At 42.7% G+C, this 977,783-nt stretch overlaps 2 protein-coding genes, 10 long non-coding RNA genes and 1 pseudogene across 37 annotated transcripts; 7 read left to right on the top strand and 6 right to left on the bottom strand.

Annotated features, from left to right (window-relative positions):
• The first annotated feature begins 18,557 nt into the window (after positions 1–18,557).
• Positions 18,558–277,848, top strand: DPF3 (double PHD fingers 3). 7 transcript variants are annotated; one of them, XM_077909871.1, is made up of 12 exons: positions 18,558–18,627; positions 119,806–119,966; positions 139,777–139,884; positions 158,000–158,127; positions 165,566–165,661; positions 174,682–174,760; positions 175,101–175,142; positions 194,564–194,701; positions 212,066–212,194; positions 257,222–257,334; positions 267,593–267,674; positions 268,192–277,848. In XM_077909871.1, the coding sequence occupies exons 1-12, from the start codon at positions 18,596–18,598 to the stop codon at positions 268,260–268,262; spliced, it is 1,179 nt and encodes a 392-aa protein (XP_077765997.1). In that variant the 5' UTR covers positions 18,558–18,595; the 3' UTR covers positions 268,263–277,848. The 7 variants fall into 7 exon arrangements, with proteins under 7 accessions (XP_077765997.1, XP_077765999.1, XP_077765996.1 ...); XM_077909873.1 differs by lacking the exon at positions 175,101–175,142; XM_077909870.1 differs by lacking the exons at positions 257,222–257,334; positions 267,593–267,674; positions 268,192–277,848 and adding an exon at positions 224,462–226,268.
• Positions 63,871–66,110, bottom strand: LOC144320848 (uncharacterized). Its single transcript, XR_013386488.1, has 4 exons — positions 66,021–66,110; positions 64,948–65,135; positions 64,300–64,393; positions 63,871–64,215 (listed from the first exon to the last, which is right to left on the bottom strand). It is a non-coding gene; the product is annotated as an uncharacterized LOC144320848 (long non-coding RNA).
• Positions 66,103–67,533, top strand: LOC144320847 (uncharacterized). The gene is made up of 2 exons (XR_013386487.1): positions 66,103–66,735; positions 66,951–67,533. It is a non-coding gene; the product is annotated as an uncharacterized LOC144320847 (long non-coding RNA).
• On the bottom strand, positions 74,214–94,936 carry LOC144320846 (uncharacterized). The gene is made up of 4 exons (XR_013386486.1): positions 94,582–94,936; positions 75,634–76,241; positions 75,083–75,280; positions 74,214–74,499 (listed from the first exon to the last, which is right to left on the bottom strand). It is a non-coding gene; the product is annotated as an uncharacterized LOC144320846 (long non-coding RNA).
• Positions 95,132–97,057, bottom strand: LOC144320845 (uncharacterized). 2 transcript variants are annotated; one of them, XR_013386484.1, is made up of 3 exons: positions 96,963–97,057; positions 95,757–96,054; positions 95,132–95,547 (listed from the first exon to the last, which is right to left on the bottom strand). It is a non-coding gene; the product is annotated as an uncharacterized LOC144320845 (long non-coding RNA). The 2 variants fall into 2 exon arrangements; XR_013386485.1 differs by having other exon boundaries at positions 96,375–97,050.
• LOC144320850 (uncharacterized) lies at positions 148,968–149,512 on the bottom strand. Of its 2 annotated transcripts, none has more exons than XR_013386490.1 (2): positions 149,269–149,512; positions 148,968–149,179 (listed from the first exon to the last, which is right to left on the bottom strand). It is a non-coding gene; the product is annotated as an uncharacterized LOC144320850 (long non-coding RNA). The 2 variants fall into 2 exon arrangements; XR_013386489.1 differs by having other exon boundaries at positions 149,276–149,512.
• A 19,988-nt stretch (positions 277,849–297,836) lies between the features above and the next one.
• On the top strand, positions 297,837–305,318 carry LOC144320141 (uncharacterized). Its single transcript, XR_013385714.1, has 3 exons — positions 297,837–297,957; positions 303,732–303,834; positions 305,149–305,318. It is a non-coding gene; the product is annotated as an uncharacterized LOC144320141 (long non-coding RNA).
• A 1,930-nt stretch (positions 305,319–307,248) lies between these two features.
• LOC144320140 (uncharacterized) lies at positions 307,249–311,985 on the top strand. The gene is made up of 3 exons (XR_013385713.1): positions 307,249–307,362; positions 309,580–309,665; positions 311,004–311,985. It is a non-coding gene; the product is annotated as an uncharacterized LOC144320140 (long non-coding RNA).
• Positions 311,986–322,046: 10,061 nt separating this feature from the next.
• RGS6 (regulator of G protein signaling 6) lies at positions 322,047–878,977 on the bottom strand. 17 transcript variants are annotated; one of them, XM_077909856.1, is made up of 20 exons: positions 864,661–864,809; positions 864,240–864,318; positions 854,227–854,330; positions 502,526–502,625; positions 421,451–421,501; positions 418,407–418,513; positions 417,136–417,187; positions 411,155–411,219; positions 407,622–407,698; positions 405,141–405,222; positions 403,347–403,421; positions 401,388–401,486; positions 400,218–400,279; positions 382,316–382,426; positions 371,967–372,092; positions 364,232–364,418; positions 350,743–350,832; positions 347,031–347,084; positions 334,778–334,844; positions 322,047–326,132 (listed from the first exon to the last, which is right to left on the bottom strand). In XM_077909856.1, exons 3-20 carry the CDS (start codon positions 854,308–854,310, stop codon positions 325,966–325,968), a joined length of 1,656 nt encoding a protein of 551 aa, XP_077765982.1. In that variant the 5' UTR covers positions 854,311–854,330; positions 864,240–864,318; positions 864,661–864,809; the 3' UTR covers positions 322,047–325,965. The 17 variants fall into 17 exon arrangements, 16 of the variants coding, with proteins under 16 accessions (XP_077765982.1, XP_077765984.1, XP_077765978.1 ...); XM_077909858.1 differs by lacking the exons at positions 864,240–864,318; positions 864,661–864,809 and adding an exon at positions 878,827–878,977; XM_077909852.1 differs by lacking the exons at positions 864,240–864,318; positions 864,661–864,809 and adding an exon at positions 878,124–878,370.
• Positions 375,224–378,114, top strand: LOC144320844 (uncharacterized). Its single transcript, XR_013386483.1, has 2 exons — positions 375,224–376,679; positions 377,688–378,114. It is a non-coding gene; the product is annotated as an uncharacterized LOC144320844 (long non-coding RNA).
• LOC144320841 (uncharacterized) lies at positions 572,150–583,543 on the top strand. The gene is made up of 3 exons (XR_013386479.1): positions 572,150–572,224; positions 581,776–581,879; positions 583,268–583,543. It is a non-coding gene; the product is annotated as an uncharacterized LOC144320841 (long non-coding RNA).
• LOC144321495 (U4 spliceosomal RNA) lies at positions 826,645–826,709 on the top strand (annotated as a pseudogene).
• A 7,454-nt stretch (positions 878,978–886,431) lies between the features above and the next one.
• On the bottom strand, positions 886,432–900,296 carry LOC144320843 (uncharacterized). 2 transcript variants are annotated; one of them, XR_013386481.1, is made up of 5 exons: positions 900,236–900,296; positions 899,619–899,768; positions 898,110–898,368; positions 896,371–896,547; positions 886,432–887,443 (listed from the first exon to the last, which is right to left on the bottom strand). It is a non-coding gene; the product is annotated as an uncharacterized LOC144320843 (long non-coding RNA). The 2 variants fall into 2 exon arrangements; XR_013386482.1 differs by lacking the exon at positions 896,371–896,547.
• Positions 900,297–977,783: the final 77,487 nt, after the last annotated feature.

The raw sequence follows: 977,783 nt of genomic DNA, 5'->3' as shown, positions 1-977,783 counted from the left end.
AATGGAAAAAAAGTATTACAATTACAACAACAAAAATAACGAAATACTTAGATAAAAATCTAACAAGATTTCAGGTTGTACTACAAAGCTGTGGTCATCAAGACAGTGTGGTACTGGCACAAAAACAGACACATAGATCAATGGAACAGAATAGAGAACCCAGAAGTGGACCCTGAACTTTATGGTCAACTAATATTCGATAAAGGAGGAAAGACTATCCATTGGAAGAAAGACAGCTTCTTCGATAAATGGTGCTGGGAAAATTGGACAACCACATGCAGAAGAATGAAACTAGACCACTCCCTTGCACCATACACAAAGATAAACTCAAAATGGATGAAAGATCTAAATGTGAGACAAGATTCCATCAAAATCCTAGAGGAGAACACAGGCAACACCCTTTTTGAACTCAGCCACAGTAACTCCTTGCAAGATACATCCACGAAGGCAAAAAAAACCAAAAGCAAAAATGAACTATTGGGACTTCATCAAGATAAGAAGCTTTTGCACAGCAAAGGATACAGTCAACAAAACTCAAAGACAACCTACAGAATGGGAGAAGATATTTGCAAATGACGTATCAGATAAAGGGCTAGTTTCCAAGATCTATAAAGAACTTATTAAACTCAACACCAAAGAAACAAACAATCCAATCATGAAATGGGCAAAAGACATGAACAGAAATCTCACAGAGGAAGACATAGACATGGCCAACACGCACATGAGAAAATGCTCTGCATCACTGGCCATCAGGGAAATACAAATCAAAACCACAATGAGATACCACCTCACACCAGTGAGAATAGGGAAAATTAACAAGGCAGGAAACCAAAAATGTTGGAGAGGATGCGGAGAAAAGGGAACCCTCTTGCACCGTTGGTGGGAATGTGAACTGGTGCAGCCACTCTGGAAAACTGTGTGGAGGTTCCTCAAAGAGTTAAAAATAGACCTGCCCTACGACCCAGCAATAGCACTGTTGGGGATTTACCCCAAAGATACAGATGCAATGAAACGCCGGGACACCTGCACCCCGATGTTTCTAGCAGCAATGTCCACAATAGCCAAAGTGTGGAAGGAGCTTCGGTGTCCATCGAAAGATGAATGGATAAAGAAGATGTGGTTTATGTATACAATGGAATATTACTCAGCCATTAGAAACGACAAATACCCACCATTTGCTTCAACGTGGATGGAACTGGAGGGTATTATGCTGAGTGAAGTAAGTCAATCAGAGAAGGACAAACATTATATGTTCTCATTCATTTGGGGAATACAAATAATAGTGAAATGGAATATAAGGGAAGGGAGAAGAAGTGTGTGGGAAATATCAGAAAGGGAGACAGAACATAAAGACTCCTAACTCTGGGAAACGAACTAGGGGTGGTGGAAGGGGAGGAGGACGGGGGGGTGGGGGTGAATGGGTGACAGGCACTGAGGGGGACACTTGGTGGGATGAGCACTGGGTGTTATTCTGTAAGTTGGCAAATTGAACACCAATAAAAAATAAATTTATTATAAAAAAATAAATCTAACAAGATACAGGACTTATAAAGAAAGCTACAAAGTATTATGAGAAAAACACAAATGAAGATCTGAATAAATGCAAAGGCCTATCATATCCTCTGATACGAAGATAATATTTAAAATGTCATTTCTCCACAAAATAATATATACATTTAATGCAATTCCACTTAGGATGCTCATAGGTTTTTTTTCATAAAGTTGGAGATTACTTTATACAAAGAATAACTGATATACCATGGGGAAAAAAGAAGGTCAGCTATCAGAACTTGGTCTAGGCATTGGTATTGATCTAGGAATCATTAGATAGAACAATGGAAAGATATGAATCCAGAACTCGTACACATTAGAGATTAGTATCCAGAAAAGAGGCATTTGAATTCAGTAGCTAGAGGATAAAATGCTTTTTAAAAGATAGATTAATTAATTAATTAATCTATTTATTTTAGAGAGAGAGATAGAAAGCAATCAGGGAGTGTAGGGGGTGGGGGCACAGAAGGGGAGGGAGAGAAAGAATCCACAAGCCAACTCAGTGCTGAGTGCCGTGCCCAGGCCGGGCTTGATCTCAGGATTCTCAGGTCAGGACCTGAGCCAAAATCATAGAGCTGGCCACTTAACCAACTGAGCCACCCAGGCAGCCCAAAGATGAAATACTTTTTAAAATGATGTTGGTTTGGGGTGCCTGGCTGACTCAATTGGTGGAACATGTGACTCTTGGTCCTGAATTCAAGCCCACATCATAGAGCCTACTTTAAAAAAGATTTAAAAATAAATAAATAGAAAAACGATGTGGGTTCAACTGGTATCTTGGACCTCCATCTTACTTTGTACACACAAATAAATTCCAGATGGAAAAAAAGGTAAATGTAAAAAATAGGATAAATATTTCACAAGATAATCTAGAAGACTACATGTGTTTTCTAAGGATTGAAAAGGTCTTTTTAACTAAGACTGGAAGCTCATAACTTATAAAAGAAAGAAAAGCATTTGATTAGAAGGGTAGGTTTTTTTTTTAAAGGGAAGGGGTTTAAGAAGATGAAAAAAATTTCATATCATAAATGGTACCATAAGCAAAGTTAAGGGGCAAATGACAGCTAACTATATATTGGAGATGACAGTCAAATAATTAATTTCTATAAAATTAATTTTACAAATTTCAGTTCTTGTAAATCGACAAGAAAAATATTAAATAATGCCATAGGAAAATGAGAAACTGATTATAAAGAGAAAATTTACAGAAGAGCAAGGTCAAATATCCTGCTATATAACTGCCATGTAAGAAGATGCTCTAAGTTCTTGAGGTCAGGACAGGGCCATTGGTAGCACCTTCCTATAAACTAGAAAACATCCTTCCTCTGCAGTGAACACAGCCAGGATGCTTGGTTTTGCAAACCATTTGTGGGCTGGATTTTAGCCCCAACAAACTATGCACACATTGCACAATGCATGCAGTAGTCCAGATTCAGAGAAATTCAAGTTCATAACAAAATATTGCTTTATATCCATCAAACTGGCAAAAACTCAAAAAGAGCTATAATACCTGTTGCCAACAGGGAGGTGGGGGAAAGTGTGTGTTCTCGTACATTGAAGTTGTAAAGTGTTCCAGCCTTTTTTGGAAGGCAATCTGGCACTATCTATTAAAATTAAAAATACATATTCCCCTTGACCCTAGAATCCTACTCCTAGGAATCTATTCCATAAAAATAAAAGTGCTAATTTGTAAGGACATGTGTGCAAGAATGTTTATTGTTTGTAGCTGCCAAGAAGTAGAAACATGGTGAATGGCCATTAATCAGGGAATGGCTGAAAAATTAAAATATATTACTCTGTAGAATATTACATGGCCATTAAATGAAATGAATTATAGCCTTACCAGATGTCTGAGAGAGATTTCCGTGAGATACCGGTGAGTCAGAAAAGCAAGATGCAAAATGAGTGTAATATGATTCCATTATGGTAAAAAGCAGAACAAAAACCCCTCCCTCTCTATGGGGGCATATATGAATGTGCATGTGCGTGCGTGTGCGTGTGTGTGTGTGTGTGTGTGTATGATAACAAAGGGAAATCTAAATGGACACACTCTAGTTAATGTTGGGGGTGCAGAGGAAAAGAAGAGTTGCCCACAATAACACCGGCGGGTGTGGTATAATCCCATTCATGTGAGATTGCAGCAGTATCTGCACAGGTGTGTGTGACTGCATGTGTATATAAATGCATGGAAGGATGTGCCCCTCCGTGTTACTGGTTAGGATGGTGAGATTTCAGGGGACTTCTATTTTCACAATTGTTTCCTGTGTATTGTTCTGATTCTTTATGAGGGATATGTATTATTTTTATACCCAGGAAGAAGATGAACTTATTTTCATTTTGAAAATGAAATAACAACAAAAACCAAATAAACCCCAAACTCCAAACACTAATATGACTCAGTAACATGCACATTCTTATTTATAGTTGGCTCAAGGGGGCCCAACTTGAAAAAGCGATGCAAAAGAATGAACAGAGCAAATGTCTGTTGCTCTGAAGTATTACCTTCATCACAAATTATGGGGCAGTTGGGAAAATGTTTAAAGGCGCACACATATTTTGTTACGGCACATCTTCCTGATGGTTTCACTGTGTCAGCAGAATTATTCTGCTGCCTTTTGTAAACTTTAAAAAACTTTTAGTAGAAGTTGGATATTTTGCTGTTTGGTTTTTCTTTAGGGGAGCGGGTGGGAGGGCCATGGGGGGAGGAAGAGCAGTGTTAGTAAAAGGTGGGGGAGGCCTCTCCAGCAGCTGGGGGCACCAGCTCAGTGTTGCCTGCTGCCTTGAAGGTGTATGGTTCTAGCCATAAGAGAAGGAAGTTTCTTCTTTACTTTTCAGATGGCTAATAAAAATAGCATTCTGTGATATTATAAACTCAGCATTGTAAATTCTAGATTTGAGGGAGAAATTCATTTTTGCGTTTTGGACTTGAGAGGAGAGTCATTTGCACTGGGGTTTAGAGAGTGGGAAACGTGTTGACCTAGTTTTAAGTCAAGGCTGCTAGTTAGTATGTGTTCACTCTTACCAATTATACCTTTACAAACGGAGAAAACAAGGGAAATCTTTCCTGCCTGTAGAATGAGGATCCTGAGAGTCCGTACATATAAATGGGTTAAAATGAAGAAAGTGCTTTGAAATGGTGCCTGCGCTTGGGAAGCCCTATGTAAGGGTTGTTCTGATTATTATTACTATTACTGTTATTAATCTTGTCTTGTTAGTTGGGCTCAACTGCTTGCATAGGAAGCACTTGTTTTGTTCTGGAAATGACTCACAATATAAGGCATTGATGTAGTTTATGATTCTGACCCGCTGTCTGAATTTGTGTGTGCATAATTCTTCACCCAATTCTGTGAACTTGAGGGCACTCTATTCTGTTTGATGGCAGAATTAAATCAATAGTTACTATGGTCACCTCATAATGACACTTAGCGATTTATTTATTTTTAAAAGATCTTATTTATTTATTCATGAGACACACACACACACACACACACAGAGGCAGAGACATAGGCAGAGGGAGAAGCAGGTTCCCTACAGAGAACCCGATGCGGATTTGATCCCAGGACCCTGGGACCAGGCCCCAAGCCAAAGGCAGCTGCTCAACCGCTGAGCCACCCAGGCATCTGGACACTTAGTGATTTAATAGGATATTAAAAGCAATTTTGGTTTTTCAAAAATATTTTATTTATTTAAGAGAGAGAGAGAGAGAGGGAGGGAGGGCATGAGTAGGGGGAGGTGCAGGGAGAGAGGGAGAAGCAGACTCCCCACTGAGCAGGAAGCCAGATTCTGGGCTCAATCCAGGACCCCAAGATTGTAGCCTGAGCTGAAGGCAGACACTTAACTGACTGAGCCACCCAGGTGCCTCAATACTTTCGATTTTTAAAGATAAATGTGTTTTTCAATAAAATCAGGTGTTGCTTATGCTCAGTTTGGGATGGGACACAGAGAAAGTATAGCCTTATTGGGACATCCAGCAGTTTTCACCAAGGATGTCTTTTTCTAATAATTAAAAGAAGAACCTTTCAAAAAATCATGCGATGAGGATGAGTTAAAGAGTTTTGCTTTTGGGTTTGGTGTTTTGTTTCATCCTGTTACAATGTCCTACCACCTATATGACCTCTAGAGTTCTGAGAGCAGGGTCTTCGAATGCCATACTCTTTCTACCTCCTTCACCCTCCCTGAGTTTTGGATAAGCTATTCTGACCCACCCACTGGGAGAGCACACCTGGTGTGGGAAGGTCAGGAGCCTTGACGAGAAGGCTGGAAGAGAAGGCCTCATTCCTCTGCATTAGCTGTGAGCTAGAAAAAGAAACCCCCTGCAGGGCTCCCACATTTGAAAAGTACTCTGGTGCCTAATGACAATCGGTGAGTGCAGAGTAAATGCAGGAGGACTCTGCCCCTCTCTGACCTCATTCCTTGTAGTCCTTACTTAAAATAGTAACAAGTTAAATGTGGTGGCTAGTGGTAGCCTGAATTTTTACTCCCAATGCTTACCTGCCTGCCTTATTTTTGGAAATGACAAGTAAGTGCCAGCCCGTTTGGCACCCTCTCCTAAGGGATTTTGTCTGGGGAACAGATTTATACCCCCTTCCCAGTGACACCCTGTGCCCTTGATGCATTTAAGGCATCTGATCTCCTTTTGTCCTCTTGGTCCTGAAAAGAAGATTGGGAATGATCATTTGAGTTTTCATAGTTTGCGCTCTGGGCACCTCTCACCAGAGTGTCTGAGGCACAAATCTGTCTGTGACTTCTAGGCCAAATGAATAGTTATTGGAAGCATCAAAGAGTCAGCAGGTAACGGCTTTTGGGGATTTTCCAAAAGGCAGACAGACCTGGTCTGTACAATAGCATCTCAGGCAGTTCTGCTTGGATGTTCAATTTTCCATAATTGACTGTTCAGGGGACATAAATACAGGCTAGAGATAACAATATCTACATATTGTAGATATGATAGGCTGCCATTCGCATAGGAAGGAATAGAAGGTGTTGCAGATTTCGTAAGCAAAGAAAGTAGCATGGTGCGTGTCATACATGTGCAATGAAGTTGTATAGGGCACATCTTTCCCAGTTCTCTCCAAGTGGGTATAATGCAGGTCCCATACATTGCTGGCTTTCCCAGAAATCCAAGCACTCTGATCAAAGTGGATTATTGTATGCTAGGGCTCCTCCACCCCCTCCTTTAGACTTGCAATCCTTCTTGGCAAAACTGGAATCGCCAGGGAACAGTTGTTCCATATTATGTCGAATCTACTGAATATAAGTTTCTGACAACAAAAGAAACTGGAATGGCAAGCAATTTGAGGTAAGTCTACGTGGTTAATTTTTTCTTCCCCTTTCAATGTAGTAACAGATCTGCTGCCAAAACAGCTCTGACTATAGAACTGAGCATGCTTTTTCCACCTGACTCAGCATGGGTGATAAATAAATCAAGTATGTTTTACTGCTCTAACAGTATGTAGGATCATGGATACTCTTTTCTCAGAGGCAAACCCTGTTCCCCACCCCCCACCCCAACTTCACAGATGTACTCAGCAGAGCTTAGAGAGGAAAAGATGACTTGCTTTTATGACATGCACATTTCGGTTGACCCAGTGGAGCAGTTTCCTTAATTTCAACCAGGTGACCCAACCGTAGTTCTTACTCAACTGTATCACTGAAAAAGTATCCTAAAACCCAAAGAGTCAAGTTTTCCATTGCTCCATCAGTTTGACAGGTGGTGTATTCATTGCATGTCAATACCCTAATGTGGCATTAATCCAGGACTGTTAGCCATGGACCTAATGCCATTCACCCATTCAGCAAATATCTTGTGAATACTACTGTGTTCCAGAACATCATGAAAAAAGGACTCAATTGTGCTATACTGATGCGTTTTCAATCTTTTAGTTTGTGTGTGTGCGTGTGTCTTCGAGGTAGCCACGTGAACATTCCTGTGTTTGGCAATTTCTTCCAGGGCTGGAACCCTGCAGGGTTTCCTAATTTTAGGACTTTCCAAGGGTGCCTTCCCTACTGAATGACACTAGAGGGCGCTCAATCGCCAGTAACAAATTTGGACACTTCGATTTTGGGCACTGTTTCAAGACTGGTTTTACTCTTTTCAGTAAAGAACAGTTGTTGCACAACTCCTTCTCTTCCTAATGGGATGTCAAAAGAGGGGACCCTCTAACGTGGACCACACGTCCGTTTCCATTGAGGCTTTATTCCCTAAAATCCAGACTTTTAAAATATTCCTGTTAACAGTGAGTAACTTACTCGTAACTGCATGCTCTGCATGTGACATTTAATCGTATCCTACTGCCATCCACCACATCCACATCTAGTTCCATGATACTCCGAAAGGAAATTCTTGAAAGCAGGAACTCCTTTGTGAACTCAAAGAAGTTACTGACAGGCCAATTGGGCTCTTACTTTGCTGTTTTGTCCAACGCCCTTTCCCCTTGAGCACAGATGAATCTGGTCTTCCAGTTTGGCCCAGAATTTTCTGGCTTCAGCCGATTTAGCAGATCACATTCTGTTAACCCTGGACTCCACCGAATCCTCCCATTCCATATCTTTTGTCCTTTCCTTTTTTGTACCTCTTAAGCACCAACCAGTACTCAGTCCTCTAAGGAGAATGGGGGAGTATTTCTCAAATGCTCACTAAGTATTAGTTGCTTTTCCTTCATGTCACTTATACTATCACATGTATGCCTCACAATAACGCTTAGAAGCTGGTTTCAAGCTCCCCATTTTATGGATGAATAAACTGAGGGTCAGGATTAAGTCACGTGCCAGAGTTTGTATACCTTGTAAGTAGTCAAGCCAGAATCCAGTTCTAAGATTTTTATGATTCACTTTGTTCTGTACCACCTTCCTTACTCAGACTTTCATATTGTTTAGTATTCTCATCAGTGTTTCCACTTGTATCATTCCTTGTCATGCTCCTTGGTTTTCACCATGTAAAAGTTTAGCCAAAATTCACAGTCCGTGATCAAAACTAGCTAAAGACAATATAAAAGTGAAAATGGACCTCAATTTGGATGAAATTGCCCCTCCTACCTCCATTATATTTCAGAATTAAAAAGAAGCCAAACTTGAGATAGGAGTCACTTTGGTCCTTAGGTAAAAAAGGTTCTTGGTTCAGCTCTTCTGTGATGAGATTTCACCTTAGGAGTCACCCCAGAGTGACTAATATACAAGATTAAAACACTTGTGTTTGACTTTATGGAAAGACCTACTAGAAACCCAAAGGCTTTCAGGATCTATAGCTTCAATATTTTGAGTTTTTCAGGGCAAAGTTTACTTAGTATGAAACAAGAGGCTAACATGAATATAGAATCACCAAATTGGGAATTGAATTCGCTCTAATAGTGTACGTTTTCTTCATGTCTACTGAAGTTCTAAAGGAGAAAATGACCATAGAAATGTCTGGGTTAGTGAGTGATTGGCATTTATTATGAGTATAGATATTTTAAAAAACAGCTTTATTGAGATATAATTTACATACTGTGCAATTCACCCATTGAAAGTATATGATTGAATGGATTTTAGGATACTCACAGCTATGTGCAGCTATCACCACAGTCAGTTTTGGAGTATTTTCATCTCCTGCAAAATAATTCTGTATCCTTTATCTGGTACTCTCCTTTCTCCTATACCTACTCCCACGTCTAGCCCTAACTAACCAGTAATCTCCTTTCTGTTTCTATGAATTTCTGTATTCTGGACTTTCACAGGCATAGAATCATATAGTATGTGGCCTTTTATGCTTGGCTTCTTTTGGTTAGCATACCTTTTCAAGGTGTGTTCACATTGTGGTGTGGATCAATGCTTCATTCCTTTCTTATGGCCGACTAATATTCTATTGTATGATACACTACCTTTCATTTATCCATTCATCTGTGCTGAGCATTTAAGTGTTTCCACCTTTTGGCGATGAGGAATAAGGCTGATATGAACATTTGTGTACAAATTTCTGTATAGACATATGTTTTCCTTTCTCTTGGATATATATCTGGGAGTAGAATTATTGGATCATATGACAACTTATGCTTAATTGTTTGCTTGCAGAACTGCCAGATTATTTTCCAAAGCAGCTGGATGATTTTACAGTCCTACCAGCAGTGGGTGAGGGTACTGACTTCTCTACATCTTTGTCAATACTTGTTGTCATTTGACTTTTTGATTCTAGCCATCCTAGTGGGTGTGAAGTAGAGTTTTTTTTTTAATAGAGTAGGATTTATATCACTATGTAATTATGTATGTTTTTATTTATTCTTCCCACTACCAATTACTAACCATCTGCTAGACCTTAGGCCAGGCTCAGGAGATTTAAAAGTGCCACTCCTGCCCTCCACATCTCATGGGATGGGAAGACAGAAAATTAGATACACTAAAATATAAGTTTTTCTCCCCCTTTTATCTGTTTTACTCATCTCCCTGGTGTCCCCTCTGGCAGCCACTAGTGTGTTTTCTGTATTTATTAGTCTATTTCTGTTTGTTCATTTGTTTTGTTTTTTAGATTCCACATATGAGTGAGATCATATGGTATTTGTCTTTCTGTCTGACTTTTTCACTTAGCATAATACCTTCCAGGTCCATCCATGTATCACAAATAGTAAGATCTCATTCATTTTTCATGACTCTGTAATATTCCATTGTGTGTGTGTGTGCATGTGTGTGTGTACCACACCTTCTTTATCTGTTCATCTATTGATGGACACTTGGGTTACCTCGATATCTTGGCTATTGTAAATAATGTTGCAATTAACAAGGGTACATATATCTTTTCAAATTGGTGTTTTCATTTTCTTTGAGTAAATACCCAGTAATGGAATTACTAGATCATATGGTATTACTATTTTTAACTTTTTGAGGAACCAAGTATTTTAATATAGCTATGGATAAAACTCCGTGAAAGCCAAAAGTAGCAAGTGACTAATTTGAGATCTATTTAATCTGCATAGGTTTACATTCAAGCTATGAAATAGATAAGATTAAAGTATTTAATATAAGCTTTATGAAAAGCCATTCTAGAAACATGATGGTTTTTGGAGTCATTGTCATTGAACCCACTCATGTCTAGAAAATAGCCTTGGTTTTTAGAATTGTCATCAAGTTCCAACTATTACAATATGGCGATGGTATAAATTTTTGCCTGTTGAACAGGGATAAAATAAGTTGATTGGTGAGAACAGAGGACAAGAACATATGGTGACTTTGGGAATCCAGGTACCAAAATAAATTTCATTTCTTGCCTAGACCTTAATAATCCCATTTCATTGGATTTGTGCTTTACTCCTTTACCAGAACCAGTTGCTTCCTTTCTGTCTCCTCTCTCAGAAGTTCTCTTCACTCATTTCACTGCCTGATTCCTCTGCATTAGTTTCTTTGGGGTTTAAGACCACCCTGGGTTGGGCCTCTGTCCCAGAATCCAAAGCTGCATTGCAGAAGGGGTCATTAAGGTGTCTGCCACTGTTGGCTTAGATGCAATTAAAATGCACTGGGCCCTGTTTGTTTGGGCTTCAGGAACGTTTTCTTACCACCTGCCTCTGCCCTCTTGAGTAGAATAAACATGAAGTTGTCCTTTTGTAGCTCTGCAGACCAGAGTTCACCACCTAGAGCTGTCAGAGAACAGAAAGCACCTGCTATAATTTGGCAGGACTTGGTCTCCCTCTTCGCCAGAATGTGGGACATTTTAGGTCTCATGCCTTCCGTCCATCTCTCCTCCTTGTGGACACCTATTTTTATAGGGTGGTGTAAATATCTGTAGAACAACCTGATTTAACTGTGTTCTCCTGTGCTTGGCTTTCACACTTCTCCTGGATGAGCCCTGCCTCATGGCCGAGTAGAAATGGTATGAGTGAGAGAAACGGGTGCATAGGAAGGGTCACCATACTTAAAGCAATACCCCACAGAAAGGTCTCTCTTGGGGCCTAAGAATAAATTTATTTCTTTATATGTGGACTCAGTCTTAAGAGAAATTGATTCATGCATTGTCTTGGTCCAAACATGGTTCTAGTCCCTCCCCATGGTGTTAAATGTGGAGGTTTTTTTTTTTTTTTTCCTTCCATTCCATCCCTCTCTGCAGGAGGACCTTGCCAGTTGCTTTTTTTTTTTTTTTTTAAGATTTTATTTATTTATTCATGAGAGACACAGAGAGAAAAGAGGCAGAGACACAGACAGAGGAGAAGCAGGCTCCACGTGGGAAGCCCGATGTGGGACTCAATCCCGGGATCCCAGGATCAAGCCCCAGGCCGAAGACAGGTGCCAAATCAGGGATCCCCCGCCAGTTGCTTTGATTTAGGATGCAGGGGCTGCTAGGCTAGAAGACAGCCCTGACCTTCCTGTCTGGTTGGTGCCAATATTTCAGATCTGGTATCCATGTAGACGGCCCAAGGGGCAGGGGGGACTCAGAAAACATAGATTGTCAGGTAGAGGAGGGTATAAGAGGGGGGATTTAGCTATCTTAGAAAAATAGATACAACTGAAACTCTACAACCAGTGCCTCCACTAGGAAGAAGAACCAAAGCCCACTTGTGGTTGTCTAGCATTAGTGATGGAGAAAAGGGACCTGCACTAGTCCTCAGAGAGGACTGTGATTACTCTGTGTGATTTGAGTGGAGAAAGCTCCTGTATAAAAATATCCCATTCGTTGTCTTTCCCAGTGGCTGAGATTCTAATCAAGCCATTGCTCCTGCATGCTTGCACGTGTGTGCATATGCGTGTGTGTAGACCGTGTGTCTCATAAAGTCTCGATTGTCTCCTTGTGAAGGTTTTGGGGTGTCCTAGAATCCCCTATTAAGATGCAACTACCCAGGAGGGAGAGTCCTTTAAGCCGATTCAGAGCATGCCCTGAAAGAAAGGGTGGGGATTAGCAGGAAGGGATTTGGAAGAGGCCCTTGATACAAGGTGGAATCCATACAGCAAGGAAGAGCCAGAGGAGGGGGGCTGACAAGAATCCCAGCCTAGGTCACTGTTCTGCTAGGAGAAGAGATTTATACCAATTTCAGGAAGCAGTTGGGGGCCAGGGGGCTAAGGAATTCTAGTAGGGCAAGTCCCTCTCCCACAACAACAGAATGGCTAAGTACTTCACTGGCCTCCAGCCTTCAGGCCCTGGCTTTGACTTCCTTTTTCTTCAGGCAAGCGGAGCTGACTGATGTCCATTCCCAGAAGCCAGAACCTGGCGTCATCCAGGGCCTTCCCATCTCCCTCAGGTCCCCCACATGCCTGCCACCGAGTCCTGCAGGTTCTACTTCCTTAGAAATCACTGGTTCTGTGCCTTATCTTCTCCCTGATGCCACAGCCTTCTAGCAGGTTCGCAGGCCTTCAGCTCACCCTCCCTCCAATGAATGTATAGTCCCACTGCTGATGAAAAGGGCTTTCTACAAAGGCAACCTCTTCATTTTCACCCTTAGCTTAAAATCTTTCAGTGACGCCTGGTTGCCTTCCAGATAAAACTCTGCATTGCTTAGCATTGGCACCTGCTCCTTGTCTCTCCGGCTTTTCCTGTCTCACTTATACCCCTGCAACTGGAAGGTATTCCTACCAAAGGGATCCTCTGAAATCATGATGCTCTCTCTCACTTCCCTAGGGGCTCTTACCTGTGCTCCCACTTCCATGGGGGACATCTTTCCTCCTACCGGGTATTCGGGACTCAGCTCAGGCATCACTTCTATGAAGGCAGCCCTCACCTTCCTGTCTGGTTGGTGGACCTCACCCAGCCCCACAGTATCCTCTGTTCCTCTGCCTCATGGCTCTGCATTGTCACTGTCTGATTCTCCCTTCTGCACTCTTAAAGGTGGGAGCTGTCTTAAGTCTCTCTGTATCCCACACCCAGCATAAAGGAGGCCTGGAAGCACAGAGTAGGGAACCTACAAATCTGCTGTATGAGTTGTTCTTAGGTTATGGTTTGGGTCTGGAAAGGCTTTCATTCCTTGACTCATTTCTGAAGTCTACCCAAGCAAGGCCCAAATTAAATGTGATCCTCTCCATGAAGCCTTTTCCTTCCCCCAACGTTGGAGGTACTTGCTCCCTCCACTATGGTGGAGGACATGTATCACTTGGACATGTATCACTTCTCCCCTGTTTTAAACCAATTTGTGAAAATCTCACTACCATGAAACCTGGAATACTCAAAGGAGTGAATGCACTCAAGAAACACCCAAGGATGCATCCATTGGGATTATGGGCACAGTGCCAGGAAAAGGAGGGCCTGGCTGGGCAGGCTGCTTTTCCCTTTTAAGTCACATCAAGTAATTACTCCACTTGCTTGTAGGGTTGGGCCTACTATCTTTATTCTCTCTCCAGATGGATGGGAATTGCTTTTTGCGGGTTTTTTCCCTGTCTGGTTTATTTTTGTTTCACCACCTGTGCCTAGCACAATGCCTCCCTCAAAGAGAGCCTCCAGTGGATGAGTGAATGAATGAACTGAGTTAGTGGAAAGCAGCAAGCACTGGTTTCTATTTGGCTTTACCATGAAATAAGAGGTTTCAGAGGTCTGACCTTAGGAGCATCTCACACACCCAGAACTTGACTTTTTTTTCTTCTGTGCTTTGAGATATTGTGAGAGGAGTAAGAGCCTCTCTACCCACATCCCCAAGAGGAGAGAAAACAAGATTATAGTTTTGATGCTCCCTTTTCAGCTTAGTGTCTAGAACATACCAGGGCTGGTTCTGGATCTCAGGGAACCAGCATGGCTGATTAGCTTCCAAGGTCATGACTGATTGTCCTGTGGATGAATAGAGGGATCAAGGGTGAGCTTGTTCTTATTTTTTAACACCCAGAGGACTTAAAACTCCTTCAGCTCCCAGAGACTGCTAGGTAGTGCATTTATTTTGGATGGCTTTTGTGGCACACTTCCTCTTTCAAAGGAACTCTTTGGCTGTCGGTGATTTCTGCATCTCCTTCCCCCCTCTCTCTTATTTTGATGTGCTTTGAAAAAAGTCAGCTGCAAAGGCCGAAACTTGCTACAGAAATGCCATTCTTCCCTGCTTCTGCAAGGGCATCTCCTCATAGCTTTGACTCCATGTCCGTGGAAACAGCCCTTAAACTTTTTTTATTTTTTAATTTTTTTTTTTTAGCCCTTAAACTTTTTAAGAGAAAGCAGATTTGGGTGCCCCTAGTGGTTTGGGTACTTGAGTCTGTAGTCATACCCCAAATGTTCCTTTGGATGGTGGCCTTGGACACATACCTCAGCGGGGTCAGGGAGTTTTGCTAACTGATATTAAGGCTGAATTTGAGAAGCATCCACAAGATGAATTAACATGATTGAGAAAGGCCTCATCCTCCCCTCACACACATGGTCTGAAGCAATCGTGTATAATACAAACACAACGCCAGCCACAATGAATAATTTAAAATTTCCTAGTAGCCACATTTAAAAAGTAAAAAGAAACAGGTGAAATGAGTTTCAATAACTTTTTATTCAACCTAGTAAGTCCAAAATATTGTCATTTTAATGTGTAATCAATATGAAAATCACTAACGAGTTATTTTACACTCTTTTTTTTGGTACTAAGTCTATGAAATCTGGTGTGTACTTAACAGTTACAGCCCATCTCCATTTGGACTAGTCACATTTCAAGTGCTTAGTAGCTACATGTGACTCCTGGCTCCCATGTTAGATAGCACAGTTCTAGACTCTCCAGGTGGGATAGAGAGTGGTTATTCTGGGCCCACTCTGACCTCCAAATTAAGGTACCTAACCAGCTAAATCAAGATGAAAGAGATGGGCAACTATACACAAACACACACACACACACACACACACATTGAAAGAGATGGGGAGGGATAGAGTATATTCAAATCTATACCTATATATAGCTATAGAATCTCTATAGAGCTTTAGAGATGGGATTTTGAAAGTGTCTTGATATCACAATCAGCAAGAAGAGATTTTTTTGGGTTGAAGTAGTTATATGACTCCTAACTGAAGTAGTCCTGTTTATTATTTTGTTCTCATTAAAGTTGTTCTTTGTTCATTTTTCTTAAATTGAGTTTAAAAAACTAAACTTGATAGACTATTTTACTTTCTGTTGTGTCTTTTTGTTCAGATTTCCTACATTCCTTATGCCATCAGGAAAGAATTAAATATCTCAATAAAAAATGATAATCAGGGATCCCTGGGTGGCGCAGCGGTTTGGTGCCTGCCTTTGGCCCAGGGCGCGATCCTGAAGACCCGGGATCGAATCCCACATCGGGCTCCCGGTGCATGGAGCCTGCTTCTCCCTCTGCCTATGTCTCTGCCTCTCTCTCTTTCTCTATCTGTGACTATCATAAATAAATAAAAAAATTTTAAAAATGATAATCAACATGTATTGAGAGCTTGCTATGTGCCAGACACTTGATGTGTGTCCTGAAAAAGAGCCATATGAAGTATGGAACCTCTCCAGGTTTCCATCATTATTGCCATGTTTCCGATGAGGAAACTAAAACATGCAAGTTGTTAAGTAAATTTGCCCAAGATACTCTGGTTGATAAGTGGTAAACTCAGGAAAGTGGATTTCAAGGGCCACACTTCTAACCACACACACTACTTCTTTGCAAAATTAATGTGACATTTAATATTCTACAAACTGTTCAAGATTCCAGTCTCCCTTAAACATGTCCACTCTAAGCACCCTTGCTTTTGAGCATTCTGGCAAAAAAATATGTGCCTTTTTGTGGGGTTGGATCAATAACGTTTAAAGACCTATTTGGAAAATCTGGCTTCACTGCAGAGGGATCAGGGCATTTGCAAACTGACAGAATTTGCCTTACTGTTGAAAAAAACCCCTTGATCTATGATATAAAAACCAAAGCTAAAATAATAGCTCTTATATGTCTTGGAATTATAAAAGGTGGGTTCACAACCATTCTGTTTATTCAAAAGTCACACCTTTGATAGACTTAAAATGGTATTCCATTAGATTATATAAAGCAAGTGTATCGTACTCAAAAAAAAAAAAATCTGTCTTTAATTTTTTCCCCCCCAGTTCAACCATTATAAAATGCAACTGAAGTGTTTAAGTTCTGGATTAAAATTTCTCATAGTGAAGGCAGATCTGATTTGCCATTTTTAAGTGTGCCAGGTAGTTAGATGCTGGTTTCTGCATCTGGGCCTTAAACACATACATGATTATACATTCTGAGAGTCTATATATTTTTTCCAATTTGTAATATAAATTTGTTTTCCCTCTCCTATTAAATTGAAAGCCTCATTCAGGGCGGGCTCCACATTTCCCGCTTCCTTTATCAAGCTGCATGTATGAAAAGTCTGCAGTTGTCTTCCAATCTGCTGTGGTTTTGATATCTCAAAGAGGTTGGTGGGAGTTCTGGCTGATACTTCAAACTCCTCAGAGTTCTTAGGTCTGAACTTTGCTTGCTTTTTAATGTTCCCAAACCCCATCCTAGGCCAAGAACTAGCTTCTGAACCACTCCCTTCCTTGACAAATTAGTAAGAAAAGAATTTTTCAAACTTTAATTTTAGAAAAATGGATAAGGTGTTTCAAGTAACAAAGGGGTTACAAAGAAATCTATAGGACTTGCCTATAAACTAGGCAGAAAGAAGGAGCTAAAGATTTCAAGTCTTATAAACAAACATACCCATTCAGTCTTATTCTGTTTTTCTGTAACTCTAATAGTGTATGGAATTGCGCTCTGAAAGTTCTGGAACATTATTGTTATTATTATTATTGTTAATTTTAATTCATTGCCTTGAGAGGAGCCCTGAGAAAGGAAGTGAGAGTGCAGAGCTCTGAAGAACTGGTGGCAATTTGGCATCTTCTCTCCCCCTTTCAACCCCTCCTCCGCTATTTTAGCTATTTGACCTGATTAAACAACTTTGGGATGTTAGCCAGATTTCTGTATGCTAACGAGGCCCCTATTCATGATTTAGTGCGATTTCATCCACCGGGAGATTCCCCGCTGCCCCGTGGAAGCCTGGCTTCACCGAAGTCTCCCAATTTCGTCGGGGGTTCGCCAGTGAGGAGTTCACGCTGACTTGGAGCAGACACAGACTCTGAACGCCTCGGGTCCTACCGGATTATTCAGTAGCAAATTTTTCCACCGTGTACCTAAGTAGTGAAAGGTGACGCCAGAATCGCGTGTGCTACTCCCCGAAAGAGACTCTGGCAACACCTTCTGTCTAGTTACTCTCTTTCCTAGTAGCAGAAAGCGTTTCCAAAAAGTTTCCTTAAACCTCCTCTGTCCCCAAGCCTAAAGGTCAGAGCGCCAGGTCCCACTTGGCTCCCCGGCCGGCCGGAATCTGACCATTTCAGAAGTTTCTGGTGTGTGTGTAGATTGGAAGAGGTCGGAGTGGGGAACCGCGCACAGCGACCACCGCGCATTACGTAACGAAAGCCCTGGCTGCCGGAGGGAGCGAGCCTGACATTGAGACATTCCAGGGGGAGGGGAGTTGCTGTCCTGGAGTCGCCGGGAACGGCGGCAGCAGTTCCAAGAAACCGAGAGAGAGAGAGAGAGAGAGAGAGAGAGAGAGAGAGAGAGAGAGAGAGAAGGTGGCCGAGATAAAGAAAACACTACAGGAATGAGAATGTTAAAAAGCCTTGGACCTAGAGCATTAGCAAACTGCTGGGCACGTGTAGTAATTTGTTAGACGAAACGGCAGCCTTCCAACTTTTGCACGGGAACGAGGGGATTTGCCCTTTGGGGGATTAAAAACGTAACAGCAAAGCCAAAAGCTAATGAATGGGGTTCAGTGGTTTGTTGGCAATACTTAAATATTTCTGTCCAGGAGCGCAAACTCTCTGCAATTATTTAGAAAGTAGGGACTCAAACCAAACTAGAATACTTTCCCCGTGCGTCTCCACTTTCCCAAATCCGAAAAGGAGCTGCTCTCGCGGTACTGCCCCTTTAAGACCTGCTTGCTCTCGGGCTCTACAAAAGGGAGTGACCTCTGGGCTTTGACAGCTCCCCTAATAACTACCACCGTGCAGGCCCCGCCCATCTGGCGACCAGCAGCGCCCATTGGCCAGCGGGCCGGTATCCCGTGCTCTGATTGGCTCGCCGCTTCCCCTGAGCGAACCTTTAGAACTCTGAGACAGACAATATTCTGTTACATTGTAGCAAAATGGCGACTGTCATTCACAACCCCCTGAAAGCGTAAGTAAGACTAAAAAATGTACATATTCCGCCCGGTTTCAATATGAAAAAAAAGGCGCCTTCCGCGTGCCAAGCGCTGCCAATGCACTGCGCTTGCAGGCGCCTGCAGCCGCGGCGGGGCTTCTCTTTTCTTTCAGCTCTTACTTCTTCATCTTCTTTTTTTTTTTACCCCCAACGCGCAGAAATGTCAAGAGATGCAATTAACAAGAAGAAAATTGTTACGTTTGTGTTCTGCTTAATTGGAAGACGCACGGAGAGGGGTTTTCGGCAGGGGAGCCAGGCGCTCGAGCGCTCTACGGGGGGGGTGGGAGGCGGGCGGTCGTGGGCAGCTCGGGGACTGCACGGTCCCCCGAGTGCCCGGCGTCGCGGGATGGCGAGCGCGGCGCGGGGGGCGGCCGAGCTGGGGGCGAGCGCCGGGCAGGGGCCGCCTGGGTGCACTTGGCTGCGCCCCGCGCCTCCGGAGTCCGCAGCCCCTGCCCGGCTGCTGGGTCCGCCGGGGCGAGCGGACCGTGGCAGCTCCGGAGTTTGCAGGGCGCTTTACGCCTTCCGATCGCTCGCGGGGAGTTTGTGCAAACCTTCCGGAGTTGGGAGGACCGCAGGGGGAGCAGTGGGTCCCGGGAGCCCTGGGGCCCAGGTGATTGCCCGGGGGCTTTCCTGCCGGGGCAGCCCCCCGAGCGTGACCGCGCTCCGGGCGGTCGCCGGTGTGTCTGCGTGTGTTCGCGGGCGAACTGGGTGTAGTGTATTAACGACTCGGGTTAACTTGGGGTTGATTGGGAGGCAGGGAGGCTGCAGGTCTTATGAATGGTGTTCTTGCCTCCTCTGGGTGAAAAACCGAGGCGGGCGGAGAGGCAGCTTCTGCTCCCGGCCAGAGCGAGGGGCAGGTGCCTCTGGCCGCCGCCGGGAGACTTTGAGCGGACGCCCAGATCCCGGACGCAGGGGGGCGGGCTGGGCGAGGACATGCGGGGACCAGTCCCCGGGTCCGACTGCCAATTCCTGCCTGCCTGCCTTCCTCCTCCTTTTCGTCCTGGCTTCCTTCCTTCCTTCCTTCCAGTCGATGGAAATGTTAAGCCGCCAAGTCCGATCGCGATCGCGGAGCCGCTGGAGGCTTCGGAAAACTAGCGTCGCCCTACAAGGGGTGCTATTGGCAATGATATTGGCAGAGGAGAGCTCGCTCCCCCATCGCCGCGCGACGTGGGTCGGGGCTCCCGGTCGCCGCGCGGCGTGGCTCGGGGTCCGCGCCTCTGGGACCAGGACTTCCCAGCCGGGGTGGGAGCCGCGGGCGAGGGGAGGGGGAGATGCAGGTGGGGGGCGTTTCGTGCAAAATTCTCCTGGCTGTGTGGCCGATGCCCGTGCGGGTTCTTTCAACTCAGCGCACCGCGCTGGCACCCCAGGCTCCTCCTGGAGTTGAAAACCACGTTCGCACCGGGGGAGGGAGGGAGGCTGCGGGGGGTGTGGGGGTGTTTCCTAGCGCAAAGGAACGCGCGAGGGTAATCGGACGTGTTTGCACCAGCTTATCTCCCATCATTAATAGGGGAAAAGGTAGTAAGGTCCCCGGTTCGGAGTTTTTTTTTTTTTTTTTTTTAAATATACATGTATTAAAGCTGCGATTAAAGCTGCGATTAAGAGGAAGCTGGAAGCTGACGCCGATCACAGAACAGCCCCCGGCTTTAGTTCTCGCTCGCAAGCTCGGATACACTGCACTGGAACGCCACAACGTTTCAGCCAAGAAAGAAAATGTTTTACAGCAGAATAAATGGGCGTAACTTCGCCGCATCCTCGCTCCCCGGTCGCTCGCGCAGCCACACCGCTGATGCTGTGAGTTTCAGCCGAACCTCCAGCTGATTTGCAGTTTCCCCATTTCCAGCCGAAATCACATAGGCAGGCTGATGCCACCTGGTAAACTCAAGTTAGAGAAATCTATTTCACATGTGCGCCAGATTTGTTTCCTACTGGGAAAGCGGTACCAGCGTTACCCTGGAGCCCGCTCACGCGCGGGCAGGCGCAATATCTCTAAACGCTCCAGGGTTTGTTTCCCTGCCCGCTCCGGTTTTTTGTTTGTTTGTTTGTTTTTGAACTGCGGAAGGGTGCGTGTTTGGCGAGGGTGTCTGAGTGGGGTGGGGTTAGAGGTGGAGGAGGGAACAGAGAAGGGGGCTGGTTTAGTGGAATTAGACCTGAATTATTAAACTTATACTTTGTAATAATTAGAGACAGTTGCAATGACATGTTTTGTAATTCTGTGTCGACACACACACACACACACACACACATACACACGCGCGCGCGCGCACGCGCTAGCATACACACAACATCCCTGCCTGCCTTTTCTAGACGGGAGTTGAGTGGTCATTTTTTAATTAGCTCCTCCTTTTTGCATCCCAAACCCTTTCCCTGGAGGAAAGGGGGTGTAAACAATACCCACCCCATCTCCCGGACGAGCCGAACCTCCTGCGCTCCGGACGGCTTTTAAACTCCTAATGCAGGAGCACACACGTTGTTATTGGGAGACCCACACCATCTGCCTTTATTTTTTGAAAACAACTTATTTAGCAAGACATCTTATACATTTCATTTGTTTTTAAAAGTTGCTGATCAGGAAACAATACACACGTAAATAAATTATGCATGGGATAAATTAGAACAAAGCGCAGAGACACATCCAGCTAAAGGGATGGATGGTGGTGTAGGGAGGAGGGGAGCCGCGAGAATGGTTTGGAGAGCTAGGTTTTTATCCTCTTGTGTCCCTCCTGACAATGAAACGGAGCTGAACGACATTAGCATTTTCTCTGTGTGCCTCCGAGTCTCTCTCTCCCTTTCCTAAAAAAAAAAAAAAAAGCCAACCACACGGTCGCCCCCTACAGAAACCCAGTCACACAAAGGTTTCCTCTAGCTTTGGGGAATAAAGTGGTGGTGGGTTAATATGCGGGGGAGAAACAAGCTCAGGTTTCATGCAACACCTCTGTAGGACTCTGCCTACCCTGAGGATGGACCATTTTTCATTATACTGGCTTTTCCACGTGGGACATTTAATAATTCAATAGCTCGGGTGACTGGATGGTACAATTTGAATCTCATTGCTTTGGGGTCTTCCTTAGGGTCCCAAGCTCCTGGAACCACATCTCCTCTCTTCGCAGTTTGGCTTTCTTCCTGCTTGTCTTTGATCTTCCCTCAACTCCCTTTCTTATTCCTCCTCCTTGTACCCTTCACCCCTTTCCCCTCTGAAGCTGACAGCCTGGCTTCTCTCTGTTGGCGCCTTTAACATCTTATTACTGCCCAACAGGGTGTTAGAGGCAGAAACAGGAGCCGCCTGGACTGATCAGATCACAAAGAGGACCCGGCGGGTGGCCCCACAACCAAGCAGTCACATCTGGACAAATAGAATTTAAAAGCATTGATAGACTTGTATGATGTGTAAATGGGTATTACACATTATTTAATTTAGCAGCTACATTGTCTGAGCCTAGATGTGGGAGTAACCCTCATTTCTTACATGTACGAGCAAGATAAGGGCCATTTAGTGAGGTAAACCCATGCAGGTGACATGAATATGGATTTGGTAAAGATCTGTGTGGAAGTCAGTTCCGTGACATATTCTGGTTGATTTCTGCATACCCAGGACACCTAATGCTTTTAATACAAATTCTAATCTTACTTGGTATTCTAGTTCAGGTAAACCACCCTCCCCCAAATCTCTATCAACACTTTAAACAACTTACTCTTTTATTAAGTTATCAAAACCCTGGTTTGTATGCACTTAACTGGGAATGTCTGCCACCTTCTGCCAGACTTGATTATGCACATATGTATCTATTATTATAACTGCCTGCTTAGAAAAGAATAACTGTTATTATTATTTAATTATTCTATATAAACCAACAGGGCTTTCCTCAAGTAACTATTTGTTTAAAAAGAATGAGACCGGCAAACTATTTCGTCATGCTTATAACTGTGAACATACGTAATTGTATTGAAACTTTCTTTTGTAAGGAGTTTCTCTTGCTTGGAGGTATGTGTCTATACCTCTGTTTTGTTATTAAGGACACAATTCTGGGAGAAGTAAATACACACTTAACTTAGCCAAGGTCAAACAGCAGGTCATGTGTGTAGATGGATTTCAAATCTTCATCTCTTTATACATCCTATGATCTGGATACACTGTATTGTAATCTAAAGTGGTTTCAGTGCCTGTGAAAGTTATGCAATTGTGGCCACTTACAAGCCAGACCTCACTCTTGCTGTGGCACTCAGTTTAGATATCAGAGAAGAGGGGGGTGGGAGAGAGCCGCATTCCTGGTTCTAATCTCCTTTTAGCTCTTTCTGTTGGAGAGGGGGAACGTGGGTAGGTACTAAGTGGGGAATATGAAGGTTGGGACTTTGTGAACTTGTAGCCTTTTATGGACATTATTTTAGCCCCTTATGAAAAAGGACCCTCAGATATTTTAAGCCAACAGATGCCTAAGAGCCACCTTCTCCATCTGCTTCTGGTTGCCACTCAAAAAAAAAAAAAAAAAAAAAAAAAAAAGCCTTGAATTCCCCAAACTTCATTAGCACACATTATTTTTCAACAGGAAGAATGTCTGGTTTTGATGAGGCACCCATAAAAGATATTAATTTCGGCCAGAACCCAAGCAGAGGTGTTGTCACAGGGCAAACCTCTGAAAACAGCCTGCCTTGCAGACCACCTGGGGAGATACCCAGAGATGGCCAGGAGAATGGGAGCTCCTGAGAGCCCTAAAGTGGGCTGGCATTCAGAGGCCACTTCATTGGAGACTTCTCATCTTCTTCTGTCTTGATGCAATCATGCAGGTAGAGCTGGGATTTGGATCCAACTGAGAAAGACCATAATGTCTAAAGCTGTTTCAGAGCCATCTGCTCAGATCAATGCAAAAAAAAAAAAAAAAAAAAAAAAAGAATGCTATGGTCAGGCTTTGTTTTGCACCAGAAACAGAAAGGAAACTGAGGCTGACTTGTTTTCCAAGTTCAGCCTTGCTGATTGTAGTGGCGATGGGGGCTGGGTCATAAAAATGCACCAGAATCCAGGTCTGTTTATCATCCCAACCTCTGCAAAGTACCTTTTGTGGTTTTTGAGTGTTTTGAAAGTCAGTAGAAGACAGAGATGTAGCCAAATGTGGCAAGCCCCTGGCCAAAGAAATGCCACAACCGCTGAAATAGTTTTTGGGCAGCCACCCTTTCTTTCCAGCTGGGGCCTATGTAAGCATGATCCTAGCTCTAGATAGTCTTTAAATATGTAGGTATTTAACAAGAAAGATAAAACATGGCCTGAGGGTGGGGTGGGGTGAGGTGGGGTGGCAGTAAGGGAGCAGGTGAATGGATAAGACGGCTGTGTGGTCTGGAACTCTGAAAAGATGATTGTTTAACAGTGGGAGAGCCTGATATTATGATCTATTGCAAGTTCCAAAGTTTTCTTTAGTTGCGTGAGTGACTGGGGCGAGATGAGGTGTTGTGGTGTTTTTCTAATTTGTTTTTCTTATTGGTCCGGTTACTAGTGTTTCACAGTCTGTCAGACCATATGGATGAATGGAGCTAGAATCGTAAAACTGTCACCCAAGGAAGGTTTTTGAAGCCTGTGATTTGCATCAGAGTTTTAAAAGCAGTGGTTGGAAGGTGTTGGGTGGGGGTGGGTGGGAAAAGAGGAGCAGACTGTGTTGGGAATTTCGAGGTTGTGTTTGTGAATAGTATTGGTGTAGGGGGTGGAAAGGGAAGAGAGAAGCCCTGAAACGGCTCAGAGTTAGGGGCTGTGTTGGGAAGCAGGGAGGGGCGAGGGGGATAGCACTCAGAATGCCTAATAACGGGGTTCAAATAGCCCACACTGAGCCCTCTTCCACTCCAGCCCTGGATATGAGTCTAGGAAACAATGATGACACATGTTTAATCCCCCTTTGCACCCTCTCCTCCCCCACCAAATCCAGAGACTGTGGTCATCTCAGGTTGCTGTGAAATGAGTGCGTTTTTTTTTTTTTTTTTTTTTTTTTTTTTTCCGGGTAGTTATTCACTTTGAAAACCTGCTGTTTGTATTAATTGCAACTGGAAGCTCCACCGGAAGAGGTTTTGCAGCCTTCAAACTTCCCCTTGCCATCAGTATGGCTCTATCTCAAACTGTGTCTCTCTTCTATGTTCATTTCTCACCACTTGCTACTCTTTGTAGCTATGAGGACTTCAGAGTCATGGAGGAGAAAAAGCTCCGAGAGAAAAATCCAGAGCCTTGAGCACTGCTGCTTCCATTTGTACCACCAACTCACAATTCCCTCTGGGACACAGAGCTTCTCTGAACTGCAAAGCCCTTGTCTTTAAGATGAAGGTGATGCACCTTGATTGTGGTAATTCCTTTCATGTCAATAACTTGGTGGCTCTTGCTATGGTCAATTGGGTGGCAGGGGGCAGTTTGGGGCCAAAGTTCAAATTCTTCCTTGTTCTGTAAAGTGTGTTTCTAAGGGGGATTTGTTAAGACTGAGGAATCTGCATTAGTTTCACCTCCTTGGGTCCAGTCCTGTCACATTGTGCTACCAGTTGGGGTTCTAACTGGGATGGCACTCCTCTCCCTTCTCTCGGCCAGAGGCTGAGGACCAGGTGGTAGGCGATTTAGAACATGGACTTTTCTTCTGATTCTCCTTTTTGAATATTCTTCTCATTAGCATCCCCAACCAGAGGATGGAGAGGGGAGAGAGAAGTGGGAAGACTATTTGGCCTATTTTGCTATTTATTAGCACTCAGATCAAGCTTTTGGTTGTAGAAAAGACTGGGATTACTGAGAATACCTGTCTCCATGCTCCTTCACTTCTTTTCTTTAAATGTGTGGAGGGGGAGGGTGGGCAAGCAAAATATTTTTCTCCTCTGGATTTCATTTATCGACAATCTTCCTGGACCTGCCCTCTCCTCCCCTATAGACCCATCCCAATTAATGTGGAAGTAAACTGCTTATTTCACTTCCATTTAGGCAGCAGTAGATACCTGTCTGTTTAGTGAGCCAAAGTAGGTGGATCTGTACTGATGTCTCACGAACCTTCCTCTCCTATACCGTGTTACTGCCAAGGGAATGGAGGTGACTACCAGACATACAGAGGCTGGCTGTACCCTGGTGGGTATTAGCAGTGTCTAAATTGGAATTCATTGCCTCTCTTCCAGTGACATGCCTCCAGAATATCCCAGATTCCTCTGGGGGGGTTATTATCAGGCTTTCTTTTGGTTGAACGCTCCCTTGGCAATTTCCTACAAGCCTAAAGGAGGAAGAGGGGGTTGCAAAACTCATCAGAGAATTCATGGAAGCCCAAATAGTGATTCTCAGGCAAAATACAAGAAAAACCAAAATGGTGGAGCAGTCCTGGTGGCTCAGCGGTTTAGCGCCTGCCTTAGGTCCAGGGCGTGATCCTGGAGTTCCCAGGATCGAGTCCCAGGTCGGGCTCCTCACAGGGAGCCTGCTTCTCCCTCCTCCTCCTGTGTCTCTGCCTCTCTGTGTGTGTCTCTCATGAATAAATAAATAAAATCTTTTTTTTTAAAAAACAAAACAAAACAAAATGGTTATCCTGACCTCCAGCAGACAGAGGCAGCCCCTTAATTTTTTCTAATTGTGGTAATATATATATATATAACATGTATATTTAACACTTGTAACATGTAAATGGGCCATTGTAGCCATTCTAAAGTGTACACTTCAGTGACATTAAGTGCCTTCATTATGTTGTGCAACCATTGATACAATCCAGCTCTAGCATTTTTCTACCATCCCAAGCAGAAACTCTGTACCTATTAAACACAACTTCCCATCTCCCCCACCCCCCAGTCCCTTGTAATAATCAGTCTGCTTCCTGTCTCTATTCATTTGCCTATTCTAAGCGCCTCATGTAAGTGGAATCACACAATTATTTGTCCTTTTGTGATGTTTATTTCACTTAACATCATGTCCTCATGGTTCATCTATGGTTGTAGCGTGTATCAGAATTTCCTTCCTTCCTTCCTTATTTTTTTTTTTTTAAAGATTTATGTATTTATTTTAGAGAGAGCACATGCAAAAGGGGGTGGGGAGAGGCAGACAGAGAGGGGGAGAGAAACTTTAGCAGACTCTGCACTTAGCAGGGAGCCTGAAGTGGGGCTTGATCTTACTACCCTGAAATTAGGACCTGAGCTGAAACCAAGGGTCAGACGCTTAACTGACTGCACCACCCAGGCACCCCAAGAATTTCTTTCCTTTTAATGGCTGAATTATGTTCCATTGTATGTACATACCACATTTTCTTTATGTACTCACCCAATGAGGGACACTTGGCTTATTTCCATCTTTAGCTATTATGAGTAATGCTGTTATGAAAATGGGTGTATAGGTAGCTCTCTGAGTCCCTGTTTTCAATTCTCTTGGGTATTTGTCTAGACCCCTTCATTTTTAGACTCTTTATAGTTCAAGAACTACATTTCTAGATAGTACAGGCAACCCTCACCTTATTAACTTAGGGAAAAATACTAATAGAACTGTGAAATTCAATATCCTTGTCTCCCACCCTCTGCCCCCTGTTGGAATACCATTATTTTTTGAGGGGTAAATCCTTTGAGAACCCAAAGACTCTCTTTCATCCCTAGCCCCATGGATTGCCTTCCCCTTGTCTCTACCTCACCAGGAGGGCACATGGGGTGTCAAGGTTTGGGCTTGGGGAAGCTCCAGCAGCTGTAGCAGTAGTAGTTACCCGGTGAGTCTTGGAGTGAAGACTTGGTTTGTTTCCTGGGCCAGGTGGAAGTTTCATTTGGCAAAAGAAGAGCCGAGGGAGCACGTGGGAGGATGGGACAGCTTAAAAGGCATGAGTTAGTAAATCAGACTTAGCATCTTCCCGAGCCAAGACAAGCTTGTGAGATCTCTTTTCTCTTCTCATCCCTGCACCCAACCCTGCTTGGCCTTAAAGGTGTCTGAATGAAATAATGGATGTGAAAACATTTCCAAAGGTGTAAAGTGTAAATAGGAGGTGTTACTAGGAGAACGGCACAGTTTCAGGTAGCTGACTGAGGCCTTCTCAGAGTCAACCATACCTCATATATTAAACATTATTTTAATATATTACAACTCAAATAAATGAAATGAGCATGGCATTACATATCAAGCCAGATCATTGTTTCTGAGGAAATGCAAAGCCTCACTCATCCAGCTGTGTGTAAATAGCCCTAGGATCTCATTGGAATTTTTCCCATTGGTCTGGGTTTGAAATAGGTGAGAATTATGAGCTCAGGGGAAGCCCTCATTTCACTTCCCATTGTCAGGCCTGAACTTAGTCCATCCGCTAAATCAGAGGACACAGAAGCTTGGGGGGCAGAGGGAACAGGTTTCCTGAAACTTGGGCCTCAGTCATCTTGCAGCCCCTGGCTCCTTCTATCAAGACAACTCTAGGAAGTGGTGGAGGTGGGGCCGAAGCTTCAATCTGCTGGTCAGTGAGGAGGGTGTGCTACTGACAGAGGAGATCAGCTGCCTGAATTGGGTCTTTATGTAAAAGCAGACCATGGAGTACATCGTGGTGGGGGTCAAAACTCTAGAGAGTTCCATCTTGATTGCCAGCCTTCAGATTCAAGCTTGCCGTGCCATGCAGCTAACATTCCTTTACTTTATAAAAAGCAAATTAAGAAAAAAAAAGTCATCTGGGCTCCCATTTTCTTCAACTAACAACTCTTTACATGTCTTTGTCTGCTGCCAGTGAGCTCAGTGAGAACTGTCTCACCCTCTTTGGGGCTTTCTTCATCCTGTCCTCGCCAACATGGATTGCCAGCCTGCCCCTCAGAACTCAGAGCAGAGTAGCCTCCCTCCCTGTATCTAGGACCTTCCATTCCAAGGAAGGCCACCAGTCTCTGTTTCTCCTTCCAGACTCTGGTTCTCTGGCAGGGCAAAGTAAGTGTCTGTAAGCCAGGAGGCTGAGTGCTCCCCTAGGCTTCTCCTAGTGAAACTACTATGGATTGGGGGTGGGGGCCAGAGAGGGGAAGCAGTGTGGTGCTGGGGATGGGGGAGGGCAGGGTGGATGGGGTAGTGGGAGTGGAGAGAATATATTCTCTCCTGCTAATTATTTTCCCTGAGGACTTAGCCAATGCAGAACCATCTATTATCGTGGGAGCGCTCTATGGTGGTTCTGCCTGTGATGAATGCTAAGTGGAAACAAGCAAGAAAAATTAACAGGCGGCTGCTTCTGTCCACCTAATTAAAATGCATATCCAAATGCATAATTCCTTATGTTTCCCCATGCACACACTCCCCTTCCAATCCCAATTCTATGGAGGAGAAAAAACACTTTCCCCCAATCATTTCTCTTGATTATATTTCCATCAAGGAAGAGCTGGAGGGTTCCCTTAGAATAGAGAAGGGCTGTTCTCCTAACACTTTGGAATTCGCTGCTTTTTTACTTAGATTGAGCCTGAAAATTCTGAGCTGTTTTTTTGTTGAAGATAAAAAACAAAAACTTTATCGGACTGTAGAAAAAAGAGGGAAGAAGAGATGTTGAGAAAGAAAGAGGGGGGATAAAAGAGAGAAAGCAAGCAAGAAAAAAGAAAGTTCCTATCGTTTTTGCTGACGTTTTTGTTTTGTGCTAAAAGTCTGTTTTTCTTTGTTTGTTTTGTTTGTTGTTGTTTGTTGTTTTTTGTTTTTGGTGCTGAAAGTCAACAATGAGAATTTTTTAGGCCTTTCCCCTCTGCCCTCTCTCTGTTCCTTTCCCTGACTTCATACTACCTTCCTCAGCCCCCCTAGACAAACAGGACCCAGGGTTTTGAAGAGAGACCCGAGAAGACACAGATATCTCTGCGGTCAGGTAGAGAGAAAAAGCTAAACCCTCTGCATTTGGAGCAAGAGAGAAGAGGCTGACATCACAGTTCCAAGTATGTTTTGAATCAAACAAACAATACCTCTTCATCCATATCTTCTTCCCTCTTTGTTCACCAATCATTTTCTCCCCATCGAAGGACAACTTTATTCAGTGGCCATTAAATATTTAACAGACACGAAACTTAAGTCGCTGTGCTCAATTTGACGTCACTGGTGTTTCTGCAGCAGCCTCCCTCCCCGGACGGCACCCCCCACCCCCCAAGCCCCTTGACTGCCCTCCACAGCAGCCCCAGCTGTTGATTTATCAGGGCCGGCTGGCTCAGCAGTGCATGGAGATTGCTTTTAATTAACTCTCTTCATTTTTCCCAATCTTCAGGGAGCAGCAGCCCTTTAATGATTTTAATATTTTATCTGGATTTATATCCGCCTTATTTGTTGTTGTTTGACTTCCGCATTTGCTTTTCCTGAATCTCTTCCAGACTGATGTATTTATTTGCCCCTTTCCACAGCCCCCAAGACCTTTCTGGAGAAGAGATGGTGGGTTCTAAGAAGGCCCCATTTACCCAAGTGTTTCGTACCACCTGCACAGGGAGAGGTACTGTGTTGGTCTGTGTGATGGTTTGGGTTAGAGCCTTTGTCTTAGGAATCCCAGGCTCACCTGACTCAGCTGCAGGAATTTCTGAGCTTTCCATAAAAAAAAAAAATCTGAATTTTAGAAAGTAAGATCTCCTTTGCTTCATTTGTGCTTGCTGCCTCCGTAAGGGAGGAAGTTGCCCTGTAGAGTCGGATAAAAACTGCTTCCTGGGTCCCCAGTTAGCTGTAGTTGGAGGTCTGGCGATGACTTTCTGGCAGTGCTGGATGGAGGTGCAAGTCAGATCTTTACCACATTATGTGTCTTTAGATATAACTGGGAAGAGTAAGTGTGGTCTGGTTTAAAAGAGGACGTGCAGAGGCACCAATTGCCTTCTCTGCATAGGCTGCCTTCTCCCTCAACCTTTGGTTCTGTGTTCCTGTGCCTACTTCCCAATGTGGGGGTAGGTGGGTGGATGGGGGGACATTCGTCATTCATGCACCTTCCCAGCTCTGCCTTCCAGCCTCCTTTTGGCTACAAAGTCAACACCTTCCCCCAGCTTCCTCAAGAGACCTGGCAGTCAGACTTGCATGGGGGCTGTTTTTCAGAACCAGCTTGTCCACAAAATGCCTTTTTGGCATCTCAGTTTGGTGATGTGTCTTCGGGGTTACCTGTTGCTAGGCAACTGCCAACTAAAGTTTGAGCCTGATCTGGGGATTGCAGTGAATTGCCCTGGGTGACTTGTATTCACATTTAGGGACCTGGCTTTGCAATCCTAGCTCTGGGAAGGGGAGACCGAGAAGACATATTTCCATGTGTCTTTACAGAAAGGGGTATTGGTTTTTAAAACCTAGTCCAGTGCCTGGCACACAGTCAGTACATGCAGATGTTTGTTTTGGTGATGAGGATGGTAATTTCTTCCTGCCTCTTTGCCCTCATCCTTTTAACTCTGCTACTTCCAAAAACCTATGAGTTTGTCAGAGACCAAACTATGTGTGGGATGCAGAGACAGAAAACCATGGCTTCCACTTCGTGGTGTGGTGTTCAGGCTACTCGATGTCCTATGGAATGTTTCGTCTTCACCTTTCCTTGGCAACTGTAGACCCTTTTGAGAATCATATGAAAGTGGTGGATTGACTTCACAGAAAAAATGCATATAGATGTGACCATCTGCATATGGAGTTCACAAACCTTGAGGAGCCCATCAGTTGATCCACAGGCTTCAGGTTAAGGACCTGAGAATGTGGGGTGTGGGTGAACTTCTGATCCTAAAACCATGCTTCTGTATCCCTGCTCAGAGAGACCAAACCCCTCAGATTCTCCTATAGTCTTATCAAACTGCCGTGGCTCCTCCAGCACCCTTTCACCCCCTGCTCCGCCCCAGGCACCCTTGATGAGCACCTTCCTGCTCGAATTCCAGGCACTTCAGAGGCCCCCCTTTCTCCAGTGAAGTCCTTGCCGACCCTCAGGTGTAATTGGCCACACCTGCCTCAGCCCCAGTGTCCCAAGCATACTCTTTTTCCTTGGCCACTGAAATGCTTAACTCTGGTTAGTTGGAATAAAACCCTGGAAGGCTGGGATAGTGGTGGCCTGTGCCTTTCTACTCCCAGGATCTAGCATGGGAGGCATTTAAGAAATATGTGTGGAATAGCTGAGCAAATGAAGTCTGTAAGCAGACATACTGCTCTTCCTACCAAATTTGCTTTCAGCCCTTTAGGGCTGACACGTTTCTCATGCTCTCCCTTGACTGCAGGAGTTTGGAAAAGGCAGCAGACTGCCATTCCCCAAATTCTTCAATTTCAGGAGTTGGAAAAACAGGCACCAGCTTGGCCTTGCTCGCATGTGGCATGTATGGCTGTGATGAATGTCGGTGTCATTTATTCTAGCCCTGTGTTTCTTTACCACTTCATTTTTGTGGAGCTAAGACCCTCGCCTTGGGAAGCAAAGACAAGTCTTTATACTTTGGCAGTATATACTTATATTTCAGGGACTAAGGAAGTAACCCAGGGCTTGTGAACAGCCACTGATAAATCAGCCACATTTTTCTCGAGTGTCTACTATGTGCTCAGCTATGGGATTTCCTATAGCCTTATTTATACCTGAGGAGTTTTGAAGATGGAGGAGACCAGAAGGTGAGACTACTACAATGGTTTAACCCAATGCTGGGACTATCCTGTTAAGTTTTGGGGATGACCCTGGCCCAGTCACTGTTTTCGAATATATATTCTTTGAGACAATGCCTTTTGTATACTTTTATAGTACCAACACCTATATGGATATCATTTTCCCTATGACTCATTGTCCCAACTGTGTTCAATGCAGATAAGTTTGCTTCACAGTGAGGCAAAAGATGGTGTCCTGGAGATCATGCGAGGGCCTTTATTTTCCATACTGAGGGAGAGAAAAATATTACTATAACTTTTGTCTGTCCTCTTGCTGCTTTTCCATGCTCCAAAAATTATTCAACATTGAGGCTATTCGGAAGAAGTTACCCACCCCCCGGCCCTCCCCTCCCCCAGAGGCCTGGTTCTGGATCTGGAGTAAGGTGAAGACCAGAGGTGACAATGGGCTTCTTGAGTGGAGTTTTAATTCCGATTCTGGTCTACTAGACATCCTTCAATGCAGGAAGCCAGAGAAAATGCTGATGGTGCACCAAACATAGGTTGTAGGAGCACACCCGTACCAAAGTGTTTGTCGACTTGGGAAGGTCACACCGCACGAGCACTGGCTCTCCAAGTGACCGTCTCTGAGTCTCAGAGCGTAGGCCTTCGGTGCAGAGGGCTCACACGGGGCCGTCCGGTTCCTGGCGCTCATTTCCTTTCTGGGCAGCCATCCCAGTGTAACAGATACTTATACATATTCTGTCCTCATTTTATCTAATTACACACATCTCTGGGGGATGGGAAACAGGTTTGGATCATTCAATTTTAGGTCAGTTATGCACAGGGTAGCTGAGATGAACACTAATCTATAGAGTTCTGTGAAATTCGGCAAGTTCCCATGGTTCCCTGGTCCAAAGCACACCAGGGGGCATTGTTTGCCATCTCAGGGGCTGGAGATCCCAGTCAGCCTGAGAGGAGGGATGGAGCCCAACTGGTTCCTGAGGCTGAACCTTCTGAGACCAAGCTCACCCTTGCTATCCTTTGAGTGGTAGGATTCTTGTTTTATTATTTGATGACCTGCCAAACCGAGAGGACCCAATGGTATATGTCCCTCTTCTGGCAATCATTCATTCTTACCTATTACCTGCCCGGAATGGGTTCAGTTTCCTAAGAAATACAGAACGAGAGACAGTCTGATTGATGGAACAATCTTTATTATTGCCCTGTGTTGCCTGGAGTTCCTGTCTCCCTTTCGACCCAGATGAACCACTCTGGACAATGTAAAAGCTCTGACATGTCCCCACCTTTCTTCAAGGCACACATTGGACAGTCTTGGGCCACTTCCTGGCATCTCTCGTTCAGGCTGCATCGTGGCTTTTGAAATCCCCAGGAAAGAAAAGCCCACTGGTTATCCTTTTATTTTTCTTTGCTCTCTGCTCCTTATTTCATTTCTTGACTCAGACCTAAGCCTCCCCAGCGTTCTCTGAGCCCTAGATAGAGGAATAATCCACTTAATGCCTGATATCAAGGTTTGTGTCTCCAGCCTCGGTTTCCTTCTGACCTCTCATCCCCTTCGTCCTTGCTCTGTTGACACCTTTCCCCTTTTTCTCGTGCCTTGCACCTTGATCAAAAAGCGCTGGAGAGGCACAAGAAGAAGGGAATGGTATTTGCTTTGTCCCCAGGAGGGCACACTCAATCTCATGAATGTGGGAGTGGGGAATGCAGGAAGGAGAAGGTCAAAGCTTGCACACAGCAAACCAGGTGAGAAGAAACACGGTGTGTGAGGTTATACTGCACTAAATGAGCACTCCAGCCCCAGAGGGGTCTATGAAATCAGAAAAGAGAAAAGAGAAAGTGTGTCCTGTGGTTGGGGTGTCAGAGAAGGTTTCAGGGGGGAGGTGGCTTTAAGCTGAGTTTGGGAGGACAGTGGGATCTGGTCAGGCTCAGAGGAGCCACAGAGGGTGAGGATGGGGAAAGGCAGGCATGCCAGGGAAATGAACAGAGCCTTGGGAAACATTTGAGTGATTCCTTAAAGAATCTCTTTCCTTTCTGGTGGAGGCAAGGCCAGGCAGGAAGGAATGTGTGGTGGGGAGCTAATGGATATGTTCGGCTGGATGGCAGTGGGAAGGTGGTCCCTGAACAGAAGGTAAAAATGGGAAATAGCCGCGGCCAGGATGTTCGGAATGAGTCTCAGTTTGGCAGCCAATTTGTGGGAAGTACTTGAACTTGAACCTGAAAACCTCGGAAGCCAAGAGAGGTATCGGGGAGGCCGAGCTGTCACCCTGTGTCCCCCAGCAGGGAGGATTGCCTGCCTCCAGAGACTCCTTCACTAAGGTTGAACAGAATCCTCATTCTTGGTTTCCTTGGTAATATGTTCTGGTTTCTTTTCAGAGCTCTATGCAGAGGGGTGGGGGACAGGGGACACACTGGGGCGCCTGCACTGGTGTGAGTCCCCCATCCCATCAGGTATAGGGCTGCCCTGGCCCACGCATGGACAGATTTGCTTAGTAGGGCGGGATTGTAGAGCAAAGCCTGTCCAAGTGGTAGTTCTCAAAGTCTTTCTCCCTTTCTTTCAGTCACCAAACCTTTTCTTTCAAAACAACAGCAATAACCTATAAATGGTATAAATAAAATATACAAATCCAGGGAAGGGAGAAAAGCATAAATGCTGACCCTTGTAGCTCAATCAAAGCGTGGTGCCATGAGGACTAGTTTCATGGTTCAGATCAGGGGAGGAGGGCTGTAGGTATCTCAGACAGTGTTTCCTTCTGGGAGGACTGTGTGGTTTATTCTGCAGGAAGTTCTTCCCCACGGCCACCAGGCACGTGAGCACCCCTGTTACCCATTCAGGCTGTCTACCTATGTGTCATCCAGTCCCTTCTGCAGGAAGGCCGGGGGCCCAGGGAGCTAGCTTTCAGGGGGAGGCTGGGCATCACGCCAGTCCTCAGGGTTCCTTGGAGCCTTGGGGTCTGGAAGCTCCAACATTCTGTCCCAGGGAGCAGCAGCGTGGCAGGCAGGGGTTATGTGGCCTGTAGTTCAGATGCAGGCTCTGGGTTTAAATCCAAGGCCCCTGACTATGGGCAGCAATCCTAACCCCTCGTGCCTCAGTCACCTCATCTGTTGAGTCGGAATGATAGTCTCTGCCTTCAGAGTGTTGTTGGAAGAATTAAGTAAGTTAATGTATGTTAAGTGTTTAGCAGAGTTGGCACATCTTACCCTCTTACTAGATGTTCACAGGGAACCTGTGTTTCTCTCTGTAAGATGGAAAGGTGTACTAGCTGATTTTTCCCCACATTGTGGTCTTGAGGAAAATGACATGAAAAGTAAGAGAGGCTCTGACTTCCTTAGGAGCAAAAAGTTCTAGAACTCTATGGCATTATTATTATTAATTTATTATTTACTCTTAGAAGAAATGTGCTAGGAGACTTTGGGAAAGATTTATCTATGGGATGTTTTGTCCAGGAGTTTAGATTATTTATTATTTTTTAAAAAAGATTTTTATTCATTTATTCATGAGACACACAGAGAGAGGCAGAGACAGGCAGAGAGAGAAGCAGGCTCCCTGCAGCGACCCTGATGCGGGACGTGATCCCAGGACCCCAGGATCACGACCTGAGCTGAAGGCAGCTGCTCAACCACTGAGCCACCAAGGCGTCTCAGGAATTTAAATTACTGCATGCTACTTAATCGGTGCTGAAATTGGGTCCTTCTGAGAAAGAACGAGAATTTCGCAGATGCAGAAGCACAGCACACAGCGGTGAACTGACTCCGAGGTGATTGAACTCCTGGCTCACGCTTCCCATCCACTGCTGCCTCCTCCAAGAGGGAGGAAAGTGCTTCCTTCCTGGATGAGCTTTGCCCTTTCCACGGCTGGAAGAGGGCTTGAAAGTGGTTCAGCCCCAAGTGGGTGGCGGTTGAGGGTTGGTCTGTGTGCTGCTGCGGGGGGTGGGCACCCTGCTGGTCCGTGGGCCTCCTGTGGCACCGGGTGTGTGTATACGTGTTCCTAGCACACGCTTTTGGTCGGCAGCGCTCTGTACTTGACAGGCTGGCATTCCACACTCCACATCTTCCAAACACCAGACCCCTATGTTATTTTTAACTGTCTAAAGTTTTTTCCACGTGGTGTAATTGATGGGACGCGGTAGCCTGGTCACAGAACCCAAACTTCAGCTCGTTTTGCAGCCCTTGAATGGGCATGCATCTGATGACCCAGCAGAAAAACCACCCTGTTTCCTGAATTGACTATTCTGAATCTCCCCACTCTCCCTACCCCCCAACTCATCTCTGGGGAAAAGAAGCATGCACGAAGATAACCTGAGCTCGCCTGTTTCTGTGGCTTGAGATAGGAGGGGGGAAGATGGGTTCTGCCTGCGACCTTCTCCGCCCTGCTCTTTCTGAGTCCTGCGACCGAGGCACAAAGCTCCGTTTCCAGAGAGATGACAGGAAGGGCACTGAGGAGCTTGGTCCTCAGTCTTCTCTGGCCTCTTTTGCAGCCCCCACATTCCCTGGGGGTAAGTCACATTCTCATCGTCCTCTGGAGACAGTCCTGGGCTGATTTTTTTTTTTTTTTTAAGAGAGCCTGAGATCTTGTGGTGTCTGGTGATCACTGTTCTTATGCTAATGGAGAAGATTCTCAGTGGCCCATGTCCAGGAGAAAGCGTACCATTTCACTCTGGCCTGTCATTGACATCATGAATTTCTCTAGCTTGTGCCTCATTTCTCTTTTTCATTCACAAGTCTCTCCAGATCATGGTGCGCTTGGCATTTATCTTATACTAGTAGAACAAATATAATGTACCAGTTATTATGACCCTGGATATACAATGGCAAGCAAAACTGATTTGGATCCTATCTTTACAGAGCTTACAGTCCAGTTGGGGAGACAGACACTAATCATATAAGTATGTAAATAAAAGTTGGATCTGTGTTATGTTGGAAAGGCCAGGAGGATGTAAGAGAGTATAGCGGGGAACACTGTTCTGGTCTAGTGTGTTGAGGGAAAGTTTTCTTGAAGAGGCAACATTTTATCCCAGGCAGAGGAAAGGCACATGCAAAGGTCCTGTGTCATTTTGGAGGAATCAGGGAAGGCTGTTGGGGCTGGAGCACTAGAGAAGGAGGGAAAAAGGGGTTCATGATATGGTGAGAGAGGTCAGGAGGGACCAGAACACACAGGCCTTGATGGGAATTTTAGAGATGGCTACTTTTCCCTAAGAGCAGTGAGCAGTTGTAGAAGTTTTGAGTTAGGAAGTGGCTAGATCCAATCCACGTTCTGAAAATTTCCCCCTGGAAATACAGGGAGATTTTGTGATATGTTCTGGGAAGGGTGGGACAAGTGAGTTCTAAGGAGACTTTTCTGGGGCTGCTGGGCCTTTCCTTAGGCCCTCTGAACCAGAATCTTGGGGGTGAGGCTGTGTAGTCTGACTCTTATGCCTTCCAAAGCTTGAGAACCACCAACCCTCTAGCCTTGCACCTACAACGACAAATGTAACGATGCTTTAACTGTGTGTGTGTGTATGGGGTTTGTGTGGACCAAGTGCTTTCCAAGGCACAGATGGTCTTCTTTAGGCCTGGCAATAATGCATGTACTCAAGCAGACAAGGATCTGGTAACTGTAGTATCCTAGCTGACACAGTTACAAAGTGAGGTGGGAGGAAAAGGCTCAAAGCTGCATGGCTGCCCCTGAACACCCCACTGTGCCTTTCTTTCTTCAACACCTCTGTTCTCTAGTGTGCAAGGTGAAAAAGTAGTGAATCCTTACAATTTCCAGATGTAGTTCCTTTTAAAAAAGATTCAGTGCCTTTCTGGGGGTTCATGAAATCCATCCAGAAGGTGAGTATTTAGCTCATGAAAGGGTGGAATTAGGTGGGTTTATCATTGTTTTAACTTTTTTTTAGTATGGAAGATAGTGAACTTGTGTGAAAGTAGACAAATAGTATAAAGAACCTCCATAAATCCATCACCCGAATTCAACAGTCATAAGGGGGATGGGAGGCGGGCATCTTTTCAATGGTTCAGACTTTGCCCTGTGATGCTCTCATTTTTATGTCCATTGAATGAAATGCCTGATAGGAGAATGGGCAGAAGGATCAGACAAGCTTTTAAAGTACCCCTACCAGCTAATGACCAGAGAGGGAAAAAAATCTCTTTTGACTCATTTGTCCCTTAACAGTACAACTCATAGGCATACCTAGTGCCTGAAACTGCAGATCTAGGGATTATCTTCGAGATCACTGGTGGTCTCTCGTACTGTCTAGACAGACAGCAGAGGCCTGGCAAGGTCTGGGATGGTGCTCAGGCCTCACACAGCTCGTAAAGGCATAGCACTAGGTTTGGGATCCAAGTCCTCCAGTGCTGCCTCCTTTACACACCACACCTTGGCATTTTTTTCTTCTCGTTTACTTTTTTACTTTTAAAATTTAGATTTAGTGAGCATGTAACATTATAAAAATGTCAGGTGTACAACATAATGATTTGATATTTATATATATTGCAAAATGATCACCAAAATAAGTCTAATTAACATTATCACACATACTTAAAACTTTTTCTTGTGACAGAACTTTTTTTTTTTTAAGATTTTATTTATTTATCTACAAGAGACACAGAGAGATGCAGAGAGAGAGGCAGAGACACAAGCAGAGGGAGAAGCAGGCTTCATGCAGGGAGCCTGATACAGGACTCGAACCTGGGTCTCCAGGATCATGCCCTGGGATGAAGGTGGGGCTAAACCACTGAGCCACCTGGGGTGCCCCAAAACTTCTTTAAAAATATATTTTTAAGTTTTTTATTTATGTAAATAATCTTTACACCCCATGTGGGCCTTGAGCTCACTATCCTGAGATCAGTTGTTGCATGCTCTTCCGACTGAGCCAGCTTAGTAATTTTCAGATACACTGTTATTAATTATAGTCAACATGCTGTACCTTATGTCCCCAGGGCTTATTTATTTTATAACTGGAAGTTTGTACCTTTTAAACCCCTTCACTCATTTCACCCCTCCCCTACCCCCTGCCTCAGGCAACCACCAATCTATTCTCTCATTCCACATATAAGTGAGATCATATAGTATTTGTCTTTCTCTGTCTGACTTCACTTAGCATAATGCCCTTAAGGTCCATCCATGTTGCAAATGGCAGGATTTCCTTCTTTTTTATGGACGAAAAATATTCCATTGTATGTATTGTATATATTGTATTGTATATATATTTATATATATATATACACTTATGTACGTGTATATATATATATGCCACATTTTTGTTATCCATTCATTCATTGATAAACACTTAGATTGTTCTCATGTCTTGGCTATTGTAAAACACGCTGCAATGAACATGAGGATGCAGATATCCTTTTGAGTTAGTGTTTTCATTTACTTTGGATAAATACCCAGAAGTGGTATTGCTGGATCATAGGGTAGTTCTATTTTTAATTTTCTGAGGAACCTCCATGCTGTTTTCCACAGTGGCTGCACCAATTTACATTCCCACCAACAGTGTACAGGGGTTCCCTGTTCTCCACACCCTGGCCAACACTTGTTCACTCTTGTCTTTTTGATAATAGACATTCTAACAGGCATGAGGTGTTAGCTCATTGTGCTCCAGTGTTTGTTTTTGTTTTTGGCTCTGATGTTTTCCAGCATGAAGTTACGGGAGACAGAAGCCCCATGAAAAGCTGTCTAGAGTCCTGGTGGTTGAAAGACCAGTATTTGGCCACCTCAACCTTTGCTTCTTCCTTGTGAAAAAGACCTATAATATAGCCCAGTGGTCCCCCAGTCTGGTTAGAGAAGAATACTCCTGTAAGATGAGTGCTGGTGAAAGCGAGGTGGGCTGCAAGTGCATTCTCCCTTAGCTCTGCCTATCTTAAAAGTCTAGAAACTCTAAGGCAAAATATGACAAGATAATGGGAGCCATAGACCTTCAGGGAAGGAAGAAATTAGTTTCACTGGCCAGCTCCATGGAGGAGGCAGGGCTGAAGGGGGGCCTTGATGGATGGGCAGGAGTTAGGGAGCTGGGGAGAGAGAGGCCTTCCCTTTAAGAGGGAGACTCAATCTCTTAGCATGGCACGTCTGCCAGGAATTATTTAGAATCTCCTGAAGTGGAAGGCTCTGTGCTTCACACTAGGGGGATACTAGGAAGCAGAGGATACAATTTCTGTTCCCCAGGAACTTTCTGTCTAGCTGAGGGACAAGATGTATGTTGAATATTAATATCAGTTGAAGACTCTAAGGCTCTAAGATGCAAGTTGACTTTTTTTTTTAAAGATTTTATTTATTTATTTGAAAGAGCCACAGAGAGAGAGGGAGAGAGAGAGAGAGAGAGAGAGAGAGAGAGAGAGAGAGAGAGACACCATGTGCATTAGCAGTGGGGAGGGGCAAAGGGAGAGGAAGAAGCAGACTCCCTGCTGAGCAGGGAGCCTGATGTGGGACTTGATTCCAGGACTCTGAGATCATGACCTGAGCTGAAGGCAGCCGCTTAACCCACTGAACCACCCAGGTGCCCGTAAGTTGACTTTTAAGATAAGCCTGAAGAAGAATGCACTGGAAACCACGAGATGAGTCGCAAAGCAGAATATAGATACAACATTCATGGCCATGGACCCAGTGTCTTTTGTCTTTTGTGTGTGTGGCCTGTGCACTGGTTGCTCCAATAACCACATCATTACACAGCAGCCTTTTATTTTTATTTGTTATTTTAAAAATGTTTTATGCATTTATTTTACAGAGAGAGAGAGAGAGAGAGAGAGAGAGAGCGAGAGCAGAAGCAAGGGTAGTGGGAAAGGGAGAAGCAGACTCCCTGCCAAGCAGGGAGCCCAGTATAGGACTCGATCCCAGGACCTTGGGATCACAACCTGAGCCGAAGGCAAACACTCAGCCACTGAGCCACCCAGGCATGCTAGTTCCAGCGACCATCTCTTAAACACCTATACTCTGCTCAGCTGTCCTGTGCTGTGTGCTTCATACATTAACTCATTCAATCCTCCTGGGAAGCAGATAATATTAACTATTTTATAAAGGGTTTAGGCAACTTTCCTAAAATGCTGAGGCACAGACCTGGGTCCGTTTGTGTAAACAAGGTTGGATTTAAAAAGGAACAGTGTGGATAGCAGGCAGACTGGGTAGCTGGGAGAGAGAAGGCTGAACCGGTAATGAAGCCCCTGGTTATAAACATCAAAGTGTGAAAACTTTGGTGCTGATCCTGAAGGTGCTGGGGAGTTATTTAAGGTATGGGGGGATGGACATTGAGGGCGATTAATTTGCAGGATGGCTTGAGTGGGGAGGCTATGGCAGGAACCCAGATTGAAGTGACTGGAGTCTATGGGGGTGTGTGTGTGTGGCGGTGGGAATGTGCCTGGTCAAAGCAAGTAATGAAAACCCTCACAGCCCATCAAACTTAATTAAAATCAAATAAGCACTCCAGCAAACCCATCTCGCATCAAGTAGGGGTAGAGATTCTAGATCACTCCTAGGGCATTAATGCTGGTTTCAATATTGCAGCAGGGACATAAAGCTTCATCAATATATCATATTTGTAAAATATGCGTATGCTCCTTATTGATGGGCTCCCTCACACATTTATGGTTTCGCCCTCGGTAAGGTCCTCAGTGCCCAGTCATAACCTCTTTTCTGAGCCTTTTTCATTTCTTCCCTTTAGCTCTTGTTCTAGGATTTTCCATTTACTTGAAAACCCACTCCATCCTCTCACTCTGAGCAGATGATTTCACCACAGACTTGTGTCAGAAAATCGAAATTATGAAGCAAGGAACTTCCTTGTCATTCCTGCCTTCCACTTCATCCTGGCAAAAGCCACTTCTTCAAAGAGGCCTCCCATGACTACCACACTTAATGGTGTCCCTGCAACTGTTGCCCTGCATATTACCCTGGTATATATTTTTTTTCATAGTGCAGTCAAGCATTAGAGATGATGTATCTATTTGTTTACCTGTCTGTAGTCTACTTTTCTTCTTGGAATGTAAGTTTTGTGAGAGCACAGGCCTTGCCTGTCTTGGGCACTGCAATATCCATAGTTCCTAGTACATAGTAAGTGCCTGGGACATGCAAGGTGCTTAAAATAGAAACGAATGAGTCAATTCCCATGGCTTCAGCCAGTGCTCACAATTCGATCTGCTCTCCTCCTGACCATCCCATTGCCTACTCCATTTCTCCTGGGTGTTCACCTTCAAACTTATATCGTAAATAAATTCTTCTTCTTTCCCTAAAGCTGCTTATTCCCCTCGGGGTTCACTATTATTTAAGCAAAAATCTCAGGATCATCTTTGGCTCCTGTCTCTTTTTACCCCTCCCCCCCACACCTAGTCCCTGAGTTCTGTTGATTTAACCTTGGCAATATCCCTGGACTCTGTCTCCTACTCCATTTATGTAGGCAACATTAGTGCTCACAGGGACATGGGCAGGAGTTTCCTAATTGACTTCTTAGCCGCAGTCTCTCCCCATGTCAGGCTATCCCTACTCACAGGGAGAGCTTTACACAGTTCAGCTCCTTTGTACTATCAGTGGCTCCTAATGGTTATAGAATCCATCCATCCATCCATCCATCCATCCACCCATCCATCCATACACCCATCTATCTACCTATCCATCTACCCCCATCCATCCACCCCCCTCATCCATCCACCCATCTATCTATCCATCCACCCATCCATCTACCCACCCATTCATCCATCCATCCATCCATCCATCCATCCATCCATCCATCCATCCACCCATCCACCCATCCACCCATCCATCCATGGACCCACCCACCCACCCACCCACCCATTCACCCATCCATCTATCCATCCACCCATCTATCTACCTATCCACCCATCTACCTATTATCCACCCCCCCATCCATCCATCCATCCATCCATCCATCCATCCATCCACCCATCCACCCATCCATCCATGGACCCACCCACCCACCCACCCATTCACCCATCCATCTATCCATCCACCCATCTATCTACCTATCCACCCATCTACCTATTATCCACCCCCCCATCCATCCATCCATCCATCCATCCATCCATCCATCCACCCCACCCATCAGCTATTTACTGAGTGCTAACCCTGTGCAGCTCTGTGTGAGGTGCTGGGATAGAGAACTGATAGCACAATCTTTGCTTTCATATCAATTTTCAATCTTGTAGACGGGGACAGATATAAATAGCCAAAAATCATTCAAGTGTTACAGGTGCTTTTGATTCATTCATCAAATATTTATTGAGCTCCCACTATGTGCCACATGCTGTAGGTGTTAGGGACACAGTAGTCAATAAAACAAAGTCCTTACCTTTGTGGAACTCACATTTTACTGGACAAATGCACAGGTATGAGTGCTATGGAGAGAAAAAGTGAGGTAAGGGGTAAATGTGTGTGGATTTGCCCCCTTGCAAGCTTTTTAGAGATGACTTCACAGAGAAGGTGACAATTGAGCAGAGACCTGCAGAACTGGAGGGAGTGGCACTTATAGCCGTCTGGGGGGAAAGAAAAACATTTTAAGCAGAAGGAACAGTCAACACCCTGTACTGGTATCCTGAGCTGGAAGTGCACTTTGAGGAGTACGTAGCAGGACATGGTGGGATACAAAGGAGAGAAGGAATCTGTTCTAATTGGAGGGACAAGGAAACTCCTTAAAGGAGGCTGCCAAACTTCCTAGCCTGTTATTCACAATTCAGCCCATTCCACCATTGGCCCATGGACTCAGCTTGAATCAAGCCGGACTATGGACTTCCCACCTCCAGGCCTTTCCTTCTCTGATATTATCTGCCAGGATTTCCCCTCTGACCTCCATGCCTCTGCCTGATGACCCTCTTTCACCCTTCAAGGTCTCAGCCTCCTTTAGGCAGAACCATTGCCTGTGGCTCCTGTAGTGCTTTGTTCCTGCTAGCAGAGTATGTAGCACGGTGACTTCTGGTGAGCTGGTCTGTGCCAGTCACCTCCACCTGCCAGAGCTCCTCACAAGAAGGAACTGTCTCCAGCACTCTGTGCTGTATGAGGCACACATTAGGTGGCTTTATGTACATACAAAACAAATTTCATTGGAAAACAACCCATTTTATTAACAGATCACTCTATATAGACATGTAGGCAGACATACATGCCCTTTTTCTACATATCAGTTGCCCTTTTTTTTAAAAAGAGATTTTATTTATTCATGAGAGAGAGAGAGAGATAGAGATAGAGAGAGAGAGAGAGGCAGAGACACAGGCAGAGGGAGAAGCAGGCTCCATGTAGGGAGCCCGACGTGGGACTTGATCCTGGGTCCCCAGGATCAGGCCCTGGACTGAAGGCGGCGCTAAACCACTGAGCCACCCGGGCTGCCCTATCAGTTGCTCTTTTTTTTTTTTTTTTTTAATGTACTCTTTTCTTTCTTTTAGATTTTATTTATTTGACAGAGAGTGAGAGTGAATGAGGGAGTGAGCATAAACAGGGTGAGTGGCAGGCAGAGGGAGAAGCAGATTCCCTGCTGAGCAGGGAGCCCGATATGGGGCTTGATCCCAGAACCTTGGAATCATGACCTGAGCTGAAGGCAGATGCTTACCTGACTGAGCCACTCAGGCGCCCAACTTTTTTTTTTTTTTTTGAGTCCTGCAGTTGCTAATGAAAGCAACAGGGTCATGAAATTAATTTGTCACTTTGGTACCAGCTTCACTCAGCTGACTCATGGCCTGGGTTGGGATTTTTAAACATGTGTTTCTCATCTATGTGCTAATTTCTCTTTTCTTGGTCATTTCTCTTCCCTTCAAATTTGTGAGTGGTGACTACTTTCAGGTCTGGTGGCATCTGAACTCCTCCTGTATCCTCCAAAGAGATGCTTTTCAACTTTGGGCTGAGAAGGGGACAGGTGGCCCCTGACTTGGGAAGGGTGGGAGGGAGTAAAAAGGAAATGAGATTTCCTTCCCTCTTGAAATGCATTAGACATTCTCAAAATGTTTGAGAAAGGCCTGAGATATATACATGTATTTAGCTATGGACTGAATCATGTTTTTCAGAGGATTCTGTGATCTTCTCCCACCCCCATGATGGACAGATAAGAATATTTCCAGGTGTCCTGAGATTAATTTATCAATTCAAATATTTATGGAACACCCACCACTACTTTGGGTGAGGGACATAAATCAGTGAAGAAAATGGGTGAAATCCTTGCCTTCCTATAGCTTACATTCTAGTGGGGCAGACAGATGATGACCTAAGTAAATAAATAAATGAAATGGTAATAAATGTATGAATGCAACTAAAGCAGGGAGTGGAGATAGGGAGTGATGGGGGAGGACAGTTTAAAATAAGGTGGCCAGGGATCCCTGGGTGGCGCAGCGGTTTAGCGCCTGCCTTTGGCCCAGGGCGCGATCCTGGAGACCCGGGATCGAATCCCACGTCGGGCTCCCGGTGCATGGGGCCTGCTTCTCCCTCTGCCTGTGTCTCTGCCTCTCTCTCTCTCTCTGTGTGACTATCATAAATAAATAAAATAAAAAAAATAAAAAAAAATAAAATAAGGTGGCCATGGATGACCTCACTTAAAGGTGTCATTTGAGGGTCATCTGAGAGAAGCAGATTCAAGTCAGAGGGGACAGCAAGTGCCAAAGTCCTGAGGTAGAAGCATGCTGATGTTTTGAAGAGTAGCAATAAGGCCAGTGTGGCTAGAGGAGGGTGAAAGAGAGGGAGAGTGGTAGGAGTACTTTGGCTTATCTTTAGCACTGGGAACCGACTGGAGGATTTTTTACAGTGTCACCTCAATGCAGTGTCACCCTGAGTTGAGAGTATATGGAGGAAAGCAGGAAACAAATAGGGAGATGAGTACAGAGGCAGAGGGTGAGAGCAGAGTGGTAATTGTAAAGACTGTGAGAAGTGGCTAGATTTTGAATACATTTCATAGATAGGGACAACAGTATTTGCAAAGGAGTTGGAAGTGGGGTCTGAGAACAAGAGAGGCATCATAGGTGACAACAGGGTTTTTGGCTCAAGCAAGTAGAAGAATCAGATTGTTAAGATGGTGAGGACAGTGGAGGCAACAGTTGTCTGTGGGGTCAGCTTTGCCCTTGGTAGGCTTGAGATGGTGATCTGACATCTAGTTGGAAATGTCCAATAGACTGGGGCATTGTTGAACCTCCACCCCGGAGGAGATTAGGAAACATTCCAATGGGTTTTGTTGGGACATGGATGGCAAACTGGTTGATCCAAAGGCACTATCTATCTCTGGGCATGTGCCATTGAACTATCTGGGGCATGTGCTATTGAACTTAAAAAAAAAAAATCACTTAAAAAAGCAAACTGAGATTCAATTCAAGAAATGCTTACCAGCATCAACTATATGCCAGGCATTGTGGTAGGTGCTGAGGATATAACATAACACAAGAGTATAACACAAGGACTGAAATGGGAGCTTAGAGGCAATGGAGAAAAGTGTGCAAAGCATGCATTTTTATTAGAACAATGGTAAATCCACAGTTAATATGAGAATAGACCCTATATCTTGATAAATAAATTAAAACCTTTACTGATGACACCCTATTAGTATGATAAAGCAAGAGAATTTGAAAATTTGCTTTTCCAAATGGAATTTTTTTTTGCTGAGAAATTTGATTTGGAAGTCCTTGTGAGCACGTGCAGGTAGAAATGAGTGCTGAACAATGCTCAATGTTTTCCTGTGACCAGGCATTTACCGAGGAGGCCCATGGTTATAGAGATTGTATTCCCTGGCAGGGAATTTTGTTTTGAAAAACTGCTACAATCATGCATGCTATGAAAGTTTTACTTAGCTTAACCTCAAAAATGGATGAGAAAAATTCTGATATGAATATGACACCTGTGGGCCTGGAACATTCCAGCCTGGCTGCCCTATTGTCTGCCACCATTTATGTACCCAGTGATCTTCATTGTTTCTGTCTTTGTGTCCCATGAACTGGGGAATTGGATTGGAGTAGGGAGTTGGGTGGCATTTTCTCCCTTGGCGTCAGATCATGTCTTTCCTTATTTTGGACAAGATACCAGGTGATTCAGGAAATGTCTTGGAAAATATATCTCTGACCCTAAGTCTTGGAGGGCTGGGGAGATGACATCTATAGTAGCTCCTTGTCTAGCATGTCTATGAGCATGACAATTTTATCTTGTTCACTATCCATCCCCAGTACATGACTCAGTGCCTGGCACAAAGTAGGTGATTGACAAGTATTTGTTGAATGAATAAATGGAAGGGGCCTCCCACCCCCACCTCCTACCGGTCAAGCTGTTCTGTCTCTACAGCAAACAGAGTCTGAGAGTAGCTGACTTTGAACAGAGGTGTGTGGGAGTATTGCTCAGGCCCATACCCTCTGTCCCCTGGGCAAGGGTAAGGTCAGATAGACCTGGGCACCAGAATATACCAATAGATGGTTGGTTCTAGAAGGTTTGGGGGAATGGTGTGGGGTGGAAGGAAGCCATGGAGGACAGATGAAGTTAAACTGTGACCATCAAACGAAGAGTTAGCTAAAGACGGTGAAATGCTCAGGCAAAAGAGTTTGCCAGTTGGGGACTTAGTTTAGCTTTTGGGAAATCCCCTACCCTCCCACACCAAGAGCTATATTGAAATAAATCCCAGACATCATTTATTTTATCTGTAAAAACATTAGGATATATATGTAAAAGTAAGGATTCTTTTAAAAAACATAGTTGTCTGAGTTAATAATTTCTTGATGTTATAAAATATCCAGTTAGTGATGAAATACCTGTCTGTATACATACATACACACACACATATATACATATACACATATATACATAAACATACATATATATTATTGTTCTAGCAGGATTTGAAAAATGACTTCACTGGTTTTATGGAAATGTGTGTTTGTTACTAAAAATTCCGGCAACACAAAAAAGTAAAAAGTTGAGAGCAAAAATGGAGAAACTCATTAGATGAACTTCCTTTTAGATACCTCTCCATGCATATGTTTACATAGGAGAACAGATAGAAGTATAAATACTGTCAGAAATAGAAGTATAAATACTGTCAGAAATACTTTTTTATATTAAAAAATTGCTAAGTATTATTTTAAAGATTTTATTTATTTATTTTAGAGAGAGAGAACATATGAGCGGGGGGAAGGAATAGAAGGGAAGAAGAAGGAGGGGAAAGAGTCTCAAGCAGACTGTGCTGAGCGCAGAGCTGGACATGGGGCTTGATCCCAGGACCCTGAGATCATGACCTGAGCTGAAATCAAGAGGTGGTTGCTCAACTGATGGAGCCACCTAGGCATCTCACTACGTATTATTTTAGAGCTGAAAGGGCACCTAAGGCTTATGTATAAGGCAGGGCTGGACTGCAGAGCCCTGGAGGGCCTGGCCATGCCTCAGTTGTGTTTAGACACCCGCCTCCCCCGTCCTCGAGCCTGGTACCAGGTGGGCCATTACTGTGGTTTGAACAGAAGGGGGTCCTTAAGAAATCACTCAGCAGTGCCGTGGAATCGGACGGCCCACCAGTTGAAATCGCCTGCTGAGATCCGACAGGTCGGGAGGGCACAGGTGGGGCTCGGAGTCCTGGCTCCTCGCTCCTTCCCCCAGCCTGGGATTGAGCGGTGTAGCAGCGTGGCGCAGGCCACTGGCGTGGAGTCAGACACCCCTGGGCTTGATTCTGCTCTGAATCTTTCCCATGACTTAGCAGCAGGGTGACGTCCCTTTTACCTGCAGAGCAGACCTACCTCAGAGGGCTGGTGTGAAGAGTCAATGAGATAATGCTTGCAAAGCTTCGGGCAGAGTTCCTAGCCTGCAGCAGGTGCCACGTCAACGTTGACTGTGATTGTTACCCTTCTGTGTAGTAACAGCGGCAGCGGGAGTAACAGGATCATTCCTGGAAATGTCAACTGGAACTCAGAACGTGCAACCCTCCCTCTCTTCCCTTCCGCCTCCACTCAGGTCCTGCAGAGGGAACCCAGTTTATAACTGTGACTCTTGCTTTATTCCTGCCATTGGGAAGAAAAGATTCTTGGGTGTGGGAATCCTCTGCCTGGGTTGCGTCAGCTTCTGGCTGGCCGTTTACCTTTCGAGGTCAAGGTTCATGTGTCTTCTGTCTATACGTAGTTCAGCGACGCTGCCTTAACCAGAGCTTTGCAAATAATTATTCTAAGCTCTTCAAATAGAAACCCCGGGCAAAGGGCTGGGTGCAAGACGTCTGGCCTTGGGTCTGCTGACTTAGCAGCTCTTCCAAAGCCCTCCTCCAGGCCCTGGGTCCGTCAGGTCACTAATGGAATCTGCTGGAAGCAAATTAACTCATGAAAAAAAGGAGCTCACAAATCACTCCGACTGCTGGTGTCTGCCCCAGAACGGCTGGCACTTCCCCGTCCACTCATAAGTCTTCACCCCACATTTCATACCTCTCTTGGGGAGCCCTGCTTTCTCTTGCGTGGTTACTGAGAGGCACAGGCTGCCTCGGAATCTCAGCCCCTGACAGCAGAGCTGTGGCCTGGGCACCTGTGAAGGCCATCTGGGCAGCCTGACATGCCCTCCTGTGTGGGAGGCCTGTGAGCTGGCTCCGTGTATTTTTCGCACTTCTGGGTTTGGGTTGGCTTAACCATTTGCTCCAAGTTGAGCCTGGGGACTGGGGGGCAGGTATGAGAGATAACAGCTGTGCTCCTAAGCCCGGGCATGGTCTCTTCTTCCCTGGTCAAATGTGTGCTCTTTTATTTATTTATTTTAAAGATTTTATTTTATTATTGATTCATGAGAGACACACAGAGAGAGAGAGAGACAAAGGCAGAGACACAGGCCGAGGGAGAAGTAGGCTCCATGCAGGGAGCCCGATGTGGGACTAGATCCCGGATCTCCAGGATCACACCCCAGGCTGAAGGCGGCGCTAAACCCCTGAGCCACCGGGGCTGCCCTGTGTGCTCTGCTCTTTTAAAAATATCATCCCCTGTGGTGTGGGGGTCCATGCTCCACAGGGATCTGCCCAATCCCCCTACGTTTCCCTCCTAGCCACCTGCAGAGTTTGGGGGCCTTCAGAAAGCAGGCTGGAAATGCTTGCTGCCCATGATGGGAATTCTGTGACCTTCTTCATCTTTCCTCACCTCTCTTGGCTTCCCTAAAATTGCCTCATGGATTCCTGAGAAAATGAGGGTGCTCTGGTGTGTGTGTCTGTTTGTGTGTGTGTGTGTTGTGTGTGTGTGTTCTGCTATGTGTAATAGGAGTGATAGGAGAAGAGGGAAAGAAGCTCTCCGCCTGCCTCAGAGATGGGGGAGCCCAGCGGGGAGGGTTTTGTGGGGCTGGGAACCACCAGCGGCACCCTCTGGCGCCCGCAGAAGAGAATGTGAGTAACGGAATGGGGGGTGTGGTGGTAACTGATGACGTGTCTGGGGTGGAAGGAGCATAGACATCCTCTCCCTATGCCATCAGTGGAGAAAGTTAAAAAAGGAGTCGTGCCATGCCTGAAGCCGTCACACTGAGACAAGCTATGTGAAGACCCAAAGAATAGGCCAGGCCATAGAAGACACTCATTACACACTTGTTTCTGTCTTTCTGTTCAATTCACTCAGCTCTTTGATAGCAGTGGGTGATCTAGATTCTACGACGTAAGTTACCTGACATTCCCTGCCTAATAATAGAAACTATACCTGAGTCCAGGTATCCTGATTTAGGGCTGCTGCTGATCATTCACGTCTTAAACCATTAAAAACCCCTGAGGTATGAAGTCCCTGCAAACAGCACCCAGGGGCTCACTCCTTGGTGCTATCTTCTCTCCTCACCCAGGGACCGAGGGTGGCACCTGTTTGCTTTGAACCACATTTACCCATGGGCTAGATAGAGTGACTCCTTTGCACTCCCCACCCATGCCTTGGCCAGCAGGACTCTGAGAATGTCTTAGTTAAAAGGCTCCTTGTGAACTAAACTGTGTAGAAGCAAGATGATCCCAAGGAGAAGGTTCTGGGCTGATATGGAGGAGGCCTGAGTTTTGTGTCTCCCAGGTGGCCAAGTCTTGTAGGCACAACCTAGAGAGGTCTTCAGTATCACTGGAACACACTTCAGTGTGTTGAACTGAACTATGCTTCTTCTACAAACCATGCTGCCTTGGTCAGGTCGCCAGTGTGGGCCTCAGTTGCTTCTTCTGTAAAATTGAGTTAATGATAATAGTGACCTGTATGTAATCTCACCAGGAAGGATGATGAGGAAATGGCATGTGTGAAATCTCTTTAGAGGAGATGTGTGATGAGGAAATGGCATGTGTGAAATCTCTTTAGAAAGAAGGCAAAGGGTGGGCTCAGTTCTTACTTTCAGCATCTGTATTATTATTATTATTTTTGGTCATGGCAAATAAACCATTTGAAGTGGATTTCCTTCATCTCACAGATAAAGAGGTAGAGAGGTATAAGTATACATCGTCTTTGCTTCATAAGTCAGCGTGATCATCACTGGCGAGTCAGTACTGGAGCTGGGCAGAGGCTGGGCCCCGGGCCTCCCAGGTTGGTCTCCCCACCCCTCCTGCCAGTTACTTTTTTCATATTCCATATCAAAGTCTCAATCGTTCTTTCAAGTCCTATGTAGCCTGGGCTCTGATCATCCGGGGACTGCACAATTCTTATTAATATTAAAGGGAAGGGTTTTCTTAGCCTGCTTCTCTTCTTTTCTAAGTGAGTCTCGCAAAGGAGAGGGAAAAGTGGAATTGGAAGGACATCTATGCCCCAGAAGGGACGCATCCTGGCTTGTTGCAAATTTGGGTCCCCTCTGGCGACTTTAAGGATTGTGAGGAGTGGAGTGTGAACGGTAACTGATTAGCTGCAGAACTTCTGTGACTATTCGCGAGCTTTGATTTCAGGGTCAGGCTGGAATTGACAATTTGATCCCGCTGCCTAGCTCCACCAAATACCCGGAGTCCTTCCTTCGTTTCAGATCCCCAGTCACTGCTTTGCTGCTAGCAACTGTATCTAGCTTTATTTGGGCAAAAAAGCAGGTGTAAGTGAAAATCTTATAAATGAATTGGATTTTCCTATTGGCCTCATCACTCCAACATTTTTTTTTTTTTTTTTGGACTTCTTTTCTAATTGCTTTGCAACTGCTAAGGGCCCTTTGAAGTTAGCTCTCCATTTCTGAAGCTTCCAACAGAAATATTCCCTAAATAAACACTTAAATGATGGAAGAGGCTGGTGTCACTTGGAAAGTCCATTCTTTAAGAGAAGAAAATGATCTTCATATTTGGAGGGATTCCAGGGCATTGGCTGGTTTTGTGAGTTTGTGTGTTCTGTCCATTGATAGTGGGGAGCGGGAGCAAGAGCCATGTCCCACTAATGCAGAACGATGGCTTTGCAGCCGTGTTTCTCAGGTTATCCTTAAGCCAGTCAAGTCAAGAAGCCTGAGTCATTGCCCTGGTCTTGGAGCTACCTTTCTGGCTTCGTGTCTGCCTGACACAGCTTCAAACTCCTCTGCGAAGTGGGTTTCAAACTTTTGTCCTTTCTTAGCTGGGTGCATTCTGGATGAAATGACCGGAGAATTGACAATATCCTGATGAAAGTTTGTAATTTTTTTGGTAAAAGACAGCAAGGTATTTCCAAAACCTACTGACTTATTTTGTATTGGCATCAGGACGGAAGGCCACATGTGGGGGAAAAAAGTAAAGAATCGTGGAGTAACTTTCATTTCATAATTTTAAATATTTAAAAAGTAACGTGCTTGACTGTAAAAAAATGCATAGAAGGAAAGGGCATAAAATAAGACAAAAAAGAACAGAAGAAAGACTTCTTCCCTGATTGCTCATTTTGCTCCCCACTGTTAACGACAGTTTTTTTGTATGTCCTTCCAGATATTTTCTGTGGCTCTGAAAGCACAATATGTATATGTATAGTCCATGTTAGAATAGCTGTTGTGTCTTTGAATTAAAAAAAGTCAGTTGTAGGGTAATTTCCGTTATTTCTTTGACTGTGGTGAATTGAGAGAAAGCTCATTTAGACCCTTTAGGAAAATCCTTTCGGCAAACACTTAAATGTCTCCAATTGGCCTATAATTTGCACATGGCCTGGGCTCTCTTTAGGTGAACAGTGTGTCTCAAGTGGCAAAGAAAGTTAATCTAAGTTTTTAACAAAGTGCAGGCTGGCTATAGAAATTGGTGTGTAAGGAAGTAACACTGCCTGCGTGTGGAGAAGAGATTGTGGGGTGTTTTTATAACTTTTGATCAGTGGCATACAATTTCTCCAGGTATCTCAGAGCAAAATATTAAAGGTTGAATAAATGTGTAATGTGAGAATGTGTGACGTTTATTGCCATACACAGTGACAGGGGCCATCCTTAGAGTGTGAGATGTACGGGGCTGTGGATGGGTTCTCTTAAGATGGAAACACCGGTCAGGCAGGGCATCCCCTTTGTTTACACACACAAGCCCCCTCTCCTGCCTTCCAGAAGCTGGGGATGGTGGTGGGGGAAGGGCTGGGGTTACCAAAACAGGCTCCGCATGGCAAATTGGATCCAGATTTCAGTTATTCCTCCTCCCACAGACTTAGTGGTCATTAGGCTGAAAAAACTTCCATAATTTTTTTAAAAAAGATTTTATTTATTTATTTGAGAGAGAGAGAGAACACAAGCAGGGCGAGGGGCAGAGGGAGAGGGAGAAGCAGACTCCCCGCTGAGCAGGGAACCCCATTCAGGGCTCCATCCCAGGACCCTGAGATCATGACTTGATCCCAAGGCAGCCGCTTAACTGACTGAGCCACCCGGGCGCCCCAAGGTCCCGCGATTTGAACTCTTGCCTGGTTCGCGGCCTGGTGCACATATAGGTCATGTGGGTCTCCGGCTGTGCTTTCAGACTTGCAGCCTGCGCTGGGATGGAGGGTGGGAGCCTTGAGGAGCACCCTCCAAAGCAGCAGCTTCTCCGGCGCCTCCTTTGCCCCAGTTCTGTGGGTCCATTCTTCTCCGGCAACTTGACTCTCTCCGGAGAACCGGATCTGGGGCTCCCAGCCCAGTGCTGTTTTCTCCCCTGCCCTCCCTTTAACTACCTGCGGCACCTCTTAGCTTCCACATGCTCAAAAGGGATAATGTTCTCCTTGAAAGCGTCTTTTGAGGATTAATTGATGTTTGCTCTATGCTTTGAAGAGAGAATCCTATCAAGTCTCTCTGCTGTCCTCAAAGCTGGCCCCGGTTCCAGCTGGTGGCGGGCCTGGCCAATCGGGACACTGCGCGAGCCGGCCTCTCATTGGCCCCCTTTCTGGGGCATGTCCGCTGTCGCTGCTTGTCACCCACAGTAGAAGGGTGACTGCCCCGAATAGGAGGCACAGACCCCCCAAGGACATTTTGTCCATTGCCTGTTTTTTACTTGGAGAGAGTATTTGCCTCAAAATGATGGTTCCCTTGGGAAGTTTAGTTTGTGGCTATCTGTGACATTTTCTCATTTGCAAATTGTTCTTCTCTCTGTCTCTTTGTTAAAGCTTTGTAAGTATAAGAGTAGTTAGAATTGCCACCCCTCAAACAGGTCCCTTTCGTCAGGTCATTTATATGGTAATCGTGTGCGGTTTGGGGGGGAAAGGATGTTACCTGCCTCGTGATAAGCACTTTCATATCAGTGAATTCTTTGTTAGAGTTGCTTAATCAAAGAAATGGAAGCTGCAACCTACTTATTGGAAAGATCTAGATAATGCAGTGTGAATTAAGCACCTGAGGGTCCTAGGGAGAAGATGGTTGAGAAAAGGAAAAAAAGAAGGCTTGTTTTTAAGGACAGACCAAACAGGGAATTAAAACAACATACGTCAAAGACATCTTTGTTGTCTTGTCATCAAGGAGGACAGGGCTGGAGGGCGGAACCAGCCATGCACACTAGGATCCTCTTCTGTGTCCTCGGATAGGAGTCAGGACATGGCAGGGGATTGAGGACCTGCTGTGACTGTTCCGGTGGAGCATTTCAAGGGGAGCCTTCAAATCCTGTCATTCCTCTCAGCCTTCTAGCATCGGATCCTCATAAAGTGTCTCAAGCACTTAGGGGCTTGTTTTCAGCACTGGGCTTATTAGTAGAAATCATTGTTTCACTTTTCTAAATGAGATTCTTGGCTTCTTGCAAAATCCAGGATCTGGCAACCCTGAACCTTCATCCCATCAAGGCAAACAAGCATCAGCAGCTGCAGACCCTTTTGATGGTGCAGTAGGTCAGATGCTCTCTGGTTCACTGACTGGGGCATGTGCTGACTTCTCACCTGTCTGGGACGTTAGTGAGGGATAGAGTGTTAGTCCAGAAGCATACTCGGGAGCACAGACGTGTACACACATATGCACACACCCATCACCAGAATTCAGACTGAGGCGATTACCTTATAGAAAGGTCACCTCTTAGCAGGCTCGATGTGTCATCCGGATGACAGATTTGAGAAAAGTTAGTCTTAGTTTGAGATGAGAAGAATCAGATGATCATGGCACACAGCAGAAGAGGTGCTTTTGTTGTGTGTGTTGAAAAAAAGCAAGTGCCTTTCTCTGGCACACCCGTGTGGAGCAGCAGTGTGGAAGAGTGTAGTGGTTAGGCAGAAGCAGGGCAAGCTGCCTTCATTTGAACCTCTATGATGCTCTGGACAGGGCCTGGGCACCCGGGGGTCTGGTCAGTATTGTCTAATGAGAGTTAGCCCTGGGTTTGCAGATGAACTCAACTTTGAGACCTGGGACGATAATTCCTCTTCTCTTATTCTCCATGTGCTCATCTGCAAAATGGAGACGCTACAGCCGGCATTGCAAACTCAAGTACCTACAGGGTCTAGGCTTGGTATGAGAGAAGGGATGTCTGGATGGGAAAAGTAGAATAAGAAGTGGAGAAGATGGTGGTGAGCTGGATGTTCACGTCCAACTGGTAGGACGTCCAAATTCAACTCCAGCCATTTGTCACATGGGAAGGTGAACCCAGTGTTGCCAAGACTCCTGATTTTTCAAGTGAGGCTTGACATCTGAATTTGTACGTGAACTCTAATAACTTTTGATGTAATGAATTCAATTTTCAAAAAGTGTAGTGCAGCCAAACAAAACATACTTGGGTGCCATATTTGGCCTATAAGTCCTTGATTTGCAACATTTGGAGTAAAGCCTTTTTGGTGTCTCTCTAACTGGCTACTGACTCTACTTTGCTGAGCATGTGGCATGAGGAGGAAGGAACTGTGGTAGGTGAAGAATATCTTTGAGGACAAGGTTGGGGTGGAGGTGAAACTTGAACCACACCATCACCAGGCTGGACAGGTGATCTGGATCTGTTGGCTTCAGTGAGGACAGTTGCAAGGCCTGGCAAGAATTGTGCATGAAGGCAGGTGGGAGGGTGAATCCAGGGGAGGTAGCTGAGGGAAAGGGCAGAGGCCACAGGTGGCAGTGGTATGCACAGTGGGGTGCTGGGGTCAAGAGGCAGCAAAGGCAGCCCGGGAGAAAGCAAGGAGGAGCTAGGTGGACTATGGAGCTGAAACTCTTTGCCCTCTGCCCTGCTGTAGCCTAGTGGTGATGTACAGCCCCTCACCAACCATGCCCGGAGGAACAGCGTCACTGCCACACTGGAAGCTCTGTGCATTGTGCCTCTATTCAGAAAAGCACAAAACATGGTCCAGCCTTCCATACTTATCATCATAGTTCGGTATATAAATCTGTCATACATGTGAGGCAGACAAGCATGATGGATGAGAAGAGAATAAGTTTAGGGCACATATAACTTGAGTTTGAATCTGACTTTTGTTGCTTATTAACCACATGGCTGGGACAAGTTAACTTCTTTTTGAGCCTGGTTTGCTCATCTGGGGATTACAGCTTTTCTTACCTTGTAGGGTTGTCATGAGGATTGAATGAAAACACATTCCTTAATGTGTGTGAAGTACAGGACCTGGCACAGAGTAAGTGCTCAAATTGTGCTCATTATTATTGTGAGACAAGCAGTAACCTCAGCTACCTTGTAGTTAAGCATAAAATCCTTTGTCTCAGCAGAGCCAACAACAGATGCGCTAAAAGTTTACTCCTCCCCTATTGCAAATGCTTCCCCAGACATGGGCTCTCTGGGCTGAGCTCCTGCTTGCCAGTAAAGCAGGAGACATTGTACTCACCTGGATAAGGGTCATCTACAGAGCTCAGGTAAGTCTGTTTGGCCCCAGTACCACCTGGTTTACATAATGGTGTTTTCATTCATCTAACAAATATTTGCTGAGTAACGGCTATATTCCAAGCACTAAGAAAGGGTTTGGGGGATGTTGACTAGAATAAAAGGGTTGGGCCTTAACATACTGAATCTAACATATAGGGTAAGCTGCTATAACAGATCTCTAAATAGAATGGCTAAATAAGACAGATTTATTTCTGTCTCATGTAAGCCCTAAGGCAAGTACACCAAGCTGGCAAAGTAGGTCCATGAAATCATTCATGGATCCGTTTTTTTTTTTTTTTTTTTACTATTTTACATCTCTAAGTGTGTGTTTCAGGACGTGGGAACAGGAGGTAATGAAATCCAAAGCAAGCAGCTTATAATTAAGGAGCTTCCACTCACATTCTAATGGTCAGAGCTTGGTCATATGGCCACATCTATGCATAGGATGCTGGGAAATATAGTCTGGAGCAGATGGCCATGTGCTTATGTAAAACTTGGGAGTGGAGGTTATTATAAGGAGGATGAAGGGAGAATGGATAGTGGAAGGAAGTTAGGAGTTTATGGTTCAGGGAAATAAGGAAGTAAATGAACACTCTAATAGGCAAAGTCTCCTCTCAGTAGCACCAGCTATAATCCTTGAGTTGAGAAATGTGTTGTGGCCCTCACTGTGAGTTTGGGGTTTTGGAATCAGACTTCTGGGTTCAAGTCTCAGTTCTATCACTTACCACAGGGTTGGTATAAGAAATAAGTCAACCCATATGACGCTTTTAGGATATGTATGGTCTGACCCAGAGTCAATGCTCAGGAAGTGTAGTCTTCCATCCAAGTACTAACCAGGCCCGACCCTGCTTAGCTTCCGAGATCAGACGAGATCGGGCGCGTTCAGGGTGGTATGGCCGTAGACAGGAAGTGTAGTCTTACTGCTAGACGGTGGGATGTGTCAAGAAAGTCAGTTACTCAGGATATTTGGGGAATGGGTCATGGTTTGGCCATCTCCCTCAGTTTTGTAGCTTCCCATAGGCCTTGTTTCTCTGGATGCAAACGCTGGGCCTTGAATCTGGCCCATCTCACCATTGAGAAATGTTAATGAAGACAAACAAGGCCATCTGAAGGGACTGTGTTTTGAAAAAAAATGGAATTAACTTGTATTTGTCTGGACTGGATCAAGGGGATGAATTTAGAGAGGCTATTTCAAGGTCAGCTTTCTATAGCTTGAGTAGGAGCCAGTGAATTTAGTCCATGGTGTGGAGGCCTCTGTGGGAAGAGCAAGAGCCCTTTGTGTTGGGTGTGTCTTCAGGTAAAGAGCTCGAGAAATTACTTAAAAACTCTTCCATTTAGCTAAATAAAAGGGATACCAAACAGAGAGGCCTCATGGAGGCTAGGAAAACCTTTGCCCTTGGGGAAGACCCTGGTGGCCTGTCTTGGGCCCCTTCAGCAAGAGGAAAAGAATGGAAAAGCCACCTCTGCTGGCTGCTGCACTGGCAGGAGTTGGGGTGTCTTCTTACTGGGAGCCGATGTTCTATGATATGCAGAGGGTGTCATGTTTTCCATCTTCTGCAGGTGTCATGTGGAAAGAGAACCTTCCTAGCTTTAGCACAAGAGACTTAACTTTCCTTGGCAACTCATGTGGTGGGTAGATTTTTAGCAGAAGAATAAACAGACATTGGAAAATGATTTTCTACCAGTTTTCTGTACTGTCTCATTTTCAGGAGTTTTTAAAAAAGATTTTATTTATTTATTCATGAGAGACACAGGCAGAGAGAGAAGCAGGCTCCATGCAGGGAGCCTGATGTGGGACTCAATCCCCAGTCTCCGGGATCATGCCCTGGGCCGAAGGCAGGTGCCAAACCATTGAGCCACCCAGGCGTTCCTCATTTTCAGAAGTTTGAGGAGTTTTAATACCCTTATCATCCCCAGATTTTGGGATCAGATCACACACTACTCTGGAAAAAAGTAGCATTGGATGCTGTCTCACAATGGGCACCAATTTTGATTCCCTAAAAGCATTTAATTGACTCCCAGGAAATGGGATGGACATAGAGAAGGGAGCACACATGTGTTTAGTACCCCATCTGTACCTGTGGAGAGGCTGGCTTTCAGATGCTTCAGAGTGGAGCATCTGAAGGCTTGGGTAGGATATAGCTCATGGGCAAGTAGGCTGGTGGTCATATTTCTCCTGCCTGCCTCTTGTAACCTTAGCTGAGCTCCTGGTCTTGACTTATTGGTGTCATGAAGATCCTACACCTGGCTAGCCTGGGTTGGTAGGTAGCCATGACCTGGGGTTTTCACCCAGGTTTTCTCCAGCTCTGTGGGCCTTCACTCTTCCTGACCACTGGGATCAATCTTCTATTCTCTTTCCCTTAAGGAAAGCTTATCAAGAGGGGTGGGGACGATAGTGAGATCTGATTACAGCAGGTTCTCCAGTCCTGGAGGCCTCAGATGAGACATGTTATCTCTGTGTTTTAGATTACACAGTAGTCTTCAGGATGTGCCTCACAAGGCATCAGATATGTAGTCTGTGCCTAGACCACACCATCCATAGCCACTATGAATTAATATTAAGAAAAGTAAATCCTGTAATTCTCTTGAGATCATATAATTTTTTTAAAAAATATTTTATTTATTTATTAGAGACACAGAAAGAGAGGCAGAGACACAGGCAGAGGGAGGAGAAGCAGGCTCCATGCAAGGAGCCCGATGTGGGACTTGATCCTGGGAATCTGGATCAGGCCCTGAGCCAAAGGTAGATGCTCAATCACTGAGCCACTCAGGCATCCCAGATTATATAATTTTTTAAAAAGATTTATTTTAGAAAGAGAGTGCATGTGGGGGCTGGGGGGAGGGGCAGGGGGAGAGAGAGAATCTCAAGCAGACTTCCCACTGAGCATGGGGAAGTGGGGCTCGATCTCACAGCTCTGAGATCATGACTTGAGCCAAAACCAACAGTTACGGGCATAAGCAACTGAACCACCCAAGTGCCCCTTGAGATCATAATAGTTTTACATTTTATTTGGGTTGGTGTGCTTGTGTGTGAAAAGTGTGAATTTATTAAGTGTGAGCATTTCAAATGTGCCATACTTGTTATAATCCTGCTTTGGATTTCTTCATTTTTTTAATCACCTGGGCACCTGGCGGGGGTGGGAGGGGGGCAGGTTTCTCTGCCTGTGAGAGGCCCTGTATGTAAGCCTGCTAGATCAGGGGGGAGCAAACCTTTTTACACAAGAGGGCATTTCAGGAAAAATAAACAAAGGTATTTATGGGTCATCTTTGCCCCTTATTCAACATGAAGAGAGCTTTATTGAGTCTAATGACCCAGGAGTGGGTGGGACTTCAAGGAATGTTTATTCTTACAACTTACTTTGCTGGGTAAAATAGTACCAATGAGAAAAGGGGCACTGCTTTTTTAGTTATTGAAAACTTTATAAAAAGATTTTATTTATTTATTCATGAGAGATACACAGAGAGAGGCAGGGACATAGGCAGAGGGAGAAGCAGGCTCCTGGATGGGAGCCTGTTGTGGGACTCGATCCCAGGACCCTGGGATCACACCCTGAGCCAAAGGCAGATGCTCAACCACTGAACTACCCAGGTGCCACCTACTTAATATCTTTGTCTCAGTACCTCTCTTGCCCAGCATAGAGCTCAGTGCAAAGTAGGTGCTTAAATGCTTATTAGGAAGCAATATGGTAGATTGGTTAAGAACACAGACTCTAACCAGATTGCCATCCCTGGATTCTGCTTTGTTACCATTGATGAGATTATCTCTCTAGTCTCTTGTCTGTGAAGATACATTTGATTCCACATGAAATAACTATGCCTTTCCCCTCATTCCAAATTTTTTTTTTTTAAGTGAAGAAAGGCAAAACCCAAAAACCCCAAATGTTTGTGAAGCAAATGTGGGTCCATCTGTAATAGATAGTGCATTGAATTAATTACCTGGGTGGAGGCTGCACAACTGGATTTGGTGAAACTGCTTGTTTCAAAAAAAAAAAAAAAAATGCTGGGTTCTCTGTTCCCCATCTATGTCTTCTTACAGCGTGACCTTCCAGCATGCCCAGCCACTTAGTCTGGTCTTTGCATCGACAGGAGAGCTCCCAGGAATAACGCACACCAGATACAATCTGGCTCCAGGAGCCTTGTGTACCTGATGATTTTATTCACAATCCCTTTATTTTCATTCACTGACTTATTCTTTAAAGTTTTAAATATTGAAATATAGCATACATGCAGAAAGTTCCCTGTGTGTTCAGCCCAATACATTTTGACAAGTTGAATTTAGTTGTATCATCAGCACCCAGATTAAGAAAGAACAGCACAGAAGCTCAGGTGTGTTCCTTCTAGTTACTACCTCACCCCCTTCCCAACCCCACCAAGGTTGATTATCCTGGCTCTAACCCCATCAAATGGAATCTTCTAGTATTTCCACTTCAGTGTCTGGATGTCCCCCTTCAACACTGTGAGATTCATCCACAGTGTTGACTGCAGTTGTAGGCTGTTCATTCTTAGTGCTGTATAGTATTCTGTTGTGAGTATTCCTGTTCTACTCTTGGTGGGCCTGTGGCAGTTTCTGGTTGGAGACTTCTGTGAATCTCACTACAAGGAACATGCTGGCACATGTCTTTTGGGGACCTGACGTGCACATACCTGCCAGTGGAATAGCTAGCTAGGTCACTGGGTAGGTGTCTATTCAGTAAGTGCTGCCAAACACTCTTCCAGAGTAGGGGTGCTGATTGTCTGATTTTGATGAGGAAAATGATTCCATATTCAGATTTGATCTGAGTTTTAAAGCAGAATAACACCACACCGATTCTGTTGATTTCACCATTTCTATTTCTCCCCTCTCATGTGCATGAACCATATGGTAACCAGGCAAATTCACTTAAATTGCTGTAGCTGCTTCTTTTTGGGAGGCTCTTGACTTTTAGAACTGCTACCTGAAATGGAAGGTTTAGGACTCTCTTTTTTCCTCCCGAAATGTCTGCTTTATTTTCAAGAACATAAAATACTAAACACCACATCCCCTGAAAAAAAAAATCCTCTCTTACTCTCCCAGCACTCCTTACACCTTTTATTGATGAAATTTAGAGGGAAGTTTTGAGTAGAAATCAAATATCAATCAGATTATGGATTTTCCAAAATTTGCTTGCTGGATCATTGCACTCATAATTTCAGTTACAGGTACCCTTCTTTGGAATTTGACAAAGCTGGGCAAATGGAGAGTCAAAAGTCCCCTGGTCTAGTCCTGACTTTTGGTTGTAAACAACCATGGTGCAAGGTGCTTCAGCAGTACAGAGAGAGGCCTTCCTGAGCAGCCCCAGAGACCTTATAGATAGGGACCTGTGAGTCTTAGAGAGACTTTAATTGAATCTATTCATTTTGGCTTGCCCTCCCTTCCCTGACCCCCAAACAACAAGCTAGAAACAACATCCCATAGAATAACAGCAAAAATAAAATTTCATACACTGTTTCCTCATAAAAATCATTCACAAAAGCACTCTCAAATCTTGCAGCCCCTGAAAGGTATTATTTTATTTTACAGATGGGAAAATTAAGATCTGCAGAGTTGACTATAGGATCCTGGAAGAACTGGTGGTTGGAAGCCAGGTGCATGCCTGGGATTCTAGGAACCAGGGATCTTTTCTAAGAGGAGTTTTAAAGATGAGTGGCTATCCGGGAGGTCATCCTGAGGTCCTTTGAATGGGTGACTTTCAAATCCCAGAGATTGGCATTTTGTCTGGTTAGAAAGCAGTCTTTGGTAGGGACATAAGTACAAGGAATTTATTGCTGGTTTGTTTGTAGTGGTCAAGAGTGGAAACTCAGTGATTACCTATGTCAGGAGGGAAATGTCCCTGTGGCCACACTACCTTTGTACCTTGGATCATTTCAGAGACATTAAAAGGATTTTGGCAAAGTATGGGAGAATAGATAAGAGGGAGAAGAGTGTAGATGATATATAATTTGACTTTTTAAACAAACAATAACCATCCTCCCCAAAATCACAATTTGTGTGTGTGTGTGTGTGTGTGTGTGTGTTTCTGAAATTACATGGAGTATGGGGAAAAACATGGATGGACACAAACTAAAATGTTAACATGGGCTACCTGGGGAAAGAAGGGCTGAGGATGGGAGTGCTGATGTGGGAGAAAGAGTTTAGCAAAATAGCATGTGACAAAATGCCATCTGAATAAATTATATATATACATATATTCGTATACATATGCATAAGGAAATGCATAAAAAGTACATGCATACATTTAAAAGGCAAACGAGCTGTTCCAGTAAGAACAAGGCTGTGAACCCTACACGGGTCAGTTAGCTTGGCAAGGGCGAGAGCTCAGTTCTGTGGCTGAAGGCTTTACCTGCAGGTCAGTCATGTGGTAAGTAAAGGACATCGGTAGGAAGTGGAATGGGAATACGTGTGGGTGTCTGAGCACAGGCACACTGCTGCCTTTGGCAAACAGATGATCGTATGTACCATCCTGATGTGCCTATGATGTGCTGGCATTTTCGTACTTTCTAGACATTAGATATTTTTTATCCCCATTTCACGGTGGGTAAAGCCTAAGGGCAAGCAACTCAAGGCTACGTGGTGAGTGTGTGGTGCTAAGGCTGAAGCCCAGATCTGTCCGATTCCAGAACTTCTGCTTTTTAGATCTGCTTACAGCTTGGGGTTTATTTATTTATTTATTCATTTAAAAAATCTTTTAAAAAAGATTTTATTTATTTATTCATGAGAGACACAGACAGAGAGAGGCAGAGACACAGGCAGAGGGAGAAGCAGGCTCCTTCTGGGGACCCAGATGTGGGACTTGATCCCAGGACCCCGGGATCACGACCTGAGCCGAAGGCAGAGACACTCAACCACTGAGCCACCCGAGTGCCCAGTGCCCACAGCTTGGGGTTTGGTGGGGTCATCAGGGCTGGCCTGGCCTGCTTTCATCCACACTGAGATTTCTGTGAGGTCTTCTCTCACAGGGTCCAAACGTGTAGGTTCTGCTCTGAAAACTAACCATGCCACCACGTCGTGAATGTTTCCTGTGTGTTCTCATTGGCCTGGTTTCGGATGGCAGAGCTTCTTACCTGGGTGAGGGAGAGCAGCCTGTTCAGGCCTCTGTTCCCCAGGGAGCAGGGCTGCATGGAAAAGTAGGGCATGTGGACACCTACCTCAGGACAGGTGAGAGGCAGACTGGCTTGTGAAGAAAGGAGGACAGCTTTACGACACCTGACATCTGGCCCCTGAGCCGTCTCAGCAGCCCGTCTGGGAGTAAATGCATGGGCTTTCATGAGGATGTCTCCCCCACCTCTCCTTGCCATCCACCCCCATGCCCCCAGCCCTGCTAAACACAAAAGAATGAACAGTAGTGGCTTGTTTAGTGGCCTGGTAGGGTGACTTGCACTCAAAGCGTGAGTGCTTGTGCTGTTGCCAAAGGTGCCCCAAAGTGAATATTTAAGATAAAAATCTCAGATCGAACTGATGTCACCCTGTGACCCCCTTCTGTTTTCTTGGCCTTGCTTTCCTCATCCACAAAATGGGGATCGGATCAGATTTTCCTCTTGCTTATGATTAAAAGTATAAGTGATCTAGAATGTATTTTGTTAACCAATAAGAAGCATGCTGTCTTTGTAGAAAGACAAGGCCAGTTTCTGCACGTTAGGTTTTGGCTAAGACAACGGCACTGCCGACACCAATGGTCAGCGCCATTTTTATGGAACAAGTCTGGATGTTTCCAGTGCGGCAGGATCATTGCTTTCTACAGGGAGCCGTGTCTCCTTCACAGTAGCATTGGTGACTTCCAGGAGCAAGGCTGTTACCTAAAGGTGAGCTTGGCTGCGGACGGTGAGCTGGCTGTGGGGGTGGCCTGCCCTGGGCCCTCCTGCCCTCTATCTGAGACAGATGGCTGCCATTCTCCTGGTGTGGTGGCAGCTGCTGGAACTGGAGCCATGGCCTGCTGCCTTCCCTCACTGCCCAAGGAAGCATCACAGGTCCCGGGAGAGGAAGACTGAACAAGGAGAACACATGTGGCAGGTTATTGCCTTCATTTGAGGATTTGGGGCAAGGCTTGCCCACGCCCCCACTTTCACTCCTGCCCACGGGTTGTAGACTGAGCCTCAAGGCTGAGGACAAATTGTCTGGTCTTTCAGAGCCTCAGTTTCTTTTTTAGTGGAGCAAAAAACCTTTGAGTGAGCCTGTGTAGATGTTGTGATGGTGAATGGTGATCTTGTTACTAGTTCCTTAAAGACTGGGACTAGGACCCAGCATAGTAACTGGTGCACAGTAGGAACCCAGAGAAATGCTTTTCATTGACATGGAATCCCTAGGGATGTGTGTCTGGACAGCGCAAGAAGTAACCATTCAGGAAATATTTTTTTTCTTCCTTTGTATTCTTTTATGCATGTTAAGTGTGGGATTTGTACACCTTTCCCTCTATCCTTATTCTTCTTTGCATTTATTTTACTTAAAAAGTGATTTCTGGAGTGCTGGGTAGCTTAGTGGGTCGAGTGTCCAACTCTTGATTTTGGCTTAGGTCATGGGATTGGCTGTGTTGGGCTCCATGCTTGGTGGGGAGTCTGCTTGGGATTGGGATTCTCTCTCCCCTGCCCCTCCTCCTACTCTCTCTCTCTCTAATAAATAAATCTTTAAACAAGTTATTTCTTTCTGACCAATTAAGTAAAAACTGGTAGGACCTAACTATATATCCCTGTCCTGTTTGCAGTTTTGAATGGAGAAGGGAAAATCTGTGCTCTGCTTGGTTTTGCTTAAATATAGGGATAGATTGAGCAGTTTTGGAGGAGAGCTTTCCTGCATTCTGGAAGCTGCTCCTAACTCTTCCCTTTTCCCACTGGGATTATAGAGTCTCCTGAGGTCCCCAGACAGCGTGGTTTACCTGGGTCTAGATAGGATGAGGGCTGGAGTTCCCACTGGGTTCTCAGGCATTGGATAGTAGGGTATCCTTTAGAGAAAAGGGGAAAAAATGTACCCAAATGGAATGATAAAGGAATGACATCACAGTAGGCATAGCAACGGCAGGGTAATCATAGTCTCTGCACGAGGTGGTCAGAACCCCAAGGGAAGGCCTAGTTTCATTGTGTTCCTTTTCCCATCAGAGCAGGCAGGAGCAGGGAGGCATGGAGGAGGGGTTGCTTAGCCAATGGCTAGAGCAGGCCAGAGGTTTGCTTTTCTCTCTAGAACTGCCTCCCCGCTCTGACTATCTCTCTGGTGTGCCACCTTAAAGCATTTGATTCTGTTATTTAGAGTTGCCCTCAGAATTTGGCTAGAGAAGGGGAACAAAAAGAGAGGGAAGCATGTCCATGGAGACGAAAGTAGAGGGATGAAATTATCATCAGGAAGTTTCATGGAACCCTGGAGCTCACTCTTCAGCTTCTCCTGCCCAAAGGCATGGAGCTCCTCTGACAAATGCAAATGGTGCATCTCTGTCCCTTACTTGCTTCTTTGGGTCTTGATTCCTGCAGCTGATGGTGTCGAGCTGGGTATAAACCATATAAATTGTGCTAATTTCAAAGTCACTTGTGTCTAAAGCCCAAAGCAATTCTGAGCAACTTCTTGACACACCATGTGGATAAAGCAGCTCTCTATATATGGTGAGTGCTGACACTCTGGGACAGCTTGGCAGGTTGTCTCAGGAGGTCATCCCGAACACAGAGCAAGGGTGGTAGGTGCTGAAGAGTTGATTGGTGTGAACTGGCAGACTGCTATTCTGGGGGCTTTTGGGTATTCTGCATTCAGAAATCATTTCTCTGTTCCTGTCATTGTGGGATAACCATAACAGGTCATGCCTGGTTGCTGTTTCTTGTAGGTCAAATCATGGTTGCCTATTTGTCTCCCTGTCACCCTGGCATTTTGAAATCTTAAAAGTGGGTGCAGCAGCCTGACCAGCGCACGAGTAGCTATCATGAAGGTGGACGCACCATCCCTACACTTCAGCGGAGCGACTCCCCCCCAATCTATGGACCTTTAAAGATACTTCAGGGTTTTTTGGGACTCATGCTCTTTGGCTTCTTTGGTTAGAGTATTTGGAACTTGGTCTTCTTTACACAGACTATCTGGACAAGCTGGAGAAATTGCTTACCCAGCTCCTCTTGGCTATGGGTAACTGAATTTTTTTTTTAATTGAGATAAGATTCACATAACATGACGTTCACCATTTTAACTGTGCATAATGCACTGGCTTTTAGGTTGAAAGTGTATAATTCAGCGGTTTTATTAAATCTAAATGTTGAGCAACCATCACTACAACCTAATTCCAGAACATTGTCATTGCCTCCAAAAGAAATCTTGCACCCGTTCAGTAGTCATTCCTCATTCTCTGCTCTCCCCAGTCCCTGGCACCCATGGACATCCCTACTTTGTATATGGCATATAAATGGAATCAAACAATATATGTGGCCTTTTGTGTCTGGATTCTTCAACCTAGCTTGTTTTCAGTGCCCAATGATATCATAGCATATATTGATACTACCTTTTTAAAAAGTGGCAGAGTAATATTCCATTATGTGGTACACCAAATTTTATTTATCCATTCATCAGTTGATGGACATTTGGGTTATTTCCACTTTTTGGGCTATTATGAGTAATGCTAATATGAACGTTCAAATACAAATGGACATAAATGTTTTTAGTTTTTTTTTTTTTAACTCTATACCTAGGATTGAGATTGCTGGATCATGTGATAAATGTATGTTTAACTTTTTGAGGAACTGCCATTATTTTCCACAGTGGCTGCACTATTCTACATTCTTACCAACAATGTGTCAGGTTCTGGTTTCTCCACTTCCTTGCTGACACTTGTGAGTATCTGCCTTTCTGATTCTAGCCATCCTTGTGGGTGTGAAGTAGTGTCTCGTTGTGGTTTTGATTTGCATTTCTCTAACAATTAATAATACTGAGCATCATTTCATGTGCTTTTCAACAATTTGTATATTTTCTTTGGAGAAATGTCTATTCAGGTCTTTTGCCCATGTTTTAATTGGACTGTCTGTCTTTTTGCTGTTAAGAAGTGAGTTTGCTTTAATACATCATTGTTCCTTCCCCTACGCTAGCATGGTGTGACCAGTCCGTGGAGATGGAGAGGGTACAGTGGTTCACTTAAGAGCAGCCTGAGGTCTCTGCTTAGGCCACTCCTTGGTGTTCTTGAGGGATCTTTTTGTTACCTACCCTTAATAGTTTTCCCCCCCAGAGTTTCTGTTCTTGAACCAATTCTATTTTGCTTTCACTTCCTTCCCAGTTGACCTCAACTACACCTATGATGTCCACCACTGTATATATGGTGATTACTCCCAAATGTGTATATCCAGCTCAGACTTCTCTCTGAAGCTCCATATTACATACACAGGTAGAACATCAACATGTTCAAGACTTACTACATTTCTCTGCTGAACTTTCTCCTGGGTTCCCCATCTGGATGACTGGTGGCATCATTTGACCTTTTTTTACCAGGTTTCAAAAAAGCTGGAGGTCATCTGGACTCCTTCTTCTCTCTCTAGGTCACATTTGCTCTCTTCCTGTCAAGTACTGTGCATTGGCTCTCTTTAGTAGCTCTAACTTGTCCTCAGTTCTTCATTCCGTGAAGCACCTTAGTTCAAGTCTTTGTCATTCCAACTAGACTCCCTAGTTTTGAGTTACTTCCATCTATCTGTCCATCCTCCGCCAGAATGATCCAGTTATATTCCTCCCATCTTGAAGTGGGGCCTTGTCACCTGAAGGATAAATTTCCTACTCCTTTGTTGAGTGTACGAGCCCTCTTGGATTCACCTCTACCTATCTTTCCAAATTCATATTCCCTTGCTCATTCTCTCCTCAGTAAGTTGACCATAAGGTGTTCTTTCAGGTTTCTTGGATGGGTTGTGTTCCCTCAAACCTTCAAGCCTTGGCTGCCATGCTACTGGCATGAATTTTGCCTATGGGGTCAAGGATAGATTTTCAGGGCTGGATTATGGATCCAATATGGCCCCAATTAAATACTACTGTGGAGAGAGAACATGGAGACTGTGGCTTGGATGTGGATTTTGATTTAATTATTTATGTGAAAGGATTTCCAAACTGAATAGAAATTAAATTGCATTTTATTATATTCATAAGCCACCTGTATTGCAAAGGTGATGGACTTTTTGGGAAAAATTCTGACATTTGCCCCATCCATAGCCTGTTGTTACTTTAGTTACTTTCTGAATCAAGAACACCAGAATACATGATGTGACAAGTACATGTGTATTTTGGGAGCTAATGGGACAAAATATTTGAAATCAGATTTAGATTCCAATGTTGCCATAGCTACTGGCTACTGTGAATACCAGCATCACATATTTGTTTGGATCCCTATACCTCTAACCTCTGTGGTGTCTCCTTGTTCTGAAGATGTTAGTTCTTACATAAAGAAACTCCGTGAAACTGAGTTGATTCCTGGCCCTTTCCAAATATTTTTTATTTTAAAAATTATTTATTTATTTAAAAGATTTATTTATTTTCAGAGTGAGAGCATGAGTAGAGGGAGAGGCACAGGGAGAAGGAGAGAGAATCCCAAGCAGACTCCCCATTGAGCATGGAGCCCAACTGAGGGCTTGATTCTAGGACCCTGAAATCCTGACCTGAGCTAAATAAAACCAAGAGTCAGACACCCAACTGACTGAACTACCCTGGTCCCCTTTCCAAATATTTTATTTTATTTTAATTAATTTATTTTTTAAAAATTTTATATATTTATTCATGAGAGACACACACACACACAGAGAGAGAGAGAGAGACACACACACACACACACACACCCACAGGCAGAGGAGGAAGAAGCAGGGCCCATGCAGGGAGCCTGACATGGGACTTGATCCCAGGTCCCCAGGATCACACCCTGGATTGAAGGAGGCACTAAACCACTGAGCCACTGGGCTGCCCCCAAATATTTAAAAAAAAATTAGTTTTGATTATTATTTAGTGCTTTCTTACTCTGCCTCAAATTTTTTACTTAGAAAAATTTCAAGTCTCCTGAAAAGTTGCAAGAAGGGTACAGTAAACATCCCTGTACTCTTTGCTCAGATTCGTCATTTACGAGTATTTTGCTGTCTCACTGTCCCCTTTTCTCTCCCCCTTATGCGCATGTGTGCAGTGGGTTTACGGTCCTCTTTGTATTTTGGTTATAGTATCAGATAGTCTGAAGGAGATGGATGAGGGTTGATGGGGCAGAGAAATTAGTTGCTGGATCCTCCTATGGAAGGTACTTTATTCTCTCAGTTTCCAAATGGAGGGAGAAGCCATAGGACTAGATCAGTGGGCCCTTCTGAGAATTTGTTAATCCTTTCCTCATCTAAACCTGCAAATGTGATCATCTATTTTTTCAGGAAGAGTGAGAATTAGTTCATTATACGCCATCCTTTTCTGGGGATATTTTGGAGCTTCTGGCAAAGCTGAGCACCAGAACTGAAGTCTTGAGCTCTTGGCTCAGCACTGCCATTGACCAGAATACCCTTGGGTGGTCCTGAGCAAGTTCCTTTCTCGTGGTGAGCCTCAGTTTCCCCATCTATAGAATGAGAACTTGGATTCTCTGCCCTTTAAGTTCCCTCCACATCTTCACGCCCTATGGCACTGATGGCCAGAAAAATTCAGTCCTTCGGGAAATTGCCACAATACTCATTGTGCTTGTGAGGCAAATTCCAGAATTGATCGCTGGCTGGGCTTTGGCCAGAAGCGTGTCTGCTTTATGATGACAAGTATCTCTCCCGTTGTAAGAGCCACCAGTGTTCTCTCTGCCTGTTGACGCGGGAGGTGAGCTTGGTGGGGATGGAGGAAGCAGCGGGAACTCTGACCCCTTTGTTGGAGCCTCCCTACCTCCTCTCCTTTGAGGTTGTCTGCTTGTTTAATTTGTCGCTTACCTTGCTTCCCACACCCTTTTATAGCTACTTTTGTTCAAGGATATTGCCATCTCCTTTTCCTGTCCCTGGCCGACCTCCAGGTTAAGTATCTAGGGAGGGCAGCAGCCACCTGAAGCTGTGGTGAAGTGGGTGATGTTGGTGGCAGGCCTAAACAGGGCTGCCAGCTCATTGGTGGGGTCAGAGTCGGTCAAAGTTCAGGGAGTGGGTGTAGGATTGATCCTGCGAGCTAGAGGGTTCCACAAGGTTCCCACCCACAGGGCCCGGGTAGGAGTCCTGGACTGGCCAGGATTCTTTTATCATTTGATCCCCATGGATAGGATCTGAAACAGTTCTGGTAAAAGAGAAAAGGACTTAGATGTGGCCACGTTGAAGAAAGGAGCTGGTGGGAGTGGGATGATTTAGGGTTTGTGTATTCATTCAATAAACGTTTATTGAAGACCTACCATGTTAAGTGCAAGGTCCCTTTACTGAGAAAGCCTTAAATCTGGGTAGCTATTGTTAATATGCTGTGTGTTTAGAAGTGTTAGAAATAATATTAATAATGGTCACACTTCCTCTCCCAACAATCATGTACCAGGTATGTGGCTAAGTGGGTTACATCTATTCCATTCAATCCTCTCAAGCACTCTGACAAAGTAGATGCTGTCCTCCTTCTTCAGGAGAGGAGAGGGAGATTTAGAGCAGTCACTGGGTTTTGAGTTCAAGTTTGATTTTATATCCCAGCCTCTTAGCCCTTGTGCCTTTGGTTTATGGGCTGAAGCCTGTCTGTGCTAAAGTTTTCACTGGTCTAAAAGGTAAGGACAATAGAATTAGAGTTTTAATAAGGCTTTGTTTCATTCAGTGGTTCTCAGCTGAGATGATTTTGCCCTCAGGGGATATTTGGCAATGCCTGGGGATATTTTTTGGTGAGCACAATTTGGGATGCGCTACTGCCAGGGCTGCTGCTAAATGCCCCACCGTGCCCAGGACAGTCCCTTATGGTCCTCCTTTCTCCCCAGAGCAAAGACTTATCGGCCTAAAGTATCAGTTGTGCTAAAGTTGGGGAACTCTGATTTAATTTGAAGGATTATCCTTAATCTTATATTATTCTGACTTTAGGGATATGTATTAAATGTTTTTTATTTTATGAAACAAAGTAGTAGAAAGCAGTTAGTAGATGGTGGTTGGGTTTTAGATTGTCCTTATTTGACAAAATTAAAAAAATGGACAAGACTGTTGATCCCTCTATTTTTTATTGTTGTTACAAATTTCCTGGACTATGAAATCTAAACCTCTAGGAATTATTTGATCTAGGAATTATGTTTTACAAATACTGTTTGTTAAGGATTGACAAAAGAAAGTGTCTTGTGTTGCATGTAAGACAATGCCTAGGGTGCCCTTGGGCTCCTGGGGTTTGCTTTAATAACAAACATTCATTGACCACTTAGTGCCTACTGCGGTGCCAGGCCCTAGGAGAGGTCAAAAGAAACTGCCTTGATGAGCTTATAACCTTCCTAGGACAAGAAGTGTACGTGCATAAAACAAGTAGAGAACAAGGAAAGAGCCTGGCAGTCAACGGCTCAGTTTAGTCATAGTTGATGCCAACATGGCCAACCAAGGGGTTTTTACTGGAAAGAATTTTGAGTTCCTCGCTTTGGTCTGCCATCCAGTAATTTATGAGACCTTAGGCAAGGTACTTTAATTTCTCTGCCTCTTGCTTTCTTATTGGTTTCCTGTCTTGAATGAGGGCCCCTCAAGCCTGACAGCTGACACCTCTTTTTCCTTCCTAACTCTAATGGGGCACTCAGTCCTATTCTATTTTGGAAATATCTCTAGAGTCTGCCCAGTCCTTTCCTATTCCAGTGCATTCTCCACCCAGCAGCCGGAATAATCTTGCTAAAACATAAATCTGATTGTGTCACCTGCCTCTGCTTCAAACCCTCAGTGGTTTCCTCATTGCCCATGGGATAAAGTCCAAACTCCTTGGCAAGGCTTTCTTGGCTCAATGGTCTGGGCCCAGCCAACCTCCTCAGTCTCCTTTCTCATTCTTTGCCCTTCACCGCCACTCACCCCACTGTCTGGACACACCAGATGGCTGATTCTTCTCTGAGCACAAACTGCTGACCCATCTCCCTGGAATCTCTTTTCCCTCTTTTCTACCTGGCAAAATCATAGTAGCCTTTTATGGTTTGTCTCCATCATTTCCTCTGGAAGCTGCTTCAGGTCCTTGGGGTGGAGCACATTTCCCAGTTTCTCTCCTGCCTTGGCCTGTGACCCTGTTGAAGGCAGGGCTTGCCTTTGTCTCATTCTGCCTGGAAAAGTTCATACCCAGCACAGTCATGGCACATGGTCGCTGTTCAACCATTCTTGAGTAGAAAACAAAGGGATAAAGGAAGAAAATTTAAAGTGGAGATGATAAAGGTGTTCCTTCGTTTACCACCCAAGGTTGCTAGTGGCATGCACATAAAGTAGTATTTATTGAAGAACTGAAAAATGAGAGGCTACACGCATGCAGTACATGTATTTGTCATTGTTTTCAAAGGGAGAAGGTGTTAACTTTTGGGCTACAGATGAAAAAAACCTTTGACTTTCCTTCATTATATTGACGTTAGCATGCGTGCACATGTGCTTGTGCACATATATGCAATATTGCTGAGGAAAGGGCACACGGTTATCAGGTACTGGGAATTGGTATATCAAATAGAAAACTCCAGATGGCCAGAATTTTGTGCAATTCAGCAAAAATATGCTTTGTTGATACAGGAGGATACGTGCCTTGAATTGTGACTTGGTGGCTTGGACCTGCTTGGAGACCTCTTGTGACAACTGGTCCTTTGCTCTCCCAGAACTTGGGCTGAAGGAAGCAGGAAGGAGGGCTTGGTTTCCTTTCTCTTTTCTGTCCCATTTTCTTTCTCCTCTTTCTAATTCCTCTGTTTTTTTCTAATAACATCAGCCCCAATCACCCAGATTAAATGTAGTACATCAAAGAAAGAAAAAAAGAAATGAAAAGAAAGGTCTGGACTTGTGTAGCCCTTTGCAAATACTACTGTACTAACTTTTATTATCCAAATCTGTGAATATGCCTTATTCCCAGTACCACTTCCCACACTAATTCCATTGAGGGGAGTTGTTTTCTTTGTATACTTTTGTACCTTGTACAGGTGTCTTGCACTACAGTAGGAGTACACGAATGTTTGCTGAATAAATGAATGGGCTCACCATGTAGGAACAAAATTTATGTCTTGTGCCAATTCCTTAGTGCATCATGTCTCTTGTTCTTCATATTCTCTGAAAGGAGTCTTCTTCCTTTTACCCAGATCAGGTTAGAGGCAATTTTCTTTGACACTCCCTCTGGGAGCCGTCACTCTCTCCCACAGATTTGATTCTTCTCCACAAATCATCTAGGCTTTGAGTCTTGAGGTTGGATCCCTCTACTTCCAGACTCCTGATGGTTGCTTAGTCTCAGAGCAGGGGCAGGGGGGAGTCAGCAGGGTGCAGGGAGGAAGCCTAAAGGATTAATTGGTTCAACATTATTACAGAGGCTGGTCCTATTGTTTACAGGCCATTAAAAACCATGATCATCTTCCCAGGCTGGGCAGACAGCAGCTAGCTGCTTTGATGCATGTCTTAGAGAGATAAGGAAAATTTATCCCTTGTTTTGACTTCAGGATTTCTTTTTGGTTTATTATTTGACTTACTATTCAACTTTCTCTCCAAATGTCCCTGGTCTCAGACAACTTTTTCAAGTTGTTGGCAGGGGAGGTTCAGATTAGAATCCTATAATTTTGGAGTTGAAAGAGACCCAGAGTAAGTGGCTTTCCCTAACCTACCCTCTGTCTCTTCCCACACCCCTAGTTTCCCCCCTATAGCAGAACAGTTCCTGGACACACCAGCTTTTTCAATAATTTGCACTTATCAATCCCTGAGCAGGGCAGACTTTTCTCATGACCTTCAGCAGATCCTCCCCCATCCAGGACCACATCTGCTCTGCTGAGATGACTTTCTAGAGCTCTCTCCCCACCCCAAATTCCCAGCTCCTCCCCTGAGCATCCCCAGAATACTGTATACATAGACAAATGGGCTATCTTACCTCTGCCATCTTCTGTGATAGGCACATCTAGGCTTCTCCCAGATGGGCTGGGCAGAGTCCTTGAGAGTCCTCACCCACATCCCAGACAACCTGTCTCTCCCCAGATCCTTCCTGAGGGCATTGGGATGTAGGTTGCCGCCACCCTGTAGTGGTCAGGTTTTTATTCAGGGATCCTGTGGAATTTTCTATGTCCTGGATCTGCAAAGAAGACTCACACTAAAGCCTAGGTACTGAAACTTACTTTTTAGCTGCTTGATTAAAGGGTTGCAATGTGCTTGGCAAGAGAGTTAACCAGCTTGGCAGATAGTGGACACTCACAAATTTGCTGAACAAATAAATGAATGGATGTAGGGATGAGACATGTCGGCCACTGCCCAGTCACTCCTTAGGGCTCTATGTATTCAATTCCAAATAAGTATTTACTGAGTGGCTGCTCTAGAGAAGTGGGTGCTAAGGGGTCAAAAAGATTTGTAAGACCCAGTTCTTGGTCATTGAGAGAGTATACCTAGAGGGGTGTGAGACTAATTATAGGACAAGGCAGGTAAGCCTACCTGGAAATCGAGATACAAGCTCTTGTTGGAGGAGCATGAGGGACAGTGGATTAATTCTGAATGAGGGGCTCAGGGGATCTTCGGAGGAGAGATGGTTTTAAAGGAATTCAATGAATAGGGAAGAGGAAGGAAGGCAGATTCAGATTGGTGAACAGCTCAGGCAAGTTTTGAGACATGAAGTTGTCCTCAGCTTGCCACAGACCAGTCCCCGCAGCCCCCATCCAAAGCCACATCTCTCATCAGTCCCGGTGGCTCCAAATCCATCTTAGACAACACCAAATAATCCCAGGAATTTTTTCCAGGCGTCTGACCCTGGGGCAAGGCTTGGGGCAGACATTCCTTTCCTCTAGACTTTGCTAGGTCCCTGTGTTGCTGGATTTTGCTCTTTGGAGGGTACATAGGACGCACTCAGAGATGTCCTGGGGTTGGTGAGGGTGGATAAGCTCCTAGCAGCAGATCCCTCGGTTTTTGTAAGACTTTTCTGTCTTCACTGCCTGGACGAGAGCCATCCCTTCTGAGGCTTTGCTCATGTTGTTCCTTCTCCTCAGCGACCTTCCTCCCATAGCTGTCCACATGCGTCCACCCTTCCCCAAAGTTCCAGCCTCCTCCTAGAAGGAAGCATACCTTTTCTGAGCTCCCAAAGCCTACTCCTGGCCGAGGGCAGGGCCAGAGAGTGGCCCCTACCAGAGAAAAGAAAGGAGCGTCCTACTCTCCTGGTTTTATTGCAAACAAGGATCCAGGGTCAATGTGATTTTAACACATTAAAAACTCATACCCAAACCCCCAATTTTTCATGTTCTCAAGCTGCTTAGTTACGTTCCAGGGAGAGAGAGGCAGCCAAGAAGGAGAATTCTTAATCTTGGGGAGAGGACTGAGTGCAGAAATGTCTTGGAAATGGAAGAGTCCCTTGGCTCCTTGCTATAGCAGCGCTACAGCCCATATATAACCGTGGGTGAGCTCCCCCTCTCCGCATCGCTTATCTCTGCCTCACATTCACAGACTCACCAGCCTGGAGTCTCTCTGGATGTTGGCCAAGCCAGTTGGGAATGCATAATAGCTGAGATATGGGATGGGGCGAGCCCGCCATGTCCTTGTATGTTGCCGTGAAGGTCCTCTTTCTCCCCTTCTTTCTCCCCTTCTAGCTTCTTCTCTGCACTGGGAGCTAATCTTTGTGGTCCCACTTCCCTAGTATTTGAAAGAAAGGAGAGCCAGACTCCCCGTCTGCAGGTAGCTGTGCTAGAAATCATGGACACCTCTTGGGGAATGGTGTGGGGGAGGTTTGGGTAAGCAGATTTAGACCAAATGGACTTTAGTTAGCTGTCATTTTGAAACCTCAACTAAAGGGTCTTATGAGCTTAAAACCTTCCCTATAACCCCTCCTGCCACCCCCACCCGCTGGGCTCACTTGGTTTTTATGACCAAGATTTTGTCCTTCTGTTTTGCTTTCTGGCAGAAATAGGGAGGAGGATAAGAAAGGCCTCTTGAAAGGATTCTAGCCTGATGAGAGCAAAGACTACTGGGAACTTTGATGAGATCTTGGTGGGAATCTGGAGCCTACCCTGGAGGTGTGGTGCTCTGCACCCAGGTGGTACAGAATCTTGCTGTAAGTGCTCCTGCTCTGGGAGAGCCTCTATTTTGGGTGCACAGCTGGGTGTCCCTTGAATCCCTGAGTGTTGATAGAATAGTACAGTTGTGAAAGCTATAGCTTCCTTTTTGAAGATGTCTTGGGCACTGACAGAATGGATAGTTTCCATTCCATAGACAAATAAGAGTTACCAAGGGTTTTTTCTGGTATATTCTTTTCTTCCAGTGCCTTTAATTCAACACTATTCTGGGCAATGGTCTGTTTCCCCTAGGTGAGTGGTATAGTATTGATGCATGGGATTGTAAAAAAGTCAGATGCCTCTGTTGTTTTACATTTTCAAATTGAGTGTGTGTGTGTGTGTGTGTGTGTGTGTGTGAAAGAGAGAGAGAGAGAGAGCGACCAAGCATGAGAGAGTGAGAAAAGCATTTACTCCAGAGCTACAGGTGTGAGAGTGGGGTTAGGTGATGGGTTGGTTATGGGATAAGATGCTGGTGATATTCATTTCTAGGATGGATAGTTTGATTTTCGTGAACCTTATCATTTTTTGGTTTGATTTCATGTTAATATTCATCCGTGTATTAGTCTGCTCAGGTTACTGCGATACAGTACCACAAACTGAGTATCTTAAGCAACAGAAATTTATTGCTTCACAGTTCTGAAGGCCAGAAGTCCAAGATCAAGCTGTTGGCAGGTCTTTCTGAGGGCTATGAGGGAGGGCTCTCCTAGCTTCTGGTGCTTTGCTGGCAATCTTTGGTGTCCCTTGGCTTTTAGAAGCATCACCTCAATCTCTGCCTTCATCTTCACATGGTGTTCTCTCTGTGTGCATGCCTCTGTGTCCAAATTTTCTTTTTTTATAAGAACATCAGACATATTGGATTAGAGCCCATCCTAATTACCTCATCTTAACTAATTACATCTGCAGTGACCATATTTCCAACTAAGATCACATTGTGAGACATGAAACACTGGGGGCTGGGAATTCAACATATACATTTTGAGGGAGATAGTTCAACTCATAACACTCCCCTTCCTTCTTTTAAATAAGCTGTGTGTGTGGTTTCTTTCCCTCTTTTTTGAAAAAGATCTCTGTATAATAAAGTCAAAAATTACAGCAGAGTAAATCAGAAGATAGTAAATCTAAGCCTCCCTCCCATCCCTATTCCTCATCCTTAGACCCTAGTTCTCCAACACAGAGCCAACCACTGTTATCATTTTGATTTTTTCCTCTATCTTTCTGGAGATGTCTATGAGCATAAATTTATATCTATTCTTCCTCCCCTGCCTTCCAATAGTTGTATTCCAAGTGCCCTGTTCTGCAACTTGCTTTTTAAATTTAATGATACATCTTGAGATTATTCCATATCAATAGCAGTATGTCTGTCCCATTTTTAACAGATGCATAGTATTTCTATGCATGGATTTATCTTATTTTAGTTTAAGATTTATTTATTCATTTGAGAGAGAGAGAGCATGTGAGCATGTACAAGTGGGGGTGGGGGTGCAGAAGTAAAGAATCTTCGAGCAGACTCCCTGCTGATCATGGAGACTGGGGGCGGGGGGGGGGGGTGGGTGGTTCTGTGTAGTGCTTGATCCCAGGACCCATGAGATCATGACCTGAGCTGAAACCAAGAGTGGAATGCTCAACTGACTGAGCCACCCAGGCGCCCCACCATGATTCATTTGACTTCTCCTCTTTTGATGGACAGTTAGGGGATTTCCAATTTTTGCTGAATGAAAAATTTTTATATGTGTTTCTCTACCCATCATCTATCCATCTCACTCCTTAAAGTTTTTAAATAGTATATAAATTGAGTACATATAAGAAATATTTATTAAGTTCCTATCAACAAATATTTGATATTTTATTATATTGATGTATCCATATTTACTCAGCCCAATGGCTTATTCTAAGTCAGTAATGAAAATTCTCACATGAAGATCTCTAATTTTGATTACTCCTGTTTGATTATTCTTTAGCCTAGGTTTCTTTTCTTTTTAAAGATTTTATTTATTTATGAGAGAGAGAGAGAGAGAGAGAGACAGGCAGAGACACAGGCAGAGGGAGGAGCAGGCTCCATGCTGGGAGCCTGATGTGGGACTTGATCCCAGGTCTCCAGGATCAGGCCCTGGGCTGAAGGCAGGTGCTAAACCGCTGAGCTACCTGGGCTGCCCCAGCCTAGGTTTCTAAAAATAGGTTGAATAATCTGGAGATTGTTAAGGTCCTGAGTCCTTATTGCAAAATTGTGTTCCAGAATGTATCGATTGATATTTTTGCCAGCAGAGTGCCCATCTTGCCCTAGTAGTATATTACTAAAACAAACAAAAAACTTCTGCTAATTTGGTAAGTGGAATATGGTGTTTCATTGATTTAAGTTTTTATTTACCTATAAGCTATTCTTATTTTCTGTTTTGTGGCTTGTGGCCTTTGGCCTTTAATCTATTAACATCTTAATGCTTTTTATATTTGTTTATATGTGCACTTTATATATTAAAGATATTTGTTTATTATATCTGTTTTATGTTTGGCAAATGTTTTCAACAGTTTGTGGTTTGACTTTTGAAAAGTTCTTTTTAAACCAACATTATTGTGGTAAAATTTACATACAATCAAGTGCACTCATTTTTAAGTATATAGTTCTATGAGTTTTGAAAAATGTATAGACTCATGAAACCACAACCACAATAGAGTATTTCTGTTATTCCCTAAAAGTTCCGTGTGTCTCTCTGCAGCTCACTCCATTTCTGGTCCCAGGCAACCATTGATCTACTTTTTGTCACTCATAGATTAGTTTTGCTGGTTCTAAACTTTTCATATGAATAGAATCATATGATATATGCTTTTTTAAAAGAAGATTTATTTATTTATTCATGAGAGACACACAGAGAGAAAGGCAGAGACACAGGCAGAGGGAGAAGCAGGCTCCCTGCAGGGAGCCCTGAGCCGAAGGCAGAAGCTCAACTGCTGAACCACCCACGTGTCCTTGATATATGCTTTTTAAAAAACATTTATCCATGTTATTGTATATGGTAGTAGTTCCTTTTTATTGCTGAGAATATGCCATTATATGAATATGACACAATTTTTATCCATTCACCAGTTGATGGACATTTGGGTTTCTTCCAGTTTTTGGTTATTATGAATGAAGCTGCTATAAGCATCTGTGTGTATGTCTTTTTGTGGATGTATTTTTCCCCCCATTTCTCTTGAGTAGATGCTCAGAAATGAAACTGCTCAGTCATATGGCAAGCACATGTATTTTTTTGTTTTAAGTAACTGCCAAACTCTTCCCAAAGTGGTTGTACCATTTTATATTTCCATCAGCAACGTATGAACATTTTGGTAGCTACATATCTTTACCAGCATTTGATATTATTAATCTTTTTAATTTTAGCCATTTTAGTGGGTCTGAGTGGTATCTCCTTGTAGTTTTTTTTTTCTCCTTGTAGTTTTAATGTGCATTTTCCTGATGACTAATGATGCTCTAATGATACTGAACATATTTTCACGTGCTTCTTCTGTGTTTATGAAAAGTGTGCTCAAATTTTTGCCCAGTTGAAAAAAGAATTGCCTTCTTATTACTGAGTTGCTTTCTATACTCTGGATATAGGTCTTTTGTCATACATATGTTCCATGAGCCCTCAGTTGCCTATTCATGTTCTTAACAGTGTTTTGTTTTTAAATTGTGATAAAATATATATAAAAGTTGCCATTTTACTTATGTTAAATGTACAATTCAGTGGCATTAATTACATTTACCTGTTGTACAACCGTTACTCCTATTTTTAGTGGTGTCTTTTGAGGAGCAGCAATTTTTAATTTTGATAAAGGTCTAAGTTATTTTTTTTCCTTTTTTTGTGGTTCTTGCTTTTTGTATCCTCAGTCTTTGCCTACATCAGGGCCATGAAGATTTTTCCTTATATTTTCTTTTGGAAGTTTTATAATTTTAGCTTTTGCTTTAATTCTATGGTCCATTTGGGGTTTTCATGTGTGTGTATGTGGATATGTATTATATGAGGTAAAGTTTGAGGTTTATTTATTTATTTTTAATATTGCTATTCAGATAAAATAAGTACAAGTAAACATAAGTAGATATTAACTATAACAGTTGAACTTTGAGCAACATTGGGTTTGAACTGTGCAGGTCCACTTACATGTGGAATTTTTTGGGATAAATACATGTACAGTATTATACATGTATTTTGTCTTCTTTATGATTTTATTAATAACATTTTCTTTTCTTTAGCTTACTTTGTTTTAAGAATATAGTACGTAATACATATACAAAACAATTTTATCAGTAAGACTTCCTTCAGGTCAGTAACAGGCTAATAGTAGTCAGCATACCAACTCCTGCATTGTTCAAGAGTCAACTGTGTTCCTTTTGTTACCCTCTGATTTATCCCATTGCTATTTAGCTTAGAAATTTCATCCCCCTATCATGTGGATATTCACCTATATAGTCTACTGGATTCTTCTTTTTTTCCCCCCTCAGTTCTTTGATTCACGGAGTATGTTTGGGTTTAAGAGTTGAGAGACTAATTTGATTTCCTTTTCCCTCCCCTCCCCCAGCTAAGTGAATAATACTAGGAAGGGGAGTTCTTAGTGGGGACATAAAGAGGGAAGAGGGTAGAGCTTTTGGGAGATGGAGGCCACTTGAATTTGGAGAGGATTCTGGGGAGGAGCATTTGTGGGAGACAAGCCAGGGATGCTGGCCAAGCCAGTCTCCGGGGGACCCCTGGACTCTGTGCACTGGTCAGGGGTGGAGTGGTCATGAGCCACTTTAGCATCATATAGGCTGGTTCTGCCTGTGGAGAACCAGAGGCGTGACAACTGAAAGTGAGTGCTGGCCATTTCTAGCTTTAAGCAGGGACAAACTGTGACGGAGAGGATGGGATGGGGTCAGGAGTAGGGAATGGCCAGTTCTTGATCTTAGAAAGAGTGAAGCTGGAAGGAGGAATTAAAGATTGACCTTGAGGTTCATGTTGAGGTGCTGGCTAGAACTTCTGTACTTGACCAGGAAGTAAGAAAGCAGGAGGAGAACCTGGTTTCAGAGGGATAAAAAGAAACTTCTAGAGAAAACTTGTGACTTTCCTTGAGAGTATGATTAGAATAGTTCCTTATATTTTGTACATGTCAAAGTTTCCAGAGTGCTTTTACATACTATTTCTTCTTTGTTTTCTCTCTCTCTCTCTCTCTCTCTCTTTTTTCTTTTATGGCTGGTGTGATAGGCAGGGCAGATATTATCCCACTTTCTGTCTTATGGATGAGAAAGGTGAAGCTCAGTTCAGTTAGGAGGCTCATCTCAGTTCTATTCTCTGAATTAATAGGCACTTGTGATGTGGGGAGGGAGAAGCCTGGAGAAGATTTTGATCTTGGCTTTGCCTTACTTGCTGTGTGAATGTGGTCAGCCTGCGCCCACCTTCAGTACCTCAGCTCTCTTATCTGTTAAATGGGCTTGGTAATATCTGTACTCTTAGCCTCACACAATGGGGAAGGCCAAATAAAATAACCTAAGTGAGAGAGTGCTGACAAATATAAAGCAGGATGCAAATAATACTTCTTAAAATTATAATTTCATCAAACCGGGAGGTGAGAATTGGATGGTCCCAGGATGGGGAGATGGGGAGACCTGGGGTCATGCCAACTCCATAGGCTGAGCTGCTGAAGAGGAGTACAGAGGCAGGGGTTGTCTCTGGTGGAGTGGGGGAGGGGCAGGGGGGTTAGGGTCTCTGAGACATGGGAAAGATGCCCATCCAACCTCTAAGGCTGGAAGTCTTTAAGGTCGAAGTGGGAAAGTCTGAGGGCTCACATGTACTGGGAAAAAGTCTGTATTTAGATTCAGGGGCCTTGAGTTTGAATGTGACTTTCACCATGTCCAAAACCTGGGGTAAGACACTTAATCTCTTTGAATCTCAGTTTCCTTATCTTTGAAATGTCGCATTATACACCCTGGAAATATGGAACTGCTTAGAAGTTCAAACTCACTATGCCTCTGTGCCTTTGTCAAACTCCTCCTTCAAGCTGAGTTGGCTTTGAGGAAGGGACAAGAGCCAAGGAATGCGGGTGGTCTCTAGAAACTGAAAAAGATGAAGAAACAGGTTTTCTCCACAAAGCCTCCAGAAGGAACCAGTCCTGCTGACACCTTGACATTAGCTTAGTGAAACTGATTTTGGACTTCTGATCTCCAGAACAATAAGATGAATTTGTCATGTCTTAAGCCACTAAGTTTGTGGAATTTGTTATAGTAGCAATAGGAAACGAATGCAATGCACTGAGGAAGCATTCATGTTATTGCATGTATGGGTGCATTCTATTGTATGGATACATCACAACTTGCTTGTTCATTTACCAATTGATGAACATTTTGGGCTATTTCCAAGTTGTGGCTATTATGAATAAAGCTGCTCTGAACATTTATGTATACAGGTCTTTATGTGGACATATGTTTTCATTTCTCTTGGGCAAATGCCTAGGAGTAGAATTGCTAGGTCATAAGTGTATATTTAACTTTGTAAGAAACTGCCAAACTGCTTTCCAAAGTGGGTGTACCGTTTAGCATTTCCACTAGCAGTGCATGAGAGTTCCAGTCATTCTATATCCTTGCCAGTGCTTGGCATTGTCAGTCTTTTTAATTTTAGTCATCATAATAGATGTTTAGTGGTATCTCATTGTGATTTTAATTGCATTTTCCTGATGACTAATGATGTTGAACCTTTTTTCACAGGCGTTTTGGCCCATCTGTATTACTTCTTTTGTGAAATGTCTGTTCAGTGCTTTTAGCCATTAAAAAAAATTGGGTCATTTGTCTTCTTATTATTGAGTTTTAAGAGTTCTTTATATATTCTGACTACACATCCTTTATCAGATATATGTTTTGCAAATATTTTCTCCTGGTCCGTGGCTTGTGTTTTTATTTTCATGTTAGTGCCTTTCCAAGAGCAGACATTTTAAATTTTAATCAAGTGCAATATATCAATTTTTGGTTTAATGGTTTGAGCTCTCTGTATCCTACCTAAGAACATGTTGCTTAACCTAAGTTCATAAAGATTTTCTTTCAGTTGTTCTTATAGAAGTTTTGTAGTTTTAGTTCTACATTTAGCTGTATGATCCATTTTGAGTTAACTTTTTTATAGGGTGTGAGGTAAGGGTTAAGGTTTTTAAAATTAAAAAAAATTTTTTTTTCCTTTTTTTTGTAATGTCTTTGACTGGTTGTGGTACCAGGGTAATGCTGGCCTCACAAAATGAATTAGCATTGTGCTAGGTGCTGCAGGAATAAAAAGGGTAAGATCTAGCCCCTGCGGGAATCACACACGTACACACACCCCCAGTAGGATAAAGGCAGAGTTTGATGAGCTCCAGAAGAGAAGTACAGATGAACTGCTGTTGGCATTCAAAGAAAGAAGAGGCACGGGAAGCCTTAGAAAGGTTTCCTGAAGGCGAGGACTTTAGTAGGGCTGCAACATTGCCTGACTCTGGGGGTACCATTCAAATGCTGGTCTATTGAATGGGGCTCCCTTCAGAGCACAGGGAATAGAACACGGATGGCACTCACCTAGAGTTGTATGACATAGTGACCCTGCTAAAATAAGTCTAGCAGCTAAGAGACTACCAGCTGGTGGAGGGGGGGAGTGGGGGGAGGGGGGAAGTGAGGGACAGGGAATGATGTTCTGGGTTAGAAGGGCTTCTATTAAACTCGTACTTGTTTTATACAAGCATGCCTTTGTCTCCCCAACTTTTAACTTAAACTCCTACTGATCTATATCCTCCTCACATTGAATGTGGTGCCGGAGGGCCAGAGAGGAAGGTGGGAAGGAAGGGGGCCAGGCCTCAGGGAGCCGCCCCTCCCCCACCTGTGCTTGGCCCCCTGAACACATGATCTCATCAATCTTCCCACCAACTCTACACCTGCAGCTTCCATCTTGCCACTTCTGCAGATTAAAAAATGAGACTCGTAAAGGTGAAATGCCTTGCCCAGGGTCAGCCTCGGGAGCCGTGGGGCCAAGGTTGCTGGCCAGCCTGCTGGGGCCCCAGCAACATTCTCCCCTCTGCTCTGGGAAAACGTAATTTCTGAGGAAAGCAGCACCCAGAGAGGAATGGGAGCCAGGGGAAGGACGGGACTAGATATCTGTGAGTGGGTTAGCTCTGATTTAGCAAAAACACTCTCGGCGCTGTGGGCTGGGCTGTGGCTGACCGGCTGCGTGGTCAGGGTTTGCAAAGCTTCCAAAGATCCTTTTGCTAGAAGGGCTTTAAAAGCTGCAAGCTCTCAGCAGTTTCTATCAGCTGGGATTTTTTCCCCTCCAGATTGAATCGTGTCAGGGTTTTACTGGCTTATATGTTCCCAGAACGACCCCACCTCTCCCTCACCTGGGTGGCACCCGCTTTGTCACTCACCCCATTTCCTATCGCCACATGGCTCTGGAAAGAATAAGAATTCTTCCCCGGAGCTGAGTTTTGACCGCCAACCTCCCCTCTTCACTCTCTCAGACCCCCCTGATTTCTCCAGGAAGTGGAGAGTGGAGGACATCATGGAGGAAGAAACACTGGGACCTCACTGAGATCCCAGATTTGGGGGTTTGTTCCCCTTCCTGGTCTCCTATTTTGAACCATTTTCAAAAGAGCCCCTGAAAACAAGGATACCCTGGAGAAGCTCATGCTGTGCGTGTGCCTGTCCTGGAGGAAAGTTCTCGTGTGCCCCCCCACCCCCACCCCCACCCCGCTCCTATTGGTTCCAGTCCCCGGGATACTCCGCATACCCTTGTACTCAGACCCCTCTCAGGCCTTCTTGCCTGCATGCCTCTCGGTATTTGGCGACTTGTCCTTTGTTTGGTCACCATGGGCCCTGCCTCTGCCAACTCAGAAGCAAACAGAGATAGGGCCAGGCCCTGGCTGCCTAGCCTTGTGGACAGCATTATACAGTGCTCTGCATTAGCAGAAAAAATATCCATCGTCACCTGCATTCTAGAAGTGCCTCCCCCCACACCGCCTGGGAGTTCCCTTCTCCTGCCTGGAAGGCCTCGATGCCCGGCCAGCGCTGCCCACCAGGCCAGCAGTGCTCCAGGAATCCTCAAGTGCAGCTCGGGTGGCTCTCTGTGACTTCGTGGGAAGTGTTCTGGGTTGGTTCTCCTTGCCTCCACCTCCTTTGGGGACTTACTTTGCCCAGGATGATGCCCGCAAGCCCCTCCCAGCTACCACCACACCAGCCCTGCCTCCTGGCCCTGCCAGAAAATGCTTAGCACATTAGCAGGTTTAACTGCCACAGTTGTAGTCATTTAGAAGGCTGCAGAGGCGCAGAGATTTTGTTCCGGAATTCTTTCCAGCTGCTTGCTATTTTGACAACACTGGGTGGCACCGTTACCAGGAACCTGGCCTGCCTGGGAGATAGAAGTGGTCAGGGGCCTGGGGGTGGAGGTGAGGAGGAGGAGGCGGCCAGGAGGGTGGTGGGGACAGTGAGAAAAGAGGGTGGAGGGCGCCAGTCTCTCTTCTCCCTGGCCGGCCTCCCTTTTTGCCTTCTGGAGCTTTCTTGGAACAGATCTTGGATACTCGAAACTTCTTTCCAATCACCTCAGTGCGGGGGCTTCTACTTGTGGAAGAGGCAAGAGGATTCAAGACCCCCAGAAAAGAAAGCAAGCCCACCAGACATCTTCCTGGACTCGGAAGACCTTGCCACAGGAGTTGCCTGCTCTTAGTGACTGAGCGCTCCGAGGCAAGTGGCCACCTCTCTAGAACTTACCATCCTCATCTGCAGAATGGGAATTCTGTGGTCCACCCCCTACCTCAACACGAAGTTAGGGGACGGACAAGAGGCTATGCCTGTGAAGTGTTTTGTAAACTGTAAAGTGACAAACATTTGCGTACCTGTGCCCTGGAGGATTACATTTAGTTGATCTTTGAGTTCCTCAGTGATGTCTGGTTTGTTAGAAAAGTAAATATGATGACTTTCTGGAAGTTTCTGATTTTCCACATTGGTGATCCATGTGGCAAAGACAAGTAAGGCTGTGGGTGTATCGGATTGTTAGGGTGGCTGTAACAAAGTACAGACTGCGTGGTTTAAATAATAGGAATGTATTGCTTCTGTGCTGGAGACTAGAAGTCAGAATCAAGGTGCTTGCAGGGCTGCTGCTGCTGCTGCTTCTTTTTTAAAAAAAATATTTATTTATTTATTTATTTATTTATTTATTTATTTATTTATTTATTCATGAGAGACACACACAGAGAGAGGCAGAGACAGAGGCAGAGGGAGAATCAGGCTCCCTCCAGGGAGCCTGATGTGGGACTTGATCCCAGGACTCTGGGATCACCACCTGAGCCAAAGGCAGACGCTCAACCACTGAGCGTCCCAGGTGCCCCGGGTTGCTTCTTTCTGAGGGCTATGGGAGCAGGGGCGGGGGGGTGCGATTTGTGCTGAGCCTCTTCTTTGCCTTTGGTGGTTTGCTGGCAGTTTCCAGAGTTCCCTGGCTTTTACAAGTGTCGCCCCCTGTCCTACCTTATCTTCACATGGTGTTCTCCCTGGATACATACCTCTGGGTCCAAATTTCCCCTTCCCGTCAGGACACCAGTCATATTCAATGAGGGCCCACCTGAACAACCTCACTGTGATGAATCCCGTGTGCAGAGGTCCTCTTTTCAAATACGGTGGGGAGGGCTCTTCTGAGCCCAGGAGCCAGCTCCAGGGCAAGGAAGGCCAAGGTGGTAGGCCATGCCTCGCTGGGAAAAGAGTTCTTCTGATGCACATGTAGGTGGTTGCTGGGTGAGAGATCCCATTTTCTACCACCGTTCCTGGATTTGCAGGGTGGGTGGAGATCTTTGTTCCTAGAGGTAATTTTTTTTCCTCTTCTTTTAAAAAAAAATATTTATTTAAAGGTTTTATTTATTTATTTATTCATGAGAGACAGAGGCAGAAGCAGGCTCCATGCAGGGAGCCCAATGTGGGACTCGATCCCAGGTCTCCAGGATCAGGCCCTGGGCTGCAGGCGGCTCTAAACCACGGAGACGCCCAGGCTGCCCTGTTTTTTTTCCCTTCTGAGTAGCTCCTGTGAAGCAGAGTTGCTCCATGTGTGTTTTAGGCTCCAACGTAGTACACATTCTTACTCTTCATACCTCCTTCCCTTTCATGGTCCTCTCTTCCAGCCACTCACCCCATATATGCATGACCCACCTCCTTTAACAATTCTGAAATGTGGGGACACAGCTGCCGATACAAGACCCCCCTGGGGTGAATATGGTTCACCTTCTCTTCATCTTCCTTCCTCCCTTGCCATCCTTTGTGTCCTATACCACGGTCTCCTCCAGACCGTGTCCCTGGTGGGAAGTGCACCCCTCTTCATCCTGGGTGCTTGCATGTCACCAAACGTGTTCTGAGGTGGTGGGATCCACACCGAGTGTGTTCCTGGACCACAGCATTGGCGCTGGTCACAAGGAGCACGGGGAGGCCTTGGCAGCCCTGCCTTCTTTGGTGGAGGCTTCACTGCTGTCATTTGGCATCATTCACATCCTCCCCAGGACGAGCTGCAATTTAGGAAGGGGCTGGTGTGGAAGAAGGCATTTAGAAGAGCCGTCCCCCAAATAATAAGGAGCCTACTGAATCTTCCTGCGCAGCAGGCTCAATGCTGGGTGCCTTCCACTCTTCTCGCTTGTTCCTCCCACTAATCCGAAGAAGCAGGTACTCATTTGCATTATCCTCATTTTCTAGATGGACAGTTGAGGTTTTGAAAGGAAATAAAGAAAATGTAAATGCTCCAAGTCACTCAGCTAGTGAGGGACTTCACACCCTCTCTGGAACCTTAAATTCTTTTCTCTCCTCTTGGGGTGCCTCTGAGGGTAGAGGGAGCTTGCTTGGGTCAGCATTACTTGGATGGTGGAGGGGCACGTCAGGCTCCTGCTGTCCACTGAACCAGAAGAGAGTGGAATGGCGCTGGGCATCCACATCCCCAAGGAGCGTGCCCCACCATGACTCCTGCACACTCCCCACTTCCCCAGTGCCTTCTCCCCTGGTTCCCCGCCAGGCTGACAACCTGCCTCGTCCCCCACATGGGGCTCTGAAACATGGGGCAGCCTGCCTTTACACAGCCTCCCCATGCTCTCCTTTTCTCCCTGGTATAGAGAGCCCCAAAAGCTCCAGGGGAGGTGGTGCAACTGGGTTGCATGTGGGTTGGGAGAGGGTGGCTCGTGCGGGCCGCGTTGACCTGTGGCTTCTTACCTGTGGATCCCAGGTCTGTCCCTGCAGTGCTCTGCCCAAGGTCCTTGTAGGAGGAAGCAGGACTGGTGTCAGGCAGTGGCCAGGGCCATGCTGGGCAGGACTGAGCCCTGTTGGGTGATGATGTTCAGTTCAAGTTCCCTGAACCGACTGAAAGGGAGTCAGTATTTCCAAGTGAAATCTTAGCGTGAGCCCAGTGGAATATGGGGCCTCCGTCTAGAGCCACACTTCCTTTCTCCCTACTTTGTCTTCCTCTGCACACATTCTGTCTACCTCATGCTCTTCACTTTCCTCTACATTTCAGTAACTTAAGATTAAAAAGCTGAAGGGAGAAGTTCTGTGGTCCTGTTTATGGCAGCAATGGCTTGATCACCTATTAGCTTTAAGTCCGATCTCCTGGAGCCCTGGCTGAGATATGTAAGCACATCTTGCAAGGTGTAGTCTTCACAGCCTCTTAGGAGCCATAGGATATCAGGGTGAGAATGTCGGCCCCACGAAGGCTGGAACCCGCTATATGGCTGCTATCTAGAAGGGTGTCTGGCATGTAGTAGGTACTCTGTGAACATTTTCTTCTTTCTTTCTTTCTTTCTTTCTTTCTTTCTTTCTTTCTTTCTTTCTTTCTTTCATTCTTTCTTCTTTCTTTCTTTCTTTCTTTCTTTTCTTTCTTTCTTCTTTCTCTTTCTTTCTTTTCTTAAGATTTTATTTATTTATTCATGAGAGACACACAGAGAGAGGCAGAAAACACAGGCAGAGGGAGAAGCAGGCTCCTTGCGGGGAGCCTGATATGGGACTCGATCCCAGGACCCCAGGATCACACCCTGAGCCAAAGGCAGATGCTCAACCACTGAGCCACCCAGGTGCCCCTCGGGGAACATTTCTTGATGGAATTAATATTGGAGCCGAAAGGCAGTGCTAAGTTAAGCTTGTCCAGAAGGACCAGGGGAGCAAACAGAGGCTCAGAGAGGGGAGATCATTTTCCTGAGTTTGCATAGCAAGTAGGTGCTGTAGCTGGGGCTAGAACGTAAATCAACAGGATTATTCCTGAGCTCCCAAGAGTATTAAAATTTAAGTCATGGCTTTTGAAATGTTCATCCTATAAGCTCAGAGACCTCTGGCTGGTTTCCTGGTGGGAGAAGTTATTCAGACCCTTCTCTCTTTCTGGGTCCAAGATCTCAGGGATCTGGACAGAATCAACAAGCCATCCCCCCTGCCCCCCATCCCCCCTCAGGATAGACAGCATCCCTGAAAATGCTAGCTTGGATTTTTAGACTGACAGTCTACATGCTCCCTCATCCTAAGAGTAAATGGTGAACTATTTTCATACACTCTTAAAATTTTAATTTGGAAAACTTCTGTCCTTGGAATGCAAAATTCACCCAGCATTTTATATCCTGCAGGCTGAGCCAGTTACTAGAACCTTCTTGTCAGTCCTGCTTGTGAGCTCCGCTTGTGGAAAAGGACCAGGGGATTTGACCAGTGTAGTGACTTACTCTTTGAATCAAAATGTCTTGTTGGTTTAAAAACGTTCACTTAGTTCAGGTTTCTTCTTTCTTTCCCTCCTTCCCTCCCCTCCCACCTTCATAAAGTGGGGCGTTTTGACGCCATAGTGGGGGGCGGGGATGAAAAGTGAAAATGATCAACATGAGCATCAATCAGATGGTCCTAAATTTCTCCTCACTTGCGCAACCTCCAGTGTTGACCTTTACTCCATTTCTGACCTCTCCGCTTCAGGACCCTCTATCCAACTTCGGTCCTTCCCCCTTCCCAGACTTTACCCCATGCCTAACCCCCACCAGGATCCCTAACCCCATGTCTGAGCTTATCTTTTCCCCTCGCTGAGGTTAGGGTGGAGTGACCTCAGGAAGGGAAGGAGAAGTTTCTGTTTCTCATGTTACCTTGTACTTTTTTAAAGGCTGAAAGTGTAGTGTTTTTTTTTTTTTTGTTGTTGTTTTTTTTTTTTTTTGAGGCATTGCCAAAAGGCCGTTGGGTCTAAACTAGGGCATTCAAAAGGGCAGTATCGGGGGCACCTGGGTGGCTCAGTGTTTGAGTGTTTGCCTTTGGCTCAGGTTGTGATCCTGGGGTCCTGGGATTGAGTCCCGCATTGGGCTCCTTGCAGGGAGCCGTCTTTGCTCCTCTCTCTGTCTTTCATTAATCAATAAAATCTTAAAAAAACAAAAACAAAAACAAGGTATCTAAGTTATACTGGGGTCAAGATCATTTACCTTTTCTAACCTGTCAATAACAATAATAATGGTAATGATAATGAAGTATCTATCGAGGCTCTGCTACCTTAGTAAGCACAGCCTAGGCACTTCCCCTAGTGCTTGTCAAATCCTCCTAACAATCCTAGGAGACGCATAGTCTTTATTTTATTGATGAGAAAGCAGGGATAAATAACATAAGGAGCTTGCCCAAGGGCATGCAGCAAGGAAGGAAGACAATTACAGAATTACTAAGTGACACACACTCATTAACTTTGTATCCTGAGTAGGTGGAGTGTTGGCTTCAGGGTCCTGCTTGGACATTTCAGTGTGGTGTGATGGTGGCTTCCGCAATGCCCAAGGTCAGAGAAAACTCACCCCCCAGCCCAACCCTGTAGGTAGGCAAGCCCTCCAGGCCCACAGGACAGACCAGAATTAAACCGGGACAGTTTCCCAAAGGTGCAGAGCATCCTGTGGAATGGTGTAGATGTGAGATTTGATGCTGAATTTCTCCTTGCTCTTGCTGCATTTCAACAAACATTTAAGCATTGGGCAGTTATGGGAATGAAAGAGAGACCAGTCTACTCCATGTCTTTTTTAGAGCTTTCCATGGTCACAGCTTAGAGACCGAGACAGTTAACACTGTGATAAGGTCCACAGCAAAGCTCTAAGGGAGAGGGGACAGTGAGCAGAGGACTTGGGGAAGAGTGACACACAAAATCATACCACATTTCAGGAGTCGTTTGGTGGTGCTTCTATCACAGGTTTTGCACACTTCCAGAATAGCGTCAGTTGCAAGAATAGGCTCTCTTGTTTTCCAGGAGAAAAATTATTACAGTGTAAAATGTTTTTCCAAAGTTTGCAGGACTGGACTTTGTTAAGTCCTTTAAAGCCCTTTGGCTGACGTAGGGCAAGCCACAGTAGTAGATGTGGAGAGATGAGCAAAAGATCAGGACTGGCTCATGTCATTGCCCTGTCCCACCACCCAGCACAGGATGGAGGGAACGTTCATTGACAGAACTAAACAAATGAGTAGAATCAAGGTTCTGAGAGTTTCAAAGAATACATGGCCAACCAATACCATCAAATGTTGGCCAAGCAGCGGATGACCAAGAAGTGGCCTTTGGATTTGTTAGGAAAAGGAGGAAATTAGTATGAAACAGTGGCTTCTGAGGAAGGATGGCTAATGGTTTCTTTTCTTTTCTTTTTTTTTTTTTTAAAGATTTATTTGAGAGAGATCGACAGAGAGGAGAGAGAGAGAGAGAGAGAGAGAGATAGATAGAGAGAGCGAGAGAGAGAGAGAGAGCGCAGGGGTTAGGGAGGCAGAGGCCAAGGGAGAGAGAGAATCCTAAGCTGTGTGGAGCCCAGCACAGCCCAGTGAGGACCCTGAGATCATGACCTGAGCTGAAATCAAGAGTCAGATGCTTCGCGGACTGAGCTGCCCAGGTGCCCCTGGTTAATGGCTTCTAAAGGGAATGGACAGATGAGAATATTATATCTTTGAGGAGCTTTTCAGGAAATTCAAGGAATGAGGTTGGATCGTTGCTGGAAGGGCCCTTTGACAATTGATGGCATTCTCGTGCAGTCCCTAGTTAGTGTGTGGAGAAGGTGAAAGAAGGGGGGCCTTTGAGGGAAGGAGAGCTGACTGGGTCCACGAGAGGCAGAGCGCGTGGGACTGTGGTTCAGGAGGAGGAGGGCTCCCCTTGAAAGAGGAGAGAGACCTTTGCTTAGAAACTAGAGATGTGCTTGAAAAATAAACCATCGATTTTCCACACCCTTGCTTTTTACCAGGACACACAAAGATGACCCTGCGTGCCCCTGGCAGGCGGCTTCTGCTCCTTTGCTTGGAGAGTTCCGGCTTCATCTCTGTTTTAGAAGCGGCAGGCTCTCTCCTTCCTCAGTGATGGCCCGTGGAGATGGCCTTCCATCAGTGCGGCCCCACGCCAGGGCCTTGAGTCCAGAAGCGTGCGGTTGGTGAGGGCATGTGTGAGAGTGTGCACGTGTGAGTGTGTGCATTTTGCATCTGAGGAAACTGAGTCTCGGAGGGGAAAGTGACTCTTTGTGATTTTCCTCAGTTGCTGGCTCCATGGCTTACCTGTGACAGAGATGGAGCACACAGTCCTTGACTAAACCACAGAAGCAGCTAGTTATAGCAGAGATAGGAGCTCAGATATTCAGATTATTTTTTTGGTCACTGTCTTTTCCAGGATACCACCCAGGGTTCTGTGTGTTTTACACGGACGTCCCTGGACATGGGTTCTGTTGGTGTGGTGGAAAGGAATTTCTGTGACTGGAACTGGACTCACTGAGTGGACTCAGACCTGGCTGGCTACCTTTGAGGACGGCCTGGGGGGTCACACCGTGGCTTTGGCACTGTCTCATGACCTCCACTTCCTTTACTCTCTGTTTCCTTATTGAAAAAAAAAATACAGCTTCCCAACCCCTGCCCCCAATACTCTACCAATTCCTGTGAAAGAAGGCCTTGTGCTTAAATAATCAAGTGAAAAGAAAAAAAAAAAATCCCATCCTCATAGAAAATGTGAAAGGGTACCGGCTCCGGGCAGCTTTTAGCCTTTATTTAAATTAGGGATTTTGTGGATTGTTGCTTTGTTGTTGTTTTTATGGGATTGTATCCAGTATCCCAACTTTCATGTAATGCCTTGACTTCACTATCGCTTCTCCTAGGATAATTATAGGTTGGCATAATGTACCTATTGTTCTGTTCCACAAGGCAGCATTGTCATAGAATGATGGGATGGGTTGGGTGGGGGGGGGGTGCAGTGTGGATCTGGAAGGAGGATCTTTGTGTTTGTATGAGTGTGTGCGTCCTGGACGGCTGTGCTGCATCTTAAATTATTTCTCTTGTTTTTTTTCTTTGGGTCCCTACTCACCTAGGCACTAATCCCCTAGTTGTTCATCCCTTGTGTTCCTTCCCATATTCCCAGTTTGGGCTTCCGTGTACACTTACCTCCTGGAGGATCACACAGTGCTGGGCACAGTCCGAAGACTTCAACTATGGCTGCTGAGCTGAGGCGAGGAAGAAAGTGTTTAGCATTCTTTCAGGGAAGTTACTTGCCCGAGTAGGACAGGCTCCAGGGCTCGTGGCATTGCAGATGACCTCAGAGGTCATTCAGGCCGGCCCTTATCACTGGACATGTTTGTGTTTCTCATTTGAGTTGTTCAGAGCCCTTTGCACTACAAAGCTCATGATACTTTTTGGGGACATATTGGATACCGTAGACATTCATTCAAGTGTTCAACAGAGGCTCATTGTGTGCTCGCCGTGAGGCTTAGGTCCTGGACTAGGTGGGGGTGTGTATGGTAATGAGAGAAAAAAGGCACCAGCCCTGCCCTTGTGGCACTTACACTCCAGGTGCCCACCTCTGCAAGGTGTTGTAGACCTGCTTGGCCCTTATGGAATCCAGAGCTATAGCCAGAAATTAGAACTAGAAGTTCATGGCCCATGTGGTAACCATTGCCAGGTGACACATTTTTTTTTAAAGATTTTATTTATTTATTTGTGAGAGACAGAGAGAGAACGAGTGGGGGCAAGGAGCAGAGGAAGATGGAGAAGCAGGCTCCCCATGGAGTAGGGAGCCCGAGGCAGGGCCTGATCCCAGGACCCTGGGGCCATGATCTGAGCCAAAGGCAGATTCAACCATCAGCCACCCAGGCACCCAATTTTTTTTTTTTTTTGAAGTGAGATCTCTCAGACTGAGATCTCCCCTAGAAACTTTTATGGCAGTACCTATCTTGCATTTCTCTCCTTCCTTCCTTGCTCCTCCTCTCACCTTCTGCCCTGGACTGGTAGCTCTGTGTAGACATGTATTTGAATCCAGCCGTAAGCAGGTTTTTGACCAAGCACCATTGGCATCCGAATGGGAGCTACCTGTGTTACCATGAGACTTGGAAACCATGGCCTTCACAGTTCACCCTGAAAGTGGCAAAGGCAGACTTTAGTGAAGCCAAGGGACACAAGGGCCACTGGGCTGGGGTTCTGGGACCATACGCTTAGAAGGAGAGAATTTTTCTATCTTTGGAAGGAACCTGCCTAAGTTTGGCTGCCTGGAAAGGAAAATGTTATACAAAAAATGTTATATTCTTAATCTAACACTCAAACTTAACTGGGATTCCTGATTTTACCTGGTGACCTTGCCATGTGGGGCAGATGGAAAGGTGGGCAGTGGGCAGGGACCCTGCACCTCCATGGGGATGATGATGGCAGGATGAGGTCACTGGAGCACTGAGGTCCTGAAGAATAATGTGACAGTTGTGGCTGACCAGGTGATCAAACTGAGACAGGTCAAGAGATGGGAGATGGAAGATCCTGGCCATTTGTGGTCTTTGGAGGAATCACCATGGAGGCCTAGCCCTCACATGAGCCAAGAGAAAAGGATGGTCTGTAGCTTTGCTCCTCACCAGTTGTATCTTAAAGTACATTCTGCAAAATAAACAAATGCATTCCCTTTGTATATATTTTAAAAGAATCCAGATTCTTTCCTCCTGTAAGTTAAAACAAACACCCAGGGCTGAAAATACACATAGTCAGAGACAATCAAAAGGGTGTCTCAGTCTTGGGCTGCTTGGGTGCATGTGCCTCGAGGTGTGTGTGGTGCCATGAAAGACTGAGGGGTCAGCATCCTTGCTCTCACTCCCAGGAGCTGATTCTGAACATTAATATCCGCATGAGTCTCCCAAGGCCTAGTGTCTGAACATGGGCGGCCCCTTGAAGATCAGCTAATCTGACATCCAGGAACTCACACAACTTCTGAGCTGTGAGGGGTCTCCGTTTACAGATGAGGAAACCGAAGCCCAGAAAACTTAGTGGCGGGCTTCAGGCACAAAGCAGGACGGAGAATCCAGGTTGTATACAGTTTACAACGGCTATACCCTTATCGGTCTGGTTGCCTCTCTCAAAGATAAACCTGTTGAGGGTAGAGATAACGTGTCAGTCTTGTGTAGTGTTCCAGGGGCTGATGACAGTCCTGCACACCCAGCTGTTCCTGTTAGCAGCAGGTGAGGGAGCATTTGCTTCCTGGTACTCAACATTCGTTGGTGCTTCTTTTGCTCCTCCATGGGAGTCTCTTTTCCATGGCTCATCCCACACTTGTATTTCCTGGGCTCTGGGACCAGGTCACCTGGAAGACGGGTGCCTGGCAGGGATGGTATCCACCATGAAGGATGACTCCTGAGGAAGCTAGTACTTCTCCCCACTCAGCAACTACCCTTCTTTTACGCCTGTGGGAATATTTCTGTGTGCAGCTCTGTTTTCTCCCACTCTTCTATGCTTTCATTTCCTGGCTGTAAGGATAGACGAGATGCAGAGCCCTCCCATTTTGTGTTTCATACCTCACGTTTGGGGTGACATGCCCAGCGTGAACAGGTCTTGGCCAGTTGCCACTCAGCTGAGTGCTGCTTTCTTGGTCTGACCCAGGAAAAAGAGGGATTCTTTTGCTCAGAACTTTGTGACGACTTCACAAAGGGGAATATGCTTCACAGGGAACACTGCGTAGTTTCTGAAGCAAGCTGTTGCCTAGACTGTGAGCATGCATGACCACAATCAATAGTCCACAGTGTGGTTTCATGTGAATCACCAACCAGCTCCCTGAAGTCGTGGCTGAGGCCTCCAGCGGGGTGGTCCAAGGACGAGGCCTTGTCTTGGCTCTGAGCTCCATTGTCATCATCTTTCTGTTTTGTTTTGTTTTTTTTTCTCCCCTCCATCCTTTGAGCCACCTGGTGCCTCTCCTTGGCTACCCCATACCCCAATCCCCTCACTTCCTTGTTTCAAGGCAAGAGCCTCATAGATGCATTTGTGGACACTGTCAATGATTACCCCTAGTCTAGGTGCCAAAATGGTGCCTGCCTTCTCTGTAGTTCTTTCTGTGGCTGGCATCCAGATCCAAGTAGATGCTGGGGACAGAGGAGAGGCTGTCTCCTCAGGCCAGGTTTTCTGAGGTGGCTGCCTGTGAATTCAGGAATGGTTTCTCCTGGTGCTGTGCTGTTGGTGGGATTGTGACTCAGGAAAGAAGAGAACAACTGTGGGATGAGTGCTGCCCAGAGACCAAAGCCACACAGAAGTCCATCTGTGGCTATTTTCTTTCCCATATTATCAAATGGTCCCCTGACTGCAGCAGCTCGAGGTTTTAGTGTGTGTGTTGTGCCTGTGTGTAGGCAGGCTCAGTGGGCAAATCCATAACCACCTGCTTGTCTGTCCATCCACTCAACCATCCCCTGGCTTTTCCATTGATGGATCAACGGATCCATCTCTCCACCCATCCTTTCATGCATCCATTTATAAGAGAATGAGAAATTTATGTACTTCAAGGGGCCAGGCAGGTAAAGTAAATGAAGAAAATGCCCGAGACAAGAGGGAGTGGTCGGGACTGGGGTGAGCTGTAGGCTCACTGAGCCGCCATCTACAACAGTCCCTGCTGGACCCCCTCTCAGGGGCGATCGGTGGCACCTGATGACCACAGTGACTCATCTTTCTATCAAAAGCATTTGGGTAACATCTGAGCAGCCCAGAGGTGTTGGGATGGGGAGGGACAGGTTCTTCTTCAGCCTCGTGCAGAATTTGTTGGTAAAATCAGGCTCCGGAATGTGCAGGGCTTTTTAAGGTTGCAAATGGCAAGACACCCAACTCAAATGGCTGGAGCACACAGCGAGGAAGAAGATATGGGCTCATCTAGCTGGGAGTTCAGCAGTGCAGCTGCTTCACGTGGGCCTGGGCTGAGGAGTTCTACAAGGTTATCTGAACTCCTTCCATCTCCCCTTCCTCTCGCTTCGGCTTTCCTTTGCACTGGCCTCTTTGCAGTGTGGCTATCTCCCAGCAGTTTCAGGTAAACATTTTTTTTTTTTTTAATGTATTTATTTGAGACAGAGTGAGAGAGCACAAGCAGGGGGAGCTGCAGAGGGAGAGGGAGAAGCAGGCAACCCTTGAACCAATCCCTAAGGCCTGGGGAGGCGGTTTTCTCCTGGGTCGGAAGCCTCTCTCTAAAGTTGCAGGAGACAGGTTGATGGAAGGACTGGACTCTTATATTTGCACCGTAAAGCAAGATGCGGGATTTTGAGCATGACTGGGGCCGCCCCTGCCCCCCTTTCTGTCCTATATCCCAGTTTGAGAGGCAGCCTCTCCTGACGTCCAGCCAGCTCCCGTTGTGCACAGGATGAGGAAAATACGGCGCTGGGTGGGCAATGAGGTGGGGGCTGCGGGTGGGCCTTGCACTGCTTCCCACACACTCCTGAGATGCTTGCATCTGTGGAAACTGATGTTTACTCCAGAACCGGGACTTTCAAAGTTTTTGTTGTTTGGGGAAAGGACAGTAACCCGAGAGGGTCCCGAAGTGGTCAGAGTACTCCGTGAACTTCCACCCGGGTTCTACTGTGGTAGGAGGAGTTGCCAGGATGAGGGGCCCCCTTTCAGCAGTGCTGACTCAGGCTCAGGACTCTTCCCACCCTGGGCAGAAGCCACCTGGGGGAGAGAGGGACCAGGCTTTATTCCCTGCAGCTGGCAGCCCCTGGTGTGGCCCTAGTGGGGACCCAGAGTTCTCCACTGGAACTTTGGTCCGAGAGAGCAAATCAGGCGGATCAGGCCTGACCTCAGTCACGTGCAATCCTTAGCGCCAGAAATACCAGCACTGTGAGGGTTGAGCAACAGTTTTCCCCTCACCATCAAGGATGATTTTAACTGTTTCCTACCTTGGATTTTTGTTATTGTTGAAAATAGCTACCAGAGAGCAGAAGGCTAAAAGGAAGATGGAAACGGGGGGCAAATGAACCTTATAAAATGACATGTTGATAAGAACACTAGAAACTATCAATATGTAAAACTCTGCTTCTTGGGGAAGTAGAATCACTGATGGTGGAAAGCATCTAAGAAACTTCACACCCTATCTCACTTGCTACAACAACCCAGTGAGGTTGGTAGGGAAGGACCATTTTCTTTTCATATAGATCTCACAGATGTAGATATGGTAAGAGTATTTTTTGGAAAAGATTTTATTTGAGAGAGAGAGAGAGGGAGAGAGCACGCGCATGTGCGGGGGGAGGGGCAGATGGAGAGGGAGAAGCAGACCCCCCCCTGAGCAGGGACCCTTTTGTGGGGCTCGATCCCAGGACTCCTAGACCATGACCCGAGCTGAAGGCAGATGTTCAACTGACTGAGCCACCTGGGTGCCCTCATTAGGGGCATTTTAAAGTGGATCAAGAAAAGTTTTGCTGTCTCCTATCCATGCGCATTGTGTGGTTCTGTCTCCCACATGCCTTACTTCTCTTGTCACTTTTCTACCTCACCTTACCCCAGTGGGAAGATCTGCCCCCTTTCCATCCTTTCCTCTAATTCTACCTATCAGACTCCACTTTTATAAAACCTTCCAGAATGATGCCCGACTCACTGATCTCTCCACTCTTTATCAGCAACAGTGTTGTAGATTGCATTTACTATTCACAGCGTATTTGAGTTAAAGGCTGAAGACACAAAAACTATCCCTACCCTCCAGAGGCCTACATTCCAGGAAAATAGAAATAATAAGACCTATTTTCACAGAGTTGTAATGAGTAAATGAATTACTATGCACACGATGCTTAGCATAGTGCCTGAGACATAGTAAGCGCTCCATAAATCCAGCATGCCAAGGGTTTGATGTGATATTTAATTCATGCAACAGTTGAGACAGGCCGATTTTCCTGTCTCCTTTTACAGATAAAGAAAGGGATGCTCAGATAAGTTATGCAACTTTCCCACAGTCACACAGCTACTTAGCAGGAGATCTGAGATTCAAATTCTAAAACCCTCTCTCTTTTTTTGAACCTCACCCGAGATACTTTGGTGATGAAAGCAAATGACGCACAATGTTGTTGTAAGATAAAATCCCTGTTCCTTTGGTGCCTGCCTCAGTTCGCCCATCTACGAAATGGGAGGGTGAAAAGATTCATGTTGGGGATTGTTGACTGTAGCCCTGAGCCCAAAGTGAGCACAACACAATTTAAAATAACACCGTTGTTTGCAGGAGAAAGACATGTAGGGGAACGCATTGTGGGTCTGTGGAAGATTGCTGGGCTCTCACACTTGTCTTCTTTCAGCAGAAAGTAAACTCAGATCTGGACCATGTCTGATCTAGGAAATTCTGATCGTAAATCTAGATCTTTGGGTGTCTATGGAGGAAGGGCTCAGGCCTCAGCATGAAAGGGTCAGTTTGCATTGGGCTGAGTGGCCCCTCTGATTCCTGGGACCTGACAGGGCTTTGTTGGTATTTGCTGACTGATAAGTAGTTCGCGTCAAGCTGGTTTGTTTAGTCACTGGGCCTGATAGAGCCAGAGCAACGGGCTCACAGAACTAGTGGGCAGCTCCTTCGTTGCCGTTTACTAAGCAACTAACTTAGTTAACACTAACTGTGTGCCTGGCATGGAGTGAAGGATTCTGGGTGCTTTTCTTTTCTTTTTTTCTCTATTCCTCATGATACAAGGATCCTTTAAAGTTAGTACTTCTGCTGGGAAAATAGAAGCTCACACAGACATGTCTCTTAGGCACCATACATTTTATACTTTAATTAGATTTTTGCTGTAAGGTAGGATATTTTCAGTATTCTATTTTTTAAAAATATTTTATTCATTTTTCATGAGAGACACAGAGACACAGGCAGAGGGAGAAGCAGGCTCATCTCAGGGAGCCCGATGTGGGACTCGATCCCAGGACCTCAGGATCATGACCTGAGTTGAAGGCAGATGCTCAAGTACTGAGCCACCCAGGCGTTCCTATTTTCAGTATTCTAGAGCTAAGGGCACAACCTCATATCCTACCACCCCTCACCATTGCTGTAACAAGTGCAAGTTGCAGCAGCACTCGGCTTTGGTAGACAGAATAGGGACCCCTCAAAGAGGTCTGGGTCCTAATCCCTGGAATCTGTAAAAATGTCACTTTATAGGGTATAAAGGGACTTTGTAGATGTGATTAAATGAAGGACTTTGAGATGGGGAGATTCTCCTGGATTATGTGGGTGGGCCCAATGTAATCCCAGGGGTCCTTTTAAGAGGGAAGCAGGAGGGTCAGAGTCAGTGATATGACAATGGAAGCAGAAGTCCAAGTGATACAGTGGAGGTAAGCAGCCACCAAGCAATGAATGCAAGCAGCCTCTAGAAGCTGGAAAAGGAAATGAAATGCATTCTCCTCTAGAGCTTTCAGAAGCAAAGCAACCTGGTCAAAACCTTGATTTTAGTCCTATGCAGCTCATTTTGGACTCCTGATCTCCAGAACCGTAAGATAATAAATTTGGGTGGTTTTAAGCCGAGTTTGTGGTAATTTGTTGCACAGCAATAGGACACCAACACACCACCTCTCCACATGTCTTGGATATTCAAAAGTTCCAGCCAAGTAAGACTCTACCTTTGCGTCCTCTACCTCTACCTTTGCGTCCCAGGGCCCTTCAATCAAAGGGGATAAGTACCTTCTACCTACCACTGGGATGATCTATACTGGAGTAAGAATTTTGCGGGTGAGGTTGGTTTGGTACTAAATCATCCGCACACTCATGGTTGTGCTTCTGACCTCTGATCCCACTGGCTAGACAGCTGACTGGGGGTGGGGGGCAATCTGAGCCAATGGCATTGAGCTCTTTTATTTTTTAATACATTCTGCTATTGCTCATCTGTGTGGACAGGGAAGCGGGTGGAACAGATGATACTGCCCGGGAGTTAACTCATGACTGTTTCTACGACTGATGATGGCAGCAAGTAGCAGGTGGGACCCCACGTCAGAGTAACAACAGCTAATATTTACTGATCGCTCATGGTGAGGTTATATCATTGGTTCCCAGTGGTCTGAAGAGGAGGGTCCTATAGTCACCCTCACTTTACAGATGAGGAAAGTGAAGCTCTGGGGGTCAATAGGCCAGAGAGCAAGTAAACGAGGAGCCAGGACTCCAACCCACACACTTGCTGCTCACTTAAATGGTGTGCTGCCTCTCACACATGTGCTGTGGCATAGACTCAGCGCTCCTTAAACATTTACTGGCTGAATGAACGAATGACGACCACTCAGGCCAGGAGCACTTTTTTGAACCCCATCCAGAGACAGCAGTAGACTGAGGGACTGCCAGAAAACCCAGCTGGACAGCAAGGAATTTACTCCTGCAGGTGCAAAGATAGCACAGAACTGGCTATCTTACTGAGCATCTCCCATCTGGACTCACGGGGAGGCCCGGCTAAATTCTTGTTGAATTTGTCGGCGTCTTCCATCCAGCAGAGCCCCAGGCACCGAGAAGAGGTAGGGATGGTGATCTCTGGAGAGATCTCCCTTTCCCCTGGGGCTTCCCACACCCCATCTTTGGATGCTCCAAATGGCCCAGCTGGTGATCCAGGGAGGATGTCGGGTGCAGGCTTGTTAATTTCCTTTCTTCCTCCCTGAATATGGACGAGAGAGATGGGGATGGGGCAGTGATGATGGACATAAACTTGGTGTGAAGCTTCAGGGGGCCCCTGTGGCCTTTGCCTGTCTAGAAATTACCGGCGTCCCTAATGCTTCTTCCGTTTTGCTTCCTTTTATGTCTTGCTTTTGTGAGCGAGATGAGAATTTACCACTGATGAGCCTTGTGCTATGTAATGAATAGAAGGCAAGTGACCCCAGCTGTCTCCCCTCCCGCCATCCCCAGGAATGTCTTGTCAGCCTTAGTGGTCTTTGGCCGGCCAGTTCAGACGGGCTGCTGCTGCTTTATTAAAGGGCCTCATGGCTGCTGTCTGACACTTTTGGTTTCCTTCTTCTTCAAATCTCTCTCAAGTTATTACTTCATTTGTAGCAGTGGTCAGAGCAAAGAAATTCTATTGATTTTCCTTCCTCTGTTCTTAGTTTCTTCATATATTAATTGGGTCTAATCATGTTTGCCATCCTCCTCTCTTTAGTGGAGATTCAGTTTTTGGTGTTTAATGGGAGGGATGGAGAGTTTTTGACTGGAGGAGGCTCCTCCATGTCCGTACTGCACAGATTTTAAGATGGCACTCAGTTTTGTATTTCAGCAGCATTTGGTTTTTGTCTTTGTTTTATTTCGAAGAACACTCTCTATTCAGGATATTTTCCAGTCTACCCAATGCCGTAAGAGCCCTTCGCCTAGAGATGTCACATCAGTGATTTAAGATTTGGAGGGGCAAGGGGAGAGGAGGTTCAGGATAGCTCTGGAGATTTGGGCCCCATTCCATGCTGGGTCACTGGAAACGGCCTCTGCTAATTGGAACTTGTCCTGTCAGGACACATCAGACAGGGCCATGGACAACCCCTGAGCTTGGTGGGGGCAGGATGGACTGCAGAGGCAGGTGTCACTGCTGCCCGGTCCCGGGAGGGCTTTGTTACTCTGGGGCGCAAGAGCCAGCCAGCAGTCATGTGGACTGAGGTCAGGAGGCTGTGCAGAGCCGGCTTCTCCAGGAGCCCAAGAGAGTACTGAAGTCAGGGCTGTTTGGGGCTATGTGGTGCCAGAGTTGGTGTGTGTGTGTGTGTGTATGTGTGTGTGTGTGTGTCCTCACGAGTGAGGATGTTTGCCTTCAAGAACACCCCTAACACCAGAAATGTGTGCATTTTTTGCCATTGCCTTCCAAAAAAGACAAAACAAAACCCTTGAGTCCTTGAATTATGTTAAGGGGAACATAAATTTTGGTTGCAGGGAGGACTGGAGGAAGAACAGTTCAGCTCCAGGTCCTGGAGCAGGAAGGCTTCCTCCCTTATTGTTGCTGCCTGGTCCCTCTGCCCTGCCCTTCAGAGTTTCCTTGTGACTGTCCCAGGCAAGGGCAGGAGGGCCCATGCCTGCGGGCCTGTTTTGTTGACATGCTGGTGTGTGCCCAAGGACAAGCACATGGCTCCCCGCTGGCTCTGCAGGAAGGAGCAGTGGGGGCATGTTCCAGGCCCCTGGGCTGGGCAGTGCCTGCTGTGGCTGGGCGATGTCATGGTCCTTGGACAGAGTGACTCCAGGCAGCAGGGAGCATGCCACACTCTTTTCCCTAACCTATACCCCAGTCTGCCTGCCCCTCTTCCTGCCATGGGTGCCAGTGTCTCTGAGCTGCCTGCCTGGCTTTGAGTGTGTGGCCTTCCTGCAGAAGAATAGGGTTGGCTATCAGGCAGCGTGGCCCAGTGGGAAATACGTCTGTGGATTTGAGTTGAGCTGTACTCTAATCCCAGCTCTGCCACTGAGGAGCTCTGTGGCATTGGCGGAATTCTGTGTCCTCTTTGAGCCTGAGTTTCCTTATCTATTAATATAATGATGAAGGAATGCCAATGGTGGTTGAGTACGGTACCTGCCACCAAGCAGTTGCTTGACAGATTGTGCTAAAGTTATCAAAGCTGTGATGTTGGCTTTGTCTGAGCCAACAGTACATCGCCTATAAAGTCCTCCAACACCCTGCACAGGACCAGCCCGATCCTAGCAAAGGGGACCCCACATTGGACCTGATCACCTCTGTTTTCATTTTAGTCATAGGCAGACAGCTTGTTGTGTACTTGCGGGGCTGCCCTGACGTGCCCCTCTCTCCCCAGTATTGCTTCAGTGGTTAGCAAAGGGGCTGATGGGGCCCAGGCAAAGAGCAAAGGCTGCCAGGGCAAACCTTCAAGCCAGCAAGTCAACATTTATTTATAGATCTTGGAAGGATCCAACACCCCAGGCTGTGGAGAAGGGCCTGGCAGAGGCAGCTGCAGGGAACAGGGGGCAGGGGACAGTGATGGTGGTGGTGGTGCTGGAGGGAACAGAGAGGCCAGGTGGCATTTGGAGAGCCAGCAGAAAGCAGCAGATTCCAGCAGAGTAAACTGAGGCGAGCTTAATAAGATGGCTATTTATAAAAGCGGGGGCAGGGCAACGTCGGAGGTAAGATGGCACAGTACCTGGGGGCTAGGTCAAGGGGAGAGGGTAGCTTATGTGGAGAGGGCTGCCTGATGGGAGCTGTGACCTTCAGTAGACCCAGCAAGCAGGTGGCTGGGGGAGTAGACGCCCCATCTTGCTCTCTTCCCTCCCTCTGGCCTGCTGCTACCATTTGCCATTGGCCCAGGCTGCCAGCCGCAGAGGGCAGATGGCAGGTGGCTGACCAGGACATGCTCCTGGGGGCACAGCGCAGGGAGAAGAATGGTGGAGAGAACCTGGAAGGGCCAGTGCAAGAGAACTGGCACAGAGAAGCAAGGGCTTGGAGAAAGGAAGGCCGGGGACATTTCGGGATACGTGGGTGAAGAGAGTTGAGTCACCCAGGGGACCCGGCCAGAGGCTCCGTGACAGAATGATTAATATCATGGACTCAGGGAGGCTGCCAGAATGAGGACTGATTTTACCCTACTTCTGTGTGGTCCTGGACCAGCCGTGCAAGCTCTCGAAGCCCGTTTCCTCATCCGTGAGGTGGGAATGCTAAAGATGTGTGTTCTACCTCCTAGCGGGGTGCAGTGAAGTACTGAGGTACTCCACAGGACGCCGGGGTCACCGGAACCCGGTAAACGAAGATAGGGCTTTCCATGAGACAAAGGGTCTGGCTGAGCAGGCCGTGAGGATGGTGTGAGGCCCAGTGGGGATATTATTTCTCCATCTACTGTACACCAGGTATGTACTTTTCGTCACCGGCCATGCAGAGGTGAACCAACTAGACCAGTCTTTGTCCTGGGAGCTTAAGTATCTTGTGTAGAAAGACAGGTAGTAAGTAAATGCTAATAAAATAATTTTTGATAGTTGGCAAAGTTATTAAAAAGACCATTAATCAGGGGGGTGGGTAAAGAAAGAGGGAGTGCTAGAGAGAAGGAGTTTAGGGATGGCCTCGAGGAGGTGGGAGTGAGCAGGACCCAAGGAGCAGAAGCAGCCACCCTGTAGAGATGAGGAACGTGCCCGGTGTGGGCCCTGCGGGTACCAAGGCCCGGAGGAGGGGCAGGCTGGTGTTTCTGGGGCAGAGAGGTGGCTTGGGGAGCGGAGCTTCCAGTTGGTGATAGCAGCTGCCTCTTGGGTGGACATGAGGATTGAGTGGAGATTCCTTCCTTCCTTCCTTCCTTCCTTCCTTCCTTCCTTCCTTCCTCCCTCCCTCCCTCCCTCCCTCCCTCCCTCCCTCCCTCCCTTTTTAAAAAGATTTTATTTATTTATTCATGAGAGACACACAGAGAAAGGCAGAGACACAGGCAGAGGGAGAAGCAGGCTCCCTGCGGGAAACCTGATGTGGGACTCGATCCCAGGACCCTGGGATCATGCCCAGAGTCGAAGACAGATGCTCAACCACTGAGCCACTCAGGTGCCCTAAGTGGAGATTTCTTTTCTTTTTTTTTTTTTTTTAAGGATTTTATTTATTTATGAGAGACACAGAGAGAAAGAGAGAGAAGCAGAGACACAGAGGGAGAAGCAGGCTCCATGCAGGGAGCCTGACGTGGGACTCGATCCAGGGTCTCCAGGATCACACCCTGGGCTGAAGGCAGCGCTAAGCCGCTGAGCCACCTGGGCTGCACTAAGTGGAGATTTCTTAGCCCGTGACTGGCACCCTTACGTGCCTGAGGATCCTTAGTTGTTGGCTGGTGTTACTATTACTTTAACACAAATTATTCTTTTAGAACAGGAGGGCATAAATAAGTGGGTAGATATGATATAAAATGTTCCAGCGGGTCTGTAGACTTTTACTGCCAGGCGGTGCAGAACAGTGTTGAAGAGTCCAGACTCTGAGACGGGAACGCCTGGTTCAATCCTCGACTTGGCCGCTCCCTCGGGGACCCTGAGCCTATGACCACAGCTGTCACAGGGTCCTCATCTGTGTCATGGGGGAATAGGAAAAGCGTCTCTCTCATGAGGTTGCTGCAAAGATGACATGTGTTCTTCTTTCTAATGAACTTGGACCGCTCTGGAAGCTGGCCCATGGTAAGGGCCACCTGGTGGTATTGTCGCTGCTGAGGCTCAGGAGTTGACTTGGTGCCGGGGAGCCGTGAGCCAAGGACTCTGTCTGTGAGGAGCTCACAGTGGGTCCGAGACATGTGTTCATGGAGATCGGTCTCACCAGGCAGCATCTGATGCTCGTTGAATAAGCCTGATGACCATTACTGGTGGGGTCGTGATCAAAGGGCTGCAGGAGGGAAGGGAAGGCTCTCAGGAGGGTTGTGGGGACAGAAAAATGAAAATGCTGACCAGATCTGATGGCAGCAGGTGAAGAAAGGACAATCAAATCGGTGTCTGCCCTTCCGACATAGCCTTTTGTAGCCGTGTGCATGTTCCTGGGATGAGCCTCAACTTACCTCTCATATTTGTTGGGAAGGGAGGTTCCCCTGCCCCCCTCCGTCAGCTCCTATGGGGCCCTGAACTCTGAGGGAGGTTGTTGAGACTCTTCTACCCTCAACGTCCCCCAGGCCAGAGAGAGGAGGAGAGGTTAGAGGTCAGAGGACAAGAGCTGGGGAGCTGGGAGGACGAGGTGGAGGTGGATGGCAGTGTGGATGGAATTAACCAGAACCCTGTGTGTCTGGCAACTGGCAGATTCTTGTGGTAAGATAAGTGGAACCCTCTGCAAGGTAATTATTAGAGAGCATAAATCGCCCAGATAACCTGTCCTCAGAAGAGATATTGATGGCTGTGGGGCATGTGCTGGAGGCCATCCCCCCTCCACAAATATTGACTCCTGTCCCCTCCTCGCCCCCCATTCCCCTCCTCTTCCTTCTGTCTTGCCTTTCCTCTAATCAGCTGCCCGTCCGGCCCTCCTCCCCTACAGACCTCAGCCTACTGCTCAAGCAGGCTCTTTGGGACGCTTCTCTTTGCTTGCCTCTTGGCTCTCTTAATGATGGAGGTCCCAGAACACAGCACACCACCACCCCCCGCACCCCTGAAGTTCAGCAGAGATTGGTGGACGAGGTGCAGCCCCTGTGGGGAAGAGTCTTGACTAACAGAAGGAAGCCCTAAGGTTCTTCCCTTGGGCCCAGGTCCCCAGAAATGCCCTTACCTAGCGCTGTTGGGTCAGCGTCAGGCTCTAGGAAGGGCCAGGACCATACCTGGTCCCAGGGATGAAGAGAAGGGAGGTCAGGTGCTTAGCACAGTGGGCAGGTAGTGGGCACCTGTTGGCACATCTCCTGCTCGTAGAACTTTCTGAAGCCCCCTCTTCTCTCCAAGCCTGTGGGCCTCCTGGTAGGGAGCTCATGCTTTGGCTCATGTTCTCTAAGTATTTGTTTAACAACTATAGAAAAAGGCAGAAGGCCTGATGAGGGACAGCTGGAAACAGCCTTTCCTCTCTGGTCCTGAGTTGTCCAGTTTCGGCCCCGACCCACACCCCAGTTCTTGGCCAGACTGGATGTGATTTCCCTCCAAGCCTATTTATTGCCATCGCTGACCGTGTTCAGGGTGGAGGGGCTCTTACCTCCCTCTGACCCCACACAGCCTATCTGCTACCAGCCAAGCAAGGGCACGTTTGAGGGGGGAAGCAGGAGTTGTTACTACTGATTGCTTGCACCTCAGTGTAAGCTGGGCCTGGGCCACGCAAAATGTGTCCAATATATCGAAGTTCTCTGCCTCAGATAATGCTGTTGAATATAAGCCTCTCCAAACTCCACAGTTCCGGTGATGTTCTAATCCTGGTGAGATTGGACCCTGGGTGCTGCCTGGCTGGCTTGCCCTGTCTGTCCATTCTGACTCTGTATTTTCCATCGTCTGGTATATGTGAAGAGGATTCTCTCCATTTGACAGAGGAGAACCTGGGGTCCAGAGGGGTTGATGGACTTGCTGAAGACACAGTGACCAAATTCCAACTTAGACCAGGACCCAAGGTCCCGCCTTGATTTCCCCATGAGCCTCTCGGGACCAAGCCCTATCCCTCCACTCCAGGGCATGATAGAATGTCCTCACCCAAACAGCCAAGGGCTGGGATGCTTCTGGAAGCCTAGTGCTTCTGGAGAGGCGAGAGGGGTTGAAGGAGGCAGGGAGGCATGGGAGGCAGGAAAAGCCTGGACGAGAGCCTCATCTGTGCCTGGTGGTTCATAATCGTGTTATTTGGAAAGAGGGGTCAAGGAGGATTTGGGCACTCAGGGAGGGGACAGTGATCTCAGTGCCCCTACTTTCACTCCACAGGAGGAGATGAGGCCTCTGCAACTGTGGGAAGCCTGCTTCGCTCATTGGCCAACAGCGGCTTCTAAGGAGAAAGGGCTTTTGAGAGAGGCTAGAAAAAAAAGTAATTTCCAGTGATGAGTTTTGCATGCTGTAGTTAACAATAATTATTAAATAGGTAGGGTGAGCTCGTGCTTGTTTTCCTTATTATTAACCATATTTATGGGTTTTTATTAAGTTGTACCAAGCTGGGATAATTGTCAAATGCTCTGCTTGAGCTTTGTGACTCTCGGCCTCCCATGCTATTTTCTTTTATTCCAAGGGTGGAGTCTTTTCATCATTCGAGACTTAGGTTATAAACCGGGAGTTGGCAAACTTTCCATAAAGGTCCAGAAGGCTTTGCAGGTCACGCAATCACTGTTGGAACTCCTCAACGCCACCGTTGCCGCCTGAGAGGAGATCGGACCATATGCACATAAGTGCACGTGGCTGTCTTCCAATAAAACTTTATTGGTAGGAATTTGTGGGGGCTACACGTGGCCCCAGGGCTGTCATTTGCAGACCCCTGCTGGAGACAGTGGAGAAATCCTGGGACTAGGAGCCTGGCTGCCGAGGATCTAATCTAAGCCCTGGCCCCCGTGTGACTAGAGGAAATTACTTCACCTCTCTGGTTATTGGTTTTCCTGGCAGTACAGGAAGCCCTTTGCATTAGACAATCTCTAGCACCTGGAATTCTTATGGTAATCTGGCATTTTGCTTTTTGTCCCTTCAGTTAACATTCAGAGAGAGCCACAGGGCTTCTCAAAGCCCGTTTCCCCTTGTTCACCTGTGGGATGGATTTGGTTTCTAAACCACATAATAACGTTTTGTATTTCTCTGATGGTATCTTTTCAGGCAGCTCCATAACCAACCTACTTCTTGAATTACTAAGAGGTGGCTCTGTGACAGGCTCTGTGACTAACAGTACCTCTGGAACTGGTTGGCAGTTTGGGAAACTGAGGCACAAGAAGAGAAATGGCTGAGATCACCCAGCAAATCGGTGATGCTTTTAGAAAAACCTGGTGCCCCCCTCCCCACTCCCAGTAAAAGGAGTGCTGTTCAGGTTATTCCAGTTTGGGAGGTTCAGCTCTCAGTGAGGGGGCAGTGGTGCCCCTGTGAGAGGCTGAGAGCAAGGTTCTGGACTGAAATTGCCTGGATTTATAGCTTCATAGCACCACCTGATACCATGTGCAAGACACTGAACACTCTGCGTGCCTCCGTTTCCTCATCTGTGGAATGGAGGGAAATAATAAGATGGGGCTGGATGAGGATGAAATGAAATAATCTGTCAAGTGCTTAGAACAGCACCTGGTGCATATAGTAAGTGCTCAGTAAATGGTGGCTAGGCCACAGTTTTTGTTACCACCATCTTGTTGTTGCCCTTCTGTAAATACGTCAAGGATGTCTCTTCCTCGTTTTTATACCTGATTCATCTTCAATTCTTGGCTTGGAGATGTAGGCTGACTTGTATGTCAAGTGACTCTTGATGAGGTAGGATAGAAGGAAGGGAGGGAGTGAGGGAGGACGGGAACTTGAGAACAGGTCCATGAGGGAAGGAGGGTCAGATTTTAAATACAGTCAGGTCCCCTTATATTGTTGGGTTTGCAAGAAAAATAGGCTTCCCTTCAGCAGTATGGAGGCTCTGATATCTTTTGTCTTCATCCCAGGATGTAGAGATTATAAGGGAAGATTTAGGTATTTCTAGGGTACATTTACCTTTTAGTTTTGTTCTTCTTTGTTTCCCAGAATAGGTCGATCTTTTCTACCAGAGAATTTAAGTTTGGCGACATGACCAGCCTCTTGGTCATCCTGGCTTTGTTTTGTCCTTATTAAAAGGTTTATAAGCATGTGCCTCAAAAACTAGCAGGCCTGAGGCAGTTTTCTCAGAGGACTGCCAAGAGAAATTGGGGTGGCTCTCAACCTAGTGGCAGGTTAAATGAGACTCAGTGCTTCTTTGTTTGGCTTGATGTCCCTTAGAAGGGCAGCCTGGAGATCATTTGGTCTGCAGGGCGTTTGCTTCTACCGGCTGATTTTAACCAACTCTGACAGGAGGGCAGAGGCCCCCAAGCGAGGTCAGGACCACAAATCCCATCCCAGCAGGTGCATGATGGGGAGACAGCGCCCTCCGGATGACCTTCAAGTTCCCATTGATTTCCCGTCAAGCAGTGCTTCCCCACCCCCATCCTGCTCCTGCCCCTGCCACTACCCATAGGCTGGGGGCTCTGGAAGAGGACATGGATCAGCTCTCAGGGAAAGAACATGCAGAGGAGGTTAATTCAGAGACAGGTCCTTTCAGGAAACTGGAGTAGGTACATTGGGGACCATCGTCTGGCACTGCTAGTTTACAGTGCTAGTATCAGGCCTGGAATGTTCTTTTTGGGCATAGGAGAGAAGAGCTGATGTCATGAAGGGCATCATTTATTCCCTTGACCCTACTTCTCTGCAGGTTTTGTAGTGTTTGTGTGGCATCCATTGGGTCCCGAGCAAGATTCAAGTATGGACTGTGGAATAGGCTCCTAATCCAGTGATGAGTGTGTCAGGCAGGGAGGATCAGAAGTGAGAAGGTGGTGGTGTCATTCTCATTCCCTGTGTTGGGACCTCCCCCTAGCAATGACCTTCTTGCCCTCTGGGGAGCCAGGCTCCTGTACCAGCCCAGCTGGCTGTTGCAGGTAGCCTGGGATTTTCACTAATTTTTTTTCGGTGTTATCTGTTGAGCCATTACCTTTGCGCCAGATCATGTGTTAGGTTCAGAGAGTGGTAGACAAGAGAAATAAAGACCCTGCTCTTACGGAGTTCATAATTTTGTTATGTAGAGACAACCAGCAAGCAAAGAAAAAAGCAGAAAAAGGTTGGTAGTCGGTGAGTATAATGAAAAAAATAAAACAGAATGGGACATAGCAAGGACTAAGGCAGGGGTGGAGTAGAGTGCCTTAGGGTGGGTCAAAGAAGACTCTTCTGAGAAGAACCCAGCCATGAGAAGACCTGGGGGAGCTGTATACAACGAGAGGAAATAGCATGTTCAAGAGTCCTGAGGTGGGATGATTTTGGTATATACAAAGGACAGAGAGAAGTGCAGTGAGGATGGGGTTGAGTGGACAAGAGGGCAGGGGACAAGAGGAAGTAGGAAAGGTGGACATGGCCAGACAGTCTGGGGGCCTACAGCTAGGAGAAGGAGTTTGGATTTTATTTTGAGTGCTGTGAAAGCCATTGGAGGGATTTAAGAAGGAGAATGTCATGATCTGATTTCCATTTTAAAAAGATCACTTGGACTGCTGCATTGAGAATTGACTACCGAGGATGTGTTATTTGTGGCTGTGTTTTAAATGCCAGGCCAATATTCCCTTTATCGGGGAGGACAGCCTTGAGGCCCTCGTATTCCAGCAGCGAAGATGGGGTCTGAGGATATGTTTATCCGAGAATTGTCTCTAATCAATGTTCCCCTTCTACTGGCAAGCACACCTGAGGGACAACATCCGGGTGCCCAGCTCATAGCTGGGGTTTCAGAGAGGACTCAGCCTATGAACCAGGGAAACTAAAAATACTTTCTTAATCAATGAAGTTTCTGTGATGGGCGTGTGTTTTCTTTCTAGGTATGCTTTACCCTAATAAAGCAGTCTTTTTTTTTTTTTCCCCACTTTTGAAAGTTGGTTGCATTCTACACATTCTTTAGCCTCCAGAGAAGAGATTTATTTTGTCACGTCTGGATGCCATTTGAAAGGCAAACCTTGGATACAAGAAAGGCTACAGTCCTCTTCCTCTCTGGAGCATCCCCCTTTCCTGACCCCCCCACACCTCCATTATTTACTGGAAGGAATCATCCTTTTCCCCCTCCTGCCTCCAGTCTCTTGTCCTTGGCAGCCCCTTGACACCAACCCTGAGTTGCGTATGTCATCAGAACACCCAGTGGCAGCTCAGAAATCATGGCCAGGTTCAACATAAATTCCGTCTTGCTTAGGCAGCTTTGCATAATAAGTCCCTGAAAAGTCTTCACCAGAGTAGATGCTGGAAAAGGGATTTATTGGGTCTAGCAGGCCTGAACATCAGACTGCATGGCATTTAAGTCATGATAGGGGTTTTAGGGTTCAAATTCTTCATCAGATTTGGCTTTTGCAAGGCAACACCCTTGTCCCCAAGGTGACTTTCTTGCGATGTTTGAAGGTCAGAGTTACTGCCAGAGTGACTCAAAGAATGTTAGTTAGGATCTTCTCCATAAATTTGCCTTAACCAGGCCTCTTGGATGTTTCACGAGGGATGAGGATTTCTGTGGGGCTAGTGTGCTACAGGTTAGTGCTGCTTAATCCATGCCAGCTGCCAGAAAAGAAATTTCAGGAACAAACCCAGCTGAGTTAAAGTCAGCTAGCTGGGCTTTCCTGCTCTGCCATTAGAATGTGGCCGAAAGACATCACCACAAGGCCCTCTTGTTCTTCCCCTTGCTTTGGAGAGTGGGGAGTTATCCTCAGGTCAGTGAGTCTCATATTTCTCAGAATTACTGGGGGATCTGTCAAAAATACAGATGTCTAGATTACATGCCAGACCTCCAGAATCAGAATTTCACAGCCCCACTTGCCCCCACTGATTCTGACACAACCCAAAGTTTGAGCGCCACTCCCTAGACCATTCTTCTGGAGACTGGGGTGATGGCATTCTTGATAAGCACCGAAGGCACATCTGCATCAGCAGAGGAAGAGCTAGTCCTCCTAAGGTGTTCTGATGACAGCACCACATTCAGCGAGCTTCTTGTAAAGTTCAGAGAAGGGGAATATTAGTTCTGTGTCTTGCACAGTGGCACGAATATTGTAGGTGGAGAAATGAAAATCTTGAAAGCCAAAGGGATCTTTTTTAAGATGATAGGGAAAATTCAGTGAGATTCAAGCTTGCAGGATATCCATTTTCAGCTGCCTAAGCTTGTGCTCTGGAGAAGCCAGATAGTTTCAGGCTCACCTCATCAGCATATGGAGAAAGAGTGTCCCCCAGCATCTCCCAGCTGGGAAGCTTCCATTAGGATGACCTGACATTTCAATCAAGTAATCAATATTTATCATGTTCTCTGTAGTGTGAGCACTGTGCTTGGTTGGCTAACATGGACATACATAGCTCTTGGTTCCTGTCTTCAAGATTCTTATAATCTAGTTGAGTGGGAAGAGATAAGAAGGATGGTAGAGACCGGCCAAACACAACTGAGACAGTCGGGGAGCTCTGAGAGGGCGGAGGGCAAACACTGTTGGCAGGGATAACTGGGTTGGGGGTAGGTGTGTGTCCTGGAAGAAGCAAGCCTTCAGCTGGCCCTTGAACAGATTAAGATTGGCCAGGCCAGGGGCAAGAGGCAAGAATTTCAGGTTGAAGGAAGGACTTGAGTAAAGGGTATTGGGGTCCAGGGGTAGGGTGGTCTGATTCATATATACAGGAAGGTCAGACGAAGATTCATTCATTCATTCATTCATTCACCATTCAACCCAATATGGCAAGTTCTGTGCTGAGCTTGGGGATAGAGCAGGAAATAAGCCAGGTGCTGTTTTTGTATTTGGGGCGGGCTTTGGGCTGCTGGGATCATCATGCAACAGCTATTCAGCTCCCCTTGTTGCCTGAGGTTTGGCCCCAGCCACCCTGCTGCTTAAAGTCTTAGGATGGAAGTTTGGGTTGGCATCCACCAGCCTCAAAGACACTGCATCAGTGAGTCCGTGTGTGTGTGTGTGTGTGTGTGTGGTGTGGAAGGTACCAACCAGCTGAAGCAGCTAGTATGCCACAAAGTGGCAGAAAATGCTGCTCTTTGGGGGAAGAGAGAGAGAGGGAGAGAATGAGAGAGAGGTCATTCTTCTCTCTCTTCTTATAGGGGCACCAATCCAATCACGAGGGTTCCATCCTCATGAACTAATTACCTCCCATAGGCCCCATCTCCAAATACTAGAGCATTGGGAGGTTCAGGCTTCCACAGATGAATTTCAGGGGAAACAATTCAGTCCACAGCAAACACTCAACCTGGCTCTCTTCGAAGGGCAGCTTTAGGGACTGTAACGGTGAGGAAAATGGAAAGGTTCTTGCATCTTCCAGAATATTGCCCCCTGCTTGCTAGTTATTATAAAATGCTACATAAATGGGAGATGGCTTTCCACAGTGCAGTTAGAGTTCAATATACTTCAATGTAAACAGGAGGAAATTAATGTATGGTGTAGATGAGTCTTAATGTGCATTTGTGGGCGATGGTGGAAGTGTGGGCAGCTGGGTGAGACAGCAGGAAATCCAGGTGCCCACAGAGAAGAGGAGGGGCCCATGGCGGGGATGGAGGGGCCAGAAATCCTGCCACAGGCTAGGACTTCTTGTTATCTCTGCTTATCTCTGTTTATGTGCACAAATAGCAATGATGGGCCAAGGTCCTGTTTTTAGTCAAAAGGGACTGGTGGCCATGCAGCGGGAATGGAAAGAAGGGGCAACTTCCTGAGAAAGGGGAGAATCCAATGCCAGATGGGATGAAGGAAGGAGAAGGATCAAGGACACCTTGCTGGGGAGATATAAGAGTGGTGTTCTCTCAGGTTTCCCTCCACCCCAACACCACCCCCAACCATAGAAGAATGGAGACTCTGGGGAGGGAGCAAGCTACTGGCAGGAGATGAGGAATTTGCTTTTGGACACGTGTTTGGGGGATGGCAGGACCACCTGTTCTTGGGTCAGAACACAGGACCAGAGGGACAGTGAAGAGAGAGGAGCCCCAGGTATCTGGGTTGGAGGATTGGACCTGAGAGTTAGCTCAGGGCAGTGGATATGGAATCTAAGCGAATAAGCATGGTGTTGAGAGAGAGAGGTGGAAGCATGAGAAGAAAAGGAGCAGAGGGTCTTGGAGGGGCCGTGATGGGCTCTGAAAGGACATTTGGAGCCTAGTTGGCAATCGTTTTAGAGGAGTCTTATTTGTACCCCTCTGAATCCTCTTTGGTTCCCTGGAATCTGTTTTTTCCATAGTTATGCTCAAGGAGGGTCACTGGAAAGTTCTGAGAGCTATGACTCCCTTACTCCAGATTTGATCGCTGAGGGATCTCATCCCTCACGGTGCCCCCCAGAACTGGGCAGCCAGCCCTGTTCCAAGCTGCAGGCTGTGGGGGGCTCCTGCTCTAACAGGCAGGGAGCCCAGCAATTTGTTCTCCTGTGCCTTTCCTGCTTCTGATTGCAGCCTTGGGTAGCCTGAAGTAGGCTGTTGATGAGAACATCATTCTACTCTGCCTTGTGCCAGCTTCTTCCAGCCCAAGACATCTATCATCCCGTGGTAATCCAGCCCTCTTGGTTTGATGCAGACAGGTGATGGCTGAGGCTGGGCCGTGCCTGACCCAGCCTGGGGCATGCTGGTCACCGCTCCACAGAAATGAGTCACTCTGCCAGCCTTTCCCTGCTCTCTCTGCCCCTTGCACCTTGAATGCAAATGTCACCCCTGGGATCCTATCATTGTGGGATTTTTTTTTTCTTTTTCAAAGAAATCCCATATTGAACAGGACATTTGTCCTCTCTCCTTTTTAAATTGCTTTCCACGGGTTAGGGAGACCTGGCCATCGATTTTCTTCTGGAGAGCAGAACAAGCCCTGTGAAGATTTTGGCTAATTAACTTTTGGAGAGGTGCTGCTTGAATTTATCAAAGAGGCTGAAGTCTCTTTTCCCCTCCTGTATCTTGAGAAAGGCTTTAAACTTTTGTTTCCGAGTCTTTGCCAATGCCTGGTCTGTTTAAAAGTGACTTGCCTGGAGACGGGGTTGGGGGGGTGCGGGCAGAGAGGGTGTTGGATGTCACATTTTTGCAGGTTCAATCTTTAATACGTTGTTCCAGTCCGAAGAAGGTTTTCTCTGTTTAGGTAAGAGAGGTATCGTTCACACAAAGATTACGTTTAAAAATACACATTTCCCCCCAGCATGCCTGTTACTAATAACATCGCATGTTACGGAAAGTGGAAAGTATTTAAGATGAAATTAATTTTCACCCAACGCACCACTTTGTTTGACTTTCTTGTTCCATTTGGTGTGGGGCACGGACTTGGCCAAACGCACTTTTCGTTTTCAGCAACTTCCCTTTCTTGTTTCTCTCTTTGGGACTGAAGCTGTGGGAAGCAAGTTAGGAGCGAATGAAGAAGAGTCTAATTTGAGACCCTGTACTCGTTTTCTTTTATGCCGGCTTCCAGAGTTTGTTTTGAGAGTGGAAGCCTTCTCCCCAGTCTATGGGTTCTAGTGTACTGTTTGCTTGTTTTATGGATTCTCTTTCAGCAGAATTTCCGGGGTTGGAAGAGTTAACATCTATTTTGGCCATCTGCCAAAAGATCGTGGGAAACCAGATGACTGTTTCTCACATTGGACACCTCTCTGTTATGTGTTCTTGTCAGTTCTCATCAATGTGGCGTGGCTGGTCGCGGTTTCATGAAGGAGCTGGAACATCCAGGACACCCTGGATGGGGCTGTGTGTCATCTTGCCTGGGCTGAGCTGTCTGGAAAAGTTCTGTTTGCACTGAGCTCTGTCGCCTTAGCAGCGGGGACATTTAAGCTGGTGGGACACAGATGTGAACGCTTTGTAGGAAATGGTTCTTTATTTTTGATCAATCTCATGATCCTTGTTACCATCTTTGATTACATCAGCTCATGTTCCGTTTTATAGCATTTTAATGGGCTTCCATCCCCCCAATTCATTTCCAGCTGTGTGGCTATTATAATTTGATTACAGTTTGGTTTTGCAACTGCTAGGACACTTTCTGAGCACGTTATGCCTTCCTTGTGAGGCTGAAGATGTTCACAGGGGGAAAAGGAGCAAGGGGCTTTTTTTTGAGGAGGCATGTCCATAAGCGATTTCCAAAAGATGCCTCAGAAGCTTCCATGGTTGTATCCTCCCAGAATAAGAAATTTTCTTCAAACTCTTTGGTAGACTCTGATCCCCTGATTTTTTTTTTTTTAAAGAGTACAAAAATCCCTCTAAAATTTTGCTTTCTTTAGTCCTCTAAATATTTTGGTTAAGAACTATACATTATTTTTGACTTAGAGACTTTCTCACCCTGATTTTGGCTTCTTCAAATCTACATAGAATCAAAACAAAGGGACATTCATAATGTTGCTTCAAAATGAGCTACTTAATTCTCCCTCTGGCCCTGCAATCCTTGTGGCTCCTCCTCTTCCTGCCTTTCCTCCCACCGCCCCACAAAGAAGTGCAAGTCTACCTGGCAGAGATTATGTTATTACATTCGTATTTCCTTGAGACATTTATTAACCTCCAACATGTGCCTGTCTTTTATTTGTTAGGTATTTGATCTCTCTGATTTTTTTTTTATGCTTTATATTTGATCAGTTTTACCAATGTTATGTTTTTGGTTCTTGAAAAGGATACTCTCTTAAAATTTAGTAGCATCACCACAGGTCCAAGGATACAAAAGATTCAGGAACATAAAATTTACTTTGTTTAATCAGATCACCACTCCAACAAATCAGGAAGGTCTTTCTATTTGTGGTTTAGATCCCAAGAATTAAATTATCTTGAATTCAAAATTCAACTATTATCGCAAACTCTCCCTCTGTTTTCATTTAGAACGTTATTTTCCTTTAAGTGTGTGGTTTTAAAAGATTGGTGCATGCTCCTCTGTGCCTACTTTCACCATAATAGCTCTCTCTGCTTTTATGGGATATTTCCTCTACCCTTCTGGTCTGTGTTTATATGGGGTGTGTTTCTCTTCTATTGTAATGGAAAGCTGTCCCTCTATGCAGGTGTTGGGTTCATTCTAGAGTGCTTTTGCTGGCGATTACTGAGAACAAAGTGTGGCTAACAGAGGATGTTAGTGAGGGGGCTCTAGAAGCCTGAGCTCCTGGTAGAACCCAGGTAGAAGATTGTTCCAGAGACACTTCTATTCCAGAACGGGATCTCATGCTTCCTGGAACAGGGACTGGTCACTTTTACTGGTGGTTTATCTAGGGGCCCTAGGCTCTTTGTTCAAGGGGATTCTGAATTCCCTGGTGGATTTGGTATGGGAAACAGAACCTGGTTGAGACCTGACACCAAGTCGGAATCTGTCCCTTGGCAAGGCTCTTGGTACTCCTTGCCTGGGTCTTCATAACTGCATAAGCTCCCCAGGGAGGTAGGTGAGTAACCTCAGTTTCCCTCTGGGTGTGTTCCCTGGCCTCACCCCTGTCTCTCTCCCTCTCCTGGGCAGGCTTGGGGACCAGTTCTACAAGGAAGCCATCGAGCACTGCCGGAGCTATAACTCGCGGCTCTGCGCAGAACGCAGCGTGCGCCTCCCCTTCCTGGACTCGCAGACTGGGGTGGCGCAGAACAACTGCTACATCTGGATGGAGAAGAGGCACCGCGGTCCAGGTGAGCCACGCCGCCCTGGCACGTCCGTGCGCTGGCGTCTGGGCTGGATGGAGGAGGCCCCACAGCCGCTGGGCATCTCCGCGGGCGGCCGGGAAGGGCGGGCAACGAGAGAAACGCAACGCTTTTCTAGCTTTTGGCACATGTTCCCAGGACGGTGGTGGTGGTGGGAGCGGCAGAGTGAACGGGCTCAGGGCTTAGCCCCCAAAAGGGAAGACCGAGGATGGGAGAACCAGCTTCTCATCTTTTGCCCTTTGTAGCTTGGTGCTTATAAGATGGCTTTGAGGCTTGGCTCCTTCATCAGTCCTCTCTCCCTCAGGCTCCTCACCTGTAAAATGGGAATGATCATCGTATTTACTTTGGGATTTTCGTCAGGATTGAACGAAAATATTCATAAAAGGCTAATGAGTTTGCACATAGGAAGTATGTGCTCCAAAAATGCTGGCTTTGTTGTTGATATTACTATTATTATTATTACTTTATACCAGTCTTCTAGGTGCCAGAGAACAGAATAGATTAGGGAGGCAACCAGAGAAAAGCGTTTTTCTGGCTCTGTATGGATATATTTAAAAAACCTTTTATTATGAAAAATTTCACTGGAGGGTATTATGCTGAGTGAAGTAAGCCAGTCGGAGAAGGACAAACATTATATGTTCTCATTCATTTGGGGAATATAAATAATAGTGAAAGGGAATATAAGGGAAGGGGGAAGAAATGTGTGGGAAGTATCAGAAAGGGAGACAGAACGTAAAGACTGCTAACTCTGGGAAACGAACTAGGGGTGGTAGAAGGGGAGGAGGGCGGGGGGTGGGAGTGAATGGGTGACGGGCACTGGGGGTTATTCTGTATGTTAGTAAATTGAACACCAATAAAAAATAAATTAAAAAAAAATTTCAAACCCGTACAAAAGTAGAGAGAATAGTAAAATGAATGGCCATGTATTTATCACCCAGCGTCAACATTGATCAACTCATGGCCAATCTTGTTTCATTTATACTCACCTCCTACTTTCTTCCTTGGCCCTTGGTTATTTTGAGGTAAATCCAAAGCAGCATATAATTTTATCTGTAAAATTTTCAGTATGTATCTCTAAACGATAAGGACATAAACAAACAAATCCACAATAGCTATCAAAGCTCCAAGTTAACAATAAAACGTTAATAAAATCAAATATTTGTTCAACATTTATTTCCTCCTGTATTTGAAATCAGAATCCAAATAGGATCCTACATTGTAATTGGCTGATTTTTTTTTTTAAGATTTTGTTTGTTTATTCATGAGAGACAGAGAGAGAGAGAGAGAGAGAGAGAGAGAGAGGTAGAGAGAGAAGCAGGCTCCATGCAGGGAGCCCGATATGGGACTTGATCCTGGGACTCCAGGATCACGCCCTGGGCTGAAGGCAGGCGCCTAACCACTGAGCCACTCAGGCGTCCCCCTGATGTGTTTCTTAAATCATTTTAAATCTGTAGGTCTTGGGGTGTGTGTGTGTGTGTCTCTGTCTGTTTCTCTCCCCCTTGCATGTTATTAGTGGAAAAAACTGGGTTGTTTGCACCGTAGGGTTTCCCAGAGTCTGGATTTTCTGATTGCATCCCTATGATGTTATTCCTGTGAATTGGTAGTTAGGACTGGAGACTTGCACAGATTCAGATTCAGGTTCAGTTTTTTTTTTTTTTTTTTTTTAAAGCAAGAACAACTCCTAAGTGAGGTGTGTACTTCCATCATGTTGTCTGGTTATCTCTCTTTCACTGATGTTAGCAGCCTTTGATGATAGTTGCTTAGATTCTTTATTCAATTAAGGGCTGCAAAAAGTAACATTCAATTCAAGGTCTGTCACTATTTTTTCATTTATCAGCTCTATAACTTTATACTATAAAGAGAAATATCTCCTCATTAAAATTTTGGTTATTGTGAGGTATAGTTCACATATGAAAGGTGGAATAGATAATTTTGCCCCTTTAACTACTAGTTTATTTTTAATCATGATAAGTGTACTCTTTACTCCCCATCCCCTATTTCTTCCCCCCATCCCCCTCTGGTAGCCATCAGTTCTCTATAGTTAAGAGTCTGTTTCTTGGTTTGTCTTTCTCTCTTTCTCTTTTTTTCCCTTTGCTTGTTTGTTTTGTTTCTTTAATTCCACATATGAATGAGATCATATGCTATTTGTCTTTCTCTGACTGACTTATTTTAACTTAGCATTGTACTCTAGAATTCTATCCATTTGTTACAAACGGCAAGATTTCATTCTTTTCATGGCTGAGTAATATTCCATACACCACTTTTTTATTTTTAAATTTTTAAATTTTTGTATATTTTTTTATTGGAGTTCAATTTGCCAACATATAGCATAACACCCAGCGCTCATCCCGTCAAGTGCCCCCCTCAGTGCCCGTCACTCAGTTAACCCAAGCCCCAGGACACCGGACACTTGCATCCCAATGTTTCTAGCAGTAATGTCTACAATAGCCAAACTGTGGAAGGAGCCTTGGTGTCCTTGGTGTCAAAGATGAATGGATACACCACTTCTTCTGTATCCATTTATCTGTCGATGGACATCTGGGCTGCTTCCATAATTTGGCCATTGTAAATAATGGATTTATCAGTTTTCAAAATAGTGAGTTGGTTCCCTAGTATTTATCAAAGATGATCAATAAAGTTATTATTTTGTTGAGTGCCATCATGAATTCACAGATTTAAACACAATGGGATACACTTTAATCCATTTTAGCTATTATTCTTTTTTTTAAAAGGATTTTTATTTATTTATTAGAGAGAGAGGGAGAGAGAGATAATGTGACCACAAGTACGCAGACTGGCAGGCAATGGGAGGGAGAAGCAGGCTCCTCACTGAGTGGAGAGCCCAAAATGGGGCTCGAATCTGGGATCCTGGCATCATGACCTGAGCCCAAGGCAGATGCTTAACCGACAGCCATCTAGGTGCCCCTGTAGCTATTGTTCTTATTGATGGTTAAATTGTCCCATCGTTGGCCACTAGGGGTTTGGTCCAGTGCTGGTATTTTGAAAGAACCCCAGTAATTTCTGATAGCTACCTTGTTATCCTAATGTTAAGCCCTATGTTTTAGGCTCATCTTGTACACTTCCTACCCAGACCTGGAATCAGCTATTTCTCTAAGAAATCCTGTTGCCTTTTTGTAGGAAATATTATTTAAAGACCTCAACCTGGTAGTGCTCATTATTCCTGGGTTGGTCACTGTTTCTAGGACTTTTTAGTGAGCAGATCTAAGAAATATAATTTCTTTTTTGAAAAGAGAAAATGTGTTATGAAATTATACCTGTATTTCCCGTTCACTTTAGTTTTACAGAGTTTACATTTAACTATCCTAATTGTCTTCTTTCTCCCACACCAAAAAAATCCTGGCTCTTAATGATGCTGATGTAATTACTTATTTGCTTTATTCCACAACATACACAACAGAGTATCAGAATTAAATAAGACTTCCAACAATAAAATTACTGAAAATGGTTTCTTCCTCCTCCTCCTCTTCTTTTTTGTTTGCAATTCTTTTGTCATTAAGGATGTAGAGTCCAATTACTGTGTTTTAAGGTCACTTGAAATAGTTCCTCTGAGTGGTTGTGCCACTAACTAAACACACAGTTGGATTTGTTTCATTTTGTTTTCACTTATTAGGTATTCCCTTTTTTTGAATTTCATAGAATTTCTTTGTCTTTTTTAAAATTATTTTTTATTTTGAAATAGTTATAGATCCACAGGAAGTTGCAAAGATAGCCCAGAGAGATCCCTCATATCCTCTACCCAATTTCCCCCAATGGATACATCTTATGTAATCATAGCACAATCTGGAAACCAGAAAATTGACATTGGTAAAATGTGTGTGTATAGTTTTATGACATTTTATCACATGTAGAGATTTGTGGAACCACCACTGTAATCAGGATACAAAACTATCCCATCACCATAAAGATCTTCCTCATGCTACCGCCTTTATGATCATATTCACCTACCCCTCTCATCATTTCAATACCTTTAACCTCCGTTATTTATAATACAGTGTCTTAAACATTTCCTCTATACACATTGAAAACCACATCAGGCAGCATTGAAATTTTTGCTTCAACTATCAAAAGTTAACTTAGAAAATTTAAGAAAGTGTCTGTTACATTTATTCATATTTTTACTCTTTCATTGTTCTTTCTTCCTTCCTGATGTTCCGAGATGCTTTCTTTCATAATTCCTTTCTAATTAAGTACTTTATTTTAAAGTAGATCTACTGGTAACAACTTTTCTTAAGTTTTCTTTCTTCTGAGAATGTCTTGACTTTTTCCTTCAGTCCTGAAGGATATTTTTGCTGGATATAAAATTCTGGGTTGATAGTCCTTTTGTTTTGGTACTTGAAAAATGTTTTGCATTTCCTTTAGGTGTATGATGAGGTTTGTGATGAGACATTTGCTGTTATTCAAATTCTTTTCCTTTATAAGTGAGGTGTCATTTCTATGTCACTGTTTTCAAAATTTGCCTTTTGTTCTCAAAAATTTGATTTTGGTATGTTTTCATGTGGATTTGTTTGGGTTTACCTTTTTTGGAATTCACTCAGCCTCTGGAATCTGTTGGTTTATATCTTCTGCCAAATTCAGGAAAATTTCAGCTATTATTTTTTTGGATGTATGTTTAGCCCCATCTCCCTTATCCTTCTGGGACTCTACTAACATAAATTTTAGAATTTTTTGTAACACCCCCCAAATTGGCCAGGCTCTGTTTATCTGTTTTTGTTGTTGTTTTTTGTTGTTAGTCTGTTTTCTTTCTGTTGCTCAGAGTTATAAGTTCACTGCTTTCTTCTATTCTGTACATTTGTTATTGTTGTTTTATGGTGTTTTTCAGTTTTACAATTTCCATTTGGTTCTTCTTTAGATCTTTCATTTCTTTGCTGAGACTTTAAATTTTTTTCATTTGTTTCAAGTTTCATGATTGTTTGTTGAAATATGTTTATGATACCTCCTTCAAAATCCTAATTCAGATACTTAGGATTTAGTATTGATATTTCTAATATTTCTATTAGAATCTTGCCAGATAATTCTAAAATCTGTGTTGATATCTGTTATCTTTTTTCTCATTCAAGTTGAGATTTTCCTGATTCTTCACATGAGTGAATTAGAGTGAATCCTGGACATTTTGGCTATGATGTTATGAGACTCTATGTGTTCTTTGGTAAAGTGTCCAAATCTTTTATCCATTTAAAAATATTGAAACTTATTTGACATACAATGTTGTGTGAGTTTGAGGTGTACAACATGTTAAATTTATACATTTATATCTTGTAATATGATTGCCAATGTAGTGATAATTACTGTATCACATTACATAATAATCCTTTTTTTAGTGGTTGGAATAATTGTGTTCTAATCTCTTAGCAAGTTTGGTGACTATAATATAATATTATATAATATATAATATATGATATATGATATATAATATTATATGATATATGTAATAATATAATATATATCATAATATAATATTATATTAATATTATTAATATTATTCTTGTTACAACAATATACAACAATAATATTATTGCCTATGTTCTCTATACTCTGTATTAGATCTCTAAAGGGAATTGTTTTCTTGCTATTAAATTTTGATAGTCCCTTACACATTCTAGATTCAAAACCTTTATCTGATATATGCTTGGCAAATATTTTCTCCCAGTTTATGGCTTATATTTTCATTATCTTTACAGTATCTTTCAAAGAGCAGATATTTTAAATTTTGATTAAGTCCAATTTATCAATTTATTTTATGAATTGAGATTTTGTTGTATATAAGAAATTGCTGCTTAATCCAACATCAAGCAATATTTGTTTTTCCTAGAAGTTTTATATTTTTTTTGTAAATTTATTTTTTATTGGTGTTCAGTTTGCCAACATATAGAATAACACCCAGTGCTCATCCCATCAAGTGCCCCCATCAGTGCCCGGCACCCAGTCACCCCCACCCCCCGCTCACCTCCCTTCCCTCACCCCTAGTTCATTTCCCAGAGTTAGGAGTCTCTCATGTTCTTTCTCCTTTTCTGATATTTCCCACTCATTTTTTCCTCCTTTCCCCTTTATTCCCTGTCACTATTTTTTATATTCCCCAAATGAATGAGACCATATAATGTTTGTCCTTCTCTGATTGACTTATTTCACTCAGCATAATACCCTCCAGTTCCATCCACGTCGAAGCAAATGGTGGGTATTTGTCAGTTCTAATGGCAAAGTTTTATAATTGTAGGTTTTATACTTAGGTCTATGATCCATTTTGAATTAATTATAAAATAAATTTGAGGTACAGATTAGAGTTTATCTTTTTGCAGATAGATATCTAATTGTTTCATCATAATTTATTGAAAAGACTAGACTTTCCCAACTGAATTGCCTTTGTACCTTTGTCGAAAATTAAATGTGTGTATGTGGGTCTATTTCTGGACATTCAGTTTGGTTCATTGGTTTGTCTATCCTCACACTTATATCATACGTCTTGATTATTGTATTTTTGTAATGCTCTAATTTTTTTTCTAAGTTATTTTGGTTATTCTAGTCCTTTGCATTTTTTTTAAGATTTTATTTATTTATTTGTGAGACACACACACACACACACACACAGAGAGAGAGAGAGAGAGAGAGACAGGCAGAGGGAGAAGCAGACTCCATGCAGGGAGCAGATTAGTGCCGCCTTCAGCTCAGGGCCTGATCCTGGAGACCTGGGATCAAGTCCCACGTCTGCCAGGATTTCAATTGGGATTATGTGGAATCTATAGATCAGTTTTGGGAAAATTAATAATTCTTAATACTGAGTCTTCCAATCCTGAATATAACATATTTCTCTGTTTGTTGTCTTCTTTAATTTTTCCTGTTGATGATTTTTAGTTTTTCATATACAGATATTTCACATTTATCTCTAAGTACTTAATATTTTTGATACTATGTAAATGGATTTTAAAAATGTCAATTTCTGATTATTCTTTGTTAGTTTATGGAAATACAGTGGATTTTGTATATTCATTCTGTATCCTGCAACCTTGCTATACTCATTTATTCTAACATCTTTCTCTAGATTTAATAGAATTTTCTACACAATTGATTGTTGTTAGTGAAAAATAAAACTTCTTTTTCAATATGGATGACTTTTATTTATTTTACTTGTCGTTGCACTGGCTAGAATGTTTAGTATAATATTAAGAAAAAGTGGTTAGAGTGGATATCCTATGTTATTCCTGATCTTAAGGGAAAAATATTCTTTTTCTCATTATTAAATATGATGTTAGCTGTGGGCACTATGTAGTTGCCTTTTTAAAAAATATTTTATTTATTTATTTATTTATTTGGGAGAAAGAGAGCATGAGCAAGGGGAAGGGCTGCTTCCCTTCAAAAGAAGAAGGAGAGGGAGAAGCAGATTCCATGCTCCTGGTATCGAGCTTCATCACAGGATCCTGGGATCATGACCTGAGCTGAAGGCAGGTGCTTACCTGACTGAGCTACCCAGGCACCCCTGTAATTGCTTTTTATTAGATTGAGGATATGCTTGTTTCTAGTTTGAGAATTTTAAATCAGGAACTGATTTTTCTGAGTCCGTTGAAATGATCATGATTTTTTTTTATAGTTTGCTAACATGATGAGTTACATTGCTTAATATTTGAATATTAAACTAACATTGCATTCCTAGGATAAACCCCACTTTGTCATGAGGTATTATCTTTCTTATATATCATCAGATTCACTTTGCTAAAATTTTATTAGAGGTTTTGTATCTATGTTTATGAGAGGTATTTGTCTATAGTTTTCTTTACTCATTGTGTTTGTGTCTGGTTTGGGTATCAGGTTGATGTTGGCCTCATATAATAAATTGGGAAATAGTTCTTCCTTTTCAGTTTTCTGAAAGTAGAATTGGTATTTTTTCCTTAAATATTTTGTAGCATTTACCAGTGAACTCATCTGGGCCTGGCAATTTCTTTGTAGAAATGTTTTTAACTTCAAATTTAATTTCTTTGATAGCTGTTCAGATTATTCATTTTACATTGAGTGAGTTTTGGTAGTTTGTAACTTCAAATTTATCCATTTCATCTAAGTTGTCAAAATTGGTTGTACAACAGTATTCATACTATTCATACTATTGGTATATTATTCTTTTAATATCTGTAGAACCTAGTGATATGTTCTCTCTTATTCCTTAGGTTGGTAATTTGAATTTTCTTTTTAACTTAATCAGTCTAACTGGAGGTTTACCCATTTTATTGATCTTCTCAAAGAAATAGCTTTTGATATAATAGATTTTTTCCATTTTTCCTGTTTCTATTTTATGATTTCTGCTCTGATATTTATTTTTTCTTTCTTACTTTCTTACTTACTTTAGATTTAATTTACTCTCCTATTTCTTCTGTTATTTCTTCAAGTAGAAACTGAAGTCATTGACTTGAGACTGTTCTTTTCTACTATAGGCATTTTCTGAAATAGTTTATTCCCAAATGTAAATACTGCTTTAGTCTCATTTCACAAATGTTAATACTGTATTTTTACTGTTACTCAATTGAAAATGTTTTCTAATTTGTCTTTCAAGTTCTTTTTTTTACCTATGGATTATTTAGAAGTGTGTTATTTAGTTTCCAAACATTTGGGGTATTTTCCAAATATATTCCTGTTACTATTCCTAATTTAATTCCATATGGTCAGAGAACACTTTGTATGACTTGAATCCTTTAAAATTCACTGAGACTTGTTTTATGGTTCAGAATATGGCCTATCTTGGATCAGGTTTCTTTTGGTCTGTAAAAGAATGTGTATTTTCTTGTTGGTTGTTGGAATGTTCTATAAATATCAATTAAATCAAGTTGGTAGATATTATGGCTCAACTCTACATCCCTACTGATTTTTCTGTTGATTTGTTCTATGAATTATCAAGAAAGTGTATTGAAATTTCTGACTATAGGGACACCTAGGTGGCTCAGCAGTTGGGCGGCTGCCTTCAGCTCAGCTCGTGATCCCAGGATCTGGGATCAAGTCCTGCTTTGGGCTCCTGTGAAGAGCCTGCTTCTCCCACTGCCTATGTCTCTACCTCTCTCTCTCTCTCTCTCTCTCTGTGTCTCTCATGAATAAATAAATAAATCTTGAACAAAAAATGAAATTTCTGACTATAGTTGTTTGTCTATTTATCCTTACAATTTTACCAGCCTTTGCTTCATATGTTTTAAAGCTCTATTATTAAGGGAATACAAATTAAGGGAAATGTAATCTTACATATAGGGTTGTTATGAGCTCTTGATAAATTTGTCCATTAACATAGGTAAATACCTTCTTTATCTCTACTAATATTCTTTACTATGAAATCTGCTTCCCATGATATTAATATAGCTACTCCAGCTTTCTTTTGATTAATGTTAGCATGGTGTATCTTTTTTTATTCCTTTGCTTTTCATATATTTGGATCTTTATGTTAAAAGCATATATATATATATATATATATATAAATAAATAAATATATATATTTAGCATATGTATAATTGTGTCTTGCTGTGTGTGTGTGTGTGTGTGTGTGTGTGTCTTGCTTTTTAAATGCAATATGACAGGGGCTCCTGGGTGGCTTAGTCAGTTAAGTATCTGGCTCTTGATTTTGGCTCAGGTCCTGATTTCAGAGTCATGGGATTAAGTTCCATTTCAGGCTCTGTGCTGGGTATGGATCCTGCTGAATACTCTCTCTCTCTCTCCCCTTCATTCCCCACTCATATGTTCATACACATGTTCTCTGTCTCTCTCTAGAAGAAAAAAATAAGTGCAATTTGACAGTCTTTATTTTTAAGATTAGGGTATTTAGACTATTTACATTTAATGTGATTATTGCTATAGTTAGGTTTAAAGCCACCATTTTACTATTTGTTTCTGATTTATCCATGTTCCCCTTTCTGTCATTTTATGCCTTTTTGGGGATTAATTAAATGTTTATGATTCCATTTTATTTCCCTGGTTGACTTAATAACTTTTGGTTTGTTATTTTAGTGATTGCTTAATATTTGTAGTCTCCATTTTTAATTACAGTTTGCCTTCAGGTGATATTTTACTACTTCATGAATAGTATAAATACTCTATAATAGTATTCCAATAAACAGAACAATATTATCCACAAAAATGTCCACATCGGGAACCCAGGAAATGCTATGGCAAAAAGGAATTTTGCTGATGTGATTATGGACCTTAGATGGGGAGGTTATTATTATTATTATCCAGATGGCCTCAATGTAATCATAAGGATCTTTATAAGGCATGAAGTCAGAGTCAGAGCATGAGAATGTGACAATCGAGGTGATGCTATTGAGGAAGAAGCCACAAGCCAAAGGATGTGGATGGCCCTAGAAGTCAGAGAAGGCAAAGAAGTAGATTCTGATTCAGGGTTTCCAAAAGGAATGAAACCCTGCTGAAACCTTGGCTTTAGCTCAGTGAGACTGATTTTAGACTTCTGGCCTCCAGAATTATGAGACAACAAATTCATGTTGTGTTAAGCCTCTGAGTTTGTGGCACTTCATTATGACAGCAGCAGGAAACTAATACAAATGTACTTTTATCTTTCCCCTACTGACCTTTGTACAATTGTTATCATATATTTTAGTTTTACATATGGTGTAAACTTTTTCTACATTGTCATTATCTTTATTTAATCATCTTTTAAAGAGTTTTAAAAAATAAGAAGAAATCTTACATTATTACTCATGTACTAAACCATTCCTTATGCTTTTCATTTCATTGTGTACATCTACATTTAGATTGGATATCACTTTCCTTCTGCCTAAAGGAGTTCCTTTAATATTTCTTGCAGCAGTGTGGGTCTGCTGATGATTAATTGTTTCAACTTCTGTAGGTCTTGAAATATCTAGTTTGCTTTAGTTTTTTTGAGAGATATTTTTATGGAGTATAGAATTTAGATTGACAAGGTTTTTTCCCCCCCTCTCAATACTGTAATAATGTTGAACTATTGTTTTCTTGCTTGCATTGTTTCTGATGAGAAATCACACTTATCTTTGATCCTCTCTGTATAATATGGCTCATTTCTCTGGCTGCTTTTAAGTATTTTTTTCTCCTTCTCACTTTTTTTGGGGGTTGGTGGCTGTTTGTTGCTTTTTTTTTTTTTTGGCTGAGTGGCTGCAAAGACTTTATCAAATTATTTAAAATGTTGGCATTTAAAAAAATGTTGTCATTTGAATATTCATGTGTACACATTAAAAAGCTATATAGACTCTCATTCTTTTTGAGCAATTTTGGTTATGATGTGCCTTGTTACAGTTTTCTTCATGTTGCTTGTGCTTAGTTTTATTGAGCTTCTTGGATCTGCATGCTTGTAGTTTTCATCACATTTTGAAAATTTCTAACCATTATTTCTACAAATATTTTTTCTTTCCCCCTTTCTCTTTGGGGAGTCCAATTACACATCTATTAGGCTATTTGAAGTTGTTCCACAGCTCACTATACTGTTGTTCTTCTAAAAAAAAATTCTCTTTTTCCCATGGGGTTCATTTTGGATAGTTTATATTTTTGTGTTTTCAAGTGCACCATTTTTTTTCTTTTGCAATGTCTAATCTGACATTAATCCCGTTCAATACTTTTTATCCCACACATTGTAGTTTTCATTTCTTGAAATTAAAATTGAATCTTTGAAAAACATTTTTTACTTAACTTTTGAACATATGGAATACAAATGATCACTGATTTAGTGTTCTTGCTGCTAATTTTACTGTCAGTATCAATTCTGGGTTGGTTTTAATTGATTTTTTCCTCCTTCAATATAGGTCATATTTTTCTGCTTCTTTGTATATGCCCTATAATTTTGGATTGTATGCCAGACATCATGAATTTTACCTTGTAGGTGTTGACTATATAATTTATTTCTATAAATATTCTGGAGCTTTGTTTTGGGACAGTCAGGTTATTTGGAAACAGTTTGATCTTTAGGTAATACTGGAGCAGTCTAGGGCTAATTATTCCCTATCAATAAATACATATTTTTTTTGTGTGTGTGTTTTAAGGTTTTATTTACTTACTCATGAGAGACACACACACATACAGAGATTGAGAGAGAGAGAAAGAGAGAGAGAGAGAGAGAGAGAGAGAAGCAGAGACACAGGCAGAGGGAGAAGCAGGCTCCATGCAGGGAGCCCGACATGGGACTCAATCCCAAGGTCTCCAGGATCAGGCCCTGGGCTGAAGGCAGCGCTAAACCGCTGAGCCACCAGGGTTGCCCTATTTTTGTGTTTCTGTACTCTACCCAGTACTCCACGAATCATGAGGCTTTCCTAACAGCCGATGGGAACAAACTGTTTCTAGCCGCTTTGCACACCAGGCACTCTTATTTCTATTCTTACTGGATGGTTCTTTCTTTAACATTGAGTACTTCCCTCACAAACATGCACTGATTAGTACTGAATTGAATACTCAAAGGAAAGTCTCTGTGACCTCCAAAGTTCTTTCTCTGTGTAGCTCTCTTCTGTTTACTATCCTATTTCTTGAATTCTAGTCCCCTTGGTCTCCTGGGGACTCTTAGCTCTTTCTTTTCTCTCAGACTTAGAGAATCTGTTGGTTTCCACTTGTGTTCCTCTTTCCCATGTTGCAGTCTGGAAGCTCTCTTGAGGTAGTAAGCTGGGACAATCATAGGGCTTATCTTGTTAATTTCCAGTGTTTCAGGCATCGCTATCCTTCATTTCCTGATGTCTAGGGTCTTGAGAACTTTTGTTTCATATCTTCTCTCTCTTTTGGTTTCATGTAGAAGAGTAAATATGATCCTTGATACTCCCATCTAGCCAGAAGCAGATGTTTGCTTTTTTAATTTAACTGTATAAAATATTCACATGGTTCTAAAGTCATATCTATAAAGCATGGTATAATCAGAGAAAGTCTTGTTCTGTGTCTGTTGTTTTACTCTGTCCTTTTCCTGTTTCTATAGGCAACTTCCTCTTCTCCTTGTTACTATTATTTTGTTTTTGCTCTTTCTGTAAGTAAATTTTTCTAAGCTTTTGGTTTAAAAAAAAAAACCTATGCGAACACATGTATACTTCTCTCCCTCTATGTCTCAACACTTCATAATAGTCCATTGTCTGTATATCCTATTGTTTATTCAACCAATTCCCTATAGATGGAGATTGGATTATTTACAGTCTTTTTCTAAAATGATAAAATAAATACATATTTTTGTGTTTTTGCATTTTTGCATATGAATCTGTGATATAGATTCCTAGAAGTGGAATTGCAGGGTCAAAGGGCAAATACATATGCAGTTTTGCTAGATACACTAAATTTCCCTTCATAGGGTTGTGCCATTTGCATTCTTACTAGTGGCAGATCAGATTGGTAGGCATATTTCTAACATAATATTTCAATAGCTTAGTAGACTGTTTCATGGAAGGGTGAGGACTAGAATTATTGAAACAAAGGCCAGGTGGGAGCTCTTGTCAGGGATGTTGGAGAGGTGATTCTTGTATCAGGTAAGAGTCAGACTCAATAATGTTTAAGCTCCTTCCTCACATTATAATGCTATTCTTAAAATTTCTTCTTCTTATGAATTTAGAAGGTATATAGTAGTTGTTTTCCTGATTCCACACACATTTTATGTGCCTCTAGATAATGCTTTTATATTATCAGGATGCACTTCTCCATGAGCAATTATAGTTGGTGATGTGGAAGGAAAGGAAAAATAAATTCCATAAGAAATGGCTTGAAAAAAAAAAAAAAAGAAAGAAATGGCTTGATGGGGGTAGGTGGGAGGGCTGGGGGATATTTTCCTGATAGTTTTGGTGTGGGGAGCTGTTTTCCCAAGGGAAAGACTCTGGGTTTCAAGCATGCTGTGTGTGGACCAGTGATGAGATGGCTTGGTGGGGAGCTAGGTTAGTGTAGATGTTTTGAGTATGGGCTGTGGACTAGATTACCCTTTGAGTTGTAACCCTGTGCCAGTTACTTAATTACTGTTAGCTTCACTACCTTTGTCCTTTAAATGTCTCATAGGGTTGTTGTCGTGGTGAGATAAAGTGAGTGTGAGGTTTTAGCCTAGGAGAGGGTAAGAGCTCAGTAAATGTTAGCTATTGTAATTTTTTTTAAAAAAAGATTTTATCTATTTATTCGTGAGAGACACAGAGAGAGAGGCAGAGACACAGGCAGAGGGAGAAGTAGGCTCCATGCAGGAAGCCCGACGTGGGACTCCATCCGGGGTCTCCAGGGCTGCAGGTGGCGCTAAACTGCTGTGCCACCGGGGCTACCCTTAGCTATTGTTACTGTGTCAGTTTTTTAGTATTATGGGACCACTTAGGGCTTGGGAAGCCCTGGGCCAAAACAGGGCAGGCAGTATACTGGATTTGAGGCCTACCTTGTCAGGGTAGTCTTTGTACCTGGTACATTAGAATTGAATGTTAGAGAGAAGCTTATGGAGAAGAATGAGAAGGGTGGTGGGAGGGAATTGTTGGGGAGCTGGATGGAGAGCCATGCAGAGTGTTTGGGTGTGGTGCTTAGCGCCCAGGACTTCAGACTTTCAAGGAAAAGAAAAGGCACAGTGGCCGGGGATGGTTCAAGGAGGCTTCACTGAACAGGTGGTCCACAAAGTCAGATGACTTCTAAATTAGTCAAGAGAAGAGGGGAGGGCCCAGAATCAGGAAATATCATGGGTATAAATGCTTGTGAAATACGTCTTGCCCACTCTCTGAGCCCTACCTGTGGACTTATTGCTCATCCTTCCAGCTCTGTAGAGTTGGTTCAAAGTGGTGTTTTCAACCACAAACATTAATGGAGCACCTATTATGTCCTGAGCCTTGGAAGTATAAATATAAGTAAGAGTGATCTAGTAGGATCCTTATGCAAAAATTTTTCAAATAACAGTTGCCTTGGTTATGTCTGATGTTCTAGTATGTTGTTTAGTAGGATTGGGCTGGAGTCCAGGCATCTGCCTTTTTCAATAAACACGTATGCAGTTTTGATGCCCAGCCTTGGTAAAGAACCCCTGGCTTGTGTCATTATCTGTTTATAAATATGGAGGCTGTTGGTGACCCATTGTGGAGGTATGTGGTAGGAGCAATATGCAGAGGAACTCTTTAATGGCAGTGATGGTCTAAAGAGCAGCCTGCTGTTCCATCCCTTTCCTATCCAATAGGGGGTAGGCAAGGGGGAGATGATGAAAGGGAAGCAATGTTTGGATTCTTAATTTGGAACCTTGAATTGTGTTACCCCCAGTTCTGAGTAAGTATAGTCACTGCCTCTTTCCTGTAACTTCCATTCCCTCTCGTTCCTTAGCTTCTCAGTTTGCTGTCCTTCAAACCCAAGTAGGTGGATGGGATGGATGGTTGGAAGATGGGTGACACTTGTCCACCCTGGGTACAGAGGGGACAAATTGGCATAAGTTACAGGAAGGGAGATTTTGATTCAAAATGAGGGTGAAGTGAAACTGTTTCTCACAATAAGAGTTGACCAACCACAGGAAGTCTGTCTTGTGCAGTAGTGAGTTTTTCCATTGTAGTGAGTCTTCAGTGGTGGCTGTTGGTCCATCTCTCTGAGATGCGACAGGGTGGTCTTGAACTGCCACTGCTCAACTCTGGTTGGGGGAAGAGGAAGTCATCCCAGTTCTTTCCTTCTTTTTCAAACCCTGTTCCTACTCTCTATCACCCTTTCTTCTCTTTTCTATCCCACTTCTATTGAATTCTTAAAGCTTATGCTGTGTCTGTCAGAGATAAAAATGCCACTTAGGATCTACCTGGTGATTTGGTCAGTGCTGGTAACAAGCGACTTGTTTGGAGTCTGCTGACCATACAGGCATCAAAACCCATCCTGCTGATTTTTTTCTATGGAGACAGTTCTCCCTCCAACAAGCGTGTGAGTTCCTCTGTGTGTGTGTGTGTGTGTGTGTGTGTGTGAGTGAGATGCTTGCACATGAGTATGAGTAGTGTAACTGGAGCTCAAAGTGACAGAGTAGCAGTTTGCTTAGCGAGGTATGTGAATGGAGGGGTAGCTGTGGCCTTGGTTACCAGGGAAGACTAGTCCCTGCTCTTGTGTCCTGCCTCTTTCCCCCCACCCTCTCCTATTCCCCCTAGCCCCAGGCTCACTCCTTCAGGTTAATTTCCCTGGCTGCAGCTGTGACTCCCTCCTCCTCCCCCTTCCCTCCCTCCTCCATCTACCACACACACAGGCTTTGAGTTATGTGCCTCCTGTTCTAATGAGATAAACAACATAACTCTCACGGGGCTCTGCTCGTCCCTCTATAAGTGGAACTCCAGGGCTGAATGCGTTGGCCCTATAAAGGCACCCTGGTGCTTGTCAGCCTAGGGAGGAGGGCGAGGAGGGGGGCTGGAGCCCTGAGAGAGTTCCTGGGGCCATTTGCTTGTTGAGATGAGGTGGAGTCAAGGCAGACATCAAAGAGAGGCCTGTTTCTACCCTCTTGGCTAAAGGAGCAAAGAGCAGCATGGGCATGCAGGGGTGGGGGGCCTTGTCCTACCACATGGCCATAGAGTCCAGACTCATCTAAGCCAGTTAACTCATGATAATGAATAACTGACATTTGCACAAGACTTCATGTTATAAAGAGCTTCTGCTTGAATATAAGCTAATCCCCACAACAGCCCCTGTAAGGTAGGTATTATTAATGTTCTTATGAATAAGGAGACAGGCTCAGAAATGTGTGGTGATATTTCTAAGGTTACAGGAGTGGTGGTATGAGGACTCATGTACTCTTCCTCTGCACCACAGGCCTTCTGTAATCCATCAGAGAAAGTTAAAGGATGATATAAAAACAATCCCCTCTTCTGGCCAAACTACCTACTACCAAGAGAGTCAGTGGGTCTAAAGCTATAAACTGAGTGACCCTAGGCTTCCTTGATGCTGCTGACAAAGTGCCATGGCCGCAGTCTCAGGGAGGGCATAGGCCCTTGGGCAAGTGTTGGCAATTTTGACCTCTTGTCTTCTAGGTCTTTTGAGAGTGCTGTCTGGACCAGTCCCTTCTTACTCACCTGCTCTTGGTCAGTTTGGAACACTATGAAGCAGTCTGTGGGGCAAGAAGGAGCCTAAGGCACAGAAACTGCCATCTTGGGTGGGTTCTGTACACACTTCTGGGCCCAGCTCTGGGGTCCCTCTGGGATGGTTTGGATGTGGGTGGATGAGTCTCCTGGAACCAGGAATAGCAAGTCATTCACTTCCTGCATTTCTGAATTTGGTTGAGTTCTGGTTGAATTTATTCCTATTTTTTTAAAGATTTTATTTATTTATCCATGAGAAACAGAGAGAGAGAGAGAGAGAGAGAGATAAAAGGAGAAGCAGGTGCCTCATAGATCCTGATGTGGGACTTGATCCCTGGACCTGGGATCAGGCCCTGAGCCAAAGGCAGATGCTCAACTACTGAGCTACCCAGGCATTCCTGGTTGAATTTATTTGATAAGTACTTCTTGATATGTCTACCAGGCATTGTGCTAAGTATTGGGGATACTAGAGATGGACACAGTTCCTGTCATCCTGGGTCTTATAAAACCAGTAGGGGAGACAGTCCAGAAAGCAGGCAATTAATGACAACACCTTGGGAGAAGCATTGGAACCTTGAGATGCTTTCAGGAAGGCCATGAAGCCAGTCTTGGTACATCAGAGAGAATATCCAGGCAGTAACTACATGATGCTTAGACATCCAGAGGTTCTTGGCCAGACATTGGAAAAATCTATAATATGTTTTTTAAAAAAATAGTTGGCCCAATTCCTCCACTTGCTTACATTCAGATTAGGTAGTTCTGGCATGAATTTTTGGCCTTGATGTTAAGAAGTTCTCCAGGTTCAGTCTGGATTTTTGAGTTCAGCCTAGATTAAGAATCACTAACCCAAGATGAGTGGGACCAGTTCTGGATTGTAGAGTACTGGGTCAGCCCTTGTACTTGGCCTTTGTTGGGGTCCTGGGGCATACTATCCTCAGGGGTGGCTCAAGGGCCCAGAATCAATGCAGCCATTCAGGATTTCTAGGGTCAGAGATGACATGGTGCTGGAGTGAATCACATCAGAAAGATTGAACTATTCCCAGTGATGCCTTCCCTCAAAGACAGGTCAAAACTGGACCTTTCATGAGAAGGAGAACAGTCTTGCTTGATTCATTTGGTCTTCTCCAAATCAACACAAGTCTGGTCCTCAGAGCACAGGGAGCTCAGAGCTTTGGGATCCTCTTACTATGCAGAAGCTATGAAGCTATCAACAAAATTGAGTATTAGGATGACTCTTGGACATGAAAATCCCTTAACTTAGAACATCAGAGATTTTTCTGGAAACTTGAGGCTCCATGGCCCTTAATGGTTTCTGAGAACCCAAATGGGGAGGGGTAGGGACCTCCAACTTCTTCATAGCCTTGCAACCTGTGAGTGCAGCTATGTGATTAGAAATGAAACTTAGCACACAAAGAGAATTAGAAAATTTTACTTCCTTTAGTACTGGAATAGTTGCCTCTGCTTTGGACTCAAACCAATAAATGGGTAGAGATGACTAGTAAAAATGAAAAATGAATAAATGGATATATAGCAATGGAAGTCTTATAGATTACCTCTGCAAATGATCCCCAAATGGCAGACAGCAGATGGAAGTGGGGTCCTGATATTTAATATCCCTATGGCCCCAGGCCTAGGATGTGACCTTCCCACATGGGTCTAACAGTTGTCATATGCTCCATTTGCCTACGGAAGACTGAGTTGTGACTGATTACTGTGAAACTGGAACGTATTTGTTTACTCATTTATTAAGCAAATGTTTAGTTTGATTCTTCTATGTGTCAGACACAGTTCTCGTTCTGGGGATTCTGATAAGACAAAGTTCCTGTCTGGATGAACCAGGCTTTTGACTCCAGGCAAGAGTGAATTGCTTGTCTTCCACTGGTTTCTTTTGGGGTGCACCAGGCAGTCTTTTTAATTTGCACATCGCCCGATCCCTTTTAAGCCCCTCTCGCTCTCCCCTTAGCCTCCACCCCCTGCTCTTTTTTCTCGGAATGGACCATGGTCTAGTGTGGAAAGTCCACATTCCTCCAAGGCCTCTGGCTGCCATGCCATGTGCCACAGAGGCCCCATAAGCGTGTTGCCTAATAAGTAAGAAGTCTCTTCACGGGGTGGTTGTTATGACAGATGATGCTGGTGGGGAACTTTGGAGCCAAAGGCCAAATCTAAATAGAGACACTAGAGAGACAGTGTGGTTGGTATACAAACCCAGCCACTGGACTCTTGCCTATTTCTTTCTGTAAGTCCCAGGCAAATGGGCAGGGATATAGAAGTAAGCTGGCTCTGCAGGCCAAGGAGCCTGGTCACTAGAGTAGGCTTGTAGTGGATGGAGAAAGTTAGTAGGTAGGAGATCTGGCTCCTTGATTCTGTTTCCTTGAAATGTTTCCCGATTCAGGCCATCTATAGGTAGGCAGACTGACTTCTGTTGCTTTGCTTTGCAGAGAACCTGTGAACATGGACCTGTATAGGGGGGCAATTGATGGGTGGTAGCTGGAGGTCCACTGCCTTGGAAACACTGTAGTGAGGTTGAATCTGGAAAGGTCCCTCTGATCTCCCCAGACCAGGGAGCAGAACTGTCTTGGTTGTGGTGATGGAGTTACCCATGATGGTCAGGGGTTTACTGAGGCAGCACAGTGGAGCAGACAGAGCAAGGGTCCTGGGGTCTGATGACCTAGATACTGCTCCTGCTTTTCCATCAACCAGCTGTGTGACCTTGACAAGTCACTTTACCTTTCTGGACTTCAGTTTCCTCTCACTATGAGTGAGAAGGCTGGACAGGGAGGTTTCCAAGGCTCCTTCTAGCCTGGAGCCTTTAACCTTTCTGCTGTCTCTGTCCATAGGCCTCGCCCCGGGTCAGCTCTACACATACCCTGCCCGCTGCTGGCGTAAGAAGAGAAGATTGCACCCGCCCGAGGATCCGAAGCTTCGGCTGCTGGAAATAAAACCTGGTCAGTGCCCTCTGGAGCTTGGCTGGGCCCAGTGGTGGGAGAGGTGGGGAGGGCTGGGCTGGCCCAGGAGAAGGTTGCTTTGCTCCTTGGTCTGTAGAGCTTTTGTGGGAGAGTGAACCTGGCCCATGGTACCCAGAGGTGTGCCTCTGTGCCTATTCTCATGTGTAAACGTGTCCATGTATCCACCTGAGCATCTCTTCCCTCTGGTGTCTTGTGTCTTCCCTTTTCTCTCATCTCTCTCTCACTACCCCGTGGGGTAAAGCAAGCAAGCAGGGGTGGGAACAGGCCCAGGAGGAATGCTTTTCCCAACAGGGCCCAAGGGGCTGTAGCTCTTTTGGGTGGTGTGATACCTTCCTGTGGTTTCAAGTATAGAAACCTTGTCCCAGCTTCTGTGTTTCTGAGGAGAGTGGACCCCCAGCCCCTTATTGTGAAAGAGCTTTAGGAGCATCTTATATGAAAAGGGCCGGTTGCTAAAAATAGAACCATCTTGGGCACGGAGATGGAAGAGTCTGAGTTCAAAATTTGCCTCTAGGGGATGCCGACTGCTTTGTGGCCATGCAGAAGGAACTGGTTAGTTTTCTAGGCTACTGACCCATTAGAACACTTCTGACTAGTTGGCTACCTTCAGACCAAGGCCAAGTGATTGCCCTGGGTTTTTTTTCTTTTTTTAAAAAAGATTTTATTTATTTATTCAAGAGAGACACAGAGAGAGAGGCAGAGACACAGGCAGAGGGAGAAGCAGGCTCCCTGTGAGGAGCCCGATATGGGACTCGATCCCCAGACCTGGGATCACGCCCTGAGCTGAAGGCAGACACTCAACCATTGAGCCACCCAGGCGTCCCTCACCCTGGGTCTTTAGTTTTAAGGGAGCCCCTGGTTTTGGGGGTTCTAGGGCTGGGAGGTGACTCAGTGTGGTGGGAACAGTGCTGTTAAGTAGAACAAAGGCAGAGCTGATGTGTCCCCTCCCACTGTCACCAGACAACGCAGACCTGGCTAAGTCTGGCTTCTTGGCAAGGTTACCCCACGCCTGCCTTCCTACGCAGCATTTTCTCTGCAAAATCGCTATTTACAGTTGTTTGGGATGCTCTTACTCATGGTTCCATGGTTAAGCCTGTTTTGATTGTTATTTTAACCCAGATTTCACTCATCGTAGAAGTTTTATTTGTTAGAGATGGGTGGAAGCTAGATTTTTCAATGAGCTCCATCTAGGTTCTCAATGGCCCTACAGAATTTACAGACCCTTGCAAACCCTTCAGGATGGTGACTGAGGTTGTTCCAAACTTCCCGAGACTCAGCCTGTCAGAGAGTCATGTCTCCTGAACAGTATAATCTCACAGGAGTATAATGTAAGCCACATGTGTCATTTTATATTTCTAGTAGCCACATTAAACAAGGGAAAAAGAAACAGATGAAATTAGTTTTAATTATAGATTCTATTTAACCTAACATAGCAATAATATTATCATCTTAGCATGTAGTCAATATGGAAATTATGAGTGAGCTATTGTACATTCTTTTTTTGTATTGTTTTTTAATTCCAGTGTGTACTCTACACTTCTAGCACATCTCATTGCAGACTGGCCACATTTCAGGTGCTCATTTGCCACGCATGGCTAGTGGTGCCCATATTGGTTGGGGTGGTTCTAGAACTACACTCAAAGTGTGGTCTTGACTGGCAGCACAGGCATCCTCAGGGAGCTTGGTAGAGCTGCAGAATCTTGGGCCTCAGCCCAGACCTGCTAAGTCAGAGTCTGCATTTTACCATATCCCCAGGACCTCATTTCCCATGATGCACACTGAAGTTTGGGAAACACTGGTTTTAAAGACTTACAGGTGGCCAGATCAGAAGTCTGCATGGCATGACTCCCCATCACCTGTGTTTCTTTATTAAACATGAATGATTATCGGTATGAACAATTTATTTTGGAGGTGGAACTTCCTCCTTCTTCCAGAATCATTGATCCTGTTCTTTTAGAAGTTCCATGGATGAGTGAGGAGGTAATCCCTGGCTTGATCCTTCCCTGGATCAGTTTAATTCAACCCCATCCAGAGCTTTACAATAGCAAGAGGTTGACTACATGCCAGGTTGGCTGTGTGGATTTTGAAGGGAGCATATTATTTGAGATATATCCATTAGTTGGATATGTCTCCATGTTGGAGTATATACTCCTCTGGGTATATTTCCCCATTTGTACATATGCACAGTGGTGCTTGGGATTCCTAGTTGGGCTTCAGATCAACCATGAGGATCACCTAAATCATATGTCTTTGCCCTTTCTTAGACCCCCTTCCTTACTCCTTTAATTAAAAATTTAAAAAATTTGAGTAAGCAACACAGTCATGTGTTTTGACATTTGAAGGATATATTGTATAGTGAAAAATAAGACCTGGTCTCCAAAGAGGTAATTAGGTAATCAGTGGCACCAGTTTTTTGAGATTCTTCAGATTTTCTATGTACACACCAAGAGTTACATCCATATGACCTTTCCTCGTCTTTTGACATAGCACAGCCACCTTGTGTTTTGCCCATTCCATTTAAAAATTTGCCTCGGGCATCGGCCATATCAATACATAAAGAATTTCCCCATTCCTTTTTTACAGTTGCACAATATTCTACTGTATGAATGTACTGCAGCTATTTTAACCAGGCTGTTCCCAAGTTTTGTCTCCAATCCTTCCAATTTAACTAGAGATGTAGTGAATGTTTTCATATTCATATATGAATTTCTATTAAATTTTATATGTGAGGGCATCTCATACATAACTTGTCAGTTTAAATAAATACTTGACAATAATTTTAAATTGTTAATCTTTATTCTTAATATTTATGTAGAAAGTCTTCTTTTTAAAAGATTTATTTATTTTAGAGAGCGCAAGCATGAGCAGGAGGGGCAGAGAGAGAAGGAGAGAAAATCTCAAGCAGTCCCCATCCTGAGCTCAGAGCCTGACTTGGGGCTTGCTCCCATAATTCCACGACCCTGAGATCATGGCCTGAGCAAAAACCAAGAGTCAGATGCTTAACTGAATGTGCCACCCAGGTGCCCCTAGAAAGCTTTCTTAAGAATACTTTGTATTAGACTATTGGATTGTCTTTTATGGAGTTGAAGATATTTTGTGCTGTAAAATACCTCAGACACTATGAACTCCAATTCCTTATTTTATGAGGTCCAGGCAGGTTGGGAGACTTACTGAAAATCACACAGCAATTCCTGTGGAAACAAGTGGAGAATCCACTTGCTTGCTTTCGCTGTGCATTGCTTTTTTTGCTTCTTTGTGCTGCCCATAGGTACACTAACTTAGAAAAACTTTAGCAAAACTTTTCCTTTAAAAACTTTATTTTATGATTATAAAACTAATATGAAAATGATTAAAATGTACCCAGGAGATAGTTGGAATTCCTTTAGTTATAAATGTCAGACATCTAATCAAACTAACCTAGGGAAAAACCAAAGGGAAGTTGGTTCATGTAATGGTAAATCTCAAAGTTGGCCTGGTTTCAGGCATAGCTGCATCCAGGGGCTCAAACATCATAGTGAGGGCTCTGAGCCTCTTTCTGCCTCTAACTCTCTTCTCCTCATGGGGCAGGCAGGGTGGCTGTCAGCAGTCCCAGACTGAGTACTCATTAAACTCAGCAGAAAGCAGTCCCCTTCGATGGCTGTGGCAGAGAAGTCCTGGGAAGGACTGATTAGCTGGCTGGGTTTATGTGTGTCCTACCAATCACTGCCACCCAGGGGATGGGGAACTCTGATTGAATCATCATCGTCATCATCATAACCAGTGTCTGAACAGCACACTGTAATTTGCAAAGCCCTTTACAAAGCATTTTCATTTATAGCATTTCCTTTGGTCCTTACCATAGCCCTGGGAGGCAGAGAAGGAAGGAGGGTGTAACAGTAGAAAAAGCCCCCTTTATATGTTAGGGAAATCAGGCTGCGGACAGAGCCAAGCAAGGTTTACTGTGCTGCTCACATATCTGGGAACTGACAGTCTCATTGTTGGTGAGACTGAGGGAGAAGTTATGAGTGTCTGGCCCTTTTGTCTACATTTACTTCGAGCACACTGGCCTCCCAGCGGCTGAATGTGGAGCAGCTGGCGTCACAGCTGGCTTTGGACTTGCCCCATCCTTGGGCCTGTCATGACCTGTGGGTGGTGGGAAATGGAAGAACCCTGGGGCTGGTGGTTTGCTGGAGACAAGTGCCCACCAGCACATCATGCCTCTATCTGTGATCCTTTGAAAGGTTTCCTTTGCCTCTGCCTTCATGCTTGGGACAGAGGCTCAGGTGGCTGCTCCAGGTCTTAGGCTGATAAAGACCAGCCCCTGAGATGACTCGATTCCTGGGGGAGGACCCTCTCTGGAAAAATTGAGTGCCAGTTGGTAACCACATATGGTGTAACCATATCCCAATGTGGCCAAAGATCCTAAGTAAGTTGGGTTCCCCCAAGGTGGGCTCGTTCCTCCATGCCGGCATCTAGGCACTGAGAAACATAAACAGCCAGGCTGGCAATAAATAACTGAGCTCTTTCTCAGGTGAACTTGTGTCCCCTCTTTGGGGGATCAGATCTACTGCTAAGCCTGCTAAAACCCCGACCCCCAAAGCCATGGGCCAAATGTTTGTCATTTCCATATACCATTTTGAGTTCATTCTACTGGGGCCGGGCTCTCAAACTACCACCGCACCGGCCTGCCACCGCAGGCTGGGAATGAAGATGCCAGGGGACGGCCTGAGAGTCAGTGATAAGGCACCTCGGCCTCAGACCTCAAAGCATCAGGGCCCATCTAGAGAACATGAAGCAGCATGGATCACTCTTTTTCTCGAGGAACCACATGTCTGAGTTTGAATTTTTCACACAAGCCAGGATGTCAGGAAAGGGCCTTCATCCAGGGCCTCAGCTCCTCTGAATGGTACATTTGTGCAAAAGTAGAAGGTGCCCCCTCTGGGTGCATGTTTACAAAGTGATGTCCCTTCGGGTGGGTTAAGTAGAGCACAAGCTGGATCTCAGGCACGTCCGTCCCCTTGGCAGGTCCCCACCTTTCCATGGCTCTGCCCTTGGTCATTTATAAAATGCAGTCTCCAGCTGAGAGGACTCTTTCCCTCCTTTGGGATGTTATGTCTTCCAAGCACGGGGTCAATTCAGACAGTATTTTTAAATGACTGCCTCTTATTTTTTGATCTGGGTTCAAAGAGAACTAGGTGTTTTGGTTGGCATTTTTGAGTGTGACTTGGGGTAGAGTCATGGGGAGAGTCCCTGGGGGATTTGCTGCAAATTCCTAGGACGTAGGGGCAGCCATCTGGGTGAATGAAGGCCTACCTTCCCAGGGATAGAGAGCAGTTGAAGGAACAGAGCCGGGGGAGAGGCTAAGGATCTCCTCTCTCACACACTGCAGTGGAATTGGGTATAACCTTTTGAAGGTCAATGCTTAGTACCTATCAGGATTTAAAAAGCACTTGACCTTTGACCTAGAAATTCTGCTGCTGGGAATTTATCTTATACACAAATGTATATTTCCAATGTTGTCCATTGTGACATTGTTCATAACAACAACAACAACAACAACAACAACAACAATAACAGCAAAGCATGGGAACAGCCAGAAGGTCCATTGATAGGGGACTAGTTAAATATATAGTATATTCGTAAAATGGAATACTATTTTGTCTTTTAAAGACATGAGTAGGAAAAAAAATGGAAAGATATCTAAGACATATTGTTAAGTGGAAAAAGAAAAGCAAATCGCACAACATTATGTATAATCCTTTTTGGGCAAACCTTGCTGAAAATCGATAATCAATTTGTCCAACCTGAGCTGAATCTCTTTAAATTTATGGAAACTAGAAGACTAAGTCTATGTTGAAAGAAAACCAATGAATGAACCAATCAATCCTTGGCACCCCTCTACCAACCAGCGCCTATGGTACCATCCTGTCTTCTCTCTTCCTTCCCAGCCTCCCACTGTGAGTCCCCTGAGGTCCCCTTGACAAGCTCCAGGAATGTAGTTATGTCTGTGATGCTCAGAGCCTCCCTTGGGCTCCACTGTCAGCACCCTCATTTCCTTGGGGGAGAGGGAGAGGATTTCCCCTGATTTGTGAGAGATGGGGGCACTGGCCCGGAGCACAATTGTCTCAAGGCATGAGTTTCCTTCCATGTCAGGCCCCTCTATGGATAATGAGGAGATGCCACAAGCAATTTATTTTGCCAACACCCGGTTTTGTACCTCCTGTCTTCCTTTGTGTCCCGGCCTGAATCCTGCCAGTGGTGGTAGGCAGCTTTCAGCAACAGAGGCCAGCAGGTAAGAATTGTCCTTGACCTCAGGTCTGCAGAGCTGAGAGCTCCATCAGGAAAGCAGGTCAAGGCAAGGGGAGGGGTATAGATTAGGAATCTTGAGGGACTTTGGGGAAAGTCTGAGGACAGGGCTGCAGGACCACCTACCTCTGGCTCAATCCCCCCCACCCCCGCCCAAAAGGCACAGCGCTCATCTGGACTGAGGACACATCTCAGGGTGAGGGGTGGGGAGGCGGATCATCTCTGCTGTCGTTCAATCATTGTTCAGCGCTAGATCACACACCGATGGATCACCCCCAATCCTGCTGTCCTCATCCCATCTCCCTCACAGTGAATATGCCATCCTGCCGGTGTTTCTTCACCACTTGCCGAAAATAAAAATGTGTCTGGGCGCGGGTGGAATGGGGCTGAGAGCTGGGGAGAGCTCTCTGGGCCTTGGAAACACTCTGTGTCCCTGGACCTATGTGTTTCTCACGCCTAACATCACCCCTCCAATCTGTCTTGAATAAATATCTTGCAACCTCCTACTTGCCTGGGCGTCTGAAGGACAACACATACAACATTATTTCTCTCTGCCGACTGACAATGGAGTTCAGTGTTCTCTGCAGCTTGCACTTGGCTGCAGTGGTGAACGCAAGGTGTTTCAAGGCGCAGCCATCACAATTCAGGCAACGTGAAGACTGGGGCAGAGGCCTGGTGCCAGAGAGGGGGCCTCCCCTGGACCATTTCCCCAAGAATGGAGCTCTGTCCTTGCGAAGGGGGAGCCGAGCTGGCAGGAGAGAAAGGTGGATAGTAAATATCCACCAGAAGGCCCTGGAGCAGGGCAGATGTTGGGCAAAAGCCAGCTGATTAAAAAAAGAGGCCTTTAACTTCACTTTGTGTGTGTGTGTATGTGTGTGTGTGTGTATGTGTGTGTGCGTGCGCTTGTGTGTTTGAATGAAGAAAAGAAAAAGGCTGAGAACAAACTTTTACTTGTGTCTCTTTGGATTAAATGCTTGGATGGTCCGCTTGGATCAATTTAGCATCTTCCGACCCCAGACCTTTTGGTACCCCTGGTCTAGGGTAGGTTTTCTCTTTGTTTTAGAGGTTGGAGAACTGTGGCATTGAATTAGGAAGTGAATTCCCCTGGGGCATAACAGGGGGGAGGCCAAGGAGAGAACCCCAAGGGAGAGCCTGTTGGAACTGGCGCCATGTTGCTCCAGGACCCAACACACAAGTTTGTGGTGCCGTTCTCAGACCAACAGGGCTTTACAACAGATGTTCTTTCTGCTTCTGGAATGTACCTGAGGCCTTGTAAATCCCTCCTGCTCCAGGATACTTGGGGAGCAACACGGCTCTTTGCCCCCCTTGCCAAATTCCAAGGGTGTTGGGAGGGAAGGCAGCCAGGAATAATAGGGTTCTGGTTCTTTCCCTTGGATTTTTTTTTTTTTTTTGTCTTTGGCAGCCACTCAATGACCGGGGATGAATGACCAGGATAGTCACCACCCACCACACGTCGTTGGGGGAACATAAGCAGAAGGACAGGACCCCCGAGGAGATGGTAGGCTAGGGTGCCTCAAAGCGGAGGCTGCCCCAGCAGACCAACAAGCAGGTCACGAGGACCCTCAGAAGGATGCCCCCCCCCCCAACCAAGAGGGCCAGTCCAGGCAGAGAGGGCTTGGGTCCTGCCTGCCTGCCAGGGGTGGAGAGGCCTGTTTCGCCTGCCTAGGGTGCTGTCCCTGCCGCACTAAACTGCCAGAACTCCACAGATGGGAGCAGGCTGCGGCCAACTTCCCCAGCTTTTGCAAATCCTGCATCTTAATTAGTTCCCTACTGCTTTTGTACATGGCCCACATTTTAATAGTCTCCAGGCTTCTTCCACCATTTGCTCTCTGATGTTCGGCGCGATTTCTCTTCTCCTCCAGACAGTCCCCCTGACTCCTCCAGCACCCTCCCGGTCCGGGAGCCACTTAAGGAACGCCGATGTGCCAAGCATGTAGCCCGAGATTGATGAGCCTGTCAGCTGGCTCCCTCTGCCCCTCGCCCTCCCCCTTTCCCGGGTGCTCCTCGCAGGGATGAGCCAGGCGGGGGTGGGCGAGATGCTTGGCGAGGGAAGGGACCCGTGGAGCCCCCAGCCAGGTGTGCGCCAGTGGACACCGTGACCTTCTCCCGGCCTGCAGAGGAGTCTGGCTGTGTCCTTCGGAGGGGAAGGACACTCCGGCTCCCACCCGCATCTGTCAGGGCTTATCTGGCTCTGTGCGGGGGGCTCCCTGAGCTTGGTACAGCTGGGAGGATGGATGCCTTCAAGTGCATCAGGGGGAAATGACCAGTCATTTATCTCCTTCCTGCAGTGTCAGAGCCCGCAGCCATCCATCCTGGAGGTTTGCAACAGCAGCTCCTTTAGCTCTCGTTGGCCTCAGGAGCAGGGGAGCCGGAGAGAGGTGGGCAGGCCACTCCTGCACCCCCCCCCCCCCCCCCCCCGCCGCACGCTGCGACTCTTGGAGCCCTCTTTGCCTTCCTGGCAGGCTGGGGGACCGAGCCGGGGGCATCTCAGCACTGCACGCACCCCGCAGGGCTCCGGGAGCTGGGTCTGGCAGAGGACGTGTCCTCGGGGCAGCTGGCACAGCCGCCGCAGGGTCTCCGTGGTCACACGTGCCATCCCAGCACGCTTAGAGCACGGGTCATCAGACCAAAGCCACCCCGTTGCCCCCTGCCTGCTCACGGTGTCCCTCCTGACGGGGATGTATGCGCTTGGAGGGTAGGGACGCACCGTCCTTCGTCTGTTTCCCCAGCGCCCAGCAACAGGCTGGTCACATAGCAGGTGGGCAGTAAAGATTTATGAAAGGGATGGAGGAGAGGGGGGTGCCCGGTGTTTGACCCCAGTCTTGGAGAACGTGGTGTTTCTCAGCAGGCCCGCGTCACAGATGAGGGAGACTGAGCAGAGAGAAGCCTGGGCTTCCTGTCCCGGCTTTGTCATCTTGCCTCTCTTTGGTCTTAGGTCATAGGGTCCTTCGCTGTGCCCCACAGCTGTGCCCTGCAGGAGAAAAGGCACCAAAGGCTCCCAAGGCCCGGGTTCAAGTCCAGACCCCTCCACCCACGGGCCGTGTGATTTGGGGCAGTTACCTAATACCTCTGGCCTTGGTTCGTCGGCTGTGAAAGGCAGACCATGGCAGCTGCTTCGCTCACATCATCGGGCTGTTCTGAGCGTCCCGAGGGAGGCTGGCCCTGGAGGGCTTCCACCGAGATGCCATCTCCGGGCTGCACTGCTGGGTGGCTGCAGGGGTCTTGCCGTGTCTGTCTCCAGCCCAGTGACGTGCCTGTTGTTGGAAGAGCATGTGCTGTCTGGCCTGGAATGGGACTGCATTCTGCCTTTGAGTCTTTTACAAAGCCCCAAGTCTGGAACCTTCTACACCAAGGACAGAAGACCTGGCACCTGGCCATGGGATCCACCTCTACCAAACCCACAGCTTGCAAAAGTCACCCCTTGTGTCCCAGAACTCTGGCATCTGTTGCCCAGGGCACAGAGGTCAACTTGGAAGGCTTCCTCCCCACTCTTACCAACACCTGTCACCCCATGGTGTGCTAGGCAAGGCCTGTCCGACTGGCTCGTTTCTCCTGCCCATGGCCTAGGCCAGTCCACTATTCCTCTGTGGACTTGCTCCATACCTCTGCCGCTCAGTGTGGGGCACCTGCCCTCTATCCTGGTTCACTGTGTGGGATGCTCCCCCCACCCCCTAACCCACGGCCCCAGGCCAGGGGTTAGGGGTCTGCTCCCAATACATATTGCCCCCTGGATGTATCTGGAAACCAGGGTGTAAGTGCCACGAAGAGGGGGCTCGTCTGTGTCATGCTCAGCCCTGTCCTGAGCCCCAGGCTCGTGGGTGGGGCCCCACACATACTGCAGTAACTCCCGACTGGCCTCCCCACTCTGCCTTCCTTCCATCAGTTATTTTCAGAGTGTTCCTCCTAAACTATAGGCAGCAGCATGTCACTCTTTGCTCGAAGCTTCCAGTGGCTTCTGATCACACTCAGAGTGGCAGCCAACCTCCTCTCGGTGGCCTGCCCTGCAAGGCCCCTGTAACTCTGGATAGGTCTCGTACTCTCCTCTCTGGCTCACTGTGCTCCAGGCAGATGGGCCCCAGCTTTAAGGGTCATTGCACTGATGACTCCTTTGCCCAGAACGTCCTTTCTTAGATATCAGCATGCCCTCTCTGCCCCCTCCTCAGGTTTGTGTTTTCCTGGCCACATTTCAAAGTGTAACCACCCTCCCACTTCCCCGATGCTCCAACATCCCCTCCTCTGCTCTGTGTTCCTCCCAAGCACTGACTATTGTCTATTGTGCCAAAGGTCTCACTCGTTTATTTTAGGTATCTGACACAGTTTCTACGAGGGCATGACTTTTCCTCTCTTGTTCACAGCGGTGTCCTCGGCACCTAGAATAGAACCTGGTACATAGTAAGTGCTCAGTCGTTTATTTGTCCAATGAATGGCGAGGGCAAGGCGCTTCCCACGTGGTTCTGGCCATGATTTCCAAGCCGGCAGGACAGGGCCCACCCTGGAAAAGCAGGGCTGGCATCTTGCCTTCGAGCTGTGCTTCATTGTTGGCCTCCTCTGTCCTCAGCACAGCTCTGGACTCAGCTTCTTCGCTTCGGCTCTCCCTGGGCCCGGGCCCCGGCTCTGGAAGCTGTGCCTCATGGCTTCTGCTGCCTCTGGTTGAGAGGAGCAGAGGGTGAAGAGTTTGCAGGGAAGTGCCACCACTTTGGAGGCAGAAGGGAGGGCTTTCACACTGATTGAGTGTCGTGCCCCTTGTGCAGGCGCTCTGTCCCTTGTCTCCCTTGGTCCCACAGCAATGCCAGGAAGTGGGCTTTGATCCCCCAGTTTGAGAGAGAGAGAGAGAGAGAGAGAGAGAGAGAGAGGAAGACCGATCAAGGCCCAGTGTGTGACATGGGGAACTAAAGCTGAGGTTTCACTCCAGAGCGGCCTCCTGTATTTTCTGGTTGTCTGTATTCCCTTGAACACAAGATTAGCCATCACCCCTCCGTATGCCACCACCATCCCTCCCTTCCCTCACCCCATCCTGCTAAGCTGCAATGACCTGGTACCTGCCAGCCAACCCAGGGGTGAGCTTCCTTTGGCAGGGGGTGTTCTTCTGTGTCTCTGGGGTGGGGAAATGCTTATCTGATGGGCTTGCCCCTGGGTACTGTGTGCGAGGACCCATCCTTGCATGTTGGCTTGGGGGTGAGTGGATGGGCACACCCAAGAGTGGGGGCAGAGGCCATATGGGGAAACAATCAGCCCTCCTGTTGTGTGGATATCCTGGGATTCTGAAACAGGTGGTAACATGGGCCTGCAGGGTGCAGCCTGGGTGATGGGTCCTCAATGTGAACCTCATCTATTTTGAGCTTTCTGAATCACAAAACAGGGAGTCACATGTAGCCAAGCAAATGGCACCCCTGAGGAATGAGCAGATGGATTCCTGGGCCTGCCACCATCTCAGGAAAGGCTCTGGTCTGTGCCTCACCCCAATCGCTTCCCTTGTGGGGTGAATGATAACAATTTCCATCCCCCAACCTCCCTCCCCATGAGCCTGAGAGTCTGATGGGGATAAATGAATTAACGATTCTTAAGCTCCCTGCTTCTTGGTGTAAGTTGATGTACAAATCCAAGGAAATATGAGCTTAACTCCTTAACAATAATAAGCACTCAGAAGAGAAAACTGCACATTTGTATTTTTAAAGAAAAACTAGAGGCAGGTAAAAAAAAAAAAAAAAAAAAATCTGTGCACTCCTGATGTAGCCGGAGGATCGTCTGCCATTGTCTGTGGGGTTTCTCACTCCCTTTTGCACCGTTACTCTGTCTCCAGGCCCTGGCGTCATGGAGAGCCCGTGATGGATGGACGGATGGATGTGCCTTGTCGGGGTGTTTCACCACTATTTCCCTTGGGGCAGACTGTCTGTTGGCAGAGCACAGCCTCCCGAAAGATGGTATCTCTTGCAAACTCGACAGCTAACAGACAGCTCCTCTGTTTGTATATTTCCCCAAAGAAGAACTGTCTTAATCTGTTTTTTATATGGCATATTTTATTATAATCCATATATGACTTGCAAGTTCCCAGTCCTCCACCCTGAGCCAAAAAACGCATGAGGAGTCAGAGGCTCCGTGAGCCGGTGACATCCAGGCGTTTGCATTTTTAAATGGCCTGGGATTTAATTACTCACTGTGCTCCCATGTTGCACTTTCGGGCTCATCTCGCCTGCATCCTGTTAATGAGCTCAGTGGCTCCAACAACCCAGTGGAAGCTTTGCTTTCAGTGTGTTGGGTGGCAGGCTTGGGGCACCTGTGTCAAAGGCCTGTGGTTTTGATTTCTACCCGAGAGGACGGCTGCTGTGTCCACAGCCCTAGATAGAAGCCACTGCTTGTCTCTGGCAATTTTTTTTTTTTTTGCTTTTATTCATACATTTGTTTCTTTCTCCCCCCCCACCCCACCTTTTTTTAAATACTTTCTATGCTTCAATCCTTGTTTGTCTAGGAGGTTTTTTCTTATTTGGAAACCGATTTGCTTCGGTTTGCACAGAAGCTGTCTCTGGTGTGATGGATCGTGCTGGAAGTCACCCAAGGAGTATCTCTGTTCCCAATTAGAAGTAGAGGTAGAGCTGCTTACGGGGGCCCAGGGAGGCGGCTGGCTTGGGTGACAGCTGCTGCCGCTCTGGAGAGAGTAACGATCCGTGGGTTTATATCCTTGTGTATAAAATCAGGCTAATTTAAAGATGAATTATGTGTGGGTTTTGGATCATTTTCTTTTAATGTTAAATGTTTGATGGCTGTTGTCAGGTTATGTGGTCCCCAAATTTGTATGAGGGTCAAAATGAGTACACCTATAAAGGATTACTAAATTCCATCTCTAGATGGAATGTATTAGAATAAAACAATCAATGACATCCCTGAGGGCTCGATAGCATGTCTAGGACGTACGTTGTGCAAGAGCTTGGACCTGTTACCTTGTTTTTCCCTTCACTCTGGGACCTCCTGTGGTCAGGGGCCAGGGAATGTACCCTCTCCTGGTTTGTTGGGAGGGCACTAGTTAGCCTGTCATTCTGACCTTGCAAGCCTTACCCAGAGTGCTTTGAAACCAGGGCTTGCCAGTGGTCAGCTAGAACACTGTCCTGGGATGGTGCTCAGCTGGGTATGAAGAAGGCACATTAAGAACCATATTTGGGGATGCCTGGGTAGCTCAGCGATTGAGCGTCTGCCTTCAGCTCAGGGTGTGATCCCAGGTCTGGGGATCTAGTCCCACATCAGGATCCCCGCAAGGAGCCTGCTTCTCCCTCTGCCTGTGTCTCTGCCTCTCTTTCTCTCTCTGTGTCTTTCAAGAATAAATAAGTAAAATATTAAAAAAACCCCATAAATAATGTCTTTCCAATTTTTGGGAAACAAATCATAGTACATGTCACTTTTAATGGTATAAACCTGCACTAATATGGTAGCCGCTAGCCACATGTGGCTACGGAACACTTGAAATGTGGCTAATCTGAATTGAGATGTGCTGTAAGTATAAAATAAATACCAGATTTTTGAAGACTCAATGCAAATCAAAGAATGCAAAATATTGAATTAATTTTTTTAGTATTTGTTACATGTTGAAATGAGAATGTTTTGGATATAGTGGATTAGAAAACATTAAAATTAATTGCACCTGTTCTTTGTTTTTAAAATGTGGCTCCTGGAAAGCTTAAAATTGTATAAGTGGCTGGCATTGTATTTCTATCGGACCATGCTGCTGTACCATTAAAATTAGGATTATTTTAACTTCAACAGTAATAAATTGTAGCATTTATGGGAAACATGGACCAAAGATCCCAGCCTCTTTACATATACAATCAAATTTCTGATTGTAAGTTTTGAATGGGAAAACCAAAACCCAAACAAAAAATTGATAAGCTTCATTTTCCACTCTGTTTCCATGCTTCCATGCTGGATTTTTGGGGATCTCTGAGAGTTTCTTTATGTGGTGTATTACCTTGCTTAGTTTTTTTTTTTTTTTTTTTTTAATTTTTATTTATGATAGTCACAGAGAGAGAGAGAGAGGCAGAGACACAGGCAGAGGGAGAAGCAGGCTCCATGCACCAGGAGCCCGACGTGGGATTCGATCCTGGGTCTCCAGGATCGCGCCCTGGGCCAAAGGCAGGCGCCATACTGCTGCACCACCCAGGGATCCCCTACCTTGCTTAATCTTCACATCAAAACAATGAAATATTGTGATCACCCTCACTTATCACGTAAGAAAACAGAGACTCAGAGGTCTAAGTAACTAGCCCATGGTCCTTTAATACATGGCAGGGGTATAGCTTGACTCCAGGGCTGTCTGAAAGCAGAACTTCTATGAGCCGGTCAAATATTTTGGCAATTAGGCAAGGATAATGCCATGGAGTTTCCCTGTGACACTGGGAAGGGCTCCTTACCTTTCTGTGCTACCCTTTCCTCCTTGAGGGATTGGACTCTATATGCTACTGGAGGTCCCTTCTGGCTCTTTGCATGTAGCCCATATCACTGTTCCCAATTTCATTCTTTTTTTTTCTCTCTTAGTTCTTCTACTGTGTGCATATGGTAAGTGAGCAGAGGACCAAGAGAGTAGGCTGAATTATGGGAAAATAGGATGGAGGAGTATTTAGCAGGAGAGGAAGGAGGAGGAGGAAGTGGATGGAAAGCTCTGTGTGGGGTCAGTACTGTTGCAGAAGGGGTGAACACCACATGGGGATGTTCACATAGAACAGAGCCCGAACTGTGACACAGACCTGCTCTCAGCCTCAGCACAGATCTATCTTTCATCTTGAAATATGAAAACTATGAAGAGAGTTTAGGGATGTAGTGGAAATGCCCAAAGGTTTGGAAAAGAACTTTTTGAGGAAGAACCAAAGAGAGATAAAGTGACATCTGTACAAGCTAGAGTATGTGAATGGGTTCTAGAGGCAGACGGGTCAAGGCTGGGTGCTGTGTGATATTAAACAAGTTCTATACCTCCCTAGGCTGCAGTGTCCTCAGCTGTGAAACGGGTTAGTAACTGTGCGCACCTCTTGGGTGGCGGTGGGGGTTAAGCAATAAGAACAGCCACCACATGTTGAACGTTTATCGCGTGCCGAGCACTCTGCATGTACATAAGCATATCAGCGCCCGTTGGGGCTCAGCCTGGGCCTGCAAACTACTAATAAGGGGCTCTCACATGATCTTAATGGCATCTAGGAAAGATTGTTTGGCTTTTTGTTCTGCTGTGTGGCTTCCTGTGAAGTTACTGAACTTCTCTGAGCCTTGGGTCACTCATTTATAAATGACATGATTAAAGCAGATGATCTGTAAGGCTTTTTTCAGCTCTAAGATGCTGCACAATTCCGGAAATAAGATTTATTTAGTGTTGAGAGGCTAAGGGGAACACTAAGGTGTGAACATACATACATATATGTATACATATATATATGTGTGTGTATGTACATATATATATATATACGTGTGTGTGTGTGTATAGGTTTAAAGGATGGTGACCAGCTGTTCTCTTTTGACTGAAGTCAGGACAGGAGGCAACACACTTTAATTGTTTTATATTAGACGTTTGGAAGTCTTTTTGACTTAAGAAAAAGTAATGTCATCAGAGCAGGCTCTGGAGTTGCACGCTCTGCACTCATTAAAGCAGACAGTGGACTATTTTCCTGACACTCAGCCTCAACATGACTTCATTGCCTAGGCCTTCCCTGACCCCCTGATCTAAAGCAAACCCCCACTGTATTCTCTCTTTACATTTCACCCTGTTGTTTTCCTCCATTGCCCCTACGACAGTTTGTCATTGCTTATTTATTTTGTATGCGGTGTTTAATGTCTGTCTCTTTAGATTGTAAACCGCCCAAAGGCCAGGATTGTCTTTATCTGACACACCTCCTGGGTGCCTAGTTGCAGCACAGTGGTTCTTTGTAAATGTTTGTTGAGTGAACAGGTGTATGGACGAGTTTCAGGGGTGGTTGATTTGGCAGTAGTACTTCTTGATGGAGGTGGATCTTCTGCTTGCCTTTTTTTGGTAAAAAAAAAAAAAAAAAAAAAAAAAAAATCCCAAAGACCTTGTTGTCTCTCAAGGGACTTTAAGATACTGTTTCTCTTTCCCACCTTCTTCTTCTGGCTGGTTACTTGTAGGTGTGGATTCCTTCAGTTTTAATGAGATACCCCAGACCCCTTTCTTGTGGACTGGTCAGCCTGTGTCTGGTTCTGAGGAGACAGAAGGGGTACGTGAGTTTTATTTGAGTAGAATAAAGCCCAGTAGAGCAGGGCTGGATTGTGCTGGTCATTTCCATTTCCCCCCTCCCCCCTCCAGATCCATTCTTCATCCTAGGGCACTGCCCTGGGCCCCAGGAAGCTGACCTTGGTGTGCTGTGTCAGTGAGGCTTCCTTGCCCTCAGGAGTCTAGTTAAGGTTGGCCAATGGGATGGCAGAGCAGGAAGACGAGGATGGAAAGAGAGAGATTGGGCCATGCATCCCTTTACCGTGGTTCTCTCTCTCATGAGCTCACTGAGGATGCAAGCCACAGATCTCTCCAGGTTCTTACAAACGCCCTCCCTCTGTCCCTGCAGGAATAGCAGTAGTAATGGCTTCTACTGTGAACAGCTGGGGCGTGCTCCACCTTCCCGTGTTGATCCCTTATTCCTGGCCACACCTCTGTAGATAGTCCTGCACTAAACTCTCAGTTCCCCCATACATACGAGCCATTCGTTCCCCTGACTGTTTTCTAGGGCACCAATCCCTCATGTTCTTGTACTCATCTTACCTGGTAACAGGATAGGGGCCATGCATCTAATTGCCAGGGCAGGTATGAAGTACAGGATCAGAAGAGACATCGGAGGAATGTTTCATAGAAAATTAAAATAAGATCACCTGTACCGGAGGTTTCTGTATGTATGTATGTATGTATGTATGTATGTATTTATTTAGAGGTTTCTGCTTTTAATGTAACAAAAACAAAGGCAATCTACCTTTGGGTTAAGAATTTGGGGGACATCTTGGGAAAGGAGTTCAGCTTCTTTCTCTGGTCTCTCTCATGGGCAGGGCTGACTCTGGCTGACACTGCTCAGCTGGCCTCATGACTTCAAGCCCTTGGTACCTGACATCTTCAGAAAAAGTGTTCTGGTGTGCAGGCACTGCAGCTCCCAGCCATCAGTCTGGGATCTGTTAGGTGTCTGTGCTCCCTCTTCTTTTTCCTTGGCTTTAGTGGTCTTTGTATCCCTTGATGAGAACAGCCTCTCTGGGGTTGAAATAGCTTCTCATGGAGCAACCCAGAGCTGGGCAGCCAGCATGGCTGAGGGGAGGTCACAGAGTTGCCAGGCAAGACTTGGGGTAGAGGCAGAGAATACTAAGATTCAGGGCTGACATTGGTGTATCGCTATAGGGATTTCAAAGCACTTTACTGTGAAGGGACATACTTATGCCCCACAAGGTGGCCCTGTGGGTACTGGGCATTGTTCTCCTCACTTTGTAGATGTAGAAAAGGGCCCTGGCATCCTCGAGTGCCTTGCTCACCATCACTGTCTATCTGGTGCTCTGCTGCTCTGCTGCTCTGCCTCTGCTCTCTGCGAGGATATGGGCAGGGCTGGAATCTTCTCCGAGACTGTGAACAGGAGAAGGAAAAGCCAGACCCAACTCCGGTGTGGCTGTTCCACCCAGAGGAGAGAACGCAGGCCGCCTCTAGCTCTACCCGGGGCTCGGGTTCCTGCATGTGCTCAAGTGCCACCTCCTGTCACTCTTATTCCTCCTGTCCCCCTTATCCCTCCTGTCCCCGCTGCTTCTAATGGCCTGACCCTACTTCTCTGTCTTTACTTGTCAGAAGTGGAGCTGCCCCTGAAGAAGGATGGCTTTACCTCAGAAAGCACCACCCTGGAAGCCTTGCTCCGTGGTGAGGGTGTTGAGAAGAAGGTGGATGCCAGAGAGGAGGAAAGCATGCAGGAAATACAGGTACTTCTGGGCCCACTGTGGGGGATGCTTCCAGAATGTCAGCCCCATGCTGCCAAGAGTCCAGCACTGGCTCGACTCCCCCTCTCAGACCACCCACCCTGGCATTGTTGTTGGGAGACTCGTGAATGCTTTTCTCCTGTAACCTGTCCTCCAGAAGAAGTCAGTACACCTCTCTCTTGGTGTCCCCATTCAAAATATATTTTTTGAGACTGCCAGGTGCCATGCTAGGTCCTGGGGACACGATGGTGACCAACACAGATAGAGAGCCTGTAGAGCCAACAGTTCATAATTCAGGCTTGAAACCTTGGGGTTGTCTATACCAGCCTGTCCCGAGTGAGCTCCTGACTTGGCCTGCTCCCCTCTTCCTCACACCCCATTTTTAGCTCTAGTTCACAGTATCACCCTCTCCTCCTTTGAGGCCAGTGGAGGAGTCAGCCTCCAGGCAGGGCTGGGGGCTCCTGTCCCTGCTGGTTTCCCACCCTCTGCTCCCAGCACTGCAGAGGCTCTCACTGCTCAAGATTACAATGGTACTCTCTCACTGGTTCTGGTTTGTCTTAAATCTCTGTTGGCAAATGCAATAGTTGGCCTGGAGTATTGTAGTAATTTTAATTAATATAAATATTACACAATAGTATTAATAATTAAATATAATTCAATTATTAAAATCAAATTACATTGATATTAAATGTATATTTTATTATACTATTTCATGTGATACATATTATGTATTACATATTTATTAATTGTATATCCAATTTAATGTTTAGTACTTGAATATTAATTTTTTGACACTATAATTAAAGCAATGACCATTACATTTTTGGTTTGCATCATGAGTACCACCGGTCAGCACATTCCACTAAGTCAGGAACTATGCTGTCTCGTTCACCATTGTCCCCTTGGGGCCTTGCACGTGCCCAGCAGAGTCGAGTCTCAATAAAGATGTGGAATGTAGCCATGAATTGGCCTCCTTGTCTGCCATGCCTGTGTTCAGATGAGTGGTCAGGTCTTTTCCATGTCACAACATGGCTTACATTGGTTGCCTCCGCTCCTCAGAGCTACAGCCCTAGTGAAGATCCTCAATAGCTATAACCTTGATGTGCCTAATGCACCTTGGAGTCATCTGCCGCTCCTGTATTTCCATCACACCCAACATCCAGTTCATCAGCAATCCCGCCCACAACCCAAATCTGGAGCACAGGCTCCTCTTATCATTTCCCCCTGCTACTGCCCTGGTTCCGGCCACTGTCATCATCTGTCTGAACTACTACAACTGCTTTCTAAGTGGTGCCCCTACTGATGGCTGAGGGGCAACCCTTTAAACCTAAGTTGGATCCTGTTATTCCTGTGCCCCCAAACCTGGCACAGGCTCCTGTTCTCCCAGAAGAAAATTCAAGGCCCTCTTACCTTTCTGACTTGGTTGCTTCGCCTTCCCCTTTCTCATTCTGCTGCAGGCACACTGACCTCATTTTGTTCCTTCTAGAACACGCCAGGCACTCTGTTGCCTCGGGGTTTTGCTTGGCCTGTTTCCTCCGCCTGCAGAGTCCTCTCCCCAGATATCAGCTGGGCCCTCGCCCTCTCCTTCTATAGTTTGTGCTCCTTCTTCAATTTGTGTCTCTTCTTCTCTGTGAAGTTCACCTTGATGTTGTGTGCACTACCACATTTTGTGCCCTCCCCGCCCTCCAGATCTCCTGATTCCTTTACTCTGCTTTCCTTTGCTTTTTCTTTTTTCCCCATAACTTTGATCACTCTCTAACATACTTTGTAATCTGCTGATCTATATTATCGTTTCTTTTCTGTTTTCTTCCAATGGAGTGTAAACTCAAGGGTGTGATCTTTGTCTTGTTCACTAATATATCTGTAGCATGTGAGCAGCGCCTAATACATAGTGGTGCACAATAAGTATCTGTGAAGGGATGTATGAGTGAAGATTCCTGAGAGTCACCCCATCCCCAGTCCTTCCTTTCTCCAACATGTCCTACTTTGCTAGCTGATCTTTTACCCTGAAGAAAAGCCTGGCTTATGCCATCCCTTGTTTAAAAAAACTTAGCTGAAACACCCATATTCTACCAGGTCCATCCAAGGTGATGAGTGTAATCTTCTTGGGCTTCCTCTCTCTGCTCTGAATCTAGTTTTCAGGCTTATTTCCTCCTATTCCTCCCCCTGTTCTTCAGCCTTCTTTCCTCTGAGCCTGTGGTCACACTGTGTTCTTTACCTGGTGAATCTTCTCTCCTGCTCTGTGTGCATAGATTTCTACCCATCGGTCAGGCTCAGCCCTGATACCACCTTCCCCAGGAAGCCTTTCTTGATTGGCCTCCAGCCAGAGGTATTCTTCTTGTCACTGGCATTTAGGGTGACTCATACTTTCTTCTTTGTTTTCTTTCCTTTTCCCCCAACATTTGGACTTTCCAGGTCTTTGAAAGTTAAGGTGTGTCACATTTGTATTGTGTAGTTAGTGTAATTTCATCAGTGAATGGGACAGAACCATTGTTTAGAAACCCTGATGCTCTAGTGACAGGTAGTCTTTTACCCTCTCAAGCTGGTGGTGGGTTCAGGTTCCTCTCAGGCAGTGTTGGGCCAATCAGTATACAGGCCATCACTATGGAATCATTACCATAACCAGCATCCCTGATGTAAATGGAACGTCTACTGTGCACAGAGCATGGAGCTACCATTTACTGTGTTAGAAGCTGAAACCAGGACCACAAGCCAAATGAGTTTACAAGTTCTTACCGGCTTTGGTTATTAAAATAAAGTACACGTGTAGTAAATGGGTTATATTTGTTCATTTTTTAAAAAGTATTTATTTATTTATTTATTTATTTATTTACTCATGAGAGACACAGAGAGAGAGGCAGAGACACAGGCAGAGGGTGAAGCAGGCTCCTTGCAGGGAGCCCGACGTGGGGCTCCATCCTGGGTCTCCAGGATCATGCCCTGGGCTGAAGGCAGCGCTAAACCACTGAGCCACCTAGGCCGCCCTGTTCATTTTTTCATTCATCCATTTAACCAAATTTTATTGAGTGTCTCTTCTGAGCAGGCACTGTGCTAGGTTCTGGGGAGACAGAGAAACCAAGAGACAGCAGTCCCATCTGTTCACATTTATATTCTAGTATGACATACAGACAGAAAACAAGTACACAAAGGAAATAATTGCATTTCAGGATAAATTACCATGGAAAGAACAGAGGATGAAGATTCAGTATAAGAAGAGGGATAGATTATAGGTAGTATCCTAAGGGAGATAAGGGATTTAACCTCAGTCCTAAGGGTGGAAAGGAAGCTAAGGAAGTGATGATGTGGGGAGGAGCTTTCTGGGCAGAGGAACAGTGTGCTTGAAGGCCTTGCGATAGGTTTGGGTTTGTAGTTTTGAACAAACAGACAGAAGATGCAGAACTTCTACAACTCAATAACAAAAACCCAAACAATTCAATTACAAAATGGGCAGAAGACCCGAACAGACATTTTTCCAAACAAGACACGCGCAGATGGCCGGCAGGCACATGAAAAGATGCTCAACATCCCTCGTCATCAAGGAGATGCAAATCAAACCACAATGAGATCACCCCACACCTGTCAGGATGGCTATTGTCAAAAGACAAAAAGTAACAAGTAGTGGTGAGCATGTGGAGAAAAGGCACCCCTCGTGCACTGATGGTGGGAATGAGAATTGGTGCAGCCACTGTGAAAAATGTATGGAGGCTCCTCAAGAAATTAAAAATAGAACTGTCTTATGACCTAGCAATTCAACTTCCGGTATGTCTCTGAGGAAAATGAAAACACTAGTTCAGAAAGATATATGCGCCCTTATGTTCACTGCAGCATTATTTACAATAGCTAAGGCATGGAAACAATCTAAATGTCCACTGATGGATGGATGGATAAAGAAGATGTGGGACATAGACACAGTGGAATACGACTCAGCCATAAAAATGAACAAAGCCTTGCCATTTGCGAGAACATGGATGGCCCTTGAGGACATTATGCTAAGTGAAATAAATCGGATAAAGACAAACACCACATGATTTCACTTCTTCTAGATCCAGAGAACAGATTGGTGGTTGCCAGAGAAGAGGAGGATTGGAAGGGTGTGAAGTTGGTGAAGGGGATTAAAGAGTACGAACTTCCGGTTATAAAATAAGTCATGGGGATGTAATATACAGCATGCTGAATGTAGTCAATAACATATTAATTTTGTAGGGTAGCAGATGGTAACTAGACTCACTGTGGTGACCATTTCACAGTGCCTACAAATGTCAAATCACAGTGTTGTTCACCTGAAACTAATGTAATATTGCATGTCAATTATACCTCAATAATTAAAAGGAGAAAGAAAAAAGAAAAAAAAAAAAAAAAAAAAAAAAGGAAGGCAGAAGGCCTGTGTGGCTAGAGCACAGCCAGGCAGAGAAGGGCCCAGGCTCGAGCAGGAGTGTTGGGCCAGGTCTGACCACTCTGGCCTCTCAGGACCTGGAGGAGGCACTTGATTTCATGGATATGAAGAAGGAAGGTATTTTAACCAGGGCAGCAAATTTGTGTTTCCTTAAGATCCCTCTGGCTGCTGCCTGGAAAGGACACTGGACACACGGCCAACGGGAGAAGGAGGAAAATCAGTTAGGAGATTTTTGCAGCACTCCAGGCCAGAGATAATGGAGTCTTTTAAAGGCATTCCTTCTTCTTTTTTTAAACACAACCACAAACAATTGTTATCATCACCGTAAAAACTGTTTAGAGTAACAGGGAGAAAAGTTATTTTCAAATGTGTTTATTTTCCAGATAATGTCCTTGGACAGGGAATGCAAGTAGGTTAGTGGGGAGTCAGCTGCATCTCAGTTGGACTCCTGCTTTTGACTCCTCTGCACAGGACGCCCCCTCTGCTTCCTGAGTCCTGAATGTGAGCTTTGTTAGGAACTTCTGGCTCCTCCCTAGTTATATGGAGAGGCTTCTGGGTGTCAGGGCCACATCATCGCAGGAAATGCAAACACACTGGGGAGGCTGCTGTCACGTCTGAGGCCTGGGGCACAGACCAGGGGTTCTCAAGACACAGGGAGATGGGGAAGTCAGTTTACATCCGGACGCTGAGGCCATGAAGCAGGCACTTGCTGGAGACTAGCTCAGTCACCTTCACCAGTTTTTCACTTCCAACCCGGAGTCCATTTTGCAGATCATAAATACCTTCATGATGAAAAATGAGAGTGGAGTCAGATTGTACAACATGCCAGAGGCAATGACCTTTTAATTTGAGGTCCTTGGAACTCACCGTGATTAAATGACTTCAAAACCCAAAGTTGGCGAGACACTGTTTAAACAGCAACAACAGTCATAAGAACAACACCTCATATTTATACCGTATCTTTTCCCCAAACTCTGCAGAGCATTTGACTTGTCATTGTCTTGCCTGACTTTCACTTGTGTTCCCACCTATGGTTCAGGAAGCCAAGATGCAGAGAGCCTAAAAGGGTTGCACGGGGTCTGGGCCAATGTTTCCTAGCTATGGGCAGAGGGCATGTCTAGCAGACAGTACTACTTCTCTGTTAGATGGCTGTAGTTGGCCCAGAGACCCCGGTGTGCAGTCAGCTGACGGCTTCCCAACTAAGCCTAGTAGAGAAGCCAGAGGAGAATTTATGAGACTTGTTTTGAGTTCTTTGTGAGGATCTGTAATGGGCAGTGTCCTGACCCCTGTGATTGGGAGAGAACTCTGACAAGGCAGTGGGAGAAGGTCTCTGGAAACTCACTCCTGGACTTCCTGCTTGGAGAACAGGCCAGAGGCATTATCTGGAAGGCCACTTGAAGAGCAATGATGTTACCACGTGTCAGTACAGCATGTGCCATTTCTAAGCCTTTTCATAGGTTGCATGATTGTCACGCTATCACAAGAGTGGGTGGATGCTGAAGCTACTATCCTGTGTAATATGGTATTCCCCCCACCTTTCTAGCCTCATCTTATGCCAATCTCTCCCTGAGTCACTGAGCTGTAGTCGCCCTGGCCTCTTTCTGCAACATGGGCAAGCCGTGTTCCTTTCCCTGCCTCAGAGAGCTTGCTCATGCTCTTCCCTCTGCCTAGAACACTTTTCCTCTCTCCTTGCCTTTTGTCCCCATTCCCAAGGCTAGTCTTGCTTATCCTTCACATCTCAGCTCGCTTAGGTCACTTCCTCAGGTAAGCCTTTCCTGACCCTCAGATTAGGTAAAATTCCCTCTAATAGCCTCTAGTAGCAGCTTGCACTTTCTTGTCACTGTGTTTATGGCAGTTGTAACTATATGGTTGTGGATGTTGTTTAGATCTATCCTCCCTTCACTGTTTTGTAGAGTCCTTTTAAGGCAAGAAGTGTAGTCATTTTGTGGCTTGTCTAGCACGGTGCCTGCCATGTAGTCAGCACTTGACAAATGCTTGTTGATTGAATGAATAAGTAAATTCCTAATTTATAATTGGGGAAACTAAGGCATGAAGAGACAATGACTCACCTGAGGTTGCACAGTGAGTCCATAAAGAAGCTCCTAGGGCTGTTGACATAGAGGCCAGTGAACTCCATGCCCCTTCTCCTTATCTCACTTTCACTCTGCGGAGCTGGGTCCTCAGCTTTCATTTCTCCCTAAGCCTAGAGGTACATGCCTTACCTGCCCTCCCCTCCCTGCAAAGGGAGTGAAGTGTTCAGGTCCCTACAGGAAGGGTCTACATAATATACCTTCAGTCTTTGGACATAAGGCTGAGAAAGGACCAGAAAACTCTGAACTGATGAACCTGACTTGGCTTTGGCCATGGATTCACTGTATGACCTTGGACAATCAAAACTGTTTTTACCCTCAGTTTATTCACCTGTAAAATGGAAATTGGACTCTCTGCTATGTGAATCACAGTTCTTTTGGAGAGATATAATTAAATTCATGATCTTTAAGTTTCATTACAAGTAATGTGCTATAATGAAAATCCATTAAAAAAAAAACAAAACAATGAATGATTAAGAACAACACATTAATGTCAGATTCTGGTCAGATGAACAGGAAGTTACTTGTTTCATCAAACAGGGCAGGGTTCCAGAATGTCAGAGAAAGGAGGAACATATTTTCATATTTAGGAACAAAAGGAAATTACATGAAAAAAGTAAGTTTTGAAAAACGTCTTGAGTTCACATAGAAAAGCACCCCGACCAGAGTGTTCTCTCTTTTAGAAAATGTTTCTTGGGTAAAAAGAGTTGAAAAAAGTCAGTGTTCTGGGAGGATTGGGCTGGAAGGGGCCCAGGGGGTTGAGAGAGATGTTTCCGCCAAGAGCCCGGACTCTGGGCAGCCTTTTGGAGGCCTGCTTCCCCAGCAATGGCAGCTCCTTCACTTTGTCAAAGCACAAGAACAAAATAGACCTCCTGCCCCTTCCTTAAATTACCCTCCAGTGGCTTTCTCTTTTGCATTTTATTTCTCAACCTTTCTGTTTATTTTCTTGTCATTTCAGAGGGTTTTGGAAAATGATGAAAATGTAGAAGAAGGAAATGAAGAAGAAGATTTAGAAGAGGATATCCCCAAGCGCAAAAATAGGACCAGAGGACGGGTAAGCTGGGGATGCCAGGAAGGAGGGAAGCATTGAGGGAGGCAGGGAGGCCAAGGCCAGGAGAACTGGTCCACAGACCCCAAGTCCCCCCAGAAGCAGACAGAGCTCTCATATCTGCCATCTCCCTTGAAGAACACTCAGAGAGGAAACTCCAGAAGGCCTCTCTGATCCCAGGTGGGAGCCTGGAAGAGTTTAGAACTAGCAAGAGGGAAAAGAGAGAGAAGGTGCCCTGAGGGGACAGTGAGGGTTCTGGAAGGGTTGGGGTGGGGTCTAGGGAAGGTGGTGGAGGAGGAGAGTGTGACTATTGTACCCATTACTTGGCTTTTTTTTTTTTTTAAGATTTTATTTATTTATTCATGGGAGACACAGAGAGAGGCAGAAACATAGGCAGAGGGATAAGCAGGCTCCTCACAGGGAGCCTGATGTGAGACTTCATCCCCCAACTGGGATCACACCCTGAGCCAAAGGCAGATGCTCAACCGCTGAGCCACCCAGGCATCTCCCGTTACTTGGTCTTAAAAGAAGGCTGAATTTTCCCGTCCCTGGGGCTGTTCCAGAATGACAGGGTCAAGACACCTGCTTTGGGGTATGCTTCACTAGGCGGAGAGTAGGATCACTCTGGAAAACTGTGGGGGCCACAGCTAATGGTTTCCAAGTGGGTGAGGCAGGGGCTTTTGGTGCAGCTGGGGATGTGGCAAGAGGAGGCCAGAAGGTATAAAGTTGTGGGAGTGGTCCTTGAGGGCCGAGACCCAAGTCTGAGTGGTGTTCTTAGGCATGCAGGTTGCTCCTCCAGAATCCTAATGTCCAAGCCCAAGGGGCTCTTGGTGGCCACCCTCAGGTGGCTGCAAGGGCATCTGACAATAATAAGGTGGAGAGAGACCTTCCGGGGGTAAGTTTGCTTTCTATCTAGAGAATTAGTATTAGGCCTTCTGGCTCCTTCAGGCTCTAGGGGAGCCTTACCCCTCTTATCCATGGGCACCCTGTGGTTTTGGGTCCAAGGGTAGTTACAGCAAGCCTCTCTATTCCTGTGACTCTTTCTTTCTTTCTCTTTCTTTCTTTCTTTCTTTCTTTCTTTCTTTCTTTCTTTCTTTCTTTCTTTCTTTCTTTTCTTTCTTTCTTTCTTTCTTTCTTTCTCCTCCCTCCCTCCCTCCCTCCCTCCCTCCCTCCCTTCCTTCCTTCCTTCCTTCCTTCCTTCCTTCCTTCCTTCCTTCCTTCCTTCTCTTTCTTTCTTTCTTTCTTTCTTTCTTTCTTTCTTTCTTTCTTTCTGTCTGTCTGTCTTTCTTTCTTTCTTTCTTTCTTTCTTTTCTTTCTTTCTTTCTTCTTTTTCTCTCTCCCTCCCTCCCTCTTCCTTCCTTCCTTCCTTCCTTCCTTCCTTCCTTCCTTCCTTCCTTCCTTCCTTCCTTCCTTTCTTTCTTTCTCTCTCTCTCTCTCTCTCTTTGAAATATTTTATTTATTCATTCATGAAAGACACACACAGAGAGAGAGGCAAAGACATAGGCAGAGTGAGAAGCAGGCTTCCTGTGGAGAGCCCAATGTGGGACTTGATCCTAGGACCCCTGGATCATGCCCTGAGCCAAAGGCAGATGCTCAACCACTGGGCCACCCAGGTGTCCTGTTTCCATGCTTCCTGTGCTCTAGTATTCATCAGTCACCAGGAGAACCTATCGAAATGCAGATTTCCAGGACCCACTCCTAGAAGTTCTGATTTAGGAAGTCTTGGATAGGGCCCAGAAAGCTGTATTATAAGCAAATTCCTAGGTGGCTGATGTAAGTGGTCCACTGCTGCCCACACTGAGCTCGGATGCCCTGACTTGTCGACAGGGGCTGGAATTTCTCAGGCTGGGCAGGGCAGCTCTCTGATGCTGTGTGCCTTCTGGAGTGGCCAGCTAGCTTCAGCAATGATCTTGTCTTATTTGTTCTTTACTCTCACGTTGTGTTGGTTTGTATATTTAATTTTTGGGATAATATCTGAAAGGAAATCCTAGACGTTTTATCATTTAACCTATACATACCTCAATGTCTGTCTCTAACAAATAGCATTTTTCATACCCAATAAAAACAACAACTATTCTAATATCTACTATCCAGTCCCTGATGGTTTCCCTGGATTTTCTCAAAAATGCCTTTCTACAGTTGGTTTGTTTGAAACTTAAGCCTCTTCTATTCTATGACATACCTCTTTCCTGCTCTACCCTACCACACACACACACACACACACACACACACACACACACTTTTTTTTTTTCTCCATGCTATTTATTTGTTGACAAACTTGGGTGGTTTATCTCATAGAATTCCCTACATTCTAGATTTGGTGGATGGGTTTATGTTCTGGAAACTGGTGGTTTGATTAGAGACTTGATTAGATTTGCGCTATGTGTGTATGTGTGTAAATATTGTTTTGGTGGGGCAAAAACCTTTCCTGTGCTTCTTTTACTGCATCACATCAGGAGGTACACATTGTCCAGCTGTTCCACTCTCGGGGGGAAATGGATCAGTAGGTTCAGGTATTGTCAGCTTGATTTCTCCTTAGAAGGTTCTTCATCAAGTTTTTATCTGGCTGTTTCAGCAGACATTGAAAAGCTTGCCCAAATCCATGACTTCATTGCAGGCTGCAAAATAATGAATATCTAATTCCATCATTGGAGGAGGTTTTAGAATTTCTGGGTGTTTTGTGAGCTCCAAGAGCTGCATGCATCCAGGCCTACTTCCACCCCGTCCCTCAGCCCAAGCCAAGGTTACAGGGGTAGATTGCAGAGAATGGTCCTCTTCACATCTTCTCCACTCCCAACCTAAATCTAGATGACTGAACTCAGAAGTGCATGGATATGAGCTGTGTGTCTCCTCTGTGAGAACACCACGGTGGCAGCAGCAGCCACTGCATACTCACTGCATACTTACGGGACACCAGGCCACATGATGGGGCTCTTTACAACGAGAGCTATACATAGAGGGTGACGACTGCGTACTTTGTATTGCACTCTCGATTTCTATACTGTTCCTTACAGCAGCCACTAGCCACATGTGGTGACTGAGCACTTAAAATGTTGCCAGTTCAAATTAAAATGTGCTGCAAATGTAAAATACACACCATTCAAGACTTAGTATGAAAAGAATGCAAAGCATATCATTACTATTTTTTATATTGATTGCATATTGAAGTGATAATAGTTTGAATACGTTGGGTTAAATAAAATATACTATTAACATTAATTGTACTTGTTTCTCTTTTTACTCTTTTTGAAAAATGTGGTTACTAGAAAATTTAAAATGATGTGTGTGGCTCACATTGTGTTTCTATTGGCCCTCACTTCTTGTTGCATTCCCATAGATTGGTATTATCACTCCCAGAGAGATTATGTAACTTGCTCAAGGTCATCTAAACTCGTAGAGAAGGAGTCAGGATTTGAATAAAGGTGTGTAATTTTGTCACCGAGTCATGCCTGGCCCAGTGCCCATCATGTGGCTAAAGACTAGCTTGTTGAATGAATGACTGAGTGATGGGAAGGAAAGAAAAGCTATATTTCAACTTTGTCGGAGTTGAGAGAAGGCCTAAGCACTTAAAATGTGCTTTTAATGTGATGGAGCTGGATGGGGCCTAGCTCAGGGCCTATATGGTGCCAGCCAAGGGGCAGCTGAATGGCTCTATGTTGTGTAGTGGCACCATGGACATGTCATCCATGGTGGGAGCCATGGGATGACCTAGAAGTGTATGAGTGAGCCCTGCCTGTGCTGGAATACAAGTGTGAAGCTGTTTCACCCACAGCCTCAATGTAGCCACCCTTGTAAGAGGCATATTCAAGTTGCTGCTGGTTCCTAGAGAGCATTTCTGTTGTCAAGACTGGCAGGTGGCACCCTCAGTGGGTGGCCTCTGGAATGCAGCATCAGGATTACCTGGGAGCTTGTCAGGCACCCAGGACCCTGGACTCCACCCTGGATGGACTGAATTAGAGCTTGCACTTTGACAAGACCTCTCCCCCCCTGGTGCTTTGTGTACTCACTGAGGAAGCCAGTGGCAAAGTAGTGATTACAAGGGCAGCCTCTGCCTTGTGTGAACCATGAGTTCGATTCCCAGATCCACCATTTACTAGACTTCGGGTGCATTATGTAACTTCATTATCTTGATCAAATTATAGAAATACTCTGGGCCTCAGTTTCTCATAATGAAAATTATGAGAGTAATAATACCAGCTTTAATAAAAGCTAGACATTGTTAAGAGGGTGCAAAGGGAAAAACTCTTTAGGCTAGCCCCAACCCTAATGGGGATACCCTGAGTGGGGAGGGAAATTCAGACCCAACAATTAATAATTATGTCTGTGCTAACTTTAGCTCAAGAAATCCAAGCTCTTTAAAATTCATGAAATTCCTGGAAGTCAGCCATGTGAGTATTATCAATCAGTCAATCAATCAATCAATCAGTAACTATTTATTGATGCACTATGGTGCTGTCCAGTGCTTCTCAAACTAATGTGCTTATGAAGCGCATGGTGATCTTGTTAAAGTGCAAATTCTGATGCAGAGGGTCTGGGGGTTGGGTGGTACTGAGATTTTGTCTGGTTAACAAGCTCCCAGGTGATACCAGCACTGCTGGTCTGAGGACCACATTTTAAATAGCAAGGATGTGGAGCTATGGCCCTCAGGAGTTGGGTTTTTTTTTTTTTTTTTTGGTCTTCTCTACTTAAAAATTACTGAGAGCCCCCCAAAGCTATTGTTCTGGTGGGTTATAACTAGTGATAATCACCTATTAGAAATTAAAACAGAAAAAAATGTTAATCTTCAGAATATACCAGCACACAGAGTGATGATATCATCATGTCAGGTAGCCTCTGGAAAACTCCACTGTGCATTTGTGAGGGAATGAGAGTGTAAAGTCTCAACTAATGTTCTAGTACTATTTAATACTGTTATGAAAATAGTTTTGATAGCAGACCCCCTGAAAGGGTCTCAAGGATTCCCCAGCAATCCTTGGGCCATTAGTTGAGAACAACTCCTAGGGAGGAACTAGCTCTATGAGCCTGTCTTAGTCAAGCATCTTTTAATTGCCAGAAACTCAACAGCTTCAGCAAAAATGGAGAGTATTTGACAAGCTGCTGGGTCATTGCCCCAGATATGTAGTCTTGGAAGATTTAACCCGCAGGAAAGGCAAGAAAATGGTAAGGGATTTAGGACTGGCAAAGAATAAGGAACCCAGGCAGCTCATGGCCTCTATTTCCTTCCATATTTTCCTATCAAAAGACTGTGTTTCCTTCTTCTCTGTACCCATGGCTCCATAGCTCCTGAATTGATGGTTTCCCAGTTCAAGTGCCTGTACTCCCTGGAGTCATTGCCCCAACACCAGGTGCTTCAGAGGTAGAATCTGATTGGCCCAGCTTAGGTCATGTGACCACTACTGAGCCAGTCAATCAGCTGTGGTCAGGGGGGCAGGGCTATGTGGTACAATTAGGGCTGTCTTGGCTTCTGGGTGTCTGAATAGGAGGTGGGGTGGGGAGGAGGGGAGGAGGGGAGGGGAGTGGGATAGGGTGGGTTGGGGAGGGGGGTGGGGAGGGGTGGGGTGGGGAGGAGGGGAGTGGGGTGGACGATTCTCAGAGAGGGAGGATGGTTTCTTTTGCACAGTCAGCATCAAACTTTTACAGAACAGAGTCTGGAAACCTAGGTCCTGCCCCTTCTACTGACTCTGTGACTATGGACAAGTCACAAACCTTCTTAGAGCTCATCTCATCCAGTGCCAAAGGGGAATAGTATTACTTTTCTGTAACTCACGATGTATGGTAGGAATGCACCGAGCTAATACATGTGAAAGAGCTTTGGATGCTAAGTGCCCAACATAGGTCTAAGCTTTGGGCGTTCATAGTAAAGTATGAAATGCCATCTTTGCTCTTAAGAACCTTGGGATTAAATTGAGGAGAAAATACGAACGGCCATGATACAATTAGAAAACAGCAGGCTCCTGTCTGTGCACTAACCAAATGCAATAAAAGTTCAGAGGAGAGAGTGGAGATCAGCTTGGGCAAGAAGGGGAAGTAATTTATTGAGCACTTCCTGTGGATGTGGCGCTGTCCCCTGTGGTTTCGCACACTCTCAGCACCAACCCTCCCAGCAACTCTGCAGTAAGAGGTGTTGCTGTGCCCATTTTACAGTTGAGAAAATTAAAACTTAGAGAAGTAACTTGTCTAAAGACACAGAGCTGGTGTTTAAACCTACGCCTGTCTGCCTTTAAAGCTGATGCTCTTTTTTATTCCTCAATCTGACAAGAGGAAGATTCTTGGAGGAGTGGGATGTTAGTGGGGCTAAAGCATGGACCTGTGTGGGTGACAGAGGAGAGGCTGATCCATGACAGGGATCAGTGAAAGATGAATACACGGACATAGCATGAGCGCAAGGCGAACCTGACGGCATTGGCACTGGGTTGCCATTGGTTGTGTCTGTGGTTTTAGATGGCGGTGAATGAACGAGTGAATGACCATGGGCTCTGTCCTTCACTCGTTTTGTCTAATTGGTCTGGGAGTCATGCAGGGCGGGTTGGGAAGGGCAGTGCAGAGGTGGAACCCCAGCCGGTGGGTTCTTGTTGCAGCTCGGGGTCAGGTGATGAGCTCCTGGACTAGAATGTGGAACAGAAGGGAAATGCAAAGCCTAAGATGGCCTTTGAAGGAAGCAACAATAGCACTTGATATAAAGAATAAAGGAGAAGAACCACAGATGACTGACTCACTGAGCGACTGACCAGTTGACTCAGCCAGTGTTTAGTGTGTCTTAAGTGGCAGGCCCTGTACCAGGTTCTCAATATAGTGTGGCCCAAGTAGAAGTTTTCCACCCTCTTGATGGGGAGACAGACCATCAACAAGTATACCAACACGTGTATAACACGACGTCAGAGGACGCTACGTGCTGGGACCAAACATAAAGCAGGGCAGGGGAAAGAGAAAAATGGAGAGGGTGTGAGTGGATATAGTTTGGTCAGGGAGGGCTTCTCTGAGGAGGTGACATCTGGGCAAGACTAGAGGGATTCCGAGTTTCCAAGTTTGAGCGATTCCAGGAGACTACAGGAGTGCTCCGGCCGCCGGAAGAGTCCCTGGCATGTGCCCATCTTGCAGTTGAGGAAACCAAGGTGCAGGGAGAGAGTGGAAGTGACGGTGGTGCTCAGCCTTGTGGAGTGACATCCAACCTGCCTCTCGGCGGGGCCCTCCCCTCCCGCTGCTGCTCCCCCAGGAGTGCCTGCTTCCAGTGCTTTCCAGGCCTCGTCGCCTCCTCTTAGCCCAGGCGGTATTTTTAGTCTCTCTGAGCCCCTTCCCCGCGTCTGCTGTTGGCTCGTCATTCTGCTTGACTTGCTTTCACCTGCTCCAGGCGGCTGTGACAGGGCTGCGGGCTGCACACGTCAAGCTGTCCCTGGCTTCACTGTGGGGGCGTGGGGGGTGGCGAGGGCAGCTGAGGGTGACCACCCTCCCCGTCGTCGTCATCGTGGGCAGGCGGGGAGGCCTGTCGGTGCCTGCGGGTGACCGCGGAACCTCGCAGCTCCCTCTTCGGGTCAACTCTGAGTAATGAGGCCGGGGCGGGAGGGGGCCGCCGGCTGTCGCCTGCTTGGGTGGGGGTGGGGAGGCAGAGCGGCAAAGCTGCGGGGAGGGAGGTGGAATTTTGTAATTTGTTTTGGAGAGAGACAAGCTGAGGAGGAGGTGGAGGTGGTAGCTTGGCAGGTGGTGTTGATTGTGAAGAGCGTGTTTTGTGAGAGCCTGTGAACACCGAGGGCCTGGGGTACAGGCCTTCCTGCTGTGAAATCCCCAGTGAGTGAGTGTGTGTGTGCATGTGCGTGTGTGTGTGTGTGTGTGTGTGTGTGTGCGTGTGCGTGTGTGTGTGTGAGCATCATGGACCTTTTGACCCTGAAGCCCCCAGGGCCCCTGTCCAGGCCCGGCCCCTGGGGCTGTCCCATTGCCCCTGCACCCCGGGTGGCTGCCATGTTTTATTTCTCATCTGCTGCGTCTCCTTCTCTGTCCCCAAAGACCTCAGCAGGGCCTTTCCCCGGTTGGCAGTTTACTGCTACTCATTACCAGAGTAATGACCTGGAGGAGGCCAGGGTGCTACACACGTGACCATGTGGGACTTACAAAGGTTTAAAAATAAACCTCGCCGCGTTCTTGTAGCCACTGTCCCGGGGCTGAGAGCTGCTGGCACCCTCTCTGGCTGGCCTCCTCTATCCTTGGAGGTAGAACTCATCCCACCCCCACCCCAGGTTGTGCTGACCCTTTCTGGAGATGCACGCAGGGTGGTGGGATCAGGAGTCCGGCCCCAGCAGACTGTGAGGTATCAAGACTTGTGTCACTGGCCAGAGGCCTGAGGCAGATCACCCCCACAAAGTAGGCCGAGCAGGGGTGATGAGGGGAGCTCCCCGCCATGCTTGCCTGGGCTTGTGCCCTAGACCTGAGGCCAGGCCTGGCTGGCTCTTGAGAGACTAGAAGGGGACGGACAGTGTGAACCTGGGGCAAGAGCCTGGGATGATGCCTGTGGATTGCTCCCAGTCTGCGTCATCTGGTCAACTGAGGTGGGCAGGGTGGGCATCTGCATGTGGAGGCCAATGAAGCTAGAAGGCTGGGCAGCTGGAGGAGGAGCTCCCTGTGGCAACAACAGAGTACAGGGATCAGGTAGATGTAGGCTTTGCAGTCACACTGTTGTGAGTTTATGTCCTGGGTCCGGGCTTAGTAGCAGAGGGACTCTGGACAAGCTATTTCACTTGTTGCCTCAGTCTCCTGATCTGTAAAATCGAGATAATAGTAGTACATCTCTTGGAGTCCTTGTGAACATTTAATGAGATGATGTGGGTGAATAGCTGAGCACTCTGGGGCAAGTTACTTGACCTCTCTGGGCCTCAGTTTCTTGGCCTGTAAAATGGGGTTGGTATCGGTTCAAATGCTGTGTCCAGGAAGACGGGATGAAGAGGTGTAGGTGAAGTGTTCGGGGCCGCACAGAGTACGCGCTCAGGAGCCGTAGTGACCATCACTGTAACAAGCGTCCTGGTTCCTTGTCTTCCCAGGCCCGTGGTTCGGCAGGTGGCAGGAGGAGGCACGACGCTGCCTCTCAGGAAGACCATGACAAACCTTACGTCTGTGACAGTAAGTACAGCAGATGCCGCCTTCCTGCCTCTGCCTCTGCCCCCAGCACCCCCTTCCCTGTGCTTCCCTGGCTGTCTCCCCCAGCCTCAGGCTCCCTGGCTCCTCCTCTTGGACCTGCACCCCACCTTGCATGCCTGCTGCCTCAGCAAAGGCACCACCTCTTGCTGCTGCTGCTGCTGCTGCCACTCGCCCACCCAGGTGTTTTTGCATGAGGAAGAAGCAAGCCGGGGAGGCCTCCTGCCTCTGGCAGTGCCCCCTTGGTGGCTTTCTTCTGGCTCGCTCTCTCTTTCTCTCTCTTTGTCTCCTGAAGATTCATCCTCTATTTCTTTCTCTGTTTCAGAGAGTTACAAACAAAAGCATAACTCAAAATCCTCCGACAAAGGTACTCGGCTCCTTTGGCTTTTCATGTTTCCCTTTCATTTCCTCCTGTCTCTCCTGTCCTAGGTAGGGCAAGTTATGAATCTTTCTCTGACAACGACTTAGCTTAATAAATGGCCCTCGATCCATCTCCAGCCTTTCTTGCTTGCTTCAGAGGCATCTCTTGGACAAGGAGTCAGGGCCTGGCTCCTGGGTTCAGGGGGTGCAGACAGAGCTGAGGAGGCGGCTGAGGGAGAGTGGGACAGGAAGCAGGGGCAGTGGGCGTGCCTCTAGAAACCTTCAGCTTTCAGAGGGATTACCATCAGCTCCTGAGCTGCTGTCTTTCTCACCTAGCAGAGCATTGGGTGGCGGGTTTAGAATCCTTGCCCTAGTTACCTCTCACGGTATGGGGCGCCATCTGCTCATTCCACAGCAAGGACCGCCCTAGAAACCACGCTCCCTGGCCATTTTCCCCTTCATGTCTTCTCCCCTGTGGGGGTGCAGAGCTGTGCCACAGGAGAAGGGCCCTGGTGCTGTGGTTCCTCCCGCTGACATCTTGCAGTGTCTGTAGTCTCCGTGGAAGCAGAGGACGAATGGGAGAGATGGGACTCAGGGAGCACGTTGTGGGTGGTGCCCTTTCCTCCCTCTTCACTGGCCTCTTTTGATTTCAAAAAGTTGTTCTGTGCCCGGTGGGGTGACAGCTGATTGGAGAACATTTTGCTAGAAGAACTCAAACTCCATGACCCCCATTTGGCTGCTTAATACACCGTGCAGATGGCATTCCTGAGACAACTCTTGCAGGTAACATCTCCATCCCATAGCGCTTCTGTTCCAGGATGAGGAGGGAGCAGGGCAGGGGGTCTGGTGTCTCTGGCCATGTCAGGAGGTGCCTACTTTGGCCGGCAGCTTGCCTCCCAGAAAGGCCTCTGTTTTGTTCTGATGCATGGAATCCCTCTAGTGTGGGCCCTCTGGGGACTGGTTCTGGGCTGGGAAGGGTCCTTCTGGGCCCATGGAGCAGGCTCTCCAGCTGTACCTGGCTGCAGCAGCCCAGCCCTCGAGAATGCCAACAGCTGCTTTGGGACTGGGGCATTGCCATCCGATTCCTCTTTTCAAAAGCTTTATTTTTGTGATGTGATTTTCTGCTTCCATAGCTAGTGGGATTACTTTTTGCTCCATCTCTTCAGTTTTCATTGGATTCGCAGCCAATAATCCCATATATTCCAGGACACACCCCATGTGCCCTTCTACACCTACCTCTCAGTTCCTCTCTTTGCTCTTTTGTCGGCTGTCTGCCTTCTCACATGTCACCTCCACGGAGCACCCTCTGTGGGGTCCCTCTCTTGCCTGGCTCCCCTCTTTCATTGCGAAGTGCTTGCATCACGCCCCCACCCCCCGCTGTGGGGGGACCCCACAGTGCTATTGGCTCTTCCCCTGTTCCCATCCCCATGGTCTCTTTCTTTCTCCTTCTGTTTATCCTGTGATGCTTGGGAGGCCAAAACGAAGGCCTGATGTTGGCTTTCTGGAAGTCTCAGCGGCTGATTTCTTGCCTCTGCCAACGCAGGCGCTGCCTCCCTTCTCTTCCCTCGGGGGACCAAGGTCCACCATAGATTGCCCTTCTCTCTTCTGGCTCTCATAGGAAATTGTGTGGCAGCTTGGTGATTAATAGACTTTGTTTTTATCTGGTGCCCTTCAGACATGTGATCCTTTGGGATAGGAATGACCTTTGGAGAGGTCATGAGGCCCACCCTCCACCCACGAATTGAGCAAGGAATGCTTTTAATAATCTCTAATGCATCCTAAGTAGAGAGGTGTCTGGTCACCTCCTTGAGTGTCCCCAGGGATGGTGTTACCATAAGCTACCCTTTCTTCCATGATTCCAACTGTGCTCTGAATGATTGTTTTTTTTCTTGATAGGAGCTACATTTTTCCCCCTCCTACAGGCCCCCTTGTCTTTTGCATATCTTTTCTCATCAAATAGGCACACTGAGAATTTTGTCTATTCTGGAGGCCCTTTGAACATCCCCTGGCATTCTTGGTTTATCTCAGGCCGCATCCCAACCTCTGTGATGTGCTGCTCTAAACTCCTTTCTGGGTTTACATTTAAGCTCAGCACTCCCACTGGAAGTAACACCAAGGCCAAGCCAAGTAGCTCAGAGAGTAACAGACACATTTCCGTGTTTATTTTATACATCGGCTCTTAATAACAGCCTCTGTGTGTAGAGAACAGAGGTCCTTGGCCACCCCATTGCACTGGGCGCTATCCCTACCACTTCCTGTGCACTGCCTGTCCTGACCCCTGTGCACCCGCCTCTCTAGGTGTGTGCCCTTTTCTGCTTAATGAATTTGATTATTCCTTCTTTCATAAATCACTCTGCATTTAGCCCTATTGAGTCTCAATAAAGAGATACAATAATATGTGACTTCAATATACAAGATTCAATAAAGGCAAATTTAAAGACATTGCCCAGTAGTTGAATTTCATCCTCTGCAGATTTGCAATCCCTGCCATTTTGGTGTTGTCTGTGGTTTGATTTGTGTAATCCCCACTCCATTTTTTGAGTTATTTGTGAAAATATTAGGCTACCTTATACCCCACCACCTCTTTCTGGGTGTATGTGGAGCAGCAATAGCTATCTTTCAGGTGTGATTATATTTAGCCCTTCCTGGTTCATATTCCTAAATGTAGCTGTCCTATCATATTTTTGGTCCAAGCATCCCTTTCAAGATGGGTGGTTGAGATATCATCTTAGCTTCTAACTTCAGGTGATAGATAGTTTGCCTGTTGCCTTTCACTCAGCAATCGAATTTATTCCATCTGAGAAATACTAAGTCATCTGAACACAATTTATTTTTTTACCCAATCCGTGGTGTGTGTGTACATGAATACTTCATTTTCTAGCAAGTAACCAATCACTATTAATTATCCTGAACGTGTACCACGCTTAAGGATTAAAATTCTGTTTCTTCCATTTCAATCTCTTGCCAAAGAAAAGTGTTCATTATCCACAAACGGAACAACTGAATATGACTTTGTGGGAAAGACTGTCAGTGTTTGTCAAAGTGTGGACCTGGGCCATTTTGCACAGAGAAAACCTAGATGCTTATTCAAATGTGATTCCCAAGCCTCACACCAGACCTCTTGCATCAGAACCACGGGGTGCAGGCCCAGGAACCTGCATTTTTTGAGAGCTCCTCAGGAGATACTTCTGAATACTGACTTTCGAGAGTGACTGATTCAAAGGCTTCTCGCTTCCGACTGTCATCCTTTTTATTATTCCCTGCTTTTGGTATCTAGAAGTTCTAGAATCTTCAGGAATTTTTTAGGCCAACTGCCATAGGTCTGCTTCACTGTTTTGGGTGGTCTCTTTAGAATCTTTCTTTTTCCATTTTTTTTCCTTCCCGGTATTGATCTAAAATTCAGCAGTCCCATATAAAGCTCAGCAATCCAGCACTTGGCCTTAATTTACTTAATAGCTTTAAATCCTAACAGTATCATTAGCCCCCTTTTAGAGGTGGGATGATAAACTGGAGACAGACATGTGAAAGCAATCCTTGGGTCAGGCTACTGGGATGTTTTAAAATCATTCTAAATATTTCTCTCTTCTCTCTCCAACTGCTCCCAAACCTGAATTTTCTATTAGCATCACTGGGACTGACTCTGGATGAGACCCACTTTGCCATTGTCTTTGTTCAAGAAGCATCATAGGAGAGAAGATGGTGGTTTTGGGGTGATACTTAGGGACGAGAAAGGGAGAACATTGTGTCTCTAAGCATCAGCCATTTAGGGAGGAGCAAAGCACCCATTTATCCCTTTGCTGGCACAAGGGAAGTGAGTTGTGAAGTTTTTTTCCCCTTTGCCAGTTTTTTCTTTAAATTTTTTTTTTTTAAAAATTAACTTTATTTTACTGTGGAAAGAATACTTAACATCTCCCTTCTTAATAAATTTTTTAGCGTACAATATATATTGCCAAATATAGGCACAATGTTGTGCAGCAGATCTCTAGGCTTTATTCATCTTGCCCGACTGAAACTTTATGCTCATTGGTTAGCAATTTCCTAACTCCCCTTCTCTGCCAGCCTCTGGCAACCAGCATGCCACTCCTTGATGCTGTGAATTTGACTATTTTGGACACCTTGTATAAGAAGAATCAGGCAGTATTTGTTTTGCTGGGACTGGCTTATTTCGCTCAGCATAATGGCCTCGAGATTCATTCATATTGTTGCATATTGAAGGATTCCTTCTTTTTAAGAGATGGATGATATTCCATTGTATGTATCTACCAAGTTTTCGTTATCAATTCGTCTGTTAATGGACATTTAGGTTGTTTCCACATCTTGGCTATTGTGAATGGTGCTGCAATGAACATGGGAGTGCTGATATTTAAGATCCTGATTTCAATTCTTTTGGACAAATACCCAGAAGTGAGATTGCTGGATCCTATGGTAATTCTATTTTTAATTTTTTGAGGAGCCTTCATACTATTTTCCAGAGCAGCTGCACCATTTTGCATTCTCACCAGCAGTATTCAAGGATTCCAGTTTCCCTGCATCCTGGCCAACGCTTGTCTTTTGTTCCCAGTTTTTTTCTGATCACAGTGATAACCCCTGCTTCTGGTGCTTACGGTGTGCGGAGCATGGTGCTAAGCACGTTACCTACGTTGTCTCTGTAAATACAATAACCTTGAGAAGTAGAGACAGCTGACCTTGCTTTACTGGAAGAAACTGAGGCTCAGAGAGGGGAAGGGACTGGTCCGAGGTCACACAGCTGGTTCGTGTGGAAGCTGGGACATGAATCCTGGTGTCTTCAGCTCCGAAGCTGACAACTCCCCAGTGTTACTACCAGTGAAATATGCCCTGTTAACCTGGAGTTTGGCTCTTCTGAGAGTTGAGGAAGAAACATGTTTTTATTTTTTAATTTTTAAAAAGATTTATTTATTCATGAGAGACACAGAGAGAAAGGCAGAGACATAGGCAGAGGGAGAAGCAGGCTCCCTGCGGGGATCCCAGTGTGGATCCTGGATCCTGGGATCAGGCCCTGAGCCAAAGGCAGATGCTCAACTGCTGAGCCACCCAGGTGTCCCAAGAAACATGTTTTTAAAAATGAAGCGGGGGTGCCTGGGTGGCGCTGTCAGTTAAGCGTCTGACTCTTGGTTTTGGCTCAGGTCATGATCTCAGGGTTGTGAGATCGAGCCCCCCACTGGCTTCTTGCTGGGTGTGGAGCCTGCTTAGGATTTTCTCTCTCTTCTCTCCCTTTGCCCCACCACCCACCACCTCTTTCCCTCTCAAAACAAACAAACAAACAAACAAAACCAAAAAACAAAAAAAACTCCAAAAAACAAAAAACAAAAAACGAAATAATGGTCACACACATCTCATTTATGAGGTGAAGCCATGTCCACTGTTAACAGATGGCTTCTAGGCGTCAGGCTGGCAAGCTGGAGTCAGTGGGATGGAATAGATTATATACTTTTAAGCCTTTTACATTTAAATCTATTAAAATCACCCTCCCTCTCAAACTGGGGCATTAGGGTGGATTAGTGACAAAAGGCAAATAGACATGATCAAAGCCCTCCTGGGAGCATGACTCACCTCAGAGTCCTGTCGGGTATTCACACATCTGAGTGCTCTCAACTCAGCCTCCATATCAGTAAAAACTTTGCTGTCCACCACCCTCACCCCACAGTCTCGTATTTTTGATTGTGCAGCCCATAGTTGAAGACACGGCCACTTCATAGTGTTGCTTCCTTTCCAGAAATTCGGTGGGGGTGTAACTCTGTCCAGATGGGGCGGTGTCAGAATAGGGTTTGGGGTTCCTTTCTTGCTCTTCCTGATGGTGGAATCCTGGAAGGGGAAGGGTATGGGCATCTAGTCCTGGTTCTAACCTTCAGTGGTATGATGCCACTTTCCTGATTAATCAATGAGGGGGCTCCCAGTCAGCACCCCTTCCCGACACCCCGGGCTCCTTTCTTCCCAGGCAGTGGTTCAACAGTTGAGGCTCTTCACCCTGGAGACAAGATGTTGGGTTGCCATGGACAGGCTCAGAGGGGCTGTGGGCTGGGCGGACTGGTGGAAGGGGAAGATGCAGCTTGCACCCAGGTAGTCTTAGAAAATTGGCTTGACCTCGACTTCCTAAAACGACTCTGGATTCCCCCATACCTGAGTGTACAGGGAGAATCAGATGACCATTGCAGTCTTATTAAAAAAAAAAATTTTTTTTTTTTTTGAGGGCATTAAGGCCCCACATTCTCTAAGGCTCATATGCTTTTAGCTTCGAGCTGCAGTGGAAAAGCCAATAACGCGGCCTTCAGGCTGGCTGCCCTTGTCACTGAAGGGAAGCGGGGCTCATCACTCAGTTGTCCGCGCTATTATCTTGCAGGTCCTTGCATGGGGTGCGACGGGGGAGGGTGGGAAAGGCGCCGTGCCCCAGAAACTTGATTTGTGGAGCAGGGCCTGTGGCATGGGATTGATCCCTGGAGATTGAGTGCATTTGTTACGGCAAAGCTGGGTCTGTTTAAATATTTAAATGCCATCGTGTCACAGACACAGGTTGCACAGTGTCCCAGTGGGGCTGGCCACAGGCAGGGAGGAAGAGAAGCTGCAGTCTCTCTCTGCTACGGTCACACCTGCCTTTCTCTCCTTCCTCTGCTCCTGCTGCCTGCCTTCCCCTCCCCTGGCGTGCACCGTTGGTGCTCTCAAGGACTTGGTTTGCCTTTGTTGAGCTCTGACCTACACCCTCTTGAACTATTTTGAACTCCAGTCAGAGCTGGCTGTTAGCTAGCTCTTACTTGATGCAAACTTTGTGGTGAATGATTCTTACCAAGATGTGGATGACCAGTAACAGGGTCGATATGAACATTTGTAGCAGTTTATTTTTTTAAATAATTTTTTTCTATGGAAATGGTATATATTTATTGCAGAAAATCAGAAATTACAGGTGGAAAAAAAAAAAAAAGAAATTACAGGTGGAGGACAAAGAAAAATCACCCATAATCTTACTCCTGAGAGATTGCTGCCATTTTGGTTTTGTATGCCGTTTGAGGATTGTGTCTCTGTCTCCACACACACACACACACTCATGCACGCATATACAATAATACACATCATTTTAACCCATCCCCCCACTCCACAATACATGCGAAGCATCATTCCAGAGCAGTAAAGACATTTTTATGACATTTTAGGTCTCTATGGTGTTCCATCACATGGATCTGCCCCAGTTTGCTCAAGCAGTGTTCTACTTGTTGGACATTTAGCCAACAAGTAGAACAATAGTTTGTTCACTGTTGAAAACAATATTGCGGTGATCTTTGCATAATGCTTTCATGGGTTCCTAGAAGTAGAATTGTGAGGTCAAAGGGTCTGATGCACAGCCTTTGAGGTCTCTTACTTCAAGTCACATTGCGGGGGGGTGGGGGGGGTGGGGGGGGTGGGGGTGGTGGTGGTGAGGGAGGGTAAGCAGCAAGGTCAGGGCCACCCAGGTGAGAGAGAGCTGGCTGAAGAGGGACGTGCACTGACTATAGAGTGAGAGAAAGCTGAGGTCAAATTGTGGTTCTGCCGCTTGTTAGCTTGTTATCTGGGACCTGTGGAAAAAAAATCATTTTGCTGCTGGGAGCCTCCATGTCCTCAGGTGTGGAGCAGGGATGGTACGTGGTTGGGAGAGGTACGTGTGATAATGTATATAAAAATGTTGCTCCTGGATGTGCTCAAGGACTGTTTCTTCCTCCTCCACCTGTGTCTTATTTCCTTTATCTCCAATAGATTTGGAAAGATAAGGCTGATATCCCAGAGATAACACCCCCCCCCCCCCTGTATATTTCATTGAGTAGATAGTGGGCACTATTGGAATTCAGGGGAGGGAATAGTCAGGGGGTGGGAGCTGGTGTATCAGAGGGTGCTGTCCTAGGATGCCAAGCAGATCTTCAGTGAATGTGTATCAAATTGACTTTAGTCTCCAGGGATGGAGGGGTATGTGTGGGAGTTGGTGGTGGCGAGGGAGAGGGGTGTAATAATAGTCATAGCAGAATTTCATTGACTTATATTATGGGCCTGGAATGTTCTATGGGTTTTATCTATATTAATTCTTTAACCCCCACAGAAGTGCCAGGAGACAGATGGTATGATCACCTCCATCCTACAGATAAGGAAACTGGGGAGAAGAGGGGTTAATTAACTTTCCTGAGGTCACACAGTGGATAAATGGCAGAGCCAGGATTTGATCCCAGTCAGCAATGTCTCTCTCCCTCCCCAGCAGTGTCTCCCTGCCTCCTCTGTCACTTGCCTCTTCCTGGAATCTGCCTTGCCTTGTACATACCTTTGTGTAGGCCACCTGTCACACTGGATGACAGCAATCTATCTGTTCTTCAGGCAGGACTGGGAGCCTTTGGAGAGTAGGGACTATGCTATATTCATCCTGCATCTCAGCCCTGGCACAGTGGCTGCTCCCAAAATGTTGATCAGTGTGGGATGCATATAACAGGACAGGAGAGAGACCAGCTTGGTCAGAGCAGAGCATTTGGGCAGGAAGATTGAGGGGTACAGAGTTTGACAGGATACTGGGAGTGCCAGGCTGATTTGCTTAGAGGTTGGCCTGCATCGTCAGTGGGGAACAGGATGATCCCAGACACATCTCTGGAAAGGTGTTTCAGGGCAGAGAGCCTGAAGCCTGATGGCTGAGAAGGAGATAGGAGAAGACATGAAGTCCGGATGGTGATGACAGCAGGGACAAAGTAGATGGAGCCAGTAAGAGAGACTTCTTCTTCTTCTTCTTTTTTTTTTAAGATTTTATTTATTTATTCATGAGAGACACAGAGACATAGGCAGAGGGAGAAGCAGACTCCATGTAGGGAGTCTGATCAAGGACTTGATCCCGATCATGCCCTGAGCCAGAGGCAGACGCTCAACCTCTGACCCACTCAGGTGTCCCCAGTAAGAGAGACTTCATGCAGAACCTGGCAGAGGACAGATAGGATGTGGGGTACAAGTGAGAGGGAGGAGGCAACAATGACTCTTGAAGTCTTGAGCTTAGGTCATGGAGAGACATGAGGGAGGCTTAACTGGGATATTCTAGAGGAGGAGGTAATTTTGGAGAACAATGGAACTTTGACATGGGAGTTTGTGGAAATAGCAGAACATCCAGGCAGGAATGTTTAACACATGCTAATTAATAATGGACACTTGGTTCCCCAAAGGAAGTGAGGGACTTATACCCATACTGTAGGTAGATGGGGGCCTATCTTATGGGAAGGCCGTGAGATGTATCGGATAGGTTGAGACAAATAAAGCCCGATCTGCATCTGAGGTGCGTTATGGCAGATAGTCATCTGGAGATCCTGAGGGAGAGCACACTGGTCAGATTTCCAAATCTGGGGGCTGCCATACTTTATGGTAATATGTCTAATTTTTTTTTTTTTTACCTATCTTTGTTTATTTTCCCCAGAAATGTTGACATTTATATTTATTATTTAAATATATGATTAAAAAAAGAATTATATTTTGCCCTTTAAGTAGATTAAGGACATGCTAGAATAAGAAATGAAGATACGGTCTCCATAAAGGCACCAGAAGATGGTTCTTGAATTAGAAGCCCAGGGTTTGAATCTTTGCTATATCACTTCCTGGCTGTGACCTTAGGCAAATCCCAAAACCTCTCTGAGCTTTGCTTTCTTTTTCTATCAAGTGAGGACAATAAGATTAACCTTAGAGGGTTTCCAAGAGGGTTAAATAAGACCTGAGCAAAAAAAAAAAAAAAAAATAAGACCTGAGCAAAACAATTAGCCCACTGTCTGGTTCATAGTTGTGCTCAATAAATATTTAATTTCTTTTTTTTTTAATTTTTATTTATTTGTGATAGTCACACAGAGAGAGAGAGAGGCAGAGACACAGGCAGAGGTGAGAAGCAGGCTCCATGCACCGGGAGCCCGACGTGGGATTCGATCCCGGGTCTCCAGGATCGCGCCCTGGGCCAAAGGCAGGCGCCAAACCGCTGCACCACCCAGGGATCCCAATATTTAATTTCTTTATGCCAAGTCAGGAAAGGGTACATATTTCACACCGACCTTGGGTCCCCAGTTCTGTGCACTGGCCACTAGAGTTGTCAGGAACCAGAGAAGCTAGCAAGCATACAGAATGTTGAAGCACACTGAATGTCTGTTGTGTGCCAGTCACCACACTAAGAACTTTACAAGGATGAGCTCATTCAGTTCTCATTACACCCATATGAGATATGAACTATTATCATCCCCATTTTCCAGACAAGGAAACCGAGGTTTAGAGAAGTTGAGCAACTTGCCCAAGGTCACACAGCCAATTAGCTGACCCAAGAAAGGATATCCCGGAGTTTGCCAGAGTTCTGTTACCATGCTTCTCAGCAGGGCAGGAAAGAATCCCACTAACACATTTAATGCTTTGGTTTTGGGAGTTTCTGCGTTCTCGGCTGGGGATCCGAAATCAGGTTATATAGTATTTAGAAATGAAAGGCTTGTTGCTTATCTCTGTTCTTTCTGTTTTTTAAAAACCGGAGTCATATCCATACATAGTGAATTCCTAAAATAAACAGAATGCCCTCCCTCAGTGAAGACACGGGACTTGCGGATCACTGGCATTTGATAGATCCTGTCTCTGGGCTCATTCCTAATACATGGGTCAGTGCCAGGCCCCAAGGAATGTAGCTTTGAAAAATCAGGATGTTACATCCCACCCTTATTCCATCCCCTTGTGCTTCTATCCGGAAGAATTCAGTTTAAAATAAGCAAGTGTGGCCTGGAAGAAGAAATGAAGCCACAGGAAGGCAGCTGCAGACCCAGCTTTGAGGGGGGTGGGGGAGGGGAGAGGGGGTGTAGGCAGCCCCGGGTGGATCCTAAGGCTGGGAGCCTACATTGGTTTTCTATCAGAGTTAAGGCACTAATTGCGTCAGGAGGCATGCAGGCCTTGCAGAGCCCAGAGAAAACAGAGTATTGTGAAGTGCTAGAAACAAAGGACTTTGAGATCATCTGATTCAACTGTCCTATTTTACAGAGGGTGAAGCCAAGGCCCAAAAATGTATGGGTTTTGTTCAAGGGCGCATAGCTGGTTAGTAGGAGAATGAGGGCCAGAGCCTGGGTCTCCCGAAGGCCACCCATGCTAGTGGCCCCCAGGCTTCCAGGTGGGGAGGAGAAGCCCACTTAGACTTGCCCAAGAAGAGCTTCCTGGTGCCTGTACATTGCAGGTACCAGGGCTATTTTTTATCATTTGAGCTCAGTGGAGCTGTCATTGGCTCTTTGTGTAGGGCCTGGGTCTTTAAAATAGTCATAGGGATTAATACTCCACCATGAGTGTGCAAGTCTGACCTGGTGGCTTTTTGAAGTATCCCCTGAGTTTTATCCCAATATGAGTCATGGCAGGGCTTTTCTCACTTGGGGCTTCTCCCTACTGGGGTAGGGGGTTGGTTGTAGGCATTTATCCATACCCCAGATGGTTCTGCTGAAGTCAGGAAGGTGTGGGGAGCCTCAGATGTCTATGACCCAGTCTAGTAGGGTATGATTCCCTTGTCAAAATAGCCTCCTTTTGTATTTGTCATGGGCCCACTGGCGTATAGGATTCTACTCAGAAGGACCCAAGGGAAAAGAACTGGGTGACAGAATGATTGAGGTGCAGGCGGGATAGAAGTGCTGACAAGAGAGAGGGGGAGCCCTTCCATCTCGGGTGCCCAGTGGCAGGGGAGGACACGTGCCTCCTAGGACGGGGGTGGGAGGGTGGGTAGCACCTGCATCAGCTCGCTGCCCAAGCAGGGCCTGCAGGGCACCAATCCCCATCTTCCTCTTCCCACCCTCTGTTCTCCTGTCCATGCCTCCCTCTGGCCAAATGCCACGAGAAGCAGAGGGCAAGGGGCCGTAGAGGTCAGCCCCAGGCACCGCGAGGGGTGCTGGATGGAGCATAACTCATCTTGCAGCCCTGTGCTTCAAAGTCGGGCAGACTCGACTTCCAGTCCCGCCTCTGCCGTTTCGGGAGCGGCTTCAGTGCCCTCAGCCTCAGTTTCCTCATCTGTAAAGTGGGGGTGATAATCCTTTATCCCGTGAGCTACCGTGGGGTTCAGTGTAGGACGATGTGCCTGCCTCACCGCCTGTAAGCCTGACGCTTTGGAGGCCCCGGCAGGCGACAGGCAGGGCTGGGTGGACTTTACAGAGGACGCGAGGCGGCCGAGAGAGGAAGGTGGCATCCTCGGGTTGTATGAAAGTGCCGCGGGGCAGAACTGGGAACGAGACGCGGCCCGGTGACTCCCAAGGCCCGGGCTTTGTCTCTTGGACGCTCATCCCGTAATTGCTTCTGTCTCTGGGAAACCACTGGCTCAGATACCCACTGCGTGCTCCAAGTCGGGCTGATGAAAATGTGCCAGAGTCATTAAGTTATCAGTGGGGAAGGCGGCCGCTTCTCCCCTGCAGGAAGGATTCCGCTGTCTGCTGCAGGCGGCTTTGTTCGCACCAACTGCCCCGATTCCCTCCAGCCGCCTCCACCGCGGCCCCCTCCCCCAGATAAGGAGGAGCGAGGAGCGGGGGTGGGGGCCCGGGGGGCCGTAAATATCTGGGGCAACACTGAAGGTATTCATAACTCCAGACAGGAGGTGCTACCTGGAGAATCCGCTCTGGGTTGGGAAGTGGGCAAGCAGGATTTCTGCAGCTTGACAGATGGATCCGCCCCAGGGGAAGGAGAGAGAGGAAGGCAAGCTGGACCTTCCCTACTGTCACAGCCGGTCCCCTCTGAGCGCCGTGCCAGGAACACAAATCCAGGTGCCTGCTTGCCAAGGTGAAAGGAAGGGCCTTAGGCTGTGCCCGTGCAGGGTCGACCGGTCCCCATGGGGGATGGCTTCAGAGGGACACAACGATGCAAAGGAGTGGGCCCCGGGGAAAGGAGACCGGGATGGGAGGATGGGGTCCTGGCCCTCTGAACGCTTCAGCAGTCTTGGGGCTCTGTCTCATTCCACACGACAGATAATTCCAGAGTGAGGTTGCTGACGTGATAAAGGGAGAGCAGATGGTTCTAAGACTTTATTTTCAGAGTGTACTTTCCCCACCCTCTTTTCCTTGCAACTCCATCACCCCCGACTGCAGAGGAGAAATGACTAGATACCCCCCACCACACACATGCCGCTTTAGGGTTTATTCCCTAAAGGGAATTCCACCAAGGTGGCGGTGGTGCTGATAACAGCCCACGAAGGCTGCCAGGAGCCAGGCACCGTGTTAAATGTGTTCTTTCATGGGACCTCTCAACGTGAGGCAGATGTGCCGTTGTGATCACCCTCATTTTCCACGGAGGATGCGGAGGCACAGAGAGGGCCAGCAACTCAGCCCAGATCACACCGGCAGTTGGTAGCGGACTAGGCCACTAGGGTGGGATTCGAACCCATGCAGTTGAGATCCAGCCTGCCCACTTCGCCACCACAGAGAAACTGCCTCTCTGAAGGCAGGGCCCACCCAGAAGCAGGGCCAGAGCAGCGAGTGGCACTGAAATGACTGTGGCTGCCTGGTTAACTGCTCTGGCCGGACTTCCAGGCTTGCCTCAGGGGGGCATTTTACTCCCAACTCGGGGCTGCTTGGGTCCCGTGTTCCTCATGGCAGCTCCTGTATCGTCAGGGCCATCGGGTGGTTTCTTTGCAGGAACTTAGCCCCTGATCGCTGACCCCCATCCCAGCAGGTTTCCAGGGGCAGATACACAATTTACAGGGCCCAGGGCAAAATGAAAACGAGGGGCCCTTTGTTCGATGTGTATTAAGAATTTCAAGATGGTGACAGCAAAGCATTAAACCAAGTGTGGGGCCCTTCTGAGCACGGACCCTGTCTGAATGCACAGGTCACATGGCCATGAAGCTGGTCCATCAGCGTTCGGAGCAGCAGGGAGATATAATTAAATAGTGCTGGGTTTTCCTTTTCTTCCAATCCAGTCAGAGTAGGATTTCCAAGGCATTTCTTTCCATCAAAATGTAGCAGTCTGATCCAGATACAATTCCACCAAGATAAATCTTAGAAATCTTTTGTCCGTAGGATGAAGTCATTCAAAGGCCTGGTACTTGGGTTCGAAGCTTCGTTTTGGGGTCAGGCATCTTGCCGTATTATCTCCAATCTCTTCTAACCCTGCCTTTTAAACTCTCCTCCCTCCTGCCTCCTCCCCTTGAGCCTGTGAGCTCTTGCCAGGCTGTGCCCTGTTAAAGAACGAGCCCCATCAGCCTCCCTGACCCACAGTCCCGTCAGCCCCCCAGCCTCAGTGATGGGGCCATGCTGGAAGGAGTGGCCAGTCAGCCCTGTCACCACTTCCTCATTTCCAGGAGCATCCCTGGGCCTCTGACGTCTTGTCTCATCCTCTGTGAGGTTGTGGGTTCCCTTCTCACTAAGGTGGCCTCCTGGTTGTCAAACCAGTGTCTCTTTTCAGCCTCTGTCTCTCAGGCATCTGACATTCTTGTGGCTCTGCTGGCTGCTCATCTGTAAAATGGGCACTTGGGTTACCGTGAGCAAATTACTTGAAGCGCTAGAATAAGCCTGGCACACAGTATACACAGTTATCAGCTATCAGAAGTGGCTGTGACTGGTGGTATCCTTGGTCCTGTCACCTGGAAACTCTACCTCTTTAAAAAAAAAAATCCAGTGTAATTTACATTCCAGTATAATTTATATACTTTTATATTGGTTCCAGGTGTACAATGTAGTGAGTCAACAATTCTATGTATTACACGGTGCTCATCATGATCAGTGTCCTCTTGATCCCCATCCCTCCACCCACCGCCCCTCTGGTAACCATCAATTTGTTCTCTATGTCTGAGTCTGTTTTTTTGGTCTCTTTTAAAACGTGTTCTTTCTGTTTTGTTTCTTAAATTCCACATATGAGTGAAATCGTATGGTATTTGTTTTTCTCTGACTGACTTATTTCATTTATTATACCCTCTGAATCCATCCATGTTTGCAAATGACAAGGTTTCATTCATTTTTATGGCTGAGTAATATTCTGGTGTATATATACGCCACATCTTCTTTATCCATTCATCTATCGATGGACACTTGGAAATCCTACCTCTTTGGCTTATGTTGCTCATTTCTGGGTGAGTCTTTCTTGACAAACTTAAAACAAACAAACACACCAGAGCAGTTTCTCTTTTTCTACCAGATTCTTAAGATCCTGATGTTTTCTGAGTTCTATCCTCCATCCACACCTTTCTTCTCTCCCTAATCTCTCCTCCTCTCCATATCCCTAACTCCCACTGCCACCCTGCCAACCTTCCACATCACCTGTCTTTTCTAAGCACAGGGTATTCATGGCAACCCCAGACTGAACTCATTCTCTTCCTTCTTTCAATCTAGTTTTCCTCTTTGGCTCTCAACCTATTGCCCCATAGGAAGCTGGGTGTTTTTGTTGCTTCCCTTAACTGGTATCGAGTGCCAGCTATGACCTGCCCCGTGCTGGTCGCTGGGGATGCAGCAGTGTGCACACACAGGGCTTGCCATGCTTGCTGCCAGTGGGAGGCACATATATTGATCCATGATGTATCCTCAGAAGGTGACAAACTGGGGCCCTAATTTCGATTGGGAAGACTTTCCTGGGAAAGGACATTTGAACTGAGATCTGAAGAATGATGAAGCCTTAATTAGGCAAACTGGGGCTGGGGACCATTGTGGGCAAAGGTCAGAGCTTGTGCAAAAGCTTTGTTTTAGAAAGAAAAATGTTTAAGGAGTGGAAAGGCAATGGGCAGAAGGGCATAGAAGGTGGTGGAATGTGGTGTTGGGTGAGGCTGGGGAGCGGGACAGGGGCTGAATGGTGCATGGCCAGGAAGGTCCAGTCACTGTCAATCTTTCTAGGCTCCTCCTTGCTGCTTATGCCCACCCCTTTCCACCGATTCTTTCTCTTTAACCCCTCTCCCATCCCGAGATTCTCATTGTTCACATATAGGAAATTAAAACATCCTCTTGCCACCTTCAAATTCATCTTTTGCATTATAGTCTTAAGTGGAATTTCTAAAATGTAAGTCTGAATAAGTCAGTCGTCAGGCTCCAATCCTCCCCTGGCTCCCCATTTTCAGGACAAAGTCCTGCCCTGCTTCCTTGCTTATTAGCTCCCTCACGTCCCACTCCTGCCCGCAGTTCCCCAAAGTTGGCCCAGAATTTGCTCTGGTGCCTGGATGCATTTGCCTCCTTTGTCTATCTAGTGATGTTCTGCTACCTTGCAAGCCACAGCTCACCCACCTCCTCCAGGAAGCCCTCCCTCCATACTCAAGCTGATGTGCCGTTCCCTCCTCTTTCCTGGATGCATGTGCACACTGGTGCATTTGTTCTGTTTCCCTCTTTGCTTGTTGACTTGTACGTCTTCTCTACAAGACTGAGCTCCTGGAGGGAGGGCACTGGGGCTCCTTTATCTTTGTTCACAAGGCTGGGCACATATGAGATGTTTAATACACGTTTTCTTGTGGTGATGAAGGAATACCATGGTATAAGCAGGTGGTGAGAAATGAAGCTCCATCAGGAGAGCTCTGTGTATAGAAATGATAGTTAAGAGGTCTGGTTTCTATGACCTCCATGTACTCTCTGCTTCTGTTTCCCCTAATGACCAGGCACCAGTCTCACTGTCCCTACCTGCCACTTCCATCCATCCCAAAGGGCAGGTGCACCAGGGTGGGCAGAGTCAAGCCTAAATATATTCATTCTTCCCGTGGAGTGGTTCTTAGACTATAGTGTGCACCAGCATCACCTCGAGGGCTTGTTAAAACAGAGATTTCTGGCCCCATCCCCAGAGTTTCTAATTCAGTCGATCTGAGGTGAGCCTGAGAATGTGCATCCGTAACAACTTCCAGGTGATGTTGAGGGTGCTGGTCTGGGGACTACTCTTCAAGAATCTCTCTTCTAGCAAAAGGGTTTGCTCTAAAAATAATTATCCTCTATGGTGTTGGGGAAGGAGACACGGGAAGCTTTTTGCTGGTTTGGTTTTGTAGGTTTAAAGACCTATTAGTATGAGATTAATGTGGATAGATGGATCAGATTCTACACACTTCCCTCCTCCCCCATCTTCTGGCTTTCCCACAAAGTATTTCCACGTTCAATTCATAAGCTATTCGATGAATATGTTCTGAAGGTGTAATATGTGAGTTGCAACATAAGGGGTGTTGTTGTTATTAAGATAAATTGGTATGAAACCATCCTTAAGAGAAGTCCTCCAGTACAGACATAACTATAATTCAAGGAGCTCAAAGAAGAAATGCCTGCTTGGATGGGTCGTGATTCCCTGATGAGTGGAATTGTCCTAGGCATCTAGTATTAGTGGGAATAAAAGAATTTAATAAGTAAGACCACATGACTATTAAGATAGTGGAATTCTGTGATTAAGGAAGACAGTGGTAATTGACGTAACAAAATGGCACAAATGGAATCTGTGGAGTTTATAGTAGTAGGGAGGTCTCCAGAGTCCCCTGAGGCCTCCTCATGGAAATTCTGATATTATTATCCTTATTTTTAATAAACATTTATTCCTCACCAGTATGCTTGGCTACTAAGTGGATTTATATCCCGTGACCCCATAATTTGCTGTTTATTGACCTCAGATCATTGAAAAGGTTAAATAGAAGAAGCCACAAGCAGGCCCAGAGTGCACCTCAGGGGCCTCTTTAGGTCCCATTTCCCGAGTCAAATGGAATTGAGATGTGTAGTGCCATTTTATTTTTTTGAAATAGTTACAGCATAGAGAGAGAGAGAGAGAGAGAGAGAAAGAGAATGTAAGTAGCCAATTGTAGGACTTGAATTGATAGTCACTAGGTCACCAATGTGAATTTCAGACCCTCATCTTATTAAGAAAGCCCAACCAATTGCTAAATTCCATTGTTTGAGGCCAGAATCAAAGCCCTCTCTTTCGGGGGGCGGGGGGCAGGATCTAAGGTGTGGCAGGCTAAGCTGAAGCCCCTTGCCCCTCGCCCCTCATTTATCGAGCATCTGTTATGTGCTGGGTACTGAGTGAGATATTTTAGAAATATTATCTGTAATCCTTCAAGGTAAGTAGTACTACCATCATTTTAGATAAGAAAAAAGGCACAGAAAGACTGTATTTTGTCCAGTTTCACACAGCAAAACTCAGTTCATTTTTGGAAGTCAGCATAACCATAAAATCGAAACATGGTAAAAGATAGGTCAAAAATTCTAGATTTATCTCAAGTGTGAGTATAGATCCAAAATGTAAGATTAGAAAGTAGAATGCAGCAGTTTATCAGGTGGATAATACACTCTCACCAAATGGAGAGCATTCTAGGAATATAAGAATGGTTCAATAAGAAGAAACATTAGAAAATCAACATAATTCACCATATCAACAAACTGAAGGAGAGTCATATACTAGTAGATGCTCAAAGGCTTATAAGATTCTCCTGTAATAAAACTCTAACCCAGGGATAAGAGGAACTACTTCAATTTGATAAAAGCTAAAAATTAGCCACATGGATCATTCTAAACAGTGCCACTAAATCCAACTTCATTAAAAGTGAGGGTGATCTGGTCTTAAGCCATTTAGGTGGATTTCTGCTTCTCAGGTACTGGTCAGCCAACCAATGGAACTGCTTCTTTTTCTTCTTCTGTGCCCCACAGAACCATGTTTATGTTTCTTAGTGCTCTCATCTCATACCCTCCAAGTGAGAGGTTGTGCTTGTGAGGACACATTCCTAGATTTTGGGTATAGGAGGCTAGGATATGGGAGGCTCCCTGGGGCATTAAGGACTTAAGCTCTTGGTTGCCACAACTACCAATGATGGCTTGGCTTCATGGTTTTTATGGCAGGAGTGGAATGTGTTTTTCTGGCACAAAAGCACTGCGTGATACAACCAAAATATTATCTGTATAAAGCTTTTGCACTTTATACGGAGTTAACCACAGCCCGGTGGAAGGAGCATTGCATGGAATCCAGGAGACCTGGGTTCTAGTGGCTCTGCCACAACTAGCTGTGTGTTCCTTAGGCTTTCTGGGCCTCACTTGCCTCATCTGTGCTGTGGTATGTTGGACTGGATGGACTACCAGGGCTCTTTGACCTCAAAGTTACAATAATCATCACCCCTACTGCGTGCCTGGCACTGTTATAAGTGTTCTGCATAGAGATTAACTCATTCCAACAACTCTATGAGTAAAATACTATTATTATTCCCATGTGTCCTCTGAAGAAACTGAGGCACAGAGAGGATAAGTGACTTGCCCAGGGTATCACAGATAGGAAATGATGAAGCTCTTACACAGTTCAGCTTCCATCCTTTATTTTTCTGGTTTTTCTTTTTTGGGCCAGTATTGTTACTGTGGTGTTGATTCTGTCCAGTGGGATTAGGGTTATTCAGGGGGTGAGACATTTTTTAAGGGAAACCCAGATCTGGGATAGATGGATGGGAGTCACTGCCTGGGAGAATGATGGCAGTTAACTGCAGAGGTTGCTAATCGTTGCTTTTTTCCCCTCTTCTCTTTTCCTGTCTAGTCTGCGGCAAGCGCTACAAGAACCGGCCAGGACTTAGCTACCACTACGCTCACACTCACCTGGCCAGTGAGGAGGGAGATGAGGCTCAAGACCAGGAGACCCGCTCCCCGCCTAACCACAGAAATGAGAACCACAGACGTGAGTTCCCAGTTGTTGGGTTGGGGCAGTGGGTGCCCTTGAAGTGGGTGGGGCAGGGCCATAGAGTATTCTTTTCACCTCTGGCATCTTTGGTGACACCCATTGATTGGTTTCAATGTTCTGTGGTGACTTGGCTCTTTTAACCTAGCCCCAGCTGTCCTGTGGGTCATCTGAGCCCCGGGCTTAGACTGAGCTGGGCCAGGAGGCATATCCAGTCCTGTTCCCAGAGAAGGGAGGTGAGCGTTAAGATGGAAACATCCTTAACTGTCCATTGTCAAAGGCCAGACCTATTCTTCTTCCCTCAGTTCCAGAAGTTCCATTTACAGGTACTAACCTGACTTGGGCATAGCCCTTGCACATGTCGGTTTAGATGGACATTTCAAATGTTGCCTTGGCCACCAAGAGATGTAGAATATTCTTGATCTATTGCCTTGGCTGTTGTAGGGGTCATAATTTTGGTGTAAGGCTCTCCTGCCTTCAAAACACTGCCCTTGGGGATCCCTGGGTGGCACAGCGGTTTAGCGCCTGCCTTTGGCCCAGGGCGCGATCCTGGAGACCCGGGATCGAATCCCACGTCGGGCTCCCAGTGCATGGATCCTGCTTCTCCCTCTGCCTATGTCTCTGCCTCTCTCTCTCTCTCTCTCTCTCTCTCTGACTATCATAAATAAATAAAAATTAAACAAACAAACAAACAAACAAAAAACACTGCCCTTGAGCCTCCATGCTTTTCACTTAGCAAGCATGATCTGGGTGCACTTGTCAAAAACTCAAAATGGGGTGGCATGTTGGAGTTTAGAGCTTGCTTCATGATGTGGCTTCCTCTAAATCAGGCAAAGACTAATTGCAGATACCATTTATTTTTTATTTTGTTCACAGGATTTGGGGGTAGATGTTCATAGAGTGAGCAATGCAATGTAGTTAAAGGAATCAGACCTTTAAAAATATCCAGACTCTAGGATCTGAGGGTGACTCCTGTGCACTTTGGTCAATCAACTTAGTCAACAGATGTCCATCAGCCATTCCTCAAATGTTTGAAATCATTAACATACTTTGGCCAAGACCTTTCTTGGGATTAGCGTTGGTTTTGCCTAACCCCACGCTCCTTTCTTCATGTAACATTGCCTTCTGTATTAGTGTGCTGTGCTCAGGCTGCCATAACAAAATACCACAGACTGGGGGGCTTAAAGGACAGAAATTAATTTTCCTGCTCCTCTGGAGGCTGCAAATCCCAATCCAATGTGTCATCGGGGTTCTCTTAGAGACTTCTGTCCTTGACTTACAGTCTTCCGTTCTCTCACTGCCTCTTTACCTGGTGGTCTCTCTGTGTTCACTTACCCCTGTTCTCTCTATGTGTCCAAATTTCCTCTTAGAAGGCTACCAGTCAGATTGAATTAGGGCCCACTATACCTTAATCACCTCTTGAAAGGCCCTGTCCCCCAAGAGTCACATTCTGAGGCACTGGGGGCTGAGGTTTCAACATACACATTTTGGGAGGGAACCCAATTCAGCCCCTACACCTTCTTTAGTTCTTACTCACTTGAGGGGTTCAAACCTTTTGTGTGACAGACCCTCATTTTCTTACCTGCTATTGTCATCCAGACAGAACCTGAGAAGCAGGGCAGGAGTGTCTGACAGAGTTGCCCACCTCCCCTTGCCAGCTTCTTTCTGAGTCATGCTGAACTCTCTCTCTCTCCTCCTTGGGGAGAGACTCCCTTGGTTCAGTCTTTCAGAAAGGAAAATGTGTGTGTGTGTGTGTGTGGGGGCAGCCAGCATTTACACCTCCCTGTTTCTTCTCTTATCCCTTCTCTGATCTGAGTGGCCTAGGCATACCTATTGTCTCTCCCGGCAAGGAGGCCGAGAAAGATCTCTTTTGATTGGGGTTGCTATCTGGAAAGTATTTATTAGCCACGGTTGCTCTCTCTGAAGTATTTGTTAACTTGGTATTATTATCCCACTCCCCCCAGTGCTGGCTTATCTTCTTTACATCTCTTCTCAAATGTCAAGCCACTGGGTCCCCGCCTTGCGGTGCTTTACTCATGCAATAGGGTTTGGAATGCTTCTCTTTTGTCTGCGTCTCTTTTGTGTGTGTGCCCAGTGATGGCAACAACAGAGGTAAGTTCCTCCTGGTCCCTAGGTACACTGCAGTCCCGAAGAGGATCAAGGAAATCTCTTCCTTAGGCATCCCCACTGGCTCCCCTGTGCCCACACCTGCTGGCTGTTGACATCCAAGGTGGGCACTGGTGTATTTCTTTCTGTCCACCAGGATCTCCTCATGTGCTCTCGGGAGCCAGTGTTTTCTGTCTCCTGATATCTTCACCTTGAGGCCAGATGGCCCTGCTTAGCCTGGAAGTGGTGTCTCTCCTCCTCCTAGATGGAGATGTGTCCTCGGCCTGGCTGCATGTTCTCTACCCTTCCCCTCTCACCTACTGATGATAAACTGAGTTCTTCAAAAAAGCTCATCAGATGACCCATGACAAACTGAGTTCTTCAAAAAAGCTCATCGGATGACCCAAGGGTTTTAAGCTGCATAGAAAAGAATAGATGTCCCTGGGTTCATCTGGGGCCTCCTTACATGAGGAAAGTTCCAGAACTTTCACAAACACCTTTTAATAACATCTGCTGACAATGCCTCTGAGAACTCTGGGATTAACTCCAATTTTGCTAGCAAGGAGAGTGTGGCAGGAAGGCCCCCCGATCCACAGAAGCCATCCCTTCCCTCTTCCCCAGTTTCTCTGAACAAATCTAAGAGACAGCAGCTCTTCCCAGGTTCTCTGCACCACGCATGCCACCAATCTGTTTGCTGCTCCGAATGTCTGCTCTGTTCCCTCCCACATTCCCCTGGTGAACAGCCCCCCAACCATTTTCTCGTGAGCGCTAATTGCCAGCATCATTAATACCCAGTCATTAGCTGCTCCCACTGTTTGGGGTGGGGGTGGGCTCCCATCCATCCTGCCCCTAAATGCCACTGGGGCTGTGTGGTGAATTGAATGCGACAGCTCTGCAGCATCTAAGGTCCCAGCTTTGTGATCCTTCCTTGGCAAGGCTTTTGGGCATAAGGGCAGGGTTGGGGGGGGGGTAGGGGGGACAGGGGGAGGAGGGAGGCAGGAGAGCTGAATCCAAGAGGCTAATCTGCAGTCCCTCTAGGAAAAGTTCTGGACGCCAGCGAAGTGGGAATGCTGACTTCTCCCTCTTTAGCAGAGCTGCAGGGTGGCCCAGCTGCTTGTGAGCCCATGCAGGCCGGTGGGAAAAACAGCTCTACAGACTCAGGAGTTTTCTGTGGCGTGGGCATCTGCGCTTGCCTGCACCACCTGCAGCAGTAGAGACCTTTTGACTTTGGTCCGCCTGCTGTCCCTTGCCACACCCCCTGCCTGCGTCTCCAGCCAAGCGGCTGCTCACACCGGTGCCTGCCGCTGCTATGGGGCACAGCGGAGTGCTGGAGCCAGCACTGACCTCCCCTCGCCCCCAGCCCTGGCCGCCAGCTCAGCAATCGACTGCCCCTGCAGCCCATGTTTTCTCGCCTTTGTTCCTTTCCTAGCCGCTCATTTTCTCCTGAGTATACACTTCTTGTCTCTTCTGCAGATTTGTCCCCTTTCCTTCATGCCCTTGCCTCTCCGCCTCAACGCCTCAACGGTAGGCAGCCCTGGGATGCTTGGAGCTTGGGCACTCACCTTGGGAGATGGTACTTTCCTGATGGGGTCTTCCCCACCTAAGCCGCCACCCTTCCCCTCTCTGTATGAGGCTGGATTTTTCCTCCTTCTTGCATTTTTCTGACTACCTCTGTCTGCTTTCTACAAATGAAATCATCACGTATATGTACGTGTGTGTGTGCATGTGTGCGCGTGTACATGCAGGTGCACACACACATAGACCACATGTATATGAATAAAAGGAAGGAGGACTGGGGCGGGTGAAGCCTCTGCGTGGTGCCACTCAGAAGCATTCTCTCTCTCTCTTTCTCTTTTTGGTAAATATTTATTTCATTTTAAAATATTTTATTTATTTGAGAGAGAGAGAGAGAGCATGAGCACCAGCTGGGGGAGGGACAGAGGGAGAAGGAGAAGCAGACTCCCCGCTGAGCAGGGAGCCTGATATGGGGCTTGATCCCAGGACCCCAAGATCATGACCTGAGCCAAAGGCAGATGCTTATTTATTTATTTAGAGAGACCCCTATTTATTTATTTTAGATAGACAGAGAATATATTGAGACAGAGCCGGAAGAGGGGTGGAGGGTGAGGGAGAAGGAGGGGGAATCTCAAGGAGACTCCCCACTAAGCATGAAGCCGAACATGGGGTTCAATCCCATGACCCTGAGATCATGAACTGAGCCAAAATCAAGAGTCAGATACTTAACTGACTGAGCCCCCCAGGCACTCCACTCAGAAGCATTCTCTCGTGACTCCTGAAATGCCACCTTGGTAAACCATCCCAGTGGGGCCAGGATAGCAGAGAGAATTGGATTAACATTTGAAACCCTTTGACCCATGCCCATAATGTCAAAACTCTTCTTGAATTTCCTTTTATCTTCTATGCACAGTGGGAATCTACCAAAGATGATATTTTCAAGGTACTTTTATGAGATCCTGGACATGAATGGAAAAGCTGTGTAAATAGATTCAGTCTAATACATTCATCTGTCCATTCATCCATCTATCCATCCATCCATTGGTTTAGTATCTTGTGCCAAATGTTGCCTCAATCCCTGTCCCTGAGGAGCTCACAGGCTTGAAAGAGAGTGTGTAATGGAGTATGTCTAGACTAGGAAGGACAAAGAGCTCAAGGGCGCAGTACACTTTCTACCCCTTAGGGTAGTAGTGCTCCTGGTGTAGCAAAAGAATCACCTGAGAACTTGCTGGAAATGTAGATTTTTGACTTCACCAGACCTGAAACAGAGACTTTGAGGGCGGGGATGGCAATCTGTATTTTATAGGGCTTTCTGGTACATGCAAAGGCTTGAGAACCATTGCATTAGGGGATTTCCAAAGGCCTCACTGAGGAGGTGACATTCAAGTTAGCTCTGGAAGAATGAAGAGGAATTTCCCAGGAGGGAGAGGGCTTCCCAGGTAGAGGCAAAAGTGAGGAGGTAGAAATAGCACAATGCCCCAGACAAGTGATAGTGGTTGGGTCTGACAGTAGCACCGGAAGAATGTTGGGAAAGTGAGTGGGAGCCACTGTTGGAAGCACCTTCTATGCCAGGTCATGTAGCTGGCATCCTGTATGAAGAGGAGAGCCACAGTAGCTATTACTAGAAGGCAAGGACAGATGATTTATAGAGAAATTTATTTGACAAAATATTAATTGTTATATGGTATATCTCTTTTACCTAATAGCATAAATGAGTATAAAATGTTCTCTGTAACACACTAAAGCTCCTAAGAGGGAAGTGCTTTTTTAAAATATGGATCTATAAAATTTATTTCAAGTCTGTTTCTCAGGTATATGGAATGGAAGTTGGGTTGTCCTAGGTCCTGGGAGGTGTCAGTCTTCTGCATAGTGACAGTGTGCCTGGCACATAGCTGGGCTTTCAGTATCTGCCGAGAGAAGAAAAGACCCCACCCTAGTGTGCCTTTGGAGGGCATGTTGTACTCTGCAGAACTGGAAGAGGAGAGCTGAGTTGATTAAGGGTAATGTCGGCTGATTAGATAATCTGAAAATTAGTCTGATAATGTGCAAATTACCTAAAAGAAGCATATGATGTCATTGCTACACTGATGGGAAAGATCTAACAGACGTTCCTCTCCTGACATTCCTGTCCTCTAGCATATGGCCCGGGGGCAACGAGGAGAGCTTTAAGAGAAAGAGTGAAAATTGCCTTTGACACAAGCTTAAGGATTTCGGATCACTCTGAAGGTGTCTGAAAAACCATAAAGCGCACACAATCCACCACTTACCAACCTTGACGCAGGAAATTCAGGCTTTGTTCCGGGGGGGAGAGAGGAAAATTCAGATACAGGGCTCTGTCCAGAAAAGTGAGCTGCTACTCACCTCCTGAAGAGCAGATTTGGAAGCTCACAACAGGTGTTCTTCAGGTGAATTATTATTTAACTAAACAGTTTGCAAAGCAAGGGAAGAGAAACGTGAGGGGTTGCCCTGGCCTTGAGGATATACTTGGAGTTAATTTTTCAGACCTTTCAGCTGGGAGAATGGCAATGGAATTGGCCAGGCTAGAGTGTGAGTCATGACCCTGCCACTCAGCCATCTTGTGTCTGTGTGAATGTGGGTCAGTTACTCACACTTCTTTGCTCCTTTGTTGCCTCATCTGTAAGATGGAGAGAATAACTGTATTGACCTCATGGGGTTGTTGTGAGTCTTCAGCGAGATGATGTGGGTGTTTGGCACCATGCCTGCACATTGCGAATGTGGATATCCCATCTCTGTGCCATTCGGACCAACAGAGCATGTCTATGACCACAGATGGTTAATCTGAGTCAGGGCCCGTCTGTGGCTATGTGATACCAGGAAGCTAACTGCCTGTGGGGGTCTCATTGGCATCAGGCATAGCTATCAGAGCCCAGCCTGGCCCTGGCACATCCTTTACTAAACCTTAGATGTAGGACAGCAATCCTTCTGTACAATCTAAACATGAGTATTTATTGAGCATTTATTGTGCATGTGCTCACTTGTGGGACTAAGTATAATTGGGCCTCTAAAAAAGTCTAACATGTGGTCTTAGCCCTAGGACAGTTTCGGGTTTAATTGGGGAAATAAGATGGGTGCAGGAAACCCAGCAGGAGGAAGCTGTGGAGTAGAGTCGAAGCAGTATAGCTTCGCTGTATTTGCCGTCCTATTTCCCCAGGACGGGGCATCCACCCACCACTCGCCTTTCTGGGAGCCCCCTTTATTTCTCTCACATTTTGGGCCTAATTATCTAGAATGTTCTGGATTGAAGTATTGCATATCCTGAGTAATGACAATGATAGTAATACCTACTGACATTCCTTGAATGTGTCAGACACTGCGCTAGGCATGCCACATTTTTCGCTTTCATTCCTTGTAGCAGTCCTGTGAGTAAGGTAGGTGCTGTGTCCCCTGGAAGACACCAAGGTACATAGACTCCAACTTATGTGCTCGTGGACATGGAACGTGAATGTGAATTCTCCTGTCATGTGTCCCTTCTTGGGAAACTTCTTTAGGCCTCTGATTTTTTCTCCCTGCCTTTATCAGAAATAAAATTATTTTATAAAGGAGGAGAAAGAGGGGGAAGAAATGCCAGAAAGCCTACTAGGTGCCAGGTACTTCACATGCATCGTCTCATGTAAGGTTTATAGCCCACACGGCATGTGCTGTGACTCTCATTTTGCAGAGGAGGAGACTGAGGTTCAGAAAGTTTGCATCACTAACCCAAGTCACATGGTTACCAAGATTGGGAAGCTGACATGTGAATGTGCTTAAATTGGACACCATTCAATTAAGTCAGGACATTGGAACCTCAAGTGATGGATTCTAATCTCAAAGATGGGATCTTTTACTTGTAGTCCAATTGTGAAGTGCATCATAGCACACAGAGGCTTTTTGAAAGAAATGAACGTATTCATGGGCACTTATCTGGGACTGCCTAATAAAATACCATAGACCAGGTGGCTTAAACCATAGGGATTTATTTCTCACAGTCTTGGAGACTGGAAGTCCAATATAAAAGTGCTGATGTGTAGGTGTTTGGTGGGGATTCTCCTCTTGGGGTGGAGGTGGCCATCTTCTTTCTGTGTCCTCGCAGGGCTTTTCCTTGATATATCATGGTAGAGAGAAGCAAACTCTCTAGTGTCTCCTCTTCTTCTTCTTTTAAAGATTTTAATTATTTATTCATGAGAGACACAGAGAGAGAGGCAGAGACCTAGAGAGAGGGAGAAGCAGACTCCCTATGGGGAGCCTGATGTGGGACTTGATCCCAGGACCCCAGCATCATGGCCTGAGCCAAAGGCAGACACTTAACGACTGAGCCACCCAGGCATCCCTAGTGTCTCTTCTTATAAGGACCCTAATCCCGCCATCCTCATGACCTCATCTAAACCTAACCACCTCCAAATACCATCACATTGAGGGATAGGGTTTCAAATGTGTTTTTGGGGAGACACAATCCAGTCCATAGGAGGCACATCTAATCTTCAAAGCGAACTTTAGCTTTTTGTGGTGTTATGTGAACACCCCCATTACAAATATGGCCTGAGATTTTAATTCGTCAATGAGTCTTACTCTAGAAAAAAAGTCACACATCACTTAGTTCAATAATTTTCCTATATCTTTCTCTCATTTGTGTCTCGCTGTCTTTCCTATCCTAGCTCTTATATATATCTCTTTCTGACCTTGTTCTTGAAAAGCAATAATGCTGTGCCTAAAGTGAAAGTCCTAGGATTCATCCTTGCCTTTATTTTCCTTCACCACCTGTTATCAGCTTCTCCTCCAAAATGTATTCCAAATCTGTTTTCCTTTCTTCATCTCCTGGCCTCCACCAGCATCTGCTTGGGTCACTGCAACTTCTTTATTTGGTCTGTCAGCCTGTTTTTACTCTGTGGAGTAGCCAAAGGGGTCTTTTTATTTATTTTTATTAAAAACAATTTTTTTTTAAAGTAGGCTCCACACCCAGTGCAGAGCCCAATGCAGGGCTTGAACTCACAACCGTGAGATCAAGAACTGAGTGGAGATCAAGAGTTGGATGCTTACCCAACTGAGCCCCCCAGACCCCCCAGGTATTTTTAAAGTATAAAAGATTATACCATATTCCACTCTCAAAACTTATATCACACTTGAATATGATCCAAACTTCTCACCTTGAGGGCCTGCATTTTTCTCCTCAAAGTGTGATCAGCAGTTTCAACATCAGCTGGGACTCCAGTGACCCACTCATCCAGGTTTGCCCAGGACATTGCCAGTTGTAGACTGAAAGTCCTGTGCCCTGGGAACCCCTCAGCGCCAGGCAAACCTAGACGGTTGGCTACCCAGTGGGGGAGCTTGTAAGAAATGTGGAATCTTCAGCTCTAAGCCAGACCTACGAATCCTACTCTGAATTTTAGTGAGATGCCTAAATGGTTTCTTTGTGCAGCACTTGAATTTGAGAAGCCCTGAACTCCAGGGCCTGCTATCTATTCTGACTTGACTTCCCTCAGGTATGTGGTTTCTGTGCCCACGGTGGGTCAGAAGCAGGTAGGCCTGGGCTACACTGCCTAGGTTTAGAGCCCATGTAGCTGCTTACTAACATACGACGTTAGACAAACTATCTAGCTGCCTTGTGTCACGAGTATCACCTACGTAAAGTCAGAACATCTGCGCATCTATCTCATAGGGTTATGTGAAGATGAAGTAAGTCCATTCATTAACGGAAAATGTGTGTGATGCACATGTGGCATGAGAGCAGTGATTCTCAAGCTTGAGCGCGTTAGAATCACCTGTTTCTCAAAACAGAGACTGCTGGATCCTACCGCAGGATTTTGGATTCAGTAGGTCTGGTGTGAGGGGCCTAGAATTTGCATTTTTAACAAGTTCCCAGGTGAACCACTGCCTTAGAGAAATCCACCTTTTGGAGACCGATGTTCATTTTTTTTCTTTTTTTCTTTTGGATTCACCAAATTGGATAACTGGCTAGGGACCAGGTTGCACTGTTAAATCCAGGGGATAGACTTGGTTTTCACTCTTTTCTAAGGCTCGGTCCTACCATGGCAAACGTGTCTGTGGCTCCCAGCACCTGCTTCCTGGCTTGCTTTCTGGGTATGTCCCCTGTCTGGGCTCTCATCCCTGGGCTGGGCTGACTCTTCCGCTCTGTGATCTCTTGACGGTCCTCATCCTTAGGTCGGATACTAGAGGCACATCCTTTGCCTTTTCTTGAGTACTGCTTTTCAGTCTGGGAGACCTGGAAAATGCTGGTCCACGTGGGCTGCTGGGTTGACATAGCTGAGTCCGCTGGAGGTGGTGGCGAGGAGGGGTGGAGAGAGGCAAGGCTGAGCAAGAGACAAAGGGGACTTGCTGAATTCTAATATCCCAATAATAATATCCTGACAACCTAAACGGACGAGGCTTATCCTGCTCTAAAGCACAGAGATGTCCTGCGATTCTCAAAGGGGAATGACACCACTTCATTCAGAGCCCTGTTGACATAGTTACTCTCAGATTAAACGTTTTTCCCTTCAACTGACTCATTTGGTGGCAATAACAAGTTGCTATGCCAGGCCATGAACTGACCCACATGACCTTCCACTGGAAAATTGAAATATCTTCTTGTGCTTTCCCTAATCAGCACTGCCAAGAGTAATCAGCTTTGCTTGGTCTTTCCCTCGCTTTTCCGAAGCATCAGTGACAGACTCGAAGTTGCCAGCCTAAGGCTGGAGCACAAAGGACATTACGGAGGAGTCATGTGACCACCCAGCCCCAGAATCAGGGATGTGGTATCCGAACGCCTGGCAAATCGCTGCTCTTACCAAATACATCCTGACATCGATGCAAGCGGACATGGTTTCTGTTTTTACGGCACATTGTTTAGGAGCAAATATTCTTAGGGTGTGTGTCCAACGGTGTGAATTTTGTACTCCATAAAGATGGAGGAAAAGAAGGTAGATGCAAGGAAGGGTGGAGTGGCTGACACCACATTTAAAACAGCTGCTCAAACACAGAGTAAGGCAACCTGTCTTCTCTCCAGCTGTTGCGAGGCCCCTGGGGAGAGGCCCTCAAATATGGGGTTCAGGGGGCTCTGGGGCCAGCTGAGCCTGGGAGTTCTTAACTCCTCCCATCCTGGTTTTCCAAGAAATGCCTCAGGGAGGGGATCCCAGAGAGCGGCTGGCCCATGGGCTTTCTCCAACCACAGGGAGAAAGGGACTCCGATGGGTCCCCACTTACTTCTGTTGCTCCCTCTTTCTGTCCCCGTGATGAACAGGACTGGTGCTGGCCGTGCCTTAGAATGGTGTCTCGGTACCCGGGGGACATTGACATCCATTCAACTCCTAGTCTTTGACTTCCCTTTGCCTGAGTTTTTTCTTTCTTCCAAAAGCCCGTGGGAGGATGGTCCGTCCTCTTGTTAAGTATTTACTGCCAGCACTGGGTCGGTCACCAGGCTGGGTGCTGGGGATCCCACCAGTAAGGACGCTGCTCCGGCCCTCAGGGGGCTCGGGGCCAACAGGGACAGAGACACGGCCACGCACACGGCACAGGGGGCTGAGTTCCTCTGGGTTTGGAAGACCTCACTTTTCTGATCCTTCCTTCACCCTATTATAATCATTGAATCATAGGCCAGAAGGGACCTTATGATGTCACCTAGCCTATTCTCCAGCCTCTAGCTAGGCATGCGCTCCACCCCGGGGGCCCCGGGGAAATCCTCAGAGCAGCACGCTCCTCCTCCGGTGCCTTTGTTGGACCCGCTTCACTCCCAGCTTTCCTGCAGCATGCTCTGCCCTTTCAGCTCTTTTCTTTCTCACGTTGTCCCGAACAACACGGACTGTGGCCAATTTCGGTCCATCCATAAACTTGAAGACTTATTAAATCAGCCCTTGGCCTTCCTTTCTCCCGGCAGACGGTCCTCAGTGCCTGGAATCACTCTGCATTAGCAGCCCTGCCTCCTTCCTCCTTACCGCACATTCACTTTGTCCCCAGTGCTGGGTGACACGATGGCCCATGAGGGAGAGCGAGTTCTCTGCCTGTTGAGGACTCTGGCAGCCTCATGGGCAAGTGTGTGTGTGTGTGTGTGTGTGTGTGTGTGTGTGTGTTGGGGAGGGGGTCACTGGTGTCTACTTCCCTGCTGGGCTCCCCAGTCCCCTTGCCTTTCCACATTCAGGGAGGTAAGCATCATTTGTCTTCCTTCTGGAGCGCTGGGGTGGGGCTTGAGTTGCTGTTAGTGGCCAAAAAGAACAGGCCTGAATGGAATCCCAACATTTTTATTCCTTGGATCCGTAGGATTTATTTTTTCATCAGTTCTAGGGAAGCAGTGAAAAAAGGTGTCAGGCCTTGGGAATAATTTATATGAGTAAACACGTAAGGAGTAGGGTGAGCAAGAGCATGAGAATTAAGGCCATTTATCCAGGCTTTGAGGCTCTGTTTGCCCTCTGGTCCGGCCTTCCCCACAGTCTTTATCTTGCTACCTTAACCCTCTCCTTGCTCTGCTCCGCCTGGGCCTGATCTCGGTGCAGCTGCCCCAGTGCCCACCACTGCCCGCCCCTCCCGAGGCCCTCATGGAAGGCTGGGTCCAGGCTAGCAGGATGTGGTGGTGGCCTCCAGCTGAGGCCTGCTCGCTGATTCCCCTGATTCCGCAGGGAAGGCACGTTGGCTTCCACCCTCCCTCCTCTCGCCCAGCCGGTCTCCCGCGTGTCCTGCGTGGCCAGCCTGGGGCTGCCTTTCTGCATTCCCTCTTTCCTCTCCCCTTTTCTTCCCTCCGTCCTTCGAAGATGCGCTCTGCACAGCCAAGTGGCACCGGCTAGGATGCTTTACACTTGAGAGATGAAGTAATAACAGGTGGCAAGACCAGAGGCTGCCGGAGCCCAGGATTCCGGTTGCCATGGAAACAGGTCAGCCCTGTGGACGGATGGGAACTGTCAGCCAGTGGAGGGTGGTGGGGGAGCAGTGAGAGGGGTGAGGAGAGGCTCAGCTCCTCCTGGAGGGCTTTTCTCACCGTGCCCCCCACCCCACATCCCAGTTCCCCAAGGGCCACACACCCCAACTCGCGGGCCCTGGAGGAAAGAGCTGCTGGGCTGCGCGGCTGGGCGGCAGGCACAGAGCAGGGCCGCGTGCCTGCGCACACCAGGCCCTGGCAGGCGGTCTGAGCGTCTGCTCAGGATGTGAAGTCATGCTTTTGTGGATGTGCCGTGGGGGAGGCTAAACTTCTGGCATGCTTCCTATTTCCCTAGGACACTTGGGACACAGCTTTGGTCTTGGCAGAACCGGATGAGGGGCTGTTGCTGGTGGCCAGACTGTCCCCGCCACTCCTTCCTTTCATGAGTGGCAGACATATCGCAGCAGAGATCAGCCCTGTGTGGGTGGTAGTTTTACCGAAGATTTGGGGCCTTGTTTGCCATAGACACGTGGCCTGATTGAAGTGTACGCTAATACCTTTCCAGAATGACCGCTCATTCTGAGTGTGGTGGTGGGACTATTTGGGGCTTGGCTTTTCCTTTCTCCTGGTTGGATTTGAATGCTCCCTCCCATCTTCTCTTTATTTATTTAGATCTGTGTGTGTTTCTTCATGAACTTTGTTCTCGATTTCCATTCTGTCCCCCCACTTTGTGCGTTTTAGAGCTATCTCCCCCAGGTAAATTCCTAAACTCTTAAGGCTCACTTTATTTTCTCGGCAGCTTCCTTGTATCTCTTATATGATCTTAGTCCATGAACATTAATCAACAGAAAACCAAATCCATCATTACGGACGCTGCCATCGAGATACCACTCAGATCTTTGCCCTCTTGTTGTCTTATTCTATAAAGTGGGACTCAATTTCCCATAAGCAGAAGCAGAATCTCTATTTAAATCCCTCTTGCAAGGTCTGTGTGAGCTTCCTATTTATAGTAAAATCCTTTTTATAATGATCTCATACACGGTACCAGGAAATTGCTCATGGCTGGGTCAGGCCATAGGCCAGTATAGCTGTGGTGTAAGATTTACTTAAAAAAATTCCTTCCAGAGCCTCTGAATTCTCTGGAGAAGTGTTTTCACAGAGTATGTGGCAATAAACAGGATCACCCAGTATAGATTACTGTGGTAGGGACATTAAATTTAAGTTCAAAGGGAATTTCTGCTTTTATCAGGCCAATCTCAATCATTTTTATCCCTTTGGGCTTCCTAAATGACGTATTGGGTGAATCAAGTTGACTCTAAGGGGATTTATGAAATATTTTGTATGCAAGGTATGGCCAGGAAGTGTTTGTCTCTGGATTTTCCAGGAGGCAGAGAGTCTCTGGGGACATAGACAACCCAGGGGTGAAGCCAGCCCCATAATCTCTTTGGGTTTTAGTTACCTCGTCTTCAAATAATCCCCACTTTACGTTTTTGTGAGAATCAATGAAACAACATATGTAAAGCATCCAGCGGAAGATCTGTCACAGTTTTATAGTGTAATAAATGTCTGCTGCTTTTTCTTTTCAAGAAACCGTTGAACAAGAGGAAGGCTGAGTGGGTAGGAGCAACCTGGCATCCCCTCCCAGAGACAATGAGTCCTACGCTGCATTATATGAATCTTACGCTTTCTTATATGTTTGTGTACAAAGGATGTTTCTCCTACCGTGCAAGGGGTATGCTGTTATTCTTCCAGCAACCCAGGACCCTCAGCCACCCACTCATGTTTACTCTGGGAGCTAGACCTGACACCAGGCCAGATGACTGACCAATCCATTTAGACACGGACTGGCATGTCTCCCTCTGAGGACTTGGGAATTAAACCATGTAGTGGATGATATTCAGAGCGACAGATAACTCTACCACAGGGAAAGCAAACACAGTGCTCTGTCCCCACTAGGAGGATGTCCCAGGGGTGTCACTGGGCTGTCTACTCACATCTCTGCCATCCTTTTCTAAGCCATTCATCCTACACATTGTGGTGAACCATTTCCTGTGTGCTGGGCATGTAGGTATTCCAGTGATGAGTTAGACATGGTGCCTGACCTGAAGGAGTAGATCATTTAGTACAAGGAGTTGAGGCAGGTGTACACATGTATAAACAAGAGAAGGGTCATAAAATTGATGTCAACAGAGTGCCCTCCCCAAGTTCTGACTGGCCCTTTTAGCTGGGGAATTGGGAGAACTCTATGGGGAAACTCTACCCATGAAACCAATCGTGATTACCAAAAAGTATAAGAGAACCAGATGCAGGAGCTTCTGATTAGTCTCTCCCACACTATTTTACCAAGATGAAAAGAAGCTCTGAACTCACTATTATGAGAAGAGAGTAGGATTTTGCCAAAAATAAAACACAAGTGTTCACTGTCACTTTCTATACTGGGTCATTGCTAGACTAATATGGTACCAGTCCTGACATGTCACAACTCCACACAGTGGGGCCTGCAACTGGTGTGTTATTTAGTACCTTCTTTACCTCCTTGGCCAGATACTTTGTGTGGCCAGCAGCCAACACAAATGTATGTGGGGATCCTGCTCTGATTCAGTCTTCTCAGAAACTTCTTTTCATTAGATGAATTACATTCTGTTCCTTTGGTCTTTTTACACAGGACCAATTTCTCTATCACTATCTGCTTTGCCCTACTAGACCATTTCTGAATTTTTAATTTCTTGCAGTATTAGAGTCCCTGATTCACTGAGGGCATTCTACCAATGATCTGTTGGTGTAAAGAATTACCCAAGAGTTCCTATACTCTATTCTACTTCATCCTTGTAAGTCACAAGGCATACACTGTGTTCGCGAAAACCAGATCCTTTGGTTGCTTAAAGATTTTGTGAAAGGAGAGAAAATCTGACATAATAGGGAGTCCCTAAAAGAACAGGAGAGACAGGTGGCGGGACTGGGGCTCCTGAGACCTTTAGTGGGATGATATACGTGGACTTCTTTGATTGCTTTTCATGCAGGGAAGCTACCTGTGTTGTGACTGTCATCTCCCTATTTTCTTTCTAGTTCCCGTCAATCGTGAAAGTTCGTTCTAGCTTACACTCAGCCCCCAAAATTTCACGTACCCCTCTTCTTCCTGTTCACCATTTGACTGATTTCTAGAATAGTCTCTGAACGAAAAAAATCCTGAGTTTATTTGCTTTAGAGACATGCTTGGATTTTCTTACGAGAGTTTTAGAAATGTTGAAGGTGGCAAATAAGAGAGAAGGAAGAAAGGAACTTTCTTCTGGTTTGGGGGAATGAGAATTTTAGAGTACACTTTTTGTAGGCGTACTGATTTCAGAGATTATTTGCAAAACCATTCATTATGACCTGTGATGTCTTTGAGACACAGTGAGTGATGAAGACAAACCCCACACTCAAGAGGCCACAGGGTGTGGCCAGATCCTCCATTTGCCCCCAAAAGCCAACACCTTTTTTGCAGGGAATTGTCTGCCTCCCAGAAGATGAAAATCAATGACTTAGAAACTGATTAACCAATCCAAATAGCAACTGATAAATGGATTAACTCTCTATAATGTAATTCTGCAAGCTTTTGTCTTCTGCCTTCCCCAGGTAAGTTTTTCTATTCCTGGAGGCAAAGCAGAGGCATGGAGGAAGCAAAGGCCAGAGGGAATCATATTAAAGTGGGTGAATCCGTTTATCACTTACTGTCTGGATGGTATTTCTGCTCACATATCTGCTTCCTTTTACAGATTTGTACCCTACGGGACCCTGATTAATGTTAGCCAGTAAATAATGAAAGATAGCTGCAGACATTGGGTATAGCGAGGAGGAAGATACCCCTGTGGTTTAGGCTGATCCCATAAACAGGCAGACTTTTCTTCTTAGTTGCAAACAGGGAGTGTTCATGTGACAAAGAAATCTCCACAATAGGGATCGAAAAACAAGAGAATGGAAGCGTTTCTCCCCATGCACAGAAACCTGTCCAAGCCTTTTCAGCCAGCCCCTAGGAAGTGAGAATGATTTCAGTGCTTGAGAATATGTGCCGTTCTCACAAGCTTCATTTTTAAGATCATGTCCTGAGATTTTTCTTTGCCTTTGGATAAGGACCTTCAGCAGGGGTGGCTTACGAAGGTCTTAAGCCTCAAGGCACACTCACTAACTCACCATTCAACCTTTCTTTGGCATGAGGCTGAGCTAAGCGTCCAGGTCTGATTCTAGGTCCTTGAGGTCTGCTGATTAACTAGTCCTGAGTTCTCTCCATCCCAGCAAGTCTGGACTCTAGGGAGGTGAGGTTGAACGAGAGTGGACACTTGTGTACCTGCCAAGATATTCATCAGAGTCCCCAGAAGCATCTTCAGAAGAAGCTTCCTGGAAATGCCTACAATCAGTGCTTCTTTGTTTTCGTTTTCAGGGCCAGAGGAATATCTCCCTAACAAGAGCATCTTTCCCAAGGGCAAGGCCTGGGCATGGTCCATTCTCTCTCCCTCTCACCCCACCACCGTTTATGGTTGCCGCCTGGTGTTTGAGACCTAAGTCCTGAGGTCTGGTTGTGCCGGGATGAGAGAAGAGTACTTGACTAGTAGGCCTTTTGGATGCTTTGTGCATCCAGGGAATGGAATCAGAGGAGCAGGGGAGTTTCTGTAAAAATCCAGAGATGGCTTTTGCAAATATTGCAGAAATTACACTAACCTCTGGATGGCTTGCAAGGTATTAGGACTATTGAGCTGAGGAAGATCAAAAAGAAAACAGCCCAATTTAACAACTTGGTTGTAATAAAACCTTGTATCCCGGACTTGATATTCTTCCCAGAGCAGATTCCGCTAAACTGTGGGAGAAAAGGGGCCAGTAGAAACTCGTGTCAGCCTGAAATCAGATTTTTGTTTTCAATGTTTCTATAGCCCAGAAAGGACCGGATGGGACTGTTATTCCCAACAACTACTGTGACTTCTGCCTGGGGGGCTCTAACATGAACAAGAAGAGTGGGCGGCCTGAAGAGCTGGTGTCCTGTGCAGACTGTGGACGCTCTGGTGAGTGTGGCCCCTTCTTGCATCTGTGCCCATAGACCAGGAGCTGTTCCACTTGCATCCCTCGGCCATCTTGTGTGGGGGTTGAAGGGTGGAGTGGAGAAGAGATGGCGGTGATTTTGAGTGGAGAGGAGTTTTCAGGTCATTTTGATGTTTTTCTTCTTTGAGTCTTAAGAACTGGAAGTTATGCCCTGGGATGTAGGAAGAGGGGAAAGTTATGCCCTGGGATGTTGGCTTATTTCTTTGAGGCCTCTCCATGAGGTGGATATTTCTTTGTGTATGTTGTCATGGACAACAGCGAGGTAGTGTTGAAGAAATACCTGGAGACATGGGCCACATGCTTCCTTGTATCGGATGATGTGCACATAACAAAAAGATGTATTTGTTCTGTGGATGAGCCCAGGGCACACTGGAAGAGAATGGAAACATGAATATAGAAAAAGCAGCCACATCTTAAACTGTGGGAGTCTGAGACCCCAGGGTTCATGGGCAGCTGCGTAAAGACCACCTTCATTGGCCGCTCATCCCATTTTCTCATATAAAATGGACAAAAGAGACCGGGAAAGGTCAAGGAGCAAAAGGGCAAGTGTTCTCAGGGCTGGTGTGGAGTTGACTTGGCATGTTTTGAAATTTTCGTGTTTGACATCTCCAAGGACTAAAATGATGAAAACAGATTTTGGTCTTGTTCTCTCATTCTTGAGCTGAGTTCAGGCCTTCAAGTTTTGTTCAAGATGTTTTGTTTTGCAATCCTAACCAAACCATTATCTTTGGCTGGTTGTGGTTGGTTGGTGCGACCTATCTTTCCCATAGTTTTATGTGCTAGTGAAGCCAAAGCACAAGGCAGGGAGGAGAAAAGATCTCAGCTTCATCTTTAGTCTGACCCAGCCCTGACGAGCAGGTGAGATGCAGTTCAGCTGGGTGGTTGGTGTAGTAGTGAGAAGCCATCACTCCTTCCCACATTTCTCCCTTGGGGTCTTTTCTGCTCCGAGGCCCAGGAGAAGGACTGAGGTGACCGCACCTGGGTTTACTGTAACAGCTCAGTTCTTCCTTTACTTTGCTTGCAAACCTGAACTTTAGTCCTTTTATATTTGGTTTCGGGGTCGGTTAGCGTTCCGGATTGACTTGAGTAGCAAATCAGTAATTGCAAGAGGACTGTGGTCTCCAGTGCACATACCCTCCGCAGTGACCTCTTAAGGACCTGACTGGATAGCCCGACCATGTTGGTTTGTTTTCCAAACATGATACCTCACGTTGAACTCTTTCCTCTGCCGGTGCCAGCTTAGAGGAGAGGGCTCGTGTGGCAGTGCACTCCGGGTTTTGAATACTTAAAAGAACATGAATAGTTTTAAAAATAATTAAAGAAAACGAAACAAGTGACATCCAATTCAGTGTTTTTTTAAAAGCAAATTATCAGAAAAAATCTCTATCGCCAGAAGCCCAGTCACCTGTTGGAGTGGTATTCGAGGCTGAGTGCGATGGGCTGCTCCGGGCTGGGGGTGCATTAGAGAGGGCAGCTTCAGAATTGTCCCTGCAGACTGCTCTAATCTTCCCCTTTCCTTCCCTACAATCGGTGGGGTACTTGAATCTGATCCACGGGGAACCAGAAGTGGGCAGCTGGTATTGTCTATCCAAAGCCTCTCTCCTCACAGCCTCTATTCAGCTTTTTATCCCCCCAGGATCTGTCGGCTCCGTGACTCAGGGGCCATTTGATACCAGCCTAGGTGTTCTCGTTGCATTTGCCAATTTTGGTGGATGATGTAGTCAAGGTCTGACTCTGAGGCTCCTGAAATAGTCACTACCTTGGGACTAAACAGGTGGCGTTAGCCCATGAGACATGCTTGTTAAGGCAGGTGGGCGAATACTTCTCTAGGGCCTCCTTGGAGTCCTTCCAAGGAAGAGTGTGAAGCTCAGAAAAACTGTCTTTTCCTTCCCATCTACCTCTGTTTCTGGGGGAGAAAATGAGATTCCTGAAATTGACACCATAAGTGAAACACTGTGACCTCATGGGGGATGGAGGGAAGGGCGGTCCTGGGGCCCATTTACAGTGCGAAGAAGTTTAAACCTGAGTTTTCTAGATTTCAGGATACTGGATTTTATTAGGCTTTTGAAACCCTGATGTCCTGCCTTTCTAGCGCTCTGAGTTAGATTTGACAACTCTGGACTTTCTGGAGTAACCAAGACCTGGGCTGGAGTGTGTGTGTGTGTGTGTGTGTGTATGTGTGTGTGCGCGTGCATGTGTGTGCACACAGGTGTGCATGTGCCCGCCCATGTATGTGGGTGCAGATCACCGAAATTTCCTCCAGTCGTTCAGGAAAATGAGAGACTCGCTTACTGCCTACCACTTATCAGACTTTCCCACTTCTTCTCGCTTTCAGCGCAAATGAACTACATGGTGTAAGGGCAGAATCGAAAGGGTGCCCTAAGAATGGGATTAGAAACGGGTAAAAATAAAAATAAAGCGGACAGAGGCTTAACCACCTCGAATGGGTTATCTGACAGTAATACCTTTGTAAAGCTGACTGTCAAAGTGAAGGACAAACTGTTCAAAGGAACACCAACCGAAACCACCAAAGAAATACCGACCAGGCTTAAAAACCAGCCAGGAAGCTCACTGTCCGGGGCGGGGTTGAGCGGGCGTGCATGCGTATGTATGCAGGCGAAGAGGAGAAAGAAAGACCAAGGTTGCATCTGTCGCTGTCAGAGCTGTGGACATGTGTATTATGGTAGAGATGATGCCTTTCCGGGTGTATATGGGGGGGGGGAGGAATCCTTTTCCCTGGAAACATTGGATTTGTCCTGTTACCCTTGAATCCCTGTCGCCAGGTGATGCACCCAGCTAATCCCTTTTGGTGTGAAATGGTTTTTGATCTTGCTATTAAGAGTAACGTTGTAAGAATGTAATAAGAATATTAATAATGCTGTCTGTTGCTTAACCCATGTGCTGATATATTCATCATACATGTCAGCTCATTTGGGAGGAGAAGGCAGGAAGGAGGAGGCAGCGGCCGCAGCGCGCACCACGGAGGACTTATTCGGTTCCACGTCAGAAAGTGACACGTCAACTTTCCACGGCTTTGATGAGGACGATTTGGAAGAGCCTCGCTCCTGCCGAGGACGCCGCAGTGGCCGGGGGTCGCCCACAGCAGATAAAAAGGGCAGTTGCTAAACCCACGGAACAGACTCTCTGGGCGATTAGCCGTCACCCTCTGACTTTGGTCGTTATTCTGGGTCTGATTTTTTTTTTTTTTTAAATGAAAGTCAACTTTAGGTTTTCCCTTCATCCTTGCTTTTTCCTCTCTCCTTCCACACATCCTTCTCCCCCCTTCCCCCCAGTTTTGAGTGTGTACAACAGAAGCACAAACTACTGAAACAAAGCAAAAGGAAAGAGCAGGATTACAGTCCTTCAGAGAGATGGCATCGTGACGTACTGTTTATTTTCCTATTTTCCGTAGAAATGGGAAGTTAGGTGGCTTGTCTCTCTTTGGCGGGGGTGGGGGGGATCTTTTTGACACGAGCAGAGTCGATTTCCTCAGTTTTCCTATTTATTGGCAAAACGAAGAGAGGAGGAACATTGGGTTTGGAAACAAAGAGCGAATAACATTAAAGATGATTATTTATGTATTCTAGCTATTATTAGAAATGGACCTTTTTTTTTGGAGAGAGAGCGAGCGAGAAGGGAAATGAAAGCAATTGAAGTGCTATCCTGCTTGGGAGAGAGCCGCTGGGGGAGGGATTGACTCAAGGACACCTAGTCGGGAGGATTGCCTCAGCTGGGAGATGGCACTTTCTGTACCCCACGGAGTGCGTGGCTCCCTACGGCAGACCCCTCCCCATTTCTGCTCCCTGACCTTTCCATCTTCCTCCCTGCTTGCAAGAAAATGTCAGCAGCTCCTGGGAAGTCTGGGCCTCCGCGTGTGGCCTCCCTCCAGCGCCTGGGCCCTGACTGCCAGCCCCTCCTGGGCTCCTCCCCTCCGCCAGCAAAGCCACTGTGGTGTTGTTGCTGGGGTTTTCCTCACTTTCCTCCTGGCGAAGAGCAATTTGCAAATGCAGGAATGGAATATAAACAGAAAGTCATGGACTCAGCAGTGACAAAGCAACCTGAGGCCGCACTCATGGAAGGAAGAACGATACCTCACAGTATATGCCCCTCTCCCCTGGCCCCTATTTACAAACATAAATTCCCGTTGGATGATCAAGTCTCCCGTGTTTCTTCTTCTATTTTTTTTTATAGTGCCCTCCAGGCACTTTGTTTTATGTTTCCAATAGCACCTCCTGAAATAAACCAAAGCAAAACTTGCTCAAGGTCCCTGGGGCGATGGAGAAGACCATCCACCTTGTTGGCAGTCCCAAGAATGAACAGCTGTGCCGTCCTAGTCAAAAGGTATGTCTTGGCTGGCCTGTCTTCCAGTGAGGGCAAAACCATCATAGTTGTTTTTTGTTTGTTTGTGTTTTCTTTCTTTCTTTACGTTTCCTCCCCGCTGGCTTGTCTTTGGTTTTCCTGGGTTCACACCACCTTATTAGTGTGGGCGTGGCTACTGGAGTGTGTTCCACCCGGCCCTCTGCTTTCTGTGTGTGCATGCCTATCCATGTGGGCCTGGGCCTAGTGTGGCAACCGAGGCTTGCTTGGACCACAGGAGGGGCCCTGTGCGGAGAATGATGGGCTTCTGGCTTCTGGCTTCAACCATAAGAGAACATGGCTGGGGAAGTGCTTGGCTAACTCTTGCCTCCTTTGGCTGCACCTGGTGGGTGGAACCCAGGGGTCTGAGGTCGGAGCTGGCTGTCATACTTGGGTGGAATGAGAGAGCGCGGCCACAAGGGGTCTGCATGTCTAGGGTGGGATTCCTTGCTCCTTGTACCAATTTACCAGCCAAGGGGGTGAGTCCAAATGAAAGAGGATGTCTCATTAGGAAAACACTCAACGGCACTGATCTGAAGATTCTAAACTTCCACCAAGTGTGGTCAGGGTCTCCGGCCTCCATGAGAGCATAGGTCCAGAGATGTGGGCACTGCCATTTGGCTTGGGTTGGGAGAGCCAAGTAGCCACCCAGGCAACAGACTGCTTGTAAGTGTCTGGGAAGATCTACTTTGACAATCCAGGCTTTGCAAATCTTCATGAATTAGACCTCTCATTAAAATAACAAACCAATTGAACAAAAGCAAAGACTAAGCAAAGAGACCCACAAATGGACTCTTTGTGCTTCCCTGGTAGCCTGAGACAGAAAGAACTTCTACTTTTCTCCTGCTTGAAATGTGTAAGTGCTGGCCTGGGCATTTGCTCTCGGTTGTGAGAGAATGAAGGGAACAACCTCACCCACTTTGGGGATGTTCTGTATGTGACCCTGCTCCTGGCAAATACGGAGTAAACCTCCTGCGGTGTAATATTCCTGCATGACGTGTGTGAAAAGGCCCATAGAGTTAGTTCCAGTCGATTTCTGCTAAGCGGATACAACCTGCCCTTACTGTCACTCTCCTCCTTGTCATCTGTTCTGTTACTTGGACTTAGATGTTGGATTCATAGCATTGTGACTTGCCCTCATTGATGAACTGTGGGCTTCTATGTTAACAAAAATATGTCCAACCAATCTATACAATTATTCAAAATCTGTGTAGTTGTTTGTAGTCCTAACATTCTCAATGACATCTTGCCTTTGAACTTGAAAATAAATTTTTAAAAACCGACTTAATTTAAATTATAAGAAGCCACCTAATTTCTGAAGGAGAACCAAAATGAAGAACTGTCTAAACAGGGGAACCTCCTATGGAAAGAATTATCTGAGGATGGTTATTGCTTCTCTATTTTAATTTTATGAGCAGAGCTTGATCTTCTGTTCTTCCTTTTGGGGGTAGTAGATGTCCTCATCTTTCTCAGTTGGTGTAGCGAACCGAGCATAGTAATGTATCCTAGCATGGCCTGAGCACCTTGTCTCACCTTGCTTATCATATCTTCTAACAGACTCAGTCAGAATTTACATCCTTAAAAAACAAAAAGGAGCTGGAGGGGACTTTGAAGATAATCAAGTTCAAATTTTCCACTTTTCAGTTGAGAAAGATCAATCCAGAGAGGTTGAGTGAGGTTTGAGAGAGTGGAATGAATGTGACTTTGAAGACAAATGTCTTTTTTTTTTTTTTTTTGACAAATGTCTTAAGGTGAAGGAAGGAAACTGAGAGGAGGAAGCTGGCTGTCATGGGTTTCCAAGTGCCTGCACAGTTGATGTTATACCTTTATCCCCATTTCTCTACAAAACAATGGCCAATGTTTATGTAGCAGGCATTGTTCTAAGTGCTTTCCCTAGGACAGTTCATTTAATTCATCCTCATGATTATCCGAGGAGGTAGGTGCTTGTATCAGCCCCATTTTACAGATAAGGAATCTGAGGCTTAGGAATAAGGCTAAAAAAGATATACGGAAGGCCTCCCAGTTAATAAGAAGCCCGGTTTTGGTCCTGGCAACCTGAATCCAGGACCTGTATTCCTTTACTATTGTTCTGTGCTGCCAATTGCAGGGTCCTGTATATGGAATATAGGAATATACATATATACATATTAAGTTTTTTTTAATTTATAATTTTTTAAAGTTTGGATGTCATTAGTTTATTATAAAAGAGAGACATGGAAATACTTTATATGATGAAAGCTTTCAGAACCTCACTGGAAGGGGTTAGTTTTCTGTGATGCTATTTCAATAGGATTTTTCTCAGTCTATGTACTTCCCAACAATGTCACCCACCATCTCTAAATTAAAAAGTAACCCTTGTCATCTAGAACTACTTTGGTGCCTCTGTATTCTGGGAGAAGAACTTTATTTCCAACTTTCACACTAACTGGTTGAATCTCTCCACCCTTTCCTTTAGAGGCCAATCCAACAGCTACTACAGTTGCTTGCAGTACTTTTCCTTGATATTTTTCTGGAATCATAATGCCTCCTTTGGTTATGGTTTCGGCTGCACTTCTTTCAGCTCCTTTTCTAACTACTACTTGGTCAAAGAGGGGAAGATAGAGATAGGTAGGTAGATAGATAGATATCCCTCTCTTTTTCTCAGGTCCAATCAAAGAAGGGGGTGTTGTAATGAATACAATTTTAAAAGATAACCTTATTAAAAGCAATTTTAAAACTGAAGAGTAAACAATTGGATCCTCAAAAAGACAATTCTGATTAAAATTCTGTGCAGATTATTGCAGAGAGCTCATCTTCTAAACCATCATTTCTAGACATTCCCTCCTGACTGACACCTATTAGGAACCATGTCCTTTCTTTTTTCTTTTCTTTTCTTTTCTTTTCTTTTCTTTTCTTTTCTTTTCTTTTCTTTTCTTTTCTTTTCTTTCTTTTCTTTTCTTTTCTTTTTCTTTTTATTTTCTTTCTTTTTTTCTTTCTTTCTTTCTTTCTTTCTTTCTTTCTTTCTTTCTTTCTTTCTTTCTTTCTTTCTTTCTTTCTTTCTTTCTTTCTTTCTTTCTCTCTTACCTCAGGAGTTGCAAGAGCTATGTGAGCACTCAACACATCTATCATTTTGTTGTTGCTTTTGTTAAATACATATCACTACTCAAATTCAATATAAAAGAAATTAGAGTCATCAAGATGAAAGCAATCTGACTAGTTTCTTTTGTCCTCAGCTCAGGAAAGCACCACCCATAATGACTCAGAAGTGTCACCAAATTTTCCGAGTCTTAGCCCAAAGATGGGAGAACCAAAGATATAGAACTTTCTAAATTTGTTACAACCTTCAAATTCTCTGGGGAGAACCGTTGATGTAAAACTGATGACTGTTGTCTATCTGATGTTTTTTCCCTCCTGGAACAATCTAATCCTTTTTTTCTGTTATTGAGACAGTGTAGGGATCAGGTCCTTTATTCTGTAATAGTTGGAGTGAGAAATATGCATTTAATTTTTTAAAGGTACTTTAAAGTCAGTAATGCAATTTGCTACTGGTATTTGAGAGAGAAGGATTTAATAAAAATATGATGTTCACATCAATTGTACCCCTTTAAACCTTCCTGCTTACTTTGCATCTCTCTATGCACCTAATGGGCTACAGCCTGATATTGCCTTTATATAGCACTTGAGGGAACACAGGATCATTACTCGGGGAGAGAACTAAAAGCTGTTTGGAGGTACTCACTTCACGGTGGAATAAAATTAATTAATATTATCCCAATATGCCTCCTGTTACATCTGATGAATATGATCTTAAACTTGTACTTAAAGTTTGAACAGGCTCATGTATTAGGAATTTTTCTGCAGATTTTGGTTAGCCTTTGGAAGTGAAGTTAATTGTGTTGTGAATTTTTGGAGTGAGGCATTTTTGATCTAGCGAGTAGAAACCTGGAGTAGAAATAAAATGTTCTAGATTCTGGACTTCGTCCCTGTGTAAATTTGTTGCCATGAATATCTGCTTCAGTTTCTCTATCCCTAGTGTTTGGATGTTTCTTACCCTATCATAATATATAACCAACATTATCTCATGATGATTCTTAAAAAAAAAGTTTAGGGTAGGATAGGTATCATTTGTTCCATTTTGCTGATGAAGAAACAGATTGATCACGTTAGGTGACTGTCTAAAATTCCAGGCTCAGTAAGTGGTGTTTGGGTCTTCTAAGAATCTTTCCTCAGTCTATTTTGACTTCTCCATAGATCATATTTTGAGATTTCTTGAGTAAGATGAGTAAAGCATTTGAGGTCTTTTATTCAAGACCTCACTGGGTTGAGACATATTTGATTCTGTAAAAATGAAACCAAACAAAACCCAACCCAACCTATGATCACATTAGAATCCTGCCAAGAAGTAGCAATGTTGAAGTCCTTGTGAACTTTCCCAAGGAATTAAGGTTGAGCTTCTTACATGGGCAAGTTTTGGTGGTCATATCGGGGTGGGGGTAAGGGTGGGAGTAGTGAGGTGGCAAGGAGTGAACACTTCACATGCCCAAGAGCTTCTAACGCTGGAGAATTGAATTATATGATAGTCTTGTGCTCAATAAAAGTGATTTCTGACCATTTTCTCAAAATAACAGTACAGGAAAAACCATTCTGCTTGATTGATTTACAAAATAGCTGGGAATGATGGAAGAACGCTGTCAGAACTGAATTATTAGCTAAAAAGCATTGGCAGTTAGGTTTTCAAAGTATCTCAATACTGGCCCTCAAGCAATGACTATGGCTTAAAAATTGTTAATTTTAAAATAATTTCGGATATACAAAACACTCACACAAATAATATAAAGAATTACTATTTACTCTTTACTTAGATTCTTCAAATAATCTCAGTAAAATGATCACAATCAAGACATTAATATTGATGCAACACTTCTCAGTCTACAGACCTTATTCAGATTGTACCAGTAGTCTCACTAATAATGTCCTTTTTCTGGTCCAGGATTCATCTAGGATCACATGTAGTATTTAGTTGTCATGTCCTCTTAAAGCCCTTTAATCTAGAGTAGTTAGTTCCATAGTCTTTCTTTGTCTTTCATACCTTGATGCTAGTTAATTCCTAGGAAGCCCTTCTCCTTGGGTTTGTGTTCTGTTACCTAAGGGCTACTGTCAGGTTATGAATTTGCATAAGAGTACCATAGAAATAATGTTGCATCCTTATCAGGGCTTATGTCAGGGGGTACATGACTGATTTTCCCATAGTTGGTGACTCAGATGTGTTTGTCCTTTCAGTTCAGGTTCAGGCTAGTATGTTTATATGCTTTGGATGATAATATTTCCATTCATATATGCCTTTGTTTATTTGGCAACTAGAGGCTGAATAACCATAGCATGTATATGTCTGCTCAGCCCTGTAAAAGACAGGATAAAATTAAACACGGGACCAATGGATTTGGTATTCACTGGATTTTTGGCAATCTAGTTGGGCAGACTGGATATTAACAAGTAGTTAAAAATGTGTGAGAGCATCATGGGGTGATATGTGATTACTTTTGCTGGAGATCACAGTAGTCAGGGAGATTTTCTTGGAGGAAGCCATCCAGATCAACTAAGAGCTCTAGATCGGCTATTGCTATTTAACCTTAGGCAAGAATGTCTGTTTTCAGAGAGGATGGAGGTGGAGCTGAACAAAAGGCAAAGCTGGAGATCACAACCTGAATCATGTAAAATGGCAAAAATCACAGTGTGAAAAACATATTTAAGTATCGTTCTGTCGTGTTTTGTTCATGCCATGAGTTTAGTGCTTGTTATAACTGTAGTTCTTTCTCATCAAACAGATGATGTGTTCCTTGAGGGCAAAGATGATGTCATTCATGTCCTTTGGACAGTGCCTGACACCATTGTGCCATAATTATTTATTGAAATAAACTGAGAACTGAGCAATGTTTCTGAGCTAATTAGTGGAAGGATTTAGTGCCTCATCCCATACGTGGTGGATGCTCAATAAATACTGTGGACGGAGAGGTTGGAGAGGACATATCTGGGCATAGCATCCATTGGTCAAGTCAGAGGGAGCCCAGTTCTCCAGGAACGCATATAGTAGTGATGGGAGGTCAGGAGGGAGAAGGAGAATGTGAAGACAGGGGTAAGGGGAAGGTTGGAGATGTGTGGAAGCATGGAAAGGTAGCCTTTTTGAAGTTAACTGACGTCAGAAGACTAAGAGATAAGGGGACCTTTTCAATGGCCTGCAGTTGGCCCAGCCAGAGGAAATGAAGGAGAAAGTGGATGTTAGGAGCACAAGAGCAGGAACCAACCAGCTATTTTCTAGGTGGCTTAACTGGGGCAAAAGAAAAGTGTGTGTGTGTGCATGTCTGTTGGGGGTCAAGGATGAGAATTTGAGGAAATTGAAAGGGCATCAGGGTATGGCTATGAGACAGACTCACTCCAAGTGTGTGCAGGTGATATCTCACTGGGGGGGTTGGGGGCATTGGGAGATGCACAGAAAAATTCCTGGCAGGGAGTGGAAATTTGGGTACCTGATAAGGGAACACTCAGCAGGTACCTGTGGGAGGTCTGAACACCAACTAGCTTTACCAGTGGGGTGAAGAGTCTAGAGGCAGATGGGACAGTGAAGAGGTGAGCACTAGGGAAGAGGACTGGAGTGTGGGAAAGGGCATCAGGAAAGCAGATCTGAGAGGTCAGACAGTGAGAGCGCATGGGATGAGATGGAGGGAAGGAAATAGGAGCAGACAGAGGGAGAGGGCTTGGTGGTGGGTAGAAATGAGACTCCTCTCAGCCTCCCTTTGAAAACATAAGTAGACAGAGCCTCAGCATCTATACCAGTCCTGTACCCCTGATCAGTGAGCGAGTAATGGTTTGGATGTTAGAAGGAAAATGGAGCACGGAGGATTCAACTTGGAGTAGACTGAGCCACTCATTTGGTTTTGAACTTTGGTCCCTGCTGCCTTGCCATTTTCAAGTTGGGCCCTGCTTTTGTTTCCTCCCTCCCTTATTACCCAGCCCAACATGACCTGGGCCCTGTTTAGGGGTGCCCATCTCTGCCCTCAGGAACTGCTTCCGGGGTGAAATGTGATAGGGCTTGGTTTTATTGCTTCCTCCTTTGTGTGGAATACTCCATTCCAAAGACTAAAATAACTTAGCAGATTTCATTTCCGCTAGAAGTAAAACCTATTCCTGGTTGGTACTCATCCTGGCTAAAAGACCCACCAGGATTGAACTGCCACTAGGTTCCAAGACTAACAGTTGGGATCCCTGGGCTAGTTGAGGACTGGAATGGATCTTTGGGCTTCGTTCTCTCCCTGAGTAATTCGGACAGCCTGGAATCACTTGGGGTTGAGGGTGAGGGTGTGTGCATGAAGCCTTAGGCCAAATGGGGCATCAGTTGGGGGTGACCTGCTGTGGTCCTACACCCTAGAACTACACATTTCCACTTAGGCAATAGGCGGACAGATTGCATCGTAATGGTCCTTCTGGGGTATTTAAATAGTGAAAAGATGCAGCTTCCAAGGAGAGGGGAAAAAACCATAGATTTTGCCAGCACCTAGTTTTGCCTACTCCACCACCTAGGGACTGGAAATCCAGTCCTCGCTGCGTCCTCGCTGTTTCTTGTGTTATCCAGTTGCCCAGGCACAGCTGACCTGCCCGATTGCTGGCTGATCTCGTGCTGCTGGCGATCAAGGCACAGGAGACGCTAGCCTGGTTCTCCTTGCAGAGCCGTGATCTCATTAGCATGGCTGTAGGTAGTAGGTTCTCTTCCTTCCTTCTTTTGTTTTTCTTTTCAACTCATTTCATTTCCACCACCCCCTTAATTTTTAATCTTTCCTTTTTTAGGTAGTTGTCCTGTACTGTTGTTTTTGTTTTATCTTTCGTTGCCTTTCCCTCTGCAGTCAACTCTGTGACCTGGGGACTCCGGCATCCTACAAGCAAGCCATTTCCGAAGAAGGTGACAAGAAGCCACGTTGATTTGCGCCTCCTCCTCCTCCTCCTCCTCCTCTTCCTCTTCCCTTGCCTGGCCCCTTCCTGCGTGTGTGTTTCAGCCAACACAGGAGCCTGGATTGTGGAAAAGCCTCCAGCGCGACTCAGCTCAGCTCAGAGAAGTCTCGGGAATGGCCTAAGTTTGTGCAATAAGAAGATTTTTTTTCTTTTTAAAATTCTTCATTACATTTTCTTTAAGTGTCTGTGAGAAAGTACCCAGGTCAGACTGGAATTGCTCTACAATAGAAATAACTGAACACAAACAAACTGACGGAAAAAAAAAAAAAAAGAGTTAACTATTTTATTTATTTCAATATTTAAAAGAAAAAAGTGCTGACGTGGCACGGTATTTTTGTTTAAAGTACCTTCTACTTCAAAAGTTAAAAGCAATTTTGTGAAGACACGAAATCAAAAGAGTACTTAATGTAAAATAAAGACTGCATATTAACTCTAAGGAAAAATACCCCACATTTTTAATAAGAAAATAAAGATCAACTCTGCTCTCTCAGGCTTTTAAAAAAGCCATTCATGTATGTGCTTTAGGTATTTTTATTTCCGCGAGTTGGATGTGGTAAGTGAGGAGTCGATTGGTTTTTTTTTCCCCCTTCTTCAAAATTCTATTGAAAGTGTTGGTGATGTTATATGGTTCTGTGTTTAGACGTGACCGAAATAAATTAGCCACAAAGGCTATCAGCAGTCTCTCCACCCCTGCCCCCCATACGCCCCCCACCCCCGTAGGCAATCCCCATTTATCTGGATGTCAAGAAGCAGCTCACCTCCTGCTCGTCATGTCTGATGAGGCCTAGTTCAGAAAGGAATTCCATCTAGTGATTAACTGTATCTCTGCGAGTTCAACATTTTCGAACACAGACAGCTTTGTTTACAATAATTCAGTGAAGAAAGAGAAAAAAAAAAGGACAAGAAAATAAGCATCAGCTGAGATGATATTAATTTGGTCACCTAACAACTTCCAGAGGAGACTTGCAAAGGGAGCCTTCTGCTGAGCTGGCTTTGTGGTGGGGGCTAAGGTTCTAGTGTGTCCCCAAGGGTGAGGAAGGCCAAGCTGAACGACAGAAGCCTCAAATGCAGTGGCTCGTGGGGGTAAAGGAGAAAGGCGCGTGTTCTAACATGTCCTTTTATGGCCGTGTGGGTGGAAGTGAACGTGGTGGCCTGAGAAATGTAATTCAACACTGTCTGTGGCCTGGCGAAGGAGCTGGGCTGAGCCGCGAGGCCCCTTGGTTCTATTCCAGGTCTTCTCTGTGTCCATGCTCGTGACTTTCCCTCACTTGCCAGCAGAGTCATAATCACGAATGCACAGTCGAACGCCGAGTGTTCTCGTCAGCGAGTCTTCGAGTGTCAGAGTCACTGAAATGGGTCTGAGTTTGAGAATCTCTCTTTTGCCTTCAAAAGGGGGAGATTGGATGGGCACAGACGTCCTGCTAGCCCCTTCAGCTTTCTCATGCAAGGCCAGTCCCCCGGGTGGGGGCGGGGGGAGCTTACCAAAAGTGTCTTTGTATGATTTTGTAGCCCTTTCCTGTGACATTTTCTGATAGAAAAAGTCCCTTTTCAAAACGCTAGTAATTATAACAATAACCTACTCTCCAACCAACTCCCGCAAGTTATAATGTGTAGCATTGTGATAAAGCTTTGCATAATGTAGGGTTTGTATCAACTTTGTGTAAGTTTCTGTTAAATAAAAGTCTGTTTCCAATGCTCCTATAGCATCTCTGTAAATTTTGCTTTACCAACCTCATCCTATGTGAGTTCGACCTTCATACCGTCTTGAAAGGATGCTTCCCACTTGCATGCCCAAGGTGTGTTGAACCTCACCGTTTTTCTTAGAAGCACAGTGCAAAACTGTGGTGCCACTGGCTTGACTGACAGGTTAGTGGCTTGGGAGCTGAACAGTGCCCAGAGTTGGTGCCAGTACCTGCTCTCTGAGTCCAGAGTTACCGTTATCCACCCATCATCACCACAGCCATTGTCACCCTCTCCGGGGAGAGCCTGTTTATGTGTCCAGACTTGATACACCTGTTGAGCGTTGCCATTGTATCTGTGCCAAGAAGAGTTTGGCATAAGAACGCAAGATTTACTGTGCGCTGGGAAAAATCCGGGAGGTTAATGTTTCCATTACTTGAGCAGTGCTCTTGCTATAGGTCCCCAAGCTGCCAGTTGGCACAGCTATAAACCAGACCCTGCGATAGGTTTCTTCTTGTGTGTGGAGGTGAATACTCTTCTCCTATGGGTGCTTTCGGTCAGGTGGAACCAGACCAGCCTTTCAGGCCACGTCTTGCCCTCTAAGCATTGTCACATTGTGACATTTATTATGGGCTTATAAGTTTCTTTAGTGGTAAAAAGCCACCCTCCCCCAGCCTTAACATCCCCCCCCCCCAGCCAAAAACCTGTAGGCTTTTGTTTTCTTTTTATTTCCATAAATTATGTTACATATAATTTCCATTTTAATGTTCAGTGGCATTAAGTACATTCACACTGTTGTACAGCCATTACCTCCATCCACCTCCAGAACTTTCTCATCCTTACCAATTGAAACTCTGTGCCTATTAAATAGAACTCATTCTCTGCTCTCCTTAGCCCCTGGCAACGGCTATTCTACTTTCTGTTTCTATGTATTTAGGCTACTCTAGGTGCCTCATATAAGTGGAATCAGACAATATTTGTCCTTTTGTGACTACCATAGTTCTCTTCGCATAATGTCTTCAAGGTTTATCTATGTTGTAGCAGGTACCAGAACTTCCTTCCTTAAGGCTGAGTGATACTCCATTGCATGCATATACCACATGTTTATTTCTCCATTCATCTGTTGACAGACACTTGGTGTAAATAGTAAGTTTTTGCACATTTATTACATATCACTCACTTCCTCTGGTGACTTAAATTTGAGACACTAGGCCAAATTCAGAGGCCACCAAGGGAATTAAATATCTTCTTAGGAGGGAAGTAATTGCACCTGAAGTCTTTCTTCTAATTTATGCCCTAGAAAAGGGTACCTTGATTCTGATGGACAAATATCCTCTATGTAAAGTATGTCTTACCTCATGACTAAGGCTTTCTTTGTGGATACTGTCTTTGGGCTGCTTATAAGGATAGGATGTCTAGCATGCAGCTGTAGTATCAGTGTAAATAACTAAGGATTAGAAGGGACCCACCGGAATCTATTGTCTTTAATGGTGGCCCATGAAGGTAGGGAGGCTTTTTCAAATGATAGTGAGTTGTTGGCAAAGCATGCATATGCTCTATATCTGTAGATGGTCACTAATCAAGAGGGAGGGGAAAAGTATGCACGTGAGCCAAAGAATGAGAAAGAGAAACATCACTCTCCTCATCCATTTGGAAATATATTAGTTCACACCAAAGGTTAGCCCTGGGGTCGAAATTCCAATGCCTACAGAGCAGGTATCTTCAGTGAGTGAAGCAGGCCAGGCATGAGAAAATTAACAGTGCCAGGGAGAGGGGGCAGCCCTTGATAGTCAACTTTAGGACATGGGGAGACACTGGGCAGTGGTAGGGAGTGTATAGAGCCAGATAGCACCTGTGCTTTGAATGGGACAGCCACTACCAGCTCAAAGGACGCCCCCTGCAGGCACGTGGCTTAGGGTTCTCAAGTCCCAAGTTTTTTTAAGAGGGACCAAAAATTTAAAAATTTTGGTGAGATCTCCCCAAAATGTTGGTAGTAAATTGGAAACAAAAAATCAGTTTTGTGTGGACTAAACCAAATGTGAATGTGTATAAGACACCCTTTGATGACTTTGGGACAGTCCTCCCCAAGGGCTCTAGTCTAGGTAAGGTTAAAGTTGAGGATGGAATGCCTTGACCAAACTCCTTCACTTCACCTACCGAATTGTCTAATGGTAACCTGACTTAGAATTGTTATGTACTGGGAATGAGCCCCTGGGGTGGTCTCTGAATGGAGCAAGGTCATTATTGAGCACATTAGGGACTCAGGATGTAGCTCTAGTAGAAGACATTCCTCTATCCAATCCCCTTTCCTCTGCATGTATAGCCCCTGAGTGGGGCTATACAGTTTAAATATACAATTTTTTATTCTTTTTCTTTATTTCACTTTATTATTATTGCTGACCAGTCATCTGTTGTACCACATTCCTTTTACCCTTCTTTTCCTTTCTAAGATTTCCAAATTACTCCATGTGACCAGAACTCAATTTAAGTTTTATTGTATCTCCAAAAGAGCAAATTTAGAACTTTCTTTGATTAAGAGAAATATATATATTATATTTAATATATATATTATATTTAATATATATATAATATATATTATATATATATTATATATATATTTAAAAGTATATTAAAAATATATTTTTTAGAGAGATAGAGGGTGGGGAGGGGCAGAAGGAAAGGGAGAGAGAGAATCTTAAGCAGGTTCCATGCCCAGCACATAGCCTGATGTGGGACTTGATCTTATGACCCTGAGATCAAAATCAAGATGGACACTTAACCAACTGAGCCACCCAGGTGCTGCTGAATAAATATATATTTTACAAAGTATTTTCTGAAATGAGATGCATAGAAGATGTAAAATACTGAAAAAGAAATATTTCTGGAGAGACATACAGACATACAGATTTATAGTATATATGATATATATAATATATATATATATATATATACACTATATATATGGATTTTATTTAGAGAGACAGAGAGGGTGGGAGAGGGACAGAAGGGGAGGGAGAGGGACAAGTAGACTCCATGCAGAGTGTGGAGCCCAACCTGGAGCTGACCCCAGCACTCTGAGATCATGACCTAAGCCCAAGGATCGGATGCCCAACCAACTGAGCCACTGCATTGCCCCTATGTGAATTTATATTTTATATAAAAATATATATGTCACTCCAGAATTTTTGTTATTTAAATTTGTCTTAAGTATTTCACATCTTATATGTGTCTTATTGCAGAAGACACTACATGGGAGAACAGATTTCATGCAAAGTAGTATATACAAAAGCTAGTCACTTGGGTCAAGGTTGTTTTCCTGCTTTATTTTCTTTGGTCCAGATGAAGAAAAGGCTATTCTGAATGAGCAGTTTGTTTTCCCTTATGTTTTATAATGGAGGCTCTGTAAACTTTTCCTGTAAAGGTCCAGATAGTAAATATTTCAGGCTTTGCAGGCCAGACGTCTGTTGCTGCTACTCAGCTCTAGGGTTGTAGCATGAAAGCAGCCATAGACAATATATAAATGAATGGGCATGGCCATGTTCCTATAAAACTTTATTTATAGAAATAGGCAACTAGCTGGTGAGATTTGGTCCATGGGCCATAGTTTGCTGATCCTAAGCCAGAAATAGAGAATATTATACTATTAAACTGGGGGTTGATGGATGGTGATGATATTTAAGGCCTTTTCTAAGCATCAGGACTAAGGTGAATTTCACATCACCAGGTGAAGGGCAAGAGGTGCATTTCTTGATCAGTAATTTAAGCTGTATTGAAGGCCCATATGCAAAAATGTTTTTGAGCCAAAAAATTCCATCATGAGTTGTTAGAAAGCTATTAGGTTTTCTAGTTTTGGTGCTGACTCCAAACTACAATAGTACAGTGCCTATAAATAATCCAACCAGTCGACATGCTAGTCATACAAAATGGTGACTCTTAGAGCCATAATGACCAACATCATTCATCTTTACCAATTTAAGTATGAAAAAGGCCAACTTTAAAATAGCTGAATTCATGCAAATGGCTCCTGTGAGCTAAGTGAACATAGACCATGGTTTGCGTATGAAGTAAATAATAAAGGACATTTAGTAGAGCCCAGCTTAGGAGGTGTAGGGTTGTTGCAGTTAAAGAAATGACCTCTTTCTGATTCTCCGATGGCTGTGGGTCTCTGAAATTGCTAGTTATGAGGTGTTGAGGATGTTGCTGAGGTGCATTTCTTTCTGAGAACTCAGATGCTTTTGGTCAGATTCAGAATCAGAACACTTTTACAACAGTACCTTACATCCCTAAAGAACCGATGAATCATTGTCTTACTTAGGTGGTAATGAAGATTCCTGATACCAGACCTGCTACTGTATTCAAACATTCTTACAAGTTAGTATGGGATGATCCTGATGGGTGGCCTATGAGCTAGTCATGCTAGGTGACAGCTGCCTTGCCAATTTTACGAAGAGATGCTCTTTAGCCATTGTGAGAGGATGCTCCATTGTTTTGAGAGAATGAGTAACTTTTCAGATTTCAGGGTGTGTGTTAGTGGTGCTTATTGCTAAGTTCCCTGAGTTACTTCCAAGTTTTCTTTACAGGGTTAAGGTTTGAGATTGATATATTGAATGTCTGCTCTATCCTGTGATCATACCTGAGGTCACCCAGACGTTAGCTTTTAGGCATTGACTTGAAGGAGAAAGATTCTGTATTTTGTATTTTATATAAATATGGTGTCAGCAGGACAATCCCTTGGTTACCTGATCTTTCCTTACACCAGAATAGGAACTACTTCAGTGTAAGGTGATAACAGTGGGCATCAATGGTTTCATACCCACCTGACTGATGGAATTATGGTGACTGTGCTATTAATGATCACCTGGCAAGACATCATCATCATAACTGAGACAGACCTGGAAGTTCTAGTGGAACTCTAGCTGAAGGAGTAGCGCGCTGTTTATTTTTAAGTTAGCATGATGCCAGGCTGTGTTATATTGGGTAAATGTGCAAGTGCTGGAAAGTATTTCCCCACTTCTATTTAATATTTGACACCACTGTGTTTGAATTAGCTGAAAATAACTGGGAAAACCAAAAAATACAGAAAAGAATGTTAGCAATAATTGAAGGGATGAACAATAAAGCCCTTTAAGAAAAGGGTAAAGGATTTGGGGTTAGCTTGGGGAAGAAAATTGGCATCACTTAATAACTATCATTATGTGCATAATTGAGAAAAAGGCACTGATTTTTTTGGTCTCTAGAGAGGACAGGAGAAGTAGGGGCTTCGAACAGACTGATAAACAGTTCTTTTGACATCAAGAATTTTTGACTTACTGAAGCTCATATGACCGCACCGATAGCCAAACACTTCTGCACGGCGTTAGGGGTGAGGGCTAGAATGACCTCTCAGGGTCTCGTCAAGTTTGGCAATACTTTGAATTGTAGCTGGGGAACCTGTAAGACTTAGTGTCTGACTCACCACCAGGGAGTGGAGAGGCAAGGGGAGGATTGGTCTTATGAATGCGTATTGTGATCATTAACCAAAATTGCATTTCTACGCTTGTTCCTATTCATACCAAAGCAATGTCCCAAGGCCGAATGGGGACTTCCATTGTTTGGATAATGTGAGATGCCAGCTGGAAAGTGAATGCAGTGGCAAGAGACATTTTCCTCCAGAGAAATGTTAAGTAAGAAGCAACTGGAAAGGACAGTAAGGCCAAAAGGCCACAAGGGAAAATAGTTCTGCCGAAACTCCATCTGAGTTCTGAGTTCCATGCTGGTTCTCATCTCACTGGGCTCCACCATGTCCAACATCATCCTCGGGGCATGGATTTCGTACTTGCTCATAGGACCCGGATAGTATTCTCAACTTGATCTTGGATGAACAACTTCACTAACATTCATGGTTGTCTACTCCTCTCTCCCCAACCTAATAGGTAGTGAAAGAAAGGTCTTAAAATGATAAAGTTAATTTTATATTTCTACTTATAAAACAAATTCTGCTTGGAAAAGGCAGTGGTCAGGGTTCTTTCTACATAACTTAGAAAAGAACTCCTATAGCTTTGCTCTGTGTTTGATTTGAAGAAATAGGAAGGATTGTACTGTATTTTTAGTGTGTGAAGTCAACTTTCTGAGGACCCGAAAAATAAAAGAGATTGGGAATGGGGAATGCTCGTGTAATAAGGAGTGAAGGAGGGGTGCGATGAGTTGCTGCCATGAACACTTATGCTGAAGTTTCTCCTTGGCTGAGTTATGGGTTCAAAGAGACTGGTAGTTTGTAATCCTGAGAAGTTCTTTAGTTAAAATAGATTGTTTTCCCTCCGTAGACATCAACCTTTCCTCCGTAATTGAAAAATAGATCAATACGTTTTGACCACATACTGTTACTTTGTATAATGACCCTCCAGTTATTGGTTTGCTTTATGCTCCTGATCAATTAATCAAACATTTATTGAATGTCTTCTATGTTGCAATAGCGTGCTAGGTTTTGCAGGGCATAAGAGAGAAGCAAAGGGGAGTTGAGACAAACTTTCTGGGGGTACTTTGTATGTGCTAGTCACTGACAGGTTTCTTATAGAGGTTAGCTTGTTAAAGCTGTATATCACTCTTTTGAAGTTCAGATGTCTATTCCTATTTCACAGATATGGAAGTTGAGGCTCAGGGAGATTGAGTTGACAACCGTAGTAGTCACAGCTGGTAATGCCTGATTTTTCCAATCGAGGATTTTCTGGCTCTGACCGTCTCCACTGTGTAAGTTATCTTTTCTGTTCACAAAGAGGGGAGACAGGTGGTTAGCATATTATTCAAGACAAGACCACTTATAATTAAGTGCCAAGTTGGTACAAAATATGAGTGTCACACGAGCTGAGCAAAAGGAGTTTCCAGCACAGGTAGTAGCAGCAAGGGAGGTCTTCGTGGGACGATGAGTACATTTGGGGTGAGCAAAGAGAAGACAGGCCACTGAAAGGGGGAAATACCTGAGCAAAAGCACAGAGGTGTGAGCAGCACGGTGGAGTTGCAGCCAGAGTGAGATGAGCCTGAATGGAGTGGGGGAAGATCCTGGGCTGTGGAGGGAAGTCAGAGGAATGTGAATATCATCCACATCATGGTGGGTCCTGACCCACAACGTGGGAAACAGGAATGGGAGGAAGTCAGTGTATCCCGGGTTTTTGAGCAGAATGAATGTGATGTTTAGGATGGCTGTATGGGGACACGTATAGCCAAACTACAGTGTCATGAAGATTGGGTTCATATACTCTTCCCTACCAGGCTGCCTCTGACCCTGTCATGACTGTGGGATCCTAGCGGAGAGAATGGTCAGGATTCCTTCTAAATGACCTGTGACATAACCCCAGTGCACCTGTCTTCTGTGTGATGCTTACTCAACGGATAAAATGTTCATCTTGCTGGGTATCAAATGATTCTGTGGGCTTTTTCTACCAAGTATTATTCTGAAGCCAGAGAAACTGCTCTTTTACTACCTTCTGGTTTGTAACACATTTGAGGAGGGGTATGGGATATCCTGAAAGGCTGGTTGGCCCCAGAAAGCTTTGCATCTAAGAGATCAACTGAAATTTGGGGTCGAATCTATGATTGTCCATTTAGTGAAGTTGGAGAAAGAATTTATTTGAGAAAGTGCCCTTTAGACCTATAGGTCACTGAATGTGTAGTTGAGGAGAATCAAGGAAGGGAGGCTCAGATTCTGGTCATTGCCTTTGTTTGGGTGTGCAAGCTCCTTTTGGTATCATTGCCTGTTTGCCCGTAGCTGCTTTACATGTGGAGGAATCAAGAAGTCCCCAGATGGCAGATCCTGAGTCCTCACTTCTATGCATTTCTACCTCCTGTGCTCATGTCTCCCCACTTCATCTTGTCGGTGGGTTCTTCGCTGGCCCGCAGGGCTTACAGATGTGTAGCCATGTGTGGGGAACAGCCATTATGAGTCAAAAGAGTAGGGCCGACTTCTCCAGATGGCCTAGAATGGTTGGCACTTCCTGACATGCTAAACGATAGCCACCACACTCTCAAGGTTAGTCTCCTAGCAGCCTCGACAGGTTACTACTGTTGCACTTAGCAGATGCATGGGCCCAAACTCAGAAGGGTTATGTGACTTGGTCAAAGCTGCACTGAAGTGGCAGGCCCAGCCTAGGACTCTAGATCTTTAGTGCATTCACCTTTGCTTATTATTTGCCTGTAATGTTCAGTGGCACTTGTGTTGGCTTAGGCATACTCTCAAATGGCAGAGCTCTGGACTGAAAAGGTCATCCGACAGCCCAGAACTGAAACCCCCAATAGAGTAATATCCATCTTCCCTCTGAGAAAAGCAAAACCCATCAGATGCCAGCTTCTGGATCCACTCCTTTTCCCCCCCTGCCACCTCCACACTCCGCCCCCACTGACATTTATGCAGCACCTGGGTCTCATACAGCACGGTCTCACTAAACCCTTTCAAAGTCCCTCTTTCCTTCATCTGCCTTTAGATTGTAATGTTGATGCAGAGCTGGTACAGCCAGTGTGCTGGGGCTGAGTGTTAACTGCGTCCAGTGCAATGTTCTGTGCCTGTTTCCTGCATCCACCTACATCACCTGCATACTGGCTCGAAGTGTAACTGTGTGCCCTGCAGAAAACACCCCAGGCCTGCCTCTAATGGCACATTAGGTCTATCACAGGCAGCTCTCAGAGTTGATTTTGCCCTACAGAGGTTGAGAAGGTTGGCTTTAGAAAAGAAGTCCCTGCCTGGTGATTGGCGCAGAGAGAGATCTTCCGAGACAGCAACTTGCCCTTCCTGCTCCCTCTCCATTAATTCCAGGAAACTCTGCGGCTGGCTCTCCCCTGCCCCCATCCTCTGGTCTCTGAGCTGTGCTAATCACAGCTCATTTCTGCTGCATGCCTCATTTGGGGGAAGAGCACTCCAGGGCTCCCAAAATGTGAAGAGGGAAATTACGGATGGTTGGCCAAATGAGTCAGCCCATGGCCACCTGGGACAGCCCTCCTCCTCCCTGGAAGGCCCCTGTGCCTTGTTCCAGGGTTTACTGGGAGGATGTTTCCACTTGGGCTTTTCCTGTGGATCAGATGGGGTTTTGTATTCTAAGGGAGAGAAGAAGCACCAGGCTCCTGAAGCAGCCACACACCCACCATCACACGTTCTCTAGTCTCATCACCTCTTCTAACAGCCCTGGGATGTTGAGCCCATTTTACAGCCAAGGGAACCGAGGAAGAGAAATGGCAAGTATGACCTGCCTGAAACTAGGCAGATGCACATGTCTATCTGACTTCAAAAGCCAGTGCTCTTTCTCCTTTCTAGCCTGTGTCCAGAGAGGGGGACACTTCTGCATTTCCCCCTCTCATTTCTTAAATCAAGAGCTCTGGGCTTCTATTCACTCTTGTTTCCTTTCCCCCAACCTCCTATGTGAAACTTGCCCCTTTTTTGTAGTGGTGAGTCCTGCTGGCTCCTGGGAGAGTCCATCCTGGCTGGAAGTCCAGTTTCCCACTGGCTGGGCAGCATTGTGGGTTTAGCCAGTAGGCTAATGAATCTAGGTTTCCCAGCAAGGGCTGGCTGGGTCGTTGCAGAGAGCCAGCTGCCCTGGCCAGGCTCCCCTGTGGGATGGCTGTAGGTGTCTGAGAGCCTGTCAGGAGGGGTGCAAAGAGCTTCCTCTCAATCCCAGACAGGGTATTTTTCCTTTCCTTTGCTTATCATTACCTCATTTTAAGTCTCCAGGCATTATTTGGTTGATCTACTTCAAAAGAAATTCATTCTCCATCTTTGTAAATAAGGAATCCAACCTGGTATTAGATGCATTCCAAAGTTGTGGGATACCATTTTGGTGAGAATGTGCCATTAACCAAACAAACCAACTCACCTTTTTCTTCCATCCCCGTTTGCTTGCTTTAGTCCCATTGTCCAGAGGAATGTTTCTTAGAAGGGTCCCTTTTCTGTGAAAGCCATTAGAGCTATCCCTTCTGGAAACTTCTACATAAGAGGCTGTGGAAAAGGGAGCCAGGTGCAGGAGGGACAGTACCCAGGAATATTTTGGCCCGAGGGTTGTGATGTGCATTCATCCTTCCAGAAGGTAGGGTCAGGGAGCAGTCAACTGGTGGGGCCCCATGGACTCTTTTTTTTTTGCTGTGGTAGCTGAACAGGAGCAGGGGCAGCCCCAGGAGCAAGGCGCCATGATTCCAGACCACCTGGGTTATACTCCCGGGAGCCAATCCATGCTGTAGAAAGACTTAGGAGATCTGGATCAGCCTTCCAGCCTTGCTGCCACCTTTCCCTGTGGCCCTGGGCAGGTCACTTCACCTTTTGGGGGCTCAGTGTCCTCAGGTGTTTGGAGAAGGGGTTGGACCAGGTGATCCAAGGCTCACTCTGGTGCTGACAGTCAGAGGCTCTGAGTAGACTGAGTAAGGACCCTATGACCGAGCTAGCTTGTCTGAGAATCTGCTTTGCATTTTAACTGTGGCTTTTTGGAAGTCAAGTTTTTCAGCCACGGGGGTCACTGCAGTGGTGGAAGTTCCAGGCACTGTTCCAGGGGTTTCTGAAAGAGAGATGGCAGTTTATATCTTGCCCTGCCCCCCATTACTGGTTATGCTGTTGGAGCAGGGTCCTCCTGTGTCCTCTCTGTCTGTCGATGCCTGTGAATCCCCACCAGCCCAGATCCATCCACCTCCTTCCCTGCTTGGAGAGGCAAATGGAGACCTGACTGGGTTGGGTTAGACCAGGCATCTTCTGTGTGGCTCCTGGGACACCCGTGGGGGGTGTGCACCTGCAGAGAAGCATTGATGTTGCCCAGCTCTGGCTTTCCAGAGGGCAGGCTCCATTGTCCCACAGGCTGGGCCCATCTCACATGAGGCATTGGCCCTGACTGCCACTCTGTCCTAGGCTGTTGGGTGCAGAGAAGAGGCCTCAGAGTGGATCTGACAGAGGAGGAAACAGACATAGAAGAGTCACTGTCAGGATGTCAGGGCTCTCTCAGGGCTGTGTAGGTCTAAGGCTCTGGAAGCCTCTTCCTTGGGCCTCTTCCTCCAGCTACCGCCTCTATCCAGGCTCTGTTCTTTCCCTTTTGGATTTAGGGAGCTAATTAGTTTCTTTGCCTCTAAGCTCTTATAGTTCCTCAACTTTAGCTCTGGGACGGCCAGGTTTGGAGGTGGCCTTGACCTGATTTTGCCCTGGGGTGATACAGGAGTGCCTTTAATCCAGGATTCTGGATTAGCTGTGGGGACTGGAAAGACAAATTCCCCCAAATCTTCACAGCACCCTGCTGACTCCTCAGATTCCCCTCACACTCTCCAGCCTGGAATGTGGACAGGGGATAGGGGTCGTGGAAAGGAAGGGAGGACCTTAGTGCAGGAGGGCAGCCCTCTGACTGGGGAAGCCACTGGATGGTCAGAGCCCATTGCTCCCCAGCAGGTGGCCAATTGGCCCCTCAGCCTCCTTGTGTCAGGAGAAGGGTCTCTCTCCACGGTCTGTTTCCTGTGGCTGAGTGGAATGGTAGTTGCCTGCACAGATGTTGGGATAAGATGTGGCTGTGCATCCTGCCTCTGCTAACCCTTGGCTAGGACATCTTGAGTAGATTACTTCCCTATTCTGAGCTTTAGCTTCTATAAAATGGGGACAATGACACCTGGGTCATAGGTTGTTTCAAGCATTAAATGAGGACGTGTGTTTGAAGTGTCTAGCATGCAGGAACTGTTAGTAGTAATAGTGCCAAATACTCTTCTAGGAAGGATTCAGAGAATTGAATTTTTACATCTTTTTAAGAATTCAGCCAGAATTCTGGCTATGTCTCCTGAATAAGAACCCAAATCTCTTTTCTGGGTTCTTATTTTCATTCTCTTGCCCATTCCTTCTAGTTTCCTTCTTTGTCTCTCGTCTCCCTCCCCGCCCCATGTCCTACCCCCAGATTTACTAATTCTTCCTCTTCTCACTTTATCTTTCCTCTCTGTTCTCATAATTTCTGGAACCTGTGATCACCTATTTCTTTACTTATTCATGATCCCAGATGCACCTTGGGAGTTCTGAAAGCTGGTGCCACAAGCTTTTCTGCTTGCTATGAGTTCTACCTCCCAGCTCCATGAAGGTACTACAGCCCCCCAACTGCAGGCTCCCCTTCTGGTTTCAGGGTCTCTACCACTCCTTGAGATGGGGATTTTCCCACAGTGATCCTTTGCCATCTTGGATCTTTCTTAGTTTTAGTCTTCGGATTCCCAACCACCATGGCAGGTGGATGTATGAGTCTGGAACTCAGGGCACAGGTCCATGCTGGGGAGGTCAATTTGCAAGTTACAAGTGTGTAGATGGTATTTGGGGGAAGTGAGTTTAACTAGATAAAAAGAAGAGTCTAGAGTCAGAGAGAGGAGGGGATTCCAGCAAAGGAGATCAATAAGGGGCAGCTGGGGAGATGGGAGATGTGCATAAGATACAGAAAGGGGATGGAGGGCACTGGCCCTTTTGAGGAGTCAGGCTGAAAAGATGAGCAGAAAATTGAGTCCTTGATGGAGGGGAGGCTCAGTCGGGAAGGATCTTTTTGAAAGACTGGGGCTCTTACGATGTGTTTGTATGCCAGCAGAACTATTGACTAGAGAGAGAAATTGATGCCAGAGGAAAGAACAGCAGGAACAGAGCTCTCAGGGAGGTGTGAGAGGTTGGGATCCTGGCACAACTGGAGGATTAGCCTTGGGTAGGAGCTGGGAGAGTTTGTTTCTGGTAATAGGAGGGGCATAGGTACAGGGAGCTGGGGGGATGTGCATGGAGAAGATGAGATCATTTTATTCTGATCACTAATGTATTTTTTCAACTAGTAAGGAGAGTGTGAGGAAGCAATGCAAACTATGGGAGTCTGGAAAAAATGAAGAGGTGTGGGAGAGTGGTTTGATCAGAGAGATATGGGGGTACTGCCAAGATCTGTGGTCACCATTTCAATGAAGGCTGGTCAGCACAGTGGCTTGGGTGTAGGCACAGAGCAGGTGAGGATTGGGCTTAACTGAAATTGGGGTAAGTAGGAAAGAGAGAGGGGGTCAGCAGATATATGCAGAGGTAGCACTTCAAGGATGAATGTGGAGTCTCTGGATACAGGTGTGCAAGAAGCAATGCGGGGAGGACAGGGCGTGGTAAGGAGTAGCGGTTGGAGCTTCTGATGAGACGAAAGTGCTGGCACACTCAGTGAGTAAGGACCAGCCTGGCTCTGACGAGCTGTCCCCTTCTGATTTGGGCTTAGGTATTTTCCTCTTAAAATGGCTAAATAGACACTAAAATAGAAAATGGTGGAAAGCAATGCTCGTTCTGGGGCTAATTCATTCATCATTGAAAGAGTGCAATTTAATTAGGCTGCAAAGATATTCAATGATTTGGAACAACACAATGGAAATGCCACCTTAACTCTTTCTTACCCCGTCAGCTCAGTCCCACTAACACTGGGGTGGGCACTTGGGTTTGTTCTTATTGACACAAAGGAAATACTCTGAATGCTTTGTTGTCTAAAGGACCTTATCTTGGGGAGAGAGCATATGTTGCCTGTTGGAGGCCCCAGAGAGGAAGTGAGGGCCTCCTGTTTATGCACAGGACTCAGGGGTCTCTGGCACACAAAACTGCTATCAGGAAGATATAGCTTATGTCTGGACAATGGCCAATATGAATTGATGTCTTTTGCATCCAACAATCACAGGACCGTCTGAAACACTTAAGAGTATGTCCACAGTAGGCTACGAGGTTGAGAGAAATGCAGAACTTCTGGGAATGAGAATAGAGGCTGTTGGTTGGTGCCAAAACAAAGCAGAAGAGTGGTAAAACCTTGCCTTTTTTTTTTTTTTTAAAGTGTTTTCCAGTTTAAGAAAGCAGTAGCACACACCTCATTGCTGTGATCCTCACAATAGAAGGATGAGGTGGGCAGGAAATGTTGACCAAGGTGGACTCAGGGTCAGAGTAGCTGGTAGACTTGCCTGTGGTCCCATATACCAGCATCATGGTGCAGTTTGCTGATATGTAGGATCCCTGAGGAGAGCCTAGGAGGCAGGGGGTCCCAAGGACCCAAGTGTGGCCCAAGGACCCCTGCCCCTGTCAGGATCTGCATCTCCCCTGGTGCTTCTTATGGGCTCTAAAGTTGGAAAGCCACAGGATCACCAGAATGGCACTGCTTTGGTATGGGGAAATGGGAAGACCAACGACTGATATTTTCTCTCTGAGGTCCTTGTGCTACATAGGAAAAGGAGAACTGCCCCCTCAAGGCAAGGAGAGTGAGAGAGGTGCGAGTGCTTGGAAGGGGTTGGGAGGTTAGGTACAGCACACGGCAGTTGATAGGAACTGGATCAAGGGAGCCTGATTTGACCAGCCCACATGGGGCCTCGGCTGCAAAGCAACATTACACTTGCCATAAGTGTTCCAGCCTTGGAGCTCTGCCTCTGACCGTGGCTGGGAGGGCCTTCTACATCCTCCCTGATGTCACTCAAAAGTGGCATAGTGTGAGTGCCGAGAGTATGCGCTGGCTGTGGTCCAGCAGTCCCCCAGCCTCCTGGCACTTAGGTTTCCTTGTCTGCATTGGTCTTTACAGAAGTGGGGCTGGCCTTGAAGGATGAATAGAAGTTCCAAGGGTAGGCAAAAGGTGGAAGTGGTATTTCATTGATTCTTTTATTTGAATATGAATTGACAGTTTCTCTCATTCGATGAGAGTTGTGTTGGTGGAGAGCTGGGGAGGGAAGTCAGATTAGAGAGAATGAAGACTCAGTGGGTATCCCAGAAAGAGGAGTAGATTTCGGGCAGTGCATCTCAAAATTCACTGTGCACACGAGTCACCTGGGGATCTTGTTATAATACAGATTTAGGTTCATAGGTCAAGAGTGGGCGTTTCTAACAAGCTCCCAGGTAATGCTCAGGCTGCTAGTTCATGGACCACACTTTATGTAGCTCGAGTATAGACCATCTGCTTGACAGGTTTGGCTATGAATGGGAGCTGAGGGATAGGACAGAGAGACCTTTGTGTGCAAAAGTGTGAAGTGCAAAATGAGCGGGTTTTAGGGGGGTGGGGTGGGGTGGGGAGTGAGAGGAATTTGGCAGGTGCTTTTCCGTGTGGCTGTAGTGGTAGTTGGGTCAGTGGTCATGAAAGAAGATGAATCTAAAAAAGGCAGTTGTGACCAGACAGCAAAGAGGCTTGTAATGCTAAGGAGCTTACTTCTGACCGCGGGCAATGAGAGACAGAGGAATTACTTAACGAGGGGTGGGTTGATACCTCATAACTGCTGGAGTAGTTTTTACAAATATTAACTACTATTTAAAAAAAATCTCTTTAGAAAGAGTCCTTAAGATCATTTTCTATGAAAACAGAAGTATGTGACTGTGGGAATACCATCTTTTAGTCCAACCACAAAACTGTTGGGTGAGTGATCCTAGTTATTTGGATAGGGTCTTTGACTCACAGAAAGGGAAACAGGAGTTTGACTGCTTAAGGTTTGAATCCTTAATTCTCACAGGAGGCTTTTAACCTATTAAGCTTATCAGCTTCCAGCTCATAGGTAGCAACTCTTTTATTTTTTAAAAAAGATTTTATTTATTTATTCATGAGAGAAACAGAGGGAGAGAGAGAGAGAGAGAGAGAGAGAGAGGCAGGCAGATATATAGGCAGAGGAGAAACAGGCTCCCCGTGGAGAGCCCAATGTGGGACTTGATCCCACTACCCCGGGATCACACCCAGAGCCCAAGGCAGATGCTCAACCACTGAGCCACCCAGGTGTCCCACAACTCTTTTCTGTTGTTGTTGTTGTGTTTTGTTTTGTTTTTCTTTGTTTTTTTTTTTTTTTTAATATGAAAACTCAGACTGGTAATGGTTTCTTGGCATGCTGGGTTAAGAAGGATCCAAAGATCTCAACCAGGAGGACTGGAAGAGAATGTTGAACTGATTAGTGATGTCTACCATGAGTATGAGATAGAAAAGTGGCGTATGTGCCATATATTTAGCTCTCTCTGAAGGAGCTTTAGGTTTCTGGTGATGTATTCCTGATTCTCTCACACCTGTCCTTCAGGTGATCCAGGGCCATTTCAGAGATACTCATTTCACTTCCCTGGCTATGGAATGGAGCCGACTGCCACTTACCCAGAAAGGCTTTGTGAATCTTCAAACAGTTGTGAGGCTCTTGTCTACATTCACAAACTACCAGGAAAAGCTTTCCTTCTGCGGTACGCCAACATCGATGGGTATTATTGTACTGAATAAACTACTTGTCTTAGAGCATCATTTCTATTAAATCTGAAGACAGATGCTGGTAACTGGAAATAGCCATTGATTTGCTTTCTCTTGTACTATCTCGACTCCCTAATTTATCTGGAGGAAAAAATAAAGCCCATGTAAAATCAACTCCTCTAGCTTTCTAAGTAAACAGCAAGATCAATCTTATTCATGCATTTGTTGGATAAATGTTTGTTTGATTATAAGGAAAGGCAGATTAATCTTGAATGAGAATTTGGCTGGTGGAAAATGATCTATGAGCTGGACCGAGTGACCAAAGATGCAGGACGAGTGCAGAGCTGGTGGGGCCTTTGTGCTGGAGGTTGGAAGCAAATGTAGAGTTAATACAAGGCCAGACTGTGCTGGGTTTTGACATAATCCCATGGAGCCCAAGGATATTTCTCCTTTGAGCAGTGTTGGTTCAGTGTGATTTTTGCTTCCTTCTTGCTGAGAGTGTTGAAGGACATCAGGGACCTCAGGGGCTTCAGGGGAGATTGGCTGTCATCATCACCATCCTCACTTTCCATTCTCCTGCCATCTCGAGTTGGAAAGTGAACTAGTGACTCAGGGAAATTGAGGGGTGAAGAAGGAAGGGGATTGGGAGGAGTTGTGAGCTCTGTTGGGGCTTCACGGTGGAGGTAAGGGGTTATAGGTGTCATGACTGTCTGGCGAATGCAAGATGGGGGGCCTTTTCTGTGTGCTCTTTTGTTCCTCTCCTAAATAAAATGAATAAGGAACACTCCTGTCCTTTCTTGACTTGACAGTGTAATGGAGGTGTCTGGGCCTCTTGTGAAATGGGCTCTGGTTGCCAGATGTCTTTTTGTGCTTCTCTCAGAGGCTTCACTGGGAGAGCTGATGATGGGCAGTCCACTCAGGGTAGCTCTAGGGAGGACTTGGAAAAACTAGCCAGCAGGATTGAGTGGTATGGTGAGTTGGGGAGAGGGGAATGAGTCCTTCCCTCCCTAGCCACTGGCGGAGGAGCTATAGCTTGTGGGGTCAGGGACCTCTGTTGAGGATCTTAGGAGCCAAAGCCCAGAAATGCCTGAGAGCTGCTGGCCTACTTCTGGCAGCCTGCAGGGCCCCTTTGTATGGGCTGGACTGGCTTACTCCTGGGCCATTCTTCCCCAGAGATTCCTGGGATTTGTCACTGTGAGATGATGAGGATTTGACAACCTGCCTCATGAGAGGAAGCCCAGCTTTCTGAGAGACTTTGCTCAAGGTATGGAACATTGAGGCCCCAAAAGGCCTTAGGAGAGAGCTAGTCCACGTTTGGGTGGTACAAACTGAGGAAGCTGAGGCACAGAGAAATTCAGTGACCGACATGATTGTGCCTTAGCAAACTTCTTATGAGTAAAAGGGGAAAATGCTGTTACATTTAATAGCTCAAAGTTGGGCATGGAGTTGGGCAGCTGCATTTGGGTTCAGCCGTCTTGGAACACCATGTAGTGAGAGCCTGTGGGGTGAAGTAAAGAGTTCAGAGGGCTGGAGTGTGAAGACATGGATGCTAGCCCTGTTTCCACTGCTTGCTGGCTGCCTGAGCCATTCTGGGCCATAGTTTCTTCACTTGTAAATCAGAAATATTTACTTTTGTTCTGTGTATTTCATGGGATTATTGTCCCCATAACAATGAAATCAATAATTTCATCAAATGAAACCATGACTGGAAAGGTGCTTACTTGAAAATATTAGGAGCAATTATCATTTGGTTATGCAAGCATTGCTTTTTTTTAGGCCAAAATACTGGCTGTAGGTTGTTGCTATGCTCAAATCAGTTTGTTGAACTTCTAGGAAGTTCCTGAATTTTTAATATGGGGGACTTGTTCCAGGGAACCTGAACAGAAAGGTTGTCGGAGGTGAGAGGTAGACTCAGGCAGGTGGAAGGAGAGTAGGGTGAGGGTAAGACAAGGGAGTGGAGACAAAATCAGAGGCCAGAGGCAGCAGCTCATGGTGGAGAAGTGCCCTCTAGCCCACACTGTGCCAAAGGTTGGGTCCAGGAACCTGTGGATGTGTTCCCATTGTGTGGTGAGGTTTCAAACCTACTCACTTCTTGTTTCAGTCATTCTCACATCATCCTTTAAATTGTCTTAGTTCTGGGCAGCCCAGGTGGGTCAGTGGTTGAGCGCCTGCCTTCTGCCCAGGGCATGATCCTGGGGTCCCAGGATCGAGTCCCACATTGGGCTCCCTGTATGGAGTCTGCTCCTCCATTCTGCCTGTGTCACTGCCTCTCTCTCTCTCTCTCTGTCTCTCAAGAATAAATAAATAAAATCTTTTTAAAAATTATCTTAGTTCCCACTCTTAGCTTTTTAAAAGATTTATTTAGAAAATAATAGCCCTCCAAGGAAGAGAGGAAATGAGATAAAATTCCAAACCCCACTTTTGCCTTCATTATTCAACCCAGCACTGGACCTCACTGTGGCAGGGATCCTGCCTATGTAGTCTCATCAAATGTCTGGCTTTTCTAGAACCTTCCTACCAGACCCCTTGCTGTTCCTCCTTTGCCAGTGTATTAGTTATCTATTGCTGTGTAACAAATTACTCCCAAACTCAGCAGCTTAGTGCAACAAACTTTATCTCATAGTTTCTGAGGGTCAGGAATCTGGGAATGGCTTAGCTGGGTGGTTTTGGCATGTGTTCTTTCATAATGTGGTAGTCAAGATGTTGGATGGGGCTGCGGTATTTCCATGGCTTGGCTGAGGCTGAAGGAGTCACTTCTAGGCTTGCTCACGTGTTGTTGATAGACCTCCATTCATCTCCATTTATCTCAGGCTGTTAGACTGAGGGCCTCAGTTCTCTGCTGGTGGTTGGTCAGAGGCCCCTCTCAGTTCCTTGCCATGTGGGCCTTTCCATTGGGCACTTCGTAATGCAGCCCCTGACTTTCTCCAGAGTGAGGGGAAGGAGGGAGGCAGGAAGGTTTGGGGACAGACAGGGAGGGTGAGATTAAAAAAGAAAACTGAGTTGCCTTTTTATAACTCTAAAGTTGCATAATGTTACTTCCTTTTTTACTGTTATTTGTTAAAACAAGTCATTAAGTCCAGTCCACATTCAATGGTTGGGGAATAGCTTCCACCTCTTGAAAAGAGGAGGATCAAAGAATTTTGGGCATTTTAAAAAAGCACCACTCACCACCATTGCTGACTAGTGATTGTTTCCATCCTCCCCTCTCCTTACCATTCAGTCTGACTCACAATGCTGTTCTCCTGCCTGTGCCACCAACTTCCCTCCTGGATCTGGGCATTCCTGGAGAATATGAAGGTCCACTTGACCAGACTCTGGGCTGGGAGAGAAGTCTCCACCAGGACCTGCCCTAGTCTTGGAGGCAGGGTTCTGAAACCAAGGACTGAGGAGCTTCAATCCAAAGTCACAGAGAAAGAACTGGCTTCCAGAGACCTGATGTGTCTCCTGGGACAAAGATGGAAACTGATCCTGGTAGGGCCTAGCTTTGGCCATGGAGCCTCCATCAAAAAATGACCCCTGCTATCAACAAATGGAATCAGATAAAGACAATATTCCTGAGACTATTTCATACCACATTTACAAGCTTGAGAGAGAAAGGCACAGCCTGTGGAAGGAGAAGCATGTTGTGAGAGAATCTTCTTGTAAATTCTTCTTTCTATAACACTGAAACCATCCAGTCATCCAGAGAGGCACAAGGGTGCACTATTCCAGGAAACCACTTTATCCGGTTCCAATGACCAGTGAGTGACTTCCTCAGGGTAACTAACATGTTCTCTTCAGTTCCTCTATTACTTCATCTCTCACTTGATGGTGTGGCTCCCCCTTACTTTTCCTTGGATGCCATGAAGGCCTCTCCCGAGGCCCTCCTGGCCCTTTTGTGGCCACATTGCCTCTTGTTCTATTCTTGACGCCCTGTGATGCCTTCAGTTCCAGTGGTTGGTTCCCTACCCATCCTCCCAAGATCATTTTTACTTTTCCCTCTGTGGTCTCTCCCTAAGTATTTCACCAAGTTCTAAGGCTCCATCTACCACCCATACCTGTTGATTTCTAAATTGACATCTTGTCCTCTCTCCTGAACATAGACCTGTATTTTCTCATGGACACCTGGACATCTTCATCAAATGTCTCATCTATACAACAAATGCCATGTGCCAAAACTGAATCTATATTACTCTCTGCAAGCCCACCATCGCCATCTTAGCTAACAGTATGGCCCACCCCCTCTGTGGCCCAATCTGGGAATCTTGGTGTCATCTTTGACTCCCCCCTCTCACTCATGCTTGTGTCCAGGCAGGCATCATGTCCTGTTGACTGTTTCTACCTCCAAATGTTTCCCACATTTATCCCCACAGTTATAAGACTGGTTCTGGACTAGTGTCCCTACTCTGGAACCTAAGCTCCACATTAGTAGGAGCCTCTGTCTGTGTAACTCATTGCTTAGGACTTCCCACAGTGCCTGGCATATTATAAGCACCCAAAAAAATTTGTAGAATAAATGAATATTGTGACTGTTCATTCTGCCCTAGCCATCTTCCACTACATCTACCCTCTGCCTTACCACTAGTCATCTCTCCAAAGCATATGTACAAGCAAATCAGATCCTTGCTCAAAAATCTCTGAGGATTCTTTAGTGCCTACAGAGTCATATTCAGATCTTCATGCCTGTATAAGGGACCTTAGACAGTCTTTCTCCTTACCTTTTTAGCATCATCTTTTGCCATTTGCCTTTTTTCCTACTCTCCTTGAACTGCTCTGTTTTGTTTAAATGGACCTTAAATTTCCTAATATTTCTTCTCCCTGTCATGCTCTTTTCTCTCTCTCTTTTTTCCACTTAGAAAACTCCTCTTCATCCTCCAAAACCCAGATCAAATATTACCTCCTCTTCGTGGCTTTCCTCAAGCCCACTAATTTTTATTGCTTTTCCATATGTAAGCACTTTATTTGTTCCCCTATTATAGTATTTAATATATTGTATTATAGTCATTTTTAAAGAGAATATGACCTATAATAGTTATTTGTTGCTGTATAACAAATTACCCCAAAACCTAACAGCTTAAAAAAATAAAAAATTATTATCTCATTGTTTCTGTGGGCAGGAATCTAGGTGATTTAGTTGAGTGCCTCTGGATCAAGGTCTTCCATGAAGTGAGTCAACTTGTCATGTAGGGCCGTGGTCTCATCTGAAGGCTTGATGGGAAAGGACCCAATTCCAAACTCACATGGTTGTGGCAGGATCCATTTCCTCCCAGGCTGTTGGACTCAGTCCTCCTTTAATTTGTCACCATATGGACCTCTCCATAGAGCATCTCACAACACAGCAGATGGCTTCTCTTAGAGCAGTTTGTGAGAAAACATAAGAGAGGGTTCCGAAGATGCAAGCCACAGTCTTTTTATTACTCAGTATTAGGAGGGACATCCCACCACTTTTCAGATTCTATTTGATAGAGTTGAGTTAGTAAGTCCAGCCCACACTCAAGGGGAGAGAATTAGATGAGGTTATAAATACCAAGAGAGGGGGAGTTTTGGTGGTGATCTTACAGGCTGCCTATTGCACCTCCTAAACTTGAGCTTCTCAAGGCAGGGCCTATGTCTCATTTTTCTTTGAAACTTCATCACTTAGTATAGTTCCTAGCAATTAGTCAGGTACTCAGTGAATTTGGTCAAATTAGATGGAGTTATTTTTCTAAGAACCTGACCAAAATCAAGTAAACTGCAGCCAGAAGAACCCTCAAAAATAGACTAAAAATGATTTTAAAAATAAAATGTAAACAAACTGTCTATGTGTCACAGGCATACTGTCAGTCCTCTGCTTCTAGGTGCTTCTATGATTGTTTTCCAGGTTCACATAGAAAAAGACAAAAAAGCAAGAAAGTATCTTTTTTCTTTTGGCTTCATTCAATTCTGAAATATTTTTGAAAGAAAAAATTAGAATAGCATCTCAAAGGTCCTCAGACAACACAAGAACTTAGATCACTCATGAATCCATCTTTCAATTCATGGAAGGTTGGCAGCTGGAGGATACAGGTAATCACGTGTTGATGAATCACTGCTCTTTTTCACCAGCTACCCATAAGTTAGACCACAAAACTCTCAAGAAGGAGATTACAGGGTCTCCAATCTGAGCAACAGTTTCTTCTTCAGGCTCACTTTTCCAAGGAAAATCCAGAGCCTTTAGCCACGGCCCATGGCTGGATGCTCTTGATGTCTAGAGCAGCCTGAAATGCATAGCCAGTGTCCGGGATTCATATCTGATTTTGAGGTTTGGCTGTGGACAGTGATTCAGTCTGGCTTCCACATAATTGTGTAGCAAGCATCACTGGCAGATGGTTGCCTACAATCTACAGTTTCAACTAAAGATTTGAAAGGCGAGTCAACCCTGGTTGCTTCATTCCAATAGTTACCCTTCCCTCTCCTTCTAAAAGGTTCCTTTTAATTTTTTACTCTGGGTCTCTCCCTGAATATCTCACTAAGTGCCAAGGCTCCATCTACCAACCACACTTAATCTATATCTCTAGCCTGTCCTGTCTCCTGAATATATGTGGGTGACCCTCTTCCTCAACTGCCTACCAGGCAATACCTGCTCACTGTCACATGACCAGCTCAACCCATATCTAATATTCTTGGATGAAAACTTTCCCAAGGCCTCTGTGTACAGGTTCATTGACAACACATCTGAATAGGCCAAACTTATCTCATGGGGGTAGGTGGTGGGGTTGATGAGAAGTGCTTTAGGTTTCTAGATTTCTTTTGCTTTCTTTCATGGTATTGGACTAGTCCTGGGCTAGTCCAGTGGAAAAGTTAACATGAATTCTAGCAGTACTAACTGTGTATTTTGATTTCCTTCTTAGTTTTTTTTTTTTTTAACTTTGAGTTTTAGCTGGCAAACTTTAAGGCTCGTTTATCCCACCAACCAGATGGGTAATTTGGGATTAATGGTATCTCTATAAATACTGCTTATGAGTGGTATAGGCAGAGCCACAGCTTCATGGATGGCAGATTTTTATCTTTTCATTTAATATATCAGAAAACTAATGCTCAGTGAGGCAAAATGACTTGTCTAAGGGACTCAGATGCTGCAGTACATCTCAGATTGTGGTACTTACTCCACAAGGGCAGGGTTTGGTTTTTCTCATGGCAGTATCCCCAATGCCTAGAAAAGTGCCTACTGCATTTGTCTATTCAACAAATACTTTTTTAAAAAAGATTTTATTTATTATTTGAGAGAGCGAGAGTGAGAGAGAAAGCACAAATGGGGGGAGAGAGAGAAGCAGACTCCTCACTGAACAGGAGCCCTACATGGGGTTTGATCCCAGAACCCTGGGATCATGACCTGAGCTGAAGGCAGATGCTTAACCAACTGAGTCACCCAGGCACCTCTATTCAATAAATACTATTGAGGGAATGAGTAAATGGATAAGTTGTCCTTGGCCCTCAGCTGCAGTGACTAATTAGGGATGCTGGGGTCATTATTGTGGCTCTTGACATTTTTATAGTGCTGTGCCTTGGCCTTAACCTGGGCCAGTCAGGTAAGTTATATAAATCCAGGTCAAGTCTGCCTTGATTGATTATTTCACTTTATTTATTTATTTATTTATTTATTTATTTATTTATTTATTTATTTTTATGATAGAGAGAGAGAGAGAGAGAGAGAGAGAGGGAGAGGCAGAGACACAGGCAGAGGGAGAAGCAGGCTCCATGCACCGGGAGCCCGATGTGGGATTCGATCCCGGGTCTCCAGGATCGCGCCCTGGGCCAAAGGCAGGCACCAAACCGCTGCACCACCCAGGGATCCCCGATTATTTCACTTTAAGAGGATAAACCATGTGCCTTCAATTTTATAAATGAGACTCTATCTTGGACCATTCTTGACCATGAAAACTTTGGGGGTGGGGGGAATTTCTAGAGTCCTTTGAGAATGGTGCCACAAGTCCTTAGCTGTTTAGCCCATTAAATGCATCCCTAATGCTTTTACACAAATGTGCTTTCTATAGTTATTGATAATAATGACCTGTGCAATAATCTCTGTGGTTTGCCTTCCACACGGTACCTGGGTGCCCTAGAATTTGGCAGCTTTGAGGGAGGATAAGCAGACCTCTAGGATGAGTTGGATTTGCTGCACAGTGAAGTGTTTGCCCAAGCAAAAGGCAGCTAGGGCTCACACCATCATTTATTTTTAATGCATTTTCGTTTGTTTGGTCTTTATCCTTTCTTCTCTCTTTCTCTTCTTTGTCCTCTTTGAAGTACATTAAAATGATAAGGAAAAAAGAGAGCCACACAGGTGCCTCTGGAATGCTATTGTATCATCGATTTGTGGATGTCTTAGGTGTTAGAAAGTAATGCTGGGGCAGATGAGAGTTGAATCTGCAAACCATTGCAGAAGGTTTACAACACAGGGCTTGGAAAATAATCTATGTGAAGAAGCAGTACCTGGTTAACATACTTATCATAATATATGTATGCAGAGGTTGAATTCTTGATGGCTCAGAATTGGTTCACCCCTTTACAGTTGAAGTATAATGACTCAGAGCCTCATTCCTTCCGCCTGACAAGCTGGATCTCAAAGTGGAGGAGGATGGCAAGAAGGAGAGAGGGAGACAGAGAGACAGAGAGGAGAGATGGAGAGAGAATAAATGAGAATGAATGAATCTGATTGAATGAGAGGCTTCCCAAAGTGAGCTACTACTATTTTTCTCTTCTTAAATTACTCTTTAGCATGTATGATTCCGATTTGACTGCACTTTGCATAATTCTTCAGCTAAAGCTTCTTATATATTTTTGTGATATGTAAATATTACAAATTTTATGTGTGTATGAATATAGAGAACTGTTAGAAATTTGAAGCAAATTATTTTTTAATGAATGCCCATGGAGACTTGTTTTTGGTGCTATTTCAGACTGGAATTGATCCTACGTATTTTATATAATGTAATTTCTATAAACTAAGCATCAGACCAAGGAGCACAATTTGAGGTTTGCACTTACTTGTCTGGAAATCATGGATATTTAGGTTTTTCTTTCCTGAGAAATTAGTTTTTAAGAGATCAACATTGATAAACAAGGTAATAAAACATAATTAGGTGTTTATAATTTCGCAATGAATAAATAATAGACTATGCTAGTTCCACAGTTATTTGTATCTGTTTTATTTATATTTTCAGCACATACCTAGCAAGATAATGTTGTGGGTTTTTTTTCCTGGAGCTGTAATTTAATCAGCAATGTGGCTTAGCCTAGTCCAAATTAAATATTGGTGATGATGAAATAAAAAACTCTTTTAATAAGGCCCATAATGTAAGAGACGCGTGTCACAGCAGCGTGTCCAGTTTTGCCCAGGGTTTGTTGACAATGAACCGTGTTTGTCTCACTGTGCTCAATATCTATAGAGTGACATTGACTGGTTAATGACTTCTGTTAGCTTCTAAGTCACAATCGTAATGTGAGCTTAATCAACAAGGTCTATTTAGATATTCTTGTCTCTGAAAGGTTGGAAATATCCGTGTGTGCAGGCAGTTGTACATGAGCATGTGTAGGAATAGGCAGCTCTGAATATGAAACCGGTTTTTGCCTAGATATTTATCTGTGTGCCTTCTCACTCAAATATCATGAAATCCTGTTTCTTGTCCCTGGAACTTCTTCATATCTAGTCTAGGGGTTCTGAAAAGACATGAGAGGTGTTCTTTGAGTGGTGAGGGAGCAGTCATGGCTTTCAGTTGCCAGCCTTCTTCTCTCTTTCACTGAGCCCAGCAGACTGTAGTGTCATTCACTCCAGCCTCATGGATGGGCTTCTTTCTGAGAAGCTTCTTACACCCCTCTGGTTTCTTCTTTCTTCCCACCTTCTGAAATAGCACCCTGAAGCCAAATTCCTATTGTCTGAAAGCCCTGTTCAGAAGCTAGGTTTCCCGCAGATGGTGGCCATGTGTTAAATTTTTTTCTAACGTTTACAGAGGATTGAGGTCAATTTTGGAAGGGGTTGGCGTTGGATTAGGAATGTGTCTTCACACCATGTCACTATAGGACCAACTAAACAAGCAGGCAGGAGATTTACTGAACCCTCCTGATTGAACGAATTTGGCGGAACACTCAGGAAGGACTTGGTTTCTAATGATCTGGCTGGGATGAATCATGCACACTGCACCACTTTCTAAATTCATTTTGGTAATTGGAATCTTATAAATGTCCTGTTGAATCATCTCACCCAGGGGGACCTGGGAAGGGTTGTTTCCCCTTCACTCCGCTGGGCTACTTAAATAGCAATACAGATATTCCTTGCTTTAAGAAAACTGAAGATATGAAGCATGTACATTTCCAAGCAAATGCATTAGAGACTGATAGTTAACTTTACAAAAGAGTTAAGATAGGAATCTTTAAGTAGTGAGTGACTATAAGCAAATTGTTTTGCAGCAGTCTCTCTCTCTCTCTCTTTTTTCTACTCTTGAATTGGGAAGACTATGTCTACTGTCTTAGTTCAAGGATTTTAGGAAGTAGTTCTGGGCAAAAACTAGCAGTCAAACTTAGAAATGGGCTACTATCACTTTCCTTAGAAACTTTTCCCTTTGTCCAACGGTGTGCATTATTTCAGTAATCTCCATGGTAGATAAGGATTTGTATTCTCATGGTTTTATCTGGCAAATGACTTTCTCCAGTTGTTGGAGATGGGCGATAGGCAGCCAACCTGTATGGCAACACAGAGGATTTAGTTCTGAACATAATTTTTGCACCTACTAATGGCTGCTGGAGTGACTTAACCTCTTGTGCCTCATCCTCTCCAACTGAGAAGTTGCATCCCCTACTTCCCTCTTGACCTTCAGTGATTCCTGAGTTCTGAGCTGCAGGAATTCTAGCCAGCAATGAGGCTAATCTTATTTCTGCATTTTATCGTGGGTGTTGGTAGTTGGAAGGAGGCTGTGTGAACTTAATTCCCTTCCTTTGGGTTTGAAGGTCTTTCCTGGAGGCTGATGACTTTCTCAAGACAGGAATGCAGAAAAAGCCCATGGGATTTTTTTCAGAAACTTCCAACAGGAGTTTCCAAAACCCACTTGCTACTGTTCACTGGTCCAAAGCTATCCCAGAAAATGTCTTTAGAGCATGGCACAGTGTTCTAAGAGAACTCAAACATAGAATTAGCTCTTAATAAATATTTGTGGAATGTTGTTGGCACAAAGCACATGTACCAGTCTCCATGCCTACCCACAGAGGCAGCTCCATATGCACATTTGACTACTGAATTCCATGTCATGCTCTGGAATGTGCTGACCTTCCTTCCTAGGGAAGATGACACTAGTGGAGTGTTATTATTAGTAGGGCAGCTTTTGCTCTGATCTGTCAACACTCTCTCACTCCGGGTCTTTATTAAGCAATGCCAAACTCAAGAACCTATGGCAGTCAACACAACTGACCACCCTCTCCTTGAAGTCTCTTCTTTTGGCTGCTCTGACCCCAAGCTCGCACTTTGTGTCTACCTCGCTGGCCATCCTTCCCAGTTTCTGCTGTTGGTTTTCTTTTCATCATTAAGTAGTTGAGTCTAGGACTCCTCTAAAAACAGTCCTAGACCTTTTCCTCTCTCTTCTCTTCTTTCCTCATCCTTTCTCTTCTCTTTTCCCTTTTCTTAGATAACTTCATTAGCTCTCATGGTTTCAACGACCACCTATTTACCAATGGCTCCTAAATTTATATGTCAAATCCATAGTTCTCTTTCGAGTTATAAATCCATATGGTTGACTCTCTACTTGACATTTCCACCAGCAGTCTCCCAAACTTCCCAACTTCAACCACCATGCCCCAAACAGTGATCTCCCTTCCCCCCACATATCTGGTTCCTCTATGCTTCCTATACTCGTTCTCATCTGAGTAAGTTTCCCTGTAACACACCCAGTTTCTTAGGTCAGAAAATTGAGACAGTGTCTCATTATCCCCACACTCTCAACCTTTAAACAGTGGTCAAGTCCTATCAATTATTTCTCTACCATTCTGAAATTTCCACCTTGGCTTAATGATCCTTGTCTGTCTCCCAGTAGTGGCATCAGCCTTCTAACTGGCTTCCTGGCAGCAATTCTTGCACTTCTCCTTTCCCCTGTCCCCTATAAATTCTTTTCTTAGACAGCAGCTTCTTCCTTCCTTCCGACCTTCCTTTTTGATGATTTAAATCTTTATTTGTGCTTTCCTTATTTAAAAATATCTTTTCAACTTTCTATTTTGAAATGATAGTAGCTTCATAGAAAGTAACAAAAATATATTATAGAGAGGTCCCATGTGCCCTTCACTCAGTTTCCCCCAATGGTAACAGCTTACATAACTATAGTACACTCTCAAAACCAGGCAATGACATCAATACAAGTATTCATATTTTACCAGTTTCACATACAATACATGTGCATGGGTGCTTATGTGTGTATACATATGGCTCTCTGCAATCTGAGCACATATGTAACCACCACCACCATCAAGGTACCTACTGCTTCATCACCCCAAAGATCTCTTATGCTAAAGAAAGCTCCTTTAAAGCATAATGTGATCCAGTCACTGCCTTGCTTAAAACCCTTTAGTGATTTTAAAGCCCCAGATCATTAAATAAGTGCTATAGGTCCCTGTGTAATCTGGCTCCAGCTACCTCTCCAGCTACCTCTTCAGCTGCCTCCCAGCTCCCCCCACCAGCCCACCTAAGTCCTCTTCATCTTCCAGGTATCAGCTTTAAAGATCTTTCTCACAAGATTTTCCCTGACATCTCTGACTAGGTGAGCTTCTCCTGTGGTTTGTTTTCATTATGATTTTCCTTCATGGAACCTATGACATGACTGTAAGTATGATTGTAAGTAAATAGATACTCACGTAGCTTCTTAATTTGAGTTCTCTCTGACTGGACTGGAAGGACTTGGGTGACTTGCTCACCACTATATCTTTATTGTCTACAGCAATGACTGGGCTAGCAGGTGCTCAGCGAATCTTAAGTTCATGAGCAATTATAACAAGCCAGCTGGTTGTGGCTGGGATGTAGCCTGAGGCCATATAACTGGACAAAGTAGACTTGCATATATGGGTGTCTGTTCCATGGACTCATCTTTAACCTTGCCAAGGGTGGCCTGTCTGAGAACCTGGGCATGATGGCCCACACCACTCAGAATTTCAAGCTGGTGTTTTCTCTCTTCCTCCTATTCCAGTATTGTCTGAGAGATTGGAATAGAGAACCCTGGCCAGTGTCTTCTTAGGCAGATCTTTGATATGCTTTCAAGAATATCAGCTGGATGTTCATCTAAGCTTATTTCTCTTTGGGGTCATTGCCATGGTGTCACTTTGAGAGGGTTATTAGTTCAGAGCTGTGGGAGCTTCTAAGTTGGATGGTACCTGGTGAGTCCTTGAAAGGCTTTTAGATCTGCCCTCTCTCAATGCTTCCATGTGTTCCTTGCTAAGTGTCCCCCACACTCCCCACTGATGAGTCATTTCCATTGCCACTCTTATTCTCTCAGACAAGTCAGTGGGGTTTGCATTTGTGAAGCCTCATATTTGAAGGATCCTTATGTTGACTGAATAGGCGGTATGTTCCCAAATGACCACAATGTAACTGGCTGTCTGAATATTTGGAAGGGAGGAAATGGGGGTCTCCTGCTGTGATGTGGCTTTGCCAAGGGGTAATGGTACCATGTGGGGTCCTGACCATCTGTGGAGGGTACTAGGTTGGTGGGACTAACTTAACTGGTGTCTCCTCTCTTTAGTATCCTTCCTTAAAAACACATTTCCTTGTGTTCAAGAAGTAAGTGCATTGTGCACTATGTGGTTGGTTTGGCAGAGTAGGGAGCTTTGGAGAAGGGCGAGCCCCCAGCAGTAGGCAAAGCTCTCAGTTCTTTTGTGACAGACTCCATTATGGGCTTTGCCCTGGGTGTTCTGGGCAGATTCCTGCAAAACCTGGGAACATCATCCAAGTCTCTCTTCCCTGCCAAATAGGAGGTTGAGGGTCTTCATATTCTGCAGGTCATAGCTGTCACTCTGTGCTGGCATCTCTCTTTTGGGTGGGCTGTGGCTATGAAGTGAGTCCAGACCTTCAGACCAATCCTTGGGCTATGGACCACTAGGGCTCTAAGGTCACAGCTTAGTGTCCCTCCCTATTTGCTATTGGTTTGGCTACCATGATACTTGGGATGGAGAAGAGTAAGAACCAGTGGGTAGACCTGGTTGCTATGATGCTATGGTGCTGCATTTCTTTGCCCTGCGTGCCAGGCCACTCTCCCTTATAGTTCCTGTTATTGTGCAGGGTGCCGACCTCTGCTAGTCTCCTGGGCACGGGCATGGATTCTTTCCATAGCAGCACAGTGCTTCACAGTGCCCCTGGGCTCTGCCCTGGGAAACTTCATGTAGTCCCTCTGACCTCTTTGCCTGTGCCCAGAGGCAATGTGAACAACTGTGCAGGTCAGAAGGCCCAGCTCCAAATAGCTCTGATGTGTTGCTCCTGTCATGGTTGATGCTAGGGCTTGGGAAGAAATGCTGGTGACTTTCACAGTGCTGCCTTGTGCAGTGCACTCCACCGTTTCTTTTTCTTCCTCTCCAATCACCACTTTCTGTCCTCATCAACCGGTTACACCTTTAGGGGGACACATCTCTTAGGGCAAGAGGACTTGGATGGCATGTATCCCTGAAAAATGTTAATGCCATCTTTCAATGTTAATGCCTCAAAATGATGTAACTGCAGGTGGTTGTGAGGGGTGTGGGTAGGGCCCTGTTTTTTTTCCCAGCCTATGCTACCCTGCCTTCCCTCCAAGTTGGGCATGAATGCGTTTTTGGTTAAAGTGGTGTCAAGGGGCTACAGGTCAGATCCTCTGACCCTAATGCTGCCATTTCTGCTTCTTGCAGGTCACCCAACCTGCCTGCAGTTCACTCTGAATATGACGGAGGCTGTCAAGACCTACAAGTGGCAGTGCATAGAATGCAAATCCTGCATCCTTTGTGGAACCTCAGAGAATGACGTGAGTTTGGGACTTCCCTTGCGGGAGGGGGAAATCCAAGGATCTGGAAGTCCTTACAGGAGTGGAAAGGGGAGCAGGACTCTTGTCACTGGGGTCTAGGGGAAAATGTCAGTTAGAACCTCCCCCTTCTCTTTGCCTCCAGGACCTTAGGGATCCTTGCATCACAGTGACCTTGGGTGGTCTTTGTGCCTGCGGAGGGAGGTACAGGAGGTGATGGCCAGAGGCTGCCTCCCTGGCCATTTGCCCTTGAGGGTTCAGTGATCGACAGTGGTGCCCGCTTCTATGGTTGGGATGTACTCAACTGTTTACACCAGGTTCCAGAGTACCTGCTATCATTTGGTCTAAATGTTAACTGTAAAAAATGCAGAATTAAAAAACCCCACACATTCTGTTATGGACAATTTCAAACTTATGTAAAGGTACAGAAAATAATGAAACCGATGTATCCTATCATCAGCTTCAACTCTGATCAATACATGTCCAATCTTGTTTTATAAATACTTCCACTTCCTCCTACATAATTCCAATCATAATATCACTTTACCTGTAAATTTTTCATTTGTTTATCAAAAAAGGACTTACTTTCCAACAAAAATGAGAAAAATATTAACGTAGCTTAAAATATCAGCAATTCCTTAATATAATCAGACATCCGGTTAATATTCTAATTGCCATGTTGTCTTAAATGTTGCTTTGTCTTTAATTGTCTTAAATATTTTTTATTATAGCTTATTTATTTGAATTAGGATCCATATAAGGCCCATACATTGCAACCTGTTGATATGTTTTGGGGAGTGGGGCAGAGAGAGAATCTTAAGCAGGCTCCACACCCAGCACTGAGTCAGCCCAGCTGACACAGGACTCTATCTCCCAATGTGAGATCATGACCTGAACCAAAATCAAGAGTCAGATGCTTAACTAACTGAGCCATCCAGGCACCCCTATTTTTAAAGTTTCTTTTAATATGTAGGTTCCCCCTCCATTTTGCTCTGTTTTTTCCCTTTGATTTTTTTTGTTGAAGAAATCAGTTAGTTTGTTCAATAGAGTTTCCCAGGACTGTGTTTTTACTGAGTGCATGCCTGCAGTGGTGTTTGACATTTCCTTCTGTCTCTTCTATTTCTTACACATGGGTGTTTAGAACTAGAATCCTGATCAAATTCAGGCTCTTCCTCTCTCTCTGTCTCCAATATAAAAAAAAAAAATTATATATGGGCCTTGATTTGATTTTATATATAAACATATATAAAATTATATATATTATATATATCAAGACTACTTCATACATAGTGGTGTATTTTTCTTTATCAGGAAGTATGAACTGCATGGTATATCTCTTTTTTTGTGAAGGTATCAGCTATTGATGATCTTCAATGAGACGACTATTTCACTAAAGGTTGCAAAATATTATTTTGTAATTTCTTCTTTGTTTACTAGCTGGAGTAATTCTGCAAAGAGAAACTTTTCTAACCTTATATTTGGTTACTCTCAGGTTTAGATTCCATAGAAAAGGTTGGATAAATGCTTCTTTCCCTTTATCAGTTTCAAAAAATCACAAGGTAGTTGCAACACCTATTCATGAAAAGAAAAACACACTCAAGAAGATAGGATTGTGGGATACTCTTTTTTTAAAAAAAGATTTTATTTATTTATTTGACAGAGTGGGAGAGAGCACAAGCAGGGCGAGCAGCAGAGGGAGAGGGAGATGCAGACTCCCTGATGAGCAGGGAGTCCAACGTGGGGCTCAATCCCAGGACCCCAGATCATGACCTGAGCTGAAGGAAGACACTTAACCAACTGAGCCACCCAGGCACCCTGGGATACTTTCTTAATATGATAAACTTTTTATACCTTAGAACTAAAGCCATAATTTTATTTAATGAGGAAACACTAGAGGCATTTCTACTGAGATCAGGAACCAAGTAAGGATGTCCATTATTCCATTATTATTTACCATTATTCTAATGATATTAGCTAATGTGATTAGAAAAGAGAAATCAATTAGAGGTAGAAGAATAGTAACAAAGTAGCAAAACTTTATTTCACAAACTCTAATGGTGTATCTGGAAAACCCTAGAGAATCCATGATAAAGCTAACTCAAACTTTAAAGGTAGCAGGGTATAAAATTATTATACAAAAATTAATAGCCTTCATATGCACAAATAACAACCAAAGGATACAGTAGTAGAGAAATCCCACTTCTAATAGCAACAGAAGAAAAAATACTTAGAAATAAGCTTAATAGGGATCCCTGGGTGGTGCAGCGGTTTGGTGCCTGCCTTTGGCCCAGGGCGCGATCCTGGAGACCCGGGATCGAATCCCACGTCGGGCTCCCTACATGGAGCCTGCTTCTCCCTCTGCCTGTGTCTCTGCCTCTCTCTCTCTCTCTCTCTGTGTGTGACTATCATGAATAAATAAATAAAATCTTAAATAAAAAGAAATAAGCTTAATAATATGTAAAACCTATATGAAGCAAAAAAGATTTTTTTAAAGAAAATTTTAAAACACTTGAAAAAAACACAGAAGTAGACTTGAACAAATAGAAAGACTTTGTGTGATCTTGGATAGAATGACTCAATGTTATACAGATGTCAGTTCTTCTTGAGTTAATTTAGAAATTTAATTCAAACCTAATAAAAACACCAAACAATCAGACAAACTGATACTAAAATTCATATGGAAAAATAAACATGCAGGAATAGTCAAGAAAACACTGAAAACAACAAATTATGGGGGGAGACTACCAGATATTAAAACATATTATAAAGCCTCTAATTAAAACAGAATAGACAAATAGACCAATGGAATAGAAAAGGAACCCAAAAATTGACCCAGCTACATATAGACCTTTAGTATTAGGATAAAGGTTGCCTCTAAAATTATATTTTAATGAATGGTGCTAAGATAATAGGGTAACCATTTGGGAAAAGATAAAACTAGGTCCATATCTCATGTAATACATAATAAGTCTCCAAATGGACTGGGGAATCTAAATATAAAAAATAAAACTATATTAATGTTAGAAGAAAACATGGATAAATTCCTCTTTAAATATAAGGAAAGATTTTCTGTGACTTAAAATTCAGAAGCAATAAAAGAAAATATTGACAAATTTGGCCACATAAAAATTTGCATAGTAAAAAAACATGATAAAGTAAAAAGACAACTGACAAACTGGGAGAAAATATTTACAGCATATATTACAGATAAAGAGCTAATATCCCTAATATACACAGAACTCTGAAAATTTGAGGGATAAGGGACCAGAAACTTGATAGAAAATGGGAAAAAAACATGAAAGACAATTCACAAAAGATATAAAAATAGCCCTTAAACATTTGAAAAGAAATGGTTGATGTAGGGGAGTTGGCTTGGGGGGATGGGGGTAATTTGGTGATGGGCATTAAGGAGGGCACATGATGTGACAGGCACTGGGTGTTGTATATAACTGATAAATCATCGCACACTACATCTGAAACTGAGGATGTACTTTATGTTGGCTAATTGAATTTAAATTAAAAAAAAGTTTGAGGGCAGCCCGGGTGGCTCAGTGGTTTAGCGCCGCCTTCAGCCCAGGGCTTGATCCTGGAGACTCGGGATCGAGTCCCACGTCAGGCTCCCTACATGGAGCCTGCTTCTCCCTCTGCCTGTGTCTCTGCCTTTCTCTCTCTCTCTGTCTCTCATGAATAAATAAATAAAATCTTTAAAAAAAAGTTTGAACGCACTCAATTAAAGATCGCAAAGTAAAACAAAACTGGGATACTACTTCTTACCTGTAAAACTGAAAAAAAAGGTATGAGAATATATTCTCTTGATAAAGTTGTGGGAAAATTATTACCCTCATACATTGTCAGTGGGAATACAAAGTGGTACCACTTTTCTGTAGGGACATTTAGCAATACCTAACACTACTATGCACTTACTTTTTGACTTAGCAATGCCATCTATAGGAATCTATCATAAAGATATAGTGCTATGAAAATACATGTGCATAAAGTTATTCCTGGGTGTCACTGTTTATAATTATAAAGTTTTGGAGGGGACCTAAATGTTATGCAGAAAAATGGTTGAATAAATGATGGCATGGCTACACAATGGAATACTTGCAGCTATAAAAAATGAGGCAGATTTTATAGATTGATATGGAATAATTTCCAGTGTATTTCCAAATTTAATATTGTTAAATGTAAAAAGGAAAGACAATACCTGTATCTATAATATGCTGCCATCCTTGTTAGAAAAGTGTAAGAAAATATACATATATCTGTTTACTTGTGTCAAAGAAATACAGAAAGGATAAATGAGAAACTAAAGAGACTGGTTACCTACAGCAGTGGGTAGAAATGGGATAGAAGGAATGGGAAAACAGGTGTGGGATAGTAGGGATAAGGGAGAGATGGCACTTCTCTGAGAATGCCTTTTTTGTAGAGCTCTGACACATATGACCAAGGTATTATCACACATACCCTATTACAGGTAACTGCCAAAATCAACCAGGATGTGGGGGGCAGGGACTGAAACTGGAACATGAACAGTAGCAAATGAACCTAACTATAGCATAACCTACTGAAGCAGATAGCATAACCTAGATAGCATAACCATACTGAAGGGTGGAGAAGGAAAGAACTAACTTTGGTAACTTTAGAAAGCAGTACATGACTGTGTATTTTAAGGCTAAAGGCAGAAATGAGTGCATAAATGTTATACTTTATTTAGTAAATGTGTTTCTTACAGGCGTGTAAGCTAGTCATTCTGAAACTGCTTGATGTGTGTGCAGGTCTGAACTAATAATTATACATTGTGGTAATGAGAGCCAGTTTTCTCAATGTCAGAGAAAGAATAACCAAATAAAGGGGGAAGGAGAGACTGAATCCTATGATGTTGGGGTGGAGTAGGGGGTATCAGTATAAATTGATGATTTTTTTATATAACACATTGTGTATCTATATGCTTATAAATATATCTATAGCTATATACACGTATGCATACATATGGATAGACACAGAAATAAATATAGGTGTGTGTACTACACATACATTTACTTCCTAATTCTGGGCCGAGAAGCAATGATAACCCAGAAGCAATGGGATCCATGGTCCCCAGATATTGGTTTCTACATACCATTCTCCAATAAAACCTTTGGATTATCCAAAGGGACCTTTGGATAAATGGCTGATGCTAGGGCTAGAAAATACAAGAGGAGCCCAGAGCATCCTCTGGTACTAGAAAGTAGGGAAATGCATAAAAATTGATAAGTCATGTCTAAAGGATACAGGAACTAACTTGAAGGAACTCCTAATGACAAATCTGGGACAATTTGAACAACAAAATAAATAACAATAGTATTGAATTATAACACAAAGAACAAAATCCATAATGATATTTTAAAACTTTGAGTAAAAAATAGGGAAGAGTTAAACTGTTCCTCAGAGCAGAGTTACAATGAATAAATGTAGAGGAGAAAAGGAATATTTCTTCCTTTTCTCCTACATCACTCTTCTGGTTGTTGTAAGAAAGAACAATCAATTGATGCCAAAATTAGTGGGCAAAAGTATGGTTAGCAACAGAATATTTGCATAATCTCAAAGTATTTCCCTCACCAGATTACTTATTAATACATTACAAAGGGAAAAATTATGACATTATAGTGGAAAAACTGACAGCCACTACCTTAACTATATGATCAGAGTACTATTACTAGTAACAAGACATATTGGTATCAATGCCCCGATATGATGCACCGAGAAGGGCACATCTCTTTTGTAGTATTCTTGCCAAAAGTGCATACTGAGGGTATGAAAAAAGATCAGAAAAACTCAAATTGAGTGACATTCTACAAAATCACTGGCCTAGATTCTTCAAAAGCATCAAGGTTGTGAAAGATAAAGAAACTGTCATAGATTCAAGGACACTAAGAAAACATGACAACTAAATACAATGCGAGATCCTGGAGTGGAAGCTGGGAAAAGAGACATAAGTGGAAAAACTGGTGAATTTCAAATGAGGTCTGCAGAGTAGTTAATAGTATAATGTTACTGTAATATCCTGCTTTTCGTGATTGTACTATTGTAATGTAAGATGATGACATTAAGGGAAGCTGAGTAAAATGTGTACAGAAACTCTCTGTACCATTTTGTGACTTTCCCTGAGACTAAAATTATGTCAAGATAACAAAAAATAATGGGATGTTTCCGTAGCATCTTCCAAGTTTTTGTTTCTAAGTAGTATCTTTATGAACTCAGGGATTTAAACATATTTGATTTGTTTCAATCCACTACAGCTTAATTTGTCCTATATTTGGCCAGTGAGAATGTAATCAGGTTGGATCTTGAGTCCTTTTGACATGATCCCAATAGTATTTGGTGGTTTCCTTGCTTTCCAATATGTGAAAATATTTATACATTTCATGCCCGGGAGCTGGAACCAGCCATTTCTTCAAGGATTTCTGGTTCCTTTTAGTGGCCAATGATCTTTAGAGAACATAATAGGAGTGCTAGGGGTGCTAATTTTTACAGCAGTAGTCATTGTTTTGGGGCATTTTAAATGGAAAGAACTAGAAAATATGTTTAGTTTGTTTTAAAGATAGAATGCTGAATTTCTATGGATGCTTGAATTTATACTGATACTTCTAATTCATACCCAGGACTAATTGTAGGGTTTTTACTTAACTTCATTGATATTACATCTGTATTTTCTTTCAAGTATGTAAAAATTCTTGCTTCTTAGTAACAACATAATCACTCATTTGATACACACAGGTCTCAAATATTAATTCCACTATTACCACCAATAATACGATTGCTGGAAAGACACACACACACACACACACACACATTTTTGTTCTTAAAGTATATTTGACTAGGATTTATAGTCAAACTACTTGTTTTAAAGTCACTTGAGGAAATGCCTGGGTGGCTCAGTGGTTGAGCAGCTGCCTTTGGCTCAGGGTGTGATCCCAGCATGGAGCCTGATTCTCCTTCTGCCTATGTCTCTGCCTCTATCGGTGTCTCTCATGAATAAATAAATAAGATCTTTAAAAAAATAAAGTCACTTGGTCAACTATTTCCATAGTTACTTTCTGTGTGGTTATGCCATCAACTAATACATAATTAGATTCACTTGTTTCATTTTTTTTATTTGTTTTTAGGGACAATAACAGTGTGAATTTTGTTTTATGACTATGCAAAATATTTACTGGTTCCAGAATCAAATCTATTAAAATAAACAGGGTATTCAAAGAAATCTAGCTTCTATCCCTACTCTCACTCTATTCCCTCACTCCGCTCGTAGGTGACCATATAAAAAAATTATGGCTTGTCTTTTCATCCTATTTAAATATAACATATTACCTGTTTGTGTGTGTGAATACATAAGAATTCATGTGTATGAATCCATAAAAAAGAATGCATTGTCTTATACAATCATAACAGACACACCTGTTTTCCTCACCTTGCTTTTTCACTGGATGCCCTTGAGATTACTCACTCTACCACAATATATAGACATAATCTTAACTTCTTCCTACAGCTGCATAGTTCTTCACTAGTTTATTCAACTAGTCTCTTATTGATAGACATTGGGTTGATTCTGGTCTTTGGCTTTACAAATAGTATTAATACAGAGGCTTCTCATTGACTTGGCAGAGGAGTAGGGGAGGAGTTCCAGCAGTGAGGCTACTTGGCAGTAGGGTTCCTCTCATATATTCAGAGATTTACCCTGCACATCCCAGAATGGGCTTCCCATTCTACTGGAACCGGTTCTTGGGTACTTGGGCATAAGGGTACTTAAGTTATGTTTTTCATGGGCGTTAACACGAGCTGACTGATCTGGGTGGTTTTGACAGGCAGTTATCCTGAAAAGCACATGAAAAAGAAGAGAATGTGGTGCTAGACAACCATCAGCCCATGATAAATGTATTTAAATCCACAATACTTGATTTTTCTTTGGGGAAGTCTAACCCAGGGTATCCTACCTTCTTATATTTCTTGCATCAGCACTATAGCAGGAGTTATGTATCTTTAAGACTTTAGTAATACTCTTCCTGACAAGCCTCTCCCTATTTTCTGTTCCCATCCTAACTTGTTCGTCCTTGTATTATTCCTAAATCATATTGTAAAATAGCTTACTTAGCTCCAAGACAATGGTGTAACTTTTTTTTTTTTTTTTTTTTTGGAGTAAACTACTGTCCTGGTTTTCATCCTACCTCTCTGTGTGTCTCAGTTTCTTTTTTCTCTGCCTGTCCCTTAGAGTTGGTGTTCTCAAGGGTCTGTTTTTGGCCTTTATCTCAGTAACGTTTTTTGAGTCCTTAATTTTTCAGAAAATTCATGAAAGCTATGTACTTACTCTTTTCTCAGAAATATGTACATTTGTACCTATACCCAAAGTTGTGCATATAATTTCAAAAAGTTCATGGACATCCCTCCATGAGCTCAAATTCAAGGACATCTGTAACATACTCTGGGCTTCTTCTCTTAGGACCTCTATTATCATCTAATCACCAATGACCCCCAAACCCATATCTCATGATCAGGGATCTCTCCTGATGTCCAGCTGACTCCAGGGCATCTCCATTGCATGACCTGTAGATGTGTAGAACATGTCTCTAGCTGAGGTTGCCTTCTGGCTCCTGTAGATCTACTCTTTTTCCCATATCTCAATGGGTAGCTGTATCATCTGGCTTGCTGACCAAGCCACAACGTAGGGGATATTCTTGATTTCTTTGCTATCATTTTCTACATCTAATTAGTGATTTTCAAATGGGAACAAGACCCTTGTCTTTTCCCCATGCCACAGCCCTAGTTTAGGACACTATCACTGCTCACCTGGATGGTGGTAGTAGCATCCTAAGTGGTCTTCCAGCCTCTAGGACCAACCTGCCTCCTCCCAACCTGCTCCTTCTTACACAGCAGCTAGGGAGATCTTTCTAAATTCCACGTGTGACCAGTCACTCCTCTGTTGCTAACTCTTCAAAAACCTTCCATTGCCCTGTTGAAAGGTGTTAGTGTGATTAAAAAAAAAAAGTCTTTCATGATATCTCCTGCCTTATTGCTTGCTTGCTTCAATATCTACCTTTTCCAGGATTTCTGTGCTGAGGGGAGCCAAGGTGAGATTTGATGCAAAACTTAGTTTTGCAAAGTCTTATAAGCCATCTAGGTAGGTCCAAAGAATAGAGGAGAGCTGAACCTGGATAATGAGGAACAGATCACAAACGTGTAGCTACTGTGTGCAAGTTCTGAAGGAGATGTGGAGATGAGTTAAGACAAGGTTCTGCCCCAAGAGCCTTACAATCTGTAAAGGAGTAGACAAGGTATATTCCAAAGGAGCTATTCAAGAAAACAATTGTGTGTAGATATCTACCTCATGCCAGGCTTTGAGGCATAAAGGAAAATGCAATTAAATGTCATAAGAAAGAAAGAGGACTATGGGGATGCAAGGGGGAGAGAGAACTTCCATTTGAGCTAGATTAGTGACATTTCTGTAGGACAGAAGAGCTGGAAGACTTGAAGGGTGGGTAGGGAATGGTTTAGAAGAGTAGGGGTCAGGGACTGGGAGAGCGTCCAGGCAGAGGGAACTGCAGGAGCGAAGGTGCAAACTGCAGGAGCAACATTCAACACAGAGCTAGAGGGTCCTATTCTCCCCTGGGCTTCAACCTCCAGCCCCTGAGGACGCTTTGGGGATCTGAAAGGTGGCATCACATCCCATCCATTTCTCTGTACTTGCATAATGAAACCCTGAAGAGGTTCTGAGGTGTCATAGATGTTACGGTCAAGTATAGCCATTGCCCTTTTCACAGGTGGAAAGGGTGAGGTTAGGAGGAATTCAGTTAAAATTTGCAAACATTTAAAGTACCTTCTATGCACTAGGCAATCATTATGGGGAACACAGAAGTGCATAAAAGTGGTTTTCCTCCCTTACAGAAACATAGTTATTGGTTAGGGGAGTTCAGAAGTGTAAGGAATCTCTTTAAACATGAATGTGAGACAGTAAAGGAAGGCCTCTTGGAGGAGGTATGATTTGAGCAGAACCCTAACGTGGGGATAGGGTTGGCATAGTTGGGGAGACAGAGCAGGAATTTGCAGGTGTGGGCAAAGCACAAAGCATATTCAGGGGACAGGGAAGACTGCAAATGGGGCCTGGAAAGGAGCATTCAGGGAGGTGGGTCTGCATGGGAGAGGCTGGAGGAGTAGGGGGTGGCCAGACACTGGCCCTAAATAATTCATTCTCTCTCTCCTCCTCTCCACCTACTCTGTATTCCACCAGGACCAGCTACTCTTCTGTGATGACTGTGACCGTGGCTATCACATGTACTGTTTAAATCCTCCAGTGGCTGAGCCCCCAGAAGGTAATGATGATGATGTCGACTGTAGAAACAACAGCTACCCCTATCACTTAGGGAGCCCTCACTCTCGTTCAGGTCTCGTGCTAAGGCCTTTCCATGTCTTGTCTCATTCAATCATCACAACCCTATGCTACCATTTTACAGATGAGGAAATGGAGGCACAGTTCAACCCTCTGAAATTTCAGCTTGAGGACCAAGGAGATGTTTCTTGGTCATGCAGACAAAGCGGTGGGGAGGTGTCAGCTTCCAGGGGAACCAGCCCAGGCCTAGTGCTGCCAGTTATATCGCTGTCAAGGACAGTGGGGGTCTTTACAACAGTTCAGTGGATCGCCTCTGAACACTTAACTATTTTCTGAGGAGCGCTCACCCTCTGCCACGAGTTACAGACTCTGGCCCACTTTCAGGCCTGGGCCTCAGTCTCTGAACTGTGAAAGTCAAAGGAGAAACGGCACTTGCAGGAGTGAGGGCCAAGGGGTGGGGCGAAGGGCAGCTGGTAACTAGGGCATCTTGTTTCTTGTAGGAAGCTGGAGCTGCCACCTGTGCTGGGAACTGCTCAAAGAAAAAGCCTCAGCCTTCGGCTGCCAAGCCTAGGGCCCCGGGTCGCAGACTGTGACCTGCTGCTGGAGAGGCTGAGGCAGAGCCCACTTCACACCGGATCAAGTCCCCACTCCCATCTATCCAGACAGACCGACTGTAAGGAACACCCGTGGTCATGGAGGGCATGGACATGTGGAACCGAGAGGGTGAGGTGTCTGCTTACCCCCTACACGCAGGTTCCAGTACTTCTGTCAGCCCCTCCTTGCTTCCACCAGAAGGATCTTTCACGTTTGAAGAACACCCCTGGCCCCGGCCCTGTGGAACCGCCTCACATTTACCCCGGCCCTGGTTCCCATTTTAAGGGAAGCTGTTTTGTGACCACCGATCAGTCACTCACGTGTAGTTTGGTGTTTTCTATCTATTGTGTTCCAAGAAATCTTCACGCAGCCTCCCGCCTCCTGCTTCAGCTCTTTATCCTGAACTCAGCAGAGGGACAAAAGGCTGTGGAGAAGTTGTTATTTATTACCAGCCTCCCTGGAAACTTCTAGACTCGGAGTCGGGAGGCCATCCTGACGATGAAAATCCCTCTTTGTTCCTTGGTCTCTGTGAAGAAGAAAAGCAGTTTTCTGGACCCCTTGCAGATACACCTAGTGGTGTCTGCAGCCAGGGGGGTCCCCTGATGGGGCTGGCGAGGGAAGTAGAAGTGCTGAGGGGTGGGCAGAGACATTGGGAAGAAAATTCAGAGGCCCTGCCACAGCCGATCAGTAGTTGTTACCCATCGGGAGTGGCTTTGCAAGGGGTCAGGCTTTTGGGGTTCCTTGACCTTCGGAGCTGGGACATCCTTGAGGTGAGACAAGCCACAGCCTATGGCGGGGGAGGATGCTGAGGCTCTGCCTCCCAACCAGCCCGGGTCTGGAGCTTTCCCTGGTGGGACTCAAGAGCCGGGAAGGCGGGTGAAGGCTGCGCAGTCCAGAATCTGCATGTCGGCACAAAGGACTGCAGCTCTGCAAAGCCCTTCAGTACTGTTTTGGCACCACAAATTCCTTTTCCCAAGTAATTTCTCCTTCTACATGGTGTGTGTTTGCCACTGTCTACTGACACCGGACTCTGGAGATTTTAGGACGGGGAAGAGAGGATTGTCACCTAAACAAATAACGGGGTGATGGGGTGATTTATGATCACGGTGGCAACGGTACAGAATCCTCAGCTTGAGGGCTGCTCTTGGCCCCCCCCCCCCAAACTCCCCAATTATGTGCCGGAGTCTTGTTTTCCAAAGATGTTTTGAGAAGAAAGAGGTGGGAGGCTGAGCTTCCGAGAAGTCTGCGTTGGAAGTCAGCCCCGAGGGCGGGAGCGGCCCGGGCTGTCTTTGAATCTCGGTGGCAGTGGCAATGGCAGCAGCACACAATAACTGACACATTTCTGGAAAAATCATTTGCCCAAAGGGCAGGTCTCGGCAGCGGACCCTGGCGCATGCTCGGCTTCCCTGAAATCAGCTCCGTCCCCGTGGCCCGGCCCTTCCAACAAAGGCCGAGGTTATTTTTACTCCTCCAGCTCCCGAAGAAGCCCCTGGGGGCTCGGGCTGGTTGGGCCACTTCTGCCCGCCTGTCGCGTCAGCTCCACCGCTTGGCAGGAGCCTCCCTCCTGGGCTAATTGCTCTTGGCCAGTGGACCCGGGGCGGCCTGGCGTGGGGCCGAGCCACGCTGGACCCCCCAGTCCCTTGCAGGGTGACTTGTGGCAAGAGACGGGGTCATCTCCTGAGGGGGCCTGTGGCCTCCAAGGGAGCTACACGCCTCCCTAAAGATCTCGTTTAAAGGGCCCCGTCCAGATGGGATTTTCATCTTCCTCACCAGATACTTCCTTCCGCCTCCTGGTCGGGAAACCTGTTTGGGATTCCGGAGGTCCGGGAGGGCTTGGGAAGCTGCCGCACCATCTTGTCCCCTGTTTACCCAGTGGTGTCACATCAGAGGAGCAGATTTCGTCTCCCAACTGCTCTGGCTGGCTGTCCTCCCACAAACCCCAAGTGGGGTGTCCTCAAAGGCTGATTATTGGTTTTGAAGATCACTTTGACTTGATTTTAGAAAAAAAGTTAGCAAAATGTTCCCAAATGCCACAATGGCTTCAAAGTTTAAAAAGCAAGTCTGAAACCCCTAGCTGTCGTCCTGCTACTTGACAAGTCCTCTTTGGAGTGTGTACAAATTCCTTCCCCACCTCAGTGCAGATGTTGGGGTGGCCCTGTTCTACCTCCATCGCACCTGCTGCCACAGAAGCTGTGAAGAGGGATTGGGCCTTGCGAGGGAGGGTGCTGTAACCCAGCAGTGGGGATGGGGTTGGGTGCTCCGGGCTCTGGAATGGACGTAAAGAGGGTCCAGAGTCTCCTTCCCAGTTGCATTCCCTATAGGATGGGTCCAACTTCTTCCCTTTTTGGAGGTCTCAGTTTCCCCATCTGGAAAGTGGGGATAGCAAAGCCAGCTTGTGGAACAGCACTTTTGGGGTACTGCAAGCAGACAAAACCTCCAGAGTCCCATTTATCACTTTTTGTACTGAAACAAGGAAAGGGATGGTAAACTTCCAACTGGTCTTTTCCTGAACCCCAGAGAATGAACTAGAATCATGGGGTGCACGTGGATGATCAGGGCTTGAACCTCAGTCTGCCCACCTATGAAACAGAGATAATAATACTTGCCCTGCCCATTCCACGGTGACATTGGGAGACTGAAGAAAGCATAATGTTATATAAATAACCACTGGAAAGCAGGGCCTTCCAAGGGATCCCAAATGATTTCTATACCCCCTTCTTGTGTGAATTAGCCAAGGTTAGATGCCTTCTCAGAATCTCCCTTTTGACCAAAATGGGTTTATGTTTTAGGGGCTAGGCTGCCTGTGGACAGAGCCAATAGGTCAAAGCTGTGACAAGGACCTGCGCGTGGGTCTCCTGTTGGTGGGAGGTGAGGGATTTACTCTGGGGTTGGGGATTTCAGAAAGAAGATTCTTGGGATACTCCCTTCTAGATCATCACGACCTAGAATGGGGAGCCACCTCCTGGAGAGGGCTATAATTCAGTTCAGTGTAACAGGCACTTAGAAACTTGGATGTAGAGCCCAGCTCTACTACTTTCTGGCTGGTTGACCTTGGGCAAGTGACTTCACCCGTCTGAGGCTCATTTTCCACATCTGTAAGGTAGGGAGATACGGCCCGTCCAGCAGATTGTTGCCGGGATTAGCACTAGTGCTGCTGAAGGGCCTGGCATGGGGCCTGGAGTGATGGAGGCCCCCGCACTGTGGTATCTCTCGTCACTGGGTCCAGAGGCCACCCGGTGGAGATAATGATGCCCTTGCCTGCCAGCTCGAGTCCCTAGAATAGCCAGAGTGCCTTTACTCTGCTTCACCCCAATATTGTGGCTCCACCTGGCCAGAGAGGAGATGAGGCTGCAGGATCCAGGCCAGAAGCTGAAACCCTCTGTGTTTGAAACCCCACTTTTGGGGCCTGCAGCAAATCCAGTGCAGGCGACATTGTGAGGATATCCAGACAAGGCCTCTGCTAGGAGACTGACATTCAGATTTCCTCCCCCCACCCCCCATCCCATGACTTAAAGCACCTAGAGCAGGAGCCGGGGGTCCCCAGGGCCAGGTGGGAAGGCCATGCAGGCTGCAAGGAGTGGCTGCTTCCCCAGCCCGCTCAGACGCGAGGCTGGAACTAGGGTAGTGAGCCGTGGGTGGGTGGGAAGGAGGCCAGATTCCTCCAGAGCTGGCGAAGATAACAGGTTTTAAGGTTGGGGGAGGGTTTGGATTTCACAGTGATGGTTTCATGATACCCCGGAGACTTACACTCGTGCTGCATTTTAGGCTTTGTGCTTTGAACACAGCACGATTCCTCCCGGCCCTCCCCTTTAAAAGTTCAGATATTTTAAGGACGAAAAATGAGATGATTATTATTACCTTTCCTATTGGGGCAAGTTTAGGAGACAGACCTGTGCTCTTGAAGAGAGATTACTGGCAACTTCAGGCTTTAGACTCAGAGGGCCCCTGGTTTCCTCTTTGAGTCTGTGGTGCGTGGGGGAGACCCCCTGTACCCCCCTGCTGGGAGCCCCAAGGACCACCTTCCCTGTCCCTGGGCTGGTTCTCAGCCTGCTACATGTGCAGGGACAGCAGCGTCCCTTCCTCTCTCACTCCCTGACACTCCTCCCCAGTGCAGGCCCCTCCTCAGGACGTGCCTGTGTCACCCCCACCCCACCCCCACAGGGAAGGGCTGGCTCCCTGGGCCAGAGCCATGCTCATGCTCCCAGCAAAGACGCCCAACATGCCACAGCTGACTCCTCTTCAGAGCTGTGCATTGATGTCACCTGTAGTGGGTTCGTTATTGTGCAGGAGGAGGGAGGAATGGGGGCCCAGAGGAAGGAGATGGGGAGGGTCAAAGGTCCTTCATGTCAGGCGAAGCCAAATGAAGAGAAGGGAGAGGAGGGCACTTGAGGAGGGCCCAGAAACCTGATTTACACTTCGAAGTCCTGGAGCTAAATACCTAAAGGATGTGGGGTGGGGAGGCAGAGTGCTGCCAACTGCTAGGGTGCCTTGGATGTGGGAGGATGAACAGAGCCCCCAGATGGACAGACTGGGGGCTTCCTTCGAGCCTCTCAGCAGCTGCTCTTAGGAAGGCCTGGCTGCGTGGCCCCCTCTCCATACTTTCTGCACAGGCTGCCGGGAAGAGAGGCCCAAAGGAAGCACCTCCAGGAAACGGTGATGGGGAAGGAGGGGGTCTGGGCCTGGCCCCGTCCTCCTCCAGTTGGTTTCCTAGAATGAATGGGGGGCTCCCTGTGTGAGAGGAAAGGTCTGGAAGTTGGTGGATTCCCAGGGAAGGCTGTCTCTGGGCTCTGAGTGAGGCTTGGCCGTGTCCCCACAGATGGCTGAGACCGGAGGTAACTCCCTAGGATCCTATGCGGCTGTGGGGTGGGCGGCGGGTTCGTGGATAACAGGGGGCAGAGGGTACAGGAATGCTTCTTGGTCAGGCCCTTTGTTCACAACTGCCTTCCTTTCTTTGCTTCAGTGCCTTGAAAGAGGGTCACTCCAGGGTTTCTCCCCTCTTTGGCCCCACCAAGAGAAGGAAGCGTTTGTGCTGATGGTGACATTTCCCAGGCCAGGCCAGAGGAAGGCAGGAACCAGGACTGGCAGGCAGCCAGAACCCTAGTCGACAGAGATATAAATACTAATGATGACCTCTAGCCCAGGCAGCGAGCAAAGTGGCCATTCAGGACGGCCCCAACCCACTCTGGCGCATACATGCTGCCGGGGTGGGAAGAGGGGGGGTCCCCGTAGGACTTGGGGGAGGCCCCTGAGCCCCTATGTTTCCCCTCTGCACCCTCTCCAGGTTATACTCACACCCACTGCATCCTGTTTGCCTGCCTCTCTGCATCTCCATTATTTCTATCGATGTTATCAATATTGATGATGAAAACAGAGACACACACGCACACACCCTTCACTTAACAAATGAAAGTGAACCTTCTGTGTTGCTCCAGGATAAGAGGGAGAACCTGCTTGTCACAGGGGATCTTTCCCTGCCGTCCAGCCAGGCCCACCCCAGGTCCCAGCCCCTGCACACTTCCGGGAGTTGTATGGGGAGCCTCAGGCTCAGAGGGCCACTGGCGCATGGACTCCTTCCCCTCTTCCCTCACTTCTGCTTCTTTGGGGAAACAGGTTTAGCAATGGATGTGGACTTGGAAGCAAAAGTCTCAATTCTGCTGTCAAAGGGATGAGCAGATTTTATGGCTGGAATTGGGATTGCGGTTCTTATTGACTTCGCCCTTTCGTGTTTACTCCCCGCCAAGACCTTGGTTCTCTTCTTGCATGGCCTCCCTCCTCCTTTCCTGCACCTGCCCCCCCTTCCCTCCTGCCAAGATGCTGAAGGGTGGGGTGATGATGAGAACAAGCAGCAGTACAAAAGGAAAAGAAAACTATATACCCTCTGTGTATTTTCAACATGTAGCTGAAGAGGCCTAAATTAGGTACTAGGGAAAAAGGAAGGAATCATTGCTAGATAACATGTGAGAAAAAAATAAAAAATAAAAATAAATAAAAATAAAAATAAAAACATGTGAGAGAATGAAACCATAGAATGGTTAGCTCAGAGCAGAGGAGGTGGGAGCAGGTGGCTGGAGAGGGGGTGGGGAGACAGCGAGCCCTAGCATCTGGTCCCTCTGGCATTTGGGAGAGCAGAGAAGTCACGCTGTGGCAGTAAATGGTCAGATGCTTTGGGAGCATTTGTGTCTTTGGCTGGGGAAAAGGAGAGATGTCCAACCTACTTGCTCACTACTCATATGCAGGTTTGCCCACAGGGTGTTTTTGCTCTGAAGGAAAATGAGCCCATTTCTTGGCCACCAAGAGGGATTGCTGGGCAGGCCGGTACTGGCTAAAATGCTTGGCAGGACACCCACTCTGTGCAGGGCAACATACTAGGTCCTATAGGGGTTAGAAAAATAAACCACATCCTGGCCCAGGCTTCAACCTGCTTTTGGGTTCCAAAATTACACTCTCCCATGGCATTCTGATCACATGTCAGGTAGTGGATCATCAGGGAAGGTGTGTGTCGATCTAGGTCCTTCTTTTTGTGTTCATGCATGTTCATGGATTGAAGATGAGCTGGCTAAAGTGTCCAGTTGTTTCTACTCTCTGGGGGTTGAGGGGAAGAACACAGTTGACCTCAACCTAGTTGCTTGTGTCCATCTGCCCAAGCACTGGCTGCCCTTGGAAGGTGACCATCTTTACCATGAACCTCAGCGATGATGAAGGGTTGGAGTGGGCCGAATGGCCAGAGGCAACAGAGGTCATGCCCTTCAAATGCTGGAGTGGGCTCCTGGGGTGGTGAGTGGGGAGGTGTAATTGGCAGGGCCTGATGAGAGCTGGAAAGTGACTCCTTTCACGGTCTTGTCCCGTCCCCACTAGAAAGAGCAGAGGAGAATGGTGGGATGAGGGCCTCATGCTCAGACTGGGTGAACTCCCCCGGAGACCCCCACCAGCCTGTCTCGGCCTCCTGCATGATTCAGGCGTGGCAGCAGGAGGTGGGCATGGGGAGGGGCCCAACGTTGGAAGCATTTCCAGCAAAGCTCGTGTGCCCACCTTTGGCCAGGTGCTCATCGGATCCTGACTTCATGCTTCAGTAGACCCACTGTTGTCTGAATCTATAGCATCAGGAATAAACCATTTGCTCAATCTCCCTTTTCTCTGCACATGTGACAGCCAGATTTCAGCTCCTCGCTATTCCCTGAAGCACTCACACTCACATCCTTCAAGCTGGATGCCTGGGCTCCGGGGAAGGCACGTATCTGCCCCGGTTGGGTGTTAGTGCGGAGCTGGCCTGAAGCATCCCTTGGTTTGTCTGCTGGGGGCTGGGGGAGTGGGGCGGGAAGGCTCCTTGGGGTCCCTGGACAGCACCTGGCTCCAAGGAGGCAGAATTTTGGTTATGTCTGTGAGAGACTCGGGGACATAAGGCTTTCATGATGCTGGGCTGCCAGGCTGGTTTTAAAGTGCTTGAGAACCTGCAGTGCATTCTAGGCTTTGACCCACTGCCCATATGAAAGCCTTCAGTTCTTTTGAACCGAGCCTCCTTTGAATGACCCTGATTCACCCTGTCTCTTGTGCTGGTGGCAGGGCAGAGGCAGTGGGGGGGGGCGGTCATTTGACTTGGATCCCGTCCAGGCCAGACTGGCAGCACCACTCCCAAGCAGCCGGCTTCAGACTCTGAGCCCACTGGTGCCCCGAGCTCCATGAGGGATGGACCCGGGAGCGGGAGAGCTCTGCTGGCCCCGTGGGCTTAGCCTGGAGACGGTCTCTCCTCCCACCTCCGCTTATGTAGACTGTCAGGCTGAGAACGGTCAGCTCAGACCCCCTCCCAGCCCGACGCTGACCCACTAGACCAATTAGGAAGCAGACACTGGAAAGGGAGACTGGCCTGTGCATGTGACACATGGACTGGTGCAGGTAGGTCCACCCACCGTGTGTATAGGCTGAAGGCAATTTTAAAGCCCAGTTTTGAGAACATTCTCTTTTGAGAGCCAAGAAATGGAGCATCTCTGCCCAGAAGCCAAAAGAAATTGCTGTCCTTCTAGTCGCTGGATGCCCTGCTGTGCTTCTCCTCAGGAGGAGGCTGGTTCTGGTGGCTTTGGTGATGACTGCCACCACATACGAAGCCTGGAGTTCTGGGTGCGCTGGGGTAGAAAGGATGAAGAGGTTCTTTACAAGGAGGTGCCTCCCCAGCTCCGCATAGGTTCTGGGAAGGGCACGGAAGCCCTTTGGTTGGCTCAGAGTTGGAGAAGTGTGGGAAGGGCTTGGTCTCTGCTGCTCTCCCTGCTGGTGAATAGACCCTGGGTGCCTTGCAGCCTCAGGAATTTACTGCCCTCAGATGGCTTGGGCTGTATTTGGAAAGGATAGCCCTGGAAATGTTCTAGTGACCTCCTATTGCTATGTCTCCACTGATATCTCTAGACCTATAGACATGATGAAACTCAGAGTCACTTTCTTCCAGGTATAGGCACGAGAGAGAGAAGCCTTTTCAATAGCTCATTGCCATCTTTCCAAAGTGCTTTCTTGTGTCTTATACTCTCTCACCCCACCCCAATCCCGCCCCAGCTTTTCTGAGACTCCTAGTCATACAAGAATGGCTGAGAGGGCTGGCCTTGGCGGTAGAAATGCCTGCTACCAAGGGTCTTCCTTTATGTTCCCTTGGACTCCCTCCCCATTTGACCTTGGGTTCCAACACTGCATTACCTCCTGCTGACTGGACAACTTAGGGTTTTTGCCTTGAGCTGCTCGGGGACATTGGACAGTATCCAGAACTGAGGAGGGCACGGCTTTCATGAGACTGGAGAGCAGGGCTACAGGCTTAGGAAGTTGTACGTAATGGTCTGAAGAAGAGATTCCCCATTGGCTCCTCTGAAAAGCAACCACAGCAACAGGCAAGCCAACAGAAGCCCCTTGCCCCACCCCTGACTCTTTCAGGTGTGATGTGATGTAGTCTCAGTGTGTAGGTGTGTGTGCACCCGTCTGCTCCTCCCTCCTGGGGTGCTCTCTTTCTCCCGTGTGTCAAGTCCCCCCTCTTTTGTGGCACCCGAAGTGAAGAGTGCTGTGCTGTTTCTGCCCTCTCAAGGGATGTATTAAGATCTCTCGTGTTTCAGTATTGGAGGGGAGGCAGTGCCACCTCTCCCACTGTCCGAAGGGGACACGCAGGTTCTGTGACTTCCCAGAGAGCTGGTGTACTGTGAAAGTTTCTAGGAAGATCTCCAGGTTGGAAAGAGCCCACATCCTGATTTTGGCTCTTCAGGAAGGCTGCCCCAGGAACCAGGACCCCTCCCTCCAGGACCCCTCCCTCCCTTCCTGCCTTTGCTCCTGTCCTGACCTGGTTCTGGGAGGAGGGCCTTGGAGAGTCAAGACCTGGAACCACCATAAGGTTGGCATCAAGCTGTCTATCTTGGGGCCCCCTGGACATCCCAGCCCCTTGCACGTTCACAAAGACTGAGTCACAGGCCCCGTCCCTTCTTTGCTGTGGTTAGTATCTTGTTCTGTGGTTGGTTAGCAGTGTTGATGACCTATGTAGCAAAATTTTTTTGTCTGCAATTTAGAGAATGTGTAAACAAATAAAAGGCTTTAAAACTCTTGGGAACTTTTGGTGATTTCCTATCCCCCTCCCCAAAAAACCAATTGGAAACATCCAGCTCCTGTAGGAGCAGGGCTTTTTCCCCTTGGGGTATACAGTAGGACTACACGTGTGCATGTCGTGTGCGCGTGCTTGTGTGCACGAGTGTGTGTGTGTGTGTGGGCGGGGGGGGCTCCAGAGAAGCCCTGGTGCTTCCATGTTTGCAAGCAGACTCCAGGGGCAATACGGTCCAGTCTGAGTCTCAGTCGCTGCTGGTGATGGAATTCTGACCCCCACTAGCTCTGGGGAAGAGTCAGTCCCTGCAGCTTTCGCGGGCACAGCGGGCAGCACAACCTAGAGCTTCACGGGAGGAGACCCCTTGGAGAGAACCCCCTGGAACTTCTAGGGGAGGGCAGGTGGATGATTCACAGATGACTCATGGCTGAGGTGGGGGAACGGGGTGGGGGAAAGAGAGGCCTCCGGCTGGGGGCCCATCTAGAAGCCAGCTGAGTCATTGGGCCTCCCTTCTCAGGTCAGAAATCGCCTTCCATAAAAGGCAGTGCGATGGCTGCCCTGAGCAAGAGCAAGGAGCGGGAGGCTTTAGCGAAGACACATCTGCCCCCAGAGTCTCCTGAGCCTGCTTAGCAACCGCGGTGAAGGAACAGTGGGACTCCTGCACCACGCAGCCCGTGGCGTCCTGAGGCCGCAAGCTAGGAGTCAGTCTTCTAAAAACAAATTTAAGACAAATCACATAAAGCCTGTCCCATGTGCCAGGCACTGAGGGTCCCCCAGACAAGACAAGGCCCTGCCCCTCACAGGGCTTACAAGCCAGACAGGTAATAACACAGCACATGACGATGGGGTCCAGTGGGAAATGGGGGAGCTAGACCTGAGCAGGGACTGCTGTGTCAGTGGATCAGTGGGCTTGTAGGTGGGACCTACTTGGGCTTCCCAGTAAGACATGGGTGGGCATGGCCAGGTCACTTTTTGTCCCTCTGCTGGAGAAGTGCTCTCCTGGTCTCCAAGAAGTCACGGCGCACCTTCAGCCTTTCCTGTCCGAGCCGAACCTGGGGTGGGTATTTCTAGCACAGGAGCCGCGGCTGCTACTGCAGATGTGTGCCATCCGGCAGGTTGCTGAGCCATCTCTACAAAGGGAGTGATGTCCTCCCCGCCTTGAACCGGAGCCATCTCAGGTGAGATGTTGAACACTGATGCCAGCATTGGGGGCCTGTGAGCTTAGGACAAAAAGTCCAGGCGGGAAGAGGTGGTCCAGACCCCCATGCATAGGCCTTTCATCTGCATGGATGGGGGTGAGGTGTCTACTTTGATCCCAGGAAACCCAGCTTTGCATCCCAGCCTCATGCTGCCAGTTGTTGGGAGATGCATGTGGTCAGCTGGGCCTAACACCGCCCAGAGACCCATGTTGCTCTGGGGAGTCACAGGGATGGTGGAGGGACACTGCGTTACCTTCGAGCAAAGCCAGAGCAGAATGGATTTCCTTTGTTCTTTCCTCATAAGGAGGAAAAGAGACTAAGAAGGGGCCAAGGGCACAGCTCCCCACGTCAGAGAGAGCCTGAGGGTGTGGACCTGTGGCAGAGATACCACATGGTCTCCCCTTCTTGGAGCAGAGGGGATGCTGGGAGAGGAGTCAGAAGCTCTAGGTCCTGTGTTATCTAGCCCGCTGATGTCTGACTTGTGTAGACACAGGCACGAACTTCCATAAACTCAGCAGGTTTGGGTAAGGAGCTAGCAGATCAGGGGCATGTGCACACAAGCACCCGTATCCATCCTGCAGCCCCGAAGCCCAAGCTCCTGGCCTGGGTCACAGGCCCTCGGGGGTGGCTAACACAGTCTGTCTCCACGCAGCCCCACGGAAGGGCAAGCTGTAGGCCAGACCCAAGGAAGCCAGAGGTTTAGGTTGTTCTATGACATTGGTCTTCCAAGTGAACTCTGCAGAGGGCTTCTGGGAGGGCCTTTGGGGGCAGGGGTGGGAAAAACATTCCTGAGCCCCAACTTCCCCTCAAGCCACTGATCAGCACAACTCCAATGTCATCTATTTCCTATATTACTGGTTCTGCTGCTTTAATAACCCCCATAATTTGAAAGCATCTTTGGGGCTCCAGGGGAGGGGCCCCAGGGGCATCCCTGAGGCTGCAGAAGGCAGTGTGATGATGGGAGGCCATCATGGGCCCATGACCCTTTGCCAAGTACAAATAGAAACCATCTCTGCTCCCAGCTTTCTCCAGAGGGGGCTTCTCCCTTGGGTTCCTCTAGAGCAGAGCAGAGGAACGCCGGTGTCATGACTTGGAGGCTTCACTTGCTCCTCTCTCGGGGGTCCCTGCGGCCTGCAGCCCTCATCACCCTCCTTCCCCCACTCCCCGCCTCCTGCCCCCCAGCCTGGCCTACCTGGTGCTCTGCTGTCTGCTCTCACCTCCTAGTCCTAAGCCCCAGCCCATCAGTGCTTTCGCAGGGCCAGAACAACAGCGTGCTCCCAAGGCGGGTGGGTTGAGAATGTTCGGGCTAAACTTGAGGTAATTAGCATTGTTAATGCTCGTTCTGTGATATCACAGCTGTGAGCCTCATTAAAGTGCTCTCCAGGGGGAGGCAAGCCGAGATTCAGGTGTCAGCTCCGCTCTGCGCACAGCGCCCGCTGCCATCTCCAGGCCTCTGCTCAGAGGCCCGTCCCCAGCCCTCCTGGGCTCCCGCCCCGGTCTGCTGGCATCTGGGCCCGCTCTCAGCTGCGCCTGCCTCCTCCCGTCTCTCTCCAGCAGAAGGCTCTGTCCCTTCCACCCGGACAGGGACACCGGGGAGCTGCTGTCCTCTCAGCCCCAACTCAGCTGAGAGAGAGAGAGAGAGAGAGAGAGAGAGAGAGAGAGGTGTTCTAGCCCTGCCTGGGGAACAGGGCTGTTCCCTCCTTCTCTGCTGGGCCCTTGGGCCCTCGGTGGAGAAAACCCAGGGCCTGGTGCCCCCACCCCACCTCCTGGCTGGGTTTCCCCAGGCTCAGCTCGACTGGCATCTGCTGCAGAGGCCCCTCCTCAGAAAGAAACCCGAGCCCTTCTGGTTTTAATTTCTGGGATTCCTGATGCCTGGGAAGGGAGGCAGGGGACAGACTATTTGCCAAACAGAGAAATATGAAACGCTTTTCAACCCCCTGGAAACCTCGAGGAAAATAATGCAGGACCCACCAGGGACAACCACACAGGCTCAACCCCAAACAGGGACAAAACACAATTCTGCAGAGCCTCCCTGGGGTCTGGGGGTGCAGAGGAGGGCCGGTGTCTCCTCTTTCCACTCCCCTTCCACCCTGGGTCCTCCGTGTCCACAGAGATGCTTGGAGGGGTCAGCTAAGACATCTTTAAGGAACATAACTTGACTGTCTTCGACGAGCCACAGACTTGGAGGACACGGAGCTCAGTGTTACCGTTAGAACCTCTCAGTGGGAACCAGGGGTCAACTGAGGAGTCAGTTGACAGTACGAGTCAACATGTACACAGATGACTTGAATTCAGGATGAGATGACAGAGGTAGGGTCCTGAATAGACACAGTGGGGGAGAACATACTAGGAAGGGCTGGGCACCTTGGGGCCGAACACTGAGGGACATGTGGACCTTCCATTGCAGTGATGTGGAATTTGGGAGTGGGCTTTCCAAGTGGAGACAGGAATGAGACCAAAGGCCTCCTTTAATCTAAGGATGGTGGGCTAGCCTGGGACCTGTGTACTGGGCACTGGGACCTTGGCTGCCTCCCAGATCTGGGGGAAACTCTTCCATGGAGCCCTAGTTGCCAACAGGGCTACACTGAGGGCCTCTTCTGAAGCTGAGAGCTGGTGCTGGAGGTTCTCAGAGCCCTTAACCTGTGGGAGATGAGCAATTCACCTGCCATTTTGGTTGATGTGTGGGCTTCAATCCTTGCAACCCTTATACTCTCTCCCTGCCCTCTGCACATCCTCCCCAAGGATAGCTCCTTAAACTATTCCCAGCTCTTGAATCTTTGTCTGGATCCTTTTTAGGTGGGTTTTCACAATCCTCATTTCCCACAATTACTCAGAACTTCTCCAACCTTCCATTTTGCCTTTTGTCAATGTGTCTGAGCTGTGTTCTGTCTAGAAGGCTGCCATCCAAGCTCTGGGCCCTCACCATCTTCCATTTCTACTCTCTCCACCTACAAAAACTTTTAAGGCTCAACTCGGCCCTCTCTCCTTATGGAGCCTTTTCTGACTTGCCCAGGGAGGATCTGTTCCTTCAACGGAGCCCCCACTATGTTTGGTACATGCCCCTTTTATAGCACCTGCCTCTCCCTGATTCATTTGTCCGCTTTCTTGCTGGCATCCTCCACCAGACTGAGCTCATTGGGGGCACACTGGGTCTTGTTCACCATTGAATCCCAGCTTCCTTGGTACATACTCAATAAATGGATGGATGGATTCATGAATGAGTGAATAAATGAGCGAGCAAATCAGAGTAAATGGGGTGGGGCAGGGAGCACAGTGCCTTAGAGACACAGGTCTTTTCCCCTCTGGGGCAAGGCCTTGGCAAAACCAGTAGCTGGTCCTGTGCCATGGGCCCTGGCCCCTGTGGGGAGGTGGCTCTATTAGGTGGGAAGGACTGGGTGGCCGGGCCTCTACCCAACTCTCTGCTGGGTTACTATGCCCACTTAAAATCGGAATCCTTCAAGTCCCACTGCATTATTAACAGGATCTATATTAAGTGGGCCACCTTATGCTCTTAAAGGAAATCCACCCTGCACTTTCATAAATTATGAAAATGATTTCTGTGCCTCTCTGGGGCAAAAAGACCAGAGTCTTCCTTAAAGAGCTCATAAAGGACCCTGAAAAAAACACATTATTAGCTTAGTCCCTAAACAGACAATGAGAGGCTTATGCCATTTGTAAAGAGCACCTGAAAGAATAGGGTTTAAAATGGGTGATTTATAACTACCTTTTTGTTTTAAGGGCTAGGTAAGAATCAAGGCTCATCTTCCTCCAACTAAGATCTAACTATGGAGGGATGGTGACGCAGCCTCTGGGGGGATCTTTTTGTTGTGCTTTTGTTGTGCCATAAAATCATTAGCTTCCCTCTAGTTACACCATTTAAAGAATATACAGTGTACTCCTGTATGCTTTTAATTATATCTTGAGGCCAAAATGATTGCCCCTGGGAATCCAGTTCCAATCATGGAAGACAGTAAAAAAATACATTTCAATTACAAAAGTCACTGGACTCTCACACTTGGGAACTTATTTGTTGGCTGGAAGGAGGCATCAGGGAAGCACATCCCTGCCTCAATGCACACTGAGAAGCTGCCGGTGGAGGGGGCTTTGGGGCCCCGAAGGCTTGGAGGGAAGGCCAGTGCTGCCCCTCATGGTGACTGCTACCTGACCTCTAGGGGCTTTGGCTGCCTCATCTGTAACATGGGGCTGAGGACATTTCACAGAGTGGCCGTAAAGGTTAAAGATGGTTGGGCAGCCCGGGTGGCTCCGCGGTTTAGCGCTACTTTCAGCCCAGGGCCTGATTCTGGAGACCCGGGATCGAGTCCCACGTTGGGCTCCCTGCGTGGAGCCTGCTTCTCCCTCTGACTGTGTCTCTGCTTCTCTCTCTCTCTCTGTCTCTCATGAATGAATGAATAAATAAATAAAAATCTTTAAAAAAAAGATGGTCACATGTGTGTAGTGCCTGGTGTACGTGGTCCTCCCTCCCGCTTCTCCTACCATGCTCTCTCCCACCATTTAATGACAGCTATGGCAACAGCTTTGATCCTTCTAAATCTAGAAGAATAAGATCCTGCCCTCAAGATGGGAGGAAGACTCTTAAGAAATTTAGTCACAAAAGGGCCAAGGAAAGTACAGGAGTTGGAAGTCAGAGAGAGGGGGCTTTGCCTCTTTGTCTCTTACTAGAGATAATTACATCTACCTCTTGTCTTGTGTTTGTAGGAAGATTAAATGGGACAATGCAGATAAAGCTCTTGGCCCTGTACCTGGCACACGCCAGGTGCCCACTAAATAGCTGCATGGTCTTTGGTTGTGGAGTTTATCCTCAGAAATGAGGGGAACATGGCAAAAGTCACAATACCTGTCAGATAGTGAGTTCAGCGGGGAGAGGCCTTCCAGCTGGAGAGAAAGCTAGGAAGGCTTCTGAGATGAGGTGGCATTTTTCACTAATTTGGACGTTAGTGATGGGAGGAGCAGAGACACAAAGATTACTCCAGGCAAGCGTGTAGAGGCAAGAAGATGTGGCTGGTAGTGCAGGCTGCTCAGTGTGGACAGAGTTTCAGGAACTGAGGCAAGAGTGCCTGGGGCTGGGGTCTGACCTGGAAAGCCTCCGGCAAGAGAGCAGAGTTGGGAGCTGCCCACGGACAGCGGCTGGAGGATCCTGAGCAGGGGAGGTGTGGTGAACTGTGCCGAGCAGGCTGGATTTGAGGACCAGGGCCCTGTCGTGCAGAGCCTGCCGATGATTGCAGCGGGACAGACCGGCTGGGCCAAGGCCAGATACCAAGAGTGCGCAGGTGCGCTGCAGGCCATAGCTCCTGGGCCAGGAACTTGGGGCGTGAGGAGGAGCCGTCAGGGGCTGCAGCCCCTTTGCTCTCTACCCTGTCCACAGAGGGGCCCACACCCCCTTCCGCCTCTTTCCCAGATTGTCGGGGTGTGTGCACGCTCTCGAGCGCATATGCAAACCACTGGAGGGAGAAGCTGTGCAGGGGCCTCCACCCTGCTGTGACTCCTCTGGCATTTCCAGTCCAGGGCCTGAGGAGGTTCAGCTGCCATGGTGTGGAGGAGCTGCGCCCAGAGTCCTAGCCTTAGAACTCGAGCATGGACAAGACCCCTGGGGAGCCTCTCTCCAATTTGTGGATGGGCTTCCATCATGTCTCTAGAATTTTATGTGTGTATGTGTGTGTGTGTGTGTCTGGTTTTCCTCAGATTCTCAAAGGGATCTGTGACACCAGCCCTTGTCAATGTAATCCCATTTTCCAAATGAAGAAACTGAGGCCTGGGGAGGGAGAGTGACTCCCTGGGTCCCTCAGTGAGTTCGGCACCATCCAGGGCAAACTCCCTTTTCTTCTGAGGAGGATGTCTGTCAGGAGAGCCAGGGTGCTGGGAGCTGGAGCAGAAGTGGAAACAGAGAGGAGAGAGGGACTGGGGGAGGAGAGGAGAGGAAAGGCCAGAGTTGCCCAGGGATTAACCATCTGTGTGTTTTGTAGGGGCCAGTCCCCCCCAGGATACCTGATCCCCTTCTCCAAGTATTGTTCAAATACTTTCCCAGGGATGGACTGGGCGGGACTGGCAAGTGGGGGTGGGGTAGAGGGGGGAGAGGAGAGAGAGAGATTGAAAGCAGTAAGAAGCTGGGGTGGGGCAGAGAGAGAGAGAGAGAGAGAGAGAGAGAGAGAATACGGGAGTGCGTGCTTGAGGACCTGGAAGGTAGGCGAACCCTCTTCAGCTGTCCTCCGAGGGGAGTTCACTAGGCTCCTCCAGGCCAGGATGGGGGTGGAGGGAGGCTGAGAGCCTCCACCAGGATTTTCTGAAGGGCAGTTCTGCAAATTTGAACTTAAAGGCTGAGAGTGTGTCAACCTACAGGTTTGCTGACTGCTCTTGGGTCTTGGCATTAAAATCCTTTCTCATTCCCTCTCAGGCCCACCTTACTGGCTTCTCAGGCCGCCATTACTGGCTCTGAAATCATAGATTTGGGACGCCCGGGTGGCTCAGCGGTTAAGCATCTGCCTTCAGCCCAGGGCGTGACCCTGGGGTCCCAGGATCAAGTCCCACGTCGGGCTCCCTGCAAGGAGCCTGCTTCTCCGCCTTTCTCTCTCTCTGTGTCTCTCATGAATAAATAAATAAATAAAATCTTAAAAAAAAAAAGAGAGAGATCATAGACTCTGACAGCAGGAAGCCATCTTAGGGACCAGTGAGTCCAGTGGTTTTCAAAATGTACTTTGATGGACCTCGGGGGCTCCACAAGCTGAACAAGTGGGGGAAAGGCTGACTGACCCCCCTTCCCTCCCAGAGCTGTGGCAACTAGACAGCACAGCTTTACTGATTGGCAGTCAAGCTAGATTTTGTAGCAGAAGGAGTTCCCCTGGCTTAAAACATGATTCTAACCTCCCTGCCCCACCCTCAAATTTATGGAAGGGGAAACTGAGGCTAAGACTTGCTGGGGGTCATTAGAAATCTAGTGGCTGAGCTAGGTTCAGCTAGGTTTCAGGTCAGGCCTCCCCACCACCAGGCCAATTGCCTTCTTTCTCCCTGGGCTCAGCAAGGGAAGGGATGGCCTTCCTTACAGAGAGGGATGGGGCTGGATGGTGTTGAGGCCAGAGAAAGGGGATGTGGGAACCCCAGAAACGTACAACCCTGCTGCCACCAAAGCATGGGGAAGGCCTCACTATAGCGCCCTGGCAAGAATCCTAGATCCTGGGCCTGGTTTTCTGTTCCTGCCCAGCAGGGAAACAGCTGCAGGGTAGGGATAAGGGGTGTGGAGGTGTGTGGGAGGGGGAGGGAGACCCCACTTTTATACTCCAAAGGTTTAAGCTCTTTAGGCTGCCAGTGCAGGGGTGCTGGGAGGACTCTTGTGTGCCTGTCAGCTTTGTGGGAAGCTCTGGCAAGCCGGTCTCTCTCTTTCTTCCAAGGCTGAGTAGACAGATGAAAGCAGGCCCCAGCCGCTGAGTGGGGGTGCTCCAAGCAGAGGTGGCTTCTGGACAGCTGTGGAAGGCCTCGTTTGCATATATGCAAATGAGTGCCTGGCTCCTTTCTTTCCCGGCATCATCTAGGCAGACCCAGGTGCTGTTGGAAGAGTCCCAGATCCTGCATCAAAATTAGTCTCTTGAACCGGTTTTTTTTTTTTTTTTTTTTTTGTCTCCCAATGTGAAATTTCCTTTGAACTCCTTCCCAGACTCTGGGAACCTTCTCAGTCCCAACTCTACCTCCCTTCCAGTCATGTTAGCTCCTCAATCCCTAGGAATTAGAGCTGAAGACAGCCAGGGCCAGAGGGCAGGATCCAGCCTAGACAGCCAAGGGGTTCTAGGTGCTGCTCCTGGCTCTGCCACTGTTTTGATGTTCTTATCTGGGATGAACCCCTCATCTCATCTCTCTGCCCTGCAGTGTCCCCAGTGGGTAAACAAAGAGAGGGGCTGAATGTCCCTTCCAGCTCCAACAGTCTGCAAATGTTTGTGAACGTTTGTGCATTAAAGTTGTGTGGTTGTAAATAACAGACACCAATGCAGGCCACTAAATTAACAGAGGGAAGAGGACATGAGGGTGTCTCAAGAGACGTGATGGGGTAGGTTCATAAGGGGAGGATAGAGAGCTTTTTGGCTCCTCCATTTCTTCTCTCAGCTTCTTAGTTGAAAACTATTTTAATCCTCTCTCTCTTTCTTTCTTTCTTTCTTTCTTTCTTTCTTTCTTTCTTTCTTTCTTTCTTTTTTCTTTCTTTCTTTTTTCTTTCTTTCTTTCTTCTTTCTTTCTTTCTTTCTTTCTCTTTCTTTCTTTCTTTCTTTCTTCTTTCTTTCTTTCTTTCTTTCTTCTCTTTCTTTCTTTCTTTCTTTCTTTCTTTCTTTCTTCTTTCTTTCTTTCTCTCTCTTTCTTTCTTTCTTTCTTTCTTTCTTTCTTTCTTTCTTTCTTTCTTCTCTTTCTTTCTTTCTTTCTTTCTTTCTTTCTTCTTTCTTTCTTTCTCTCTCTTTCTTTCTTTCTTTCTTTCTTTCTTCTTCTTTTTTTCTTTCTTTCTTTCTTTCTTTCTTTCTTTCTTTCTTTCTTCTCTTTCTTTCTTCTTTCTTTCTTTCTTTCTTTCTTTCTTTTTCTTTCTTTCTTTCTTCTTTCTTTCTTTCTCTTTCTTTCTTTCTTTCTTTCTTTCTTTCTTTCTTCTTTCTTTTCTCTCTTTCTCTCTTTAGAAAAGGAGAGAAAGAGGGCAGGGGAGGCGCAGAGGGAGAGGGAGAGAGGGAATCCTAAGCAGGCTTCATGCCAGCATGTAGCCCCACACAAGGTTCAATCTCACAACCCTGAGAGGTCACAACCTGAGCCAAAATGAAGAGTCCACACCTAACCAACCCAGCCACCCAGGTGCCCCTAATCTCCTTTCTCTCTTAAGATTGACATTTCTCTGTTCTTCAGTGAACAAAATGAATATCCTTCAAAACCAGGTCCAGGGAAAGTGACCCACAGAGACCGACTCAAATATCTGGCAGGGATCTGATTTCAGATTCCCTGTAGAGAACACCTACTGGCTTGGCTTGAGTCAGGTGATCACCACTGGACCAGTCAGCCATGGCCAGTAGGTCAAGGACATAGAGGAGAAACATGGCTGCCTGAGGTTCATAGCCAGATGCTGAGAGATGGTTTCTAGGTGCTGGGAAGACACCCAAGGAGTGTTTACTGCATCCTATGGGGTGTAAGGCGCTGAATTAGAGTGTGAGCTAGTGAGCCTTTACAATGAGACAGACACCGGGCTAACCATATTTCATACACGATTCAACAAACCAATGAACTAGATGCTACTATTATCCATTTAATCCTTATAACTATCCTTTGAGGTGGGTTATTCTACCCACTTTATAGATGGGGAAGCTGAGGATTGATGAGGTGAGGTTACTAGCTTACAGTCATGCAGCTAATACCAGGCTGAGCTGGAATCCTTATCTGAGTCCCTTTGAACATCAGATTTATCTTCTCTAAAACAGTAACTTCTATTTAGTAGGACTCTTATGAGCAATACGTGATATAAAGTATGATGAGGGTTTAGCAGAGTGCTTGGCATTTGGTAACCACTTATTTAGGATGAAGTGGCCCTCAAAGCCCTGTAGGAACTGAGAATTCAGTAGAAGGCAGTTCTGCTTTTAGGCATCTGACCATTGAAAAGGTCTTTCTTTCCTGAACTTTTAGACTGACCCAACATTGGATTCTCAGTAACTTCTATCCACTGATCCTAACCCTACCAGTTAGGGGCTGTGGTGGACAGAAACATGGCACCTCCATGATGTTCACATCGTTGAACTTAGGATGTGTATGTTGCACAACAAAGGGGCATTAGATTGCACATGGAATCAAGGTTGCTGAGCAGCTGACCTTAAAATAGGGAGATTCATCTGGTTTATGCAGATGGGTCCAACATAAAGGGGAATTTTAAAGATAGAAGGAAACAGAAGAGTCAGCTTCAGAGTCAGGTGATAGAAGAAGGACAAGACCTGCCATTGCTGGCTTTCAGGATGGAGGAAGGGACCTTGAGGCAAGGAATGTAGGGAAACTGGAAAAGGCAAGACAGCAGATCTTCCCCTAAAGCTTCCAGAAGGAATCCAGCCTTGCTGACACCTAGAGTTTAGGACCTCTATCTCAGAACCAAAGATAATAAATTTGTGTTATTTTAAGGGACTATATTTATGATAGCAATGATTAAAAAATGAAACAAAACAAAACAAAACCCAAAACTAATACAGGGGCATTCCAAGCAAACCAGAACCTTCAAACCACAATCCTATTCCTTCGAGGGTCTTCTCCTCCAGACTGTAAACCCTGGTCCTTTGAGTATTTCTCACACGCATGTTTTAAGAGTGCGAACCATATCAGAACCGAGAAGAGATCCTTACATTTAGCAATTATTGGCTCACTGGTGGCATAGAGGTGAGCAGCCCAGGAGGCACAGGATGGGCGGAGCATAGGGGTTTGTGGTGATGGAGAAGAGTAAATGTAGGCATAATTTATCACTTCTTGGCCCCTCTCAACACCCTGCTAAATATCAGAGTAACCTTTAAAGAAGGCAGAGACCATCAATTAAATAAACAGATGCCTTGATGGAGAATAGGAGTGTAAACACAAGAGGCACCATTTCATAATTTACTGACGGTAAATCAACCTTGTTCACTCAGTGGGCTGTTCTCCATCTGCATGAAAGAAAAAGGAGGAAATCCATCAGAACAGGGCAAGGACCTTCACGAGACCTGCTAACCAACAAAATAGATTACAGAGAAAGCTTTGACACCTTTTTTCTGGGGTTAAGATTTTTTTTTTTTTTAAACAAGAGGTTGCCTATGAGTTTGTCTGGAATGATTCAAGTAATGCCTTTGGAGATGCAGGAGGATGGTTGAGATGACTTTTGGATGTTTCATATGCCACCTTTTAATTCCAGTATCCAAAGATTGTGATTTGTGCCTGCACATTCACACTCGTGATTAAACCACATACACAGGTTACACAGGTTACTTAATATAGCTAGAAAAACACACTGAACCATAGTTCCAGTGACCTGAGGATGCATCTGACATATTCAGCAAAATTGGGCCAGGGATTAATATTGCTAAGGTCAGTGTGGTCATTTTGGGCACATAGGGGGTAATCTTTCATGAGGGTTCACCACTTTTCGGTATCTTAGTTCATCTGTAATGGACTGGCTGAGAGAGATGGTTATTAGAAAATAAAATGCACTGAGAGTCCCCGCATGAATCATTTATGGAAGATACCATGCTTAGCAAAAACCATGAAAATATGGCTGTTAAGGGCAACTCAGTCACTATTTCTGGATGGCTTTCAAGCGTGACTGCGGACCAGAGAAATGGGCCTGGACACACTGCAAAGATCTAAGCCTTCAGGCGGAAGAGAAGACAGAGGTGAGCTCAAGGGGCGGCCTTCACAAGCCACCACGTGGTGATACTCAGACCGTGAGGGGTCCCTCGTGTGAGAAGGTGCCCCTGGCCTTACTCTCCTTCTGATTATCACAATAGGCCAGAGGAGGAGAGGTCTGCTGAAGAGGTGATTAATTCAACAGGACTGAGGTTTGGGCAATTAACTTTTAAATATGCAAGCAGCTCAGAAGAGGGAGGAAGTGGTTTCCTCCTAGCAAAGCTGGTGAAAGATGGTGTGATGTTATCAAGGCTTTTGGGTAACCAGCAGAAGTTTTTAAATCCCCACTCTGCCCACACTCAGAGTATCCGAGCCATGATAGCCTAACGATGGGGGCCTCAGGAGCCGAGAAAGGAAAGAATCGGTGCTCTGCGGGTCAACTATAAATAGAACTTAAGATCTTTCTAGAAGGCTGGGGGAAGCAATCAGCTAACTAAAGAACTGTACAGGAGTTTGCCCAAGGGTGCAGTTTGACCTAGGCTTTTTGTTTCCTTTACAGTCAATAAGTGAGGGGAAATGTCTTTGCTTGTTGCAGGTGTGTCTGAATCACAGCAGACCTCCTGCTGGAGAGGAAGTGGAGGCTGCACGCAGGGGCAGGAGGACCTTGCTTTGAATCTTTGCTCTACCGTGTTTGAGTTGTTGGATCCTAAATAAGTCACTTTACCTGCTCTGCGCTCATCTGTAAAGTAAAGGTCAAAATACTCATCTTACAAAATTCTACCCTGTTATGAGGATTAATAGATGGTTAATAAACATGTACTACTTTCGAGGGCTGCAAGGAGACAAACTACTGGCCCTGGCAGTTAGCAGATTTTGGTTCTTCTAACCTCCACCAGCAGCCCATTCCCTTATCATAGAAAAAGGGGTCATACAGGTGTCTCTGTACTCTCTGGGTGACTCAGCATCCCTGGCCCCTCTCCTGGAAGTTCTGGTTCAGAAGAGGTAGGTTGGGCCTAGGAATTTGTTTCTTTGCACCGGAGATGTTTGAAAAATCTGGATTAGGTTATTGTCTTCTGAACATCTCAGATCATAAGAGTCATAGGATAGAGGTAAAAATGCAGATTCTAGCACCTCTAGCAAGGAGGCCAAGAAGTTGCATTTTTATTTTTATTTTTAAAATGTTTTATTTATAGAGAGAGAGCAAGAGCAAGCAGGAGGAGAGGGAAAGGAGCAAAGGGGGAAGGAAAGGAAAGAATCCTTTGAAGACTCCACACTGAATGTGGAGCCACATGAGGGCTTGATCTCATGCCCGTGAGATCACAACCAGAGCTGAAACCAAGAGTTGGGCACCCAGCCAACTGAGCCACTCAAGTGCCTCTGGAAATTTGCATTTTAAAAAAAGATTTATTTGTTTATTTTAGAGAGAGAGAAAGAGAGCATAAGCAAGTTGGGGGAAGGACAGGAGAGAGAATCCTGTGCCGAGTGTGGAGCCCAACACAGGGCTTGATCCCAAGACCCTGAGATTGGGACGAGCAGAAACCAAGAGTTGGCACTTAACCGACTCGACTGTGCCACCCAGGTGCCCCAGGAAGTTGCATTTTGAACCAGCATATCAGATGACTCATATGAACAGGAATAATTGGCAAAGCTAATCAAATGATATTTAGGGTTGAAGTCTATGACTGTTCGCTCTGAGCGGATGGTCAGCTAAGGAGCACAGATCTGGCCATATTATGTGTCAAAACAGGAAGTTCTTCCATCCAGTTGGTAAATGGCTGCTGCCCCCACTTCTCTCTAGTGTCCTCTCCCAGAACCCTCTTCTCTGAGGGCCCTCTCCCATCTCTGCACAACCCAGTAACTAAAGGATTAACACTGGACACAGGGTGGGCCACGTTGCTGTGGGCCAACCTATCTTCTGACTGATGGGTACTTGGGCCACAACAGCCATAAAATAGTTTAATGTTACTCCTCATTAAAGCAGTAATGGGAGGAGTTTCAGGAGGAGTCGTGGACTGGCCAACGTTATGGGAGGAGGTGGAAACCAAGAACAACTCATGAATTTCCAAATTTTTTCCAGCATTTTTTTGGTTTTAGTAGCTAGCTCTTTTGGTGATGGTGGTGCATCTTCTACCTTCTGGGAATGTTTGTGTTAGATTCTTGATTGCAAGGAGCGGCCCCCCTCAGCTCATCTCAATATGGCAGAAGGTCATTTACTGGCAATGATGCTTCTACCAGTGATCACAGCCTCCGAGAAGTCCCCAAGACTATTGACTGCCCTCTTTTCACCTCCCCCCTCATGTTGGGGACTGGAGTGGTCAGCAAGTCACCCATCGCAGCCACAGCCTGGAGGTTTGGCACATCACAGGCATGCCACCCCACCCCCAATGCTTCTTGGATGTTACTGTGGGTAAAAGTGTAAACAAAAATCCTTTTAGAACTATCTTTTTTTTTTTTTTTTAAAGTCTCTGGTATGAAAATGCTTGTATTCTAACAGGGTATTTGTTTATTCATAGTGGCAGGATGGCAACAGAGCGTCAGAAGTTAAAAGAACTCCAAAGTCAGGCTGCTGGGTTTGAATTCTCCTTCAGCATTTATGACCTGGAGCAAATTGTTACTTAACCTTTCTAAGTGTCTGTTTCCTCATCTGTAAAATTTGAATAATGAGAGAACTGGATTAATCTCACAGGGCCTTTGTGAGAGCTAAGTGAGATTTTTGCAAGCAAAGCATTGAGAACAGCGTCCGGCATATAGAAAGAGCTCAGTAATAAACGTTACCTGAAGGCAAACTTGTCCTGTAAAGAGCCAGATAGTAAATATTCCAGGCTTTATGGGTTATGTGGTCTCTGTCACAACTACTCAACTTTGTCTCTGTGACGTGAAAGCAGCCACAGATAATATTGTAAGGAATGGGCATAGCAATAAAACTTTATTTACAGTAGCAAGTGGCAAGCTAGATTGACTCATGGGCCCTACTTTGTTGATGCTTATGTTAAAGGAAGATAGGTTTCTTATGGGAAGGCAAGAACAGCTAAATTACCAGGCCTCCTGGGCCTTAGAACATAGTTTAGGAAACAGGAGGCTCTCTAGTTCCTGTGCGTGCCTTCATAATTCTGTGAGCCAATTTCTTTTCTTTTTTTTTTTTTTTTAAGATTTTATTTATTTATTCATGACAGACGGAGAGAGAAAGAGAGGCAGAGACACAGGCAGAGGGAGAAGCAGGCTCCATGCAGGGAGCCCGACGCGGGATTTGATCCCAGGTCTCCAGGATCACACCCCAGGCCGAAGGCAGCGCCAAACTGCTGGGCCACGGGGCTGCCCTGTGAGCCAATTTCTTAAATAAATCTCTCTCTTCCTCTCTCTCCATACATATGCATAATCTCCTGTTGGTTCTGTCTCTTCCTGAGTCTGTGACCGTATACAGATGTGAGGCCTTGGGTCAGTCAACCAAGGCACTGGTGTCTAGGATTTGCTTCTCTTAGCAAGGGGCTATGGGAGGGAGTCCCTTGGAAGAGCCTGAATTCTGGGGTGTGGCCCATCTAGCACACTGTCTTCTTGTACTGGTTTTCTGGTGTCACTCATAGAGCTATCCTCCAAGCACCCTAGAACTCTTGGCATCACATTGCCTATTAGATTCACAATCTGCTTTGTTAATTTTCCCCATTCTCACTGGTGTGAGGTGGTATCTCATTGTGGTTTTGATTTGTATTTCCCTGATGGCAAGTGATGCGGAGCATTTTCTCATGTGCTTGTTGGCCATGTCTATGTCTTCCTCTGTGAGATTTCTGTTCATGTCCTTTGCCCATTTCACGATTGGATTGTTTCTTTGCTGTTGAGTTTAATAAGTTCTTTATAGATCTTGGATACTAGCCCTTTATCTGATACGTCATTTGCAAATATCTTCTCCCATTCTGTTCTTTGGTTTTGAAGAGCAGTGGATTCCATGGCAGAGGGAATGATGTGGACTTTGAGCACTCAGAACCCCTGAGAGGTAAGTATAAAGCAATGCTCTTTTCTTTTCTTTTCTTTTCTTTCTTTTCTTCTTTTCTTTTTTTCTTTTCTTTTCTTCTTTTCTTTTCTTTTCTTTTCTTTTCTTTCTTTCTTTTCTTTTTTCTTTTCTTTTCTTCCTTTTTCTTTCTTTCTTTCTTTCTTTCTTTCTTTCTTTCTTTCTTTCTCTCTTTTCTTCTTTCTTTTTTGATTTATTTATTTATTTGAGAGAGAGAGAAACAGAGAGAATGCACATGCCAGTAGGGGAGGGGCAGAGGGAGAGAATCTTTAAACAGACTCCCTGCTGGGTGTGGAGCCCACTGGAGGGCTTAATCTCATGACCCATGAGATCACGACCTGAGCCAAAAACAAGAGTCAGACGCTCAACCAACCGAGACACCCAGGTGCCCCAGCAATGCTATTTTCATTTCCATTGTCTTTTTCAAACGTATTCATGGAGGAGAGTTCTCCCTTCCCACTGGTTGGAAACTCAAGCTATTTCATATCTTTTCAGCTCCCTCTTAGATAATAAAAGTCCTGTAGACATGCTAAGTCATCAGTGTCTCAACCCAGAAATTAGAATGCCCATGCCCGTGCCATACCATCTCTACAACCCATCAGTATGGCTACATGGCTACTTGTAGGCAGGAAGCATGTGGTTGGTGAAGGGGTGGGGCAGTAGATTTCTTTTCTCTCTCTCAGTTCCTCCTCCTGGGCAGTCATTCTCCTCTAGCTCATTAAAACACTCCCCACGCTCATAAGCCCTGGAGATCATTTCAGATTCTCCTTACAGGACTGTTAACTCTTCAAGGAGGCCCCTTTTACACGGTGCCCATCCTGATCACACCTGCTCTCTCTTGCATCATTGGGTCACATCCCATCCAAGGGAAACACCCAGGTGTTCCTGCCCAGGCATACTCTGGGATTTGCAGGTCAGTCTCTAGGCTGCAGAAATATCTCCTTCCATCAATGATGGGAGAAGCCAACCAGCCCATCTCTCCCTGCCTTTTACATTTCCAGTCTGGAATCCAACATGGGTCCATTGTGTCTCTCCAGTCCCAGGGGACATGTACCAAGCTTTCTGAAGCCCCTTCCATGAGATTTGAGAAGAGAGATAAGCACCTCCCATCCCACCTCTTGGAAGGGTTGAAGATGATAGCAGGTCAATGTTTTTTTTTTTTTTTTTCTTCAAATAAGTCTTCCTCCAGATCCTCTCCCTTAATCTCTAAAAGCCAGACCATTTCATACCTTCAGTGTGAGTGTCAGTGAGAAGTTCGAGTTTGGTAACAAAATTTTGTGTCTTACCTTGAAAATTTGCATCTTCTTCTGGCATCACACTAAAATGTTATGTCTACTGTATCATGGTGCCTCACGCAAAACTTTCGATTTTTTAAAAATATAAAAAAATATATAAAATATATAATATTTTATATATAATATAATAATATATAAAAATATAAAAAAACATCTTTTTATATTTACTTTGGTATTGATGCAATTGCGGGTGAAGATGGGGCAGTCAAGGAACTCTTGATGCTTGAAATACAGATCGCAGTGCATCCATATCCATGCTGTGCATTTCTTGTTGTCTTGTTGTTGACAGTCTCTTGGGAACAGCAAGTTTGGCTAGGATCACCAGAGAGTCTTGTGGATGCACTTGGCCAGAGAACACACTGGGTACTTCTCAGCCTTCCCCTGGAGAGCATTTTCAGAGAGAGCTCAGTGTACTATTTGCTTTGTTTTGTTTTTTTCTTTCTTTTCTTCTTACTGGCTTCTTCGATTCTCCATAGGAAGACCGATTAAGGCTAGCTCTCCTGGAGTCAAGTGTGGTTGGGTGGTAAAGAATCCCAAGTGTTTGTTGTTTTCTATCCTTGTCTCAGGTATTTGGAGGACTCTTACCTGGGGCTGGGGAGGAGGAGGGGAACTGGCTTCCCAGGGCCTCTGTTGGTTTTAGGTGGCAGAGGGGAAGTGTGCATTGGGAGGAGAAGCAGGAGGGGAGAGGAGAGGCTGCCATTGAGGATTGCCAAGGTGGGGCTGGCCTAGAAAGGATACCCATCCCTTCAGCCTAGAAGTACCCATTCACTGTAGCTATGGGCATGTTTTCCATCTGTTTTACATGTGGGTGTTTCTTCTTTTCTGCAAACTGGTCTGCCACATGGCAAGATCAGGGTCAGCCTGTACCCTCTACTTCCTGTACCCACACAGCCTCTCTCACAGGTCACTGGACACAGTAGGCACCAGGTAAATGCTGAGTTGCTGAGGCCCACAGGCTTATTAGAAGCAGAAACCAGAAAACCTCATTTACATTTAGTTCCATTAATGCCACAAGTGCTCATCCAGGGCCTTCTAGGTGTCAGCACCATGCACAGGCATTACATAATTATTTTGATCTGAAGCCAATAGAAAGATGAGATTTAGTTCCCCAGCCAGACCTGGTTTAATATGCTTATTATAAAAAATATATACTGGGGGAAAAAGGAAAGATAAGATGAGAAAAATCACCCATAATGCTACCACCAAGATAATTACTGTCAATATTTTAAGTCTCTACCTTCACGCATATTATTTTATATAAATGAATTCGTTTTGATATTCAATTTTGTTTCCTTCCCTTCATTTCCAGTATCACGTAAAGCTAGTTCCTAAATGCCATTTTGATTTTTTGTATAACATTCTTTTCTGTTTCTAAAAATAATGGATGCTCATTATAGGAAATTTGGGAAAATGGAAGAGTGTAAAGAAGCTAAATTGCTTAACACAACTTCCACCCAGACACAGCTACTATGTTTCCTTCAAGTCTTTTTTCCTATGAACTTATTTGTGTATGCTTTAGAATATTGGCAATCGTATGTTGTTTAAAGTTCTTTTAAGTGTTGTTGTTGTTTTTTAATTAGTGAGGTAATTTGTACACATGATTAAATAAGAATGGCAAATACAAGAGAGTTTAGGATGAAGAGCAGTTCCACTGTTGACCTCTTCCCATCCCTAGTCCTGATCCTTAGAGGAAGCTGCTTTTGGCCCTTCTGGAATTTTCTTCTGGTGGTTATGTCAGCTTCTATCTCCAGTTGACACGGGTCTACCACTATTTCCTGCTTATCAGTGTTAGACATTATCCGCTAGACTTCCTGCTCTCATGATGTGGCTTCTCTGTCCCCGTCTCCTCCACTGCAATCATCCCCCTACTGGTTACTTTTCACTACAAGCAACAAACTCACATCTTTTTAATCTTGTTCTATCAACTCTACAGTTATTTTGGCCTTTCATGTTCTGCAGGGAGGGAGGACAGTAACACGCCCCAGAAACCCACTGTTTCTCAGGTCCCCTTCCTATATTCCATTGATCAACTTCTGTCTATAGTACTTTGGCTTTTCCAGAGTGTTCCACATACAACAATTAAATTTTCCATCTTTCCTGAGGGTCTTCTGGAAAACTAAGAATCAGTAAACAGTGTTTATGTCGTCATGACTGTGTCACCATGGCTCCTGCATTGGGGTACCCAACAGTACCTCAATGGTGCATTTGCTGTTTGAATGAGCTCTGTTTTGCCTAGGTTTTCCTCGTCCATTTGCTGTCTTTATCAAATTCTCTATTTTACTCCAACTTTTTCATCCAACCAGGTAAGCCAGGAAGTATACTGCTTTCCAGAGTCTCTGTTCCCATGTTCTCTGTCTTGCTCTGATCTACACTGCTTGTAGATCAACATCTTCTAAGTTTCTGTTTGGTTGCAGTCCACTAAGTAACTTCCACAAATCTGGTGTGAAGGAGGTAAATTTTTTGAGTCCTTGAATATTCCACTGTAACACTTGATTGATGCTTTTTTCACGTATGGAATTCTAGATTCAGGACAATTCACTCTCAGAACATTGAAATTGTCACCCTCATTGCTTATGAGAAACTTAAGGTCAGCCTGATTCTGAGTCTCTTGCAGATGACTTGTTTTTTACACACTGGAAAGTTTCAATATTTTATCCTCATCCCCAGGATTCTGAAATTTTCAATCATGTAACAAGTATGGTGGTTTTTCCGTCATTGTGCTAAGCATTTGGGGGGTCTTTCATTCCGGAGGCTCATGTCCTTCAGCTCTGGAAAGTTTTGTATTATTTCCTTGATAATTTCTTCTCTGTTCTCCCTGGAAGCCTATTATTTGAATGTGGAGTTTCTGGATTGAATCCTGATTTCCTCATCTTTTCTGTCCTTTATAATTTTGATTTACTTTCTTAGAGGGTTCCTATAATATGGGTCTTTTATTTTTTTATTATTTTTAAAAGATTTTCTTTATTCATAAGTAACAGAGAGAGAGAAAGGCAGAGACATAGACAGAGAGAGAAGCAGGCTCCCTGAAGGGAGCCTGATGTGATGCTCGATCCCAGGACCCTGGGATCATGCCCTTAGCCAAAGGCAGATGCTCAACCACTGAGCCACCCAAGTACCCCTAATCTGGGTCTTTTATATCAATAAAACTGTGTGTATGTGTGTGTGTGTGTGTGTGTGTGTAAGAGTGGAACACACAGGTGTCTTATCAGAGGTTGTGTAGGGGGCACTTGACTGCTTTCTATGCCAGAGCATGGCACAATATGGGAACAGACTGTCCCATCTACAGATATTCAATGAATCCTTCTGCAGTCAATCCCTGGTTTCACCTGCCCCGATTCCCACTGACATTTCTGAGTGCTCAGCCTTCTCCCTTTGGCCAAATCATCTAATGAATATACTCTAGGCTGAGGGACTCATCACCCCATTGGGTGAGTTACCACCTTTCCATCTAATTTCCAACTTGGCCACATCTTTTGAAGTGGATCCCCCATTTGCTCTTTTTTTCTTTGCTATCTTTAGTGGGGTCTCAAAGAGACATGCATGTAGTTAATGCACTGTTTCTTTTTTAGCTGGAAGTCTCTATAACACATTTTTATTTTTTATTTTTTAAAAATTTATATAAATTTATTTTTTATTGGTGTTCAATTTGCCAACATATAGAATAACACCCAGTGCTCTCCCATCAAGTGGCCCCCTCAGTGCCCGTCACCCAATCACCCCCACCCCCCGCCCACCTCCCCTTCCACCACCCCTAGTTCTATAACATATTTTTAAGCAAAAAAAAAAAAAAAACTTTATTGAGGTAAAATTTTTAAAAATGCACTGCTTTGAGGTAGACTGTTCATGGACTTTGAATAAGCACATCACAGTCAAGATGTAGTACATTTTCCATCTCCAAAATGTTCCTTTGTTCCTCTTACATCCCCTCCCTCACTCAGCCCAAGGAACTTCTAATTTTCCCTATTCTAGGATTTTATATACATGGAACACACAGTATGTACACTTTGTGTCTGGCTTCTTTTTCCCAGCATAAGGTTTTTGAGATTCTGGAAGAATCTTTGTTGTATAAATCACTTGTTTGTTGTATAAATCACTAGTTTGTTCTTTTATATTGTTGAGTAATATTCTGTTATTTATGGGAGCCACAGTTTGCTTATTCGTTTACCTGTTGGTGAGCATTTGGGTTGTTGCTCATTTTGATGAAGTGATGACGAGTGTTTGTATTCAAGTATTTTTTTGTGGACATACACTTTTATTTTTCTTGATTAAATACCTAGGAGTGGGGTTGTGGGGTTATGTGGTTTAAGAGTGTGCTTAACTTTATGAGAACCTGCCAAATGGTTCCCTAAAGTTGTTGAAGTATTTTAAACTCTCGCCTGCAGTCAACAAGAGTTCCATTTGTTCTAAGTCTTTGCAATACTGACTAATCCCCCTTCTGATTGTAGACATTCTGGTGAGTGTGTAGGGTTATCTCATTGGTTTGATTTGAATTTCTCTGATGACTACTGATGTGTATCATCTTTGCATGTGCTTTGGTCATTGACATGCTTTTTTTATGAAGTATCTTCAAATCTTTAGCTCGCTTTTTAATTGGGTTATCATCCTATTTTGTTGGAAAGTTGTTTTATATTTTTGAGTTAGGTCTTTGGTCAGGTAATCCTTGTGTGTCTTTGAACCCTGTGCTTTCCCTACTTAGTATTGTATTATAAGAAGGTCTTCACGCAATGACTTTGTTTGAAAGCATGATATTTAACATTTCTTGATATTTGCCATACTCATGTACCATTATCTATTTAAGAGTTTCTGTTGTTGAACATTTATGTTTCTATGTTTGTTTTGTGATTGCTCTAATAACACTATAGCACATGTCCTCTTGCAGGAATCTGGTTTGTTCCTTAAGATAGATTCCTAGAAGCAGAGTGACAATGTCCAAGTGTGGAACATATTAAGGGCTTTTGATATGTACTGTCAGATTGCTTCCCCAAAAGTTTGTACCAATTTCAAGTGTCACCAGTAGGAGACAAGACCCCCACTTTACACCAATGTTGCCAGCTCTGGGTATCCTTCTTTGAGAAAAATTTACTAATTTAATGGGTGGAAGTGATAGCTGGTTTTAAGCAGCATTTCTTAAATTCTGAGTGCGCTTGGACATCTTTCCAAGTGTTCAGTAGTCACTTGTTTTTCCTCCTCTGTGAACTGTTTATTCGTATCTTTCGTTCTCTGATGAGTTTCTGAGGCACGTTTCCCAACTCTGCAAAGACGTCGCAGTGGGCGGAAGTGTTTGGCGGTGGAGGTAGGGGAGGAGAAAATTGGGCTGGCAGCTGACCAAGAAGTAGGGTGTTGGCTTAGTGGGGCACCCCGGGACACCCAGGGACCCTGCACACTCCTTTCTTCACATAGGCCACCTGAAAGCTCTGTGAATAGCAAGAGGGAAACCCCCAGGGGGTCCCACAGGAGAAGGGATAAAAGCTTTCCTTCTGGGAGTTAAATTGTAACTTTGTTGCCTAATGGAGCACAGCAGTGATATGCAAGGTCACCAGACAGGGTCAAAATGGCTCCCAGGCCCACAAGTTTTGATAGTGACCTCAACAAAAGAATTGCCAGACCTAAATAATAAGTTTGTCTCTCAGGAAGGGGGATGGGGTGTAATGCTCAGTAACCAAAATGAATGTGAAAATGCTCCAAGGACTGTGGGGAAAAAGAAGGTCACACGAGTTGTAAGCCTTAAATTTCACCGGATTTTGCCTCAATTCAGTCATGCAGAATGCCCCCTGGGAATATTTGGAGCCCAAGAGTGCCTCATTCACTCTCTCAGTAAATACTCCGGTAAAGAGGTAGGAGTCTCCAGGGTGTCTCTCATGCACTCACCAACCATAGTCCTTGGGTGGTCCTTCTGGAGTCCCAAAGACATGTCGCCCCATGTTCTTGACAACATTTATGGAAGTCCCTGAGAAGCCCCATATATTGGTCCACCAAGTCTTCCCCACATACCTCTGGGCAGTCCCAGGGGCTCACAGATGAGAGTTCCCCCAGTATTATTGGGGTCCCCAAATAGCGTCTCACACCTGCACCTCAACACGTTCCTCTGCCCCAATATTCCGGAAGAACCCAGGGAAAGTTGCACCAGAGTTCACAAAGCCTCCCCTTTGTGGCATAACCACTGATCCCTCTGGGGGCTCCCCTGGTTCTAGTGCCTCCGGGCACTGCTAGCTCTGACTGGTGATGATGTGCCCCTCTGACTGAAGCCTTTGAGATGCCCTAGCTGCAGAATAATTGGAAGCAACATGGGGCAGAATCCATCTTCTTGCCCTGTTAGAGAGGGAGTGGCCAAGCAGGGCTGGCCGAGACTCAGTGATTTGCATAGTGGTAGTTGACAGTTCTTTCTATTTTTACTGACGGTTCTCCTGTTAATCATGGGATTCAGATAGGAGTCTTTGTGGCCTGGGCCAGGAGATGCATCTGAAGACAGAATTATCCTTCCGATGACAGAGGCTTGGCTGCTGGGTTAGGTTCATTACATCTGGCTGGTTCTCCCCCCAGAATGAACCCCTTCCAAGGAGGATACACAGGCCTTCTTGTAAATGGGTATATTGTCCATACCCTAGTTTAAGGACAAATGGATTCATTATAAGGTCGGGGTTGATGTTACCAAAGGTCAGGAGACCAGCCAGGAGAAACACCTGACTGTTGGAGCAGAAGCCCACTGCTGGGTCCACCTGCATCCATTTATTACTTCTGAGACAGGACCCCAGCCGTAGAACTATTATAGCTTCTACCGAGAACAAAACACTTCCATTACCAGTTCTGATCTTGTGGTACATGGCTGCCACCTCACATTACTCATTTCTACTTTCTGACTATCTGATGGGTGTGTTTGCTTGGTAGAAAGTAGGTCACATGAGGTCTGGAAATAGATGTGGTTCTTTCAGTTTCTGTAGTACAGGAAAGCATGTGAGAAGGGCTTTGGCATGAGTATTAGGTGAGTCGTGGTGGGCTTCTTATGGACATGTCCACCAGCTTACCAGAAATACACAGACATGGCTGACCCTCAGCTTATGTGAGAACAGTGTTCAGGGATAAAGGGCTGTCATGGATGCATACAGTCCTAACCCTCTGTGGGGCTGTTGCCCTGGTATGAAGATTCACACTCTCCATTCCTTATAGCTATTACATCCCTATTAGGTAAATGAAATCGTTACTTACCTCATTTTGGGTTAAATTGTTAGACAATGTTACTAACTTCTCTTATTCTCCTTGGTTGACCAGCTGATTCATTCATCAGATATTTACTGGGTTCCTATTATGTGCCATGCACTGTGATGGTATTTGGGATGTAATAAAGAATATGATATAGTCTCTATTCTTAGGGATCTTGCTGTGTTACAGGGAAGAGGGACAAGGCATTAGGTTATTATGAGAGAGCTGTGAATGCTGGGCTACAGGGAAGGCCAAGATGACCTGGCAGGAGTGGGGTAGTAGGATGGATCATGATGGGTATGTTGTTTCAGGATTGAGCACTGCAGTGAGTCCCAAAAGGCAGAAGGATGGAGATTGGAAAGACCTTCCTGACCAAAAAGCCTTATGTGCAAAGAAAAACTTAGGGAACATGGGACTCATGTAGAAAGACCAAAGAAGCATAGAATCTGGGGTGGGGGTAGGGTGAGATAAGGACAGGGCATAAACAGGGTCAGGTCATGATGGATCTGAAATTCTGTGATCTGAAATTTAGATTTCGTCCTGAAGACAATTCAGATTTTATTCTGAAGATAGCTTCTGAAGATCTTTAAACAGTAGAGTAGTGGGCTTGGATTTGTGTCTTAGAAAAATAAGATAGCCATGTGGCAACCATGTGGAGTATAGACTGGAGGGGGCTAGGGAAAGCAGGACCTAGTCCAGGTGAGAAATTTTGAGACTTGAACTAGTGCAAAGTGGAAGAGGAGGACAAGATAGGTGGGAGAGATGTATAAAAGTTAGACTCTCCCCCACCCACATCTAGGACAGGCCTCATCTCTATAGGATGGTGGGAATGAGGCAAAGTGAGAAGTAGATGTTTTGATGTGTTATCCTGATCCTACAGGACCGAAAGACTTACACCGTCAGCCCCTGGGAGAATCGCCCTCAACTGAAGACAGTTATCTTGCCCAAGGCACACCACCTTCATGGACAGCGCACATTCAGTGGTGGGTTGACATCAGGGTACAAAATCCACATCCCAGGCCCCTTGTCCTGCCTTGATACAACTCTGAGGGCCATCACAGACTCAGAGCTCTCCTGGGGTTGGTAGAAGCCTTAGTTGACACTTCACTGCAGCTCAGCATCTTCTTTTTCCAATCCTGCTTTCCTTCCTTCCTTTCTACAGGTAGACATCCCAAGAGCACTTTCTAGCACATCTTCTAATGCTAATCTTCATCTAAGAGGCTGCTTCATGGGAAATCCAAACCGAGGGATCATGTCCAATCCTTTGGCTTGTGAGCAGCCTGGATGGTGATATCATTCACTGATATGTAGAATACAGAAAGAGGAGGTGGTTTGGGAGGGATACCATGAGTTCACCTTTGGAAAAGTTGATTTTAAACTTCCTGAGACTTCAGGGAGTGAGACTAAATTTCAAAATCAATGTGTGGGCTGCAAGTGTAAATTTGGGAGTCATTAGTGTTCTGGGGTTAGCTGAACATCAATCTGTCTCACCTTGGGCTTTTGCATTTGCTATTCCCTTGATGCCTGTGTGGTTAGCTGGTTCCTCCTTGTCATTCAAATTGTAGCCTCAAATGTCAGCTCTTCCAAAAGGACCTCTTAGTCACCCAATCTAAAGTGTCACCCACTTCTTTGTTATTGCATCACTCCATCTTACCTTTCTGCACAGCATTTAGTGCTATCTGACATATTCTTATTTGTATCTCTATCCTCCCCCAACTGGAATGTAAGTCTCTGAAACAGAGGGTCCTTATGGAAATTGCTCACCTTTCTATTCCTAGCATCCAGAATAGTGCCTGGCACATGGTAGGTGTTCAATAAACCTTGAATAATTGACTGAATGAATCTGTTCTTTGCTGTGGACACTTATTAAATGGAATTTATTAAGACTGAGCACCCCAGATATTGTATAAATTGGAATTAAATCTGAAGTCCCCAAACACTTTGTCTCTACATTTCTGTCATTCTCTGAAACAGAGCCTGCCTGAAATATGGTCATTTATGCTGTGAATCCAGACCATCCCTTCCTTGGCCACCAGTCATTTCACCTCTTGGATGATGATTCTTTCTCATTTTGTTTTCCCCTGCACCACTGGCTTGATTGGTAGTGATTAGCATAGGGTAGTCCATTTATGTGAAACACCTGCTTCCCACCTGTGTCCCCATGAGCAGTCAGCTTTGGACCTAGTGCAGAAAGCTAGTGGGTGTCCTTCATAGCTGAGTGGGCTTCCAGAATTTTCTCCAGGAGTCAGATCCAAACTGGCACCATATGGGTAACCATCTGTATGTCATTTTGCCAGCATTGCATCAAACACATCTGCCGGCTTGTGAAAGAGACCAGGGGCACCAAGGAGGATTGACAGAAATACTGGCCCAAGAAGAAGGCTGAGCCGGACAGAGCAGTTTCCATTCTGTGAATCAGGTTATAATTCGGTTGGCCTCCCTTCACTTGTTTATGAAACCAGCAAATGCCAGTCCAGAAGGTTGTGTTCTTTCACTGTGCCTATCAATCCACTCTGAAGAGAGTAGATAAGCATATCAAAGGTTATTTTACCTAGTTCAGAGTGAAGAGGCACATCCTGGGTGCATCAAAGCTCCTATGGTAGGGGAATTACATTGGATGGAGACTGTGATTATGCTCCTAGTCCTTGCACTATAGCCAAGTCATATATCCTACACCTTGTCAGGCTAGGGGCCAATTACAAATGCTGTTCCTTGGGTTGGTAATAAGACTCACAGAACCAAAAGTCAGCACATTTGATTGGATGGGATAGGGGGACCAGTCCAAAATGCAGGGAAATCTCTGAGGTGAAGCTGAAGCTACTCCATTGGAAAACATTCCTAAGATCTGCCGGTATGATGTGCACACATGGTTCTGCTATCTTAATCAGTTACTCAACAAGGTATTGTCCCATTGGGTCACCAGATGCTTTGCAATCTCCTCCATTATTTTATTTGCTCTTTCACGAATTCAACTATTTGATCCTTTTGAAATGCTTTTTTTAAGTGTTACGTGCTGTAATAGGCATAGGGGATCCAAAGCTGATACCAACAGCATCCTTGCCTGGAAGGAGCCCAGAAGGGCAGGGGAGAGAGATAAATGTACAGATAATACACTGCAATAAGCCCATAAAAAAGGGGGCCTTTATCCAAACTTGGGTGAAAGAGGGATCAGAGGAGGCTTCTGGAAAAGAGTGGAGCCTGAGCCAAGCTCCAAAGGGGGAGTCGGATTTAGTGAGGAGGGAGGAGAAGGGAAAGCATTGCAGGCACAGGCAGTGGCATGTGTGAAGCCTGCTGGTGAGAGAAAGCAGAACTCCTGGGATGCCATGAGTGGTCTCGGTAGGGCTGCAGCCGAGGCACAAGAAGGCGAGGGCCAGACAAGGCATTGGGACGTAGTCTGAAGGACAATGAGAGCTCTGGAAGGATTGATCAGAGGTGTCAGAGGGTCAGATCTGAAATCTGTGGGAGATGATTCTGGCTGAATTGCACACAGAGGGCCCAGTTAGGCTGTGGCGGTGGGAATCAGTTGGAATGCAGTGGGAAGGAGGAGGGTGGCTGAAGAGATCCAAAGATAGAATTTGTAACCGATTGGCTGTGGAGGGGCTGAAGGAAAGAATAAGACTCCTGCTTTAGGTCTGAGGAAATGGATGGATGGGGGTGCCGCTCACGATGACAAGGCATCTCAGGGAGGAGCAGGTGGGAACATCCTTTCCTCTTCTTCGGCCTCGGGAGGAGGCCTGGATCTGCTCAGTGGCTAAGAAAGAGCTGGGCAAGAGGTTTCATCTGCAGGGACTCTGAGGACCCTTTTCTTATAAAGAAGCTGCTCTTAGAAATGAGACTGCCATCGAATCCCCTTGGGAAACCTGAAGGGGTTCGGATGGCCTCTAGACACTGCCCGTGCTGGGGTGCAGAGTGAGACCACTGCCTGTGAACTAAAAGGAAGTATTTATGAGCCAACTGGGTCTCTGGACCTAGACTGGGAGTTTGAGAAGGTGACTCATGGCTTGCACTTGCTCACACGGGGCAGGTGGAACAGGTAGACGGCAGGGCTTTGGCTGGCACGCCCTGACCCCTTTCGAGGGCCAGGGAGGTGGCTGGTTCTGACTGTGGTTAGCTGGAGACCCGAGTCCTAGCTCCTTGGTCATGTAGTAAGCAGAAGAGCTACTTGAAAGAGATCACATGCATAGATTACACCAACACAGACCCTGCTTTCTCTGGAAAGCAATTTCAAAACCACTTCATTCTCCACCTGCATTTGGCTAATGGTCTGATTATAGCCACACTAATAACCTTCAAACATTCTCAGGAGCGGCCTTGGCTCTGAAAGTTACCGCCTCCCTTCCTCCTTGCCCTATTTCATGCATCTCTGGGACTGCAGTGACAACAGCTGTTTATTTCTCCCAGGGCCCGAGTTACTTGGAGGAGAGGCAGATGGCTGTGGGCTAATTCCTGAAGTGCACTTCTGGGGACCATCAGCCCCGGCTCCCAGGGTGACATCCCGCACAGGGCTACAGGTCAGGACATGAACAATTGCCATGAATATGGATGCCGAGGATGGAGACTGATTGCTTCCGTCCTGCAGGGCAAAACTGCCACCCTAGGTGGGGATGACATTTTTGCTGAGATATAGGGTCAGGGGAAGGGTTGTCCCCTGAGTCCCAAGGCAAAATCTTTTAAGATTTAGGATCCTGGCCTCTCTGAAAAAGGTGTTACTATGCTGTCACCGAGAGGCATTTGTGTCTTCTGGACAGTCCTCCATTCAATTCTTTTCTGTTGCCCTGACAGCACCCAGTTAGTTAAGAGCCTGGATGGTTGGGGTCGCAGGAGGGTTTTTGTGATGGCTGGGAATCTGGATGGACGAGCATCAAGTTGTTGTTTTCCAATCTTAAGGAACTGGGTGTCCTGGTTCAGGAGTTGGCTGGTAGTATTTCCCCGGTTGTCCTTTGTCCCTTTCTTATAGCCCAGGTCCCATCCAGCCTCCATGGTTCAGCTCATGCCCCACCTATCTGTTCCTTGAACCCATCTCTGATGACTCCAGTCCCCACTGAGCTGACTTTTACTCTCTGAAGAGCTGCATCAGGGCTACAACATACAGTTGGGCACATCATTACATGCTGTTTGCTTGCTCGTTGCTCTGCATGGGTCTCATCTGTGCTCTGAGACTGTGAGCACTCTGTGGTCAGAGACAGTGCCCTTTACTGTGCATTGCTGGTCTCTGGTGGCCTTTGAGTAGTGCTGAGCGACCAGCATTGTAAGGGATGAGTCTCTAGGACATCAGTGGGGCTGGATGTTGTCACTGGATATCATTATCCTGGGGCTATAGGAAAGCCTACTTGAGAGAGATGCCACTGAAGACTTGTCCATATGCTTCCCTGTAGTGTCTCTGGGCATTGGGGCCAGATATTTTCTCTTCCTTCTGCCCTTCCATAGCCTCTTAGCAGGTCTGTAGGATGTAGTCTGAATTGGTCTTGCTATTTGGATGACTTGCTTCCCACCTGGTGTAGCAGCCAGCCAGCATGCTGCTGTACCCTGGCCTAATTTTGATGATCTGCTAGAGATGGTACATGTGGCACATGGCAGCGATGGCCAAGGACACAAACTACCTGTTCAGAGGCCCTGTCCACTCAGGGGCTTCTATAATCCTGTGCTTTTGCCCACGTCATTTCATTTCCTAAAAGATCCCTCAGGATCCCTTTCATTAGTGTCCCCTTGACAAATGCTCACTTAACCCTTAAGCCTCAGTCCAAATATCGCCAGTCTTCCGTAGTTTCTTCCAACCTCTGGCCCCCAGAATTCCAAAATATTTTATAATTCCTTTCACTTTAGCGCTTTTCACATGAAGCCATATTCATTTATGTGCCTGTGCCCCAGCAGACTCCTGGGAACTCTTCAAGGGCGCAGACTCTGCCTTGGACGCCTTTCTATCTTTGACACTAGCCTGACACATCATGAGTGTGTAACACACACTGTGCGATGGAGTTAAGTGGATTCTGATGTTTAAGCAGAAAATGAGTGTATTTCGATAGTGCTTCAGGCTTTTGACCAGAGACACGTATGTTACTGCAAACCGTCAAGGTCAAGTTCTGTACCTCAGCTAAGGCAGAGGCAGTAAGGATGGAGTAGAGAAGAACTGAGAGGATTCAATGTCCAGTGGGGCTGGAGGCTGAAGGAGGAGCAGTCAGGGTTGGCTGCAGGCTGTTGGGACGTGAGGCCGTGTAGTATCACCAAGGGAGACAGACACTTGGGAGGAAGAGGAGGACATGGCCGTGTCCCAGAAGCTAGCGAAGGTCTTCCCAAGACCTTCTTCCCAAAGAAAAACTCAGAGCATTTCCCCCCCCAAATCAGTAAAATGAGAAGCTCTCAAATGAGCAGAATGAAGTTCTAATGGGGAGGGCAGATAGATTGGTTACTTGTGTTCTGGGTTGAAGGGAGGGGTCTGAGTCAGAATCCAGGTGTAAGTGTAGCTAATTTCAACTGCTTGCTGTGGGAGCCAAGGCAGTGCAGAGGTCAAGAGTTCCAACCCCTGGAGGGACACAAGAGGCTTTTATCCTGTGCCAATTCTCAGACCACTCATAAAGTCCCTGCGCTTGCCTTGAAGGTGACACACTCCGACTTATTCCTCTTTTTAAAGTGAGATGTGATTCGGGTTTTGAAAGCAATGTCTATCTGTTACTGGGGCTGATGGCCTGGGTTAGATAGCCACTAATCTGAGCTGTTCCCCTGTCCCTCAGATCTGGAAATAGCAGCTCAGTGACATGAGGAAGTGGCTTTCTCCAATGGGGGCTGTGCTGGGCTTCTTCTAAGGACACTGGGAAACGTAAGTCACCTTTCAGACTTGAGTGGGAGGTAGTGCTTCAGATGGCACATGTACCTGGAGCTCTAGTGTCATGGGTCAGACAGGTGTGTGGTGAGAAAACACATGTCCTTGGGTGTGTTTTTATTATGTACATGGGCAAACCCACCCAGCTTTCTTCAAATTATGATGTTCTATGGTGACATTTCAGCTATTGCCTTGACATGATAAGAAATGGAGCTGTGCTAGATGTGTGAGCTTTTCAGAGGCAGGGTAAAAAGGGGTCAACTATGGAAGTAGGAAGGGGAGAGAGAGAAGTAAGAGGTAAGTGCTAAGAGTTGGTGAATGCTACAGGAATGTAGAACCCTGGTCATGGTTACACATAGGGAACTCTGTTTCTTCTTTAAGAGATGTCCAGCATCTAGGCACAGTAGACCACCCTTAACAGATGACATTTCAAATTTTCAATATATTTGTTCAGAAAAATTTCATATAGGTATGAATTTCATATGGATATGAGTTTAGAATTTGGGGCAAGAGAAAATTATTAATAGTTTTGTCTCGAGTTAGAGACAGCATAGGGTTGTGTAATTAGTATCAATAACATCCCTGCCTGTTACAGCCCACCCCTTGGGAACATCAGTGCATGTATGCATGAAGATGACTTTAATAAACAAAATGGGGTTCGGCCTCGTGAGCCTGGAGGCCCTCTGCCAGCAGCCTGACTCTTCAGATGGCACCGATATTTCCAGAAATAAGAGGGAAGAGATCTCTGCAACAGAGGTCAATGCTGTTATAAAGCCCTTGTGTTTATTTCACCTGAAAGGCATACAGAAGGCATCTCAGAGCCTTGGGCTCTCAAACTGGGCCTCAGATTTTAAATTTGGTGTAAATTAATATTACTAATGACATTTGCATGATTTTAGAGCTCCTCTGAAGATCACTCATTCTTCCCAAAGGATAGTGGAGCAGGTTAGGAGCACTGAGGGCCTGGAAGAGGGCAGCCTTGGATCCATCATGCTGAGAACCCCAGACTGACAAATTCCTGCTCCCCCACCCCCAGGCTGTCTACATCCTGGGACCACAGCATGGCTCTTGTGACTGTGCTGTATCACAAAGCCGTATCATTATGGATACTCATTTTGTTGACATTTCTGCAAATAGTTCTGTTCCAAATGGTTAAAACCAACAATAGAGTTTATGCTTCAAGGTGCAGAAAACATTCTATGAAATTACAGATCTGTCCTAACCTGTCTGCTGCTTTAATGGTACACTAAAGGAAGAACCTTATTGCGTTAGATACCTAACTGCTATAAATCCTTCTGCTATCAATCGTCATCTTTGGTTTTATTTCTATTACAGATTTCAAGATGATGCCATCGATGAAGACTCTGTATGCACTCTTTTGGGGAAGAGGACAACAGGATCTCTCTTTGTTCTTGGGAACTCCGTATGTGGCAGGCTTGTGTGTGCAGGTGCCCACCTTTATGTGGCCAGAGACATGTCTAAACTGGTTTTATAGGACTTGGAGGAAATGCCCTAAATAGAAAAACTGGGAGAATAAAATCTGTATTGCCTGTGTGAAAAGGAAAGCAAGAAGGTGATAGGAGAGCCACAAACAAAGGAAAATTTTCCTTAGCCCTGTTCAACAGAGACTGGAATTTGGTAAGAGCCAGTTCACCGTGAGTCCCACAGAGGGGTCTGATGACTAAAAAATTAAAAGGATGCTGTCATCAGGCTGCTTTCCTGAGAGGCAGTCTTACCAGACAGTCCTTGAAGACCAGAAGGGGGAGCTTCCAGTCATCCTTGACACTTTCTCCTAGTGGAATAGGGCAGATGAAAATGAGGTCTGAGAGCAAAAGTCATCCAGCCTGGGGTTCAGCTCTATGCAGAGCACCAGACACAGCTTCGGCTTCCAAATGGGACTGGCTTTTATTTCTAGAACTGATAGAGGTGGCGGAGAAAGTTTCATCCCAGACGCACATCTGAGGGCAATCTGGTTGAAGCTGGAAGCAGGCATGCCCATCCTTTCCTACTGCTGTCTTTAGGCCACTAACCCCTGAACTCTGCCCAGGAGCCCTTCTCCATCTGGAGGGATGTTGGCTGGTGGTCCATCCTCTCCTCATCCTCAGTCCCCCATCTATGGATCTCCAGGTCACCTCTCTATATATTCCCCTAGGGTAAGAGGCTCCATATTGCCAGCCTCTCCATATTCTCCACCCTCTATGCTCTTCCTCCATTCTGCCTCCTGCTGTCATCCCCAGAGGCCTCAACATCCACTGGGACGACCCTTACCTCCTGTACTGTGGCCTGCCTGTTCCTTTCAAGTTCCACCACCCCATGACCAGACCTAAAATTGCTCTACCTTTGAAATAATGCATGCCCTTAAAAACACCACCTCTTATCTTTTCCCTTCCTTCACTGCCTTTATTCTCAGGAAGACTGCTCCTAGTCGACTAGCTCTGTCCTCATGCCCCTTGGACCAGATTTTAGGTCTATTGACCCTACAGTATTCCTCTATCCTGATTTGAATCCTCTGAAACATCCTGTACTCACCTCTCCCTGTCCAACCCCCATATTTGTTGAGTTACCATGGGGCCTTATATTTTCCCCCAGCATCCTGTGAGTCTGTCCCCTCTCTGCAACCTCACTGCCGGGCCCTGACCTGGTTTGAGCCATCATGATGTCTCTCTTTGGTCTGTAGCTCTGATCTTTCTTCCTTCACCTTCACTGCAGGCCTCCACACCCTGCATGCTCCAGCTGTGGGGACCACTCACTGCTCCCTAAACAGGTCAGAAATTTTCATGCCACCCTCTTCCTGTCTTCTGCCTATGTAGAATTAGTTTCCCCTAGCCATATGTGTTTTATGTGTACCTGTGTGCCTCTGCCCTCTGTCCCAGTTGGTTGGTTACATATCTGTGTCTTCTACTAGAAAGTGTGGTCTTTGAGGACAAGGACTACTTTTACTCAACTGTATAAGCTTTGCAGTGAGCACAACACCTGTCACATGGCCAATTTCCATAAATAGTTATAGACTTATATTTTCCAGGATGTGTCTTCCATTAGAACTGCCCCCTGGGTCATTTGTCAGGTCAGCTATCAAATTCTGCCTCATTCCCATCTATCTTCTTTGGGGGAGATGCACTCCTGCCTTCCTCTGTGGGGCCAGCTGCTGGGTGGTCTTTCCTGTTCTGCCATAACATGAGGCTGGATTGTGGAGGGGGTTGAAGGGGCAGCAGGGAACTGGTGAAAGGCACAGAACACTGTGTGAGTGAACTGGCATAAGTTCTGTGGGCTTGCCAGCTGGCATCATGTGGGAGAGCCAAAGGGAAAGTTGGTTCTCTCCAGCCCGAAGCTCAGACTCCTGAGTGCAGTCACGAGTCTTAGTGCGAAAGCCTGAGGAGTGACAAATATCAAGGTCACCTCTGCTTTATGCCTGACCAGGGAGGGAGGGGCCTTGTGGATGTTGTGTGTGTGTGTTCCTGTGTGTGGATGTTGCCAGCCACTGAGCATGTCCAGAGAGCTAATAACATGCCTCCACGGTGGAACTAGAGGAAGAGCCACTGATCCAATTTGAAATTTACTGTTTGGTTTGATCCCAATGTTTTTCCCTTTGTTTCTGGCCTGATACATTTATCTGTAGGCTCAGTGGGTTCATGATGGCAAAGTCTTGCATGCATAGAAGCACTTAACTACTCGATAGATTGGCTCATAGTCGCATGTGTGTGTGTGTACGTTTGTGTGTGTGCATGCATACATGGAGCATCCTTAATCCCTCCAGTGAGAGGCCTTTCTTCCGGAAGAGGAACCCAGGATTGGTTGCTTTGTGAGGGTGACAAACAGAGAACCAATAAAGGGGGTTCTAATTGGTTTAAAGAAATTCTGAGTATAGCCAGTCACATAGGCCTTTACCTAACTTTGGTTGGAGAAGTGGATAGGAGTTAACATGTCTTTTCTGAACTTCAATCAAACCCTCTTCCCATACAGTTCTCAGGCTGAAAGACCCACAGGAAGCATCTAGTCCAGTGGAGCACATCTGACTGTGTTGTCAGAATCATCTAGCATTACGTTTTCTCCAGTTTTATTGAGATTTAATTAACATATTACATTGTATTAGTTTTAGGTGTACAACATAATGATTTGATATATGTATATATTGTGAAATGACCACCACAGTAAGTTTGGTTACTGTCTTAGCACTTTCAAATATACAGTACAGTATTGTTAACTGTGGTCTCCATGCTGTACGGTAGATCCTCAGAATTTATTTTCCTATAACTGGAAGTTTGTACCTTTGACCACTTTCATCCATTTCCCCCATCCCCCATCCCTGCCCCTGGCAACCACCAATCTGTTCTCTGTTTCTGTGAGTTTGGTTTTTGTAGATTCCATATATAAGTGAGATCATACAATATTTGTCCTTTCTGTTGACTTATTCCACTTAGCATAATATCTTCAAGGTCCATCCATGTTTTCTCAAATGGCAAGATTTTCTTCTTTTAAATGGCTGAATAATATTTCATATGTATTTTATTTATTATGCTATTATTATTTATTATATATATTCCTTTCTTTCCACATTCTTTATCTTTTCACCTGTTAATGGGCACCTAGATTGTTTCCATGTCTTGGCTATTGTGGATAATGCTGCAATGAACATGGAGATGCAGATGTCTCTTTGAGACAATTATTTCATTTTCTTTGGATATATACCCTCAAGTGGAATTGCTGGATCATATAAGAGTTCTATATTCAAATTTTTTTAAATTTTTATTTATTTATGATAGTCACAGAGACAGAGAGAGAGAGAGAGAGAGAGGCAGAGACACAGGCAGAGGGAGAAGCAGGCTCCATGCACCGGGAGCCCGATGTGGGATTCGATCCCGGGTCTCCAGGATTGCGCCCTGGGCCAAAGGCAGGCGCCAAACTGCTGCACCACCCAGGGATCCCCTCTATATTCAATTTTTGAGGTAGATCTATATGGTTTTCTAGTGGCTACACAATTTGCATTCCCACCAACAGTGGATAGGGGTTCCTTTTTCTCCACATCCTCACAGATATTTGTTTTCTCTTAACTTTTTGATAATAGCTATTCTAGCAGATGTGAGCTGATTTCTCACCGTGGTTCTGATTTGCATTACCCTATGTTTAGTGATGTTGAGCACCTTTTCATGTACTTGTTGGCCATTTGTATATTTTCTTTTGAATAATGTCTGTTTAATTCCTCTGTCCATTTTTAAATTGAGTTGTTTGTTTTTTTGTTATTGAGTTGCATGTGTTCTGTTTTTTTTTTTTTACAATTTTATTTATTTATTCATGAGAGACACACAGAGAGAGGCAGAGACACAGACAGAGGGAGAAGTAGGCTCCTCGAAAGGAGCCTGATATGGGACTCGATCTCAGGACCACAGGATCACAATCAGAGCTGAAGGCAGACACCCAACCGCTGAGCTACCCAGGCATCCCACATGTGTTCTTTATATATTTTGAATACTAACCTCTTATCAGCTATGTGATTTGCAAATATCTTCTCCCGTTCAGTAGGTTGCCTTTTCATTTTGTTGATGGTTTTCTTTGCTGTGTAGATAGGATTACTTACTAAAAATGAAGATTCCTGAGGTCCTGCTCAAACCCCCTGATTTGGAACCTCTGGAGGTGGGGCTTGGCATTCTTTATTTTCAACATTTTCTCTGGGTGCTTGGGGTATCATAAGCTGCCTAAGGACACTCAGCTAATGGTCGCTGATCCAAGACTAGAACCTGAGTCTTCTGACTCCATCAAGGGCATTTCCTCTTACAGCTTGAATGTCCCTAGGGCTTAAAGCTTTGGGAAACACGGCTCATATTGGATGCAGGGGAGTGTGTTGAGTGGATCTCTTATCCAACAGACCACTAATCCACCTAATTTAATTAGTTCCTTCCATGGCAGGGCTTGAGGGCTTGAATTCCCAGAGCAGGCAGAGACGGTTGAAATAGACCACTTGCTCTGGGATGACCTAGTACCTGCTGACCCTGTCTTTACCACTAGGTAGGATTTCAAAGTCCTCTGTGTCTACTTCCACCCATGCTCTCTGGGGACCAGCAACCTAGAAAAACAGGCTTGGATTTCTTTCTGGTCTATAGCTGTTTCATCTCCCTCCCTTCCTCCCTCCCTCCTTCCTTTCCTCCTCCTCTTTGTCCTCCTTTCATCCCTCCTCTCTTCCCTCCTCCTCCTCCTTCTCTCCCATTCTCTCTCTCTCTCTCCTTTACTGGGATATGATTTAGATATGATATAATTTACTTACTTAAAGTGTACAGGCCAACGGTATTTAGTAGATTCATAACGTAGTGCAACATTACCAAAATCAATTTTAGAACATTTTCATCACCCCTGAAAAAATCCCATAGCGATTATCAATGACTTTTCTGTCCCCTCTTCTGGCCCACACTACCTAGCCCAAGGCAATCACTAATCCACTTTCCGTATCTATAGATTGGCATTTTCTGGACATTGCAAATAAATAGAATCATACAGTATATGGTCTTTTGTGACTAGCTTCTTCCACTTAGTATGTTTTCAAGGCTCATCTATGTTGTATTACGGATCAGTACTTTGTACTCTTTATGGCCAAGTAATATTCCATTGTATGGATATATCATATTTTCTTTTTTTTATATATTTTCTTATACATTTATCAGTTGACAGACATTTGGATTATTTCTATTTTTTGGTTAGTAAAAATAATGCTATAAATATTAATGTCCAAATTTTCGTATGGTCACGTTTTCCTTTTTTCTGGATGTATACCTAGGAGTGGAATAGCTGGGTTATCTGGCAATTCTGTGTTTAACTTTTCAAAGAAATGCCAAAATATTTTCCAAAGTTCTGAAATGGCTCACCATTTCAGATCCCTACCAGCAGTGTATGAGAACTCCAGTTTCTCCACATCCTCACCAACACTTGTTATTACCTGTCTCTTTGGTTATAGTCTACCTAGTGGGTGTGAAGTGGTATCTCACATGTGTGTGTGTTTTTAAAAGATTTTATTTATTTATTCATGAGAGACACACAGAGAGAGGGACAGAGACATAGGTAGAGGGAAAAGCAGACTCCCTATGGGGAGCCTGATGCCGACTTTCTCCCAGGACCCCAGGATCCCGACCTGAGTCAAAGGCAGATCCCCAACCACTGAGCCATCCAGGTGCCCCTCATTGTGTTTTTGATTTGCATTTTCCTGATTGTTTGTGGTATTGAGCATCTTTTCATGTGTTTGTTGACCATATTTTCTTTGAAGAATGTTTATATACATCCTTTGCCCATTTTTAACGTGTGTTGTCTTTTTATTACTGAGTTTTAAGAGATATATACTATAGGTAGAAGTACTTGTCAGTTGTATAATACTCATATATTTTCTTCCAATCTAAGGATTGTCTTTTCACTTTCTTGATGGTATTCTTTGAAGCACAAATTTTTTGATTTTGATGAAGCCCAATTTCCTTGTTATTGTTTGTATTTTTGGTGTTATATATAAGGAAATATTGCCTATTCCAACGTCATGATTTGTGTCTATATTTTCTTCTAAGAATTCCATAGTAGTAGTATCTTTGATCCACTTTGAATTCATTTTTATATGGTGTGGTGCAGGGGCCCAACTTCATTCGTTACCTTTATTTAGTTGTTCTAGTACCATTTGTTGAAAAGACAATTCTTTCCCCCATTGAATTGTTTTGGTACTCTTGTTAAAAATCAATTGACCATAAATGTATAGATTTATTCTTGAGACTCTTAATTCTATTCCATTGACCCATATGTCTATCCTTATACCAGTAACACACTGTATTGATTATTGTAGCTTTATAGTAAACTTTGAAATTGGGTACATTCACTTTCTGTGTCTACTTTCCAACACAAATGGCAAAGGCTAGGATGTAGCTTGAGTGGAAGGGCCTGAGTAGATGGGTTGAGGGCATGTAAAGAGAGATTGGTCTATGAGAAGCACAAGGGATCAAGATTCTGGAGGCCTAGTTTTTAAATCTATAGCCCTGCATACCCTTATGTAAGTCACTTCATATTTCTGGGCCTCTGTTTCCTTTTCTGTAGAATGAAGAGCCTGGGCTGATTGATTGTTAAAGGAATTTTTAATTCGAATAGTCTGGAGGCATGGGAGACTCAGTTTCTGTAGACAAAATCTATCCCAGGACCCCCTGATGTTATGACCAAGCGTTCATTAGACATTCATTCATCTGGAATTTAGGTATGAGACAGGAAATGTACAAGATGATTCTAGATTATCTTGCCATGTCACATAGTAACAAAGCTGTCAAAGACCTCCAAGGTTGTATCTAAAGGACTCAGGAGCCAACTTGAAGAGGCTCTTTACTGGCTCAAAATGGGACACTTTGGATACCAATAAAGATAATAAATGTGATAGATTGAAATACTTCAAATACATTTAAATTCATGAATTTATAATGATGCTTAAAAACCTTCAATTATTTGGAACTTTTGGATTTTGAGATCTCTAAACAGGACAGGAGAGCCCCATATCATTTCTTCCTCATAGCCTGGGTTTCATGGCTGTACCACTCTACCCTAGATCCCTAAGTCCCTGGGGTCTGTTCCAGCACTTTGCTTCCAGGTAGCTTATCACTTCATTATTCTGTGCTAATCTATTTGGAAAAGGATTGGGAAAGCCCCAGAGTTATTGGTAGTGGTCTACAAAGCACTACTTGCTAACTGAATAAATAAAGATTCACTCTGATATGCACCATTGCTTTCCTTCGCTTCCAAGTAAGCTTCTGGTAGATGAATAATCATGCATTCTCTTCAGTGTGCAGGTTCTGTCATCATGTGCTTTCTCAGACAGGAGCGCATGGATTTTGGGGGTATAAAAATGACTTTTTTACTGAAGAAATTGTGGCTGACAAGCCTATGGGGTGGCTGGTAGTGGGGACCTGGACTCCAGGCCCTGCTCTTCCACCTCTTCTTTGCCTCCCCACTCGGGGCCTGTTTCTTTATGTTTAAAAACAAAACATCAAGGAATGTTCTACTGATATATGCAACAAGGTGCATTGTGCTAAGCAAGAAAAGCTAGACTCAAAAGGCCACATACTGGATGATTCCTATTATGTGGCTTTCTGAAAAAGGCAGAACTATGGGGTCAGAAAACAGATCAATAGTTGTCAGAAGCAAGTGACTGAGGAGAAGAGATTAACTAGAAGGAGCCACAAGGGAACTTTTGGGGGTGATAGACTTTCTATGTTGATTTTTGATGGTGTTACATCACTGTGTCGGTTGGTCAAAATTTATAATGCTGTATCTAAAAAGAGTGAATTTTACTGTGTGTAAATTATACTTCAATAAACACAAAACTGTGGGGCATCTGGGTGGCTCAGTCAGTTAAGCCTCTGCCTTTAGCTCAGGTCATGATCCTGGGGTCCTGGATCGAGCCTCACACTGGGGTCCCTGATCAGCAGGGAGTCGCTTCTCTCTCTCCCTCTGCCTGCTGCTCACTCATGCTCTTTCTTTCTCTCAAATAAATAAAATCTTTTTAAAACACCACAAAAATGTGAAACAAGCGTGCGCGCAAACACACACACACTCAAACACATTCACTATGTAACTTGAAACTCTCTAAGGTCCCTCTCAGTGCCAGGATTCACTGGTTCTCCACCAGACATACGGTCATGGGCAGGGCAGCAAGAAGAGATGCCCTGGGCCTCATCTCATTTTGAAACTTCCCTTCCTTGATTTTTTTTTTTTTTTTTTTTTTTTACCCTTCCCCAACTCAAAACAGTCTTTCTGTGATGTAATGGGCAAAGGAGGAAAAACAGGCTTCTTTCATCTGGCTGGCCATTTCAGGAACAAGGCCAGTCCCTCCATGGACATACACATGTCTGTGTGCGTGATGAACGTTCTCAGAGGGCAGGCCTTGCCCAGCTGCTTGTCCTAGGTCTGAGGTCTGAATCATTGGCCTGAAATGGACTATTTCTGAACAACAGCTCAGAATTCAAATCCCAATGAAACAGCCACGGTGGCCTGTCAGATGGGTGGGAATCTAGATGGAGAATGTGGACTTCTGCTTCCATTTTCCTTTTTTTTTTTTTCTGCTTCCATTTCCATCCAGGGTGTGAAGGAGGAAACTCCCCCTCGCCGCCCTCGGCCCTCTGCTCTGCTATTTACTGAGGCCTAATGTGGAATTGCTGAGACCATCAAGTGACACACAGCGAGGTCTCAGGTAGGAAAAGGAGACCAAGGGGCTTCACACAGGCAGGGCTAGATGCTCCCTGCACAGGCAAATAAACCATGGCCTCCCTGCCGGCAGGAAGAGCCAACTTTCTATTTGTCTGTCGGTCCGTCCAGGGCCAGGCTGCAGGGAAAGCTGCCTAGGAGGGATTTGCTAACATACCCCACTCTCACCACCTCTCCGTGCCTCTCAGATGTAGCAATAACTAATGCCAGCTCCTGTTTCATGGGCACTTACTATGTGCCAGGCACATATCATTCATGACAACCATAACATTTTAAAATTCTTGTCCCTGTTTTACAAATGAAGGAACTAACACTCCAACCAAGGCTGTGTGTCTCAGCCTTGCAATCAGGGGCTCTTTCTCTCTCTTTTTTTTTTTTTTGAAGATTTTATTTATTTATTCATGAGAGACACACAGAGAGAGGCAGAGACACAGGCAGAGGGAGAAGCAGGCTCCCTGTGGGGAGTCTGATGTGGGACTTGATCCCAGGACCCCAGGATCATGCCCTGAGCTGAAGGCAGACACTCAACCACTGAGCTACCCAGGTGTCCCTTTCTCTCTTTTGTCCACTGAAATAAGCCAGACTCTGGGAGCATAGAGCCTAGGCTTTAAGGGAGCAGGAGCATAACAGCTCTGTTCTGGAAGGAGCTCATGCCAAGCTGCATCCCCCACCTCGAGCCCCTTCAGAACAAGTGAGGCCCTGTAGCTTCTCCTTGGCCAGGAAGCCCTGCCCCTCTGTGTATGGGTCCAAGGGTAGCCCCCGTAACCCCACTGTGGGTGCTGAAGGGCTGGGCATAGGGAAGGGGGCCCAGCTCACGAATTGCAAGTCCCAGTAAGGGAAGCCAGGAGATCACGTGGGCACTCTGCTCCAGAAGGCAGGTTGAGGGAAAGCATGCCATCAGAACTCTGTGGCCCAGCAGGGGACATGCCCCTCAGAGGGCCTCCTGGTTGCTTCTCCAAGCCACAGAGTTTAGAGGCTGCCGCATCCCAGAAAATGTCCTAAGAGATGCCCTAATAACCCCCTGGGAGCTGAGACTAATGAGCAATTGGATGCTGGCACCACGGGAAGGAATAGCCTCATGCCCTTTGCATCAGAAGCCTCGGAAAGGGGGTGGCGGAGAGAGGATTACACAGGCATTCCTAGGTGGGCACAGCTTTTAGTGGTATAACTGGCAGCTCAAATGCCCCCTCCACCCTGAACCTGAGCAGATCTCTGCTCTCAGTGGTTAGTAGGATACATAGACAGAGGTCACTTATTAAAGGAAGATTCTGGAAATAAGCTAACGGCTCTGCTGGGTAGGAGGAGTTCTGAGTTCCTTGGGGGTGGTGGCCTTGATCATAGAGGACAGGGAAGCAAGGCTTTTTTATGGTGGGCCAAGACCTGACAGTGGGATACACCACAGACTTGACAATTCAGGCACTGTGGCTGGTGTGGGCTCTGGGAGGTAGCCCAGGGAGTGGGAGACAGGCTTGTTCCCATGCACAGGTGCCCAAAAACCCATTCCCATGCCTCTCAGATCACTGCTACTTCCAGAAGTGAAGTTTCTGCCACGGAAGCAAGCTGCTAGGTACCTGCCTTATTTTTAATAGAGAGGATTGCAGCACTGTGTGGCTCCTTTTTACCTCATTCTTGTCCTCCTCTCGTCAACCTGACTTCCAGGCATTCAGAGCCCCGCTGCTTCAGTGTTAGTGGGAGGTGGGATTGTCTGTCGCTCAGGAAACCGAGGCTCCCTGTGAGGAGCACCATCTGTATGCAGCAGACTTCAATCTTGGGACTTTATTTAAGGGCAGCGGAGTGCAGTCTGGACACTGCTGGCATTCATCAGGCCACCGGGTTTTGTGGCTGAGCACAAACAAGGGGGCATAGAGGCCAAGCAGCCAGGGAGAACTTGGGAGAATCAGGGGCTCTAGCCTTCTGGTGACACCATTGTTCCACCCTACCAGGATGTCCCTCACCCCAGAGATCTGACTTCCCAGAGCTTTTCTGCTAGGGAGTGAGGGGGGGGAAACAGACTGTGTGTGTGTGTATGTGTGTGTGTGTGTGTGTGTGTGTGTGTGTGTGAGAGATAATGGGGCTGGGTGGGGAGCAGAGAAGGAAGAGAGGTAGTACATTTTTTTTTTCTAGAGGCCAATCCTGCCCAATAAACCCCCAAACCAAGTAGCCACACAGAGTTAGTTGGATTATAGTGGGTTAAAGTCATTTATTTTTAGACGGTACCAGCATGTTTGGTTCTGGGGTCCGAACCCCAAATTCCAGAAAAATAAACTAATGAGAACCCCATGCACTATGAGAAGGCCGTTCCGACGTGTCCGTGATCATGCTGTGAGTGGGCATAGTATATAGACCAGGAGCCCTCCCCGGACAGCTGGCAGCAGCTGGCTCTGAGCCCTCCTTGGGACTGGGGAGAGGGCCAAGACTGGATCATTTGGACCCTGTCCCTTAAGGCCTCGAGCCCCTTATTGCTACATTTGCTACTTTGCTACTTGATGGCCCCTGGGTCGCGCCCAGGGGAGGCCTTATCACTGGGTGGTACTAATGAGTAGGCTGCTGGCATTTGCCCTTGCCATTGTGACAATAGCACAGAACTCTTTTCAGAGGGTCCCGGGGTGAGTTCATTTGACCGCTAGTCAACTATGCCTCCTACGGCCCTCGCTCCATACTCGGCCTGGCCAGACCCCCTGGAGGCTGGTGGCCCATGATCTTCCCCCAGCCTCGGGGCTTTCCAGCTCCCTTCTTGGAGCACCTCCCTCCAACATTCTCCGCAAGGCCCAAAGACCAACAGCCCCCTAGCCTTTCCAGCGTGGCGCAAGGTTTCTTAGTGGTGGCTTCTGAAGCCCATGCATTTGGAGCACAATGGGAAGGGTGCGTTTTAGGAGAAACATCAACTTCCAGCAATAGCAAAAAGGCCAGATGGGCGGCAGGCTCCCGGTTCAGGGTCCCGTTGGTGAGGTAGTTTGAACACCCCAGCGATCCTGCCAGGAAAAGCGCCCCTGGAGCATGTCCCCACGTGTTCACAGGTCTACGCAACAACTCTGGGGTGCTGGCCTGTGCCTGACCCCTCGGCCTTGGTGGGGCCAGTAGCACAGCTCAGCTGACTGCCCCCGGGGGCCGGGCCCCACCTTGTTCCTGGGGTTCAGCCACACCTGACAGCGTCACTTTCTGGAAGGGAAGAAGCCCTCTCCCCAGCGAGAGAGTTCCTGCTGCTTGGACTGAGCCCTCTGGCTGTTGCTGGGCACTTACACGGGCCCAGCCCCCAGTTTTTTTCTTCCCTTGAGGCGGAGGTGATCTCAGTCTGATGTCCAATGCCTGATGTCTGTGCATCTGACTTGCTGGCTCGGTGGTTGCTTCTGTGGCTCCCCTGAAGCTTTGGCTGTGGGGCTGCCAATGTGATATTTGTCCCAGGAGCTCTGAATGGGAAGAATCCCAGGTCCAGAGACTGTGCCCAGTCAAGGGAGCTAAGGAAGCTTCTGGAGGGAGGGGAAACTGCTTTGCTATAGAACTGCTTTCCAAAGTCTAATCTGGTTTGAAGTTTTGGCTGTGTAGACCAGGCCAATGGGGAACTGGCCAAGACCGCATTTTCCAAGTGTGCTTGCAATCTAAGGTCTGCACAGTAGACTGACCTAGGACCGACCAACTGGGCAGAGCAACCCCACCTCCCACTCCCCATGTTGCTTGGCTTGATCTACTGGGGAGCACATGGTGGCCACAGAACTGAGCATGCCTGGTTGGGAGGTGGGGTGATGGGATTTATTGCTCTGTGTCTGAATGCATCCGGAGCACCCTTTCCTCTTTTGAGCCTTCTGGCATGCCTTCCCTCTGGATGTCCCCAGGGGTATTTGGATACCTTCAGCCTGCGCTGTCTCAGGGGTACAGTCCACCTGGCTCTGGGGGGGGGGGCTCTCTGGGGCCCTCCAGGGTTGGCCAAGTCTTGGCCACCATCGCTCAGAAACAGAGGCCAGGAGGACTGGGGAAGCCAACCCTGCCCTGTCTGCAGCCCATGGGGAAGGGCAGGAGGCAGCCAGGCCTTTGCCCTGGGTAACTGAGGGCACAGAGGCACCTGCTGTGCTAGAACGTCCTTTGTCCACATACCTACTGCCTCGATGTCAACAACATCTTGGGGACCCTTGACCGGGAGGAGCTTCTTTGGGGCAATGTTGGGTGCAGAAAAACTTGGACTGCATTTTGGTTCTGGAAAAGGAGCCCTGTGTGAAAGGCAAGGAGATAAAAAAGGGTGGAACAAAGAGAGGAGTCCAGAGACCCCATAACATGGGATAGGGCTTCCTTGCATTCATTTACTCATCAAGTAGTTACCGAGTATCTACGAGGGCCAGGACCTGTGCGGAGGTTTTGTGGAACCAGGGTGTGGGAGTGCCTGACGAGAATCCGGGTGGCTATTGCCGCTGCTGAAGGCAACCTGAGGACCTAACACATGTCATCTCTCTACTGTCTAGTGTACTTGGCAGAGAGAGCAACGACTGCCAGTGGGGGAGACTGAGGCATAGTAGTCAAGAACCCACAAGGGTACAACTGGAGCCAAGTCTCCCACTGCCCAGAGTGGCCCTGCTGGGAGGGATGGAAGGCTGGTGCCCTGGGGACAGGGCTCTGTGGAACGGACACACGACAGCACAGACATGGGGCTGCAGAGATGGTCATGGAAGCACCCAGGAGGCAAGGTCTGCGAATAAGCTTATGAGCCTTTGGTCACCAGCTGGTGAATCTACCTACGTGAGTAAAGAAATACCAGTGATCACTTTTTTTTTTTTTTTTTTTGCTTCTGTGTTTGCTATTTATATACTCCCCCAGGAAAATTTTTACCTATGGACAAAAACAGATCAAAGGAGGCTAGTTCTAGCAGGTGGCGTGAGCGTCTGAATTCAACCACGTGTGGCTTCATACCACTTCGTCCGAGGGCTCACAGGCATCACAATGGTGACAGTGACAATGAGGAGAGTAATAGCTACCGTTTGCTGAGCACCTACTACGCGCCAGGCACCTGACTCGGTGCTTTACATATATTACCTCACGGCCAGTTGGCAGATAGTCATTTTGACATACACATGAAGGGAGTACAAGTGGATTTTTTGCAGGTTCTTGCAGGTTTTGCTTTGTGTCTGCTTTTTCCTTGAGGACCAACTTTGCTTAGCGGCGCCTTCGCCGGGCTGTCGGAGAACCATTTGGCCCTGGCCTAGGCCCTCTGTGGCAGCTTCAGTCCCAACTTCAGCCCCAGCGGAGACCTGGCCCGGCAGGGGCCCGGCCGTGCCTGTCAGGACGCCACCATGTCGTTGGGGCTGCCAGCCGAGTGACCCAGCCACCTCCCCCCACCCCGGGGCGGGGGGGCTGCCAGAGGGGAGGACCCCAGTGGCCCTGAGTTCATGGCCATGTTTATTTTGAGTAAAACACAGGGGAACAAACCAAGGAGAAGGGGCAAAACCAGAATAAATGGGGAAATGATAAATGGTTTAAAAGGTGGTCAGAACCTCCACGGCCTGCCGAGCCACAAGCTCTTTCGTCCACTCGGTGCTTCCTCTGGTGTGGGGCCTTGAGGCATGTGACAGGTGCGCGGGCAGCCCCAGGCCGGCGGGGACCTCTCGGAAGGCTGGCCTCGGGGCCTGAAGGAGCTGGTGGGGAAGCGATCGGCGAGGTTGCTCAGCACTGTGGCCGCACCGGGGACACGTGGCATTGGCGGGGAGGGCTTACACAGACGTGGGAGGGGAGGGGGCGGTCGGGACACAGTGGCTGTCACTACGGGGGTGCCGCGGGTGCACCGGAGCCGGGGGGGGAGGCGGGCGTAATACTGGATGTGCTCAGGGCCAGCCGGCCCCTCTGGCGTTTGCAGGGAGGCCTGATCCCCCAGCCAGGGGGGGAAGATTGTAATCTGGAGTGACAGTCACGACGGGAGCCCCACGGGGCGCCGGGCCCGGGCGAGTCAGGGCCCAGGACCTCCTAGAGAACGGGGTGTCGGCGCACAACTATACAAGGACGAGAGGGTTGTAAACAGGGGCCTCTGCGGGGGCCGACCCCGGGCTCTGCGGACTTGGCACGGCGGCGTCCCCGGTCACCCACCGGGGCTCCCCTGGGCCGCCCGCCAGCGCCCTCACTCCTTCTCTTTCACAGTGACCAGGTCTCCCCGCAGGGAGCCTCTGTCCGCGGAGGTGGAGCGCCGCCGCCTGCCCGCGGGGTCGTCGGGCCCGGGCCCTGCGGTGGGCACCGTCAGGAGGACTGCATCAGGCCGGTGAGGCGCTTGCCCGCCAGCGACTTTCCCTGCAGAGACAGGCGACAGGGTTGGCACGCACAGGCGCACGCGCACCCGCACACACAGACAGGGACAGACAGACAGCCAGACGCGCGAATTCCTCCTTGCCGCCCGAGCCACGGAGGCCAAACGGCCGAGCTAAGTGACCCTGGCGACCTCGGGGTCCGGGGAGCCTCGACTCCGGGCCAGGCGGGAGTGGAGGTGTGCTGCTGGCACTCTTCTCTTTCCAGGCGGGATGTGTGTGGGAACTGTACTTACCCCAAACCAGGCATTGCTGCCACTCGCAGGTAGAGGGCCTCTGAGTGCTTGTGGGCTGCCCCTGGCCTGGATTTTATTCCAGCGAGGAAGGATTTTATTCCAGGGCGTTTGAGGACTCCACATCGGGACATCTATAAGCCCTTCACTTGCCGCCCCTGTAGCAGTTCTTCCTCGCTGGAATAAAGCTGGACTGGGGAGTCGTAAGATGGGGGAGTGGGAGGTTGACCCACACAGGTGATGGTTAAGGATCCGGGTGGCTAGAAGCTAATGAATGAGCTAGTCTTAGGAATGCAGGAGATGGGGGAATGCAGGCGCATGCAGAAGGCCCAGGATCCTGGCTGAAAGGCAGGACTGAGCCCTTCCCGGGAGAGAAACACAAGTTTTGGGAACTCTTGATGACAGGATCCTGGGCTGGTGAACAGGTGCCACTGCAAGACCCAGAGCAGCACACTCCTGCCAGGTCCTATGTTCCTGGCTCCCTGGGGGCCTGTGTTTGAGGACTCCACTTCAGGCTACCTACAAACCCTTCGCTTGCCGCCCACGTAGCAGTTCTTGAAAATGAAAACATTAAACTGGACCGTGAGGCCTGGTGCGTGAGGCACTGAGATCGTGAGAGAGGCCAGTGACTCCTGTGCCAAGGAATAGGTGGCCGAGGAGCCTCGGATGCGGGATTGAGCACCAGGAGGCTGGTGGAGGGGGATGAGCGAGTCTCAGTTATTCTGCTTATTTCCCTTGACTCAGCCTGGGCCCATTCCTTGCTCACCCTCCTCAGAAATCCCGAGCATCAGACAGGGGTCTAGAGGAGAGTGTGGCTGGACCCAAGCAGATTGATCACGGGGTCTGAGAAAATACTCGAAACCCATGCTATTATTGACAGCGGGTCAGCAACACCATCGCCATCTGCAAAGGGGAGCACGTGGTCCTCATCAGCATGGGCTGTGGTGTTTGGTAGTGAGAGACTGCAAGGGCCAGCAGCTCCTCATGTCCATTTCCAAGTGGGGGTGTCAGGGCTCATCTTGTTTACTGGGCTTGGCTGTGTGCAAGCTGGATGTAATTAAAAAAAATTGATCAGGTTTGTGAAGCCTGGTAGAGTACTCAATAAACCTACTGATTGATGAATTGATGGATAATGGGTATATCTAATAAATGAGCAAGGGCTGTGAGTTTGCTGGATGCAAGACAACGTGTCATCTGGCTTAGCTCTCCATAGAGGGACATGCCAGATTGACTTTGAGAATTCCAGTGGCATGCATGGGAGCTTGTCCAGAAATGGATCTGCCCTCGGGAGCTGTTGGAAAGTCTGCATCTACATCCCCTTGCTCTTTTTCTCCTTTTCTTTCACTCTTCCTTTTCCCTAGTGAGACAAAACTTCATTTTTTTTCTCCCCTGTTTTAAGCCCCCCCACACATACACACACAGAATCTCCTCATCAGCAACCTTATCTGAATCTTCACATACACTAAACTTAGCCTGCAGCAGGATACATTTATACCAGGGTAAGGATTTTTTTAATCAGTTTGTTTTTTTTTAATCCTAGAGGGTTACAGTGCCAGTCTTTGCAAGATCACTAAAGGCAAGGTGGCTGGCTACTTCTCTGTGGAGAGCGGGTTAGGCAGGACGAGAGCTCGCAACTGGCAGAGGCTGACCTTCAGGGACTTTCTCCAGCCCTGGATTCTAAGACACACACATGGCTGCTACTCTCCTTGACTGCCCTTTCTTAGATGGAGCTCGAGGCATTTGTCATCTTGTTGGTTCATCTGGGATTGTGCCTTCTTGATGCAGGCCTGAAGGCAGGAAGCGCGGGTATGTGTGTGAGGTCCCCTCTGGGGAAATGTGGAGCTGATGAGGCTGGGGCCTCCTGGTCCGAGGGTTCTAACCCTCCCCCCATCCCGCCAGCCCCTTTACCCATGACCATCCCTGCTTGTTTGAAGGGCACGGACGGATTCTGCTTGCCTCTTGGTGTCCGTTATTGCTGCAGTAGCCACACACCAAATACTGGCTCCTCCCCCCTCCTTCTGTCCCTTTTCCACCAGGGCAACAAATTACATGTTATGTCACCAAATATGATGTTTGGCTTTGCCATACGTGGTATTCGGGCTCTGATTTAGCTGGTGGATGTGAAAAAAAAAAATCACTAAAGCTCCTGAATAAGTCTATTGCTAGTGTGTATGTTAAGAGCCCAGAAACAAAGAAGGTGAGGTTTACCAGGCATCTAAACCCTCATTATAGCTTCTTCCTCATTAGTGAGGTCATTTTGGCTGGAGAGGGGGTTGTACGTTGAGGGAGGTTGGAGATTCTGTATCTGGATTATTATGGGACTGTCTGTTTTAGGTGCCTTTGGCCCTGAGGTCCCCTACCCTCCGCCCCTCCCTGTTCTGTAGAAGGGGCTGGGCTAGGCTTGGAGGCACTAATTAATCTCTTCCTGCTTGAGTCCTGGAGCTCAGCCTCACAGCTCTGACTCCAAGGACCTGTGGCCAGCCGTCAATGCCTTCTCCTCCCCTTCCCCCCAGCTGCTTCCATTTCTCAGGACTTCAGAGGCCAGCCTGGGGAACTTGCCCTGAGATTGTTCCCAGCCTCTCAGCAATCCAGGTGGTGTTCCTTGGCATTATTGTCTCCCTTCCCTCCCCCCGGCCCTGCACACATACATTTTTCAAATGCCAGTTCTGCTGCTAAAGGAGGTCGTGAGGTTTAGGGTCGGCTCAGGGGGCAGCTCGGTCCAACTGCAATCTGGCCGCTACTCAGTAACCTCCTGGGTGGGGCTGGCAGGTGGTTATTCATGCAGGACGCAGGCATGGCTAGATGCCTGGCCTCGGGCTTTGGGGAAGAAATCCTGCAATCACACCAGCTCAGCAGCTGCCTCTCTTCTGAAGAGCTGAGGCTCCTGTAATTTTCAGGGATCAAAGTGAAATCTGACAGCAGAGACTACCTGTGTTCAGAAATGAGCTGCCCCAAGGTCCATGCTGCTAGGGGCTTGCTGGGAGCCCCTGAGCTACCTGCCCTGTCCAGAGTGAAGAGCGCTCCTGCCCTGCACCCTCTCAGGCTCCTCTCTCCCTCTTCTTCACCCCCTTCCCCGCCTCTAATTGGATGATTCTGTAGGAAACACTCAGGAAGGGGAGTGGTAGTTCTACTTCCACCTGGCATCTTGCATAGTGACAAGGGAAGCCATTTTTTCAGGGTGTGAATGTGTGATGTTCCCCAGTGCTGGTCAGTTGGGAACGGACCATGGTGCCAGGAAACTGCAGCCAGCTCAGCCTGAGGCCTTGGCGTAGCCGAGCGAAGCAGCTGAAGGTGGTTGAAAATGCTATTAGCAGGCAGCCTTTGTCCAAGTGAAAAAATATACAGTGATTAAGAACTGAACTGCAGAAGGTACATTCCAGAGTCACCCGAAGCTTTGCATACAGACAATGTGCTTTTCACCTTTGAGACATTTGGCAAAGTTAATCCAATAGAATTAGGATCCTTCAATTTCATGGACTGGGTTCACAAACATCCACCCTCCACCCTGACTAATCATTTTAGCTCTGTGGCCATCTTGATGGCTAGAAGCCTGGAAGAAGGTGGTCATGGAATCCTTTGTTTCTAAAAGGAAATGCACAAAAGGAACGGCTCCCTTTTGTGCAGTGCTTGAAGAAAAATCAACATGCTGCTTGACATGCTGTGGCTCTGTGCATTGCACTTCCAGATATTAATCAACAAAGCATGCACGGTCCGGGTTACCAGGAGCTTTCACTGCTTACTTACCTGGGACACTGATGCTAAACTCTTTGGCTGGGAGGAGGGCTGTGGCTCAGACAGTAACCCTGAGGGTTAGGTGGCATACTGGGGGCAGCAGAGCCAAGCGCTAGGGACTCAGGCAGGACCCTTCTCAATGCTAAGGGAGTAAAGACATCTGAGCTGCTGCTGAGACTCTCAAGCTGATTTGCCCAGATGACCTAAGACCAAAGTTACAAATCTCAAGTCTGCCAAGTCTAAATCCATGTTACTACGGGGATAGAAATCAACTGTGGTTGCCTCTGGAGGAGAAGGATGGCATTGTGTAGAAAGGGGCATGGGGGAACCTTCCAGGGTCATGGGGCATAGGTGACACCGGTACAAAACATTTGTTAAATTCACTGAACCACACATTTCAGATCTGTTCATTTTGCTATATGTAATTATAACCCAAGAGAAAAAAAGAGATTAGGGAAAAAAAATCCAGCCATTGCATCTCTGCTTTGAAATTTCCCACTCCTTCCTCTTTTTTCAGTTGCTGGCCCTATGACTTTGCCTTTGGGCTTAATCCAGTGCTTTATCTACTCCAGTGTAGGAGAAACCCGATTCTTCAGCAAGAGGAACTAGAACTTGCAATAGAACCTGTGTGGAACACTGTTCTAGTGCATTGATCCAAACTGATCATCTCGTTGTGATACAGGCATTTTTCATCCTGGCTAATGAAAATTGTGTTTTGCTGAATAGGGCTCACCAAATGACCTCAGTAGGCAAGAAGTGGGAGGCTCCCCGGATAAGCTGTCCTCTTCAAGGAGACTGAAGGTCACCCATGAGTAGATGATGCTTGGGCTCATAAATGATGAGTGTGCATGAAATCACGGGCCTGGGGAGGAGGGCTTGCTGAGGAGAGCAATCAGGAGCCTAAGAACCAGGTGAGAAGGTAAGGGTCCTGGCTTGGGTTTGGCAGGAGGGGAGAAGTCAAGAACCTGCCTGACTTCATCGGGTGACTTCCCTGGAGGTTGGTGCCCCCGGCACCCCCTCTCCACTGAGCAAAGCCAAAGGGATGATTTCAAACAGGCATATAAGGGATTCTGTGACACCTCCTTTCTCAGTGATGTTTCATTCTGGGGAAAGAGTGCCACTTGCTTGGGGTAGTTCACGGGTTTTAGAATCTGGCAGAGAAAGGCAGGAAAATCCATACTTAATACAGATGAGTTTCAAAAAACTTCTCAAGTCTCCATTTCTCATCAACTCAGCCTCTGCTGAACTTCATGGCCAAGTGGAGCACATGAAAGGGGAAAACCCGGTCTTGGGACTAGCCAAAGATCACACACTGCTAATCCACAGTAGGGCCAGGCTGGAGCCCCACAGGGAGGAGGAAGCATGCTTTAGGCTTCTCACTCTGCAGTAGTTGGGGGCCAGAGCCTGTGGCAAGATCCATTCCTGGGGTCTACATTACACTTGGGTCCTTGCAAAGCTTTCTGATCTCTCTCAGGAGCTGAAGGGCATTTTATTTGGCTTTAAAATATTCTATTTGACTTTTAAAAATAAGATACCACAAACATAAAACAACGCTCAAATAAAAAAACCCAGAAATAGGTGAAAATTGAATTATAATAAAAAAAGTTCACTGGCTAAAGAATTAATTTCACTCATATGCATTTAAACCTGTCAAAAAATAAGGAATATGATCACAATAAAAATAATGGATTTTTTGGAAACAGCTCACTATTTTAGGTACAGCGGTAAAAAACCAACCAGATTTTGCCGTGTAAAATGGTGGGTCTATGGGATCTACCAGTAGTTATATCATCTGAAAACAATTCCCATAAAATATCACTGGGGCCATTAGCAGTTTCAGAAACCTTACTCTGGCCTATAATGGCAGCTACCAGTGCTTTTTCGTCTTAATTTTTTCCTTTAACTTAGAAAAGGTGAATTGCCAGTGCTCCTAAATGTGAAAGGTACTAAATGTGAAAGGACCAATCTATGCTGTGATCTCCCAAGGACTTTCTCTTTGAATTTCTTATTCCTGCCCAATGGGGTGGCGTCAATATCCCAGGAACTCTCCCGTCTCAAGTGCCTTCCTCTTCAGTTAGCATGGACCTTGATGGTGACGGGGTGGGAATGGTCCCATTACCAGGGGTCGGGGTTAACTACTGAGGACAGTTACTAACAGCTACCTGACAATAGAACATTGAACAACTATTGTGTGTCAAACACACCAGGCATTTTACAGACACTGGTGTTAATGTCCACACCATCCTTGCCAGTTCTGCATTACTTTAAAGTCTTACGATATCTTAGGTTAAAGTCTTATGATATATGGTGTCAGGATAGATGAAGAAACAGGCTCAAATAGAGCTTGAGTCCCTGGGCCGAGAGCATACAGCTAGTCAGTGGCAGAGCTAAGTGGGTCGGCCTCCATAAGCTTTCTACTTTGTATGTGGCCATCACGCTCAAGGAAGGAGGCAGATGGAGACGCTCAGAGACTAACGACGCCTCCATGCCAATCCACACTGGGCAATCTTTTTGGGCAGCCCAAGGAGATCTCCTCAACCTCACTGAGAAAGAAGCTTCCACTCCTGGACATGCCAGATACCACTGCAAGCATTTCTGCTCTGTCTGGGGTCCTTCCCCTCATCATATTTGGGACTCCTGAGAGGGAAGGTGTCATCTTTTGGCTGGCCTAGCCCGGCAAAGTGAGACTGGCTATTGCACTGAGCTGGGGCCCCTGTCTCCAAAGCCTGGCGTGCATGGCTTTAAAGTGCACCTGCTGGACAGGCCAGGTGAAGCTAGCACTTCTGTTTGTGCTCACACATTATTGGTGCTGATGCCTCTAGGGTCTCCATAGCAACTGTCCCAGGCAGGAGGGAAGCAGGTGTAATGTTTACCTTTCTAAGGAGGGGCAGGTGGAGCTGTCTTACTCTAATTGGAACCAATTCCAATTAGAACCAAGTGCCTAAATCCAGTGTCCTAGCCAGGCTGGGGGAGCCCTCGGTGGGTGGCATTTCTGCCTCCTGCCTCCTGCCCTCCATCATGCTCATCACATATGGGGCTCTTTGCAAAGGCCAGCCTCTCTTGTTAATTTTGGCGGGTGGTAGGAGAGCTTCCTCCGTGGTCCCCCAGCTACGCAGGGACAAATCCGGAACCAGGCAGCTATGCCAAGAGTGACAAGGGGATAGCATCTGTGCCCTAAGCTGGTGGCACAATGCCCAGGCGCAGATTCCCCAGCTTCCTTTCCAAGCTGTGCCTTGCCACCTTGCCTGTGTTCTTTCTGTGCAGGGAGAAATGTCCCCCTTTTCATATCAGATCTCCATCTCTCCTTCCTCTGGTTCTGACTGAACAACCCTGGTGCTCTTTGTATACTCAGCTTACAGGGAAGTTCTTGGTGGATTCAGGAGTGGAGTGGAGGTGGGCATTCCGCTTGCAAGGCCCCTCAGTAGTATGCCTTCCTGTAGCCCATGCAATGCCTTCCTCTTCCCCTGTTCCTCCGTCTCCTCCCCAGATATGCTTTAGGATCTTAGCTCCGGTTCACTCCAAATTAGGCAAAGGTCAAGAGACTCCAGGAAACAGGGACATGGCTGTGTTGCTACTAGCAACAATGTGATACTTTTTTCCAAGTAGGATGTGCAAGTGACCCTTGACCATGGCTCCAGGGGAGAGTGCCACTGAAGTTTAGTGGAAGAGACAGCAGGTGGAATCATTTGCTTGGCAACGTGTGACTCTCCTGCAGAACCACGGGGACTCTAAATCTCTTTCCCAAGGGCACCTCTCACCTCCTATGAACAAGTTTAGCCAAAACTCATCTATAGGTTGGGGTCTGTGGTTAAGCCGGCTGCCAAAGCAGAGTCTAGAAGGCACAGGCAGTCAACATGAGGACTGCCCCCCACCGCCCAAAAGCATAATCCTTCCATGAATGTCCATGTCCATCTGGACACAAATGCAAGGAAGGCCGGCTTATTTCTCTTTCTTCCCTACCACCAGGAATGCGCTTCAGTAGGCATTTATCACACATGTATTTCCAACCTGAAAAAGTACATTAGGGGATGGGTCAAACAGCATTTTCAGGGATCTCTAGATAGAAACTCAGGTCGGTGGAACTCCCATCCACTGGGAACCTTCTTCCCTACAGACCCTTTTTATATGTTGCTGCAATGCTTTTGGTGCCCATGGGACAGTGGATAGGTGCTTGCCCAACCTTCTTCTCTCCTGATGGTCTAGTAGGTAGAAATGTTCCTGGGGGACTTGGCCCTGGGCCACAGGGGAAGGGTTGTGGACTCTGTAAGTGCAAGGATGCTGCTGTTGGATTTAAAAGCACCATCAAAGGTAGTGAACATTTCTGTCTTGTTCTGCTAGGGGTTTAGGAGAAGCGATCAGCACCTAAAGACATTATTTGCACACTGCCTCTGAGACAAGGGACTTATAGCTTAGCATCATTTCTGGACCCCTGGCTCATTGGCCCTTAGGAAGAAAAAAACTACAGGTGCAAAAAATGGGCAGAAAAAAATGGGGACACCAAAAACTAGGTGCTGCTGACTGTTCCTGGAACAAGGGTGTGGGAACAAGGGAGGTAGGCAGAGACAAGGCCACGGACAAACAGATCATCTCTTCCAGATTTTGGAGCACCTTCTGTGCAGAAGGATCCCAAAAAAGGTTAGAGAGTGCGGACGCGGGGATCACTCACCCACTGCTGGAAGGAAGCCACCTCGGGGGTGAAATGCAGCGGCCATTCTGACTCTGCGCCAGCAGCACTAGGCAATTGTGTTTTTAAGAAGGGAAGTGAAGAATAACTTATCCAGCTGAAACCATGAATACCTGTGGCTTTCGGGGTGCCCCTACCCAGACATGCACACAGCTGCAGCGGGCATGCAATGCATGCGCAGAGGCACATGCGAGTCTGCAGCGTATGTTACTCACAAGTCACACACTGAACACAGAGGCATAGGTCAGGCAGGCAATACATGCACCTGTGTGCTACAGCCGTGTACACATATTCATGTGCATGTTTACACCATAGGCACTTACAGAAGCATCTCATGCAAGCTGCATAAGCAATTATGTGATTGGCCGCAGAGCTTTATATCAGGCTCCTACGATGCCAATCTTTGACAAACACTGCAAACTTAAAGCATTTACTTTAAGATACAGATATAAAACCCAAATTCTCCCCCCGGAAGAAGCCATTCGTGTCAGTGGAAATGGCCTCTCTGCTTCTGTTTCTGTCAATACTACAAGCAGTGGAAAAGCATGTACCCCAGGGATCTGGTTTAGGAGGGATTTCAAAGCATCCCCTGCCACTTGCTTCTGACTCCTCCAACAACCCCACTTTGTAGTGTGTGGCTAAAAAAATACAAGCCTTTGTTTATCTGGCAGATGGAGCAACCAGACTCGCTGAGGTTGTATTGCTCAGGGTGGCTCCAGGCAGGCAGACAGCTGAGAGGTGAGGGTTTCTGGGAATGAGGCTTCTGTTGTGCAGAGTGCTACAGCTGGAGGACTGCATTTCACGCTCTTACCATGGAGACAACTACTCCTGATCCGTATCTGGAAGCAGGAGGTGTCTCAGGGTTGTGCACCTCGATGGGTGGGTGGGAGAGGGGCGGCGGTGGCAAATGCCAGATCCTGACAGTGGATGCAACATTCTCTAAGTGGCTCTCCCCACCCCCAGCACCACACAGCTCTCATGGCCTGGGAAGTGCTTAGGGACCCCACGTAACTGACCGCAGGGTAGAAACTGGCCTGCCAGTCACCTCGGTCCCTCCATTCCGAAGGAAAGCAGAGAAATTAGCTCTGGACTTTAAAAGTGAGCCAATAATAATAGCTACCGTATAGCAAGTCGTTCGACAAGCGGTCACTGTCATAATTAGATGTGCCTTGCACACCACTGTCATACATGGGATATGCACGTCCCCAGCCCCGATTGCAAAATACAGGATACCTACTGCAGAGAATATTGTTGGAAATTAAGTAAGGTAATACAAGCTAAGCACGGGGGCGGGGGGCGGGGGGCAAAACAGCGTAATAATGAAAATAATAATACAAAGAGTTCCACTTGAGCACACGTACTGCAAACACTCTGCTAAGCACCCGGTGTATTTGTTCCCCACTTAATTGTCACTCTTATCTCCCTTTCACGGATGAGAAAACTGAGGCTCAGAGAGGCTGCTAAGTGGTAGCACTGAAATGGAAACAAAGTCCCTCGCTGGCCAAGCCCAGTATGGTGCAGACACCCATACTATAACACTGCGAGCCCCCCAGAAATGGCAGTGACTACTATTCTGTCCTCGTTTGGTGCCAGTATCCCCCTGTGCAGCAGGCTGGGGCTGTGCTCTAACCATTGGCCAGGTGAGCGGCTCCCCTGGGGTCTTGTGCCAGTCCCAGGTGGCTGGACAGGTGTCAGCCAGGGCTGTCCATCTTTAACCCAATGCTTCCATGCTCTCTGGTGGCCACCAAAGGGGCACTGTTCTCGGGGCAAAGTGAGCAGGTCAGTCTTCAGTGGGGGACGAGAATGCAGTTGGAAATGTTGTGCCAGGTTTCAACAACAGTTGGCTCTGGGTGATGGGTGCTGCTCAGGTACACTCCAGGTGTGACCCCCTGGCTACGGCCAGGGTAAGAAGTAGTCTGGACAGCTCTGGGCAGTCAGCCCCAAGGAGTCTCTCCAAGGCGGGTCCCGCAGGGGCACCGTATACCTCACTGTGGTTATTCATGTGGTCCCAGGGAGTGTGGAGAAGAAGAGGCCCCTGAAACTAAACCCGTGGAAAGCCACTGAAGGGCAGGTCGGGGGTTCCAGTGGCCACCCCACCTGCACTCCTTCCTGGTGATCCTTCCCATAACATCCTACAGATCTAGAAACAATTTAGGAAAAGCTGTTATTGAGAGCTAGCAAATGACGGGCTCTGGAGCTGTGCCATTACCAAGGAAACCACCATCAAGTATATGATTGCCCTGTTGCGATCGGTCACAAATGCTAATGGTTGGCTCCTTTACATAGTTAGAAAAAATGGATGCCCCAGAACCTTCCAGTATCATCCAGGACAGAAAATCCATCAGAATTTCCTCTCTACTTTTGCCGCAGATTACAAGGTTGGATTGAGTTTTGTATTGGCTGCTTTATGTCTATTTTCCAACTTAATTTGTTATGATGTAAAGGCCAGGGCCGCTATCCTTGCTTGATGGTCTGTCTTTTCCCATTAGGCGTGGGGGTTCAGATGCACCCCACTCTTAGTGCAAATGAGAAAGGCCAGGGACATGGCATGGAATGGTTCTCAAACCATTCTCAACCTGTGAAAAAGCATGGGTGCCTTCTGGATCCCCATTACCTTTCCCTCCCCATCTCATATCCAGGCACCAATGGTGCCCGACAGAGTTTTAAAGGACTGTCTGAGGGGACATAGTACCAATCAACTCTAACTGGGTTTTCTTTAGCTTTAAAAAATGTCTTATTAAAACTTTGCTGACTTCACGGGGATCACCATGTATAATGAGAGGCCTTAAAGAATCTGAAAGCAAGAGATGAAGAGAGGAAAAAAGCCATAAGCTGTAATCACCATAATTATACAATCCCATGATGAGTTGAAAGCAGCCCTGGTGAAGCCCGAGAGAAGACGAGTGTCATCTGCAATCGTGTTGGTCTTCAGGACAGCTGGAAAGAATGTGACATGGAGCCCTTCCTTCCCCTGAGTTAGGCTGAAGATAAGTCCTCAAGGCAGAGCCCAGGAGGTGAGCGCCCCAGAAGGGCAGTTGCTCCCTGGTCTAAGGCCCCTGGGAGCGTGTTCTGCTCCTGGCCACGTGGAGATAGTATGGGTGCCAGCTTGCCCACCTGAAATCTGCAACTGGCACTGGGTAAGAGGCAACTGGCTTTCTCACCTTTTCCACTTTCCACAAAGCACCCTTTCTGGATGGGAATGAGGACAGGCCAAGCGTTTTCCAACTCAGAGCCAGGGTGTCCCACGCACATGCCCACCCCGGCTGTGCTCGGCCTGACTGCACTACAGCCGCTCAGCTGCCCTGTGCCAGCGGGCGCCTGTGTCCTCTGCTCGCTGACCTCCTTTCAGGCATTCAGGGGAGAGAGCCCTCTTGCCAGAGCTCAGCTGCATCAGCAGCGATTGGCTTAAAAAAAAAAAAAACAAAAAAACAAAAGAACAAAAAAAAACAAAAAAAAACAAAAAAAAACAAAAAAACAATCCCAAAAAACAAAAGGCAAGGATGACATGTGAAGGGCAGTAATTCCGCTCCTTGACAGTTTTCCTTGCTTTGCCTGTGTCATCATCTGGCTTTTTCTCCCTCAAAGGCAGAGGCTAATCTGACTCCTCCAATCTCAGCAAACTCCCTCATATGATCCATTCTCCTTTTTTAAGGGTTATTTATAAACCATAGAATAAAATACAGTAGGATCCATTTAATAAGTAATGCATCGGAGGATTCCAGCTAAAAGAGATGATAGAGGGTGGCTGTCATCTAGGTGGCTCAGTAAGTTGAACACGTGACTCTTGATTCCTCCTCAGGTTGTGATCTCAGCGTCGTGAGATCAAGTCCTGCATGGGGCTTTGCCACACTGGGTGTGGAGACTGAGTTAAGATTCTCTCTCTCCCTCTCCCCCTCTCCTCCATTTCTCCTTCTCTTAAGAAAAAAAAAAAAAAAGATAGAATCCAATGCAGAAGTCTGCTCTGTGATACCCTTGGCCATTCAGCTTCTGAATATTTCCAGGGAGCTCAGTGATCCTCCAGGTGACATATCCCACTGTTGGGAAATTGCTACTATTATTCTCCAGTACAGCGGCCCTCCCTGTATCTTCTACCCATTTTTTCTAGCTTTGCCTGGAACTCCCTAGAAAGGTCCACTTACTGTGGAAGATACAAATATATCTCATGATGGTTATCTAGTCTCCTGAGGAGCTGGACATCTTTATCCCCCCTGACATGGTTTCTCCAGTGACTCTTCCAGAATATCCCTAGATTGTTCAAGTTCCTGACAAATTGTGGGTGCTCAGAACCAAGACTCAACACAGCCTAGAATAACATGAAAACAGTGAGCCACTTTTCTTTTCTCTTTTGGCCATTCCACTTTGGTTATTATAGCCTAAAGTAGCTTTTTTTTTTTTTTTTTTTTTTTTTTAAGGCAACTGCACCTTGCTTTTGCTTATATGAAGCTTGTAGCCAGCTACAACCCAAGATATTTTTTTTTTTACTTGGATTGCAGCAAAGGCTATGAATGCCATCCTATAGTTATGAGGCTGAATTTTTTTAACATAAATTTTATGTTGTTAAATTTTATGTAGTTGTTTTTGACCTACGATCCCACCAGAAGGAGATACTTTTCAAATAGAATTCCATTGTCTCCCGAATGAGCAACACCTTGCAATTTCAGATCTGTTAATATGACTGAGGTGTTTTCTCTTCATCTGAGTCCTCACAAAGGAGGTCGACAGGACAGGGCCATGTGGCCTACCAGAAAGGCAGTTTCTAGTTGACACAGATCTATGAGTTCACCCTCTTACCAGTCATTAAGATGCCATGAATACACTTGCTTTACCCAGTTCTGGCAAACACAGAGAGAGTGGAGGTGGAGGGGGAGAAGGGAAGGAACAGATATTGGTTTCAACCTTACTGCACTAACAGCAGGACACAAATAAATATTCTCTGGAGCAAGGGGTGTAGTGATGACAGGTCATCCTTCTAAAATCAGCCAGGCTGACAGGGGAGTTGTGGAAAGTTCCTGCCAAATATCATACAGAGAAGAACCACTCCTGTTGGGGGCCGTGGTCCTCAGGTTGAAAGGATTTGGCTGGGATTAGGGAGAGTGCAAAGATCACTGCTAGCTGGACCCTGCCACTGCTGGGGTGGTTACACACTCCCCAACCCTGCCTCGCCTTCCCATCTGCTGGGGAGCCACCGAAGTGTCCTTCTCTCATTGGCCTTCAGGTAACATGGTCGAACTGACAATCCCCCTGTTCTGAGCCTTCTCAGCCCCCCAGGCAGTGTTCCATTTAGCATTCTGCTACACAGCAACATCTCACAGATTGTCCCTACATAAGATTTTATATCTTGCCCTCCTTCTGGAATGCTGAGATTCTCAAACTTGAGTCAAACCAAAGATACTCACTTTCTGGTATACAAAAGGGGAGACCCCACCACCAGTCATTTTCACCAAGAGCTCATTTGGGGAGAACTCCACCGTGGTTTTAGACCTTAGACCTCGAGCTCTCTGACTTCTAACTTTCCCGGCTGGACACAGGCAGACTGGGGCTCTTCTCCCTGACCTTGACATTGGCAGCTTTGTCCCCTTCCTAAGTTCCTGCTATCCCAAAGCCTGACTAACACTTGGGGGTTTCTCTCTTCGGCCCCGTTGTCCCCCTGGCCAGACAGGCAGATTCCATCCTTTGCAGAAGTGGGTGTCCTGTCCTGCTGAGCGGTCTGCACTTCCCGCTGTTCATGTCACCGACGGCCCTGCGGTCACCTTCACCCTCTGCCTTCTCACTAGACAGATGGAAGCCCATGGCTATTCCCATGTGGCTGCCTGGGGACATGTGCCAAAAGTCTGACTATATAAGTGACAAGGAACAGGGTGAAATCCCACAACCTCATCAGCCACTGGTAAAGTGAAAGCTCCTTCTAGAAAGACGTCTTTCCTGACTGGGGGGGTGGGGGGGTGGGAGTGAGAGGAAGGCTCTGTTATGGCAAAGGGCTGCAGGTCACTTCCCAAAATAGATTCCCTCCTGGAACATAGAGACACAGTTTGCCCCCAGCCTGCCTTGCGGGAGACTGGCAGGGTATGCGATTTGGATCTGAATCAGTGGCTGTAAACACACAGCTGTGCCTTTCTGCCTCAGAGGAGTTGGATTTTCACTTGACTGCTCGTCACACTGGGGTCTGGGGAAGGCGAAAGAGGGTCTGGGTGGTGGGGAGGGAGGGCTGGCGAGAGGAAGCGGGAGCTGCTTTGCAGAGCTTGCCTCCTTGTGCCCCCTGGGTGGGGAGGCTGAGCCACTGCTGGGTTTTCTCTCTTGGGGGAGGGCACTCCGTGGGAAGAGGATTTTGGCTGCTTTGGGTTGACAGGTTGAACCATCAGCTGCAACAGCTGGGGGTTCCTCCTTCTGAGAGGAGTGGCAGGATGTAGGGCTAAATTTCTTCAAACTGAAAATGCCTAACCCTCTTTGATACACAGAAATCTCACCCTTTCCCAGAGTTTTGGAAGACCCCAGCCTATCCCCTGCCATCGGGAATCACTTGATCACTTTTCCCTTTCTGAATCCTGGCAGCCAAGGTGATTCAGTTGTCTTACATATTATATAGTTTGTTTATAAAAAATAGATTTTTACATTTGCATTTTTCAGCTACAATGCTATAATATTAAATATGTTTTTTGAAGCTTTGCCTGGAGCCAAGATGGAGAGAGAGGTACAGAGGAGGCTTAACTGACCACTGGCTATAACCAGGATAGCACAGACTCTGGTAACCTCCTTTTGCTCACCTCTGAGAGAGGACAGTGGCAAGCTGGCCCAGAGTTCTCCAGGGAACCAGAAAGTATGGTTGCAGGTGAGGAGCAAAGCGATGCTGAGGTCCCCAGATGCTCACCGTGCATTCTTTCCCAAGCCCCACAATGCACGGTTGATGCCACAGCACCCACTCTGGAGCCCACCTTTCTGCCCAGCGGACCTCACCCCTTACCTAATCCCAACACACACCCAGCTGGGCATCCATCTGGAAGGGCAGGGACTGCAGAACTGACAGGAGTGATTGGCATGTGTTGCTTACCCTGTTTCTGGTGACCCCTCCCCCCCTGCCCTCCAGGGGTCACAGTGTGTGAGTGAGCCCTGGGGATGAGAGCAGGAGCCACTCTGCATGGGGGCTGCTGAGGAGTTCCACAGGGCCCCAGAAGTCCTCACTGCTCAAAAGAGGTAGGATTTTATGCTTTCTTTCCCAAATTCTACCATGGAAGTCCATCTCCATCTCCAGGCAGGCCACGGTTTCACTATTGCTGGGCCTCAGGGCTCTGGCCGGAGAGAGCCTAGAACGACAGTCTGATCCCATGGTTTCAAAGGGGCCCAAGAACTATTTGCAGTCAAAACCAACCGTATGTAAAGATTTTTAGCCAAGAGTACTTTGCTAGAGGCCCAAAAGGATTTTTTGGCCTAAGGTCAAAGCCCTTCAGGGGCCCTGCTGAGTCCAGGTATTTGAGGACTCATGCCACCAGAGTGGGTGGCTGTTCACCATGACACTCTGGTGGGGGACAGCCTCCTGGGGGAAGGGGCTGCTACTGCTGGGCTGGGGTGGCCCCCTCCTGGTCTGCCTACTGCCTCACCTGCCAGGAGCCTCAGCCTTCCACTTCCTCTTCAGCACCTGGGCCTGGGGCTGAGGGTTTCTTCCGCAGAGCTGCCTGGGGAAGGAGGGAAGGTGAGCTGCTGACTTTGCCCCTCTCATTAGCTTTTCTTTTGGCCGGGAAGGAGGAAAGGGAGAGGGAGGGAGGGGCGAGGGAGGGTGGGTGACAGCTGGCTTCCAGAGCTTCCTGGTCTCCAGCTGACTTTCCCGCTGCATTCCTTGGCAGCCTTGGCAGGCAAGACGGAAATGCCTGTTGTGGAGATGCCACTGGGAATGTGCCATGCAACCCTCGGCTTCGGGCCCCATGGTTTCAATTCCAAGGAGCACCTTGACAAAGCTCCACTGCCATGTCCTCATAGGTGGATGGATACCTGGTCCTCATCTCCTCTCTTCTCTGGGGCCTCTAGTGCTCGCTCAGGCCCCAGCAACCCCATTTCCCATCTTTAGGGCCTGAGGCTCTGGGTGATGAAGCTCTTGAGAGGGCAGCTGAGGCTTCAACCAACCCCCTCGGCCAAGGTGTCAGGGGAAGCTCCTGCCAGCATCACTTGGGCTGCCATTTCCCCTCCCTCGAGGCCCCCCTGTGACCTCTTCCACAGAACTGTACACGAGGAGAGAGGACATTCTCTCCTCCCCAGGCTGGAGTTCTCACCAGGTAGCTTCGGCCACCACCCAGAAAGGGACAATCAAATTGCTGCCACTGAGCCTCGGTGGAAGGCGCTTTGCTTCCCCTCACCCTCCTCCTACGCATCCCGGGTCCTGTGTGTCAGAGGCAGCCACGGTGGGGCCCTTCCTGTTCCAAGAGGCTCTGAGGAAAGGAGCATACCTAAGGGAGAGCAAAGGGGCGGCAAGCCTTCCAGCTCTGGCCGCCCTCACGCCCTCCTCGTCATGTGTCAACAGCAAAACCAGGCAGATGGCAGAGAATGGCAGGCTGCTGGGCAGTGAGCAGTACAGAGTGGTCTTTAGTTGGAGAAGTCCCCTGCTCCACCACGCGGTACCACCAGGACCTCCACCAAGGAATCAGAGGAGGAGGGGGAAGGTGATGCAAAGGTGAGCCACCGCGATGCACCGCAGGTTTCCTGCTGTGGCTTACACATTTTATAGTTGTGGTGGAAGGAAGCTTCCCAGCACACAGGACTAGGAGAGAGATAGGCTGTGTTTGTATAGCCTGAAATCACATGTGGGGCTCCCCCTTGTGAGGCTGCTTTGGTTCGAGTTCTTGGACTGGGCTCCCTCGGACCAGGCCCCCCATGTACAGTGGTGTGGGTCAGTCACTGCCCAAGGGCAGCTGAAGGTCAAGTAGGGGCCGAAATCTAGCCTGCACTGTGCTTGGCCAGCTGGCCGTCTGTGGGACATGGCCCCATTGGAGGAGTCCTATTTTCTGTTTTGAATGAAGGTACAACATGGGCTGGTTGCACCAACCCATAGACTTTCAGTTCTGTTTGGTCTTAAATCTGAGCCTTCTAGAAAAAAAAAAAAAAAAAAAAAAAAGTCTGAGCCTTCCCTGTCAAATGGGCAGGGCTTTGTGTGGACCCTGTGGCTCTAGGACACCCAACTACATGATAGTTGTCCACTGATAATCGCATTGTATTCAAATTCTGGGTGACTCAGAATGCAATTTCCATTGGAAGGAGAAGCTCACACATTGCTGCCTCTACTGGGGGTTCCAAGGCCCCCTCTGTGCCCAAACTCGCAAGGCCCTAGCAGCTTCCATGAACCACATTAAACTGCTCCCTAGGATCTCATGTAAAAGGGGCCATCTCTGGCCTTCAACAGATAATCCCTCCGTGTCATAATACATCTTAAAACTCGGAAAGAACAATCTGCGTTCTCCAAAGGTTTCTCTTTTACCAAGAAAAGAAAGGAAACTGGTATGAGAGAAGAGCTGACTGAGCTATCCAACCACTTGGATCAAGGCCTCTTGCCACCAAAGAGTCCTAAATGGCAGCTGGCCCACATCTTTGGTCCAGAAACTCCCTAGCTTCGCTCCTTAATTTTTCCATTACTAGTCCCATGACATAGATGCCCTCTTAAACACCTTTCCCAGCAATGTGGAAATGCTATTCAACTTGTCTTTCATTGAGTTTTATAATTTGCAGTAGGTACTAGATGATATATTCGTATAGATCTTCCTTTAGAAAAACTTAGCACTTTATGTATAGTAGTATATCTAGAAAATGACTATCAGATTGCAAAACATGTTGGTTAGTTGGTTAATTCCATTTGATTAGAACACTGGGCTGTTTTAGACAAAGTTCTGGGGTTCCAGCCTCAAGCGCCCTGAGAGTTGCCACTATTATATAACCATAGACCATTTTTTCAAACAAGCCACATCTTGTGGGTATATGGTGCTGCCCTGAGCGCACAGGGAGTGTGGATGCCTCAATGCAGATCCATTTCCACCACTGGAACCAAAAGATTGGAATGCACCACCCATTAGAGTCTTCAAAAAAGAACAGCAGGGAATTTATAAACTTTTTTTTGAAGTTTGGATCTTTTATCGTATAGATGCTAAAAATCTCAGGAGCTTGGAAGATTTTTCTCCTTCAGCTAGTCCTGAAAACAACTCTGTAAGTTGTCCTACATGCACACTTGAGACGCTTGGAAGGTGTCTGGTATTTCTTGTTCCAAATGCTCTGTTAACAGACTTTGCAGAACCACTGACCCAACACTACTTATGGGATGAAGAGACATCATTAAAAGCTCTTCACAGAGTTTCACTGAGATCATTCTTGCCTTTCCTGATACCTACTTCTTGTGAAAAGCAGCCTGGAGATATTTGAACATCTTGTCTGGATACCAGGCTTCCTTCCTCTCTTACACTCTCAGCCCATGAGAACCTCCATGGGTCTGTGGGAGTTCTGCTCTCCTGCAGTTAGCACCCAGTGGTCCAAGTTGCCTACACTCTGGGTTTATCAGCAAAATCCTTAAACATCCTCTACCCACAGCATGCAGGCCTCAAAAGCAATAGGGAAGGATGGGTTCCCACCACTCTCCATAGGGCTTCAGGGATGGAGAAACTCCCCTAGGCCTTGCCTCTGACAGCCTGAGGCACCTTCTTGGTGTGTGAAGCCACATAGTCATGACACGCCAGTCACAAAGACACACCAGGGACCAGTAGGCCTTCCATCCTGCAAGTTCTGATTTCTAATGAGGAAAGCCCATAGAGAGAGAAGACCAAAGAAGAAAAGGGATGAACACTCACTCATATTTTAACTGCCACCTACTACAGCTATTGTGATGTTTACATCAAGCAAATTCGAAATAATATTTCAGTTCTAGCTATGACAGATTGCTTTCAACCCAGAATTCTTAGCATTTACAATAAAAAAAAATGAAATAAAGATACGGATCACATAATAGGTTTACAAGGACTCTCCTCTTCAACCAAGGGGAAAGTCAGCCTCAGTGGGTTCCTGTCATTTGGGAAGGGAAGTGGGGCCGGTTCCATGCAGGGGAGTCCTCTTCCCTGGCTGCCATTTTGGTTTCTGCTGGATGGCATTAACAGGGCTGGCTGGGCCCCATGAACTCAGCAGCTCGTTTTTGATGAGTGCGTGAATGAGTGAGATGGAGTACTTCCTGTACACTAAGCCCTATGCCAAATCTTGGAGAAAATGGCACAAAGAGGAGAGGTGGGTCTGTGCTGTTCTACAGACCACAGCACAGAACTTCCACCATGTACCATGGGGAAGGTGTCCTCATTCAGTGCTCTCCCCTCTTAGCACGGGGTCTCCTATATGCCACTATGTTGCTCTCTACCACCCTCTAGGCTGGATGTGCATGAGAAACAAGCAGCTTCCCTACAAGAAGAGTGAACCTATAGCCCACCTTTACCCCTTGGGTCACAATCACAACCTGGGGACTTTGCTAAGGTCTTGCCCCTGGGCACACAGGGACAGTGCAGGGACTTGCTGTTCCTTCCACCCCACGGCTACTGCCCTCCTCTCCCTGTTACACTATGTGGATGAGGCTGACAGGGGCTGTAAGGGCCGGCGGAACTCATGCAGAGGCCACTAACACACACACCAGCTAGACCGCATCGCCAGAACCCATGCAGCTCGGCCACCTCCTGCACACGCAAAAGCCGCCACGTTGCAGCATCAGCTCGCGACCTGCACCTGCATGACTGCCAGAGTTCACAGAGGGGAATTTGGATTTTCTTTTTTTTTTTTTTAAGATGAGCTATGGTTCTGAGCCAATTTATTTCATGGTACAGTTCGATGGCCTTCTCCCTGAGCTGCTGCAGAAGATGCACAAGCCGTGCAGCCCCAAGGGCAGTGGGGTACTTCCTCCTCAACGCCCCGGACAGAAGATCAAGTGCGGGGGGGCCCTGGGGCTGGGCGGCTGTGTATGCACCTTCTGCAGAGGGAGCCGCTCGGGTTTTGCAAACCCGTCCCTAGAAGAGAAGCTGCAGACGCTCGCAAAAGAAAAAGGGTGTGTTGAGTGGGGGGAAAGCACTGGACTCCCTCCCACCCCGAAGGAAACAACAACCAACACCAAAAAAAAAAAAAAAAGAAAGAAAGAAAGAAAGAAAAAGAAAAAGAAAGAAAAAGAAAAAGAAAAAAAGATGGAAGAAACAAACAAAAACCCCAGAAGAAACGTTGAGGGAAGAAAACCAGCTGAACTTACCACACTGCGAGTGAACTTTTCTAAGGAAGTTCTACGACCTGGCTCACTTTCTGGCTTTAGGGGAAAAAAAAAAAAGGTAGGGAGAAAAATACAGAAAAAAAACCTCTTCAGCTTACATGTGGTTTCCAAACAGCAGCAGCGGCAGCTAATGAACAAAAACAACAGCAAAACAGGGCAGAAAAACGGGGAAAAGAGAAGCAGCCAGCGCTGTACGTGAGTCAGGGGGAGAGACAGCCAACAGAAGCCCGCCAGGAGTGGTGCCGCCTCCTCGGAGCAGCTAGCAGAGAGGGGTGTCTGCATCTAGAGCGGCCAGGATCGTGGGGGGCTCAGGGTCGAGGCCCCCGGGCCTTTGCACGGGGCCTCCCGCGGGCGGCAGTTTGGAGCAGCCTGCTCCCTGCTTCCCGCTGGCCGTTTGGGCCGCTGGAGACCCTGGTTTGGGTCCCTGAGACCGGGGGCATTCACCTGGGGGGCCTTGGAGTAGGACCCCAGCAAAGGCTACCACCTCTGAAGGCTGAGTATGTGTAGGGCATCCTGACAGGACATCAGGAAGTGGCTGTGGGCAAGGTGAGGTCATCAACTCTTCCCGGAGCCTGGGTTCTGAGATTCCTCCCACCCAGACGCAGCCAGAAGGTGTGCTAACTCCAGTGACTTCCCGCTGGCCCCCTACTGACTTTCATTCTGTGTCCCTAGAGCAAGGAGGGTCTACCTGCGTGTCCTTTGTGTTGACAAAGGGTCTTGGGCCTGAGAAGGAGTGTTTCGGACAGAAAACGCTCTCTCGGATGCAGGCAGGTGACCACTTCCGAGGTTCACACAGGACAGGCTCCAGGAGGCGCAGACACCTCTGTGGAGAACTCTTAGCTAAGGAGCCCCTGCCAGGGCAAGAAGAGGCAAAGCCCTTGAATCCTTTCCCCAGGCCTCATCGCTCCCTACCACAGGGAGGCTGTGGTGTGCACCTGACCCTGTCTCTAAGTTTCCTGCTTTCCCAAGAGCTTTGGGAGAGAACTACATCCCAAACACTGGCCGGTTTATCCTAGAGCCCTGACCCTGGGAAATCTGGAGAGTATAATCACTCACATGGATACAGACACACACGTCCAGCAAAAATGGAACTAGAGAGCTGAAGACACAGCCAGGTGCCTGTGGGTCTGCAGTGTGCTGGAAGCAGAGGGACAGGCAAAGGGCAGCCACCTGTCTGTGCAGACAAGGTCAGAGGGCTTCTCAGATGGCAGTCACGACCCTCACCCCTCAGCTGGCTGCCAGGAGACAGGATGTTGCAGAAGGAAAACACAACACACACACACACACACACACGCACACACACAACACACCACAGCAGAGCCAGGCTGGTCTTTCTCCTCACACGAGGACCCGAAGGTTACCACACCAAGTCCCGGCTCTGGGGATGGCAGGACTCAGCTTCAGTCCCGTGCGAGGCCCAGGTGGCACGCACTTGGCTTGGGTCGGGCTGGTCCTGGTCCCTGCAGCTAGCACGGTGTGCCTGTCCTTCTTGTCTCTGGCTACTGGGTTGCTGCTCACAAAGGGTCACCATCGACCTGACTCATTCGGGTTCCTGCCTTGCATGTGCTGGAGCAGCCCGCAAAATCCAGCTCACACAGGTCCCTGGTTTGCCAGAGCAACTAACTTTATCTTTGACAATATTAGGATAGAGGATGAACTAGGGGTTGAAGGCTCGGGAGGCTGTGGCTTCAGACTCCATCACAAGATGGAAAAGCTTAAAAGTGAGGCCGATCTGGGCCCCCTCTTGTAGCTGGAGCATGTGACCCTCACATACCTTTATGCCCTGGACATTTATATCGCACGGTAAGCCCATTTCTGAAATCAAGGTACTTCTAGGCCTACCTGAAAATGCCGAGTTACAAATCCAATCCACACCTGGAGATTCTCAGGGAGAAATGGAAGAAAAAGGAGGTTTTGTCACTGTTTTTGGAAACAATTAACCCTTGGGCATTGCAAGGGTGTTGGCATCTGCAAGAGTTTCCTGCCAAAGAACTTCTCTTCATTTGGGGGCTGGGAGGATAATTCTAACGAGTTTCACATGTAACATTTCACAGGCAAACCATGGATCCCTTCCTCACGTGAGGGATCTCCTCTGAGAAGTTCTCCTCTTCGGGGATGACCTGCGGGCACAGGTGTGTATCAGCTCCACTCCCTGTGCCAGGGTGCATTTCCCCTTTGTGTTCAGACTCTTACGGAGACTGAATGGCCTCCGGCTTCTCCTGGGTATGTAGGTGGGTGCGGATAAGCCAGACTGCCAGAACCTTAGAACTTCTCCAAATTGTCATCGGTTCAGGGTCTCGAGGCACGAGAAATAGGAACATTCATTTTGACCTTCTCCCATGAGATCTGGGCTGGAGATACCAGAAGGGTCCATAACTTTTCTTGAAAAAATGAGCATCTGATGTTCCCCTCCATCAGAGGCCCTCTACCTACATCCTCCTTCAAGGGAGCTGGCAACAGGCCAGGCTTCACATTTTCCATCAAGCAGTGACACTTGATGGAAGGGGTGCAGGAAACTAATAAAGTCTGGGCATTCTAGAAGTCCCTTTTCCTTGCTCAGACTATCAGGGATATTCTCAGGGCTACCTAAGGGCAGGAGAATAGGATATAAATGCTCTTGTAGACTCTAGAGTTAAATGGTACCAACCAGATACGCAGACAGGTCCTGGCACACGAGGTGGACAGTACACAGAGAGAAGGGTTGCGTGGCGGGCAGAGGCAGCCCCAACAGAGAGCATGTGGGTGGACCACTGCAAGCTTAGGGACTGGGGTTGGCGGGCTGAGAGGGGAGAAGAGGGGATGCACATATTCCTAAGTGGCACGGCACGGAAGTTGCGGCTTTGGGTGCAAGGAGAGCCACACTTAACCACACGTGGGTCTCGGAGCACGATAGCTGGAACGTGCAGAGGGTTTGCAGGCATACTGGAATCCCGAGCCTCCTTCCCTTTCTCAGACCTCAGGCCCCTCAAGGCTCTTCCTTCCCTCCTCCCAGGATTCCAGCTGCATTCTCCTGCTTCAGCTGCCCCTTGTCATCTACATGCTGAGGGTCCCTGGGCACCCCCATCCAGATGCCAAGGGCTGCAGGGGACTATGACTTGATTCCAAGGGAAGGAGGAATAAGAAGATAGGGTACAGTTATTTCATGGCTGTGGGGGCACCAGGGAAGGAACAACCCCAGGAGTGACTTCTGGGGCCAGATGGGAGCTTGGGGGGAGGACCTGAAACCTGGAAGGTTTTCTACTCAGTGAGGGGGCTGGCCTATCCTTGCCTCATCCTCATCTCTGAGTTGGTCAGACTTTATTTAAAGTCTGTGGTAGGTAAGGGGACCAGACTTTCCAGTGAGGGGCTCTTTCTGGTTTCCTAAGGGATTCACTGGCGTCACTGCCAGTCCTGAACCCTTGTGCTGAGCCACTCTGTGGCCTTCGTATTTGGTCATACTCCCTACTGTGGGCAGAACGTGCAGACCAAGGTAATGGGAACATGGAGCCAGGATGCCACCCCCTGGACCTTGGGGGTGCGCTGGGGTGGTGATGTTTCTACTTGTCTTCCCTTGGAGTGGGAGCAGATGGAGAAGGGAAAGAAGAAAAGAGAAAAATAAAACCCAAGGGATGATATTCTCATTTTACACCAGCAGCAAGCAGCAGGCAAGGGTTAACAGTGCTAAGAAAGGCAGGCCTGCCCTTCCCAAAGATACCTTCTTCTTGGCCAGCAGCAAGTCCTGGTAAGCATTCGACCGGAGGAAGCGGGCATAGCTGTCACTCTTCATCAACTTGTAGATGTGTTCCTGAGAAGGAAGGAGGTGGGAAGACACAAGAAAGCACTGTTAACTGCTGCTAAGGAAGGGGAATCACAACCCAACTGGCCACTGTTTTAGGAAAGAAACAAACTGGGGTGTGCTTGCATGTGTCTAGAAACACTCGACAACAGTTTGTTTTGGTTTTTTCCCACCCAGAAACTTCAAACAAAATATATTTTCTCTCTTAAAATGAAATCTCCTTGAGGATCATGTCCCAAAGGCTTTGTAATTGGGCCTTGGTGCCACGTTGAGATGCAAATATTGCTTAATGATTAAAGCCACAGGTACAGCAGTGAGAAGCGACAGACTACTGATAGACCCAACCACTTGGATGAATCTCGAGGGAGTGATGATGAGTGAAAGAGCCAATCCCCAGAGGTTACATACTGTATGATTCCATTTATGTAACATTCTTAAAATGACAAATTATAGAAACAGACAACAGATTAGCGGTTGCCAGGGGCTAAGGATGGGAGGAGGTAGGGAAGGGTGTGGTTATAAAAGACAATATGAAGGATTCTTGGGGTGATGGAGCTGTATAGAACTAAACACACACATGAGTACAAGTAAAATTGGGAAATCTGATACACTCAGTGGATGTAGCAATGTCAATATTATAGTTATGATATCATACTATGGATTTATAGATGTTACCATTACAGGAAACTGGGGAACTGGTACATTTCTGTATTATGTCTTACAACCGTATGTGAATCTAGAAGTATCTCAAAATAAGAAGCTTCACTTAAAAAACCCTAACAACTCCATAGGCAATGATGCAAATAGGTCAGTTGTGCATGTTAGGGCCACCATCCTATCCTGGAAGAGTGCCCTTGGCAACCATTTATGGGGCATGTGAGCAAATATAACAGACCTAAGGCTTACATCCAGGAGAGGCAGATGCTGTGGCGTGATGCCCTCTCTTCACCCGGGCTTCTAGAGGCATTTGTATTCTGGCCTTGGTGATGAATTTCACCCGTGATTTCCAGCTAATTCCTATAGTCTGTGGGCCCTTCCTAACAGATCTGTCCTCAGCAAGGGCAGAGAAAGCCTGCTACCTTAAAAGAAGGAGTTCGTTGATTGAAAAAGCATTACTTATCAGTTGTGATGGAATGAATGTAGCTCAGCTATACAGGAAAGCCTGGCTGTTAAGAGGGATGGTGGGCTTTCACTAGGGAGGGTGGGATTGTTGGCAGAGGCTGGCCTGGTAGAGGAAGCATCTTCCCTTATATATACTCATTGTTCATCCCATGAAGCTGGACCTGGGCCCGAGGCTCAGGGGAATGAAGAGTGGGTTGGTGAGGAGAGAGTGCTCAGTTGAGAGGCAGGACTGGTCATTAAGGACCTCTTCCCTGGGTATTCACTTTCCAGGAGAGGGTAGAGGAAGGGAAGCTTCCCCTCAGCCAGGGGGCACATTTTATTTTTTTATTAAGGATTTTATTTATTTATTCATGAGAGACACAGAGAGAGGCAGAGACACAGGCAGAGGGAGAAGCTCCATAGGGAGCCCGATGTGGGACTCGATCCTGGAACTCCAGGATCATGCCCTGAGTTGAAGGCAGATGCTCAACCGCTGCGCTACCCAGGCATCCCTGGGGGGTACACTTTAGAGATACCTGGCCAAGCTGCTGTCATACCCCAGAGGAACCTGGGACAATGGCAAGGGCTTTCTGGGAGCCTCTCCCTTTCCACCTCAAAAGAAAGTGAGAGCAAAAAGCAAGCAAGTCCTTGGCCACATGTGGACCCTTCTCCAAATCATCTTCAGTTTGGGCACCAGTGTCATTCTTCCTGTGATGCCCCCATATTTATAAAGGCAGGATGCAAGCTGCTTAATGGGATGGCCTACTGCAAGGAGCCAAGCAAAATTCAACAGTGAGTGGCTTGGATATGAACTGACTTTGATAATCCAGACATGGTGCATTTAATAAACCTAGTGAGAACACGCTTCACTTTGTGTTTTCCTGCAATTTTCGGACAAAAATTGAGCCCATTTTAGTTTAAGCTCCTTGAGGGTAGGAACAGTATGTCTTTATTTCTTATATATGTGCAGTGTCCAGCACAGGTTTGACGTCGGTGACATTGTTTCCAGGTTCACTGGAGTGCTTGTGTGTGTGTAACATCCAGCGAGTTTACGGGCTCCATGCTTGTGGTTTATGCTCACCAGTTCCTGCCCTCTGCGTGGAAGGGGAGTGGGGCTTACACTCAGCTCGAAGGAATCCTGTGTGTGAGCATCTTGGGTCATCTGTAATGGCCTCAGAGCCTAGGCTGAGGCACTGCAGTCTTTGTTCTCACATGTTGTCTCTTTAAATTGTTCTACCATTAAATCTTAGGTACAAATGTTAATGACTCACTGTCTCTTTCTTGTCTCAGGCATCGCTTGTGTCTGGCTGACAGAGCCAGGTGGCTCCTGAGTTGTCTGGAGAGACCTGTCACTCAGACCTGAACCCTCTCCAAACCCCTCTTCAAGGTAACAGGTCCCTGCTTCTTATTCCGGCTTCTCGGAGGAATCTAAATCCCAGGTGTAGCTCTCAAAATACCCCACTACAGGCCCAAGAGAAGTAAGGAGATCTCTCCCAGTCCAGCACTTCTGGCCTTGGCGACAAATTTCACCCCTGATCCAGCTAATTCCTCCAGCTTCACTGTGGTATGGAAAAGCCCGGTCCATTAAAAGAAAGAACTTGTCAATTTAAAAAGAGCAGGATAAAGCAGGTGTCTAAACATTTAGTCACAGGAATAGTCAGCAAATATTTAATGAGCATCTACTAGGTACAGGCACTCTGTCAGGCATTGAGGTGACAGCCTGAATAAGACTAAGTCCCTGCTGTCGTAAAGCTTAGATGCTATGAGGCAAGATTGATGCACAAAGTGACAGACTATGACTCCCAAAGCAGTCTCAGGTCCCAGCCGCTAGTGAATTTTGTGTGGCTCCTTGCAGTGGGCTTCTCCCATCAGCAAGAGAGTAAATCTGCAACTTTTGTAGATCTGGGGGTATGTTTGAGCTAAGGGCTCCAATGACAAAGTGCCAGCACAGGGAGCAGGGAATGGGTACATATGGGATGACCTACCCTGCTAGAATAGCGTATGTCCCCACTTATCCCCGCCCGGGCCTCCCTTTCTCACAGTCTGGAGATCCATGACTGTCCCCTACCCTTCTCTGCTCCACTGAGCCAAGAAGTGGGGCCTTTGATATACCCGATTATGGAACACTGTTCCTTCCTCCTTGCCAGCTTGTGTCTAAGAAGCACAAAGACAGTAAACAGGGGGTGGGTGAACGGAGCACTGAGGTTTTTCTGGGAATGAGAATTAAGATAGGACTCAGGGTCTTTGGCCAGTTCCCAAATGCAATGAGTTTATCACTGCCAGGGACAGCAAGTGTACAAAGCTTTTGGCAGTGACCTCTACTGATTTATGGGAGGTTCTGGTTTGTTTCCCCTGCTCTGAAGACAACCAGCTTTAAGGGAAATGTATATCCAGAATCTGCAAAGAGCCACTGGCAAAACCAGGAAGCCCCCACTGATGGAATTCCTCTGGGGCTAGAGAAAAAGAGGTTTGATCTTCTCTCTTCTTTGCCTTTTCTTGTCTTGTCTTATCTTCCCTTCCCATCCTCCCCTTCTTCCCTTCTCTCTTTTTCTCTCCTTTCTTTCCTTCCCTCCATCTTTATCTCTTTCCTCACTCCTTCCTTCCCTCCCTTCCTCCCTCCTCCTCCTTATTTCTTCTCCCCCTCAGAAAGGGGTAGGTGAGTGGACTACACATAGTTCACAAGCAGAACTAGCCTTCCTGATGTATGGGAAGGGTGCCTTCCTACTCCAGGGAGGATGAGGATGGTTCTCCATGGGGCTGAGCAACTGATGCTTTGGGGCCCTAAAGCATACTGAACATCTTCGCCACAATTCTCAGAGTGGGGAAGGAATCAACCCCTGTAGTGTCTGACAATTCTAGTACAGAGATGTCATCCTGATGAGACACTCCACCCTCATTTCCCTTTTTGGACCCAGGCCTGGGATGGGGAGCTCGGCTCGCCTGGGATGCTAAGGCAGAAGCAAAAACAACTGGAATCGGTAGGGCGCGAGACATATGTGGGTGCTGGAAGGAGCAAGCAGTGCAAGCTGTCTCAAAGCCACACCTGCTTCAAATCAATGTTTTGCTGTGATAGTCCTTGTTTGGAAATCTCCCTTATCTTTAGGCAAAACACAGTGACCCTCACAAGCACTGGAGAAGGTAATACGACCAATGCCTGGAGCCTGGGGCCCAAGCATGCTGGAGCAGTCGAATTATTTAAGAGCACCCTCATGTCCTCCTCTTTGCTATGGGTCCCTAAAACAGCTACGGTCTCATTTCCCAGCTTTCGAACATCCTCCTAGAGTGGGAAACCACTCAGCTGGAGCATTGCAACAGCTGCCAAGAGCCCTTCTTGTGATTTTCAAGTGTCCTATTTTTCTTTTTGTAGAGATATGTGCCTCATTTCTGCCCTCCACATCTAGACTTCCTGGAACAACATCCTAGACTTTGGGGACTGCTGGGTCCATCGCAATCCCTTGGAGGAAGATGAGGTTGTGGGGCAGAATGTGATGTTGCTGGGCAGAGTGAGGGAAGCAAGATTGGACTGGGATCCATAGGCTCTGATTCAGGTCCTGGCCCTGCCCCTTTCTGGCCCTACCCATCACACAACTAAATGAGGAAATAGAAGTGAAAGCACTGTAAAAACCATACACGTGTAAAGTAATAATAATTGGCCTCCATGTTGTGACTGTCCTTGCTAGGAATGACATGGGGGTGAGACCAAAGACTCCAAGAGCCCTGAGGTAGTAGAAAAAGTGAAGCAGAGCCCGGTTACATTCTTTTAGTTGCTATTGTTTGCTCTGAATCGGTGCTTATTATAGATGAGAATACTGAAACTCTAAAAGGTTAAGTGACTGGTCACTTAACAAGTACAAGAGCTAGGATTTGAACCCAGAACCGTGTGACCCCAAAGCTCACACTCTCTCCCAGCAACATGTTGCTTTTCATTGTCCTTGAGTTGGAGTTTTGAGGGGAGTCAGTCTTGCGTGAAAAACGATTTCGATGTGTGGTTGGCAGAAACGTTAGGGGTTTTCTCTCACGTCCTGATCTGACTCATCCTTGTAGTAGATGAGCCGCCCTTCGGGAGCCATTTACTATCTCCACCATCAGGGATGGTGGTAGCTGGGACACCCAGGGCAACAGGCTCAGGTTTCTTACCTCACAGACCGTAGGCAACCTGCCTCTCATACTAGAAGGAATGTCCTGACCTGGCAATGCTCTGGGGGCTGACTGGGCCCTTGGCAAGCCATGAGCAGCAGTTCTGTATCAAAGCAAGTTATCCCTTTCAAGAGACTCTGGAATATCATAAAACAAAGGTCCTCAGACCCTAGGCATGGTTATCTGGGGCCTAGGATAAATTAACACTTGTTTCAACATGGGTCCTGCAGGAGGACACAAGATGGGACTGCACAGGGGTAAGGACTTAATGCGGGTCCTAAATCAGTATCTGCCAAATAGATGCAGGAGAGGCAACAGAAAAGATGCCATGACGGTATGGAAAGGTGGCAGTGTGTTGTCCTCATGGAGCAGCTTTAGATGACCATCCTAGGATCATGTGGCTCTTAAATGAGAAGCCCCTGTTTGATTTCTTTGTCCTTCTAAACGGAACACAGGAACCCTTGTTTCCACGTAATGCAGCATTCAAATCATAAGAGAATGTAAGAATGCATTATTTATCTTTACCTGTGAAGCGTCTCTATCAATGTGTTCAATTTAACTGACCAAAGGGTGCAGGCATTTGATGCTATTCTGGAGAGAAAAGTAGCTTTGAACACAACTTTGTGTATTGCTTTTTACCTCCCCAAAATACCATGGGCATTATCTCAGAAGTATTTTCCTTTTCCTCTTCAAGGTCATGGGGTTTGGTGCAAGCAATCTATGCTCTGAAGCATCCACAAAGAAATTTTGGAATTTAGCTCTCTGGCGCCTTCTCTCTAGGAACTACTAGCCTGTGTGGTGATAAACAGAACCAGATCACAAACAACGGATCTGTTCTTTTGGAGAATGCATCCCTCCCTCTGCTGTTCGTCTCCCTAAAATAAAACCACCCACAGAATAAAATGAGTAATTCCTGGAGCAAGCAGTGCCATGGCATTCTTTATTAAATTATGCCTGGCATGGGAAGCATACCAGGAAATGCCCTCCAATTGAGGATTAATATCAGGAAACTTGGTGCAGTCTTGTGATACAGGCACACAATGCCACCACCTCCACCACCAGAGCAAAGGTGAACAGCCTTCATCAGGCTACGAAGACTTCTACTTCTGAATAAACTGGGACAAACGTAAATGTGTACTTCACATAAAAGCTCTGGCTTTTAAACAAAGCACATGTTAGAAGCCTTGCATTCCTTAATCAAGTTGCATTTAAACATCTTAGTTGAGATAATAATAGAGACTTTTGACTAGAGGCTTCTTGTCTATTTAAAGTAGGTGTAGACTTGCTGGTATATTTTTCATCTCTTTCATCACCCATCCTCATTTTGGTCTTGAGGTTGCCCTTTGATTATTCCATGCACGGATGATGGCTGAGTCGAGTTTCAGTAACTTAGATTGAGGTCTACTTAAGGGAAGGGGCCCTCCTATGTATCTGTATATTCGCAGAACACATGACTCTTAGTGAGTATTCCAAGTTTTGCTGAATTAGCATATTGTAGAAATGTAACTTAACTGGTTTTTATTGATCACCTACTATATGTGTTCCCCAAGGTTGTTTGGCAAGATTTTTCAAAGTAGAAAGCCAAGGGACAAATTGTCCTTCTTTTTTCTAATGACAAGTGCAGCTCAGAGTATTATAATTCTGGACAGAGTTGTCAAGGAAATTTTTTTAAGACTTGAACCGCGCAGAACATTACTTTAGTGCTGTGAGGACTTATGAAAGGCAAAGAAAACCAAATTCTCATCAAAGAACTTTCAAGTCCAGAAGTGTTGGAAGGCCTAGATGGGCCTCGGTGAGGCATTTCAGCAGCTCCTGCAAGGCAGGAAAGTACTAGGGCTTGGACAGCTAGGAAACCAACACAGGATCCTGTAGAAACTGGAGGCAAAGGCTGGGTTGGTCTGCCCAGTTCAACTGTCAATCCATTTGATGGACAGATTTCCAATCCAATCCAATTTCAATGAAGTGTTTTCTTAGACCTGTTTTGTTTCATTTGTAAAGAATGATATGCTCTTAGACAAGCTCTTTCTGATGGCAGAGTCATCCAAGTCTCCTGCTCTATTTGCAATTTCCCTCACTATAGAACTTCACAGCTCACAGGTCAAGGTCTCCCAACTGGAAAGGGAGAATGACTGCTCATGCAATGGGTGGATGGGAAGATGGACGAATGATTGAATCGACCCAGTGACACAATCCTGGGAACATCTGAGACTTTTTAAATTGAAGCAAGCAGCCACTGTGCCAGCAGGCTGACTCCCATCTCCCTCCTCCAGCCTTCAGAGGCTCGAAAGGGGTGAACGCCCTAAAAGGAAGCCTTAGGTTCTCAATACTTTCTGTGGTTTCATTCTCCTCCAAACACCACCAGCAAAGCTTTAGATTACATGCTCCAAGATTCAGACTTCTCTTGCTGCAGCTCACTCTGTCCACTACTCTCTGATACCCTCTCTTAGCTAAAAGCCTTCCGTGCTTTCCTACTATCTTCATGGTGAGAAAGTTTGAATTCCTCAGGATGACACTTGAGGCCTCTAGCAATTGGCTCCTATAAACTTTTTCTGCATTTTTCTCCTAAGAACTCCTTAGATGAGCAGACCTCTTGGGAGAATTTGTTTTTGGTCTAGCTTGGAATTATAAGACCTTGGGAATACTAAAGCCATTAATTTTGTGCATTCATACACATAAATATGTAGCACTTCTTACTTAATTCAAAAAAATTTCAGGGCCATTAGCTCATCTGGTTTTTCAAAAATCCTTAGAGGGCTATATAGAAGACATCATCCCCATTTTCTAGATAAGGAAACTAAGGCATGAAAGGTCAAGATGCTTGCCTGGGACCACATAGCAAAGTGAGTGGCCATGCAGGTCCTCTGATGCCCCATGGCTGAGAACAGAGAATTCAATCCCTATCGTAAAGAACTGAGTCCTTTCTTTCTTTTTTTTTTTTTTTAAATCATGGCCCATTTTCTTTTTTTCTCCCCTTGCAAAGCTAAATCTATGAAATTGGAACAACGCAGCAAACAGCTGAGGGCTATGGTCACAGCCCACAGACCTTTATGGAAGATTTGGTCTTGGCCCAAATTTTCAAAAAAGCCAAATGGATCAGCAAAACACAAGTTGCAAATGCGGAGCCCATGCTGACGGGGTGTCTTGTGAAATATTTCCACAGGAAGCAAACACAGGCAATTAACTTTGCTATAACAATGCATGTGGTCAGATAAAAAACAAAATCCTCCAAGAGAGCCGGCACCCGCCTCCCCACCACCTCCCATTTCAAAGGAATCCATAAATCTGGCTGAGCCATTCTGGCTACTGACCACTAATAGTAGGGCACACAGTCACAGTTCTATGGCATTCTGACCCCTGTGAGGGCCTTCTGAGAACCTTTGTGACCAGCTGAAGAAGCCACTCATAGCTCCTGATCCCAACTGGGAAGGATTTCAAAGGGCTTGGGTGATATTATTCCCATGTTGCAGATGAGCAAAATGAGGAATGTAAGCTTAAGACTTAAATGTACAATCCTAGACAAAGCAGGTGGCAGAAGGAGGATCAGAGCCTGCTTCCTGACTGGGCCCTTCTAAACAGGAGTTTCTTCAGCTCTCAGCATGACAACCGAGCCCTCAACAACTAACAATCCAGGGGCAGTGTGATCTGAGCAGCAGACACTTGGCCAATAAGTCAGGAGACCTGAGTGCAAGTCTAGACTGGTCATGGGCTGCTAAGGCTTTTAAGCTCTATTCCTTACCGGGAAACTTCTGAATCACACCTGAGTAGCTGGTACAGGCAGCAGTGCTGATCAGGAAGGGTAAGCAGTGAGAGGATCGTGGGACTGGTTGACTTCTCAGTCTGCTCTGTGACATCCAACACCCACTTGGAAACATTTGCAGATTGGCTTTGCTGTGCTACTGCACCAAGACAGATCCCCTCTGATACGCTCTCCCAAAGAAGTGGAAGATTAACCACTCCTGACCCTCTATTTTCTGCCTTTCTGGATTTCTTAAAGTGTTTCAATGATTTTCATGATATACTGTTAAGCACAGGGGCTTCAAACTGCAGGCCTCAAACTCACATCTGGCCCACTATTTCTTTATGCTCTGTGAGCTAAGAATGGTTTTTACATTTTTAAATGGCTGAAAAAATTAAGAATAATAATATTTCATGAAAAATTATATGAGATTGAACTTTCAGTACCCATAAATAAAGATTTTTGGAACACAGCCATATACACTTCTTTATGCTGTTTACATTGTAATGTTACAAGGTAGCTGTTTTTGTATCACAGAACTGAGTAGTAGTGACACAGACCATATGACCCACAAAGCCTAAAATTTATACTGTTTGGCCCTTTACAGAAAAAGTTTAGTTTTTTTTAACCAAACCCTGGTTAATGTAAACGGCAGGCTACAGAATCACCATATCTGCATAATCACCTTGTACACATAAATTGAGGAGGAAAATACACTAAAATGAAGATTATCTCTGGATGCTAAACTTACATGCAATTATTTGAATTTTTTCACCAAGCATGTTAAACAGAAAGGTATAAACATATTAATCACATTAGGAAAATAAAATAGTAAGTACTTATTCTATCTTACTGTGGACCACAGTTTAGTTATTGATGTGCTTCACTTCACCTGGTCCTTTTTCTGCTGCCATGTGTAGGGACCCCTGTACCTCTGTTGTACAGAGGAGGAAAGGAAGACTCAGGGAGTTTAAGTAACTTGCCCAAGGTCGCAATGCTAGTTAGAAGCACATTGTATGTTTACAGTGGAAATACACTTAAGAAACAAAAGGGGAACAGGTTGAAACAAGTTCACTTAGGAAGAATGTATTTGAATTCATAGGAGATGAATCCTAACAGATAATAAGGAACTTAGAGAGGCTCTGAGTAGCCTGGTGTCCACTCTACCTCAATAAGGAGGCATCATATTTGTGGCAGTGCCTGAAAAATGGCAGAGCATTGTACTAATGAAGGTTGTGTATTCAGAAACTTGTCAAGGCACAACCTGCTGACTTCCTAAGAGTTCCTATCAAATCTTTCTCAAATTAGAAACAACATAAATGTCAAGAAGAGGGGACTAGTTGGTTAAACTATGGTGCTTCCACACAAGGGAATACTATGCAGCAATGAACGAACCGGGAGATAATCATATTGTTGCTGCTAGTGTTGGTACTGTAGCTCTGAGCCTGCTGTGTAGTAAGGCAGGAGAAAGTGAAAGAGTAACGATGTGAAGTGCTAGTGCTATCATCTGTGGCATCCTTGGGAACCAAGACTCTCAGCATAGAGAAAGGAGGCACAAAAAATAAAAAGCAGAGGTTAAATAAAATCCCCTGTAGTTTTCAATTTGAATAGAAAGTATCAGTATGAACTTATGATGTATTTTTAATCACAAACAACAACCACTAATTTCCTAGCTCTGGCCACTGAAAAGGTCTAGAAAGGATGACCAAACCATGAACAATGTGCACCTCCAGTGCCTAGATTATGGTCTCTAAGAACCATTTCTCACTAAGAGAAACTAGGGATCCTCGGAGAAATGATTGATTCCAGATCTGGGGCTTAGCTTCTTTGCTGTTTGGGTGACATCAAAGACTACCCAGATCATGTTAAAAGGAGCCACTGACAGAGATGGCACAATCCAAGCATCAATAAAAATAATAAATAAAATGGACCAAAACACAGTAAATATGTTTAAATGTGTGAGTTTACAATGATATTAAAAGCAAAACTGAAAGCCCTAATTGGTCACCATTAGAAGATGATAGTAAACCACTCATTGTTTTGAAAACTAGAAAATAAAGGGATAGAATCAAATACTTATCCTATCTTTCCTATACAAATTGTATTATTAGATAATCTAATAGGAGATGTATTTGATTATTTGTATTTCCGTTAATAAATGAAGTGAGATGATAGAATATTACCATTTTGTAATTCCTAATTAATGAATGGATCTAAGCAATAAACATCAATACTTGCTAAAATCACGAGAGAAAACTAGACCTTATGTGTCTTCTGACAAGAAAGCACAACACAACTTATGAAGTAGTTTTGCTCACAAACATCAAATGTAAACCCAGTTACATATCTAAATCAAACTAATTTGTAGGAAATACAGAGGGTAGAAGAACATGTTAAATAGCACCACAGGGCTGTAATAAAAAAAAAAAAAAAGCCAGATTTGTGAGAATCTCTACAGGACAAAGAATACAATTTCTTTATGGAATAAATTGCAAGGGGGCAAGGAGGGGAGTAGAGGGATACAAAGGAAACCTGTAGATTAAAAGGTATTTGAAAGGCATGTCAATATACTGCAATGTGTGGGCCTGATTTGGATTCTGATTTTAAGTTAAAGATTAAAAAATGGTATTTATGCCACTGCTGTAAATTTGAACACTTGTTTGGCATTTGGTGATATAAAGAGAACACTGATAATTTTTAAGGTGTGATAGTGGTGCTGGTGATGCTACATACCTAGGTATTCACAGATAAATTGAGGAAATGTCTCAGATTTGCTTTAAAATAACCCAGTGGTAGCTGAAAAAGTAGGTGGGGACACAGATAAAATGAGATCAGTCCTGTATTGATGATTGCTCAGGCTGGATAAGGGCCCATAAAGGCTTTTGTTCTGCTCTTCCTACTTTGCCGCATGTTTACACATATCTATAATAAAAGATTAAAATAAGTCCTTCCTAACATCATGCCAGAGTGATAATGGTAGATGGAGTGCATCATGGTTCTGACCAGTATCCCTGGTCTCGTGTTTTACGAATAATGGAGAGTTGAGTTCTGTGTTTTAGACCATTCATCTGAGAGCCTCTCTATCACCTACAGAGCTTCTCCATCACTCAAGGAGCTTCTCTATCACCCAGGGAGCTTCTTCATCACCCATGGAGCTTCTCCACCACTCTCCTTATCAGGATACATCAATATGTGCTTGCTCCCAAGAGCAAAGACACATACAAAAAAGATCTCTCATGACTTAAATATTTTGCCTTGAAGCTGCAAAGAGTGTGAGGAAGTTGCACTTTCCTAAAGCAATAACACTGAACTCTATAGAACCAAATCTGCCTGGCACCGACATTCAGCAGAACTCATGGCCAGGGAACGAGAAAGACAGTTATGGTGTTGAGCTTGGGAGGTGTTTCTGTTCTGAAGTTCTGAGCAAATAACCAGGCAAATTTGGCTGAAAAGGGACACTGATTGTGTTCCTAAGCTATTATGTGCATCAATGCCACTGAGTTTCCTAAATTGGATACTAATGTCTGTAGGAAAGCAAACTATACAAATTCTTTATGTGGGGACCACACAGGTGAGAGATATGAAGAGGGTTGAGGAGACAAGAGTGAACCCTTAAGCCCCATCACCAGGTGTAGGACGGGTAAGGGGGAATCATAGTTAGGGGCCAGGAAATGGAAAACTGACTAGATTCTTATCTTTAAAAAACTCTGTTCAGAGTGACTTACATGGCTTCTGTTTCTTTTGCCAGCTTCCTCAGCATCAGTGCCCAGTTGTGCCAACCAGGCTTAGGAGTTCCTCCTGTGGGCTTCCTTAAACCTTAAACCTGGGAGCTCACCCCGATTCTCCCATTGGTAAAGTTCCCCATTTTCTTGTCTTTCTCCCCAACTAGCCTGGAACCTCCTTGAGGGTCAGGGCTTCTATCCTTCCTTGTGGTGTCTCATCACATAGCACAGGGCCTGGGATATAGAAGTGATCCCCAAATAGTAACTGCAGAGTTTGAAATCACTATGGAAACAGTGTAGGGTGGGGGTTATGAGCGTGAGCTTCATGGTTAGATGTGGGCTTGACTCACCGCCCTGCCAGCTCACTGTACACACTTTGCTGATGTTGTGTTATGGTTTCTAGATTCTACTACTGACATTACAGGACTTCAGATTTTGTAAAACACTTTGAGATTGTCCTGGAAAAGATAACACATATAACTAAGTGCCTATCTCTCTGTAACAATGTAACACCTAACCTAGGAAGACAATCCTAGGAAGGAGTTCACTATGCACCTGCCTGGAATGGTTTCCACTGACGGCCTTACAAATATTAAAACCTGAAATTCTAACTATACACAATGCCTTGGACTTATATTAAAGGTTGGATTGGTGGAGTGGACACATGAATATCCTCTGAGTAGGTAAGAACCACTCAAGTAGATAAGCAAACCTGGGCATCTTCGAATGTGTATCTCCCTCCATCTTTGACATTTTGACTGGTTATCTCGTAGCTATGAGAATCCAGGTTGATTGCACTCGGGGCCCCTGGAGCCAGAAACTCTTGCCAGATTTCTTCTACCCTCTTGGCCACATCCTGCAGGGGTTGTTTCTTGAGGTCTTGGACAGCCAACCAGAACCTGAAGTGGAAGCATAAAGAAAGTCAGTTCCAGGGGGCTCAGCATCTGGACTCTGCTGGATGTGGTCCCAGAACTGACATCCTATGAAATTCACTCTGCTGCATCCCCCAGCCTTCCCTGCTGCCACTGCCTAGGTAACAAAGATGATAGGGACTGCTGGAAATTCATAGGGTGTTCCATTATTGTGGAGAACCGAAAGGAAGTGCCCATTAGAAAATCATTGTGCTTCTGGTTACCAAAAAGAGGTTTCTTTCCCTTTATATCCATGTTTCTCAACCTCAGCAGTATTTCCATTTTGGGCTCAATAATTCTGTTGTGGGGCTTCCCCGTGCACTGTAGGATGTTTACCAGCAATCGTGGCCTCTACACAACCAGATGCCAGTGGTGACCTCTCCCTAAGTTGTGACAACCAAAAATGTTTCCAGATATTACCAAATGTCTCCTAGGAGGTTAAGTCACCCCTGGTTGAGAGCCAGTGCTCTACATAGGTGCCTGACACAGAAAATGTGAATTCCTTTGTCATATCTGGTTGGGATCAGCTTGCAGCATCAAAATTAAGGGAATCACAGAGGTAGATAGAATCTTGGGATCATAGAGAATATCTGAGCTTAAGCACCCAGCTATTCATGTTGCAGTTGGGAAAGCAGCCAATTTGCAAGGTTAGTGTCCAGCATGATGCTTAGTATATAGTAAGTGCTCAATAAATGGCTATTGGATTGAAGATGGGCTCATGAGGAACAAAGCTGAAGAGGCATACATGGGGAACCTCTATGCCAAAAGAATACTGGAGAGAAAAGCCTCTTGCTCACTTCCATATGTGCCTTCATGAATTCCTCAGCATCAGCATGGCAGCGGCTGTTGGAAGAGCTGGGTGTGAGCTCTTTTCTGCTGAGAGCAGCAGCAAACAGAGCTAAGCTTGGACAACAGCATCCTGGTCGTGAGGATGGTTCCCAAGGCAGCCCCGGGGAGGGCTTGCAGCAGGACCCAGATCTGGGTAGCACACTTTGTGCCTTGTGAACAAGACAGGCCAGTGTCCTCATCAATGAGACATGAGGACAGGCCCCAGGCTATGTGGTTCCCACAACCACAGGATTCACACATACTCAAGTCAGTGAAAGGGCAGGGACAGAGAAGCTGAACCACGGCATGGTGGAAAGTGCATTCAATCTGTCATCGGATTGCACCCAAAGTAAGATGTACTTGTTTTTTCCATTTTTTTTTTTTTTTTAAAGGTTAAGCATGTTTTTCTGTTGCTGTAGAGGAGACAAGTGCATGGCCCAAAGGCGCCACTCAGTGGCTAACTGCGGGAATACAGCTCCATTTCTATAAGGAGGTGTGTGTGTGTGTGTGTGTGTGTGTGTGTGTGTGTGTGAGTATGTGCTGGGGCTCAATGGACTCCAACTCTTCCCCTGCTTTGCCCTTTGGGATTCTAATAATTTCTTTAAAGAAAATCTTCATGATTCTCTTGTTGGTCCTGAAGAGTGAGAGGCAGGGAAGGAGATTTAATGACCTCACTTGGCCAGAAGATCAGGAAACACAGTTCTGTCCTCATCTTGACTATGCTGCTGTCTTGGAATTGTGCCTTTCTGGGCATCTCTTTCCTTATCTGTAAAGTGGGTTCGAAGAGGGTGGCAGGATATATGATGTGGGCCTGAAGACGTTCCCACCAAGGTGTAACCAAAATGCTTTCAGGTCCTGCAGGTGGGAGCCATGGAGGGGTCAAGACGGCGACCACAGGTTCAGTACCAGCCTTTCCTCCTGGGTGGCTGGGCAGAAACTGCCAGGGGTTCTTGCTGCTGCCATCTGTGGTCACCTGCCTCTCACCATCAGCCTGCTTTCTTTCTTCCACAGGTCTGGTGCTCATATTCTCTGGCAACCGGGGAGAGGACTGTAAGGGTTCCCTGAGCAAAGTGCAAAGGGTTGGAGGCAGAGTTTGAAAGGAACTATGAACCTGCCTGGTTGTTCAGGCGGCCCCTGAGACTCAGCTGGGGACTGGGGCTCTTTCACCTCCCAGCCTCGTGCCTCAGGTTCCTTAGGTCTCCCCGTCCCACCCTCCAAGTCTGCCATGGAATGAAGGAGGTGGCCGGAACACAAAGGTGAAAATAGTCATCTGGCGATGACAGTGCCTCTAGGCTTTCTTTGTCTGGAGGGCAGGTGAGATTTAGGAAACCCAGCTCTAAAGAAGGAAGCTGGGGTGGGTTTTTCAAAGGACTGGGAAGAGTGCTCGTGGGCAACTCACCAAAGACTAGGTGAGTCGTGGGACTGTTAGGAGAAGGGCCCCCCCTCAGGGAGTCGCCTCTGGGCCAAGTCCCTGGGCTGGAAGCACCTTCTCTGGGCCAGCATCCTTCCCCAGGCTACTAGACCCTGTAGTTTCTCACACAAATGGATGGTTCCCGGGCAATTTCCTGCTCCCTCAATCAATGTCATGTGGGGCGTCACCTTCTGTCACTTGTTCAGTCTGCTCTGAGGAGGGGCTCTCAAGCTCCGGGAAGGCCCTGAGGACCCAGCAGCTTCTGAGCTCTGCAGGCTCCCGTGGTTGCTGAGGCCTCAGAGCCCCTTTGGGCAGAATGATTTGGGAGCCACATGAAGGCACATCACCCAGCCGGGTACAGAGAAGGGCTAAAGTGGATGTGGATGGAGATTTCAGAGTCCAATGTGACAAAGTTTTACATGACAGTGAGAAGGTTCCCTTGGTCATACACCAAGACTTTTTGAAAATAAAAGTACAAGAGGGGAACCACGGCCCGTTAGAAGAGGAGGAGGAGGAGATGGCATTCCTCAGCCGCTTTTCCCTCCCCGCCCTCCCGGGGACCCACCCAGCCTTCTGTCTGCCTTGGAGGTGACCTGCCTTATCCTTCTCAGGTGACAGCAAAAATGCTGTCACAACGGCATCCTGACATCCCATATGTATTTACCGTCACCGGCCTCGGAGAACCTTTGTGTCAATTTGAAATTCAGAGCAGGCTGTGGTTCGCGTTTGCCATCTGTGAGCCCACGGGCCAGGCGGGGCGCGAGCCGAGGCCTCCGAGACCCCCGGCCACGCTGCCCCCCGGGCCACGGCACCCCCACCTAGGGCAGAGGCCGGCCCGAGGCTCGGAGCCTGCAGGTACGGCTCCGGCTCCTCGTGGGGGCCGCGGCCGGGAGGAAGATGCCAGCCGAGCCTCGGTGGCTTGCGGCAGAAGGGCTGTCATGACTGGCAGGCCGCGAGGACGCGCTGGTATCGGGGAGGCCATCTGGCCCGCTTCGCTGCAGCCCGGGCGCGAGCGAGCCGTGCGGACGCTTCGGGGATGCGGGCAGCCGGGGCCTGTGCAGGGAGGCGGCGGGGGCCAGAGGCCACGCGCCCTGCAGCCCGGTGGGCCTGGGGTAGTGCCCGCGCTGCCCCTGCCCCGGGCGCCCCCTCTGTCCCCGGGACGGTGCTGATGAGCCCTGGGGTTCTCTCCTGGAGGGGGGCTGGAAGCAGGAAAACCACGCAGCCGTTGTCATCCTCCCTCTTGCCGGGGGCTCTGGGCAGCCCCTCAGTTCTTACTTTACCTATTTTTTCCGTAAACAGGGATTTTCATGGTTTAGGGAGAAAAAAATCTGGCTTTTAGCTCATTCCCAGAGAAAAGCAAACTCTCGGCTGAAGGAAGGCTTTCTATGCCCTCTGCTGGCCAACAGAGACTCAGGGAAAAGACGGAGGCAGGTGGCTTGGGGCCCCGGCCGGGCAGAAATCCTCAGGGGCCCGGCGGCCACCAGGCAGGCCACCAGCAGCAGCGGCCACGGGCGGCTGACTCACGCTCACCGGGCAGTGGCTGAGGTGCCGAGGATTGCCACGGCCACGTGTGAGCCACCTGTGTTCCGATTAATCAGGTGTTTGGTTAGCGGTGAGTCCCCGCCGGGTCCTCCTAGGACCGGGGGCAACTGTCGGAGAGCGGGGCTCTCCAGGCAAACCTGGCAACTCCCCCATGCTCTCTTTAATTGCTTCTCCCTTCAGCTGACACCGTGTGGAACTGGGATAATCAATCTGCAGGTTAGAAGAACAACCACGTCCTCTCAGGAGACGTTACAGCTCATAAAAAATGTAGGGGGATCGCGCTTTGCTGTGGGTTTTGAGTTTTAACTCGTGGCCTGCCATGCAGCAGAGGGTGCCTCGAGCCGGGGAGGACAGAGACTGGTATAGGGGAGGTGGAGAGGGGGCAAGGGACTCCTGTCTCCATTCTGGGAGAACTCAAGAGACGGGAGGACGAAGTCAGATAATGCACTCCAAGGCTCGGCTTCTCGCCCTGTGGATGAGAGCCCATGCGCATTCTACAGCCCCTCCGACCCCAACAGCTGTTTCTAGGGGCTCACTCCAACTGAACAGAGCCCTGGGCTCAGCTCGGGGTGTCACAGGGAGTGTACATTCTCACGCTGTGCGGGCTGCAGCAAAATGCACTGGCCATGCCCCGTCCAGGTCCTGAGGACGACGCCTCTCTCTCATCTCACCTCCTGATGAAAGGGGACTTGAACTTACATCGTTTTATCATAGACCTCTTTCCTCTAAGGATCCAGGGTGACACTTTGTTGTCGTGAGAGCGATTTCTGCGTCCTTTGGGGCTCCTCTGTTCTGTACTCTGAAGCTCTGGTACAGATTCCACTTGGTCACTTAACTGGCACTCCCGGTGCTGTGCAAAAATGTTATGATCTAAGTAGCCCTTCTGCTGGCGAGATGCGAGGAAGACAAAATGGAGATGCCCTTTGCCATGTATCCAGTCGAGTTCTGGTTTTCCTTTTTTTCCCATCCTCTGTTGCCAACTGCCTGGGTTGTTGATCAATCCTGGGAGAAGAGATGATCCCTAGCGTGGCCAACACAACAGATGGCAGGATCCCCGAGTTATGCCACATGATACAGCTCCAGGGGGTGCCATTCACATGGACCATGGTGCAGGTGCAACTGCAGCACCCCCGTGGCTGCCCTGGAAAGCTCTGAGTCCTTGGGCCCTGGGTCCTGGTGGCTGCTAAGCCAGTAGCTGTGGCCAGAGGAATGAATACAAAGGGGAGGGGCAAAACCACCTGGTTCTGGATGACTGAAGAGTCCTAGGTAGCTGTGTGATTTCAAACTGAACTTTCCCCCATATATCCAATTATGCTGAATATCATAAAAGTGGAACTTGGGTCTCCAGAGAGGATTTGATAAGCTCTTGGGCTGTACTTTTTATCTCTGGCTGTTCTATTTTCTTTATCCTCTCTCCTGCCATGGATCAGAGGGGGTCCCTCTTTAAGTGTGGATTTATGCATTCATGCCGGGGGTGTAGATTAGCCACTGGCACACTCGCAAGCACCCCCCCCCCCCCCGCAACTCTTTCACTCAAGATTGAGTGTAGCCTCCTGACAGAGGAGGAGGGAACTGGCAAAGGGACAAGAGGTAATGGCAGGATGAGGTGCTGAACACCTGCCAGGGACATACTCCTCCAGGCCCTCCTGGCCTTAAACGTAATGCATTTTTGTGACACTAGTTTGAAGCGATGTGTGGCTCTGGCTGCACTCAGACTGGGCACAGATGCGCTGAGCCAGCAGACGCTCCTGATCAAAATGACCCTCAAAATGACCAGGACCCTTTGGTCATTCTGCAAAGTCTGTGTAATGGTGCAGGTGGCCGAGGATCACAAAAGGCCACTCGTGGGCTGAGAAATAATCGGGTAAAGGAGGCCTCTATACCACTTTATTTTGGGGGCCCCACAGGGGACAGAGATAAAAAGAGAAATGGGAAAGCAAGACTCCCAGGGGTGGCTCCCGGGGACCAAGCTCTGCGTGGGTCCTGGGCTGGTGCACAGAAAGGCTGCCTGAGTGCATCATGCTTCCTAATCAAGACCCACCTCTGCGCACAGCCTGGGAGGCTGGTTCGAACACTACCCTAATGAGGAGTTTTAGAAGTCAAGCCTTCTGTTACAAATTTTGATTAGGAATTGAAGTAAAGCTCTGAAGTGTGTTCAGAATAACGCCTCAGCGTAAGGAAACACCCTCGTGTCCTGACCTGGAATCAGATATGCAGCCCTTATCTGTTTTAGGTTAGGTACCTGGTTGCCTAGAAAGGCCTGGATACATACAGTTAACTGGCATCTATGCGTCCTCCTGGGACTGTGCGATGTGGGAGTCCCACTGCCACACTTTTGCTCGTAGGGTCTTCGGCTTAGAATACTCTCCCTCCTTTTTTGTCTATCGGTATCCTGTGTATTCTTCAAAGTCCAGCTTATGATTTGCCTACTCTGGCTTACATTCATGCCTCCCTTTTAAAAACATTTCCAAAAGAGTTCTTAGAGTTTATACTCATTTACATTCATTTAATGATTTAATAGTTTCTTGTGTTTTCTCCTCAAGGACCCACAAGGTCATTGTAGGCAAAGATCACGTATCTTGACTTTTGTGCATCTCTCAGCAAACTCTTGCAGGGCTTGATACAACATAGGTGTGTGGATAAATATCGTTTGATTGATATATGGGACTGATATGGTCTCTACTGCCAAATAAATAACACGGACTTTGCACATTTACACCGGAGTGGACAGTCCTTTGCCCACAGTATATGCTCTGACTTTTTAAAGTTAAAAAACATTTTAAAACTTAATAAAACCACCCCTTCTGGAAAAAAAAAAACACTAGAAGATGGGAATTAACCTAGCATACAGAAAGGAACCTGGTACCATGAAAAAACACTGAGATTTCCATCTGAGAAGTCACCAATTTGCTAAGATCACTAAGGGGGCTCCGACCAGTCACCTTCTCCATAGATCTCAAGGTCTACTTCTAATACAATAGAAATCTGAATAAACCACAAGTTCCCAAACTTTTCACGACAGTGGACCCTTTCCCTTTGAATGCTCTCTCCTCCCTCTCTCCATGGACTTCTTGTTCTGAAAGTTTTGTTTTTTCCTTCTACCGAACAGTAATTATTAATGCATCAATACATTTTCCCTCATCTTGATTAGCTGGAGACCAACAGCAACCATCAGATGTTCTCACTGGCAGCAGGTGACCAGAGCGACCGTTACACGGAGTTGATAGCATCCCTCCAAAAGGAAAAACATGTTTTAATTAGCTTTTACAATTATGTCTCCAGGTATTGGACTGTATCTACTTTGGCTTTTTGAAATTCTGAAATGAGCTCAGGGATCCCTCTTTTTTCCTGGTTAGCCTGTCAAGCATTCGGGATCCCCAAGTGAGAAGTTTTGAAGGCGAGGCTCTCTGAGCTGCCTTTCCACTCTGCAGCATTATGGTTCTCTGGTTTTAGCTAATGCACGGTGTCATCAAATGATCATGTCACCATTTGATCATTTTCTTATTATGGGAGACATGTTTCCAACAGCTTGAACAGATGTCACCTGGACTTACAGAACAAAAAATGCTGGTTTCGAGGAGTGCTGACATGGTGATACCAGAGCTGCACATCAAGTCTGCCCTTCCCCACTCCTGCCTGAGCCAGGTTAGCTGGGATGTGAGTCGGCACCATCACATTTTATTGAGAAAGGAAGCCTGAACATGTGAATCTCATATACACACTCGGCACGCAGCTGCAGCCTTTGCGAGAGTTACCTGAGGTTTTCTGAGCTGAACTCTGACTCCAGGAATCTCCGGAACTGGTCCCGCCCCACCTGGTCCTTTAATACCTCGTCGAAAGAGAAGCCCCATCTCTTGACTCGCTGCTGGCTGGGCTCTTTGCTTTTGAGGAGAACAAAGGTTTAGAAAAATGATCAATGCCAGGCAAAAACCTGTGTCATATTCCCTCCGCCAGCTCAAATCTGTTTTTGCTGCCACACGCCGAAGGGCAACGTCTCAAATTTAAGTGATGGATTCTATAAACCTGCACACACGCCAGATGCAGACTTTGCACAACATCAGCCAACAGTAAAACGTCTCTTTGGAGAAGGCATTTAGGTGAGGGTCACCAGGATACCTGCCAAGCGGCCGCTGTCCTCAGGAAATGAAACAGCCCCGTTGATTTGGTTTCCCTTCCCATGGCCTGGGCCTGTCAGTAATAGCCCAACTCTCGACTCTACCACCTTTAGTCTCATTTAGATCTGAGTGACATAAGAAGGGTCAGAAATGCATCAGCTCATCCAGGATAAACCCTACCACTTGCTTAGAAGCAGAATGTTGTGTCTCTTGGACAACCACCTGCTCAGTGTTTCCGATGTTCCAGGCATTGTTCTGAGCATCTTAACTCTGCTAACTCACTGGGTCCTCATTTTACAGATAGGGAAACTGAGGCCTAGTGATCGTTTGCCCAGAAACACACTAGGAAGTGATGGGAGTCAAGACGAGTCCAGACAGTGTGGCTCCAGAGTATAGCTCTTAGCCTGGCTGTGCTGTCCCACACCCATGGGAACCTCCTCAGACCAAAGGAGGGGTTGGTCTTATTCTTTTGCTGTCAGAAGATAAGACTATTTCCTTCAGCTCTGTAGTTCCATTTGCAATTCACTTGTGTACATATTCCACTGACCCTTCAAGTAGAAATAGGGTCCTAGGTCATAAGCCACATGCCATAACTGCCCATAGGACAGAGATCAGGACATCCAGATAGCTGCAAATTCAGCGTTCAGCAGAAATAAGGTAGTCTGGAGAGACAGGATGCCCTGATGCAGTAGTTTCTTAGGGTGGCCATAACAAAATATCAACCTACTGAGTGGCTTAAAATAACAAAAATCTATTCTCTCATAGTTCTGGAGGCTAGAAGTCTAAAATCAAGGTGTTGGCAGCGCCATGCTCTCTGAAGGCTGTAGGGGAGACTTAGTTTCATGCCTTTCTCTTAGCTTCTGGTGAAGCCAGCAATTCTTGGTGATTGTTGGCCTACAAGGCATCATTCCAATCTCTGCCTTTGTCTTCACATGGTGTTCTCCCTGTATGTCTGTTTTCATGTGACATGCACTCTGCCCATGCATGTGTCTGTTTTCTCTCTATATAAAGATACCAGTCATATTGGATTAGGAGCCCACCTACTCCAGTTTGACTCCATCTTAACCAACTGTATCTGAAACAGCCTTATTTCCAAATAAAATCATGTTCAGAAGTTCTGGGAAGGATATGAATTTTTGGGTGACACTACTCAACCTAAGTACATCTGGGTTCCCTCAACTATCCATTATCCATGGTCCTGTTTCTACATGTGGATGCTCCACATCTGTTCCTTTTGTCCTAGTACATTTGGCCATTGGGATCTGTTCAATTAAGAGCTTCTTAGACACAGCTTCTCTAGACATGTGTTTCCTGCATCACTTGGGTATTTCAAGCATCACCCTCTTTAAAGTTCAAGATCAGATTTGAACATGTTGCTACCACTGAATGGTTTGTGGGGTTATAAAATAATTTTGAAAATTAAAACATCTCTAGAAATTCATCACCAGGTAACTGGTACAATAACTTTCCCTTGGCCTAACTCCAACAAATAATTCATGGAACTCACAGCCTTTGTTTCTAATCATTGCATAGAAATGCTTCCTTATGACATATGTTTGCTTATAGTTTGTACCATTGTTTAACCTTTCAAGGGTATGTCACTGGCCCTCCAGCTACCTTGTGAGCTCTTTGAGGGCAGAGACCATGTCTCATGAATCTTTGTGTTCATCATAGGATTTTCACATCACAAATGTTCTGCATTAAGAGGAAATCAATAAGAAAATGTGTATAGTGATGTGGATGATATGTCCTTACCCTGACAGAATTTTCTAATTGCTAGGTGGATGCCTTTTCTTTAATTTGTCTTCTGTGTCCAGTTCTCACCAAATTCCTATGGCCCACTGGGCAGCCCAAACCAGCAGGGAGCAAAGACAGGTGGCTTCCCAGTGGAGTCCATCTTTCATTTCCACTGATCTCCCAGCCTAAGCATGGTAGAAATCCCCCACATTGAGAATAAGAAAGCCATACTCAGAAGAAGCAGCCATCTGTAAAACATTTCTGCAGGGCCAATGTAGTGCTACACAAGGAGATTTCCTTACTGTGGTCCCTTTGAATCTCAATATAAGCCTTTAAAGTGAAGATTTATATTCAGATGTCCAGAGCTCAAGAGAGGTCAGAATGCCCAAAGCTATATGGTTGGTAAAAGGCAATCTGGAATTGGTACTTGGTCTGCCTGTCTCTAAAGCCTTTCTTTTTTTTCCATTACCTTGCCTTTTATTACATTTCCCTCATTTGATATCCAAATGAAGATTTAGGGAATGATGTAAGTCATCTTGAAAATACCTTCGAGTCATTAGAAAAATTATGAAACAAGGGACAGTTCCTTAAACAGAAAATATCCAGTGATGCCATTTTAGGATCAAGGCTATTGAAGGAACAATGGCAATTTTATTTGATGCCCCAAGAACGGCTGTGGCGTCCTGACTACTCTGATGGCAAGTGGTCCCGGTATGTAATGCTGTGTAACAAATCATCCCCAAACTCTAGCTTAAAATGGTGATTTATTATTCGTTTTCACTGTCCCCTGGGTTGACTGGACTCAGCTGGGTGGTTCTCATATGTGGTCTTAAGTAGCTGTAGCTAGAATCTGGGGGTGGGATCATTGGAAGGCTCAACTGGGTTGCACACCCAAGATTGTGCATCACATGGCAAGGGATACTGGTTGTTTGTCAGGAGCTCAGCCGGGGTTGTTGATGACATGGTCTCATCGATGGCCTGGGATTCTCACAGCATGGCCGGTGGCTTCCAAGAAGGAATGTCTCAGGAGCAAATGTCTTTAAATGACTGAGGTATAAGACATAGAGCTGCTTTATGACCTGTTCCCAGAATGTTACTTCTGCCACACTCTATTGCTCCAATGAGGTTCCACGGCCAGCCCAGGTGAAAAGGTAGGGAGGTGTCACCTTCTGATGTAAGAAGTAGCCCATGCACACAAAGAGGGAAGGCACAGATGGGGCTGTATTTAGAGACTGACCATCACAGAGAAGAAGCTTGACTAATATGCTGGACTAATACTTCTGTCAGACTTGCTGAGTATAGGCAGTGGTGTCTGGGGATAGTCGCTGCCTCTCAGCAGGTCAGGCTGGCTGGTAGTTGGGTACCTAGGGCCGAACAGGATAAACCAGATTCCTTGTGGTTCTTGGCTCATGCACCTGATGTCCAGTGGAGAAAGAAAGATAAACCTGAATCACATGGAGAAAGCAAATTAAGAACCACAATTCTGGCATGCCACATTTTTGTTAGATCCACTATCTGGTTGATGGCATGACCAGGAGTACTTTCCAGAGGCCTCCCTGAGACACTCTCCTGGTGGTATTTAGACTACAGGGTTCTCTCCAACTGCAACCTGGCAACTTTCAGCTGATTTTTCCTCCACAGTGAGCCCTGGCTGTCACTCTTCTCTTTAAACTTTACTTCTCAGAATGTGTTATCAGATAGACATAAATAAGATGTCATTTGCCCATCCCTAAAAGGGCAATCTTTTATTGCCCTCTGAACAGATCCTTGGATTTCTAGATCTAATAGTTTATCTGAGAAGGAGAAAGGATTTAAGTACAATTTTCCGTTATTTATACTATATCCTGTATCACCTTGCCAGTTATCCTGTTAAGTCCTGTTGCTGTCCTCCACTGGGCCGTCTATATGGCAGAGACAGTATGATGAACTCCGTAGAATACAGACACTGTGTGATGCCCCCTACTCTGGACATCATAACGAGTCTCCCCTTTGCAGACTTTGAGGAGCCCCTTGCTCAGGCCCAGTAGAAATCAAAGCCCAGCTCAGACTAACCTGAGTTCCCAAGGGGAGTCCTGCTTTCCTACCTATGGCCTCCACTTTTCAACAAGCCTCCCACAACCCGCCACTCATCTTCACCCCAAATCTCCTTCCCATGAGGTGTTGGAGGGGGTAGAAGCCTTTACTAAGATTCAAAAGTCTTGAGAAGGGGGCTACCTATTGCACCACCCAGCAGCAGACTTTAAAAAACCATATGCTTGACTTTCCTGCTTTTGCAAAGTCCTTGGACACCAGCAGTACTAGGGCTCCTCCTGGCCTTGCACCAAGGCCTGATCTCTCCCACACTCTGCTATCTCTTGCTTCTCACTGCACTTAGGTCTCCCCTCTCAGAAACAAAAAAATACATTCTTCTCATTTTCTTATGTCACAAGTCCCTCCCCTTGTTTGAGTCTCTGTCAGCACCCCTGCCTTCAGAGCCTGATTTTTGTGCCTAAGTGACTTAACCATGTCCTTTGCTAAATGAGAAGGAATCCTGGGGCTGGGAGGGAGGATAGCATGCTTTATGCACCTTGTTACATTTGCACCTTGAGAGATCTTTTTGTTTGGAAGCAGCACATGGTAAGTTCTCAATACGTATTTGCAATAGTCACTCCTTCATCTAGCTTCCATCCAGTCTATACTTTTTGAATGCCTACTATGTGTCAGACATAGTCCTATTTCAGTCTTATTTTAAGTCCTAACTAGAAAGAGAACCAGGGGGAGGATGTGCTAGAGAATAGCTGAATGGGTGGCGTGACCACTAGAGAGTGAATGATCACAGCAGACCTTTCTGAGGAAGGGTCACCCATGCTGAGTGAGACTCGAATGAGAACGGAAAGTTCTCAAAAGAACCAGGGGAGGTTCTGGGGAAGTGGTTCAGGAAGAGAGAACAGGCAAGAGTCTGGAGTTCATGAAAATAAAGTTAAAATGAAAAAAAGTCCATAGAACGTAGAGGCAAAGAAATTTGCCATTAGCAGATGATAAACTGAGAAATTTGGGGAAAGTATAAAGCAGATGGACTGAACTGGTGTCAACTGATTGAGAGCCACCTGATTCTGGGGCCATCTGGAAAGAAATTAGCTGCGTCCCCAGAAGCCTGGGAAAACCCCAAGCTCTGAGCAGTAGGACTGGAAGTTGAGGCAGTTGGTGGGCATTGGACAGGGGACATATGGAAGAAACTCAGAAATATGGACCAGATTAAAAAAAAAAAGAGGAAAGAAAGAAAGAAAGAAAGAAAGAAAGAAAGAAAGAAAGAAAGAAAGAAAGAAAGAAAGAAAGAAAGAAAGAAAGAAGAAAGAAAGAAAGAAGAAAGAAAGAAAGAAAGAAAGAAAGAAAGAAAGAAAGAAAGAAAGAAAGAAAAAGAAATATGGACCAGAGGCTCCCTATGGCAGAGAGGGTGTCTTCAGCAAATCGGGGGTGTTTTCCAGTTAGCTCATAATATGGGTAATAAAACCAGAGAGTAGTGCCTCTGTAATCTTGGGTGAACAGCAAATATATAGATGGGAAAAACATCTCAGCAAAACAGGGAAACTTCTAACGACTTTCGGTTTTCCTCTTACTTTTCTTTGGCTTCTGTAATCTAATCAGGATCCATATCACCCCTCAGCAGAAGGGAGAAGAGTGGACTTATTGGGAACATAAAGACAAGAAACTGAAGAACTTCAGAAACCCCTCGGGATCTGAGACAGAGCAGAACACCCAGCTTGCTGGGATGTCAGGCTAAGGGAAGGTGGGGCTCGACCACCTGTCCTGCTCTGAGAGGAGTCTTTCAGTCTGCTCTTGGCCCAGATGGCCAGGTCCCAGAGGCAGACCCTGCTGACTGACCTATGGCCCCCCATAACACTCCAGTGAAGCCCTACAGCCACATGGACTGCTCAGAGGAGAGCCTGCGGGGTGGTGGTCAGGGGAACTCCTGGAACCACACAAGGACTTCTCAAACTGCTGTGCCTCAGAATCACCTAGAACACTTGCTCAAAATACAGACACCCAGAACCATTCTGGGGCATCTGTCTTCTTAATGAGCATCCTAGGTGAATCTGATGTACCCCGTGCTTTGGGAACCACAGACCCCCAAAGTTACTGAGGGAGTCCTCACTAATCTAGTCCATCTAGATCAGGGCTGCCTTTTAGAATCAGTTGGACAGATTAAAAACAAGCAAACAGACAAACAGACAACTAATGCCCCACTGACAGAAATTTTGATTTAATTGTCCCAGGGAGGGGACTGGGCATTAGTTTTTTTGTTGTTGTTGTTGTTTTTATTTTCTGTTTGCTGTGTTAATAAACTCTCCAGGTGGTTCTAATGTATGGCTAGAGTTGATAGCCAAGAACTTCACTTATGAAAACCAACAGTCCCTCAAATTGCTGGGTATATGAAAAGACAGGCTGATCTGCTCTGAACGGTGGTGATTAGTCACAGTGATTGATTCTGTGATAAATGATCACCAATGAAACAGACTGTCACAAATAGAGAGGAAGTATGAAAACCAAACCAAACCAAACCTGTATCACATCCTCAGAGGGACTTAAAAGGATACATATCAGAAGAACAGAGCAGACTACTAAGAAAAAGGAGTCCAAGAAGTATTAAGAATTCTTGGAAATGAAAAGCATGATTGTCACTCAGCCCTCCCAACACTCAGTAGGAAAAGAAAAACTCGTGAAGTATAAAATCACAGAATGGGCATCACTGAATACCAAGCTGGAGGCTCTGAAGAGTAACTCAAGGAATTCTATCCTTGAATATAGACTAAAAGGACTAAGAGATGGGAATTATAAAAGAGAAAAGAGAGATATGGCTGCTCCATTCCAGAGGCTGAGTTTCTACCAAAGGATTTCCTGAAAAGAGAGGATAAAACAGAAGAAAGAGTAGTAGTGATTAAAAAGAAAAGGAGAGAAAATACCTTGAGTTAAAGAAAGATTTTAATTCTTGGATCAGAGTAGAAGAGATGAGGTAGGACACATCAGAACTATTAGAAAAAAGATACTCATCTATAAACTATTTTTCATTTAATGTTGATGGAGAAATATAAGTCCCAAAATGTTGGTTTAAAATATATCAGGTTAACAAACCTATCAAGAAGAATGGGATTTGGAGGAGGCAAATCTATTTTATTCTATTCTTTATTTTAAACACTTTATTATTATTTGTATGAATTGATGGCATTAGTTAGAATTTAAAAACCCTATTTTTTAAAGGTTTTATTTATTAATTCAGAGAGAGAGAGAGAGAGAGAGAGGCAGCGACACAGGCAGAGGGAGAAGACACAGGAGGCTCCATGCAGGGAGCCTGATGTGGGACTCGATCCGGGTCTCCAGGATCACACCCCGGGCTGCAGGCGGTGCTAAACCACTGCACCACCAGGGCTGCCCATAATTTAAGACATTTAAAAGTAAATATGACTAGAATAGAAACTAGGGTAAGGAAAGCTAATACAACACTTGATTAATAAAGCAAAAATCAGGGAAGAGGAAAAGAAACAAAAAGAATAAGATCCAGAAAACATGAAATACCAGGAAAAAGATAAAATATATAATCCAAGTAAATGTAACTGTTTTATATCTCAATGTCCAAAGCAAAACATGCCACTAGAAAAGTAAGTGAAGAACACAAAACAGTCAAAACACAAGAGAAAAATGAATACCAACCATGAGAAAAGATTCTCTAGTCTCTTAACAAAGAAGTGAAAAAGAAATGGGATTTTTATTTTAACTTATTACACTTGCAAAGATGACAAAGATTGATAACATTTGGGTTGGTGATAGATGTGGGAAATGGACACTTTTAAGCTGAAGGCATGAAAAAAAATGGTATTACTTTGCTCAAGAGGAATCTGGCCATATAAACTAAAATCAAAATATACATGCCAGGCCTAGCAATTCCACTCTTGGAAATTTATCCTAAAGCAATAATTGGACTTGTGTATAAGAATGTCCTTAATATCATTTTTTACACTAGCCAAAAAAAAGGGGGGGGATATAACCTTCATGTTTACAACCTGGAGATTGGTTAAATACTTTATACTACACTCATGCAAGGGGACACTACATAGTTATTGAAAAGGGTAAGGTAAGATGAGTTTATATGTATTTACAGAGAAAGATTCCCATGATGTGCTATTTAAAAAATTATGGGACAATGTATATATAATGAATTAATTTATGCAATAGAATATGATATTGTATATAGGTAAGAATCTAAAAGGATAGACTCTAAATCAAAAGTTCCCAAACTTCCCAAGTTCACCGTACCCTTAGTGTCTCAGTAATGTTTGCATGGTGCCTCTGGGCCAAAAAAAAAAAAAACCCAAACAAAACATGTAATAGCTTTGTCTTTTAAATAGTCAGGTCCAGAAGACTTAATATATATTTACGTCCTAAAAACTTAGTAGCTATAAAGTACATATAAATTTAAAGAAAAAAACAAGGTTTACTTCATTCATAAACAACCACCATGTGGGCCTGTTGAGCACCGTATATCTTCCTGTACTTTGGAATCAGACTGGAACCCAACACGCTCATTTTCTGTTCCATTTTGATGTTTGTACAGTACTGGCTTTTTATCTAGCAACTGCCCTGAAAACCCAGATTTACAAAGATATGACATCACTGAAAGGAATGTAAAGTGAGATGTTGAAAACAGGGAAGGGCCTCCAGCAGTACTTCATGCAGTCTCTGACACACATCAGACGTCACCGTGCTTCCCCAAGGGTTTCGAGCAGCCCCAGGGTAATCCTGTGAATTCCCTGCAGCGGCCCAGGGTGCCCTGGCTCAGTTTGGGGCCTATGCATTAGATCATAAACAAAGACTCTTTCTGGAAAGTGACATTGGATGAGAGGGAGAGTGACTTTTATTCATTAAGCACAGCTGAATAGTTTGAACTTTCTATAACAAGCAAAATATAAGAGTAATAAAAGACTTTTATTACTTTTTAAAAAGATTTCTCATCTTTTAAAAAAGATTTATTTATTTATTTGAGAGAGAGAGAGAGAGCACACGAGAGTACGAGTGACAAAGGGGCAGAGGAAGAGGGAGAACCAGACTCCCCTCCTGAGCAGGGAGCCCAACAGGTGGGAGGCTTGATCCCAAGACCCTGAGACCATGACCTAAGCCGAAGGCAGATGTTTAACTGACAGAACCACCCAGGCGCCCCAGACTTTTATTACTTTTTGTAAGGTTTATTACTTGTTTTTTTTTAAGGTTTAACTTTTTGTAAGGTTTTGTAAGGTTTATTTCCAGAAAAGAAACCAGAAACAGAGCAAGAGTGAAAGCAAATGAGGGTGATATACAGGAAAGAAAAATGAAATAAAAACTCTAGCCGAGGGGCAGAGGGTGCAGGGGCACACCACACACCACATGAGATCTGTCTGTGCACTTCCCTCTGTGACTGACTCTGGTCCAGGTCCCTCCGGGCTTTGGCTTCTCAGCTGTTAAGTAAACCCACTAGCTTCCCTCACAGGCAAAGAGCCCCTTGCAGTCCCTCCTGAGGAGCAGAGCCATGAAAACCACAGCTCTGGAACCTGCTGTCTGGGTCCTGATCCTAACTCTGCTACCCACTCGCTGTGTGACCTTGAGCAAATTCATTAACTCCCCTGTGCCTCAGTTTCCTCCTCTGTTAAAAGTTGAGAATAATGTTTACCTGCCGTGGGGACTCCAGGCACTCCCGTACTACGTGGCCAGTGCTGAGTCAGGGGTAACACTTAACTATTGTTGTTGCCACTGTTATATATATATAAAAAATTTGGCCAATAGACTTTTTCCCCTCCAGCAATCAGAACTAGGAAACGCCGCACTGTCAGTTGAGGCCCTGACTCTTGGTTTTGGCTGGAGTCATGATCTGCTTCTCCATCCCGCCCCCCACCCCACCATGCTTTCTCTCTCTAAAAATAAATAAATAAAATTAAAAAAAAAAAAAAAAAAGAAAAGAACTAAGAAATGTGAAGGACTGTCCCTGTTAGCATGATATCCCAGGGGCAGAGAGAGGTCAGAGGAAGCCACTAAGGATCCATGCACAAACCAAAGGCATAGGGAGGCAGGGCCATGTGCAAGCAGAACTTAGGAGGTAACTTGAAGGCTTTCTGTTCTAGTGATAAAAATAGTCAAATTAAGATAGGAAATAATGGAATCTCACTATCTCATGATCTTCCCCCCACATCTCTTTCCTTCTCAAACATTCACACTTTTTTAAAAAATTAAATTTTTTTTTTTTTTTTTACCTCATCTCTATGTCCCATAAAGTGATATCGTCGCTGATCCAGGGATTGGACGGCTCGGCTGGGGTGATCAAAGGATCATATTCCACATACTGTTCCGTGTAAGCAATTAAGCTGCAGGAGGGAAGCAGAGCAAAGAATGCCGCTGATTTCCCATAAAAACTTGTATTCTGTTTTACACAAGCATTAAAACTGTCTTCGTATAATTCTAAGTTAAAGGAAAAACACCTTCACTTCCACCTCTGATAAACTCAACTGTTTCATTTCTTCCTGTTTCCTTCTCATGGCCAGTGTATCATTTTTGCATCATGCCGTCATAGTATACATATGCATTTTATATCTTTTCCCCACTTTCCTCTTTACCTGGACCCTGGCACACCCTTCCTGGCTGCGGTTAGCCTGACTGATAGGTCTACACCTGCTTGTGTGTTACCCCTCACAGAGACTATGGATCTCAGGACATCTGGGTCACACCAAGGACACCAGAGTCCCTCCAGGCTGCCAGCCACGGGTTCCCAACTGGGGAATGTCTTTATTTCAAAGACTAAAATCCTGATAGACCAAAAGGAGGTAATGCATTACAAGCATTTTTCCACAAAGCGACTTAGTTTTTTCAGTTATAATTTAAACAGCCATATAATCTTTTTAAAACAATAAAACAGTACTAAGTGATTTCACATACACACACAAATAGCAAATTTAGAAAAAAAAAAAAGAGAAGAGAGCGTTTTTTTTTCTCCCATCCTTTCTCACAGAGACATCCACTTTCTACCATTCTGTTTCCTTAAGGACTTACCTGTATATTTCTAAATTTTGTTTTTACAGTTGTTCTTGATTATCTATTTTATTTTATTTTATTTTATTTTAAAAATATTTTATTTATTCATGAGAGACACACAGAGAGAGGCGGAGACATATGCAAAGGGAGAAAGAAGCAGGCTCCCCATGGGGAGCCTGATGTGGGACTCAATCCCAGGACCCTGGGATCATAACCTGAGCTGAAGGCAGATGCTCAACCACTGAACCATCCAGGCACCCCTTGAATATCTATTTTAGATGAGAATTTAACTTTCCCTTCACCAGTCCCCAACTTACCCCCCCTCTACCTCCTCTCATGATCCTCCTAGGAGACATATAATAATTTTTGTTAAATCAATAGTCAGCGTCCACATTATTAAACTAGATACAAATTATTTTATGCTGAACTAAGTAGCCTACTACCCTCCTCAAGTGTTCTAACAAATCTGTAAAACATCTAGCAATAATTTTTCCATATCTTAAAGACAATACATAATCGTTGTTCAGTTCTGTCTCCCTGTCTCTCAGAGGCCCTCGCTTCCAAGTCTTGAGTACTCTTGCTCCAGACTGGACTATTTGCTCCACACATGTGATGTCACATCGCCCTCTTGGGATGTCCTTCACTTATGTGTGGAGCCCTTGCTTTTCTGGGCTTCACATCTGTTGACTGGTTTTACTCCCTGGTTGGGTTGAAACACTCCTTGAGTAGTTTCCTAAGAAAAGACACGTAAAAACTATTTTAAAGCTTTGCAGGTTGAAACATATTTTTTATTCTATCTTGATACTTGACTGAAAGTGCTGGACACAGAACCCCAAATTAAAAATCACCTTCCTACAGAATTCTGAGGGCGTTGCTCTACCGCATATTTTGACATCCAGTGTTACTGCTGAGAAGTCTGGCTTCAGTTCGATTCTTGTTCTTTGGCTTTAGGTCTCTTCTTTCTTGAAACAGTGTCTTCTCTGTATGGTTGTAGTGCCTTGAAATTTCACCCTGGCCCTTGCTGGTTGTTTCTATTTACTATGCTGGGTACAAGGTGCAAGAAATTTAAAAAATATTATTTCCCAGAAGTATTATTTCTTTGCTAATTTCATGCCCTTCATTTCCTTGGTCTTCTCTTGCTACAATTCTTTCTAGTTGGATGTTGGACATTCTGGATTGGTAATCTAATTTTCTTAGATTTTTTTTTTCTAGAATGTTCTTCTGCCCTGCCACTTTTCATCTTTTTTGTCTTTTTGCTTGACAGTCCTTCCTATCTGGTTGTTTGTTTGATTATTTATTTATTTATTTATTTTATTTGGGCTATCACTTTCTTAAGTTTCCAGAGTTCACTCTTGTTTATGATAGGATCTAGTTCTTGATTCATAGATGAAATATCTTCTGATATCTGATATTAATATTTCTTCTTTATTTAAAAGAAGAGAGACATGAGAGACACACAGAGAGAAAGGTAGAGACATAGGCAGAGGGAGAAGCAGGCTTCTCGCAGGGAGCCTGATATGGGACTTGATCCCGGGAGGCGAAGGCAGATGTTGAGCCACCCAGGCATCCTTATTTCTTCTTAAAAAAAAAAAAAATATATATATATATATATATATATTAGAGACAGAGAAGAGAGTGTGAGTGGAGGGGGAGGGGCAGGGAGAGAGAATCTCAAGCAGACTCCTTGTTGAGTACAGAGCTGGACATGGGGCTCAATCCCACAACCCTGAGATAATGATCTGAGTTGAAATCATGAGTCAGACATTCAACTGACTGAGCCACCCAGGTGCCCCCGATATTAACATTCTGAGGATATTAATTCCATATTTTTGTTTTCTGTTTTTTGAATAGTTTTTGGTTCCTCCAAGTCGCTTTTGCTCTTTGTTTGCATCACAATCCTTCATACTGGGGTTTCCCTTGAGTGTCTGGAAAATCTTACACACATCTGCTTGTGTGTAAGAGTAAGATACTAAAACCTGCTTGGAGACACAGGTGTATGTGGACAGGGCTTCATCGTCAGGTCATGGGCAGCTCACCAGACTTTTTTTAACTAGATCTCCAAATGAGGGATTTGGGGCCTCTCCTCAGGGGACATTGATTTTTCTCTAGAGCACGGGTAAGTAAATGTTTTCTGTAAGAATCAGTAAATATTTCAGGTTTTACAGGCCAGAAGGTCACTGTTGCAATAACTCAGCTCTTCTGTTGCAGCAAAAAGCAGTTATAAATAATTCATGAATCAATGTGTGTGGTTGTGTTCCAATAAAGCATTATTTGCAAAAACAGTAGAATGGAGTGACTTGGCCCCCAGATTGTAGTTTCCGAGTCTCTTGCCTGTGGGCATATATACATTTAGCTCCTGGACAGTTGAGAGCCAGGCAGAGGAGGGGTGGATGGTCCCACTGTTCAGTATATAGATCTTCTATTAATCTGCTTGTTTTCACCTGGCTCTTTATGATGTAAGGTGCCTGAATTCTGAGCTGATATGACTCAATTTCTCTGGAGAATAAATTACCCATCTTTTATGGTGGTAGAAACAGGGGAGAGATGATTTCCTACAGGGCATGGATCTAGGCATCCAAAAATCCAGAGACAGACTTTACCCATTCGTCTGGGTTAGCCTCATGCTTTATTCTTAACTTCCATGGTCTCTAGAACTTCAAGAGCCAAGAGCAAATTTTGTTGGGTAATCTGGCTCACTTTGTTTTAATACTCACACTCTTAACATGTAGGATATAATGTTCTTCACTCTGTCCCCAACCTTCTTTTTTAAATTAAATTTTGAAATATTCCAGGGATACAGAAAGACATAAAAATTGTAAGGACATCACCCTTATACCCACCACCCAGTTAAAAAATAGAGATAGGGGACCATGGTTATGCCCTAATTCCATAGACTCTCAATCTTGGAAAAATCTGTTGAAACTCTTAATCCATTAATTTGTTGACTGTGTCAGTTTATACCATTTCTATTCCTTTGCTTACATATTGTTTTTGAGGGGGAGAGAAAATAAACATATGTCCACAATATTGTCTTGAGTGAATTTATAATATTTAACGTAATCATTTCCTTTATACTAGACACAGAATTTAAAGTGTTTTAGGACACCATTGTTCATATCGGTTTTTCCATCTTTTGGGTTACTTATTTAGAATTAACACCCATAAGTGGAAATTTTGGGCCAAAAGATATGAATATTTTTATGGTTATCAATTCACAATAAAACTTTTCTCTAAGCACTGACAACTTGAGAGTCACCAATCTCTCCTGAAATGATAAATTCAGAGCCACCGTTCTTACTACTGAATTGCAGAGAGCAAGCACGGTCAATTACTGCTGAAAGTTGAAGAAATTAGCCAGCAGGTACATCTCATTGCTACTCAAAAAGTGTGGTCTGCAAACCAGCAGTACAGTTATCACTTGAGAGCTTCCAAGAAATGCAGAATCTCAAGTGCCACCCCAGACATACAGAGTCAGAAACTGCATTTTAATCCGATTCCTCGGGTGATTTATATGCACACTGAAGTCTGGGAAGCACCACATCTTATTCTTTAATTTTCCTAGGGGCTCAGGACACACATTTTATTCGTCCAAGCAAAATGAAGGAGTCTGGGATACTTCTGGTTTTAAACATGACTGCATGTTTCCTATAGCCTCACAGCCTCCTCGCTGTCCCAGGTGTGGCCTGTCCAGGGGAGAGGGTAGAAGGAGCACTGGTCCAAATTGGAAAACCTTAGTTCTTATTTTCGGGTGAACCATTTAAGTGCTCTTTGTCAAGCTCGCCATGTTACATAATGGCCTTGCTGAGCACTCAGGACCATTTGAGAAAAAGTGGGAAGGTATTTCAAAAGAATCTTCCAAGTCTTCTACACGTGTAAGATATGTGATTGCAACCAGCATGTGCAGTGGAGGCATGTTGTCCTTGTAGGAGTACAAAGTAGACAGTGTGCCCAGGCGAGCCTTCACCCCTAAGAGCTTTGTAGCATCTTAAGGCTCTGGGGCAGCACCGTGGCAGGAAGACTCAGACTACAGGCCTGTGCTGTGACAGCTCCACAGGGAGCCATCCTTTGCCACATGGGATAATTCCATCCTTTCTGAAAGAAATGGGTTGCACATTAAAGTACATAATAGTCACCTAGGGCTGCTATAGCAAATGACCACTAACTTGGTGGCTTAAAATGACAGAAGTCTACTCTCATTCCTGGGGGCTAGAATTCTGAAATCAAGGTGTCAGCAGGCCTATGCCCGCTCTGAGGGCTTGAGGGAGAAGAATCCTTCCTCACCTCTTCCAGCTTCTGTTGGTTCCAGGCAGTCCTTGGCATGTAGGTATGTAACTCCAATCTCTACTTCTGTCCTCACATGACTTTTCCTCTGGGTCTGGGCCTTCTTCCCTTCTCTCTCTTGCTTGCCATTGGATTTAGGGTCCACGGGGATAATCCAGGACAAGTTCACCTCAAGATCCCTAATTTGTATTTGTAAAGACTCTTTTCCCAGATAAAGTCACATTCATGGGTCCCATGGACTGGGACTTGCACATACCCCATTGGAGGCCACTATTCAACCCACTGCAAGGAACGTGAAAGAATGTGGCCATGAGGCTGGAGAGGACACACTTGACCACCTGATTCCTTCACTCAAGATGCCACAAAAACAAAGCAGCAGCTGATAACCTCAATCCTGTTTGAGGGACGATGGGCCAATGGGAGATGTGTCTGAGGCATGGTGAGGTGCTGAGGCTTTCCTGATTATGATGTACTTGGGTGTCCACTGCATTCTCAGAATTTGAGATGGTGGGTGTAGTCCATGGCTCTCTTCAATGGTGACCCTTTTGTCTCCCAGAATGTGCCCCTAGCCATTCCAATAACCTCAGTCTCCAGTAGCCCCAATCTCAAATGAAAGACTTCTACCTAAGCAACCCAAGGCAAAGGGTATGTGTGTTTGGAGTGGGGGAGTGTGTCTCCTAACTAATTTCAAGTTATGGAGGATTTTAAAAATTATTTTATTTTTTAATTTAATTTTTAAAAAAGATTCTATTTATTTATTCATGACAGACACAGAGAGACATACACAGAAAGAGAAGCAGGCTCCCTGCGGGGATATGGGACTCGATCCTGGGATCCTGGGATCCTGGCATCAGGACCTGAGTCGAAAGCAGAAACTCAACCACTGAGCCACCACGTGTCTTGGAGGATGTTTTTAAAAACCAGAAATGGATTTCCCTCAAGTAATAACACATGGGGATGGGAAAACAAGATTTCCTCCCCTGCCTTCCTTACCCCTCCTCAGATTTCTGTGAGATGGGCTAGAGGTTGCACTGGATGCCGCTCCAGCTTGTTTTATGTGGCCACACCTACAACTGGTGAAGGCAGGTCTGACCGGCCATGCCATACCTAGGTTCCTGGATGGAGCCCAGCAGAAGTACCTGGGGTGAGGGGAGGCAAGAGAGGCTCAGGAGAGGCTGGGTGAGAATTCTGAGTACTCAGGCACTCGGGGGAGTCTGCCTTTCGGCGGCCTGTTAGTCATTGCTTAATGAAGACAGCTGCTGTGCTGGCCAGCCCAAGGCGGCAGCACCTTACAAGGCCAGGGAACAGCTAGGAGGACACAAGTTGTAATGAAACATTGGCTCTCAGCCAGGTCTCTTTAAGAGAAATTAGGGGATATCTTCAGAAGGTGGAGAAGAGGTGGTGAGATTAATGATGATGATGGTTCTAGAGAAGTGGTTGAGAGCCCAAGGAGGGATTTTTGTAACCACTGAAATTAAGAGCAGGAGATAGGACTATGGAACCGGCATTAGGTGTGAATGAAGTTCCTATGGCCTCACCCCGCATCGTGCTTTCTCAGAGCAGGGTTCAAATGGGACCCTGGCTATATGTGGAAGAACACGTGAAGAGAGAGGTAAGAACCTCCTACAGAAGTCCTGCAATATGCACCGAAGCAACAGAGAACAAATCAGCATGATCCCTAATCAGTCAACCAGCGCCGATGGTAGACAGCATTGATCAACAGGGAAGTTTGTTGTATTGGAAGACACACAGCGATTTTGTTAGAGTATAGCTACATAAATAAAGTTGGTTGGAGGCTTTGTAAAGAAGATAGTATGTGCATTTTGAATGTAATATTTTATTGGTAGAAGTGGGATGTACTGACTGAATCATCAGAATTAGACAGGGCTGGGGATCCCTGGGTGGCTCAGTGGCTTGGCACCTGCCTTTGGCCCAGGGCATGATCCTGGAGTCCTGGGATCAAGTCCCGCATCAAGCTCCCTACATGGAGCCTTCTTCTCCCTCTGCCTGTGTCTCTGCCTCCCTCTCTCTCTCTCTGTCTCTCATGAATAAATAAATAAAATCTTTTTTAAAAAAGAAAAGAATTAGGGCTACACCAGGACCTTCTGATCAAGCAAGAGACTTGGAATTTGTTTGTTTTTTTAAAGAGGGAGTAGGGAGGGGCAGAGGGAGAGAGAGAATCTCAAGCAGACTCTCCACTGAATGCAGAGCCCGACAAGGGGTTCAATCTCATGACCCTGAGATTATGACCTGAAATGAAACCAAGAGCTGGATGCTTAACCAACTGAGCCACTCAGGTGCCCTGAGACATGGACTTTTTTTTTTAAAAAAGATTTTATTTTATTTATGAGAGAGAGAGAGAGAGAGAGAGAGAGAGAGAAAGGCAGAGACACAGGCAGAGGGAGAAGCAGGCTCCATGCAGGGAGCCTGACATGGGACTCGATCCTGGGTCCCCAGGATCAGGCCCTGGGCTGAGGGTGGTGCTAAACCGCTGAGCCACCTGGGCTGCCCAAGACGTGGACATTTTTAAAGGTAGTTTAGAAAGGAAGATCTTGAGATTCTAAGAGGAAGTGAGATATTGGATGGTATATTAGTTTCTTACAGCTGCTGGAACAAACTGCTACATACTTAAAAGCACAAATGTATTATCTTATAGTTCTAAGGGGTCAGAAGTCTGAAATGGACATGGTGGGACTAAAGTCAAGGTGTTAGCAGGATCATGTTCCTTCTGGAGGCTCAAGGGGAGAATACATTTCCTTGCCTTTCCCTCCCATCTAGTAGTGTTATCCCATATTTCTTGGCTCCTGGGGAGCCTCTTCAAATCCAGCAATACCTGGTCAAGGGTGGCTCATGTCACATCACTCTGACACTGACCTTTCTGCCTCCCTTGTCTACAACAAAGAGTCTCTTAGTCACACTGGGCCCACCTGGATAATCCAGGGTAATCCCCTTATGTTAGGTTAACTGATTACTAACCTTAATTCCATCTGCAAACATAATCCCCCTTTGCCGTGTAACCTAACACAGTTATAGATTCTGGGGATTAGGACCTGGGCATCTTTGAGGGACTATTATTCTATCTTCCACAGGTGTAATATGAGAGGCATTTGTCCAGAAGGTAGAGAATGAAGTCACTTAACAGAGGGTGTGCCGGTAGGTAAAAGGTGTATACAAGGCCGGCATGGACTTTTTAGGAATGGCACCAACATGTTTTATTGGACTGTCATTGTTACAACCTATGCAAATAAACTCAGTGTTCATGAATCTATGCTTGCCTGTGTCCTGTTTGTCACCACTGCATGGAAAAGACAGGAGACAGCAAAGTGCCTTCTCTTGGAGGTTCCTCTGAGTGGCTTTGGCTCTTAGTAGTCCGTCGCCTTAACTCCTCTCCTAACTTTTGGGGGGTTGATCCTTCTCAGAGAGAGGGGCAGAGAAGGTTAACTCCATAATTGTGGTGGCAGAGGATTGAGAGAAGGTGAAAGAGTACCCCACACCAGGAAGAGATGGAAGGGGCTCTCCTCTTCCCTATGCTTCTCAACACCATGAGACCGGCCAGAAACCATACAAGGGGTGGAGTAAAAGCAAGCACTGCTCATCTTGTCCCTGCTCTCTTGTCTCTTTCATCTCTCCTGGAGGTTTTATGCTAAGAAGGTATCCTAAAGGTATCCCCAAAGTGGGATACAGAGGAAAGAAACAAAGGGTTGGTTACCTAGGATAAGATCTAAGCTTCATGCAGAGAGAATACCTTTGGGTCTGCACCAGGGCTGTGCAACGCCATTTCTTAGGTGTGAAAAGAGGTACAAATGGAGACAGAAATGCCATCCAGGAATATAGTGAGTGTACTTGGTTAGGTTGACCCCTGTGCTGTGTCACTTGGGGTTTGAGTGAAGCAGCTAGGGATCCTGGGTGGTGAGTAGCCCTCCAGAATGCATGAACTAGCCCAGAAGACATCTCTGGGTTCTTGCTCAGTTTTACCTATCTTCTGGGAATTGCACCCCAACACATAGGGCTGCACCAGGGCTACTTTAGGCGCTGCCATGTACTTATAAACTGTGCTCCTGGCCACAGTTGAATGGATACCTTACTGACCAAAGCTGGGCTAATACTCTCTTTCTCTAGCTTCAAGTGTAGGATCTGTAGTCACAAAGTTCAGGGACTGGAGACAGTCCTGTTTTCTAACACCTGTCTGTGATGAAAGATGATGAGGCCAACGTGGAAAGTGGGGCAGGACAAGTAGTGAAGGAGTCTTGGGAGTGTTGAGCTATTATTTATTTGCTCCTGCTATTCATTCTTTTTCTTTCTTTCTTTTCTTTCTTTCTTTCTTTCTTTCTTTCTTTCTTTCTTTCTTTCTTTCTTTCTTTCTTTCTTTCTTTCTTTCTTTCTTCTTTCTTCTTTTTCTCTCTCTCTCTTTCTTTCTTTTTCTTTCTCTTTCTTCCTTCTTTCTTTCTTCCTTTCTTTCTTTTTCTTTCTTTCTTTCTTTCTTTCTTTCTTTCTTTCTTTCTTTCTTTCTTTCTTCTTTCTTTCTTTCTTTCTTTTTCTTTTTTTTCTTCTTTTTTTTGTAGGCTCCACACTCACATGAGGCTAGAACTCATGACCCTGAGATCAAGACCCAAGCTGAGATCAAGAGTCAACTCAACTGACTGAGTCACCAGGTACCCCCTGGATCCAGCTATTCTTAAGCCTAGTGGTATCGCTGGTCATCCCAGAGCTCAATTCTGCAGCTCCTCCTCGTATTCTGTGGGTCAGCACATGCTCTTTTTAGCTGAACTGGGTTCAAGCTGGGGTTCCATTGCTTGGCAACAAAGCAATACAATTGAAAAAAAAGGATGGAGGTGATGGAAATGTGAAGGGCAGTTAATGAAGGCAGCTCTTTGTAGCATTAGCTAGAGAGGCTTCTTTTCCCCCAGAACATGCACTTCCTTGCAGTGCACAGACAAGATACTAGAGTCTCCTGGAGACACACAAAGGCAATTAAATGGGCCAGTAGGCAATGAGGGAGGTAGCAGTGGTTGATAGAAAGTTTGAGTCCAAAGTCAACATCAATGACTACAGGAAGACTTGAGTTGGATAGGAAAAGCATAGAGAGAGAACAGAGAGGCAAGGAAAGAGCTATGCAGACAGCTGGCACACGATAGCATACAAGCAACAATGCTCACAGATCCTTGGGTATGTGGGTGGGCCTAAGGCAGAACAGGGAAGTGTTACAGACTGAATTGTCCTGCCACCCACCCCCTGCAACCAAATTTCTTAGGTTGAAGCTCTAACCCTGCAATGTGATTGTTTTGAAGATAGAGCCTAAGATTAAATGAAGTCATGGGTGGGGCTCTGTTTTGCTAGGACTTTCATCATAAAGAGAGGAAGAGATACCAGAGCTCTCTTGCCTGTGTGTGTGTGCACAGAGGAAAGGCCATGTGAGGACACAGCAAGCATGGGGCCATCTGCAAGTCAAGAAAAGAGGCCCCACCAGAAACCAGCCCTGCTGGCACCTTGATCATACACTTCCAACTTCTGGTACTGTGAGAAAATAGATGTCTGTTGTTTATGTCACCCAGTCTGTGGTATTTTGTTATGGCCACCTGAGCTAACTAGTACAGGAAGAAATGGAAAAAAACTAAATACAAGAAATCCAGGGGAAGTCCATTAGGAACATGACTTCTCACTGAGCAGTTTTAACATCCTTGTCCCTTTATTTCTGCCTCCTTCTGATTAGTATATGGTGTTGTTATTATCAAATGCCAAATTCTCACATCATTAGAAAATGCTGACACACCAGTCATTAGCAAAAAGGCTATCCACCATCATCAGGTGCTTTGAACTGGTTCCTGGGTGGAGTGTGGAGCTGACCAATTTATCCCCATAGTTCTTTCCATTTACTTGTAGAAAGGGGAAGAAATTCACCATCTGGCTGTCAAGAGTAGAGCCCATGGTCAGTCATTCAGTCAATATTATTGAACTGCAAGTGCCATGAAATAGTGAACAGCTCTCTGGATCACAGGATGATGCTCACATTGAGCTCAGAGCAAAGTCATGGCTTCTAACAACTTTAACTAGTAGTCATGGGTTACTATAAACACACATATATACATATCCACGCACACACACATATACATATTTTATATATGAGGACTCATATATATGACATATATGTTATATATATTACAGTTGACCCTTGAACAACATGAACAACATGGGAGTTGGAGCACTGAACCCCTGTGCGGTCAAAAATCCATACAGCTTTTGACTCCCCCAAACTTAACTGCTAATAGCTACTATTGATTAAAGCCTTACCAATAATATAAACAATTCATATTTTGTATGTTATATGTATGATGTGCTGTATTCTTACAATAAAGCAGAAAAAATAAAATGTTAAGAAAATCATAAGGAAGAGAAAATACATTTATAGTACTGTCCTATATTTATTGAAAAAATTCTGTGTATGAGTGGAGTTCAAACTTGCGTTGTTCAAGGGTCAACTAATTGTATGTATATAATAAGGGGTTATTAACACAGTTTGTTAATTAGGTTCCACTTTTGATAAACCTAGAGAGGAAAGAAATAACAATAGGAAATTTAGAAAACTTTTAGTCCAACTACTTAAAACAATCTGAGAGAGAAGTTTTAGAATTCATCTTTTCTCCCTTAGCAAAAAGTAATGACATAATTTTGCTACATTTTGTAAAGAATGTGACAAAAAAAGTAAGGTGAGTTGGAGGAAAAAGTGATGGGTTGAGGGGTGCCTGGAAGGGACCCCTAGAGTGATGCACACATATGGATTGTGGTCCACAGAGCAGATGGGAGAGAAGATGGAGGCACAGAGACCAGGGAGATGGACAGTGGGGGATGGCTTGCAGCTGTGGGACAAGAAGGCATCGAGTATAAAGCATTTTGGGCCAGTGACCATCACTCCTACTTTAGAAATATAATACAAAGGTGCTATAGCACTCATTAGGAAATTGGGGCCTCTACAGGGGGAGGAAACCTGGAAATTGAATGTGGAAAAGGTGACTAGAAGAGTGTGTTTGCAGCCCCTCAAACTGTATGTGCAGTTTTCCAGACTCTGCATTAAAGAGAACCAGGATAGGAAGAGGCTCTGGCTAGAGAGGGAAGGGAAAAGCCAAGTAGCACTGTGGAGAGCAAAGAGCAACATTATTCATTCATTCATTCATTCATTCATTCATTCATCACATTTTTTTTCACACTGGAGAAGGTGAGAAAAAGAGAGGATATAAAGAACTCCTAAATTGGGGATCACCAAGAGAAAATAGATTCCTTGGGGAAACTTGGGATGAGTGAAGGGACGTGAAGCTGAAATTAGCCCCTCAGAAAGAAGAGTATATACCAGGCCAGATATTTCAGCACTTCTAGGTCTTGGTCTGGATACAATCGCCCTGGCTATTACATTGCCTCTGATCTTTCCTTCTCTGTCACCTAAAGTGGGCTGGGAAAAAGGAGAAGCAAGGATCTCACGGTGTCTGGAATCACATAAAGGCCACGTTGCAATGACCTCTTTGGCCTCTTTTTTCCTTCCCCGAAATTATCATTAGGCATTAAGTTCCTGGACTTCCATCACCCTAGTAGGTTTTTAATAACCCTTAGGGTATCCAGCCCCTTGCTGTCTTATCTCATTTCGTTAATTACATTTCATGATCGTGGAGGGCTGGGAGGCAGAGAAGGAACCAGAATCCAGTTTCAGAGAGTAGCCGCGATCCTAAGATGGACAAGCAAGATGATGTAAAAAACCAATTCAGCAGTCAGCTGTGGTGCACAAATGACTCCCAGGGATAGGGTAAGGACAGCCAAGCACACAGGCGGATATGGAATGAGACAACTCGATCTCTCTGTGTGGGGCAGTGTGGCGTGACTCCTGCAGTGATTGGGCATAGCTCAGTGCCCCTGTGAATGGGGAGAAGTCTTTGCAGAAACCCTACAAAACATAGAGACTTTTCAGGCAAATGCTGAACTAAAATGGAACTAAAATGTATAGAGTTTTGCATTCCCAAATTGGTTTGTCAAGTGCTATAAGGCTTGGGTAAGTAAAAAGGGGGCTCCCTTGAGAACTCTGGCAAAGGACAGTAAGACTTCATTTATTTGGTAACTTTAACTACTGAGGGAACACTGGTGAGATATACGACCCAAAGGGCCTCTGAGCAGAGTTTACAAGGACATAAACCCTATGCCTTGAGGCTCATCATCTGAATTCAGAAGAGCACACCCCTTGGAAAAAACTCTTTATTCTTGCTTTAGGACCAAGGCTAAGGAACTTGGTCATTTGATTTCCTGGTATAGCAGATCAATTTTAAAAAAGAGTCTATTTCTCCAGCCCTAGAATCTGGTCTGGGCTTGTGGCATGTGTTTGCCAATAAAATACAGCAGAAGTGAGAGTGCCAGTTCCCAGCCTCAAGAAGCTCTGCCTGCTTCTACGCTCTCTTGAAATTCTGCTATTCTCATTTGAGCTGGAGGATGAGAGACTATGTGAAGGAGAGCCCGGTATCTCAGCTGAGGTTATCCTAAACCAGCTGAAGCCAAGATGATCCCAGAGCTGCCTCCCCAATCCATGGCTGCACACGGATGCAAGCATGAACCCAGTGGAGCCAGCTGGCACATAATCATGTGAGCAGTAGCAAATGCCTGTTGTTTGAAGCCACTAGGTTTTGAGGCCAGTTGTTACTCAGCGATATCTAACTGAAACACCTGGTCTGCTATAGATTGTTGACTGGGAACAAGAAAACAAACCAATAACTAAAAAAGCAGAAACAGACACTCAAAGGTTGTAATGGTCTGAGGCTATTTAGGGAAAGGGAAGCAGTTTGTGGCACTTTGTAAGACCTTGATCACTGGTGTTTTTTTTTTTTATTTATTTATTCATTCATGAGAGAGAGAGATAGAGAGGCAGAGACACAGGCAGAGGGAGAAGCAGGCATCATACAGAGAGCCTGATGTGGGACTCGATCCAGGGTCTCCAGGATCATGCCCTGGGCTGCAGGCGGCGCCAAACCGCTGCGCCACCGGGGCTGCCCCACTGGTGGTTTTAAAGCACAGTATAAAAGTCATCTAGGAAAACTAACTGAAAAATAGTGTCCTTTCTTTAAGAAGGCAAATGCATGAACCTTACTTAAGAAAGATGCTCATTTTGGGGCACTGGGGTGGTGCAGTCAGTTGGGCATCTGACTCTTGGTTTTGGCTCAGGTGGTGATCTCAGGGTGGTGAGATCGAGCCCTGTGTTGGGCTCTGTGCTCAGTGTGGAGTCTGCTTGAGACTCTCCCTTTCTCTCTCTGTAATAAATAAATCTTTTTTTTTTAAAGTAAAAGATTCTCATTTAAAATAGTTCACATAAAAAGCTTAAGGTGTTAAATGTTATTTATCTGGGAAATTCATTTGTGTGTGTGGAGACCATATTATCCAAAGCAAAAATCAGGTAACAGATAGGACTTTGTATTATTTCCAGGTGCAAAAGGAGCATAGGCTGGGAAATGGAGATTGGTTGCCACGATGTTGGCCTGAAACCACTCATGGTGACAATGGGACAGCACAGTTGAAACCAGAACGACCTGAGAAGATTTGCACAGAAGAACCGAACTCTCCCCATCTGGCCCTTCCTTCCTCAAAGGTGCCAGATTAGTGGTGCTATCAGAGGCACCCGAGGGCAGACACACAGACTGTGGACTGCAGGGCCTTCGTAGGGCTCTCTGTGCAGCAGACGGAAAAGAGACAGGGTGGAAGGAGTGCATTAGCACAAAGCTGCCATCTGCAAGACCAGCTTCACTCCTTGGCTTGCCCTTTGTTCCTTCCTTTGAACACCACGCACCAGTTCATTCTGTTCCACGTCCTTGATTTCTGCTTCTTTCCAAGACACCATTAAGCACCACAGGGGAAAACCATAATAAAGGTTCATATTTATTGCAAATATAGCAAGTGCCAAGGACTGGGTGAAGCTCCTGCCCTGGATGAGCTCATTAACCCTCTAAGTTAAGTGCTACTGCTCTCTCTCCTTTAAGGAAGTAGCAGAGGGGCGGAGAAATGAAGCAAGCAGCCCAAGGTCACACAGTTAGAAATGACAGAGGCAGGATCACAAGCCCGATGGCTGGCTCCACACCCATCCTCTACATTGTTCTGCTCTGTTCCTTCAGTAGGCCAAGTTTCCTTATTCCCTTCTGGGGAGTGGGTGGGTGTGGCCAAAACCTTTGACCCAATCCTGACTCCTGCCTTTTTGGAACCGGATCTTCACCATCACCAGCCCTCATGCCTCTCCCCAGCATCAGCTCCCGGGGAACTGCATGCATGACATGGACGAGGTCCTTTGCCTGATGGCTAATCCCCACCCATCACCGGCCACAGGCCCAGGGAAAGCACACCCGGCATGGGGACGTGTGTGCCCACCTGAGACAGCTCAGCTTTCAGCTTTGGGAAGCAGAGCAGTCGCACCCAAGGCCAGCTGCCAGCACCGCCTCCCTGTCCCCGCCCCCACTGAGCCGCTGACAGGCCAAGGCTCCAGGCTGCTTTATCTCCTGCTCACACCCGGCTCCTCTCCCTCCTCCTCTCTATCTGGGAGTTTCCTTGTGGTTCTAATGAAAAACCCTTGTGTCACATTGAAAAGTTGCCAGTTATTGCTGCTGGGAATAAAATCTAGTCTCTGCTGGGAGGAGACTCCTGAAGCTCGGAGCTAGGAGTGCGGAGTGGCTCCTTGGAATAATCTCTCCAGTGCCAGGGGAGCAGCCTCTCAGGCATAATGAGATGCTATCAGGTGGGGCCCTTCCTGACAGCAGTAAACAAACAAACAGTAGGCCCTGCCAGGCTCCCCGCCCCACCTGGACTGTCTCCCTGGCCGGCCTCAGGCCTCAGCACACCTGCCTGGAGTCAGTGGGCTTCCCTCAGGCTGCTCGGTTCAGGCTCTTTCCCCATATCCCCCAGAGATCAGACAAAGTTGGATGCCTCTTCGCCTGTGAGCTCTCAGGTCAGTGAGGGCCAGGCAGTGGCAAATTCCCTCCAAATTCCCCCAAATTCTCAAAGACCTGGTCAGTCCTCTTGCAGATTATTCAAAATGCAGGCTCCTCTGGATCTACCTGGAGTCACTGAATCCAAATCCCCAGAGCTAGGGTTTGAGAAACCCATTCTGAACCCCTCCTTGCCTGGACTGTCCTGCTCAAAACCACTGGACCTGCGTGACTTGACCCAAGGGAAGATGCTCCCTCTAGCCGCCCCCACATTGCTCTCTTAGGACTGCAAACTCATATGTGCCCTTTGAAGGCCAGGCATTACTAGCACTGATCCCCCCAGCACACAAGAATAATCGTTCCTGTCGCTCTTCCACAGAGAAAGAAGCGCAGAGTCCCTTGCAGGCTCTAGCACCAATGCAGTCAAGGTCATCCTGCTACCTCACTCAAGGGCACTCTCTGGAACAAAGGCAACCACAGTGAGATGGGAAAAGCAACTTTAGAGCCTGGTACTTGGGAAGCCCCGCATCATGACAGTAGAGGGGGGCAGAGGGGGTGCTCTGTGACTTGCAGAGTCAGCTGCAGCCCTGACTCCACAGCAATCTGTGTCGAAGTCAAACTGAGCTCCAGTCAGTGGCCACCTGCCAAAGTACTTGTGTTAGGGAAAATGGGAATCTCGGTAACTCTTACTGGGAATCTCGGTGACTTGATGCTGCCTCCCCTCTGGCCCTGCCCTGGGAACGTTTGATGATGTCTGAAGACTTTTTTTGGTTGTCACAGTTGTGATGTGGGTTTTGGCATCTAGCTGGAAGAAGTCGGGGATGTTGCTAACTATCCTAAAATGCACAAGATTGCCCAGAATATCAATAGTGACACTATCATTAAGTCCCAGAGTAGATATGAGATGCCATCAGAGATGCCAGTGCAAATCCAGGGCTGCCCTTGGCCCCCTGAACACAGGATGTTCACTGAGGGGTTTGGGTTTGGGAGTAGAATTTTCTTAGCCTCGATTTGTTGTTATTTATCTAGAAAGAACATACAGATCAACCTGGGGCCAGCAGAGAAAGGCTCACAGGTTGAACACACAGCCAGCCCTCTGTGTGAGCTGGGTTTAAAGGATCCACTTTACTCTGATATCCAGGAAATGCTAAGACCCAGCATAAGCCCTTGATCCCTCGGATACTGGTCATCGCTTCAACAGTAGCATATGGCTGAACAAACGTTCAGTTTGGGACTGTCCGATCAGATTTATTCCATAACAGATTCCCCAGGTGGTCTCTCCTCTTCACTGAGAATTTTAAAAACAGACCATTTAGTTGACAAAATTGAGTTTCCCATGAGTTAACGGAGTGGGAGTGGAACCAGCTACCGGTGCAGATTGTAGCACAAATGCTCCTGAGGAAGCCAGGCTGGAGGTGCCAAATATTTTCTTTACAGTTGATTTGATGCAGTTCTGTGGTTGATGGTGTGTGGAGGTGGAACGCCTCCTGATGGCCCAGCCCCCTCCTGTTTGCGTGGCCAGCACCTCAAAGGGGCACACATAATATCTTCCCCCTATAAAGTGAACCTGGGCATTTTATAGCTGAAAAGGGAGCAATTCTATTTGAATTAATCAAGAGGCTGAAGGCAAAAATGCATTATGTAGCTTTTAAGGACATTCTTCCTAGATTGACAGGGTCCCGTGGTCACCCCTGAAAAGCTTCAGCAACAAAACATTTCTTGACATCACTCAAGGGAGGTCTGCTGTCTTAGCTGTACTCGCACAAGGGCCTGCGGTTTTTTTTACTCATCAGTTTAAGAAATGACTACAGTCTGCCTCTTGACGTGGTGCATACTTGTTAGCCACGACCCCGTCACACTTCTCTTTTGTTAAATTAGAAGAAAGTAGTAATATTATTGAGGAGAAACATACCTTTCAGCCACTTTGGACATTTTTAAACAATGTCTGTCAATCTGTGCATTCAAAAATGTTATCTGGGGAAAGATAGAACAGAGGTGTTAAGACCAAACTTTTTTTTTTTTCACCCTTCACCCCATGAACCCAAACCTTGTATTTCCAAAAATATCCAAACAGCAGCATCTCTGGCCAGCCTTTGCCAACCCTCCAGCTTTGTATTCCAATGATCATTTGCTCTTTTGGAAATTTCCACCACACTCAGGAATCATACTCTACGATTTAGCCTATGTCAATATTCTTCTGTACTGGGTGGTAGCCTAAGTCTTGACTCCCAAAAGTGATTGCAAACTTAGAGGCAGTGGTGTATATCCTACAAAGCTTAGCAACACTTACAGGCACTGTAAATATCTGGGTGGACTAATTTCTAGTGAGTTCCCTCTGTGCACCCTTCACACCTACATCACACCCACCATGTGCTTGGTATACTTGACTAGATCATCAAATAGCTTCTTTGCCTACATCTGTTTCCTCTTCCCCACCCAAAATAAACTTGTCAAGGGCAGGCACCTCAGGACCCCCCACCACCACTGCCAGAAGCCAGTAAAACATAATGTAAAGATCCTAAAGTTACTTGATTGCCAGTGAACTCTAGAAAGGAGTAATGTAATTAGCCATTGTCTGCTGACCTGGGTTGACCAGTTAGCTTCTCATCATGAAGGAAGACAACACTGAACCAAGTGATGCTGAAGTGGTTCTGAGAGTGAGGATGGCTTTATTTGTAAACTTGCCTTTTGAATCATAGCAATAAAGTCGGTGGTTCTGAGCTGGCTTACTCTGTCAGTGCATTACTATGTTAAGGACCCTGTGACACCAGTCCGCCCCTTCCCCCTTCAGCCCCCATATTATTCTGTGGGAACCCTGACTATAGCAGTCACCCCGAGGCATTGGGGCAACTCTGTTACGTGCTTCTCTAATAACTGCTGGGGGGAGCTTGGTAGAGCATTTTTCCTCTCAAGCTTCCATGGGTTGTTCACACACAGCACTCAGAGGTTCAAGTCATCCACAGCTGGGTTCCACTGTGGTTTCCAGGAACTCAAAGCTCACTCAGCCTTCAGAGGTGAACATTCAAAGGGTTTTCAAACTGGCCACGTCTCCTCCTGGGAGTGCAGTAGTCAATTCATTCACCTGTTTCCGGATGTCCTCTTTTGTAGTTTTCCTGATTGGTTGACTGGGTATGTGCACGGGGCTTTGCGACTGGGATTCTTCAGTCACGCCATACACAGACTAGAGAAGAAGCAAGAACACAGAATCACGCACCCTCAGAATTGCAGGGCGCCTCAGGGTAGGCAATGCAAGAGCTCATTTGATGCTTCCTATCCCTTCTGTGACATCCTGACAGTAAGTGATCAGCCTCCAAGCAAATTTCTACAGTGAAGGGAGCTCTTCCTCTCGAGGCAGCCTGTCCCATCTTTGGGCGAGCACTGTGAGAAGAGCTTTCCTTTCACTAGGCTGCAACAGTCTCTTGAATATCAGTGTGTCTCCACATATGGTCCATAGACCATGTGCAAGGAATGATCTGGGGGTACTTGGTAAAGAAGCACATTGCTGAGCCCCACCCCACACCTACTGAATCGGAGTCATTGTGGGTGGGGTTTGGGAACCTGCACTTTTATCAAAGGGCCCAGGTGATTCTAAGGCACAAGAAGTTTCAAGAACAACTGTTGAGAGTTACACAAAAGATCCTCTCTAGATTTTCTGTTCCCCAGCAGATGACATGCTCATCTGGTACAAATCTGAGATGGCAGGGTTTCAGATTCTTTCCTTTTCAGCCAAACAGGTCTCTGGCCTCAGTTTCTCTGCATGCTATGGCTGCTTATTAAGCTGGTCCTTGTGCTAGAGACAGATAAAGGACAATCTTTGCTTTGGGAATGAAATGAAACCCCAAAGGCTATGCAATGTATAGCTGAAATCTGTAAAATCAGGAAGGGCTCAGATAGAGTAGATGTGAGCTCCATGAAATTCTGGAATATTAGAATTAGGGGGCCCTTAAAGATTAAATGAGGATGTTTTAAGATGAACATCATAAAGTCTAATACATACAAGGGCATGACTATCCAAAGAATAGAATATGTAAATAGATTCAAAAGTTGATATACATATCATATCGTGTGTGTGTGTGTGTGTTTGACAAAAGGAGAGCATTGGTTATTACAAGAAATAGGAATGTCTGGGGGTTACATCTCTAACCTTTTGAAATTCGTATTATGGGGGAGAGACATGTTTTTCTACAATATGGTCCCTGGTGCTGTTGTGAAGTTGGGATATGTCAATGGTGAGGTGGGCTGAGTGTGGCACCCTTGAGTATACCATGGCCACTGTCCCTTCAAGGACAGTGAAACACAAATGATCACTGGCCCATTCACAGTTGGGTGTGATGGTGATTTGAATTTGGATGATCTAGCTATATAAAGGACTTTCTTTCTTTCTTTCTTTATTTATTTATTTATGATAGTCACAGAGAGAGAGAGAGGCAGAGACACAGGCAGAGGGAGAAGCAGGCTCCATGCACCGGGAGCCCGACGTGGGATTTGATCCCGGGTCTCCAGGATCGTGCCCTGGGCCAAAGGCAGGCGCCAAACCACTGCACCACCCAGGGATCCCTATAAAGGACTTTCAAAGTATAAAGCTCACCTTCACCTGTGGGACTTTGATAATTTTTGTTCCTTTAGTTTCTTTTCCTCTCCAGAGCCAACTGCTACTTAACCTGCACGCTTCAGCACACTTGAGCCTGCTTTGGAAGCCCTTAGAAAGCCCCCAGTGTGGGGTACCCCCAACCCCCCTCCTGGTGCCATTCAACATTTCCCTGACGCAGCCCTCCTGACACTTCTGCCTGGGGGTTCACCTCTCCCCACCCCCCTACCAGACTGTAGGCTTTGTGACGACTCTCACCACCTTATTTCAGCAGCAAGAACGGTGCCAAGTACACACCAGCCACTCCACAAATATTTGTAGAATGAATGAATGAAATGGTTTCAAAGGACAAAACGGGGTAGAATTAACAAATAGCAAATGACTGTTTGAACAGTACCAGAAACAGAAGGGCTATTTGCGTCAAGAATTTTTAATTCAGCTAAACCAGCGAACCTTTTTAACCTTTTGTGGGTTCTTCAGACGCCGGCATTTTCTGATGTCCATTTCTGTTGTGTTCACACAGCCTGGCTGAGGAAAAAGAGAATCATCATATAAATTACTAAGTGAAAATCACACCTTTCAGTGTGACTCAAATAACATCATCAGACCCAGTCTTTGTCTTTCCCGTTACAGACCATACATGATTATCTCTACTTGGCCATTTACAATGCCTTTTACCAAGATGTTTCGTCTTCATTATGTGTTTCTGCACAGAGTTCCCATATGAAATATAAAAGCCTACGTCCCATTATGTAGGGGGTGACATGTAGAGGATAGAATGTGCAGTTTATAAGAGCAAACTTCTTATTCAGAGTGGCCAGATAGATTTAGCCACAGCCTTTGTTTACTAGACATTAATTGACCATCTATCCGCAATCCAATAGCACGATGGGGAATTGCTTTTGGGTTTTTCTTTTGACCAGCTTTTAGGAAGGACTGGCATAGTTTCCTCATTTTAGTTCCATTTTATGAAGAAAATGCGAGAGTTGTTTTAATCATAGGAAATTCGAAATACAGTCGAACCTCATTATGCATGGGATTTTGTATTTGTGAACTGACCTATGAGCTAAATTCTATTTATAACCCCCAAATCCATATTTGTGGTACATTTGTGATCATTCATGGACAGGTGCAAACAGCAGAAATTGTGAATGCCCCCACGTGCCCGTTCCAAGAGAGGCTTCTTGTTTCATCTCTTAATGTAAACCAGTGTCCTTTTCACAGTCTATTTAGGACCAACTTTTCCACGTTTCTGTGCTTCTGGTTGGTGATTTTGCTATTTAACATGGCCCCCAAGCATAGTGTGGTGTCGTCTAGTGTACCTGCTTGCAAGAAGGCCGTGCGGTGCCTGTCAGAGAACAAGGTGTGTCAGGTAAGCCCCCTTCAGGCATGAGCTATAGTGCTGGTGGCTGTGAGTTCAGTACTCATGAATCAACACACATTGACTAAGATGTCTTTAAACAGAAACAGGCTTTCGACATGGTTATGTATTGATCACTTGAAGACAAGATGGCATCGAGGAGCTGGCAGGAACCTAACCCTGGATTTCTCCCAGGATAATGGCTCAGCATTCACTAATTCAGCATGCACGGCTCCTTTGCAGAAGGTAACTACCGTGAATACTACAATGGGCTGCATTTGAAGAAGAATTATTCTAAGATTTAGAGTTGAATGACAGTAGAAATGGAAACTGCTTATTGAAAGTGGGGGGATGGAGAAACATCCATCATGCAAATGGATGTCAAAAGAAAGCCAGAGTAGCCATTCTTGTATCGGACAACCAGACTTAAAACCAAAGACAAATAAGAGGTGAAGAAGGGCACTATATCATAATAAAGGGGACAGTCCAACAAGAAGGTTTAACAATTGTAAATATTTATGTACCCAATTTGGGAACACCCAAATGTATGGAAAAAAAACAAACAAACAGAAACTGCCTAATTTGGGGCTATAAACTTCTGGGGCCCAGAGGTCCTAAGGGGGAATTCCCACGGTTCTCCTTTTCCAAGTCCATATTTTCATGGATGAATAATTTTTAAAAGCTGCAACTGTCATACATTCTGCACTACCTACCGAGATTAAATTGACTGAATGGCAAAACCAATTTCACCAAGTTTAGCAATTCACTTTACTTTTAAGAATGAGACACCTGGTGGCTAAAGATAGTCTTTTCTTTTGAGTGAAGAAGGAGGGAAAGAAAACAAAAAACAAGACAGAATCATAGAGAACCAAGCAGAGTTTTCTCACCACTGGCCTGTGCACATCCCAAAAGGCCCGTTCTTGACTATCCAAAATTTTCCTTTCTGTCTTGTCCTTTTTTCGATCTATCCTGAAAGAGCAAAGAAAGGAAATCAGAGGCTCTCGTTTCTAGGAGCTTAGTGCACACAGGGCTCTTGGCATCTGTGTGGTCTCTGGTCTCTGCAGAGCCGTAAAATGTGGCAGACCATTCCCTCAAAGGAAACTTCGAGAAATCAGCCCGTGGGAAGAGTACTTGTTCTAGGCTGGACCACAAATCATCACAGACGTGGGATGAACATGCTGGGCCCAAGGAGAGAACCAGAACCCAACTGTCCATTTGAATGATTAGGATTTAGATTATTCAGAGCTGAATTATCAATGGACATGCCCCCCCCCCCCCATCAAAGTGGATACTGCATTCATATTATAGGAAAGAATATAACCATAGGCTTTGCAGTGTTTCATCGTCAAATTTGAAAGTTTGCTTTAGAGACAGTCAATAGAAATGTCCCATGTTTTAAAAGTCACTTAAAGCACTTGGCTTTCTAAAGCAGAGTAATATCCCTAGCATGTGACAAGATCCAGAAGGCAAATATCACTGGCCTCAGCTGGGGGAGGCACAAATTGCAAGAGGGAAATTACAGGTGACAAAGACAAATTCTTTATGTTCTGGTCAGTAACATAGATAAGAGGTTTTGTTTTTTTTTTCTTTCTTTTTTTTTTTTTTTTCAAGCCTGTATTACTTCATATTACCTCTCTAAGTAAAAAGTAACAGATTAATTGTTGTGTAACTTCTGGTTCTTGGCTCTCTTGGGAGCACTTTAGTTTACTGGCCTGAAATAAACCATAATCACCCTGTGATTTTTGTGATAATTACTGTGTACTTCAATGGCCCACAATTATAATGTAATCTCAGAGTTAATCAAAAAAGTTAATCGAGAAATACCATATATGTACAAAGTGACAATTTCCCCTCCTTTTTAAACATGCACTGCTGTGTGATCCTGAAAGTGCAAATTAGCTCTCCTCTTTGCTTCGCAGTGGCTTTTGAGTACACAGGCTCAACTGTCTTCTCCTCCCCCACCACCTCCCACTTTCTCTTTCCTTAGGGGCCACGGCTTCTCCAGCTCAGCTCAGTGTCCAGTGCCCAGTGCCCTCCTCCCTCCTGGGCTGCCGGTAGCCGCAGGGTGGTCTGCAGGGGTGTGGAGTCATGGGCAGAGGGGAAAGGCAGACACTGCAGAGGGAGGGGAAGAGCAATAGGACACTGGACCTAAAGTCCTCGGGTAATTTCCAACTACAACCACACCTGTGATGGAGGCTCACCCACACGGCCTGAGACCCAGCCCTGGGTGGTGGGCTGTAACACTGCCCAGAGTGCAGAGGGAGTCCTTTGAAGATGCTGCTCAGGGACAAGCGGTGCCCAGAGAAAAAATGCTCACCTTTGCCTAGCTCAGCATCCCTTTCTCATCCCCTCCTCTGTCCTATTTCTTCCGTTAACACCTCCAGCTAAATCAGAGATCATTGCTGGAAGGGGCAAGAGAGAACCCAACCTGAGCAAGCTCATTGCCTAGAATTGAAAGGGGCTGGTTGACAACCTCGCTTGTGGGCAGGCGGACAGTTATTGGCCACTTCTCATATTACCTTAGAGAGGGAGAAATTTCCACTACACTCCCTGGGAAGGAAAAGTGTGGGGCAAACACTCCAGCTAGACTTTCATCTCCTGTACTCTGGGGGGAGAAAGAGGGCCTGAATCCTGTTGGTTGATCTGAAAGAAGAAATCGAGAAAGCTAGGGTGGGTCCTTTCTGGGCCCTGGGTCAGCCTGTCCTCAGGTTGCCTGTCCTCTGCATGCAGTGAACTTACAGGGCTCAACTCTACCCTGGGGTGGGGGGCTCTGCAGATATCCGGCTCTGCTCAGCATGGGCGAGTTGAATTCCAGGTAAAGAACGGTGGTCACAGATCCAAAGTCGCACCCTATAACCTGCCTTTTATCAGTAATAATCTTAAACACACTGGCTTCCAACATCTGACTTCTGCACCTTATTTTGATTGGTTCTGAACCCCTTCTCTGGGGGGAAGGGGAGAAGAGTTGGCTCCCTAAAGCTCCAAAATGTTTTCCTATGAAGACAAAACCTCCAGACCTACAGGTAAAGGGGGCTGATGTTTTTCAGCTCTTGAGCACAGAAGGATCATTGGCAACCTCTTTAGGAAATAGGAACATCTTCTAACCAGATTTCTACATTGCAGAGCAAGCCCATTGGCTGCTAGAACACCTGCTTTTGAAGTTATTTCAGAGTGCCATTGATGACAAAGATGAAACTTATCCATCTAGGCCTTGATTTCTACTCTGCTGCTCTCATGCAAGATGACAGCATTGACCATAGTTGGCCGGCCGTGGAAGGAAACCCCGCCTTGGCAATACCACTCTCACACCACCTCCACATTCCAGAGAGTCTTTTCTCTTTTCCAGGGTCTCTGTTAAGTTCACCTACTTCACTTGTGCTTCTGCTTGCATAAAGATGAATTCCCACTTCCTTGCAAAGGCCCTCTGGAGTCTTGCTAAGTTTTCCTAATGAGAAATGAAAATCAACGAGAGGGCATTAATCTTTGTAAGTTTGCACATCGACACCTATGCTTATTACAAGGCAGTCATCTATTTTGGTTATTCCCAACAGAACAGCAGCACCCCACTTTAAATCCACTGGCTGTGAACCCAATGCGATTTTGCACCAGACCCTGCTGTACAGAGTAGAACTATTAATATTCATTTACACACCCATTAAATCCAAAGTCTCTGTGGTTCACCTGATTCCTCTTCTCTTGTGTATTTTATAACACCACTCATATATTGCTTGTCATCAAGACTGCTAAAGATAGGGAGAAGGGTTTGTGGCTACTTATGCAGGATTTGGGGAAGGGATGGGGGGGCTCTTTGCAGGCTATTGGACATTTCTGAGAGCAAAAGCAAGTATGGATTTCCATGACTCCTTTTCCAGCAAGCAGGGGCCTGGGAAGGTGGCAGGAAAGGAAAACGCTGATGACCTGGCATTCATGCCTTTGAAAGTTTGGATTCAAAAGCAAGAGAAAAAGGAGTGTCTATATTTGTAATGTTCATGAAAGGAAAACCCAAAAACAGAAAGAAAGAAAGAAAGAAAGAAAGAAAGAAAGAAAGAAAGAAAGAAAGAAAGAAAGAAAGAAAGACATGTAGGGTTGCCTTTAGAGGAAGAGGGGAGAAGCCTTTTCTCTAAGTCTGTAGGCTTACCAGGTGGCACAATAGGACAGTGAGGGGTGGGTGGTGGTGTTTGACAGGTCCCCTAATGACCCACCTAATTCTGATGGAATGCAAGGACAGAGCCCATATTATGCTATGTATTTTCATAGAGCTCATGCCAACACTAATTGATTACCCTCATTAGTGGATTGTTAATATAAAAGGAGCTTCAGTTGAAGATCAACACACCTAAACTCAGTTATTACCGAGGCTCAGTGTACAAGTACCTCAAAAAACCCTGTTCTTTTGATTCTTCCGCTGCTCTAGGCAATGCCTATACATCAGTCAATTAGGGAGGAGTTATATAAATTATGAACAGTCATACCATGGAATACTAGGCAGTCATCAAAACCAATAATCTAGATTATTATTACTGACATGGAAAGATTTTCAATATACTTACAGCACATGATTGGGGAAAATGTGGCTTACAGAATAATGTTCAGGGTATGATTTAAGTTTTTATGTCAAGGAAAAAAATGTATGTACAGAAGAAAGGTTAGGGGAGAAGAGTTGCAGGTTCTTTCATCTCCTTTCTTTGCTGTTTGAAGTTTTGATTTTACAAAGAGAATGTATGGTCAGAAAAAATTAATAAAATTACTGAATTTTGAAAACAAAATACTTTTAAAATTTTCTAACCCCCTTTTAGGCATAACTTCAACCTGAAAGAACATCTTAATGCCATATTCTTTACAAATGTTAAAGCAGAACATTATATGGCAACAGAAGAGAAAATGGAAATATATCAGGAGCCGATGCTTCTTTTTCTATTTAGGACCTTTTCTAAAACATGGAAAATGTGGGGAAGAGAGACACAGGGTGGAGGGGACCCACACTTCTGCAGGCTGGGTCTTTCTGTAGGTCGTGTTAGGGGAGGGATGTAGCACTTCACACTGTGTGCACAAAAGTAGGATAGAAGATTCTGAAAGAGAGGTGATGGCTGGCACATGAGGGCTGATGGGGACAGGAACTGGGTGCCCAGGATGCTCAGATCCACAGAACAGCCTTGCTAGGATTTGCTTGGGAAGATCATAATGTTCCCACATATTTATGTTTAATGGCTCCCATTGATAAGCACACTGTGGCCAGGTCCTGGGGCCCTAGGTCAATAGTCCTGGAGGGACTATTTCCCCATTGGCTCAGGCACAGGTACCTAGCAGTGACAGTCTGATGCAGTGGGCCTCACACTTAATATGGAAGGAAAACTGAGGCAGCACAAGAGGGACGTTTGGAAGGAAGGATCCGGATGGAAGTCCTATTAATGCTGGATTATCAAGGAAGTACTCATCACTGTCCCCAGGGCTGCTCTCCCCCTAGCTGCCAGCGCTTTAGTCATTTATTTTATGGCTCAGCAGCTTCCATGCCTTCTGGAGGGTACATGAAAATCTGGCCAATTTCCCAGATTCTCTGTGATCCATATAAAGTTTGGTTTGGGGGAAAGATTCTGCAATCATAAATTTGAAATATTTAAAAAATTATCTGAGTCTTTGAGTCCTCCGTGCCTTGGCCCTGCTAAATGGGAATGGGTATGAGGGTGGCAGGACCTCCAAGTTTTGCAGGAATCACATTTTGTGAAAGAAGGTGGTGCAGGAGGAAAACTGGGAATGCATATACTTCATCTGATATGGATCTTATCTTCTGGATTGAATTTGGTCCTTAGATTCTATGGCCAAGAACAGGGGAGTTGGGTTTAAAGATCCAATTAAAAATTATCATATAGTAAGTTCTAAAAATTCTCATACGGCTCCTTTATTTTTCCTTTTTGCATACAGCTCTATGCATTTTAACACGTGTATAGATTAGATTCCTGGAACCACCACCACTGTCAGGATACAGAATAGTTCTATCACCCCCAGAAAACTCCCTGTGCTGTCTCTTTGTAGCCACATCTTACCCTCACCTGTAACTCCCAGAAACCAGTCACCTGTTTTCCCTCATGACCATTTTGTATTTAAGAGAATGTCACATAAATGGCATCATGCAGTTTGTAATCTTTTGAGACTGGCTTCTTTCATTCAATGTAATGTCTTAAATACTTATCCAAGCGGTCATGTGGATCAATAATTCACTCCTTTTCACCACAGAGGAGGAGTCCACTGAATGGACATAGCAATGTTTATTTCACCATTCACCTCTTAAAGCACATTTGGGTTGTTTTCAGCTTTTGCTTATCACAAACAGAGCTGCTCTACCCAGGTTTTTGTGTGAACAGAAGTTCTGACTTCTCTGGGGTATATACTACCTAGGAGCCGGACAGCTTGGGTATATGGGAAGTGTACGTTTAACTTTGTAAGAAACTGCCAAACCATTTTTCCAGAGTGGCTGTGCCATTTTGCATTCCCACTTGGCATTCCCAAGACTTTTTATTTTAGCTACTCTCATGGGTCTGTAAAGTGATATCTTACCATGGACTTAATCTTTATTTCCCTAACGGCTAATGATGTTGAACATCTCTTAATGTGTTTATTTGTCATCCTTATTGCCCTCTTTGGTGAAATGTCTTTTCAGGTTCATTGCTCATTTTTGAGCTGTTTGTTTTCTTATTGCTGAGTTTTGAGAGCTCTTTAAATAAAGATGCAATTTTATTGGATGGTAAGAAGAGGTGAGAACAAAGGAGGGGAAATAAAAGGGACCTCCTTTCCACTGCCTGAAAGGGACTAGGGAAAGAAAAAAGGAAAAATAGAAGCAGAAACAGAGCAGCAGATAGGGTTTTATTCTCCACCCACACCAAAGCTGAAATACAACCATACTTACTGCTTCATAATCTGCCAGCTCCAGCCTTGCTTTATTCTGCATTGTCCTCTTACAGAGATAGATGGCTGACGGAAGAGGAGAAATTACAACATGTGCAAAACTAGCAGTGTGGTGGCATCACAAATCCATCCAACCATCTGTCCATCCACTCATTCACCCAGCCATCCAGCCAGCGTTCCCTGTGTGCCCAGCCCTGATCCGTGCAGGATATGCTTCCATGTGGAAGCCATGACACCTAATGTCCAGGAATCTTCCAGCAGATCAGGATCAGATGAGGACTCCATCTTCCAAGTCTTGACTGATCCCTTTCACCCTCCTCACTCTGTTTCACTCCAAGCAACCCCCACCAGGGTCACCTTTTACAAATATGGTCATGTTACCTTCCTGCCTACACTCTCTGCATTGCTTCTTCAGTGACCTCAGAAGAGTGGTTGGGCTCCTTATGGTGGCATGCTTGGTTCTTTAAGATCCAGTTGCTTACCTTGTCAATCTCTTCCTTCCCTGCCTCACTTGGGCATATGAGGCTACCAAACCCCTTTCAGTTCCACTCTTCCACCTGTGTGTTCTCTGCATGAAAGGTCTTTCCACTTCCCTCTTCTTTTCCTCTCTCTGGTAACCTTCTACTAATCTTGGAAGACCTAGCTCTGTGTTCCAGATGGCATCTACCAATTCTCACCGATGGAACTTAATTCCAGTGCACCATAATTACGGGTTTACTAGACTGTCCCTGGCTCTGGGCCGAGGGCTCTTCAAGGGCAGAAGCTGTGTCCTACTCAGCTTGAATCCCTATACCTAGCATCAGTGTTGGACTGCCAGGTGGAGTGAATGAACAGTGGAAAGGGTGGACAGTTTGGGTCTCTCTTCCCAAGCTAAGGAAGAGTTCTTGGCCCTCAGTTGCCAGAGGATTCTTCCTGAAACCTGACTTCACCACTTCCTCTTCCTCTCCCTATGTCTCCTTCTTCAATATCTCCTTCCTTCTCCAGTGCCAAGTAGACAATATGATTGACCAATGGGATGACCAGGAGAGAGGGTCAGAGAGGACGTGTGGCTGACCTGTGTTTTGACAAGTTAGTTATACTAGGAGATCTGGTCAAATCCTTGCTGGATCAACCAACCTCCTCCATGTGGTCTGAAAAATGTGCTCATGGCAGCTTACAATATGCTTGCACCTCATGGCTGGCAGCCTCCTCTGACATGCTTATGCTTCCGCTCATGCCAGTTGAGTTATATGTGGATGAGAGTCAGTTGTGTTTGTTCTCAAATCTGTCTCTATCAGGCACACCTATTATTTTAACACTGTATGTTCACTATATATCATATATCACTGATGAAACTGATGTGAAAAGAGATTGCTGTTTCTATGAAGACCCAGGTGAATGGTTTGCAACAACTTGATAAAGAAGAGTTGGCTAAGACAAATGCTCATGAGTTTGGTGGAGGTGAAATAACTGAAAAAAATGAGGAAAAATACTAAAAATCTGAAATGGGTAAACATACAGGTTGCTTCAAAAGTGGTTTTAAATTCCTGATGCACTTTAAAGATGGCAAAACTGGGTGGTTTATTTTGAGTGTGCTTTAGTTAAGAAAGAAACTCAAATTACTGGGGCCCATAATCGATGAGAGTCTTTGGTCCATCTCATAAACCTGTCAAAAGATTGTTTCTTTGTTTAGCTTTGGTTGATATGAAGTGATTATAGTAGAAATGTATCTCTTTTTCGTAACCCTCCACTTACCAGCTTTTCCAAAGAACGAGGCAGCCATAATTCTCCATAATGTCTGATGAAGGGGCATCTGCTCTATTACAAATTACCTCCTTCACTCTCTTGGACTGCCATTTAGGCAGCCTGTGGAATTGGGGGCTACTAAAGAGGAGCCTGTCACCATCCCTACCACACTGGCCTTGTGGACCCAGGAGCAGAGCAGCTCAGTGGAGGTGAAAGCTGCTTTGATAATGCTGTTCCAAACAGTATTTTGTACTGGATAAATGTAAGACTCAAGAAAGTCTAACCCAGGCTGGGCTATGGACTTCATTTAAGCAGAATCATCCTGAGAAATATCTAACTCATCTGGGTCAAAATGGGCCAGCTAGGTTGTAAAGTAAAATACCATGCATGGAATGCAAAGCTGGTACCCTTCCTGATGACTTTGAGCTACTTGGTCACATGCTTTCAGCTTGCTTCCCCTGGGGCTAACGCCATATGTTAAGGAGTCTCTTCACCACAACTAGGTAGGTAGGTTGTAGCTGTTAAATCAAAATTTCCTTGGTATAGAACTTGGGGCTTGTCTGTACTACTATGGTGCCTTCAACCATGCTTGCTCTAATGCCTAACCAATCAAATGGCCACTGGTAATGACAGCCAGTCCTATCACAGGGCATCTGGGAGACTCGCTTTAAGCTCAGATGTTGGTTTTTCTCAGATATTTAATTTCTCATTGGAAAGCCTTTGTCTCCTTGCCCTCACACCTGGCAATCCTACCTCCTGGCATCTCATTTGGATGACCCACTGCCATTTCAAGCTCATCACATCTCACCATGATAAAAATAGAAAACATTAAAAATTTTTGAAGTGAACAGATTCATATACTACATGTGCAACTAAACAATAAGAAAATATTGACCTCCTCCTATTTCAATGTACTTAAAGAACAGACTCCCTTTTTAAACTTTGCCTTAACATGTATGTCTCTGTGCTTCTCATACCCTTGAATTGCTTTTTGGTACAAAAGGATTTTAGCATTGGAAGTAACCTTGGTAACCATCAAGCACAGGTCCCTTATGGCCAGATGGGAAAACCAAAGGCCCAGAGAGGTGAAGTGATTTACCTATAGGCTGGTTAGTGGCAGAGGTGGAATTAGAACTGATGTCTAGTTCAGAGCTTTTCCCATAATGACATTTGCTGCCCTATATACTCATTCATTTATTCATTCATTCACCCATTTAAACATTTACTGAGTGCCTCTTATGTGCCAAGTAGTGTTTTACATGTTGGAATATCACCATAACAGCCCCTACCACCTACATGAAGCTCATTGAATGTCAGGTGCTATTCTAGAGACTTTCCAAATGTTCACTTACTCAATCCTCATAATAACCCTATGATTATCCTCATTTTACAGATGAGGGAATGTTTTCAGGTCATTCCCCATTGTTGAGACTCCCTAAGGCTGCTACATCCATTCTAAATGTCTCTTCCCGACTCCAAAGGCTTTTTGATAAACTGCCCCTCCCAAACAATTCAACTTTCTCAGTCATTCTTCATCAACATGAAACCTCTGAATACTCAGATCAGACTCCTCCTCACTCTCTTCCTTCCCACCATGATTCCTCCCCCAGCCTGGAATGCTTACATGATAAGACTGTGATTTATTCAAATCTGTGCCATAGCAACTGACAGAGTGGGTGATCAGTAAAGGTTTGTGGAATGAAAGTTTTTGGTTTTTCATCAATCCAAATCATACCTATTCTGAGTTCTTTTTTTAAAAAAAGATTTTATTTATTTACTCATGAGAGACACACAGAGAGAAGCAGAGACACAGGCAGAGGGAGAAGCAGGCTCCATGCAGGGAGCCCGACGTGGGACTCGATCCCAGGTCTCCAGGATCACACCCCGAGCCGAAGGTGGCGCTATTTTGTGTTCTAAGCTTTGCTTTCACAAAGGGTCATCACAAAACTAATGGCAAGAGGGTCATCACAAAACTAATACTGTCAAATATTACTTTAGTAGTAGTAATACTAACCATCACCATGGTTTCTATTGAGTCCTTACCATGGGTCACACAGCAAACGTAATAGGCATTGCATTTCATTTTAACAAAATAACACTAGGAAATGAGTACTATTATTATTCTAATTTTCACATGAAGTTTCTGAGGCACAGAGAGGTTAAATAACTTGCCAAGATCACACAGCTAGTGTAGCCAGTTGACCCTGGAGCTGCTGTCCTAAATTCTCTCTTGGTAAATACTTTGATTTTCTGACTAAATTGCTTTGTAAATGCTGGTGAGTACCTTTGCATCTCATACCTTGACTTCTCCATCCGACTTGCCAAAATAATTTTGTTTTAATGAGAGTCTGATATAAATAGTTATTTCTATCCTTGTTCAGGCTGCACAACTAAAATCATACGTGGAGAAGCCATGTAGAGAAAAGGAACTAATGCCCTGGTGTACGCAGTGCCCAATAACTCCAATAACTGAAGCATATTCAACTAGATATCTTCCTCTTACTAGGGTCTAGTTATCTGGTCCTGTCATCCTCCCCCACTCTTCACGGCCTGTAAGAATATTGGGTTTTATATTCACAAGGGCACAAGGGCTGCTGCATGGATCTGAGCTACAATTACTCAAATTTCCAGTTTGGCTTTTGTGAGCAGTACCTCAGCCCCAGAAGAACTTGTTTTGTGAATAGCCAAATGTAGCTCTGATTTTGAGTTGGAAGCTTTGCTTATCCACTTATCACATCATTTAGAGCACAGCCCAGTTCCAGGGGGACCCACTGTGGTACCTACAGATAGCTGCAGAGACCCCTGCACGATGGCCGTCCTTCAGACCTGAAAACAACAACTGTCGCCTTACAAGCCATGAGTCATCCACACCCCATCCTTGGCATCGCTCCCACCTGCTGGTGTTGGGAGTAAGCCAACCTAACTTTTCTCAAGGTCTCCTGGACAGGCTTCCCTGAACACTACCCAGCTGCACACCTCCCTCCATACTCTTCAGCTGCCTCTGCCTTCCTGTGCAAGCAATCCTCCAAAGTACCTCGGGAGAAGCTGTGTGTCTCACCAAGTGCCCCAGTCCCAAGGAGAGCCACTGTGGATTGCCTTAGCATCGAAGTCAGTGACAAGGATGCTGTGCAAAAGGACAGGCCATGAAAGGAGCATGGGCCTGGAAGCCACTCAGATCTGAGTTCCAATTCTGATGCTACCATTGAGTGTCTGTTAACCACCTTTAAGAAAGAACCAGAACTGTCAGCAACTATTTACAAAGTGCCAACTAAACCTCAGCCATGAACTTTGCACTGGGGAGCATAAGAATGAACAGGGAGGGGGATCCCTGGGTGGCACAGCGGTTTAGCACCTGCCTTTGGCCCAGGGCGCGATCCTGGAGACCTGGGATTGAATCCCACGTCGGGCTCCCGGTGCATGGAGCCTGCTTCTCCCTCTGCCTGTGTCTCTGCCTCTCTCTCTCTCTCTCTCTCTCTCTCTCTGTGACTATCATAAATAAATAAAAATTAAAAAAAAAAAAGAATGAACAGAGAGGCCCAGTACCTGCCTGGAGCTTACGACTGACTGGACATCCAGATAAGTAGAATACAAGGTGGTAAGTGTGAGGGTGTGGCCTCTCTGAGCCTCAAGTTCTTTATCTGGAGTATGGAGACAATATAACTTCTTTAGAGGGTTGGCATGTGGAAATATTAAAGAGTCTCATGGAGATTATGTGGTAAGAGTCTGACAGATATCTGCCTGGACAGAAGTAACTCTGTTCTTGCCAAGCTCCCAACTTCAGCCACTCTTATTTTCCTAGTCCAGGGTAACTTCTGTACACCTCTCTGGTCTGTCTCCCTTTCCGCCTAACTTCTAACCAGCAAAACCACCGATGAATTATTAGTAAGTCTCAACAAGGCTATGAGAATAGACAGACCAAGGGGGAGGTGGCCCCTTGATCCAGCCCTTCCTGAAACTCTGCCCCAGAAAGGACTGGTCAGCAGCCAGTTCTCCATGGTTGTTTCTCCATGGCTCCCTGGAATGAGCATGTTGGCCAGCTTGATAGAACTTTTCTTCCCTTCCCCCATTCCCTTCCAGAGGCTGCAACTGTCGGTGTGCACTGCCTTTCTTCATTATGTGGAACAGGGAGCATATTACACGTCAACGGTATGAAAAGGATTAAGCAGGATAGCGACCCCTCCTCCCTGCGTGGTAGTCACCCAGACACCAGGCATTTGTCTTCCACACTCCCAGAAGTGACACTTCTTCACTGCTCACCGTAGTCGGTGTTTTCAGGTTCCCAGCAGTTCGAAGGCCAAAAGTATGGGGCCTGCAAAAGAGCACCGATGTCAGGACTCAAGGGAATGGCAGCCCCTGTTCTCCTCTGCCTGGAGCCAGGATCTACCCTCTCCAGCCCCCAGTGAGGAACCCTCCCAGTGACACGCCCCGCCCCTGTTTCCTTTGTGCTGACACCACCCTCTTCTCCCATTCTTAATGCAGCTGAGGCGGTCAACATTTTAATCTCAGTACTGAGAAATGAAATCCAAGGTGAGCAAAATAAATGCAAAAATGAGAGACTTAGTTTATACAGCAAAGATTTTTTATCCTAAGACAGTAGAAGTAAGATGAGCACAGTTTACGAGGATGTAAGCTCCAAGTTCCTTTTATCCCTTTGAATTGTGTCCACCTAAAACTGATATGTGGAAGCCCTAGTCTGCAGCTGTATTTGGAGTAAGGAAGTAGTTAAGGTTAAATGAGGTTACAAGGGTGGGGCCCTGGCCCCACAGGGTTAGTGTCCTTATAAGAGGAATTGCTAGAGAACTCATTTTCTCTCTCTTTCAGGCAGGGTTTCACTGAGAGGACACAGTGAGAAGTGGCTGCCCGAAAGCCCAGATGAGAGCTCTCACCACAGATGGAACCTTCTGGAATCTTGATCCTGGACTTCTAGCCTGTGGAACTGTAAGAAATAAATTTCTGTTGCTTAAGCCACCCAGTCTGTGGTATTTTGCTATAGTAGCTAGAGCAGACTAGGATACCCTTTGATTCTATCTGAAAAACTCCACTCCAAACCCCTTGGTGTTGACCTTGACACAACCCCTTAACCTTTGCCTCAATTCCTTCTAGGACAGGATCTGAGAAAAGGAGAGGAAAATCAGTGGGAAGGGTTAGGCAGCAGATAGAAACTGCATACTAGGAAAACAGTATGCCAGAGTAGAAAGATTGAAGCCTTTGCCATTGGGCTGACCTATGCTCAAATCAAGGCCACCTCCCAGACTTATTAATCCTCAGAGCACCTCCTCAGTGTTCTCTTCTGTCAAATGGGTGATATTTACCTCCCAAAAGTTTGCTATTCAGAATGAATGAGGAAATATGGGGAAAATCCAACCCCATCCAGCAACAAATGGCCCAAATAAAAGCTTGTTTGGCCTTCCCAGTGCTGGGGGGAGGTAAGGGTTGCTCCCTTAAATACCCTCAGTTTTGTAGGTAGTTCTAATCTGAGATCAGATGATTAGAGAACGTTCTTCAGGGGGTTGGGCGGGCAGACCTACCTGGAAACGGTAAAAGGTGCCATCATCCTTCATGGTGAGAACGTGGTCTGAGATTGGAAAGATGTAGCCCTGGGCAGCTATAAGGCTTCCCAAGTGTATTGCTTCAACTGCATGGACAGGGTGGGAGAGAGAGAGAGAGAGAGAGAGAGAGAGAGAGAGAGAGGAGTATTTAACAAGCTGTCAGAGTGCAGGGCTCCTTAGCTGGATCGTAAGTCAGGCAACTGGAAGCCAGCTGTCCTTACCCCCAGATAACTGCATGATTGATTGATAACCTTTGATATAAATGTACTGGGTTGGAGGCGGGGAGTGGGGTTGGGAAGGGACAACATATGTCCAGGCCCCATCTGGGTTCCAGCTCTGAGAATCTGACATTGCTTAACTTCCCCCAAGACTTCCAGAAAAAAGTAGCTTCACAGTTAAGAGCACGGGCTCGGGCACATACACACCTGTACTGAATCAAAGAGTATGTTTCATGCAGGTGCTTAGCAGGGCCTGGTGCTCAGTAGGTGCTGGCAGTCCTGATTCATCTTCGTAGTTTCATCATTTTTATCATCCCTGGCAACGAGCACACGGCCTCACTGCCCAGAGAGACTCTGGACTCACGTTACATTCCCCAATATGACAGTCCCACTGGAGAGGAGGAGAGTATTGCCCTTCTCTTACGGACACAGAGTAAAACCTCACTTTCTTATGAGATTGGAGAAAGGGCACTATAGTGGGCAGTGGCATAGGGAGACCAACCTGAGAGAAATACTTATATTTTTGCCACAATTAACCCATTGTTTTTGTTACTTTGTACCGGCCATAAATCGAGTCACACGGTTAAGAATTTACATTTATTCTGAGCAGAGTTAAGGAAAAAGTAACAAATCTAAATGGGTCTACCATGCATGATAATCTTTCCCAAATATAAAATTACTCTTACTGGTAAAAACTAATTTTTGGATGTGGAAATTACTGATATGCTTAGGGAGACTCCAGACATTACTAATTTTCATTAGCTTTGAATTTTTTTAAAGTGCTTTGTTTTGTCCTGCGAACTTCTCAAGAGGTTGTATATAATCTAAGTGTTTTGCTTATTTAGAACCACCTATCCTTGGGAAATAGCTGGTGGAATCGGAATGAATGAAGTTGTATTTTATTTGCTTAGTGATGACCAGATTGCTTTTTAAAGTCTACGTGCTTCAAGAATCATGGGTCCAGCAAAAGAAGAGTTTCATCGCTGGCAGCTGCTTCTTCCACAGGGAAGAGAGAACAAAATCTGGTAAGACGGCGACTTTCATGTCACCAATGTAGGAGCTAGAACTCTCACTTCATCCTTTGTGGTTTTGCTTAGATATATGGCAGATGGGGAGGAAATGGGGAAGGAGGGGCAGACGCTGGATGTGCCTGGCTTCCCGATGCCTTGATTTGCCTCATTTCCATACTTCTTTTCCTAGTTGGTGAATTGATCTTATCTCCTCCTGCTCATCCATTTTTTTCAGAAGCCCAAACAGTTCCCAAAAACTTGATATCCTCCTAAAGCCCATTTGAGTATAAGAGACCTTCAGAGATATGATCTTTATTATTCATGACCTTTCAGAGAAGCTTCTCAGGTGAGGGCCAGAGGTCTCCTAAAGCCTATTCCTCTACCACTCACTGGCTCAGGGCTCTCACAATACTGCTACTGCTACTAATGATCATAATAAAGTATGTGCCAGGAATACAATGAGAATCGTAGAAGGGTAAAGAAAACAGTGCAACTGGAAGAGAAGAGACCACCTTGAAGAAAAGGACTCCTTAGGCTTAGCATTATAACAAAGAAACATTGGCTTTACATGCATGTAACTAAACCCATAGACATGTACCAGTCCAGTTTTTACAAGTGGACAATTGGAAGTCCAGTCTGCATGAGGGAAACACGTGGCGTAGTTAATTCGGGCTCTTTCCTTAAAAGGATTTGAATTCACGGGTTCTCCCTGTGGATTAAGAGCTTGACTAGAATTAAGAATTTTCACTAGTCATGGAAGTGACCATTAATCATGATGGTGAAAAAAGGCTAGTGTCGCTTCCATTAATGACCTGCTTTTGTGCACTCAGATTTCTGGCAACTGTATTTAATTGAACTCTGTGTAAATTATGTTGTTAAATTATATTGTTTCATAGTCAATAGTATATTGGGAGCACCAGATTAAAATATAGGAATTCCTGAGCTGACATAGTGACCCCAGGAAGAAATCACAGCTGAAGGTCAGATGCCTAGAAAGGGTATTAAAAAAAATCTTTAGAAAGCATAGCCACTGGAAGCTATTTAATTTGGGGTAGATAGGTTTAATCCCCAAGAACATAAGAACACATTAATGGATATTTATAAATATGACCTTCAGGCATCAAGGATACTCAGTCAAAACAGGAAGTGTATAATAAACTCTGAAAAATATTAACTAACACAGATAGATAGTTACTTATGTGCAATTTTCATTTTTCTGAAACTCCTCATTTTCTAATTATGCTGTGAAAATAAATTTTACTACTTATTTTCTGGTGGGAGGACAGATTTGGAAACTGTTTTATTGGCCAGGGTTTTGTTGTTGTTTTTCTGGTAAGGTTTTCCTAATTGAAATGCACAATTAAGGTTGGAAAAAAAAATCATTCTTTCACTTCTTGTAGAAGCAGAAAACAGAAGGAGTCTTAGCAAATAATTAAACATCTTAATTGTGGATCAAGCAATCTGATTTTAAGAGCTGGCTCTAGAAGGCTGTTCTGTGATAACTCTACAACTTATCTTTAATTGCTGTGGCTAACGAGAATTCATCTCATTTCACATGTTATTGTATTGGGCTCTTTGGCACTCTAAATAATTGCTCATTTCCTCAAAGGGTGATTTAGATTTAAAGATAGATATTCAGTCAAGAAAATAAATTAATTTTATTTGCAAATAGAGTGATTCCATATCTTGGGATTCACATTTATAAGCCTAGTTCTCAGGAAGATAGGAGAATCTGGTTTAGAATTTGTTTGTGGGATGTCCCTCAATACCATGGAGGATGGTCAGGGTCAAGTACCTGGGTCCTCGATGGAAAGGTTCTTCATAAGCCACTGCACAATGTCAGTACCTGAAACGATAAAGCACTTTGAACTGAGGACGTCATGATGCTTATCCTGTGGCAGAAGAAACATGGTTACCTAAGAAAGTCCTAATTCCAACTAGCACATGCCCACTGAGCTAGGTAATATTGATGATTTTTCATTCCTAACAATGTCTATCTACTGGGACACTTCCATAGTCACCATCCTATTTGTTTCCAAAAAAAAAAAAGGGGATCCCTGGGTGGCACAGCAGTTTGGCGCCTGCCTTTGGCCCAGGGCGCGATCCTGGAGACCCGGGATCGAATCCCACGTCGGGCTCCCGGTGCATGGAGTCTGCTTCTCCCTCTGCCTATGTCTCTGCCTCTCTCTCTCTGTGTGACTATCATAGATTAAAAAAAAAAAAAAATCCACTTCTGATGACTCAGGATGATCTTGTGTCCATACTTCTAGGGAGTATCTACAGGGGACTTCCTGCAAATACAGATTTCAATGACTTCCCCGAGACAGGTGAGGTGAAATTTTATCACACCTGGCTCTCAGGATATTTCCTGAGGGAGGAGGTCTCTTCAGCATCCTACTCTAACTGACAAGGCCTGACCAACAAAGGTGACCTTACAGGTCCTTAAAAAAAAAAATAAATAAACCTCTAATTTTTTTTCTGGCATGGGCCTATTTTAAATGACAATGACCTTATTTCTGGGGAGAAATTTCTATTCACCAAAACCTCTTTCCTCTAACCCTTAGGTTACTACATTACATTTCTAGACTATTCTGCATTTGGGTATAGATTGAATGTATTATGGCTGGAAATGACATATACCCCTTGTAGTCCTGGACCATGAAAACTCCCATTTGACCCTTTCATTCTCTATCTTCTGGCTGAATGGAGAGAACCCCAAGAACCCAGGGGAGGACAGAGCTGCAATGTGGAAGGAACCTGGGCTCCTGAACAACCACAAAAATTGATGCCCATTTTAGGTTCTGACTTGATTTAAAACAACAACAACAACAACAACAACAAAACAAAAAACAAAAAAAAAAAACAAAAAACAAAAACTTTGTTGTGTTAAGCCCTAGAAGTTGGGATTTATCTGTTTTGACATCGAGTCCAACCTTAACTAACTCAAAATTGTAAGAGTTGGAAAGGACTTCTAAAGCTTGCTTACTCCAATCCTTGCCAATACTGGAGTCCCATCCATAATACCCTGGACAGGAGGTGCCATAATCTCCACTGGGAAAAACCCTCTTACCTGGGAATCACAGTCCCCCCACCCCCACCCCAGTTAGCCTGTCCCAGTGATTTCTCTGAACAGAGATATGACCCTCTTTAAATTCCTCTCTTGGACTTAACATTTGTCCTCTGATGACAGAAAAACAAACCCAGACCTTCTTGCTCTGGAGGGAGTCCATCCAATATACTATCAACATTCTTCTTGAATTTACTTCCCTGAGGTGAAACATGCCTGGGTCCCTCAGCCATTTCCTCCCATGACATGACCTAGACCCCCTTCCCATTCTGGTCACAATCCTCTGAATATGTTTTCTTTTGTTTGCCTCCCTTTGAGAATGTCGTGCCTAGAGCCACTGTGGGAGTCAAGGAGTCCAAATTTCTGGAAGGTTCTGAACTCCCAGTCAATTCACCTTTTCACTCAACCATCTCACTTTAAATCAGTACAGATCTTCAAAGGTGGCTTTGTCACCTCAGGATGGAATGCTTGATGGAAAGCAGCCTGAAAAGGGCAACATTTCTAGATGTCTGAGTCCTGTCGTGCATGGGTCTGAGGCTTGGTGTGAGAGAGAGGGTCTGCCCATAGCTCTCCTGGAACATATTCCGAGCTGCAAACATGAAGAACTACCAGAAGTCTTTAGGGAGCATTGCTCTTTTTCCCAGAAATAAAGTTTCTCAGAAATTTGACTGGTTGCCAGAGGTGAGAGCAACACAGGCCTGTTTCTCTCTGGCTCTCTGGAGGGAGAATGAACCCGGCTCAGTAGACAACCAGGGCGCCATCCTACTCCTTCTGTGCTCCCCCGGGACCAGCCTCCACTGACACAGCCCAGCAAGTTCCCCCCATTTCAACCTCAAAAGCAGAACTTCTAAGCTTTTCCCCGCTCTTGCTCCCGGATGGTATCTGTGAGCTAAACTTTGGATGAAAACCACTCCTATTCATTCACATTCTTTGAGAGAAAGGAGAGTCTGTCTGTGTGTGCTTGTGTGTGTGTGTCCATCTCCTCCAAATTATACAAGTTCAACATTTGTCCTAGGAAATGAAGAACAAAGCAGAAATCAAATAAGAACTGTAATCCCAAGTTGGGGGTGGGGGAGAGACTCTAACCTGTTTTTTTCCTCAAAAGAAAAATAGTTCTTTTTTGTGGGTTGCCTGGAAACGGATAGGTTTCCAGCATCAGCAACAGCTCTCCCCCGGGCAGGCGGATTATCTTTCTGCTGAGCTTGCTGAACCATTATTTATCACCTGCCAAGATTGATTACTCACCCTGGGACAATGACAGCCCTTCCTTTCCCCTGTTAATTACTGTCATCATTAATATCCATGTCACTAATTAGTATTCATTCACATTGAAACTCCTTCCTTGCTATCATATCCGCTCCCCCGTCCACCCCACCCGAGACTTCAGCACCATTGTCTAGATTTCTACCCCCTTTTGGTTTTCTGTGCTCAGTGTCTGGCCTAATTGTTCTCCCCAGTCCACCAGGCCCTGGTTTGCATTCACAGAGCTGAAGGATCACATTTAAGCCACCCCCACCTTCTTTTTTTTTTTTTTTTTTTGGTAAAGAAGGGAAAGTCACAAAATCCTCTTTCCTTTTTACCTGGCAATGTGGGGACCATAGACCTGGGTTTCTTGCCCTGATGCAGCCACTGTAACAGTCAGGGTCTTCATCTGGCGACTGGTGTGACTGTCCTCAAGCCCCTGGCAGTCTTGGGCCACTGCCCTGTTTGCAGTGGTAGCCACAACCCCACTGTCCCTCACCCACTGCGGCCTGCATGGTGGCCTTCAGCGAACAGGACAACCCCTTGGGTGCTGGACATTCTTGTTCATCTTGGGTGTGGGGTATTTTAGGCTTCCTCGGACTAACCCAGGAGGGGCCGGCTTCCAGCCTTGTGGCAGGAAGTAAATGTTGCATGTCAGCCCCGGGAACAAGTAAGGGAGGGAAATCTGTCATAATATTATGTCCTTTAAAAGACCTACAATTATTACACTGCAGAATCAGGCGAGAATTGTGCAAACAACCGTCAGGAGAAAGATCTTTCTTCTGTTTTCTCTTTCCTTTTTTCCTTTTCCCCTCTGGCCCCCAATCATTCTTTCCCTCCTATTCTAAAAAGAATTTGAAGCAAATTATTTTTCTATTCTCTCTCAAATTAATTGTTGTCCTTTGTTACCACTGTTGGATTCGGCTCTTATCTTAGTCAAACTGCCCTACCAAGGCTTTAAAGCCAGTGTAGAAACATTAGGGACAAATGCAGAATAGCCACCCTTTATCCCCAACGGTTCTAAAACACTTGGCTGAAAGTTTTCTTTTTGAGGATAATATAATCCACATATATTCCAGGGATTTCCATGAACAACATCAGAGGGCACCTGAAACTCTCCTGCATAGCATGCATGGTTTGCTAGTATACTGAAGTATACATTTATTATATGCAGGTATGATTTATGTTTCTATATGTGTTGTATGCAAGTACTTTAATTATATCTTTCACATATAAGCATGTGTATTGGGGGGTATTTGGACATAACGCAAAGGTTCTCAAGTAGGGTATTGAATAATTAATTATGGCTTGTCCATACAATACATATTTATTGAACACCTACTGTATTAAATGAAAAAACAGATCTAGAGCAGTGTGTATTGTAAAATGACTTTAAAAAATTTTTTTAATGACGGGAGATCCCTGGGCGGTTCAGCAGTTTAGCGTCTGCCTTTGGCCCAGGGCACGATCCTGGAGTCCCAGGATTAAGTCCCACGTCCCGCTCCCTGCGTGGAGCCTGCTTCTACCTCTGCCTGTGTCTCTGCCTCTCTCTCTCTCTCTCTATGTCTATCATAAATAAACAAATAAATCTTTAAAACATTTTTAATGACGTTTTTACAACAGAAAAGACATATTTACATTTGTATCCGATTAATCACGTACATACAGACATATATGGATACTGAGAAGGAAAATTCTGGAAGAATATTTAAACTGTTCAGGTGATCTTGGAAAGGGAGGAGGGTCAAATTATAGGAAATTTCTATTCTTTTTATTTTTTAAGATTTTATTCATGAGAGAGAGAGAGAGAGAGCAGAGACAGGCAGTGAGAGAAGCAGGCTCCATGCACAGAACCTGATGTGGGACTCGATCCCGGGTCTCCAGGATCATGCCCTGGGCTGAAGGCAGGCGCTAAACCGCTGAGCCACCCAGGGATCCCGAAACTTCTATTCTTTACATGTACTTATTATTTGGAGTTCACAGAACATTAATATGTGGCTTAGGCACCAAGAAAAATACTTTTCATTCCAAAGAGCAGAGAGGGACATGGAGGCCTCTGAGACCAGGCGTGGAGAGAATGTGGGGAATCAGGTTGCAGACACGAGGTAGAGAGGGTGAGGGGAACTTCGAGTGGCCTCCTGCTGCCCCTGGGCCCTGGGCATTTCCTGCCCTCCAGGGAAAGGGCGGAGAACAATGAAGGCATGACTCAAAGCTGCCTTTTCCCTGAGTGCCTTTTCCACTCCTAAGCCTCCATGTGGGGCTCTATGCTTAGTGGGGAATCTGTTGAGATTCTCTTTTTCCCTCTCCCTCTGCCCCTCCCCCTTCTCAAACAAACAAGTAAATCTTTAAAACACACACACACACACACACACACACACACACACACACACACTGCAACAATTAGCAGGGAAAGCTGAACTTACTTAAGAGATGTTAAACTTTAGGGCTTTGGACACAGTGACTAGCTGGCAGGACGACAGAAGGAGCGTCAGGAGGAAGAACTGTGTGGCGTGACAAATTTAGCGGCGTTTTGAGGAGTAGTGTTTGGTCAATGGGTTTGAGTTTTTCCAAGGAAAAGTGTGGCAAATTTCACAGATAGATGCTTGTTTACCAAGTATATGAAGCAATAAGGCACGGTGTTTCTAAAGTCAGATTGAGTTCACGCTGCATCACTTACACACTGTGTGACCCTGGGCAGGTCCCTGAACCTCCCTCCACCCCAACCTGCATTTCTTCGTGGGTCAACAGGGGGTAATACCACCTGCTTAGAGGGTAAAGGAAGATCAGGTATCCAAGGAAGTGCTGTGCTTACGTGCGACGCCAGCGCAGTGCCCGGACAGAGTAAGCATTAGCACACATTAGCCACGGATAGAGTCTGTGCCTCAGGGACCTTGTCTTGGAGCCAGGTGTCTAATCACGTGATCCGCACGTCCCAGAGAAGCAGCAGCAACTAGGAATTTTCGATAGTGGAAGGCAGAGCATGTGTACTCGCCCCACTGCAATTCAGTCCAATATAATGAACTGAGCATCATTCTTCTGCGTGCGCTGGTCCCTGACATCCCAACATCTTCTTCCTCTCTCTTCTCTCCCCTTCTGCCTCATGGGCCGCCTTTCCACTCCCGGGATGCACCATGATCTATCCCGCTGCAGGGCCTTTGCATAAGCTATTCTGTGGGCTAGTAACGCTTTCTCCTTTGTCCAGTCCACCCCACTTCTAGCTGACTCCTGTGTGTCCTTTGGCCCTAACATCCCCAGGAAAGCCTTCACTGCCAAACAAGGTCAAGTTCTCTGACTTTCGCTTGCAGAGAATGGGGTTCCTTCTCCATTTGGAATTATTATTTTTTTTAAGATTTTATTTATTTATTCATAGAGACACAGAGAAAGAGAGAGAGAGGCAGAGGCACAGGCAGAGGGAGAAGCAGGCTCCATGCAGGGATCCTGACATGGGACTTGATCCTGGGTCCCCAGGATCACACCCTGGGCTAAAGGCGGCGCTAAACCGCTGGGCCACCGGGGCTGCCCTCCATTTGGAATTAGACATCATGATGTGATTATTTGATCGTCTGCCTCTCCCATCTGTATTAGTTTCCTAGGGCTTCTGCAACAAATTACCACCAACGGAGTGGCTCAAAGAGCAGAAATTGATTGGTTCACAGTTCTGGAGGCCAGAGCCTGAGACTGGGGTGTTGGCTGGGTTGGTTCATCTGAGAGCGGTGAGGGAAAGTCTACTCTGTTCCAGGCCTGTCTCCTCCCTTCTGCAGGTAGTCTTTGGTGTTCGCTGGCTTGCAAATGCATCACCCTGATCTCTGTCTTCATCTTTGCGTGGCCTTCCCCCTGCGTGCGTGCCTCTGCATCCAACTTTTCCTTTTTAGAGGGACACCTGTCATAAGGGATTAGGGCCCACCCTAACTAGTTCACATTAACTCATTACATCTGAAATAACCCTATGTCCAAACGAGGTCACATTCTGAGATATTGGAGGTTAGGACTTTAACATACCAACATTTGGGAAGACACAATTCAACTCCTAACACTCTCTAAACTATTGCTCCGGGCCAGCAGACTCTGTCATACTGTCCTATCTCTGGCACCATGTGAAGCCCTGGCATGGAGTTGGGGTTTAATAAATGCTCACTGAGCAACGATTGTATCCAAGTATACATTATGTAATATATACCCATCCATATGCACATATTCATTACATTTTAAACATTTCTCTCAATTTTTGTGGCCCATGAAAAACTCATCAGAAACCAGTATCAAAATGCCATCCACTGTGGATGGGCATTTTGCAACCACTGCTTTAGGTGAAAGTTTTGGGGTTTTTTACCTATGGACATTGTTATCTTTCAAAAGTCACATCTTTTGTATAGAGAAAGCTCAACAAATGAACACTTGAAAAAAATATTAGGCAGCAACCTGAAGCCGCCTTCTTTTCTTTACACAACACTGGTGGTCACTCAAGAGGACAGTGAGCACAGGAAAGGCTGTCTTCGCCTCTCTCCTTTGGGGCTGACAGCCACCATCCCCCTCCCAGCTCTCCGCCTGGCTCTCCGCTCACTCCACTGGCTTCCAGACTGCAGAGTTCAAACCGCCTTTGACTGGCTTTGATCCAGTGTGTGATTCTCCCTTCTTCACAGGGAGGCTTCTGCAGAGTCTGACTTGGTTTTGAACAGGTTGCAGGAATTAAACCCAGACATGTCAAATATAATTTTGAACCCAGTGGTACCCATATATGACCACCATACCCACTCTTAAACCAGGGCCTGTCAGGGCCACCTCCCTGGGGTCTTCTTCTAGGCCAGGCAAATCAGTTTGCTGACCTGCCTGGGTGTGTGGCCACCGCGCCCCTCTGTGACCCAAGGCCCACACAGCAGGAAAGAGGACCAGCTGCTGGGAACCCCCTGGTGGGCCCTTCCCCCCCAGCCCAGCCTCCTTGCTCTGATTCTGTGTTTCCTCATTCTCTCAAATTTAAAGCTTCCCTGTGCATTATGAAAAATAATAGGGGGCAGGAGACCAGGCGAGGTTATTACCAACTCATAAATCAACCAGGAGGCTCTGAGGGTTGCGGTGAGGTGTCTGAGATGGGCCCCTGGTTTGTTATCTCACCCAAGCCCCCACAATTGATTCATAACCTCATAACCCTCCTGTGTCCCAATCCCAGGCCTTATATCTAATTGTCAGCAGCCGAGTACATGATTTGCAAGAGGATGCGGTGGCGGCAGGCGTGGGGGTGGAGGAGAGATTAGTTTTGTCAATCAAAAGCATCCAGGGGAGGTGGGGAGCACTCAGGATTTAGCTTCACAATCAGCTTATTAAAGAGAAGGCTGAACATGGTTATACTGATTGGGCTTTGGTGCAGGGAGATGGAGGATATGGCCACAGGGGGTGTAGCCTCTGATCCCTGAGGGTGGTGGCCACAGAGGCGTGCCTTCAGCTCCATCCAAAAGCAGACTGGAGGCTCCAGGAGAGAAGTGAGCTAATGCCAGGCCTCCCGCAGCACCCAATGGAGAGCATTACAAATGTTCTGGGGGCGGCTGAGTGTTTTGGGGAGGTTCTGGGGTGGGCTGGAGGGGCCTCTGTGGCTGGCAGGTGTCGGGGTTACGTTGCCTCCCAGCATTGTCCAATGGTCACCTCATTTCTGCAAATTTTGAATCTGAAATGTGGTCTAGAAACACATGAATTTATATTTAAGTTAATCTGTGGGCCTAAGCCTTTCTTGAGGAGAGCAGGGGGAGGATCTTGCCTTTATGATGCCCAGGTCCGCAGGCTGTAGTCACTTATCTGGAATGCGATCCATCCGTCCACACTATTATAGCAATTATACTGATCCAGTTCAGCAGCATGCTTTAAGGTTTCAAGTTGCAAAGGGCACTGGACATCTGCCACCACCTTGGGACGGACGAGGAGTGCACAGCAGGGAGTGTGAGCAAGCCAGGGTTCAAGCAGAGCCAGGGACACACGGGTTTGTAAGCAAAGATCTTATCAGTTTTGCACTAATTCCGGCTCCGGTCCCTGGGAGCCTGCCTCTAGGCTTTGTCAAAGAACAGCTCCAGTCTAGTGGAGCGAATTTTTGTAATTAGATGGACCTAGGTTCAAGGCCTGACTCTGCCCTTGCAGGAGCATCACCTTGGATGAGTTACTCCATCACGCAGAGCCCCAGTTTGCCCACCTGCAAAATGAGGTTGATCACAGAATCCACCTTACATTGTTATGATGATTAAGATGAGGTAACAGAATAGACATCATCCGAGTCTACTTTTTACCTACAACCAATGCAGACCCTCCATCTGCCCAAACTGGAATCTGGAGTAAATCTCCCAGGGGGAAGATCCTTAACCTGGAATCAAGCCTCTTTCTGATGTGGGAAACAAAGGCAGAAGAGAAATTATTAAATTTCCTTACTACCTACAGCCCATCAACTAGTCCTTGAGACAGGCAGAGTGACCTTCATCTAGGGGCTCAGCTGTCTTGATGTTGATACTTTGCTAAGGTCAAAAGGTCTTAGCCTGACCCCCAGGATCCTGTGAGTCTACTTTAACATATAAAGATTCCTTTGGAAACTTCTTTTATCTCTACCCCTCAAGATACATGTTGGCAATCATCCCCGAAGAATGTGACCCACCGATACACATCTGAAGGGTCTCATGGCTAAGGTTTTATTAGACAATAATAAATTATCTTTTCCCAACAGTAGCTACCCCCCTCAAGGTCTTGGAAACCTTGCTTACAAAATTCCTCAGACACTTGTGCTCTTCCTAACCCCCCTCCCAACTTGAAAGTCTATCATGGGCTACTCCTCATAACCCCAGTGCAGCTCTTTCTGCCCATGGGTCCTGTCCCCCTGCTTTAATAAAACCACCTTTTTGCACCAAAGATGTCTCAAGAATTCTTTCTTGGCCATCAGCTTCGAATCCTAACATCTTTCCTACATCATTTCCCCACTCTTCCCCAGGTCTATGCTACAGGCCCTCCAGAAAGTTCAGTGTGTTCTAGTACGGCTCTTCCAAGCTTCTCTGTTTTGTTTTGTTCAGATGGATGAGCCCACCCTTTCAAACTTGGAGTGGGGTCTTCTCTATCAGCAGGGGATTCATTCCCAGGTCCACTTTAAGTTCTTGAGGCAAAACATCAGGAGGACCCATCCGAGACCTCTAGCCCAGCTATGGCCCAGCTCTAGGCTGGCTTCTCCCATAGGAGCAGCTGAGGGGGCAAGTGGCCTGGGTGTGAATCCAGGTGCCCCCTTCCACCAGCTCTGTGACTTTGGGGATGTGTCTTGCCCTGAAATTATAAGCTTCAGTTCCTATAAGATATGAAAAAAACACAGTCTGAGAGGGTAGACATGACTTGATCGTGTCATTCCACACATAGCAAATGATGAGTACATGTTGACTTGATGATTATTATTGCTGTTACTCTGACTGGAATATTTCCTTTATCTACCTGCAGTGATGAATAAAACAGCTCTGCCCTTAAAACAAAAAGGGGCACCAATTGCTTCAAGGACTCTGACTGGAGTATCTGTGGGGTTCTCTGGGGCCACAGACTGGGAGTGTTCTGGCCAACCAGCATCAGGAAGCAGGTGTTTGGGATCCATGGGAAATGGTGAGAAAAGGCTGGTTAAAAGGGAGTCTTGGATGCAGAACCCAGGAGTCTCCCACAGCAGCCTGAAGCAACCACATGAATGGCTCCTGGGACATCTAACATTTATGCTGAGGTCAAGGTGGATTAATAGCAAGTTTCCGTGAAAAGGAAGAGTCCTAGGAGGGCAAAAAGTCACCAGCATGCGCTGGCATCCCTTACATGCAAAGCACCGTGGCAAGACAGCAAAGGCTGAGATTCAAGCATGAATCAGAAAAAGAACCAGGCTGAAGAGCTAAAGGGAAATGATCTCAGAGTTGCTGAGGAATGATCTCATGTTTTCCCAGCATAAGGATGTTGGCCTTTCCCTCTGTTCTGTTCTCAACCTGAGCCTCATGGCCACTGCCAGGGTGGCCATGAACCCTGCTGGGTCTGCAGCCCCTGGATCTCCGCTGCCAGAGACACCCCCCTGAACCCAGAAGGGGAGCAGCACACCCCCGGTCATCTCCTTGCCTCCCCACCTTTCAGGGGAGGGCCAGTGGCTTTGGATTCTCTGGGGTCTGCTGTTATCTTGCCTTCACAGGAGCCCTCTCCCTTGACTCCACCAGGATTGACAGCCTTGAGTGCTGAAGGAGAGAGCTGGGTTGTCTGGTAGCAGGGAGGCGTTGGCACCAAACACAAGCAGTGGCCAGAGTGACAGGAGCTGGTCAGAGGCCTGTATGTCCTGCACTTGCTGATAGGCCAGGACCCTGGATAACCAGGAGGCCAGCAGAATGGCACTCACTGCTCGGCCATCACTGTGACATGGGGCTGCACCCAGACGGGAGCTGGCCCACCACCTGCCTTTCCTGCCCCACTCTTGCCTTCTGAAATCCCTAACTGCTTTTCTCCTTCAAACAGATGAGTAAGGGGCCAGGGCCCTTTGAAGGACTTGAGGGAAAAGTGATGTGGCCACTGAATGGAGGGGAGTTTAGAAAAGTCTACAGTTCAGACCCATCTTACCGGAGGTAAGAGACATTGAGGGTGGGGACTGAGGACCCTGAGGCTAGCAGGGCTTGGCTCCCTCCTCTTCACTCCCTCAGGCTCTCATTCCAGCTTTTCCTCCCCCCATCCCCACTCTCCATCCCTCTCAGTGATTGTGCATGCCCTATTAGCACTCATGGTGTACACACACACACACACACATACACATCCACACCCATGCACACCCTACCCATACACAGAGCCGACACACACTCAAGCACACAAGCCCTAATGCTCACATGCGCTCACACGCTCACATACACCCTCTGATATTCCATATGTCATATCTCATTGCTCCTGTAATACACCCCATCTCTAAAATCCTGACAAATGACCAAAAAGTTTAGGTTCAGAACAAATTTTGAAGACAGAATGATTTTTATCTGTTAGAAACTAAGTGATACAAAGTATAGGCCCAACATCAGAATGATGCATATGGTCAGCTGCCCTGAGTCCCCTTGCTGGGAGGAATCCTGACTGCTTCCACACAGTAGCCAGAGGGGGAAAAAGAGAGGCCGAGCTCAGCCCACTGAAGGGATAAATAACTGCACGCATCTCCAAGATGCCCAACACATTCTCTCTTTTAAGCTTCCAGGTGATGTTGGTCTTCCATGGTTAAGGAGGAGCTGAGGGCAGAGGATTGGGATACGAGATGGGAAAGAAAAGGCCAGGAAGAAAAGCATAAGTGCAACCCCCGCAAGTGGGCATGCTTTTTGTGGAAAGCACGGTCTTGCGGATGCTGTGTCAGTGAGGTCCTGGCAGGGGGAGCATGGAATGAAGGTGCTGTAGAGAAAGGTGTGGTCAGGTTAAAGGATGGTGAAGCCGTCTGGAACCAGAGCATCAGCTAGAGAAATTTCCTCTGCTAGGTCCAACGGGGACAGGAAGATAGGGCAGTTATGGAAACCCAGAGGAGGTGGCTGCTATAGGACAGGATGGCTGGACAGGAGCTGCGGCCTTTAGAATAGAGCCACTATCAGACCGAGGTCTGCAAAGGAACAAATGCTGTGACCTCTCCTTGTCTACACTGATGTCCTGCTGGTGCCACCCGAGGCTTGAATCCATCGTAATGAAGGGGCAAGTTTGCCTACTAGTGCAGCTGACAGTGACAGCCTCTGAGGATGCAGAGCTGGGTGGGAAGGGTGGAGGGTGGCTCTGGAGGGACCCAGGCAGAGGATCCAGCACAGAAGTGGAGGAGAGGAAGCATTTATTATAAGGTCTATCCATAAATCATTGTTCACGCACATTTACATGCTTTACTGTAGTGGAAGGCAGGGCTGGAGGATTTTGCTCTGATGTCCTGGTTCCGCCAACACTGATACTTTACAGCTATGAGGAGATGCGGTGCTCAAAGGGGCCGCACACATACCTGCCCTAAGGCACCGTCACAGTACACCTGAGCTTTCACTCAGATGCTCCCGTTTTACAGCTGGGGAAGCAGAGGCTCAGAGCCTAACTGCTTCTTTGTTTATTTGTTCTAGAGAGATCTGCAGAGCTCCTGCTGTGCTCCATGCTGTTCTTCATCTGAACATGTCACACCTCCATGGAAGAGTCAGACAATTAAGGAGCAAGCCACGCAAAGACAACAACAACAACCAACCAGTGCAATAATGAAGACGAAATGGGGTGATGGGAGAGAGGGAGGCTGTGGGCTGTGGAGGCTGGGAGGTGAGTGGGGTGGCGTTTACCTGGAGGCCTGAGCAGCAGGAAGGATGGGTTGTGTGAGTACCTGGGGGAAGAGCAGGGATGCTAAGACCCCGGGTGGGACAGAGCAGAGGCCAGCCATGTGGGATTGGAGACACAGGCCAGGCTGGACATGAGACTAAAGAAGGAGGGGCCACAGCACCTATGGGAGACTCTGGAGGGTTCTGAGAAGAGGAGGGACTTGAGGTGGGCTTTCATTTCTTTTAGGTATTTATGTATTTATTTCAATTTTTTTATTTGAGTGTTACATTGATACACCATGTTACATCAGTTTCAGGTGTACAACACAGTGATTCAGCAAGTGACGTGACGCTGTGCTCACCACAAGTAGCTACTACTGCCACCATACAACACCATGACAATACTATCAACTACATTCCCTATGCTTTGCCTCCCTTATGTCCCTGTGATCTCTTCATTCATTATGACTTCTGGAGGCTCCTTAAAAATTAAAAATAGAGATACCATATGATCTAACAATAATTCTACTACTGGGTATTTACCTAAAGAAAATGAAAACACTAATTTGGAAAGATAGATGCAGCCCTATGTTTATTGCAGTGTTATTTACAACAGCCAAGATATGTAAGTGTCTGTCCATAAACAAATGGATATAAAAAAAGGATAAAAAAATAAAAAATAAATGGATAAGAAAGATGTGGTACTCATGCAGAAGAATGAAACTAGACCACTCCCTTTCACCATACACAAAGATAAACTCAGAATGGATGAAAGATCTAAATGTGAGACAAGATTCCATCAAAATCCTAGAGGAGAACACAGGCAACACCCTTTTTGAACTCGGCCACAGTAACTTCTTGCAAGATACATCCACGAAGGCAAAAGAAACAAAAGCAAAAATGAACTATTGGGACTTCATCAAGATAAGAAGCTTTTGCACAGCAAAGGATACAGTCAACAAAACTAAATGACAACCTACAGAATGGGAGAAGATATTTGCAAATGACGTATCAGATAAAGGGCTAGTTTCCAAGACCTATAACGAACTTATTAAACTCAACACCAAAGAAACAAACAATCCAATCATGAAATGGGCAAAAGACATGAACAGAAATCTCACAGAGGAAGACATAGACATGGCCAACATGCATATGAGAAAATGCTCTGCATCACTGGCCATCAGGGAAATACAAATCAAAACCCCAATGAGATACCACCTCACACCAGTGAGAATGGGGAAAATTAACAAGGCAGGAAACCACAAATGTTGGAGAGGATGTGGAGAAAAGGGAACCCTCTTACACTGTTGGTGGGAATGTGAACTGGTACAGCCACTCTGGAAAACTGTGTGGAGGTTCCTCAAACAGTTAAAAATAGACCTGCCCTACGACCCAGCAATTGCTCTGTTGGGGATTTACCCCAAAGATTCAGATGCAATGAAACGCCGAGACACCTGCACCCCGATGTTTCTAGCAGCAATGTCCACAAGAGCCAAACTGTGGAAGGAGCCTCGGTGTCCATCAAAAGATGAATGGATAGAGAAGCTGTGGAATATTCCTCAGCCATTAGAAACGACAAATACCCACCATTTGCTTCAACGTGGATGGAACTGGAGGGTATTATGCTGAGTGAAGTAAGTCAATCGGAGAAGGACAAACATTATATGTTCTCGTTCATTTGGGGAATATAAACAATAGTGAAAGGGAATATAAGGGAAGGGAGAAGAAATGTGTGGGAAATATCAGAAAGGAAGACAGAACATAAAGACGCCTAACTCTGGGAAATGAACTAGGGGTGGTAGAAGGGGAGGAGGGCGGGGGGTGGGGGTGAATGGGGGGCACTTGACGGGATGAGCACTGGGTGTTATTCTGTATGTTGGTAAATTGAACACCAATAAAAAATAAATTTATTAAAAAAAAAGAAAGATGTGGTACGTACACACAATAGTATTAAGCAGCTGTAAAAAGGGCTGAGATCTTGTCAAAGATGGTTTGGGCTGCTGGGAGGAGTGGGGATTGTGAAAGGACCAGAAGCTGAGAGACCAGCTAGCAGCCATTTTCAAGGGGTTGGGGGAATCCGATGCTGGTGGGGCTCCAATGGTGGTGGCGGGTAGGGAGAAGCAAGTGGAGTCCAGCCTACCTCGGAGGCAGGGCTCCTGGTCCTCTCTAATGGATGGGACACAAAGTCTCAGAACGAGAGGAGTCAGGATCGACCCCAAGGTTTCCAGCTTAACCAAATGCCTACATAGTGGGACTCAGACTAAGTGAGGTACAGAAGCCGGTTGGGGAGGAAGCCCAGACTCATCTGTTGGCCATGTCTTGTCTGAGATTTATATATAGCAGCCATCTGAGTAAAGAAGTCAAGTGGGCCATTGGAAAATGGGTCTGGATTTTTGGGGGCAGAGCAGACTGGAGATACTGTTTGGGAGTGATTGGGATATAGGAATGTACTTCAAAGAAATGGTGCTGGATGAGGAAATGTGGACGAGAAGAGGAGTGCATTAGAATGAAGCCCTCGGCTTATACGTGGTGCAGCTGCCAGGGAACACAAGCCTGTCCTTCCTCAATCTGAAATGCCTTCCATTACTCTGAATGCCCAGGCTGCTCTCTTTTGTGACTCATCCTGGGATCATGGCACTCCATTCCCTTCCTCGGGAGACAGCAGGGAAATGAGCTCCAACATCGGATCTTCTCTGCCAGGCTCTACCACAACTTGCTGTTGGAGTCATTAGTGCTCTTGCTCTTGCTCAGGTCTCAATTCGGGGGAAAATCCATACTACCACCATTTACGGCCCCTGACAGCTCTGTCCAGTGACCAAGCCAAAGAGACAGTTAGGATTTTGGTGTTCTCTCCTGATTTATGACAAGTTTAAACATGTTTTCTGGCTTTTCTAACACTAAATCATAGCAGACTCCTTGAAAGCATCTTGTGTGATTCTGGAGCTGGCCTGTGGCCAAGCACTGCTGTGTGAACACTGCTTCTGAGCAGACACAGTCACTCAACCTGGAGGTGACTTCAAGCTTCAGATCCCACCGTGTTAGAAGACTTTGGGAGTGGGAGCGAGGTGTCTTTCTGAAGTGCAAGCCTCATTTCATACCAATCAACTCCAGACAGAGAGAAGCTGGCTTCTGTTTAGGAAAGATACTGAGAATATTCCCAATTGAAGAAACCCTGCAATTAACTAGGAAAGAATAAGTATAAAACCCAACATGAGTTTATTCTTTCTAGCCCCATTTTCTCATCACCACCCCTGACCCAAGTGCTGGATACTTCCAAAATGGAATAGGTTTGAGGTGGTGAATAATTAAAGATATTGCTAGAATTAATAAAGAGAATACAACAGGATCCAAATGATGAGCGGGGAGAGCTATACGAGGTACCCCGAGCCAACGTGAGCTGTGAGCGCAGAAGTTAGCTTATGATTCTTGGAAAAAATAAAAGGATAAAGTCGATTGCACTCATTTCTTGGCCTGTCTTCTCCACTGATGCGTATGAGGGTCTTTAAGGAGAGAGATGCCCATCTTCCCAGCTCTGCCTCCCTGTCTCATTCCACACAGCGTATCACAGATTTTCAATAAACATCTGATGAATATATTAAAGAGTGTTGGTCAAAATCGATTTGCATTTTGGTATAGCTAATAACTATGCCTTTTTCTTCTAGATGTTGGTTTTAATAGGGTTGGTTACTTCTTAGGGCCGCTACTGAATCTTGATAGTAAGACAGGCCAGATCTTCGGCATGGAGAGTTACCTTCTGTTTACTATTGCAGATTATTTATGTGTGTTAAAGATGACGGAGCCAGCCCAAGGTCTTATTTTAAGTTATTCAGGACTAGTCCAGTCTTGCCCTCGCTGATTCTCCTGGTGCTATCATAGTAAAATATGGTCGAAGCTCTGAAAGAATTGTTAAAGCCGAGATTAATATTGAAGTTGTACAGCTCCAGCCTAAGCAGAACTAAAGGCTAGTGTCTGATCAATACATGATAAAAGCCCTGTCCATTTTGCTAAAACATTTTCTGAGCAGTGGTCGTATCCAGGCTGATGGGAGGGTAGTGGATTGAGAGAACCAGACTTGGAGTTTATTAAGTAGAGACTTGTGTATAGTTTTGAAGGATTGAGATTAGGTTCAGCTGCACATTCCAGAAAAACAAACAAACAAACCCAAATAAAATGAGTGACTTAACCAAGATAGAAGTATATTTGGTAAAAGAATTCTAGAGGTGGTGGTTCCATAGATCCTCAGGACCTCACGAATCCGTGCCTTGATGTTTCTCTTCCACCCTTGCTGAAGTTTGGCTTCTATTCCCAAGGTCACTTGATGGTTCAAAATTCTGTCAAAGCATCAGGTATCACCTCCTAGCTTCAGGCAGAAGAAAGAAGGAAAGACACTAGAGCTAAAAAGGGTCTTTCCCAGTTGATGCATCTCCCTTCAAGCACATTTCTGGGAGTCCCTTACTCCATTTACACATTGTGGAACACAGCATAATGGCTCTTCAAAGATGCCCATGTCCTAATCCCTGGAACTGTGACTATCTACCTTACATGGCAAAAAGGTCTTGCAGATATGATTAAATTAAGGCGCTCAAGATGGAGAGATTCCTGGACTATCCAGGAGGGACCAATGTAATCACAAGGATATTTATAAGAGAGGTGGGGTGTCAGGAAGAGGAGATAGGATGAGAGAGCAGAAGGGGTGTGTGTATGCATGCGCGCAGGCGAGAGAGAGAAAGCGAGAGCATGAGCAAGTGAGAAGAGAGAGGTAAGGGAGGGAAGGATGGAGAGAGGGAGAGAAAGAGAGAGAAAGGCTAGCCTGCTGCTGGCTTTGAGGATAGAGGAAGCCTATGAACGGAGGAATCCAGGCAGCCCCTGGAAGCTGGGAAAGGCAAGGAAACACACTTTCCCTCGGAGCTTCCAGAAGGAATGTAGTTCTGCCAATAGCTGGGTTTTAGCCCTCTAAGACCCACGTCAGACTTGCAACCTCCAGAACCATAAGATAATACATCTTTATTGTTTTAAGCCACTGAATTTGCAGTAATTTGTTGTAGCTGCAATAGGAAACCATCCACATCTTTGGCCAGAGCTCAGTCACTGACCACATTTCCCTGCAAGGGAAGCTGGGAAATAGTCTCTTACTCCGGGCAACATTGTGCTTAGCCAAAAATGGGGCTTTCTTACTAAAGAGGGAAGGAGAAGTGGATGCTGGGGTCAGTCACAGCAGGCTTGCAGGTGGGGCTGTTAGGCAAATGGAAGGGTCTCTATATTTAGGAAGGAAGAAAAGCATTCTTCTCAAAACATAGCTGGCAACACGTCGAATCTATATTGAGGAAATACACCTAAGAAGGTAGCATTAAACCTTGAGAAGTATTATGGCAACTGATTAAAAAAAGAGGTTCAAGTAATTCTTTTGGCAGAACATTTTCTAACATGCCTATTTTAGCTGAAATAATCAGACATGCCATGGCCTGTAGCATTGTCTAAGCCCAGCTGGGAAGTCTGTGGCCTACAGCACAGCTTTGAATTTGAGAGAAATAGCTAACTCAGTTATCAGTAAGACTTTTGGTCTCCAAAATTTCTCTTATTGAAGTCAGGCCATGTGTAACTATAGCTCAAAATCTACTTCCTCTCTTGTCCCAGCTAGCTGCAAGGGCTGCCACAGACATTATAGGTAGATGGTCAGAAAGTACATGGAAAATATAGTTGGTATACCACAGATGCTCAGTAGACTTCTTTCTTGAATGAATGAAGGAGTAAGTGAATAGGTGGAAAAACATATGAACTTAGTGGATCTCAGGATGGTTTCAGGTTTCATTCTCTCATTCAGCAGGAGATCTTCCCATGTCTTAAGATTAAGTTACCTGCTGGGTTCAATGTCTGATAAGATGTTGCTCCTATGCTCAAGGGGCTCACAGTCTCAGGAGGATGATGGATAAGCAAACAAATGATTGTTCCTCAACACATTGAGCACATTGATAGCTATATTTGCAGGATACTAAGAATAGGAAAAGAGTGGCTACATCAACCCTGGCTGCCAGGAATACTTTGCTGGAGGAGGTGGTGCTTGAGTTGAATCCTAAAGAACAAGCTAGAATTAGCGAGTAGGGGGATGGCATTCCAGCATGAGAGAGTAACATATGCAAAGCCACAGAATCAGCAAACATCGGTAAAGTACTTACTAAATGTCAGGCACTCTTCCCAACACTTTTTAAAAATAATTAACTCATTTATATGCACAGAAACCTGATGAAGCAGATACTGTCATTATCCCCATCTGACAGGTGGAGAGAGTGAGGCAGAGAGAGGTTAGGTACCTTGACTGAGGTCACACGGTCTGTGAAGCTGGGATTTGAACCTAGACACACTGGTTCCAGAATCCATGCTTGGGGTCAAGCATTTGCATGGCTCCAGGGAAGGGTCGAAGAGTAGTAGAGAGTGTGAATAAGAAAGCAAACAAACCCAGAACTTGAAAGCTACGGGACATCATGAAGGATGAGCTCCTTCTAAATCTCACTTCAGAAGCAGAGGTACTTTTACCAGGGTGAGATGGATTCTTCTGTTCTGCCCCCCCTGGAGAAGGGGGGTGGGCGGGCAGGAGCAAGGACCAGGTGAGACCTTCTGCGATGTGTGCTGAGGCTACTGTACTGAGGGAGGAATAGTGTTTTCTGATACAGACTGAAGATTAGAATATAGATCTGGTTGGGGCAATGACGCCAGGTCTCTTGTATGATCTTTACTCTTGGCTGTCTTCTCTTCTCCACTACCTTTTCTCTTATGCATTGTAGCCAGGAAGCCAGCTCAGAGGGTGCATCGCTTTACCCTCAGAAGGTGAGAGACAAGGGCAAAGCCTTTCCCTCTCTCTTTCAATGACACCTCTCACTCCCTAGGATCATGGTAGTTACCAGAATAGAACCTGTCATTGATGAACTAGAAAACCAGACTTGAGGTAAGGCAATTGATGCCCACCAGGATTACTGAGGCCAAGTTCAAGAGCAAAACAGAGGCAGGCATAACAGATAATCTGAAACCACAGCAGATGGAGAAATGCAGGAAACAGTGATAAAAACCAGAGTGGATGTCATAGACAAGCCAGCATTCAGGAGTCAAGGATCACAGAGAAATGGGAGGTCCTGATACAGCATCAAGTCTAGCAAGGATTCAGGGGAGCAGACGTGTCAGAAGCATAGTTTCTGAGGGTGCTGAAAAAACAAATTAAAAATGCAAAAGCACAGCAACAGCAATCCTTCCGACTCTACTGCCTTCTTGTACCCTCTCTCACACAGTAGAAAAGCAATAGCCTTGATTATAAGGAGCAGAAATAACTGAGTGATTGTTGAGATTGCAGATTTGGGGGGCTATCCCCAAAAAGCATGTGGTGAACCCTGAAATCTGCATTTTAAAAGATCCGTGTGGTGATTGGGGGAACAGATGGTCCACAGTCCACTCAGAAGATTCTGGCTGCTGAAAAAACCAGGCACCTTCTCTCCACAAAAGATCCTTGTTTCCATTCTCTCCTACTAGACTGCAAGATCCTAGCACATACAGACTTTTCCCTCTAATTCCTGTCTATGGCCCCCAGCAGCAATGTATAGCGTAAGCACTTAAGAAATGTTTGCCGCATGCATGATGCAACACTTGCATATACATCATTCAGGCTGTCACCAGAGCTTCTGAACATCTCCTCCAATCAGATGAAAGAAGACAACCAGCAGGGCAAGAATTAAGTGGAGCAGAACAAAGGAACGTGTCTTTTGATTAAATACTATTTTCTGGGACCTGCCAACCACAGACACTAGTGCTGTAGGGGTTTAAAGCCGCGGTTCCTACACTTCAGAAGCATACCCATGGGTAGGGAGACAAGATAAAACAAATGATGTAGAAGATCACAAAGTAAGTAACTATATATAATATGCCTAACTGCATACTGAACCCCCTGGTCAGGGGGAAAAAAAAGCTACTAGCCTTCAGAGTAATTTGAGAAAGTAGTGAGGGAGGTTTTGCAGGTGCCAGACGCAGGCTGGGGCTCTCAGAGAGGACCAAGTAATTCAGAAAAGGTGGCAATTTTGCTGAGTAAGGCCGAGGGCATCTTAGCTGGAGACCTTGGTTTGGGGGCACAAGCCAAGATCTGTGCAGAAAACAAAAGTCAGAGTGTGCCTTTCCCGTCTTTCTGCCTCGCCTGTCTGCTGATGAGGATTCCAGCTTGGTCCCTCTGTCTCTGGCCACCCTCCCCCATCGCCCCCACCACCTCGGCCCTCAAAGGAAAAGCCACAGCATTCCATGGACTTTGCCAATATGTGGTGGGAGGAAAGTGCAAGGGAGACACAAGGAGGCCAGGGTAAGTAACTACTGGAAGGCCTTCCTGTTTTGTTCTGTTTAGGGTGGAGGTGATGGAGAAGACAGTGCAGAACCGCTCCAGCGTGTGAGAGAAGCAAAAGGCAGAAGAGAAAGGGCTCTTTCAAAAAGTGTTGTCTGGGTCCATGGATCCCCTTCATGAAGTTTGGGGGTGGCAAACTTTAGGTTCACCTTTAGGTGACGTGGCTGATTCCTTTTAACACTGCTCTAACCTTTTTTATTTCGTATTATGTGTGTGACATATTAACCCAAACATGACAAGGCCTCCCCGGGCTACCTCTGTCTCCTGCTGCGGTGCACGCCTGGAGGCCAGATGAACACACTGTCATGCCTTCCCAGAAACACATATCCAAGTTCTGATGAATGATAGGAGATATTTCACCTCCAACTCCCACCCCTCCCCATCCCTAATTTCTCTCTTTCAGGGCCAGCTTCAACCTGTCATCCCAAGTTTTTCCAGTTCTCTCCTTCACAGACTTCTCCAAACCCCTCAGCTGGCAAACAGCCCAGCTCTCAAAAGCCAGACAACAGCCTCAACAGAAGGCAGAGATTGGTCAACCAATCACTGACTCCCTTCTGTTTCCCAAGGACACATCGGGGGCCTTTGACATTGACTTACCCGGCCACGCTCACAGCAATCCCCACCTTCAACCTAACCAACGCCTGTCTTATGGAATCACAAACCCCAAGAATCTGTGTTTGAATAAGCCTTAATCAAGCTGGCGACCACTGATCTTGGAAAAACTTTGGCAAGAGTGGACTCCTTTTTACTAACACCATTGCTATCCTATTTCTAAAGGGTTGAAAGTGGTACCCACCATGCCCACTGGGTTTTCCACTTTCAAGTCAGAGATGAGATTTTACTGCTGCAAGAGGGCACTTCGACTGCTCCATGGAGTTTAATGGGTGGCTCTAGGAGCCATCACAGGTGGCCATTGACAAGGCATTCTGCAGTGGATGCCTGCAGGCCTCAGTAAGAGGCTTATCTGGAGAAAGCCAAGATGCTCAGGGGGCCTCCTCTTTGCCATCTGTTGCTTCCAACAGGAGGCGAGGCCTGGGAGCTAACAGATCCTGCTAGGGTTTTCTCAGAAACAGCACCATTCCAGGTGAGGCTGAATCTTCCAGAGACAAATAAATCCCCCCATCTGTTTGTCCATCCATCCATCTGTCCATCCATCCTTTTATCCAAATAATCCACAACTATGTATTGGATGACCTGTAACCTGAGCTAGAAGAAATGTTGGGATCAGTTGATTCTCCTTCGTCCTTAGTCACTAGTAAAACTCCAGTGTCTCTGGGGCCTGATTATTTCTGTCTCATTTCTTGTTGCTTTGAGCTTCTTCTTCCCTTAATGAGCCTCTCACCTCCTTTCCCATGCACACATTTGAAACCTCTGTTCTCTGCCTCCATTGGTAGAAAAGTCTTCACCTAAGCACAGAAGGACACTCTTCCTCCTGGTCTTCCCTGCTGCTGTTTCCAATGCCTTTGTTTTAAAATTTTTTTTAGAGGGAGGGAGGGAGGGAGGGAGGGAGAAAATGAATGGTGAGGAGGGGCAGAGAGAGAAAGAGAATCTCAAGTAGACTCCCCACTGAGCTCAGAGTCCATCTCAAGACTCTGAGATCATGACCTGAGCTGAAACCTGGAGTCAGAGGCTTACCTGACTGAGCCACCCAGGTGCCCCTTCAGTGCTTTTGTTTTTATGCCCCCTCCCCCGCCCCACCACCTAATTTGGGGTTAGGTGGGAAAGTAAGCATTTTCCTTGCTTCTGACGCCCTTTATGATTGTTCTTTTTTATGTAAAAATTCCTGATGATTTGAGGCTTACATATTCCACTAGGTCCCTCTCAACTCCTCTTCTGGCCTGTCATCTCTATTTTTGTTAATTCCTCCTCATTCATGAAAGACTTTGACACAATTTTATTCTCTACCCCAAATCCTGCTGTTATCCACATGGATAACATGTTATCCTTATGACCCCGTTATCCACATGGAGGACCCATTTAATATGTTGGCTTCTCCGTTCACTGCTCTTCACTCCAATGACCTTCAAATTCAAACCATAGCCCTCTTCCTGTCTACAAATCATGTGGAGACTCTGGAATCACAGCTGAGTCAAAGTGATCAGGGTTCTGCACCAGAATTTAGAGAGCACAACAGAATGATTTTCAAAGGTTGTGCAAATACTTAAACATTTCAGTTCTCCAAATACATTCCAGCTCTCGTCATGTCCTATTTTGAATGGTAAAGTTCAGGACTCTCGGTAGGACGTAGAAAAGGCCAAGCCCATCCCCCAGCCTTTCCCTGCCCACTCCCTGGGTCTCCGTACATGCTGTTCCTATTGCCAAGTCCTCTTCAAGGCCCCACTCACATGCCACCGTCTCCCCTCACACATGCATCCCCATCAAAATGCCTGCCACACTGCATTGCTGTTGCCTGCCCAGGATCTGTTCCTCTCACTATTCGCGACCACCTGCAAAACCCATTGAGTCTTATTCGTCTCTAAATCCCCATTGCCAGGCTCAGTGCCCACCATTTAGTAGCCACTCAATAAGTACTTGTGGAACAATGGACCTTTACAACCTATAGTGTCCAAATACCCGACAACACAGCGGCTGGTCTCCCAACCTTCCCCTTTCACCCCGTTCCCATCCCCCTCCCATCCCCCCATCATGGCTGATGACAGCTCCATCCTTTATTATTATTATTTTTTTAATTTTTTATTTATTTATGATAGTCACACACACAGAGAGAGAGAGGGGCACAGACACAGGCAGAGGGAGAAGCAGGCTCCATGCACCGGGAGCCCGACGTGGGATTCGATCCCGGGTCTCCAGGATCGTGCCCTGGGCCAAAGGCAGGCGCCAAACCGCTGCGCTACCCAGGGATCCCCCAGCTCCATCCTTATAGTTGCTCAGCGCCATACTTCACAGTGATCCTGGAGTCTTCTCTTTCTCTCACACTTCATATCCAATGTCTCAAGAAATCTGTTTGGCTTCACCTTCCAAACGTGGAATGTGTCCCAGAATCCAGTGCTTCTTACCACCTCCACTGCTTCTGTCCAGGACTGGCCACCATCTCATGCCTGGATCCCTAACTGATCTTCCTGCTGCCACCCTTGCCTTCCTGTGGCTGCTTCCCCACATGGCAGAAAGAGCAGCTGCAGGTGTCAATCAGGTCAGATCTGCTCAGAACCTTGAAGTGGCCAAAGTCCTTACAAGTCCCCACAAGACTCTCCATCATCTGAGCACACCCCTCCCCTGCCACTTGGCTTCTTCCCCAGAACCTACAGGACAAATTCTCAGTCACCCTCTCACTGAGGCACTCTGACTACACTAGGACCACAGTCAACTGCCCCCATGCTGCTTTCCTGACTCTTTTCCCTGTTCTACTTGATAAAATTTTTCTTTCTTTCTTTCTTTCTTTCTTTCTTTCTTTCTTTCTTTCTTTCTTCCTTCCTTCCTTCCTTCCTTCCTTTTTCTTCTTTCTTTCTTTTTTTTAAAGATTTTATTTATTTATTCATGAGAGACACAGAGAGAGAGAGAGGCAGAGACAGGGCAGAGGGAGAAGCAGGCTCCATTCATGAAGCCTGATGTGGGATCCGATCCCAGGTCTCCGGGATCATGCCCTGAGCCAAAGGCAGACACTCAACCACTGAGCCACCCAGGCGTCCCTACTTGTTAAAATTTCAAAGGCACTTATCCCCTTTCACATACTAGATGCTTCACTTACTACCTAGTGTCTGTACCTCGGGCTGAACTACTTCACTGGGGCAAGGACCTCCTCCTTGATTTTGTGTGGGGACACATCCCAAGAGTCTGGAAAAATGTCTAGCATGTAGTAGGTACTTCACAAAAGGAACGTTTTTCATGTAGAATTACTTTTAAAAGAATGATGCGATTTCCAGATGTGTCAGCTATTGTTGCTGGAAAAAAAAAATCTGCCCCCAAATAACATTGCTTATTTTGCTCAGGAATCTGCCATCTGGGCAGAGCTTGATGGGTTCACCTCACTTAGCTCCATGCAGCATTAGCTGAGATGGCTCCACTGGGGGCAGGATGATCTACTTTCAAGACGCCTCCCCTGGCTGGCAAGTTAGCTCTCGCTGATGGCTGGGGTGTGAGCTGAAGTGTGAGCTGGGGCCTCTCCTTTCCCCATGGGCTTCTCCATGGGCTGCTCCGGGCTTCAGCACAGCCCGGTAGTTGGATTCCAAGAGCAAGCATCCCAACAGAACAAGACAGAAGTGCATAGCATTTTTATGACTTGGCCTTGGCTAACATGAAGTACCATGTTATAAAGCATTACGTCAATATGGTATATTGGCTCCACCTTTGGAGATGGAAGAGTGACAAAGTTCTAGAAGAGCATGTGGGATAGGGGATAGTATTCCATCCATCTTTGGGAATGCAATCTGCCACACGGGGTTAGCACCAAAGTCTTGTCAACACGTCAACCGTGTTGAAAGGGCACTTAAGAAGGACTTACACAAATTATAAACCTCTGAGAATGTGACGGGCAAATTAACAGATATTAATGAGGTGACAGTTTATTATGAAGTAGACCTAGCAGGGGATTTGGACTAAAAGTGTGTTTAAATAAACCCCGACTTCACTTACTGTGCACAACCCTGAAAAAGTCACTTAACGGCTCTGAGCCTCAGCTTCCCTATCTGTAAAATGGGAAAAATAAACTTACCTTGCCTGCTTGACACTAACAATCTAATAGGATAATGCCTGGGTAAGTGTTACCCAAACCACGGGACAGTTCGCTCTGTACCTTTGCAGGCCAACAATGGTCTAATGCTCATCTGGATTTTTATCCTGAAGCAACAGACCACAGAAGAAGGAGCACCTGCTGAGCTGTGGGTGTGGTGCCCCTGACTTTATGACCAGGCCTGCTATTAACTGAGATACTCAACAAGTCATTACCTTTTCTGAGCTTCAGTTTTGTCATGACATGGAGGGAGAATGCCACCTCTCTGCTAACTCAGAGAATTATGGTAAGGACTTGATATAGATGAACTCAGAGGCATATAGTAAAGACTTAATAATATGGAACAGGTCACTTGGTAATAATTATATTGTTACCTGAGCACCCATGATTTTCTATCCCTGAGGAATTAATTTTGTCAATATCACAGTAAAATATTTTATTTTAATAAAAACTTCAGAAAATACAACTAAGCAAAAAAAATTCATTAAAAATCATATGTGGTGTGGTCACTCTGGAAAACAGTATGGAGGTTCCTCAAAGTGTTAAAAACAGAACTCCTTATGACCTATCAATTGCACAAATAGGTATTTATCCAAAGGATACAAAAATAGTGATTTGAAGGGCCACCTGCACCCCAATGTTTATAGCAGCAATGTCCACAATAGCCAAACTATGGAAAGAGCCCAGATGTCCATTGACAGTTGAATGGATAAAGAATATGTCCACTGATGGTTGAATGGATAAGGAATCTCTCTCTCTCTCTCTCTCTCTCTCTATATATATATATATATATTATAATGGAATATATTTTTTTTAAATTTTAATTTATTTATGATAGGCACACAGTGAGAGAGAGAGAGGCAGAGACACAGGCAGAGGGAGAAGCAGGCTCCATGCACCGGGAGCCCGATGTGGGACTCGATCCCGGGTCTCCAGGATCGCGCCCTGGGCCAAAGGCAGGTGCTAAACCGCTGCACCACCCAGGGATCCCCTATAATGGAATATTACTCAGCCATCAAGAAGGACAAAATCTTGCCATTTGCAATGATGTGGATGGAACTAGAGTATATTACGCTAAGCAAACTAAGTGAGAGAAAGACAAATACCATTGGATTTCACCCATGTGTGGAATTTAAGAAACAAAAACTGATGAACATAGGGGAAGAGAAGGAAAAATAAAATAATAACAGAGAGAAAGAGGCAAACCATAGAAACTCTTAACTCTAGGAAACAAACTGAGGGTTGCTGTAAGGGTTGGGGTGGGGGAGATGGGGTAACTGGGGGATGGGCATTAAGGAGGGCACTTGAGGTACTGAGCACTGGGTATGATATGCAACTGATGAATCACTAAATCCTACCTCTGAAACTAGTAATACACTATATATTAACTAACCTGAATTTGAATTTGAAAAACAACACACAATTTCCTCTTGAGATTCTCCCTCTCTCTTTCTCCTCTTTTTATAAAAACTAATGTTTACATTTTTATATGAAGCTCTCTGTAGTTCGTTTTCTACTTTGTTTGTTTCTGCAACGATACTACAGCAATCAACAGTTGTAAGTTTTTTATAGCTTCCATGATTTCCTCAAGACAAATCTCTGTAAGTGTAATTTATGGCTTACTTTCAAGGCTTCAGAACCTACAACACCAAATTCTCCTTCATCTGGAAATGCACACTCATGCGTGTCTCCCCGGACCCTACACAGCACTGGATATCTGCATGCTTGCTTATCATTGCCAACCCAACTGGGAGTTAAGGGTTGCCCATTTCAGAAAAGAATTGTTTTCATCAGTGAGGTGTAAATGTTTCTGATACATTTATTGGCTATTTGTATTTCTTATACTATGGGACCCATCTTTTTATATTGATTAATAGGGACTTACGAAGTGTTAAGGATATAACACTTCATCTGAAATTTGTGCTATACAATGTCCCCCCTTCAATTTGTTATTTACACTTAAGATGCCTTCAGAGGTAGAGTTTTTAAATATTTATGTTCAACTCCATCAACTCTTTCTTCTATGGTTTCTGCCTTTGTTGCTGTGCCTGCAATATTGTGAGGGCTTTTTAAGGGATGAGGTCCTATGAGTTTTTGTTGAATTCATGTGTTCATTCATTCAACAAATACTGCCCGCTTCCTGCATGGCTGCTACTGTTCTCAGCATCAGAGTTTTATCTAGAGCATAGAGCTGAGCTCAGAATGAGAATATTTATCCTGGAAAGGTTTAGAAACTGAAATGAGCACAAACCCAAAACACATTCCGGTCTATTGAAAGACTAGCTGCACAGAAGGCCTTGGCCCCTCATAGGCATTATAGTGATGCCGCTTTGCACTCAGATTCTCAGGTTTCAGGGCATCTTATAGGCATGATGATGCTCAGGAAAGGGCAACATGAACAGCCACGGACGAGAAGACCTGAAATGATGCTGGAGAAAGTAGCTGATAAACTTTGTTCCATATCAGCCCAAAAGGAATCATCATCAATGACATAATGCTTCATTTCATTAGTCAGTTAAATGCAGATATTATCTATCCCTCAAGACTCCTTTTAGAATCTTCCTGAATCACAGAATTCCAGCAAGGAAAGAACTACCTTTCCTTTGAAGGGTTTTCACTGAGAAAGGCCCATGAGTCAGGAAAGAGCATCTCGGGGTTACTGCCCCTTGGCTGGACCTCATGGACTCAAGGGAGGTCACAATGTTCTCAGGTTGCCAACCCCAACCTGAATAAATCTCTGTTTATTTATCTGTTACACTTTTAATCCCACATTTTTCTTTGAAGCACAACAATTAATCCTCAGAAAACTCATCCCCAAATTAAGTGTTCTGGAAGAGGCACAAAGGCTCAGCCCATAACATGTGGGGCATTCTAGCAGAACCTGGAACAGGACAGGATACATGGACTACTTTCCTTACCCTGGCAGAAGAGACATGGGTTTATCTAGGTCCAGGTAGAGCACCAGGCCTTACCAAGAAAACCTCCAAGCAGGTGGCAGGCAGCCCAAGGAGACCCTCCCACCTCCATTTACTGGAACCAACTCAGGCCAAAAATGCCACCTGTAGAGCTGCACCACCTGAGTAAGTGTCCTTAGGAGACTGGAAGTCACTGGAATATGTCTGCTCCTGTTTCTCCTAACCCTAGCCTAGCACTGAAGGAATGAATGGGAGGGTGGGCAGGCGCCCTGGCTTGTGACTTGCATGTGATAAATGGCTTTGCAATGAGTAAGTTGCTAAGTTGTTTCTATCCCATTTTATATCTTTGAATTAGGTACCAGCCATTTGGTTTTGAGAGGAGAAAGCCATCCTGAGGCCATCCAGCATGAATAGGAGGGACAGACAGATATGACACTGGGGAAATACAGGTGGAAAAGAAAACGCCTATCAGGGGGACCCATTTCTGGCAATTTCGTGATCTCGTCTATAGCCAGCTCTGGCACTGATGGTTCCTAAAACAATCTATCCCGAGCTGTGTTCCTCATCCAAAACATTGCTTCAGCTTCCGAAGGCCGGAAGTTCAAAATCAAAGTGTCAGCAGAGTTGGTTTTTCCTGGAGGCTGTGAGAGAGAAACTGTTTGGTACCTCTCTCCTGGCTGCTTCTGGTGGGTGGTTCCTGGCAATCCTTGGCATTCCTTGGCTGGTAGATGCATCATTCCAGCATCCGCTTGTTGAATGGCACTTTCCTTCACGTGTGACACCAGTTTATTCATTTCTTTGAAACTCCTCCAATTTGACCCCACCCCATCCTATATTGGCACTCACTCCCAGGGCCACCTCTTCATCTCAGACTTCTCATTTCTCTAGATTTGGTCTCCCCAAGGATGTAGACACTAACAAGAATTACTAGGTTATCTCACCCCTTTATTACAATAAAGATACTATGTATATTAACTTATGCTATTATATATTTACTTATATTGCAGATATAAAGCTGTACTTATAGTTATGATGATTCAAGAATTCCATCCTCCTATCCAGTTGAACCCCTGAGACGAGTCCGTGAAGTTGGCAGGTGGCATTAGTCCCACTTTTCAGATGAGGTCACTGGAGTCCCATCTGCCTTGTGGCACACCACAGGTCAAGGGTGCAGTGGTCTCCAAGAGAGGAGGAGGTGGGAGCTACAGGGAGGGTGTGGGCATCAGAAGTGTTCTGTCCACAGAGAACTTCAGAACAATCAGAGATGTCAGTGATAAGTACCCTCCCCACCCCTTAGCACCCCATTGCCCCTGGGAACAGAATCCAGTGTTGCGGCTTTGAGTCCAGTGCTTGTCCTTCTCCCACATGCCTCTTCAGAGGTCAGGGCACAGTGGTTTTGGAGGCTCCTGGAGGGGTTGCATCCCAGACACAGCTCACAGTTAGGAGAAACTACATCCTCCTTTCTCAAGAGAGCATGGAGTGTCAGCTTGAGGCAGGGAGGCAGCCACTGAAGGCATGACCTTATAGCTAGGAGTTCTGAATTTTGGTGACACCAGTTTACTTCTCTGTTCTGCCTGCAAGACATTTCTATGCAGCTTCTGCTTCGTTTAAATCCCAAGCCACCACATTTCCCATCATTTTTATTACCAGACAGATCTTAGCCTACCTCCCTCTACCCCCTGGTTCCCAGCCCTTTGGGCCACTCACTCTTCCTCTCTCCTGCCCTTCACTCCATCTCTCCAGTCCCATGCCTCCCACTCACCCCACGCTTTCAAATCCTGGCCATGATTCAACCAACCCCTGCTGCTTGCTGTCCTTTTCTCATTTCACAGAGGAAAAGAGATCCTCGCTAAGTTTTAAGACAATACATCAGGTACAATAAAACATCACTGCCCTCATCTTTTCGGCAGACACGGCCTGTTGGTTTACTTTTTATTTTTTTTGAGTTAAATCTTTTAAGGCAACTTATTTATTTATTAATGAGAGACACAGAGAGAGAGACACAGAGAGAGAGAGAGAGGCAGAGACACAGGCAGAGGGAGAAGCAGGCCCCATGCAGGGAGCCCGATGTGGGACTCGATCCAGGGTGTCCAGGGTCACGTCCTGGGCTGAAGGCGGTGCTAAACCGCTGGGCCACCTGGGCTGCCCCGCCTGTGGGTTTAAAGCAGACATTATTTTGGGGCGAATAGACGTCCTTGCAGGGCGCTGGCATTCCTTCCAGCCCGGAGTTTTCAAGCGCTGCTGGGGCGCAATGCGCACCATCATCACACGGGGGCGCTGTTGCCCTTGAAAGCCACACTGCTTCCACAGGCAGGAGAAAGAACATGCCAGGATCCACGCCGGCAAGTATTGATTTCCTATTTCTCCTAAATTAATAAAGATCGGTGCTCTGAATCAAAGTGCTTCCTTTCTTAGTTCTAGAGGCGGTATCTGAAGTCTGTGTGACGTCACAGCCTTTTCCAGGGGCACACAGTGAAGGCCAAGGGGAATCTGCTTCCAGCTGAGGTCCCTTGCAAAGGCTCTTCCTTGAGTTTAGGAGTGTTCTGGACTCTCATCCTACTCTGGGAAACAAAGGGCTGTGGAAGGGGAGGTGGGGGCGATGGGGTAACTGGGTGATGGGCACTGAGGAGGGCACTTGATGAGATGCGTGCTGGGTGTTATACTATATGTTGGCAAATTGAACTTAAATTTTAAAAAAATGTAAAATAAAATAAAACCTTAAAAAAAGGGGGGGTGTTCTGGACCTTCCGGTTATACAGATTAGATGAACGTGTGAATTGCTGTGGTCCAAGAGATACCAGGGGAACAAATGAGTAGGCAGGAAAGAAGAGTTTTAGTTCTATCAAAAAATGGTAGTGGGACACCTGGGTGGCTCAGCGGTTGAGCACCTACTTGCCTTTGGCCCAGGGGGGGATCCTGGGGTCCTGGGATCGAGTCCCACATCGGGCTCCCTGTGTGCAGCCTGCTTCTCCCTCTGCCTGTGTCTCTGCCGCTCTGTGTGTGTCTCTCATGAATAAATAAATAAAAATCTTTAAAAAATGGTAGAGGGGAAGCCGAGTCAGGTGGCGCAAGCCTTGTAAATGACGCAGCTGTGATGGCTGCTTAGTCCAGAAGTGTGATCAGGCTGGCAGGGCCAGAATTCAGGAGACTGGATTGGAGGCCTTGCTTCTCCCAAGTGTCTGCAGCCACCTTGCCTCTTTGAAGCCTCAGTTTCTCCCCTCATAGAATGGGTGCTCGGCTTTGCCTGCAGGCAGGGGCAGTCTTTAGCTGATCCAACTCCAAATGCAGGCCATGTATTTGGGGAACCTCGCAGAGAACAGGTTATTGAAAAGTAAAGCTTTTCTGGCAATGTGAGGCCCTTAACATGCCCGTGTTTACACCTGGGGAGGAGGACAAAGAAACCTGGGGCAAGCCCGAGGTCTGAGACCGGGTTCTGCCGTGAACTAATGATTGCACTGTGCAAGCCACTTATTCCTAAGTCTTGAGTCTGTCATCTGCAAATTGGGGGACTTGGCCAAGCTGCCTTCTGAGTCATTCTGAGTGTGACACACACCTCTCCTCCCCCCATCCTGCCCACAGGTGACAGCCTTCCTGGTCCTTCAGGCTATCTCTCTGTCCCGTACTCTCAGGTAGCCAAATTGGACCATTAACTGCACCCTGAACCAACCCCCCCCTTTCCTATTTGCCCTTCTTACCTTCTGCTCCATTCTCAAATTTTATTCCTATTTCAAGTCTCAGCACAAAGGCCACCTCCTCTGAGGAGACTTCCCTGGCTTCACAGGTATGGAGCTTATCTCTTTATGAATATGAATGTACTTTTAATTCTTTATGAATTCAATTCTTTATGAATTCTTTATGAATTCATATTCTTTATGAATTCTTTATGAATCCTTTATGAATCTGCTGTACTTTGTCTATACTTCCCTTTTAGCATCTACCATTTTCCTCTTGTGTTATGATTTCTGGAATGTTTTTGTACCCACTGGGTCTTCAGGGCCATGTCTGCATCTGATTCACCCATCCCACAGGATCCAGCCCAGGGGCTGGCACACACAGGGACCCAGGAGATGGCTGAAGGACTTAGCAATCACATGCACACACATGTTCTATTTCGCGTAATGGATCTGAGTTTGACTTAAATACTCTGATGTTCAGCTGGCGGGATGTTGTCCCTGGTGCCCTCACACTGTCTCTCCTGCGCCATGGCCGGGCTTGCAGATGGTCAGTGCTGGGATTCTGGAGCCAGACTACCCGAGTTCATAGCCGGACTCTGACACTTGCAAGCCGGATAAACTTGGGCAAGCTCTGGGGTTTCTCTGTGCATCTGTTGCCTCACCTATATGGTGAGGGTCATGAGAACAGCCATTTCCCATGGGTGCTGGGAGGATAAAAAATGCCTTATCAGAGTGACTTAAACTCAAGTCAGGGAAAATCCATGGCACCACTTCTATGTTCTGATGTGAGAAGGTATTTACTTGTGGGAGCCTCATTTCCAGCTTCCCAAACCTACCAGATAATGGAGCTCCTATTAACCTCTCATGGGCTGCCCTTTAAAAGTAAGATAACACTTTAGTGACTCCCATGCCTGGCCTCCTGCCCTATCACTCACCCAGTAACCAAAACTGGCTGATCCCCTTGTCCCCACCTGGGTCACCTGCCTGGGTAGCAAGGGAAAAAAAAAAGTCATGCACTTGAAAAAGTATCCAGTCAAAGCAAGCTCCCCATAAATGCTAGCTTTGAATAGTATTTTTTTATCATTACTAATTACAATACTAACACCTAGGACTTCTTGCTAATTAGTAATATCTTTCTTTCATGGCTAACCCCCCCCCCCTCCCAGCACATATACACACACACACACCCTTGTCTTTATCCCTATGCCCCTTCACATCTCTGGTTAGTTTTACTGGCATTCTGTGCAGCGAGCTGGGAAAAGCCACCTAAGACAGCCTGCTCCCTGGGTGGGTTCCAGCTTCGCATCTTCAGAGTGCATGCAAAACAGATTAACTGGCTATCATCCCAGCCTGCCACCGGCCGCTTGCTAAATTGCACAATTTGATAATGGTGAGTATCCTGCATCCCCCTCCCAGGCCCACCCAGGCGCCAGTCTTGCTTCTTATCTCTGTGGTGTTATGGCTGTAATTCACCTGACCACTTGTGACATGTATCCTCTCAGCAGATATGTGCTTTTATCCGCTGGGATTCAAGGATAGCCAGGAAGACAGGAGAGGGGATGAAAAGAGGTGAGAAAGGACAACCCGGGAGAATAAGTGTGCTCTGAGTCACCTTCTGTGAGGGGAGGTCTGGAACATTCTCTCCGGCTTAGAGGTCAGCCATGAGTGTGCTTCCCTATCCGTGGACCTGCTCATGACCCACAAAAATGGCAAGTGCATATCGGCTGCACCATGATTTCTGAAAAAGACAAAAAACAAAACCAAAATACCAAAAAAAAAAAAAAAAAAGACCTCAAGAAACCCCAGACACATCCTCCTGTCTTCATGATCTTGTTGCAATTTTTTTCTACCTACTTCCAATTCCATTTCCTGGCAAAGAAGGTAATTTTGAATGTAGATCCTGGCACCAAAAGAGGAGGTTATGGCTGCCCCATTGACTTCTCCCACAATGCCTGGATTCAGTGACCTGGGACCGTGGCTCCAGCAGGTGGATGTGTGGGGCATGGAGGGAAGGAGGAATGGAGGGAGGGAGGCAGAGAGGGACAGATGGAGAGTCATGGAAACAACAGACAGCCTAACCTGTCTTCCTGCCTCCAAGATCCCCTACATCTCCTGAGCCACACTATAAACCACCACCATATGAAGCCAAAAGCAGGGCATTTGATCTGCCCATTAAAACCCTGAGTACAGAGGATGTGATGTTATGTGGTCCAATTGTGTCTTGTCTCTGATGCCCAAAGAGACAGGAAACAATGACAGACACCCACTTAGAACTGAGGGCACGCCAGGTCCTGTTTTATGTATATTTCATGTCTATTTTGTGGGTGAACAAACTAAGGCACAGATTTGCTAAGTAATTTGTCCAAGATTATCCAGCCAATGAATGGCAGAACCAGGATGGAACCCAGAACCAGCCCCAGCATCTCCTCTTACCAATGATCCTGCCTCCCCAGTAGGCTCATTGTTATTTACAATTGCACTGTTGATAGAGTGCCACAAGTTCTAGAAGCACTTCTTGTCTCCAAATTCAGATTCTCTATTGTCTTGGGGCAAAAAAAAAACCCCAAAAAACAAAAAAACAAGAAAACCACACTCACACACACACCCAAGATATTCAGCTTGGCCTTCTTTCCCTTGCTGGCCTATTGCCAAGCCATCTTTTCCACTTAGCTGCCACTTTTTTGCCAGTGCATGAGCCTCTGTCAACTGCTAGCCGAGGGAAGGTATAGATGGATGTGAGAGAATAAATGAAGAACCAAACCCTCCCAGGCCAACCAGCCGGCAGGTTTCAGGAGGCTGGACATGTTTGACAATGACATAATCAATCAATATATTGGTAAATCTTTCCAGTTCTTTCCAAGCCTGATGCTTATCATGCAGCTCAGCTGGCAGGGAGCAGAACACTGGCTGCCCACAATCCATTTCTTCTCTTTATGCAGATGTCGCAATCAGGGTGCAACACTGGAATACCTGGAGGGTTAGGTCCCTTGGCCCTCCTAGGCGGCCGCAGTATTAACAATAGTGATTGTAGAAGTAATGATGCTGGCGGCTAACATTTCCTGCATGCTTACCATGTGCCAGGCACTATTCTAAGCATTTTCCACGTACCCTTTAAGCTGTCTGACCTTCACACCATTGCCACAGGGGTACTTACACTAGTGTCAGACCCATTTTGTGATGGAAGCACTGAGAAATTAAACACCACATAGCTGGTGTCAAAGGTGGGATTTGAACCCAGGCAGTCTGTTGTCAAAGGCCCTACTTGTAAGCACACTCTTCAGCTGGCTCAGAAACCTCAAAGAGAGAAATATTTGCTTCGTCCTGAGCCTGAGTCTGGAGGATCAGCTCCTTGCTAGTGGTGGGCAGCTATTGTCTCGGGTTATGTTGGCGCTGGGGCCTAACGTCAAATGTCAAATGCCACTTCCTTACAGCACTCATGGAGTTCCACCAAAAGACCTAAACAGAATGACTTTGCTTGACTTTTTTTTGGAGGTGGTAGTGTCCCTTTATACTTTGGGGCTAACCTGAACTGGAAACATGTTGAGAATCAAAGAGAATCAAACTCCATGACAAATCTGATACTTTATGAGTTTTAGGCTTAATATGCAGCTCTGGAATATTTGCAAAACTTCTCCCGTTCAGAGCTGCAGGCAGATAATAAGAAGAAAAGAACACCAGCTTGAACGTTTGTGGTAAGGGTTTGGGGTCCGCCAGGGGCAGGAATATTCATCAACGTTTCTCAAAAGTGAGTAATGATATGGAGCTCTGTTTAAGAACACATTGTTGTGGTGCTGCAGTATTTACATTCTTTTTATTTCTATGTCATAAACATAAAATGAGGAATAAGCTTTTTATGCTTTTAGTTCTTACATAAGCCATCCAGCCAATGAATGTGCAATACAGAGATACAGAAGAGTGAAGTGCAAATTAAGAAGCATTAATCCTTGTGATGGATGTTGCTTTGCTGACACTAAATTGCCACTCTTGTGCTTCTTCGGTCAAATGATATGCACCTGCCATTTTTGTAGGTCGTGAATACCAGTGGCAAAAAAAGTAATTTACATGTTGTACTTTTTGTTAACTTCAGTCTTTGGACAATGAACTATGGGGAATCCCCTTCCTGGAATCTCTTATTATTATTATTCTTGCTATCATCACTATTTTTAAAATAATGTATTTCCTTTACAGAATCAATCCAAGTGTACCCTGAGATACATGACTTAAAAACTTAAAAAGAAACTTTGTTTCTTTACTTTTCTTTTTTAAAAGATTTAAAAAATTTATTTAAAATTTATTTAGAGGGCAGCCTGGGTGGCTCAGGGGTTTAGCGTCGCCTTCAGCCCAGGGTGTGATCCTGGAGACCTGGGGTCGAGTCCCGCATCGGGCTCCCTGCATGGAGCCTGCTTCTCCCTCTGCCTGTGTCTCTCCCTGTCTCTTTCTCCTCTCTGTGTATTCTCATGAATAAATAAATAAAATCTTAAAAAAAAAACAATAAAATTTATTTAGAGACACACAGAGAGAGGCAGAGACACAGGCAGAGAGAAGCAGGCTCCCTGCAGGGAGCCTAATGCGGAACTGGATCCTGGGACCCCAGGATTGCGACCTGAGCTGAAGACAGACGCTCAACTGCTGAGCAGCCCAGGTGTCTTAAAAGCACATTATTTCATCAAAATAGAGCCATTTTGTATTTTCTGCTGAGTTGTTTGTACCAAGTTGGAACTCAAAGAAGAATCTGCTAGCACAGTAAACCAGGTATGATGCTACAGGCTCCCTGTGATGACTCTATTCCCCTATCATTTTTATCTTTCCAAATTACTATGAAACTTCTATTTGTACAGACTGCCACAACTTCATTTAGCAGAAATGTATCAATTACATAATATGGTCTTTTCTGTCCTCTATCATTAGACTGCGACACTTCAAGTAGTATGTGACTCTGATGTATTATGCCATTTCTATGATGCCAAATCGATTTGTTAACTACCCCAAGAAACTAAATTTCCAGTCTAGAAAAATGTCATTCAACTGTGAACTCTCATGGCAAAAGAGAAGTTTTGCTTTTGCACCTGGTGCTAGATTTCAACACAGTACGAAATGAAAACAAGACAGATGTTGTCAACGAAATGACAGCCCGTTATGCCTTGCAACCATTCAAAGTTAAATGATGTTATTTTAGATAATGTCTAGGTTTTAGGCACTGATACCTTGTGGCAGTCCTTAGTTATACAGTGGTCGTTTACATTACATATACAGATAACTATCATAAGCATTGAAAAGATTACCAGAAAAATTGAAAACAATGATCATTTAAAAAGTCAAGAGACAAAATTATAAAGAGTAGCAGAATTTTCAAATCTGAAAACCATTAAGAGTTTAGAGATCTTAATGGAAGTCAGCCTTGCACTGGCACAACAAAAAGGTCCCTCAACATTTCCTTTAATGAGGAAGAGTCATTCATACATTCACGAGAGCAGTTTATTAAAACTTGCTTGAAATACAACCTTTTTAGGAGCATGTCTTTTGTAGAAAGCAGGAGCCAAGTATTCAGATGACTCTACTCCAGCGGAGTAGAGAGGAAGACTGTCCGAGAGCAGAAAGCAAAGCAAACCCGGAGGTTTAATCATTGGCTCTGCTGTTTCAAGTATAGGGCTCCTATTCCTACACTGATCACCTTCCCCATTTCATACCGATCACCACAAACATGATAAGAGTAAAGCACAAGGGATGCCTGGGTGGCTCAGTCGGTTAAGCAACCGACTCTTGGTTTTGGCCCAGGTCATGATCTCAGGGTCATGGGATCGAGCCCCATGTCAGGCTCCATGCTATGGGCTCTGTGCTCAGGGGGAAGTCTGCCTAAGATTCTCTCTCTCCCTCTGCTCTTCCCTCTGTTTGCTCATGTGCTCTCTCTGTCTCTGCATAAATAAATAGAATCTAAAAAAAAAAGTAAAACATGAGTTAAGAAAAAAAGATGGTGATGTTATTATTGGTCTATTGGGAGACCATGAGATGGTCCCATTATCACAGCTATTTTCCCAGAGCATCAACTATAGGAGGAAAGGGGGATTTTAATGTCATTGTATTGGATAGGTCATGGCATCTGTGTTTCACCCAAGGTCAGATTCTATAAGGAAGAAATGCTTCCTAACAAAGGGGGCTTTAAAAGGGAGCTATTCTAGTTCACTGCCTGGAATAACACTTACATTGCTGGGTGAAAGGGGCAGCGAAGTAATACAGCACTTATCAGAGGAACAGGGGACAGCAGTACCAGACAGTACTGGAGGGAAGGAAAACTTTCCATAGAATTAACCAATATAGGCTCATTACTCCAAGATGGTTCTCTGAATAAGCATACCTGATGGTTTTGAAGGGAAAAAAAATGTAGGCACCTTAACACAGGCAGCTTGGGGTGATGCTGCATGGGATATACAGGAGAGAACCCAAAGCATTCCAGAACTATCTATGCTCTGCCATAGGGATTAGAGATGGTTACCAGTTGTTGTTTTTTTTTTTTTAAGATTTTATTTTTAAGTAATCTCTATACCCAACGTGAGGCTTGGACGCACAACCCTGAGATCAAGAGTCACATGCTATTCTAACTGAGATGGCCAGGCACCTCATGATGGCTACCAATTTTTAAGAGGAGGACCTTGGTACTTGGTATTAGAACATACAATGACATATGACACAATACACTACAAATCAATATAATTAATTATGAACGGTATGTCCCAATGTCAATGTAACTAAAGAACACTGTACGGTTGATTGACCCTTGAACAACATAGGTTTGTACTGCACTGGTCCACTTATACGCAGATTTTTTCAATAAATACAATTCAGTACGGTAAATGTATTTTCTCAACATTTTCTTTAGTAAGAATACACTATATAATACATATGATGTACAAAATAGGTGTTAACTCTTTATGTTATCCATAAAGCTTCCAGTCAACAGTAGGCTCTTGGTTAAGTTTTGGGGGAGCCAAAGTTATATGCAGACTTTTGACTGCACAGGGGTGGAGGGTAGGCGGGTTGGTGCTCCAATGCCTGCATTGATCAAAGGTCTAGTATACGTAATTTTCATTACCAAATGTGGCCTGAGGCATTCTCATGAGTTGCTTTCATCAAATCTGGGTTAATGTTACATGTAGTACCTCAATTATATGTGCCAACTCAACTATGCAATCAAGACTGGATGCCCACAGTGGGCAAAACCAAAAGCCCACAGCAGGCTGCTGTCTTCCTTCCTCCCTTCTTACCAAATACAGCCTTAGGAAGGCTGGTTTCCCTGAGTCTATTACCTGCAACCAACCTTGATGGGGTGGGGGCCTTGTGAGTCTGGGCCCTGAAATGCCCAGGTGAATACACCTGTACAGGTGCACATCAACTAGGGGGAAGAAGGGAAGAACAGACATTGCCAAGCACATAGACAGTACAGACCTGGAGACTGTAGCTACAGATGGGCTTTTCTCATCCCTGGGGTAAGTCTGAGAGCCAGGGATAGGATTGAGCACTCCCTCTCGCCCCCCAGCCTATACTTCCCTCCAGCACACTGGACAGCCCCTGTGTACTCCCGGCGCCAGTCCCCTACACCCACACACAACTGCCTCTACCTTAATTTCACAACATTGAACATGCAGACGGCGCCACAGGGCCCAGGGGATGTTCTGCTAAAATGGTATTTTCCTTTACAGTCGAGAACCTCCTGCAAAGCTCTTGGGTAACATTTAAAACACCCCCTTCCACTCCCTCCCATTTAGTGTCTACAGTAATGTTAAAATCTGTATTCACGACAGCCCCAGCAGCCTGAGGACACATTGCACAGGAGAGGGCAGCATTCTATAAAGAAGTCAGCAGCCCTGAGAAACTAAGGTGGCATTCTGATTTTCAAAAGAAGGTACAAGGCAGTGACCACAGTTGGAAGTGAGAGCTGATGACACGTCAGGAAGTGGAAAAGGGAATCCCAGTCACCCAAGGCAGTGGCAGTGACTCCTTCAGCTAAGAAGGGCAGGCACAGAGCCCCAGGGTAAGGGGTGAGGTCTGTGCCTCCCCCAAATTCTGAGTGCTGGGAGTTCCGTGAGCTTGTGTGTGGTGACGTGAGGCTGTGCGGGTGACAGGTGGCAGCTGCTTCCACAAATGTACACGATTGCATGTGTGCACACACAAGTGCTGTCTATGCCCACCAGCCTGGGTGGGCAGCATTGCTTCACCGGGGTGGGGGGCGTTGAGGCTCAAGTGACTGCCCAGGGCACCACGGTCAGTCCTCAGTAGGGCCAGACTCTGAACCCGGTTCTTCCAAAATGAGTTCTTTACTCCTGGCTTTGTTTAAAATGTCCTTTTGAGAGTTTAAACAGCTAAACAAATGTAAGGTATTATGCCCAGGGTAGAGTGGTCATTTGGGGCCAGTTCACTATAATGCTCAGGGAGGAAGAACTAGTCACTTTTATTGGGGAAAGGAGGCGTGAAGATATTGTGAAAAGGTCCTCTTCCCCATCTTTTCCACACTGCCTTCCACTGTCCTGCGTGAGCTTCAGGCTCATGAGCGAGAGATCGTCCAACCTCTCTGACAGGTGTCACCCAGCTCTCTCCTCATGTTCTTGCTCCAGTGACCCCGTCTCCAAATGTGGCTGGTTCTGTGTGAAACACCTCTGATTGTCAAGGAATTTTTTTCCATTTGCACAGATCTTCAAATCAGCTTTCCTGCAACTGCGTCCCTCTTAGTTCTGCCTTCTTCAGCTTCTTGTAAATCCCCTTGAATTTTTCTCTTCTCTGGGGTCCCCCTTGGCTTGCATGGTCCTATGATGAATTTCTCAGCCTCATCACCCTGTGGGTCACACTGCCCGTGAGAAACTGAGATTTGTTACTGTTCTCTTAAAATGGGTGCCTTACGATGTAGAGAGCACTCCTGATGTGCTCTTGTCATGTCACTTCTAATTTAGACACTGTAATTCCACCTGTGGCGGTGACTGCAGTGGCAGTCCTGTCACTCAGCTTTAGTTTTGGCCCATTCTTTGCATAGGGTAGACAAATTAGCTCTATAAGCCATAACATTCCATCACATAGCATTTCATTTCATTTGGTCCATTAGTTGAATTCTTTGAAAACACTGTCATGTGGCCTATTTGTCATGCTTGCTCTATGGGGCCACAGAGAGCATCTTGAGGCATGCGGTGTCTCTGCATTCCTGGGAACAACTCACATAGCATGCTGCTGGGTGGCAGCAGAGGGACTGGCAACAGGGGTTTCCCTGAGGGGTGAAGGGGCATCCATAGGAACTGGCGTCTGAAGTTCAGATGCAGCACTAGGCCAAGACGAAAGGACTGTCCCAGCTCTGGTTCCATCCAGAGCACATCAAACACCTTTCCTCCAGCCTCTGTTAGTATTATTCCAATGCTCCGGAATTTCCACCCCTTGCATGGCATCATGCCCTGCAAAAGGAATTGGCTCAGAATAGCTCTTCTTTCCCAGTTTTGAATCTGTCACACTTTGATATGAATATATCTCCTGTCTTCACTCAAGTCCTTCACAAGAGCTTGAACAGGAGTGGGTCACAGAGGGTCTGTGCTCTCTTTCCTCTATGCCATGGAAGCATCCCTGCTAGTGAACCCTCACTGTGTAGAACTGTTTGGCCAGGGGTAAACACAACATTACTCCACACCAGCATGGCTCCAGCAATATATCCCCAACCCAACTGTGAGGGGCACCATCAAATATCTTCCTGAAGTTACGATACCTGAGACTTTTACCGTTCCTTTTCATCTCAGTAATTTTATTACAGATTCAATAATTGCTATTTTGACCCTTTCTGGAACTTGAATGTCATCTTTTTTCAGCACTCTCAGATAAAATTCACATAGGCCTATAGACTGAATTGGTTTAAAATAATTAAGTATTGGTTTATGGTCTCGACTATTTGGGCTTCAATCCTGTTTGCTTATTTCTCTCCAGTTAGACCTAACACAGCCATTGATGGGAAGGATAAACACGGAGTTGGTACTGAATTCACCTGCTTTCTTATTGTCAAGTACGGTGACAACTCAATCTCTTTAGGCAGGAAGTAGTTCTGTTCCCTCTTTGTCCTTTTTGCTGGACATCTGTTTATCCCTTGAGAAACACCACCTTTCTCCACCATGCTCTGGGCCCCGAATTGACCACATCGATGGGTCCCCTTACCTTCTGGTTTCTGTTGGGTTCAGCCAATAGAAGGTAGCAGCAGAGGGAGAAGGGAAAAGAAAAAGTGGGGTTGGCTCACCCCTGTGTGATTCCTTGGCTTGGCTGGGGTCCACCACTGAGAGCTTCCCAATCACTCTCTTCAGGTTCTGACTTGCTTCATCTCTTGTTACTTTCTGTACTCTACCTATACCTTTAAAAGTCTTTTTATTAAAATACCCTCAAATATCCTCAGTGAGCCATCTGTTTCTTCTGAGATCTTCACTCATCTTTCTTGTGACTCCAAATCTGGATTTTGTTGTTGCTGTTGACCTCTGGATGTTTCACAAGACTCCAACCTTTCTCACTGTTAGCCTATTTGAATATTATTCTTTCAGCTTTGGATACTTTATATTTTTCTCTTTAGCTTCCTTGCTTTGTTGCATGCATCCTTTTATTATCTAAGCCCTACAGAAAGCTTCCTATGTAGCTTAAAAAAATCTAAATACTTTCCTTTTCTTTCTCATTCAAATCACTCAGAAATCCCAAACTGCCACAGAATTGCAAGGTTGGAAGGGACCTGGGAGGTCATGCAGCCTAACTTTCTCCACTGATCATCCCCTCACTTGAGCAACATTTCACAGATATAAAATCATTTGTGAATTTTGCTCTTTATTTCTAGTAACAAAGTAGTTGTGATACCCCCACAAGTGATGGAATGTGTTGCAACAATAAGTCTTGTGAACCCAGCCAATTATCAAAGATTCTCCCATCTGCTTTGAAGCCCTTCACGAGAGCAAGCCAGGGCTGGGAAAGCTTAAAAGAGACAGAGTGGAAATTATTCTCTAGGAATTGATCCAACATGACGCAGACAAGGAAAATTTAGTTAACATACCTCTCTACCCCACTCCAGGAAACACATGATGGTTTGATTTTATATCAGGGATTCGTGTTCTTAATGGTATTTTCAAGTAAATAAGATAGCAATTTCTGATCATAACATTTTTCTAACTTAGTGATACTTAATAAAATGAATAATTACAACATCAAAATAGTGAAAACCAAATAAAAATGTTGTTAGCAGCAACCACAAAGGGAAAGCCTGTAACCACAACCCTTACTCTGGTCCTTGCTTCTCAAAAACAAACATGAGAATAAGCAGAATGGGGAAACTTTCCTGTGAATCTGACAAGGAGAAAGCCTTTCCTTCTTCTAAAGAGGTAGAGTGGTGAGGGATGTGGGACAAATGAAGGTAAGAAGGTAAGTCAAGGATAGGCTGCCTTTCAATGATGGAGGGGAATTTCAAGCATCCTCCCATTTTCATAAAGTGTGTCTGGTGTCTGGCTCTCTCTTTCGTCTGCCAGACCTCTATTTAGATATATGCATTGAACGAATTCAATTATAGAAACACCACTGAACAATTGTGAGGCTTAGTGAACAGAATCAGTACAATGGCAAAATTGTCATTTATTTTTTCTCTCTGTTAAAATGTAAGAACCATGACAGGTGAGAGTTTTGTATGTTCTGTCTACAGCCGGTAGCAACAAGCCCAGTACCTTGAAAGTGCCCTGCACAAAGTTGCCCTTCAGTTAACATTTGTTGAGTGAAAGAATCAAAATGAACTGCTAAAATGCGGAGGCGGGAGAGAGCAAAATGGGAAGTTTTAATGTATATTTTTCACAGCAGGGAGTGGATTGATACGATATAAAACTGAACCATGAGTCAATACAAATATTATGACTCCAATCATTCTCATAATCTTTTTTGTTAAGGCATCTTTAAGGAAACAATATGTTGGGTAGTAAACATTTACATGAGGTTCAGAATTCCCCCAATGTGGGCAGCCTGGGTGGCTCACTGGTTTAGTGCCACCTTCAGCCCAGGGCCTGATCCTGGAGACCTGGGATTGAGTCCCACGTCAGGCTCCCTGCATGGAGCCTGCTTCTCTCTCTGCCTGTGTCTCTGCCTCTCTCTCTGTGTGTGTCTCTCATGAATAAATAAATAAAATCTCAAAAAAAAAAAAAAAAAGGAATTTCCCCAGTGTTACTTCAGTTTCTTTTACTTCTGTATATAAGTAAAATTGACCTAACTATATATTTTTTTAATTTAAAAAAGGTGTTAGCATGTGATCCCCATTTTACAGTTTGTCTATCTAGCCAGCCAGCTTTTTTCTCAGACACGTATTCTTGGAAAGAATCTAAACTAATGTCTACCTGATACTCAACATTGTTATTTTTGGATGGTGCAATCTGGAAGATTATTTTACTTTTTTTTTTCTTTGTACTTGTCCACAACTCTTGAATTCTTTGAAATGAGAAAGTATGATTTTAATAGAAACAATGTTGCAATCATTTCTTTAAAATTTTATAAAAATAGTCACCATCTCGCCATCTGTCACCATACAACATATCATGGTGAGCACTGAGTAATGTATAGACTTGTCAAATCACTATATTGTACCCCTGAAACTAATATAACAATGGCATGTCAATTATACTTGAATTGAAATCTGTGGATATTTATGTCATAAATGTGAACATCATATTCCCTACCACTAGATACTTTGCTCTATCATTAAAATGTATTTATTTGGTACTTAAATTTTTTTCAATAAGGTAAGGAGATAGTAAAGTAGATACTGGTACAACATTTGATCGCTACAGAACGAAAATGTTTGATCCTTTGATTTTGTTTCTATTAAAAAATAATTAATGATAATTATGAGGACAGACTGTAGGTTGAATCTTGCTTTGCTTATTTGCAAAAGTTTTCTTATTCCAATTCACCATTTCCTTCTCTCTATTGCTTTTCTTTTCAAAGCAATGGTCACAGGGGCTCCTGGCTCTATTCTAAACTGAGCATGTGACCATATGCTAGCTAAGACGGTTCCATTTTTAGGAGACCTAATTATTGGCTATTAAGGCTGTCCTGTCATTTCTAGAATCGTTCTAAAATGCATCTCATGGAATACATTCCTAACTACCCTACTTTCCTTTCTCTTTCTTATACTTTGGACAGGGTAACCTAAGGCAGACTGCTGGGAAGTATGGAAACTATAGGGTCACATGTGTTTGTCTACATGCTTCAAGAGTTTGAGTGAATGACTGAGTTATCAGTCTTGTCTTCTATAAATAACCTGTTTTCTGAAACCACATTCTCAGAACACAGTAGAGAATGCAGTTTTAATTTATGTTTCTTCATTTTGACAGGGGATATTGTCTACACAGTGGAAAGTACCCCAGTTTAAGAGTGAGGACACTGGGATCCCACTCCTTTGTATGCACTGTTGGCCAACATGCCTGACTTCTCTATGGCTTAGCTTCATTACCTAGAAACAAGATTAGACTGGATCCCTGGTTCTCGACCCTTGCTCCACATCAGAGTCACCTTGGGACTTTAATGAACTAGTGATGCCTCGTCCTCATCCCAAGCTGTGGGGGGACTTAGATTTGGACAGACTGTAAAGCTCTGCAGGCGATTCTAAGGCACAGCCAGTTTGAAGGACCACTGAGCTATGTGACCACTCAAATTCTCTTTTTCTCAAATCCTATCTTAAATCACAGGAGGTCTTAAGACAAGCATGGTTCTGCTTCCCCAACACTGAGAAAAGTGGTGGCCAAACTGTACTAGACCCTCTTGCATATGACTTAGAGATTCTCAGGTAGGAGGAGACAGAAAAACACCCTCTATCTAAGCAGACATACCAAAGATGTAATGACATCAGACTCTTTGTTCCACTGACATGTCATGCAGGGTTCAGCATTATCTTCAGAAGCCTGCCACTTTTTATTTGATTTGTCCGTTAAGAGAGCCTCTTTTCCCTCCACTCATCCTACTTGTGCTGGTGGAGGTTTGTATCTCTGCCAAATGGACTTATAATGTTATTAGTTACTGCTTCCCTACCTTCGCCTGGTAGCTCATCTGGGAATTCCAAATCCTTCCCCAGGATAGCTTCTTACAGAGTGGAGAGGCTATGTCCCTGAAAGCACACATTGACTCAGGAGACGAGGGTGGGAGCATCCAGAGAGGAATGTGGAAGGCTCTGCACACTCATTGCCCACATTGGCCACCGCCTAGGGTGGGAAGCTTTGTAAAGCATCAACTTGGCCAGGCTGAACCACCTTCCCCAGGTTCCCTTTCCCCAATGTTTCCAGGTAGGGTGGCATACCTTGTGGAATGGAGGGGAAGTGAACATAACTCATACCTTGTCTTATTGGTGGGCTCACCTCTTTGGGATGGGGCAGCAGCCGGACCTGCAGCTGCCCCACCTTCCCCTGGATTTTCCTTGAGGTTCTCTGACTCCTGGGCCAGGTGCATGTTTATCTCTGTAATCATGGGAGCCAGAATGTGCTAAAGGACAGCTATATCATCAAGGGAGGCAATGAGAACTGAGATGGGTCTAAGTCAGTCTTTATGGGTTCCAGTGTGGGTCCCAGCTACTCCTTGCGCTCCATCTTCCCCTGCTGACTGCCTGGCCTCTGGACTTCTGAGCTCCAACATCAGAGGATCCAAGATGAAGACAGCAGCCTTACAGAGACCTCGCAAACAACCACAATAACTGCATAACATTCAATCCCTGTAACAAATACATACATTCATATCTATACTTATACTGACATTCAATGTGACCTCCCAGTGGTTCTGCTTCTCTGGGTGAACCGAGTAACCTTTTCAATACTCTTATCCAATGTTACCTCTATCTGAAATCATTAGAGGCTCCAACTGCTCTGGAGACCAAAGTTCTTGTCTGCCCTTGCAGCCTCACACCACACCATGTCCCTCTGCCTTCTCTCTGCTCCTGCCACCATCATCATCTTTTCTGTACTTGAGGTGCTGACTCGTGATAGGGATTTTGCACATGCTGTTCCCTCTGCCCACTTCTCTCTTTTTAGCCATCTCTACCTGGCTCACACCAACCTGACTGTCAGACTTTAGCTTCAAGTCAGCCTACTCAAATTCTGTGCTGATCGCTTACATCATTGTGTAGCTCTCCTCTGAGGGTCCTCACTCAATGCTTGTTCATTTATTTGTGGGATACCTTGCCTAACGTTTCTCCAATCCAATCCATTGGATTCTAAGCTCTGGGAGGGCACACAGGGCTATTTCTCCTGTCCATTGTATTTTCTCTACCTACCCAGTACCTTGCTTGGCACGCAATTTTTTTCTTGGCACAAGAAATATCAGTGGAATAAGAATAAACAAAAGATGCTAGACAGATGAAGGAGATGGAGGAGGAGCAGCAGGAAACCACCAAGGGGATGAGGTGTGAAGGCAGCCAAGGCTTGGAGTCCAGCCAGGCTTCGGGGTCCATCAGAGCCAGCCACTGGTGGGGGGGATGGAGGAGCTGATCCTGAAAGCACAGTTAGGTGTTGCTCTTCTCTCCAACAAGAGATTAGGAATTACTTACTCGTATAAGATGAATGCTTATTGTGAACTAGACAGATTTCCCTTTTCCATGGCCAATTTTTGCTAATGATTTTTCAAAGTCATGACAGCTGATATTCTTAACTATTGAAATCACAATACTGTGTTCAACTTTTTTTTCTTGAAGTTTGAATTTCTTTAAAGTAAAAGTAGAATTTGGAAATGTATCATTCCCTTCAGAATAAATTAGTGAGTGTCTGCGGAAGAAAGAAAACAATTAACACATTCATGGATTATGAGTAAGTTTTTATCATTCTTTCCAACGGTAATTTATATAAGAAAAGCTTTCTGTCCTGATTTTAGTTGATTTTTCCATGTGCTTGCATTTGCCAACTTATTTGAATTTCACAATTTCTGCTTCCAGCCTAGCACAGCACCTTCCTTAACTCTGGATACAACCCTGGAGCATGAAGTCTGAATGGAAGATTCTAGAAGATCAGTGTTTATCTGTGGCCCCAAAAGGAAGTAGCCAGCAACTGGAAGGGTCATGTCTTTAGAACTCAGACCTGGAATAAAAGCCAGGACACCTAGTTTTAGTTTTTGATTACACCACTAACTAGCTCACTTAACCAGCATCTCTGACTCTCTACTTCCTTGCCTGCATAACGAGTCAGTTGGACCAGGGGATCACAAAGGCCTTTTAAACTCTGGTATATTATGATTATAAGGTTTACTGTTTCTGGCAGAAATCATAGTAAATGGCTCTTATTTAGACAGATACAATAACTTTTAGGAAGATTGTGTAATAGCTAAATTTATGAAATTACTACTTAATCACAAGCTTTGTTCTATTTTTCCCTTAAAACATTTTACCTCTGAACATTTCCCACAGAAACATTTTAAATCCAACATTTTTTGCAAAGTATCCCATAATTTCACTTCATGTGAACATTGTGGTTTATAATTAAATTTTTTCATAACTGTCCCAATGTTTTCCTTTTTATCCCCCCATCAGACCTTCTCTCATGTCCATATTTAGGAATTTTCCAAACCACCACAATAGCTGATGTGAAAGGCTTCACTAAAACTATGGCTTATACACTCTTCTGTTTTATTTGGCATTCATCTATTTTAAGGACCCACTTATTTTTTTGAAGATTTTTTTTCTTTTTTTTGCAGTTTTCCTACACTTTGCTGTTCCTACCATCTGTTGTTGAGTCTTTAACTACACAAGTCTGTTTATTCAGCATGTGCTCCTCTTGGACCTTAACTTTAAATTTCAGTTTGACTTTTATTGTTAATTTGAGGACGTGCAATAGAATCAGAAAAATCTATGAGAATTAATTTGATGGACTCATTTAGTTAATGTGATTCCAATATTTTTATTCACATGGGATAGGCTTCAACTTTACTAATTTACATGAACTATTCAAACTTGAATATAAATTATCCAAACAGTTTTATTGTGGGACTTTTTTTCTCTGAGTCTTCAGAAAGAGTTTGTGTCTAAATGACAAAAAAACGAACTAACTAGCCATAATTATTGGTGGATCTTGGGAAGTAAACAGCTATACTACTGAGGATGGCTCTTGCTCATGACAATTAGTTTCCAAATATTTCCTAGACCATGCGTCAGGCCCTGGGGATCCAGTGGAGACACGAGTGACAAAGTCTCACTCTCGGATGTTGGAGGGGGCTTTCTAAAGTTTCTCTGGCATTGCTGGGTAATACTTCAATAAGTTAATTTATGTGATTTTCCCCTACCACACTTCCATGACTCACTTGTGTCCTGCCCCAGGCAGCAGCTAGGAAGATCTCCCTGTCTTGGGAGGGAATGACCAGGATTCAGTCCTCCACAGATGAGTCTAAAAAGCCCACTTAAGCTTTTAGGGCCTCCCAGAAAAAGCAGTCTATGGGTTGAATGGTGGCAAAGGAGAGAAAAAAGGAAGCTGAGGGGCCAGGCACCCCGACAGGCCTTGGTACTTGGTTGCACAGTTGACAGAGCAAAGACTTGGGCTTCTGGGATACAGATGACCTGTACCCCTACACTTCCCAAGGTTAACAGAGGGAGTCTGCAAGGTCCTACATCTCTGCACTTCAGCCCCACAATTGGTATCTGATATTCTCAGCATGATGTAGGAGCAGAAATAATACATCTAGCAGATGGGCCTGAGATGGCCAGGAGGATTTCTCACAGCTCTGAGGAGTAAACTGAGTATTTTATGTGCTTCTGAAGAAGCACTGATGAAGTACATGAAAAACAAGAGGAATACTACAACTAATAATCCTAAGAAACATATATGGAATATAGCTCTTGCTATAGGGCAGACACTATTTTAAATGTTTTTATATATTAACTCATATAATCCTTCCAACAGTCCTGTGAAGAAGGTACAACTTATGCACACCCACAGTTAGCTCAGCAAATGGTGGGTTCATTCTCTTTACATTCATGTTTCAAGGACTTAAATCAGACCTCTTCCTCTGAGTTTGTTGGATGTCACAAATGGTGCCTGGTATTTGCTGTTCACAAAGACATGGCCTCTAGAAGTCAGGACATACTGGGATTCAAAAACTATGTCACAAATGAAGAGTCACTCTATAGTTTAGGATTTTTAAAAAAATATTTTATTAAAAAAATTTTTTTTTAGATTTTATTTATTTATTCATGAGAGAGAGAGACAGAGACAGAGAGAGAGAGGCAGTGACACAGGCAGAGGGAGAAGCAGGCTCCATGCAGGGACCCCGACATGGGACTCAATCCCAGGACTCCAGGATCATGCCCTGAGCTGAAGGTAGGCACTAAACCACTGAACCAACCCAAGCATCCCACAGTTTAGGATTTTAAAGTAGGCCAATTATGAGACAAAAATGAAGAGGTTTTTTTTTTTCTCATTATATGCATTAGGGGAAGAGAGGGCAGCAGGGGAAGAACTCAGGGTTGGAAAAAAATGTCTTAGTTTGGGTCAGGAGTGACCCAGATGTTGGGTCTCGGGGCTGTGAGGGAGGCCTCTATGATTCTGCCCTAGAGGTAGACCCTGGCGGGGGTTATTCCATTTCCTGTAAAGAGAAATAAGTGGTTCCAGTTCCTTTCATAATGATAATGATCCTGATGACAATGACTAAGGAGGTAGCCCTCAGTAAACACCTGTGCACATCTTCTCGTTCACTCTTCATAATAATACTATGCAGTAAGTTCCCCTGTCTCCCTTTTGCAGGAGACGAGACAGGGCCACACAGTCTGATAGTCAGTGAGAGGCAGAGCCTGATTAGTGCAGCTGAAATCTGAGCTCCTGCTCCAATTTATATGGCATTGGCCCTTTTTTTTTTTTTAAATTTTTATTTATTTATGATAGTCACAGAGAGAGAGAGAGAGGCAGAGACACAGGCAGAGGGAGAAGCAGGCTCCATGCACCGGGAGCCCGACGTGGGATTCGATCCCGGGTCTCCAGGATCGCGCCCTGGGCCAAAGGCAGGCGCTAAACCGCTGCGCCACCCAGGGATCCCGCATTGGCCCTTTATTCACTGACTTCACTTGTGTACAAATGCTTTCTGAAAAATTCTGTAAAAAAATTTGCCCCAATACTAATTACTATAAAAGCAGGCTACCATCAGATATGATTCTGCATTTTCAGATGGGAGGAAGTGGGACAGAAGGATGGGGGGGGTGCCCTAAGTGCCAGGACTAGGATAGAAGGCAGAAAAGTCCTGCTGCCCAAGATGCCAGTCCTCTCCCTTTGGTCCACGTCCTGTACTTGCCCATGACCATGAGGAAGTCAAAAAGCCCCAGGAACTGCTCTTTGAGGAGGAGAAATGCTCACCCAACTGCATGAAGTTCTTCAGATTTTCCCCCTGGCAAGAGTGAATTCTCTCTCATAACGTTCAAGGGGAGCTTCTCAGAGGCAAAAATGAAAGGTCAACTTGTAAGAGCTTTCCTCTACCCTCATTCATGACTAGAAGTGTTCCAGATTGAAGAATAGATTTTGGCCATGTTTACAAATTAAAGCACAGTTCAAGAAATATGTCACCTTCCATACTTGTCCCTTTGGAATGCTTTTTTTTTTTAATTGGAATTCAATTTGCCAACATATAGTATAAAACCCAGTGCTCATCCCATCAAGTGCCCTCCTCAGTGCCTGTTACCCTGTTATCCCATCCCCCTGCCTGCCTACCCTTCCACTACCATTTGTTCATTTCCCAGAGTTAGGAGTCTCTCATGGTTTGTCACCCTAATTTTTCCCCACTCATTTTCTCTCCTTTCCCCTATAATCCCTTTCACTATTTCTTATATTCCCCATGAGTGAAACCATATGATGATTGTCCTTCTCTGACTGACTTGCTTCACTCAGCATAATACCTTCCAATTCCATCCACGTCGAAGCAAATGGTGGGTAGTCATCCATTCTAATGGCTGAGTAATATTCCATTGTATACATAGACCACATCTTCTTTATCCATTCATCTTCAATGGACACCGAGGCTCCTTCCACAGTTTGGCTATTGTGGACATTCTTGCTATAAACATTGGGGTGCAGGTGTCCTGGTGTTTTACTGCATCTATATCTTTGAGGTAAATATCCAGTAGTGCAGTTGCCTGGGTCATAGGGTAGCTCTATTTTTAACTCTTTGAGGAACCTCCACACAGTTTTCCAAAGTGGCTGTACCAGTTCACACTCCCACCAAGAGTGAAAGAGGGTTCTCTTTTTTCCACATCCTCTCCAACATTTGTTGTTTCCTCTTGTTAATTTTTGCCATTTTCACTGGCATAAGGTGGTATCTCATTGTGGTTTTGATTTGTATTTCCCTAATGGCAAGTGATGCAGAGCATTTTTTCATGTGCTTGTTGACCATGTGTATGTCTTCTTTAAAGAAATTTCTGTTCGTGTTTTTTGCCCATTTCATGATTGGATTGTTTATTTCTTTGCTGTTGAGTTTAGTAAGTTCTTTATAGATCTTGGATACTAGCCCTTTATCTGATATGTCATTTGCAAATATCTTCTCCCATTCTGTAGGTTGTCTTTTAGTTTTGTTGACTGTTTCTTTTTCTGTGCAGAAGCTTTTTATCTTGATTAAGTCTGAATAGTTCATATTTGCTTTTGTTTCCCTTGCCTTCATAGATGTATCTTGCAAGAAGTTGCTGTGGCCAAGTTCAAAAAGGGTGTTGCCTGTGTTCTCCTCTAGGATTTTGATGGATTCTTGTCTCACATTTAGATCTTTCAACCATTTTGAGTTTATCTTTGGGTCTGGTGTAAGAGAATGGTCTAGTTTCATTCTTCTGCACGTGGCTGTCCAATTTTCCCAGCACCATGTATTGAAGAGACTGTCCTTTTTCCAATGGATAGTCTTTCCTGCTTTGTCAAATATTAATTGACCATAGAGTTGAGGGTCCACTTCTGGATTCTCTATTCTGTTCCATTGATCTATGTGTCTGTTTTTGTGCCAGTACCACGCTGTCTTGAGGATCACAGCTTTGTAGTACAGCTTGAAATCCGGCATTGTGATGCCCCCGGCTTTGGTTTTCTTTTTCAATATTCCCCTGGCTATTCAGGGTCTTTTCTGGTTCCACACAAATCTTACGATTATTTGTTCCAACTCTGTGAAGAAAGTCCATGGTATTTTGATAGGGATTGCACTGAATGTGTAAATTGCCCTGGGTAGCATTGACATTTTCACAATATTAATTCTTCCAATCCACGAGCATGGAATATTTTTCCATCACTTTGTGTCTTCCTCAATGTCTTTCAGAAGTGTTCTGTAGTTTTTAGGGTATAGATCTTTTACATCTTTGGTTAGGTTTATTCCTAGATACCTTATGGTTTGGGGTGCAATTGTAAGTGGGATTGATTCCTTAATTTCTCTTTCTTCAGTCTCATTGTTAATGTATAGAAATGCCACTGATTTCTGTGCATAGATTTTGTATCATGCCACATTGCTGAATTGCAGTACCTTAAAAGCTATCTATGAAAAGCTCACAGCAAATATCATTCTCAATGGGGAAAAACTGAGGGCCTTTCTCCTAAGATCAGGAACAGAATATGTCCACTCTCACCACTGTTATTCAACATAGTACTAGAAGTCCTAGCCTCAGCAATCAGACAACAAAAAGAAATAAAAGGCATTCAAATTGGCAAGGAAGAAGTCAAACTCTCTCTCTTCGCAGATAACATGATACTCTATATAGAAAACCCAAAAGACTCCACCCCAAGATTGCTAGAACTCATACAGCAATTCAGCAATGTGGCAGGAACTCTTTAATTCAACATTACACAGCAGGTCAGAGCCAGCCCTAGACACATGGCAGGGGAGGTAGGGGGATGCCTGTGGCTGTCTGGGTGAAAATCCCAGCCCCATTAAGAACCAACCCTGGGGTTCCCCAGCAGGGTGAGTCAGCTTCACCTTCATCAAGAGTCCTATGTAGTGGTGCTTCACATCATTGTCTGGAGTATTTTTTTTTTTTTTGTCTGGAGTATTAAATAAGAAAACATGTATTAAGTAGTGGTTAACCAGGAGCAAACAAACTTCCAAAAGCAAAGCTCCTTACTGTGTGACTTAAGGAATACATCCCAACTGCCTGAACCTTCTGTCTTAAGAATTCTTTGGCAGCAATACTGAGGACAGTTGGCTGCTGACTGCTGAAATCCCCCCAAATGTACACCCTGCCTGCTAACACTATTGCACAGCGGTGGTCCTCAGATGCTGTTCTCCCTCATGTTATCCCCAAAAGAATACTGAAGAACTAGGAACCCTCTTACATATGTTCGCATCACATCTAAACATTTAAAAAGATGTTAAAATGGCTGCAAGGATGTAATTTCAGGTGCAATGTATATGACACCCAAGCTTTAAATTTATTTTTGACAAAAACCTCAGAGACTCAAATCATCTAGTTCATGGGAAAAGGACTGCCATATAACGAAAATGGCAAGCAAAGCTCGTTTAGGGAAATATGTAGAAATTGAAAATTCCCTTAAAAATATTCAAACCATGTCCCCTCCAGTGAAAAGACTCCTCTTCCACTTGCCCTTAGCTCTAGATTTCCTACCGAGACTCTGGAAGTAGGAGGAAAAGAGGATTCCAGGGTGTACCTATGTATCTGACACCTAGGACATGCTCTCCTCACTGACAATAGCTAACAAGTGAACTTTAATAAAACAGAAATAACTGCAAAAAACAGCACAATTTAGGTAGCTACTAAATCATACCACTCAGTAACATAATATGTCACTTTCTTGATATTTTTTCTTACTTTTCAATCCCCAAAATGATCAAAAAGAATAAATTTCACTTTTAAAGCTATTTCTAAAATGCAGTAAATATTTCGTGCACAGACTGAGACTTATATTTACCAAACAAAAATATTACACTTTGCATTTTTCACAGTTTTCCATTTCAAATATAAAATTTAAATTCAAGTATAAATGCCAAGTGGTCACGCAGAATGACAGAATTGAAATAGCTTATGTCTGTTTCATTGTTAAAACAGGCATATATATGTCTCCTCATTGTGCTATCAGTGTTTATTTTAATCTATTAGAACTATTTAAATGGTGCTGTAGAGGTTTGAGGCATGAACTGTGCCTAATTCCAAACTGTTAAGCACTTAGTCTCAGAATGATGGATGCCTTGCTAATTGGGTTAGGAGTCCCCTATAACTATTGGTTCTCTGGGTTAACTTCCATGTAGTTAGGAGGTTATTAAGGATTGGTAATTACAATGTCCTAATTTGAAGCATACATATATAACATATCTTGATAGTAACTGTAGCAATAAACTCCTAGGCCAATAAAATTTTAGGGGGAAGAATTTTTTTTTTAAAGATTGCATTTATTTATTTATTTTAGAGAGAGAGTGCAAGTGCTAAGGGAGAAATAGAGGGAGAAGAAGAGAGAAGCTGAAGCGGACTCTGCACCCAGCGCGGAGTCTGATGCAAAGCTCCATATCAGGACCCTGAGATCACCACTGAGCAGAAACCAAGAGTTAGATGCTCAACCATCTGAGCCACCCAGGCACTCCAGGGGGAAGAATATTTTAATGCCAACATTATTTAGACTTGTATGGTGATAACATAAAGATCTTTCATTCTTTTTTATTATCATTTTAAAATTCCCCACAGATAATGTCTCCCCTGCTCCTCATCCTTAATGTCTGCCTTTGGATTGGAGGCTCCCACAGCCCTTCCCTGGCTTCTCCACTGGAGGACAAGTGACCATCCTTGGGAAACAGTAAACCAGAAGGAATTAGGAAAGAGAATTCTGTACTGAAGATGAAGTTCTCTGCTTTCTCCCTTCACAATTTTGAGTAGAGCTGGGCATGTGACCCATCAAGGGAGGGTGTCAGCTCCATGTAGGAATATCGCCCACTTAAGGTTGTTAATAAGCAGAATAGGTGATAATTGGATAATAACCAGGGAGCAGTCAGCTGGATCACGTTGCAGGTGTGTTTACAGAAACTTGACAGTATGGGTTAAACACACAACACCCAAAGTAAGACAGCCTGTTCAAAAACATATGAGCTTGAGTGGTTTTCAATGGTCTCCTGTCTGCTAAAAGCCCGAAGTTAGATTCATGAGGCTATGTATAACTCAAAAGCATGGCATGATCAAGTTTATCTTCTAAAAGTAAATGTGCTTGTTTATTCCATCTTATGATATGCTTTTATTTTATATTTCTTTAAAATCTCAGTCTCAGTCTCTCTCTTTCTCACCCATCCAGACACACCAGTGCATGTATACATGATTTTCACATGGTTGTAATTATAGTGTATACATATATACAGTTGTAAACTCCTGAAAAATACATTACCAATACATACACAAAAGGAGTGTCATTTGATGGATAAATGAATAAAGATATGGTAGATATACACAATGGAATATTATCTGGCCATAAAAATAAGGAGATCTTGTCATTTGCAACAACATGGGTAGACTTAGAGGGCATTATGCCAGGTCAAATAAGTAAAACAGAGAAAGACAAATACCATATGATCTCTCTTACATGTGGATTCTGAAAAGCAAGAAAGCAAACAAACAAAACTCATAAATACAGGCAATAGATTGGTAGTTGCCAGAGGTGGTGGGTAGGGGGTTGGCAAAATGGGTGAAGGGTGTCAAAAGGTACAAACTTCCAGTCATAAATAAATAAGTCAGGCAATGTCGTGTACAGCATGATGACTATAGTTAATAATACTGTATTATATATTTGGAAAAAAATGGTTGAGAGAGTAGATCTTAAAAGCTCTCATCACAAGAAAAAGGTGTTTGTAATTATGTGTGGTGATAGATGTTAACTAGACTTATTGTGGTGATCATCATTTCACAATATACGCAAAAATTAAATCATTATGTTGTCCAGCCGAAACTAATATAATTTTATATGTCAATTATATCTCAAAAATATATATACACACATAAAAGGTATAAAGTACAAATATACCTAAAGTATAGGTTTCATCATTCAATTCTAAACAATGCTGGTGTTAAATATGCAATGATAATCAAACAACCACCGACAGTACCCACAACCCAGTAAAAGCAAGCGAGTGATACCAGTCCCTTTGTGATCCCATGTGTCTCCACCCCCAGTATTTCACACTTTCTGCAAGAGCTAGTCCCTCTCTTTGAGTTTTTATTTTTTTATCCCACAAAAGCTATGATTGTGTTTTCCTTTTTTCAGTGTTTCTAGATTTAGCATCTATTATTTTATTTGTGATGTTTCCTGCCTCTATGTTCACAAAAGAAATTGGGCTATACTTTCCCTTTGCCATACTGGCACTGGCTAGTTTGGATATCAAGGTTGAATAATGTTATATAATGAGGTGAGGAATGATCTGTCTTTTCTGTTGTTTCTAAGAGTTGTGTAAGATTGAATTAATTTTCTTCTTGAATGTCTGCAGAACCTATGTGTAAGAACCTGGAACTAGTATTATACTTGTAGGGATATTTTAAAACATTCATTGAAAATTATAGGAATAATCACAACTTTTTGGTCATTTTTGATGATTTATATTTTTCTAAAAATTTGCCCATTTCACACAAATTCTCAGTTTGGGACATAAAGTTGTTTAATATATATTCTTTGAACATCATCTGTGGTTGTATGTCCTTTCCATTCTGATATTTAGATGTTCTGATATACATCCTTCTATATTTCTCAAATTGATTTTGCTGAAGGTTTGTCATCTTGGTCAATCTTTTCAAAGATGATTTAGACCTTTTAGTTAGATTTTTCTGTTTTATCAATTTATGTGTCTATTTTCTGTGGTTTATTCTCTTGTTTTTATACTTCTCAAATTAGAATCATAGTTCCTTTGTTCTCAGCTGTTAATTTCCCTCTACATTATCCAGATTCTACAAGTTTTGAAACAAAGTGTTTTCATTTCAGTAAAGACTTATGTCTCTGTTAATTTCTTTTTTTTCTACTAATTTCTATCATAATTTTTTTCTGATCTGAGGCATTGAGAAAAGAAGTATGTTTTAAATTTCTAATCTTGTTACTTATATTGTTGTTTTTATTACCAAGGTAATTGCATTGCTATAGGAGAATATGGTGATATGACACCAAATCTTTAACATTTATTGAGATTTATCTTATGGTCCCTAAAAATTTTAGTACACATTGTGGTAGGTAGAATAATGGCCCCCAATGATATCCACATACTTTTCCTGGAAACCATGAATATATTACCTTACATGACAAAAGTAATTTGACATGTAATTAAGGAGTTTGAAATGGGGGAGATTATCATGGATTATCCAGGTGGGCCCAACATTGTTAAAACAGTTCTTTAATGTAAAGGAGAGAGGCAGAAGACTCAGTGTTAGAGCCATGCAGTCTAAGAAAGGCTCAGCTAGGTGTTGGTCATGAGGCAAGGAATGCGAGTAGCCTCTAGAAGCTAGGAAAGACAAGAAACACATTCTCCCTTAGAGCCTCTAGAATGAACACAGTGCTGCCAATACCTTAATTTTAGCACCATAAGACCCATTTCAGACTTCTGACACTTGGAATTGAAAGATAATAAATTTGTGTTGATTAGCCACTCTTTGTGGTAGGTAATCTGTTATAGCAGCAATGGGAAGCTAATACACACATATATAAATCTTAAAGTCTAGAGCAGCATTATCCAATAGACATTTCTGCAATTATGGGGATGTTCTATTTCTGTCCTGACCAATATGGTAGCCACCAGCCACAAGTAGCTATTGAGTACTTAGAATGAAACTAGTACAACTAAGGAACTGAATTTTTGTATTTTAACTTTAATCTTGATTTAAAAAGCCCTGTGTGGCTAGTGGATACCACATTGGACAGTGCCAGTCTAGAACTACTAAGTATCTTTATCCTGTTTCTAAGCAATACTGGACCTTTATACATGTTAACTGATCATCCGCCTCTCAATTTGCAAGCTTTTGTCTTCCAGTATTTCGAAGTATTTTTTTTATTCACTCTTCACACTAAGATTATTGATTTTCCTTCATGTAGTCCATATTTGCTTAGATTAACCCACACTTACCATGTTTCTTACTTACCATTCTAAGACTTTCCCTAGGATAATTTTCCTTCTTTCTGAATTTCTTTGGTTAATGTAGGTTATAATGATACATTCCCTTTAGTTTTATATGAGAGTTCTACTCTTATTGAAAAATAGTTTCACTGCACGTAGAACTTTGACTATTTCTTTCTCTAAGCATTTTTGAAGATTTTCTCTCATTGCCCAGTAGTTTCCATTTTGATATATGAGAAGTCACTGCATGAGAAATAATCTTTTAGATAAGCAATCTGTCCCTTATGTCCAGTTGTTCTGAAGATCTTTTTTTGGTATGTGTTTCTGCAACTTGATGTTAATGTAGCTGGATAGATTTGTTTTCATTTATCTTGCTTGAAATTGGTTTGACTTTTGGAATCTGAGGGCTGATGCTTTTAATTAACTCTGGAAAACTGTCAACTATTTTGCCTTTAAATAAAAAAAGAAATAATAAAGAAAATGGGGATGAATTACCCTTCCCATTTTCTATATTATTTCCTTCTCAAAATATGATATGATGGAATTTCTCAGTCTCTTCTATAAGTCTTTTAACTACTTTTTCATATTATTTCTTTGCCTTCTCATACTGCATTCTGAACACCTATATCCGTTCTACCTTTAAGCTTGCCATTTTTCTCTTTAGCCATGTGAAATCTGTTTAACATTTCTATTAAGTTTTAAGTTTCAACTCTTAAATATTTTGCTTCTAGAGATTCTATTTATTTGGCTCTATAAAAACTTCTATTGTTTTTTGAGAGTACATGATCCTCAGTCCTTCAAAATACTTCCAATGGCATCTCATTTCTTTAAAAATATTAGGTTTAACATACGAGATTGCAGATATTGACCAGTTTTGAGCTACAGAAATGATGATTTCATATGGTCTGACATATGAAATATGTCATATGATAGATAATAATCATTCCATATTTGTATGATAATTCCAGCAACCACAATCTTTATTCTGTAGTTTGTGTTTTCTACACATGTTTTTACACATGTTGGTTTGTTTTCTTATATTTCTAGTGATCTTTGGTTTTGTTTTTTTTTTTTCCTGGGGATTTTTGAGGTCCATATTTAAAGTGGAAATGTGTTTTCTCAGTACCTGGGGGAAGTACTGAAATGGAGAAACTTTATACTTTTTGCTTGGCCCTTGTTGGTCACATGGAGTTTGGTGAAACAGACCAGCAAGAGGAGACTTAGAATCTGGAATTAGGAATTATCTAGGAAGATAATTTTCCCCCCTTTATTTCACTCTAATAATAACCCAAGTTAAAATGATTATTCTCATTATGTCCCTTTCACCCCAGACGAAGACGGCATTGCCCCTCAGGAATCTATGAAAAGATTGTCTCCCTACTCAATTTTGATTCTTGACACTCACATGCATGACTCTTAAAATCCAGGCTCCGGACTAGCCAGGGTTAACAGATGTCCTCTTTTTTTAAAAAAGGCTAATATAATACTCAGTAACTTTTCTGTATTCCTACTTTTCAGTTTATGGCCTCTAAAGATTTCCTTGACATTCTCATCAGTTCCATGTTCTGTACCAAAGGGTGTCCTTCTGACATCAAGTTGGCTGTATGACCAGAGATAGAAGCCCCAGATTCCTTTTGTCACTCAGTATTATATAGTTTATTGAACAATATGAACTAAATGAGGCACAAATACGAAATGATTTTGCTTTTCCCTGATCACTGCCCTGAAACATGAAAAGTCAAATCTCCACTGCCCTTGTTTATTGCCTTCTTAGAGCCTTTAGCTTTCTGGCTACTTGCAATCAGGTCTATTTAAAATTTAAGTCCCAATTGACTCTTCTTTCTTTTCTACCAGCCCTTTCCAGGGGATATTATAGTGGAACAGGGTAAGTTCTGCTCCTCTATTTCTCCTTTCTCTGTCTCTTCTTCAGTTTCCATGGAGATCCTTCCTTGAGCCTCCAAGGGTCACAGGGATCCTGGGGTTCAGAGTTCCATATTTTTCTCCTTGGGCATTATACCACACTACGGTCCCTGTTTGCCTGTTGGTGTGATGATTTAAAGAAAATGTGTTAGTAGAGTTATATTTGTTAAGACAACACAAGCTGCCCCATCCAGCCTCTTAGCTTCAAGAAGCAGACATTCTTTATTCACGTATAGCCACAAACTCAAAGAGGTACCTGTCAAGCTTCCCATGAACTTTTCTATATTTTTCTTCTTGGTGACAGAAGCAGTAAAGAATTAGGGGTTCAACAGCTCAGCAATAATCTAATTAGGGTGAGAAATCAATGTGTCTCTTCTTGTGGCATCTCTTATCATCACCAGTGATTTTCCTGGAGCCCTTCTCCCTTGGTTTAGAGAAAGGAAATACTTGGATTTAGGAAGTATTGTTTAGTAAAAGCTATAAAATCCATAAAATCTGGAGAGTCCCTTCTTGGGACTTTCCAACCCACCCTCCACTCTAGCAGTTTGCTCATAGGTATCAGGATAAAAATGGGAGTTTTTTAGACAATATTGATAGTCACCAATGTTAGTTAGCTATGATGAGCTCAATAAATGTTGCTGTCATCATTAATTATCAGGAAAATAATGCTCTAGTGGCATGTTACTTGCAGAATACATAAGGTAGGATTCTGCAAAAGATGCAGAGCCAAGGATATTGTTCTTAGATCTAGAAAATGATGTATTTGAATAATAGACTAGGTATAGTATTGCAATCCAATTTTATATAAAAATGACTTCAAATTTCCCCTGGCTGCAACTGAGGGAAGAATTAGGCTTTATTTGTGCAGAACATATTAAAGTCAATATGTTTAAGGAGGAAAAATAGCCTTCATAGATGACACAATGACAACTTCTAAATTTGGCTTTAAGATTTTTTATATACAACACATGCCATAATTATTTTAATATGCCAGTAAAAATGTTTTGTGTTTCCATAAATTAAAGCTTTATCTGGTGTCATTGTCCACCGAGGAACAGAATGAAAAATCAACTACATAAGTTGGTAAGCTGTAAACTAATGGTCTCCATGGTCACCATCTTTATATAGACTTCTTACCAGTAACATGATTTTGCTACTCTTCCTACCAGCCATATATCTAGCCACCTCAGTGTCTAGAATTCTGTGCTATGAAATCAACTGTCATTGTTGCTAACCCAACCCCCTTTGTTACAGGGCACAGTGTCCATGATTCTTTCTTTAAAAGAGAAACCAGTGACCCTGGATCAATTACAATAAATCTGGACCTAGTCTCTTCTTAAGTTTTATCTCAATCTGAAACAGACTTTTTAATAGAAGTGTTTAAAAAAAAATTTAGTGAACAAATTAGAGGGTTGTGTGGTATAGTTTCACTTTTAATAAATGAGCTGTCTTTTTCTGCTTTCATTCCACTTAGCATTTCTTCTCAAAGGGAAAAAAATCAAACAAGGAAAAATGTGAAAAAGATGAATTAATGTGACATTTAGAGTAAGATTTTAATGGCACAAAAGCCAAGAATACCAGAGTTATGCCTTTTGCTTTCACAATTATAACTTGACAGGATTTCAGGATGTTGTTACTAAAAGGAACTTCATCAGAAGAAAGTTAAAATGCATACATTTAAAGAAAATGTGTTAGTAGAGTTATATTTGTTAAGGCAAACACAGCATAGTCAATATTTAATTAAGCATTGTCCTTTTCAGAGTTGGCCCCTCAGAGGCTACACCCTTATTTCAATCTGTATTGGCTGTGCTACAAATGTTTTTTTTTTTTTTTTTAATCTTCTGGAAATAAACTCATAAACAAGTTTATAAGGACAACAAGAAAACCGGCTTCATTTATTCAGAGTCATACCTTATTTAAGACAAAATTGCATGGCAGTTAGCATTTCCCAGACCTTCATCACCAGACTGACTTCCAATTACTTTTTATAATAAAATGAGGAAAAAAGAAAATATATATTTTTAAAAGATTTTATTTATTCATGAGAGACACACACAGAGAGGTAGATACATAGGCGGAGGGAGAAGCAGGCTCCCTGTGGGGAGCCAGATGTGGGACTCGATCCCAGGACCCCAGGATCACCCCCTGAGCCAAAGGCAGACGCTCCACCACTGAACCACCCAGCCGTCCCAGAAAGTAGTTTTTATTTTGAAACACTACATTCACAAAACAGTTAAAATTTAAAGAAAACATTCATGTTACCATAACTAAGGTTTAAAACTTTTTTCTAATACTCCAGATGTATTGTCTCAATCATGATACATTCCCTGCCCCTTCAAGATAAATGGTGGTCACTTCCATACTTTTCTTGTAACTTTTACTACCTATTCTATATCCCTCAATACTATCATTCCATAGTTTGTTTCTTGAATTTTATGTAAATGAAATTGTATACCATATATCCTTTTGTTTCTGCCTTCTTTTGCTCATATATTGTTCATGAGATACACCTAAGACAACCAGAGGCAAACTACAGCCTTCCACCTATTTTTGTAAATATAGTTGCATGGGAATACAGCCAGGCCTACTCATTTGCATATTATCTATGGCTGCTTTCTCATTACAATGGCAGAATTGAATTAATTGCAACAAGGAGGGGGTGCCTGGATGGCTCGGTTAGGTGTTTGGCTCAGGTCATGATTCCAGGGTCCTGAGATCAAGCCCTGCATTGGCTCTCTGCTCAGTAGAGAGCCTGCCTCTCCCTCTCCCTCTGCTACCCCTCCTGCTCATGAATGCACTCTCTCTCTCTGTGTCAAATAAATAAAATTTAAAAATCTTTTAAAAAAATTCTAACAAAGACTGTATGGTTCACAAAGCTTGAAGTATTTGCTACATGGTGTTTACAGGAAAAATTTGCCAACCTCTGACTTAGATATATTGCTTGATTCAAATTTGCTAATATTTTAAGATCTTGCATTTATTTTCATGAGAGACATTGGACTATAGTTTTCTTGCAATATCTTGGTCTATTTTGGGTACCAGAATAATCTTGGCTTCAGAAAATAAGCCGCGAAGTATTCTTACCTTCTCAATGTAGAACTGGTATTTCTTCCTCTAAATCTTTAATTCGATTTCCCTAGGAAGTCAATTAGCTTGATTGTTTGTTTGTGGGGACATTTTCAACTATGAATTCAATTCCTTTAAGCAGGTAGGGTTCTATATAATTTTAAGATTCTCTATTTGTCATTTTTGGTAATTTGTGTTCAAGGAATTTTTACCTTTTATCTAAGCTGTTAAATTTGTTGGCATAAAGATAATTTTGCTACATACAGCATTTTAGATTGACAATTATTTGCTTTCAGTGTATTGCCTTTCAGTATCCATGTTTCTCAAGAAAAACTAGCTGTTGTTCTAATTGTTACTTTTTTAAAGTTAGTTTTTTTCCCCTCTTGCTGTCTTTATAATTTGTATCTTTCTTTGTCTTTGGTTTTCTGTAATTTTCCTGAATTTATCTAGGTGTAGATTTTTGTTTTTTTGAGGATTATTTGGCTTTCTGAATGTGTGAGCTGGTTTATTTTTATTTTTATTTTTTTTTAGTTTTGGAAAGTTTCTCAGTTAATTTATCTTCAAATATTGTTTCTGCCTTATTCTCTCTTCTATATGTTAAGACTCCATTAAACATTTGTTTCACTTTCTCATATATTCTATGCCTTTTACCCTTTCTTCCCAATTTTAAATCCTGTTCACTTTCTGCCTTCTTCTTCTTTCTTTTTTCCTGAATGAACTTCTAGTCCAATGATTCTCTTTTCAGCCACAATCCACAAAAAATGTTCTATGAGGGACACCCGGTGGTTGAGCATCTGTCTTTAGCTCAGGTTGTGATCCCAGGTCCTGGGATCAAGTCCCACATTAGGCTTCCTCCAGGGAGCCTGCTTCTCCCTCTACCTATGTCTCTGCCTCTCTTTGTGTCTCTCATGCATAAATAAATAAAATCTTTTTTTTAAATTTTATTTATTTATGATAGTCACAGAGAGAGAGAGAGAGAGAGAGAGAGGCAGAGACATAGGCAGAGGGAGAAGCAGGCTCCATGCAGGGAGCCTGATGTGGGACTCGATCCCAGGTCTCCAGGATCATGCCCTGGGCCAAAGGCAGGCGCCAAACCGCTGCACCACCCAGGGATCCCCAATAAAATCTTTTTTAAAAAAAGATGTTCTAAGAATTTTTTTGTTTGTTTTTTATGGTTTGCAGTTCCTTGCTGAAATTTTCCTTTTTGCTCTCTATCTCCTTGAACATAGTCATGACAATTATTTGAAAGTTAGTGTCTGGTAATTTCAGTCTGGAGCTCCTTCGAGATTGTTTCCGTCATCTGTTGTTTCTACCAGCTCTCATTCATGTTGTCTCCTTATGTGCCTGGTTATCTTTGATTGCATACCAACTTTATATTTGGAAAGTCATTGGTAGAAATAATTGGAGGACTAGAATAAAGTTAACTGCTTCTTCCCAGTGCCAAGGGGCACAAACAACCTGGGATCACTTTTCATCAAGCAGTTAGATTTTTGTGGTCTGTGTCAATTACTGGGAGCTGGCCTTCAGTCTGTGTGGAGATTGAATATTTCCACTTCACTTTTAGCCTTTCAGGATCTCAATTCAAAGAGTGCTGAATTTACCAGAATGCCCATCTTCAGTGGTCTCTCAGCTCCAATTTTAGTTGTCTTTATTCCATTATGTTATTAAAAGCACTGCTCAGCTTTGTCGTTGCCTCTTTGGATTGTCAAATTTCTCCATGGCAAAAATAGTCCCCTGAGCCAGGATTACATCTATGGATTTTCATATCATCATGAATCTTGGCCCAGTAATTCTTCATTCTCTCATTAACTCTACAATAATATCAAGTTTATTTTTTTCCTTCAGATTTCAGCATTGCTCTCAGCCAGTTGGTTTGAGTAGACTAGTTAGTTCCCTATTCTCCAAAGCAGAAAACTGAAAATCTATTTTGACAATATGTATGTGTGTATGCATATATTTATGGATATGGATTTATGGCTTTGTTTCTGTTGAAGATACTTAAATTATAAAGCTTTAAAACCTCTTATCAGAGAGAAATTCTGGAAATAAAGCAATGACAGCATTCTTAAAATAAATATGCCACTCTTCAAGGTCACTGAAGGGAATAGTATATACATATGTATAAATTCTGGAATGCTAATTAAAAATAAATTATATGTATATACTACTAATTGATTTAATATAATTAATTACAAATGCAGGAATAACAGAAATAGGATATATAAAAGGTATCTACATTGAGACTTGGGCAAATAAAATTTGTATTATAGCATTATGAAGTAATTTAAGCTAATTAATTATTCATTGAGTAATTATACAATATAAGTACATGTCAGTGCAGTTCGCTTTCAGGACTAATATTATAATTTATATTTTCCACTAAACTTTGAAAGAAATTGTTTATAAACTTGTGCCCTTTTTTTTCAATTAATAACATCCCAGCCTTCTATGACATCACATACTCTGTCATTTTCTTCATGCTACAATATGTTTAGTACAATTTTGGCAGTGTTAGTTCTTTATGGATGCTATAACAAACCACTGCAAACTTTGCAGCATAGAATAAAAGAGATTTATTCTACTATATCTGGAGGTCAAAAGTATGAAACCAGGTTCACTGGGCCAAAACCAAGGGGTTGGTAGAGGCATACTACTTCTGGAGGCTCTAGGGGAGTTCTGGTCCTTGGCCCATTCCTTGATTTTGGTCACATCACTGCAATCTGACTCAGTCATCATGTGACTTTCTCCTCTTTTGTCTGTGTCAAATCTTTCTCTGACTCTCTTCTATAAGGATATCTGTGTATGCATTCAGGGTCCACCCACAAGATTATCTGAGATAATCTCCCCACCTCAAGATCCTTAACTTAATCACATAGGTAAACACCCTTTATCACGGATACCATTAATATCTTTGGACACTACTATTAAGCCTGCCATGGCACCCAACAGATTATCTCTTTTTTTGAGTCTTTTTTTTTAAGTTCCCCCTTCCTCTTGATGATATAGGAGCAGAAAGAGAGTAACAAAGATCAAGAAGGTTGATTAATTTGGGGGTACCTCTCAAGTTTCCTAACCATATTCTCTTACATTCTCATCTGTAAGTATCACAGTTTAAGAGAATATTGATGGCCTAGTTTAACCCAGGAGTATATTCAGTCAGAATATCAAAAGCACCAAGTGGAAAGCAGTAACTTCAGACAGGCCTTCATATACATCTGGTGAAGAATTGCAGAAAAGCAGAGCCAACATGGACCACAGATGTTGTTTAATCCCAAATTATTAATTAACAGATGAGGAAACTGAGGCCCAAAGAAGGTCAAAGTTCACACATTTACCAGCTCAAGTCACTGAAGCAGTGTATAGCCCAAGATTCTTTTACCCAGATCGTACTGCTAAGAAGCCATAAGGAAAACACTTTAAAATCTTTATTTCAACATAAAGCCATTAAAAATAAATTTGTAGGGATACCTGGGTGGTTCAGTGGTTAAGCGCCTGCCTTCCGGCTGAGGGGGTGATGCTGGAGTCCTGGGGATCGAGTCCCACATCGGGCTCCCTGTGTGGATCCTGCTTCTCCCTCTGCCTATGTCTCTGCTTCTCTCTGTGTGTGTCTCTCATGAATAAATAAATAAAATCTTTAAAAAAATAAATAAATTTGTAGACTATAAAAAGAGACAGAAATGCACATATGGGGAAATGTGTTGAGATAAGCAGAGTTAAACTACATGTATATACCTAGTGTATAATCTGAAAATTATTTGTATAATAAAAATTCATAAGGAAGAGCTAGGTGGATGCACTTTTAATCAAATTCATTACTTTATTCTCTGACTGTGATAAAGAGGTAAAAATTGGGACTAATGGATTGAAGCTATGGGGAGGTGGATAAGTTTCTACCCATTATAAGGAAGAAGTTTCTAAAGGTCAAAGTTGTCCAAAGATGAATAAGAGATGATGATATTCATCATTGGCAGCCATTAAAGCAGAGAATGGAGAGCATTTGGCAGGAATGCAGTGGTTGTACTGATTCCCAAATTCAGACAGGTTGTATTAGATAATCTGGGCAGAGGGTAAAAATAGACCCCAGGCCCCTGGGGAGGCCCTGGGATCTATATTTTTAACAAGTTACCCAAGTGATTCTCATGTTCACGGGGAATACATAAGTCATCTAAACTATTATAATTCAAGAGTCTATAATTTTTTTGCATAAAGTAGTGGAAACAGCATTGCAAAGTTAGTATGAAATCCAGGTCCTATCTTGTTGAGTCCCTAGCAAGCTGTGTGATTTCTGGGCACATTACATCATGTCTCTGGGACTCAATTTTCCTGTCTGCAAATAAGTGAGACTAGATGAATCTTATGGCTCTTACATGCTAGGAAATTGTGTTGCTGAGGGTGGACTAGGAGAAACTAAACTTTGAAATCCCTGGAAAATTCCTCATGACATTTAAGTGACAGAGAACTATCCTGGAATGACTGTCTGTGACAGCTGGGCAAGGCCTTGCAATCTGGCTGGTTTCCTGGAGTTGGCAGGCATTCGGCCCAGGATGTGTCTGTCACATGCAGGGCAAGTGGGGAGTAGATAGGACTGGCAGGCTAGAAGTTGGAAACTCAGAAACCTCACCATGTTAACTCCAACCATCTTTGTTACCTACTTATTATTCAAAAAGGAGGACCCAAGGATGCTGCTCTGCTGTCCTGAAGAGGGAGTGGTTAAGGTAATCACGAGGTGCCCTTTCTGTGTCCACTTTGCTTAGAAATACCAAGCCTCTGGAAGGTGAGATAGGCTAGTATTATTTTTCTTTCTTACAAATGAACCTTGCCCCCAAAAGTCAATGAGCTTTGGCTTTTGATCTTGGGTTCTATTTTCACTTTTCTTCACTACTTTTTCTCTCTCCTATTCTCTATCTGTGTTCCCTGAGGGTCATTTATTTTCAAGCCTCATCTCTTATAGCTCTTAATTTTTCACTTCCTAGGGAGGGATTGTATTCTAATGGCTATCTCTTATGTTTGCTCTTTTTCTTCTAAACATATTCATTCTCTTTCTCAGGATATTTACTCTCTGGGCTGACCTTCCCAAACCCAAGATGTCTAACACACAGGGCACCTGGGTGACTCAGTTGGTTAAGCATCTGACTCTTGGTTTCAGCTCAGGTCATGATCTCAGGGACATGAGATCAAGCCCTGCATTGGGCTCTGTGCATTGGACATGGAGCCTCTTAAGATTTCCTTTCTCCCATTGCCCTTCCCTCCTGCTCATGCTTTCTCTCTCTCTCTTAAAAAAAAAAAAAAAAAAAAAAAAGTCTAACTTACAGTAAGCCAATGGTCATCCCTTCACTTTCTTCATCCTAGCAGCATCTATGAATTTGTACATGAGTTTTTGTCTGAGAGGTTAAGATAATTTTCTCACCTCAGTAGGAAAATTTCAAATTCAAAATTACAGAATATGGGGGTGCTTTATCTCAGACTAGATAGAGGATAGACTGGCATATAACCTATACATGAAGATATACAAATTTTAGGGGCCCATCATCACATCACTGAAATCCCCTGCCACTTAGGATCAGATGATTCCTAAACTCAAATCTCTTATAGAAAATGTCCCCCCAGACATTTCCTCTTTTCCAACTGTCTCCTGGATAACACTGCCTAAATATCCTTTCAAAACCTCCAACTCAACATGCTTAATACTGATCCTGTGTCTTCTCTTCTAAACCTGAAACTTCTTCAAGTTTTTATACTGGGTAAAGTCTAATAGGGTTAGAGCAATAAAGGTCTTTTATTTTTATTAAATTTATTTATTTTAGAGGGCATACATCTCAATATAATAAAGGCCATAAATGGAAAACTCACAGCTAACAGCATACTCAATGGTGAAAAACAGAGCTTTTCCCCTAGGATCAGGAATAAAACAAGGATGTCTACTCTCAACATTTTTATTCAACATAGTACTGGAAGTCCTAGCTACAGCAATCAGACAAGAAAAAGGAGGAATGCCTGGGTAGCTCAGAAGTTGAGCATCTATCTTCAGCTCAAGGGATGATCCCTGGTCCAAGAATCAAGTCCCACATCGACTTCTCCCTCTGCCTATGTCTCTGCCTCTCTCTCTCTGTGTCTTTCATGAACAAATAAATAAACTATTTAAAAAATGAAAAAGGAATAAAAGGCATCCAAATTGATATGGAAGAAGTAAAACTTTCACTATTTGCAGATGATATGATACCATATATAGGGAACCCTAAAGACTCCACCAAAAACTATTAGAACTGATAAACAAATTCAGTAAGGTCTCAGGATTTGTATCAATATTACAGAAATTCTTTGCATTTTTATACACTAGTAATGAAGCAGCAGGAAGAAAAATTAAGAAAAAAATCCCATTTACAACAGCAACAAAAAAAATAAAATACCTAGAAATAAATCAAGGAGGTGAAAGACTTGTACTCTGAAAACTATAAAACATTGATGAAGGAAGTGAAGTGAAGATGACACAAACAAATGGAAAGCTATTCCATGCTTATGGATTGGAAGAACAAATATTGTTAAAATGTCCATACTACCAAAAGCAATTTACAGACAATGCAGTCTCTATCAAAATACCAACAGCATTTTCCACAGAACGAGAACAATCAATCCTAAAATTTATATGGAGACACAAGAGACCCTGAATAGTCAAAGCAATCTTGGAAAAGAAAAACAAAGCTGAAGGTAGAATAATTCCAGTTTCAAGTTATACTACAAAGCCCAAACAGTATGGTACTGGCACAACATGAGACACATAAATCAGTAGAATTGAACAGAGAGCCCAGAAATAAACCCACAATTATATGGTCAATTAATCTTCAACAAAGGAGGCAAGAATATGCAATGGGGGAAAAGACAGTCTCTTCAACAAATGGTGTTGGGAAAACTGTGGATAGTTACATGCAAAAGAATGAAGCTGAACTATTTTCTTACACTGTACATAAAAATAAACACAAAATGAATTAAGGACCTAAATATGAGACCTGAAACCATAAAAATCCCAGAAGAGAGCACAGGTAGTAATGTCTCTGACATAGTGCTGAGCAACATTTTTCTAGATAGGTCTCTTGAGGTGAGGGAAACAAAAGCAAAAATGGACATTTGGGACTACATCAAAATATAAAGCTTCACAGAAAAAAAATCAGCAAAACTAAAAGACAACTTATTTGGAATGGGAGAAGGTATTTGCAAATGACATATCCAATAAAAAGTTAATATCCAAAATATATAAAGAACTGATACAAGTCAACACCAAAACAACAAATAATCCAATTATATGTGGGCAGAAGACATGAACAGACATTTCTCCAAAGAAGACATGACACATGAGAGGATGCTCGACATCACTAATCAAGGGAGATGCAAATAAAAACTGCAGTGAGATAGCACCTCACTCTTGTCAGAATGGTTAAGACAAAAAACACAGGAAACAAGTGCCAGCCAGGATGTGGAGAACAAAGAACCCTCTTGCACTGTTGGTGAAAATGCAAACTAGTGTAGCCATTGTGGAAAACAGTATGAAGTTTCCTCAAAAAAGTAAAAATAGAATTAAAGTATGATCCAGTAATCACACTACTGGGTACTTACCCTAAAAGTACAAAAACACTAATTTAAAAGGATGCACTCCCATATTTACTGCAGCATTAGTTACAATAGCCAAATTAAGGAAGTAGCCATTGATTGATAAATGGATAAAGAAGAAGTGGTATATATATATACACACACATATATACTATATATATATTTTATATGTATATATATATAATGGAATATTACTCAGCCATAAAAGAAAATGAAATCTTTCCATTTGCAATGACGTGAATGAAGATCTAGAGAGTATAATGCTAAGCAAAATAAGTCAGAGTAAGACAAATACCACATGATTTCAATCATATGTGGAATTTAAGAAACAAAACAAATGAACAAAGGAAAAAAAAAAAGAGACAAACCCCAAACAGACTCTTAACTCTAGCGAACAAATAGATGATTATCAGAGGGGAGGATGAAGGGGAATGGATGAAATAGGTGAAGGAGATTAAGAGTACACTTATCTTAATGCATAGAGTTGTTAAATCACTATATTGTACACCTAAAATTAATATAACACTGTATGTTAACTGTATTGGAATTTGAAATTATATTTATTTTTATTAAATAATAATTATTAATAAAGATGTGACCAATAAAGTTTGGTCAAATATATAAAGGCTAGAGAAAAAAAAAGAACAGAGTAATATGATAGGAAAATGTTTTATTTTCAGCATAAATGATCCAAATAGGTACTTTCTGCCACAGGCTCTCTGTGGGTCCTGCATGAATTAACCAGATAAATTTAATTTGTAAGATGGAAGATCAAGAAATGCCTACCACCTCTTGTGTCACTAGTTTCATTTGACAGATATCAACACATTAGAAAAGTTGTAAACAAATGTACCATAAAGCCTGTTTCAAAGGGAATCATCTGAAAGAAATAACGTCCACTTAACTCTGATCTTTTTGTGTCACTGGATGTCATGGATCCTTTTAATGTCACCTGTGAATTCCAGAAAGCTTTCTTTGTTTCAGTGTTCCATCTTCCCATCACCAATACCCTTATGCCTCACAAATTCTTTTTTCAGTCTATTTACTGAGTCTGTATATTTTCCTTTATTTCAACGTTGATTTTTTTTTTTTTTTGGTAAATGCATTCTTTATATGGGCTGTTTTCCTTATACTCTAGAACCTTTAGTTTTGAATCTCTCACCCAGACCCACTCATTTGATCTATTACAAACATACACATCTGCATATTCCCATGTATTATTTATTTGGCGTAGGTCACTAACAGTTGATTCTTCTCTATCTTTGGGATGATTTGGATAAGTTGGTGAGATTCTCAACTCAGGGTAGCTGCTGGACAGCACAGAGATGGGCCTTCTAGCAGGGATACATTCAGATTAATGGTATTCTCATCTATGGTTTTCACCATGCCTCTGAGAAAGTGGTGATCAGTAGCTTTCTAGAGCTTCTCTCAGTGATGGGGTCTTGGATGCCCTGGGACACAACTTACATGCCCTCATCAATACAGTCTTTTGGAGGAATCTCATACATTTTAGCTTTCACCACAGGACACTCATTATTGTACTATTTGTCTCCATCTTCCTTCCCTCTCCCATGGAAGTCACTTTCTATTTTATTCAGTTGGTGGGTCACATTTAGGTATGGACAGTTTATTGTCCATCAATATAAGTGATAGAAACACTGTGTTGGATTTATCTTTTGTCCTGGATAAAACTGGTGTTAAGGGCAACCTCAACTCTGGCCTGAGCTGTGCTGGTAGTATGGGAATGATAGTGCTCAACAGTAGACACTGAGTAGCAGCCTCATTTCATTCATCATTTTAAATCTTTACCATTTGATCTTTACTGAGGAACTGGGGTCCTAATACAGAAGAAAGTTAGGAGTAGTTGTTGCCCATGGAGGCGAAACTTCAATGTTGGTGACAAAACTCCCTAAATGTGTGAAAGAGTATCTGCTGGTTTGTGATGGGTGATTGACTATTTCACTAAAGGTTAGAAAGATGGATAGAGGTGCTGAGTGGGAGAAAAGGCTACAGTGTGTGCTGATTACTGCTCTGTACATACAGTCGCCATTGGCACGGTAGCAGAGTGGTCATATATTCATGGATTTCCACCTTGGGTTTCATACCAGAAGGTCTCAGCAATCTAGATTTTTTCTGGATGTAGTCTCTACTCTAATACCAGCAACTTTAGGAGGGCGAGGAGGTATAATGTTTTCCTGAAATATCATCCTAGATTTTTCTCTAGAGGACGTTGATGGAGGTGAAGAGCTTGGGGCTGCTGTGTTGGTGCTAGCACTCTGGCTATGGGTTTAAACATACTGCTCATGGGACTGGGTCTGGCTACGACTGTGGCTCCATCTGACAATATTACAGCTAAATTCTGTTTCAGTCTATGGCTGCTGAGTATCCACTGGTGCAGACTTAAGTTCTTCTGTGCTTGTTGGCATTGCCAACTGAGGTTCCTATATTCCAATTGCTAACTGTTCCCTGTGTCACAGCAGGTGCTGGCTGAATGTCATGTTTGCTACCTTGAACAGGTTGAGCATGAGATTTATCTTTTGTCCTGGAGTTTGACTAGTGTTAGGGGCAACCTCAACTCCAGCCTGAGCTGTGCTGGCAGTGTGGGACCTGAAAGTGCTCAGTAGTAGACACTGAGTTAGTGACTGGCCCATGCAGTGGTGGTTAAGCAGAAAGTATGTTGGCAAAATGCATTCTAACTAGATAGAACTACTAGTGTCTGAGCCTTTTGAGGACTTCATCACATAAATAGAGGTGTTTTTCAGCTTTCTCCACTGACTAGTGATGGTAGATTGCCTCAGAGCAGTGCCAGCTACCATATACCCATTTGTTTTTCAGATCCCTAATTTTTGTTGTTACTGTCTCCTGTGTTGGGAAATAGCTCTCCATGGGGATCTCACATATCTGCACATCTTGAGAGTGAGGCATTGATTGTCTTTTGTATTGGACTATCTTTTGGAGGCTATTTAATCCAAAGATGTTTACTTTTCACGTTGGAATGTTATAGTAATAGCCTCCAACTTTGGGATTTTATCTTTAAAAAATCCTTTATTATCATTTTTATGGAGTTTCAAAAAAGAAAAAGATGAATATATTCGATCCATCATGTTAACTGGGATCGTATTTTGAATGAGTCCCCCTTTGCCCCACATCTAGTCACCAAGTCCTATCAATTCTATATTGTAACTTTCTCTCAGATGTCTGGAATCTTACAGTCATTCTACTTCCATAGAGGGTGCTGGAGGCAGAGGTCCTGTGATTGACTAGTTGTGTGACCTTGGAAAAGTAACTTAGGCTCTTAAATTAGTGGGTTCCTCCCCTGTACAATGGAGATAGTAACACTTCTTACCTTACAGGATTTTTGGGAAGATTAAATGAGGTGTGGCTCTAAAGCTGTGGTTCCGGTTGATACTGTGGCTCCTTATTTCCTGCTTAGACTCCCTCATCTAAAGATTCCCTAACCAGTTTTCATGCTCCCTGTCTCTTCCTGTTTCTAACATTGGATGTGATGCCCCTCCTATTTACAACAATTACCTTTGGGATAAAGTCTATAAGTCAAGTTCCTTTATAATCTGTTATTTTTAAAAAATATTTTATTTATGTATTTATGTATTTAATTTATTTGACAGAGAGAGCGAGAGAGCACAAGCAGGGGGAGTGGCAGAGGGGGAGGGAAAAGTAGGCTCCTCTACTGAGCAGGGAGCCTGATGTGGGGCTCAATCCCAGGACCCTGAGATCATGATCTGAGCTGAATGCAGACACTTAACCAACTGAGCCACCCAGGTGCCCCTATAATCTGTTTTGAAGGTTAAGTCTCATATCCTTTTAATTCCTCTGGGTGTTTGGCCAATGTGCTCCTCTTTTCAAACACATACACACATACATAAATGACCTCATCTTTGCTACAACCTGGCATACTTTTCATGCATTTGGGCCCATGAAAAGTCTATTTTCTCTGCCTGGAATGACCTTCCCCCATTTTCAATTTGTGTTTAAGATCCAGTTCTAAAATTATTTCATGTAGTAGATCATTATAATAACGGCCTCTAAGGAATCATATCTCCCTATGTCAGTGTGACATTCTACTTCTACACCAGAAGGTAGAGTTGGTTTCCCCAGCCTCCCCAATCTAGGCTGGTCTTGTGATCTGCTTTGAAGAACAGATTGCATGTACTTAACATTGCATGAGTTCTGGAGCTTAGGCCTTAAGAATCCTTAAACTTGAGATCATCAGACCATGAAGAAGCTCAGTATAACTTGCTGGGTGATACAAGGGGACACAGAGGGGAACTGCAGCCCCATCTAGGAGTAAGCACTGCTGCCAAACAAATGAGTAAGGCCATCATAGACCTCTAGTCTCCACTCAACCATCAGATGACTAGGGCCTCAAGGGTAAGACTAGCAGAACTGGCTAGATCACTAATTCATAGAATCAAGATCACGAGAAATAAAAAAATCACTATAATTTGTGGTAGCTGGTTACACAGCAATAGAAAAATAATACACAACTTCAGAGAAATGTTCTAGACCTACTCAAGAAAAACACATGATTCTTTCTTCTGGACTTTGTTCATTTTCTGTCATAACACATTGCTCATGTAATTATTGGTCTGCCTGTGACTGTTTCTCTCATTAGATTAACACCTTTTGAAAAGTAGAGATTGGGTTTTTATTTATCTTTACATCTCCTATGACTACTCTAGTGCCTGGTACATAGCAAACTGTGGACATTTATTACCCAAGTTATGTATGTACCATTTCCTGAAATTTGCCCTCTGGAACTCATGGTCAGTCATAAGCAAAATTTTTCATATCTTCATCCTTTTCAATTAATATTCCCTTCATCTTCTTATTCTTCCCTGGTGGCTCTGGTTCTCTGCAGCCCTCTGAGGTGGTGGCTATTTTTTCTCCCATGCTGTACACACCATGGTTTTGAAGGCAGGTAACCAATGCCCTAGCTTCTCATGTCTTCTTTTAGACTGTCTTCATTCCCTGCCTCTTCTCCAAAAACTCTCATAACATCAGGTTAAACCACCTATAACTCTTTTTTTTTTTTTTAAAGATTTTATTTATTTATTCATTCATGATAGACATAGAGAAAGAGAGAGGAGGCAGAGACACAGGCAGAGGGAGAAGCAGGCTCCATCCCGGGAGCCCGATGTGGGACTCGATCCCGGGACTCCAGGATCACACCCTGGGCCAAAGGCAGGCGCTGAACCGCTGAGCCACCCAGGGATCCCCCTAAACCACCTATAACTCTTATTTGTGAAAGTCATCTACTGATGCCTAGGTCTCTGTCTCTCCTTCCATGAAGATTTTAACCACAGACTCACAATCTCCCTCTCTTATTATCCCCCAATAGTGATTTCAATATTTACATAGCTCAGCCTTCCCAAATCATGGCCCCTTAGTTCCTTGACCTCCTCTCTTTTAATGATTTTGCCTTCTATCCCATCTCAATCATTTATTTCCATGGTCATACCTACCTCTTATCTAGTGACCACCAACACATTGAAACCCCTTCATAATCCCAATTTCAAACATTCTAGTATCCAATCACTACTCCCTACATTTCTACTTCTCTTACTTTGGTCTCCAATTCCAAAACTCCTTTTCTACTGGACTTACAGTTCATGGTCATCACTACTCTTTGCTATTGCTCATGCATCTCATCTTTCACTTTCTTCCTTACTCAGTTAAAATTTAATGGTCAATCATTTCAGTCACTCTCTTCCCTCTCTCTTGATTTATTATACTCTCATACTTGCTATAGCTTTAATTAAGTCCAGCTTTCTACCTGATACATATCCAAGTCCAGAGAGCTAAATGTGGATGGAGAAAGAATAGCCTCTCTTTAAATTCATAAATATTAATAATCTCAAGAGGGTCCTTAATGCTACCTCACAGCCAAAACTCTATTTCTTTAGTCCAGACAACCTCTTTACACCCCTAAATGACTAAGTCACAGCTTCTGATCTCTTCTCAAACCTGACATCTCTACCTTCTTTCCTTTCCAAATTACTAAGAAAATAGAAACAATTAGAAGGAGACTCTTACAAGCTCCCACCACATCACCATGCTTATTTGTAACTTGGTTCATCTACTGTGCCTTTACTCCTCTTTTTATGAATAAATTGTACATGTTTCTAGCTAGAGCCACCCAACTAAAGAGCACCAGATTCCATCTCTTACCTATTCATTGATATTGCTTCTTAAATTTTTCCTCTTTCTCCTGCAGCATTTTCCCCTCCCTACTGAGTCATCACCATCATCATATGAGCGTACTGTCACTTTCATATTACTTAAAAAACCTACATGTCCTGACTCTATTTACTTACCCCTCTAGATCCTGCTATATTTCTTCTTTTTAAGGAAAACTCCTTCAAAGATTAATTATACTCACTACCTCAAATCACCCTCCTCCCATTCTTACTTGAACCCACTACAATAAGGCTTTTTGCACCCCTTCCCCCAAATGCTTCATGGAATGTGCACTTATCAAGGTCAGCAGTGGAATTCAATTGTTGCTACACTCAATGGTTGATTCTCAGTGCTTATCTTACTTGATTAGCAACAGCTTTTGACACAGTAGATCACACTATTCTTCCTTTCTAGAAACTGTGGCATCCAAGAAACCATGTCCTCCTGATTTTCCTCTTCATCTCTAGCTGTTCCTTCTGTTGTTGCTATTGTTGTTTTTCTACCTGATTTTTATACTCCAGAACATGCCTGCCTTGGAGATTTAGGACTTGGTTTCTGGAATGCTCTTTCCCCTCAATATCCATGTGACTCAATCCTTCATCTCTCTTCCATTTTTACTCAAATGTTACCTGGCCAGAGAATTCTTCTTTGGCCATCTGTTCCAAAGTTGTGATATTATCCCCCTTTTGCACTTTATTTTTCTCTTCGGCTTTTATCACTACCTCAAATCTTGCAAATTTTCCTTATTTATTTTGTTGTCTCCTCCACTAGAATCTATAATTCCATGAACAGACATTTTGATTTGTTTCATTTACTTTTTCTGAATCCCCACTGCCTAGTAACACTTAGAAAATAGTAAACACTCAATAGATATGTGTTGAATGAATGACTAAGTATATTGGAAAAAGAACCAGATGGAATTTCTAAAAATAAAAAATAAATAAAATAATTGAAACTAAACACCTAAAATCTAGATTAAAGAGAAAATTTTTTTCAGAGAACAACCACAATATCAACAAAAGAAATATACTCCATGGTTCATCTTAGTAGTCTACCATAAATTTGATAACCAAGCCAGCAACAAGGGTAAGAAAAACAACAAACTAATCTTCCCATGAAAATAGATTTAAAAATCATAAACATTTAAAAAAATCATAAACATTTTATCAAGCAAAATCCAGAAGTTTATGAAAAATATATCACAGCCAATATTATAATTTCATTTATATAAATTTCAAAATTAGAGCATACTAACAATACAATGATCCTTCATTATCCAGATCTATTTGGTACCCGAGTTCAAACAGTGACAGTCTGAATAATGATTTAGGATACTTATGGGTACCTCAGTTGAGTGTATTTATTTTTTAAGGTAACATACTAATATTAGCCTTTTTTTTGTGTGTGTGTGTGCTATTCTATGAATTTTGACCTATGTATAGATGTCACTACCACCATCACAATCAGGATACAAAATAGTTCCACTGTAACCTTATAAAACTCCTTTGTGTGACCTCTTTATAGTCATATGCTCCCCCAGCTCTCAATCTTTGGCAACTACTGATCCATTCTCCATCACTATAGTTTTGGGCTTTTTTAGAATGTTATATAAATGGAATCATATAGCATGTAATATTTTGAGATTGGCTTCTTTCACTCAGAAAAATAATTTTGAGGTTCATCTAAGTTAGTTCCTATATCAATGATTCACTCCTTTTCATTGATGAAGATGGGTCTACCACAGTTTGTTCATTCACCCATTGAAGGGCATTTGGGTTGTGTTCAGGCTTTGGAGATTATAAATAAAGTTGTCATATATATTTACAAGTTTTCGTCTGAATGCATGTTTTCATTTCTCTCGGATAAATACCAAAGGAGTGGGATTTTGGGTTAGATGGTAAGCATTTGTCTAACATTATAAGAAATTTCCAGAGTAGCTGCATTTTACCTTTCTCCCAGCAATGTGTGAGTTCCAGTTGCTCTATAGCCTCACTGGCACTTGGTATTGTTAGTATTTTTTATTTTTTATTTTAATTATTCTATAATTTGGGAAGGAAATAGCTATATTTTGATAATGAGAAAACTACCTAAAATTTCATTTTAATTTATTTGTTTTTTAGTTTAGATAAAAGGGACACACACCCATGTGGTAAAATTATGAAGAAAAGAAACTGATTAGGATAAAAAGTAGATAGTGATTACTTATAACCGAAAGGGAGGCAGATGTCATCCATTAGGTTCAGAGGGGCTCTAAGATACTGATGAAATGTTATTTAGGAAGCAAAGGTGGTAGGCACAGGTGGCCCATTTTAATATTATACTTGAAACTATACCCATGTGTTTGCCACATCTCATAGTTAATTTTTTTAATGTCTGAGCATACAAAATATACAAAGTACTCAAAGTAATGCAGAAAATATTCTAAAATCACTTCTTTCAAAAGTTCAAGTATAATGAGTTTAAAAACTTAAAATACAAGCATTTTGTAGAATTTGTACGTAAGACTTTCTTAAAGCTTGTTATAACTAAAGTACTTTCTTTAATATATCTGTGCTTGTGTATATCTCATAGGCCAAGTTACTGATGGGCTATCCAGTTCACTAATGAGTTTGTTTTTTTCCAGAAGCCTCAACCTGTACATAGAAGGGTTGGTCATGGTAAGACCATTCTGAATCAGTGGCAAAGAGTAGCTTTCAGAAACCATGACCAGAATTTGACATTAAGAAGCACATTGAATGTATCGTTTTCACTATTCACAAATTCTTAGACACATTCCAGGAAACAATCAAGACTACACAACTCTTTTTAGCAGCCTTCTCCTATTGCCACCAACACTCAAAAGGACAATGTTTACCTGTGACAACACTGGGAATTTTGGAGAGAAAGCTCTTAACTGTTCTGATGGGCACACCACCTGTCTTGTCATCTTGCATCTTCGTAATGATATCTTCAATCTGAAAGCGAATAAAGAAATGTCACTTCCTCCCATAAAGTAATCCTCTGAAAGAGGATAAAGAAATGTCACTTCCTCCCAAAATGAACATGTATGAATATATATGAACAATAGATATAAAAAAAGTCCTCCACCTAGACAGTCAATAAACACAGTAGCAGGATCTATAATAAACCAAGCACTAGAGGTGGGTGGGGAGGTCATGAGGTTATATACAGGAACATAAAGCATGGTCTAAAGACTCCTAGATCAAGAAGGTAAGGAGGGAAAAATATTAGGATTCCTAATGAACTGATTCCAACATGGAAGTCAATATGTATGCAATGAGATTCCTCCTCTTTCCCACATTTGGTTTATATATAGGCTGAACAATATGAGCTATGTGGCCTTTGGGACCAGTGTAGGATCCAGACAGTATCACAAAGGAGAAAAAAATAAATACTGTAAATCAAGATGTGGAAAGTTCTGATCCAGAGAAATTGGAGGACAGGTTTCAGTGGTTGGTTGCGGTGGTGTGAGCGTGGTCACTTTGAGCCAGGATTAAAGCGGAACTCCTTTTGGACTAAAGAAGACCATACTGCCAAAAGAAAGACCATGGTGGGCTGTGGCTTGAAGCCAGTGAGATTTTATTAATAAAACAATATATTATGTATTTATGTTGAATACAGAACCAAGAGAGAAGATGGATTACTAAGAATATAGGTGCATAAATTGGGAAATCAATTTGTAGCTAAGAATTTACAGGCCAGATGTAATTTCCTGGGCAGAAAGTTTCAGAATAGAATACAGAACAATCTTTGACAAGGACATAGATCTTATTGTTTGGGAAGTTGGGGGTAGGGAGCAACTGGGAAAAGGGAGAAAATGATGTTTAGTTTTATCACATATCTTGTTCCCCTACTCAACAGAATATTTGTGAAACACCAGGATGGGTCCTCTGAGTATTTCCATAAAAGATGCACATAACTTTAAGTCTAGAGATTTAAAACTCTAGCTCATCTAGTCTAACATACTAGTATTGCAATTTGAGGTTGAATTTCTCAAAATCACACAGCAACTTACTTGAAAGATATAAATAACTCATTAGAGACTAGTTAGAATGCAAAATTACTTAATTAAATACAATAGCTAAACTATATTAAGAATTTACTATGTGGCACAATATCGTACATATATTAACCTACTTAATTTTCATGATTATTTCATAATCTAGATTCTATGTTACCCTCACTTTTCACATTTCAAACCAGGGTAGATCAGGTTATTGTAACAAATAACCCTCAAAATCATAACGGCTGGGTACAAACAAGTTTATTTCTTTCTCATGCTTCAAGTCTATCACAGGTCACCAGGGGGCTTCTGCTCATTGTAGTTATTCTGTGACCCAGGTTGATGGAATGGTCACCATCTTGAATGTTGCTCATCATTGTGCTAGAGGGACAAGAGAGAATTCTGGAGAACCTTGCATTGATTATCAAATGTTGTAGCCAAGAAACCCTATATACAACACCTTTGCTCACAATTCTTTGGCCAGAACTAGTTACATGGCACCACCCAACTACAAAGGAGCCAGGGGGTTGAGTCTTTTGGGTGCCAGGAGGAAAGGGAAACTGACCATCTGTGAACAGCCCCAATGACCACCACAGAGGTTAAGCAACCTTCTCAAAGTCACACAGCTACCCAGTTGAGTTTAAACACAGCCACAGACTTCAGAGCTCAGGTTTCTAACCCCTGAGCTGTGCTGCCTTCAATAAGATTCCCAGAAAAGCAGCCAAGCAGGAAGACCACTTTCCTCTGGTTATTTCTGGGTTTTTCCGAGAAGTAGTGATAATGAGAAAGAATCTTAAGCTCCTGGCCCTTTAGGGAGTAGATGAATATATCATGCTAAGAATAAAGGTTATTCTCTGAAGACCTACATTCTGGTAAGTGACAGGATAAGAAGATTTTTCATCCACATTCATGTTACCGTCTCAGCTACTGCCCTGCCTTACTGCCCCTCACCTCAGCCCAATGATTTAGAGTAGTCTGAGTATTCCTTACAAATAGTCAAGAAGAGTTATTCCTAGAAAAAATGGTCATATTTTCAAAGTAATCTATGCTTTTGATCTGGTGTGCTATCTGAACCCACATGTATCAGTTACATTGATGCTTTTTATAGAATGGACTCAAAATCATTGGGAATTGGAGGGAAGCCAATATTTCAATTCAGTTACACTCTTGACTTGCCATTAGATGATAGTAATTACCATTCCCTGCTGATGTGGGCTGGATTGAAGGACTGGCTGTGCAGAGGCATGCTCCACAGTTCTTTTCTTCCATGCTCTATGAAGTCATTTCATCCCAACACCAAATCTTAAAAGGACATATTTATTTAAGAATATCTACCTATCTTCTCATGTGGGCTCACAATATGCCAAGATGTATGAGGTATATTATTTATCAGAGGTTATAGCCAGGTCAAAAAGACAACACCCTTAAGGGACCAGAAAGGGAATTACATTGCAGCAATAGTTTACAACACCAGAAATGTGGAAGAATGTTCATTGGTCCCCAATTCTTGACTTCTCCATAGTATTAATATTTACCCAAATCCATGAGTCTGCCCCTTGACCTTTGGGCTTGGCCATGTGACTTGCCTGGCTAATGGGAGGATACTGAATGTGAGGTTAGCAGAGGCCTTCAATGTACCTGCATGGTCATGCTCACCCTCTTCTCCTGCATTCCTATATCAGATAGTTGTCGCAAGGAGGATGAGAGACATCTAGATCAGAAGGGACCCAACCTACAGCCAGATAGGTCAAACCTTAGTTGATCTGCACACTCATGAGTTTATTGTTATATGGCCCTGAGTTTGGGTGGTTTACTATCCAGAAAAATTGTGGCGATAGCTTACTGACACAGCAGGGCTCTAAAATAAATGCACCTATCAAAAATTGCTGAAGCCACACAAACACTTAGTAATAAGAATCAAGAATCCTAGAGGTGGGGTATCCTAAAATTCAACGCTTTTTAAGAATGCAGAAATTCCAATAATACCATCCAAAATTTACTTAAAAAATTCTTAGGGCCTATACTCGTCTTAGCCCATTCTGTTGTGTCAGGAAAATTTGTGATAGCTGAGTTTGATTCTGGAGCATGGTCCTCTGCAACATCAGCTAATAATACTGCTTCTGATTTTTTTTTTTTTTTTGGTCAAGTTTTCTGGTGAGATGCTGAGAGTACAGACCTACCAAAAAATCCAGAGTGGGATCCCAGGAGGCTATATAAATTATAATGGCAAATATTTTCAGAACATCTACAAATGATCAACACTGTCCCCAGTATTATTTTAAATAAATTATCTAATTAATTTCTCAGTCTTAAAAGTTACTTAGTAAAGATGTTGAAATTTAGGCTCAGAAGGTTAGATTTATCCAAGGACAAATGGCTAGTAAGTGGCAAAGTCCAAATTCTTGTCCAAGTCTTCCTGACTCTAATGTCCAAACTCCATCAAATCCAAGATTCCTCTTATTTTTGACCAGTGTCTGCTGACATGCTCTTCAGATGCAAGGCACCTAATACTGTTTGCATTGAAGGGGAAGTTCAGCTCAGTCCTAAGGGGGTGGAGAAGGAAACAGAGAAATTGATCCAGATAATCAGATTATCAACCGTCTCAGAATTTATTTTGGTCCAATGACTGCTGATGCCTAGCTGCTCTGTGTTTTTTCTTCCTTTGTCCCAGAGACTTGGCAAGATTTATCTTCTATGGTGGATCACAGCTCCTGGGTGGGGACTGGGGAGATAGGAAGGTGTCTATTTATATTTTCTTGGTTATTCAGTCCCATCTAACTTCAGACACCTTTTGTTCCTAAAGAAGAGCGACATCAACTTCTTGACATCCTTTAATATGAAGCTCTGTATCATTAGGGAGAATGTTGGACCTAAATTTCCCTGTGCCAATCAATAGACATGGCTGTTATTTGACAGCAAGTAATGCAGAAAAGCTCCTTGACCAACTCATCCGGTTCTGCCTGGATGAGTCCCAACAACCAGGACACCCTCCTACAAAGGAGCTCAAGACTCAGCACTGACATGCACGTAGAACATTCTTCCAAAGAGCAGGGAAAATGGGAACCGTTACACTATAGGGTGGGTTTCCTTTGAATTGAGGAATATCATGAGACAGTAGACATAATTCACTGATATAACTGTGGTGTGTAAGAGGAGTGGGGAGAAGCAACCACCTTTCCACAAAGTGAGGCCGAAGCAGGACTGCAGGAGGAACACTGGTCTGAGGCCCAGGAGAAAGGCTAGCCTCAGCTTCACTGATTTGCTGTGTCAACCTTGCACAAGTTACTTAACCTCTCTGGATATAGTGCCCTCATCTCTACAGTGATAGGCCTGATGGCTAAACTAAGATTTCTAGTTCTAAGACACAAGAACTTTCCCTGACTTGACAAATGTAAGGCTGTGTCTGCAAGAAAAGGACAGGACAGGCAATCACGTCTCTGGCTTTCCATTCTCCCTGCTGCCCATTGGCCAGATGGCTCCATACAGAACTCTTCCCTGGGCTGAGGTGCAAGGTGATGTGCACAGCAGGACCGGGAAGTTTTGGTGTTTTCAGAAATCATTTTGTTTTTTTTTGTTTTTTTTTCAGAAATCATTTTGGACAAACGGCATTAGAAGCCAGACAGAGACATGATCTAAAGAGGCCCTGACACTGTTCCTTACTGATCAGTTCCTTGCCTGCTCATCTCTGCTTATACAGATGACACTCCCAACAGAAATGACAAAAGGCCAATATTAGTTTTGTTTGTGTAAATTAATTATCCAATGAACTGATTTATTTAGCTCCTCCAATTTTTCCTCAGTGGAAGATTAAAAAACTTCAAGAATAGGAAAACTATATTGCCATTATTAAAAATATATATATATACCCACAACAATTTTAGCAAAAAAGTATGCCTCAGGCGTGAAGGTCTTTTCTATTGAAGCGTTTCATCTTGACTTTGCAATCAATTGCCTATTTCTCGCCACTAATGCCTGTCATTCCAGCTCCTGCATTTCATTAAAGACCCTTTCTGTTTTGGTGTCTATGAATGAGTGAAAATGACTCTTTGGACACATCTTATCAGCCCAGAGGCAGGAATCAGAGCTGGCAAATGATAATCATATTTCTTAATCCAAAATGTGTATGCTTCACTGAGCATGCTCTGTCCCCATATGTGTTCCATAAGATCAGGCTATTTTTCATTTTTATTTTTAAAAACATAGCACTTTGCTATTTTCAACTTATAAATGTACTCAGCTTCACTTACCGGATTAGTGGACATTTATTGAGCGCCTACAAAGTGCCAGGCACAATTTTAGTTTCTACAGTTACAGAAGTGGGTAAAAGTCTGTTCCCTTTCATTGTGGACTAATACAGTTCAGAAAGATTCTGGCATCGGGGTTCAAAGTTAAGGATGTGGCAGCGGAGCCAAGTACAGGCTCAAAAGAGCTTGACAGTGAAACACTAAGGAATACTACTTTCAGAGGTCATCAAAAAGGGGAACCCCCCCTCCCTCTTTCACCATCCCATTCAAAAGATGGTGATTTCAACAGCAGGAGGGGAATCCTCAGAGTCCTTGTGCTAGCTATGACAATGACTGAAATGCCTGTTAATTTATTTTCAGTTAAACTTACTTCTGAATCATTGTATCAGCCTGAAATACTTTTGATAAAAGTTAAAAAAAAAAATCCAACCTCTAAACATTGGGAATTATTTTTCTCACATAACAAGCAATGTGTGCATGGATGGCTGATAGCATTACTGGGGTTATGCAATTCTATGTGAATCATCATCTTGGCCTTTCCCTCGTGCTTGCCAGAGAGTGGCCTCAGCTCTAGGCATCACTTCTACCTTTGACAATAAGAAGAAAGGCTGGAAGAAGGGCAGAGTGTTGGTAGAAGCACACACCTTCCCAGAAGAGGCCAAGAGATCTGTGCTCTAGTCTCATTGGCCAGAGCATGTTGCATGGTAAAGGGAGCTGGGCAAAGGGTATTCAGTTTATCCAGCCTCCATACCACATGGAAGCATGGGAGAGGGGGAATAAAAACAGGGTTGGGTTCACCAAATAACATTGTCCGCCACAAAGATCCTGTATTAAAGAACATTCATAAAGGATGACCGGGCAGGCCTGACTCCTCTCTGATCTGTTCTCCATATTGTAGCTTGTGTGATATCCTTAAAGGAAAAAATTCATCCTTTAACTCCCCTGCTTAAAATCTGTCTATGGTTTCTCAGTGCTTGTTCTGTTATAAGGTCTGTTAGGACCCTCTGTCTTTTCTCTATATCAATTATCACTTTAACTTGTGCTTGCTTTTCCCATTTGACTATTTTTCTGATCATTTAATCCTAATAGTAGGTGCTCAGTAAATATTTGCTGATGAATAATTATATGAATGACACGAGTGCTATTCTATTCCTTTTTTAAATTGAAGAATAATTGACATACAATATTATACTAGTTTCAGATGTACAACATAGTGATTCAATATTTATATATAAAATGGTCACCACAATAAACCTAGTTACCAACTGTCACCAGACCCAGTTGCTACATTATTGACTATATTCCCTATGCTGTACTCTACATCCCCTTGTCTTTATTTTATAACTGTAAGATTATACCTCTTAATCCCCTTCACCTGTTTTGCCCATCCCTCCATCTCCCTACCCACCAGTTTGTTCTCTGTATCAGCCACCAGTGAATAAAAGACAGTCTGTTCTCTCTCATCATGGATCATCAGTTTGTTCTTTGTATCAATGAGTTTGTTTGCACTTGTTTTGTTTGTTCATTTGCTTTGTTTTCCACATTTAAGTGAAGTCATATGTCTTTCTCTCTTATTTCTCTTAGCATAATGGTCTCAAAGTCCATCCATATTCCTGCAGATGGCAAGATTTCATTCTGTTTTTATGGCTGAGTAATATCCCATTATGGATGGATGGATGGATGGATGGATGGATAGATATAGATATATTTCATATATATATAATTTTCTTTATCCATTCACCTATTGAGGGACATTGAAATTGCTTCCATCTCATGCGTACTATTTTTTTTAAGGAGAGAGAGACAAAGCATGTATGTGTGCGCAGGGTTGGGGAGGGTCAGAGGGAGATGGAAAGAGAGAATCTCAAGCAGGCTTCATGCCCAGTGCAGAGCCTGACATGGGGATTGATATCATGACCTGAGCTGAAATCAAGTGTCGCATACTTAATAACTGAGCCATCCCGGCACCCACCATAAGCATTATATTCTTCAAGAACTTTGTCTTGGATTCCAGCATTAAATGGGATGCTTAATATATTAGTATCTTATGGGTAGTAATATCTGAACTTTATTTTTTTAAAATTTTTATTTATTTATGATAGTCACACAGAGAGAGAGAGAGAGGCAGAGACACAGGCAGAGGGAGAAGCAGGCTCCATGCACCAGGAGCCCGATGTGGGATTCGATCCCGGGTCTCCAGGATCGCGCCCTGGGCCAAAGGCAGGTGCTAAACTGCTGCGCCACCCAGGGATCCCTAATATCTGAACTTTAAAGTGAACTTGGTGTTTACATTTTTAAAGATCATTCTGCTTTGGAAATGAATTAAATAAATGAATCTTAGCAACAATGTTCAAAGAATTGTTCAATAAGCACCCGAGTATCAGTTGACCTTAGAGCAGCTCCCTAGTGTACTATGCCTGACATTACCCAGGGGCAATGCCAGGGTAAAAGGACAAAGTGGTTTTACTTGTATTGTCTCCTGGAAGCTTATTTTTATGGTCTTAGTATTACTATATGTAGTGCTTCATAAATTACTTTTATGGAAAACATTTTCCCCCATTTACTTGAAGAGAAAAACAGACAAGAATGACGTTTTTGGTTAGTGAAAAAATGGTTTACTGATGATATTTTAGAGCAAATGACTCCCCTCAGCTTGAAGGAATGGCAAAGCTTTAGAAGGCATAGTGTCTCTTGTATAAGCATCTATGTTTGCTTGGAAATAAGTGGAGCGGGTCCTTTGGGTGAGCCATAGAATAAGGAATCTCTGACTGCAGAAGGCCAGCTATGAGGAAAAGGGACACTGATCAAGAATACGTTCTAGCAATGGGAAAAGACCTAAAATCTCTATTGTAATCTTCTCAAATTGCCCTAATTTGCATGCCATCTGCTTCTCATTCTCCACCCTTTATAAAAAAAACACACACTGATACTTAGGGCAAGCAAATTGTCCAAGGCCACATGAGGCTGTTGAATAATGATATCACTGGTATCAAACCCAGGCAGTCTTGCCCCAGAGCTGTCTCCTGGGATCACTATCCCAGATGTCAGGGCAACTTCCAAGCAGACCCTGGTTCACCTAAGTCTTTAGCATAGTGGAAGAAAATGCAGATGATGAGGCCACATCTTATGCTTCAACGTTTAGTACACAGTGTGGAAGGCAGAAACAATGATCCCCTCAAAAGTTGTCCACATTCTAATTGCTGGAAACTGTGAGGATGTTACTTTGTATGGCAACAGAGACTTTGCGGGTGTGATTCAAGTTAAGGACCTTGAGGTGGGTGAATGATTATCCTGGGTTATGTAGGTGCACTCAGTCTAATCATCTTGAAAGATGAAGACTCTTCCCAGCTAAGTCATTTAGAGAGAGATGTGACCACAGAAAAAAATGTCCGAGACATGAGACTCTGCTGGCTTTAAAGATGAAGGAACAGACTATAAGGCAAAGAATGTGGTGACCCCTTGGAAAAAGGCAAGGAAACAGATCGTCTCCTAGAGCCTTCAAAAGGTATGCAGTCCAGCCAAGATCTTGATTTTAGCCCAGAGACCCCCACATCAGACTTCGGACAACAAGAACTATACTATAGTAAATGTATCTTGTGTTAAACTATTAAGCCTAAGGTAATTTGTTATAGCAGCAGTAGAAAACTAATACATATAGTGACCCATACTCATGAATAAATGTCTGGAAAATCAGTAGTCTGCATTGTTTCCAAAACAGATTAGTATTTTGGAGAGGAAGTGGGTGGATTTCCCCACTGTTCCATCTGAACAGCTTAACAGACAAACCAAGGAATTGTGATAGTCTGCTTGGGGGAAGATGTCAGAGTTGAGGACAACAAAAACATCTGTCTATAACCTGAAGTAATTGCTTCCATGACATTTTAAACGCTTCAGTTTCCGGTCTACCTGGGACCAATTAGATGGTAGCTCAGAGATTACTTTTAAGGGCTTCTTAAGTGGGTCACAGTAGCCCATTAATTAATGCCAACACAACATTCTATACATGGAAAAACAAATATCCTTTTTTATTTCCCATCTCAAATTTTATCTTGCCACATTCTTCAACCTGGCCCGCCAAGGGAGAACTAGCCCACAAGGAATATCACGTGGCAACACAGCCCAAATAATTAGGTAAGCAGGATAAAATGCTCCAAATGTGAATATATATCTTTTCATATTAAGTTTCTATAGAAAGATTCTAGTTTTAACATGCATATCACCTTCCCCTTACTGCTGGAAAGAGCCTAACAATACTTTTGTTTCCAAGGAAAAACCAGTCCACCCAGTGTCCTAGAATATCGCTGCAATTTTTTTCCGCTTGGAAAGGATTGAAGAACATGAGACTTGTCCTCCCTCTGACCCCAAGGACATCCTGGATGCTGAAATCACTTATTCTTTCTGGCTCACTTCCTTTCTGACTCTACCTCAACACCCTGTCCTACTCCAAACTGAACAACTGAAATGGCAACTAGAATGAATTTCAGGGCCTGAAATAATTTATGTAAATTATCCCCTCCTCAGAAACCTGTGGTGGCTCCCTCCTGCCACAAAATAAATGCCAGGTTTCCTCCTACGGAATTCAGGGTCCTTTATTATTTGGTGTCAAACTAACTTTCCAGCATCAACTCCTATAATGCTTTTTGTTTCTGGACACACCTATCTGCAAAAATTCCCTGCTCTCTCTCTTGGCCCACACTATGCTTCATCTAACCTACTGCAAACCCACCTGGATCCTAGTCATACTTCTAGGTCTTGCTCCAAAGCAAGCCCCTCTTCTAGGAAATGACCCTTGATGTTTCCAGTCCATGCACACATATGCATTATAAATTGTCTATATTTCTTGCTCCCCTTTTTCCATTCCAAGGATGTGAGGCAAGAACCAGAAGATGCCTGCTTTGCTCAGGACTGCCTGTTACAGAAGAACCTGAGGTGGCACCACTTCTTGGTGCTAAGCATCTCATTGAAGTTGGCCATGGTACCACCCTTAGTCCTTGAGGGCTCATCCTGCCTACCTCTCCTCAGCTCGGTGAGTGTGATTTTACGTAGTGTGAGTTCATCTGTCCCCCCTCCCTGGCCTGACCCAAGGGGCATGCTCTTCATTTCTTCAGATCACAGCCTCTCTGCACCCAAATGTGTCATTTTCTCTTCCTGGGGCCTTTTCTTTGATTATACCATTCTTCATGTCTGATGCCCGAGCTGCTCCAGTGAGTGCAAGAGTCACCCCTGAGGGAGGAGACTGAGATAAATCACAGTGGGGTGGGGGGAGCTTCCATAGAGGCAAAATCAGGCAAAGCAGTCCTAAAGGAGAAATGGGAGGTGAATCATTGCTTGTTCCAAATATATCTGAATACTCACGATGTGCTAGGGGCTGGGAAACCAGACAGGCAGGTCCTTCCCTCGCTGCTCACCTTTTAGGTGGGGAGGCCCCTCCAGGATGTTTAATGAGCCAAAGGAAAAAGGGGTACAGTCCCCAAGGGGGCCATGCAAAAGATTTTGCAATGACACCACTAACTTCAGGTGATTCCTGCGTCTTCTCCTGAGGAAGCCCCTTAGCCACTGCCCATAGCATCCAGCATCCTACTGGACCCCATGGGCAGGGCTCTGGACAACTGATTTGTGCTGCCAGTGGGCAAAGCAAGGCTTCCAATTGGGGTCTCATATCTCAAGGCTCTCCTGTGGATAATTAATGCTACTTCGGAATATACAGCCCCAGGGGCTGATGTTTTCTGGAATACATACCTAAGTGATGCCGTACGGACTCCCCTTCCTGGGCTGAACTGACTGCCCAGAGGTTGTGATCCCACCTGCAGAGTTCGAGTCCTTCCCCTCCCTACATTCCTGTACCAGAAAGTGCCCCTTGCATGCCCTTTCTCCCTCCTTACTCGAAGAAGACCATGGCACACTCGGGTCTTTCTGAAATGGCTGGCCTCTCTCATTACAGCCACCAAGGGATTAAACAGAACAGGTCAAGGAATCATGGGTAATTTCATCCTCTTCTTAAGCTTGATATTTCCCCAAATTTCTTTAAAATCAAGGAACCACTTTATTTCCAAGAACAGCAATTTATTTCTAAGATTTAAATGAGTATATAGGCAAAAGTTCTTAGCACATAGATAGTTGCTCCCGAGAAATGTTACTCTCTCCTCCTTCATAATAGATTTTAATTTCTTTCTCCATCTGAGGCAAGGGAGTAACCACAGGAGGTTCTACTGCTCCCTGGAGATTATAAGGGAGCCTCTGAGGACAGCAGCTGCTCCTGGAGAGCCACGCTTTCCAAACAGGTGTCCCTAAAGTCACTTCTCACTGAATGGGACCCACTTTGCATAGGTTTCCAACTACAGAGAAAATTATTATTTCATTACCCAGCTCTGTATTAGCCTGAGCTCCCCAGAGCAGTCTTATTTTGGCCTTAGATCCCAAGTCCCACCACAAGCCAGGATAAGCAGCAGAATTTGCCAAGGGGGGGGGGTGCATATCTGCCTAAAGGAAGGACAAGCTTTGCATGCCCAGGAACAGGTGTTCTTTTTAATCTCCAAGCCCTTTGCCTACTGCTCCTGAAATTACAGACTGAAAGAAAAACTTTCATCTTCAAGAAAATGAGATTTAAGGCAGTATGCATCTCTCCGATTTAATTCTGATTTTATTCTAAGGAGCTTGAGCAACTCAGGGAAGCATCTGATGGACCATCGGAAAACCCGGGGTAAATACCCATATCTGAAAATAAAACAGGCGAGCCCCCAGGGAGAATGGCAGGGTCATTTGCCAATGACTTCTATTTATCACTCAGATTAAGTAGCTTTTGTAGTTATTATTATTATTATTATTATTATTATTATTATTATTATTACAGTCTCCCTGCATCTCTTCTGCAGCAGGAAGGCAAGAAAGCATCAGGTGGTGCCTGCATGCTGACCAGTCAGGTAGGCTCTAGGAGCCATGGGGGCCCAGCCCCCACCTATGGGGGAGGCAGGTGGGTGGGAACGTGGTCCTCCTGCTTGCCAGTCATTAGTCCATGCTGCCTACCTCACAGTCATCAGGAGGAACAGAGGAGAAAAAGATTGTAAGTAGAAACTTATGTTTCTTTCCAATAAAACTATCTGTGCCTCTTTCCAATAAAAAGAAATTTCTTTCTCTACTTACAGATTAAGGAGTTGCGGGGATCTAGGAGGTGTGTGTGGGGGGATACCTATCAAGAAACTACTGGATTTGAAACACTGACCATGACAATTTGGGAGGCAGTGGGTTTTGTCCCTCACCTGAGGAGGAGGGCTTTCACAGGGCCTAAGTCACCTGGGGAGGGGTGTCTACTAGGTCAATGGCTGGTGGGTGAGGGGCAATTTCAGCCCTGACTCCGCTGACTCACAGCAGAAAGACCCAGTCTCAGGTGTGACTTCCACAAGTTGGCTCTTGCTTCACAGGAACCCCCTGCTGCATGGTGATGTTCTTCATATGCCTCATTGTGAAGCCCCTGGTTATGGCTGAACAGTTATTTCAGCCATATTATACATATATTTCAGTATAATATTTCAAATTATACCTCTGTTACTTCAGAATGGGACCTTGTTTGGAGATAGGGTCTTTGTAGAGCTCATCATGTTAAAATGATGCCATCAAGTTGGGTTCTAATCCAATAAGACTTATACAAAGGGGATATCTGGACCCAGAGATGTGTAAAGGCAAGATGTGAAGAGACAGTCTCCTCAAGCCAAGGAGAAAGGCCTGGGACACATCCATCCCTCGCAGCTTTTGGAAGGAAGCAGCCCTATTGACTCCTTGATTCTCGATTTGGAGACTCTAGAACTTTGAGACAAAACTTTTATGTAGTTTAGGCCACTCAGCCTGCAACATTTTGTTACAGCCCTAGCACACTGATACACTCCTCCTGACTACAGGCCACAGACTTTAATTTTTCCAGCTATTTCCGTTCAGCATGCAATGAAAACAATTTCCTCTCATGCTCTCTTCCTCCCCATCTCCTTTCCCTTCCTGGGCTCCCTTTCCCCAAACACACACACACACACACACACACACACACACACACACACACACACTGTCCCAGGAGATGATGACTAATTATATTCAGATTAGACAGTGTTCCATGAGCAAAATTAACTAATTTGACATCTTGTGTATTGTCTGGTCCCCAGGAAGCCACACAGCATACTACTTTGAAGCTCTGGCTTTCTGAAAGCCAAGACTACGTCTAACATTAGGTTTGGGATTCACAGACCAGATGCATAACTAGGAAGGTCAGGAAGACTCTTGTTTTCCAGAATCAAGAGTAAAGAGTATCACAATTAGAGTTGGTCTTTTGTTTGTTCTAAAATTATCTGTGATAAGGAATATATAGAAACTCCTACACGTACAGCACAGACATATAGATGAACACCATGCAAATAATTTGAGAGATAAATGACTTAGCAGCCCAAATGTAAACTAATTTGCCATTGAATCAACTGGAAACTTAAAATGTATTGTGACAACAAACAAACGAACAAAACCCAAAAAGTTAATTTGATCTTAGGATGCATTAGCAGAAACATATTGCCCTTAATGAGGGAGGTGATAGGGCCCTCATCTGTACTGATGAGGCTGCACTTAAAAATGCCAAGTTCCCTTCTAGCACCAGACTGAAGAGGACCCACCAACTGTAGTGAACATAAAAGCAAGTGACCTAGATCTTAATGAAAGCATTAAATGGCAGAGGTAGAAGTTGGTAGGGCAGTGATTACTCCTTTATCCCAAATATCAACTTAAAAAAAAAATACACACAGTAAAAAATGTGTTTGCTCTGTAAATGCAGCTTCCAAGCAAGGACCACAGCCCTTTCTATGTAGAGATTCTGGAGATGCTACTGCCCAACTCTTAAAGCACTTCTTGAGTCAAGTCATGGCCCCTAGAAGCTGCTTTTGCAACCTAAAATGATCCTAAGTCAGTTTGGAAGAGAAATTTGTTAGTCCATGAGCTTAGCCCTCCCTGGGGTGAGTCAGTCCATCCAGTGAGCTAACTTTTACCAGGGAACTGAGAGAAGAGGACCACAAAGAAGACCGGGGACAGAGGGAAGTGAGGATGTGGCAGGAGGGGGGAGCCTGAGACTTGAATTCTAAGGTAGGGAAGGTCCAGGTGAGGGGCTGCAGGCAGACGGGGTGTGGGTGACAGTGGGATAGAAGGATCCCTCAGAGCCCTGGCAGGGGTGGGGGGCACAGTGTCCTGGAGGCAGGAGAGATGTCTCATCTCATAAGTCCTCAGAGTGGCCTTTCTACATGTGGGTCTTACCCTTGCTTTGTCATGAGGGAATCACTTCCCCTTCCAGGGTCTTAGTCTCCTTGTGAATGAATTGGACTGGCTGCATCATGGAACATGGTTTTGCAGAAAATGTTTAAGACAGATAAATTCCCTCATTTCCCTGAAATCCCAGTGCTGGTATGGGTACCATTTGGGTTTCTGGGTGTTTCCAGGCCCATCTGGACCAGCTTGCTTCATCCCTCCTACCTACAAGGTAATGATGGCTCCATGGGGAGGGGTGGAGAAATGAGGAAGAAGCGCTCCCTGTCCCTGGCCTACCCTGTGGCCTAAATCTCTTAGCCACCTGCTCTGCCTCTCCCCAAGTCAGCGTAGGGTTCAAACGAGACGAGACATATGGGAAGCTCTTTCGAGAGCTGGGAGGGGCTATGCTCAGGCTGCCCCAGGCCCAGCTGCCCCTGGGGAGAGGTGGGTTCTGGCATAGTGGGGGGCCTTAGGGGGATGGACAGCACCATCTGAAATATAAGTGAGTTCTCAAACATGTCCCTTTTATCCCCAAGGGGGGGCCTCCTTTTGGACCATTGACTTGCAGGCTCAGACATTCTCCCTGGATGTTACAGGAACCTGGAGAGGTGGGGGGGCAGAGGGTTTAGGAGGGCACAGGGCAGGATGGAGGGAAACTGTACAACCTGCATTTGCAATAATGTGTGTGTCACGGAGAGAGGAAGCTTCCATTTGATAATAACTTCTGACAGGTAAAAAGCCTTTGCCATCACGTACGTCATTTTGGGATGAGGAGATTTGATGGGAATAGAAATGGGATGCGTGCGTGCTTATGTCCATGTGTGCATGCACGTGAGTGTGCGTGTGAACGTGTTACCTTGCAGTGCTGGAGATAGCTCAGCTGGTGGGCATTTTGATGTCAGGGGCTCCTCAGGCCCTGAGGGAAGGAGAGCCCTTGAGGAATGTGACGGCAAGAGTGAGTGCCTCCTCGAAGTTACTGGGGGCATCGGGAAGGGCCCTCTCCCAGGTTTGGTGCTCGCCTGGGGCCCAGAGCAAAACGCTTGGGGTTTGAGCCCCAAGCACCGGCTGCGGGAAACACTTCATAATTCTAGCACCGTGCAGAGAGTGGCTGGGAGAGGCAGGATTTTGACAGTGGAAAATCATTGATGGGGCAAAATACAGCAGTGGGGACTGTGTCCAGAGGACACAAAGAAGCCAAGGAGCTGCCTAGAGTTCTGAGCACTTGCAGAAGCAGGCAGGACAGTGATTGCCATCTGCCTGGGAGACAACAGCATTCTCCTGGCGACATACCAATGAGGGCCCCTGCCCTCTCTGGTTTCTCCCCTAGCTGCCAGTGCTGCCCTATGGCTCAGGCAGGAGCTGACTGCATTCCCAAGTGCATGTTCAGAGTTGAAAAAGCTCAGACAAAGCATCAACAAAGACCTTGACTTGATTCGATTTCAGAATAGTAATTTTTTTCTAAATTACCATTTAGTGCACACAGCAGTCAGATCACTGTGCATCCCTGAAGCATGTCCGTTCCCATGGGGGACAGTAAAGGTAGGGGTGGGCCTGAGGCCTGAGATCCACAATTGGCCCCCCATGGACCAAGACGCATGCAGAACTCAGCCTTGCCTCTAGAAAGCTGCATTACTGTGGGCAAGTCCCTAATAGCTCTGTGCCTCAGTTTCCTCTTGCAAACAAAAGGGTTTCAATGGCTTCTGAAACCTGCTCTTCCAGTTTCTACAATTTTGTCCACCCAAGATAGAGCTCCTCACAGCTGCTCAGGACAGACACAGACAGGAAATGCTGCTGCCACCACCTGACCCCCAACCCCATGCCCTTGTCTCTTGGTGCAGCCTCTCCCCTTCCTCCACAAGAGAGGCTGGTTTCCAGCCCTGGGTGAGGAAGCGTGCCTCCATTCTGGGGTCTCAAATCAGGACGTCTCCCCACATTCTCCAGCAGGTCAACCGGTAATAAAGGTGATATTTTGATCTTCCCATACCTCATTCTTCCCTTGCTTTCATTGCATCCAAACTCTGGTGGAAACTGGGGGTGTCATTATTAAATGGACTCCTAAACCCCAGCAATAACCCTCAGGTTCACAGCGTGAGGGCAAACCTACCGCCTGGGTGCAAACACTGCCAGCTCTCTTTATTGGCAAAGTTTTGCAGGGCCCTGCAAAACTCCATTCTAGTTTGTGAGCCATCTGGAGCCTGTAGGAGCTAAGTTCAAGTTGTTCTCAAGGAGACCTGGTGCTGGCAACGGCCCACAGTGTCTGGCAGACAGTTTCCACAGCCAAGTGGAAGTTCAGGGCTGCAAACAGTACCTCCAGAGTAACTTGGGGCTGGACCGTGTCTAGCCAGACACAGAGCCAAGAGTCCTTTCGGTTAAATAATTCACAAGCCACCCCTGGGTATATAGACACAGCCCTGTCTAATGTGGGCTGACAGGTGATTTCATGCATCATTTAACTCTTTGCATTGCAGAGGAATGCAACAGATTAGATAATCGGAATAATTTCACCTTTGTAAACAATTTTTTTTTTCTCTCTCTAAGGAACAAAATACCGCAAATGTGAACTGTGAAAGAAGCATTCATCTGGAGAGGCCATGGAGAAATACAAAATTGGGTATTTGTTACAAAAATAAATTGGACAAACCCCTTTCTCTCTTCTATTGGGAGTAGTCTTAAAGAGAGGTTCTCAAGGGCAGAGGGAGATACTGCTTGTGCAGGCATCGAAGGAAGTTCAGTGAAAGAAAAGAATGAGTGGAAAAGAGAGAAGGAGGGGGGAAGTAGGAGAGGGAGGAAGAAGAAGAGAGAAAGAGACAGAGACAGAAAGAGAGACAGAGACAGAGAAAGAATGGGGACAAAAGAAAAAGGCAGCACACCCTTGACCTTGGAGCTTTGGTCTGAAAGGAACACTGCAGCCCCAGGCCAGGCAGCCCTTGCCTGACACCAAGTGGAAATGCAGCTCTGTAGGCTGCCCTCCCTGGACAAAACTCTCCAACAGGATTTCATCCTATTCAACCCTCTATAATAACCAGTTAGCTGGGCAGTCCCGTCTCGCAAAGCAGAGGACGGGGACAAACCCTGTAAGAACACACAGCCTCATAGTTATTCCCAGATTGCAAATGAACAGCTCCATCTTCCTGACATTAGGTGTGGGTGTGCTTTACCACAGCAGTGGGAAAAGCGTCCTGAGTCTTCCTGACCACCGCTTTCAGCCAGGCAGCCTTCTGTGCCCAGCACAATCCCGGGCCTGTCGCTTGCCTTGATTGCATCCCTCTGTGGACTGACCCCTCCAGATGGGCTCTGCTGAAAGCCCTCGCTTGCCTGGGCTGGCAGCCCTGCCTGCATCATCTCTGATAAACGGATTAGCTGGGGGGAGGGGAAGCTCTGCTCCAAGGCACCCTGCAGACCACTGGGCTCTGGAAAGAGGTAAGACTGACAAAAACACACATCTTGTCTGTGCAGATGGGACACACCAAAAACTTTTAAAATGTCACCTCCATCTGGCCAGGAGTCTCTAAGTCCCATGCAAGGCTGCTGTGAGATGGTTTGGAACTCGTTCTGATGAGCATGCCATATTAAGCTGAGATGTGGGCCCAGTGGATCTGAAATGAAATAGCCGTTCCCTTGCACAGATTTTCAAATCCTGCTTAGCGGAGGTATAGGAGAAGTTAATGCCCTTGCAGATGAATCAAACTCAGGGAGAGACATGGCAAATGCCTCGATTTTTCAACCTGCCAACAACGTCCCTGGTATGGGTGGGGGAGACCGTGCTAAGTCCTCACCCAGCATCCCATTTCCCCAGTCAGGAGTATGCAGAGTGCTGCTGCCCTAAGGCACTCACCGAGGTTCTCAAGCGCTTCTCCCTCGTTTATAGTCTGCTCTTCATAGCAGAGGGGTGCTGCGGGGTACACTCAAAATCACAGACATGCCAATGAAAGACAGCAAGAGCTTGGAAAACCTCCTTGGCAGAAGCATCGCTCCTTCCATGGGGCCTCCCTAGCACCCCATGGGCTGTGTGTTACACACACACATGGTGGGCATCTAATACATGCATTTAATGTAGTCATTGTCACGGTCAAAGCCCTCCAAGTAGGGGGAAAAGTGGACTGAACGTTTAAAACCAAACTGGGCTGGAGTCGCAGTAGCAGAGCCTAGCAAGACTCTGGACGTTGGAGAGACCAATGTACCTACAATGTCCATCCCTCACTGACACTCTGCACCTGCTGCGTGTGGTATTGTGGACAACACAAAATGTACACAATACTGTCAAGGAGTTAATAGTTCACCTCATGCGAGCTTTTAGTTTTTAAGATTTTATATATATGAGAGACAGAGGGAGGGGGAAAGAGAGAGAGAGAGAGAGAGAGAGAGAACGAACAAGAGCAGGGAAAGGGGCAGAAAGAGAAGCAGACTCTGCTAAGAGGGGAGCCCGTGGTAACCCGATGGACCCGGGGCTGGATGCCAAGACCCTGAGCTTAATGCAGCCACTCAACCGACTGAACCATCCAGGTGCCCCCACGTGGGAGTCTTTACTCCACTTAGAAGTTTGATGGAGTGGCCTCTGACCTCAAAATTCATTATGGAGACAAGGGCAGTAAGTTGTGTCAGAAGTGATAAGGAGAAAGGCTGCCCTATGACATCCTCCCAGGACAGTTTTTTAAAAAAGATTTTATTTATTTATTTATTCATGAGAGACACACACAGAGAGAGGCAGAGACAAAGGCAGAGGGAGAAGCAGGCTCCCTGCAGGGAGCCCGAAGGGGGACTTGATCTCAGGATCTCGGGATCATGACCTGAGCCGAAGGCAGATGTTCAACCGCTGAGCCACCCAGAGGCCCCTTCAGTTCACTTTCTACCATGAAGTGGCTTTGGCTGGAGTTACCAGAGTCATTGATTCATCTGTCAGTTTGTAAGGACTTTGAAGGTAGAGACCATTTCTTGCTCCTTGCACAAGTAAGTGTCTAGTACTCTTCCAAAAATATTTGTTGGGTGCCTAGCATGGATTGCATGCTTGTCTAGACTGACTGTAATTAATCCAGATAGCAGCTCTGTAGGGTATTCTCTTTTAAGGTGATGCTATGGAAGGGCAGAGAAGTAAAGCACAGGACTGCTAAGTGGCAGTCAGGAGGGACAGAGAGGGGTTTGAACCCAGGTCTCTGAGATCCAAGGCCAGTACAAAATAGTACTTTGGCAGCTTTAGTCCATTTCATCTTATTCTAGTTGTGCCAAGGACTAGTTAACACCTGGACTTGGCTCTTGAAATAAAAAGTGTTATTTTCCAGCAGGGGAAGAGGTATGCCTGACTGGTGATGTATACTGTCCTCCCTTGTACTTAATTATGCCTAAGGAAGCCAGATGTTGAAGTCATTTGTGTATTACAAAGAAAATTAAAAACACAGCAAAGGACAGTTATACACCTTATTAAGTTGTGATAGTTAGGTGAAGCTTACTTTAATTCTTGGATAAAAGAGGTGGATGGCATTTGCTAAGCAATTACATGTCACTGCTGGGTGCTGGGCAGGGTGCTTTTTCACAATTATCTCATGTAGCCCCCATCATAGCCTTCGAGGGGCCATTCTGATCGTCCCTGCTTCACAGAGAGGGAGACGGGGGTGCAATTTGCTCAAAGTCACAAAGCAGGAAAGAACAGATGTAGGATTTGAACTGAGGTCTAAATTAATTGAAGATGGATTCATTTTTTGCTTAGGTATCACCTTGCTTAGGTATCATCTGCCCACCGATGGCTCCGAAGCCCCCTCTCAAGAGGCATCCACTGCTACTAGGTTCACATGTATACTGTCCTTTATATTCTATTCATATAATCATGCACTTTATATATAGTAGCCATGATTGCCATCATCATTATTTTAGAGTAACGATAGCGTACCCTACAGCACTCTCAGCATTTTGTTTTCTTAGAGCCCTTTTCCTTAAAGGACATAATAACCTTTCATATAAACTGACCAGATCTTTGCAATAATGGGTCTGTCTTAAACATCACTCAGTTTATAATCTTTTGCTCTTACAAATGATGTGGCAAGGAATATTCCTATACATGCAATATTTCATAAATTGCACATACACAATTGCACACAAATGCAATATAGGATAAATTTCTACAGTATTTCTGAGTCAGAAGACTCAGCAAATTATAATTTGATGAATACTAGCAATTTGTTCCAAATAAATATTGTAATAATTCATAGTCCCACCAAAACTCTATGAGAGTATTTGATTTTCCTATAATGTTGCCAACAATGAGTGACTAAACTCTTTGATCCTTGTCAATGTGAAATCTGGCTAAGTTTTTGAAAATCAGTATCTCTCAGTAGTCTTAATGTACAATTCTCTCATTTTGAGGGAGAATCGACATTTTTTCCATTGTGTGCATCATGAATATTTCTTTTCAGAACTACCTATTTGCAATCATTGTCCTTTTTCATTTCCATTATATTTAAATAGCAGTTTTATTGAGGCACAATTGACATACAAAGAACTAGATGTATTTAATGTATAAAATTTGGTGTATTTGGAGATGTGCATACATCCATGAAATCATCACCATTATCATAATCAAGTTAAAGCACACCCAAAACTTTCCTCCTGCTCCTTTTTTGTCGTGTGTGTGTGTGGTGAGAACACTAACTCTTTTTTTTTTTTAAAGATTTTATTTATTTATTCATGAGAATACACAGAGAGGAAAGAGAGAGAGAGGCAGAGATACAGGCAGAGGGAGAAGCAGGCTTCATGCAGGGAGCCTGACATGGGACTCGATCCAGGGTCTCCAGGACCACACCCCGGGCTGCAGGCGGCGCTAAACCGCTGAGCCACCAGGGCTGCCCTTTAAAAAAAATATTTATTCATTTAAATAATCTCTATGCCCAATGTGGGGTTCAAACTCATGTGCTGGAGATCCAGAGTTAAATGCCCTATCAACTTAGCCAGCCAGGTGCCCCTAATGTGACATCTCTTCATAAGTGTTTAAGTGTGTAATACTGAACAATTAACTATCATCTTTAATATGTTAAGAGAAGTCCTTTGCAAATTATTCTTATCAGCATGTTATTTTTCTTTTCTTTTGTTTATGGTGCTTTTTTGCAATGCAAATGTGTTATTTAGAGCAAACAAAATTTGTTAATATTTTAATTTATAGCTTTTGCATTTTGAATAAAAAATAGGTCTTCCCCACATCAGGCTCATAAAAATTACCATTTTTTTCCAGTGCGTTTGTGGTATTTTTTTGTTTGTTTTGTTTTTAAATTTTTGAGTTATTTGGCTTTTCTTCTGGTGTAAGTTTTGAGGATGAAATGCAGGGTTCTTCTGAGGATGGAATCCTTCTTCCTAAAGAAGTATCCAATTATTTCAATAGTATATTGAATACAGCTTTTTTACATTGCTATGTAACACTATATTTAGCATATGTAGTCTAGTCTACTTCTAAACATTCTTCCATTGAGCTTCCTGGCTATTCAAGTATGGTACTGTGCAACTCTATATCTATCTATCTATCTATCTATCTATCTATCATCTATCATGTTTATCTATATCTGTTATCTATATATGTATATCTACAGAACTACCTATCTACACCTGTATATCTATTTCCATTTGATATTTTTGTGTTTTACAATGTATAATAATATAATCTGTGTGTCACGATAAGTTTAAATAGTTATTGGTTCTAATATCTGAGTTCATTTCTTTTTGTCTTCTACTTGGGCTGGCTAGGATCTCTGGAGTAATGTTAACAAATACTGTTGATTAAGGTATATTTTCTTGTAGTGGACATTAAGGGAACTGTTTCGAATCTTTCTCCAGTAAGTATATTAGTAGCTCTGGGGACATATGTTATTACGTATGTGTGAGAGTATGTGTGTGTGTGTGTGTGTGTGTGTGTGTGTGTGTGTGTGATGAACTATTTTATTATGAGTTTTTCATCAAGAATGAAGCATAATTTTATCAAATGCCTCTTCAGTTATCTATAGAGATGATAATAATGATTCTTAATTTTGATATGTCATGTAAATTAAATTAACATGGTTCTGGATTTCAAAACATTCTTACAGTTTAAAGGAATAAATCCACTTGGTTGTAGTGAATTCTGTCTTTGTGAGTGCTTGGGTTTATTTAGTAATATTTTAATTAGGATTTCTTGTATTCATATTCATAAGCAATATTGGTTTTTGCTTTGCCTTTTTGTACTCTTTTTATCAGGATGTGTTTGATGTATCCTAGCTTTAGAAAAAAGAATTTGGAAGCCTTCTTTTTCTATGTACTCTGAAAGAGTTTAATTTGGGACCTACTTTTTTCCTTAGAGGTTTGGTAGAAGTAATCTGTGAGACATTCTGGGCTTCGTGCTCTCTTTGGAGAGGTTTATTTTTTGTCCATGTTCTGTGTTTTTTTTCTATGCTAATTAGTTTAGTTTTTTTTTTTATCTATTTGGGGCATGCTTGGTATTTATATTTTCCTAGTAAATGATTTATTTGCATCTATTTTGATTAGTTTACTAATGATTGGTTTTTCCCTAAAGAACCAACTTACCTGGTTAATAAACCAACCAGTGTATTTGTTCTTTTTTTTAACTAAGTTATTATTTTCTGACTTTATTATTGTTACTATCTTTCTTATATTTTTCTTAGTTTAATTATTCTTTTTTTAGCCTTATGCATATAAGACAATGAATTCCTTTCCTTTCCTTTCCTTTTTGTTCATTAATTTCAGTAGTTCTGCCTATGAATTTTTCTTTATGCAATTGCTTTAGCTAATCCCATAGGATATGCAATGTGGTTATAACCACTATGTCATTTTTTTAATTGGAGTATAGTTGACACACAACATTTACATTAGTTTCAGGTATACAGCATTGTGATTTGACAAGCCTATATACTATGCTATGCTCACCAGAATCGTAGCTCTCATCTGTCATTATATAATGCTATTACAATACCACTAACTACATTCCTTATGTTGTACCTTTCATCCATGTAAATTATTCATTTCATAACTGGAAGCTCGTATCTCTCACTCTTCATCACCTATTTTATGCATCCCCCTGACTCCACATCTCTGGTAGCCATCAGTTTGCTCTCTGTATTAATGGGTCTGTTTTGGCTTTTTTTTAAAAAAAATTTGTTCATTTGTTTTGTTTTTAGATTTCACATATAAATGCAATCATATTGTATTTGTCTTTCTCTCTGACTTATTTCATTTAATACCCTCTAGGTGCATCCATGCTGTTGCAAATAGCAAAAATCTCATTCTTTTTTATGGCTGAGTAATATCCCCCTGGATCTATATACAAAAAGAAATGAACTCAGATATTAGAACCATCTTCTTTATACACTCACTTATCAATAGACACTTAGGTTGCTTTCATACCTTGGCTATTGTAAATAATGCTGCAATAAACATAGGGGTGCATGTATCTTTTCAAATTAGTGTTGTTGTTTTTTTAAGATTTTATTTATTTATTAATAAGAAACACAGAGAGAAAGGCAGAGACACAGGCAGAGGAAGAAGCAGATTCCTTGCAGGGAGCCTGATGTGGGACCCCATCTCGGACCTGGGGATCACGTCCTGAACCAAAGGCAGACTCAACCACTGAGTCACCCAGGTGTCCCTCAAATTAGTGTTTTCGTTGTCTTTGGGTAAATACCCAGTCTACTGTTAGTCATTTTAAATATTATGTAATTTCAGATTGATCCCTTTTGACTCATAGTGATTAAAGGATCATATCTATACCACTTATTTGGAAAGTTTATTTAGGTTTCTGTGTGGTCTGAAGTACAGTTTGGGAAATGTGTTATGGACATCTAAACAAAAAGATCTACTCTGAGTTTTTAGGGATAGATTTTGATCTATCTCACTTTACTAATTATGTCATTTAGGCCATCTATATCATTACATTCTCTGGTCCACTTTATCTGTTAAGCCTCCTGTAACTAAAGTATTTCTATTTTTCCTCGTATTTTCTGTAGTTCTTGCTTAATGGCTTTTCATACTATATTAGTTGGTGCAGAAGCACATATAACTATTAGATCAGTGTGGAAGACACACTTTATCATACTAAGTATCTTTATTTTTCTTGCTTAGTGCTTTCATCTCTAAATTCAATTTTGTTTTATACTTAAGATCATGGCCTCTGCTTTTCTTTTTGTTGGCATTTGATGTTATTCCTTTATTAATTCTTTATTCCTAATTCCTTTATTAATACTTTATTATTCAATTTTAGAATCTTTTCCTTTTAATATGTGAGTTTTACCCATTTATATATATTGCTATGACACATTTTTTCTTCACTCACAATATTTTGTCATGTTTTACATTTCTATTGCTTTATTTTTTAAAAATATTATACTCTTAAGTCTTTATTTTCTTTGTTTCGTTCTTATGAGTGTTCCTTACACTATTTGGGCAGGTTTGTATTATGATTAATTCTTTCAGGGATCTCCTTTTATAACTAAACTTTAATTATTTAAATCCTCTACTTCTTGAAACACTGACATTCACTATGAATAATAAAAATTGTTCTGCATTTTCCCTTCCTTCTATCACCTGAATTCACTTAAAAATATACATGTAATATATATGTAATTATATATACACATAAAACTAATATATACAATTACTCCTACAATTTTTACCTTTGTATATTTAACTGTACTTATGTATCAAGTCCTTGATTTATCACATTTAAACGAGATCCTTTAATCTTTGGCTAAAAATGATGAAAAAAATCAACATACACCATCTTCTGCCCTCTCCACTCTTTTTTTTTTTAATCTTTTTTTTTTAAGATTGTATTTATTTATTCATGAGAGATACACAGAGAGAGAGAGAAAGAGAGAGGCAGAGACACAGGCAGAGGGAGAAGCAGGCTCCATGCAGGGAGCCTGACATGGGACTCAAACCGGGGTCTCCAGGATCACACTCTGGGCTGAAGGCAGGCACTAAACCACTGAGCCAGCCGGGCTGCTCTGTCTTCTCCATTCTTAATATTACATCAGTTCTAACATTTATATACATTCAGAGCTTATACTTTTTTCAACCAAACTTTCCACATTTATTTTAGACGGAGTCTAAATGCTAAGTGGGTTCAGTGTTCACCAGAAGTTTTTTTTTTTTATAAAGGAATTTTTTTTTAAATTTTTATTTATGATAGTCACACAGAGAGAGAGAGAGAGGCAGAGACATAGGCAGAGGGAGAAGCAGGCTCCAGGCACCGGGAGCCCGATGTGGGATTCGATCCTGGGTCTCCAGGATCGCGCCCTGGGCCAAAGGCAGGCGCCAAACCACTGCGCCACCCAGGGATCCCCAGAAGTTTATTTTTGCCAGGAATTCCCCATTCATCTCTTCATTAAAGTCCTTTCTTTATTAGTTTCCTTTTCATAGTTTTTTAAAGCATGACTCAGTGGAAGCTATCTACTATGGGTTCTGAAATATTGGACAAGTTTTTTTTTGGGGGGGGGCAAGTTTTATCTATTGCCATTTATTTATTTATTTTTTATTTTTAAAAAGATTTTATTTATTTATTCATGAAAGAAAGAGAGAGAGACAGAGACACAGGCAGAGGGAGAAACAAGCAAGCTCTATGCAGGGAGCCCGACGTGGGACTCGATCCCAGGTCTCCAAGATCACACCCTGGGCCGAAGGTGGGTGCTCAACTGCTAAGCCACCCAGGGATCCCCTATTGCTATTTTTTTTTTTAATGACAGTTTGGCTGTGCATCAAATTCTTACTGGGCCACACATTTTCCCCTCTTTCATTGAGGGCTTCATAGGCATTATCTCTGCTATCTTTTGATGTTAGGCTAAGCTAACTTTTAAAAATCTATGGCTTTATTTAGGTCACTTGATATTCCTGCTGGGTTGACTAAATGATTATTTCTTATCTCTAAAATTTATTAATACTCCTAAATCTAAAACATAGCATAGTGTTGATGGCTCTTTAGCAAATTTTTCTGGAAAATGGTAGATCCTTTAAATCTATAAATTCAAATCATCTTTTATTTTTTTGAAAGTTGTGTGGAATTATATCCTCGGTGGTTTGTGTTCTATTTGTTTAGTTCTCTTCTTCAGAGATATTTTACTATGTATCTGTTGGGTCTTCTTTGTCACCCAAGTCTACCATTTTATCTCTAATTCCCTTTTAATCTGTTATTTCCGTATTATTTTATTTGCTTTGAAAATCCCATCTTCCAGAGCCCCTATTCTATTTTCAGCAGTGTCTATTTTACTTTCTGATGCTTTAAAATCACCTTCATTTCTGTGATGATTTTCGTCCTTCACTTCTTTGGTGAATGATATCATTTGTTTCTTTTCTTCTCCTTTCACTCTATCATCACCCCTGATGGCTTATCTCTATTTTGAGTTCTTTGGTGGTTTCTTTAAATTTTTGAGTTCATGATCACATTATTTTTTAATTTGGCTGTTAGAATCACTACAGAGAGTTCTGTTTCTACCATTTGTTTTCCACTTCTTTTTCTCCTTTTCTCTTGTAGTGTCTCTGTGTTAGCATGTAGGATGTTACAGCATCCTGCACTGGTTTTTTATTGTCACTCTGAATTGAATGCAGAGAATTCTTTTTGATCCAGATATTTGGAAAAAGTTTATGTGGGGTAGGAGGCAGGATGTTGTGAATTGGTAAAAATTTGCCTTGATTCACTATTAAGTCTTACTACGAATGCTTGTGTGTTTACGAGTTATTTTTGCCACTGCTTCTTCTCAACCAACAGGGTGCAGCAATGTCTTACCAACAGACTGTTTCCTCTATACACAGCATATCTGTGCATTTACCTTTTCAGTTTCATCGACTACCACATGGTGTCAGGTAGGGTCCAAGAATGTTTATGCTTCCAGGTTTGTAATACTCTTGCCATTTGTCAAAGGGTTGCTGGTTTTATTGTCCAGGTTTGTAATACTCTTGCCATTTGTCAAAGGGTTGCTGGTTTTATTGTTCAGGGCATATCTACTCTGGAGTGCCAATTTTGGGGATGTATTTTCTGCTCAGTTTATCAAAAACTACAGGCTGGTCATAGTCACCTCTTAGCTCTTCCTGAACCCCTGTTTCACTGCATTTGGCCAGCCCTATGTCATATATTGTGTTTCATGGATACAGAGTCTCCAAGCTTCTTTGAAAATGGAATTTATACATTTAACTCTTATTTTTCTTTTTTTAAAGAAGATTTTATATATTTATTTGAGAGGGAGGGAGAGAGAGAGAAAGAAAAAGAACACAAGTAGGGGGAGAGACAGAGGGAGAGGGAGAAGCTGAGCAGAAAGCCTAATGATGGGCTCAACCCCAGGACCCGAAGATCATGACCTGAGGAGAAGGCAGATGCTTAACTGACTAAGCCACCTAGGTACCTCATCTTGTTTTTCTGTTTTAGGATTTTCAATAAGAAAATATGAAGAGCTTTCTTTCTGAGGACATCTTAAAATTTAAAGTGTTACCATGATGTTTTTACTACTCCAGAGTTTCTAGCAGACTCATATAGGTATTCTTTCTAGGTTAGCATTTAGAATAGCTGTTTTACAAATCAACACCACACAGGGCACTGGAGTCAAAGGAAACCAAATCAAGTAGTGAACCTTGAGGCCCTAGATGTGTTGGGAAGCAGTTAGCTAGGGTAATTAGGTAAAGTAGCTTTGGCCTTTGACAATGGAAATAGAGAGAAGGGGCAAACACACACATTATCACCATCCAAAAGGCCTTAAAGAAGCTTCCCTAGGATGAGAGAGAAATCATTGACCTTTAAGAAATAATTGATTTAATTCTGGAAGGATAGTAATGTTAATTTTAAAAGGAACCGTAACAGATGAATCCAGAGAGAGAAAGAGAATTAGAACAGTTTTACTTTGGCTGTATATTTTATAAATGTTCCCTCAATATGCAAGTCTTGACTAATTCTATTAGTAGTAGTAACAATAATACCACCTACTGAGTGCTTATTATGTACCCAATCCAGTGCCAAATACCTCCCAAGTCTCTATGAGGTATAAGTATTATTAGCCCCAATCATGGATGAGGTAAGTTTAACTAATTAGCTCAAGATCACAAAATCAATAAGTGCTATTATATCTTTTACTCTAATCAGCATAAGTCATCAGTCATCTAGTTAATACTATCATTTCAATGAAATTGCATTCTAATTCTTAACAGCAACATTGAATGTGTATGTAAGTGTGTATGTGTAATCACATTTCTCAATCATCTATACCTAAGGAACAACTTACATACTGGGAGCTACCACATGGCCACTTTGAGGAAGCAGGTTTATTGATCTGGCTATGTGGGATGAGGAGGTGGACAGAACAGCAATAAATGACCCCTTGAATACTTTAAGAGATTATAGTTCTTGTTTCACAGGGAGTCTCCCATCACACAGCCTAGGGCTAGTGCAACTGGCCAATATCATCAAGGAACTGGACTTCCTGCTACACCAACCCTGAGAAGGCTAGAGTTTGAGGTGTCTGGCCTTGGTGGTGGAAATAGACAGGATAGAAAGAGTCATGACAAGGGTTAAATGAGCCAGTCTGTCAGGTCTGTCACACTGCCTAGGAAAAACTTTTACAAATAAATGGTGGAAGAACTTCACTCCTTCCTAGCTAGAAGGCCTACTTACATGACCTCTCAGAATCTCCGTTGTTCATCTGGGAAAACATGGCTAAGAACTGTACAGGGCTGGGGGAGAATTTAATGGCCTAATGCTTATAAAATTGTCTAACCTGGTGCCTAGCACATACATGGTAATTCTTAAACATAACTGCTAGGTTTAAAACATTTCAATCTGTCAAAACTCTTAATTAACTTAGGAGTATCAAACACTCTTGCTAAAAGAAAAAGATTCTCCAGAAAATGCAAGGTGATTTATTTTGTCAACATTGAATTACAGTTCTCTCCAGGGCAGCTATTATTCAGTTCGCCCTACACAGATTTCATGATTTATTCAATGCTTCAACTACAACTAAACATTTAGCAGGTGCTATACTTCCAATTTACTGCCAGGAGCATTTAAAGAAAACACAACAAAAATTCCTCAAACAACATTCCCCAGCTAAAAAGGAAGAAGCTGATGATAATGCTATTTCAAATATCTCCAACAAGAACATATTTACATTTCCAGATTCTGTTATGTCTCTACCTTGGACTGAATCACTCATATCAGCTTTTCTGCTGTCATAACTGCATGTGGTGATAACAGCAGAGAAATTCCATCTTGGCTTTTGTTTCTAATCTCTCAGGGTGATATCTATGCATGTTTTTTACTCTGGTCTCATTTAGGAAGGCAAGTTTAACAATTTATTAAGGGTATCTAAATATCATCTTCACATGTAAATAGTTCCTACCAAAAAACAAGTTAGTTGTGATTTGAAGCAGGGTGGGAGGAGGGGCAGCTTAAGCCTGGAAATTCCAGGGCACAGAGCCTAAAGTAATGTTTCACACAATTTCTGTTATGTGTTCCAAATATACAACTAGTTTTGTGAAACTTCGAATGCACAGAATTTCTCACGTAAGAAAAAAATTCTCTATAAACCATCTATCTCTCACTTTTACATAATTTGGAAGAGGTTCTCTGAGGAGCCTTAAAGCAGGGCATAGTAAATGTATTCCCTGTTTTTAAATTTCCATAATGTGGAGGGAGTGACTTCTGTTTGCTTGTCTCAGCAGGAAGTGGCCAAGCTGGATGGTGCTGAACACATTTTAAAAAGAAAAGCAATGTGGCAGTGGTAAAATCACTCAACTCAGGAATGGAGGATTTGGGTTCAGTCCCTGTTCCTGCCACTTGTTATCTGTGTCACTATGGCCTACGCTGTTGTATGCTTCACCCAAGAGGTGTCTCAACACCCTTCTCTCTCATCATCAGTATAAAGGCTGGGAAAACTAAACACTCTCTCAGCCTTTTTATGCAGCCAAGACTTCCACGGGACATGGTTCTGGCCAATGAGACATGAGCAAAGTCTGCAAGCCAGGGAATGCCCAAGAATGTTTAACTTCCATGAGAAAAGACATCAGCATGGCTGATACTGCTCCTTCTCACATTTCTTCTTCTCTTGACTATGTGATGCGATGCCTGAAGTCAAAGCAGCTATCTTGTGACCTTGAAGGAAAGGTCAAGAGAACAGCAGAAAGGAACCATGATGTCTGTGAGTTGCCCAACCCCTGAGGCAGCAGTTTGCCTCCAAGCCTCTTTTAAAGAGGACTTCTCCCCAAATACAGACACAGTAATTCAGATTTTCTGCTACTTGGAGCCAAACATCCCCAACAGACACAGTAACTATGGAAAATTAATTTCTCTCCTCCTCTATAACATGAAGATATAAGTAGCATACCCAAACTCACAAGTACTGTGAATTCTGTAAAGTAATGCATAACAAAATACTTTGTTAATTATAAAGTTCAGAGACAAGAGAGCCAAGACCTCAGAAAATGTTTGTTTTGACTTCAAGAAAATGGCTGAGATTTGGGGAAGAAAGCATAGAAGGTGATTATATAATCAGCCACAGTTGTGCTTGGACATATGGTAGCAAAATGATATCCTTTGGGAAATGCAGGGTTTATCTTCTTCTAATACCTTCATTTTCTTGTGTTCTTTTTTTCTTTGTCTTCTCCATCCTTCTTCCCTTCCTTTTGTCCCATATACATACAGTCTAGCTCCTTCTTTGTTTCGTTGTTGTTGTCCGTTTCAAATTTTTACTTAAATTTTAGTTAACATACAGCATAATATTGGTTGCAGGGATAAAATTTAGTGACTCATCATGTACATATCACACCCAGAGCTCATCACAACAAGGTCACTCCTTAGTGCCTATAACCTATCTAGCCTCTCTCCCACCCACAGCCCCTCCAGCATTTACAGTGTGTTCTCCAGAGTTAAGAGCCCCATGTTTTGCATCATGATTCTGTTTCTCATTTTCTTGCACTGTCTTTGAAGGAGCTGGGGAAATAACAGATACAGAGATGGAGGGGTTCTGGAGGTAAACTGTCCTCTCTCGATCCTACCACCTGGCTCCCTGATTTCAGGACAAAAGGGAAGAAGGAGTTTCATCATCAGAGAGAACTTCATCCTAAGAGACTTGTAAGAGAAACTACAGTAGGATATAAAGCTATAAAGGAAAGAAGAGAGAAAAGGAGAGGGGAAAAGAAAGAAAAACAACTGGTCTTCAACGAGTGCCTACCGGGTAGCAGACTGTCACTGTGCCAGGAACTGTGGCCAGGGCTGGCTTCATGGTGTGCCCTGCACACTTATCCAGGACCTTGACCTCAGAAGGGCCCCCACGCTGTGTTTAAACAGCTCTGCTGTTGCCATATTGACATTCTTAATAATGTTTGAACAAGGAACCCCACATTTTCATTTTGTACTATACCCTGCAAGAAAAGTGGTATCTCCTGACAGTGACATTGTGCCATTTTAATGCATAACTTCCCTGTGAGGGAGACAGTATAACACCATCTCCAGATGAAGAAAGAGAAGCACAAGCCACATCCAGCAAGCAAAAAGCAGAGTAGAATTCTAACTCAAGTTGCTGCAGCTCCAAGGTCATTCCAGCTCCAGCGTCATTCTAGCTCCAACGTCATTCTTGGTTGATGCCTCATTCCCTTCCAAAGAATAGTTAAACTCTGCAAATATCTGGGAAGCAGGAATGTGAGATTCCAGGAGATAGAGTCCCCAAAGTCAAAAAAATATTAGCACTGAAGTGACCTTTGAGGCTAGTTGGGTTCCTTTGCTTCATATGGGAGAAGGGTTATGGAAGAGATTCGGGGGGTAACACCCCTGCTGTTTGGTCCTCCAGTTGCCATCTATAGGATGCTATTTATGTGCCAGGGTCTCCACTAAGCCCTTTGACATTCAATCCCAACCGTCTTTTTGCAGCAGAGGTGTAATTCATTACTCCCTTGACACAGGAGGAAACACTATCTAAACATTTTGGAATTTTGCAAACACTTTCACATCTGTGATTTCACTTTACCCTTACCACTATGGTATAGGATGGCTGGGGCAAGTATTATTAGCATCAATGGACAAATAAAGAAATTAATTCCTGAAAAGATTCAGACCTTTGCATAAAGAAACACATTATTCGTGGGCAGAGTTAAAACTGGAACCTGACCCTCTCATCTCAGGTGGATTCTTCTCCCACTAAAACACAATAAGATGAAAAGGCAGCAACCAAAGATAACAAACAAAAACCACAAAAAAAAATTGGCCACTTTGTAGCTTTCTTCACTAACATTTCTTGACAAAATGCTTAGTGATAGTAGAACCACATAGAAATTTATTCCAGAGTTTTCAATAGGTACATCTATCTCAAAGTGATGGAATAATTTGCCAGGGAAAATTGAGGCTGGGTACCAAAAAAGAACTCTAAAACAAAAACACATAACACTAGGCAACTAAGCAACTCTATAAGCTTGAGTAGAAGCTTAGCAATGAACACTAGGATGCATACCCCAGCAGAAAGTGCAGGAGCCATCCTTGCACAGCACAAGCCAACTGAACCCCAAAACTCGAGGCTGCCCCCACGAGCTGGTGCCCTTTTATGGGCATCACACAGTACCCAAGAACTGTTGCTTCTTTTTTCAATTACCAGAAATCTTAGGGCTGGATTTTTCTGTTGGGGCCCTTTCAGAATACTGCCTAAAGAAAATGAAGAAATTGATCTTGACCCTTGTAATCTTTTGATTTAGCAAGGGAACAGGGAGTCCAACTCTTTGCAGTTGCCTACTGCATTGCTGAAGGTCATTCTTCCTTTTCCCATCAGAAGAGATAACTTCTATTACGACAGCTCTAAAACCAAACCACAACTCTGTATGCAAACTGGCTGTGTATGTAAAGGATTGTTATAAAACCTAACAGCGGTCTTTTGGAAGGGCAATGAGAGCACTTGGAAGATGCGGTATATCCCAGAGATGCTTTTCATCATCATCATCATCAGAAACAAAGAGGAAGAGGAAAGAGTCAGACCACAAGAATGACACAAGGAAGTGCCAGATCACCAGGAAATGTCTATGCTGGCTTTGGCTGAAATAAGTTTATACTAGATTCATTTGAGTGGGGGTTTAAAAAAAAAAAAAAAGGAACATCTACACTGTTTTCTGTCCTATTTATTTTTTTTAAAAAGGATTTCTTGACCTTCAGCCACAGGATTATCCCACTTTGATGTGAGTGCATTAAACATTAACGATCTTACCATGCTAGTCTTCCAGACCAAATCTTATTAGCGTTTAGTTCTGACATTGGTTCTTGGTGGTAAATTATTTAAAAATTGTAAGAGTCTGAGGTTGTGTGATAAAAATCACATAGCCACATAATGGAGATTATTAAAGGCCTTTGAAGATGAGAACTAGGTAGGACCAGTAGTACATGAGGCTCTTAATCTCTGGCTTTCATTAAAATATTTTGTGGAGCAAAGGACTGTTCGTTTTGTGACACGATTGTGAGCAAGGCTCAAAAAGCTTTAGGTGCACTGTCCCTTGTAGGAGTCTAGGATGAAAAAGATAGTCTCCCCTTCTCTCCTCACTTCTTAGCTAGAGCGGTCATACAAATCATTTCCTTATTTTCCAGAATAATTCTAAAACAAGGTTGCCTGGTGCTTGGCACACAGCAGAGTTCAATTTTTTTATGTAGTTCTCTCAAGAATACTTAGTTTAACTTTTCAGAACTGGGAAGTAGATATCTGATTCTTTTGCCAACATTACCCCGGTCCCTGTGAATTCTGAATCCTTAAATAGGAAATCTGACCATTGTGGAAGAAGTCAAAGTCAAATGAGTCCCTTGAAGGGTGGCTTGCTAATATTCCCTGAAGCAGTAGCCTGTGTCATGTGAAGCCTCAGGAGAGGCTGGCTGTGGACGTGTGGACGGAGCTCAATGTGTGTAAATTATGCATACAAATGTAAAGGCAGACAGGTCCCAGCGGTGTGACTCCAGGCTTCTCTGCTGAATCCTCAAGCAGAGAATCTTCAGAAAGCGCACTCTGTGGAAATTATTCAGCCAGTTGTATCTTGTCAAAACTTGGTTGAATAAGAAGGGGGGAACAAAGAGAATGTTTCCTCTCCTGCAGTGCTTGCCCCCAATAACTAAGCTAATGACACACACTAGCCTCCTTCGTCGTGACCAAATAGGAAGTAAAGGAAACCACTGTGAGGAATGGGCAGCTGATGTGTTGGAGTAAAGGTCAAGAGCCTAGGAATCAGCCGATTCCAGAAAGACAAAGGTCAGTACTTTATACCCAGGGGGTCTCTTAAAATGAACAGTTTAACCTTTTACTTCCTAGAGAACAGAGGAAGAAAGAAACCCTCCCTAATACGGCTGAGGCCCTGGCCGCTGCCCTATCTCCGGTGCCAGGGGTCTGCTCCGAAGGCCAAGAAGTGAAAGGAGCCCCTGGCAGCCGTGAACAGCAGTCCTGGCCCCCCACTAGGCCTTGCACCTGTTTCCACTCAGCGGTGCACAAGGGCTTCGGGAACACTGGGGTGGAGAGAGGACCTGAAGGTCATCAATAATGCATGACCAACATGCCGGGAAGAGCTGGCGGAGAGGGAAGGATGGGGAGGCAAAGGGGGAGAGGAGCTGTCTTCTGAAAGAGCCCACACAGGCAGTGTGCACCCACAAAACTCACTTTATACCAGTGATGAGAGGGGGAGAAAGAAATGATGATAGTCCTTAGAAGAAAGGTTGGGACCAACTACTGGTCACAGTGCCCAGAATATGTCCCCAATCACAAAATCATTCTTTGAATTAAATCCTGAAAATGCAATTTGGCCAATTGCAGAAATGAAGATACAGGTGGCCTGTAGCTGTGAGCACTCTCCTCCATAGGCCATGACCAGAGATTTGGCAGACCAAGCACATAGCCACTATCACCAGAGCTTTCCCCTGAACTTGAAAGAAATAACCTCTTCAAGAGAGCTTAAGAAGATTTGCCAATGCTTTCAATGCATGTGTTCTTTCAAATGCATGAATTAATAATAAAACCATATTTATCCAGCGACCTAAACTTCACAATATTGCATGAGGACCAGTATATAGGAACTTTCCTAAACCAAATGCGAACGTACAAGCTGCCAGCTTCAACCATACAGGCAAATCAGAAAAGCCTTTAGTGAAAGTCAGTCCACGATCTAGCTCCTGTGGAGACTTAAGCACATTCATTCATTCATCCCCATTTGGTCATTCATGGAATAGATATTGATGAAGAGCTACACGTGTGCCAGCGGTGTCCTGTATTTCAGGGCCTCATCACTGGTTCCTAGACAAGATACACTTTCTTCCTATTATGGGTTATAACCCGAGGAGTCAGGAAATTCAGGCTCCCACAGCCACTTCCCTAGGCCCACCCTCACTCAGGCCTCTGAGGACATTGGTAGGAGGTGCCAGTGGGCTGATAACAGGTCCCCCCAAATAGCTTCAGCTCTCCATTAAAGGTTTTACATAGACTTGCAAAGGGTAAATCACTGTGTCAGGGGAATGGTGAAGGGAACACAACATAATATGTGGAGAAGCTAAAAATAGGAATTTAAAATCCAGAGGTCATGCCATACCAGATAAAACCAACTGCACATTACAGAGAAACCAAGCACTAATACTAAGGTCACTCACTCTATTATCCCTATTGAGAGAGGCCTTTTAGAGAAAAAGATTCTGAGGATAAACCTAAAAGGCATGAAATAACTTGATGATTTGTATCATTTTGCCTAGATTTAGAAAACTCACCAACGTCCGAAGTTCCAAGCCCTCTGGCTCCAAGTGGCTATTTCCTTTCTGTTCTGTTCCCTAACAATTGAAAGGGCAATGTTGTACCCCCTGTTTAGCTAGTGCTGAATATAAACATGCATATGTGTGTGTTTTATCAGCTGGATTCATATTTATTACTCATGGCTAAGTGCTCTGTATGAGAATCCGGCATTTTATTTGAGCAGATGTTTACCTGAAGTTTCCTGGAGCAGAGCTTCATACTATTGGGTTAATAATGAACTGAACAGCACAGCACTGAGCATTTGCTGTGTGCAAGACAGAATTCTGAGCACAATGGATGATTCGTCAAAGACCCTGCCTCCCCTGAACATTATTTTTTAGGAGACTAAAATAACTAAAATAACAAAGACATAAGTAACTCTAAAACAGGATAAAAAGTAGGACGGGACACAAGGGAGGAAAATAGGAAGTTGAGAGGAGAGAAAGACAATTTCTGCTTGAGTTGATCAAAGGGGGCTTTGGAAGAAGGTGGATTTGAATGGAATCTTGAATGACGGCTGGATTTGCTATATTCTGGTTCTTAGAATATAGAGGATACTTGGTTGGTATTTGGTGTGGGAAAACCACAGAGGTTAAAGTCAAAAATAAGATAAAGACATCCTTTATCTTTTACTCAGTGTGGTTCTGAAGTCCAACCCAAAACAGACAAGAGAAAGAAATAAGAACTATAAAAACAGCATGAAGAAGTAAAATCATTATTATTTAGAAATATGACTATATATCTGGAAAACTATTATAAATATTAAAAAAATTCAAGTAGATGTCTGGGGGAGGTTCATATCAAGAAGTCAGTGCCCTTACTATTTATAACTAGTTAGAAAAATATCAAAGGAAGTAAAGACTACTACATAAATACCTAGAAATAAATGTATGAGAAATGTGCAAGATCTGTATAAACTAAACTTTTAAAACACTGTTCGGGGACATAAAGACCATTAAAGAAACAAAAGGCATATCATATCTTTTGACTGGAAAACTCAACATCTTAAAGATTCAATTCTCTTTTAGTATATAAATTTCAGATAATTTCAACAAAAACAGCAATTGAATACGTGTAGACAAGATAATTCTAAAGTTCACGTGGAAAACAAAATGAAGAATAAGAAAAAGAAGGAAAATGGAAATTGTAACATATGAAAATATATTTTGGATACATAATAATTAAAACATTCTTGTATTAGTACAGGAAGAAACAGATCCATGGAACAGATCACATACCAAAAGCAATCTCTTATCATTTGATAAAGGTGACATTGCATGTTCGTAGAGAAAAGACAAATTATTCTCAAATCGGTAGTCAACTGAAAAAAGAAAAGTTTTGGATCTTTAATAACTTACATCATCATATAGATTCTAGATGAATCAAAGATTTAAATGTAATCACTAAACCAGACAAAAATATACAGAGAATCTCTATACAACTACAGAGTCAGAAGACTTTTCTGTGTATGACCCCAAAACCAGAATCCACAAATGAAGATAGTTTTAACAACGTAAAATGAAATAAAAATCTGGACAGCAAAACCTACTATAAATTAAGTCCAATGATAAATGACAAGTTTTCAACTTCTAATTACTTAAATAGGAAAACTTCTTCAAGTCAATATGAAAAAGACCAGAAATACAAGTGACTCTTTAATATATGAAAAGATACCCTCACTTCTAATAAGAAGAACGTAACTAAAGCACAGTGACTTGACATTTTTTTCACCCATCACCTTGACCAAGATCAGCAAGTTTAACCTCCTGGATTGACAAGGTTGTGGGGATGGCCTGTGGGAGTCTAAATCAGTATATATTCTATGGACAGCAATTTAGTACTGTTTATGAAAAATTCAAATGTGCATAGTCTTTGATCCATACTTCAACTTCTTAGAAGTTACTCCTTTAGAGGTGAGATGACCTCTTCAAGAAAATTCGCTATAGTATTGCTGTGCTACCAGAGAGTGGAAACTAAATGTCCACTAGTGGAGAACCGCATCAGTAAATTAGTTTGTACTGTGAAATTCTTTGCTGCTGTCTAAAAGGATAAGTTATTACTATGCATACTAATGTGGAATTGTTCTAATTGTCTCTTATTCACCTAGTTAGTGAGGGGGGATCCTCTTCCCTAGATAGTAGGAGATGGCTGAAAGATATAATGCCTGACATCAGGCAAATGAGATAGATGGCAATTTATCAGTCATATATACTCACAACCTGGGGGAGGAGGACACTGTATGTCATGCTGGGCCACGTACTCTGGAGTGTAGCCCGTAGGGACTATAGGAGACAGACTTTGTAGTAAAAAAGGATGAAGTATCTCCTTGTTCCTAGGGAAAGCGTGTGATTAGCTCGATAAGCTTATTTTAAAATTTTACAGGAAAGGATCCAAAACAGACAAAACATTCTAGAAATGGAGGACTTACCCTATCTGATTCCAAAATTTACCAGGAAAGCTACAGAAATCAAGACTATGAAACTGGTATAAGGAAAGCAAAATCGAACAATAGAATACAATAGAAAAGCCCACTATACCTACACATATATGGTCAAATAAATTTCAACAAAGTCATCAAAGCTTTTTCAATGGAAAAAGGAAATCTTTTTAACAATTGGTGCTTTAATGACTGGATATCCTAATGGAAAAAGAAAAAAAACTTTGAATTCTACCTTATATCATACATAAAAACTAATTCAAAATGGATTATAGACATAAATGTATAAGTTAAAACTATAATATTCTAGAAGAAATTAGAAGAGAATATCTTTGGACTTTGGGAAAGGCAAGATTTCTTAAAGCACAGAAAGCAATAACCATAAAAGAAAAAATATTTATAAACTGAACTTCAAAATTTAAAACTGCTCATCAAAAAATACTCTCAGGGACACCTGGGTAGCTCAGCAGTTGAGCATGTGCCTTTGGCTCAGGGTATATGATCCTGGCTCCGGGGACTGAGTCCCACATTGGGCTCCCTGCAATGAACCTATTTCTCCCTCTGCCTGTGTCTCTGCCTCTCTCTGTGTGTGTCTGTCATAAATAAAAAAATAAAACCTTAAAAAAAAAAAAGATACCCTCAATAAAATAAGCAAACCACAGACTGGGAGAAAATGTTTGCCAGATAATATCTGACAAAGAACTTGTATCCAGAATCCCTACAGTTTAGCAACAAAAAGACAACATATTTTTTTAAACAGCAAGAAATTTGACAGAAACTTCACAAAATATAGATAAATGGCCAATCACTAAACTTGAAAAGGCAATGAATGTCCTTAGTTACAGGGAAATAGAAATCAAAACTATAATGAGATACTACTATATACTCATTAAAATGGCTAAAATTGAAATGGCTGATAGTATCAAGCATTGGCAAGGATGTGCAACAACCAGAGTACCCATATATTGCCACTGAGTGTGTACAATAGACAACCATTTCGGAAAACTCTTAGGTTTTTATTTTTTAATGATTTTTTTTTATTTGGGTATAGTTGGCACACAGTGCTAACATTAGTTTCATTTGTACAACATAGCAATTCAACTTCTCTATATATCATGCTATGCTCACCACAAGTGTAGCTACCATCTTCTTGGACGGTTTTTAAAAAAGAGAACCTACATCTCTTTTGTGACTCAGTGATTCTACTTCCAGGTACTATCCAACAGCAATGAAAACATATGTCTGCAAAAAGCCTTGGACAAGAATTCTTACTAGTTTTTTCATACTAACCAAGGACCAGAAACATTGCAGGCATCCATCAACGGGAGAATGGATAAACTATGGTATGTTCTATCACAAGCGGGAACACTACTCAAACATAAAAAGGAGTAAATATTGACATATTCTGCAACATGGATGAATCTCAAAATCTCTTTAAGTAATCTCTACACCCAACGTGGGGCTCGAACTCACAACCCCGAGATCAAGAGTTGCATGCTTTACGGACTGAGCCAGCAGGTGCCCCAAATCTCAAAAATGTTATGCTAAGAGAAAGAAGCCAGACATAAAAGAGCACATACAGTGTGATTTTATTTATATGACATTCTAGAATAGAAAAACAGATTATAGTGATATAAATCACGTTTGTGGTTCCCTTCTAAGTGAGGAGGGATCTTGGGAGGGGAGAAGCAAACGAGAGAACTTTCTTGGGTGATAGAGATTTTGTAGATTCTGACAGAGCTGTGGGTTACCCAAGTATAGGCATTTGTCAGCACAGCTCAAACTGGGCTATGCATTTCACCGTATGTAAATATGCTTCTATACAAACAAATAGCTGAGAAAATGTCTATCCAGATGTTTATATGCACAGCTGACACGCAGTTCCATCCCCATGCGAACTAACAGTAATGGCAGTTTCTTTCCTGCAGTCATTTTTATTAACTCCACCCTCAGTGGCTGCTTAGATCTGAAAGAATGTCAAATACCAATATTACATTAAGCCTCACAATTATACACTAATCTCTATAAAATATTCTAAATATATGTGCATCGAAGAAGTTTACAGAGGGGGAAGTTTGAAAGGAAAAGGTGTTTTTTTCCAAATAGAAGCTGGAAGAATACGTTATTAACACAAATTATCTCATTTCTTTGTGCAGAGGGACATCAGCAGCTTCTACACGGGTTCCCTGGAGGAGGTTCAGCAGCCGCCCTGGGGCTGACAGGAGGCCAAGGAGGGAAATGAACAGTGAGGGGCTGTGAGCTTCCTTCTCCAATTGTACCAGAGCTCTCACTCTGCCTTCTCAGTGGTGTATACTAGAGCTCCATACAAGATATATTATTTGAGAAAAAAGAATTCTGGTGTTAAAATGCAAAAAAAAAAAAAAAAAAAAAAAAGTCCCGCCTTGTTTCCTCCCACTTTAAAAATTCTGCTATTCTAAGATGGAGATTAGCAGCCTAGGACACAATTTTTAACAGGACTATGGCTTTGGCAATACCCCCTAACAAGATCCCTGTCTTAGTCCATTCAGGCTGCTATAACAAAACACCATGAACTGGGTGGCTTATAAAGAAGCCATTTATTTTGCACAATTCTAGAGGCTGAGAAGTCCAGGATCAAAGTTCTGGTGGATTTGGTGTCAGGTAAGAGCTCACTTCCCGGTTCACTGATGGCCATCTTTTCACTATGACCTCAAGTGGCAGAAGAGGCAAGGGAGCTAGTTCCATTGATGAGGGATCCATTCTCCTGAACTAAGTATCTCCCAAAGGCCCCACCTCCTAATACCATCACCTTGGGGGTTAGGTTTCAACATATGAATTTGGGGAGGGGGAGAAACAAGTATTCAGATCATAGCACTCCCTAAACAAATGAAACATGGTCTTCAGAGTTCCCCTTGTCTGGAGTACCTGTCCGGTCCACAGCTCCTTTAGAATTCCTCACATCACCTCCTCCCAAGCCTGAGGTGTTGGCCAAGGAAGCCGTGTTTCAACCATGTGACTCTGTTCATTTCAGAAAGTCGACTAGATCAAAGGTTGACCCTAATGCTAATCCAGGAGAATGAGGTCCCTCTCCGTCCAATCTGGGGTTAGGACAACTAGCAGTTGTGATCTGCACTAACTTGCAGATCATTTAGGTGGTTGGAGGTGAGAGGCAAATGCCTAAAATGAAAGGAGTCATGGATCTAGGGCTGAGGCAGACCATGTGTACATAGAAATGGGTGAGAAAATGAAGAAATAGAGAGAGGCAATGATAAGGGGACCATGTGTGGTTCTACGAGAGGGAACAGTTTCTGCTTTTTATGCTCGTAGCCTGCTGTGCTTGATCTTCTGCCCCTCTGTTCTTTTTAGACCCTTTATTAAGGTGGGAGAATAAATGGGCTTCCACTCCTTGCAGACAAATGGTCCTAACAGTGGTACCACTCATTTACATTTGGACAGTATTTGTGTCTAAAAAAGAGGGATAGGAATACTAAAACACGGCTCCGCGGAGGGGGCTGCGCGGCCCCGGGAGCAGCTCGGAGGGGCTCGGGCAGAGGAAGAGGCTCCGTGCAGAGGGGGCTGCGCGGTTCCAGGAGCAGCTCGGAGGGGCTTGGGCGGCAGCTCCGCGGAGGGGGTTGCGCGGCCCGGGAGCGCGAATCCACCAGCGCAGGCTCCGGAGCACAGGGCGCCGGGACACAGCCCAGGATCCCGCCTCCCCCGGGACAGGCAGAGGCCGGGAGGGCCCAGGACAGCGAGGACACTCCTGCCCCAGCTGAGCAGATCAGCGGCCCCGCCCCAGAGCCTCCAGGCCCTGCAGACGGAGTTCCTGCCGGAGCTGAATCCAGGTTTCCAGAGCTGCCCCGCCACTGGGGCTGTTCCTCCTGCGGCCTCACGGGGTAAACAACCCCCACTGAGCCCTGCACCAGGAGGGGCACAGCAGCTCCCCCAACTGCTAACACCTGAAAATCAGCACAACAGGCCCCTCCCCCAGAACACCAGCTAGACTGACAACTTCCAGGAGAAGCCAAGGGACTTAAAGAACACAGAATCAGAAGATACTCCCCGGTGGTTCTGTTTTTGTTTGTTTGTTTTTGTTTTGTTTTGCTTTTTGATTTGTTTCCTTCCCCCACCCCCTTTTTTTCTCCTTTTTCTTTCTCTTTTTCTTCTTCTTTTTCTTCCCTTTTTTTTTCTCTTTCTCTTTTCTTTCCTTCTTTCTCTCCTCTCTTTTTCTCTTTTTCCCAATACAACTTGCTTTTGGCCACTCTGCACTGAGCAAAATGACTAGAAGGAAAACCTCACCTCAAAAGAAAGAATCAGAAACAGTCCTCTCTCCCACAGAGTTACAAAATCTGGATTACAATTCAATGTCAGAAAGCCAATTCAGAAGCACTATTATACAGCTACTGGTGGCTCTAGAAAAAAGTATAAAGGACTCAAGAGACTTCATGACTGCAGAATTTAGAGCTAATCAGGCAGAAATTAAAAATCAATTGAATGAGATGCAATCCAAACTAGAAGTCCTAACGACGAGGGTTAACGAGGTGGAAGAACGAGTGAGTGACCTAGAAGACAAGTTGATAGCAAAGAGGGAAACTGAGGAAAAAAGAGACAAACAATTAAAAGACCATGAAGATAGATTAAGGGAAATAAACGACAGCCTGAGGAAGAAAAACCTACGTTTAATTGGGGTTCCCAAGGGCGCCAAAAGGGACAGAGGGCCAGAATATGTATTTGAACAAATTCTAGCTGAAAACTTTCCTAATCTGGGAAGGGAAACAGGCATTCAGATCCAGGAAATAGAGAGATCCCCCCCTAAAATCAATAAAAACCGTTCAACACCTCGACATTTAATTGTGAAGCTTGCAAATTCCAAAGATAAAGAGAAGATCCTTAAAGCAGCAAGAGACAAGAAATCCCTGACTTTTATGGGGAGGAGTATTAGGGTAACAGCAGACCTCTCCACAGAGACCTGGCAGGCCAGAAAGGGCTGGCAGGATATATTCAGGGTCCTAAATGAGAAGAACATGCAACCAAGAATACTTTATCCAGCAAGGCTCTCATTCAAAATGGAAGGAGAGATAAAGAGCTTCCAAGACAGGCAGCAACTAAAAGAATATGTGACCTCCAAACCAGCTCTGCAAGAAATTTTAAGGGGGCCTCTTAAAATTCCCCTTTAAGAAGAAGTTCAGTGGAACAGTCCACAAAAACAAAGACTGAATAGATATCATGATGACACTAAACTCATATCTCTCAATAGTAACTCTGAATGTGAACGGGCTTAATGACCCCATCAAAAGGCGCAGGGTTTCAGACTGGATAAAAAAGCAGGACCCATCTATTTGCTGTCTACAAGAGACTCATTTTAGACAGAAGGACACCTACAGCCTGAAAATAAAAGGTTGGAGAACCATTTACCATTCGAATGGTCCTCAAAAGAAAGCAGGGGTAGCCATCCTTATATCAGATAAACTAAAATTTACCCCAAAGACTGTAGTGAGAGATGAAGAGGGACACTATATCATACTTAAAGGATCTATTCAACAAGAGGACTTAACAATCCTCAATATATATGCTCCGAATGTGGGAGCTGCCAAATATATAAATCAATTATTAACCAAAGTGAAGAAATACTTAGATAATAATACACTTATACTTGGTGACTTCAATCTAGCTCTTTCTATACTCGATAGGTCTTCTAAGCAAAACATCTCCAAAGAAACGAGAGCTTTAAATGATACACTGGACCAGATGGATTTCACAGATATCTACAGAATTTTACATCCAAACTCAACTGAATACACATTCTTCTCAAGCGCACATGGAACTTTCTCCAGAATAGACCACATATTGGGTCACAAATCGGGTCTGAACCGATACCAAAAGATTGGGATTGTCCCCTGCATATTCTCGGACCATAATGCCTTGAAATTAGAACTAAATCACAACAAGAAGTTTGGAAGGACCTCAAACACATGGAGGTTAAGGACCATCCTGCTAAAAGATAAAAGGGTCAACCAGGAAATTAAGGAAGAATTAAAAAGATTCATGGAAACTAATGAGAATGAAGATACAACCGTTCAAAATCTTTGGGATGCAGCAAAAGCAGTCCTAAGGGGGAAATACATCGCAATACAAGCATCCATTCAAAAACTGGAAAGAACTCAAATACAAAAGCTAACCTTACACATAAAGGAGCTAGAGAAAAAACAGCAAATAGATCCTACACCCAAGAGAAGAAGGGAGTTAATAAAGATTCGAGCAGAACTCAACGAAATCGAGACCAGAAGAACTGTGGAACAGATCAACAGAACCAGGAGTTGGTTCTTTGAAAGAATTAATAAGATAGATAAACCATTAGCCAGCCTTATTAAAAAGAAGAGAGAGAAGACTCAAATTAATAAAATCATGAATGAGAAAGGAGAGATCACTACCAACACCAAGGAAATACAAACGATTTTAAAAACATATTATGAACAGCTATACGCCAATAAATTAGGCAATCTGGAAGAAATGGACGCATTCCTGGAAAGCCACAAACTACCAAAACTGGAACAGGAAGAAATAGAAAACCTGAACAGGCCAATAACCAGGGAGGAAATTGAAGCAGTCATCAAAAACCTCCCAAGACACAAGAGTCCAGGGCCAGATGGCTTCCCAGGAGAATTTTATCAAACGTTTAAAGAAGAAATCATACCTATTCTCCTAAAGCTGTTTGGAAAGATAGAAAGAGATGGAGTACTTCCAAATTCGTTCTATGAAGCCAGCATCACCTTAATTCCAAAGCCAGACAAAGACCCCGCCAAAAAGGAGAATTACAGACCAATATCCCTGATGAACATGGATGCAAAAATTCTCAACAAGATACTGGCCAATAGGATCCAACAGTACATTAAGAAAATTATTCACCATGACCAAGTAGGATTTATCCCTGGGACACAAGGCTGGTTCAACACCCGTAAAACAATCAATGTGATTCATCGTATCAGCAAGAGAAAAACCAAGAACCATATGATCCTCTCATTGGATGCAGAGAAAGCATTTGACAAAATACAGCATCCATTCCTGATCAAAACTCTTCAGAGTGTAGGGATAGAGGGAACATTCCTCAACATCTTAAAAGCCATCTATGAAAAGCCCACAGCAAATATCATTCTCAATGGGGAAGCACTGGGAGCCTTTCCCCTAAGATCAGGAACAAGACAGGGATGTCCACTCTCACCACTACTATTCAACATAGTACTGGAAGTCCTAGCCTCAGCAATCAGACAACAAAAAGACATTAAAGGCATTCAAATTGGCAAAGAAGAAGTCAAACTCTCCCTCTTCGCCGATGACATGATACTCTACATAGAAAACCCAAAAGTCTCCACCCCAAGATTGCTAGAACTCATACAGCAATTCGGTAGCGTGGCAGGATACAAAATCAATGCCCAGAAGTCAGTGGCATTTCTATACACTAACAATGAGACTGAAGAAAGAGAAATTAAGGAGTCAATCCCATTTACAATTGCACCCAAAAGCATAAGATACCTAGGAATAAACCTCACCAAAGATGTAAAGGATCTATACCCTCAAAACTATAGAACACTTCTGAAAGAAATTGAGGAAGACACAAAGAGATGGAAAAATATTCCATGCTCATGGATTGGCAGAATTAATATTGTGAAAATGTCAATGTTACCCAGGGCAATATACACGTTTAATGCAATCCCTATCAAAATACCATGGACTTTCTTCAGAGAGTTAGAACAAATTATTTTAAGATTTGTGTGGAATCAGAAAAGACCCCGAATAGCCAGGGGAATTTTAAAAAAGAAACCATATCTGGGGGCATCACAATGCCAGATTTCAGGTTGTACTACAAAGCTGTGGTCATCAAGACAGTGTGGTACTGGCACAAAAACAGACACATAGATCAGTGGAACAGAATAGAGAATCCAGAAGTGGACCCTGAACTTTATGGGCAACTAATATTCGATAAAGGAGGAAAGACTACCCATTGGAAGAAAGACAGTCTCTTCAATAAATGGTGCTGGGAAAATTGGACATCCACATGCAGAAGAATGAAACTAGACCACTCTCTTTCACCATACACCAAGATAAACTCAAAATGGATGAAAGATCTAAATGTGAGACAAGATTCCATCAAAATCCTAGAGAAGAACACAGGCAACACCCTTTTTGAACTCGGCCATAGTAACTTCTTGCAAGATACATCCACGAAGGCAAAAGAAACAAAAGCAAAAATGAACTATTGGGACTTCATCAAGATAAGAAGCTTTTGCACAGCAAAGGATACAGTCAACAAAACCAAAAGACAACCTACAGAATGGGAGAAGATATTTGCAAATGACATATCAGATAAAGGGCTAGTGTCCAAGATCTATAAAGAACTTATTAAACTCAACACCAAAGAAACAAACAATCCAATCATGAAATGGGCAAAAGACATGAACAGAAATCTCACAGAGGAAGACATAGACATGGCCAACATGCATATGAGAAAATGCTCTGCATCACTTGCCATCAGGGAAATACAAATCAAAACTACAATGAGATACCACCTCACACCAGTGAGAATGGGGAAAATTAACAAGGCAGGAAACAACAAATGTTGGAGAGGATGCGGAGAAAAGGGAACCCTCTTACACTGTTGGTGGGAATGTGAACTGGTGCAGCCACTCTGGAAAACTGTGTGGAGGTTCCTCAAACAGTTAAAAATATACCTGCCCTACGACCCAGCAATTGCACTGTTGGGGATTTACCCCAAAGATACAAATGCAATGAAACGCCGGGACACCTGCACCCCGATGTTTCTAGCAGCAATGGCCACGATAGCCAAACTGTGGAAGGAGCCTCGGTGTCCAACGAAAGATGAATGGATAAAGAAGATGTGGTTTATGTATACAATGGAATATTACTCAGCCATTAGAAATGACAAATACCCACCATTTGCTTCAACGTGGATGGAACTGGAGGGTATTATGCTGAGTGAAGTAAGTCAGTCGGAGAAGGACAAACATTATATGTTCTCATTCATTTGGGGAATATAAATAATAGTGAAAGGGAAAATAAGGGAAGGGAGAAGAAATGTGTGGGAAATATCAGAAAGGGAGACAGAACGTAAAGACTGCTAACTCTGGGAAACGAACTAGGGGTGGTAGAAGGGGAGGAGGGCGGGGGGTGGGAGTGAATGGGTGACGGGCACTGGGTGTTATTCTGTATGTTAGTAAATTGAACACCAATAAAAAAAAAAAAAAAAGGAATACTAAAACAGATGTAGTAAGATGCTACTTTTGAAAATAAAGCCCACCAAAGAATGAAAAGTACTCAGCACCACTGTTTGTACATTTGGCATCTTTTTTGGTAATTAGGTAGGATGGTTAATTTTATGGGTCAGCTTAACTAGGCCATGAAGTGCCTAGAAATCTGGAGAAACTATTTTCCAGGGTCTGGGAGGGTGTTTCTGGATGAGATTAACACTTGACTCAGTAAACTGAGTAAAGCAGACTGCCCTCCCCAATGTAGGTGGGCCTCATTCAATCAGCTGAAGGCCTGATAGAACAGAAAGACTGACACCCCTTTGAGTAGGAGGGAGTTTTTCCTCCTTTCAAACTCGAAACAAAACATTGCCTCCTCTTGGGTCGCAAGCCTGCCAGCCTTCAGACTGGAACTGAAACGTCAGCTCTCCTGATTCTCAGCTTTTGGACTTGGATGGGAACTTACACATCAGCTTCCCTGGGCCTCCAGTTTGCTGCCTCACATCGCAGATCCTGGGACTTGCCCACCTCTATAATCGTGTGAGCCAATTCCTTATAGTAAATCTCTTCCTGTTTATATATATTTTATTGGTTCTGTCTCTCTGGAAAATCCTAACTCCTTCTGGATGGACACAGCCTGGAAGCAGACGGTACCTCTGTGTGAATTATAAGTGCCCCTTGTGGTAGGAGGTAGGGAGAAGCACAGCCTGGGTTGATTTTCAGGTCCCACTCACTCCCTTGGCCCGGCACAACCACGAAGGGGCCCAGCCTGCATATACATCACTAATGGCCCTGCTGAGCCTGGTGGTTGGCACACGAGGGCTTCTGGGTCAGATCCAGGCTGCCACCTGTTTTTATAAGTAAGTTTACTGGAACACAGCCATGCCCATGTGTTTTCTATTGTCTGTGGCTGCTTTTGCACTACAACAGCAGAGCTGAGTAGTTGCGACAGAGATCGCGCATGGCTCACAAGCTGAAAATGTGTACTTATCTGGCCCTTTACAGAAAAGGACCTAGCCATGTCTGACATCCATTTTCCTTAGGTCTGTTCTTAATGAAATGAATGAACCACCCAAGGGGTATAGAATATACACATCTCAATTGTCGGAATAGAATGGGGATGTAGGCCCCTTGGTTGATATTGGCTTATACATGCAGTGCAATGCTGGGGTCCCAAAGGAATCCATTTACACCCCAAAGGTGGAGCTCTCGGTGTGTTCTCTGGCAAGGTAAATTAGGTCTATTAATTAAAAGAATCTGCGTGATTCTGTTTCTATTTCAGGGGTGGGAAGAGAGAACAAAAGCCCAACTCTAGCCCATCAGAAGAAACTTTCAAAGCATTCCCCTAATCACCATGTGTGGAACACATGTCCCAGTTCCAGAGTTTTCGTAAATGGCCTCATCTGTTGCTTGACTGCTTTTCTGTGCTGCTTCCTGAATCTTCAATTTTGCAGAGGGATCGAGAATAATAATAGGGGATCAAAACACAATTTCTTGCACTTGTTACATGATAGTGGCTTAGAATGAACCAAAATTGATGAATAGGAGGAATGGGGGTTCAACTGGAAATATCTAGTCAGAAAACACCTGTTTAGTGTAACTACCTGCAGGTTTTTGTTTAGTGTCTGTTTGAGAGGTAAAAGGAGCTAACAAGCCCAGAATGATTTTTTTTTTTTTTTTTTTGCAAAAGATGAGTTAAAAAGGGCTGAAATTCTGATAGATGCAGAATAACAACAATAAAAATATCACCAGAGAAAAATCAGTATGCCCTAAGGATACGAAAGAACCGTCATAGAAGACTGACAGCTCTCAGCAAAGTCACGTGTTCAGAAAATGTTACACTGTTCTCAATTCAACTGCCCATGTCAAGGGGTCCTGAATCCTGTCTTTCAGGACAGCTCTGGGCCTCTCTTCCTCGTTCAGGATCAGAAGGGAGATCTTTACAAAGAGATCTCTTATGAGGGTGACAGTCCCTCCATCCGGTGGAATGGGAGGGTTCACTTCTAAGCTTTTAAGAAGCTACAGATCCGTAATATATTGTTTAAGTCACGAAAGCTTTGTTTTCTGCCCTTCCTGTGGAAAAAAATCCTCAACAAGGAGAGGATGGAGGGAAGCAGGTCTGCAGGGCTCTGTAGTTTTAGAAAGAGACTGTAGAGGGCACTGTTAAAACAGCCTGATGGGAAAATGTAAGTAAAAGGAATATAGGAAAAGAAAGGTTTGTTTTTTGACAAGGACCAGCTCCTTCCCCTCTGGTCCACAGATATGGATAATTTTAAGTCTAGGGGATTCCTCAGCCATTTTTAATTCCACAGTCCTCCTTGTCCTGTGTCAGCCTTCATTCTGTTGGCCCAGACTCTCAACTTCTCCCCTTTCCCTGGCAGAGGGAGATGTGGCTGTCACTCTTCCTGTGGACACATGGTCAGGGAAAGTGAAGTGTTGTGACATCTGAGATGCAGGTTCTGGCCACTGTGCCAGAAGAGGGTTGAGCAGAACCGCTGACAGTCAGAGGTGGCCATCCAGAGGTCAAATCTGTGCTTGTGACTCGAATATAAATTTACTAAATACAGTGCTTGAGGCCCTGGTAGGGATTAACTTTATTTTACCCTGTCAGGGAAAACCAATAAACTGGGGATAGCAGGCTCCACATCTGGTGGGAGGATTTGTACCCATAGCCTCTTTTACCCAGACTGTCTGGATCCTACTGCTCTGAAGCATTGGGTTCAATCAAGTTACTGTGCTCATGTCCCTTAGACCAGGCTTCCTCTGAAATGTGTGACTTAACACTGGATTTCAAAAAACCCACTGGGCGAGGTGTGGTGCCTGGGTGGCTCAGCTGATTAAGCATCTGCCTCTGGCTTGGGTCAGGATCCCAGGGTCCTCAGATCAAGCCCCACATCATGCTCCCTACTCAGCAGGGAGACTGCTTCTCCTTCTTTTTTTTTTCTTTTTTTTAAATTTTTATTTATTTATGATAGTCACAGAGAGAGAGAGGCAGAGACACAGGCAGAGGGAGAAGCAGGCTCCATGCACGGGGAGCCCGATATGGGATTCGATCCCGGGTCTCCAGGATCACTCCCTGGGCCAAAGGCAGGCGCCAAACCGCTGCGCCACCCAGGGATCCCCCTGCTTCTCCTTCTTCTGCCTGCCGCTCTGCCTATGTTGTCTCTCTCATTCTCTGTCAAATGGATAAAATCTTTAACAAAAAAAAATAAAAAACACATTAGCATATATGTGTGTATGGGTATATAATACATATATGCACACATACCAACGTGCATGTGTGTGATATACAGCTGGACATTCATGTATAACGATTTTAGAAGGTATTTTGGGGCCTTAGATAAAAATCACTGAAAAACAACCAGCTCCTGAAGTAAAAAGAAAAGCATCTACTCTTCCTCTTGCAGCTTTCTACTGTGCACATGCCTGGCCCTGTACACATGTGTACTCCGTCAGTACCGCTGATGAACCCAGCAATGACTCCCCCCAGCCCCAAATCTGCCGCAGTGGAGGGATGAGTCCTCGGAGGGAATCTTTCTTACAAGCAAGATTTCAGTTTGCCTTGCCCTTCACATGTTTAGGAAAGCTAATCTGCTCTGCCTTTCTAGCTCTATCTTTCTAGCTCATCAGGAAGGTTGGCTTGCTGTTCTCAATTCAACAATACTTTTCAACATCAGGTTAGTACCCTGATGTTGTCATAGTACCCTATCAGGTACTATGACGTTTCCAGAGATGATAGGAGACACAACCCATATCTTAAAAACTTTCAGCGGGGTGGGAAGAAAAGCCATACACCACTGTAATACAAAGGTGAACAAATGTGTGCTTCGGTGCTGGTGTGAGGGGAGTACTTCAGCAGCATTAGGACAGGAACAGTGAACTCTTACCGAGGAGTGCAGGAGGTGGGTTTGAGCGGTGAAGAATTAACAGAATGGCCTCCCTAGGAGAGGAAGAAGGAAGGGGTAGCCTGGCTGAAATGATGGGAGGATGTTACCTGGGTGTCGACAGGGTGTGTAGGAGACAAGCAACTGTCTGCCTGGCTTGCCTACCAGGCTCATGGAAAGACATAGGGTAGAGAGTGTCACAGAGGAGACACGGAGAACACCATGCAAAGGGCTTAAATTTAGTAATGCAGGAAATGAGGAGTTGGAAGTTGGAGCCTGGGAGGTCACTTAGACGGATCTGGCTGCAGCCTGGCCAGGGCAGCCCAGGATGGGGAGTGTGAGAGCTGGAGCACCGCAGGGGAGCAGAGGGTAGAGCTGACTGGCAGGGTGGTCATCTGGGGAGAGGCCAAAGCAAGGGGCAAAATTCACCCCCTGCTCTTCTGTATCTTTGGCCTTGAGATGCCTGCTCCCCAGAGTCTGCAGAATGAAAGAACCTTCTGAACTGGAAAGAACCCAGATTCAAACCCTCCACCTCTTTGTACGAGTTTGCCAGCTGCGAATGGTTCAACCCAGCTGCAGAGGTTTTGCTGGTGGGAGGAGTTGCTTTCACTAACTAGTGGGAGGATCTGCTGAGATCGGGGCAGGCCTGTGAGACCCCTGTGAGGACCCATTTTTAAGTAGGTGTATTTTTTCCCACTCCCCACCTACTGTTCCCCTGTTGCTTCTGTAGAAGCAACACTTAAGTATCAAATCAGCAAATCAACCCCCAATCCAGCTGCCAGCTAGGAGAGGGGATCCTGTCAGTCTAAGAAGTTTTTGAAGTCTGAGACTAGATAAAGGATCAGCTTAAAGGGGCTTCCTGGACACCTTACACGGAAGCTGTAGGGTGGAAAGGAGCTGGGAAGGAAGAGGTCCGCCTGGGGGAAGCCTGACCACCAGCCACCCAGGAAGCAAAAGCCCAGGGAGGCACGTGGGAAGGGAGAGGGTGGCATGGAAGCTGCCTGAGGAGCTTGCAGGTGCAGCAGGGAGGGAATGTGGGAATGATGCTGTCTCTGTGAGAACGAACCCAGGCGGGGCACAGGGTACCTGTGGCTCTCAAGCCCAGAGTTCAGTGCAAGCAGCCCTCACGCTGCGGCAGGATCCTTACCAAGGACTCCTTTCTCCTTTGTCCTTTTGTTTTCCCAGAGATGGATCTTCCTAGGATTTCTCTATTCCTTCTTTCTGATTTGTGGTGCCCCACACCAAAACGAAAAGTTCATTCTTTTTTGAATGGAGAGTTCCATTGGGCTTAATGGTGAAGAATGAGCACATTTTAAAATGCCAATTTTTTTTTCATGCTTATTTTTCTCTCTTTGTTTCCAATGTGAGGAGTGACAGGCAAAACAACAGTTCTGACAAGGAGTAACCAAAAACTTTCAGCAGATCCATTAATTAGGGTCATGTTTACACTTCTTGTCATCAACTAAACATCTGCCTAAATAGGTTTGCTTAGTATATAAAGTCATAACCATCTGTCCCCATGAGATAATGTACTCTACTTCAGTTCGTAAGTATGTGAGAACTGCAGGCTTATGTTTCCTGTCAGAAGGGGGCTCTGGCTGCATAAAGAATGCTGGACGTGGCATCAGACTACCTGGGCTGAGACTCACCTTGGACACTTGGTAGCAGAGAGGTCTTGGGCAAGAGATCTCTGCTTCAGTATTTGTAAAAGGGAAGCATAACTACTTCCCAAGATGCAAGTTATAGTTATACAGAGGATGTATAACTTCTATGATATTGGGCATTGAGTGATTAAACCATAATGTCCTGAGGAGTTTTTACTAAGAGGGGGATGCTACTACTTAGCTGTGTTGCCCAGGAAGCAGCATGACATTCATGCTTCTGTGAAATGGGAAATGGGTGGGCAATTCATTCACATATTGGGTCTTAAGTAGTAAAAGACTCATCCTGACAACAGGTTCTCTTTTCTTTTTCTTTCTTTTTTTTTTTTTTTTTTGTATATTTTTTAATTGGAGTTCGATTTGCCAACATATAGTATAACACCCAGCGCTCATCCTGCCAAGTGCCCCCCTCAGTGCCTGTCACCCCATCACCTCCACCCACTTCTCCTTCCACTACCCCTTGTTTGTTTCCCAGAGTTAGGAGTCTCTCATGTTCTCTGACAACAGGTTTTGAACACCACAGTGACAAAAAGAAAAAAGAAGCCCACAGGGAGAACTTTCGAGCCAATAAAATATAGAGGGAGAGCATAAGCTTCAGAGATCTGGAATCAGCCATCACTTTCCAGATCAAGCTGGTGGAAAGCAATCACCAGACAGTGAGGAGATACAAACATGGAGATTCACACTTGACTAAAGATGATTCCCAGAGCTGCTGATTAGGGGTGAATACCAATTTCCTGGAAGGGAGAGTTTCACTACTATTATCAGAAAACACTGCATAATCCTTTCTGGTTTATTGTGTATATATTGGTTTTAATCCTCATGTTAAAATGTGAGCTTAGTGGCTCATCCAGGCCCTTTGCCATCCTCATAGTAATTATCCTTCCAAGGGCTCCCTAGATATTGGCATTTATAAATACCTAGGCCAACGTAAGACCTTAGCTAAGTCTTAGAATCAAGATTCAGGTACCCCCAGTAAGAAAAGCCAGGGAAACTGTCTCCCTTTAAAATGCTGTCTTAACAAGACATTTTTGGCAGGGTGAGACCTCTATGATAAAAGGATACCAAAGTAGCTCCTTCAAGGAGCCGTCCTACCTAGCACTCTTGCCCACACTTCTTCAAATCCCCAGCCGTCTGAAGTGCCTGGTCTTCTTTACCCCAGGTCTCACTCCATTCTCTAAATCTCCTTGGCCAGCAACCCTACAGCTATCCACCGTTACATACTAGACTTGTGTCTTCAGCTCAGCACACAAGCCAGTCTCCTTGCATTATGACTCTGACTTTCCCCCTGCCTACAATTTCATCTTTGTGCTTTGACTTGGCAGACCTTGGCAGGCCACTGAGGTTTTATTCCTCTGCCATGTCAAGTGGACCACGAGGACCTTCTTCCTTGCTTATTACCCCCCAGACGGGGGAGTAGCCCCTTTATTATCTCCGGGTGGGGTAGGGGGAGAAGCCCCTTCACCAACCTATCGTAGTATTGGAGGCTGTACTTGGGTGAATATAAAGTCTATTTTTAGCAGTGAATTCTTTTCATTCCATAGTATTATGGAATGATTCTCAGTTTCGTGGCATTACGTAAGAAGCCAAGACATGAGAATAATAGAAGAGTCTTAACAAGAATTGAGTTTTCTAGTACTTTCTGAAGGAGAGTTTTTACTTATAAAATTATACATGTTTAATATATCTGTTATCCTACAAGCCAAAGGGAAATTTTGATTCATGTCTTAAACCTGAGGGAGCAGAGGCATGCGGCCACCGTGGCCTATGTTTATTGTCCTATCTTCCAGCCCCTCTCCTTGAAGTATGCTACAGACTTAGAAATCCCACATATTAAGGGCTTTTTGAAAATTTGGGCATTTCAAATGGTTTAAGGAACCCTGTTACCTGAAAAGGATAACACATTGACTATCTGTCACAGTGACCTGGAAATTGATCAATGCTAATCTCGTGGAACCCCATCACCAAGCAGTGGGAAAGGTCATATGAAGGTCAGGTATGCTTGATGGAGAAGCAGTGACAATCAGGGGACTGAACTCATCATAGACTCCTCTGTGGATGCCATGACTCAAAGGTCTACACCATAGCCAGGATCCTAGCAGTTCTTTACTCTTTCAGTTCCACATTTTCCCTCACTTGTTCATCTCAAGTCTGGAATGCATGAATGAACCAGCTCACAACGATCTTTGAAAAGAGTTCAAAGTTTAGAAGTGCCCTATAAGTGATGATACTTTTATAGTAGTCACAGTGATTAAAAAAAAAATCCAACCAACCAACCAAAACCACACAAATGAGATCATTTCAGTCTGCTTAAAATCTTCAATGGCCTCCCCCACACTTTGTATAACATTCAAATCCCTCAGTGTGGGCTATGAGGCCCTGCAGGATCTGGCTCTTCTCTACCTTCCTAAACCCGTGGATTATCATGTCCCACTTGCTTATCAATCTCCAGGCATTCTTCATCCTGTTCCTCAAGCACACTAAGCCTACTCCCCTGCCTCAGGGCCCTTGCCCCCTGCATTCTCTCTCCTACAGTGGGCTTTCTCCATATTTTCGCATATCTGCCTCCTCACAGAAGCTCTGCCTGGCCATAAAGAAACCTCCTCCCCAAGTCACTTGATCCTACCATCCCCTCTTATTTTCTTCATTGTATTTACCACTCTAGTGTTAGAAACTCAGTATCATTGGAATTCATGAAATAAACGTGACTAGTTTCCAGTGGTTTCTCTTGTCCTAAGGATCCTGTTTAACTCTCACTTTTAGCTTGCTACATAAGACTTACTCTCTGTACTAATACACCAATAAATTATCTCTGTATTAATAGGAACCAATAACTTTCAGCAAATCCATTAGGGTCATGTTCATCCTTATTGTCATCAACTAAACATCTGCCTAAGTAGATTTTGTTAGTATATAAAGCCATAACCATCTGTCTACATGAGATATTGTACTCTACTTCAGAGTAAGTATGTGAGGACTGCACACTTATGTTCTGTAAGTATGTGAGGACTGCACACTTATGTTTTCTGTCAGGAAAGGGATTTGACTATATAAAAAACACAGGATGTGGAGTCAGAAGACCTGGGCTGAGTCTCACCTTTGACACTTGATCCTAGAGAGGTCTTAGGCAAATTACTTCTGTTTCAATGTTTGTGAAAGGAAAATAAGAACTACTTCTCAGGATGCAAGTGATTGTATAATCTGATACTGGGCACTGAGTGATTAAATCAGTTATGATTTATTTGCTTTCCTCTATCTCTTCTCACTACACTGTGAGCTCCATGAGCACAACAAGGTCATGGTCTCTCTCTTCATTACTATGTCTGCAGTGTGGGGAACGGTGCCTGGCCTAGAGCTCGTGCTCACTACATCTGTTGAGTAACTATATTAGCAGTTGGCTTTCACAATTGTCCTGGGAGATAAATACATCATCCCCACCTCACATGTTGGTAGTCTGAGATTATAAATGGTGGGCTGGTAATAGCAAAGCTGAGACTTGACTCCATGTGCACATTCTTTGTATCATGAAGTGACAGTTGATTTTGTGGATCAAACTGACTGGACCATGGGTACCCAGATGTTTGGTCAAACATTATTCTGGGGATTTCTGTGAGAGTATTCTTAGATGAGATTAATATTTAAATGGACAAATCTAGTAGAGCCCCTCATCCTCTGTAATGTGGTTTAACCAGTTGAAGGCTTGAATAGAACAAAAAGGCCATTGGTCTCCTAAACAAGAATTCCTCCTGCCTGTCTTTGAGGTAGGACATTATTGTTGTTGTTTTTCCTGCCTTCAGACTTGAACTGAAACATTGGCTCTTCCTGAGTCCTGAGCCGCCAGTCATTGGACTGGAACTACACCATTGGCTCTCCTGAGTCTCCTGCTTGATGACTCATACTGCAGATCTTGGGACTTGTCAGACTTCATAATTACATGAACCAATTCCTTATAACCTTTTTCTCTCCTCTCTCTCTCCATCAATGGTACAAAAATTCCTACTCATACTTCAAGGCTGATTTCCTCTTTTGCTATTAGCCAGAGAAAACTCTCTGCCTTTAAAGGCTCCATGTGATTAGATCAGGCCCACCCAAGTAATCTCCCTGTCATAAAGTCTGTGCCATAAAACATACTTAATCATAGAAGTAAAATCCATCATATTCATAGAGCCAGAGATTATGCAGGGCAGGTACGCTCTTGGGGTCCCTCTTAGAATTCTACCCATCACAGTGCCCTTAGTAAACTCCTAAGAATCTGGAAATCTACAGGCTACACTCACTCTTGCGCATTGTTCCTGGTATGTGAGGTAATTAACTGCTTTCACTTTACAGGACTGCTCTTCTACCCTTCTTCACCTTCTATTTGGGCAAACGACACTCACATTCTCATTAGTGATTAGGTACACAGATTAATGCACTATAGAAATGACAGATTTCTCTTTTCCTTTAGCATTTTAAATTATTACATCATCTAGTCACAAAATTAATGTATGCTCGTTAAAAACACACTTAGAAAATTAGAATAGTAGAAGTAGTAATCTGACGCACCAAATTTAACCATCACACAAGAGAAATAAACATTTTGTTAATTGTAACATGAAAGCAAATTACTATAGCAGACAAGGGTTGATGCTACAGGGCTCTGTGGCACTTGTTGGAACCAAGGTGGTGAGTGAGGGTTAAGTCTTCTGTTAAAGGAAATGAATGTGCTCTTGTGAATTAACCCATAAAGTGGCTAATTCTGAGGCAGGGAAGAAGGTAAACTGCAGTTTCCAATTGCTGTAACAATTCATCACAAACTCAGTGGCTTCAAGTTACGTAAGTTTATTCTCTTATAGTTCTGGAGGTCAGAAGTCTAACATGGGTGGCAAGCTGTGTCTGTTCCTTCTTTGTCTCAGCTTTTAAAGGCTGTCTACATTCTTTGGCTTGCAACTCTTTTCTTTTTTTTTTTTTTTTTTGGCTTGCAACTCTTTCCTTCCCTCTTCAAAGCCAGTGGTAGCACCACTCTGACCTTTGGCCCCCGTCATCCCCTTATTGATGACATGAGGCCCAGGCAGATAATCTGGGGTAATTTTCCTTACTAAAGATCTTAACTCATATATGCAAGGGACTTTTTGACGTTCAGGTAATATATACACAGTTTCTGGGCATTCAAACATGGACATCATTGAGGACCAGTATTTTGCCTACTGTATAAGCCTTGGGCCTGATGCTTGTGGCCTTTGGGTTCAGTCTTGGAGGCAGTGGAAAGTCTGGAAGGTGCCAGTGGTGGGGACTGAGCTGCCCTAATTACATGGTCACCAGTGCAGGGAGCAGAATCCCCAAGCCTTGGATGCAGCACTGAGGAGGCCTTGGTTTGAGGATTCATGGACACATACCTGAGTTCCAATCACACTGGTGGGTAGTGAGACAAGTCAGATAATAGACTCAAGTAGATCATGATCCTACTTCCTAGGTCAACAGGTAAAGATGTTTCTGGACCCAGTGAGGACTGATGCTAGAACCACTACTACCCCATTGCCTTGGCTATTGCAGGTTTGCCTGAGGGAAATGAAATAGCTATCTGGTACACACCTAACTGGGTATGGCATGGGAAGTCATGACTCCCCCAGATCTCCAGGAACAATCTAGATATTGCCAGACGTGGATGGTCAGAGTCCAATATTAGCAGTGTTTTGTGGTGAGGAAATATCACTGTTGGGCACCAGCAAATGTTTCCAAATCATCTCCATACTTGAGCAGAGAATGCCTGTGCTTTGCAGCTAGTCACATTTCTATACACCCTCCTGATGAAATGCCACGTCTATCCGCATATACCAGGGCTAGTGCAGCTTTCCTATGATCCTTTTCTAAAACGCTTTTGAAGTTCTCCTTAAGCTGAATCAACGATAGCTTTCACAAATGGATGCAACTCCATGCACCTGCCACACTTACTGTTGTCAGATCTGCCTGCAGCCACCCAAAGTTACTCTTTGAGCAACTACAAAGGTGACATTTTCTAGGTGTTCTTTGGGCTGGCTCTGGGGGATAAAGGTCACCATGAGAGATTATACCTGAGGCACTAGAAGCCAGTAAGTGAAATGAACGCCTTTATAAGGCAAGAATGTCGATCCATTGCTGGTAACCATATTTCCTCCCATCTTTTATTACCTTTACATCCTAATAGGGCCCTTGCACTATTCAAGAGCTTATCGACACCGGCTGCACACTGTCATTTACTTCCTGTGTCTATACCCCTTGCTGTCTCTGCTGTCTCCCTTCATGCTGTGTGAGCTGTTGACCTAATTTAATGCTAGGCTGGAAACTTTCCTCTCCGTTGTGATTAAAGGGAAAAAAGGAGAGAAGAGAGGTGATCCAGTTACTTGCATATGTATGGTTCTTTGATTAAAGGAAAAAAGGTAGTGAGGGAGGAGGTTGTCTGAGGGAGGAGGCTGTCTAATGACCCACATGCATATTATTTCCTTAGGCTCAAGTTTCTTACCCATCATACAAGCTTTGAAAGGGTGACTCAACCTTCTCAAGTCACCCAAGAATGCTCACTTTCAATTATATGTGACCTCAGACATCTCCAAGTCGATTTTCTTAATGTTGTGTCTCAAATGTAGAGCCATGATTTTATATCTAATTCACCTAATTCACTGGCATTACTCTTTCGGTATAATTTCCAATTTAGGGAAAAAAGAATGTGGGTGGCTACCGTGCATTACAGTTATCAGGGGCAAAATGATGGGGCTGAGCCCAGGAGGGTACAGACACTGAGTTCTATATAGACAACCTTTGGCACACTAGTCTAGCATTTTGATACCATCATGATGGCAGTGCATTTCCAATAGGCCAGTCTTTCTTATTTTCAGTACATTTCCTAGTGAAGAGCCATGGAAAGCAAGACACTGAAAGAGGACTTGAGAACACCTGATCTACTACCTTCATTTTATAGAGAACAAAATGGAAGCCAGAGAAATCCAATGACTTGCCTACAATAACTAGGTGGTTTGTTTTCAGAAGAGAAACCAAAATCTAGGTCTTTTGTTGATAAGGCAAGTGCTGCTCCCTTGTAACATACTATTCATCATTTTCCCCTTGAATGAATAACCTCAAATGTATTGGGTATGGTGAGAGGAGGCCACTTTTGGCAAAGGTCAGGTAACTCTCCTCTCTCCTGAGCCTAGAGTACATATGCCTAGCTGTTATCCAACTGATCACAACTGTTGGTTTGGGAAACTGAATGGATCTGTTTATGGTAGACAGAGTAATGCCCCACCCTGTCAAATATGTCCACATCCTAATCCCTAAAACCTGTGAGTAGGTTAGGTCACATGGTAAAAGGGAATTAAGGCTGCAGATGGAATTAAGATAGCTAATCAGCTGTCTCTGAAATAGGGAGATTATCCTGGATTATCCAGGTGAGCCCCGTGCAATTACAAGAGTCCTTAAAAGTGGAAAGAAGCAAAAAAAGGTCAGTGTGATGACAAGAACTTGCTGTGTGACAAGAAGTCAACTCACTGCTCCTGGCTTTGAAGAGGGAAGAGGACCATGAACCAAGGAATGCGGGTGACCTCTGGAATCTGGAAAAGGCAAGAAAACAAATTCCCCCTAGAGGCTCCAGAAGGAATACATCGTATCAACAACACCTAGATCTTACCCAATTAACCCATGCCAGACTTCTGATCTCCAGAACTGTAAGATCTGTGTTCTTTTAAGCCACTAAGTTTGTTGTAATTGGTTATAGCCACCCTAAAAACCCAGTGCAAAGTCGGAATGATGCCACACAAATCCATCACATGTTAAAATGCTTTGTTCTTATGTGGAAGGAATGGCATATTTCGCCAACCAGCTCCTTGATTCTTGACCAACTGTGAACCGGTGGTGCCTACAATGGAAATAAGCAGAATGGACACACTAGTTTCTCACTTTCTTAAAAGCACCACTTCTCCTTTCCCTGATCTTCTGAACACAACATGGATGCTCCTTCTCCTGCACTGAATGAGAGGCACAGGTTTCCTGGCCACAACTTTTTTTTATTCATCAACTGGTATAATGCGTGGCATACACGAGGTGGTCAATAAACACCTGTAGAACTGAAATGCATGTCTAAGAGGATGCTCTGTGTCTTTTTGCAGTTCTCAAAAATATGTACACAGCATATGAATAAAAGGATTCTACCTCACTTTAGGTATCCTAATAGTTTCTTGTGGCTGATGAGGGCTGGGGTCAGGTGTGTCTGCATGAGAGGTGACAATCATGGTCTCTAATATATCATAAAGTTTTTGAATGACTCATCTTCCCCAACTGCCCAGCAACAAATGAAGATGTATTTCAATGCCTGGTTGACAGGCAGCATTGGAAGTCCAAACTATTGTCGCTGCAGTGGAACAGCTTGTCACAGCAGCCTAATTTATTCTCTTTCTCTGAAAGCCTGGCACAAGATCTGCAACTGAAACTGCTTTTGTTTAAGACTCAACTATTGCCGCCAACCAAGCCAAAATGTGTAGTCATTGTGCATGTCTGGTTGCATGCTAATTGTGGCGGTGTCCTCTGGTGACATCTGAGAGGCTGGCCAGTTGACAACACCACGTCGTTATCTTTGCCAGTTGTCCTCTCCCAGCCTTTCCCATTGGTAGTTCCTGGGATTATGCCATTTCATTTCCTCTATTTTGCTTCCTGCCCGGGAGGATTCCATTTGTTCTGGCTGTCACCCAGTCTCATTCTTTTCCATGGACCAACACTGTGGGCATGAACCTCGTTACAAATGATGGTTGAGTGCAGAAAAGTTGCACATAAGCTGACATCTTGTACACAAGTGCATTTTGAATGCAAACAGGAGCATGTGGCATAAGGGGACCTGATCTAAATCATCTGCATTCCTGTGTCTCCCCTCCTAGTCCCTCCTCCAGGAAATCTCTTCTGAATGTTCCCCTTGCAACATTGTTGGCATGTATGTCATGCGGTTATAAATTCTAGCTTTTTGTTTTTTCCTTTCTCCAAAATGTAAGCTTCCTGAGGGCTGAACATATATATATATATATATATATATATATATATATATATATATACATTTATATATATATTTCATCTTTTTATCCTCTAATATTCCTACAGAATTGTTTACTCAGTAGAGACTAAGCCCACATTGATACATAAAATTAAAGGTATGTAGCACTTCATTGAGATAAAATGTTCAGGGGGTGGGGGGAGGGGAAGAGAGAGTTGGTTCTCGAGCATGAGCTCTTCTCAAAACCTATTTTCTCTATAAAATGAAGGAAGTGCTCCTTTGAAGGGAGAAAACATTCTGTCCTATCATATAATACCATCTATAATATCTTATTAAAATAACATACATTAAAATCTCATATGTAAAGGAAAATCAACCAGTTCTTACTAAAATGTGGCGACTGTGACATTAAAACACACCTGTGTTTCTTATCATTAAAAATCTTTAGCAGCAGAATCACAGTCATTAAAGGTCCATCAAGATTTAAAACATTTTTCAATATTTCAAAAACCTTAATTTCTTTGAGGCTGCATATTTGGGATACTGAAAGCTGTTTCCTTTCCCATATACACTTTCCTCTAATCTTCTATAATAAGCAGTAGCCCACCAATGTTGATCGAACCACACTGGTGTCTTAACTCTCATCTCTTCATTTAAGGTGACTTTTGAACTTCTAACCTCTTACAACCCATAAATCCTAAGATTTTCAGCATGAAGATTTTCAGTATATCTCTAACATTTCTTGATAGCCTGTAATGTTGATCTCTGTGCGAAATTAACTTTACCAAACAGAAGTGTCTTATTGATTAGGATGACTGTGGATGCAGCCATATGTGCACAGAAAGGTAATGACTTCTGATGTTGGCAACAGGGACTATTCTCTTAGACCTAATTTATCAAACAACAGAATTCAAACTGAGGGTGAGCTTAGCACTCAATGCAATTTTGTCTTCAGTTGTGTCAACAGAGGATATTGAATGCAACTGAGCACAGGACATTACATATAGGAATGTGAGGAAATAAAAAATCAAGAGAAAGAAAGCTCAGTTCTGGTTGTCAGAGCTTGAACTTTTAGTACACATTTAGTAACAGGCAACACAAACCAAGCATCAGGTTTTATTTAACTTAACAGATCAAAGGATATCATTTTTGATGTGAAATAAAAGTAATGACTGTCTACCCAACTTGCATATTTTATAGACAGGAAAGCTGAGGACCAAAGAGATGACATCCAAAGCTTAAGGATACCCCATATCTGGGAAACCCACCCTCTAGAACTCAGATAAAATCTTGTCTCACAAAACCAGCCTTTGTCATAGAATATCCAAGTCCAAATGGATTTCAGAAGTCAGGGCCAATTTCCTCTCCTATACACCCATTCTTCATCTATTTCCTGAAATGAGGTGTTTTCTATCACTATGATCATATACAAATTAACCAGCAGCATGGTGGGCTTCTGGAAAGAGCAGACATGCTTGGATTTCAAGTCCTCAGATTGAATAATTCCTTCACTCACTCATGAAGTTTATTGAACATCTACTATGTAGCAGGCACTGGGAGAGGTACTAGGGACCCAGTACTGCATGACACAGACAGAAGTCATACCCTCATGCGGCTTACGTTCTAGTAGGAGATAGACAACACACAAATTAATGAGTAAACTGTGCAGTGTGTCAAATTATGAATAGGGCTATGAAGAAAACTCAAGCAGGTATCAGAAACCAGGAATCCTGAGTGTTCAGGGAGAGAGTGGGAAAGGTTTTTACATGGGATAGGCTTTGAAACAGTATCCTTTCAGCAAGGACATAAAGAAGGTTAGAGAGTAAGTCCTTCCATTGCCTGGGATAAGAGTACTGCAGGCAGAAGGCGTATTAAGTGCAAAGGCGCCAACTATTCCAGACAGCAAGGAAACCAGTGTAACTGAAGCAGAGTGACCAAGTGGGGGCAATAATGGCAGATAAGGCCAGAAGAGTAATGGGGGTAAGGGGGCAGCTTGCAGACTCTGTACAGACTTCTGCTTTTATTAGGAATGAAATGGGATTTCCAGTCAAGAGTTCAGTCTGGCTTATCTGCCCATGTGTTGGGAACACACTGTAGGGGAGCACGGGGAGAAGCAGGGAAACCAGGTAGGAGGATAGCACATTGGTCTGGCGGCTTGGAAGAGGGCCAGACTGGCAGACGTGATAGATGCTGGATTCACAGCGATTCAGTACTGTTCTCAAAGAAGGATGTAAGGAGAACATGTGGGATGTGTGGGAGAAATAGAATCATAGCAAGGTGTTTAACGTGAGCATCTGGGAAGATGGCACTGCCATTTACTGAAATGAGAAGGCTCTGAAGAAGCATATTTTGGCAGGAAGATCAGGTCTACTTACAAGCTGTTTATCACTGGGCAAGCCCCTACAGGCCTCTCTGAACCTCAGTTTCCCCCTCTGTGTTTGGTAATGTCAGTCTACTTTACAGAATTGTTCTAAGAACCAACCAGGAAACGTGCAAGGTGCCATCTTTCTTGGCATAAAGCATGTAACGCCAAAGGCTGTTACGGCCTGTGGGGAGGGATTCTGCTACAGCTGTTCTGCTTCCCTATCTCCCCTCTCCCTACCATCCTTCCTCACCCCAAATCTTTCTCTCTCTGAGCCAAGGGCAAATGAATAACTCCGGCAAAGTCCATTAGAAGTCACAAGTAACTTATAGGAACTGGCGAATGAAATCCTATTTCAGGTGAGTGTGACTGAATATTCATATGCTAAGGAGCCCATGCTAATAAGCACACGGATGCAGCCCCGCCCCCCCATCCTCTTTAATCTGTAATGGAGAGTGGGAGGAAGAAAGAACAATATCGTGGGGAATGCTATCTCTGTTCCCTCAGGTGGAAACCACCATGAGAGAAAGTTCATTGCCTATCAAACCGGCAGGGAGGTTGTTAAAAAATCGCCATGGAATTTAAAAGGAAAACAAAGCATATAAGAGGGAAAGAGAAACACAGAAAACTCCCAATACCACATCTTTGGGGGAAAAAAACTCACTTTCAGGTACCGGCTTGTCATTCTTATGTTAACAAGAGAGGGCCTCCCTCGGGACTGATAAGAGTTCCAGAAAGATGAGCTCACCGGAAACTGGGGTGGGCTATTTCAAATGAGCGTCTCCTATGATGTCCTGGATTGGAGAACAACAGTCTACAAGGCAAGCATAAATGCCAGCAAATCTCAGTATATAGAACACAAAAACTTTAATAACCATTTGTAAAATAATTAGGGAGAAATTATCACTCCTGAAAGTTAAGTCAGATCCTTCTGATAAATGTTTGTATGTGTGGATATGAGTGTGTGGATATGTGTGTCATTGAGTCATCAGTGGCTCTGGGAACTAAGATAATGACAGAAATAATCATATCCTTCAGGGTAGAAATTAATTGGCTATGGGGATAAAAATACTTTTTTTTTTTTTTTTTTTTGCTTATATTAAGAATCACTAATGTAAGTGGGCTGAAAGAAGAAATTCAAGTGTTAGGAATATTCTAACAACAGAAGGGTTTCGTTTTTTTTCCCAGTCCAAGTAATTAGTTTCTTCTCTGACTTTTAGTACGTCATTTGCACCAGGAAGTTGGAATGACAAAAAATATATTTGTCACCATGGTTTGCATCTTTGTCCCTTGTCATATTATCACCCAGTCAGCTCATGGGTGAGCTATTCCTATTCCTAAAAATAGGAAGCATACTGGATCTGGCCGGTGGGCCACAGTTTGCTGGCCCCTGATCTAAAGTACTGAGTGGAAAAAAATAGAGAGGGAGACAAACCATGAGAGACTCCTAACTCTGGGAAACAAACAAAGGGTTGTAGAAGGGGAGGTAGGTTGGGGAATGGAGTAACTGGGTGATGGGCACTGAAGAGAGCACTTGATGGGATGAGCACTGGGTGTTATACGTTGGCAAACTGAATTTAAATAAAATAAATAAAGTATTGTGACTGGGGCGGGGGGTGGGGGGGGAGTGGGTGGGCAGTAAATGAGCCTTCATGCAGCCAGACAGAACCGCTCTCTGGCTCAGCCTGGATGTGGTTAAGCCCAGGATAGAAAGAGCAGTGCCTCATATCCCCAACCTGCTACACCTGGAAAGAAATCCAGAAATGACTGTCAGGTTAGTTCTGAGCCCTAAACTATGAGATTATAAGAAGTATTCCCAAATTGTTCCAAGAAGCCCTGACATTGCTTTGAGAAAGTGGTTAGAGGCAGAAATTTTCTCTCCTCTCTTTTCATTTCAATGAATATTTCTTGAATCCTGCCCTATATACCAAAAACTTATGAGACAATCTGATTTGGAGAAAGCAGCACAACACTGAAGAAGTTTGGATAACATGGAAGGCAAGTGTGGTAGATTAAAGATGGCAGCCAACTCTGCATACCACCAATAAGAGGTGGGTTCTAGGTTCTCTTCCCTTAAAATTGGGAGGACTTTCTAACTGCTTGACCATTAGAATATGGCGATAGTGACTCTGGGCCGAGGCTTAGGAGACATGTAGCCTCCATGTCCTTTTTCTTGAAGTGGCCACTCTTAGGAAAACCAGTTGCCATGCAAATAGTCTTGAGACCACCAAGTGTAGGTGTAGGTGTTCGAGTGGATATGCCACCTGAGCCCCCCTTTCTAGCCATCTCCACGAGGGCACCAGGCATGTGTGTGAAGTTTAGAATCCTTCAGTTCACCCATTTCCCAAGTGAAACCACTGATTAACCTCAATTGCTGCCACAGGGTGCAAAACAACCCCCTAGATGGGCTCTGCAAGGATTTCTGCTCCACAAAACTGTAAGATATGACATGATAAAATGTTAACTGTTTTAAGCCATTCAATTTGGGGGTAGTTTTTTGCATAGCATAGATAAGCAGAAGGGTGAGTATGAAGAGATATATTCCTCCAACCCCCCCCCCCCCAAAGTGATATGACTAAACTTTAGATAAACAAAAGGTCAATACGGGCTTAACTAATTTAGGAAAGCTATTGGAAGGAAAGAAACTGGAGGCTGGCTTAAACAGGAAAGGGAGGTTCTATACAGGCAGGTAATTCCTAAGAGGTCTTCTCTGCCCACTAATGCCATGACCAGCCCCAGCTGGCAATGCTCCATTTGAACCACCAGGCCTATGGCTGACCCAGAGGGCAGATTCCCCATGAATCTCTATCCTCAGAATAGAGGATAGAGACCCAGGATCAGTGAGCTTGGAAATGCTGCTCTGCTGAGAGTTCCTCGGCTTGCTGGGTTTTTGAAGATGCCTCATTTATGCAAGGATGCCAAGTCTTGTGCCACCATTCTAACCAAGCATGTTTTTCAAACACCACCAATTTTATCACCCCAAAATGTTTTCCAGATTAGGACATTTCACATGCACTTGGCCAACCCCAAAGTTCTCACATAGAGTATTTGACAAGTGAATTCACACAATTCTAGTAAGACAGCTACCCCTAATTCCATTCTCCCACATTGATGGCAGCATGTATGTGATCATTATGTGGATTTATGAGAAGATTCTCTAAGCTCTTCCTTCAGCTCCCTCCTGGCAGGCATCAGGGAGAGGTGCATCAAATCCATCCATGACAGTTGCCAAGAACCAGAATGTAGTGTTGAGAAGTTCTTAAAAACATGATATGTTGAAATACATCAAAGACTCTTTGAGCTGACAGATGGGACAACTGAGATACCATGATGGTAAATGGTTGACATAAGCTGGCAGCAACACTAGCAAAAGTAGAATTGATTCTGCCCTCTGCATCTCCCTGGTAGAGACCAAATGTTGTAAACTTGAAAATTCTCTTGAACTTCATAGTTCCAAGTGGTAAACTAATTTATTTTTGGATGCTTGAATTGCTTTCACTCCTGGTAAGAGTGCTCTCTAATTTCTGTGCTCAGAGACAAAAGATTTGGAAAATCTTTTTGTGAAAACCCCAGAAGTCCTGAAAAAGAGGGTTAGGACCTCATTTCATGTTGACCTCATTTCACTTGGTAATAACATTTTTGGTGAGAGTGCTTTCCTCTCCCCTGGATAGTAGGCTGAACCTTAAAGAAATGAATAAATAAAAACTTTTAATTTCAGGTTTGGTGGCTTTCTAACTCTTTGCCCACCAGAAAGCTCTCATCTCAAAGTGAAGACACTGGCGTGAAGTCTATTCCTCCTTATAGTAATCTACCCACATGGATACACTTACATATTTGAAGCACTGGAAAATGCTGCTGTGCTTTACGTTAAAATATTCCTTAAGTTTTAAATTTCATAGACACCAGTCAGAGTGAGTGAGATTCCAACAAACCATTCATGGACACCTACCATACACAAGCAAATAGAAGTCCTGGGATTCTTTGTTTACAAATCTGACATACAATGAGCCTTGAAAACAAATCTCTCCTAACTTGTTTGAGGGCCACACCTGACCCAAACTGATTTATGTGAGGCTACTATAGACTTCCTTTATTTCCACCTAGTGTTAATATTCACATATTGCCCTGCAGATGTGTTAATGAGCTGGATCTCCAGCTGCTGCCCCAGACCCTGCTAGGAATGCCAATATACAGTATATGTACAGTGTGACCTTTCTAAAATTAGAAATATATCTCAGCCCAAGAATTTTGGACAAGGCTTCAGACACCTGAACCCACATGAGAGGGGCTTACTGAGGGTGCAGAAGGGAGCAGAGACAGGAAAGGTTAAGGAGCAGGCCAGAGATGAAGGCCATATCTCTAGACAGCCTGCAGGCAGCAAAGAAGCCATAACCAAATCTGCCAATGGTGACAAGGCGAGGCAGTCTGAAGGGTCTGCAGAGACACCTGCAAAGGTCAACATGATACCAGCTGGCTTTCCAAAAGATTCTAATGATCCTAAAATCGAATGTCTTAGAGTATGATAAAGGTGAACTTGAACCTTCTCTTAACTTTTATAGAATTATACAAGTTACAAGGTACAAGGTACAAACAAATGGTTTTATGTCAGGAACTTAGAAGGAAGAACTTAGAACTAAGATTGTGGCATATCTTACAGTTTAATCTGCCCAGAATCTTCTCTGAGAGCTGGTCCTCTCCCACCTGTTGGATCGGCCAGCTCATAACTGCAGAGGTCCAGGCTGCCGGCAAGTATCTCCACCCCATGCAGGGGCAATCAGAGTTGACCCTTGGGAGAGAGTGCTCTCCTGTTAGAGTTGTACATGCTAAGGATCAGGTCAGCCTAGAGCCCCAAGTCATCAGTGCCACCAAGAGAGAAGACCCACCTGAAGAGGAAGCCAACACCATGGAAAACAGGGTTGGGGAGAGGGGAATGGAGACCTGATGATGTGAATCCCTGGATCCAGCTGTGGCTAACATATTTGACCCTCTGCCATCTGCTATGTGAGCCAAAAAATATCCAGTTTTGCTTCAGCTTATTTGAGCTGGGTTTCAGTCACTTGTGAAGAAAATTCCACAAGCAATTGGCTTGAAAAGTCTTCCAAATTTGGAGATTAAATATATTCTTTTCAGACATGTCAACTTTAAGAAACTTTAAAAGAATTTCTTCCTTCCTCCCTGTTAGGGACTGAATTATGTCTTCCCTCAAATTCATATGTTGAAGTCCTAATCCTCAATGTGACTGTATTTGGTGACAGGTCCTTTAGGGAGGTAATGAAGGTCACAGGGTGGAGTCCTGATCCAGTAGTACTGGTGTTCTTAGAGGAAGAGAGACCAGGGCTCTCCTGCACTCTCACTCTCTCTCTCCTTGCACAGACAAGAGGCCATGTGAGGACACAATAAGAAGGTGGCCATAAACAAGCCACGAAGGGATACCTCACCAAACACCAACTCTGGCACCTTGGCACCTTGATCTTGGACTTCCAGCCTGCAGAACTGTGAAAAAACAAATGTCTGTTGTTTGGGTCATCTGGTCAGTGGTATTTTGTTATGGCTGCTCAAGCAGGCTCCCTACTACTCATTCCCTGTGAAGTTTCTGAAGGAGGCAACCAACAGTTTGTCCCATTGTGAGGGTCACCCCAGTCCTGCTTTCTTCACCACCAACAGCCCTCAAAAGAAAAGCCATGATGAGGAAACTAGAGCCTGCCTTCCAAATCTGGAAATGCTAGAAGACACTAGTGACTCTAACATAATAAAGGAAGAAATCCAAGATGCTTTAGGCTAATTTTTTTCATATTTTCTTCAAAAGTTACAGTAATTTAATAACCTCATTCGAAATCACCATGACTGAAGATCAAAATCACAATATTGTTTTAAATTTATTATGTATCATGACTCAAAAAACTCTCTAGAATAAATTCACCTTTGACACTAACTAATGAAGACAATTTGCTCTAATTCAATTGTAAGAGAAAATATTTCAAGTAAAGCTTACAAGAGGATGATTTTGATTTTTTGGCTAGAAGACTTCAGTTGTAGACAAGAACCACCCTCCCCCCAAAAAAATTTGTTATAAGATACTCAAGATGGTAAGAGAAGAGGCTCCCTTGTTTGGAAAGATTCATATTAGAATCTTATCAATTTTTCTATAGAGTGTTATCATTAGTGTTCTATGGGGTTGGTAACTGGTTATTGAATGGTAGGGATTTAAGAATATGGTTTCATTTTGCTCTCATCATGATCTGTGGCATATTTTGTTGTACCTCGCTTCCCTATGGCTGGACAGCATCTCAGAAAGACCTCATAGATTTCCAATCACTTTCACTTGTAAGAACAGTCTCATTTGTAGAAACTGAGGTGCTTTCATTTATTAAAGGTCTAGTGATATCATATCAAAACTTCAATTTCAGCCAATTCAAAGTTTCTCTCCTCCTGCCCATCTTCTGTGACCTGCAGTGGCCTTTCCTTTTGCTCACTGCTCCCCCCATCACCTGGCTGCTTGTAGCTCCTCTAGGGTCAGCACAAGGAGAGAGACATCAATGGAATGGAGGCTGACTATCTTTTTACATCATCAGTTTGTGCTGTTGGCAATTCTCTCTTGACTATCAAACTCAGCTGTGTGAAGCAAGTGGTCACATGTTGGAACTTTCCTGGGAAGCTTTCATTTGTAGGTTCTTCAGGGCCCCATGGAACTGCCCAGGGCTAGTTCCCTATTGTGGCTGAACAACCATTTGACTGGTCTTTTATGACCTACCTTCCCACTCCACTTCATGCACAAGCACACACACACTCATGTGCATGCACACATACACACACACAAAATCTCCTACTTCAGCATGCACATCACAGTCTGGGTCCACTGCCTGGGTCAACTTACCCCAAAAGTTCTATCTCCCAGGCAAAGATAGCAATAACTGCTCAAACTCTCTACCTTTCCAGTGTTGCTTGACTCAAGGAGAACATACACATTTTTCTGCATCAAAGGGCAGAAGCTGAGCTTGCCGCTACTGACACCTGCCTCTATATTTACAAACCCCCATGTCTTCACTGTGCTCTACTCTGACTGGCTGGAGGCAGCTCAGCAGGCAGCCCCCTGGGGAGTGGAGTTCTTGTTCCAGTCTCCATATGAGAGAAACTCCCCTTAGCACTCCACTTCTTGCTCCATGGCATTGGGAGGGAAATGTCCCAGCCCTCTTTATGAAGCCCAGGGCTCCTTATGGAAACCACTGTCTCCAATCTCCTTATGAGTCACTAGTCATCTGTAATGTAGGCTAGAGCTGGGATAGGACTGGTAGTCACTAGACTGGTTTTGACATCTTTATTAAACACTCCATAGCCATGTCTAGCACTCCATTTTAGAACATTAGATAATTATCACTCATTTTCAACTTTGGAGTATTAATTCCTTCTGATAATTAAAAATGTCCCATTCAGCATCCTCACTTCAAATTATGTTGCTAGAAAATTAGCAACTCAGTGCTGAAAACATCTTACCAAAGTCAATGAGCCAGAAGTTCACCTTGACTAAAACACCAAGTTTACAGGGATTCTGCTCTAATAGTGATGACCACTATAACCATATAATAGAGCACAATAATCATACTTTATACATGTAAAGGCCTACATAAAACATGCCTTTGCTATAATACTGTTTTCTGATTAAAATATACAGCTACGCAAATATTTAAATTAAATATTCTTAAACTTTTATTTGATTGAAAACAAATGGAGCAGATGCTCTGGGAAAGCTCCTTGCTAGAAGCAAAGTACTTTGGGGGATTTATGACTTTGTTGAAGCAGTTTTAATTAGCTATTTCAAATTCTTGTTCATTAAGTGTTTTTCTTTAACCTTCAATGACCTGATTTCAGAAGACTAACAATGAAAATATTGTACACTTCTGCTGTTGTATAATGTTGTATGCTATGCTGGCATTTCCCAATATCTTCTCTCAATTAGTCCTCTCAGGGATAAAACATAATGTTGGGCCTATAATAAGGATGTTTTAATATAGGAGTCACTTACTCAGATGCCTAAGTTACCAAGCAGGTAATATAAAGTAGAAAGTAATAGTAGAGAAGAGTGGGGACTGTGACAAACTTGAAATCTTATGTTACATAAAAAGAGTAGCTTCTAGGGGCACCTGGGTGGCTCGGTTGGTTGAGCGTCCAACTCGATTTTAGCTCAGGTCATCTCACAGTCATGAGATCAAGCTCCACATTGGGCTCCATGCTGAGCATGGAGTCAGCTTGAGATTCTCTCTCTCCCTCTGCCCCACCCACTGCTCTATAAATAAATAAATAAATAAATAAATAAATAAATAAATAAATAAATAAATAAATATCTTTATTAAAAGAAATAGCTGCTATTCAGGGCCAACTAACTTTGGTGTGCAGTTCAGATGTTAACTGATTTTTTTTTAAAGAAAATTTAAAATTTCAGGTGTTGTGAAATCTACTGATATTGTATTGAATCAAATTGATACTAAATCAAAATTTTTAAACATCAAGTTGAAACAAAACATAAACCCCACAAATGCTGATATCTGCAGGCTGCTAGTTTGTGACCTCCCTTTGTAGCAGATATTGTTGGTTCCAAAATGGAGGATCTTCTCTATGCAGACCCTTGAGAGTAGTCTCCTTCAGTTAAGGTATTTGGAAGAGGAATATTTTTCCTAAGTTCCAGTTTGTTGTTGATCTTGTGGACACTGGTATGAAAGAAAATGACCAAACTTTCCCTTTCTCTTTGACTGCCAGAGAGCACAGAAGCAAATCTATGGCCCAATCCTAGCAAGCATATAGATCTGGACAGAAGGTACAACCCCCTAACCATTTTTGTCCACTTTTATTTCTCATCTACTTTTAACTTATGTCATCTTGCTGCATTTCATACAAATGTATAGGTCCATTTTATTTCATTTTTTTAAAGATTTTATTTATTTATTCATGAGAGACACAGAGAGAGAGGCAGAGATATAGGTCCATTTTAAATCCTCTTTGGAACAAAGCAGGTTACAAATGATCTTTACAACATTGAAACAGACATTCAATGAAATAGACATTATTTCTGTGAAATAGACATTTCTGATCCCATATGACAACTGAGTAAACTGAGCCTGCATGAGGCTAACTGACTTGATCATTGACACTTGAATCAGGAAATGTGAAGACCCAACCCATCTGTTCTGGCTCCATGTCAAATGCTCAACTGACTATTCAAAACAACACAGTTCCATAGCAGGAGTCTCAAACTCAGATGTAACCCACCCCTGGATACTATAGGAGTTGGAGAAGGGCTTGCCCAGAGCTATTGCATTGTGAAGGTGAACAGTTCCCTAGAACACAACATGATCACGATACAAATGGTGCCCTCTAAAGTCGTACATTGTATGCAGCATGCCCCTTTGGGAGGCATTAAAATCCACTGTGCTAATAACTACAAATTAACGTGCTGATCTGGAACTCCAGTTTGAGAACCAGTCTACAGAATCTGGCTAAATATAATATGTGGATGCATTATATAAAGAGTGCAACTCAAATGAGCCTTGTAAAAACGAAGTGAAATGTCCACCGAGTGCTCTGGGTATAATGCTGTCTCTGAAATCAGGCTATGGGGCAGCTTTATGGGTGAAGGAACACAAACAAGTCCTTTGCACTTTTCTGTAACCAAATCCCCAGAGTGTGTTCCAAAATGAATCAGCTGTGTACAAAACTCTGTTCTTTGGCTAGAATTGAATTATAGTGTGGTTCCAATGTATTTTGATTAAATTATAACTGTATGAGCACAGGATGTTCCCAGGTCTTAAGACATTAGATGTTCAAATTCTGTATTGTTCTTAATCTCAGTTTCTTTCCTCATAAACAATGCTAGAGCAGTGGTTTTTAAGCCTTTTAGGCAGCAAATCTCTTTTTTTTTCCAAATCCTGCATGCACCTCCAGTATTTTGTGGCTACGTGATTACTGGGAGTGAGGCTTGTGGGCTGGCCCTGGGTGGGCTGCTCTTTCTAGACCAGAGCTGTTGTCAAGACAGCTTGACCCCTCCACTCTCTCCTCCAGGGTGGCCAACCCTCACGGCTCCTCAGCTATTGTCTTATTAAGGAGCCTGCTTTAATGTGATCCAGATGGTTAGCAGAACCTCTAAGTAATTTCGAAGAATCCTAGGGCTACACGGAACATAGTTCAAAAACTACTCTTTTTCAGGACATATTGTCAATCTAGTAATTGCCTGGGTGATAATCCATGAGGGGCATTACAAGATCACTAAAACAAATCAAAAATATAGTGCCAGATAATTCTGGTTTCCACAGCAACTTCTAACAACACTGGCAAAACTCCCACTGAAGTAGAAAGAATCATCACATGAAAAAATTTTTAAAAGTACTCCTCTTTGTCGGTGTCAACTCATCTCTATGACACATTTCAGGGGTACACATTTGTGTTACAGAGTTTTGTTACAGATCTTGCCCCAAATCCCAAGACCAGTAAATTGATAGATGCCTGTAGTTATTAGTGATATTCAAATGAAATTCTAAAACTAAATAAAGCATAGTATGATACTGCTTACAAGGAACAAGTGGTTTAGTATTTAAATTTGAGAATTTTTAACATGTGTCAGAAGATGTTCTATGTTTCCAAAATCACAAAAGAAGTCACAAAGAAAAGCTAACAAAAAAGGGGAGACATTTTACTGACATAAAAACCAGGAAAGAATATAGATGTTTGAATTGGATTTTCCTTGTAAATCATTACTTATTTCTATCCCTAGTAAATGTGAGCAATGAATTCTATTTAATAAGGAATGGCAGAAAATGTGAAATGGGAATAAAAGTTTTACAAATAAGTAAAAATTCTCTTTTATATGTACTGGGTATGGTAGTTATTCTGAACATAAAGAAAGAAGTATGGAATTTTTATTAACAGAAAATCAGCTTCTTCAAAAGCTTCCCCAAAACTTATGAGCTGGAGAATGTGAGTGTCCCCTTCCTCGCCTGCCTGAGGTATCCACGTGTCTCTCTGTCCATCTCTGGGAGCCAGTAGGAAACTCAATTCAGAACTTTTATCTAAACAAACACAGACTTCAGTCAAATAACCACTAATGACACTCTAACTAGACATAACAAAACACAGCTTATGGAAGAACTGTGGCAGGTACTAGGGCCTTTGCCCTAGTAGAGACACATGGTGTCTCTTGTATTATTGTTTTTCTATGTGCTGTCTTGAGGCCAGTCAGTTCCCCTTCTTGAGTGGCTAATTAAGTCCACATCCCCAGTCACCTCTTTTATGGGGCTCTCACACTGTGGGTCATTGTGCACCCACCCTAATCACCTTGGGCCAGGTACCAGACAGCCAGGATTAATTAGCCCCTTTGCCACAGAGTCTGTGAAATTATTTAAATTATCGAATCCTAAACCCATTTGCTCTGCTTTATCCTTTCCTTACCCACAATAAGCAGGCTTGTCCACTGTTCCCCACCCCACTCTGGCGATCGACCTGGAGCCTCCACTGAGTGGCCCTGTGTTCTCCCCCCAGGGAGCTGTAACAAAATTGTAACTCCCCAGTTTCTCTCTCTTGATCTGGATCTGGCCTCACCATACCTCACCCAAGGTAACATGATTAAAACACTAATCTATTACCTTTCACTAAAAACAAAAACTCTAAGACTAATTGTAGGTGACGCTATAGAGAACATCTGAAAAGCATGAGCCACTGTCATGGTGCCCACAAGCCCACACTCGCTGTGATGATTGCTGCACAGGGACTAAGTATTCTCTGGGCAACAAAGGGATTCTATCTTTCATTCTGTTCTTCCACCCAGGACTTGTAGCTTGAGACACAGAGAGATTGTTGCTTCTCTCTGATTTGCTCTCCCTTGGGCATAACGAAGGGAGGCAAAGAGCCCCTTGTGAATCGGGTTTTCCAGAAATAACAGTGGAGTTCACGGAGTAGGTGTAAAGGTGTTTCTGGCAAGCTCAAATTGGATAACAGTTTAAGGCTGCTGGTTGACACATTATACAGAGAAGCAATTAACCAGATCTGAGGGGGAATGTGGAAAGGACAGCTCTCATCTATTCACTGCCAAGAAGCAGACACAGCTCTACATGGGAAGGCATAACGCAAAGGAAGCCACAGGTCTGAGCAGGCCATCACACATTGGCCTAGACTTGACAGTGTTGAAGAAAGACGCTTCTGGTTACATAATGTGATGACTTCTATGAACTCATGTTTTTGTCTCCAAGCACCAAGTTTGATAATTAACCTTTACACACCACAGAAAATACAGCTCATACGATGGCCTCCGTGTTTTTCCAAAGACCAGCCTTGTGAATCAATCCACTAAAAGATTTTATCTACCACAAATTTAACTTAAAAATTATTTCAGATGGATTCATACTTTAAAAAAATTCAAGAACTCATTAATCGAACTATTTGTAAAATATTTGTGGTTGTGTTGGTTCAATAGAACAATCCTCCCCACACACTGTTACCACAATCAAAACATCATCTAAGTAAATTCTGTCATTATGATCAACAACCCAAATGCGATAAAGAAGCCAGTAATGTAGAATGCCACCACTGGGATGGTAGTAAGCAGAGGTTCTCTAAAACAGAGAGACCTCTATCTATAAATATAGGCCAAGTTATGCTGTGGTAACAAACACTCCACAGATCTTACTGGTTTAAATCACTAAGGTTTGTTTCTTAGTCCTGCTACATGGGTCGGCTAGCACTCAGCTTTCTGATATTCTTTCTCAAGATTCAGGCTGACAGAGAAGCTACCACTTGCACTAATTCTTAAAATGGCTTACATTCTACTAGCCAAAGCAAGTGTCATATCCAATTTCACTGGCCATATCCAACTTCAAGGAGGTAGGGAAACTATAGCTTTCTATGTTTGTAAATAAAGTCTTATTAGAACACAGCCACATCAACTTGTTTTCATATATCTGTGGCTACTTTTGCCATAGAGTTAAGTAGCTATGACAGAAACTGTATGTGTTCTACAGCCTAAAATAGTTACTATTTGATCCTTTAAGAACAAAATTGTGGATCTTTGGCCTATTGTAGTAATTACCTTTCACTAGGTTACACTGAAGTAACAACCTCGCAATCACGAAGGTTTACCAAAACAAAAATTTATCTGTCATTCACATTACATATCAGTTATAGGCAGGCTGTAGCTCTGATTTGGGTCTTCCTCAAAAGCTAGTAGAGAATTCCCTGTTACAATATGCCATCTTCATGGCAGAGGTGACTTAGCATGGCACAGCATGGCTTAATCCCATGATGGTTCTTAAAGCTTAAGCATGGATGTGTATAGTTATATCAGTTTGGTTCACATTTTATTGGCCAAAGAAAGTCACATGGCCCAGCCTGACATCAATCACTAGATGGAGAAGTGTACTCTTCACCACAAGGAGGCACTGTCAGTTACCTGACTACTTACAGGGATATATAATACTCTTACAAACAAGCAACAGTAATTAGGAGTAATAACATAATTGACCATCCCTACATGTTAGAATTTGGGGAGAAAGCAGCAATGGCTGGCAAAGACAGTAAGAAGTTACCCTGGTATGCTACAGTCAGCTCAGTACAGTGAAAAGTCCAAGGACCAAGAGTTAATAAGCTGTTTATCTAGAACAAGCCATTGTCTTTCTCTGAACCTCAGAGTCCTCCTCTGTAAAAGGAGGTGATCAGAAGGCATCAGTGTTTTCAACCATTTCATGTCAATGCATTTTGAGGATCAACCGTGTGCCCCTATCCCCACCCCACATGACTATTGCTCTACTTTGATTAACTACAGACTAAGAAAATGAATTTGGCTAAAACCATCATAGTCATCAATCACAAACCATTGCTTACTATATCTAAAGGTAATGTTGAGACAGTTGTGAATGACATTACTTCTCTCCTGGGATGGCTAATTACCACTTGAGCAGATTTGTACAGGCTAACAGGGAGATGAGAGCAGACATGCTGGCTTTAAAGGCAATTATTCTAGAATTACAGACACCTAAATTTATGCCACAGATAGATACAATGGGATTGGTACTCAACTCATTAGATGACAATCATCTGTTAATCTGTGGGTGTCTGTGGCTTGGGGCTATCTTGTTCAATACCCAGGACTTAGTACATAGTTGTACTCATTAAATATTTTTTAATTAATTGATAAAAAGAATCATGTGTTCCATATGCTTTCTGATAATTTTTATCCTTTCTGTCACTTAAACCCATGCATACATTTGAAAAAAAGTCTGATATATGTGTGAGTGAATCCTATTATATGTTTCGTTTACAGATAATGCTTGATGTTTATATTGATTTGCATTCCTTGTGATACTTTCTTAGCCCTCCAGGGATCTCTGTCCCATGGGTTGGGATCACTGGGACAAAGAAACACAGGTAAATTCATCCTGTAGTGTAAAAACTAACCTAACACATTGCTTCTAGTTTAATTCAGAGTCTTCATTTCAATGACATTGCTTATCCAGGGAGTAAACTACAATTGAGTAATTGAACAAAAATTCTTTCTACCTTCAACAAATTTTCCATTGGGGCTAACAATTAGCCTATAAAGTCAGAAAATAAAGTCCTATATAGGACTGTAGTTCAAATTTCTGGGCAGGTCCTAGCTCTGAATAAAGGCTAAATGAATAAGTGATTGAATCCATACACTTGAAAATTATGATTTTTGTTTGGTGTTTGCTCATGTATTGGGCTGTACCATTAGTTCTTAATCCTCATTATGCATCAGAATCACCTCACCAAAACTTTAAAAATGTAGGAGAGGTACCTGAGCCCTACAAGATTCTGATTCAGTGGCCCAGACATGAACACTTCATTTCACAAGCTAATAGGTGAGTCTAATGTGTGTCCATGGTCAAAACCCACCGGCCTATATCAATAACTATTACTTCCCTAATATTAAGTAAATGAATTTAATTTTGAGTGCCAGAATATTTTCCTATACCTTCTTAGATCCTGGGAGTTTCTTTTATTATCAAAGTTACATCGGATGTTAGACTATTTTTCTTTGCAAAATCTTGTCAATGTTTTCATATTGCTTGGGATTTTTTGATCACCCAATTTACAAAGTCCAATTCCCTATGAATTCAAGGTAGGAGAATTCCAGGAGAATATCCACAAGGGGAATTTATGGGAGAGGCTATAAGGATGATGAAACAGAAGGAAACATTGGTATTTTTTGGCAGTTGCTTATTCCTTTACTTGATTTAATGTATTAACTCCACTCCTCTGTGCTCCATTAATCCAAAAGGCCATCAAAAACACAACTGCAAATAGATCCTTCATTCTATTCATGTTGTAGAGTAAATACACATGTCAGCAGGTTAGCCCCTCATCAGGTTTCATTAGGAGCTAAGTTTTATCCGATAAAATTCCTGAGTTGGAGCTGAAAACCTGGCTTAGGAGAGAAAGAAAGAGAGAGTTGATCAGCATGATGGGTAGAAGGTGGAATAATGGACTAGTTCAGAAAGGCATAGATGGGTACAGTTGGCCTGAAACAGAGATATTCAAAATTTTTGGTTTTCATAGTCTTACTGAGGGACCTCAAAGAGCTTTTGTTTCTGTGGGTTACATTTAGTGCTACTTGCTAGATTTAATTGGAAGAATTAAAAATATATGTACTTAAAGCTATACTTAAAAGTTAACAAAAAAAAAAAAACCCACTACATGCTAACAAATAGAATATTTTCACGACTAATATTTCCCCCAAAAAATGTAGTGATAAGACTGGCACAGTTTTATATTCATTGCAAATCTCTTTACAGATTATCTGCCTTAACGGACCACACTAGATTTTCATTTCTGCTTCCACACTGACTCTATTAAACTACTACATGTCAGGCAGCAGCCAGAAAACTCCAGTATATGCTTGTGAGAGGGGAATGAAAGAAGCAAATGATGTCCAGGTGATGTTGTGAAAAGTATTTGATCTCATGGAACCTCTGAAAAGGTCTCTGGGACTCCTGAGGACCCCTGGATCATACTTTGAGACTGCTGCCTCAAGAGAGAAGATGCAAATAAAGCTGGTTTTCATTGACCGAGCTTAGAGTCTGCTAGCATCTCTCCAATCAGTTCCACTTCAGTGCTGTAAAAGTACCTACATGGGGGGATAAAGTCAGAAATTAACTCCCACTATTGATTCCCATTTTCTCACTGCATGTGCCTTTAGAATGAATGTCTGAAACAAGCTCTGTTTCCTTGAAGATAAGCAGTTAAATTTGGTCACTCAGATCAAAGTTTCAGGAAAGATGGCAGACAATGATCATATAAAATTGTAAGAGCTCTTACAATGATGTTCTCAAGGGTAGAGGAGTTACTATGGAAGGATTTGTTGGTGCTAGGGAGCACATATCTCCATCAATCAGATACTTCTAGTAAGTGTGTTTGGGGAACACAAAAGAATAGACCTGAGGCATAACCCAGGCTTTCAGGCAGCTCACATTCTATTTGAGAAAAGAATATATTAGAAAGAAATCTAAGCATACAGCCACATGCTACGTCTTGTGGGATACCATGACATGTTAGAGGAATTCAAAGAAAGGAGGTAGACTAATTAGGACAAGTATTCACAAAAGTGAAGTACTTCTAGGTGTTTATAGAGGCATGGGAATGAGGAAGGAAAGAGTGGGGACAGCATGGAGCAGTGGGGATAGGAGTGGAGCTGTACCTAGAGTGGATCATTAAAGACCTCCCTCCTCTATACAACAAAATTGTCTTCAGAAATGATCTTAAGGGATCCCTGGGTGGCGCAGCGGTTTGGCGCCTGCCTTTGGCCCAGGGCGCGATCCTGGAGACCCGGGATCGAATCCCACGTCGGGCTCCCGGTGCATGGAGCCTGCTTCGAACCCTCTGCCTATGTCTCTGCCTCTCTCTCTCTCTCTGTGACTATCATAAATAAATTTAAAAAAAAAATAAAAAAAATAAAATTTATAAAAAAAAAAAAGAAATGATCTTAAAAAAAGCAAACAATAATAAAGGCCAGAAAAGAAATTAAAATATAAGAATTGTCTTCTATTAAATTTTGTGCATATATAATTAGGCCAGTAATTAATTGCTATAATACAAAAAAGAGGGAAAAAGTAATGGATTAATAATTTTTAATTATAATAAAGTATTTTTAAAGGCATATAAAAGAAGCACCTCTAAAGGGGTAAACTTTATAAGGTTCAGAGAAAGACTTATGCAGTCAGGCAAGCCTTGTTTTTTTATCCTTAAAATTCTTACGCCATCATTGTTTATTTTGAATCTACTTTTAAACACAGGACTATATCACAGGGCTTAGAGATACAGACTGTGCTGAAAGCAACCTCAAATAATTCCAGCTCTTATTAATTATATTAGTCAGGGTTCTCCACAGAAAGAGTCAATTGGAGACATGATAGATGATGGATGGATGCATGCATGCATGGATGATAGATAGATAGATAGATAGATAGATAGATAGATAGATAGATAAAGAGGAATTACAGAGGGTAAGAAGTCCCATGATCTGCCCTCTCTAAGCTGGGGGCCCAGCAAACCAGAGGTGTAATTCAGTCCAAGTCTGAAGGCCTGATAAATAGGAAAGCCAGATATAAATGCCAGTCTGAGGGCAGGAGATAAGATGAGATGTCCCAGCGAGGACAGCAAGGCAGAAAAAAAGAGTGAATTCCTTCTTCCTCTGTTTTTCTACTCAGGCCATCAACAGATCAGATGATGCCTACCCACATTTTGGAAAGGCAAACTCCTTTATTGAGTCTATTTGTTCAAATGCTAATCTCACCTGGAACATAGAGACATACCCAGAAATAATATTTTATTTTTTTTAAAAGAAATAATGTTTAAACTGGGCACCCTGTGTCCAGTCAAGTTGACTCATAAAATTAACCATCACATTTTTTATTGTGTGTAACTGAGTCCATGTGTGTAGAAGTCAAAATGTATATCTGAGAGTTCTCCAAATTAACTTCCGAGTAGCATAAAATAGAACTGTATGTACTTAGTAAGTCATTAAGATGCTACTTTATTATTTTTTTTATTTTTCTTTTAACTTTTTATTTAAATTCCAGTTAGTTAACACAGTGATACTTTATTATTATTACTAAGACTAAACAATCATTGTACCAATTGTTTAGAACTTAAACCAACAAAAGAATTTTCTGGGGAGGAATATTGTTTCGCTGACAATTTACAATTGCTAGAACCTAGTAATAATAAAAAGCAGATCAACTCTTAGTTTATTTTATTATTGTGTTAGCATTTTTTTCCACAGATGACACATCCCCTATTACCTGCACCTGGGGTGGATGGCACTCATGGCCTCACCTTGGTTCACTCTAGACATGGCGGGGGGTATATCTGTGTGGGATTCAGGGTGGGGGGAACCTTGCTTTAGGCCCCACACAAGCTCTCCCTCCATCTGATAGAGGACTTCATCTACCTACATTCTGACCTCAGTCTGTACTTTCATACTGCTTAAGTTCTTTCCAGCTTACCTTTTTAACTCAGGCAAAAGATCTGGTGGGCAAAGGATCCTATGATGGGAATCAAAACTATTCCCTCAAGCAATAAGGACTACCCTGACACCAGCAAAACCCTGTATAACTGACCCCAAGACAATGATTGACCTGACCTTTACTGCTCATCTGCACATACCCATCACCTGTTGCCCCACATTTTCCTTACATAAACTTGGAAGTATTTTCAGCACTTTGGAGACCATCTTTGGGACACTAGTCCACTGACTTCCTGGTGTTGGTCTCACTGAAATAAATCCCTTTCTTGTTTCACCACCACTCATCTCTCTGCCTTTGGATCTTGTCAAAGGTGAGTGGCCAAGCCTGGTATATTTGGGACCTCAGAGCTGGGTGCTCTGGCACCCACGGGCCCAGGTGAGACATCATTTTTTCCCTTCAGTTACTATGCAACTCTAACTGGCTTCTTGGTGTAAGGAAAGGAACCAGTGGCTGGTGGAGGGAGTTTGACTGTTCTTGGAGCAACTTCCCAGTGGAGGTCCAAGGAATGACACAATGAGATCATGTACAACCATCCCCTTCTTGAGAGAAAGGGAAAGGTAGAAGCACAGGCTAAGGAATAAATAGGATCACAAAACAGTGGGAACTATTATTCCCCTGGTGGCAGTTTTCTTGGTGAAGTAGTAAGTGTGGGTTGTTTGCTTAGAGAGAGGTAGGTAGAATTGACACTTGAGGAAAGTAATGAAAGTTTGAAACAGAAAATTTCCAAAATTAAAAAAAAATTAGACAAATAAGAAATAAAAGCATGGAGGGGGGACTGAGGATTCTCCTGGAGGTCTTATTGATGACCTTCCCTTCTCGGTGTTCTAGCTCTGCTGTGTTCCTTGGGCTATGGCTATTAAGTCATCAATAACTCCTAGGGAATATACTGGGTCTTCAGAGTCTCAGGTTGGTTCCATATGTTTAGCTGCTCCTAGGGTAGACTGCAGGAATTTTTCCAACTTGCTAAATATATCTGCTATTTCTATCTTCTATATATAATTAGAGTCACTGATTCAGGCCAACAAAAATATTGAGGAATAAAATTCAAAGTAAAGCTCTAACAAACCTTTGGAGAGCAACATTTCTGGTCCCTGAGCTCCCAGGCTGTTATTTCTCTAACAGAGTGAATTGCATTCCCTTTATAGCTTCCTCATAGCTCTAGAAACTTAAAAGTCGCTTTGTCCCAGACTGAAGAGCTGAATCAGTCACACCAGATGCCAGGGTTATGAAGATAGAGAAAAAAATGTACATTTCCTAGAGGAAATGTTTAAATGCCCCCTCCCTAAACAAAATAAAAGGAAGCAAGGTGGTTCACTGCAAACAACATATTTAACTTTCATATTAAATCTAAATGAAGGGGGAAGGGGCCTATCTGGTTAAAATGGAAACGTTTTCCAACTCGTGATTTATGCCTGTAGGATGTGCCAAAGGATCTGGGAAGAATTGGAAGGCAATGAATATATATGACAAGTATGCAATGGAGAGCCCAAAATGAATCGCATTGTCGTGTATAATGAGCCTTTGTTTTGAGGTATATAAACCATTTTGTTACTTGTCATGCCTTTCAATTATGTCTCTCACACTGCATTATCCACAAAGCTGCTAGGGGATATTTAAATCAGGGGTGGCTGCAAAAGTCAAGATTCAAGGAACTGAGATTTGTTTGAATAATATCTGCAGAACAAACTGTTTCCTAGGGGAATATCAACACAAGGAGAAATTAATCTAATTTTCCGTCTCTGATATTTGTGACTATCCCAAAGAGTATAGCTCAGAAGTCTTAAACATATCCCATGACTATAATCTAAAATAAATGAACTCCAGGTAATACTATATTGAAAGGTATGTTAAAAATTCTTTGAAAGACACAACTACTGTCTCTCCCCTCCCCCAACACACTAGGGTCAATTTCTGCCTAATTTTCTTCTAGAACTAATTGTTAGTTCCAAGCAAATATCTTCATATCTGTGATAAAAATTATACTTGGAACTTCTTTCTTCTCTTCTTTTATTCTCCTATATCACCCCTCACTGGCATGAGATCCAGTTATAAATGACAGAAAACACCATTACTACTAACCCTCAGCATAATTCATGATAGAAAATATATTTATCATTCAGCACACTTACTTATGATATTTTTTAAAATGGAGCATAGGGACTCAGAATCCCATTGTTGGTATAAAGATTATTTTGACATGAAAACTTTTGAGCTACAGAAGATACAGAAAGAAATCTTATCTGAACTTCCTTTATCTGACTAAAGCAGAGTCTCCCAAACACACAACTGCCATTGAGCTCCCTCAAAGTTTGCTGCAAAATTCAGTATCTCAGGGATACTGACTGTTCACTGCCATTAACATCAAAACACCAATAGAATTTCCCATATTTTCCCACTGAATACCTAACACCCACCACTCCCACCTCCCTGTCCTTTGTTAAATTGATATATAAAACTTGACCTCTGGCTAAAGTAACTAATTACTGAGCAGTTCTCACATGCTTATGGAAAAAAAAAACTTTGTATTTTATCCTGTCAATTGTTGTTACTGTTAATTTGCAGGATGCCAACCATTGGATCCAATTTGAAAAAAGAAAAGATATTTTTTTCCCCAACAAAAGCAAAATGAAGCCTTGAAAAGAAAAGGTCATTACTTGATATTCTAGCATATATCCTTCATCAAGTTTCTAAATTCAAAAATTACTAAATTAGCAAGTGGATATTATTAGCTTATTAGATACAGTAAGTGGTATGGCTACAGTGGGCCAGGCACTCTGAAATGCTTCTAGTGGATTTGAAATTAGTATAGTTCCTTGGAAAGCAATTTTTAAATATTTATCATTAGGGGCACCTGGGTGGCTCGGTCAGTTAAGCATCTGCCTTCAGCTCAGGTCATGATCCTGGAGTCCCTGGATAGAGCCCCGTGTAGGGCTTCCTGCTCAGTGAGGAGTCTGCTTCTCCCCCTCCTCCTGCCCCTCTCTCTCACTCACTCACTCTCTGTCAAATAAATAAAATCTTTAAAATAAATAAAAAATATGTATCATTAATGTTCATGTCTTCAGGAAAAATCTCTTTTCTAGGCTTCTAAGGATATAACTGGAGATGCTCTCAAATATCTATTTAAAGGGCTGCTCAATATATGTTTATTTTCATAATCCCAAAAATTATAAACAATTTAAATGCCTGGTAACAAAGAACAGTTAAATAAAAGGGGGGTAAGATAAAGTCATAAAACTGTGATCTAAATTATGTTTGATATATGTGCTTCAAAAGGTGTCTAGAGGGGGACAACTGGGTGGCTCAGTGGTTGAGCACCTGACTTTTTTCTTGATACAAGAGTAAAAACCAAAAACCAAAACCAAACTGTAGGTAAAAGAGCCAATATGTACCATGACTACCTAGGCTCCCAGTTAGCAAACATCATCAAGAAAGTTGGATCAAGGGATAGGGAAGGATTTAAAGCTTTCAAAAATTAAACAATATAGCACACAGTATTATTAAGTAAAGGGAGAAGGATGGTTCTTGTCAACATACACACCAGCTTGTTTCTATCTGCATTTGTCCAACCCAATTTCAATTCCTACAGTACACAGAGTCCCATGCCAGACCTTTTCTTTTCCTTCCCTTATAAAGGCATGATTTTAATTGTTGGAATTAGCTACAAGTTACCACTGAATGGGTGAACACTGAAATACTAAACCACACAGTTAAATGTAAAAATTTCTGCTACAAAACCACAAAAATAACATTCATAACATAACTTTCAAGCCATCACACAATCAAATTTAGGAAGTTCTGGAAATAAAATCCCCAAATTCTTAGTATATTGATAAGGAAACAAATATTTATTTTTAATTTTAACATACAATTAAAAAAAATCCCCTGAGGAACCGCCTTCCACTATAAACTGATATTGACATAATTAATAACAATAGCAGAGCCAGGAACTAATAATGAGGCTGTAAACTTAATTAACAGCAATAGTTACCAAACGGGTGGCATTCTAATAGCCTGAAGAGTCACTTGAAAGCAATACACTGCTGCTCGGTTTCTGTGCTGTTTGCCCTAAGCATAACAGCTCTCTATCCAAATAAAAGTCACTTCCGATAGCCAAGAGCCATAATGAGAGCTGCATTTAAACATTAGACTTGCATCTAAAAATCCCCCAGGAATGAATTTCAGTAAATCCTTAACTCACACTGGTTTGCCATCAATGAGGGTGGGAGGGGATGAGGGAGATAGCATTAGGGCTGGAACTCTAAAATCACATTAAATCTAGAGGCAGAAACTGACACTAATATAAAGGATTTCCTCTGTTTAAAAAGAAAAAACAGGCCCAAAATGGAGTCACACCTACGCTAAGGCCATGTCATCAAACCAAGACTTACTACCTAACCTGGTTGCAGTTTCAGCTTCTCCCAGGGATGTAATCTTAACCAGTTAGTCTGGAATTACCTGGTCAGCATTAGTGAGGTTATTTGCCTAGTAGACCCCCTGCCTTCCCCTTGCCTGAAGCAATCCACTTTTTGCTAATAACTTCCTTGTCCTGCTACCTTCTGCCTATAAATCTCTTCCATTTTATACAGTTCCTTTCTATCTGCTAGACAGGATGCTGCCCAATCCATGAATCACTGAATAAAGCCAATAAGAGTCTTAAAATTTACACAATTGAATTTTATTTTTCAACACCTCAAACAGAAAAAAAAATGAAGATCCTACAGAAAAGCCAGTATTACAGGGACAAAATTTACACAATTGAATTTTATTTTTCAACACGTCAAATGGGAAAAAAATTGAAGATCCTACAGAAAAGCCAGGATTACAGGGGGACTCCAGTGGGGTTGGAGGAAAGAGAGGTTGGGGGTTGAAGGGTATGCATGAACTCTCGTAACTCCCCAGCATGATCTGTATTTTGCACTGAAATACTTTAATATTGAGCTTTGTGTACATGGATTCAGGTTTAAGCCACCCCTGAGAGTTATTAGTTAACATGTGGAGTATCCTCAGTAGAAATATATAGATAGTATTTGAAAGATCCCATTTGGAGTTCATGCTCCTTGAGGTAGCTTTCACAAAAGTGTCAAATATCCCTCTCTGAATCTCACCAGAAAGTCCATTGATTGGCATAAAGGGATATTAGAAATAATTTCCCAGTGGTGAAGGAGGGATATGAGTGATGTGTGAATTGGGTAGAAACCTCACGCTTTGCAGGAAGGAGGTATAAAATTTGGTGACATATACAACATATACAACCAGAACTTCATCTGGTTCTCTGTCCTGAGTAGGAAGCTACTGGACCTTGCAATTAGACCACTACCTGGGAGCGGTGCTCACTGGATGCCTAAAAGGACAGACGGAAGAATCCTTGAGGTTATAGAACAGGTTGTACAAGAGCTTTTGAATCTTCTTGCTAATAAATGTTTGTATTTTGTTGAATCAGGCCTGAGGCTGGTTTTTGTTGTCACAGACCCACTTGTAGAGAGATGGTAGAGAGAGACTTTGGGTGTTCATGGCTGAATTCTCTCACTGGAGGTAACTGACAGCCCCCACAAGAGCTACCAGATTGGCTTAGGCCACTTCTCCACATCTCCCCTCCACAGCCTCCTCCAGCCCCCTCACACCTCACACTGTGAAGGCCTAGCAGTGGGTAAACAAGATGATGGAGAAGAGAAAAAAGTTCATACATCCAGTGAGCAGGAGCTTAAGTGGCAACAACCATGAGTTTTCTGTTTTGCCAAAGTATAAACCAGAAACTATGAAAGGTCATAACCATGGTATAGCAAATGCTTCACAGAAGGAAGGGTAGGATGTGAAGTGGGAACACCTTTTGTTTGGTACTCTGATAGTAGTCAAAAGAGCACTGGATTAGGAGTCAGGAAATCTTGGTTTGAGGTTACTATGACACTTAGCAAGGACCTTAACTTCTCAGCTTCCTTTTCGGTGAATCTCCTTTGTCTCTTTAGCAGCTTTTACAAGAATAGATGAGGAAGAAAGTGTCAGCTACACTGTAAAGCCCAATATGTCATGTAAGTTTTGTGCCAGGTCAATAAGCTATCCACTATTTATATAAACCCTGTGCCAGGCTACACAGTCCAGGGGTTTCAAAAATAAACAAAAAGCATGTACCTACAAAACAACTTAGATAAGAATGTACATGGCAACTTTATTCATAATATCCCCCAAACTAGAAACAACCTAGGGGAACTTTAACCAGGAAATGGATAAATAAATTTTGGCAAATCCATGCAAAGGAATATTAGTCAGTATTCAACAAGGCACTGATTACTGATACATTAAAAAAAAAAAAGATGAATTTCAAAAATATGCTGAATGAAAATCTTATGAAAAATAGTATAGACTATATCTATTTACCCCCAAATAGTATATATACTTTCAAATTCTAGAACTGTATAAAGTTTAGAAGAGGCTAACCTAATCTAGAAGAGAGAAATCAAAACAGTGGTTACCTCTGTGCAATTGGCATTACATAGGTATAAGCACTTGTTAGGTCATTAAATAGAAAATTTAGACTTTGTATATGTCACCAAATTTTATAAATTTATAAAATGAAATTTATAAAGTTTCAAAAATTTTATCTTGAAAAATCCATAAGTATTATTTTATTTAGGATTTAGCAGTGTTTATTATTTAGTGGTAAAGTGTACTGATTTCTGCAACTTACTTTTAAAAGCATGAAAAATGTGCCTGGGTGGCTCAGTCAGTTAAGCATCCGACTTTTGGTTTCCACTCTGGTCATGATCTCAGGGTCATGAGATCAAGCCCTGTCTGCTTGAGATTCTTTCCCCTCTCTCCCCTGCCCTCTCTGCTCCTCCCCCTGCTCACATTTTCTTTCTCTCTTTCTCTCTCTCTGAAAAGAAATAAATAAAATCTTTTTAAGAAGCATCAGGGGCACGTGGATGGCTCAATCAGTTAAGCATCTGCCTTCGGCTCAGGTCATGATCTCAGGGTTCTGGGATCAATCCCTGCATTGGGCTCCCTGCTCAGTGGGGAGTCTGCTTCTCCCTCTCCCTCTGCTACTCCTCCTGCTTGTGCTCTCTCTCTCTCTGTCAAATAAATGAATAAAACCTCAAAAAAATTTTTAAAAAGCATCAAAAATAAGATGGTGGAGAGAGGGATAAATAGTGACAAAGTAAATATAGCAAAATGTTAATCGTAAGATGCAGGTGGCAGGTACATGGGTACTCCTGTATAATTCCTTCAGATTTTCTATTTGTTTGAAAATTATATACTAATAATATAATTATATATTTCTTATATACTAATAAAATGTTGTAAAGGCCCCTAACCACTCTCCCTTTCATTTTGCCATGTAATTTTAAGATATTAAGAAAATGAAAGTGGTGATAAACACAGTTGCTATGAGAACACATTTTTCAATGCATCATGTAAATTGCATTGTCTATAAATCTTGTTTGCTTTCTTTAATTATTGAAGAAGGTACAAAACTCACAGTAAGTAGCTCCACTGGATTTGGAACAAGATATTTTTTTAATGGCCTTTCAGAAGACTCAGAGAAAATAATTCTACTAACACAATAAATATAGAACAATTTCTAGAATTTATGTTATCTCTGTACCAGAGGTGCATCTGATATGCAATACTGGACACATAAGTTAAAATATGTTGGCTATTCAAATTTTATTGTTCAGAATAAAATATGCAGAATAATATATATGTCTATCAACTATCTATTAACAACTAGCAAATTAGCAGACTATAGTGAAGTCATCTGATCACATTTTGGGTTTGGGGGTGCAAAAAAGCAACTCTCAGCCAATTTATTTTCTTTGATATTTATGTCTGACATGCAGGGAGCTGCTACCAGGTAAACAGTGTCTCCTTTGCATGTGACATATAGATAAAAATATGTGAAATAAAATTGATAAAGGAAAAATTATAAATGACTCATCTAGATCCAGATACCATTTATAAAAATATTAAAAGCAGCACAAATTGCTTCCTTCTTTAGCATCAAGGTTATTTCAATCATGCTGGTAATTCAATCATTTTAATCAAGCCTTTCTGTTGAAGGCTCAGAAAGGCCTTCAACATTCTTGCATCACTATGTCACCAGCTCCAGTCTCCACTAGGCCAGCCTGGTTCTTTAAGAGGAGGGAGGGACACCAGTCACCCTAGAACATGCCCTGAATTTTCACTTGATTTTTGTTTGGACTCAGATACTGTTAGATTTCTCTCCCTTTGTTTGTCTCACCAAACTGAGTCTGGGGTGTGTTACAGCATCTTAAGAGCCATACAGACCTAAGACTGAGTGTCTGATCATTCATCCATCATACACACACACACACACACACACACACTATATATATACATATATATATATATATATATATGTATATATATATATATATCGCACCTACACTGTGCTAAGTACTGTTCCAGGTACTGGGAGTATGGTCGTGAATAAAATAAATGCCCTGCTCTTCCAAAGTTGACATCCTAATGAGAGAAGTCAACAATAAACAAACAAACACCTAAGTGAATACTATGTTGGATGGCAATGAGTGCTTGGGAAAAACAACAACAACAACACACAGAAAAAAACAGCAGTGTGACCTTATTTACTCAACAGTAAAATGGAGAGAGTAATATTCTTTCTTGGTGGGAGACGGGGTTGACAATACAGTGCCTCCCTACTTTTCCCACTTTTTTCTTACCCTTCTCCTCAAATTTGGAAATGGAATAAGATTTCCCAAAGAACTTACAGCCGTAAAACAGAAATAACGGATAGAAACAGTGATTGGCAAAAAGACTACACAGAGGAAACTTACTCTCAAAGTAAGACTACAACTTGACCAAAGACCAAAGACCTAGCATTAAAATATCTAAAGGAAGAATATTATCAGCCCAATTGGGTGACTGTCAGTGCCGGAGTCAGGAAGTGTCTGGCTTTAGGCTTGCCAGGATTCTAAGTTCAGTTACCACATTGTCTGGTCTCCTCAGCTCTCTTGTCCCTTCCAGGTCTCTCAGGACTTCCTCCCCATTTGGTTCTCTCCTCTACTGACCTTCCTCAGATACGATGATCCCTGTTGTGCCTACTGAGACTCTTGGTTCACGGTCAATAATGTCCCTGGCCTTCCTACCCCTTTTACAGGATAATTCCTCCACCTCTGGGCCCAGCTCCGACCCACCTCATCCCTGTGGACACTAGTTCCATGTTAGACATCTCAGGTGGAAGCTTCCCATTCTCTTGCATCCCAGGTGATAAAGGGGTAGAAGCTTAGTTCTTAGTTCTTGCCTTAATTCTTACTATACTATTTCCTGACCAACAGTCTTCTAGTCTATAAATAGAAACCTCAATAGAAAAAGGACAAGAATGTTCCAGGGAAAGATAGCAGTGAATGCAAAGGACCTGAGGCAGGAGCCTGACATCAATCTAAATCCTTTTTACACCCTTTTACAGCTGTCCCCTACCATTTTCTTAGTTATATCCCCCCTCATGAAGGACTTTAGAGCTGAGATCACTGTCCATATTTCTATCCCTAGCCCTATCTATCCTGCCACATCATGAACAAGTTCCATGTCAATGTAGAAGATTCCCTCAGAAATGCTGTTCTAAGGTCCTGGACCACGTTGATCTTTTTCTACCCTTGTCCTCCTTTTGTGCATTCCTCACACAGCCACCAAAATGACCCTAATGAGAGATAACTCCGATGGTGTCACTACTCTGCTCAAAACTCTCCATTGGATTGCTGAGAATAAACTCCAGAGAATTTATGATGACTGACCACACTCAACCTCATCTGGTCTCTTGCCACCAAGCTGAGTTCATCTCCCACCTCTCTCCTCCTGACAGGGAAGAAGAGGCTACTTCTTCAGGCCCTTTGCACGTACTACTTTCTTTCCCTGGAACACTCTCCCTTCATTCTTTCAGGTTCCTATATAAATGTCTCTTTACCACAAAGGTTTTCCTTGTGACCCTGTCATCCTGCCCATGCCCTCCTGGCCCCCTTATCCCTATTGCCTAACTCTATTTTTCTTCCCAGCACTTTTACCATGGGACAAGTTGCTGCTTGGTTCATTGAAGTTATTTGCTCATTGGCTGATGCCTCCTGCCACCAACAGAACATAAGCCATGTGAGGGCAGAGACTTCTGTCCACGGCTATATCAACAGCACTTCAAACAGTGCCTGGCTCATAAATGGTACTCATTCAATAATTGTTGGAGGAGTGAATAAATAAACTCCAATACATCACACCTACCTCACATTCTTACTTCCACTGAACCTACTTTTTGACTTTATGGGAACTATCCATTCCTTGGCAGTTACATGAAACCACAACAATGATTACATGTGGTGCTTAGTTCAGTGTCCAATATAAGTCTTCTTCATGCATTATTTAACCTATGTGGTTGATATCCTCATTACTTCCACTGTACAGCTGGGGAACGAGCTTCTTAGTCCAGCCTCTACCCAATGGACAACACTCACCCATTCTTTTTTCTTTTTTTTTAGGTTTTTATTTATTTATTCATGCGAAACACACAGAGAGAGGCAGAGGCGTAGGCAGAGGGAGAAGCAGGCTCCCCACAGGGAGCTGGCACTCACCCATTCTTTAGCAGTGACTTCCTATCATCTCCTCTCAACTTCTATTGTCCCCACCCTGAAAATCACCCCAAATCTTTTATCAGTTTGACAGCTCATTTCTCTGCTCCCACCTGCTCTACTGAACTGAAGAGGGAAGGAAAATGCAGATTGGTCCCTAGAGCTCATGGTCTCTATGTGACATGTAGTTTTACATGTCAGCTTGGCGAGGCTACTGTACCCAGATATGTAGTCGAATACTAACCTAGGTGTGGCTGTAAAGGTATTTTGCAGATGTGGTTAACATCTGGAATCAGCTGACTTTAAGTAAAGGAGGTTTTTCTCAGGAATGTTGGTGAGCCTCATCCAATCAGTGGGAAAGCTTTAAAAGCAAAACTGAGGTTTCCCTGAGGAAGAAGAAATTCTGCCTCAAGATAGCATCTGTTCCTGTCTGAGAGTTTTCCTTCTACAGACCTGCCCTACAGATTTCAGACGTGACAATTTCCACAGCTGCCTAAGCCAAGTCCTTGAAATAAATCCGTATGTGTGTACACACACACACACACACACACACACACACACATCCACCTCCATCCTATTGATTCTGTTTCTCTGGAGAATCCTGACTTATAGAATTTCCGATCTTAGTCGGGCCTCCAATATCTCTTAGCAGTTCTTATTATCATCCCCAGTCATCTATGCCCTTATTCCTCAAACCCTCAACTAGTTCTTCAAGCTTCATACTCTGCCCCAGTCTCTTGTAGCAGGCCGCTTTATTTTTTACTTCATGAAGACAATTAAGGCTATTAGGTCTGAACTTCAAGTTCCACCCTCACATGTATAGAAGTCACCCTACTTGCAGTCACCCTTACCTTTTTCTATCAACACTGACCATAATTCCCAGAAGGGACATCCACAGGTACTGTGTGACTTTGCTTCTCTCCTCACCACAGGAGGAAATGCCAATCCTAGAGAAACTAAACTAGACATCAACTAGTTGTTTTTCCCAGCACTGCATTTTCCCTCCTTTGGAAGAATCCTTTCTTTCCATTGGGATCTGTCAAGGTTGCTAATTTGATACCTCAATAATCCCAGGACCATCAGATGAAAAGTAGCTTGGTTGAGTCCTTCAAAATATACTACATGACTCTGAATATGTGGTCTATGAGATTGGCATAAAATGTAGGTTGAGCCAAAGAGATTTTCTCAGTAGGGTTTTATATTGAATGGTACAGGGACAAGTCTTATGCCTCAGGCATCACTCTGAGCTATAAGGATGTGAGTTAGATCTACTATACAAGGAAGAGCATAAGGTCAACAGATGGGCAAGAAAGGGAGAAAGGAAAGAAAGCCTTGATCATATTGTTTGAGTCAGAAATCTCTGAGGGGAACTCTATCCCTGGACTTCCCAGTTCAGTGAGCCAATACACTTATGATTCTCCAAGTTAATTTAATCTGTGCATCTGTCACTTGCATACCAAAGTCCTGAATACTATAGGAACAGATTTTCCAGAAATTTGGAATAAAAACCCTAAAAGACTCTATCAGTCATCTGGGGAGAGCTGGGCCAGAATCAATGACATGTCACATGTTTAACAATATGGTAAAGAGTCTTGCTGAGTCTATAGTCCCTACAAGCAGACACCAGAGGGTGGCTCTGTGGGACCACCAGCCTACAGTGAACAACTCCAGCCCTGAGGGGATCAGATGGACACCAAGCATCTACTGACCACCAGGGACATGATTTTCCACACCAAAGTCAAGACCTGTTCCACCAGGGGAGAAAGGGAACAGGAGCTGGGACTTACAGCCAGTGGATAGGATGAGGATGGAGGCAAGGGATCAGAGAATTGATTAAATAAAAATTAGCATTTGGGGTGCCTGGGTGGCTCAGTTAGTTAAGTCCTAACTCTTGGTTTCGGCTCAGGTCATGATTTCAGGACTCTGAGATCAAGCCCTGAATTGGGCTCTGCCCTCAGTGTGGAGTCTGCTTGAGATTCTCTCTCTCCCTCTTCCTTTACCCACCCCTACTCATGTGTGCATGTGTACATGTACTCTCTAAGTAAAAAAAAAAAATTTAAAAACTAAAAAATAAAAATCAGCATTAAAGTATATGGATATTTTAACTCAAAATTGTTCATAGATCATACAATTTTTATTTTTAAAGACTTTTTTTTTTTTTTTTTTTTTTTTGAGAGAGAGAGTGTGAGCAGGAATTTCCAAATGGACTCCCACTGAGCATGGAGCCTGACACAGGGCTCAATCTCACAAACCATGAGATCAGGACCTGAGCTGAAACCAAGAGTCTGATGCCTAAGCAAGTGAGCCACCCAGGTGCCCCCAGATCATACAATTTTTAGAACAGCTTACTTTACTATAGTTTTGCAAGATGTTGCCACTGGGGGAAATTGGGTTAAGGGCATGTGGCTCTCTCTGTATTATTTCTTACCAATGTATCTACAATGGTCTCACACAGAAGGGGACATACAAACAAGGAATAATTGTAGTAGAACAAAAGCAGGAAAACACTTTATATTTCTATCTTCATTTAATGGCACCGACAACTATCAAGTTAGCCTAGCTAGAATCTTCAATCTGTCTTGTCCTTTTACTCTCCCTATCCTCTTTACTGTCAATGTCCTGATCCTGACAATTCCACTGATCCTGTCAATTCCACTTCCAACATCTCTCTGAACTCAGTCCTCTCATTACTATGGCTACAACAACTGTTTTCTTCAAGATCAGCTTCTACCACTCACACTGTTGTGACAACATATTTGTTTATCTCCCCCCACCCCCTCACCTCTCCCTATTTCCTCTAAATACCAGAATTATCTTTCCCAAATACAATCTTATCAGGTCAGGCCTCTGAAAAAAATCCCCCAGCAGTTCCCCACTACCAAGATGACAACCACATATATTAACAATGGCAGCCTATCTTTGTATATTTATATTCATTCTTATTGGTATTTGATGTGTTCTTTCCTCCTGGGAAAGATTATCCAGCAAGATTCAGTCCAAATGCTTCTTCCACTATTAAGCTTTCCTGGCACCCTCATGCAAAATTAGGTGCCCTCTCTAATCTCTGGGCACTTCTGCTTTTATGATTGTTGGTGCATGAATTGCTTTTCCCCCATCCCCAGTGAAGTACATGGAACACAGTAGGTGCTCATGAATAGTTTGTTGAATGGCTGGTGTTGGGAAGAGGCTCCAAAACCTTTAAGATCACCATCAACCAAAATACCAGGGATTTGCTGAATACCTTCACTTGCTCTTTGTTTTTCATTATAATATTACACACTGGGATATTTTTCTAATCTGCAAGTATCTAATTTTATTATGAAAATTAAATAAGAAAGAAAATTCACGATATGTAAAATTTTCCTTTATGTCAATTTGATTGAATACAAGCATTTTAACATTAAGGCACATACAACATCTTCATATTCAAGTCCCTTTATAAACACTACTACAAGAATCAATTCCTTTAAAAGAAATTCTGTTTATCTAATGGGGAGCCATAGATGGACAGTGTTTATATATTTGGTTGGTCTGATTTATTGGGTGTCCTGTCCAGCAGTACTTCTCAAACTTTACAGTGTATAAAAATTAACTGGGGACTCTTGCTAATAGGACAATTTTGATTCAGGAGGTATGGGGTGAACCCATGGTTCTACTCATCTAACAAGGTCCCAGGTGATGCTGATATCACTGGCCCATGGACCATATTGTGTGTAGTGAGGCTCTACAAGGTGAACATGATAAAAGTGGCAGCTCTAGAGCCCCAAACATGGTATCAAGCCATAGTGAGTAGGAAAATTTCTCTTTTCGCCCAGAGACCCACACAGATATATCCAGTAATATGCCATCATTTAGCTAGTTAGAAGACAGAAGAAATCATATTCTTAGTCTGGTACACTTAGATATGATCTAAATTCTAAAACTTACCATCTGATATAAAATGCTAAACAAGAATATACCAATTAAAATGGCCCTTTCTTTAAAAATACTGGTTTTGAAGGCCAACTTATAACTTGCTTCAGGAACTGCTAAATGCCTAATTAACAATGATTTAAGTGGCATTTTCAGCTGTTTCCCTTTGAAATTTCAGAGACTGAGGCTGATTACTTTCTTGAGGTGGGTGGGCATCAGTTATAGATTTGGATTTTTATTTATTCTTAGTTTTCCAGAATGAAGTGAAAATTACATCTAAACACCCTTGACTCTGAGAAATTTGCTTTTAAGCAAGAAAACTGAACTCTACAAAGCACCCATTTTTTTTTTCAGAGACTCCAAGATTAGTCCTAACAGCGGCAAGAATTCCACATGTTAACAGCTGTTAAGCACAGAAAGATATTAGAAAAATCAAACTTACGGAATGACCCTAAGCATCCATTTATGGGCACTTAGTTCAATAAAGTATACACATACCAGCCACCAGTAAATATGACAAAGTAGATGTATTTACTGATATAGATATTTAATATACATTAAATGAAGAAATCATATTTGATTACATTTAGTATGATCATAATTCTGGGAAAAAGTGTACAATGTTTGCTAGAGTAAAACACTCTAAATTATGAATACTAGGTATTTTGATAATGGTATTATAGAATATGTTTCTTTTTTCCAAAGTCAACAGTTTAAAAAAAAATCTAATTTATAATGGGCCTACTTCCACACATCCCTAGACTAAACAAGAATGCAAAGTTCAAATGCTAGAAAACAGCATCTTTATTTATTGTTGAAAAATATAAATATAGAGCCTAAATCTGACCAGGGGCTTAACGTGGAGAGTAGTAAATGCTCAATATCACTTGGCATCCGGGAAATACAAATCAAAACCACAATGAGATACCACCTCACACCAGTCATAATGGCTAAAATTAACAACACAGGAAGCAACAGATGTTGGCGAGGATGCAGAGAAAGGGGAACCCTCTTACACTGCTGGTGGGAATGCAAGCTGGTACAGCCACTCTGGAAAACAGTATGGAGGTTCCTCAAAAAGTTAAAGTTAAAAACACAGCTACCCTATGACCTAACAATTGCAATATTATTTACCCAAAGGATACAAACATAGTGATTCAAGGGGCACCTTCACCCTAATGTTTATAGTAGCAATGTCCACAATAGCTAAAATATGGAAAGAGCCCAGATGTGCACCAACAGATGAATAAAGAAGATGTGATATATATATGATATATATCATATATATAATGGAATATTAGCCATCAAAAAATTATCTTACCATTTGCAACAATGGGAATGGAACTAGAGGACATTATGCTAAGTGAAATAAGTCAATCAGAGAAAGACACTTATTATGGAATGTCACTCATATGTGGAATTTAAGAAACAAAATAGAGGATCATAGGGGAAGGGAGAGAAAAAGAAAATAAGATGAAATCAGAGAGAGAGACAAACCATAAGACTCCTAACTATAGGAAACAGAGAGTTGCTGGAGGGGAGGTGGGTGGGGAAAGGAGGTAGCCGGGTGATGGGCATTAAGGAGAGCATTTGATGTAATGAGCAATCAGTATTATATGCAACTGATGAATCGCTAAACTCTACCTCTGAAACTAATAATACACTACATGTTAATTGAATTTAAATACAAATTTTAAAATATTTTATTTATTTATTTTGCAGGACAGAGGGAGAGGGAGAGAAGGAATTTTCGAGCAGACTCCCCACTGAGTGGGGAGCCAGATGTGGGGCTTGATCCCAGGACCCTGAGGTCATGACCTGAAATCAAGAGTTGGTTGCTTTACCGACTGAGCCACCCAGGCAGACCAGCTTTGAACCTGTGCTTAATTATGATTCCCATCAGGCCCTAATGAGCAAATAGGGGAACATCTGAGACTTGCCACCCAAGCTAGGTAAACCTCTAATGTTACAGGGAAGCAAATATTTTTGTGGCAATTCTGACAGATTTGAAGGTCCAGGTCAAGGCTTTGAGGGATGCTGAATTTTGCAGGCTTGCTACCATCCATTTGTTCCACAAATACTATGCCCTTTTCTCTATACTTTAATTGTGTGCTAGGTGTGGCTACTGGAGTTTATAGAGCAGCTAGTGGGTGATTTAAAGGTCAGAGATTCTCAATGTGGGCTTCATAATCTAGGGGAGGTTTATGAATTGCACCAGAAATTAAATATAAAACTTTATATATTTATGTACACTTACGATTTGTGGAAATCAGAACCCATAGGGGTTTCGGGACCCCTGAAATATAAAGTACCTTAAAAAGTATCTTGAATTACTGATGTGCAACTTTTCAGAAGCAGGGAAAAAGGTTTCAGCACATCCATGTTTCTTATATATATCATAAGAAACACAAAAATTATTTTATGTAGCCAAGTCAAACACACATAACTAAATAAGACCACATATAAGGGCAAAAGAAAAATCAAAATGTCTAAAGGATAAAAAAACTTCATTCTCATGCTACTTGTCGCAAATTAGACCCCTGCCCTCTCAGTAACTTACCTCAGTTGTTTAGGGCAAAAAATCTCAATAATAAGTACAAGTTGAATGGCTCCCCAAAATTTTGTTACAAAGTGCTTTGATGTCTTTGCCACACCTAATTTGCTTTTCTATCTCCTCTTGCAGATGTCTTCTGTGGTGTTTCTCAAATTTTAGCTTGCCCAGAATAACCCAAATGGCTTATTAACCACACGGGTCCCTGGACCCTCTCTCTAAAGGTCTGTAGTGTGGCCTAAGAGGTGACATTTTTTTTTTTTCATACAAGCTTCTTAAATGATTCTGATGAAGGTGGTCTTCCCACCCAATGTGGAATAGAACTGGCTTAATGTAACCCTTCTTTCCATTGCAAAAAGTCCCTCCTGGATGGGCTGAAGCAATTACCCTTTCCCTTAGGTGTAAACCACCTTCCTTCCTGACTCTGGAAGGTCTGGTCTTCTAAACTGTCCTTTTCTATTACTAGACTGGGTGGTGTCACCTGTCCCAGCCATTACAAACTTCCCAGGCTGTATCTACATGAATGGCATTTAAATGAGCTACACCACCCTGAACCACAACCAATATGTGTTCTCATCAGAGACATCACTTAACACACTCATTAGGACAGGGACTAACGACTATAATGAATGAACACTTTAACTCACTCTAAAAGAGGTGACAATCAGAGGTATGATCAAGACCCAACTAATGAATCTACTAATTGAGCTTCACTGCTACATTTCAGTTTGGTTTTTAATCATTATAAAAATCTCCTTAAGAGAGTGACTTATTTGCAAGATGTTAAAACCAGAAGGTTAGGTTTCTATGTTGTTCGGTTAGTGCCTTTCCTAGTAAAAAGTATGAAGAATAGCTCAGAATTTTTCTTTTTTATGGTTGATAGCCTGATCATTTGTTTCCCAAGCTCACAGTGAAAGACTAATGAGAAAATTTCATCAACAAATTTGAACTCTTGAAGGGAAAGTCTGTATAGAATTCTAAGGAGTTTTAATTAGCATGCAGTTAAATCTCATTAATTTGGATTCCACAAACACAAAATTTGTTATAATTTGCTCAAAAAACCCACAATAAAGTTGGGCTTTATGATATGAAGAGAGGCCTTTTTAAGTAAATTAATGAGATAAACAAAACTGCTCAGGAAACATTTAATCATCATGATTACTGTTTTGGAGCTGAAAGGAAACTTCAAGATCATTCAGCTGAGGTGATTGATTCTCAGTTGCACCCACAGTAAACAATATCAGCACTTAGGGTTCCTCTATTCCAGTCCAGAACCCTCATCATCCTAGTGATTATCATTGATAATATTTCTATTAGATACATCTCTTATTGGGCAGCCCAGGTGGCTCAGCGGTTTCGCGCTGCCTTCGGCCCAGGTCGTGATCCTGGAGACCCAGGATCGAGTCCTACATCCGACTCCCTGCATGGAGCCTGCTTCTCCCTCTGCCTATGTCTCTGCCTCTCTCTCACTCTCTTTGTCTCATGAATAAATAAAATTTAAAAAAAATATTTATCTCTTATTATACTCATAAATATTAGCCAGTTACCTATAGCCCAGATTTTTACTAAGTACTTGGTGGCCTGAGGGTTACAGAATCCATCAGACTTTTTTTTAAAGATTTTATTTACTTGAGAGAGAGTGTGACAGCAAGCTAGAGAGAGAGAGTGATAAGGAGAGAGGGAGAAGCAGACTCTCCACTGAGCAGGGATTCCCAATGTGGAGCTGGATCCTAGGATCCTGGGACCTGAGCCAAAAGCAGATGCTTAACTGACTGAGCCACGCAGGTGTCCCTCAATCTCACTTTTCTTTTTGCAGATTCACCCTCTCTCTCTACAATATAGGTAATGATCCTAGCTACATCGGTCACATAACCCTTAAACTTAACTGCAGCTCATCAAAGTGACTCCATCTTATAGTAGTGAAGTTTCTTCAATCATGCTCTCTCTATGAAGATATGAATTGAATCTGTCCCACCTTGCACTGTTTCTTAGGTTCTTCTGGAGATGTGGCAAATGTTACTGCTGAAATGTTTCATAAGGAAAATGTAACACTCATAGCACTCATGTCAGTTTCAAGGGTTCAAGTAGATGCTAAGAAGTGTAGCAGAGGGCATTCCCCAGAAGGCAAGTGGGATGGATGCCAGGATGGCTCATAAGGTGCCATTTATCTGGAGTATTCCCTGCTCTGGGATGTGGTCTTCAGCCTCCCAGACTCAAAACCTCGTTTATTACAGGCAGACCAGATCTATATCTTGAAGATGGGGATAAAGAACTCACGTTAATTAAGTTCAGATCTGCTGAGTCACGAAATCTTGTATGTAAGTATATTAACTAAACTGGCAATCAGACCACAAGGCTCATATCAGAAGTGCTTATCACTCTATTATAAATTCTTTGGGAGTCCAATAAAACTAGCAGATTGCTCAGTGACCATCAAAGCAGAGTAAGAGTAATTAGTAATAAATTTCAATGGCATGCCCACAATAGAGATGGAGTGGGCAAGTTACCTGCCTACTTCACATCCATACCTCCCTTTCTTCTTCTTGTCAGCACTTCTACACTGTGGAGCTGCAAATATGTTTAATGAGACTGACCCAGCTCCAAGGGAGGGTTCTTACTGGCTTTAACCAATTAGCACACAGCACTCCTCTTGCTAACATAATTGGACATGAGCTTGGTATGGTATCAAAACTGGCCTAATCAGTGAACCTCAGGAATTTTTACTTTTTCATAGGGGAAATAGAAGCTTTCCATCTGCCACATCACCTGTTCATGATGGTATATGGCTGGACATAAAAGTAAATTCAACTAAAACAATGATTTAAATAAATTAGGTTTCTTCCTTTCTTTGTCCCTCTATTAAGTAATAAAAAGAAAAGTAGTAGTAGGTAATCCCTGTCATTTATTCAGAGTCTTAAAAAGGTCAGATCTAAGGTCCAATCAGTTGTCCCCATCTTTCCCTCATGAGCACAAGATGACTTCTACAGTTTCAGAAATGACCATTCTCAGGCAGTAGAATGGAAGAAGGTACAAGAAGGAAGAACAGCACTTTGGAAAGCAGTAAAACTTTTTTTTTTAAGATTTTATTTATTTATTCATGAGAGACAGAGAGAGGCAGAGACATAGGCAGAGGGAGAAGCAGGCTCCATGCAGGGAGCCTGATGTGGCACTTGATCCCAGCACTCTGGGATCACACCCTGAGTCAAAGGCAGATGCTCAATCGCTGAGCCACCCAGGCGTTCCAGCAACAAAGCTTTTAAAGAAATAATCAGTAGACTTACACTTGTGTCTCATTGGCTATGTCACATGGCCATCTCTAGATGTTAGGAAGTTTGGAAAATATGGCATTTTAGCTGAGTCATTGCAAAAACAGATGTTCATGTTAGTTAGGAAGCAAATTAAAGTGTGTAATGGATAACATCATGCAGATCTTTGTGACTAAAAATTGAAAAATCTTGTAAATTCCTTTGACATATAAAAAACTATAATAGAAATAATAGAAAAAATAGGTTTTTTTTGCAAGAGATGATGTTATGATTAGCTTTGTGTGATATACTGGGATCTGGTTTCAGATAGAGGAATGGAGCAATGTGGGGGGTCAGAGGAGTGGGTAATGAAGAATCAGCATCCTCTTAGAAGGTCTTCAGAAATAAGTGAGCTATGAGTCATCTGAATTCTCTCAAGTGTCTCCATTTCAATTCTCAGGGTTCTATCTTCCCTTCTTAATGCCTTAGCATTCACTTAAGGGACCTAGCAAGTTTGTGAATTCAGCCTATATTGTAATTCAACAAGGCATAGGATCAGAACCTATGTTTTATGCTCAGCTTCATCAACTACATGTCTGTAAGAGATGATATTCTTTAAGGTCAAGCATAGAAAATTCCCTTGTCTTCTGAACCTACATTGAAGCAAGAATTGAAAATCTTGAGCCTGTTTTCTTTTTATTTCTTTAAATTCTCTAGCACAATTACACAAAGCCAGTGCAAACACATTTCTTTGAAATATTATATCGAAGCAGCCCCTTGAGCCCACCAGTCTTGACTTCAAAAGGCAGTTCACTTCAATTAACCACAGCCAATGTTTAAGAAAATATTTCATTGCATATGCCTTCAAACCCAACTAGGTTAAATAACTAATCCCAGATTCCTATTTCCCAGACAGTCTGTTATATGAAAACATTTCAGGCACCAATTACTACACTTAGTTGCAAAAACAGAATCGACTTTAACCAGGCTAAGAAGAAAGAAATTAATAAAAGATACTAGGTTGCTCACAGAATTGCCTGAGGGCCTGGAAATAGGCTCAGATGGGGGCAGATCCAGAAATAATTCAGATAGGAAAAAACACTCAACCACATCACACATTGACAATGATCTTCATTATGTGACACTAACACTACTTTTCTAGATCCTAGAAACTCAACCACCATAGAAGAACCACATCCATGTAGAAGTATGTCCACCCTAGCCATCATGCATAAGAAAGAATATATAGTCCTCATTAATGCTGTTGGTAAACACCTTACGAACATGGAGAAAGACAGCTTTAGGTTAAAGCTGATACTGAGGAAGGCTAAGCATAAAGAGAAAGAAACCAAGTCTTTGAAATATCATTGAGCTACTAGATCAAAGCAACCTGAAAATCCATTCTTTTTTTTTTTTTTTTTTTTTAAGATTTATTTGTTTATTCATGAGAGACACACAGAGAGAGAGGCAGAGACACAGGCAGAGAGAGAGAAGCAGGCTCCTTGCAGGGAGCCCGATGTGGGACTGGATCCGAGGACCTTGGGATCACAACCTAAGCCAAAGGCAGACGTTCAACCACTGAGCCACTCAGGTGCCCCCTGAAAATCCATTCTACCTTGGATTTTCCAGGGAGATAAGTGAATGAATTTGTTATTAATATGTCATTTTATTTTATTTTATTTTATTTTTTTTAAATTTTTATTTATTTATGATAGTCACACACAGAGAGAGAGAGAGAGGCAGAGACACAGGCAGAGGGAGAAGCAGGCCCCATGCACCGGGAGCCCGACGTGGGACTCGATCCCGGGACTCCAGGATCGCGCCCTGGGCCAAAGGCAGGCGCCAAACCGCTGCGCCACCCAGGGATCCCCTGTCATTTTAATTTAATTTAATTTTAACATAGGGTCCTAACTGATTTAAGAGATACACTTACCATGTGGACACAAAGATCATGTCTTTGAGCTAGGGTGTTCTTTTCCTTACACAGTGCTTGAATGGACACTTCTAATTTGTAACTTACCAGGTTTCTATTTTCTGTTCCATGGGATGGCTGATCTCAATGATGCAATGTTAACTCCAGATTTAAAAATAAATTATATCCTAAGAATATGGGATGAAAATTTGAAGTCTAGATAATCTTGGAAATATAAGAAGATAAAAAACCTTAAGTCACAAAAGGGAGAGATATACTTCGCTATTAAAGAATATGACAAAGATACTCAAACCAAAAATAAGACAATCAATAGAGTGAAAAAATATCTGTATAATATATGACAAAGGGTTGACATCCCTAAAGATCCAATGTTTCTATAAATTAAAATAAATAAATACATAAATACATAAGTAAATAAATAAGCTACTTAAAAAAGGCAAAGTACATGAACAGACAAGTGGTCAAAGACTGCAATCAAATGTACAATAAATGCAGAACAACACTCTCAACCTCACTAGTAGTTAGCAACAAGGAATTATTTTTCACAAAAATTTCACAAATATTCAAAAAGTGAGAACATTCAGTGAAGATGAATGATGATGAGCATGACAAATACATTTCTGGTGGGAATATAGTTAATCTTTATTATTTGAGAATTTTGTACGTACAAATTCACCTACTCCCTGAAATTTTTTGTTTTATTTTTTTAAAGACTTTATTTATTTGACACAGAGAGAGACAGCACAGGAGAGGGAGTAGCAGAAACAGGCTCCCTGTTAAGCAGGGAGCCCCATGCAGGGTGCAATCTTACCACCCAGGCACCCTGCCCTGAAATTTATTTGTAACCTCAGAATCAATACTTGCAATGATTTTTCAGCCGTTTGTGGTCATTCATGGATATGTGCAGAAGGGTGAAAAATTTGAGTCATTCATTGTGCACATTTCCAGCTGGTGTCAAACAAGGTAATCTTCCATTTTCTTTGACTTTATAGTCCATAATTAAGTGGAATCCTAATCAATCGTAATTTGACTCGAGCTTTTAAGAAATTAGTATTACAATACTAATAATATTAACAATATAGCTTTTGATCCAGAAATATCATTTCTGCACATCTATTCCCCCAAAATAAAAGCAATGTTTATAATGGCAACAAAACACATAACAATATTAGGAAGTTACCTGAATATTCATTGATGGGGAAATGCTTGAATATCTGAATATATCCATGCGATGGGAAATTTTACAAATTTAAGGAATGAATGGATAAATAAACAAATATATAAATCTATATCTGTATCTATATCTAACTTCAGAGTTTTTTTTTTTTTTTCAACTTTCCTTTATGGTACTGGTTAACTACTGTGGGCAGTATTTGGCCTTACATGGAGTTTATCGTCCATTGAGCTATATTTCCAAGCGAGCTGACACATATATTTGTGTGTGTGTGTGTGTGTGTGTACATACAAATGTATATAAACATACTTTTTTTAAACCTGGAGGGTTTTTTTATGACTTGAGAAATATAGATTTTAATACAATATATGTAATATGACCCAGTTTATAAAAATAAACAACAGAAACAAAAATAAAAACCCTCCAAAGACTGTATATATGTTTGAATGGGTAATGCAGAGAATGGGGTTGGAAGTATGCTCGCCCAGCTACTAACATTGTTACTTCAGGGTAGAAGAAACAGAGTCTGGTAAGATTTACCTTTTTCAATCATATTTGTATTCTCATTTACAATGAACATATTTTTTAAAAGATTTATTTATTTTACTTTTTTTAAATATTTACTTATTTATTTTAGAGAGAGAGAACACATACGTGCACAAGTGGGGTGAGGGGCAGAGGAAGAGGGAGAGAGAAAATCCCCAAGCAGACTCCCCACTGAGTGCAGAGCCTGACCTAAGGGTCAGGGTCAATCCCATGACCCTAAGATCATGACCTGAGCCAAAATGGAAGTCAGATGCTCAACCAACTGAGTCACCTAAGTGCCCTACAAATTTTTATTTTTAAGAAACTTAAAGAGAAAGCATAAAAACAAATAATCAGTTGGATATGAATAAACAAGTGCAGATTCCTTTATCCCACCCCCAAATTTCCAGTGTTTGTGCAATGAAGCTTCAGAATCTGCATTTTCACAGGCATCTCAGGAGATTCCTAGGTGGGCTGGTGATTCTCACCACCCTGAGAAACCCAGCTCTGGACTAACATCACCCTTTCCGTCCAGTCTTCCTAAGGGAACATCACTGATGAGACTGTTAACAACTAAATGCAACTATCACCCAGTTCCATGAAGTAGCTCCCATATCACCTTGATGGGAGCTATGGGTGTTCTCAAACTCTTCAACCATGCATTGCTGGAAATTCTGTTTCTTTCCCACCACAGATGGCTAATGGTATCTGTTGTGTGTGCACTTACCTCATTTAACCCTTAGGGAGCACCTGGATTTTCCTTATCTTCAAGATGTTAGTTGAGGGGTCTGCAGTCAGCCCCTGAATCAACAACTTTGTCATTTTTGTCATGAGATCCATATTAGGAGAAGCCTTCACTATATAGTGAAACCCATATACTCTGTGTGCCTATTTTCCTTTGCTGAAGGAAGGACTTGGCTATCTGTACCACAAAGTCCAAGTTCTTTCTTTTTTTTCTATATTTGCAAAGTGAATGTTTCTTCCCTCCAAAAACAAATATATTCTCAGTCTATGTAATTACTAAAAGGAATTGTGACTTTGTTGCCCAATGTAAAAATTATGTGTTTCATGAAAGGCACAGAAAAAGGGAAGTAAAGAGAAAAAGCAAGAGATGAGCAACAGCAGAGAGGGAGAGAGAGGTTGGGGAAGGGGAGGGTGGTTTAAGCCTGATTAGCTCTTCCATACTATTTTTACAAGTTCACTATTTCAATTCATCCATTCCCAGTCAGCAAGTATCATTTTGAACTTACTTTAATTACTGTTTCCTTAGCACAAAATTGTGAGACCTGCAATTTAATGTGCATGTGTTCGTATTTTCCTTTATGTGTTAGTGAAATGATCTTTAAATATCTTACTATATTTCACATTTAAAGAGCCTGGAAAGAAATTTACCCTATATGGAAGAATTCTTCTCTCCCCTCAATAACAAGATTGATAACTCCTCGTGTTGGGGCTATGTCTTACAATTATTTTGTTGTCCTGGCAGTAGCTATTAGGAGGAGTTAGGATAAATGCAAAGCCTGCATGCTCTGAATACATCTGTGTTCTCTCCATAATATATATGGCATCTTTGCATTTATAGAGAGTATGATCTGACAGCTAAAATATTGGACAGCACCCAGTAGGTTGGCTAGACTAAAGGGTTGTACTTTGCTCTGGGTGAGGCATGTGCCTCACCAAGTGAGGCTCTAAGGTTATCACCCAATCTCTGAAATGAAAATGCCACCTCCATGGAACAAACTAGATCTGTAGTCCATGTAATTCTCAAAAGAGAATTTGGCTACACTGCATAAAGTAAAATGTGTGCTTATGCACACTGTTAATCATGAGATCTTTTGATGATAGAATGGATATTGAGTGGAATACAACACTATTTCAGTATCTAAGATGTTTTCTGTCCTTCAGAAGCTAAAGAAGAATTCCAGGAGAGCTGGGAAGTTGAAAGAGAAACAAAGCATTCTCTCTTTCTATCCCCATTTCTGCCAGGAAAGCAGTAGCCCCTCGGGTTCTCAGAAATACCCCAAAGAGACAATGGACAGAGTGGAGATCACGCCTCTGGCTAGATATCAGGAATGTATTCCTACATGCTTGAATAAGACAGCTGGCTAGAAAAGGAAGATGAGATTAGTGGCTTCTGGTGCTGAAAGCAGCAATGAAGGCGACAAGTTGCAGAGTCTGACAGTGAAATGAGTAACAAGGAGCAAAATTGGAACTCTCCTCTGGAATCATTAGAGGGAGGGCTTCATGGAGAACTGATTAGAACCCTAGTCTAGAAGATAGAATCACTTATTTCAGTTGTGGCTCCACTTCTTACAAGTAAGATGACACCATGCAAATCACATTTTCTCAAATCTCATTTCTTCTATCTGCAATATGGGAATAATTTTGACATCACATGCTCTTACAGGCTCATGGCAGGATGGTTTTCTTCTACCCTAAACTGTTTCTTTCCCTACTACTTTCTGAAAAAGGATTGTACCTACATGTTCTTCTGGATATTATAGGTATAATTAAATAATTATGCTAACAAGTTGCTACTTAATTTTTTTCTGCTAACATTTGCATGTACCAGGGATAAAAATAAGATGGCAGCCAGATGCCTGTGTTATATCTCAGTAGCCTTTCAGAAAGTTACCTCACATCTGATTCTTATGGCCTATTTCTAAATGTAATAGTTTGATACATATATATATTACATAAACACATATGCATATTATTTACATATGTATGTATATGTGAAATAAAAACTCATATTTAGAAAGTAGCTACAAGATATATAGATATATATGTGTGTGTATGTGTATGTGAACTGATTGTTTTTTAAACAGTGTTTCATTTTGTTTCCAGCTAAGTGAAAGGTCTCCATTATACTCTACCCAATGAACTCAATGTTAATGAAAAAATACATGAAAGAAAAGTAGATGCCCAATACCACAAAATAAACTAATAAAAAGTATTAGTGTCAGATGAGTCAATATCTCACCCAGCATTAGCTTTACCATCAACAACCACCCTTTGAACACAATACCATGACTTACAGTCTCAAGGAGGAAGCCAAGCCACCAGGAAAAAGTCATATTCAATATACTCAGTGTTAAATAATAAAATAGTGTCAAATTAAAACAAATCCGGATTTAGATAAGGAGAGACTTTATTTTGAAAGATTATTTCAGAAGGGGAGGGGAGTTAGTGCAATAGGGACAATGCTTTGACCATAAAATCTCTAAGCCTCTGCCTCATCAAAGGTTAGGCAGAAAGGGCTTCCCTTTTAATAGGGAGGAATAAACAAGGCTAGGAGGAGCAGGTGTAGAGGGATAATCAGGTGGCACAATCTAACAGTTGAGCAGAAAAGGTTTTCTTCACAGCCAGCAGTTTCTGGAAGCACCATTAAGGAGGGATTATTCCTTATTCCAATGCTTGCTGAAACTCAGGGGTAAGCAGAGGCTTCTGGGCTTAACTAAAGTTTGGTCAAATCAAGTTAGCAGGCATTTTGTCCAGCCTGATCGGTGGGGCACATTCACTAATCATTTATGAGGCCAAGAATGGCATTTTGGAGCGTCTGTATCTGGCCTTGTTATAGGTAAACACAGAGGTCATTCGTGCATCTTATATAAGTCACATGGGGAAGGTGATTCTGCAGTAAGCTGTCTCCCAATACACAAAAGAATGGGGATGTTTCTTAATCATCACTCTTTTCCAGAAGCACAGGGCTCAGGTGAAGTTCAACACTGTCAATAAATAAAAAATTCCATTTAACTCCCAAATTTCTGATGTTTATGAATAAACTCTCACCTACCAGGAACTGTTTGCCATCTGTACTCGAGACAATGGCAGCTGCCAGTGTATTATGGTTCTAATACTAAGCTCAAAGTCTGCCCTCACACACTGTTACCCAGTATGTTGTTAGTCCCATTAGATAGTGCTGTTTCCCACGATATTTCATACGACCCTCCAGCCAGCTTGGGTAGTTAATGTAACAGAGTGCAATCTGAGATGGGAGAGAGAAGAGTATGTGAGTTAACCCCATGTATAGTGTCCTGCCTTAGGGCTCTCTCTTGACCCCTTCCGGAAGCTCCTGGGAATAACATCAAAGAGGTACTCAGGAAGCTTTGAGTAGCCATCCCACCTACTTCATAGCTTCCAAGGGAAGATATATAGAAGTAATGGTAAGAATTGGGAAAGCAGCCCAAAGATGCCGCAAGACTATTTCTCCTCCAAGAAGAAACCTACAGACCTAACAAGCAAGCCCTTAGTGTTAACACAAGAAATTATAAAATAATCCAGGGGAATGCTGGTCTCACTACTCTGGCATCCTGTCCAACTCTCCCCCCCCCCCCCACCACTTTACTCCTTTGGAATACAATGAGGTTATATACCTGATAGGAGGGTCTTTCAAAAGGAATAAATGGTCCAGTACCTATGCACAAGTACCTTTGCATCAGCCTACAAAAGAGGTATATTGTGGGGTTTTGTCTAACAAAAGGCATAGAAAAATCACTCTTAGATGCCATGTACTAATTTGGAGGTTTTCTTGTATTTTCCAAAATTAAGAACAGTGACACATACTGAGAAACAAACATTGATAAAGCATAAAAAGGAGAGATGTCACAGAGAGCAAGAACACAAAACTGTAATAATTTATTAAATCTATGATGTTTCCCTGGAGAATTTCCAAATGTAACATGCCTGCCAATTTTTGAAAAATCCCAACCATATCCAGCTACCCACAGCATCTATTCACAGCTCCTACTGACAAAAACACTACCTTCATGGCTCCATATAAATCACAACACAATCTGTTTCCAGTTTCCCCATTTCCCTCCTCCCTGTTGAAATTGTCGGCAGCCAAGACAGGCAATCAGTAAGGTCAGCTTGGCTGAACTGAGACTCTGATTAAGTTATCGATATGAATATAAGACCAGACAGCTAATCATGTGTACTCAGCATAATTAGCATTGTCACCTCTCCAAAGCATTGTCCAGTGATTCATGTCTTAGAAGTCTTGGTGGAGAGCCCTCAAAATGGACATAAATGGAGTGGTGTGCAAATGAGGTGTCAGGAGGGAGCTGTTCATTAGTCACAGCTATTTTAATTTTATTTTTAAAATTCTGGCCTTTTTCAGGCACACCAAGATCTATGGCGCTAGGTATTCTTCCCCAGCTAATGGGTTGGCTCTACATTAATTTCTTTGGTGACAGCTTTCAATATTTGCAAGTCCAACTTCAGATAAAACCTAGCTGCCTGACCACCCATTTCTCTCTCAACTTATGGCAAAGGTAGCTAGATGTATCTATTACAAATTTACTGGCCATGTCTAGTTTTTCTTTTTAACCATATACATCCTCATCACCTTCTCCTTTCCTTATTTTTCAAGGCCTGATGAAATGTCTCATATAACTTTGAGTTCTTTAGAGTCAAAGAAGGAGCAAATGGCAACTCACCCCTCTCTTCCCTCAACTTCAGGCTAATTTGGTGAACCTTGGGTTTTCTAAATCCAAAGGTAATCTTAAAATAGGGTCTTTTCCAGGTGAACCTGGTATATCAGGTCGATTCTAAGATGATTATTGGGTTTGGGGTCATTGTGGATCTCAGGAACTTAACATCATCTATTACATGTATCATCACTCTTATCTATTCAGTATCTTCCTCCTGGCTGAATTCTTTCATCAGCTTTTAAACCTGTTCAAACATCTCCCATCTGAAATAAATACTTTCTAGTTCGCATATCCCCATATTCCTCTAGCTACTGTTTTATTACTCCCTTAATAGCTAATTTGAAGGATGTGTCTATATCCACATTGCAATTTCTTTCTCTTCCACTCATCTGTCCACCTGCCAATTTGACTTCAAGACCCAGAACTCCTCTAAAACAATGCTTATAAAGGTTACTAATGACTTTTCAAGTCTCTAAACCCAAACTATACTTTTCAGTCCTTTTTGTTCTTGATATTTTAGTAGCACTTGACACTTTTGACCACTTCTTACTTCTTGAAACACTACCTACCCTTAGCTTCTGTGACACCTCAATATCCTGGGTTTCCTTTATCTTTCTGGCCCTTGAAAACCTGCAAGATTTGTCTTTTGATATCTTCTCTGAGTGACTCCAGGCTATGGCCAAGATTAGTGTCAGTGCCCTCCTCTGCTCACATATATCTGTTTCAATTTCTTGGATATGTTGGGCATTTTCTTAGGAATTCAGGCTCTCTCAAATTCAAAAGCAAAAAATAAAAGAGAGCTCTGATTTTGACCAAGGATGAAAAATGTGACCCAGGTCATTTTTCAAGTAGTATTTTGTTATTAAGTATATTGATTGATAATATGAATACATACACATAACGTTTACTATTCTTTGTCCTTTATCACTCACTTAAGACTTGTTTGGAATCTATCCCTTTATAAGATGGTGAAAATTTATAAAACAAACCAGCAGGGAAAGGACAGCAGGGAAGGAGAGTCAATAGCTTTAGGAGAGTTCTAAGATGTGGTACTTGGGGATTCAAGACAGGATGGAGAAAGGAAAAAGACGACGACCAAGTAGATCAATCCTAAAGGGGTATTCTACTGCTAACGTTAGTTGCATTTTCTAGAGTATAGGATGCAATGAGTTGGAAGTGCTTTTTCCACCAAGATCATTCTCACTGAGGCAGAATATAAATAACATTGATTCTGTTCTTAGGACAAAGATCTGAATTGGCAAGGACTCAAAACTCAAATTCTTTCCTTCTAATGACATAAAAATGATTTCTCACAAAGATTTTCCACTTCAAAGTACACATAATATGGTCTCATGTCTCTCCCTTATTAGGCACAAATAGGTATTAAACTTAGGGCTAATTTGGGGATAAAATGAAGATTTGGGGGGCACGAAAGTATGTGAGAAAGGCATAGCAACCTGATCTAGAAGACTCTAGAAACTCACCTTTCTGACAATGAGCAAAAAGGCAGTAGTTCCAGTTTGCCTTTACACATTCTTTTCTGAATAACCCACTACGTTTGACCTAAGAACAGTGTGCTTGGTCTGTCTCTGGCTCTCACTAACATATAAATCTTTAACCCACATGCAGGCCAACCACATTCTAGATAAATCAACTTCTAGATAAATTCCTCCATCCACAAAATTCACATCACAAAGGAAATAAAGTGATTCAAGGACAACTCAGCCTGATTATCAGCTCCTTCTAGACAAGAGACCCATTGTTCCCTGGGTATCTCTTTATTCCAAAGAATTTGATCCATAGAGTGATGCTCTATAGGTCACTTAATCAATATAGCAATAATCAGTTTCAATAATTCTTAAATAGCATTATACAGATAACTTGGTGATTAATAACTCCTCTTACTTTGTCAATATACTTGTATAGATTGCTTTATAAAGAGTAATTACACAAGAAAGAGTTGGGCCATACTATAATCTTCATTCTTATACTCTGAAAAACTAACCCAAAACAATGTGTAATGTACAGCATAAGGAAGAGTCAATAATATGGTAATAACTTTGTATGAAGACAGATGGTAACTAGATTTACCATGGGGATCATTTCATAATGTATAAAAATATCGAATCACTATGATATACACCTGAAGCCAATAGGATATTGCATGACATTACACATATGTGTCCTATAGATGGAGGACAAGCATTATATTTTTGATGTTCTTATTACTGCACACTCCTTGAGCAAAAGAAGTCAGGGACAGAGTCAACACAAAAAACCTCCTGGAGTGAAGGCTGTTGAGTATTGCTCTCCTGGAAACCTGTCCCCAAACTGAATGTCACCAAGAAGAGGAAAACAAACTGGCAGCCTAGAGAGGGGAAAGGGTTTCCCGTGACTTGCAAATTAGCCTGTCCATTGGCCACCACGTCACTTCCCTCAGCTAATTAAGGAGTTGAGTAAAAGCGCCTCACTCTTCTGTATCTTAAGGGAATTCTGAATTGTAATGTTTTGTAATTGAATTGACACGTTTTTAAACATATTTTAATGAAAGTACTCCTTTCAAAAACAATGGTAATAATTTATAAATCCTAGCATCTTGAGCTCAAAAGACTCAAATGATTGCTTCCTTTTAAAATACATAACTTGTGTGCTTTTTATCTGCTTTCCATTTTTTCTTATTAGATGCCTGAAGATAGTTCATATTTTGTTCTTATTTCATCACTCACTTGCACAGTGACTATTTCACTATTCCATATTATAAAATCACTCTCCCATCATGGGAAAACAGGTAGGGGAGAAGAGCAATTGGGCTTCTTGATTAAATGATATCATGTTATGTAAAGTATTGTACAGTAGTCTCCCCTGATCCCCAGTTCCACTTTCTGTGGTTTTACTTGCTTGGGGTCAACCGCAATCCAGAAGCTGATGATCCTCCTTCTGCTGTATCGTAAAGGGAAGAGTAGCCTAACACTATGTCACAATGCCCATGTCATTCCCCTCACTTCACCTCATCACATAGGCATTTTATCATTTCACACCATCACAAGAAGACGAAGGGTAAGTACAGTATAGTAAGTATTCTGAAAGAGAAAGACTATATTCATGTACCTTTTATTACAGTATATTGTTAAAATTCTTCTATTTTATTATTGTTGTTAATCTCTTATTGTGACTAATTTATAAATTAAACTTTATCATAAGCATTTATGTATAAGAAAAATCAGAGTCTATATGGGGTTCAGGCATCTGTAGTTTCAGGCATCCACTAAGGGCCTTGGAAGGTATTTCCTGTGGATAAGAGGGGACTAAGGTATATATTACATAGCTCCTAACAGGTACTCAATAATGTTAATTCCATCCCCTTATCCCACTATGTCTTCCTAATGAATCAGGAGAATTTTAGGCCTGGATAAGCCAGCAGCACAAAACAGGCTATATTGAAACACTCAAATGATATGTTGAAATGGCCTCTGGGGTGTTTTATTCACTTGAGAAATAGCATCTAATATTCCAGTACGGTCTTAAGAGCTGGAGGTACAAAGGTAAGTATGACCCAGGTCTTTTCCCCATAGAGCTTAGTCCCAGTGAGAAGGAAAGACAAACAGACAGGATTACATGAAGGTTTGATGTTGGTTAGACACGGGATACATGTCTTGAAACTCTGGGTCACAAGTGACAGAAAACCCAACCCTAAGTGATTTAGCAGAAAAAGGAACATCCTGGCTCAAGTGACTAAAGAGTGGAGAGAAGAGTTGGTCAAGCACAGCTTCAGCTTCATGAAAGGGCCCTACAGTGTCACCATTCTTTCCTTCTCTTTGTTCTGCTCTGCTTGCCTCTATGTTGGCTCTTGGCTGCAGCAGCAGTGAGTCTGGCATACATCACGCTCAACCCCAGAGAAAGAAGAGTTTCTCTCCTTCAAACTTTAAAGGTTTCATAGTGACTTTCATGGGCTCAAATTGGGTTGCATGTCCTTCCCTGGACCAATCACACAATGTAAAAGGAGATAACTGATCACTTTAGCTAATCCATAATCTACCTCTAGAGCAGAAGGAAAAATCAATCTCAACCAAACCAAATACGTAAAATAGCATCTGCAGCCATAAACACACAGAACCCTTACTATACACCAGACACTTCTAAGCCACTAAGATGCATTCATTCATTTGGTCCAATTAGGAATTTTAGGAGGTAGATATTATTATTATCCTATTCATGGATGATAAGCTTGAAAAATAGAGATTGCCTAATAATCTTGCCCCAGGTCTCCACACACAATTAATGATTTTGTGAGGAAAAGGCAGACTGCCTGTTGGGTACCAAAAATAAGAGCTGTCCAGGACTAAGGGTAAGCTCAGGACACTATGGGAATCAGAGAAGTGGTTGAATCTGAAATGGAGGAATGAAAGCAGAAACGTGAAGGAGGAAGAGAAAGCCAGGGTGAGGAGGGAGGTTGGCAGGAATTGCAGGTCCAGGGGTTGACCAAAGATGTGCTGGAGGATAATCGTGAGCCAGAAAATGACAGACCTTGTAATCCATATGAGGAAGGTAAAATTTGATTTTGAGGGCAAAGGTGGCTACGGAGGATTTGTTAAGACATTGACAGAGTTCAGGTATAGACTATGGATAGTGTGGGTGTAGAGATGGACAAGACTGAATGCCCAGAACCAAGTAAAAGGTATTTGCATTAAAACTTGACCTTCCTCATTTCTAATTCCTAGTTTCTAGTGATCTCAAGTACCTAAAAACCACAATATTATAACCATTAGACATAACTGAATACATACTGATATATAAATATGTTTATTATGTAACTCTTTAGGGAATTATCAAATTTATTATATTTTCTATCATTTTTTTAACTAAAATAAGTAGCTTAAAAAAGTCTATAGGGGGGCACCTGCGTAGGTCAGTTGGTTAAGCATATGCTTTTGGCTCAGGTCATGACCTTAGAGTCCTAGGATATAGCCCCACATATGGCTATCTGCTCAGTGGAAGCCTGCTTCTCCCTCTCCCTTCGCTACCCATCCCCTTCTTGAGCTCTCTCTCTCAAATAAATAAATAAAATCTTTAAAAAAATAGTCTATATTAAATAATTACATTTTAAAAAAACAACTCACACATAAGAAAAGGCATAAGAGATTATTGGTAATTGCATCTGAGTGAAGGATTACAGGGTTTTTGTTTTTTGTTTTTGTTTTTTTTTGCTTCTATTGCTTAAAAATAAGCATATGTTACTTCCATAGTAAGTTTTAAAAAGCAATGTATGTAATCATAAAAAATTCAAATGATATGCAAGGCTGTGGAAAAAGTAAAAAGCAACAATCCCATCCCTTAGAAAATTCCATTCCTTTCCCAAGAGGAAGAGTAACCACTATTAACAGTTTGGTGTGTATCCTTCCAAATAAATCTATGTGAGTATACATATATATATAATATTAAACATATATAAAGAATATATATGAGATAAATATAATTTATATTATACACATTTTATATATAAATGATTTCATACATATTCCTATATATTTCATATATATATATGAACTCATATATATATGAACTCATATATATATATAACTCATATATATATATATATATAACTCATATATATATATGAGTTCCTACAGAAGAGGTCATACTGAAATACTGCTCTATGACTTGCTTCATCCAAGTAACAAAATACTACCCATCTTTCCATGTGCAGGCATATCAATCTGCCTCATTGTCTTAACTAATGCATGGTGCTCCAAAATAGAGGCACACTGTGATTGATTTACCTAGTCTATTATTAATGAACATTTGAATTATTTCTAATTTTTTCTTTTTACAAACAATATCACAGTGAAGCTCCTTATTTATGTATCTTTTTGTAGGTGTGCAAGGATGATTTAAGTTAATTTCTAAAAGTAGAATTTCTGGGTCAAAGAGTACATACGTTTTAAATTCTGATAGAAACTACAAATTTCCTCCCCAAAGAAGAGTCCAATTTATCATCCCAGGAGCAAACAATTTATGACTATTTCACCATATTCTCATCAACCCTAGAGATTATCAATTTAATTTTGGTCAGTGGGCAAGCAAATAGCATTTCATTCCACAGAAACACTTTGGGAAACACTGTACAGTAATTATTTTTGGTTTTTGAGCCTTAGCCAGGAAACTATTTTTATTTCAAATGTCTTCAATAATCTTTCCAAAATACTCATCACTAGAAACCTTTGTACAGAATATTAATTCACTTCTTTGACTTAAAATCTGAATTAATTTTTAGCTGATTAGTTATGGATCCAAATTGATAATCTCCTATAGGACTATGGAAGGAGAAGTATAAAGGTATGGCTGGAATGTATGGTGACCCCAGAACACCTCTGTATGCTGGGGTTTGGAAGGAAACTCTGACCTGGGTAGGACTGACCTGTGAGACAGGACAAGGACAGATACATATAATGCCACTTTGGAAATTTTTAAGGAATAGTTTTAAAAAAAGCCTCCTTATTCATTACATAATCCCATGTGCAGAGCTCCAGGGGAACTGTTTCTTATTCACTGCATAGGACAGCTCATCAGGGAAGAGAGGAGATGCATTAAAGAGATGTTTGGAAATTTGCACAGAAGAAAGAGAGTAAACTGGGGTGTGTGGATGGCTCAGGGGGTTGTGTCTGCCTTTAGCTCAGGTCATGATGTCAGGGTCCAGGGATCAAGCCTCATGACAGAGGGAGTCAAGAGCCGTAAGTCAAGTTGGAAACAGGTCCTCCTTCAGTCAGGCCTTGAGATGACTGTCAGGCCTTGGGAGAGACTCTGAAGCAGAGGGACCCAGCAAAGCCATAACCAGCCTGCCTGCCCACAGAAACTGTCAGAGAAGAACTGAAACCTCTCAATTTGAGAGTAATTTATAATGTGGCCATAGAGAACAAGCAGCTTTCAACTGGCAAAAGTGCATTTCATCCCAACTCTGCCTGTCTCCACAGTCTGAGGTCTTAATTCATTAATGCATGCATTCTCTCAGACATAGGATCCCTACGTACCTGGTATCTGCCGTGCTAGGAACAATTTCTGGAGTGACGTACTAAGAGTCTACCTTTTCTAAAAAAAAAAAAAAAACAGGATCCATTCTACATAAGCTCTGGCTTCACATCATGGGACCAACTTGCCAGTTAGGCAGAGGTGGGCAATTGCAGCCATGCATGTTTCCATCTGCCACCCCTGTTCCCCCAGGCCTGCTCTCCTGCTCTCCCTGCCTCCTTCCTTCCTTCCAGGGGTCTGCTGCTCCAGTGCCTGTGGACAAAGGGCATCTCCAGTCTGCAGAAAAGCTGAAGGCAAAGATGCCATGCAGGGACACCTGGGCGCTGGTCTTCCTTCTGCTCCCAGGAGAGGGGACTTGCTCATTCTGAGTTCGGCTACAGATAAGGAGAGCCAGTTGTTTTAAAGTGTTCTGTGAAACACAGGGCACAGGCTGATTGTGTGAGTTCTTTCCAGAGCCTCTGAAATAAAGGCTTGCAGAATGGCTAAGAATTGAGTTTCTAGATCCAGAGAGAGGCCCTCTTGCAGGATGGACTCTGTGCTGGACTGCTGGAGAATCTGGAGGGCAAGGGAAACTTTACTGAGATACACCACACAGACTCTTACTCTGTTGAGACATCTCTTTCCCAAAGAGATTTTGTACCCTCAGCTGAGTGACTTTGCTTTCCTCTAATCATGTCGTGGTGGTGCAGCCTGGTCTCCCCCCTTCTCACCTCATCACCAGATTTCAGTATTAATCTTCTCCTGCTGGTGAAAATGGGTTGTTTCATCAAGTATAGAGTAGTCCCTAACTTGTACAAAGAGACATCCACATGAAACCAATAGAGACTTGAAGTAAGGAAGTGCTCAACAGTCCTCAGAGCCACCATGTTAATGCTTCCCACAGAAGAGGTAGATATGTGATTTTCATTTAAACCCAACTCTGCCTAGATTCGTAACCAATGTTAAATGCACCAATGTGTTAGTTCCCAAGTTGTTTTTACCAGTCAGGGGTGCTCACTATAGTTCACCTAATCTTCAGAGGGCGAGCAATGCTGGTGTGATCAGGAATGACACATTTTGGCTAAGATACCCCTGGCGTCTCACCTTGTTGGTTAGTCCCACACGAACTTATTTTTTTTAAGCAATGTAAACTTAGCAGTAAATATCTCCTTTTAGGAACTGTCCTTACATCATCCCATACTACCCTAGTGCTTCAATGATTTCCCTGGTCATGTCCAAGTAAAAGTCATCCCCAGTCAAGTGTCCCAAACAGCATTTGAGTCTTCTGCTTTTTGTGTTAGTCTTGGGTGGTTCTATAAAAAAGCCAACTTCATTGAGAGAACTTTTTTAAAGTCTGTTATCCTCCAGAAAATTTGGGGCTTTTGAGGTAAGAGAGGCATAGATTCTGATGTTCACAGAAAACTCAGGAATTAGAGGTACTGAACCATACAGTTACCGAGGGGGACTCGTGCCATTTCCAGGGTCATCTCTGTCCCCATCCTTTCTCTTTGTGCCGCCACTCCCATCTTACCAATCTCCCCCAACACCTCTAAGTTGGTCAAATCATTAAGAGACAGGCCAATGCTGCTTACTCCCCAGTAGGAGTAAAAGCTATAAGTGCAAATACCTCAAAGGAAATGAGAAGTGGAAAAATGAATTTGAATGCAGATTGGGAGTAAGGCAGCAGAGTCTTCAGTGATGTGGCTGAAACACAAGGAGTCAGAGCACTGTGTCCCAGAGGTGGTGAGAGAGAGCCAGGGCACAGGTGGGAGGGGAAAGGCCAACAGATGAAAACACAGGCATCTAACTCACAGCTCAGCTCAGGCCAGCTCTACCAGGTAGGGGTCAAGGATTACAGCAGCATCACACCAGCCTCCAATTTCCTAACTATTTTAAGACACTAGCAATTGATGTTGAGACAGACTAGATTCCCTCATAGAGAAATCAAAGAATCTTACACAAAACGGCAATCATTTGAATCTCATAATTGTAAAAACTGAACAGATCAGGTCACTTTAGAGAATCAAATAACTGAAATGTACAGAAGCTGAAAGCACAGTGCAGAAATGATTATATTTAGAATACATATGTCAGGTATATGCCAGATAGTAAAGATTTTAGGCTTTAGGGGCCATCAGTCTCCATCAGAACTATCCTCCTGTGTATTGTACTACAAAAGCAGCCACAGGCAATCTGTAAACAAATAGGTGTGGTTAAGTTTCAACAAAACTTTCTTGACAAAAATAATCTGTGGGCCAAATTTGGCCCACAGGCTATACAGTCTCCTGACCTCATGTTAAACATATTACATCGTGTTAAATGGAAGATAGACCTTTTCACCCCTCAGACCTTGTATATCATAATATCTTACAATGGATTAGGTTCTAAGACTAGCAAAACAATAGTCAGAATTACCTCTTAGATTTTAGAATCACCTGTGGGAACAGCTACCTCCTGAGAGAATAGTATATCACATCTCCCATACCGAGTTCCTTCTCAGTAATTCACTCTGAAGAAGAGCTCATGCTAGTGAAATTCTCTCTCATGTCAACAGGGCCTTGTAACTTAAATGCAAATGTGACAGGAAGTCAGTGTATGCAACAACCTCGAATAATATATAAGCTCCTTTTAAAGGAAAGATAAAATTTCCTGTACCTTCAGCATTGTTTTAGATTATTTTTATTGCAATTTTGCTTAAGTATGTATAAAATTAACACAACTTGATGCAAAATGCTTTTGCTTACTTACTGTTCTTATGTAATTCTTAAACCAAAATAAATACAAAAATTAAATACAAAACTAGTGATGGTCAACTATGTTAAAATAACACAATGAGTGAGGGTGTCTGCTGCAATGAAATCATTGCTTGCAGAATGAAATTCACTAACTGCCACCACCCCGAACCACAACAAAATAGCACCATGTCATCACTGGGACTTCACTTAATACATGACACCACTTACAAATCCATTTCCCTTCTTTCTCCCCCTCAGTGGCCAGGACAGTGCCAAACCCTCTTGGAGAAACAAAGCCCCTGAAATTCAGCAGCAGGTGACCCAAATGCACACATATTCACTATTTCCAAAGAGAACCCAAAGTTTCCCTGGGAATGCCCCTGAACACCTCAGTTTGAAGCCAATTGCTTTGGACACTGGATTACTGAAGGCTGATTATGTTTCTGAAGGGATTTCCATCCTCCTATAAACCCTCTAGTGCTTATTATTTTCACCATTCGGGAGACACTGGCAGGAGACACTTTGTTCTTTCCTTCTACATTGATCATTGGCTCAGCTTCTTCAGCCAAGAGCTGGAGGCAGGTAGACTATTCTCTCTGAAGGCTCAAGATCTAACCTGAATTATGACCGCATGACCTTACAAAAGTCACTTATATTCCCCAAGCCTCAGCTTCCCAGCTGTGGAGTAAGGGGCTACCTTCCACAATCCTTTCCATCCCTCACATCCTCTACTGCTATGAGCCAAAAGGGAGGAAATTAAATCAAAAAGGAGCATCTTACTTGGGTGTACATAGAGACAAAGAGAATATTTTCCTCATAGAAGGAATCTCATGAATGCTGGTTCACATTTGAAGGAAAACATCACAACTACAGAATACACAACTAAGACAAACCATAGAGTTCATTGAATCTACTATCCTTATTTTGTGAATTCATTGATTTGAATGCCTGCTCTGGGCTGGGCCTTGTGCATGGTATTGGAGGTATAATAGCAAACATGACAAAATACTTGCTCCCATGGAGCCTAAATGACAGTGCAGGGGCTGACATAAGTCAGAAAAAAATTAAAATAAAATAGTAAAAAATTATATATATATATAATATATATATATATATATATATATATACACACACACACACACACATACACACACACACACACAGAGTGACACTTGCTATATTTTAATTGCTCATATGTGTCAATTGATCAATAAAGCATCAGTGGGCCCCTGACCCTGGCATGCAGGACTAAGGAAAGCTTCTGGGAGAACATCACTCACCAGTGAGTCCTAAAGGACCTCAATGCTATGAAGCCAAGACAGCAAAGCAGGGTGGGGGCTGTGACCCTCTGGGGACCACATGGGCTCATTTCTGAAGGACATCTACTCACCTCCAGTTGATGGAGGCCAAATGGAAACTAGGGCCCTGATGTGCCACATCTTCTGATTTTTTTTTTTTTAAAGAAGCAGGATTCTTTGGGTTTGTTAAACAAAAATTACCAATTTTAAAAGTTTGGCACTTAATGTTCATTTTTAAAAATACTATTAAAGAAAGCCCTCACTCAGCCCTTATGTTGCCCCCTTCTTGTCTTCTTTGCTCTTTGCCCACTGTTCTTCTGGGCCCTTTTGCATTGGCAGTGTTCTGTCCATGTGTCCATTGCAGGTCGGGGAACCTTGCAGATGCATGACTCTTGCCTGAGAGAGGTATCTTTAATGGGGTCTGGCCTGAGTATTTGCACAAACGATCAGAGAAAGTTTGGAATTTAGGAGACTAGAGAGGGAGATCCTGAACATTCCTTCCAACTCAATCACCCTTTCTTTAGCTCTCACATGGCTCCAACAGGAGGTCAAAACGTACTTTACGAATTAAAGCAACTTAGGTCTCTATGGAATTTGTGGATTTCAAAAGCATTTACTGAATTCAGCTTCAGGTTTCTCCCCAACACTCAGGGTTGAGCTGCTGTATCAGCCTTGGGGGATTTTCATTTCATATTAGACCAGGCAGTTTTCAGGAGGACAGGGCCCAGGGCGGGGGAAGAGGGACTCAGGTCGTAGCTCCAAAGTGGGAAAAAAAAAACTTTGATGTGCACTTGACAAATGCATGAAGATTGGACCTCAACTACCCGAAAAGGAAAGTTGCCATGGTGTTTTTGTGTAACACTGCTACTGAGAACAACAATTCTGTGGTGCCCATTTTGTCCTCTTTCCCTGTTTTTTCACCATTAGGCAAAGAACATCTGAAGAATTATGGGGAAACAGAATTGGATGTCCAGAATGTCCCTTCAGAGCTGGGTTTCTGGGAGGAGCAGAGGAGCTGTCATATAGTGGCAGAGACTCTGGGTCCCCCTCCCTCCTGCACCACAGCAACTCTGGGGGAGGCTCAGAGGCTCTCCTCCCACCCCACAGGGGGCAGGCAATAGCATTAATCAGCCACTGCCTAATTACCAGCTAACTAATTTTTGAAGAGGGGAGCTCCCAGGTCCCTGCTGTGTCTTAATAATTAATCCATAAACTGGTTAATCTGGCAGCCCCTTCCCTTCATCTCCCGACGGAAATCCACAGTGGGTCCGTCCCTGAGTCACTACAAGAGAGAAACACAAGAATTGTCTTCAGTCTTCCCTCTCTCAACATCCACCCCCATCACCTACCAAATGCTGTCAAATCTGCCTTCTCTCACATCTCCACCCCTTTGCATTCTCCATTTCTCCTCTGGCACAAGACCTCCCATCTCTTGTCTCCACCACTGATAACAAGTCTCCCTACTTATCCCCCACTTCTCCCCACTCCACCTCATCCTTCCCTCCATTCCTGAAAAGATCTACATGACACAGGCTAAGACATGTCACTTCTTTGCTTAAAAAAAGCTTACCTAAACCCCCTACAAAATTAAGTCCACGATTTTGTGCGTGGCACTCAAGAGTCTTCCATGATCTGAATGAACCAATGGCATTGCCTTAGAGGACATGCACTTATTCTTAAGTGAACCACACACCAACACTGGCCAACATGAAGGGCTCAGCCTTGGTTGGCACACAGCTAGAGCACACCCTTCTGTAACTCCACACACCACAGTGAAATGGTGACACAAGGTAATGTAATGACTTGACACCCAAGAAAGTAGCCTGTGAGAAAGATCTTGTTCATTGCCCCAAACGATCACCATCACATTGGATGCTTTGGACACGGTCAGTTGCTCTCTCCCTCTTCAACCCAGCTTCTGTTTTTCTTCTTACATGCTCTGGGTCTTTCCTCGGCCTTCCCAACTACTCTTTCTGGGTTTCCTTTGCTAATTCCTCTTTTCTTTCCTCCCCTTGGAGGACCCAGGAACTCTTGGCCCTCTTTTCAGTCTCTATACTCATGCCCTTGGAGGTCTCATCTGGTGCTATAGCTTTTTTTTTTCCTCTTTAAAGACTTATTTATTTGACAGAGAGCAAGCATGCACAAGCAGGAGGGGTAGAGGGAAAGATAACTTTAAGTAGACTCCACGTTGAGCACAGAGCCCAACTTGGGGCTCAATCCCACAATCCCAAAATCAGGACCTAAGCTGAGACCAAGAGTCTGATGCTCAACCAACTGTGCCTTCCAGGCACCCCTGGTGCTGTAGCTTTTTAAAAGACCTTCTAGACTCTGGTAACTGAAATCTAAAGCTCTGACCTCTCCCCAAGGCCCAAAATTGAATATCCAATTACCTACTTGATATCTTCTCTAAGAGGCAGTCCAAGATCACTACTTGAACAGCTCATCACCACCCTTTCAATCTGTTTCTTCCTCTGATTTTATCTCTTTGTTCTTTTTATATACCTCATTATATAGCCACATTACCCATTTAACTGTTCAGACCAAGAATTTGGATGACTCCTTAAGCAGATCAGCTCTGACCACCCTCACTAAAAGTGTAACTATCCTTCTCTCAAATGTCCCTCCTCTGCTCAATTTTTCCTTTTTGCCATAAAATATATCATCTTCTAAATATGCAATACAATTTATTGTTTTTTGGTTTTTTTTGGTTTTTTTTTTTTACTTTGTTTTCTGTTTCTGGCTTTCCCCTGCTGGAATGTAAGCCTTACAAGGTTAGGAATCTCTAACTATTTCACTCATTGGTATATCCAAACACATAGAACCATGGCTGGTCCATAATAGACATTCAATAAATATTCATAAATGAGCTCCTGAGTGATGCTTCACTCATCTCTTTCCTTCATAGCCCACATCTGGTCCAGTATCACTTGTGAGTGAGCACCACCTTCAAAACACACAAGCACCAGACCTTTTCTCACCACCTCCACTAATACTCCATTCCAAGTCTCCTTCTTCTTTTACTTGGATTGCTCCAGTAGCCTCTCACTGGATCTCCCTGCCCAACTAGAATCCATTCTTCAGTGCACAAAACATCCAGGATGTTCTCTTTAGAGCATAAATTAGATCATGCTCCTTCCATTACAGACTGTGGTCTGCATAATAGTTCCTCCTGCTTTGGTCCTGCCCACATCTCTGGTCTCACTTCCTGCCACTCTGCCCCTCACTCCTTGCTTCCCAGCCATAGTGGCCTCTTGCTAACTGATGGACAATCAACCTTACTCTGGACTCAGCTTTACACATGCTCTGTACCTCGCCTGGCAAACTTTTCCCCAGACATTCATGTGGCTCCCTTTTCCCATGATTCAGCCTTTTGTTCAAATGTCACCTCTCTGGAGAGGCCTTCCTTGACCACCCCATATGCCACCTTCCATGATCACCAAACATTATCCCAATTGGCCCTAATCAAATTTTCTCCACAGCACTTGTACTGGAAATAAAACTTATTTGATTACTTGTTTATTGACTGTTTCCTTCATGAGAATGTGAACTTCAAAGGGACAGGAGCTTTAAGTTGTTCACCACATATGCCCAGAGCCTACAAAATGCCTGGCATATAGTGGATGCTCAGTAAATATTTGCTGAATGAATGAATAGAAAACCACTGAGAGGGGAACCTGGGTGGCTCAGTCAGTTAAGTGCCTACCTTCAGCTCAGGTCATGATCCCAAGGTCCTGAGATTAGCCCCTGAGTCAGGCTCCCTGCTCAGTGGGGAGTCTGCTTCCCCCTCTGCTCTGCCCCCACTGGTTGTTTTCTCTGTCTCAGATAAATAAATAAAATCTTTATTTAAAAAGAAAAAAAAACCTCTTTGCAGTAGCGCCCAATCCTCTCTGAACCATGCAGTGTCTACGGGGGGTGGGGAGGGGGTGGGGAGGTGGGAAATGATGTGGCCTCTTATTAGAGGGAACAAATGTTAATAATGCTATTAGCGGAGTATTTCCCAGGCCTGACCCTTTACTACAGTGGGGTTTAGGCTAAAGTGCAAACAGCAGCCAAGGGCTTCTGCATGACCACAAAGAGGCATTCAGAACTATGGTTCCGTCCTTACACTGATGAATAAGTGCTTCCGTGAAGGCTTGTCAAGTGAACTAGTAAGAGACAGTATCTCTCTGGAAGCCAATTTAACCTGAGGGCTAATAAGAGCCAATTCCAATTAAGTCTCTCACGGTGAAGAGGATAAAGTTAACCTGAGACAGCAGACAAGAGAAAGAAAATTATCTTCTACTAGGACACACTTTTCTTTGCTTTTTATTTATTTGTTTTATTGCCTTTTATTCGCTGTGGAATTGATACCAAATACTCAGCCTCTGAGTGCAGAGATGTGCAAATTAGATGTTCTAGGGATTAACAGGAAAAAGAGGTCTAGAAATTGTCAAGGCATTAATGCTAAGAAATGGTTCCTAATCTCCTTTGCCCTTTTGCTGGAAAGAAAAAGGAAAATCTCCTTCAGTACCTTCTCTTGACAGAGTGAATGGAGGCGAGTAAAATGAGGATGTACACCAAGAGTCATAACACCCAGGTGAATTCTTGGCTGTGCCACAGACTTCCAGGCAAGCTGATTAACTTTTCTGAGATTCACTTTCCTCATCTGTAGAGTGATGGCTTCGTTTTTCTTTTTACCATAGTACTCCTTCCTCTTAAGGATTTGAGACAGAGATAAGCAGAGATAATGGTGTATCCTAATCTACCTGCTGCCTGCTGTGAAGATGAGAAAGATCTCCACAAATGGTGGACAGGTATGCTGTTCCTCCCACTACCAGGAAAACAACCATTTGAACTCTCCATATCCAGTATTGTGGGGGTACACCAGAAGCACATTAGACAAACACCCATTAATTGTTTATTAATCATTGAGGTGGGAGCCACTGTGCTAAGAAAGGTATAAAGGAATCAGCCCTATTCTCAGGGAACTTATGGCCAGTGGGAAGAGTTAGAGGTCAATAAGCAAAATGCCCCAGTGCATGTCTACTTGTACAACACTTTTAAGGAAGGGCACTCACTTGTATGAGGACTTACAGTAGAGCTGCCTGACCCTGAGGGACACTGAGTGAAGTCTAAAGGGTGAGCTGGGGCAATCCCAGGGAGGGATGCAGAAAGGGAACAACCCATGCAAGGGCTTAGAGGGGAGGGAGCATTGTGGGTTCCAGAAAGGAAAGTGGCCACAGAGGTCAGTGTGGATGGAGTTTAACACAGGAGGTAGAGAGGTGTGATGAGGCCTACAGTGGCCTCACAGAGACATGAGTGTGGGTCAAGACCTCATTTGTAAATACAGATGTAAGCCATAGTTTGCCTATTAGATTTTTAGAAAATAGTGCATTAAATATTTTGTGTCTTGATTATTGACTTTTGGTACTCCTTTTCATTTGCATCCTGTCTCCACCCCCTAAGCCTAACATCTTTGGAGAGCTATGAAGGGTTTTAAGAAAAGGAGTCACATGATTAGTTTTCCCCCTTTAAAAGATACTACAGAATTTACTTAGAATAATAATGATGGGATAATTTCTTAAATAGAGTAGCAGGAGCACCTGGATGGCTCAGTCAGTTAAGCATTGGACTCATGGTTTTGGCTCAAGTCATAATCTCAGGGTCAGGGACTGAGCCCTGTGTCAGGCTCCATGCTCTGGGGAATCTGCTTGAAGATTCTGTCCCTCTCCCTCTCTGCCCCTTTCCCCACTCTCACACACACATATGCACATGCACTCTTTCTTTAATAAATAAATCTTTTTAAAAATAAAAATATAATATAATAACAGAGTAGCAAGGGGGCACCTTGGTGGCTCAGTTGGTTAAGCATCTGACTTTTGATTTCAGCTCAGGTCTTGATCTCAGGGTCATGAGTTCACACCCCATGTTGGGTTCTAGGCTGTGTATAGAGCCTACTTAAAAACAGGAAAGGTAGAGTAGCAAGGAAGCCTTCCCAGAGAAAGTGAACAAAGGATAACAAACCCATTATAAAAATAAATACATTGCTAGGGAGGAGAGATAAATCTCTTTCTACTTGATACCCAGTAGTGGTTTGACAAGCTCACTATATGGGACAACCTACACTTCTAATCTCAAAGACTTACAGAGATTTCAAAAGGACTACTTTAAGTATTGAACAGCTAAAAAGAGGCACCACCAGAAATTTCTGCACATTAACAATGTAATCCATGCTTAGATGGGCTGCACAGCCTATCACATCCACAGCAGAAAACTGGGATCACATTAACAGTAAGAAACTATAATACAAACTTAAAACAGCAAGAAACTGTACAAATCAAATTCTCAGCTGACCACCCTTCATCCCTTAGAATCTGCTCTACATAGTTTTAGAAAGTCTCTGGTCTTTTCCCATGTAAGTGGACCAACATGTCTCATCCCAGGAAGCCCCTTATGGGTGCCCAGACCCTGCCCCAGCAAAATCAGTGGAGGGCTGGGGTCTGGAGCATGAGCCCAGTGACTCTTCACTGCTCCTGAAGCATCAATTGCTGGGCAGCTGTTGGGCAGTTGCTCTGGGGGCCTCTTTCCCTGCCACAGTCACCCCGGGTAATCCTATGAGTGGCTATAATGTCAGCCCGAGCCAGCTATTTCCCACTATCTCCCACACATACGAGTTCCAAGATGTCTCTCTTTTTATTCTACACTTGATTCACAGAATCAAACCATGGAAAAATAGTCCTTTCCCATACAGAAATAAGAGTGATTGAAATTGTCAGTAGAGTGTAATGAAGTAGAACATTTTATTTACCAGAGTGAGAGAACAACTGCACTTCCCAGAGAGTTCTTTGTACTGCTCTCCCCAGGGAAGACGATCAATGAGGAGCCACAGGGCTACTAGGCTCAGGCAGCCTCTATAGGCGCCAGGTGATGAGAAGGCAGAGGCAGGAGCAGGTACTCATTGGATGCCCCTCCACCAGGGAAAGGAGGCACAGGTTGGTTGAGTAAAGGGGACAGAACTTTGAATTAACAGAAAGCTGCCCAGAGCTAAGGATAACTCTGAATCTTGTGCATGTCTCAACCATACTCTACTCATTTCTTCCCAGGAATAAACAATAATATAATACATACATACATGCATGCATACATAAAATATGCAGGGAGTGGTCAACACTAATAAATCTAGCCCCAGGTCAGCAAATGAGGAACTGGTAAGTAAAACCATAAGAAAAAAAGGATGTTATATAAAAAGAGGTGGTGGGGGGGAGAAACCCTGAGTTTTAGAATAGGAATCCAGATGGCATGGTTGTTATAACCATCCAGGGTAAAAGTTGAGGGGTAATCTGAGGGATTAATTGTTCAAGGTAGAAAGCTCCAAATTTTGCCCTGGTTCAATGACCAACTGAGCATTGCGAATCTCTTAAGAGCTAGCATCTACTCACCACGGGGCCTGCACATCAAGTTCTTGTTAATGAAACTCACTTATTCCACAATGATCAAGGCCCTACTTCTCCAGTGAACTTCTAGATGCATCCTCAAAATGTAGTTCCTTCTCTTAACTTAATGTCTGCATATCTTTAGTCTTATTGCCCAACTAGTCTCTTCCTTTACAGCATTTATCAGCATAAGTAATTAAATGTTAATTTATATAATTATTCATTAAGATCTCTCTCTTCCCCTCTAGACTGTAAATCTCACAAGACATGGAAAATTGTGTTTTGGTACTCCTGCTGGTGTTCCTTCCAGGCAGAATGAGACCTGACACGTACTAGAAGTGTAGGTAACAGAGTAACACAGGCAGTGCCCCCTTGAGCGTTCAGACATTCTGTGGTACCTTAATTGTAAGTGAAGTTTTACTGGAATATAGCCACATTCATTTGGCTAGGTATCATCCACAGCTACCTTCTAGTCACAATGCAGAGTTGAGTAGTTGTGACAGAGACCATATGGCCCACAATATCTAATGTGGTTACTATCTGGCCATTTACAGAAAAAGTTTGCCAACCTCTATTTTAGACCATGGCTTTCACTAAGGTTAGAATTACTCTTCCTTTGTACTCCCAGCACCCTTTTGCCACTGAATAATGCCCCAGACCCTTGGGCTTAAAAAACAGGTTTCACTAGACATAAAAAGATTGCATAGTTGGGGCACCTGGGTGGCTCAGACGGTTGAGCACCTGACTCTTGGTTTCAGCTCAGGTCATGATCTTGGGGTTATGGGATTGAGCCCTGCATCAGGCTCCATGATCTTCGGAGAGTCCCCTGGAGATTCTCTCCCTCTGCCCCTCCCTCTACTTGTACTCACTCTCTCTATTTAAATAAATGAATAAATCTTTTTTTTTTTTTAAAAAAAGATTGCATAGTAAATTGCTCAGTGTCTTCTCTCTATTCCATTGCTGAGCTTTTTTTTTTTTTTTTAACAATTAATTACAGAATTTTAAGGCTTGTTGGGATCATGAGGGATTAATCAGCTTCAAACCAAAAAAAAGATTGCACTGAAGTCATCCCAGGAACCAAGTTTTCAACAAGACCAGGGAAATGAAGGCTGTGTCATAACACAGAAAGAAGCACATGACAGGACAATAATTTAAAAGAATTATTTGAAATTATATGCATTGTAATGAGTAGTATAAAAATGTGAATACAGAAAAACAAAGTCTGAAAGGAATACTCAAAATGAAGCAAGATATTGAGATAAAATAGTGGAGTATCAGTGATTTTTTTCCCCATGTGTTAACCTCTACTGATGATGATGCCAATGGCCACCATGCCAGGCACCCCACAGTCAACAAGCTTTACTTCATGTGGTCCTCACGACAACACCAGAGCAAGGCACAGTCTACTCTTGTTACTTGTGATAATTATGTTCTACAAAGTTTCTGTGAATACCGCACTACTGCTCTTTGGAGAAACTGAGTTAGGTTCCTGAGAGCCTTTTGTCACATTTTCATCAACCAATCAACGCAAAAAGTTGGCTTGCATGTCTCTGTTTAAGAACACCTTATTTAATATATTCTGTTGATTTGCTGACATTAAACTCACAGGCGGCAGCACTGTAACTGGGGCCTTAACAAAGTTTACCTAACACACACATTTTCTGAGTCACGTCACAGCCTCCTTGCACTTAGGAGCACAAGACAGCACAGTAAAATCACCAACCAAGAGAACAAAGAATGCAAAAAATGTGGCACCAAATAGGCGGATAAGAAGACACTGTTTACAGCATAAGGGGTGAAAGCAAGGAGTCTAAGGATTTGATTCAAATGTATTCTTAATATTCTCCCCATTTTATAGATGGGAAATCTCTAAAGAAAGGAAAAAGGAAAAGGTAGGAGTGAATGGTGGGGGAGGAGTGGAAAGGAGAAGGCTTGCAAGATTCCTGCATTTTTAAAAAAGATTTTATTTATTTATTCATGAGAGACACAGAGAGAGAAGCAGAGACACAGGCAGAGGGAGAAGCAGGCTCCCCATGGGGAGCCCAATGCAGGACTTGATCCCAGAACCCCGGGATCATGACTCGAGCTGAAAGCAGATGTTCAACCACTGAACCACCCAGGCGTCCCATCCCCCATTTTTTTCTTTTTAAGGAAACATTAATGGGTGTTTAAAATCAGGAAGGCCTTTCTAATGTTGAACTTGTCTTTGAAATTTCAGACCCCTTCCTTTATTTGCCTACTGCCAGACAGAAAGAGGCTGCTAATCTCTGCGCATATGCGGGTGCTCAAGTCCACTGCCAATTCTGAAGGAATCTGATCTAAGGAACCAAGCTAGATTTTAATGGGAGAATTAGTAACTAACTAGTACTAATGGACCACCCATGTGCTCTAAGCTTTTTAGGGTGGTAGACTCAGCACAACACACTTGTAGCCACACGACAGAGACATCTCCAGAAAATGTTGTCATTGTGTCACCAAGTTTAGGTGTTTGTAATAGTGTGCAGTGGTTTCCCAGAGTATTCAAGACATGGTCAGCAGGATTCTCCGAAAGTTCATTTATTTAGGACCAAGTTTCTTAATGTCAGTTGTATATTCAAAAAAATATATCAATACATATATTTGAATAAGCCAGGCTATTTGCTTAGACACATAAAGACCATGAGCCAATCATGATGGCTTTACATTTTCCAGGTCCTTTTTGAGCTTTTTGAGGGCTTTTCTATTCATTCTCTTTTTATTTGAGGCATTTGCTGTGGTTACAAAGCAGAAAACCCAAATGGCCATTTCTTGACGTTTTGCATTCAGGGAGAAACTGACCCTTCCACCTGAACGTGTATGATCATTACATCAGCCTTTCTGCATCTGAACACAGTCCTCTCAAGGGCTCAAAAGGAGTTCTGTTGCCCTAGAGACAAACATTATTCCCATGCATTTATGCAATCAGATCCCACAACTGCTTCCACTGACTCACTGAAGCTGGGACACATGTATTCAGCATCTATTTAAATAGCACTTATTGCCATAGTAGCTAGGCACTTGGACAAGTCTGCTATTTTTGCAAGAAAATAGAAAAACAATGTAGAGAAATAAAAAGAGGTCGGCACTAAGGCCTATCAGTGATCATCTTCCTTGGCAAGTAGAGCAGGAGGGTGAGAATTAGGTCAAACTGTCCCCAATAAAAGGCGTCAGTCGTCCGGAATGTTTTTGTTATCCCGGACAGAAATAGGTCACCTTAGCACATGTAAAATTGTCCAATTAAAGTTTTTGGGAAGTAAGAAACAAAGGGAATGGATGGTTAGCAGAAGACCCCTCCCTCTCCCAAAGCAGGCAAAAGTTCTGGAGAAGATAAATCAACACCTGTTACAGGAAATCTACTTCCTTCAACCCATGGAGACTTGGAGGCTCACATTAAGGCACTGGTGATGGGCCACACGTTTCTTACACAAACTCTGGCTGTGTTTCATTTGCACTATTCATTTGCACTATTCATTTCTGGCATTTCTAATGCCCAGAAAAAATGCACGCTGAAGGAATACAGGGCAGGAGAGTGGACAGATTTTGTCTACACTGCGGATTCTTGGGCTTCACTTGGCTCAGTGAGAGAGAAATGGGATCAGACAGTGGCATCAGCTTTGGTCTTTGAAAGAGCAAGAGCAGTGAGCTTGGCCAACATCTCTGGAGTAAAAGCACCAGACTCAGATCACCAAATCCGGCACCGCCTTACTAGCTGCCCAAAGGCCGATCCCCTCTGAGAGACTCATTTTTGCCATTGATACAAGAGATAATAGCGACACTGACAGGATTGTTTTGAAGATCAACCACATAATGTTTGGAAAGTAGTCAATACATCAGAAAATTGGGTACAGATGCTACTGTTCATGATTTTTAATTACTGCAATCTCTTTCATACAGAGCATTTAGATCTACTTTATAATCCCATCCAAATAATTCACTGAATGCCAGTTAGCTACATCCTGTCCCTCATGTGTAGTATTGTCATTTTGCGGTATTAAATACTGACTGAAATAAATATGTTATTGAGAAGACTTGAGTATAATCACGAAGGTTATCAAGAGTTTTCTGTGAGGGGATTTTAATAAGATTGGACCTGGCACAAAATGAAGCATGTCATTTACAGAAACACTCAGAAAGGAATATACATATAAATACGTTTAACAATTTACATTTATGCAAACAATACCTTGTGCCAGGAGGAAAAAAAAGTATATATCTTCTTGTGCTTAGGCAAATGATACACTTTGCCAAATGACAGAAAAACAAATGTGACATTCTTGCATCAACTCCATAGGAAACCCAAGACTAACCATGTAAAGGAATGTACACAAGTTCTCTTATCCTGCCTGTTGTTTCAAACTAAGCATTTCTGGGCCTGGAATATGTGTTAACCATGGAAATGGTCATTGTTTGTTTGTAGCTATTATATAATGCATACAAAATACATCCAGGGAAAGCATACACGAACTATAAACTCAATAACTAGCAACAACGATATCATTTTAATGGTTTCCCTTAAGTGGCTTGTTGAATTGTTTTATTTTTATGTATATAAAATACTTTTGTTATATGAACAAGTAGTTGCTAAATGCCAGTATTTTTTATTGCTTTATTAAATATCTCAAAGAAGATGTTTGGAAAGTTAGACTCTTTCTGTAAATTATATCATTTATTTAGTCAGTAAATATTTGTGGAGAGCACTGTAAAAAATAAAAGACCCATGAGGTCCAATTTCTGCCCATAAGAAGCTTCTTGAGAGAGCTTCTCAAACAACATCTGATCGGTGCCTCAAAGAATGTGTGAGCTGGGGATACACAGAGACAAGATGTAGGGACAATAAATTTGCTTTTAATTAGAAAATTCTTATTAAAAGCTAAACCTCTGACTCTAATGTAGACTGACTCTAATGTAGCACCCTCTGTAGAGGGTGCTAGCTGGCAGGAAGTTCCTTAAATGTGTAGACTGCTGATGAACAATCCTCTAAATGGCATATTTTTGGGTTTTGGTACATTGATCATCTGGAATATTTACCCAGAGTCGAGCCAACACAAGTAAATATGCCTTCCAAGATGAAGAACCTTGATTCCCAACACTGACCAGGCCCTTTGATCCCCAAGGCAGACCCAGTCACACAGAGGCAGCTCAGATTCACAGAGGAAGGAAAAAGCATTCTTTTTGAGATGTGAGCACATTTGCTTTGGTATTTCTTTTCTTCTGTGTTTAAACTTCTCTGCAATCTCTTTCCCCACTTGCTGCAAGGTCCCTCTCCCTGTTTTCAGGTTTAGCGGTTATGTCTTTTAAACTACACTGTCTCCCTGCTCCTCACCCAATTGTAAATTGATGTACTGTTTATGTACCAAATTGGGATTGTGTGTCTTGCCTTGGGGTTGAAGGTCAATTATGCCTATATTATTATGGTAACTTAGAGACCTACAATATAAGGAATTGGCTGGACCTAGAGTCCGTTAATCATTCAAATTATATCAGAGGCTACACTAAGTTCTGGGTGTACATGCAGCAGAGATGCACCGGTATGAATGTAAAAGATAAAAGAGAGGTTTGCGGGGACAAAAGCAATACAGCCAGGTTTGAACATTATAGCACAATTACCTATGCCAGTCTTTCTTTGTCCTAGCAGAAATGGAGCACTGCCATTGAATACTTGATATCTGTGGTGCTTGGCTTCTTGTTTTAAAGTGACATAAAGTAAGGCTATCCTATCAGATCAAATAGAAGGGGGTTTTTCATCTTGTAATTAATAGCAAATCTGAAGGCTAATAAGAGTGCATTTCCAAAACCACAGCCACAGAAGCATTTACCTTTTGCCCTCCATGGTCTCCATCAAGTGTTACAGGAACTTTACTATGTGGCTGAAGAAAGCACTAGCTTAGGATGGGCCAAGGGAAGTGGATTAACCCTACATCATTCTTTCTTTCTCTTACATGTATCATGTACAAGAGACAGTGTGAAAAAGAAGTCATCAATGACCACAACACTAGATGTCTTTCTCAGAGTTTCAGAGTGCATTTTGTAAAATACTGCTAAATCTTGTCCATTCCAACTTTTAACTAAAAACAGTCATTGGCAGGCTTCCCCAGGATGGATTTTCCTTCTCACACACTATGAAATTGCTGCTGACCTTATCTAAAACAGTGTGTGCTCTTCTGCTACTCCCTGCTTTTTTGAAAACATCATCCGTATTTTAATTTGCTCTCATCTGGACCAGGTTTCCACTCGACTTTCAACATGGATGGATGTTCCTGTCAGCATTTTCCCAGAATAGCCCACCCACCATCTCTCGCTCACTGAATTAAAAAGCCCACGGTGCTGCTGGGTTGCACCCCCAGCACCAACCTTGCATTTTAAAACTTGGGGTGGTTTTTTTTTTTTTTTTTTTTTGGAGCTAATAAGCTGTACATTTTCTAAAGAAAAAAAAATTAGGAGAAAACTCAACCCTGATGTCATTACGGAAAGAACAATTTTCATTTCTGAATTGTTGCAAAAATCCAAACTGAACCATAATGCAAAACGAGGAGCAGAAAGCAACAAATCTCAGTAATTTTCCTTTCTCTTTTTTGTAGTAAATTGGTCACTTAGTAATCTGCGAGTATACAGACATTCATCACTAACAATCATTCCTATTGCTGCCACTGTATATTTGCATAATAAAGACAAATTGTTGATAACTCAAATTAATTGTAATGTGAGCTACTCTTACACCTTGTATTAGGCACATAAAAGGCACTCAAATGCTGGTTAGAAAAAAAAAGAGCTTCATACTCTTGGTAGGACTACCACAGAATTAGTTTGCTTGTGTTCTCGGTTAGCAAGAACCTGATGGTTTTTATCACATTGTTGAAATATTTCCAAGAAAATACCCATCTTCCAAATGTGGTTGAAGAGGTCTCCACTCCACACAATGTAAACTGTATATAGTAGATTATGCTGACAGAATCCATCTAGTCCTGCTAAGCCACGCTCCATGCCATACATAGGTTTCCTGAATCCCTACAACCTAGAGGCTCAAATCCCAGTGGTGTCAGTTCAGCTTTTTATTCTTCAAAGGTAGACACATTTAAGTAACAAGCAATTTGCCCTCTCGCAGAGTTCTAAATGATGGCAAAAATGAGTGTCCTGTCAGCACCTTATGGTCAGAAAAGACCTGGCTTTGAACACTGTCTGTACAGCAATTACAAGGGCCTGGATCAAACGTCAGGTAACACGGCCTTCCCTATCATGATGGCATAACAACTACCTAGCAACACAGGTTATTTCATCTGCTACTCACCTAGTCATGAAGGTCAAGGATAGGAAATACCATTCCCCATTTTCTGAACTAACCAAAGCTTCCAACAATGATTTTCTAATATATGAATTATTATTTAGTGGAAACAAATAAAGCTGAGTATTTTTAATTAAATCAACACTGCAGAGACACTGAAGACATACATTACAATGTCAAGTTTCCATCCCTCGAGCAGACTTGCCAGGATTAAGAGAGCACTTGAATACAAATATAGGTAGGGAATTATAAGACAGGAGGCTCTTACTAAGACTCTGGCTATCAGGATGCCCGGGTGGCTCAGTGGTTGAGCGTTTGCCTTTGGCTTGGGGCCTGATCCCAGAGTTCTGGGATCGAGTCCCACATCGGGCTCCCTGCATGGATCCTGCTTTTCCCTCTGCCTGTGTCTCTGCCTCTCTTTCTCTCTGCGTCTCTCATAAATAAATAAGTAAATAAAATCTTAAAAAAAAAAAAAGACTCTGGCTATCAAGACACATGGGGTGAATTTTAAATTCTTAAAATGGATGATGAACCTAAATATGCCTCAGAAGAATAGATTTGGGGGCATTTCTGAGACAGTCTCCCATGATAGCCAACTGAGTGCATAATGACCTGTGGTTGAGATTGTCTTAAGAGAAGAAAAGTCATGTATCCTAAAGGCTAAGATCAAGTTGCTGCTATCTGTTGTTTATAAAGGTAGGAGAGAGCCACTCAACAACTGCAACCACTCTATGCTATTAAACATTGAGCATCTTTCACATTCAGTCATAAGAATAGCTGCTATATGGGAAGTCCCTTTGTCTAGTCTAGCTCAAGAGTTTTGGTGTTAAGATTTCACATAGGGGGGCACATGTTACCTAAGTGCTACAACCAACATGGCGGCTCAAATGTAAGCACTGGTGTAATTCACTGAAGTTTCAACAGACCCCAGCCACTTTCAGTCATCACATAAATAATGGAGAAGAATTAAATTTTCTTATAATTCTCCCATCAGTAAAAGCTCACACTTCCTTCTTAACCTCACATTCATTTCCCACCGCTGAAAATCCAAGTAATTATCAAGAGATGATCTGCCAGAGGATCAACATAGACAACACCTGACCTATCAGAACAAACAGGTAAAAAGTTGTGTTCTGACTGTGACACTAGATTAGTATCAATCCTTAGATAGCAGTGGTTCATGAACTTTATGTGCTTTGGAATCATCTGGTGGGCCTATTAAAACACTGATTGCTGCCTCTCTCCATCTTTGATTCAGTAGGTCTGGGGTGGGGCCTGAGACTACCTCTCTAACAAATTCCCAGGTGATGTCAGCCTGCTGGCTCAGGGACCAAACTTTGAGAATCACTGTTACACTAGAGGATTCCATTCACAAATAACCTAAAAGAACAGCCTCTTCAAATATGGAGTTAATAAAACAGTGGAGGAAGGAGACATCTAGGTCATGCAGAATTCGTGCTGGCAGGAGCCAAGTGCAAATAACTTGGCTGAATAATCCCTGCTCCTTTTATGACCAGAGACATGCTTTGTGTGCAGCAGGGGCTTAAAGAAGGCTTGTCTTTCCTGTCACTGCCAGGGGCTATGTTACAGCTAATCACCAGTGCTGCTGCCTACACCTGGTGGGAATATCTACTCGTTCAATCAACACTGCACCCACCATGTGCCAGGCTCTATTATAAATCAAGCAGCCCTTGCCAGCTCAGGGTGGCTGGGTCGAAATTGTTGAAATATGAAATCCAGTCTGATAGCCCTCCTTAACTAAGTCACATGGGTTTGAGGGATCCTCACAGGCCCTCCACACCTGGGGCCAACACTCAGATGCAGGTTAAGCACACATTTTAGCCCTTGGAGAATTGCAAATCAGATAACCTGCATAACAGGAAAAAAAAAAAAAAGATCTTCGCTTGCAGTTTTTGGAAAAATCTATTCCAATGCTAGGACTCATTTGTCTTTTTTTCATTTCTCAAAGCAGTACCTTATTTTTCCAAGAAACAGTCTTGGGCCCAATTTCTATCTTATAATTTTCTGATTATTTTTTTGACTGAGATTCTCTCAGCTTTCACCAGATCAGAACTATGTGCTTAATTCCACGTGACAAAATGTGGTATAAAAATGTTTAGAGACTATAGTGACTGATATTTACACTTAAGGGAGGGATTTTCCCCCAGACCCCCAGATATCCATTCTTTTTTTATCACAGTACTGCCACAAGTGCAGAACTATTCTAAGTATTAAATGTTGAACTACTTATACTAATTATGAAGACCATTCTCCTTTAAAATATTCTGTGGTATTATCTGAAATTTTCACTATCAATATCCTGCCTTATTGCATATTCCTGAAATTTAGGTAATATGTCACCAGCTGGCAATAAGACGTCAGCACCTCTCAGCCTTGAGTAAGGTTCTTGGCAAAATTACTTCCCATTTTCATTTCATTCAGCATGAATGCTTTGTATATACTGGATATCAAACTAAGAATCAATAATAGGGGAGATGGACTGATATGGCCCTTACATTATCACAAATATAATTTTTTTAAAAGTAGCTAAATTTCAACAAACAATAAAACACAAGTTGTAAAGGTATTTTAATGCAGCTCTTAAAAGAAGGAAAAAAACTAGAACTTGGTGAGGTCTAGAACTTCCCAGGTAGAAGGGGAATAAATTGTCTCTGGTTATATGTCCATTCCAAGACCAGGATAGTTTTAGGAGATAAAGGGGTTTCCCTCCTGCAGGAGGTTGGGCTCTTTAGGTGGAAGCATCCTGAGATATCACAAGCGTGGGCTCTATCCAGTAGGTTGTGATTTAGCAGCCCCCAAGAGCACCATCTTGATGGGAGGTTTATTTCACATCCCCTGATGAGCATCATAAAGGCTGGGGTTTAACTGTTTTCTTTCTAGTCCCTGAGCTGAAAAGCTGGGGAGAAGCAATAGGAATCAGGAGTGTCCTCTGTGGACGGCTGATTTGGGGAGATGATTTGGCCCAACTCAAGAAAGGTGAGTGAGATCTAGGCCATTTCTAGGGGTAGACCAGGGCTGGGCAGCCATGGCCATAGAAAAATATCAAGAAGAGTATCATAGCTCAGTGTGGCTCAGAGATGGCAGCAGTGGCCCTAACCAGAGTTACGTTGTGAATGGATAAATGAGTAAAAGAACACCGTCCACCTACCTGTGTCTACCCTCACATGTGGTTTTTAGTGAGTGCATCAGAACAGCCAGCAAACCAGCCAGGAGCAGTGGCTGAATCAGTGAGATATGGGGAGGAAACGGATTGGCATCTGTGGGGCACAGTGCTACTGGGTAGGGTGCAAGACATGTAGTTGGGGCAGGGGACAAGAAGAGGCTCGGGCGCTGCCCATAAAGGACCAAGAGTACCTAGCTGGACTGATCTAACCCTAGTAAGAATTCTCATATTCTCTTAACCTCCAGTGGTAGATGTTAAGACAACAGAAGGAAGCAACTGCTGAGCTTTTCCTAGTAATCTCCATGTGATTTTTCTCTTATACTGTAATTGGTAATTCACAACAAAGCTACTATTCCTATAATGGGATGATGAGACCTCGAAGATCATTTAGGAATCACCCTGAACGGCCTTTTTATTTTATAAATGGGAAACTAGAGCTGAAAGATCCTGTGATATGCCCAAGGTGAATTACTTTATGTTGTGCTAGTAGACAAAACTAGACAGACTAAAAATCTTCCAGTTTCTTAAATCTACCCCTCTGGCCCTTTACTCAGCTTTCCCTGAACCCAGACATAGTAAAAAGTGATTCCTAATGAATCTTCCCGAGTCTCTGGCTGGCCTAGCCTCAGGCTTCCTCTAGCATCTCCCCAGTACTTGCTCCCCTGCCTGCACAAGCCATCCACTTATCCTGCTCAAGCCTTTTCAACCTCCCTGCTTTCAGATACCCTGTTTGCTACCTTTATCCTGGGCAGAAGAAGGGAACAAACCAGGTATAAAGTTATACCTAGACCTATCTCACAACACATAATTTCAATCTTAAACGTGTATCTAAGAGAAATGAGTCCTTTTGTCCATCAAAAGGCATGCACGTGGGGAGGTTCCCTCAAAAGTACCCACATTAGAAAAAGTTCAAATTTCCATCAACAAGTAAATAAACAAATTGTGGTTTATTTATACTATGGAGTGATACAGGGTATTTGAAAATGAGAAAAAAATGAACGATATGTACAATGTAGAAAAATCTCATAAACATTATGTGGAGGGACAGAAGCCAGACACACAAGAGTACCTATTATATGACTTCATTTATGTGAAGTTAAAAAATAAGAACAGACAAAATTAATCACTGGTGATAGAAATCAGAATAATGGTTATCTTGGGAGATAGAAGTCAGAATAATGGTTATCTTGGGGAGACAGTGACTGAAAAGGAACGCAAGAGGTCATCTGGGTGGTGGAGTCCTCTATATTTGACCCAAGTACAGGTTATATACGTATGTGTGTGGAAGTTCACCGAGACAGGCAAAATTAGTGCATCTTATATTTTCAGCCTCTTTTAAACTCTTAGTAAATTTTCAGGCAGATTCAAATAGTTTAACTCATCACCGTTCACAGCCCTAAATTGGTTCTTTCTCAGCCTCCTCTCCTACTTTCTAGCATTGCTTTCCCAAAAGGCTTCAGGCTTGCTCTTTGCTCTTTCTTGGCATCAAAGTCAGAGAAGAGGCTGGCATGTGGGTAAAGGCATGTCAGTGGAAACAGGACACAGTGAAGTTGGTTCACGGCCACCTCCTCAACCAGCTCTGTGTGCTAACTGGAATCCTCACCCCTTTTGATGGCATCTGCTTCTTTCCCCCTTGTTCTGGGGGCACAAGAGCAGGTCTGCAGGCCCTTACTTCATAACTTAAGTGGAGGAGCAGAATGCCATTCTCCCTTTCTTGCAGAATCTTCCAAAGTGCATGAGGAAGCACGCCCTAAGTCATCTCTCCCCAAAGGGGGAGGGGAAGAAAAGGACAAAGGACAGTGCATCACATTCTTGGGCTACACAACTATGGTTCTACAAATGCATGCTTCCTCACTCCCAACTGCTTGAAAATAGCCAACTTAGCTTGCTGATACATGACACTAAACAATCTCTATCTCATTCTACCTAAGGTGTGGATTGGAAGAATCTGCACACTGACTTGGGGTTCCACATGAGATTCCTCCCTTGGAATTTGCTGCCTTTGTTTGCAACTGAAAGCTCCCTCTACAAGATTCCATGTGCTTCCAATTACTCCTGAGATGAGGAAGAGGAGTCACTTTAGTGATAACCTGGGGAGCAAGGAAGGGCATGTCTTAGTGATGCTTCATGACAGAGAGATACAGCCACATTCATCCAAACCCCCTGAGCTGAGAGTTCATTCATTACAAGATTAAGGAATGGTGGGGACCAGTGCTGCCCATCTTCCTAGGCCAGTCTCCTCAACTTCTTATCCCTCATGGATCATTTCCAGAAAGCATCTCCTCTGCCTCCCCCTCAGCACTACCATAGCAGTTGAGTTGACACTTAAGAAGCACACATCAGCCAACAGGCACTACAGTGGCAACCAGTGACTCTTCAGCACGGTCCTCACCCTCAAGGAAGCTCTGACCCAGCCTCACTGACTGAAGCACTCATCTGACATTTATGCAGTGCCTTGTTTCATCTCAAACCACTGTCATCCAGGATAGTTTACAGTTTCCTAAGCCAGTACCTAGTCTTCTCCATACCACTCAAACTTGCTTGAGAGAGGGAAGGTGTCTTATTTCATCTTTGCACTTCCCACAGGGCCAGCCCAGCCCTATGCCTAGACCATAACATGTACTCAATAAAACGTTGTTGAATGAATTAATAAATGTATGCATGAATGAAGTAAGTCATTATACATACGAGATGTTACAACCATGCTACTTTGCCTCTAGTGGGAAAAGAAAGTTGATAATTGGCACAGAAGTTATGAAGCATGACTAACTTGAAAATTCTAGCAGTAACAGTGTGTTTAGACACACCCTCTCATGCCTTCTCTTGCTTCCTCTTTCTTATGCTAGAATATTTAACCAGAATAGGAGTTACAGGTGCATGATATGAAAATGGCAAAGAGAATGAGAGAATTATCCAGGCTTCTGAGAGGGTAGAGAAGATGATTTGAGGTGGGGGAGACTCCTGATCAAAACAGAGAAGTTGCCAGAAAAACACTGAATAATTGTACACATCAGCCAACAGTAACAAAAAAGTTCTGAATGGCCACTCCATGACATACAGTACATTGCCTCTCCCACATGTGGAACAGCTCCCAGGAAGGGTAAATCAATCTCTTAATGTATTTCCCAGATAATAGACACACCTGAGCTCTGAAGGCCCAGAAAACCAACCTGACTCCTTTCCTTTCTCTGCAACAACTAAATGTCCTCTTTCCTTTTCTATTTTATAACCACTGAGAAAGATGCTTGATAGATTCATTCTGTATGAGGGCCTCAGTGTGAGCCACCAGCCACCCAAAAAGCCATCTCCTGACATCACTATGACCCTCAAACTCACCGCCATGCCATAACATGACTGATTATTCTGATGGGTCTGTGGGTTATCTAAAGATATAACGTGGCACTAAGTCCCTCTCAATCTGAGGGTACCAGGGAGGCTCCTGGCCTGCAGAAGGGGTGAAGACCCAGACATAAGCAGAATTAACAAACAGTCCATACACCCTGACCAGGCCCACTTAAGGCTTGGCTACATACTGACATCAAGATCTCCAGGAGCTGGAAAAAACTCTAAGGAGTTATTTTTCTGAGATCCCCTCTTCTTAAGCTTACTCTTAAAAATATCCTGGAATTTCTGGGCCACTTGGTTGGGAGGCTCAAAAGACTGTTCCCAAGAATCATGGGAGACCAAAGCATTGGCTCCTACTAGGTTGCTTAACCATCCTTCATGGTGCTGCCTTAAGTCAGGGGCACATGGGGCTGAAGCATGTCTCCAGGGAGAAGCCACCGTGCTGGCCCTCTCTCCTATACACCAGGGCAGGAAAGGGGCCTGCTGGTGTGCTCTACCCAGAGCAAGAGGCTGTGGCCCTAGAAATCTGCAAAGGTATTTCCTTGCACAAGTGGCCTGAGCATCCTCTCAAACCACTTCATGGACAGGGAACTCTAGCAGCTGAGGGCCAGTTATGAAGAGGACACAAAAGGGAGCAGTATGACATGTTTTTGAAAAGGAAGTAAATCTCTCATCTTCTTTTGTAGCCACAGCCATAACAGAGTAGATGTTTCTATTTTATTTTTCTATTGACGGAGAAGGGGCAGGAGGGTGCCATTCGGTTATTTTAATCCTAAGAACCTTGGGTCATGGAGTATTTTTAAATAAAATCCACGACATAGGCCCAAAGTCCAGATGAGCAGTTCCTGTCAGACTCTCCAGCACCCATTCAAGGTAGGAGGTTAATGGAGAAGAACAGAGAACTGTGTCGCATCGCTATGGCCCTCTTGCTGAATGCACATTGTACTGCGAGTGTTCTTGGCAAGTCTAAGCATGAGGGCAGCATCCTGGTTCCAGTAACCATGGGGCTCAACAGAAGACAATTCTGTCACCTAGACAGGCTATGGCATAGACTCTCCTGGGCCAGAAGGGATCCCTGACAAAAGGAGTTTGTCTGCTTCAGAAGATCTACTACTAGATCTTGAGTATGGCTCTCAAGCAGGATTTCTCTGCTCTGGCACTACTGACATTCTGAGGTCAATAATTCTTTGTGGCAGGGGGCGGGGGTGTCCTGCACATTGTAGGATGCTGGCGGCATGTTCAGTCCCTATCCACTATATATCAGCAGCACTGCCTCCCCAAGTTGTGACAACAGAAATTGCCAATGTCCCTAGGAGGCTCACATTGCCCCTGGTTGGGAACCATTGCTTGAGAGCAAGAAAAGCCTCAGATGAAGTGAGATCTGGGAAAAGCTGCAGAAGTATCCCTCTGCTGAAATGTCACTGTGACTTAGCTGACTTCATCTTTTTTCAGAAGCACTTCCTGCCACCTGTTAGAGGATACATTTATTTTCTCTCTGGCTCCCCTTACTAGACGGCCAGGTCCTCAAGTGGATTGACTCTGTTTGAGTCACTACTGTAATGCCAGGGCCTGACACATAGCCTGCACTTAAAAAATATCCTCTGAGCATGTGGAAGAGATTCTAGGACATGGTGCTAGATCTAATGCTAACTTTCCATGTATTTAAAAAAAATTAATGTTTTAAAGTCACAATTGGTGGTAGTTGCAAAATACTAGAAGGGGGTCAATGGGGCACTGCCTGTATTATGTCCATAAACACTGCAGAGTCCATGTTTTTCAAACTGTAGGTTATACTCCATTTGTAGGTAATACAGTCAGCTTTGTGGATCACAAGCAGCATTCTTAGTGGAGAAGAAAGGAACAGAATGCAACATATCAAGATACATCACATACACTAATAGTGTTTCATGAAACATATATATATGCATGTGTAGATACATATGATACATGGTATATAATATTATGCAGACAGCATACACATGTAAGTATATGAATTTTCAATTGTATAAAAATAAACTTTAAAAACCACAACCTATTTTTTATAAAACAGTAACTAAATACCACTCACTGAGCCTCAAGGGTGCTGTAAGGATAAGATAACATTTGTAAAATACATTGGCTTCCTCCCCTGGAAGGCAATACTAGCTTACACAGAAGAACTATGACATCATCTCAAAAGGACTGCTGAGTGAGATTCTATGGAAATCTGAAAGAGTTCAAACACATCTTAAATCATCACAGTTCTTGATTTCTGCAAACTAGCAGAGCCCATTAAGAAGGGAATGAAATGGATTTCCTTAGAAGCCCCACCCTAACCATGAGCCATTTTCATATCCCTGAGCAATCTGAATCTTTGTGAAATTCCCAAATGTAAGGGAGTTAGCCAGAATCACAGGATGCAAAGCCTCAGGGAATGACCATGAGATGTGGGCAAGCACATCGACTCCACAGCAGATGAAGGCTGATTAAGAGGCCAGCTCCTGGAGCCAGATGACCTGGGCTGGAACCCACGAGACATTGGCCATGTAACTTAACTCCCTGTGCCTATTTCCTCCTCTGCAGAATGGTACAATAATAGTACCCATCTCATAGAGTTGTTGTAAGAATTAAATGAAAAAAGGTACACAAAGCACTTGTTAATAATTTAGATTTCAGTATGGAAGTTTGGGCTAATTGAGCTCGTATTTTGTAATTGTCTGTTTCCCTTTCCTTTGCCATCAAGGATAGTAACAATCAGGCTGTGAAGTCTTACAATAGAAACCAGAGAACCTGTGTTTCCTCCTCCCGCTTCAGAAAAAGACAGCTTCCTCTTTAAAAAAAAAAAAAAAAGTAGAGGGGTGGGCACCTGGTGGCTTGGTTGGTGGGGCAGCTGACTCTTGATTTTAGCTCAGGTCATGATCTCATGATCTCAGAGTCCTGAGATCAAGCCCTGGGTTTGGCTCCTTGCTCATTGGGGAGTCTGAGGATTCTCTCTCCCTCTGCCCCTCTCCCTGCTTGTGTTCTCTTGCTCTCTCTCAAATAAATAAGTCTTAAAAAAAAAAAAAAGACATTTCAGCACATATAACCTCAACAATATTTTAGGTAGGAAGTGATGGAAAGCTAAAATTTGGTAAAACCTCTGTCACAGTGGCACCTAATGTCAATGCCTTGATGAATCTCTGTGTTGGGAAACATCTGTCTATTGCTAGTATAGCCCAGTTGCAAAAAGCTTCAAAGAATCTTCTTTCCTCTACTATTAGGCTGGTGGTTCTTGCATATTACACTTTTCTGCTTGAATTTTTGCAATAAATGGAAGTTGTCATTCCTCACTGCAATGACTGGCTGGAAGAAAAACGGGGAAGCTGAAAGGATATGTGCATGCATGTGTGCACACACCCCTTCAGCTTCTTTCTTTATAATGTATGTGTCTGTGTCTGTGTGTGTGCCTGGGAGTATCTGTACATGCATGTATGTGCAAGCATGCATATATGTGTCTAAGGAAAATGATGAGATTTAGACATGCTGGTGCTTTAATAATTTAGTTCTATGTATAATATAAGCCAATAAGAAAATACTACCTGGATTTCTTAATTTAAAATGTATAAATATAGGGAATTCTGATGAAGGTTTTAAAATATTGTTTCTGCCTAATCCCACACAGACAGCTACCTACTTGTATACACTCAGAAATACACATAGACATCCAATAAACTCATCCATCTCGTGAATACCTTGCATCTCCAAATCTTTGGGGGGGGGGGAATCAGTAAATCTCTTATTATTGCCTTAGAGGCTTTTTTTTTTTTTTGAGGGCTGTTCTATACCTATCATAGGTATAACAGATTATTTTTGATTGGATTAGTCTCTATACCTAGAATTAATGAACGGATGAATATACAAATAATTGTACCCCTTGTAATGATAAAGATTGAATTTATTTCAACTTGTATAATTAAGCTATAGAAACCAATGTTGGCCTACGGAAATTAAAGATCGTCCCATGAAAATTAAGATAATGTAGTTAAGAGAAATGAAAATGTATATGCTTGCCTCTGCATCTTCCTATACTCCAGCTTCCATGGGGATTTTGTAAATGAGTGACCTCCTCACCCATCATGGAAGCAAAGACAATTGTCACCCTTTTGGTACTACTGGGAAGTGAAGGAGGCAGTTGAAAAAAATAAAAGAATGGAAAGAGGAAATTTGTAAAATATTTATAGGGCAAATGCAAATTTGCCAATGTTTTATAATTTTGGTGATTTCTAAAAATTATCCACCAGGTTACAGAAATATCATTTATACGATCTACTTTAGTGTTTATTAAATAATTTGGATAATGGAGGTATATAAGATCATTTTGATGGGCAGAGTGTATTAGTAAGAAGGGAATACATTACACATGCAGAGTTCTTCAAATACTTTGTGAATATATTTGCCACGGAAGGCTAGCTGTTATAACAAACTAACTTCAAATCTCAGTAACTTACTACAATAAACTTTTACTCCCAGCATGTGGATGCGTGGCTCCCCTCTAAGCCACAAGGAAGGAACCTGTGTTCCCTCCATCTAGGCGGCTGTTATCTCCTAGGGCAGTATTTCTCAAATGTTAATGTGCATAGGGATGGGCCTGAAGATCTTGTCAAAATGCAGATTCTGAATCTCTCCCATGGAGACTGTATCTAGAGGCAGAGGAAGAAAAGGACAGAGTAAATGACAATGTGGGTAGGAATACATCTTACCGCCCAACATCTCAGAGCCTGTCTCAGTCATATGGCCACACCTAATTCCAAAGGAGCCTGGGTAATGTACTCCAGCTATGTGTTCAGGATGAAAAAACAGTTTTATTAAGAATTAGTCACCCTCCGCCTCAAATAAGAAAAGAAGCAATGAACTAAAGAGATTTCAAATGTCTAAATTATTAATCCTTCCTACTTGTAAACTCAAATCAGATTTATTCGGGAACAAAAGGCACAACCTGCCCTCCCCCCCATAAGCCATTGTTTCTATTGAAACCCTAAAGCCATAATCTAAAGCATTCATTGTAAAGTCTTAAAGCTGTCATAAAGCAATATATCATGAACATGAATTTCTTAAACAAGTCATAAGGGACTAGCCACAGTTTTCTCTCTCTAGAGATTAGATAAATAAATTTTCTTCTAAGACAGTATCCGTGTTGTAATTCAATAGTTTGTGTTAACTCCTAAAATACAGCAAAATGTTTGCCTCTTGAATACAGAAAGGTATTCCTGATCCTTTTGTCATCATTTTACTAGAAGAATCAATTCAGAAAGATAAATGTGCTCTCCAGACTAAAAGGAGAGGGAGGAAGGAGGCTCTGTGCCTGCAGAGAAATTGTTCAGTGATTGGATTCTGTTTTAACCAAAGAATGACAGACAGCTTCTCAAAAGATCATTGTCAAAATACAACAGCTTTACTTCCAGTGCCTGGTACATGTTGATTCAGAAATGGTTGTGACAGTGGGGGTGTGAGGGTGATCTTTCTGCCTCTGGTAAAACCACCTATGAGCAAAGGGGAGTGAGGTCGGGGGTCATTTAGCCAGGAGAGGACGGAAAAGCAAATTAATTTTGAACATCACCTTAAAGCAAAACCACAAGGGACTTGGGACCCCATGCTTTAGAAGGCTCTGCTGTGGCTCTTCCTCCTCCCAAGGCAAGAAGCCCAAGGTACCAAGGGGATGTACCCTAGCAGACCTCTATTTCCTCCTACTAGACCAGCAGAGCCCAATAGAAAGGTTAGGGGAGCTACAAACAGGAGATACTCATGTAATTTTAAAGTTGTTAGTAGTCACATTAGAAAGTAAAAAAGATACCAGTGAAATTAATTTTAATAATATATTTTATTTAACCCAATATATACAAAATATTAGTATTTTAATAGTAATCGTTAATATAAAATATTCACTTCCCTTTTCATATTAAGTCTTCAAAGTCCAGTGTGTGCTTTACAACTATAGCACATCTCAACCAGTGTTCAATGGCCACAAAGTGGCTGCTGTGTCTCAGAGCACAGTTCTAGAGCATGCTCTGGGTTATTGATCCTAGAATTCCCTACTGGCAGGATCCTATGTCCACTCCCAGGTTCTGGGAAAGCCTCTGCCGAGCCCCATGCTCCAAGTTTTGAGGGGGACCAAAGAGTAGGTGTTTGAGGGGCATGGGGATGCAGGCTGCATCCCTGAAGGTGTGCCAGGCATTTCACAATAAAGAATGTGGCAGGGATGGAAAATGGAAGGAAGCAGGGTGGAGGCCAGAAACTGGCTCCCCCGCTGACCCCACCAAGTGGTCACACAGGCCCTGAAAGTATGTAAGAATTCTAAATTCAAACCTGGCCTGGAGATCCTTATAGAGGCACATTTGTCAAGGTTGGAAGATAGAAAACATTTATTTTGTTGCCTTGATTTATATCTTTTAAATATTTTCCCATTTGAATGTGAACTGGTGCAGCCACTCTGGAAAACTGTGTGGAGGTTCCTCAAACAGTTAAAAATATACCTGCCCTATGACCCAGCAATTGCACTGTTGGGGATTTACCCCAAAGATACAAATGCAATGAAACGCCGGGACACCTGCACCCTGATGTTTTTTTTTTTTTTTTTTTTTTTTCACCCTGATGTTTATAGCAGCAATGGCCACGATAGCCAAACTGTGGAAGGAGCCTCGGTGTCCAACAAAAGATGAATGGATAAAGAAGATGTGGTTTATGTATACAATGGAATATTACTCAGCTATTAGAAATGACAAATACCCACCATTTGCTTCAACGTGGATGGAACTGGAGGGTATTATGCTGAGTGAAGTAAGTCAGTCGGAGAAGGACAAACATTATATGTTCTCATTCATTTGGGGAATATAAATAATAGTGAAAGGGAATATAAGGGAAGGGAGAAGAAATGTGTGGGAAATATCAGAAAGGGAGACAGAACGTAAAGACTGCTAACTCTGGGAAACGAACTAGGGGTGGTAGAAGGGGAGGAGGGCGGGGGGTGGGAGTGAATGGGTGACTGGCACTGGGTGTTATTCTGTATGTTAGTAAATTGAACACCAATAAAAAATAAATTAAAAAAAATAAAAAAAATTAAAAAAAAGATACTGAACATAAAAAAAAAATAAAAAAATAAATATTTTCCCATTTGATATTTGCTCATCTATTTGTATTTTGATCCAGCGCCCCATAATATTAAGGGAGTAGGAGTTGCTTTAAAAATCTGATAAAACAGTAACAGTAGAAGCTTGGACTACTAACAAAATCTGCAATCACCCAGGGCAGAGGAAAAGAACCTCTTACTCTAATTTCAGAACAAGGCAGTGGATAACCTAGGATGATTTGTGAAGCTCCAGAGAGCTAGCTCCCTGTATGAGGATGGACAACTTCCTACTGTCCCGTACTTCCCCTGGTCAGAACTGGGCCCCAGTACTTTATTGTTTGTAATATGCCCCAGCAGGTAAATGCATTGAGGTTTCAGATAAGTCTGTGTCCTCAAAAGTTTAGGGCTAAAGATATTGCTGGACATGTTTATATTATGGAAATAAAAGCACTGCACTTTAAACTATGCCTTTGTTCCCTTGTTTTGTGTACTCCAACTCCCCAGAAACTAGAACAGGGCCTGGCACATAGCAGGTGCTTGGCAAACTGTTTTTGAATAAATTATCCTTTCTACTTTGGGCCTTTATATGAAAAGCTATAAATCAAATCACATGGACTGCTAGTCCCTCTGATAGAGCTTAGACACTGGCACAGGCAATATTGGTTGCATTCTCTTTCTGTGCATTATGAATACAATGTACTGGCTATAATTATTAGCTAATAACAAGAGCTGATATTCAGACAGTATGTGCTGGCAGGTGTACCAATTATCGTTATTAAAATACGTCTCTAATGGTTAGTAAATCTAATTACCCTGAGCTCCCCCAGAGTCCTCTATCTCTACCACTCAGACTCTTTCCCCCAAATTTCCACCAGAAATCTCCCCACTATTCAGCAACCGATGGCTTAATACCAAGCACAGCCAGGATCTTCCAGGCAGGGCTCCAACAGTGCCAGAGTCATTGATCAACACCCTCTGTATAGGCTGTTCATTATTCTATCACCCCTAGCTGGTTAATATTAGCTACTGTGTTTTATATATTCTGACCCATTTCTCCTGGTGATAATGTGTTAGTTTACCTACAATACACAAATGGTCCTATCTCATGTTGGCTATTAATTACATTTCTAGAATAAGGATTCTGTTTTACCACTGATATGTCCTAAAGTTTTGTTAGTTATAATCACGGATGGGGCAAGGAATTAAAGCAAGAAGATCAGGGTTATCACCTGGTACACGGCGAATTTTCCTCTGGAGAGCATTGTTATGCAGACGTACAAATGATATTAATATTCAATGTTCAAATAGTGGAGAGGACAGAGTCTAGGATGGCCCCCCAATGACCCTCATATCTTAATATTCATGTGCTTGTGTGATCCCCTCCCCTTGAGTGTAGGTAGGACCTGTGATTTGCTTCTAATCAATGGTATATGACAAAGGTGATGGGAATGTCACTCTGTGATTACATTATGCAGAACTGTAACCCGTTCTTGCTGGCAAACTCTCTTGTTTGCTGGCTTTGATGAAGCAAGCTGCCATGATGGGGAGGCCCATTTGGCAAGGAACTGAGGGGGTCTCTGGTCCACAGCCGGTTGGGACCTGAGGGACCTCAGCCCTACAGCTCTGTGGGAAATGAATCCTGTTAACAACTACATAAACGAACTTCAAAATGAACTTAGCTGAACTTGCAGATAGGAGCCAGTCCTGCAAATACCTCATGAGAGCCCCTGAAACAGAAGATCAGTTAAGCCAGGCCCAGATTCTTAATCTAGAGAAACTGTCAGATAACAAATATGTGTTGTTTTAAGCATCTATGTTTGTGGTAGTTTATTACACAGAAATAGATAGCTAAAAAAAAGAAAAAGAAATAGATAGCTAACACAGTTTGCAAGTGTGTTTTGGTTGAAATGTACAAATATGCATGTATACACAGACATACATGTATAAATGTGTGTACAAATATAAAATTCTTAGACTAATAAACTCTTACCTTAACGTGTTACTTGTTAAGTTACACTCAGATTCAGGGGAGAGAAGGAAGATTTTACTTTGCTTGTATAAGCTTTTGTATTATTTTAGTTTTGTCACTGTGTTTACATTTTTATAAATAAAAGAAAAAATCTAGTTTAAATGTACAATAGATTTGAAACCATTTTGTTCCAAATAATACAATCTGTTCAAGAAAATATTTTTATTTTTAGGGTTTCAATCTTGTATTTCTAACTAGAATAAGATTATTAAGTAAATGCAACGAGTCCACTAGTTCTGATGCACTAGCTTTGCAAGAAAGGGATCATCAAAGGGCTAGCCTTGCTGATCTCACAGGTAGGACCTCAGGTGTGTGGAGCAGGGGTGTGCCTTATTAAAGATCTCAAACTGTGTTGAGGAGGCAGTGCTGTGGTTCACCTGATGCTTTTAATCCCATTTGACCCCTCCCTCCAAACTTCCCCTTTAAGAACAAAGAGCAGAAACAGGGGTGCCCACAGATCAAGTCTTAGACCAAGAGGCAACACTGACACAGCATTTGGTATCAGCCCACCTGGCTGAATGCAAAACGCTGAGGATTGGGAACTCAAAGTGGGGTAGGTGGGCCCATTGCTATCTTCTTCTTTAGGCCACTATCCTCAATAAATAAACATTATCCCTTTAAAAAATAAGAAGGGGGTAGGGAGCACCTGGCTGGCTCAGTCAGCAGAGCATGTGACTCTCGATCTCCAGGTCACAAGTTCGTGCCCCACATTGGGGTAGAGCTCACTAAAAACAAAACCAATTAAAAATAATAATAAATTAAAAAAACTTCCCTAAGAATGATTCATTTATTCATTCGAAAGGTGCTAGTGAATTGGTAAGGAATTGAAATAAATTACTGAATCCAAAGCAGTGCCCAACATTTAAACAGTAGCAAAAACACACACAAAATGATATGGTGAACAAATGAATGAATAAGAATAGTCCAGCTACCAGCCCTCAAAAATTGCCATCGAAAATTAGGTAGAGAAAACATTCAGAATAAATTGAGAACATCTGAGAAGGAAGAACATAGAACATAGAACATAGAAGAAGAAGGAAGGTCCGGAGTGTGACCACTGCCCTCCTCTCTCACTGTTCTATCTGCCGAAATCAAAAGGTCCATAGACAAGTACTTGTACTTTTTCCTTATACTTTTTCCAGTCATGAGATGGAATCCCTCTGACTGATCATCTTTACCTTGAGTCTTAAGAACAGCTCCCGTCCTTCCTTACTTGGGCTTTTCAAACTCCCCTCCATCTTTGGTCTATTTCTGAGACCTATCACTGACAGGTCCAGTAAGACACCAGGCTGACGAGTGTCACCATGTCATGAGATCTTCCCCCACCCTGAAAATTCCTCAATTGGGAAGCTCCTGAATGTGTGAAGCAGCATAACCCTCTGTTCTCTCTTGCAGTAAGAATTTGCTGGTCTGTATTCCGGATTACCAGTGGAAAGAAGTTTGCAAATATAACAAATGCCCTTTAATTTCCACTTTCTTGCATATCTTTGAAAGTAAGAAACATAGTAAAAGAAACAGAGAACTACAATAGAAGGACTGATCTTGATGGCAAGAAGATAATGGAAGTAGCAGAGAAGAGGGGCTTACCTAACCAATCAGTTTTTTAACTGCTTGAAAGTAAGGTATGGTGGGGTCTGTCCCTGTCTGTCTGTCTCTCTCAAAATGGGGCTAGAAGGAGGGGTGGTTTGAAAGGACTTGCGCAGGGAAGGCAAATTTTTCAACATTCAGGTTAGTTATTGCAAAATAACTCTAGGATCTCTTAGCGTATGTTCCCTATGGAGTTTTGATACATTCAGTAATACAGGGAAATTTATAAAAAGGGGTTTTCAAGAATGCATGACAAATTTATGCCAGCACATTATTACACTAAGCATAGCAGGAATTTCCAGAAAGGGTTTTGACTTCCAAAAGAACAGTGTGTCCACAGAGAACAGGCCCTTTTTGGATTAGTGCTGGGGAACCACACAATGCACAGGCATAGTGAAGCATGAGTCTGAGCAGAAACCTCACCAAGAAGAGCCAGTACTGGCGGCTGGCTGCCTGGTCTCCTCACACTCGTGGCACATCCCAACACAGTTGCTCTTTTCAGCGGTATTTTCAGAAAACGAAGGGCTGGCATTTGTAAACATGTTGCTTGGGTGGAAAGATGCCCAAGCACAAAGCAAGCTGTAAAAATCCGTGCAGTACATTTTGCCAGACCACAACAAATAAAAGCAGGGCCCCAAAGGAAACCCAGCAACACTCTTTTAAATTGTGAGCTAAGGGAAAGCTATCGGATGTAAAGTATAACTACCTGCAGGTGGGGTGGTGGGGACCCAACTGCTCGTGCCAGGTAAGGCCAAGTAAGGCCAGATTAAACACACCGCTGCCGCCCGCCACCTTTCCTCCTGACGATGCAACCACAGGACTGCTTTATTCCTCCTTCATGCTCTATTTCCTACGCGTGAGTCCATCTGCTGGGTCCAAGTCCCCTGGAAAGTGTTCCTTGCATCTCTAGGCTGGAGCACGTGTGCACTGTGTTTCCTTGCTGGGGTCTGACTCATGTTCTAGGCTTGGTGAACAACCCAAAGTGAGCCCTGGCTTCTTTGCTTTTTCTATCCCTGGCACAATACTTGGCTCCTTGTTGGAACTCACGAAGTAGTCGTCGAGTGACCACTGAAGCAGTGCCCCTTAGTCAAAAGAGATAGACCTATTATAACACACCCCACCTTCCTGGTCCCACCCCAGCCCTAGGTGGTTGCTGGTACCATGTCATCTTTAGAGGTTTGCACATTGGCCCTGAATTTAGGAGCGGAAAATAAATGACAACAGTCACAGTCAAACACCACCTTGTCATGCCTGTTGAAAAATAACCTGAAACCTGTCACCTATGTTAAAACTGTAGAATAAAATATGATTATAAACTTAAGGGTCATCATTTATTCAGATTGTACCTGTACTCCTCAAGAGTTAACCACCCTTGATTTCATGACAGATAAAAAGAAAGGAAGGGAGGAGAGGGGAAGGGGGGAAGGATGGGGAGGCTTTAGCCATGAAATTTCCCATCTCTGACAAAAGAACTCTGAGCATAACAAGGAGCTACTTGCTAAGGCTTTTTGTGGTTTGGTCTCCTCATCTCTAAAATGGAAAAATCAACCCCATAGCCAAGGCTTGTGTTGAGGATTGGGTAAGATGATCCACTTGAGATAGCTGACACAGAGATGGTCTCCAACCCTGCATGCCGGGTCCACCCCCTCCCCTGCCCACCTCCTGCAGCAGGTCAGGCAGGCACTGAATGCACTCACTGAGCTGCCAGATGAAAAAGTCCCTCGGAGTTGTACTTGATACAGAGAGCAAAACAAACAACCTACAGATCACACACAGGTTTCTTTTTAATTCCAGAGAGCTACACACCTCCACAACCCTGTGCCAGGAAGGCAGATAACCAGATACCGCCTTTCCCCCTCCCCACTCCCGAGCTCTCTTTTACTCTTCTCAGAAAATCTCTTTGCATAAAACAGTACAAAACAAAACACTCTAAAAGGCATCTTCCAGCCAGGGAGGGCCAGTGGATCCTGGGAGAGTAGGAGTTTAACAATCAATTCAGCTTGCTGGCTAGAATAGGGCATTTTTTGTTCTTTTCTGAAACCTTCTTAGGTGATGACCCACCGCTGCATGAGACGTGTCCATCTTATTTACCTCCCTCGTTGCCTACCTTTCTCCTGCCACCACCCCTGGGAAAGGCAACCAGTCCCTGTCTCCAAAGGCATATGAACAGAAACATTCTCTCCCTATCCTCAAGGAGAGATCTCAAAGCTTCTACAAAGCAAAACCCAAACATTTGGGGCCTGGCTTTCTCCAAAGATCTCCAGCTTTCTAGGTGTTACTACGAAGGTACTTATTTATAATGGTTTAAAGCAAGTCTCACTAATTGCACATTCTTGTGGGAGTCCAGTGCCCTCCTCAAAATTTCTGTATACTCCTGGAGGGTTTACAGTCACTATCATCTATTGACTCTGATCTGCTGGTCCTACTAAGTGTCATTCGCATTTTACCTCCTGTTGTGATGCTGTTTTGCCCCACATACTAACTCTAATAAGGAAACCATAGGAGTTTTCATTTCCCAGAGATGAGTCTCCAGTCGCTTGGCAGTCTTTTATGACCTCTGTGATGGGCAGAGGTCACATCCTAGCCAAGTCCCACAGTCCCTGCTGTCCTGACCCCCACCTTGGCAACCATCTCCCAGCTGGGCTGAGCTTCTCAGTAATCCCTGGCTCCAGACCCTCATTCCCATCACACCTCACCTCTCTCTCTCCACCACTCATAAAATTCCCCTGATTTCACCTTGCAGAGTAATTCTGCATCATTTCTACTCAGAAGTGTTCCCTCTAGACAATTTGGTGGGAAACAGAGGCAGGCTGGGTCCCACTGCTCTCCCACTCTGAAAAGACCACCAAAAGTATCTTCCTCCATAAAGAACTGAGAATAAATCCAACCCTTCCCTCGAATGGGAAACAGAACAATCATTTCTTTTTTCCCATATAGCAGTTCCCCGCCTTTCTACTACACTCATTAGGCATTTTATGCTAGTTTATGTAAATTAACAATGTCAAGTGCATACGAGTGCCAATTACGTACTATATCACAAAGTTTTGATTCTTGAAATCTTGATGAAGAATTCACATCACTCAAATTTTCATAGCAGCATTCTGCTCTGCTATTAATCTTGCCCTTGAGTATATTATAAAAACACAGTGGAATAGATGAGAAGAAGAACAAAGGAGATGAAGGGATTTGAAGTCAAGCCCCCTGGCTAGCATCTCTCCCTTCCCATGGGTTTCCCACAGAACTTAAAGAACAGGAGGAAAACAGAAGCATCATCATACAGTAGAAGGAAGGACTCACATTTTGTTTTTCTCATTTATTATTTGGTCAAATAGTTTAATTCAAGCAAGGCTGGCCATAAAATCCTACTTGCTTGAGAGATACCAGCAAATCTGGGCACACAAAATGATACCAGGGATGTGTGTGCACAAAGGTAAGGCCACATGAGGACACAGTGAGAAGGGAGCCATTTGTAAGCCAAGGAGAGAGGCTGCAAAACTCATAGATCTTTTCATAGTCCACTGGGATATAATAATTCCATTAAACAAGAAAAAGTCTGTGTCCATTCCCATCACCTCCCATTTGATTTCTGAAATCTCTACTCATTGGATCCTGCAGATGCTGAAAAGTAGGTGCTTATATTAGTTTGCTCGGGTTGCTATAATAAAATACCACAGACTGGCCGGCTTAAACAATAAACATTTCTCATGGTTCTGGAAGCTGAAAATCCAAGATCAATGTGTTGGCAGGTTTGGTTTCTTTTGAAGCCAAGGCCTCTCTTTGGCTTACAGATGGCTGCCTTTTCACTGTGTCTTCATGTGGTCTTACCTTTGTGGCTACACATCTCTGGTGTCATTCCATGTGCCCAAATTTCTTCTTCTTATAGGGATACCAGTCAGGTTGGATTAGGACCCAAACTAATTTAATCATCTCTTTAAAGGCCCTGTCTCCAAATATAATCACATTTCTAAGGTACTGGCTAGGGCGGGGTGGTGGCAGTGGTGGTGGTTAGGGCTTCAACATACGAATTTGGAGGGGAACACAAATCAGCCCATAATGGTAGTCAAAGTAAACGATTTATCAACAGAACTGAGTCTTTTTCTGCCTGACACCATCTCTGTCCATTTCCTGTCACATGCAACTCAACAAGAGGAATCATTTGTAAACCAAATAGTAATCTACTCCTATGGCATTTAATCACTGTTTTATATATTTATTAGCTTCCAGTTTTATTGGCTGCTTTGATGAAGAAGGGGGAAAGAAATAGCTATAATTCTGCCTTTATCAAAACACGCAGTTTTGTTAAAATAACTTCTATTTTTGCATGTGAATTCAGCATGCTTCAGACCACAGTATAGGCATTTCCAGTTGCCCAGGGAGGCGGTTTAGATTACATCTAAGCTGGGGTGCCTGGGTGGCTCAGTGGTTGAGCGTCTGCCTCTGGCTCAGATTGTGATTCCAGGGTCCTGGGATCGAGTCCCACATCGGGCTCCTCACAGGGAGCCTGCTTCTCTCTCTGCCTATGTCTCTGCCTCTCTCTGTGTGTCTCTCATGAATAAATAAATAAAATCTTTATAGATTACATCTAAGCTTTGGACCACATTTACCAAATACCCATTTCTCAGGCATTACTGAGCTCTCTGGTGCAAAGTTAAGTGGGTTCTGGTGCTCATCCATAAGTTGGCTCATCACCTAATGGGGAAAAGACACATGCATAAAGAACTACAATATTATAAAAAATAATTTCATAAAACACTTTAAACTGATTTAAAATTTTTAAAATTAACCTGATTGGCCAACTTTACAGACATGTGCAAAGTTCCAAGTTGGCAATATATAGACGTGTTAACAGTGTCCTCCTCCAACCCTGCCTTATCACTAAGAGAATATGGACCTTCTCCCCATTAATTTTTGGTGCCCATGCTTAAGGATGCAATGGACCCTGGTGAGGGCCACACTTCAGAGAATAGGGAGGAACTTATTTTGGGTCAGTGCACTGAGTATACCATTGGGAGTCTTGAAAACAACAACAACAACAACAAAAACCCATAGGCTATACACTGAGCTCTGGAAGCATCATAAAATGCACACAAGGGGGCCACCTGGCACAGCAGCCATGGGACTGGGAAATCTGAGGGAAATGAATTCCACAAATCCAATAGAGGAAACCATCCTATCCAAGACTGCCTTTAGGGGACGCCTGGGTGGCTCAGCAGTTGAATATCTGCCTTCAGCTTAGGTCGTGATCCCAGGGTCCTGGAATCGAGTCCCACATCGGGCTCCCCACCGGGAGCCTGCTTCTCCCTCTGCCCATGTCTCTGCCTCTCTATGTGTCTCATGAAAAAATAAATAGAATCTTTAAAAAAGAACAACAAAAACAAAGACTGCCTTTAGCATCAAACAGCCTAGAAAGTTTCACGTACAACCTCCTGGACAGTGTCACAACCGGTGATGCACTAAGAGGCAAAATTCTCTGAAATCCTTCTCACCTGTTTGCTCCATTCATCACTTTTCTCCTCAGGATGCCTCTCCCCAGAGCAGGAGCTTACACTCTTGCTCGGCCCAAAGGTTGTCCTGTAGGAACCCACACTCTGGCCTTACCTTCCAGGGAAAAAGCTTGCCATTTTGGAGTTCTACTTTTTTTCCAAAAGGCATCATCAGTGGTGAGATACAATTTGGGAACACTGCATATGTCCTAGGATAGCTCACTTGATGTCTTACAGCCTCAGTCTCTCCATCTGTGAAGTGGAACTAATTACTCTTACTTCACAGAGTTGTTTCAAGAGCAAAGAAGAAAACAGGGCTGTGCTTCATAATTCATAACACATTATAATAACAACAATCAATACCAGCACCTAACTTTAGTTGAAAGCTAACTATAGACAAGGTACTTTATATGTATTGGTTCATTTATCTTTTTTTGTTAAGATTTTATTTATTTGAGAGAGAGAGAGAGAGAAAGAGAGAGCACAAGCAGCGGGAAGGGCAGAAGGAGAGGGAGAAGCAGGCCTGCTCAGTGGGGAGGACCCTGGGATCATGACCTGAGCTGAAGGCAGATGATTAACTGACTGAGCCACCCAGGCACCCTAGTTTGTTTATTTTCTAAACAACCATATAAGGCAGGTGCTACTATTATGCCCATTGCTCAGATGAAGACAAAAATCACAGAGAGAATAATAATTTGCCAAAGGTCACACAGAGAAAAGAACAGAGCTGCAATTCAAACCCAGGCAGACTGGCTCCAGAGCCCTTGCTATGTCCCACAGTGTTATAGGGATAGACTATATATTCTGTACTGTAGGCTCTTTGGCTCCCTAACTAGTGCTCATATGTTAGCATTTGTTCATAATTTGGGAAACAAACTCATCCAATAAATTGGCTGCTATTATTACTCCTACATAAAAGGAGTGTATATATATGGAAATTATCTTAGCAAACTTCTTTATTCAACCAAATAATTCTAGTGATGGGACACAAAGTACCAAGAGATGATGAACATAATTTTGGGCAGATGGTACGTTGAGGGGGGTAGTTGTTGGGTCTTTAAATACCCCTTAAAATAGACTCTAATTACTTAAGTATAAGGTCCTAAAAGATTTCTCTTTCACCTCCAAGAAGACTGGTTGTTATAGGCTGAATTGTGTGCCTTCAAAATTAATATGTTGAAGTCCTAATCCCCAGAGCCTCAAGATATGATCATATTTGGAGATAAGGGCTTTATAGAATTAAGTTAAAATAAGGTCATTAGGGTGAGCCTTAATCCAATAGGACTGATGTCCTTGTAAGAAGAGGAAATTTGGACACAGAAACACACACAGAGGGAAGACAATGAAAAGATGACCATCCATAGGCCAAGGAGAAAGACTTGGAACAGATCCTCCCCTCATGGCCCTTAGAAGAAACCAACACTGCCAATGCCTTGATCTTGGACTTTTAGCCTCCATAACTATGAGAAAATAAATTTCTGTTGTTTAAAACATCCAGTCTGTGGTACTTTGCTATGGCAGCTCTAGCAAACTAATGCACCGGTCAAGAAAAAACTGTGTCACTGAGGGCATGAGGCATCAGAGAAAGCACCAGAATGAGTGAAGGAATGGAGTCCTGCATCTTCACATTCACTTATACCATTTTGTTTGTTCTTCACAGCAAGCCAGCAGTCAAGTATTATTATCCCCCACCTACACGACAGCCCAGCATACATTCCTAAAGTTTTTTCCAGCCTGTTGTTCACCTGTCTATACATATCCAATAGTTCCCCGCTGTCCCAAGGGAAAAGTTCAGATTCTTCCCCTGGAGATATCTCATTGATAGGACACAGAACCGAAAACGTACTCTTTCAGGAGCACACATCCACAGCATGGTGGTCAAGGAGAGTTGGGACTCACCTCCCAGAACAAGGAGGATGTTTGGCACCACCTGGGCTGCAAAGGGACAAAAGCCAAATTTCCTACAGGAGAGACTCTCCCCAGTTTCAAGTGAGTAACAGACATATGTACTCAGGAATCCAAAGATTCTCGAACTTCTGGCACTTGCCAATCCTGAGCTGTAGCCCTACTCCAGTGGCCAGATATTCAGCTTTCCCACCCTGATGACTTTGCCTCCAGCTACTCGGAGCCCACTCTGGGGTGAATACTGAATGCTGTAAGGCATGGCTTAGCTCAATCACCATTTTTGTCCTATCTGTGCACCCTGTTTGAATGATCTTTTCTCCTAAGGAGCCGAGAGAGATCTTCAGAGACATTACTTAATTCAGGCCTTTCGAATGGGAGCTGAAGGATGTTATCAGTGTGGTTTGGGAGATGAAGTTACTTTCACAAGAAGATACAGCAAAGAATATCTTTACCTTTCCAGTCAGTCCCAATGACTTGCCCTGATAATTACCACAGAGCCAGAGCCAGTCTTTCTATCCAGAACTCCCTGTTCTGAGTCCATCAGCCTCTGCTTGCCTCTGTCTTGTTGACATAAGAACTCCAGCCTTGAGCCTGGAGATGAAAGAGGAGCCCCATCACCCAGCCAGCAGGCAGGCTCTGTAGTTAGACTCACTGTCCCGCTGTCCTGCTGTCCCACTGTCCCTGCAAGTGGTAAGCCCAACGTGAGCATGACAATCAGGCTGCTGCCTCCCACTAGAACTGTAGATCCCATCTTATTTGCTAGAGAACTGTCAATCTGCTCAGTCCCTGCCACCCTTCTAGTTCTTGCAGCCACATCCCGTCCCTGCACCCTTGTCAACCTGATGAATCAAAACGTTCCCGCTGAAACTCCTGCTACCATCCAATTAGATCTTGAGGGTTAAAACACAATCACATTATCACAACTCTGTTCCTAACCCCTCTTGGCCACCACCATTTGGATTGCCTTTCTTCTTGATGACCAGTTCCCCAGCCACTGGTTCACAACCCTGCCTGCACACTGTGATTAAGCAGTTTTTTTGTTTTGTTTTGTTTTTAAAGGTCCTAGGTGATTCTGCTGTCCAGTGAAGTCTGAGAACAACCCACAGCCCCTTTCCCTGGTTGAACCTCACTTCCTCACTGGCACAGAGCTGAGGTTCCACCCAGCACAGCATTGGGCTGTACCTAAATAGGTAATATAACGCCAAACTGAGAGAATGAAGGTAAAGGGGCCCCAGCCACCCTAGTAGATTCAAACAGCTGATATGAGAAGGGGATACAGCCGATTGTCAGACATTTGCTACTGTCCTGTAGAAAATGGGTCAGAGCTTCATGTTATATTCAAAAAATGGCATGTAAGGATGCCTGGGCAGCTCAGTGGCTGAGAGACTGCCTTCTGCTCAGAGCGTGATCCCCAGGTCCTGGGATCAAGTCCTGCGTTGGACTCCCCTCAAGAAGGCTGCTTCTCCCTCTGCCTATGTCTCTGCCTCTCTCTGTGTCTCTCATGAATAATAAAATCTTTTTTTTTAAATAATAAAATCTTTTTAAAAGATGGCATGTAGTGAATCATAATTGGTAACCAAAAAACCCGTCATAAATTTAAGGAATCTAAACCACTAATAATGTAAGGCTGATAACCAGAGCAAACCTCTACCAGGGCCCAGCTCACTGCCATGGGTTTCATGACACCCCGTGAATGAGTCCTTTCTCCTGAAATGACACAATGGCACTGAGTAACCACATAGAATATTATTAATCAGCAACGTGGGTGGTTTGTTCTGGAAGGCATTTCCTGGGTGGGAGGTTGAATTAGCTGACCTTTAAGATCCTCTTTAGTGCTGACAAGTCTTTGATTCCAGGTGACAAGCCCTGAAGGTTCTAGAGCACGGTAGGGAGGAAGCCACCTGTTGCTCACCTGGGCCACTGTTCTGCTCCACTGAGCTAAACCAAGCCAGGGGGAAAAGAATGTCCTGCTGTTCAGACAATGTCAGAGGGTGGCTTTGTCATTGCTATAAGACCCGAGCTAACTAGAGACAATCATTCCAGTTCCAGAAAGGCGGGGGTGTGACTCAAAGTGACAACCAGGAGGTCTGTGTGGGTGAGAGGGGCCCTTGTACTCTGGAGGGGATAATTTGTTTCTCTGCCTTGTTTACCGGCTTCCCAGAAAGCCAACATGAAACCGGCAGAGTGAACCATGTAGCACTAGAAATATTTACTTCGGCCTGGCCCACCTTTGCAGAGAGGACCAAATTCTCTCAGACCTTTTGTTACTTCCCACTACCTGATGGTGTCTCGTCTCTCCTAGGCTTGCAGAGCACTGAGATGTATTTTTCTTAGCATGCTGCTTGGTAACATGGTCCTGCACTTATAACTCATCAAGGTGTCTTGGGACAACCAGCCTCCCTGGGGAAGAGCCTCAGACAAGGGATGTGGGATCTTCCCACTCACTAGGAAATCAGAGCAAACGACGTAAGAGTTGGAGAGAGGCACTTAAAAACAAACAAATAAATAAAGGAGTCAGAAGGAACACTTAGTATCATTTATCTCTTTAGAAGAGAAAATCTGGAAACTTGAATTAACTGGAACTAATTAAATTAATTAAAAAGAACTATGTGTCAGTTGGCTGGAGCCTGGTGCCAAGGCCAAAGTCAGACATCTGATCTCCATACAGCTGGTTAGCACCATGCAGGGAGACCAAACTCTGTGAGCACAAACTATGCCCCATCCCCCCATCAAGCGGTCCTCCAACGTCTCATTAATAACAAAGGAATAGTTTGGGAAAATGGTTAACTGTGCTTCTCAAAATGAGTCAGCGTTCATCCAAATATGATCCCCGGTGAAAACGAGGTAAATTCCTTCCCTCCCACCACTGTCTTTGCACTCTGCTTTATGAAAGTGGCCAAGTGCCCCTTCCACCTGAGGTTCTGCTTTGAACTCATGGTCACCAGGGAGTGCCAGGATGGAAGGCTGAGCTGCCCTGTAACCCATCCCACCCCAGAGGTTTCCAAACTAGGCTGTAAAGAGAACCCTCCAGGACTGATTCAGGGGATCCCTCTGACCTTCACCAAGGTACAAGATTCCTCAACAGAGCACTGTTGGCAGTAGGTTGGGATAACTTCTGTCTGGGACTGTCCTGATCATTTCAGCATGTTTTACAGCACTAGCCCCCTCCCCTAAAATGCCAGTAGAGCTCCCCAGTTATATTAGAGAAACCTAACTATGCCCTATTGTTTTCTGAAAGACCTGGGGAAAGAGCGTCAACATTGTCCCCCATAGAGGACCCCTGATAGGACATCCCTGCTCTTATAGGTCTATCTGTATATGCTTTCTGCCAAAACTTCTTTCAAACAAGTGTTGATGGTTTACAAAATGATTATATGCTGGCCATTGCTCCACCGGAAGCCAGAAACCCCATCAGAGAGCTGATTCCAGGTGCTCACTGGCAGCTGCTCCAATATGGCAGCTGTTCCAGTGATGGGGCATGTACAGCCCTCAGACATGAGCCGATGTCATCCCTAGACCATTCATAAGAAAGTTCCACTTAATATTGCATTGAAACTCATCTCCCTGTGACTTCTGTCTGCTGGGCCAGAGTCTGACCTTGAAAGGCCATAAAATGTGAATCTGTTACCTCTTCCACAGAGCTGCCCTCTAAATATTTGAAGAAAGCTGCTTTATCTCCCCGATTTAGCAAGCAGCCTGATTCAACTCTTCTTATACAGTTTTATCATTTTTAGATCACTTACTATGTTTCAGTCACTTTCCTGATGTGATCTTTGATCATCACAAAACCCCATCAGGTAAGCTTATTATCCCAATGTGATGGAGAAAAGCTAAGCAAGCAGCTCGAATCTACACAAGAGTAGAGGGCAGAGCCCATATTGACTTGTTCTCCAGGCCACACTCCTTTTACTACAAGCCTGCCGTTCCCACATCTGACCCCCAGAACACCCTGGGAAGGATGATTTTAAAAATAGAAACACATAGATTCTAAGAGATGTAACAAACCAGAACTAGATGATTCTGATAGAACTAATTCAGAGATCAGCATTTAAAAACTGCTGCCTTGTGTAATATTTGACCTCCTCAACTTTTGAGGTTTCCCTTTTTGGGGGAAGAAACCGTCATTTTTAATGAATCAACATGTGATTCCACGGTGTTACCCAAGTGTGTCCTGACCTGTACACTCCAAAATAGATCCACACCCTTTCTTACTCTGGGCTGCTGTGCCCCACAATGGATACGGAGTTCACATCCCATCACCCATGACAGTGGGAAGAACCCGGCCCAAGCACAGTCACCACCCATCCTGCCCATGCTGGAGATGCAGCACGGCCACTCACCTCCGATTTTGTCCCTTGGCTTCTTTTCCCCACGCTAGTCTTCGTGGAGCGCATCTCTTAAAAGCAATTAAAATTACACAGTGCCCTGATTTCAATCCTCCTGTAACCATGCTGAATATTTTCCACTTTAAAAAAAATTAAATTTTAATTAAGTTTTTTTTCATCAAAACACCAGTCCTGCTGATAATGTCAGGAAGGTCTGAGAAAGTAATTACGTGCACAATCTGTTTTTGACACACTTCATTCTCCATTGGGACACTTCTTCTGTCTCCTTTACTTCATTAAAAATCCCCTGTTGCCATAGGAAGGCTTGCTTTCTTCCCTATTTACCATAATAGAGATAAAGAACCAGGCTCCCTCCTTCGGTACACAGCAGCAACACCTCCTGCATTGAATGAACACCGTTAGCCACTAGGTTACACAAGGGAGTGTTCATTCTACATTTCCCTTTGTTGTAACCATCCACCGGTGCAGATAACGTGCCAGCCCAGAGTTACCTGAGAACACTTGATGGAGCCCATTATCTATTCCTCTTATCCCTTTCCCAGTGTGATATACTTAGCCATTACATTAAGAAAATACACTAGACTCTCTGATTTCCTGAAGGTAGAAATGACAAAAATGATACCCAGTTATCAACAGACTCAAAATTGTTTCTGTTTGGCATCTGGCAAACCAACACCCATATTTTCTATGCCTGGCTCAAACTCCTTATATTGGTTTCCTAGTGCTGCCATTACAAAATGCCACAAACTGGGTGGCTGAAGAAAAAAGAAAAAGAAAAAATGAAATGAAAAAAAAAAAGCCACACAAATAGAAAACATAAAATAAAAAGCACAAAAAAAGGCCAAAAAAAAAAACCCCACAAAAACTATAAATAAAAAAAAACTATACATACACACACACACACACACACACACACACAACCCTACCAAAAAAAAAAAAAAAGAAAGAAAGAAAGAGGGATCCCTGGGTGGCGCAGTGGTTTGGCGCCTGCCTTTGACCCAGGGCGCGATCCTGGAGACCCAGGATCGAATCCCATGTCGGGCTCCCGGTGCATGGAGCCTGCTTCTCCCTCTGCCTGTGTCCCTGCCTCTCCCTCTCTCTGTGTGACTATCATAAATAAATAAAAAAAAAAGAAAGCAAGAAAGCCAGAAAATGATTCCCTCAGTTCTGGAGGCCAGAAGTCTAAAATCAAGGTGTTCACAAGCCCGACCGGGGAATCCTTCCTCACCTCCTCTAGTTTCTGATGGCTCCTGCCAATCCTTGGTTTGCAGAAGCGTTAACTCCCACCTCCGCCTCTCCATCTTCACATGGACTACTTCTCTCTTTTCCATACAGGGAGACCAGTCACTGGATTTAGGGCCCACTTTAAACCCATGATGATTTCACCTTGAGATTCTTAACTAATTATATCCACAAAGATTCTATGTCCAAATAAGGTTCTCTGTGGAAATGAGTTTGGGGAGACATTATTCAACCAACTATATACTCATCGTGATCCAGGCCTTTTGGGGTAGTCCAACAGGAACATGGAAAAATTTGAACCCACAACCAGGAACAGAAAAACCAATATTCCTGTAGCTAATCCACCAAAGGATAAAGGAGGAGCACCTTGTAATGAAACTTGAAACTTGCAGGCATGCTTTTTTTTTTTTTTTTTTTGTGGCTCACATTTCCAACTGGCATAAAGCAAACCACAAAGCCCAAATAAAAAGATTTGAAGATGTGAGCAGTTTAAATTTGGAGACACAGGATCCAAAATTTGTAGACCAGAACTAATTGGCATGAATCATTTTATCATCATTTAATCATCCAGTATAATTATTCCTAACCTATGCCAGCCAGCCACTGGACTGTTACCTCCACTTTTTTTTTTTTTTTAAGATTTTATTTATTTGAGAGAGAGAGAGAGAGAGCGCGCGTGCACATGCAGGGGGAGTAGCAGAGGTAGAGGGAAAAGCAGGCTGTCCCCTGAGCAGGGAGCCCGATGTGGGGCTCAATCTCAGGACCCCAAGATCACGACCTGAGGCAAAGGTAGACACTTAACCGACTGAACCGCCTAGGTACCCCTGTCACCTCTACTTTTGATCTTTACTTGAACATGAACTTGAATTCTTCTCTGACAATTTGTTTCAGAGTTCAACACCATGGATTTCCAGAAATTTAGGCTCTACTATCATTTGGTCCCAAACTTTCTTTTAAGCTGTATTTCTCATGATTCATGACTCTTCAGTCAGCAGCACTTTTATTAAATACAACTTCTACTTTTTGCTTCAACCTGTTCCCTCCTTCTGGAATGCTCCTTGGTTTTTCTCCTAACTTCTTACCCCATGGGGTGGTTTTAAAACATATTTGCAAATTCTCCATATTCCTCCCATCAAAAGGAAAACCAATTCCTTTCCTCCAGACATGGTCTATTTTAGTGAGGCACCTCTAATGAACAGAATACAATGGAAAGCAGAAGTGATACTGCATGACTCCTGAGGCTAGGTTATGGAAGATGATGGAACTTCTGCCTGGCTCTCGCTTTACTCATGTGACAGTCACCTTGGAACCCAGACAACCAAACAACCTCAGCCAACAAGCCCAACAGCTACATGGAAAGGTCATGTTTAAGTGTTCTGGCCACAGCCTGAGCTAAGGCTCCAGTTGGCAGCCAGCATCAACTGTCACACATAGAAGTGAGCCAGCTTTCTAATGATTCCAGTCTCCTGCATTCAGGCTACCCCAGTTGACACTGGAGTGAAGCAGAGATCAGCTATTTACACCAATGCCTCCTAAAATTGCAGATTCCTGAGCAAAGCGAATGCTGTTTTAAGCCATAACTGTTGGATGTTTGTTATGCAATATTAGATAACTAGAACATTCTACCTCTAGCCACTTGAATTTTTAAAAATCCATTCTGGGGTGCCTGCATGGCTTAGTTAAGTGTCTGACTCTTGGTTTTGGCTGAAGTCATGTTGTCAGGATCAGGAGATTAAGCCCTGCATCAGGCTCTGCTGGGCATGGAACCTGCTTAAGATTGTCTCTCTCCCTCTTCCTCTGCCCCTCCCCTACCTCTAAAAAAAGATCCATTTGTTTAGACTATGTAACAAGAGCTTACTTTACAGCACCATATAATAGTTCAAACTCCACTTGTCTAAAAACTCAGCTTGCCCTTCAAAGCTTATTTTATCCTAGTTTTCTACCTAAGTCGATGGTACCACTGTTCCCCCTACTAAGCAAGCTAGAAACATTAGAGATCATGCCAGAACCCCTCTCTCCCAGACCATATTCAATAACTACCAAGTTCTACTGCTTATGCCTCTTCCACATCTCTAGAATCCATTTGTGGCTCCCTTCTTCACGATGTCTTCCTGAGTTATTGTCACCTTCTACCTGGACCCAACAGTGCTCTAACAGATCTTGCAACCACTCCACTCTAATGGTACTAGAGTGATCTTTGCAAATGATAGATGTATTCCCTCCATTTTTCATGCTTAAAACCCTGCAGTAATTTCCCACTGTTCTTAGGATAAAACTCCTAATTCTTAAGATGGTTGTCAGGTCCTGCATGGTCTGGCCCCTACCTCCCACTCCAGACTCGTCTCACTCTGAGTTCCCCCTTGTTCTTTGGGTTCCATTGCCATGATGCTGATACGCTCTTTCAGCTCTCCCTCACCACCAAGCCTCAGCACCAGCTACTTTATCTGCCTGCAATATGATTCTGCACCCCAGTCCTTATTAAGTTAATCTTTCCTTGTCCTTCAGTCTTCCCTTAAAAATCACTTCTTCATAGAAGCTCTTTGTTGCCAGATAATGTGATTCCTCTATTTTACATCTCACATCACACATTATAGTTGTACGTGTACCTATATGTGTGATTTTTTTTATTTATAAGTCTCCTCTACTAACCTCCACTTGAAGACGGCAGGAGCAACGTCTTCTTTTGCTCTCCACTATTCCTAGTTCTTACCCACATACTGTGTGCACAACAGATATTTGCTGAGTGACTGAACTATTTCTTCTCTATCTTTAAATCTAGCATAATACCTTGCTCCAAATAGATTTTCAATAAATTATGAATAAATGAAGAGTGCTATTTCAAGTCATTCCAAAGGGTTCTTGTATCATAAAAGGCTTAGAAGAGCTTCAAGGCTCAAAAATACAACCATCTTGTAATCTGTGGGTTCAAAAAAAGAGAATGTTCTATGGGTCTGGCAAGGTCCACTAGAAGAAAGGGGCTGAAAAATAGAAGATGTAACTCTGTAAACTTTTCATTATAGCCTTAGTTTTTTTTGTCAGTTATGACTCCCAAACTTTGTTGAGTGGGCAGTAATTGAAAATAACACTAAAGAGAAAGAAATGGAAAGAAAGTAGTCTCGTGATCCACGCAATTGAGACCAGTTTAAATCAATTTACTATGTAAGTTTTCTCTAAATTTTTTTTTAGTATGATTGACACAAAATGTTACATTAGTTTCAGGTTTACAACATAGTGATTGGACAAGTTTATATATACTGGGCTTTGATCCCTGCAAGTGTAGCTGCCATCTGTGACAATATCATTGACTATATTCCTTATGCTGTGCTGTGCCTTTCATTCTCATGACTTCTTCATTCCATAACTGAAAGCCTCCCTCTCCCCTTCACCCATTTTGCCCAACCACCCCCCCCTCCCAGCTCCAACCAGCAACCATCACTAATTTTTCTCTAATTTTTGTGGATAAAGGTTTTTTAGACTAAAAACACCAAGAAGCATGATGACTTTCTAAACACATAATAGCTAAATGATCTGGTCATAGGATGTCATTGGCTCAAGATTCAGAAATGATTTCTCAGTTTTGTCAGTATCTCATTCATGATTTTGAGATTCTCCAAAGATGAATCCAGTTGCTTCTTCCATTCATCTTCTTTACCTCACATCTCTAAAAGTCCTATGATTTAGGGGCACTCTGGGTGGCTCAGTTGGTTGAATGTCTGACTCTTGATTTTAGCTCAGGTCTTGATCTCAGGATCATGAGTTCAAGCCCTACACTGGGCTCCATACTGGACATGGAGTCTACTTTAAAAAAAAAAAAAAAGTCCTGTGACTGAGATGCCACTTACTAATCTGATATTATCTTGGTTTTAATCTGATTGCAATAAATATCATTGACATTAAAGCATTATCTTTCTTGTGTTACTTTTTGTTGGTATATATTGCTGAGAAAAAAGTGTGACTTAATCTAAATAAACCATCAAAATAACTCTAAATAAGTTGGATATTTGAGATACAAAGTCAAAAATAATCAGATATTGGACCTTAAAGACAGGTTTTGACAGGAGAAAAGTCATGAAAGGCTGAATTTTCCCTTAGCTCAGAAACCACTGTCCATTTTGCTGAAGGGCTCATTGCTTTCATCTTGGGATGAAAGCTAATCGCTCCCCCAAAAGTCATTAATTGTTGGCAAATGGGCCATTTCAGATCTGATGACCTGCAATGCTTATAACCCTTCATTTCCAACCTGAACAGCAAAAGACCAGAAGTCTCTCATGCACAATTCTGCAACAGACATTAATGTTATTTAATCAACAACCGATCAAATAAAAGGCAAATGGAAGGCAGGGAGGAATAACAAAGCTAGAAGAAAATTTTCTTCTTTATTCAGACTTCTTTTTCTTCCTGTACCTCATCATGGTCTTTAAGAGCTCTTTCTCTACTACCTGCCTCTCACCCAATGGCCATTGATGACAGCAGGAGCTTTGCTCTGAGAAGTGGGAAAGGAGGATTCCTGCAAATGCTATTAATTTATATTGATTAGTATCCATCTGAGATTGTGTTGGCTCTTATTTTAGAGTGACAGTCTTCAAGGCTCCTCAATTTATGAGCTTCTTTTGCTCATAAGTTAAAGGACCCCCTTAAATCATCTGCCCTAGCACCTGCTCTCAACTGTCACTACTAAATAAAGCCTTACCTGTGTGAAAAAGAGGAATGGAAGCATCCTTGAAAATGAAATGGAAACTGATTCTTGAGGGAACAAAACATGGACCAGGTTATATTATGAGACCATAGCTATAAAGACTAGTATATGAAGAGCTGGAATTCAGGGCCCTACCTGGCCATCAGCAAATGGCTGATGACTCCCCTGGAAGAAAGAGCCCCTCTCTTCAAACCAGCTAATATGCCATTGTCCTTAATTCCCATTGATTTACATTAGAGAAATGCATGAAACAGATGGAGGTGATCTCAGAGACCCTTGGGACTTCCTCTGAGTGATTTTCATGCCAGCCTAGTGAAGCAATGACGCAGAAAAGGGGACTGCATCAGTATATTTTAATCACTGAAAAGTTTTCATTTATAATTCATAGGTACTCAGCCTACTTGGGATGCCTTATTAAAAAGGATGTCATTTTTATTTTTTACCTCTTTGTGACCACAGGGAAAGAGAAACCTCTCAAATGTGGTATAAGAATAAATTGTTACCAAAATAGAAGCCGGTGCCCACTAATTACAGTGCTATCCAACCAGCATTTATAAAATCATCATCATCACCATATGAAGAGAGGAACATGCAATTTAGGTTTAAGCTTGTACAATTAACAGGTTCTTAAAAACTCAGCACCATAACAGTAACTATCTGATGACTGCTAAATATACCAATTCTTCTCTCTCAAAAAGTCCTGGCTGAGTGGCTCCTCGAAGTAGGGAAGTTAATAGTAGGGATCAAGAGAGGAACACCAGAGGAGAAAAAGTTACTTCAATATATACTTAATGGATGCCACACTGTTAACAAGCATTTACTTAGGGCCCAGTATGGTAGTAGATATTTGAGAGGATTTTTTTTCAGTGTAAAATACATAGTCTAGGAATGTAATTTGATAAGGAAGTGTATGGAACATGGTACTGGAAGTTATTTCTGGTACTAAAGTGTACTCTGAGTCCCAAGATCCTGTGCAGGGCAAACAAAGATGTGTTTAGGGCTGATGCCACATGCTGTAGGAATCCAGGTGAAGAAATGATGGGCTTCCAGAAGTACACCCTTCAGACATCTTTGTAGAGTATGAGAAGTCACCTGGAGTAAAGAACTTTGGCCTTGTGCCCTTCCTCATTGTCCAGTGGAGGACAAGCTCGAGGAGAATCATGAGGATGACAACTGAGACTTAGCAGAGATGTATGTCTCTCTGCAGCTTTTGAAAGCCTAAGATATTGCCTAGAGAATCAACTCCTGCAAAAAGGGGTGGGAACTCAGAATTGTCCCTGCAGGCCCACTGGGCACTGTGACTGCCCAGTGACCTGGGAGACAGTTGAGAATCATCAGAGACTGACAGACACAGCAGCTCGAGTGCTGCACGCTGAGGACAGAGATAACCTTGGGGAAGCTGAGGATACTTATTCCTAAAACCGGTCCTCAGGGTGATGGAATCTCCATGAAGACAGGAGTTCCTGAGTCACAGATGAGTGGTCAAAATGGGGGTCAGAGCACTAAAGACCTGTGTTAACACTCTTTAGCTAGGTGTTGTTCCCTTCATGTGCCATGTCATGGTCTGCTGAGTGAGGGAATGGCTACGGAAACTTCACGCGAGGACTGTGATCAAACAGACTCAGAATACACCAGATGCTTGCTTATGATGTGAATGGAGAAGGACAGGTCTTTACCTCACAGTATTTACCATCTACACATAACAGTAAATAGTAATGTTCAAATAGAGTTTTTTATGTCTTGACAAGAATGCCTGCACATTTTACAAAGAAAGAGTTAGAATGGTCAAATAACCCCTCTCAAGTCAAAGGAAAGGCAGCTGGGGTGTAGTCCATGCCTAAGAATGAAGGATTAAGGTGGGTCTGCCAGCAGTCCACTGCAAAAAGCCTGAAAATCCTGTGCCTCGCTCACCTCTTTCCCCAGGCCCAGCCTGCTCAGGAGCCCAGCTGAAAACTCTCAGGTGAAGACAAGAAGCCAGCACAAACAGCCACTCTGGAAAGGATCAAATCCAAATGTGATCTCAGATGATGGTTACATGCTGGCTAATGTATTGAGAATGTTTTAGTGCTGGTGTGAGTTTTGAGAAATCCTGTTTTAATTTTGAAATGGACTTCTGTTAACATTTCTAATGATGCTTTTGGAAATCATGTCTGCCCTTTTTACTGTAACAATCCCATAGTCATCAGCAACTTTCCCTCCTCCTTCCTTAACCCTCTAAATATAGGGGAAACAGTCTGGCTCACTAGGCTGTGGAAGAGCCTCTCTGCCATCACTCTGATGCTATCACCAGCTCACCACCAATTAGTATTTTGTGTCAATTCCATGTCATTAACTACAGTTTTCTTAGAAAAAGGTGCCAGCCAGTCATGTCACACCCAGAGCATTGGTGAGAAAGCATTAATTAAATATGATTATAAAGCCTTTTTCAACTATAAAGATTTGCCATATAAAAGCTGAAATGACAATAGGAGTATGTATAGCTGCTTTTCTGCCTGCAAAAGATCTTACCCAGCATTCAAGCCAAATGTGAATCTAATTTGCTTTTCAAGAAGCTATTATAGCCATTGTTACCCACGAAGTGTCGCTCTACCTTGTGCAAAGATCATGCCCATTCCAGTGAGAAGCAGTTCAGCATGGAGGTCAGATGGTCACCAGTAAATGATCACATGGGCCAAATCCATAGAGAAATGTCAGGACCTTTTTAACTAGCAATCGACAAGAGAATTTCTAATCTTTACTTCGGAATGACTTGGTGGCATTTACAACTCTTAATGGTTTCTTTAACAAGTCTCATGGAAGTGAAATAACAGAGTCAAATGAGGAAAAAAAAGTCTGACCATCTTTTATGTGATTTTAAAATTTTTTATTTAAATATGCAAGTGTAGGCACAGAATACCAAGTGGTGGAAAATAATCTGCCTGAGAAATGTGAAATATTCTCATAATAGATGTTAACTATTTAAGTGTTTGGGCTTCTAATATTTTATTCAATATTTTTATATTATTTGATGCTTTTTCTCCTTACCATGAACTTTCCTAGTTCCTTTTATTAAATGAATAGATGGAAAACATAAACCTTTGGAGCTTAGCTAAAACTCTATCATGAGCTTTATTTCCTTATATTTTAATGCTCAGAGCCAACACAGTATTTCTTTTTCTTTGTTTTCTGCTTATTAAACTCAAACCAAAATAATCATGCTTTTCCACATGGAACAAGTTTTCACCATAAAAGTTAAATTAACAGTGATTCATATGGAGTATGGATGTCTCTAAACTGCCTGAGCAGAAGGTACGTTATGCCAGGTGACTAAGCAAAACCACACTGCATTATGTGACTGAATTATACAGGGTCATTGGTTGTGAGCAACAGAAGTTCGGTCTGGCTACCTTAAGCAGAAAAGAAATGTGTTGAAAGAACACTGAAAAAGAGAGTTAATTGAAGTGTTAGAAAACCAGGCAGAAAAAAAGAAAAGAAAAGAAAAGAAAGAAAAGAAAAGAAAAGAAAAGAAAAGAAAAGAAAAGAAAAGAAAAGAAAAGAAAAGAAAAGAAAAGAAAAGAAAACCAGGCAGAAACCAAGGGTGGCTGCCCCAGGAGCTACCTATATGAGGTCTGGTGGATGGCAGCAGCACACTGGATGCCAGGCTGCTTCTCTCACTGCCTGTCAACATGGCTGCCTTAAGAACTTTCTCAAGCGTCCTTTGATCTCTACAGCATGTCCCCCAGCTCCCAAGTGCAGCAGAAGAGACCAATTGGCCATGCCTAAGTCACCACGTACCCCTGCTCTCACTGCCAGGGAGCAGGGAGACAGTCTCCAGCCATTTCAGTGTATGACACAGAAGAACCACCCCTCCAAAAGAAGAGAAACAAAGGTAAAGACCCACTACAATAAAGTATGTTTCCATCAGGAATGATGCAAAGGAAGAGTGATGAGGACATTACTCCTCCTCTCAGTGTACTCACGATGTCCATTTTGTGACATTTTGTGCTGCTGGAAAGGCATCAAACTTCACCCCCATGGAAGTCTTTATCCATTTTGCACTTGCATTCTGGTCTCCATAATGGGCGACAGAACTCACTTTCTCATTCAGGGCATCTAGCAGGCCCTTGCATCTGAGGATTCCATATCTGTGTCACCTTCTTTTTAAGATTTAATTATTTTTTTTTTACTTGAGAGAGAGGTAGCGAGCAAGCAGGGGGAGGGGCACAGGCAGAGGGAGAGAACCTCAAGCAGACTCCGCACTGAGCATAGAGCCCAACATGAGCTCAATCTCACAACCCTGAGATAAAGACTTGAGCCAAAACCAAGAGTCTGACACTTAAATGGACTGAGTCACCCAGGTGCCCCTGTATCTGTGCCTTCTATTCTTACAGTATCAACTTTATAATACTGTTAATATCTACCATATAGGGCTGCAGAAAGGATTATACAAAACAATATATACATAAGGCTCCTGGCACAAATGGGAATAAAACCACTGAGGAAATCCAGCTTGACACCTGGTGGTTGCCACCCAGTTTGTAGTACTTGAGAATCTAGGGATTCTCTCAAGTTTCAGGATGTTTCTCACTAACATCCATGAGGTACGGCAATCCCAATGGCTTTTATTTTACTGTAAAGCATGCAAGGTCAGGGGTGGATAAAGAAAAGGTATTAAAGCAAGGCTGGAATGTAAGCACAAGAAAAGTAATAGTCTAAGGCATCCTTTTTCTATTTCACTTAGAATTTAATGGGATAACACTTCCCAAGGAACTAGGTTCTCAACTCAGCATGAAAGGAAAGCAATTACATTAATACAACTGAGTGTATGATAATCCACTGAAGTGACAATTTCACAGGCAGCATATTCCAATGAACAGAGCAAAAGAAAAAAAATGTTCAAAGGCTGCTATCCCAAAGAAGCTTGGCAAGTCTCTTTACTTCCTTATATCTCAGTTGTCTTAGAGTTAAGAAATATTTTATTGAACACCTAACATAAACTATAGACTTGCTCTATACTATGGATACAAGGTCAGTTTTTTCTTTGTAGTCAGCAGTACAGAGACTGCCTCTCCTTTTGGGGATAGTGAGTCCATGAATTACATCCACCCAGAGTGCAATATAATTCCTCCAGAGAAAGGTTGTGTCAATATACTGCAGCTGTGATCTGGGAAGACAGGCCTACTCGGTCAGGGGAGGAGGCAGCACCAGCAAAGCAGGATTTAGAGAAGAGAAATATGTGCCAGAAAAATGATGCAATGAATTTCCTTGCATTCAATCTCAAACACATACCACTGTCCAAATTAAGATACTCAGGAACAATAAGAAAGTTGAGATCATGCAAAAATGTTCTAGCTAGGTGTTTCCTTGATTCCTCCTCCTCTTTCTATTTCAACAGTAGGGTGAAGCCTAAACACTTAAGACATCCTACTATTCAGGAAAATAGATGTGTTATTTTAATAACCCTCTTAAAATGGCAGTATATAACCATCTGTTATGAACCCTTGCAGTCCTGCATTCTCCACTCTTCTCTGAATATCAATATTGCAAAAGCCACCCACCCATCCACCCACCCCCCAAAAAAATATCGGGGGAAGAGGAAGAGAGAGAAGTTTGGCAGGGAAAAAAAGTATTAGGCTGCTCAGAACGCGTTTATGTTAACTATTTCCCACCTCTTTCTCGTGTCATAAACAGCTCTGAAAGTGGGGACAAATTTATTAAATACAGAAGACATTTCAGAAAGTGGTGGATATAGAACAGAGGAAAAAGAGGACTCAGTTAAGTTTAGATCTGGAAGGGAGCTTGCTGATAATCCCAGCCTCACATTTCACAGCTGAGAAAACTGAGGCCCATGTCCTTAGCTGAACCCCAGAGTAGCATCAAATGAGAGTCTGTGCCAGGTCTAGAACCAAGTGAATCTCCTGCCCCATAGGCCAGGAAGTTCTTCAAGATACCAAGAGCCCATGAAGTTTATCACAAGAAGAAATACTGAAGGCCAAAGTTTTTGTGACATTGTGTTAAATGCCATAAAGAGAATTACAAGACACTGATCCTACCCCAGTGGTTGATGAAGACAAGGTATAAGATAGTAACTCAACTACTGCACATGTACAAGAAACACAGGCAAAAAATTTAAACTAGTTTTCAAACATGTAGGAAGCATACTAAATGGCACATTCCTGCTTCAATTTGTGGCCCCAGAGATCTAATTAATAAGTCTATGCACATAGAACGAGGGAAGACTGAAATGCCTCTGTCGGATTAACTCTGAAGCCCCAACACTGAAATATTAGCATAGCATTCCAGGCAATCCTAGAACAACTATGTGTTGTCTTTCTTGAAAGGAGTTATGCGGCATTGGCCACCACCTATGAAGAGAGACTTATGGACCAAATAGAGACAAGAACCTGAATGGATGTGGGAGGGGGGTGTAGAAACAGGTGATACCTATCCTTCTAGATACGGCCAACACATTCAGAGGTAACTAGGTGCAGCAGGAAATCACCAGAGAGCTTCAATAAATAAGTAATCCAGTCAAAGCTGACAATGGGATAAAAATATTGGCAGCAATATACTTAGGGGGTTGACGGAAATTGTTAGAAACCAGCGTAGAATAATCTAGGCAAGAGAAGACTAGCTGCTAGGAATGCCAAATGGGCTTCATTTTGAATAACAGCTTCAATCAATTGACATAGTGGTAACTTAGAGTTCTGTGTTGAGAAAAATGCTAAGCCAAGAAAGAGGATTATCATCTTCCATAGAGAAACACACTTCCACAAAGTCTACACCATAACATTACTGGTAAGTGTAGAAAACAGACTGAATATGAATGATGTTCTCCATAAAGCAGTAATATGATGTGTCCACCAATCACATAAGAGTATGTCCTTTGCTTTGAGAGATGAGTAGACTACTTACCATAATAGACAAGCTTGGTTCATGGCAGAAGGTGATCAGAGAAAGTAGTGGAGTCACACAAATTTAGGGACTTACCTGATACTGAAGAATAGGTAATATCAGTTATGTCTATCAATTCACACACTGGGGTACCCTAATATATAGTATCTTCCTATCCTCTGAATGGAGGAAACACTGGAAAAGGCATATGTATAAGGCATGGGCTTTCAAAGAGAAGGGGGTTACTGCAAGCCTGAGAGAGGGGAAGTCTAGTAAATTCTCTGAAGGAGAGAAGCAGGAAGTATTAACAGACTTCATTGTTCAGCATGGTCAGCATCTACTGATCTTCCTGCTAAAGTCTAAGGGTCCCCTTTTCCACATACAGCAAAGAGTCCCTAATGGGAAATTCTAGACTCCTTCAGCAACTCAGTTCTAGGATTGGAGCAGAATAGAGTACATCTTTAAATTCATAAAACATAAAAGAGTAGATGAAAGAGGGCAAAAATTTGCAAGTATGGGAAATATTGAAAAGCTAGTAAGGTAAATAAAAGGTATGGCGGTGAAACATCATGAAAGATCTTGAAATTCAGATGAAATAAATGCAGCTAGTGTTGGAGCCAAAAATCAATCTTTCAAGGTGATGTAGGAACAGATAAATGGGTGCAATCATGACTCAGTAAGAAAAAAAAAAAAAACATGTCATTTCTCCTTCTGCCATATTTCCTTGGTCTTCCAGATTCCTTCTAAGAAGAAGCCAACCCTGTGCATTTAAAGTCAGTCTCATTTTAAATAAAACATGGCTTTAAAAATAAACCACAGGCATATAAATGCTGAGTGGAGCACCTTTCCTTTAGTTCAATGCCAAACACCTTTGCACTAAATACTAGCAAAACGCTACTGAAGATACCAAGATCAATGAAGCCAAGTCACCATCCTAAAAGAATCCATCAGAAGCTGATAGTGCAGATTGTGTCTGGCAGAGAAAAGACTATAAACAAAATATGTCCAGCTTCTACACCTCTGCCTGCTGATGTATTAACAAAGTTTAGAGAACATTTAACAAGTCATAGTCAAATAATTCTTCAAAATGGCTGAATCTCTCAATTGTCCACAGGAAAAAGAGTGTGAAGCAGAAATAGAGCCACAGAATGATGTACACAACAAATATAGAGAATATACACTAAATGAGGATTGTCTTCATTCTTTGAAACACCAGGACCAAAAACACCTATACATATTCAATACCTAATTAAAATAATTGAATAAAAAAAAATAAAATAAAATAATTGAATAAACAAATGAAGGCAACCATTCCAACCACCCAGTTGCTCATCTTAGGTAAGACGGATAAACAAAGGGCTACAAGACAATATCTGAAAAGCTGTAATATAGCTGTGTAGAAAATCATATGAGGGGGTGGTGCTGAGTGGTTCAGTCAGTTGGGCATCTGCCTTCAGCTTAGGTAATGATCCTGGGGTCCTGGGATCAAGTCTTGAGTTGAGTTCCCTGCTCAGTGAGGTATCTGATTCTCCCTCTGCCTCCTCCTCCTTATGCTCATGCTCTCCCTTTCTTTCTTTGAGAGAGAGAAAGAAGGAAAGAAAGAAGGAAAGGAAGGAAGAAAAGAAAAGAAAGAAAGAAAGAAAAAAAAAAGTGCTATGGGGTATGGATGAGGGAGTGCCCAAATCCAAAGAAGAGCTTGGTCAGACTTCTAGGAGATGGTGGCCTCTGGGATGGATCTTGAAGACTGTCTAGGATTTTATTGTGCAATTAAAAAACTTACTTTATAATCACAACTTAAATTTTCATGGAACCCAGCCCAGAGGTGAGCCCATAGTAAGTACCAAATTAATTAACGGTATCTATAAAACAGGTTTACTTTTCTTTAATGTTCATTAAGAAAGTAGAGGTAAGAGCTGAAATAATGAAAAGGGGGATGCATCAACCCTTGACACCCAAAATGCTTTCCTCTACTTCACTCACCAAAACTGCCCCTTAAATTATTCAGTCTATCCTAATTAACTCCCCACAGAATTATCTTCAAGGCACTGTTAGTTGGTTGTTGCCTGAGGCCAAACTCCAAGCTAGCTCTGGGATGTGGGAGGGATACGAAAGTTTCTTTGCACTTGAGGATTTCAGTTCCACAGCAAGAGAGAAGAGGATAAAATTATCTCATAAAGATTACAGTTGAACCCAAAGGGGCATATGGAACTTCATATTACACATTGTTATTGGCAGCTTGCCAGAAAATGTCCCTTACAAAATAAAACTCTGGATGTGGAGCATTAAGATTTTTAAGTATCTGAATGGAGAAAATAAAGTTCTCCCAGGACAAAGTGATGATTTTCTATATGTTCTGACCTAGACTAGGAAATCCTAAAAAGAAAAGACTCCAGCAAGAGATCCTATTAGAATCTTCAAACTAGACCCAGTTAGATAATGATGTCAAACAGCCACAGTCAAACCCTAAAATAGCTTTTAGCAAGATTGGTTTGAAAAAACTATTTGAGGAGCCAGAATAAGATGATTGGGGGGTGGGGGTAGGGGTAGGAATCTGCCCCAAGAGAATAGTCTGTGAGCAAAAGAAAACAAACAGGCAAAAACTAGGGCTGAGTCAGCCTTGGGAGAAAGGAACAGACGGGGTGAGGTGGGAAATAAATGATGGAGACAGTCACGTTTTAGGGGAACCCATAGAGTCTGAGCTCTCCTCAAGTCAGAGCCTAGCAGGCATGAGAGGTTAGGGAGTAGTTGCCAAAGAAGCCATGACTGAGGACCAGAGTCCAACACTGAGGCCTGTTGAGGGGGCTTTCCTATTACCATCCTCTTCCCCCACACACATCAGTTCAGTAGCTTTTCCTGATTAATCCATGAATATGTCTGGCACTTGCCATAGGTATAGCATTGACCACCCGGGAGCCTACTCTAGTGGCAATGGGATAAGACACAGGGTCATTTTCCAGGCCCAAAATAGCATCACATAGGCCAGGCCATCAAACCGGGGGTCAATACCTAACCTAACTGTAGTTCTAACCTCCCCTAGAAATGTAGTCTTACCTGGCCAGGCAGGAATTTTCTGATCAGCATCAATGAGGTAATTGGTCACATGGGTCTTCTCTATACCCCAAATGAAGATAAGGTAGTACACCTAATAAGACCTTTGCCCTTCTAAACAGAAGGTGAAACAATCTTTCTTTTTCCTTTGCTAAGAACTTCTTGTCCCACCCTCCTGCCTATAAAAACCTTCCTTAGAGCTTCCCTCTACTTGCTAGATGGGATACAGCCTGCTGCGTGAATTGATTAATTAAGCCAATTAGATCTCTAAAATGTACTTAATTGGATTTTTATTATTTAACAGATTTGATGGCAGTGCTGGGATCTGAAGCGAACTTCCAGTGGCATCCAGAGACGAGAAACACAAGCGTGGTACCCCATGAACCCTCTGTGTTTACTGTCTCTCCTGCCCTTTCTGAGGGCTGAGTGAGCCCCTCTCAGTTCCGAGCTCCACCCTCTTTTGCGTTCAAGGTCTCCATCTAATTGGCTCTCCTTTACAGGGGGGTCAGCTTGACGGGGGACGGGGCAGACTGTGATGCCTAGAGCCCAACTGAGCTCCATGTTTGCCCAGAGCCCCACTGAGCTGGTAGTTTTGCCTGGAGCCCAACTGAGCTGGCAAAAAGGTAACTTCCCAGAGCCCAAGCCTCCAGCCTTTCAGACCACAATTCCCCAGCGGGGAAACCCTAGCCCTGATCTATCCCTGGGTTCCCACTGGGAACTGTTGGCGGCAGCTGGAGTTCTCCATTTTGTTTGGAATCAGTCCTCGATCCCCATTCCTTGGGGTTTGCTGCTTTAACCCCTTCCCCCTGGTCCAAAGATCCACAGGAACTGGTAGTGGTATGAACAGGGCCTTCTTGTGGCCAAGACTCAGTAACATCTCTTGGCTACTGCTGATACCTTAAGGTGCACATGTTTGTCTGTCTTGTTTTGTGCAGATAAGTCATTGCTGGAGTGTCTGGGCGGCACAGTCGGTTAAACGATGGACTCTTGGTTTTAGCTCAGGTTGTGATCTCAGAGTCATGAGATGGAGCCCCACATCGAGCTCTGTGCTCAGCAGGGAGTCTGCTTGAGATTCTCTCTCACCTTCTCCCACTGCCCCTCCCCCAGTTTGCATGCACATGCATGAGCGCATGCTCTCTCTCAAATAACTAAATCTTTTTAAAAAAATTTTTAAAATAAGTTATTGCTAAGGGAATCTCAGAAGCCAGAAAGCAGCAAAAATTGGTGGGAACAAGCCAAGTATTTAAAGGCTAGAGTACTCACCACCTCCAGAAGATTCTTGTGGTAGGATAAATTGGTCATGGAACAGGTGAGATTGATGGTGGGTCAGTCACCAACCTCAAGAAAGCTTCCATGCAATGAGGTACATTGTAAAACATGAACAATCCCCAACCCAGCAGCACATCCCTTCCAGGTATTAGTTTGGCTCTGAGAAACCCAAAGGCTTAGCTACCAGAATCCTTACATTCTAAAGAGTCAAGCATCCTACCTTTAGGCACACCTGCTTATTTTATGTCTAAGAATTATAATCTTGGGAGTTGCAGGTAGCTCAGAAAAAAAAAAAAAAAAAGGCAAAATCTTACTAAGCTTGTTTTGTGTCCTGAAGAATTTGGTTTAGGTTGGGGGCCCCAAAATAAGGCCAGACAGAAATGTGGGTTACACCCCCGCTGTGGCTAGCTATGGCTGGAAAGAAATATGGGTTAATTCCATTTGCAGCTCGGGTCCTACCAAACTGCTGAGGCTCGCAGGGGAATTTCAGCTTAGAAGTACAATAGCCAGTGTAGGGAATGTTCCAATTAGACAATCATTCATTTAAGAAGTGCACTTAAAAGTGAGAGTCCCTTGGGAATCCCTGGTTGGCTCAGCAGTTTATCTCCTGCTTTCGGCCCAGAGCATGATCCTGAAGTCCCGGGATCAAGTCCTACATCAGGCTCCCTGCATGGAGCCTGCTTCTCCCTCTGCCTATGTCTCTGCCTGCCTCTCTCTCTCTGTGTCTCTCATGAATAAATAAATAAAATCTTAAAAAAAAAATTAGAACTACGTACCCAGAAGGAAAGAAACAAGTTGAGGGTAATGACAACATGATCTCATTTAAGTTACGACCCAATTCTTTGAGGAATTGAAATAACTGTCCTTATCTTACAAATCTTTACAAAACTAGAAATGCAGCTCTAGAGGCAACTCCTTTACCAATTCCAAAACTTCTTATCTCAAACAATTTATAAGATATTGGCTCTGGGAAACCAAAGTCCTTTTTAGGCAGAACTTGCATCCTTTCTTTGCCCTTAAAGCTATATATGTCTTATGTCTTATGTCTTTGAAATGTTGTCGGCCTAGCCCACAATCACCTGAGACTGAAGAAGAAATTTTAAAAGGAGGTCTTTTTAAAATACAAACTGCTAGGGTTCCTGGCTGGCTCAGTCAGTGGAGAGTTCTTGATCTCAGGGTTGTGAGTTTGAGCCCCACATTGAGTGTGGAGATTACTTAAAAATAAAAAATCTTTAAAAACAAAATAAAATAAAAACTGCTAGAAGAGTTATACAGCACAGCCTCCTTAAGATTAATTCCAGGGACAAACACAAATCTTAAAAATCTTCTCCACAAACACTGGTAACTATGGGTCTGTGCCTATATATATAGGCACACACACACACGTTGTAGGAGTGAGATATTTTTCTACCTCTGGATAGTACCGCTAAAATTCATTTGTAAAAGAGCTCTATCTAGTTAGTTTGAAGGCAAGCATTTGTAAGGATTGGGCATTCTAGAATTCTCAAAAAGAAACTAACACAAACGGTTTTTCAAGGTCTCGTGATCCGGGAAAATATTCCATTGTTGGTTTAATTATAATAGATGGGTCTTTAGAGTAATCAGCATTAAAATTAAAACTTTTATTCTGCCTGGGTTTATTTAAAGTCAAATACATCAATGTTATCTGTTATAAAATGTTTTTTTAAAAACAGCTTGGGATAATGACAGATTTTGACGTCTCATTAAGTTTTTATGGGCAATTCAAGCCTAATTGTTAAGAGCAAGTAAATTGAATAGATGTAAATAAAATTAAAAAGTTCAGGCAGACTTTAAATGGTCTCCCAAATCTTTTTTGGTAACCTAAAACCTTAAAGTTTTGCTGAGTTAGACGAAATGATAAATTTATTTAATATCTAGATCATTTCCAAATAAGGTAAAATACAAAAACATTAATTACTGAACATAGGTTTATCTACTTTTGACTTCTTATTAAAGTAAGAGATATTTGGATGTGTTCATGCTACACTGGAAAATGAAAAAGGAACAGGCTTCTAAAAATTGTGAAATGTATTCATAAATTTGCAGATCTAAAGATTGCTGGTGTAACAGTTCATAATTGCTTACTACTTGGTTTTCACTAGAAAGCGAGGTTTCTGAGGATTTAAAAAACATGGTATTAGTTTGGCTAATACATGTAATTAAAGCCACTAAGGATTGTAGAAAAGGGATATCTAGAAAAAAATGTAATATGTGACTAGTTGTCTGATGCAAAGGCCAACAGCAACAGAATCTGTAAAAGTTATGGCACATGTGAAGTTCATTCTGCTTCTACAAAACTGATCTCTTCTTGATGAATTTTTGCAATCCTGACGTCCTTCCAACATCATAACAGTCAGCTCCCAGATCAGAATAATCAAGATGGGCAAATGATCATTGTAAATTCAACAAACAGTCATAGTTAAAGGAAACCCAAGATGGCCACTTGGTTCTTCCTGGCTCCCTGGCACACCCCATGTTTCGATTTTTAAATTCCTTCACCTACCAAAGGGCATTTTTTAAAAAAAATTTATTTATTTATGATAGTCACAGAGAGAGAGAGAGAGAGGCAGAGACACAGGCAGAGGGAGAAGCAGAGGCTCCATGCACAGGGAGCCCGACGTGGGATTCCATCCCGGGTCTCCAGGATCGCGCCCTGGGCCAAAGGCAGGCGCTAAACCACTGCGCCACCCAGGGATCCCCCAAAGGGCATTTAAGATGACTCAAATTATGAACACACATGGGTGGGGAGACTAGTATAAAATTGCAAAAATAGTCTACTGGCAATGTCTGACTAGTCAAGTCCATAATCCTGGAAAAATTACGTTTTGTCCCCATTGGCCTCAGACCTTCTCCCCCTGGAGCCTTGGCATACCTGCAACTGGACTTCATTCAACTGCCACTTAGAATGGGTTATCACTGTGTTCTTTTTATCATTAAGTTTGTTTTCTAGATGGTCTGAGGCCTTCCACTGCCACAAAGCTGAGGTCTCTTAGTGACAAAGACACCATTATAGAATGTATTTCCCACTGGGAACCTTCCACAATTTCCAGTCACTGAGGAAACCATCTCACTGAAAAAATCATAAAAGCCTTAATGAAAACCTTGCAAACTTCTTGGAATTTTCACTGTCCTTATCACTTCAATTGTCAGACAAGGTTGAAAGATAAAATAGGATTCTCCAACTTGAAACTTCTAAATGTGCTGGAACTACTAGACTTCCCTGGGCTAAGGTATTGCCTTTGATCTTGTTGACTGTTTGCATTTCCTCTTTGAGAAACAAACTCATTCTACATGAGACAGTAACTAGCCGACCAATGTCATTAACAGGTTAAAGAAGTCTCTCTAGGTCCCAATTCAGAGGTTGCTGATGGTCACAGTCTAGAGCCTGATGACTGGGTACACTGGAAATGTTATCAGAGGAAGACAGTGTTCAAGTCCTGTTGGAAGGACATTATCAAGTGCTCCCAACCACTGATATTGCTGCAAAACTCGAAGATGCTGGAGAGCTTTGAATCAAATTGATGAGGAAGGGAAGGAGCTGACGTCAAAGTTGATTGCTTCTGCCCAAGACAACAGGTAAAGACTTCACACTTTAACTGAACATGAAACCCTTTCTCCTTATTTTCCTTTCTTTTACTCTGGCATTAGCCTGGAAAGAGAATGCCCTCATCTGTATCTCCCAGGCCACTGCTAAGGCAAGTAATCTCTGGAATTTAGAACAACCTTTTATTTCAGGCTAAAAGAAAAGCAAATTGTGCCTCTAACTTTTCACAAAGAAAACAAGACATTTCATTGGTCGACTCCCCTGAATTTACATTGTTGAATTAGAAAGCGTCTACCAGGAGGGACAACTGGGTGGCTCAGCTGTTGAGAATCTATCTGCCTTTGGTTCAGGGCCTTGATCCCAGGGTCCAAGGATAGAGTCCACATCAGGCTCCCCGCCTGGAGCCTGCTTCTCCCTCTGCCTGTGTCTCTGCCTCTCTGTCTCTCTCATGAATGAATGAATGAATGAATGAATGGATGGATGGATGAATGAATGAATAAATGAGAAAGAAAGGAAAAGAAAAAAAGAAAAGAAAAGAAAAGAAAAGAGAAGAAAAGAAAAGAAAAGAAAGCCTACAGGAGGCTTTCAGGATTCAGGACTCACCCTTTTTGCAGGTCTCTATCTCTGTGTTTAGAGATAAATATAAATGAGGCATAATGAGCGACTTTTCCTTAATTCTTGAAATTGTTGCAGAATCTACTGCTAAAGCAGCCCAACAAAGATTCTTAGACACTCTGGCAAAAATTGTTTTTGATAACAGGAAAGCCTTTGAGTATCTTTCAGCTGAGCCAAGGAGGCATCTGTACTGTGGTTACCACCGTATGCTGTACCTGGACGAATACATCTGGGGAAGCTGAAACTCAGTTACATAGAGCAAGCCACTTAGCATAAAAGGGTGACTCCTTCAACAGAGTCTTTCTTTGGTTTGGGTCTTGGGGACCATGGCTCCGAAGTGCAATCCAAACACTGGGAATGATCCTGTTTATTATAATCATCTTAATAACCTCCCTGGGGCACTGTACTCTTTCAAAAGCTTTAAATGCATGTTTGTAGCCACTAACCAGTAAACAAATGTTCTCTCTAAGCTTGGAATGTCAAAAAGGGAACAAGGAAAATGACCAACTTAAAGAATGTGATCCCAAAGTCATGACCTATGAAGATCCCAGAGGTTAAGCAAAAACATCATGATTTCTGGATACCAAAGAAAGAACTATGATAACTTCAGAGCAATAGATGAGAGCGGCACTAAATGCCTTAAATTTTGATCACATCTCTCAACTAAGCTGAGAGTCTGATCAAAAGGAAGGAATTGTTAAAAAGCAACAATAACACAAATCTAAAATGGTATCATGGAAGCCAGATAACCAAACCAGTTAACCAAACTCAATATCTAACCTAACCACAGTTTCAATCTCCCCCAGAAATGTAGTCTTAACTGGTGAGTCAAGAATTTTCTGATCAGCATCAGTGAGGAATCTGTCACGTGGGTTCTCTCTATCCCCCCACCTAATAAGACCCCTTCCCTTCCCCCTAAGGGAAGGTGACCCTGCCTGAAACAATCTTTTTTCTTTTGCTTTAACTTCTTGTCCTACCCACCTCCCTAAAAATTTTGTACAAGTCCTTAGAGCTCTCCTCTACTTGATGGGATGCTGCCCAATTTGTGAATTATGCTTAATAAAGTCACTTCAATCTTTAAAATGTATGAGTTAGATTTTTGTTATTTAACAAGGTGAATGATAGGAAAATAGTCACTTTTAAAATGTCTTCTATTTTGTGTAAGATTACAGGCCAGCTTGAGTCTAGCATGGTAGACTAGAGGTGGCCACAAATTCTTTGTCCTTACTCCTATGATATATAAAAAAAAAAAAATACATTTTGCCTTTGTCTCCATTTCTGGTTCCTGCCACAGAACTTCCCAAACCCCTGAAATGTCCTGAATAATAGAAGTACCTTTTGTTATACATAAAGAACCCTGTGTACTTTATCTGAGTTTATGCTACCATGGTCACTCAAGATGGGCCATTAGATAGTTTAAGAAGAAGGGCTGGCTACATATGTAATTAAAGGGTTAGAACTTTCAGCCTCATCCCCCTACCTCTGGGGAGGGGAGAGGGAATTGGGATCAAGTACAACCACCAATGGCCAATGATTTAAGTAATCATTCCTAGTCAACAAACCTCCATGAGCACCCTTGAACAAGGAGGTTTGGGAGCTTCCTGGTCGGTGAACATATTGGTGTACCAAGAGGCTGGTATATTCCAACTCCAAAGGGACACAGACTCCTATACTCAGGATCCTTCTGGCCCTCCCCATATCCCTCTTCCTCTGGTTGTTCATTTGTATCCTTCATAATAAACTGTAATCCTAAATATAGCATTTTCTCCAGTTCTTTGAGTCATTCTAGTGAATTACTAAGCCTGAGGTGGGATTTGGGGAAACCCCTAACCTGCAGTCAGCTAGGGAGAAATGTGGATAACTTGGGAATACCTTTGCTTGTGGCTGGGTCTGAAGTCGGGGGCATTTCTGTGAGACTGAACACTTAACTTGGGGGGTCTGTGCTAACTCTGGATAGTGTCAGAATCAAATGGAATTGTAAAATGCCCAGTTGGTATTGGAGAATTGTTAGAAAACCACAGTGGTGCCTCATTGAAAGGTGAGATTTATTTCCCCTTCCTTTAAATCTGAGCTGGCCCCCATAGGTGTCTAACTAGAAGAAGGTAGTGGAAGTAGCACGCTGACAGTTCCAGGCCTGAGCCTTTGAAAAACCTGAAAGCTTCCACCTTGTACTTCCAAGATAGAAGTTCAGCTATTTTGCTGGAAAGGCCATATAAAGAGGAAAGGCCCTGAGACCACCGGGAGAGAGAAGGGGCCTGACATCCCTGTAGTGGAGATTCCATCCCGGCTGCTATCCAACTACAAGAGCTATGTCAAGGACAACCAGAAGAAATGTCCAGGAGCATCCAGTGAACCTCCAGAACTGCTACTGTAAGCCACTAGTTTTGGATTAGTTTGTTATGCAGCAATAAATAGCTGATACAAACAACATCACCAGGATAAGTGGAACAGTCTGAGAAAGGCATTTTTAATCACATTAGGAATCATTGCAGTTTGTTCATCCATATGTTTATTTATGCATTAAACAAATATTTATTGAACACATCCATTGGGCAAGACTCGAACTAGGTACTGGGAACACAGATGAAGAGAATCCTTGCCTTCAGGGAGTGTGCAGCCTAATCACCTCATTCCCTTTAGTCTTTAATAAAGCTGTCAACTTGTATCCTCCAGAACTATTTCTTTCTTTAGAGTCCCCATTTTCTAGGGGAACCTAGGGTTGGAGTCAACTCATTTCCCTATCTCCATGAAGTTTTCCCAGACCAACCTGGTCTTTATATTTCAGTTTCTCTAATTATAAACTAAGGCCCCAAAGAGGGCTAACAATATTTCCAAAAGATAGTAATGAGATCAAACCAGAGCATTTTTTTTAAATCCTTTAAGTCTTGTAGGAAAAATTTACTAAGCAGATGACATTTATTGTCAGCCCTAACATATCTGGCCTAGAGAAATTCTGTGAATTATATTAAAAGTAATGTCAACAAATGACCATTGCTAGAAGCACCTGCTGGGCAGATACGATGTCAGTTATTCTGCTTCTTATCTCTGCCAGGGCTAACATGGAGCATGAACAGATGCACGCATATACTCTGTGGGATCCAAGGGGAAGTAGACAGGCTCTTTCTACTTCCTACCAATATAACCACATGTTTCTAAGCATCCCTCAACTGATAACCTACCATCCATCAATAAGCTGTATACTTCACAGACTATGCTTGTGCTGGCACTTCTGTTCATAATGGAATGTTTATTTAATTAAGCCTCTTCATCAGAGACCTCCAAGTGCATAAGGGTATTTAATGTTTTTTAAACACCCAACAATTGGGGTTGGCTGCAAAAAATAAACACAATCATGTACAATCACAGTGCCAGAACACAACAATGAGATATGTGAGCAACACTTATAAAACAACTTATAAAAGCAGATTTTTTACAGTGTATGTTGAGCAATCCTTTAGGTGGAAAACGTTACAACTATTTGTACATTCTACTGATGGACATTGGCCAATAATAAACTTAAGTTTGACTGAACATCAAAAATAAACTACATTAATGAAATCAAAGTACTTTGAGCTACACTGGCAAAGCTTATAACATTTGTTTTAGTCCTACATGCCTCTAAGCCTTGAATCGTACTCTCCTCAGTCTAATAAGTACACTGTAATAAGAGTCATAAGCATCTCTATAACTATGTCTTTAAAAAGGTCCTCCTTGCTTTTTAAGAATAGGCAAAAGCTGGAAACAGCCCAGATGTCCTTTAGTGGATGAATGGTACATGAACACCATGGAATACATCTCAGCAATAAACAAGGAATTGAATTATTGATCCATACAACCTGGATGAATTGTGAGGAAATTGTGCTCAGGGAAAAAAAGACAATATTACAAGGTTACATACTGCTTGATTTCATTCTTGAAATGACAATTTCTAGAAACAGAAACAGATTAGTAGTTGCCAGAGATCAGGAGAAAGGAGTGTAGCTATGTGATATGATGATTTATAAGAAATTTATTTTTAGTCATTCGGATGACTGAAATATATTTCTGATATATTTGGTCTTTGCCCACATTCCTGAAAATGCTTCAGAGCCATAAAGGTAAAATGGGTGTCCTATTATTTATGAAGGTGACTTCTGGACCCTACCCAAGGGCAGGGGCTGGTTGACAGGCAAGCCAATGATGTGATTAAAGGGTTAGAACTTTTAGTCACTCCCCCAACCTCTGGTGAGGTGAAATGGGCCACAGGTTGAATCAGTCAATGATCAATGACTTAGTCAATCAAGACTATATAATGATGCCTCCATAAAAACCCAAGAGGAAAACTTTTGGGCCTTTTTCAGAGAGGTTCCATACTTGGGGAACCAAAATACTTCCCCATGCCATAGAGCCTGACCCCAAGCTCATAAGGACAGAAGCTCCTTTGGGACTTCACCCTATGTATCTCTTCATCTGGCTATTGACTCGTATCCTTAAATAAACTAATAAGTGTTTCCCTGAGTTCTGTGAGCCACTCGAGCAGATTAATCAAACCTGAGGAGGTCGCTGGAACCTCCAAACTGTAGCTGGTTGATGAGAAGCACAGGTAACAACCTGGGGCTTATGACTGGCATCTGAAGTAGAGGGTAGGGAAGATTCTTAAAGAATTGAACTCTTAACCTGTGGAATCTGATGCTGTCTCCATGTAGATAGTTCCAGAATTGAGTTTAAGGCACAGAGCTGGTGTCACAGAGAATTGCCCAGTGTGGGGGAGACTCGCACATTTGGTGATTAGAAGTGTCAGATGTGAAGTGTTGTGTGTGAGTAATGAAGACGACTCACAGGGAACAAAGAGTAGGGAAGAACTAGATTTTTCCCAATTCAGGTAGAAGGCTGAAGTCTTTCCTATTTAGGCTACAAAAGAGCAGCTCACAGGAGCCTTGTGTTAATGGAACTGTTCTGTATATCTTGACTGTATCAATGTCAATAACCTGGTTGTGATATTGTTCTATAGTTTTGTAAGATGTTACAAGGGGATGTGGAGGAAGAACAGGGTAAAGAGAAATGTAGGATCTCTTTGCATTACTTCTTAAGATTGCATGTGAATCTATGTTGACCTGAAAATTAAAAAGTTGTTCTAAAGTTCTGGCTAATTATGTCCTGTGCTAGAACTCTGCTAATACTTTGAGGTGGATACTGTTTTTTCATTACCTTACATTTTTAAACCATTAATGTGTTCTACTAGAAAACATCATTGTTTCCCTAAGTAATGAAACCTAGCTTTAAAATTATGACTTGTTTTTAAATCATAGTTTAAGAAAAAAAAATTAACAAATATTAAAATGTACTCAGACTATACTTAGATCTTATAAATCTCATAATTTTAAAAATTAAAGATGAAGCGTTAGTGGAATAATATGTTCCTTTGCATACTGATTTCAAAGTAAAGGTAACAATTCCAACCTTTCTTTTAGTAATACTGTTATCTTCATCCATCATTCTAAAGGTGACTTTGTATCCAAAGCATTTTTTTCTGTTTTCTTTAATTTTATTTAAATTCAATTAATTAACATATAATGCATTACTGGTTTCAGATTGACTGATTCGTCAATCTTATATAATACCCAGTGCTCATTACATTACGCGTCCTCTTAATGCCCATCACCCAGTTACCCCATCCCCCCACCCCCTCCCCTCCAGCAACCCTTAGTTTCCTATGATAAGAGTGTCTTATGGTTTGTCTCATCTCTGATTTCATCTTGTTTTATTTTTTCTTCTCTTTCCCTATGATCCTCTGTCTTGTTTCTTAAATTCCACAGATGAGTGAGATCATATAATTGTCTTTCTCTGACTGACTGATTTTGCTTAGCATAATATACCCTCTAGTTCCATCCACATCATTGCAAATGGCAAATGCAATTTTTTTATGGCTGAGTACTATTCTATTGTATATATACACCACATCTTCTTTATCCATTCATCTGCCAATGGACATCTGGGTTCTTTCCATAGTTTGGCTATTGTGGACACTGTTGCTATAAACATTGGGGTGCAGGTGCCCCTTCCAATCACTACATTTGTGTCTTTGGGGTAAATACCCTGTAGTGCAATTGCTGGGTCATAGCATAGCTCTATTTTCAACTTTATGAGGAACCTCTATACTGTTTTCCAGAATAGCTGCACCAGCTTATGAGCTTTTCCTCTAAGGTCAGGAACACAGCAGGGATGTCCACTCTCACCACTGCTGTTCAGTATATATCAGAAGTCCTAGCCTCAGCAGTCAGACAACAAAAAGAAATAAAAGGCATCTGAATAGGCAAAGAAGAAGTCAAACTCTCCCTCTCTGCAGATGACACGATACTCTATATGGAAAACCCAAAAGATGCCATCCCAAATTTGCTAGAACTCATATAGGAATTCAACAGTGGCAGAATATAAAATCAATGTACAGAAATCATATGCATTTACATACACTAACAATGAGATAGATGAAGGAGAAATTAAGGACTCAATGCCATTGCGATTGCACTAAAAACTATAAGATACCTAGGAGTAAACCTATCCAAAGAGGCAAAGGTTCTGTACCCAGAAAACTATAGAAAACTCGTGAAATTGAGGAAAACACAAAGAAATGGAAAAATGCTCCATGCTCATTGATTGGAAGAAGAAATATTGTTAAAATATCTATGCTACCTAGAGCAATCTATACATTCAATGCAATCCCTATCAAAAGACCATGAACCTATTTCACAGTTGTAAAAAATAATTCTAAAATTTGTATAGAACCAGAAAAGACCCTGAATAACCAAAGGAATGTTGAAAACGAGAACCAAAACTGGTGGCATCATGACTCCAAGCTCTATTACAAAACTGTAATCAAGACAGTATGGTACTGGCACAAAAACAGACACATAGATCAATGGAACAGAATAGAGAACCCAGAAATGGACTGTCAACTCTATGGTCAACTAACCTTTGACAAAGCAGGAAAGAATATCCAATTGCAAAAAAGAGACTGTCTTTTTCCCAAATGGTGTTGGGAAAATTGGACAGCTACATGCAGAAGAATGAAACTGGACTGTTTCCACACACAAAAATAGACTCAAAATGGATGAAAGACCTAAATGTCAAAATCCCAGACGAGAACACAGCAACCTTTGTGACCTCAACCACGGCAACGTCTTGCAAAACACGTCTCCATAGGCAAGAGAAACAAAGGTAAAAATGAACTATTGGGACTTCAGCAAGATAAAAAAGCTTTTGCACAGCAAGGAAACAGTCAACAAAATGAAAAGACAACTGACAGAATGGGAGAAGATATTTGCAAATGACATATCAGATAAAGGGCTAGTTTCCAAGATCTCTAAAGAACTTATCAAACTCAACACCCAAAGAAGAAATAATCCAGTGAAGAAATGGGCAGAAGATATAAACAGACATTTCTCCAAAGACGACATACAAATGGCTAACAGACACAAGAAAAAATGCTCAACATCACTCGGCATCAAGGAAATATGAATCAAAACCACAATGAGATACCACATCATGCCAGTTAGAAAGGCTAAAATGAACAAGTCAGGAAATGACAGATGTTGGCAAGGATATGAAGAAAGGGAAACCCTTGTACATTGTTGTTGTTTTTTCCTGTTTTTATCACTTTCCCTATCACTTTAATCACATTCTCAAGACCCTCACATAGGCAGGACCCATAATTCATGTGTGGCAGTCTCCTTACATAGGAAAATGCAAAAGTATAGGACATTCTGATAAGACAATTTTAGCACTGTTCTTTTGTCTTGGGAACTTTTTAATAAAACCTAAAAAAAAAAAAAATCAAGCATCAGCTTTGTCTCTACTGAGTAATGCATAATCCACATATGTACCCCCACACCCACCACCTCATGACTCCCCTCCACCTACTGAAGGGTGGGCTGAAGCTGAGAGACAGAGTGAGAAAATGGGCTGTGAAGTCCAGAGTGGGGGGCTTACATAGAGTAATGAGGGGAATCATCATGTGTATTACTTAGTCATTCAAAAGACACAAGAAAGTAGAAAGTGTGTTGGCCTTAGATTCAGCCCCATTAGTCCAGTCAGGTCAAATGTCCTCCTAATCAAAATAACCTCATGGAATTGGCTACATAGAGTCAGCCACTTCCAAACGCCCTGATTAAAAGATCACCGCGTGCAAAACAGAGAACTCAGGTGTTTCTATTTTCTTAGTAAGACTCACCTAAATAACACCCACCCAAAAGGCCTGAAGGAATTCTAAGGTATCAGGTGACCAAATAGATAAAAATGCTCCTGATGCCCAAGTACTAAACCAGCAGGATGCACAGCCATCATCACACCTCTCTTGTGGAAAATGAGTACCACCCCTTTATCAAAGATACTGTGTGAGCAGGCAACCCCTTCTTGAGAAGAAGGCACCAGACAGCTAGGACTGGGCACAGCACATCTGATTGCCCACCGTCTGTGCTCTGAGGACAGGAATGTTCCCGAGTAGCCACCACCCGCATAACTACACAGCGGCCTTCTCCCTCACTGGACAGGCAGCCAGAGAGAAACCCCTTCGCTGCATGGTGGTCCGTGCTAGGAAGTCAGCCCACCCCAGCAAGCAGCCCTTCTGCGACATGCCTGCCATCAATCTCTACGAACTGCAGACAAATGAACACATTAGGAAAATGAGGCCTTCCTCTCTGAACGGGCAACTGGAAGAAAGACCCTCAGTCCAGACCTCTCAGAAAAAAAGCACATGAGAATTAGCTGGGTCCTATCTGTTCCCTGTACTTTACTGGGCAAAAGATGACCTAGAAAGGGGGGATGGAAGGGGACCTGAGGAGGTGGGGAAGGAAAGGAGGCCGGTCGCCAGCACAGGCTAGGCACACATCCTCACAATTCAGCAAACCCCAACCTAGTACATGCTACTGGTGAGTTAGCATTTTTTTACAACAAAACTAAGGAGACACAAACTGCATGGTTATCACCTTGCCAGGTAACCGGTGGTCTAAAAAGCTCCGTTCAGCACCCGACGGGTGGGTCAATTCCCCCTTTTTATGCCTCCCTTTCAAGCCAGATGATACTAGCCTTCCCAGGCTGGTATGAATGGCTCAGCATCAGGCTGCCAACAAGGACTATCCTTTCTGGCTATCTGGAAGGAAAAGGTGGAACACTTTCTGTTACAAGCTTTTGGAAGTCTGGAGGAAGTTGACGTATTTTATATTTGTTGACTAGTAAAAGAGAACCTTTGAAAATGATTATCATTGAAAACCTTTGAAAAATGTCAACTGGAGTCCCTCCATTATATAAGACAGCCTTGTTCTTGTCCCCAGTGCCGTTACCTTCCCTTTACACATCATTTTGTCTGACTTTTAGCCTTTACGTTAATTAATACTGGATAAAAGCATTGTGGGGAGAGGGCTGGAGATAAAAGGCTTTGGTCTGAATTCAGTCCTTAATTTCCAACATCTGTGTCCCTGAACTGTTCCAGGCACTTTTATGTAAACTGAACAAAAAAAAAAGAGAGTTCTTTCTATAGTGAAAGTTATTAAGGAAAGATAAACAATTTATAATTCAAAAATTACACAAAAGAAAATTAGCTTTGGATTTCTGTAGCTATAATAATGCCCAGTTGCTGCAAATGCTTTTCTATTTCTATTTTAAAGAATCCAGATTTCTTTTTTACACCAGCAATGAATTGCTTAAAACCTAGGGTAAACTGTTTATAGATTAAATTCTATTCAAGTGCCTAGGACACACTTGCTATTTGGAGGCATCCTATGGTGATTTTTCTTGTACATAGAAGAATCCTATTGCAAAGCTCTTAATTTAAATATAGATTTTCATATAATAAGTCTTTACCTACAATCACAGGCTCATTCGTTGCTATGCTTTTTCTGTGTGTCATGTTCATTATGAAGAAGAAACTTTGATTAAGCCTATCCTTGCCTGTAGTGGTTTGCTGCAAACCTTACAAAGCAGGTTGAATTGATGAGATCCCTGGGAGTTTATAAGATGAAAAATGCAGCTGCAGACACAGAGACATTTTTATAACTACTATTGAGAGCTCACATGGAATAAATAACATAATAAAGCAGACTGTATCAGCAGAGACATTAAATGTTTGTTTTATTATGATACAGTAGTAGGTGAAAGAACCCAGTTCCATTGTGCGTTCACACTGCAGGACACCACAAAAGCGTGTGTCACTTAGCTTCCATGTCAGATCTTAATTAGTGCTTCAGCCAGCAGTTTAAGGGAAGTTTTAAGTGCCTGCTATATACTGTGACTCTATATACTGTTCCTTATTGATACTTTGGGGTCATTTTAGTCAGATTACCCAGAGTAATCAAGCTCTGGCCAATTGAAGATAAAGTCAGTCCTTGACAGACTAGGGACAGAGGGCATCTGTTACAGAGTCAAGAAGAGGGCATTTCTGTGTTTTTCATCTGAAACATTTTTCTGAATGTTTTTCAAAGTTTAGAGGAATATTTATTTCTCAGTAAAGATACACCATCTTTGCTCTATATAAGGTTTTTTGGGGGAAAGGTTTTGTGCAGGTCACATTTTTGAAAATTGCATTCTTAAAATTCAAAATTGGGTCTGTTATTTTAAAAAACCTTCTTACTAGTTTTCCAGCATTATGAATACTTCTTCATCACAAGAACAAAAGACAGTTCCTAATTTACCTGATTCTGAGTTTGATTTTGGCCACAGGTTTCCAAAGAATCAGTCATAGCTAGCTTTATGATCATGTCATGTATGATGATGCTCTGTGTTTAGTCCATTCATTAAAATATATAGAAACTGAGACAGAGACTATCTGAGAAACTGAGTCCTCTTAGAGAAAAAAGAAGGAGCTTCCAAATCCACACTCAGAGTTTAAACCTGAGTTTCAGGATTTCTGCCAATTACATCGTCTTGATTCTTCTATATTAAAACAGTTCTTTCTTAATTCCTACACATTAAGCTGTTGAATACTGAAGATTTAAACCAAGAAAAATGGATATGTTATCATAAAAAAGAACCCTAGCCCTATGATCATAAATTTTGAGATCTAGAATGAAGTCTTGTTTATTATTTTAAAGATGAAAGATTTACAAGTGGCTTGCCCTCAGTCATCTAGTTAATTAGTAATCTAACTAGAAAATGTTTGGTCTTTCATTCCATTCCATTTCTCTTCTACATTTCAATTTCTACCATAAACAAAAGAAATACTCTTATGAAGTGTACAAGATGAATAAAAAAGATAAACTAGAATCCAGAGTGCTAGCCTGATTCAACTTCGGGACAGAGAAGGTAAAACTAGGTTTCGTAACAAACAGTGATGTCCCTGTACTGACTGAAGAACATCATCCCTGGACCAAGGTCCCTAGAGAACTGGTAACAACGGGAAATCAATTCTACCAGGGAAAGGTAGGAACATGTAATGAAATCCAAGAAAGCTAGAAAGGAAGCATCCTAGATTTGAATGCAGCTCCAAAACATACTTGCCGTGTGGCCATGGGCAAGTAAATTTAATCTGAGCTCATTTTCTACCCCCACAGACCTCTTTTAAACAGAGCAAGCAGATCTCCACTATTTTTTCCAAGGGCCCCTGTTGTTTTGGCTACAGATTAAGGGATGAGACATCCAAAGCTAAGCTATAGCAACATTGGCTTAAGAGATGGACTGGTTCAAACTCTGCCAAAGGTTGTTCCAATTTGGCTGGTGACTACTTGACTCAGTCAGACACCTCCTCCCACCAACTCAACCAGCTTGACTTTAATGCCTGGAGAATCAAAAGGGGTAACAGAAGCCAAGAGAACCATCATAATATTGGAAAGTATTGGTCTCAGCCCTGAGCAAGCAATTATTCCATGCTGACTGCCTATCATCTGTACAGTAAAGTATATTCTAGATTAGGCTTTCTCAACCTGGACACTATTGGCATTTTGGGCTGGGTAATTTTTTATTGTGGAGAGCTACCCTATGCATTATAGGATGATTAGCAGCATCCTTGGCTTCTATCCACTAAGTATCAGTAACACCCTGCCCCCAAGTTTTGACATTGAAAAAAACAAGTTCAGATGTTGCAAAATGTCCCCTGGGGTAATGGGGCAAAATAGCTCCCAGTTAAGATCCATCTTTCCAGATTAAGACACTGTTGTGTGTACTGAGAACACAAAGACTAAGATACAGTCTCAGTCCTTGAAAAGTTCTAACTAGTATGAGAAAGCTTGACATGAATACATGTGACATTTGAGATGGGCAATGTACTCCAGGACACTCCAGACAGAGAGACCATGAGCAAACCCTCAGAGGGTAAAAGAGCTCGATGCTCCTGAAGATCAGTCAGTGACTCAATGGGGCTGCCCTGCTGTCCAGTGCTTCTATGAGCAGGAAGGTAGTAATAAACACCCACTACCTCCCACCTTCTCCTGGAATGATACCCTTAACAGAGCAGTGTGTGGCACTTCACTGGTGACCACTATGGAGTTGAACTGTACATTTCTGTAGGTGAACCTCTAGGCTATCCAACAGGTACACTTTGAGAGCTGACATCATACTGGGGTAGACAGGTTTATAATGGAAGCCACCAGTGCCTTCTCTTTTGCCCTCCTTCCACCTAGCATTTAAACGGCTAAGCGACACAAGCCCCCCCATGACTATGGATTAGAACACCATTTATCAATCAGCTGGCAATACAAACAGATGAAGCACAGTATGTGAAAAGTGTTTGCCAGATCTGGTCTACTGTAGGAAAATTTAAAGAGCTGAGTCAGAAGCTCCACAGTGCTATCAAGTCAATGCTTCTCAGCAACAGTGAAGTTCTTGAGCTAGCGGCGGGGGGCGGGGGGTATCTTGTGGGGGGTGAATCAGTGTTGATGTTGTATTGGTCAAGAGTATACATGGGTCTGAGGGAGGGGGATATGCGGAAAAGTACTGGACCAGGAATCCAGGAAACCTCAGCTCCAAACCCTAGTCCTCCTCATCACTGGCTCTGGGGACTGGCAACTTGCCCTTCAGGACTTTGGGAACTCAACTTCTGTTAGTTAAGGTATAACGTATGCAGCAAAATGCATACATCTTTGGTGTTTTGTTTCATGAGATTTCACAGTTGAACACATAAATGTAACCATCACACAAAACAAACTCCAGAACAGTTCCAACCCCCCTGAGAGTTCCCTTGTGTGCCTTCTGAGTCAACCCTCCCCTCCGCCATCCAGGCAACCACTTTCTAATTCCATAGGTTAGTTTTACAAAGTCTTGGATGTCACATAAATGGAATTAGGGAATGTGAATTCTTTGATGTCATGATTCTTTCACTCAGTGTTTGTGAGATTCATCCATGTTGCTATGTGTATCTGGAGGGCGTTCCTTTTACTGTGGCATATAGTATTCCCCATTGTGTGAGTACACCATAGTTTGCTTATCTATTATTCTCCTATTGATAGACATTTGGGTCAGGTCCAGTTTTCAGCTATTATAAATAAGGCTTCTAGTGACCTTGTCATACATGTCTTTTCGTAAATGTGTTTTAATTTCTTTTGAGTAACTTCATCTTTAAAATGGCAGGTTGTCCCATGATTATGAGCTTTCTCTGCAGGTACCTTGGGGATTGCTACAAGGGTAAAGGGAGGCGAAAGGAGCAAATGCAAGACTCTTCCCATCATGTTTCCACCAGAACTGTTCTTCCATCTGTTTTATAGATGAGGCATTTACCAAGATATCATTTGGAGGAAAGAAGGGTTTCACACAAAACCACCTCAATAGGTACTTGCTAATGCCCCTTCCAGCTCTAAAAATCTATGATTCTTTAATGCTTTCAGATAAAATATTTCACAGTTTATACTTAAATGAGGTCCTCTAAATTTTCCATGACAATTTCCTATGCAAAATCCTGTAATAGATCCTGCATTGCTTGGAAAATACAAATTCATCAGCAAGACCTTTATAATTGCTCTCCCAGTCAGTGGGATATTTTTGGATATTTTTCAAGGAGCATCTCCAATACTTCACTTTCCTCACGCTCCAATCACAGGACTCTGTTGTCCTCACAAAACAGAGCTGGTAACACCCAGCTCTGTACCTTCACGCTAGTTATTTCTGTTACTGGAATATTCTTGTTGACCTCACCTGCCAGGGTCCAATCCTTTTTTAAACCAGATTGAAATCTACACTTTTCTATAAACCTGGGATATTTATCTGGGTCCATAAGAATACATATGTTATCCATGCGTACAGTATCATAGCTACATGTGCATACACCTAGATGCTTACTTCTAAATCTCAAGAGCCAGAGATAGTCTCCTTCCCTCCCTTTCTCCTTTGATTCATGTATAGCACCAAGAATAGTCCTTTTTCATACAAGGCTAAAATCAATACTGGCTGAATGTGATTTGTGAGTATGTATGACTGTTATTTTCCTAAATCTTTAAGCCAAGTGAAAATGCAGGCTTTTCACAGAAAGAGCAAAACCTAAAGGACATCCATGGAACCTTCACTTAGAAGCTTACGTTGCTCAATGACCTTTCAAATGCATGGTCAATTTTGTAAATCTTGCCTCCCACAAAGCTAGCACTGGCACAAATGGCCCATAGAAAACTACTGCCGATTTTCTTTCAGGACAACTAGGGTGTGATTTCCTGTCAAAGCCCAATAATATCTTTAAAAAAAAAAAAAGCTTCCCAAGTGCTTGCTGTGCTCATTTCTGCCCCATGGTCTAAGGCAACTGCTATCTAGCACTGTTAAAAAGCTCAGACTGGGCAGCCCCAGTGGCTCAGCGGTTTAGCGCCAGCTTCAGCCCAGGGCCTGATCCTGGAGACCCGGGATCCAGTCCCACGTCGGGCTCCCTGCATGGAGCCTGCTTCTCCCTCTGCCTGTGTCTCTGCCTCTCTCTCTCTCTCTCTCATGAATAAACAAATAAATCTTAAAAAAAAAAAAAGCTCAGTCTGACTCCTATTTAGTGATTCTTCACCTCAAATGTTTCCTTCCTTAGCTTTAGATACTCTTCCTTCCCTTCCTTTTTACATCTACTTAGGAAAACTGAAAGAAAGGCATTTGTATTCCTTAAACTACCCCTCAAAATCAATCTCATTACTCTTTAGAATTAGTTTGCATCGACCATAAATCCTCCAACTTTTATGTGCCCTGGAAACCTTACAATATAACAGAAAAATAGATAATATCCATCAAGAAAACATGCATCGAAGCAAAGGAATGGATTAATGTCTCTTGGAAGATTCCACTGAAACCTATGCCAAATAATAAAATTTGGAAAAGGAGTAAGCTGTAGAGAAGCATTCTGGAGGATCAATTTTTTCCCCCCAAGTAACTCTTTAAGCACCAAAACCACTCAATTTTCTCCCTATCATTTACAATTAAAGAGTAACTAAAAAGTATAACATTTCCCTGCATTGCTAAGTAGGCTGTGCTAAAAAGAAATTAATTTTATCTCAAGGTTTCATGATATTCATTAGGAAATCCATTGCCATGCTGGCTTGCCACCCAAAGAATGCCTGAGGAGGACTTGGGTATGGCAATGTCTGGGGCTATTGACCCTATACTGACCACAGGACAATGCTTTTGAAACCTGGACCTACTTTCTTGATCATGGGCTGTCAGATGCCACATCTCGCCCCTGCTTGTAGTGGTTCGTCTTGCGATCTACTTTCCTGCTTCCACTCAGACAACCCCGTGTATTCACGGCTGTCCAAAATGAAAGTAAATAATTTTTCCAGGAAAAAACAGAATGTCCCTTCTATGAGTAAGGAGCATGAATACTCATCTGTATAATTCAAATATACATGAGGGCATAAAACCTAAAGAGAAACATCTCATGACGGTATGAGGTATGTGCGGGAGGGGAAGGTAGTAGAGGGAGAGAAGCGACCCAGAGAGTAAAGACTTTCTGATCAAAATGAAAATAATATGGGCAGCAAGCAGGCAGGAGACATTCATATTTCACCCAAACTTGAACTCTATGGAGGTCCCTCCACTACAGCCTTAGTTAGAAACCGATGTTTACCAAAGGCTGCAGAAGGCATGTTTTTAAAAGGGTGATGAGGACGGGGCCTGGCACGTGTAGCAAGGATAATAATGCATACATGCAAGGACCAGAAACAGAAGTAACCAGCATTTAAGAAATGCTAATGATGAAAGTGGTCGTATTTTCAAGTCCAATTTCCATTACCAGCAGGCACAGAGACTCAAGACTCTCTAGCATTAGCTGATTAGTCTGTTAATGGAAACAGCCAGCTGCAGGGGTTATCATGGATCCCTACAGGCCACTGGACAGAGAAAGCAGAGTGCCCAGCACTACAGGACAACAAGGCATTGGTTCACTCACCATAGAGCAGCCAGCGTGGTCCTTCTAAGGAATAATTCTATCACTTCCCTGATCCAATCTCTCCCACAACTTCCCAGAGTAGCCAAGATTAAATGCAGAGTCTGTTCAATGGCCCCTGTAACAAACCCCCAGGTCAAGGTCCCATTGCCTCCCCATGCAACCCTCCCTCCCCTTATCATGTGTGCTCCAAGTCCCTGTGGCATTTCTGCTGCCCAGCATCCCAAGCTTGCCCTGACCCAGGGCCTGGGTGCTGATCTTCCTCCTGCTTACAAGTATTGTGACCCCAGGTCTCTGAAGAGTTATCTGCATCTCATATGCCAATCCTCTGTAAGGCTTTCTTAACTACCCTGAACATGGTCATGTAATATTCTTAGTGACACCTATTGGCACCAGAAAGGGTCTCAATGGGACTTATTAACTGTCTTTTGCTTTAAAACAGTAGTTCTCAACTGGGGGTATTTTGCCCTCCAGGGGACATTTGGCAATGTCTAAAGATATTTCTGGTTGTCTTCACTGGGAGAAGAGTGAGGAAAGACTACTGGCATCTAGTGGGTAGAGGCTGGCAATGCTGTTAGATGTTCTACAATGCACAGAATAATCCCACAGCCAAGAAGTGTCCAGCAAGGAGTGTCAACAGTGCCTTGCTGAGTGACCCTGGGATGAAATGTAAGTTCCTTAGGGCTGATACTGTTCCAACAAACTGTCGAATCCTCTGTGGCTTTAGCACTACCTGACACACAGTGGGTGCTTAATCAGTATTTGTCAACCCACTAAACTACTCTCGTTCCTGGGATTCACTGATAAGGACTGTGTGTGTCATTGCTAGACCATATTATATCAATAGCTGTATGATATTTGTAACACATACGTGTGTATAATAGTCTTACCCATTTATGTTTATGTATATCCACAGCAGATATAAGTACAACGTGCTAACATTCTGTCACTGGTTATTCTCAAATAATCCTTTTGATGTCATTACAAACTTGAGAGTTAAAAGATTCCTATCAGGCAAACAGTTCATTAATGGGCAGTCCAGACTGATGTTTGCATCTGTGCACCTAGTGCCAGAATTGGACAAATGAGGTAAGTAGTGGCCCTTACAAAATGGTGAGCCAACCAGGATTATTCCAATCTGGGTGATAAATGGGCTTAGAGATCAAGGGTGGTAGGTCTTCATTGTGCTAACTTAACCAAGCTGGAACTGTTTCCCACACTTGCCTCCCCTGTGATGCTCTGGGTTAGCACAGACCCCAGGGCGTGTTCTGGGTGAGACAGAAAGGAGGAAGTGGAGTAGGAGCTGTTTTGATAGGTCAGTGCAGATACCAGGTGCTAACGGCAGCTCTTGGGTGTCATCGTTTGCTGCCGGCCACCTAGATGTCAAGAGTCAGCGAACAGGCATACCCAGCCCTTTCTGGAATGCCTCCTTCACCTTCTCTGACTCCTGGCCAGGTGCATGCTCATTTCCGTGATGAAGGTCAGCCAGCTGCCCCTGGAGGTCGACCCCATAGTGAATGTTTGACAGCAGCAAGAGACTAATAACACAGGTTCTAGTCCATGCATGTGAATGCCAGCTTAACCTCATGGGTTCCACTCATCTTTGCCTCCTCGACTTCACATGCATCTTTCCTCCCCACTTCCTGCACCACTGACCCCAAGCCCCAGCATCAGCCACAGATGTGACAACCTTCCACTGACTGTTTAACCAGATCCCACAACTACGTAAGGGAAGTCCAGATAATAAATCCTCGTGGCTCGGTTTCTCTGATCAAACCCTGACTGAAACACTTGGGATGATGCTTTGGTGGCCTTCCCACATCCTTCTGAATTCTGAGACATGCTCCATGTTGACAAGATTGCCACATAGTTGAGAGGCCCAGGTAGATGGGATCTTATTAGAAGGAAATGGATTTTAGCATGTGGATACACTCAGCTTTGACTCCAGATAATTAGAAAATGACTTACTAAATCAGATAAAGTAGTCATACTCATATAGTGCCTATGGTTATGATTCTTTCCATCTTTTTAAATGTCATTGGAATCGATTTTGATTAAACAGACCGGATGCCTGGCTTTTTGTATCATCTGATAATTTCGTTTCCCTTTATCAAAATCACTTGTGCCATGGCATAATCGCCCTTCCACTCAGATGTTTGGTGAGGAGCCCTTGGAACAACTGGCATACATGGCTTGCAGTGTTTAATGACTGTCACCCAAGTAAAGAAACTTACTGGGAACAAAAGCAGGCGGTAAGATGGAGGCTCTGCATGCCCCAATCCTCCAGAAATAACCTTTATTCTGTGCCTGTAACTCTGTGCATTTAAATCTTTTGCATTTGTCTTTATAACCTCCTCATGGAGTCCATTTTAATAAATATTCTGCTTGGTAACTCCTGCACCACTTTTTCGATGATGAAATGGAATACTGCTGGCATGTTGTGTTCCAGGGCAGATTGCTCATCGTTTGGCCTCTTATCCATTTTTCTTGAACCACATTACAAAGATGACAGAATTAAATGACCTTAGCAGAATCTGACAGTTTATGAAGGCAAATTAGCCAGACTAGGGTCAGAAGGTACAAACCACCTAGGAATGGCTTTCAGCAGGTAAAGGCTTAGAGCTCAGATGTGTAGCTGACACTGACAGCCAGGGAGCTGGTGGCAGAAGAGAGCTGGATCTATAGAGCAATCTAATGTGAATGCTGGGGACAGCGGGGATAGGAGGGGAAGGTGAAGTGCGGAAGAAAGCCTTCAGCTACAGCGAGGATGGAAGCTGATGAGTAGGTAAGCAGAGGCACGTCTCTCTATCTTGTAGCTCTCTCATATACGCATGCACATGTACACACACTGAAATGTCAACCTACCTGAGCAAGCAATGAAAAGATGAGGTGAGGACACCGGCCACAACCAAACCTGGCCACCACTCACAAGCAACAATCCTTGGGCCTGATTATCTGAGTACAAAGCTCCTGCCTTTTACTGTACAGCCACCTTCCGTGGAGCTTTCGAGTACATGAGTCTGGAAGAACTTTAACAGATGGTACAGTGATATTACAATTTTTAAAAGTAGTTGCAATAGATTATTGCATTATTGGCCCCAATTTTTCATGCCTCTCTGCATCCATGCCTTGCCACAGTCCCATAAATGAGCAGGGAACCGCCCCACCCCTGACTTTGGGCTTGGCTATGCAACTTGCTTTGGAAGAGACAGTACACCAGTTCCAAGTCTAAGCCTAGGAGATGTGAAGAGTATGCCCTAGCTAGTCCACTGGTCCAAGGAGGATGAGAGGCCAGTGGAAGAGAGCCACCGCAGCTGAACCATACACCTGTAGAAAAGAAGCAGAGCGCCCCACTGCTGCCTCCAGAAGTACGGCAGCCTGGCAGAGCTTAGCCAAACCCCTACCAACCTGCCCCCCACATGCACAATAATTACTAAGTTTTGTAATGGTTACACAGAAATAGCAAACTGTTGGAATGCCAGAAACTTTGTACAAACAAAACCTCATGCAGACCCCTATAAATCAATCTGATAAAGTGGGTCTGTTCTATTTGAGGCAGGATGTAGGTCCTTGGGCCCCCTTGCCTCATCATGACAGGTCTGAGGCACCTCTACACACCAGAGTCTGAAAGAAATCACTCTAACAGAAAGTGCACTGGATTGGAAAATAGAAGTCCTGAGTTTGAATCCACTCTGTGTCACTCAACCACTTTTGAGATTCAGTTCCTTCCCATGTGAGGAAAAAGGGAATAATAATGTATGATGCTTTGTCCACCACTCTCTGAAGTTGATTATACAAGGATACGTGAACAAATAGAGGGTAGACTGATAGAAAGTATCATTGCCATCACCACCACCCCCTCCCACCATAATCATCTGCATTGTAGGGTAGACTTGCCAGAGCCATGCCCTTCACCAGGACTGAAGCAAAAGTGGGTGTGTTTGGGGGGGGGTTGACAGAGGATATGATTGGTAGTTTGCAATGGTCCCTCCCAAGGCCCCCAGTGGCTTCAAATGAAACGTGGGGCAACACATAATTACTTTCTACACTTTGTTTTGAGTGTATAACAAATTATAGATATAAAATATTCTTATCCCTTTGTGTGTTTTCTTATGCTCAAGGCAACAAGAAATGATCTACAGAGTTTGGGCATTGGTGAAGCAAGAGAGAGACACACAGATGAGTGGCTCCCTGTCTGGAGTTGTTCTCAGATGTCAAGGGCCCATTTGTGCCAACAGGCACTAAAGCATAGCAGGTAAGACCAGGGTCTTGGAAACAGACCAATCTGGGTGAGGGGTAGAGCTATGTACTAGTTGTACAACCTGGCTGGCAAGTCTTTTAATTTCTGTGAACCTTGGTTTCTTCATCTGAAAATAGCAATTATATGATCTACGTATAGGATTATTGGAAGGATTAACTGAAATGATGTCTATAAAATGATTAGTGCAGTTTATAAGAACCCAATAAACAATTACTGTTGTAATTATCAACGGATGAGGGACTATTTTACACCCATTATTCTGCCCTCAGAGGACCATTATGATTGCTATAACATGATAGGACTTCTAATTAAGAGCCTGGGCTTTGGAGATTGATGATTGAAGCTTGGAATCCTGCATTGCTGCCACTCACTGAGTGGTGACCTTGCACACAGTGCAGAACCTATTAGCCCCTGGAGTAGAAACCAGGTTCCTGCCCTTGAAGACTTGACAGCCAGCCTTGCAGGGGGTATGCATCAAGACAGATGATCACAATCACCCCCAATGGGCAACATGAAAGAAACACAAGCACAAGTGCTATAGAAACAAAAAGAGGGAGCAGCTAACTAGCAGCCATGATGTGTGTTGGAGAGGGTGGATATGAGATTGCAGGGATGGCCTCTCGGCCCATCTGTGGCTGGGAGCATAAACACTCCTCACCAATCAACATGGTAAATGCCACCATCTGCCCAGCTTGACAAGTACCAACAGAATAAACCTCATGCATTTTATAGCCATATTTCTCTAAAACCCAGAACCCTGCCAATGGATTCTGGCTTCCCAGAGAGATTATACCAAAGAGAAAAATAGCATCATAGCCAAGAAAGAGGGCAAAACTGAGAAACTGCCCACAGACAGGGACCCATTCCGCTCCTTTGATATTTAAGTTAAGAAACATCCTGGACATGGATTAAAATCTATCAGGACACCAGTTGAAGTCTGCCAATTTTTATGGGCATACATTGATTTAGGCAAATGGCCTGTCTGCTCTTTTGAGACTCCCTTTTTGAGTCCATGTTGAATGGCTATTTGAAGTTCCCTTGAGCTCCATACCTTCCCCTCCCCCACCCCCGGATGCTGCTAGCCACAGACACACACCTGAGATCCTCCTCAGGTCTCTTGATCTGCAGAAGTGGTACCCTCTGTCAAGAAATGGCATTTTATCAAAACCCTGTTGGGGGTGTCATGCATAATATTAATGGCAATGCTCCAGAAATTTTAACATGCTTATGTGGCTCTGTTACTCAAGCTATACTGTAAAGACATAAATGTGGACAGAGTAGATGGCCCATCCTGTCTTCCCAATTGAGATTCTATTTGATTTGTAATGTGAAAATGGCAAATTAGTGAATTTTACTGGGAGGTCTACTAATTCAGCGTTAATTACCACTTCTCTGCCACATGGAATGGCCATTCTCCAGTTAAATTTGTTTCTGGTCATCCTGGAAGGAAAACAGCAAGGACATCCCTCCACTTCTGAGATGGTATCCGTCAGCACTTTAGCGCTTTTTTTTCCACATAAGGAGAGTTGGATATAACTTACTTTAGCTAAAAAGAATTGATTTCTTTTTACAGTAACTGTGGAAAAGAAAACGTTATTCAGTAAAAGCAAAGGGGGCAGAGAGAGGCAGGATGGAAGGAAGACAAAGATCATAGACAATTACAAATCTAGGCTTTCCTCTCAAAGAGCTTTGTGAGGGCAAGATTATAGAGTCTTCAAAGTTAGGCAGGAGTTTGGGTTTGATTTGGGGTACAAGAAGAAGGCATCAATGGTGCCAGGTAGGAAGGTGACGGAGTGAAAGAAGAATCTTAGGGGGGGATCCCTGGGTGGCTCAGCGGTTTGGCGCCTGCCTTTGGCCCAGGGCACGATCCTGGGGGTCACGGGATCGAGTCCTGCATCGGGCTCCCTGCATGGAGCCTGCTTCTCCCTCTGCCTGTGTCTCTGCCTCTCTCTCTCTCTCTCTCTCTCTCTCTGTCTATTATGAATGAATGAATAAATCTTTAGAAAAAAAAAAAAAAGAAGAATCTTAGGGCCTGAGTTGGTTAGTGTGTTGAATGGATTTGGGAAAGATAAAGTTCAAGAAAAGGAGACAGTGAGGAAGCTAGTAGATTTGATGAGCCCCTGAAAAGATGAAGCCTGGCAAAGTGTGGGCCATGTCTCCTGCCCCCCAGCCTCACACAGTCCTCATGATGATGATTTGGGACAATGGAGATAAAGAATCACTGTAAAGCTCTTTTGCCATAAACATTTCTAGTTTTAGTTACTGCTTATCGTATAGCTGTGGATATCCAAAGCAATAGGTTATAAAGAGTTCAGGTAGAAATTTTACATAGAAAATGGCACAAGGATATTTGGGTTGGCATGAGTAGGGAAGATACACTAGATCTACAGTCTGGTTGCCAATGAACTGATCGCTAAGGAGGGAGGGAGATGGAAAAGGGAGAGACAGGAAAACAGTGGCTCCTATGAGGCCCCTTTTCACCTCCTCTCTTTGTGTGTCTGCATACAATGGGGCAGAGAGGGGAGGGTACTGGGGGACACAGACTATGATGGCCATGGTGACAGAAGACAAGCTATTATCTGCTGCCTAAAACAGCAAGAATCAGAGAGGGTCTATTTCCACAGATCCACAGTTTATTAGCAGAGTAATTCGGGGTAACATACTCTAAGTTATTTTAAGATTCCTCATGTATGAACTAGGGATGATGATAATACTTTGCCAGGTGGTGAGCATTAAATAAGAACATGTGTGCCGAGCAGCCAGCAAGGTCTGGAATACAGTAAGCCACTCATTGAATAGCCTCAGCTAGGTGAGTACATGAGCCTGAACAAAAGAATGTCACAGTGATAGCTATAACACTGATTTTTAAGGAAGGAGAATTCACAGTATTCTTCAAAAAAACAGCATACATTCCACATCAGCAAGTTTTATTTTTGGCTAATAAATCCATCTTCTTACTAGTTGGTGACAAGGTAAAACATGGCAGTGGAAGGAATCTTGGATTGGAGTCAAGCAAACGCAGAACTGAGGTCTAATTCTTAAAGCACCTCTGTGATATTGGGCCAGTCACTTCCATTCACTGCATCACCTCTGTGAGTGACACTGGTGGACACCAGCATGGTGAGGTGGGATACAAGGGCCATGGGCGGCACAGTCTTAAAGCACTTAACATACTATGTGTCCACTGCAAGAACTATTTAAGTTTCTTCACTTTATGAAAAAATAAAGTGTATGTTCTGAAAGGAAGACTTAACTGTGTGGATTATACCCTACTGCTGCCCTGGATCACACCTTCCCCTTCTGTACTGTCATCCTCATCCCTAGTTTGCCCTGTGATTGGGCAAAACACAGAGAGCACATTTACCCATCTCTGAATTGTAATCCATTACATTTTAGAAGCCAATTCCTTTCATTACCTCTCATAATTACATTTAAAAACATTTTGCTCCAGCTCCAAAAATGCTAGGCCTCTCAAGTTCTAGAATCCAAAGTTCTATAATCATCACTTTAAAAACTGAGGTTGGAGATGGTGGTGGTGGTGGTAGCTACAGAGTTTTTTTGAGGTCTCCTGGAATTCCCATCCATAAACATGCAGCAATTAAATAGAAAAATAAAAAACATATAAATACCATTTATAACAAAACTAGGTAATAAGATACCTTCCCCCTCAAACACCAAAATTCAAGCAGGTAAGGATAAATCACCAACAGCTATGTGACTAGCCAGCTCCTGCTCCCAGGACAGAGCCCCATACTGGAGAGAAACTCCTGAGAGAAAAATCAAAATTGAGCAAAACAGGAATAACAAAGATGAAAAGGCAAAAGATCCAGGTAACAGTGGGGAAGGAAAGGGATAGTAGGAAATTTCAGACAGTAAGTTTTGTCTGTTTTTTTAACACTACACAAATAGAAGAGGGAATTCTAAAAAAAAAAAAAAAAAAAAAAAAAAGAGGGAATTCTGTGAAGTTAGAAAAAATTATCTGAACCAAGTCTCTTTTTTTTTTTAGATTTTTAAAATTTATTTATTCATGAGAGACACACACAGAGAGGCAGAGACACAGGCAGAGGGAGGAGCAGGCTCCACACAGGGAGCCCAACGTGGGACTTGATCCCGGGACTCCAGGATCAGGCCCTGGGCTGAAGACAGGTGGCTCAACCACTCAGGCATCCCTGAACCAAGTCTCTTGGTAAAACTTGAGGAAAATGAGCAACAGAGAAGCACTGAGATCAAATTCTACCCAATATTACTATAAGAACAAGAGAAAAGGGAATAAAATAACATCTCCGCAGGTAATAAAAGCACACTGAAGAAAACAGCCTCAAAAATCAGATCACAACTGTAATATATAATTTCTAATGTGCCAATAGACACTGAAAATATGTATTAGCCATAAAGAAACAAGAACAAATAAGAATAAAATTCAGAAATGAGGTGACAAGACTTGAGAGGGTTTGCAATTTTAGAAATAGTGTCTTAACTAGAAGGAACTTAAGAGTGAATCAAAACGATAATAATAATACCTTGAGATAACCAAGAAAATGTTACAAGGAAAAGTGACAAATTTTGAAGACAAGCAAAAAAGATACAACAAAATAAAAATAACAAGGGACTCTGAAAGGGGAAAGAAAATCTAAAGCAAGGGAACATAATGGATATAGAGAAAAAAAAACTTTGATAAAGAAATCTTTCCTAAAATACAAACATTAGAAACTGCATGTTAACACGTAGTGAAATAAAGAAATTACACATGTAAGAATAATGACCCACAACTACCAAACACTAAGACATACACTACCAAAATTTCAAGACTTTTAAAGAAAGAAAAAAACTCTGGGCTCCTAGGCAAAAACAGAACATGACTTCTAAGAGAAAGAACCCTGGATTATCAGAATGTGTGGCAATGTTTTACACCAGAAGACAACTGAGTAACACATCTAGGGATGCAAGGAAAGAAAAGAAAAGCCAAGCATTTTATATCCATCAGAACTGAACTGTAACTCCTTCCTAAGGAATCTACTAGAGAATGAGTTTCAGACAACCAAGAGACAAGAGAACCATTGACATAGAGATGATGGTAAGCATTAAATATATAAAACTAAGAGTTAATGTGAAATGAGGGATAAATGAGAGAAAGTATAGCATACATATAACTATTATCTGATAAGACAGATTTGGTATAACCATAAAGTATAGGGAAAATTGAAATAATGTGCACAAAAAAATTTTAAACTCTTCTCGGTGATCATAATTGGTGGTGGTAATAGTGTGTATAATGTGGCAAAGAGCAAATGAATAATTATGAAATATTCAAATCTAGCATCCTCTATGCCCTTGAGAACCAAGATTCTTTAGATGGAAGAAAGGAGATATGCATAGCATTTAGAAGAAGTAAAAACTCTGTAGTCCTGAATTGCAAACAGGAGGATAAATTTGTGAAGTATTTTAACTTTATTTAAATACATATTTAATTATAATAGATATAAATTCATGGTATCTCTATGTAGGTATAGAAAAAGACATGTAGATATAAATATTTCTTACCTCCATCATGGAAAAGATGCAGAAAAAAAGACAAAGCCAGTAGCTATGAGTGCCTAGTTTGTGGCTTTATTTATCATTTTCCCATTAAAGATAAAATTGATTACTGGTAGAGGGTAAGTAATGTACCAGATGGGTGTGAAACAAAGAAGGAAGAAGTCAGAAAACTAGAGTCAGATCAAGAGGAATCGGGAAGCAAGCCAAAGAAGCTCCCACTGGCCAAAGGATAAAATAGCTTGTTTGCTGGCCTTCCAGTATGTTTAAGTCTACTAGCTCAGAAGGACATTGTAAGAAATAATTGGTCATTTCTGAACATGACAGGGAAATAATTCACCATCTTGAAAACTAGGTAAATAAAAGGAAAGATGAGCATTTGATCTGCTTTTCATGGATGACTCTATCACTGGGGAGCTACATAGTGATAAACATTCATTCTACATAAATTATTCCAGCTAATAAGTAAAAGTGAAAACAAAATGACAGAATATTGCCAATATACACGTTCCAACAGATCCAGGTATTGAACAGCTATGCTTGATAACATCAAACAACTGTAAAAAAGCAAACAAACTGTAAAACCAGATGCTTCCTGATGAAAGGACGCAAACCCACCTACAGTCTTGGGAAGAGGATCAAGCCTGGGTTTGACAAAGCCTCCACACCTACCTGCCAACATGCAGGAAATGCAGAGGGTCACATGGAACCGCACCATGAGTAAATAATCAGCAAAATCTACACTCTGGTAAGTTAGGGCAAGTCAAACAATCTAGCTTCTTTAGCAGATGCACAGTATGAAAAAGAAAGCAAAAGCAATGGTGGTGAGGGGGCCAAATAGATTGAGAGACACAAAGTTACTATCAACAGGGAAGTCTAAACTATAGTACCTACAGATGTGGGATTCAGGAAGAAAACTATAAAGAGACAAGGAAGCAATTACTGTGAAACTCAAGATAGTGGCTTCTTCAGAAAGAGGAAGGAGATGTGGTTGGGAAGAGGGACATGGAGGTGGGGAGTGTGTGTGTGTGTGTGTGGGGGGGGGGGGGTTCCTGACCTGACTGGCAAAGTTCTATTTGTTGATCTAGGTGGTAGTTACAAAAATGTCCACCTTACCACATAGTTCACTAAGCTAAGTTCTCAAACTCCAACATGCATGGGAAGCCTCTGGAGCATCTGTTAAAACATAGGCCCCACCTCCATAGTTTATGACTTAAAAGTCTACGCAGAAGCTCAAACATGTATATTTCTAGCAAGTTCTAAGACAATACTGGTGCTGCTAATCTGGAGACCACACTTCAGGAATCTCTGCAGTAAGCTATCCTTGTTTTGTCTGGTTTTGAGTCTGTGTCTTACTTTTCAATAAAAAAGACTAAATGGATAGATGGATGGATGGACAGGCAGGTAGGCTGGGTGGGTGAGTAGAAAAACAGAGACTGACAAACAGAACTAGGGAAAAAAATCATATCAAACCATGGGAAGATTGCCTTACCACTCCTATCTTATATACCCGGTCTCTCTTTTTTCAATGGTGTGCTACCAAGGTATTCACATATTTACTAGGTATCCCTCTGTGACCTCTGGAGCTTTCTTTCCCAGTCATTATCTGAGCTTCTCAATCGAAAGGAGGGACTCAAATGTACTTGGAGCCCAGGTCAAAGACAACTTCTAATGGTTTATTGATAAGGTTGGGCACTGTTTTTTTCCCCACAGGAAAAACATTTTATGCACAGAGCCAACACCTCAGAATCTCTCTAGAATCTTGAAGTTTCTTATTAAAGACAAATTCACTCTATTGCATCTTCTTACAGACTTTTCTCTAGAAGACTTCTGTGGGACTATTTAGAAAAGAGTAATCCTGGTCATACAAATTATCAATTAAATATCTAAAGCAGGGATCCCTGGTTGGCTTAGTGGTTAAGCTCCTGCCTTCAGCCCAAGGCATGATCCTGGAGTCCTGGGATCAAGTCCCACATCAGGCTCCCTGCAAGGAGCCTGCTTCTCCCTCTGCCATGTGTCAATCATGAATAAATAAATAAAATCTTTTTAAAAAATATATCTAAAGCATTTCTTATCTTCTCAACATTTATCCTTGGACCAAAATAAAAAGCAAAGAGTATTTCAGAGCCAAGAATAAAACATGTTGTATGAGTTCAAATATCAGAGACCGAGCTTCAGTCATTTAAGTTGGGGAGTATTTCCTAGAAAGAAAGAAAAAGTGGAAGTAGTAAATAAAATAATAAGTGTCCTGAAATATAAAAGAGAGCAAAATTTCTAGAATTTTAAGAAAATCAAACCTTACTTATGCAAATAGCAAAGGGCATTCACAAGATTTATCTAGCTAATAAATTCAATTCCACAACTGTTTATATGCTCGCTGCATGAAAGTACAAAAATGAATAGAACATAATCCCTGCCCTCAGGACATTAAAATTGAAAAAGGAAGCTCTATTACATTTTTAACTCTAAGATCAGGAAAAATGTGAGTGGTGATACAAGGCACGAAAAATGTTTGCTTGGGTAAAAGAGAGAGATTCAATTTATGACAGGCAAAAACCACAGCTGACCTGTCCCACTGATAGAAGAGTCATCTATGAGTTATATCTGGAATGTCCAGAGAGGCCTTCATACAATCCTCATTCCTCGTATATTATTGGCTGATGCCTGACATTTAGTGCATTCGGCTTCATACCTAGTGTCAGGATCTGATTCCTACAGGGCCCATATAATACTCCAATAACCTAGCTGCCTTTTATGGTTTAGTAGTTATTCTTAGACTGGGGACATATCCATAGACATGTAAATTTTCTACTGACAAACATTTATGTATTTAAATAATAACCTAAAAATACTCATAGAGGCATAATCAGTTCCTTGTACTCACAGTGGCCCCTGGACCAACAGCATGATCATAAACCTGAAAATTGGTTGGAAATGCAGAATCTTGGGCCCCACCCCAGTCTGCATTTTACCAAGATTCTCAGGTGATTCATCTGCACATTAAAATTTAAAAGGCACTAGGTTATATAACCATCTTATAATCAAGCAATGCCAGGTAATTTCAGTGTTCATATTTGTGTTTATAATCAAGTCGACACCAAGTAGTGCCATGCTAATTACTGTAGGCTACAGAGAAGTGGACAGAGGTGGAATTGATGTCTTAATGGTGCTTTCATACCAAACAAAGGATGAATAATTTGCAGCACACTGTGAAATGGAAGGGTTTATAGTCATCTTAACAGGGAAAACTGTGGGGAAATGAAGGCGTCAAAGGCCATGGTGGTTTTGAGTCAGGATGTCATTTTAGTAAAAATAACATCATCTGTCATGTTAGGTTAATGCTGTTATTTTGAAATTCTGAAGTTTTCCTTACCTTTAATTTTTAAATCTGTTCTGTTAAAATTTCATTTTCAATTTTTTGTTTTATAGATGCATAAAGGCAATAAGCAAGCATAATTAGTTTATACATGGCTTTATGTTTGCACATGGTTAAGTAACATTATAATAATAATGAAACACCAGGGATGCCTGAGTGGCTTGGTGGTTGAGCATCTGCCTTTGGCTCAGGGCGTGATCCTGGGGTCTGGGATTGAGTCCTGCATTTGGCTCCCTGCATGGAGCCTGCTTCTCCCTCTGCCTATGTCTCTGCTACTCTCTCTGTGTCTCTCATGAATAAATAAAATCTTTAGAAAAAAAAATGGAACACCACATCTATATTCACAAGCCTGCTTTCCTTTATTTTTTTAAGATTTTATTTATTTATTCATGAGAGGGAGAGAAAGAGAGAGAGAGAGAGAGAGAGAGAGAGAGAGGCAGAGACACAGGCAGAGGGAGAAGCAGGCTCCATGCAGGGAGCCTGATGTGGGACTTGATCCTGGGTCTCCAAGATCACACCCTGGGCTGAAGACAGCGCTAAACCGCTGAGCCACCCAGGCTGCCCGACTGCTTTCCTTTAAAGGGAAATATTTCTCATATTTAATAAACCCTACAATGGTAAAAATAAAGCATGGGCATTAGTTTTGACAGAAGAAAGGAAAAAGCATGAAAACACAGGATACCTAGGAGTCCCCAACAGCACCACCCAGATGGGCCTCTGAGAGGCCAAAGAAACTTCTCTCCTACCTCACATACCTTTGCTTTGGATGGCAGAGGACATCAGCCCATAAATAGCATTTTCGGGGCCTGAAAAATCACTACTCTTCCTCCCACATCATTTGAAAAAACTAAGCAAAAGTAAGATTAAATATATTCTATAAGAGGCACCTGAGTGGCTCAGTGGTTGAGCATCTGCTTTTGGCTCAGGTCATGATCCTGGGGTCCTGGGAGAGAGTCCCATATCGGGCTCCCTACATGGAGCCTGCTTCTCCCTCTGCCTGTGTCTCTGCCTCTCTCTGTGTGTCTCTCATGAATAAATAAATAAAATCTTAAAATAAAAAGATATTCAATAAGCTCCTGGGGAAACTTATAGAAATAACAGCAACAAAATAGCAATTACTACCAGGGACTCTTCTGAGCACTTATATTAGCTCATTTATCTCTATTAATAACCTATGACACATTCCTTTGGTAGATTGTAAGAAAGGCCGTACTCCTTCAATCATAGGTAGAATCTGTTTCTCCACCTTTTGAATTGCCTGGTCTTGCTTTGACCAAAGGAATATGGTAGAAATTATGATGTACCATTTCTGAGTCTAGGCTTCAAGTGGCCTTGCATGCATCTAGTACACTTTTTTTTTTAAGATTTTATTTATTTATTCATGAGAGACCTAGAGAGAGAGGCAGAAACACAGGCAGAGGGAGAAGCAGGCTCCATGCAGGGAGCCCGATGCAGGGACTCGATCACAGGACCCCAGGATCATGCCCTGAGCCAAAGGCAGACGCTCCACCGCTGAGCCACCCAGGTGTCCCCATCTAGCACATTCTTAAGAACCCTGTGTCTACTATGCAAATAAACCCAGGCCTATTCATTCAATCTAAGGGGGAAAAATTCACTATTTGATTTTCTTTCCTTGATGGGTACAGTGGAATTATGATCTTCTATAATTTTTTATTTAAGGGAAAAGTTGTCTTCTACGATTATGACTTTCCCTAAATTGTTGTATATATAGAAATATATAAATTCAAGAAAGCAAGAAGGAGGTGGAAATTAGCTTGATGATGGCTACTGCTGAGAAAAAAGGAGACAGGATGAAAAGGTATTGTTTACCTCCTGTGTTTTCAAGAACTTGACTAAAATCATACAGAAGTTATTTAGTTGCATAGCCATTAGTTTAAAAGTCACATTAAAGTGTTAAGGTTTTTGCTTTTCTTCCTAAATCCTACTTATTAAATACAGCGCATGCCACATTTGACACATATCTTTATACTGTAGTTTGGAGACATGCTTAAAGACGATTCCGAGTGGTCAAGGACAGTGCTGGGACAGCTGGGACACAGCTATGAGGGGGCCTCACTTGTGGAGACACACGTAAGACTGTACAAGCACTGGGACACCTGGGTGGTTCAGTGGTTGAGCATCTGCCTTTAGCTCAAGGTGTGATACTGGAGTCCCGGGATCGAGTCCTGCATTGGGCTCCTACAGGGAGCCTGCTCCTCCCTCTACCTGTGTTTCTGCCTCTCTCTCTAGGTCTCTCATGAATAAATAAATAAATAAATCTTTAAAAAAAGGGGGGGGGACTATACAAGTGCTAAGAACAGGGTACTACCTAGGTCTTAACTAATGGCACTATCAAGTTCTAAAGATATTTTGTACGCCATTTGCAATTCTGAGCAGCGAGCCAATTTTTTGGTCCTTCTTCTGAAACTTATGGTAATCTTGTAGTCTGGATTTTCTAGAACATTTCCAATTTTAAATATTCTGTTCCACTGTGAAATCTTCAATGCAATTTTGGCTCAGGGTTTCCTAGACTCTGTGACTTCATAAACAAGTAAACTTTTATGGGGGGAAATAGTGATTGAGGGACTGACATGGGATTGCCAACTTTCACCCAATGAAATTATTTTTAAAAAAATAAACAGGTTTTTAAAAGTTAATTGTATTTCTGCCAGTGGCTTGGTTGCGTCATCTTGAGTAAATTATTTAACCTCTCTAAGCCTCCATGCATTCATCTAAAAAATGGGGAGAGTAATAAATGTCTCCTCTTTAAGTCTGAGAGTGCTTACAATAACATATGACACTGTGAGGGCTCAACAAAGGTATCTGGGACTAGTACGATGATTATCGCTACCGTCACTGCCATAAAAAGTAATGAGTCCAATGACAATTAATACTAGCCGGAGCCAAAGGGAAGAGAGTAGGGTCCTCATAAGACCAAAGGCAGAGCTATCTTTTTACATCTGGCCCAGCTTTTCTCTAGGGTTCAACAGTTCCCAAGGAGAGCAACCCCAGACCTACGAAACCTTAATCAAGTAGAAGAAAAGGGCTCCAAAGAAAGAAAGAAAGAAAGAAAAAATCCGTATTTCTCTTGGCACACCAGCTGTGACAGGATGGGATTTGGATGTTTGGATACACATACCACATCAAAGCTCACACTCCCAACTCAGTGGGGCCATCATTGTCTATCCTTTGCCCACCTCTGCAGCCCTTTTGCATTCATCTCCTGGGCCCTTGGTTCAAGCCACACACCTTACTGACTCAACTATGACATTATCTTCCAGATAAAATATCCATTAATTCTGCTCACATAACACGCTGAGGCACCTGTGTCTGTATCTATCATGCACTTAACCAGAGTACTATTGTTAAATGCTTAAATTTATGTCATTTTCATAGTTAAGGAGATTGCAAATTCATCTTACAATCAGGCTTAGTATAATAATCATCATTTTGCATCCATACTCTCACATCCAACACATCATAAATATTCAGCTGGGTTTCCCACCCAACGTTTTTTCCCCCTCTAGGCATGTTTGCATGGTTCTGATTTACGTACATACATAGTTTCAAATGTACAATTGTTGCTGCACTTTTCAATTATCTGGGCATTTTTCAAATTATTTCGCAGTCTTCAAAGAGCATCACTGAATTACTGTGTAACATTCCACCAAGGAAATGTTTTTAATTTACTTAAGTATGCCTCTCCTGAGGGACATACAGAGCAACCCCATTTTTGGCTATTATAAATAGAACTAAAGTGAATAATTTCCATGCATTTGGATTTTTCCATATTTTGAAATATTTCCTAAAATTAGTTGCCCCAAAATTGCATTACTGGCTCAAAAGAAATGAGCACTGTGATGGGCTTAGATATATATTGTCAGATCATTTCTGACAAGTATATAGATGTTTCTTGTGCATAAGTACCTATTTGCATCTCAGCCATTTCCAAGCAACTCACCTTGTCTACTCTCCCTTACATCCTCACTCACTCTTTCTTCCCAGTTGGTCTCCACATTGTCTGTAGCACCACCTGTGGACAATCTATCCTGTGGAAACACCAATTGCCCACAGACACCCTGAATGTCTTGCCTTGGTCCAGGACTCCCTGAAAAAGTCATGCCTCATGTGTTCCTTGGGGGCTCCTTTTCTCTGCAGGGAACTTTCTCACAGATGGGATATATCTTTCTCACAGATGCCTATTCCTCAATGGACCAGTGTGTTTTAAATGCAAACCTATTTGAAGTTCACAACTGTTGATTTGTACATTGGATAATGTAAAAGTCACATACTTCTTTAATGCTAAAGTATTTTATAATACTAATAATGTACAAGAGGACCCATTCCATTATAGTTCTGCCAGCATTAGGAATCATTTGTTCTGTTTGTATTTTTGAGCATAAAACTGATGAAAAATGATGCACTACAACATGAGGTTTTTAAAAAGTGATTTTTTTTTTACATGTCTACCTGCCTCCATTAAACTTAGTCTTCAGAGAGAAGAAACTACCATATTTTTCTCTGTAGCATTCACACTCAAAGATGTTGGCAGAGATACAAAAGGGAGAGGAAAGAGGAAAGAGGAGGAGAAGAGAAAGGAGCCGGGAAAGTAGGAAAAGCTGGAGGAGAGGGAAAGGAATAATCAAGTAGGATTATGAGCATTTGGGAACTCTGCTACAAGTAGGTGGCTCCAGAGACAAGATTCAAGGTCATGATCAGGACTAAATATATAAATCTGCCACTCTATAAGTATTTCACCTCTAAATCCTCTTTTACATTCATGCAAAAAAAAAAAAAAAAAAAAAAGAAATGTAATGGCTTCTGAGAGCCAATTATACTGAACATTTTAACTAACAGGACCTCCCCTCCCTGCCATCACAGGAACTTTCTTCAGAGCAGACTGTTATTTAACAAGACAGCAGAGTCATCTATATGTTCTTCTGTTTACATCATGAACTAGCCCTGTGGATAAGCAACAGGAACATCCCTCCCCAAAACTAGATATCTATATCTGAGGGCGCAGTTAAATGCCCATGAAGCAGCCATGTAAAGAAGATTATATTACTGTCCTGGAAATAAATCTTAAAGGTGTATAATAACCCAGCAATTGCACTGTTGGGGATTTACCCCAAAGATACAAATGCAATGAAACGCCGGGACACCTGCACCCCGATGTTTATAGCAGCAATGGCCACGATAGCCAAACTGTGGAAGGAGCCTCGGTGTCCAACGAAAGATGAATGGATAAAGAAGATGTGGTTTATGTATACAATGGAATATTACTCAGCCATTAGAAATGACAAATACCCACCATTTGCTTCAACATGGATGGAACTGGAGGGTATTATGCTGAGTGAAGTAAGTCAGTCGGAGAAGGACAAACATTATATGTTCTCATTCATTTGGGGGATATAAATAATAGTGAAAGGGAATATAAGGGAAGGGGGAAGAAATGTGTGGGAAATATCAGAAAGGGAGACAGAACGTAAAGACTGCTAACTCTGGGAAACGAACTAGGGGTGGTAGAAGGGGAGGAGGGCGGGGGGTGGGAGTGAATGGGTGACGGGCACTGGGGGTTATTCTGTATGTTAGTAAATTGAACACCAATAAAAAATAAATTAAAAAAAATAACTCTCTTCACCCATGTCCGAGTTCAAAGCCTGTAGACCACCTCCTAGCTGTGTGAACCTGGTCCTAAGTTCACAGCTTCTCAACTGGGAAAAAAGAAAAAAAATGAGGATCTGTAAGATGGAGATGACAACACTTCCAATCTCATGGGCAGGGTTGTTATGAAATTAATGAGTTAATACACACTCAAAACAGTCACTAGTATACAGTAAGTGCTCAATAAAAAGGAAGTGGTTAGGATCATTATTAAATAAGCCAACTGGTTCTTCATCACAATTCTGAGAGATGTGCAGAGCTCATATATCTTTTCAAATGTATAAAATGAGAAAGAAGCCCATTTATAAACTGCTTGTATACAAGGTTTTCTTTTGGCAACCCTGTGTGTACTAGGGCTCCATGCATTTAGCAGTATTATTATATAAAAGGCATTTTCTAGAATAATTTACCTAAGAAACAAGAAGGTAACACAAATGAAAGAAGAAAGTGTGGGGGTGCAATTTTACAGGGGACAAAGGAAAGGAAGGTCATCTTCTGTCTGAACAGAACAGTCACCAGATCGTCTGAAGCAATTACTAGTAATTGGAATCCAGGCCCTATTTTACCAAATCTTCCAAATTTTCACAAGAAACTAGAACTCTGTATACTTATGTAGTTTCTGGATCATTAAATGTTGGCAACTACTTCAATTGTTTCTAAAAACAGGTCAATCAAAATATATCTGTGAGACAAATCTGGCCTTAACTCTGATAGTGTGTCCTCTTTACACTTGGAGAAAAACCATGTCCCTAAATCAGTGTCCCCCGGCCCCATACCATCCCAAGAACTAATTCCCACTACGTTCCCACCACTTGAAGGTGCGAAGAGCCTTAGTGCTCAGCAAATACCCCAACACTGTGCCATTTCTGGGTGGTCAACAGTAGTTCTGGGGAGGTCCTGTTGCATACACTAAACCACGACTATTTACCCATCTTCAGGGGACAGAGAAATAGGAATGGGAACTTACCTCTCAGTGAAGAGGCCAGACACATGCAGGTGAAGAGACAGCAAGCATTACATGGGACATAATTGTCCAATTGTGTGATGCCCATTCAAGGCACCAGAGGGATTTGGGACAGGGGTCCTGAACCAGATCATAAGGATAGGGGGGCCTCTGGAGAAGATAGAAGGGTACACTCCAGATAATAGAGGAGAAATGAGCAGCAGCACAGCTGTCTCATGTTATGAACATTGGAAAAGTCTGTCCTGTCCAGTTTGTTTTTAGTGTTTCTTTCGGTCAGGGAAAGGTATTAAGCCACCCCTAACACAACTGCCACCAATTACCATAAAAATGGCCCATATGTTGGTGTCGTTGACTATAAATTCTGCTTTCAAACATTTTCTGAGCTCCCGAACACTATGCATTGCTTGGCTGGTGGCACTAGGCCAAGAGGTGGCCCCTGCCCATAAGAAGCCACAGTCCAGTGAGGGAGTGTGACTCTACAGCAACAGGGTGGTAGCTATGGAACACTGTGTCCAGGGAGTTGAGGTGCCTTCACACAGAAGCCACCAGCTGGGCTGCATCTGGGGGTGAGTAGGAGTCTGCCAGACAGACAAGGGGGAGAAGGGGTGTTCCAGGTAGCTGCCGCAACACAGGCCAAGGCGTAGAATGGTGAAAGCTAGTAGTTTATAGCAGCAAAGATCCCGCCCTCTTTTCCACCTCTGCATTCTTGGTCTGTTTGCTAATTACGGCCTTCCTGTGTCTCAGCAAGACGGGAATCTCTGAAGATCCTTAAAGGTTCTTAAAACTTGCTCTAGTGTGCCGTTCATTCACATGAAAAAGCAGCAAAGATTAAAAACCACCAAAGACCAACATAAAAAGAAAGTCTTACAGTTGCCTGTGTTACACGCAGATGCATTTCACTGTGTCTGTGCAGTCTGGGCACACGGACAATGCTGTCAGTAAAATCAACTCTGATCTCATTTATTTTGGGATAGAATGTTCTCTGCTTGGCCTCTAAATACATGAGGAGATGTTCACTTATTAAGAATAGAAATTGCGCAAACAAAGCTCAGGGTTGGTTTTGATTTTTGAGCTTAGGGTGGTTGTATGTTTTATGTTTGGTTGACAACTATTAGTGTTAAAAAGTCTTTAAGTTAGTACTTATTTTTTCCTCAGAAAAGGAGTGTTCAAAAGGTATAAAGCTAAAGATTTCAACTTAGGACCACCATTGTCATGTTTCAAAATGCCATGAAAAGGATTCTCTCGGGGTATTAGGGAAGTAACTTTTAGAATCCTGGCTCCATTACCTGCTACATAGAGCAGTATTTTCACCCTTTTCCTCTGACTGGCTCCTGATGGCCCTTGAATCCCCAAGGGGAGGAAAGAAAGGAGATTGTGGTGGTTTGTTCCAAAGATGGTCCCCAGTGGACCATCAGTGGACCTCCTGCCCTACTTCGTCTGGGCTGTCTTGCATAACCAACAGAAGGTTAAGGCTGTAGTACTTCTAAGGCTAAATCAGAAGAAGACTTGCAGTACCTGCCTTGATCTCTTGGGACTTTCAGCTTCAGAACCCAACCACCAGACTAGGAGAAGCCCATGCCACATGGAGAGGCCACGTGCCAGAACCCAAGGTGAGATCAACAGCCAGCCACATGATGAGCCATCTTGGACACGTTCAGCTCAGCGAGTGTTCAGAGGACTCCAGCCCCAGGTGCCATTTGAGAGCAAGGGCATGAGACACTCCCCCACCCAGCAAGGACAACCAAGCTGAGCAAAACCAATTCCTGGAACAGCAACTTAATATACAGCAAGACAGGACCAGAAGACAGATATCACCAGAAGAGAAGGGAAAACCTGAAATTAAACCAGACTTTTTTTACTTGTGGCAACACGGTAAATGAGATTGAAATTTGTGGCCTGAGATTTTTAAATTTGAATGTAGTTATTAATTATCTCTCACCCCATTTCCCTAGTGATCACCTGAGGATAATCAAGGCATAAATGCATGCATTTTCTGGGAATAGAAACAGAATTAACAGGCCTCATTTTGTAGGTCTATGTATTCTTCTTAATTACCTTCAAAGTTCACTCTTTAAAAAAAATTAAAAAAAAACAAAACAAAACAAAGTTCACTCTTTAGCCTAGAAAAACAAAAGCAAAGTCTTCAGGAACAAAGCAAGATTAGTCGGTCTCCACCAGAATCGTTCATGTATTAAAATCAATACTCAAACATACTGATACAGGCTCTGTACCAGCATTTCCTCTTTTTTTCCATTTTAACTATGAAATTGGCATGACATTAGAAATGTAACAGTTTTCCATTTTCATGGTGATGGGATTTGTTTTTACATTTAATGCTTAGTAGCAAAACTCTTATGTGCCATATATGATAGGCTGGTGATCGGCAATTAGTTGCCCCATTAGCATCCATTCCCTGTGTATTCTTTGTTAGTGCCCTCCATTTTGTTTGAAGCCTTATGGGCCAGCTAAATACAGAGCTATTCTTGAAACTGGACACTATAACAGCCATTTAGAATTAAGAGCAAGACTATGGGGGAGTTCTGATGAAACTTTTGCTATCCTGATAAAAAGAGAGAGCTATGGCCAGCACCATCACTTCACATCTCCCTTCTAAAGTATGGACATGATGGGGGTGGGGGGGCACCTGGGTGGCTCAGTTGGTTAAGCATCTGATTCTTGATTTCGGCTCAGGTCATGATCTCAGGGTCATGTGATCAAGCTCTGCATGGAGCTCCATGCTCAGCGGGGAGTCTGCTAGAGATGTTCTTCCCCTCTCTCTCTGTCCCTTCCCCTGCTCATGCCCTCTCTCTATCTATAATAAGTAAATAAATAAATAAATCTTTAAAATGTGGACATGATGCCTGTAGTCATAGCAGCAGCCATTTTGCAACTGTGAGGCAATAAGCATAAGGATAAATGCCAACACATTAGGAAGAACAGGGCAGAAAATACAAAATAATCGGGATTTCTGATAGAACTGCCAAGCAGCTGAACAAAGCCTATAAACTGCTTATCTCTACATTTGTAATGTGAGGAAAATACCCTGGTTATTAAAACCACCATTGACTGTTTTTATTACCTGCAGCCAAATGCATTTCTGCTTGATAGTGCTAGATTATCCATTACAATCTAACAAGTAAGATTGAGTTCAATTATACCTACTCAAATATAATTTTTCTTCATTCTATACTATGGTTCTCATGGTTGATGAGGTACATTTTGTCCACTTCAACCACTCATTTAGATAAACGACATTTTAGCACTGAGAACTTGTCCTTCATGTAACGCTCTGCCATGAAGAGCCGACTACTCTGACTGATAGTCAAAAGAACATCAGATAAAGAGCATTAGGCTTTCAAAGGCACAGTGTAATGAGTGGAGTGATTTGTGGGAGGACTTTTATTGCTTGCTTGATTGCTGTGTAATAGCAATAATATTCCTGCCTTTGGAATATACTTGCAGAAACAACTGTTGTGGTTATCAAACATCTCAGCTTTGCTTTAGCATTTAATCACCCACAAAACCCTATTTATTGTCTCTCTACTCCTCCATGGTTATCAGAATCCCATAATTAAGGCATAATGAAAGTAAACAGTGTCACAAAAAAACTAGATGTCTTTAAAGGAGAGTAGTTAAGGCAAGACAAATGTGCCTAAAGATAGCAGCAGAGCCAAGTGGAATTGCTAAGGAGCTCTGTTTGTGTGTGTGTTGGTGGTGATTAAAAAGAATCATCATCCAAGTGAATTATTTAGGGAACAAATTGCCTCTTGATGGATAATAAATTAATCTGAAGAATTCGTATTGGAATCAAATAAGCATATCAGTACAGTAAGACCCTTATACGAACACCCAAACCCCAAGAAAAGGAAGGCTGCTCATCTCTGAAAGGCTAAAGTGAGGGTGACTAACAGCTTTTCAAGAGCTTGTCTTGCCTCCCAAGATTTATACCTTAGTTACTTCTAAAATGATTTGGAATGAGCAAAAGATGATATGTAAAAATAAAAGAAAACCTTTTATTCATAAAGCCAAAATATAGTACAAGTAACTGGGATGAGGCAGGTACTGTAGTTGGGCACTACATTTAGATGTGAGATTCCTGGTAGCTAAGGCAAAAAGAGAAACCTTTTGCTTTATGTTGCTTCTATTATTAGATAAAAGGAAGCATATATATCAATAAGAGAATAGCTCTGTCCTGGTAGGGAATTCATTTGCTAATTTAGGATACAAGAAATATTAAGTCTCATCATCTCTCTGCCACCTTTATCTTTTTTCATGGCACACAACACAATTTATTGTTCCATATTTTTAGAATAAATTTGTGTATTACATCCATATCTTCAATTTCTTCTTTAATATGTCATCTCAAATAGACTATAAACCCCATGAGGACGGTGGGATTATTTGTTTTCTTCCAGAACCCGGCTCAGTTTCTGACCCATTTTAGATTTTCAATCAGAATTTATTGAATCAAATAAAGGTAAAAGGTAATTTTGTCAAAGGTAAAATTTGAAACTCAGAAATCCTCTTTCCCAAACCACAAGGTACAACACTTGTATGCGTGCATAAGGTGATATGTAAAACCTGTCTTCTCAGCAATGTTTACAATAACCCTGGCAACAATCAAAAGGAGAAAACATAATGTCTACCAACAAGAGAGTGGATTCATGTAATAGAATCATCCTTAGAAATTAAAATAAATTGGAGCAATGTAGATTTTAAAAATGTTATGTGTAAAAAAGCAGACCATAGAACAAGGCTTATGGAGTAATATTCATATTATTTTAAAATGTGCAACAGACTGTTGGGGATTTACCCCAAAGATACAGATGCAGTGAAACGCCGGGACACCTGCACCCCGATGTTTATAGCAGCAATGGCCACGATAGCCAAACTGTGGAAGGAGCCTCGGTGTCCATCAAAAGATGAGTGGATAAAGAAGATGTGGTTTATGTATACAATGGAATATTACTCAGCCATTAGAAATGACAAATACCCACCATTTGCTTCAACGTGGATGGAACTGGAGGGTATTATGCTGAGTGAAATGAGTCAATCAGAGAAGGACAAACATTATATGTTCTCATTCATTTGGGGAATATAAATAATAGCGAAAGGGAATATAAGGGAAGGGGGAAGAAATGTGTGGGAAATATCAGAAAGGGAGACAGAATGTAAAGACTGCTAACTCTGGGAAACGAACTAGGGGTGGTAGAAGGGGAGGAGGGCGGGGGGTGGGAATGAATGGGTGACGGGCACTGGGGGTTATTCTGTATGTTAGTAAATTGAACACCAATAAAAAATAAATTAAAAAAAATAAAAATAAAAAAATAAAATGTGCAACAGAACACTATATATAGTTGTTTCAAAGTATGCACAGGGCAAAAACACCAAATCTAAGATACTGGTTTGTTTTTAGAAAGGGAAGGAGGATAGGATCGAGAAGGATACACATGGGGCTTCAATCCTATCTGTGCTATTCTGCTTCTGAGGCTGAATGATGGTTATGAGGCTATTCTCTCCCTCTCTCCCCATCCATATGTGGTGTACACATGCGCCAAGGGTGCATGCTCGCTCCCCCCCTCACACACACACACACTTTTTTTTTTAATGCCTCGATAATTCAAAATAAAAAAAAAAAAAACAAGAGACGTCTGAGAAATCGTCACAGACAAGAGGACTCTAAGGGGCCTGAAGGCATGACACCTAAGTGTAACATGGTAATCTGGGCTGGATCTTGGAATAGAAGAAGGATGTTAGGTAAAAACTGAGAAAGTATGAAAAAAGGATAGACTTTAGTTAATAATAAATGTCAATATCGCTTCATTAACTGTAACAAATTCATTACCCTAATGTAAGATATTAATAAGAGGAAAAACTGGATACACCAGTATTATGAGAACCCTCTGAAATACCTTCACAATTTTTCTATAAATCTAAAACTGTTTCAAAGTAAGTTCATTTTTTAAAAAGTAAATAGCACAAAAATATTCTTCAAGGGGACTTTTCCTACAGTAATACTTTAAAAAAAAAGCATATGCTGTAATAAACCACTATGTTCAGTAACGGCCTTCCTATTGTCCCAGCCTGCTGGTTTTTGATCATCTGACTTGCAGAAGAGAATGTAGAGAAGAGCAAGGTAATACATTCCCTAGACTGCTACTATCCCTCCAACATCAAGTGGCTCAAGCTTGCCTTTTGTAAATGTTGAATACTAGTCAAACATGGGCTTGTTCCCAAGAAGTGAGTCCATCTGAGAACAAGGGGCCCAGGGCAAACAGCTTCCTACCTGGCGTGGCCATTTCCTATTCTGAACATCTCTCCCAGCAGTGTCTCTGTCCTCCTTGTTTAGGCCATTTTCATAGTCAACTGAAGCCAAATTATTTACAACCTCTTTAAGGGAAAAGAGAGTAAAACAGATTGCACGACAAATACAGGCATATCACCTGGAATCCAATACATTTAAAAGGAATTGCATTAGCTGGTGTAGTCATTCTGGAAAACAGTGTGGAGGTTTCTCAAGAAGTTAACAATACAGCTACCCTATAAGTCAGCAATTGCACTGGGTATTTACCCCAAAGATACAAATGCAGTGAAACAGCAGGACACCTGCACCCCAATGTTTATAGCAGCAATGTCTACAAGAGCCAAACTGTGGAAGAAGCCAAGATGTCCTTCGACGGATGAATGGATAAAGAAGATGTGGTATATATACACAATGGAATGTTACTCAGCCATCAAAAAGGATGAGTACCTACCATTTACATCAATGTGCATAGAACTGGAGGGTGTTATACTGAGCGAAATAGGTCCATCAGAAAAAGAAAACTGTATTATCTCACTCATATGTGGAATATATGAAATAGTGAAAGGGACCATAAGGGAAGAGGGGAAACTGGGTTGAGAAAAATTAGAGAGGAAGACAAACCATGAGAGACTCCTAACTCAGAGGGGGAGATGGGTGGGGGAATGGGGTAACAGGTGATAGGCATTAAGGAGGGCATGAGAGGCGATGAGTGCTGGGTGTTATACTCTATGTTGGCAAACTGAATTTAACTAAAACTTTTTAAAAACTGAATTGCATTGTCAAAGTAAGCTCAGATGAGATGAAAGTCACAGAAGTGTGGATCCACAAAGAACGCTAGAGCTTAGCTCCTGTGGCCTCCTCATTTAAAGATGAGTCAAGCAGCGTCTGGGAAGTTGAAGTGACTTGGTCAAGGCCCCCTGACTCCACCGTGCCCCTTAGGAAGCTAAGTGCGCCTAATGCCCTCCTTCTATAAACAAGGGAAAATGGGACCTCAGCAGTGACCAGGACTCCTGTGAGGGAGGGACTGGCCTAAGCCTCTCTGCTTGCACTGGAGGGTGAGGCTAGGGGAAGGCCAGTGCAACAGAGGAAATGCCCATGGCACTCCGAGGGAGAACAGCCCAGGGAGAGAAGGCCGGGAGCCTGAGAGACAGTAAGGGCAGAGTCTATCTCTGAGGAAGCGGCCCTTCTGTGCCAGAGTGGCTGGAGAGCCTGTTCACACTGGTATTGATGTTTCTGCTCCATTGCATTTATTATTTTTTTAAAGATTTTATTTATTTATTCATGAGAGACACAGAGAGGGGTAGAGACATAGGCAGAGAGAGAAGTAAGCTCCCCTCGGGGAGCCTGATATGGGGCCTGATCCCAGGACCCCAGGATCATGACCTGAGCCAAAGGCAGACACTCAATCACTGAGCCACCCAGGTGGCCTGCCCTATTGCGTTTAAACACTGATCTCCCCTGTCTTTAGTGGAGCCCACCACACTCACAAATGCTCATTTGGAGGGGTCTGCTTTGTGGAAATCACTGAAGCAGAACTTCTGTGCCCAGATGATGGAGAGGAAGTAATACCTTGGAAATGAGAAATACTGGGGAGGACCAAAGACTCTCATGGAGTGTGGCACCAGAGGCATGAGTCAATGCTGCATAGATTTAAGGGCATGGACATCAGCAAGGCCATGTTGGGTCTGGCTAATGCTCCATTCCACTAAGTAGACTAGCCTGGAAGTCTCCAAAAAGGAGAGCTTTGTGGAAACTGCTCAACTGTCCCATTAACCCTCTCCAGGAAGGTCTTCACTGGTCCATGTGTAGATTTGACCATTGAAAGGAGAGCTGCCTATAAAACTCATTCAACTTTGCCAACAAGGGAACTATGAAGGCACCATAAATCTAAAGGGATTCAGGTTTTATGTCTAGCCACTACTGCAGACATTTTTTTTAAGATTTTATTTATTTGAGAGAGAGACGGAGAGAGAACACAAGTGGGGGAGACAGAGAGAGGAGTGGAGAGAGAGGGAGAAGCAGACTCCCCGCTGAGCAGGGAGCCTGATGTGGGGCTCGATCCTGGGACTCTGGGATCATGACCTGAGCCAAAGGAAGATGCTTAACTGATGGAGCCACCCAGGCATCCCACTACTGAAGGCTTTTATAGAAGGTTTTTAAAGAATTTATGTTGTGTGGTGGTAATGTAGGCTCAAGACAGAACCTAGAGCAGCTAGAAGAAGAAAAGCCTGTAAGGAGACTAAAAGAAACCATCAGGTTTTAGGAGGAGACTCATGAGATGATGGTATCAGCTCTACTGAGGAAAGGAGGTTGGTTCTAGAAGGGAGTTCTTAACCGTGTCAAGTGTCGAAAAGAATTTAAGATGAAGTATAACAAGGGTCTATTAGATTTTTCCAGGAGGATGGCACTGATGACCTTGCCAAGGCAGGATTCCCCAGCCAAATATAGCTGTACAAGTTGTTGACTGAACAAGAACATCAGCCTACCCCGTGCTCCTCCCCTCATGCGAAGGGATGTGTGTTCCCTAATTGGGGGCACAGACACCAAACGTGCTCGTGAACTTACTGGTGTCTCAGCAGAGTGGAGGGGACAGAGCCCCAGCACAGTGAGTTGAACACTGAACAGGAAGAGAGAAGGAGGGTACCTTCTACAGTCAAAGCTCAGTCCTCCGGGTGCACAACTTCAGTCTGACAGAAAGAAGGACTGTGGCTATGCAGGAAAGAGAGATAAATTCAAGGAGAGGGGTTAGAAGAACAAAGGGAAAGAGTAGAAGAGAAGGGACCATGATGGAATGTGGGTTCTGGCTTCAAGTGCTAATCAAACTTAGCTGCTTGTTCTGTTCATCCTCAAAGGGCTCCACATCGTTTCCACACAGCTGCCTTCCCATAGCAGTGGACTCTCAAGTCACCTTGGGAGGGAGGTATTGCCGGTTTCTCATCTCCCCTCCACACTGAGGAAGCCAATATGCCAGAAGTCCCATGTTACATGATGGAGCCGGGGGGCGTGTGTGCCATAATGGACCAAGGACTCACACTGCCTGCCAGTTCAGGGGCCAGCCCCAGTACGTTCACTCTGGAGCAAGTTGCATCAAACCACAGAGCCTCTGTTTGCACAACTGTTAAGTGGAACATGTGAGATCTGCCTTCATTCCTTCAGGACACGAGGATGGGCTGAGTGTACAAACACCTACAGTAGAGCCCAATACATAGACTCTCTCTCTCTTCTTCCACCTAGAACTCACAGTCTGATTATCTGACTCCAGGTGGAGAGTTAGAAACAAGGTGACTGCTATGGGTATTTACTCATTCGCTTATTTTCAAATCTATGTAAGCTCTGGTTTAAGGAGAGTCTTAAGAGTTAGGGTGTAGAAATAAAATTCCTGAAAGAATTTTTGTTGCTAATAAAATATGATGTGTTCCATTTACCTAACATCTTACAACATGCCTCCCAAAAGTACCAGTTGATTCTAAGGCTATTTCCATCTCCCTTTGCATCAGCCCCTCTGGGGATTTGGAGCTGAGCTGTGTGAGGGGAGAAGGAAGGGCTGTCCCATGCATACCTGAGGACCTTTCACCCATGCTGAACTGTAACTTAGTTGAAAGAAGAAAGAAGAAAGAAAAAAGAAGAAAGAAGAAAGAAGAAGAAGAAGAAGGTTCCAGATCTGGCCAGGGAAAAGACTGGTCATCCTCTTCACTGCTGCTTTATGCCATGGAGTTATCCCTCAAAGGAATGAAAAAGCATCCACATTAAAAAAAAAAAAAATACATGAAACGATTTAATTATCTGGTTCTAGTAAATATTTTTTTCCCATTAAAACATTTCCATCAAAAGATCAGGAAACAGGGCCAGGCAAGTTGCTTTTTAAATTCAACAATGATTCCTTTTCTAAGAAAAAAAACAAACAAATTGGATAGAGCAGATAATCCCCATATCCCCAACAGGAAAACACATAGTGTAGACTAATTAACCCAGTTTTGATCACCGGGAAACTAATGTACACTATATAGGAATATCAACTCAGGTCACCTGACACTGGCCTAATTCTTTTGGCGATATTTAAATGTATATCAGCAGGTCACTGCATTATTTAGTGTCATTCCAGCTGTGTGCACTTATTTTCCATCATTTTTAATATTATTCCAGAAAAACAGGAAGGCCTCTCCCATGCTCACACTGGAAGCAATCTGATTCAGTTACATATGTGGCAGACGCGCAGAGCAGTGGGTAAGTTCCCATCTCCAGTCCCGCTTTCATTTCCTGAGTGCTTTTCTATGTGCCAGGCAGTGCTCGAGGCATCAGGAACCCAGTGGTGAACCTGTCAAGATTCCAATTCTCCTTGTGGAAATTAATTCTCACTGGGGCACACATGACCAGAATAATATCTGAGAGCAGTAAAGGCAGTGAAGAGAATATAAAGGTACAAAGAGATAGTATATCCCTCGAGGTGGGGCCGGGGCTACCTTAGGCAGGGTGGCCAGGGAAGACCCACCTGGAGATGATGAGAATGCAACAGTTGTGCAAAGATCTGGGGCAGAACCGTTTTAGCAGAAGGAACAGCATATGCAAAGGCCCTGAGGAGAGAAGGAGCTCAGGGCAGCTGCAGAACAGAAAGGAGGCCACGATGTTGAGGACCCAAAACAAGGGGCAAAGCGCCACCAGACAACATGAGGGACAAGGGCAAGGGCCAGACTGCAGTGAGCCCAGGGGCACTTGATGAAAATGCGGATGTTATCCTAAGGGTAATGCAAAACTATGGAGAGTTTTGAAAGCAAGAGAATGATCTGGTCTAAATCTAAGCCTGCAACAGATCACTGAGGCGGAGGGCAGAATGGTCTAGGAGGGCGCAGGGAGGTGGGGGCGGGGGTGGCGGGAAGGGAGCAGAGACCTCGCTGTCCAGACAAAAGATAATGGTGACAGTGTCTATAACAGCAGCGAAATTATTTTAATGAATCGTTTCAAATGAAATCCCACTTCGGTTTCACCAAAGAGAGCAGAAGCCTTAATGGAAATGTGGTGATACGTGGCGAATGCGGAGATGACATCTGCCGGCACCCGGAGCAGGCGAAGGAGCTGCACGGACCAGAAGCCGGCCACTCCGTGACGCGTTTATGTGCTGGTAGGAAACAGGCATGCATCACGGCTGGCACTTCCATCCTTGATTCAGGTGAAGGGCACCCACATTTATTTCTCATGAACACAACGTGTCCCAGAAATCACTGATGAGCATAGGATGCCACTGAATCAAACCCAGCCACCAACACCTGGCAACACAGAGACAGAGGGGCAACTGCCTTTATTTATTTATTTATTTTTTTAACAAATTCTTATCTTCAGTGAAGAGAAAGAGATGTTTCAAAAAGACTCTGGTCTTCTCTTTGCTTAGCCCACAGCATGAACTCTTGCTCCCTGGTCTTTATCCCATAGATTGCCCATTCCCGCCTGGCCCTGAGGTTCTAAGACTTTTCTGACCTTTATTTCTGCCATTAGGAGCTAGAGGCCTATTAGCTCTGACAAAGACTCCTCCTCTTTATCCTTTCTTTTCTTTTTTAAGATTTTATTTATCTATTCATGAGAGACCCAGAGACATACAGGAAGAAGCAGGCTCCCTATTGGGAGCCCAAAGAGGGACTCGATTGCAGGACCCCGGGATCATGACCTGAGCCAAAGGCAGACGCTCAACCACTGAGCCACCCAGGCATCCTAGGACTCCTCCCTTATCAAACCCTAGTTAGATTCCTCTGAGTCCTCTTTTGGACCAGGCCTTGCCCTTGGTTTCTGTCCTTGACCTGCTTATTCCAGTTTTAGCAAGAATCCTGCTGAGACCATTTAGGGAAAAATCCCCCACCCTTGTATCTGATCATCCTTGACATCTGATCCAATTCTTTATCTCCCACCTTCCAGATCTGGCCAGGCTGCCTTCAGCAAGAACCATCCTCACCCCTGGTGTTTCTCCTTACAAATTTCGTGTCCACTGACCTTCATCCTGCTGTTTGGCTACGCCTTGCTGTATTTTAGAGTTGGGCCTGATTTCTCTCCCCTACTGCAAAATTCCACTGTAGTAGCCACCTTGATTAAACGTCTCTTTACTAAAAAAAAAAAAAAAAAAAAAAAAAAACGTCTCTTTACTATCTTTAACAAATGACTGAATCATCTTTTCTTTAACGGTACCCTGAGGATTAGAATCATCAATATAAATAGGGAATAGCAGAAACTTTAAAAAATCCCAAATCTGGGAGGGATGACCTCATCCATGTGACTAACTTGAAAAGATCTTGCAGGATCAGAACCGGTTGTTCATAATCAGGAGAAATGATCCTCCTTGGTCCACATGAGGCCTTTAAAGAAATTAGTTTAAATAAGAAACAATGAATAGTCATGAACCAATGATTTAAGCCAAAAATTAGAACAAACCAATAGTTACTCATGTGCTCACCCTCCCCCTGCTGTAATCAAACTCCTGATCTGTGCATTCCTTTTCTTCTTAAAAAAACAAAACAAAACAAAACAAAAAACACCAACAACAGGGATGCCTGGGTGGCTCAGCAGTTGAGCGGCTGCCTTTGGCTCAGGGCATGATCCTGGAGTCCCCGGATCAAGTCCCACGCCGGGCTTCCTGCATGGAGCCTGCTTCTCCCTCCGCCTATGTCTCTGCCTCTCTTTAAATCTTTAAAACAACAACAAGGGGCAGCCCGGGTGGCTCAACGGTTTAGCATCGCCTTCAGCCCAGGGCCTGATCCTGGAGACCCAGGATTGAGTCCCACATCAGGCTCCCTGCATGGAGCTTGCTTCTCCCTCTGCCTCTCTCTCTCTCTCTCCCTGTGTGTCTCATGAGTAAATAAATAAAATATTAGAAAAAATAAAACAACAACAAAGAAACAAAACAACAAAAACAGGGAGCAGTAGTTGTTGAAGGTTTTCTATTTCTGAATTTTATGGAAAAGCTATCACACACATTGTGTCCTTATGGAACTTCCTTTTTCACTGAGTCATTACTAAGATTTATCTATGTTGAATATACCTATACTTGAATCGAGTTTCACTACTACATAATATTCTGTTGAGCTCTGTTTTTTAAAAATGTGTTTCATCTGACCTGATAAAGGAGGTAAAAATACTCACAATAAAATATTCCAAGTCTCCCTAATTCAGTATTTTATAAGTATGGTCCTAAGAGCATGTGGTGATAAATACTTCAGGGGAAATGGGCTTTAGATATTAGTGTCTGGTCAAGACCATCAACCGTTGGGAGGGTGGAGAGGGGCTTGCTTATTAGCTACAAATATCCAGCACTATTTAGCTGACTGATTAGCAGTTGAATCAAGAGGAAAAAGTTTATTTGTCAAGTTCTAGTTAGAAAACTTATATTATTGCATGCTTTTAGGAAGCAATTTACAAGAGTTTATTTTGTCATTTAATTGCTGAGGAATGAGTCAACTTCAGGTATGTCAGAGCATGCCAGAAACGAACCCCATAGATCTCCTGCTCAGCATTCAGGTATGGATTATTTTTGAGGGGAAGAAGAATTAAATGTGCTAATACTGATAAAGTGTAGTAGAGAGAAGAGAGAAGTTGTAGGACAGCAGAAGAAAGGGAGCAGCCCTTAAGAGCAAGCACAATATTGCTGGAAACATTGTCAAAGTTACGAAGTGGAAATATCCAGCCTAATGTAAAGTGTGTATATGGTTTCCTTTGGAGGTCAGGAGTTAGGCACGGTTGCAAAGAGCAGAACCCCAACAACCAGATCGTCATCAATAAAAAACAAGAAAGCCAAACATTGGGGTAGAAAAACTCTGATGCTTTTGGGCCAAGGGAGGGCACAAGTGTCCTTCTGCAAACATCTCTGAGACCTTGTTCCAGATCTTTGGGAAAACTGCTTTATTCTCCATAGTATCTTACAGCAGTAGAGAGCAGGAGGCAGAAACTGGTTAGCCCTACTGCTCTTCTGGATGTGCACACAGCTTCACTTGAGTCTTTTCTAGGACAGTAATCATTCATTGTATTTTTATTTCCAATATTAAAAAAAAAACTTTAATATGTCTCTAAGAGAAAAGAACAGAAATAAACACAGTCTTGGCATTCTATGCAAGAAAAGGAATGACAAAAGGCCAATATAAGTGAGCCCAAGGAAGACAAAACTTTCGCATTTAATGTGCCAAAAAGCAAAGATAACATGCTATAGTCAGGAAAGTTCCTTCTCACGAGGAGGATCATTTTAACCCTTCTGATACTTGTTCTCTTCCTATTAAGCACAGCCCCAGTGTCTGCCCTCTTGGAAATAATCTATTTCCTCAAGTGATGATGGACCAGGAGAGCCCCTGGACAGAAACCCTGTCTCACATGTGGGCTCGGTACTCAGTGCTTCCAGATGGAGGCCAACGTGTGCAGAGCCAGACAGCCCTGGGTTGGAATCACTGCTTTACCAATCAATACTGGAGACCTTGGGCCAGTTTATCTCTCTGAGCAACAATTTCCTTGCATACACAAATTAAGGCAATGATAACGACCTCCTGGGATTAAAATAAAATAGCTAAGCAGCTGTGTGCAGAAGGCACTCTGTAAACATTAACTCCTTTCCCTTTCACCTCCTTGATTCCTTCCCCTGTGCCTTACTGTTGCAACAGTAATTACTCTAAGTCCCTCCACATACCTGGAGTCTCCACCAGGTTCTGTGAGGAAGAAAGTTGCTCCAAATAAAGCACGCGTCCACAGTGAAGATGATGCTGCTCAGGGTGGGGTGGCTCCTTATGCATCAGATTCCCCCTAGAAATCAATCAGGGGTGTGGCCAAGGGATTTAAAGTTAAACAGCATATGCACATATGTAGGATCCTTCCAGAAAGGCTGTGCACCTGGTCAAATATTTAAATATTTACCACTTAGCTTATTACTTGAGAATAACTCAGGCTTCAGGGAGTCAAGCAGCCACAGTATTATACACTGAGCTGCTGAAAATTAACTTTGGTCTCTGTTTTCTATGTATGTGCGAGTTTCAGCAGAAAAATCAATAAATGAGCTTTGACCAGATATATGCAGGCTTTAGAGATTTCAACTGATACACTTCTCATTGATTGCTAAAAACAACAAAAGAGCAAGTAGATGCTCACTGTAGCTACCATCACAATTGTGTAGTCTCTCGAATTAAGAAAACTTTTTTTTTTTTTAATCTGAGGCAAGAGGAATTACAGGACCTGTGTGATCTTATAATTAAGGTTTTTAACGTTACAGATAAGGGACCCAAACTGAAAACAACTTCTCAAAGTGGTCAAGCTAGGACTTGCAGGAAACCCTTCACTGCTTAATCCAGAAAGTTCTGATATATTACTAATTCCGAGACCACTGTTTTGGGGAGGGGAAAAAACGTAAAGGCTCATGCAATGTGGAATTTAATCACATTACCATGGCTACTTTTGGCAATGAGAATTTCCACCAATTCTCAACCCTGATGCTTGGAGGTACAGGTACTAATGAACATCTCTGCTCGTTTGTGTGACGACCTCCCCTCTGTCCTTCAGACCTCAATCCCCAAGTATATTTCTTCACTCTGAAATAACACAAAAGATGGCATTTCCCATTCTTGAGGACACTGTTATATCTGGAGCTAAGGATCCAGGTGTGAGTGAGTACACCTGGAATCATTGTACCCACAATGTGAGCACATGAGGGCCTGGTCTGGGGTAAAGCTGAGTGGGCCTTGAATACACTTAATCATGCTGAGCACTAAATAATGTAGAAAGTTGTCAAATCAGCATAGTGTATACCTGAAACTAACACCATAGGGACACCTGGGTGGTCAGTCGGTATACACACACACACACACACACAAAGACTGTATGTTACCTATACAAGAACTAAAAACAACAACAACAACAAAAAGCTGAGGAGGCCTTGTTATTGGAAAGGAACTGTTTCATTTCCCTTTATGCCAAGTGGATTTGGGGTTCTCTATAACAGCCCAAAAATTTTGACGCAATGCCCCCATTGTGTTGTGTACTAGAAGTATTGACAAAACAATATTGAGATCTAGGATTCACTTTATTGAAGCTGTAAAATATGCTTCTCCCAACCCCAAGACTTCTTTCTGCCATTTCTGGCACTCCTGCTACCCATTTCCTCTCATTCACAATTAACAGTCTAAGTACAATGAAGAAATGATTAAATGGCTCAAACTCTAGTATTCTGGATAGTATTTCAATATAAACTATACTTTAAAAAATATTTGAAACAAATATAACAAAAAGTTAACAGTTAACTCTTGCCTTGGCTAAATGAAAACTTACCACATTACTTTCTATACTGTTGTAGGCTGATTTGTCTGGGGGGTTAGGGGAACCATTTGCTGCTGTTATTGTTTCAGGGAAAACATGTAAACAAACATAAGGAAAAAAGCAAGTGTAGTAGTAATTTTGTTTTAAAGTAAAAGAAAGCTTCCTTGATTTTCTATTTTTAAAGCTATTTGGGTTTTTGTTGTTGTTGTTTTAGATTTTATTTGTTTATTTGAGAGAGAGAGAGTACATCAGAGGTGGAAGAGGGGAAGAGAGAGAAGCAAACTCCTTGCTGAGTGGGGAGTCCAACGTGGGGCTAGATCCCACAACCCCAGGATCATGACCTGACCTGAGTTGCAGGCAGATTCATAACCAACTGAGCCATCCAGGCACCTCTAAAGCATCCTTGATTTTAAAACTTCAACTTTCAGATTGAAAAGTTTTACTGAGTCGAAAACAGACTTGTAGTTTCAGAATAAAAAAAAAAAAGGATTAGAAATCCTAGGAAGGCTTAATAAAAAGCACATCTCATCTGGACATATTCTGGAGAAATTTCTTCAAAGATAAAGGGGAAAATTCTGAAATCTTCCTGAAAATACCAAGTAACTTTAAAAAAGGAAAAATAATTCATCTAACATCAGACTTCTTAATCACAACACTGAAAGGCAAATAACAATGAAGCCTTGTCTACACACATGTGGAGGAAGAGAAGGGCAATCCAAGACCACACAACTGAGGGAAAAAAGATACTTTTAGAAACAAACTTAAAAAAGTATAACAACAGTGGACTCTAAGAAAGCACCCCAATAAAATAAAACTTACACAGAAGCAAAGATCTCAAGAGTTAGAATGTAAGAATGACAGCAAAAACAGGTTAAATACATGATAGTGTAGGGAAGTCAAATAGAGTATATAAATGTGACTAGTGATGTGTTTTAAAAGCTTTCTTTTTTTTTTAAAAGCTTTGATTCTTTAAACAGCAGAAGCATGCTGTAAAAAAATTAAAAACAGTATCTTTTTTTAAGTAAGCTCCATGCCAATGTGGGGCTCAAACACACAAACCCAAGTTCAAAAGTCATACACTCCACCAACTGAGCCAGCCAGGCATCCCAAAAGTTAACAGCATCTTAAAACTAAAATTCTAAATGAATTCAACTAGCCTCGGAATTTTTAAAGAAGAAATAAGAAGGAAAAATAAGGACACAGAAGCTTTCTAAATGCTCTACTTCAATTGTGGGAGAATGTGTGGGTTTGGATCAGTAATAAACACTTGAGTTGAGGGAGGGCATCTAAGAGGCTCTTTAATTTTGGTATATTGGTGGAGAAATACAGTTTGATATATGGATGTTAAAAACAGGAAGAGAAGCATCGGCAAAACAGATATATTCAATTAACAAATGATGAGGGGTAAAGGAGGTTTACAAATTTTGATAAATCCAGTAAAAGTATAAAAGGGGAATAGAGAAAACAAAATTTTAAATAAGGTGTAGAAGATGGAAGAATAAAATCAAAGACATAAACTACAACCATGGTGAGCAGATGAAATTGGAGATATGGATCCAAAAGAGTAACGAAGAGAAGTCTAAGTGTAGCATCAGTCTGAGCACTGGGGGCCATCAGTGGGTGCTGGGGGAGAGGAATCTCAGTGCAGAGGTATTTGAGAATTTTGATCTAATTACTGAAAATTTGAAAAAGCTTAAGGAGATAAAGGCAGACAATGCCTACATGCCAGCTTAGAGATGCTGGAAGACAATACTACAAAGATGGGATTCTCTCATGAGTTAGCTAAAAATTTGATATAACCTAAACACAAGCACCAATGGAATCTTTCTTGGAACATTACAAAATGTTGAATGCTCATTTAAGAAAATAAGCTTTCAAGAATAGAAAGGAAAAAAATTTAAAGGGAGAGTAACAGGTGTGTTTGCTTTATATATATATGCTTTCTATGTAGATATAAATATGTATCCTGCTATAGACACAATAGTTAGGGAGAGAGGAACAGATGAACAGATAAAGCAAGAATTAGAGGGCTTCAAGGTAGATCAAATTATGCAGGAGAACTTAGTAAATATTAAACACGTCATTTCAACATCATATTCCAGTAGTTTTACAACGTTGGGGTGGGAACTGCTTTCTCTGCATGCCATCAAAGCCAGAAGCAATAAAGAAGAGACTGAAAGATAAGATTACATAAAATTTAACATTTTGAAAGAAGAAAAACATTAAACTAAGGTTAAACAACTAATAGGAAACTGGGGAGAACATTAGCACTACGCAAAATAGGCAAAGATTAAGGTTCTTCCTATACACAGAGTGATTATATATCAATAAGAAAAACAAACAGAAAAGCAAGCAAAAATATGAAGAGGAAACTCACATACAAAAGTCTAAGAACGATACAGAAAGATCCTCAATTTTACCAGTAAATAGTTATAAATCAATATATTTTTATTAATCTTAATCACAAAGCTAAAAAGGATTATGAATAACCAGTGTTGGCAAGTCTCTGGGAAATGATAAGGCCTTATTTGCAGGAATGTAATTGGTACAATTCTTCTGTAGGATAGTTTGGATATATACATGTATACAAACACACACACACACACATTTCTGTTATATTAGACACCTTTTAATTCAGGAACCCTGTACCTAGAAGCAGATCTCAAGTAAAAGGATATTCATGTTAATAGTAGTGTTAATGAGTATACTGAAAAATTGAAAATAACTCCAATGCTACACAGTTGATACGTAATAGGATAATCATACAACGGAATGTTATGTAACTATTAAAAACTATTTTTATGTAGTTACAATGACGTAGGAAAAGAAAAAGATACCTGAAAAGAGAGAAGAAAGAGGTAAACAGACCAAAGCATCAAGTATAAGTTGACCCATTGTTGCTTAACAGTCAGTACGGGTCTGTGAGAAAATTCACACACACTAAAACTATACTGAAGAGGGACGCCTGGGTGGCTCAGCGGTTTAGCACCTGCCTTCGGTCCAGGGCGTAGTCCTGGAGTCCCAGGATCGAGCCCCACATCGGGCTCCATGCACGGAGCCTGCTTCTCCCTCTGCCTGTGTCTCTGCCTCTCTCTTTCTCTGTGTCTCTCATGAATAAATAAATAAAATCTTAAAAAACACACAAAACTATACCAAAGAGGAGAAATGAAAAGAACTTAGATTAATAAATGGGGGAAAAAAAACTAGTAAGATCAGCAATAAGGCCTGAGTGAGGACAATAAAACTGGAACAGAAGAAGGGTATGACTACAGAATATTTCATCCTTTTTACCTTGTGGAGTGAAGAATGGAACGGGAACATAGCCATGCAAGGCTATGGTGCTCATGGTGGGTCCTACAGCGAACCCTCACCCCCAGCTTGCTCTGGCACTGGCCTATTCTCCTTCTAGTAATGGCATTATAAAAGGAAGAAGCAAAATGTTAATGCTGTGAAGACAGATGTAAACTCACACAGGCTCTGGCCAGGACCGCCTGGAGAGAGGGTCTAGGTAGGAGTTTGGGAGCATGTTTTCCACTAAAAAGGAGAAAGTCTTAGAATTTGAGGAAAGAATTTGAAGAATGCACCAAAATTAACTCAAGCTCTGTGTTGGGAAAAATTCCTGGGTATTCCTGACTTATTCCTTCTATTGACTTTGGTTGGACCAATAAAGTCAATTGGTTAGGTTTCAGCCCACTTGGCGCTGCTGTCTGATGACCTGCATAAACTGGTGAGGGACGGCAAAAATTGTAGCCGATTATGAATGCACAGAGAAAATGCCTGCAAGAAATAAGGTCAGCCTGCAAAAATGTGTAAGAGTAAATAACAAAATATTAACAATGGTTATTACTTCTAGGTGGGGAATCACAGGTAATTCTCTTTCTTTTAGATACCTTTCATTATCTCTTTTACAGTGAACATGTATTATGTTTATAATAAAAAGCAATCTATTCTACTTGGTGGGAAGGAAAAGACAGGCTAGATCATGGGAAAAACAAAATGTAAAAGACATTTGGATTCTACCTTCTGCTTTAATGTCTGTTCACATCTTCAGACATAGTGTGTATACATATATTTTTTCCTAAACTATAAAATCTTTTTTTTTGTTGTTTTTATTTATTTATTCACAGAGAGACAGAAATAGAGGCAGAGACACAGGCAGAGGGAGAAGCAGGCTCCATGCAGGGAGCCCCATGTGGGACTCAATCCCTGATCTCGATCCTGGGTCTCCAGGATCACTCCCTGGGCTGAAGGCGGCACTAAACGGTTGAGCCACCCGGGCTGCCCTAGACTATAAAATCTTTAAGTGCAAGATAGCATCACATTATTTTGTTGGGTACACAAATAATGAATACATATGTGAATTTATGAATTAATGAAAATGACTTTTCAAAATGAGAACAAAGAAATTAAATAATATTTCATATATGCTCTGACTAGTATGATGTCACATGTCCTAGTCTACTTTTAAATTCGATGGGAAAAGTAGCTGATTTTCTTAATGATGATATCTAATTGGAGAGGTCAGACTGAAATAAGCAGAAATTATACTTGCACATGCCTTTACCCCCAAAATAAATGAAAGTACATCCAGTCTAGAGGTAAAGATTTAAAGGAACATGGCAGATTTTTGCAGAAAACCCTGAACAAAACATGATTTACATTACAAAAGATGCTTTTCTAAAATATTTCCTTAAAAGGTAGTTCATTTAAAAGTTTGTTTCCAAGGGTATCTGGGTGGTGCGTTGGGTAAGCATCCGACTCTTGGTTTTGACTCAGGTCATGATTTCAGGGGCATGAGATAGAGCTTGGTATTGGGCTCCCTGCTGTGGGGAGTTAGCTTGAGATTCTCTCTACCTCTCTGCCCCTCCCTACAACATGCTCATGCTCTCTCTCAAATAAATAGATAAATCTTTAAAAAAAAATAAAAGTTGGGGCAGCCCGGGTGGCTCAGTGGTTCAGCGCTGCCTTCAGCCCAGGGCCTGATCCTGGGGTCCCGGGATCGAGTTTCGTGTCAGGCTCCCTGCATGGAGCCTGCTTCCTCTGCCTCTGTCTCTGCGTCTCTCTATCTCTCTCTCGCGCTCTTGCTCTCTCTCTGTCCCTCATTAATAATAAATAAAATCTTAAAAAAAAAAAGATTGAAAAAAATCGCCATGATTTAAAAAAATAAAAGTTGTTTCTAAATCAATAAGAAGAGAAGCTAAATCTAGGACCTGAAATTAGAGGCACTGCCAGTTGAAAATGAATCAAAAATAGGAATAAAGTTTATCCAGTAATAAATTATCCAGTAATTTCATGGGAAAATAATATGACTTACAAATGCAATATCTGCTGATATCTGTCTTACTATTCACTTGAGGGACAGTCATAGTATAAAACCAAGAATACAAAACATTTAAACCACCTTGTATGTGAGATAGAAACCACTGAGGTGACACTGGAAAATGAGAAAAAGCATAGAGTATGTATATCTTCAGAAAAAATGGGCTCTACATTGGTACAACTTCAGAAAAATTATGTATTTATGTTAAGCTTTCCTCTAAAATCTGAATATCTTCAGCAATAATAGCATATGTTAAATTATTATGGAGGCACTAATTTCTAGTATAAGGAAAAGCTCCCTATTGCACATTCTTCTCTGTTAAGGAGGGGGGCATTTTCTCTAGGCTACTGACAAGCTGTCAATCTTTTCTCTGCAAATACCTTGATTTAATTTTTGCAGTCTTTTAGAAACAAACATCTTAAATGATTCCAGCAGATACTGCCTAAATTTAGAGGGTGATTAGGACTAACTTTTAAATAAAACAGTGAAACAAAAAAGTAGGCAAAATGAATCTAACACCACAGTTAAGTTGGTACTATTCAAAACAAGATTTAAATTCTTAATCCCCAAAATGCTTTTGAGACAGAAAAGTATCCCGTCATAGTAATAATTTTCATCAATAATATATATAAAATAGCAACAATAAATGTTCACTTTGTGCCAGCCCTAGTCTATGCGTTTTGCATTTATGTATTAGTCTTATCTTCACAACAACACTTTGAGACACAGGTCCTACTATCATCATCCCCATTTAACAGATGAAGAAATCGAGCCACATTATTAAATTTGTCTAAAGTCACACATTTACTGAGCAGCAGAGCTAGGATACCAACCTAGGTAGTGTGAATGTGGCACCTGCATAAATTAGCTACTACCAAGTAATCCTCAACTTCATCTGCACAGTAGAAATACTTGAGGAGCTTTTAAAACTCCTGATGCCCCAGTCTTTATGCAGACCAGAGATACCAGTTTCTGGGGGTAACTTTCTGGCTGCAGTATTTTTAAAGTTTCCCAGGTAGATCTGATGTGCAGCCATATTTGAGCTCCAGGGCAGGATGCAATGTTGTTTTCATGGTTACAAGGCTAACTTTATGTCTAAGATGCCGTTGCATCTCTTTGACATGAAAATTAACATCCAGTAACTTCATCTGTAAGATACAGGTTAAGTTGCCAATTGAGTGGAAGACTAGTTACTACCTAAAAGGACTATAAACCACTGCTTTCTCATGAACAGGAAACTTTCTGCCTCCTCATTTAAAACACATGAAGCTTCCCAGACCTACATTTACTTCCCCCAAAAAAGAGGACTGAGGGTTAAAGAGATGTGTGAGTAAAGGCTGATGGGTTACAATAGCACTAGAAGGAACCAGTTATACTGTCCATCACCCTGACACCATTCACTCTTTAAAACGCTTCTTACAATAAATAAATAAATAAATAAATAAATAAATAAATAAATAAATAAATAAAATAAAATAAAATAAAAATAAAATAATAAAATAAAATAAAAAATAAAACGCTTCTTACATCTCCTGCTCCTTACATATACATACCTGTATGTGCACAGATGGCTCCATATGTACCTATATGCACATGCAGTCTGACATATGTATCTATATGCACATATAAGCATATAGAGATCTGACTGAGCATGAATCCTATGAAGTAAGCTAAGCCCTGAAGCTGGCTTTTGCCTTGAGATCACTTGTCTAACTCAAGTACATGAGCTCTGGTTTAAGGCCCAGCAGGAAGTACCACAGCAAACAGGGAAGCTGCCCAAGTCCAGACTATGCTCTCTTTACCAAGCTGTGTGACTACATGGAGAGGACACCCGCCCCAGTATAACCACCACAAACTTCCCATTACACTGTGTTCCTGGATGAGTGCAAAGAAACTTGCCTGTCCCTAATCTTGGATGGAAGAGGGGGAGGAAATCAATCCTAGGTATTCATTGCAACCAACCAAAACTCATGCAAGTTTGTAGCGCAAATTCATACAAGCAGGGTCCCCCAAAACCCTGAAGCAGAACATTTAATGTTAAGGGTCATAGTTGGTAATACCTCAGGCATATACCTGAGCAACCTTAAATATTTTCTGGAAGAATTCATCTGTTAACCTATATCTGGAAAAATCCTCGCCAAGTTTTTAGAAAAATGAGTAGGTCACAGTTAAAAATGAATCAACTAACTGGTTAATTAAATCACACCACACACACACACACACACACACACACACGTGTACAAAGCCAGGAAACAAGACATAATGAATAACAGACAACAGATTCAGAGTCATAATGACTTCAGATATTGGAATTATGAAATTCAGAACAAAATACTCTTTCATATGTTTAAGCAGTAAGATTTGAAAATATGGTCAGAAAAAATACTATTATAAAAAACTGAACAAATATTAAGAATTAAAAAAAAACTAAATTGGTTCTAGAAATAAAAATATTGAAACTGAAATAAGAGAACCATTTAACAACAGATTAGAATAAGGGCAAAAATAAAGACATTTACAAACAAAAATAGAGAGCATGTCACCTCTATTGGAAGAAAGTCTACAAAATTTAGGTGGAAAAAATTATCATAGTTAGAAGATCTAAAATACCAAAATAAGTAGGCAAAGAATGTTGCAAATATGTGAATAAATGTAAATAAACAGCCTCCTTAAAATAACAAACTCTTATGTGATTAATAATGTTTTAAATAGACTACATAATAACAACAGCATGCAGCACAAGAGTAATAGGAGCTAAATACTCTAAGGTATTATTTGGGAGGAGGAAAGAGATTGGCTAAATTTAGACTTTTATGAGTGTATATGGTCAAATTCCTAGGGTACTGTTATGATACAGAAATGTAATATGCAACAAACTAGCAGAGAAAGGAAATGAGATGAGAAAAGAAATGTCAATCCAGAAAAATACAAGAGAAAACAAATAATAAAGTACAAAATGAGAGAAATAAATCCCAATGCATCAAGAATTATGACAGATGTAAATATACGAACTAGATGATCCAGTTAAAAGTCAAATGCTGTCAGACTGATTAAGAAATAATAATAAAAGACTGAGGAAATACTGAGTATAAAAGCCAGTCACGCTAGGGTCATAGGATGGGGCTTGCAGAGAAAGGGGATGCCATGGGACAGAGATGGGAGACAGAAAACTTGATTCTCCAAGAGTTTGAAAAACTAAACATTCCCACGTGAGCCTTTGTCCTGCCAAACTTGAACCCTAAATTCAATTCAATACTAGATCAGTGCTTCTTGATCTTTTATGTCCACATAAGTCAACTGAGGGCTTATTAAAATGCAGATTCTAATTCAGCAGTTCTAGGAAAGGACCTGTGATTCTGCATTTCCAGCAAGCTCCCAGGTAATGCAGAAGCTGTTGGCTCTGGACCACACTTTGAGTAGCAAAATATTAGAGCATATAGTAAACACAGGCTTCATTTCCTTTACAAATAAATGAATAATAAATAAGGTAGATAATCCAGAGAAAAGCAAGCATAGGCCCACAATCTAACCGCAAGTCCCAATTTCAAAAGCTTGAAAACAAAGTTTTGTTTGGTTGGTTGGCTACCCGGCTTTATTTAAGTTTGATTGCCAAGACTCAAAAGGAGGCAAAACCTTACCCTGAACTGATGGGAGGTTAGTCTTTATTCTACTTAGTTTGAATATCTGCATTTCACCGAGTAAGACCCCCATGGGTATGATTAACAAGTGTCACATTGGGGCCTGCTAAAATCCAAAAAATCTTGAATTCCAAAATACATCTGTCCTGAAGGTTTTTGGTAAGCCACTGTAGATCCACAGTGCATTTCTTTCGTTCTTAAGCTAATTGGAGATTTTGTCTCTAAAAACCATTTGTCTCTAAAGTCTAAGAACACTGGGAGAGGAAAGAAAGATATAATTATTCAGTAATATAATAATTATTCAGTCTCAAAACTTGTTTTTCCAGGAAGTGAAGTACTTAAGTAAAATCCCACGTCAATATTCACATGGAGTTTTGTTACCTGAAAACAAAATAATACTGACCTAATTTCAGCTCTCAGTGGATAGCCACTGAGTACTTTAGAGGCAGGGTTATCTCCTTGGATATGCCACTCTCTGAGATAGATGCCAAATTAACTTAAACCCAGAAAAAAAAAAAAAAAAAAAACTCTTGATGAGGCTAAATAAAATATATCTATATAAAATGTGGTTCCTATGAAAGTGTTCTTATATTGTGAAAACACAATCTCAGTGAAATTCAAACTGCCAATTGCAGAGCTTGAAGTAATGATATGTGGGTCTATATATAGACCTTTAGAAAAATCTTTGGCCCCATACAGGATTTCGCCCAACTGTTATCGATCTTTGATTCTCAAAGCATGAAACCTGGAAAGGCAGCAAAGGTAAAATTTCCAGTGACCTATCCCCTCCCACTGTCAAGCCATACACCTTCAGAGATTAAAAATACTTCCAAAGGCAGCAATAAAGTGGTCACATCAGGCATTGCTACATTTGTTCCTTTTGGAAGCCCTATGCATTTTATGGAGGACTTTTAAACTTCACCTGTGCAGAAAGACAACATACTACCAATCATTTATAGTAGATGCGGACCTCAGTCCATAAAGTAACTAGTTACCATATCCATTAACAGGCATGATTTAATGATGGGGCCACTTTCAAAAGCCATATGAGACACAAATGCCTTCCACTGTGCCCTTTCTCAAATAGTCATTTGACGACCCTCAGTTAGTAGAGAGGCTCTATCAAAGGTTTGAAAATGAACATCCTGATGATCCCAGTGGCTTTTGATGGCTTGTTGTCTTAGGGACAAGAAGAATATGGCTACAGAAAGATCACTTTAACAGGGAAAAATGTTATTGGGAAGTTAGGATGAGTAAATTAAACAATGAGTGAACCTCACCCTAACTCTACCAAATCAACCAACACTCATTAAGACTTAGGAGGTGCACCATCGATTCACCCCAAACAACTATTACTGTAAGCAACAATCTAAAATTACTTCAAAAAATAGTGCCAACAGTTCTGGGATGAAGCCCCCAACAGATCCACAAACTTTAACCTGTAAACTACTGTATAAGAACCAGTAATGCAGGGAAAAAATAAAATTTGTGACTCAAATCTCCCTCCAAAAAAAAAAAAAAAAGTAGAATAAAATAAATAGGAAGTTGGAAACCAAAATAAAACCAGTGCTAGATGCTGAGATAACATTTTCAAAGTGTGCCAGCTGGATATTTAATAAAAGTGGCAATTATCCTATTTCAGTTTCAATTCAGAAGGCTCTCCTTCTAGACAACATATGTTAAGCACTGGTAAAACTTCCCCTTAAAACACAATGTATGTGAGAAAGCTTACAGTAGATTTTTGGTAAATATAAAATAATTCTGACTATTGCAATATTATAGACTATAATGCCCAAGATACTGCAAAAAGAAATGACAAGATTTACCTGTGATATTAAGTGTATTTGCATATATAATACACTTTGCAATTGTATCGTTGATGGGGATATTATTATATTTTCAACGCAAGTTTTTTATTCACTGATGCTTCACAAGATAAATACACAGGACAAATTGATAGGAGGGAGATCTCTTTGCGTGCTTATTATTTAACAACCAAATAGATGACATCTGTCCAATGACCTCTCATTTGTGACACACTGAGCTTCTTTTGTTGCGCCAACCAAGACCATATATTCCAATTTTATCTCCTTATGTGAGGCTTGGTAGCCCAACTGAAATGACATCTCTGCAATTCTAGCCTGTCAGTGAAACTGCAACAAAGCAGTGAAATCCCGTGGAATCGAACAATCACGAAGTATTCAGTTCTGCTTTCTCGCTCATCTCCTTTTATGGGTGAAGACACAGAAATAGTTGCCTAGTTTTAATGACTTGCCCAAGAATATCAGGGTGAACATCCTGGCACAAAATGAGTTGAAGTCATATTTGAAAAATACCTTTTGTCCCCAGCCATGCAGCAAAGTAAGTAATTCTTTAACTGTCTCTTTTTGAGATTAAGCTTGAGGAAAGCTGCCAACTCTTATTTTCGGAGGTATTTTCAGTTCATTCCCTCCAGTGCCCCAATGTCAACTATTTGATATCTGTGGCCCCTGAACCTGTTGACTGGACCACCTCTTCATGGTCAATCCCCCACCTCATGGCTCCACCATCCCAGTCATCCAGCCTGACCCACTGAGCTTCACAGGAATCACCCCTTTGCATTTGTCCCCAGTCCATCTCTGTCTTTCTCTCTGTTCCATGTTGTTCAGTTGGCAAAGCTATAACCCTGGTTAAATACAATTATCCTTGGATTCTCTCCCTACACCAGGGAAACTGACCCAATCTGGAGAAAATAAACAACTGTCCTGGCTGGCTTTGCTTTAAAGATAGGACTCTAATCTCAAAGGCTTTCAAGCTCTGCTCAATAATCTTACCACACACTTCCCTGGCCAATTTATACTCTGATTGCTAGAAAACCATTTTATACTTCCTCATACTGATCTGATGCTCTTGATTCTTACTTTTTCTCAGAAAATAGGAGCAAGCAAAAGACAACAGAGCTCCTTTCAGTACCTATGTGTACTCACCTACAAGTGTCTGTACCAAACTAGAACATGCACCTTCTTAGCGCTGGATAAAGCGGCCAATTCACCACTTGATACACTAGGTCTCATCCCCACCTACTTAGAGATCCTCCGTCAGTTCCTTTATCTCTAATAAGTCCCATCAGTTTTCAAACATATTATAATAATTCCCATTAAAAAAATAAGCTAAGTATTTCTGACCTCATATCCTACATAGCTCTCCTCCCTCACACTCCCCACATAACAAAAATCTCTCAAGAACTATGTATCTGTCTCCATTTCCTCATCATTCAATCTCACCTGATCTGTTTTAATTCCAATCCAGCACTGCCTCCACCCAACTAGTGACACTGATATTGTCAACAGCAACACAATCTCATGCGGCTACATCCAACATTTATGTCCATGGGGAAGGTCTTCAATCTCTCAGAAGCGTTCCTTCTTAGTTTTTGACACTCTTTTCTTCAAGCTTTGAGACACTTCACTTACTTGAGTGTCCTTCTATTCTCAATGGCTGTTCCTTCTTGGTCCCCTTTACTGGTTCCTCTTCAGCTTCTCAACCTCTAAATGTTGAGAGCCCCCAAGGATTCAGTCCTCGGGCAACCTCTCTTGGCCCTTAATACTAATCCCTTAGGGATCTCATGATCAATCTCATGAATTTAAATCCACCTGCCAATTAAACACCCAATCTTACCCTTCCAGCCATATATTCAATGGCTGGAACTCCAGGCACATATATTCAATGGCCATCTTCTCTTAAATAGGTAATAGCCTCTCAAATGTTTTTCTCATGTAAGAAAATAGCATCATCATTCAGCCAGATGGCCAGGCCAAAGTCCACATCCAATTAGCAAATTCTAACAGCAATACTTTCAAAATATATTCTGAATCCAGTCACTTCTCAAGATCATCACTTATAATTGTTTGCAAACCCCATAATCCCCCACCTAGACTCATGCTGAAATCTCCGAACCCATCTTCCTGTCTGTTCTCTTGCCCTCTATAGACTATCCTGGAGTTATCGTCCATTTAAAACGAAGCAGATCATGGCTATCCCACATTCAAAACCTTGATGGCTTCCCATCAGATGTGGTAAAGATCCAGAAGGCCCTGTTCTTTGGCTTCTTTGACCACCCTTTTGGCTTTTTCTCCTCCCAGTTTCTACTGTATTCACTCCTCTTCTCTGAGCAACACTGGCTCCTGATTGTTCTCCAAATACCCTACAATGTCCCTACCTCAGGGCCTTTGCAATTGCTACACCCGTTGCCTGAAGTATTCTCCTCCAGTAAATACACATGGGTTTATTTTCACTCACTCCCTTTAATTTCTTGTTCAATTGAGTCCTTTTCAGAAAGGTCTTTCCTAACTGCCCCCCTAATATAAAACCATGCATCTTGCCATTCTCTATCCTGTCTCCCTGTTTTGTCTTCATAGCACTCATTCACTAGTGTCATATTGCATCTTTGTTTATTATCTAGATCCCTCACTAAAATGTAAGATTCATGAAGTTAGAGACTCTGTCTTGTTCTTTATTGTACCCACAGCATCTAGAGCTGAACCCTGGTTCATACCAGATGCCCAATAAATGTTTGCTGAGTGAATTACCAATTTAAACAATGAATGAATAACCAATTTAACCAATATTAACTATGAGTATGTGTAGTCAGACAGGCTGCCCCCACATACCAAAAAGATAAAGTATAATTTTGATTAATAGATGCCATCAAAGCAAATCTGTATTAAGGAATTTCATTCCATTTCCTAAGTAGATAATAAGGTAGAAAGAATAACAGAGAGTTAACTCAAATTGGTCTCCTTACCCCCAGTTTCAGATTAAAGATATCATGAAAAAAAAAAAGATATCATGGATCCACTGGGTAATTAATAGCAAATTTTAATTCCCTGCATAGGTGTTTTGATCAATTGTGATCTGAAAGCTCATGAAAAAAGTTAATTTCCGGTTGAAATTAGGGTCTCAGAAATATGCTCAAAAGCTCAATCTTACACCATAATCAGCATCTTTATTGTTCAGTAATAAATATGGCTAAATAAGGGATACAGTCAAAGTGCCAGTTCTTTCTTCATTATGCAAGTGCATATTCTCTGCCCAATTAGATCTCAAGCTCCCTGAGTATAAGAGTCTCCCTCTAATAACGAGAATAGGTTAGGTTATATCAGGTATTTATCCTCCCCAAAAATGGCAACAAAGGACTAGTACTTAAGATACATAGCTAATGGGATCCCTGGGTGGCGCAGCGGTTTGGCGCCTGCCTTTGGCCCAGGGCGCGATCCTGGAGATCCGGGATCGAATCCCACGTCAGGCTCCCGGTGCATGGAGCCTGCTTCTCCCTCTGCCTGTGTCTCTGCCTCTCTCTCTCTCACTGTTGCCTATCATAAATAAAAAAAAATAAAAAAAAACTTAAAAAAAAAAAAGATACATAGCTAATATAGGTTGGCTATAATTCAGTTTATCATAGTTAATTAAGGACCCTGAAAGATCACTATGACAGTGGGATAGGATGTGGTGGATCATGTACCAGTTCTTAAAGCCTCCAACACGTGTTTTACTCACATTTCAGTGGCCAAAGCAAGTCACATAGCTCCTCCCTACTTTCAAAGGAAGAGATCCTACAATTTTGCCAGAATACTTGCAGCCTTCATGACTGCCATATGTCTCTTACAAAGCCCTGAATAATAACTTGTTAATAGCAGCTAAAGACATTCCTGTGACCTCATACATTCTTCCCAGTCACATGTGTGAGCACATAAATGGCCCTAAATGGATAGCCCCAACCCCGAGTAACAAAAACCCTAGAAAGAAGAAAGGAAGGAAGGAAAGAACTCATGTTTCCAAAATAAAAAGCAAAATTAAACAATACTGAACACTGTTTAATTAAATTAAATTAATTAACTTTAAACAAAAGCAAAATTAAACACTTCCTAGGCATTTCACAGCAGCAACCAAAAGCTTCCATCACCAATGCATAAACTCTGAGAATAAGACACCAGTAAACAAAACTCTGCTGATGCTTCCCTGGTGATGTTTCTAATTTTGTAGGCACTTGATGTAAGATCTTTCTTGGCTATAATCCAGGTTTAGCTTCACCCTATCTATTTGGATAAAAATGAGCTCTGACCTCAGATGATTTCAAATTCAGCTAAAGATGATCTAGAAGCCAAAGAAACACGATAAGATTAATGAATAGCTAAAAAGTGTTGGTGTCTATCCTGAGATTTGTATATGACAGATTATATATGTTTTGTAAGACAATGACAGATATGACCGATGGATGAAAGTGGAGACATATCTGCAATATTCCAGGCTTCTAAGGTTCATGTTACATAAAAGCATGTACCATAGTAAAAAAGTTGGGTGTGGGGAGGCAGAAATGCTAAATATAAAGACGATAAACAATTAAGGAACTAAAGAGCAAATGAATGAATGCTTGCAGTGGAATTATTTATATACCAAATAACTGTTATAAAGCTTTCATGTTCTATACAGATCTATGACAATCAATACCTGCCCAACTTCTTGATTTATAGAAGAGGAGATTTTAAAACATCAAAAACCTAATGAAAAGGGGTGTGCTGACTGTTGCCCCTTTGTGTGCCTCACCTAGTACTGTCTTCACAACATAGGATAATGGTGGATAGAGAAGAGAACATAGGATGTTCAGGGCATCTGAACATCGTGTCTCTCCCACCACAGAGACCTGCTCAAAGTGTGTAACTTAGGCAAACAAGGAAGTAAGCAGCTGAACAACACACACTCCAGCAGAGGTATCTTAGTCTGCTATGGCAGCCATAAAAAAATCCCATAGACAGAGCAGCTTAACAACAGAAATTTATTTTCTCACAGTTCTGGAGGTTGGAAAGGTCAAGGTCTGATAGGATTCAGGTTCTGGTGAGAGCCCTCTTCCTGGCTTGCAGATGACCACCTTCTTACTGAGTCCTCACATGGCCTTTTCTCTGGACCCAGAAGAGATCAGTCTCTCTCTCTCTCTCCTTCCCTCCCTCCCTCCCTCCCTTCCTCCCCTCCCTCATCTCCCCTCTTATTGAGGCCACTCATTCCACTGCCAGGGCACTACCCTCATGACCAGTTTTAACCCTAATCACTTCCCAAAGACCCTAGCTCCAAATATCATCACGTTTAGCATTAGAGTTTCAGGCTTCATTAGGGTTTTTAGCATATCAACTTGGGTGGGGGCACACCAAATATTCAAACCATAACAAGAGGTAACACACATGCCATAACTGGACAGTAATGAAACATGGACTCTTTTCAGAAGCATGGGTTTGAAACACAGTTCCAGGTGCCAAATAATATGGCATCCTGTCTTAAGTACCAAGGCACTGCAAGTTAAATGAGAATGCACAAGAAAAAGAGACCTCAATTCCACCTTTGAGTGAACATGACATGTTCTATCAGACTCTCCGAAACAGTGTCCCTGCTCTTCTTCCGGGGTAAGGCCTTCTAATTGTATTAGAAAAATTATAAATGATGAAACAGATACATACATATAAAGTTTCCAAAGTCATTTAAAAAACTGAAAAATCTCCATCCTGTTCTGATTCTCAAGGTCCCTGAGAAAAGAATATTGAAAATAAATTCAGTTGTGAACTGCTAACATAATTAACTCCTTACTTGATGCTAGGCACTGGGTTAATTGCTTCTTTAGATGCAGCCTAATGTAATAAGGACAATAATCCATTTTATAGGTAAAGAAACTAAGGCCCAGAAATGTTAGATTACTGGTATAACACCACCCGGTTAAAAATATGAAAATCAAGTCTCAATGTGTTTTTATCCATGAAACCATCTTTGGGCTGGGAAATCATAAGTTGGACCACTAGGTAGCTATGGGACCACAAGCAAGTGACTCAATCTCTTTAGAATTTAGTTTCTTCCTCTGTCTAGGAAAGAATGAGACTCTGTGATCACTAATTAGGTTTCCCTTTCTCAAATGTTATGTTTGCTTTTAAGTAACACTTGACTAAAAACAAACCAACAAAAAAAAACTTTTTACAAAAGCCTACCTCACAGAGGCTACTAAAATGAATGAGTTGTTGGATGCAAAAAATGCTTTTGATGCATAACCATGTGATTTTAGAGTTTCTTCATCATTTTTCATGACTGAATTAGCACTCCCAAATTCTAACCAGCTCTCTTAAAATATTTAATATCAAGAACACCAGGAAGAGAGAGTAAGGTTGCGTATATACTCCATGGAAAGAAAACTGCCTCAAAATGTATGCTTCTCTGGCAGCTGTGTCATTGCACCAACTTCAGAGGAAATTTTCTGACAATGGGTCTTCTAACGCAAGTGTTTAAGACCCTTGTTGGAGCCTCAGCACAGCTCAGAAAACCGGACTGATTGCAGTCACGCCTTCTGCAAGTCAATGTCTGTGCGCTGGAAATACTCACATGGAGGATCACAAGCAAAAATAAAAGTCATGAACTGACAATATGATAACCAGCATCATATCCCAGGATAAACAAACATTTTCATCACAGCAGATTTAATGGCAGTCACTTATCACTGTCATTCTTGCCTCATGGCATCCAGAGGAGATCTGATTCGGGAGGAGCATTCAATGAAGAGATCAGCATATCCTTTAAGAGACGTGGTGAGAGCATGTGGAGCTATGTCAGCCTTTACTGCCAATCCAGATGGAAATTCTACAAAGAATAAAATTCTAACTGTCTGAACATACTGAGAACCTGGAGAGATCGTGGGTGACAGGACTGTTTCTTGAACAACTGACCTTGTACCATCAATGAGCATCAAGGAAAAAAGCATAAGATGACCCTCAAAAGGTCCTTGGAAGGAAGCATTTTGGAAGTCATTCAAGAAGTCACTGTAATGCAAGTCTGCAAGTTTGATAAGGAGTTAAAATGAGAACATGTAAGGGAGGAGGAGATGACAGTGAAGCAAAGCTTTCTAAAGTAGCTCAGCGGTAACTATTGTGACAGGCAACGGCATCAACAAACCAACACACTTGACATGTTGCCAAGAGAACCAGTAGCTCTTCTGGAGCAAATGCACTGGGAAATACCCATGTGAGAATCAAGCAAGAACATAATCACAGACCCTACACACCCTTCTTGAAGCAGTTGCAGATACGAACTGCCATATACCTTTGCAATACATACAGTGCACAGAGAAATGGGCCTACAGCAGAAAACATTCTTAAGAAGATTGTCTTCACATAAAAAAGAGGTCTGTCATGATACCAACACACATGTAGGCATTGCATTTATTATAGGTAACATGGAAAGGATATGTAATTCTTGAGAGTGATTATAAGATTTATGTGCCAAGATATAGACACTGGCACCCTCATGATGTTTCCTTGACAAGCTACCATCTGCTCACAAAGGGAATGGAAACTTAAAAGCATATTGTGTTTCATGTAGACATGCAAGGCTGTATTATAGATGGTTGCAGCTGCAGTACAATATGAACGTAATTTGAAACACACAGGCCAAAGGCCCGGATTTCATAGGAAAGCCCTAATTTGGTGGGGGGTGCAGAGAATATGCACTGAATATAAGTTTTAAAATGCATGCAGAAATATTTCCATTCATTTGTACATGAGTTTAGCAATAATTATTTTTTAATTTATTCATGAGAGACACAGAGAGAAAGGCAGAGACATAGGCAGAGGGAAAAGCAGACTCCCCACAGCGAGCCTGATGCAGGACTAGATCCTAGGACCCTGGAATCACCCTGAGCCAAAAGCAGACACAACCACTGAGCCACCCAGGCCTCCCTAGAAATAATTCTTAAAGTTACACATGTGTCATCAACAACTAAAGCCATTGTTCTAGGGCCAACTAAGAACAAAAATATAGCACATTTCATTTGTTTGCAAGCTCAATTTTTAGAAAAAAAGAATTCTCTATACAAAGTTTTCTCAGAAGAATCAATCACCTCAAAATCAAAATCAAGAGCTCTGAGCCAATGGCAGGCAAGTAAACATTTTTAGTCTTATCTTTGGTTATCTATGGGGATGGCTGTACCAGAGAAAGTGATTTACACATCAATAAACACTTTTACTATACAAACAGCCGCCGAATACATCAAGTCATTTACACCCCCTCCAAAATTAGACACAGACAACACCAAATTAAGTATAGATTGTTTTGACTGCCCAGCAACCGCCTTACCCTTTATCTGGAACACATTCCCTCCTTCTACAGGAAAACTGCTCCCTTCTCCATTCCTACCATGAGATTGACAATCATTTCCACCATGTTCTATGCACAGATAACTGATCTTGGACTGGTATGTAACCAAAACCAAGCCAGAGCCTTCCCAGGGTGTACATTCTGGAGTGTTCCCTTCCCAGAGAAGCCATGAGGCACAATCAGCACTCTTACCAAAATCTACAACAGCCACTAAGTGGGAGAAGCCAGGCATAGAAGGACATCATCGAAAGGAGGTTTCAGGTTTAGGATCCGGGTCTGGAGGGCTGAGAAATATCTGAACCCCAGCTACTTCCCTGCTCTGCTCTTTGTTATGTAAACCCCTAAGTTCCCTTCTGCTTGCTCAGCTTAGTATTCTCTCCTATGCAACTCAAAGGGTCCCAGGTAACCAAAACCCAGGGGCGAATAAAACTTATACATGCAAGTCTAAAGGAAAACATACGCTCTTGGTTATAAACCTTAGGAATGAGTCACAGAGGGCAGCCCAGGACCACACCCAGAATGCAGCCCTCCTGAAGGTCTGCAGGAATGAGGTGGATTTTGGTGGAACAGTAAAGGTTTTTGTGTTGTTTTTGTTGTTTTGGTGGAGAGAATCCTTCCCCAGATGAGGAAGGAACATAAATGTGGAGAATACACGTTCCAAACTCCCCCAAATTCTGGGGGCCTCGTTAGAAGCTCACCATGAAAAGGGCTAAGAAGAAACAGCAATGGCTTCACCACTGGGTAGCTGTGTGATCTGATGCAGTTTTCTTAACTTCTCTGAGCTTCACATTCCCTCATCTGGAAATGAGACTACCATCTACACTACAGGCCTATGAGGAGGCAATTTTTCTCCAAGGATGCTCCTGGAACCACCTGCTTCAGAATCACCCGACATGCTTGTTAGAATATTGTTTCCTGGGTTTTTGAACCAAAGTCTACACTGTAAAAAACAAATAAAATACTTCCCAGGTGATTATTATGTACTCTAAAAATCCATAGTTGTAAGTATAAAGTAAGTGCCAAACATAATGCTAACCCATGATAACTTTCACTGAGTGTCTATTTACTTCTATCAACCACACACACACACACACACACACACACACACACACACAAAATCTCTCAAAGGTTAATGAGAGGCAGGAGAGTTCTTCAAAACAACAAAAAACTTATACTTTAGAAAAGAGAAATATATATATAATTAACAGCTACCCCAAGGTCATACTTGCTTATCAAGATCTCTCGAATTTAAAGCAGTGAGTCTCAACCTTGATTGCACAGCAGAATCACCTGGGAAGCTTTCAAAAACTTCCCACGTTCAAAGCTGCACCCCAGACGAATAAATCAGTCTCTGGAGGTAGGGGTCTAAGCATTAGCATTTTTAAAAATTTCCCAAGTGATTTCATTGTACAAGCAAAGTTTTCATATTTTCAGGAATAATGGGAAAAGAATGCCAGCAGCCTACAGTGAGATAATGGAGAGAAAAACTTGGGTGCTGTTAAATGAAGCAGGCATAATAATTTAATTGTTTTCTAGCTGAAATACATGAAGGGAGCCAGATTTCACGCCCCATCTTTTTTCTAAAGTGATCAACAAAATACTTTAAAGTGTATCCGTAGATTTAGACTCACAAGTCGTCAAAAACAAGTAAGTCTGAAAATGCAAAGGGGTCGTGAAGATATAGCTTAACAGAGCATGTCCTGCACAGCTGGTAGGGGTGGACGCCAATACAATCACTCTGGAAAGTGCTTTCATATTATTCTGTAAAGCTGAACAGTCTCACATCCTGCAACACAGAGTCGATGCTCCTCTACCTTAAGATACACACACAAGAGAAACCTCGGCACATGTCACCAAATAGCAGCGCTGGTCATAAAAGCCAAAACTGGAAATATCTTAAATGACTGATGATGGGGGATCCCTGGGTGGCTCAGCGGTTTGGCGCCTGCCTTTGGCCCAGGGCCTGATCCTGGAGTCCCGGGATCGAGTCCCGCGTCGGGCTCCCTGCATGGAGCCTGCTTTTCCTTCTGCCTGTGTCTCTGCCTCTCTCTCTATGTCTATCATAAACAAATAAATAAAATCTTTAAAAAAAATGACCGATGATAGCACTATGGATAAAAATTACAGTATAAAGTATACTATAGCTTACAGAGGAATTGCATTATAATCACAAAACAAAACATTACATGGCAGTTAGAGCATGGATGAATCTCAGTTAACACAAGGTTGAGAGAAAAGCAAGTTTTAGGAGACCGTATAAACCAGGGATGATGCCTCTTCATCTGGCTGCATGAAACAATGTATTGCTTAAACATTCATGTAGATACATTCGGCTAAAGCAAGAGAAGGACAATAATGTTCAGAGTAGTTACCTCTGGTGGCAGAGAGATGGAGAGGCTGAGGGATAAAAGAATGACGGAGATTGATGTAAAAAAGAAATAATGTTCCAATTCTTGGATTAGACAATGTGTTCACAAGTCTTTACTTTAAAAATAAGAAAAATCAAAGAAGGCCATGCATGGACAGTTGGTGGTATGTCATGGATCAAGAATTATGATTATTCTAATTCTGTGCACTAGAGGTCCAAAGAATGGAAAGAAAAGAAAATTGTATAACACAATAGAACCCAATACCAGTGAGAGGGAAATTCAACAGATTTGGGATGATTCTAATTTAAGTCAAATACTAATAAACTAGGATCATTCCATCTCCTAGGTTCTACCTAGAAAGAATCTGAGTTGTCCAGCCAAAATACAGAATTGTCATCTCAGAGCAAAGCAGCTCCTGCACCTGCCAGCCTAGCAGAAAACTGTTAGGAAGAAGAAAAAAGAAAAATTTCCCAAGTGCGAAAAAAAAAAAGAAAGAAAGAAAGAAAGAAAGAAAGAAAGAAAGAAAGAAAGAAAGAAAGAAAGAAAGAAAAGAAAAAACTCCACAAAAATCCAATTTCTAATGTAAAAATTCCCAGTTTCTTAAGGGTGATAATCCTCATGATTCAGTATGAAGTTAATTGTAATTTAGTCTCTGACACAGCAGGAATCATGAGGCGTGATGCCTAATATTCTAATATTCACTGTCATTCAGGGAGGGAGGGAGGGAGGAATTATTTATTTTACATACCCTCACCCAAAAGATAACTGACAACACTTAAGGAAATTTTTATTCTCTTCTTCCCTCTACTCTTTGATGTAAAATTTATCTGAACCATGTGTCTTTTCTCAATTTTTCCTTTTAAAACCAAATGACAGGCTCAGTTCTTTTCCATTAGAAACTACAGAAAATACGTTTTGACTTTCAGGACGCACTTGAATACATAGGCATAAGGTCAGCAATTCTGACAGGCAGCAGGCGGAGAGAGGACAGATTTGCTTAGCATGTGAGTCAGCAGGTCTTTTTAAGATCAATTTCATAGAGGAATTTTGCAGAGACTATTTCTCCTAAACAACAGGGTCCTATTAATTTGAAGACAGTGTTCCAGTGTTACCAAAAATAAATTTTAAGATTTTATTTACTTATTCATAGAGAGAGGCAGAGACATAGGCAGATGCAGGACTCGATCCCAGGATCCCAGGATCATGACCTGAGCTGCCAAAGGCAGACGCTCAACCACTGAGGCACCCAGGTACCTCCCAAAAATAAATTCTTAAACTCCTACTTTGTATGATATAAAATGAAAACAGAAGACTAGATTTGTTTGCAGAATTGCAATGCCCCTTAGCAGTGGTTTTCAAATTTGGGGATGCCTACAAACTTGCGGGAGACCATGGTGAAAAGCAGATTCCTAAGTATCCCCCCAGAGCTACTGAATCAGAAACTGGGGGAGAAGACCAGGAAGCTGCATTCTTAATAAGCCCTCTGGGCCATTCTGATATAAGAAAGCCCTGAACCACACTCTGCAGAAAATGCTGTTTTATGATGACAATAAAAATGTAAGCAAACGTATGCTCTGTCCTGGACATCAGGCACACTGAAAGAACCTCTGTGGGTCTGAAATTGTATTCATTCGACTTTATCAATAAGTTTTAAAAGATATTCTTGTGGCCTTTGAGAAATAATACGCTTTCAGAAAAAGTATTCCCTCTCTTACCCATAAAGCCTGATCATTTTTAAAGGACTAAACAAAAAGCAACAATATTGAAGTAGCTTTAATCATTTGAAAATGCTATTTTCCTTGGCTCTCCTGAGACCTTCATTCAAATAATTATTGCCAAATAATGGCATGCAAAAGTCCTGTCCTGTCAGAAAAATTCCTCATGTGAGGGAATCTAGCTCCTTGAGATCATAAAAGATTAAGACATCTAAACAGTATGGCTCAGAACACTGATAAGCTGTGTATCCCAGCTGATGATCAAGTCCATCCGGAATGAGCCTCATCACTATAGCCAGACACTGGGGAGTAGTTATTCACTAAGTTAATTTATCTGTATTGATTTCATGAGTGTTTCAATTCACTATATTATGAAAGGGGTGGGGGTTGAGGGTAAGGAAATCTTACCATATATGTTCATTATGGTTGTCCATAATGTTCCTTGAAAGATTTCTGATGAAATAGCACATCAACATGTTCTATGTTAAGTACCAATGTACTAAAAATATCTGTTGTCCAAAGACTGTAATAAGATCACAATGCTGTTTGATTCAGAAGTATAGGGCAGCCTGGGTGGGAATCCCATGTGGGGCTCCCTGCATAGAGCCTGCTTGTGTCTCTGCTCCGCCCCCCCTCATGAATGAATAAAATCTTTAAAAAAAAAAAAAAGTATATACCAGGAAGTTTTTGTTTTTAAACAAAATGTACTCATCTGGCCTAGAGCTAGATTTCTCTCCCAAGTCTCTGATGCTAGAGAAGCTTTTGCTGGTGCTCAAAGCACATCTTTCTCAGTCTCCTGGCTGTTCCCGCCACCCTTCCCCTCCACCTGACATTTGCGCAGGTACCCAGCAAACCTCCTTTTGCTTTCAATCTTAGCTTCCATTAGAGGAAACAAACCATGCCACTGAAATTTCTGTATCGACTAGAATCTATATAAGCAGGAAGGGCATTAGGGTTTGGATGCAGAAGAATGAAGGTCAATAGAATCATTTTTGGTTGGGTCACTGTTTTACTGATTTGGGAAAATCAGCCATCTTCTCGGTGACTTAGTGATAAGGACAGAATTTACAGCTCATATACTAAAAATCAAGACCGTATCTCCTGATAATACCTTTATCTCCAAGTTTTCAATTTTATGGAATTTTACCATGAGGAAATGTCACAGAAATAAAACTTTTCATTCCTTTTTCTAGAAAGTGCCTGAAACCTGATAAGAATAAACTGTACCTTCCACTTACCCCAAGCCCAAGAGCCCTGCCTTTTAAGACTTCTTTGGAGATGCAGACTTTTTCTTAGGTATATTCTGGGTTTGTATATTAAATTAAGCCATTTAATTGTTATTCTAATTTTCTATGTGCTAACATTCTCTTACTTTATTCTTTAATTCTCTTCTCTCCTAATAGTTTCTATTTTAGCAATTATGGAGCTGGTTTTCCATGGGTAAAGATCCATGATAGTAATTTAACAGTGAGCTGTAACTTCCACCATTACAAAATATCCCCTCTTGTCCACGTAATGCTTTTTTCCTTGGAATTGTCCCAGACTAATATTGCCAGCTCTGCTTTCTTTTTGCTCATACTTGCCTAGAATCTGTGCCTGTCTATTCATTGTCAGACTTGGTGCCATTCTGCTCAGGTACTTCTCTTGTAAACAACATGGAGGCAGATTGTGTTTTTTTTTTTTTTTTTTTTTTTTTTTTTGTTGCATTTGAGACTCTGTCTTCTAATAGAGAAATATAATGGCATAACTGTTTATCACAGTTTCTTTTTTTTTTAAGATTTGATTTATTTATTCATGAGACATACAGAGAAAGAGGCAGAGACACAGGCAGAGGGAGAAGCAGGCTCCCTGCGAGGAGCCCGATGCTGGACTTGATTCCAGGACCCTGGGGTCATGTCTTGAGCTGAAGGCAGGTGCTCAACCACTGAGCCACACAGCTGTCCCTATACCTGTATTTCTGATTATTGACTAATGGACCAATTAATCAAGACTTATCCAAGCTGGAAGAAATTGGTTTCTGGAATGAATAGTCCATTTACAATAGATCTGTTCCCTCCCCAGAATTTTTAATTCCCACATCGGGCGGGAATTTGCAGTTTTGTTTCCCTAAGAATTTCTAATTCTTTCCTCTTATTGACCGAATAAACATGTCTTTACTCCAAAGTCAGATGATGGTCAATTTTGCACAGACCTATCATTCAGATTTTTTTTCAAGTGTCACTCTTTTGTGTGTTTATTTTTACTTATTCCATTTTTTTAAATTGCTTTTTTAAAAATCGCTTTTTTGATATAGAAATTCTTTAAAAAAAATAAAAGAATTGGAGAGACTACATGGCAGGTAAAATCAATAGCCCCTTCTTGTCTGAAAAGTAGGGATGCTCAACAGAAGGTTTCCTTCTCAGGGTTTCATGAGCAGAAATCCATCAGCAATGAGGCAGGTGATTGCAAGAGGACAAAGCTCAGAGGCAAAGTTCCAATTATGTTTAACTGTGAGCACCAAGGGGATTCTAGGGGCCGGTGTTATAGCCCTGCCGCTCTGTGTGGGCTGCGGGGGTGCCAGGTCCAATCCCACCTGTTTGCTCCTGGCTCACTGCTCCTGACTCACCTACTCCTTTGCTTCTAACAAAAGTGGGATCTTAGGGCATTTTTCAAAAGATTAGCTCTGTTTTTACTGTTACAGAGAAGCTGTAAGCATAAAGTTAGACATCATAAGATACTTAATATTTTGTTGTGCTTTCCCAATATCCTGACCTGTGGTTAGAAGCCCCCCCTTCAACCTAATGCCCTTATTAAAGAAGAGTAAAGCTGGGGCCAGTGTTACCAGCAACTCTTCTGTGTTCCAAAAAGAAAATTAAAATCCTTTACTTCACCAGGTCCAATTCCCATATTAAAATTAAAATCCTTTACTTCACCAGGTTCCGTTCCCATATTCCTCCTGCTATCCCAGTGCCTCTTTCCTTGGGGGTTTCCAAGGTTTTATTGGGAAAATGATTCATCTTATTTCTAAGAATGAATCAGGAAGGCAGGAGTTAAAACTTTTTCTCTATCTTAAAATTAGAAGCACCACCAATAAATACATGCTTAGAAAAACATTTCTCACTCTTTATCTATTTTTTACTCTCTACTTTCCAATTGAGAAAATAAAATCCTGGCTTTCTATTATGGCCATAATTTCAAATCTCTGTGAATTAACTCTGTGCAATTATTTACCAATCACCATCATAATAAAAGTTATATTAGTCTCTCAATATTCAGTGAATCAGCAACACAGAATGCAATCGTTGCACAGAACTTGCGAAGTTGATGGAGTTGGACCTTATCTCTGGCTGGGTGGGATTATAGGCTTTTAGTTAATTGGGTTTTTGTTTTGTTTTGTTTGTTTTCTCTTCTTGGTTTTTCTTTTAAAAATTCTACAATCACCATGTACTGTTGGTGAAATTAAAAAGTTTAACAAAATAGGAATGTCGATGATTTCATGTTATTTTAGAGATGGCATAAACAATTTTATATCTCGAATTTTCTGCTTCAGTGGGAAAAAAGCCTGCTAAAAGTAAAAGTGTAACAAAGGGCAGTCTATATTGAGAGCAGGCTAACCTCCTACTACCTGTGAGAGACACTCAGAAGAGCACTGATTGCCCCAAAACTTGCAAATACTTGATGGAAAGTGTTATGGCCACAAATCTCCATTCTGATTCAAAAAGAAAATCAGTCCTGAAAAGGCTCCCACTTCTTATTTACTTGCTGCATGTTTTCTCTGTCGTTGCACTGTAAGGGGAGACAGGCAGCAGGTGCCCAAGGAGATAGGTGCTTTCCACTTAAAGGGAACGAGACCAAGTCCCCTGCATTCACCTTTGGAAAAGTTGTGACATCTGGTGCAGTGGGTTAAGGGCCTCACTGATTTAGAAAATCCCAGGATGGACTAAAACAAATTCTGTAGTTCTGAAGCTTGATGGAAAATCAGGGTTAAAGTGCCATTTGGTAATTCTGCTAAAGTGAAGACATTTAAAGACAGGTCATGATGATTTAGCTATCAGTATTCACCCTAGGGCACAGGTATGATCTGTTCCAAAAAACCCGAGTCAACATTCTCTTCAGTTCAGTTTGCTTTGCCTGGAGGAGATCCTCATCCAGGTGCCACGTAACTCAACAGTGGGCTGCCTCCACAGGAGCTAATGTCCCTTTCTGAGGTTTGCAGACTCAGACTGTGATAGAAGGGCAAAGGTCAAATGTCACACTTGGAATAAGCCTATTAATCAATGTTGCTGCCACATCTGTTCAGCATTAAATCCAGTAACCCCAGACTCACACTCCTATGGCAAGTGAAACTTTCTTCGCCCTCTGCCCCAGTCCGTACTGACCTCTCCTTTACCTGGTTCCCACAGTGGTCACTTGACTGGCTAACTAACCTGATAAAGTGTGTCTCTGTGATGGAGGCAATAGACGTTCATGGCTAGAATAGGATTTTACTACCAGTTCCACTTATTAGTTGCTTGCCTCCCAGTGTCTTCATGTGCCAAAGGGGGATATACCACCTCCCAAGTTTGTCGTATTAAGCAAAATAAGGCACATAAAGCCCCTGGCCCAGGGCCTGGCACACATAAGTACTCATAAAATAGCCATTTCTGTTGATTGAGTTACTCTTTCCAGAAACAACACAGCTTAATCGGGGACTTCTAAGGTTTAACAGTCTGAAGTGGCCAGAAAGAAATCCTAGATACCACAGTTTGCCAGAGCAGAATATTATCTGGTCCAGCCACAGCTTCTAGGTGTACATATTACACATGTGTGAACAGCTGCCTGTTCAGATGACTACTACAGATGGCATTTGTGTGGAAAGTATCCACTGTAAAAATGGGGATGGACTATGTGAACATTAGTCCTGGTGCATATTTCAGCCTCTGGATCATCTAACAAAATCAGAGGACCATACGATTAGGTGAATAAATGTGTTATTATGTAGTATCAATTTTTTTTATTCTTTGTTAATATTAGAAGACCAGGAGTTGCTCAGTATGGCTGAAAACGAATACAACTTCAATTGAGGGAGATAATTTCTTGCCATGTCTGAACTCAAAGAGCCCGTCCTATGTGATAATTTGTCCCAAATGTTCCTGTAATCAGCCAGCAAATTCTGGAACAATGATAATTTCTGAAAAGTATAGTCATTAAGGGATATTTCTAATGCCCTCATAACTCCCTTGAGTGGGGGATGAGACCAAAAAAAAAGGGCGGGGGGGAGAAAAGAAGGATGAAGGAGAAAGGAATAACTATTCTTACACACTATATCTCACATTTGAACCCTTCAATCTCCTCTTCTATGTGATGAAAATAAGGTACTCTTAAAAATAAAATAATAAAATACTAAGTGTTGGAATCTAGACTACCTAACTGATATCTTTATTACAAATCATATAAGTGCTATGTAATTAGATAATTTTAGAAATAAATGTCTCAGATTGCCAAATATAAGGTTAAAAATAGGTACTGGACACGGGAATTTTAAAAGCAATTAAAATAAAATAAAATGAGAGATGTGTACATGTGCCATGTCCAAAAGTCCAAAACTGAAATTTCAACATTATAGCCATGGTCAGATATGAAAAACAAAATTCAAGGAGTGAATCTGTCCCTTACGCTAGCATGGCAATTTCAAAAGAAAAAAAAAATACACCCAAGGAAAAATACTAACATTTTGACCTCTATAACCAAGAATGGATAATCTCAATGAGACTCCATAGCACAAAAGGAGAGACCTCCAAGAGCTTCATGACTACCAAACTCTTTGAGGAAGAGTTTGAATTCCCCAATACCCGACCAACACACAAACGGACATAACACATGACATGTTCTACGATATGTCCTAGAACCATAGTCACCATAGATTAAGACAGCAGCATTTTTTTAAAAGATTATTTATTTATTTATTCATGAGACACATAGAGAGACAGAGAGACACACGTGGAGGGAGACACACGTGGGGTATGGGACTCCATCCCAGGACTGGAATCATACCCTGAGCTGAAGGCAGACGCTCAACCACTGAGCCACCCAGGCGTCCCAAGACAGCAGCATTTGCTTTAGTTCTTAGAGCAGCAAGACCTCTGGGAGCACATCAAGGTTCAACACTACTCAAATCTGGTGTGAACCTCCTCTGCCAACTTGTTTCTAACTTGGTTTCTACTCTTCTAGTCTTTTTCAACTCAAGCTATATGACCCTGTTAAAATATAAATGTGATGTCACACATTATGTGATGTCAAGAAATTATGGATATATAGTAGCCCTTGGCACTATGATAGTGCAGTATCAAAAATCAACCAGAGATAGTAGAGTAGGAACCAAAGAAACCATGAAATAGCAGAAGGGTAAGGCAAAGATCCCAGAAATAAGCACAACATAAAACATAAGAGAAAAAGAGGATCAAAAGCAGGGACGGGGTCTGTATTTGACAGAAGAAGTAATAGAAGCAAATCAGAATTGCCATGAGCACTGCCCCTTAGTGTTTGGCAACACTACAGCCTTGAATGGAATCCATAAGAGTTAAAGAACAGAATCTTAGTGTGTTTTAAGAGAAAAATCTAGAGGCTAAAGTATACACATCCAGGCAGATAAGACCTAATAAGATCAAATTTTCTAGAGTGAGAGCTTGGAATATACAAGTTTGGCCATGTGCACCAAGTTCCATCTCGAGAAGTTTTATCTCGGTCTTCCTGCACATTTGTTTGTTCCCTTCACTTGCAGTTTCCCCAGCATGCGGGTGGTGCCACATTTCCATATCTTTGTGCAGCTAGCACTCCCCATCTAGACTGAATTTTCTCCACTGAGATTTAGATTTCTTTCAATTCAGTCCCTAAGTTTTCTCCTATATTCTATAGAAAGATCATCCTTACCTCCCTCACCCATACCAAATTAAGATGCTATTCTTAGGGTGCCTATAGTATACACTTTCATTACAGCATACTGCATATGTATGTCTGTCTCTATACAAAATCATGATCTGATCATCTAATTCATCTCTATGTGCCATGGACCCAGTACAATAGACTGTCAAATGATAGGCATTTGACAATTTATTGAGACCTACATGTTCTGGCATTGTTCTAGCCTCTGGAGAGGAAGCATGAATAAGGCAAAGTTCTTGCCATATGGGGCAATAAACACACCCATAGGGGCAGCCCTGGTGGCTCAGTGGTTTAGCGTCACCTTTGGCCCAGGGCCTGATCCTGGAGTCCCAGGATCGAGTCCCATGTCGGGCTCCCTGCATGGAGCCCGCTTCTCCCTCTGCCTGTATCTCTGCGTCTCTCTCTCTCTCTCTGTATCTCTCATAAATAAATAAATAAAATCTTTTAAAAAAAATAAAATAAACACACCCATAAAATAGCATCAAGTAGTGATAAATACCATGAACCAATATAAAGCCAGGTAAGGAGAGCGACAGTGATGGGGCAGGGGTGGTTAGTGGGAAAGAAGAAAGCTTTTGGATAGTATGATCAGAAAAGGTCTCTCCTAGGAGATAACATCTGAGCAGTCACTCAAAAAATAGGAGAGACAAATTTAAAAAAATACAGAGAAAAGTGTTAATCACGGGATTTCTTCTTAGTGAGATTTGATCTATTTATTGAGAAGAAATGTCTTGGTAGGCCAGTTTGAAGTAGCAGATGGTGTCTCCAAAGGACTGACTCAGATGGAAAGGAACGGATTTGCTTCTGAAGCATAGGGGGAAGAAGAAAGACAAGGGGAAAGGAGAGAAGCCCAGCAGAAGGGACTATGACTCTGTGGGCGACCTCCACCACCAGCTTCCACTGAAGTCTTGGAACCCATGAAATGCTTGGTGGGCTCGCGGAAAATCACAAACAGCCCAAGTGGTTGTAAGAGCCCCAGGGTAAGGTGGTCCCTGCCTGAGACTCAGTGCCAGCTAGCAGACAGCAAGTAGAGAAGGCAAGTGGTGTAACATTGACAACCCAGAAACATGTCTAGATACTGAATGGAAGACCAGAAAAGACCAGTGGAAGCTGGGAGGAGGGTCCATGGAAAGTCACCACTGCCCAGAGGTTTCTACAAGGATAATTCCTAAATCTAAACCAAATCCTCTAACTGCTTAACAGTTCATGAGAGTATATAACTCTGAGTTAGTCTTAGTTATGATTCAACTATTCAGTTTGTACCAGAGACTTCTTTTCACAGTGTACAATTAAACTTTGATGACAAATAATAGGCCATATGCATTGTATACCTCCAAGGCACTTTATGTATATCACCTCCAATCCACGTAAGATTCCTGCGAGGTTCTAACAAAAACACGGTCAAGAGAAGTTAAGCAAATTCCTCAAGAGAATACAAATTAAAATTTAGAACTTTCTGAATCCAAAACCATAATACTTCTTTGACACTGAGCCACTTCCCAAAGCAAGTCTTCTAGTCCAAAACTAAAATAACAGACAAGGGCCTGAAATCCCCCCAGGAACCCAAAGCCAATGCAATCAGGGTTTGGGAGAGAGAGGTAAGTCTGGAGAGAAATTAAAGTGGACAGAATCCCAGGCATGGTTTCCCATGATATATTGCTCTACCCATTTTCTACCCCAAAACAATGACTACCACCCTGGTCCTTTTTAGATCTCTGACTTCCTCTGCTTCCATGCTCCTGTTCAAGCACTACTTCCCAAATGACCCTTCACTAGTCTTTATTCTGTCCCTCCAACATGTCAAATCATTTCCTTGGATTCTGGTTCCTTTTTCTGGGAACAATCTGCTCCCTGATCTTGAGAGTTGCCTCTTAGCATTACTCAAGTAACTCAGAGGAGCTCGTCTGAGTGAACTTCCCCAGTGACCACTGCTTAAGTAGAACCAATCCCAAGTCATTCCCTACATTACCCTTTCATTTCCTGCTTCTCTTTCATCAAAATCATCTATTTGTCTATTTTTCCACCCACCCATGTCCCCTCCCCCACCAACCAAACACAAACTAGAATATGTACTTCAGAAATCTAAAATATATCACTTCCCAATCTCTCCTAAGCAGCTGGCATAATAACTGGACCCGGATAAATACCAAACCACCACTGGACTCTTATGCCTCCTGAAAAGTTAAATGCGTCAAATCTGCAATAAATTCATCTGGTAAAGAAAATTTCTCCAAAAATTCAAGTTTCTGTTAAATTTGGATTTTAAAAGATAATAAAACATCCAGTGCCCAGATATTAGTTTCTAATACTATCCTCCAATAAAAGGAGCCAAAATTCCTTGGAGAAATGGTAGATTCCATAGGTGGGCAGAAAATATACAAGATGGGTATGAGCATCTTCTGATACAGGAAAATAAGAAAGTGCTCAACACACACACACACACACACACACACACACAAACTAGGGGTTTATCCAAGAGACATAGGAGCCAATTGCAAGAATGACCAAAGCTGTGATAATTGGAACAAAATTGTATTGGCCTAAAACTCAAAGTACAAAATAAATACTCATGAGTCCATACTGACATACATACGTACATACATATATGGGGTGCTCTTGAGGAGAAGAAATAACTCCCCACTTAAGTGTGGGCTGCACATAGGCACTTCCACCCAAACAAGATCATATGGAAAAGGGGGATAAAAGAGTAACTTCACAGTGGAGAACCTGACAAACACTATCTCAGGCAGGTGATCAAGGTTAACATCAAGAGTGATAAATCATGTTAATAGAATGTACACTTGATATAATGTGATGAAAATGGCACTCACCTCTGCGGTCTTCTTTCCAAAATCCCAAGCCCCAGTCTACTCATGCGAAAATCATCAGACAAAGCCTAAGTGAGGGACATTCCACAAACTATCTGAGTAGTACTCCTCTGAAACAAACTCTGAGAAGTTGTTATAGCTAAGAGGAGTCTAAGGAGACTTAACTTACTAAATATAATGTGTTATTCTACAGATGGGATCCGAGAACTTAAAAAGGCATTAGGTAAAAACTAAGGGATTTCGTTATAACAATATTTATTGATACTGATTCATCAGTTGGGACAAATGTACCATACTAATATAAGATATCAAATAATAAAAATTATTGGGAGTGGGTTGTGTAAAAATTCTTTGTACTAGCTTTAAAATCTTTCTGTATATCTAAAAATGTTCTAAAATAAAGTTTATTTTTTAAATGCATTAGGAATTCTCATAACTTGACTTATTAATGCCATGATAATTATCCACATGTTAATTTGTAGACTTAGTATAGCTCTGACCAAAATCCCATTAGGACTGTTCTAGGGAGGGATGGGTTTAGGGAGATAACAAAATAACCACATTCATCTGAACTAATACTTAGTGGGGAATGGAAGACTTAAAAGAAAGTTAACAAGGGAATATTTGCCCTGCATCAAAACAAAATGTATCAAAGAAAAAAATTAAAATAGTATGACTCAAGTACCAAAAAAAAAAAAAAAACAAAAAAAAAGACTAAACGACACAAGCTGGATAGTACTGAAAAAAATACTAAAGTGAAAGAAAATGTATTTAACATGATAATGAAAGCATCATAAATCACTGAGAAAGAGATGGATTACTTAACTGGTAATTTGTGGGGAAATTCAAAATATTCTTTACCTCACATACTAAATATTTTATGAAATTCAAGGGAAAAAAGTAAAACTCTAAAATACAAAGACTTCCAGTTTCAGCTCTGATATATAAAGAACCTAGAAGTATTCACTCCCATCCTTACAACAAGAAGTGTTCAACGATGTTTCTTGTACCTGTCAAAGAATTGAGGTTGTAGGGCAAACTACCAACCCCAAATCTGGAGAGACAGGTGAATTCAGTGCATCACATCCAAGATATGTTTCTCTGAAGCAGAAGCTGTTAGGACCATGTAAGGATGCTTAAAGGGTAGTTCTCCAAAGTTGCTGGAAGCTGAATGTGGACTAATGTGGCAATAAGAAGTTCCTAAAGGCTGCATTCTTGAGGGGACCCTCACACTTTTTGGGTTTTACCTACCTTCAAGAACTCCAAAGATTCCCTCATAGAAGAAGAGGAACTATATCATAGACTGGGTGGCTTAAACAACAAAAATTTATTTTCTCACAGTTCTGGAAGCTGGAATTCCAAGATCAGATGCTAGCATGGTCAGGTTCTAATAAGGCCCTCTTCCTGGCTTGCAGATTACCGCCATCTTGCTGTGTTTACATGGCCTTTCCTCAGTATGTACACATAGAAAGAGAGACAGACAAACAGAGAGAAAGAAAGAGAGCAGGAACAATCTCTCTGGTGTCTCTTCCTGAAAGGGCACTATCCTATCCGAGCAGAGCACCACCCTCATAACCTCATCTAACCTTAATCATGTTCCCAGACCCCATCTCCAAATAACATGATATTGGAGTGTAGGGCTTCAACACATGATTTTTAAAATTTTTAATTCCAGTGTAGTTAACATACAGTGTTATAATGCTAAGCAAAGTAAGCTAGTCAGAGAAAGACAAATACCATATGATTTCATGCATATGTGGAATTTAAGAAACAAATGAACAAAGGGAGAAAAAATGAGACAAACCAAAAACATCAATTTTGAGAGACATCCAGTCCATATCAGTAACCATTAAGAAATATGCCCAAAGCATTCTCAATAACAAAGGCATATTCTCCAAGGGAGAAGATTTATTCCACCTGGGGGAAAGACATTTCTCCCACTCCAACACACTTTTAGCCTTCTTATCTCAGCTAACAAAGATAAAAAGAAAAAGAAAAAAAAAAAGAAGAAAAAAGCTAAGAAATACCAGTGAAGGTCACAGAATGCTACCCTTTTCCCACAAACTTAGAGCTAGTATGAAACTTTATCGGCATAAGAAAGTAGATTATAGCTGAAAAAACTGCCAAATACAGACTCTGAGGACTTTTTAGAGAATCCTAAAGTCAAAAGGAGAGACAAAAATAAGGACCATAGAGGGATTCTAAGCCAGCAGCACCTACAGCTATAGCAAACACTAAACACAGCCCAACTTCTAGCCAGATTAAAATAAAACATCACACTAAAGGCTTACTATCCAATGAATTATATTCAATTTTCAATAAAAATTACAAGGCTGCTAAAAGGCAAGGAAAAATCAGTCTGAAAAAAATGAAGCAATCACCAGAACCAGACTGAGATATAACACAGATGTTGCAATATTCAGACAGGGAATTTAAAAATAACTATGATTAATATGCTAAGAGCACTAATGAGAAAAGTAGGCAATATACAAGGACAAATAGGTAATATCAGTGAAGAGATGGAAACTAAGAATGAATCAAAAGGAAATGAGAAAAATGAAACACATTAAAACAGAAATGAAGAATGCCATTGATGGGCTCGTAAGGAGACTAACCAGAGAGCTTCAAAATAGGTCAATAGCCATTTCTCAAATGGAAATGCAGAGATGGAAAGAGAAAAAGAAAGGGTTGGAGAGGATGAGAAGAACAGAGGAGAAGAAAGAAGAGGAAATCATACAGGAGCTGTGGAGACATTTCAAAGGTATGATATATGTTTAACTGGAAAATCAGAAAAGGAAGAAAAAGACGATAAAAAAATATTTAAAATATTAATGACTGAGCATTTTCCAAAATTAATCACAGACACCAAAATATTTATCTAGAAAGCTTAGGAAACACTGAACAGGAAAAATACCAGAAAGTCTATATCTAGGCTATCATATTCAAACTACCAAAAAACAAAGTTAAACAGAAAATCTTGAAAGAAATCATGGGAGAAAAGGAATTATGTTACAGAAAAATAAAAGTAAGAGTTACAGTGCACTTCTTGTCAGAAACCATGCAAGAAGAGAATGGAGTAAAATATTTAAAGTATTGGGGGAGAAGGGCCTACCAACTTAGAATTCTATATCCAACAAAATGTTCCCTCAAAGTGAAGAAGAAAATAAAGACTTTCTCAAAAAGAAATTGAGGGAACTCATTTCCATCAAACCTGTCCTGCAAAAACTGTCAAAAGAAGTTCTTTCAGAAGAAGGTCAGAAATGTGTATTCATATTTAAAAGTCAAAAGAAAATCTACATGGAGATTTATCTAATATCTGGTTGAAACATACTATAGGCACAATCACAAAGGAAGAAAATCACTAAAAAGCTGTATAAATTTGACTAAATAAAAGGTTCAACACGCCAGAACAGGAGATAAAATTAAAAGCTACATATGCTATAAATCAAGGAAAAATGTTTACCACAAAACTAAGAAGATGTAATGCCCTAATATCTAAAGAGTAAAAACTAATTGAAAGAAAAATTTCTAATATTTCAGCAGAAAAACAGGGGCAAAAAAGGGATAAGAATAAACCAACCACAAAAGCATAATAATTAAGAAATAAAGCTCTGTAATGGTCAAAGAATATACATAAAATGCAATATAATTTATCAAATTAGCATAAAAATGTTTAAATACTCATGAGGAAAAAGAGCAATGAAGAGATACTGTCTACTTTGTTCAATAGTAGTTAGCATATGGTATAAAACCATTCATGTTTACACTCTTTCTTGATCTAGAAACCTCATCTCCAAAAATCTATTTGAAGAAAATATCATTTTAAAAGCATATACCCAGATGTCCATCAACAGATAAATGGATAAAGAAGATGTGGGGTGTGTGTGTGTGTGTGTGTGTGTGTGTGTGTATACATATAAATAAATAAATAAAATGGAATATTACTCAGCCATCAGAAAAATGAAATCTTGCCATTTGTAGTGACACGGATGGAACTAGATAGAGGATATTACACTAAGTGAAATAAGTCCATCAGAGAAAGAGAATTATTATATGATGTCACTCATATGTAAAATTTAAGAAACAAGACAAAGGATAATAGAGAAAGGGAGGGAAAAATAAAATAAAATGAAATCTTCCTTTTAAGAGACTTATAAACCATAAGAGACTCTTAACTATAGTAAACAAACTGAGGGTTGCTGGCACGGAGATGGGTGGAAAGACAGGGTAACTGGGTGATGGGCATTAAAGAGGGCATGTGATGGAAAGAGCACTGGGTGTTAAATGCAACTGATTAATCACTGAATTCTACTTCTGAAACTAATAATACACTATATGTTAATTAACTGCATTTAGCAAATTTAACTAAGATTAAAATTTTTTTTAAGTATATAAAATATTTCTACCAAGATGTTCATTTTTATAATCTCCCAAAATAGATATGAGATACGGTTATATGATTAAATCAGGTACAATACAGCCATATTTTAGAATATATAGCTATTGAAAAATCATTAAATGCTTAACATGGGAAAAAAGTTCATTAAATAAAGTCTGGTGATCAGAGAGTGAACATGACTGTGTACAGATAAAATTTAAATATATGTAATTTTGAACACATTATGCAGGTACATACAAAATGTAAAAGAAATATTCTAAAATGTTAACAGTCATTACTCAAGCTGAATGGGTTACAGATGATTTTGAAAGAGTAGCCTTTAAATTATGAACCTATCAAATGCGTACACTAATATATATTACATTAATGAATGCACATATGTATTCATTAGGTTCACATATGCATTAGGTTCACATATGCATTCATTAGGTTCATAATTTGAAAGATACCAAAATTACCACAGGAAATTTCTTCACTATTGCAACTTTGAGAGTAGGCAAGAAATAAGCAATAAATTCCTGTAGATTTTATAGTTTCAACAATATGCTGTTATAATCTCTATTCTAGCACCATTTAATTTTTCATAAGATAACAGTGGTTCCCCTATTAGTCACAGAAACAGACATGGAACCCTATCTCCTGACTCCCAATAAAACGGTCTCTCCACTCCCCTACACTGATAGGTATAAAATTTGATCTTCCTGAGAGGTAACATCAGCAAAATTATAGAATAAGCAGCCCCAGATGTTGTTCCCTCTCAGAGACACTGATTTATCAATAGTCCAAAAAGCCCATATGAGAAACCCAGAAACCAGTGAACAAGTCACAGTAGCCCAGGCAAGCACAAAGCCAAGAACAATCTCATTGAAACCAGTAAGACAGAGCCATTGCATTTCACCTTTGATAAGCTTTCCCTGGCACAGCTTAGGGTCACCAGGAAAAAACACCCAACTAGCAACTTCTCCCTTAGGAAGGAGACAGAAGACTGAAATGTGTGTCCAACATTCTAACTTTTCAGGGGGCTGCCTCACTTGGAGGGCCTGATTCAGAGCACTGATGGGAACTGACATAATTAGGATGCCTGAGGGCCACTGAGAACAAAGGAGAGGTTGGTAGCTTGTTGCTGCACCAAAGAACCTATAGTACTGAAGAAATGCCAGACAGAGCAAATGAAAATGAGCTCTGGAAAAAGAAATCAGCAAATCTCTCTGATTGGGAAATTATACATACAAGCCCAGAATAGATGATTCCCAGAAAAGGCTGGAGAGGTCCCCAGATTCTCTTACCAGGCTGACCAGTGGTCTTCCTTTATATGAAGCCAGTCCATAAAGCCTAAGAGAGGTGGATTTTTTAAAGTAGCCAAATTCCAGCAAAAACAACACCACATGAAAAAGGGAAACATGGCCCAATCAAAGGAACAAAATAAATCTCTAGAACTGAACTTTAAAAAGTGGGTATCTGTTAATCACCTGAAAAAGAATTTAAATTTTCTTACTGAAGTTCAATAAGCTAAACGAACACAGATAGATAATCAAAGAAAATCAGAAAAATCGATGAGTGAACACAAGGAGAATATCAACAAAGAGACAAAAACTATAAAAAAGACTAAACAGAAATTCTGGAGCTGAAGAATGAAACTAAATTGAAAAATTCACTAGAGAAGTTCAACTTAATAAAACATTTAAAAAAAAATCAGTGAACTTGAAGACAGGTCATTTGTAATTATCCAGTCAGGCCCGTAAGAAGAACAAAATGAAGAAAAGTGAAGACCACTTCAGAGACTTATAGGACACTATATTGAATCAATATACAACATTACGGGAGGCCCAGAAGGAGAGAGGAGAAATTAACTTCTTTCAAGAAGTAATGGCCAGAAACTTCCTAAACTAGGAAAGAAACAGACAACCAAATTCAAGAAGCTCAATGAACTCCTACTAAGATGTGCCTTAAAAATCCATGCTGAGGCACCAGAGACCAAAAGAGAATCTTGAAAATAGTGAGAGGTAACTGATGACATACAAGGAAACTCCTATAAGATTATCAGTGGATCTCTCAGCAGAAACATTATAGGACAGAAGAGAGTGGGATAATCAAAGTGCTGGGGGGAAAATAAAATGCTAACCAAGAATACTGTATCTGGTAAAACTGTTGTTCAAAAATGAAGGAGAAATAGGGGTGCCTGCATGGCTCAGTTGGTTGGGTAGCCAACTCTTGATTTTGGCTCAGGTCACAACCTTAGGGTCCGGGGATCAAGCCCCACAACAAGCTCCATGTTCTGCAGAGAGTCTGCTTGAGGATTCTCTCCCCCTTCTTCTCCCTCTTCCCCTCCCCACCAAAAAATAAATATATATTTTATAAAAATGAAGGGAAAATAAAGATTTATCCCAGATAACAAAAGCTGAGCAAGTTCATCACCACTAGAGCTGCCTTACAAGTAATGCTAAAGGGCGTCCTTCAAGTTCATTATGTGGTTGAATGGATTAAAAAAACAAGGCCCAACTATGTGCTATCTATAAAAGATTCACTTTAGATATAAGGACACACATAGGCTGAAAGTGAAAGGATAGTAAAAGTTATTTTGTGCAAAAGGTAACCAAAAGACAGTAGTCATATTTATATCAAATAAAAAGTCAAAAATTGTCACGAGACAAAGAAGAGTATTATATAATGATAAAAGTGTCCATTCACCAAGAGATTATGTGTGTGTGTGTCTGTGTATACATATATATATATTTCAAATACAGAAACAAACAATGACAAAATTAGAAGGGAGCAATAGACAGCAATAAAATAGTAAATTTCAATGTTCCACTTTCACTAATATATAGAACAACCAAACCGAATATAGGAAAGAGAGGACTTGAAAAACACTATAGACCAAAAGGATGTGATTGAACACATACAGAACACTCTACCCAACAACAGTGGAATATACATTCTTCTCAAGCACATACAGAACATTCTCCAGGATAGATCATATGTCAGGTCAGAAGTAAGTCTCAAACTTAAGAACACTAAAATTACATCAAGTATTTTTTCTGACTACAACAGTGTGAAACTAGAAATTAATAGCAAAAGGAAAACTGGAAAATTAACAAATATGTGAAATTAAAGAACACACTCTTGAACAGGAAGGGGTCAAAGAAGAAATCACAAAAAAAATAGAAAATATCTTGATACAAATAAAAATGAAAACACAATGTCCCAAAACTTACAGGATTCTGTAGTAGTACAAGTAGTAGTAGTAGTAGTAGTAGTAGTAGTAAAAGGGAACTGTATAGTAGTGAATATCTACATTAAAAAGGAAGAAAGATCTCATCACAACAACTGATCTTTACATTACAAGGAATGAGAAAAAGAACAAACTAAACCCAAAGTTAGCAAAGGAAGAAACTAAAGAAAACTTGATAGAATTACAAGTTGATTTTTTAAAGAAAATTGACAAATTGATAAAATTTTAGCTACAATAAGAAAAAAATAAGACTAAAATAAAAAAATTTAGAAATGAAAGAGAAAGCCAACAAGCACATAAGAAAATGCTCCATATCACTTGCCATCAGGGAAATACAAATCAAACTACAACAAGATACCACCTCACACCAGTGAGAATGGTGAAAATGAACAAGACAGGAAACAACAAATGTTAGAGAGGATGTGGAGAAAGGGGAATCCTCTTGCACTGTTGGTGGGAATGTGAACTGGTACAGTCCCTCTGGAAAATTGTGTGGAGGTTCCTCAAAGAGTTAAAAATAGAACTGCCCTATGACCCAGCAATTGCACTGCTGGGGATTTACCCCAAAGGTACAGATGCAGTGAAATGCCAGAACACCTGCACCCCAATGTTCATAGCAGCAATGTCCACAATAGCCAAACTGTGGAAGGAAACTCGGTGTCCACTGAAAGATGAATGGATAAAGAAGATGTGGTCTATGTATACAATGGAATATTACTCAGCCATTAGAAAGGACGAATACCCACCATTTGCTTCGACGTGGATGGAACTGGAGGTATTATGCTGAGTGAAGTAAGTCAATCGGAGAAGGACAAACATTATATGGTCTCATTCATTTGGGGAATATAAAAAATAGTGAAAAGGAATAAAGGGGGAAGGAGAGAAAATGAGTGGGAAATAAATACCAGGGAGGGTGACAGAACATGAGAGACTCCTAACTCTGGGAAACGAACAAGGGGTAGTGGAAAGGGAGGTGGGCGGGGGGCTGGGGTGACTGGGTGACAGGCACTGAGGGGGGCACTTGACAGGATGAGCACTGGGTGTTATGCTATATGTTGGCAAATTGAACTCCAATAAAAAGTATACAAAAAAAAATGAAAGAGAAGACATTACAATTGATGCCACAGAAATAAAAAGAATCATAAGGGACTACTGTGAATAATTATAGACAAACAAGTTGGATAACCTGGAAGAAATGTAAATTCCCAGAAACCTACAACTTGTCAAGACTGAATCATGAAGAAATAAAAATATGAATAGTAAAAAGTTTAAATCAGTAATCAAAAACCTCCCAACAAAGAAAAGTCCAGGTTCAGATGGTTTCACTTAAGGATTCTACCAAAAAAAGTTTAAAGAATTTATGCCAATCCTTCCCAAATTCTTCCAAAAACTTGAGGAGGGAATACCTCCAAACTCATTTTATAAAGCCCATTACCCTGATACCAAAATCAGAAAAGGACACTACAAGAAAAAGAACTCTAGGCCAATATCCCTGATAAATATTGATGAAAAATCCTCAACAAAATACTAGCAAACAGAATTCAACAGCATGTTAAAAGTATTGTACACCATGACTATGGGATTTATTCCTGGAATGCAAGGATGGTTCAACATTTTAAAAATCAGTCAATGTGATACATCACATTAACAGAATAAAGGATAAAAACCATATAGACCAATATTACAGAACTGAGAGGCCAGAAACAAACCCTCAGGTACATGTGCAAATGATTTTAAACAAGGGTTCCACGACTTCACAAAGGAGAAAGAATAGTCTTTTAACATATGGTCCTGAGAAAAACTGTATATTCACATACAAAAGAATGAATTTGTATCTTACACCATATTACAATAATTAACTCAGGGTAGATTAAAGAACCTAAATGTAAAGCCTAAAACTATAAAAATCCAAGAAGAAAATTAGGGGAAATCCTCATAACATTGGATTTAGCAATGGTTTCTTGGAAATAATACCAAACTCACAAACCACAAAAACTAACATAGACAAACAGGATTGCATTAAACTTAAAAATTGTGCAGCAAAGAAAACAATCAACTGAATCAAAAGGCAACCTACCAAACAGGAGAAAATATTTGTAAGAGGTTAACATCCACAGTACATGAAGAACTCCTAGAACTCAAAAACAAGAAAAAAAAAAAACTTAATTAAAAATAGGCAAAGAATTTGAATAGATGTTTCTCTAAAGAAAATCAACAAATTGCCAACAAACATGAAAAGATCCTCAGCATCACTAATATCAGGGAAATGCAAATCAAAATAAGAATGTGATATTACCCCATGCTCAGTAGGATGACAACTATGAGAGAGAAAGAGAAAGAGAGAGAGAAGACAGTGAGAGAGAGGAAGGAAAGGAAAGGGCGGTGGAAAACCAGCTTTGGCAAAGAGGTGAAGAAGTGGGAACTCACTGTTAGTAGGTATGCAAAATGGTGCAGCTGCTATGGAAAACAGTATGGAAGTTCCTCAAAAACTTAAAAGTAGAGTAACCGTATGATCTAGCAACCATACTTCTAAATATTTTGGATATATATCCAAAAGAATTGAAAACAGGATCTTAAAAAAAAAAAAAAAAAGAAAACAGGATCTTGAAGAGAATCTGCACACTGATATTCATTACAAATAATTCACAATAGGTGAGAGGTAAAAGAAAAAAGAAGTCTATCAATGAATAAATAAAATGTGATCTACATAGGCAATGAAATAGTATTCAGCCTTAAGAAGGAAGAAACAAACTGTCATATGCTACAATATGGATGAATCTTGAGGACATTATGCTACGTGAAATATGCCAACCACAAAAAGACGAATAATTCTACTTATATGGGGTATCAAAAGTAGTCAAACCCTTAGAAACAAAGTAGAATGGGAGTTTCAAGGGCTTGGGGGAGGGTAATAAGGGTTCAATGGGTATAGAGTTTTAATTTTTTGAAAAGTTCTAGAGATCTGTTGCATAATAATGTGCATATAGTTAACACTACTGTACAGTATACTTTAAAATCGTTTAAATGAGGGTGTCTGGGTAATTCAGTTGGTTAAGTTTCTGCCTTTGGCTCAGGTCATAATCCCAGGGTCCTGAGATTGAGTCCTGCATCAGGCTCCCTGCTTGGTGGGGAGCCTGCTTCTCCCCCACCCTCTGCCTGCTGTTCCCTCTGCTTGTGCGCTCTGTCAAATAAATTAACAATAAAACCTTTAATGAAATAAAATAAAATCATTAAGATGATAAGTTTTTTATCATAATTTTAAAAATGTACGAAAAATATTTAATCTTAATGGTAATCAATTAAAATGCTGAAAATATGCTGAGATACTCTTTACTCTGCCTTTCCACTTAGCAAAGAAAAATAACCAGTGATAGCAATAGGTAGTGAACTGATCTTTTTGTAAAGTAATTTGGCAATATATAGAAAAAGATTTAATAATAGCTTTACCATTCTCTTATAATTTGTTCATTCCTTCATCAATGTATATTCAGCATTTATTATGCTCCATTTAGAGGATACAGCTCTGGAAAAAAAAGGCATGGTCCCTATATGAAACTTAGATTGTGGGATCCCTGGGTGGCGCCGCGGTTTGGCGCCTGCCTTTGGCCCAGGGCGCGATCCTGGAGACCCGGGATCGAATCCCACGTCGGGCTCCCAGTGCATGGAGCCTGCTTCTCCCCCCGCCTGTGTCTCTGCCTCTCTCCTCTCTCTCTCTGTGTGTGACTATCATAAATAAATAAAATTAAAAAAAAAAAAAAGAAACTTAGATTGTGGTGGCAGAAATTAAATGCTACATTAGTATATAGCAGGGAACTTAAGCTAGTCTATAATGTATAAGGATTAGTGAAGTGCCCAAAAGAAGGGGCAGGGTGGGGTATGGTGACTAAACCAAAATGTTAATTTCAGCATTATTAATAAAGTACTGGAATTGGAAACACAAACAGAAAAGCTAACTCTATAAACTATGGCATAGACATTCATTGGGACATTTTCCCAACTGTTCAAAAAAATATTTTCAGTGGTCATCTGGGATTGTCATTAGAGCTGTTCCTAAATATTCATTTTTTAAAAGATTTTATTTATTTATTCATGAGAGACACAGAAGAGAGAGGCAGAGACACCGGCAGAGGGAGAGGCAGGCTCCATGCAGGAAGCCTGATGTGGGACTCGATCTCCGGGACTCCAGGATCACGCCCTGAGCCAAAGGTGGATGCTCAACTTCTAAGCAACCCAGGCATCTCGGTTCCCTGATATTCTAATTCTCTTCCTTCTGGACACTTAGTAGGATTGCACTTGCCCATCTTCTTTGAAGTTAGCCTGGCTGTGTGACTTGTTTTAACCAAAGTGATGCAAAGTAAGCAAGTGATGTTTCCCTTCTAGGAAAACTTTAAAAGCCCATGCAAGGTGGCCATATTTTCTTCTACTTTGGTGACTGTGAATGTTTATGTCTAGATGGTGCCTCCATCAATGTCAGTATGGATGCCTGATTTAGAATAAACAGTTTCTCTGTCAATCTACATTAGACATGTAACATGAGCAAAAAATAAACCTTTGTTAAGTGAAGTCACTAAGATTTGAGGAGGTTTTTTTTATTTATTTCTATTGGTGTTCAATTTACCAACATACAGAATAACCCCCAGTGCCCATCACCCAATCACTCCCACCCCCTGCCCTCCTCCCCTTCTACCACCCCTAGTTCGTTTCCCAGAGTTAGCAGTCCTTACATTCTGTCTCCCCCTCTGATATTTCCCACACATTTCTTCTCCCTTCCCTTATATTCCCTTTCACTATTATTTATATTCCCCACATGAATGAGACCATATAATGTTTGTCCTTCTCCGGCTGACTTACTTCACTCAGCATAATACCCTCCAGTTCCATCCACGTTGAAGCAAATGGTGGGTATTTGTCATTTCTAATGGCTGAGTAATATTCCATTGTATACATAAACCACATCTTCTTTATCCATTCATCTTTCGATGGACACCGAGGCTCCTTCCACAGTTTGGCTCTTGTGGACATTGCTGCTAGAAACATCGGGGTGCAGGTGTCCCGGTGTTTCATTGCATCTGTATCTTTGGGGTAAATCCCCAACAGTGCAATTGCTGGGTCGTAGGGCAGGTCTATTTTTAACTCTTTGAGGAACCTCCACACAGTTTTCCAGAGTGGCTGCACCAGTTCACATTCCCACCAACAGTGTAAGAGGGTTCCCTTTTCCCCGCATCCTCTCCAACATTTGTTGTTTCCTGCCTTGTTAATTTGCCCCATTCTCACTGGTGTGAGGTGGTATCTCATTGTGGTTTTGATTTGTATTTCCCTGATGGCAAGTGATGCAGAGCATTTTCTCATATGCATGTTGGCCATGTCTATGTCTTCCTCTGTGAGATTTCTCTTCATGTCTTTTGCCCATTTCATGATTGGATTGTTGGTTTCTTTGGTGTTGAGTTTAATAAGTTCTTTATAGATCTTGGAAACTAGCCCTTTATCTGATATGTCATTTGCAAATATCTTCTCCCATTCTGTAGGTTGTCTTTGAGTTTTGTTGACTGTATCCTTTGCTGTGCAAAAGCTCCTTATCTTGATGAAGTCCCAATAGTTCATTTTTGCTTTTGTTTCTTTTGCCTTCGTGGATGTATCTTGCAAGAAGTTCCTGTGGCCGAGTTCAAAAAGGGTGTTGCCTGTGTTCTCCTCTAGGATTTTGATGGAATCTTGTCTCACATTTAGATCTTTCATCCATTTTGAGTTTATCTTTGTGTATGGTGCAAGGGAGTGGTCTAGTTTCATTCTTCTGCATGTGGATGTCCAATTTTCCCAGCACCATTTATTGAAGAGACTGTCTTTCTTCCAATGGATAGTCTTTCCTCCTTTATCGAATATTAGTTGCCCATAAAGTTCAGGGTCCACTTCTGGGTTCTCTATTCTGTTCCATTGATCTATGTATCTGTTTTTGTGCCAGTACCACACTGTCTTGATGACCACAGCTTTGTAGTACAACCTGAAATCTGGCATTGTGATGCCCCCAGATATGGTTTTCTTTTTTAAAATTCCCCTGGCTATTCAGGGTCTTTTCTGATTCCACATAAATCTTAAAATAATTTGTTCTAACTCTCTGAAGAAAGTCCATGGTATTTTGATAGGGATTGCATTAAACGTGTACATTGCCCTGGGTAACATTGACATTTTCACAATATTAATTCTGCCAATCCATGAGCATGGAATATTTTTCCATCTCTTTGTGTCTTCCTCAATTTCTTTCAGAAGTGTTCTATAGTTTTTAGGGTATAGATCCTTTACATCTTTGGTTAGGTTTATTCCTAGGTATCTTATGATTTTGGGTGCAATTGTAAATGGGATTGACTCCTTAATTTCTCTTTCTTCAGTCTCATTGTTAGTGTATAGAAATGCCATTGATTTCTGGGCATTCATTTTGTATCCTGCCATGCTACCGAATTGCTGTATGAGTTCTAGCAATCTTGGGGTGGAGGCTTTTGGGTTTTCTATGTAGAGTATCATGTCATCGGCAAAGAGGGAGAGTTTGACTTCTTCTTTGCCAATTTGAATGCCTTTAATGTCTTTTTGTTGTTACGTTAAGTAGTATAAAAGAATACAATAAACATTGCATACTATATAGACATCCTAGTCCTAGAAAAAAGATCAAAGAACACACACCCAAATATTGATAGTGATTGTGTTTTGAGGGATATGTGGGGATTTTTCCTATCTCTTTATAGCATGCATTCATAGATTATGTCTAATGGGTAAAAATAGCAATTCTTATTGAGCATAGATATCACAATAAAAAAGTTCAGAAGGGAACTCTTATCATTTAATATTTGCAAACTAAATGTTTTCCAGAAAGACGGGATTATCCTTCCATAAACATGTCCCTCTGACAAATGGGAGCTACTTGGACAACGTTTTAATCTATTCAGCATATATTTATAATTATCCACAAACTTAAAATCTAACACTGTTTATCTTGTACCCTATTTTAACTAAGCTCAAACACTAGAATATTTTTGTTGCTAAAGGTCTTATTTCTTCTCCTTTCCAGATTCCCAGTTCGATACCTCATTCTATTCAGGCCTACAGAATCCATATCAGTTAAATCAATCCAATTAAATATTGCTATTTAAAGAACATCATTGATCGGTTTAACTCAGAATAAGCTAAGTCACTGGTCAGGAAAGAATGACTTTACTTTTAGCTATAGAACATATTTCCCAGGGAACTTAATTTCTACTGCGATGCCACCCATTTTACCATGAAGATAATGACATTGCTAACATAAGATATTTCCAAATAACTTACAGTGACTTAAAGTATTTATGGTCCACTTATCTTATGTAATGATGTATAGTAGCTTACATCATGGCTGAAGACCTCATCAGATGCAGCAAAAAATACCTATACCTTTATTTTTAAAAAAGAAAGAAAGAAATCAGCTAGTTATGGAATATTTTCTAGTAATTATAGAATTTGATCATTGTTTCCTAACTATAATAAACACTGATTATGAAAACATATGACATAAAGTATAAAGCCCTACCATAGTCAACCACATCCATGATATGATCAACAATGATATCAAGTGATTTTTCTTTTCTTTGGTATTTGCATGACATATTTGCCATCTTTTTATTTATTTAACTTTTATTTCCTTATTTTCTGAATATGTCCCCCGAAAATTTTTTTAAATCCATCTGCTAGTCTTTGTTTTTTCACTGCAATGTTTAGTCTGTTTATATATAATGTAATGACTAAAGTGTTTGGATTTATATCTACCATTGTGTACAGTACCTTTGTCCCAATGTGCAAATTTTCCTCTTCTTTTATTAGCATTGGCTTATTTTTAATTATTTTATTTTTAACCTGTTAGCATGGAAATTATTCACTCTTTTACTATTCTTTTAGGGGTTGTTCTAACAATCACAGTATGTAATTAATTTATCAAAGACTAAAATCAATTGATACTTCTACTTTGTCCCAGAAAATGCAAGGATCTCAGGACTTCTTACCTTTTAACTTCCCTTAGAACAATGAGGGAGCAACAGACAGGATGAAGAATTAAAAGAGAAAAGCCTCAATATGTTGCCTAGAACTCAGACTCCCATTCAACCTTCGAGAGCAGATTGTTGGCCTCCTCACGGGAAAAAAACAAATCCCATCACTACTTAGACTTCAACACAAGCCCTAGCTTAAATATAACACCCAGCATTCACTTTCAGTTCTATAATGAGCTGGTTCTCATCACAGAAAGAACAAAACATATGACCTTTTTCTCCCCATCTTGAGACTGAAGAACATTCTTTTCTTGTCCAATGCCCCTCCCTCTATCTAAAAAAAGAGAGAAATGCTTGTCATCACATGAAGGTCGGGGACACTTCCATAAGGCATTGCACTGAAGCTCATCATATCATACCACTAGTCAGTAGGAACCAGAATACACAGTTCCCAACCACATCTGCCATTTGGTTTGGTTCCTGTAGTAAAGGAGAGTATTTCTGGGTGCTGGATGTAGACTCTGCAAAGGAAGAGCCTCTCTGTAAGGTACAACTTTAGAACTCAGAATAAGCCTTGGGAACTTCCATAGTAGTTCACATCACTGAGCATCAGGTGGTCTCAATACTTCCATGACCAAGAAACCCAGGACTTGAATCACATTCAGAGGATGCAGAGCCTGACACATTAAAATATAGTGATGGTTCCAAATTTCTTACATGGCCAAATGACAAGATAAATGTGTGTCAATAATCAGCAAGGCAACTATTGGACAACTTCTGGCAAGACTTGCAGTCTTTGGCTCACATGGATTATGCAGTTGCTGCTGCACTTGAAACTATAGGCTTCCATAACAGAGACCCAGCTAGTGCTTGCTGCAAGAGGGATCATAAGAAACTGAGTCCTGCTTCAGGTGGCACTGTGACTTACAATCAATGTTCACATCCAATCCATGTTATCCATCCACTGTTGACTATTCCCAATGATAGGAGATTCTTAATAAAATATAACCCTGCCTTAACTTATCAATGGAACCCAAATAATAAGAGTCCATATTATGCTGGAAACCAGCTAATGGGATCCCTGGGTGGCACAGCGGTTTGGCGCCTGCCTTTGGCCCAGGGTGCGATCCTGGAGACCCAGGATCGAATCCCACGTCGGGCTCCCAGTGCATGGAGCCCGCTTCTCCTTCTGCCTGTGTCTCTGCCTCTCTCTCTCTCTCTCTCTCTCTCTCTCTGTGACTATCATAAATAAATAAAAATTAAAAAAAAGAAAAAAGAAACCAGCTAATGGGTCACAAGGATTCTGTTTCATGATTCCAACCATTCTGGTCATATGTCAATTACAACTGGACCTATAGATGAGGAACTATCAGAAAGACTGCAAGAAGGGCAGCCCGGGTGGCTCAGCAGTTTAGCACTGCTTTCAGCCCAGGCCCTGATTCTGGAGACCTGGGATCGAGTCCCACATTGGGCTCCCTGCATGGGGCCTGCTTCTCCCTCTGCCTGTGTCTCTGCTTCTCTCTTCCATGAATGAATAAATAAAATCTAAAAAAAAAAAAAAAGACTGCAAGAAGACTACAGAGTTTTTTCTTTTTTTAATTCACTAGACAACCAAAAGCAACAAATAAAAGAGTCAATCCATGTTTATTTTTCAACTATATCTTCTGAGAATTTCACCAGAGCCACAAAACCAAGTAAGTACTAAGTCTTCTCTAGATACTTCAGCTACCCACATTATTCAATTCTTCTGTACCCATTACAGACACATTATAATGGAGCACAGATACAACCTCAGAATGGGATTCCTCTGTGCTAATTAAAACAATAACAACACTACATTAGCAACATGTAACAGAAGGATCACATCCTTCAAAACTGTATTATGAAGATATTTCTTTAAAGATTTATATACTGTATTTTGAAGGAAAGCAATAGCAGTGATATTATTATGACAAACATAAAAGTCACCATCCACAGGATTTAAATAAATTCTCCTTTCAGAAATAATAATAATCTGTATTAGCTAAGAAGGGAGAATGATATAGGGCTACCCTCTGAGCATCTACTAGTTCCTTGTCTTTTTATTTCCTGCTACTCAGTGTAATTGGTACTCAGGAATTCAGCAAACAACCACCAATCTAGGTGAGGGAGAGTCCACAAGCAAAGCTGCAATTCAAATATGAATAAGCAAAACACATACCCAAGTGTCCAAGGTAGTTTGGAGGTGTGGCTAAAGGAATGGGTTCAGCAGCTGTGACTGAGAATGATTTCTAGCCAAATTTGAGTTAATGCTTTTAGAAGAGCAAAACAGCCAGGAATCAGAGAGTAGCCTACCTACCCACACAAAGCTGTGAGGCTGGTCCTGTCATTGCACAGTGTAAATCCAATGTCAATGTCAGCAAGAGCCAGCAGCACAAACATGTAGTCATCCAGTCCAGCATCAGTCGATGAAATGATGAGTGTATATGGGATTCATAGCCTAAAGCAGTTTCAATCATGTTTCATCAATTAATTAACAAAAACAGAAGATGGTCAGGTGCATTTGCTGAGGAAACAATCATGTAAAAAGAATAAAAATGGAGCAGGTTTCAGCCTTTGATTGGCATCTATCCCCTTGTAAGAACAATGATCAGGATAAATCATGATGGCAAAATATAGACATTGAGCTTTGCAGGTAGTGACTAAGGAAAACAATGGGCTAATATATTTAGGAGTGGACCAACCCCAACTCTTGGGCAGGTTTCACAGTATTTTGGAACTCTATGTCACCCCTGTACCCGAGACAATACAGCAACTTTATAACAAAGTGAACAACCTCTCAGGCCCACAATTTTTAACATCACTGATTGCCTGTCACTGGGTGACATCTTTGGTAGTAAATCATTTGTTTATGAGACTTCCAATTGGAGAGAGTAGCAGGTTCAGCAGAATGCTGTGGAAGGCACACAGACCCACAAGTTCAATGGCATAATAAACACTATTATAGAACTAAAAGTTCTTTGAACCTCACTTCCAAATGTGTGTGTATGTTTGTGTAGAAACATATACATAAGCATATACACATCATATTTAAAACATAACTACCCATTCCTGGGTAGTTTCCTGCCTTCCCAGGACACCTAGAACAAAATCTAAACCCCCACAGCCCTGAAGAATCAGCTTCTACCCATTTCCTCTCCAGCCTTGTCTTCTACTCCCCCCTCCACCACCACCACAGGCATCCTCTCCTACTTCGATGCCCCTTCCCACTTTCTGGAAGCTCTAGGTCTAGATTGACACATGTCTGGACACTTCTCTGGTCATTCTAGGCTCTCTACAAATATTCCACCACCAAACAGCCTCTTCTGAGCTTCCATGTAAAAATGGCTCCCTACCTCACATGCTCCAACCTCTTGCCTGTGCTATTTTCTCTGTAGCCAGACACTAGCCGATGTGGTGCACGTATTTATTTTATCAAAGGACAAAGAGAACACCTCTCAGTATCTGAAATCAAACCACAAAACTAAATTTATTATTCACTATAATACAGATAAGCAATGCTGGCCAAAAGGCCTCTCCAAGCAAAACAGATGGCTGATCTCATAGAAGGCTTTGGAAAACATAAAATTCTGACTGGCAGGTGTTCAGAGGCAAATGTGGACTAACATCAGGTGGATGCTCAGGTAAGGCTATTATTAATTGGCTGGCACTCAGAGGCAGGGTTTCTGGAGAGTATCTATCCCTGATTGGCTGACTTTCAGAAGTGAGGAGCTGACACTGGCTGGTTTTAAAACCAGCTTTCACCAAGACAAGTTGGTATTGACCTAATGAACAGATTTAAAATTGGTTCTGAAAGCTACCTGTCACCATAGCTACAGAAAAATCAGGCTTTTCTTAAGTCTGTGGGAAATCTTGTATTATCCTATAAAGATAAATAAACTCCATGAGATCAGGTTTGTCTGTTTTATTCATCTGATATCCCCAGTACTTACTACAGCATCTGGCACATTCACTATTGGATGAATAAATTAGTATTTTTTTGGCAGGATTACTGATAATAAGCACTTCTAAAGTTTGCCTCTTTATTTTCGGAGCATACTGTAGAAGTGAAGAGCATAGCTTTATAGTCATACAGTCCTGGCTTTCAACTTTGACTGCCATTAACTAGCTTATGGTCTTCGTGAATCTCCATTTCATTATTTGAAAGAAGAGTGGGAGGAAAGAACACAAGTATCTACCTCCCAAGGTCTCTGAGGATAATGGAAATAATGCCCAGTTTCTAGCATGTTAAGTGCTCAAAAATATGAATCATATATATTACTACTTGGAAGGTCTCTGAAAGGCTCAAAGAAAACATTTCAGATCATAAAACCCAGGCTGCTCTGGGTTAGTCCTATGGAAAGGAACAAAGCAGGTTCTGAAATAAGAGGCTCCAAGAGGTCTTCCTGACCCTAAGCCCTCTCATCCCCTCTCCTTCAACCCTCTCAACTACACCCCTCATTACCACCTGAATTTTCGCCTTCCTTCATCCTCCCTGCACAGGCCAACCACTCCTGATATTCCCAGCATTAATATCTCCCAAGCCTGTAGATATGTTAACTTAGTTAAATAATTTTCTCCCAAAAGAAACACTATTTGGCAAGTGCACTATGTTGATCTATTTATGTGGCTAACCCTGTCCAACGCACTGCAGCTTATGATATAGCAGAAACCTGACACAGCAAGGCAAAGGTTAAGTTTTTTTTTTTTTTAATTTTTATTTATTTATGATAGTCACAGAGAGAGAGAGAGAGAGAGAGGCAGAGACATAGGCAGAGGGAGAAGCAGGCTCCATGCACCGGGAGCCCGATGTGGGATTCGATCCCGGGTCTCCAGGATCGCACCCTAGGCCAAAGGCAGGCGCCAAACTGCTGCGCCACCCAGGGATCCCAAAGGTTAAGTTTTAAAGGAACCTTTTGAGGCAGAGGACTCTACAGGCCTGGAGGTTCAAGGTAAAGTCCATCCACACTGTTGCTTTGCCCAAGTCCAGTCCCAGCAAAAAATGATAGTTTTCTAGGTCTTCGTGAGATTTAACATTCTCTCTCTCACACACACAAACACACACACGTGCACACACACACACACACACACACAGCACTTCACTCAGCAGCACCATCCCCAGCTCTTGCCAATCAGAAGCTCTAGTACCTTTAATTAGGTTTATGGACACAAAGGAGCCTCAGGCTAAGTATTTATTTCTCTGGAACTGTCTGAAAACTGACAAGAGCTAAGTGTATCTGCTCACACTGATAGTGAACTATAATCTTTCTGTAAGACATTGTTTCACATTATCTGAATTTTATTATAGTATTATTGTCCCTGGATCTCGTTAATACAGATACATTAAACCGTGCTCTGTGTGAAATGTAATAAAGACCACAGTAAAGCCTGTGGGGAGATGGCCCTGGGTTTGAATCTTCTCTCTCCCGTTTACTAGCTGTGTCACTCTGGGAAAGTTGCCTATGCCTGTTGAGTGGTTTTATGCCCATCTTGTGGAAGTGTTTTGAGAATATCAACATATAAGCCACAGGCACAGAGCAGGTATTTATCAGGCAGCAGCATAAAATATGCAGGGGTACCCAACACTTCAATCCACAGGCTGCCAAAACTGGGTATAAGACCATCAGTGACTTTGAAAAAGAATTTCAGAGAAAGTAGAGGATCAGTAGGAGTATATGTTCTCTTGGAGAATAGGGGATAATCCAGAACAATGAGAACTCCCTTGACTCAGTGAAGGTCTGGAGTAGAATTGGTTTCATATCCCAAAGTTGAGCCATAGATTAAAACCTTCTGAAGGATTCCTATGGGTCTCCTATGAAATTGAGCCAAATAAAGTCAAGGCTAGCCACATATCTGAATTCTGTATGCACATTCAACATCAGGAACAAGAAAGTGTGGTGAATTGCTAGAGGGGTGCATTCCAGTGAGAGTTCTGGGAGAGGCCTAAGGCTTTTCTCCAGTTATCCACTGAAGTCAAGACCTCATTCACTTCTGCTCTCATGAAGGCACCACTTAGTGGCTGCTACCAGAAATGACAGTATAGAATTAGCCTCTGGATCTCTCCTAGTAACCCATTCATTGCTTTGTATTTATTCATTCAGAAAATATTTACTGAGTCCTTATTATGCACCAGAGAAGTGCTAAGTGCTGGATATACATAGCAGAATAAGATTCAGTGGCAGCTTTCAATGAGCCCTGGGTCAAGACAACTGTTGAGTAATGCGGTTACATGTAGCCAAAAGAGTAGAGATCAAGTTCCCAATGGAACTTGGACCAAGCGCCCTCCAACCTCCCTCACCTCAGGAGAAGTATTTGCAAATAAATGACTCTCCATTGCTTGAGTGCACAAAGGCCTTTCCACCTCATTCCTCCTGCCTCTATTATCCATCATTACAACTGCACCAGGACCAGGTCTTACTCAACATTCAAAATAAAATCTCTTGCCCAATCCTCCCCTGAGGAAGACTTGAATTTGGGGGGGCAATGTTGTTCATTTTCTTTTCTGTATGGTTTAACTGCTTCCCATGACTCAACCTGCCTTGGAATGCTTCCCTTTTCATTCCTACGCTTCCCTTTCTCCCTCTCTTTCTGCTAAGAAACAGACAGGTGAAAGACAATGGATTAAGAAATAAAAGGAACATTCCAATCCTTTTTCCCAGTTTCATCCCCTGACATTTTAAGCAGACATTTTCAGAACTCTTATTTCAGAATTTCCCGTGGCACATTCTAGTGAATATCTGGTTTTAATCCCTTGAGGATAAACTTGATTTGGGGAAATAGTCAAATTTTAAATGGAGTCCCTACTGATGACTCAGATAGGTGACTGAACTGGGTTCATGTCATCATGAGTCCAAAAATGAGTCGTAGCTATTAAAGAAGGAAATTGACTTTCTTGGGTAGCTAGAAGGCAATTTAGAAAGGGAGCTCCTCCAAATGCATTTTGGGCTCTGAGAAGCTTCAGTGAAATAAGTATATATCTCCTGAGGCCCTTACTTAGAAAAGTTATACTCATTTCAGATGCATAAGTTTTCTCAACATTTTTAGGATCACATGTGAAAAAGTACTAAGGAAATCAATGGGGATGGCAGGTGGGTGATCAGGACTGGGAGAGCTACAGGTGCTCGGGGAGGATGACCTGGCACATCCTCTGAAGTTAGGACTGGCCTAAAAGAGGCAGGACACCCTTCTAACTGCGTGGACACTGGAAGTAAAGATGGATACAGGTAAGAGGAGGTAAGTCTGAGCTGGAGCATCAAGAAAGCATAGAGGAAATGAAAAAGTGCTCACCTTGTGAGCATGGGTATATTTACCTATGTGACACATTTGTGTATGCCCAGCAAATGTTGTCACTGGAGGGAAGTTAGATGTAAAACTGGAAGACAGGTGGAGCACAGCCCAGTTATGAAAGGCTTTGAATACTATGCCAAAATGTTTGAACATTTCCCTATGAATGTTGGGAAGCATGAAAGAACTCTGAGCAAAGGAGCTAAGAGATCCAAGTGGGGTCTGATCACACATAACATCAGGGCAGAGGCAGCCAAGGCTGAAGATTGGGAGAGGCCTGTGGATTTGGTCAGATGGGAGTTCAAATCCTGGTTTTACCACTTACTGGGTTAGTGCATGGCTGTGAGAAAATCTATTTCCTTATCTGCAGAATGGGAATAATGCCAGTGTCATCAAGTCCTTGTGAGGATCTCATGTCTAACACCAAGTGAGCACTCAAATGACAGCTTATGTGTTCCAGCACATTGGTGGTAATAGATCAGAAGACAGCCTACCAGCTGAGAGAGATCACGTAGGAGGCTGTTACCATAACTCTGAAATGGAATGGCTACGCGCTCAGCCAAGCAATGGTGTCCTTCCCACAAAGGCAGTGGAAACAAAGGGTTTGCAGCCACACATATTTCAAAGAAAATCAAAGAGGTTTGGTGATTAGATAAGAAGAGGGAAGGATCAGGTTCAGGCCCACAGCCTGGGCTCTGGAAGAAAATGGTACCACCAGCAGAGACAAGGGGTTCTACACTGGAGTTCTACACTGCACAGGATCTGAATCAGCAGGACATGAGAAGGAGGAGGTCGGAAGCAAACTGGGTTTGCTCCTTCAATCCCTTGGAGACTCTGCTCTTCCCAAATATCCCCTCATCCCAGAAGCTCTCCCCAATCAGCCCCTACTTGCACTATCACTCTCCACCCCACTCCTTCAGAGCACATGGAACTACCTGACATGGTATATGTTTGTTTCCTGGTGGGTTTTACTGTCTGGCTGCCTCTCAATAAAACATATGCTTTTAGGAGGGACAGTCTTTGTTTTGTTTTGCTTAATTAGTGCTGACACACAGTAGTTACTCAATATATATTAGTTGTTGTTACTAGAGTGTTTTCAAAAGTGCCTAGCATATAAAACACATTCAATAGGATTAGCATTTATTAGTGAATATTTCCAAAAAATTGTAAAAAGCAAGAGACAGATGAAAAGTACTATACCTTAGAGAATTCACACTAATTCCCCAGGAAGAGGAAGAAGAATTAACAGAGCCACTGGGGTTATAGATTAGAAAGGTTGGGCCTTTTTTAGAGTAGGGAAGGAGGTGAGATCTGTCCCTGGGGAGGCTGTATAGCCATAGGCTTTTCCACAAGCTACTGATGAAGACAGAAAAGAGAGGCAAAACTAGTTTATACTGGGACAGGCTAACAGCTATGAAAGGGGAAGAATGGATATTTTCTGGCAACAGAAAAGCAAGGAGCTTGGGCTGAGCAAATTTCCGACTATAATAAATTGACCTGTGATGGCCTCTTTGGCCCAAACTTTCCCTTTTCTCTTGTCAAGTCATTTGGAAATCCAGATTCTGGCAGAGTTCACAAGAGCTCACTTAGCTGGGAGACCAAACATCAAGCTAATTAGCAGATTCATAATTGCTCCAGATATACAGGATTGCAAGATCAGCTCCTCCAGCAAATACGCCTATTATGCATTGAGAAAAATTTTGGCAAAGTCATTAACACAACTTCACAGTGCAACAGGTCTATGCTGCTGGTGGAATAGAAGTTCTACCACTTCTCAACCTCTCCTAGATAACAGATCAGACCTCAGGGAAGCCACAACTGCTCAAGCACCTCCTCTCAGGAAGCATCAGGTAACATGCAATATTTCAGAATTCTCTTACAAAAGCAAAAATCTCCAAGGCTGTCTTTCGATTCAAGTTAAGATGCTGCTAAATTAGATGGTGAACAAGGGTGAGTGGTGGTGGAGTGCCCTGAAGTCCATCCTCAAGCCATTAAGTGAGATTACAATGTTAGCCGTCTGCAATCCCCTAATCACAAAATATAATGACCACAGACTCCATCTTTATAAAGGTCTTGGTTTCAGAATATGAATAAACAAATCAAGAGAGGATATAAAAATTAACTCTCTGTGGCCTTCCAGAAACCACAGGCATGACAATGACAACATATCCTTAAAGCATATACTTAAACCATATCCTTAAAGCAGACCTGGGAATAAGATACATTTCTCCAAGATCTTAACCAACATGGAAACAATAGGTCCCTATTAATTCCCTGAGCCTCTGTTATGCTGAAAAGGAAGTATACCCATGTTCCTTCTTCAACTGTTGAAAAACCCTTAAAAAATTGCTTTTCAGACTGATTTAAATCTACCCCAAATTGCAAATTCTCACAAATGCAATGAGCCTGTTCTAGAATTACCAGGTGAGATGATTGTGTCAATATATAGGAATGTTAGATAGACATTAGTGTTGACTTTTACAGTAGTCATTTTAGCACAGTTAATAACCAGTGCTACTACCACTGTTCAGGCCATTTAAGAGGAAGGAATGTCTGACAAAGCTGAGTTCCTTGCTTGGGTCTCCCTCTGACTAACTGCTGGGCCAGTTACTTAACTTTTCCATTTAAAAAGAATTTATGAGGTCTTTGTAAGAATTATATGAGCTGATAGCAAAGGACTTTGTGTGCTGCCTGGCCCATGGTTATTTCCTTTAGGGAGCCAATTTTTGAGTTTTGTTTTTTGTTTTATTGGATTGTGCTTTGCTTTTGTTTCTTGAATGCTGAAATTACATTTAGAGGGCAGCCTCTCTCATTCTAGCAGGATGATAAGCTAAAATGACACATTCACATATTCCTGCTACAAGCACCTGGAAATATTAGGTTTCTTTTAAATGCATAACTGAACCTACAATGATGAAAGAGAAGTTAGCAGGTGCCAGAAATGAAGCAGCAACTGAAAATCAGAAGTAAGCAGAGGAATCAACTGGGCAACTGCCCCCAAGGGTAAAAGGAGTAGATCATGAGGAAGAGGATGGAGTAGAACAAGTATTGATCCAGGAAAAGGTGAAATCCAGGTTTAGATTTCACCTAGCACATAGGGACCAGAAGCAAAGCCCAAACGGCCTGCCCAAGGTGGAATTCTGGTTGCTGCCCTAAGGGAGGCCCTGCAAAGAGTGGCAACCACAGGAAAAATGGGCTGAAAAGCATTCTCCCACTAACTCAGGTCGCTTGTAAATGTCTGTTTAACTTCAGGAAAGGAAGACAAAAAGCTCTCTGCTAAATTTAAACCCCAGATCTCTCCTTCTGGAGTACAATTTCAGGCTACCTGCATGGTCCAGAAATGCCCAACCTGAGAAATTAACAAAGCAATTGGTCCTCGGCCACTAAGAGGCATGGAAAAACTAGAACAAAACCCCCCATGACCCATGCCACAGACAATTCCCACAGAAAAAGGCCCACGAAACTCACAAGTTACAAAAGCACATTAAACAAGAGGATTCTAGCTTCAAGAGCTGGAAATAGAATAATCTAAAAGAGAATATAATTAAGTATGTTTAAAAGGAAAGAAAAATCTCAGATGCTAAAAGCGCATTTGATAAAAATTCAACATTCATTCATGAATTTCTGCACTTCTTACAAATCTGAGAGTAGAAGGACCCAGTAAAAGGGCCCATATCAACCAACCTACAGGCACAACATTCCTAACCACATGGCATTACAAGCTCTCCCTTTAAGGTCAGGAATAAGACAAAAAGGTTCTATCACTCCTCAGAAAATGATATGTAAAGAGTCTGATAGCAAATACTTTAGGCTTTGCAAACTAGAAATTTGCTGTCCAAACTAGTTAATTTTGCCACTGTAATGCAAAATGAGCCATAGACAATATGAGTGTGGTTTTGTTTTAATAAAACTATTTATAAAGGCAGTATAGTAATAATCCAGGCCAGTACCTTAATACAAGAAAAATAAGTGAAAGTCACTCTGATACTGTAATGTAATACAAAATTTATATTTATCTTTGTTTCTGGTTCCTGGCACAGAGCTAAAACCCTTGGATTTTGTAAGATGAGTATCTTTTGTTATTCATAATCAGCCCCTTTGAACCATACCTAAATTTATGCTAATGAAATGACTCCAGAGGAAAGAGGCTGGCTACCATGGAGGGGGGAGGGGGTGCTAGAGATTGAGTTCAGTCAACAATTTCCAATGATTTAATCAATTGTGCCTATATAATGGAACCTCCAGAAAAATCCAAAATGATGGCGTTCGAAGAGCTTCTGGGTTAGTGAGTATAGAGAGGTGCCAGGAGAGTGGTGCATCTAGACAGGGCATGGACACTCCAATTACCCCACCCCCATACCTTGCCCTACTCATCTCTTCCATTTGGCTATTCCAGAGTTGTATCCTTTATAATAAGCCAGGAATGGTAAGTAAAGCACTTTCCTGAGTTCTGTGAGCCATTCCAACATATTATCAAACCTGAGGAAGGGGTAATAAGTGAGAAAGAAGGCAAGAAAAAAATTAAATTTCCTTCCTACTTATAGCCCATTGACAAGTCCTTGAAACAAGCAGAGTGATATTCCTCTAGGAACTCTGTTGCCTCGGTGTTAGTACTTTGCTAAGGGCAAAAGGCAATCTTAGCCTGACCCCTGGGGATCCTGTGAGTCTACTTAAAGATATAAAAATTCCTTTGGAAACCTCCTTTGTCTCTACCTTCCCAAGATACATGTTGGCAATCATCCCCCAAGAATATGACCCACTGATATATGTCTGAAGGGTCTCATGCCTCAGGTTTTATTAGACAGTAATAAATGACCTTTTCCCAACAATAGCTAGCTCCCCCAATGTCCTGGAAACCTTGCTTCCAAAATTCCTTAGAGATTTAGTTCTCCTTAACCACCTCCCAACTTGACAGTATATAATCAGTCATGACCCTAGTGCAGTTCTTCCTGCCCACAGGTCCTATCCCTGTGCTTTAAGAAAACCACCTTTTTGCACCAAAGACATCTCAAGAATTCTTTCTTGGCCATCAGCTTCAAACCCTCATGTCTTTCCTACTCAAAAGGTAGCCAATTTATAGCCAGTCAGTTAGAAGTATGGGAGACCTAGAGTTGTAAATGGTGTCTGAAGTGGGGGGTGGTCTTGTGGAACTAAGTCCTTTAACGTGTGAGGTCTGTGTTTAACTCCAGATGGTTAATGCCACTGAACTAAATTGTATGACACCCAGTTTGTGTCTACAAAAAATTGGAAAATGTAATGTGGGGAAAACACATATTTGGTGTCAGAAATGTTCCAAGTAGAGAGACAGCTTTCCTTTAATCATGCAACTTAGGAAAAAAAAATCTGTCATTATCAAAAGATTATATATCCATCTATGTAGGAAATGCAAGAGCGTCTACAATAAAAATTGAAAATTAATGAGAATTCGACTGTGTACAAAAACAAATAATATTCTTATACATCAGCAACAATAGGAAGGGATAATAAAAAGATGCCATTAACAAGAGCAATATAGATGATGGGATACTTAGGAATACATTTAACAAAGATATGCAAGTATGGTAAAAATTATGAAATTCTATTGAAAGACAAAAAAAAAAAACTTAAATAAACACAACTAGTCCACGTTTGTGGATGAGAAGACTCAGTACCATAAGAGGATAAATTGGGATCCCTGGGTGGCGCAGCGGTTTAGCGCCTGCCTTTGGCCCAGGGCGCGATCCTGGAGACCCGGGATCGAATCCCACGTCGGGCTCCCGGTGCATGGAGCCTGCTTCTCCCTCTGCCTGTGTCTCTGCCTGTGTCTCTGCCTCTCTCTCTCTCTCTCTCTGTGACTATCATAAATAAATAAAAATTAAGAAAAAAAATAAGAGGATAAATTCTCACATGTATCTGTTAAAACAACTGAGTAATTCCAACAAAGCAAAACGAGGTCTCTACAGTCTGAAAATATATTTGAAAGTGTAAAGAGCCTGGTGTAGTCAAAGCCATTCTGAAGAAGGAATTTAAGCCCAAAGTAAGTAAAAGAGTGGCTGGGGCACAGTGGAAAAACACACCATTAATGAAGAACACAAAGCCACAGAACACATCCACATATGGATGGGAATGCGGTATATGACAGCACTGAGAAATTTCAGTATATGGAATGAGACAACTGGTCACCCATATGGAAAAAGATTAGATTCCAATGTCCTACTAATACACAAAAATTAATTCTAAGTCGCTGTAAAACACTACATTTCAAAACCTTTAAAAGAAGGTGTAAGAAATATTTTTGTAAAATTAGGTAGAGGAAGATTTCATAAATGAGACACAAGAAAGCATGTACCATAACAAAGAAATTAATATATTCCATTAAAATTTAGCACTGCTGTTAAATAAAGATCATTAAAAAGTAAAAACATAAACCACAGACTAGGCAAAGATATTTGTAGCCCATCAAAATGCAAGGAATTAATACCTAGAATATAAATGATTCTTATAAATCATTAATTTAAAAAAAGGCCAATGGCAGAATGAATGGCCAATTCACAGAAGAGGAAACTCGAGTGACCACCAAACAGATGACAAGATGCTCTACCACACTAGGGAGCAGAGAAATGGGAGATAACATGAGGAGATACAATCGATGATGATCAAATAGGCAAAAATTTTAAATCTGTTCAATCAAGAGAATGCAGGGAAACAACTGCAAATGGGAACATAATTACAACTGCCCTGGAGAGCGGCTTGGAAACATCCACCAAACTGAAGATGTGCATATTCTAGAACTAGCTATTTCTCCCCCAGATATCTGCTTTAGACAATCCCTAGCGCATATTCCTAAGCAGATATGCACACGATGTTCTCCACAGCATGACCTGCAACAACAAATAGATGGAATCATCTTAACCTTCTCTTAGGTGAGTGGATGGATCAACTGATTTATTCGTATAGAAAAATTAAATCAACATGGATAAATCTCAAAAACAATGTCAAAGGGATGCGTACAATAAAATAGAATCCGTGTAAATTTTAAAACACTTCCTCCAAAAAGTATAAACATACCTGGGAATGAAGCACAGGAATTCTGGTGGTGGTGGTGGTGGTGGTGACTGTAGAGGGAAGGAGGGTGGGCAATGGGCAAGGGGAAGGATGACGTTTCAGGAGTACCTACAATATCTTCTGTCAAAGAAAGAATGGAGAAGGAAAGAAAGACGAAAAGACACAGGACCAACAAATACACAGCAAACATTAGCATCTGTATAACAGGGCTGGTAGCATGCCTGTCATGTAGTACGCCATAGTGTTCTTTACACTTGATGTATTTTATAACTTGAAACGTTATTTTACAAAAGAAGTCATGTTCTGAACACACATGTACGTCTCATGACATAATTACAAGACGTCGAAAACCCTGCTTTGCCTTGGAAAGAACCAATACTCACAGCCCTCACATTCACTTCAGAAGCTGGACCCAATGCCACTGGCACCTTCCTTTTTCCAAAATCAAAGCTTCCTACAAAGAATGAATATTGGTCAAACTCAGAAATATTCATAAGAATGTGAACATTTCATATTCATAGCTCTGAAGGCAACTTAACAAGGATTCCAGAAACATCTGGGGCAATAGCAGCATTAGTGGAAGCATCATAGGATTACATCTATCCCAAGGTCACTACTTTGAAGGGAGTAAAACCCATTTATACTGTAAGTCTGATTTTTTTTTTAATTCAGCAGCAACTAAGTCATTCCTCTGATGACTGTCAGTGTTCTCCAATGTGGGAGTCAACACATCACATGGAGAGTGCCCTAGGAGTGGATGCTGGTACCAGCCTTAAAATGACACCACATCCTCACAAAGAGCATGTGATTCAACACAATGCTCACACGGTGGTTGTAAATTATTGCAGATCCTCACCTCATCCAAGGGGGATTTACCTAGGTATTTTGCTCAGAAAATGGGAAACATGTTAATCAAACACTGAACCCCATGGGTCTGCAGAAAGGCAACACAATTTTCACAGTGAGATCAGATCCAGCAGCGGCAGTAAGGACAGGGCACACCCCCGGGACTGGTAGAGGAATCAGAGAACCTGACCGGCATAGAGTGAGGCATTCACCAAAAGCAAAAGCCCCTGCATCATTTCTGAATCTGCTCACTCTCCAATCCTATAATAATCAGATGAGCCTGAAAGCCTCCAGCCCACTCTGCAGACAAGAGTTCCACTGGCAGGTGTCAGTTCATTATACAAAGCCTTCATTATGTTTACAACACACATTGCAATACATTTGATGAAGCATGGGCATGTTTATTAATAAATATTGCTTTATTTAACAAATATTTATTGAGTGCCTACTATGGCCGAATGCTAGACCAGTATACAAATGGTGAACTGAAAGAAGTCATATCCCCGCCCTCATCAGGTGCCTAGAAATTTACCACATTGTTCCCTCACAAAACAACAAACTTCTTCTAAGAAGACTTTAATTCCTCCTTCATTTGTCACCGTATAAATCTACCTACAAAAGGGATTGTATAAAGCTTTCAAATCTACAAGATTACACTCTGTCCCTACAAACTACGACACACTGCAATTGCAATATTCACGGTCTCTACCTAGTAGAACTGATGAAATTGAGTCATTAATATGTAATTCATCTTACTGAAGAATATAACCCTGCTTTATTTTAGGAGCTACTTGATGATACCTGGTAGGTATGTCCCCTACTTGATAGGAGGACAAAAAATTGCCAAAATTTCTTGTTTGCTTACTCTATGCCAAGCACTATTAAGTATTTTCCACTTATTAACTCATTTAATCCTCACTGCAACCCAGCAACGTGGCATTACTTTTATCCCCAATTTATAGGTGAGGAAAAATGAGGCATACAAAGACAACTTGTGCAAAGTCACACAGCTAGTAAATGGTTGAGGTACAATTAAAATTCTCATCCAAGCTCTTCACCACTACACAAAATTGCCTCAGACACAGACAGAAAAGATGGGAGTAAAACCTCTACTCCTAAAGAAACATGCAGATTTCAGGGATTTCTCCTAAAGAAATGTCACAGGTATATAAGACATGGTTAATAGCATCTATTTTATAGAACTGCTTAAATAGCAAAAGAGGAGGGGGAAAAAAACCCAGAAGACCCTAAAAATCCAAAAGCACAGGAATTAGGGTATTTAAATAAATTACTTTTATACTTTACAATAAAGCCATTAAAATGTGTGGGAAAAGAATGTTTAGTACCAAAAGAAATAGTCATGACAATCTTGAAAGTGCAAAGAGCAGTGTACAAAATTTACAAAAATTGAACACAACCTTTCCTTTTTAAAAGAAATCATATCTGTATGCCTAGAAAACTAGCAGAAAAGAATATACAAATGTTAATAATTATAGGAATTATCTTATTACAGGTGATGTTAATTTATTAACTTTTGCTTGTCTATTTAAAATTTTTCTCTACAAAGCAGAAATCCCTCTAATAATTAAATGATAAGTGTCAGTCAACAACTTACATCCAAAGTTAACATCAAAGAATATTTATAAAATGCCTAGTGACTTTTATAAATATTTATCTTAAAGTATAAAAAATGCCAAGTGACACAGGATTGTTATTGACCTCTAAATCTTTCGATTGTGTTACCCCGTCACTTAAAAATTTGAGCATGTACTTTCCATACATCAAAATTTCATTATTCTGAAAATACATAGACTATCTAACTTTATATACATTTTAAATTTCTATCAAGATAGAAATCTCAAAAGGTAGTGTTTAATGAGTAAGAGTTCCATTCAGAGAAGATGAAAAGTTCTGGAGATGGATGATGGTGATGGCTGCATAGCAATGTGAATAGGTACTTAATGCTCCAGAACTGTACACTTAAAAATAGTTAAAATGTTAAATTTTTATGTTACATATATTTTATCACAATAAAAATTAGTAAAAAGATTAAAAATAAATAGCAATTCTACTATCACATTTTTATATCCTAATGAATTATCATTCATAAACCCTTAGTGCCAACAGAGCACAAACACTCATAAGCCTGGAGTTCTGGAGTACTGGAAAGCATTGGAGTACTGGAAATAAAGCACAACCTAATGCAGAAGAAAGCGGCAGCCATCACTGGGAAAGCATGAAAACCTTCATGGAAAAACTGCAAACTTGAAATGAAGCTTAAGGTAAAAACAACAGGTAACAATGACATACATGTATATGTTTCTTAACAAATAGATATTTTTTCCAAACTCTTGGTTTTCTGTTTGATCTCCAGAATTGCCTGCCAAGTTGCATTCTACTTACATAAGCTAACTCAAGGGAGCATCATGAGCAAAATAGAGGCAGGAGAGCCATAGCACCTACAAGGGAAGGGCACAGTGTGCATATGGGAGGAAGAGAAGAGCAACATTTACCCTTTATTTGTCAGAAACACGATTTTCAGATGGTGCCATGATGGGTGAGGATTTCACTTTCAAAAGAGCCACTGGTCCCAAGTATATGGAAGTGAAATAGGACTGGAGACACAGGCAGGAGCTAGGAGACAGTAATTGTGGGACTGGGAATAGAAAGCTATCAAACAAAGGAAATATTATATAAGAAATTCTGATAGGACTTGAGGATTGTTTGGACACAAGGATCTAAGAGAAGGACAAGAGTTGATCCCTATCTTAGAATCAGATAAAAATAGAGAGGTCATAAGGAGCTATCTGGTGAGGGAGGAAAATGAAAACTAAGTTAGGATGATATGTTCACCTTCTGGTTGAAATAGGAGACTTGAAAGGTAGAATTTTGGAGTCATATCCAAATGTTAGAATAAACAAGACTGCTAAAAACAGTACCTAGATGGCACATTCAGATGCAATGGTTTCACATTCTATGAAAGCAACTGAACCTCTGGGAATTAAAAATTCTAGGGAGGGAACAGACCTATTTTAAATAGACTATTCATTCCAGAAACCAATTTCTTCCAGCTTGGATAAGTCTTGATTGATTGGTCCATTAGTCAATAATCAGAAATACAGCTATAGGGACAGCTGGGTGGCTCAGTGGTTGAGCACCTAACTTCAGCTCAGGGCATGACCCCAGGGTCCTAAAATCAAGTCCCACGCCATGCTCCCCAGAGGGAGCCTGCTTCTCCCTCTGCCTATGTCTCTGCCTCTGTATCGCTCATGAATAAATAAATAAATAAAATCTTAAGAAATATAGCTATAAAAGATAAAACAAGAACCAAGGCAAAAATATCATAGGTCAAATAAAGAAGACAAAGTAGTTTCAAAGAAGGTAACAACAACAATAATAAATGCTTCAGTAAGGTAAACAATCTGTTAGCAGGGTATGGGGGGGCCACAGTGTTAAAAGACACAGTCATAAAAATACCTTAGAGGGAATTTCAGAGTAGAAGGGTAACATAGTGGGTTTTAAGTGTTAAGCAGTGAGTGAATGATGAGGAAGTGAGGCAGCCAGCAGAAATGACTAATCTTGAGAAGCTTGGCAACAAAATAAAGGAAGTACATAGAATTACAGTTCCAAGAGAGAGCAAGGCAAAGAAAAGGGTGGTTGTTCTATTTAGAGTTAGAGAAACCTGAGCATCCTTATTGAAATTGGTAAGAAGAGGAAAAAAAGAAAATGCAAGAATAAGAAGCAGAATCAGGGATAAACTAATGCTCAAGAAGAGGGAGGAAAGACTATAGAGAGGACCCTTTGAAAGAAGAATAGATTTTTTGATAAAAGAGGGAACGTATTTTTTTTTAATAAAGGAAAAGGAGATCAAATCAGAGAACTATTGGATCACCTTCAGATTATCAGGAAAATAGGACTTAAGGTCATCTGCTATGACTGGAATACACTTGAAGGGAGGGAAAATATTCTGTTAAGTACCAGAAGGTAGGTCACAGAAATCAACACTTTGGAGTAGGTGTGTGAGTTTGTGTGCACATGCACACATCTATACACTAGCATAGACACACACCCTTTGATTAAAATACTTCTTTCAGAAACTGTAGATAACTCCAGGAAGTATACTTCTAGTATATATTTTGGGTTTTTCTCCCACATTAAAGTTATCTTAGCCTGAATGATTGCTATCTTTGTATATAACTCTATTTCAGGACTGTGCAGAGGAGGGGACAATGTAAAACAACAACGTTCATTTGTCAAGGCCATCATATGACAGACTAAGAGGCAAGATTCAAGAGAGAAATATTAATATCTTATAAGGTCCTGAAACACTCAGCAATTAAATTTTCAGCAGGAAGAAGGTTTTATTCCAATGGTAAGAATAGCTGTCATTACCAAGGTATAGAAGAGGGAAAAAAAAAAAAAAAACAAGGAAGCTAAGAAGTAACAGAGAAGCATGGGCATAGACTGATTTCTATGCACGTGAGCCTCACCCGGAAAGGAAGAGAGCGGAATCTGATGCGGGAAGGCAGGCTGCGGCCACTGGGACTGATTGTTCCAAACAAAAGAAAGGGAAGGTAAGCCAGCTTCGTAATATCAAGCAAAGATTTAGATTTCTCCTGCAAAGGCACCAGATGGACTGTAAAATTCTTCAAAGGCAGAAATATCAGCTCACTTGACAAATATTTAACACCTATGTCCTAGACACTAAGCTAAATGTTGGGGAGAGAGAAATAATTGGCTTCATGGATTAGTTATCTGTTGCTCCAAAACTTAGTGCCTTAAAATAATAAACAAATTTTATCTCAGTTTCTGAGTAGGTGGTTCTTGCTCTGGGTCTTTGTGTTGGGTGTCCCCAAGAACACCTCCAGTTTCAGTGGTCACTAGGAAGATTCATATACATATAGTTTTACTTGTGTCTTTGATGACAGCAAAAGGATATACAGCAAAAATCAATAAAGGGAAAAGGTACATGGAATGAAGTCCATAGGAAATGAAGTCCATGGAAACAAGCTTCCAAGAGCCCTCCCCCCATGGAATTACACAGAATTAACTCCTCTAGCATCATACCATGACAGCAATTTGTGAAATATTGTCTACCAGGGAAGCTCATTAGAGACTCAATGTCCAAGGGTTTTGCTGGGGGGTGCTCACGCATGTACCCTCTGCCTAGCACATAACAAAATTCCAGACACCCAGATAAATGCAGGTGTTCACCATAAATAATATTGTTTGCAAGTTGCAGCAATGTCAACTGCTCATCGTTAGAGAATGGTGGGAACCTTCTCTAAATCCAAGTTCCCAGATAGCAGCCAAGGGCCAATCTTGCAAGTGGGCCTTTCTAAGGATAGCTGTCTTGAGTCTGCTATGTCAATTCCTTTCCACATGGTGTCTCATAAAGTTGCAGTCAAGCTGTTGGCTGGGACTCCATCATTTGAAGCCTTGCTTGGAGCTGAAGGGTACACTTATAAGAAAGTTCACTTACTTGGCTAGAGGCTGGAAGTTCTTCATCATGTGGTTCTCTTCACGAGGATACCTGAATGTCCTCAACATACAGTGTACCCCACAGTGAGCAATCCAAGACAGCAAGAGAATGAGAGCATCCCCCAAATAGAAGCTACCATCTCTAATAAATTTAGTTCAAAGTGACATACCATCACTTCTGCTCTTGGTCACAAAGACCAATCCTAGCACAATGTGGGTTTGGGAGGAAATTAACAACTCTGAATGCCAAGAATCAGGGATTAATGGGGGCTATCTTAGAGGTTGGCTCCACAGTCATCTTTAGGCTCCAAGTGACTCCCATCTGTCCTACATGCAATATACACTAGCCTCTCCCAAAGTCCCTAGAGTCTCATTGAACCCCAGCGTCAGCTCCCAGTCCAGACTCCCCTTGCCTAAATCAGGTCTAGACACGGATGAGGTACATTGGGTATGGTCTCTGACATACAGCTGACTACGGTTCCTCCTGATGGAAGGAGCTACTGGTTATGTGTCCCCACACACTCAACACACAACAGGGAGACAAGCAGAGGATAACTACTATAAACACTCTTGCACACAGAGGGGGAAATGGGAAGCATGTAGGGCTAGCAATTCTGAAATCCTACCAAACACATGTGAGTTCCTTGCTGAGGCTTGGAAATAATTCTCTAGGACTCTTAAGTCCAGCCTCTGAACTCTGGGTTTGGGCCTCCAGGTGGGCCTTCCATTTTCATGAAAGATAAGTATTTGCTGCTGAGTAGTCTTCTCTGCCTGCTTCCCACTTGATACTTAGGTGTCTAAAGTCCTCTTTTCATTTTGTTCTGTGGCCCTTTCATTTCAATCTGATGGTGTCTCTTCAAGTTTAACTCTTAAAACCGTTCAAGGTCTTCTGTGAATCCTCTTAGGCTTCATTCCATTAGACAGAGGCCACACCCACAAATCTCTTTGCAGTAAGGCCTTCCTCACTCAAGGCCTTCCTCTTTGTACTATTGCTCGGGTACAATGTCCTTGAGCTTCCAAGAAGCCCTACCATTGACCAAGAGGGTCTAGAAGCCAAACTCTTATCTCCTGAGAGGGCTTTTGGCCAACTGCATATTTCTCTGAGACACTATCTTTGATTTTTGAGATTTTGAAAAGATTTTACAGTCACACCCTCAGCTTAATGTCTGGAACTTCTTTTCCTAAAAGTGCCCCCAAATTTGATCTTCCCTCAAAACCATTTCTTAATTTTAATATCATGTAACATCTGGAGAGGCTGGAAATCTTCAAAAACAGCAAGTCCCAGCTCCTTTGGTTCACTAGTTCTGCCTTCAGTTTTTCTCTCCCTGCAATTTTACTATAAGCAACAGGGGAAAAAAATGGAAGGCACAACACGGTTTCAAAATCTCCTTAACTGCATCACCCAGTTTATTAGGTACGTTTTCGACTTTCCACAGTACTGTAGATGACAGTATTGCTACATTTTTTTTTGCCACTACATAATAAAGACTGCCTTTTCTAGTTTCCAGCATGATTCTCCTCATTTTCCTTTATGCCTCCTCAAAGTCCAAACTTCTGTGAATGGTGTACTCAGGACACTTTAAACTTTTGCTAACACGTTCCTCAAAATCCTTACAGCTTTTCTACTGTGTTCTCCCTAGTTTCAAAGCCACTACCGTATTTTCATTTTTTGTTATGTCAGTACCCCACTTCCAGTACCAGTTTCATACTAATTATCTATTGCTGCAATAATAAGTCACCTCCAAGTTAGTACTTAAAACAACAGCATGGATTGTTACACGTAGTTTCTGAAGGTTAGAAATCAAAAGGCATTTAGATGGTTTTGGATTGGGGTCTCTCATGACGTTGCAATCAAGCTGGCAGTAGGGCGTGTAGCATCCGAAAGCTCAACAAGGGGGGGGACCTGCTTCTAAGCTCACTCACGTGGTTGTTGGCCAGCCGTGCCACATGAGCTTCTCTCCACACATTGCCTGTCTTCACAATATTGGAGCTGGTTTTCCGTAGAGTGAATGATTTAAGAGAAAGAACCCAAGATAGAAACCAGAGTCTTTTTTTTTTTTTTTTTAAGATTTATTTATTTCAGAGAGAGACAGAGAGGGCATGAGTATGGACAGGGTAGAAGGAGAGGGAAAAAAGCAGACTTCTGGCTGAGCAGGCAGCCCATCGAGGGCTCAATCTCCTGACCCTGAGATCATGACCTGAGTGGAAATCAAGAGTCAGGCACTCAACCCACTGAGCCACCCAGGTGCCCCAAAACTTCAGTCTTTTATAACTTAGTCTGGGCAATGACATATCATCACTTCTATTATAATTTATTTGTCAAGGACATGAATACCAAGAGGTAAGATTCACTGGGGACCATCTTGGTGGGTGGCCACCTATCTGGAAGTCTTAATGGGATGACAGCCATCAACAACTACTTACAATTAAATTCAATGAGGGCCATAATAAACATATGGAGAAGTCAGCACCAGCTTACCCTGGGGGAGCTAAGAATATAGGACAGGGGAGGTGAGGTTTAATTTAGGGCTTAGAGGAATGAATGAAATTTGTCAGACCCAGGGAAGAGCCTTGGTCTGCTGGAAGCTTTCCATGCATTTCTCTTTTTGCATATCCTACCTGCCTGGTAAATTTGATAACCTCAAAGTTCTTCCTAAGAGCAAATATGGAATGACTTAATTTAATATCAATATTTTTAGAGGACACATTACCATTTAACAGATGAAGCAGAAGTATAATGGTAGATGATGGATGCTATGCTTGGAAATGCCTCATCTAAAGGTCAGATTTACTTTAGGTAAAAATAAATAAATAAAGTGAAAGCGCACAGCTTGATAACAAATGTGCAAGTCAGAATAAATGCCCCTAATTTTGTAAGGCACACAACTATGCAACACATACTAATGATTATTTAAATAAGAAGGCAGGGAGAAAGAAATGTGAACCAAAGGACCCTTTACAAGAGATAGATGTAAGCCTTGTTTAAAGTGTGGATAGAAAACTAGGCCAGGCAAGCATGCTGAGATATTAAAATCTCCCTCTTTTTTATCTCTCATTGAAAGAGTGATACAATCATATAAAAATTTGTGCAGTATAAATAAGCATAAAGAAGAAAACAAAAATCACCCATGACCCCCAATTCTAGGGATAACGGCTAATTAAATTATAGACTGTTCCCTTTCAGAGCACTCGGGGAGAGACGAGGGTGGACACACATACATAAGCACATATGGATGGAGAAGTGTGTGTTTAATTTTGGAAACATGTCATTTTTGGAAGTGGCTGTTTTTCCTGAATATAAAATTAACACAAAAATTAATATACGAGTAATGATTTCTTTAAGTCGTAAGCATTATGGAGGGATATGAGGTAAAAACACTGTTTACTCCTAACATCTGGTATTTTTCTTACAGTCATTTTCAATGCAAATATGATTTTAATGCAAAAATAGGCTCGCACTGTTTACCACTTCTCTCATTTAAAAATACACAGTGCTATCTTTCTCTGTTAATACATGCACGCTATATTGTTTTTTTAATGACTACATAGTTTCAGGATAGATATGCACCATAAATTATTTAACCAATGCCCTATTAATGAGCATTTGTCCTGCTCTCAAACTCCCACCATTGCAACGAGGCTCAGTAATTACACCTTTATGCACACATCTTGACACACCAATCAGTTATTTCCTCAGGGTAAACCTCTGGAATTAGATTTGACTCACCTAAGAATCTGCATGCATATTCCACCACAAATGCCATATCAATGTACACATACCAAGAGTGTAAAAATGTCTCCAGCCACCACCTAGACCACTAGTGAGTGCTAGAAGTAAATAGTTTTAACTTTCATTTCTTCAGACACGAGAGGCAATTAATACGTTAAGACAATATATCCTCCTTCCACAGTTTGGCTATCCTCAAATGTTTAAGTTATGTGAACTTTGTAAATTATGCATTCTCATTTTTTGCCAAATTTTCTTGGAAGTGTTCGCCATTTTTGTATTGATTTATATGTAAGTCTCCTCCCACCCACCCAAATGCACCTCCATTCATATTTATTTTTAAGGCCAGCAAAAAAGTCTTATCAGCAGAACATAAATGAGAACTCACAGAGCTAGTAAATGGCTGCACCACACACAAAACTCCCTGACTCCAAAATGCAGCCTCTTCCCACAGTGGTGGTAGTGGTGGGGGGTGGGGGTGGGGGTGGGGGTGGGGGTGGCAGCTGTGCTGACCTGCTGCTTCCTAGGGACCAAGGCAGTCACTCCCAAACTGTTGCTCTTCAGAGTCACCTGGGAAGCTCTTAAAACCCCTGCCACCCACTTCTCACTCCATATCAATTAAACCAGGCACAGTATCTCTCCATCTGAAGGTAGTAATCAAAGCATAAACATCCTTTCAGGTGGCAGTATTGTTAAATGAGTACAAGGTTTTCTGTTGGAGGTGATAAAAAACTTTGGACATAGTCATGATGGTCACACAAAACTGAGTTATAGCTGATGCCACTGAACTGTACATTAAATACGGTTAAAATGGCAAATTTTATGTTTTATGCCTTTGACCATGACTTCAAAAAATTAATACACCAAAAACCATTGCATGGTATACCTTAACTGTGTGCATCTTTGGTATGTGGATTATATTTCAAAAAACTACTAAAAAAATCCTTTTAGTGCAGCATAATGACACAGTGGTCAACAAATGAGTAAAGTAATAGTCTTGGCTCTGTTAATACATAGGACAGTGACAATAATTTGAAACCCCCATCGAAGGGTTTTCTCTCACTCATCGTCTCATTCCCTGCAACACAGAAACAAAATGCTTATTGATTTGTACTTTACGTATCTTTGGTCAGCAGTAATTCAGGATTTATATGCTGAGTGGTATGAGGAAAAGAATAAGCAATTTCTTGGGCCAGCTCCCAGGACTAAGAATATTTAAAGACTACTTGAGGGCTAAGATATTGGCAACGTCACTAAATTCGGTTTTGCAGCAGTACAAATGTTCCATTTTACTGGAGCACCAGCTCACACATATAGAAAGCCACCGTGAAGCTAGATAACAGATCTGTTTCTAAAGAGAAGCAAAATAGGCTTGTTTATAAAAACAAGAAGGTGCCAACGGCAGCAATGTCCAGAAGATGACAAATGCAAATATCCATCTCCCCAGAAACATGGTCTACTGCCACTCCTCCAGGATTTATAAAGTACTTCACATCTGCAAACTCTTCCATAATCACTATCATCAGCCATCCCCAAGGAGCCCAGAAATTTCCATTTTTTGAAAGATTGGCAAGCCTCTTATCTCAATGCATACCTTTCCTTAACAAGAGCTCTTCATTCAATAAAGGCCAAACCTCCAATAAGGGTTAACTGTCATTTAGAGTCTGTGGTTTCTGCTCCTGACCCTCCACAATCAATGTACTACCAGAAACCAACATGATGGTGTACACAGCTTATTCATTGAAGTACTTAAGAATGAAAGAAAACACTCATGTCCAAAACGCCACCCGGAGCACAATGGGAAAAAAATGGATAAATATGAATCTAGGGAACTTGTGCTTCAGTCTTCAATCTGGGGTTGGCATCCTATGTGACCTGATCTAATTAATTAACTACTCTGAATCTCAGTTCCTTTATCTGTAAGATGGGCTTAATGATCATACTGCCTATCGCACAGATTATTATGAGGTCCAGTGAAATTAATGGATGTCTAAACATCTCAAAAACTGAAGTTCTGGGATCCCTGGGTGGCTCAGTGGTTTAGCTCCTGCCTTCAGCCCAGGGCGTGATCCTGGAGTCCCGGGATCGAGTCCCACATCTGGCTTCCTGCATGGAGCCTGCGTCTCCCTCTGACTGTGTCTCTGCCTCTCTCCCTCTCTGTCTCTCTGTCTCTCATGAATGAATGAATGAATGAATGAATAAATAAATAAATAAATAAATAAATAAATAAATAAAATCTTTTTTAAAAATTATTTTTTTTAATTATTTTTTATTTATTTATGATAGTCACACAGAGAGAGAGAGAGAGAGGCAGAGACACAGGTAGAGGGAGAAGCAGGCTCCATGCACCGGGAGCCCGACGTAGGATTCGATCCCGGGTCTCCAGGATTGCGCCCTGGGCCAAAGGCAGGCGCCAAACCGCTGCGCCACCCAGGGATCCCTAAAAAATTATTAAAAAAAAAACAAAACTGAAGTTCTATGCAAATGTGAAAGAGGACTAGAACACTTCCAATCTCTAAATAGCTCCAGAGCAGCACAGCTGAGGGCCTTTGAGAATAGCATATTTTGTATTTCGTTTAAATACGAAAGCAAGGAAGTGAATTCGACAGAGGGAAAAATATTAATCCAAGTTACCTCTTCATGCATCCATTTCATAACCTACTTGAGACTCAGCTGATTACGTAGTAGAAGCTACTGACTAAGGTGTGAAAGGAAATGTGAGTTAGAATAAATAAAGAGCCTTAATTTAGACTGATAAAATCATTTCCATCTGAGACTCTAGAGTTTGTGGTGGTGGTGGTGTTGTGTACATTCTGTTTTTGTTTAGTACCACAGAAAGCACTGGTGTAAGAGACTCCATTCCTTCTGGAGCTTGGACATACCTAGTTTCTTTCTAGAAAAGATGCTGGCGGGAACGCAATCTTCACTGCACAGCAATTCTCTAATGGATTTTAAAGGAATCCTGTGAGGTAAGACAAAAATCCTCAGCGCACTGATTTTATATTCTGCAAATGTATAACCTCTGAAATTTCAAAGTCAGGGACTTATTTTTTCACTGCTGAATGAAGACTTAGATTGGGACTCGTGTGTGTTCCAAATTTAGCAGAGCCTCCACGGCTGGAAGCAGTTGCTTAACAACTGCACACATTTGTGTATTACCTCACAGGTTGCCAGGAGAGGCCACCCGCAGAGCCAAAAAGCAAAGTCAAGTCAGATGCAAACAAGTGACCAAAAAATGGATCCTGAAATCAAGAGAGAATAGATGGTGCTCCTCCTTCAACCACCGTTTCCTTAGGGAGGTCTGGTGAGGAAGCGGGAGACATCAGGATACATCCTGACAAGTGAGGTTATCGATGGTGTTCGGGCACTGAAGAAGTAATCAACTTTAAAACAAACAAATTTCAATCTCCGATCTTCTCTTTCCTTTCCAAATCAAATTCCTCAAGTGAACAGACCACAGCTTCTGCCTCCACTTATTCTCCATACACTAAAAAAAAGGCTCTCTCAGGGTTCACCCACCACAACTGCATCATCACCAAGCCAAGTGGCCTTTCATGAATGCTTATTGTCCTCCCAGTAGAGGCAACACTCTTGGCCATTCCTTTTTCTGGAAACAGCTCCTCCCCTGACTCCTCTGGTAACATGCTCCACCTATCTTCCCTACTCCATTTCCCTGTCCCTGTGCCTCTCCTGGTTCTTGATGACCTAAGTCCCCTGGCTTCTGCTTTGGAAATCCTCTACTACTCACAACCATCAGAGACACAAGCTTCTCTATGGCTCTTTGTCCTGCTATATATAACAACTCCCAACGACCTCTCTCTCTATTGAAAATCAAGCCCATATTTCCAATTGCCTGCCCCATATGTCCATTTCTCTCATCCTCCACCATCTTTCCTACAAAAACAACCTCCTGCTCCTGGCTTTCCAAGTTTTATTATTTTTGTTTCTCACTATCAAAGCCATTCTTCTCTATCCCACCTACATTTATAAGTTTCCAAGTACCATGAATGGCTCAAGATATCCCTCATGTCCATTGTTTCCTTTGTATGAAAAGATACTACAATCACTTCCTATGTGAATTCTTGTTGACCGTAGCTTCTGAGTCAAAAAGTTCTGCACCACAATACCAGATAACTATTCTTATAGTAACATGTACATTGCGGCCTGTAATTTTTACGGTTCAAAAATTACCAAGGCTTCTGCTTTTTAAATTGAGATTTTTAATTGTAACATCCAAGGTTGTCTTGTCCATAAGCCAGTCTTCCTCTCTTAAAACCCTAGAAGGCCACAATGTTCAGATGAGTTTGGATTGCTAGCTGTTTTTGTAAACTTGCCTTGAAGTTTCCCATTCCACTTTAAATGTTCTTTTGCACCCCACCTGCTCCACCACCATCTCCACCTATTAAAGTTACCCTTTAACACCTAGATCAAACAACTTCCACAGTGAAGGCTATTCTGATTTCTTCTGTCAAACATGTCTTGTATGCAAAAGCATTTTGTACCATTCTTGGGGCTTTTACATCTGTAAGTGAGGTGCACATTTTATCTCCTCTTTAGATCACAAGTCTCTCAAAGGGATGGACTCAGCATCAAGGTTTGCTGAAAACAGCATGAACTTTGAAACCAAAATGATGAGGGTATGTTTTCATTTACACTGGCTAAGTGGTGCGAAATCTCTCAGCTTAATTGCCTGTAAAATGAACCCATTGTAATTATTGAGAATTAACTTGTCTTCTCAGGGGTGGGCCAACTATGGCCCACAGGCTAAATCCAGCCCACTGCCCATTTTTATAAAGTTTTATTAAAACATAACTATGCTCATTCTTTTATGTAATTTCTATGGTTGCTTTTCCACTGCAATAGTAAAGCTGAGTAGCTACGATAGAGACCACATGGCCTGCTAAGACCAAAATATTTATTATCTGGTCCCTAGGGGAAAAGAAAAACCTCTACCTCCAATTCACTCTCTTTTTTAGGTGGAGAGGTAGATATTTTCCAGACTTCCCTGAATCTAGGGGTAAAGGGGTTAATTGGGTTCCACTAATTAGATGCATGCATGCATGCAAGGAGTTGTAGAAGGTAGATAAGATGGTGGCCATCTTCTGTCTCCTTGAGTGTTCATGGAAACATGAGACTTCTGATCCCCGGCAGTGTCCTTGTGCCTTACTCCAGCTTTCCGTAGGTTGAGAAGCAGTTGCAGCAAGGGCAGTAGCCACAGGGACTTTCTGATCCCAGCTTCCCAATGCCGGGATGGCAATGGCAGGGGCACATTTTTACCTTGGCTCCACCTTGTTCTGGAAATCTTTTCCCTGAGGCTCACCCTTCCAGTGATTTTGTAAGCACCCAATTTTCTGTATTAAATCCTTTCTTGTTTAAAATTTATAGCCAAGTTTCTGTGTCTTGTACTGAACTCTGACACGGAACCAAATGATAAACATCTAGTTGAGTTACTGAGACATGAAATGACAGCATCTGTGAAAGCACTTTATAAACAGTAAAGCTAATATTTTCTGTAAATCTTCATCTCATCCCTCATACACTGACCCCCACTGCTGACTCAGCACAGCACCCCACCCCCAAAATCCCAATGCTCCCACAGCTCTCTTCTTCCTCACTCTACTTGAGCAATCCCATCACTCCTGCTAGCTCCCACAGCCCTAAGAATCAAGGGTTAACTTATTTTAAAAGGTTGACACAAAGCTAGCTCTCCAGAACAATGCACGTGCATTAAAACTTCAATGTGATTTCTGAGTTCATGGGCCTTCTGAATTTCGTCAATGGATCTCTAAGTTATAAAACCTTTTTCTTCTATGCTAATGAGCATCTAATCCTGTATATTGAGTACCAGATTGTTATCCTGAGGTTAACCTTGATGTATACACCTGCCCACTGAACCACGTGTAGGCAACTCAAGCTCAGTGTGTCCACACATGGTTTTATCTCTCCACTGCTCCTCTTCTTCTGTTGTTTATCAAGTATGTGAAAGATGCTAGCATTCCTTAAAGATGTGGTGCCCTTCCTTCCTTCCTTCCTTCCTTCCTTCCTTCCTTCCTTCCTTCCTTCCTTCCTTCCTTCCTTCCTTCTCTAAAGACAATTGCCAGGTCTTAGTGATTCTACATCCCTAACTGCTTTTTAATCTATCCCCATCCCCTTCTCTATTGTCAGTAATTTGTCCAGCCACCCCCATCTCTAATCAAGATTGCTACAGAAGCCCTCAAATTGGCATTTCTGCTTCCATTCTGTCTTCTCCAATCCCCTTCCTACACCTTAAAACATGCATGTCAAATCCAAACAGTCTTTCTTGTTTAAAACCTTTAATAATTCCACCTTATTCTCACCATCAGCCTTCCCCACGCCTCTTGAATTGCCTCCATACTACCCTACCATATGAGCAGTTTTCAGTACCAATCTTTGTCCTTCCCAAGGAGTACATGTCACTCTTTCCCCATGATGTCCTTCCTCACCATTTTATTTCCTACTGCCACTCTTCTACCACCCCCCAACACATACTTTCCTCCTTGCTAACACCCCATCCTTCAGTACTCAGTTTAGATACTATTGCCTTATTTACCAAATGTTTATTGAGCCTCTACCACATGCCAACCACAAATAGCACAGGAGATACAGCAATAAAAAGACAGTCACAATCCTTATCCTGTCCAAAGTCAGTCTTATAGAGGCATTAGATCAAAAATGACAAGTATGATGGCCCTGTAGTTGCCCCCAGGCTAAGCCAGGATCCGCCCCCCCACTCTGGGATACCACATCTTTAGTGCCCCAACCCCAAGACCACTATTAGCTCAACCATCTATCTCAATGACCAGACTACAAACTTGTTATAGGCAGGACTGTGTCTTATTCATCATTTCATTTATCATCAACACCTAGTACTGTAACTGGCACTTAGGAATTGCTTAATAAATCCCTATTGATTATGAAAATTCAGTAGTAAATATCAGCTGAATGAATCAGCTCAGCTTAGGAGTGACCCTATAAGGAGAATACAATGCAAACAACTGGGGTTGGGGTCCTATTTGCTTGCCTGGGCTTTGCCAATGATTCAAATCAAAGGTAACATCCTTCTAACTAACAACTGGACTTGCTGCCTGCATTTCATGTTAAGCAGCTATTCCCAGTAGCCTTTCTTGCCTCTAGGATAAAAACTTGCATGTTCAACAGTGTACCTAATTAGAGGCATCCCCTGGCAACTCCAGAGGCCTCGGGAGGTGAGTCACCAAGCTGTGCCCTTGGTCACCGGAACCTAAACAACATCGAAGACAGGTAAGCACAGGGGACTTGACAGCTAGGAGAGGCCCAGGAGCTCAGCCAAGTTAGATCCCAGAAGCTTTGCTGCAAACTCCCTGCTAGGCCAGCCTAGCATGTGTGTATAAACTACCACCACATTTCTTAATGTGTGTAAAACTGGTAGGGGATGAGGGAAGGCAAAGAAAAACTGAGGATTAATTATAGCCCTTCCTTATGAAAAAATAATCAAGCTGTTTGGATAAATGCCAATGAGATTTTCTTGCATGTATGACGATACAAGTGAACATTTATGAAGCACCTGCCATGTGCCAGATTCTCACCCCTTGATGTGCATTAAATCATTTAATTCTCTCAATGCCCCTATGAAGTGAGTTCCATTATTATCTCATTTACAGATTATTAAACAGAGGCCCAGTGAGATTAAGGAGCCTCTCCATGGCTGCCCTGCAGCCAGTAAGTGACATAGCAGGATGCAAACTTTCAGTCTGATTCAGCCCAGGATCAGAAAATCTACACTTACATCCCTGTGATAGAGGGGCAGTGCTCTCACCTCATCTGGCCAGAGTCCCAGTCCCCAATGCCAACAAAGCTGGGCATGTGCTATCAGGCAGGACTGAGGGTCTTGTTACAGTGTTAAGGATCTGCCCCTCAATATGGCCAATTATTGCCATCACTACTGAGGATTTTTTTTTTTTTTAAGAAAGAGAGAGAGCATGCGTGCAAGCTAGAGGAGGGGTGGGAGGGCAGAGGGAGAGAAAGGATTCTAAGGATTCTCCACACCCTCCACACACAGCATAGAGCCCGATGCAGGTCTTGATCTCACAATCCTGAGATCATGACCTGAGCCGAAACCAAGAGTCAGATGCTTAATGGATAGAGCCACCCAGGTGACCTGAAATCTAGATTTTTTAAATTGGGGATAAGAAAAGGGCAGGATTGTAAAAGGTTTTAGCCAGAGGGACTGAAAGGAATATGGTAGTAATAACTGAGAGAGCCTTATGAAGGAGGAAGAGGGTTAAAGATAAAACATTGCCCAGTTCTGACTTGCTGAATTTCCAGTGCTAAAGATGCTCTGAGGGTCCATAAAAACTCAGACTGGAACAGAGGACCAGGGGTACAAATTCATAGAGAAGATTCTGGTTACTTTGTTCTCAGGCTACTCCACCTCAGCCCTCAGTTCTACCAAGAAAAGGATCATTTAAAACACCCCATTTTTGTTTGTTCTGAGGATGGTGAAAATACAGGCTGGAATTAGTTTCCTGGGGCTTCTGTAACACAAACTGAGTGTTTAAACAACAGAAATGTACTGCCTTATGGTTCTGGAGGCCTAGAGAAGTGAGCCAGTTGGGTCATGCTCTCTCTTAACAGTCCAGGAAAAAAATCTGTTCCCATCTATCCTCCTAGTTTCTGACAGATCTTTAGCTTGTGGCAACAGAACTCCAATCTTTACATGTTGTGTTTTCTCTCTCTCTTTCTCTCTCTCTTTCTGTGTGTGTGTATGTCAAAATTTCCCTTTTTACAAGGACATCAGTCATATTGGATTAGGGGCCCACTTTATTGCAGTATGACCTCATCTTAACTAATTGTATCTGCAATGACTTTCTAAACTAGGTCACAATGTGAGGTAAAGACAGGACTTCAATATTGTTGTGGGGGGGGGGCACAATTCAATCTATATCAAAGCTTTAAATGGAGATTTCCTTTCTTATAAAATCAGGTTCCATAAGAACAGTTCTCTTGGAAAATCATTATGTTCAAAGAACCATGCACGTCCTACAGGGAATACAAAAATGAATTAGATCCTAATTCTCAAGGGCCTTCCAATGAAGCCCGAGTGAGAAGACACTCACAAAAGCTATCCTACAAATAAGTAGGTTATAGTTGACTTGAAAGTAATATGAATACCATAAGAATCAAATGGGGTAGGGTAGTCACTTTTTCTATAAAAATCAGGAATTGAGGGAGGCACCTGGGTGGCTCAGTGGCTGAGCATCCACCTTTGGTTCAGGTCATGATCCCGGAGTCCTGGGATAGAATCCCACATCAGGCTCCCAGTGAGGAGCCTGCTTCTCCCTCTGCCTATGTCTCTGCCTCTCTCTGTGTGTCTCTCATGAATAAATAAATAAATAAAATATTTTTTAAAGTAAAAAATAAAAATCAGTAATTTTAACCCAGTATTGAGGAATGCAGAGAATTCTGACAGAGAAGACTTTGAGGGTTTGAGGTAGAGAAACTGAAGACATTTCAAATAGATAAAACAGGTTAAACAAAAGAGAAAAAGAGCACAAGCTGTCTGAATCAGGTCTGTTTGCCCAGAGAATTGGGTACATATTATGGAGTCATGTGATTGAAGACTAAAATCATAGTTTGGGATCAATTAGTAGCTTTGTGCAGTGACAGTATCGTAGCCAATGAGGTTTATCCAAGGCGCGATTATTGCTAATTGGGATCAGTTAGAATGCTTTATTGTCAGGAAAGGGAGTTTCATGTGTAAACTGGTAGGCACCTGGGAGTAGTTTGGGTGGCCAACAGAAGTAGTTCCTCTGGGCAGCCCGGGTGGTTCAGCGGTTTAGTGCCGCCTTCAGCCCATGGCCTGATACTGGAGACTCAGGATCGAGTCCCACATCAGGCTCCCTGTATGGAGCCTGCTTCTCCCTCTGCCTCTCTCTCTCTCTCTCTCTCTCTCTCTCTCTCTCTCTCTGTGTGTCTCTCAAGAAAAAATAAGTAAAATCTAAAAAAAAAAAAAAAAAGTAGTTCCTCTGATAATGGCTGAACACTTCCCAAATCTTGGGAGAGATATAGACTTCCACGTACATGAAGTTTATGGGTCCTCAATCAGATTCAACCCAATGAAGACTTCACTAAAACACAATATAATAAAACTGTCAAAAATCATAGACAAAGAAAGAATCTTGAAAGCAGCAAGAGAAAGAAATTTGTTACATACAAGAGAACCTTCATAAAGCTATCAGCTGATTTCTTGGCAGAAACCTTGCAGGCTCAAAGAGAATAGGATAACATATACAAAGTGTTGGAAGAAAAAAACTGCCAACCAAGAATACTTATCAAAGATGCCCTTTGAAAATGAAGGAGAGATAAAGACTTTCCCAGACAAACAAAAGCTGAGGGAGTTTATTACCACTAAACACACCTTATAAGAAACACCAAAGAGACTTGTCAAGCAGAAATGAAAAGATATTAATTAATAGCATAAAAACATATAAAAGTATATAATTCACTGGTAAAAGAAGGTATATAGTCAAATTCAGAATACTCTAATTCTGTAAAGGTAGTGTGTAAATCACTTAAGTCTGGTATAAAGAAAAGAATTTGAAAGAAAAAAAAGACTTAAAATTACTATATGTATGGGACACCTAGCTGTCTCAGTCAGTAGAGCATGTGATTCTTGATCTCAGGGTTGTGAGTTTGAGCCCCACGTTGGATATAGAGATTACTTTAAAAAGTAAGAAATCTTAAAAAAATAACTATAGGTATAATAATTTGTTAATGGATACATGATATAAAAAGATGTAAATTGTGCTATCAAAAACATAGAAGGGGGGCAGAATTTTTGTATGCAAAGTTATCCTCTTACAATAGACTGTTATATTTTATGTAAGTCTCATAATAACCTCAAGGCAAAAGCTATATTACATACATGACAGGGGAAAAGAAACCTAAGCATACACTATAGAAAATCATCAAATCACAAAGGATGATAGCAAGAGACAAGGAATGGAGCAAAGGAACTAGCAAATAACCAGAACACAATTACAAGATGGCAAAAGTAAATCCTTATCTATCAATAGCTACACTGGGTATAAATGGATTAAATTCTCTAATTAAAAGTCATATAGTAACTGAATGGATTAAAAAAAAATTTTAAGGCCCAACTATATATTGCCTATCCAGAGACTCACTTCAACTTTAAGGATACATATTGCTGAAAGTAAAGGAATGAGAAAAGATATTTCATGCAAATGAAAGCCAAAGGGGAGCAGGGATAGCTGCATTTATATCATTAAATATTTATATGTTTATTTATATATAACAGATTTTATCAAAAACTATAATAAGATAAAGTTATTATATAATGATAAAGAGGCCAATTCATCAAAAGGATATAACAATTGTAAATACATATGCACCCAACATTGAGCACATGAACATATTAAACAAATACTAACAGATCTGAAGGGAGTTAATAAACAACAATACCAAAATAGCAAGGGACTTTATACTCCACTTTCAACAATAGATAGATCACGCAGACAAAAAAATCAATAAGGAGACACTGAACTTAAACTACACTTTAGACCAAACAGACCTAACAGATACACAGAACATTCCATCCAAGAGCAGCAGAATACACATTCTTCTCAAGTGCATACAGAACTTTCCCTAGGACAGATCATATGCTAGGCTACAAACAAGTCTTTTAAAAATTTAATAAGATTAAAATCGTAACAAGTATCTATTCCAACCACAATGGTATGAAACTAGAAATCAGGAGGAAAGCTGAAAAATTCTCAAATGTTAAAAGTAAACAACATACTTCTAAACAGTCAATGGATCACTGAGGAAATAATAGAAAAATCAAAAAATATTTTGAAACACACAAAAATGGAAACACATCATGGGAAAATCTGTGGGATACAGAAAAAACAATTCTAAGAGGAAAGTTTATAGCAATAAACACCTACATTAAAAGAAACAAAGATTTCAAACAACCTAACTTCACACCTCAAGAAAATAGAAAAAAAAAAAAAAAACTCAGGCCAAAATGAGCAAAAGGAAGGAAATAAAGATTAGGGTGGAGATAAATGAAAGCTACTCAAAAAATAATAGAAAAGATAAAATGGAAAGACAATTTTTTGAAAAGACAAACCAAATTGACAAAGCTTTAGCTAGACTAAGAAAAAAGAGAGAATTCAAGCAGATAATATTGGAAGTGAAAGAGGAGACATAGCGGATTCCATAGAAATAAAAAGATCATAAAAGACTACTATAAACAACTACATACCAACAAGCTGGATAACCTAGAAACAATAGATAAATTCATATGCACGTACAACCTACCAAGACTAATTCATAAAGGAATAGAAAATCTGAACAGACCAGCAATGAGTCAAGAGATTAAATCAGTAATCAAAAAATCTCATAACAAAGAAAATCATAGGACCACATGGTTTCACTGCTGAATTAAACCAAACATTTACAGAATTAATACCAATCCTTCTCAAACTCTTTCAAAAAATTGAAGAGCGGACACTCCCAAACTCATTTTAGAGGCCAGCATTACCCCACTATCAAAGGCAGACAAAAATACTACAAGAAAAGAAAATTTGCAAGCCAATAACCCTGTTGAATATAGATGTAAAAATCCTTAACAAAATACTAGCAAACCAAATTTAACAGCACACTAAAAGTATCATATGCCATGATAAAGAGGGATTTATCCCTCGGATGCAAGGAGGTTCAATATATGCGAATCAATAAATACGTTACAACACATTAATAAAATGAAAAATAAAAATATGTTCATTTCTATGGCTGCAGAAAAAAAAAAAAAACACTTGACACAATTCCACATCCATTCATGATAAAAACTTCCAACAAATTAGGTATAAAAGGAATGCACCTCAACATAACAAAAGCTACGTATGACAAACCCACAGCTAACATCACTCTCAACAGTGAAAATCTGAAATCATTCCTTCTAAGATCAGGGACAAGATAAGAATGCCCACTCTCACCACTTCTATTCAACACAATACTGGTACTCCTTGCCAGAACAATTAGGCAAGAAAAAGAAATAAAGGCATCTATATTAGAAAGAAAGAAGTAAAATTGTCTCTGTTCGCAAATAACATGATCCTAATATATAGAAAACCCTACACTCCACCAAAAAGAAACGTAAAATAAATGATTTCAGTAAAGTTGCAGTATACAAAATCAACATACAAAAATCAGTTGCATTTTTATACACTATAAATGAACTATTTGAAAGAGAAATTAAGAAAAAAAATCCACTTGCAATGGAATGAAAAACATAAAATACTCAGGAATAAACTTAACTAAGGACATGAAAGACCTATACACTGAATACTATAAGATACTGACGAAAGAAACTGAAGAAGACACATAAATGAAGAGATATCCCATATTCATGGATTGGGAGGATTAATACTAAAATATCGATACTACAAAAAACAATATACAGATTCAATTCAATGCCTATCAAAGGTCCAATGATTTTTCACAGAAATAGGAAAAACGGCCCTAAAATTTATATGGAGCCATAAAAGATCCAGAATATTCAAAGTAATTTCAAAAAAGAAGAATAAAGCTGGGGCATCACAACTCCTAATTTCAAGCTATATTTCAAATCTCTAGTAATTGAAATAGTATGGCATTGACCTAAAACAGATACAGAGACCAATAGACTAGAGAGACCAGAAGTAAACCCATACATGTATGGTCAAGTTATCTTGGACGGAAGCAAGAACACACAATGGAGAAAGGATAATCTCTTCAATAAACTGTGTTAGTAAACCTGTAATCTATTTTCAAAGAATGAGAATGGACCTCTATCTTACACTCCTCACAGAAATTAACTGGAAATAGGATGCCTTGGTGGCTCAGTGGTTAAGTGTCTGCCTTCAACTCAGGGCATGATAGTGGGGTCCTGGGATCGAGTCCTACATCAGGCTTCCTGCGAGGAGTCTGCTTCTCCCTTTGCCTGTCTCTGCCTCTCTCTGTGTCTCTCATGAATAAATAAAATCTTTTCTAAAAAAGAAATTAACTAGAAATGGATCAAAGACTTAAATGTAAAACATAAAACTGTAAAATTCCTAAAAGAAAACATAGGAAAAAAGCTCTTTAACATTGGTTTGGACAATGATTTTTTTTGACGTGACATCAAATGCACAATCAACAAAATCAAAAATAAGCAAGTAGGACTACAATAAGCCAAAAACCTTCTGCACAGCAAGGGAAACAATCAACAAAACGAAAAGGCAATCTACAGAGTAGGAGAACTAATTCATAAATTCTATCTCATAAGGAGTTATATCTAAAATATATAAGGAACTTACACAACTCAATAGCAAAAATAATCCAATCTAAAAATAGGCAACAGACCTAAGTAAACATTTTTTGAAAGAAGATATCCAAATGGCCAACAGGTACATGAAAAGATTCTCAACATCACTAATCATCAGAGGAATGAAATTCAAAACCACAATGAGATGTCACCTCACACCTGTCAGAATGGCTATTAACAAAAGACAAGAAATAATAAGAGTTGGTGAGGATGTGGAAAAAAGAGAACCCTTGTATACATGTTAGTGAGAGTGTAAATTGGTACAGGCATTATGTAGTTTCCTCAAAAAAAATAGAACTACTATATGATCCAGCAGTCCCACTTCTGGGTATAAAACTGAAGGAAGTGAAACCAGTATCTTGAAGAGATATTTACAGTTCCATGTTCACTGCAACACTATTCACAGTATCTAAGAACGGAAACAACCTAAGTGTCTATCAATGAAAGAATGGATAAAGAAAATATGATATACATACACACACACACACACACACACACACACACACACACACACACCAGGATATTATTCAGCTATAATAAGAAGAAACTGACAACATGGATGAATGTGGAGGACATTATGTTAAGTGAAATAAGCCAGACAGAGAAAGACAAATACTGTACGATATCACTTTACATGTGAAATTTTTTTTTATTTTTTATTTTATTTATTTATTTATTTTTTGAAATTTTTTTTTAAAGTTGAACTCAGAACCAGAGTGGCTGACAGGGGTTGGGAAGTGGGGGAAAATGAGGAGATATTGGTTAAAGGTACAAACTTTTGGTTATAAGATGAATAAGTTCTGAGGATCTACTGTATAGCATGGTGACTATAGTTAATTATACTGTGTTGTGAATATAAAATTTGCTGAAAGGGTAGATTTTAAGCATTCTTATCACACAAAAAAGTAACTATGTGAGGTGACAAATGTGCTCATTACCTTTATCATGGCAAATATTTCATAATATGCACATTCTCAAATGATTATGTCCCTGTGTGTGTGTGTGTTCTATTCTACTGCCTAAGATGTCTTAGAACTCTACCTTTCCACATTATATAAATCCTCTTCCAATTTGATGGTCCTCAAGAGAAACCCAAGATAGAATATGTTAGGGCAGCTACCCTTTGGGTTTGGGCTCTTTGAATCTCATAAATCATCCTAACTCTCATCTTTATAAGAGCAGGGGTTCTGAATCCTGGGTCAGATTCATGGCCCACTGATCCTAGTGTTATTAGAGTCTAGTAGTACTGACTCAACATTTGACAATCAAGATATATGCCATACTCGTGCATACAAGTAAGCAAATACCCTAACATCTTTCTGTAATACATTTGTAAGTCTCAGACAGTAGAGCATCAGGGTCAAAGTCAAGCTCCACTCCTATTTAGGAGCTGTAGAGTCCAGGGCACCTAGGATTTTGGTCTGTTTCTTCATGTATAAAACAGGGGTAATAACAATATCTATGATCTAGAATTACAGTTAAGATCAAAATAAATATAAAGCATTTAGCATTGTGCCTGGGATACAGTAAGTGATCAGTAGACAGTAACTGTTAATTTCACTATTTTTATTACTGTTATGATTATACAATTATTGGTCTACCACCCATTAATTCATCTAGACTCTCCATGAATAGACTGGATAATGAATTCCATCTAAAACCCACTCTCTAAAAAATATTTTGTCAAGGTGTATGCTGTTCATGGCAGCTAAGATATGTTGCCATAGCCACAGCAAAGCAGTAGTTCCAATTAAAGAACCCAAATCCTAGTGACTTAAAAGATGTGAACTAAAGGGACAAGTTCCTCAGCAGCAGTAAGTTCTCTCTTACCTTATAGGGTTTTGCTTTTTTTTATCATTATTATTATTTATTTGTTTAATTCCAGAAGTCTAATTAGTGTTATTATGCTAAAACCAAATAATTTTCTGTTTAATTCTCTTTAACTGTAAAGACAATAGCTCTTTAAAGTAAACAGACCCTTTTTATAACAAGCCATGTGCTATCAACTAAAACACCAGAGGAGTTCCATATATAAGGCTCCAATAAATCAATAGAAAAAACAACTCTTATAGAATAATAAGAGGACATTAATGAGAAATTCACCTAAGAGGAAATACAGATGAGAAATATGCATAAATGTCTATCACTGCACTTATAATTTTTTAAATTTATAATTTCTAATGTGATTTGAAACAATGAAGTATTATCACTAAGGTTTAGATCACCCAGGAAATAGGACTTGGCATACTTATCAACCTGGAAACACAGATCAAAAGCCATAAGATGCACTTGTAATTCTAATTCTAGAGATTTGTCTCCAGGAAATAACCACCGATGTGCATAAAAATATAATGAATAGTTAAAAGCATGGCTTCTAAATATCAAATTAAATTTTGTCTTTTCTACTTGATAGTCATTTAGCCTTAGGCAAATAACCTACTTGTTCTTTAAGTTTCCTCATCTGTTAAACAGGAAAAAATGATACCTATATTTCACAGAGTTGTGGGCAGGAAGAGTGAAAAAGGAGATAGAACAAACTCTTCAAAGAGTTTGTAAGGCCTCAAAGAACATTAGCTATTATTCTGATTGGTTAAGTAAATCATGATACATTGATGAGCAGCACACTGTTTAGCCCTTAAAAATGGTATTCTAGAGCAAGCATAAGCAAACCATGGCCCAGCTATGAGCCAAACTTTGCCAACTGGCTATTTTTGAAAATAAAGCTTTATTGGGGGCAGCCGGGTGGCTCAGCGGTTTAGCGCCACCTTCAGCCCAGGGCCTGATCCTGAAGTCCTAGGATGGAGTCCCACGTCGGGCTCCCTGGGTGGAGCCTGCTTCTCCCTCTGCCTGTGTCTCTACCTCTCTCTCTCTGTGTGTCTCTCATGAATAAATAAATAAAATCTTAAAAAAAATAAAAATAAAAAAATAAAGTTTTATTGGAACATAGCCACACTCAATCATTTACATATTGTACTACAACAGCAGAGTAAAGTAGTTGAAACAGAAACTGTATGTCCCACATAGCCTCAAATATTTTCTATGTGGCCCTTTACAGAGAAAGTTTGTTGACACCTGATCTAGAGGAATGTTTGCTTTCATGGGAATATGTTCTCAATCTATTCAGTGAAAAGAAGCTTTCCAACAGCAAATACAAGAAGTCTACATTTTTGTTGAAATAAGTGTATAGGGAAAAAAGTATGGAAGTAGTATGATATTAAAAGTTGACTATAGGGGATCCTGGGTGGCTCAGCAGTTTAGCACCTGCCTTCGACCCAGGACTTGATCCTGGGGTCCCAGGATCGAGTCCCACATCAGGGTCCTTGCATGGAGCCTGCTTCTACCTCTGCCTGCATCTCTGCCTCTCTCTCTCTCGAATAAATAAATAAAACTTAAAAAAATTAAAAATAAAAGTTGACTATAGCTCTCCGAGCGAGGAGGATTATGCATTTTATTTCCTTCTTTGTGTTTGTATAGAATTTCTAATTTTGTATAATAAACATGAATCATTTCTGCCATAAAAAATGTTAAAGACACCAAATAGGAAAGAAGTTGTTTTAATTGTGATATAGAAAGAGGACAAGGAACTGATTTAATAGTAAAACAAGATGGAAAGATATTTTTAATTGGTGAAAGAAATATGGGTTTGTATTCTTCATTTCTTCTCATTCTCTCGCACAGATAGGAATGTGAAAAGTGGGGAGAGAGCAAAGCAAGCAAGGAGAGAAATGTGACAGCAGAGTTGTTACACGATGTGGATGGCTGCCAAGCCCAATAATTCCTAAGATAAATAAGTTTGCAAAGCTCAGAGAGATGCTACGAATCTTTGCACCAAAGTTTGAGTTACACAATCAAGCCAGTATAAGGAGAAGTCACATGGTAACGATCTGGGAACGATAACAGGATACGTTTCAGGAATGCTTATCAATAGCACTGTCCACCAAATATTTATTTATTGCCTACCTGATGCCAAGCATTTACAGTATCATAGGGAGCCAAACACAAAAGGTGACACACACAAAAATAAAAATATTTACATAGCAAAGAGGGTGGAGTGGTGAGTCCCATAAAGGAGAATCATGCTCGGATTTTTAGTCAAGATGCTAACTGGATGAATGTGACACACCAACCACTGAGTTCCAGAGGGAAAACGCTTTCAGTTATGTTCTATCTACTGAATCTGTAATAAGTAAGGAAGATTCAGACATGTCCTTTAGACAGCTGGGTATAGGCATTTGGAGTTTGGAGAGGAGATAGCATTTGGAGGAATCCCCAAACCAGTGTATGCACAACATGACGTTGCCCCTAGACAGCATACAGAAGAGAAGGAAGGGGGCCAAGGCGTTACAAGGTGAACAGAGGGGGCCACTCGAGGGATGAAGACTGAGAAGGAACATGCAGGGATTGGGGCAAAACCAGGACAGAGTGCTTGTTAAATGCGCTCAAGAACCATCTCCACTATTTAAAATTTGCTGAAAATGAACTCTTTTAATAACTTGTGCAGCTGTAAGCAGCAGTTGTGATGAATGCTATATTCCTATGTCCCAAAGAACACAAACATTCTTTGAAAGTGTGTTTTCCCACAATTTTTCAGCCTTTTTCTGAACAGAATACATGCATTATACCTTTCCTCATTTGAAGCCATGTGGTAAGAGGAATGGGAATGGGAATCCATTATTGGTTTGGTTTGCTTTGGCTGGTTTGGGGCTGTAACACAAGCAATAGTGGGGTGATGAGGAAAAGAAAGAGACTGAGCAGTACACCATGCTCAACAGAGTCACAATTTTAGAGTAATGCCAAAAAATACCTAGGATGTAAAATTGGTCTTTGGAGATCAGTTGGTGACCACCACCAGGATGAACCCAAGTACCAGATGCCTAGACTGTAGCACAGACCTCTGCTAAGATTGGTGTAAGTGACATGGCTGTATGACTGAAGGCCTGGCCCTGCCCAGAGCAGCTATGAGAAGTAGTGTGCAGGACACCAGATCCCAAGGTCAGAAAGTCTGTCTCCGCTACTAATGGCTGGTTGACTTCACAAAAACCTCAGTTTCCTCATTTATTAAGTTTAGATAAACTATCTCAGGACTTTCACAAACATAATATGAAGGCTATGGACTGCTGAAAGGAACTATAAAATGGAAGGTAATATTTTTATTAGGTATAATTAACAAACAAAATTGTACCTATATAAAATGCACTGTCATGATTTGATATACATTGTGAAATGTTTGCTACAACAAAGTTAATTAACACATCCATCACCTCACATAGTTACCTTTGTGTGTGTGTGTGGTGAGAACACTTAAGATGTGCTCTTTTAGCAAATTTCAATCACACAATACAGTATTATTGACTGTAGTCACCATACATTAGATTCTCAGAATGTATTCATCTTATAACAGAACGCTTGCACCCTTGGACCAACATCTCCCTGTTTCCTCCCCTCCCTAGCTCCTGGCAACCACCATCTACTCTCTGGTTCTATGAGTTCATTTTTATTTTTAATCTTTTTTTATATTCCATATATAAGTGAAATGTGAAATCATACAGTATCTGTCTTTCTCTGCCAGGCTTATTTCACTTAGCATAATGTCCTCCAGACTCATCCGTGTCTTCTAAAATAATGTTTTCTTCTTTTTTATGCCTGAATCATATTCCACTGTATATACATACCAAATTTTCTTTATCCATCCATCCACTGACAAATAGTTAGGTTGTTTCCATATCTTGGCTATTGTGAATGTACATCAAGGATACAATGAGATGTCACCTCACACCTGTTAGAATGTTTTTTATCAAAAAGACAAGAAATAACAAGTGTTGGTGAGGATGAGAAGAAAAGGGAATTGTTATTCACTGCTAGTGGCAATGTAAGTTGGTACAGCCACTGTGGAAAACAGTATGGAGCTTCAGAAAATTAAAACAGGATTCCCATATATATGACCCAGCAATCCCACACTTCTAGGTATATAGCCGAAGGAAACAAAGTCAGTATCTCAGAAAGATCCCTGCACCTTGTTTGTTGCAGCACTAGTCCCTATAGTCAAGATATCGCACCCACCAAAGTGATGGAAATTAATGCTATCCCTGAGTACTATAACTCAGTGATTAGAGCATTTGGCTCATGAGCTTCTTTTAGCCCTGCTATCACAAAGAAAAGACCAGAACTAAGCGGTGCCCCAAGTGGCTGGCCTGCTCTTTCCAGGTCTTGTGAAAAGAGCAAGGGCTGTGAAGAAGTGGCCTCACACTTAAAGCAGGACCTCAGGCATAGGCTTTCCCACTGAGAGCCCCTTTCCTCCCAGGCAGAGTGGGAACAGCACCAATGATCTTGCAGAGGTGCTGTCAGTGTGAGCCATCATGTGCCAAAGCACTGGCCCAATGCCTGGACAAAGTGGGTCCTGGAGAAATGAGAGCCATTTGGACATTGCATCTGAAACGTAGGTAGCTGGCGCTTATCCTACTGGGATATTTCAGAACACACAGCCCAACACTTCCAGCAGCTCAATATGCTCTTCTTCATTTAAAAAAACAAACAACCAACCAAATAAAATCTCTTCAGTAAAGTATTGGAATAAACTCCATGACCCCTTAGTGAAGGAGACACACTAAAGAGTGAATGGCAGGATCTATGTATTATTTATAGCATCATATGAATATATGTGATTTCCAGATTATCTTGTATACCCATTCTCCAGCTAGATCCCCTATAGTTTCCTAGAAATGAGTTCCCACTGTGCAGAATCACGGGGTCTTGGTTCCTATGGAAATATCGTCCCAACAAGGACATTTGTAGAGGCTTTCTCAGTCTCCTCCATGTCCTCTAAAGCTGAGGCTGCAAACTTCTCTGTAAAAGGTCAGTTAGTAAAATATCCTACGCTTTGCCAGTCATGCAGTCAACATCTACCACAACCACTCAACTCGTCCATGGTCACCATGGACAACTAATAAATGAATAGCACAGCTATGTTTCTGTAAAATGTGATTTATGAACACTGAAATCTGAATTTTGCATAATTTTCACACATCATGAAATACTGCTTCTTTTTTTATTTTTTTCCAACCATTTCAAAATGTAAAAACCATTCTTAGCTAAAGTGCTATATAAGAACTGATATGAGGATGAGTTAGGTCCAAGGGCATGTAGTTTGCTGAACTCTGCCCTAAAATTGTAACATGTCATCAGCCACAGTAAATTTTGTTTTCAACTAGTGACCTCTCCTTCCCCAGAAGGCAGTGAAGTTAGTGATAGTACTCATTTCTTTTAGGAAGAAAAAGCCCATTCCATGCCCTTGCTGATAATTAGGCTTTATCATCTGTTTCCTTGACTAGCTCCTTGGAGGGACTCATCTGCCTTGAGTCATTTTAACATCCAGGAAACCCTGTTGCTTGATGGTTTTATGGCCAACACTATCACCTGTGTACCTTTTGTCTGCCATTATGTATCATGACTCACCAGAACATGAATAATGGCGAAAAGAGAGGCCTCAGGAGTCAACAAGCAGACTGGTACATGCCTTCAGGTTAATGGGGCTGCATTTTGCCAGTGCTCTCTTACTGCTTGAGAAAAGAACGTAAGGTCATTTCCTTCTACTGTACTCTCTGGCTAACTACCAGGAAAGTGTTTATTAACTGTACTATTCAGTATCACAGTTTTTATGTATTCTAAAACATAAAATAACTAGAGATGAACAGTGCCATAAGAAAATCACACTGTAGGAGGCTATAGTAAAGGAGGTTTCCCTTCATTTATTTAGAATGCATCTGCTTGGGGGGCACCTGGGAGGCTCAGTTGGTTGAGCATCCGACTCTTGGTCTCAATCTCCCATCTTGATCTCACAGTCATGAGTTCAAACCACACATTAGGCTCCACGTTGGGCATGCAGCCTACTTTAAAAAAAAAAACAAAACAAAACTGCACCTGCTTGGTCATTTCCCCTCAGTGACCTATGAAGAGCCTAAAATAAGCACCCAGTAAGGAGGGAAGGAAGGCCTTTAACTAAGACACCCATCCCCTTCCTTGTGGCCAGTCACTGAAAGGCTTTTCTTTCCTGTCTTCATATGGACCTTAGCAAATACTAACAGATAGCCTCGACTTAATTTAGGTTGTCATACATCTACCATCCCAAATACTGAAAGGAAAACCAATCCTTCAGCACATCCTCTCTGTAGCTATGAAAAACAGATAAAATTCCAAAATTATTTTTCCTTCCCTAAGATAGTGTAGTAGGCAGAATAATGCCCTCCTCCCCCTCAAGATACTTGCATCCTAACTCCCAAATCCTTGGAATATACTGGCGCACACAGCAAAAGGGGCTTTGCAAGTGTGAGTAAGTTAAGGATTTCGAAATGGGACAGCTACCCAGGATTATCTGGGTGGGCTCCATGTAATCATGGGTTCCCAAAAGAGGGATGGATGTAAGAGGGGCAGAGTCAGAGAAGGAGACACGGTGGCCAAAGGAGGTCCGAGGGATGCAGGGTCAAGAACCGAGAAATGTGGGCAGCCTTTAGAAAAAAGGAAGGAAATGGGTTTTCCTCTAGAACCTCCAGAAGGAATACAGCCCTGCCAAATCATTTTAGACTTCTGACCTCCAGGACATAAGAGAATAAATCTGTTTTGTTTTAAGCCCCTAATCTCATGGTAATTTGTTTCAGCAGCCATAGGAAACTAATACAGCAGTTGCTAAAAATGTCCCGGATAAAATGTAGTTTCTTACAAGTCAGCCACTTTATCTCAGTACACTTAACCCTGAAGAATGAAAGGAAACTTCTACTCCTCTCTCAAGCAGGGTCTCTAAACTCCAGAACTACTGAACACTTAGATAAAATGCGATATAAAAGGGAAGGTTGAAAGGGTGAGTGGGCAGCAAGAGAACACTGCAGTCATATACAAAAAGCATTATCCAAGAGGGCTGCAAAGGATGAGATAGAAATGGAATGTGCCTTATTTATAGCAAAGCCTGCCTCCCCTCGCAAGTGTGTGACAGAAGAGCTGTTTTAAAGTTTTATTCTTCAAACTTGGCTGCAGAACTTGGCTGCATCTCAGAACTGTGCTTTTGTATTTAGCTTTAAAATATAAGAAGCAACCCCCTGGTTAAACTGGAGGCAGAGGTGGTGCGGGCAAGAAAAATGCAGGGGGTGGGGAGTAGAAAGAGGTTGAAATGTTATTCTTATTTCGTTAGTTGCTTTAAGAAAAACAAATAGAGAATAAAATAGCAAGAGGCTTGGAAAGGTTCCAAGTTGAAAATTTCTCAATACCCAGGCATTGAGGCTCTCCAGATAAGGGTGGTGCTGCAAAGCCAGTCAGACTTTAGGAGGGATCTGGTTTCAAGGTAAGAGAGGAAAACATACTCCAGCCCTAATTATTAGAGATCCCTTCACCCTCTTTCTGACATTCAATGAACACTGACAGCAACCCAGGGAAGGCCAACCTATATATGTAGAAACTAACACTGACCTTCTGGAAAACAATATGTATCAGGAGTCATGACACAAGTCATGCCCTCTGACCTAGAAATTCCAAATTTTGCTAATAATAACAAAGAACTGAATAATTACAACACGTTATCTACTTGGAATATAATACAATCTTCAAAACTTATGATTATGATGGTATATTGTGGCACAGATAAATACTTAGGATATGGAAGGAGAACATACAATAGTATATATGCTATGATTACCCACGAGGCTAATATATACTTTTTTAATTTTTAATTTTTTAATTGAAGTATAATTAACATGTATTATATTTGTTTCAGGCATACAATATAGTTATTCAACAATTCTATACATTTCTCAGTGCTCAATAAATGTACTCTTAATCTCCTTTATCTATTGTACCCATCCCTCTGCCTCCCCTCTGATAACTCCCAATTTGTTCTCTGTATTTAAGAGTCGGTTGTTTTTTGTTTGTTTGTTTGTTTTTAAGATTTTTATTTATTTGAGAGATAGAACACAAAGCCGACTTCGCACTGACCAGAGAGCCTATCGTGGAGCTCCATTCTAGGACTATGGGATAGTGACCTGAGCTGAAGGCAGCTGCTTAACTGACTGAGCCACGCAGGCACCCCTGTTGTTGAGTTTTTTAAATCGCGATTCAAAGGGGCATATGCACCCTGATGTTTATAGCAGCAATGTTGAGAATAGCCAAAATATGGAAAGAGCCCAGATATCCATCAACAGATAAGTGGATAAAAAGATGTGGTATTTATATACAATGGAATATAACCCAGCCATCAAAAAAATGAAATTTTACCATTTGCAATGACATGGATGGAACTAGAAGGTATTATGTGGAATGAAATCAGTCAGAAAAGGACAAATATCATATGATTTCACTCATATGTGGAATTTAAGAACCAAAACCGATGAACATAGAGGAAGGGAGGGGAAATAAAATAAGATGAAATCAGAGAGGGAGAAACAACCATAAGAGACTCTTAACTATAGGAAGCAAACAGGGTTGCTGGAGGGATGGGGGTGGGGAGATGGGGTAACTGGGTGATGGGCATTAAGGAGGGCACTTGATGTAATGAGCACTGGGTGTGATATGCAACTGATAAATCACTAAACTCTACCTCTGAAACTAGTAATACACTATGCTAATTTATTTTAAATTTTTTAAAGTCTTTTGTCTATTTGCGGTTTTTTTTTTGTTTCTTAAATTCCATATATTAGTGAAATCATATGGCATTTTCCTGACTTATTTCCTTAGCATTATACCCTCTACATCCATCCATGTTGTTGCACATAGCAAGATTTTATCCTTTTAATTGCCTGAGTAATATCATATATGTATATATGATATGAGATATATATATATATATATCACTCCTCCTTTATCCGTTCACCCATGGACAGACACTTGGATTGCTTCCATATCTTGGCTATTTCAAATAATGCTGCAATAAACATAGGGATGCATATATCTTTTCAAACTACTGTTTTAATTTTCTTTGGGTAAATACCCAGTACAGCAATTACTGGATCATATGGTCGTTCTATTTTTAATTTTTTGAGGAACCTCCATACTGTTTTCCACAGTAGCTGCACAAATTTGCATTCCTACCAATAGTGCATAAGAGTTCCTTCTTCTCCACATCCTTGTCAACACTTGTTATTTCTTGGTTATGAATCTAGCCATTCTATGAGGTATAAAGTGATACCTCATTGTGGTTTTAATTTGCATTTTCCTGATGATTAGTGATCAGGGAAGGTTTTTTTTTTTAAGATTTTATTTATTTAAAAAAAGATTTTATTTATTCATGAGAGACACAGAGAGAGAGGCAGAGACACAGGCAGAGAAGCAGGTTGTATGCAGGGAACCCGATGCGGAACTCGATCCCAGACCCTGGGATCACAACCTGAGCCGAAGGCAGCAGCCCAACCACCAAGCCACCCAGGTGTCCCGGTGATCAGGGAAGTTAATCATCTTTCATGTGTCTGCTGGCCATCTGCATATCTTTGGAAAATGTCTATTCAGTTTCACTGCCCATTATCAGACTATTTGGAGGCTTTTTGTTGTGTTGTATGACTTCTACATCTATTTCGGATAACAAACCCTTAACAAATATATTTGCAAATATCTTCTCCTATTCAGTCAGCTGCCTTTTTGTTTTGTTGATAGTTTCCTTCACTGCACAAAAACTTTTTATTTGGATATAGCCCCAATAGTTTAATTTTGCTTTTGTTTTCCTTGCCTGAGGAGACACATCTAGAAAAATATTTCTACAATTGTCAAAGAAATTACTATGTTTCTTCCAGGAGTTTTATGGTTTCAGGTATCACATTTAGGTCTTTAATCCATGTTGAGTTTATTTTTGTATAAGATGGAAGAAAATGGTCCAGTTTCATTCCTTTGCATGTAGCTGTCCAGTTTTCCCAGCACCACTGAAGAGACCATCTTCCCCATTGTATATTCTTGCCTCCTTTGTCATAGATTAATTGGCCATATAATTGTGGGTTTATTTCTGGGTTCTTCGTTCTGTTTATTTATCTATGTGTCTATTTTTGAGCTAGTACCATAATGTTTTGATTACTACAGCTTTATAGTATATCTTGAAATCTGGGATTGTGATACCTCCAGGTTTGTTCTCCTTTTTCAAGATTGTTTTGGCTAGTCAGGGTAGCCCTGAATATTATATATTATATATGTGCTAATATAATATATATATATACTACTTATATAAAAGCCTGGAAGAAAATAGGCCAAAATGTTAACTGTGGTCATATCTGCATGATAGGAGTATGTGAGATATTTTTTCCTACAGTTTGTATATTCTTTTAAAAATGAATTATTAGTTTTAAAATAGAAAACAATGAATTTTTAGAAGGAAAGAAAGAAAAGCAGTTGGCAGAAGCTTTACCAATATTTTACCATGTGAGTTTCAGAACTAAAAATGTTTAATGTTTTCTTGCTTCAGGTTCTCCATATGAAGAATAAGGCTATTATTACACCAGGCACACCTCCGAGATTTAGTGTTCTAAAATACGCTGCCTCCTAAGTATATCTATGCTTTCTTATCACCATACCTTTGCTTCCACAACTCCCATCACCTAAAATCATTTCTTGGCTCTTCCTACAGAACAAAATTCTCCCCTTTCTTAAACATGCAATTCAAGTTATTTCTCTTAAAATTCCTTCCTCCTGGGATGCCTGGATGGCTCAATGGTTGAGCATCTGCCTTTGGCTCGGGTCATGATCCAGCTCTCCCAGGATCGAGTTCCGCATCAGACTCCCTGCATGGAACCTGCTTCTCCTCCCTCTGCCTATGTCTCTGCCTCTCCCCCCTCCCCCCGCCCCATCTCTGTCTCTCATGAATAAATAAATAAAATCTTAAAAAAACACACACAAAAATTCCTTCCTCCTCTGTAAACCCACCTTGTCGACACCAACCTTCCTATAATTAACCACAAACAACTTTGAGATCTTTTTTTCTACATAATTTAATTTCTTTTAAAAAAATTACAAACTTTAGAATAAAGCAAACCCCAGATTCAAATCTCAATACCAGTCACTTATTTATTCTGATCCTGTTTTTTTTTTAAGATTTTATTTATTCATTCATGAGAGACACAGAGAGAGAGGGGGGGGGGCAGAGACGTAGGCAGTGGGAGAAGCAGCTCCATGCAGGGAACCTGATGTGGGACTCGATCCTGGGTCTCCAGGATCACGCCCTGGGCCAAAGGCAGGCGCTAACCCACTGAGCCACCCAGGGATCCCCCTGATCTTGTTTTCTTACATGTAAATATAGGGTGATCATCACTTGCCTAACAAGCCATTCTGGTGATTACATGCTTCAGTGTATGTGCAGTACCCAGCAGTGTCTGGTATAGAGTAGATAGCCAATAAATCCCTATTATCTTTCTTAATCTGTATCAACAGACCTGACTAAAGAAAATACTAAAGGTAGCTCTCCAGACAAAAGAAAAAATGATCCAAGAGGTAAGCACAGAGATGTAGAAAATAATAAAGCAATGAAAACAATAATTTTTTTGTAAATCTACACCATCGATTGTATTTAGCAAATAAAACTAAAATGGCAAAGTCTTGTAGGGTTTTAAAAGTACAGAATATTCGATTGGACCACATCCTAGGATGTCAATAACCATCTTCCTTTCAATGAAATTAGTAAGTCTACCAGAACAGGGATTCAGTAACCTAACTGAGGGGTCACCCAAATATAAATCCTATCCCCCCATGATTATTTAATTCCTTTTCAACAAATATTCAATTGATTTATATCTTTTGATGTTCTTTACTATAGAGGTATGAATATTCTCTTGCTATGAATGTGTGTCTATATCTATATGTCCATATTTGTATATTTTTTCCATTCCCTTATTATAATACATTTTTAGAATTGAGAATGCAGGTCAAAAGATTTGTCCATTTTCCATTTTGATTTCTATTGGCAAACATTTCTTAACAATAATGCTCCTATATCGCAATGATTGAAATATTTATGTATTTTCCCTTCACAGATATCTGTAGGCTTTTAGTTTTTCTTGTTCAAATCCTTAGAATGAGGCCTTCACTCTACGGCTATTCAAGTTATCCACAGTGTAGGGATACTGCAAAGGAGTGTCAATAATGAGAGTAATAAATTGCCAAAATGTAAAATCTTAGACTCTTTGAAATGAAATGAAGAGTGGGAAATAGGAAAAAATGAAACAAAGCCTTGAACACACCAAGGGCTTTCCAAATTAGAAACCTATACTCGTGGAAACACATCATATTAAACCACACTGAGCTATTCTCGACACTAAAAATACCATCCCTTTCATCTGTGGACACTGATACCACTGGTCGGGGACTTGCCCACACTCCTGTCTCCTGCCAACCAAGATAATGTGATGGGGAGCTTTTCCTCTAGCAAGTCCAATCCTAGGGGAAAAGGAAAACAGAACAGTTTTTTCCTAAGGCAATAAAAAACCTTCAAAATACTTAATGAGAGGAATCTTAAAATGCAGATTGAACAATTAAATTAGTTACCCAGAATACCTCTCTGAAGTTAGTCCTTGGGAGAAAAGAAAAGAAAAAGAAGGCCTAAATGTTCAAGAGACCAAAAAGCATTTGTTTGAAACATACTGACTTACATGACTTTTTTAAAGTTTTGCTTGGGTTAACTTTTTAAAGAAAATTTAAAAGAAAAGACGGTTATGAGAAGAATAAACAGGTAAGGAAATGTAAATGTCTTTATTTTAGATTGTGAAAGCCCTAGCATGTTAGAGCTGAAAGTGATGACTCAGCCTAGCTAACTTCTCACTTCACAAATTGTAGAACTAGACTTAAAAGAGAAGCAACTTGGGCATGGCCCAAAGTGAGCTAGTGGTGTAGCCATAATCGATACAGAGACACGGTGGCCGAGTTACATACTCCTTCCATGACATTTGATTTCTCTACACACAAGGAGTGGAGGTGCAGGCAATCCTGCTCTACAGTTATTTGGTTCAAAATTTTGTTGGTTCCAGGAGACCTTCTGACATTTCCCAGGTGTAACCTGGTGAAAAGATACCTCCTCATTCCCCTCAGATTCGCTCTAGATCTTATTGGTCACTAAATCCTGTTGGTTGTACCTTCCAAATACATCCCCTCGTCTATGTTACCACTACCATTAACATATCATCTTGTCCTCACCTGAATTCCTGTAAAATCACCAAACCATTCTGTCTACTAATCTTACCATTTCTCTTACACCCTCTCAGCACAAGTGAATTCTCCCCACTGACCATATGACTTCCCAGCTTTAAGTTCTTTTGTAGTGACTTTCTTTATGAAGAAAAACAAAGTTTCAGTGGCTTTCCTTTGCTTTGGGGCTAATACCTGCATGAGTCAGAGACTTGTCAGGAAACAGATGGCACACATAAGACAATTCAAAAAAGGTTTATTTCAAAAAGGATAAAGTATAAAGAAGTGGCAGAGTATAGGAGAACCACAAGAGAACACTCAGGAACCTCTGACTTGTGCATAAACCCCTCACCTAGCAGTGGACCTACTCACGGGCTCCTAACAGAAAGGATATAGGATGTTATGTCCAAGATTAGGTTATCAAAGAGTGAAATTCCCATTGTTTCTTACTCACTCTGATAAAACAAGCTGCCGTGTTGGGAGCTACCCCGTGGAGAAACACATGTGGCAAGAAACTGAGAGTGGCTCCAGTCAACTGGTAGTGAGGACCTGAGGCTATCATTCCCACAGCACTAGAGGAACTGAATCCAGCCAACAACTACATGAGGAAGCTTGAGGTGGACCTCTCCCCAGGTGAGCCTTCAAATGAAACTGCAATCCTGCCAACATCTTTAATGTGGTCTTTGTGAGAGACATGACCCAGAGGACCCACCTAAGAATACTGACTCATGAAAACTATGATGTAATAAATGTTGTGCTTAAGCCAATTAATCCCATTACATTTTGAGGTAATTGGCTATACAGCCATAGAAGACTACACAAACTGGAGCCACCCAGATGCACAAAAAGATGAGGAGAAGACAAGGGTAGCAGGACGCAGAGGAGAAAAGTCTGCCCTGGAAGCAACAATGACCTTCAGTCAAGGGGCATGGGCAAGAAAGAAGGAAGACTCTGTAGAGAGAGAGCCACGAGAAGGAACACCCTGGCTTTGCTCTACTTCCTCCTTCCCCTCTCTCTCCAGGCTTCTATTGACCAAATCTGAATCAAAGCCAGAGATACCAAAAGCCCTGCAGGTGAGTCTACCTCCTGGGGCCTGGAAGGGTCAAATGTGAGTGTGCAGATGCAAAGGGAAGATAACTGCATGGTGTCCTAAATCTTGGGCATGATATGTAAGGTCTTCCATGATCCAGGCCTAATCTCCTCAGCCAACTTTATTTCTCAACCTCCAGCACATACACCTAGCTCCAAGAAAACAGCCACTTGACGTTCCCCCAACTCAGTTTATCACATCACACTCTGTCCCTTTCCATGTGGTAGTCATTCTCCTTCCTGCACTTATCTTTTTTCCTTCTCTGCCAGGGTAATTCCTAGTCATCTTTCACGAATTAAGGTAGGTGCCAAATCCTCAGGATGTCTTCTATGACATTATTATCCTCTCTCTTGATATGGGCTTCTGACCCTTCTACATCCTTCCACATTCCTCAGCTCACCTCTACCAATTGCCTCTTGCAACTCTCTAGGTACTCTAACCCATTAGGTTTTGTCAGGGCAGACCTCTTCTTGCGTTCCTAGCATCTGGCACACAAATGACACTTGATACATATTTGTTGATTAAATTATTCCTAATCCTCATTGTGCCTTGGTCACCAAGATCTACAGGTTCCCTGACTCTCAGTTGTGCTGGCCACTACAACTGCCTTCCATGAATTCCAAAACAATGTCCTATTCCCAGCTTGCTCATCAGGCTTGTCTCTTCCAGGCTAGATTTCCCCTGCCCCCTACCTTCTTGCTGCATACCATTGCCTGTGTAACTAAAATAGTGCTACATTTACTTTTTGGAAATATGCCTAAAGTAACTTCTGCCCAAGACTGCAAGGGTCCTAGAATATTAGGGAAAGTGACCTTGGAGTATCAGGGCAACACAAAGGCAAGACCAAAATTCCAGCAGAGAAGGAATAAAAAACTGGAAACTAACAAGTGAAGGAAGCCAGCAATGACATATAATAACACTAGCCTTTTCTCCTTTCTCTAAGACTTCTAATTCATCCCTAACACTATGCATTACTGACAGTACCCAGTGATACTATTTAAACACAGTTCCTACTATCTAACATACAATCAGTACCACCAAATGATACCTGTACAAACATTTTAAATGTTACTAGCCAGCCAAAGAAACAAGTCGCCACCCAGAAAACACTTTAACTGTTGAATGTTAAATCATTAAAGTACAATTTTTCTTCTGATGCCAAACTACATTAGGTTTTATCTCAATTCAGTTTAGGTTTTGTAGGACTGCTTAAAATATTTCCAGAAAAGTTCAAAAGATGGGCAGCCCGGGTGGCTCAGCGGTTTAGCGCTGCCTTCAGCCCAGGGCCTGATCCTGGAGACCCGGGATCGAGTCCCATGTCGGGCTCCCCGCATGGAGCCTGCTTCTCCCTCTGCCTGTGTCTCTGCCTCTCTCTCTCAATCTCATTCTCTCTCTCTCTCTCATGAATAAATAAATAAAATATTTTTTGAAAAAAGTTCAAAAGACCCTAAGTACACCTACAGTCTCACAACACTGTTTTGACATCAGGAAAGTTTATTAACTTCTAAATGATTAAAAATTTACAGAATGAAACTTGTAAATCATTGCAGAAAAGTATGTTTACAATATTTAGTCCAATCCTCTCATTTTACAGAAAAGGAAATGAAGCCAAAGTAGTGTTTTATTTATTATATTGATGGGTTGCTAGGTACACAGGGTTCATCTTATCATGCTTCTTTTTATTTTATGTGGACAATGAATATATTCTGTTTGTGTAAGAAGTATTTTGTGGTTCGGAAGGGAGGAGGAAAAGAAAGGAGAGAGAAAGAAATCAAAATATGAAACGGAGCTTGGAAAATGAAGTTGCCCATCCAGAGAACCAAAGCAGTGAGAGTAGGAGCTGGGGCCAGATATCCAGGGCTCTCTGCTCCCTGTTTGGCATCTTCCATCACACTGTACTGCCTCATGACCCAAGTCCGGGTCAAGTTAAGCTACAATTTTCTCTGTCCAACTACCATCTAATTGCCCAGAGTTCTAAATCAAATTACCAGTCCAGTTGGAAATTTTTCAAGAGATGTTATTAACACCACTCAGAGAACTAAACAAAATCGGGAAGCAACCTACTTGTACTCAAAAGAATCCTGAGTTTATAAAAGAAAGTAAACATTTTAGAATATCTTTACCCAAGAAATAAGAGCACCAGCAAGTAGAAGGAAGCTTTAGCATTACAAATGTTCAACGTTTACTCAAGTCAAATCTCTGAGGATCAGGAAAGCAAAGATCTGCTGCACAGTATTTTCATTTATTTAATTCATCCAATGTCTGTCGAGCCCCAACTATGTGGCAATGGCAGTCTGAGGTTGATAACATTGTCGTGGAAGGGACACCGATGGGGGGAGTCAGACTATCTGAACACAATCATGGCTTCACTGGGAAACTGCTGGGTAACATTATGCAAGTTACACGCTCTCTCCATACTTCAGTTTGCTCATATAAATGATGTTGTTACTAAAATCCCTTACAAAAATAAAAAAAATTAAAAAAATTAAAAAAATCCCTTACTTGTAAGTCTATGACAGGAAACTGGTCCTTCCACATCTGAGAGATCTATAAATAAAGTAAAAACCCACTTCAAAACATCAACTTTCCCTTTACTCTGCCATATGTACTCTACCTGGATATTGTAAAAGATACTAAATAAGTACATTTCAAACTCAGATTCTCCTGAGAAGAGTTTAAAACTCAGATTCCCAGCGGGTGCCTGGGTAGTTGGTTAAGTGTCTGCCTGTGGTTCAAGTCATGATCTCAGGGTCCTGGGATTGGCCAGTGTCGGGCTCCCTGCTCAGCAGGAGTCTGCTTCTCCCTCTCCTTCTGTCTCTTCCCCCCACCCCACCCCTGCTCATGCCCTCTCTCTCTCTTAAATAAATACAATCTTTTTTAAAAAAAATTTTAATAAAAAATTTTTTAAAACTCAGATCCCCAGGACCCAATTTAGACCCAATGAAACAAAAATATCTTGGAGAGGGGATCCTTTGAGGATCAATATTTTTATAAAACATCCCTAAGTGATCTGATGTTCAGTCAGGTTCAAATATCATCCCTACATCGGACAATTCAATGACCCAGGAGCTTTTGAATCCAGGAATATAAAAAAGGGTCTGGGTGACTTAATAAATAATTAAGCTTTTTCTCTTAAATAGATTTTTAATGTGACCAATACATTTTTCATACACACCGCCAATCCAAAATGTGAATGTGAAGGATGAAAAACTAAATTAGAAAGTCTGTTCCACTCAATAAATAAATCATGCCTTGGGAAAGTACAACTTCTCACAGTTAATGACACAGAAAACATGAAAAGAAAATGAAGAGGATTCTGAGAGTGTAGGTTTACAAAACCCACCCATCATTACTCATATGTCAGAAGGTTACCATCCTAAATGGCATTTAAAAGTCACAACAACATTATGGACATAATCATCCCACTTATTACTCGGAAGTTTACCCAAAAGCTCCATTTCTCTAGATTTGGCTTTTTAAATGTCAGCATCTGAATCAACACAACACAGTCCAAGCAAAAACTTCACACTAAAAACATCTGACATGAGTAAGAAACAACAAAGAGGAAAAAAAAAAAAAAAAAGGAAAGCACTATTTGCATAATTTTTAATGTAAATTTTTGTTGTAGACCTCTAAGAAAAGATTTGGTTTTAGAGTTTACAACCTTGAAAAAATCACTATGGAAAAGGACTTATATAGTAAATGTTTTGAATTGACCTTGGTTTCAAGGTTTAATCTTTACTGACACCTTGAGGATAGTGTCCTGCAATATTGGTTGTATTGGTTGTAGCCAACAGCTGATCTACAGCAGTGCAAGCAGAGAGCTAGGTAAATCTCTCACAGTTGGAACATAACCATGATTTAGTCAAATTAACCAGGTTTAAATGATTCCAGGCCCTAGACCCATACTAAGCAATGCCTTCTTTCTTTCTAATAAATTGAACAGATGCAATATCCCTTTTATATTAATTAACTAATATAGCAGATAACATGAACACATGCATACCCCACATACAAATTTGTCATAAGGAAGCAAGATATATTTCCAATATAGAAACCAAATGGCTAGTAGTTCTATCTCTGAAGAACTACAGCAATCGACAACTTTGTATCTAAATTAAACCAGAAAAGAGTCCCCTCCTACTACCTAAAAAGTAAAAATTGAATTCCCACAAATCTGAAGGAAGTTTTCCTTTCAACATAATACCAAACGTTCTAGTAGAAAGGTGTTTGGGTTGCATGACCTTTACATTTCCTACTAACCTTTACTAACCCATTGGTTTACAGTCTCCTGAACAATATAAAAATATTTGTATTGTTTTCCAGAGTCTTAAAAAAGCAACTCACTCTATAAACATACTTTAGTCAATTAACAGCACCAACATCTACACATTTTATAATTTATTTCCTCTACAAATGACACTGTCTTCATATGACCTAAAGATAAAAGAAAAAGAAGCATTCATTATGGACCGCCTCCATACAAAACAAGATGGGAGATGTCTCATTTACTTTGTCTAAATGAATCTTCACAATGACCCCAAGAGGTACCATCCTTTCTCCCACCTTTTTTTTTTTCCAAAAATGAAGAAACTTGAGGTTCACAGAAGTTAATAACGAACTCAAGGTCATACCACCAGGAAATGGTAGAGTTGCAATCATTTAAATCTACATCTGATTCCAAAGCTCATGTTCCTATGAGCTTGGCACAGGGTTTCCCAGCATGGAGTGGGTTAAGAAGGTAATAATGAATAAACATCTTTTATTCTGTATGCCTCACTAATTGGTTAGCCCTGTTAACCTCTTTTTTCTTTACGACAACTTAATAGACATCTCTATTAGAAATGCATCTAAGCATTCTCTTACAAAGCAAAGGATTAAAAAAATTTGATACTCTAAGCAAGATTAGTTTGAGTTCTATTTTTATAAGAAAAGGGAAAAATTCACCATATTGATCATCCAGGAATATATCTAGTTCAACCCTGCCCACGTGGTTAGCAGAGATCAAACGCAGAGTCTTGCAGAATACACAGAACCCAGCAGACAACTCAAAGATTTAGTGAAATGAATGACCATAAACTCATTTTCCTTATTAATATGTAATACAGTTAGGCGAAACTTTCACAAACATTGAAGCCTTAAAAAGCTGTATTAATAAGAAGCAGTTATTACTGTTGTGCCCAAGATCGCGAATCTGAGAAACCACCAAGGAGCCGACACCGATGCAATCACACGAGGGTTTATTTACAAGCTCGAGCCTGGGTCCAAGTATCAGTCCTGCTCTGCTTGTCCAGGGGTAGGGGATTTTGTTCAATTTCCTGGGTCCCACAATTACCTCAAATTCAACATATGCACAAATAAAACCTATGTGCCATATTTCCTTCCTTTAAGACAGTCTTCCAAATGTCCCCATTTGAATGAACAGCAGCAATGTCTTTCTATAACCCAAGGTCAAAACGCAGTCATCTTTGATTCTTTATTCCGCTCCTAATTCTATATTCATTCCATTTCCAAGTCATTTTTAATGCAGACTCTTTAATCCCTTTGCTCAGTCTCACTCAATTCTGAGGGGGCATTTCTCCTGCTAAATTAACGTCCTCCTTACCTTTCTCACAGAGACAAAAACATCAACAGCACCCCCTCAAGCCTCAAATCTACCTTCACAACCATACATCTGGCACCCTGGGGCAAGACTCACAATTCCAAAGAGATATTAATTTTACAACTCTTGGCACAAAAATTGTTCATGATTAAATTGCCTATGGTTTGACAATCTAAAAATCTGGCTCCATCCAGACTCTCTTCCCAAAACCTAACCTCCATTACTCCATGTAAGCCACCTATGCCCCCAAGCTCACTGGTTCTGGTTGCTGTTCACTTTCTTCAGCTCCTTCCCTCTGCTGAATGCATCTCACCACCTGGAATGTTGTTCTTCCCTTCTGCTTTCCACATAAAGCAGTCCTACTCATCCTTTAAAACTGAGTTCAAAGACCACTTTTCCACCAGTCCACACCTGACCTCTGAGCCTGGAAGTAATCACCCTCTCCTCTGATTTCATGTAACACTCTATTTGCACCTCTTTTTTTTTTTAATTAACACTTAGACTATTACAGTTATTTCTGTACATCTTATGTCTCCTACCAACTGCGAATACATGCACACCTCTGTATCTCCCATAGTATCTAGACCAGTTCTTATACAATAAGGGTTCAAAAACTATGTTATACAGAGGCCTTTACCTTGAAGGAGAATAGATCTCCCTCTGCATTGCTTGGGCAATCTTTGCTTTTTTAAAGAAAACCAAATCTTCTTTAAAGATTTGGGTGGGCGCCTGGCCGGCTCACTCTATAGAGCATGTGCCTCTTGATCTCAGGGTTGTTAAGTTCAAGACCCACATTCAGTGTAGAGATTACTTAAAAATAAAATCTTTAAAGAAAATCAAATCATATTTTTCAAGTATGACAAACCTAAGTTCCTTGAGTTTTGAATTGGAAAATCAGAGGATATGAGAAGAAAATGATATTCATTTATCAGTCAAGGCAGTTTAGGCAGAAAACATTTGTCAAGCTGTCAACCATCAGTCAACCCTACACACAACAAACACACAGGCAGCACCCCCAGCTTTTAATGAGAGCCTTACTTTGCGGTAGACTATCATATTTGGAGAACTTTCTTCTGGGTCAGCAATCCCCACTGCTCTTTGGTCCCCAGATCCCTGAGCCATGCCGGATGTCTTCACTCACGCTGCAAAAATAAATGAACAGACCATTAAGACATGAAAAAATTCTATAGAGAAACCTCTTAATGCAAAGAAGCATTTTTGGCAGGTGATATGAAAATAAAACATGAAGAATTTCATATTTTTCCTCTTGATTTCAGCAGTATTTTAAAAAAATGTTTAGGGGAAATTGGGGTCTTGTTATCCACATACATTCTTCTAATCCCAAAGCAACATGTTCATTATTTTCAGCCCAGAATCTTGTACCCTAAAGGTAAGCTCATGCCAGTTCTAAATAATCTCCTGAAGACAGATGAAGCACACTCATTTTGATGTTGATTTTGTCTTACCAAAGCTCACTTTCTGATTAATTCTGTTTTAAAATCTGAAATACTTTATCAGGAAAATGCAAATCAAAACCACAAAGAAATACCACTTTATATCTACTAGGATGGTCATAGTAAAAAAGAAAAACCTCAAATAACAAGTGTTGACAAGGACGTGGGGAAATCTAAGCACTGTGTCTTGTGGTAGGAATGTAAAATGGTTCAGTCGCTATGAAAAATAGTCTAGTAGTTCCTCAAAAGTTAAACACAGAATCACCAATAACCTGAAAATTCAACTATATCCCAAAGAACTGAAAACAAGTATTCAAACAAATACTTGAATACAAACATTCACAGCAGTACTCTTCACAACAGCCAAAACATGGAAACAACTCAGTGTCCATCAACTGATGAATGGATAAACCAAATATGGTCTATCCCTACCACAGAATAAAATTCACCCATGAAAATCTGTATTGATACAACATAGATTTATCTTGAAAACATCATGCTTAGTAAAAGAAGCCAGACACAAAAATCACTGCAATGGATTGAATGTTCACACCCCCATCCAAATTCATTTGTTGAAATCCTAACTCCCAGAGTGATGGTAGTAGGACATATAGCCTTTGGGAGGTGATTAATGCCCTTATAAGAGAACTCTCAGAGAGCTCCCTTCTGCCATGTGAAGACCTAGTGAGGGCAGCCCAGGTGGCTCAGTGGTTTAGTGTCGCCTTCAGCCCAGAGTGTGATCCTGGAGACTCAGGATTGAGTCCCACGAGTCCCATGTCGGGCTCCCCGCATGGAGCCTGCTTCTCCCTCTGCCTGTGTCTCTGCCTCTCTCGTGCGTGCTCTGTGTCTCTCATGAATAAATAAATAAAATATTTTAAAGACATAGTGAGAATAAAGCCATCCCATGGGCCACACACTAAATCTACTCAAGCCTAGATCTTGGACTTTCCAGCTTCCAGAAATATGAGAAATAAATTTCTGTTGTTTATACGCCAGCCAATTTATGATATTCTGTTACAGCAGCCTAAACAGACTAAGAGACATATTGTATAATTCCATTTATGTAGAATATCTAGAACAGGTAAATGTGTAGATACAGGAAGCAGGTTGGTAGCTGCCAACAGCTGGGCAGAGAATGGAATGGGGTTACTGCCTAATGGATATGGGGTCTCCTCTGGGATAACGAAAACATTTTTGCACTAGATAGGGGTGAAGGATGCAAAACATTGTGAATGTGTTAAATGCCACTGAAATATATTCTTTAAAGTAGTTAATTTTCTGTTATGTGAATTTTACCTCAATTAAGTGAATATTTTTAATTTGACCTTTTTAAAAAGTCTGAAAAGGTATCAGTGAAACAATGACAGAATTTTTGAGAAAAGAAGTTCAGTTCTTGGTATCATACTCTATTTGCTGTGCTACTATGAACAAGTTAACCTATTCGGTTCTCTTTGTTAACTTCCTTTTAAAACAAAATGCTGAATGCCTGCTGTATACCCAGAATCATGCTGAGGCCCCTCCCTCTACATTGCTCTCATCAGTAAAATGTGAATTCCATGGAGTACTCACAGGTGAGGGTTTAATAAACTGAATGTGAATGTATCATATAAAGCCATAAAAGTCCTATACAAATGTTATCACTAAGCTGAGAGCCTGCCTGGGTTATTTGCACAAAATTCATAGACTGTTCATCAAAGAAACTTTTATAAATACCATACTTGGCAGAAAAGGCCATTTCAATTCAAAATAAAAATGCAAGAAATATTTTATTGTAAAATAAGTTGGTACCAAAGGTCATTCCATAAAAACAGATTTGGATAGAAGATGGGCAAGAGACAGGAATTTGTCATTTGTGCTAAGAATTTAAATGCCCACAGTATAACCATTTGAATGTTGCTTGCTTTCTTCATCATTTGTGAATTAAGATGCATTTTTAAAGTTAGATTACATGAAGAGATAAAAAACATACTTCTCTTATCTCTACACATTGTAATATCAGTGTTTCTGTGAATATAGTGCTACATGCAACGCTGATTATTAATTCCAATCAGCGACTTTTAAAGTTAAATGAACAACACACTTTTATTTTTCAACAGCTACTTATTTGCCTACTCCTTTGCCCGAATACAGAATATAACAGAGCATGAAAAACAAAAATTGAGTCCATTTGTCTGCTCATTTATATATGTAATAGAGCCATTTTTGGGTTTCTGGCTTTATTTGTAAATGAACACTCTGACTTTAATGACCATATTATCTCCCACCTAGAAAACTGTTAAAACAGCAAGGTTGGGAATGACCTAGAAACAATCCTGTCAGCCCTGCCTTTGCCTTTCCCTGGCCGCTCCCCGCCCCCTACAGAAACATTTCTGGTGTTACAACAAGCCACTGGGCCAGGACTGGGACTTCAGACTACAAGTGCAGGCAGACAGTCTCCATGTTAGGAATTTCAGTGAGTCTAGTATGTAGTAGAAAAGCTTCTATTTTTGGTTCCTCTAGCAGCTCATTTTGAAACTCAATGTCATTTAACTTTCCTGTGTCTAGAAAGGATCATTTCTAAAATAGTGATATAACCACTTTCCAGGCCATGTGTCAACAGATGTTAGAGAAACAGGATGCAAAACCTACACAGGTAAGGAGGTTATAATTATATTCATTGACTATGATGCTAGAGTTCATGACATAAAGGGCTATATTTTCATTCATTACAATATAGCATGAAATATTTATTTTTAAATGAAGTACAATAGAAATGAAATAGGAATATTTTACATCTCATGGTAGGAGAACCCCAAAAACTTCTTCATGTTATTTATATATACTGCATGTACACATACAAAGTAAATAATTCAGGACCTTTTATTTTAATATTTGGAGAATGTGAATGTTTTTCTGAAAACACACACCTACATTTCCACAGAAAGAAAACACAGTAATGATATTCCTTTCCTATCATGGCTTACAGCTAACAAAGGGGAGAACTGAAAACACCTTAAGAGCTTGATTTTTGAAGTCCCCAAGAAGAGACAGGTAGCTAAGTGGTTACAAGCTGGCATCTGTCATCAGACCGATCCACATCCGAATTTAGGTTCCACCACTTACAAGCAGTGTGACCTGAGGCAAGCTACTTCACCTCTCTGTGCCTTTGCTTCCTTACCTGTCACCACCATCCCAGCATAGTAGAAAGCCTTCTGAACTGAGTGGCCTGGTTCCCAAAACTGATTTGCAATTAACTAGCTGTCAGAACCAGGTGAGGCCACAGCGTCTCTGGACCCCAGGTGGACAATAACTGTAAAACCCTGCATCTTCACTATTCCTCCCAGCTGCCCAGAACCTCAGAACTCATGTTTCTAACTTTCCTTCAAACCACCTCTCTTCAATCATTACTGCCTATATCCTAGCCTGTGTCCTTGAGTCATGGCAATGCTCATGCTGAACTTGTCAAAGAATCACAGAACTGCTGGAGTGAAGCGTCCCCTCCCAGACTGGGCATCCCTCCCCTTGAAGCAATTTCCGTAACACCACCACCCACCACCAGGTGTGGTGGGACTCAACATTTCTTCTTGGAGCAAACACACTGAGCATCCACTCACTCAAGCTGCATGCTAGGCCCTGGAGATATAAAGATAAATCAGACACAGATGCTCTCATTAAAGTGTTCAGAGTCCAGGAGGGGGGACAGACATGTCCACAGAAGCAGGACATCGTAACATGTGGGTGTTTGGTTATCCTGGCACAGGATAGAACCTGGCAACTGAGATCAGAGCAGAAGGATGGATAGGAGTCTGGGGGAGGCAGAAGAGGCCATTTAAGCCTAGCGGACAATGCAGGCATGGCCATCTGAAGTCCCAGAAGCAGTAGGCACCCAAGAGAGAAAAAAAAAAAACAAAAAACATGAAGACAATATGATCTCAAGGAGATTAAGTGGATAGTCAAATGTGGGGTAAGAAAAAACAGGGCTTCGCACCTCTCTTGGTTTACTCATTCAACAGGGATCTCTACTAAAGCCAATTCTGCTTGGGTTGGAGTCTTTGTCGGTGGGGTTCACCCCTCTATCCCCAACACCTAGAAGAGGGTGTGGCACATAGTAGGCATTCAAATATTCCTAAATGATGAAATTGATAATATTCTACCAAGATGCAGGGCACTCCTTCAGGAACATTCATCTAGATAAAATGTCATTAAAACTGCCCCACAAAGAAGGTTCTTTAATGACAAAGAACTATGTACAGAATCAGATTTTCCCCGCCAGAATTTATTGGTATGAGTCAGCCCTGAACTCAGGAATCCATGAGCTATCTATATTTATTTGAGAGAGCATGTGGCACAAGCTGGGGAGGGGGGAGAGGGGCAAAGGGAGAGGGAGAGAGAGTATGTTAAGCAGGCTGCACGCCCAGCACGGAGCCCAAGATAGGGCTGGATCTCACGACCCTGGGATGAAAATCAAGAGTCAGACGCTTCACCGACTGAGCTGCCCAGGTGTTCCATCCACGAGCAATTTAGATAAGAAGGAATATGTGGGAGGATGGAAAGTATAGTGAGGAGAGACCCTGTGAATAACAGAACAACTGAGCATTTCTATGACTCAAACTCTGATTAGTGAATCTTCTGCAAATCAGGACTGCAATTTACTCCAAACTTATGTTGCATCCGTAGCTTGCAGTTACAACAAATGCCAGCTGTCTTCCTTTGTAATGCCAGCCTCTCTAGAGCAAGCAAAGCCTAGAGTCCAGCAGATAACAATGCGGAGCCCAGCAGGTAGAAGGACCTCAGTAATGTGGATAAGGAAGGGGCTTTGAAGTCACACCTGAAATAGCATCTCAGCTCTGGCTACACCAAGACTGCTGGGTAGCCTTTGGCAGTTGACCACCTCCCCCCTCACTCCCATCTGGAAGATGAGACCCCTCTACTTTGCAGAGTTGCTTTTGAAGAGGAAATAAAATAAGGCATGCAAATTCCCTGGTGCAGAATGAAGGTAGCGACTGACCAGCAGTCTGGTTTCAGGAAATCCCAGGCCACCAGCATCAAAATCGTTGGAGAAACCCTTCCCCCACCTCAGGGATTCGGAGATGAAGCCATCAGCTGTTCAGCAAGCCTCTCTGGTGACCCTGACACACAACTAAGAGGCAGACCACCTCAGTGACACGCCAGTGCTGCTGAGATCACCATCACATGCCACTGAACGTGTTAAGCGTCATGCCTGCCCCTCTCTGTATCTAGCCCTCAAAATTCTATTCAGGGAAATATCTTGTGGGAGAGGTAAACAAAGCCTGACTCTAATATAGCCTGAATATTTGTGCTGCCAACGAAGAACTTCTGTTGATGTGATTTCCTCTCCTCCATATTGTATCAACTTCACATTGTCTGCCTCAGCCCATTAAAACCCAATGGATTTTTTTTTCTGACATCAGCAATGTTAAGCACTTGAGGAAAAAAAGATTTACAAGATGTGTGCTAGCTCAGTAGTACAAGCTTGTTTATATAGCTGTAATCTGACTGAGTGGGCAGGAGCCTCCAGGGGGGAAAAAGAAAGAACAACGACTCTGAAGTACACGTGACTCTTCCTGTTTAGTGGTCCTGCTGACGTGATGGCTTCTATATAGGCGAACTCAAACTCCAGGCGCTCAGTGACAGAGCAAGAGTCGGCTGCAGGTCTGACACCAAAGATCTTAAAGCAAGGTACTAGAGCTCAATCCCTAGAGGCCAGTTTTGGTGGCCATGCCAGGCACCCAGGATTCTGCTGGGATGTAATCCTTTGATCATTTCAGGACGTTAGTTAGCATTCAGTGGTTCCCAAAAGCTGGTCCAATGACCTGAACCAGACTGGCAGCCACAGAACCACCCAGGGTGGACTCTAAAGATACAGGTTCCTGGGTCCCATGCCCCTCAAAATTCCAATCTGGTAGGCCTAGGGTGGTCCCTGGAGATTTATAATGTAAGCAATCCCCAGGTGATGTGGAAGCCCAGTCAGGTCTGGGAACCACTGACCTGGATTCCATGAGCCTGCCTTCTCTTCTTCTCTTCGCCTAACCTCTCCACCCCAGCCACGCTGCCTACTGTCTGGGCAACCATGTGGAGGTGGAGCTCCTTCAGCTTCCCTTGTATTTAGGCAGAAACTCTCTGTACTGAAAAAAAAGCAAGGGTCCTGGAGTCAAAGAACAGGCTTTCAATCCTGGCCAGGCCATGTGATCATGAACAACTTAGGGCTATACTTACTTAGCGTCTCTGAGCCTTGGTTTCCTCATCTATAAAATGGAACAAATACTGATGACCTGTATCAGGGGTTCTCAGCCTTGTCTGCCTCTCAGAATTGCCCAGCAAAGGTATCACAGCAATTCTAACAAGTGGCTGATACTATTCCCACTCGACAGATGAGAAAACTGAGGCCCAAGAACATAGGTCACTTGCCAAAAGTAAAGCAGCTTGTCAACCAAGAAACTAAAATCCAAACCCAGGACTGCCTCCAATGCCCACATAATTTCCAACTTGTCAGACTTGGTCTCCAGTGACATCAAAATTCAAAATATATTCAAAATAATATTTTGTAAATATACAAAATTTAGTATATATTTAAATATAAAGTAGTTAGCAACTCTATACTACATATAATGTACTTAGTAGTAAGTACTTATGACACATAGTACAATTGATACATAGTAGGACCTCAACAGATTTGTGGTTCCTGCCTACTGCTTCCTAGTATATCAGTGAGGTTGACTTCCCCATACTAACCCAACCTTAAGACATATAAATACAATCCTCTTTAAGTTGCCACAGCTGCCTTACAGCCCAAACAAACTAAATTTTTGTTAAAAGCTGCTTATAAAGATAAATATTTTTGCATTCTTCATACTAAACAAAAGTCCTTAAAAAAATTAATCTGGGAGGGAAAAGCAGAAAGTTTTTCGCATAATGTGATGTGATTGGTCATATGATATGGCTCACAGTCCTATTACTGCAATTCCTACTCCAAGTTCAGCTCCACCCAGCATCCTCTCTCACCAGGGCTCTGGACTCCACACTTCCCTGGACAGCCCCAGACCCTGCCAACTCATCCATTCTTCCTGCCTTTCCAACTCTTCCCTAAACAGTATGCCCGCTATGTCCTTCCAACCTCCTCTCTGAACTCCAACCTTCAGTGACCTTCATGAAAACCTGGCTTCCCCCCAAAACACTCTCCTCCCCTGGAGCCCAGCTGTTCTCATCCCCACATATCTCAAACCAGGAAGTAAGAGAAGCATCCTCCTGGCTCCCCATTGCTGCTTCAAACTATCTCCCTTCCATCTTCCTATACAAGTTCCTGCACTTGTGGCACTCAGACCATCCAGCTATGCCACTTTCTACCCACCCTCACTACTATTTCCTGCCTCCCTCCCATGAAGCCTTTTCATCTCCTAAGAACTCCTGCTTCCCATTCTCAGAGGTTTTCTTCTCCATCCCTCACTCCTTCATCAATCTCAATGACTTGAACATCAGAGTCAAAGATCTATCTGGAAGGTGGGTTTCTCCATCCTTTTATTTCCCAACCTAAACACTTTCCTCCACCCCTCTACCGCAGCCACCATTGCACATGGCCACATGCTGAACCCCATCATCATTGGTGACTATACCACCTCAAATCCCAGTTCACTTACCAGTTCTTTCCAATCTACTTACTTGACATTCACTGCACACATTTTTTCAAACTTATTTAGACATTTAATCCATGGAACTCATAAGGTTTTTTTACCCTCCATTACTACTCCTCCTCACTCTGCCTTCACATCCTTCTCTCAGTAGTCCCATCATTTTAGCCACTCATAGTCACACCCTTGCAAACATCCTCAACTGCCTCAATATGCCCTTTCTGTGGCAGATTTCCAGGCAAAACTCTGATGCTGATGGACCCAGAATATCCACCATATAATATCCACATATCTCAACATCTAAACTCACACCCAAGCAGGTACACTCTTTGTGGTGGGAGTGAGGAAGAAATCACACAACCACACTGGCTGTATTTTAAATTCATGAGCACAAACTTTAAATTAGTCAACACTGCCTGTCAAATCTAAGATGTTTTCCCAACGAGTTTGCTGTCTCCCTATCTGAATTGGCTAGCTCATGTACTCTTTTTGCTCAAGCTTCACACACAGTCTCAGTTGATAGGCTCACTTCAAAATTCGTTGAAGAAATGGAAGCCATCAAAAGGCAAGTCTCTCATCTTGAGGCACCGTCATCTAAACCACCATGTTCTTTGACTTCCCTCCTCTTGCAATAGAGGAAGTGTTGCCATATTTACTAAAGGGAAATTGCTCCACTCTTGCTCTTAATTGGAAGATGATAAAATATTCCTCCTCACTTATCCCCTAGCACCACACCAACAGGGCTCTAGTATAATAACAATGGATTACAGGCCAAACATCTGCAAGACACAAACTCTCTGAGGACTTCTTAGGGAAACCTAAAGTCAAGAGAGGATACATAAACAAGGACACGAGGGGAATTTGAAGTTTCTAGCACCTACAGCTACAGCTATACACAGTTAAACACAGCTCAACTCTTGGCCAAATTAAATAAAACCTTGCACGAAAGGCCTAGTTACCTTAATTCCCACTACCGGATACACCATGCGTGGCTTTTGACAAAAAAATTATAAGGCATATATAAGGCAAGAAAAAACACAGTCTGAAAGGACAAACAATCATCAGGACCAGACTCAGGGCACAAATGTTGAAATTATCAGACAAGAAATTTAATATAACTGTGATTAAATATGCTACAGGCTCTGATAGAAAAAGCAGATGGTAATGAGGGCAGAGAGATAGAAACTCTTTAAAAAAATAAAAAAAAAAACCCCTCAAAAAAGTAAATGCTAGGGGCAGCCCAGGTGGCTCAGCGGATTAGCGCCACCTTTCGTCCAGGGCCTGATCCTGGAGATCCGGGATCGAGTCCCACGTCAGGCTCCCTACATGGAGCCTGCTTCTCCCTCTGCCTGTGTCTCTGCCTCTCTCTCTCTCTCATTCTCTCTCTCTCATGAATAAACAAATAAATCTTAAAAAAAATAGTAAATGCTAAAAGTCAAAAACACTGTAACAAATGAAGAATGCCTTCCAAGGGCTCATTGGTAGGCTCAAAATGGACAAGGAAAGAATCAGTGAGCCTGAAGGTCAACAGAAACTTTCCAAACTGAAAAGAGAGAGGGAGAGGGAGAGGGAGATGGGGAGAGAGAGAGAGAGAGAGAGAGAGAGAGAGAAATTTTTAAGAACTGAGATGGAATAGTCAAAAACTATGGCACAGCCAAAGGTATAAAACATAAGTGTAATTGGAATGCCAGGAGAAGAAAGAGAAAGAAATGGAAATATCTGAAGGTATAATAACTGAGAACATTCCAAGGTTTTTGGAATTTAAAAAGATTCCAATAAATCTAGAAAGGTCTAGAAACCACAAACCACAAACATAGAAATATCAGATAACACAAATCACTATAAATTCAATATATATATATATCTATATATATACATATATATATATACCCCCTAGGTGTATATATTTAATTGCAAAAAATCAATGACAGAGAGAAGATCTCAAAAGACCCCACAGGGAAAAAACTCTTACCTTAAAAGGAACAAGTACAAGAATCACAGATGGCTTCTGATCAGAAACCACAGAAGAGCAAGAGAGTAGAGTGAAATAGCTAAAATATTGAAAAGAAAAACGCCAAATTAGAATTCCACATCTAGTAAGATTCTTCTTCACAATGAAGAGAAAAATCATCTTTCTCAGACAAATAAATAATGAGTAAGTTTATCACTAGTAGATTTGCCCTTCAGGAAATGCTAGTTTAGGCAGAGAAAATTATAGAAGTCAAAAACTTGGGTCTACAAAAATAAAGAACAACCATCAAGGAAGAAATAAAGGGAAAATAAAATATTTTCCTTTTTTATTCTTAATTGATTTAGGAGAAAGGAATAGACATTCTTGAAGAACGTTCAAGGGACAAGAAAAAAAAACATACTTTTTTTAAAGATTAGCATACCAGGGGCACCTCCGTGGTGTAGTTGGTTGAGTGTCCTACTTGATTTTGGCTCAGGTTATGATCTCAGGGTGGTGAAACTAAGCCTCTCATCAGGCTATACACTCAATGGGGAGTCTGCTTAGATTTCTCTCTCCTCCCACTTCTCTGCCTCTCAAAATAAATAAATCCTAAAAGAGAGAGAGAGAGATTAGTAAATTAAGGCCTAAGACAGAGCTCTGGAATAGCGCTTTGCAATCAATTATTAGTTCAAAGGTTGGCAAACTGCGGCCAAGGGGACAAATCTAGCCTGCTGACTGTTTTTGTATGGTCTGTGGGCTAAGACTGGTTTTTACATTTTTAGAAGGTTGAAAAAAGTTAAGAGGAATACTTTCTAACACATGAAAACTATACAAGAATCAAATTTCTGTGTCCATAAATAAAGTTTTATAAATAAACACTTTTGTTTACTTATTGTCTGTACTGCTTTTGCACTACAACAGCAAGAGAGACCATATGGCCCACAAAGCTCAAAGTATTTACTGTTTTGATCCTTTTCATAAAAAACTTCCTGTTTCCTGAACAAGCCCAATCATTTAATTTTTTCAGAGGATGAACCCAAAGTCTGAGAGATCAAATCATATTCTAACGTCATCTTGCTGGTTAGTAATAGAGGCAGCATTAAAATTTAGGTCTTCAGGTTCCAAGGATCTTTCCTCCCACATGAGAGAACTTACATTTTATTAGTATGAGCTCTAAGATCCCTGTGTCTAATACTACTGACTATAGGGACTGCAGAAGCAATGCTTATTATTCTCTGATTTCACATGATAAAGACTGTATCACTGCCAGGGAAGAAGTAGGAGTGACAGAGAAGCTTTGCCAATTTTCATACACAAGAAGGGGATGACTAAGAAATAAAGAGGAGTGCGTGTTCCCAGGGGACCCAAGAAGAAAGGCACTCCTATTGGCTTTTTTTTTTTTTTTAAGAATGTCAGTTATATTCCTTGATTTTTTTTTCTTTCTTCTTTTTTAAAACAGGTAAAATCGGTATCTTCTTACCCCAAAACTAGGCATTTAAATATCAAGTGCATCTATTCTATGACTCCAGACTGCCTACATTTGGAGCAGCAGTAATACCCTTTTCTCTTCTGGAGATAGCAAGATTTAAGAAACAAACAAAGAAAAAATATCTATTCAGGAAGCTCATCAGGCAGAAGCAATATAGGTCAAAGAAATAACAATTGAATAGGTTTCTAGGGCTGCTTACACTTTTACTTGTATTTGATGGAAGACAAAAACAGTACAATTAGCATGTACCACTTCCTACAGGGTGGGGGGGCGGCTACCTTATTACAGAACAACCCTCAAGAACTAGAAAAGACAGATAAAATTTGAAAAAGGAGAGCTCCCGGGGCAAAGAGGACATGTGAGACCAAGATCCAAAAGAAAAGGGAAGTGCAGAGGTGAGCCAGATATTCCATGCAACTACTCTGTAAGCATGTAGTCAAATTCAACTTCTATCCATGAAAATACTCTTAGCCAATTTCGAAAGTAAAGGAACTTGCTTAACCTGATAAAGGGTATTTACGAAACATAGCAACCATAATATTTAATAGTCACACTTTGAAAACTTTCCCACTGAGATTAGGAATGAGACAAGGCTGCCTGCTATGACCACTTCTATTCTGTGTTATCATAGAGGTCTAAGCCAGCACAACAGGCAAGAAAATAAAAGGAAAGGAAGGAAGGGAAGACTGCAGAGGAAGAAGGTAGTTTGATTGTGTACATGGAAATTCCATAATAATCTACACAGAATTATTTGAATTAATAAGTGAATTTAGGAAAGTCATTGGATAAATAAAAATCAGCTGTATTTCTGTATACCCACAGACTAACAACCAGAAAATATGTTTTAAAATGCTATCATTTATAATAGCATCAACTGACTTCAAATACTACAACTATATCTGAAGAAAGATGTGCCATACCTTTACCACATGGAGAACAGAGATGAAAGATCTAAATAATTGACGGGATACACCACATTAATGAATTGAAAGAGGCAAAATTTTAAAGACATTAGTTTATTCCTAAATTGGGCAAAATTTTAAATACATTAGTTTTTAAAAAAAGACACTAGGGGATCCCTGGGTGGCTCAGCGGTTTGGCGCCTGCCTTTGGCCCAGGGCGCGATCATGGAGTCCTGGGATCGAGTCCCACGTCAGGCTCCCGGCATGGAGCCTGCTTCTCCCTCCTCCTGTGTCTCTGCCTCTCTCTCTCTCTCTCTCTCTCTTTCTCTCTCTCTCTCTCATAAATAAATAAATAAATAAATAAATAAATAAATAAATAAATCTTTAAAAAAAAAAGACATTAGTTTATTCCTAAATTGGGCTAGAGATTTGATTCTGTCCCAATCAAAATCCCATCAAAAGAGGCTTTTAAAATTTGTAGAGTAATGCATATGTCTAAGAATAAGACGCTTCTTAAATAAGAACAAAACTGGGCATATGCTATCAGATATGGACTCCTTATTGAGCTATATTAAGACAGTGTGGTATCAGAATAAGAATAGCCAAATAGAACAATAGAAAGTGCTAGAAAGCAGATAGAGGTCTACATATAAATGATCACCTGATTTATAATGAAATGACCTTTCAGAGCTGTGGAAGAGACTTTTCAATAAGTAGCATAGGAGGTTAATTGGATATACATGTGGAAAACAAAATAAATATGGATCTCTTTTTTATGTCATAGGTAAAAAAAAAAAATCAACCTCAGGTGGATTTTTTACCTACAGGTAAAAGGCAAAACAATTGGGCTTCTACAAATCAAAATAGGAAAGTAACTTCATGACCTTAGGGTAGGCAAACATTTCTTCAGCAGTCACAGAAAACAATAACCATAAAGGAAGAGATTAGCAAGTTGAATTACACTTATAGCAAGATCTCCTAATCAAAGAGAGTCAAATGGCAAGCCACAGAATAATAAAAGATATTTTAAATACATATAACTGGGTAGAATATTTGTATTCAGATTTGTTTTTAAAAATTCCTACAAATCAATAAGGAAAAGACAATCCAATTTTAAAATAGGCAATAAACTTGAACAGAGACTATAAAAGAAAACAAAAGTGACCAAAAAAATATTAGAAAGACACAACACCATTAGTCACCAGGGCAAATCAAAACCACAATGAAGCACCACTACATACCCACCATAATGTCTAAAATTTAAAAGTTTGACAATCCCAAGTGTTGACAAGTAGGTAGAGAAACTGAAACACTCAAACTGATGACAGGAATATAAACTGGTACAACCACTTAGAAAAACTCTTTGTAAGAACTTACTAAATTTGGACATACATACTGCAGTCCCAGCAATCTGGTCTTAGGGGTATACCATGCAGAAATGCATTCACATGTACACCAAAAAACACACAAAACAGTTTAGAGCAGCATTATTCATAGTAGCCCTAAACTGGAAATGTCCCAAATGCCCATCAACAAATAGTAGATGAATGAACCATCTGGAAAATGTTATAAAATGGACTGCTATACAGCAATAAAAAGAAACTACTGCTCCGCATCACAATGTGGAGGACTCTCTCAAATAATGTGCACAAGAAGCCACAAAAAAAGGGGGTATATACATATATCTAAAGTTCCATGTATATTTCATCTACTTTCAAAATTGGAACACCATGGTATTAGAAGTCAGTTTAGTAGTTACAATGGGGGAAAGAGAGGGTGTAATTACTGGGAGGGTACATGAGGTAGTTTCCAGGGGAACAGTAATACTCTCTCTCTTGATCTGGGAGTGAAAATGTGGATGGATGTACTATTTGAAAATATATTGAGCAATGATTTATGTACTTTTCTGTGAATGTCTTACCCTCTAAAATTGTATGTTTAAAGAAGAATAGTGCAAATATTCTGGGAGAAGGATACAGCACCTCTTGTTCTCAAGGGGGCACCTGAGCTATCTCAGGTATAGCAATGCAAAAAGTGATAGAGCTGCAGGATTGCAGGGATGGTGGATGAGCCAGAGGTGGTGTCTGTCACCATTAGACACACTCGCTCTGGCATCTGTGCAGCAGCTATAGATCAGAAGCAGTAATCCTTGAATGAGAAAGCTGGTATAGAAGCGAAACGAGATTAGAAACACACAATTGAGGGAATGTTTCACATTATCCAAAAGCTTTATTTTGGATAATGAAATTTTCCAACTCTTACACAAAGTATCTTACAATTTTCAAATAGTGGCTGAAATACTCTGCATTCATTCTACTGTCTAGTAAATGAAACCCAAAGTCCTTCAACCAGGTAAGAAGATTGAGACAGCTACTGCTTCTTATTACCCAGTATATTTTTTGCTCTTGAATTTGCTTCTTAGAGGGAAAGATGGGCCCATTATCTATCCCAGTTAGAGTATGCTATATCACTGGGCATACTAATTGGATCAAGTTAGACAATCGGGACAAATCAGGATCCTTCCTGGAGACCAAGATAAGGACACTGGAAAAAAGAAGACCCCTTTCATGTGAGGGACAGTGTGAAAAGGATATTAGTAGGTGGACATGAGAGACCATCTTCTTTTTCTCTAGTGTCACCACAGGAAGAAGTCAAGACAATGAGGTATCAAGTTAAAAATGCTGACAGTCCCATTCAAGTCCCTGGATCCAGCCATGCCTGAATTCTCAGATGTATGAGTCACATTAATTCCTTTTCTTGAGTTGGTTTAAATTTTGCTTTAATTCAGTTCTTTCAGGTTTTTTCTATAAGCCAGAAAGCCCTGAATCTCCATTATCACCCCCACCGCTATGTATGTATGTGGCATTCAAGTACCCAACAGACTGGACCCAATTTGAATTTCTAGTCTTGTCCAACCACTGTCCATCTTCCTATGGCCAACAGCATGTCCAATCTCAAGCCCAGGAAACATACTCCATCCAAGAATTACCAATAAGCCAAGTTCAACTTAAACCAATCTACTCCCAAACACACATTTGATAGCCAACACATCATTCCTGGTATGGATGATTAGAAAATACAAGAAACTGGGGCTTAGGCACAGATTTTTGTAAAGTGGGGGAGGGAGGTTGTAAGGCAGATGGCAGGCAGGGGAAGCGGTTTTTGCAGAGAAGCTTTTGAAAGCTACAGGAAGCCAAAGAAATGAAAACCTGGAATTGACAGCATATGCTTTGGCACGAAGCTAAATACCCTACGCATTGGGGTGAGACATCTGAGAACTTCCTAATCAGTTCTGCCAAGCAAGTTAAATGAGGTTTATCCCAGATTCATCCACTTTACCCTTGAGCCACAGGAAGATCTGGGAGTCAGCGGTCAAGCTCTCAGTCGGAAAGTCTAAAAGGTATTGAATGTTTGGACAGACAGCCTGACACCGTGCAGGGAAGTAAGTACTCATTTATTTGCACGGGAATTGTGCATTGACTCTAATAAAGCAAAACCATTACAAGCATTTCAGCCGGGGAGTGACCTCTTAGAAAAATAGCAACTAGAAATTCACTATGACACACTCTCTATTACCAACAGAATGTGAAGAAAACGTCACTCTCGATCTACTTTGTTTTCTCTTTACTTTCGGTAAACATAAATATTTATTAAACAATATTGCTTACCATCTAGATTTCCCTTATCCCTGTATCCCCTTAAGTTTCAAGTTCACTAACATGGACTTGTCCTGCCTAAAGGGTTGTTAAGAACCTGATTCTCAAGAGGGGGATATTCTTTGCCCACTTTTTCATCTCTGTCCTTTTATTTACACTGAAATGCCTCAAGTATATCCTCGCTACCTCTATCCCCCACCCCCATCTCTGCAGGCCACAAAGCCCTGGGTTATCAAATGTCCAATTCACCCATCCAACATCTTCCATGAAATCTCTTGGTAAATCTCTCCCCCATCCCATTTACATGTGCCTGTCTTACCACTTTCTGGTTCTCTTTTCTCCCCCCACAGAATTTTAAACTTCTCGAAAACAGGAGTCATACCTCATTAATCATCATCTAGAAAAGGCTGTTCAGTAGTGGGACCTACTGCCAATGAGGACAAGCCAGGCGAAAAGCAGGGAGGAACAGCAGAGACCTCAGACAAACTGTGCCCTAGTGGAAGAACCCCCACCCTCACCCCAACTAAATGCTGCCTGAACCAGAGACTTCCAGGAACAATCTCTCTTTCAGTAATGCCCTCGGAGCACTCACAATTTCTCAGCCCTATTCTTCATTTGGGGAGAATGCAGATCAATAGTGTTGAGCTACTTTGTGCAATGTCACAGACCCTGGGGTTCCGGCAGAAGCCAGCCAGCAGCCAAGCCCCTAAACTATCTGCCATTCTAAAAGGTAAAGTGCCTTCCCCTTAAAAAAAAAAAAAAAAATCTAAAATATAATCAATAAATTTATTCTTTGGGAATGCATCCTTTCTATTTTGACCAGCTGCTGAATCAGTCTTTGTTTTAGGATGTATGGTCAGCAAAATGATATAATGGCATCTTCCTGCTTGGTTTGGAATCTGAATACAGTAGCACTTACATAGCAGCTTCAGGGAAAAATACATTGGACATTTTTTTCAAGTTGCTTTTCTCCTAGAGAGGTCACAAACATGAAAAACAAAGCTAGCTCAAACAAGTGTCTGGCTTGGACTGGGCAATGTACATCTACATCATGTTTTTCTAATTGAAATGAGTTGCTAGTGACTAAAAATGAATGGCAACAACAAGGCTTTCTGAGCAGCACATACATACCCTTTGCTTTAACACAGTCCTCACCTGTCCCTGATACCTTCCCAGCCCTGAAGTTCAGTGTCACACGCCATTCATCATCACACATGGGTGGCTTGGTTTGCTTTTAGAAAAAAATAAAAGTGTTGTTTGGTACCCATATTTCTATCAAAACTGGGTCAGAAGGCCCCATGTTTCCAGGAACATAGGTCCTTAACTCTGAAAGCAAACAATAATTGCTTTACTCACCAATTATCAACACCTTTACCTGCAAAGCTTGCTGTTATCCTTCTCTTCACCTATGAAATTTCCACCTATTTCTCAAAGCCTGTCTCTACTAGGTCTGATCATACAATGTTCTCCCTCTGCACCGAACTGTACTTACTGGCTTTGTTATCTATTTGCTATCTAATCTGACTTATAAAATTCCATGAATTTTTTCCTAAACTGTCATTAACATCCTTCATTGTAAATTTTCTGTTTATTTCTAATATCTCTCTCCAAGATAAGTAAAATGATCTGAAAGGTAAAGTCTCTGTATATCCCCCACTTTGTCATAGGTCAGAGAGACTCAGGACTTTGTGGCGAGATAAGATTTGGGTTTAAATCTCTCAGCGTCAGACTCCTAACTTGGGGAAATGAACAAGGGGTAGTGGAAGGGGAGGTGGGCAGGGGAATGAGGTGACTGTGTCATGGGCACTAAGGGGGGCACTTGATGGGATGAGTACTGGGTGTTCTACTATTTGTTGACAAATCAAACTCCAATAAAAAATATATATCTACAAAAAAAATAAATAAATCTCCCAGTGTCCCTCTACTCAATAACTATCTCACATAGGGCATGTGGTTGAACCTCTTCTTCAGCCTCAGTCTTTTGTCCATAAAATGGGAGTAATAGCACCTAATTCTTGCTAAGAGGCTGTGATCTACAAAAAGTTTTACAAGTGCTGAGAATTATCAGTCCACTACTTTAAGACAGATTCACAGCTTTGTAGGCCTGGCGACTTTTTATTTAGAAAAACAAGTGCTTTCTCAAGCATATACTATGTGAGTGGCCTTGTGTGGGATCCAGGATAAAAATCATGGTTTAAAAAAAAAAGCAGACCACAGACAGTGGGTGAGACAAATATTAGTGTAAGTACAAACCAGGATGAGGACTTCAGTATATCATCAATCCAAGATTATCTAGCCAGGCAAAATCAAGTAAACAATAAGAATGGGGGTAATAACCATTTGCACCTTGTATCCACACCTGCACCTGCCCACACACCTGCACCCAGACTAGTCCATGCATCTCTACCAATACTTGTTCATCCTCCCTCCCATATTCACCCACCTCAAGCTGCCACTCTACAAGTCAATAACTCTACAAATGTTCACCAAACTCCTATTATTCCAAACACTGTAAGAGATACCAAGGGTAGAGACGAAAAACACCGCAAGGTGTTTCAAGGGTGGCTCACAATCTGGCACGAGACACAGCCAGGCAGCAGCAGTCTCTCATTTTCACGTCTCTTCCCGTGGGCATTAGAGGCCTTTAGGCTTGAGGAAACAGACTCATCATCCTCGGCGACTGCAGAGGCAGATCTTTCCCATTCCACCCTCTCCACCTAGTGTCTGGGCCACTTGTTTTCTATGAGCCTTCTCAAATCCACTCTTAGAACTATGGAGCAGATTCTCCAAGGGATTTGGGAGTGCCTCAAATGCAAGTCCCCAGGAACAGAAGAGGGAACCATTACCCTGAAATACAGACTTCCCAAGAGATTCACTTTGGAGGAGGTCATTGAGAGGACGTGACCACCCAGTGACCCAGGAGCTGGACCTGGGCACTCAGAGGCTCCCCACGCCCTCTTGTCCTTGGAATGTTTGCTCTGCCCACCGTTCCCACAGTGGGAGCCTTCTGCAAGGACACAGCCCGGGGAGAATAAGGTGTTGTTGAACTCCCTCCAGACTGAATGCCTACCTGGACCCCATTAAGGCTGCTATAAAAACCTTAAGACTCCGGCAGGCAATACAGTATAGAGGTCTATTATCTTGCAGCTGCTCCAGACAAAGCTCATACGTAAATTTCCTTGCTAATTAAACCTGCCACCTACCAATCGGAAGTGACCTGTTTCCTCTGTCCCCTTGCCCTCCTTGTACCCAGCTGGGTTTCAGATTACACCCGAGAAACTCCCAGGGCTGCAAACCAACAACTCTAATCAAAATTATTACATAATAGGCAGTTGGTGTGACAGGCTCCACCTCCTGGCGTCACTGTGCCTCCTCTGTGCAGCATGCCAGCAGGTTCTCGTTTCCTCCCAACCACTCAGCCTCCAGGGGCATTTGGTTATTCCTGTCTGGTAGATGAGGAAATTGACGTTCAGAAACACCATCAACAGGGTTTTAATAGCCTGTTGTATGACTTTAAGACCCACCAGTCTCAGGTCTCTGGGCTCGGGGGGCTGGCCAGGTCTTCAGGAAGCCCGGTACAGGTGACCAAGGGCTGTCACCACTTCATCCCATTCACACAGGTTCATGCAGTGCTCATCTCAGAGGGCTTTGCCTGAGGTGTGCATCCCTCCAGGCAAGGAAATAGTTTCCTGGGTAGAGCAGATACTAGTGAATAAGAGAACTCTACCATGCAAAAACTTCAAGATGACTTTTCCTTTTTTACTAAGTATTGACAAAAGCCAAGACCGTGCATCTCACAACTCACTTGGATAGCCTGGTGATGTGACATCTACTTTGTTCCTACTCGAATATTTACGCTTTTTAACTCTCCATCCATACCAATGGAGGTTGTCTGCACCCTATGTTTCTAACACCTAAGTAGAAGGATTAATTTTCTAGTCACAAAGCAGCCACGCAAGGATGACCAAAAGTTGTAATGGGGGTATTTCAGCCAGCTGTAATCTCCAGGCCATCAAATGCATTCACTCGGTGTCCTGTCTGTAGGGGGAAGTGATGAAGAATATCCTTGGGTGTCAGTCAGAAATCAGGCCTGGGTCTGATTTCTGGTGCTGCCACTGAGCAGTGTTGTAGACTTATGTAGATTAATGCTTGTTCTAAGTCTTAAAACATTTTGCCATGTTCTAAGGAGCATTGCTCTACCTTTTGGACAGGGTCGGGGGCAGGAATCTAGGCCATTGCTTCCTTGATCTTCTGCTTTGGTAGCCAGGAAAATTAATAGTGAATTTACACACATAGACACACCCTTTAGGGAATGTACATGTGGCAGGAAATGAATTGCCTCTTCTAGGTCTCGGGAAGGCAACAGTGAAGCATTCATAAGCTTTGCAGTTTGTAACACTTCAAGCAGGTACTCTGAGCTATTATTTAAGATAACTCATTAGGTTTAATGTTCATCTTAACGGCCTAGTTATAAGCACTTTTGCTTTCCTTGCACTTTAAAGAACTGGGTTTCATGACTGATTATTGCTCTTACTATAGACTTAATGGTTCCAAATTCTGGATGATTATCTTTCTCATCTTGACTATTTCAGAAAGTTTTTCTCCATGTTTAAAACTAATATTGATTCAACCGATGCTTACTGAGGTCCTACTGGCAGGTGCGTTGCTAGGTACAAGGCAGATGGATCCAAAGAAAAGTGAAAAAGGGATTCTTGCCCCCAAAGAGCTCATCATCTAGCTCCGAGTGTGGTCTCCAAACCATCAGGGTCAGCATCATCTGGGGACTGGTTAGAAACGTAAATTCTCAGGCCCCACCCCAGACCTGATTACATCAGAAACTCTGGGGTTGACCTCAGCCATTTGTGTTTGAAAAAGTCTGCTTCAAACAACTATCATTGTCATCAAATGTCAAAATAACAAGTATGAGTGTTTATTAACTAAATCTCAAAGTTTCATTTATCTTTTGAGGAAACAGAAGCCCATGGACCAAAGGCCACATGAGGTGGAGAAATTGAAACTGGAACTCAGTTACCTGCCCTCCCCCCCCCGCACACACACACCCAACTCTACATATAGCCAACATCCTTTTTCTTTTCTGATGCTTTAATCCCCAAATCTTATGGGGAACGCCAAGTACTACCAACCCAAAGGAAAAACCTTCCCTTTTCAAAGAAAACAGAAGAGAAACTACTGTCTTTGAAAATAAGGACCACTAACAAAAATTTAAATCTGATCTACTGAAACCATCCAGTAAACTAGCAGTAATTTCCCAAACCTTTAACACATCCAAGTTCCATTTACAAGACTTGAAAATTGGGAGGCTGGGGGAGAGAAGTATAAAAATACAATGAATAACGTGATCTGAATAAAATCTGGAAAAATATACAGTATGCAGAAGTGTCAACTGTGGTTCGCCTTCCAGGGGAGAATTATAAACGATCTTTTTTCTTTGTATTTTTCTGAATTTTTCCCAATGGTTGTATATTACTTTGGTAATCAAGAAGAAAAGTAAAACTGCTTCTTGAAATGTTACCTCCAAATCACTCAACATGAAGGCTTATTTTGTAATTCCATTTCTCTCCATACAGCAGGATACTGTGTGTGTAGTAATTATTTATATCATGCCATATGTTACGATGAAGATGAAATTCTGTAAATACATTCCTTCCAGCAGGCACTAAAAATGAAGAGGTTAAATGCTTTCCTAGGTTCAAAGCACTATGAATTAAGATAAGCTAACTGTGAAGCTAAAAGAAACATTTATTGAAATCTCTGAGAGCATCCCTTTTGAAAAACGTTGATGTGACACATAGCTCCTTACTCATACCGCCCTGATGTTTAACCCCTGGCACAAAACAGAATGTTCAGCAATTCCTGGCAATGTCTTAGGAGTTCAGGGGATAAAATGCATGGGAAAATATCAGAGAAATAAGAAACAGAGAGTGATCCTACTTTCATATAAAATTCTGTCCCCGTGGACAAAAAGACATCCAAAATTACTGGCAAATTTCATTGTCCTTGATACCCTTTAAAAAATGTTTTTCTTTCTCAAGAAATGTTTGCTCATTTAAAAAATATCTACATCAGTTACCTTACTCAATGAGCCATAAATAAGTAGATAAATAAATAAGAACGTCTCATTTAAAGAGACATTTCTGCTGCAGAAGCACTGCTGTAATGTTTCACTTGATAAGACAAATTCATTCCCTTGAAGAAAAACTGGCATTGTTTTACTGAAACTCTGAGCAAAATAAATTCAGTGAGTGTTAATTAAGCCTTTTAAATGAGGCAGGAAAATTAAGTTAACCAATGTGATGACTACGAAAAAGGAAATTCTAGCGGCTACCTGTTTTACCAAAATACCTCACAACAGCTGACATTTCTAGAATTTACAGATGCTTTCAGGAAAGAATGAGTTGCGCGGGGGGGGGGGGGGTGCAGATAATATATTATACCTCAACATTTATACTATCTAAGATTACCAGACTTTGCAACAATTCGCTTAACAGTAGTATTAGGGAACTCAAAAGAACTTATTATCTTGGGTTTGGCTGTTGAGCATGCAAGCTTTCACTTACACAGGGGCATCCGCCAAAGACCCTTAAATTTCCCTCAGTCCTCTGCTTACTTTTTTTCACAGAGCAGCCTCACTCACTGCAAAATTGATAAATTAGTAATAATAAATAATATAAAGAATATACAACTCTCAGAAAGTTTCTCCAACCCCCAGTTCCCAAACCATATAATTACCCCACCTGCCTACGCAAATTGATCTACAGCCGGCTCGCTGTTATCAGGAAGCTAAACCTAACAGTCCCCTTTCAAACACTTTTTGACAGAACGCACACAAACTTGTGGCTGGGTCTGTAACTCCATACAGACACTTAGAAGCCTAGTTCTCATTCTTCCGTCGCTCATCCCCCTCTGGTGAGACAAGGGTCCAATGTGGGGGTTTTGCCTAAGGCTGCCTATTTCTGCAGTCTTACTTTGGGGCTGCTAAAAGGTATTAATTAAAAAGTACCGGCAGACCCAGCTTCTAAGCATTGATCAATGCTGAGGGAACAATCCCAAGCCAACAAGCCCCAAAATACCTTCGATTTGTAACACAGACAAGTCGCTCCTCTCAACAAGAAATAACGTGCCTCCTCCATCAAATTTAAAAATTAAAATTAAATGCAACAGCTTCCATTCTGAACAACATTAAATTTTCTGGGTCACTTTTTTTCCGTCTCCCCGGGGCCACGTCTACAGCCTGACAGTGGCGGTAGATAGGGTCTCTTCATGCAAGCAGTTTAGCTGTCGCCCTAAGAGCGTGGATGCCTTACCGTTGCTTGTCCCGCAGCAGGTCCCAAAGGGCTGACCTCCCCCCACCCTGCCCTCCACACCTCACCACCACTTGCTTTCTTTTCCTCCAAACTGCAAAAGGGCGAGCTTCTTCAGAGAAAAACTTAATGAACGTCTGCTTCTGGGGTAAAGGTGCCCCACCTGCTATCACAAAATCCTAAGACTGGAGGGAGGTACCTAGGAGCACGCACCCTGTGCTCGCTGGACCCAGTCAGTGAGCGCTGGGCACCAGAACCCCGGGAACATGATTTATATGCAGACCTGCACCCATCCCACACAAGTCCGCACGCCAGCTTGCCTAACCACTTATGTAAGCTCGTGCCTCTACAGTCCCAAACCGCACACACACGCAGACACACGCTCCGACACCTGTCACGCATCTGAAATGGACAGCGTCCACACTCAGGGGATGAGATGAAAGCAACACATATGAATGGGGGGAGGGGCAGCTGCCGTCTTAAAACCTCTCTCCCCCCATTTGTTTCTCGCCCGTTTCTGTCACAACTACAATTACCTTAGCAACCAAAGAATTGCACTGACTCGCCCTCCGGCTTCTGAATTTCTCCTAAAGCCAAGCTCGCGCCAGGTTCATGGTAAAGCTAGAGAGCAGCCCCGGGGACGAGGGGACGAGGGGCCGCAGCCTCCGCGGGGCGGAGGGGACGTCCGAGGCGGTCTCCCCGCGGCTCTCCAGCGACCCGCCGCGTCTTCGCGACTTGCGGCGGCGGCGAGCGCGGGGCTCAGCGAGCGGAGAGCGAAGCCCGGCGCCGGCGAGGAGGCGCGGCGGGGCGCATGGTGCCTGGGCGCGGGGCGCTCGGGGTCTCCGGCGCTCGGCCCTCGCCCGCCTCGCCCGCCCCGCGCCGCCGGGGCCCGCGGAGGTCGGTCCGCCCCCTCGGCGCCCGCCGCTTCCCGCAGCGCAGGGCAGCCGGAGCCGGGCGGAGCTCTCGCCGCGAGCAGGGCCGGGCGCAGGAGCTGCCCCAACTCGCGAAGCCGCTCAGCCCCGCCGCTCGCGAACCGCCGCAGCGGCGCCCGCTGTCGGGTGTGGAGCGGAGCTGCAGCCCCGGACCGCGCGCACCTGGGCGCCGGCACCTGGGCCCCCGAGCTGCACGGCGCGGGGCGGGGCCGAGGGGGCGGGGCCGAGGGGCCGAGGGGCGGGGCCGGGGCGGGGGGCGGGGCCGAAGCACCTGCGCGCGTCCCTGGGGAGCCGCCGCCGCGCTCACCTGCTCCCAGCGCCGCGGACCGTGCAGACTGTGATTCGCCCGAGGAAGGGAAACCCTGGAAATTCCTGGCAGTTTAGGTGCCGCCCAGACAACTGGGAGCCCGGCTCAGCGATGCGGAGTCTCCTCCTGTCGGTCTGGTCTCCAGAGCTGGCCGCGTCTGGAAACTTCAGCGGCGTCAGTCGGGGTTGTCTTAGGGATTCCAGGTCCCGAGTGGTTTGCTCCGGGAGCTTTGAGTCGCTTCAATGTAGCTGGCGCCCTCTAAATTAAAACGGGCCACCGCGAACGTCAGGGATATTGTGGCTAACCTCGTCATTTTTATCGATTCAGCATTTACACCACGTGCTGCATTTGGAGTGGTTTATGATCGTTCGTATCTGGAACACCACAAAAGAATTTTCAAGAAAAATTAACTCTTGCGGGTATTCTTGGGGAAAGAAAGAAAAAAGTTGAAGACAAAAATGAAAAAGGGTGACTTGAACGGACAACATTCTTTAATGTGGGATTTCTGAAATCAGACATTTAGTTAAATACTCAGGAAGCTGCAGGTGAAAAGAGAACAAGATTGTTGGTGCTGGATGGCAACCATGGATTGGTGTGCAATATCGACGTAATCATTATCGAGAACGAATTCAAGGTTTATTCTTGAATTGTATTGTGTTACCAGGAAAACAAAAATTTGACATAAAATATCTAAAGGTTTCTAAGGACGGGTGACCTGGGCTGTCTTCATCCATGTGGGTCCAGAGGTTGATATTTATTTTTTTTAAGATTTTTATTTTATTTACTTATGACACACAGAGAGAGGCAGAGACATAGAGGGAGAAGCAGGCACTTCACAGAGAGCCAGATGTGGGACTTGATCCCAGGACCCCTGGATGAGGACCTGAGCCGAAAGTAGATGCTCAACCACTGAGCCACCCGGGCGCCCCCCAGAGGTTGAAATTTAAAGTCTTCTTCCCGAGGTATATCTCCTTTCCCATCATTCTATACTGATTAATGAATATATTCACTCTTCCATTCAATAAACAGCAATTAGCACCTACCATGTGTTAGACCCTCTGCTAAGGACTAGAAATTGATGAAATAAGTCCCGCCCTTACCATTCTGCCTAATGGGAACAGTACACAAGCAGATATATGTATTACCTTGGGCTAAGTCATGAAGTGGTACCTCCAAAACCAAGAAGAAAACCTGCAACCTAGGGAAACCACACTTAACTTAGTGAATAAAATATAATTTCAATGGATACCCCAGTTATTTCATTTATTAAAATTGAAATATAAAAATTTTCCTTCCCTGGGTTTAGCATTTGGCTTAAGCATCTCTGTAGAGCTGGCTGCAGCTGTTTGTAACACTTCGAGAATAGGATGCTTACTGAGAGATGGGTGGTTATTAGGGCTCTTCCTCTGGGGAGCTCTGCATTTCTGAGACCAGCAGTTTCTTGAAGGCTAGGCATAAGGGAACAATCATGTGGAAATAGAAGCAGTGAGTTCCAGGTGCATCTGAAGAAAGGCCTTACTGTGTGCTTCCCTTGATACAGTAGCATTGAAAATAATAAAATACTTTGGAATAAACTTAACCAAGGAGGTGAAAGATTCATACAGTGACAATCACAAGACCTTCCTGAAAGAAATTGAAGAAGATACAAATAAAAGGAAAGATATCCCATGTTCATGGATTGAAAGAATTAATATTGTAAAAACATTCATACTACCCAAAGCCATTTACAGATTCAACATAATTTCTGTCAAAATTCCAATAGCATTTTTCACAGAAGTAGGAAAAGAATCCTAAAATGTATATGGTACGATAAAAAAAAAATAGCCAAAACAATATAGAGAAGTAGAGCAAATCTAAAAGCATTACACTACCTGATTTCACAAAGGTATAGTCATCAAAACAGCATGGTATTAGCATAAAAACAGACACATAGACCAATGTAGAGCCCAGAAATAAGCCCACTCATATACAGTCAATGGATATCTGACAAAGAAGCCGAGAATATTCAGTGGGGAAAGGATAGTCGTTTCAATAACCAATATTGGGAAAGCTGGATATTCACATACAAAAGAATGAAAATGGACCCCTCTCTTATACGACTCACAAAAATTAACTCCAAATGTACTGAAGACTTAAATATAAGACACAAAGTGGTAAAATCACTAGAATAAAACAGAGAAAAATCTCTTTGACATTGGGCTTGGCAACAACTTTTTGGATATGACTCCAAAAACACAAGTAACGAAAGTAAAAATAAGCAAGTGGGACTACATCAAACTAACAAGCTTCTGCACAGCAAAGGCAATGGTCAACAAAATGAAAAAGCAACTTATAGAACAGGAGAAAATATTTCAAGCCATCTAGCTGATAAAGAGTTAATATCCAAAATGTATAAGAACTCATATAATTCAATAGGGGGAAAAACGGTTAAAAAATGGGCAAAGGATTTGAATAGATATTTTTCCAAAGAAGACATACAGATGGCCAGCAGGTACATGAAAAAATGTTCAACATCATTAATCACTAATTTTAAGGAAATGCAAATTAAAACCGCAATGAGATATCACTTCATGCTTGTTAGAATGGCTATTTTCAAAAAGACAAAAGTCAAATATCAACAAGGAACTAGAGAAAAGGGAGCCCTTGTACACTGTTGATGGGAATGTAAACTGGTACAGCCACTATGTAAAACAATATGCAGTTTCCTTCAAAAATTAAGAACTAGCAACTGATCCAGCAATGCCACTTCTGGATATATATCCAAAAAAAAGGTAAAAATACTAACTCAAAAGATATATGCATCCCCGTGTTCATTGCAGCACTATCTACAATAGCCAAGACATGGAAACATGTCCTGAGTGTCCATGGACACGTGAATGGATCATACACACACACACACACACACACACACATATACACATTTATGATTATCAAAATTATTGTCAAAATTTCAGTGGCATTTTTCACAGGAAGAGTCATTATTAGCCATACAAAAAAGAAGGAAATCATTTTCCTGCTACTTACAACAATATAGATGGACCTTGAGGGCATTACACTAAGTGAGATAAATCAGAGAAAGACACATATACAGTGTATGAACTCGCTGTGGGATCTAAAAAAGTTGAACTCATAGAAATACAGAGTAGAATGGTAGTTGCCAGAGGGTGGGATAAAGGAGGAGATGTTGATCAAAAGGTACAAACCTAGTTATAAGATGCATAAGTTCTAGGGATCTAATGTATAGCATGGTGACTACAATTAACAATACTGTATTATACTTGAAAGTTGTTAACAGTGTAAATTGTCATAGTTATGCACATACGAAAACAGTAGTAATTATGTGAGGGGATGGAAGTGTTAACTAACTTTATTGTAGTAATTATTTTGCAATATATATCAAATAATCACATAGTACACCTTGAATTTCATGTTATATATTAGTAATATCTCAGTAAAGCTAGGGGAAAACATATATATAAAATCAGATATTTTATATGTATTTACTTATATTGATATATTTTATGTACTATATGGGCTTTCTAATATGTGATATATATAATTTCTTGTATACATATGAAAAACATTTTATTTCATTATATTCCATTTCATATAAAATATTTAATTACACACATATACATATATGTATATCACACAGACACATATATTCTAATATATAATTTGTACATAATTTTAATATAACATACATTTATATTATAAATATAATTTATATATATTTTTAAAATGATAAAAAATAACTAACTTCATAGAACAAGCCCACACTTTTTGCTACCATGGCCAACAAATTAGTTTACACACCAGGAATTAAGCAAACAAATAAATACATAAGGATTTCGGTAGGCAATTTTCTCACTGTTGGAGAAGGGAATTACACATTGGAAGAAAGATTGGAATAAACTCCAGTAATGTGGCTGGAAATTAAAGGTGATGGTATGAAATAATTTGTACTTTACATAGATAAAAAGAAAAATATAAGTATAGGTATATGTGTGTGTATATGTTGATATGTTTCCTAGTTCTGTCCCCTGAGAGAGTCTAAATGCAATAGTACCACAGTAGCTATGAACACACCTAACACTCGAACTTTGATATTTAAATACCATTTTCCACTGAAAGGAACTATGGCTCCATGGTGTAGTGGATGAAACTGGAATAATTTGCTGTGCAAGAAAATAAGAAGGTACTTAAAGAATTATGGAGACATGTCAAAAGAATATAGGAGCCTTGAGGGGTCTCCACTGGCCAAATCTAGAACAATATAAGCATCAAAATAAATAATGACAGCAACAAGTTGCAAACTTTGAGTAAAATAGAAATCAATGAGTTCATGGTGGTAGAAAGAAAAAAAGGAGAAAGGAAAGCTCTACCAGTAGAATACAACCAATAGATGAAGAAAAAAGATAGGATTAGAAAATCACCATTTTGCAACCATCATTGTAACTGATTCAAGCCAGAATCATCAATGGATACTAAAATTTGCGAGTAAAAGTTTGATGAGGAACAAGATATTCACAGAGTCTCTATGTATGTCCCCAAAATATTCATTCATTCTCAATATATTATTAATTATTAATTAATAACCACAACATGTTTACCAATAAACATGACAGCTATAATACTTGGGAGATACCATCTTAATCAACTGGCAAAAGTTCACGTAAGTAAAAACTGGTGATGGAGAAAACCAACCTCATGTTGCCTCCTGATATAATACAGTGAGAATAATACAATGAGAACACGGCAGCACTTCTTCTACATAAATATATAAATCACGAGGAAACAGCTGACAAATGCAAACTGAGAGAAATTCAAGTGACTCGTGTGTACTCTTCAAAAATGCCAAGGTTATGAAAATAGATTCTCCTAGGTTAAAAGTCACTAAGAGACAACTAAATGCAACAGGTGATCTTTAATGGGATCCAAGACCTATAAATGACAATAATGGCATAACTGGTGTAAAATTCACCAGTGGACTTCGTTAGATTAAATTGGATCAATGTTATTTTCCTGATGTGAGACTGTACGTGGTTATTTAGGAGTTTCCTTGTTTTTAGAAAATACACACTGATATATGACTGGATAAAGAAGCATCACATTCGTAACTTACTGTCAGATGATTCAGAAATGTTAATGCCTTAAAGAATATGAGGGAGCTCTTTGAACTATTTTTTGCAACTTTTTTGTAATTTATAATGATTTCAGAGACACCTGAGTGGCTCAGCAGTTGAATGTCTGCCTTCTGTTCAGAGCATGGCCCCGGGATCAGGGATCAAGTCCTGCTTCGGGCTGCTTGCAGGGAGCCTGTTTCTCCCTCTGCCTATGTCTCTGCCTTTCTCTCTCTCTGTCTCTCATGAATAAATAAAATCTTTTTTAAAAATGATTTCAAAATAAAAGTTTAAAAAAATATATCATAGTATAATTGTTCTTCTTGCAAAAAAAAAAGGAAACAAAACAACAATAAAAATCACCTTCACTTTCAAAAGTGTTCACCATAGATTTTCTTTAAAAATCAGCTCTCTGTTAACTGTACTGAAAATATGATTTGATCTACTATTTTGTGAATATACACAATAATGTGATTCAGCAAGACATTTCATTCATTCACTCAGAAATTATGCGGTATACAGGATCTTTCCCAAAACTCCTCTAAAATATAAAATGAAATATATAGGTAAATTCCTAAATCTTTATTTAAGATTTTATTTATTTATTCATGAAAGACAGAGAGAGGCAGAGACACAGGCAAAGGGAGTAGCAGTCTCTCCCCAGGGAGCCTGATGCGGGACTCGATCCCAGGACCCCCGGACCAAGACCTGAGCCAAAGGCAGACACTCAGCCATTGAGCCACCCAGGTGCCCTTCCTGTGTCTTTTGATTACCTCATTACCAAGTGAGGTGTTGCAGGAAAGTATGTAATAGAATCGATCAAACCTGGTGACAAATTGAACAGAATGAAAACAAGTTGGCAATTTAGTTGCAATGATTGTATTGGCAGGTGAAGGTCAAAAATGTGATTAGTGTCAGTGCATGTGGTGCGTATGTGCATGGCAATGACCTCAGGGAGGATAAGGGCTTTGGCACCACGTGGCCTATTTCCTAGGGCTGTGAATTTGTGACACTTGACAACTGATGTGCTTTTCTTAAGACCCCCCCCTCCCCACATTTTCTTTTCCTCACTCTGTAGTGCAGTCTTTTTTTCTTTTCCTGAGAGTTAAGGCCTATTTTCTTTGCACTTTGACAATAAAAAAAAAAAAAAAAAAAAAAGATTCTCAGTAAATGTTGCCTCCTGTCCAATCTTGAGAGAAAACTAATGTCAAAAATGCAAAACCATTTTTTGCCACTAATGAGGCAAAAATGGTTAGGTATTTTGGAAAAGGATCTTTCTCAAGGGATGGCTTGAAGGCCACATTATCCATATCACTTGGGGCATTTATGAGAACTTAGCAATAAAGATTCTAGGACCCCACCTCCGACATCAGTTGAAATTTCTAAGGATGGGATCAGGGAATGTGCTTTTGAATAAAAATTTGCATTGGTTTGCAAACCGGCCTCTAAATGGAGAGCAAGGAGACTGAGAAAAGAGGCAGGCCACTCCAGAGGGGTAGGCAACAGTTCTAATAAGCAAGGGGACTTACATATGAGGCTTGTCTTGAGCAGCCACAAGATGAGTAGATCTCTGCACCCGCCTGCTAGAATCTTAAAGTTTCTGTAGAGGCCTCAGCAGAGCCCAGCCCACATACCCAATCCAGATGGTCTCAACAACACATTATTCTCACTAGGCTGCATCCTTGAAATGGTTCCTAGTGCAGGAACAATGGATGAAGCATACATTCCAAGGACAGAGGAGGGGATGAGAAGCCTCTAGTTGTCCACAACCAGCTTGAGGGCCAAACAGTGGTCATGTCTTCTCAATTACCTCCTCTGATAGTTTGTGACTGACCCACAACCTGTGGGATGCTTCCTTCCTAGAATACCTAGCATTTCTGTCACTACTAATTACATAATCTCTTTCCCAGGAGAGGGCCATAGGAGGCAAGCAGATTACAACATGAAGTGGATTTCATGATGATAGTTTAGCACTTAATCTATGGCTTTGAAAAACATGTGTCTGGGAAAGGATGTGTTTATTTCATGGTGCTGGAATGATATGGTCTGAAACTCAGAAGTAATGTTAGGTCAGAACGGAATGCATATTTACAAAGCCCCGGTGCTTTAATAATTAGGATGCAGGAATATGCGTGTATATATACAATACACATGAAAGAAAATTTATATCAACAATAAGTTTTTAAAAACCCACACCAGCCCCAAAATAACCATGGGATTCTGTTCACACCAATTGTTTGGACCAAGCTTCTTCATCAGATTACCTCAGAGACGCTATTTCATATAACCACCATCCAGATGTTGTGGTCAGAATTGCCACAGAATAGGCAACTGCTTGTGTGATGTGACTTGAAATATTCAATAGGTCCCCTCAACTAAAAATACCTCCTCCCAGCACTCTCCTGCTAGGTGCTGGGATTCCTATAGTTTATCAAAGTCAGTTACACACGTTTGTTTAGGACCATGGTAAATGGCCAGGGAGGTAGTTCAACAAGAAGGATCCTTTATTGAGGCAAAATCTGTCAGTTACAAACTCTATCAAAATTCCCAGCCACCAAAGGTCACAGGGAACCCAAAAAAACAACATTGAACATATAACACCCTCTTTAAAACACGGCAAAGCTTTCTTCTTAAGAAGAACCATATTTTGGGCAGCCCTGGTGGCACAGAGGTTTAGCGCTGCCTGCATCCCAGGGCCTGATCCTGGAGACCTGGGATCGAGTCCCATGTCAGGCTCCTGCATGGAGCCTGCTTCTCCCTCCTCCTGTGTCTTTGCCTCTCTCTCTCTCTCTCTATGTCTATCATAAATAAATAAATAAAATATTTTTTAAAAAGAAGAAGAACCGTATTTTAATCCATTAGAGGCCATTAGCAGTTGTTTAAGAATTGGGGCTCAGCTCACAGGGTATTCTCTGCCCGCTTCAACCTTGTGTTTGCCCACTCCTCATTAATATCCTGAAGAACATAGAAATAAAACTTGTGCCATTTGCCCAAACCAAAGCCTGAGCAGATAACCCTGTTTTTCAAAACAACAGAATTGTATCCTCTGCCCAAAATAAACTTTCCTGCAATGGCTTTTGCCCCTTTTCACACCATCACCCAAGACCCAGTAGCAGTTTTCTCATTAATCTGTAGAACATTTTCATGACCCCAAAAAGTTCCTTCTTTCTCCTTTGTATCCAGCCACCTCCCTCCACCCTTGTGAGGCAGCCATCAGTCTGTTTTCTGTCCATATGGTTTTGCCTTTCCCATAATGTCATATAAACAAAATCATACAGTACACAGTCGTTTGTGTCAGGCTTCTTGGCATAATGCCTTTGAGATCCATCCACAATGGTGCAAGTAGCCTCGTCTGTTTACTTTCACTGCCAGCTAGTGTTTTCATTGTATGGACATCCCACATTTTGTGTATCCATACTGGCTGTCTTGATAAGTATCACACTTCTGGTATGCTCTTCTCCCAGGAGGACAGGACCCATTTGAAATTTACTGACCTGTAGAACATAAAAATAGACTCTCTAACAGACACTGTTTATTGTCTACCAAACCTACTCCCTGTGCCATCCCCATCTCTGACCCCTCTCTATTCTCTACTTCTTTGCTGGCTTCCTCCACTTTTGTCAGCCTAGTCCCACTTCCACTAGAGTGGATCTTCATTAGACTACACTACTCGTGGGAGTTCCATTTCTGTGGCCATGTTGTAGAGTTATGACCAATGAGACTTGATGGAAAATCTGCTGGGGGTTCCTGCAATACTTTGGGGAATCAGGGCCAGAGATATGACCTAGGTGGAAGTTAAAGCCATGGAACTTAGAGAATTTTCTGTAGCAGTGACAGACATCAAAACAGGTTCAAAATTGGGAGAATCCTCCAAGCATATAATTTGCGTTCACTACCCGTACTCATACACACACATATATCCTGATACAAGCCCATGGACTCCTCCTACTGAAAATCACTCTTCTAGTCCTTCTTAAGAGACTTCCAGCTGGAGCATCAGGAACTAAATGGATTTTAACTTGCATCTCAGCAAGATATAAGTGTGTCCACTAGATTTAATATATATGCAAGCAAGCAGTTAGCATTTAAAATACCCTGACTAGAAATGTTATTCTAAGAAGAGGGTTGCCCCAAGCTGATCTTCTCTCCATTTGCAAGAAAGAATTATAAGATAGATCTTTGAGTTCTTTGCCATTAACTCAAAATGCCTTCTCATTCCTACTTCTCTCCATCTGACCTCCTTTCCTGAAGAAGTCTCTCCTTTCTCCCTCATTCTCTGCAACGGACCTCTGCTCCATCATGCGCATTCAGCCATCAGCCCTCCTCACCAGCCCCACCTTCCACCTTCACCTTCCCCACACTGTTGACATCACAGCTCTCCTCTTTATGAAGAACATGGTTATTCTGCAGCAAACCGGGAACACAAGAGCAACCAAAATTAATTCCTAAAGGTCTGGATAACAGTGCTGCTGAGTTGTCTTAGGTATGTCTTGATATGTCTTGGGCATGGGTACCTTGGTCTCCCCTTCTCCACAGTCCTAGACGGAATGGCTTGCAAAGACCTGGGTCTGAATCAACCGGTGTTATGGGTTTTCCTAAACTTAGGACAACTAGTTTACCACATTAATGCAAGGGCAGGCTGCCTGTGTAATATTTTTAGCCTTTCTATGTATTTTGAGTGCTGCTAATTTTACCAATGAAAAATATTTCTAATGTGCATTGTGCTAATTAATAGACCCTCTGGTGTTGATGGGATATAAAGATAACTGAAGCTGTGTTTAGTAAGCCCACCTCCCTTCCCCACACACATGGGCTTCAGAGGAGTCTCTAGGAACTCCCTAAACTACTCCCGGAATAGGCACTCCTGACTAGGATATTTTAAATATTAGGCTTATCTGTTCATTAAATATCACTAACACATGTACATCTTGTTGACATGCAGTTTAAAAACACAAATTCCTCATCCCCAAAGTTCTGTTGAATCGGAAATTCACAATGGAGCTAAAAATCAGTGAGGTGCCATGCTCTCTGGGTAATTTGGGTAGTTCAGATACAGCTGAAAGTTTGAGGACTCCTGCTGTCCTGGCCCCTACATGTACTCACTCTGGAAAATCTAAACAAGTCAAGGAAAGAACCAGCCCTCATTCTTCTTCCCTTCCAAGGTTCAGACTATGCTAGAAGCCGCGCACAAGTTGGGAACAACTCTGGAGGATTTACGAGCCACAAATGACAAAACCCACTCCTTTCCTTATCTGGAGTTCCCCAAGCTTCTCCAGGCGCATGACCACAGAGGAAATGGGCCCTTGTCTCTTTCCTATTTACCCCAGCACTGGGGCGGGTCATGGTTTGGTTAGGAACATCCTTTTTTGGGAAAAAGAAAAATTATTCTCTAACCAAGAAGAGGAAAATTTGAATAAATGTAACTGCTTAGAATCCACAGCTGTCCTGTACCTTAGGTGGGTTTCAAACAAATCTTTATCATAATAACTCCCTTCCCACTTGTTTGCCTTTCATTTAAATATCTTAAAATGTGGTAAAATCGTATTATCCCCAAAAAATAGAACTGATGAAAGTTAAGATTAAAAACTAATTGCCAGGGGGAAATTATTAGAGTGCTTAGTTTTGAGATGATAGGTTGTTTAATAGAATTGCGTACCAGGAATGAAAACTATTTCATGTAATGGAAAAAGATCGAGGTTTAAGAAAATATACACACATAAATATTTATACTGAGAGAGTATTTTTAAGTAGGAGATTTTTTTAACTACTGTATCAACTCAAATGCGAACACAAAATTATTTTAGGGTAAATCAGATCCCTGTTTGTATCTTTTCCCTTGTAATTAAAAAATAAAAGATCGCAGCAGATGTGCTGACGACCAATCCCAACCTAAAGCCAGGGGTGGCCTCAGATTCCCCCTATAGCACAGGCTATCCAGGGTGTATGGACACTGGGTCCTATTAGGGTAGAGGGAGGGAGGAATGGGGTACCAGGCAGTCTCCTAACCATGGCCAAACCAGTACTGCTGGCTCACAATACACCCAGGGGATTCACAGGCATCTCTTAGACTCAAAGCAGCAGAAATCAGGTACAAAACAAACCTTGGCGGTGTATCCGCTACAGGTGAATACAGGTGAAGGTGTCATGAGGGAGAAAAAGAGCCGTGAGGGGAGAAAGAAGGGCAGGGCTTCCATCAAAGGGTTTCCCTGACACACACCTTTCTCTCCTCTACTATCTCTTCCAAGTTGAGTCTCCAAGTTTTCCCCAGATAAAAGTGGCTTCACATTTAATTGCTCTTATTCCTTAAGTAATTTTGTATCAATTTAAAAATCTGATAGGTATCTACTCTTAAAGGCATGGTACCTATTTTCTTTGTGAACATAAAAATGTGCTCAAGCAGAAGAGCAATGGAAGTGAAACATGTTTAATCATGAAAACAGTAGTGTGTATGTCTAGATTCTTTTTTTCTGTCGAGACATTGATATCACATATTTTTTAAAAAAAGAAAACCTGTTTTTATAATTGGGACATTAAAGACCCAGAAACAAAAAGAATGGATTCTTTTAAGAGAAACTAACTGGCGAAATGTAAGAAACACTTGTCAGCTAGGAGGGACCTGTGTGAGTGAAGGCTCAAAGCCAAGCCAGAAGAAAAAAAAATACATGATCACTTAGGGTTCCCAGCATGAAAAACAAGCTCTCCAAGCAGAGACAAGACAAGTGACACCTGGAGTTGGTATCTTGGTGAAGGTTTCCCTAAATCCATCCCACCCACCACCCACCCCCAGATAGGAGGTAGCCTGTGAGGAATGCCACAACCCTGCTCCCATTTTTTTTTAAATTTTATTTATTTATGATAGTCACAGAGAGAGAGAGAGAGAGAGAGAGGCAGAGACACAGGCAGAGGGAGAAGCAGGCTCCATGCACTGGGAGCCCGACGTGGGATTCGATCCCGGGTCTCCAGGATCGCGCCCTGGGCCAAAGGCAGGCGCCAAACCGCTGTGCCACCCAGGGATCCCCCTGCTCCCATTGCCAGGGACTGACTTAGGATAGCCTGAATATGGACCATGACTGACAAACGACTTCTCCATGACCATGACATGACTTCTTCTCGCTTCTCTGAAGAGACATGGGAATGGATAATCCCTTTGCTTCCACTAGGCATTGTCTCATTGGGATGTGGTCCCTAGAGCTTGGCAGTCAGCTGGCCTGAGGACCAAACCCACTCACAGGGGAGAGCAGGGTGGAGAGTCTCAGAGAAGCAAAGCCAGGGCATGGGTGCCACCTGAAGCCTGTCCTGACTCTGTTCTTCCTGTTACATAAGGTAATGAGCTTCCCAACATTGAGCCAGCATGAGTCAAGACTTTGAATTACTTGCAGCAGAAAGCTTCCTTACAGACACAGTGGGGTTTGGTAACCCCAAACAGTTCTAACAAGCAGGTAAACTTGGCAATTCAAGCAGGTAAACTTGACAATCCATTTTTATTATTGGTAGATATTTGGGGCTGCAAATGACAAAATGCATGACGAATAGGTTTTAAACAACAAGGATAGTTCTTGATCTCTCCTATCAAGAAATAAGTAGGCACTGGGTGTTGTTCAATTTGATGACAAATTGAATTTAAATTAAAAATGAAATTAAAAATTAAAAATTAAAAAAAAGAACGAAAAGAAACAAGTAGGTAGGTACTTCTAGGCTATCCATCCAGTTAGACTTCAAAATGAAGTTAGACTTCATCCTCAGACAGCAATGTCAGAAAGCTGGTAGGGAGACATGGAATGGTTGGTTTTTTTGTTTGTTTGTTTGTTTGTTTGTTTGTTTGCTTTGTTTTGTTTTTCACGTCTCTATTTTGTCCAAGAAAGAAAATTGCTGAAGCCACTTAGCATACTTCCTCTTAAATCTCATTGGCCAGAATTGGGCAGATTACCTGGCCACCCTCCCTTTTTTTTTTTTTTTTAAGATTTTATTTATTTATTCATGACAGGCAGAGAGAGAGAGAGAGAGAGACAGGCAGAGGGAGAAGCAGGCTCTGTGAAGAGAGCCCGATGTGGGACTCAATCCTGGGTCTCCAGGATCACACCCGGGGGCTGAAGGCAGTGCCAAACCACTGGGCCACCGGGGCTGCCCAGCTACCCTCCCTTTAATAAAGTACCTTGGTGGTGGCTTCCAGCATCTCATGGAGGTGGCTCTGTCAGGCAGGAGGACATGGGAGGAGAATGACTTCTGGGTAGGAGGCCCTGTCTACTTAGCCAAATCTTCCAGCCCAACTTCTTTCAACCCAAGTTCTCTGAAGGAAGAATTTCATTCTCTTCTAGCACAAAATACATAATAATCTATCAGCTTAGTTCTAAATATTATATATCTAATGAATAGCTGGATTCAAATTCTTAGAAACACCTGTGAGTTGCTCATTGTGTGAAATGCCAACAGCAGAGAGAGCAGGCAAGGAAGAAGCTCTCACTTTGCTGGTTTAAATCATTACAAAGCTCTCTGGGCAGAAAGTTAGTGGAGGTAGTGTGTGTCCTCCCGTAGGAGAATCATATATGTTCAAAGTCCTTGGCTTGTTAAAAGGGTCATTAGAAAACAAATTGATCCTTGAAATATTTAAAACAATGCCTGGATTTTATCATATCTTCACAGTTTCTTACGTTGTTCTTTTTTTCCTGCCCCAATATTAACACCTATCCAGGGATTTATGAGATCTGGTCCAAGACATTTTCTACCAATATAAATTTTACAGAAACAGAAAAGAGGGCAAGGAAAGTGGTATGAATTAAGTATCTATTATGTACCAGACACTGTAGGTAGTATTTGCCCTGTTTTGATTCCATTCAAGGAATAGATGAGGCAGTCTAGTAGAAAGAATATAGGCTGGTTGTGTGTCCACCCACAAATCCCTTCACTTTTCCAACACCCTGTTTCCTTATCCCTAAAATAGGGATAATAATAGTGACTACCTCATAGCATTGCTACAAGAACAAAATGAGATCATCCAAGCACAGTGCTTAGCAGGCAGTGAGTGCTCCAAGAGCGACTGACACCCCTGTGGGGTTGGTATCATTACATCCAGTGGTTAACAGTATCTGGGGGTTTATGAGAACTGATTTTTAGATTTGCAGGAATTTTGCAAGCTAGCTGTGAAACGGTTGTTAGCTTGAATGCACATATTTACACCACAGAAATCAGCAATGCTATTTACTGAGCACACATGTATGTGCAGAGCATGGTTCTAAGAACTGCAGGATCTACATACATATACTACCCTCAGAGGGTGCTCATCATCACATTCAAGCTAAACCTTCAGATCATTTTCATTCAATTCACTTGTTTGTCACTGCACTAGATTAAGTGTCGCTACCCTAGGACTCTCTCCACCAGAGAGGTGGGTGAAACTGTGAGCCTGATGAACTGCCTTGGGGTGGGTTCCACTTCCCCTGACTGCAGCCCCACTGCAGGGGAAATCTCTTTCCCTCTTCCAGACATGCCCAGGTCAGGATGTAGGCAGATCATTTCAAAACCTGCTAATCATATGTTAAGATATGACTCTCTACTTGGATTTTTTTCCATTTTCAGAGAATAATCTTCATGAGAAAAGAGCCCGGGTGATGAACTGAGTTGATTACGAAGGCACCTATGGACCATCACGTGTGAGTTATCACCTGTGGGACACCACCTGTGGGCCATCACAAACCAAGTACTTATTTCCCTTCCTTCCTGCTTCTCCACCCAAACAGAGAACAACTTTTGATGTTTCCCAAGCATTGGTCGTTCTAATACTGCCTATGTTTTCCATACTCTCTCACCTGTTTATAATAAGTCCTTTTTCTTTAAATCAGCTCTCTTTTCCCCCCTCAAATTAATTTTAAGAGAAAATGTTGTGCCAGTGCCTTAAACAGAAAAGTATACTTATCGAAGATAATGATTGTCATCAAATAAACATGCAACTTTTAAAATAGAAGAATATTCAAATGTTTAACTCCAACCATCCTCTTACAGGCCACCAGTAGAATATTTATTCCACCCTCAAAACATTGCTCTAAGAGATGGCCTTTTCTCTCCTCCCAGGAGCTGAGTTAGCGTTTAAGATACCCAATCAGAAATGCTATTCTAAGAGCAGTTACCCCAAGTTGATCTTCTCTCCATTCACAAGAAAGAATTATAAGATAGATCTTTGAGTTCTTTGCCATTAACTCAAAATGCCTTCTTATTCCTATTTCTCACCATCTGACCTCCTTTCCTGACAAAGTTTCTCTTTCCTCCCTCCTTCTCTGCAGCAGACCTCTGCTCCATCATGCGCATTCAGCCATCAGCCCTCCTCACCAGCCCCACCTTCCACCTTCACCTTCACCTTCCCCACACTGTTGACATCACAGCTCTCTTCTTTATGAAGAACATGGTTATTCTGCAGCAAACCAGGAACACAAGAGCAACCAAAATTAATTCCTAAAGGTCTGGATAACAGTGCTGCTGAGTTGTCTTAGGTATGTCTTGATATGTCTTGGGCATGGGTACCTTGGTCTCCCCTTCTCCACAGTCCTAGATGGAATGGCTTGCAAAGACCTGGGTCTGAATCAACAGGTGTTATGGGCTTTCCTAAACTTAGGACAACTAGTTTACTGTTCATGCAAGGGTGCTCTACCTGAGTTGGGAATGTCATAAAGAAGAAAGAAAAGGAAGAAAGGAAGAAAGGAAGAAAGGAAGAAAGGAAGAAAGGAAGAAAGGAAGAAAGGAAGAAAGAAAGAAAGAAAGAAAGAAAGAAAGAGAGAGAGAAAGAAAGAAAAAAGAAAAGAAAAGAAAAGAAAAAAGAAAAAAAGGAAAGAAAAGAAAAAGTGACTACCAATTGACCCATGAGCTGGGCCCAGGCACTTGGAGGCCCCTCCCTTTTTCCCCTGTCCAGGAAATATGCATTCTGCTTGCCTTTCCCACTCCCAGAGGCTACTTCAAGGACATAACCTTGAGGTAGTGATATGCCATTGAGAACACCTGCACAGTTTATGTGCCTGAACCCAGTGAAGGCCTCTTTATAACATTTAACATTTGGTGGGCAGGGACAGGGATCCATTCATCTTACTGCTGCTCAAGACAAGCCTCATATGTAAGCTCCCTTTGCTATTATTAAAATTGCAATCTACCAACCTAGAGTGGGCCACCTCTTTCTTCCATCTCTCCCTGCCTTCTGAGGGCAGAGGCCAGTTTTAGATTATACCAGGAAAGCTCCTGAGAGGGCTGCAAATCAACACTGTGTAGTAGTTCTAGTCTACCTACATTTCTTAAACCTCACTCATTTCACCAGTGAAAAACAAGATTTTTATGTGATCCAAAGGTGGTTGTTTTGCCCACCCTAGCAAGTGGGAATGGAAAAATGATTTTATAAGATTTAGAAGAAAACGGAGATGTAATGTCTGGTGCATTGGTGTGTGGCAGAACAAAGGAATACCTTTTGTCTCATAGAAATGAAGCCATCTTGGCCAAAGGACAAGCGGTGATATTGGCAATCCTGCAAAGAAATGTCTGCTGCACGCTCTGCCATGGTGCACAGGAGCCACATACTCTGCTGATTTACAAGCTAAATGTGTGATGACTCTGCTTTTTACACCTTGCACTTCCCTGAAGACATAAATATTTACATTTGTGAAGACATTTACAAAGTACTTGCCCATATTTCTTTTCCCCGAGACTTCAAATGAAGCCAGAGCAGGCAATACATCTTAGGGACAAAGAGACAGCTCAGAAATGATGCGAAGTCAAACAAGGTCATAGCGACAGAGCTAGTTAAAGAACTCGGGTGTTGTTGCCCCCATGCCCTGTCACTTTGCCATGCAGGGCCCAGGGGATACAGTTCCAAAGGAATTCATGTTTCCCCAGGTTGCACCTTTCCTGCTGGGTTCCAACTTTGAGAAGGGCACCGCTACCCAATCGCCAAGCTGGCAGCCTTGACATCTGCTTAGACACCTCCCAGTTTCATCAGCACTTCCTTCATACTATCCCTCAGAGCTGTCCTCTCTCTTTTCCCACCGCTGCTTCATCATCTCTCTCCTGGACCATTGGAATAGTGTTTTTCGATGGGTTTCTGCCTATGGTTTGGGAACTCTTCCCTACCCAATCATCCCCCACCCAGCTGCTTGAGTGAACTCTCAGTATGCAGCTCTGGACATATCTCCCACTTGCTTAAAAGTCTTTAACAGTTCCTTCTTGAATTAAGAAGTCTGACCTCTAGAGTTCTTCCTGTCTGTCTTTCTATTTCTATTTCTCTCTCTCTTACACACAGAGAGGCAACTGTATGTTCTACCCCTACTAAATTGCATTCAGTTTTCTGAATATGCCAGAAAATATTATAACTAATTATTGTCCCTGGGAGGGCATTCCATCCTACACTGCCCCCATGCACCTAACCAGCACTGCCTTATGAGTTAAGACCTACCTTATATATCAAGTTACATCCCCTAGGGAGTTATACTTGATCCAATAGAACTGACACTATCCATCCTGTGCCACATTGTACCCTGGACATACTTTGGGCAAGTATTTTTATTTGGGGGTCTACGATGCCTTATCATGCTCATCTATTTTCTCTCTGTCTCCTGCCAAACTTGAGCTCCTAGAGGGTAGAAAAATATCTTTAATGATCTTTGTGTGTCCAGTCTCTAGCATGGAAAAAACATCATACATTATAAATAAATGAATTAATAAATTTCTATATCAAATAATGATTACTCAGCAGGTGTTCAAGTTAGATCTTTTCTCTGTTAGATAAGGTTGAAGACTTCCAGAGGATACTCAAAACTTTGCCCAGCAAATTTGTCCTATGAATGGATAACCCTCTTTTTCAAGGAAAAGAAACAGCCCATATATGACCAATCCCTCAACTCTTTACACTTGACCTTCCCCCAGCAACTGCCAACCCTAAGGATTTTCTTGGCCTGTTGATCAAGGGTAACTTGTTGACCCAATCATAAAATTTCCCAATTCGTTAATTCTTACTTAGGTCTGGTTTCTCTTTCCTTAGTAAAATATTGATTCTAGATGAAGGGAATAGCTTGCACATCCTGTCCATAAGGAGTAACAGGGACATTGATTTGGCCAAACCTGAGGTTTTATTTTAGGAAGCTATGGGAAATCAGTCTAGGTAGGTAAGCCAGATATGAATGATAATACACTAGTACTGCAAGAGAGCTAGAGGTTGGCTTGTCCAGAATTTCCTACAGTGGGGTCTACAGATCATCAAGGTAGAGTGTAGTTTGATTTTATATAGATATATGTACATATATATACATTTTTATTTTATTTATTTTTTTATCTTTATTTATTTATGATAGTTACACAGAGAGAGAGAGAGAGAGGCAGAGACACAGGCAGAGGGAGAAGCAGGCTCCATGCACCAGGAGCCCGACGTGGGACTCGATCCCGGGTCTCCAGGATCGCGCCCTGGGCCAAAGGCAGGCGCTAAACCACTGCGCCACCCAGGGATCCCTACATTTTTATTTTCATTATGTGCTTACTTTTGTGTATTAGAAAAAAAGGTCACTATCACTTTAGTCCCACAATTTCACATATATTATTGCCAAGCCTTTTTTTTTTTAAAGGACTTAAATAAACAAATGAATCGATTTAGAGAAGAAAATGTTAAGAACTAGGGATGCCTGGGCAGCTCAGTGGTTGAGCACCTGCTTTGGCCCAGGGCGTGATCCTGGAGTCCTGGGATCGAGTCCCATATCATGCTCCCTGCATGGAGCCTGCTTCTCTCTCTACCTGTGTCTCTGCCTCTCTCTTTCTGTGTCTATCATGAATAAATCAATAAAATCTTTTAAAAAATGTTTAAAAATAAGTGAAAAGTCAATATGGTGAGTATTACAAAGGTGATAGCCAAATAACTGAAGCTGGAGAAATGCTGAGCTAGTCTAACACCTCTTCATAGCTCAGGTGGAGAAATCTAGACCCAAAGAAGCTAAATAACATGTCCTGGGTCAAGCTGGGGGAAGGCCTAAAATGCTAACATAAAGATCAGTTCGGCCAGAATCCAAACACTGACTATACAATTTGAACTTACTGAATAAAAAAGTGTTTTTTGTTATTAAATGAAAATATTTTTTAAAAAATTAACTCTGGGAACCACTTGAGGGCAAGGAGGAAAAGTAGGAAAGAAAGAGGAGTAAACCCTACCTACATCACCATGACATGTTCCCTACTGCTCCTACTGCAAAGACCATGGAAAACTCCAACATTGGAAACCGGCTAGAAGATATCCTGAAATGATCAGTCACTCCATGCTGTCCTCTCTGTTCCATTTCATCACACTTGAAGTTTCGCCGGCTGGGATTTTTGCTGTCTTGGCAAACATGATGATGGTGTCAAACCTAATGTTTGCTAAATTTTTGCAGAAATGCTGAGAAGACTTCTACGGGGGTCTATTGTCAATTATCTGGAGAAAGAGAAGTTTGCAGACATTAGAAACAAGAACTGTGTGGGGTTAGGCTCTGGGTTTTAATGAGATGAATTCAAATTAGAATGTTGGCTATTTCCTATAGCTTGCTAAAAATAACCTGGGTGCCTGCTTCCTTCCCTCACACTTCATTTTCAGTGCCTGCTCATGCTGAAGATGCAGGAGGGCTGGAAAATGCTCCTTGGGATCTTGCACCAGTGCTGTTTGTTCAGATACACATAATTTAGCTTCGACCTGCTCTCTCACGCACCAGTGGGCATGCTACCTTCGGGCTCCTGTCAGATTTACACTTGAGGAAGCTTGAAGGTGATAAGGGGAGCATACATACCACACCCTGTTGATTTTACCTCTTGAATGTCTCTTTCCATCACTGTCACCAATGTAGTCCATACTACCACCATTCTTTGCTTGGGCTGCTACAAGACCCTCCTTCCTGTTCTTTCTTCCTTGAATCTACCCCCTCCACTCCCAGTCACACTGTAACCAATCTTTTCCAACACAAAGCTGGACATATCCCCCACCGCTACCATGACCACCACCACCACCAATTAAAACCATTCCATGGCTTCTAGTTGCTTGTATGATAAAGACTGGAATCCTTGACAAGGTCTACAAGCAAGGTCTTCCCTGATCTGTGTCCTAGAACCTCTCCAGCCTCACCCCCTCACCCCTTTGCTCTCATTGCTCCAATGCACAGTCCTTACTCCAGTGCCTTCTGCCCACCAGGTCCCCACAGGGCCCTAGCTCATGCCCCGTCCTTCCTTCTTTATCTGCCTAATTCTTATTCATCATTCTGACCTCAACCTAGTCATCACTTCTTTTAGAAAAGCTTTTGCTGACCCTTTAGACAAGGGTCAAATCCTTTCCCATATTGCCTGTCCTAGCCCAAAAGAGACCTCTTCTTCACAGCGGTCATCACTGCTTCATTTGCACATTTATTTAATGATTAATTGATTACTAATGTTATCCCTCCTGATGGTGGCTCCATGAAGGCAGGGACCAATTTTGTTTGCTCATCCTTGTATCCTCCATATCTAATACTGTGCCTACCACACAACAGACATTCAATGTTTCTTGAAGGATATAAACATCAATCCTCTGGAGGACCCATGCCTCTCTTTCTTGCAGAGATCCTTCCCAAGAGAAAGGAAAGAATTACCGCATTCAACTATAGTACTTCCTCTACCTCGATCCATAAACCCATAAACCCTCTTATTTCTCACCCTTACCTTAGTCCTCCTGATGGGATATGTTCTGTAGACAATAGGCTGAGGGATGGGTGTCCTTGAATTTCCCTGAAGTGCTAGGAATGCATTAGTATTATGCTGTTCACCATTAACTTGTCTGACTTCAACCTGGATCTTCTGAAGGAATTGTCCCTAAATAAACCAGAGTGCCTCTTTCAATTTCTTGATTCAAATGGAAGATCTCATATATCATCTTCCCCACTGAGTTAAAAATACATATTTTCTAACATCTCAATGCAGATGAAGTCTTAGGTACTCACTTGAATAGTGAAGGAGGTTTTAGGTAGGAGGGCAAAGAGGAAAAATGAATGGTGTGTCAAGGGAGGTGACCCAAAGCTTTCTATATGAAGCTTTAAGGAATCTGTTTCCATGGGGAATAAGGAGAGACAGAGACAGCAAGACAAGCAGCAGGATCCTCAAGGCAGAGGAAAGTTAAGAAAGGCTAATGTAAAAAGTGAGATTTCCTTTATTGTCCACTTTGCCCCACCCATATCTCCCTGTCCTGCAGTAGACCTGTCCTGTGCTTTGGCATAAGGTGGGTCTGGGAGCCAATATGAAAACAGTGCCCCCAGTAGGGCCCCCGCTAGCACCCTACTCACCACCTTCCCGGGAGGATCAGCATTCAGCTTCTGGTGCTTTGGAAATCCACCCCAGCCTGTGATGAGGGAGCTATTATTGGCACATTCTTGAATTTTATCAGTGTTTTTAAACAGTGATTACTGTGAGGACATGCAGAAGCCCAAGAGAAGGCTGTAAGCACTGGAAAATTAATCTTCTTGCTCTGTGACAACTGGGCCAGCTTCCACATGCCAAATGTTTGGGGCAGGGTCAGATCAAGGCTGCAGATGGTCACTGGCAGAGAACTACTATTTTGGGGGCACAGGTCCTGGGAAAGCCTTACAGTTCAAAGTTGGCTTCTATGTCTGTCCCATGACTTTTCCTTTAGCCTTGTGTATCACAATCATCAACAATCCATCAAATTTGAGAAAATCTTTGGATATTTTGCTTAAAGAGCCTGATATTGTGCTGCTTTAAAAGCCCAGAGGATAAATGGACTCACCTTACAGAAGAGAGGGAAAGCAGCCTCAGACCTCTCCTATCTCTCATACAAGTGGAAGAAAAAGGAAAATATTTAAATATGGTGTTAAATTCTAAGTGTATATTTTTCAATCTCTGATTTGAGCTGAGTTTTAGGAATTCTGTGCTCCTTTCAAAAACTACAGCTGTGGGGGTACCTGTGTGGCTCAGTTGGTTAAGTATCCGACTCTTGGTTTCAGCTCAGGTTGTGCTGGAGTCATGAGATCAAGCCCTCCATTCGGCTCCATGCTTAGCATGGAGTCTGCTTGAGATTCTCCCTCTCCCTCTGCCCCTTCCCCTATTCTTTCTCTCTAAAATAAATAAATAAATTATTTAAAAAAAAAACTACAGCTCCAAAGAATACAGAAGACTACACCAATATATCTTATTAGAAGGCATAAGTTCAGATTTCCAAAGGGCAAAGAACTGAGTTTTAAGATAGTTCATCCAGGAAAATTTTACTAGCTAAGTGAATGACAGGGAAAGCTCAGAGTCACAGTAACCAATGGGAAGTCCATGTAGCTCTACTATTTCTTATTTATGATCTACCCATGGATGGGAAGAGAAACTGATCAAGGATAGAGAGTCACCTATGGGCTTAGGGGTAAGAGCAGAAAGCAATCATAGATGAGGGCCTGGTGTTAGGACTCTGTTTTTCAAACTTTACAACAGAATCATCTGGGAGCATTTTTAAAGTGCAGATTTTGAAGGGCACCTGGGTGACTTAGTCAGTTAAGCATCTACCTTCAGCTTAGGTCATGTTCCCAGGATCCAGGATGGAGCCCCATATAGGGCTCCCCACTCAGCAGGAGAGTCTGTTTCTCCCTCTCCCTTTGCCCCTCCCCTACTCACACACACAGTCCCTCCTTCTCTCTCTCTCTCTCTAACACTCATAAATAAATAAATAAATAAATAAATAAATAAATAAATAAAATCTTTTTCAAAAAGTGCAGATTTTCAGATCTTCATGGCATATGGCTCAACATCTGCACTTTCAATGGGCATCACATGAGATTCCAAAACAACCTGGGGAAAAGCCATGCTAGAATAGCTAAAATCACAATTGGGGGCAGGGGGAGGACAATGGTATCTAGAATTCCTTGTCATTGTTAAAAGCCAAGGAATGAAAGACAAATATTAAGTATAAATCCAAGAAAAATTCAGGATCTTGGAAAGGTGATTTCCATTCAGACATGAGACAAGACCAAGGTTAGCTTACCACTGAGTGAAAGCAGCTCCAAATTCGTAAATCAGGTACCAAGTTTCCTTTCAGTTGTTAAGTGAGAGAAAACCCAATTCAAACTGGCTTAAGCCAAAAAAAAAAATCAAGAATCTATTGGTTCATGTAAATGGAAGTAGTAGAAGGGGTCTCCAGGGGATTCAGGAGCTCAACAACATTAAAACTCAATTGCTCTGCCTTTGGCTCTTGAATATTACCTCTATCTTGGTTTCTCTTTTCTCCTCCTATGGAGGAGATATCTGCCTGAAGTTCTGATCATTCATATTTGATTACAAGTCTATAGAAAAGAAAACGCCTTTTCTATGTTACTCCATTAAAAAAAAAAAATCCCAGGATTACCTCTGATTGGACTAGCATGGGTCACATGACTACTTCCAAAACAGTTTCTCTAGCCTGGGATTAAAATACAATATCACTGAGATCTGGATCATTTTCCTACCTACAGATCTGGGGAGAGGGGTGATGGAGGGATGACCAAACCCCATGCATTAAAAGTACAGGGGAAAAGAGAGATAGTTTCCTACAAAAACACTCCAGATCTCCTTCCCCAAAAAACAAGAAATAGATTCTGGGTAGTAGAAGCTCTGATGGTCTGCTACAATGGCTGAAAAATATCTTTGTCTGTTTAATTACATAAAAAAATGCTGTGTTGACTTGAAAAATAATTCTGCCAGTTATTTTACCAGTAGAAAAAAAAGGGAGTTATTTGGAGAGTAGTGGAGAATTGTAATCCAAGACAAGTAAACTACTGCAAAACCATTGACAAGTCCCACTGAGCAAAGGAGAAGAATGCTCTTTTATAGAAAAAAACAAACAAACAAACAAACAGGGAAGTTGGGATGGCTGTCATAAACAAAAGGTCCATTGGAGTAAACTAGGAAGCTGGAAGTGTAGTGGCTTCTTTCATTGGTTGGGCTATTACCAGGGAAGGAGGTAAGTCTTCTTCCTGCTGGGACAGTAAAGTAGTATCCACATGTGCCATCCTTCTATTTCTGTTGGGTCTAGGATTGACCAGGATTGCTAGGGTGGTAAGAGCTCCCCCTGCCGGCCCCCAACTCCATTCTAAAGGAGTTTTCTTGTATTAATTTCCATAATATCAGTTAATATTTACTTATTTTAATATTCTTTTAATATTAACTATAGAGACCTATATCTGAATATAGATATTATATTATTGCAATGGCCTGTTTGTCACTAATCTTCCCCAGTGAATAATAACCCCATGAGGACAGAAACTGTATTTATCTTATTTATCCATGTGCAGATAAGCAGTCTTTTTTTTTTTTTTTTTTTTTTTTTTTTTAATGATAGTCACACACACAGAGAGAGAGACACAGGCAAAGGGAGAAGCAGGCTCCATGCACCAGGAGCCCCATGCGGGACTCGATTCCAGGTCTCCAGGATCGCGCCCTGGGCCAAAGGCAGGCGCCAACCGGTGCGCCACCCAGGGATCCCGACAAGCAGTCTTTATAGTGGGATGCGCAAAAAAGTGATGAATTACAACAGTAGTAGAATTTCTATTTTTTTCTTACCTAACTTTGGAGGGGGATAAAAGGAAGCTTTATTAACATTTAGTATACAGATATATGGATTGGCAATGACTTACTCATTATGTTCAGAAGTGGTAATGGTAAGAAAGGGCCCAAAGAGAAGAATGTGAACTCCACTTGTTAATTTGTTCCTCCAGTTCCTGGCCTCCCACCCTCCAGTCTCTCTTCTTCCCACCCAGCATCATTCAGACTCACTGCCTGATGCTTTGATTTGTCTGAGTAACCCCAGGACCTCTCTCTCAGAAGCTGACCTCATTGAAGTGGGACACCCACCTTCTTTCTGACCCAGCACACTCAATGTGGAACACAAGTAGTACAATCTATTAATTCCTGGTGATCTTTATCTAGAGCCTCACTGTTAATGAACCCAACCTTTCAAAATGTAGGTTGGAAAACAGCTGACCTCAACAGTCAGCCAAGTAGGATTTATCAAACACCTACTATGCCAGGAAGAGGTAGATAAAGAGATTCATAAGGGAAAGGCCTTTCTTCCAAGGAACTCAACTAGTTAGGAAAAGAAGTCATGTAATTATAAAGGTGGCTGACATATAGAGAGGGGAGGATGGCTACCACATGTGCTTTCTTCAAAAGGTATCATTTCTCTAATGCAGTTTTAAAGGGAACACTGCTTTTAACACGACCAGGTCTTCCTGCAGCCCAGATTTCTGGAGTTCTTTTCCATATAGAGTGCTGGAACCCTGCCATGCCTAGACAAATGTCAGTATATCTTTTGTAGGTAGAAACAAAGGAGACTGGATCTATACCTGGGTGATCCAGTGAGTCAGGAAATCAGCCTGTCAACAAAATCTAAGGAGTAAAGATTAGACTCCCAGATTAGGAATCAGGCGCATCACGTCCCAGGGCTCATTCCAATAAGGTAAACAGACTGGCCGCATTATCTCTCGATCTACAATGGTTGCAGGCAATATCGCCAATGCCCAATTTTATGCTTCATTAAGATTTCACTTAATCTCTTCCTAATTTAGCCGGAGAGAGGAATTGATCTGCCTTTAAATAAATATCACACAATCTTTTACTTTCCAAAGGCAAATAAGCTTATATATTTGATTTATGTCCTTTGTCATGTCCAGAAACAGCATCTATTCTAAACTATATCGACTTTGCCAGAAGTTGCAGTTCCAAGAGTTTTCCTCTCTGTCCTTAAGGAGAGAATTTTTCTCTGTCTGAATCTTCTATTTCTCCAACAGTTCCATACCTCTGTGAGCATACAGATTTTTAAAAACTGTACTAAGTAAAATGTGCCAAAGATACCCAAATTTCTCTTGGAAGTACCCAAGTCTCCACATCGAACAGGAACAAAAGGTTTTGCTTTTTCTTTAAGCCAATAAGATGTGATGTCACTGAAGTGGCTATGAAAAGAGCGAGTTGCCAAAAGAACCGTTAGTAATTTTTTTGTCTACAAAATGAATGGAGCAATTCATGTTTTTCCACAGCCTGCTTCTCTCTGAATAGAAAGAACAATATCTAAGAGGAGAAAATAGGTTTTTCACGTCCCGTAGTTGAGCCATTTAGAAGTTTGTTTTGTTTTGTTTTGTTTTTTATGCAAGTAACAGAAAACTCAGCTCTCAGTGGCTTGAACAATAAAAGGCTTTAATCTACCACGCCACAAGAAGTCCTGAAGCACTTTGGTTTTCCGTTGTTCAACAGTGTCTTCAAGAACCAGAGTCTTTTCTCCTCAGAATGTAGACTCTGGTCTTAAGTTTGACCCATTATAATCGAAAAATGGCTACAGTGACCTCAAGCATCACCTCCTCGCATATCAATATCCAAAGACAGAATGTTCCATCTCTATTTGCCTTTTAAGAGAAAGTTTTCTTTTCCAGAAGCCTGTGAAAAGGCTTTCCTCACATTTCCTTGACGAAAATTGTATTACACATTCATTTCTAAACCAATCACTGGCCTAGAAATTGGTATCATCAAGATTCAATCCCCTAAAGTAGCCATATGACCAATAAACATAAAAATTAGGTTTCTATTAGCAAGGAGAAATAGATATTATGAGGGCAATCAACAGCTTCTGTGCACAAGACCAACTGAAAAACAAGGAGATGGGGATGGGATGAGGATCCAAGCAACTTTGAGGCAGTCATACAATTCTCACCTTATGGTTGGCCTGAGCCTTCAACGACTGGAGCCGTTCCACTAGCATCTGAACTAAGTATATTGTCTCTAGGATGTCTTTGTTAAAATGTATATATACTGATTGGCAAAAAGAAAGACCAATAGGTAACCCATGTCTGCTGGCATGTAGACAAGAATTTACCAATCAAGGTAACTCTGAGTCAGATTGGAAACAACATTAATAATTGGGTGAGACATTATCACATGCTCACCATGTGCTTGCAATGTATGAAATACTTTACATGGTTTATACATTCTACAGATGAAAACCTGAGCCAAGAGAAGTGAAGCAACTGCCAAAATTCACACAAATGGTTTGGAGCAGTCAGGACTTGAAATCAAAGCAATCTGACTCTAAAGTCCATACTCTTGATATAGGTAGTTAATCCTTGAATTCGCTGGGGGAAGCCAGGAATTTAGAAATGTTTGGGCTGCAGGATCTAGGTTGCTTGAACCAATCACATCAGCAAAGGAAAATAAGATTACCTGGACTGGCTCAAACCCCATAGTGCCCATCCCTAAAACTGAGGGGTTGAGCCATTTCCACCTAAACAACATAGTTGTTACTGTGGAGGCGTTCAAGTCAATGTTGGAGAGGCAATCACAGGTTCTTAATCACGTTTTCTTGCCGTGGGAAAGTGGAGGAAATTTGCAAAAGGGATCCAGTTTACAAAAATACTCAAACTCCTGAAACCCTACTGATACTCCAGGGAGGAAAAAGTACCTCTGATGAAGAATTTTCTTAGTAAAGCCCATAAAGAGGTAAGTACAGGGGCACCTGGGTGGCTCAGTGGTTAAGTGTCTGCCTTAGGTCCTGGAATCAAGTCCTACATCAGGGTATCCTGCTTCTTCCTTTTGCCTATGTATCTGCTTCTCTTTCTGTGTCTCTCATGAATACATAAATAAAATCTTTAAAAAGGGAAAAAAAGGGGTAAATACAAATTCACACTTGAAAAGTTTGATTCTGGGTGGGTTTTAATTTTAATTATTTTTTTTAATTATTTTTGTTCAACTGTATTTCTTTCTATAGTCTACTTGTATGGTTAAAAAGAATTTAAAGGCCACTCCAAAAAAAAAGGGCGGAGGGGGAGAGTGCTTTACTGACAAGTACTTGGAAAGCCAGCCCAGAGGACATCATCAGTGTATGGGTTCTCCCCACATCAACATCACTTAAAGGAAATTGGATTTAAAATAACTGATAGTGAGGTCATTCTTAGCTTTAGAGGAAAACTCACAGGATGAATGCTCCTAATGCATTTAAAATGTGTTATAATCAATAAAAGTGTTCCTACATATTTTAAGAACATTTCTATTGCATATACCATGCCAACTTCATAGAATACCCTATTTCACAGATGCTTCAGACTCAGCTGCATATATATTCTACTAAACATTAGTGACCAATGATCATTTAAAAGAGAAATACCAATAACCTTCAAAAAAGACGAAGACTTTATATGTCAAGCCCCTCATTGTTCCTTTGAGAAAATTACTTTTTTTAATGATCATTACTCTTTTAAAAAGAGTCTTCCCTTATTGTAAATATTATTTTACAAAAACAACAATGGTGGATGAGGACAGCAGCAGGTGTCCCTCTAATTCCCAACTGCCTTCTTCCATGTTCCCAGCCCTACTAGGCACTTAACAGTGTGTCTGATTCAAACTTAAGTGAGTTAATTTAGGTGAGTAAATTCTATAATCATCATATTACAGAGGAGGAAATTGCAACTTTAAGAGATTAAGCAATTTGCTAAGGCTTCTCAACTCCTAAGTACAGCCAAGATTCAAAACCTGATTCTTCCTTATTCCAGAGCTCACACTCTCTCCACTTCACTGAGCTGCCTTGCTGACAGATAACCAGAGTACTCATTTATTCCTTCATTCAGTAAATAATAATTATTGCGCACCTACTATGTGCCCAGCACCATGTTAGGCAGTGTAGAGAGACCTATCGCTTGGTGTTCATGGATTATAGTCACTGAATGGAATAATAGGCAAACAAATCAAGAAGTTAAGAAATATATAATTATGAATGGCAACATGTATGATGAGGAAAAAAAAATAAAATGCTTTCTGTATAAAGATGTAGAAAGTTTGCCTAATCCAATCTAACACTTCACAAATATGAGGTATTAAGAAGAAAATCCCTTCCTCATAGCTACCACTACTTATAGGTAGATGAAGCAGTAGGCCTCCTACCAGGTGGTGATTTATAATAAAAGCCAGGTCAGACCAATTTCTGCTACACACACTGAGAAAGAAAATTGTCCCTGAACTGAAGCAGAACTTTGTGGTCTGAAGTGATTAGCTGCTCCTTTGGAGAAGTAATTACTGTTCCTGATAAATCACAGAAGCTATTTCCTGATAGACTTCAATGAGCTCAAGAGCCCTTTCTAGAATATTTATTGTGCTAGATCTTCTGTTTGCCCCCCATCTCTACTCCACACCTTTCCCCACCCTCCTGGGCCCTGGAAGCTAGCCTGCATGGACTGCATTCCTGGGCTTCGTGGCCTTGCAGTTTGAGTTAAGCCTGGCCCAGTGAGAAGCACCAGCAGGAGACTGGAAGGCAAAGGGCAGCAGAATGGAGGTGATATACACAGCCTGGTTCTGTCCCTGCAGAGATGTGAGGGGTGGGCTCTACCTCTCTATTGAAGGCCTCTGCTCCTGGCAGATGGCACCTTCTATATAGCTCCCATCTTCGGGTCTACCCTTCCCTTGCCCCTTTAGACCCAGAAGTAGAAATGGCTCTCACTGTCGCTAGCCCTGAGGACCACACCATCCCTTGTTGGTATCCACAAACCCTGTATGTACCGTAACAGTCTCTCTTCCAGCGTCTTTACATAACCCATTTTGAGTGAGCCATTGCTTTCTACTAAGACTTCGACTAACACATCTACTGTCAGCCTCAGGAATTGTTTAGCAACCTGTGACCAGTCTCCCAAGTGTCTAACAACCTTTATTTAAACATTCTTTTTTAAAAAATAATACAAATAGTGACTATCTAAACAACTTTTTTTTTTCCTACAAAATCTGTATCAAGTAGGAAATACTTAAGTTAGTGTGCACTCATAAGACTCTTCCCTGGCAGCAAGTTTGAAAAATACCTTTGATACATGCTTGTCATTAATTTGCCTGAGACATTACTTTCATAATATAAGCACAAAATGAATCATGCATCCTATTCTGTACACTCAATAAAGTTCCAGATTTCTGCCCTTGTGGGTACTGAGCATCTTTCAGGTAAAGTTTACTCAAAGTAAATGTGAATAGTCTTAGCAGCAGACTCAGCTGCCAACCCAAAGCAGCGTCATGAAAATTCTCCAGTCAGTATCTGAGCACAAGATGAGTGTGGAATCAGAATCCTAGAGAGAGAAAAAAAAAAAAAAAAAAGAATCCTAGAGAGAGGTATTGGCCCTGCTTGATCCTTATACTCTATTTAAAGGTGGAACTGCCCACACGATACTTCTAGCAAGTCCACATATTTAAAGAGCACTCATTTCACCGATGACAAAATTATAACATCCACTCTATTCATCAAAGCCTTTAGTGCAGATCAGAGATAAGGAATGTTTAAGTCCCTCTCCTACCAGCTGTCTCTAGAGTATAGACTTTATTTAGAACTTTCAAATGCTAATTAACCATCCCTTTGGTGTATAATTTCCGATTAGAGTACTTCAAATATTAACTAACTGCTTCTGAAGTGTAGATAAAAACCAACTAATACAGATTTTACAGTATCTACGCAGAAATATTTTAAAGGAAATTACAAACAACATAGCAAATAAATACCCTTGGGCAGAACACTGCCTCTATGATACTGGCTCAGGTCACTTATTGATCTATATGTAGAGCACATTATATTGTCCTGTTACACTACTTCTGTAAGACCAAACTGCATACAAAACAAAACATTAATACAAAATCATCATGAAAAGCCATAAAATGCCATTGTATTATAGAAACCATATTATATTTGTAGATCCCTAATAACCCATTGTCTGATAAAACCTACATTTAATTTCTAAGAAAGCATAGTTTATTTAGTAACCCTATTGGCATTTCATGCTATTCTCTCTAAATTTACCGTTTCCTTTTGCTTCAGAGAGCAGTTTAAACAGTTTGCAAATCAAAGTCCACACCCTTGGAAGCCCTCAGTGTGAAGTGCTCAGATTATACTGTGACATTTGCTCTTCCCTGACACCATCCATCCTCGGAACCTCTTCCTACAAAAAGAGAGACCACTCTTGTATCCTTACTCAAGTAGGGTCCCAGTCTGTTAATCTCAGCCCATTCATTATGAAGCAAGTAATGGGAGTATAACTTTCAAACTGCCCTAGGAAGACTGAGAAGGAAATTCTAGGGTGATTGTAGGAAGGCTGTACCCATTTGGCTGAAGATTATTGGCAATTATCCAGTTTTTAAAGCAGGGAAGAATCTATTTTTATGAGGATTATTGGTGACTAATTGCTTGAAATATTTGACAGAACACAATTTCTCAGGCAATCAACCAGCTCTCAGTATCTTTCCTTTTCTAATATGGACCCAACTCATTACAACTGTTTCCAAAGGACTGTCCATAATATTTTATCAGGAAGGAATTTCATCGTATTGTTTGAAATAGAAGGGCAATTAGATGCTGTTAAGATGAAAAACACTCCCTATGACCCAGCAATTGCACCGTTGGGGATTTACCCCAAAGATACAGATGCAATGAAACGCCGGGACACCTGCACCCCGATGTTTATAGCAGCAATGGCCACGATAGCCAAACTGTGGAAGGAGCCTCCGTGTCCATCGAAAGATGAATGGATAAAGAAGATGTGGTTTATGTATACAATGGAATATTACTCAGCCATTAGAAACGACAAATACCCACCATTTGCTTCAACGTGGATGGAACTGGAGGGTATTATGCTGAGTAAAGTAAGTCAATCAGAGAAGGACAAACATTATATGTTCTCATTCATTTGGGGAATATAAATAATAGTGAAAGGGAATAGAAGGGAAGGGAGAAGAAATGTGTGGGAAATATCAGAAAGGGAGACAGAACATAAAGACTCCTAACTCTGGGAAACGAACTAGGGGTGGTGGAAGGGGAGGAGGGTGGGGGGTGGGGGTGAATGGGTGATGGGCATTGGGGGGGGGGCACTTGACAGGATGAGCACTGGGTGTTATTCTGTATGTTGGTAAATTGAACACCAATAAAAAATAAATTTATTTTTAAAAAGATGAAAAACACTGACTCTTCACCAAAATGATTATTTCAGTGTATTATAAGAAGATTCATGTGTAATGCAATCATTTGAAAGATCATTCAAAAACTAAGCTATTAAATTAAAATATCTGCTTTGTAATAAATACAGAAATAAAATTTTATGACTGACATGTTATACACATGTTAGGAATCCATTAACTGATTAAAACCAAATCAGGTAGAAAGTGCTTTAAAAAAAAGGATGAGATATCCCCTTCAGGTGATTTATCTAAGTAGATAGAAAGAAATGGGAAAAAAAAATGTGACAAGGAGGTTCTGGGAAGAAGGTGGAGAAGATAACCTAAATGGATATCAGGATACTAACCACGTTAGATGTGAACTTGATAGGAATCCCTAGAAAGGTGCTCAGAGAGACCTAAAGCTGTCTGTATATGAGGATAGCAGTTTGCTGACATTTCTTTTTATCCTAAGGGTTGCAAATTATCTGATACCTTCTCATCAAGAGTAGGTCTCTGCCTTCTCCCCTTGGGTGTGGGTGGGCTTAACTGCTTCAACCGATACTGGCACCATATGACTTCTAAGGCTGGACCTGAAACAGCCATATGGCTTCCACCTGGGTTTGTTGGGATGTTTGCTCTGAGGGAAACCAGCTTCCATGAAAGAAGTCCGACTACCCTAGGACCACCACACTGGAGAGGCTATGTGTAGATATTCCTACATCCAACAGGGAATATCAGTGGCCAGCCATGTGACAAGCCATCTTGGACATCTAGTCCAGTTGAACTTTCGAATGATTGTGACCCCAGTAGACATCTGACCAATTACATGAGAGACACCAAGTGAGAACTACCCAGCCAAGCCCTTTGGAATTTCTGTCCCTGGAATAATTTGTCTTACAACAATGGTAACCAGAACCAGGACTGATTCAATGACCTAAAGAAAATCTGGGAACAAATGTTACAAACTACCATATTCTGTGAACTGCAGTAGGCAAATTAAAAAAAAAAAAAAAAAAAGGTGGACTTGTCTGGTACTGGCAGACTGTCCTAACAACTGTGGAGCCTTCTTTTTGTTCCAGACCCAGAGAAGTCCTCCTGTCCTCCAGACATCAAATAAAACTGAAGTAAATCACCTCTTAATTCTGGAATCAGTTTTTCTTTCTTTCTTTCTTTCTTTCTTTCTTTCTTTCTTTCTTTCTTTCTTTCTTTCTTTCTTTTTTTGAATCAGTTTTGTCACATTTTATCAGAACTCCCTCTGAATACTAACATTTTCTCAAAACACATAGATTTGAGATGGAAAGAAAATTTTTATTTGAAAAGAATTTACTGTTTTTAAGCCCAAACTGAATCAAATCCTCCTTTCTTGCTCCTGAACTGAACTAATAACAGTTTTATTCTTAAAGGTTTCACTAGCTGTGAATCAAGGTCTATTGTGACTCATGTGGTGTGTGGGCAGCAACTAAAGACTTTCTAGAAGGGTAAGTTACTACAGGGAAAACATCCCAAATGCTTTTGAAAAGTAAGTTGTAACAGTTATAAAACATCCATGCCACAATCTTCAGGAAGCCCTAGAATTAACTGCACTAAAGGTTAGCAGCAGGTACATGATTAGAAAAGGAATAAACTGGAAAATAACCTTTTATAGGGTGGGTTCAAGCAAAGGTTGTATGCTCACCAAAAAACACCTGACAATTGGCCTAACAGGAAGGCAGGTGCCATGGAATTGTGATGTGTTGAAAGGAAACCTTAAGTACAGAGCCCTAAAATCATACTAATACCTCTTCCTGCAGTTTCTTACGGCAGACCTCTCCTGTGTGATTATGCTGCCCACAGAGCATTAGAAGGACTCCATGTGAATTGGGCTGGCCAAATCTTTGGTCTGTTCAGAGCAGAAACTTGGCAAAATGACAACATAGAAAAATTATTTTTGTTGTCTCCCTATTTTTTCCTTTCTGCAATTTACACCCCCCTGAAATATACAGTCCCACATACCCATCCCACTTAATCATCCCCTTTGGCTAAGTGGGTATGACCTATTTGGTTAAGGGCCCTTTAAAAAAAAAAGATTTTATTTATTTATTTGAAGGGGAGGAGAGGAGCAGAGGAAGAGGGAGAAGCAGGTTCCCCACAGAGCAGGGAGCCTGATGTGGGGCTCAATCCCAGGACCCTGAGATCATGACCTGAACCGAAGGCAGCTTAACCGACTGAGTCACTCAAGCACCCTTAAAGGATCCTTTTTAAGGGAGGGTTTCCATAATGGGATTTTTTCCCAAACCCCCTCCCCCCAGTCATTGAAAGCTATTCTGCAGTGTCCCCTTCTCGGAGTGCTAAATTCCCTCCACAACTCTCTGTTAGGGAAATGATCCAAATTCTATACCTAAGTATTTAAGAATATCTACAATTTAAGGTCTAGCCCATCTTACAGCTATTTCTCAATCTTTCCTTCAGACAAAGGCAGATATCAACTATTTCTTCTGCTGTTGTTCACATGTACTTTCCTACAACCATGTCTTTGTCTGTGCTTTTCCCCCAACACAGAATGCCCTCCTCCTACTCCAACATACCCAAGTCCACCTTTCTTTTGAAAGACCCACATCAAATCTGACCACCCCCAGGAAGCATGCTTCTTTCCTGGCAAACCATAGTCATCATGTCCTCCTCTGAATTCTAGATCACTCACCTGGCACTTAGCATGTGCTGTGTTTTAATGTTATTCGTGTATTTCTATTTTTCTTTCTCCATATGGGGCAGTAACAATAGCATGCATCTCTGGGATCTCTGGTGCACCGTGTTTCATACTCAACCTATATCAGATGACAATAATGCTTTAGTGAAGAGCTCATCTATATCAAAAACTCCTAAGTACTTTTCCTAGGTAACATATTTAAGTCCTATTATTCTTGTTGCTTTCAATAATACAGTAACTCTTAGGGATATGTCTAAGGATATTTTTTTAGCCCCTTAGCAGCCAAATGGAGAAGATACATTAGTGCAGCTCAATTGACCCTTTAGACCAGAGTAGGTCTTCTTGGACCTTTAAGGTCTCATCACAGCTTGTATCTCCTTATAATTAGAACAGAAACTTGTACATCTTTGGAAATTCCTTTGCCTACCTCATTCTTTTTCTCTCTTGATTGGCAGTCTACCTATATCAAGTCACCCTTCCACTTATGGATTTAAGAACATTGTATTGCAGAGCATGGAATCTGGCCAATCTGAGTGGTTATTGAGGGTGAACTTCCTACAATGTGAACCTTGATCAGTGAGAAATAGGATATGAATGGGACGAAGATCGATAAATTGTCCCTCCTCTTTTTTGCCTGTTAGCTACTCCAGGGTGTGATTTCTCTTTACAACTCTCCCAGGAGAAGTCCTGGATGCTGAATGAGCACATCTGCTGAACAGCCAGCTGTGTCCCTTGTCTCTTTGTAGTTCAGTAAAGTGGTGACTAGTGTGGTGATACATTGCATAACATCATGTCCTACCATCTTTCCTTCATTTCTTTTTCCTTAACTCTTCCTGCTTTGGGCTTGCATCCTTAAAAAGGGGGTTAGCACTTTAATCCTTGCCTCAGGCTTTATTTTCTGGAGTACTCAGATTAAGATAGTTCCCTTTATTAATCATCACATTTTACTATTGAGACTTGGAGTTCCACTTCACAGAATGGAGTACAAATAAAAGCCTTCCTATAGAATCCAGTAGTTCAATATTTATCCAGCAGTTCATAACTTATCTGCTAGTTCAATACTTCAGCTCTCATCTGCCCATTTAATTAAAAATATGTCTTTTTTGTGGAATCTTCATCCTCTTATGGACTTCAGATCTTACTAACACAAAGAGAATCAGACTTGGACACTTCTGAATCACTAATAGAATCAAAATAACCCCTTGAGGCTAGGAGATCTTATAAGTGTGAGAGGTTGTTGTCTGCTGAGATCCATCCTCCTCTTCTTACTTAGTTATATAGTCTTAGTGGGGTACATAACTGTCTACATTTCCCAGGAGCACCTGAGTGGCTAAGTTGGTTAAGCATCTGCCTTCAGCTCATGTCATAATCCCAGAGTCCCAGGATGCCCCACATAAAGCTCCCTGCTCAGCAGTGAGTCTGCTTCTCCCTCTCCCTCTGCTCTACCCCTGATTGTACACACACACACACTCTCTCTCTCAATCTTGCTCACTCTCAAATAAGTGAATAAAATATTTTTTAAAAAGACTACATTTTCCAGTATCCCATGCATCTGGGATCTGGGTATTCATATGACTATGTTCCAACCAATGAGATATGAAGAGAAATGAAGTGTGTGCCATTTCTAGCCCTTGCTTTAAAAAAAATTGGCACATATATCTCTAGCCCTTTTCTCCTCCCTTCTGGCCAAGACATAAAGAAAATTGGAGTAGCTTTCTTGTACTGAGATGGAAGCCACAAGTTGAGAATGACAGCTACTCAAATAGCCCTGGACAACTTACCTCTAGAATGTTACATATAAGGGAAATAAATTTCGATCTTGCTCAAGACACTGTATTTTGGGGTCTCTCTTATATCACTCTAATCTGTCCCCTGTTTAATATAACATGCACCAGATCCTGGTTGCTACTGTCACCAAACTGAGAGGTACATTGTTGGGCCTTGTCACTGCACCTGCTGTTGGTGTTTGAGTCTGTTGTCACCACCTGTTAAAAACTCAGCATCCAGAAGGTGTGTTCTTCTACGTGACTCACTAAGTTCTTGTTTCCAGTCACTAACCAACAGTCAGGCCAGCTCAGTCCATCTGAACGAGTTTGGGAGGAAATGAGTCCTCTGTGGAAGATTCTTCTAATTGCGCATCGTTTACCTGTTATGTATTCTCCCCCTTTCCCTTAGAAATAGGAACCATTTTGTAATGGAGTGGCACCTGCCATTCCCCCTCAACTCAATACATCTTTTGCCCAAGGTCAAAAAGTTCCTTGCATCTGAGGATGAACATCTGACACAGTTTTGGAAGAAGTCTCTGATGACTTCAAGGAAGATTTTAATTTCCCAATACAGGCACCTCCCTCCCCACAGTGTCTCTTCCTTTTCCTTCTTAGTGAATGGAAAGTAGATATGAGGCCTGAGGTAAAACAGCCATTTTGCACCTTGAGGAGTAAAGTCCAATGCTTGAGATGGCAGAGCAGGAGGATGGAAAGATTCTGAAACAATCATAGCATCAGGGGGCCACTGGACCAGTCTTAGGCTGCCCAGCTGGCCTATTTCTCTATGAGGAAATGTAAATTCCAATTTGGTTACACTTCCAGAGTCAAGATTCCATTATATGCAAGCAAAAGCAACCTCTAATGCATAATGGCCTATCAGAAGCCTTGGATGTCTTTCAAGAATTTGTCAAGCTATACCCAGCAGCCTTCAAGTTATACCTCAATTATTTTTCCCACAAACAAACAAAATTAAAGTTCTACCTTATGAAAAATGCAGTACACTGAAATTACTTATTTATTGCTTGTACTTCCTACCAGACTCTAAGCCCCATGAGGCAGGAGCCATGTTGGTCTTGTTCATTGCCTTATCCTCAGTGCTTGGCACTCTGCCTGGCATATGTCCCCAGTGATATTTTAGATAGAACAATGACTAAATAGAAAAATTTCAACACACTGTTATTGACGCATTTAAATTACTCATTATTGAAATGCAACTCATTCATACACTTGTTCATTCATTTATCCAACATTAATTGATGTGATATGCACAGCGGTATGTGCATAAGGCAAAGTCACTGCCCTCAACAAGCTTCACTTCTAATGGGAGAGACAGACCATCAATTCTTACACAGAAAAAGAAGAGTCTCAGAGACTCTTCTACCCTATAATTAGGGTAGGCAGTGGATCTACTATCCTGGAATATTACAAGAAGGCCATATTTAAGCACAATTCATTGTCATCAATATGGCTTTACACCATAATTACTTCAACCTCAACAGTCCAGGTCCTGAGAGTGTATTGTTTTCTAAGGGATTAGATGATGAATTTCCCTTCTTGGAATTTAGGATCACATGCATTTCTGAAGAAAATGAAAGGCAGAGAAAGAGATAGGAGAAAGAAAGAGAGAGGGAGGGAGGGAGGCAGAGAGGGAGGAAGGGAAGGAGGAATGAAGGAAGGAGGGGGGAGCGGGAGGGAAGGAAGGAGTTTCATCCTCCGCTTAAGTACACTTCCTCCTCTGTGGCCACAGAGAGATGTTCTACTGGTAAAAAACAACACCGAAGGGGAGGGGCTTCTCTGAAAGCAGCCTGCCCTGGAAACAATAGCTAATATCCCAAAAGAAGAGCTTTTGAACTCTCCTATGTTCAAAAGAATGTACTATATTATTAATGCTGCAACCCTTGTTTATGTTTCAAACTCTTCAAAAGCCTCAATCATTGTTCCTCCTCAAATCCCCTCTGCGTCCTGCTGACCCACCAAGGGAACCCTCATGAAAGAGGAGGAGAACCAAGACTTTCCCCATGTGCTCTGCCCTCTTTCCACCACTTGAGCTCCCCAAAACTGTAAGCTGCCTTTAGAATTTGCTTTAGAATTTGCTCTTGTAAGAACTGCAGTGAAGAATACTTTTAATTTCTAACATCCAGAGATGGCTGTCCTATTGCCTCATTCAGGCATTCTAGAAATCAATGTGATGTGTCTTTAGTATATACTGAGTTAGTTTATGAAGGAAAGAAAAAGAAATGGACTTGGTCACGTTAGAGAAGTAGAAATGTTTGTTTTCCTTTGTGCTGGTTAAACCACCATTTGTTAATAATCTCGATAGAATTGTTTCTTCCAGTAGGTGAGGTAGAAGAATGGCAGGGTTAAGGGGAGTAAAGGGAGATGGGTGAAACTGTCTGAGGTCAGCTGAGGGAGAGAGATGGCATTGGAGAGAAAGTTTTGACTGGCCATGTGTCAGCTTCCACGGGATGGGAATAGCAGGGCCGGGGCCAGGGTAAGGCAAGTGAGGCAGCTCTGACGCACCAAGGAAGCAGGCATCATCACTCCAGGGTGCCGACCCTGCCCTTGGACCACCCTGGCATTGTGTGTCCAGGCTCCCCTGCATCTAGCTCCTAGTTCTGGCTCCAGGGAATTGAATTCTGTCAAGGATATAAGAGAATGAGTAGATCCAGACACAGATTCTCTTAGTCATGACAAATGGGCACAAACAGGTGGAAAACAGGACTGGTGAACAGCTGGTAAACAGCTCTACTACTAAAACAGAATAGACCTTATTCTCTAGATGAGAAGAATGAAGTACGTCTTGGCGTAGACGAGACAGGGCCACTTTCTCGAGGGCACTAGGAGGGCTGGTTATAAAAACTCAACGTATCAGTTTGGCCCCCTCCTGCTCACTCATGATCTCTTTTCCACACCCTGCCCATCACCAAACTAAAATAATACACAAATGTAAGTCATAAAAATGAAGTAGGGGAGGGAAATATGTCTGAACTGCTGAGAAGGGGGAGCAGAATTCTCCATAAGAAATGAAGACTCCAATCAAGAATAGGATTCTTGACCAAAAAATCTTCCGATCCCCAAACAAGCAAGTCCACAAAACACTGCTGTTTTGGGAAGCAAAGCAAGACATACCAAGAAGCAAAAGCCATCCTTATTCACATTATACAGATTTTCTATTTCTTTCACTCCCTCCATTAAACCTGCCAAAATATCTTACCAGGTATTAACTGTAACCTTGGGGTTAAGTTTCTTTCCTCCGCAGAAATCATTTGCACTGCGACTGGACGAGCATCATTTGTAACACTGGTTTTCTACTCTGCAACCTCTCTACCTTTACAGATTATAAAATAACTGAATCAATCATAAATAGGAAATCAACCAAAGGTAAACATCCCTAGAAAATCAGATCATCCTGACACCAGACTGACTTGTTAAACGGGACCCAGCACAGCCCTGAGAGCACATCCAATAATCCCATTTGTCTGTTTCCAAATTTTGGACAATTTTTTATGACAAACTACAGCTTTTAAGAGTGCTGTTCAGAGAGCAGGAACTCAAAGAGATGCTTGTACACCAGTGTTCATTGTGATGCTTATTCACAATATGGCCAAAAGGAGGAAACAACCCAAAGCCCACCAATAGATGAATGGATAAACAACATGTGATAGAGTCACACAATGGAGTATTATTCAGCTGTTAAAAGGAAGGACATGGATGCACCTGAGGACATTATGCTCAGTGAAATAAGCCGGTCACAGAAGTATAAATAGTGCACGATCCTACTTATATGAAGCACCTAGAATAGTCACGTTTGTAGAAACAGAAAGTGGAATCATGGTTACCAGATGCTGAGCAAGAGGAAGGAATGTGGAATTAACGATACAGAGTTTGTTTGAGATGCTGAAAATGTTCCAGAGGTGGATAGTAGTGATGGTTGCATGACAGTGTGAATGTATTTAGTGCCATTTTTATATACTTAAAAATAGTTAAAATGGTACATTTTATATTGTGGATATCTTACCACAATAAAAAGGAAAGAGGAATGAAAGAAGGAAGGAAGAATGGGAAGAAGGAAGGGAGGGAAGGAGGGAGGACAGGAAGGAGGAAGGGAAGGGGAAGGAAGGAGAGAAAAAAAGTGCAGTTCAATTGCTGGGCTTACTTTTAGTTTTGGGGGATTGTGATTTTTGTCTGCTACTGTGTGTCAGGCTGTGTGCGAAGCCCCCTCTCATTAGTCTTCACAACACTGTGAGGACTTAACCTGCTTGTTTTCTAGATGAGAATACAGAGATTCAGGGAGGTTAAGTCAGTTCCCTTTAGTCACACAGCAGAGCTAGCTCAGTCTCCACCGTGCTCTCCACCAGTCCTCTTCACTGTCCCTCCTCCTCTTTCCAGTCAAATCTTCCACTTCGGAATAAAGCAAATTTCAGAATTAGCTGTTATATTTCCAAGCACTTTCATTTTGTGCTTTCCAAGAGTAGGAATGGAAATAACTTTCTCCCATAAATCTACAGCGAGTTTTTCCCTACGAGATCTTACAGCTCTAGTCTCAATTTTTTCTCCCTTTTCATAATCCTCAGGCTCAGCATCCTACAAAGTTTGAGAACCCAGACAAGGGGTCTGTGGATGACGGAAAAGAGAATGGACCAGGAAGTGATGACATCCAAAAAAGCAAACAAATATGCCGAATATGTCTGGTAAAACGGCACACCACCAGACACAGAAGCAGAGTCTTGGTAGGACTCTAAGAAATAAAAGTCTAAATCACCATCCCTAAAGAAAAGAAGCTATGGCAAGAATAAAACTGCTGGATTTTTAAAAATCATTTCAATGAGGGTTTAGAATAGATTTTCTACATTTATACATAATATTACTTCAATTTCGCTAGATTCTGATCAATTGTACCATTTGATTAAAAACTCCCTTTAAGACCTAGAAAAGTCCTGGGGCTTCCAGACAAAGGAAATGAATGGTTTGAGACCCCCTCACACCGGGTAAGGCCCCATAGGGAGAAGCAGCATTTGCTTGAGCTGGAGGGGAAAGGAGTGGCTCCCCTCTTCATCCTGATTAGAGAATCCCCCCACCCAGCCGCTGCCAGGATCAGGCGGGCCCAATCCTGGGAAACTGGGTGCCCCTCGGGCGGGAGGGTGGGATTGTCAGTGGGAGAAGGAAGCCCTGAGTCACCGAATCGATTCTTCTTTTATCCGATCTCGTGGGAGGAAGTGTGGAAAACTGCTCATTTTTCAGCTCCTCTTAGTGAGAGTAACAGGAGTTAGTGGCTAAGGAGAGGGGGTGGCATTGTGTTCACTTGTAATTAGAACCGAATAAACCTCAGTCTAAACCAGAGCCAGAGCCCTGCTGGGCGGTTGCCCACGGCTGCTCCGAGCAGAGCTGTCAAGGAGGGACGCCTGCCCTGTCGCTCTGCTCGCCTCCCCCTCCATCCCCACACAGGTCAGGCTCAAATTTGGGGCATCTGGAAAGAGTCGTTAGAGGTCTGGCTGCGAGTGGGTGGCAGGACGTGGTGAAGGATGCCCGAGGACGATTCATCCAACGATGAGATGTGCAGTGAGCGGGAGAGCACAGGATGCTGCAAGCTGGATCCCTTGGCACAGTAACTCAGGGGTGAGCTGAGGTCAGCGTGACAGGCCTGGGAACAGAAAAAAAGGAAGGAGATGAAGGAAATCGTGCAACTCGATGGCCATCAAACGTGGTCGGGGTAGGAGACACATCCAGGTTCTGAGTTTGTGGGTTGACACCTGGGTCATAGGAGCGTTCACATGGACAGGCTCACAGGTAGGCAGGACCAGAGAGGGATTTTGCGAGGAGTCCAAGGAAGTAATATTTGGGGATCGGGCTTCTTGAGAATTAGCTCTCAAAAGAGAAGAGATTCAAAACAAAGACGATCAAGACCAAATCTTGGGATACTCAGTGAATGGTCTAAAGGAAGAAGAGTCACCAAATACGCGACAAAAGGAAGGAACACAATAGTTGTTCAGGAGCTAGCAAAAAAGGTGTTTTGGTGTCTTTGGGAGGCAGTTTGGCTTCTATCAACTACATATCTGTGGTCTGTGTTAGCCTCCGTTTGTGTGAGTAGAAGATTCTAGGGGAAATGTTCTATTTGGGGATTTTCCCCTTCAGTCATTTTTTGATAGTGTGGGTCTGGTTCAACCTCCTAACTACTCTGAATTCACCAAGTAGCTCCTCACCCATAAGGAGCACAGTCATTGAGAACAGGGTCTTGGTGGAGGAAGCTTTACCTGGGCTGTTCCATTCTGACCCGGAAGTCAGCATGAAACCTCAACAGAGTTGGGAAGTAGGCGATCCGACTTCTCGGGTACTCCCACCGCACTATTGCCCTTGCCGGCCTCCTCTCCACGGAACTCGTGAACAACCTCTGTTCTCCCCAGAGGCTCAAGCACGACACTATGTCTGCCTTACAGAGTGATCCAGGGTGGGAGGCAGTGCAGCCCTTAGCTCTGCAATCTCAGGGGACAGTCCTGGCACCCGGGACACAGGCTGGAGAGGGCAGGACCCTGGCAGTGGCTCCCCTGGACTTCTGGTTAGCATCACTGCCTGCCAGTGGTCCCCTCCAGATGTTCTGTGCCAGGGCTCCAGGAGGCCTGAGGCAGGCATTGGGCAGTGACAGCAGCCAAGCCTCGCAGCCTCAGAATCCTTTCCTCCGGGGACTCTTGGCAGCTTGGATGTACTTCCCAGACATGGAGCGGGTATCACACATGGAAGGGTGCCTTACTCTTCCCCTCCTTTCCCTTATAGTCCCTTCCATTATTTCTTATATTCCACATATGAGTGAAACCGTATGATGATTGTCCTTCTTCAATTGACTTATTTCACTTAACATAATACCCTCCAGTTCCATCCACATCAAAGCAAATGATGGATATTCATCCTTTTTGATGGCTGAGTAATATTCCATTATATATATATATATCCCACATCGACATCATTGTTATTCTGACTCTACTCAGCTTTCTTGAGCCTAGTTGCAAAGGGACAAATAGTTGAATGGGAAGAAGAAGCAAAAAAAATGCTAAAGATTAGTAGAGATGGTTTGGCCTTTTGTTGGGGTACCACATCCTTACAAAAGGACAACTGGATGGGGTCCAAAGACCTCGGCATGGAGTTTATTCCTTTGGTAAACTATACTGTGTTAAGCATGGTTTGATATGCTAAAGTGGCTTAGGGGGCTTTACCTAAAGGTTTTGCCTCATTTTATTAACAGGCATTCTATAGCCGAAACAGATGTTCTCTCTTTCAAAACGGTTATTTTACTCTGAACTTAGCACATTGTGTCATTTTCCTTTGTTGGGAAAGTGTGTCAGGTTGGGTTTTAGTCTCAGAGTGACGATAGCAACATGGTCTAGAGAGACACTTAGTGTCTCCGGGAACTGTCATTTCAACTTGATTGCATTTGCGAAGCGAAGGACAGTCTCCCTTCCCTCACTTGGGAGAGGGCCCCGGGAGCTGCAGTCCAGTTCCGGCACTCACACTGCGGCTGGGGTCTGCTCCTCTTTCTACCTGCACCCTCATGGGCGCTGCACCCCCGTGGGCGCTGGGTGTAAGGCCGAGAAGCACCCTGCTGGCTAACCTCTAGTGGGAGGCATCCTCAGCTCTAGCACTCAAGACACTCAAGGTGATTCTCAAGGCGAATCTGGCCCAGGAACCCAGGAAGCAATACTCTGAAACCGAGGTGGGTTTGCACACCTGTCCCCGCCTGAGCTCCCCAAGAGGCACAGCCCGAGGCATGCTACTCCATATTAAAGACTGCAACCCCGGGGAAGTGCGAGTGAGGAGGACAAGGATGAGCAAAAAAGGAGGGAGTTGACTGACACCTCAAACACCTGCCTCCTGAGGGGTGCTGTAAACTGCAGCTCAAGACAGGCTGTATTCGCACATTCTGTTGCTTGTGGGGCGGATGGCTGTCCCACAGGGCGTGAACCCCCATGATTTTTGTCTTGGCACCCCAGCTGAGCTCACAGCAGAGCTGCAGCTCCCACCAACAGGGATGCCCCAGAACAAGAGTTAGAAAGAGCACAGTGGAGCAAAAGGCTAAGGGGCTGTGGACTCATGCCCTCCTGAAAGTGGCTGTTGGAAATGTTTGCTGGAGCAGTCAGGTAGTCAAAGGTCCCAGGGACAGGGGAGATCCAGAGGATTGGAAATGGTGCATGAAATGTATCCGATACAATATACCACAAGGTGCCTTTCTAGAACTTTCATCCATACCTGCACTGTGTGAGCACTTCATTGCAAGGTCCTGTCAAGACTTCAGGATGGCATGCCATTTGGTTTGAAACAATATAGTCAAGAAAGAAGAAGGAAGGAAGGAAGGAAGGAAGGAAGGAAGGAAGGAAGGAAGGAAGGAAGGAAGGAAGGAAAGAAGGAAAGGAAGGAAGGAAGGAAGGAAGGAAGGAAGGAAGGAAGGAAGGAAGGAAGGAAGGAAGGAAGGAAGAAAGGAAGAGAAAGAAAGAAAGAAAGAAAGAAAGAAAGAAAGAAAGAAAGAAAGAAAGAAAGAAAGAAAGAAAAAGAAAGAAAGAAAGAAAAGAAATAGTATAGTCAGCTGGACAATTTTTCTGAAAAGGATTACAATTGGTTTCAGAAGAGGGAATCCCACATTGGGGTGTAAACACGAAATGAATCTGCTTTCTCTCTCTGCTCACTACAGGCCCTGTGGAACACCCGTGCCCACGGAGGAGGGAGCTTCCTTAATGCTATTTCAACTTCAGCTCACACCTTTTCAATTCTTTCCAGTTATCAAAGTCGCCTTATTCTAGTCCTTTAGTTCAGTCCTGTGTATTTGAATCTTTCCACTTCAAATTCAATTCAAAGCTCTCCATCCCCTCACATCCCTACCAAGCCTGGACTGGATTGGACCATGAGGGGAGCATGGTGGACTCTCCCCAACACCTCCCTTGCTTCTTTCCTATGTACTTCCCCTGGGGTCAGGGTAGGAGGAAGAAAGAGCAGGGAATGGCATTGTCTCCATGAAGGCCTAGTAGATATATGACCCTTTCCATGATTTGTCATAATTAGTGTCCTAGTTGTTTTCTGTGGTTTGGATGTGGATGGTTGATGGTTTCAATAGGCTTCATCAATGTGAGACTCAGTTTCCCAAAGTGCATGGGATCCCTAAAGAGGAGTGATCCCATCTTCAGGATGACCCCCAGGAGCAGTCTAAACTGTACCTCTGGGAGATCTAGGCTCTTTGCTTCTTGCTATGATGGACCCCAGTGAGCCCTATGCCCACTTCATCAACTTGAGAAGGCCCATAATCCTGAAATATGCCAGCATAAGTGGAACCCATCTTCCAGACCCCAGGAACGGAGAAGTTAAAGGTGTGGTCCTTGTTCCTGCCTTGCTTGGTCATTTGGCTTTCTCATCTCATCCAAGGTGCCTTTTCTAGTCCCAGCCAGAAGATGAGAGATGTTGGCCTGCCTCTTTGAAGACACTCCCAAGTTGTATGAGTGAATCTCTCCAGGTCCAGCTCCTTCTCCTTGTCTTGGATCATACTCCCCATCCCCATGAGGGGTGCAAGAAAGGTGAGACATTGCCATTCTTCATCATATCCCCCTACTTAGAAGACCATTTCTCTCCCTCAAGTCCTCTATTGGGAGATGGTGTGGAAGTTTAGGGTGGGGTTGGAGGGACCCTGGAAGGTTGGAGTTGGTATGGAGTGGTGGTGTAGGATCTGCTGGAAATGTTGCCTCTCAGCAAATCACTTTGGAATGTTGCCATCCCCAACAGCTGGCCATTCTCTGCACTTACAATATAGGGAAACTTGAGATTTTGTTTCCAGCAGTAAAGTTAGTTATCAGTTCCAACCAAGATAAAGAAAAAGTCTCACTTGGTACTGGTCTTCATCCTGTTACATACAGACCCTTTTTAATATTAGCAATTCTAGTGCCTTTTGGGGTGATTTTACAACCTCTATGAATGCCTGTCTGTTTTTCTAAATATCTTCATGTCCTGGCCAGTGAGGTTTGCTGCTTTTTCCTTTATTGTTTAGTTTATTTTCAGTCAATTATCCCTAGTCTTAACTTTTAGAATGTCAATCATCACATCCCAGTTCAGACAACAGGACAGAAGAACGGAAGGGCAAGGGCCCTGTCCACCACCACTCCCTTTTTAAGATTTTATTTATTTATTAATGAGAGACACAGGGAGAGAGGCAGAGACATAGGCAGAGGGAGAGGCAGGCTCCCTGCAGGGAACCTGATGCAGAACTCCATCCTGGGACTCCAGGATCACACCCAGAGCCAAAGGCAGATGCTCAACCACTGAGCCATCCAGGAGTCCCCAGATATTTTCTTTGTGTGTCTATATATCTTTACTATAAGAATGAGTTACACATCTATAGCTCTTGATAAATATAGAGTTATTAAGACTGAGTCTTGACCAATAGCTAATCTGAGGGGAATAGCTGAGGATTTTCACATTTCTTTGAAACTGCATAATTTATTTGAGCAGTCCACCTATTTTTGGACATAGAGGCTACTTCAACTAATATTCTTTGCTAAGCATTTAGGAGGTTTCCAATTTTTCATTATCATATGGAGCACAAAACTGGAATAGTTACTTGAAAATTAATTCCAAATTTTAAATATCCAAAGAATAAGGGAAGGATGGTGGAAATTTCTTGTATTTAAAAAAAGAAAGGGAGAAGAGACCCCAAAAAAATGCTCAAAAGTATGTAGTAAGGGTTGCAAAACCTCCTGCACCTTCTGCCAAAATGACTAATTCGTGAGAAATCAATGACTAAGAAGCATTCATTTTGACCAAAATATTCTTATTGGCCAACTTATGTTTGACCAAATTGCTTTGCCTAAACTGCTTTCAACTAAATCACCTGAAATTGAGTTAAATAATTAAACTCTCTTGGAAAGGATTAAGGGTGACCCACTTAACCTGCATGTTCTTCTTTAGGGAAGTGCGGATGAAGCTGGTCGAATGCACTAGTGCCCTTTCAAGCAGAAAACAGAAGTAGACTTTAAGACCTGACTTTTTATTTCCTCATCCCTGGAGTTTTACTCAGACCAAATTCCAAAAAGTTTAGAGCACCTTTTCAAATAGTTAATTAGAGATGTTCTGACATTCATCAGACATAAAGAGAGGATGCCCAGCAGCCCCACCCTGCCCTGATTTATTAGGAACGGGGAGGCTTTTAGCATTCATTTCTTTTTATTCTTGTGCCAGAAAGAGAAAAGGAATCATTGTTTTCCTTCAGCTTTTCTTAGGATTTCTCTGAAGCGAAATTAAATGTACCTCACATGCTCATGCACATGGATTCCTTTCTCCAAGGGGTTCTTTCCTCTTGAGACACTAAAATAATGTCTTATGGCAATGGTAGCCTGGCTCCTTTGCCCTTTTCTAACTTTATCCCATTAATTCCAGCAATAGGGCCCTTTCCAAAGATAACGAGAAGTCAGTGTTGAGAAGCAAATAGGCAACTCTGAGCCCAGCACAGTCCACCCATCCAGGATCCCTTAGGGAATGAGCTCTGCAGGAAGCCCATTGCCAGGAAGATCTGAGAAGACACCCTTTTAAGCGTCAATATCTTTGTTTCTGTTTTAGTCATTTGTGATGGTAATCTTCTCCAAAATGCATTTTATAGTTCCTGGCTCTCAAAGAAGAATATGTAGAGTATAATTAAGCCTTTTCTTGATAGGGTCACTTTATGGTATGTCATTTAAAACTTTTATTGGGGGCCAATTTTTGTTCCGGGCACTATGCCAAAAGGATACAAACATAAATAAGACACAAGCCCCACAGCAAAGGCTCCACAGCCTCGTGGGAGAGACAGAGGACTAATCAACTCCTCACAAAACTTCCTGATAATTAAATGGATTGTGAAAAGGGTGGTTTGAAAACACAGAACATAACATCTAACTCTCCCTGACTTTCAGAAAGGGAAATGTTTAGAGAGAAATTGATGTCAAAGATTAAGTAAGAAATGCTTCCGTTCCCAAATGGTCACAATGATAGAACAACATTCCAGGCAAAAAGAAGCGCATGCAAAAACCCAGAGTTTGAGGATACGTTTAGTGAAACTTCTCATAGTTTGGGAAGGCACTGTGCATTGCTAAAGGGCAGGAATGCGGTCCATGCCTCAGAGAGGCTAGCGTGTCACACAGAGAGGTCTAAACAGGACTCTAGAATGCCCTTTGGAGATAGATAATAAGTAGGCTTGAGACATTCTTGGAGGATTTTCTAGGGTCAGTTGTATGTGGTATATGCTAAAGAATTATCTTCGAGTTAAAAAACATTTTCAGGGGACGCCTGGGTGGCTCAGTGGTTGAGCATCTGCCTTTGGCTCAGGGTGTGATCCTGGGGTCCTGGGATCGAGTCCCACACCGGGCTCCCCGCATGGAGCCTGCTTCTCCCTCTGCCTATGTCTCTGCCTCTCTCTGTGTGTCTCTCATCAACCAATAAATAAAATCTTTAAAATATATATTTTCAGATTAGCATATTAACAGATTACAAGTTTCACTTTTTAATAATCTTCATAACATCTATTTTAAAATACATATTTCTTTTTTGTTCCATTAATAAGCAATTCACACTCCTTAATTTACCTTATTAATTATGCAAAGAAAGGCATCGTCTCTTGGCCAGTACATTTAATATGAACATCTTACATTGTGTGTTTTGAGAGTGAACACACCTAATATAGAATGATTTTGAGGACATTTTACAGCATCAAAAATAGATGAAAACTCCTTTCATGACCTAATGTTGGAATGCTTGCCTTTGCTATGAAAAAAAAAATGCCAACGGGTTTATTTTTGAAACGTTCATGTTTGTTTCTAAATGATGAAATTAGAAAAAGCCTTCAGGCTGCTCTTGTCCACCCCTTCCTAGCAAAGAACATTTTACAGGTGTTAGTGGTCTCCGTACCCAATAAACTGGATACGAGTCACAAGTATCAGCAGTAGCTTGATAAACTGTCTAAGATGTTTTATTATATAACAGCAACTTATAGATCTGATGAAACCATCTTGGGATTTAGAAAATGTCTTTCTTATATTTTCCATTCGTTTGTTGCATTTCAACATAAGTACCTACAGGTATCCATTCTTAGCTTTTAATCCTTTGTGGGTATATGTTTTAAGATATAGGATCTAAAATACAAATAACTTAAAATAGTATAACAGCTTAAAAAAAACCCACCATGCATATCAGTGGTCCCTTGAAATCCCAGCTGAGTAATTGCTTTAAGAGAGCTTTCCTTCTTCCCACCTCATAACCACCCTGTACACCCACTTGGAAGGGAGCAAATGCTTCAGCCTCAACAGGTGGGAATAATTATGTAATTCTAAACTTCATATTCAGAAAAATAGAAACCGAAGCTGGAAATTAAAAAAAACAAAAATCTTTAAGGGCATAAACCCCCTAGGACATCTTAGACATTCACTGGCTGGGAAATACTAATGGATTTAAAGCATAACTTGGTTTGCATTTTTAAAGGCTCTCTCTGGCAACACCAGTGGGGGTGAGTTAAGGAGAGGTGAGGCGGAGCCAAAGAGACCAGGTAAGTGGCTATTGCAAGAGTCTAAGCAAGAAATAAGAGGAGTCTATACCTGGCCAACAGCAGTGGCCAATGGATTACTATTTCAGGTCAAGAGCAAGGATTTAGTAATTAAAACCATTTCATCTGTAATTCTGTAAACACTGATCCATTGAGGCCACACCTGAATTGTGTAGAGCTGCAAGTCCTAAACTAAACAGGTGGCTCCCATGTGCTGAGGCCACCAAGAATTATGACTGCGCATTTTCTTTTTTTTTTTAAGATTTATTTATTTATTTATTTATTTATTTATTTATTTATTTATTTATTTATTCATGAGATACACAGAGAGGCAGAGACACAGGCAGAGGGAGAAAGAAGCAGGCTCCATGCAAGGATCCTGACGTGGAACTCAATCTTGAGTCTCCAGGATCAGGCCCCGGACTGAAGGCAGCGCTAAACCACTGAGCCACCCAGGCTGCCCATGGCTGCATATTTTCAATCATTTTTTGCCCTTCCCTTATATTCATCTTTTGGTTCTTTCTATTCCTTCCTGGAGCATAAAACTACTTCCTTCTAATTTTTTTACTCCTGTTCTGGGTTTAGAAAATAGACATCTAAGATTGCTTAGAATTGATATGAAATAATGATAGCTAAGTCATTAGGGTGAGACTCAGCAGTGCTCCTCAAAAAAGAAAAGTGCACAAAATTAGTGATGTCTCTTTTGTCTGCTTGTATGTGCTGTTTCTCACAGTACTCTCACTTGGGACGTGTCTTAGTTGGGGTTCACTCAGAAGCAGACCCTAAGGATAAATTTTTTTTGAGGGGAAGTGAAGGGAAGACCAGTGGCAGCTAAGAGTATGTTCTTAAGGCAACTACCAAATGGATGCTTGTTGCTTATCCCCGTTGGGAAGACCCTGGCAGCCCGCATAAAGTGGGTGCCTCAGAGTTGGCCCACACAGGATGCCATTTATACACCAATTCATATAAGCTATTGGTTGAGGGCATTAACTCCCCACTATTTCTGGTCTGTTGTGTAAGCAGCAAAGTGGGCTCCAGTAGCAAGAGAAGGTTCCCAGGCAAAGAAATGCAAGTGCTACCCAAAGAAATTGGTTGGGGGGTGGGGCGTGGGGGTGAAGGGGGCAGAGGGGCCAGAAATTGACAATGACTGCTACAAGGTCTAGGGGGTTACACTGAGAGAGGGGCGGGGCTGTAAGTCTGTATGTTTCATTATTGTCGTTATCATGGCTGCCACATTTTATCACTTTAGAGCTCCCCAAATTCACTCAGAGCTCTGTGGCTTCTCAGTGCCTTCCATGCCTGTGCTCAAATGCCAAATAAATGTAGGTCACGGTAGTTAATTTTATATGTCAACTTGACTGGCTAGAGATGCCCAGATAGCTGGTGAAACCTTTTCCGTGTGTCTGCTAGGGTGTTTCTGGAAGAGATTAGCATTTGAATTGGTAGGCTGAGTAAAGAAGAATGGCCTCACTAATGCAGGTGGGCATCATCAAATCCATGGAGGGCCTGACTAGAACAAAACGGTGGAGGAGGGGTGAATTTGCTCTCTGCCTGAACCAGGATGCCCATCTTCTCCTGCCCTTGGACATTAGCACTCCTGGTTTCCTGGCCTGCAGACCTGGACCTTACTATACCACTGGCCTTTCTTGTTCTCCAGCTTCCAGAATGCAGGTCATAGAACTTCTTGGTCTTCATAATCTCGTGAGTCAATTCCTGTCATATATTTCCTCTGCTTCCTTAAGTAACAAAACTCTGGTTTTTATCCTGGGCTCATTGGGTCCAACTAAAGGACTACATTTCTCAACCTCTCTTGCATATTGTTATAGTCATGTGACTAAGGTCTGGCCAGTGAGGAGAAGTATATAAGGAACACCAAAGAAAACTCCTTAAAAGGACTTGACTGAGTTGGAGGATGTACCCTTTTGCAAATACTCCTCTCCATCTTTCTTGTTCCCTTGGAGAGCAAACACAATCATTGGAGATAATCAGCTCTGGCCCATGAGGCATCCTTGAAGATGCAGGCTGTATGCTAAGGATGGAGGAGCGAAAAATAGAAGATTGAGTCCCTATTATATTTAAACCACTGTGGTCAAAACAGTTCCTGGCTGAAATGAAAATGTGTTCTAATTAGGTTAAAATGACTCTTATTCTATTCTCACCTATCTTTTGCCTCACACATTAACAAAAATGACTGTTTCCATGATAAATAAAATATCTACTTTTAAAATTTTCTGTTATTCTATAATTAAAGATTGAGCATTCAATCCTGAGTATTGAAGGGTGAGTACTGCCCCAAATTTGTGGTATTGTAATCAGTTAAACTAAATATAGATGAATCTCTCCTTAGTCTTTTCCAAAAGAACTGCTCCATAAAAATTAGAGCTAGAAGAATCATGAGGGGTCATTTAGTCTGACCCCCAATTCTTCAAGTTTTTAGAAATTATTGCAGGAAAGTAAATGTCTATTATTATTAAAGACCCAGCTATTATTTTATTTTTTAAGTTAACATATGATGTAAAGTTATGTGAATTTTAACACATGTATTGATTTCTGTTAACTACCACCACAATCAGGGTACAGAACAGTTCACATAACCCAAAAAGGTACAGCAGGGTAATTACACCTTCACACCACCCCAATCTATTTCCTTTTACTCTACTTTAGTCTTTTCAAGAATATATTACCTTTTAGCATAGTGCTTTGAAGACTATCCAGATTGTTGCCTGGATCAATGGTTCAGTCTTTCCTATTGCAGCATAAAGTTTCGTTGTATAGATGTGCTAGTTCGTTACTTATTACCTTTTTTTAAAAAAATGTGTTTTATTTATTTAATAGAATTTTTTTTGAGAGGGGGAGAGAGGGGAGGGGCTGAGGGAGAAGGTGAGAGAATCGTAAGCAGTCTCCATGTCTAGTATGGAGTCCTACATGGGGCTCCATCTCCCAACCCTGAGATCATGACCTGAGTCAAAATCTAGAGTTGGGCACTTAACCAACTGAGCCACCAAGGCTATTATTCCCTTTTGATGGGTATTTGAGTTGTTTTCAGTTTGGGTAGACTTTAGATAGAGCTGCATGATCCAAAATTTTCATTTCCTAGGGTAAATATGGAGGACTGAGATAGTTGGATCAATCCTGCTCTTCCTATTACATTTTGAGAGCTTTTTATGTACTCTGCATATAAGACCTTTGATATGTGATTTATAAACATTCCCCCTGTATGTAACATGTATTTTTATGCTCTTTACAGTATTTTTATCAGAGAAATCTTTTTATTTTGTTGGAGTCTAATTTAACCAATATTTTCTATTGTGGGTCATGCTTTTGGTGTCCTATCTAAGAATTCTTTGCCTAATCCTGATCTTGATCTTCTACCTTTTCCTGTAAAAGTTTTATAGTTTTATGTTTTACATTTAGGTCTACGATCTACTTTAGTTCAATTTTGTTTTGGTGTGAAGTTTAGGTTTCATTTTTTTTTTATACATAGATGTCCACTTGTTTCAACACAACTTGTTGAAAAGATAACTCTTTCTCCATTGAATTGCCTTTGAACCTCTGTCAAAAATCAATTGGCCATATTTGTGTAGGTTGATTTCTGGTGTCTTTGTTCTGTTTGTTGTTCTATTATTTGTTCCCTCACCAATACCACCCTGTCTTGATTTTTGTAGCTTTTTATAATAGGTCTTACAATTGTATAGTGTGATTCCTCAAACTTTTTTTTTTTTTTACAAAATTGTTTTGGTTATTCTTGTTCCTTTGCCATTCCAAATAAGTTTTAGAGTAAGCTTGCCACATCTACAAGAAGTTCTTCTGGAATTTGTATTAGAATTATGTTAAATTTGTAGATCAATTTAGGGAGAACTGACATTTTTATTATGTTGAGACTTCCAACTCATGAAAAAGATATATATCTGCATTTTTTTAGGTGTTCGAGTTCTTTCATGAGTTTGTAATTTTTAGTATACAGAACCTATGTATGTTTGGTCACATGTTTGGTCAGATTTAGACCTCAGTATTTCTTTCTTTCTTGTTTTCTCTTTTTTGTTGGGGAAGGGGTGCTGACTACTATATTTATATTAAATTTGGGGTTCCAATGATTTATTGCTAATATACAAAAATAAAACTGAATAGGAAATTGACCTTGTACTTGTCACTAAGCTCACCTGTTCTAGGAGAAGTCTTGTCTTTGCTTTTGGTAGATTCCTTTGGATTTTCTTAATGACGTCATGTCATCTGTGAATAGGGACAGTTTCATTTCTTCCTTTCCAATATGTATGCCCTTTTTTTTTTTTTCTTTTTGCCCTATTTTACCAAATAAGACTCAGTACCAAGTTGAATAGGAGTGAGGAGAGTGGACATCCCAGTCTTATTCCTGATCTTAGAAGAAAAACATTGTACCATTAGGTAAGATGTTAGCTGCAAATTTTTTTATAGATGCTTTTTACCAGGTTGAGAATCTTACCTTCTATTTCTAGTTCACCAAAAATGTTTATCATGATTGAACATTATATTTTGTCAAAAACATTTTTTTCTGCACCAATTAATATAATCAAGTGGTTTTTCTTCTGTAGATTGTTAATATGGTGTATTACATTTGTTGTTCTTTAAAACTTGAGCCAGTCTTCTTTCATTCCCAGGATAAAACCCACTTGGTCATGGTGAGAGGTAGGTAGGTGGATGGATGGATGGATGGGTAGATAGATAGACACAATGTGCAGGATTCAATTTGCTAATGTATTATTGGGAATTTTGGTACCTATGTTCATGAGGGATACTGGTCTGTGGTTTTCTTTCCGTGTAATCTCTTTCCTGGTTTTGCTATCAGAGTAATTGAATAATCATATGAATTGGGAAGTGTTCCTTTCTATTCTACTTGCTGGAAGAGATTGTATAGAGTTGGTGCTATTTCTTCCTTAAATAATTGGTAGAATTTATTAGTGAAACCATCTAGGACTAGAGATTTCTGTTAAAGAAGGTTTTTAACTATGAGCTTAATTTCTTTAGTACTTATAAGGCTATTCAGGTTGTCTGTTTTATATGGGTGAGTTTCATATTGGGTGAGTTTTGGTTAACTTATAGTTTTTAAGGAACTAGTCCATTTCTTCTGGTTTGGTTGAGTTTATACATATAAAGTTGTTTTTAGTATTTCCTTCTTATCCTTTGCAGGGTCTGTAGCGAAATTTCCTTGTTCATATCTGGGTAATTTGTTGTAGAGTGACCAACCATCCCAGATTGCTCAGGACAGGGGGATTTCCTGGGATGCAGGACTTAAAGTGCTTAAACTGGAAAGTCCCAGGCAAACCAGGATGAAGTGGTTGCTCTTATTTCCTTTTTCCCCCCTTTGGCAGTCCTGCTAGAAGTTTATCAATCTTATTAGTCTTTTCCAAGAATCAGTTTTTGGTTTATTGATTTTTCCCTATTTTTTTGGTGTTTTCAATTCCATGAATTTTTACTTTTATCTTTAGTTCCCTCTTTATGATTGCTTTGGGTTTATTTTGCTCTTCTTTCTTGGTTCCTTAAGGTGGAAGTTGAGATTATTAATTTGAAAGATTTATCATCCAATACAAGTATTTAATGCTATAAATTTCCCCTTAAACACTGCTTTAGTGGCATTCCACAAGTCTTAATATATTATATTTTCATTTTAATTCAATTCACAATATTCATACTTTTTGAGACTTATATCTTTGATGAATGAATATTTAGACATGTGTTATTTGATTTTTTTCATGTGTTTGGAGATTTTCCTATTATCTTTTTGTTGATGGATTGTGGTTTAGCTCCATAATGATTAGAAGACATACTTGTATGATTTCAATTCTGTTAAATATCTTATGGTTTCTTTTGTGTTCCAGGATTTGATCTTTCCTGGCAAATAGTCCAAGCGCACTTGAAAATATGTCAATGCTCCAGTGCCTGCCTACCACTGACCTAGCAATGGGACATCTAGTAAATCACCACATCTCATATGACCCTCTGTTCCCATGTACTTAAAATTAGAATGAACTAGATAATCTCTAGATTATCTAGATTATCAGTGCCTGTCTTTAATACATATCCTCCTCCCATGAGTAAGCAGGAATGAGACAGCTTCCTTCCTGTTCGTCCCTCAGGAATAACAAATCAATTTTATCTGCTCCTGAATAAATGGACATGGAAGATACAACCTGTTTGCAAAGCCTTGCCTTTGGTCACCCAGAAGCCATGAGGAATTTGAGGAACAACATACAAAAATGTTATTCCTACAAGGCAGTTTCTGCAGCCTTAATAATATTAAGAAAGGAGGATGTGAATCTGTTCATTTTTTCCAAACTTGAAAAGATATTGCAACTTCTTCAGTCTCTTGCCAGTCAGTCTAGTGATACAATTTCTATTTAGATCTGGGGTCACAAAAGTCATTCCATAATCTCCTTGGTGAACTGCACACCCAGTCTCTTCTCTCTCCCTGATCCATCTCAAATATTTCACCAGCATCACTCCCATGAAATCTAAGATCAAATAAAAATCGAAAGGATGGGCTTTCAGAATCCTATCCCAGAACATGTCCACAAGTAGATAACGGAAGACATCGGAGGAATGAGAATAAAAAGGAGGGCATCAACTCCGGGGGGGGGGGGGGCCTTTCTGAATCCTCATCCTCACAACATGAATAGGGTTTTATGTCTCTTGTATTTCCACATATTGCCATTTTTGAGGGCCGATGGTACTTTGTAAAAAGCAGACATTAAGAAATTTGGAATAGGGCAGCCCCGGTGGCTCAGCGGCTTAGCGCCACCTTCAGCCCAGGGCGTGATCCTGGAGACCTGAGATCGAGTCCCGGGTCGGGCTCCCTGCAGGGAGCCTGTTTCTCCCTCTGCCTGTGTCTCTGCCTCACTCTCTCTGTGTCTCTCATGAATAAATAAATAAAATTTAAAAAAAAAGAAATTTGGAATAGAAGGGACATTCACTTATTAAATATAATTTGAAATCAAGAGACAGATGTCTCCCTGAATACCTTCAGTAGAGAGAGCCTACAACCAGGACCTTCTGAAGTGTTTGGAAGGCTTAAACCCAGACGTACAACATGTCAGGTGCCAGCAGGGGGCAGCAGCTTGGCAGGAACGTGGAGGCAGGCCTGGGTATATGGTGAGGCCAATGAAACTCTGCCAACAGGAAACCACTGTGCTCTGCACTTGGAAGAGCTTCATCATGAGGTGAAGCATCATACGAGAATCAAGACAGGAAATATTTTGAAGATCAAAAAATATTTTCCTTTTTATTATGAAAATTGTCATACACATGTGCACATTAACACACACACACACACACACACACACAGAGAGAGAGAAGTAGAAAAAGAGAGTAAATGCATATATCCAATCTTCAGATCATCATTTATCAGTATTCTGCAATGCTTTCTTACCTACACCTATTATCTTTCTCATTTTAGTGACACTTGGAGTTTTAAATTCTAGAATATGTGGTCTTCAAAGGTGAGGTTCAGTGGGTAGTCCAACCCTGGTACCATCCAACACTGCCAGTAAGGACCGAAGTCTCCTTATCTTTCTGCCTTGATACCTTTAGGGTATAGGATAAGCCTCATGATGACAAGATGGCTACTGCACCTCCAGGATCACATCAACCTTGCAGGCAGAAAGAAGATCCAGGTTAAGAGGCACATGCTAAAGGTCACCTTTTGCATTAGAAATGAAGATAGGTCTCAAGGAAAGCAGTCAAATTGAGAGCCAAAAATAAGTTTTCTAAGCCTCCTAAGAAAGAGGGGAAAATACTAAGAAGTCCAATTCAGGAAAAATGCAACATTATTGATCATTTTTTACAGCTTCCAATGAGACCAAGTTTTTAGACAAATTATCTCATTAAATCTTCACAGCCACCCAACTGAGCAGGTAAAATCATTTTACAGGTGATGAAATGAAGCCTCAAGAGACCTAGTAGTTCTCTTAAGGCTACAGAGCTGATAAATGGGGGCTCCAAAGCCATCCCTTCTACTCTGTCCTCATTTCCTTTTTATTGATCCTCCCAGAGATGTGGTAAATGTCTCTGTAGATTGAAAAATCCATAATCCTCACTATCAAAAGCCACTATTGTATACACATGATTTCAAACTCAGGAGCACAAAAGTGTACATTTTTCTCATGTCCAGAGCACAGTGCTGCCCACCAAGTTGCAGGCCTGGCTGTGCCTGCACCACAGGAGACCCTCTGGGCACTAGTCTTTGCAGCCTCTGAGCAGATGCTCCCCAGCCCTAGACCCAGATGCATCTGCTTAAAGAAATGAGTCAAACCTCCACAAAGCCATGCTTTTCTGCTTTTTCCAATAAAAGAAAATGCATGTAGATTCACAGGGCTCAAAATGACCTTCTGTCAAGGGCTTCTGAATTGTCTTCAAAGAAGGAAAATATTGCTTTGTGCATAGCTCTTGGGATAGTTTAATCATGAACTGAACTTCATATAAAAGCAAAGATAAGAGATTTGATGAAGTCCAAAATGTTTTAACTTTTTATTATAAAAGTTGTCAAAAATACACAGAAGAGGGGAGAATAATATAATGAACCTCATGTGTACATCCCCCTGATTCAACAGTCACTCACTTTGAGCTCTACTTTCTTCATTCCTTTTCATCTGCCTTCCATTTTCTGCAGTTATTTTTTCAAGCCCGTTCCTGTCATCAGGTCATTTTGCCCCCAAATCTTTCCATACATATCTCTACTAAACACAGACATTTTCTTATATAAACACATAACCATCACCAAAGCCAATGGTATTAATATCTACTCTGTATTCAAGTTTTCAATTGTCTCAAAACATCTTTTTATCATAGGTTTCCTCAAAATAGCATCTAAACAAAACCAAGCTACTGCAATTGACTGTTACCTTCGTTAAATCCCTTCTATCCTGAGTTAACATGTTAACCATGCCAGCAAGGCCTTCCTTCAATTTTTCAAGCATCCTCTCTCCTATCTCCAGGCCTTTCACTTGCTGTTCTTTCTACCTGAAAGATGTCACCAGGCCCATATATTACCTGGAAACCATCTACCTGTCCTTCAGCTTTCAGATTGGATGTTCTTCCTTCAATGAAGTGTCTCCTACCAGACCTTCTGTTACTAAGTGCAGACTGACCCAACAGTTCTGAGGCAAAGTATGAGATTCTGCATTTCTAACAAGAATTCTTTCTGACTCTTTGCTCTGAACCCCAACATTTCCACATCAATGGCACTGTACATTAGAAAATGAAGGATAGTCATCCAAAGAGATAGTGAGCCCTACAATTGTCCTCACTTACTGTCCTGAAAGAATTTCCAAGCTGTGGTGTGTGGAGGGGAATCCTATGTAGAGCCCAGCAGATTCCCAATTTGAAGACACGGAACAGAGTCTAGTGGAGACCAAAGCAGAGCTGCCAGGGCAGAGTATCAAAATAAGAGCACTACACAGCAAGAATCCGGAAGATATGCAGAGGGTCTGCTTTGAGTACTCAGCAATATACTGATCATTACATTCATGTGAGGAAATTACTCAAGACCAGGGAAAGAACCACTCTAAAAGATGAGATAGGAGAGTCAAAAACCTCAGAATTGTCAAGGAAATTGACTACTGAGAAGGGTTTTGGGACCTTCTGATACCACCTAAAGAATCTTAAAAACAAAACCTTAAAGTAGCAAAATATTTCTAAGTAGTTTAATTGTATCTCAAAACTAAACTTAGTTTTGAGGGATTTCTGGGTGGCTCAGCGGTTTGGTGCCTGCCTTCGGCCCAGGGTGTGATCCTGGAGTCCCGGAATTGAGTCCCACCTTGGGCTTCCTGAAAGGAGCCTGCTTCTCCTCTGTCTGTGTCTCTGCCTCTCTCTCTCTCTCTCTCTTTCTTTCTTTCTGTGTGTGTGTGTGTGTATCTCATGAATAAATAAATAAAATCTTTTTTAAAAAAAACTAAACTTAGGAACATTTTTAGGAAGACAAAAATATCAAAAATATCAAAAGGTAAAAAAAAAGTCAAAAGGTAAAGATTGTCAGAGTGATGGGGAAAAATAAGATGCACCTAAATATATGCTCTGTATAATGAACACTCATTTATTTTAAAGACACAAGTTAATAGTAAAAGAATGGAAAAATGTATATTCTAATCAAAAGAAAGCTGGAGTGACTAAATTAATATCAGTAATATTCAGAGCAAAGCATTTTACCAGTCATAAAGAGGTCATTTCATAATGATGAGGCATCAATTCATCAAGATAACATAACAATAATAAGGGTTTTTGCCCCTAATAATAGAGCTTCAGAGTCCATAAAATAAAAGTTGGTAGAACTTCAAAGAAAAACAAACAAATCTGTAACTATAGCCAGATATTGTATTGCCACTTTCTCAATAGCTAGTAAAATAAAAAGATAAAATAAGTAAAAATAGAAAAGGCTTGAACAACACCAATTAACCAAGGTGACCTAATTAACACTCCACTCAACAATAGCAGAATTCATATCCTTTTCAAGTGCACAGGAAAAATTTACCCTGATGGACCATATTGTGGGTTATGAAATATGTCTCGGTAAATTTAGAAGGATTCAACTCATATAAAGAATGTTCTCTGTCACCAGAATTAAATTGCCAAGGCCTCTGGAAAATCTCCAATTATTTGAAAATTAAATAACACACTTCTAAATAATCCATGAATTAGAGAAGAAATCAAAAGGAAAATTAGCAAGTATTTTCACCTGAACAAAATGAAAATATAGCAAACCACATTTTAAGGAATGCTAAAAATGATTATTTAGGAGAAATTTATAGCTGTTTTTTTGGTTTGTTTTTAAGATAGCTGACATACAATGTTACATTAATTTCAGATGTTGTTATGTAGTAATTTAACTTCTCTATGGTTTATGCTATGCTCACCACAAGTGTAGCTGTTACCTGTCACTATTCAATTCTCTTACATTATCACTGACTATATTCCCTATGCCATGCCTTTTATTTCCATGATTTATTTATTCCATAACTGGAAGTTTATATTTCCTATTCCCCTTCACTCATTTGGCCCCTCCCCCATCCCTCATCTTTAAATGCTTGTATTATGAAAAAAAAGATATCCTACCAGTGACCTCAGTTTTCACCTGAAGAAACTAGAAAAAAAAGAGCAAAAGAAATAAAACAATAAATATTAAAACAAAAATCAATGAACTAAATAACAGAAATGCAATAAAGAAACTCAGTAAAATTAAAAGCTAATTCTATGAGATAATCAATAAAATTCTTTAATCTCTAGCCCGACTGATCAGGAAAACACACACACAAATTACCAAAATCAAGAATGAGAATGGCTATTTCTCTACACATTCTATATATATTAAACAAATAATAAGGAAATATGGTGAACAACTTTATGATAATTTAGATGAAATGGGTCAAATCTACTCAAAATGAAATAGACAAATTGAATAACTTTATATCAAAAAGAACTTGACTTTGTAGTTAGAAACTTTCACACAAAGGAAATCGGAGGCCTAGATGGCTTCACTGATGAGTTCTACTAAATATTTAAGGAAGAAATAATATCAGTTCTAGACAAACTCTTCCATAAAATTGAGAAGGAAGGAATACCTCCCAAATCATTCTATAATGTTATCCCAACTCATTTATTCTGATACCAAAACCCAGACAGGTTACAATAAAATAAAACTACAGATCAAAATCCCTCATGAGCATATATGCAAACTTTTTTCAAGAAAGGAAACAAGAGGGAATCCTAAGCAAACTCTTTGACCAGCACAGAACCCAATATGGGCTCAATCTCACAACCCTGAGATCATGACCTCAGTTAAGATCAAGAGTCAGATGCTTAACTGACTGAGCCACCTAGGCCCCCCATATACGTAAACTTTCTAAACAAAATATTATCAAACTTATTCCAACAATATATAAAGTATGACATATCAAGACCAAATATAATTCATCGCATGAATACAATATTGTTTTAATGCTCAAAAAGCAATATAATTCACCTAGTAACACACTTTTTAAAAGTTATTTAAAAAGAAAAGTCATATGATCATTTCAATAGATGCAGAAAAAGCAAACTGAGAACAGAAGGAACTTTCTCACCTAGATATTACCAATTTAGAAAAACTTAGCTGCTAACATAATGCTTCAGGGAAAACATTCAGTCTTTCACCATTAATATCCAGAACAAGACAAGGATGTCACTCTATCCAATTCTATTCAACTCTGTACTAGAGGTTCTAGTCAGTACAGCAAGGGAAGACTATGAAATAAAAGCATCCAGATTGGAAAGAAATAAAGTTGTCTTTATATGTAGCCCACATTTAATATGGTTATTTAGAAAATTTAGGGGATCCCTGGGTGGCTCAGCAGTTAAGCGCCTGCCTTCTGCCCAGGGCATGATTCTGGAGTCCTGGGATCGAGTCCCACATCGGGCTCCCTGCATGGAGCCTGCTTCTCCCTCTGCCTGTGTCTCTGCCTCTCTCTCTCTCTCTCTCCCATGAATAAATAAAATCTTAAAAAAAAAAAAAAGAAGAAGAAGAAGAAAATTTGTTGGAATCTATTTTTTAAAGCTACTAGAATTAAATGAATTTAGCCATGTTGCAGTATACAAGATCAATATTAAAAATCAGTAATATGGGACACCTGGGTCGCTCAGCTATTGAGCGTCTGCCTTTGGCTCAGGGCGTGATCCCAGAGTTCCCGGATTGAGTCCCACATCAGGCTCTTTGCCTGGAGCCTGCTTCTTCCTCTGCCTATGTCTCTGCCTCTCTCTGTGTCTTTCATAAATAAATAAATAAATAAATAAATAAATAAATAAATAAATAAAATCTTTTTAAAAAATCAGTAATATTTCTATTTACTAGCAATGAACCAAAAATTGAAATAGTGTTAAATGTGAAATACATAGTGATAAATCTGACAAAGGATGTTTAAAACATGGGCATTGAAAGCTACAAAAATAGCTAAGAGAAATTAAAGAAAGTCTAAAATGAATAGAGATATATTATTCATGGATTGAAAGACTCAAAATTGTTAAGATGTCAGGTTTCCCCTATTGCTCTATAGATTCAATGCAATCTCGATCCAAATTTAAAAAGGTTCTTTGTAGAAATTCATAAGCTGATTTTACACTTAGTGGATAAATGTAAAGGATCTAGGCTAACCAAAAATAACTTTGAAAAAGTCAAATTTGGAAGGCTAACACTATCTCATTTAGAGACATGTTATAAAACTATAATAATCAAGGCAATGTGGCATTGACATAAAGACTAAAAAATAAATGAATGGCACAGAAGAGAGTCCAGAAATAGGCCCACACATATATGGACAACTGTGTTTTGACAATTTGCTAGAGAATGGACAGTCTTTTCAACAAATGGTGCTGGAACAATTGGATACCCATAAGCCGAAATTTAGAACTTCTATTCAGTCTTCCAGGATGTACAAAAATTAATTCAGAATGGATCACAACCCAAATACAAAAACTAAAATTATAAAATTTCTAGAAGAAAACAGGAGAAAACTCTTTGTGACCTTGAGTTACACAAAGACTTCTTAGATGTGATACCAAAAGCATAATACATTACAGCAAAAATTGCACTTCACAAAAGTTAAAAACTTTTCTCTGAAAGACATTGTTAAGAACAAGAACAACAACAACAAAAAATAACTGGAAGAGTGGGAGGAAAGGATCTGCAAAGCATATATGTGATAAAGGGCTTATATCCAGGATATATAAAGAACTCTCAAAATTCAAAAATATGAAACCAACACGATTTTTTAAAAAAAGATTGTATTTATTTATTCATGAGAGACACACACACAGAGGAGGGGGGGGGGCGCAGAGACACAGGCAGAGAGAGAAGCAGGCTCCATGTAGGGATCCTGACACAGGACTCGATCCTGGGACTCCAGATCAGGCCCTGGGCTGAAGGCTGCACTAAACCGCTGAGCCACCCGGGCTGCCCCCCAGCCCAATTTTTTTTAATGGGCAAAGGATTGGAATAGACATATCACCAAAGAAGGCATGCAGATGGCAAATAAACACATGAAAAAATGCTCAGCATCATCAGCCATTAGGGAAATAACAAAGCCACAAGGAAAAGCCACTACACACTTAATAGAATGGCTAAAATTAAAAAGTGTGACCATGCCAAATGCTGGCAAGGATGCCAAAAAATGGGAACCCTCACACTGCTGGTGGGAATGCAAAATAATACAATCATTTCAGAAAATGGTTTGGCATTTTTCTTAAAAAAGTTAAAATACTCCTACCATATGACCCAGCCACTGCAGTCCTAGTATTTACCCAAAAGAACTAAAATCATATGTCTACACAGAGACTTACATGGACTTATACATGAGTGTTTATAGCAGCTTTATTTGTAATAGACCCAAACTGGAAACAATCCAAATGGGCAATAAGCAAATAAATAAACAAATTGTGGCATATACAGGCAACGGAGTGAAAAAGTAATGAACTATCAATATGTCCAATACGGATGAATCTAAAATAATTATGCCAAATGAAATAAATATATACAACATGATTCCATTTGTATAAAATTCAAGAAAATGCAAAAGAATCTATAGTGATAGATCAGTAGTTGCCTAGAAGAGGGCAGGAAGGGGAAGGAGGAAGAATTTGCAAACAGAACAAAGAGACTTTTGGAGTTGGCAAAATGCGTTCATTTTTTCGATTGTGGTAAAAGCTCACAGGTGTATTCAGAGAGTAAAATATTTAATTGTACATGTTAAATATGTGTAATTTATTGTATGCCAACTATGCTTCAATAAAACTGTCCTTAAAGAAAGATATCTTATTTCAAATGAATAGGGATAGGATAGAGGTATGTGTTGGTCATTAAGCAATGCTGAATGAAAAAGAAAAAGTTGTCCCTTGAAATAGTGTGAACAGGACGCAGTTTCTTTGTGAAGCTTTCCTTTCTACCTAAATGGGACCTCTCCTCTTTCCCTGGCATTCTGTGGAATTCCTGCTTACCTGGCATCCAGGGTTTGCCACACTGATTCCAAGAAGGATCACCTTGACAGTGATTCCTCTTGTCCTTTCTCTCCCTTTTCCTCCTCATGGAACCTGTTTTCAACTTGTTTGTGGGTTTGGGAAGGAGATGATTTACTAATTCGCAAAAAATTGGAGGAGAAAGAATCAAACAAGTGAACACGAAAAGCAGCTCATTGTGCTACCTCCTTTAGCTCTGTCCCCTCAACCCCTGGTGATATTTGCAATTTTTAGAAGATTTTATTTATTTGAGAGAGAGAGAGAGAGAGAGAGAGAAAGAGAGCACAAGTAGAGGGAGGGGGCAGAGGGAGAAGCTGACTCTGCACTCGCAGGGAGGGGTGAGGGGTGGTGGCTGGATCCCAGGACCTTGAGACCCTGACCTGAGCTAAACGCAGTTGCTGAACTGACTCAGCCACCCAGGCGCCCAGATATTTGCATCTTAAAAGAGGCAATTGTGGGGTTCCTGGGTGGCTCAGTAGGTTAAGCAACCAACTCTTGGTTTTGGCTTAGGTCATGATCTCAGGGGGTCCTGAGATCCATGTGGAGTCTGTTCCAGATTCTTTCCCCTCCCTCTTCCTCCGCTCCTCCTCCTGCTCAAGCTCTTGTGCTTATGCATGCTCTCTCCCAAATAAATAAATAAATTTTTCTTTTTTAAAGAAAGAGGCAATTGCTTTAATCCAAAATAAACAAATGTTGCAAGAGGAACTAAAAAGCAGCATCAAGGAAATGCTTCGGGGTATGGGGGATTTGTTGACATATATTTCATACTTTAAATCAATCCCTCTATACACAATATCCCCTATGCCCTCTATTCATTGGTTAAAACAAATTTATTTGGAATCTGAAAAACAGGAATTAGCTCACAGCTGTCGCCATGTGTTTCCTCATAAGTATACATAATTTTGCATTTGTAGGCTCCAGATGGGACTGGAATCTATGAGGTCAAAATACCAGAAGAAATGCTTCTCTAACTTTTATAAAGCAAAATTCCCAAACATCTCATCTCCTGAGGGTTGGTCCCGGGAGAATGCTAAACTAATTTTCATTTCAAATAGTGAATTATGTCCTGGATGTAAGCCTTATAAAGTGCCTGAAGATATCTAAATTCTCAGAGACTGTGGCCCTGAGAGAGGACTATCTTTTAAAGATGCCAGTTTTACTTTGGGACTTAAAATATATTTATTTATATGACTGTTATATGTCAAACCCTTTGTTAAGCTATAGGGACCCAGTTGTGAATAAGATAGTTACCCTCCTTGGTCTTATTGAGTTTAAAATCAAGAAGAGAAGGCATATATCCAACAAGGATTTCTAAGCATGCTGTGTTAGAGATTGCTATGAGCATGTAAGGCTGGAGAATCTAAACAAGGGGCATTAGTGAAGGCTACCTGGAGGAGATAATATTTGAGACTTAAAGGATGATGAGACAAAGATAGAAGGAAAGAGAGTTTCAAGCCAAGGATCCAGTATATGTCATGCTCTTGAAGAAGGAGAAAGCATACTAGATTGGAAAATCTTGGAGATGATTTCTCTAAATGGTATGAATGAGGTAGACCAAGGGAGAAAGTAACTCAAAACGAAGCTGGGGAAGTGGGCAGGAGATAAATCTTCCTTGAACAGATAAAGAATTTTGGTCTTCAGCTTAAGAACCATGACAAGCCATTAAAAGGATTTGAGCAGTCAAATATTGTGATCAGATGAGCATATCAGATTCGGAACCTAAGAGTTTACCTGGGATCATTCTACCACTATATGTTCATAGTGGTTGAGTTGGGTCCCTGAGCATCACTGCCTAAGCTCACATTCTGCCTCTGCCCTCTACTAGCTCTACATATGATCTAATTTTTTAAGGATTTTTATTTATTTATTCATTAGAGACACAGAGAGAGGCAGAGAGACATAGGCAGAGGGAGAAGCAGGCTCCCTGTGGGGAACTTGATGTGGGACCCAATCCCAGGACCCCGGGATCATGACCTGAGCTAAAGGCAGATGCTCAACCACTGAGCCATCCAGGCACCCCTACATATAATCTAACTTGTCTGAGCTTCCATTTCCCATTGATAAAAAATAATTTTTTTAAAAGTTGTGGGGGGGTACCTGGCTGGTTCAGTTGGTAGAGCATCCAACTCCTTATCTCAGGATCATGAGTTTAAGCCCTACATTTGGTATAGAGATGAAAGAAAGAAAGGAAAATAAAAAAGAGAAAAGAAAGAAAAGAGAAAAGAAAAGGAAGTGAAAGAAAGAAAGAAAGAAAGAAAGAAAGAAAGAAAGAAAGAAAGAAAAAGAATAATAATGTTATCCTCATAGAGCTGTTACAAATATCAATTCTGTTAGTATGTGTAAAGTATTTGGAATTGTGCTTGTCATATAGAAAAGGCTCAAAAAATATTTCCACTTATATTTGTATAGCTCTTAGGAATCTCAAATATATCAAGTCTACAAGTTTCAGTTTACCTAGATGCTACATCTCTTTCAGCATTCTCTATCTCAAAAAAAAGTGGCACCTATTGTTTATGGAACCCCAAATAACTACATAATTGGTATAAAGTTAGTTATGTCTGCCCCCACAAAATCATGAGACTATAAGGAAAGTTAATCGTCTTGAACCTTGGTACTAAGTAGAGGGAGAAAAAAATCATAAGGACTGTAACCAGAGATACAGAGGAACATTTTATAAAGATAAAAGGCTAAGTTCTTCAGGAAAATATAATGATCCTAAGCCAATATGTATCTCATATTAGAGTTTCAAAATGCAGGAAATGAATTTGGTAGAACTAAAAGTAGAAATAGACAAATTTGGAAATTTTAACAGTTCTCTTTCAATGATAGATAAACCAAGTAAAATTTTTTTTAAATCAGTAAGAATACAGAAAAAATGAATACTAAAAAGTGACTCAACCTAATTGACATTTCTAGAACATAATGACCAAAAATGGTGGAATATACTCATTAAGTGTACATAGAATATTATCCACAAGAGACCACATGCTGGGCCATAACACAATCTCAAAAATATTCAAAATATTGAAATCATGCAGGGTGTATGTTCTGACCATGATAAAGTTCAATTAGAAATTGATAACTAAGATACTTATAAAAACTCCATATTTTAAAAATCATACAACATACTTATCAACATCTTGTCAAAGAAGAAATCATAAAAGAAAAAAAAAAAAGAAGAAATCATAAAAGAAACTAGAAAATACTTTAAATTGAACAACCTTGAAAATACAACAAATGTGTAAGATGCAGCACTACTTAAAGGAAAATTTATAATCATAAATGCTGATCTTACTAAAAAGGAAGGCTTAAAACAATGGTTTAGATTAACAGCTAGTGAAAGTAAAACAAATTAAACACAAAACAAGTAATAGGAAGGAAATGATAAAAGTAAGAACAGTAATTTTAAAAAGGAAAATAGAAAAACAACAATAAAATATTTAAGTCAGAATTGCTTCTTTGAAAAATTAATGAAATTGGTAAACATTAACAAGACTGATTTTTTTTTAAGATTTTATCTATTTATTCATGAGAGACACAGAGATAGAGGCAGAGACACAGGCAGAGGGAGAAGCAGGCTCCATGCGGGGAGCCCGACATGGGACTCCATCCCGGGACTCCAGGACCACGCCCTGGGCCGAAGGCAGGCGTCAAACCGCTGAGCCACCCAGGGATCCCACGAGACTGAATTTTTAAAAAGAGAGAGAAAAAACTCTAAATGCCAATGTCAGAAGATAATGACAATATCACATATGATGAAAAGATAAGTGAATACTACAAACATCCTTATGCCAATAATACAAGTTGCCAAAGCACAAGAAGAGATAGAACATCCGTTAAATTGAATTTGTAATTAACCTTTCCACAAAGGAAACTTCAGACCTATGTGGATTTAGTGATGAATTCTAGCAAACATTTAAGGAAGAAATAATTCTAATCCCACAAAAATTCTTTCAAATAATAGAAGAAACATTACCCAATTTGTTTTTATGAGACCAGCTTAGCCATAACAAAACTGCAAAAATATTAAAAGAAAGAGAAATTGCAGAGCCATATCACTCATGAACATAAACTTTAAAATCCTTAACAAAATGTAAAATGAATCCATCAATATATTAAAATAGTAGTCCACCATGAACAAGTAGGTTTTAATCCAAAATATTTTCATGGAATATTCTAATACAAAGTTATTATGATTTGTTAAATTAACAGAATAAAAGAAAAAACATAGTTATCTTAGAGGAAAACATTTTGATAAAATTTAACATACATTTATGATAACTTTCTGCAAACCAGGAAAAGTGGAAACTGCCTCGGCCTTATAGAGGGCATCTACTAAAAATCTATAGCAATGATGGTTACACAACAATGTGAGTGTACTTAATGCCAATGGACTGTGCACTTAAAAATGAGTAAAATGGTATAAAGTTTGCATCAGAATCGCTGTCTCTGTTCTGCTCTTAGGGAACCCAACCTAGAACAAACTATCATATCACAGTAATGGACTTCAGGACAAAGATGCTTACTAGAGATAGATAAAGAGGGTCACTTCGTAATTTGTAAAATAATAATAATAATAAAATAAAAGATCCGGTTTACTAGGAAGCTCTAAAAATGTTAAATTTGTATGCATCCAAGTAATTAAGGAAAAACTGAATAGAATTCTAAGAAATATACCAATCCACTATCTCGATAACTGATAAAGCAAACAATAAAAAAGTCAGTGAAGATAGAGAAGATTTGAACAACACATCTAAGTTGGTTAGTCATTGACTTTCCCAAGCATTGCTTTGTCTTGGAACAGGCTTGAATCCCACAAAGTACATTTCCAGATTCCTTTGTCAGTTGGCAACAGTTTATAGTCTACCAAAGGGAGGTACTGGTCAGAGATCATAAGGCAGAAGAGAAAGGGAAGCCCTTTTTTCTTTTCTTTTCTTTTCTTTTCTTTTCTTTTCTTTTCTTTTCTTTTCTTTTCTTTTCTTTTCTTTTCTTTTTTCTTTTCTTTTCTTCTTTTCTTTTCTTTTTCCTTTCCTTTTCTTTTCTTTTCTTTTCTTTTCTTTTCTTTCCCTTTCTTTTCTTGATGGCAACTCCACCAGCAGCAGCAATCCATATGACTGCTGGTTGCTGGGCTCCTACATCATTTTTCAGGTGTCCAGGCTCCTATTTGCACAAAGCAACAGCAACGGTTCTAATGTCGGAGTGGGTGCTCTAGCATCCTCAGATGTGTGGAAATACTGGGTTCTTGGATAAAGCCATGTTAACTTTTTCTCCTGGGAGAAATTCTAAGAAATGTTAATGGCTGGCATTGGCTTTCTACGGTTACTAAGCATCCTACCCACACACACACGTTTTTTTTTGTTTGTTTGTTTGTTTGTTTGTTTTTTGCTTTTCTAACAAATTTGTAACAAATTTCCTGTATTAAATTATCTCTAAAGTACCTAGAATGGTTTCCACTTTGCTCAGAGGATACTGATACACCAACAGAGTGTAACACTACACTCAACACTGCAGAATACATTGGTTTTTTCCAACATATTTGAAATATTTCCGGCTTTTTTTTTTTTTTTTTTTTTTGAGAGCAAGAGAGAAGAATGGGTGAGCAAGCAGGGGGAGGGGTAAAGGGAGAGGAATAAAGAGAATCTTAAGCAAGTGAGGTGGGCATTTGACGGGATGAGCACTGGGTGTTATTCTGTATGTTGGCAAACTGAACACCAATAAAAAATAAATTTATTAAAAAAATAATAATAAGCAATTTCCATGCCAGTACAGAGCCTGACACTGGGCTCAATCTCATGACCCTGAGATCATGACCTGAGCTGAAATCAAGAGTCCGATGCTTAACTGATTAAACCACCCAGTTGCTCAGAATATTTGCAGCTTTGATGATTCACTGGATCATCAGTAGTTGAAATCATACAGAAAATGTTTTTGGATTACAGGTAATAAAACTAGAAATAAATTGTAAAATATAACTAGAAAAAAATTGGAATTAAGAAATGATAATTAATCAAAGAAGAAATAACAGCTACTGAATAATAGCTAACATGTACATTGTTTCTACGGGGTACCAGTCTCCATTTAATCTGTGCAAAAATTCACCCAAGGTACACATCATTATTATTTTCTCCCATTTCCACAAACAAAGAATCAATGTCCCTAAGGAGTGATTTACCCAAGCTCACACAGCTGGCAATGCTACATTCAATCAGTAAAGTCCTAGATTCCACACTTGTAATCAAAATGCTAGACTGTCTCTCAATCACAAAGGAAATTAGAACTATTTCAAGATGAATGATCATAAAAATAACATTACATATTACAACATAAGAGATAAGATAAAGTAGAGCTTACAAGGATATTTATAATCTTACATGCTTATGTGTATATATGAAAAGATAAAAGGCTGGAAATTATTGAGCTATAGTTAGAAAATGAGATAAAGATTTAGAAAAAGGCTAGTAAGATAATCTCAAAGGCAATGGAAGGAGGAAAATAATAAAAATAAATACAGAAATTGATGAAATAGCAAATAGAGAAAGTTAAAACTCAAGGCTGATTGCCTGAAAACTCATAAAATTGAAAAAAATCTCTGGAAAAACTCCTAATAAAAGTAATAAAAGACAAATTAAACAATTTTAGGAATAAAAGGGAAATATACTCTAAATGATGCAGTCATTTAAAAAATAATAAGATCTACAACTTTGTAAAAAAAAAAAAAAGATCTACAACTTTGTGCCTATACGTTCAGAACTTTAGATGAGATGAGTAAATACTTAGAAAAATGTAACTTACCAGAACTGACTCAAGAAAAAATAGAAAATATGAATGCCCTAAAAACATTAAGGAAATTTAATTGACTTTTTAAAATCCCATAAAGAAAATTTGAGCCCCACATAGCTTCCTAACTAGTTCTACCAAATAAATTTAGTACAAATAAAATAGTCTTACGCAAGCTATTACCAAGTATAGAAAAAGAGAGATCACTCCCCTATTTGTATTGTAAGGCAACATAACCTTGAACCCAAAATCTGACAAGTAAAACACATCTTTGTGTGCTCTTACTCATGAGCAAAGATGGGGGGAAATTTATTTATTTATTTATTTATTTTTTTAGATGGGGGGAAATTTAAACAAAATATTACCAAACCAAATCCAGCAAAGTTATAAAAACAAGACTGTGTTATAAGCAAGTTTGGTTTATCCCAGGAATGCAATTCTAGGTTGATATTTACTTTCTTTCAGCACCTTAAAATGCTATTCTACTTCTTTCTGGGCATCTGTGAATTATTATTATTATTATTATTATTATTATTATTAGCATCTGTGAATTCTGATGAAAAACCCATAATCCCTTGAATTGTTTCCCACTGTAAGCAGTGTGTTGTTTTTCTCTCACTGTTTTAAGAATTTTTTTGCTTGCCTTTAGTGTTCAGCAGTTTGATTGTGATGTGGCTAGACATAGATTTCTTTGGTTTATCTTGTCTGAGGTTTGCTGAGCTTCTTGAATCTGTAGATTTAGGGTTTTGTTTTGTTTTTGTTTTTGTTTTTGTTTTGTAGATTTAGGTCTTGAGAGAAATTTGGGAAGCTCTTGGCAGGCACTATTTCTTCAAATGTTCTTTTCTGTAACATATTCTTTCTCCTCATGTTGTAGGACTCTAGACCATTTAGTGTTGTCCCACAAGTACCTGAGGCTCTTAATTTTTTTCCCCAATCTACTTCTCTCTGCAGTTACCTTGGATAATTTCTATTGTTCTAATCTGCAAGTTCACTAACTCTTACCTTTGCCTTATCCATTTTACTGGTGAATCCAACCAGTGAAATTTTTAGTTCACTTATTATATTCTTAGTCCTAAAACTTCCATTTGCTTTTTTCTCTTATATCTTCTGTTTCTTTGCTGAGCTTATCTTTCCATTCATTAAAAAAAAAAAAATCACTCTTACTTTTTACAAAAATTTGTAATTGCTACTTTAAAGTCTTTGCCCAGTAATCTCAACATCTATATCTTTTCAGGATTAGCATCTGTTGATTGTCTTTTTCTATACAAATTGAGATTTTTCTGGTCGTTAATATGCCAAATAATTTTATATTGTATCTTGGACATTTTGAATATTATGAGATTCCAAGTCTTGTTTAAATACCACAGAGAACATTGATATTTTTGTGTTGCCAGCATATAGACCTGCATGGGTTTGGACATCAAGTTCTGACCGGTCTTCTGTGGAATGTAATGCCAGCATCAAATCTGTTTTTAAAGTCTTTACTGTGCTATTCAGATGTCAGTCATGTATGCCCCTCCGTGGCCAGTCTGGGACTTAGGCAGTAGCCTAACCAGTAGCTCCTTCCCCACATCTAGGGTATGCTCTTGGGGTCAGGTCCAAGTATGTACAATTTGAGGACGAACCCAGGAACTTCATGAGATTCTTTTCCCCAAGATCCCCCATTTCTGTCATATTCCTGGTACTTTCTGATTTCCAGGGGCTCCTCTTGATTCACTGGCCAGACAACTGGCTTATTTCTTATTTTGCTCTGCTACATATTTCCCACAACTGCACCTGTTAACAGAGGACAAGTGACAGGAAGTCAAAGAGACAAAACAAAATAGAAGTTAGCCTTATACTTTTGGGACCATGGTCCCTTTGATGAGAGAGGAAGGTTTCTCTGTTTCAGTTTTAGGTACTTGCAGGTTCCAGTGGGGCCACTGTCACTGCTCTTGACACCACCATCATAGGATTGCCTCAGGGCTAAGATGCAAGAGAATAAAGAAAACAAGGAAGATTTCTCCATATGTTAGGGATCCCCTTTCCCACTTTTCAAGCCAGAGCTAAAGGCCTCTCCTGGAGCCCTGACATCCATACCTTGGTGCCTACTTTTAGTTTCAGGGTACCTTGAGTCCTGACTGGGGGATAACAGAAGAAAAAAGGGGGGAAATAAATTACCGTTTTGGTGATTCTTTGAATTCTGGTCTTCTTCCCCTATCTTCATACAGTCATTTAATTTTAGAATCCTCAAATATCCATTCCAAGTATTCCATCCAGGTTTTATTTTATTTTTTTTTCCATCCAGGTTTTATAGCTGTGTTCAGTGGGAGCAACAAGGTGCAATGTCTACTCCATCTTACCAGCAATTAGAACTCTGGCTCCTTCCATCTTGCTCTTTGTCATCCCCAATGGTCTAAGATAGTTGGCAATATTCCAGTTTTTACATCTTCATTCCAGTCAATAAGAAGGAGGACGAGATAAAAAAATGCATATCCTCACCAGAAGGACATTTTCTACAATCTCACATAACCTTGTCTTATTTTCCGAACTTTGCCACAAAGCCTCAACAAACAGCAGAGTGGGTTTTATTCTAGATAATCATTTGCCTGGTTAAGAAATGGTAGCTGTGGGATCCCTGGGTGGCACAGCGGTTTGGCGCCTGCCTTTGGCCCAGGGCGCGATCCTGGAGACCCGGGATCCAATCCCACGTCGGGCTCCCGGTGCATGGAGCCTGCTTCTCCCTCTGCCTATGTCTCTGCCTCTCTCTCTCTCTCTCTGTGTGACTATCATAAATAAAAATTAAAAAAAAAAAAGAAATGGTAACTGTATTAACAAGAAAGAAGAGAATTAAAATATGGGGGATAAGTAACAGCCTGCCACAAGTTCCTCAATTTAGCTCTTTCCAATATCTTGTTCTAATCCTTATCTCTTAAAAATATCTAAAGTGTGTACAGCACTGAAGTCAGTCTCAATGTATTATAGAAGATGAGATTATTGTAGAACAATCCAGGTTTGTCTGCATTCTCCACTAGTCTCCCTGCAGTACCCTGGGAGGGATGTCAGGGCAGCTGCAACTTGTGAGTCACAGCAGAGGACGATGTTTGCCACCCCTCCTCCCTACCCCTGTCGGCTTCACTCTATCTGAAGGTCTTTTTGAATTTCACCTGTGTGTGATCAGAAGAAATAGGCATAGGCTGACTTTTTAATGGCTCTTTTCCTTTTATTTCCTGGCAACCTCTAGCCCTCATTTCCTACCTTCCCAAGAGCCTCATCCTGGGCTAATTGGCCAGCCTCCTAGCAGTCTGCTGGTTCTTAGGAGGCTTGGGAAGAATATGGAGTTACTCTGCTTCTTTTCAATAAGAATGAGTAAGATGTGTTTACTATAAGATCAAAGAAAGAAATTGATAGGAATAAATATATAAAGAATAATTTGAAACCAAAAGAGGGGGGGGAAAAAAACTACTGATTTAGACAATATTCTCTCTAAACTATCTGTATTTCAGCCTCTGGCACTCACTTGTGCTGTGCTCTGTGTGTGTGTGTGTGTGTGTGTGTGTGTGTGTATGTGTGTGTGTGTGTGTGTGTAGTTTAACATGTTTTATTAATTAGAAATGTAACCTCTTTAAGTTTGGCCCTGGGCTACTCCTGGCCTCCTTCAGAAAGATCTCTAATAGTATACGATTGCCAACATGTACATACCTAGTTGCCTGTGACAAATCAATCTTCACACTTTCTTCCTCTTCCCATAATCTGGAGCTTAGTTTCTTAAGCTCTGCATTATTCATCATATTTCATTTATACCAAGCTTCCCTCCCTGCCTTACCTGGAATCTTTTTGAGAACTGGGAGCTTGTATATCATTGCCTGATGATAGGCTGGCTGCATCTCAGAGGTTAAAGCTGCCCTCTAGTCATCTGAGCCTGGGAGTCCTCTTCCATGAAGCCAGTCCTGATCCAATGGCTCCACCTAGACTTTCTAGAATTTAATTTTGAAAATCTCTGTGGCACTAATTCCCAGCCTGAGGCTGACATAATTGTTAAGGCAGAAACCTGTAACAGTTGAAACTTCGGGAACAGGATCCAGGTATTAGCAATTTTTCTCCAGCTTTAGTGAGGTCTGACTGACAAAAGAAAACTATATTTAAGGTGTCTGAGATGTTTCGGTATACGTATACATCATGACGTGGTTACCACAAAAGCTAAATAACATAGCCATCCCCTCATATAGATACCTTTTGTTTTCCTTTTAGTGAGAACGCTTGAGAGCTACTTTCAATCAAGTATATAATACGTGATTAATAGTATAACTAATAATAGTATTAACTATAGTTGTTATGCTGTACGTTCTGTATCCAGAACTTAATCCACCTTATAACCTTTGCCAAACACCTCCCTTTTCCCCCATCCCTCAGCCCCTGGTAATAGCATTCTACTCTCTGTTACTATGAGTTTGACCTACTTTTTAGATTCAACCTATAAGTGGAACAATGCAGTATTTATCTTTCTCTGTTTGGCTTATTCCACTTAGCAAAATGTCCCCCTCGTCTGTGCATTTTGCCATACAGGGCAGAATTTCCTCTTTTTTAGGACTAAATAATATTCCACTGTAGGTAGGTAGAGACATATGTTTTCTTTATCCATTCATCCATTAACAAACACTTAGCTTGCTTCCATATTATCTTGGCTACTGTGAATGTAATGCCGCAACCAACATGAGCGTTTAGGTATGTCTTTGAGAGAGTGATTTTATTTCCTCTGGATCTATGTGCCCAGAAGTGGGATTGCTGGATCATATGGTTGTTCTATTTTTAGCTTTTTGAGGACCCTTCCTACTGTTTTCCCTGGTGGTTGTACCAATTTACATTTCTACCAAGAGTGTGAAGGGCTCCCTTTTCTCCACAACCTCACTAACACTTATCTTCCAACTTTTTCATGATAGCCATCCTACCAGGTGTGGGGTAATATCTCATTGTGGTTTTGATCTGCATTTTCCCGGGTGATTAGTGATGTTGAGCATGTTTCCATATACTGTCCTTCATCTTTAAAAAGAAAAACTCTATTCAGGTCCTTCATCCATTTTTTAATTGGGTTATTTGGAGGTTTTTTTTTGCTACTGAATTGTATGAGTTCCTTATATATTTTGGATATTAATCCTTTATCAGATATATGGTTTGTGAGTATTTTCTCCCACTCCTAAGTTGCCTTTTCATTTTGTTGGTGGTTTCCTTTACTGGCAGGCTTTCTTCATTCTCTTTTCATTCTTTGGTCTTTTTGTTCCTCTAACTGGGTTATTTAAAACGATTTATCTCTTAGTTTTCAGATGCTTTCTTTGGTTTATTCAAGTCTGCTATTGGTGCCCTCTATTGTACTTCTTATTTCATTCATTGTACCCTTCAGATCCAGAATTTCTATTTGGTTCCTTTTTATGATTTCTATTTCTTTGCTGAACTTACCATTTGTTTATATACCATTTAGTTAGTTCCTAGAAAATTACTGTGTTCCTTTGGCAGTCTCATGTTTCCTTGATTTTTCATGGTTCTGTAGATGTTGATGTCTCTGCATTTGATGCAGCAGTCATATCTTCCAGACTTTAGGAACTGGTTTCAGTGGGGAATGACCTTTACTTATGGGTGTGGGCAAGGGCACTGGCTGGGTGGAGAGTGGCAGTTCCTGCTCCAGCAAGGGCACAGTGGTGTAGTCTAGTGCTTCTGCATCCACCAAGGCCAGTGTTTGCAAGGATTGCAGGGGTCCTCAGCAGCCAACATTGTAAGTAATCATAGAAACAGTGAGAGCTATTGGGGTCTTTGGTGGCAAAGGGTTCTGGGCTCTTCCTGGTCTTTTTTCCCACAGGGGAAGTTGTGGCCAAGAAAATCCTTCTAGTACTAGTTCTGGCCTTTGAGAGTGTTCCCAATGGTGATGGCACCAGTGTCTGATGTCCAGGCACTCAGAGGACAGCCATGGAGCCAGTAATCTAGAGCACAGACATGTGCAGAGTTATAGTTGGTCCAGGTCCCACTGCAGATGGCTCCAGTGCCCTTGGATGAGCACTTCCAGAGTAGCTGCAGAGTCCTGTCCTGAGCACAAATGTGTGCAGAGTAACCATGGCTCTGGGGTTCGTGATGTAGACATGCCTATTGAGGTGGTGGCCCAGTGTCCTAGGCACAGGTACTCACAGAATGGCTATGGAGCCAGGGTCCTAAGTGGGGTTACGAGCAGAGGGACCATGGCTCCCGGGTTCAGGGTACAGGCACGCCTGCTACAGTGGTGGCTCTAGTTTCCCCAGTGTGGAAACTCACAGAGGAGCCACAGAGCTGAGGTCCAGAACTAACTCAAGGCACAGGTTAGCCCACCATAACAGTGGATCTGGTAACTAAGGACAGGTGCACACAAGGAAGCCATGGCCCTTGGGTCCAGGGCAAATGCAGGGCTCAGTGGAGGGGTATCACCTCCAAGCCCAGGCTGGCACAACAATAACTCATTCTTGGGGCAAAGGGCACAGTAACATCTCCCTCTCCAAGGGATCCACAGCAGTGATAACTGTTGGTTTCCTAGTAAGGTGTGGGCGTCCTCTTTGGAGCAGACCACTGGGGTCCATGCCAACAAACATTATGGGGTCCTCTGCAATGACAGCTGCAGGGAGTCTGTGGCTGTCTCAGGGGTTGTTGAAGTCCTCAGTGATAATGACAGCCAGGGTCCACCACAGGAAGTACAGTAGAACTCTGTGATACTGAGGGTCCCATTCTAATCTTCTGTGTTCCTAGCCATCCCCAGACACGTCAGCTCTGCACACCTCCCCTTTCTATGCAGTTAGGCTCCATTTTTTGTTATTGCTAATGTTCCACTGTGTTGCTGTTTCCAACCAGCTCTCCAAAAAAACAAAAACTCTGTACACATATACTACATAAGCTTATTACAAATGTTAGTAATGTAAAGGATATGTATACTACCACAATTTAGATATAAAAATAAAACATAAGACCCTTTTTAATAAATTCCATTTAGCCCGTTAAATCTCACAGAATGCTGTCATTGGTTTTTAGTGAACTCCTACAGTCCTGGTTGACACCAAAAAATTTGGGAAGACCACAAATACATGGAAGTTTAACAACATGCTACTAAATAATGAATAGGTCAACCAGGAAGATAAAAAAGAAATTAAAAAATACATGGAAACAAATGAAAATGATAACATAACAGTCCAAATCTTTGGTTGCAGTTGACAAAGGAATGTAGTTCAGACATGAATGTTGGTTAATATTTTCATTTATGTTAATAAAGAAAATGAAAGTGAACCACATAAAAAATATGTCAGAATTCTACTTGTCAATAACATAAGTGAATTCTTCTTCATTTAATTGATGACTTTGAATGCCAGAGGAATATTTCCTCAACTTTTTGTGTTATTGACAGTGTGATGGTTACAAACATACTTTTAACTTGAGTTTTTCTTGTTTCTTGAGGCAAGCCTGTAATGCTATATACATCCCTCTTAGGACTGCTTTTGCTGCATCCCAAAGCTTTGGACTGTTATGTTATCATTTTCATTTGTTTCCATGTATTTTTTAATTTCTTTTTTATCTTCCTAGTTGACCCATTCATTGTTTAGTAGCATATTGCTTAACTTCCATGTATTTGTGGTCTTCCCAAATTTTTTCTTGTGGTTGATTTCTAGTTTCATAGCTTTGTGGTCAGAAAAGATGCAAGGTATGATCTCAATCTTTTTGTATTTGTTGAGGCCTATTTCATGGCCTACTATGTGATCTGTTTTAGAGAATGTTCCATGTGCACTTGAAAATAATGTGTACCCTGCTATTTTAGGATGGAATGTTCTGAATATATCTGTTAAGTCCATCTGGTCCAGTGTGTCTTTCAAAGCCATTGTTTCCTTATTGATTTTCTGGTTAGACGATTGGTCCACTGATATAAGCAGGGTGTTAAAGGCCCCTACTATTATTATGTTATTATCAATTATTTCCTTTATGTTTTATGTATTTGGTACTCCCGTGTTTCCTTGTCTATCTACAGAGTGGGACAACACCTGCTCTATCTGCTTCTCTACATTGCTAAAAGTCTCAAAATAAGGCCAGTTTGCAAGTGATCTGTAAATAGTACAAAACTCAACATCTCTCTCTGTTGTGCCATAACTAGGGTCTTCTTATTATCATTGAGGAACAGAACCTCCTAATAGTGAAGTGTGGGCTTTGTAAATTTTTTTTTCATTTTGTGTTTTATCATGATTTGCTTACTAAGTCTCTAATTGAAAGTCATTTGAGTTGCTTCTCTGGTCTTTTGTCTGAACAAAAACACTGAGGTGTCTTCAGATACATCTTTGCTTTTATATGTGTGTGTATGTATGTTTATGCTTATATATTTGATATATTTGATATACATATATACAAAATCCTAGGGTGGAATTTCTGGGCCAAAGGAATGTGAATTTTTTTTTTTTTTAAGATTTTTAAATTTATTTTAGCAGGGGAGGGAAAGAGGTAAAGAAGAGAATCCTCAAGCAGACTCCTTGCTGAGCATGGAGACTGACATGGGGCTCAATCCCAGGACCCTGAGATCATGACCCAAGCCTAAATCAAGAGTCAGATGCCTAATTGACTGAGCCCCTCAGGTGCCCCAAAGGGAATGTGTATTTGAAATCTTCATAGGTACTGCCTGCTAACTTGCCCTCCAAAAAATTTGCACTAGTTTATATGTTCTCCAACAAATATGCCACTGCTTGTTCCTTGCCTTCCTTTTATTGTGATGTCCTTAAACTTTTACACCCTGTTTATGTCCTTTAAATTCACTTGTATTAATTTTTTGGTAGCCTCTTTTTTCTTGCCCTTTGCCATTTCTCCTTTTTGATTCTTGGAGTTTCTCTCACAGGTTTTTGTTTTGTTTTGTTTTTTTAAGATTTTATTTATTTATTCATGAGAATACACAGAGAGGAGAGAGAGGCAGAGGGAGAAGCAGGCTCCACGCAGGGAGCCCGATGCGGACTCGATCCCGGGTCTCCAGGATCACACCCTGAGCTGTAGGCGGCGCTAAACCGCTGAGCCACCGGGGCTACCCTCTCTCACAGGTTTGTAATAGCCTTTTCTTTATTGTTAAAACTGACCTTTTGTTAAAACAGATTTTTTTTTTTAAGTGTGAGCATTAGAGTTAGATACAAGTTCAAATCTAAACTCTCACTTATTGGTACCAGAAAATACTCAACAAGGTCTTTGTTCAGAGAAAGCGATGTTCCTTTGGGCAACATACATAACAAGAAGAAACAGAAGCTTGGTATCCTGGTTGTAAAATGGGGGTGATGAGATCCATCATTCAAGATTTTTGTGAGGATGAAATCATAATATACATGACTTAATAAATGTTAACAGTGTTGATGATCAAGTCCAACTTTCTGAGCCTTCTGCAGACCAGTCTAGGATGAGTTTCTAGAATCAGGCTTTGTTTCTGTAGCAGCGTTAGGATCCAGAAACAAACCAGACCTTTTGCTTTAGACTTGTGTTCCCTGTGGAAGTCAGAATGGCCACAGGCTTCCCTGCCCCCTGGGACCACCTGGGGAATTACCTGCCACAGAGAAACAATTACTGGCAAGTTCATCCCCCTGCTGCTTCCCAGTCAGTTCCCTCACAATTTTCTGTTTGCAAGTGCAAAGCAGTTGGGCAAGTTCATTGCTGAGGCTCTTGCACTTAGTTACTGAGACTACAACTCACTTCACAGTCATCGTTGTTTGTCCTGTGGCTCTACCTGTACTGAAAATGTCAGGTTTCCTCTGCTTTTCCAGTCCTCTGAGGTTTTTATTATATCCCCTGTTGTGCTTCTAATCTCCCTTGGGCTTGTGTATGTGGTTTTCCTTTTTCTTCTTGTTTGTTTGGGGTTGTTTGTTTCCTGCCTTTTCCCACTGGCACAATAGCTGCGAGCCCCAAGCATTTAAAACACTCTACATTTCCATGTTGGCCTGGCTCTCAGCTCACATTCACTCCCTGCAAGATCCACAGCAAAACTGGCCCCTGGAGAGTGATGAGCTCTACGGACATCCCCCCAGGGAGGCAGCCTCAGCCACTCTGGTCCCTTCTAGTTTGAAAGAGCTTCCTTTTGTTGAATCAAAGTCGCCTTTCTATGACTTCAACCGGTGCGTTCCAGTTTTTTCCCACAGTAACAAAACTGCCCTCTTATCAGATAGCACTTCCCAACACTTTCTGATACAAAGAACTACTGGGGTTAAAAAACCAACCAAAGAAACAGAAAATCTCAGATTCTCTAGTCCTACTCCATACTCACAGAATCAAAGATCAGGGAACAGCCTGGATTCCATATTTTTAAACAGCTCTTCAGGTGATTCTGATGATGAAAACCACTTTTCTACAAGATTAAACTTAGGTATTTGAAGGTCATTAATATCTATCTCCAAACTTTTCTTTTGTCCAAAATGAAATATCCCTTATTCCTACAACCAACTCTTCCAAGAGATAGTCTCCAAACCTCCTTCCAACCTGTGTGTTCTCTAATGCAAACAACAGATCCTATCGATTTCCCTATTGAAATAGGACACTCATATGTGAAAACAATCTTCATGTATTAATGTATTAATTCTCTTAACAAATGCTGACTGAGCACATGTTGACGATAGGCACTGTGTTAGAGCTGAAGATAAACAGAGAACAAGATAATCACGATTCTTTCACTGTCCTCCTAAAGCTTAGAGAAAGGAAGGGGGTAGGGGGAGGAAGCAGGGAAATAAGGAAAAGAAAAAAGAAAAGAGAGAAGAAAAGAAGGAGAGAGAGAAGGGAAAGAGACAAATAATCACGAAATGTTGGGCAGCAGGGTGGCTCAGTGGTTTAGCATCTGCCTTAGGCACAGGGAGTGATCCTGGGTCATGGGAGTCCCATCCTGGGCTCCCTACAGGGAGCCTGCTTCTCCCTCTCTTGTGTCTCTGACTCTCATGAATAAATAAACAAATAATCTTTATAAAAAAATCACGAAATGTATGAAAGAAGCAAGCATAGAATGGAAATAATTTCCTCCTGTTCTCCGAGTTCCTAGCTGAGACCCCTATGATGAAAGAGAGATTAACAAGAGAAAAACAAACAGAAGCTTATTAACATGTATACTACACATACACATGGGAGATACCCAGGAAAACTGAGTTACTCCCCCAGACCATTCGAATTCAGGATTAAATACCATCTTTTTTTTTTTTTAATACCATCTTAATGAGGAAAGAAGAGAAGGGTTGTAGGTCTCTAGGGAAGATGAATGGGTCCTTAGACAAATGGGTGGGAGGTAGAATGGTTTGTGACAAAGTTTGTCTGGGTGTGGTGTTGACTTCTGGCCTCCCCTCCTGTTGTTAAGTGTCCATCTTTCCTGGTTGATGAAACTCTGGGGAAGGGGATTTATGACAAGTGAGTTCCTTTTGGAGGGTCTGTCTTGAGGCCTATAGGGGAGTTCAGGGAAAGCCTCTCCTTGCATTTGCTGGTTTCCAAGTTCCTGCAGCTCAGAATAATCAATATGCCAACAGTGCACATTTAGAATGGCATTTTGTGCTGCCATCACAAGCAAGGGGCTGGAATAGGATAGTCAGAGAAGGCCGTCACTGGAAATGTGTTATTTAAGTGAGATCTATAAAATGTAAAAGACCTACTGTAAAGAAAGCCGAGACCAGAGGGGGAGCAGAAAGGGTGTTTAATGGACAAAGACCCTTAGGTGAACAAGAACCTGGTATGTCCTAGGAACCCCAAGATAATCAATGTGGCTAGATCATGACATGTGTGAGGGAGATTTAAGGTTAAGTTGGACAGCTGAACAGAGACTAGGCCACCACACAAGATTTATTAGTACAAAGGAATTTGGATTCTATTCTATATGAAATGTGAAGCCACAAAGAATTTCAAGCTGGGAATGAGAGGATTTGGTTTTTCTTTTAAGGAGGTCATTTTTCAGACCTTCTGATATAAACAAAGTATCCAAATCAATATGTTTTCCCTTCTCCTGGAAACTATACAGAAGCAATAAAGAAAATGGGAAAGAAAACTCACAAATTCAATTTCAGCAATACTAGGAGACAAATATATTCATAGTCTTCAAAATATGCTAAAAGATGCCCCAAAGCAGCTAAAACAGGATAGAACGTAAAGGTGAGACATAGAGAATTACAGAAAGGTTCAGTGGTATGATATCTATGAAAGTGCCATAAAATACTCTTGCTGAAAGTGACAAGGCTCACCCAAAGTGCAAATATCTCTTATTTACAACACAAGTATGGGAACTGAATTGAGTAGGGCTGGGGACAGGTGACCTCCTGGGTCTGGGTGACATCAGAGAAGCAGTGCGAAGAGCTATATGAAGAGTCACCAGATGAACCATGTTTGCAGAAGGCAGTCTAACATGAGCCATATTTACAAAAGGCATTCTCTGCAGCAGCAGATAGTAGAGAGCCTTTGAATTATGAAGCCTTAAAAGTTACTTGCTTCCCTACCCCAAGGAAAATTCTTGCAAATAGCTTTCACAAAAATATAGCTCACTCAAAGGCGAGTAATCATAAGGAGACTGACACAATATTGATACAAAGGTACCATAAGGAAAAAAAAGGCAGAGAAGAGCAATAAAACTTACCAACAGATAAAATTGCTAGCAGAAAAATGTTACAATGAAATGGATGGAGATGGTTGGCAGATATTTTGCTAAGAATTAAAATTAACCTAATGAAGTAATTGCTTCTGCAAAGGAAGATCCACAAAGCACAAATGTAAGAAATCAAGGAGGAGATAGCAGGCTTCAGGAGGAGATAAAACCTGAGCTAGTAGAACTCAGAAAAATGTCAAAGGAAAAAAAAAAGCAAAATGTGGAAGGAGGACAGGGAACACAGGCATTCCCGAAAAAGGTAATAAGGGACACAGAGCTTCGAAATAAAAACCAAGACTAAAATGAAATGTCAGCAAAGGAAAAAGGGTTAGAGAAAACAGATGGAGAATGTATGAATTAAACTAGATATGCCTTTAATCAAAAGCAAAAAACGTCAAGACAATGAAAGAGAAGAACAAGTAAAATTCAAGAGCTCTTTCCTTGATCTTAAATTTGCATATTGAAATGGCACACCACATGTCAGGGAAACTTATTCCTGACAGTGTAAAAATTAAACAATAAAAAAATGGGAGAGAGGGAGGGGAAGCTTATTAGGGATGGTAGAGTAAGTTTGCAGATGATCTCATCTGTAAAAATAGGAGCCAAAGATATCATTTAAAACTTAACAAGAAGGTGCACCTGGGTGGCTCAGTCAGTTAAGCATCTGCCTTCAACTCAGGTTGAATAAGGGACAGGCAGGCTAAGTAAGGAGATAGAGATAGGGGGCTATGTATCCAGGCTCACAGAAATCCCAAAAATGCTGAGATGTAAGGAAACCAGAGATAAAGGAATAGACCAGCCCACCTGGCTCCAGGTGTTAGGGAGTATTTTCTTTGGCTGGTACAATGTAATCACAGAAAATGACCAGACCACAAAGAAGTAAGTCATTAAGAGTCTTATCAATAGTCCTTGCTCAAACTAAAATAGCTCAAGAATCTCAAGGCCACACCCTCCCTAGTCAACTTTTCAATTAAAAACCAGCCTAAAAAACCTTCAGTGGCAACCCTGTTGGGACCCCTCTCACTTCTGAGAGCTTTCTCTGTATCCTTACTTTATAAACTTCTATTGCTTTACTTACTCTCCTTTGTCCGTGAGATTTCATTCTTTGACTCTGTGAGACAAGAACCTAGCTCCTGCTTCAAGGTCATGGTCCCAGGGTCCTGGGATTGAGCCCCAAGTCCCACATCTGGCTCCCTGCTCGGGGCGAGTCTGCTTCTCCCTCTGCCCCTCCCATTGCTTATGTTCTCTCTCTTTCTCCCTCAAATAAAATCTTTCAAACAAACAAACAAAAATCTTAAGTAATTAGGGATACCTGGGTGGCTCAGTTGCTTAGGCGCCCAAACTCTTGGTCTCTGCTCAGGTCATGATCTCAGTGTTGAGAGATTGAGTCCTGCATTGGGCTTGTGCTCAGCATAGAGTCTGTTTGAGATTCCCCCTCTCCCTCTGCCCCTCCCCACTCGTTTGTGTGTGCTCCCTCCCTCTCTCCCTCTCTCTCTCTCAAATAAATAAAACATTAAAAAAAAAAAAAAACAAGAACTTCTTTAAATTCAGAAAATATGGGGCACCTGGGTGGCTCAGTGGTTAAGCATCTGCCTTCTGCTCAGGGTGTGATCCCAGGGTCCTGGGATCGAGTTCTGCAGTAGGCTCCCCACAGGGAGCCTCCTTCTCCTTCTGCAGAGAGTCTCTGCCTCTCTCTCTCTTTCTGTGTCTCTCATAAATAAATAAATAAATAAAATCTTTAAAAGTTTTTCAGAAAATATAAATCAGAAAATATAAATAAAAATAATAGAACTTTAATCATATATCTGTCACATCAATTAATATAAATGGCTTAACTTACTATGAAAATAGAAAGATTTTCAAAGGGTTCCTGTCTGGCTCAATTGATAGAAAATATGACTCTTGATCTCAGGGTCATGAGTTTGAGCCCCACATTGGTTGTGGAGACTACTTTAAAAAATTGTAAAAAAAATTAAAAAAAAAATTTTTTTTTAAGTAAACTAGAAAGACTTTCTGATTGGATCACAAGGCAAAAACTACCTCTATGCAACATGTAAAATACACCCATAAAAAAACCAAAATAAATGTATACAGCAAAATCGGAAACAAAAATCTGTGCTAAAATATACTAGACCAAAGCAAGCAAACAAAAAAAGCAGAGGTTACAGTCTTAAATATAAGCTCAGCTAGAATATAGGCTAAAAAGCATTTAGTGGAGCAAAGAACAAATAAGATGTAGAATGCCTAAATAATTAATAAAGTCTGTCTAAACTGATACACATCAAACTGTGTTTCCTAAAAATTAAAAGTGTACACTCTCTTCAAGTGCCTGTGGGACTTTCCTAAAAACTGGCCATATATTGAATCTGCAAAAAAACCTCAGTAAATTTCGAGTAGTAGAAATTGCACAGACAACATGTTCTAGTCAAAGGCAATAAAATTAGAAATTAATAGCAATCAGAAAACAAAGTCCCTTCCATCTGCAAATTTTAAACGCTCTTAAAGAACTTTGAGGTCCAAAAGGAAACGCAAACAGAAATTTTAACTTCCTAGAAAGGAAAAGAAAGGATAACAAAGATGTATTAGAACCTACAGAATACAGCTGGTCACATTCGGAAGAAAACGTAGAACCTTAAAAATATTTATAAAAATAAACATGAAAGAAAACCAAACCTATGAACTAGGCATCTTACTCAGAAAGTCAGGAAATAAACAAGAAAAGAAGACAGGAGAAATTAATACAGATAAAAGCAGAAACTGATATGTTAGTGGAAAAAACAGCAAAGGCAGTAAATACATCAAAAAGGAGACTCTTCGAGGAGTAAAACTTTGATAACCCACGTGGGAGATGCAGAGATGTGCCACAAAACCCAATTCTCTGTTCTTGAAAGACTTGTCATTTCAGCTGTCAGCAACTTTGGGGATTGCCTCAGCTGTAGAGATCCAGCTCTTCGGAAGTGACCCATATCCACTATCTGTTAGAGGCAGGAATAGAGGCCTGGCCACCCAGCCCAATAGGGAACAACTCTGGAGGAATGTTCTCGTTCCAGAACTGCTCAAGGAGTCACCAGAGTTTGTTGGGACCTGCCTCACTTCTGCACTGCTCCTACTTCCTCCCTCTCCCTCCCACAGATATTGATTCTAGCTGTGTTCTCTAATAAACATCATACACCTTAAACTCTCCTCATAGTCCACTACCCTGAGAATCCAACTCCCAGCAAACCACCAGTTCCAGTCAACAGAGGGAGGACGAAAGTACACAGAGACAGAATGATCAACAGTAAGAGGACAATAACCATAGATACACAGGGAATTAAGAGAGTTACAACATGTTGATAGGAATGAAATGGACAATTCTCTAGGAAAATATAACTTAATAAAACCAACCCAGAAGGAAGAGAAAATCACAGAAGGCCTATTCCATAGGATAAGGAGAGAAAGTTGTCAAAGAATTGACCACCAAGGTGGTGTCAGGAAGTTCCATTAAATTCTACCAAACCCTCAAAAAACAGATTATTCTATCGCACACTGTTTCAGAGCGTGGAAGAAGAAGGAAAAAGCTCAAATTCCTCTTATGAAGTCAGTATAATAATGATAAAATCTGTCAAAACTTGTACAAAGCAAACCAACTATAGATCAATCTCAGGTGTGGATATCATTTTTGAATTTAACAGCTCATTTAAAACCAATATATCATGACCAAGTGGAGTTGATTCCTAGAATTCCCATATGATTCAATATTTAAAGAAACTATTAATATAATTTACCAATATTAATAACTCTAAAGAGAAAATCATGTAATAATGTGCATAGACCTAAAGCAGCCTTTGACAAAATTAATAAACCACTTTGATCAAAACGCACAATCAAGTAGGAATATATATATATCTTTCTCAATGTGATGTGTCTCCTTCATGCCTGACGTAGAGTGAATCAGGAGCTAGGAGAGGCAGTCTCAGTAAAGTCAAGAAGTCAGTCTGCTCTCTTTCACCACCATTATTTAACGTTATCCTGGAGGGACTAGCTAACACAGTCAGGAGAGAGTAGGAAATTAAAAATATAAAAAATTGAAAAGGAGAGGCTAAAATCCTCATTATTTGAAGATATTGCTCTTTACCTGTACAACCCAAGAAAACTAGGTGAAAAGTCATGGCTAACAGTGAGAGTTCAGTGCCCTTGTGGGATACAACATAAATATACAAAATCAGTAGTTTTCACACATATATAAATGGTAACCAGTTTGTAAAGTGGGAATTCTTTTTAACTTAAGTAACAATAAGGAAAGATAAAATACCTAACAAGATACTTAGCAAAAAGTGTACAAGGATATAGGAAGGAAAATTTTTAAACACTATGGAGAGACCCAGAAGGAGATGTGATCAAGTAGGGCAGAAACAGTCAGTGGGGAGCTCTTGCACTGATTCATCCAGGTGACGAGCTCTAAGCAGTATAAGGAACCATGAGGCCTTCTCTTCCTGTATTTGGAACTTCCTCAGTCATACTTTGTCTGGCAAATTCATGGAGGATGCTCAAGGTGCTTCAGAGGTCAAACAGAGAAGTGGGGTTCACCTAACCTAGGCCAGGCTGTGACTGGAGGTGGGGGACTAGGGTAAGTAGCAGGTCCAAGGAAGGGGGACCTCATCGGAATCAGAAGGATGGGGGGGCAGCCCAGCCTGTTGGTCACGTATTGCATACCCTCCCTGTGCCTCAGAAATCCGGATAATAAGAGCTCCTTCCACATGGGATTGTGAGGATTAATGGGATGATAGATTCAGGTGCTTAGAACAGCGTCTGGCTCCTGTGAGTATTTACTGTTGTTATTTCACCACAGATTTAGGAAGGAAGAGTGGAGGTAGCAAAGTAATCCAGCAGGGAGAGTTAATTGAAACTTCTTCCAGCTGGCCATTGGGTGCCCCATTCCAGAGCCCTGGAAGCCATGTCCTCTGTCTTGAAATTTTCTTCTGTGGAAATGTGAGGAGCACTGGGGGAGCAGGTGCCCCTCAGGAGGGCACACCAGGGAAACCACATATGCCTCCTCTAGGTCCTTGCATTGTGAGGTCAATCGCTGGCTAGTGGAAGAGGCAGGAAACCTTAGTCCCAGTTTATCAACCTCTGAATGACCCGTGTTGGGTGGGGCAGTTCAGATGCAGGGAGCATCTGACTTTTCCCCAGGGCTCCACACATCTTCGATCACCCTGAAGTGGCACCTGAAAGTACACCTGATGGACGTGTCAAAACAGAACTGCTTCCCCACACTGCTCCCCCATAGGTCTCGCCTACACGGTACACAGCATTTCCATGCATCCAACCATCCAGCCCCCGACCTGGGAGCATCCTCCACTTTCTCTCTCATTCACCCCACACAGCTCATCTGTGGGCAGTCACATTGGTTGTGCCTTCAGAATATATCCTGACCTCAGCCTTCTACCCCTATCACCTTGATCATTCAAGCTGCCATGACTTCTTGTGCAGACCACTACAAAATCCCTCCGTCTAGCCTACCTTCCTCCACTCTTGACCTCCAGCATCCTGAGTCATCCTTCTATTTTATTTTGTTTTTTAAAGATTTTATTTATTTATTTATTTATTTATTTATTTATTTATTTATTTGAGAGAGAAGTAGACTCCGCATTGAGCATGGAGTCCAACTCAGGACTCCATCTCAACCCTGAGATCATGACCTGAGCCAAAGTTGCTTGACTGACTGAGCCACCCACGAGCCCCAAGGTGATCTTTTTAAAACATACATGAGAACAATCCACCAACCCTGCTTAAACCTCCCAGTGGCTCCTGTCATCCTTAGACTACAATCCAAGGGGACAGAGGCTTTATTGGTCTTGTTTAGTATATAATCACATTGTTTAGTATATAATCACATGCCTAGCACATTGGTGGGATTTAATAATATATATTTGTTGAATGAACAAATGAATACATGAATGAATTGGAGTCATTTGTACATGGTCAAGTACATACAGGACTAGTGAATCTTTTGCATCCTGTACAGAAAAAGCCTCTTAATATCATTTAACCTATTGCAAATTATTCAAAATTCAGCATAAATTTTCAGATCATCTATTTCCCTTAATATCCATATGCCTACAGTTGTTCAGCCATATTATGGCTTTACATCTGTAGAGGCAATATGGGGATATTCCCTTTTCACCACAGGCCAATAATTGCAAGACAATTAAATTGCACATGCTGCAGTTAAGCCTAAAAGTACATAGTGGTGAGGGAGGTAGGGTTGCTGTAATGGAAGAGCATGGCCAACACAGCCAGGCCAGCTGGGCTGTGGACCCTGCCCGCAGCAGCTGTTAACAGGATGCTCAAGTGCACAGCTGCTAAAGCTCTGGACAGAGCATGAAGTCTATTTTTGCCATTTCCTAGACATGAGACCTTGGACAGGTCATTTGGCCTCTCTGAACCTCTGCTTCCCTACAATAAAATTGGTGGGAATACTATATTCTACTCCATTTGAGAATCAAATGAAATAGTACACATACGCTTAGCAAAAGCTGAGTCTTTAGTGAGGTAGTAAATGCTCAGTAAATATTGCCTCTTTTATTATAATAACCTTGGGCATAAGCATTTGTGAGGATTAAATAAAATTACATGTATAGCTATACTGTATTTATAATGAACGTTCTCTTCCTCAACACGAACCACACCTCTCCTCCACTGCCCACAGGGAGAGAGAAAAGCAAGGATAGCCATTCAATGTTAGAAAAGGGAAATTTGACAGCATGTGGACACTCGTGAGAAGGAAGCAGATTTAAAAAAAAAAAAACAAAAACAGGCAAACAAACTCACAGGAAGGCGAGACATTATTTAAATAATGGCCTCTTACTGGAAACCCAGGAAGAGTGTGCCAAAGACCAAAAATACCAAGCACTCGAAACCAGCAAAGTCAAAAAGAATGCCACAATAAAAACGCTTTTCAAAAACTGCAATGAGAGCCCAAGTACCCCAAATGGGAAAGCCCACAAAACACAGCAGCTGAACACCACTCAACAGCACATGTTGATGAAGTACCTACCAGATAACCTGGGAACTGGGCCAGAAAGACTTTAAAGAGCATTTTGCAAAAAACTCCCAGGTCAATAAGAACTCTTTTCACTACATCCCAGGAAGGAAGTGATCATTGTGTGACTGATTTCCCCAAGTTTGACAAAGAGGAAGCAACAGGGGAAATGGAGCCAAGTCCTGCCAACTGGAGCTGTCTTGGCAGGACAGAGGACTGGGGTGTGTAAGGGAACGCACAGCACGTCCACCACTGAGGTAACATCTCTTCTCTACCTCGGTGTCATATGTTTATAAATAGAGATTTACATAAACATAATGGCTACAAGTGGGGTTTTTTTTTTTTTTTTCACAGCTTAAAAAATGTCACAGTAACTACCAAGCAGAGTTGCCAGAAGTATACCTAAGAGGTCTGTAGCAGTGGGTGTTCAGGCTACTGAAACTCAGTTCATGCAAAGTCAACAAATGGGTATTTTTTTTAAAGATTGATTGATTTTACAGAGAGCACGGATGATTGGGGAACGGGGGTGCAGAAGGAGAGGGACAAAGAAAATCTCAAGCAGACTCACGGCTGAGTGCAGAGCCTAATGCAGGGCTCCATCTCACAACCCATCAGATCCTGACCCTGAGATCATGACCTGAGCAGAAATCAAGAGTCAGACACTCAACCAACTGAGCCACCCGGGCACCCCAACAAATGTATATTTGTTAAGAGGTCAAGTTGCTCTTGTCACATGAGGTCCTGCAGGAGCCCCTGTCTGGTTCTTTAACTCTCTTAGGAAATAGTCATTAAGTGGCTTTTTCTGTGATAAAAGATAACTACCAATGTTGTTCTTTATTTTACCAATTTTGGATGCAGGTATATAGCATCTGGAATGACTCATTGTCCTCACAATTGACTGCCTTCACCAAGCTCTCAAACTTCAGTTTTATTTGTGATCAAGTGCAATTAAAAATTTTATTTTAGCCTTTATGTTGAATGAGAATGTTCAATCTTGAAAAGAATATCTGCTGCAAAAAGACAACTTTGTGAGTCACTTTTTATCATCAAGGTTAACAATAAAATCATTTTCCCTTTCATGCTTTTACCTTTGCTACAAGGTCTAACGTTGTCTCCACAAAGACAAACAACAGTTTAATTCTTGGCCTGAAAATTTTAATGAGCGCTTTGTCCCAGCCTGGAGAGCATGTAGATATGTGCTGGCACACACTTTCAACTTTCTCAAAAGGAGCAAGTATTTGAATTACTGGTCTTTACATAATTTATATGCTATTTTTACCAGTGAGCAAAGTGAGAGCACTGATGCCCACCAAGAAGGTCATGACTCAGACCCTATGCTGGTTAATTTTATACATTGACTTGATTGAGCTAAGAGATGCTGAGACAGCTGGCAAATCATGATTTCTGGGTGTTTCTGTGAGGGTGTTTCCCGCAGATACTAGCATTTCAATCAGTAGACTGTAAAGAAAACATCCTCACCCCCCACCCCACCTCTCAATGCAGGTAGACACCACCATTCAATCCACTGAGGGCCTGAATACCACAAAAAGGCACAGGGAAGATGAATTTACTCTCTGCCTAAGCCAGGACATTAGCACTATTGGTTCTCAGGCCTTTGGACCCAAGTTAGGACTTACATCTGCTCCCCAAGTGCTCAGGCCTTTACTTTGGGACTGGATCTATACTGCTGGCTTTCCTTAACCTTCAGCTGCCAGTCAGGAAGCTGTGGGACTTCTCAGCCTCCATAATTACCTGAATCAGTTCCAAATAATAAATCTCTTTCCATATATCTATATGTAACCTATTGGTTCTACCCTGACAAATACAGACCCCTTGGGGCACGGTGATCTGAATAAGTGTGGTATGACTCTTGGTGCATCGCCATGGCTTTGGTGTGGGCTGCTTCTCCTAAGCGTTGCCCATGTGTGTACATGAGCATCTCCTTATGCTGCTTGAATGCATGTTCATTACCTTTTAGGTGTCATCTTATAAAAAAGAAGATGGTATTTCCAAAACCATAACAGTAATTTGTGGGTAATTTTAAGTGTAGGATGTACATAGATGCTCATTTTAAACCTGGGCTTTATCATTGTGGAGATGCAAATCAGCATAAACTCTGATATGACAAAACTCTGTGTGATAAAACTGATCAATAAAGAACCATTACTGCAGTGTCATTTAAAAATCAATCATGCAGTTTTGAATGAGTTTCAGAAGTTCTGTGGCTAACAAAAAAGATGTCAGAGCTAGAAATAACAATGGAAAGCAAATAAAATGGCTTAAAGCTTCTTTCAAAATTTCAGAAACACTTCATATTTTGGCAAGTGGGGCGACTGGGTGGCTCAGTCGGTTAAACGTCCAACTCTTGATTTCAACCCAGGTCATGATGTCAGGGTGGTGAGATTGAGCCCCACATTGGGCTCCATGTGGGATGTGGAGACCACTTGGGATTCCCTCTCTGCCTCTCCCCTGCTCGCTTTTGTGCTCTCTCTTTCTCCCCCTCTAGGAGAAAAAGAAAAGAAGAAGAAAAGGAGATAGCCAAACTGAGATGATGCATTTTTACATGTTCCAAAGACATATCTGAACTCTGAGAGACTAAAGTCAATCACATTTTTACTTCTGATTGAACTAAAGCGATTAATGAATTTGACATATCATTGTGTTTGGTTTGCTCCATTTTAAATGATATGTGGGTAAAAATGTGTTCTTTTGGTCAAGTTAAAGAAATTTTCAATGAGATATTGATGGATTTTGTAGTGCCGTCTCTGCTATTCATTATGAAAATTTATTATCCATATAATGGACAACACAAGGCTAAATCCTAATGCAAACAATAGACTTTAGGTGATTATGATGTGTCAGTGCAGGCTCATTAGTTGTAACAAATGTACCACTCTGGTGAAGATGCTGATAATGCAGAGTCTATCCATGTGTGTGGGAGAAGGTATATAGGAAATTTCTATATTTTCCTCTTAATTTTGCTGTGAACCTAAAACTTCTCTAAAAAAATTAAGTCTTATTTACAAAATTTTGAATAAAAATAAAATTTAAATTTAAAAAGGATATTAGGTTAAAATTAAGAAAATAAAAATAAACTAAGGACATTCGTTATTAATAATGTATCAATATTGTGTCATTAATTGTAACAAATGTACTTTATTCATGTAAGATGTTAAAATAGGGAAAAGTGGGGTGGGGATATTGAAGAAACTTCTGTACTATCTGCTCAGCTTTTCTGTAAATATAAAACACTTCTACAAATAAACTTTATTTTATAACAAAGCAGGGTCTCAAAATCAATGACCCACCTTTCCTCCTTAAGACAATAGAAAAAGAAGAGTAACTAAGTGCAAAGTAAACAGAAGGAATAACATAATAAAGATTAGAGCAGAAATAAACAAAAGAGGGAATAGGAAAACAATAGAGAAAACTTGATTCTTCAAAAAGATCAACACAATTGCAAACCTTTCACTAGACTGGCATAGAAAAAAAAGAGAGAAGACTCAAATTATTAAAATCAGGAATGAAGAGGGAAAATTACTACTAATCTTACAGAAGTAAAAAAGGTTTATAAAAGAATATTATTAACAACTGCATACCCACAAATTGGATAACCTAGTTAAAATGGGAAAATTTCTAACAGACACAAATCATCAAAACTGACTCAAGAAGAAACAAAATACTAATACACTTGTAACAAGTAAAGATATTGAATTAGGGAAAACAAAAACAAAACAAAACAAAACAAAAAAACCTTACCCATAAAGAAAATCTCAGGCCCAAATGGCTTCACTGGTGAATTCTACCAAACATTTAAGGAAGAATTAATACCAATCATTCTCAAAATCATCCAAAATAGGAAGAGGAGAAACTACTTTCCAATCCATGCTTTCAGGCTATTATTACTCAATATCAAGAGCAGATAAACACATCACAGGAAACAGACCAATATGTCTTATAAATATGGACCCAAAAACCCTCAAGAAAATATTACCAAACCAATCTAACATCATACAAGAGGTTATACACCATGATCAAGTGTGATTTATCCCAGAAATGCAAGGTTGATTTAACATCCAAAAAACAGTTCACATACACTACAACATATCAATAGAATAAAGATAAATACCACATGATCATCTCAATAGCTACAGAATAAAAATTTGAATAAATTTAGAAACCTTTCATGATAAAGACACTTAATAAAGTAGGATGAGAAGGGAACTTCTTTAATCTGATATATGCCATATATGAAATAAGGAACAAAAAATGATGTCCTGTTCTGTCACTTCTATTAACATTGTACTAGAGATTCTAGCCAGAGCAATTATGCAAGAAAAATAAATAAAAGGCATCCATGTTGGAAAGAAAGAGGTAAAACTATCCCTCTGTGCAGATGACATGGTCTTATACATAGAAAACCTTAAGGAATCCACTAAAAAATAATTAGAATTAGTAAGCGAGTTCAACAAAGTTGCAGGATATAAGATCAATATATAAAAATCAATTCTATGTCTATACATTTGCATTTTGGATTTGCAAATCCAAAAATAAAATTAATAATACAATTCCATTTACAATAGCATCAAAAAGAATTAAAATATAATAAATTTCACAAAAAGTGCAAAATTTATACTCTCAAAACTATAAAATATTGTTGGAAGAAATTCAAAGAAGAACTGAATAAATGGAAAGACTCCCCTTGTTCATGGGTCAGAGGATTTAATATTGTTCAGATGACAATACTTCCCAAACTGATCTACAAATTCAATGCAGTCCCTATCAAAATCCCAGCTGGCTTCTTTGTGTAAACTGGCAAGCTGACCCTAAAATTAGTGTGGAAATTTGAGAGACTAGAATATCCAAGACAATTTGGAAAGGAAGAAAAAAATGAATGTTTCCTGATTTGGAAAATTTACTATGAAGCTATAGTAAGCAGGACAGTCAAGTACTGGCATAAAATAGACATATAAGTCAACAGAACAGAATTGAAAAATAAACCATATCAATCACAGTCGATTTTAAACAAGGGTACAAATACAATTAAATGACTAAAGAACAATCTTTTCAATGAATGGTACGGGGACAGCTGGATATCCCCATACAAAATACAAAATAATTTGAACCCCTACCTCATACCATTTACAAAAATTATCTCTAAGTTCAACAAAGACCTCAATCAGACAGCTAAAACTGTAAAATTCTTGGAAGAAAATATGGATATAAATCTTCATGACCTTCTATTAGGCAGTGACTTGTTAGCTATGACACCAAAAGCACAAGTAACAAAAGGAAAAAAATAAATATACTGGACATCATCAAAATTCAAAACTTCTTTGCCTCAAAGAACACTATCAATAAGTGAAAAAACAATCCACAGAATGGGAGAATCTTTTTTGCAAATTATATACCTGATAAGGGACTTTTATACAAAATATAGAAAAAACTCTTACAACATTATCGTAAATGAATACTTAACAATATAGACAAAGAATATGAATAGACATCTCCTTCTACAATGGAATGTTATTTGGCAATAAAAAGGAATGAAGTACTGGTTCATATTACAATGTAGATGAACCTTAAAAACATTATGCTAATTATACAAAGCCAATCACAAAAGACGGCACATTGCATGATTCTTCTATTTATATGGTAAGTCCAGAATAGGCAAATCCATAGAGACAGTGGATCTGTGCTGATCTAGAGTTAGCGGTGCTACTGGGAGATATGGGGAATGACTGCTAATGGGTATGGGTTATATTTTGGGGCTAGTAAGAATGCCCTAAAATTGATTGTGGTGATGGTTACACAACTCTATGAATACAAAAATCAATGAATTTTATACCTTATATGGATTCATTGTATGCAAATTTGTATGGGTATATTATATGTAAATTAAATTTCAATAATGCTATTATTTAAAGAAAAAAAAAAAGTTTTGCAAGCCAAGTCTTCCAGTCTCAGAATTTGTAGAGGTAGAAACAGTTGTTGGATACTGAAGAGAGGATCAGAGGAATTTCCCCCAGGGGGGTAATGTAGGGCTACCTTTCCTTCACTTCAAGATTAGTGAGAGAGACATCACTTTAGAAACCAGATATGAATCCCTGGGGCATACAGTGACTTACACATGAAAACTCTAAAAGGCGGGAGGTAGTGACAGCAAGAGAGGGCTATAGCTGAAATATATCTATACTCCACCAACAGTGGGTTGAAGGCACCTGCTTTCTGGGAAAGGTGTGGGCACCTGACAGTCGGTTAGGTGTGCTTAGTGACCATGCCCAAGAGCTACAGAAAGGCCTGGAAGTGTCCTGTGGGATGTCCAAAGCCTGAGGGAGAAACTATGAGTATCTAGAGACAGAGTGTATGCACCTGCAGCAAGGGAGCCACCCAGGTGAAAGTCACCTTTAAACATCTGTTCAGCTTACTGTCAAACACAGTGTCAGCCAGGCTAGGATTAGAGTAAGGGGACTAAGGAATTTCAGGTGGGCACAAAATTTAAGGAGACACCAAAAAACTCAGTAATCAAGATGAATAATATTTTGATACAACATTTTTAAAAATTAAAGTTAAAACATCCACGATGAATAAACAAAAAAATAAAATTTTAAATATAGAAGGAATTAGTAACAGTGTCATGCCAAGCCATATTGGAGCCTAAGGTGAAAAGAAAGGTATATGTCCCCTGTATACATTTTTAATGTGTCTTTTTCATGGTAAATTTTTTCCAGAACATTAACAGAGTTGAAAAAATATTGAAAAATTGAAGTGTATTGAAACATTACTTTAAATTTAAATATTTAATTTATATCCAAAACAGATTTATATCCCAAACTGATTTACTATCTATCATTTTAATTTTCTGGCTTTTATGGACATAAACTTATCAACAATATTTTCAAAATAAATGTATTTGCTTGTGTCACTTTCAATGAAGAGAATTGCTGTGTTTGACAGCTTTCCTTGTCTAACTAACTGAAATAATTTTTAATGAATTTCAACTTTTCCTGTCTTTATTTAAAATTTTGACCTTTTTTTCATCAGAGATTTTTGCATTAGTTAGTTCTTTAGAATTATATGTTAAAATGTTATTTATATTGATTACTACTTTGGGGGGCCCTTGAATTTTGTGTCCTAAGACAGTCATGTCCATTTCTGTCAGGTAAGTGTACTCCTGACAACTTCCCTCTCTTTCCTCTTCTTCCTTTGCCCTAGAATGATCAGAAATGGTGGTTAGCAAACTGAGGAAGGAGGGTGGAGACAGTTGTTATTAAGTGCTAGACTGGGAAATGAAGAATTCAATCAACCAACCTTTTCCTAGGACCCAGCTGAGTTAAAGAAGGAAAGAAGCTGTAACTCTAAATGTAGTTGGAACTTTGATGATTTCATAGAACCAAATATCCTAATTACTGAGAGGAGACTGATTTTGTGACTCGAGGTGTTCAGATTTTTTTTTTCTTATCTGCAAGTGACCAAGATAATCTGGAATGTGCCTTAGATCTCAAGAGAGTCAGGAAAAGGAGCTATATAGAGCAG

The sequence above is a fragment of the Canis aureus genome, chromosome 9 (genome assembly GCF_053574225.1).
Source record: "Canis aureus isolate CA01 chromosome 9, VMU_Caureus_v.1.0, whole genome shotgun sequence".
Lineage (NCBI taxonomy): Eukaryota > Metazoa > Chordata > Mammalia > Carnivora > Canidae > Canis > Canis aureus.
Note: the sequence above shows the minus strand (reverse complement) of the source record. Positions and strands in the feature narration are given on the sequence as shown.

Excerpts from the sequence above, each read along its gene's own strand:
- DPF3 (XM_077909870.1), top strand. The coding sequence starts at position 18,596 with ATGGCGACTGTCATTCACAACCCCCTGAAAGC. Across the intron at positions 158,128-165,565 it reads AAAGCATGCAGGAAATACAG|AGGGTTTTGGAAAATGATGA; the intron begins GTACTTCTGGGC and ends TTGTCATTTCAG. Across the intron at positions 174,761-175,100 it reads CAAACCTTACGTCTGTGACA|AGAGTTACAAACAAAAGCAT; the intron begins GTAAGTACAGCA and ends TCTCTGTTTCAG.
- RGS6 (XM_077909858.1), bottom strand. The coding sequence starts at position 854,310 with ATGGCTCAGGGATCTGGGGACCAAAGAGCAGTGGGGATTGCTGACCCA. Across the intron at positions 403,422-405,140 it reads GGGATGTGCACAGGCCAGTG|CCAGGCTGTGTGAACACAAC; the intron begins GTGAGAAAACTC and ends CTTTTTCCTCAG. Across the intron at positions 347,085-350,742 it reads TGCTGCTGGCCAAGAAGAAG|CCAGAAAGTGAGCCAGGTCG; the intron begins GTATCTTTGGGA and ends TTTCCCCTAAAG.